Source organism: Hemitrygon akajei, chromosome 29, assembly GCF_048418815.1.
Source record: "Hemitrygon akajei chromosome 29, sHemAka1.3, whole genome shotgun sequence".
Taxonomy (NCBI): Eukaryota; Metazoa; Chordata; class Chondrichthyes; order Myliobatiformes; family Dasyatidae; genus Hemitrygon; species Hemitrygon akajei.
The window spans coordinates 43,271,428-44,345,515 of record NC_133152.1 but is presented as its reverse complement, the minus strand read 5'-3'; the positions used below and the strand labels follow the sequence as shown (position 1 = coordinate 44,345,515).

The window sequence follows — 1,074,088 nt, the reverse complement described above, 5'->3', positions numbered from 1 at the left end:
AGAGAGGGAGGGCGGGGAAGAGAGAGAGAGAGAGGGAGGGCGGGGGGAAGAGAGAGAGAGAGAGAGGGAGGGAGGGCGGGGGGAAGAGAGAGGAGAGAGAGAGAGGAGAGAGAGAGAGAGAGGAGAGAGAGAGAGAGAGAGGGAGGGAGGGCGGGGGGAAGAGAGAGAGGGAGGGAGGGCGGGGGGAAGAGAGAGAGAGAGGAGAGGGCTGGGGAAGAGAGAGGGAGGGAGGGAGGGCGGGGGGAAGAGAGAGAGAGGGCGGGGGAGAGAGAGAGAGAGAGGGGGAGGGCGGGGGGAAGAGAGAGAGAGAGAGGGGGAGGGCGGGGGAAGAGAGGGAGGGGGAGGGCGGGGGAAGAGAGAGAGAGGGAGGGGGAAGAGAGGGAGGGGGAGGGAGGGGGAAGAGAGGGAGGGGGAGGGCGGGGGAAGAGAGAGAGAGGGAGGGGGGAGGGCGGGGGAAGAGAGAGAGAGGGAGGGCGGGGGAAGAGAGAGAGGGGGAGGGCGGGGGGAAGAGAGAGAGAGGGAGGGCGGGGGAAGAGAGAGAGAGGGGGGAGGGCGGGGGGAAGAGAGAGAGAGGGAGGGCGGGGGCAGAGAGAGAGGGAGGGGAGGGCGGGGGAAGAGAGAGAGAGAGGGAGGGCAGGGGGAAAGAGAAAGAGAGGGAGGGCGGGGGGGGAAGAGAGAGAGAGGGGGAGGGTGGGGGAAGAGAGAGAGAGAGAGGGGGGGGGGAGGGGGGGAAGAGAGAGAGAGAGAGAGAGGGGGGGAGGGTGGGGGGAAGAGAGAGAGAGAGAGAGAGGGGGGGGAGGGCGGGGGAGAGAGAGAGAGGGAGGGCGGGGGGAAGAGAGAGAGGGCGGGGGAAGAGAGAGAGAGGGGGAGGGTGGGGGAATAGAGAGAGAGAGAGGGGGAGGGCGGGGGAAGAGAGAGAGAGAGGGGGGAAGAGAGAGAGAGAGGGGGGGAGGGTGGGGGAAGAGAGAGAGAGAGAGAGAGGGGGGGGGAGGGCAGGGGAAGAGAGAGAGAGAGAGGCCCCTGTTCTGACAGTTTCCATCAACCACACCAGACTGCTCACGCATCGCAGCCTCTACACTTAGAGCAAACTGCAAGATTCAAGATTGTGTAATGTTATTTCCAGTTCACAAGTGTAAAGGAGAACGGAATAATTGCTATTCTGGATCCAATGCAGCATAAAAAGCACTATAAGACAAAGAACACAATAAGAAACACAATAAATATAAATACATAAGATAGCTTATATTACATTGATTGTGTATCTGTGAAGTGACACTAGTATATAAGGTGACTCTGACACGAAATGATAGAGTGGTGGTGGTTGGGGGTGTGGAGGGGTGGGTTAGTGCGTGAAGGTGTTGATCAGCCTTACCACTTGGGGAAAGTAACTGTTGTTGAGTTTGGTGGTCCTGGCGTGGATATACCGTGGCCTCCTCCTGATGGGAGTAGGACTAACAGTCCATAAGTAGGGTGGGTTGGATCCTGCATGATGTTACTGGCCCTTTTCAGGCACCTTTCTGAATATATGTGCTTGATGACAGACATAGATTATTAATTATAACATTATTACTTCAGACCCTGTAGGAAAACTATATATGTGTATTGCAGTCGGTTCAGAAACTATGGCATTTCCCACTTTACCTTATCGAAGATTTGCACTTTGCCTACCTGCACTGCACTTTCTCTGAAGCTGCAACACTATACTCTGTTTTCACAAGAGATACTGCACACTGGCAATCCAGAGTATCACACACAAAATGCTGGAAGAACTCAGCAGGTCAGGCAGCATCTTTGGAGAGGAATAAAACAGTCAATGTTTCAGGCCAAGACCCTGCATCAGGACTGGTAAACAAGGGGGAGAAGACCAGAAAAAGAAACTTTGGGGGGGGGGGGGTTAGGGTTGCCAGATCTTCATCAGGATAATTCAAGGATTTCAGAGCAAAACATCAAGTGTTTATTCCTCTCCATTGGTGTTGCCTGACCTGCTGAGATCCTCCAGCATTTTGTAAGGAAACGAGTAACGTCAACGTTTTGGGCCAAGACCCTTCATCAGGACTTGGTCTGAAACGTTGACTGTTTATTCATTTCCATAGATGCTATATGACCTGCTGAGTTCTTTCTAGCATTTTGTGGGTGATATTCTGCATTCTGTTTTGCTATGTACTACCTCGATTTATTTATGTATGGCACAATCTGTCTGAATGGCAGGCAAACCAAAGCTTTTCACTGTGTCTCGGTATGTTGTCAGGAGATGTAGAGGAGGCCTGACCCAGACTCAGAGAAGCAGAGGCGAATTAGTGGTGAGTGATCACTTTAATAATAAACTGCAAAATAACAAGCCACAAGGGGCCACAAAACAAGAGAGTGTAGATACTTAACGCAACAAGGTGACTGAAGGCTCGGAGCAACAGGTCGAGGCTGGATGGGTCAATGAGCAGACAAGGATTATGGATGTGAGCTGGGTTTAAATAGGCTGCAGGTGATGAGGTGGAAATGAATGGCAGGTGACTCCTTTTAGCTAGGAGGAGACTGAGAAGTGCCTGCCTGTGCAAATCTGGCAAGATCAGTTGTGGGCCCTGATCCAACACAATGCCATGGGGGAAACCACGGAGGCAAACTACATGTTGGAGAACTAGTTCTGCCATCTTAGCGGCCAGTGGAAGTTTGGGAAGACAATGGATTGGGCCACCTCAGAGAACTGTCTATGACTCTCATGATCACTGTGGCCCCTTCAGAAGGTGAAAGACCCATGATGAAATCAAGGGACTGGTGGGGGCTGCAGGAGCTCAGAGAGCCTCCGGTTGGAGGAATTGGACCAGGCACGTTGAGGGTAAGCAGTGACGAACTGAAGTACATCTGTGATCATGGTGGGCCACCAGAACCAGTGTTACAGAAAATCCAGGATCCATCATGCTCCTGAATGGCTGGAGAGTGATGAGGAGTTGTTCAGAGTGCAGAGCCACCAGTACGTCGGGTTGTCAGGCGCATCAGCCAAAACAGGCTCGTGCTGTAGAGCTTGGTGGATCTGGTTCTCAAGGTCCCAGATGATTGGGGTGAGGATCTGGCAAGATGGAATGATGGGCTGAGGGTCAATTTCCATTTCATCTGGGTTGAACTCTTGTGATAGGACATCCGCCTCAGTGTTCTTTGAGCTAGGTTGGTAGGAGATAGTGAAGTTGAATTGTTCAAAGGAGAGGATGCATCAAACCTGACATGGGTTGAGTTGGCAGGTCTGTTGTATGGATATGAGGTCCTGGTGGTCAGTTCAGATCAGGAAGGGCTCAGTGTTCCCCCCTCAGCCAATGTTTCCATTGCTCTTTGATAGGGAGTAGCTCCCTGTCTCCTACTCTGTAATGGTGCTGTGTAGAATTGAATTTGTGCCAGAAGAAGGCACAAGGGTGCCTTTCTGTTTGGTCCCCGCTGGCAGAGGATGGCACCGTGCCCATGTCAGATGCATCCACCTCTACCACAAAAGGTCTGGAGGGGTTCAGGAAGTGGTGGTGAAGATTTCCTTGATCTCCTTGAAAGCATGGTCCACAGCAGCAGACCAATAAATCTGCGAGATAGGTGACTTGGTGAGGGAAGTGAGAGGAGCAACGATTTGGCTGTAGTTTCTGATGAAACAGCAGGAGATGTTGAAGAAACCAAAGAAGTGCTGCAGATGTTTGATAGAACACAGTTGGGGCCATTCAACAACGGTGTGCACTTTCTCTGGGTCCACGGGGGACCTCGTAAAAGATGAGGATGTTGTCGAGGTAGACGAACATATACCTATGCAGCATATCTCAGAGAATCTCATTGATGGAGGCTGGGAAAATGGCTGGAATGTTGGGAAGTCTGAAAGGCCTCACCAAGTACTTGTGGTGGCCAGTGGGTGTTATGAATGCCATCTTCCACTCATCCCCTTGGTGGATGTGGATCAGATTTACACACTCTCTAGATCCAGTTTGGTGAAGGTCTGGAACCCACAGCATTTTGAATCCGCCACCCATCAAAGGGAGAGGGTCGCAGTTCTTAATGGTGATTTTGTTGAGGTCACGGTATTTAATGCAGAGATGAAGCCCCACCCCCCTCCACCATCTTTCTTTCTGACAAAGAAGAATCCAGCACCGGCTGGGTACTGGGATGCTCGAATGAACACATAACATAGAGGATTTACGGGGTGACGTCAGCTGAGGTTTCAGACAGGCGGTCCAGCAGGTGGGTCCCCAACTCAACAGTGAACGAGATGACCAGGCAAAGTGAGGGTCATGATTGGAGAATCAGGGGTAACACAAGATGAGAGGAGCATTGGGAGAGTCGATCAGGAGGAATTGAATTGACTAGCAGTGGACTCCGATGCTCATGTGCATTCACAGGCCGAGTGTGCACTCTGACAATCCCAGACCCTAAGGGATGTCCATCAATGGCCGTAATGTGGAAGGGATGAGAGATAGGTTTGGTAGGGTGTTCAAGCTGCATGTCCAGAGTCCAGTCCAGAAAGTTGCTAGCTGTGTCAGAATCCACCAGAGCCTCCTGTGCACATAGAACCATCAGAGTGTGGAGCAGGACAGAGAGATGAGCTGGTAGAGGGGCCAGGGAGAGCTTACCAGTTAGAAGACCCAAGTCTCTACCTGGTGGTGCCATTTCCTTGACACATTTGATTCATGGGCAATCGACAGCTGCACAGTAAGTGCTCAAGTTGTTTCTCCACCAACGTTCATGCTCTTAGGGTTGAAGGAGCTCTCCCTACCTGCCTGGAGTCTGGAGATGTTGCTGATGAGGGTACTGCAGCCTGAAATCGTTTGGGGAGTGGTACTGGGGTTCTGGCTGATGACCTACAGGGTCGTTCCATAAGACACTTATCAATAGGCAGGGACAGAGTAATGAGGCTTCAGAGGTCGGTGGACTAAGACAGCTCATCTTTCAAGCTCTCTGAGAGGCTGTGATGATAATGGGCCAACAACACTTCCACATTCAAACCGTTTTATACTTTGAGGGTCCTGAATTCCATGGAATAATCCAGCACAGAGTGTGTGCCTTGACGCAGGTGAAGTATCCAATCTGCTGCCTCTTTTCCACTTCACAGACGGTCAAAAACTCAGTGCAACTCAGTGGTAATAGGTTCATACTGGTTGCAAATGGGGGTTTTATTATCACAGTGGCCTAGATCAGAGCTCAGCCAGTCAGATGACGAACACAGTCTTGGCTCAGTTTGCAACATACAGAAATGGCTGGAGCTCAAAGTGCAAGGCCAACTGGGACAGGAAGTTGTGGCATTGGGCTGGGGATCTATCAAAGGATTCAGGCACCGGAACCCGGGGCTCTGAGGGAGGAGGTTAACTGCTGTAGGGTTGATGCATCAAGACAGAGAGTTAGTTGAGAGGGGCAAGCAGATGATCAATGGTTTCCTGCTGCTTCTGGATCCTGTATTCATGTCGAGGGATGACTTCTGCTGTGTCAATTGCCATTTCACTCATCCTGTCAGGAAACGTAGAGGAGGCTTGACCCAAACACAAAGCAGTGGAGCTGATTTAGTGGCGAACAATAACTTTAATAATAAACTGCAAAATAACAAGCTCCAAGGGGCCACAAAACAAGAGAGACCAGATACTTAACACAACAAGGTAACTGAGGGCTAGGAGCAATGGTTGAGGCTGGCTGGTTCGGTGAGTGAACAGGGATTGTGGATGAGAGCTGGGTTTAAATAGGTTGCAGGTAATGAGCTGGAAACAAGTGGCAGCTGACTCCTGTTAGCTGGTTAAAGTCTGGGAGGTACCTGCCTGTGTAGGCCTGTCACATGTGACAATAATAAACCAATACCAATACCAGGGATTTTCATTCTGCTAGTTTGTAGGAGCATTTTTCCTTAAATTTTTGACTTTAACTCCAACAAATTTTTCACAAAATAAAGCAGAACACACTGGAACTATTCAGAGGATCCAAATTTCAATCTTTTGGCAAGACTGGATTGCAGAAGGTTTTGTTACAGTTAGTGTGACACTACTACAGCTCGGGGTGTTGGATTCTGAGTTCATTTCTGGCGCCGACTGTAAAGAGTTTGTGCATCCTCCCCGTGACCGCGTGGGTTTCCTCTGGGTGCTCTGGTTTCCTCCCTCATTTCAAAGATGCATGGGTTAATTGTTCATTGTAAATTGTCCTGTGATTAGGCTAGTGTTAAATAATTGGGTTGCTGTGTGGTGCAGGTCACTGGGCTGGAAGAGCCCGTTCCGCTCTGTATCTCTAAATAAATAAACAAATGCTACATTTATAAACAGCCGATGACACAACTGCCATTGGCAGAACCTCAGATAGTGAAGAGGAGGTGTACAGGAGTGAGATGAATCAGCTGGTTGAGTGGTGACGCACTCAATGTCAATAAGACCAAAGAACTGACTGCAGACTTTAGGAGGGGATGTCGTGAGAATGCACGCCAGTCCTCATTGAAAGCGGTGGAAGTGGTTAGTAGCTTCAAATTCCTAGGCATCACAAAAATATATATAACATGATTCCGACAAAGAGCAATAGCTCAAAACAGTTGGAGTCAAATCATGACCATGATGTAGCTTCAGATGAACACAGTTTAACACAGTGAAATATTAGACAGATAGATTTATCAGGTTTAAGTTCAAGTTTAATTGTCATGCAACCATCCATGAATACAGCCAAACCAAATAGCATTCCTCCAACTCAAGGTGCAAAACACAGTACCAACAGTCATACACAGAACAAGACACATATAGCAGATTGTATTACAATACAGTCACACAAAAAATATAAAAATATGTTCAAAAAATGTAAACATGCATTCACTGAGGCTGCTCTGTTGGTTGGCTGGACCATGGATGTTGCGTCCTAACTGTCTACACAGCACTGTACATTCTCCTTGTGACTGTATGGGTTTCCTCCCACATTCCAAAGACCTATGGTTAGGATTAGTAAACTATGGGAATGATATATTGGCGCCAGAAGTGTCTCGACACTTGCGGGCTGCCCTAGCACATTCTCACTGATTTGTCTTGATTTCACTGTACATTCAATGTACATGTAACAAATAATCTTTTATCTTTACAGCTGGGAAACAGTAGTAGTTTCAGCCCACGTGTTCTATGCCAGCTACCAAGTCTCATTACCCCAATTCTACATAATCCCATTTTATTCTCCCATCATTCCTTCAATTCACAGTAGACAAATAAACTATTAACCTTTAAATCTTCATATAGACAGTGCCATTGTTCAGGGCTGGGCGCAGGTCAATGGAACTGTGTGACATTAATCCTACCTTGGTTGTCATGGTTGTAAATGGACTTTATAAAGTCACTCATGGATAAGTCCGTATCCACAGAATCATTCAGAGTCCTCTCCAACCAGCAGCCCTGGATGAACCAAGAGAAGCCAACAAAAAGTGGTGGATGCAGACTAGTCCATCACAGGAAAAGCCCTCCCCACCATTGAGCACATCTACAAAGAATGCTGCTACATAAGAAAATAGCATCCATCATCAATGACCAACCCCCCCACCACCACCATCCAGGCCACGCTCTCTTCTCACTACTGCCATCAGGAAGGAGGCACAAAGTCCCACACCAGCAGGTTCAGGACAGTTATTACCCTTCAACCATCAGGCTCCTAAACTAGTGTGGATAACTTCACCCACTCATCAATGAACTGATAGATAGATAGATAAATAGATAGATAGATAGATAGATACTTTATTCATCCCCATGGGGAAATTCAACTTTTTTCCAATGGCCCATACACTTGTTGTAGCAAAACTAATTACATACAATACTTAACTCAGTAAAAAATATGATATACATCTAAATCACTATCTCAAAAAGCATTAATAATAGCTTTTAAAAAGTTCTTAAGTCCTGGCGGTAGAATTGTAAAGCCTAATGGCATTGGGGAGTATTGACCTCTTCATCCTGTCTGAGGAGCATTGCATCGATAGTAACCTGTCGCTGAAACTGCTTCTCTGTCTCTGGATGGTGCTATGTAGAGGATGTTCAGAGTTATCCATAATTGACCGTAGCCTACTCAGCGCCCTTCGCTCAGCTACCGATGTTAAACTCTCCAGTACTTTGCCCACGACAGAGCCCGCCTTCCTTACCAGCTTATTAAGACGTGAGGCGTCCCTCTTCTTAATGCTTCCTCCCCAACACGCCACCACAAAGATTCCATAACCTATGGTCTCACGTTCAAGGACTCTACAACTCCTGTTCTTAGTATTATTTATTATTATTATTTGTTTATTTGTATTTGCACAGTTTGTCTTCTTTTGCACGTAGGTTGTTTTGTCGGTCTTTGTGTGTAGTTTCTTCATTGATTCTATGAATCTCAGGGTAGTATTTAATGACATATACATGCATTGATAATAAAGTTACTTTGTCATTTAGCTGCTGTATCACTGTGCTGTCTTAAATAATAAAGGTAAATAAAAAGGGATGTGGATTGACAACGGTTTGAGGAGCTGCTGTGGACTTGTTCTTGCAGAAACGTGGCTCTAGGACAACATCAACGTACCATCACTCTTCAGGCCACGCCACGTAGGGACTTGGGCTATGTATTTTTTGTGGCTTGCATGTTTTTCTGCTATCTTAACTGTATGTGTCCTATATGCTATGTGCTGTGTGTGACTGTCAACACTGTGTCTTGCACCTTAGTCTGGAGAAACAAAATTTTGTTTGGCTGTATTCATGGGTACGGTTGAATGACAATTAAACTTGAATTTGAACTTGAGGAAATCAGCCAAAGCTGAACTTGTAAAAGTTGAATTCCTGTTACTGATTTATTACACACACAGTGGTCACCTTATTAGGTACCTCCTGTACCTAATAAAGTATGTAACCTCTGCAACACACACAAAAGCTGGAGGAACTCAGCAGGCCAGGCAGCATCTGTCTGAGTTCCTCCAGCACTTTGTGTGTGTTTCTCAGATTTCCAGCATCTGCAGATTTCCTCTTGTATGTAACCTCTTGCTCCCTAAAAGAATTCTTTCCTTCTGTCACCAAAAGCAAGCAATAAATACACCTTCCAGACCCATTAAAGTACTAATTTAGAAGCACAGCCAACGACAGCACAACCCTCTGTTTACAGCTACAGCAGCAGCCAAGACAACTGAACACTCAGTCATGGAGCACTACACGACAGAAATAGGCCCTTCAGCCCATCGAGTCCATGCTAAACTTTTATTCTGCCCAGTCCCATCAACCATAGCACTCTATACATCTCACATCCATGTAACTTCCCAAATTGCTCTTAAATGTTGAAACCAAACCTGCATCCACACGTCCGCTGGTATGTCATTCCACATTCTCACCACCCTCTGAGGGAAGAAGACCCCGCTCATGTTCACCTTTCACCTTTGACCCGTGATCGCTAGTTCTAGTCTCACCCAATCTTATGTAAAAACAACGCAGACAAAATGCTGGGAGAAGGCGATAGGTGAAGCAAAGTGAGTGGGAAAGGTAAAGGGCTGGAAAGGAAGGAATCTGATAGGAGAGGAGATTCTTTCTTCTCTATCCCTTTACTTTTCCTACCCATCAGTCTTCACCTACACAAGAAAGTCTGCAGATGCTGTAAACCCAAGACAACACACACAAAATGCTGGAGGAACTCAGCAGGTCAGGCAGCCTCTGTGGACAGGAATAAACAGCAAAGTTGACTAGTTCAGCATGGGTGCAGGAAACAGCACCAATGCAGTCGTTGATATAGCGTAAGAAGAGATGGGGATGAAGGGTCTCAGTCCGAAACATTAACTGGGTTATTCCTTTCCACAGATGCTGCCTGACCCACTGAGTTCCTCCACCATTTTGTGTGTGGATTCACCTATCACCTTCTAGCTGGTGTCCTCCTCTCCCCCACCTTTATATTCCGGTGTCTTTCCCCTTCCTTTGCAGTCCTCAAGGACGATCTCGGCCCGAAATATCAATTATATATTCATTTTTATAGATGCTGCCTGACCTGCTGAGTTCCTGCAGCATTTTGTGTGTGTGTTGCTCTGGACTTCCAGCATCTGCAAACTTTCTTATGTTTATGACTTAGTGTAAAAAGTCTCTAGTATTAGTCTTACCCAACCTCAGTGGGAAAAGCCTGTCTACATTTACCCTATCAATACCTCTCATAATTTTGTATAACTCTATCAAATATCCCCTTATTCTCCTACACTCTGAAGATTTAACTCCTAACCTAGTCAACCTTTCCCTATAACTCAGGTCCTCCACTTCCTTCCAAGGAGCTCCTTATTTTAGTTAAAGTTCAGGTATCTCCACAAAATTGGCCCAATGCCCATTTAGTTTATTGCTCAGTTTTGCCCATAGTATATATTGTTCCAGGCAATGTTAAATTTCAAATCAATCATCCCTGGAACTGCAGCATGGGGGAGAGAACCAGTTCACGTCTTGGCAGGCTGCTTGTAGTTAACAAAACGTGCTGGATGGCATGGTTATGGGTGGTGAGTGTAACTCTTTACAGTGCCACTAGTCGGAATTCAATCCCTGCTGTTGTTCTCCTCTGGATTCCTCCTGCATTCTTTATCCAGATGGCGGTGAATCTGTGGAATTCATTCCCATGGAATGCTGTGGAGGCCAAGTCATTGGGTATACTTGCAGAAGTAGATAGGTTCTTGATTATCCAGGGTGTCAAAGGTTACAGGGAGAAGGCAGGAGAATGGGATTGAGAGGGATGATAAGTCAGACATGATAGAATGGCGGAGAAGAGCTAATTCTTCTTCTATGTCTTATGATCTTATGGTTCAGAGTTCAGTTCTGGCATCCAGCAGAAGCAAGTTTGTACGCTCCTTCCCATGATGATGTGGGTTTCCTCTGGGTGCTCCAATTACCTCCTGGGTCCAAAGACGTACCAGATAGTAGGTTAATTAGTTGTTGTAAATTATCCCATCATTAGGCAAGGGTTAAATCAGGGGTTGCTGGGTGGCATGGCTCAAAATGTTGGAAGGGCCTATTCTTCTCTGTATCAATAAATAAACAAATCGAGTTCTTGCATTTCAGTTACAGAAACACTCATTCAGTTTTTGCTGTAAGGTTTCTGCTGCTGAAGGTGTCTTTAATTTCAATACTAGGAAAAGGAACATTTATTAAACTTTTTATGAGCAATGTTTAAGTCAATTCTTATTGGGTCAGGTATATTATGATGGAGATACATCTCTACCAAAGAAGGTGTGAGGTGCTCCTTCTCTCTGCTAGCCTGCAGGTCACCCTTGGGCAAGGTGTGGCACCCACTTAGCCCCCAAATTGAATTGAATTGAATTGAATTGAATGTAATTATTTTCTTACATCCCTCACATACATGAGGGGTAAAAATCTTTACGTTACATCTCCATCTAAATGTGCAATTTATAATAATTTGTAATAAATACTTTGTAGAATGTACAACAGGACAGTCAATATAACATAGAAATACAATTGTATCAGCATGAAGTAATCAGTCTGATGGCCTGGTGGAAGAAGCTGTCCTGGAGCCTGTTGGTCCTGGCTTTAATGCTGCGGTACCGTTTCGCGGATGGTAGCAGCTGGAACAGTTTGTGGCTGGGGTGTTGGGCCTTTTTTACACATCTGTCTCTGTAAATGTCCTGAATAGTGGATCAGGGTCATGTGAAGCCATGGGATAAGGTTGTGGATGATCGTATGAGCAGCTGATGCATATTGCAAGTCCTGGTTCTGCGACACTGACAGCAGGCAGACAGTCTCTGAAGGGTATTGATAATGGCTGGGTTCATCCGTCTTGTAAAGACACTGCCAGAAAAATTTGCCAAGAACAAGCATGGTCATGGAAAGACCATGAATGCCTATGACATATGACCATAAGACATAGGAGCAGAACTAGGCCATTCAGCCCATCGTTTCTGCTCCACTACTCCATCATGGCTGATCCTGGATCCCACTCAATCCCATACACCTTCCTTCTCGCCATATCCTTTGATACCCTGAACGATCAGGAAACGATCAACTTCTGCCATAAGTATACGCATGGTTTTGGCCTCCACTGCAATCTCGTGGCAGAGCATTCCACAGATTTACCACTCTCTGGTTAAAAAAAATCCTCCTTACCTCTGTTTTAAAAGGTCGCCCCTCAGTTTTGAGGCTGTGCCCTCTGGTTCTGGATACCCCCACCACAGAAAACATCCTCTCCACATCCACCTTATCTAGTCCTTTCAACATTTGGTAAGTAATGTGCTATTAAACATGGCACATTACAAACGAACGATACTAGCTGAGTCCAGATACAAAGTGAAACTTCCTCTGCACTGTTTTACACAGTATCTTCAGCATTATTTATCCTTCTGATGTTTATTAAGAGAGAAGTAATTTGTATCTCACTATAGATCATTCACTGCTCTTCAGCAAAGCGGCCCAAACATTTTTCATGCAAAGCACAGTAACATGGAGGTCAAATTACAAGACTTGTATCAGCCTATCAATGCAGAGAGCTGAGTCGGAATCCCTCCATGGAAATTGGGGAATTTAAAATTTAAATAGTTAAATAAATCTATACCAGGAGAGAAGGGGTTAACATATGAGGAGCATTTGGCAGCTTTGGGTCTGTACTCGCTGGAATTTAAAAGAATGTGTGGGAATCTCATTGAAAACTACCGAATGTTGAAAGATCTAGATAAGGTGGATGTGGAGAGGATGTTTCCTATGGTGGGGGTATCCAGAACCAGAGGGCACAGCCTTAGAATTGAGGGGTGACATTTTAGAACAGAGGAAAAGGGGAAAAGAGGAAAGAGGAGCTATGACAGCTCGGGGCTTCAGAGCTTGGAGTTCAATTCCAATGTCATCTGGAAGGAATCTTTAAGTCCCCTGCCCCTCCTGGTGGAATGCTGTGTTTTCTCTGGGTGCTCCGTTTTCCTCCCACAATCCAAAGACGTACTGGTTGGTAGGATGATTGGTCATTGTAAATTGTCCTGTGATTAGGCTGGGGTTAAATTGGGAGTTGCTGGGCGGTGTGATTCGAAGGGCCAGAAGGGTCTATTCGGTGTTGTATCTCATTAAATGCATAACTCAATTTCACAGGATCTGTCCTGGGACCAGCATGCAAGTAGCATTACAAAGAAGGCATAGCAGTAACTCTACCTTCTTAGACATTTGCATAGTTTCGGAATGTCATCTAACACTTTGACAAACTTCCCTCGATGCACAGTGTAAGGTATCCTGTCTGGTACGGAACACCAATGCCCAAGAACAGAAAAGCTTACAAAAAGTGGCGGATATGGCCCAGTCTGTCACAGGAAAAGCATCCTCACCATTGAGCACATTGACAAGGAGCCCTGTCACAGAACGCAGAACCCACCATCCAGGTCATGTCCTCTTCTTGCCATTGAGAAGGAGGTACAGGAGCTTTAGGTCCCTCACGACCAGATTCAGGATAGGTTATGACCCCTCAACCACAGGCTTCTGAACCATTGTGGATAACTTCAATCACCGCTACCCTGAACTGATTCCACAACCTACAGACGCACTTTCAAGGGCTCTTTACAACTTGTGTTCTCAGTATTATTCATATTTGCACAGTTTCCCTTTTGCACATTGGTTATTTATGTATAGTTTTTCAAAGAATTCTATTGTGTTTCTCTGTTCTACTGTAAGTGCCAGCAAGAAAATGAATCTCAAGGTAGTACGTGGTAACATACACATACATTGATAATAAATTTGAACTTCTACTCAGCTGTTATCAGACTCTTGAAAGGATTTTTTGTATGATAAGGTGGACTCTTGATCTCACAATCTGCTTTGTTATGATGTTGGACTTTATTACTGACCTTCACTTTTTCTGCAGCTTTTATACTTTATTCTGCGTTCTGTTATTGTTCTCCCTTGTTCTACCTCAGTGCACTGTATGATGATCCGATCTGTATGAACAATATCCAAGACAAGTTTTTCACTGTATCTCGGTACATGTGACAATAAGAAACCAAGACCAATGCTCCCCCATGTGGCATATCTGTCTGGTCCATCTCAGAGTGAAATTAGTGGTCAGCCAAATTACCATATCTAGAGTGTCAGACCAGCCAGGTCATGGTAGTAGATTCCTTCCCTTCATGAGTCAAATTGATTCTCACAACAGCAGTTTGCCAGTGACATAGACATCATAGCTGAAACGATTTTTATACAAATTCCAGATTCAGGTAATTATTTCCATTAACATTTTCAGAATGAGAATCCGGTTTGTCATCACTTACATATGTCGTGAAATGGTTTTGTGGCAACAATACAGTGCAATACATAAAAGTATACTAATGTTCACAGTTCTAAGTACATTATCAAGATATGTATAAATTATAAAACCTTGAGATTCATCTGTTTATGGGTATCCACAAAACAAGAAACCCGAAAGAACACAATTTTTAAAAAAGACCAACATCCAATGTGCAGATAGAGAAAAAAATCACAAATCATACAACAATAAAAGCAAGCAACAGCATTCAGCATGAAGTTGAGTCCAAAGAGACAAACCCCAGAGCAGCTGGAGCAGGCCCACAGCCTCATCCTATCACACAATGAGGCAAATCACCACAAAGCTCGCAGACACAAAGCCCAGAGAAGCCGGAGTAGTCTCCGCACTGTGGCAAGAGGAGCAAATGTCGCTGAACAGCAAAAATTGGCCCAACCCTTGCCTTTGGTCCTGACACCCTGCCTTTTCAGTCTGTCTGGACCAGCATTTAAATTGTCCAAACGCTGGGTCGTCCACCACACCAGGACTGGGCCCCACCATGGCGATATGCTCTGGGCCTGCACACCACCACAACTTATGTTACAATAAGAAATATTTTTAAAATAAATGAATAAGATGTACAAAAGAGAGCAAAATAATGAAATGATGTTCATGGACAAGAGAAAATCTGCAGATGCTGGAAATCCAAGGAGCACACACAAAATGCTGGAGGAACTCAACAGACCTGGCAGCATCCATGGGAAAGAGTATAGCTGTCGTTTCAGGCCAAGACCCTTCTTCAGGACTGTGGTGTTCATGGACATTTCTGATGATGGATGGGAAGAAGCTGTTCCTGAAATGTTGAGTGAGAGTCTTCAGGCTCCTCCTCCTTGATGATAACAATGAGAAATATCCTGAGTAGTGGGGGTCCTTAATGTTGGATGTCGTATTTTTAAGGATTCACCTTCTGAAGATGTCCTCAATGGTGTGGGAGGCTAGTGTCCATGATGAAGCTGGCTGAGTTTATAATGCTCTACATCTTTTTCCAATACTGTGCAGTGGCCCCTCTATACCAGATGGTGATGCAACCGGTTAGAATGCTCTCCACGGTACATCTGTTGAAATTTGCAATGGTCCTTGGTGACACCAAATCTCCTCAAACTCCGAATGAAACCTATTCCAGCTGTCACAACAGGATGCAAAGCCACATCTCTGGATTAGTATACAGGGTATGGACCCAGATACCCATATTTTTTGTATGCTCTGGAGGAAAAATACTCACCCAACTGTAATTGTGCCTTGATGCATGGAAGCAGATCTAATGGGATACTATAGACCATCTCAATCAGAAAAAGATCAGTAGAATGGATACAATCAAAAATGTCAGGCCAATGGAGCGGGTGTGTGATTGACAGCAGACTAAAAGATTAATTTACCACAGCCACCACTTACTCTTGCCCATACTGCACCAGAACATGTGGATCCTAGATCAACCTTCTCAGCTACCTGAGGACGCATCAATAGACAACCCTTTAAGAGAACATTGTACTCCACCGGAGTGATAACACCAGCACCACTGCTACAAAAGGATAATTACTTGCATCTAGATATTGGTTCCCCCAAGTCAAGCCTAATCAAAGTTCAAAGTGAATTTGTTATGTTACCATACACTATCCTGAGATTCATTTTCTTCACAGTAGAACAGAGAAATACAATCGAATCAATGAAGACCACACACAAAGACTGACAAGTAACCAATGTGCAAAAGAAGATAAACTATGCAAATACAAAAAAACAGTAAATAAATAATACAGAGAATGTGAGTTGTTCAGTCCTTGAAAGTGAGCCCATTGGTTGTGGAATCAGTTCAGAGATGAGATGAGTGAAGTTATCCACGCTGGTTATTACTCACTGGAATCCAGGCCACCCAAATGACGTCACCACCCAGGCCATGCTCTCTTCTCACTACCATCAGAGAAGAGGTGCAGGAGCCTGAAGACACACACTTAGTGTTTTAGGAACAGCTTCTTTCTCTCTGCTATCAGATCTCCTAATGGACCATGAATCCTTGGATGCTACCTCACTTTCCGCTCTATTTTTGCACTACTTATTTATACAAGTAGTGGGATACCACAGTAGCACAATGATGCTACTACAGCTCAGGATGCCAGAGTTTGGAGTTCAACTTCAACACTGTCTGTAAGGAGTTTGTACATTTCTTCCCGTGAACCACGTGAGATTCTTCCAGGTGCTCCGGTTTCCTCCCACAGCCCAAAGATGTACTGGTTAGTAAGTTAATTGGTCATTGTAAATCGCACTGTGGTTAGGCTAGGGTTAAATAGGTGGGTTGCTGGGCAGTGCAGCTCGTTGGGCCAGAAGGGCCTGTTGCGTATCTCTAAAATAAAAATAAAAAACAATTTTATCTATTGCTTATTGAAGCTACAGTTATTTGTTTTGTACTGCATGTAGCGCTGCCACAAACAAGAAATTTTACGATGCATATCAGTGATAATAAACCCACTTCTGACTCTGAATCTCTTGAATACAGAACACATGAAGGCAAATGGAATCTTTATTCTATTGTTCCCAGATCTCTGGGAGTACCTGGTAGTTTGACATCTGAAAGCCACTTGACATAATGCAAATGGTTGAGTGAACAATTACTTCTTAGTTATTCTACTTACTTCTACAACACCCCCCCCCCACAGATATTGAAATGAATCCTATCTTTGCTTTACCCTTGTATGCAATTGAGACAGGGGCTAATCATAATAGCAGTTGCTTTTCTTTGCCATATCTCTTGAATCTACTGATGCCATTTTATGCACTTTATGTCAACTTGTACATCTACAGAGTACTCTTTTTTATTTGTATATATTATTTTATGTTTGGTGGCAGGTGGAGATAAGTCTCTACCAAGGGAGGTGTAAGGCACTCCTTCCTTCTGCTAGCCTGCAGGTAATCCTGGGGCAAGGTGTAGTACCAGCTTAACACCCCCATCCCCCCATCAGGGTCACCTGAAACAATGGGAGCAGGTGGTAGATGCTCACATAAGCAGCTGGTGCATATCACAAGTCCTGGTTATGCGACCACTGGCGCCAGGCAGACAGTCTCTGAAGAGTATTGATAATGGCTAGGGTCACCCGTCTTGTAAAGCCCTGCCCAGAATAAAGCAATGGCAAACTACTTCTACAGAAAAAAATTGCCAAGAAAAATCATGGTCATGGATAGACCATGATCACCCATGTCATATGACACAGCCCATAATGATGATGATGATGATAATGATGATTTTATGTGCTTGCTGTGATATATGTGCTGCATTTTGCACCTTGGTCCTGGAAGAACGTTGTATCATTTAGCTGTATAAATGTGCACACTTGAATGACAATAAACTTGAACACAAACTTGAATTTGAACTTAATATGTTAGTTAAATCCAAAGTCATTCTTATTGTGAATGGACAATGCCAGAGTCATAAGAAATTGTTTGAATGAGATCAGTGCCATGGTACTGTACTTACAGTGGTACCAGAAAGTTTGTGAACCCTTTAGAAGTTCCTTTATTTCTGCGTAAATATGACCCAAAATATGATCAGATCTTCACGCAAGACCTAAAACTAGAAAAAGAGCATCCAATTAAATAAATAACCCAAAAGCATTATACTCATTCATTCATTTATTTAGAAAAATGATCCAATATTACATGTATTTGTTGGAAAAAGTATGTGAACCTTCGGTTTCAGTTACTTGTGTGACCCCCTTGAAGAGCAATAACTTCAACCAAACATTTCTGATAACTATTGATCAGTTCTTCAGATTGGCTTGGAGGAATTTTAGGCCAATCCTCCTTACAAAACTGCTTCAACTCTGAGAAGTTAGTGGGCTTCCTTGCATGAACTATTAGCCTCAGGTCCTTCCACAGCATTTTTACAGGATTAAGATCAGGATTTTAACTCGGCCATTACAAAATGTGAAATTTCTTCTTTTTTAACCATTCTTTGGTAGATTGGCTTGTGTGTTTAGGGTTGTTGTCTTGCTGCATGACCCATTTTCTCTTGAGCTTCAGTTCACGGACAGATACCCTGACATTTTCCTGTAGAACTTGCAGGTACAATTCAGAATTCATAATTCATCAATGATGGCAAGCTGTCCTGGTCCCAAGGCAGCAAAACAGGCCCAAACCATGACACTGCCACCACTATGTTTCACAGATGGGATGAGGTTCTTACACTGGAATGTAGTGTTTGCTTTTTGTCAAACATAATGCTTCTCATTTAAGCCAAAAAGTTCTATTTAGGACTCATCAGTCGACAGAACATTCTTCCAATAGTCTTCTGATTATCCATGTGGTCTTTAGCAAACTTTAGGTGGGCAGCAATATTCTTCTTGGGGAGTGGCTTTCTCTGTGCAATCCTGCCGTGCACATGATTGTTGTTGAGTGTTTGCCTGATGGTAGACTCATGAACACTGACATTGGCCAATATAAGAGAAGCCTATAGCTCTTTAGATGTTACCCTGAGGTTCTTTGTGACCTCCTGGAATATTACACGCCTTGGAGTGATTTTTGTTGGCTGACCACTCCTAGGGAGAGTAACAATGGTGTTGAATTTCCTTCATTTGTACACCATCCGCCTGATTGGGGATTGGTGGAGCTCAAACTCTTTAGAAATTATTTAGTATGCTTTTCCAGCCTGGTGAGCATCTGCATCTTTTTTTGAGGTCCTCAGAAATCTCCTTTGATCGAGGCATGGACTACTTCCATAAACCTGTGTAGTGAAGATCAGACTTTGTTAGTGAAGACCCAGGTTTATGTTCTTTAAGTAGGGCAGGGCTTCCCACACTCACACCTGATTGTCATCCCATTGATTGAAACACCTGATTCTCATTTCCCCTTTAAATGAACTGGCAAACTGAGAGATTCACAACCTTTTTCCAATAAATACATGCAATATTGGATCATTTTTCTCAATAACTAAATAAGTATAATGTTTTTTGGCATTATTTATGTAATTGGGTCCTCTATCTAGTTTTAGGACTTATGTGAAGATCTGATCATCTGATCATATTTTAGGTTATATTTGTGCAGAAATAGTGAAAATTCAAAAGGGTTCACAAACTTTCCAGCACCATTGTATAAGTACACATTGATAATGGGTGCCACAGTAGCAGAGAGGTTAGCACAATGCTATTACAGCTTGGGACATGGTTTGGAGTTCAATTACAGCATCTTCTGTAAGAAGTTTGTACATCCTTTCCACGAGCATACAGCTTTCTTCCGGGAGCACCAGTTTCCTCCCACAGTACAAAGACGCAACAATTAGTGAATTAATTGATTATTGTAAATAGTCCATTGATAGGCTAGGGTTAAATAGGTGGGTTGCTGGGTGGTGTGGCTTGTTGGATCGGAATGGCCTATTCTGTGCTGTATCTGTAAATAAATAAAATTAAAATTAAATATTTTATGCCAAGAAATGGGAATTAGCAGACAGCCATCAACAATAAAATGCACTAAAACTTGACATTATTCCAGAATTTCAAAAGATTAACACGATAATACATCTTTAAAAGCTCAAAGGCCATTGCCAGCTCCCCGAGACATTACAGAGAGTTGAGCGAGCTGTCTCTGCCACCACAATCAATACCAACTAACCGTCCCACACTTCCTGGAAAAGTTCAATATCAAACGAAACTACTTGTTGGCCAAATACGCTTCCAAGTAGATTTGAAGGAGGGAAGCATATCAAGGTGAGTGAAGCAACATTCTACTTGTTAGGGCTTTATTTACTGCCTAAATACAATGTTTCTTGTTTCTGGTATGCACACAGGTTTGAAGAGGAATTGATGGAGGCATCTTCACCAGTCTTCAAGAAGGCAGATCTACTTCTGTTCTACCTCAAGAAACAAGAAAGAGGCATCCATCCTCAAATACCCTCACTATCCAGGCCTGTCCAGGCTGTCTTTGGGCGGGAGGCACAGATGCATTAGGTCCCACACCACCAGCCCCAGGAACAGTTATTACCCTACAGCCATCAGGCTCTTGAACTTGTATGGATAACTTCACTCGCCATTATGAAATGATCCTACAACCTACAGCCCCACCTCCAAGGAATTTTTACGACTCATGTTCCTAGAATCACTTTTATTTGCACAATTTGTCCTCTTTTGCACATCAGTTGTTTGTCAGTCTTTGCGTGTAGTTTTTCATCAATTCTGTTATGTTTCCTGTTCTACTGTGAATGACTGCAAGAAAATGAATCTCAGGTAACATATGGTAACATAACTCACCTTGTTAATAAATTTACTTTGAACTTCCATTCTGCTGTTATCAAACTCTTGAATTGATCTTGTATGATAAGATAGACTCTTGACCTCACAATCTACCTCTTCATGTTCCTGAACTTTACTGTTTACCTGCACTGCACTTTCTCTGTAGCTGTTACACTTCATTCTGCATTGTTATGGTTTTATCTTGCTCTACCTCAATGCACTGTCTAATGATCTGATCTGTATAAACAGTATGCAAAACAAGCTTTTCGCTGTTTCTTGGGACATGTGTCAATGATAAACCAAATCCAATGCACGACCCACAGAGTTTTGTTTATCTTTATTTATTTACAGTTCCTTCCTGGCCCAATGAGCCTACGACACCCTAATACACCCATGTGATCAATTAAACTGACAACCTTAGGTCTTTGGACTGTGGAAGGAAACTGGAGCACCTGGAGGAAATCTACATGGTCATGGGGAGAATGGAGGAACTCCTTACAGACAGTGGCAGGAATTGAACCTGGGTCATCTGTTCTGTAAAGCACTGTGCTAACCACTACACTACTGTACTGCTGTGTTCTTCCAGGGTTTCTTTTTGCCTTCAGATTCCAGCATCTGCATTCTCTAGTACAAAACTTTAAGTAAATTTATTATCAAACTATATATACATGACCATATACAACACTGAGATTCATTTTCTTGTAGGCATACTCAATAAATCTATAGAATAATAACCAGTCAATCTATTCTCCATGACATGTCAATAGAAGTTTATCAAAGTTTTAGATGTCATGCCGAAACTTCTCAAACTCCTAAGGAAGTAGAGGCACTGCCATGCCTTCCTCATAATTGCACTTACATGCAGGGCCCAGAACATTTCTTCTGAAATAATAATACCTATGGATTTAAAGTTGCTAACACACTCCACCTCTGATCCTTTGATGAGGACTGGCTCACAGACCTCTGATTTCCTTCTCCTGAAGTCAACAATCAGCTCCTTGGTGTTGCTGACATTGAGTGAGAGGTTGTTGTTGTGGCACCGCTCAGCCAGATTTTCAATCTCTCTCCTATATGCTGATTCATCACCACCTGTGATTCTGCCTGCGACAGTGGTGTCCATAGCAAACTTAAATATGGCATTGGAGCTGTGCAGGAAAATAAAGAATCACTGAAGAGTTTATGGAAAACTATATATAAACAAAGACTAGCAAACAACCAATGTGCAAAAGAAGACACATTGTGCAACTGGAAAATAAGTAATACTGAGAACATGAGTTGTAGAGTCCTTGAAAGTGAGCGTAGGTTGTGCAATCAGCCCTTTGTTGAAGTGGCCTGGATGGTGGGGTGGAGGGGGGTGGTCCTTATTGATGGATGCTGCTTTCTTTTATCACATGTAAAGCCCTCCCCACTGTTGAGCACATCATCCATCATCGGGGTCCCCCACCACCCAGGCCATGCTCTCTTCTCGCTGCTGCCATCAGGTAGAAGGTACAGGAGCCTCAGGACTCACACCACTAGGTTCAGGAACAGTTACTACCCCTCAACCATCAAGCTCTTGAACCAAAGTGGATAGCTACACTCAACTTCACTTGACCCATCACCAAAATGTTCCCACAACCTATGACACACACAAAATGCTGGTGTTCCACAGCATTTTGTGTGTGTTGTTTGAATTTCCAGCATCTGCAGATTTCCTCATGTTTGCCCACAACCTATGGACTCACTTTCAAGGACTCTTCATCTCATGTTCTCAATACTTATCGCTTATTTATTTATTATTATCATTTCCTTCTTTTTGAATTTGCACAGTTTATTGTCTTTTGCACACTGAATGAATGCCAAGTTGGTGTGGTATTTCATTGATTCTATTATGGTTATTACTCTATTATGGATTTATTGAGTATGCCCACAAGAAAATGACTCTCAGGGTTGTTTATGGTGAGATGTACTTTGATAATAAATTCACTTTGAACTTTGCAGCTTTAGCAACATTGCTATGTTTCAGTTGTTACACGTCAGAAGGAGTGAATACTGAGTGGGTAGAATGTCTTTGTGATACAAGTCTTCCCATTTCTTCTGAAAGGGGTACATCACAGACACTCCAAAGAGCAAACTGCAAATTTCATAAGAAGGTGCATTATTGTAGCCTTGGGTTTAGAGGATGGGGTGGGTGAAATATATTAATAGCAACTGCTACATCCCCCGTAGAACATTAGAGCACAGTATTGTCCCTTGGACCCACAATGTTGTGGAGCTTTTAACACACTTCAAGATCATTCTAACTCTTCCATCCAATATACCCCCCCCCCCCATTAACCTCTATAGTATGCCATGGGGTATTAACCATTTCTGCCATTCTTATCATCTCACTTTATTGCAGCAGCACAATGCAATGCATAAAATATATTATAAATTATAATCACACACACTCATACTCATCAACAGGTAGTCAAAACTGCCCAATGCATCACTGGCACCAGCCTACTCACCATCAAGGACATACAGTGCCTATAAAAAGTTTTCACCTTCCCCCCACTCCTTCTGCAAAGTTTCATGCTTTATTGTTTTACCACATTGAATCACAATGGGTTTAATTTGGCTTTTTTTTGACACTGATCAACAGACTTGTTTGTGTCAAAGTGAAAACAGATCTCTACAAAGAGATTTAAATTAATTACAAATATAAGGCACTAAATAGTGGATTGCATAAGTACTCATCCCCTTCATCAGTATTTAGTAGATGCACCTTTGGCAGCAATTACAGCCTTGAGTCTGTGTGGATAGGTCTCTATCAGCTTTGCACATCTGGACACTGCAGTTTTTCCCCATTCTTCTTTACGAAACTGCTCAAGCTCTGTCAGATTGCATGGGGATTGTGAGTGAACAGCCCTTTTCAAGTGCAGCCACAAATTCTCAGTTAGATTGAGATCAAGACTCTGACTTGGCCACTCCAGGACATTAACTTTGTTGTTTTTAAGCCATTCCTGTGTTGCTTTGGCTTTAAGCTTGGGATCATTGTCTTGCTGGAAGACAAATCTTCTTCCAAGTCGAAGTTCTCTTGCAGACAGCATCAGGTTTTCCTCCAGGATTTTCCTGTATTTTGCTGCATTCATTTTACCCTCTACCTTCACGAGCCTTTCTGGGCCTGCTGCAGTGAAGCATCCCCACAGCATGATGCAGCTACCACCTTGCTTCACGGTAGGGATGGTGTGATTTTGATGATGTGCGAAGTGTATGGCTTACGCCAAACATAGTGTTTAGTCTGATGGCAAAAAAGCTCAATTTTGTTTTCATCAGATCCTAACACCTTCTTCCAGCTGACTTCAGAGTCTCCTGCATACCTTCTGGCAAACTCTAGCTGAATGTGTTTTTTTTTCAACAGTGGCTTTCTCTTTGCCACTCTCTCATAAAGCTGCGACTGGTAAAGCACCCGAGCAACAGTTGTATGCACAATCTTTCCCATCTCAGCAACCAAAGCTTGTAACTCCTCCAGTGCTGTCATAGGTCTCTTGGTGGCCTCCCTCACTAGTCCCCTTCTTGCACGGCCCCTCAGTTTTTGAGGACGGCCTGCTCTAGGCAGATTTACAGCTGTGCCATACTCCTTCCATTTCATGATGGTTGATTCACCTGTATTCCAAGCTCTTCAGAGACTTGGAAATTTTCTTGTATTCATCTTCTGACTTGTGCTTTTCAATAAACTTTTCGCAGAGTTGCTTGGGGTGTTCTTTTGTCTTCATGGTGTAGTTTTTGCCAGGATACCAACTCACCAGCAGTTGGACCTTCCAGATACAGGTGTATTTTTACTACAATCAATTGAAACACCTTGATTACATACGGTTTTCTTTATTTAACTAATTATGTGACTTCCAAACTCAATTGGCTACTCCAGTGATGATTTGGTGTATCATATTAAAGGGGGGTGAATACTTATGCAATTAATTATTTTGTGTTTTATACTTATAATTAATTTAAATCATTTTAGAGAGATCTGTTTTTACTTTGACACAAAAGAGTCTTTTTCTGTTGATTAGTGCCAAAAAAGCCAAATTAAATCCACAGTGACTCAAAGCTGTAAAACAATAAAACATGAAATCTTCCAAGGGGGTGAATACTTTTATTGGCACTGTATATACAGAAAGGTGCCAGAGAAAGGCCAGTAACGTCATAAAAGATCCCACCCAATCTGCTCATGGATTGTTTGTCCCACTCCCATCAGGGAAAAGGTTACATAGCATCCACACCTGGACCACCAGATCCTTTTCCAGTTGGCTGTCAGTGACTATTGGTGTTCTGCAGGGGTCGGTATTGGGACTGCTTCTTTTTATGCTGTATATCAATGATTTAGAAGATAGCTTTGATGCCAAGTTTGCAGATGATACAAAGATGGGTGGCAGGGCAGGGAGTGCTGAGGAAACAAGAAGGCTGCAGAAGAACTTATCCAGATTAGGAGAACAGGCAAGAAAGTGGCAAATGAAATACAATGTTGGAAAATGCATGGTCATGCACTTTGGTATAAGAAATAACTGTGCAGACTATTTTCTAAATGGGGAGAAAATCCAAAAGTCTGAGATGTAAAGTGACTTGGGATTCCTTGTGCAGAACACACTAAAGGTGAACTTGCAGGTAGAGTCAGTGGTGAGGAAGGCAAATGCAACGTTAGCATTCATTTCAATAGCAGGGATGTGATGCTGAGGCTTTTTAAGGCACTGGTGAGGCCTCACCTTGAGTATTGTGAACAGTTTTGGGTTCCTCATCTAAGAAAAGATGTGCTGTCATTGAAGAGGGTTTAGAGGAAGTTCCAGGAATCAAAGCGTAATCATACGAGGAACGTTTGTTAGCTCTGGGTCTGTACTCACTGGAATTTATGAAGGATGATTGCATTGAAACCTTTCAAATGTTGAAAGGCCTAGACATGGTAAATGTGGAAAGGATGTTTCCCATGGTGGAGGAGTCTAGGACGTGAGGGCATCGCCTCAGGATAGAGGTTGCTATTGTTCAGTTGTTAAGTCCAACTCTTCATGACCTTCATGTCCTTCATGACCGCATGGCAAGATACAGAAGTAGATTGCCAGGCTTTTCTTCCGCGCAGATATTGCAGCTGCCCAGGTTGGGACGCAGCTGGGTTTGAACCTAGGATCATCTGCCTTGAAGTCCAGTGTTGATGCCACTACACCACTAGCTGGCCCCAGGATAGAGGGGCGTCCATTTAAAACAGGGATGCAGAGAAATTTCTTTACCAGAGAGTGGTGAATTTGTGGAATTTGTTACCACTAGCAGCAGTGGAGGCCAGGTTATTGGGGGTATTTAAGGCAGGGTTTGATAGGTTCTTAATTGGACATGGCACCAAAGGTTACGGGGAGTGGGGATGAGGAGGGGTAAAAAAGAGGATCGGCTATGATTGAATGGTGGAGCAGACTCAATGGGCCAAAATGGCCAATTTCTGCTCCTATGTCTTATAGTCTGAAAATCAGATACTTTCCCCAAGCTGTACAGCTGATCAACACCTCCATCCATTAACTCCACCACTACTTTATTATTTCTCATCATTCACCTTAGGTACATCCCTGCGTCACTTTATGGACATACAATCAATGTATATAAACTATATTATGTGTTTATATTTATTGTGTGCTTTTTAAATTATTATTATGTTTTTAAGCTTTTGTGGTTTTTTTGTGCCACATCAGATCCAGAATAACAATTATTTTGTTCTTCTTTACTCTTGTGTACAGAAAATGACATTAAACAATCTTGAATCTTGAATATATTAAACAAGTAGTGCAAAAATAGTGAGGTAGAGTTCATGGGTTTATGGACCATTCCGAAATCTGACAGTGGAGGGGAAGAGTCAGATTTATTATTATTGACATACATTGTGAAATTTGCTGTTTTGCAGCAGCAGTCAGGTGCAACACATTTTTAAAAATCCTATAAACACCAGAGATTTTACAGATGCTGGATTTACTATGTTACAGATAAAATTCTAAAAAATAAGTATGCAGTGCAAAAAGAGAGCAAAATCATGAGAAAGTCTTCAGGAAGCCTTCAGAAACCTGATGGCAGAGGGGAAGAAGCTGTTCCAAAAAGATTGAGTGTGTGCCTTCAGGCTCCTGTACCTCATCCCTCATGGTAGCAATGAGAAGAGGGCATGTCCTGGGTGGTGAGGGTCCTTAGTGATGAATGCTACATTGGCCTCTGGGTGTAACCAGCTCCTTCAATGATTTAAAGGCTAAATTCTAAGAGCCTAAGGATGTGCATCCCATCGGGCAAAGAGCTGCTCAGGTTATCGAGGGAAATTGAAGCATAACCCATGGCTCGTGCTAGATGCCCTAAAGCATTTTCCGTCTTGTTCCATAACATTCAGCAACTCAAGCAAGCGTTATTGTCGAATACCCATGTGTAGATAGCTAACAGCTAGCTGGATTTATCAACATGCTCCCACTTCCAGTCTTAATGTTGCAAAATTTATTTTGAATAAAATATAAGAAAATGCTTTTTTCCCCTGCCAAATATTCTTAAACCACTCTGATTTCTGAACATAAACACGAGAGATTCTGCAGATACTGGAAATACAGAATGACACACACAAAATGCTGAAGGAATGCAGCAAGCTGGGCAGCACCAATGGAGAGGAATAAAAAGAAGATGTTTTGGACTGAGATCATTCAATTATCCTGATGAATGTCTTGTACTCCTTTCTCAACTCTCCCAGTTCCTTATTCTAGCTTCTTCCCCCTTACTTTTAGTCCCGATGAAGGGTCCTGGCCTGAAGCATCAACTTTTTATTCATTTCCATAGATGCTACCTGACCTGCTGAGTTCCTCCAGGATTTCCAGTGTGATGCTCTGATTTCTGCACATCACATTGATACCTCTACAAGATCAACAAAAGTTCACATACCGTACAGATATTGTCAAAACAGTTTGCTTACGCAGGAAATGGATCCAAGCAGAAATTTCAGTGCAAAATCTGCTTGAATAATATACATGAGAAATCTCTAAGAGGCACCGGCCTCAATACAAGCCAACTCAAAAATCCTTTGCTGCACCCAACACTTTAACAAAAGTAATTTCTGACAAAAAATCATAAATATGAAATGTCAACTCTATTTCTCTCTCCACAGATCTTAGAACCATAGAACACTACAGCACAGTACAGGCCCTTCGGCCCTCCATGTTGTGCTGACCCATATAATCCTTTAAAAAAGTACTAAACCCACACTACCCCATAACCCTCCATTTTTCTTTCATTCATCTGCCTGTCCAAGAGGCTCTTAAATACCCCTAATGTTTTAGCTTCCACCACCATCCCTGGCAAGTCATTCCAGGCACTCACAACCCTCTGTGTAAAAAACTTACCCCTGATGTCTCTCTTGAACTTCCCTCCCTTAATTTTGTACATATGCCCTCTGGTGTTTGCTACTGGTGCCCTGGGAAACAGGTACTGACTATCCACCCCATCTATGCCTCTCAATATGCCTCTCATAATCTTGTTATTTAATTTTTATTTTTATTTGGTTTTGGAGTATATTTGCTTTCAAGTCTGCTGATACTAATTCCCAATAATTCAACTCATATTAAGAGAAACAGAGAAATCATGGGGTCTATGTCCATAGATTCCTCAGAGTTGCAACGCAAGTTGATAAGGTTGATAAGAAAGCATATAGTGTTCCTTCTCCCAATCCTGTTTAATCTTAAGTAAAGGACGATTATCCCATTGTAATAATAAATTATAAATTCTTCCAATAGCACCTTTCATTGAAGGGTTCATGTTCATAATAGTATCTAACAAGTCAGCCTCCAATATGTAAGGAAAATTACTTAAATATTTTTGTAAAAAATGTCTAACTTGAAGGTATTATAATAAGTGTGAATCTGAGAGAGAATATTTATCGACTAATTGTTCAAAAGACATAAATCTGCCTTCTTTAAATAAATCCAAAATAGAATACCTTTATTTTTCCAAAGTAAAAAAATTGGATCACTCCAGGAAGGTTTAAAAAAGTAATTACGATAAATTATACTGCAAAGTTTAAATTTTTTAAGATTAAAAAATTTATATGGATTTATATGGGAGGATTGGACAGGGATTCTGAAGGTGGTTAACTCTTCTTCGATCTGTGCTAGTCATTCACTGATTCAATTTAAAATTGTACATCATTACCATTTGACAAAGGAGAGACTTTCTAAAATATTTCCCAATGTTGACAAGTATTGTGATAGATGTAAAACTGAGATTGCTACACTGACACATATGTTCTGGATAAGTTCTATATTAAAACAGCTTTGGAAGTCAGTCTTTTTGACAATTTCTAAAACACTCAGAATCAACTTACAACCTAATAAATTAACTGTGCTTTTTGGAATAATTCCTCAAAATATCCATGGTATTTCTGTGCCTGACCAACATATTATTGCGTTTGTTACATTGGTAGCTAGGAGGGCCATCTTGTTGAAATGGAAGGATATATCAGCTCCTACTTTGTTCTCTCAAGTGATGCTGTGTCTTAGCTTGGAGAAAATTAGAAGTCAAACCTTTGAACCTTTATTTGATTTTGAGAAGAAATGGAGCTCATTTGCTCGTTATTTTCATTTCAGTTAACTGATAGATTTCCTCCATGATCTAAGTGTAAATTTTTTTGATATATCTTTTTTTCTTGTTGGCAGTTTGATGTTTATTTTTAGAAGCTTTCTGTATGACGCATGGCTCCGGGGTTGTACCCCCAATGGGTTTCTTTTTTTTCTCACTTTTCTTGCTCAGTAGGGGTTTTTTTATTCACAAAAATTTTCAATCTTTAAGATAATTTTTTTTTGAGGCATTGTAAGTGTTGTTACTTCGATGTACCTGTGTTATTTTTGAATAATAATAATAATAAAAAGATTTGAAAAGAAAGAAAGCATATAGTGTTGGCATTCACTAGTCCACGGATTGAATTGAAAATCCACGAGGTAGTTTTGCAGCTCTATAAAGCCCAGGTTAGACCACATTTGAAATATTGTCTTCAGTTCTGGTTGCCTCATTATAGGAAGGATGTAGAAGATTTAGAGAGGGTGCAGAGGAGGTTTACGGGGATGCTGCCTGGATTAGAGAGTATGCCTTATGAGGGTAGGTTGAGTGAGCTAGAGCTTTTCAATTTGGAGTGAAAAAGGATAAGAGGTAACTTGATAGAGGTGAACATAGAACATAGAAACCTACAGCACATTACAGGCACTGCGACTCACAATGTTGTGCCGACCATGTAACCTACTCTAGAGACTGTCTAGAATTTCCCTACCACATAGCCCTCTATTTTTCTAAACTCCATGTACTTATTGAAGAAACTCTTAAAAGACCCTATTATATCCACTTCCACCACCACCGCCAATGCATTCCACACCCCCAGTACTCTCTGTGTGAAAAACTTACCGCTGACATCCCCTCAGTACCTATTTCCAAGCACCTGAAAATTATACCCCCTCGTGTTAGCCATTTCAGCCCTGGGAAAAAGTCTCCGTCTATTCACAAGATCAATGCCCCTCATCATCTTATGCACCTCTATCAGGTCACCCCTCATCTTCCGTCGCTTCAAGGAGAAAAAGCCAAGTTCACTCAACATATTCTCAAAAGGTATGCCCCCCAATACAGGCAACATCCTTTTAAATCTCCTCTGCACTCTCTCTATAGTATCCACATCCTTCCTGTAGTGAGATGACCAGACCTGAACACAGTACCCCAAGTGGGGTCTGACCAGCATTCTATACAGCTGTAACATTACCTCTTGGCTCTTGAACTCAGTCCCACAATTGATGAAGGCCAACACACCATATGCCTTCTTAACACCACTATCAACCTATGGACTCGGACCCCGAGATCTCTGAGATCGTCCACACTACCAAGAGTCTTACCATTAATATGAGATTCTGTCTTCAAATTTGACCTATCAAAATGAACCACTTCTCACTTATCTGGGTTGAAATCCATCTGTCACTTCTCAGCCCAGTTCTGCATCCTATTGATATCCCGCTGTAACCTCCGACAACCCTCCGTACTATACACAACACCCCCAATCTTCGTGTCATCAGCTAACTTACTAACCCACCTTTCTACTTCTTCATCCAGGTCATTTATAAAAATCACAAAGAGGAGGGGTTCCGGAACAGATCCCTGCAGAACACCACTGGTCACCAACCTGCATGCAGAATATGAACCATATTGTGTACAAAATGAAAAGACATAGATCAAGTGGACAGCCAGAGACATTTTCCCAGGGCAGAAATGGGTAATACAAATGTGATTGGAGGAAAGTACAGAGAGATGTCAGAGAGTGGTGGGTGGATGGAACACTTTGCCGGGATGATAGTAGAGGCAGATATATTAGGAATTTTTAAAAAAACTCTTAGATAGACAACTGGAGGCCTATGTAGGAGGGAAGGGTTAGATTGATCTTAACTGAAACTCATCATTGTTTCATTGTTTTTCCTGCCACAATAAGGTGATAGGATGGTCATTAAGGTGGATAAGGAGGCATATGTTGTGTTGGGCTTCATTAATCAGGGGATTAGTTCAAGAGCCAATAACAAGGCACAGAGAACCAATTAAAAGAATCATCAGGTAGCTGTTGTGAGATCGTTTATTATTACACTCAAAGATTGATGTTGAAGATAAAGAAAGTCAACCAGTGACTGCTGAAATTCATACACTCAGTGGCCACTTTATTAGGTACACTTGCTCATTAATGCAAACCTCTAATCAGACAATCATGTCAGAAATACATAAAAGCATCGAGACATGGTCAAGAGGTTCAGTCATTGTTTAGACCAAGCATCAGAATGGGGATGAAATGTGATCTGTGACTTGGACTGTGGAATGATCGTTAGTGCCAGATGATGTGGCTTTAATATCTCAGAAACTGCTGATTTCCTGGGATTTTCACAAAACTCTCTCAAGTTTATAGAGAATAGTGCACAAAAAACATCCAGCGAGCAGTAGTTCTGTGTGCGAAATGCCTTGTTAATGAGAGCGGTGAGAGGAGAACGGCCTGACTGGTTCAAGCTGACAGGAAGGTGACAGTAACTCAAATAACCACCAATTACAACAGTGGTGTGCAGAAGAGCCTCTCTGAACACATACATGTTGAACCTTGAAGTGGATGGCCTACAGCAGCAGAAGACCATGAACGTACATTCAGTGTTAGGTAGAGGAGGTACCTAATAGAATAGCCACTGAATGTACTTAGAACATAGAACAGTACAGTTCTGTTTTCCCCTTACAATCTGCTCTTATTTATACCCCTTTTCCCCCCAGCACAACCCCGCTACATATTAGGTAATATCGGGCACTTGTGTCCATCTTATTGGCCCGCAGCCATATGCTCACGAGTTACCTGTTTCTTTTGTTTACTGAATCGCGTGACACTAATAGTATCGGTGTAGCGGGGTCCCCAGTTTCGCTCCCCCCTCCCTCGCATTCCGGCCTCCTAACATTATGTGTGTTACGTGAGCCACTCCTGACCTGTAATGGCAGTCTCGAATTAACCCCAACAGCGTGCCAGCCTTTTATCCCACTGTAAGCTCAGTCTAACCCTTTACTCCACTCAATCTATACCTCTTTATCATCTTGTACACCTCTATCAAGTCGCCCATTATCCTCCTTCGTTCCAAAGTGAAAAACCCCAGCTCGCTCAATTTATCTTTATAAGACACGTTCTCTAATCCAAGTAGCATGCTGGTAAATCTCCACCTGCACTCGTTCTAAAGCTTCCACATCCTTACTATAATGAGTTGACCAGAACGGAACATGACTTTTGAGGTGTGGTCTAACCAGGGTTACATAGAGCTGCAACATTACCTTGCAACTCGTGAACTTAATCCCCTACTAAGAATGCCAACACACCATACGTTTTCTTAACAACCCTATCAACTTGGGCTGCAACTCTGAAGGATCTATAGATGTGGACTTGTGTCCCTCCAAGATCTATTAGTGAATAAATCTGTCTTTTCTAACTTCACTCAGCACAATACTGAACTAATTCCACAACCTACAGACTCACTTTCAAGGACTCTTTACAACTCATGTTCTCAGGAGTATTTTTTTTGCACAATTTGTCCTTTGCACATTGGTTGTTTGTAATCTTTGCTTATGTACAGTTTTTTCGTAAAGGCAGTAATGAGGGACAAAGATATGGTGGCAGAATTGATTGTGTTTTGTGTCTTCACAATAGAAGACACCAACAGTATACCACAAATTCAGGAGTGTTTGGGGACAGAAGTGGGTGTAGTTGCTATTCACTAAGGAGAAGGTGTTTGGCAAGCTGAAAGGTCTGAAGGTACAGTGGATAAGTCACCTGGACCAGATAGACTACACCCCAGTGTTCTAAAAGAGGTAGCTGAAGAGATTGTGGAGGCATTAGTAGTGATCTTTCAAGAATCTCTAGATTCTAGAATGGTTCTAGAGGACTGGAAAATTGAAAATGTCTTTAAAAAGGGAGGGAGGTAACAGATTGGAAATTATAGGCTAGTTAGCCTGACAGTTCCTAATTCTGCTCCTAAGTCTTATGGTGTAATTGTAAATTCTATTTTATTTCTTTATCTTTTTTATTTTCCTGTAAATGTCTGCAAGAAAATCAATCTCAAGGTAGTTTATGGTAACATATTTGTTGATACAGTAATGCATTTATTTTGATTTACTTTGAAGTCCTTGATATTTAATGACGTTCGGAATCCGTATAAAGACAGCACTGAATGTCTAAACAAAATGGTTTTCCAGGTGGCTAACCATTTTAGTTCCTATCCCCATTCCCATTCCAACATGTCAATCTATGGCTTCTCTTCTGTCACGACAAGGCCACTCTCAGTTTGAAAGAGCAACACCTCATTTTCTGTCTAGGTAGCCTCCAACCAGGTCAACCTCTAGTCATTTTCCCTCTCCCCTCTTCCTAGTCCTCCCCTGACCTCTCACCTGCCTATAACCTCCCCCCTCCTCCTTTCTTCTCTCCCATGGTCCACTCTCCTATCCAGTCAAATTCCTTCTTCAGCCTCTTTACCTTTTCCACCTATCACCTCAGTGCTTCTCACTTCATCCCCCCACCCTCCTGGTCTCACCCATCTCCTGCCAGCTTGTGCTCTTTCCCTGCCCCCCTTCTTATTCAGACTTTCCAGTCCTGACAAAGGGTCTCAGCCCAAAATGTCAACTGTTTATTCATTTCCATAGATGCTGCCTGATCTGCTGAGTTCCTCCAGCATTTTCTATGTGTTGCTCTGAATATTTATAACATTTCCCAGAGAATTTAATTTTGCTCATTAGGAACTCTTGAAACAGCCCGGATCTCAAAGCTATTCTCTTCCCTTATCTGATGGCCATCCATTGACTATTGCAAATCAAATAGCAGAGAAGGTAATTGCGTCTTTGGGGATCCAAGATGTTCGGTAATGGAAGGTTAGAGGCAAATTAAGTATCTAATGAAGGCTGAGTAATCTGAATCTTGTCCAGACACATCTTCAGTCCTCCCGGGAGCTGCAAATGATTGACCAATCTAGCTCACTTGATGAGAATTGGGGCGTTGACCTGCCATTGAGGACAATAGTCCTTCTTCTCTGACTTCAGATAATCTTCAGGATCATGTTTTAAAAGGGAGATGATCCTAGCTGAAAACTACACAAACTGATGGACCACTAAGCAGGTCAAGCAGCATCTATGGAAAGGAATTAAAGAGTTGACTTTTCAGGCTAAGGCCCTTCATCAGGACTGGAAAGGAAAGGGGAAGGCGGCCTAGATAGATTGGATATGAAAAGAATGTTTTTTTGTGGTGGGGGGGTGGGTGAGTCTAAGACCAGAGGGCAAAACTTCAAAATAGAGGGACATCCATTCAGAACAGAGATAGGGAGGATTTTCTTTAGCCAGAGGGTGATGAATCTATGCAATTTGTTGCCAAAGGCAGCTTTGGAGGCCAGGTCATTGGGTGCATTTAAGGCAGAGTTTGACAGGTTCTTGATTAGTCAGGGCATGAAAGGGTATGGGGAGAAGGCAGGAGAATGGGGTTGGGAGGGAGATGGATCAGCTATGATGAAATGGTGGAGAAGACTTGATGGGCCAAATAGCCTAATTCTGCTCCCATGTCTTAAGGTCCAGAATAAGGTAGTGGGGGAATGAAGGAAGCATTGCCATCACAAACAGGAGAAAATCTGCAGATGCTGGAAATCTAAACGACACACACAAAATGTAGGAGGAGCTGAACGGGCCAGGCAGCATCTATAGAAAAAAGTATGTTTGACGTTGCAGGCCAAGGCCCTTCAACAGGACTGGAGAAAAAAAAGAGGAGGAGTAGAGTTAGAAGGTGGGGGAGGGGAGAGAGAGAGACGCAAGGTGATAGGTGAAGCCGAGAGGGGGAGGGGTGAAGTAAAGGGCTGGGAAATTGATTGGTGAAGAGGTACAAGGCTGGAGAAGGGAGAATCTAATAGGAGAGGACACAAGATCATTGAAGAAAGAAAGGGGGCGGGGGAAGCACCAGAGATGGGCAGGCAAGGAGATAAGGTGAGAGAGGGAAAAGGGGATGGGGAATGGTGAAGGAGAGGTGAGATGGGGCCATTACTGGAAGTTCGAGAAATCGATGTTCATGCCATCAGGTTGGACGGTGCCCAAACAGAATATAAGGTGTTGCTCCTCCAACCTGAGTGTGGCTTCATCATGGCAGTAGAGGAGGCCATGGACAGGCATATTGGAGTAGGATGGGAAGTGGAATTAAAATGGGTGGCCACTGGGAGATCCCACTTTTTCTGTTGGAATTACTCACACCTTTAAGTCAGTATTCAGTAGATGCATCTTTGGCAGCAATTACAGCCTTGAGTTTCTGTGGATAGGTCTCTATCAGCTTTACACATCTGGACACTGCAAGTTTTCCCCATTCTTCTTCACAAAACTGCTCAAGCTCTGTCAGATTGCATGGGGATCATGTGTGAACTGTCTTTTTCAAGTCCAACCACAAATTCTCAATTGGATTGAGGTCTGAACTCTGACTTGGCCACTCCAGGACATTAACTTTGTTGTTTTTAAGCCATTTCTGTGTAGCTTGGGCTTTATGTTTGGGGTCACTGTCTTGCTGGAAAACAAATCTTCTCTCAAGTCACAGTTCTCTTGCAGACTACATCAGGTTTTCCTCCAAGATTTCCCTGTGTTTTGCTGCACTCAGAATCAGAATCAGGTTTATTATCACTAGCATGTGATGTGAAATTTGTTAACTTAGCTGCAGCAGTTCAATGCAGTACATAATCTAGCAGAGAGAAAATAAATAAAATAAAAATAATAATAAACAAGTAAATCAATTACAATATATGTATATTGAATAGATTAAAAAAGTGCAAAAAAAAGAAATACTGTATATTAAAAAAAAGTGAGGTAGGGTCCAAGGGTTCAATGGCCATTTAGGAATCGGATGACAGAGGAGAAGAAGCTGTTCCTGAATTGCTGAGTGTGTGCCTTCAGGCTTCTGTACCTCCTACCTGATGGTAACAGTGAGAAAAGGGCATGCCCTGGGTGCTAGAGTTTCTTAATAATGGACACTGCCTTTCTGAGACACTGCTCCCTGAAGATGTCCTGGGTACTTTGTAGGCTAGTACCCAAGATGGAGCATTCATTTTACCCTCTACCTTCACAAGGCTATTTTCTGGTATAGACTTCCCCTCCTCAATATCACCCTATTGATCACTGTAGTCTCCTACAGCCCCCAGAGTAATCTGCAGACTTGCAATCATAATGCAAGATTCCTCGAACTTCCGATAATTTCTCTCCCCTCTCCCCCCCCTCCATTCTCCATTTCCCACTCTGGTTTCCCTCTTATCACTTTTCTTCCTTTCACCTGCCCATCACCTCCCTCTGGTGCCCCTCTCTTTCCCATTCTCTTATACATAACTCCTATCAGATTCCTTCCTCAGCCTTTTACCTTTTCCATCAATTACCTTCCAGCTTCTCACTTCATCCCCCTCCCCCACTCACCTACCTCCCCCCCTCACCTGTATATATACATATATATCTATATGTTTGATTTAGAGATACGGTGTGGTATCAGGCCCTTCCCGCCCAATGAGCTGCATCACCCAATTATACCCACATGACCAATTAGCTTATTAACCCGCACATCTTTGGAATTTGTTTGTAGAAGCAGCAGAATTAGTTTCTTCTGTCTCTACTTTCAGTAATTATTCTCTTTTATCAGTCTTGTGTCTTTACAACACAGTGAAGGTTTGGTTCACAATACTATGTGTATGGTACAATACAGTACTGGAGCTTTGGTTTACAACACTGGGGAGGGGGGTATGGTTACCATATCAAGTGATTTTTATGTATTTTCTAACTTGGGGCCAAAATATACATGGAGGGATATGGACCAAACACCTTGTTCACATTCAGATTTATTTATCAGATGTCACTGAAGCGTACAGTGAAACACAGGAGATAAAGGGCTCGCTAGGTGGTCACTGTGAATAGTGTGGCTCACTGGGCTGAAGGGCCTGTATCTGTGCTGTATCGCTCTCGGGCTCTGACTCTAAAATCAATTTCTGAACATTTGTTAAAACAGAATGGGTTCATTACCCAGGGATGGCCTGGACACTACATACAAAGTTTTACATGAATACAAATCACTGCTTTCATTAGCTGCTATTTGTAGCAATGTTGGCAAAAATGCAAGAAAATTATCTCTTAATCTTACTTTCACTGCCTTTGTAAACTCCAGGGCCCAGCCATCTGAATCTTTGGAAATCCCTTTGTTTCAGCAGCCAGTCACTCACTAATCTGGGGTGTGAGCTGGGTGTTGGGCAGAGCCAGATTGAGAGTCAGAAATGAGGGAAGGTATAGGAGGCATCACTGCACAGGATCGGAAAAAGCCAAAGAGGGTTGTAAACTCAGTCGGGTCCATCACAGAGATCGTCCTCCCAACTTCAAGGATATCTTCAAAAGGCCTCAAAAAGGCCGCCTCCATCATTTAGGACCCGCTTCACCAGGACATGCCCTCTTCTCATTGTTACCATCAGGGAGGAGATACAGGAGTCTGAAGGCACACACTCAATGATTCAGGAACAGCTTCTTCCCCTCTGCCGTCAGATTTCTGAGCGGACAATGAACCAATGTACATTATCTCACTATTTTCAGATTCAGATTCAGTTTATTGTCATTTAGAAACCACAAATGCAATGCAGTTAGAAAATGAGACAACGTTACACAAAACAACCAATTTCATGACACGTTGTTAGTTATAATAAACCTAATTCCGAATCTGGAAAGTTTGTACCTAGGGCTGAGGTCCAGAATTTTTGTACGTTTTAGCTTGGTTTGACCAGCCCAAACATTCAAATGGAAACATGTAGGACAAATACAAAATGAAATAGACAAACTGAATCTCATTTGGCTCCATTTCCTGCTCTATGCAACTCACCAGGTTTCACCGAAAAAAATTAAAACATAGCGTAACATGTAAAATAGGGAAATTAAAAAAAATCTTTCCTTTCAGTTAATCCTGACGAAGGGTCTCAGTCCGAAACATCAACAGCGCTTCTCCCTATAGATGCTGCCTGGCCTGCTGCATTCCACCAACATTTTGTGTGTGTTGCTTGAATTTCCAGCATCTGCAGATTTCCTCGTGTTTGCGAAATAAAAATGTGTTGAGATCTTGGAGTAACATCCAGTCACTCAGAAAATCTGTTGGTCCAGCACAAAAGTCCTCAGGGTGCCATATGAGCAGAGTTTTACTGTAATATTAGATTTGTAGAATCATAGAGAGATACAGTACAGAATAAAAGGATCTTTGTCCTTCCAGGTTCATGCCAATCATTGGGCACTCAGTCCTACCCAAATCCATTTTATTCTCCCTCCAGATTCTACCACCAACCTGCACACCAGGAGTAATGTATGGCAGTCTATTTGTCTACCAATGTACACATCTATGGATGTGGGAGGTAACTGGAGTACGGAAGAGATGGGGTAGTGTGGGTGGGGGGGGGGGGGGGTAAGGAAGGAACACACATGGTCATGGAGAGAATATGCAAACTGACACAAGCTTGGGATTGAACCGGAGACAAGGGAGCTGTGAGGTAGTGGCTCTCTAAGGCACTGGTCAAACTGCATATGGAGTATTTTGGGTCCCATATCTAAGAAAGAATGTGTTGGCTTTGAAGAAGGTCCAGAAGAGATTTATGAGAATTATCCCAGGAATAAAAGGGTTAACGTACAATGTGTGTGTGCGTTGTGTTTGAGGGCTATGTACTTGCTGGAGTTTAGAAGAATGAGGGGGGGATCTATTGAAAGGCCTAGATTGAGTGGACATGGAGAGGATGTTTCCGATAGTGGGGGAGATTAGGACCAGAGGACACAGCCTCAGAGTAGAGGGATGTCCATTTAAAACAGAGATAAGGAGGAATTTATTTAGCCAGAGGATAGTGAATCTGTGGAATTCATTGCCACAGACACATGTGGAGGCCATCTTTGGGTATATTTAAAGTGGAGGCTGACAGGTTCTTAAATAATAGTTATGGGGAGCAGGAAGGAGAATGGGGTTGAGAAGAAAAATAAATGAGTCATGATTGATTGCCAGAGCAGACTCAGTGGGCCGAATGGCCTGATTTGTACCTTGTCTTATGGTATACCAGCAGAACTACTGTGCAGAGGAAAACATTAACAAGAACTTTCTATACCTGCTGTTGAGCGATGGCCTGCAGCAAGCCCCCACTCCCCAATCCCCACAACAGCAAATGGCCAGTTGATTTCTCTCTCTCCAGCTGTGGCAAAATGCCAAAGCTGTGGGTAGCACTAAGCCACTTCACCAACCTACACCCTACAACTGAGGGGCACAGTGTCTGCAAACTTGTCAGAGAGAGCTGCTCCACAAATTGTTCAGCCACATCAATCCAACCTTTATTTCCTTCCTGAGCTAAAGGCAAGCAAATCAGCCATGATCGAATTGCAGAGCAGACCCAATGGGCTGATTGGCCCAATTCCACTTCAGTATCATATGATCTTAAAACATGAGACATCATAGTAGTGTAGCAGTTAACACAACACTATTACAGCTCAGGACGTCGGAGTTTGGAGTTCAATTTTGGCACCTTGTGAGAGAAAGTTTGTATGCACATGGCACATAGATTACCTCCAGGTGCTCCGGTTTCCTCCCACAGTCCAAAGACAAACCAGTCAGTAGATAAATTGGTCATTGTAAGTTGAGCTGAGATAAGGTTGGGGTTAAACATGTGAGTTACTGGGCGGTACAGCTTGTTTGGCCAGGAGGGCCTGTTCCACACTGTGCCTCTAAATAAATAAAGAACTGATGGACAGGCAGATTCTAGTTAGATAATGACAATAATAAATTTGTGTGGGATCTGTGGGACAAGGCTTTTGCATTTCTTGATTGACCTTGGCAATGATGTATTTCTTGATGTTTTCTCCAGGAAGGAAATTAATTAGATTATCTAGTAAATCCTCCCGGTAGTAATGGCTGGTGTTTGCACAGCTGCACTAAAGAAAACCAAGTTCCTAAATTTGATGAAACGCATCTTTAAAAAGTATAGTTTGTGGTGAGCTGAGCTCACAGGAAATCCCTCAGATCATTCTCCTTTTTTCAGTCTGAATACATTTAAATTAACCATCAAGATAACGGAGGCTTTACACTCACAGCACCTTATACCTGATAATCTCAGTATGAACACATGAAGATTTGGCATGTCACTTAAGATTTTGACTTACTTCTACAGATGTACTCTCTCTCTCCCTGTTATGTCATTGGCATTTAGGGCAACAATGAAGGTCCTCCATCTCTGGTGGTGTTCAGGGCTTCCTTCGACACATCAGCAGCTCGGTTTTCAGTGCTATCAGTCATGCAAGTCCCAGGTGGAGACTCAGGAATACTGTCGCACTCAGCTGCTGTTTCTGTAATAATTTTGTTTGACCAGTCAGGGTTGTTAGCCTGAGCTGAACCCCTGAACCTGGAGGACTGGCAGACCACTTTTTATTTTGGTCTCCCTACCATGGGCAACCCTACCAACAGACAAAGCACAAAGCCCTGACTCCAGCCAACATAGCTCTCCGAGTCACTGAGGCACGCAAGCCTCCAAACCACGACAAGGTTGTGACCTTCCTGGAGGTCTATAGATGTACAATGGAGGGTATCCTGACTTATTGCATCACACCCTGGTAGGGGAACACCAAAGATTCATATAGAACATAGAAATCTAAAGCACATTATAGGCCCTTCGGCCCACAAAGTGGTGCTGACCATGTAATCCACTCTAAAATTGCCTAGAATTTCCCTACTGCACAGCCCTCTATTTTTCTAAGCTCCATGTACCTGCCTAAGAGTCTCTTAAAAGACCCTAATGTATCTGCCTCTACCACAGTCACTGGCAGTGCATTCCATGCACACATCACTCTGTGTGAAAATCTTACCCCCTAACATCCCTCTTGTATCTACTTCCAAACATCTATGCCCCCTCATGCTAGTCATTTCAGCCCTGGGAAAAAGCCTCTGGCTATCTACACGATCAATTCCTCTCATCATCTTATGTGCCTCTATCAGGTCATCTCTCATCCTCTATCACCCCAACGTGAAAAAGCCAAGTTCATTCAACCTATTCTCATAAGGCATGCTCTCCAATCCGGGCAACATTCTTGTAAATCTCCTCTGCACTCTCTCTATAGTATCCACATTCTTTCTGTAATGACGTGACTAGAACTGAACAAAGTACTCCAAATGGAGTCTAAGATCTTATATAGCTGTAACATTACCTCATGGCTCTTGAACTCAATCCCATGGTTGATGAAAGCCAACACACCATATGCCTTCTTAACAACACCGTCAATCTACGCAGCAGCTTTGAATGTCCTATGGATATGGACCCAAAGATCTCTCAGATCCTGCACTCTGCCAAGAATCTTACCATTAATATTATATTCTGTCTTCAAATTTGACCTACCAAAATGAACCACTTCACATTTATCTGGGTTGAACCCCATCTGCTACTTCTCAGCCCAGTTCTGCATCCTACTAATGTCCCGCTGTAACCTCTGACAACCCTGCAGACTATCCACAACACCCCCAACCTTTGTGTCATCAGCAAACGTACTAACCCACCTTTCTACTTCTTCATCCAGGTGATTTATAAAAATCACAAAGAGGAGGTGTCCCAGAACAGATCCCTGCAGAATACCACCTGTCACAGTTCTCCATGCAGAATACATAAGAATACATGCAGAATAAACTACCCTTTGCCTTCTGTGGGCAAGCTAATTCTGGATCCACAAAGCAAGGTCTCCTTGGGTTTCATGCCTCCTTACTTTCTGAATGAGCCTTGCATGGGGAACCTTATCAAAAGCCATACTGAAATCCATATACACTACATCCACTACTTTATCTTCATCAAAGTGTTTTGTCACATCCTCAAAGAATTCAATCAGGCCCATAAGGCATGACCTGCCCTTGACAAGGCCATGCTGACTATCCCTAATCAGATTACATCTCCAAATGCTCATAAATCCCGCCTCTCAAGATCTTCTCCAACAACTTGCCCACCACTGAAGTAAGACTCACTGGTCTATAATTTCCTAGGTTATTTCTACTCCCTTTCTTGAACAATGGAACAATATTAGCCACCCTCCAATCCTCTGGTACTTCTCCTGTCCCTATTGATGATGCAAAGATCACCGCCAAAGGCTCAGCAATCTCCTCCCTTGCTTCCGACAGTAGCCTGGGGTATGTATTTAAAGATTCAAAGTCAAAGATTCAAATACATATTATCAAAGTATGCATACAGAAAACAACACTGAGATTTGTCCTCCCACAGGCAGCCATGAAATAAAGAAACACCACGGAACTCGTTCAAGGAAACATCGAATACACAAAAAAGGTCAAATTGCTCAAATGGCAAAATGCAGGTAAGGAGCACATAGAATATTAAACATGAAACCTGGAGTCCAGTCACATTCAGCCTAGTTCAGTTCAGCGCCGTACCACTGGTCAATCCAGGCCGAAGGCCATTCTTAACCAAAATACCCAAGTCTGCATCAATTGCCCCGATCAAACTACTCAACCAGAATCCAGAAACACATTCAACATGAACCTCAATCCTGGCTATAAAAAGTAGTGAATACAACCCAGTCCATCCCAGGCAAAGTGCTCCCCACCATTGAGCACATTCTCAAGGATGGTCACCACAGGAGAGTAGCATTTATTATCAAAGACTCCCACCATCCAGGTCATGCTATCTTCTCGCTGTTACCATCAGGCAGGTGGCACAGGGGACTTAGGTCCCACACCACCAGGTTCAGGGACAGTTGTTACCCTACAACCATGAGATTCCTGAACCAGCGTGAATGACTTCACTCACCACAGCCCTGAACTGATTCCATAACCTACAAACTCACTTTTAAGGACTGACTTTCATGTTCTCAGTATTATTTATTTTTTATTTGCACCATTTGTCTTTTACACATTGGTTGTTTGTCAGCCTTTGTTTATGTATAGCTTTTCATAAATTCTATTGTATTTCTTTATTTTCCTGTAAACGTCTACAAGAAAATGAATCTCAATGTTGTACATAAAACAGATACACACTTTGGCAAAAAACATACTTTGACTTTGAACTCCGATGTGTCTTTCTTAATCTCTTTCAGTATCTTCAGCTATGAGAACAAGTAAACAGTTTGTTTCTGCATCGCTACATCTGTGAGTGAGGTTCTTGGCTGGAGTAGCAATATCCAAGGGACAATCAGAAGGATTTTTATTAGTCGACCTATCTGGAAGCAGTGACTGTATTTCTTGGTTGTAAAGTGCTTCGGGATATCCTGAGGTCACCAGTAGCAGTAAATAAATGCAATTCTTCTTTCCTTCCTTCCTTCCTTCCTGTCTTTCAAGAGATTTGGGATAAGGCTCCATTAGTTTTATCTTGCAGCTGGTGAAGAGAAAATATGGACCTGGTGAGTCCACTCCCATCAGGGAGGAGGCCATGTAGCATCCACTCCAGGACCACCAGACTTAAACACAGTTACTTTCTCCAAGTAAGGCTGATCAACACCTCCACCCTCTAACTTACTCCTCCACACCCTCAACCCCAACTACTTTATAATTTCCTGAAAGAGCCACCTTACATACAGGCACCCTTGTTGTGTCTGTATATTGGCTGTTTGCCTGTCTTTCTTTGTGTGCAGTTTTTCATGGATTCTATTGTGTTTCTTTGCATTTACTGTGAATACCCAAAAGAAAATGAATCTCAGTCTAACATCACTTTATGGACATACAGTCAACCTATGTATACAAGTTATTTTGTTTGTTTGTGGAGTTGACACTTCTGGCCCTTCAAACCATGCTGCCCCAGCAACCCCACAACCATGATTCATCCTAACCTAATCACAAAACAATTTACAATAACAAATTAACCCATCCGATACATCGTTGGACTGTGGGAGGGAATGGAATACATGGAGAAAACCCAGGCATTGCACAGAGAGGACATGCAGAACGGCGGTAGAACTGAACTCCGAACTCTGGAATGCCCCAGGCTGTACTAGTGTCGTGCTACAGGCTGCGCTTCCATGGTCCCATTGTATTTATATTTATTGTGGGGGTTTTTTGTGCTGTATCAGATTCAGAGTAACGATTATTTCATTCTCCTTTACATTTGTGTATTGGAAATGGCATTAAGCGATCTTGAATCTTGGATCTTGAATGAAAGGGTGGTGGCAGCAGGAAGGTAAATAATAATTGCCTGTGTACTTGAAGAGCTGTTATCTGCTGGGTTATGAGCCTCGTACTGGAACATGTGATTACGTTGGGTTTTACAGCTGCCAAAGAAACGAAGTGCTGAATCTATGATCTTGCATGCCCTGATCAAATCTCTATCATCAGAGATATTTAAATGTCCATAAACACAAGAGATTCTACAGATGCTGGAAATCCAGAGGAACGCTCTGCAGGTCAGGCAGCATCTAGTGAGAGGAACAAACTGTCTTCAACAGGCAATGTCTCAAATGTGGCATCCATCATTAAGGACTCCCATCACCTGCCCTCTTCTTAGTGCTATCATCTGAGAGGAGGTACGGGAACCTAAAAACACTCAACATTTTAGAAACAGCTTCTTCCCCTCCACCATCAGATTTCTGAACAACCGATTAATACTACTTCATTATTTTTGTTCTCTTTTTGCACTACGTATTTAATTTATATTTTAAATATATTTGTTATTGTAATTTATAGTATTTTTTAATACAAAGTATATTGCACTGTACTGCTGCTGCAAAACAACAAATTTCATGACAAATGTGAGTGATATTAATCTTAATTCTGATACTGAGTTGATGTTCCAGGCAGTTACAGAGGAACTGCAGCACCAGTAGACAAAGTGCAGAGGCTATTGTATTTCTTTGTTCTACTGTGAATGCCTGCAAGATAATGAATCTCAAGATAGTATATGGTGATATATACGGTCTTTGATAATAAATTGTTTTAGACTTTGATATCCCTCAAAACTTTCCTTTTTTATATCTAATAATTTAGATTTAAACAAATAGATATTTTTACCATGAATCACAAAACTGATGTATCGTTGAATAAAGCACTGATGTTCTAACACCCTGCAGGGAAGGAGATCTGACCTTACCTGGTCCTGGTTACCTGTGACTCCAGATATGTCAATGTGGGCCACTCTTAACCCCTTTATCTCTGTGATCTCCAACATGGACTGAACACTCTTTGTCACTGTGATTTACACCATGGACTGAACTCTCTCTGTCTCTGTGATCTCCCACATGGACTGAACCCTCTCTGTCTCTGTGATCTCCCACATGGACTGAACACTCTTTGTCACTGTGATTTACACCATGGACTGAACTCTCTCTGTCTCTGTGATCTCCCACATGGACTGAACCCTCTCTGTCTCTGTGATCTCCCACATGGACTGAACACTCTTTGTCTCTGTGATTTACACCATGGACTGAACTCTCTCTGTCTCTGTAATCTACTCCATGGAATGAACCCTCTCTGTCTCTGTGATCTCCCACATGGACTGAACCCTCTATGTCTCTGTGATCTACTCCATAGACTAAACGCCCTCTGTTGCTATGTTCTCCTGCAGCACACAATGCTCCAGAATTTCTGTGCTCTTCCAATTTTGGCCTCAAGTGTCCTTAAGCCTGGTATTACCTCCCTAATCATCTCCACCCCTTCATCTCTCTTACTTATTGACTTACTTAAGCTTATCGCCCCTACTGGGTCATAGGCCGCTACCAGGAGCTCACCAGAGTCCTCTGTCCTGGGCCAGTCTTTCAAGTTATCTCAGGTGTAGGCATCATTTCCTTCCTCTCCCAAGGATGAGGTCTTTGGAGCTTCTGTTGGCATTTCTGTAGGTCTGGGTTTTTAACAGGATGGGATAGCTATCTCCATGTCCAACCCTCCTCCTTTCGCAGCCGGGCTTGGGACCGTCCACGATGAAGTTTTCACCTCTCTTGTAATTTGTGGCAAGCCGTCAACCCTTCGATGATTAGGTGTTAGAGCTCACTTAAATATGACTACAGATTATTTTGGTTTGGAGAAGGACTTTAATCTGGTTCAGCAGAAATAGAACAATGATTGAATTACTTCTCCTTCCCTACACATTTGATGTTTTTAGGGTGCCATGGTAGTGTAGCAGTTAGCATGATGCTATTACAGTTCAGCATGTTTTGGGGTTCAATTCCAGCACCGTCTGTGAGGAGTCTGTATGCTCTCCCTGTACACCATTTGGGTTTCCTCTGCATGTTCCGGTTTCCTCCCACAGTGCAAAGACGTACCAGTTAGTACGTTAATTGGCCTCTGTAAATTGTCCTGTGATTACTTACAGCCTGTTATGCCACTGACATTTAGGGCTGCAGTTCAGGGCTTCTTTCATCATGTCAGTAGCTTCCTCTCGGTTTTCACTACTGTCAGTCACGCAAGTCTTGGTTGGAGGCTCAAGAATACCGTCACACACAGATATAGAAGGATTCTTCATTGCTGTTTCTGTAACAATTTTGTTTGACCATTTAGGGTTGTTAGCCCTGAGCTGAACTCCTGAACTCAAAGGACTGGTGGACCACTCTTAGTCTGGCCTTTACCCTTTGGTCTGTTTGACATGGGTGACCCTACCAAGAGCCAAAGCACAAGGCCCTGACTCCAGCCAACATAGCTCTCTGGGTCACTGAGGCATGCAAGCCTTCAAAACCTAAGACAAGGTTGTGGTCCTCTTGGAGGGGTAGGTTAATTGGTCATTGTAATTTGTCCCACCGATTAGGCTAGGATTAAATTGAGGGATTTCTAAATGGCATGGCTCGAAAGGCTGATAGGGTCTATTCCATGCTGTATCTCAAAAAATAAATAAATGGGCTGTTTAGAACTCTTGATGTCGGAGGGGAAGAAAATGTTCCTAAATTGTTGAATGCATGTCTTCAGGTCCTTACAGACTGTATAAGGGAACTGCAGCTGCAACTGGATGACCTTCACCTCGTACGGGAAAATGATGAACTGATGGATAGGAGTGACAGGGTGGTAGCACCTCCCTGTACCTCTTGCACTATTAGTTCCATATTCATTCTTGATTGTGTTGTTGCCACTGGTTGATGTCCAAAGTAAATGGTCCATGCACTCATGAACACTACATCATTATTTTTTTTTGCACTATTAATTTATTTTTCAAACTTATGGTAATTTTATGTCTTTTCACCATCCTGTCAGTTCAAAATAGCAAATTTCTCCTCATATAAGGCAGTGGTGAAAAACCTGATTCTGATCTAGAAACAGAAGGAGGGGTGGAGTGATAGCTGCTTCTTCAAAGGGCAGATGAAGGATTTGAGTAATTTTCGAGATGGATGGATTATTGAACAGCAAGAAGATGAAAGATTATAATGGGAGAGAAGAATGCACAGTTGAGGTCACAATTAGATCAGCCGAGTGTGTATTAAGCAGGTTTGAGAGATTGAGTGGCAGCTTCTCATAACTGCGGTGGCTCATGTTTGCCCCTGCAAAGAGCAGCCAGCCTCTCCTGTGATCAAAAGTCAGATTAAGTTTACTATCATCTGCGCAAGTACATGTATGCATGGGTGCTTTGAAAAACTAACTTGCAGCAACATTGCAGACACATAGAATCAAAAAGTCAGGTTTAACCAGCATATGTTATGAGATTTGTTGACTTAGCAGCAGCAGTACAATGCAATAATTAATAATAGAGAAAAAACTGAATAACAGTAAGTATATATTAAATAGTTAAATTAGATAAATAGTTAAAATAGAAATTAAAAATTAGTGAGGTGGTGTTCATGGCTTCAATGTCTGTTCAGAAATTGGATGGCAGAGGGGAAGAAGCTGTTCCTGAATTGCTGAGGGTGTGCCTTCAGGCTCCTGTACCTCCTTCCTAATGGTAGCAATGAGAAGAGGGCATGTTCTAGGTGATGGACGTCCTTCCTAATGGTAGCAATGAGAAGAGGGCATGTTCTAGGTGATGGACGTCCTTCCTAATGGTAGCAATGAGAAGAGGGCATGTCCTGGGTGATGGACGTCCTTCCTAATGGTAGCAATGAGAAGAGGGCATGTTCTAGGTGATGGACGTCCTTCCTAATGGTAGCAATGAGAAGAGGGCATGTCCTGGGTGATGGACGTCCTTCCTAATGGTAGCAATGAGAAGAGGGCATGTTCTAGGTGGAGGAGGTCCTTAATGAAGGACACCGCCTTTTTGAGGCATCGCTCCTTGACGATGTCCTAGACACGACGGAGGCTAGTGCTCATGATGGAGCTGATACAAACAGTATTCACAAGAAAAACACATATTGGACATAAATTATCAGATCTTTTCACAATTCACAAGAAGAACATAAACATAAATGATCAGAATCACTTTATTGCCAGTATGTGAAACACCAGAATTGATTGTATGCATAATGTATATACATAATAATGTATACATTATTATATATACATTTTACAAGAAAAAATACAAATAGTACAAAAATACTGAGGCAAAGTGGTCAAAGTAGTCATAGTGTTGTCAAATTGTACAGATTAGGCTTTGCTGGTGTTTTGGATTTATTATTTCTAACAGTATTTACTCTTTGATAGGCTAAGATCATATCATGTAGATGTGCCCAACGATTGATCACAGTCAGAGAAACACAGTGGGAAGAAAACAGCATTCATCATCAAAGATCCTCACCACCCAGACCATGCTCTCTCCTCACTGCTGCCATCTGGTAGAAGGTACAGGAGCCTCAGGACTCGCACCAGCAGGTTCAAAAACAGTTACTACCCCTCAACCATCAGGCTCTTGAACGAAAGGGAATAACTACACTCACTTGCCCCATCCATTGAGATGTTCCTGCAACTAATTTTCTCACTTTAAAGACTCTTTATCTTGTTATTTCATGTTCTCATTATTTATTACTATTTATTTATATTCACATTTGCACAGTTTGTTGTCTTCTGCACTCTAGCTGATCTTTCATTGATCCTGTTATAGATACTATTCTATAGATTTGTTGAGTATGCCCACAGAAAAATGAATCACTGGGTTGAATGTGGTGATATATATGTACTCTGATAGTAAAACTTACTTTGAAATTTGATCTAAACCATCCAGTTTCAGATAAGACATTAAATCAGCCTTCCGGTCCACTCAAATGGATGCAAGTCATTATATGATACTATCCTGAGGAAGTGAAAAGGAATTCCTGTCCTGCCCAATACTTATCCTCAGTCAGCGTCAAGAGAACTGATGATCTGGTCTTGATTCTAGTGCTGTTTCTGTAAACAAACCAGATGCTGTCTTTCTCCCACTATCAAAATCAGGTTTAATATCATCAGAGTATGCCATGAAATTTGGTGACTTTGCGACAGCAGTACAATGCAATACATAATAATAGAGGAAAACAATCGTGAACTACAGTAAGTATATCTATATTAAATAGTTAAATTAAGTAAGTAGTGCAAATAGAATTTAAGAAGTACGAGGTAGTGTTCATGGGTTCAATGTCCGTTGAAATCGGATGGCAGAGGGGAAGAAGCTGTTCCTGAATTGTTGAGTGTATGCCTTCAGGCTTCTGTACCTCCTTTCTGATGTAACAATGAGAACAAGGCACGACCTGGGTGATGGGAGTCCTTATTGAAGGAAGATGCCTTTTTGAGGCACCGCTCCTTGAAGATGTCATGGATACTAGGGAAGCTAGTGCTCGTGATGGAGCAGACTAAGTTTACAACTCTCTGCAGCTTACTTACATTAATGAAAGCACTTCAGGAAGTACTTTATTGGATCTAATGCAATTTGGATGTAAAAGCACTTTATATATTCATGTATTTTTTATTTTCTGCTTTCAAGATTATCATGTCATGTTTCTTTGGCCTTCTTCAAAGGTTCAAAGGTTCAACAGTTCAAAGGTTCTTTGATTATTAAAGTATGCATGTAGTATAGGACTCAGAGATACTTCTTCTCTAGATTGCCAGAAAACCATGGAGGTTGTTCAAAGAAAAATATCAACCTCTCCCCCACACAAAAAAAATCTTGCAAATGGCACCAAGAACATCAATCCCACCCCCATCATGTAGAAAAGCAAATCATGCAAACAGCAAGAACAGCAAACCATGCAAACTCCCCTTCGCACAAAAAAAATCCAACAAATTGTGCTAACCAGCACAAGAACATCAAATGCTACCCCTCGGACAGAAAAATCCACAAATCACACCAAATGGCACCAGAATATCAAATTCCTCCCCCCCTTCCCCATTTACAAAAAAAATCTACAGTCTAGAGTCCAATCCATAAATTGGAGAACCTCAGCACCATCCTCCAAAAGCACCAAGGGAGGGAGAGACCACTCGAACCTCGAACTCAGATGCCTTTCCTTGGGAGTAGCAAGAGAGAGACTGCCTCACCTTGCAGTTCCGCAAAACAGGTAAAACAGGATACCTAACTGTTTGGAATTTGCTTTGATTTATTTTTAGATTTATTTTTCCTTCCATAGGGTAAAGTTGTAATAACACACAAATATAGTCCCAATCAGCAGGTGAGGTAATTGTTGTCCACTCAGCTAGTCCCAATTCAGAGTCCATTATTAAGGATGAGATTTCAGGGTACTTGGAAGCACATGACAAAATAGGCCCAAGTCAGCATGGTTTCATGGAACATAGAACATAGAATAGTACAGCACATTGCAGGCCCTTCGGCCCACAATTTTGTGCCGACCCTCAAACCCTGCCTCCCATATAACACCCCACCTTAAATTCCTCCATATACCTGTCTAGTAGTCTCTTAAACTTCACTAGTGTATCTGCCTCCACCACTGACTCAGGCAGTGCATTCCACGCACCAACCACTCTGAGTGAAAAACCTTCCTCTAATATCCCCCTTGAATTTCCCTCCTCTTACCTTAAAGCCATGTCCTCTTGTACTGAGCAGTGGTGCCCTGGGGAAGAGGCACTGGCTGTCCACTCTGTCTATTCCTCTTAATATCTTGTACAGTTCTATCATGTCTCCTCTCATCCTCCTTCTCTCCAAAGAGTAAAGCCCTAGCTCCCTTAATCTCTGATCATAATCCATACTCTCTAAACCAGGCAGCATCCTGGTAAATCTCCTCTGTACCCTTTCCAATGCTTCCACATCCTTCCTATAGTGAGGCAACCAGAACTGGACACAGTACTCCAAGAGTGGCCGAACTAGAGTTTTATAGAGCTGCACCATTACATCGCATTTATTACATTTTATTACATTTCCTTAAGGAGAAATCATGCCTGACAAATCTGTTGGAATTCTTTGAGGAAATAACAAGCAGGATAGACAAAGAAGAGTCAGTGGATATTGCTTATTTGGATTTTCAGAGGCCTTTGATAAGGTAGCACACATAAGGCTAACTGGCAGGAGGGAAAGAGTGGAAATAAAGGGGCCCTGATTGGTTGCTGGTGACTAGTGATGTTCCACTAGCCAGAGGGTGGTGAATCTATGGAATTCATTGCCACAAGTGGCTGTGGGAGACAAGTCATTGTGTATACAAGTAGCTAAAGCGGAAGTTGATACATTTTTGATTGGTAAGGGTGTCAAAGTTTACGGGGGGGAGGGAGGCAGGAGAACAAAGTTGTGAGGAATAATATATCAGCCATGATGGAATGGCAGAGCAGAGTCAAAGTTCAAATTTTAAAAACTTCTAAGTAAATTTATTATCAAAGATCAGAGTTCAAAGTGAAATTTATTATCAGAGTACATACATGTCACCACATACAACCCTGAGATTCATCTTCTGCAGACATACTTAGCAAATTTATAGAACAGTAACTGTAAACTATAGACATCAGGAACTGTAAACAAACTGTGCAAATGCCGATATAAATAAATAGCAATAAATAACAAGCACAAATTAACAATATAACAGAGTCCTTACAAGAGTGTAGCTGTCCCCTTTTGTTCAAGAGCCTGATGGTTGAGGGGTAGTAACTGTTCTTGAACCTGGTGGTGTGAGTCCTGAGGTACCCGTACCTTCTACCTAATAGCAGCAACAAGGAAAGAGCATGGTCTGGGTGATGAAGATCTCTGATGATGGATATATATGTAACCACATACAACACTGAGATTCATTTTCTTGTGGGTATTCACAATGAGTACGAAGACACATAATAGAATCAATGAAAAAACCACATCCAAAGCCCTTCAGGGATGTCAGACACACCCGCTGGGCCTGTCTGAACATGTGGCCCAATGTCCACCTGCAGACCGGAAAATCTGCCACCTTTAATACTCAGGCAGTGTCTGAATCTAGAAGCGTTGACAATCTTTGTCATCTTTAAATAAATAATCTGTTCCTTTGCCACATGTATTACCAATCTGGAGGAGAAGGTAGGTTGATCAATGAGTGTGTTTGTGGATGTCACCAAAATTGATGTCCAGTGAACGTGAGAGTTACAATGGGATGGACACCAGCTGAGAAAGTGGACAAAGCAATGGCAGGTGGACCAGTGCGACATCATAGATTTTGGGAAGTTAAACCCTAGCAGAACATACAGAGCGAATGGCAGAGCCTAGACAAGAGTTGAACAGAGAGGTACAAGTACGGAGTTCCCTGGTAGTGGTGACATAGATAGACAGGGTACTGAAGAAGCTGTGGATGAGTTCTCATGCTGTGTAAATCCGTGACTCTAAGTGTAAATGATCCTGTCATTGTCCAGTTGTAACCTGGTGGATCTACTTTCTATTTCTTCTGCCAGTGGGACAAGACTGTTGGAAACCATGGCAACAGGGTGAGTGCAAGAAAACACAGGCTTTCACCACATGAACCGGTGATGCAGCCACGAGTAGCCAGTCCACAGTCCACAATGCAAGCCCAAGACTGCAATTGAACCGATGTTCCTCAGGGTGTTTCCTCTGAGTCCCATCCACCTCTCGGAGCTAACTTGACAGCTGCCACCGTTCCCCTTCTCACATCGATTGAGTTGTGGAGACGGTGTGAAACCATCTCTCTCACCTCAGCACCAATTCCATACCGTCCATCCTGAGGTCCGAGGATTCGCCCTTCCACCTCGAAATTCGTTTTTACGTTTATTTCTAACTTTAATAGAACTATTCATTCTATCCACAGATGTCGCCTGACCTGCTGAGTTCCTCCAGCATTTTGTGTGCATTGCTTAGGATTTCCTGCATCTGCAGAATTTCTCATGTTTGTCCTTATAAATCGTTTGTCCTTATAAATCTGCACTCTTTCTAGTTTAATAACAGTCTTCCTATCAACCTGTGTAGTCACTTCCAGGGAGCTGTGAACTTGGATCTCTAGATCCCTCTCTTATCAACACTGTTAAGGGTCTTGCCCTTAACAGTATACTTGTCTCTTTACATTTGATCCACCAAGGTGCAATATTTCCACACTTGTCCGGATTAAACTCCATCTGCCATTTTTCTGTCCATATATACAACTGAGCTATTTTCTGTGCAGATGGCCTTTAAAAACCCCTCTCCATGTTGTAGGTGGACTTGCCCAAAAAACAGCTGTTTCCAATTAACTCTTCCTAGTTCCTGCCTCTTGCAATTTGCCCTGCTCCAGTTTAATACTCCACAGCAAGGGTCATACTTATCCTTATCTTGAACTATCTTAAAACTTGAGGAGTTGTGATCACTGTTCCTTAACTGTTCACACACTGAAAGGTTGGTCACCTGGGCAGACTTTCTATTGCATTTGCCTTCCTCACCACCAAGAAAAATGCCCTTAACTCCTAGTGGAGGAGTCATGACAAGCTTATTGCATTGGTGATTGCTCATAATCTGGCATTTCTGTAAACAAGGTCAAGTTGCTAGCTCAACACTCAACCTAGAGAGCAAGAAAGCCAGCTGGATTCAAACTCGGGACCTTTCACCCTGAAGTCCAGCACTGATGCCACTACACCACCGCTGGCTATGTTAACCTTTAGAGTCATAGAAAAGTACAGTGCAGAAACAGGTCCTTCAGCTCATCTAGCCCATGCTGAACTATTTCAACTGCCTTCTCCCATTGACCTACACTGGGCCCGTAGTCCTCCATACCCTTGCCATCCATATACCTATCCAAACTTCTCTTAAACATTGAAATCGAGCTTGAGTTTAGCAGTTCATTCAACACTCTCATGACCCTCTGAGTGAAGAAGTTTTCCCTTATGTTCCCCCTAAACTTTTCATCTTTCATCTTTAACGCATGATCTCTGGTTTTAGTCCCACTCAACCTCAGTGGAAAAAGCTTGTTTGCATTTACCCTATCTATACCCATCATAATTTTGTAAACCTCCATCAAATCTCCTCTTAGTCTTTTACATTCCAAGGAATAAATTTCTAACCTGTTTAATCTTTCCTTATAACTCAGCTCCTCCAGACTCGGCAACATCCTTGCAAATTTTCTCTGTACTCTTTCAACCTTATTTACATCCTTCCTGTAGTTAGGAGACCAAAACCGCACACAATCATCCAAATTAGATCCCACCAATGTCTTACACAACTTCAGCATAACGTCCCATTTCCTGTACTCAACACTTTGATTTATGAAGGCCAATATGCCAAAAGTTTCCTTTACAACTCTATCTTCTGTGACATCATTTTCAATGAATTATGAACCTGTATTCCCAGCTCCCTTTGTTCTACCACACTCCTCAGTGCTCTACCATTCACTATGAAAGACCTACCTTGGTTGGTCATACCAAAGTTCAATGCCTCACACTTGTCTGTAATAAATTCCGTGTGCCATTTTTCCAACTGGTCCAGATCTCTCTGCAAGCCATGGTAGCACTTCCTTGCTATCCAAAACACCTGAAGAGGTAGAGTGGGAGATTATGCTGAGGTTTCTGATCAGCTATGTTATAAGTATATTTTTCCTGTCTGTAATAAAGGTTGTGAATAATCTCTGAATGCCATCAAGGACATATACACAGAAAGGTGCCAGGAAAGTGCCAGTAACGTCCTAAGACCATAAGATACAGGAGCAGAATTAGGCCATTTGGCCCATCGAGTCTGCTCCACCATTTCAACATGGCTGCTCCATTTCCCTCTCAGCCCCAATACGCTGCCTTCTCTCCATATCCCTCATGCCCTAACTAATCAAGAATCTATCAACCTCTGCCTTAAATACTGTATACCCAATAACTTGGCCTCCACAGCCATTTGTGGCAACAAATTCCAGAGATTCACCACTCTCTAGCTAAAGAAATTCCTCCTAGAGAGGGATTTGGATCAGCCATGATTGGCCAATGGCATAATTCTGCTCCTATACCTTGAGGTATTATATTTCTAAATAGATATCCCTCTATTCTGAGGCTCCCCCACCATAGGAAATTTTCTCTCAACCTCCACTCTATCAAGGCCTTTCCACATTCAATAAATTTCAATGAGATCCCCCCTCATTCTTCTGAATTCCAGTGAGTACAGGCTACGAGCCATCAAATGCGTCTCAAATGAAAAGCCTTTCAATCCCAGATTCATTTTCGTGAACGTCCTTTGAACCCATTCTAATCCTTTCTTAGATAAGGAGCCCAAAACAGCACACAATACTCGAGTTGAGGCCTCACTAGTGCCTTACTGATGATCTTTCATGAAGGATTGCACCCACATTGCTCATGGTCTGTTTGTCCCACTCCCATCAGGGAGAAGACTATGCCAGGACCACCAGACTCAAGAACAGTTAATTTCCCCAAAGCAGTGAGGGTGATCAACACCTCCACCCACTATCTCACCCCTCCACCACTATTTCATCATTTCCTTCCTGTGCCCAGTATCACTTTATGTACATAATCTATCTTATGTATTTATACTTATTGCATTTTTATTGTGTTCTTTGTGCTGCTTCAGATCTGGAGTAACAAATATTTGGTTCTCCTTTACACTTGCGTATTGGAAGTGACATTAAACAAATCTTGATTTTGAATACACAAGGAAGCATGGTCAACAGCAAGGCAAGGTACATTTCCATATGCTACCGTGAGTTTCACTCTCTTGCAGTTCGAGTTGCAAGTTGAATAAAGGAGGTTGCAAGGAGATCTGATGGGAGGAAGTTAAAATCATGATAGGCATAGAAGGAGCAGATAGGATATTGCAGAAAGTGGTAAACTCAGCCAGCTCCATCAAGGGCACTATCCTCTCCATCATTGATGACATCTTCAAAAAATAATGCCACAAAAAGGCAACGTTCATCATTAAGGATCCTAATCACCCATCAGCTAGGAGGTACAGGAGTCTGAAGACATACAGTGTTTTAGGAACAGCAACATCCCCTCCACCATCAGATTTATGAATCCATGAATATTACCTCACTTTATTTCACTCTTTTTACATTATTTAATATATACATCTTACAGTAATTTATAGATTTCTTATCATTAGAGTTTGAGTACTCATTGTCTGAAATGCTTGGGGCTGAAAGTATTTTGGATTTTGGAATATATAATGAGATAACTTGGGATCGCCATCATTTCCAACTCTGAATTTATGTGCTACCGGTCAGTAGCCTTTGTCTTACACTTGTTGATTACACATATGTACTTAACAGTAAAAGTTATGACATACCATTAATATAATGAAAATATAATGTGTGCTGGGTAACAAAACCAGCACAGCAGCATTGGGAGGATACCTGAATCAGCTGTTGAACAACAACAATGACAGGCTTTCAGTCTCCGCCTACGATACCATGTTTTGATCAAAAGGTTACAGTATATTGTATTTGTATTTTACTTTTTTTAAAAAAAGGTTTTATGTAAGATACAAAAACAATCAGCATTGTGGACTTGTTCTGGTGTTAGACTTTCATCAGTGGTGATCTTTGCAAACTTATCAAGGAATTTCTCAGTTGCTTCATGATCAGCAGATGCTTTCTCTTAAAATTTTCTTAAATCTTTAAAATGTAACAGCATGCCTTTTTTTAAATTTCTGTAATGGGCCTGCTGAATATTCACAATTACCTTCAATTTCAGTTTATTGTGTTAGATCTTTGCTTGTTCCACGATGAGCAAACCGTTAAGCGGCATCTGACGCTGATAAATCCAATCTTTCAATACATGATCGATATCTTCATTTTTCATTTTATGCAGTTTTTTTTCTACTTTTCATTAACTTCTGTTCATTACCTATGTGAGGTCACTTCTCAGAGCTGTCTGTAGTGCCCAGAGACCTGTTCCATCACCTTGGAACCTTCTAGCGCCTTGTGGAATTTTTCATCTGTGATGTCATGTCAGCACTCAAAAACATTTCAGATTGTGGAATTGCAAATAAGGGGTACTCAACCTGTATTATGTATTGCAATGTACTGCTGACCCAAAACAACAAATTTCAGGACATGTGCCTGTGATATTGAACCTGATTCTGATTCTAAACCAAGAGGGCATAGATAGGAGGAGAAAAAAATAAATAAAATGGTTTCAAAAAAATAAAAGGTGGCAAGAGAGAAAAATGGTTCGTTTAGCAAACAGTTAAAGTCTGCTACACACTGCCAGAAGTAATAAAGACAGCAGATTCATTGTTTGCATTCAGAAGTGGATAAATAAGGAATTTGAAAGGAAAGGATTTACCAATATATGTGGAAAGCATGGGAGTGGGATTAACAGATAGCTCTTACATTGAGGCAGCATCGAAGTGTAGTGGTTAGTGTAACGCCTTAGAGTATCTGCGATTGTAATCAGGTTACAATTCCCGCCGGTGTCTGTTGGTGTTTCTACGTTCTTCTCATGACTGAGTGGGTTTCCTTGGGTGTCCTGGTTTCCTCCCACATTCCAAAGGCATATGAGTTAGTAAGCTGTGGGCATGCTGTGTTGGCACCAGAAGCATGGCATCCTCAGTGGGCTGTCCCTGCACCTACTCAGACTGGACTGTGATGCAAATGGCGCATTTCACTGCATAGTCTGAAGTTTCACTGTACATGACAAATAAAGCTAATCTTTATCCATACATCCCCAGCACCTGGCAGCTCAAAGTGGAAGAGGCTGTAAGGCAGGGGTTCCCAACCTGGGATCGACAGACCCCTCACTCAATGGTAGGGGTCCATGGCATAAAAAGGTTGGAAACCCCTGCTATAAGGCCGGTGTCATGTGGGCTGGGTGAGCACCAAGGTGTGGGAGTCAGTCCTGCCCATGTGCCAGCACACACAAAATTCAAAAAAGGTTCAAAGTAAATTTATTGTCAACGTCTACATATGTCACCACATACAACCCTGAGATTCATTTTCTCGTGGGGATTCTCAGCAAATACAAAGAAACGCAAGGGAATCAATGAAAGACCACACACATAGATGAACTAACAAACAATGAGGAAAAGACAGCAATCTGTGTAACTATAAAAAAAAGCAAACCAAAACAAAATAATCATAAACAAATATCAGGAACACAGGTGAAGGGTCTCGACCCTAAAGTTGTGCTGTCCATTTTCCTCTATGGATGCTGCCCACCTGGTGAGTCTCTCCAGCTGGATGTGTGCATAGTTCACTGCTCTAATCTCTCTACACCCATGACTATGTGGCTCGGCGCAGCTGAAATGCCATCTACAAATTTGCTGATGACACAACCATTGTTGGCACAATTTCAGATGGTGACAAGAGGGCGTACAGGAGTGAGATAGATCAGCTGGTTGAGTGATGTCACAGCAACAAACATGCACTCAACATCAATAAAACCAAAGAACTGATTGTCGACTTCAGAAAGGGTGAGACAAGGGAACACACCAGTCCTCATCGAGGGATCAGAAGTGGAAAGAGTGAGCAAATTCTAGTTCTTGGGTGCCAACATCTCTAAGGATCTATCCTGGGACCAGCATATCGATAAAGTTACAAAGGTGGCACGACAGCAGCTTTTTTCAGCAGGAGTTTGAGGAGATTTGGTATGTCGTCAAGGACACTTGCAAATTTCTACAGATGTACCGTGGAGAGTATTCTAACTGGCTGCATCACCATCTGGTATGGGAGTTATTGCACAGGATTGAAATAAGCTGCAGAAAGTTGTAAAATTAGTCAGCTCCATCATGGGCACTAGCCTCTGTAGTGTCCAGGACACCTTCAAGGAGCGATGCGTCAAAGTTTGTCCCTCTGCCATCAGATTTCTGAATGGACATTGAACCCATAAACACTACCTCATTATTTTCACTAATTATTTAATGATTATATAAAATATATATATTTTCTCACCCCATATGGGTGGTGTGTATGTGTATTTTTCCCCTCAATCTCAGTTCTTCTAGCAGAGGCCTGGGAGCTTGAAGGGTCAGCGCAGTACCCTTGCTGTTCCTAGTAGCGCATTCTTCTGGATCAAGATCTCAGATGTTGTTCCCGGGATTTGGAGAAGTTACTCTCCCAGTCCAGGTGTCGCAGCTCCAAATGCTCCTATCACCACCAGGATTACTCTGGCTTTAACCTTCCACATCTTTTCTATCAGCTCTTTCAAGCCCTGGTATTTCTTCAGCTTCTCATATTCATTCTTCCTCATGTTACTGTCATTCGGGATTGCCACATCTATTACTATTGTTTTCTTCTGTTCCTTGTCCAGTATTACCACGTTTGGTTGGTTGGAGAGTACTTGCTTATCAGTCTGTATTTGCAGGATCTTAGCTCTGTCATTCTCCACTACCTTTTCGGGTGTTTCCCATTTGGACTTAGGAGTGTCCAATCCATTCTCAGTGCAGACGTTCCTGTACACAATTCCTGCAACTTGATTGTGCTGTTCAGTGTATGCTGTCCCTGCCTGCATCTTGAACCTTGCTACTATGTGCTGGATGGTTTCAATGGATTCCTTGCACAGTCTGCATCTTGGGTCTTGTTTGGTGTGATAGATCCCTGATTCTATTTCTCTTATGGCTAGTGCCCATTCTTTTGCAGCCATGAGCAGCACCTCAGTGCTGTCCCTTAGCCCTGCCGTTTCCAGCCATTGGTAGGACTTTCTTATGCCAGCCACCTCTGCAATCTGGCAATGGTATATCCCGTGCAGTGGCTTGTTCTGCCATGGCCTATGATCCTCTGGCTCTGCTTCACCCATTTCCATGTCGCCTGCCTGCTGTCTGAGGTATTCTCCTAGCGGATCATCCTTGGGAGCCACCTTCCTGACATAGTCATGCATTTCTTCCAGGTCTGTAGCCTTGACACTTCCAAGTCCCCATCCTCCCTTATTCTGGGGGGTGTACAGTCACTCAACGTTGGACTTTGGGTGGAATCCTCCATGTATTGTTAGTAGTTTCTAGGTCCTCATGTCAGCAGCTTCTAGTTCGTTCCTTGGCCAGCACCCTATTGCGGCTGGGTATCTGATGACTGGCAGGGCGAATGCGTTGATGGCCCTGATCTTGTTCTTCCCATTCAGCTGGCTTTTTAGGACCTGTCTCACTCTTCGGAGGTTCTTGAATGTTGCAGCCTGTTTTGTGTCCTCATTGTGGCTTCCATGTTCCAGCAGGATTCCCAAGTATTTGTAGCTGTCCTGTACGTCTGGTATGCAGCCTTCAGATAACTCAAACCCTTTAGTCTTGATGAGTTTGCCTCCTTTTACTACCATCCGGCAGCACTTTTCCAGTCCAAATAACATCTCAGTGTCTCTGCTGTACACTGTTGTCAGGTGGATTAGTAAGTCAATGTCTCTTTCATTTCTGGCAGACAGCTTGATGTCATCCACGTACAGGAGGTGGCTGATGATCTCTCCACTCTTGAACCTGTACCCGTACCCACTCTCTGAGATGATCTGGCTGAGGGGGTTCAGAACAACAGAGAGGATAGTGCATATCACCCTGGTATATTCCACATCTGATGGACACTTGTGCTATTGGCTTTGAGTTAACTTCTAGCATTGCCTTCTAACAGCCCATTGAGTTCTTGATGAAGGTCCTTCATGTCTTGTTGACCTTGTACAGAGACAGACATTCCAGGATCCTTGTGTGGGGCACTGAACTGCATGCTTTCTGGTGGGCGATCCAGGCTCTGCTTAGGTTGATCTGCCTGGTCTTGGAGTCTTGCGTGACCACTTTGCCTACCAATAATTGGTGCTTGGAGCCTCTGGTTCCTAAACCAATCTCCCTCTGAGCAGAGCTCAGGAATCAACACATATGTAACTTCAGCTTGGTGGCTAAGATGTCTTCCACGTTGTTGACAGGCAGGTTATAGGCCAGCAGTTTGATGATGTTGCTCCTTTATAAAGATCTTTCATTATGAGTACTGTCCTTCCTTGAGTTAGCCAGTTAGGGTGGGAGTCTGCTTCAAGCAGTTGGTTCATTTGAGCTGCCTGTTGTGTATATAAAGCTGTTAGTTTCTTCAGCCAATGGGCGTGGATTATATCAGGCCCTGGTGATCTCCAGTTTTTCACACTTGCTACCCATTGCTTGACATCTGCTGCTGTGACGGTGACTGGGAGATTGCAGAGGCTTGTTTGTAGGTCTTTCAGCCATTGGGCACTGATGTTATGTGATGCTTCTTCCTCCCATATACTCTTCCAGAACTCCTCAGATGCTGCTTTGGTTGGTTCAGGTACGGACATGTTGCTACTCTGGAACTGTGCAAGTACCTTTTCTGGTTCTGTGTGCACATACTTATGCCTCTATGTTTGTTGTATATCTATATCTACTGTTCTTCAGTTTCTTTTTCGACTATTATGTATTGCATTGTACTGCTGCGACAAAAACGACAAATTTCACAACATTTGCCAATGATATTAAACCTGATTCTGACTCTGATGTGTTATATTCTGTCTCCTGCTGGAAGTCAGGGCAGTTATCCATCACACTCAGCGGAAGACTGAGTACACAATTCGAGACTCAAGTTAATTTATCACATTTACATAGAAACATATAGTAGAATGCATCATTTGCCCTAACAACCAAGGGGATGCTGAGGGCAGCCTGGAAGTGCCGCCACACATTCCTGCTCTAACATATCATTTTGTGACATGTTCCTGTTCCAGTTCTGATATTCCTTGGTTCGTAGGAGAATAAGAGGAGACTTAACAAAGGTATGCAAACTTAAGAAGGGTATAGATAAGGTAAATGCAAGCAAGCTTTTCCACTGAGGTTGGGTGAGATTAGAATTAGAGGTCATGGGCTAAAGGTGAAAGGTGAAATATTTAAGGGAACCTGAGGGGGGACATGAATGGTGAGACTGCGGAACGAGCTGCCAGCATAAGTGGTGGATGTGGATTCAATTCAAAGTAAATGTACTATCAAGGTACCTGAGATACATTTTCTTGAGGGCATACCCAATAAACCTATACAATAATAACCACGACAGAATCAATGAAAGATTGACAAACTGGGGGGGCGGGGCACCAGAGTGCAGAAGACAACAAACTGCAGATGCAAGAAGAAAGAAGTAATAATAATAATAATAATAATAATAATAATAATAATAAAAAAGCAATAAACATCAAGAACATTAAAGAATGTTTAAGAGAAGTTTTGGTAAGTACATGGATGGGAAGCGTGTGGAGGGGTATGGCCCAGGTGCAGATCAATGGGACTAGGTAGGATAACAGGTTAGCATGGACTAGATGGGCCAAAGGTTCTGTTTCTGTGCTGTGGCGTTCTATGACTCTAAAACAATAATCAAAAATGCAGTCAACTAACTTCTTATTCTTCTAATAGCTGAGAATTAAATCAAGAATATGACACATTACATTCCAACAGTTGCTCAGTAATTATGTGGAATTATCTTAGCTGCAAATAACTCCAGTGTATATTAGAAAAATGAGATTTATTTAAATGTAGAAATGAGACAGTTAAATATCATAATTCATTTTAAATTAGATCATACCATTAGGAGATTATATATCACACACAGGTCTCATTAATATAATAAGCATTAACAGGTATTTAGTAATTATGAACTAATTGCATAAATATACACTGTGTGGCCACTTTATTAGGTACACCTGCTCGTTAATGCAAATATCTAATCAGCCAATCATGTGGCAGCGACTCAAGGAATAAAAGCAAGCAGACATGGTCAAAAGATACAGCTGTTGTCTAGACAAAATATCAGAATGGGGAATAAATGTGATCTAAGTGACTTTGACCGTTGAATGGTTGTTGGTGCCAGAAGGCGGGGGGGGAGGGGGGGTTGAGTATCTCAAAAACTGCTAATCTTCTGGGATTTTCAGGCACAACAGTCTTTAGAGCAGGGGTTCCCAACCTGTGGTCCACAGACCCCTCAATTAATGGAAGAGGTAAAACGTTGGTAGAAAAATGTTGGGGACTCATGCTTTAGGAGTTTATCGAGAAAGGGGAAAAGCACATCCAATGAGCCTTGTTAGTGAGAGGTCAGAGGAGAATGACCAAACCAGTTCAAACTGACAGGAAAGCGACAGTAATTCAAATAACCATGCATTACAGCAGTGACGTGCAGAAGAGCATCTCTGAGTATACAAAACGATGAACCTCGAAGTGGAAGGGCTACTGCAGCAGAAGTCCCTGAACATAAATATCATTGAAGGTAGATTGCACCGTAAATGAATTAAAATCTCCAGATTAGAAATGCTTGTTGTAAGTAAAAAATCACATTTAACCTATAACGCAGATAAACCTTCCAAGATATAACAGTGAGGCAGAAGCAGATAGATTGTACCATATCGATTCCATAGTATCCAGGTCATCTTCAAGGAGCAGTGCCTAAAAAAGGCAGCATCGATTTTTAAGGACCCCATCACCCAGCATATGCCCTCTTCTCATTGCTGCCATCAGGAAGAAGGTACAGGAGCCTGAAGGCACACATTCAGCGATTCAGGAACAGCTTCTTCCCCTCTGCCATCTGACTTCTCACTGGACATTGAACCCATGAATATTACCTCACTAATTTTTTATTTCTTATTTTTTGCACCATGTGTTTAACTATATATTATATATACACATACACATACACACACTTACTGTAATTCACTGTTTTCTTTTTCTCTCTATCATCATGTATTTCATTGTCCTGCTGCCACATAACAACAAGTTTCATGAAATATGCCAATGATACTAAACCTGATTCTTATTCAGATTCAATGGGAATATCAGGGAGGGGGAATATTAAATAGTTTGTTCTTAGAATGTAGCTGTGGGGGGAAAAGATTTAAAAATATAGTCGAAGGAGTTTGGGGAGAGGTTCAAGAGAGGGTAGAGTAAAATGCAGAAAGGACTAGATAGACCAAAGGACTTGTTGCGATGTTGTGGTGAGCTGAGGATCATCACTTTGACATGGTGGAGAGATATGGGAGTTCCTGAGATCCCAAGAGTGATGCCGTCTGGAGTTTAGCTCCCAGTAGGGTCACCCATGGCGGTAAGGTCAAGGGGGTGATTACAGACAAAGAGAGATCCAGCCAAGACCTAAACAGTGGAGCTGGCGGAAGATGATGACACATCACAGCGGCAGTGAAGATGAAGGAAGGTCTGCAGCATTCTCCAGGGAATCCACCCTAACATCCAGGTTATGTGGATCCTGGATCAGCCTCTACAGCCTCCTGAGGACCCACCAATAAACAACCCCTTAGGAGGACATCATACTCAGCTTGAGTGATCACACTTGTGCTCTATGACTTGATGTTGCTGCCTAGTTCCCCCTATTAAACCCAAGCACAGAATGTATATCCAGCAGAGCTGGTTCTGTCCCAACAGTCAGAGACTGGATCACATCTCCTAGTTCAAGCCCAGCCTGAACAGATGGAGAGTGGGATTTGGCAGATAAAGCTACTTCATGAGATCATGGGGTGTCTGCACAACCATCAATTGTGCGCATTAGAGGAGGAAAAGACTGGATCATTTCCTGAGACTTGCTACAGGACATCAACAATCCCCACAACACTGGCAGCACCAGAACAGTGGCTGCCTAGTATATTGGAAGCAGACCACGTAGGGAGCTTTGATGGGAAACACAACTGAAATGGCGCTTCTCTTTTTTTTTTGAAACATTGCCTTTTTTGAAATTCACAATCACTATCCATCTGGATCGGAAAAAGCTGCAGAGGGTTGTAGACTTAGCCAACTCCATCATGGGCACAACCCTCCCCAGCATCAAGAACATCATCAAAAGGCGATGTCTCAAAAAGGTGTCATCCATCGTAATCAATCACCATCACCCAGGGCATGCCCTCTTCTCGTTGCTATCATCAGACGGGGTGTACAGGAGCCTGTCAACTCATTTTAGGAACAGCTTCTTCCCCTCTGCCATCAGATTTCTGAACAGTCCATGGACACTACCTCAATATTTTTGCTGTTTTTCACACATCTATTTTTTGTATTTCCTGTTGTAATTTATAGCATAATTAATGTACTACAATGTACTGCTGCCACAAAACAAACAAATTTCATGACATATGTCGGAGATTGTAAACCTGATTCCGACTATTTCTACGACAAGACCATTTTATCTTGCTATGAGACAGAGAATGCTGGAAATAGTCAAGAGGTTGGGCAGCATCTGTGGAGAGAGAAACTGAGTTAATGTTCCAGTTCTGTGACCTCTGATCAAAATTGAGAAAAACTGGAACAAAACAAGTTTCAGGTTGGAGAGGAAGCTGATAAGCAGAAGGGAAATTGGGCATTGGCGGTCCGGAGGTCAAAGGTTAGGTGTGTGATTGAGCAAAAGAACGGGAGTAAATGAGTAGAGGGAGCATCCGTGAAAGCAGTGACAAAGGTTGTGGAAGGTGTGCTGGGGAGCGTGGACACTGAAAATTAAAATCTGAAGTTTCCAGTTTCCAGATTCAAAAAATAAACAATTTGGTACAAGAGTGTGAAGGAGAATGAAATAATGGTTACTCCAGATCTGATGCAGCATAAAAAAAATCACAATAAGCATAAAGAAAATTTAAAAAATAAAAAACACAGTTGATATACATATAAAAGCAAGCCTACCAAGACAATGTACAGGTAACTGTTGGCTGTATGTGCACAAGATTAGCCTATATACATAGACTGATTGTTTGTACATAAAGTGACGTGAGGTGCAGGACTATCTGAACATAAAGTAACTGTCAGGAGGTGATAAAGTGACAAAGTGACTCTTGACAAGAGGAACTCTTCTTGGCTGCAGCATGGCAGATGAAAACACAATAGGGCAGTGACTGTCAGCATAGGTAGGTGTAGAGTGTAAGTGTAAAGTGGCAGTGCATTCGGGGATGAAAGGTGCTGAGGGGCTGTGGAGAGGAGTGTCTTGATGTGGATGTCATTGGTTAAGGTGGAGGGCGTGGTGGGTTAATGGGCAGAGAAAGAGAACAGAACATTCTGGAAATGTGAGATATAGGAATGCAACACACATAAAATGTGGAGAAATTCCACAAATCAGGCAACATCCATGGAGAGGAATAAAGAATCAACATTTCAGGCTGAGAACCCATCTGGATAATCAAATCAAGTGCAGATGGTTGTATTGGGCCCAGTCAGAAGCTGCGGAACAGTTTCTGAAGTCCGCTGTAAGTTTTTTTGTAACACTAGGTTAAGATTTTATTCCCTGGTGCATAGGATAATGAGGAGATTTGATACAGGTATACAAAATTACCTATAAAATCAGGTATAGATAGGGTAAATGCAAGCAGGCTTTTTCCGCTGACGTTGAGTAAGACTAAAACTAGAGGTCTAGGATGAATGGTCAAAGGTGAAATGTTCGAGGACATCAGGGGAAACTTCACACAAAGGGTGGTGAGAGTGTGTAACGAGCTACCAATATGGTATTTAAGAAAAGTTTGGATAAGTGCATGTATGGCGGGAGTATGGAGGGCTATGGTCCAGGTTGATGGGATCAGGCAGAACAATGGGTTGGCATGGACTAGATGGGCCAAAGGGCCTGTTTCTGCACTGCAGTGTTCCATGGTTATGACTACAGAAGGCAAAAAGACATGGAGAATAGGATAAAATCAAATGCTGCTGCAAAATACTCAGCAGACATGCAGGGGCAACAGAGGGAGCAATGGAGCCAATGTTTCAGTTCAATAAACTCTTCCCATCATGACCAAGAGGCATCGATTGCACTAAAAGTGACCAAAGAATGGCTACATTTATAACCATATAACAATTACAGTACGGAAACAGGCCATCTCGGCCCTTCTAGTCCATGCCGAACACTTACTCTCACCTAGTCCCACTGACCCGCACTCAGCCCATTACCCTGCATTCCCTTCCTGTCCATATACCTATCCAATTTTACTTTAAATGAAAATACCGAACCTGCCGCTACCACTTCTACTGGAAGCTTGTTCCACACAGCTACCACTCTCTGAGTAAAGAAATTCCCCCTCGTGTTACCCTTAAACTTTTACCCCCTAACTCTCAACTCATGTCCTCTAGTTTGAATCTCCCCTATTCTCAATGGAAAAAGCTTATCCACGGCAACTCTATCTATCCCCCTCATAATTTTAAATACCTCTATCAACTCCCCACTCTACCTTCTACACTCCAAAGAATAAAGACCTAACTTGCTCAACCTTTCCCTGTAACTTAGGTGCTGAAACCCAGGTAACATTCTAGTAAATCTTCTCTGTACTCTCTCTATTTTGTTGACCTCTTTCCTATAATTTGGTGACCAGAACTATACACAATACTCCAAATTCGGCCTTACCAATGCCTTGTACAATTTTAACATTACATCCCAACTCCTATACTCAATGCTCTGATTTATAAAGGCCAACATACCAAAAGCTTTCTTCACCACCCTATCCGCATGAGATTCCACCTTCAGGGAACTATGCACATTTAATTACTTTGTTGACGGGATAGAGCTAGTTTTAGTTGATCATCTTATGATGCCCCTGACCTAAGCAGTTTGCTGTGCTATTTGAGCAGGGCAGGTAAGAGTCAAGTGGCTCTGGAGTCTGGTATATGCCAGATTCTTCAAGGATCATCACTTTGTCAAGGTGGAAAGACTCATGAGTTCCTGTGATCCTCAGAGCAATACCTTCCGGAGTTTAGCTATCTGGTGTGTTGCTCCCAGTAGGGTCACCAGTGGCAGTAAGGTCAAGGGCGAAGTTCCAGACAAAGAGCAGTCCAACTGAGGCCTCAACGTTGGAGCTGATGGAAGATGATGACACATCACAACAGCAGTGAGGGTGGAAGATGGCCGCAGCAGGGCAGGGTTCCATTGTCACTGGACCCTGACCCTGATCTGTCAAGGACTGTGTGATTGCTGCCAAGCATAAACCTCCCCACATTAAACAAAGTCACACACGCCTTTTAGTCTTCAATTCTACCAAAGGGAGATTTGCGGCTGCATCTTAACACACTCATTCCAACGTTAAAAAATGGGCAAAGAAAAGACACAAATCAACATTGGACATGTCAATTCTGGCAAATCTACAACCACAGGTCATCTGATCTATAAATGTGGTGGAATTGTTAAAAGAACCATCAAAAAATTTGAGAAGGAAGCTGCTGAGATGGGCAAAGGATCCTTCAAGTATGCCTGGGTTTTAGATAAACTGAAGGCTGAATGTAAGCGTGGTATTACCATTGACATCTCTCTCTGGAAGTTTGAAACTTCAAAGTACTACATCACCATCACTGATGCCCCAGGACACGGAGACTTCATCAAGAACATGATTACTGGAACCTCACAGGCTGACTGCACTGTGCTGATAGTTGCAGCTGGCGTGGGCAAGTTTGAAGCTGGTATCTCAAACAATGGACAGACAAGGGAACACGCTCTGCTTGCATGTACCTTGGGTGTCAAGCAGCTCATTATTGGTATCAACAAGATGGACTCCACTGAACCCCCATACAGCGAGGCAATATACAATGAAATCACGAAGGAAGTCAGCACATACATCAAGAAGATCAGCTATAACCCAGCAACTGTAGCATTTGTTCCCATCTCGGGTTGGAATGGCGACAACATGCTGGAACAAAGTCAGAATATGGACTGGTTCAAAGGTTGGTCAATTACCAGGAAAAATTAAATCTCACTGGTACCACACCGCTTGAAGCCCTCGACAACATTCAGCCTCCAGAACACCCAATAAAGAAACCTCTTCATCTCCCTCTCCAGAATGTCTACAAGGTTGGTGGCATTGGCGCAGTACCAGTTGGTCAGGTTGAGACAGGTATTCTGAAACCATCCATGTTGGTGCACTTTGCTCCCAATCCAGTCATCACTGAAGTGACATCTGTGGAAATGCACCATGAAGCCCTGCCAGAGGCTCTTCCTGGTGACAATGTTGGTTTCAACATCAAGAATGTCTCTGTTAAGGATATCCATCAGGGTTATGTTGCTGGTGACAACAAAAATGACCCTCCAATACAAACTGCTGATTTTACTGCACAGGTTATTATCCTGAACCATCCTGGTCAGATATCCGTTGGCTATGCCCCAGTACTTGATTGTTACGTTGCCTGCAAGTTCAATGAGCTGAAAGAGAAAATTGATCGTCGATCTGGCAAGAAGTTGGAAGATGGCCACAAATTTGTAAAATGTGGAGATGCAGCCTTTGTTCACATGATGCCAACTAAACCCATGTGTATCGAGAGCTTTTCTGAACATCCACCTCTTGGTCGCTTTGCTGTCTGTGATATGAGACAGACGGTAGCTGTTGGTCTGATCAAGTCAGTTACTAAGAAAGAGATTGCCACAAAAGCCACCAAGGCTGTCAGTAAAGTATTAAACAAGAAGTGAATGTTACCACTGGTCACCAAGATCCAGCAAACCTTGAGACTGGCACCAAAATGTTCATTCATTACCAGCCAAATATGTATATTAATCAGAGATTGGATATTGACTAAGATGCATCGAAAGAAATTCAGAAGGAAAGGATAAGGAATGATGGAATCTAAATGAAGATTCCAAAGTTAGCAGAGTAATTGCAAATGTCCTTTCACTAATTAGAAGCTGTTTTGGTTGTGTAATGATTTAAAACTAATAAATATTCAAAACCAGAAAAAAAAGTTTCACACAGGTATTCTCTATTAAGAGAGTCTGCCCTAATATTGTGGTTATGTGGATCCTGGATTGGCCTCTGTGTGGTGAACTACATATACCAGAGTGGTTTGCTCCCAACAGACCCCTGCTGACTGCTCCTGTGGCTCCTCCCACAAACCCCTGTATAAAGGCGAATGAGGCCTGAGGCCGGCCCTCATTCTCCAGGATGTTGTGTTGTTCATTCTTCCAGTCAATAAAAGCCGATATCTCACTTCTTACGTCTCAGAGTGAGTTATTGATGGTGCATCACTCTGCAACTACTTGAGGGCCCACCAATAGACAACCCCTTTGGAGAGCATCGTACTCAACTCGAGTGATCCCACTACATGCAAGATTGACCAGGATCAGCACATTTCCTCCCTGATAGACTTCTGTAAACCAGATGGGGTTTTGCAACAACTTGTTTCATAATCACCAGCTCTTTAACAAAGAATTATTCCATTACTGGAAATTAAATTCCTCAGCTGCTGTGGTGGTTTTTGATCTCTTGTTTCCAGATCAATAATCCAGCACCTTGTTTACTAGTCCAATAACTTAATCACTTTGAGTTTTTACCCTTTAACACCTGAGTAACCACAACGGTGATAATTGGACAGTAAGCAGTGGCCAATGCCCAGACTCTAATCTGTTACCCACGATCCAAGCACTTTGTTAGGCCATTATACATAGTGATTAATGAAGGAACTAGCTTACAGCTCAGGTAGCCAATAATTGGACTCACATGGCATGTTTTATCTTTAAAAACAAAATCACACTATAATCACATCAAGGACAAGGTACAAGAGTCTTGGTCCCACACAACCAGGTTCAGGAACAGTTATTACCCTTCAACCATCAGGCTCCTGAACCAGCGTGGGTAACTTCACTCACCTCAAAGCTGAACTGATTCCACAACCTATGGACTCACTTTCAAAGGCTCTACAACTCATTCACGATATTATTTATATCCTTATTAGTTTTCTTTTGTATTTGCACAGTTTGTCTTCTTCACACATTGGTTATTTGTCAGTCTTTGTGAGCAGTTTTTCATTGATTTTATTGTATTTCTCTGTTCTACTGTGAATGGCAGCAAGAAAATTAATCTCAGGATAGTAATTGTTGATATATACGTACTTTGATAATAAATTTACTTTGAACAGTATTCATGTTTTGGAGAAAAATTGACTAGTCCTATTGTTATTTCAAGATTGTCATTTCCAGTACACAGTGTAAAGGAGAATCAAATAGTTGTTACTCCAGATCCAATGCAGCACAAAAAACAATAAGATAAAGAACAATAAATATAAATACACACAACCAATCTATGTATATAATCTATCGTATGTATCAAGTGACACTAGGCACAGGAGTGTCTGTACATAAGGTGACTCTGACAGGAAATGATAAAGTAGTGGTGGTTGGGGTGTGGAGGGGTGGATTAGTGGGTAAAGGTGTTGATCATGCTTACTGCTTGGAGAAAGTAACTGTTTTTGAGTCTGGTGGTCCTGGTGTAGATGGTACATAGCTTCGTCCCTATTTAATAACTTGCTGCATATTTAGGATGTCTAAATATTCAGGAACTAATCAATTAAGTTTATTACTTATGGATGAAACTCAGTTTTCCTAATGAATGACAGGAACTCAGTAAACTGCCTTATTTATTATCAAATACTGTTAAACTACTCAGATTTTAAAATTTTATTGCTGAGCTCAAATGGCGCCCTCTAGCACAAACAGGAGTAACTAACTAGAGATGAGCTAATAACTTGGTGCAATTTGGTAACTTGTTTAAAATTCAACAATTACAATCTTCTGTATTTACTGTGAGAGACGTTTCAGAAAAAATATTTTCCAGAATTTGTGCAGTTGTCAGTAATATGTCAGCAGCTGTTTAAAAATGTTACGCTTAAGGGGCAGTACAGTAGCATAGCAGTTAGCACAATCGCTTTACAGCGCCAGTGATCATCCATCAGGGTTCAATTCCCATCGTTGTCTGTCAGAAAATCATACGATCTTCTTGTGACTGCGTTCCAAACACATATAATTAGGGTTAGTGAGTTGTGGGCATGCTATATTGGCGCCAGAGGTTTGGTGACACTTGTGGGCTCCCTGGCACAATCTTCGCTGATTTGATACAAACAATGCATTTCACTCTACATTTCAATGTTTACCTGACAAATAAAGCTAATCTTAAAAAAAAAATCAAGGATTCAGCTTCTCTGGGATAGGGATATCAAAAAGGGGATTCCTCCATTCTCCATTGAATGACCTCTTACTGTAAAATTGTTTGCAGTGATAGCCTTCTCCACAAGCAGAGATAGAGGCATAAAGTCACAGAATAATACAGCAGGAAAGCAGGATCTTCAGCATTGACAGGCTGCCACAGCACAATCCTTGTTCTCAACCATTTTTACGCCATGGATCCATACTATTAGCCAAGGGGTCTACAGACCCCTGCCTTAGACTGTGCCAGTCACTGATTTATATTAAAACATTTCACTGTAACTTTGAATGTACAGGCAACAATAAAGTTAATCTCCTCTTTAAAATATATCTGGGTTATGAATGGAAAACAGCGAGTATGTAATAAGTAAGCCTGGTTGTTCAGCAAACTTGATATCAAGCTGATGGATAACAGATCTTACAACACACATGCAAGATGCTGGAGGTACTCAGCAGGTCAGGCAGCGTCCATGGAGAAGTTTCAGGCCTCTCCACAGATGCCACATGACCTGCTGAGACCCTTGAGCATTTTGTGTGTGTGAATTTCCAGCACCTGCAAAATATTTTGTGTTTAAGATCTTGTTACATGTCTTTATATTTTGGCATCCAGTGTAGACTCTAGTGCTTTTGCCAATTTAAGAATGAGCAAAAACACTGAATAAAAAGCACAAAATTGAAAGAGTCCAGGCATATTTAGTTCAGCTCAGTTTTCATTATCTGCAGGCCACCCTGATCAAAATCACCCAAAATAACAACAATAAAAAAAGGGAGCGACCCAGACTAGAAACATATCAAAACAAGACACATACAAACTGCATAGATTAAACCTTGCCCAAGACCGAGGACTCCAACACCATCCTCTGTCAGCATCGAGGGAGGGAGAGACCATTCAAACACAGGATCTTTCTTTGGGAGCAGAGAGAGAGAGAGAGAGAGAGAAAGAGAGAGAGAGGAGGGAGGGGGAGAGATAGAGAGACTACCACACACAGACATTTTCCTCCAGCAGCAGCAAGTGACAGACTGGTAGACAGCACTGAACACCCGCTCGCCTTGGTTATTTCCAACTTCCTCGACAACAGGCAAGAGTATCCAAATGATTGACTCTGTTTTCTCCTATTGTCTTATTCAGATAAAATCTCCCTCTTCATCACTACAAGCTTCAGACCTCATCTGCAAGGTCTACAGATGGTAAGAATCTGAAATTTTAAAAATCATACCCCTGTATGACATTTTGAATGGATTTGTTTCTTTCCCCTCTCTCTCTGCACATGGGTGCTTGTTGGATTTTTTTTAATGAGTTCTTCTGGGTTTCTTCTGGGCTGCCTGTACAGAGATAAATCGTAAGGTTGTATAATATATGCATACTTTGATAATAAGTGTAGTTTAAACTTTAGGGGGCTGAGGACACAGCCTGCTGCCTATTCTTACTGAGTGCAGATTGTTGGTCAGGAACACAAGGACCCAGCAGCAAAGTGAGGTGAGGCTCAGGTCTAGGAGTTTGGAGATGAGTTTGCTTGGAGTTATAGTATTGAAGGTGGAGATGTAGAATCAGATGTATTATCACCGGCATGTGTCATGAAATTTGTTAACTTAGCGGCAGCAGTTCAATGCAATACATAATATAGAAGAAAACAATAATAAATAAGTAAATCAATTACAGTATGCATATGTTGAATAGAATAAAAATCGTGCAAACAACAGAAATAGTATATATTAAAAAAGTGAAGTAGTGTTCAAGGGTTCAATGTTTTCTTAGGAATCAGATGGCAGAGGTGAAGAAGCTGTTCCTGAATCGCTGAGTGTGTGCCTTCAGGCTTCTGTACCTCCTCCCTGATGGTAACAGTGAGAAAGGGGCAAGCCCTGGGTGCTGGAGGTCTTTAATAATGGATGCTGCCTTTCTGAGGCAGCACTCCCTAAAGATGTCCTGGTTACTTTGTAGGCTAGTACCCAAGATGGAGCGGACTAAATTTACAACCCTCTGCAGCTTCTTACAGTCCTGTGCAGTAGTCCCTCCATACCAGACAGTGATGCAGTCTTTTCGAATGCTCTCCACAGTACATCTATAGAAGTTTGAGTGTATTTGTTGACATACCAAATCTCTTCAAAGACCTAATAAAGCATAGCCACTGTCTTGCCATCTTTATAATTACATCAATATGTTGGGACCAGGTTAGATCTTCAGAGATCTTGACACCCAGGAACTTAAAACTGCTCACTCTCTCAACTTCTGATCCCTCTTTGAGGATTGGTACGTGTTCCTTTGTTTTACCCTTTCAGAAGTCCACAATCAGCTTTTTCGTCTTACTTACATTGAGTGCCAGGTTGTTGCTGCAGCACCACTCCACTAGTTGGCATATCTCACTCCTGTACACCCTCTCATCACCACCTGAGATTCTACCAACAATGGTTGTATTGTCAGCAAATTTATAGATGGTATTTGAGCTATGCCTGGCCACATAGTCATGGGTATAGAGAGTAGAGCAGTGGCTAAGCACACGCCCCTGAGGTGCACCCGTGTTGATGTCAGCGAGGAGGATATGTTATCACCAATCCGCACAGATTGTGTTCTTCTGGTTAGGAAGTCAAAGATCCAATTGCAGAGGGAGGTACAGAGACCCAGGTTCTGCAACTTCTCAATCAGGATTGTGGGAATGATGGTATTAAATGCTGAGCTATAGTTGATGAACAGCATCCTGACATAGGTGTTTGTGTTGTCCAGGTGGTCTAATGCCGTGTGGAGAGCCATTGAGATTGCAACTGCTGTTTACCTATTGTGGCGATAGACAAATTGCAATGGGTCCAGGTCCTTGCTGAGCAGGAGTTCAGTCTAGTCATGAACAAACTCTCAAAGCATTTCATTTCAATAAATAATAGACTAATGTAGGTGTCTTTAATATCCAGAAGCTCCAGAGAGGAATGTAGGCCAGAGAAATGGTGTCTGTCAGAGTTATGTTTCCATGGTAGGCGAATTGCAGTGGATTGAGGATGTCTGGAAGTCTGGGGTTGGTATGAGCCATAGCCAGATAGAGGTGAATAAAAATGAGACACTATCACCTTCATGAATCACACTGCCCAGCATTCATACATCTGCAAACCAGCACGATAGGGCATTGTGTGTGTGTGTGTGTGGGGGGGGGGGCTGATTGTGGTAGGATGGGTTAATGGGTGGAGGTGTTGATCAGTCTGACCAGCTTGTGTGAAAACTGGCGTGGATTCTGTGTATTCTCTCCCTGATGGGAGGAGGACAAACAGTCAACGAACAGGGTGGCTGGGATCCTTCATGATATTGCTGGTCTTTGCCCAGCACTTTTCTGACCTTTGTCCTTGAAGGTGGGTAGGTTGGTGCCGGTGGTGCATTAGGTTGTTTTAATTATCCAACATTAGCAAACGGTGGCAACATCTTTTCTCTGGGTGGTAATAAAAGCTGTCTAAAGACATTAGCATCACTTGGCTGCTGTGATAACTTTACCCCAAATATATTGACAAGAAAAGAGAAGCCTGCATCATGACATAAACCCCCCAACACTAGTCACCATAGAGTTAAGAAAAGATTCACAGCAGAGGATTAACCTCAACATTCGGGCATCATGGGAGCATACCGGTTAGTGCGATGCTATTGTAGTTTGGGCCACTGTACTTTGGAGTTCAATTCTGACGCAGTTTGTAGAGAGTTTGTATGTTCGTCTGTAACTGTGTGGGTTTTCTCTGGGTGCCCCAGTTTCCTCCCACTTTCCAAAGATGTACCAATTAGCAAGTTATTTGGTCGTCGTAAATTGCCCTGAGCTTAGGCTAGGGTTAAGTTGATGCCTGTTCTGCATCTGTAAATAAATAGTGCAGTTGGTCAGAATCCGCCTTTGGCCTTCAGTACTAACCTCCTGATACCTCTGCTGCCATTGGGAAGGAGGTACAGAGCCCAAGGTCCCACACCACCAGTGTCAGGAACAGTTACTACCCTTCAACCAGCAGGCTCCTGAGTCAGTGCGGATAACTTCACTCACCTCAACACTGAACTGGTTCCACAACCTACAGCAACATACACAAAATGCTGGAGGAACCCAGCAGGCTAGGCAGTATCCCTGGAAAAGAGTAAATAGTCGCCATTTGGGCCAAAACCCTTCATCAGGGCCGATTCTACAACCTACAGACTCACTTCTAAGCACTTTACAGCTCATGTTCTCAATATTATTTGTTTATTATTATTTGTTTTTTGTATGTAACCCTCAGGCTCAGCCAGCACGTGTTTGTCTAGAGGAAAGCAACTTCTGGCCCCGCCAAACTGAGAAATCTCGTTTGGGTGGATGCTGCGCGATGTGTCCCCTGTTACAAATCAGTACCGCAAAATATCAGACAGTACACCATATGCAATTAAATGACTGAACTTCATAAATCTTAATCTGGATAGAGGGTTAGTAAAGAAAATAAAAAAGTAAAAGGGCCCATTTTAAGGAAAAAGTCTATTGTGCATTGTTGGAGGTCACAGTTTGTTTATTTGTTCCCGTGTTCATCTGAGCGTAGCCAGCCCTCAGACCCTCCACCTCAGTCCACTCCATCTGGTGGTCTTCCGACTCTCTCCATTCGCACCCTCTCTTTCCATCGCTCCCTGACAAAAGACCATGAAAATCTCTCTTCCAGACTCACAAGAACAAACATTTCTCCCATTGGATAATGTACATCCCAAAGCCCTGTTATCTCTAGTCATTACCCAAACATTGCTGCTACAGAGAAACCATTACATTAGCAGTGAAACATTACAGCGTGTTACATGCATTTGCACACTTTCTTTTGCACATTGGTTGTTTCTTCATAGTTTTTCATCTATTCTATTGTGCTTTTTTGTATCTACTGTGAATGCCTGCAAGAAAATGACTCAAGGTTGTATCCGGTGACATCTATATACTTTGAAAAAAATTTCAAATAAATACCCTGGCTGTTAAAACTGAAGGCAGAATGGGAGCACAGTGGTCACTGTAACACTCTGACAGAGCCAGTGGCCTTGATTAAATTCCTGCCACTGTCTGTAAGGAGTTTGTACGTTCTCCACGTGACTGTGTGGGTTTCCACTGGGTGCTCCAGTTTCTTCCCACATTTAAAGGCATACAGATCAGTAGAATAACTTGTCACGTGAGCGTAAAAGGGCCAAGTGGGTTCATTACTGTACTGTATCTCTAAATAAATAAATAGCGGTGGGGGGGGGGGGGGGGGGGGGAGGGCAGGCAAGTATACAAACCGCATAGTTCCCAGAAACTGATCAACACTGCAAAAAACCTGAATTTCTTCAGAACAAAAAGGGCCTCCATACCACTATTTGTGTCTGAACAGGTAGGCCTGCTTTTAACTGATAGCTACATAATTAAAGGCTGGTCACAGTACATAATGATTTTAAGAGTCTACAGATTTAGGAAATTACGACAGAGCCCGGAGGTTCCTGACATATATAATAACCCAGGGAGCTCTTTGTAGGTGAGGTGTGTAGGCTTGACAGATGGCTACGAGGCAGCATTGTGTGAAGCAACTAAGGCAAGAAGGACAGTCGTCCAAAAAAATGTGACAGGGAAGTCTACAATTATTACACCAGCTGTCATGTGCTGCACCTCAGATGGCGGGCATTTCTAACATCTGCTCTTTGGTCATTTTGTGTCTACGTGTGCGAGCTCATTTCACCTTACATCAATCACACAAGTGCAATCCGCAGCTTTATCCTTCCGGCAATTCTCTCGTCTCTCCCTGTCAGTCCCAAAAATAATTAAAATCAAATTGGTCATCTTCTTCAGTGTGAGATGCATTCCAGTGTCTCAAACTACAGCAATTACTTTTGGCGATACCAGGGGAAAATAATATTTGTACACCACTCCTTGATCCTACCAGAGGCAATATCCCATCAAAACAAGATTTTTTTTAATAGAACTTTATTCATAATAAAAAAATTACAAGAATAAACCACACAACGTATTTTCATTCTTACATTTATAGCCGATGCATTAAATAGTGTTTTATTACAGTCTTTAAAAGCAATAGGACTGTTGCCACTCAGGTGGTCCCCCTGGGGTGGTACACCACTACAATAATTGAGGGCCCGTCAAAAATAGATGGGTTTATGCCTTTATTAGCACGCCAGACAAAGACAAGACATCCACACTGTACAAGTAAGAGCCCACACTATTCTGAGCTAATCTTTTTGGATATTGTGGCAAGATATTAAAACATGTGAAGATTCAAATATATCCTCTGTTTCACAAAATATTCATGCATACATATATATATCTCCAAGAGGACCACAACGTTGTCCAACATTGTTCCAACGTTTGGAAGCTTGTGTGTCTCAATGATCTGGAGAACTATGTTGGCTGGAGTAAAGGCTTTATGTTTTGACTCTTGGTAGGGTCATCCACACCAAAGAGGTCAAAGGGTAGAGGCCAGACTAAGAATGGTCCACCGGTCCTCCAGGTTCGGGGGTTCAGCTCAGGGCTAACAAACCTGACTGGTCAAACAAAATTGTTATGGAAAGAGCAATGAAGAATCCTTCTACATCTGAGTGGGATGGTATTCTTAAGTTTCAACCTAGGACCTGCAGGACTGATAGTAGTGAAAAAATGAGCTACTGAGACAATGAAGGAAGCTCTGAACACTACCAAAGATGGAGGACCTTCATTGCTGACCTAAATATCAGTGACATAGCAGGCAGTAGAGTAGAGAATACATGCCTATAATTTGGCAGAACTTGATTGGCATATTGACCGTTAGGGTTAGGAAAAGCTTCTTTTTCCCCCGAAAGTTCTTTCTGGAAAGTGTTACCAAACTATTAAAACAAAACTTCACTCCATCTTGGAAATACATTCTAGTTTCTAACATCCCTTGACAGCGCAAGTTGCATCCTCAAAGTTTCCAATGACCTGGGTTCAGTCCTAACCTCCACTGCCATCTAACATTTCATACACCTTGAGAGAATGCAGCATCCTGTCAATACGCAGAAACTACAGTCAACTGTCAGGTCAGCAGGTCATTGGCTGCAGTCTATCATCACTACAGGACTTGTAGGTGTCCAGGACAAGAAAGGGGCAGGAAAAATCATTGCGGACACTACCCACCCTGCAAAATGCTTTCCCCCCCCCCCAAAGGCTCCCTTTTGCACTGTAAATACTTTAAACCACTTTTTCTAATGTTATTTGCATTGTGAATATATGCCGGTATTTATGTATTTGTGCAAATTTTATTCCTCAGGTTAACATCTAACCTTCTATTTTTCTATAATTCTTTACAATTGTTGAATGGTGTTTTCTTTTTTTAAAAAATTATTTTGAGATACAGCACAGAACAAGGCCTTCCAGACCAACAAGCCACAACACTCAGCAACCCGCCTATTTAACACTATCCTAATCACAAGTCTGGGTGTATGGGGTTTTCAGGGGGGTGGGGGGGGTAGCATCTCTGGTGATGGGGCTTGTCGTGTCCATTCTGGGGCAGCTCACTTACTTTTGGTTCCCACTGCACATTCAGCTCTCACCCATGGCTCTTAGCATCGGTTTGCACACGACAACAGCCATACTGTGTTACACTGCTTTGACAGGCAGGCTAAACCAGGTGACAGTAGCCGGTGAGATTAGGACATACCCGCCCTAGCATGCAAAGTCAGATCCAGCAGAGTGGTCAGGTGAGATCCAACAGCCAGGAAGGAGGTAGGGCAACACTTCGTGGAGAGCAAAGAGCACGACAAGGCACAGAAGGCACTGCATCCAAGGAAGACCCCAGTCCGTGATGCTTGTTCACACCACTGCACCCAGACTTGAGCAAGAGAAAGTAGAACTGCCCCAGTGCAACGACTCTTCCACTTCAAAAAAAACCTCTCCCACATAGGAGTCCTGTCATCATCAGACAACCGTCAATCACAGGACAAATGACAATGACCAATTAACGTTCAAATCAGTACTTCTTTGGAACATGGTGGGGGGGGGGGGGAAGAGAATCTGGAACACCCAGAGGAAACCCACACAGTCAAGGGGAGAGGCGTACTTTGTTCTGATTGCTACCATCAGGGAGGAGGTACAGAAGCCTGAAGACACACATTCAATGATTCAGAAATAGCTTCTTCCGTTCTGCCATCAGATTCCTGAATGGATAATGAACCCATGGCAAAGCTGTCCTGTGATCGATACCACATGAACTTTGGCCACTAATTTGATGGATGTTGGGCCAGGTTGTTTCCTCAACCCGAATGCTGAAAAGTAACACCACCTTGCTACTTTTTTACTGCACTACTTAATTTAACTAAATATGTATGCATTTACTGTAATTCAGTTTTTCTGCATTATGTATTGCATTGTACTACTGCTGCAGAGTTAACAAATTTCACGCCATATGCCAGTGATATCAAACCTGATTCTGATTCCTAACAGATGCCGTCAGAATTGAACTCTGAACTCCGAAGCCCCAAGCTGTAATAGCATCGCACTAACTGCTACACTGCCATGGCGTATAATTTATTACATGTTATGTCCTGACCAACACCACAGCCAATACATGTAAATGTACTATATATGGTGAATGAAATTGATTGTACAAGTATCTGTACATTATAGACCCAGTACATTGCTTACAGAGTTCTGCTATTCCATACACAAGGAGCAGAGTCTCATTACCACTGTGCCAATCCATCCCCATGTATAATTCTCAATGAAGCAACACAATTTCTAAGTAGCATTTCATTGTAAATCAATTGCTTATAATGGGCAATTAAAGCAGGTGGCATTAACATCCATTAAAGGCAATTACGGTACTTCATTAAAGACTTCTATTGCCAAATTTTGGAATTTATGGTTCTGCCTGCCCTCACTCCCACACTGGAGCTCACTGCTTGGGACTAAGCCAGCAGATATACTCATCATCATCTACTGTATCCAGTTCTCCCTATGCAGCCTCCTACACTGGGGAGACCGGATATAAATTGCGGGACCACTTTGTCAAGCACCGCCACTCTATCCGCAAAAAAGCAGAACTTCCTGGAGGCCAACTATTTTAATTCCCATTCTAACATGTTAGTCCATGTACCTCATTTTGTATAGGAACCCTCCAACCTGATGGCAGGAACAATTGATTTTTCCTTCCAGTAACTTCTTCCCATCCCCCTTCTCTCTTCTTCTACTCTCCACTCTGGCCTCTTACCTCTTCTTCTCACCTGCCTATCACCTCCCCCTTCTCTTTCTCCCATGATCCATTCTCCTCACCCATCAAATTCCTTCTTCTTCAGCCCTTTATCTTTCTCATCCACCTGGACTTCTCCCATCACCTTCTAGCTTGTCCTCCCCCCACCTTCTTGTTCTGGCATCTCCCCCCTTCCTTTCCAGACCCGATGAAGTGTCTCACCCCAAATTGTCAACTGTTCATTCCTTTCCATCAATGCTGCCTGACCTGCTGAGTTCCTCCAGCATTTTGTGTGTGTTGCTCTGGATTTCCAGCATCTGCAGAATCTCGTGTGTAAGATACACTCATCATCTTTAAAGTATTGAGTGAGTACTCAAAGCTACACCTACCTATTGATAATGTACATTTATGCATCCTTAGCATGTTCTACACACTGAAGAAAACTCTCCAATGTCTATACTGTCTGAAGAGGCCAAAGAGAGCTGGACTTTGCAAACAATAACAAACAAGAGAAATTGTTGTGTTTTTATTATTGTGTTGTTTATCTCATTGTGTTTTTTTTGGGTTGAATCAGATCCAAAGTAACAATTATTTCATTCTGCTTCACACTTGTGTACTGGAAATGGCATTAAACAATCTTGAACTCTATTGCCCTCAACTAAATAGCTTTTTTTTAAAATAAAAAAAAGTACCCAGACAGCAGTTGCTTCTTTGTTACAGCTCTGTGCAGCAAGTTCAAAGTAAATTTATTATCAAAGACAGACACACACACACACACACACACACACACACACACACACACACACACACACACACACACACACACACACACACACACACACACACACACACACACACACACACACACACACACACACACACACACACACACACACACAGGAACTCAGCAGGTCAGGCAGCATCTATGGAAAAAAAAAAGTACAGTCAATGTATTGGCCCAAAACATTGACTGAGCTTTCTCCCCCATAGATGCTGCCTGGCCTGTAGAATTCCTCCAGCATTTTGTGTATGTTGCTTGGATTTTCCCTTGTTTGTTATTATCAAAGTACATAGCTTGCACCATACACTACCCTGAGATTCATTTTCTTGCAGGCATTCACAGCAGAACTAAGAAATACAACAGAATCAATGAAAAACTACACATAGAATGGGCACCATGATAGGTAGCAGTTAGCACAATACTGTTACAGCTCAAGACATTGGAGTTCAATTCCGATGCCACCTATAAGAAGTTGGTTCGTCCTTCCAGTGGTTTGTTGGGCTGGACGAGCTAGTTCCGCGCTATATCGCCAAGTCAAAAAAAAAAATTAAAAACAAGGAAAAGAGTAGATCCCCACTCCTGTTGTTACTGAACAAGGCAGATTTCAACCCTGATGAAGATGATAGAGTTTGTCATCAAAATGTTGGTTAAAAACAATACCTGTATCTAGCTGGAAGCCCAAGAAGAGTTCATTCATGTGACAAATGAAGCTAAAGTTTTTTTAATATAACAGCCTGGAGCCAGGCCCTTCAGCCCATAGCATCCATGCCCACCCAAGCTAGTCCCACAAAGTACACTGCAGATGCTGTGGTCAAATCGACAAGAACAAACATGCTGGAGGAACTCAGCAGGTCAGGCAGTGCCTGCGAAGGGGGATACACATTTGCCATTTCAGATCAAGGCCTTTCACTGGGACTGAAGGAAAGGGGGCAGGAGCCAGAATGAAAAGGTGGGGGACAAGCTAGAAGGTGATGGGTGAGACCAGATGAGGAGGTGGGGAGTGAGGATGAAGTAAGAAGCCAGGAGAGGTAAGGGGCTGAAGGAGAGGACAGTGGACCATGAAAGGGAAGGAAGAGGAGAACCTGAGGGAGGTGATGGGCAGGTGAGAAGGGATTGAGAGGTTGACTAGAATGGGGAAATGGGGAGGAAAGACCACTAGAATTTAGAACAAACAATATCATGGCAGCCTGTGACTCACTGTCCTTCCAGGACATGCCCTCTTTTCATTGGTACCATCAGGATGGAAGTACAGAAGCCTGAAGGCACACACTCAAGGATTCAAGAACAGCTTCTTCCCCTCTGGTATTCGATTTCTAAATGGACACTGAACAATTTATAGGAAAAAGGGAATACATTAGAATGTTATGAAAAACTGTACATTAACATTTGGGTCAGCACAGTAGCTAACACTATTAGAGCACCAGCAACTAAGTTTAATCCCACCTGTCTGCAAGGAGTTTGCTTGTTCTCCCTCTGGCTGTGTAGGTGCTCCAGTTTCCCGGAGAGGTACAGGTCAGTAGGTTAATTGGTCACATGGGTGTAATTGGGCGGTATGGGCTCATTGGGTCCAAAAGGCCTGTAACCGTGTTGTATCTCTGAATGAACAGACAAATGACTGATAACTAATGTGAAAAAGACAAACTGTGCTGGAGGAGCCCGGTCCTAACTCACTTAACTCCAGTAACTTAAAAATCCTGTTCCAATACAGGTGTTGCCAAAACCCAAAACAGACCACAGGAGGTGTGCTCTCAGTGGCTAGTCTGAAAGTCTCTAGGCAGCATTTCTCAAATTAATAATATCCATATTTGGCTGATGTACTTATTCCAAGAAAATAAACAAATTTCACCGTGTCCAGTCAGCAATTTCTCACTTTTGGTTAGGCCAAAAGGGAGTCCTTTGGCTACAGTTGTTCCAAATAGAGTCACAGCACTACAGTGCAGAAGCTGGGCCTTGAGCTCATCTAGTCCATGCCAAATTGTTATCCTGGAGTCGGCGAAGAGAAAGATAATGTCCACAGTTAATCAATCAGCACAGAAGCTACTGTGACTCTGGGTAGACATGTTCAGCCAACTTCTATAGGTGGACCAAGAAGACTCGGGCAAGGACTTTGCCAACAACACTCAGGAGGGAGGTGCCCTAGTAGTTGTTACAAAGAAAATGTTTTACTGTTGTTAGAAAACAGTAAAAATAGGGTTAATGCAAGTTGGCTTTTCCCCCACTGAGGTTAGTGAGATTAGAATTAGAAGTCGTGGGTTAAGGATGGAAGGTGAAATATTTAAGGTGAACCTGAGGGGGAATAACTTCACTCAGAGGGTGGTGAGTGTGGAATGAGCTGCCAGTGGAAGTGGTGGATGCAGATTTGATTGCAACATTTAAGAGAAGTTTGGATAAGTACATGGATGGGAGGGGTAAGGAGGGATATGATCCAGGTGCAGGTCGATGGGATGAGGCAGAATAATAGTTTGGCACAGACTAGCTGGGTCAAAGGGCCTGTTTCTGTGCTGTAGGCCATTAAACCCTGGAATAATTGAACAATTCCATAAACTGATCTTGTAGCAAAATGGTTTAGTGTCTAAATGTCATTTGATGCATCCAAACAACTCAATAAAGTTGTAGACACAAGGAAATCTGCAGATGCTGGAAATTCAAACAACAACACACACAAAATGCTGGTGGAACACAGCAGGCCAGGCAGCATGTATAAGGAGAAGCACTGTCGACGTTTCGGGCCGAGACCCTTTGTCAGGACTAATAAAGTTGTAGTTTTGTATTGAATTGAATTGACTTTATTTCTTACATCCTCCATATACTTGGAGTAAAAATCTTTACATTACTTCTCCATCTAAATGTGCAATCATAGTAATTTATAATAAATTGAACAGTCAATGTAACATAGAAATACACTCAAATCAGAGTGAGTTCATCAGTCTGATGGCCTAGTGGAAGAAGCTGTCCTGGAGCCTGTTGGTCTTGGCTTTTATGCTGGGGTACCATTTCCTGGATGGTAGCAGCTGGAATAGATTATAATTGGGGTGACATGGGTCTCCAATGATCCTTTTTACACACCTGTCTCTGTAAATGTCCTGAATCATGGGAAGTTCACATCTACAGATGTGCTGGGCTTTCCACACCACTCCCTGTAGAGTCCTGCGATTGAGGGAGGTATAGTTCCCATACCAGGCAGTGATGCAGCCAGTCAGGATGCTCTCAATTGTGCCCCTGTAGAAAGTTCTTACAATTTGAGGACCCACACCAAAGTTACTCAACCATCTGAGGTGAAAGAGGCACTGTTGTGCCTTTTTCTCCACACAGCCGGTATGTACAGACCACATGAAGTCTTCAGTGATGTTAATGCTGAGGAACTTAAAGCTGTTCACCCTCTCAACCCCAGATCCATTGATGTCAATAGAAGCTAGCCTGTCTCCATTCCTACTGTAGTTCACAACCAGCTCCTTTTGTTTTTGCGACATTGTGGGAGAGGTTGTTTTCTTGACACCATTGTATCAGAAATGACTTCTTCGTTGTAGGCCACCTTGGTATTATTTGAGATTAGGCCAATCAATGTAGTGTCGTCAGCAAATTTAATTAGCGGATTGGAGTCATGGGTATACAGAGAGTAAAGGAAGGGGCTTAGTACACAGCCCTGATGGCACCTGTGTTGAGAGTCAGAGGGGCAGAGGAGAGGGAGCCCACTCTTACCACCTGCTGGCGATCTGACAGGAAGCCCAGGATCCAGCTACGCAAGGCAGGGTGATCCAGGGTTTCTGGTTCACAAGACCCTGACCGACTGCTGGGGGACAACATTGTCGAAGCACTTCTGAATGAAGTAAGTGACTCCATCCGTGAACTCGGAGACATCTTCATCATGGAAGACATACCAGTCGACTTCATTGAAGCAATCCCGCAGCATGAAAGCCGATAGGTCAGACCAACAGTGGATGGTTTTAACTATGGCCGCCTCTTGTTTCATCGTTACATCGGCAAAAGCAGGATCGAAGAGTGATCTGATTTTCCAAAAGCTGGGCAAAGGAGAGCTTTGTAAGCATTGTGGAAGGGAGTATAAACAGTGGTCAAGTGTCTTATCTCCACAAAGTACTGACAAAACTTCGGAGAGACTTTAATCAGCGATGCTCAGTTAAAGTTACTGGCGACGATGAAGGCAGCGTCTGGGTGTGTAGTCTCCAGTGTGATGATGGTCTGGTACAGTTCCTTGAGAGCCTGGTCAGTATCAGCCAGCGGCAAAATGAACACTGCTGTGATGATAACAGCCGTGGACTCCTTAGGCAGCTAGTAGGGTCCGCACAGCAACACCAGGTATTCCAGGTCTGGGGAACAAAAGTGTAAAACCCCCTTTACAAAAGGATTTGAGTGCATGCACATTCTGGGGGTCGCACCAAGCACTGTTGACCATAAAGCATACCCCTCCTCCTTTACTCTTCCCAGAGAGGTTTATCGACCTGTCCACCCAGAACAGGGAGAACCCAGAGGGCTCGATGGCACAATCCGGTATCTCCTCCATCAGCCAGGTCTCCACGAAGCACAAAACGTTACATTCCTTTGTTTCCTGCTGGAAGGAGATTCTGGCTGCGAGTTCGCACAGCTTGTTGTCCAGGGGCTGAACATTAGCCAGGAGCACGCTAGGAAGTGACGGACAATTTGCACGCCATCTTAGCCTCACCAGGACCTTTTCCCTCACCGCCAGTACTTCTTCAGAGGTATTGGTGGTGTAAGAGATGAGTCTTCCATGGACAACCCAACAAGGGAAATAACTCAAAACCTTACAGCAAAGACTTTCTAGTCAAATGTTTCAGACTGAGACCCTTCATTAGGACTGGAGTTATTCTCCCCCTTCCCCATTTTTCAATTCCCCACTGTGGCTTCTTACCTCTTCTCCTCACCTCCTATCACCTCCCTCTGGTGCCCCTTGCCTCTCCCATCAGATTCCTTCTTCTCCAGCCCTTTGCCGTTTCCACCTATCACCTCTCAGCTTCTAACTTCATGCCCTCCCCCACTCACCTGTCTTCACCTATCGCCTGTTAGCTTATCCTCCTCCTTCCTTCCCCCCACCCCCATATTCTGGCATCTTGCTCCTTCCTTTCCCTTCTTGAAGGAAGATCTCAGCCCAAAACATCGACTGTTTATTCCCCTCCATAGATGCTGCCTGACCTGCTGACTTCCTCCAGCATTTTGTGCGTGTTACTCTGGATTTCCAGCATCTGGAGAATCCTGTGTATTTTTTTTTTAGTCAAATATAGTTGTGGAGAAAATAAAACTCATCCAAAAATTCTCTGACTTCACCAAGCAACAATTAATCTGAGGACGTGCTGGCTCCTAGGGAAATAATCTGCTATATCTTCCGCTTCTTTAAGAATGTGGAAGTGTCAGAGGCAACCCAACAAGGACAAATAACTCAAAAGGTTGTCCAGATGGTGTCTGCAGCTCAAAAAGCAGGTGTAGCTGTGCAGAATGCTCATAGCATCTTTACCAGAGATATTGCACTTTTTTAAAAAGCGGACTCATTGCTTGGAGGAGCTGCAGGTCAACTTCCACAACCCTAAACTCCCCTCCAAACCTCCCTTATTTTCTACCTTATCTTCATTCAATTAAATCTAAATACCTCCCTCTTTAGACGTAGAAGCAGAATTAGTCCATTCAGCCCATCCAGTCTGCTCTACCATCCCATCATGGCTAATTTGTTACCCCCTCAATCCCATTCTCCTGCCTTCTTACAGTAACCTTTAATGCCCTTACTAATCAAGGTCTGTCAACCTCAGCTTTAAATATACCCAATGACTCGGCCTCCACAGCCGTCTATAACAATGAATTCCATGGATTCACCACCCTCTGGCTAAAGAAATCCTCTTCATCTCTGTTCTAAAAGAATGTCCTTTTCTGAGGATCACATACACACTCTTGTTTATCTCCCTCAATAGATGCCGCCCGGCCTACCAAGTTCCTGTGGCATTTTGTGAACATTGCTCTGGAAGACCCCACTGGCTGGTGTGGTGGGTGTAGCAGATGACCTTTACACATGCAAGACGTCAACTTGACAACCAGACTAGAGAAGACAAATGTTTTTGCTACTGACGCAGTCACTTTCTCTTTTACTTTCCGCTTCAGCGGAACACCACTTTCCACAAAGTATACAAGCAGCTCTCCCCTTCCCTGATACATAAATGGTACCTGTGTGGCAGTTAACAGTGCTATTCCTAAGTCACTCAATTAGATGCTCCCACATGGGAGGGGATCACATTCTGTACAAGCTTGGTTATCAGTGAAGTTCCATTGAATAGCCTGCATGCCATCATACTGGTGTGTAGCCTTCATTAGCCCTCATAGCAAACAAAACAGTACCCAAACTTCAAAATCCACTTCATTAACTTTAAGAACATCCATTTACTGTACTGAGGTTAATCACTAGATCTCACAAACTGCAGCACATTACCTGTTTTCCCTTCCTTAATTTTTTTAAAATCTTACTGTAAAGAACAGCTTTTCCCTTCCTTAATTCAATGTACTTATTTTATCTTCAGTTTATATGATGCTTCAATTATAAAGTCATACTGCTGGTCTTCCCTCACTGATATCTCTTACAGCCATTGCATAGACAGAACATTCTGTACAGAAAAACTCTATACCTGACTGGAAACATCCACTGATATTCCCCAGCCCGTTCTGACTCAGCTGACATCAGTTAACTAGTTCCAGCTGGGTATCTAATTACCCGGCCAGTTAATTGTCTACTTGTCTACCACTTCAAATGAAAGTAACTTGGTTAAGACCTAGTTAAGCTAAGTTAAACAACTAAGTTTTTAAAATAAAGTCTCTCTTTTCGTTGCCCATGACAGCTACCCTATAATTTTCTAAAACACTGATCCCTCTTACATTTCTTTATGCCTCAAGCTTTGTGGCATTTGGAAATTGTACTTCGAGATTCAATTTTATTTATCATGTATACATCGAAAGTGGAATGAGCACCTCCACTCCATCCACCAGAAAGCAGAATTTCCAGGTGGCCAAACATTTTAATTCCCATTCCTGTTCTGACATATTGCTCCTCAGGGTGGAGGAGAAACACCTTATATTCCATATGGGCAGCCTCCAACCTGATGACATGAACATCGAAATCTCTTCTGGTGAAAAATATCTCCCTTCCCTTCCCTTCCCCTCTTCTATTCTACCTCTCTGGCCTCTTACCTCTTCTCACCTGCCTATCACCTCCCCCTGGGTCCCCTCCTCCTTCCCCTTTTCCTATGGTCCACTCTCTCCTCTCCTATTAGATTCCTTCCCGTTATCTTTCCCACCCACCCTGCTTCACCTATTGCCTTCTATCTGTCCTCCTACCCCTCCCTCATCTATTTCTTCTGGCGTCTTCCTCCTTCCTTTCCCGTTCTGATGAGGGGTCTCGGCCCAAGACATCCACTGTTTATTCATTTCCACAGATGCAGCCTGACTTGCTCAGTTCCTCCAGCATTTGTGTGAGTTGCAGTCGACTGTGTCGTTTGCATTAACAACTGACAGACCCGAGGGTGTGCTGGGGGCTGACAAGCATCTCCACACATCCCAGTGCCACCATAGCATGCCCACAGTGCTCAACAGAACAACACAGAACACAACAACCAAAGGGTGGGATGGGAGCTGACAAGTGTCGCCACATATTCCAGTGCCAAAGTAGCATGCCCACAATGTCTGGCAGAACGCAACAAGCAACAAAAACAACAGCAAAACAAGCCCCATTCCTCCCTCACACCCACACACATACAGTCCTTTAACAACACGTACAGGCAAGTTCAAGTTATTCATAACTATGTTAAGAATAAGTAATAGTCTGAATACAGACTGGGAATTACATTGTACACTTCTTTTCAGCACAATGTATTGATTAGATTAGCTTTATTTGTCACATTTATTTATTGTGTATTTATTATTATTTCTTCTTTTTCTATTTGTACAGTTCATTGTCCTCTGCATTCTGGTTGAACACCCAAGTTGGGCAGTCCTTCATTGATTCTGTTATGGTTATTATTCTATAAATTTGTTGTGAATGCCCACAAGAAAATTAATCTCAAAGTCGTATATGGTGACATATTTGTTTTGGATAATAAATTTACTTTGAACTTTGATTTTTTGAACATGAACATCAAAACATACAGTGAAATGTGTTTTTGCCTTAAATCAGATCAACAAGGATTGTGCTGGGCAGCCTGCACACGTCACCATGACTCTGATGTCAACATAGCATGCCACAACTCACTAACCCTAACCATACATCTTTGTAACGTGGCAGGAAACCGGAGCACTCGGAGGAAACCAACGCAGTCATGGGTGGGGGGGGGGGGGGTGGAAGCATTAAACTGCCTACAGGGGAATGGTGGGATTTGAACCCCAATCTTACAGCTGGCGCTGTAAAGCATTTCACTAACCACTACAGTACCATACCAGTTAGCACAAATTTATACAGGTCTAATATAAGCTATTCAAGGTACAATATATGCAGTTTTCCTGTCCCCGGCACCACCCTGAGTATACATACAATTGGAGGATTATGGCAAGGCTTGCACCCTAACCCCCCTTGGTAAAATTGAAAACATGCAATCTAAATCTTTGACTTTTCCATTTAAAAAGTGCCACTGGACTTTTGATAACCATCCCTTTGTCAGTTTTGGCTCCATCCAGAATCTGAACTCACCTTCCTTTGCTGAGATCATAGCACCATCTATTCGGCAAAGACTGATAATTTTTAGAAGTTGTAAATCTTGGATTAGGTTTAGAAAGGCCAGTTTTTAAATTTTATTTATCAACATATCCCTTCACCAGTGTATATCTAATGGGTTGCACTTCAAGAAAATCCAATATGCTAATTTGTCTGGAATTACAAACTAATTGCACTGATCTATTCAAAGGCAACACGAGTGAATCTGCAGATGCTGGAAATAAATAAAAACACAAAGTGCTGGCAGAACTCAGCAGGCCAGACAGCATCTATGGGAGGAGGTAGTGACGACGTTTCGGGCCGAAACCCTTCATCAGGAGTGAAGTAACATGGGATGGTCAAGGGGGAATCAGAAGTGGGGGGAGGGATGAAGTAGAGAACATGGGATGGTCGAGGGGGGATCAGAAGTGGGGGGAGGGATGAATGTCCTATTATTTCTGTCACTACACAGAACTTAGAACATAGACCATTACAGCACAGTACAGGCGCTTCAGCCCTCCATGTTGTGCTGACCATTTAACCTACTCTAAAGTCGATCTAACCCTTCCCTCCCACATAACCCCCTTGCTTTTCTTTCTTCCATGTGTCTACCCAAAAGTCTTGTAAATGCCCCTAATTTATCTGCCTCTACCACTACCCCGGCAGGACATTCCATATACCCATCGCTCTGTCAGAAATCTACCTCTGACATTCACCTATACTTTCCTTCAATCTTATTAAAGTTATGTCCTCTTGTATTAGCCATTTTCACCCTGGAAAAAGTCTGACTGTCTATTCCATCCATGCCTCTTATCATCTTGTATACCTCTGTTCTCATCCTTCTCTCCAACAAAAAAGACCTAGCTCACTCAACCTTTCCGCTATGTTTTGTAACTTCAAAACATTAATATAATTCAAAGGAAGATGCGGGAGTCTGGGAATGCAGGTCTAACTTTGAGTTTACTTTAAGTAAGACATGCACATATCACGTGGTACTGTGATAACGTATACAGTTCATGTGTTTATACATATAACCTGTAATGAATTATTGACAAAAAACAAGAATGCTTAATCAACCAAAACATATACAAGATTATTCAAATATTAATTAAATATTAGATACACAACACTTTCCTCATGCATTATGCCTTCTAATACAGGCAGCAGAGTGGGTCAACATTAGCACAGGTGACTTGAACTGTGCTACTGAATGATCGTGGTTTAAGATGCCCGCAAACATTGTCATGCAAATATTTTGTCTGCTAAGGGTCACACTATCTACGAAGTGTCTCATGAAGACAATATATTTACTCAATAGATACAGGGAAGTGTGGTAGCCTAGCAGTTAGTGTAATGCCTTACGACTCCAGTGATCAGGGTTCAATTCCTGCCGCTGTCTGTATGAAGTTTGTACATTCTCCCCTCTGCCATCAGATTTCTGAATGGACATTGAACCCATGAACATTACCTTTTCGTTTCTCTTTTTGAACTACTTATTTAAGTTAGCTTCATATATAAATCTTAACGTAATTCACAGTTCATTAAGTATTACAATGTACTGTTGATGGATGACAACAAATTTCACAACATATGCTGGTGATATTAAACCCGATTCTAATTTCTCATTTAGGATTCTGACCATGTGCGTCTCCTCTGGGTGCTCCAGTTTCCTCCAACATTCCAAAGACGTAGGGATCAGGGTTAATAAGCTGTGTTTGTGCCAGACACTATGGCGACACTCGTGGACTACCCCCAGCATGGATTCAGACTGCACACACAAAATGCTGGAGGAACTCAGCAGGCCAGGTAACATCTATGGACAAAAGCACAGTCGATGTTTCGGGCCGAGACCCTTCAGCAGGACTGTCAAATTTGAGCTTGAGCTGTCATTGGAGAGGGTTCAGAGGAGGTTCATAAGAATGATCCCAGAATGAAAGGATTAACGTATGAGGAGCGTTTGATGGCTTTGGCTCTGTACTTGTTGGAATTTAGAAGTGTGTGCGTGGGGTTGGGGGGGGGGGGGCGCGTAATCTCACTGAAACCTATTGAATGTTGAAAGGCCTAGACAGAGCAGATGTAGAGGGTATGTTTCCTATTGTCGGGTGTGGGGATGTTCTCGGATCAGAGGGTACAGCCACAATAGAACATTCATTCACAACAGAGATGAAGAGAAATTTCTTTAGCCAGAAGGTGGTGAATTTGTGGAAGTCATTCCCACAGAGAGCTGTGGAGACCAAGACATCGGGTATATTTAAAGCAGAGGTTGACAGATTCTTGATTAGTCAGGGTGTCAAAGAATATGGGGAGAAAGCAGGAGAATTGGGTTGAGATGAAAAATAAATCAGACGTAATGGAATGGCAGAGCAGATACAATGGGCCGAATAGGCTAATTCTGCTCCTATGTCTTATGGTCTCATGGTCTAATATTCCCCTTCTGATAAAGCCCATTTGGGTTTCATGAATAAACCAGGAAGGAGATTGACTCCATATTTATTGCCAGCTTCTCAGCTCGAATTTTACAATTGAAGCTTGTTAGTCTGACGGATTTATCACTCCTGTAAAAATGGAACTTTCTTCATCTTAACCAATAAGACAAGGCGAAGAGTCGGAAGTAGAAGGTAAACATGAAATATGAAAGCCACAAATCTCTGCTACCAGCCTTCAGCAAAAACCTGAGATTGTACTTGACTGCAATGGTAGGCAGTTCCACGTCTTATCTTCACCTTGCTTTCTTTATTTTCTGCCAACCTAATTTGTTGCCACATCTCCTGTAAGAGCACTGAGCCCATCTAAACTCAGTGGTCATGTTATTAGGGACAGGAGGTACCTAATCAAATTGCCGCTGAGTGTATTTCAGTCTGCTCATGGTCTTCTGCTGTTATAGCCCGTCCACTTCAAGGTTCAATGTGTTGTGCATTCAGAGATGCTTTTCTGCACAGCACTGTTGTAACCTGTGGTTAGTTGAGTTACTGTCACCTTCCTATCAGCTTGAACCTGTCAGGCCTTTCTCCTCAACGGTTCAAAGTTTGAAGTAAATTTTATTATCAAAGTGCATATATATCACCACATACAACCCTGAGATCCATTTCCTGGGGGCATAGTCGCAAATCTATATAATAGTATCTATAACAGGGTCCTAACAGGTTCAACCAAAGTGCAGAAGACAACGAACTATGCAAATAAATAAATAAATAGCAATAAATAATGAGAATGTGAAATAAAAAGATAAGGAGTCCTTAAAGTCAGATCACTGGCTGTGGGAACATCTCAATATATGGGCAAGTGAGTATAGTTATCCTCTTTTGTTCAAGAGCCTGATGGTTGAGGGTAGAAACCATGCTTGTACCTGGTGGTGCAAGTGTTGAAACTCTTGCACATTCTACCTGATGGCAGCAGCCAGACAAGAGCATGGCCTGGGTGGTGAGGATCTGATGATGGATGCTGCTTTCCTATGACAGTGTTTCATGTAGACATGCTCAGTGGTTGGAGGGGCTTTACCTGTGATGTACTGGGCTGAATCCACTACCTTTTGCAGGATTTTCCTTTCAAAGGCATTAATGTTTCCATACCAGGCCATGGTGCAGCCAGTCAATACACTATACATCTATAGATGTTTGTCAAAGTTCTTGATGTCATGCCAAATCTCCACAAACTCCTAATGAATAGGCATGCTGCTGTGCTTTCTTTGCAATTGCATTAACATGCACCTCCGAAATAGAAACACCCAGGAATTACTATGCCACCCTCTCCACCTCTGATCCTCTGATGAAGAATGACTCATGGATCTCTGGTTTCCCTCTTCTGAGGTCACCAATCAGTTTCTTGGTCTTGTTGAAATTGATTGAGAGATTGTTGTTATGGCACCACTCAGCCAAGTTTTCAATCTCCCCCCTGTATGCTAATTCATCACCACCTTTGATAAGGCCCACAACAGTGGCGTCATCAGAAAACTTGAATATGGTTTTGGAGCTGTGCTCAGCCACATAGTCATAGGTGTAAAATGAGTGGAGCCAGGGGGCTAAGCACACAGCCCCAACCTCCCTTTAACAAGGTGCTGTTGCTCACAGAACTGCCACTTACTGGATGCTTATTTTTTGTTTCTTGCACCATTTGCTGATAACTAGTGACTGTTGTGCATGAAAACCCAGGAGATCAGCAGTTCTGAGATATTCAAACCACCCCATCTGGCACCAATAAGCATTCCACAGTAAAAGTCACTTGGATCCCATTTCTTCCCCATTCTGATATGTGGTCTGAACAACTAAGCCTCCTGACCATGTCTTCATGCTTTTATGCTACATGATTGGCTGATTAGATATTCACATTATCGAGCAGGTGTACCTAATAAAGTGGCCACTGTGTGCACCTCATACAATTCTGGCAAGATTTTGACTCCTGCAATTCTGCTGTAATTATTTTTTATTGGATTGTATTTTAACACCACTAATCACACTTCTTCTAACACTAGGAAACATTTATTTCAATTGCAGAGCCAACACCTTTTTACTTTGATCAGGAAAATACTCAGACTTCAAACAGGGAAAACTAACATCTTAAAAATAACTCGACCCTCAAATATAATCACTCAATCAGGCATTCATTTGGCAAGATTCTAAACTCTGAAGTTCCTTCTTTAATGACTCTGTCTACCTCTAGGAGTGGCAAGATGGAGATATGTCTCTACCAAAGGAGGTGTAAGACGCTTCTTCCCACCACTAGTCTGAGGGTCACCCTTGGGACAATGTGAAGTACCTGTTTAGCCCTCCGTTCAGGGTCACATGAAGCTATGGGAGCAGGTGGTGGATGGTTGTATGGGCAGCTGGTACGTATCACAAGTCCTTGTTATGCGACCACTGACGCCAGGCAGACAATCTCTGAAGAGTATTGATAATGGCTGGGGTCACCCATCTTGTAAAGACACTGGTAAAAAGGCAGCAATGGCAAACCGCCTCTGTAGAAAAATTATTTCTTTCAAGACGTTTATGAAAGTCTACCACTGTACAGTAGTGTAGCAATTAGCGCAATGCTTTTTAGCACTAACTGTAAGATCAGGGTCCAATTCCACCACTGTCTGTAAGGAGTTTGTACATTCGCCCCATGACCGTGTGGTTTCCTCCCACATTGCCAGGACGTACAGATCAGGGTTGGTGAGTTGTGGGCACGCTATGTTGGCACCAGAAGAATGGCAACACTTGCAGGCTGCCCCCTGCACACACCTTGCTGGTTTGATTTGATACAAATGATGGATGTCACTGTATGTTTTGATATACGTGCGAGACAAATAAAGTTAAGCTATAAATCTTTACATTGATCGCTTGTTCAGTCTCCTTGTGTACTTTGGTAACAATTATTGCTTGTCAAATGCTCTAAAGAGGCAACTCGGAAATTCTCAGGCCAGGACCCCTCATCAGGACTGGAAAGGAAGAGGGAAGAAGCCAGAATAAAAAGGTGCAGAAAGAGGAAAGAGTGCAAGCTGACAGGCCCTATCCTATCTTTGTACTATATCCTTCACCCACAGAGTGATTTTTGAAGTCCTGATTTTCATCATTATCTAGATACGTGACGAATGTTCTTTCTGCTGTCCCCTCTTTAGTTCAGGCTCTCTCTTTAAACAGTGAAGCCAATTGTTCAGACAGGTTTTGCAGCAACTAGGATGAAACTTCCTTCGCCAGTTGGCAGGCTGCGAGAAGCCGGCAGGTCACGCTCTAAATCATGGTGCTGTTTAAAACTGGCAGGAGGACAAGGAACACAGCCAAGATGTGGCTGCCTCCACTCCGGTGTCTTCTGCAACTCATTTGACCCCGCACGATAGGTCGGTGGATTATGGCTACAGGTTCCCACTCCAAAGACATGGCTCCAGCACTGTTGTGATACACACCTGCACCGTCAGAGACAAAGGCACCATTAAACCACAAAGTGAGTGGAGAAGATTTACGAGGATGCTGCCAGGATTCGAGGGTCTGAGTTATAGGGAGAAGTTGGGCAGACTGGGATTTTATTCCTTAGTGCATAGGAGGCTGAGGGGTTGACCTTATAGAGGCGCATAAAAATCAGGAGGGGTGGAGGTAGGGTGAGCGCACATAGACTTTTTATCAGGGAAGGGGAACTAAAAACACAGAAGAAATAGGATTAAGTTGAGATGAAAAATTTAAAAGCGATCTGAGGAATCATTTCCGACTGGTTGTATCACCATCTGGTATGGAAGGGTGACTGACTGCACAGGATTGGAAAAAGCTGCAGAAATTTGTGAACTCAGCCAGCTGCATCATGGGCACTAGCCTCTCCAACATCAAGGATATCTTCAAATGGCGATGCCTCAAAAAGGCAGCATCAATCACCCAGGACAAGCCCCCTTCACATCAAGGAGGAGATACAGGAGCCTGAAGACATACACACACACACACACACACACTTTAGGAACGGCTCTCCCCCCACCTCCCACATCATCCAAGAGCGAGAAATGGCCTGAGGTTTGGTCAATTTAAGCGCAGAGCCAGATTGAAAAGGTTAGGGCGTCAGGCCAGAGGCGAGGCATGGGCTGGTTCCACAAGGTTTACTTAGCTCTGCATTGAATAGGGACTGTGGCCTGCAATGAGCAGGCACCTGGATCAACTGTGACTGGCTTCGTGCCCGTGAACTCAATTTTGTGCACTTGAATTCTGAATGTTACTTGTTTACTTTTATTGTTGGCACATCTCCCTCTCCCTCTCGTGACACAATGGCCATCACAGTTACAAGCCTCTCAAAAAAATAAAAATTGAGGGACAGCTTCGTCGAGCACCTCCACTCCATCCAACAAAAACGGAACTTCCTGGTGGCCAAGCATCTTAATTCCCATTCCGACAAGCCAGGTCTTGGCCTCCTCTTGTGCCAAGGTGAGGCCACCATGAGGGTGGGGAAGCAACACCTTATATTCAGTCCAGGTAGCCACCAATCTGATAGCGTGAATATTGATTTCTCCATCTGGTAAAAAAACCTTCCCTCCCCTCTTCTTCTATTCCTCACTCTACCCTTTTACCTCTTCTCACCTGCCAATCACCTCCCCCTGGGTCCCCTCCTCCTTCCCTTTCTCCGATGGTCCACTCTCTGCTCCTATCAGATTCCTTCCTCTCCCACACATCACTGTTCCTATCCACCTGGCTCCACCTATCACCTTCCTGCTATCCTACTTCCTCTGGCCCCATTATTCTGGCGTCTTCCCCCTTCCTTCCCAGCCCTGAAGAAGGGCTGTCTCAGCCTGAAATATCGCCAGTTTATTTATTTCCATAGATGCTGCCCGACCTGCTGAGCTCCTCAAGCATTTTGTGTTGCTCAAAAATTAAAAGTTTGGAAGGTTTATTGATTTTGTTCCATTTGCTTTCGTGGATTTATCCTGTTCATTTTCAGCAGCTGAAGACCGATCAGATTTAAGCCTCAGGACTTTTTGACTCACAAGGGGAAGTGCAATTAAAAACAACATTTCAGTTTCTTTCACGCCTGAAACCAGGCACAAGGCCAAGTCAGTCTCTATGACAAACTATAATCTGTCCACCAGATGTGGCACATTGCTGCGAAATAACTTTAGGCAGTCTTAGCCCAAGTAGTGGTGTACATTGATACAGAGGATATTAGCATAAATTTATTGGACTGCTGAAAGAGCTCAATGGGTCAGGCAGCATCTGTGGAGGGAAACAGGCAGTCACCATTTTTGGTCGCGCCCCTTCATCTGGACCGGAAAATGGAAGGGAGCCAGCTACTGGGTGCGGGTGTAATTGAAGAGGTGGAGAGGATCAGAAGTGTGCGGTGAGAGAGGTTTCACAGAATACATCAAAAAAAAGAGGAAAAGGGCGTACTTGAAGAAACCTCACAGTGGTTCAGCAAATTGGAGAGACTGCAGATACTGGAGTCTTGAGCGATACACAAAAAGCCATCCTGTTTTTTTCAAAGAATAGGGTTTCCCTTTCACCAACATTTATGCTGCCCTCAGTCACACCTCCTCCATTTCCAACATGTCTGCCCTCACCCATCACCTCTCTCAACTCCAAAATGACCACAACCTTGTCATTGTTTACAAGCTTGCGTGCCTCAATGACCTGGAGAGCTCTGCTGGCTGGAGACAGTGCCTTAAGCTTTGGCTCTTGGTAGGGTCACCCATGCCAAACAGGTCAAAGGATAGAGTCCAGACTCAATGGTCCATCAGTCCTTCAGGTTTGGGAGTTCAGCTCAGGGCTAACAACTCTGACTTTTCAAACAGCAATGAAAAATCATACATCTGAGTGTGACAGTATTCCTGAGTCTCCACCTGGGAATGGTGTGACTGACAGTAGTGAAAACCAAGAGGAAACTACTGGCATGATGAAGGAAATGCTGAGCACCACCAGAAATGGAGGGCTGTCAGTTTTGCCCTAAATGCCAGTGGTGTAACTGGCAGTACATAAGCCTTTCCTAAACATTCTGCTTCTATAACCAGGCTAGAGTTCCCCTTGCTCTTACCTACTACCTCAAGAGCCTCTTTATCCAGCACATCTTTCTCTCATTCTGCCATCTAACACAAGATCCTATGACTAAACATATCTTTCTCATCCCCCTCCACTTTCCACAGGGTTCAATCTCTATGTGATTCCCTTGTCCACTCCTGGCACTTATCCCAGGAGATCGGAGATTGGTCACAGATCAAACTGGAGGAACCAAGGGACCTGCTCAGATTTAGAAGTTCCTACAATAACCAAATCTACTTTAAAAAATTAGGAGCAGCACGGTAGTACAATGCTTTACAGTACAGGCATCTGGGGTTCAATTCCCGTCAGTAAGGAGTTTGTATGCTCTCTCTGTGACTGCATGGATTTCCTCTGGATGCTCCAGTTTCCTCCCACGGTCCAAAGACGTACTAGTGGCTAGGTTAACTGGTCATTGTAAACTGTCCCATGATTAGACTAGGGTTACATCGGGGACTGCTGGGCGGTGCCACTTGAAGGGCTGGGAGGGTCTATTCCACCCTGTATCTCAATACAAACAAAATTCTGCTTACCCGACTCTAAATGGTAAATAAACATCTGGTAAAGCCAACTAATGTGCTGTAAATTAATCCTGAATAAGTATTTCCTTAGGAATAGTATTGAGATATTCAAGGTAGTTATGGAGAGGTACAATTAGTGGACACATTATTAGGTACACCTGTACACCTGCTCGTTAATGCAGATATCTAATCAGCCAAATATGTGACAGCGACTCAAAGCATAAAAGCATGCAGACATAGTCAAGAGTTCATACCAACATCAGAATGGGGAAGAAATCTGATCAAAGTAACTTTGACTGTGGAATGGTTGTTGGTGCCAGATGGGGTGATTTGAGTATCTCAGACTGCTGATCTCCTCAGATTTTCATACACAACGGTCTCTAGAGCTTACAGAGAATGGTGCAAAATACAAAAATATCAAGTGAGCAGCAGTTTTGTGGGTGAATATACCTTGTTAATGAGAGAGTGAGAGGAGAATGGCCAGACTAATTCAAGCTGACAGGAAAGTGACAATAACTCAATAACCATGCATTACAACAGTGGTGTACAGAAGAGCATCTCTGATTACACAACATGTCGAACCTTGAAGTGGATAGGCTACAACAGCAGAAAACCATGAACATGCATTCAATGGCCACTTTATTATGTACAAAAGGTACCTAATAAAGTAGCCAATAAGAGTAAACACCTCCATCAGACCATCAATGTGGTACCAGACTTTGTTTGTAAGAGGTAGAGAAGCATTTTCAGTTACCCTTTGAGAAATGGAATAGTTGGGATGGGCTTTAGGACAGACAGATAGTTGGCTGGGAAACCTGATTTAATAGGACACATTTTATTTAGATAGCATCTTCATAATATTAAAGCCATGCGTCACTAGTTTGAAATACAAAACTGTATCTGGGGTTGCAAGATAGTGTAGCATTTAGTATAATGCTTCTCAGCACCAGCGGTCGGTAAATCAGGGCTCAATTTTCATGACTGTCTGTACGGAGTTTGTAACTCCTCCCCATGAACATGTGAGTTTTCTCTGGTTGCTCCAGTTTCCTCCAACACCGGTTAGGATTAATGAGTTGTGGGCATGCTATGTTGGCGCCAGAACATGGCAAAACTTCTGGGCATCCCACAGCAGGATCCTCGTTAATTTGATTTGACGCAAAAGATGCATTTCACTGGATGTTTTGAAGTTTCAAAGTATGACTGACAAATAAAGCTAATCATTAAAGTTTTTACATTGACCACACGTCCAGTCTCCTGCACTGATCCCTCCTTGTGTATTTTCCTTTAATTTTCCTTCAAATTATCAATTAGTATTTGGCAAATGATCCAAAGGGGCAACTCAGCATGTCAGAGGTACAATTAAAAAATCAAAATGAGTGTTGCTGAATGAAAATGTTATCAACTCCAACACAAACAAAATGCTGGAGGAACTGTTTCACTGTTTTGATGTTACGATTATGGATCCTATGATCCCCCGGGTCGTAGAGATGCTGTACAGATGAGCTCTGCTACAGGTGTCTCCATTTCTCACGGTTGTGGTCAAGTTCCTAGGTTGTGACAATGCTCGCTTCGGTCCACTCTGCAATGTTGTCTGCCCATATCTTCCGCTGTCTGCCCCTTTTTCTTTTCCCTTGTACCATTCCCTGAAGAATGGTCTTTGAGAGTCCACTTGATCTTGTTATGTGGCCACACCATCTCAGTTTCCTCTTCTTTACTGTGGACAGTAGATCTTCGTAGAGTCTCATGTACTTGGGGATGGTTCTTTGTAGTTTGTCATTTGAGACATGGTCTGTAAAGGAGATGCTGAGGAGCAAACTGTGCTTTCACCCCCTGCCCACTCATTGATGCTTTGGATTTCCAGCATCTTCAGATTTTCTCTTGTTTGTGATTGGAACCTTCTGAAGCAGCTCATTTCTACTGCCTGGATCTTCTTTCACAGTTCTTCTGTCAAAGTCCATGTTTTGCATGCCCACAAGAAGATGGAGAGCACAAGGGCATGCAGGAGTTTCAACTTGGGTCTGAGAGCGATGATGTTGTCTCTCCAGATTGTTTTTAGCTTAGCCAGCGTTGCTGTTGTTTGGGCTGACCTTGTGGACAATCTTGGAGATCACAAGGCATCACGGTGCTGGACCTGGCAAGCGCCCAATGGAATACCTTATAGTCAGATCAATTACATATTGGTGCAGAACTGGTTTCGGTCTGGGATCAAGAGAGCTGCAACAAGGACGTTTCGAGGTTCTAATAAATCTTTAATCTTTAAACCAGAAAATGCTGGAATGCTCAGCAGATACTGTCTGACACCTGAAGTGACCCTGGTATTTGATACTAGGCTAATGAGTGAAATCTGGTTCAAAACCCACATCTCCCTTATTGTACAAATTCATGGTCAATACTCCATTGTTGGGATACAAGAAACTCAGGACCTTCATTTTAAAAATTAGCTTCACGTACACATTGAAACATACAGTGAAATGCGCCAAAGACTAACACAGTCTGAGGATGTGCCTGGGGTAGGCCGCAGGTGTCATCACGATGCCAACGCCAACATAGCATGCCCACTGCTTACTAACCGTAACCTGTATGTCTTTTGAAATGTGGAAGAAAAGCAGAGAAGCTGGAGGAACCCCATGTGGTCACAGACAGCAGTGGGGACTGAATCCTGATCATTTTCACTGTAAAGCATTGCATTAACTGCTATGCTACAGCGCCACACATGTTTCAGTTATTTCACCATGGGATACAGACTTCACTGGTACAACATGGCCAGCATTTATCATCAGTTCATAAACTATCCTAAAATAAGTCACCTGCCGGGCACAATCTGTGAACAACCAGATGACCATTATCAAAATCCCAGACAAGTGAAGTTGGAAGGAACCAGATATATTTTTACATTTTATTTAGCTTCACGGTTTCCACTGATTTCAGCTTTTTCTTCATTTTTGTTTGTTTAATAACTCAATTTTATATTCTAATGGCAGCTCAAAGTTCTAAATAAATTTATTATGATAATGTCCCAAGTCCGATATTCAACATCCTGACTGATGAAGGCCAGCATGACGAATGCCTTCTTCACCACTATCTCCTTCTGACACCACAGATCGGATTAAATTTATTATCAAAGTATGCACTATATATGTCACAATACACTGCCCGAGATTTGTTTCTTTTTTATTTAAAGGTTCAGTGCAGAACAGGCCCTTCTGGCCCAACGAGCTAAACGCCCAGCAACCGACCTACCTAACACTAACTTAATCACAGGACAGTTTACAATGACTTAGTAATCTAGTAACCGGTACATTTTTGGACTGTGGGACGTAACCAAGGCACTAGGTGGACACCCATATGGTCATGGGAAGGACATACCACAGACAACAGAATTGAACTCCAAACTCCAACAACCCAAGTTGTAATAGCATCACACCAACTGCTACATTACCGTGGCATTCACAGTAGAACAACAAAATGCAAAAGAATCAGTGAAAATCTGCACACAAAGATCAAGAACCAACCAATGTGAAAATACAAAAATATAAAAGTGTGCAGAGATGGGTTAAGATTCAGGTTAGTTTGTTGTTTTATACACCAGTGCGCAATGAAATTCCTTGCTTGGGCGAAGCTCAGAGTGAACAGCGTACATGGCCTACAATACAACAATAAATACAGCAACAAACAGAAAACAATGGCATGCTGTGAAGCACAGTATTGAATCTGAAGTTACGCAAGAAGAAATGCCAGCGTGACAGTAACAGAATAACTAAGAGAGTGTGGTGAACTACATATACCTGTCTGGACACACCCCCTGATGACTGCTCCTGTGGCTCCTCCCACAGACCCCTGTATAAAGGTGATGGAGGTCTGAGCCCGGCCTCTCAGTCTCCAGGATGTAGTACGGTGGTCACTCACTGCTCGTTTCTTCTTCCAGTCAATAAAAGCCGATACCTCGCTTTTACGTCTCAGAGTGAGTTATTGATGGTGCATCAGAGAGGTTGAGTTAAGAGTCCGAAAACGCGACTGCACCACCGAGAAGAGGATATGAATGAGGTGTCTTTTTGAAGTCTGATAACAGTGGGGAAGAAATTATCTGGGCTTTCAAGCACCTGTATCTTCTCCCAGAAGGTAGAAGAGTTGGTCATGTTAGTTCTCCAGTAATGTTACCTCTTGGGCAGCATTAACTTTTGGAAAAGTCGGCAGATGCTGGAAATCCAAAGTAACAGACACAAAATGCTGGAGGAACTCAGCAGGTCAGGCAGCATCTATGGAAAGGAATAACAGTCAACATTTTGGGCCAAGACCCTTCGTCAGGACATGGTGCGCCCACCATGTTTATTGACATTTATAACTTCTTCATCGCTTCTTTGAGGTTTCTTTATTCCATCAGGAAATTGGATTGACCAATGATGGATATCAGAATAAACAAAGAACCGTTAGCTTTCTTTCTAACATAGGGAGGGTGTAAACTCTATTCAAAATAAATGAAATACCTAGAATACGTACACAACGCTGGAAGAACTCAGCAGGTCAGGCAGCATCCGTGAGAAAAGAGTAGCCAACGTTTCGGGCCGAGACCCTTCATCAGGAATGGGGGGGGGGGGGGGAAGAGAGGGCCGAAGCCCAGTAATAGAGATAGGGGAGGGGGTAGGGCCTAGAGGTACCAGGTGGAAGACCAATCAAACCAAATGAAATAGCTGCCTTTACCAAATATCACTGGTGCAATTACTATTGGCAATTTTTAAAGACACAAGACATATGAGCAGAATTAGATCATTCTGCCATTCTTTCATGGCTGATTTATTATCCCTCTCAATCCCATTCTCCTGACTTCCCCGTGACTTTTGACACCCTGTCTAATCAAGAACCTAGCAACCTTCGCTTTAAGTATACCCAATGATTTGGCCTCCACAGCCATCTGTGGCAATGACTTCCACAAATTCACCACCCTCTGGCTAAAGAAATTCCTCCTCATCTCTGTTCTAAAGGAATGCCCTCCTCATCTCTGTTCTAAAGGTGTGACCTCCTCATCTCTGTTCTAAAGGTTGTGCCCTCTGGTCCTAGACTCCCCCACTATAGGAAACATCTTCTCCAAGTCCACTCTATCTAGGCCTTTCAATATTCTGTAGGATTCCGTCAGATCCCCACTCATTCTTCTGGATTGCAGCACATACAGGCCTGCAGGCATCAAAATCGACTCGTATGTTAACCCTTTCATTCCTGGGATCATTCTCGTGAATTATCACTGGACTCTCTCCAATGCCAGCACATCATTTCTCACATAAGGGGCCCAAAACTGCTCATTTTATTCCAAGTGCAGTCTGACCAATGCCTTATAAAACTTCAGCATTACATCCTTTGTGTGCTATATGAGTAAACTTTACAATTTTATTTTGATGCTGAGCGTAGATCTGTAAATTCCCATCCAAACTTTATTCGTAAAGGGCATGTGGGTGTAGATTACATATGGCTCTGTTGCTATGGGTTACAAATCCTTTAAGCTTTGCTTGCCATTTTGAATTAAAATAGAGTGATTGGGAGTGAGGTAGATTTGCAGCCTATAGAACCAAATGTGATGTGACTGAGAGTGAAAAAGCTAGCAGCCATGAGAAAATTTCAAATGGAATTTTTAGCTTTTGATATTTCCACACTTAAAAATTTTCTCCAAGAGGACCACAACCTTGTCGTGGTTTGGAGGTTTGCATGCCTAAATGACTTGGAGAGTTACGTTGGCTGGAGTCAGGGCTTTATGTGTTGGCTCGTGGTAGGATCACTCAGCCAAACAGGTCAAAGGGTAAAGGACAGACTAAGAGTAGCCCACGAGACCACCAAGTCCAGGGGCTCAGTTCAGGGTCAATAACCCTGACTGGCAAAACAAAATTGTTATGGAAGCAGCAATGAAGAATGAATCCTTCTACATTTAAGTGTGGTAGTATTCCTGACTTGCATGACTGACTGTAGTGAAAACCCAGAGGAAGCTACTGACATGATGAAGGAAGCCCTGAACATTGCCAGAGATGGAGGACCTTCATTGCTGCCCTAAAAGCCACCAGCATTACAGGCAGAGGACACTTAACAATTTATTCACACATTAAGTTGTCCTGACGAAGGATCTCAGCCCGAAACATCAACTGTACTTCTTCCTATAGATGCTGCCTGGCCTGCTGCATTCCACCAGCTTTTTGTGTGTGTTGCTTGAATCACACATTCTGGCAGTTTTGTTTATTTGCCACAGGGTTCACATGTCCCTGACCAACAGAGACTTAACTAACACAACAGCTAAGGGACTTGAGTCAACATTACCTACTGGGGTTTCTTGTGGGCTCAGGCACAGCAGTTGTCATACCAACCCATGATGCATCCGGATAAACTATTTTCAGAGGTGGATGGATAAAAATTGGTGAAAGTCAAAGGGGGCGCACTAAATTTCTTTGACCCCCCCCCCCCCCCGAGGAAGTAGAGGCGCCAGTGTGCTTTTGATGCCGTGATGTGTCACAATGTCTTTGAGACAAATATGTTACCAGCTGAGCCATTGTTAACTGTCCATGCACTAGTTATTAAATCAATCAACTTCAATTAACCATCTCATTTTGACCCTCACCTTTACACTCCATGGCTACTTTGTGCCCAATACTTTGGCACCTCCTGTGCCTAATAAGTGGTCACTGAGTGTATGCTCATGGTCTTCTGCCTCTGAAGCCCATCCACTTCAAGGTTCAATGTGCTGTACATTCAGAGATGCTCTTCTTCACACCACTGTTGTAACGTGTGGCCATTTGAGTTAGTGTTGCCTTCCTGTCAATGAAGTAGTCTAGCCATTCTCATCTGACTTCTCTAATTAACAAGATGTTTTTGCCCACAGGACTGTTGTGCGTGCAAATCCCAGGAGATCAGCAGTTTCTGAGATACTCAAACCACCCCGTCTGGCACTAATGACATTCCACTGTCAAAGTCACTTAGATCACATTTCTTCCTCATTCTGATGTTTGGTCTGAACAACAGAACTTCTTGCCCATGTCTGCATGCTTTTATGTATTGAGTCGCTGCCATGTGATTGGCTGATTAGATATTTACCTTAACCAGCTGGTGTACAGGTATACTTAATAATGTGGCCACTGAGTGCAGGTCCCTATCAATTTCTTAAAAGTTCTGAAAAAGTTGTATTTACATAACATCATGCCTAATTTCAAGAACATTGCATTTATACAACCAAAAAAGTACATTTTGAAATATTGTAACATGTTCTAATGTGGGTCACACAGCTTGCCCTTGGAGCTTGCAGGACCTATCCATTTCTGGCTGTATTGTATTTAGCGGCACGTTTATTATGGCAACCTGTCAGGTGGGATGGAGCATGGTAGAAGTATAGTTACGTATTCATACTTTGACTCAGTTAGTTGTTTAGTTTAGTCTAGTGGAGAGTGAGAAAGCCACAGGAAATGATATTCTTTTGTTGACCGCTGATTGATCAAGCTTGGGTTGCCATATTATGATCAAATAAACCCATTTTAAAATCAGATATACATGCATCCTCATAAAGACATCAAAATATCACTTCCCATGTCACCCTCTGAAGCAAAGTGCAAAATCCTGCCTAGCATTCAAATTCGCCAATATCAGTGTGGTATGGAAACTTCACTGTGGCAGATGGGGAGGTTCTACATCAGGTTGTCAAAACTGCCCAATGCATCACCAGCACACCCGCCATCAAGGACATGTACACAGAAAGGTGCTGGAAAAGGGCCAGTAACATCATGAAGGATCCCACCGACCCTGCTCACCGACTGTTTGTCCCATCCCATCAGAGGGGAGGCTGTGTGGCATCCATTCCAGGACCACCAGACTCAAAAACAGTTACTTTCCTCAAGCAGTAAGACTGATCAACACCTCCACCCACTAACCCATCCCTCCACACCCCCAACACCACTGCTTTATCATTTCCTGTCAGAGTCACCTTATGTACAGACATTCCTGTTGTGTCTGGTCATTGGTTATTTGTCTGTCTTTGTTTTCATGCAAGAAAATGGCTGCAAGAAAATTAACCTCAGTTACTTTCCCCAAGCAGTAAGGCTGATCAGCACCTCAAAACACTAACTCTACCACTATATATTATTTCTTATCAGTCACCTTATGTACAGCTTAGTGTCACTTTATGGACATACAGTCAATCTATGTATATAAGCTATAAAGTATTTGTATTTATTATGTGTGTTTTTAATCAATATCATTGTGCTTTTTATCTTTTGTGCTGTATTGGATCTGGAGTAACAATTATTTTGTTCTCCTTTACATATGTGCACTGGGAATGATATTAAAAATTGTATCATCCTGAATCCTGAAACAATAAAGTTGACCTGTTACCATCAGATCTGTAGCAGTTACTTGAAAACAAATCAAAACTGGTGAGAGACTAAGCCAGGGCAATCGACACTGTATGACGCATTTCCAAATAACAAATTTCCAAATCAAAAGAAGTACATACAATACCGCTTAGTATAGTTAAGACTGCTTACTACATTAATTTTGCTAACTAGATCTCTAACTAGAATGCGAACATGATTGCTAACCACTAACTAGATTGCTAACTTCACTTCGTTATGTTAATTGGAACACTATTCAATCGCCAATTAGATTGCTTAGTTGCCCTAATTTGAATGCTAAGATCACTCTATCATTAATATAGAATGAATGACAGAAAAACACCAGAACCCCAAAGCCCCCTCCCACAAACAGGCAGTAGCAAAAGTATCAAACCTCCCCCTTCCCTCCTCCTCCCCGCTCTAGCAAAAGCATCAACCCCTCCATTACCCACCATGCAAGCATTATTAAGCCGCCAAAGAACATGATCTAGAGTCTATCAAAAACTACCATCCATCCCAACAAATAACAGTTATTACCTTTTAACCATCTGGCTCTTGAACTGGCGTGGATAACTTCACCCACCAGTGACTGAAGTTATTCGGAACTGATTCAGTGATCTACAAACTCACTTTCAAGGACTCTTTGCAACTCATGTTCTCATTATTATAATTTGTTGCACCTTTAGTTTCTTTTGTACATTTGTCAGTCTTGATTTATGTATATTTTTCAATAGATGTTATTGTACTTCAGTTTTTCTGCAAATGCCTGCAAGAAAATGAATCTCAAGGTAGCATATGGTAATGTATACCGTGTATGCTTTGATAATAAATTTATGGAGAACAGAAGAATGAGGGTCTCTGTCCTGCTCAGTGACTAATTGCTACTGCCTTGATACATTCAATCATCCTAGCCCTCTTGAACTGATACACTGAAGCTGATTGACTTCAGGTGTGAGTCAGACAAATGAGATCTTTTCCGTTCTTGATATTTAAGTACAGTCCATCAGGTCAACTGCCATTGCAGTCAATGTCAACTTAACTTGGGTGAGGTCAAAGATCCCTCTATTTTCTGGTTCCAATATTTAATGTTTTTTTTTTAGTTTTTGCCAATTCTCAAAGAAATCCCATCAGACATCTTCCATCCAGTTCATCTTCATGGTGTGTTGTGTCAGGTAGGCTAACAGTGTGGTCAAGGATGCCTGCCACCCTGGCTATTCCCTTTTCTCTCTTCTCCCATCTAGGAGAAGATATAGGAGCTTGAAACTCTGGACGACCACACTCAAGAACAGCTTCTTCCACAATGCTATCAGACTCCTGAACAGATCATCTCCTTCAAATCTCTTTCCCGGTGGCGTTCCCATGTGCATTCCAAAGAGAAAAGCCCAAGCTTACTCAACCTTTTCTCCTAAGACATGGTTTTTAATCCTGGTAGATCTCCTCTGCATCCTCTCTAAAGCAACCACATCTTTCCCATAATGAGGCAACCAGAAATAAACACAATATTCCCAGTGTGGTTTAACAGAAATTTTACAGAGCTGCAACATTACCTCACAGCTCTTGAGCTCAAACCCCTGACTAATGAAGGTCAGTGTACCATACGCCTTAACCATCCTATCAACTAGTGTGGCAACTTTGAAGGATCTATAGACTTGGACAAAAAGATCTCTCTGTATGCCCACTCTGCTAAGAATCCTAATATGAATGGTGATATAATGGAATGAGGAAGTCAGTCAAAAACAGCAGAGTGCAGCAAACAAGGATGAGTAAAGGAATTGAGGAGGGTAAAAGTAGGACACAAAGGAAAGATTCCGAGATCTGGCATTCGGGAGATATACACATCAGCAAACACATGGCATACCTTTTCTCTGCAAGGAGGAGCCATTAGCATTATGAACGAACCTTCCCATCAGTCCAACAATCTCCTTGACCCGCTACCGTCAGGCAGGAGGTACCGTAGCACTAGGACAAGAACTGTTCAGATGGGAAACAGCTTCTTCCCCCAGGCTGGGAGACAACTGAACTCCCTGTCACCACCCAGGTCTTATCATATATGAAGAGCCAGTAGTGTTATACTGTCAATTTTTGAACTTGTGTTGTAAAAGCACTTTAGTACTTGTTAATTTTTTTGTGGTAATATTACTATGTGTTTGTGTGGGTTATATGTACTGTGTTGTTCAACTTGGTCAGGAGGAATGTTGTTTCGTTTGGTGGTATACCTGTGTACGGCTGAGTGACAAACCTAAACTTGAACTTGAATTGATTCACGAGGACATTGCTGGAACTGGAGGACTTTAGTTATAGGGAGAGGTTGGATTGGCTGAGCTTGATTGCTATGACACAAAGTTCAGATCTAGTAGAGGTATATAAGGTTATGAGAGGCACAGAAAGGACCTAGAGCAGTACAGCACATTATCGGCCATTTGGCCCATAAGGTTGAGCTAACCTTATAACCTACTCTAAAATCAATCTAACCCTCCCCCCCCCCCCACCCAGCCCTCCATTTTTCTATCATCCATGCAGCTATCTAACCATTTCTTAAGTGTTTCTAGAGTATCTGCCTCTACCACCACCCCTGGCAGTCATTCCTTGCACTGACCACTTTCTATGTAATAAAAGCTAATGCTGACTCTTCTCCTAAACTTTCCTCCGATCACCTTAGAATTATGCCCTTTTGTATCAGCCATTTCTACCCTGGGGAAAAAATCTCTGGCTGTCCACTCAATCTATGCCTTTTATCACCTTTTATACCTCTGTCACCTCTCAGCCTGCTTCTCTCCAAAGAGCTCTAGGTTGCTTAACCTATCCTCATAAGACAACATCCTGGTAAATCTCCCCTGAAAAGATTAAGAAGGAGATCTAAGAAGCAAGAAGACAGATAATTATTAATTTCTGGAAAGCACTGCCAGATAAAGGGGTGGGGTCAGATATGATCGATGAGTTTAAGAGGCATTGTGACACAAAGTAAAGGAAGTGGAAATTCATGTGGAATATGTGTGAAGCGATTTCCTTGCATGCCAATGACATAATTACAGAGTTAATGCAGCCTGGGATCTCAGTCAGGACATGGTATTAACACCAGAGAGTCAGAAGGAATTCCAACTCCACTTTCCTTTAGAGTCAACAGGGATTGTGATCTAATCCAAAGTACAAGTTTAACATTGCACAGAAACGGACCCAGCTTGCTGTATGAATGCACATTTGTTCTTAATCTGCCCTTATTCCCTTTAGAAATCTACTTACTAAAAACTTTTAAGTTATGTTTCATTCCCCTCACAATTTCAAAGTTCAAAGTTCAAATTAAATTTATTATAGTCCAGTACATGTGTGTCACCATATACTACCCTGAGATTCATTTTCTCGCAGGCATTTACAATAAATACAAAGAAACGCAATGGAATTAATTAAAAGCTGCATGCAAACAAAGACAAACAAATAACCAAATGTTCCCACACTCCAAAGAGAAGAGCTCTGGATCGCTCAAACTACTCTCATAAGACATGTTCTATTCCAAGAGCATCCTGCTAAATATCCTCAGAAAGGACTAAAAGGAGATCAAGGGGGCAAGATGACCAATAGTTATTGATTCTGGTAGGCGCTGCCAGGTAACAATGACGATCAATGTATTTGTACAGGAGTATCTGTACATAAAGTAACTGGCAGGAAATAAAGCCATGGTGGTTGGGGGGGGGGGGGTGTTAGAGGTGGGTTAGATAGACAAGTACTTTATTGACTCCAAAGGAAATGACAGTGTCACAGCTGCATTACAAGTGCACAGATATAGATAGTAGAAAGAATAAAAATAAGTTACCACAGTCTAACAGGAGGAGGTCAACAGTTCCTTGGCTATAGGTTGACTCATTATAGAGACTAATGGCCGAGGGTAAGAATGACCTCATATAGCGCTCTTCGGAGTAGCACAGTTGTCTTAGTCTGTTACTGAAAAGTTTTCCTCTGTTCAGCCAAGGTGACATGCAGAGGGTGAGAAACGTTGTCCAGAATTGCCAGGATTTTCCGTAGGGTCCTTTGTTCTACCACAGCCTCCAGTGTGTCCAGTTTGACTCCTATAACAGAGCCAGCTTTTCTAATCAGTTTACTAAGCCTGTTGGCATCACCTGTGTTGATGACATTGCCCCAGCACATCACCACATGGAAGATTGTACTGGCGACAACAGGCTGGTAGAACATGTGAAGGAGAAGCCTGCATACTCCAAAGGACCTCAGTCTCCTCAGGAAGTAGAGGCAACTCCGGTCCTTCTTGTACACAGCCTCCATTTGGTGCACCACTCAAGTCTGTCATCCAGGTGCTTGTAGGTCTGTCATCCAGGTACTTGTAGGTCCTCACCACATCCACGCCATCAGTAGCAACAAAAAACAATGCAGGCTTAGTCTTCCTAAAGTCCATCACCATCTCCTTTATCTTACTGATGTTGAGCTGCAAATGATTCAGCTTGCACCATCCAACAAAGTCCTCCACCAGGGCCCTGTATTCATCCTCCCATCCTCCCTTGATACACCCAACTATTGCTGGGTCAGAGAATTTCTGCAGGTGACATGACTCAGTTTTGTATCTAAAGTCCAAGGTATACAGGGTAAATAGGAAGGGTGCCAATACAGACCCCTTTGGGACCCCAGTACTGCTTATAGCCATGTCTGACACACAGCTCTAGAGCCGTCCATACTGCCAGCCAGGTAGTCCATTAGCCAGGATACAATGGAAATACCAATCTGCATTGAACAGAGCTTCTCTCCTAGCAATGAGGGCTGTAGTTGTTGATCAGCCTTACTTCTTTGGAAAAGTAACTGTTTTTGAGTCTGGTGGTCCTGGCGTAGATGCTACATAGCTTCCTCCCTGAAGGGAGTGGAACAAACAGTCCCATGAGCAGGGTGGATGAGATCCTTCGTGATGTTACTGGCCTTTTCCCAGCCTGCACCTTTCTGTATTTATATCATTGATGGCAGGTTTCCAACATCTCTACCAAGAACTGTTTTTCTCTAGAAATAATTTCATTTAAATTTGCCTTTTGGCTCTTTATCACAAAGTAAAACTTATTTTGGTCTTCATAAAAATGCAATTTTGATTTAATGGAGGAAAATTGAATTTTAAGCAACAAATATTTTCTTCCCCATTTTAATCCACCAAAATGCACCTTATTGTATGGTATCACAGCAGAATATTTATTAAAAATGCAATAAATACTTCATTGGCTGAATGTGTAACAGTAATCATTCAGAGTGGCACTGCTATGTAATTGAAGTGACAGAAGATCAAAGTTTTTCACCGTGTCATGATCAATTAGAAAGGCAAACAGATTTTCAGCACACTACATGGGAAAATAAAAATAATCACAGAAGCACAGGATATTTCACAGGTAACTTAGGATTGGTGACAGGTCAGCCTTTCATGAGTGTACACAGCACCGTGCAAAAGTCCTAGGCACATGTATATAGCTAGAATGCTGAAGACTTTTGCACAGCACTGTATTTGTCAATGTGGAGCAGACAAGTTTGTTATTCTGGTGGGAGCAAAGAACGTTGGCGAAGGCAAGGGTACAGCATCATGGGAGGGGTGTGGGACAGGTGGCAGAGAAGGTGTGCCAGGGGCTAGGGGTGGAGCAGGTGCAAACACACCCAGCCCTGAGACACCAGGCCTGGTCATTTGGTTCCAAACAATTGGTTTATTTGCCTTACCAGATGACTCCACTATACTTCTGGCTCCCTCCCCTTCCCCTGTTCCCAACCATGATTCCCCTCTCCCTGCCCCCTTCCCACTCTCAGTCCACAATTGAGACCCATACCAGAATCAGGTATTTCATCACTCACATATGTCATGAAATTTGTCTGTTTTTACAGCAGCAGTACAGTGCAATACATAAACTTACTACAGTACTATGCAAAAGTCTCAGGTACCCTAGATATAATATGTGCCTGAGACTTCTGTGCAGTTCTGTAGGGGTCACAAACAAAATTTACTCACGAGCTTTTAACACAGGACCAAAGTAATGACAACTCCTCATGAGCAACTCAGCTCATTTTATGAGCATATGGTCAATGCCTCAACCTTAAGCACACTTATGATGGATCCTCAGTGTTGGTTACTGTTATCAAGTTCAAGTAATTCTTTGGGTTTCAAAATTTGACATGTGTTTTTAGAGCTGCTCTTTGGCACACTGCTGTTGTATTGCATGTTTATTTGAGTGATTGTCAGCTTGAAGTAGTCCTGCCATTCTCTACCAACAAGGCCATCTCTCATTAACAGGGCATTTTCACCCACACCTCTGCTGCTCATTCACTATTTTAGTTTTTCACACCAATCTCTGTAACCTCTAGAGACTGTTGTGTGTGAAAATCCAGGAAAGCAGCAGTTGCTGAGAAATCACCCCCCCCCCCAATCTGGCACCAATAATCATTCCACAGTAAGAGATACTTGGATCACATTTCTCTCCCATTCTGATGTTTGGTCTGAACAACAGCTGAACCTCTTGACCATATCTGCATGCTTTGATGCACTGAGTTGCAGCCAGATGATTGGCTGATTAGATATTTGCATTAACGAGCAGGTCTACAGGTGTACCTGATAAAGTGGCCACTGAATGCAAGTTTAATCAGGCTTATAATTACAGGCAGGCATAGGTTTTTGACCAGAGGTAAAAGATTTAAAAGGGACATCAGGGACAACTAAAGATTTAAAAGGGACATCAGGGGCAACTTCTTCACACAAAGGGGGTGTATATTTGGAATGAGCTGTCAGAAATAGTGGTCAAGGCAGGCACATTAGCAACAGTAAAAATACATCTGGATGAGTGCATGGATAGAAGAGATTTTGAAGGCTATGAGCCAAATGTGGGCAGATGAGACTAACTTGCTAGGCAACACAATTGGCATGGATGAGTTGCGTCAACTCATGAGACTTTATGACTAAGCAACAGACAATCTGCTGAAGTATCTCAGTGGGTCAGGGGTTATCTGCAGGAGGGAAGGAATTTCCAAAGTTTTGGGTTGAAACTCTCCCTCACAAGTTCTTTCTCCAATTGCAGTACAAGGTATAAGTTCAGGAGCATACACTTGTTGGGAAAGCATCACCACCGATTTTCCCAAAATCGAAACAGCTACAGTTGCTAAAAACAGAAAAGGCTGGAAACACTCAGTAGTCAGCAGCATCTGTCAGGAATCATTGAGGAGGCTAGACCAAAACACTGAGCAGCCGAGATGACACAGTGGTCAACGATCACTTTAATGGTAAACTGCAAAATAACAAGCCACAAAGGGCCATAAAACAGGAGAGAACAGATACTTAACTCACCAAGGTAACTGGAGATTAGGACCAGCCGGTTGAGGCTGGCTGGTTTGATGGCTGAACAAGGACTGTGATGAGAACTGGGTTTAAATAAGCTGCAGGTGATCAATTGGAAATGATTGGCAGGTGATTCCTGTCAGCTGGGTGGACAGTGAGGGGTGCCTGCCTGTGCAGACCTAACAGCACCTCCCCCTCCCCCAACAGCTGGTACCTGACAGCCCAGAGTGATCCAATGGGTCCGGTGGAATTCTTTGATGAGCAATGGATTGAAGATAAAACTAAATGGCTCCCAAGATCGCTCCTCCTTCTTCATGCATATTTGGAATGAGCGGCCAGAAATAGTGGTCGATGCCTGCACATTAGCAATAGATAAAATCCATCTGGATGAGTACATGGATAGGAGAGATTTCGAGGGCTATGGGCCAAACATGGGCAGATGGGACTAGCTCACTGAAAAACACAACTGGCATGGATAAGTTGGGCTGACTTTTGAGATTTTATGACGATGACTATGACTAACCAACAGACAACCTTCTGGAGTATCTGAGTGACTCAGGTGATGTCTGTAGGAGGGAAGGAACCCCAGGTACTGTGCACCCCACCCACGGCGATGTGAATTCATCAACCAGTGAACTGTGTGCACTGGACCACCTTCCAACATCCTGGGTTCTGGAGGTGCAGGCTCAGGTGGCCTGACTGGCACATGAACAACGGGCTTGAAGCAAGACACATGGAAGATAAGTGTGGTCCCGAGGGATGATGTCAGCTGGAGATGGTGAGCAACTGGATTGACGTGATGGGTAGATCTCGGGTGGGCTGCCAGGCACAGTCCATGGGCCGGCTGGGTGCTGCCAGCAGCAGGAGCATTGGCAGCCATGATGGATCTCTGTGCTCTTTTCCAAAGCATTTTGGCAGCGACAAACCAAATTTCTTGAGGACAGGACATCCACCACAGGGAAGAACAGGGGGTGGTAGCCATGAATCACTTCAAAGGATGACATACCTATGACAGAAGTGTGGAGAGTGTGGCACAGTTCAACAGCAGTGCACACTTTCTCTGGGTCCATGGCTATGCCTTCAAATGAAAGGACATAACCCAGGAAGGAAATGACTCAGGTGTGGAACTGGCACTTCTTTAACTTGCAGTGCAGTTAGTTTCTGAGGAGACGCTGAGGGAAGGGAACTATCCAGATGGAGCTTTTGGAAAAGGCGGGGTTTTTTAGGTGGGCAGTGTCCATAATGTTTTTTCTTGCCTGCATCTTTGTCCTGGACACATACAAGTCGTGGAGACAATGACCTTTAGGCTGAATTAGAGTGAATGGTTTAATTCCGCTCCTATATCTTGTGGTCTATCGTGAGGGACGAGGTATTGGTAAAAATAATGGGATGAAAGACAGACTAATTTCCTGGTGTTAGTGGCCTATATCTGAGGGCTTTTAAGGACATGGCTATTGAGATAATTCTTCAAGTTCAAGTTTATTGTCATTCAACCATACACAAGTATACACCTAAGTGAAACAATGTTTCTCTGGGACCAAGGTGCAAAGCACAGTACATATAGTATATATCACATACAGCACATAAAATAATATTACAGATAATAAAAAATTGTAGATGTACAAGTTGACACAGGGTGCATATAGGACATATAGTTAAATATACAACAGTATAATGCCACTGGCACTGTCATAAATAATGTATACTGGGTGGTATCAGGGTGTTCAGAAGTCTCAGAGCCTGGGGGATAAAGCTGTTACCCAGCCTAAGTCCTTGTTCCAGTACTGTGGTACCTTCTGCCTCACATTAGGAGGACAAAGAGATTGTGGGACAGATGGGAGGGGTCCTTGACTGTGCTGAGGGTTTGTGAACACAGAGCTTCTAGTATATGTGGGGAGGGGAAGAAAGAGAGACCCCACTGATTTTCTCAGCAGTTGTTACAATCCGTTGCAGAATAGAGCCATTGGTGGAAGTTCTTTAAAACTCTTGAGTTCAGGATGAAATCAATGGATTGGAAATTTGCAGTGGGACTCCCTTGTTCAAGAACTAAGACAAATAGTGAGTATATAACTAGTGGCCAATTAACACAACATCTGTAGTTAGCAAGTTGCTGGAGTCCACAATGAAGGTAGAAATATCTAATCCTTTAGAGATGCTTAATGTAATCTGCCCAGGTCAACATGGTTGAATTAAACAGAAATAGTGTTTGACAAATCTGGTAGATTCTTCAAAGATGTTGCAAGTGGAGTCAATAAAAAGAAAAATGTGGATGGTGTGTAGTTGGAATTCTAGGCTTGACAAGGTGCTGCATAAGATTTACCAGGATGCTGCCTGGACTAGAGAGCACGAGGATAGGTTGAGCAAGCTAGTGTTTTTCTCTTTGGAGCAAAGGAGGGTGAGAGGTGACTTGATAGAGGTGTACAAGATGATAAAAGACATGAATAGAATGGACAGCTAGAAACATTTTCCAAGAGCCGAAAGGCCTGTACTGTGCTGTAATGTTCTATGTTCTCTAAGAGGCTGATGAACAGGACACAGGCTTCAGTTCTTGCAGGAAGTGGATTAGCAAGGCTTAAAGATGGGTTCATCATCATCATTACGTGCTGTGTCATATGACGATGGCAACCATGGTCTCATGATAGTTCTTGACAAATTTTTCTACAGAGGAGGTTTGCCAGTGCCTTCTCCTGGGTAGTGTCTTTACAAGACAGGTGACCCCAGCCATTATCAATACCCTTCAGAGATTGTCTGCCTGGTGTCAGTGGTCGTGTAACCAGGACTTGTGATATGCACCATCTGCTCATTCGACCATCCACCACCTGCTCCCTTGGCTTCACGTGACCCCGACTGGAGGGGGCAATACAGGTGATGCACCTTGCCTAAGGGTGACCAGCAGGGTAGTGGAGGGAAGGATGACCTTACATTTCCCTTGGTAGAGACGTATCTCCACCCTGCCATCCAGAAGATGAGTTATCACATAGAAAACAGAGTGGAGATAAATAGGTCTTAATATGGAAAAACATAAGACATAGGAACAGAATTAGGCCATTCAGCCCATTGACACTATTCCACCATTCCATCATGGCTGAATTATAATTTCTCCACCTCCCCCCACCCCCATTCTCCTGCCTTGTCCCCATTAGCCTTGATGTCCTTACTAATCAAGAGCTTATCAACCTCTGGTTTTCCTTTAATGTAAAGACAGATTCAAAGAGATTCAGGACAGACATATTAAGGAAGGGGATTTGTAGAAGAGGAGATGGGACTGAAAAAAACATGGAGCCGGAACACCTTCAAAGGGCCGAATGGCTTATTGTGTGCTATATCAATTCCTTGGATAGTCTTTCTCCTGTTAAAAACTACAATTTGTAGTATTTTCAAATATCTGGTTTTCCCCTGACCTCTCCTTCATGTGAGAGAGAGGGAGATAGGGAGTGAAAAAGGGAGGGGGGAAGAGAGAGGGGGAGTGAAGATAGAGGAGGGAGAGGAGAGGATGAGAGAGAGGGGGATGAAGAGGGGGAAGAGAGAAAGTTGGAGGGAAGAGAGAGATGGGGAGAGAGAGAGGGTGGGAAGGGAGAGAGGGAGAGAGGGGGAGGGGTGAGGGGGAGAGGGGAAGGGAGAGAGAGGGCAAAAGAGAGGGGAGAGAAATCTAGCAATTTGAAAACAAATGCTATGGACTTTTTTTTTGCCTTTCTCATTCTGTTTGGATGGCTCGACATTGCCGGGAACACTGGGCAGATATCTGGCTGGCTTCTCCCGTCAGTCTCACAGGGGGGTTTCTGATCTGTCTTGTCAGAAAGCCAGGACTCTTGGCAAATGTGCGGTATCTGTCAACTATTACAGAGGCGGCACTGACCAGAGATCCTGCAGAAAACAACAAAAAAAAAAGCCAGCTTCCGTGAAACTCCTCCTTTTCTAAAAGAACTGTTTTATTTTCCTCGAACGAGCGTATTCCCCCTTTGCCATCTGATAACAATTAGCACTATGACGCATTTGCTTCTGTGGTTTGAATGATTGCTGTGCAGAGAAGCCCACAATATGAGGACGATACTCTACCTTTTAGTCACTCGCAAAAGTCCCTGGGTCCCGCTGTAAGAGTCAGCAGACGCTCTACTCCTCATATGTGGCCTGATAATACATTAAACTGGAAACAGGATTTACAAACAAGCACTTTCTTCAGTTTTCATATAATATCATATGAAAGCAGATTAAAAAAATTCAACTCCACTCCAAAAAAAACAAAGGGAAGAAGACTCTTCTGAGGCAGAATAAAAATATATATTAAAAATTATCTTTATTTGTCAGATGTACATTGCAACATACTGTGAAATGTGTTGTTTGTGTCAATGATCAAAACAATCCAAGGATTGTGCTGGAGGTAGCCCACGAGTGTGGCCACATTTGCAGCACCAGCATAGCATGCCCACACTTCACGAACCCTAACCTGTACATCTTTGCAATGTGCGAGGAAAGCGATGCACCCAGACCACGTGGTCATGGGGAGACTGTACAAACTCCTTACAGACGGTGCCAGAGTTGAACTCATGATTGGAGATCCTTGGTGCTGTAAAGTGATTATGCTAACCTCTACACTACCATGTTGCCTTGGCTGGTGCTGTACATATTTCTTTTTCCAAACTCTCATGTCCTGCTACTTATTTTAATTTACTAGTAACAAATTTCACAACATACAGTATGCTGGTGATATTAAACCTGATTCTGATTCTGAGCTAGGGAAAAAAATTTGCATTCATGTATCACATACCTGAAGTAGAAGATTGAGGGCAGATTTGATTGAGGCATACAAAATCACAAAAGGTGTAGGCAGGGTAAATGCAAGCCGGCTTTTTCCACTGAGGTTGGGTGGGACTACAACTAGAGGTCTTGGGTTAAGGGTGAAAAGTGAAAAGTTTAAGGGGAACATGAGAGGAAACTTCTTCACTCAGAAGGTTGTGAAAGTACAGAATGAGTTGCCAGCACAAGTTGAGCATGCAAAGTCAATTTCAATATTTAAGAGAGGTTTGGATAGATGGTAGGGATATGGAGGGCTATGGTCCAGGTGCAAGTCAATGGGAGTCGGCAGTTTAAATGGTTCTGCATGGACTAGATGGGCCAAAGGGCCTGTTTCTGTGCTTTACTTCTCTATGACATGTGCCTCTAAAGTTAGTACTGGGGTTCATGCACACAATACTTCAAGTGTGAACTAACTCGTGTTTTGTAAAGTGGTGTTATAACATCCTAGCCATGCCCTGATCTATGAATGTGAACATACCATACAACTCCTTCACCACCCTATCCACCATGTTACCACTTTCAGGCACCTATGGAATTGAAACCCTTCCAGCATGTTGTGTGTGTTGCTCAGGATTTCCAGTATCTGCAGAGTCTCGTGTTTAAGATGTGTGTGTGTGCACATTGTTCTTCACTCCAGCACCAGACTCACTGATAAGTCCAGTCCAGTTCTGTCTATTCCTGAGTAGGTGCAATTCATATCTGGCCCCCTAGCTTCACCAAAACCTTCATTTGAATGGAATCATCCACATTCTCCTTTTATTTCTTTGGATTCTTTTATTCATTGTTGTGTTTTTCAACTATTTCTGAACATCTCCAATGATCAGAGACAACCCTCAACATTTCAGGAACAGTTTCCTCCCTTCCAACATCAGATTTCTGAATAGACAATGAATCCATGCTTACTACCTCGTAATTTTTTCTTCCTCGCTTTTTGCAATACTTTAATTTTTTTTATAATTTAGAAGTACTTGGAACAAAGTCGTCTAGCCCTTCAGGCTGCAGCACACTGCAACCCTGGATTTAACCTCAGCCTAATCACAAAACAATTTACAATGACCAATTAACCTCCTACCCAGTATTTCTTTGGACTGTGGACATGTAGAAAATTCAACAGAGGGGACGTACAGGCTCCTTACAGATGACTCTGTAATAGTGTTGCACTGACTGCTACACTACCATGCTGCCCTGCTGGGATCCCCAGAGCAATTTGAGTTCCTCTAGCATTTTGTGTGTTGCTCTGGATTTGCAGCACCTGCAGAGTCACTTGTTTCAATAACAATCCCTGATGTACACCACTCGTCACAGACCTCAAATGCGCCTTGTTGCTCCTTGAGTTTCTGTATTTTAACCAGAGCAAAGCATATCCACATAACGTATAACTGGAAAGCACAGAAGAAGTAACAGAGACAAGATGCTGGAGGAACTCAACAGATCAGGTAGCAGCGAAGAGTTAATGTTTCAGACTGAGACCCTTCATCGGCACTGGGAAGGAAGAGGGAAGAAGTCAAATCACAGAGGGGGAGCAGTGAGAGAGGGTTTCTCCTGTTGACGAGAAGATTTAAATTTCTTCAGGGTGGGCAGACTTTGAGGAGGAGCAGCAGATCATAAACACAAGAGATTCACAAGCATTTTGTGTGTGTTACTCTGGATTTCCAGCAACTGCAGAACCTATTAAGGACAGAAGGGTGTGGATGCACTGGAGATGGGTAGTAAGGTCATTTGCCAGAAGGACGTTAGCTGTGGGATGAGGCTGGATCAGCCAGGTTTGTATTCCCTGGACCAAAGGAGGCTACGGGGCGACCTAGAAAGATGTAGATGGAGCAAACAGTCAGAATCTTACTCCTGTGGTAGGGGCACCAAAAACAAGGGAGTACCAACTGAGCTGAGAGGAAGGAGTTTGAAAGGGGATTTGCGGGGAAAGTTTCCCTTTCACACAGTGAATGGTTGATATCTGGAAGTCACCACCAGTGGAGGCGATGAAGTCAGATACAGTCAGATACACAGCTAGATAGCAAGGCAGGGAAGGATGAAGATTAATGCAGGCAAATGGAATGCATGTAGATAGGCAGAAAAGGTCAAAATGGCTGTAGTAGGCTGAAGGCCCTGTTCTGTGCTATACAACTGAGTGGTTGGTCATACAGTGAAGTTGGTCATGAAGTCATAGATATTAGAGCACAGAAACAGGCCCTTCAGCCCATATAGTCCATGTTGGCCTCCTTTTTGCCTAGTCCTGCCGACCAGCACCCGGACCATAATCCCTCTGTACCCCTTCCATCCACATACCTATCCAAACTTCTTCTAAATGTTGAAATCAATCCCACATCCACCACTTCCACTGGCAGCTTGTTCCATGCTCCCAGCACCGTCTGAGAGTGTAGAACCCCCTCAGATCCCCCTTAAATATTTCATTTTTCACCCTAAAACTGCGACCTCTATTTCCAGTCACACCAAACTGAGGGCAAGAGCCTGTATGCATTTATCCTGTCTATATACCCCTCATAATAAGATCTCCCCTTATTTTCCTGCACTCAGAAAAAGTCCTAACCTATTCAACCTTTCCCTATAATTCAAATCTTCAACTATCAGTAACATCTGTGTAAATTTTCTCCTCACCCTTTCAATCTTTCAATATCTTTCCTGTAGGTAAGTGGCCGTAACTGCACACAATACTCCTAATTAGGCCTCACCAATGTCTTATACAATATCAACATAAAGTCCCATCTCCTGTTTTTAGTACTCTGATTTATGAAGGCCAATGTGCAAAAGCTTTTTTTATGATCCTAGCTACAGTACCTGTGATGCCACTTACAAAATTATGGATCTGTTTTCCCAGGTTACAATAGGATAGCTGACCAAATCAAAACTGACTTCCCAGATCTCTTTGCTTCACCACACTGTTCCGTGTCCTACCATTCACCGTATAAGCTTGTCTTTCCAAAGTGCAACACTTCACACTTGTCTGCATTAAATTCTATCTGCCATTTTTCAAGCCATTTTCTCAGTGAGTCAAAATTAAGCAGCAAGCTTTGGTAACGTTCCTCACTATCCACCACACTCCGATGTTCTTTCCAAATATTTAACAGCATTGTTTTGGGCCAAGTCCTTTCGGCAGGACAGTCAATGACAGGGTCCTGCGGAAGGGTGTCAGCTTGAAACGTCGACTGTACTTTTTTCCATAGATGCTACCTGGCCTGCTAAGTTCCTCCAGCATTTTATGTCTCTTGCTGAGATTTCATGGGAGTTTTTTTTTCAACAATGGCTTTCTCTCTACCACTCTCCCATAAAGCTGTGACTGGTGAAGCACCCGGGTAATAGTTGTTGCATGCAATGTCTCTCCCAGCTCAGCCACTGAAGCTTGTACCTCTTCCAGAGTTGTCATAGGTCTCTTGGTGGCCTCCCTCACCAGTCCCCTTCTTGCACGGTCACTCAGTTTTTGAGGACAGCCTGCTCTAGGCCGATTTACAGCTGTGCCATATTCTTTCCATTTCTTGTTGATTGATTTAACTGTACTCCAAGGCTAATCAGAGACTTCGAAATTTTCTTGTATTCATCTTCTGACATGTGCTTTTCAATAATCATTTTGTGGAGTTGTTTGGAGTGTTCTTTTGTTCTCATGGTGTAGCTTTTGCCAGGTACTGACTCACCAGCAGCTGGATCTTCCAAATATAAGTGTATTTTTACTACAATCAGTTGAAACACCTTGAATGCACATGGTGATCTCCATTTAATTAATTGTGTGATTTCTAAAACCAGTTGGCTGCACCAGTGGTGATTTGGTGTGTCAAACTAAAAGGGGTGAATATTTATGCAATCAATTATTTTGTGTTTTATATTTGTAATTAATAAAGATCACTTTGTAGAGATCTGTTATCACTTTGACACAAAAGAATCTTTTTCTTTTGATCAGTGTCAAAAAGAAGCTGTGATTCAATGTTGTAAGACAATAAAACATGAAAACTTCTGGGGGGGTGGGGGGCTGAGTACTTTTTATGGTGAATTGCATACATTATCACACTACCACACATGCACGCATTGTTTAAAGTAAAACAGGAAGTTAGACTCATGTTTCGGACTCCCATGTCTTCCTTTGAATTAGTTTAACGTTTTGGAATTACAAAACAAAACAATAGACTCACAATCTGCCTGATTATCACCTTGCACTTTATTGTCTACTTGTGCTGCACTTCCTCTGTAATACTACATACTGCATACTGTTTTTCCCTTATAAAACCTTGATGCACTGACACTTGCGCAAAGATCTGTATGGGTGGTACGTTAAAACCAAGTTTCTCACTGCACCTAGTACACATGACAATAATAAGCCAAAAGGTTCTAAAAGAATTAACTCAGAATGTGATTTCAAGTTTCCTAGCTAGTTGTGAAATTAGATCTGGGAAATTTTCTGTGCTGGTAAAAAAAAATGATGATTAGTAGACCATGTAAAACAAAGCTTTAGCTTCAGACTCAGCTGTGACTGTGTTGATAGCTTTCTTCACCTCTCACTCTGACTGAAAGTTGTGAGTTCAAAGTCACCCCAGGGATTAAAGCACAACAATATCCACCAATCCACTGTTGGAAATATAATTCTTGGATTCAACCATCTGTCAAGTTCGACGGGTGTAAGTTATCACACAGAATGACTTCGGGAAAGAGAAGGAGACATTTCTCCTGTTCCTCAGTTCCATTCTGGACACCAGCCTTCCCACCAATGAGGACATCTTTCAGAGGCAGTGCCTCAGGAAGGTAGCATCCATCATTAAGGACCTTAATGTTTGGAACATGCCCTCTTCTCTTTACTACCATTTGGGAGGAAGTACAGGAGAGGAGAGTGGACCGTGGGAGAGGGGGGCACCAAATAGAGATAATGGGCAAGTGTGGAGAAGAGAAGGGGTAAGAGGGGAGCCTGAATGGGGAACAGGAAAAGAGAGAAGGAGCGGTAGAAATTACCAGAAGTTAGAGAAATCAATGTTCTTTTCATAAGGTTGGAAGCTACCCAGACAGAATATGAAGTGGTACTCCTCCAATCCAAGAATGGTCTCATCATAACAATAGAGGAAGCCATGGACCAACATCTTAAGGACAGCTTTATCCTCTCCACCATCAGATTTCTGAATGAACCATGAACACTATCTCACTATTCATCTTTTGCACTACAGATTGAACACCTCTTGCCCAAAATGCTTGGGCCAGAAATGTTTCGGATACTGGAATATTTGGATCTACATAAAGATGGCTTGGAGATGGGACCCAAGTCTAAACATAAAATGCATTTACGTTACTTATACAGCTTACGTAAGGCTGGCATGAAGCTCACAGAGCAAACAGTCCACAGTCAGAGCACAGACTGAGTTTATGGAACTGGGTTCTCCATAGACTGGCAGAGTTGAATGACCCCACCCCACCCCCAGAGCTTTGCTATCATTGTGTCCCAGTGCTGTGATTGCCTCCATATCTACCACTGATTTCAAACAGCCACCTGTACCACAGCAACTACAACTGGAGGGATGTAGTTTTATACACAGTAATATTTCAAATAATTTTGTGCATGGAACAATAATGTATACATTGAAAAATCAGAAAGGTAAACTATCACTACCTCGGCCACTCAGGTGGACGTTCAGTGGCTGTTTGGCATTGCCATCATTCCCGACTCTGAATTTATGTGTTACTGATCAGTAGTCTTTGTCTTTCACTTGTTCGTCACACACATGTACTGATGCAGCTGTTCAGTGTGTTAGATTTCCATCAGCGACATTCTTGTCAAGCTCATCAATGAATTTCTCTGCTGCTTCATGATCAGCAGGCACTTTATCTCCACAAATCTTTATAAACTTAATATTACGCCTTTTCCTAAATTTCTGCAACCAACCTATTGGATATTTACGATTACCTTCAATTTTCAGTTCATCATGATAGATCTTTGCTTGTTTCATGATCAGCACCCAATTAAACAGTTCACTCAGACACTCACTCCACTCTTTCAATACACGACCAAGATCTTCACTCATTTATTACAGTGTTTCTCTATTTTCCATTAACTTCTGTTCATTTCATAAGTTAGGTCACTTCTCAGAAACGTCTGGTTTGCAGAGACCTGCGCATCTAACTTTCCCAGAGCTTGTGAAATTTTCCGTCTGTGACATCATGTCAGCGTTTCAAAAATGTCCGATTTTGGGGATTTGGGGATTTTGGAATTTCAGGTAACAGGTGCGCAGCCTATATTTATTTATTTTGTAATTTATGGTCATTCTTAGATCTTCAACTGTACTGCTGCCACAAAACAACAAATTTCAAGGCAATGGAAGGAGCTACGGAAATGGGATCTTAACTCTCATTCCTGATCAGAATGGAAGGTATCAGGAGAAAAAGTAAATACCTTTCCTCTCAAGACCTCAGGGGTATGTAGATATTCAATCACATAGCACAGAAACAGGGCTTTTGGCCAATTGTGTCAATGATGGCCATCATGTAGTCCTGTAGTCATCATATGTTCACATCAAGCATCATGTAATGTTGGAGTCATGTGTCTATAGCAACCATCATATTGTCATCATGCATCCATAGCAACCATCATGTACTCATGTGTCCATAGCAAACATCATGTAGTTATCATGAGCTCATGGCAACTATTGAATCACTCAGCACAGAAACAGGCCTTTCAGTTCACTGTAACCACGACAACCATTTACTAGAACATATAGCCTACTATGCCTTCGTGATTCAGGTACTCATCCAAATGCCTCTGAAGTATTGTGAGTAAATTGTGAGGGAATGTGGCTTTATAGGTAGTCTGTGACAGACATCAAGTGGCCCTGACTCAGATCAAGAGTCTCATTTTCTCCTGCCTGAGACTCATTATCATTGAGTCATAGGGTTTTGCTGCATGGAAATGGCCTTCAACCTAATGAATCAAAGCCTTTCCATTTACCGCATTTGTCCCAAATTTCTCTGAGCATTTCCTACCCATGAACTTGTCCAAATTATACCTGCCTCCATCACTTCCTCTGGCAACTCATTCCAAATACCCACTCAGCTGTGTGTAGAAAACATTTGCCCCTCAGATCCCCTTTAAATCTTTCCCCTCTCACCTGAAGCCTGTGCCCTCTAATTTCAGGTTCACCTATCCAGGGAAATAGACAATGAACATCCACCTGACGTATCAATATAAGATCATCCCACAGCCTCCTTCACTCCAGGTAAAACAGCTCCAGCCATTCCATTCCCTCCTCATCACTCAAACCCTCCAAACTCCCTGTGGATCCTTCTGCATTCTCTCTCGCTTAATCACAGAAGATGATGAGACACAGAAGTACAATTAGGCATCTTGGCCCACTGAGTCTGTTCTGCACTCCATCATGGCTGATTTATCATCCTTCTCAACCCCATTCTCCTGCCTTCTCCTCATAACTTTTACTTACTTGCTTACTTACTTGGGCCCTGAGCTCCCAGTGGACCATAGGCCATTGATGACCTCCCATCCCCATTGTCCTCTTGAAACCGATGACATGTTTGGAGTTCATCAACGTGCCTGCAATCTGTTGCATCCACTGTACAGGGGATTGGCTTGTATCCATCACTTCCACATACAATACATTGGCTTGTATTCACCGAAGCCCTGTGCATTTCCATAGGTGCTGGCCTTCTGCATTTCCACCTCTCACAATAGGGACATAGGGTTGGAATTTGAGAGGCCCCATAACTTTTGACACAGATCAATTAAGAACCTATCAATCTCCACTTTTAACATACCCAATAACTTGGCTTCCACAGCTGTCTGTGGCAATCAATTCTACAGATTCACTACCCTCTGGCTAAAGAAATTCCTCCTCTGTTCTAAATTCGGTAACTGTACTGGTGAAAAGGCAGTAACCTGAAAAGTTAACCCTGTTCTCCTCCTGCCTGACCTGCTGAGCGCATCCAACTTTTACAAGTTTTTATACCTGAGCTGAGGGCTGTCTTGCTGTATTTTATTTTGTAACTTTAAAAGTGTTGAGTTTTCTCCACATAGGAAGGTTTGCTGTCTTTCGGCTCAAGCACCAAGTGAATAAAATAATTCCAGAGAGTAATAGTGCATTCAGAAATCGACTCCTGTTCACCAGTCCTCAGGGCTGCCAGAGGGAAGTAATGTGGGTGTTTATTATCATTATTATTTTGAGTTACACCAGGAAGAGATGATCTAGGGACATGATGGTGCCTGCTAATCAGTGTACATTTTGGGAATGGGTGTAATAAGCTGGTGGGTAGATCAGTGACAATTTCACATCTATGTATCTGTCCCTTAAAACTTAGATAATATCATAGAACATAGAAAATAGGTGGAGTAGGCCATTCGGCCCTTAGAACCTGCACCGCCATTCAGTATGATCATGGCTGATCATCCAACTCAGAACCCTGTACCTGCTTTCTCTCCATACCCCCTGATCCCTTTAGCCACAAGGGCCATATCTAACTTCCTCTTAAATATAGCCAATGAACCGGCCTCAACTGTTTCCTGTGGTAGAGAATTCCACAGATTCACCACTCTCTGTGAGAAGAAGTTTTTCCTCATCTCGGTCCTAAAAGGCTTCCCCTTTATCCTTAAACTGTGACCCCTCGTTCTGGACTTCCCCAACATCAGAAACAATCTTCCTGCATCTAGCCTGTCCAATCCCTTTAGAATTTTATACGTTTCAATAAGATCCCCCCTCAATCTAAATTCCAATGAGTATAAGCCTAGTCGATCCAGTCTTTCTTCATATGAAAGTTCTGCCATCCCAGGAATCAATCTGGTGAACCTTCTCTGTACTCCCTCTATGGCAAGAATGTCTTTCCTCAGATTAGGGGACTAAAACTGCACACAATACTCTAGGTGCGGTCTCACCAAGGCCTTGTACAACTGCAGTAGAACCTCCCTGCTCCTGTACTCAAATCCTTTTGCTACGAATGCCAACATACCATTTGCCTTTTTCACCGCCTGCTGTACCTGCATGCCCACCTTCAATGACTGGTGTACAATGACACCCAGGTCTCGTTGCACCTCCCCTTTTTCTAATCGGCCACTGGTCAGATAATAATCTGTTTTCCTGTTCTTGCAACCAAAGTGGATAACCTCACATTTATCCACATTAAATTGCATCTGCCGTGAATTTGCCCACTCACCTAACCTATCCAAGTCACCCTGCATCCTCTTAGCATCCTCCTCACAGCTAACACCGCCGCCCAGCTTCGTGTCATCCGCAAACTTGGAGATGCTGCATTTAATTCCCTCGTCTAAATCATTAATATATATTGTAAACAACTGGGGTCCCAGCACTGAGCCTTGCGGTACCCCACTAGTCACTGCCTGCCATTCTGAAAAGGTCCCGTTTATTCCCACTCTTTGCTTCCTGTCTGCCAACCAATTCTCTATCCACATCAATACCATACCCCCAATACCATGTGCTTTAAGTTTGCACACTAATCTCCTGTGTGTTCAAAAGCCTTTTGAAAATCTAAATATACCACATCCACTGGCTCTCCCCTATCCACTCTACTAGTTACATCTTCAAAAAATTCTATAAGATTCGTCACACATGATTTTCCTTTCATAAATCCATGCTGACTTTGTCCGATGATTTCACCTCTTTCCAAATGTGCTGTTATCACATCTTTGATAACCGACTCTAGCATTTTCCCCACCACCGATGTCAGACTAACCGGTCTATAGTTCCCCGGTTTCTCTCTCCCTCCTTTTTTAAAAAGTGGGGTTACATTAGCCACCCTCCAATCCTCAGGAACTAATCCAGAATCTAAGGAGTTTTGAAAAATTATCACTAATGCATCCACTATTTCTTGGGCTACTTCCTTAAGCACTCTGGGATGCAGATCATCTGGCCTTGGGGATTTATCTGCCTTTAATCCCTTCAATTTACCTAACACCACTTTCCTACTAACATGTATTTCCCTCCGTTCCTCCATCTCACTAGACCCTCGGTCCCTTACTATTTATTTACTACTTATCACTATTTATTACTATTATTACTAAATATTACTATTTACTACTTATCGTCAGATAAATTGAGCAGTTACCGCAATGCCATCACAGAGCCAGAGACCCAGGCTGAAATCCCGCCATTGCCTGTAGGGAGTTTGTACATTCTTCCAAGCAACACACACAAAATGCTGGAGGAGGCCAGCAGGCCACACAGCATCTACGGGAAAGAGGAAGCAGTCAATGTTTTAGGCTGAGACCCTTCATCAGGACCGTACATTCTCCCCGTGATTGCATGGGTTTCCTCCAGGTCTCCCACATTCTAAAGACGTACAGGTTAGTAGGTTAATTGGTCACGTGGGTAGAATTGGGCGGTACAAGCTTGTTGGGCCAGAAAGGACTGTTACCTTGATGTATCTCCAAAAAAAGTAAATAATCATCTACGCACTGATCACTTGCATTGATATCATCCATAAATACACTAAAGAAATGGAGAGTTCCTTTTCTACATCATAAACAAGGGAGAACCTAGACAGCATTATCAGAGTCATTGAACGCTACAGCACAGAAACAAACCCTTCGGCCTGTCTAGTCTGTGCCGATCTGTTCATCTGCCTAATCCCATCAATCCACACCCAGACAATAGATCTCTAGAGCCATCCCATCTACGTACCTATCCAAATTCCTTATAAACTTTGCAATCAAACCTGCATCCATTACTTTGGCAGGCAGCTTGATCCACATTCATGTGAAGGAGATCCACCTCAGGGGCCCCTTAAATACTTCATCTTTCACCCTAAACCTATGATTCTAGTTCTAGTCTCACCCACCTTCAGCGGAAAAAGCTTATCTATCTACGGTCATCATCATTATGTGCCCTGTCGTATGACATAAACGATCATGGTCTTTCCATGACCATTAACATTCTTGGCAATTTTTGTCTACAGAAGTGTTTTGCCATTGCCTTCTTCTGGGCAGTGTCTTTACAAGACGGGTGACCCCAGCCATTATTCAATACTCTTCAGAGATTGTCTGCCTGGCATCAGTGGTCGCATAACCAGGACTTGTGACGCACCAGCTGCTCATACAACCATCCACCACCTGCTCCCGTGACTTCACATGACCCAGATCAGAGGGCTAAGTAGGTGCTACACCTTGCCCAAGGGTGACCTGTGGGCAAGCAGAGGAAAGGAGTGCCTTACACCTCCTTTGGTTTAAATGTATCTTCACCCCGCCACCTGATTTAATAAGACAGGGCCTATTGAACAAACTAAGAAGTCCATATGATCCTAACGTTCTCCAGCGTTGCCTAGTTCACCAACAGAAGTGACATCACCTTCTCCTCCCTGGCTTAGGAATGGGAAAGGGGCTGTGGAGAACTATCACACAAACTACAGGAGTGACATCAATAAGCTTGAAAGAGCACAGAGAAAATTTACTCGGACGTTTTCCGGAAGGTTGAGATGATGATTTTACTCCCTGGAGCTCAGGAAAATGAGGGGTGATTTGATAGAGGTATACAAAATTATGAGGGGTATAGATAGGGTAAATGCAAGCAGGATTTCCCCACTGAGGTTGGGTGAGACTAGAACCAATGGTCACTGGTTTAGAGTAAAAGGTGAAATATTTAAGGGGAATCTGCAAGGGAACTTCTTCACTCAGAGGGTGGTGTGAGTGTGGAATGATCTGTCAGCGGAAGTGGTGGATGCTGGTTCGATTTCAACATTTAAGCAGATTGTGGATAGCTACGTAGATGGGAAGGGTGTGCAGTGCCATGGTCTGAGTGCAGGTAGATGGGACTTGACAGTTTGGCAAGCATTAGAACAGAGACCTAGGATAAAGAACAGTACAGCACCAGTCCAGTCTCTCTGGCCCACTGTACTGCACCAACCTCTACTCTAAGATCAATCTAACCCTTCCCTCCCACACAGCCCTCCATTTTTCTTTCATCCAGGTGACCAGATAGGCCTGTTTCTGTGCTGCCGTGCCCTATGACCCTGTACTTGGCCGTTGGGTTCCTCCTCCTCCTCTGACCCTCCTTCCAGCACTGATTCATTGCTGGTGTCAGGTTCCCGTGAGGACTCGGCCCCACAGAGCAGCCGTTGCTGGCTGTCAGCCCTTGGGTCCAGTTTCACAGCGACAGCATTGAACAGACACATTTGCCCGCAGTCACCTCCTGTGTCAAGAGACCAATGCGTGAAATCTCAATGGTCAAGTCTTTAAAACCTGCTGCATTTGAGCAGTGGCCATCTGTTAACATCTCCCACCAAGTTAACACCTTCAATGCCAGACAAAATTCACTGTCTGGAAACTAAAGTCCTTTTGACTCAATCAGAAAGCACAATGATAAGAACGTAGGAAGAATTCTCTCTTTTTACACTACTTACTTATTCATTTGCCAGACACTTAAGGGGCAGCACGTTAGCATAGCAGTTAGTGTAACGCTTCACAATGCCTGCGACCAGATTTCAACTCCTACCCTTGTCTGTAAGGAGTTTGCATGTGCTCCTCGTGATTGTGTGGGTCTCCTCCAGGTGCTCCAGTTTCCTCCCACATTCCTGAGCTGTACAGGTTTAGGGCTGGTAACTCGTGGACATGCTACGCTGGTGCAGGAAGCGTGGTGACACTCACAGACTAACGCCCAGTGTTGGATTGTGTTGGTCACCGAGATGCAAATGATACATTTCACTGCAAGTTTCAATTCACACATGACAAATAAAGCTAAGTCCTATCTTTAAATTCAAAGGCAAAAGTTCAAAGTAAGTTTATTATCTAAGTGCATATATGTCACCATATACAACCCTCCGATTCACTTTCTTGTGGGCATACTCAATAAATCCATAATAGAATCAATGAAAGACCACACCAACTTTGGCATTTACCCAGTGTGAAAAAGACAACAAACTGTGTAAATACAAAAATAAAGAAATAATAATAATAATAAATAAATAAGCAATAAATATCAAAAACATGACATGAAGAGTCAATGAAAGTGAGTCCATTGGTTGTGGGAATATTTTAATGATAGGACAAGTGAAGTTGAGTGGAGTTATCCCCTCTGGTTCAAGAACCTGACAGTTGAGTGACAAGCGAACATGACCTGGATGGTGGTGGTCCTTGATGATGGATGCTGCTTTCCTGCAACAACACTTAGTGTGGATGTGCTCAATGGTGGGAAGGGTTTTGCCTGTGATGTACTGGGCTGTATCACTACTTTTTGTAGGATGTTCCATTCAAGGGCATTGGTGTTTCCATACAAGGCTTTGATGCAGCCAGTCAATATACTCTCCAACACACATATATGGAGTTTGTCAAATCTCCACAAACTCCTAAGAAATGCTTTTTTCAAGACTTTAACAAGATTGAAGAGAAGTTTGGATAGGCACATGGATGGGAGAGGTAAAGAAGGCTATAGTGCAGAGGCAGGTTGACGTGACTAGGCAGAATAATAGTTCAGCACAGACTAGGTGGGCCGAAGGATCACTTTCTGTGCTGTAGTGCTCTATGGCTGTATTCAGTCTCTCTGTGCCATTGCGTTAAAATTGCAACTCGTTAAACCATCCCCAAGAGGACGGAGGTGTGGTGTGTAGGATTCCCTGTTCAGAGGGTGAAGGGAACTTAGTGAGTATGACCAGAAGTGTCCAACAGATCCATTTTCTGATTATTTCCCTCTGAGTTAAGCTCACTCACATGCCCATCAGTAGCTGGTACTACTGCAAAATCATGAGGGGTAGAAATCATGGCTTGCCATGGTAATGTAGCAGTTTGTGCGACACCATTACAGCTCAGGATGTTGGAGAACAGAGTTCAATTCCAGCGTCCTCTGTAAGTAAGTTTGCATTTTCCTTTCACTGTGCGTGTAAGTTTCCTCCGGGTTCTCCGGTTTCCTCCCACAGTCCAAAGACATACCGGTTAGTAGGTTAATTGGTCATTGTAAATTGTCCTGTGATTAGGCTGGGGTTAAATCAGTCGGTTGCTAGGTGATGAGGCTCATTGAGCTGGAAGGGCCTGTTCCTCACTGTGTCAGAAGTAGATAAAACAAAGGTATGTGGTTCGGGGAAGGGGGAAGAGATTTCAAGGAGATCTGAGGAGGGACCTTCCTCACCTAGCATACCTGGAACTCGCTGCTGAAGGGAGTGGCAGAAACAGAGTGGCTGACAGCAGTTACGAACATCAGGACAAGCATATAAATCACCTAGGCATTGACGCGTTTGGGCCTATTCAAAGTCAAACTCAAACTGGCACAGATGGGGAGATGATCAGTGATGATCATATTTTATATTATTTATTTATTTTGAGATTCTTCCGGCCCTTCGAGATGCGCCACTCTGGCAACCCCCCACAGCCCCCATTTAACCCTAACCTAATCACTGGGCAATTTACAATGACCGATTAACCAACCTGGTACATCTTTAGACTGTGAGAGGAAACCGGAGCACCCGGAGAAAACCCATGCATTCCACAGGAAGGATGTACAGACACTCCTTACAGTGGAAGCTGGGATTGAACTCTGAACTCCGATGTCCCAAGCTGTAAGACCATCGTGACTGATTGAATATTGAATGGTGGGGCAGGCTCAGGCGGACTCTTGATTCTATGCTTTTGTGTGAGGATCATTCTGATGGGCTGAATGATCTCTGCCTATGTTGAAAAAGAGAAATAGAAATATAGAAATATGAAAAGTTCCCCCTCCCCCCACTGGTGCTCCTACCAACCATGAACATCAAGGGTAATTTAAAGCAATGAAAGCAGGATGGATACATCTCTACCAAAGGAGGTACTATTTAAAGCACTCCTTCCCTGTGCTAGCCTGCAGGTCACCCTTGGGCAAGGTATAGCACCTGCTTAGAAACCCCCCCCCCCCACCCCAATCAGGGTCACGTGAAGCCAGGGGAGCAGGTGGTGGATGGTCGTATGAGCAGCTGGTGAATATCACAAGTCCTGGGTATGTGACCACTGACGCCAGGCAGACAGTCTCTGAAGGGTATTGATAACGGCTGGGGTCACCCGTCTTGTAAAGACACTGCCCAGAAGAAGGCAATGGCAAACCAGTTCTGTTGCAAAGTATTACCAAGAACAATCATGGTCATGGAAAGACCATGTTTGCCCATGTCATATGACACAGCACAGAACAAACAAATGAACAAATTAACCAATTTACATTTGGGGTGCAAGAAAAATTCTGGAATACCTGGGGTAATGTTGAAAGGCCTAAATAGAGTGAACATGGAGAGGATGCCTCCTTTAGTGGGTAAGTCTTGGACTAGAGGATATAGCATCAGAACAGAGGGACATCCATTGGAAAAGAGATGAGGAGTAATTCCTTTCGCCAGAGGGTGATGAATCTTGGGAGTTCATTGACACATATGCCTATGGAGGCTGAGACACTGGGCCCATCTAAAGCGGAGATTGATAGGTTCTTGATTAGTCAGTGTCAAAGGGGTTAAGGCAAGAAGGCAGGAGAATGTTGAGAGTGAAAATAAATCAGTCATGGTGGAATGGCAAAGCAAACTCGATGGGCCGAATGGCCTAATTCTGCTCCTATGTCTTATGATATCACACATGGTCATGAGAGGAACGTGCAAACCACACTGAGATCACCAGGGCGGTCAGGGTCCAACTGTGTCACTGGAACTGTGAGGCAGCAACGTTAACAAGTTATCGCATCCCTGTGGTTGACATGTTCTCAAAACCAGCTCAGCAAACCACTCAAGCACAGTTGAAAAAAGGGGATGTAAACGTGATGCCCTCCAATGAGCAAAGAAATTCACGAGAACTAACAATGCTGACATCACCAAAAAGTACCAGACTCTGAAAGGACCTGATTTTAGAACACAGAACAGCACAACACAGGAACAGGCCCTTCAGCCCACGATGTTGTGTCAAATTAATTAAAGTAGCTATTAAACACCTCACTAATCTGCCTACATAATGTCTCCGCTGCGTGCACGTACTTGTGGTTTAGTAACGTGCTAACCATACACAGTGGGGAAATACCAAGGCTGGGAGTTCCAGCTTTTCCTCCACATCTCACGTGGTTCTTCAAAGTTCAAAGAAAAATTTATTATCAGAGCACATACATGTCATCCCATATAACCCAGAGATTCTTTTTTCTGCCAGCATACTTAGTAAATCTATAGAATTGAATCGACTTTATTACTTACATCCTTCATATACATGAGGAATAAAAATCTTTACATCTCTGTCTAAATGTGCCATGTGGGCAAGCAATATATATAGTAATTTATATTAAATAGTATGTACAACTAGAAATACAATTATATAACATAAAAATACAACATAACAATACAATATAACATAGAAATACATTTGTATCAGTGTGAATTAATCAGTCTGATGGCCTGGTGGAAAAAGCCTGTTGGTCCTGGCTTTTATGCTGCTGTACCATTTCCCGGATGGTAGCAGCTGGAACAGTTTGTGGTTGGGGTGCCTCGGGTCCCCAATGATCCTTCGGGCCCCTTTTACACACCCGTCTTTGTAATTATCCTGAATAACGGGAAGTTCACATCTACAGATGCACTGGTAAACACAAAGTACACTGCAGATGCTGTGGTCAAATCAAGATGTACAAACAGGCTGGATGAACTCAGCAGGCCGGGCAGCAGCACTGGGATGTCCGCACCACTCTCTGCAGAGTCCTTAGATTGAGGGAAGTACAGTTCTCATACCAGGCAGTGATGCAGCCAATCAGGATGCTCTCAATTGTGCCCCTGTAGAAAGTTCCTAGGATTTGGGGGCCCATACCAAACTTCTTCAACTGTCTGAGGTGAAAGAGACACTGTTGTGCCTTTTTCACCACACAGCCAGTATGTACAGACCACGTGAGCTCCTCAGTGATGTTTATGCCGAGGAACTTAAAGCTGTTCACCCTCTCAACTGCAGATCCATTGATGTCAATACAGGCTAGCCTGTCTCCATTCCTCCTGTAGTCCATGACCAGCCCCTTTATTTTTGCGACATTGAGAGAGAGGTTGTTTCCTTGATGCCACTATGACGACCTCTTCTCTGTGGGCTGCCTCATTATTACTTGAGATTAGGCCAACCAGTGTAGTGTCATCAGCAAATTTAATCAGCAGATTGGAACTGTGGGTGGCGACACAGTCTTAGGTGTACAGAGAGTAAAGGAGGGGGCTTAGGACACAGCCCTGAGGGGCACCTGTGTTGAGGGTCAGAGGGGCAATGGACATGGACCCAAGTTTACAACGGAGTCAGCATTTCTGTCGTTCCCTGCCATCAACCCTTCTTCCCTACAAGCAAATTTATGCTGAAAAACAAAATGCTGCCAAGCAAACAACCCTCACCACTTTATTCAAACCGGTGTCATCTCCTGCTGCTGGCAGTTCTAAGAGTTCTGTGAGTCTTCCTTCACCCCCTTGTTGTGCTTGATATGATCCCGACACCACAACAACCACTCATCTCCTGGAGCAAACACACCTGCCACTGTTGGTGAGTACTGTACACCCTGGTATGTTAACTTCAAACTTACATTGAATATAACCTTAAATTGATGAAATATAATACGAATGTTGCCTTGTGGTACTGCTTTTCTGTTGTATTGGTATGAAAATGTGAATAAATTACAGATAAAACATATTTAGGAAGCCCTCTGGAATGCATCCCTATTTTCTCCATTTAAATAATTATTCACATTATGCCTTTTCACATTATGCGTCGACTGCAAGGAACGTATCCCCCGCATATAACGAGGATAGGGTGTACAGAGACAATGGTGGATGCTTTGAAGCAGGATGACTCTCTACACTGAGAGAGGGAGAGATTAAAAATGTCTGTAAACTCACCTACCAGTTGTGCTGTGCACATCCCGAGTACCCGCTCTGGGATGCCGTCGGTCCTGCAGCCTTGCGATTGTCCAGATGGAACAGTAGCTGTAAACAGGATCTGTAAACAAACTCTGCAAATACAGATATAAATAAATAGCAATAAATAACGAGCATGAAATAACAAGAGTCATTAAATGAGTGTAGTTATCCCCTTTTGTTCAAGAGCCTGATGGATGAGGGGTAGTAAATGTCTTGGTGGTATCTCAGTTGCCTCCAAGTGACTCTCAGACTGAGCAGTAAACTGAGATGCTCTATTTCATTGGGGGATTGAGTTCGAGAGCCGCGAGGTAATGTTGTAGTTTTATAAAACTCTGGTAAGACCACACTTGGAATACTGTGTTCAGTTCAGGTCACCTCATTATAGGAAGGATGTGGGAACTTAGAGAGAGTGCAGAGGAGATCTACTGGGGTGCTGCTTGAGTTTGAGAGCAAGTCTTAAAAGATTGAGCGAGCCAGGGCTTTTCTCTTTAGAGCAAAGGAGGAGGATGAGATAGAGGTGTACAAGATGATAAGAGGCATAGATAGAGCAGACAACAAAGGAGATTTTCCCAGGACAGAAATGGTTAATATGATATTACATAGTTTTAAGGTGATCGGTGGGAAGTATAGGGGGATGTCAGAGATATGTTATTCACGCAGAGTGGTAGGTGTGTGGAACACGCTTCCAGGGTGGTGGTAGAAGCAGATACATTAGGGGCGGTTAAGAACCTCTTAGAGGATAGAAAAATTGAGGGCTATGTGTGAGGGAAAGGTTGTATTGATCTTAGAGGAGGTTAAAAGGTCAGCACCAACATGGTGGACCAAAGGGCCTGTACTGTGCTGTAATTTTTCATGTGCTATGCTCTAAAAGCAATCTTGACCTGAAATACCTCCAAATTCCTTCCCCAAGGAAATGCTGCTCAGCAGATTGTTTGTTGCTCCACATTCCAGTATCTGCAGTCTCTTGTGTCTCCACAATGTCATTTTTGGTCAAAATCTTCTTTAACTACTTCATCAGCAACCCCATTTCATTTATGTCCCATTTCTAGCTGCCCTCGAGTAGTTGGACTATTTTAGAGATCAAATCATTTACAGTGACACAACAGTCAGCACCACTGCCTCATGCCTCCAGTGATCCAGCTGGGTCCTGGCTTTAGGTGCTGCCTGTGTGGAGTTTGTATAGAGTCATAGAGGCCCTTCAGCCCATCTAATCTGTGCTGAACCATTTAGACTGCCTACTTCCACCGACCTGCAAACAGATCACAGCTCTTATTACCCCTACCATTAACTTACTTTTCCAAACTTCTTTTAAAAGTTGAAATCGACCTCACATGCACCACTTGCACTGCCAGTTCGTTCCACACCCACACCACCCTCTGAGTGAAGAAGTTTTCCCTCATGTCCCCCTTAAACTTTTCACTTTTCACCCATAACCCTATCTATACCCCTCATAATTTTATATACCTCTGTCAAATCTCCCCTCAATATTTTACATTCCAAGGAATAAAATCCTACCCTATTCAACCTTTCCCTTTAGCTCAGGGTCTCCTGACCCAGCATCTTCCTTGTAAATTTTCTCTGTACTCTTTCAACCTTATTTACATCTTTCCTGTAGGAAGGGGACCAAATCTGCACATGGTACTTCAAATTAGGCTTCACCAATGTCATACAACTTCAACATCCCATCTCTTGTACTCAGTCCTTCAAATTATGAAGACCAATGTGCCAAAAGCTTTCTTTACGACCCTGGTTACCTGTGCTGCCACTTTCAATCAGTATGTTCTACCCGTAAACAAAAGAAAATCTGCAGATGCTGGAAGTCAAAGCAAGACACACAAAATGCTGGAGGAACTCAGTAGGCCAGACAGCATTTGTAGAAGATAGTAAACAGTCGAAATTTCGGGCCAAGAAACAGGGTGAAGGGTCTTGGCCCGAAACATCAACTGTTTACACTTTTCCACAGATGCTGCCTGGCCTGCTGAGTTCTTCCACTATTTTGTGCATGCTCTAGCTATAACCACATTGGTTTCTTTCAGGACCTTCGGTTTCCTTCCACATCCCAAAGATATGCTTAGGAAGGCCAGGAAAATAATTATTTAAAAGTAAGGCAGTACATATACTTTAAATCTAAAATATAACCAAGACGCTGTAAATTTTCAACAGGTCAGGTGCGAACAATTTTCTCCTGTGACTAAATGCCGCCATCTAGAGGAATTATCCGGAAACTGCAGCTTGGAGAAAAGGAATTTTTTTTCCCCATTCTAATTCTGAACGTGAAAGATACTGGGAACCAAGAGGTTTTGCAGTTGCTGGAAATCTTGAGTAACACACTTAAAATACATATTTTGCAAAATACAAACCCCATTTCCAGAAAAGTTGGGATATTTTCCAAAATGCAATAAAAACAAAAATCTGTGATATGTTAATTCACGTGAACCTTTATTTAACTGACAAAAGTACAAAGAAAAGATTTTCAATAGTTTTACTGACCAACTTAATTGTATTTTGTAAATATACACAACTTTAGAAATTGCTGGCTGCAACACACTCAACAAAAGTTGGGACAGAGGCATGTTTACCATTGTGTTACATCACCTTTCCTTTTAATAACACTTTTTAATCGTTTTGGAACTGAGGATACTAATTGTAGTAGATTCACAATTGGAAATTTTGTCCATTCTTGCTTGATATAAGACTTCAGCTGCTCAACAGTCCGTGGTCTCCGTTGTCTGATTCTCCTCTTCATGATGCGCCATACATTTTCAATAGGAGATAGATCTGGACTGGCAGCAGGCCAGTCAAGCACACGCACTCTGTGTCTACAAAGCCACGCTGTTGTAGCCCATGCAGAATGTGGTCTGGCATTGTCCTGCTGAAATAAGCATGGACGTCCCGAGAAGAGACATCGCCTTGATGGCAACATATGTCTCTCTAAAATCCTAATATATGCCTCAGAGTCAATGGTACCGTCACATACATGCAACTCACCCATGCTGTGGGCACTGATGCACCCCCATACCATCACAGATGCTGGCTTTTGCACCTTTCACTGATAACAATCAGGATGGTCGTTTTCATCTGTGGCACGGAGAACTCGACGCCCGTTTTTTCCAAAAACTAGCTGAAAAGTGGACTCATCTGACCACAGCACACAGTTCCACAGTCTTTCAGTCCATCTGAGATGAGCTCGGGCCCAGTGAACTTGCCGGCCTTTCTGCATAGAGTTGATGTATGGCTTCCTCCTTGCGTAATACAGTTTCAAGTTGCATTTCTGGATGCAGCGATGGACTGTGTTAAGTGACAATGGTTTTCCGAAGTACTCCCGAGCCCAGGTGGCTATAATTGTCACAGTAGCATGACGGTTTCTTAGGCAGTGCTGCCTGAGGGCTCGTAGATCACGCGCATTCAACAGTGGTTTCCGACCTTGCCCTTTACACACTGAGATGTCTCTGAATTCTCTGAATCTTTTCACAATATTATGTATTGTAGATGCTGAAAGACCTAAATTCTCTGCAATCTTGCGTTGGGAAATATTCCTTTTGAACTGACTAACAATTCTCTCATGAATTTTGGCACAAAGGGGTGAGCCACGACCCATCCTTGCTTGCAAAGACTGAGCCTTTGATGGACGCTACTTTTATACCCAGTCATGATACCTCACCTGCTACCAATTAGCCTGCTTAATGTGGAATCTTCCAAACCCAGTGTTACTTGAATATTCTGTGCACTTTTCAATCTTATTTTAACTCTGTCCCAACTTTTGTTGAGTGTGTTGCAGCCATCAAATTCTAAATTTGTGTATATTTACAAAATACAATTGTTGGTCAGTAAAACTATTGAAAATTTTTTCTTTGTACTTTTGTCAGTTAAATAAAGGTTCACGTGAATTAACATATCACAGATTTTTGTTTTTATTGCATTTTGGAAAATATCCCAACTTTTCTGGAAATGGGATTTGTAGTTTAGTTGCAAATTAGGGCTACACAGTAGAGTAGCAGTTGGCATAACGCCAATGACCGGGGTTCAATTCCTGCTGCTCCCTGTAAAGAGTTTGTACGTTCTCCCCATGATCACGCAAGTTTCCTCCAGGTGCTCCAGTTTCCTCTCAGATTTCAAAGACGTGGGTTCCTAGGTTAATCGTTCATATGAGTGTAATTGGGCGGCATGTGCTCTTGAGGGTCTCATTGCTCAGGGTTGACCGTGGATGTTACATCCCAGCTGTGTATGTGATACACAAGCCTGGACAGTACAATATGGAGAGCAAGGTGTTGCCTGTGCAGCAGCTTCTCCTCTCCACGCAGCTGATGAATCCAAAGGAACGGCAGAGACCTGTATGATTTGGCACCAGTGCCATTGCAGGAGTTGCCAGTCAGTGTTGAACTCAAGACTGCCTTAGGGGCTCCATCTCCTGAAGCCTTCCCCATGAATTTTTTTGAATTTATTTATTTAAATCTTGCATCCATCCCACGTAAGGGAGTAAAAATCTTTGCGTTATGACTCCATCGCAATATACAGACGTGTGAATTTTTTAAAAAGGGGCCCAATATCCTAGCAGGCAGGTTTAATAGAGCTGTTAGATAGATAGATAGATAGATACTTTATTCATCCCCATGGGGAAATTCAACTTTTTTTCCAATGTCCCATACACTTGTTGTAGCAAAACTAATTACATACAATACTTAACTCAGTAAAAAATATGATATGCATCTAAATCACTATCTCAAAAAGCATTAATAATAGCTTTTAAAAAGTTCTTAAGTCCTGGCGGTAGAATTGTAAAGCCTAATGGCATTGGGGAGTATTGACCTCTTCATCCTGTCTGAGGAGCATTGCATCGATAGTAACCTGTTGCTGAAACTGCTTCTCTGTCTCTGGATGGTGCTATGTAGAGGATGTTCAGAGTTATCCATAATTGACCGTAGCCTACTCAGCGCCCTTCGCTCAGCTACCGATGTTAAACTCTCCAGTACTTTGCCCACGACAGAGCCCGCCTTCCTTACCAGCTTATTAAGACGTGAGGCGTCCCTCTTCTTAATGCTTCCTCCCCAACACGCCACCACAAAGAAGAGGGCGCTCTCCACAACTGACCTATAGAACATCTTCAGCATCTCACTACAGACATTGAATGACGCCAACCTTCTTAGGAAGTACAGTCGACTCTGTGCCTTCCTGCACAAGGCATCTGTGTTGGCAGTCCAGTCTAGCTTCTCGTCTAACTGTACTCCCAGATACTTGTAGGTCTTAACCTGCTCCACACATTCTCCATTAATGATCACTGGCTCCATATGAGGCCTAGATCTCCTAAAGTCCACCACCATCTCCTTTAAACTAATGGGTTTAAACTAATTTGTCAGGGGGATGGGAACCGGAGTGATAGGGCTGAGGAAGGGGAAAACAGAAATAAATCAAAGATAACGTGCAACAGAGATGATAGAAAGTACAGGCACGAGATGAAGCATAATCACAGCCAGTGGGATGAGTTACAGGGCAATAGAGGCGTGGTGCAGTTAAAACAGAAAGCAACCAATACTGGACTGAAAGTGTTGAATTTGAATGCATGCAGCATAAGAAATAAAATGGATGATCTTGAAATTCAGCTACAGATTGGCAAGTGTGACGTTGTGGCCATCTCTGAAACTTGGCTAAAGGATGGCTGCCATTGGGAGTTGAATGTCCAAGGTTATATGGTGTATTGGAAAGTTAGGTTAGTAGGCAGAGGGGGTGGTGTGGCCCTGTGTATAAGAAATAATATTAAATCATTAGAAAGGGATGACATCAGATCGTAAGGTGTAGAGTCTCTATGGATTGAGTTAAGAGATAGCAAGCATAAAAGGACCCTAATGGCAGTTGTATACAGGCCTCCAAACAGCAGCCAGGATGTGGATTACAAATTACAGCAGGAGATAGAAAAGGATTGTCAGAAGGGCAATGTCATGATAATCGTTGGGGATTTTAACATGAAAGTGGGTTGGGAAAACCAGGCCAGTACTGGGCCTCAAGAGAGAGAATATGTAGAATGTCTAAGGGATGGCTTTTTAGAACAGTTTGTTGTTGAGCCCACTAGGGGATCAGCTGTGCTGGACTGGGTGTTGTGCATTGATCCAGAGGTGATACATCATATGTTGGTGATAATAAACCTGATTATGATTCTGAGAGCTTAAGGTTAAGGAACCCCTAGGGAACAGTGATCACAATATGATTAAGTTCACTTTGAAATTTGAGAAGGAGCAACTAAATTCCAATGTGTCAGCATTTCAGTGGAGTAAAGGAAATTACAAGGAAATGAGAGGGGAACTGGCCAAGGTTGACTGGAAAGGGTTACTAGCAGAAAGGACACCAGAGTAGCAATGGCTGAAGTTTCTGTGAAAAATGAGGGAAGTGCAAGACAGGTATTTTCCAAATAAGAAGGAATTTTCAAATGGAAAAAGGACACTACCGTGGCTGACAAGTGAAGGCAGAGCCAAAATGAAAGCAAAAGAGAGAGCATACAAGGAAGCCAAAGCTAGTGGGAAGACAGAGGATTGGGACGCTTTTAAAAACGTGCAGCAGGAAACAAAGAAGGTTATTAGGAAGGAAAAGATGAATTATGAAAGGAAGCTGGTGACCAATATCAAAGAAGATACTAAAAGCTTTTTTTAAGTATATAAAGGGTAAAGAGTTGAGGGTATATTAGGACCAATAGAAAATGATGCTGGAGATATTGTAATGAGATGCGCAGAGATGGCAGAGGAACTGAATGCATAGTGGAAGACAGTATATAGCGGCAGTATACCGGACATTCAAGAGTGTCAGGAAAGTGAAGTAAGTGCAGTGAAAATTACGACTGAGAAGGTGCTCAGGAAGCTTAATGGTCTGAGGGTGGATAAATCTCCTGGACCTGATGGAATGCACCCTTGGGTTCTGAAGGAAGTAGTTGGAGAGATTGTGGAGGCATTAACAATGATCTTTTAAGAATTGATAGATTCTGGCATTGTACTGGATGACTAGAAAATTGCAAATGTTACTCCGCTATTTAAGGGTGGGAGGCAGCAGAAAAGAAACTATATACCTGTTAGCCTGACATCAGTGGTTGGGGAGTTGTTGGAATCAATTATTAGGGATGAGATTACAGAGTACCTGGAGGCACATGACAAGATAGGCCAAAGTCAGCATGGTTTCCTGAAAGGAAAATCCAGCCTGACTAACCTACGGCAATTGTTTGAGGAAATTACAGGCAGAGTAGTCAAAGAAGATGCAGTAGATGTGGTGTACTTGGATTTTCAGAAGGCCTTTGACAAGGTGCCACTCATGAGCCTGCTTAGCAAGGTAAGAGCCCATGGAATTACAGGGGATTTACTAGTATGGGTGAAGCATTGGCTGATCAGCAGAAAACAGAGAGTGGGAATAAAGGGATCCTATTCTGGCTGGCTGTTGGCTACCAGTGGAGATCCACAGGGGTCAGTTTTGGGACCGCTGCTTATTACGATGTATGTCAATGATTTGGACTATGGATTTAATGGATCTGTGGCTAAATTTGCTGATGATACAAAAATAGGCGGAGGAGTGGGTAGTGTTGAGGAAACAGAGAGCCTGCAGAGAGACGTAGATAGTTTAAGGGAATGGGCAAAGAAGTGGCAAATGAAATACAATGCTGGAAAGTGTATAGTCATGCACTTTGGTGGAAGAAATAAATGGGCAGACTATTAGTTAGATGGGGCGAGAATTCAAAATGCAGAAATGCAAAGGGATTTGGGAGTCCTTGTGCTGGATACCCTAAAGGTTAACTTCCAGGTTGAGTCCATGATGAAGAAGTTGAATGCAATGTTGGCATTCATTTCTAGAGGTATAAAATATAAGAGCAGGGATGTGATGTTGAGGCTCTATAAGGCACTCGTTAGACCACATGTGGAGTATTGTGTGCAATTTTGGGCTCCTTATTTTAGAAGGGATATTCTGACATTGGAGAGGGTTCAGAGAAGATTCACGAGAATGATTCCAGGAATGAAAGGATTACTGTATGAGGAACGTCTGGCAGCTCTTGGGCTGTAATCCTTGAAGTTCAGGAGAATGAGGGGGGAATCTCATAGAAACATTCCGAATGTTAAAAGGTCTGAACAGATTAGATGTAGCAAAGTTACTTCCCTTGGTAAAGGAGTCTAGGACTAGAGGGCATGACTTCAGGATTGAAGAATGTCCATTTAGAACAGAGATGCAGAGAAATTACTTTAGTCAGAGGGTGGTAAATCTGTGGAATTTGTTGCCATGAGCAGCTGTGGAGGCCAAGTCATTGAGTGGCATTTAAGGCAGAGATAGATAGGTTCATGATTAGCCAATGCATCAGGGTATGGGGAGAATGGCAGCCCATGATTGAATGGCAGAGTAGACTCAATGGGCTGAATGGCCTACTTCCGCTCCTATATCTTATGGTCTTAAGAGTCTAATGGCTTGTAGAGAGAAGCTGTCCCATAGCCTGTTGGTCCTGGCTTTAATGCTACAGTACCGTTTGCCAGACAGAAGCAGCTGAAACAGTTTATGGTTAGGGTGACTGGTGTCCCCAGTGATCTTTCTTAGTGGAGATAGGCTCAAGGTAACAGAGGTTTGAGAGGATCAAGGTAGAAAGTTTAATATTTTTAGCTATTTGTTAACATTTAATATTTTAATTAGAAACTCTGAGCATCTTAACATTTTATAACACATGGAAAATTGTGTTCCGTTCTACTCACCTCATTATAGGAAGGATTTGGAAGCTTTAGAGAGGGTGTAGAGATTTACTCCGAGATGCGCTAGTCATTGACGCAATCCGCAAATGTCACTACACTTCCAGCACCAACATAGCAAGCTCACGACGTTCTAACCCTAACCCATACATCTTTGAAATGTGGGAGGAAACTAGAGCACCTGAAGGAAACCCGCATGGTCAAGTGGAGAAGATAAACTCCTTACAGACAGCAGCAGGATTTGAACCTGGATTGATGGTGCTAATTGAGCATTACACCAACTGTTACACTACTGTGCTGCCCATTTTATTCTGCATGTAAACAGTATTCGTGGCAGTAAAGATATTTACTTGATGTACTTCATATGTCCATCACAACCTACAGTGAAATGCTTCATTTTGGTCAGATCAAATCAGCCCACAAGTGTCGCAATGTTCGGGCGCCAACATAGCACACCGCCAACTTACTGACCATAACCTGTATGTCATTGAAATGTGGGAGGAAACTGGCGCTACTGGAGGAAACCCTCGTGGTCTCAAGGAGGATGTATGCACACCTTACAGACAGTGCCAGGAATTGAACCCCAATCTTGCAACTGGTGCTGTAAAGCTTTCTGCAAACTATGCTACTGTACCACCCTCCAAACCCTTGCTTGGAGAAGTTCTTCTGAAAGGTGAGCCCAAAGATGTATTGGTTGGTAGGTCAATTGGTCATTGTAAATTGTCCCATGATTAGGCTAGGGTTAAGTCAGAGGATTGCTGGCCAATGTATTTGAAGGGCTGGAAGGGGCTATTCTGTGCAGTATCTCAATAAAATAAAGTAACATTTTTTTAATTATTCAAATTTTTATTATTTATTCTTATTTTACAAAGCAGCACAGCATATCATAGAGCAGATACAGTACAGCATATTTACACAGCCATCCCATGACAGGAAAACAAATAAGACTTAGAAACAGAAAAAAAGTTCTAATTTAAGTTTAAATTAACATACAACCAAAATTGATCCCACACATCTTGCATTTTTCCCTCACTGTTAATTCTAAGTAAATTTTTTAAAAGTACAACAGCATTCCAAAGGGTTGGCCCCAAAGGCCGGGGCAGGAAGGAGAAAAGTTCCCGTCCATGGGAGTGTGGTTTCTTCTGTGAATTGGCCCAGGTCTGTGAAATCTGCTCCAAGAACAGTGAGCAAGCTGATCTCACCACTCTCACTGGGCGGGCGGGGTGACGGTGGGCGGAACCCAGAGCTCTGGTGAACAGTGAGAGTGAGCTGGGTAAGAACGGAAAGACACACATACAGAAGTCCCAAAGTAAACCAACTGAGCTATTGAACACAGCAGTTACTTCGATCCACAAAGGTTGCTCCCAGAAGCTCCCCAGCCACATAGCTGACACTTAAAGACAGAACTTTATTCCTTTACTGAGTTGTGGCTTAAACTGTGAGAGAGGTCATTGAGTTCCTCGAGTCAGGGCAGAGCACTCTCACCCGAGTCAGCATCCACGGACAGGAATAAAAAGTTACCATTTCAGACCAACACCCTTCACCAGGACTGGAATGAAAGGGAGAAGGGTGGGGGGGTGGGGGGGGGAGAGGAGAAGGAGGACAAGCTGGAAGATGGATCAGTGGAGGAGGGAGTGATGAAGTAAGAATCTGAGAGGGGATTGGTGAAGAGGTAAAGGGCTGAGGAAGAAGGAATCTGATAGGAGAGGAGAGTGGACCACGGGAGAAAGGGGAGGAGGAGGGACATTGGGGGAGATGATGGGCAGGTTAGGCGAAGAGAAGGGGTAAGAAGAAAACCAGAATGAGGAATGGAAAAAGAGAAAGGACAGAGGGGAGAGAAATTACCATAAGTTAGAGGTTAGAGCCATCAGGTGGGAGTCTATCTAGATAGAATGTGAGGCGTTGTCTGATTTTCCCTTTAGCATGGCAGTTAAGGATGCCACGGATAAAAACTTTCTTATTCTGGCTTCTGGTTCCTTAAGGTTGTCATTGACTGGGGGGGTGGGGGGGGGGGGAATGGTAGTGGTGGTGATTATGATAGTGGGAATAAATTCCCACTACCTATTAAATGCTCTTAATGGCATGTATCTCAAATAGCCTCCAACAGCCCAGCTCCTGACCTTCACATGTGGCTTAGCTACTAAGCCCAGTGGAAGTGGTTCTACAGACAGGAAAAGGGACAAACATGGGTTACTGGCATCTTAAAACCAGTCACTGTGGGTAGATAGGGCTCATTAGCCGTGGTTGGTAGCTCATCTAAGTGAATAAAAATCCTGATCTCAAACCTCCGCTAATTGCGGCTATACCCACTCATGGGGAAGACTTCAGGAGTAAATCTAGAGGAAAAAATCCGGAGCTGCAGTCCCTAAGGCAGCCCTATGTTGAGTTCAATAGTTGACTGGCAACTTCTGTGACACAGCTGGTGCCAAACTGTCTTGTTCTCTACTCTTCTTTTGGATTCAGCAGTTCCATGGAGAGCGGGAGTCTGCTATATGGGCAACAGCTTGCTCTCCATATCGTACTGCCCTGGCTGTGTATACAACATAGACAGCTAGCACACAACATCCATGGTCAACCCCAAACAACGGAGGACCTCTCATATTCTGGCTTCTGCCTCCAGCTTTTCCAGGCCTGGTGAAGGATCTTGACCTGGAACATCAACAGTTTATTTCCCTTCACAGATGCTTGCCTAACCTGCTGAGTTCCTCCAGCATTTTATGTGTGTTGCTCATGGTTTCCAGCATTTGCAGAATCTCTCGAGTTAATCACCTTTTGAGTCGCAAGGTTTGGGTTCAAGTCCCACCAATAAACCTTGGCTGACACGTTGCTGCATTCCTCATAGACTTTCTCTGCACCCTTTCAAGTTTATTGACATGGTGGCATCGGAAGGATAGTGGCACTGGCTGCCCCAGACTTCCTCAAACTGTACTGGTCATTGACACAAAACAACACATTTCACTACATGTTTCGATGTTTTGATGTACTTGTGACAAATAACGCTGATTTTTAAATAGTAAGGATAATCTTAAAAATTAAAGCTGATCTTTAGATATGTGACCAGAACTCCACACAATACTCTAAATTCATTGTCACCAATATCTTGTACAACTTCAACACTTTCAGCTGGATGCAAAGGAGATACTGAACCATATCAGATTGACTTTGAGAAAGTGGCAAGCACATGTGCAGCTTATTTCCATTTGTTTATTTATTTATTCATTCGTTTGTTTGTCTATTTATTTATTTGTATAGAGATAGACTACAGAACAGGCCTTTCCAGCCAATGAGCTGCACCACCCAGTAACCCAACTATTTAACCCTAACCTAATCACAGGACAATTTACAATGAACAGTTAACCTACTAAATGGTACATCTTTGAACTGTGGGAGGAAACCAGAGCATCTGGAGGAAACCCACACGCTCACAGGAAGGACGTACAAACTTCTTACAGATGACAACGGAATGAACTCTGAACTCTGATTCCCTCTGTTGTAATGGTGCCATGCTATTTGCTACAGCACTGTGGTGCCTTTGATCATGTGAAAAGATTGGGCCTCAAACGCGCGGGAGGCTCTCTTTTAGCGCGGGCTTTCGAGTGCACGTTTGTTTGTGACAGGAGGTCCAGTTTGACACTTCCACACTGTAAGTTGCTCCACATGTATCATAGATACCATGACTCAGGAAAAACATTTAATCATACTTGCTCTGCTCATACGCAGTAGACACTAGGATTACTTTTAAAATGGTAAGTGAGGTCTAACCATAACCATCTTTCACTCTACCACACATTAACACTCGGCTGTTTATGGGAGTTTGCTGTGGGCAAGTTGGCTCTCACCTCTCTTCATATTAAAGTGGCGATCACACTTCCGACATAATCTCATTGAGTATGAATGCACCATCCAGGCCATGCCCTCTTCTCAATGCTATCATCGGGCAGCAGGTGTGGAATCCTGAAGTTCCTCACCACCAGGTTCAAGAACAGTAATTATCCTGCAGCCATCAGGCTCCTGAACCAGCATGGACAACTTCACTCACCTCAACGCTGAACTGATTCCACAACTTATTGACTCACTTTCAATTACTCCACAACTCATGCTCCCACTATTACTTTTTTTTAATTTACAGTTCGTCTTCTTTTGCACATTGGCTGTTTGTCAGCTTTTGTTTAGGTGTACTTTTCCATAAATTCTGTCGTATTTCTTTACTTTCCTGTAAATATCTACAAGAAAATGAATCTCAGGTAACATACTTACTTTGATAATAAATTTCTTTTGGCTTTGACTTTGAAGTTCTGAACGGCACTGTGGAAATGAATACCTTGACTTGGAGTGTATGAGACATACACCATACAGTGAAATGCGATTCATCTGGCCAGTTTCAGTAGCAGAGAACAACACGTACCCGTTGCTACATCATTGGACAGTGTGTGCCATCTATAAAATGCTCTGGACTATACTGAGAGCTTCTCCCAAGCCAACCTCTCCCATGTGAGGGGACACCATTACCTGCATGTTTTCCTCCAAGTCACACCTTCATATACCTAGTTTCTTCTTATTATTGAGCATAGAGCAGTACAGTTCAGCACAGGCCCAAATCCTGAAAGATTAATAAAAAAAACTTATGAGCTTTGACGTTACAACCAAAATTTCATTTGCTTTATAACACACACACAGTATTATTTTTCTGAATAAATAAACAGTGCATTTCAAAAATTAAAATGACTCTTAGGCATGTTCAACATTACATTTATTTCTTTATTTTATTTTATTGAACAGGCCCTTCCAACATTTCGAGCCACACCACCCAGCAATCCCCCGATTTAACCCTCACCGAATCAATGACCAATTAACCTCCAGTGGGGAGGGGGATGATCAGATGGTGTCAAGAGTGGGAAAGGTGGTGATAGGAGGGATGAGCAAAGACAGAAGAAACTCAGATAGAACCCAGAACTTCTTCATTCAGAGGGCGGTGAGATTATGGAGCAAGCTGAAAAATGAAATGCAAGCTTGATTTCAACATGAGAGAAATTTGAATAGGTGCATGGGTGGGACGAGTGTGGAGAGCTATGGTACAGGTGCGGGTCAATGAGATTAGGCAGAATAATAGCTTGGCACAGACTAGATGAGCCAACAGGCCTATAGTAAGCATTTGATATTTCTAGGCATGTACTCGCTGGAGTTTAGAAGAATGAGGAGGGATTCTCATTGAAACCTACTGAATATTGAAAGGCCTGGTTAGAGTGGACATAGAGAGGGTGATTCCTATAGTGGGGGAGTCTAAGAACAGAGAGTACTGCCTCAGAGTACAAGGATGTCCCTTTAGAACAGAGACAAAGAGGAATTCCTTTAGCTAGAGGGTGGTTAATCTGTGGAATTCATTGCCAAAGATGGCTGTGGAGGCTAAGATGTTGGGTATATTTAAAGTGGAGGTTGATAGGTTCTTGATTAGTAAGGGAGTCAAAGGTTACAGGGAGAAAGCAGGAGAATGGAGCTGAGAGGGATAATAAATCAGTCATGATGGAATGATGGAACAGACCTGACAGGCCAAATGGCCTAATTATGGTCTCATGACTCTGATAAAATAAGAAGATCTCTGCATACTCAGAACCAATATGCAATTAACATTTTTAATACCCAATTAAAATTTTAATATCTAATTATATTTTATGCACTGAGGGATATGTTTTGTCATTTGTACATTTCATCTGTCCACAAACAGTTCCTTATCCTTAGAGAACAGAATGACCACATGAATTATTTAACAGCATCAGAAAGGAATAGGAGAAAAGATAAACATTATATTTATAGGCATCATATCTATTGATCTAAACAACCTTGCAAGATGCATTGCTGAGGAGCCAAAATGCCACAAGCCAAACATAATGACACACTCCCGGACTAGTTATGTAATGGTTTATTACCAATGGACCCTGGTTTCATGGTTTAACCTCTACACTGGGTAACATCACCATGGACGGTCCCAGGCCCAGCTGCGAAAGGAGGAGAGTTGGGCATGGGACTAGCAACCCCATTTTGTAAAAACCCAGAGCTACAGAATTGCCAACCAAAACTCCAAAGATTTCATCTCTGGGTGGGGAAAGATCACAAAGTAGATGGGCTAAATCTGGAGACAGGCCCAGGGCAGAGGACTCCTGTGAGCGACTGCAGTGGCCTTGGCCCTAGTAAGAGAAGTGGGCTTAACCTAACCTAATCTACACTGTTTAAGGCTAAGGAATTGACTGTGGACTTCAGGAAGAGGAAGTCAAGGAAACACATACCAGACCTCATCGAGGGGTGAGCAGTTTTAAGTTTCTGGGTGTCAACATCTCTGAAAACCTACCCTGGGCCCAATAGATTGATGCAATTATGAAATATGTACACCAGCAGCTATACTTCATTAGGAGTTTGAGGAGATTCGTATGGCGCCAAAGGCTCCAGTAAATTTCTTTAGAGGTCCATGGAGAGCACTCTAATGGTTACATCACCATTTGACATGGAGGGGCCACTGAGCAGGAACAGAAAAAGCTGCAGAGGGATCAGAAAAAGCCAGCTCCCTCATGGGCACTACCCTCTCCACCATCGAGAACATCTTCAAAAGGTGATGCCTTGAAAATCTGGCATTCATCATTGAGGACTCCCATCACCCAGGACCTGCCCTCTTCTCATTAATACCATCAGGGAAGAGGTACAGGAGCCTGAAGAGACATTTTTCAGTGTTTCAGGAACAGTTTCTTCTTCTCCACCATCAGATTCATGAACATTACTACACTATTTTTGCTCTATTTTTGTATTACACTTTATATATGTTATTATAATTTATGTGTTGTGCTGTACTGCCGCTACAAAACAACAAATTTTATGAGAACTGTCAGTGATTTTGATTCTGATTCATAGAGTTATACAGCCATGGAACACTACACCACAAAAAGAACCACCAAACCACATTGTCCCTAGTCTCAAGGACCTGCATGTGGAGCACTGCCCTCCATATCCTTCCCATCCAAACCTATCCAAACTTATCTTTAATGTTGAAATCAAACCCGCATCCACCACTTCCGCTGGCAGCTTGTTTCACATTCTCTCCACCTTCTGAATGAAGTTGTTCCCCCTCAGGTTCCCTTTAAACATTTCACCTTTAACCCTTAACCCATGACCTCTAGTGCTAATCTCACCCAACCTTAGTGGAGAAAGCCTACAATATTTGCATTTACCCTGTAAATACCACTCATCATTTTATATACCTCATCATTCTTCTGCTCCATAATTTCTAACCTATTCAACCTTTCCCAATAACTCAGGCCCTCAAGTCCTGGCAAATTCCTTGTAAGTAGGAGACACCACTGCTCAGTAGAACTCCAGGGCACCACTGCTCAGTACAAGAGGACTTGGCTTTAAGGTAAGGGGAGGGAAGTTCAAGGGGGATTTTAGAGGAAGGTTTTTCACTCAGAGAGTGGTTGGTGCGTGGAATGCACTGCCTGAGTCAGTGGTGGAGGCAGATACACTAGTGAAGTTTAAGAGACTACTAGACAGGTATATGGAGGAATTTAAGGTGGGGGGGGTTATATGGGAGGCAGTGTTTGAGGGTCGGCACAACATTGTGGGCCGAAGGGCCTGTAATGTGCTGTACTATTCTATGTTCTAAGTATCCTATGCACTCTTTCAATCTTATTGATGTCTATCCTGTAGGTAGATTCAAGATTGTTTCATGTCATTTTCAGTACACAAGTGTTAAGGAGAGCAAAATAATTGTTACTCTGGATCCGATAAAAAAACACAATAAGATAAAGCACACAATGATTTTAAAAAAGCACAATAACTATACTGCAAATCCGTAAGATAGCTTATATACATAGATTGATTGTATGTCCATAAAGTGACGCTAGGCACAGGAGTGTCTGTACGTAAGGTGACTCTGCCAGGAAATGGTAAAGGAGTAGTGATGCAGTGGGTTATTAGGTGACTAGTACTACAGACATTCGAACTCTGTTCAATGGTAGCTCAGTGTCCCTTGTCCACACTTTGTCGGCACTCTCCAGAGAGATGGACGACTCTTTACAGAAGGTATAAATTTGGGGAATTGTAGAGAGATGCAAGATATTAATGAAAGGAGCCAAGCTTTGAAGAATGTCTCCTTCTGGACATCCTAAAATGTTCCTTGGACGATCTAATATTGGCTTAAAAGCTCCAGGGTAGTAAATTTAAAATACATCATTGGGTTAGAATACAAGAATAGGCTGATTATATTTGTAGCTCCTTCAGATAGAAATACAGAGCTGGATTCAGACAAAAAAAATAATAAATTCTGGTTTGAGAATTTATCACTGCTTTTATGCGGAGAAAGGCAGCAGACTTTGGAAAGTTGTTGAAAGTCATTGTGACGTATTATAGTTCGTAAAAATTAAAGATAATGCTTTTCTGCAGAGAGGATATCAAGTATTGGTATAGTAAGGGATAAAGTACATTAAGTGAAATTTTGTTTTGTGAAGGCCACTGTCAAAACAGAAAGGCAAGGTTTCAGAAAGTTTGAGTTCATTGTGATTGACAGCCATAAGCAGAGAATGGGAGATCGTTTCATTGAAACAGATATAAAATATCTGACATGTGAGACCAGACAGAAATGAATCAAATAGTGGAAATGAAAGAATTATCACACAGAGATCGATGAGCCAGAATGGAGAGAGATTAAAGGGGAAGTGGGGAGAGGCAGAAAGGGAGAAGGGAAGGGAAGGTGGGGAGAGAGGGAGAGGGAGGAGGGAGGGGGAGGGGGAGGAGGGGGAGGGAGGAGGGAGAGGGAGGAGGGAGAGGGAGAAGCGGAAAGAGAGAAAGGGAGAAAGAGAGAGAGAGGAGAGAGAAAGGGAAGGAGAGGAAAAAGGGAGAGAGAAAGAGAGGGAGATGAAAGGGAGGGAGAGGGAAACATGGTGACTGTGGGCTGCGCCCAGCACATCCTCAAACTTCATTGGTTGTTGACACAAACAACTCATTTCACCATATCTTTTTTTGTTTAAATCTATATTTGACACAGTTTTAAAAAATACTGTGCTCTTGTCTAGCACTAGATAAACCTGATTCTGATTCTATCCATTTTGTCCGTTGAAGCAATTATTCTAGTGAAGCTAATAAATTGGCGAACTCAGTGGTTACTAACAAGTGAATGTAAGAGTACTCGTCACATCAAACGCTCTGTTAAGTGTGCTTGGTGGTCAGTCTTTTCTCTATAATAATGGCTTGGTTGATCTATAATTTGATGCTTATTGTACTTTGTCGGAAAAATGATTCATAACTGTATAGGCAGGCAGAGTTGAATTGTCGAAATACAAGCAAAATACTTCTCCAAAGCATGGATAACTTCACTCACCACAATACTGACAGATTCTACAACCTACAGATCCACTTTCAAGGACTCTACAGCTCATGTTTTTTATTATATGCTCAGTGGTCACTTTATTAGGTATATCTGTACACCAGCTTGTTAATGCAAATATCTAATCATGTGGCAGCAACTCAATACATAAAAGCATGCAGACATGGGCAAGAGGTTCAGCTGTTGTTCGCAACAAACATCAGAATAGGGAAGAAAAGTGATCCAAGTGATTTTGACTATGGAATGATTGCTGGTGCCAGATGAGGTGGTTTGAGTATTTCAGAAACTACTGAACTTCTTGAATTTTCACTCACAACAGTCTAGAGTTTACAGAGAATTTTGCAAAAAACAGAAAGCATCCAGTGAGTGGCAGCAGTTCTGTGGGTGAAAATGCCTTGTTAATGAGAGAGGTCAGAGGAGAATGGCCAGACTGGTTCAAGCTGACAGGAAGGTGACAGTAACTCAGATAACCACGTGTTTCAACAGTGGTGTGCAGAAAAGCATCTCTGAACGTACAACATGTCGAACCTTGAAATGAATGAGCCACAGCAGCAGACGATCATGGATATATACGAGGATGTCTGTAATAAAGTTGGGGGGGGGGGGGGGGGTGTGTGTGTGTGTGTGTGTGTGTGTGTGTGTGTGTGTGTGTGTGTGTGTGTGTGTGTGTGTGTGTGTGTGTGTGTGTGTGTGTGTGTGTGTGTGTGTGTGTGTGTGTGTGTGTGTGTGTGTGTAAGGCACTCCTTCCCTTTCCCTCTGCTAGCCTGCAGGTAACCCTTGGGCAAGGTGTAGTACCTGCTTAGCCCCTGATTAGGGTTACATGATGCCACAGGAGCAGGTGGTGGATGATCGTATGAGCAGTTAGTACGTATCACAAGTCCTGGTTATGTGACCACTGACACCAGGCAGAAAATCTCTGAAGAGTGTTGATAAAGGCTGGGGTCACCCGTCTTGTATCTCAAGAACAATGATGGTTTTAGACCATGATCATCCATGTCAAACAACATGGCACATAACGATGATGATACAGTATATACACACACACACACACACACACATACAATTTGCCCAATTTGTCTTCTTTTGCACATTGGTTGTTTGTCAATCTTTGTTTATGTATAGTTTTTCATAGATTGTATTATATTTTTTTATTTGCCTGTGAAAGCCTGCAAGATATTAATCTCAATTTAGTATATGGTGATATACTAAATTGAGATTAGAAGTTTACAAGATTATGAGAGGTAGAGATAGAGTGGACAGAGAGCACCTGTTTGAAATATCTAATACCAGAGGACATGCATTGAAGATGAGAGGGGGCAGGTTCAAGTTGGACATGAGGGGTAAGCTTTTTACTCAGAGAGTGGTGGATGCCTGGAATGTACTGCCTGGTATGGTGGTAGAGGCAAATACATTGGAGGCTTTTTAAGAGTTGTTTGAAAGACACATGAAAGGAAGTTGGAGGGATTGGGACATGGTGTAGGTAGGAGGGATTAGGGTTTGGGTGTTTCTGATTCTCTTTTTAGATGGTTTGGCACAGCATTGAGGACAAATTGGCCTGTTCCTGTGCTGTACTGTACTGTTCTATGTTCTACACTGATGATCTATCTACTTTGAGATTGGCCAAAAGAGTCAATCGCTCTAACTAGAAGCCTTAAGGTAACGAGGGCTTTGTGGCTGGCCCGTTGTCAATGGTATTGGCTCAAGCCCACAGGAGTTTATCATCTGAGCAGTAGTGAGGGTGTGTGGGCTGAAAACAGCTGCAAGGAATACGGGAAGAGAGGGAGTCCAGACATTTTTGTCTGTTGATAATATACTGGGACAATTATCCTGGCTTCACAGAACTCACTAACTATAACTTTTAAATTGGCATGTTTGGACAAAAGTGTTCAGTATTCCTTTTCCCTCCCTGCCCTTAGACATTCTATGTTCAGTTAGTTTCAAGTAAAGTAGCAAACAAGAACAAGATTTTCATTAAGAGTAGGGCCATTATATTTTAATGGGAGTGGCACTTTGCCTGAAATCTCGTGTAAGATTTGATTTTCAAGAGAACACAACTTCTCAGAAAAGAGCATTGCTCTGGCTGGCTGCTTGAATTGCGAAATAGGATAAAGAGCAGGAATTCTATTTAATCAAGATGTAGCATTGTGTGAAACTATGGTCAGCAGCTAACAGGAGGCAGTGGTTCAGTGGTTTCTGGTGTCTGTACACTATTGTTTTTCCTAAAGTAACCACCTGATAGAATACTTATTCAAAATAAGCACAGCAGTTGAGTGGAATTTTCCATTAGTAGCTCTTAAACCACATTCCATAATAAATCTTTTTCAGTTGATGGTACCATTAAAGATGAGAGGAATGTATGGTATATCAATTCCTGCATAAGTGGTCAAGTAATCCAAGTTGCCTCCCTTTCCAAACAATCAATCTGAGGTTTGAAGCCTTCAATCTTTCCCTCAGTGTCAACAAGTCAGTGACTTCAGGAAGTTGTGGGGGCAGTGCCCATACTCCTGTCTACATCAATGGTATTGAGGTTGAGAACATCATCAATAACCTATCCTAGTCCAACCACTTTGATGTCACAGTTAAGAAAGCTGACCAAAACCATTACTTCCTCCAAAGGCTAAAGGAATTTGGTATGTCCCCACAGATTCTTATTGATGCACCATTAAAACGATATGGATGTAACACAGTTTAGAATGGCAACTGCTCTGCCTGTGACCTCAAGAATCTGCAGAGAGTGTAGACACAGCTCAGCACATCACGGAAACCAATCTCCCCTTTATGGACTCTGTGTATATTTCTTGCTGCCTCAGGAAAGCAGCCAGCTCACTCACTCACTGCACATTGCACTGCTGGCATCTAGGGCAACAAGGAATGTCCTCTCTCTCTGTCTGTCCTTGATCTTGGTCTTGATGCTGTTCAAGACTCCCTTCATCATGCCAATTGCTTCCTCTTGGTTTTCACTACTGTCAGACATGCAAGTCTTGGGTGGAGATTCAGGAACACCACTATACTCAGATGCAGAAAGATTCTTCATTGCTGTTCCGTAACAGTTTTGTTTGACCATTCCGGGTTGTTAGTCCCGAGCTGAACCCCCAAACCTGAAGGTCCGGTGGACCACTCTTAGTCTGGCCTTTACCCTTTGACCTGTTTGACATGGGTGACCCTACCAAGAGCCAAAGCATAAAGCCTTAGCTCCAGCTAACATACAGGTAGCTATCTAGGTCACTGAGGCAGGCAAGTCTCCAAACCACGAGAGAAGGTTCTGGTTGCCTTCCTGTCAGCTTGAAGCAGTCTCACCATCCTCCTCTGTCCTTTCTCATTGACATAAGAGACATAGATCAGTGGATATCAGGGACTCTTCTCCCCGGGGAGTAAATGACTAATACGAGAGGACATAATGTAAGGTGGATGGAGAAAAGTATAGCGGGGACATCAGAGGTAGGTTGTTTTTATGCAGAGCAGTGAGTATATGGAATGCCCTTCAGCAGTGGTGGTAGAGGCAGATAGATTATGGACATTTAAGGAGTTCTAAGATAGACACATGGATGATAGAAAAACAGTGTGTTATGTGGGAGAGAAGAGTTAAGTTGATCTTGGAGTAGTTTAAAAGGTCATCACAACATTGTGGGCTGAAGGGCCTGTACTGAGCTATACAGTTCTATGCTCAATAATAATAAGAAGCAAGGGATATTGGTGATGTACTGTGGAGAGCATTCCCACTGGCTGTATCACCATCTGGTATGGGGGGTAGGGGAGGATTACCACACAGGATCAAAATAATCTGCAGAGTTGTAAAATAAATAATCTCCATCATGGGCACTAAGCTCCACAGTATTCAAGACTCTTCAAGGAGCGATGCCTCAGAAAGGTGGCATCCATCATTAAGGACCCCCATCTCCCAAGACGTGTCTTGTTCTCATTACTACCATCAGGTAGGAGTTACAGAAGCCTGAAGGCACACATGCAGTGATTCAGGAACAGCTTCTTCCCCTCTGCCATCTGATTTCTGAGTGGACATTGAACCCATGAACACTATCTCACTATTTTCTTATTTCCTATTTTTGCATTACTTATTTAACTATTTAATATAGTTATACTATATATTTGCTGTAGTTCACAGCTTTTTCTTTCTATATTATCATGTATTGCATTGTACTGCTGCTGCTAAGTTAACAAATTTCACGACACATGTTGGTGATATCAAATCTGATTCTGATACCAATTGGATTTGGCCGAAGATTGAAGCCTGTATATTAATGGATTGATTTCTGGTTGGATCTAGTCTGAAATGATCCGAACTCATTTAACTTTAAGTTTATACAATCACCAAGTTGTGGACGGATCTTGATTCCATTCTCTTCAGCTGGTTTGGGACCAGGATTCCCATAGTGCTCTCTAAGTCTCCTGCCTTAACTACTCAGAAAAATCTTTGTTATGAGCACACTACAAAGTGGATTGTTCATCACAGAACCTTAATTGGCCATGTCCCCAATCCAAAACACTCAGTGGCCACCTTATTAGGTACACTTGTACACCTGCTCATTAATGCAAATATATAATTAGCCAATCATGTGGCAGCAACTCAATGCATAACAGCATTAAGACAGGATCAACAGTTATTGTTCAGACCAAACATCAGAATGGGGAAGAAATGTGATCTAAGTGACTATGACTGTAGAGTGATTGTTGGTGCCAGACAGGGTGGTTTGAGGATCTCAGAAACTGCTGATCTCCTGGGATTTTCACATATAGCTGTCCCTAGAGTTTACAGAGAATGGTGTAAAAAAAAAACAAAAAGCATCTAGTTCTGTGGGGAAAAAGAAACCATACCAGATAGTAATGCAGCCAGTTAGAATGTCCACCACTAAAGCCTACCTCTGATGTCCCCCCTATAATTTTCTCCATTCGCCTTATATTATGTTCTCTTGTATTAGTCATTTTACCCTGGAAAGAAAAGTCCCTGATATCCACTGATTTATGCCTCTTATGTCAATGAGAGAGGACAGAGGAGGATGGCCAGACTGGTTCAAGCTGACAAGAAGGTAACCACAACAATCTCATGGTTTGGAGGTTTGCATGCCTCAATGACCTGGAGAGCTACCTGTATATTAGCTGGAGCCAAGGCTTTGTGCTTTGGCTCTTGGTAGGGTCACCCATGTCAAACAGGTCAAAGGGTAAAGGCCAGACAAAGAGTGGTGCACCAGTCCTTCAGGTTTGGAGGTTCAGCTCAGGGCTAACAACCCTGACTGGCCAATCAAAATTGTTACAGAAACAGCAATAAAGAATCCTACATCTGAGTATAGTGGTGTTCCTGAGTCTCCACCCAAGACTTGCATGTCTGACAGTAGTGAAAACCAAGAGGAAGCAATTGGCATGATGAAGGGAGTCTTGAACAGCACCAAGACCAAGATCAAGGACAGACAGAGAGAGAGGACATTCCTTGTTGCCCTAGATGCCAGCAGTGCAATGTGCAGTGAGTGAGTGAGCTGGCTGCTTTCCTGAGGCAGCAAGAAATATATACAGAGTCCATAAAGGGGAGATTGGTTTCCGTGATGTGCTGAGCTGTGTCTACACTCTCTGCAGATTCTTGAGGTCACGGGCAGAGCAATTATAATTCTAAACTGTGATGCATCCATATGGTTTCAATGGTGCATCAATAAGAATCTATGGAGAAATGCCAAATTCCTTTAGCTTCTACCACCACTGCTGGAGGGCATTCCATGCATCCACCACTCTCTGTGTAAAACACCTACCTCTGATGTCCACCCTATACCTTCCCCCATTCACCTTACATTATGTCCCTCATATTAGCCATTTTCACCTTGGGGAGAAAAGTCTCCGGCTATCCGCTCTATCTATACCTCTTATCATCTTTTTACACTTCCATCAAGTCACCCCTTGTCCTCCTTCATTCCAAAGAGAAAAGGCTTAGCTCGCTCAAATTATCTTCATTAGTCGTGCTCTCTAATCCTGGCAGCATCTTGGTAAATCTCTTCTGCACCCTCTCCAAATCCACCACATTCTTCCTATAATGAGGTGACTAGAGGTGAACACAATATTCCAAGTGTGGTCTAACCAGAGTTTATTGTTAAGAGGAGAAAACCAAATACAATCAAGAAATGAAGATAAAATTGAAATACTTTCGGTTGCTCCCAAAGCCAAAAGAGGTAAACTTTGTGATAAACTTAGGAACTTGGCTCCCTTTGTAAAATCAGAAGTAACTTGCCTGGGTGTTATCCTTGATTCAGATTTAAATTTTAATTTTACATAAAGAAAGTGACCAGAGCAGCAATTTTACACTTAAGAAATATTGCAATGGTACTTTCTTTTCTTTCACATAATCATGCTGAAAAACTAATTTATACTTTTATATTGAATAAATGAAATTGCTGCAATGCCCTTTTTATTGGCCTTCCAAAGCAATCAAACTTCAATTATTTCAAACACCGCTGCTAGACGTTTAACCTAAATCAGAATGAGAGAACATATCGCTCCCATACTAGCTACTCTGCATTGGCTTCCTGTATCTTTTAAAATTGATTTCAAAGTTCTCTTACTTGTTTTTAAAACTCTTAATGGTCTAGACTGGAGTACATCACAGAATCGGTTTTGTTTTATAATCCTGCTTGAGCTCTCAGGTCTTCTTCCGCCAGTCTCTAAAATTTAAACAATCTCCTTCAAGGTCAGCTCTTTTGAAACACGTTCCTAAACTGTAAAACTCAACACATAGAACTACAAGGGATGCAGACTCAGTTGACGCTTTTAAATGTCAGCTCAAAACCTATTTTTTTAAACCTTCCTTTTAACTAACATCTTTTCATCTTTTATTTTCATGTTTATTTTTATTTTTATTTTATTTTCATCTTTTTATTTTTATCCATTTTTAAAGCACTTTGAAATACATCATCTGTATGAAAAGTGCTCAATAGATAAAGTTATTATTATTATTGTTATTATGTTATTTATTTTTGGCTCAGCTCAAGCTGGCAAAACCTGAGGTATGGGCATAGTCAAGCACACTCATTTCTCAATCACTAGGAACTTTCAGACTATTTTAGTGGTGTTCAGTAATGTGGCTTTCTGAAAATTTACATAATTATTGCTGTATAGGCTTAATTGTTTAATGCTAATGTGTAACGCCTTTGGGATGATACCAGTTATAGATATTACTATTGGGACAATGTATACCCTGTTCATGTTTCAATATCTTTCAATTTCCTTTTTTAATTCAGCATATTTCTGGTGTTTTTCACTTACTGATTGCCATATGTTGTGCATGTTTGGAATAGCTATAACTATTAAGTTGTTCTTGTTTATTTATCTTGTTATAATCAGACAGTTATTATGGATTGTCCTGTCTGTAATAATGGATCAGTCACATATTAATTTGTGGGACTCGGACTAAAATTGGCTCAGGCTTGTATTTATAGTAAGGTATGGTATCTTTTATGAGTTTGTATTTTAAAGCAAGATTTTAGTGAATGATGTTTATCACTTGATTATGCCTGTATAAGTAATCACATTGAGTTAAGTGTTGTAGGATCCTATAATGTGTTGGATTGTTTCTGATTTCTCTTGACATTGTCTGCATTTATCATCTTTAATTAAGTATTCTTGATTTTTCTGTCTTAACCACCCTGCCCTGTATTGCCACAAGGAACCCAGCCCCTCTGTTTGTGGGAAGAGGACAACTCTGAGCCAGGCATTTGACTCTTCCCTGTTGACATCTAATCTGCTCAGATCATAGGGATGTCTTCCATGGAGGGTCATTCTCTTCCATTGGTTAACCTTTTTCTTCAATAGTGATAATTTCCTCATTTTTCTGGGTTGTGCTTTCATTTAAGTTTAGTGGTGTGTACTTCTTAGCAGAATTGCATATGCTTGTGTGGAGTGCTGAGTTCGGCTTTTGTGATGAAAATATATCCTTAGAAGTTTCATCTGACTGTGGTGTAATTTTTTTGTTAATATCTGTTATTCCTCTTCCTCCTTCTGTCCTAGGTAATGTTAATCTAAGCTCATTCAAGTGTACATAGTGTTTTTAATTTCTTATTTTTCTTTGCAAATTTTCCAGATTGGTTTCGAATCAACACATTATGCTAAAAGAATATGTTAATATGGGTATAGCAAAAGTGTTTATTGCCTTTGTTATATTTTTATTATTGAGCTCTGTTTGGCAGATTTTCTTAAGCCTTAAAGTAAACTCTGTTTTTCCTTCATCACAGTATGATCTATTTTCTTTGCTTATTGATATCCCAGAAATTTAAAAGTTTCATATTCATCCACCAGTTGTATGGTATTCTGCTGCTTTCATTTATGTTCTATTAGCTCCATTGCACCTTTCTTTATGTTTAATGTTCTGCACTTATCCAGTCCAAAATTCATGTTTACATCTTTCAAAAATAGTTCTATTATTTGAATGAATTGCTTTAGGTTTACTGATGAAGGAGCTTGTCATTTCAAATTATCCATGTATAGAAAGTGCGTCAAGGTATAATTCATTTGGTAGTTTCTGATTTGATACCCTATTTTGGTCCAATTTAGTAAATTAGAGAGTGGGGTTAAAGCTAGAAAAAAATATAATGGGCTTAGAGAATGACCCTGGAAAATGCCTTGTTTGATAATGATGGCTGTTCTACTCTAATAGAATGGGTGATTGTAGTATGCCAATGCAATTTCACAGTATTGGGTGTAGTTTATATATATCAAGAGCTTCTATTCACCATGAGTGTGGGACAAGAATCAAATGTTCTTTGGTAGCCAATATAACAACATGAAAGATTACTGCTTTACTTCCAGGCTTGGTTTAGAATTACAGAATCTATAAGCAGTTATCATTATTTTTATTTTTGTCTCAGCTCAAGCCTGAGGTATGGGCACAGCCAAGCACACTCAGTTTTCAATTGCTAGGAACCTTTGGACTATTCTAGTGGAGCTTAACATTGTGGCTTTCTGAAGATTTATGTAGACACTGCTGTGTAGGAAGTATATATTTTAGATGCTATTGTGTAGTGACTTTGGGATGATACCAATTGTAGATAATACTATTAGAACAATGTATACCCTGTTCATGTCCCATAATCTTTCAATTTCCACTTAATTCAACAGATTTCTGGTACTGAATCAATAAGTTATTGATTAATTTCTGTATGTTATGTGTGCTTGGAATAGCTCTAACTATTAAGTAAGCTGTTCTTGTTTGTTTATCCTGTATTATTATATCTAGATAGTTATTATGGAATGTCCTATCTGTAATAACTGACTGGTATTAATATAATTTGTGGTATTCTGACTCTATAACTGGATCAGGTTTGTATTTATAGTAAGGTATGATTTCATTTATGAGTTTGTATTTTAAAACAAGGTTTTGGTGAATGATGTTTGCCACTTGATTGTGCCTACAGAAGTAATCAGATTGTGTTAAACTGCTACAGGATCCTGTAATGTGTTGGATTGTTTCTTGTTTTTCTTGGCATTTTCTACATTTATCATCTTGAATTTGTTAGTCTTTCATTTTTGTATTTTTGATATTTTTTGTGCTAACCTGGCCCTGTATTGCCTTAAGGAACCCAACCCTTCTGTTTCTGGGAAGAGGTCTCCAACTTTGAGCCAGGCATCCAACGCTTCCTTGTTGACATCTAGTCTACTCAGATCATGGGGATGTCTTCCATGGAGGGTCATGCTCTTCCATTGGTTAACTTTTTCTTCAATGGTGATAATTCCTTCATTTTTCTGGGTTGTGCTTTCACTTAAGTTTAGTGTGTGTACTTTTCAAAATCAGAATTGGATATGGTCGGGTAGAGTGCTGAATCCCTGTTTTTGTTGATGAAAGTGTATCCTTAAAAGTTTTACCTGACTGTTTCACTTTGCCCCAAATCCAACTCCCAGAACCCTCCCAAAATTGCCAACACTTACATTTACAGTCTGTTATTCCTCTCCCCCCTTCTGCCCTAGATAGTGTTAACCTAAGCACATTTGTTTGTTCATAATGCTTTCTGAAATTTGTCATTTCGGTTCTCATTTTTCTTTGTAAATTTTCCAGATCGCTTTCGAACGAAGATTTTATGCCAAAAGAATGTGTTAACATTAAGCAATGCCCCTTGCACCATTTAACTCAGTTCAGACCTGTTATTGTTCCTTCTCACGCCTTGTGGCGCATAGATTGGCATTTTTGCTGTTTCCATAGCATTTGACTGTGTTTTTATGAGTCTGAGTTTCTCCCTCAACACTCAACCCAGCACGAATGGAAAGCGTGCAAGGAGACTGCCAGATTCGAACTCGGGACTATTCGCTTCAAAGTCCAGTGCTGATGCCACTACACCATCGGCTGGCTTCAGTACAGAATTGATGGATCAAGTAGCCCCTTCCTTTCCTGTAATAATTCCACAATTTTGTACTTTCTCATTTGTGCTAACCTCTGAACGTAAAATAGAAAGCTTTGGAAGTGCTCTGTTGAGCAGGCAGTACACCAAGGAGTGCTTTCTTTTGTACTTTGGTCTACTCCAACATACACAGTATCTGTGCCTTCTTAATTTTATCCAAATTTTGATCCACCCATTGCAAAAAACTCTGAATTCATCTGACCATAACACCATAAGACGCAGGGGGAAAATTAGGCCATGTGGCCCATTGAGTCTCCTCTGCCATTCAATCATGGCTGATCTATTTTTCCTCTCCTCAGCCCCACTCCCCGGCCTTCGCCCCAGCCTTCTCTCTGTAACCTTTAATGCCATGGCCAATCAAGAACCTATTAACCTCTGCCTTAAAAACACCCAACGACCTGGCCTCCACAACTGCCTGCGATCACAAATTCCACAAATTCCCCACCATCTGGGTGAAGAGATTTCTCTGCATCTGTTTTAAATGGATACTCCTGTATCCTGAGATTGTACCCTCTTGTCCTAGACTCCCTCACATGGAGAACATCCTTTCCACAAAGTCTTGGCCTTTCAACATTTGAAAGGTTTCAATGAGATCCCACCCCCACCCTTCTAAATTTCAGTGAGTACAGGCCCAGAGCCATCAAACGTTCCTCATATGATAACCCTTTCATTCCTGGAATCATCCTTGTGAACCTCCTCTGAACCCTCTCCAATTCCAGCACAACTTTTCTCAGATAAAGAGCCCAAACTGTTCATAATACTCAAGGCGAGGCCTCATCAGTGCCTTATAAAACCTCAGCATCACATCCCTGCTCTTATACTTTAGGCATCCTGAAATTAATACAGGTAATAACATTACATTTGCCTTCCTCACCACTGACTCAACTTGCAAGTTAACCTTTTGGGTGTTCTGCACAAGGACTCCCAAGTCCCTTTGCATCTCAGATTTTTGGATTTTGTTCCAGTTTAGAAAATAGTCTGCGCTTTTATGTCTACTGCCAAAGTGCATGACCATGCATTTTCAAACATCGTATTTCATTTGCCATTTTCTTGCCCTTTCTCTTAATCTGTCCTTCTGCTGCCTTCCTATTTCCTCAACGCTACCCGTCCCTCCACCAGTCTGTGTCATCTGCAAACTTGGCAACAAAGCCATTTATTTCATCATCCAAGTCATTGATATACAGAATAAAAGAAGCGGCCCAACACCGACCCCTGCGGAACTTCACTAGTCATTGACAGCCGACCTGAAAAGGATCCTTTTATTCCCACTCGCTGCTTCCTCCTGCCAACTGGCCAATGCTCTAATCATACCAGCAACTTTCCTGTACCACCATGGGCTCTTGACTTGGTAAGCTGCTTCATGTGTTGCATCTGGTCAAAGGCCTTCTGAAAATCCAAATGCAAAACATCCACTGCATCCCTTTTATCTATCCTACTTGTAATCTCCTCAAGGAATTCCAACAGGAGTATATCAGGCAAGATTTTCCCTTAATTCCTGTTCAATTGGGTGGATTTTTCCCCTCAAAAGGCAACTGGAAAACTAAAGAGAGATTATAGTATTATAGTTGTAAATTTGGACATTTTTGAGTAGTCAGTGAGCTTACATGTCTTCTCCCAATAATACATTTTTTATTTTGACCATTGACCTTAAATGTTTGTGAAAACTATTCCCTAAAATGGAATTCATTTCTTGGTTCATTTTCCTGTAACTTCCCTGGCTGGGTTAGATTTTATCTGGCCACCAGAGGGACCTAGAGGATACACATCCAACTCACAATATCTTTATGTTCTTCTGTTCTTTTCTGACAACATCATTAGGCTTTTCGATTGATGTTCATTTTCAGAACAATCTCATCAGTCCCAACAATCCCATTTGGACACAGCTGTGATTGGCACAACCTGCTGTGAATGACGACAAACAGTTATTAGTCTTCAACCATCAGGTTACTGAACTAATGTGAATAACTTCATTCACCTCGACTCTGAAGTGATCCCATAGCCCATAGGCTCACTTTCAATGACTCCAAAACTCATTCTCATGTTCTCAATATTTATGTACAAGACCATAAGGTATAGGAGCGGAATTAGGTCATTTGGCCCATCGAGTTTGCTCAACCATTTCATCATGGCTGATCCAATTTTCCCCTCAGCCCCAATCTCCTGCCTTCTTCCCGTATCCCTTCATACCCTGACCAATCAAGAATCTATCAACCGCAGTCTTAAAAATAAACAAATAAATTTCTCATATATGCACATGGCCAAGTGGTTAAGGCGTTGGTCTAGTGATCTGAAGGTTGCTAGTTCAAGCCTCAGCTAAGGCAACGTGTTGTGTCCTTGAGCAAGACACTTAACAACACATTGCACTGCGATGACACCGGTGCCAAGCTGCTTGGGTCCTAGTGCCCTTCCCTTGGACAACATTGGTGGCGTGGAGAGGAGAGACTTGCAGCATGGGCAACCGGTCTCCCATACAACCCTGCCCAGGCCTGTGCCCTGGAAACTTTCCAAGGCACAAATCCATGGTCTCTCAAGACTAACGGATATATATATACATAAATATAAAAGACTTGGCCTATACAGCTGCCTGGGGCAAAGAATTCCACAGTCATCACTCTGCCTAAAGAAATTCCTCCTCATCTCTGTTTTAAAAGGATCCCCTCTATTCTGAGGCCGAGACCTCTGACTCTCCCACTATAAGAAACATCCTCTTCTCATCCACTCCATCCTTTCACCATTCGATGGGTTTCAATGAGGTCACTCCTCATTCTTCTGAATCAATAGACAGTAGGTGCAGGAGTAGGCCATTCGGCCCTTCTAGCCAGCACCCCGTATGTGTATGTGGCTGATCATACACAATCAGTACCCCGTTCCTGCCCTCTCCCCATATCCCTTGACCCCGCTATCTATAAGAGCTCTATCTAACTCTCTCTTGAATGCATCCAGAGACTTGGCCTCCACTGCCTTCTGGGGCAGAGCATTCCACATATCCACCACTCTCTGGGTGAACAAGTTTTTCTGCAACTCTGTTCTAAATGGCCTACCCCTTATTCTTAAACTGTGGCCTCTAGTTCTGGACTCGCCCATCAGCGGGAACATGCTTCCTGCCTCCAGTGTGTCCAATCCCTTAATAATCTTATATGTTACAATCAGATCCCCTCTCATCCTTCTAAATTCCAGTGTATACAAGCCCAGTCGCTCCAATCTTTCAACATATGACAGTCCCGCCATTCCGGGAATTAACCTTGTGAACCTATGCTGCACTCCCTCAATAGCAAGAATGTCCTTCCTCAAATTTGGAGACCAAAACTGCACACAATACTCCAGGTGGGGTCCCCTTTTCCTAACTTGACTCCATTTAGATAGTAATCTGCCTTCCTGTTCTTGCCACCAAAGTGGATAACCTCACATTTATCCACATTAAACTGCATCTGCCATACATTTGCCCACTCACCCAATCCTAGTGAATACAGGCCCAGGGTCATCAAATGCTTTTCATGTGACAAGACATTCAATCCTGGAATCATTTTCGTGAACCCCCTTTGAGCCCTCTCCTGTTTCAGCACATTCTTTCTAAGATAAAGGGTCCAAAACATCTCACAATACTCCAAGTGAGGCCTCACCAGCACTTCATTATGTCTGAACATTACATTCTTGCTTTTATATTCTAGTTTTCTTGAAATGAGTGTAAACATTACACTTGCCTTCCTCATCACAGACTCAATCTGCAAATTAACCTTTAGGGAATCCTGCACAAGGACACCGAAGTCCTTTTAAGCCTCAGTTATGTTGTATTTTCTCTTCATTTAGAAAACAGTCAACCCTTTCATTTCTTCTACCAAAGTGCCCTTACACTTTCCGTCACTACATTCCATCTGCCATTTCTTTACCCATTCTCCTAATCTGTTTAAGTCCTTCTATAGCATCTCGACTTCCTCAAAACTACCTGCCCCTCCACTTAACTTCCTATCATCTGCAAACTTTGCAGCAAAGCTATCAATTCCATCATCCAAATCACTGACTTGTAATGTAAAAAGAATTAGACCCAACAGACTCATGTGGAACACCACTAGTCATGGGCAGCCAACCAGAAAAGACTTCCTTTATACCCACTCTTTATCGCTTGCCAATCAGCCACTGCTTTATCCATGCTAGAATCTTTTCTGCAATAACATGGGCTCATACCTTGTTATACAGCCTCATGTGTGGCACCTTGTCAAAGGCCTTCTGAAAATCCAAATACACAACATCAACCAATTCTGCATTGTCTATCCTGCTTGGTATTTCTTCAAAAAATTCCAAAAGACTTTTCAGGCAAGATTTTCCCCTCGAAGAGACCATGCTGACTATGGCCTATTTTATCATGTGCCTCCAAGTACCCTGAGACCTCATCCTTAATAAACGACTCCAACATCCTCCCAGCCACTGAGGTCAAACTAACTGATGCTTGTCAATGTGTTTCTGTATAGTTTTACATTGTTTTTGTTATATTCCATTGTTCTACTGTGAAGGTCTGCAAGAAAATGAATCTCAGGGTAGCACAGTACTGTGTAAAAGACAGGCACATACTTATAGCTAGGGTGCCTCAATCTTTTGCACAGTAGTAATTTTATGTATTGCACTGTACTGCTGCCACAAAAATAAAAGCAAATTTCATGCCATGTGAGTGATGACAAACCAGATTCTGATACGGGTCTCTATCACTATTTGGTGGACTGAGAGTGGGAAGGGGGCAGGGAGAAGGAAATCATGGTTGGGAAAAGGGGAAGGAGCGGGAAGCACCAGAGAGAGATTCTGTAATGATCAATAAATCAATTGTTTGGAATCAAATGACCTTCCCTGATGTCCAGGTGTATCTGCACTCATGCGCCCCCTCCCCCCCCCCCCCACCCTGGACCTGACACTCCACCCTTACCATTCCCAACATCCTCTGCTTCTGCCAGATTGACAAACTCGTTTCCACTCCATGTTGACAAATACAGTAGTGCAAAAGTCTTAGACACCCTAGATCTACTGTATATATGTGCCTAAGACTTTTGCACAGTACTGTATACGGTGATATTATCAAAGTATTTATATAAATTTACTCTGAACTTTAAAACTGAGCCACTTGGAAGCTACAGTTAGTGAATATAAAACACAAGAGATTCTGCAGATGCTGAAATCCATAGTCACACACACAAAATGCTGGAGGAACTCAACGGGTCAGATAGCATCTATGGAGAGGAATAAACTGTCGACGTTTAGGGTCTCAGCTCAAAACGTCAACTGTTTATTATTCTCCATAGATGTTGCCTGATATGTTGAGTTCGTCCAGCATTTTTATGCGTTTCTCTGGGAAATAATAAAGTCTATTCACAAAGCAAACCTCCAGAAGAGAGTGTCGAGGAGAATCTCACTCACCTGACACAATGTTTACACTTCTTCAACACAAAAATAACAATAAACAATTAACTATATTTTCAATTGCTATAATCATCTACTTAACTTTAACATCAGGAACATAGTCAGGTAGTTATTTTGACATGGGGATGAGAACAAAGTGAGAGGGTAATTGGTATACAAGTAGATGCAGTGTGTAGTGAGACCATGAGGAAGCTCAGGAAGATGATTGGACAAAATTGCAGTCCGTGGGATGAGGTGAAGTGTAACATGGGGACAAAACTGAAAAGGATAACAAATACATGACTAAAGGTGGTATATTTGAATGCACCCAGATATACAGAATAAGGAAGATGATCTTTGTGCACATTTAGAGATTGACAGGGATGATATTCTGGCTGAAGGAAGATCATAATTGCGAGCTGAACATCCAAGGATACACATTGTATCAAAAAGACAGTCAGATAGGCAGAGAGGGTGGGGTGGCTTTTTTGATAAAAACATGAAATTACATCCTTAGAAAGAGCTGAGATAGAATTGGAAAATGTACCATTCTTGTGGGTAGGGTTAAGAAACTGCATGGGTAAAAAGACCCTGATAGGAATTATATATAAGTCTCCAAACTGTAGCCAGGATGTGGGATATAAATTACTAAGGGAGATAGAACAGGCATGCAATAAACACAGTGTTACGGTGGTCATGGGGGATTTCAATATGTAGGTAGATTGGAAAAACCAGGTTGGTGTTGGATCCCAAGACAGAGTATTTGTAGAATGCCTACAACATGGCTTCTTAGAGCAGTTTGTGGTTGAGACCACTAGGAGAAAGGCAACTATGAATTGGGTGCTGTGTGATGACCTAGATTTGATTAGGGAGCTCAAGGTAAAGGAACCCGTAGGAGTCAGTGATCATAATATGATAAAATTCACCTTGCAGTTTGAGAGGGAGAACATAAAGTCAGATGTTATCAGTATTACAGTGGAGTAAAGGGAATTAGAGGTATGAGAGAGGAGCCAGCCAAAGTTGAATGGAAGGGGACACTAGCAAGAATGAGTCCAGACAGCAATGGGTCAAAGCAGCATAGAAGCAAAATAGAGTGCATATAATATAGCAATAATAATTAGTGAGAGGTTAGAGGATTGGGAAACTTTCAAAAACCAAAAGGGAATTAGAGGCATGAGGGAGGAGCTTGACCAGGTGGATTGGAGGAGGATACTGGCAGGGAAGACAGCACAGCAGAGGTGGCTGAAGTTTTTGGGAAAAGTTCACAAGGCACAGAATAGATATGTCCCACAGAAAAAGTTCTCAAATGGAAGGGGTAGGCAACCGTGGTTGACAAGGGGAGTTAGGGATGCATAAAAGCCAAAGAAAGAGCATACAAGGCAGCAAAAGTGAGTGGGAAGTTGTCTGATTGGGAAGCTTTTAAAATCCATTTAAAATAGGTCGGTAGGATCTATTGGCTGACAAAAGTTTGGCTCCAGGAATGACTTTCAGTAGATGGCAGCGAGGTAGTTGCTCTGCTACTTACGAAACCCTGAGCCCGAATCAGGTCGTCTGCGAATATTTTAGCACCGGGTTCCCCGCGAACATTCGGTGTGCTAAACAGGTTTGGAGGCGGCGCCCATCTGTCCGCGCTCCGGGCCGGTAGCGACGGCCCTTCCCGCCGGCCGCGCGAGGCGCCCAGTGATCCCCGGCGCGAGGGTGTCACCGCGTTTGGGCGACGGATGCCCTCGCGTGCGTTCAAGTTCAACAGCCGCCATGACAGGGGATGAGGAAAGGTGCAACGGACTCGTTTCGTTTCCTCGCGGCCCGGTGGTTGGGGACCACTGGACTAGATAAGGTGGGTGCGGAGAGGATGTTTCCTATGGTGGGGGTATCCAGAACTAAAGGGCACAGCCTTAAAATTGAGAGGTGACCTTTTAGAACAGAGGAAAAGAGGATTTTTTTTTAGCCAGAGAGCAGTCACTCTGTAGAATGCTCTGCCACAAACTCAAGTGCAGGCCAAGTCCATGGATGTTATTTAAGGTGGAAGTTGATAGTTTGTTATTGGTCAGGGCATTAAAGGATATGGCAAGAAGTGTATGGGGTTGAGTGGGATCTAGGATCAGCCATGATGGAATGGTGGAACAGACTTGATGGGCTGAATGGCCTAATTCTGCTCCTGTGACTTATGGTCCACTCTTTAAGAAGGGAGGGAGTCTGAAGAAAGGAGATTATAGGCCAGCTCAGCTGACTTCAGTGGTTGGGAATTTGTTGGAGTCAAAGAGGTTTCAGTGTACTTGGAAGCACATAATAAAATAACCTGATGCCATCATGGTTTCCTTAAGTGGACATTTTGCCTGACAGATCTGGCGAAATCTTTCGAGGAAATAACAGATAGGATAGAAAAAGGAGAGTCAGTGGATGTTTACTTGGATTTTCAGAAAGCCTTTCACAAGGTGCCACACAACAAGATAGGAACCCATGGTACTACAGGAAAGGTACTAGCATAGATAGAAGATCAGCTGACTGTCAGAAGGCTAAGGGTGGGAATAAAGGGGGACTTTTCTGTTTGGCTTCTGGGGACTAATGGTGTTCTGCAAAGGTTGGATGATGAATTGATGGCTTTGTGGCCAGTTTTGTAGACGGTATGAAGATAGGTGGAGGAGCAGGTAGTGTTGAGGAAACATGAAGTCTACAGAAGTGGAATTTTACACATGCATGAAATTTGCAACTATACCACAAGAGTATTTCAGAAAAATAGCAAAAATGATAACAGTAATACTGAGAAAGGTATAGACGCAATTGTTGTTCAGCTCTTTGAAACACTGAGGTTGAAAGGCTATTATTGCAATTCAACTTGTCACAAATGGTACACAGACAATTGCAGGTTCATATTAAATCCTGGGAGACTTGCTGGAGGAAAAAAAAATAGACAGCATTGTAATCCTGAAGTCTGTCCTGGTTTCAATGAGCCTGGGCTCAACATTAGATGTAAACAAGAACTCAGGTTGGAGATTCAGACCACAAGACCATGAGAAATAGGAGCAGATTTAGGCCATTTGGCCCATCAAGTCTGCTCCACCATTCAATCATGGCTGAACCTTTCTTTCCCCCTCCTTGTCCCACTATAATCACGTCCTTGCCGAAGAGGGCTACACAATGGTTGAATACAAACCTGGACTAACAGCCAATGTACAATAAGGGAACATGCAGTTCCAAATAAAATGTGTGGGCAGTTTCAAAATTACATTCAGCAGAAAATTGTTGCTCCTGCCCAAAGTGGAGGAGAGGTTGAAAGAGAGAAGAACTGGGAGGGAGGAAAATGCTAGGTTTATAGATAGATATCTGAATGCACCCACGAGTGTCCTGTCTGGCTGCATCATTGTGTGGTACGGAAGTTACAAGGTATCAGAGTACTAGATCACCAAGAGGATCATCAGGGTCTCCCGCCCCACTTTTTGTGACATTTACTGGGAGCATTCTATACAAAGGGCCTGATGATTCCTGCCACCACCCACAATCTCTTTGACCCACTACGTCAGGAAGGAGGTACAGAAGTATCACGACCAGGACTGCCAGAAAGATAAAAGCTTCTTCCCTCAGACCATGAGCCTCAGAATACCCTGCTACCCACAAAGACTCATCACTAGGACAGCAAGCTGTATACCGTTTGCCTGTGTCGCGTACTACAGTCACTTTGAAATACATTTTATTAGCTTATTGGCCGTAATATTTCGTTCTACGTGCCGTGTACAATACAGGTTTTGTGGGTGCACCATGGTCTGGAGGAACATTGTTTTGTTTGGTTGTATATATGTACAGTCAGGTGGCAGTAAAATTGAACTTGAATTTAATGTAGACAAGTGTGATGTTATACTTTGGGAGGACAGACCAGGGTAGGACTTACACAGTGGGTGGCAGGGCACTGAGGAGTGTGGTAGAGCAGAAGGATCTGGGAATACAGATCCATGATTCCTTGAAAGTGCCGTCACAGGTTGATAGAGTCATAAGGAGAGCTTTTGACACATAGGCCTTCTTAAACCAAAGTAGCTTAGCAGTCGGCGCAATGCTATTACAGCTCAGGGCATTGGAGTTGAGAGTCGAATCCCGCCATTCTCTGTCTCCGATGTTCCCATCGGATCCTCCTGATTTCCTCACATAGTCCATAGACATACCAGGTAGGTTATTTGATGATTGTAAGTTGCCCTGTGATTAAAGTTCAATCGGGATTTTCTGGGGTTGTGGGGAAGTGCAGCTTGAAGAGCAGGAAGGACCCATTCTGTGCTGTATTTCTGAATAACCATATTGAGCACAGGAGTTGGGAGTATATCAAAGGTTCAAAGGTCCAATTTAATGTCAGAGAAATGTAAACATTATACATCCTGAAATGCTTTTTCTTCACAACCATCCACGAAAACAGAGGAGTGCTCCAAAAATAAATGACAGTTAAATGTTAGATCCCCAAACTCGTCCCCCCCAACTCCCCTCCCTCCCTAGCATAAGCAGCAGCAAGAAACAATCCCCCCTCCCCACCCCACTGGCAAAAAAAAAATCATCGGCACCCGCCACCAGGCACTCAAATGTGAGCAAAGCAACAGCAAAGACACAGACTTGTAGTACCCCAGACTTTGCATTTTACCCAGTATATGACATACCACAGGCTCTCTCTCTCCCTAATAAAGGGAGAAAGAGGTGTCTCCATTTTCCCAGTGAGCGGGGAGACATAACAAACAACCCTCTGGTTTACGATGTTAAAAGTCTGTTACGTCACTTTTTTTGAGCTCAGTGCCCAAAGATCTCAAAGATTTCGGGTCTTCAGGCACACAGCCATAGATATTTCGACTCCCCTGCCGACACACAGGTCTCCTGCCGTGACACCGACCCTCAATCCACCCGTCTCCAGAGACCCGAGATCCTAGGCTTCCAAATCCGAGCCGGCCTCTTAGGCTGAGCCCTTGGCATGCCAAACAACAACATCCAGTTATGAAACCCTGAGTGTTGATCCCATTCCCACAAAGAACTGAAGTCAGCATGTAACTCCAAGTCAGGGTCTTCGAAAGAACCCTGAAAGGGAAAAATAAAGATATAAAGATGGAAATAGAGCTGTTTCCGAAGATGCAAGCAAAGGAGTCGCCATTTAGCGCCATCAATACTCCGCTCTGCCTCCCATATGTTGACGTTTAAGACATTAGTGAGACCTAATTTGGAGTATTGTATTCAATTCTGGTCACCTACCTACAGAAAAGATTTCACTAAGATTGAAAGTGTACAAATTATGAGGGGAATATTATGATAACATAAATGCAAGCAAGCTTTTTCCACAGAGGTTAGATGAGACCAGAACTCGAGGTCATGGGTTAAGGGTGAAAGGTGAAATATTTAAGGAGAACTGGAGGGGGATCATCTTCAGAGGGCGGTGCAATTTTGGAAAGAGCTGCTGGTGGAAGTGGTGGACTGGGGTTTGATTTCAACAATTAAGAGAAGTTTGAATAAGAACATGGATGGGGGGGGGGGGGGTGTATGGTCCAGGTTGTAGGTCAATGGGTCTAGCCAGACTGTCAGTTCAGCACAGACTAAATGGGCTGATGGGTCAGTTTCTGTGCCGTAATGCTCTACGACTCTACAAGTTGTAGATGTCACTGAGAAGACCAACATTTAAGGTCCATGCTGAACCCCCAAGCAGTGTCATTTCAGGAAAAGTGAAGGGTCAGCTAATATGGTGGGTCTGGAGAATGGACATAATGCTGCAACTTTATCAAAGTTGGTGGGGGGGTTTAGGCAAAGATGTGTTTGGTGTTAGGATCCTGTTGAAGAAGGTGGAAGTTACAGACGATGATGTGTTGGATGCAGGGACTCAGGGGTAGTAGATGAGGTCAAGAGGAACTCTATCCCTGTTCAGACAGCGGGAAAATGGTGTGAACACAGATGACGAGGAAATGGAGAAGATATGGGTGAGGAAGGGAAACTCTATTCATTGGAAAAGGAGAACATCTCTGGGAAAAGATGTGACAGACATAAAGGAACTGAGAAAAGGGAATAGTAGTTTAGTATTTTCAGTTCCGTGCTAAGGTGAGTGAAGTTATCCGCGCTGGCTCAGGAGCCTGTTGGCTAAAGGGTAATAACTATTCCTGAACATGGTGGCGTGGGACCTGATACTCCTGTACCTCCTTCCCAATAGCAGATGCAAGAAAAGACCATGGCCTCCATGTCGGGGGTCCTTGACAATGGACCGCCTAACAAGAAGGGAAAGGCAAACAGTTTGGGTGTACCTGTAATACACCCAATTCTAAAGTCAGTCAGTTAAAAGAAAACCCTCTTTGCTTTACCGTCAATCTCGCTCCTTTTATAGCCTTTCTAGAGGAGCTCCAATTAAAATGAAAAATATCAGCACTCAAGTATACTCCATGTGTAATAGATTAAAACACCTCCATAATTGTCCATTGGCACTAATTCATAAATCCAGCATGAAAAAATTATAATGTTGCACCTTTCTATATCCATTTTCCCTAATTATAAAAAATCTTCCCTCTCACTTTTGGGGCTATATATTTTGTTCATCTAGGTCCATCTGCCAGAAATCTGTAGGTGTCTGACAGTGATGTAGATCTAAAGCATGAAGATGGATAAATGTGGCCAAGAAAAGATTTTCCTTAAAATAATGTATTTACCAAGTTTTACATCAATGTCGGTTTTAAAGGATGTGACATGCAATATTTTCCAAAACTTGCTGACACTTTCATTTAAAGATCATTGGTAGATTCTTCAAAAGTCTTTTAAATTGATGCACTTAACTTACTTGAAGAAAATATTTTAAAATGTGAGTGTTTTTTGATGTTAGTCTGCATACAACTTCATTCATTTCCCAACACATCTCTTCTACTCTTTATTACTGTGGCCAGATACACAAACCTCCAAGAGGATCACAAAATTGCCGTAGGGTTTGGAGGCTTGCATGCCTCAATGACCTGGAGAGCTATGTTGGCTGGAGTCAGGGCTTTTGCTTTGGCTCTTGGTAGAGTCACTCAAATAGGTCAAAGGGTAAAGGCCAGACTAATAGTGGTCCACCAATCCTCTAAGTTCAGGGGTTCAGATCAGGGCTAACAACCCTGATTGGGAAAATAAAATTGTTACAGGAAAAGCATTGATGATTCCATCCACATCTGATTGTGATGGTATTATTCCCGAGTCTAACAGAAGAGAAAACCAAGAGGAAGCTACCGATGTGATGAAGGAAACCCTGAACACAACCAGAGATGGAGGACCTTCATTGCTGCCCCAAATGCCAGTGCCATAATGGGCAATAAATAAAAAAGATACACCTAAGTAATGCCCCAGGCTATATTGAACAACCCCCATTTTATCTGCCCAAGTGCACACAAGTTTGGGAGATCTCCACAAAACATAGAAGACCCAAACTCTGCAGAATAAGTCCTGGTTGCTGAATTAAATTGGTAAATCAGTTTAACATTCAACTTTCAAGTTCCTGGGCGCCAACATCTCAGAGGATCTATCCTGGGCCCAACATACTGATGGAATCACAATGAAGGGACTACAGCGGTTATACTTCAACCATCCTGATGAAGGCTTTTGGCCCAAAACTTCAGCTGGTTACTCTTTGCTATAGATGTTGCCTGGCCTGTCAAGGTCCTCCAGCATTTTGTGTACGATACTTTAATAGGAGTTTGAGGAGATTTGGTATGTCACCAAAGTCACTCCACCATACATCTATAGAAATTTCCTAGAGTCTTTGGTGATATACCAAATCTTCTCAAACTCCTATTGAAGTACAAAGTAAAACTGCTGGTGTAAACACAATATGTCAATTGCAACCTAATCAAAACTTTGTAGGGTTTGAAAACAGGGAGGAGAATTTTAAACTGCTTGCAAACTTTAGGAAGGGATTGGAGGACACATTCCTGTTTACATCAATTGTTCTGACGATGAGAGGGTGGAGAGCTTCAAGTTCCAAAGTGTGAGCATCACCTGTTCTGGACCAGAAACAGATGTCACAGCCAAGAAAGTGTACTTGCACCTCTATTTCCACAAGAGGCTGAAGAAATTTGGCAGACCCCTTTGAATCTCAGCAATTTTTACCGATGCACCATTGAGCACACTTACAAGGAGCACTGCTGCAAGACAGCAGCACCCAGCATCAAAACCTCACCATCCAGGCCATGCTCTCTTCTTGCTACTACCATTGGGCTCATTCGTTACGTTGTATGGTGTGGGGCTCATAGTCTTTCCCTGACCATGATTGTTCTTGGCAAATTTTTCTGCAGAAGTGGTTTGCCATTGCTGCCTTCTGGGCAGTTTCTTTACTAGACAGGTGATGACCCCAGAGGTTGTTAGAGGTCGCATAACCAGGACTTGTGATATGGACCAGATGCTCATATGACCATCCACCACCTGCTCCCATGGTGTCATGTGACCCTAATCAGCAGGGGTGGGATAAGCAGGTACTACACCTTTCCCAAGGGTGACCTGAAGGCTAGTAGAGGGAAAGAGCACCTTACACCTCCATTGGTAGTGATGTATCTCCACCCTGCCACCATAGGGTAGGAGATACAAAAGCCTTAGGCCCCACACCACTCGGTCCAGGAACAGTTAATATCCTAAAACCATCAGGCTACTGAACTGGTGTGGATAACTTCACTCTTCTCAACTCTGAACTGATTCAACAACCAACAGACTCACTTTCAATATTGTTTTCATTTGTACAATTTGTCTTCTTTTGCCATTGGCATTTGTCAGCAATTGCCTATATATAATTTTTCATAAAGTTCTATATTTTTTTATTCTGTAAATACCTGCAAGAAAATGAATCATATGGTAGCACATGGTATCACATACTATATGATGGTGCTGCTGCTGGCATCAGAGAGGCGTTGGAGGAGTTGGTGTGTGAACGCGGTGTGCAGTCTAACAGCACGTGATCGTCTCAGTCACTTTTCTTCTGATTACAAGACCCTGTTGGATGATGTTAATGTGGAAAGCTGCAAGACAAATTACCGGAGTTATTTGCAGGTGGCAGGGCAGAGAGTGAGGGAGCTGCATGGCCTCTATTGTGGCTGAGGCTGACAAGGCCTCAGGCCACAGTTTACAACTGCCCAAGAGAGGCAACGGAGTTGCTGCGCTCTGCTGGATGCAGTATGGTGGGGTATCCAAGCTGCAGTGAGTGCTGCCCCCCAGTGTTTGTGTGGCAGAAGGCAAGCTATATGTGTTTGAGTGCAGACTGCTGCAACATTCATGGACTCGGGGTCTCGGACTATATTTATTGATATGTGCTGTGTGACTGTTGATGCTGTGTTTTTCATTTGGCTGTATTCATGGTATTTCAGGTATGGTTGAATGACAATTAAACTTTAACTTGAACCTGTACTTTGATAATATAATTACCTTGGACTTGAACTTTGAACTAGAACAAAAAAGTAATCCAGTTTAGTGTAAAGTCATCATCTTCTCCTCAAGCCCATCACCCCTACTGGGGCATATTCTGCTAACAGCAACTTATCAGAGTGCTCTGAAATGGGCCATTGCTTCAGTCTTTCAAGGTGTAGCCCATTGAAGATCCTTTATAGCTCTGGGTTTTTTTCCAGGATGGGATTGCTAACCCTCCTCTTTTTGCAGCTGGGCTTATGACTGTTCATGGCGGAGTTATCAAAGCAGTCATTGTGTTGTAAAAGTGTACTGATTAGAGTGATGCTGGTTGGTTCAAGAACGAAGTGTCTGAAGGGAAGTGTTTTATCTTAGAGCAGGATTGTATTTTGGGTGCCAGGCTTGTCCTGTCCTTTGCAGGGCAGTTCACTCACCTTTGGTCCCTACTGGACACTCTGCTCTCATCTGTGGCTCCAAGCAGCTGTTTGCAGGCAACAGTGGTCACACCCCGGTAACCCACTTTAACAGGTGGGCTAAACCAGATGAGGGTAACCAGCAGCCTCGTACCCCAGTGAGATAGGGTCATGCCTGTCCTAGCACGCGAAATCAGCTCCAGCAGACCGTGTGGATGAGATCTACAGTGAGATCCAATGGTTAGGAAGATGGGTCTGCAACACTCCATGGAGAGTGAAGGGCATGATGGGGCACAGAAGTCACGGTCATCCACAGCAACCAAGGAAGAAAGCAGTAATGATGACTACTCATACCACTGGACCCGGACTGCTGGGGTTGAGAGAGTGGAACTGGCCCAGGGCAACAGGTTTTTCACTTTTAAAAACTCCCTCACACAGTTTCAAAATCTGTCATCATTGGTTACGATGGACAAACAATCAACCACTCAATTTTTCGGAAGTAACACCCTTCCCTGAATTGGGGACATTTTCATGGAGCACGATCGCAGGAAAGCAGTACTAATCATCAGGGACCCCCACCACCTAGCCTAGGCTCTCTTCTTGCTGTGGCCATCAGAAAGGAGGCACAGGAATTTCAGAACCCACACCACCAGGTTCAGGAACAGTTACTACCCCTCAAACATCAGGCTCTTGAACCAGAGGGAATAACTTCACTTGCCCATCATTGAAATGTTCTCACTTTCAAGCACTTCTCATCTCATGTTCTCAATATTTATTGTTTACTTATTTATTATTTCTTTCCTTTGTGTTTGCACAGTTTGTCTGCGCTCTGGTTGAACACCCAAGTTGGGCAGTCTTTCATTGAATCTGTTATGGTTATTATTCTATAGATTTATTGAGTACACTTACAAGAAAACAAATATCAGGGTTGTATATGGTGACATAAATGCACTTTGATAATAAATTTACTTTGAACTTTTGAACTTTGTTATTCAGATTATTATTCAGGTGGATGTGAAAATTTCCCTAAGAAAGCATGAAGGGGAGGGAATTCAAAGCTACGGTTCTGTCTTCAACCTTCACTAAGAGATTAACTAGTATTGTGTAAAAAGAACACCTGTGTGTATTGTGTGGGTACATAATAGCTTTAACTATACTTCAAAGTTATTCATTGCAATCGTGTGGTTTTGAGAGATTGCTGAAGAAAGAGATAGTTACATAAACTCAAGTGAACATGTTAAATATTAATACGGAAGTGAAGCATTAAAAATATGCAATAAATGGGTCAGTCAGTCTGCACATTAATCAGAAAGAGATTTCAGGATGATTACATGGGATCAACACTGCTTAGTGCTAATAAAACACAAAGTAGAGATTAAACAGAAATAACCTACAAATCAGAAGCTATTTTCTGTTCCTTGAAGTGTTGGAATTGTTGTTCACCTTCATGCTGTTTTGGTGGTCCAGTCATAGGGAGATATATTTGTTTCGATCAGGAGACAGTACAGAGCAAAAGATGTAGTGCCTTGGTCTCAAATGTTGGCTGTTTACTTATTTCCATAGGTGCTGCCTGACCTGCTGAGTTCCTCCAGCATTTTCTGTGTGTTGCTCAGGAGTTCCAGTGTCTGCAGAAGCTCTTGGAAATCCTGAGCAACCTCTGTGCCTTGTATGTGGTTAGTGTAACACTTTACAGTGCTAGCAACCTTGGGTTCCATTCCCACATTGCCTGTAAGGAGTTTGTTTGTTCTTTCTGTGACCACATGGGTTGCCTCTGGGCACTCTGGTTTCCTCTCACAGTCCGAAGACATACTGGTTAGGTTTGGTATGTTGTGGACTCACTATGCTGGCGACCTTGCTGGCTGCCCCCAGCACATCCTTGCACTGTGTTGCTTGTTGATACACATTTCACTGTATGTTTCAATGTACATGTGGACAAATAAAATTAATCTTATCTATCTAAATTCAACCTATTGCCTTTGGAAATCATTTCTAATTTATCTAACTGAGGTTTATAAGATTACAAACAAGTCAAGTCAAGTTTATTGACCATAAACTGCTGGTACAGTACACAGTAAAAACAAAACGACGTTCCTCTAGGACCCTGATGCTACATGAAACAACACAAAACTACACTAGACTATGTGAGACAGCACGAGGCTACACTAGACTACGTAAAACAACATGTGGTGAACTACATATACCTGTCTGAACACGCCCCCCCCCCCCCCGCTGACTGCTCCTATGGCTCCTCCCACTGACTGTGGCTCCTCCCATAGACCCCGGTATGAAGGCGATTGAGGCTTGAGCCCTGCCCTCAGTCTCCAGGATGTAGTATGGTGGTCAATTACTGCTTGTTCTTTCTTCCAGTCAATAAAAGCAGATATCTCACCTCACATCTCAGAGAGTTATTGATGGTGCATCACAACATAAAAACTGCACTAGGCTACAGACCTGCACAGGACTACATAAAGTGCACAAAACAGTGCAGGGCAGTACAATAATTAATAAACAAGACAATAGGCACAGTAGAAGACAAATTACAATATAATAATAAATGATGTAGATGTCAGTCTAGACTCTGAGTATTGAGGAGTCTGTTGGCTTGGGGGAAGAAACTGTTGCACAGTCTCTTTATTCATTTCCACAGATGCTGCCTAATCTGCTGAGTTTCCCCAGCATTTTGAATGGGTAGCCTCCAACCTGATGGCATGAACATTGGTTTCTCTAGCATTGAGTAATTTCTTCCCCCATCCCCTTTTCTCCTGTTCTATTCCCCAATCTGCCCCCTTACTTCTGTTCTCACCGGCTCATCACCTCCCCCTGGTTCCCTTTCTCTCATGGTCCACACTCCTCTCCAGACATTTCCCCCACTCCACCCTGGACATTTTTTAAAATTTTGATTTTATAGGAGGGAGATTGAAAACCTGGCTGACTGGTGCCATAGCAACAATCTCTCAACAAGACCAAGGAGCTGATTATTGAACAGAGGTCCATGAGCCAATCCTCATTGGAGGGACAGAAGTGGAGCAGGTAAACAACTTAAAATTCTTCAGTGTTATTATTTCATAAGACCTGTCCAGGGCCCAGAATACAAATGCAATTACAAAAAAAGCATGACAGTGCCTCTGCTTCCATAGGAGTTTGAGAAGATTCAGCATGCCATAACAAACTTTTATAGATGTGTAGTGGAGAGTATATTGACTGGCTGCATCACAGCCTGGTGTAGAAATACCAAAGCCCTTGAACAGGAAATCCTACAAAAAGTAATGGATACGGCCCAGTCTATCACAGGTAAGGCCCTCCCAACCATTGAGCACATCTACATGAACGCTGGCTCAGGAAAGCAGCATCCATCATCAGGGACCCCCACCATCCAGGCTATGCTCTCCTTTCACTGTTGCCATCAGGAAAGAGGCTCAGGAGCCTCAACCTGAACACCAGCCGGTTCAGGAACAGCAATCGTCAGGCTCTTGAACCAAAGGTGATAACTTCACTTGCCCCATCATTGAAATATTCCCACAACCTATGGACCCACTTTCAAGTACTCTTCATCTTGTGTTCTTGATGTTCATTGCTTATTCATTTATTATTCCTTTCTTTTTTCTATTTGCACTGTTTGTCTTTTTCACACTGGTTGAACACCCAAGGTGGTGAAGTCTTTCTTTGATTCTATTATGGCTATTATTCAATGTAAATTGTCTTGTCTTGCAAGTGCTGCCACACTTTCCAGTGCCAACATAGCATTCCCAGAATGCTCAGTAGAACAACAGAAGTGACAACAACATCAGCAACAAAACAACAATAACAAGCCCCTTTCCTGCCCCCCATCCAACCCCGCCCCCCCCCCCCCCACAAACACACGCCTCACACCCCAGTTCAGGCTGCCATCGCGGATGTCAGGCCTCTGAATCCCCGTCATGCCACAGGCTTCAACCTATCAATTCCCAGCTTCTTTATTCATTCCCCTCTCCTGCCCACCCACCTTTCTCCTCACCAATCACCTGCCAGCTTGTACTCCTACCCCTCCCGCACCTGATCCTTCTGGCTTCTTCCCACTTCCTTTCCAATCCTGATTAAGGGTCTCGGCCTGGAACATTGATCATTTATTCACCACCATTGATGCTCTCTGACCTGCTGAATTCTTTCAGAATTTTGTGTGCTGCTCAGTGCACTCTGACATTCAGATCCAGAACTTCTTTTTTATTTGTCACATGCACATCAAAGCATACAGTGAAATGTTTAATTTGAGTCTCTCTCTCTCTCTCTCCCCTCACCCCAGCCCTGTGTGCAGACTTACGCAAGGCCCAAGACGGATCTCTGCAATCACAGAAACCTGATAAAGGCTGCAACTACTAAGTCCCAAACATCAGCAGCTGCCTATTGGCTGCTTACTAACACATTTAATCACTTCAGAAAACAGCTAGAGTTGGCTTGATGTACTTAGCTTTAAAATACATTAGATGTTAAAACCATCAGCAGGATGCTTACCCAATGCCTCTGGAATCAGTCCCACAGAGAATTAAATGCTTCATTGTCTCTCTTCAATAATCTTTTGGGTGTTTTTATTCTCTGAAAATATTTTATGTCACCTCAGAGTCCTTACAATGCTGCCATGTGATAATGGTCAAAAACTCCAAGAGGGTCCCTGGGTTTTAAAGCTGGATGTTAAAAAACAACAGCTGATTGGATGACTCGCCCTTCACGAAACACATCACGATTTGTTCACTAATTGTTCATTTAACACATCCACCCATCACTAATTAGATGAGTCCTAGGCAGCCAATACGTGGGAGAATTACCCTTCTGAAACAATTCTGAGAGCAACATGGAGGAATCTCTAATATGAGTAATAAGTAATATTCTGCCTATGATGAGTGGAAAAGGCTCACTTCTCATTGAATGCAAGACCATAGGTCATAGAGCAAAATTAGACCATTTGGTCCATCAAGTCTGCACTGCCATTCGATCCTAACTGATTTATTTTCAAACCCCTTCTCATTGCCCTTAACCCCTTACCAATCAAAAACCTATCAATCTCTGCTTTATATATACCCAATGACCTGGCCTCCATAGCCACGTGTGGCAATGAATTCTGCAGAATTTACCATCCTTTGGCTGAAGAAATTCCTCATGTCAGTTTTGAAAAGATGACCCTTTATCCCAAGGCTGTGCCCTCAGATCTTAGACTCTCCAACCAATGGAAACCTCCTCTTCACAGTCGCCCTATCCAGGGCTTTTGATGAAGTGTCTTGGCCCAAAACATCAGAACTTTATTGTGCTCCATAGATGCTGCCTGGCTTGCTGAGTTCCTCCAGCATTTTGTGTTTGTCACTCAAGGTTTCCAGCACCTGCAGAATATCTTGTGTTTGTATTTCGGTATCTGGTCAGTAGGATCCCCTTCTCCCCATCCATCTGAACTCCATTCAGTACAATCCCAGGGAGATCAAATGATTCTTATAGTGTATGTTAAGCCTTTCATTCCTGGGACTGACCAATTCCCTGTCCAGATCATGGGGGTTCTTGTCAGGTGTCACCCTGAACACTGAGGCATGATCTGAATGTCAGAAAACAGGATGGGCTCAGGTCTAAGTTAAATAGGGCAGTGGATGGACCATCTGCCTTTACTCTACCTCAGATTTGACATCGTACATACATCACAAAGGTTCAGTCAACTTGCATGAAAACAAGATTTGAATAATTATTTATGAGCCCCGGCTTCAAAGCTGAGATGTATCTTACCATGCACATTTTAATAAATTTTGAAGTTTCCTAAGATTTTCTACTCTCTGCAGAAATTTGCATAAACTTTCTGTGAATTGAGCTGTAATTAACTCAATGAAAAAAAAATCAGAGGCCTTCTAAAATGGTTTCCTTGGCATTGAAATCATTAATTTTACTCAATTTTGTTTTCTATCATTTGGGAAGCATTTTAAGTTCTTTTGCACGTAGATGTTAAAAGTGGGTTAATTCATCATACCACCGGGTTCAAAAAGAGTTACTACCCCTCAACCATCAGGCTCTTGAACAAAAGGGGATAACTGCTCTCAACTTCACTTGCCCCATCATTGAAATGTTCTGACAATGAATGTCTTCATTTAATGCTATTTGCATTTGCACAGTTCGTTGTCTTCTGCACTCTAGTTGATCTTACATTGATCCTGTTATAGTTACTGTTCTGTAGATTTGCTGAGTATGCCCTCAAGAAAATGAATCTCAGGGTTGTATATGTGTCTCTGGTACAGAAGGGAAGAGAAGGAGAAGAAGGGAGTGGTAGTGATAGGGGATTCAGTAGTCAGAGTAACAGATAGGAGATTCTGTGGATATAAATGGGGCACATGGATGGTATGTTGCTTCCCCGGTGCCAGGGTCATGGACATCTCAGATTGCGTCCACAGCAGCTTGTAGGAAAAGGAAAGCTGCCAGATGTCTTGGTACATTTTGCTACCAATGGCATAGGAAGGAAAAGCAAAGAAGTCCCTAGAGAGAATTTAAAGAGCTAGGCAGAATGCTGAAAAGCAGGACCAACAGTATGGTAATTTCTGGATTGCTACCGGTGACACGCACCAGTGAGGGTAGAAACAGGATGATTTGGCAGATAAATGTGTTGCTGAGAAGCTGGTGCAGGGGGTAGGGTTTCAGGTTCTTGGATCATTGAGATTTCTTCTGTGGGAGGTATGACCTGAACCCAAGGGTGACCAATATTCGGACAAGCAAGTTTGTTAGAGCTGTTGGGGAGGGTTTAAACTAATTTGGCAGGGGTTGGAAAATGGAGTGAAGGGACCCAGGATAGGACAAATTGTAAAAGAGAAAAGATAGTGCGCAGTCAGACTATCAGGAAGGGGTAACGTCGATGTATTAGAGATGCAAAATCAAAAAGGGTAGCAAATACAGCACTCTAGAGTTGTATCTCAATGCACAGAGTATAAGAAATGAGGTGGATGATCTTGTTGCACTTTTACAGATTGTCAGGTATGATGTTGTGGCCATCACTGAATCATGGCTGAAAGATGGTTGTGCTGGGAGCTGAATGTCCAGGGTTACACGTGCTATTGGAGGGATAGGAAGGCAGGCAGAAGGGGTGGGATGACTCTGCTGGTAAAGAATGGTATCAAATCATTAGAAAGATGTGGCATAGGATCAGAAGACGTTGAATTATTTTGGGTTGAGTTAAGAAACTGCAAGGGTAAAAGGACCTTGATGGCAGTTATATACAGGCCTCCAAACAGTAGCTAGGATGAGGACTACAGATTACAATGGGAAATAGAAAAGACATGTCAAAAGGGCAATGTTATGATATTCATGGAAGATTTTAACACACAGGTAGGTTGGGAAAATCAGGTTGACAATGGATCTCAAGAGAGTGAATTTGCTGCATGCCTAAGAGATGATTTTTTTTTTAGAGCAGTTTGTCATTGAGCCTCCTGGGGGATCAGATTTACTGGATTGGGTGTTACATATTTAATCAGAGGTGATCAGGGAGCTTAAGGTAAAAAAAAACCCTTAGAAGGCAGTGACCACAATATGATTGAGTTCAACTTGAAATTTGATAGGGAGAAAGTAAAGTCTGATGTAGCAGTTTTTCAGTTGGATAAAGGAAATTACAGTGGGATGAGAGAGGAGTTGGCCAAAGTAATTTGGAAGGAGATGCTAGCAAGGATGAGAGCAAAGCTGCAATAACTTGAGTTTCTGCGGAAAATGAGGAAGCTGCAGGATTCCAAAAAGGAATTCTCAAAAAGTAAGAAATTCTCAAATGGCAAAACAGTACAACTATAGCTGACAAGGGAAGTCAAAGCAAATGTAAAAGCAAAAGAGAGGGCATACAACAAAGCAAAATTAGTAAGAAAATGGAGGATTGGGAAGCTTTTAAAAACCTACAGAAAGCAACTAAAAGAATCATTAGGAGGGAAAACAAAGGGAAACAAACAATATCAAAGTGGATGGCAAAAGCTTTCTCAAGTATATAAAAAATATAAGAGAGATGAGTGTGTATATGGGACCACTGTAAAATGAGGCCAGAGAAATAAAAACGGGAGACAAGGAGATGGCAGATGAACTAAATGAGTATTATTGTGGAATACACTAACAGTGTGCAAGGTATTGAAGGGTGTGAGGGAAGAGAATTGAATGCAGTTACTATTACAAGGGAGAAGGTGCTCAAAAAGCTGGAGGACCTAAGGTACATAAGTTAACCTGACCAGATAAACTGTAATGTAGGTTTCTGAAAGAGATAGCAGAAGAGATTGTGGAGGCATCAGTAATGCTCTTTCGAGAATCATTGAACTCTGGCATGGTTCCAAAGGGCTGGGAAATAATAAGTGTCACTTCACTCTTTAACAAAGGAGGGAGGCAGCAGAAAAGAAATTATAGACCAGTTAACCTGACCTCAGTGGTTGGGAAGATGTTGGAGTCAATTGTTAAGGATGAGGTCATGGAGTACTTGGTGACACAGGACAAGATAGGACAAAGTCATCATGGTTTCCTTAAGGGAAAATCTAGCCTGACAAATCTGTTGGAATTCTTTGAGGAGGTTACTAGGATAGATAAAGGGGATATATTTGGATTTTCAGAAGGCCTTTGACAAGGTGCCACACATGAGGCTGCTTACCAAGTTAAGAGCCCATGGTATTACAGAAAAGTTACTGGCATGGTTAGAGCATTGGCTGATTGGTATGAGGCAGTGAGTGGGAATAAAAGGAACCTTTTTAGGTTGGCTGCTAGTGACGAGTGGTGTTCCACAGGAGTAGGTATAGGGACTGCTTCTTTTTAAGCTGTGTATCAATGATTTAGATGATGGAATAAATGGCTTTGTTGCCAAGTTTGCAGATGATATGAAGATTGGTGGAACAACAGGTAGTTTTGAGGAAACAAGAAGGCTGCAGAAGGACTTAAAGACAGATTAGGAGAATGGGCAAAAAAGTGGCAAATGAAATACAATGTTGTCAATTGCATGGTCACGCACTTTGGCATAAGAAATAAATGTGCAGATTATTTTCTAAACAGGGAGAAGATCCAAAAATCCCAGATGCAGAGGGACTTGGGAATCCTTATGCAGAACACCCTAAAGATTAACTTGCAGGTAGAGTCAGTGGAGAGGAAGGCAAATGCAATGCTAACATTCATTTCAAGATGTCTAGAATATGAGAACAGGGATGTGATGCTGAGGTTTTTTAAGGCACTGGTGAGGCCTCACCTTGAGTATTGTAACAGTTTTGGGCTCCTCATCTAAAAAAAGATATTCTGGCATCGGAGAGGGTTCAGAGGTGGTTCACAAGGATGGTTCCAGGAATAGAAAGCTTAACATATAGAAACTAGAAAACCTACAGCACAATACAAGCCCTTCGGCCCACAAAGCTGTACCAAACATGTCCTTACCTGAGAAATTACCTGGGGTTACCTATTGCCCTCTATTTTTCTGAGCTCCATATACCTGTCCAGGAGTCTTTTAGAAGACCCTATTGCATCTTCCTCCACCACTGTCGCCGGCAGCCCATTCCACGCACTCACCACTCTGCATAAAAAACTTACCCCTGATATCTCCTGTGTACCTACTTCCAAGCACCTTAAAGCTAGCCATTTCCACCCTGGGAAAAAGCCTTGACTATTCACACGTTCAATGCCTCTCATCATCTTATACACCTCTATTAGCTCACCTGATAGGAACATTTGATGGCTCTGGGTCTATACTCACTGGAATTTAGAAGGATGAGGGGGATTTTGTTGAACCTTTTGAATGTTGAAAGGCCGAGACAGAGCAGATGGGGAAAGCAAACAAGAGAACATCTGCAGATGCTGGAAATTCAGGCAACACACACAAAATGCTGGTGGAATGCAGCAGGCCAGGCAACATCTATAGGAAGAAGTACAGTTGACCATGGGGAAAGGATGTTTCCCATGGTGGGGGAATCTAGGACAAGAGGGCACAGCTTCAGGATAGAGGGACATCCATTTAAAATAAAAATGCAGAGAAATTTCTTTAGCCATTGGTTGGTGAATTTGAGGAATTTGTTACCACAGGCAGCTGTGGAGGCCAGGTCGTTGGGTGTATTTAAGGTGGAGATTGATAGCTTCTTGATTGGCTACAGCATCAGAAGTTTTGGGGAGAAGGCCAGAGATTGGGCTGAGGAGGGGAAAAAAGAATCAGCCATGATTGAATGCTGGAGCAGACTTGATGGGCCAAATAGCCCAATTCTGCTCCTATGGTCTTATGGACATATATGTACTTTGATAATAACATTTATTTTGAACTTTACACTTTTTATTATTTGTGCACTGAATTTAATCATGTTTGAGGAATGATTGCTGAAAAACACACAGGTTTTGAAATTCTACCTCCAAACTTTGCATAAATGTTGGTTATTTACCTGGTATTTAGCCTTTCCTTTGTATCTCAGATTAGATATTTATGTGTTCTGCTTGAGTACTAATTCTAAGATGTGATCACATCTTATTTTTGAAATGCCATAGAGAGAAATGATTCCCCTCATCGGAACTACACTGATTCTCAGCATGATCTGATTCCGGGAATGAAATGGTTAACATACAAGAAGCATTTGCTGACTCTGAGCCTGCGCTCGCTCAGTAAGAAGTGGGTTTGGGTTTAATTAAAGATGAGTGTAACTGAGTGGCTGAGCATGAACTTGATGGGCCGAAAGGCCCGTTTCCTGGCTAAATCTCTCTTCAGTTCTGTGATGGCTCTGACAGATCGCCAATTTTTTTAGATCAACATGTTGAGATCCATCTACCACATCCATAAAATACAGAGGAACTCTGCAGGTCAGGCAGCATCTATGGAGCGAAATAATGTCAATGTTACGGGCCGAGACACTTCACCAGGAATGGGAAGGAGCAGGTAGAAGCCAGAATAAGGTGGAAGGAGGGGGAGTACAAGCTGACAGGTGAGGGCGAAGGTGGGTGAGGGAGAGGGGATGAAGAAGCTGGGAAGTGATAGGTGGAAGAAGGGCTGAGGAAGAAGGAATCTGATAGGAGAGGAGAGTGGACTATGGGAGAAAGGGAAGGACGAAGGGTACCAGAAGGACGATAGGCAGGTAAGGAGAAGAGGAAGGGTGAGAAGGGGGCCAGAAAAGGGTATGGGAAAAGATGGGGGGGGGGTGGGGAGAAGAAATGACAGGAAATTAGAGAAATTGATGGTGGAAGCTACCCACCCAAATATGGGGTGTTGCTCCTCCCAGTATGGCCTCATTGTGGGATAATCATGGGATCAAAAAGGACAGGAAGGGCAGTGCCTTAAGTGTAATAAAGTCAAGGCTACATTTTAATGTCAGCAACAGAAACTAGAGCCTTCCAATTAAAGTACAGGAACCTTCTGTGCCTAAACATATCCATGGAAGATAATTTCTCACCTAACACCACCCTGCAAAACATCACTGACACTGTCTAACATTGCTCCATTATTCTTGTATTCCCTAAGTATCAACCTGGACTCAGTGCTGCTACTGCTCTCTCTGATAAAGAATTCCAAAGATTTACTAACCTCAGTGAACATTCTCAACTCTCTCCTGAATGTCTGATCTCTTTGATGCCTAGATCTAGGCACATCAGCTAAGCAATAACATCTGCTCAATGTTTATCCCATCAAGCCTTAATAAATCTGTATGTTTCAAAGAGATCACTTCTAATTCTAAAATTTAGGGGAACAGTCCAAGTCCATGTGTGAGAGGAAGAAATGGGACTTGTTTTGCTGTTGTGTTCTGTGTTGTTCCGTCGAGCATTGTAGGCATACTATATTGGCACTGGCATGTGTGGTGACAGTTTGCGGGCTGTCCCCAGTGCATCATTAGGTTGTGTTGGTTGTTAATGCAAATGACCCATTTCACTGTACGGTTCAATGTACGTGTATTAAATAAACAAATCTGAATTTCTCAGAACTTGAATTAATCCCTGTCTCCCTGCAGCAAGACCTGGACAATATTCAGGCACACAACAGAACATGTTACTTGTTAATGAAGTGCCAGACCGCATAGGAGAGTTTAACATCCCATCCTTCATTAGATTCACCTGCAATGCACTGAGTGTGTGGATGGGAAAGGGTGGGAAAACCTGTTTTGTTGTTCTTGTTAGTGTTGTTGCTGCTGCTTGTGTTGTTCTGCTGAACATTGTGGATATGGTACATTGGCATTGGAATGTGTGGCCACACTTGCGGGCTGCCCCATATCCCTAGGTTGTGTTGGTTAACACAAACAACCCTTTCACTGTATGCTTTGACATATATGTGATAAATAAATGTATCTGACAGAAGTATTTGGGGGGGGGGGGCAATAATCTAACTTGATTCTAAGTAAACCAGTGGATTAACCTGCAAAACAATGAGAAGTCAATGCCTGGCGTTCTGCAATGAAATCAAAGAGAAACAAGATTATTGCAGCTCTGTTGGTTTATTTAAGTCACAAATATTTCAAAAATTACAAAATACTCAAATGGAGAAAACACAGAACTCACAATCTTTGCTTCTACAGTTTGTTTACATTGTGTTATCCCATGGCAAACTACTATTATATACATTAAGCTTCAAGATATATATAAATTTAGCATCAGAATTTACATTCTGTTAATGCTGCTGTGAAATAAGAAGCTGGACCATTGACAACATTAAACATTTTACTTCTGAAAACACAAAAGCAAAATAAAAAAAAACTTTGTGTCACTATCCGAGCTGTCGGCACATCATGTAGTTCTTCCTTTTAAACACAGTCCTATGACAGTGAACACCACATAACAGTCTACAAATGGCAAATATACAGTCCTTGATAAAATCAAGGGGAAAGACAGATACGCACCATCAGGAAACCAGTCACCCAGTGCAGACATCAGCCAGACTCTCTGCATTCAGCTTCTGACGCAACGTAACGGTTTCATCAATAAAACGTAAAAGCATGAACTTGCAGTAACTTTTAAGAATGATATTGTCAGGTTATTTTTTTAAAAAGATACACAGACGTGATTGACAGAAGCAAAACAAGCAGCACCCTGCTCTAAAATTAATGCTACTTTATTGACATAACCGCCGGCATCTCAGATACCTGAACCACTGGCACCAGACACTGGTGTGCAATGGTTAACTATGACAATTTTCTGCTACTTTTAACCAAAAATGGGTATAAATTTCCACAAAGTAATTAACAGCCCAAAATTAAAACAGCTACTATAATATTTAATATAAAATAAATTTCAAAACTGAATGCTTTTGACTATTATCTTTTAGTCATTTTTAGAACCTTTATCCCAGAAATAAAAGGCTATTTTTTCCATCAGGCTTCAGTAATCACAAGCACATACCCTTATTCCAATTCCTTGTTAAATACAGAAGATTACTTCCTCGTTACCATTAAGTGAGAAATGTACAAATGTGTACAACTGAATTCCACAGTTAAAGTGGACTGTGCTGCTCAAAATGCTCCTCAGTGGCTCACTGTTAAATGAAGGGCTATTAACAATAATTGTTTAGCTTATATGTTTGGTCCTTATCAGTTTCCGCAAACTTCACAATCCATTTTGTGAAGGTGAATCGAGATACGTCAGTAGCCACGATATCATCCTCGTATAGCAAAAATAAGTTGGCAAGCAAAAAGTAAAAATTGGTAATGATGTCACAGGCATATGCATTATCTTAATATTTAACAAAGATGTGAAATTAAACGCATCAAATATAAAAGTAGCTTATTTGTTCCTTATAATTAGTTTATTTTTAAAATATTAAATCATTGAATTATAACTATAAAATGGAATTAAAAGATTCAACCATCTCTTAAATATTTCAGATACTGAAAATGTTTTTAATGATCAGAATGGAAAGCTTACAAATTTTTTATGCTGTTGGCAAGCGGTAAGTCTAGTAATAGTCTGCACTGTTGACCAGCATGGGATGTCCAAACCCGGTGATGGTAAAATACTATTTATGCAGGCTTGCATTATTATATTTTAAAATCTATGTTGACATTGTCTGGACCACAATCCCTGCAACCTTTTGATGCATGCCACTGCTACCAGACACACATGATAATCAAAACCCACTCCATTTCAGAGTCAACATTACCATCCAGCTAACTTCTCCTTAAACCAAAGGAAGTGAATGCTGTTTCAAACACTTAGCTTTGCAGTCTGCCGTCCAATTAGAAATCCACAACTAATCCTTTACGTACAAGGTTCTTTTTCTTTATTTACAAATTCAGAAGCCATGCCACAGATTTTTCTCTTTAAAGATATCCTACATATTATTTAAGGAACCATAAAATGTATTATAGCATTTCTACTAGAACTTTGTTTAATCCTTTTTGTGTGTTAGGTTGTATTGTGCAGTATCCAATTGAAACCTGGTCTGGTACCAATACAAGAACAGTCGGACATACTGTTCAATGTGCATTTCCCACCATCACATTACAGAATAGCGCTTTGTGCAAAGATCCACAGCCAGCATTGTATGATTCTTCCTCCGGAAAGGAATATCAGAAATTAAAATCATACAATCCTTTAGTTGGGGAGGATAAAAGCTTTGGATGTAATCTCCTTTTTCTCTTTCTTCCAGGATGTCACAGTTCCTTCCAAAGTACTGGTTGAGTGATCCTTGGCCTCATGAGCGAGCTTCCGTGAGATTCAGGGCTTAAAGTGGCTTGTCACTTTCTTTTTTCAGCCGACTGCAAGAGAGACAGATGTGCTTTTGAAAATGCCATTCTTAAAAAAACCATTATGAGATACAATGTTTATCTGGGCTTTAAAAACATTTAAAAAATTAAAACAAAACCAAATTCAACAACATTTTGACAAAAAGTGCTTTCTTTCACTGTTGTAACTCACTGCCTTCTAATGTTTTATAATGTTCCAGATAAACTAAGTTGGATAGCAGGCACTTTATTCAAAATTCAAGATTGTTTAATGTTATTTCCAGTACCCAAGTGTTAAGGGAAACAGATCCAATGCAGTGCAATAAAGAACACAATCACTTGGACACCCAGACTAAAACAAGCACACACAGTAGGACTCAAATGTCAGTTCTTGTGTGGCAACATGTTAACACCTTTACTACTCAAAAACACAAGTTGTAAAAAGTCCTTGAAAATGAGTCTGTAGGTCACAGACCCACGTAGACTGTAGGGCACAGAATCAGTTCAGCTTTGAGGTGAGTGAAGTTGTTCATTCTAGTTCAGGAGCCTGGTGACTGATGGGTGTAGGGTAATAACACCCTGAAGGTGGTGTTGTGACCTAAGTCCTCTGTACAACTTGCCTGATGGTAGTAGCAAGAAGAGGGCATGGCTGGGATGATGGGGGTCTTTGCTGTTTTCTTGCAGCAGTGCTCCATGTAAATGGTTCTGAGTGTGAATGAATAAGGTTGGCTTATACTTAGTGGGGTGTAAAGGTGCGAGAGGGATTTACATGGTGGGTGCTGCTGCCACTGTTTGGAGAGTCTAGATCTCAGGTACAATGAAATAAGAGATAAAGTGTTTAACATTAATGATTGAGAGGAGCAGAACCAGATTTACTCTGAGAGCTGTGGATGCAAGACACGAAGCATATTAAAGCAATGCAACTCCCAAAAATGAGTTCTGCCTTTCCACTGAGCTGCTGAGGACAGATCACTTAATACTGCACAGCCAATCACCAGGAATCAGGTTCAAAAAATGATGCACATAAGACCATAAGAGATAGGAGCAGAATTAGTCCATCTGGCCCACTGAGGTTGCTCCACCATTCCATCCTGGCTTATTTATTTTCTTTATTTCTATCTCATTCTCCTGCTTCCCCCATTTAAAACCCTTACGGATCAAGAACCTATCAATCTTCACTTTAAATATACTCAATGACTTGGCCTTCACAGTTGTCTGTGCCAATGAGTTCCATAGATTCACCACCCTCTGGCTAAAGGAAATTCCTCTTCATCTCTGTTTCTAAAGGGTCATCCTTATATTCTGAGGATATGCCCTCTGGTCCTAGACACTACTGGTAACATCCTCTCAAAACCCTCTCTATCTAGGCCTTTCAATATTCAATACATTTCAGTGGGAACCCTCTCATTCTTCTAAACAACGAATACTGGCCCAAAAGCCATCAAATGCTCCTCATATGTTATCCCTTTCATTTCCGGGATCATTCTCATGATCTCCTCTGGACCCTCTCCAATGCTAGCACGTCCTTTCTTAGATATGGGGCCCAAAACTACTCAACTGCCCTCGATACTCCAAATGTGGTCTAAGTTCAAGTTTAATTGTTATTCAATCATAAATATGAATATAGCCAAACGAAACAGCGTTACTTGGGGGCCTACGTACAAAACACAGTACCAATAGCCATACACAGCACAAGGCACATGTAGCGCACACAAGATAGCAAACACATAAGAGAGCAGTAAAATACAGTCATACAAAAAACACTGTCCCAGTCACTGAGTCTATGAATGTTGCAGTAGTCTGCAGTCAATCACAATACAGGTTGGCTTTTACCAAACGAAAATTGGGACAGCACCATCTCCGGCTTGGACAGTGCACCACACCACCTCTCCCCTGGGCAACTGTAAACAAGCGACAGTGCAGCTCCCCTGACATCCGCCAATAAACTTGTGCATCAGGTTTGTAGCATTCCACGTTAACAACGTCCAACAGAGTCTTGCGATCACAAGTAAAGTGACTAAGATGATCACTTGTTAGTTTGCACACTGCCTCATCCACTGCTTCTCCGATGCAGGCAACAGCGTAATCTATACAAAGTCCAGCTCCTTCAGTTCCTCTGCCAATGAGCAATTTGCTGATGGGATAGACCTGCGGTACTTTAAGTTCTTAATGTCTAGCAGGGTTTTGTGATCGTTAAAAAAAACAATACCAGCATTGGTTGGTTCTGTAGAAACTGCTGCATCCAAGCACACCATCTTACCCAAACATGTAAAGCCCTAGCATTGTATCCTTCTATGCTAATCCTCTCAAAATGCAAACATCCTCTGCACATCCACTCTATCTAGGCCTTTCAATATTCAGTAGCTGTACATTTCTTTTGAAGGATAACACAATCTTGTGTCTGTTGCATTTGACTTAAGGGCAGCTGTTTCAGGTGTGGGACGTGGACAGAGGTTCCTACCTGTAATAGTCTTCCTGTCCAGGGAGGGGACCTCCGTGCATGTGGTGATGACCGTGCAGCCACTGCTGCTCCATAGCCAGTCTCTGTAGTTCTGCCGACTGGGCGTGCATTGCCTGTAGTTGGTGCGCTGCTGACATAGGAGCTGGGAGAGCACTGGGCAGGTCTCTGTACGGTCCACCTGAAACCAACAAGCAATGGACAGTTTTCATCAGAAAGTTCATCTTTGTCTTCCTCTGACAGACTTTGAAATATTACATGCCAAATACAGTTAAACAGAAAGCAGACAATTTGCCACCTTACATTAAGACAAAGATTAGCTTTATTTGTCACATGTACGTTGAAGCATACAGTGAAATGGATTGTTTGCATCAATACATGACACAGCACGAGGTTGTGCTGGGAACCTTCAAGTGTTGCCATGAATCCAGCACCAACAACTTACGAACAATAACCTGTACATCTTTGGAATGTGGAAGGAAACTAGAAGAACATAGAAACCCCTTACAGAAAATGGTGAACTTGAACCCAGGACACTAGTGCTTTAATAGCATTATGCTAACCACGATTCACATACAAATTATTTTTCATTTATGTATGCACAAAATAAAAATATCTACTAAACCATTGTGAAAGAAACTGTTCATAACTGAAGTATGATCAATCCTCTTCATACCTACATTGCCTATAAATCGTATTCACCCCCCCCCCCCAACCCCTGGAAGTTTTTATGTTTTATTAATTTCACAGCATTGAATCACAGTGGATTTAATTTCACTTTTTTGACGCTGATAACAGAAAAAGATTCTTTTGTGTCAAAGTGAAAACAGATCTCTACAAAGTGATCTAAATTAATTACAAACATACAATACAAAATGATCGATTGCATAATACCCCTTTCAAGTCAGTATTTAGTAGATGCACCTTTGGCAGCAATTACAGCCTTGAGTCTGTGTGGATAGGTCTCTATCAGCTTTGCACATCTGGACAATGCAATTTTCCCCCATTCTTCAAAACTGCTCTAGCTCTGTCATATTGCATGGGGATCGTGAATGAACAGTCCTTTTCAAGTCCAGCCACAAATTCTCAATGGATTGAGGTCTGGACTCTGACTTGGCCACTCCAGGACATTAACTTTGTTATCTTTAAGCCATTCCTGTGTAGCTTTGGCTTTATGCTTGGGATCATTGTCTTGCAGGAAAACAAATCTTCTCCCAAGTTGCAGTTCTTGCAGACTGCATCAGGTTTTCCTCCAGGATTTCCCTGTATTGTGCTGCATTCATTTTTCCCTCTACCTTAACAAGCCTTCCAGGGCTTGCTGCAGTGAAGCATCCCCACAGCATGATACAGCCATCCACCATGCTTCACAGTGTGCTCTTGATGATATGCAGTGATTGGCTTACACCAAACATAGCATTTAGTCTGATGAACAAAAAGCTCAATTTTAGTTTCTTCAGACTATAGAACCTTCTTCCAGCCGACTTCAGTGCCTCCCACGTGCCTTCTGACAAACTCTAGCTGAGATTTCATGAGAGTTTTTTTTCAACAGTGGCTTTCTCTTTGCTGCTCTCCCATAAAGCTCCGACTGGTGAAGCACCCGGGCAACAGTTGTTGTATGCGCAGCCTCTCCAGTCTCAGCCACTGAAGCTTGTAACTCCTCCAGAGTTGTCATAGGTCTCTTGGTGGCCTCCCTCACTAATCCCATTCTTGCATGGTCATTCAGTTTTTGAGGACGGCCTGCTCGCGGCAGATTTCCAGCTGTATCATATTCTTTCCATTTCTTGATGATTGACTTAACTGTCCTCCAAGTGATATTCAGTGACTTAGAATTTTTCTTGTATCCATCTCCTAACTTGTGCTTTTCAATAACCTTTTCACAGAGTTGGTTGGAATGTTCTTTGGTCTTCATGGTGTAGTTTTTGCCAGGATACTGACTCACCAGCAGTTGGACCTTCCAGATACAGGTCTATTTTAATGACAATCAATTGAAACATCTTGGCTGCACATAGGTGTCCAAAAACAAATCTCCATTTAACTAATTATGTGATTTCTAAAACCAATTGGCTACACCAGTGATGATTTGGTGTGTCACATTAAAGAAGGTGCATGCTTATGCAATCAATTATTTTGCGTTTTATATTTGTAATTGATTTAGAGATCTGTTTTCACTTTGACACAAGAGTCTTTTTCTGTTGATCAGTGTGAAAAAAGCCAAATTAAATTCACTGTGATTCAAAGTTGTAAAACAATAAAACATGAACATTTCCAAAGGTGGGGGTGAATACTTTTTGTAGGCACTATATATCCCACAGAAAAATATAGATCCACACACATATATATATATATATATATACATACACACACACACACACACACATATATATATACACACACACATACACACACATACAGAGAGAGAGATGCACGAAAAAGTTTATGAATCTTTTGCAGTTACCTGGATTTCTGCATTAATTACTCATAAAATGTGTTCTGATCTCCATCTAGGTCTCAGTAATAGACAAACACAATCTCAAACAAGAGAAAATCTGCAGGTGCTGGAAATTCAAAATGTTGGAGGAATTCAACAGGCCAGGCAGCATCTATGGAAAAAAATACAGTCGATGTTTTGGGCCGAAACCCTTCGGCAGGACTGCTGAAACACAATCTGCCTAAACTAATAACACACAAACAATTGTACTTTTCATGTTTTTATTGAACACAGTGACACACTGTTTAATCATTCAGTCTAGGTTGGAAAAAGTATATGAACCTTTGTATTTAATAAATGGTAGAACTTCCTTTAACAGCAATAACCTCCACCAAATGCTTCTTGCAGCTGTTGATTAGACTTGGACAATGGTGAGGAGGAATTTTAGACCATTCCCCCATAAAAAACTATTTCAGTTCATCAATATTTCTGGGATACCTTGCATGAACAGCCTCTTCAGGTCTTACCCACAGCATCTCAATTGGATTATGGTCTAGACTGTGATTTAGCCATTCCAAAACCTGAATTTTTTTCTTTTTAATCCCTTCTGTTGTTGACTTACTCTTGCGCTTTGGATCATTGTCTTGCTGCATCGTCCAATTTCTGATAAGCTTCAGGTGACAGACCACTACCTTGACATTCTCCTGTAAAATGTCTTGATACAATTTTGAACTAATTGCTCCCTCAGCAATTGCAAGCTGCCAGGCCCTGAGGCAGCCCCAATCATGATGCTCCTTCCACCATGCTTCACAGTTGGGATGAGCTTTTTTGGTGTTGTTATGCAGTGCCCTTTTCCCTCCAAACATGGCAGTGTGTATTTCTGCCAAAAAATTCAACATTTATCTCACCGGTAGAACATCCAGGTAGTCTTTTGCAAGCTTGAGACATGAAGCAATGTTTTTATTTTGGAGAGTAGTGGTTTCCTCCGTGGTGTCCTTCCATGAACACCATTCCTGTTCAATCTTTTGCTTATAATGGATACCTGAACAGAGATTTTAGCAAGTCCTAGAGATTTCTGCAGGTCTTCCGCTGTTACCCTTGGGTTCTTTTTCACCTCCTTCAGCGTTCATTGATTGGAACACCCGACTCCAAATAGTTTTTGTAGATGGTATTACCCCAGAGTTCATGCACTTTTTTGAACCTAGACTGTGATACTGTGATTGTTCAAACGGTATACTCAGTATTGATGAGAAGTAGTACAATTGTTTGTGTGTTATTAGTTCAAGCAGACTGTATTTGTCTGCAATTGTGGCTTGGATGAAGATCAGACCACATTTTATGAGTAATTAATGCAGAAAACATGGTAACCGCAAAGGGTTTATAAACTTATCCTTGCAACTGTGTATGTGTGTGTGTGTGCAGCATGATGCATAGTATATCAGGGATATATACACATACACACAGTACTGCATGTACTGTGTATCATAATGTAATGACCTTAAAGACAGATGGTGTGAATGCTCTTACCAAAGACAGGGTGATGCCTGAGCATCTCGTGTTCATGTGGACCCTGGGTTAACAGTGGGTTTGGGATTGCACCTGGAGGATACGGAAAACGAGCCAAGTGTGGTCCAGCTGCTAGAGGATCCACTAATGGATGGACACCTCCTGAACCTAGTTGAGAGAAGATGAGAGATCATATTGAAAATGCACTGTGAAAGAATGTGACAGCCAAAAAACGAAACACTTTCATCTTTTAAGTCAATACAGTGGGTCGAAGAGCAACAACTGAGACTCTGGATGCATTCTGTAATAAAATACCGTCTCTTTCACCTGCCTCGTAGGGTGTGGATATCGTAACTCACCTCATTGAACTTGTACTGAAAAGAGAACCACGATCTCATAAGAAACTCCAGGTTAGAAAGTGTAAGGATCGAGATGTTTTAGACATGGATGATGTGGAGTTTTGTAATTTCTTTTTACAAATTGCAATTTTTTTTAATGACATATACCCACTTTGATAATAAACAAACTTTGAGCTTTGAACCAGGTTTGACACCCTGCAAGATTCTATCTATCACCAAGGATAGATCACCAAGATCTTCCACATCCATATTAATGCTGTCTTCTAAAGCAAGCTCAAGCCTCCTGTTTGAACTCTTGAGCATGTTCTTGCACCTTTTAGGACTTGTAATAGTCTCTGAGTCATCCAACACTATAGCATAGAATCAGGCCCTTTCACCCATCTAATCCACGCCAAACTATTATTCTGCTTTGACCTGTACCTGGACCACAGCCCTGCATACCTCTCCCATCCATGTAGCTATCCAAACTTCCCTTAAATGTTGAAAGTGGATTTGCAACCACCACTTCCGATGGCAGTTCTTTCCACACTCTCAACACCCTCTGAGTTGCCGCTCAGGTTCTCCTTAAACATTTCACCTTTCATCCTTAACTTGGTTGTAGTTCCATCCAACCTCAGTGGAAAAAGCCTGCTTCCATTTACACGATGTATATGCCTCATAAATTTATATACCTCTATTAAATCTTTTGCTCTCCAATGTTCCAGGAAATGAAGTCCTAACCTACTCAACCTTTCCCTATAACTCATGTCCTTAAGTCCCAGCTGCTCCATTCAGAAGCTTAAACTCAACCACAAGGTGGTCGTCAAAAATTAGCCAACTCCATCAGCTTACTACTATGTTCTGTAGTATCCAAGACATCTTCAAGGAGCTGTGCCTCAGAAAGTCTGTGACATGGCCTCTTCTCACTGTTACCACTAAGGAGGTGGTACAGAGCCTGAAGGCACACCTTCAGTGATACAGGAACGGCTTCTTCCCCTCTGCCACCCGATTCTGAATGGACATTGAACCCAGGTACACTGCCTCACACACAAATTGTTTTGCGCTATTTTAATCTATTTAATATACATACTTACTGTAATTGATCTAGTTATTTTTATCTCTATATTATTACATACAGTATTGCACTGTGCAGCTGCTACTAAGTTAACAAATTTCATGACACATGCCAATGATAATAAAACTGATTCTGAAATACCAGAGCAACAATTCGGTTTCTCCTAAGTCCATAGAAAGGTGTCAGCCTTATGTTTACGGAAGTCTTGGTTGATTCTAAGATCAATCTAACCTTTCCCTCCTACACAACCTTCTATTTGTATATTCATTAGTAAATGGAATGGTGGAATGGACACGAATGACTGCATAGTTTACTGCTGATCATGTAATTTTCATGGTAGCGTAGTGGTTATCGAAATGCTATTTTAGTACCAGCTGAAAGGTCATGTTCGATTCTCACCGCTGTCTGTGAAGAGATTGTCTGTTCACTCTGTAACTGCATGGGTCTTCTTTGGGTTCCCTGGTTTTCTGGTTTCCTCTCACGTTCCAAAGACACTTGGGTTAGGGTTAGTGAGTTGTTGGCATGCTATGTCTGTGCAGGAGTGTGGCGACACATATGGACTGTCCCCAGCACAATCCTCGCTGACGCAAATGGCGCATTTTACTGTATGTTTCAAATAAAGCTAATCTTTATCTTTGTAACTCTTAACTTATTGCAAGGAAAGGGAACCAAAAACTAAATGGCACAGGTTTAATGTGAGAGGAGGAAGATTTAAAAGGTACCTGACAGGCAACTTCTTCACTGCCAGAGGAAGTGGTTGAGGCAGATACAATAACAATACTTCAACAACAATTGGGCAGGTATATGGATAGGAAAGGTTTAAGATGTACAAGCTGAAAGAGGGAAAATGGGACTAGCTTAGCTGAGGGCCTGTTCCTATGCTGTTTTACTCTATTAAACTTTGTGGTGTGGGTGGAACCCAGGAATCAAACACACCTAGGCTAATTTCCTGAGGAAATCACACAAAATGTTGGAGGAACTCAGCCGGTTAGGCAGCATCTATGGTGGGGAATAATCAGTCAATGTTTTGGGCTGAGACCCTTCATCAGGACCCCGCTATAGGCGCTACCTGACCCGCTGAATTCCTCCAGTCTTCAGGACATTAGTAAGATCTTTGGTGGGTGATGATGTATTACAGATTTTTCAAAATCTTGGCAATGCTATTATTAAATATTTTGTTTCGCACTCAAATTATTTATTTAATTTTGAGTTCGAGCACAATAACTGGTCTTTCTTGTCCAACAAACCCAATTAACCTACTAACTTGTACGCCTTAGGAATGTGAGAGGAACCCCATGCAGCCATGGAGAGAACATACAAACTCCTTACAAACATCGGTGGGAATTGAACCTGGGTTGCTGGCACTGTAATTGCGTTAGGCTACTGTGGGGCCCCTGCTGACACATTCAGCTCCCTCCCTGAAAAAGCTGTGCATGGTTACGATTTGAAAGTTTTCTGGAGAAGCTAACATTGGACTTGTAATTTTCTGGAAGCAAGGTTACCATGTAGAGTTCATGAAATTAGCATCTGTTTTATATATAGGTCAATTCAAGGCATTGTTTCTGGATACAAGCTGCATTTTTCTCACGAGAACTTGGAAGGGGAAGGTATTTTAAGATGAGGACCAGGGCAGTAAGATGATAGCTGTCTCACTGACTTCCTTATATAGACATACAGCACAGAATAGGCCCTTTTGGGCCAACGAGCCACACCACCCAGCAGCCCACCTATTTATTTTATTTATTTTAGGGATACAGCACGGAGTAGACCCTTCCAGCCCTTCGAGCTGTACTGCCCCAGCAACTCCGATTCAACACTAGCTGAATCACAGGACAGTTTATAATGACCAATTAACCTGCTAACTGATATGTCTTTGGACTGTGGGAGGAAACTGGAGCACCCCGAGGAAAGCCACAAGGTCATGGGGAGAATGTACAAACTCCTTAGAGGAGGCACTGGTACTGAACTCCAAAATGACCGTTTGAGTTGTAATAGCATCCTAACTAACCGCTACCGCACGGTAACTTGTGGACTACAGATTTTTTTCAATAATCTTATTGGAATTTACAGTGTACAAACTGGTTGCTGCATTGCCTAGAAATACAAACAGACTGTAAGGCACTTCCAGGCACTTGAAGGTCATGAATAAACTAAAAGATTGTTCTTTCATTTCGTGCCAAGGTTGTAGAGTAATGATATTATTCAGATCCAACTTTCCGTCGGAATGTTCAACGTCCACTGCTGACCTCACTGAGAACATTAGGCCTTAGGTATGAACACTTTTATCAGATTATCTTTTGGCAAAGGTAAACAGCCTGAGATAGGATGGGAGCAAAGGATTTACTGTACAGCAAATAGTTAATTTATTCAGTGGACAATCTGACCTAGGAGCATGATAATCAAACATAGAGTAAGGCGTTTTACTAAGAAGATTGCAAAAAGGGGAAAATAGGTGTCTGTGAAGAGTGCATAAAATTAACCTCAGTTACTTACGGCAGGGTGGTCTAAAGATTTGATTGACAGGGGAATTATCCAATCAACCCAATCCAGCTCTGCCTGTGATAATGTCACTGCTAACAGCCTTTAATTTTCATCAAGGTTATTTTTTACTGTACTCCAAGGGTCCTGAAGAATCTGTAGATAAACCTAACCCAATTTTTGCCTCTCCTCTAATTCTAGTTGTATCTGACCAAGAAGTGAGCACATTACCACTTATAGAAACTGAAACCTGTTAACTAATAGAATAACATAGAAGCAGAGCAGTCAGAGCAACGCTTTACAGCAACAGTGAGCCGTGTTCAATTCCTGCCACTGTCTGCAGGTTGTATGTATGTTCTCCCCATGGTTTTCCTCTGGGTGTTCCGGTTTCCTTCCACATTCCAAAGACAGAAATTCTAAAGTTAGGGTTGTGGGCATGCTACATTGGTGCCAGAAGTGTAGAGACACTTGTGGGTTGCCTCTCCACATCCTCTGATTCTGTTGGTGCAAACAATGCACTTCTCTGTATGTTTTAATGTTTAGATGTACATGTGGTTAATAAAGCTAATATAGTTAACCTTTAATCCTCATGGCACTGCTGTTGTGGGAGCTTGCTGTGCATAAATTACCTGCTTCACTTTCCACACCACCTGGAATTACACATCAAAAATACTTCAATACTGCCTTACCCAACCTTGAGTGAAGCACCAAGATATGAAAACATTACAGAAATTTGAGTCTGTTCTTTGTTTAAACAAACCCCAGTAGAATGAATGAACAGCTATTCCAAAAAAAAAAGGCACACATTTGGTTGCTGGAATTACTTCATACAAAGTTAAAACTTTAAAATATGAAACTTTTCCAAGAGACATTATATGAGGCATAGATGCAGTAGATAACCAGAGACTCTTTCCCAGGCTGGAAATAGCTAATGCAAAGGAACATAATTTAAAGGTGATTGGAGGAAGTACAGGGGAGATAACAGAGGTAGTTTTTTTTTTACACAGGGAGTTGTTGAACAACATGCCCTTCCCTTGGACAACATCGGTGGTGTGGAGAGGGGAGACTTGCAGCTTGGGCAACTGCTGGTCTTCAATTTAAAAAAACATTGCCCAGGTTTGTGCCCTGGAAACTTTCCAAGGTGCAAATCCATGGTCTATCGAGACTAATGGAGGCCTACATTGTTGAACACCCTGCCAGGGGTGGTGGTAGCAGATATATTAGGGGTAGCTCAGAAACTTGATGAAAGAAACGTGAAGGGCTATGAAGCAGGGGAGGGTTAGATTAGACTGATCTTACAGTAGGTTAAAAGGTCAGCACAAAATGGTGGGCTGAAGGGCCTGTACTGTGCTGTCGTGCTGATTCTGATTTTCTGTGTAAAAATGTGCCTGCATGCTTTTTAAGTTAGTACTGGTCACACACTGAAGTAAATATATTCACTAAATATTCTCCAAGATTTTGTACAGATTTTAGACCATAAGGCCACAAGACAAAGGAGCAGAAGTTGGCCATTTGGCCCATCGAGTCTGCTCCGCCATTTCATCATGAGCTGATCCAATCTCCCCTTTAGTCCCATTCCCCCACCTTCTCACCACAACCTTTGATGCCCTGACTACTCAGATACCTATCAATCTCTGCCTTAAATACACCCATTGACTTGGCCTCCACTGCCGCCCAACGCAACAAATTCCATAGATTCACCACCCTCTGGCTAAAAGATTTTTTCCACATCTCTGTTCTGAATGGGCACTCTGCAATCCTCAAGTCATGTCCTCTCATACTAGACTCCCTCACCATGGGAAACAACTTTGCCACATCCACTCTGTCCATGCCTTTCAACATTCAAAATGTTTCTATGAGGTCCCCCCTCATTCTTCTAAACGCCAAGGAATACAGTCCAAGAGCAGTCAAACGTTCCTCATATGTTAACCCTCTCATTCTCGGAATCATTCTAGTGAATCTTCTCTGAACCCTCTCCAATGTCAGCACATCCTTTCTTAAATAAGGAGCCCAAAACTGCACACAGTATTCCAAGTGAGGTCTTACCAGTGCCTTATAGAGCCTCAACATCACATCCCTGCCCCTATACTCTATTCCTCTAGAAATGAAAGCCAACATTGCATTCGCCTTCTTCACCACCGACTCAACCTGGAGGTTAACCTTAAGGGTATCCTGCACGAGGACTCCCAAGTCCCGTTGCATCTCAGAACTTTGAATTCTCTCCCCATTTAAATAATAGTCTGCCCGTTTATTTCTTCTACCAAAGTGCATGACCGTACACTTTCTGACATTGTAATTCATTTGCCACTTCTTTGCCCATTCCCCCAATCTATCCAAGTCTCCCTGCAGACTCTCTATTTCCTCAGCACTACTGGCCCCTCCACCTATCTTTGTATCATCAGCAAACTTAGCTCCACAAAGCCATCTATTCCATAATCCAAATTGTTGATATACAACGTAAAAAGAAGCAGCCCCAACACAGACCCCTGTGGAACACCACTGGTAACCGGCAGCCAACCAGAATGGGATCCCTTTATTCCCACTCTCTGTTTCCTGCCAATCAACCAATGCTCTATCCACGTATGTAACTTTCCCGTGATTCCATGGGCTCTTATCTTGCTTAGCAGCCTCATGTGCAGCACCTTGTCAAAGGCTTTCTGAAAATTTTTACAATTATATAAAGGAATTTTAAAGTAGAATATTCTTGAACACTAAATTGATTTTCCAAAACTTATGGACCATTTTCAAACAATCTACAACATATGCTCTCAATATTATTTATTACTTGTTAATTTATTAATATGATTTTGTTTTTCTTCATGCATTTGCACAGTTTGTTGTCTTTCATACATTGGTTGTTTGTCTGTCTTTGTATGGCTTTTCATAATTTTATCATGTTTCTTTCTACTTACTGTGAATGTCCACAGAAAATGAATCTCAGGGTAGTATATGATGACATAAATGTACTTTGATAATAAACTTACTTTTGACATTTTTAAACTTTTAGTATGGCTTAAAAGCTTGGCACAACATCGTGGCCAAGGGCTTGCACTGTGCTGTAATGTTCTATGTTCTAGTTCTATACGCTTTTGTCTTGGAACTATTTTTGGACAATTGACAAATTGTGCATCTGCGAGTAAAACTGAAAAGACTTGCAATTAACAGTAAGAAGCAAGTTAGCTGTGAAAGATTCCGTGAGAAACTGTACAGGATGCAAATTGTGAATCTGAAACATGAAAATTGAAGGTTTACACCATTTAAATTTTAACAAATCCATAAATAAAGTCAGGGAAAGCATGAGTGGAATCAACTCATCTATCGAGGAGCAGTGAGATTCTGCAGATGCTGGGAATCCAAAGCGACACACACAAAATGCTGGAAGAATGCAGAAGGCCAGAAAGCAACTATGGAGGAGAATAAAGAACCAACTTATGGGGCCAAGAGCCTTAATCAGGATGATTTTTATTTACACTAGGTCAAGAGACTAATCTCCGCAATGCATTGTCTGGCCAAATGCCCATTTGTAGGAGAACAAGATATGTGTTTTGTCAGTCAGCTTGTACTGCGGGTGAGAAATAAACTCCAAGGGCTGATGGAGATCGATATGCTGATCTGATTCTGCACTTATCCATGAGCAAAATTCCACAGAATTGTTATACAACAGATGAAGGTCATTTCACCCCTTTGAGTCTGTAAAGGCTCAAGGGCAAACTAGCTCATCTCTCCCAAATGTCCTCCCCCAAAGACATGCAAATTCGCTCTCTTCCTTATGTTGCAACTGATTGACTCTTTGCCAGTTACATTTACATGAATTTGGAACTTGCTGTGGTGTGTTGGTCAGAGCATGAAATGCAACAAAAACAACATTCAACATTTATAAAGTACAAAATGTTAGAGGTTAGAGTATAGATATGGAATAAAATGTGTATAAATACCAGTACGTCTTTATAATGTAAACAGCATTATTAAAAATAGTTAAGAGCATTTACAGTGCAGTGACTGTGAGTCGATGGAGGCTCCTTTGCTATCATGGCCACGCATTCTATCCCCCAACCATCCCTACATCAAGGATTTTTCCTCTCGTCACTTTTGTTGCTTTCTCCAATCATCTTTCTTTGTGTTCTGCCTTGCGAGCTTCAGAAACAGAATCAGGTTTGTTATCACTGACATACAACTCTGTGCAAAAGTCTCAGGCAAATATATTTAGCAAGGGAGCCTAAGACTTTTGCACAGTACTGTAGTAATTTTATGTATTGCACTGTACTGCTGCAACAAAAAAACCCACAAATTTCATACCATATGTGAGTGATGATAAACCTGATTCTGATATGGGTCTCTATTGTGGACCGAGAGTGGGAAGGGGGCAGGGAGAGGGGAATCATGGTTGGGAAAAGGGTAAGGGAGAGGGGAGGGAGCTGGAAGAACCAGAGAGACATTCTGTAATGATCAACTGACCTTGTTTGGCAGGGCTGGATGTGTCTGCATCCATGTCATCCCAGACCCTGTCATTCCTACTTTGCCACCCGTCCCACAACCCTCCCGCGGTGCTCTACCCTCGCCATTCCCAACATTCTTTGTTCCTGTCAGATCTACAAACTCGCTTTCTACTCCATGTTGACAAATACAGTACTGAGCAAAAGTCTCAGGGACCCTAGCTATAGAGATGTTGTTTTGTGGCAGCAATGTAGTACAATTATGTTAAAGATTATTACAAGAAGTAGTAAATAGTGCAATAGACAAACAGTGAGGTGGTGATCGTGGGCTCTACCAATGGGTTCAGCTTCTTTGATTCAACTCTCCATATACAGTTTGAGACCTAATGAGAATAACCTCAACTTCTTCTGTCCAGCTCCCATCACCAGTTAGGTCAAGGTCAATACCAAAGATCAAAGCCTAAAGGTCGATCGGAAGCCTGACAGCCGGTGACTGGAGAATGGGGGCTTGGGGTTGGAGGACTGTCTGTGGTGTGTGTACGTTGGTGGAGGGAGGAAAGGGGCTTGCTTTGCAGTTCCTGTTTTATTGCTTGTTGTGTTCTGCGTTGTTCTGCTGAGCATTGTGGCTTTGCTACGTTGGCAATGGAATGCATGCCAACACTTGTGGGCATTCGCCAGCACATTCTTGTGTATGTATGTAACATACAGTAAACACTGTATGCTTCGATGTACATGTGATAAGTAAATGAATCCGAATTTGAACCTAAAGCCCCTAATCCCTGGAAATACTCTGGTACATCTCTTCCACACTCACTCTCCAAATTTGACGGGTCTTCTTACAACTTTTGAGATACCAGTATTGCTGAAGGTTAGCAAAGTGAACGCAGATACTACAAAAAAAACAGATCTGTAAGGATCAGACTACTGATCTTGAAGTTGACCCCCTATTCCAATCCTTGGTTCTTTAGAAAGCAGTCATCATGCAAGCTTCTACAGCAAGATCTCAAGTGAATAAAAGAATTAAAGTGTCAGAAGACTAATCCATCAAAATCTGAAGAATTGAAGATGGTTGGATAGCTGGTGATGATGACAAAGATATCATCGGGGTCAAAATGATAAATTTACAAGCAGACACTCAGGAGAACGGGTATTTGAAACAACATCGATGGTTTTCATGCATCACTAGATATAATAACATAAACCAACTGAAATACCTAGCTGGATCAATGAGTTGAAGTATCTATGACCCATGAAACTTCAATATTGCCCAATAAATAAGGCTCTTCCTAATTTTCTAAGTCTACCATCACCGCAGGACTTATACATACAGGAAATATCATTGTAGACACTACCCACCCTGCAAACTGCCTTTTCCAAAAGTTCCCTTCTGGAAAGGACTATTGAAACAGACTTCATTACATATTAAAAGTTTCTACCCCAGGCAGTTAATCTGATCAACCATTTTAGTTACCTCCCCACCTTGTCTATCTTTTACCTCACTGTATTGCACTCTAAAAACACTGTTGACATTGTGAGTACATGCTGATATTGATATATTTATGCACATTTATTCCATATCCAGACTTCAACCTCTAACTTGTTTTTATACTTTATTCTTTATAATTCTTATACTTTATGAAGAATAAAGTGGGTGCCATTGTAGCATACTAGTTAGCATGACGCTATTACATTTGGGGTGTCAGAGTTCAGAGTTCAATTCCAGCACCACCTGTAAGGTGTTTGTACAATCTTCCTGTGACCTTTTGGGTTTCTTCCAGGTGCTCTGGTTTCCTCCCACAGTCCAAAGACTTACCAGTTAGTTGGTCATTGTAAATTGTCCTGTGCTTAGGCTAGAGTTAAAAAGGTGGGTTGCTGGGAGGCAAGGCTTGTTGGGCCGGAAGGGCCTGTTCTGTGTTGTATCTCTAAACAAACAAATAAGTATTGCATGTTGTTTGTTGTTGCATGTTGCACTAACACACCACAGCAAATTCCTAATCCGTGTAAATGTACAGCCAAATAAAGTTGAACCTTGATTAAGCAAATATGACATGACTGTCAAATTCCCAGTTCCAAGGAGGGCTGTTTTTTACTTCCGAGAACCTAACACTCAGTGCTCTTACCTTTGCTGGTCCCAAACATCCTTTTATCTGTGTTAAAACTACACAACTTCTTTTATCTCCTTTTGTGACAAATGGAGCGTCATGTAAATACATAATTAACACTACATGGAAAAGTTTAGCTTTATGCATTATCTTTATACAAAAGACATATTTATTCCTACATGTTCAGGAAGGCTCCAGCAGTTGATTCACAAGATGGCAGAAACCTTGTGTGAAAAATAATCCCTTTTTTCAATCCTCTATTGCAAACATTCCTATCTCTCGTATTGTTGATTGAGTTTTGGTGCAACTTTGATCTTTCCGGACCAGTCTTTTGTTCCAGTATATAAATACTACACACTTTTTTTCAGCCTTAGTTCGCGGTTTTACATTGTTCTTTGGAAAATGTGGAAATAAAGACTGAGCAACTGTTAACATTAGAAGAAAAAAAGCACTTTGCATTAATTTAACAGATAACAAAATAAAACCCCTCTGCACTTCAAACAGTTTGTTTGATCTGTGAGAACAATTCTGATGTGGGAGTGCCAAATTGAGCCATTTGCTTGACCTTATTTGAGGGACAAGGCAGTCCTATCGGTTGACTGCTTGCTTGTATCTGCATTAGAGTTAAATCCATTGCCAACTAATTTGAAGGAACCTGTACCCCTGGCAATCAGGAAATTGGAATCAATTGATTTAATTACAGAGGAATGGAAAAAGCCAAGGAAGAGCCAGGCCACTTTGCAGCTAAAATATATTTACTGCCCATTTGTAGTCCATGCACACCCAAAATATATTAAACAAATATTAGAGCGTTAGTTAAGAACTGATGAACAATAGGTTTCTTAATCACAAATTAAACACTTATTTTTTTCTCTTCCAGGAAGGCTTATTGTACTTTTAAAAAAGCATTTGTTCAAATATGAATCGTGACTCATTACAACAGCTTCCAATAAGATAACATCTCTGAGGCAGCCGAACATCCTGTGCCTAACAGGAGTGTTGAGGAAATAATATCCATACATAGCTACATGTGAGATAGGTATGCAGGTGATTAAACACTGTCTTGGAGAATGGCTTTCAGGAACACCTTAATGAAGAAAAGGGAGGGAAGAGACCCAGAAAGTTTTAGAGAGGGAATCTTACTTTTAGGGATTTAATAGCTAAGCCATGACTACCAAAGACTTGTTCATCATGTGCCGTGTCATGTGATATGGACAACCATGGTCCTTCCATGACCATGATTGTTCTTGGGAAACGTTTTACAGAAATGGTTATCAATACTCTTCAGAGATTGTCTACCTGGTGTCAGTGGTTGCATAACCAGCACTTGTGATATGACCATCCACCACCTGCTCCCATAGATTCACATGACCGTGACTGGGCAGATGTTACACCTTGCCCCTTGGCAACCTGTGGGCAAGCAGAGGGAAGGAGCGCCTTACAGCTTCTTTGGTAAAGATGTACCTCTACCCCACCACCAGATGGAGATTTAAGCTGGAGATCTGGAGACGTTCTGAGACCAGGAGCACTGGTAGTTTAGAGTGTTATACAGTTGGAGGAGCTCGGTCATCAAGACTTTGAAAAGGCAGTAGATTTTAAAATCAAGGCATTACCTAATTGGAAGCCAGTGTAGATAAGCAAGCACAAGAGTGATGGGTGACCAGGATTGTGCATGAATGATCTGGACAGCTTTAGAGTTAATAGACAATATCTACAAATGCAAATAGTACATTTTTATGTAATGGCAGAAGGTACCTACTATTGAAAACCTCATTTTCAAATCTCCCCTCCCAAAATCATAAAGGCAAATCAAAATAAAAATGTAATATATACACTGACCCTACAAAATATTCATTTGAAATCTTTCATTGCTATATCTAATATGGATTTAGATGTACTGATAAATATCCCACTACTTGCATAATCTATCTCAATAGATAGCCTGAGAAATGCACAACTAACCAATTAAAATTGAAACCCATTGAATATTTAAAGGCCTAGTTCACGTGGATGTGGAGAGGTTGTTTCCGATAGTGGGAGAGTCTAGGAACAGAGGGCAGAGCCCCAAAACAGAGGGCCGTCCCTTTAGAGCAGAGATGATGAGGAACTTCTTTAGCCACAGGATGGTGAATCTGTGGAATTCACTGTCACAGACGGTGGAGGCCAAGACATTAAAAACAGAGATCGACAAGTACTTGATTAATAAGAGTGTCAAAGGTTATGGGGAGAAGGCAGGAGAATGGGCCTGAGAGGGAAAATAAATCAGCTGTGATGAAATAGCAGAGCAGACTCAACAAGCCAAATGGCCTAATTCTGCTCCTATGTCTTATGGTCTAAAATGCTGATGTCAGGCCCAGAGTATAGTAAAACCGGACAAATATATAGGTTTACAATTCGTTGTTCAGCATTGTGGTCAATTAGCTCAATTGTGAATAATTACCAAAAAACTTCATGGCTTTTTAATGAGATAGAAAACACATTATATAAATAAATAACAGATTATTACAGACAAACTGAGGGATCAGCTTTGAAATCACTTGGATCAAGATTCTAATTAACTGAGAGGAAATGGCTCACATTTCCCCATTAGCTATCCAGTATTAAGATAAAAAAAACTGCAGCAATCATTTTTGCCTTGCTCAGTTTGGATTTTTTTTCCCACCAATAATGCCCAGTTTTACCCATGTGTTAGCCTAACTTACATTTCTGCACTCTATAAATTCACCTTTCATTTCATCGGCCTAAACAGTTGAGCATCATTCATTAATGGTGGGGAAAAAACTCTGAATTTCTAATGTACCAAGACACTTATCTCACAGTGTTGAGTGTGCCTTCTTGAGATTCCCTCCCACGTTCCACAACTGTTAGCTAAGCAATTTCTCTAAGTGGGAGTCGAGAATGTGAACTCTCAACACACAAACATCTTCTGAGGAATGAGCAGTTTTATTCCTCATCCTAATTATATTAACCATGTACTTACACACTTTAAAAAAAAGTATGACCAAATATTGCAGCTCAGGTTTTTGTTTTAAACACAATACAATTTTAGTTAAATTCAATGCTAAATGGTGGCTAACGCGAGTTGCTTGGGAAACACAGTACTATGTGTTTCAGCTCGTAAAGCATGCTAACTAATAATTTTGACCATTGATAACGCTCACTGAAAACATTGAAAGTAACTCTACCAGAAAATATTGTACTATTCCAGGTACAGTATTAGCATTTTATATCTCCACATTTTCTGAAAATTAATACTGCTGTCTCAAAATGCATACACTTCTCTCCCTAATTGAAAACTAGCTCTCTATTGTATTTATAATATTCAAGAATAATTGCCCTTCATCTGTACAGTAAACTTATCATCACACATTTTAATTAGGAAAAAACAAATAATTTATTATATTCATTGTTCAAATTCTGAAGATAATCAAAACATTGATGAAAATGAACTCTTGCATTTGCACTGAAATTGATTAGCCATGACGAACACTAATGAAGGGTTAGTTATACAACCTTAATCACATCATTCAATGATGCACCATTACATAATGAATATCATAATGATTAAGTTGCCTCATTATAGGAAGGATATGGAAGTTTTAGAGAGGATGCAGAGATTTACCAGGATGCTGTCTGGACTAGACAGCACTTCTTATGAGGAAAGGCTGAGTGAGTTAGTGCTCTTCTCTTTGGAGTGAAGGAGGATAAGAAATTACTTGACAGATGTGTATAAGACACTGAGAGGCATAGATAGAGTGGATAGACAGGGATTTCTCGCAGGGTGGAAATGGCTAATTCAAGCAGGCATAATTTAAAGATGATTGGAGGGAATGTCAGCCTTAAATTCTCTACACAGAGTGGTGGGTACATGGAGTGCCCTGCTTTGGGTGGTGGTAGAGGCAGATACATTAGGGGCATTTAAGAATATCTTAAATAGGCACAGAGATGATAGAAAAATGAAGGGCTATGTAAGAGGGAAGGGTTAGTGATCTCAGCATAGTTTAAAAGGTTGAAATTATTATGGGCCAAAAGGCCTGTAAGTGCTATAATTTTCCATGTTCTATGAATGAAAGAAGTCTTTTAAACCTCATTCTGATGTAACTTTAGAAATGTTATTTCACCGTTGTTTTTACTGGTGGTGACATCCACATCTTAATTGTCAGAACTGGCTAAACAAATGTGGAAGATCAGGAAACTTTAATCTACAAGTCCAGTATGGCAAAATTATGTAATCTCTTAAACTGATTCCAGATTCAACAAGGCTATATTGCTGTCTGGTATGGAGGGACCACTGCAAATGACTGGAACAACCTGCAGAAGGTTGGAGACTCAGCCAGCCCCATCAAGGACACCTTCAAAAGCTGATGCCTCAAAAAGTCGGCGTCCATCGTTAATGACCACCAACACCTAGGACATCCCCTCTTCTCAGTACTGTCCACAAAGTGGAGGTGTACGAGCCTGAAGACACACACTCAACAGTTTAGGAACAGCTTCTTCCTGTCTGCTATCAAATTTCTGAATGGACAATGAACCCATGAACATAATCACACCAGTTCTGCTCTCTTTTTGCCCTACTTATGTTTACTTTTTAAATGTATTTCTTATTGTAATTTATTATATATTTTATGTATTGCACTGTACTACTGTGCAAAACAACAGATTTCACGACATACATCAGTGATAATAAACCTGATTCTGATTGTGATCAGATCCCACCTATGTTCCCAGGTCTATAATCAGAAGGTAGCAACAATGAGTTAACAAACACTCTTCAACTGTAATCTTTCTATTGTTTTAAATGCATTGTCAATAGCTGGCATATTTCTTTTTTTTAAAAAACAAAAAAACTAGGAAGTCAATTAATGTACTATAATAAAAATAATAAATGGTGTGATGCTGCTTTTTATTCTTTTAGATTTTTAGTTATTTTAAGCCAGGTAACTAAGAGTTGGGAAGTGGGTGTGGCCATTATTTACTGATGCCTCTGTACAGTTTGAGCAGTTTTAATTTTTTTAAATGGATCAAATAACTCTTAAAAATAATGAAGGAACGAGCAAGAAACCACTAATTGCATCCTTTTACAATGCCTTATTGTGGAAGATTTTCCAGTTTTGATTACGTAAAAGATGCCAGCATAGTTTTTAACTACCAAAGCAGAAATTCTACCACTACCCAACAATAAGAATGTAGAACACACACAAAATGCTGGAGGAACTCAGTAAGTCAGGCAGCGTCTATGGAGGGAAATAAACAGTCGATGTTTCAGGTCAAGACCTTTCACTAGTTCCACAATGAGCCCTGAATTTGTGAGTAGTGTCATAAAGCCATGGTACTGAAGTTGTGGGATCAAACACATCCTCGGCGCAATCACTCAGCAAAAATCATTTTCACATTCTGCACGCTTTAGCACTTAGATAAACATAAGGCAGGTTGGCATATGGCTAAGCATCGCTTTAGTTATTAATAATCCGAATCTAATCCACTCACCTTGATGTAGTGGATCTTGTTGATGTAGGTGTAAGTGTGAATGTATGTGTGAATGCTGATGGTGATGTGGCGTCACATTGAACATCTGTAGTCTCGTAAGTGGGTCATTTGCAAGTGATGCCATGCGTTCTGCGTGTATTCTTTCCGCAGCCAGTCTATCAGCGTAGGACATCTCAGGCCGCAGCTGGGGGCCTGCGAGGGCGAGTCTCTCTCTCTCTAGTGGATTCAATCCATGGTGGAAGGGGGGGAATGGGTGTGCTCCTGTTGCTGGCTGGATTGTTAATCCACCATGCCTGGCAAATGGATCCATAGGATTAGCCGTTGGATGCAGGCCTTCCAGTTCAGGTGGCTTGACCTCAAAGCCTGGTTTCATCCGTTCTCGGAATTCCCGTTCACGAATCTCTCTCTCTCGAATCTCTCTCTCGCGGAGTTCTCTCTCCCTCATCCCATGGTCGGCGCTGTAGAGGCTGGGCATGTGGTAAGCCAGGATTGGATCTGATGCATTCAGTGGGACGAAGAATGGGTGGTTGCGGTTGGTTGGAGACATGACGTGTGGCCTTGCATATTCACTGAGAGTCCTTAGTGCCGGAGTGTCCGGCCCAATGTAAGGAGGAACGGCTGCAATCGTTGTTGGTGGCGGCTCAAATGAAGGTCGTAAGTGTGTGGGGCCAACAAGCTGGGATTCTGACATGCGTCCCTCATGGGAAGAGCTGGATGCCTTCTGTGAAAGGAAATAGATAAATTATAGAAAATGAAAATCTGAGAATAGGGAACAAAAATACCTAATGCTAAAAACAACAAATCATCATGATAAAAACACAGAACAGGAATAGGAAACTCCACTCTTATAGTGTATCCTACAATTCAACGTCACCATGAATAATCTGGACTCCGTCTTAACCGCTCTTCTGTAGAGGTTCCACATAACACTCAATTCTATGGAAAATGTGTCTATCTTCTTTTCAAATACTACCAATGACCTAACCACCAGAACAGAGAATTCTCGAGATTTAATACAATCAATGTTCAAAGAATGATTCAGGAACAGCTTCTTTCCCCTCTGCCATCCGATTTATGAATGGACATTGAACCCATGAACACTACCTCACAACTTTTTAAAATTTTTATTTTTACACTACTTATTTAACTATTTTATATATATTTACTGTAATTCAGTTTTATTTCTCTCTATTATTATGTATTGCATCATGCTGCTGCTGCAGACAACCAAGTTTCATGACATATGCTGGTGATATTAAATCTGATTCTGACTCTGATCTGAGATCCATTTTCTTACACTCTGCAAGAAGATGACCACAGGATAATCTAACAGTTTACAGGTAACATAATCTATCAACTCTATTTCTGTCTATGATATATTTGGTAACTTATTGTTTTACTCTTTTCATTAAAGAACACAGAATCTAGATTATTACAGCACAGTACAGGCCTTTCGGCCCACTATGTTGTGCCAGCCTTTTAACCTACTCTAATCTAACCCTTCCTCCTACATAGCCTGTCATTTTTCTATCATGCATGTGCAAGTTGGTCTGAAGAGCCTGCTTCTACGTTCTCTTACTCAAATTCATTCTGGGCAGTGTCAGAATCAGAATCAGGTTTATTATCACTGACATTTGCATCATGCATTTTTGTAAATTAAGAAAATTATAACCAAATGTAAGGAGCAGCGAATACAGAAAGGATGTGATCATGGTATTGAAGAAAGATATTGAAAAGATGAATTTTTTAAAGAATTATAAACACTATAGATTCTGTGGATTCTGAAAATCCACAGCAACACATACACAATGCTGGAGGAACTCAGCAGGTCAGGCAGCACCTGTGAAAATGAATAAACCATCAATGTTTCAGGCCGAGACCCTTCATCAGGACTACTCATTTCCACAATCATGATAAATTCTGCAGATGCTGGAAATCCAAAGCAACACACACAAAATGTAGGAACTCAGCAGGTCCATTCAGTCCTGAAGAAGGCTCTTGGCCTGAAACATTGACTGTTTATTCATTTCCATAGAAGCTGTCTGACCTGAATTTCTCCAGCATTTTGCACGTGTCATTTCCATCGATGCTGTTTGACCTGCTGATTTTTTTTACAGAATTCACCACTTTCACCAATCTTATTGCAATAGCTAAGTTATTCTTCCCTGGTAACCTTTAATTTTTTTAAATCTTTTGGCAAAGAATGCTACATATTTTAACATCCTGTATAAAAAACACAACTTCTGCATTTCTATTTTAGACTACATTACAGCTGTTATCCATTAAGTTTTGAAAACCCAAGAACTATACTGGAGTAGAAAGTGAACCTAATCATTTCCAACTACTTTCTTCATCAATAAATAGGTCAGGATATAAAATATCATGACTACTAAATCCCAAATTTTCTAATTGGCAAAATGAACTGGTGGTAGATGAAATCAATATCAGGGTAGCTACTGGGAATAGTTAGTCATTTCTGCCTTTTTAAAATTATAATTTCTCTTTTTTTTTCCATTAAATAAGTCTGCCAAACATTTCCCAAGGAAATGGGCAGGATGGACAGCTGTTGCTGGACCTCTGCCAGGGTGGTTTTGGCAGAAATTCGTGATTGTGCTCTCAATGACTCACTCCTCACTTCCAGCAATGGACCGGAGAAGCAACACACACAAAATGCTGTAGGAACTTAACAGGCCAGGCAGCAACAATAGAAAAAGAGTATAATCCACGTTTTAGTCGAAACCCTTCAGCTGGACTGGATAAAAAAATGCTAAGGAGTAGATTTTAAAGGTGGGGGGAGGAGAGAGAGAAACACAAGGTGATGGGTGAAAGCTGAAGAGGGAGGGATGAACACCAGAGGGAAGCGATAGGTGGGCAAGGAGATAAGGTGAGAGAGGGAAAAGGGGGTGGGAAATGGTGAAGGAGAGGGAAGGTGGGGGGCATTATTAGAAGTTTGAGAAATCAATGATCATGCCATCAGGCTGGAGGCTACCCAAACAGAATATAAGGTGTTGTTCTTTCAACCTAAGTGTGGCCTCAACATGACAATGGAGGAGGTCATGGATGGACATATTAGAATGTGAATAGAAAGTGGAATTAAAATGGGTGCCACTGAGAGATCGTGCTTTTTCTGGCAGACAGAGCATAGGTGCTTGGTGAAGTAGTCTCCCAATCTATGTTGGGTCTCACCAATATACAGGAGGCCAAATTGGGAGTACCGGACAAAGTAGATGATCCCAACAGACTCACAGGTAAAATGCCACCTCACTTGGCAGGACTGCTTATGGCCCTGAATGGTAGTGTAGAGGCAGTTGTAGCACTTGCTCTGCTTGCAAGGATAAGTGCCAGGAGGGAGATCAGTAGGGTGGGCTGAATGGACAAGGGGGTCATGTAGGGAGGAGGGAAAGATGTGCTTGGAGGTGATATCCCGTTGGAAATAGCGAAAGTTTTGGAGAATTATCTGCTGGACCCAGAGGCTGGTGGTGTGGAGGGTGGAACCCTATCTCTGGTAGGGTGGCGGGAGGATGGGGTAAGAGCAAATGTGCGTGAAATGGAAGACATGCAGTTGAGGGCAGCATTGATGGTGGAGGAAGGGAAGCCTCTTCCTTTGAAAAAGAAGGTCACCTCCTTCATTCTGGAATGAAAAGCCTCATCCTGAGACTCGATGCAGCGAAGATGGAGGAATTGAGAGAAGGGCATTTTTACAAGTTACAGGGTGGGAAGAGGTATAGACCAGGTAACCGTGAGAGTCTGTAGGTTTATAATAGACATCAGTGGATATGCTGTCTCCGGAGATAGAGCCAGTGAGATCAAGAAAGTGGAGGGAGATATCAGAAATGGATCAGATAAATTTGAGGGCAGGGCGGAAGTTGGAGACTGAATGAATTAAGTCAATGAGTTCAGCATGCGTGCAGGAAGCGGCACTAATGCAGTCATCAGTGTAGCGTAGGAAAAGCGCTACAGGTCACCAGGGTAGGCTTGGAACATATACTGTTCCATGTAGCTAACAAACAAGCAGGCATAGCTGGGACCCACTTGAGTGCCCATGGCTATAACTTTTGTTTAAAGGAAGTGGGAGGAGTCAAAGGAGTAACTATTGAGAACAAAGACAAATTCTGCTAGACAGAGGAGAGTGGTGGTGGACGGGAACTGGTTAGGTCTGGTGTCCAGCAAACCAACGGAGAGCTTTGAGGCCTTCCTCGTGGGGATGGAGGTGTCCAGCAACTGGGCATCCATAGTAAAAATAAGATGATGGGGACCAGGGAACCTGAAACCATTGAAAAGATCCAGAGTGTGTGAAGTGTCATGGACGTAGATAGGGAGGAACTGAACTAGGGGGGATAAAACAGAGTTGAGGTATGCAGATATAAATTTAGTGGGGTAGGAACAAGTTGAAACAATGGGTCTACCTGGACAAGCGGGTTTGTGGATTTGTAGGAGGTACAGTGTGCTTGCTGTTGACAGAACACCCCAGTACCTATAGGGAGTTCACCAACTCCTCTATGGACAGTTCCAAGCCTGGCTTGCTCTCCCTGTGACTGTGTGCGTTTCCTCCCACACTGCAAAAACGTACTGGTTAGTAGGTTAATTGGTCATTGTAAATTGTCCCATGATTAAGCTAGGGTTAAATCGTGGATTGCTGTGTGGCATGGCTCGAAGGGCCGTAAGGACCTATTCCACACTGTATCTCAATAAATAAAAAAATAATTTAAAAAAGGACCAAGCCTGTTGTAGTGAAAATCACTATATTGAGATAGTAATTAGTGCTGTACTGGTTGATTCAAGAACCGAATGGCTGAACCACTCATGGCAGGGAGGACTACTTCTGTTTGTTAACCAACTGCTTCAGTGTTTCTCTTTCTTTCCTCCCTTGTGAGTTTATCTAGCTTCTGCTTTAATACATTTAACCTGTTTACCTCAACTTCTCCCTAAGGTAATAAGCTCAATAATTCAATCACTCTCTAGGAAAGTGTTTTCTCTTCGATTCCCTACTGGATTTATTAGTAACTACCTTATTCGCTCAGTGGCCACTTTAGTAGGTACAACAGTGGAACCCGATGTGGTTTTCTGCTGCTGTAGCCCATCCACTTCAAGCTTCAATATGCTGTTCATTCAAAGATGCACTTCTGCACACCACTGTTGTAACACAGTCATTTCAGTTACTGACACCTTCTTGAACCAGTGTGGCCTTTCTCATTAACAAGGCATTTCTGTCCACAGAACTGATCCTCACTGGTTGTTTTTTTGCTTTTTACACTACTCTCTGTAAATTCGAGTGACTGTTATATGTGAAATTTCCAGATGGTCAGCAGTTCCTGAGATACTCAAACCACCTTGGTTAGCTGGTCAAAGTCACTTACATCACAGTTCTTCCCAATTCTGATGTTTGGTCTGAACAACAACTGAATCTCTTGACCATGTCTGCATCCTTTTATGCATTGAGTTGCTGCCACATGATTGATTAGATATTTGCATTAATGAGCAACTGTAGCAAATGAAGTGGAGTGATTTGTAACTACCTAACATTTATAGGCATTGCTAAGTACCAGTCAGCCATTCCATCAATGTTCACCTACCGCTGCTCGCTCAGCTTCCCTCTCACGTTCCCGTTCTCTTTCCCTTTCTTTTTCTTTCTCCTTTTCCTTCTCCTTCTCTTCTTTGGCCTTCTGCTCTGCTTCTCGCCTGGCCTTTTCCATCACTTCTTCCCGTTTCTTGGCCAGTTTCGAGCCTTGCAATGGTACGAAGTACAGATCTGTTCGTGCACATGAGTTGTAGCCACGATCCAAATATTTGATGAACCTGAAATAAAGCATAAAGTGGAAACATCAATAAAGCAAAACCTTAAAAATTTTTAACCATGATAAAATATTTATTCTTTTCTATGAAGAAAAAAAACCTATGTTAAACACAAGAGATTCTGCTGATGCTAGAGTAAGAATTAGAACTTAGAATAAGAAGGTGGGTGGTAGGTGGAGGGGAAGGAGGACAAGGCTAAAAGGTGATAGGTGAAACCAGGTAGGTGGAAGAGGAAGTAAGAAGCTGGGAGGTAATAGGTGGAAAAGAAAAAGAGCTCAAGTAAAAGGAATCTGATAGGAGAGAATGAACCATGGGAGGAAGGGAATGAAGAGGGGCAACCAGGAGGTGGTGATAAGCAGGTGAGGAGAAGAGGAGAGGTGAGGGGGAGCTAAAGTGGGGAATGGAAGAAGAGAGAAGAGGTCCATGCCTCCTCTACAGCCGTGATGAGGCCACTCTCAGGGTGGAGGAGCAACACCTCTTCTTCCACCTGGGTAGCCTCCAGCCTCCAACATGAGCATCAATTTCTCCAACCTTTGGTCATTTAAACCCTTTCCCCTACTCTCTTTCTCCAATCCCCACTCTGGCTCCCCTCTTCTCCTGAACTGCTGAGCTCCTCCAGCATTTGTGTGCTGCTCAAAGCTAATAATAGAGTTTTCAACAGGCAACTTGTTTTCCTATGAATAATTGTACAAGGTGTGTTTGATGTCTCTGAGCCTGTACACAATGGAGATCAGAATGATGTGCAGGATCTCAAAGAAACATACAGAATACTGGAAGGCCAGGATAGAGTGGACATGGAGTGGATGTTTCTTACAAGTGGGTGAGTCTAAGACCAGAGGGCACGGCCTCAGAATAAAGAGATGTTCTTTTAAAACTAGATAGAGTGGATGCAGAGAGAATGTTTCCTATAGTAGGAAAGTCTAGGACCAGAGGGCACAGCCTCAGAATAGAGGGATGTCCATTTTCAACAGAGATTAGGAAGAATTTCTTTAGCTAGAGGGTGGAATTCATTGCCACAGACAGTGGTGGAGGCCAAGTTATTGGGAATATTTGAAGACAAGGTTGATGGTTATTTCATTAGTGAGGGCGCCAAAGGTATTGGGAATACGGCAAGAAAATAGCGTTGAGGATTACAGGGAGAAAGTGAGAGAACAGAGTTGTATATTGTATACATTCTCTGATATTAAGTGGAACCATTGAGCCATTGAAAGAAATCAGCCATGATTGAAAGGCAGACCAGACTCAATGGGCCAAATAGACTAATTCTGCTCCTATGATCTAGGGCAGGGTTATTCAACCAGGGTTCTGTGAGAGGTCACTAGGTGTTCTGCGAGAAGTGGTGACTAACGCTAGTCTTGTGAGTTTTTAAAATTTTGAAAGAGAAAGAAAGAATAATTTCAAGAAAGGTAAGCTAAGCTTAACTATCTGAATTTTTTTCCAATATGGGGTTGACTAAAAATTTATTCTCTACTCAATTGACAATTATTTCTGGATTGCTATATCTACAACTTACAGATCACATTAAGGTACTTTGAGCTCTAGATATAATCATTTTTATGCAAGGGTTCCTGAGACCTGAAAATTATTTCCAGGGCAAGAAAGGTTGAAAAAGGCTGGTCAAAGGCATACATAAACAAAGAAGATAGATGTCACTGGGACATATTTTCTAAAATAACCAACACTACCGAATTCAAAAAGGAAACTTTACCTGGCGGATTGACTGGCATGGCTCGGTGTGCTGACGATGGTTGGTTCCGGAGATGGGCTTCTGCTGGGAGATGGTGGTGGGCTATCTGCGTCCTCGGCCTCATCCTGGATTTCCTCTTTAATCTGAATGCTCGTCATGGTGGCAGGTGCAGTGCTCACCGCATTCCCGGTGGAGCACATGGATGTGACAATTGACGCCGTGGGCTGGATGGTAGAGATGGGGGCCACGCTGGAAGTGGGGGTGGCTGATGAAGATGTGATGTTAGGGGCACCCGATGGGATGAAAGAATGCTGGGCATACGGAGGCTGGGAAGAGACTTGGTGGGGCACTGGTTGGGGGTGAGCCGCATTTGCCGGGAGGTTCTGGGCTTGGGTTAATACGGGAGGTTGTGCAGGAGGGGGCTGAATTTGCTGCGTTTGAGGCATTAGCTGTAATGGAGGGGGATGAACAGAGGGGGTATGATGAGTGGAAAGGGAGCTCAGCGGCTTTAAGGCAGGAGGAGGTGGGAGGTTTGAAGGCATTTGCGGGAAAGGAGGATGGCCTGCGAGATGGGGAGGGGGTTTGTGTGATGGGGGGTTGGAAATGGGAGTGATTGGTGTGGTGGGTGGTGGCTTGATGTGGGGCATGGACACAGGAGCCGGTGGCAGAGGTTGCTCCCTCGGAGGCTGTGCCTGTGACGGTGTCTGGGTAGGCGAAGGCTGAGCTTGGACCGGCATCGGACCGTGCGACTGTGGGTGCACGGCGGCAGACGCTTGCGAAGAAGACTGAGGGAGCTGAGGCGGGGGGTTGATGGTGTAGGGCGGCCCCTGCAGCTGGTGCTGCACGTGGGCAGGGGGCGGCAAAGGGTGAGGCAGTGGCTGCACCTGTGCATGGGGCTGGGCCTGCGACGGCGGGAGGGGCTGCAGCGGCTGCTGGACTGGCGGATGCGGCGACGCGAGCCTCTGGGGGTGGAGCTGTGGTGCGGGCTGCATCAGGGAATGAGGCGGTGTCTGACTGCGAGGCTGCGGAACCGGAGACAAGGTCTGCGGAATGGACACCGCACAGGAAGATGGTGGCGGGGGCATGGGCGGTGGTTCCAGCGGCAGAGAGGTGCACGGACTCTGATGTACTGGGGGCTGAGACTGCAACACCTGCTGTTGTGCTGATGAATCAGAATCACTCTCATTGTCCCTTGGGCTCGGGATACTTGGTGACGTACTGCGATTGTCCTGGTCAATATCTTTTGGATCACTGCTTCCTTCATCATTCACACTGCGACTGTCAGAACTCTCTCCTTCTGACGGCGAATTCGGCCTGCTGATCTCCTGTTTTGATTTTTAAAACAATATTACGTATTATCAACTTGTATTTATTTATTTAGAGATACAGCATGCAACAGACTCTTCCAGCCCAACAAGCCAAACTGCCCAGCAACCCCCCCTATTTAACATGTAGCCTAAACACAGGAAAGTTTACAATGCTCAATCAACTTTCTGACCATTTTGTCTTTGGACTGAGGGAGGATACTGGAGCACCCATGCATTCACACATATAAACTCCTTACAGATGGGGGTGCAATTGAACCTCGAACTGTAATAGTGCCACTCACTGCTACACTACCATGGCATGGTAATATTAGTTTGGTCAAACTAATATCTGATCAAACTAATATAGTAAGCTTTAAACAGAAGAGATGCTGGAAATTGTGAGCAACACATAAAATGCTGGAGGAGCTCAACAGGTCAGGCAGCATCTATGGAGAGGAATAAGCAGTCGACATTTCGAGCCAAGACCTTTGATCAGGACTAAAAAGGAAAGGGGAAGTTCCCAGAATAAGAAGGTGGAGGAAGGGGAAGGAATACAAGCTGGCAGGTGGTAGATGAGACCAGGTGAGGGGGAAAGTAAGTGGAAGGGGGAGAGAGGAAGAAGTAAGGTGGAAGAGGTAAAGGGCTGAAGAAGAAGAAATCTGATAGGATAGGACAGTGGGCATGGGAGAAAGTGAAGGAGGAGAGGAACCAGAATAAGGAATGAAGAAAGAGATGGGGGGGGGGGGGGGGGAGGGAGAGAAATTACTGGAAATTTTAGAGAAATCAATGGTCATGCAATCAGATTGGAGGCTACCCAGATGAAATATGAGATGCTGGTCCTCAACCTGAGTTTGGCCTTAGTGTGGCAGAAGAGGCGGCGTGGACTGACATGTTGGAATAGGAATGGGAAGTCTAACTGAAATGGGTAGACACCATGCAGGAGATCCTGCCTTTTGCAGTGGACAAAGCAAAAGTACTTGAGAAAGCAGTCTCCAAATCCTCAAATAAGTCAGGTGTTATGATAAGCTTTCTTAGAATTGTAGAGTAATACAGCATGAAAATAGGCCCTTCAGCGCAACGCATCCATACTGAACAAGGCACCCATACAAGGTAGTCCCATTTTCCACATTTGGCCTATATCCCTCTCAACCAAGGGTTTCCAACCTGGGGTCCATGACATAAAAAAGGTTGGGACCGCTGCTCTAAGCCTTTCCTACCCATGTACTAATTCAAAGGGCCAACTGCTTTATAAGCCTCCATCTGATATACATAAATCACTGCATAATTAAGATGTTAACTTCACACATAATGATGAGGTGTTTGTGTCATAACAAATTCAAGTAATTTGTCAGTTCCACTGACTCCACTCCCCCTCCCCCCACATCAAGGAAAGAGAATACTGCCTCTATATAAAAACAGTGGTTTCAGCAGGGTTGTCGTACAAAGCTCTGCAAGGATTCTGCAGCACACAAACTAATTTGTCTCTCCTATTCTAAACCATGAGAGATTTTACTGCAGACTTAAAATTCAACTGGAGTGCTTACAATGGAAAAAATAATGGAGAGTTTACAATGGGGAAAAAAAGCTTTTTTTCACTGTCACAATGCTATAACATTGAAACCAGCTTGACAATGTAACAAACAAAAGACACAGAAACAGTTTTATTTAAACCTAATTTTACGATAATCTCCACCAATCTGTAAATTTGAATTTCTTGAAACATCTTTTCCCTTTGTATTGAATGATTCTGAATCACTGCGATTTACCACGCACACTTATAAGACCATAAGACATGGTAGTCCGTTTCAGCAATGCTGCTGGAAATCTTATTTCAACAGCAATTTGGTCTTTGGCCTCCACCTCGCCACCAATCTTCTTGAGCCACATCTCTGATTTCGGAGCACTCGGACCAGAGGGCTCAGATTCCCCCCTGAACACTGTGAGCAAGTCAGGGCTCAGATTTCCCAACAGCTGTCTCCCTAAGGGCAATGCGAACACATCAGTGCTCAGAACCCTGAGCATCCTCACTTTCTGGACGTGGCTCAGAGAACCACCACTTAATGTGTACAAAGATATTAATGCCCAGACAGCACCTATCCCTCCCATCACCCTAAACAAGCTCAAATTGTTCTTTTTTTGAAATGTTAAAATTTAAACTGGTATATTAGGATATTGACATTTAAAGCTGCATTTTAAGCTTAAAATGACAATTCACAGGGAAAATTAAGCTCATTGCCCCCGGTCCTTTTTTCTGGGTTTGAATTGTTTTTTTTCCAATTGAGATTTCAAAGTTCAAAGTAAGTTTATTATCAAATTACATATATCTCACCATATACTTACTAGCTTGAGATTTATTTTCTTGTGGGCATTCACAGTACACGTCCTGATCATTTTCAACATTGTAAATCTTAATACATTTTTTGGTAATTACCAATGTAAGTAAAGCTCCTGTTTATACAGGCTTTACAAAATCCATTGTGAGATAAACTCAGTAGTTTCTGCTAACCCTAGAGGTGACTCCATTATAATTGTCTTCCATTTTCACCATCCAAGTTTAAAGAGTGCATCAATTATTGCAGGGTTGCTCCATACCTTACAGATTTTAGAAAATCAACAACTTTAGTTCTAAAATTTAAAACCAGTTGTATTATTCCCAGGAGGATGTAATCATCGTACTGAATCACCAGAGCTTCAATTCAATGATAATTCAAAATTAGAAAATACAATTCAAAAGGCTACAACATTACAGTCTGCAAAAAAACCCTATAACTTGTTATAAGATATAACTCTTTCACAGAACTGTTACTCCCGACTGGGACTGACAGAACCGTTTCCAATAAATTTCTTTCCATGCCTAATGAATTTAAGCAATTAACCCACGATCACATGAATATCCACTTTATGGTTATTCTTGTCATATTTATTGTAGGAAATAGAAATTAGGATAAAATGGTCCCCATTGCCCAACTTGCACTCCATTGCAGGCAAAGCCCTCCCACCAGTGAGCACATCTACAAGGAGCGCAGCCACAAGAAAGCAGTATCTATCATCAAGGTCCCCCACCATTCAGGCCATGTACTCTTCTCGCCACTACCATTGGAGAAGAGATACAGGAGGCTTAGGTCCCACACCACCAGGTTCAGGAACTGATATTACCCTACAACCAACAGGTTCTTGAACCAGTGTGGTAACTTCATTGATCTCAACTCTGAACTGGTTCCACAACCTACAGACTCACTTTCCAACTCTACAATTCATGCTCTCAGTGTTAGTTAAATTGTTTGTTTGTCGGTCTATCCATCTATTTATTTAGTCATTCATTCGTGCACAATGCCTTTTTTTGCACATTGGTTGCTTATCTGTTTATGTATAATTTTCCATTTCTACACTATTGTACTATATACGTACTTCTTGATAATAAATTTTCTTTGAATTTTGACCTCCTTTACATAAAAAGCAAACATATTTTTTGTGTGTTCTTTCAGATGGGAAAATGTTGCCTCAAATTAAACTGCTGCTCTTCATAAAGGCACGTGGTCACAATAGAACCAAATGGAAATTATAGTTTAATAAACCGCAATGTTTCTTGAAAAGGCAAATCAGCAAATGGCATCGCAAGTTTGTGGGGCTCAGCTTACACGTTCAACATGCTTGGATTCAAAAGTTGCTCCTGACTTTTGACACCAGAATAACAGTATGTTGCATTTTCAGAAACTTGGCAAACATGTTCAAGTCCTGCACTTTACAGAGGATCAGAATGCATTGACATAGAACATACAACAGGAAAAAGGAAAAAGCTCTTCCGCCCACAATGTTGTGCTGAGCCAATTAAATTAGTAATTGAATGACCAGTCTAACTAATCTACTCTGCCTACACAACATCCATATCCTTCCATCTTCCTCACATTCATGTGCCTAACTCAATGTCTCTTAAAAGTCTCTAATGTTTCTAGCTCAACTACCACCCCAGGCAGCACATTCTAGACACCCACAATGTGTAAAACACTTTCCCCTCACATCTTCTTTGAAATTATCCTCTTTAATGGTTTAATGCTTGGTGTGCAGGAGTCTATGAGGTCACAAGGAGACGGACTCAACTTAAAGGCTAAACAACAACAAACGATTAAAGATGGTGCTGGTGAAGCACAGCAACAACTTGTTGGCAGCAAACACAACTTTATTACTCACACTTTTTCTCGAAAATGTTCACTGTAACCAATAGTCTGTAACTTCCCTTTTGCAGTTGAGCTTTTGAAAAGCCTGTACGACCTGGCATTTTTGCAGTGTGAACTGAGGTCTCAAAGGTGCAAGACGATTGTGGCGTGGTGTGTATGGGCCGATTCAAAGCAGCAGGGCACGAGCCAAAGTTTGGCTGCTGGAGCAGACTTGGAGCCTTTTGAAGTGGCAGAATTAAGGAGGCAGGATCGGGCCCGAGAATGAGGAACAAGCTGACGTTTGACTGATTAAAGCACTGGGCCAGATTGAAAAGGTCAGGGTGTCTGGGCCGGAGGAGACCGGTGTTCAGCTCGTTGCTTGCAAGATTTCCTTGTCTCTGTGTTGAACTGAAGCTGTGGCCTGCAACTAATGGGCTCCTAGATCGGCTGTGACTGGTTTCATGGGTGTTGTCTGACTTTCGTGAACTTCAGTTCTGACTGTTACTTGCTTACTTTTATCGTTTGCACGATTTGATTTTTTTTTCTACACAGTGGGTATCTGATGGTCTTCATCTTTTATTGGATTCTACCGGGTTTCTTTGTTTTGGGGCTACCTGTAAGGAGATGCATCTCAAGATTGTATATCGTAAATATACTTTGAACTCATCTTAAATGCATGCACTCTGGTATCAGACATTTCAACCCTGTATAAAAAATGTCTCTCTATGCCTCTTATGATCTTATAAACCACTATCGGATCGCCCCTGAACCTCCACCTCTCCGGAGAAAACAACCCAAGATTGTACCACAACTTTAGACAGTGTGATCGCTGTTGCCAAGTACACACCTGTGTCTTAGATTTCTTTGAATTTAACCTTTCTGGTTCTTCTGTATCAGAAGCCACCTTTTCTCTTTGGCGTTTGGTGCTCTTTGACGGTGATGACAGATCATCCTTTGACCTCTGCAGTGTGAAATCAATAAGGTTAGTGTTAGCATATGTAGAACAGGTCATAAAAAAGTTTTGTTTTAAAATGAGTACTTTGTAAGTGAGCAATTATTAATGGAAAATTTAATTCAGGGCACTGTGGTGTCAGTAGACTGTGACTTGTCTGGGCTAATCTATCCATGTTACTTGACAGAACTTGATTCATGGCAGGAGGAGGAGTAAATTTATTATCAAAAAACATTTATGACACCGATGTCATCTGAAACGTCAATTATTTATTCCCCTCCATAGATGCTGCCTGAGCTGCTGAGTTCCTCCAGCATTTTGTGTGGAGGTATGAGTAGACTGACCTATGAGGATTTGGTAGAAGATTCTGAGAGAGACAAAAGTTTCTTCCTGCTGGCAAGATCAGTTTCAGAAAAAGGGACTGATTTTTCATACGTTAGATTAGGAGAAACTTATTTACTCAGAGGGTACTTTGAAACCCCAAAGGGTTGTGGAGGTTAACTTTTCTTTAAGTACAAATAAATAAAGTAAAACATATAAATAATAAATTTAAAACACGTAAAATAATTAAAATAAATTTAAACAAATAAATTATTGATTGATTGATTTGCTTTTTCACCGTTGACTATGTAAGTATTGATTGTGATCTGGGTGTGATAAAGCACTTCAGGACCAAAATATTTTCCCATCACAATCTGTTAACACAAACACCACTGTACATCAAATTGCAAATATTTCACTGTTTGATGAACAACTGTGGCTTACCCTCTTCTTTACCACAAAATAAAAGCACTCAATCAGAAGTGACCAACCAATATGAAGATGAAAAGAGGAAATGTATCTGCCTCACATGAAATAATATTAATACATTTAATGCATTCATTGGTTCCTTAAGTTCGTCATAGCCAGAGGTGTTAATGGGGGATATGCTCCCAATGGCATGTGCCTCAAATAGCCTCTGACAACCAAGTCCAGCAGAACTGTTTCGACTGACAGGAAAAGGGGCAAAGGTCAGTTACTGGCACCTAAAAACCAGTCGCTTCAGGCAGATGGGGCTGAACAGCCATGGCTGGCAGCTCATCTAGGAGAAGGAAAACTCTGATCTCAAACCCCCGCTGCCTTTTGGCTGTACCCACTCATGAGGAAGGCTTTGGGAGTAAACCACGAGAGAAAACTCAGGAGCTGGAGTTCCCAAGGCAGTCCTATGTTGAGTTCAATGCTGACTGGCAACTCCTGTAATGCTGCTGGTACAAAACTGTATTGATCTCTACCATTCATTTGGATTCATCAGATGCATGGAGATGGGGAGCTTGCTATATGGGCAACAGCTTGCTCTCCATATCGTACTGCCTGGCTTGCATAGGACACAACATCCACAGTCGACCCTGACCGAGGGAGGCCTCGCTCACTGTATTCATTGACCCTAATGTTATTAGTCACAACAGCAACTTTTTCCAGAAATCTTGATCCAATAAATTCCAGCCTCATTGAGTTTTAGTGGACTCATTACTTAAATGAACAATATATTTTCTGCTATGTCCCAGAATAAGGACAGTGCTAATTCTGAAGCCTATCTCACTTTAACCTCAAAATAGGCCTTCCCAATAGGTACAACAATGCTGTGTGTAATAGTCGATACTACGATGATCATCAGAATGTTACCTTGCTGGATTTTTTCATAGAGTCTGCTTTGCTATCATTACTGGATGTGCTGGCAGCACTGGGAGAATTACGGCCGCTGGACCGGATGTCTTCATTGATAGGTGAGGTTCTACCATCAGGGCTGGCTGTCTGTTTTTTACGACCACTGCGCAGTGAAGACATCTAATTAACAATAAAATTATTATTAGACCCACACGGATTGGGGGATTAATAATTCATAAGTGCTTTAATAACAGTGTTAGATTCCAATTACTATTTTCTAGTTAACTGCTGGTAATTGTTGCCAGTTCAGATTCCATTTGTACTTTTTAATAAGAAAAAATATCTTCACTTATTTCGATGGTACAGACTTGCTATTTGGAGGGAATTACAGAATTACTTTCCTAAGACCAGCTCTACCAGCAGTTGCACAATCTCTTGTGTCTATGATCAGAACTTAGTCTAATCCGACTGCATCTTCTGGCTATCACTCATTTTTAAAAGATTGTACAGGAGCCTGAAGACACACACTCTTATTTTAGGAATGATTCTTCCTCTCTACTATCACATTTCTGAACAGACAATGAATTCATGCTGCATACCTCAATGTTTTTTTGCTCTCTTTCTGTATTACTTAATTTTAAAAATACTTTGTCATTTAGAGTTTTATTTATTGCTGATGTATTGTAATGTACTGCTGCTGCAAAACAAATTTCATAACATACAGGGTGCCAATGATATTAAACCTGATTCTGATACAGCAGCAGTACATTGTATTTAAAGAAAGACAGTGAGACTCTTCGTTTTGGTAGTATTATCAAAACCGCTGTGCAGATTATAATCGAGTTGGTGTTGAAGCCCCCCCTATACTATCACTGTCTGGGGAGTATTTCTGCATGCATCTCGAGCTTCCATTTCTTTATTAGCTGCGACTAGGACAAGGAGTGCTGCAAAATTGAACATTACTTTTATATTTTTACGAGCTTTCTATTGGCTTTCATACGGAATGGCAAAGGCATCATATAAATCTGAAATATAGAATACCCAACAGAGAGCATTTCATTTAGGCTTCTCGAATAAAATGGCAACACTAAATCATAACAGTTTGGTGCCATTGAGGCCGAATGCATTAAAGCACGATGTAAATTGCTCCACGTGATATGATGCATGCGGCTATTTGCCATTCTGCATCACATGATTATATCTGATGCAACAATAAATCAGGATGCATGCTGCTGCTACGATGCAATCAGGATTTTCAAAGAATAATGCTGAAATTCTTGCATCTGCACCACTTCTATTTTGTATGAATTTCATATTTTACGAAGCAAAAATCGAATAACGACTCTCATACCGAGCCCCTACTCCTTCTGGTCCTCATGCTATGTTTGCTGCTGAGTCCATCTTCTTCTTCTTTAACTGGTTTAAACATAAAGGGTGGGGGATCCACTGGCTTCTCAATTGGTGGCAGTTCTGCGTACTTCTTGAAGTGAATCCGACACTCTGTGCACAATAATATGTTGTCCCTTCCTCCGTGATGCCAGTCTTTAGATGCTGTGTTGTTTTTAAAAGAGAAAATAGTGCATGAGTTAAATAAAACTCTATTTAAATACAGAAGTCAAATGTTTGCATCGACACTGGTAAGGAACCTGCAGGGGTAGCACAGTAGCAGTCAGTGCAAGGCTTTATAGTGTTGGCTGTAAGATTGGGGTTCAATTTCCGCTGCTGTCTGTGAGGAGTTTGCACGTTCTCCTCATGACTGCATGGGTATCCTTCTACATTCCAAAGACGTATTGTTAGGGTTAGAGAGTTGTGGGCACGCTATGTTGGTGCCGGAAGCATGGCGACACTTGTGGGCTGCCCCCAGTGCAATCCTCGCCGATTTGACACAGATGTTTCAATGCACACGTGACAAATAAAGCTAATCTAATCAGATAAATGCCAGTTGCAGCAAACTGGAGTGTACTGAAGATGGAAGACTTTGAAAAGATGAGACATACAATTTTGTCACATCCATCTCACCATCCACACATCTCTGAAATTTACTGCTTCTAATTATGCAATTGGGACAGCTGAGAACAGGCAGAGATGAAAGAAAATTAGAGGGAAGATTCCTCCTGTTGTGTGTGCTTCCGAGTGTAATGTCCTGATTAAGAGTTCTACTGCTATGCTGGAAAGTGTGTTTTAGCTTTGGCAAAGATAAGGACCCCTGTTGTCCAACTGGGGAATTTGAGTCAACCAATCTGTATTGTGGGATGTGGGAGAAGGTTCTAGAGAGCTGTGGGGAAGAGTTTTCCGAAGGATAGTAGTCTGGTTCATGGTCTTTTGGAAGGCGATGCGGTAAAGAGAATATCCAGAGAGACACCCACGGGAAGACACAAATGCAAAGAGTGCTTCGCGAGACAAAGGAGTCCAAATTGGGAATTCTACTGGTGATTGGTGATGAGAATTCAGCCCCATGAGTAACGGTTATACCCAGTTTTTGGAACAGACAAGCTCCAACAGTCATGTGCACACTTAAACTGGTTTAACTGGAATGGGCCCTCTTGAATTTTTTTTTCTTTTCTTTCCCATAATAACTGTTTGATAAAGCTGCAATTAGTAAATATACTTTCTTCATAATTTTATGCAATGTACGATCTGTTATTTCTTGCTGACCGATAACTGCATATGTGCAGTACTTAGACAACAGACAATAGGTGCAGAAGTAGACCATTCGGCCCTTTGAGCCTGCACTTGTACAGCATTCACTCAGTTGAGGCTCCATTAATTGGCACATCCCAACTTTCCTGTTTGGTTGAACTCCAAATCATACCAATTCTAGACGTATACTGTTTATGTAAGGTAGCCTTCTCACTGTGGAGTCACGTGCCTGTTAGCAGAGTTAGCTTTCGAGTCGAGTTTGCATATGAGCCCCAGTGAGAGGCTTTCACAAGGTTGAATGGATGGACAGAATCGGGAGGAGGAGATTCAGGACGTGGCACTTGCCAAACCATTCCAGAAGACTGTAGTTGAACAGTTGTCCAAGAGCACATTCAGGTTTAGATTAATTTATATACCAAGAGTGTATCAATACACACAGAGTGAAATGCATTGTTTGAATTAACAACCAGCACACTAAGAATATGCTGCAGGCAGTCTGCAAGTGTTGCCACATACACCAGCGTCAACACAGCATGCCTGCAATGTTCACCAGAACAACACATACATACAAGAAATCCCTAACTACATTTCGTTAACAAAATAGCAGAGAATGGATGAAGTAATAACAAAATAATTATTTTAAAATTGCTTAATGATTGAAGTCAGTTCCTTGAGATATTCCTGTCAGTACACACCATTATGTATGTTTATGCAGGATATTTAAAGAAATCCTAAAATTGGTGGCCACTTTTCAAAAGTAGAATTTCTATAAAATAGTTATAGAAATAAATAAACCGTAACGGGTTGATTGAAAGAATCTAGCAAGTGTGCATGTGACCAACTGGTTTCCATCATTTTTATGCAAGGACCCCCAGGTTGGGAAGCCCTGCATTATTGCAATATACTTCCTCTATGATGCTGGTAACAGGATGACAAGTTTGAGGTTGCCACTGGCTACCATGTTGAAGAGATGACGGAATGAAAAATTGAGTTTGTTTTCTAAACAAGCTAGGTTGTCATGGATTCAATACACTTCCACGTGTGCCAGAATATGCCAGACAAGTCTTCAGTAAAATATATACACGTTGATAAAATAGAGAAAATAGCCTATGGTTATGCATTTTCTCGAACAATTTATATACAATACTCCTTTAAAGAAAGCTAAACAAATGTATATCATTACTTTTCTGAATAAAAATGGTAAGAATACCTACTGGTGGTAAAACAGTGACGACAGGCGTAGCCTTTCAATTCCTGTTCACTGTCCTCACTGTCAAAGTCATCCTCGCTTGCCGAGCTGAGATCCACTGTGAAAAGAATGATAAAAAATTAGTTCTTTCAATAAGACAGCTTGGTGCAAGTGTTGCAGGCAATATATTTTACTGACCTGGTTAACATTGCCCATTATCACAATGTAATGTCTGAAAGCTGTGAAGATGCATTGTCATAATACAGAACTCTCTTATAAAATAATTTACAACGAGACTATGGCAGTTGATAATGCTGGAGAATTTTCCCAACTGAGCAGCAATTTTATTCATTTACCGGTACTTACAATACAATTCCCCATGTTAATGTCTTATACTATTTATTTTATTTACAATGTGGAGACTGTGACTTTATTAACACGAATTGTGAAAGTTTTCTCACAAAATAATTAAGCCCATAAGACCAGAAGCAAAATTAGGCTCATTGAGTTGGCTCTGCCATTCCATCATGGTTGATTTATGTGGCAAATAATGTAATCTAACCTTTAAACCTTCGACAAAACTGATCCAGGGTGGCACCTTGTTGTGACTATGCTGTGCAAATTCAATTCAAAGCAGCAGGCCATCACAATGTCCCAGGATTACCCGAGGTTCACAGTATAGTGCCATGAAAATGTATTCAGCACCCAATCCTTTGTTCATATAAATGAATATTTACAAGAGATTTTGAGCAATTCAACTGAGAATTTTTATCTGAATTACATGCTCTTCCCCCCACTCCACCACACGGTAGAGCCCAGAAAACAGGGAAAACTGTAAAGCATGAAAAACTAAAAATTCAAAAACTGAAATGTCAGCAGTTCATTCCCCTTTGCTCAGTACTTAGTTGAACCAACTCTCACAGATATTACAGAAGTGTTTTTTTGATTAAGTCTCTATTAGCTTTGCACAAAGTGATGGAGTAAAATTTGTCCTATTCCTCCTTGCAAAATTGCAAGCTGTGCCAGGTTAGTTGGGGAGCAGCAGTAGACAGCATTCTTGAGGTCTTGCCAGAGATGTTCAATCAGATTAGGGTCAGGACTCTGACTGGGCTATGCAAGGACATAAATTTTCTTCATTTGAAGCCACTTGATGTTTGCTCTGGCAGTGTGCTTTGGGTCGTTGTCCTGCTGAAAGACAAACTTCCTCCCCAGTTTAAGCTTTCTGGCAGAGGCGAGCAGGGTTTTATCCACGATCTCTCTGTATTTACCAGCATTCACCATCCCATCAATCCTGACCAAGTTTCCAGTACCTGCTACTGAAGAGCATCCCCAGTGGCCATTTTAGTAGGTACCTCTTGTACCTAATAAAGTGGCCACCAAGTGTATTTCATACTTCCTCGCATCCTCTGCTGTTATTACTCACAATCTGACAATTTTCATCAAGTACTTTAAGCAGTTATTAAAATATATTTTTAGAAGTATGAAAGCATCAGCATCAGAGAACGATTTTTGCAGGGACTGCAACTGTTCTTTTGCTTTTACACACCACACAAATTAATGAGTGCATAAGAAATCTTTTGTCACTTGGAGTATAAATAGCAGCATTATCAATCTCTGAAAAACGTGGATATTATCTATGCATTTGATTCTCACTGCTTTAATTCTGCTAGACATATCCGATACAAAATACTGAATGCGTCTTTTACTTCAAAGCCTAGGTTCACTTGAAATGTGTATTTTAGATTTTTCAAGTCAAACAGCCCAAAGGCTCCTAGGCCAGTGTCTATGCTGACCATCAAATCGCCATTTATACAAAGGCCATTCTCTGGTACTTGGTTCGTAACCATCAATGTCTTGGCAATTCAAGTGCTGCATTAAGGTGGCATGGTTAGTGTAATGCTTTACAGTGCCACTGCTCCGGGTTCAATGCCCGCTGCTGTCTGTAAGGAATCTGTACATTCTTCCCAAGATAGTGTGGGTGTTTTCCCACATTCCAAAAGACATACGGGTTAGGATTAGTAACTTGAGGACATGCCATGTCAGTCTTGGAAACATGGTGACACTTGTGAACTGACTCCAATACATCCTCAGACTGTTTTGGTCATTCATAGAAATGAAACATTTCACTGTACATTTCAATCTTTTGACCCACGTGTGACAAATCAAGGTAATCTAATCTTTCATCTTTAACTATCTATGAGAAGAATGTTGTGAGAGCCTTTGGCACCACTATCCCTTCGGACAGTACGCTCCCAATACCAACCAACTCTTGAGAAAAGAGTGAGAAAACTCTTGCTTAGTTCCTCTCTAAGTCTCTTAGGCCTTATCAAACCTAAAGCCTTAGGCTTTAGTCATTTCTGATGTGGAGGAAATTACTTTACAATGCAACCTATCGATCTATATTCCTCAGTTTTATACCCTTGTTGTCACCTCAGTTTCCAGGAAAGCAAACCCACTCTGAACAGTTCCTCCTTATAAATGAAATACTAGGTTGTATCACAACAAATCTCTGCATCCTCTCCAGCACCACCACATCTTTCCTAGCATGGCAATCAGAATTGTACACAGTATTCCAAATGTGGCCAACCCAATACTTCATATAGTTGCTCTATAACCTTCCTGCTTTTATATTCTAAGTCCTAGCTAATGACAAGTAGGTCAGAAACCTCCTTAACCTATTTATCTACCAGCATAGCCACTTCAAGGATCCTTGGATTTAAACATTCAAGATTGTTCAATGTAATTTCCAGTACACAAGAGTAATCATTACTCGAGACCCAACACAACACAAAATGATAAACAACACAATAATAATAAAAAACAATAAATATAAATACATAAGTTACTATATATATATTGATTATATGTCTCACACTGTTGCTTGTACACTGGTTGAACACCCAAGTTGATGTGGTCTTTCATTGATTCTGTTATGGTTATTATTCCATTACAGATTTATTGAATAAGCACACAAGAAAATGAACTTCAGGGTTGTATATGGTGACATATATGTGGTTTGATAATAAATTTACTTTGTACCTTGGACATTAAAGTGAAACTTAGCACAGCAGTGTCTGTACATAAAGTAACACTGACAGGAAATGATAAGTAGTGGAGTTTGGTTGTGTGGTGGGTGGATTAGTGGGTGAAGGTGCTGATCAGCCTTACTGCTTGGGGAAAGTAACTGTTTTTGAGTCTGGTGGTCCTGGTGCGGATGCTATGTAGCCTCCTCCCTGATGGGAGTGGGACAGACAGTCCATGAGCAGGGTGGGAGGGATCCTTCATGATGTTCTGCCACCTTTCTGTATATATGTGTCCTTGATGCTGAATAGGTTGGTCCTGGCATTGCGTTGGGCAGTTTTGACTACCCATTGTAGAGGCTTCCTATCTGCCGCAGTGCAGCTTCCGTACCATACAGTAGTGCAGCTGGTTAGGATGCTCTCTACTGCTCGTCTGTAGAATGAGGTGAGTATAGATGTGCATAGTCCAGTGTCCTTCTGTTCCTTACTGCTCTAGAGGACCTCTGCCTTATTAATCCTTCCATTATGCATTATCAAGATTAAATTTCAGTCGCCATTTTACCAACTTATTTACATTATCCTGGAGCCAGACTATTTTCATGCCATCTGTGAACTTACTAATAATGATTCCTACATTCATATCTAAACAGTTAATGTTTGTAGCGAACAGGAAAGGTCCTAGCATTGATCCTTGTGGGACACAGCTGGACACAGGTTCTAATCACAAAACAACTCTTCTCCATCCCACTCATGTTGAGTCTCTCTAAAGTACAATACTTCTGATATTTATTTCGTTTTATTTCTTTGCCTAATTCTCGATAACTCCTGACTTCCAGAATTCCTTGGATGAGCTGTCTTAACCCTTCAGTCTGAAGGGAACAATGTTTGCCCTGTACACATACCTGCAAACAATTGCTCCTAAAAGTGCGGGAGAAATTCAGTGGGCCAGGCAGCATATATGGAGGGAAACAGACAAACAACGTTCTGAATTGAGGCTTTTCATCTGGAGTAAAAATGCATTGTCAACTGACTATTTCCCTCCATAGATGCTGCCTGACCCAGGTGTTCTTATGTTTTGAGAGGTGTTCCACGTTTTACCACCTCCAGACTCTTATGTCTCAGTAATTGTTCCCAGTCGATCTTTGCAGGTGGAGTCCAGTAAGGAAGATATTTATGAGCTTCTTCTGAGGAAGTAGAAGCTCAAAGAAGTTCAGCTGGGGACTTCCACTGTTATAGGGAGAAGGCAGGAGAATGAGGTCGAGAGGGGAAACAAATCAACCATTATCAAATGGCAGAGCAGACTCAATGGGCCAAATAGCCTAATTCTGCTCCTAAGCCTTATGGGATTGAAATTTGCCTTCCCCATTCAGGACCTTAAATTCCACTTCACCGTAATCCCCTTCCATAACAAGTTACAGTCACAATCTATAAAATGTTCTTCCACTAACACTCCATCCTCTTGCCTGGCTAGATTCTCGAAGATCAGCATCTTCATTGGCGTACTTAGAACAAATTGAAAATTTAACTACAGCCACTTTCTTAATTGATCTATTAGTATCTAAGTACTGAAAGCTGAAACAATCATTGACATGGAGCTGCCTGGAGTTTAATAATGATGTACTTGAAAAAGCCGAGTTACAGGTCCAGCTCAAAGATGCAAAAAATTTAAACCTGATATACGAATTTTTAGTCAATCTGGGACAACTGATTAAAACGGTTTAAGATGTGGAACCTTTAGAGAGAGTGTAGATCCTAAACCACTTTGATCAGTTGTCCCAGATTGACTAAGATTTCGCACATCAGGCGTGAATTTGTACATCAGGTTTGATTTCCCAGGATGCTGCCTGGATTAGAGAGCATGTCTTATGAGGAGATGATGAGTGATCCTAGGCTTTTCTCTTTGGAAGGAAGGAGGAAAAAGGTGACTTGATAGAAGTGTATAAGATGATTATTGGCATTGAGAGACTGAACAGCCAGTGCTTTCCCCCCCCCCCCAGGGTGGAAATGGCTAATACAAGAGTGAATAATTTTAAGGTGATTGAAGAAAATCATAGAGGCGATGTTAGAGATAGTTTTGTTTTACAGCGTAGTGGTTCGTGGAATGTGCTGCTGCTGTGGTGAAAGAGGCAGATACGTATTAGAGAAACTCATACAGAGTCACATGGATGAAAGAAAAAGGACTATGTGGGAGGGAAGTGTTAGATTGATCTTGGCATAGGTTGAAAGGTTGCTTCCCTACTTTCTATGGTTTGCATGACTTGCTAAATACAAAATTACCCAGTCCCCCGTGAATTATTTCTTAAAAATTGTTATCAACCTGATTGAAACTTACAGAATTCACCAGACGGTGGTCGAGATGGGTTCACTGGGGTGGTTGCAGTGCGAGTTTTAATTCTTCTGAACACAGCTTGCCTACGATGTCTACGGTGAGCACGGGAGCTAGCTGCTTCTGGTGTTTTCTTCCAGTAGTAATAGAATGTTACCAGTTCACCCTGTAACAGAACAGAAGAAAAAGCATTGGCTCAATGGGTCTTACTGAAGTTCTGTTACATGGGATCCCACTGCATAAAGTTGAAGATGAGCTTTATTTGTCACATGTACATAGAAACATCAAAACATACAACATATGTGTTGTTTAACGAAAAATCAAATCAGTGAAGATTATGCGGAGCAGTCCACAAATGTCGGCATGCTACTGGTGCCAGCACAGTATGCCTACAACTCACTAATCCTAACCACACATCTTTAGAATGCAGGAGGAAACTGGAGCACCTGGCCAAAACCCATGTGGTCACAGGAAGAACATGCAAAAACCTTACAGGCAGTGCTGAGAATTGGACCCCGATGTTACTGCTGGTGCTATAGAGTGTTATGCTGATCACTACATTATTGTGCTGTCCCATTTGATGTATACAATCATTAACTAAGATGGAGAAAGTCTCTTGGAAATGTAAAGCTCTGCTTTAACTTGCAAAACATGCTCAATTTCTAGTTCATATATTGCACACTGTAGAATCCCAATGTATTTGACAGAGATAACAATGTTGGATATCATTTGCAAATGTTGGGTTGTGACAGACACTGAACAATCAGCAAGTGGTTATTTATAAACACTGGATGAGATGTAGCTGTCATTGGCAAAGCCAGTATTTTCTCCCCATCCTCATCTGACCTTGGTGAGCCATCTTCCTGAACCACTAGAGCAACGTACCTGAATCTTCCACTTTGCTGCTGGGTTGGGAATTCCAGGATTTGGACCCAATGAATATGAGTGACAATATTTCCAATTCCGGATTGTGTGTGATCTGCTCTATCTATGTACCTGCTGCCCCTAACCTTTCACATTGGTTTTAGAAGATCGGGTGGAGTGTTAGTCAGTAATCATTGTTGGAAGTAAACACGGATTTTAATTGAAACCCAGTCTCCCTTGCAATATCCCCAAAATGGAACAACTTTACTGAACCTCTGTATTTGAGGATTAATTTTCAGTGTACAGCACTGATGGATGTTTGTAGAAAATACCCTTCAAAATCAGGAGGGCATTCTTAGTGTCCAGACAAAATACTGCAGATGCTAGAAATCTGGAATACAGAAAATGCTGGAAATTCACAGCAGGTCAGGCGGTATCAATGTAGGGCACGGGTTCCCAAACTATTTTAACCGAGGGGTCCATGGATCCCAGGTTGGGAACCCCTGATTTACAGGAAAGCAGTGATAATATTTCCAACCTATGGAGATTTTTTAAAAATCAAATGTTACTGACCGTAAATAGCAACAATTTCTTACACTGCAGAGGCTGCCTAACCTGCTGAGTACTTCCAGCAGTTTCTGTGTTTAATTTGGGAGTGTCCTAATTTATAAGTAACCATGCCCAAGTTTCCTCAGGCACTGAATACCAAATATATTGCAAATAAGAGAAAATCTGCAGATGCTGGAAATCCAAGCAACACACGCAGAATGCTGGAGGAACTCAGCAGGCCGGGCAGTACCTTTGGAAAAAAGTACAGTCGATATTTCAGGCCAAGGCCCTTCGGAAAGCAGGGTGCTCCTGCTGAAGGATCTTGGCCTGAAACGTCAACTGTACTTCCCCCCACCCCGCCCCCCACACACCCTGCCTGGTCTGCTGAGTTCCTCCAACATTTTGTGTGCGTGTTGACTAAATATATTGCTTTATTTGCTTTGATAAAACAGGTGTAAAGTAAGACAGGGAGTAGAGAACTAATGCTTTATAATGTACCTAGGTCTATTTGAAGAGCTGCTAGGTTGTGGATCAGAAGATGCTAGCAGATAGGATTAGTTAGTTGGCTTGTTTTTGACAGAAAGTGCACAATGGTTTGAATGGTTACCTGTCATAATTTTTTTCTAGATACTATAAGTTACTAAAGAGTTATTTCCTTTTTACAGTTTTGTGTTCAGGATAATGAGGAAATTTATTTTTCAATTGTTGAAGATTAGCTTTCTTTGTCACATGTACATAGAAACATATCATGAAATGCGTTCTTTGTGTCAATGACCAACCCAGTCTGAGGATGTGCCTGGGGCAGCCTTAGTGTCTCGCCGTGCTTCTGGTGTTAACAGTGCATCCCCATAACTTACTATCCCTAACCTGTACGTCTTTGGAAATATTGGAGAAAACTCCCACACCTGGAGGAAACCCATGCAGTTATGCGAAAAATGCACAAACTCCTTACAGCCAGCAGTGGGAATCGAACACCAATCTTACAGCTGGCATTGTAAAGACAGACCTGGCAGGAGAATAGGGTTCAGACCAGAGGGATAATAAATCAGCTATGATGGAATGGCAGAACAGACTAATTGGGCTGAATGGCCCAATTCTGCTCTTATGACATGTATTTATGGTCAAAAGCATTATGCTAACTACTATGCTATCATACTTAATTATAATTTTAAAAGTGAAACAAAGATCACAGTACTCTAGTCCAAATGGGAAGCTAAGAGCCATGATACTTTATGGTTTGATGTGCAACTCCCCTCAAGATTCAAGCGTATTTAATGTAATTTCCAGTGAACAAGTGTAAAGGATAATGAAATAATTGTTACTCCAGATCCAATACAGCACAAGAAAAACACAATAATAAAAAACAAATAAATATAAATCCATAGATTGATTGATTGTACAAATACATAGTGACGCTGGGTACAAGAACGTCTGGACACAAGGTGACACTGACAGGAAATGATAAAGTAGTGGTGGTTGGGAGTGTGGAGGGGTGGGTTAGTGGGTGGAGATGTTGATCAGCTTTTCTGCTTGGGAAAAGTAACTGATTTTTGCGTCTGGTGGTCCTGGCATAGATGCTACATAGCTTCCTCTCTGATGGGAGTAGGACAAACAGTCCACGAGCAGGGTGGGTGACCTGCTCTGTGAATTTATAGTGCCAGTCCCAGTTAACCTGGCCATGCTGCATTCAGCTTATTCTAAATTTGGAAACGAGGTCCTGGCAAAAAGGAGTTTTGGTCAAAGGCATCATTCTTGGAAGTTTAATGATGGTCACAGGACACTTGGAAGATACTGGCTATCAAAAGAGTGCATCTTTGATTTATTTTTTTATTTTTAATTTGAGATACAGCACGGAACATGCCCTTTTGGCCCAACAACTCACCTATTTAACCCTAACGTAATCAGAGGACAATTTACAATGACCAATTAACCTACAACCCTTATGTCTTTGAACTGTGGGAGGAAACCGAAACACCCGGAGGAAACCCATGCAGTCACAATGAGAACGTACAACTCCTTACAAACTGTGTGGGAAATTAACCCTGAACTCTGATGTCCCAATTTGTAAAAGCATTACGCTGATTGCCACAGGATCTGATGGAAAACTGACCTAGCTAACTATCATCCAAAACTGGGAGCCAACTTCTCCTCAGCGTCATAGTCCAATTTCTAGATAGACATTGAACCTATGAACACTACCTCACCACTATTCTTTTATTTATTTCTGTTTTTGCACTAATTATTTTAACTTCTTAATATACATATATATACAGTAATTCAGTTTAAAAAAATATTTATCATGTATTGCATGGCATTGCTGCAGCAAAGTTTACAAAATTTCATGACATACGCTGGTAATATTAACCCTATACTGATTCAATCTCTCTGCGGTATTTTATATGGACTGAATTCAGTGCTAATTCCTCTTCCTAAGGTATTGCCTCTTTCTGGTCCCTGGCTCTGCTGAATACTGCCAGCCTTTAGTCATTAAAAATAAATTTCACATTAATTAACCAGACTGCAGCTCCAACACTGAATGCTTAGTAATTCAAATAATGATCCCTCCATAAGTGTAAAAGCTGTATTATCTCTTCATGATTCCAAATAAATTGGTTTGTTAAGTCAACAATGAGAATCAGCAAGAAATAAGAGAAGCTGGAGCCGAGAATCCAGTCCAGATTTCATTACCTATCTTGCTTTGCATCACAGTTCAGGGATTAAGAGTGCATGTGGGTTGAAGTGCAGTGAATCAAATAGATTTGGAGCCACACACTGCTAACTATATGGGCGGCAGCACTCATACATAAACAAAAGAACATGTCTGACTGGCTTCAAACAGGAACAAATCATGCAAAATGGTTCCTGGTTTCAATGCGTACAAAGTCAATTGGACGTTAATCAAACATGTTCTCAGTCCACAGTGAACAAAGCTCTGGCAAGATCAATACTCTGCTGAAACATTAGCACAGGCAAATCATTGATCAAAGATTTGTTCCAAAGAAGTCAAGCAGGCTACTTTTTTGTGTACAAACTAAAGCGCGTAAATGTTTTTGGCAACAGCAAGTTTGTACTGATTCCTACAGAATGTAGGACAGTATATCATTACCACTGTTGCCATCTTGGTTAGTTCTTTTACCTCCTGTGTCCTACGTGACTTTCATACTATTAATTTAATAAAATGCTACTGACCTTACATGAAAGGGTCAAAGGCTTACTACATAATCGCCATGTTTCACAAGGTGTTGAATATACAATATAAGCTATGTGCTTTGTACATGGGTAAACAAAGACTCAGCACGATGCAGGGATTGATTTATAATGACATGGAAAGAAACCCTCTGCGCTACATCGACAACTGCACTGGTGCTGCTTCCTGCACCCATGCTGAACTTGTCAATTTTGCCTCCAACTGCCCTTAAATTCACTTGGCCCATTCTGACTCTTCTCACCCTTTTCTCGAACTCTCTGTCTCCCTCTCTGGAGACAAAACGTCCACCGACATCCTTTATAAACCTACCGATTTCCCACGACTATCTTGACATTACTCTTCCCAATCTGTCTCCTGTAAAAAGACTATTCCTCCTTTTTCTCAGGTAGAAAGAAAGCTAAAAGCAGGACCTCCGGAGTAGTAATCTCTGGAATGGTGCCTATTTCATGTGTGTGGTGAACTACATATACTTGTCTGGACATGCCCCTCTGCTGACTGCTCCTGTGGCTCCTCCCACAGACCCCTGGATAAAGGCGATTGGAGGCACTGCTCCTCCCTCAGTCTCCAGGATGTTGTGTGGTGGTCTCTCGCAGCTAATAAAAGCCTATCGTTTGCCTCCCATCTCCGAGAGTTATTGATGGTGCATCAATGTGCCAGTGAGGTAAAGGATATGATTTGGCCAAGGAATGGTGTGTGCGTGGGGGGGGGGGGGGGGGGTTGGCGGTGTAAGGGACAGCATTTCAGATTTCTGCATTATTTTGATCTCTTTTTGGAAGGTACGACCTGCACAAAAAGAATGGGTCACATTTGAATCCAAGAGGGACTAATAACCATGCAGGCAGGTTTGCTAGATCTGTTGGGAAGGGTTTAAGTTAATTTGACTGGGGACAGAACTGCAGTGATGGGGCAGTTAGTATACAACTAGATGCAACGTGTAGTGAGGCTGTGAGGAAGGACAGGCAAATGATAGGGCAAAATTGCGGTCAGTGGGATGAGTTAAAGTGTAACGAGGCAAAAATCAAAACGAGTGATGAATACAGAACTGAAGGTGGTATACTCAAATACATGCAGTATATGGCATAAAGTAGATGATCTTGTGACTCAGTTAGAGATTAGCAGGCATCTAATGATGTTGTGGGCATCTCAGATTTATGGAAAGGAATAAAGAGTCGATGTTTTGGGGCTGCAATCAGGGCTGCAATAGCCATTTAAATTATGTTATTATGCCATAGCTGGTCCCAAGCCCAGCTGCAAAAGGAGGCAGTTTGGCCAACCCCATTCCATTCCAGTGCTACAGAAATGCCAACAAAAACTCTGAAGACCTCATCCCTGAGAGAAGGATACACTGAGAACACAGGCTTAACTGAAGACAACATGAAAAAATGGCCCAGGACAGAGGACTCGGGCGAGTTGCCGTCAGAGGCCTCTGCCCCAGTAGGAGTGATAGGGCTTAAGAATGGGTTTACTGGGGCAAAAGACCCATCTCCTTACTTCCCAAAGCAGCTCCACCATCTACAATGCAAAGATCAAATATGGGATGGGACATTTCCACTTCACTGGATGGATGCAGCTCCAACAATAAAGACTAAGACTACAGCATCATCCAGGATAAATCAGTCTGGTTAATTGCCATGTATCTACCACCCTTAAACTTAAACTTCCGCCATCAGTGGTAAACTGCAGGCAAATGGTGTACCATTTATTCAATGGGTGTCCCAGATAGACTCAAAAAGGATTCAAACTACAACTGAGCTGAGTACAAATTCAGATGCCAAAAGCCTCCAGAACTTTAAGGACAAAAAAAAAGACTGCTGCAGATTGGCTGACTACAGAGTGCTGAAAATCATCTCTCTGGATGTTGAACTTGTGTCTCCTCCAAAAGGTTCATTTATTCCCATTTTAAAATGTGATCAGCAAGCCCCTAGTTGGCAAAGGAAACATTTCAAAGATTACATCAAAATCAGTCTGAAGAAATTCAACATTCAAAAACTGGGAAGACATTGCACTCAATAGATATTTCCTCAATGGAGGAAATCTGTTCGAGAGGGAGCTGCACTACATGAGAATGACCTCCACTGTGCTGCAGAGAGCAAGCAGAGGCTGTGAAATGAGAGACTGAACAACCAAAAGACCCAACCACTAACCACAGCCAGCAATTACTCTTACCTACACTGTACCCACCAGAATATGTAGATCCCAGGTCAGCCTCTACAGCCACCTGAGGACCCACCAATGGACGCCACCTTCAGAGAACATCATACTCAACTCAAGTGATCACACTACTATAGAAAAGTGGTGTATAGAAAGGTTGATGCTAGCCATTATATGTAGTTGGGTGATTATTGCAGCTTGTAGTGGAAAAGATTATGCCTTTAGAGCAGCTGTTGATAAAGTTGCAATATTGGGTTAAGGAGAGATAGCAAAAGGCAAAGGATCTTTTATAATAAGCTGATTTAACAGCTTGAGAATATAAGATGAATTTTATAAAAATAAACTAAGCCTTTGTATATAAGCCTTTAAGGGTGACACTCTGCAAACAAGGACCTTTAACACACAAAATTTGACTGCAAGCCTGGCTACAGTAAATATTTTCCTGTTTATCTGCCCTTCATTAAATCACAACGCCAGCACACTGCAGAACGGCAGCCTGACAACTGGCAGGGTCAGCCTATAAAATATACATAAGCAATGCTATATTTAATGAAGACAACCAGGAAGGATATAAGATCGACTGTAAATGCAGCTTACAAGTTTAACAGCATCATCAGTACTGTCCTGAATCTCCCAAGGTGATGACTAAATGACAGTAGCTATAGGGAAAAGTGTTTTGCAAAATACAGGAAAGGTTTGCTGGGAATTAATGGCGGGGTGGGGTGGGGAGAGAAGCTTTTCATTCTAAGGAGAAACATAATAGCTGTCAAAAGCAATAATCTTTCAAAATTCTCATTTTTCATTTTAATTTTAAAAAAATTATTTGAAGAAACAGTGTGCAACAGGCCCTTTCGGTCCAATGAGCTGTGCCACCCAGGAGCCCTCCTATTTATCCCTAGCTTAATCATGGGACAATTTACAATGACCAATTAACCTACTTACCACTATGTCTTTGGACTGTGGGAGGAAACCAGAGCACATAGAGGAGACCCACGAGCACGCAGAAAGAATGTACAAACTTTCTCACAAAGGACACTGGAACTGAATTTCAAACTCCAATTCCCCGAGCCGTAATAGCATCGCACTAACAACTACACTAACTTGGAAGTTATGAAGGATTATATTTTTCCAAATGTAGCTATAAAAATTAACTATTTTATACTTTTATCTGAATTGACACCTTCATTTAAAATACTGTTTTCATGTTTATTTCTTCTTTGGCAATATTAGTCAAACTGGGGTAAAGGGGCAGGGCAGACTGAAGCAACTACAATGAGTTATATGCAGCATTTACATTCAGTAAAATAATTAGGTCTTCTTGAACCCAACTATCATGATGAATCATTTCAACTTCTAGAAGGCAGCCTGAAAGGAAGTTGTTAATCCATATATAAAAATAAATATTTCATACTTTGATTCATTATACAGACAACTCTTCACCTTCAGCACATTATGGCTGTGATGTCTATCTTCACAAGATGCACTGTGACACCATGCCAAAGTTTCTTTGATACTACCTGCCAAAATGGAAACCCCTACCACCCAAATGGCCGTGCAAGGACACCAAGCCAGTGAGAACACTGTCACTCCTTTGCTTATCATACACTGGCCTGTTTTGGACCTATACAAACATGCCATTATTGCCACCTAGGCAAAACTTGTGAACTTTCATCCTGGAAACTCAGTAGGAGACCCATCATGGACTGCAGTGGTTCATAGGGCAACAAAGGCTGAATCAGTACGTATGCCCTTATCCCAAACATAATCTTTACATCCCAAATCTGAATTTTAATAGTGGTTTTGGCCAAAAGAGCTGAGATGTGCCCTCAGGAGGAAATTGAAAAGGAGAAAGCATTGACAAATGGCACAGCTGGGAGCAGTATATGAAAGACAACCGTTGCAAATGCAAGGAGACATTTGTCTTCTGTTGAGGGTAACAGGAGACAGTGGCCCATGGACCTACATCACTCTGACAAATAATAAGTTCTCACAGTAGAGTGAAGACCACCAGAACATGACCCAGAGTGAATGAGACAGCCAGCTCAGAATATACACACATACATTGATAGAATACACTTCATATTTATACATCTTTGCGGGTTACTTGGTCTTCACAGGCACTAATTTAGCTTTCAATCCTCAAAATTCAAGCTTCAAGATTGCCTATTGTCACATTTCAGGACAAGAGCGTAAAGGAGAGCGAAATAATTGTTACTGCGGATCCAATGCAGCATAAAAAACACAATAAGCATAAGAAACGCTACAAATATAAATGATTAAAACAATCCTATAAAACACAATGCATGGGCAAAGTGGTAGTGCATGGAGGAAGGGTTGAAGGGTGTTGAGGGATTGTGGAGAGGAGTGGCTGATGTGGATGTAGCAGTTGTGGGGTGGGTTAATAGGTGGAGGGGTTGATTAGTCTGATGGCTTGGGGAAAGTAAATGCTTTTGAGTCTAGTTGCCCTGGCATGATTTCTGAATGGACAATGAACCCACGTACACGACCTCATTTTTTTTCTCTTTTGATTTTGCTCTCTTTTTATACTGCTTATTTAATTTCATTTTAAAAATATTTCTTATTATAATTTATCTTTTTAAAAATTTCTATGTATTGCAATGTCCTGATGCCACAAAACTGCAAATCTCACGATGTACGATATTGATATTAAACCTGATTAAAATTCTGGTGGAAGTCTGTCCCAATCCTGATGGGACTGGGATGAACAAATCTGTTTACTATTGAGGGAGCAAGATTTCTTCCTCCTCCCAGAAATAAAACTTATTTCCATAAATTATGAATCACATAAACGGCATGCAGATACCAGCTGGTGTCATAGACCAAGTAACAGAGAGCGAAATCAATACATGACCACCATATGCAGGGTGGTCTAGTTTGGAAATCTTGCTGCAGGATCAGTTCATATTGGGGATGTTGTGCTATACTTTGGGGAAAGCTTTTATTTAGAGATTAACAACATTTTCCTTGCATAAGTAAAGAATAATGGATGTATCAGAATGTTCTACTGCTGTTCACTTCCATTATGCTCCCAGTTGCTAAGCGTTAAAGGACATAATTGGCAATTTCTTCCTAAACCAATGAAGCCATAATGGCTCCCTCCAATTTTATTGTGGAAATTAAACCAGATGCTGTCATAATGGACAGGAAGCAATTTAACCATGAGTAAACTGGTTTAATTTAATTGAATTCTGATCATTCCTGATGCATTTTACTGCAATTCCAATTTGACTACCTCTGTTAATCCAACTGTTTCCAATGCTACAGTAAGTGTACATCCATTGACAGATTGATATAATTACTTGCAACAGCAAGAAAGCAACACTTTGTGATGACTACAGAGGATTCATTAAAAAGCAATGATGAAGATTCTAATTGGCACATGATGACACTATACTCAGTTGCTACATTATTAGGTACACCTGCTCGTTAATACATATATCTAATCAGCCAATCATGTGGCAGCAGTTCAATTCATAAAAGCACGCAGACATGGTCGAGAGATTCAGTTGATGTTCAGATCAGACATCAGAATGAGGAAGAAACGTGATCTGAGTGACTTTGTGGAATTATTGCTGGTGCCAGAAGTGGTGGTTTGAGTATCTTAGAAACTGCTGATCTCCTGGGATTTTCATGCACAACAATCTCTAGTGTTATATAGAATATTGTGAAAAACAAAGAAAACATCGAGTCAGTAGCAGTTCTGTGGGTGAAATGCCTGGTAAATCAGAGAGTTCAGAGGAGTAAGGCCAAGGTGACAGTCATGCAAATAACCACTCATTACAACAGTGATGTGCACAAAAACATCTCTGAATGCACAACACATCGAACCTTAAGTGGATGGGCTACAGCAGCAGAATTCACGGACATGAGCAATGCTTTAGTATTATTAAAATGATGACATAATCATACTGGTCTCATTTTGTAGACATTAAAGCTTTGCACATTTACTTACTTTCCTACCTTGCAGCTGGTGGTATTAAACTCTGCAGGTGCTCTTTTAGACATATTAAAGGATTTTTTTTGGTCATAGCACAATGCTATAACCTTTCAACAACCTGTGTCCTAGAAATGACTTCATTTTTCCTCAATCCAATATTAAGATCAACAGTGCAAAAGCATACAGCCATTTCACAGGCCTCACTGATGTATTTATAGACTATTTATGCTCAGTCTTTTAATACAACAGATGGTCCTTGTTTCTTTTCAGACTTCTAATGAAACATACTAGGTCCAACTAGAGCTCCTGCCAGTACCTGGGTCTATGTGCATCAGGAAAATAAGTGGAAGTCAAAATACATCATTTTTTAATGACTTCTGTTAAGATCCAATTTCACACTTCCACGTGTCAAACGCCTCTCATATGACTGCAATTGCTTCTAATCCTTCAATTTTATATTTTCCAAATTCCCATGCATGAGCTAATCCAAGGTTTCCTAAGGTCAAAGTAAAATTTATTATCAAAGTACGTATAACGCATGTTACCATGTACTACCCTGAGATCGATTTCCTTGCAGGCATTTACAATTGTTGGATTTATAAAAATGCAATTTATGAAAAACAAAGTAAGAAACAACTAATGTGCAAAAGAAGACAAAACATGCAAGTAAGTAAATAATACTGAGAATATGAGTTGCAATTAGTCCTTGAAAGTGTGATAGTACTTCCAGGGTGCCTAGCAGACCTCTCAATGGACACGATTAAATATTCTCGTTTCAGCCCGATACAGCTAAAAAGCACAACTGCTTCCAAGGTCAGTACAGTCAACAAAGATGTCTTAATGCGTTTAAACGAACTATCGCTGCTTAAAACCAAAGGAAACAACATCGATTGTGGTCGGAAGCGCCCACGGGGGACACCTCGGAGGAAGCGTGGGTGTAGATTGGGGGTTACAAGTGCTTTTAAGAAAACGGGGTTTTAAAATCCCAATACCGACTATCTTGCTGGCAAACGTGCATGCAGTCTCTGGTGAATAAAATCGATTATATCAGAGCTAGGGTGCTGTATCAGAGGGACGTTAGGACCGTGTGTGTCCTTTGTTTCACGGAATGCTGGTTGTACCAATATACCAATTCAGATCAACAGGTTTACTATACACCATCAGGATCAATCTATAGAGTCTCTCAAAAGCAGAGGTGGAGGAGTATGCCTCATGATCAACTCTTTTTGGTGCACAAATATATCAGTGCTGTCCCAATTCTACTCACCAGACCTGGAATACCTAGCAGTTAAGTGTTGTCCTACTTAGTTACTGTCGGAGATCTCCAGGATCATTTTGATAGCAATGCACATTCCACCTCAGGCCAATGTCAGTCAGGCTTTAGATGATCTGAGCAACAGAATCAACATGCACGAAACAGCACACCCTAACGCCTTCACCATTGTTTTGGGGGATTTTAACCAGGCTAGTCTGGAAAAAAATCACTTGCAATACCAGAGGAAACAACACACTGGACCATTGTTACACCAAGTCAAGTCACTTTTATTGTCATTTTGACCATAACTGTTGGTACAGTACATAGTAAAAATGAGACGTTTTTCAGGACCATGGTGTTACATGACACAGTACAAAAACTAGACTGAACTACGTAAAAAAAAAACAACGCAGAGAAAAAAAACCAAATACACTAGACCATCAAGAATGCCTACCATGCTATTCCACGCCCTTACTTCGGGAAGTCTGATCACCTGGCTGTACTTCTACTCTCTGGCTTGGTTTCCACAGCAGGGTTCACTATCCTCTGACTAAAGAAATTTCTCCTCATCTCTGTTCTAGAGAGATGTCCTCCTATTCTGAGGCTATTCCTTCTGGTTCTAGATTCCCCACGATTGGAGGCATCCTCTCCGTGTCCATTCTACCTTGGCCTTTCAAATTTGATGGGTTTCAATGAAATTTCACCCCCCCCCCCAATGCCAAGAGCCATGTCAACCCTTTTAAAGTGATCAGCATTCTAGATTATTAACTGAATTTAAATCCTACAACTGCCATGATGGGTTTAGAGCTCAACCTCAAGATTGGTAATTTACCACAATACTGCCATCATACTCCACATCTGGGACTTCATATCAAATGGCCCAGTGCCTCCACTGACCTATTCCCATGCACAGCCTTTCCAGTATCAATATACAAGCTTCAAAACTTAACCAAGAGATGCCTTTTAGCTCATTGAGCAGCCTCCATTCCTCTTACTCTTAGAGTCATAGAGCAATACAGCACAGGTAAAGGTCCTCCAGCCCAACAAGTCCATGCCAATCACAGTGTCCACCAGCCAGTCTCCATTCCCTGTGTCAGCCCATATCCTGCCAAACCCTGCCCTTCCATGTACGTATCCAAGTGCTTCTTAAAAGATACAGTACTATTGTAGTGGCCTCAACCACTTCTCTGGCAGCTCATAACATATGCTTATCACCCTCTGCATGAAAAATGTTGCTCCTCTGATACCTTTTCAACCTTTCCTTCTTAACCTAAATTTATGCCATGGCTTTATTTGTAATATATAAAAAGCAAGGAAGTAATATTAATTAAATGAACTTCGGCTTCTGTACTGGTGTTTTGGGGGAAATAAATGTAATTTTTGTAGATTCCAGACCATTCATGGAGGTTTGGAAGCCTAATTTTAACTGAAATTCTTAGTCTGCAACTGAGGAAACTTTAACCTCATACTACATTCAAACTGTGGGTGTAATTTTAGATGTTACTAAGCGAACTGCTTTCAGAAGTATGAACTAAAATGTATTATTTTCTGTCTAAAACAACTAGCTGCACGAAGTGTCCTGACGAAGGGTCTCAGCCCGAAACGTCGACAGTGCTTCTCCTTATAGATGCTGCCTGGCCTGCTGTGTTCCACCAGCATTTTGTGTGCGTTAGCTGCACCACTATTGTTCCTGTGTAAGTTAATTGTGTTTGGGAGATTCTTTGTCATCATGTTGGGCCCTGCAAATAAAATTACTTTAAAAGTTAATTCTCTTGGTATCTATTCTTAATTCATCAAGAAATTACAGGTCTCAAAGTAAATCAGCATGTTTTCTCCAAGTCATTCCATTTAAATTCAGTCTGAAATGTATATGAATACTCATATTACAGTGAAACGTTATTTGTAAGTCTTCCAGAGTTAAATAGAATACAACTGACATGGTAATGACTTTTCCAGGCACAAAATTTTGCCTTGAGTACTTTGTCAAGACTGCTAATTTACTAAAGTAGCACAGGATCAGTTTACTCCCTGAATCATTAAGTGAATCTAGTTTCCTGTCCAGTACAACATATGCTTCACGAAGACAGATATGCTTTTATCACTCAGGCCTTGCTGAAAGTCCTTGCACCATTATCAGCTCCAACTCTTTCACAGATACAGATGTGGGCTATTCAGTCCCAAGAATATTTCTATAGATGCACGGTGGAGAGTATCGTGACTGGTTGCCTCATGGCCTGGTATGGAAACACCAATGACTAAGAACATAAAAAAACACAAGAAGTAGTGGGTACAGTCCGCCCCATCACAAGAAAAGCCCTTCCTACCATTCAACACACCTATTGTACATGAACACTGCCACAATAAAGCAGCATAAAACATCAAGGACCTCCACCATCCAAGCCATACTGTCTTCTCACTGCTGCACTGGGAAGTGGGTACAAGACTCACACCACCAGGTTCAGGAACAGTTATAACCCTTCAACCATCAGGCTCCTGAACCGGCGTGGAAGATTTCACTTACTTCAGCACTGAACTGATGCCATAATCTACGGACTCACTTTCAAGGACTCTAAAAGTTATGTTCTTGGTATTATTTATTTTTTATTATTATATTTGCCATTTGTTTTCTTTCACACATTGGTTGACAGTATTTGCAGTCGTTCATTCTCTCTATTCCATTTCTTTGTTCTAGTGTAAATGCCCGCAAGAAAAAAATCTCAGGATAGTATACGGTAACATATACGTACTTAGATAATAAATTTATTTTGGAGTTTTTGAGTATATTCCACTGCTGAATTAGATCACATCTGACCTTAAAATCTATTTATCTGATTTGTTCTACATCCCTTGGAACCCTTAATTGGCAAAAAATTTACCAAGTGCTCTCCTGAAAACTTGAACTGAATCAGTGCTCCTGAATGCTTTGGGAAGAGAGTTCCAAACTTCTATGGCTCTTTGTGTGGAAAGCCATCGTTCATTTCACTCTTAAATGCTTGTTATCATAAGACTTTTTTTAAACACTGCTCGAATTCTGATCAGCTTGAGTTGAATTCTTCCCACATCCCCACCACCACACCTCATAAAGGGATACACCTCTCCTCGTGTAAGAGTCTGTTAGTTCTGTTAAGATGGCCTGACTCTCCTAATCAGGAATCTGTTGTGCTGTCATTTTTGATGGCAGAGGGCTATACTTTGCAAGTGGTGTCAGAGTAGCCTGCACAATTAACTGCAGTGTTTGTTGCAGAGAGCATGTATCTAAAGTGTGGTAGGAGTGAATTCTTCAGCTGGTGAATGAGATACCAGTGGCCTAATTTACCCAGGATAGTGTTGGGTTTCTTGAATGTTTTTAGAGCTACAGTCATCTGAGCAAGTGAGAATCTTGTATCTCCACTTGTGCTTGTGATAATGGAAGGCTGTGAGATCTCAGATTTTCTTTAGTCTTGAGAGCATCCTAACATGCTGCATCGCAATGTGGTACAGAAACTGCACTGCAGAGGATAGGAGGGCTCTACAACAAGTATGTAAAACTGCCCAGCACATCACTGGCATCAGCCAACCCACCATCAAGGACACATACAGAACTATGCAAGTCTGCCACATATAAAAAAATTCTGTAAAGAGAAGATGCTTTCAAAAATAATGAAATGAAAACTTTGAAAATATCAAAGAGCACTGTAAAGAGCAATAAACAGTAAAAAAAAAACACTAAATCAAATCAATATTCTGAGCAACCACCTTTTGCCTTTAAAACTGCATTAATTCTCTTTAGGTAAACTGTTGTACAGTTTTATATGGAAATCGCTTGGTAGGTTATTCCAAGCATTTTGAAGAACTTGCCACAGTTCTTCTGCAGACTTTGGCTGCCTCGCTTGCTTCTGTCTCTCCAAGTAATCCAATACAGCTTCGATGATATTGAGATCAGGGTTCTGTAGAGACCATACCATCTGTTGCAGAACTCCGTATTCTTGTCTTCCCTTAAGATAGTTCTTTACCCTTGTCATGTAATGGAATCACTGACCTGCTACAGAATGTTGGGACTGATCCTGATGGTATTGTGTGATGGATGAGAATCTGCTTGTTCTTCTTGACATTAAGGATTCCATTCATTCTGTCCAGTCACCAACACCATGTGTAGAAATGCACCTCCATACCTGCAGGGTACCTCTGCCGTGCTTCACTTTTGACACTCATCCATGAATTGCTCTCCAGTTCTTTTACGGACAAACTAACCCCAGCTTGAGCCAACAATTTCAAATTTTGACTCGTCAGTCCAGAGCACTTGCTGCCATTATTCAACAACCCAGTCATTGTGATTTTGTGTGTAGGGGAGTCTCTTAGCTTTGCTTCCACTTTGGAGAAATGGCTTTTTGGCAGCAACTCTTCCATGAAAACCACTCCTGACAAGACTTCTCCAGGCTGTAGAGAGGTGTACTTGGGTTCCAGTAGTTTCTGTGACTTCAGAGCCAATAGCACTGCTAGACTTCATCCCAGTTAGAAGGGATATCAGTTTCATGCATCTCTCACCTGCTGCTCTCAATTTCTGTGGCTGACCACTGCATTTCTGATCCTCAACCATACTCATTTCTTTGCGCTTCTTCAGAAGAGCTTGGACAGCAAATCACACTCACCTTTTAGCTTGGTTGTCCTTCGCCCAGTTTGATTCCTTCTACACCCGTTAATCAGTTTATTTCATTCAACTCATTATGTCACTGATCATCAGCACCTGTTTGTCATCTTTTTTGATCATGCATACCGCTATACACCTATAAAGTAATTAAGTTTTTATTTGAAAAATGGTCTACTACTTAATACGTTACTTTCTTTAACAAAATATAAACATTTCTCTAACATTTAATTTTTTGGAAAATGAATGTTTGCAAATCTAAAACTTGCTCTTTTGAAGTGAAGCGAACGTCAGCAGCCCTGTACTGAGGTGCACACATCCATATTGCACAGCCAGCTCTATACTCAGATACCGAGAGATTTAAACGCAGAAATATTGGCGCAATGCGCAATAACAGATGAAAATCGCAGAACTTAAATAACCAAATTCTGTACCCCAACCCTTGTGTCATTAAATAATGCAAAACAAAAAAGGCAAATCAGATTAAAAGAATATTGGGTTTTGCAATATTTATGCATTTCTTGGTACACTTAATCAATAAGAAAATATTGAAACCTGTTATTTCAGATTAGTTTGACAGAAAAATCAATGAAGAGTCAGCAACCTTGTGAAAGTAACTGACATTTTTTGATCTACAGATCGGATTTGTGATAATACTGAATTCCATGACTTTAATTTTTTGTTACTGTGACAATGGCACAGCCCTTTTGGTTATTTTCTTTCCTTCCTGAAGATAGGCTAAAAGCATTCAGAGAAAGAGAAAGAAGAATGTGTGTTTATATTGTGCCTTACATGACCATGATATAGTCCAAAATGCTTTGCATCTAACTGATTTTTGAAATAGCATTACTACTTGCAATGTGCCTGTGGCTCTTGAAAGAAATACAGGGGGGCACTCACCATTTCAATGACAGTAACCTCTGCTTCTGAGCTGAACTTTCAGTTGTCACTGATATCCTTAGGTATTCCTATTATTGTTTTGAGTGATACAGCACGGTAACAAGCCCTTCTGGCCCAATGAAACCGTGCCATCAATTAACCTACTAACCCATAGTCTATAGTCTGTAGGAGGACCTGGATGAAATCCACACTGTCAGAGGGAGAATGTACAAATTCCTTCCAAACAGTGGCATGAATTGCACACAGGTCTCTGGTCTGTTATGGATTTCCTGAGTATGCCCGCAAGCAAATGAATCTCAGGGTTGTATATGGTGACATAAATATACTTTGATAATAAATTTACATTATTTTAAAGTGCTGCGCCAACCACTATGCTACCGTATCACCTCAAGATTCAAGAATCAAGGTTGTTTAATGTCATTTCGAATACATGAATGTAAAGGAGAACAAAATGACTATTACTCTGGCTCTGATGCAGTGTATAAAAACACACTAAGATAAAGAACACAATAATAAAAAACATAATAAATATAAATACATAGGATAGCTTTGATTGATTGATTATACATACAAAAAGTTACGCTAGGCACAGGAGCATCTGTACACAAGGTGTACATGGGAAATGGTAAAGTAGTGGTAGTTGGGGAATGGCGGGGTGGGTTATTGGGGGAGGTGTTGATCAGCCTTGCTACTTGGGGAAAGTAACTGTTGAGTCTGTTGGCCCTAGTGTGGATGCTACTGAGCCTCTTCGCTGATTGGAAATGCCAGTATTATCCTTGCAAGTACAGACAGCAACATTCTGCACATGTCCATATACTGACACCAACACAACAATGAATTTGGAATCTTGAAATTTTCAAGCTGCATCTGCAGGGATCCAATTTTGAATTGGAGTGAGTAGTCAACAGAAGGCTTTCATTTTTATAGTGCAGATTAGTAAAAGGGCTTTTTTTAAAAAAAGCATAAAACAAAATGTTGGAGGAACTCAGCAGGTTAGGTAGCATCTATGGAGAGGAAAAAACAATCAATGTTTCGGGCCAAGACCAATCCTGATGAAGGATCTCGGCATGAAACACCAACTTTATATTTCCCTGTTGAGTGCCTCCACCATTTAATATGTGTTGCTCTAGATTTCCAGCATCTGCAGAATCTCTTGTGCTCAAGATTTTATTCTTCCTCCTTTTTGTGATTGGTGATAGAGGTAAAGGACTGTAGCAGAAAGAATATGATAGGCGATGTCAACTATTTATCCTTCTCCACTGACACGGCCTGACCTGCTGAGTTCCTTCACCATTTTATGTGCATTACTCTGGATTTCCGCATCTTAAAAAAACTCGTGTTTAAGGTTTCCTTTTTAAAAAAATCTGTTCCTTACAACATGTAATAGGCGAGGCATACTAAACTTTAAGCATAATCAAATTTTACCACAGAAGTTATCCAAATCAGCTTTTCCCAATTGTGCACTGCACAAACTAGAGCTAAAAATATCCAAGCAAATCCTGTTGTATAGTCTACAAACATTCGGGCGTTGGCTTTGTGCTCATTTCCTTCTACTTTCTGTTTCATGACTAATGTCCCTGAATGCCTGTGCTTTATTTCACAAGCAGTCATTCTCACTCTTGAAATAAAGAACCACCACCCTTCAAAAGAAACAACCACCATTTCACAATCTACTGCCTAAAGCTGTCAGTCAGCTAGTTTGCATTCTTAGATATGTGGACACAACACACGGTTTCCTTCAAACACCTACTTGGAGCCTCCTTAAAGCATACACTCAGTGACCACTTTATTATGAACAAATGCACATTCTCTTTGCATCAGTTTGAGGGAGAAGCTAAAAGTCCAAAGTAACTTTTATTATCAAGTATGTATAAGTCACCATTTTTTGCAAGTATTTCCACGGAAATGAAGTACACAGAAACTAAGGCTGATAAACTATACAAATATAAAAAAAGGAAACTAGTAATAATAAATAAATAAATAAATGAGACTGAGAACCATGAGTTGCAGAGTCGTTGAAAGTGAAGGTTGTGTTCAATGTGAAAATGTCTATGATGTTTCAGGAGTCTGATGGTTAATAATTGCCCCTGAACCTGGTGGTGTGGGACCTAAGCCTCTCAAGACTTTCACTAACCACTGTCCTAATCTTCTGTTTAACTGCCAAATTAATTACCCTCTATTTCATGTAGGGTGCAGGTTACGTAGCAATTACTTCTAACTACACTGAAATCATTTCAATAATATGCAAATTCACTGCAACTTCTTAGTGTATGCGTTATGCAACATAGCAGTTCCACTGTTTTGTTCAGGTTCTTAAAATGCATATTGTCACAAAAGTATCAGAAATTGGTCAATTTAACCACTGCTGCTGCTAAACATGAACAGCCGCAAGTAATTATTCCACTTCTGTGCAGGGTGTTCTTTAAAACAATTTTCAATTTCTTATATATTTAAATATTAAAAATGATGCTTAAGACATTAAATAATTGAGATAACGCTAATAATTTGTTCTACATGACAGCAACACATTCAGTGTCTGCCAGAAACAAGCTAACTTCACACAGAAACATTGATTAACAATGGTTTATCAAAAACACAAGAAATTCCAGAGATGCTGGAAATCCAGAGCAACACACACAAAATGCTGGAGAAACTCGGCAGGTCAGGCAGCATCTATGGAGAAGAATAAAGAGTAAAGAATAAAGGACGCTGATAAAGGGTCTTGGCTCGAAACTTTGACTCTTTATTCCTTTCCATAGATGCTGCATGTCCTGCTGAGTTCCTCCAGCATTTTGTGAGTGTTCCACTTGTGTACTTAAATGCTCTTTATATTATAAAACCATAAGACATAGGAGCAGAATTAGGCCATTTGACCTGTCTGGTCTGCTCTGCCATTCCATCATGGCTGATTTATTTTTCCTCTCAATCCCATTCTCCTGCCTTTTCCCTGTAACCTTTGACACCCTTTCTCTGCCAAGCCACAAGTCGTCCAGAAAAACAGGACCATCCACCTTCACCTTTCCTTCTTGTCTCCAACTCATCAGGACTAGTCTCTGTCCTATCCACCTAATGCCCACCCCGTCCTCCCTCTTGGTTTCTCTCTACAGTATATCTCTGGCTCCACCAGTCTATAAGCTGCACCTACCATTCTCTTTCACAAGCATAAAACTTTAAAAACCAAAAATAAACAACAGATGCTGGAATCCTGATGAAGAGTTATTATTCAGAAGGGTTATATCTGATTCTCTCATCCAAGACACGCCCTGTTTTCAAGAACAATCAGGGTCATGTCTATGTCATATAACGCAGCACATAAAGGTGATGATTACGCCTTTAACTTGTTAATAAATCAAATATGTTTTTTGAAAGATTAGTTTGATTTGTCACATTGAAATATACAGTGAAATATGTTGCTGGTGGTTAACAACCAACACAGTCCAAGGATATGTTGGGGGGCAGCCCGCAAGTGTTGCCATGCATCTGGTGCCAACATAGCATGCTCACAATTTACTAAATCTAACCCTAACCCATATGTATTTGGAATGTCAGAAGAAACTGGAGCACTCGGAGGAAATCTATGCAGTCAAAGGGAGAATGTACAAACTCCTTATAGACAGCCGTGGAATTGAATCATGATCTTAGAACTAAGCACTGTAAAGTGTCAGGATTCTTCAGACTAAAACATCGACTGTTTATCTCTCTCCATAGATGCTGCCTGATACACTGAGTTCCTCTCGCATTTTGTGTATGCTACTCTGGAGTCCCAGCATCTACGGAATCTCTTGTATTTCCACCTATATCCAGTTCACTCTTTGGGTAGTGGCTTCTAGCACTTAAAATTCTGCTTTCATTTTGATGCATTATTACAGTACTATTCCAGTAAAGTATGCCTTCCAACCATTGTAAATGGATGTACTCCATTAAATGCTTTTTGCGAAGGCTGAGGAAAGTCCATCTCCCACCCCCCATCCTCATCACATTCTACAGGGGTTGTATTGAGAGCGTCCTGAGCAACTGCATCACTGCCTGGTTCGGAAATTGCACCATCTCGGATCGCAAGACCCTGCAGCGGATAGTGAAGTCAGCTGAGAAGATCATCGGGGTCTCTCTTCCTGCCATCACGGACATTTACACTACATGCTGCATCCACAAAGGAAACAGCATTATGAAGGACCCCAAGCACCCGTCATACAATCTCTTTTCCCTCTTGCCGTCTGGGAAAAGGCTCCGAAGCATTTGGGCTCTTACGACCAGACTATATAACAGTTTCTTCCCCCAAGCTATCAGACTCCTCAATACTCCAAGCCTGGACTGACACCTTGCTCTACTGTCCTGTTTATTATTTATTGTAATGCCGGTACTGTTTTTGTGCACTTTATGCAGTCCAGTGTAGGTCTGTAGTCTAGTATAGCTTTCTCTGTTTTTTTTTATTATGCAGTTCAGTCTAGTTTTTGTACTGTCATGTAAACCATGGTCCTGAAAAACGTTGTCTCATTTTCACTATGCACTGAACCAGCAGTTATGGTCGAAATGACAATAAAAGTTGACTTGACTTGACTTGGATACTTGGCTAAATACTAAATGGCATGCTTCATACAGACATAAAACAATACAGCCCACCAGCCCATTTCCTTCTAACCCCTGCCCCTTCACGTACCTATCCGAGTGCTTCTTAAATGATACCACTGCACCTCTATCACAATGAACCTACAGATTTGGGGCACACACTTTATAGCAAGGTCTACCCATGCACCTCACCTTTTAAAACATTTCATTTTCAAGGTAACCAGTTTGCAGATACTTACCATAAGGAACTGGTTTTCCTACACATGCTTTCCATAATACCATAAGACAAAGAAGCAGAATTAGACAATTCCACCCATCATGTCTGCTCCATTTCATCATGACTGATTTATTATCCCTCTCAAACCCATTATTCTGCCTTCCCCCCAAATAACCTATAACATCCTTACTATCCACGAACCTATCAACTTCTGTTTTAAATTCACTGGATTCCAGTTAATTGGGTCATCAGTTAATCAGGACAGCCATTTATTTGGGACAACTCTTAGAAGAACAAAAACCAATCAAGAAAATAGTAGGGATTCCTTTCATTTATTTGTGGCACTGTACTGTTTAATTAGGACTAGAGACTATTGTTGAACAGTTTCTAACTAGCATCAGTCACGTGTGATTATGTGGCAGTTAGACACTACACAGTGCTTTAAGAAAACTGTTTTTAAATAGCGTTAGTTGTGTGTGCTTGTGTTAAAAAACTGGTGATTTTTGTCACTGATTGGTGGCGAGAAATAAGCTGTGGTTTCAAGCATTCAGGCTTGGAATATGCCAGAAATGGCTGGGAGTGAAAATGAAATGATTTCATTACTTCAATAAATTAGGAACTATGAAGAGTTTGAAGGTATCAATGGTAGTTTTGAATGTTACAATGAAAATGAAGATTTGGAGGATGCAATCATTGACAGCATTTTCTGAAGGTAGTCCACCATCTGCACGAGGTATCTGCACTGATTTTGTTTATTTACAATCAAAAGGACACTGCAGGCTATACTGGTCAATAACTATTAGGAACTATAGTACTATAAAACCCAGTTTTATAGTACTGTAGTAGTATTGATAGAACTCTAATTTGTCTTGTATTTCATTTAAATACATAATTTGTAACTCAGTTAAATGGAAGTTTGTCTTTTTTAAACCTGTTTAACTTTCCGTGGAACTTTGGCTAATTGAGGGAACCACTTCATTGGGCCAAAATGTACTGGTCCCAACATGTCCCACTTTATACCCAATGACGTTCCTCACAGCTGTCTGTGGCAATTAATTCCACAGAATTACCACACTTTGGAAAAGTAAATTCCTCCTCATCTCTGTTCTAAAGGGGCATCCCTCTGTTCTGAGGCTGTGCCTTCTGGTCCTAGACTCCCCCATTTTAGGAAATATCCTCTCCACGTCCTCACTGTCTACGCCTTTCAATATTTAATCATGACATGGCTGCTTCTGAAAGTGTGAAATGACTGTTGAACACACTTGCTGCTAACCATGAACCATCATGACATTTGAAACGAATTTCCAAAAGCAAATGGTCACCAGTTAGAAAACTAACACCTTGCAAGCTAATCCCTTTAATCTCTGCATTTAGTATAGCATTTAATAGCATCAGGTATGGGAATAAAGGCTTTAAATTTGGTTTTAAGGACAATTACATTATATAAACTTCACAGCTGTCTCTAATGTAAGGAGATCAAACAACACCAAACAATTGGCTCATTCTGTCAACGGAGGACAGCTGCTGTTGTATAACGATCCTTTTTAGTAACATTAATTATCTCCTGAAACAAAATACTTTATAATCAAACTAGTTAGGGCAGCATGTGAAGGACCAGAAAGATGGTAATGAATTATATTTGATGTTTGCGAGTGTTGTTGAACTAGCATCGAGGTGAATATCTGCTCCAGAGTAATGGGGAAAACAGGAACAGTTCAAACAGTTAAGCCATCTTGTTTGGAAAAACTCAAGGTCGGTAAGCCAAGGGTAAGCCATGAGATAGGTCAGCTGCTGAAATTTTGGTGTCCTTCTTAACAAAGAATGACTGACGTCAGCAAAAAGTACATAACTAAGGCTTTAGAATTAATATGTGTGATTATAAAGTCATGGAGCACAACCAGCCCATGTTGAACTATTATTACCTGAACTGTATGCCTCCATACACCATCCATCTTTGTACCGATCCGAACTTCTCTTATATGTTGAAACTGAGCCCACAACCATCAATTCTACTGGCAGCTCATGCCACACTCTGAGTAAAGTTCCTCCTCAGGTTCCCAATAAATATTTCACCTTTCACCCTTATTTTACTTCTAGTTTCATCCAACCTCAGTGGAAAAAGCCAGTTTGCATTTACCCTTACTTTACCACTCATAATTTTATATAACTATCAAATCTCCCAGCATTCTCTTACACTCCAAGAAATAAAATCCTACCAATTCAACCTTTCCCAAAAACTCAGGTCCTCCAGACCTAGCAACATCCTTATAAATTTTCTTTGTACTCTTTCAACATTATTGTTATCTTTCCTGTACATGGGTGACCAGAACTGCACACGATACTCCAATTTGGCCTCACCAACATCTTACACAACTTCAACATAATATCCCAACTATTATACTCAATACTTTGATTTATTCAGGCCAATGTGCCAAAAGCTCTCTTTACGAACTTATCTACCCGTAACACCATTTTCCAGGACTTACGGATCTAAAGTTCAAAGTAAATTTATTATCAAAGTATATGTCACCATATACAATCCTGAGATTAATTTTCTCATGGGCATTCACAGTAAATTCAAGAAACACACTAGAGTCAACAAAAGACTGTACTCAGCAGGACTGACAAGTAACCAATGTAAAAAAATAATAAAGAAGCAATAAATATCGAGATACAAGCTCAATTTAAGAACAGCTTCTTCTCCTCTGCTATCAGATTTCTGAACTTTCCATGAACACTACCTCATTATTCCTTTTATTCTGGCACTATTTATTAATTTTAGAATTTATAACTCTATGTCTTTGCACTGCACTGCTGCCAAAAAACAACAAATTTCACAGCGTTATGTCAGTGATAATAATTCTAATTCTGATTCTAATTTGGCCTTAGGGATGCAGAGAAATATTTTTGACCTACAGTGCTGGCTCTGAAAATCTCCTCTTATTCTGCAACCCCTGAACTTAGTGGATACTACATTTTCCACTTAATTAAATCTGTACTCTATTAATTGGCAGGAATTACTTGAATCCTATTTAGTTCAGTCTAAAACATTCAGTCTACAATGTTTTTCTTTAATTAGTATGTTCTTCACTTACTCTTAATTCCAAAGATTAAAGAGAACCAATGGCAGAATATTTTTAAAAAATATTTTAAGAGAAGAAAATGCTTTGTTCACCCATTTATCTGCTTTTGTTTGCTATATTTAACTCAGTTTTCTATATTACTCAAGCTTGAGGCTAACACCCAATACATTCAGGTGGAACTGAGGGACTGTACCGTCCAAGTGCAAGTGAGGGTCAAATAACTGTTTATCACTAAGATTATTAAAGTTGTTTTATGGTATTTAAAATGAGAAAACTGCTAATGCAGCATTTTTTGTTGAATATTGCTATTAACCAAGCAGACTCACAAAAGAATAATTCATTAAATCTAAAGCCTTGTGGGAAAACAGAATTTCACAGGCACACTGCATGGAAAAAGACCTTTTGGCCTAAATAAGCTATGCCAACCAAGTTCCTATCTAAACACTAAGATACTGCGATATGAATTCTCCATTCTGAAACAAACTAAGTAACACACACAAAAATGCTGAAGGAACTCAGGAGACCAGGCAGCATCTGTAGAAATGAATGAATAGTCAGTATTTTGGGCCAAAACCTTTTGTCAAGACTGGAAGTGAAGGGGGCAAGCTGGTGAGAGGCGAAGGATAGCTAAAAAGTAATAGGTAAAACCAAGAGTGTAGGAAAGGCAAAGGGGTGGAGAGGGAGCAATCTGATAGGGAGAGGAGAGTGGACCACTAGAGAAAGGGAAAGAGCAGTGGACCCAGGAGGAGGTGATATGCAGGCGAGAAGAGGTAAGAGGCCAGAGTGCAGAATAGAGGAAGAGGGGAGATGGTCTGAAACTAGTCTGAAATGTTCACAGACCAACTCAACTCAGATGAAATAATGTATTGGCAATTTAAAACAAAATGGGCCCAAAGTGATAAAGTACACATTTTAGAATTTCAGTTGTGAGGAGGGAAACCAAAAAAAAAGCACATGCCTATTATTTAACTGAAATATAATTGATTGGGTCAATTATGGCTAACATGAGAGGGCACAGTTTTAAGGTGTTTGGAAGTAGGTGCAGAGGAGATGTCAAGGGTAAGTTTTTTTTTTACGCAGAGAGTGGTGAGTGCGTGAAATAGGCTGCCAACAATGGTGGTGGAGGTGGATAAGATAGGGTCTTTCAAAAGACTCCTGGATAGGTACATGGAACTTGGAAAAATAGAGGGCTATGGGTAACCCTAGGTAATTTCTAAAATAAGTACATGTTTGGCACAGCATTGTGAGCTGAAGGGCCTGTATTGTGCTGTAGGTTTTCTATGTTTCTATGGGTCGTCATTGCTGCTTTTTGATAGATATGAAATAAACAGAGGAATGATTCCACTTCTAATAAAGAAAATGGGTGAGCTATTATTGATGTCATATAAATGAAAATTGCCAAAATAATTGAGAATCAAACATAAAGAATCTTCATACATAAAAATATTGAAGTCCTTGCATCAGTTAATCGGACGACATTACTGAAGAGCAATGAATTATTGTACTTCTTGTTTTTGTTCTGTTAGGAATTAATAAGGCTGAAGCCATAACAGGGGATCAATTAAAGCTGAGAGTTCAGGACGAATTGAATCAAGATAAAAGCTGCAGAATGAGATAGTTTGCACAAAGAATCTCCATTTTCAGAAAGATGACCTAAAATGGTCTCAGATAGCAATAAAACACTATTTTATATACAGGCACACAAAGATAAATACAAACAGCTTGTAATTCAAGTTTACCACACACAAAAGGTATACACGCTATGGCCACATTATTAGGTACACTTGCACATTGATGTAAATATCTAATCAGCTAATCATGTAGCAGCACATTAAAGGACCAAACATTAGAATAGGGAAAAAATATGATCTAAGTGATTTTGACCGTGGAAAGGTTGTTGGTGCCAGATGGAATGGATTGAGTATTTCAGAAACTGATGATATCCTGGGCTCTTCATGCACAACAATCTCTAGCAGGATTCCCAACCTTTTTTTATGTCATGGACCAATACCATTAAGCAAGGGATTTGTGGACCCCAGGTTGGGAACCCCTGCCTAGAGTTTACAGAGAATGGTGCTAAAGACAAAATAACATCCAGTGAGCGGCAGTTCTGTGGGTGAAAACATTTTGTTAAATGAGAGGTCAAAGGAGACAGGAAGGTGACAGTAACTCCAATAACCACATGTTACGACAGTGGTGTGTAGAAGAGCATCTCTGAATGCTCAACATCTCAAAGCTTGAAGTGGATGGACTGCGCAGAAGACCATGAACACACACAGTGGCCACTTTATTAGGTGCCTCCTGTACCTTATAAAGTGGCCACTGAGTGCAGTGTGCTGATGAAAAGTACCACCATTTTACACAACAATGACCAGGAAATAGCAAAAGATTTGAGTAGATCTCCAGCATTTTACATTAAGTATTATTTGAATCCAAGCATGATAATTCATTAAGAAGTCTTTAAAAAATAAAATGTTGGAACACAAGTTTTCCCTTCTGAAAACAAAAGGACAAGCTCTAGTCAGCAAATCTAAACAGTGCCTGGAGAAAGCCAGTTTATACACTCTACTGTGTCAGCATTCTGGAATGTGCAAGACATAATTAACCCTAATGAGATTTATGGGCCATAATTTACCTTCCTGACTCATTATAAGCACCACAAGCCCTAAAAGTTAATAACGTGTATGCTCCATCTCAAAGATTCCAAAGTAGCGAATGACCTGGTTATCCAAGATCAAATAAGCAATCTAACATTCAAACATTTCCAATAATGAAGGTAAAGATTGATTAATGTTTGGTCAGCTGATAATGTATATTTTTTCTGGTATTATCCTGTTGCTGCCATTATAATAAGCCAAAGTCATATAGAATCATAGAGCAATGCAGCATGGATATAGGCCTTTTGGCCCAACAAATCTATGCTGGCCATACTGCCCAGTCAGTCCCAATTTCCCGTGTTTGGTCCATTTCTCCCTAAGCAAGGGGTTCCCAACCTTTTTTAAAGTCATGGAGCCTTACCAATAACCATCCAATTATCTTGGATGGGAAAATATTTATGAGTTTATGTTACTAACCTCTAACTAAAATTTAGCATTTTCTTCAATTAATTTAACATAATTGGTTCCTTTTGCAATCCTATGTATTTCATTTTATATACTTAACATACTATTCTGGGAAGGGGTTCATGGGCTGCATCGGACTGCCAAGGAGTGGGGGATGGGGGGTCCTTGGCAGAAAAATGTTAAGAACCCCTGCTCTAAGCCCAAACCCTCCAGGTACATGTCCAAATGTTCCTTTAAAAATACTATTAAACCTGCCTCAACCACTTCCTCTGGCATCTCGTACTTACTCCATTTTTCTTTTATATTTTCCCCTCTCATCCTAAATCTATGTCCTTCTAGCTTAGGCCTCCCTTTCTTTGGGGAAACTACCATGCAGTTTAACAAAGCCTCTCATAGTTATAAACATTTCAATCAGGTTATTGCCTTTCATTCTCTTAAGTTCCAAGGAATAAAGACCTAACCTGCCCAACCTCTCCCTATGACTCAGGCACTCTAGTCTTAGCAAGATCCTTATAAATTTTTTCTTCACTCCTTTCAGTTTAATCATATCTTTTCTGGAACAGAGTGACTAAATAGTACACAGTAATCGAAGTGTGGTCTCACCGATGACTCATAATTTCCCAATCCCTATATGAAGGCCAATGTGCAGAATGCCTTCCTCACTATCCTGTCTAACAGTGATGCCTTTTTCAATGATCTAACCACTTGTACTCTTAGTACCTCTGTACCATTACACGCTCTAGTGCCCTACTATTCAAATCATAATCCTACTTTGGTTTGACTTTCCAAAATACATCACCTCACACTTACCTGTATAGAAAACCATTTGCCACTCCTCTTAACAGACCAAGATTCTCTTGTAATCTACATTGACCTTCTTCACTATCAACCACATCTCTTAATTTCATGCCACACACAAGGCCCATTGGGTTATAGATATTCATTTCTTTTCTATTCAGACATGAAGCTGTATTTACATTCTGCAATGCGTTTTGCTGAGTTTCTCTACAGTAGAACAGCGGTTAGTACAATCACTTTACAACACCAGTGATCACCAAACAGGATGCAATTCCAGCTGCTGTCTATAAGGAATTTGTACATTCTTCCTGTGATCACATGGATTTCTTCTAGATGCTCCAGCTTCCGCCCACATTCTAAAGATGCACTGGTTATGGACAGTGAGTTGTGGGCATGCTATGTTGGTGCCAGAAGCGTGGGGACACTTGCTGGTTGCCCCCAGCACATCCTCGGACTGTGTTGGTCAATGCATCTCACCCTATGTTATGATATTTTGGTGTACTTGTGACAAATAAAGCTAACCTTTAATGTCAGAACTGAGAAATTATACCATCTTCTATTTTGGCAATCAATGCCAGAATCAAAACATGCCAACAAAAACAGATGTTCTATATAATCAGCAAGGAATATTCAAAGAAACTACCAGAAGCCTTTCAATGTTCACGTTAAATTAATTTCAATGCTTGAAGTGTAAAGATCCATGTTACAGAAATTTGAAATAGTTAATATTGTCCACTTTGTTTATAATTCACTCTTGATGATAAAAACAATTCACAACTGTCTGGACCAGAGTCTGACTTATTCTACCAGTTGTGATACCCGTTATACTAGAACTTTGTGTCATTCCATTGCTGGATTGAGCTGTAGAATTGTTATTTTTCTTGTAGTTTAACTTTCCTATGCTTGTTTGTATTTATATATAATCTCATATATACATGTAATTGTTTAGTGAATTTTCCAGTAAGTACGGGACAGTTCCAACTGGATTTTCTAGAAATTTCTTAGTTTTCAGTTGCAGGTGTCATGCTATTTGAATCCTGCCATTTTATAGGTTAATTGATCATCACTGGAGTATGAGACAACATGACTGCTTTTTCTAATTTTTTTCCTCGGATCTTCTTTCTTTCTTTGTTTTCTGTTCTTGACCCACAATAAAATTCACTAGTAATAAGTTTTATGCCTCATTCTTGACTTCCAAAGAACTGTTGGCTCGCAAAAGAATCTGGATCCAACACCACTTTATAAATATTCTTAAAATTAAGTGTTCACACACAGGGTTGTTTTCCAAACACGGTAATTGCTTCACGCTCTTACTTAGTTTATATAAGACCCGAGGCAAATAAACAACAATGTTCAGCTCCCACCAGTTCCGCCCACTTCACTGCTCAAGGCACATAATGAAGAAGTTCATTTCCTACCAATAAGGCTCTTAAAGCTGTCTACTGTTCCCCAATTCAAATATACTTTATTTTTCACATCTAGCCAAGAATAATCACTGTACTGTATGAGGCAACATGAATAGATTTAAAGAATGCTGTTGTACTCTTTTATTGTAGCTATGTACCCATCTAAAAAAACTAATTCTGCAGATTCAGAATCAGAATCAGGTTTAATACCACTGGCAGATGTTGTGAAATAAGTTGACTTCGTGGCAGCAGTACAATGTAAGACACAATAATAGAAAAAAAAACTGAATTACAGTATATTTATAAATAACAGTTAAATTAAATAAGTAGCGCAAAAACAGAAACAAAAAAGCACTGGTTGTGTGTTCATGGATTTAAGGTCCATTCAGAAATTGGATGGCAGAGAGAAAGACGCCATTCCTAGATCTCTGAGTGTGTGTCTTCATGCCTCTCTGAGAATATAGGGTGGACAAGGAGAGGATGTTTCCTATGGTGGGAGAGTCTAAGACCATAGGATACAGCCTCAGAATAGAGGGTCGTCCTTTTAGAATGGAGATGAAGAATTTCTTTAGCCAGAGAGTGGTTAACCTATGTAATTCATTGCCACAGGTGGTTGTGAGGGTCAAGACAATGGGTATATTTAAGGCAGAGGTTGACAGATACTTGATTAGTCAGGGCATGAAGGGATATGGGGAGAAGGCAGGAGACTGGGGCTAAGAGGGAAAATAGATCAGCCATGATGAAATGGTAGAACAGACTTGATGGACCAAATGGTCTAATTCTGCTCCCAAATGTTATGGTCTTAACATATTTCTACTACAGAAGAAGGGGTAAAGGGTAGCTACTGGCTCCTTTGGGCAGATGGTGTTCATCAGCTGTGGTTGGCAGCTCATCTGGGAGAGGGAAAACTCTTTAAACCTCTGCTGTCTTGCAGCAATTCCTACATGGGAAAAGCTTTGGGAAGAAACCCTGAGGAAAAGTCCAGAGCTGGAGTCCCTAAGGCAGTCCTACGTTGAGTTCAACGCTGACTGGCCACTCCTGCAACACCACTGATGCCAAACTGTATTGGTTCTGCCGGTTTTTTGGGTTCATCAGCTGTGTGGAGAAAGGGAGCTTGCTACACAGGCAACAGCCTGCTCTCCATATCATATTGCCCTGGCTTGCATATCACACAGACAGCTGGGACACCACATCCACTGTTGAACCCAACCAATGGGGGTCTCAACCAAGAGATTAACCTAGTATAATGAAGCCACTAAATGTATAGTTATAAGAAAATTCAGTCCACTGTTTCTCATGGCTTGAATAAAGGATACTACTTCAATACAATTACAGCACTATATGGGAGGGAAGGAGTAGACTGATCTTGGTGTCTGTGAAAAGGTCGGCACAGCATCATAGGCCGAAGGACGTGCACTATGCTGGACTGTTCTATTTTGCAATTTCTTACAAATAAACTTTGCTGACTAACAGAAAGATCTTTTTTTTAAAAAAAAGATAAACTAACATTATCTGTAATCTTAAACTTTAGTAAATGTATAGATTTCAATTGGAAAAATAAATTTATGTACTATTCTGAAAACTATAGATTGATGAAGATAGAACTTAGTTCGATGAATTATAATAGAACATAATAGTTATTTAGTGAATAATGTGGTAACAGGTGGAAAGTGGCAAATTATGGTACAAATGTAGTAAAGCAAAAACAGTATTTGCTGCTCAGGGTAGTAAATCCACGTTGAATAGAAGTCTGTTGCAAACAACATGTCCAAAGGTCAGTAATCAGATGTCCATGGGATAGGATTGGGTATTAGATATTATAGTCAGCAGCTTATCACAGTTTCAATTTTGCTGCATCTGATTTTTTTCAACTAATTTGAAGTGCCTTAGAAATTGTGAACAAGAATGTTGTGAATCTTTCTGGATGGTTTGAACACTTTGGGCAGATTCACCAGAAGAAAATTGTATTCATACAAAATAGAGATTCAGAAACTGTAGGAAAAATCTGTCCACACTGGAAGACCGGAGACACTATTTGTCATCTTTAATAGGGATGAGTTAAAAGCTCAATCAAGGAAAGAAGTAATATTGGAGGAGCATTTATTCATTTGTTTGATTATTTATCTGTCTATCTATTTATCTATTGGTAGAGCTGGAACAAGCCCTTCTGATTCAACAAGCTACACCCTAGCAACCAACTTACTTCAACCCTAACCTAATCACAGGACAATTTATAATGACCAATTAACCTGCTAACCAGTATGCCTTTGAACTGTGAAAAGAAACCGAAGCAGAGACTGAAACTGCCGGAACTGAACTCCAAACTCGGGAACACTCCAAGCTGTAATTGCGCCGTGCTAGTGTGGCGCACAAGCATACAGGCTCCCAGAAAGCCATGAGAAGCTCAGTTAACTGTATGGCCCCCATCTTAGTGAGCAGCGAGACATTAACATTCACCATTCCACTACCTATTCTCGCCATGAGCAACTTGGTCTCAAAAGTCAGCAAGGCCCTCTAAATCACACAATCAACTATCAGAAGGAAGATTCACCCAGAAAAGTGGTAAACTGCAGATGTTGGAAATAGAACAGAGAATGCTGGAGATACTGTGACCACTGAGACAGTTTATGTTTCTGGCTTTTATCAGATTAACTCATCTGAACCAAAAATAGTGGAAACAGAAATATGCACTCAGTGACCACTTTATTTGGTCCACTTTACGTTAATGTAAATATCTAATCAGCCAATCATGTAGCAGCAACTCAATACATAGTTGTTCAGACCAAACATCACAATGGGGAAGAAACATGATCTAAGTGACTTTGACTGTGGAATGATCAGACCTGGGTGGTTTGAGTATCTGAGAAACAGCTGATTTCCTGGAGGTTCTAGAGTTTACAGAGAATGGTGTGAAAAATAAAAATAAAATCCAGTGAGTGGCCTCGTTAATGAGAGAGGTCAGAGGAGAATGGGCAGACTGGTTCAAGCTGACAGGAAGGTGACAGTAACTCAAACACCACATATTACAACAGTAGTGTGCAGAAGAGCATCTCTGAATGCACAGCATGTTGAACCTTGAAGTGGATGGACTACAGCAGCAGAAGACCACATTCACCAACAACCTGTTCACCCTTATTGCTGGAGGAACTTAGCAGGTAAGGCAACAGCTATAGAGTGGAATAAACAGTCTTAAAGATTCTGGCTTCTTCCCCTTCCAGTTCTGTTTTGTTTTACTTAGAGATATTTATTTATTTAAATACTAAATATTTATTTATTTATCTATCTATTTATTTATTTTTATTTAAGGATATAACACAGAAAAGACCCTTCCAGACTAATCAGCCATACTACCCAGCAACTCACTTTTACAACCCTAGCCTAACCACAGGAGAATTTACAATAACCAATTAACCTACTGATCCGTAAGTCTTCGTAATGTGGGAGGAAACCAGAGCACCCGGAGGAAACCCCACACGCTCATGGGGAAAACATACTAACTTCTTCCAGACGGTGCCAGAATAGAGCTCCGAACTCTGATGCCCTGAGCTATACCAGCATTGTGCTAACTGCTAGACTACCATGATGCCTCAGCCCAAAACATTGATTGTTTTCTCCTATCCATAGATGCTGCCTGAGCTGCTGAGCTCCAACATACATCACTTTGTGTGTTGCTCCAGATTACAAACATCTGCAGAATCTCTTGCGTTTATGACCTGTTCAGCAAAGCCCAGTTTGGAATTTTCCAGCAGCACTTGGCTCTAGATCTCTGCTGAATTCCAAAGGTGAGGTGGTGGCAAGTGCCTCTGATGTCAAGGCAGTGCATAACTGAATGAAGCACTGAGGAGACTTGTCAACACACAACACTGGGTTAAAAAAAAATCTCTGATGCTTGAAGTTATAGCTCAGACAAAGGAAGATAGATGTAGTGGTTGGAGGTCAATAAATTCAGCTCCAGGACATCACTATGAGAATTCCTCAGGGTAATGCCCTTGGTCAATGCATTTTCAGCAGCATCATCGTGACCTTCTTCCAATTATAAGGTCAGACACGGGGATATTTGCTGATGATTACAAAGTGCTCCATTTCATCTGAAACTCCTCAGCAAATGAAGCAATCCTTGCCTGAATGCAGCTAAACCAAGACAGCACTGAGGGTTAGGCAAGCTTTTCTGGTGCCCTGCAATTGAAAGGAGCTGGAACAGTTGATTAAAAAGGCCATGGCAAGGTCTTCACTGCAAATGGCTGCAGGGCCACAGAGGTGATAAAAATCAATGTAGGACAATTGGAATGGAAAATAAGCTCAAGTGCCTAGGAAAAAAGAAACAAGCTGCATAAAGTTAGGCAGTAGAGGGTGATAAGAATAGAAATAAGGAGTTGTAAGTATAAAGTTCATGTATGGTACTGTCAGACAACAACAAATGTATTCAGGAACCAGAGTTAATGATTAAGATTAAAAATCATTGAAGAAAAACCACGAACTGAATGGGGTTAAAGAATAACTTCACAATCCATCAATGACTCATACTGTGACTACCCTTACATTGAGAGATCAGAGATGACAAAGCAAAATTTCAAAAAATTTAATTAGTTAAAAATATCCTGAGATGAGAAATATGTGACACATTAAAAAAAAATCAGAGGCTTATTGTGATGTTTAATAGGCTGACGCACACAAAATTCTGGAAAAACTCAGCAGGTCAAGCTACATCTACATAAACAGTCAACAGTTCAGGCCAAGGGAGGAAGAAGGGGGAGAAGATCAGGGGGAAGAAGCCAGAATAAGATGATGAGGAGAGAAGGAGTACAAGGTGATAGGTAAAACCAGGAGAGGAGCAAGATGAGTTGATGGGGAAGGGGGAGTTAAGTGAGAAGCTAGGAGGTGATAAGCAGAAGAGGTAAAGGGCTGATGAAGCAGGAATATGACAGGAGAGGACAGTGGACCATGGAAGAAAGGGAAGAAGGAGGGCCACCAGAGAGGCAGGTGAGGAGAAGAGGTAAGAGAGGAGGCAGAATAGGGAATGGAAAAATAGAGAAGGGGGAAGGGGAGAAATTGACGTTTATGCTGTCAGGTTGGAGGCTACCCAGACAGAAACGGAAATGCTACTTCTCCAGACTGAGAATGGCCTCATTGTGGCAGTAACCTAGACTCTCAGCTACATACCACTATTCCGTCAAGGAAGAAAGCTGTTTCTTATTCTGTTTAATTAAGCAAAGAAAATAGCTAAAGTAGGAGAACAATAGGGAACAGTGACTATAACATAAATAGGCTCTGTGCCAGGCAACTAGAGTAAAATAGAGTAACCAAAGATTAGTATGCTTCAGTCAGGATAACATGTGCATCCTAATCAGCCAATCATGTAGCAGCAACTCAATACATAAAAGCAAGCAGACATGGCCAAGAGGTTCAGTTGTTGTTCACAACAAACATCAGAATAGGGAAGAAAAGTGATCTAAGTGATTTTAACCATGGAATGATTGTTGGTGTCAGATGGGGTGGTTTGAGTATTTCAAAAACTGCTTATCTCCAGTGATTTTCACACACAAATCTCCAGAGTTTACAGAGAATGGTGCAAAAAACAAAAACATCCAGTGAGCAGCCATTCTGTGGGTGAAAATGCCTTGTTAATGACAAACATCAGAGGAGAACGGCCAGACTGGTTCAAGCTGACAGGAAGGTGACAGTAACTCAAATAACCACACGTTACAACAGTGGTGTGCAGAAGAGCATCAGTGAAAATAGAACACGTCAAGCTTTGAAGACGATAGGCTACAGCAACAGAAGACCATGGACAGACACTCAGTGGCCACTAAATTAGGTACAGCAGCTAAGTGAGATAAAATGGAACATTGCCATGATTAAAAAGAGAAAGGCAATTAAAAACTATACATCTGTAATTAACAGTCAGGAGCTGAAAGAGGATCACGAGGCAAGGAAAAAGATGTGAATGTTATCAGTCAGGAAGTCACAGTAAATGAAAAATTTAAAAAACAAACAACTGCAGATACTGGAAACATTTATATGAATATGGCAAAGGCATCAAATTTTACACAAAAAATCTATTCTATGTTTCAAGCCAAATGATAACATCAGAAGCCAGACAAACCTCAAGAATATGGAAAATTTATAAACTCAAGATGAAGAACTGCTGCCTACTTGTTCTTGCAGAAACATGGATCCAGGGCAACATCCCATGCACCAATCTTCAGGCCATGACACTCAGGGGCTTATGCTATTATTCTGTGAACGTATGTACCATCATTACCTTTGTGCTGTGTGTGACTGTACGTGTTGTGTTTTGCACATTGGCCCTTGAAGAATGCTGTTTCATTTAGCTGTATACATGGTTTTGGTTGAATGGCGAGCACTGTGAGGGTCATGTTTTTTGACTTCTCCAGTGCATTCAACACCAACCACCCTGCTCTGCTGGGTGAGAAGCTGACAGTGATGCAGGTGGATGCTTCCCTGGTGTCATGGATTATTGATTACCTGACTGGCAGACCACAGTACGTGTGCTTGCAACACTGTGTGTCAGACAGAGTGGTCAGCAGCACTGGGGCTCCACAGGGGACTGTCCTGTCTCCCTTTCTCTTCACCATCTACACCTCGGATTTCAACTACAACACAGAGTCTTGCCATCTTCAGAAGTTTTCTGATAACTCTGCCATAGTTGGATGCATCAGCAAGGGAGATGAGGCGGAGTACAGGGCTACGGTGGGAAACTTTGTCACATGGTGTGAGCAGAATCATCTGCAGCTTAATGTGAAAAAGACTAAGGAGCTGGTGGTGGACCTGAGGAGGGCCAAGGCACTGGTGACCCCTGTTTCCATCCAAGGGGTCAGTGTGGACATGGTGGAAGATTACAAATACCTGGGGATATTAATGGACAATAAACTGGACTGGTCAAAGAACACTGAGGCTGTCTACAAGAAGGGTCAGAGCCGTCTCTATTTCCTGAGGAGACTGAGGTCCTTTAACATCTGCCGGACAACGCTGAGGATGTTCTACGAGGCTGTGGTGGCCAGTGCTATCATGTTTGCTGTTGTGTGCTGGGGCAGCAGGCTGAGACAGACACCAACAGAATCAACAAACTCATTCGTAAGGCCAGTGATGCTGTGGGGGTGGAACTGGACTCTCTGACAGTGGTGTCTGAAAAGAGGATGCTGTCCAAGTTGCATGCCATCTTGGACAATGACTCCCATCCACTCCATAATGTACTGGTTAGGCACAGGAGTACATTCAGCCAGAGACTCATTCCACCGAGATGTAACACTGAGCATCATAGGAAGTCATTCCTGCCTGTGGCCATCAAACTTTACAACTCCTCCCTCGGAGTGTCAGACACCCTGAGCCAATAGGCTGGTCCTGGACTTATTTCCACTTGGCATGATTAACTTATTATTATTTAATTATTTATGGTTTTATATTGCTATATTTCTTCACTATTCTTGGTTAGTGCGGCTGTAATGAAACCCAATTTCCCTCGGGATCAATAAAGTATGTCTGTCTGTCTGAATGACAAACTTGAACTTGAATAGGAAGCATAGTCAATGGATACAGCAATTCTCTGCCATTCCCTTGTTTCTTGTAACAGTTTTGCCAGCTTGTCATTTAGACCCCTTTCTTCTTTTTTTATTTACTTGAAGTCTGCTTTTATATTCCTTGAATTACTAATAAACTATTGCACAGTTTGCACCCCAGAATCCTGCAACCAACTTCTTTTCCATGAAATGGCATTGCAGGAATGGTTCATGACCAAAATGGAATTATTAATTAAAATATCCATGGATTTTATGTTACCACCTCCCAGAACTTTGAAATATGGCAGCAATATTTGCCCCACAGAAGTCAAAGTGTGGTTGTAGACGGGTCATATTCTGCACGGAGCTTGGTGGCCAGTGGTGTGCCTCAGGAATCTGTTCTGGGACCCTTACTCTTCGTGATTTTTATAAATGACCTCGATGAGGAAGTGGAGGGATGGGTTAGTAAGTTTGCTGATGACACAAAGGTTGGGGGTGTTGTGGATAGTGTGGAGGGCTGTCAGAGGTTACAGCGGGACATTGATAGGATGCAAAACTGGGCTGAGAAGTGGCAGATGGAGTTCAACCCAGATAAGTGTTAAGTGGTTTATTTTGGTAGGTCAAATATGATGGTAGAATATAGTACTAATGGTAAGACTCTTGACAGTGTGGAGGATCAGAGGGATCTTGGGGTCTGAGTCCATAGGATGCTCAAAGCAGCTGCGCAGGTTGACTCTGTGGTTAAGAAGGCATACGGTGTATTGGCCTTCATCAATCGTAGAATTGAATTTAGGAGCCGAGAATGTTGCAGCTATATAGGACCCTGGTCAGACCCCACTTGGAGTACTGTGCTCAGTTCTGGTCGCCTCACTACAGGAAGGTTGTGGAAGCCATAGAAAGGGTGCAGAGGAGATTTACAAGGATGTTGCCTGGATTGGGGAACATGCCTTATAAAAAAACAGGTTGAGTGAACTCGGCCTTTCCTCCTTGGAGCAATGGAGGATGACAGGTGAGCTGATAGAGGTGTATAAGATGATAAGAGGCATTGATGGTGTGGATAGTCAGAGGCTTTTTCCCCAGGGCTGAAATGGTTGTCACAAGAGGACACAGGTTTAAGGTGCTGGGGAGTAGGTTCAGAGGAAATGTCAGGGGTAAGTTTTTCACTCAGAGGGTAGTGAGTGCGTGGAATGGGCTGCTGACAACGGTGGTGGAGGCGGATACGATAGGGTCTTTTAAGAGACTTTTAGATAGGTACATGGAGCTTAGTAAAATAGAGTGCTATAGGTAAGCCTAGTAATTTCTAAGGTAGGGACATGTTCGGCACAACTTTGTGGGCCAAAGGACCTGTATTGTGCTGTAGGTTTTCTATGTTTCTAAAATAAATTAAGTCACATGGGTGCAGTGGTCCAGAGTGGGCACGTTGGCTGGTTGTATGTCTAACTAAAAAATAAATGGTAGCACTATTCAGCATCAGTGATCGAGGTTCAGTTCTGACACAGTCTGAAAGGGGTTTGTATGTCTCCCCATTACTGCGTGGGTTTCATAAGACGCAGGCACAGAATTAGGCCACTTGGACATTTTTATCCCCTCTCAACTGCATTCTCCTGCTTTCTCCCCATCACCTTTGATACCCTGATGAACCAAGAACCTATAAACCTCTGCTTTAATTATACACAATAACTTGGGCTCCACAGCTGTTTGGGGCAATGAATTCCATAGATTCACAACCCTCTGGCTAAAGAAATTCCTTCTCATAAAGTGCATGACCATACACTTCCCTACACTATATTCCAACTGTCATTTCTTTGCCTATTCTCCCAAACTATGTCCTTCTGTATACTCTCTGCTTTCTCAACACTACCTGCCCATCTACCTATCTCTGTATCATTGGCAAACTGTTGATATATACTGTAATGTGAAAAAATTCTTTCCCAATACTGACCGCCATGAAACACCACTAGACATCGGCAGCCAACCAGAAAAGGCCCCCTTTATTTCCACTCTTTACCTCCTGCCAATCAGTCCATCTTCTCTCCATGCCAGTGATACCAATGGGCTGTTATCTTGTTAAGCAACCTCATGTGGGGTACCTTGTCAATTGCTTTTTGAAAATCCAAGTAAACAACATCCACTGACTCTCCTTTGTCTATCCTGCCTGTTATTTCCTCAAAAAATTACAACAGATTTGTCAGGCAAGAATTCCCCTCAAGGAAGCCATACTGACTTTGGCGAACTTTATCATGTGCCTCCAAGTACCCCGAAACTTCATTCTTAATAGTGGACTCCAACTTCTTCCCAACCACTGAATTCAGGCTAACTGGCTTACAATTTCCTTTCTTCTGCCTCCCTCCCTTCTTAAAATGTGGAGAGGCAATTGTAATTTTCAGTGCTCCGGAACCATTCCAGAATCTAACAATTAGTGAAAGATCATTACCCTCCCACATTCCAAAAATGTACAAGCTAGTAAGTTAATTGGTCACATGGGTATAATTGGTTGGTGTGGGCTCATTGGACAGGAAGGGCCTTTTACCATGCTGCATTTCTTAAAAAACAGAAAAACAACAAAGGACTTTTTACAGACATTAGTATTAAAGGGATTGCCGAAATACAGTTAAGGTTGATAAGAGATAAAGGAGATGCAACAGAATGAAAACAAAATCACAGAATTAAAAAAATATTTATATAACTTTCGTAACCTCAGAATTTTCCAAAGCTTGTTGTTGTAAATTATGCACCTCCAAGTATGGGTATTATAATGGAAGAAAAGAAATGGCAGACAATTTACTCAGCAAAAACACACAACAATGCTAATGCACTTTTGCTGTTTTACCCAAGCACCAAATGTTTCCCAGTTCAAACCTCACTTCAGAAACTTGAACACATAATCCAAGATGATAGGAAACCTAATCATGACATGGTTAGCGTAAAAGGAAGTCAGATATGTATTACTTGGACAAATATAGTTACCAGGGCTAGATTACGTTACAAGCTATCACAAGCTACAACTATTAAGGCTGTGTACAGGAGATTTATTTTGTGCTTCTTGAAGATATCTATATTTTTTCCTAATAAAACATCTCTTTCACTAATGCGTTAATACTCTGTATATAATGTTACTAGTCATGAAAGACATTTATGTCAGTGTTGGATGGCCTCATAGTTCTCATGTAATCACCTAAAATGAAGGCAGTCATCTTGAATTTCACAAGCTGCTGAGGCTGTTTACTGTGAATATGATGGCTGCAGAAAGCAGTTTCAGATGACATCGCTTCTTAATTGATCTCCTGCAAAGCCTATGTTCTTTCCAGCAAGGTTAATTGAATTTGTTAAATTAAACCTCAATACCTGAACGCAAAATACTTTTAAATTCCATGAAACCCATGGTTTAGCTCCATAAGACATAAGAGTAGAATAAGACCTTTCGGCCCATTTAGTTCACTTTTCCATCATGGCTGATTTATTTATTGTCTCAACCATATTCCTCCCCAACCACTGACACCCTTACTAATCAAAAACCTATTGACCACTATTTTAAATATGCCTATGACTTGGCCTCCACAGCTGCCCATGGCAATGAGTTCAACAGATTCACCACTCTCCGGCTATAGAAATTCCTCCTCACCCCTGTTCTAAAAGGATCCTCTTCTATTCTGAGGCTGTGCCCTCTGGTCCTGGACACACTCACTAATGGAAACATCCTCTGAAATCCACTCTATCTAGGCCTTTCAATATTCAATAGGTTTCAATGAGATACCCCTCCTCATTCTTCTAAACTCCAGCAAGTACAGAACCGGAGCGATCAAACACTCTTTGTACATTAACCCTTTCATTTCTGAGATCATTCTCATGAAGCTCCACTAGACCCTCTCCAATGCCAGCACATCCTTTCTTAGATAAACTGCTCATAATGCTCAAGGTGCAGTCTGACCAATGCCTTTTCAAGCCTCACTGTTACATCCTTGCTATTATATTCTCGTTCTCTCGATGAGCATTTGAATATAGCGCTGATGTTACAGGAAAAATAACATTTCTGCATGGTGTTCTGCCAGCTGTTAAGCAAGTTCTTTCCAAATGTGCAATACTATACTCTTGTTTGTTTTATGGTCAACTTTGGGACAACCACAGTTTTCCAAATGCTTCAGATAACTGCTGTATTTCACAACAGCATGAAGAAAAAAAATCACAAATTTGACTGTTTTTCCAAGTACTCCCTTATCCCAAATATCACTTGCTTTCAAAATTAACATAGATATATTTAACTTATAATCCTTAGACAATATGCTCCACTTCTTTCCAGACAACAGTCCTGAACAGTTCCCCTCCACCAGCACTCTCCCTTCTGACTGAATTGGTCCTCACTCTCAACAATTCCTTTCTCGGCTCCTCCCACTTTCTCTAAACCCAAGAGTTAACCACGGGCACCCGCATGGGCCCCAGCTATGCCTGCCTTTTCATTGGCTGCATGGAATAATCGCATGCTCCAAGCCTTGCCTGGATCCACTCCCCAACTGCTTCTATGCTACATTGACAACTGTATTGGTGCTGCTTCATGCACCGAGCTGACTCAACAATTTCATCAACTTTGCTCTTAAATTCACTTGGCCCATTTCTGACATCTCTCTTCCGTTTCTCGATCTCCATGTCTCTACCTCTGGAGATAGACTGTTTACTGAAGTCTTTTATAAATCTGCTGATTATAGCAGCTCTCTTGACTATATTTTTTCCCACCCTGTTCTGGCTTCTTCCTCTTACCCTTCCAATCCTAATGAAGGGTCTCAGTCTGAAACGTCAACTGCTTATTTTCCTCCATAAATCCTGCCTGACAGGGTGAGTTCCTCCAGTATTTTATGTGTGCATTGCTCTGGATTTTCAGCATCTGCAGAATCTCTTGAATCTTACACTGTCGAGTGGGTAAAGGGAGAATGCCATAATGGTGCAGTGGAAATGGTTTGCCATTCTTCATTGTGAGTGGGGTGAGCAGTGGGTGCAGTTTTAATTTGACTGGCATCCTCTGCACCAAACTTGTTCTGTTGCAGTGGAAGATGATACAGCAGACGGAAAATGGCTCATTTCCCAGCAATGATGAATCACCCTGATCAACAGAAACACTGGCAAAAAATAGTTATCAAACGAAACTGAGCTAATTTTGGGGATTACAAATTGAAAGGAAACGAATATTTTGACAGCTGGTCATCAAAATTCTTGCAGATGGAAAAAGCTGTCGCTTTTTGGTTACAGATAATTCCATTATTTAAAACAATTAACTATATATATATATATACAAATACACTTTTGATCAGGACAGCCAGAGACTTTTCCCCAGGGCAGAAAAGCCAAATATGAGGGGGCATAAAGTGTCTGGAGGATAGTCTAAGCGGAGATGTCAAAGGTAGGCGTTGTACACAGACTGTGGTGTCTGCGTGGAACACCCTACCGGGGTGGTGATACAGACAGATACACTAGCGACATTTAAGAGACTTTTAGATATGCACATGGATAACAGAAAAATGGAAGGCCGTGTACAAGAGAAGGGTTAGATTGATTTTGGAGTAGGTTAAAAGATCGGCACAACATCGTGGGCCAAAGGGCCTGTACTGTGGTGTTCTATGTTCCAATTAGATTAAGTGGTTTGAACAAGCTAGATTACAGAGACCATGACTGAATACAAGCCTCAGGAAACACAAGAATGTTTTATAAGGTGACCTTGAAGTCTTTCTGGTCTTAAAAATATCATGTGAATTGCTTTTCAGAACTACATTTGTTGCTTCACCCAGCCACTAAAATATAAAAGTGGGCTAGGATGAAGAAAAACAAAAAGGAATGTAAGCAAACTGTTTCCATACAAGATGTTGCTCTGGATCCTCTCCTTCAGCAAAAGCTCGGCTGTTTATGACATTGAGAGCTGAAGTTTGGCACTTTGCCTCTCTGCTGCAAGAAACTGCTTACTGGAAACATAAAGGCAATCAGTAGTTCAAGTGCAGTGAAGGTCAGCAAAAGGGTTTTAGTTCACTCTTATTAGGGCTGTACACTGGCAGCAAGTTCAATGCTTGCAGTAATCCCTTTCAAAACAAAAGGCACATGACAGTTTTATCATTCGGGATCTGGAGAGGTCCTGACCAGTGGGAAAGAGGGTTGCACGCTAGGCCATGTTTGAATGAGGTCAGACCTTTGGAAAAAGTTAGCAATTTTTCTGGCATTTTGGTGGTTGATAGCAGAGGTGAGCACAATCTTTGAATTTATTGAGTTCTCAAGCTCCCTTAGCTTTTGCCTAACGACGGTAATGCAAAACCTAAAGACAGGCAAATCAATCAGGAACTCCTATGGGACTGGCATGCACCAAATACAAATGGAAAACAAAGACATAAAACTCAAAACAGAATAAAAAGAGTTTATTTACATGAACTCAAAATAGATTTCTTTACTCCCTTCATTCCCCCACTGCCCACTGTACTGCAGCAAAGCAAAAAGTGCAGTTTGCCTAGACTGATGGTTCAACAATCCATGATGATCAGCTTGTTAGCTGAAAGGTATGGCATTGAATTCTTTGCGTATCGATCAGGGATCAGCAAGGAGGTACAAGAGCCTGATGTCCACATCATCAGGTTTAGGAGCAGTCATTACCCTTCAACCATCAGGCTCCTGAACTGGCATGGATAACTTCACCTACCTCAACTCTGAACTGATTCCACAACCTATAGTCTCCCTTTCAATGACTCTACAACTCATATCGCAGTTTTATTTATTTTCTACAAGTGTCACCGTGCTTCAGATGCCAAATAAAGCAAGGGCGTATATGATAATATAGTATACTAATGGAATATTGGCCCTTGTGTCAATCGAGTTGGAGTATCTCAGCTGCATGAGGCACCAGTGAGATCTTATCAAATACTGTAAGAATTTTGGCCTCTCTGCACTAAAGAAAATGTATTTCATTGGAGACAGTTCAGTGACAGCTCACTTGGATACAAGGGAATGTCCTACAAAGTAATTTTAAGCATGCTGTGACATGACTTCTCATTCTTCTAAAATCCACTAAGTTACCCTATTGAAACATTAAAGAGTTATTGGGCACAATGAACGGGAAATGATGAAAGGAGGCTTCTTCTCTTGGTTGAATCCAAAACCTGAGGGATTGTTTCAGAATAAGGCATTACATATTTAAGAATGAAATGGGGAGGAATTTCTATTCTCAGTGGGCTTGTGTCTTTGAAACTCCTTGCTAGAGAAAGCTGTGTGATCCTGGGTTGATCCTAAACAGAAGAGGCTCTTCAGAAACTGGAAATCCAGAGTAATATTCACTTAGAATGTCAGGCAGCATCTACAAAGGGAATAACAGTCAACATTTTGATCTAAGGTCCTCCATTAAGGACTGGAAAGGAAGGGCGAAGAAACCAGAATAAGAAGTTGGGGTGAGGGGAAGGAGTACAAGCTGGAAGATGACAGGTGAGACCAGGCAAGGAATTGAGAAGCTGGGAGGTGATATGTGGAAGTGTTGAAGAAGGAGGATCTGATAGGAGAGAAGAGTGGACGATGGGAGAAAGGGAAGGAGGAGAGGCAACAGAGGAAGGTGATGGGCAGGTGAGGAAAAGAGAAGGGGTAAGAGAGAAATCAGAATGGGGAATAGAAGAGAGAAGGGGAAGCAGGAGGAGAAATTATCAGCATTTGGAGAAATTGATGCTCATGTCATCAGGTTAGAGGCTACTCAGAAGTACTGCTCCTCCATACTAAGCTGAGATTGATTTCTAATCAGTAAGCAAATCAGTCTGTGAGGAAAGCACAGGAAAGTGGACCTGGGGAATATTAAATAATTATGATCCTATTGAATAGTGGAACAGGCTCCAATCGGTGGAATGGTTAACTTGGTTCCATATGTTATGACTTACTAGTAACTCAAATAACCATGCATACAACAGTGGTGTACAGAAGAGCATCTTTGAATGCACAACACGTCAAACCTTGAAGTGGATGGGCTACAGCAGCACAAGACCATGAATGTACACTCAGTGGCCACTTTATTAGATACAGGAAGAGCCCAATAAAGTGGCCACTGGGAGTAGGGTTGTGCTGATAAGGCAGTTAGTGATCAACATTTCTACTAGTTGAGGGTAATGCTTAGATTATAAATCATTTATGCTCTTCAGCTACACTACAAAGCTCAAAGAAGTGTGCAGTTAAATTACTCTATGATATTTACTTGCAAATTAGTCATGACCTAATAAGCTCAAGCAAGCAAACTGTCTACTCCATTTGCTCCAGTAACTTTGTGAAAAGATTATATTAAAGGCTGAAAATCCAGCCAATGTGTGCAACAAAAAATTGACTAAAGATATCAAACCCATTATTAAATATCTCACTCTGGTTCAGAAATACCATTGGAAGTAATATCCGTATATAGATCTACTTGTGATTTGTATTCCATAAATTTCTAATGGCAAGTTACACAATACATCAAATCTATTGGCTCTGTGGAAACTGTCTCATTCATTGTGAACAGTTTCAGTGCAACAAAGGCAATACTGGAATATCTGATGCCTCTCGGCCTGCACATGCTGGAGTTTAGAAGAATGAGGGGGGATTTCTTTGAAACCTATTGGATACTGAAAGGCCTTGATAAGAGTGTTGGGAAAGGATGCTTCCGATGGTGGAAGAGTCTAGGATGAGAGGTCACAGCTTCAGCACAGAAGGACATCCCTTTACAACAGAGTTGAAAAGAGAAATTTCTTTAGCCAGAGAGTGGTGAATCTGTGGAACAGACAGGTGTAAAAGCCAAATCATTGGGGATATTTAAAGCAGAGGTTAATAGGTTCTTGATTAGTAAGGACATCAAAGGTTATAGGAAGAAGGCAAGAGAATGGGGTTGAGACCAAAAATAAATCAGCTCCTATGTCTTATGGTCTTTGGGTTTCTGTGTGCTTGCTGTCTTTAGTTTTGAAGGTAGCGCTTATGGTTTGGAAAGTGAAGTTCGAGGAGCTCTAGTGATTAAGTGCAATACATTGCAAAATGGCCCTCCATCTGCCTGTGGTGTACTACTGTCATATGGTCTTGTCAGGGGAGATGTGATGGATTGAATGTCCAAATTCTGTTCTTAAGCCTTATGAAATTAACGACACATGAATGATGCTTTCTCATTCCAATAAGCATAGAAGCACAACTACAACATGATACTTCAGCTGTAAACCATCTTCAGTTTTCGAAAATCCATGCAGATTGGTACTGCAGAAATTCAAGATTAAAAATTGTTTAATGTCATTTCCAATACACAAGCGTAAAGATGAACAAAATAACTGTTACTCCAGATCTGATGCAGTACAAAAAAAAACACAGTAAGATAAAGAACACAATTATTAAACAACATAATAAATATAAATACATGAGCGAGCTTCTATACATAGACTGATTGCATGTCCATTCAGTGACACTAAGCACAGGAGCGTCTGTACATAAGGTGACTGACAGGAAATAATAAAGTAGTGGTGGTGGGGGTCGTGGATGGTTGGGTTAGTAGGTGGGTGTGTTGATCAGCTTTACTGTTGAGGAAAGTAACTGATTATGAGTCTGGTGGTCCTGGTGTAGATCCCATGTAGCCCCCTCTCTGATGGAAGTCAGATAAACAGCCCATAAGCAGTTTGGGTGGGATCCTTCATGGTAGTGCTGGCCTTCTTCCACCACTTTTTAATGGTGGGTAGGCTGGTGCCAGTAATGCGTTGATCAGTTTTGACTACCCGTTGTAGGGCCTTCCTGTCTGTATTGCAGGGACACACCAAGTCATGAAAATTCAGCTTGCCCAACATTTCACTGAAGGTGTTCAATGCCCTCAGCTCTATGTTTGAAAGGGATCTGGCTGCAGACAGCAGCTACCACGTTGCTTTCAGCAGTGTTAGGAGACAACATCTCTTTCGATACCACTACAGACATCAGTGGTATTGTGCACATTATAGCAGTTGAGTCAGAAGAGATAATGATGTAACCTCAGTAATAGCTTGGACCACAAACCACAAAAACAAAAGAGCTTGATGGCAGAAGATTAGAACACCAACAAAAAAATGGTGTATTTATGAAAGATCTGATTTGTCAATTTGGGTACACAGGGCGACAAAAAAGACAGAACAGTACAGCACACAGAAACAGGCCTTTTGTCCGTCAATATTGATCTAAACGAATGAAGTTAATTAAACTTAATTCCTTTTGCTTGCACATGGCCTACATCCCTCCATCCTCTATGTATTCACGTGCCTACTTAACAGTCTCTGAAACGTCTTGGTTGTATCTGCCTCCACCACCACCCCTGGAAGAGGATACTGGCTAGACACTCTATCTATGCCTCTCACAACTTTATAAATTGTGGCAGCAGTGCTTGAACAGTATGGAAAGCATTGATCATGTATGTAAAGAACAGAAAGGCATGGAACAGTTTATTCTTGTAAATAATTTTTAACTGTGAATAAAGTTTATTTTGTTTTTTTTTAATTAACTGTTTTCAGGACCCTATCCTTCATCCTAGCAAGACATCACAAAAGAAGTTGTAAACTAATTCTATGCCAATAGCATAGCTTAATAATTGTGTTAATTATGCATTTCCGCTCAAAACCTGATGACACCAACCACAAAGCACATGATTAACATTAAAAGGTGACGATGGGACTGGACCTGTTGCAGAATGGCTCAATCTACCACGGAACTTTAAAAAAACCATAACATTTTACGGCCAAATTGCTGCATCATGTAGCCTATTAATCACAAATTTGTTTTGAACATTATGATAAATATTTAAAAGACTATTCCCAGTAAATTTGCATCCAATTAGAAGTATTTTAAATGTATCTTACAACTTTGAAGAAGAAAGGTTTGTCTTGGACAGTGTTTTCTTCCATAGCATTAGACTTGGGGCATCATAAAATGCTCAAAGAAGAAAAAGAAATTTTTTGAAGAATAGTTTCTATTGAAGTATGGAAAAAGTGGGATCCAATTTCCACCAGAAAGTGCCCACAAATAGCAATTTGAATATAAGCAGTCAATTCTAGCACTAAACACAAGAGATTCTACAGATGCTGGATATCAGCAGATGCTGCTGTCTGGGAAGCAAGATCAGGAATTCAAGATTGAGATTCAAGTTTATTTATCACGTATACATCAAAACATACAGTGAAATGTGTTGTTTGCATTAAACAACCAACACACCCGAGCATGTTCTAGGGGCAGCATGCAAGACCAGGACATAATGCAGCTATACTTCCCCATTGCAGAGGATGAGTAAATCCAAAGCTGGTTCTGCAGTTTGGAACAAACTACATTTATGCAGGAAATTTTACGACAGAATAAAATTATGCCCATGATTATATAATGAGGTGAACACATTTTATCAAGCCTTGTTGAAACATGAAAATGCAATGTTCTGGGCTTCTCAGTCTCCTATCCTTGCTTACTCATATTTATCCTAGTCCACATTCACCTGATTTGCTTTATGAAGGAGTTATTTCAGAATGAGGTCACTTTGCACAGTTCTCAATGCATTCATCGGGTACTTTTTTAGGCTGGACTTCATCTAAATTGAAGCATACCTGTTTCTAATAAATAATCGAGCTTTGTCATAGAACATAGAACACTATAGATAGTACAGGCCCCTCGGCCTAATATGTTGTGCTGACCTTAAAACCTACTCTAAGATTAATCTAACTCTGTACACCTCACAAGTTAGTCAATCAGAATTCAAACACTATTATAGTCAAAACTGAGAACAATAAAGTACCAGAGTATAAAAATTTACAATTAATTTCCCAGGATCTTAAATTTTGCAGTTGACTTTTATTTCCAAACAACAATTTTTGTTGCCTACTTAACAGCAGAGAATTCAGAGACAAAATAAATAATAATCTGATTCACAACCAGCAACCAAAAGTGAGAAAAAAATTGAAAGAAAAGGAAAAAACTTACTATTCAGGAAATAACATTAAATAATCCATGTAACTTAAACTGCTTCCTTCTCTTCTCGAGGATGCCCAAATCAATTTCTACATCTGCTAGGAAATGGGAGCACCAAGGCCTGGTAAAGTTGTAGTCTGTTGATAACTTTGTTCCATAAATAAAAGCTTAATCTTTCCATTGAAATGTGCCTCCAGCAAAATTTCCAGCTCACATATCTTGTAAACATCATTCTTTCCATACTGTTCTACACCTGATTATACAAAGCTTTCACTCAGAGAGCTTTGCAATCTGTTGATTGGTCCACAGTATTTACATTTTACAAGTCATAAATGTTATGTCATTAACCAGCACAAGGTTAACAAAAAAACTAAAGGTGTGCCTAAAGACAATATTAACTGTATAAAAAGTGGCAATCCAAAATTTGTACAGCACGTAATTCAGAGGCAAGATTTCTGATGGTGAATAAACAGCACAACATTTATTTTTTAATAAAGCTGATCAAAAAATGATTGGTCATGAAACCAATCTCTTTAATTATCTTGATATAAACTCTCCCAAAGATCCTGAAGGTCAAAGTGATGCAGGTGACTAACCTCACCTTGTAAACTCAGCCAATTCTGTCATGGCGACCAACCTCCCGACCACTGACGGCATCTTCAAAATGTAATGCTTCAAAATGGCTGCATTCATCATGAAAGACTGCCATCACCTAGAACATGCCCTATTTTTGCACTGCTTATTTACTTCTTGATATATATATTTCTTATTGTAATTTATAGTATATTTTACAGATTGCACTGTACTGCTGCCTTAAAACAACTATTTGTCAGTGATAATAAACCTGATTTTGATTCACTTTACACTGAATCAGCTCAGTGGCAGCCAGGAAAGACATTACTCAGACCCAGTGATATTCACTAATTTTCAAACCAGAACTGTTTTGATTAAAAACTTCAATATTTGAGCATCTAAATTAACACACTGTATACTACCCTTTGATTATGTAATTTTACAAAGCAACTTACGTAGCATGAACACAGGAAAACAGGAGCAGGAGTCACTTCGATCCTCCAGTTGGCCCTGCTTAAAATCATCCAGGCTAATCTATGGTTTTAACTCCTTTCTTTGCTAGGTTCCCATAATCCTCTATAGCTACTAATGCAAAGCATTAATATAATAAAACTGTACCTTTTATTTAAAAAAGAAAAAATACAGAATTACAGTATATGAAAAATACAAGGAAATAATCAACAATTTCACCCATCCAGCCAAGTAAGCATACTAGTGACTCTACTTGCTTAGAGGGTTAAGAGAATTTCTAAGGTCCCTAATGACCCTCAGTAATTATTAGACGCACCACTCAAGCATCCTATCCGGATGCATCACAGCTTGGTATAACAACTTCTCTGCCAAAACCGTAAGAAACTGCAGAGAGTTATAAACACAGCCCAGTCAATCATAAAACAACCTCCCTCCACTGACTCAATTCTGCACTTCTTGTTGCTTTGGGAAAGCAGCTAACATAATTAGGGACCCCCTCTCCACGCCAGTCATTCTCCCATCTTCTTCCCATTCATCAGGAAAAATATACAAAGCCTAGAGTGGCTCAAGGACAGCTTCAATGCATACATTCAATGAAAACTGTTTAATAGACTCTTGACTGGACCTTTTATACAATAAAGGTGGACTCTTGATCTACCTCGTCAGGTCCTCGCATTTTATTTGTCTACCTGCACCACATTTCATAGAATATAGAAATTACAGGCCCTTCGGCCTACAATATTGTGAAGACCTACAGTCTTCTCTGCAGCTATAACTCTATTTTCTGTATTCTATTCTGCTTTCCTTTTATACTGACTCGATGGCATGAAACAACAGCTTTCCACTATATCTCATTGAATGACGTAATAGACCAATTACCAATTATTAAAAAAAGCATATATGCAAATTAATTTTATAATACAGCCACTGTTCAGCTGAGATGTACTGGTTGCTGCAGAAAGGCAAAGCCGCTAATCCTGGACATGCTCAAGTCTCCAGCTCATCTGATCATAGCTGGGGCTCCAGGCCTTGAAACATCCATGCTCTGCCATATGTGAGACCCGTTCACATTTGTAGCCCACGGTCCTCACACACACTCGCTCCATCCCCCACAGCGACCTATCCACGTTTCCAGCCTTGCTCCACTTTCACACCCAGTTACTATCAAGTCATTTTCATCTACGCATGAAGTAAAGAAAACATAAACTGATTCATTGATCCAGCTGTCGAATGTATGCACTGAATTTCGCTCTCATGCTTGAAATAGTTAAAAAGTACAATAGGCTAACAATGATCATATATTACTAGCTGGTTGACATACCCTCAGGCAGATAATAGGGAAAAACTGCAGTCAGTGGGATGAGTTAAGGTATAACGGGGGGCCAAAATCAAAAAGGGTGATGAATACAGGACTGAAAGTGTTATATTTGAATGGAAAATAGTTTAAGGAATAAGGTAGATAATGTTGTGGTGTAGTTAGAGATTGGCAGGTTTGATGTCATGCATATGTCTGAGTCGTGGTTGAAAGAAGATCATATTTGGCGTTATGTTTTCCAACTTCAAAGCATTCAACTACCGTAGATTCCGGATTTTAAGCCGCTACTTTTTTCCCACATTTTGAACAGCTTTGAACTTTGCGGCCAATAATCCGATGCGGCTAATGCAAGGTTTTTTTCATGCCGCCTCGTAAACATTTTGCCTCGTAACAGTAGACCAATAAAATTGATGAGTAGTTCACAGAGGTCCAATGAAATTGTACGATAAATCAAGCGCACTTTCACAATTAAATTATTGTAAATCAGTCATTTGTACTCACCCTCATCAACATGGAAAACACTCGAAGCATTGTGCTACCTACCCTCTTAGTTTAAACTATATTTGTTTTCTGTACTACATCGCGGGATGCTATGACGACACACCCGGTTTCGCGGCGTCTTGTGGGAAAATGCCGTTTGCGATGAAACGGAAAGGAGGGGGTCGAGCGGCGGAGCGGCTTTGGATCTGAGCGAAATCTGCTTTTAAATGCCGTTTGCGATGAAACGGAAAGGAGGGGGGGGAGCGGCATTACGCGAGCGGCTTTGGATCCGAGCGAACTCTGCTTTTAAGTTAAAGGTATCAATAACTTTTCCTGGTAGGCTGCAGTATATATATTTTTTACCAGTCGTTAGGAGATATTGGAATGTTGTTCAGTAAAGAAGTATACGCAACGTATATTTAAAAGTAGCCGCGTACGGGCACGGTTCGAAAAAAAGCATTTGCAATATGTATTTGTTTTTGTTACCATATGGATTTAATTAAAAGTTAAAAAAATCCTCACGTGTAATATCTTTCTGTGTAAATATCTCATATTACAACGTGGGACACCTGCGGCCGAAAATCCGGTGCGGCCTAAAATCCGGTGCGGCCTTTACATTTAAAAAAATGATTTTATTTCTAAAATTAGTGCCAGCGGCTAAAAATCAGGTGCGCTCTGTAGTCCGGAATCTACGGTAATTCCAAGGCGAAAGATACAAGGCCTATGTTTACTCTATAAGTGAGATGCATGCATTTCATGTGGTAGTGTCATGACATATGGAATTCACATATTTATACATATAACTTGTAATGAATTATTTAAAGGAACAAGAATGCTTAATCAACACACACACACACACACACACACACACACACACACACACACACACACACACACACACACACACACACACACACACACACACACACACACACACACACACACACACACACACACACACACACACACACACACACACACACACACACACACCTACTCAAATATTACTGAAACATTACCCTGATAATAAATGTTACTTTAAACTTTGAACTTATAAATATTAAATACTCAGCACTTGGAGGTTATCATCCAAGGATACATATTGTATCGAAAGGACGGGCTAGTAGGCAGAGGGGTTAAGGTGGCTCTATTGGTAAAAAATGAAATCAAATCCTTGGAGAAAGGTGATCTCGGATCAGAAGATGTAGAATCCTTGTGGGTAGAGTTAAGAAATTGCAAGGGTAAGAAGACCCTAATGGTAGATATATACAGGACTCCGAACATTGGCTAGGATGGGGCTACAAATTACAATGGGAGATAGAAAGGCATGTAAAAAGGGCAGTGTTGCGATAATCATGGGGGATTTCAATATGCAAATAGATTAGGAAAATCCGGCTGGTGTTGGATCCCAAGAGAGGGAATTTGCAGAAAGCCTTGGCTGTTTTTTTTAAAGAGCAGCTTGTGGGTGAGCCCACTAGGGGAATAGCAATTCTGTTGGATGTTATGTAATAACCTAGAATTGATTGGGAAGCTTAAGGTAAAGGAACCCTTAGGAGACAGTGATCATAATATAATAGATTTCACCCTGCAGTTTGAGAAGGAGAAGATAAAATTGATTATTAGTATCACAGTGTAGTAAAGGAAATTATAGAGGCATGAGAAAGGAGCTGGCCAAAGTTGATTGCAAGGGTACACCAGTGGGGATGCTGGCAGAACAGCAATGGTGTTTATGGGGGAAATTCAGAAGGTGTAGGAAAAGTACTTCCCAAAGCTAAAGAAGTATTCTAAAGGGAGGCTGACAAAGGAAGTCAAAGGTAGCATAAAACCTAAAGAGAGCGGATATAATATAGCAGATATTAGTTAGAAGATAGCGGATTGGGAAGCTTTTAAAAATCAACAGAAGGCAATTAAAAGTCATAAAGAGAAAAAAGACGAAATATGAAGATGAACTAGCCAATAATATTAGAGAAAATACAAAAAGTATTGTTCGGATATATAAAGAGTAAAAGAGAGAAGAGAGTGGATATCAGATCATTGAAAAATTTTGCTAGAGAGATAGCAATGGGGAACAAAGGAATGATGTAGGAACTCAATAACTATATCAGTCTTCACTGTGGAAAATACTAGTAGAAGGCCAGAAATGTGAGTGTGTCAGGGGCAAGAAGTAGGTGTCATTGCTATAACTAAAGAGAAGGTGCTTGGGAAGCTGAAAAGCCTGAATCCTGAAGCCTAAGTCACCTGGACCAGATGGACTATACCCTAGGCTTGTAACCTGGAGTTACATGCTGACTTTGGTTCTTTGCGGGAATGGGACCCGCTCTCAGGGTCTCACGACTGGCCGCTATTCGATATGCCAAGGACACGGCCTAGAAGACTAGTGCACCTTCAGGGTTCCATGACTTCGTGGCTCTGGATGCGCCGGAGTCAAGTTCAGTGCCTCTGCAGGAAATATGGTGTGTCGTGGGAGACACGAGGTGAAAGCAGCAAGCTGGCTGTGTGCCCAGAGACCCGAGTTCTTTGGGCACAGAGCTCGGAAGAAGCAACACAACAGACTTTTAACATAATTAATCACCAAGTTGTTTGTTATGTCTCCCTCTCGCTGTGAAACAGGGACACCCTTTTTTCCCTTATTAGGGAGAGAGAGAGCCTGTGGTATGTCAAATTGACTGGGTGAACAAGTAGTCTTTAAGATACTGCAAGTCTGTGTCTTTACTGATGTTTAATTGCATGCTTGAGTGGGGGGGGGGTGATGCTTTTTTACTGGTGGGGAGGGGGTAGTTGTTGCTCTGCTGCTGCTTATGCATGTGTGGGGGGAACTGAGGGGGGCTTTGGGGTTGTAACATTTAACTGTCAGTTATTCTTTGGGGCACTCCTCTGTTTTCATGGATGTTTGCAAAGAAAAAGAATTTCAGGATGTATATTGTATACATTTCTCTGGCATTAAATGTTTCTTTGAAACCTTTGAAAAATGCAATATTAGCATTCTTTTCAAGAGGACTAGAATACAAAAGCAAGGACATGATGCTGAGGCTTTATAAAGCATTGGTCAGATTGCGCTTGGGAGTATTGTGAGCAGTTTCCAGTCCCTTAGCTAAGAAAAGATGTACTGGCATTGGAGAGGGTCCAGAGAAGGTTGACGAGAGTGATCCTGAAAATGAAATGGTTAATGTATGAGGAGCGTTTGATGATTCTAGACCTGTACTCACTGGAGTTAAGAAGAATGAAGGGAGGGTTCTCATTGAAGCCTATCGAATATTGAAAGGTCTGGATAAAATGGATGTGGAGAGGATGTTTCCTATAGTAGGTGAATCTAGGACCAGCAGGCATAGCCTTAGAATTAATGGACAACCATTTAGAACAGAGATCAGGAAAATATTCTTTAGCCAAAGGGTGGTGAATCTATGGAATTTCTTCATAAACAAGAGAAAATCTGTAAATACTGGAAATCCAAGCAATACACACAAAATGCTGGAGGAACTGAGCAGGTCAGGCAGCATCTATGGGAAAGTGAATAGTCAATGTTTTGGGCCGAGACACTTCATCAGGACTGGAGGAAAAAAGATGAGTCAGAGGTAGACGGTGAGGGGAGAGGAGGAAGAAACGCAAGGTGATAGATGAAACCAGGGAGGGGTGAAGAAAAGAGAAGGGAAATTGATTGGTGAACAAGAGACAGGCCTGGAGAAAGGGAAATATGATAGGAGAGGACATGGAATAAAGAAAAGGGGGAGGAGCACCAGAGGTAGGTGATGGGCAGGTAAAATGAGAAAGGGAAAAGGGAATGGAGAACAATGGGGCAGGGGACATTATTGAAGTTCAAGAAATCAATGTTCATGCCCATCAGGTTGGAGGCCACTCAGACAGAAGATGAAGTGTTGCTCCTCCAACCTGAGTGTGGCCTCATTGCAACAGTAGAGGCAGCCATGGACTGACATGTCAGACAGAACGCAGCTGCTTGGCGAAGCAGTCTCCCAATCTACGTCAGGTCTCAACGATATGCAGCAGGACACACCAGGAGCGCCAGAAACAGTAGATGACCACAAAAGAAGCTGTCACCTCACCTGGAAGGACAGTTTGGAACCATGAGTTGTAGTGAGGGAGGAAGTATTGGGGCAGGTGTAGCACTTGTTCTGCTTGCAAGGATAAATGCCAGGAGGGAGATCAGTGGGGAGGGGGAAAATGGACAAGGGAGTCGTGTTGGGAACAATCCCTGCAGAAAGCAGAAAGTTGGTGGCTGGGGGAGGGGGATGTTCTTGGTAGTGGGATCCTTTTGGAGATGGCAGAAGGTACAGAGAATTATGTGCTGGACATGGAGGCTGATAGGGTGGTAGGTGAGGAAAGAAGAACCCTATCCCTGGTGAGGTGTCGGGAGGATGAGGTGAGGGTAGACATGCATGAAATGGAAGAGATGTGGTTGAGGGCAGCATTGATGGTGCAAAGAAAGGAACCCCTTTCTTTGAAGAAGGCAGTCATCTCCTTTGCTCTGGAATGAAAAGCCTCATCCTGAGATCAGTCCATGACCTCCTCTACTGTCACAGATTGTCCTACATCTCTATCACCAATCAATTTCCCAGCTGTTTACTTCACCCCTCCCCCTCCTGGGTTCACCTATCACCCCCTCACCCCATCTTCTAACTCTGAGGCCTCGTCTTTTTTTCTCCAGTGTTGATGAAGGATCTCGACCCAAAAAGTTCACTATTCTCTTTTTCATAGATGCTGCCTGGCCTGCTGTGGTCCTCAGCATTTTGTGTGTGTTGCTGTGGAATTCATTGCCACAGATGACAGTGCAGGCCAAATCACTGGGTCCACTTAAGGAGAAGGTCGATAGTTTCTTGATCAATAAGGGCGTCAAAGGTTTGGGAGAGAAGGCAGGCAGAAGAATGGGATAGAGAGAGATATAATAAATCAGCCATGATGAAATGGCAGAGCAGACTCAATGGGCCAAATGGCCTAATTCTGCTCCTCTGCCTTATGGTCAATCAGTAGCCACTTTATTTAGTAATTTGAGTATCTCATAAATTGCTGACCTCCAGGAATTTTCGTACACAATATGCTCTAGAGTTTACAAAGAATGGTGTACGAAACAAAAAACATCCAGTGGCCAGAAGTTCTGTGGGAAAAAGAGTCTTGTGAATGAGAGAGGTCAGAGGAAAACGGCCAGACTGCTTCAAGCTGACAGGAAGGTGACAGTAACTCAAATAACCACGCGTTACTACAGTGGCGTGCCGAAGAGCATTTCTGAAAGCACAACACATTGAACCTTGAGGTGGATGGGCTATAACAGTACCTAACAAAGTTGCCACTATGGCTAGTTGACATATGAATACTCTGTATCATGGTAAGATGATCAAGATTGGCTTTGTAAAAAGACAATAATCCAATATTACCAGTTAAAGCACTTCTTTGTATAAGCAATTTCTATAAGCAACATGAAGGCATCTGGTTTCTCAAGTACAGTTTGATACTGAGGCTGGCTCATCAATCTCTATCACTGCAATCATATAGAGCACTATAGCACAAATATTCATTCTATATGCAAGAGTTGCATCTGATGGACTTAACTACTGAAGCTTTTTAATGATAAAGCTGAGTAAAATTTGAAAATCTACATTTAAAATAAAAACACACCATTTGATATTCAAGCAACTTAAGTGAATGTGTTTGTTACATCTGCAGAAGTAAAACATTCTTTTAAAGATGTTGAAATAAATGGAAATTAAGCGCATTTAATATTTTTAAACAGTGATACACAGCCAGCATAGAAAAAAATCAGGCTAGTTCAATAGCCCTTGCAAGAAACAGCATGGTTGTGTAAGAAACGCTTGGCCTACTACCACTTAAACCAGGAGTTCCCAACCTGGGGTCCATGGACCACTTGCTCAATGGTATTGGTCCATGGCATAAAAACAATTGGAAAGCCCAGATTTAGATAAATGATTTTATTACTATCGAACTATATTAAAAGCAAACTTTTCATGGAAATTTTTTGGAAAGAGGTTTCCATCTCAATAGTAACACATACACAATGTTGAAATGGAAACACAAGAGATTGTGCAGATGCTGGAAATCCAGAGCATCACATGCAAAATGCTGGAGGAACTAAACAGGTCAGGCAGCATCTAAGGAAAGGAATAAAGAGTCAATGATGTGGGTCGAGACCATTTATCGTAACTGGCCCAATGAAGGGTCTTAATCCAAAACTTCAACTGTTTATTTGTCTCTATGGATGCTACCTGACTACCCAAGTTCCTCTTGTATATTGTGTGTGGATTTCCAGCATCTGCAGAATCTCGTTTCTTCCTATCTCAATATATGCAAATAAATCTGTGTATGTGTGTAATGAAGACAGCTAAAACATGCCAACAGAAGAGAAATTAATGGGAATGCAACATAACCAGCTTCACCCTCATTCAGTGCAACATATTAAACCACAAAAATTATTCTTTGTACATACAGTAAAAAAAATCTGCTGTTGTTTTCATACTCAACCTATCTTGATATTAGGCAGTGAAAGACAATAATGTTAATGCTTCAATTGCTTTGCCTACTTTTAACATTATGGGCAGATTTTCTCTTCACGATGACAGTAGCAAAAAAAGGATTTGGGAAGTTGGTCACTCATTTTGTTTGTTTGCATTATAATGAATTTTAATAGCATAATCTACTTTATGCAGGAAAGGTCCAGGATAAGACACTTCAATTTATAAGCCCAGAATAACACACGCAAACTGCTGGAGGAACTCAGCAGGTCAGGCAGCATTTATGGAAATGAATAAACAATCAATACTTCACGACGAGACCCTTCATCAGGACCGGAAAGGAATGGAGAAGCAGCTAAAATCTTCCAACTTCTTCATGGCTTTATTCTGGCTTCTTCCCTCTTCCTTTCCAGTCCTGATGAAGGGTCTTGGCCTGAAACATAGCCTGTTTATTCATTTCCATACCTGACCTGCCATGTTCCTCCAGCATTTTGCGTGTGTTGCTCAAGCCCATGTAGTTTATCTGGATGGAATGTCATTAGGTTGGGTTCTGAATGCACTGTTGCAAATAAAAGATTCAAAATAATAAAGCAACAGTTTCAAGCTCAAACACTACAATATTTATGAGAAAAGTTAGAAATTACATGATGAAACAAATTTCATCTGTTGTGAGAGAAAAATTAATGAATAATCGATCGAGCTCAGAAAACCAGAACCAAAATTACACTGTTGTACATGATGGAAACTATTGAATTGCTATTTAGTTTATATATCCATGTATCGACCTTGTCAAGCACCATGGTAACAGAAACAGACATTAAAATAAATGTTTTTCATATCAATGTTACAGTAAAAATTGTAATACAATGCTCACAGGTAAAAATCAATTATCTGCCCACGGAATAAAATGGACTTGCCATGCTTATCATTTCAAGTTAACACATATTGAACACTTATGACACTGCTCATGGATTAATATATAATGAGGTTTCTCTACTGCATTGAATATTTATTTATCTATCTACCGGTATTTATTATTTTTAAAAACTTTTTACTTAGGGATTCAGAGTGGAACTGGCCTTCTGGCCCAAAGACTTATGCCACCCAGCATACCACCTATTTTAACCCTAGCCTGAGCACGGGACAATTTACAATGACCAATTAACCTACCAACCTGTACACCTTTGGTCCGTGGGAGGAAACTCACGAGGTTCACGGGGAGAACGTACAAACTCCTTACAGATGGCACTGGAATTGAACCTTGGAATGCCCAAGCTGTAATAGCATGGTGCGAATGTTACGCTGTCATGCTCCATAATTTCTAGTTATTAGCAAAATGCTCATCGTAAAGCTGTGCAGAAACCTTTGCTGGCATGCAGCTGTCTGGAACCTTCCTTAGGTAACTAAGGGTTCTAGCAAGAGCAATGTCAACAAGCTAGCTGAGCAGAAAATAGAACATTGCTGATGGCCAACAAAACAGGAAGAGGCTCAGTTCTTCTTAAACATTTCAGAATCAGTATCAGGTTTATTATCACTGACACGTGATGAAATTTGTTGTAATGCAGGAGCAGTATAGTGTAATACATTAAAAATTACAGTAAGAAAGAACTCCACAATGGATGGTCCCAAGCCTGAATGTGAAAGGAGGAGGGTTGAGCATGGAGCTAGCACACCCACCCTGTAAAAACCCAGAGCTGCAGAAATGCCAACAGAAACTGCAAAGCCCTCATCCCTGGGAGAGGAAGAACCTTAAGATGGCTACACCTGGGGACAATGTGAAAGACTGGCCCAGGTTAGAGGACTCTGGTGATTTGCTGTTGGCAGCCTATGCCCCAGTGGGGTGATAAGCTTAAGAAAAAGAAGACAACAATAACATATATATATATATATATTTTTTTTTTAAAGTGTTAAACAAAAGCAAAATATTGAGGCAGTGTTTATAGGTTCATGGACCATTTCTTTTAGAGGAAAATTAGAACCCTGATTAAAATGGAATGGTAACATAGAATTTAAAATTAATGCATGTGCATTCAAATTAAATGAAAGTTTCTCAGGCTAGAATGTTGCTCATATAGACTTAGCATAGCATTAAAAGTTGAGATACATCTCATTTAAAAAGGCATTGCATTCACAACAGTTACTACAGCAAAAAAAAATCTGAATTTTTAGCCATACCAATAATTCTACATTTGTAGCCTTGTGGAGCAGTGGGTCAGTGACAACAATTTCTTGCTTTCTTAATTTAAATGTTCAGTTTTATTGTTCAGATGTAATGCAATGATCAAAGCCAACAATCTGTTGTCATTAATACTGCTAATTGCAGGGTATTACATTTGAGTAATAAATAAGAAACTATTATTTATACCTGTATGCTCTTTACAACTATTTTTCTCCACTGTAAATGATTATATTGTAATCATGAACACAGCTATAAACTCCTGAAGTCACCCTTTCACACTGTCATTAAACCCTCCTGCCAGAGGTGGTGCTGCATTTTGAAATTTACTAAGGAATTAAAGATGGGTTGACAACAAGGCATTAAAATGGATTTTGGATTATGACTTCATGTCCTTGTAAAGTTAGACCCCTTATTCTAACCCTTCATCATCACCCCTGTACATTTTAAGACTATAATTACTCATGATTTTCCATATATAAATGATGAAAGATTAAAATATAAAGGTCAAGTACACTACATTATCCAGTAAAATCTTTTAACAAACAGAAGAAAACGATTTGAATTCTTGTCATCACATTCATATTCTATTTCTGACATTATGAATAGACAAATTAGGAGCCAGAAAAAGTCATCTGGCACTATCTAATAAGATCACGGTTGACTTGACTGCCTCAGTTCTATATTGCCATACATTTGTGATAACTTTTAACATCTTTACTTATCAACTACTTATCTACCTCTTGTCTTAAAAATACTCAAATTCTGCTACCATTGAAATTTAGGACGAGTGTTTCAAAGACTCTTGATGCTCTCATGGAAAGAATTTTGCCTCAACTTGACCTTAAACAGGTGGCTTATTATTTTTAACACAGGTGGCTGCTGGGTTCCTCAAGTATTTTGTGAAGGTTGCTCTGAATTTCCAAATCTTATTTAATGGTGCCAAATGACTTCTTTCCTTCTCTTAATTTGTATGTTCATGATGGGAACAGAATTTCTTGTTTTTATTATTTTTAAACAGTGACACCTTGCTTAAGATTCTTCCATAAGAGGAAGCATGCTCTCTACAAATGCCCTGTCAGTAGCATTCAGGGCTTCAATCCTGTTCCCTCTCATCCTTCTACTTTCCAGAGGATGCAAGTTTAGCCTGTCCAATGATAAGACAGGCCAATTATTCCAGGTTAACATTCTACTTCCATTTTTTTAACCAAAGGTAAAACACTTATCTTTAATAAGATGTTATAAAGTAGCCACCATCATTCAATGTTGGTAAAAGCAAGGAATTGATTCTGGACTTCAGGAAGGGGAAGTCAGGAGAACACACACTAGTTCTCAGTAAGGGGTCAGCAGTGGAAAAAGTGAGCAGTTTCAATTTCCTAGGCAGCAACATCTCAAAGAATCTATCCTGGGCCCAACATATTGATACAATTAGAAAGAAGACACACTAGTGGCTATATTTCATTACGTGTTTGAAGATAGTTGCTACATCACCAAAGGATCTCGCAAATTTCTGCCAATGTACCATGGAGAGCATTCTGACTGGTTGTATCATCATCTGGTATGGAGCCACCAATACACAGGACAGGAAAAAAGCTGCAGAGGGTTGTTAACTGAGCCAGTTCCATCATGGGCATTTGTCTCCCCACCATTGAGGACATCCTCAAAAGGCAATGCCTCAAGAAGGCAGCATCCATCATTAAAACCCTCACCACCAAGGACATATCCTCTTCTCATTGCTACCAAGGAAGGAGGCACAAGTGCCTGAAAGCAGACACTCAACATTTTAGCAACAACTTCATTCCCTGCAGTTACTTTAAATAAGGGTGATTTAATAGGAAGAATATCTCTCTCTGCTTATTTCATTGTCTGCTTCTGTTCCCATTTAGGCTTCTAGTTTTCCCTTTCTGAGCTTGTCATTCATTAGTTACATATTTAATAAAGCTATAATTATAGATAAATTGAACAGTTTCTATCAAGAATAAGCTACGTTACCATCGTTCTTAAAAATAAAGAAGGGATTACTGTAGTGGGGACAAAATTCTTATTGTATAACATAAAGCCTTTGGGGAAACAGAGCCAGTGTGGGTGGGTGAGTCTGGTGTGTGGTGCATAATGGAGGGGGAAAGCTTGTACAATGGCCATGGCAGGTCAGGTCCTTCTGTTAACATCCCAAATGGTTAGGTACCATATAGCCTTTAATTTCCTAAACAAATTTCATGTCAGAAAGGCAAAAAAAATTTTTAGACTTTGTGACAGATCTGAAGATTTTGCATCTCTCCATACTCAGGAAAATTGACAGAAAATGGAAGAAAGAAAAATAAGCTATTAAGCAGATGTACTTACAGGATCACTAAACATTAATGGCATGAAATCCAATATTACATTTCATTTTTGCGAATTCCAAAATCCAATATCATATAATTATGAAATTTAACTTTAATATTTAATATTAAACACTTTGTTCATTAATATGTATAGCATTAACAGCTATGTAGTTTATGGTACATGGATTAAGGATTGCACCTCCCAGAACGAGGTTCTTAGCAAGGAAGTGTGATCCACTGAAACAACTGAATGCAAAAGCGCATCCGGTTTCCCTGACAAATGGGTATTGGTCAGTAATGGTTGTTCTGTACATTTTACTGCACAAACCAGATGGTGAAGAATAATGAGTAATGACCAAAGGTAGGACCATTTGATTGACATACACTTGAAAAATAGTTTTAGTCAGGATGAATGGAAGGAATTATTCATATTGAGAGGGCTGGAATACTAAAGTAACAATGTAATGCTGAGGTTCTATAAGGCATTGATCAGACCACACTTGAATACGGTGAGCAGTTTTGGGCCCCTTATCTAAGAAGACAGTCCAGCAAAGGTTCATGACAATGATCTCAGGAATGAAAGGGTTAATTTATGAGGCGGGTTTGTTGTCTCTGGGACAGTACTCACTGGAGTATTGAAGAATGAGGCAGGATCTCACTGAAACCTATTGAATATTGAAAAGCTAAGACAGAGTGGATGTGGAGAGGATGTTTCCTATAGTGGGGGACTATAGGACCAGAGGACACAGCCTCAGAACAGAGGGACATCCATTTAGAGCTGAGAAGAGAAAGAACTTCGTTAGCCAGAGGGTGTTGAACTTGTGGAATTCATTGTCACAGATGGTTGTGCAGGCAAGTCATTGGATAGTATATACGTATCTAAAGCGGAGGTTGACAGGTTCTAGATTAGTAAGGGTGTCAAAGGTTACGGGGAAAAGGAAGGAGAATGGGATTAAAGGAGACGGAATGGCTGAGCAGACTTGATGGGCTGAAAGGCACACATCTGCTCCGATGTCTTATGGATTCCCTGTTCTCAGAAAAATCAGGAAAACATCTCTACTCACTTACATGGGCATCAATTTTGTTTTCATCAAAACATGTTTCATATTAATCTAAACATCAGGAAGGAAGTACAGGAGCCTCAGGACCCATACCACCAGCTTCAAGAACAGTTATTACCCTAAACCATCAAGCTGTTGAACCAGAGTGGATAACTTCACTCATCCCATCACTAAAATGTTCCCAAAACATATGGACTCACTTTCAAGGACTCTTCCATCTCCACTTATCGATAATTATTGCTTATTTATTTATTATTATTTTGTTTGAATTTTTTTCTTTTTGTACATATGTGCACAGTTTGTTGTCTTTTACACATTGGATATTTGTCCGTCTTGTTGTAATCAGGTTTTCATTGATTCTATTATGTCTCTTCGTACTTGTTGTGAATGCCCGTAAGAAAATGAATCTGAGGGTAGTTTACGGTGACATACATGGACTTTGATAATAAATTTACTTTGAACTTTGAAATTTGGCAGATGATTCCCATTTGACAACCCCTCACAGCTCTGCCCCTCAACTCCAGTTTTCAATTTATAGCTCTCAAGTCTTTGCATTTATTCTCCAACACCAGCTAAACTGAGTTGAATATATAATTGGGTGGGGAGAAGAGAAATAGGGAGGCAGGAGGACCTGTGATACAAAATGAATAATCGTTTATTTCACTTAACACAAACATGAACAGTTTCAGTGGTGTTATGCATGCAGTTCCCAGACCGTGTGCTGCTGATAGACCTGCTCTAAATTGTGTTCACAGAACACAGACACAGATGCAATATAAATCAACAAAGGCTCGCCATTTTATTTGATACAAAAATCACAGAAGATAATACTTCAGATTTTGGAAATCTGAAAAAATTTCTGGAAATACTCAGCAGACTAGGTACCATCTGCAGAGACAGAATCAGGGCAGATATTTCAGGTTGGCTCTAATGACCTAGCATGATAAACGTTACTCCGTTCACTATTGCTGCCTGAACAACTGAGTATTTTCATAACTTCATTTTAATTATTTTTATCTGCTTGCTTAAGATTAAATATGCTAAAGAAGGAACAATATTTGGCCTTGACTTTAAAAAGATAGACCAAAAAAATCAAACATAAAGCCCCCTCTTCCTTCCTTTTCTTCCTTGGTCCACTCTTGTCTTCTATCAGATTGCTATTTCTTCAGCCCTTTACATCTCCCACCTATTACTTCTTAGCTTCTCACTTCAAACCCTTTCTCACTCACCAACCTCCCCCTCACCTGGTTTAACCTATTAACTACCAGCTTGTGCTCCTTCCTCTCAAGCCATTTTCTTATTCTGGCTTCTTCCCCCTTCCTTTCCAATCCTGATAAAGGGTCTCAACTTGAAACATTGACCGTTTATTCCCCTCCATACATGCTGCCTGATTTGCTGAGTTCCTCCAGCATTTTGTGTGCGTTACTCAAGTGTAAATCGGTAGATTGGTTTGTTACTGACACATGTACCGAGGTACACTGAAAAGCTTGTTTTCCATATCTTCTATAATGATCAAAAGATCAAAGACTATTGCCAAAAATTTTCAGCAAAGCAGATGGGCAATTTAATTCTAAAAAATAAACAGCACCCTCCTTTTGTACAGATGTGCGTTTCCAGGCCAATGCCTCAATAAGAAACTATGACTGGTCAAACAGAATGAAACCTCAGAAAGCTGAGGCCAGTGAAATTGGAGATGAGGAAAAAAGGGGAAAAAGAAACAGAGGAAATAGAAGTTTAAAAAAAAATCTTTTTGGTGCATGAATTGACATTTAGAGGTCAGATATATTTGGTGTTTTCAGTGCTGGAGCTGACAATGACCCTTGTACTCACCATGAGGCCTGAGGGAAATGCTCAAAATTTTGAGCCAAAGGGCATAAAAGGATTTATCAAGCAATTTTTAAAAATTTTTTAAACCAACCTGACATTTTCACTTGTAAAAAAGAAACGGTAAACAGGTCACTGTGTTGCCTTCCACGATTTATTACAACATGACCAGAAACATTAATCATAGAGTACAAAGATCCACCAGACCATTAAATTTATTCCATATTTCAATCTTATTTTAACCCTTGACCCCTCCTGGGGATATTCTTCTCTTGAAGGGTTAACTGCTAAACTAACTGAATAAATGGTTTAAGTACTATTTCTTAAAAATGTGACTGTAGGGAGTTTGATTATAGCACAGGAAAAACATTGCTTCAAACATGCATAAACTGCGAGGTGGTAGTAGGTTGCACAAATGGAAAATGCAAATCTGAGAATCAATGGGAACCCTTGACGTTGAACATAAAAACATTTACACAGCTCAGAACCCAACAAGGGAGATGTTCATAAGTGGGTTTGTTTGATTTCATGCACAATTGAGAACAAAGGTGGCGGAATACAAAACCTGTTTATGCATGTTACCCACCAGGAACCTTTCTCCTGGCATAATTGCCTTAAAGCAAACGACCACTTGTTTGATGCCTGATTTACTTCACACTATAAACAAGAGGCGTCGACCTTTAACCCTCAACTACTCCCCCCCCCCCCCCCCCCCCATCCCTTTGCTCATTCAAAGCCACCACAAGCTGCGAATGATTAGCTGGTTGGCTTGTCAGAAGTTAAGATAGTGTATCTGACATGAAGCCATCAGCGAGACTGCCTGAAGATTGAACAAAACAGCAGAAAAGGGACATTTTGGAGAGGGGGGGAAGATGAGCTGCGGGAAGGTCGAGTTTGTACACCAGTCGCTGACGGAAAAAAAACACAATAGTACACAAGCAGAGGCGGGGGTGGGGGGGAGGACGACGATGAAAAAAAAAACAAACGGCAGTAAATGAAACTGTTTGCAGCTTAAAAACTGTACTTTGCACCACAGTTTTAACGAGAAAATCTCTCCGCGGCTGCAACAGGGAGGTACATTTCAACAATTCTTTGCCACTATAAGAAGAAATGGCACCTGCGATGTACTAACGGAATCTTCCAGACGGCCAGAAATACATTACTAACGAAGAATATAAAACTGCAACTTCAAATCACTTCTGCTGATAAGCTGCGTCCCTTCCGATCGCCACAAGTTTTGAAAGCACATCAGTGGGGGGAAAACAACCAATCGAACAGCAGATTACCAGAAACCAACACAGATCAATTAAACAGACAGATAATGGGAAAAAAAACACTCACCGTCTCCTTATTTGGTAGCAACTCTTTGCGAATTCTGAAGAAGTTCTTGCCGTACTGCCTCAGTCCTTTGATGAAGCGTTTCTGTGGGGACAGAACAAGGGCGATCAACAGGGGAGACAGGGTAACAGAGCTCGGCTTTGGCTCGACAACGAGGGAGAAAGCAGAAATTCACTAGGGGAAGGCAAGGAAGATGGCGGAAATGTGTACTGCACACAGCTCCTTTTTTCTTTACGAGCCACTGATCACTCAGACTGGAGGCACCCTACATAATACAGACAACACACACACACACACAGCTCAGCACAGCAAAGGCTTGCACTTCAGGGCTTGGCTTGACTCCAGCAATCCATGACAATTAAAGCAAAAAAAAAGGAAAGAGCGAAGGACCTTTTTTATTCCTCTTCTGTCTCTGGTAATGTCAGTGTGCCGTCAGTAAGTGGCAGAGGGAGAGCATACAAGCGAGAAGTACCTTGTCACTCTGGTCTTACACTACAAAGGGGATGGTTTACATGTGATCCCTTTGCTAGACGCTCTCGTCTCCGGTCAGACATAAAACCTGGCATGGATCAGTGGTTTCCAACAGCACAGAATTATTTGCAGTACATATTCCAAGCAGCAGAGTAATATCTCACCAAAGCAGCAATGTTGTCAAATTGTTTTTAGCAAGTACTGCAAGTACTGTAACCTAATAAGTACTGTAATCTAATTAACCAGCGGTTAACTAGCAAGCAGAAAGCTGCACAAATCCATTCGCGAAGCTGCACTTTGACAAGTCGGCTGAAAGGTTTGACTTTCTAGCCAGGGATGAATGGACATTAAGTTTAGTGTGAATTTAGCATCAGTTTTCAGAATGGATATGACCAAATCAATTATTTTGACAATTAAATAAGAAAAAATTTAAACATGAAAATAATGCTTGCAGAATTGACTCTTTTTTGCAGATTAATAACGTTCACTGCCATTCAAGAAAACTGACGACTGAATGCCTGAGATAATCAAAAGATTAATGTTCAATCTTTAAAGTGAACAATTTTGGCATTTATTCCATCAAAAGGGTGGTGAGAGTGTGGAATGAGCTACCAGTGGATGTGGGTTTGATTTTAACATTTAAGAGAAATTTCGATGGGTACATGGATGGGAGGGGTACGGAGGGTTATGGTCCAGGTGCAGGTCAATGGGACTAGTTCAGTATGAACCAGATAGGCCAAAGGCCTGTTTCTGTGCTGTAGTGCTCTATGACTGTGGCAAAAAGGCAAACAGAAGTGAACAGCATGGTTCCACTAATGGCTCAGAGGCAAATTTACAGGTCCAAATGAGGATGGTGCGCGATTAACACTGGACATCTCTAAAGAACAAGTAAAACTACAGAATGATTCCCTAAGATCCTGCATGGATCTCCACCCGGTAAATCTGGCCGAAGATATTAAATGCCTTTTATCATAATAAAAGGTTAACCTGCACTCAGCATCAACATCTTCAAATACGTCAGCACTGAGGACATCTTCAAAAAGGAGATGCTCAAAAGGTAGCATCCGATTACCCAAGACATACCATCTTCTCGTTGCAACCATCAAGGTGGTTGTACAAGAGCCTGAAGGCACACACTCAGTGTTTTAGGAACAGCTTCTTCCCCTCTGTTGTCATATTTCTGAATGGACAATGAACCCATGTACACCAACTAAATATTTTTGTTATTGCTCCCTTTTTGTATTAATTATTTAATTTGTTTATATACATTTATTTATTTATTATTGGCACATATAGCTTTTAAATTATTATATATTGCAATATACTGATGCCACAAAACAACAAACTGCATGACATATATCTGTGATATTAAACCTGAAAACAAAACAGTAAGCTCTCATCGCGGAGTACTGAGGAAATATAGTACTTTTGAAGGGCAGTCATTTGGATGGGACAACAGAAGCCAGTCAGCTCTGTCAGACAAAATTAAATAATCCCATGACAGGGAGTGTGCCTTCCACTCTGGGCAATATTTCTTTCTTAACCATCATCAATAATAAAAACTAACCAATGTTTTTTTGTGGGATCTCACTGTGTACCAATTGGCTTTTGCACTTCCTACTGTACAGTGACAATTCTTATAAATTTATTTAATGGGATATGAAGCATTTTGGGATTTCTTGAGATTGTGAAAGTACTTAAACAGCACAAATTCTTTTTTACTACTCTGACAACCTGAAAGTCAGGCCAAAGCACCATATCCTTTTCCACCTTGAGAAGAGGAGCAAATGGAAGTAGCAAAAAAATGCTTTTGAGCTTTTTTAAATGCATCTGTTCATGGTTAACCCATCTGATGACATTCACATTTTCAAAGTAAAATCTTTGTTTGCGAACTGTTAAAGCTGTAATCAAGGCAATAACTACCTATTATAATTGCAGAAACAAGATACTGTACACGGCTTTTCAGAAGAACTCATGCAGCGAGTCTTTCAAGCCGCCCTTCTTTAAGTGTCCTGTATTGTATTTGAAGAAGCTCATGTGAATGTCTGCTTGTAGCTGTAAGGACAACTATGCAGAATGTTCATCACTACGGAACTCCACTTCAGAAATTATTTATTATATATCACTGACATATTTTATATGAAAGTTGTTATGTCAATTAATGTAAAATAAATTTTCTTTATAGTCAGTTAATTACTAAATTTTACTCCCAGCACACAAACAGAATATTCATGATGCAGGAACTATATTGTACTTTAATTATGCTCTTGGTAAAATATACTATAAAATAAGCTATTAATTGTGGATTTAAAGCTGAAATTTAAAGTTTTACCCCTACAGTAGCATTTCCAGCATGCAAAAACATTCATAGCTTTGTCTTTTATACACTCTGTCAGAGTTAAAGGCCTCAGTAAAGTTTGGATAACTACTTTATTAATCCAAGTGCAGCACCAAACGATATTGTGCACAGAATTATATTTATAAGGCATTTTTTATTATAAGGTATGGTTATTCAATGTCAGACTGTGATTATAACAAAGCTCTCTGTCACTAGTCTGCAGTAATGGAGGTAATACATATTTAGTATGTCAAAAATAATACAACAAATAGCTGTTTCAGGAGTTGGCAGCTGCAGAGTGCTACTACACAACAGGAAATGCAGTTCATGAGTAATTCAATGCATGAAAGTTGCTTAATTAACATAAATATAAAATAATACTTTTTGTTATTGTTGATTAATTGGTAACTGTAGAATGTGTTATTTTTCCTCTTGAAATTGATTTTTATTCTCACTGCATACTTAAATGCACAGCCTTTATTATTCAGGTTAATGCCAATGAGATTTTCACAAGATTACTTTCCTTCCCCATTTAGATAACTGTATTTCAAATCAATAATGCCCAAAAATGCAAAAGGAACTTAAATGATGTAGTTGCCCATTTTTAAGTAGAAAATGGCACACTAAAGCAACATTTTTGCAAAATTAATTTTATGCTGCTGACCTACAGTACAAAATATGCTGGTACAATGAACAGTGCTCCTAAGATTGACAAGCAGCTTTTAAGAATAATTATCGTATATCTTCAGTAACAAGGCAGCGAGAACTGGAAGGATTAATGTGCTTTTACATTTTCCAAAGATCTTCCCCCATTAACTTTGCAGTTAATCACAGGAGAGTATTTTTTCAATCATTCCTTATTTAAATGTTTGTGAGGTTAATTAAATTTTAAATAAATGATAAAAGAATAATCATTAATTTTGTACTTCATTTTACAGATGTGGGTCAGGCAATCTTCAACAATAAGGTGAGCACGACAAACTTTTTAATCATCAGCAAAATCTAGTTCATAATCCATGTGGCTTTTAGTTGTTTGTGGGATCCCTCTGTGTACAAAATGCCTGTAATCTTACTCTATCTCCACATAATTAGTTGCTTGAGCTTTTGTTTTTGGTATTTTTGAGATGCAATAAAGACAAAAACATCTTTGTTCTTTTTTCTACTATTATCAAGCTCCTATTCTGTTTTATAAATTATTTCATAAATGCATAATTTCAACACAGAAAATTACTTCAAAAATTCAATAATTGGAAATTTTAAATATAAAAGAAAATGCTAAGTTTGTTTCAAGTCTTTGACCTTTCATCAGAGAACTTTCATTCTCCTTTACACTTGTGTACTGGAAATGACATTAAACAATCTTGAATAAAGGGTCGTAAACTTGAGACAATAACTGGTCTTTCCCCCTTTCTGCAGATTCTGATTTGCTTATTGAAGCTTCCAGCATTTTCTGCTATTGCTTCGTGATTCTGTCTGCTTCTGTTGCCAAGGCAAAATTTTCTAAGTGTTTAGAATGCATGTTGATATTTTAACTGCAGATATTAGGGTGTAAGATGGCTGCATGTTGTTTGCAGTTTCAGCCACATCACAAACGTATTAGGTGGTCTGATAAATAAAAATAGAGGCATGAACTGTTACAAAGGCAAAGCTCCCTATTTAATTCAGCACAATCTCAATAGATTATATATATATTCAAAATATATAAAAATGCTTGCTGCTTTAGATCACTACTGCATTTTCCTTGGCTAATTATATTTGAATGTGCCACAAAATAACCTCTAATTATACTTGAACATTTAGTGCTTGCCCCACATAATCACACCTTTATTATTTACTCAACATTACTGAACACTGGAGATCCGTCTGTAAAACAGCATCCAAGTGCTGTTGGTTTTCCTCTGCTCCTGCTTAAGGCTCCAGTTCAGCTGCCTAGCTCACAGCCTCACTAATAAATCACCCAACAATCTGCTCGCTGAATTGCTTTGGCCATGGTTTCACTGCTCCAGCCCATGTTGCCAAGCAACAGCACAGGAGAGAAGTCGAAAGAATTGCTGACAAATGGCCAAATGGCTGAAACAACAGACTTGTCTTCAGTGGGATCTGTTCCAAAGAACAGCCTGTTTTTTTTCTCTCGCTGTTCTGTTCTCTTCACTATGCGACGATGGGATTTAAAAAATTCAAACAAAGCCATTGTAATTTACACAAACTTCTTCGTCAATAGATACCGTCATTAACTGTGGTCGGGATGAGATCACACAAAAAAAAATACAATGAAGGTTTCTGGATGCTTTTAGCAAGAGAAGTAAATAAATATACCACAGTTGAATAATGGGCCTCACAATGAATGCACACAATCAGGACAAAAATCCTATAAAGGAGAACTCTGAAAGTAAAAAGTTGATCTGCAAGTGGGTAATCAGAGTAAAGTCTCCAGGACTGTACATTTACCACTCTGTGTTCACGTTACCACCCAGCTTTCTTTGATGTATAAATGCAATAAACATTTGAGTACAAACATTTTCTTTAACACATCCATTATTCTGCTTCATTAAAAACACATTCATTGTAATAAGGGAAGATTACAAGGACAGAATGTTAACTTGAATCATTGAGAACAAAGCAACCCCAATTTTATTTCTTTTCCAAATTAAATTTTATTCCTTTTTCCATGGTCCACTCTCCTCTTATATCAGGTTCCTTCTTCTTCAACCCTTTTTTACCTTTTCCACCTATCACCTCCCAGCTTCTCACTTCATCTCATCTTCCCCCATCAACCGACTTCCCTCTCACCTGGCTTCACCCTATCATCTTCTAGCTAGTCCTCCTTCCCCCTTCTTTATTCTAGTGTCTTCCCCCTCCATTTCCAGCTCTGATGAAGGGTTGAAGCCCGAAATGTTGACTGCTTATTCCTCTCCATATATGCTGCCTGACCAGCTGAGTTCCTCCTGCATTTTGTGTGTGTTATTCTGGATTGCCAGCATCTGCAGAATCTCTCATATTTCCAATTTTATTACTTTTAATTCCTCCCAGAGATTGTGCAACAATCCTCAAAAATAATGAACTGCACCACAATTTTCATTCTCTGCATAAACTAGGGAAGTTAAGGGAGCTTTTGGCAAGTGCAAGTTCAGAATGCTGCATTGCCAATTCATTAAAGCAGACTTCCAATCATTAAGTCAATTGTTTTGCCAGATATGAACGAGAGTTCCGCCAACATCTAGATTTGTGGACAAAGCGAGGACAAAAAAATACAAGGGATGATGTTTTACTGCCCCTATTGGTAGAACATCCAAGAAACACGGCATACTGCCTCCAAGGAGCTGGTGGAGCTTCCTCTGATTGAGCCATTGGTTGAGATTGTGAGTGTGTGAGTGAGTGAGTGAGTGAGTGAGTATGTGTGTGTGTGTGTATATATATATTATATACACACACACACACACACATAAAACTTGTGCGCATGTGTGTTAACAAGAGTGAATAGCTCAGCTTTGTGGAGAGGGGAAAAAAGGACCTGCCCTTCTGGAGATATTCCAAACATTGCAGCACACACTAACATTTACTGATACCTTCACATGAAAACAATTTATATTCTGTCAAAATTAAATAAACTCAATTTGTAGGCCCACGTAGGAGTTACTTTGCGCTCATTCCTTAACTAAAATATATTCTATTTTTGAGAAATTTAACTTGACAGAAGTCAAAGCAAATATAAAGCTGTATATTTTAATTATTATTTTATAGGAAACAGATATACTGGACAACATAAAGGGGTCAAAGCACTTACTTCTACCTGTTATCACGTGAGTTTCCCCAAGGTGTTCTGGCTTCCTCCCAAATCACAAATATTTGCTGACACTCTAATTAGTTGATATAAACTGTCTCTCGTGTAGGTTGGTGGTAGGAGAACTGGGTGGGGAATGGGAAAATTGGGTAGGGAAAGGGAAACTTCGCTGGTGGTAGGAAAATTAAGTGGGAAACGGGAGACTGGGCAGATGGTAGAAGAATTGGGTGGGGGAGGGGAGACTGGGTGAGCGGTAGAATTGGGTGGGGAAGGGGAGACTGGGTGAGCGGTAGAATTGGGTGGGGAAGGGGAGACTGGGTGAGCGGTGGAATTGGGTGGGGAAGGGGAGACTGGGTGAGCGGTGGAATTGGGTGGGGGAGGAGAGACTGGGTGAGCGGTGGAATTGGGTGGGAGAGGGGAGACTGGGTGAGCGGTAGAATTGGGTGGGGAAGGGGAGACTGGGTGAGCGGTAGAATTGGGTGGGGAAGGGGAGACTGGGTGAGCGGTAGAATTGGGTGGGGAAGGGGAGACTGGGTGAGCGGTAGAATTGGGTGGGGAAGGGGAGACTGGGTGAGCGGTAGAATTGGGTGGGGAAGGGGAGACTGGGTGAGCGGTAGAATTGGGTGGGGAAGGGGAGACTGGGTGAGCGGTGGAATTGGGTGGGGAAGGGGAGACTGGGTGAGCGGTAGAATTGGGTGGGGAAGGGGAGACTGGGTGAGCGGTAGAATTGGGTGGGGAAGGGGAGACTGGGTGAGCGGTGGAATTGGGTGGGGAAGGGGAGACTGGGTGAGCGGTAGAATTGGGTGGGGAAGGGGAGACTGGATGAGCGGTAGAATTGGGTGGGGAAGGGGAGACTGGGTGAGCGGTGGAATTGGGTGGGGAAGGGGAGACTGGGTGAGCGGTGGAATTGGGTGGGGAAGGGGAGACTGGGTGAGCGGTAGAATTGGGTGGGGAAGGGGAGACTGGGTGAGCGGTGGAATTGGGTGGGGAAGGGGAGACTGGGTGAGCGGTGGAATTGGGTGGGGAAGGGGAGACTGGGTGAGCGGTAGAATTGGGTGGGGAAGGGGAGACTGGGTGAGCGGTAGAATTGGGTGGGGAAGGGGAGACTGGGTGAGCGGTAGAATTGGGTGGGGGAGGAGAGACTGGGTGAGCGGTAGAATTGGGTGGGGAAGGGGAGACTGAGTGAGCGGTAGAATTGGGTGGGGGAGGAGAGACTGGGTGAGTGGTAGAATTGGGTGGGGGAGGGGAGACTGGGTGAGCGGTAGAATTGGGTGGGAAAGGGGAGACTGGGTGAGCGGTAGAATTGGGTGGGGAAGGGGAGACTGGGTGAGCGGTAGAATTGGGTGGGGAAGGGGAGACTGGGTGAGCGGTAGAATTGGGTGGGGAAGGGGAGACTGGGTGAGCGGTAGAATTGGGTGGGGAAGGGGAGACTGGGTGAGCGGTAGAATTGGGTGGGGAAGGGGAGACTGGGTGAGCGGTAGAATTGGGTGGGGAAGGGGAGACTGGGTGAGCGGTAGAATTGGGTGGGGAAGGGGAGACTGGGTGAGCGGTAGAATTGGGTGGAGAAGGGGCAACTGGGCAGACGGTAGGAGAACTGGGTGGGGAAGGGGAGATAGGGCAGTTCATTGATGGGTATTGCAAGAAAGATGGTTTATGGGTCCGTTAGTGGGGGAGCAGGACATTTGAGAATGCTTTTTGAGAGCCATCAGAGGCTCAATGGGACGAATTAGCCTTGTTATACTTCATTAGAAAATAGGAGAGATGTGAGGAAGATTTTTTCCTTACACACAAATCCACCCTGGGTTCTGATAAACAAAATTTCCCCAGCACAGTGACTGGTGAAAATAATCTGCAGCAACAAAGTACAATTTGAAAAATCATACAACTCAGTTGTTCATCCGAATGTCATTACACTTTGGTCAGTTATTTCTTTTATTTCATAATTAGGCAGTGAAACAAGGAATGGACTGCTGGTTCATTGCTACCATACAAGAGCATGATTTTGAATACTTTATGCAATACCAGTCTCCAACAAAACAGCCATGAATAGAAATAATAAAAGTAAAATCCTCACTAAAGCCTGAATATGTTATCAGATAGAATGCATTTGAGAGAAAGAACACTTTAGAATTGTCAGAATAATATTCAGTGTGTATTGAAGCAGGCTGGTCCGTTCTGTTATTCTATTCTCTTGCGTAAGACTTTATCAATTATATTCTCAAAATCCATGGAGAGATAAGCCTTCCGTTATCTTCATCTACCTTATTAATTATCAGATTCAGATTTTGATTCATGTACATCCAAACATAGAGTGAAATATGTCATTGGCATTAACAGGCAACACACCTGATGCTGTGCTGGGGGCAGCCCACAGGTGTTGCCACACATTCCGATGCCAACATAGCAGAACAACACAGAACACAATATAAGCAACAAAACAACAGCAGCAAAACAAGTTCCTTTCCTCCCTCCCACCCAACAGACACAGACAGTCCTCCAAATCCAGGACAGGCCTTCAGTCTCCAGGCTTTGATTTCTGGATTTCCAATCAACCTTTAGGCATTAATCTTTGGTACCAAACCCGAGACTAGCTGACAACGGGACCCTAAACTCCTGCTGTGCTGACTGACCAATGGGTCTATGTGACTATTGCTCACACAGACATCTGATCTTGGGACTCACCAATCTGGGACAGCCCGCCATTCATAGATGCCCTTCATCACCCATCCACATCGGATTTCAAATGCAGAACGGAGGCTTGACCTCCAACTCCCCCATATCACTGTGCCTAAAGCCTAATCTGACCTTTCTGCCTCCAAAACCACTGAAAATAAAAACAACCAAGTCTGAGCCATGGTCATGAGGGAGACTGCAATTCAGTGCAAAATTGATAATAAATTGGTTACAGTATATAAAGTAATTTATTGTTTAAATAACATATTTCTTCAGTGCTTTATGTGCTATGTTTTATTCTCAGCTTTCCATTCATGCAAACCAATTGGATAAGACATTCTACAGTATATATCTGAAAAAGAATTGAGATTATGACCACTGGATGAATACATATTATTCCAAGTACACAAGCCAAATTAACAAATTAACCAGAATGACCTTTATTTTATACAGAAATATACAAGCTCTTTGATATAACACCAGACCACCTGCTCCAAACATGAAACTCAAACTGCCTGACCCAAATACCACAACATAACCACCATGAGCAATCAAACATTTAAAAAAGAAATCGACCTTTCCATATTAGACAGAAGCAAATACTTTAAATAATCTGATTTCCACATTTGATATAGTCACTCTATTTATGAAACAGAGCTCCAAAGAGAAGTTTTTTTTGACCAACTCATATGGTGGTGGTGTCACAGGGAAGGCCACTCCTATTGCTTTTAAATTTAATGATTTGCTCAGCCATTTCAGGAGGAAATCAAGAGTCAAACCTATTCCTGTGGGTCTCTGTTCAGTGACCAGAGGACAGCAGGATTTGTTCTCCAAAGGACATTAATGAACCATTTCAACTTTTATGACCATCCTCTGATTGCATGCTCACAGTCACTGACAATTCAAGCCATTATGGGCACTAGCCTCCCCACCATTGAGGACATCTACAAAAGGTGATGCCTCAAAAAGAAGGGAACCATCATAAAGGACAACCCCCCTCCCCACCCACCATTCAAGACCTGCCTACTTCTCATTGTTGCCATCAGAGAGGTACAGGAGTCTGAAGACACACACTCAATGTTTTAGGAACAGCTTCTTCTCCTTTGCCATCAGATATCTGAACAGACAATGAACTCAGAATATTGCCTCACTGCTTTTGTTCTCTTTTTGCACTACTTATTTATCTTCTTTATTATAATTTATAATTTATTTCTATATTGTATTGTCCCACTGTTGCAATACAACAAATTTCACGACATGTGTCAGTGATAATAAATTTGATTCTGATTCTAACTAGTTATTTTAAATGCCTATTAATTTAATTGTCTTAGCTATCTTGTCAAGGTTAATTTCTAGTCATCACTCCAGGTTCTTCTTCTTACACCATCACCCCTACTGGGGCATGGGCCATTAACAGAAACTTGCCAACATCCTCAGTTCTGGCTGAAGGTTGACCAGCCTGTAGCTTCTGCATTCACCACATGACTTCATATGTCTTCTAGGCGAAGATTATTTCTCTCCTAGGGATGATGACTTTGGAGATTCAGTTGGTAATTCCGTAGCTCTGGTTCTTTTAAAAAAAAATGGGATAGGGTTGCTTGCTCATTGCCCAACCCTCCTCCTCTCACAGTTGGGCTTGGGAGTGTCCATGGCACTTCAGGTTGCTACTACAATATCACAGCATTAATGTAACCATATATAAGTAAGGTGGGGTCACTGAGAAGAAAAAAAACCTTGACATTGAACAGGTTTATTCACTATATCCATTGGATTCTGAACTGCATAAAAAATGTGCTTCTGAAGATGGTTTAGCAATTTAAATTCCAAAACTGAATGTAAGAGCTTTTCTGAATTTCTCCTCTTGAAATTGATGTGGTTAAAGCATTAGTGGCAATAAAATAATGTAGCATTAGTGTAAATGGGTATGATGGATGTCATGGATTTATTGGGTTGAAGGGCCTATTGCCAAGTTGTACAACTCAGTTGGTTTTACATTAATGTGAATTGGCAACAGGCGCACAGAACAACCCACTTCTGTTTAACTAAGTGAATATTAAATCTAGTTAAAAAAACAGGTAGCACATTTAAAGAACAAGCTTTCTGAGCACCGCCCCTTTGTGTAGTTCTTTAATTAGGTAGACCTTGCAAACCTAAGATGACCGCAGAAGGTGGAGTTTCCCATTTCAGACCATTCAGAAGTTTATTTATTTATCTATATTGATTGACTGAGATAAAGGCAGAGTAGGGTCTTCAAGTTGCGCCACCCAGCAACCCCTGATTTAACCATAGCTGAATCATGGGACAACTTACAATGACCAACTAACCTACCATCCGGTACATCTTTGGACCATGGGAGGAAACCAGATCACCCAGAGGAAACTCACGCATGGACAGTCCCAAGCCCAACTGTGAGAGGAGGAGGGTTGGGCACAGAGCAAGCAACCCTATCCCATTAAAAAAAACCAGAGCTACAGAATTGTCAACAGAGTCTCCAAAATCATGGGGAGAATACACAAACTCCTTACAGACAGCAGCAGGAATTGAACCCGGGGCTGCTGGTACTTTAAAGTGTTGTGCTAACCATGAAGAAGTAGGGAGGTAGGGGAGGACTAGAATAAGACCTCAATGATATTAAACCTTCAAGCTACACAGGTGAGGAGGAACTCAGAAGGAAAAAGAAAAAATTAAAGTCATCAGCACCAGTGGTACTCAAGAATAGCTTGTCTCTGAGTCTTTTCCAAAACCCAACTCTGAGGATAAGTCCAGGATGTTATGATACAGCTAGACAAGTGAACTAAAGAGTAAAACGAGACTCAGATCCTCAAAGCATGAGGATGTTTCAAGTACAATTTCAAGGTCATTGGTATCCGACTGTACATACATCCAGCCAAACAAAATAATGTTTCTCTGGACAATAATGCACCTACAAAAGATATATCACACACAGTACATAAAACAAAATATTACCACAAAGAAGTTCATAAAATATAATTCAAAGTACAGGTCGTGCACAGCACAGGCAAACAGTAAATAGCCTGCTGTCCTAGTGATAAGTGATAGCAAGTTATTCATTAGACTCAAAGCCGAGGGAAAGAAGTTGTTACCCAGTCTGGCAGTCAAAGGGATTGTGGGATGGGTGATAGGGATCCTCAACAATGCTTCGGGCCCTTTATACACAATGCTTCAGACTTCATTCTATTCTTGGACTAAACATGGTATATTGGTTGAATTCTAATAACTGGCTTATAGTTATTGGATGAGGCACTGTGTAACATTCAAGATTATTTATCATGTGCATATCAAAACATACAAAGTGAAAGTCATTTATGTTAACAACCAACACACACAACAGTGTGCTGGGGCAGCCCGCAAGTGCTGACTCACATAGCGTACCCACAATGCTTGGCAGAACAACATAAAACACAGCAAAACAGAACAAGCAAAAAAGACATCGAAACAAGCCCTATTCTTCCCTCTCACTCACATAAATACATAGTACTTTAACCACTAGACAGGGAATTGGACAAGCATTTAACTAAGTGGTGCATCAAGAAGCTCTATGAAAACTATTAATGGCGATCAGAGTTCTTTAGTTTGGGGTTATACACTGCACAAAGGCAGACAGGTGTAGGTTCTGGCTGATTATTTTTGCCCCTACAGTAAATTACTTGGGGCAATATTCTTGCCCCAACCACCTTTTCCTGACTCAATAATAAACTTTTTCCATCAAAGGATGAGAAGTTCCATAAATGAAACCCAACCTCAGAAGTGAAGCAGCCCACGGATGAACAACTGGTTAAGATTCAGACATGGGGTGAAAACTAGAAACTAACATTTGCAATGCATGTGTATCAGGCAATGATACCAACAAAGATAAGTCAAAACACCTATTCTTGACATTCAAGATCTATCAGCACCAAGTCTTGCTATTACTGAGGGTCAACAGAGGTCAGAAATCTAATGACAATCAACATAAATGCTCTGGGTACCAATGCAGATCTGAGTCTTGGTGATTTGTGCTGAATGACCCATCACCTTATTTCCCCAGGACTTCCCAGCAAATACAAAACACAACTCCAGAGTGTGATGGATACTTTTTCACATGCTTAGATGTATACACAGTTCCAACAACATTTAGAAAATCAACCTCATCCAGAATGAACAGGTTGTGTTATCAGCATGCTATCTCCCTCCCAAGCTGTGGCTGCAGTGTGATATCGTCTGTAATATGCAATGCAGAATCTCTCCAAGGTTACACTAAGAGTAATTCCTAAACTTGAATCCTCCACCGAAGGACAGTGGACAGATGAAAAGATAACTATGACCTTTTCCAACCTGACTTGGAAACTGCTGCATTGCTGTAGGTGAAAATTTAGAATTTCCTATCCAGTAGCATGTTGGGAATATCCTGATCACAAATGAACCATATACGATCGGTCATGTAGTGAATCAATTGGGCCTCACATGCTCAGGTCTCTTTCCCTCCCCGGTTCCTCATACCCATGTTCTAAATTCCCCAGCATGTACCATCACTAACAAGACTAAAAATGTAAAAATGTACTCTGCTGTTGTTCTTACTCCATGTATATGTAACAACAAGAAGATTGCCATTTAAGGCAATGGCTCACCTTCTTGGGAGTCACTAGAAACTAGGGAAATAAAAAACTATTGGTGGAGATGTGTATGAATAAACAATATATTCTGATGGTCCGCTAAGTTGCATTTATCTACATACTGTGAAAAGGAAAATTATACCACATCAACTACAAAAATTAATTATGCAGAAGAGGTTTATTTAGAAACATAGACTTTAACACAGGAAACGATGGAGCAATAAGCTGCACATTCCAGCATATGACATGCTCTTTGTTGCTAATATAGAGATCTGTTTAAATATTTACTCCCGAGCTCTACATAAACAAAGACAATTTTATAAAGGACTGTTTCCTGGGTGTGTAATTCCCACATCAACAATGAATTCTAATTTGCTGTGCTGGAATGATCTCAAGGAAATTATGCCTACTGTTAACAAATATGCAGTGTTAACCTTTAAATGTAAACCACACACATCTGAGGATGAGATAAAAAACAAGCTACACCTGGGAAGAAAATCAAAATATCAACGACAGACGGCCATGACTTACACTACTTCATCTCAAACGAATCTATTGACTTAGTTGCTGTATTCCATGGACAGGTTAGAGCACAATAGGTTGACCAACAACAAGCAGCAAGAGCAGAAGTTAGTAAACTTTTATGCAGTTTCTTATTCTCCGCCTGTGTACTCAAGGTGAACACTCATTAGTAACAATGACCCATACTTAGGGAACAAGAACATGACTTGAAGATAATATATCAGAGAGATAGCAGACAACTGCAAGAAACATAAAGTTGTGATAGTAGGGGATTTTAATTTTCCACATATTGATTGGGACTCCCATACTGTTAAAGGTCTAGATGGGTTAGAGTTTGTAAAATGTGTTCAGGAAAGTTTTCTAAATCAATATATAGAGGTACCAACTAGAGAGGATGCAATATTAGATCTCCTATTAGGAAACAAGTTAGGACAAGTGAAGGAAGTGAGTGTAGGGGAACACTTTGGGTCTAGTGATCATAATGTCCTTAGTTTCAACTTGGACCTGGAAAAAGGTAGATCTGGTCCTCGGGTTGAGGTACTAAACTGGAAAAGGGCAAAATTTGAAGAAATGTGAAAGGATCTAAAAAATGTGGATGGGGCAGGTTGTTCTCTGGCAAGGATGTGATTAGTAAGTGGGAGGCCTTCAAAGGAGAAATTTTCAGAGTGCAGAGTTTGTATGTTCCTGTCAGGATAAAAGGCGAAGTGACTGAGAATAAGGAACCTTGGTTCTCTAGGGATATTGTAAATCTGATAAAGAAGAAGAGAGAGATGTATGAAAGGTATAGGCAACAAGGAGCAAATAAGGTGCTTGCGGAGTATAAAAAGTGCAAGAAAATACTTAAGAAAGAAATCAGGAGGGCAAAAAGAAGACATGAGGTTGCTTTGGCAGTCAAGGTTAAGGATAATCCTAAGAGCTTCTACAGGTATATTAAGAGCAAAAGGATAGTAAGGGATAAAATTGGTCCTCTTTAAGATCAGAGTGGTCGGTTATGTATGGAACCAAAAGAAATGGGGGAGATCTTAAATGGGTTTTTTGCATCTGTATTTACTAAGGAAACTGGCAAGGAGTCTATGGAAATAAGGCAAACAAGTAGTGAGGTCATGGAACCTATACAGATTTAAGAGGAGGAGGTGCTTGCTGTCTTGAGGCAAGTCAGAGTAGATAAATCCCCAGGACCTGACAGAGTATTCCCTCGGACCTTGAAGGAGACTAGTGTTGAAATTGCAGGGGCCTTGGCAGATATACTTAAAATGTCGGCATCCACAGGTGAGGTGCTGGAGGATTGGAGGATAGCTCATGCTGTTCCGTTGTTTAAAAAATGCTCTAAAAGTAATCCAGGAAATTATAGGCCGGTAAGTTTGATGTCAGTAGTAGGTAAATTATTGGAAGAAGTACTAAGAGATAGGATCTACAAGTATTTAGATAGTGAGAGTCAACATGGCTTTGTGCGTGGTAGGTCATGTTCAACCAATCTATTAGAGTTTTTTGAGGAGGTTACCAGGAAAGTGGATGAAGTGAAGGCAGTGGATGTTGTCTACATGGATTACAGTAAGGCCTTTGACAAGGTCCCGCATGGGAGGTTAGTTAGGAAGATTCAGTCCCTAGGTATACAAGGTGAGGTAGTAAACTGGATTAGACATTGGCTCAATGGGAGAAGCCAGAGAGTGGTAGTGGAGGATTGCTTCTCTGGGTGGAGGCCTGTGACTCTGGTGTGCCACAGGGATCACTGCTGGGTCCATTGTTATTTGTCATCTATATCAATGATTTGGATGATAATGTGGTAAATTGGATCAACAAATTTGCTGATGATACAAAGATTGGAGGTGTAGTGGATAGTGAGAAAAGTTTTCAAAGCTTGTAGAGGGATTTGGACCAGCTGGAAAAATGGGCTGACAAATGGCAGATGGAGTTTAATACAGACAAGTGTGAGATATTGCACTTTGGAAGGACAAACCAAGGTAGAACATACAATGTAAATGGTAGGACACTGAGAAGTGCAGTAGGAAAGAGGGATCTGGGAATACAGATGCATAATTCCCTAAAAGTGGCATCACAGGTAGATAGGGTCATAAAGAGAGCTTTTGGCACATTGGCCTTTATAAATAAAAGTATTGAGTATGAGAGCTGGAATTTTATGATAAGGTTGTATAAGACATTGGTGAGGTCGAATTTGGAGTATTGTGTGCAGTTTTGATCACCTAATTACAGGAAGGATATTAATAAGATTGAAAGAGTGCAGAGAAGATTTACAAGGATGTTGCCAGGACTTGAGAAACTGAATTACAGAAAAAGGTTGAATAGGTTAGGACTTTATTCCCTGGAGCGTAGAAGAATGAGGGGAGATTTGATAGAGGTATATAAAATTATGATGGGTATAGATAGAGTGAATGCAAGCAGGCTTTTTCCACTGAGGCTAGGGGAGAAAAAAACCAGAGGACATGGGTTAAGGGTGAAGGGGGGAAAGTTTAAAGGGAACATTGGGGGGGCTTCTTCACACAGAGAGTGCTGGGAGTGTGGAATGAGCTGCCAGATGAAGTGGTAAATGCGGGCTCACTTTTAACATTTAAGAAAAACTTGGACAGGTACGTGGATGAGAGGTGTATGGAGGGATATGGGCCAGGTGCAGGTCAGTGGGACTAGGCAGAAAAATGGTTTGGCACAGCCAAGAAGGGCCAAAAGTCCTGTTTCTGTGCTGTAATGTTCTATGGTTCTATATATTGGCCATACAGATGTCAGATCAGAGTAAGGAGATGCCTCTCTTCTTCATGTGGGCCTGACCATAAAGAAAATCAATCTACTCATTGGCTAATTGCTCTTCCCTTCTGACACACTCTCCACATTCACAATGGATACTTACAGCAGACGGCAGAGGGTGGCATCCCCAATCATGTTCAGACTAGAATAAAAATCAAAACTAATCAAAGGGACAGGCAAGATTATGGCAGCTTGTTTTGTGTTGTTATGACAGCTTATTGTGGGCAGCACAGCAGTTAGCATAAGACATTACAGCACCAGTGACACAGGTTCAATTCCAACTCTGTCTGTAAGGAGTTTGTATGTTCTCTTTATGATAAGATTCTAAAACATATGCTTAAGGTAAGGGAGTTGTGGGCTATGTTGGTGCATTTGATTTGGTGCAAACAATGCATTTCACTGCATGTTTCAATTAATGTCCACATGACCAAAAAAGCCAATCTCTTTTTTAATGGCAGGAGTGTCTAGAGACAATGGAGAGAGTGGTCAGGGTGGGTATTGAAGATAATCTACATGTTTCTGGTATATGCATGGGAACAGATGCAGAAAATGTCACTGAGGACATCATCAAGATGCAATATATCAGGGAACCAAGAACAAATCAGTGAGAAGATTCAGATTAATTTATTTTTCACATGTGCATTGAAACATAGAGTGAGATGTGCTAACAACCAACACAGCCGAAGAATATGGGAAGACCACATTGAAACCTATCAAATGGTGAAAGGCCTTGATAAGAGTCATGTGAAGAAGATGTTTCCTGTAATGGGAGAGTAAGACCAGAGGACGCAGACTCAGAATAGAGATGAGGAGGAGCTAATTTAGCTCGAAAGTAGTGAATCTATGGAATTCAAGAGCAAACACGAGAAAATCTGCAGATGCTGGCAATTCAGACAACACACACAAAATGCTGGTGGAACACAGCAGGCCAGGCAGCATCTATAGGAAGAAGCACTGTCGACATTTTGGACCGAGACCCTTTGTCAGGACAGTCCTTCTTCCTTTAGATGCTGACTGGCCTGCTGTGTTCCACCAGCATTTTGTGTGTGCTGTGGAATTCAAGTTGTGGAGGCCAAGTCTTTTTGTATATTTAAGGCAGAGGTTGATAGATTCTTGATTGGTCAGGACACGAAGGGCTACGGGGAGAAGGCAGGAGATTAGGGCTGAGAGGAAAATTGGATCAGCCATAATGAAATGGCGGAGTAGACTCGATAGGCAAATTGTCTAATTCTGCTCCTATATCTTATGGTCTTATGTGCTGGGGTAGCCCGCAAGTGTCACCACACATTCTGGCACCTACACAGCATATAGCGGCAATATATAAGGAAGAAAAGCTAATGCTAGTGATTTCTAAACTGCACACACAAGAAAAAGAAAACAAAATACATACTAGTGGGCGGACATTGTTATCAGAATAGAAAGTGGCACCATCATTTTTGCAATCAAGTAAAAATTTATTACAATCAGAAATAGAGTGAAATAGTTACTTAAAAACTAATATTTTCAGTGGTTCTACTATAGAAGTGGAATGTAAAATAGAGAATGTGTTCATCAGGCTCTTGAACCAAAGGGGATAACTTCACTCACCCCAATACTGAAGTGATTCCACAACCTATGGACTTACTTTTAAGGACTTGACAAATCACGTTCTCAATATTTATTACTTATTTATTTAATATTTTCAAAATCTTTTTTGTATTTGCACACTTTGTTGTCTTTTAGACATTGGTTGCTTGTCCATCTTTGTTGTGTGTGGTTTTTCACTGATTCTATTGTTTCTTTGTATTTACTGTGAATGCCTGCAAGAAAATGAATCTCAATGCACTTTCATTATACATTTACTTTGAACTTTGAAATATTCACCATACTTTTGGGACCAATAGATGGCCTAAGAGGATTAAATTTGCTGTATGAAACAGTAACATCAAAAATAGTTTTACATTGGCATCAGGATGATTCATTAGTCCCAATTGGTTTCAGATGATCCTAGAGCAGTAATCCAGAAATGTGAAAAAAAAACTTGAAACCATTATACACTGTGATGTCTATTGGAAAATGTAGTATTTGTGATAAGATGAACTCACACACCAGGCCATAAAATCCCAGTAAAATGGGACAAAAATCTAATATAATAGCCAATGTCAAAGCTATCAAATTTCATGGAGCTACCTTCTGATGCCAGTGGGAAACATATTATTCATCTAATGATCAATGCTGGTCTCTCAATAGCACACAAAGTCCAACCTCTTGTGCGTGAGCATTTTTCAATTGGATATCATTAACATATTGAAAGAACACCAAGATCTTCACTTAGTGCACATAATCAGCTAATACAATTAAAGTTCCTGCAATGCTAAACTACCAGAGAATATAATCAAGACTTTTTAATCAGGCAAACTTAAAAATTAATCTTTGCTTTTTAAAATTTTTGATGTTGCATCAAAAGTGTTCAGGATTTTGCTTAAATTACCTGAAAACCAGGTGAGACAGAGGATGGAAGAATGGGTGACCAAAAAAAAATCAACTGAAGCAAAAAACAGCGGCTATCACAGGTTAAAAGATTCATTTTCTTGCAGGCATTTAGAGAAAAAATAGAAATACAATAGAATTTAATGAAAAACTACACATAAACAAAGCCTAACAAACAACCAATGTGTAAAAGGTCTTTGAAGTGAGATTGTAGGGCAAAGAATTAGTTCAGAGTAGTGGTGTATCAAATTATCAACAATGGTTCAACAGCCTGTTGGTTGTAGGGTAATAATTATTCCTTAACCTAGTGGTGTGGGACTTAAGGCTTCTGTATCTCTTGTCTGATGATAGTAGCAAGAAGAGGGTCTGGAGGGTGGGGGTCTTTGATGATGGATGTTGCTTCCTTGCAACAGTACTCTATGGAACTATACTTAATGGTAGGGAGGGCTTAGCCTGTGATGGACTGGACTGTACCCAATACTTGCAATAGCCTTTTCAGTTCCATTGCTGTTCCCTTCCCAGGTTGTGATCAACCAGTTAGAATGCTCTGCACTGTACATGTTTGGTGACATGTCAAATCTACGCAAACTTCAAAGAAAGTAGAGGCGATGAGGGGCCTTCTTTGTGATGCATCTTTTGTACTGTCCCAGGGCAGATCCTCTGATATGTTAACATCAAGGAATTTTTAGCTATTGACTCTCTCCACATTATTCCCTTAATGAGGACTGGCTCATGATTTGGCTTTGGCTCACGAGGCTTCAGCAAGGAAGCACAGACACCAATCTGCAACTAAATCTACAACACATCATCTGATTTACTTTGTTCCTGTATGATGTGAAAGCTGATTGACCCCAACCCTATTATTTTTAATGACCATGTCTGCAGCAAGTGCTAGCTTTCAAGGAACTCAGACTCGAAGTTGATGACCTGGAATCTGAGCTTCAAACACTGCAATGCATTTGGGAGTGGGTGAGTTACCTGGACACTGTGTTTCAAAAGGCAGTCACACCCATTAGATTAACTATGTCATATTTGGCTGTGGTCAGGGACAAGAGAATGTGACTATGAGTGAGGCAGCTGGGGGAAATCCATGGGTAGTTCTGGGGAAGTCTCAACCCTTGAGTTTACCCAACAGGTCTGAGATTGTTGCTCCCTGCTTAGATGAGAATGGGGGCCTGTAGGAAGGATGATCAAACAAACTGTGGAACCGTGGGTCAGGGAGCCATTCAAAAGAGAGGAGAGAAGAGAAATATAATGGTAATTGGGGTAGCATAGCCAGGGGAATAGACATAATTCTCTGTCACATGGATATAGAGCCCCAAGGGCTGTTTAGCTTGCCTGGTGCATGTGTTTGGGACATCTAATCCGACTTGCAGAGAAATTTGAGTGGGAGGGGAAAGATCCAGATGTCGAGGTCCATGTTGCTACCAATAACATAGAAGATCAAGGAAAGAGATTCTGCTAAGGATACTCACCCTATCGAAATACAGGCAGATGGGTAGAGGGTGTGGGGAAGCTCTGATGGTAAAAAGAGAAATCATATCCTTAGAAAGAAGTGACGTAGGATCAGAAGATGTAGAGTAACACACACAAGTGCTGGAGGAACTCAGCAGGTCAGGCAGTTTCTATGAAAACAAATCAACAGTCAATTTTTCAGGCCAAGACACTCCATCAGGATTGGAAATGGGAAAACACCAGAATAAAAAGGTAGGGGAAGGGAAGGAGGACAAGCTGAAAAGTGACAGGTGAAACCAGGTGGGCAGGAAAGGTAAAGGGCTGGAGAAGAAGGAATCTGATAGGAGAGGAGAGTGGACCATAAGAGAATGGGAAGGAGGAGAGACACTGGGAGAGGTGATAGGTAGGTGAGTTGAAGGGGTAAGATGCCTGAGTGGGGAATAGAAGAAGAGGAAAGAGGAGGGGAAAAGAAAAAGAGGAAAAAAAACACTGAAAGGAGGAATCAATGTTCATGCAATCAGGTTGGATGGTACCTAGAGGGAACATGAGATGTTGCACCTTCACCCTGAAAGTGGCCTCATCATGGCAGAAAAGGAGGCTATGGACTGACATGTCAAAACAGGGATGGGGATAGGAATTAAAATGGTTAGCCACGGGGAAATGCCACTTTATTTTTTCCTACCCAATAATCTCCCTCCTGGCACATTTCCGTCCAAGCGAGAGAAAATCTACACTTGTCCAGTCAGAGCCCTAAACAGTCCCTTCAGGTGAAGCAACATTTCAATGTGAATCTGTTGGGGTCATCTATTGTATCAGGTACTCCCAATGCAGCCTCCTCTTTACTGGTGAGACCCAGTGTAAACTGGGGACCACTTTTTCAAGCACCTCTACTTGATTCTCCCGAAGGGGAAATTCCTGGTAACCAGACATTTTAATTCTTCTCTCCTTTTGATTTTTCCTTCCGATATTTTTTTCTTTTCTTCTTCTTCTCTACCCCCCTTTCTTCTATCACTCACCTGGCTTCACACATCACCTTCTAAATTGTCCTCCTTTCCCTCCCCCTACCTTTTATTCTGGCATCTTCCCCCTTCCTTTCCAGTCCTGATGAAGGATCTCAGCCTGAAATGTTAATTGTTTATTCATTTTCAGAGATGCTGCCTGACTTTCTGAGTTCTTCCAGCATTTTGTGTGTGTTGTTTTGGAATTCCAGCATTTAACTTCGTGTATGCAGGTTGATAGTTCGACTCAAGGTTGGCTTCAATTTGTGTTAGGCAATTGACAACTGTGCACGTCGCTCTAGTGTAATTGGTTGACACACCTACCAAAGAAACTAAGTCTATCATTTTAGTGATAACAGACATCACAGACAACACTGACTGAAGGTGTCCAGTTCCCTGCATAAACATGTTGTTGGTGAATACATCTGCCAGATGTACAACTGCTCCTGTTGTTGTAGAAATGGTGGAGTATAAGAAATGTCTGCCAAGGCACCTGTACACACCTGAGATCTAATTTCCCACCTATTGCATGTCATGTAAACAACAGATGAATTACTTTAACTATTTCAACACCCCCACCATCCACACAATGCTCTCTTCTTGCTACTACCACCAGCAGGAGGTACAGGAGCCTTTGGTCCCACACCACCTGGTTCAGGATTTGTCAGGAAACCTCCTCAAACAGGATCCCACTAAGGAGCTCCAGGCAATTGTCCCACACCATCACTGACCTTATTAATTCTGGGGATCTCCCATCCACTGCCATTAGCCTCATAGTTCCCTCACACCACATCTCCTGTTTCTACCTCCTACTCAAGATCCATAAACCTGCCTGCCCAGGTAAACCCATTGTTTCTGCTTGTTCCTGCCCCATTGAACTCATATCTGCATATCTCAACTCTGTTTAATTCCCCTGGTTCAGTCCCTTCCTACCTACATCTGTGACACTTCACACACTCTTGATCTTTTCAATAATTTCAAGTTCTTTGGCCCTGGGCATCTTGCTTTCATGATGGATGTCCAGTCCCTATACATTTTCATCCCCTACCAGACAGACAGAAAGACATACTTTATTGATCCCGAGGGAAATTGGGTTTCGTTACAGTCACACCAACCAAGAATAGTGCAGAAATATAGCAATATAAAACCATAAATAATTGAATAATAATAAGTAAATTATGCCAAGTGGAAGGCCTCAAAGCTCTCTGTTTCTTTCTGGACTCCAGATCCAACCAGTTCCCCTCCACCACTACTCTCCTGCATCTAGCCAAACTTGTCCTCACTCTCAATAATTTCTCCACTGGCTCCTCCCACTTCCTTCAAACAGAAGGCGTAGCCATGGGCAATCGCATGAGTCACAGCTACACCTGCCTTTTTGTCAGCTATGTGAAACAGTCTACGTTCCAAGCTTACAATGGTGTCACTCCCCAACTTTTCTTATGCTACACCGATGACTGCATTGATGCTTCCTGCACCTATGCGGAGCTCGTCAACTTCATCAACTTTGCCTCCAACTTCCATCCTGCTCTCAAATTTAGCTGGTCCATTTCTGACGCCTCCCTCCGTTTTCTCAATCTCTTTCTCTATGGAGACAGCTTATCTACTGATGTCTATTATAAACCCACTGACTCTCACAGCTAACTGCACTATACTTCTTCCCAAACTGTTACTTGTAAAAATGCCATCCCATTCTCTCTATTCCTTCATCTACATCACATCTGCTCTCAAGATGAGGCTTTTCATTCCAGGACAAAGGAGATGTTCTCCACCATCAATGTTGTCCTCAACCGCATCTCTTCCATTCACGCATGTCTGCCCACCAGGGATAGGGTTCCTCTTGTTCTCACCTACCACCCCACCAACCTCAGTGTCCAGCACGTAATTCTCCGAAACATCCGCCATCTTTAAGTTCCTCGGTACACACCTCACCAAGGAACATCACTTAGTCTATACATATTGGCTATGTGGTGAAAAAAGCACGACAGTGCCTCTTTCACCTCAGACGGTTGAAGAAGTTCGACAAGTCCCCAAATCTAAAGGACTTTCTACAAGGCACAACTGAGAGCATCCTGACTGGCTGTGTCACTGCCTGGTATGGGAACTGCACCTCCCTAAATCACAGGACTCTGCAGAGAGTGGTGCAGACAGCCCAGCACATCTGTGGAGGTGAACTTCCCATCATTCAGGATATTTACAGTGATAGGTATGTAAAAAGGGCCAGAGGGATCACCGGGGACCTGAGTCACCTCAACCACAAGCTGTTCCAGCTGCAACATTAAAGCCAAGACCAACTGGCTCCAGGACAGCTTCTTCCACCAGGCTATCAGACCAATTAATTCACACTAACACAATTGTATTTCTAATCTCTATTGACTTTTGTTATATATATTACTGTACATACTATTTATTACAAATTTGCACATAGCACATTCAGATGGAAATGTAACGTAAAGATTCTTACTCCTCAGATATGTGAAGGATGTAAGAAATAAAGTCAAGCCATTTCAATTCAATTTGTCTCCAACAGGATCCCATCACCAAGCACATCTTTCCCTCCCCCCTTCACTTATCTCCCTTCTGACACTTATGCTTGCAAGCAGAACAAGTGCTACACCTGCACCTCCTCCATCACTACCTTTCAAGGCCCAAAACAGTCCTCACAGATGAGGTGATACTTCACCTGTGAGTCTGTTGGGGTCATCTACTGAATCCAGTGCTCCCGGTGTGGCCTCCTGTATTTCAGTGAGACCTGATGTAGATTGGGAGACTGCTTTGCTGAGCACCTACACTCTGTCCATCAGAAAAAGTGGGATCGCTTAGTGGCCACCCATTTTAATTCCATCTCCTATTCCCCTTCCAACAGGTCAGTCCTTGCCTCCCCCACTGTCACAACGAGGCCACACTCAGGTTGGAGGAACAACATCTTATATTCCATCTGGGTAGCCTCCAATCCAACCCGATGGCATGAACAAAATTTCCCAAACTTCCAGTAATGCTCCCCCTTCACCATTCCCATTTCCCTCTCTCTCTATCTCCTCACCTGGCTATCACCTCCCTCTGGTTCTCCTCCCCTTTTCTTTCTTCCATGGCCTTCTGTCCTCACCTTTCAGATTCCCCCTTCTCCAACCCTGTATCTCTTTCACCAATCAACATCCAAGCTCTTTACTTCACCCTTCCTCCCCTCCTGGTTTCACCTATCACCTTGTGTTTCATCATTCCATCCCCCCACCTTCCATATCTAATTCCTCATCCTTTTCTCTCCAGTCCTGATGAAGGGTCTCGGCCCGAAACATCAACTATACTCTTTTCCATAGATGCTGCCTGGGCTGCTGAGTTCCTCCAGCATTTTGTGTGTGTGTTGTCAGGAACAGATACTACCCTTAAACCATCAGGGTCTTGGAAATGGATACTTTATTCACCTCAATTCTGAACTGCTTCTACAATCTGCAAACTCTCGAACAAATATTCTTTACCACTCCTGCTCTCAGAATTATTTTTATTTGCAGTTTGTCTTCTTTTTGCACATCGGTTGGTGTCAGCCTTTGTATATTTGTGTATAATTTTATTGTGTAAAATTCTATTGTATTTCTTTGTTCCTGAAATGTCTGCAGGGAAAAAAACTCAAAGTAGTGTATGGTAACATATATATGCATTGATAATAAACTTACTTTGAAAACTGGTCACCACCATCTTGCATCCCATTCAGTTTGTGTGGCTGCTTTTCCATCACCTCTACCTTGCTCTATGTCAAAATCATTCCAGGCTAAATGAGAACTCTAGCTTGCAGAAATGTCAGGATAAAGTGCAGTAATTCACACAGCTCAACTGGCAGGGCACTGTTAATGTGTTCCAGTTTAGTACACACCTCAGTGCTAAGGATTACTAATGGGAGACCTTGCAGAAATTTGAATCACAGGAAGTTATCCCATGGTGCAATGAGCCAGCATGATGCAACAGGAGGATTGACTCATTCACGCCCGTCTTGATTCTGAATGCCAAGTCACTGCTTCATATTTGTATGAAGTTCCTTCATCACATTAGCAATCTTTCAGACTGTTCTAAAAGTTATAACTGGCACCAAAAGAGCATCACAGTCAAATGTCAAAAGCATCCTCGAGGTCTCTGTGTGCCAACAAAGCAGGTCACTAAGTCATGTCTTTCTTGCAAGAGAGAGATCAAATTGGTTAGTGGTCAAAGAATTTATAAGGGTTTATTCTCCAGTCGGCCAAGCAGAACAGACTTTGCTTAAGGACTGTTTTGGCATCAAATTAGAGTCCTATGCAAAGTCTGTTCTGCATGGCCAACTGCAGAATAAACCCTTATAAATTCACTGACCACTAACTAATCTATGGAGGGGAATAAGCCCCATGTTTATTCATTTCCATAGATGCTGCCCGACCTGCTGAGTTCCTCCAGCATTTTGTGCATGTTGCTCAATATTTTCAGCATCTAAAGAAACTCTAGTGCTCAAGCATCTCTCTTGAGAATGATGTAGATCAAACAGTGGATTCACCACCACTTCCTGGAGTCCCATGATGCTAATCCTAGAAGCTTGGATTTCTTTTGAAAGAATTCATATTGCAACTAGTTGTGAATATATTCAGAATTATCTTGTGGCATCTCAATGGTTTGTGCATTCTAATACTTGTCTTGTCCTCCTAGTTCACTGAGCACCACTGGCTGGTAAAGAATCAATCTTCATGTCCCATGTTAACCGGTATAATAAATGGTACAGAAGTCTCTTGCCAAGGAAACAAGATAGGAAATAGGTGACTTGGATAATGTTGTTATCCAAGTTGGCTTAAGTTACACTTAAGTTGACTAGCTGGCTGCACCTTCACCTGGGATCTGAGGGAGATGTTGGCCAAAATTCAATGCAGGTCTTTGTAGTACCTAAATTTTCTGGCAACTATCTCTATGGCACATTATTCAACATCAATCCAAGAAAATCGTGTGTGGGCCTACATTTTTTTACTGGTAGTACAGTGTTGTGGAAATGAATTTCTGGAAGTTTCAGCTCAGTAATTCAGGACTCTTTTTTGCAAAAAAAGTTTTAGAATAAAACCATCACAATTCCATTAAGACTGGTTTGTCCTTGGGGAATAAAAAGCAATGCAATTCCAATCTTGAGCCAAAAACTTGCAGGAAATTAGGGGCACTGAATAAGTGTCTTCATTAACACAAGAGATACTGCAGATTCTAGAAATCTAGAACAATACACACAATGTGCTGGAGGAGCTCAACAGGTCAAGCGGCATCTATGGATGGGAATAAACAGTCAATGTTTTGGGCCAAGGCCCTTCATCAGGTTCCTTAAAGTTAGTCTTTGATAATTGTGTGTAATTACCTATCTAGTTTTAGTTTCAGATTTACTTTCAATTAGACAAGTTGAATTGGATTTATAAACATATGCACATGAATGTATCATAACATTAAATGCATTTTCAGACAACATCTGGCCCATTTATGAAATTGCATAACATGAAATTCACAATTACATGCTTCCTCTAAAATTTTCAGTTTAAAACATATTCGTCAAGTTTTAGTGCTCATCATGGTGAGGGATAAAAATGAATCCATTTCAAGCACACATTTCCAGCATAAAGCGTACCAGGCCAGGTATATCACATTTCATGGTAAGTAAAGCTCTTGCTGCAGAAAAGAGCACTTCATGCTACATTGAGAAGACTTTTTTTTATTACCTACAGTGCCACCTGAATGATAAACCACCACCTATTGCTTTTAAATTAGTGACAGCATTATATGAGAAGATGCATCCACTGAGAACAGTATCAAACTGTCCCAAACTCATTACATACATATATCTTATCGGCCTTACTCAGAAAAGTCGGCATATTTCTGTTGAGTCTGCATTGTGACTGTGTGAGAGAAATATTATTATTCCCCAATATTACACCATGCATATGGAAAGTATTTCCCATTTTATGTTATAAATAGTTGCATAGGAAAATACGAAATAACTTATGTATACATGGTGTAATATTAAGGAATAATGTCCATTGGAGACATTTTACTCCTAAATTAAGAAGCACTTTAGTCTACAAAATTCTCATCCATGTTTTCAAATCCTTCCACAATCTATCTGCTCTTCGTATCTTTAATCTCCTCCAAACTGATAACACACCAAGATCCTTGGACTCCTGTAAATCTGGTCACCTTGTTCACCCAGAATTTAATCCTTCCGCTACTGGGTGTCATGGTATCAACTGTTTTGGTTTCAATTTCTAGAAATTTGGCATGCACTAAGAGGGCCAAAGGGCCTGTTTTTCTGTTCAGTAGTGCTCTGTGCCTCTAAATTCCACATCAACCTTCTCCATCCCTTTTTCCTTCAAACATTTCTTGCCACCCCACTTTGATCAAGCTTTTGATCATCTCTCTCTCTCTCTCTACACACACACACACACACACTCACACACACACTCACACTCCCCCCCCCCCCCCACCCCCGGGTGGTCCATGTAAAGTATTGTTCGGTTAAAGTAGAAGCTATTGTTGTCAGGATGTCAGTCACTATTCTGGCTGTCCCCTGTGTCTTCACAGGGAGATACAGGAGAATGCAGATGCTGGAATTTGGAGAAAAAAATTCAGACTGCTGGAGGAACTTAGCTGGTCGAGTAGCATCTGTGGAGGCAGAGGGATGGTCAGCATTTCAACTAGAGATCCTATATCAGAATATAATAAACTATGCAGCTAAAGATGGCACAAGACAAAACTTAATCTATGCCTAGCTGCAAATCATAAGCACAAGAGATTCTGCAGATGTAAATCCAGAACAACACACACAAAATGCTGGACAAACTCAGAAAGTCAGCCAGCATCTATGGAGGGGAATAAAGAGCTGATGGTTTGGGTTGAGACCTTCTTCAGGGTTACTGACCTACTGAGTTCCTCCAGCATTTTCAGTGTATTACTCTATAGCTAGCTGATAGCATACATGCATTTTGTGAGCTTGACATATCAATTAACATCATCATCCATTGATACCAGGTTTCGAACCCAGTGGTGAGATAAAAGGGATATCTGTGTTGATTGAACAGAATAAAATGATTCTTTTTTTTTCTTCCATTATGTTTACTCTGGCTACAAAAATGATTCCAAATTTAAGCTCTCCACGACAGAATACATCAAGCCCCATTCCAAAGCTGTGTAAACATTGTGCAGATCTAACTTCAGGATTAGGTCTCCTGCCACTGCTGGTTAAACTCTTTGCCAATGGACTTTTGACAGCCGCCCTCACTGTGATTGACACATTCTTCCTTCACAATTGTCACCACCCACACATGCTACCCACACAGTAGTATTTTATTTTTAAACAATGTTAAAAAGTTTAATAACATGACTAAAGTAAATGGAATATTCACAGGACTTAAAGGGGAATAAAAACAGAAGTGAAAGGCTTTCTAAGAAAGTGCTTCTATTCAACCTGCCCACATAAGTTACATTGCTGAGCTTTTGTTATCTGCAGTAACAAGCTTGAAAAACAACTTACTTATTTGTGGCCAGCAGATGCAATTATTAGAATGCCAGCCATACACCTGAAGCGAAATTAAATCAAATGTGGAGCTACACAATTATTTTTCACTTTGGTAACCTAAAAGCATGACAATTTAGTCAAGATTTTATTATTTTTATATTTACTGGTTAAGGACAAATTTAAAATGGTTATGACAGCATGACAGATGCCACATCAAGTTAACGACTAATAATATAAGCACCTGAAGCTCGCCATTGCATTCCATCCTGTAGGCTGCCCTGACCAAATTCAAACCAACCATATATACTTTATGGGCTTAAAAACACAAGATAATAGTTAGTGGTCAATTGTAATTGTCAAAATAATTTAATCAATGATTTGCATTTATATGCCACATTTAATGCAGCAAAATAGTGCACAATGTTTCACATCAGTTTTACCAAACAAAATTTGATGACCAGGTAATATAAAAGAAGAGCCTACAGTATTTTTGAAGGGCAACTTAAAAGGGGATAGTTGAGGCTTTATGGGGCATTGCTCAAGACAGCATTTGAGATATCTGGGCCCCATACCTAAGAAAGGAAGTACTGGCGTTGGAGATGGCAATGAATAATTATTTAATGACGTTTCAAAAATTATTATTGCATTTAATTGAGTCACATTTTTCAGTAGCTGTGATGTAGTGGATCTGAACTCAATTGAATAGGCTAAAAGGTAATATATTACACCCAAGGATTTATAAGGCATTGATCAGACCACATTTGGAGTATTGTGCAATACACACAAAATGCTGGAGGATCTCAGCAGGCCAGGCAGCATCTATGGAAAGGAATAAACAGTCGATATTTCAGGCTGAGACCCTTCATAAGGACTAATGAAGGAGTTCTATGAGCAGTTTTGGACCCCACATCTAAGAATGGACGTGCTGACATTGGAGAGGGCCCACAGGAGGTATAGGAGAATGATCCTGGGTTAATGTAGGAGTGTTTGGTGGCCCTGAGCCTGTACTCGCTGAAGTTAGAAAGAATGAGGATTGATCTCATTGAAACCTACCAAATATTGACAGGTCTAGATTGACTGGAGGTGGAGAGGATTTTTCTGATAGTGGAAGAGTCTAGACCAGAGAGTACAGCCTCAGAACAGAAGGATGTCCCTTTATTGCAGAGATAAGGTAGAATTTCTTTAGTCAGAGGGTGATTTTTATGTGGAATTTATTGTAATAGTCAGCTATAGAGGCCAAGTTATTGGGTATATTTAAAGCAGAGAATGGGGTTGAGAGGGATAATAAATCAGTCATGTTCAAATGGCAGAACAGACTCAATGGACCATACACCTAATCCTGCTAAGCCTCGTGTTCTTGAAAGGGTGCGACTAGTGTTCTGGGCTGCACTTACTTCAAAACAAGAACTATTGTAGGAAAAGCGGATAATAGTGCTGAAGATGAGTAGCTGGTTTAGAAATAGAGGCAATGTGTAGTGAGGAGAGGCTGTCAATAGGATGAGTTGCAACATCAAAGGTGGACAAAGTCGAAAAGGATGAATACAGGACTGAAGGTGTTGTATATGAACGTGCGCAGTATATGGAACTTGCAGCAGAGTTGCAGATTGGCAGGTATAATGTTGTAGGCATCACTGAATCATGGCTGAAAGAAGATTACAGCTGGGAGCTTTATGTCCAAGGGTACACATTGTATCAAAAGGACAGGCAGGAAGGTGGGGGGGGGGGGGCGTTGTTCTGTTAGTCAAAAAATGAAATCACATCATTAGAAAGAGATGACATAGGGTCAGAAGGTGTTGAATCACTGTGGACAGAGCTAAGAAACTGCAAGGGTAAAAAGACCCTGATGGAAGTTGTATACAGACCCCTAAACAGTAGTAAGGATGTGGCCTACAAATTACAATGGGAGATAGAAACTGAATGCTGGAAGAGAAACGTTACAATAGTTATGGGGAACTTCAAGACTGGGAAAATCAGGTTGGTGCTGGATTACAGGAGGGGAATTTCTAGACTGCCTATGAAATGGCTTGTTAGAGCAGCTTATGGTTGTGTCCACTAGAGGAACAGCAATTCTGGACTGGGTGTTGTGTAATGAGCCAGAATTGATTAAATAGCTTAACGTAAAAGAACCCTTAGGGGTAAGTGATCATAATATGATCAAATTCACGCTGAAATTTCAGAAGGTGAAGCTAAAGTCAGAGGTATCAGTATTAAAGTGGAGTACAGGGAATTACAGAGGCATGAGGGTGGAGTTGACCAGAATTGATTGGAAAAGGACACTGGCAGGGATCAGAACATCAATAGCTGGAATTTCTGGAAGCAATTCGGAAGGCTAAGGATATATACATCCCAAAGAGGAAGAAGTTCTAAAGGAAAGATGACACAACCATGGCTAACAAGAGAAAGCAAAGCCCACATGAAAGCCAAAGAGAGGGCATATGATTTAGCAAAAATTAGAGGGAAGCTTGTAAAAACCAAGAGAAGGTAACTAAAAAAGTGTTTAACAAGGTAACGATGGAATATGAAAGTAAGCTAGCCAATAATATTAAAGAGGATACCAAAAGTTTCTTAAGGCGAGAGTGAATATTGGACTCTGGAAAATGATGCTGGGGAGGTAGTAATGGTGGGGGGGGCATCGAAATGCTGGATGAACTGAATAAGTATTTTGCAACATACACAAAATGCTGGTGGAACGCAGCAGGCCAAGCAGCATTTATAGGAGTAAGTACAGTCCACGTTTCGGGCCAAGACCCTTCGTCAGGACTAACTGTAAGAAGAGATAGTAAGAGATTTGAAAGTATTTTGCATCAATCTTCACTGTGAAAGACACTAGAAGTATGGTGGAAGTTCTAGATGACAGGGGTCATGAAGTATGTGAAATACCATAACTACAGAGAAGGTTCTTAAGAATCTGAAATGTCTGAAGGTAGATAAATCACTTGGACCAGATGGTGTACACCCCGGTGTTCTGAAAGAGGTGGCTGAAGAGATCGTGGAGTCATTAGTAATGATCTTTCAAGATTCGCAAGATTATGGAATAGTTCCAGAAGACTGGAAAACTGCAAATGTCACTCCACTCTTCAAGAAGGGAGAGAGGTACAAGAAAGGAAACTACAGGTCAGTTAGCCTGACCTCAATGGTTGAGAGGATGTTGGAGTCAATTATTAAGGATAAGGTCTCAGGGTACTTGGAGGCACATGATAAAATAGGCCATAGTAAGCATGGTTTTCTCAAGAGAAAATCTTGCCTGAAAAATCTGTTGGAATGCTTTGAACAAGCAGGATAGACAATAGAGACTCAGTTGATGTTGTGTACTTGGATTTTCAGAAGGCCTTTGAGAAGGTGCCACATATGAGGCTGCTTAACAAGGTACTACAGGAAAGATTTTAGCATCAATAAAGCAGTGGTTGATCGGCAGGAGGCAAAGAGTGGGAACAAAGGAAGCCTTTTCTGGTTGGCTGCTGGTGTCTAGTGGTGTTCCACAGGTGTCTGTGTCGGGTTGATTCTTTTTATGTTATATGTCAATAATTTGGATGACAGAATTAATGGTTTTGTTGCAAAGTTTGCAGACAATATGAAGATAGGTGGAGGGGCAGGTAGTTTTGAGGAAGTACAGAGGCTACAGAAGTACTTACACAGATTAGGAGAATGGGCAAAGAAACGGCTGATGGAAGATTGGGAAATGTATGATCATGGACTTTTTTTTAGAAGAAATGAAAGGGTTGAATATTTTCTAAATGGAGAGAAAATTCAAAAAACTGAAGTGCAAAGGGACTTAGGAATGCTGTGTAAGATTCCCTGAAGGTTAATTTGCAGGTTGAGTCTGTGGTGAGGAAGGTAAATGCAATGTTAGCATTCATTTCAAGAGAACTAGAATATTAAAGCAAGGATGTAATGTTGAGACTTTATAAAGCTCTGGTGAGGCCTCATGGAGTACTGTGAGCAGATTGAGCCCCTTATCTTAGAAAGGATGTGCTGAAACTGGAGAAGGTTCAAAGGAGGTTCACAAAAATGATTCCAGGATTGAATAGCTTGTCCTATGAAGAGCATTTGATGGCTCAGGGCCTGTATTCATTAGAATTCAGAGAATGAGGGGTGACCTCATTGAAACCTATCAAATGGTGAAGGCCTTGATAGAGTGAATGTGGAGAGGATGTTTCCTATGGTGGGAAAGTCTAAGACCAGAGGACACAGCCTCAGAACAGAGGGGTGTCCTTTTAGAACCGAGATGAGGAGGAATTTCTTTTGCTAGAGAGTGGTGAATCTGGAATTCTTTGCTACAGGCAGCTGTGGAGGCAAAATCTTTACGTATATTTAAGGCAGAGGTTGATAGGTTCTTGATTGGTCAGGGTATGAAGGGATACAGGGAGAGGGCAGAGACTGGGGCTGAGAGGAAAACTGGATCACCCATGATGAAATGGTGCAGCAAACTCGGTGGTCTAAAATCAAATTGCTTTGAAGGAAACCAAACGTCAAACCAGTCAGACTTTTACTGTTTGTAGAGGGAAACAGAAACTCCGTCATGGATTGTCCCAAGTCGGGCTGTGAAAGGATGAGGGTTGGGCCTGAGGCTAGCAATCTCATCCCATAAAAACCCAGAGGAGGGGAAATAAAGCAGAAGAAAAAGAAGGAAACAAAGAGCTCAGAAAGAATTTTAAAGTTCACTTTTCCAGGTCAAGTGTATGCCTGAAATGTTTGCGAAATGAAGTCAATGATGTTTTGCTTGTTTTGAAACTGTGCTACTTTATCCTGTGTGCAGCTTATTGAGTTGAAACATAATCTAAACAATATGACTCCATTGAACGCAATTGTCAATCATAATGAATAACCAGGAACTTTGGACTGTAAATTTGCTATTTGTTTTCATTCCCATATGTCAACAGCACTTTCTAACGTCATTTAATTGCAATATTTTATTATGTAAATGGAGCCAATTAGCTACAAGGAATTTAAATATAGCTTTCAATATCTCAATTCCACCATAGACAGTCCCAAATCTAGCTGTGAAAGGAGGGTGCTGGGCATCCCGTAAAAAGACAAGAGTTAGAGAAACATCAAAAATCTTCATCCCTGGGAAAGGATAGATCTTCACCTAGATGGGCTACACTTGAAAGACTGACCCAGGTCAGAGGACTCTGGTGAGCTGCTGTCAGTGACATATGCCCCAGTATGGGTGATGGGCTTAAGTTTCAATATCTCTGAAATTCTAAAAGACACAGTCTGGGATTGGACTAGGCAATATCAGCTAATGTTAAGTCCAGCAGTTGCCAGTATGCTGTCTTCAAGATACAAGTATTAGAAATAACCAAATGAAAGGACAGTGTCCTCTCAATCAGACAGCAGTTAGTCAGCTAATTCTGCTTTCCCTTTGAAAGGGATTTTATCCAAAGGCTAAAATTTGTTTGCATTGGTAATCTTAAACAAAACAGAAATTACTGTGAATATCCACCGGGTCAAACAGCATCTTCAGGGAATTGGGTCAGTTAATGTTTCAGGTTGCTGACTGTTGCTCAGGAAAAGAACTGAATGAATGAACGGTAATTGAATTTCACACACAGGGTAGTGGGTATATGGAATGACCTGCAAGAGTAAGTGATTGAGGCCGATTAAAATGTTTAAAAGATATTTGGATAGATTCATGGACTGGAATGATTAACAGAGATATAGGCCAAATGCGGGTAAATGGGAATAGCTCATTAAAACATCTTGGTTGGCATGGATGTGTTGAGCCAGAATTGACTGGTTCTGTACTGTATAATGAAAGAGGAATCCTAACCTGGAATGGCTGTAAAAGAGAAAGCAAATTTTGTTTGGCTTATGCTTAAGGAGATAGACTTCGAACAAAATAAGATCTTCATGTTTTTTTTACTTGATTGTAATTTTCCCTTTCTGTCATTTTTCTTAATTGAGCTGGATGCCTGCCAAAATATGGCATATTATGGATAAAAATGCACCTATGGACACACAGAAAGGAAGGCACAGGCTCATGTAGACAAATACTGACAGCAACATGGGTTCATGCACAGGCAGGAATACGCAAGCGCAAACACAGATAAAAACAAGAGGTATTAACAGAAATGTACACCAAACCAATATTGAGATGGCAACTGAATATTCAGGACTGGAATTCCAACATCTGATATCTGACAATCAATTTAATCCAGAAATTCTGTCCTAGAGGCAGTCAATTGGACAGGAAACCATATAATCATACTTATCTTTAACTATCTGAATTTCATTATCTTCAAAAAGCAGTTCTAACAACATAAGCAAAGAGCTGACTCAGGACAGAAATTTTCCCATCAATAATAACATGAAGTGATTGCACAACTTACATAAGACACAGTAAGCAGGAATTGGCCATCTGGCCTGATGAGCCTGTTTCACCATTCAATAAGATCATGACTGATCTGGCCATGGACTCAGCTCCATTTACCAGCCTTTTCCCCATAACCCTGAATTCCTCTGCTACACAAAAAAAAATTCTGCGGCTTAAGTGTATTTAATGAGGCAGCCTCTACTGCTTCCCTGGGCAGAGAATTCCACCAATTAACCACTCTCTGGGAAAAACAGTTTCTCCTCATCTCTCTCCTAAATCTATTTCCCCAAACCTTGAGGCTATGTACCCAATGAATTAATTTGTAACCTCATATCTTTAGCAGCATTTGTATAAGCTCGGCAGAATGCAGATATTGATCACAGTTTACAAAGAAAAAAATCTGATGAAATATATATTTAATGAATGCACCGATCAGAAGAATTGATAGACCACATAGCTTCCTCCCTGCTGTTGCTTTTCTATGAACAAAAATACAAAATTAAACAGAGCTATCACTGGGATATACAGTATTTTAAACATGTAGAAAAAAGAGAAAGCTCTGTACCATTACCTTCAGCAGAGTAGTTTAGCTCGCATGTTAAACCATTTCAATTAGCCTGTCGGCATACTGGTAATCAACCATTTGAATCCTAATTAACAGCTCTGGCAAAGTGCAGCAACATCATCCCACAGCACTGCAGAGAATAAGCAGTGAACTATGCCCTCAGATGACACACAAAAATAAACAGAATGAATAACATATTCTTATCAAGTAACTCAAGTATGTAACTGCTAACTATACCTTTACCTCAAACCCCACATTAAAGGGGGAACTTCTTAGAAGGTGATGAGAGTGTGGAATGAGCTGCCAGTGGAAGTGGTGGCTGTGGGTTTGATTGATAAGTGGGGATGGGAGGGTTATGGAGCACTATGGTCCAGATGCAGGTTGATGGGACTAGGCACAAAAACGGTTCTAGATGGGCATGGACTAGATGGGCCAAAGAGCCTGTTTCAGCACTGTAATGCCCTAATTAAAGATACCCACCATTTTAGAGTCACACAACATGGAAACAGGCCCCTTTGCCCAACTTGTCCATGCCAACCAACATGCCCCATAAAGCTAGTTCTACTTGCCAGTGTTTTGTCCCGTAACCTTCTAAACTTTTCCAATCCATGTACCTGTCCAAGTGTTTTTAAAAGGTGTTATTGTAGCTGCCTCAATCACTTTCTCTGGCAGCTCATTCCACATACATACACCTTCTTTTGTGTAAGAGTTGTACCTCTTCTCATTAATTTTCTCCCCGCCATCTTAATATATGCCCTCTTGATTGCCCTACCCTGCAAAAAAAGACTGTGTGCATTCACCCTATCTAATCCACTCATGACCTTATACACCTCTATAAATTAGCCATGATGGAATGGCGGAAACGCAATGGACTGAATGGCGTAATTCCACTCCTATGTCTTAAGGTCTTTTGGGATATGGACTTCACTGGCAAGGCTGGTCAGATCTATTGTTTTGTCTCTAGTTTACCCCCGAACAAGCCTGCTCTGAGGAAAGTTAAGATTCAATCAATTGATTGGTTCAGAATCAGATGCTTGCCTGACCACTGCAGAATTCACAGAAGTGACCCAGATAGGCTCTTATAATAATCAGGCTATCTTGTGGTTACTGTTATTGATTCTAGCTTTTTATGCCAGACTTATATAGTCGGATGAGTTCAAATGACCTAACCCCTATTCTGTGATTCAAACCTACCTCCCAAGATCACCAGTCAATATGTTGCTCAATACAAAGACAGTAACTTTGCCACTGTGGTTTAACCCTGAATTAAAAAGCTAATTATTCTGAGCTCCTATGCTGATTGGGTCAGGAGATACTTAATGATGAGGAAAAGCAAGGACCAGAAAATTTCTCAATGCACCAAAACATAGACAAGGCAGTTTAATAAGTAATTATCATTATCATACATCTTCTGATATTTCAATCACAGACAAGGGCATATTAAAATGAAGATTTGATAACCTGACATACAAGGTTTCATCTATTGCAACACACATAACATGCCAGTGGAACTCAGCAGGTCAGGCAGCATCCATGGAGGGAAATGAACAAATGACATTTCAGGCCGACACCTTGACAAAGGATCATGGCCCAAAAAGTCTGTTGTTTATTTCCCTCCAGAGCTGCTGCCTGAATTCCTCCAGCATTTTGTGTGTGTTGCTCAAGTTTTACCATCTGCAGGATGTCTTGAGTGCTGAGGCTTCATCTGTTACCTATCATTACGAAGATTATTGTGTTGCTGCAGTGTCTTGTTGATTGGTTCACCTAAGCATGGCACTACGCACTAGAAAACTAGAGAAAATAATTCATCTTTATCTCGTATAATAGATCCCATTCCATCACAGAATTTTACTGACTTTAAGTGCTTTAAAATTAGGCCTGCCCTGAGGTCTCACGGCCCATTGTCATTACAAGGTCATTTTAATATAAAAGCAAAACTCCACAGTTCTCCTAAAAGTCTCTTTGGTTTGAACATACTACTTCATTTTTCATTACCACAATAAATCCTGCAGAAGCTGGAAATCCAAAGTAACCACTCTCATTTTCCATTTGGGTAGCCTCCAACCTGAACAACGATTTCTCCAACTTCCAGCAATTTCTCCTCCTCTCTCTTCTTCCATTCCCCACTCTGGTTCCCCTCTTACCTCTTCTCTTTACCTGCTTAACATCTCCATGTAAGGACTCAAACCTTCCCGTTCTCTCATGGTCCCCTCTCCTGTCAGATTCCTCCTTCTTCAGTCCTTTACATTTTCCACCTGTCACTTCTGCCCCCACTTCCCAACCACCTTCTAACGTGTACTCCTTCCACTCCCCCCTCTTCTTATTCTGGCTTCTTCCCCAGTCCTGATGAAGGGTGTCAGCTCGAGACATCAACTGCTTATTCTTTTCCATAGATGCTGCCTGACCTACTGTGCTCCCCCAGCACTTTGTGTGTGATACAGGATTTTACATACACAATTCCAACTCACTTGGTTCAAGAGAGCCCTTGTTCCAATTACCATTTTTCATTTCACACTTTCCTAACCAATCACTTTACTCATTCCAAATCCAAGACCCTTTCCACTTGAGTAGGAATTCAGAGTAGTGGATCCAGTTAATTACACTAAGTATTTGGTACACCTGTACACCTGCTCGTTAATGCAAATATCTAATCAGCCAATCATGTGGCAGCAACTCAACACACAAAAACATGCAGACATGGTCCACAGGTTCAGTTGTTGTTTAGACCAAATATCAAAATGGGGAATAAATGTGATCTCTGTGACTTAGTGCCAGATGGGGTGATTTGAGTATCTTGGAAGCTGCTGATCTCTTGGAATTTTCACACACAACCTGTCTCCAGAGCTTACAGCGAAAGGTGCAAAAACAATCCAGTGAGTGGCAGTTCTGTGGATGAAAATGGTTTGTTAATGAGAGAGGTCAGAGGAAAACGGCCACACTGCTTGAAACTCACAGGAAGGTGATAGTAACTCAAATAAACCACACGTTATAAAAGTGGTGTGCAGAAGAGCATCTCTGAATGCACAACACATCAAACCTTAAAGTGGATGGACTACAGCAGCAAAAGACGACACTGAATTCCACTCCTGTACCTAAAAAAGTGGCCACTAAGTGTATATCAATATCGCCAGAGCCTACACATATCCTAACTGAGACATAGGTTCAGCCCTTTTTAAAGGTTGTCTTTATCCTTCTCCCAGCTGATGCCTTAGTCTGCTTTGGTGCAAAGGCAAAAATAATAACCCATTTTCAGAATACAGGGAGATACAGTTTATATAGAATTAAAAGAAATATACATGCTAAAAAGATGGAAAGTGCGACAGAGAACGTTAAGAAGATGAACAATGTGTGATTAGACAAAAACAGATCTACAGAAATTGGATAGGGCTAGGTTAAAATAATTACAGGGAAAGGCAAGCCGAAACAATTACAAAAACAGGAACTTTTAATTTAATCCACAAGCAACATGGAATGGGAACATTAAAAAAAAATAAAATGCCCGATTAAAAGAGAGATCTGTCTAACTGCAGATGGCTGTTTACAAAATCAAGTCCACTTCCAATCTGTGATCAAAATGGTCCCGGTAAAATTATGGCTAGTACAGTGAAATGTTTCAAAACTGAAGGCAATTTGTGTCAGAGAAGCAAAGAAGCTGAAAATGTTGGTGATGTATCGCGTGGTAAACAATTAAAGGTTTCTCTGTAACAACGTAAGCACACAACAATAAAAAGGAATTACAGAATGAGAAAAAGCAAAATAAATCTGATGACTTAGTTACAGAGACTGGGTACTTAATTCAGGAACACATCAGACTCTACAGATGCTGGAAATCCAGAGCAACACACACCAAATGCTGGAGGACCTCTGCAAGCTAGGCAATTACCTTTGGAAGGGTAACAAATCAATGTTTCAAGTCGAGATGACAACTAAATAGTTGACTTGCCTAGATAGTGCCTGGCCTGCTGAGTTCCTCAGGGTGGAGCTACATCTCTATCAAAGGAAGTGTAAGTCACTCCTTTCCTCTGCTAGACTGCAGGTCACCCTTGGGGTAAGTCGTTACACCTGCTTAGCCACCCACCTCCCCCCACCCCACCCCCCTTCCAATCAGGGTCACATGAAGCCATGGGAGAAAGTGTTGGATGGTCAAATGAGCAGCTGGTTATCACAAGTCCTGGTTATGAGGACAATGACGCCAGGCAGACAATCTCTGAAGAGTATTGATAATGGTTTGTAAAGACACTACCCAGAAGGCAATGACAAATCACTTCTGTAGAAAAATTTGCCAAAAACAATCATGATTATGAAAAGACCATGATCGCCTACGTCATGCAACATGGCACATAATGAACAAACAGGATTAAGAAAAAAAGGATTAGAGAAGAAACATAGAAGAAAAAACACAAAATCAGTTGGGGGATGGTAGGAGTCTGGAAATGCTGGGCAGGCAGAATTCATTATCACATTTCTAAAGTACTTGTACAAGTTTGTGATGAGCTGTAAGTGTAGGGATATAACTCACAAGCCGGAAGATAAAACTCTGCTGGTCGTTTTTTCACAACATCACATACACAGTGGGAAACATGCATCCTTTTGTGTTACATTTCCTGATTCACAGCATAAACAGAAAACATTGGAAATACCCATTATGTCAGGTAGCGCTAATGGAGAGGGAAACAGCGTTACTGTGCCAGACCGCACACAGTTTGTCCTCCTCCTTGTGCGATCCCTGTGCAAACTCATCGTTCCCAGTCAGGTAATAATCAATGATCTTCTGTCTGGTCCGCAGCATTGTTCCTCTGGCATTTTGTGTGTCCTTAATGTATCTACCTCCACCACCACCCCCTGGCAGTGTGTTCACCGCCCCATCACACTCGATGTTAAAAACCTCTCTCTGACAGCCCACCTATACTCTTCTCCAGTCACCATTAAATTATGCCCTTTGCTTCACTACCTCATATACCTCCGATAATCAGTCTTTTGAAATCTGTAGAAATGGATGTAAATCATGAAAAAATAAATATCTCCATTTCAATGCATTAAATAAAGTTCAAAGCAAATTTACCATCAAAGTACATACAGTATATGTCACCATACACTACCCTGATATTCATTTTCTTGCAGGCATTCACAGTGAATATAAAGAAATACAATAGAATTAACAAAAAGCTTCACATAAAGATGGACAAACAACCAATGTGAAAAAGACAACAAATTGTGCAAATACAACCATAACAACAAAATAACAAGGAAACAAATTAATGAATAAGCAATAAATAATATTGAGAACATGAGTTGTCGAGTTATTGAAACCCAGTCTGTGGGTTGTGGAATCAGTCCAGTGTTGGATGAGTTAAGTTATCCATGCTAGTTCAGGAGCCTGATGATTGAGGGGTAATAACTGTTCCTGAAACTGCTAGTGGGAGACCTAAGGCCCCTGTACCTCCTGCCCAACAGCAACATCAAGAAGAGAGCATATTCTGGATGGCAGGGTCTTTGATAATGGGAAGCTGCTTTCCTGCAGCAGTGCTCCTTGTCGATGTTCTCAATGGGGGGAAGGGGGGGCTTTACCTGTGATGGACTGGATTGGATCTATTACTTTTTGTAGGTTAAATAATAAACTATTGCTAAATGGTTAAAACAGAGAGAGAAATTTTTTAAAAAGTGTAAGCTTGGTCAAACCTACCTTTACAATTAAGATCAAGAATCCCAAGTAAATAAATCGGACAGAGCTACATAATGCCAGCCACAATGTTGAAAGGCCATACCTCAGAAGCGTTCAGTCTAGTAATTTAGTAGGTAATGGAATGCTCCTGGATTCAATGGAGATACTGGACTCCAAGCATGTTCTATACCTCTGTGCTGCCATAACCACTGCAGGGGCCGGTAGCTTTCCAAGGATCTGCCAATCACCTTTCAACCCCAAACTTCAAGCTCACTGCTTTACTCTGTTACTTTACAACATTTTCCTTGGAGTTAACACTGTAATCTCTCCTATAATCTTGGCTGGGACATCTTTCCTGTTATGCCTTTAGGTTGGAGATATATATTCCTCATACATTTCTTCAAATGCTCACCAAAGTCTTTTCAGTACCATGCCCTTTAAAATAGCTTTCCCATTTACCACATCCTACCTGTACTTCATACCCTCTGTCTTCGAGACAAAATTTTTTTCAGATTGAACAAGAGCACGTTTGAATAATGTGCAATTCTATCCTGTAATGGTCATTTGTTCTTTGGGAACTATTTAGATCAATGTGGGATAATCACAATGGAGAAATATGCTCCACCTGTGAAGGCTTATCCTCAAGGTTGAAATCGCTAGCACAAGAGGGTATAGTTTTAAGGTGCTTGGAAGTAGGTACAGAGGAGATGTCAGGGGTAAGTTTTTTACTTAGAGAGTGGTGAGTGCGTGGAATGGGCTGCTGGCGGCGGCGGAAACGATAGGGTCCTTTAAGAGACTCCTGGATGGATACATGGAGCTTAGAAGAATAGAGGGCTATGGGTAAAGCCTAGATAGTTCTAAGGTAGGGACATGTTTGGCACAGCTTTGCGGGCTGAAGGGCCTGTATTGCGCTATATGTTTTCTATGTCTATCTTTGTCAGAAGTTCAGAGAATCAGAGAAAAGCTTTTTGTGCATTGGAAATGTGTACAAGGTGATAAGAGGTTCTGATCAAGTGGACAGCCAGTGACCTATACCTCAGGGCAGAAATAGCTAATACAAGGGATCTTAATTTTAAGGTGATTGGAGAAAAGTACGTATAGGGGAGATGAGGAAAAGTTGGAGATATGTGTTTTGTTTTAAACAGAGGTCTATCTATGGTAATCTTTCACTCCCTTTGTTTCAAGAATCTATTTATCAGTGTTTTAAAACTATTCAAAGATTCAACACCCTTACTAAATAACCTTCCTGCATTGCTCAGAACCAAATGTAAAAGTGGGTAGTTCCCCCAGTTAGTTCCTCAAAGTACTTAGCCATGTGGGAAAGCCTGGGGTATAAAGCTGATCTGTTTAGTGTTAGGATATGCAATCGCATGATGCCTTTCACAACCTCAGTAAGTTTTAAAGTCCTTTCGAGGTAGTAAAATAGTTGGTGTGGAGATGCAGCCATTGTTCATATTATGCCAACTCACCCCATGTGTGTTGAGAAGTTTTCTAAATATCCACTTCTTGGTGGCTTTGCTGTCTGTGGTATGAGACACATGGTAGCTATTAGCTTGATCAAGTCAGTTACTATGAAAGACATTTCTACAAAAGCCACCAAGGCTGACAGTAAAGTACTAAACAAGAAGTGGATATCTTCACTGGCCACCAAGACTGAGTAAACTCTGAGACTGACACCAAAATGCTTGTGGAGGCTACAAACAATGGAGCGGCACAGTAGCATAGCAGTGAGCATGATGTTATTTCAGTTTGGGGCGTTGGAGTTCAGACTTCAACTCTGGCATCCTTTGTAAGCAGATTTGTATATTTCGTCATGTGTACGCGTGGGTTTCCTCCGGGTGCTCTGGTTTCCTCCCACAGTCCAAAGACATCAGGGGTTAGAAGGTTAACTGGTCATTGTAATTTGTTCCATGATTATGCCTGGGTTAAATCAGTGGCTTGCTGGGCAGCGTGTCTTGAAGGACCAGAAGGGCCTGTTCCACACTGCATCTCTAAATAAAAATAAATAAATAATGCAAGAAGCTGCTCCCAAAGGAACAATACACACACCGGGGAACTCTTTTGTTTAACACAGCAACTGCCCCATCATTGTCACAATTATCTAATCTAGACCTACTCCCTGATAAGCACAGAACACATGCCTTTGAAATATTTTAATTACTGATATCATTATCCTTATACAAAATTAATTCAATTTCAATTAGGTCCCAGCTGAGCATCTAACTGAGTAGCTTCGAGGTATCTTCACTGATGGACATTTCTGTCTGACAAAGTACAACTTGTGAGTCTACCAGTGGTATGAATGCCATGCCCGATTACAGATGGAGCTATTATGTGAACAATTAGTTTGATAAAAATTAAAAAGTGCTAAAAGGTATGCTGATTGAAATGTTTAAGTTTGTATGAAAGTTTTAGAATTATCAGCATAAACCAATGAGTAGAACGAGGGAGTTTGTTTTTGAAACCTGATGAAGGGTCTTGGCCAAAACGTCAACTGTTTACTCTTTTCCATAGATGCTGCCTGGCCTGCTGAGTTCCTCCAGCATTTTGATTTCCAGTACCTGCAGATTTTCTCATGTTTGTTATTGAAACCTATTGAATACCGAATGGCCTAGATGGAATGGATGTGGAGAGGATGTTTCTAATAGCGGGGCATCTAGGACAATAAGGCAGAGTGTCAAAATAGAAGGACATCACTTTTGAACAGGAGAATGTGGTTGAGAGAATAATAAGTCAGCAAAAATGGAATTGCAGAGCAGATTCAATGGGCTGAAAGGCCTTATTCTGCTCCTATGTCCTATGGTCTTACCAATTCCATGAATTTCAATTATAACTTCATGCCAATAGGAGAATGATGGATTGATATACTCAACCATCAAGATTATCATTCAATTTGGCCCATAAGGTGAACAACAATGATTACAACACACTCTTCAGAAGTAAGATTTCATATTGTTACAAGTACTGTCTAAAACATGAGCGTGATAAGACTGGCAAACGGAACAGTTCGGAATCTATTCATGCCATACACCAAAAGACTTTTTTCTCTCTCCATCTCGTTTGGCACCCAGTCTAGCTGAGAAAAATTTGCTTCATACCACACCATGGGAATAAATAGAACATTCACAGCTTCCAGGATGATACTTCATGTGTAAAAGCAATGCATGAAATACTAACCAAGAATATGCAATTAGAATCACTTGAAGATGTTTAATAGAAGCTGCACTGTCACTTGTTATTTAATCACATGACCATTTTGACTTCTTTTTGTCTTGGTCGTCAGGAATTCATTCCATAAGGTGCAAATAAGTATTACAGGTTCTCAAACTGGTTACCGTGGTGATGAGTATGTAACTGATGTGGATGGGCTTTGCATGGAGAGGGAAGACAAATTATCAAAGCTTCTCTGTCTGATCACAATATAATACTAATAACTCACTTAAGCTTGCAGTGCTCATGAATGTATGGTTCTTTATACACTAAATAACTGTTTCAGCTTTCCATTGCTAAAAAGATAACATATCTCTCCTTGGTTTCAAGTTTCAAAGGAAGTATATTGTTAAAAAGGCACAGAGTATAAAGGCATCATAAATAGATTTTCAAATTGAGTTATGTGAGCTTTCATCAATAAATAATCCCCTTTTATGCAGGGAAAAAGATTATTCTTTTGCAGTTGAGAGCGTCATTTATAAAAAGTAAAATGAAATTACTCCACAGATATCTATTTTACTGTGGGTTCAAGGTCTCATCATTTATAGCTAAGCAAAGGGGAAGATTTTTTTTAAACTTCCTTTATCTACGTGAAACATCAACATCAATGTACTGATGGCATATCAATATAGCTTTTGCCACCCATCAAAATAGTGGAGGCATTCCCATTGTAACTATAGAAACAATGACATTTACCTGATGTTTTCTATTCTGTTCTTGAGACTTTTCAAGAGCTACTCAAGGACAATTGGACAATTGAAAACTGAATTTTGCAACAAAGATTAAAAAAATGAAATGGAAAGCTCTAAAGAGTATTTAGATTACAATTTCGACTTAGAAATTGCATATAAAAATGTTGTGGTACATGGCTTATTAAAGAGCCATAGGCTGCCTTAATCTTGAGTCAAGTTTTAGGGTGGATATTGACAAGCTTAGACATGATGCCTTCCACCTTGATACTTCTGAATGACTGCTAAGTTAGAACAGCAACCACACCTCACTTCACTGGCATGGCCTGTGTTTATAAAGGCGATATACAGTATACTGTAAAAGCTCAGTTATCCATCATCTGTTGGAGTTGACATGTGCCAGTTAATTAAATACATTAATCAAGCAAAAATTATGTTACCCATTAAATGTGTTACATTGACAAACTATATGGATCAACTAACAGTAACAATGGAGCATTTTGGTTTATGGAAACAAAGGAGCACTTAGCACAAATGTGTGCATCTATCAGCAACATCTGAAACTGCACTAGAAAACTTGTCATAAGGTGTTGTAGCATTACAGCTTGACTTTATATACAACCCAGTTAATGGTGGATGGAGAATTATTGAGAAAGTTCTGAAATGATGTCTATTAGAGCGAGCTGGATTTCAGAACAGTAGACTACCAAGCATTTACTGTACATCCAGTTCCTCCCTTTCTCTTTGTGGGGTAAGCACAGATGGCCTAGTTGATCAGCCGTACGGTCGGGGTTCAATTAAACCCACTGCTCTCTGTAAGGAGTGTGTATGTTCGTCCCATGACAGTGTGGGTTTCATTGAGGTGATCCAGTTTCCACTCACATTCCAAAGACATATCAGTTAGGGTAAGAAAACTGTAGAGAGACCACGTGATGCCAGAAGCACGATGACACCAGTGGACTTCCCCCAGGACAATCCTCAGACTGTGCTGGTCGCTTATGTAAACAATGTATTCACTGTGTGACAAATGAAGCTAATCCTTTTTTCCAATCTTAGCATGGTGTAGTCTTCTTACCTAAAAAGATAAACTTTCCAAATAGGATGACCAGTAACAATTCACCAGAGTGGTTTCTGGGAAGGTGAGTTTCTCATATGAGGGATCTTTTTCTTTATCCTTACAATTCAAGACCTCAGCAAAGAGAGAAGGAGCAGGAGAAAGTGTGTGAGGCAATACTTAACAGAAATATAATAGTTATGTACAGGGTATTCTAAAAAGAATCTTTAATAAGTTTTAAAATAATAAAATAAATTCCTAGTCCTGCAAAGGGGTGTGTGTGTGTGTGTGTGTGTGTGTGTGTGTGTGTGTGTGTGTGTGTGTGTGTGTGTGTGTGTGTGTGTGTGTGTGTGTGTGTGTGTGTGTGTGTGTGTGTGTGTGTGTGTGTGTGTGTGTCCGTGTCCACGTGCAGGTGAAATATCAGTAAATTCCTGAGAATGCAGCAAAATGTTTTCTGTTGACCAGACCAACTGAAAATGTGAAGCATCCATTCAGGAACTGAGCAAAATCATCATTCAGGGCAATTTGTCCTGTGGCCGCTCATGAAAATTGCACGAACAGTGTTTATTTATTAAAATAGCTCTCAGCTGCGAGAAATTCTGACCTCTGGTAATTCCATTTTAAAATTTAAAATGTATTGCAACAGAAATTGCAATAATTTCAAGATAAATTCAAGTGCTAAATATGGAATAATTCCAAACAGTATTTAACAGTGACATTGCATGTTACAAAGTCCTCCTTTGAGTTAAGAAAAGCAGATTTTATACCATCTCTGGCAAGACTAGGAACAGCAGGTGTAGATCTGCCTTGTAAACAGGATGCAGCTGTCCAGAACACTTCAAGTAGCTACAATATAATAAGACCAGAGACACTTGCATCTACAAAACATTGCTGGTATTGTCACTCAATGGGGATAGAATCACCAGTATCATTTAGTGTATTGAAACTATGCTTTGATCATCAGCAAGGTTGAGAATCAACAGAAATTAATTAATGAAATCAGAAGGTTCAGTACAGCTAAATCTGCCAGAAACGCTTCATCAGAATTGTGACAGCAGAACAAAGAAACACACAGATACAAACTAACAAAAGGAAATTTATCACTGGTGATTAAAACTGGACTTCCTGGATAGACCAGTTGTCAAGGGACTAGATTATAAAAATGAATTTAATGCTGTTATAAATAACAGAATCTTTCTTGTATTATATGCAATATTTATTAAATACAGATAATTATCTCTATATTTGACTATTTGACCTGTATGGATCAATAAAGTGATGTTCATCACCAGGTTGAACAGCTGTCCACTTGCTAGCCATCCTGCTGTTCCCTCTCCCCACTGTAGGAGAGGAAACTGAATGAAGTTGGAAGCTTCTCCCATATTTTGTTTCCAAACAGTTTTAAAATGTTCTTAGTTCCTGCTTCCTTCCAGATGAGTAACATAGGTAATGATTCTCAGCTGTGACCTTTCTTAGAGTGCTGGAGGGTGGGGGTGGGGAGGGTCATAGAACATTGCTCACCCCAAGAAAGTGGACGGCCAAGAAACATCACTGAGCATTCCCAAGCCACTTACCCATGGAAGAGATCAGGTGTAACTGAAGGCTGGTCACTTTAGATCACCCTTCACTCCCTCCTAATATGCTGATGATACAGGGTTTGGCTACAAAGCTCAGTCAAGCGCTCAGCACCACAGCCAATGTTGCTTAACAAGCATAAACACAAGAGGATTCTGCAGATGCTAGAAATCCAGAGTAACATGCACAGACCACTGGAGGAACTCAATAGGTCAGGGAGCATGAATGGAGAGGAATAAAGACCTGACTATTTGGGCAGAGTCGCTTCTTGGCCTGAATTGTTGGCTGTTTAATCACCTTCATAGATGTGGCATGGCCTGTTGAGTTCCTCCAACACTTTGTGCGTAGTTCTCAACAAGCAGCAGCTTCTATGCAAGTGGCAGATCAATGCTGGGTCAGATGAACCAACTCATTCTGAGCAGAGCAGTAAGAAGCATCATACCAGCATATAATGTAAAAAAAATCCTAAAACCACATACCAGCCTGAATGTTTCAGTATTTAGTTTTACCATCAGTCAGTGGGAGAATGAATATCTCAAGTATTTATTTGCATTGTGTGGTTGTAATTTCTGCTGCACATGGAAAAGGATCCCATCTCCATAGCCTTAAAGCAATTAAAGTGACTCAAATCATATTCAGAAATACCAAAGCTTTCCTAGCTTATTTCACAAATTAAAAAAAAAAACAACTTCCTTACCATTTCATCTTCGGACCAACATTTTTCAATCAGTTTGGGGACAGGCTTCTTAACCAGTCTCTGCAAGGCCTTCCCTGCATCATAACTGCTCTCATGTAACTAAAAGGGATGGGGGGGGTGGAGGAAAGAGAAGCAGAAGGAAGAGCGTTATCAGAAGCAAGTGAATGGTAAATATTAGCTGGAACAAGTGAAGTAGTTGCCATCTCTACTTTTTATGCAAATAGGCTTCAATTAGTTATCACAGACATAGGAATTATGCAAAATATAATCAAGATTGATTTATTTTGACCAATACACAGAATTTAAAATATACATGCAAATCCACAATGATATAACATCCTACATTTTCTTTATTAATACCACAAATAAGTTAATAAAATACAAAATTATATTTTATTAACTTATTTGTAGTAATATTTTATTTCATGTGCTTTGTGTGATATGCGTTCTGTGAGAGCACCATGGTCAGGAAAAACATTGCTTCCCTTGGTTGTATGTGTACAGTCAGATGACAATAAACTTGAACTTATTAAAAAGGCATAAAAGACAAAATCTAACGTTTAACTGAGCAACAAATTATGCATCAAAATGAAATACAGAATAAATTAGAACACTATCAATACAACGACAGTACTGTAAAAATGTGTACTTGTTCCTAATAGTTATCAACAGAGGAATTCATTCAATATATACAACTGACACTATGTGAAAACTAATAGGAGAGGACAGAAGGCAATGGAAGAAAACGAATGGTGGAGGAGCAGCTGAGGGAGCCGATGGGCAGGCAAGGAGATAACGTAAGAGACGGAAAAGGGGAAACAGGGGATGGAAATGGTGAAGTTGTGGGGAGGGGCAATTACTAGAAGTTTGACAAATTAATGTTCACGGCATCAGAATGGAGGCTACCCAGACAAAACCAGAAGAAGCAGGATCACCCAGTGGCCACCAATTTTAATTAAGCAGCACAGTGTCCCAAGTAAATGAAGGGAATTCTGGCTATTTTCTTCATTAGTTTTTGTTCTTGATTAGAGTTGTCGCAAATAAGCAGCTGGGCCAATTAACCAATTCATTAGAATCCACTGAATTCTGTATTACAAAGTCCCTTGCCCGCTAGAAAACAAATCTCAGTTTTGCACGTGATTATATGTTTCTGTACTTTGATAATAAATTTCTTTTGAACTTAAAGTTTTCTTCTCTCATATCCTGCAAACAAGGATTTTAGTTTGTGCATCCGAGTAGATAATAAGATCATTAAAAATTACAAATGGATAAGATTAAAGATTAGTTTTATTTGTCGTATGTACATCAAAAAATACAGTGCAAGGTATTGTTTTGCTTCAATGACGATCACAGTCTGAGGATGTGCTGGGGCAGCCTGCTAGTGTTGCTACACATTTTGGCACCAAGAAAGCATGATCACAACTTACTAACTAACTTGTGTATCTTTGGTACATTGTAGGAAACCTACACGGAGAGAACTAACTAGCTCCTTACAGACAATGGCGGGAATTGAACCTGAGTCACTGGTGCTGCACGTGGAGGTAACCAATATCACTAAAAATATCACTATTTCTGTAATTCATTTTTATATCCTATTAGAAAATGATTATCAAAAACTTGACTAGACCAAATTTAATCCAGGTTTTATTTTTTTGCCAGTGCTATTTCAGTCCCAATAGACTAAATAACAGAGATGTGAATTTGAGCTCAAAGTTACTGTATTAGTACAAATAAATAAATCAGGTCTCATGATATGTGTTTGGACTTTAGAATCTTGACTTTAAATCTTGATGTATGTAACTTTTCGGTACCATTCATACCTGCAAAATGAAGGTCAGCAACTGCTCTTTATGGACCTTCAACTGCACCAGAAATCTTATGGGACCTATGCAAAAGTCAGCAGCCTCTCACGAGAAACAAAAACCTTTCTCCACATAGCACCTTTAGGTCTCAAGAACACAGGAGCCTTATTAAACAAAATACAGGCCAGCTGTTAGGGAAAAAGGCAAAAACATGATCAAAGAGGAAAACAAAAGACTCTGCAGATGCTGGAAATCCAGAGCAACACACTCAAAATGCTGGAAGAATTCAGCAGGTCAGGCACCATCAATGGAGGCCCAAAATGTCGACTCTTTATTTCTCTCCATAGATTCCTCCAGAGTTTCGCTAAGGTTTGTTAAGAAAGTATATGGTGTGTCGGCCTTCATTAGCTGGGGGATTGAGTTCAAGAGATGTGACGTAATGTTGCAGCTCTATAAAACCCTGCTTAGACCATAATTGGAATATAGTTGCCTCATTATAGAAAGGGTATGGAAGTTTTAGAGAGAATGCTGCCTGGATTAGAGAGAATGTCTCATGATAGGTTGCGCGAGCTAAGGTTTTTCTCTTTGGAGCAAAGGAGAATGAGAAGAGACTTGATAGAGGGGTACAAGATAATAAGAGGCATAGATCGAGTGGATAGCCAGAGACATTTTCCCAGTGCAGAAATGGTTAAGATGAGGGGGCTTAATTTTTAGATGTATAGGAGGGATGTCACAAGTAAGTTGCTTTGTTTTCCCCAAACAAAATGTGGTGAGTTTGTGGATTGCCCTGCCAGGAATGGTGGTAAAGTCAGATATATTAGGAGCATTTAAGAAATCCTTAGATACACACAGGTGATAGAAAATGGAAGGCTATTTAGGAGGGAAGGGCTAGACTGATCTTAGAGTAGGTTAAAAAGTCAACACAATATCGAGGGTAGAAGGGCCTGTACTGTACTATGCTTGTTTGTTCTATGTTCTATTTTAAAGGGAAAGGTGGAAATCCTTAGAGAGATCATTCCTGATGTGAAGTCCCTGATAATCAGCCACCAAGGTACTAAAGCTAGAGTAGTTCAAATCAATCTTCATTTGAACAGGAGGGATAAATTCATGAGGAATATGAAAACAAGATATTGCTTAAACCGAAATTGATACAGGCTGGCAACAGGGGGATTGGCAGCTGATCTGAAGAGGTTGGAGAAGGAAGAGTTTTGGGTAATGATTCAAGGTTAACTAGTCAAATCTAGAGGGAACAAATTTATGGATGAGGAATTCTGGAAGAGTTCAAACTGAGGCAAGAATGAAACTGGGCAATGCTAAGGGAATAGAAATAGCTGGCTTTTAGTTATAGTTTGGCTCTGCAAATCAAACCTCATCTCACAAATGAGTAGACACCAGAATAGCGAACTACACCTCTCAACATAATGCACATTACAATAGATGACAGTCAATCTATAAAGATTACAATTTAACATGAAGTTCACTAATGAACTTCAAGCGTGAAAGGAATGCAAACACTCAAGGAGTATAGGTCACTTAGCCTTGCTGATTGATAATAAGGAATGTTGCTGGAACGGTAATAGGTCATAGAACACTACAGTGCAGACACAGGCTATTTGGCCCATTTAGTCATTACAGAAATATTAATCAGCCTAGTCCCATCAAGCTGCAACTGTATCCCTCCCATCTATATAACTATACAAATTCCTCTTAAATGTTGGAAATCAAATATGAATCCATTACTTCTGTTGGCACTAATACCAGAAAATCTGCAGATGCTGGAAGTGCATAGCAACGCACACAGAATGCTGGAGGAACTCAGTAGGCCAGGAAAATCCTGATAAAGGTCTCCAGCCAAAAAGTCAATTGTTCACTCTTTTCCATAGACGCTGCCTGGCCTGCAGAGGTTTTCCAGCATTCTGAGCATGTTATGTCTCCTGGCAGCTCACCACCCTGTTAGTGAAGAAGTTCCTCAGGTTCCCTTTAAACAGTTTGCTTTTCATCCTTAACCCATGACCTCCAGTTCCAGTTTCATCCAACAACAGTGGTAAAAGCCTGATTGCATTTACCCTATCGATACCTCTCATAATTTTGTACACCCCTATCAAATAACCTCTCATTCTCCTACACTCTAGAGACTATATAATATGTGGACTAGTCTCTTAACATGGCAAAAATACAACGATTTAATAGCTGGATGCAACATATGCAAATCTTAATCAGCTATTTGGTTTAAAATGGTGAATGCAGGCATCAGGCAGAATCTGTATTGGACAGCTGTTCCTTTCTTCACATTTCCATTCCTTTCCACAATATTGCAATTATAACAATATTCTTATCCTATTTCCCCCCCCCCCCCCCACCACCACTACATACACATCACCTAGTGTCACTTTTTGTACATACAATCAATGTATGTATATAACAGTTACCTGTACATTGCGTTTTTTAGGATTGCTTTAATATTTATATTTATTCTGCTTTTTATGCTATATCAGATCTGGAGTAACAATCATTTCGTTCTCTTTTACATGTACTGCAGAATGACAATAAACTATTTTGAATCAGAATCAGGTTTAGTATCACCAGTATATGTCATGAAATTTGTTGTTTTGCAGCAGCAGTACACAGCAATACATAACAATAAAAAAACTATAAATTACAATAAAATATATTAAAATTTTTAAATTAAACAGTGCAAAAAGAGAGCATAGATAAAGAAAAAAAATGAAATACAGTCTGCAGAATTATGTAGTGAGACCTCACATATATTCGGGAATTCGAACTGTATATTAGCCTAATTAAACACATATAGGACAATATTGTGGGACACACACACAGACCCACACACAAAGTACAAATTACTCCTTTTGTCATTAAATAAAATATCTGTGGTTGAAAGCATAAATAACAAGGGTTGGCAGAGTTGTCAGAGTGACACAATTTCACTGCAAGGTCTCATTGCATTTGCACAAACTGCTCATATGATCTGCCATTTTCTGTCAGCACAAACTAAAGAATAAATTTTCCTTTCGGCATGGCTCAGCTGTCAAGTACCTTCGCGCTATAATGAACTCATGAATTACATCTCGCTGCACTGACAGTCCCCATCCAACACATCAAAATATTGTTCTTCAACTGTAATTTATAACTTCATTTGCATGCCCCCTTTTTCCACTGTGACCTTCCACAAGTGGCGCTGCATGTTGCAGTCATAACAAAGCCATCGATGCATCATCCGTGATTACAGCCATTATACTTTTAGCTCCATAGATCATTCTGTAGTTACGGCGCTCACCACCCGTGGCATGAAACTAAACCTGGGTAAGCATTTTCCTACTTCTCTTTCAAGAACTTTAAATACGATATTTATTATTGCTGCCATCAAGGAAGAGGTACAGGAGCCTGAAGACACACAATCAATGTCTTAAAAACAGCTTCTTCCCCTCTGCCATCAGGTTTCTGAATGAACAATGAACCCATATACACTACCACACATTTTTTTTACCCTTCTTGCACTACTTTGTTATTTTAATATTTTTATATATTTCTTATTGTAGTTTATGGGATTTTTTATTATGATATATTGTAATGTGCTGCTTCCACAAAAACAAATTTCATGACATATGGCAGTGATATTAAACCTGATTCTTATTCTGACCTTTCACAGTGCCTGCATATTATCAAAATGTGCATTTGCAGATGCAATAGAACAATGTTTCTTCCATTATGTTTGCTTTGTATTGCATTTTTACACACAATCTGATATAAAGATACATACTATTTTGCACTTCAAATTAGCCTGACTGATAAGAAGCAATTTATGCTGCCAGTACTTCAGGGAATCCTCATACCCACTTAATTGTATGTAAAAATGAGTCACTGCATTCAAGGAAGGATAGGAAAAAAAATGATTGAATACCACTAAAAAGGGTGATGTGTTGTATTTCCCTGATATAATTATCACCAAAAGATTAAGAAAGCTTTATTTCAGGTGAGACAACACACACAAAAAACTGGAGGAACTCAGCCGGTCAGCCAGCATCTATGGAGGGGAATAAATAGTCGACATTTTGAGATGAGATCCTTCATTAGGACAGGAAAGGAAGGTGGAAGAAACCAGAACAAGATGGTGTTGGGATGGGAAGTACAAGCTCATATAGGTGAAGCAAGGTGAGAGGAAAGGTGGGTGACTTAGGCGATGGGAATAAAGTGAAAGCAGGGAAGTGATAGGTACAAGAAGTAAATGGTTAGAGATGAAAGAATCTGATAGGAGAGGGAAGTGGACCATGGCAGAAAGGGAAGGAAGAGGAGAACCACAGGGATGTGGAGAGCAGGTGAGGAGAAGGGGAGCCAGAATGGGAAATGAAAAATGAAAGAAAGCAGGGGAGAGAGAATTTACCAGAAGTTGGAGAAATTGATGTTAATGCCGTCAGGTTAGAAGCAAACCAGATGGAATGAGGTGTTGCTCCTTCAATATGAGAGTGGCCTCACCGCAGAAGAGGTTATGGACTGACATGTCAGAAGTACTGTAGAATTCTACAGACTTAGTCCTACCTTTTCAGCTGTATTGTGAAATAGTATCCAGGAAGGCTGGGAGAAATTGAATGTCAACGTAACAAATTTAAGCAGGCCACCCTCTGCTCTCATATGAAGATCCTCAAGATTATCATGAAAATTACGGTGATCTTCTGGGAACAAATAAATCAGTCTTGAAACCACTGGATTTCCTAGTACGATGCTAACAGAACTGTAGGCAAGTGCAAGCAAAGGTTAATAGCGCAACTGTAATCCATTTTCAAACCTACTGTTAGCTTTTAAATATGTATATTCAATGTTTGCACCAGGGTGTGCACAAAACAGAAACAGCGGTCATGATGACCAAAATATGACTGGCCCACCATACAGCAAACTCCAACCAATGGTCTACAGAAAATGGAAAATGCTCCTATTGATGATTCAATAGAAATCACTGAAGACCGAGCAACTAGGAAGCCATCCAAAGTCTAAGTTCCTTCTACGGTGGAGGTAAAACCAATTGACATCAGAGGGACATTCTCAAATTTAAATGTAAGAGATTCTGAATATTCTGGAAATCCAGAGTAACACACACAAAATGCTGGAGGAACTTGAAATACAAAATGCTATTGGACCATTGGAAAATGACACTGAAGAGGTAATAATGGGGGACAAACAGCATATATGGAGAGGATTAATCAGTCAACATTTCAGACTGAGGCACGCAATGTCATTTGTTTATTCCTCTCCATAGATGCTGCCTGACCTGCTGAAATCCTCAAAAAGTTTCTGTTTGAATCACAATTCCAACCTGTTAACTGGACAACACCCCCTCAAACCAAGTGAAAGATTCAACAGCAGGGTTAGTTTGATCTAGAAATTTAATGGATTCACAAGCAAATGTTCAATCCTCCACATGGCAGCATTCATCTTAGTATGCTTGTTGTGAAGTATTGGTTTCCAACATGGCTATCAAGTCCACATGCCAAATCTGTCAACTGCCAGCTGGGCTCTCACACACAATCTATCATCGCTATACATTTATTAACAACACAAGTCTGATGCCTATACCTGCAAATTTGACCCCTTTATATCAATGATGGAATCTTGCAATCTTCCGAAAAATACAAATACTGACTCACAAATTCAAGCGAAGAGCAAAATACCACCAATCCAACAAAAATCTAAAGACCATTATGATTAACGGCTCATGTTATTCAGTGCCTTCTCTCAGCCTTGAAAACTAATGGTGTAACACTTAGAATAGCTGGACTATGTGAAATTTATTCCCCGTGGAGGATTCTGTTTTTTTTCTGGTGTGAATTAAACTATCGAGCTCTCGTAAAAAAAAACATTGGATAATTACCATCTCCTTAAGAGCCAACAGGGTAAATGCTGTCACCTTCAATAAAAATAGAAGATTGAAGAAACACCTGTTGTGTGACTGCAGTGCTCCTGATCAAACCTGGAAACCATACTTTGAGGATTAACTCCAACAAAAAGTGCAACAGTGTGAAGCTTTAACATAGACATCTGGCTTGGACAATAATACATACAGTAGCCACTTTATTAGATACCTCCTGTTTCAAATAAAGTGGCCTCTGAGAGTGTACATTCATGGTCTTCTGTTGCTGTAGCCCACCTACGCATTCAGAGACGTGCTTCTGCACACCACTGTTGTAATTGGTGGTTATTTGAGTTACTGTCAGCTTCCTGTCAGCTTGAACCAGTCAGGCCATTCTCCTCTGACCTCTCTCTCATTAACAAGGCATTTCGCCCACAGAACCGCCACTCACTGGATTTTTCTTTTGTATTTCACACCATTTTCTATAAACTCTACAGACTATCATGCGTGAAAATCCTAGGTGATTAGAAGTACCTGAGATACACAAAGCATTGCATCTGGCACCACAATCATTCCACAGTCAGTCATTTAGATCACATTTCTTCCCCAGTCTGGTGTGTGGCCCAAACAACTGAACCTCTTGACCATGTTTGCATGCTTTTGTAAAGTAAACTGCTGTACATGATTGGCAAATTAGATTTTGCATAAACAAGCAAGTGCACAGGTATACCTAATAAAGTTGGTCACTAAGTGTACATAAAATGTAATGCTTTAAATAATTTTAGGCTATTAAAAATACTTTGAATCTTCTTAACTCAAGAAAGAATCTAGTCCGTGTAAACAAATCATAAACAAGAGAAAGTCTGCAAATGCTGGAAATCCGAGCAACACACACAAAATGCTGGAGGAGCTCAGCAGGTCCGGGAAGCATCTATGAAAAGAACAGTCGATGTTTCGGGCCAAAACCCTTCGGCAGTTTCCTTAGTTTTTTAAGGGTTTCGGCCCAAAATGTCAACTATACTTTTTTCCATAGATGCTGCCTGGCCTGCTGAGTTCCTCCAGCATTTTGTGTGTGTTATTCCATGTAAATATGTCTGCAAACCAGCAAAGCTGTAACTTATTGCTTTCATATATATTCGGATGGGAACAGTGAGATTGCTACACGTGACTCCAGTGTTTATTAGAGAAGGAAACGGTGAATATGGAGGATCAACTCTAAAACCAAAGTTTTAACCTTCGTGTAGGAACTTGAAGTGGCTGCTTAGGCAGATGCTATTTCATGAAAAGCAAACATGTTACGTGATGTGTCAAAAAGAAACAACATAGATAAGAAATGTCAGGTTTAAGGTTCAAGAGGACTACTCAGAAAAATGATAATTAAGAGAGATATACTGCACAAAAACAGGCTCTTTGGCCTGTCAAGCCCCATTTAACAAATATGACTCCTGTGAAGCTGTATGCTCGTGATGCTGCTGCAAGTATGATTTTCACCATATGTGTGTAAACATGTACTTGTGCAGATGATAATAAATTCGACTTTGACTTTGAGATGAACAGTCTAGCTCTGCAGCCTCTTTCTTTTATCGTTCCAGGGATTATATCTGTGATAATGAAAGAGAAGTGAGATTTGGAAGGAAATCAGCAAGTGGAGGTGTCCTCTTACTTCACTAATCCCATTTTATTCTTTCCACCAATGCTTGTGGGGTGAAAGCAGAGGACAGAGAAGAAACCCATGTGATCACAGGGAGAATATGCAAACTCCACATAAACCACACTGCAGGTTACAATTAAACTGAATCCCTGGAGCTGAGATATATTTATGAAAAAATTGATTCAATTTAGAATTTATGAAAAGTTATATATAATAATTGTCAGAAATAATTTGGAAGATGTATAGCTCGGGTGGTTGATGGTTGGGTTGAGTTGTTCTCTGATCTTGGCAATTTACTTGTCAATCAACAGTGCACTGATGACGTCTTCTCACATGGTGATGAAACATTTGCAAATAAATTGCCAAGACTATAGAACAACTCAACCTAACCATAATAAATGTCAACTACATAAATTGTTGGAAGAACTTCTATTGGCAGTATTTACACACAAATGAAACAGGAGCATTCTTTTGTCCAGCTTTATATCCCCATTATACCCGATCTTAGCAGCATACATCTTCTCTACTGACAGTCCTAAGCCCGGCTAAGAAAGGTGAGGAGAGTTGGGCATGGGGCTAGCAACCCCATCTTGTAAAAACCTAAAAACTATAGAAACATCAACAGAAGCTCCAAAGACTTCCCCACTAGCAGAGGAAGGATCTTCAGATGGACTATACCTGGGGAACAACTTGAAAGACAGGTGCAGAACAGATAACTACAGTGAGCTGCTGTCAGTGGCCTATGCCCCCAATATGAATGATGAGCTTAAGTACCAGCATATGGGCAAGGACGAGAAGAAGGTGTTGTTTGAAAAGTCCTTTTTGGGATCTGCCTCTGGTCCAAAATTATCCAGGAATTTGTTATCCCATATATCACACCTAACTTTTGTCAGATATAGTAGTGCTGTTGAAGTTGGCAGCAACATGTTGGACTTGGGAGGGAGAAAGTGTAAACATGATAGAATTTCAAGTGTCTGTGGCTGATTACCATAAACATGTAATAAATCTGTGGGCAATCGTCAGTAAAGTGAGAGAATGAATCATCAGCCAAAATAGCAACCTTCTTCAAGAAAGCAGGGAGAGAGAAACCAGAGAAATACTGGCTAGTTGGCCTAATCATAAGAACAAGAGATTCTGCAGATGCTGCTAATCCAGAGCAAGGCATCATCTATGGAAGAGAATAAACTGTTGGCGTTTCGGGCCAAGACCCTTCATCAGGACTCTTCATCATGAGTCCTAATGAAGGGTCTCAACCCAAAATGTCAACTGTTTATTCCCCTCCATAGATGCTGCCTGATCTGCTGAGTTCCTCTAGCAATGTGTGCAGTAGCTAGCTGGGGCATCCATTATTATGAACTGCAGGCCATGTAGAAAAACACAAAACGATGTTTACTTCACTAAATACTATCGTGAAAGGGAAACCATATTTGAGAGTTACTTAAGCTCTTTAAGATTGTAACTGGGAAGATGGATAAAGAGAAATCTATATATGTAAAGTATTTGGAATTTCAATGTAAACTGTCATAGCCACAAGAGCTCATGAAGAAATGGATCATATGCCTTGAAAGATGATCGGTTAATAAACAGAAAGCTAGGATAAATGGGAATATTCTGGTTAGCAAGTTGTAACTAGTGGCATATCATTGGATCCTGGCTAAGGTCTCAAATATTGACAATCTACATTAATGACTTAGATGAAAGGACTGAGTGTACTGCAGCCGGATTTACTGACAACACAAAAATGGATTGAAAAGCATATTATGAGCTGGATACAAAGAGTGTCCTTATGGGAAACAGAAAGATTAAGCAAGTGTGCAGAAATCTGCCAGATGGAGTATAATATGGGGCAAAGTGAGGTCATTTGATTAGAAGAATGGAAAGGAAAATACTGTTTAAATGAAGACAAGAAAATGCTGTCTTTTCCAAACCTTTGGCTGCCCTTATAATTGCAACACAACATCAGTGTAAATGTACTGCATCTAAACAGGGAGGCAACAGAACCTTGGCTTTTGATTGGAAGGAGGATGGATTACTGAAGGAACAATCCCTTGGATGAGCTCAGCAGGTTGTGCAGTATCGGTTGGGTGGAGAGAGGAACTGTCAACATTTTGGGTCAAAATCCTGCATCTGTCTTCTTGGCTTCAACCCACGACTGTACAGCACAGTAGAGTAGCAGCTAGTGCAACATCTTACAGTGCCAGTGATCAGAATTGAAGGAGATTGTACATTCTCCCCACGACCCAGTGAGTCTCCTCCATATTCCAAAAGATTAATGGGTTAGGTTTAGTAAAGTTGTGTGCATACTTTGCTGGTGCTAGAAGTATAGCAACTCTTGCAGGCTGTTCCCTGCATACCCTTTTACTGAGATGGTTGTTGATGAAAACACATTTCACTGTATGGCATTCTTTGACGTAGTATAGCAAAAGGGAGGTTAACAGAGGTTGAGCAGCAAAGCTAGCTGTGGCTGGAGACATGTCCAAGGCTAAGGAGGATGATTATTGGTTTTGCTAAGTTCAACATCACAGGCCCAAGAAATCCAAAGCTGGAGTTCCTCAGCGTCACATCTTCTGCAACCAGTTTCAGCTGTTTTGTCAATAAAATTTCATTCAGTTTAGGGTTAAGACTTCGGCTTCAATTTCAGAGTATTTAAATCCAATTATCTCTGTTAATGAAGTAGTTCATGCCAAGGCAGTACCTGACTTTATTGATTTCTTAGGCACACAAATAGTGTAATGATTTTGCCAATCAAATGCCAACTGATTACCAACAACAGAATGCTCAGCCAGTGTCACCAACTTTCAACAGAGTTACCATTTCTTCAGGTCTACCAATAGAGAGCAGTGTGGTAAAACATTCCAATCTACACCACAGTTAAAGCAAAGAGGAGAGGATGCCAATGAGTGGCTGAACTCCTGACTCTTCATCAGTAAGAAGACTCATGTTAAGATGCCAAAGCTTATTATCCATATCCCAATGCTAATGAAAGGTTCACAATATTTTATTCATTTAATATACCAATGCAGCAGGGGTTCCCAGCCTCGGGTCTATGGTCCCTTCAGTAAATGATAGGGGCCCATGGCATAAAAAAGGTTGTGAACCCCTAATTTAGAGGATTGGTTCCTCATATTGCAGATGTTAACTTTACTAGAGTGATAGTGTCTAAAAACCTTTATGATCAATACAAATGATTGACTTAGGGTCAACATGCAGACAGCCAAATGGGTAAAGGGTGCACTATAGGTAACTTCCCATTTTATAAACTACCACAGAATGTAGAGCATCTTATTAAAAGATTAACAAAGGAAGGCAACATGGGGACCTCTGTCTTGCTTTGGAGATTTTCCTGATTAAGTTATCAAAGTTCTGTTAGAATAGAGATGATACTGGAGAATTTAAAGTGAAGGTTGATGGGTTCTTGATCAGTAAGGGCATCAAAAGTTACAGGGAGAAGGCAGGAGGATGGAATTGAGAGGGATAATAAATTACACACAATTAAGTACCGGAGCTGACTCAGTAGGCCAAATGACCTAATTCTGCTCCTATGTCTTAGCAATTTTTACTTTGGTCCAGAAGGGAATTTTATTTGATAGTTGATTTATTCCCAATCAATTCTACTCTGCTATAGTTTTATTGTTAAAATACTAGAATAAAAATCTTCAGTTGAATTAACTTGGTGAGAAATTTGAGGCAATCAGTGGTCTCAGTCTACCCCTGAGAGTGCCAGCCATTGCTGGAAAAGTGCCTGGATGTTATGGTCTCTCTCATCATTCCCGGCTGGATGTATTAGAATCTCTGTTTGGCTGTGCAGCTCTCGTCAGCCTAGACTTCTCTATGGTAACAAGCTTAATAGTGGCTACAAGCCTATCCCACTGCAGCCCACAACCATTTCCTCAAGCTGAGCAGCTTTGAAATCACTATTTCCTTGCTGCAGAATCCCCGCACAGTGGCGTGCAGTTGGGGTGGACTTATACGTTATAGTACAGGGAGCCACTACCTGTGAGTGTTGAAGCTGCAGGCCACAGGTTCTTTAACAAATCAGTACTATAATGAATCATTGATCTGGAGGATGGTGTTAAACTGGGTGGCAGAATAATAGATCGCAATTCTAAAACCACCTGAGATACATCTTGCCTTATCAACAGGTTTGTGAGAATATTAATCGCAAAGAGAAAGAGCATTTGAAAGATGTTGCATTAAAAATTGTTTCTCATCAAACCATTCCAATGATGTAATGATGGATCAGAAATCCTCTAACTGCAACATAGAACTATCATCATATATTACAAATAACAAAGTTTGTATTGGTAATTGGTTACTTGCTTATGGTCAAACACAATGAAGTTAGGAACTCTTTACTCAACAACATGATGGGGTCATATATATACTCAGCAGCCACTTTATTAGGTACAGGAGGTATCTAGTAAAGTGATTGCTGAGTGTACTTCTGTATATTTCTGGTCTTTTGCTGCTGTAGCCTGTCCACTTCAAGGTTCGACATGTTGTTTGTTCAACGAGGCTCTTCTGCACACCACTGTTGTAACATGTAGTTATTTGAGTTACTGTCACTTGAACCAGTCTGGCCATTCTCTACTGAACCCTGTGGGACCTTGCAGTAGGGGGGATGGGGAAGGCTGAAAGAGGAACCGAACTGCTGGTGATAATTGGGTGAATTTGGCCCCTTGGTGGGGTGAGGGCTTTCAACCTCAGAACTGCAGCTCACTGGATGTTTTTTTTTCTGTTTTTCACACCATTCTGTGTAAACTCTAGACACTGTTGTGCATGAAAATCCCAGGAGATCAGCATTTTCTGAGATACTCAAACCACCCCATCTGGCACCAACAATCATTCCACAGTCAGTCATTTAGACCACGTCTCTTCCCTGATTCTGAAGCCTGGCCTGAACAACACTCAAATCTCTTGACCATATCTGCATACTTTTATGCATTAAGTTGCTGCCACATAACTGGCTGATAGTTATTTTCATTAACAATCAGGAATACAGGTGTATCTAATAAAGTGGCCACTGAGTATATTTCACAATCAGCAAGGGGGAGAATCACTAACCCTCTGTCAAGGGCATTTAGGAATGACCAATAAGTGCTGGCATTACTCACATCTCTAAAATTACTATGGCAATGAATTCCACAAATTCAACATCCTCTGGCTAAAGAAATTCCTCCTCATCTCTGTTCTAGAGGAACATCCTTGTTTTCTGAGGCCATTGCCATAGATGACTGTGGAGGGTATATTTAAAGTGGAGGTTGATAGGTAAGTGATTCTAGATTAGTAAGTGCATTGTTATGAGCGAAGGCAGGAGAAAGGGGTTGATAAGGAAAAATAATTAAGACCATAAGATATAGGAGCAGAATTAGGCCACTTGGCCCATCGAGTCTGCTCCACCATGTCATCATGGCTGATCCATTTTCCCTCTCAGCCTCTATCTTCTCCCCGTGTCGCTTCATGGCCTGACTAATCAAACATTTATCAATCTCTGCCTTAAATATACCCAATGACTTGGCATCCACAGCCACCAGTGGCAACAAATTCCATGGATTCACCACTCTCTGGCCAAAGAAATTCCTCTTTATCTCCGTTCTAAAAGGACATGCCTTTTTTTTTGAGGCTGTGTTCTCAGGTCTTAGACTCCCCCACTATAGGAAACATCCTCTCCACATCCACTATATCACAGCCTTTCGACATTCGATAAGTTTCAATGAGATTACTCCTCAGTCTTCTGAATTCTAGTGAGTAACAGTCCCAGAGTCATCAAACACTCCTCATATGACAAACCTTTCAATCCTCGAATCATTTTCCTTAACCTCAGTTGAAACTGTCTCCAATGTCAACACATCCTTTCTTAGATAAAGGGACCAAAACTGTTCACAATATTCCACGTGAGGCTTCACCAGTGCTTTATAAAGCCTCAACATTACATCCTTTTACATTCTAGTCCTTTCAAAAGGAATGCTAATATCACATTTGTCTACCTCACCACCAACTTAACTTGCAAATTAACCTTTAGGGAATCCTGCATGAGGACTCTCAAAGTCCCTTTGCACCTCAGGTTTTTAAATTTTCTCTCCATTCAGAAAATCAGCCATGATCAAATGACAGAGAAGACTCAATGGCCCAAATGGCCTAATTTGCTCCTATGTCTTATGAAAGTTCTGACAGTACCCTGGATGTCTGGTACAAATTCTGCCATAAGGAGAGGGACGGTGAATCATGTTAATGCCGAATCTCTGCTGCCATGTAGAGGAAACATGCAGTAAATTGAAAACTGTTCATAGTTGTCTTTCTGATTGTGGAAAGGTGCATGGGATTTGCAAAAGTACATCTTTTCTCCCAAATGATGAGAGAATCTGCCTATTTTTCATTTTTTTTATGAGAGCAAGTGCACGTTTTCATTATGGGAATGCAAATGATGCTCGACAACTGTTCCGAGCCTTCCCAGTGGTGAGACTGTTCACTGCCCAAAACTGGAGAGTGTTGCCCGGAGACACAATTAGTGATGATGAAAACTAAATTTGAATTGAATTACAGGATACTCTGACAATAAGTACAGCATCATTAATGTACAGAAAACATTGACAGCCTGTGCAGCTTAATTTTATTAACAATTAAAATACTATCAGGGAGGAGGTACAGAATCCTGAAGAACCACACTCAATGATTCAGAACCGTTTCTTCCTCTCTGCCATCAGAGTTCTAAACAGTCTATGAACACTTCTTTAGTTTTGCACTATTTATTTATTTGGTAATTTATAACAAATGTTTATGCTTTTCAACTGTACTGATGCGCAAAACATTACACTTCACCTTATAAAGGAGGGTGATAATAAACCTAAAATTCTGGTTCATACTAAGTTATTTTAAATTCCTTCTCTGACTCCATTCCCGCAAACAAAAAATTATGCTGTTCTCATTGGCTTGATGTTTATTTGCCCAACAAAAAGCAGAAACTCGTTTATAATGTTTTAAAATTAATTACCTTTAAAATTAAAGAACATAACAGCACAGTAGAGGCTCTTTGGCAAGAGATGTTGTGCTGACCTTCCTACAAAAGGTAGTGGATTCGGCCAAGTCCATTATGAGTAAAACCCTCCCAATCATTGAGCCTCCCAACCTATATGAAACGCTGCCGCAGAAAATCAGAATCCATCATCAAAGATCTTCACCACCCAGGCCATACTCTTCCCTGGCTGCTGCCATCAGGTAGAGGGTATAGGTGCCTCAGGACTCACACCACCAGGCTCAAGAACAGTTACTACCCCTGAACCATCAAGCTCTTGAACAAAAGAGGATAACTCATTTAAGGAGTCTTTTATCTTGTTATTTTATGCTCATTATTTATTGCTTTTTACTTATGTCTGAACTTGCACAGTTTGTTGTCCATTGATCCTGTATACAGTTACTGTTCCATAGATTTGCTAAGGATACCCACAGAAAAAGAATCTCAGGGTTGTATGCAGTGACATGTATGTACTCTGATAATAAATTTTACTCTGAACTTTAACCTACTCTAAGAACAATCTAACCCTTCCCTCCCACAGAACCCTCCATTTTAATTGAGACTGTATTTGTCTGCTTGAGGTTCTCTGTAGCTGGACTGGGCCTCCATTTTTCGATCATCAATTTGCCAAGCTAAGAGTTTCTTAAATGTCCCTAATGTACTTGTCCTTACCACCACCCCTGGAAGAGCATTTAAAGCACTCATCGCTCTTACCCTGCCTCTGACATCCCCCTGTACTTTCCCCCAATCACCATAAATTTATGCAGAATTGACACATTTTCACAATATGGTTTGTAAATACTGCTAACTGCTGTGTTTATGTTGCACACACGTATTTTACTTTCATGGTTTCCCCTCCCAAAAGATCGTAAGTATAAATTTAAATGTTACACTGGAAAGGAGTGCAATTATTTGCATTTTATATCTTTCAAAGCATGGTGCAGCATACATAATATAGTTGGGACAATGATGCAAAATGCACAAGTTAATTCACTAAGTCAAGTTTATAAAGGCTGGAACACTTAAGGAAACTTCTTCAATCAGAGGGTGGTGAGAGCATGGAGCTACCAGATGAGGGTTCCATTTCAACATTTAAGAGAAATTTGGATAGGTACATAGACGGGAGGGGTATGGAGGGCCATGGTCTGGGTACAGCTTGATGGGACTATTCAAATTAATAGTTCAGCAAGGAGTAGATGGACCAAAGGGTCTACTTCTGTGCACTATGCACTGTGCCATAAAATAATGGTGTCACAGTTGAAAGTAAATTTATTATCAAACTACATACAGGTCACAATACAAACCTGAGATTCATTTTCTGGAGGGTTTTCACAGTAAATACAAGGAAACACAATAGAATCAATGAAAACCTGCACACATATGTACAAAAAGAGAAAAAACATAAAATAATAATAATAAATAAATAAGCAATAATTTCGAGAACTTGAGATGAAATCCTTGAAAGTGAGTCCATAGGTTGTGGGAGCAGTTCAGTGCTGGGGTGAGTGAAGTTATCCGTTCTGGTTCTGTCTTCTAGCAAAAAGGACCATTCAGAAGCTGGTGGAAGTTCAGTGACTTTAGACAGCAGGCTTTTTAATACATTAATGGAATCAAAGGAGATGGTTCTAATGTGGGCGGTGGCACTGAGTAAATGATCTGTCATAATTGCAGAATGAGCATGAGGAGTTGAATGACCTTCTTCCATTTCTATTTGTTATGAATGAGCATCAACATGGATATAAAATATGAACAATGTTTGTCCCTCTACATTGAACAGATTTTAATACTAAATGAATATTTTACCAAATTCGTACAAACTACTTTTATATGGATATAAAAAGGGCAAGGTGGAGGGGTGGAGATATGTCTCTACCAAAGGAGGTGTAAGGCACTCCTTCCTTCCGCTTGCCTGGGTAAGCACCTGCTTAGAACTCCCACCCACTTCCAATCAGGGCCATGTTAAACTATGGGAGCAGGTCGTATGAGCAGCTGGTGCATATCACAAGTCCTGGCTATGCAACCACTGACAATCTCTGAATTGTATTGATAATGGCTGGGCTCGCCTGCCTTGTAAAGCCAGAAGGCAATGGCAAACCACTTCTGCAGAAAAATTTGCCAAGAACAATCATGATCAAGACCATGATCACCCACGTCATACGACACGGCACATAATGATGATGAGTACAAGGGGTCAATAGAAACACAGTGTGACCACCAACCAAGTCAATATTGAGCTAATTAGTATTTACATATTTCTAATTATCATCGAAGCCATTCCTGATGTGGCCTTTTCTTGGGGTAGGACATACAACAAGAACCGGATTTTCAGAATAATGGAACACACGTCACTATGATCATTTCAGTTTTACTTTTACCCATAATTGAAAGCAAATTCTTTGTCAACTCTTGTCTTTGCTTAGAGTGCAGTATTCCCAATTTTCTCCCCTTCCTTCCCAATGAAACTTACATGGCACTGTGTGTCTGAGAGGGAAACTAAGGTTAAGTGTTTTCTTCAGAAGGCAATTTGTGTGTGGCACATACCAACCATTAATGCTTTATAATACTGTACATTTTGTGCATACTTTGAGTTAACAGTATCATTCAGTTCGCTTAGCACAATGAAAAACCAATAGTCTTCAAATTAGCTATTTGCGTTGGCTTTCATTCAACAAGGTCTGCACATCTTTCGTAGAAAAAAGGGAAGTAATTAATTATTCATGAATAAAGGTGCATCGCTGTACCTTAAAAATGTAAGAAAGTCATGATTTTTATTCAAAGCCCCATAAAGAACTTAATAAATAAAGAGCAGCTGGTATTTTTTTAGCCCTAGGAATAAAACTGCTTTAACCTAATAGAATTTGCAAGTTCCTGTTGGGACCACGATTTCAAATTTAATCAGCTGTAATCTTGAGGTATCCATTATCCTTTTTCTCCCCCTTGCCAGCACAGCCTATTCAATAAGAATTTCAGCTAAATATAAATGAATTGATCCAATATTTCATATGCAATTACAGTCGTTTGTATTTTTGTCATATAAATAATGATTGGAAGAATATGTTTGTTATATTTTAGAATACAGCTGAATGACATTTCTCATTTTCTGTCCCTCTTAGCTATCTTTCACAATTAACAGTAAATTCCATTGCTTTCTGCCGCAGTCTGCCACTACATAAATAAAACATTGCCGTAGTGAGCTGCCAGCTTTGATTTATACAATGTACTGCAGTAAAATTGATGAAGTTTTCGTTATACTTCCATAACTTTGGACGAATTTGCATGTGTATACAACACCGACACAGAAATATAGTAGTAGCTTGCTATCAGTACCTGGCAATGTAGATAAATAAAGAGTATTTAAATATTTGGAAGGTTCTGGTTTTAATATATGCTGTGGTATAATGGGAATGCAGAGTTCCGGTTATTAAATGGAATATGTTTTCCATGTCCCTAAATTCTGGAGCCAGCATTTATTCAGTGCTAAAAATTAGAATTATTCAAATCCAGTCCTTAAGTAGATGGTTGCCACATCCACTGAACTGTCCAATTGTGAAAACAGTTCGTAAATCTTTAGGTCACAAATTTCACAATTCTAATTCTAATAATTTTAAGATATCACAATGCCAAAAAGGCATGAGCAGAAATACTTGAGTCAAAAATATCCAGTAATTCACATTATTCTTTCAGAAGTCATTTTATGTTTAATATTCAATAAAATATATGTGATTAATTGTAGAAGCCATATGCATTCATTGCAGTTTTAGTAAATCTGATTTAATTATTAGAACTTGATTGAATGTATTTTATTTGTTGAAATTATTATTAAAAATGTCATGTTCAGCTTCACCGTTATAATAACCTCATGACACAATTTATGTATTTATTTTAAACTAAAGCTGCAACGCTGAATTGTATGTATTAATCACCTCCTAAACCTCAGTGAAATATGCAAGATGAAGGAAACTTACAGTATTCAAAGCATTTACTGTAGTGTCATCACGAGATGCTGCAAGGCAGCCATCTTCTGTTGATCCACCATCACACATGCCTGCGAAGGCAGCCATACTCCTGCATAAGAACAAATGCTGCATTACTCGCAATGCGATATTTACATTTATGCATCAAATAATTGATCAAAATAGCAAACATCTACATTACAGAAATTATCCAAATGGCCTTCTGCAATATAGGTTCCTACTTAAAAGGAGATTAATTCTACCATACCTAGCTCAAAGTTGTAGATTTACAATTAGTCAAACAATTGAGCAATTTGTGTGCAGTAATGTTATTTTAAAATATCTGACAGATTATCTTCTTACAAAATCCTGTGACTAACTTGGAAAACATACGTCTACTGTTCCATTACTCAAACTGGAAATTTAACTAATCAATCATTGAGCAATGTTTTCTTTCCTTTACATTTTCAAATTAGAACTCTGCCATGGTCAGTCCCAAGCCCGCCTGCGAATGGAGGAGGAACAGGCATGAGGGTAGCAACCCCTCCCGTAAAAAACCAGAGCTACAGAAATGTCATCAGAAGTTCCAAAGACCTCATCCCTGGGAGGGGAAGGATCTTCGCCTAGGAGATATACGAAGTTGTGTGGTGATTGGAAGTCACAGAGCCGATCAACCTTCTATCAGCCCAGGACAGAGGACTCAGGTGAGCTACAGTTGGCAGCATAATGTCCCAGAAGGAGTAATGGGCATAAGTAAATAAATGTTTTCAAGCCATGACCTCTTGTTCAAGCCTAAGATCAATTCCAAAACAATATTCCACACAGTCCCTATTATACCTTAAATTAACGCAAACAAATTTATTTCTTATGTCTTCACTGTCCTGAAATCATGGATAAATCATAGGAATAAGACCCAAGGATGTCAACAATATTACCTCTGAAAGATTCAACAATTTCCTTCAATTTGTGATAAAATTAATTCTAATCATTCAATTCATTCTAAATTGGTACTTTGAAAAGAATACAATGCCAGTGCATGAGATTTGATGTCTCTATTTTAAAACACATATTCACTACAAGATAATGTGCATCTCTCTCGTCTCTTGATTTTATGGCACTCATGTTTAAGAATACCCCCTAGACAAGGCAGCAGCAAGATAACCCATTCCAATGCTGTTCTTAATCCTAGTCTTCCATAATTACTTTGTTTTCCTCAACACCTCCCCCAAGGTATTGAAAATCCATGCTGGGGCCTGACTCTGCATTTGAGAGCGACATTACAATATGGTCCAATTAGGTAATTTTCCCTCCTTTCCAAAGTAGAATGAGAAAAGTCATGGGAGATTATAACTGGTCCAGGCACAATTAGCCCAATGTGTCTGTGCCAGTGGAACAAAAACACACCTATCATCTTAATTGATCTACAACCATCAGATCTTTAGACTTGAAATTCTCATCAAAGTGCTTTTTAAATGTGAAAAAGATTCCTGCTGTCACCAATCTGTCGGGTAATGAATTCCAGACTCTGGGTGAAAGAGGATTTTTTCTTCTCCCCCCCCCCCCCCCATCTTTAAAATACTGGTTTTGGTCATGGAAACAGGTCCTCCTTTTTTACTGTTTCCACCCCTCATAATTTTATACAGTTCAATTAAATCTCTGCTCAGTCTGCTTTTATCCCAAAGAACACCCCACCTGATCTCATCTTTCCTTACAGCTATAATTCCTTTGGTCCAGACTACACTTTTTAAGACTTCTCTACTCTCCTTCCAATGTAACCACATTGCTCCTGCATTTAATCCAGTTGCATTAACGTCCTACAAGCACAAGTATTATTTTACACTGCTACCTAACCCAAATATCACTGCACCCATGTGTAAAATTCAGGTAGAAAATGTCAGCTAATCTCTTTACCACGGAATGCAACACATCTAAATTATCAAGTCAATTGTTATGGACCAAGCTCAAAAGCTCAAGGTTCTCCTCCAGCTTTGCCTCACCCTGGTGTCTAGAAAAAATTGTTCTCCCTCCAGCATTTATCAAACAAATAAGTCAACCCAGTAAGACCCTCCTCCTTTGTACTGTTCAGTTTCAAGATGAGTATTGAATTTACAACTGTTATACAATGGGCCTCTCGAAAGTAATGCTAACCACATAATCTCACTATTTCCACTTGTGCTCCTTTCCTCTATTTCTACCAACAGGTTCTTTGGAATGCCATTGTTCTTTGTAACAAAGATCACAAATTCTTCTTCCTACATGCCTAAACGATGGAATGGTCAACTGATTACCAAGAATGAATACCATACTCCTTTACAACAGGGCTGGCCTGCACTCTTTTGGAAGGTAAAACCAGTCCAGTATTGGAGAGTGCTATGTGATGCATCTGTTTAGTTGCATGTAGAGGCGGAACATGAAACACAGCAGTATCCCCATTTCCTGAGAAGATTATGGTGAGCAAGGCTCCCCCCCACCCCACATTCTAACTAATTTTTACAGGAGTTACACCGAGTGTCCTAACCAGCTGTATCACTGTTTGGTACAAGAATTGCAAAGCACCTGATTCCAAGACCATAACAAGGATTATGAGGATTGCTGAGTGTAATCTTCGGGTCTCTCTTCCACCTATCCAAGATATTTATCAGGAGTGTTGCATATGTTCTTAGTAATGTCAAGGATCCCTCCCAGCTGCCCCACAATTTCTTTGACCCCCTACCATCAGACAGGACGTACCACAGCATTAGAACAAAGACCGTTAGGATGGGAAATAGCTTCTTCTCCCAGGCCTTGAGACTACTGATTTCCCTGCCACCACCCAGGTCATATCACGTATAAAGTGCCAGGAGCATTATACTGTTTATTTTTAACCAATGTCATAAATGCACCTTACGCTAAATGGCAATCTTCTGGAATATATTTTAGTATTTGTTCATTTATTTTTGGTAATATTTCTTTATGTGTTATGTATATTATATGTATTGTGTTGTGCACCTTGGTCCGGAAGAACATTGTTTCATTTGGTGGTATATACGTATATAGTTGAATGGCAATAAATTTAAAACAGAAAGGCCTGGATAGAAGCTAAGAGTACTTAGGCTGTGCACTTTTGTACTGATGAGACCACCACGTGATCTGGGTGGGACACACTTCAGATCTTACAAAGGTGGATATAAAACCTTTTAAAAACAGCACGAATAAAGCAATAGTTCAACCAATCAATAGATTGATTGTGGAGAATAAGAATTTCAGGTTGTATATTGTATACATTCTCTGATATTAAATGGAACCATTAACAATTGATTGACTATTGAATAAAGCATCCCACCATTTAACCGTGATTGAAACCCATTGTCTATTTTCTCCTCTTACACATTTGAAACTTTTGCATTCTTTAAGCCATAGAAAAGGTGCAGAGGAGATTTACAAGGATGTTGCCTGGATTGGGGAACATGCTTTATGAGAATAGGTTGAGTGAACTCGGCCTTTTCTCCTTGGAGCGACGGAGGATGAGAGGTGACCTGACAGAGGTATATAAGATGATGGGAGGCATTGATTGAGGCTTTTTCCCAGGGCTGAAATGGTTGCCACAAGGGGACACGGGTTTAAGGTGCTGGGGAGTAGGTACAGAGGAGATGTCAGAGACAAGTTTTTTACTCAGAGAGTGGTGAGTGCGTGGAATGGGCTGCTGGCAAAGGTGGTGGAGATGGATACGATAGGGTCTTTTAAGAGACTTCTGGATAAGTACATGGAGCTTACAAAAGTAGAGGGCTATAGGTAAGCCTAGTAATTTCTAAGGTAGGGACATGTTCGGCACAACTTTGTGGGCTGAAGGGCCTGTATTGTGCTTTAGGTTTTCTATGTTTCTTAGACGTTATAGGGAAGGATAAGGCTTTCAGTGGAATCTTACCTGGCTGCCCTCAGGTACATCAGAAGCTCACAATCATTGACACCAGGAGTCCAAACCAGCTCCTCGTGTTCCGTTACCATTTCACCGGTGGACAGGGGAAGAGGCTTCAATTCTGGAAGCTTCGCCTAAAAGAGGGAACATGTGGTTAGAATTGTATTTTAATAACAACAATGGTTCAGCCATGATTTTTAAAAAATTTATTTAGAGACACAGCTCAGGCCCTTCTGGCTCAATTACAATTATATGACCAACTAACCACCTAATTCTTACATCTTTAGAATATGGGAGAAAACCCACGCAGTCACGGGGAGAAGGTACAGACTCCTTACAGACAGCGTCAGGAATTGAACCAGGGTCGCTGGTGCTGTAATAGCATTATACTAATCGCTGTGCTACTCTGCCACCATGGATTGTCTCGTGCAAAAGCAATATTGAAATTAAATATATTCATTAAGCAAGCACCAATAGATTTAGAAAGAGTAAGCCAAGAAGTTCAAATAACAAAACCAAATCAATCAGTTCACATACAATGTGCCTGACTTGAAAATATACCATCTTCACCCTCTCAAAGGCAATAAGGAATGGGTAATAATTGCCACTGCTTTCAGCCATTGACATCATGAAAAAGAAACATATCAATAATAAATACTCAACTCTGGTCCCACATCTAGTCTCCTTTTCCAGTAAGTGTGGGACCTCATTAGTTCTCTTTCATGTTCCTATTTTTTCACTTTAGCTGGCAATTTCCACTCCACCTCCATTTCACAAGACTGGCTAACAAATCAGTATCCCCACAAAAGTGCCATGAATATTTACTGTGTCCCCTTCTACCATGTTTCCTTGCAGAACCTGATTCAATTATGGTTCCATTCCCCACCTATATCACATCAGTTCTCTTAAGACAATGTTCTGGCTGCCATCCACAACCATCCTACTTTGGGTGAGGTAAGACTACAAGACATGCTGCCCTTTGACTCTTCAAGTCTGCTCTGCCATTTGAGCATGGCTGATCTATTATCCCTCTCAACCACAGTCTCCCACCTTCTCCCCATAGCCTTTGACACCCTGACTAACCAAGAACCTATCAACCTCCACTTTAAATATACTAATGACTTGGCCTCCAGAGCCATCTGCAGCAATGAATCCATAGATTCACCACTCACTGGCTAAGGAAATTTCTCGTCAAATCTGTCATAAAGCCATGTCCTTCTATTCTAAAATAGTACCAATGCCTTCAACCTGCCCTTCATATTTCTCAACCATAGATCACCTTTCCATTGAAAGGGCCTCCAAACAGTGCCCACTCTTCAGCTCTCATTTTTCCCCCAGCAATCTTCTTGCAGAACGAAGACAGAACTTCCCTCATCCTTACTTTTCTGCCACCTACCTTTTCCAGTCACTCCCCACTATTCCTGGTGCCAGCAGAATGAAGCATCTTCTCCTTTTCTCCTCCTTTTGCCTTGCAAAGGGACCATCCCCTCCAGCAACACTGGTTCACCTTTCTATCTACACCAATAAGTTCAAATATAACCAGAAATACTCAAAATTGGACATACCTCAATAGAAGGAAATAGAACTAGTGCTTCAGCCTGCTATTGTGTTCACTGCATTGTTTGATATGGATGAACATGAGCCAAATGGGGATATTTTACATGGGCATCTTGGTTAGTATCAATGATTTGGGCTGAAGGGCCAGTTTTGATGTTGTATGACTCAATGGCTCAATGATAACCATTACCCCCATTTCCTCTTGTGCAAGTGTAGAGATATTTAAATGTAATTTTAATTTCACATCACTGCAGTCAGTTTTCAGTATGTAGTTTTCTCCACATTGGGGCACCAAGTGCTGATTGTGTGGCCTGCTCTGCAGAAGTTTGTTACTCAGTCCACAAGTGTTGACACCAACACCGCCCCACCCCCCCCCAAACCAACGCACCGAACTGCCTGTCGATTTAATTCTCAGTCTTATTTCCACTCAGACCTCTACCTTCACCTTCCCACACTGTCCCAATTAGGTCAGCGCAAGCTCAAGGAACAACAGCCTGAACCATAACTCAGCATACTTCAGTTAATCAGTTCATTCCAGCTTCTCTATTCCAAATGTTCAGCTTTCAACACATTGTGCTCTGCTGATTTCAGAGCCTTAATTTGCACTTCAGTATACATCCTACCGAGTGATCTACTATTTCCTTACTAGTCCAAACAATACATTTCACCTGCACTACTTTTGCATTTGTTTTCATAATTTCTCCAGTTCAATGCTCGCCCATTTTGTTCTCTCCTACTCTCTGCCATCCCTTTTTACAAATCTAGGATCAAGGATCAACTTTATTCATCATATACATTTACATGTATATGTACATTTTATATATATTTTTAACTACACAGTACTGTAGTAATTCTATGTATTGTGCTGTGCTGCTGCCACAAAAAAAAAACAAAATTCATGACATATGTGAGTGATGATAAACCTGATTCTGATATGGGTCTCTATTGTGGACTGAGAGTGAGAAGGGGAGAGGGAGAGGGAGAGGGGAATTACACTTGGGGAAAGGAGAGGGGAGGGAGTAGGAAGAACTAAAGATAAATTCTGTAATGATCAATAAATCAAATGTCCTTGCCTGGTGTACAGGGCTGGGTGTGTCTGCACCTGCATCACCCCACAGCCCCTGGCACTCTTCCTCCACCACCTGTCCTACACTCTACTTTCACGATTCCCAACAGCCTTTGCTCCTGCCAGATTTATAAACTCACTCTCTGCTCCACATTGACAAATACAGTATTGTCAAAAGTCTTAGGCACCCTAGCTAAATATACATCTATGGCTAAAATACAGACATGGAATAAAATGTGTATAAATACTGCGGAATACCAGTATGTATTAAAGTGGCTGAAAGTGTTTACTGTGCAGTGACTGAGGTAATAGAGAGAGGGGAGGTATGAGGGAGTATGAAGGATTGATCAGATTAACTGCTTGGAGAAATAAATGTTTAAAATGGCATGAACAGCAAACTAGAACAACAGTTTCTCTTCCAGAGATTTCTTCCAGCAATTTCTGATTTAATTTCAAAGTTCTAACATCCGTTACACTTGCTCTTATCTCACCATATTGCCCATGTGTAGACAATACCATTCCCATGCAAATATCAAGAAAGACTATGTTTAGTTTAAATACGTCTATACAGTCTGCATTAGAGAGGAGGTACAGGAGTCTGAAGACACATGCTCAATGTTTTAGGAATGATTTCTACACTTCTACCATCAGATAACCCATGAAAACTAGCTCAATATTTTTCTCTTTTCTATATATATCGCTGATAAACGGAGCAGCCAAGAATATTGAGGAATCCAGAAGAGCATCTGCTGCAGAGAAGAGGTGATGCAAGAAGGATCCTACAACCGAAGCACCGGCATCCCAGCTGTTCCCGTGTCATTGCTGCTCCTGAGTCTGCAGATCCAGAATTGGCCTCTACAGTCACTAACGATTGTGCTGTCCTGATCTTCAGTATATTTTATGTACAGGTCGACCTTCACTAATCCAGCACCACTGGGACCTGAGGAGTGCCGGATTAGTTAAAATGCCGAATTACAGAATGATCACATTAAGCAACAGCTAACCACCTCATCATACCTTTAATATATCATGTAAATCAGTACAAGTTAGATAATAATGAAACAGAAATATTAAATGAGTAGCAAGTGAAATTTTAATAAAGTAATATACTGTACAGGCACAGATAAAATAATGGGTGCAGGTAAATGTACAGCAATTAACTTATACTGAACAGCTGAGCACTTCTGCTTCTAAAGTGAGATGTTTAATATACCTTCAGGCAAAGTTACACGTTTGCCAGTGTGGGGTTGTCAGGATCATCATCTTCATCTTGAAAAATGAGTGAAGCATCAGGAACTGGTGCTGAAACTGGCACAACAGTTTCTTCAAAAACTGTTGATGTTGGTGGCAGCACATCTGGGCGAGCAGAAGCAGAAGTAGGAGAAAGGAGGTCTTCTATACTCCACATTTCACGCGACCACCAGGAGGACGGAGATCCTCCACTTAGTAATGTGCTTAAATTCATCGGGTCGCCATGTCTGATCTGAAGTCATAGGCAGAAGAGAACAGAGCACCGGCCAGGCGACGCCGGAGGGCAGTGCGCGACTGCCGGCAGGTGGGCAAGAAGGCAGACTGACCCAGCGCACGCCAGCTCCCCCGCCACTGGCGGGTGAGACGGGCGGGTGCCAGGTGCCTGTGCCTCACGCAAATGATATTAATAAATGCAGGAAAACAAGCAGGAATCGCCTGTCTGTGCTTATAAGAGTGCGCCAATATGTAAACAGATCCAACACAACCAAAACAATGTGCAGCAGATTGGTACGGTTGCCCAGGAAATTTGAAATGACAGTTGCATGGAAAATTTGAAATCGGTGCCGGATTATCGAAGGAACCAGATTACAGGTAGTAGGATTAGTGAAGGTCAACTGTACTATACTATCCTGCTGTGCAAAACAATACATTTCACACAAAACATCAGTTAATATTAAACCTGATTGTCATTCTACAAGGGGTAATTGATATGTGGCCTAAAATAGAAGTCAATTTTAGAAAACCTAGCACATTAATTTTTCCTACATTTACACACTTAGTCCAGTGGTCGTGGAGCATACGAATTCCTTCTTTGTAGAAGTTGGTGTCTTGGATCTCCAGAAGTGGTTTGCAGCATGAGGTGATTGTAAGTTTGTGGCCTAAGGTAGAAATTGATGAGTTATTAACCTCAAACTTTCTGCATTTTCACTCAAAGAGTTGAACTGCACTTGCATGCAAAGAGAGCTGTATAACTCATCTCCTTCTACCTTCGGCCACAAATTTATCAATCACTCCTGCTGTGGACCACCTGGAGGTCCAAGATGCTCTTGTTACATACACGTGCAGTTCAACTCTTTGAATGATAATGCAAAAAGATTGAAGTTAATACCTCATCTCCTTCTACCTTAGGCCACAAACTTATCAATCACCCCTCATATGCTACTTTGTGGCAGATTCTTCCACAGCATTTTAGTTGGGTTTTTTTGGTTCTAGGATTGACAAAAGTTTTAAAACATCTCCTGGAATCTGAGATAATATACCTTCAACATCCATAACCATTTTCCTTTGCCCAAGGAATTGTTCCGTTAGGCTTATGGGAACATCAAACATTCCTCCAAATTTATAAAACACTAAACAATACAGCACAGTATAATTTGTGCTGACATATTAGCCTATTAACCTACTCCAAGATCAATCTAACGACTCCCTCCCACATAGCCTCCATTTTTTTCTTTCATCCATGTGCCTATCTATGAGTCTCTTCAATGTCTCTCATGTATCTACCTCTATCACTACCCTGCAGCGCTTTCCACACACCCACCACTTGCCGTGTTAAACAGCTGCCTTTACATCTCCCTATACTTTTCTCCAATCACCTTAAAATTATGCCTTCTCGTATTAGCCATTTCTTCCTCAGTAAAAGGGCATTGGCTTCCCTCTATCAATGCCTCTTATCATCTTATATACCTCTATTCAGACACCTTTCATTCTCCTTTGCATCAAGAGAAAAGCCCTGGTTCGCTCAACCTATCTTCATAAGAAATGCTCTCTAATCCAGGCAAAATCCTGATAGATCACCTCTACACCTTCTCAAAAGCTTCCAAATTCTTCTAAAATGACAGTAGTTGCCCAGACGGACTGTTGCCCGTCCATGTCATGAGGTCCAATTGTTTTGTTTCTCCAGTTCAATGTCAACGCATATGTGTGCCAAGTAAATGTCAGTGAACAATAATCACCTAAAATTGACTTAAAGTGGGGAATTGCACTTGCTCCAGAGTTCAGTGATGCATCAGCAGTTCGGTTTCTAAAAGCGCAATCATAATACTTCCCAAAAATGTAATTTCCCTAAACATTAAATACCATTTCATCACTTTATAGTACAGTACACAGTAAATCATTAAATATAACCTCTAATGACCCATGGAAATTGTTATTAGGGAGATAGTGAAGTGGATAAGACATCAGTGTTAAATTAATATTACTATCATCAAGGGGTCTAATTAGTTGCTTTATTCAGTGATCATTACACAGATAGTAGATTGCCTTTTTGGCATTAGCCTTTAAATTTTTTAGTAATAGCACATGGTTACAATTTCAAAATATATCAACAGATCTACAAAAGCAATGTTTAATTTGAAATGTTATTTTATAAAGCTTTTGAATAGGTATTGTAGAGTAGCATGTTTTATCAAGCATTAATATTTTATGATACCATTTAGTTCCACTTGGGGATCAACAAGATGGCCTTCAGGTAATACCAACACATCAGAGATACCAATGCAGATATCTTACCCGTGTATCAGCATTACAACTTCAGGAACTGAACCTGCCTCTTATTTTAGGGGCTGGTGTGGTTTAAGTAAACCTTTGGAAAAACATACAGTCCTGTGCAAAAGTCTTAGGCACATATACAGTGCCTATAAAAAGTATTCACCCCACCCCTGTAAGTTTTCAAGTTTTATTGTTTTACAAAATTGAATCACAGTGGATTTAATTTGGCTTTTTTGACAGTGATCAACAGAAAAGGCTCTATTGTAAGTAAGTGAAAACTCACCCCCTTCAAGTCAATATTTAGTAGATGCACCTTTGGCAGTAACTACAGCCCTGAGTCTGTGTGGATAGGCCTCTATTGGCTTTGCACATCTGAACACTGAATTTTTCACCATTCTTCATTACAAAACTGCTCAAGCTCTGTCAGACTGTATGGGGATTGTGAATGAACAGCTCTTTTCAAGCCCAGCCCCAAATTCTCAATTGAATTGAGGTCTGGACTCTGATTTGGCCACTCCAGGACATTAACTTAATTAAAATGATAGAAATTAAATCATATTAAGATTAGGCTCATGAAAAAAACTACTTGCAAGTTAAAATTAGCTTTATTGGTATCACGTACAGTACATCAAAAATACAGTGAAGTCCAAGGATATGCTGGATGTGCAAATGTTGCCATGTTTCAGGTGGCAACACAAACTGCCAACAACTCAGTTACCCTAACTCATGTGGTTTTGGAATGAGGAAGGAAACCAGAGTACCCGGAGGAAACCAGGGCACCTGGAGGAAACTCATGTAGTCACGAGAATGCACAAACTGCTTACAGGCAGTGGTGGAATTGAACCCAAGTTTCTGGGGCTTAAAAGCATTATGCTAACCACTATACAACTGTACAACCCTCTTGTATACCCTTTTTAGTACATTTTTTTGAAAACTGAAATGCAACTCTGCTTTGGCAAATCAAGTTTAAATGTCATATCATCTAAGACACAAAATTTTACCTCAAACATTTAAACATTGAGTGCTTTGTTCCATATTTAAAAATAAGTCATTCCAAGCAGTGCATTCAACTCCCAGTAAATTATCAAGCAAATAAGATTTTTAAAAATTAAAATAGTTAAAGAAAAAAAATTGTAATAATTTATGTCATTTTTAAAATAAAGAACAAAGGATTATTTGGAAGAATATCAGAGACCAAAATAATGTATTTTCTGGAAATTTTCCTTTATGAAGCATGAAAGAAAAAATTGGAAGGAAAGTATATTTTCTTCCCTAAAGGCTGACCAGAAACATTCTTAGCACATAGGAAGATGGTTGTGACTGTTGGAAGTCAATTATTTCAGACCCAGGACACAGCCCCAGGCATTCCTTGGGGCAGTGGACTCAGCCTAATCACTGTCTCTTGCTTCATGAAGAGGACACCTGTGCTGGAGATACTCTGAGCAGTATCCAAGACAAAACAACCTTCAGCTGCTTTATCAATGACCTTCTCTCTGATCTAGTCAGAATAGTGTTACTCATGATGGCTGCAAGATGTTCATCAATTTCTAAGAAAATTAAGGCATCTAAACCTGCACGGAGAAAGACTGGGACGACTTTCAAGCATGGCTTAATAACGTATGCCACACAAGTGACGAGCAATGAGTAAATCTAACAAATAATTTAATCACCCTCCCCTCTACCTCCATCATTCATTTGACCATCAATGAAGCTTCTTTGGGACATCATTACGACAAAATTAGGTTTGACATACAACATTAAGTGACCCTTTTCCACTAATCCCAGGTGCAAGCTATAAATCCATTACATAGAAGAGCACAGACACAGGAACAGGCCCTTAAGCCCACAATGTCTGCACCAAACATGATGTGGAATCAAACTAAATTTCTTCTGTCGGTAAATGATCCTTGTCCCTCCATTCCCTGCACATATTCAGCTGGCTATCTAACAGCCTCTTAAACACCACTCCAGCATCTGTACTTAGTTCCACCCCAACAGTTTGTTCCAGGCATGTACCAGTGTCTGTGCACCAAAACTTAGAACTTACAACATAAAACAGTAAAGTATGGGAATGAGTCCTTCAGACAACAATGTTGTGCAACACCAATTCAATAGGTATCAAATGGCCAACTAAACATTGCTCCACCTACGCAATGTCCATATTCATCACAGTCAGTGCACAAAGGCGGTGTGTAGTCAAACAGCGAGTAAGTGATTGGACCTTTTTTTTGCAATCACAAGAGCCTGTTAGACATTGGGAATGTAAAATTCTGCAAGTCCAGTTCACTGATTTGTTGGTGTGACTGACCGCGGGGGAGTTGCATGGCCTCAGTTGCAGCAAGGACAAGGACTCATGCCTTGAGCTTGTCTGTTGCAGCAGTCCAGGAGGGGAGATGTGAGAGGTGGTGTGGTGCGGCTTCCATACGGTGTCTTATGTCTTATGAAAGGTCAGTGGCCTTGAAACAATTTTGATCTCCGTTAATACAACCCAACCTTCTGCTGTCATGTCGACACAACTGAGATCAGCTAACTTAGCTCACAGCAGCATTCCAACTGCATCCTCTTAGTTCCTCCAGTTTGTATCACAGTCTCCTCACCAATCATATCATTACAGAGCTTCAAAGAGTGATAACCTCGGTTTTTGTTTTATTTACGTTTTCTTGCAATCATTTTGCTTTATAACAAGCATTCAACGTAACTTTAAATGACTTCCATGATACCAATTTGATAGAATTCTTCTCAGCATGGTTTCTAGATGCAGTGGGTAAATAAGACGATCAATAATGCCTCAGGAAATATGAAAATGGTGAGTGCAGACTTTCCCAGAGTGCAGTGCAAATATGAGCAACCTGTCAGAAAATATAACTCAGCACAACTTGCTAAGAATAAATTGGGGGAACACAGAGGCTACAGTGTTGTTGTGGATGTACTGAACAAACTGGATTGTATGTTCTGCAAATGGACCTGACTTCAGGAAGTAGCATATGATCTCGTGACTGCCGTGACCAGCTCGTTTTTTATATTTGTGTAACTCTACTTGGTAGTAAACACATGACGGCTCAGAGGATCAGAATGGTTGAGAGTTAGTGCAAATCAAAATGAAGCAACTTCTTAATTGCATTGATGTCACAAGTGGCTCCAACTGCAACCAAATTGTTTGTTTCTAGCCAATAGAATAGGTGAGGACAAATTAGTCAATGTGTTGTATGTGAAATTTGAAGTCTTCAAGGTGAGAGGCTATGAAAACTCAGAACCCACAGTATTGCAGATGTTAAGCTGTTGTAGACTTGCCCATTGGTTAATTGACAGAAAGTGAAGACTAGGAATAAGTGCTACATTTTCAGGTTGAAATTGTGCACTTTGTTTTTGCACTGTGTTGCTGCTTCTTCCCTAGCACATTAACAATCTGTTCAAAGTGAACCAGTTTTCAAAAGAAGGTTAAAACCCAGACTTTCACTCTGGTTATAGAATGTATATGTATGTTAATTCTTGCAAAGAAACATAATTATCACCTTCAAAAACAAGAGAAAATCTGCAGATGCTGGAAATCCAAGCAACAAACATACAAAATGTTAGAGGAACTCAGCAGACCAGACAGCATCTATGGAAAAGAGTATAGTTGACCTTCTGGCCTGAGACTTCAACTGCACTCTTTTCTATAGATGCTACCATAATTATCATCTTACTTAATTGTCCCCTCTCCTGTCACCAATATTAGCTTTGCACAATAGATTTACCGTGACCTATGTTACACTAAAGAATCCAGAACAAGAACACAGAATCTGTACAAGTACAAATATTGCAGACAGACAAGTATGTGTGCATCTGTAGTAATTACTTGTTTAAAATATTCAACCAGTCTTAACAAATCTGTCAAAATGGTATGACGTAAAAATCATTAACGCGCTGATGCATATTGGAAGCAGGTACTCTAATTGACAAATCTCAAATTGGTCTACTGGGACAGAGGAAGCTGCAGTTCTTACAAAATCAGTAAAGATGTTTACCATTTCTGGTTCAGTCTTCCTCAGGGATCTCAATATAGTCCACACTGTGAAGCCCTCTCGAGAATATATAGCTTTGTTATAAGTAATGTGTTTTTCTCCCCCATTTTATTCTCCTTGTAAACTTTATTCCAATATTCAAGAGTTAACTCTTCACTGAATTAGCTTTATTGGACAGTGGTATCTCAAAAGCAAATCAAGTTTTGAATTCTGCCATTAAATCTGAGCAGACTGTAAAGGACAGTTCGACCCTGTGCTTATTTCAAGATCTATTCAAATTCATGTGTATTTGACTATTCCATTTGTAATTGCTGTCCCACTGAGTTCCACCACCTCAATAAACAATGGATTGTACATGCACACAGTTATCATAACATGCAAATATTAACACTGCAAGAGAAGATGAGGGTCTCAAATTTTATTTACTTACAACTGCTCTGATTCTTTTCCTTTTTAAATACTTACCTGATTTACATGGATAAAATGACATCACCTCGGTCTCAACTGACTTATGTAAAACAGTCCCAACTTCTAATAATTCCCACAGGAGAAAGGTTTCTAAATTCTCCTTTTATTCCCAGCTTTCACACTGAATGTTTTGATGTACTGTAGCTCACAATTCCAGTTTTCCATTTCAATACCTTTAATAAATCCCACTTATCTTTTAAGATCCACATACTTGCATCCCAAATCTCACTGGGCCTGATATGCTAATTAAATTTAGGAGAAAGGATGAAGGACTTCACAAACAGACTCAATGTTTAGGTAACTGCTCCTTCACCACCACCATCAGATTTCTAAATGAACAATGAATCCCTGTACACTACCTCACTATTTATTCTTTATTTTTGCTCTCTTTTTGAATTACTTAATGTATATTTTGTATACTTCTTCCTGCAATTTATTTTTATTATTATTATTTTGAATTGCAATTGCACTGTACTGCAGCCGCAAAGCAACACATTTCACAACATATGCCAGTGATACTAAATCTGATTCTGATTCTGAAAAATAGCTTTGGCCTTCAACAGTATTTTAACCACTGAATTATTTCTACATTTTCTTTTGCAGGAGACAACCATATTTTTGCAAAAGAATTACATCTAAATCAGAAAGTCCTTTTAGAAAATATTGTTAAGACACAGACCAGCCATATAAATGCAGTGCATTAACACCTTAAAACAGTTTATGACTGTTACAAATAGTATTTTAACAAATATCTCTGTCATCACAAATAAAGATCACTGCGTTTCACCAAAGGGGTCAAATAACATGTCTACCTACCATATTCATCATACTTTGCGAGAGATTTCAATCTTCACATACAAACAGGACCATCATAAGACATAGTGATGATAGTTGGGAAGATAGCATGAAATTTGCTAAAGTAATCTCCTTAAAATATCTCCATCCTTGAGATGCCTGACTGGTTGCGCATTTTTTCCCCTCAGACCAATAAAACAAAATTTTTTTCTGTTTTTTATCCTGACACCAAGGAAGATCTCAAGTGACAAGGTGAACAATGTCAGGTTGTTAATGTACTGAAGGTCTACCCTTCTTCCTGACACAATGCTAGAGAAATTATAAAAATATTTTACTCTAATTATCTATTATTTGTAATTTTTCCTGGAGGAATAAATAACTGACACTGGGGATTTTCTTTAGATGCAAAATAAACACAGGGGTGTCTGCTACAGTCTGTGCAAACAAGGGCTCCATGGTATCTTTGGGAATTCTTAAACCTGACTGGTTTGTGAGCAATTGTTGAGTAACATGGAGAAGCAAGCTATTGTTCTGAGAAAGTCAACCTAGAGAATAACTCTGCCATTTATTGCAGATTTTTGAAGCTGTTTATTGGAAAAAGATGATTAAATCTTTCAATATAAATAGTAATTTATGCGGGGAAGGGAGAGGTAGTCTAGAAAATTGGGGAATTATAATATTCTTGCGATCTTTTCAACACTGAGTTGTATGTAGTCTCTTAACAAATGTTCCTACACTTCTAAACAAACAATTTTATGAGATAAAGCTTCAGTTGACAGCTTGGCAAAAGCACTATGCGCCTGTTCACCTGAATACTACTTTATCTGTGCTAATCTAAAAGAACCCACATGTAACATATGAGGTGCATTTGATTGTTCTGGGCCTGTACTCACTGGAGTTTAAAAGAATGAGGGAGGATCTCATTGAAACCTATTCAATATTGAAAGGCCTAGATAGAGTGGTTGTGGAGATGATTTTTCCAATAGTGGGTGGCGGCAGGGGGCGGAATGGAATCTAGGACCAGAGGGCACAACTTCAGAATAGAAGAACGCCCCTTCAGAACAGAGATGAAGAGAAATTTCTTTAGCCAGGCGGTGGTGAATCTGTGGAGTTCATTGCCACATACAGCTGTTGAGGCTACATCATGAGCTATATTTAAAGCAGCAGTTGATTAGTTCTTGATTAGTAAGGATGTCAAAGGCAAAGGGGAGACACGGTGAAGGCAGGAGAATGGGATTAAGAGGAAAAATAAATCAGCCATGATTAAATGGCAGAACAGGCTTGATGGACTGAACAACCAATTCTGCTTCAATGCCTTATGGTCATATGGTTTTATATTGAAAAGTCCCCAGAACTAAGCACTAACTACTAAGCAGCTTTCTTTGACCAAAATGGAGTGAATATATTTTTCTTATTGACAAATATATCAAACCCTGTGCTTTTTAAACACAGAGATTCAAGGATAACAGCAATGGGCTAAGGCCCCAACAGACTCACAGGTAAAGTGTTGCCTCACCTGGAAGCTGGCACTTATCCTTGCAATCAACACTGCCCTCAACTACATCTCTTCCATTTCACACACGTCTGCTCTCCCGCCACAACTACCAGGCATTGGGTTCCTCTTGTCCTCACCTACCACCCCACCAGCCTCCATGTCCAGTACATATTTCCCCAGAACTTCCGCCATCACCAACGAGATCCCACTACCCCACTGATCACCCTCCTGACAGTTATCCTTGCAAACAGAACAATTGCTACACCTGTCCCTACACCTCCTCCCTCACTACCATTCAACACCACAAAAAGTCCTTCCAGATGAAGTGACACTTCACCTGTGAGTCTATAGGGATCATATACTGTGTCTGGTACTCCCACGTGGCCTCCTATATATCAGTGAGACCTGATGTAGATTGGGAGACTGCTTCGCCAAGCACCTATGCTCCATCCCAGTGGCCACCCATTTTAATTCCATTTCACATTCCCATTCCGATATGTCAATCCGTGGTCTCCTCTACTGTCGCGATGAAGCCACACTCAGGTTGGAGGAACAACACCTTATATTCTGTCTGGGTAGCCTCCAACTGATGGCATGAACATTGATTTCTCAAACTTCTGGAATGCCCCCATTTCACCATTCCCTAACCCCTTTTCCCTCTTTCACCATATCTCCTTATTTCCTTGCCTGCCCACTGTCTCCCTCGAATGTCCCCCCTTTCTTTACCTTCCATGGCCTTCTGTCCTCTCCTATTAGATTCCCCCTTCTCCAGCCCTGAAACTCTTTCACCAATCAACTTCCCAGCTCTTTACTCCTCCCCCTCCCAGTTTCACCAATCACCTTGTGCTTCACCCTCCCCTACTCCCACCTTCTAACTCTGTGACTCATCTTTTTTTTCTCCAGTCCTCCTGAGGGGTCTTGGTCCGAAACGTCAACTGTATTCTTCTCCGTAGGTGCTGCCTGGTCTGTTGGGTTCCTCCAACATTTTGCGTGTCATATTTTGCAGTTTGTCCTTTTTTGCATATTGGTTGTTTGACTTTGTGTAGTTTTTCATTGGTTCCATTTTATTTCTTTGTACTTATGATGAATGCCCGCATTAAAATGAATCTCAGGGTAGTATATGGTGACAGAAATGTATTTTGATAATAAATTTCCTTAGAACTTTGTAATGGATATAATAATTCCCTTGATTCTGGAGAGGTTCCAGATGGCAGGAAAATCATTAAAGTAATATCCTTAAAGAAATCTGCATCCTGGGTGATTCTGCCAGATTTGATCAATGTCAGAAATGTAATGCCACTATTCAACAAAAAAGACAGAAAGCAGGAAACTATGGGTCATTTAACTACATATTTGTCTTTTGGAAAATGTTGAAATCCATTATTAAATGAAAACAGAGTCAGTATAAATGGTAATCCCAACTCGACTCCTGTACAAAATAAAATCAATCGATCCCTGTTCTTATATGCTCAGCTACAGAGCGTCCCACTGGATAAAGAGTTACTTTCTCACCCTGAATGGCCTACTCCTTATTCTGAGGTGGTTATTCCTGGTTCTAGATAGCCCTGCCAATGAGTATCTACAACCAGGAGTAACAGGCTCAGAATAAAGCGTTCCCAGACAAGAATAAACCTCACAGCTATCTGTCACGTCCTGTGATCTTTCATGTGGCAGAAACTCAATGCATAAAAGCATGCAGATATGGTCAAGGGGTTTGGTTCAAACATCAGAATGGGGAAGAAATGTGATCAAAGTGATTTTCTGACCATGGAATGATTGTTGATGCCAGACAGGGTAGTTTGAGTATCTTAGAAACTGCTGATCTCCTGGGATTTTTCAGGCACAACAGAATCTAGAGAGAACAGATAATGGTGCAAAAGAAACAAAAAGTATTCAGCAAGCAGCAGTTGTTCTTTGGGCAAAAATGCCTTGCTAATGAGAGAGGTCAGAGGAGAATGGTTTAAGCTGACAGGAGAGCAACAGTAACTCAAATAACCATGTTTTACAACAGTGGTGTCCAGAAAAGCCCTAAGCAGATGGACAGCAGAAGACCACTCCGGGTTCTACTCTTGTATCTAATGAGGTGGTCACTGAGTGTACATTCCAATATAATGGGGAGGAATTTGTTTCTATTTTTAAAAGTCTTTCTGCATTGAAGGTCAATGTGCTGTTTGCTTTTCTAAATGCTTGCTTCACCTGTTATGTTAACTTTTGAGCATTTCATGGACAAAGACACTTGGGGCATTCTGAACACCAACACATTTCAATCTCTCACCACTGTAAATATACTCAGGAGTTCTTCTCTTTCTATCACAGTGGATAACCTTACATACTTCCACATTATATTCCATCTAATGACAATTAACCTGCAGAGATATTGCTGAAGCCCTTCTCCCAGACCCACTGCACCCAGCTTTTTGCTACCATCAAACCTGCATATATTTCCTCTCATCCATCTCATTGATATCCACTGTGAATAACTGGGGTTTTGGCACAGATCTCTGCAACAGCCAACTAGTCACTATCTACGACCTAAAAATGCACCATTTATTCCCAGTCTGTTTTCTGTGCATAAACCAATCCTCAATCTCATCTTATATTTTTCATAATAAGCTCGCACATTCCACCTTATTGAAGGCCTTCAAAGTCCCCATATACCACATTGACTGATTTTGTTCTTGATAGCTCTGTTGGCTAAAACTGAGAAAGTGACAACAGATTCAATAATAAATTATTTGTTCATTTATTTGTGCTAAGTTATCTTATGCGTTGTGTGTGAGTTACCACTGTGCACTTTGGTCTAGAGGAACGTTGACTTGTTTGGTGGTATATCTGTATACAGTTAAATAATAAACTTCAACTTGAACAAGTATGAAGCAACACACATGAAACACTGGAGGAACACAGCAGGTCAGCTGTGCAACGTGGCCACTTAGTGTAGTGCACCGTCTGGTCGCTTGCAAAGCCTGCTCTGACCTGGTGAGTTCCAGTGTCCTGTGTGTTGATTTCGATTTCCTGCATCTGCAGACTTTCTCATGTTTGTGTTCAACAAATATTATTTCCTTTTCATAAATCCTTAATAACTCTGCCCACACCCTCTACAATATTCTGAATATACATTTATTATTGGCAGCAAAGTCCAGTAAATGAATAAATGTCAAAGACAACATACCCTAACAATACCCTAGCAGGGAAGACAGTGGAACAAAAATGGCAGGTATTTCTGGGAATAATGCAGAAGGTGCAGGATCGGTTCATTCCAAAGAGGAAGAAAGATCCTAAGGGGAGTAAGGGGCGGCCGTGGCTGACGAGGGAAGTAAAGGGCAGTATAAAAATAAAAGAGAAGAAGTATAACATAGCAAAGATGAGCGGGAAACCGGAGGACTGGGAAGCTTTTAAAGAGCAACAGAAGATAACAAAAAAGGCATTACGCCAAGAAAAAATGAGGTACGAAGGTAAACTAGCCAGAATATAAAGGAAGATAGTAAAAGCTTCTTTAGGTATGTGAATAGCAAAAAAATAGTTAAGACCAAAATTGGGCCATTGAAGACAGAAACGGGTGAATTTATTATGGGGAACAAGGAAATGGCAGATGAGTTGAACAGGTACTTTGGATCTGTCTTCACTAGGGAAGACACAAACAATCTCCCAGATGTAATTGTGGCCAAAGGAACTAGGGTAAAGGATGAACTGAAGGAAATTCATATTAGGCAAGAAATGGTGTTGGATAGACTGTTGAGTCTGAAGACTGATAAGTCCCTGGGACCTGATGGTCTGCATCCCAGGGTACTTAAAGAAGTGGCTCTAGAAATCGTGGACGCATTGGTAATCATTTTCCAATGTTCTATAGATTCAGGAATAGTTCCTGCTGATTGGAGGGTGGCTAATGTTGTCCCACTTTTCAAGAAAGGAGGGAGAGAGAAAACAGGGAATTATAGACCAGTTAGCCTGACGTCAGTGGTGGGAAAGATGCTGGAGTCAATTATAAAAGAGGAAATTACGACACATTTGGATAGCAGTAGAAGGATCAGTCCGAGTTAGCATGGATTTATGAAGGGAAAATCATGCTTGACTAATCTTCTGGAGTTTTTTGAGGATGTAACTATGAAAATGGACAAGGGAGAGCCAGTGGATGTAGTGTACCTGGACTTCCAGAAAACTTTTGATAAAGTCCCACATAGGAGATTAGTGGGCAAAATTAGGGCACATGGTATTGGGGGCAGAGTACTGACATGGATTGAAAATTGGCTGGCTGACAGGAAACAAAGAGTAGTGATTAACGGGTCCCTTTCGGAATGGCAGGCTGTGACACCAATGGGGTACCGCAAGGTTCGGTGCTGGGACCGCAGCTCTTCACAACATACATTAATGATTTAGATGAAGGGATTAAAAGTAACATTAGCAAATTTGCCGATGACACAAAGCTGGGTGGCAGTGTGAAATGTCAAGAGGATGTTATGAGAATGCAGGGTGACTTGGACAGGTTGGGTGAGTGGGCAAATGTATGGCAGATGCAGTTTAATGTGGGTAAATGTGAGGTTATCCACTTTGGTGGCAAGAACAGGAAGGTAGATTACTATCTAAATGGAGTCAAGTTAGGAAAAGGGGAAGTACAACGAGATCTAGGTGTTCTTGTACATCAGTCAATGAAAGCAAGCATGCAGGTACAGCAGGCAGTGAAGAAAGCTAATGGCATGCTGGCTTTTATAACAAGAAAAATTGAGTATAGGAGTAAAGAGGTCCTTCTGCAGCTGTACAGGGCGCTGGTGAGACCACACCTGGAGTATTGTGTGCAGTTTTGGTCTCCAAATTTGAGGAAGGACATTCTTGCTATTGAGGGAGTGCAGCGCAGGTTCACAAAGTTAATTCCCGGAATGGCGGGACTGTCATATGTTGAAAGATTGGAGCGATTGGGCTTGTATACACTGGAATTTAGAAGGATGAGAGGGGATCTGATTGAAACATATAAGATTATTAAGCGATTGGACACACTGGAGGCAGGAAGCATGTTCCTGCTGATGGGTGAGTCCAGAACTAGAGGCCACAGTTTAAGAATAAGGGGTAGGCCATTTAGAACAGAGATGCAGAAAAACTTTTTCACCCAGAGAGTGGTGGATATGTGGAATGCTCTGCCCCAGAAGGCAGTGGAGGCCAAGTCTCTGGATGCAGTCAAGAGAGAGTTAGATAGAGCTCTTATAGATAGCAGGGTCAAGGGATATGGGGAGAGGGCAGGAACAGGGTACTGATTGTGTATGATCAGCCATGATCACAGTGAATGGTGGTGCTGGCTAGAAGGGCCGAATGGCCTACTCCTGCACCTACTATTGTCTATATTAAAACTGGAGATACAGATCTTTCTTACTATCAATCACTTCCTCACTAGGAAGTAAACTATCTGGAAGTGAACCCTCAAGAAATCCAACACTAACAATAACATTAAAGAACCCATAATATGAAGATAACTAACTTATACTGTTATAACATTAAATATTATACTGTCTTACATAAACATGCACCTCACACTTTATGCCAACTTGTCAATCTTTAGACCCTGCCACTCAGGGACATGAACTAATATTATTTTGTGACTGTATGTGCTGGATTGTAACTATATGCGCTGTCTGTGACTATATGTACTGTATTTTGCACCTTGGTCCCAGAGGAACGATCTTTCGTTTAACTATATATATGTGTATGGTTGAATGACAATAAACTTAAACTTGGACTTGAATTTAAGAAACTAAAAGTCAAGGTAATGGATGGATGACCTCCCAGCTCCTGAGAAGGTTGCTGAACCTGAAGTGAATTCCAGCGGACAGTTCTTGGTCATACTTTTTGAATAGACAGTACAATTGATTTCCTTGTTATTAAAGTTACATCAAGATTCAAGTTTATTTGTCACATGCACACTGAAACATATAGTCAAATAATATCACAAACACGAGGAAATATGTCCAACATATAATTCTCCGTAACTTACGCCACCTCCAATGGGATCCCACTACCAAGCACATCTTTCCCTCCCCCCCTTTCTGCTTTCTGCAGGGATCGCTCCCTACGCGACTCCCTTGTCCATTTGTCCCCCACCCCATCCCTTCCCACCGATCTCCCTCCTGGCACTTATCCTTGTAAGCAGAACAAGTGCTACACCTGCCCTTACACTTCTTCCCTCACTACCATTCAGGGCCCCAGACAGTCCTTCCAGGTGAGGCCACACTTCATCTGTGAGTCAGCTGCTGTGATATACTGCGTCCGGTGCTCCCAGTGCGGCCTTCTATATATTGGTGAAACCCGACGCAGACTGGGAGACTGCTGAACACCTATGCTCTGTCCGCCAGAGAAAGCAGGATCTCCCAGTGGCCACACATTTTAATTCCATGTCCCATTCCCATTCTGATATGTCTATCCATGGCCTCCTCTACTGTCAAGATGAAGGTTGACAGGTTGGAGGAACAACACCTGATATTCCGTCTAGGTAGCCTCCAACCTGATGGCATGAACATTGATTTCTCTAACTTCCGTTAATGCCCCTCCTCCCCTTCTTACCCCATCCCTTATTTATTTATTTCTCTCTCTCTCTCTCCCCCCCCCCCCCTCTCTGCCCCTCTCACAATCACTCCTTGCCTGTTCTCCATCTCTCTCTGGTGCTCCCCTCCCCCTTTCTTTCTCCCTAGGCCTCCCGTCCCATGATCCTTTCCCTTCTCCAGCTGTGTATCTCTTTTGCCAATCAACATTCCAGCTCTTAGCTTCATCCCACCCCCTCCTGTCTTCTCCTATCATTTCGGATCTCCCTCTCCCCCTCCCACTTTCAAATCTCTTACTATCTTTTCTTTCAGGTAGTCCTGATGAAGGGTCTCGGCCCAAAATGTCGACTGTACTTCTTCCTATAGATGCTGCCTGGTCTGCTGTGTTCCACCAGCATTTTGTGTGTGTTGGCCAAATAATATCATTTGCTTTAACAACCAATGCACCCGAGGTTGTGCTGTGGACAGCCCACAAGTGTCGCCACACATTCCGGTGCCAACACACACCAGCAAACCTTTGACAGTCATATGAAGGAGAGAAGTTCCCATCTTATCTAAACATATGCTATAAATAATTCATTGAGCAGTTTATATGGGTAAAGCAAAAACACAACTAGAACAAACAAGGGGCAAAAACATTGGTACTGAATGCTGTTGAACCAACAAATTTGAGCTTTCAATTAATTAAGTGGTATAGTATTTTGAACATTTTCGATGGCCATTACTATTCTTTATAAGGCCATAAGATATAGGAGCCAGGAGCAGATTAAGGCCACTCAGTCCATCGAGTCTGGTCTGCCATTCCATCATGGTTGATCCATTTCGCTCTAACCCTGGGGTTCATGTACCCCTCAGTTAATGGTAGAGGTCCATGGCATAAAAAAAAAGGTTGGGATCCCCTGTTCTAACCATATACTCCTGCCTTCTCCCCATAACCTTTCAAGCCATGACTTATCAAGAATCTATGAACCTTAAATACATCCAATGGCCTGGTCACCATAGCTGCCTATTGCAATGAATTCCACAGATTCACCCTCTGGCTAAAGAAATTCCTCATCTTTGTTCTAAATGGACCTCCCTCTATTCTGAGATTGTGCCCTCTGGTCCTAGACTCTCCAACAATAGGTAACATCCTCTCCACATGCACTCGATCTAGACATTTCAACATTTGATAGGTTTCAATGAGATCCCCCCTGATTCTTCTAAATTTCAGTGAGTATGTCTCAGAGCCATCAAACACTCCTCAGATGATAAGCCTTTCATTCCCAAATCATTTTCATGAACTGCCTGTGAACCCTCTCCATGTCAGCACATCCTTTCTTAGATAAGGGGCCCAAAACTGCTCACAATTTTCCAAGTCCAGTCTGATAATCGTCTTATAAAGAAACTTCAGCATTACATCCTTACTTTTATATACCAGTCCTCTCAAACTGAATGCTAACATTGCATTTGTCTTTGTTTGGTATTTAAAAGCTTCCCAATCCTCTAACGTCTCACTAATTTTTACTCTGTTATAGAACAGTACAGTACAGGAACAGGCCCTTCAGCCCACAATGTTATGCCTTCACTTTTGCTTTCATGTTGGCTTTCACTTTCTTTATCATTCACTGTTGCCTCATCCTCCCTTTAAAATACCTCTTCATCTTTGTCAGCCACGAACGGGAGAGAAAAGTTAAACAAGTGCCACAATAGGCAATCTGGTTCAAGCCAAATTGATTTTTTTAAACAAGTTTGTAAAGTGCAAAACATGGCCTTTCAGAATGCTTCAAAGTGGCATGCAACTAATACATCAAGTGAGCACACTGAAAGTGAGGGTAACAGAACATCAAAACTAACTGTAATTAAAACGTTCACTTCTGGTTGCCTTATTGTCGGAAGGATGTGGCAGTTTTAGAGAAGGTGCAGAGGAGATTCATTAGGATGCTGCTGGATATTATTAGGATATGTTTTCTTTTTAGAGTGAAGGAGGACAATCCAACAATAAGGCCCCATAAAGTCAACATGGATGAGAGATGACTTGATATAGGTGTACAAGATGATAAGAGGCACAGATTGAGTGGATAGCAAGAGATATTTTTCTAGGGCAAAAATGGTTAATACAAGAGGGCGTGATTTTAAGTTTACTGGAATAAAGTATAGTGAGGATGTCAGGGGTAAGTGTTTTATACAGATTGGTGGGTGCCTGAAACACCCTGCAAGGGGTGGTGGCAAAAGCAGATAAATTAGGGGTATTTAAGAAACTCTTAGGCACATAGATGATTAGAAAATGGAAGGCTATGTGGAGGGTAGAGCTAGATCGATCTTAGAATAGGTTAAAGGGTCAGTACAACATTGTGAGCCAAAGTGCCTGCGCTGTGCTGTAATGTTTTATGTTTTAAAGCGAAACCTCATATTTGTTCAAAGAACATAACAAAGTGTGCTATCTTCCTGCTTTTACGGATGTAGCTTTTTGAAAAGGTTAGTTACAGGCAGTAAAAGCAAAATAATAAGGCTTCATGACTTTGATCTTTCCTACCTGATGGCTAGGTCCCACACGGATTTCTCCCTGGGTGCTGTTCAGCCTTCTGTAAGAGACAATTATGGTGTGAAAAGCTGAAGTGACAATTACACACAGAGAAACAAACTTCATACTTCGTTTTATCTTCAATATGCTCCAATAATTCACATTTAGTTTCTGCACAAATAGTAGCAAAGTGAGCAGTTGATGCGTTTCTACTGTGTTGGCTGGGGTGGGAAGGTTGATCAAGACATTAGATTGATCCTCTCATCCATTAGCATTATAACTGTTAAGTTCTTGAACAGAAGTCATTATTTCATGTGTTAAGCGGATAAGATGATGCTTTAACATTTCATATTCAATTACTTATCATATGTACAATACTGTGCAAAAGTCTCTGGCCCATTATGTATGGCTAGGGTGCCCAAGACTTCTACAAGGTATGGTAGTCATTTTATGTATTGCACTGTACTGCTGCTGCAGCAAAAACAACAAATTCCATGACATAAATGAATGATGATAATGCTGATTCTGAAATGGGTCTCTATTGTGGACTGAGAGTGGGAAGGGGACAGGAGAGGGGAATCACGGTTGGGAAAAGGGGAAGGGACAGGAAGGGAGTGGGAAGCACCGGAGAGACATTCTGTAATGATAAATAAATCAATTGTTTGGAACCAAATGACCTTGCCCGGTGTCTCAGGGTTGGGTGGGTCTGTGCTCCCACCCCGGTACTCCTTCTCTACAACCTGTCTCACACCACTCTCTGGCCATTCCCAACATCCTTCGCTCCCATCAGATTTACAAACTCACTCTCCACTCCAGATTGACGAATACAATACTCTGCTAAAGTGTTAGACATCCCAGCTATATACATGTATCTAAGACTTTTGCACAGTACTGTACATTGAAACATACGATGAATTGCGTTATTTATGTCAGCAACCAACATACCCAAAGGTGTACTGGAGTAGCCCGCAAGTGTTGCCACACATCCCAGCACCAACACAGCACGCCCACAATGCTTGGCAGAACAAACAACAAAATAACAACAGCAAAACAAGCACCTTGTTTGAACTGGTTGCATCACCATCTGATATGAAGGGGCCATTGCACAGGATCAGAAAAAACTACAGAACATTGTAAACTCAGACAGCTCCAGCATGGGCACCAGTCTTTCTAGCATCAAGGATACTTTCAAAAGGCTATGCCTCAAGAAGGTGGCATCCATCATTAAGAACCCCCATCATCCAAGACATGCCCTCTTCTCACTGCTACCAACAAGGAGATGGCAGGAACAGCTTCTCCCCCTCTGCCATCAGATTTCTGAATGGACCATCATCCCATGAACATTACCTCAATATTTTTGCTCTCTTATTGCACTACTTACTTCCTATATTTCTGACTGTAATTTATACTTTATAATTACTGCACTGTACTGTTGCTCCAAAACAACAAATTTCACAACATATGCCAGTGATTTTAAACCTGATTCTGATTCCCTTTCCCTCATCTCAACCACACCCACATACAGCAACAAGTCTTCCAATCCGAGGACATAGCTCCGGCCCACTGGACTTGCAGACTTGTAGTCCGAGTCTAACGTTTCACATAACCACAGTCCCTCAGTATTAAGCCACATTTTGTCCTTGAGTGTTTTAGATGGAGTTTGAAACCATGACATTCCACACAGAAGCAGATCAACAGCGAACACAATTACAAATAAACCTTGTAAAATCTCTTGAAAATTCTATTTACACAGCAGCATTTCTAAAGCTTTGCCCCTATTTTCCTCAGAATAACTGCTGGAGATCTCTGTTTCAAGTCTATTTACAATATACCGAAGATGATCATTGGACAGATACTCAGTTTGATGTTGAAAGTAATCAGTTTCTCTTTCATGGAAAATATTAGACAAATGCCTACAGCAATTTAAATTTTCCACATACATTTTATCAAAGTTTGCTTCAGAAAATTTAAGATATCTTACAGGATGGAGCAGACTTCTTTTTATATACTAATTAATTTCCTGCAAAACCGTTTATGGCAAGTCAATGATCAAGTGCTACACCTGCCCCTACACCTCCTCCCTCACTACCATTCAGGGCCCCAAACAATCCTTCTAGGTGAGGCAACACTTCACATCGCATCTGTCAGGGTTATATAGTGTTCCGGTGCTCCTGGAGTGACCTCCTGCATATCGGTCAGACCCAATTTAGGATGGAAGACCGCTTCACCCAGCACCTACACTCCGTCTGCCAGAAAAAGTGGGATCTCCCAGTGGCCACCCACTTTAATTCCACTTCCCATTCCGACATGTCAGTCCAAAGCCTCTACCGTTGCAATTCTTATATTCTTTCTGGGTAGCCTCCAACCTGATGGCACAAACATCGATTTCTCAAGCCTCCAGTAATGCACCCCCACCCACCTTTCACCATTCCCTATTTCCTTTTCCTGCTCTCACCTATCTTCTTACCTGCCCATCATCTCCCTCTGGTGCTCCTCCCCCTCTTCTTTCTTCCTATCGTATCAGATCTCCCCTTTTCCAGCTTTGTATCACTTTCACCAATCAGCTTCCCAGCTCTTAACTTTACCTCTCCCCAAACTCCCCCCCACCCCCACTCCCGGTTTACCAGAGTGGAGGAGTGTTTCTTCCTCCACTTCCCCCACCTTTTTACTCTGACTCCTCAGCCTTTTCTCTCCTGATGAAGGGTCTCAGCCTGAAACATCATCTGTGCTCCTTTCCATATATGCTGCCTGGCCTGCAGAGTTCCTCCAGCATTCTGTGTGTGATGCATGTAGTAATCTAAATCATATTTATTTATTTAGAGATACAGTGTGGAACAGGCTCTTCCTGCCTGCCACGCCATGCCACCCAGCAACCCACTTATTTAACCCTAGCCTAATCACAGGATAATTTACAAATACCATTTAACATCTTAACTGGTACATCTTTGGACTGTGGGAGGAAAATGGAACACCCAGAGAAAACCCACGTGCACACGGAAGAACAAGTAAACTTACTTTCAGAAGACACCAAAACTGAACTCTGAACACCCACATCCCAAGCTACAATAGGGCTGTGCTAACCGCTACTTTACCGTGGTACCTATAATTTCCCTCAAGTGGAATCATGTTCCTTCGGGCCTAAAACAAGAGATTCTGCAAAAGCTAGAAAATCAGAGCACACAAATTGCTGGAGGAATTCTACAGTTCAGACTGCATCACAGGAGAGGAATAAAGAGCTTAGGGTTTTGGGCCTAAGCTCTTCATCAGGACCAAAAGTTCATTTTTCTTCAGAAAAATAAGGCTTGGGTTTAATCAAAGTATTGATCATAAAGGTTTCTAAATCAGTCAATGTATACAGAATGGCTGAATACACTTGAGTGTTGAACACCCTCCCAAGCCCTATTGGAAATTGTTGTTATGTCACATGCTGCAGGTCATATGTGCAGGACAACAGCATTCGGTCGCTTTAAGAACGTGTTGCTTCCAAAAACTGAATATTAGTAATGTGATCACTGAGTTCGAGTATGATATTCTCTGAATTGGTGGGTCCTCTGGTGGCTGTAGAGGCTGATCTGGCATCTGCATATTCTGGTGCAGTGTGGACAAGAGAATGTGGTGACTCAGTTGTTCAGTCTCTCCTTACACAGCTGCCGTTTGTTCTCGGTGGCACAACGGAGGTTGTTCTTATGTAGCGCAGCTCCCTCTTGAACAGATCTCCTCTAGGTGTATCTACTGAATGCCATCTCTTCCCAGCTTTTAGATGTCATGTTGAATATCTTCAGGCTGATTTTGATGTTATTTTTAGAGTTTTTTTTAACTCACAAGGGACTCACTGACCTTTCTTCAACTGGGAGTAAAGGATCTGTTTGGGAAACACGAGTTAGGCATCTGGATAACATGACCTATTGGCGATGGCGTTGCTTTGTCATGATGGCCTCCTCCAGTATTCTGGTGTTAGTATGTCTGTCCTTCCAGCTGATATGATCATTGGATAATGGTTTCTGTAAGAAGTTGTACATTCTCTTCGTGATTGTGTGGGTTTCCTCCCACAATCCAAAGATGCATGGTTAGGGTCAGAGAGAGCACACAAACTCCTTACAGACAGCAGTGGCAATCAAACACCAATCAGTGATTGTGCAAACTGCTATGCTACTGTGCCTCCATTTTTATCATTATGACACTCCACAACAGGAAGATAAGGCCACCATCCTGAACTCCAAGCCTCTCCTTCTGTGGCTCATTATATTTCATAACCATCTCTTAAGTTTCTTGGGATATACTAGCATGCTAAAGTTGTTAAATTGATAAATTTCTTGCTGATCTCCCCTTATGAGGGGCACAGTTGCTAAAAGTATTTCTATTTTAAATAAAGAAAGAGTTAAAACTGAATATTAATGCATGGAGATTCCTTGATTTCTCATATATTCACATTTTCATGAGATGTCTGTTTTCTTTAAACGAGGGATTCTGGACTGGCTCAGAATGTTAAAAGGCAAGCAGGAAACTGGGCACACAAGTGGTTGATCCAACAAAGATGGTAACTATAGCAACACCAATTTAATTTTTTTTTGGTTCCAGAGCTGCAACGGATTAAAGAAAATGACAAGATGTTCGCCTTCAAAGTGCACTGTTGCTATGGTTACACTGCAGATTTCATGTTACAACAAGCCCAGTAGTGCCCAGAATTTCCAAGCTTCTATTTGCGTCTGTGGAGTAATGCTCTCCCAGTAGGACTGCATTTAGCATTGTCTCGGATTGTTTGTTGAAAACTAGTCATCTTCACAGAATTTGGGATTGGAGACCTAATTTTTTGTCTAAATAAAAGGGAACACTTTAAATGCGCAGAAGCATATTCAAAGAATCTGATTTGCTAGAACAGCCGTAACTATAAGCAATCCACATAGACCTCCCTTAAAAAATAGCATTTTCAAATATCTGTTAAGGAATGAGAATTTTTATTTAGTATCTGCAAAAAAAAAGCTTTTTATCAGGGAGGAAAGACAGTGATTTTTCAGTATCACAAGGACTAGTTTTGAAGGAAATATTAATGACACGTGTATTTTCAAGAATTTATGTTTAGTTTACTATAAATCCTGTTGTATTTCTTTTTTCTGTAAATGCCTGCAAGTAAATGAATTTAAGGGTCATATATTGCAACATAATGTACTTAAGTAATAAATTTTACTTTAACTTTGGATTGTTTCAGATAGAACATAGGCAGGTAATTTACAAATAATTCTCATTAAAACTGAAAGTGTTTCACATTGAACTATTTGCAAAGTGACAGCAACTCAACTGCCATTTTACACTTGTAATGTGCTACAAACAAGATCATTGTAACATCCATTTGCTTTGCCTATATAAATTGAAGGAGAAATGACTACTGGTACATCAGGAAATCTCCTAGCCTTTCTTAAAATGCCAGAGCATTCTTAACAGCAAAAAGACAAGGTCAATTTAATAATGGACATACTCATATTTTTTAACAGTACACACAGCTTTCAAATACTAGTCTAGAACATTATTTCACTCTTCCCAGCCAAATCCAAATCATTGGCAAAGTGTCAATGGAGAAAAAATTAAGAAATAACCCTCTAAAGATGAGAAACCCTCAAGACCATGTTAATAAACAAAAACAACTCTGACTCTTACATTTATGAATATTAATCTCCAATTATTTATTGGCTTGCATGGTAAGTTTATCCATTTTAAATCTCAAAAATAAATGTATTCTAGATAAATATGTGCAAAGCACACACATGGATGGAAAAGATGGAAGGACATCAACTAAAACAATTTTTGAGCAATGTATCTGCTTCTTTTTTAATTTTTTCATTCATCTTGTTTATGCATTACTCTTGCATCTTTGACTATCTTGATCTCTCTTAGGTAATTCCTGCTAAATACCATTTCATTATTTGCCCCCTTTTCTTTAGATAGCTCATTTTCTGAGCTTGCAGTTTTTGTTTCCTACATCATCATTCCTTTCTACCTCACCACCTGGAACACGACAAATAACTTAATGCAAGAATCGGATTGAGGTGCAGACAACTATTTGTGATGTGTTACAACAATTAACATCCATAGGTCTGCAGAAAATGATGGCTAGACTGGAAAGACGGAGTCTATTCAGATTTGCAGAGCAGGGACAAAGGCTTAGAAGTAATCAAAGGCAACTGTAATCCTGGTCTTCTCTGCTGACTGGTCACCATACTGTTGAGCAATGATGATCATCAGGAACTAAGGGAAATGAATTGAAGAAAAATTACTGGTGAGTTTAGGGCTAAATGTGGCTAAACCAATAGTCTAAAGCGTAAATGGGAAGTATGTGTATATATACGGGGGAGGGACTAAAGAAAGTAGCACCGTGGATGCAGAAGCATGAAGCATAACAAGATGGGAATGGAGCAAATCGGTAAACCTCGGCTGAAAAAAATCACGAAAAGCTTGTGCTGCTGCCAGCAAACGACTGCCATTATAGTTAGGAAGCAGTGAGGTACCACTGAAACAACCAACAGTCTCTTTAAAATTATGACTATCATAAGGGTAAACCAGTCGTCACTGGATAGAAGAATGGACACTGTGTACAGTCTTAAGATTGCTGCATACAACAATCTACTGAAGTGATTCCACAACCCATGGACTCACTTTCAAGCACTCTAAACTCCGGTCCGCATTATTTTTTAATTATTAAAATGTTATTTATTTATTTATTTGTATTTGCACGATTTGTCTTTTGCACACTAGTTGTCATTCTCTGTGTAGCTTTTCATTGATTCTGTTGTATTTCTGTGTTCTATTGTGAATACCTGTAAGAAAATAAATCTCAGGGTAATATACGGTGATGTTTACTGTAGGTACCTTGACAATAAATTTATTTTGAACTTTGGTTAATGCTCTCTAAAGTTCTCTGAAAACATTTGAGAATGTATAAGCAAGGTCTTGTATTGGTCCTGATAAGGACTTCAGCGAAGAACTGGATACTCAGTCCACTGCTTTACTCTCTCCACACTCATAACTGCGTGGCCATCAACAGTTATAACACTATTAGAAAAATCGCCAATGGCACAAATGTTATTAGCAGAATCTGAGATAGCAAGGAATAGGCATTTATGAGAGAGATAGATAAGCTGGTTAAGTGGTGTTGCAGTAACAAACTTGAACTCAGCATCAGTAAAACCAAGGAATTGATTGTGGACTTCAGGGGAAAAACACATCAATCTTCATCAAGGGGTTAAGAGTGGAAAGGGTGAGCAGTTTCAAGTTTGTGGGATCTTGAAGACCTGCACTGAGCCCAACAAATTGATGCAATCATGAATAAGGCATACCAGGGGCTGTAACTCATTAGAAGTTTAAGGCATTTTGCCATCTCAAATTTCTAAAGATGTACCATGGAGAACATTTTGACTGGTTGATCAGCACCTGGTATGGAGGCTCCTATCCAAAAGAGACTGCAGAGGGATACAGACTCAGCCAGCTCCACTATGAGCACAACCCTCCCCACCATCCACAATATCTTCAAAAGGTGCTTCCTGAAGAAGGCAGCATCCATCATTAAGGACCCTCACCAACCAGGACATGCCCTCTTCTCATTATCACCATCAGAGAGATGGCACAGGAGCCTGACAATCCACATTCAACGCTTTAGGAACAGCTTCTCCCCCTTGGCCACCTGACTTCTGAGCAATCCATGAACCCGTAAACACTACATTACTATTCCTCTTTTGCACTATGTATTTTTTAATTGTTACATGGCATTGTGCTGCTGTAAGGTAAACATCGACTTTCACGACATATGTCAGTGATAATAAACCTGATTCTGATTATATTCTGGTTTCAGACTTCACCTGTCTGTTAGAAGGCGGCTTTCAATAAACTTGTAAGGAGAAAGGAAGATGGAAATCAAACATGGAACAGAGACATTAGTTTTGCTTTGAAAATCTTTTTAAATGGATTACATTCTTTAAGCACAAGCTTGTTTTTGATCTACTTTCTTCTTTCTGGAGATGACGTTCAGGAGCTGATCATGAGTTTTCCCTGTTATGTTAAGAAATACGACACCCTACTGCAGAAGAATCTGCATAAAAGCCATGGAAACCATATAATAAAGTAGAAATTGCGAGTCACGACATCCTGCACATGTTGTAACACAATATGACTTGAATAAATGCCTCAAAGATAATGGCAGAATTTTTCACAAGCTTTTTCTTGCATTATTAAAGGATTCAGAGTTCTTGCATTTTATCCATTCCCTATATTTTGTCCATGGCTGTTTCCAACTATATTGCTAGTTGACTTGCAGAGCTGTCCTGTTACAGAGTGAAATAAAAAAAACTATAATTAAAAATTCAATGGATCTGCAGCATGATTCATAAAAAGAAAGTAGTGCTGCAGTCTGCGTCAGATAGTGCAAAGACAGCTGTATTTGGAAATGGATGGATTTTCTCTTAAAAATTTGTAGCAGTTTGCAGTTTAGAAGCTATGAAAATCACTTTCCAAATGAGGAATAGAGAAACATCACTAATATTAATGTGGCACCACCTTTGATTCAGCCAACAACAGTAGTGTCATCAGCAAACTTAAGTATGCCATTGGAACTGTACTTAGTGCCAGAGTCGTTAAGTATAAAACTAGTAGAGCAGGGGCTACAGCCTTGTGGCACACCTCTGCTGATGGTAATTGTGGAGGAGATATTGTTGCCAATCCGAACTGACTGGGGTTAAAGTGAGGAAATTGAGAATCCAATTGCTTAAGGAGGTATTGAGGCCTAGGCCTCGGAGCTTATTGATTACTTTTGAGGCAATGATACTGTTGAAGTTTCAAGGGGATGATAATGTTGACCTGGACCTGGACCAGGACCATAGTGCTCCATACCACTCCCATCCCTGTACTTACCCAAACATTGAAATCAAACTTGTATCCACCACTTCCACTGGCAGCTCATTCCACACTTGTACCACCCTCTGAGTGGAGAAGTTCCCCCTTAAACATTTCACATTTCACCCTAAACCCATGACCTCTGGTTCTAGTCTTACCCAAACTCACTGGAAAGACTCACATTATCAAAGCTAGGATAGCATCAATAAAAGAAGCAAGTCAACTAAAACTGTTAGCAAAATATTTTAGCTTTTCCCAAAACAAATTGCAAAGGAATAATAAAAAAAAGTCTTAAAATCTCTTTGGTTAAGTTACATCATAAGACATAGGAGCAAATTAGGTCATTTGACCTATCAAGTCTGCTCCACCATTTCATCATGACTGATCTATTACCACTCTCAACCTCATTCTCCTAGCTTCTCTCCATAACCACTGACAACCTTAATAATTGACAACCTATCAACCTCTGCCTTAGATATTCTGAAAGATTTGGCCTCCGCTGCCTTCCAAGGCAATGAATTCCACAGATTCTCCTCTCTCTAGCTAAAGAAATTCCTCCTCACCTCTTTTCTAAATGGCAATCATCATCTAATAGATATACTTTTCAGCTGTGATCATTGCAGTGTAGCCTGTGACTTCCCTTTTAAGAATTTACTTTAAAATCAACTTATTTATTGCTTATTTATTTATTGTCTGGTATGGGGGAAGGGGTTACTGTACAGAATACTAGCGTCCGTAGTATCTAAGACATCTTCAAGGAGCAGTGCTTCAGAAAGGCAGTGCCCACTACTAAGGACCCCCATCGCCCAGGACATGCCCTCTTCTCATGGTTACCATCAGGGAGGGGGTACAGGAGCCAGAAGGCACACACTCAATGATTCAGGAACAGTTTCTTCCTCTCTGCCATCCAATTTCGAAATAGACATTGAACCCTTGAACACTAGCTCACTTTTTAAAAAAAAATTATCTTAAAAAAAATTATCAAGTTAGATATAGCCCTTGTGGCTAAAGGGATCAGGGGGTATGGAGAGAAAGCAGGTACAGGGTTCTGAGTTGGATGATCAGCCATGATCATACTGAATGGCGGTGCAGGCTCGAAGGGCCGAATGGCCTACTCCTGCACCTATTTTCTATGTTTCAATGTTTCTATCTCTGTTTTGCACTATTTTTAATCAACTATTTAATGTACATATATATATATATATATATACTTACTATAATTGATTTACTTATTTTTCTCTTTCTATATTGTCAGGTATTGCATTAAACTGCCGCTGCTAAGTTAACAAATGCCACGGCACGTGGCAGTGGTATTAAACCTGATTCTGATTATTATTATTATTTCCATTTTTCTTTTGTATTTGCACAATTTGTTGTAATTTGCAGATTGATTGATTATCCTGGTGGGTGCAGGTTTTCATTGATTCTCTTATATTTCTTGGATTTACCGTGTATGCCCACAAGAAAACAAACCTCAGGGTTGTATGTTGTTTGTTGTTGAGTGCTGTTGAGTCATTGTTGACTCATGCTGACCCTATGGATAGTATAGTTGCCCGTAGGGCTTTCACGGCAACATATGGAAGTAGGTTGCTAGGCCTTTCTCCGCGCAGATACTGCTGTTGCCCGGGTTGGGATCCAGCTGTATTTGAACTCAGGACCATCTGCCTCGAAGTCCAGTGCTGATGCCACTACACTGCCACGGTGACGTATATGTACTTTGATAATAATAAATTAACAATGAACTTTGAATTTTGACTAAATGATCTGGTGCTTTCATGATTTCCAGGGGGATTTAGCAAGCTAGACTCTTGAGAGCGCAGGTACAGCCAGGGCCGTCAATATTGGGGGTGGACGCTGCATCGAGGCCTGATAATGGAAGAAGGTCCTGTGGTCAGTTCTATTACTCAATGTCAATTAAAGAATTGACCGAGATTTAAATCATTGAGGATGCCTGCTTCTGACTGATGCCTTTCTCTTCCCGCTACTACTGTCGGGCGGAAGGCACAGGAGTTTTGAGTCTCATGGTGTCAGGTTCAGCAGCAATTGTTACCTTGCAACCGTCAGACCCCTGGGCTGGCTTCATTCGCTTCAGCGCTGACTGCGCTCCACAGCTGTGGACTCAGTTTCAGGGACTCTGCAGTTCGTGCTCCATGTGTTTTTGTTTACTTTCTTTTATTGTTTGCATGATTTGTGCTCTTTTGCAAAATGGATTTTGCTGGTCTTGTGAGTGCTTTTTAGTGAATTATATTGTGTTACTTTATTTTAAGTGCCTACAGAAAGATGAGTCTCAAGATTGAATATGATATACATACTTTGATTATAAATTTGAACTTTGTCCTCTGATTCTAGACTCCCCCCACCCCCAGAAATATCCTCTCCCCATCCACTCTGTCTAGGTTTCTCAATATTCAAAAGGTTTCACTGAGATCACCTCATTCTTCTAAAATCTTGCAAGTACAGGCCCAGAATCAAATGCTCCTCAAACATTAACCCTGGCATTCCTGGTATCATTCCTGTGAACCTCCTCTGGACCCTCTCCAATACCAGCACATCCTTTCTTAGATCAGAAGCCCAAATCTGCTCACAATCTTCCAAGTGTGGCCTGACCAACAGCTTATAAAGCCTCAGCATTACATCCTTGAACTTGTATTGTAGCCCTCTCAAACTGAATGCTAACATTGCCTTCCTTACCAACGACACAACCTGCAAGTTAACCTTTAGGGAATCCTGTATGAGGACTCCCAAGTCCCTTTGCATCTCTGATTTCTAAATTTGCTCCCCATTTAGAAAACGCTTTTATTTCTTCTACCAAACATTATAACCATATACTTCCCTACACTATATTCCATTTGTCACTTCTTTGTCCATTCTCCTAATCTGCCGAAGTCCTTCTGCAGTCTCCCTGCTTCCTCAACACTACCTGCCCTTCACCTGTCTTCACAGCATCTACAAACTTGGCCACAAAGCTATCAATTTTGTCATCTAAATCACTGACAACTAATGTATAAAGAAGCAGTCCCCCAACACTGAACCCTTTGGAACACCACTTGTCCCTGGTAGCCAACCAGAAAAGGCCCTCTTTGTTTCCACTCTTTGCCTCCTTCTGTTCAGCCAATCTGCTTTCCATACTAGTATTTTTCCTGCAATACCACGGCCTCTAATTTTGTTTAACAGCCTCATGTGTGGCACCTTGTCATGAAAATCCAAGTACACCACATCCACCAATGCTGCTTTGTATACTGCTTGTTATTTCCTCAAAAGAATTCCAACAGATTTGTCAGGCTAGATTTCCCCTTTAGAAAATCATAGTGAATTTGGCCTATTTATGTGCTTCCAGAACCCTGAAACCTCATCCTTAATAATGGACTCTAATATCTTTCCAACTACTGAAGTCAGGCTGGCTGGTCTAGAATTTCCCTTCTTCTGCCTCCCTCCCTGCTTAAAGAGTGAAGTGGTATTTGCAATTTTCCAGTCTTCCAGAACCATGCCAGAATTTAGTGATTTTTGAAAGATCATTATGAATGCCTCCCCAATCTGTTTAGTAGCCTCATGTGTCACACCTCATCAAAGGCCTTCTGAAAATCCAAGTAAGCAACATCCACTGACTCTCCTTTCTCTACCCTGTCATGCAATGTTTTATTTAGAAGATTCATTATATATAGCAAACATCTGATTTTATCAAATAAACCTATGGAAATTCTTTACTATGAAATGCCATCATATTAGAGGTCAGAAGGCTGATGCAACAAGGACTGATTTGAAACCACAACAATCATTCCACATGTACAAATAAACTGTCACATCTGGTAGACAACTTTGTGCTTGCACGCTTATTGTACCCATTTGCTAGTACACTGTAGAATAATGCAGGAGCAGAGAGAAATACCCTCTGCACTAACATTTAAAATAAAAGCTCTGTTCTGCTTACAAACTTTCTAACATACTGCATCTTGAGTCATACGCAATGCAGTGGTGAGCCTTAGCAGTGGGCTCCCTGAGGAGGTTTTACACAGTTGTATTCAGCAGCAGGTTCTGGAATTGGTGCAAAATAAAAATAATCACCTTAACTCCAAAGGCAGCACAACTTCTCTGACAGAGTTTGTTATCTCCTATTTCTTACATTAAAAAGAATTGACCATATTGCAAAAATAGAACACTATTATATAATATAATGTCGATAAAATTCATAAAATTTCATTAAATTGCCTTCTGCTTGTTCTGGCTCACGTCTAGTACTTATATAACCAATGTCTAGTACTTTTGAACTATCTTAATGAACTAGTGATTTCACGATCCTCTAAAGCACTTGGAGGACTTAACTTTCAAGCATGCATATATGGCATCTTTAAGCGGACAAAGGTTCACCACCATGACCAAAAGAGAGAGAAGAAAGGGGGCTCCAAGCCAGGCTGAAACACAGAGGAATAAAAGTTTCTTTATCCATCATGGTAATAGCAAATGTACAATTGCTGGATAACAAAACTGAGGACCTAAGGACAAGATGACTGTATCAGAGGGAAATGAGGGATTGCTGTATTCTGTGTTTCATAGAGACACAGCTCACTCCACACATGTTGGTAAGAAGGCTTCTCATTACACAGGACAGACTGGACTTCAGAGGTGAAGGAGGCAAAAGGTAGAAGTCTGTGTTTCATGATAAAGTCTTTGTCGTGCTTGGACGCAGCGGTCTTATCACACTCTTGTTACTCTGACCTGGAACATCCAACGATTAAGTGCTGACCTTTCTACCTATCAAAAGAGTTCTCCTCCATGACACTGACCACAGTTTACATACCAGGAAAAGATGATGTTCATCGGGCACTTACGACATTGAAGGCTGCCATCACAAACAAGAAACAGTCCACCCTGACGCACTTCAGATCATAACTGGGGACTTTAATCAGGCTTGTTTGAAGAAATCTCTGCCCAATTACCATCAGCATATTCCCTCGCTGATCCAGCCCAGAAGTGTTACCTGTGCCAATCAACTGGTTGGAGTATCACTGATACCTTTAACCTCTCACTTAGGCAGTGTGATTGAAGCCTTCAAGAAGGATTCACTTTTAACAATGTCTGAGAAGAAGGTGGTAACTGCCTCAATGACTATCATCCAGTAGCATTTACATCCTGTGAAGTGCTTTGAGTGGTTGGAGATGAAACACATCAACTTCTGCCTGAGAAGCGACTTGGATCTACTCTAATTTGCCTAAGAGAGCAGCAGGTCCACAGTAGATACCATTTCATTGGTTCCTTACTAAACCCTGGAACGTCTGGACAGTAAAGATGCATACATCAGGATGCTCTTTATCGACTACAGCTCAGCATTCAATATTTTCTTTCCCTCTGAACTAGGCCTTAAAACTTCCTTGTGCAATTGGATCCTTGATTTCCTCACTTGCAGACCCCACTCAGTTCAGATTGGCAACATCATCTCCTCCACGACCTCCATCAGCACAGATGCACAAGGTTGTGTGCTTAGCCCCCTGCTCTACTTGCTTTATATTTATGACTTTAAGGCTAAGAATGGCTCAGGTGCCATATTTAAGTTTGCTGAAGGTATCACTATCCTAGGCAAAATCAAAGGTGATGACGAATTAGTATATAGGAGCTTGAAAATCTGGGTCAGTGGTGCTACAACAACCTCTCACTCAATGTCAGCAAGACCAAGGAGCTGATTATTGACTTCAGGAGGAAACAGGAGGTCCACAAATTAATCCTCATCAGGGGATCAGAAGTCTTCAACTTTAAATTCCTCAAGGTTATCATTTCAGAGCATCTATCTTGAGCCCAGTAATTGCAATGATGAAGGAAGCACGTTAGTACCTCTGCTTCCTGAATTGTTTGTGAACTTTCAGAATGACAAACTTCTGTAGATGTGTAGTGGAGAGTACTGTTTATTGACTGATTGCATCACAGCTTGTTATGGAAACACTGATGTCCCTGAATGGAAGTTCTTACAAAAAAGTAGTGTATATGGCCCAGTTTCTCACAGGTAAAGCCCTCCCCATCATTGAAGACATCTATACAATTTAAGCACCAAGCCAGATTGAAAAGATTAAGGTGTTGAGGACAAGAGCGGAAGATGAATTAGCTCACTTCTCTATATTAGCCAAACTCCCCCACCTGAGCCTGGCCTGTCTGCCTGGGTTTGACCAGTATCCTCTCTTCTCACTGTTACCATCAAGCAGCTGGTGCAGGACTCAACAACAACTTGTGTTTACGTGTCAATTTTAACGAGTAAAATGCCTGAATTCCAATGCTTCAGGTTAAGGCAGTACAAGAGATCAAGCAGTGAGCCATAGTGAGGCATATGAGGCCTAGTGAGATCTAGGCCTCATATGGAGCCAGTGATCATTAATGGAGAATGTGTGGAGCAGGTTAAGACCTACAAGTATCTGGGAGTACAGTTAGACGAGAAGCTAGACTGGACTGCCAACACAGATGCCTTGTGCAGGAAGGCACAGAGTCGACTGTACTTCCTTAGAAGGTTGGCATCATTCAATGTCTGTAGTGAGATGCTGAAGATGTTCTATAGGTCAGTTGTGGAGAGCGCCCTCTTCTTTGTGGTGGCGTGTTGGGGAGGAAGCATTAAGAAGAGGGACGCCTCACGTCTTAATAAGCTGGTAAGGAAGGCGGGCTCTGTCGTGGGCAAAGTACTGGAGAGTTTAACATCGGTAGCTGAACGAAGGGCACTGAGTAGGCTACGGTCAATTATGGATAACTCTGAACATCCTCTACATAGCACCATCCAGAGACAGAGAAGCAGTTTCAGCGACAGGTTACTATCGATGCAATGCTCCTCAGACAGGATGAAGAGGTCAATACTTCCCAATGCCATTAGGCTTTACAATTCTACCGCCAGGACTTAAGAACTTTTTAAAAGCTATTATTAATGCTTTTTGAGATAGTGATTTAGATGCATATCATATTTTTTACTGAGTTAAGTATTGTATGTAATTAGTTTTGCTACAACAAGTGTATGGGACATTGGAAAAAAGTTGAATTTCCCCATGGGGATGAATAAAGTATCTATCCATCTATCTATCTACCTGGATCCCCCTTCTTTAAGGAATACAAACATAAGTATACAGTCAGTAACAAGGGGAGCATCAGAAGACAGTCTGATGAACTGCTCATTATATTCAGGAATTCCTCCAGACAAATCTGCACTCTGTCAGTATTCACCAGCTACATAGAATATAGAACAGTTCAGTACAGGACAGTTCCTTCCATGTACCAGGTCTATGTTGACCGTGAAGCTGGTCTAAACTAACCTTGGTCTATATCCCTCTACTCCTCACCATTTATGTGCCTGAAATCCTGTTAATTCTTTTGACTGTTTCTGCCTCTAGTCAAAACTGAACAAGGACGAGGATGTCTCTTTAGAATAAAGATGAAGAGGAATTACTTCAGATAGAGGGTGATGGATCTGTGGAGTTTACTGCCACAGACGACTGTGGAGGCCAAGTCATTGGGTATATTTAAAGTGGAATTTGATAGGTTCTTGATTAGTGAGTGTGTCAAAGGTTATAGGGAATCAGGCTGGGGGAGGGAAGATAATAAATCAGCCATGCTGGGATGGTGGAGGAGATTCAATGCACTGAATAGCTCTTACCCTCCAACAACAGGTTTCTGAATGGATAATGAACCCAAGAATACTATCTCAATATTTCCCCTCTCTTTTATGCACTACTTATTTATTTTCATATATATGTATTGAAATTTATATTTTAACTATTATATATTGCAATGTTCTGCTGCCACAAAATAACAAATTTCATGTCAAATGCCAGTGATACTGAACTTTATTCTGATTTAATTCTGTTCCTATGTCTTTTAGACTATGGTCTTGTGGTCTAAAAAAATAGGATGATGTAATTATTTAAATATTTCTCTTTTTTTAATCTGTTATTATGAACAGATATAATTTAATTGGTAGTTTTTAAAACCTTTTTTGACCTTTTATATATACTTTCTTGTACTCTGTATTCTATATAGAAACTAATAATAATATTGCAAAGAGAAATATTTCTTTTTGTTTAGTGAGATTAGAGTGTTGTCACTTAATTAACAGAATAGATTAAAAGATAACTGTTCCAATACTAAAAGTATGTAACTAAAAAATCATATTTACCGAAGGATTTATATAGTTTTACAATTAATTTGGCTTGTATTCCAGTATATCTCACATGAAGTCAAGGCAACAATGACACCGTTGAAAGTTTCAGATATAGTAGGCACACAAAAATATGAAGGTTTACAGAGAACATCACAAACTTAATCAAAACATTAAATAAACCTTAAGTGTTTTTCCTTGCAACTGTAAACCTTGTGATTTTATCATTAGTGAAGAACCAATTGCGATGCATTCTTTATAATCATCAGTTCTTCAGCTTAGCTAAAAGGATGTCAACACTAACCACATAATAACCTTACACTATACATCAGAGAGAAACAGAATGGGTTGAATAGTAGCTCAAAATAAATTAGCAAAAATATAAACAAAGTAACTTTGGAACTCCAGCCAATATAAGTTAATATCCAGCAATTATAGAAATCAGAATCCAGTGGCACTAATACAAAAAACATAATCAAGGAATAAAAACAAAATAATATTTAATGGTTCATTGGCCTTGCATTACCATGTTTGTCTTCCTCCCCAAAACAACAGGCTATTATTTGCAACACACACAAAATGTTGGAGGAACTCAGCAGGTCAGGCAGCAACTATGGAGGGGAATAAACAGTCGATGTTTTGGACCTTGACAGTCCTGATGAAGGGTCTCAGACTGAAACTTCGACTACTTATTCACTTTGATAGATGCTGCCTGACCTGCTGAGTTCTCCTACAATCTGTGTATGTTGCTATAGATTTCCAGCATCTGCAGAATCTCTTGTGCTTAGACTATCATTTTTTTTAAGAAGTTGACTGATTATGTACCCCAAAGCCACCTACACTTTACAAACAGATAATACTTGCCACTTCCACTCTTGGACCATGAGCTGTGCACTCAATGGCACTTTATTAGGTATAGGATTGAAATCTTGTGTGGCCTTTTGCTCCTGTAGCTCAGTGATCCACAACCACCAGGCCGCAGACCGGTACCAAGCCACAAAGCATGTGCTACCGGGCCGCGAGGAAACAATATGATTTGGCGATATGAAACTATATGAATCAGCTGCACCTTTCCTCATTCCCTGTCACGCCCACTGTTGAATTTGAACGCACAGGAGGTCATCAGACGCCTAAACGCAGTGATACCCTTCTGCCAGGGATCACTGGTTGGTCTCGGGTAACCGGCCACCTTGTGCGGCCGGCGAGAAGTGCTGTTGCTACCGGCCTGGAGCGTGGACAGATGGGCGCCGTCTCTAAACCTGTTTATCACACCGAATGTTCGTGCGGAACCTGGTGCTAAAATATTTGCAGACGACCTAATTCGGGCTCAGGGTTTCGTAAGTAGCAGAGCAGCTACCTCGCTACAATCTACTAAAAGTCATCCCTTGAGCTAAACTTTTGTCGGCCGATAGATCCTACCTGCGTACAAGGGGGGTGGGCACGTGCCCTTGTCGCACTCCTCGCTCGGTCGGTCAGTCGCTCTCTCTGGACTGTGACTGCCGCAGCTCCGGCACGGGGACCTCCAGCCCTTACCTTGTCCTCTCACCCCACCCACGACCAGCCACACCTGGGCAAGGCGTCTGGTGGTGGGCAGGCGGAGGCTGTCTAATGAGGCAATGAAAACTGCTTCAGCACCTTAAGTCCAAGCACCTTGTACTTAAAGACAAACCCATAGTTTTTTGAGCGGAAAAGATGTGAGCAAGCGGGACAGAAGCAAGTGCTGATAGCCACGAAAACTAAATTGCGGAATAGACTAGACATAAGGAACCTCCTTCAATTATCGCTGTATTCCAGTTGTGATTAACACCACCCACTCCTCCACCCCCCCCCCCCCGGCCTGTCCACAAGAATATTGTCAATATTAAACTGGTCCGCGGTGCATAAAAGGTTGGTGACCCCTGCTGTAGCTCATCCACCAAGGTTCAATGTGTTGTGTGTTCAGAGCTGCTCTTCTGCACACCACTGTTGTAGTGTGTGGTTATCTGTGTTACTGTCAGCTTGAGCTGGTCTGGTCATTGCTTCCACTTTATGATGTTTGGTCTGAACAATTGAACCTCTTAACATAAACACTGACAGAGTTCTGATGAAGAGTCACAGCTCGAAATATCAACCGTCTATTCCTTTCCACAGATGTTACCTGACTTATGGAGTTGCTCCAGCATTTTGTATGTGAACCTCTTGACCATGTCTGCGTAATTTTATACAATGAGTTGCTGCCATATGATTGGCTGATTAGCAGGGGTACAGGTGTACCTAATAAATTGGACACTGAATGCATACTCTCATTGGGACTGACTGTCAACAAAGCTCCAACCATTTTAGCAGACTGAATACATATTAACTTCCTCCAAGACTTCCACAGGGAATCAAATCCTACCTCAGTTTCACACTTAACAGGGTAGATTTGAACACATGAATTCAGATGACCACATCTAAAGACCCTGGCCCTCCTTTGGTTGGGGCTGACCATGGGTATTATGTCCTAGCTGTAAACTTGCAGGCCAAGGTAGTACAATTTGGAAAGCTAATGCAACAGGCTCCCCCTCTCTAAGCAGTTGATGAATCCAAAGGAACCCAGACACCAATATGGTTTGGCACTAGTGGCGTCACAGGAATTGCCAGTCAGAATTAAATTCAACTTAAGACTACCTTAGAGACTCCAGCACTGGATATTTTTCTGTAGGGTTTATTCCCGAAACCTTCTCCATGTGTGGGTATAGCCGCAAGGCAGTAGAGGTTTGAGAGCAGTTTTCCTTCTCCTAGATGATCTGGCAACCACAGCCGATGAGCCCCATCTTCCCAAAGCAACTGGCTTTAAAGCGCCAGTAACAAGCCTTTAGCCCCTTCTCGTGTCAATAGGAATGGTTCTGCCTGGCTTAGTAGCTAAGCCATATGTGTATGCCAGCAGCTGGACTTGGTAATCAGAAGCTATTTGAGACCCATGCCATTGGGAGCATTTAATAGGTATTGGGAGCTTATCCTCACTACCACCCCCTGGCTATGACAACCTTAATTTTCCTGGCTGATTCTTTATTGGAAAAGAAAAACCAATCTGTCCTCTTTACTGATTTGCAACAGGCCAGCAGTATGGACAAAACAGGAGGATGAGGAGAGGTGAAACCAAGTTTCAATTTTATAAATGTAATTCCCTGGTCCATTTCGCAAAATATTTCTGAAAGGCAAATACCAGCAAAATCAAGATCTTCTAACACTATTCTGCTTGTGGCATTGTTAGCAAGACCATGCTTTCTACTTTGATACAAGACAGACAGTAATTATGGAACCATATTAAAACACAGAGTACTACAACATAGAAAGAGGACCTTTTGCCCATTTAGTCTATCCTGAACAAAATGAGAATAAAGCACATCTCCGAAGTTCATGCCACAGTCCATTTATCAAGGCTGGTTTTCAGAAGTGAATAAAATTATGGAAGCAGGGAAGATTCCAGATTTCCAATGATTATCACAAATTCAGGAACAATTACAACTGTAGCACATCCACCAACAGATGTGCTTCAGTACAAAATTGAAGCATAAACGTAATTTTAGAAAGAATTGAATTAGCTGAATTAAAATTTGCTTAATTTTGCAAGAGTAATGGGGAAAGGTCATGGAGTAAGTGATATGAAGAAAATAAGCCAGTATAGTTTCCTGATGATTTTAATAAAACCAGGAGATTCTGTAGAGGCTGGAAATCCAGAACAAGACACAGAAAGTGATGGAAGGACTCAGCATCAATGGAGAGGAATAACAATCAATGTTTTGGGTCGAGACACTTCATCAGCCCTGGAAAGGAAGGGAACAGAAGCCAGAATAAGGTGGGGAAGGGGAAAAGAGGAAGAAGTATAAGCTGGCAGCTGATAAGTGAAACCACCAGGTGAGGGGGACGCTGGATAGGTGGAGGATGAACCAAAGACCATTAATGACCATTTCTATAATTTGCAATGGAATTATAAAGTACAAACTTGTCTCACTCTGGAGAGCTGATGTTAGCTTGCACCTATACAGGTAAATACCACAACAATTTTGTTGTCATCTTCAAATAGCTACCCTCAAAAATTTAAATGCAGCAGATAAGTCATCAAAGAATTAGCTGTATCAGTATGCAATAAAAGTAGAATAATAAAATTATTGATGTTCCTGTTGCTGCTAACAACTCATATGCAAGATTCAACCACCCACTTTGAAATATCTTGTGCAATACTATATTTACACAACAGCAGTACTGCACACTGTTGCATTGTCTACATGGATTAACACCTCTCCAATCCTTTAAAAATGCTAATGGCCATCAGATAGAGAGATAGATACTTTATTGATCCCAAAGGAAATTACAGTGTCACAGTAGCATTACAAGTGCACAGTTATAAATATTAGAAGTGAAGTAGAAAGAATAAAAATAAGTTACCACAAGCTGTCTAATTGGAGGGGGTCATTAGTTCCCCGGCCATAGGTTGACTTATTATAGAGCTTGATGGCCGAGGGCAAGAGTGACTTCATAGAATGCTCCTTGGACCAGCACAGTTGTCTTAGTCTATGAATAAAAGTGCTCCTCTGTTCAACCAAGGTGGCATGCAGAGGGAAGAAACGTTGTCCAGAAACTATCATACATTTTTTTTAGGAGCACTCCTCTGTTTTCATGGACGCTTGTGAAGAAAAAGCATCTCAGGATGTATATTGTATACATTTCTCTGACATTGAATCTATCTTTGAAACCTTTGAAATGCCTATTTTCCGTAGGGTCCTTTGTTCTACCACAGCCTCCAGTGTGTCCAGTTTGACTCCTATAACAGAGCCAGTCTTTCTAATCAATTTATTGAGCCTGCTGGCATCACCCGTGTTGATGCCATTGCCACAGCATACCACCACATAGAAAACTGTAACGGTGACAACACACTGGAAGAACATGTGAAGGAGAGCCTGCATATTCCAAAGAACCCAAGTCTTCACAGGAAGTAGAGGCAACTCTGGCCCTTCTTGTACACAGCCTCTGTGTTGGTGCTCCACTGAAGTTTGTCATCCAGGTGCACCCCAGGTACTTATAGGTCCTCACCACATCCACCTCCTTCCATCAATAGTAACAGGAAGCAATACAGGTTTAGTCTTCCTAAAGGTCATCACCATCTCCTTTGTCTTACTAATCTTGAGCTGTGGATGACTCAACTTGCACCATTTGACAAAGTCCTCCGCCAGGGCCCAGTATTCATCCCCCTGTTCTCCCTTTATAAACCCAACTATTACTGGGTCATCAGACAATTTCTGCAGATGACATGACTCAGTTTACAGGTAGATGTGAGTCAGCATCAAACATTGTTAAATTACAGGTAACTAAACATTTTAAATGAGTGTTTAAGATAAATACAATTTTGGCTGGCAAGTTAAAATTTCCATTGGTCAGTTTGTTTTGAGTTTGGAACAAATATTCAAATTACACAAATAATGCATAATAAACATTGAAACATTATAAACAGAAAAATGAAGTGAAATTGTTGAGCTCCACTTAACTGAATTCAACTTATTAATTCACTATATTAGGCTGCGTAATCTGGCAATTCAAGATTCGAGATTGACTGATGTCATTTCCAACTCACAATTGTAAAGGAAAATAAAATAATTGTTACTCTGGATCTGATGCAGCACAAAAAATCCAGAACAAGATAAAGGAACAATAATAATTTTTTAAAATATAAATACGTAAGATTGATTGTATGTCCATAAAGTGAACTAGGCACAGGAGTGTCTGTACATAGATGACTGACAGGAAAGGTGAGGAGAGGTGGGTTGGTGGGTGGAGGCATTGATCAGCCTTACTGCTTGGGGAAAGTAACTGTTTTTGAGTCTGGTGGTCCTGGTGTGGATGCTATGTAGCCTCGTCCCTGATGGGAGTGGGACAAATTCAGTCAAACATTAATCTATTTAATTACTGCTACTTTTATGCAGCAAATATTTCAGATTTATTGGGTCATAATTCCTAAGTTTCTTAGAGTGATTTCAAACACAAATCCCTTGACTAACTTTACTGAAAAATTTGGAACAGAGATTGAAGGATTTTTTTAGGAAACAACAAAAAAATAAACTAACCTAAGTTAGTAAATAAACCGCCCATACAAATCAACCATATTTGAAATGAAATATGGAACAGGTTCAATGGTCTGAATGTTATGGACCTGTTCCTTGTTATACTCTTATAACCAGCTAATTATAAGTCCTGCTCTGTATATCAGAATCAGAAATCTGTTTAATATCACTGGCATACGTCATGAAATTTGTTAACAGCGGCAGCAGTACAATGCAACACATGATAAATATAAAGAAAAATAAATAAATGAGTTACAGTAAGTTTATTAAATCGTTAAATTAAAACTAATGCATAACCAGAAAAAAATAATATAAAGTGAAGTAGAGTTCATGGGTTTAATGTCCATTTAGAAATTGGACAGCCAGAGGGGAAGAAGCTGTTCCTGAATCGCTGAATGTGTGCCTTCAGGCTTCTGTACCTCCTTCCTGACAGTAACAATGAGAAGAGGGTATGTCCTGGGTGATGGGGGTCCTTAATAATAGATGCCACCTTTCTGAGGTACCACTCCTGGAAGATGTCTTGGATACACAAAGGCAAGTACCCATGATGGAGCTGACTAATTTTATAACTTTTTGTAGCTTCTTTCAATCCTGTGCAGTAGCTCCTCCATACCAGATAGTGATACAGCCTGTCAGAACGCTCTCTACAGTACATCTGTAGAAGTTTGAGTGTTTCAGGTGACAAACCAAATCTCCTCAAACTCCAAATGAAATATTGCTGCTGTCTTGCCTTCTTTACAGCTGCATCGATATGTTGGGACCAGGTTAGATCCTCAGAGATACTGAGGTCCAGGAACTTGGAATTGCTCATTCTCTCCACTTGTTATCCCACTATGAGGATTGGTTCATGTTCCCTCATCTTCTGGACCATTTTACTTCTGTTACCATTTTACTATTGATGTAGGAAAGTGCCATTAAAAAGTCATTAACATCATGAAGGACCCCAACCATCCTGCTCATGTACTGCTTGCTGCACTCCCATCAGGAAAAGGCTACATAGCATCCATGCCAGGACCACCTGACTCAAAAACATTATTTTCCCCAAACAATAAAGCTAGTCAACACCTCCACACTGCCAACTACCACTATTTTATAATTTCCTGTCAGTCATTTATGTAGACACTCCTGTACCTAGTGTCACTTTATAGACGTATAATCAATCTTATGTATTTATATTTATTGTTTTTTGTATTATTGTGTTCTTTAACATATTAAAGTATGTACATGTCACCATATATTAACTTGAGATACATTTTCCTGCATGCATTTACAGGAAAATAAATACAATGGGAAAAAAAACTATACATAAAGACTGACAAGCAACCAATGTGCAAAGATGATGAATTGTGCAAACACAAAATAAATAATAATACAGAGAACATGAGTTGTAGATTTATTGAAAGTGAGTCTGTATGGTATTAACTGTTCCTGAACCTGGTGGTGTGGGACCCGAGGCTCCTGTACCTCTTTACCTGATGGCAGTAGCAATAAGAAGAGCTTGGACTGGATGGCGGTGGGATCAAGTCATTCAGTTGCATCAAATCTTCCACTTTTTGAAACATGATAGATATATCACAATGTGTTGACAGATCTTCCAACATTGACCTGGGCACTGGATTTTGTCACGGTGATCCATAAAGTGCTCTTCAGGAGCAGCCAGGCAATGGTACGTACAGACTAGTTAAGCAACAGTTTGAATTGGAATTGCTTGCTATTGTCACATGTCCCAGTGACAATACGGGGAAAAGCTCATCTTGCATACTATTCATACAGATCAGATCATTACACAGGGTACTGCGGTTGAAAAAGGTAAAACACTAACAATGCAGAATAAAGTGTAACAGCTACAGAGGAAATGCAATGAAGCAAGACAATACTCAAAGAATTCTGACCACAATTAGAGTCTGAAATACAGGCAATGATCTAGACTCTTCCCCTTCAAAATCCCTGCTGATGTATTGCTCATTGACAGGACAGATCACGTATTTGCTGCACAAATCCCTCTCTCACCTAGATGGGGTCAGTCGTGCTGTGAGGATTACATTCCTGGACTTCTCTAGTGCCTTTAACACCATCCAGCCCAAGATCTTAAGGCACAAACTAACGGAGATGGGAGTAGACTCTCACATGGTGGATTGGATAGTGGACTACTTGACAGAGAGACCTCAGTATGTGCGGTTGGGAGACTGTAGGTCTGACACGGTGGTCAGCAGCACAGGAGCGCCGCAGGGGACCGTGCTCTCTCCGGTCCTGTTCACCCTGTACACATCAGACTTCCAATATAACTTGGAGTCTTGCCATGTGCAGAAGTTCGCTGACGACACGGCCATAGTGGGGTGTGTCAGGAATGGACAGGAGGAGAAGTATAGGAAACTGATACAGGACTTTGTGATATGGTGCAACTCAAACTACCTGCGTCTCAATATCACCAAGACCAAGGAGATGGTGGTGGACTTTAGGAGACCTAGGCCTCATATGGAGCCAGTGATCATTAATGGAGAATGTGTGGAGCAGGTTAAGACCTACAAGTATCTGGGAGTACAGTTAGACGAGAAGCTAGACAGGACTGCCAACACAGATGCCTTGTGCAGGAAGGCACAGAGTCGACTGTACTTCCTTAGAAGGTTGGCGTCATTCAATGTCTGTAGTGAGATGCTGAAGATGTTCTATAGGTCAGTTGTGGAGAGTGCCCTCTTCTTTGTGGTGGCGTGTTGGGGAGGAAGCATTAAGAAGAGGGACGCCTCACGTTTTAATAAGCTGGTAAGGAAGGCGGGCTCTGTCGTGGGCAAAGTACTGGAGAGTATAACATCGGTAGCTGAGCGAAGGGCGCTGAGTAGGCTACGGTCAATTATGGAAAACCCTGAACATCCTCTACATAGCACCATCCAGAGACAGAGAAGCAGTTTCAGCGACAGGTTGCTATCGATGCAATGCTCCTCAGACAGGATGAAGAGGTCAATACTCCCCAATGCCATTAAGCTTTACAATTCAACCGCCAGGAGTAAGATATGTTAAAGTGCCGGGGTTGATTGTATTTAATGTATCTAAGTAAACTACTTAAGAACTTTTTAAAAGCTATTATTAATGCTTTTTGAGAGAGTGATTTAGATGCATATCATATTTTTACTGAGTTAAGTATTGTATGTAATTAGTTTTGCTAAAACAAGTGTATGGGACATTGGAAAAAATGTTGAATTTCCCCATGGGGATGAATAAAGTATCTATCTATCTATCTAGATCTGTGATTGACAAGGAGGAGGAACTGTACCCAGAACTCCCCCAGTTAAAAACAGAAATTGCCAAAAACACACAGCAGGTCAGGCAGCATCTTAAAGGAACAACAGAGTTTACATTCAGTTCAAAGATACTTCATCACATGGGCCTGAAATAGAAAACATAGAAACATAGAAAATCTACAGCACAATACAGGCTCTTCGGACCACAAAGTTGTGCTGAACATGTCCCTACCTTAGAAATTACTAGGCTTACCCATAGCCCTCTATTTTTCTAAGCTCCATGTACCTATCCAAAAGTCTCTTAAAAGACCCTATCATATCTGCCTCCACCACCATTGCCGGCAGCCCATTCCACAGACTCACCACTCTCTGAGTAAAAAACTTACCCCTGACATCACCTCTGTACCTACTCCCCAGCACCTTAAACCTATCCTCTTGTGGCAATAAATGCCAACATTGCATTTGCCTTCTTTACCACAGACTCAACCTGTAAATATACCTTCTGGGAGTCCCAAGTCCCTCTGCGCCTCTGATGTTTGAACCTTCTCCCCATTTAGATAATGTAGATAATGTTGTTCCTTCTACCAAAATACATTGTCATTCATTTCCCAACACTGTATTCCATCTGCCACTTGTTTGCCCATTCTTCCAATCGGTCTAAGCCCTCCTGCAATCACATTACTTCCTCAGTACTACCTACCCATCCACCTACCTTCATATCATCCACAAACTTTGCCACAAAGCCATCAATTCCATTATCTAAATCATTGACAAACAATGTGAAAAGTAGTGGTCCAAATACTGACTCCTGAGGAACACCTACATAGATTCATGAGAACAATCCCGGGTTAAAGTACAGGGAACATTTGCATGGCTAAGGGCCTGTACTCGCTGGAGTTTAGAAGAACGGAAGAAGATCTCATTCAAACATATCAAATATTGAAAGGCCTAATAGAGTGGATATGAGAGGATGTTTCCTAAATAAGGGAGAGGAGTACCAGAGGGCACAACCTCAGAATACACAGAAGTTCGAAGTTCAAAGTACATTTAATGCTGCTCCAACTTCACTGCTGGGACTATGTTCTGGAACTTTGTACTCAATAGCACTGTGTGGAGTAACTGAAAAAAGAGCATTGACGTTAATACAAAAATCATTTTCAATGTCTCAGTTTTATTAGGTTGTCTGTCTGGCATCTAATGCTGGAGTAGAAATTTATGCTTCTTAAATATTGGGAATATCTAAGCCATCATCTTGAGTCTCCATCACAAGTTCAATTCCTTTGTGATCATATCAATCCACTCCAATAGTAAATATTTGAAACTGACCCAGAACCTATAGAAGAGTAGTGTTATGTCTGAACAAGAGTTTAGCTCAATACTAAGATGCCACTTTCATCTCTCTAAATGTATAAAACCTAGCCAACACCAACCTTGCACAAAATCCTTGCTCACACCTCATCACTTCCTACTGTGACCACTCCTGTACAACACTGGCTTGCATCCTTCAATCTACTCTCCACAATCTTGAAGTCACCTGAATTCCCACACCCATCGAATTCTATTCATACATTACCTTAATGCCTGTACTCATTTTCAAATACCTCCACAGTAGTCTACATCTCCCATCTTGGAACTCCTCGGCTTTCATAATTTCTAGTTTCATGAACTTACCGAAGTTTAATCAGCTCCAGATGGTAGCAGTATTTTCACACAGTAAAGGCCCAAAGGTCAACAATTCTGTCCTAAACGTATGCATCTCACCAACATGTCTTGGCATCAGCTTCAGTTTAATAATACAGTATTCCTGTGAGGCACTTGGGATATTTTACCATTGCATTATAAACAATCAGTAGGAAAATATGACTTCACAATGACCAAAAACAGTGGAATTTTAGGTAAATTAAATAGCACCAAACACTTGCTCCTCTCCACAGGCCAAGCTCTCAAATATTAATTTACAAAACTGATTTATTGTAGAACACGTCACCTCAACCCAAATATATTTTGGTCTACTATATAGGGAGTGGTGCAAAATTTTTAAATGAAAAGCTTTGTACCTCTCAAATGGAAATTCACTACAAAGCTAATCTGCAATTAATGATTGCTTATAAATCCTTCATCTTGGTTGCTGCATTTAAATCCAGGTTCTTCCAAACATTGTCAAGCAACTTTTATTCAGAATACTGCTGGATTGCTTTGGCATTCTCTTGCCCAACTTACCAAAGTTATCAGAAAGTAGTGATCAGAGTATTATAGGTACCCAATGACGTCCTTTGATACAGGTACATATGAATAGGAAGTGTTGCCATGATGTTCAAACATATCTGCTATTTATACAAAATGTCTCTAATATCTCTGCTTTAACAAAGTACCAATCTTGACATCACTGAACTTGCTTCCAAAATGGCTCATCTGAACTTGGTTGGAATGCGCTGACTGGAATCAAGGTGTAAGGTTCATCCCAGTACTTATCAATGGAGATTGGTTTAAACAACAATGTCTTTGAGGTGCAAGTTTTGGACCAAAAGAACTTCTGCCACCAGCTTTGTAACTGCAAATCTTAAGTTTTTGTGTAAAAAGTTACAAAATAATAATGCATTTATTTCCAAATATCAAGTTTGTATTTTTAATTTTCTTCTGCAAATGAAATTTAACATCACAAAGACCTGAGTATATATCCAAAAGAACGAGCACTGAGGCCCCACCCATCTCTGGAAGCCACCAATAGTAGTCCTCACCAAATCCTAACCCCTACCATTTCCCTAATCAAACTGACAGGCCCAAATAGTTCTCATGCCTACGGATGCCCCAAAATGGTACGTCTCTCGGCTTGGAGGAAAATTATAAAGGCAAACTGCACAAAAACAAGCCTAGACTAAATAGCACAAAAAGAGAAAATTTGACTGAAGCCAGCAAAATAATTATATAAATTTTACTGCCATGATTTGATTTCCTTCCCTTTCTCCCCAAAGCAGAAGAAATGGCTCTGAATCTTTCACTTTACAAAATGGGGAAAAAAAGGACAGCCAGGTGTTTAGGAAAGGATCACCATTTCCTGTTTAATGCAGATCAAACATTCAGAAACAGCAGCAAAGGGGCTTGCAGCGTTAATAATGAAGATTTCATAATAAATATTTGACAAGGCAAGGAATCCACAAAATGCAGCCTTTTAGGATAGGCCAAAATAAATAAGCCTACCTCCGAGGGCTGAAGAGATCATCCATGGTGTAAACAAGTCCTTTCGGTTTAATTATATCCTCAGTCTGGCTACAGACCGCACCGAATGCAAAAGTCTCCCTTTTTCCTACTCTCTTTACTCAAAATGGTGGCACACGCAGTCTCTGAGAGACCTTAGAATGCTTTCACTGAGCTTGTGCTGTGACCTCAGCCTCCACGCAGAGCGTAAAAACTTCCCCTCAAAATGTCAGCACTGAGCATGTGCCATGACCCTGTCTCCCTCACATACAGAACAATCAATCTCTCCCTTTATGTTCTCTAAATAAGCATGCAGAACCAGCTCCCAGCTCCAGGGAGCTTTAGTGAGAAAGGCTGAAAGAAAAGGGCCCTATCAAAGGGGGTACTGTGACAAACATCAAACCAAGATCAATTCAGATTTCGGTGGTCAGTTGGTAAATTATTGCCAAGATATTCACCAGTAAAAGCCACACTCTAAACAGAAGCAATTATCCTCCAAAAATAAATTAGGCTCATCCATATGAAACCACTTCAAAAACAAGAAAACATTTCTCCAGTAATTTATTACTGCAAAACAAGTGTTTCAATGATTATCTTCACTCCTTCCAAGAGGCAATGTCAAAAAACAATGTTAAAACTCATGACAGTGCACTCAATTAAAATTAATGCTTTACCATTATTTCCATTCAACAAAAAATATCAAACCATTTTATATACACAAGAGCAACACACGCAAAATGCTGGGGGAACTCAGCAGGTCAGACAGCAACTCTGGAAATGAATAAACAGTCGACATTTTGGGCTGAGACTCTCCACAGGACTGGAAAGGAAAGGGGAAGAAGCCAAAATAAGGTGGTGTGGGGAGGGGAAGGAGTACAAGCTAGAAGGTGATAGGTGGGTGGGAGAGGGGGATGAATGAAGAAACTGGGAAGTGATAGGTGAGAAGGTAAGGGCTAGAGAAATGGGATTCTTATAGGAGAGGAAAATGTGGTGAACTACATATACCTGTCTGGACACGCCCCCTTGCAGACTGCTCCTGTGGCTCCTCCCACGGATCCCGGTATAAAGGCGATTGGAGACACAGCCCCGGCCTCAGTCTCCAGGATGTAGTGTGGTGGTCACTTGCTGTTTGTTCTTTCTTCCAGCCAATAAAAGCCTACTTTAACCCACGTCTCAGAGCTATTGATGGTGCATCAGAAAATGAGTAGAACTACAGGGAAAAGGGAATGAGCAGGGACAACAGAGGGAGGTGATAGGCATGTGAGGAGAAGAGAAAAGAGGGGAGCCACAATGGGAAATTCAAGAGGAGGGAAAGGGGGGGAGAATTACCATTTGGAAGATGCTCAGCACATCTCATTGGAACAGCAAATGGTTGAAGAAATCAAAGTTCATGCCATCAAGTTGGAGTCTACCCAGATGGAATATGAGGTATTGCTCTTACTACTGAGAGTGGCCTCATTCTGGCAATAGAGGCGGCCATGAACCAACATGTTGGAATGGGAATGGGGAGGAATGGAATTAAAATGGTCGGCCACCAGAAAATCCTGCTATTTTGTGGATAGAGAGAAGGCACTCAAAAAAGCAGTCCCCCATCTATGTTGGGTCACACCAATGTAGAGGCGCCATATTGGAGCATCAGATACTGTAGACCCATGTTACCAATCTGTTTACCTTGATCTCCAACCCCAGCCTTTCTCCATAATTCAACGTTTTTCCCTTTCTCAAAGCCATAGCCAATTCCCATATGACTGCTGTTCCTGAAACCATTTCCAACAGCCATTAAAATAATGCATTTTGTCCTGGGCTTTCTGGACTACATTTAATGCAGTAAAGAAGCTGTCAGCATTTTGCACCCTGACAATGCTTAATATCAAGCACTGCTCTGGATAACCACCCTTCATGGCTTTTAAAGTTTGAGTAAACTTCCATCCCCCTCCTCGGTTTTCAACACATTTGTGAAACACCAATTTGAATTTGATATCACACTAACTTCAAAGAGTTTGGTTTCTTCTGGTTCTGAAATACATAAGGATGAGTCAAAATCCATTTGGAAGATGTTCAAATCATGTCATTGGAGAAGCACTTGCAGCATTAGTCCAGCTGGCTATTTTATTTAAGCACCTTTAACTTCCTCAAATGGTGAAGGAAATTCTGCTTGTCCTTGTTGATCCTCACCAATTGTTACAGATGCGCCACAGAAAACATCCTATCATAGCTTGGGAAGGCAACTGTTCTTCCAAGACCACAAGAAATTGCAGAGATTAATGGACACACTCAATCCTCCTGACAAAAACTGGCCTACTCTCCACAGACTCCATCTGCCCATTCACTGCCTCGGGAAGGCAGGTATCCCGGTCATTTTCTCTTCTCCCCTGTTCTAATGAGGAGGAACACAAAAGCTTGAAAATACACATGAACAGGCTGAAGAATAGCTCTATTCCGCTATTATGACTCGTACTCACAATCCACCTCATCATAACCCTAGATTATCTGCACTACACTTCCACTGTAACGGTAATATTATATTTAGTGGCCACTTTATTAGGTACACTCACTCGTTAATACAAATATCTACTGCAGACATGGACAGGAAGTTTAGTTGTTGTTCAGACCAAGCATCAGAATGGGGAAGAAATGTCATCTAAGTGATTTTGTCCATGGAATTACAGCTGGTATCAGGCAGGGTGGTTTGAGTATCTCAGAAACTGCTGATCTCCGGGGATTTTCATGCACAACAGTCTCTAGAGTTTTCAGAGAATGTTGTGAAGAACAAAAAACACCCATTGAGTGTCAGTTCTCTGGAGGAAAATGCCTTGTTAGTGAGAGAGGTCAGAGGAGAATGGCTAGACTTGTTCAATTCGACAGGAAGATGAAGACAACAGTAACTTAAATAACCATACACTGCTACAGTGGCAGAAGAATATACCAGTTAGTAGGTTAACAGACAATAGACAATAGGTGCAGAAGTAGACCATTCGGCCCTTCAAGCCTGCACCGCCATTTTGAGATCATGGCTGATCATCTAATATCAATACCCGGTTCCTGCCTTGCCCCCATATCCCTTGATTCCCCTATCCATAAGATACCTATCTAGCTCTTTCTTGAAAGCATCCAGAGAATTGGCCTCCACTAGCTTCCGAGGCAGTGCATTCCAGACCCCCACAACTCTCTGGGAGAAGAAGTTTTTCCTTAACTCTGTCCTAAATGACCTACCCCTTATTCTCAAACCATGCCCTCTGGTACTGGACTCTCCCAGCATCTGGAACATATTTCCTGCCTCTATCTTGTCCAATCCTTTAATAATCTTATATGTTTCAATCAGATCCCCTCTCAATCTCCTTAATTCCAGCGTGTATAAGCCCAGTCTCTCTAACCTCTCTGCATAAGACAGTCCAGACATCCCAGGAATTAACCTCGTGAATCTACGCTGCACTTCCTCTACAGCCAGGATGTCTTTCCTTAACCCTGGAGACCAAAACTATACACAATACTCCAGGTGTGGTCTCACCAGGGCTCTGTACAAATGCAAGAGGATTTCCTTGCTCTTGTACTCAATTCCCTTTGTAATAAAGGCCAACATTCCATTAGCCTTCTTCACTGCCTGCTGCACTTGCTCATTCACCTTCAGTGACTGATGAACAAGGACTCCTAGATCTCATTGTATTTCTCCCTTACCTAACTCTACACCGTTCAGATAATAATCTGCCTTCCTGTTCTTACTCCCAAAGTGGATAACCTCACACTTATTCACATTAAACGTCATCTGCCAAGTATCTGCCCACTCACCCAGCCTATCCAAGTCACCCTGAATTCTCTTAAATTTGCCTAGGCTATAGTGGGTTGCTGGGTGGTACAGCTCGCAGACCTGAAAGGGCCTGTTCTGCACTGTATCACTAGACAAATATACAAACAAACACACTTGCTGGAGAAACTCAGCAGGTCAGGTAGCACCTACGGAGAGTAATAAACAGAAGCCAAGTCAGAAGCTAAGGGGAGGGGACGCAGAAATAACTCATTCCCGTCAGCGAACCTTCATATTCTGGTTCTTCCCCCTTCCTTTCCAGTTCTTAGTTAGAAACATTGATTATTTATTCCTCTCATTAGATGCTGCCTGTCCTGCTGAATTCTTCCAGCACTTTCTGTGAGTCTTGCTCTGGATTTCCAACATCTGCAGAATCTCCTGTGTTAGTAATTTAACAGCATGTCACACTGAGCAAATGCACTCATTCCACTATTGGCAGGTCATACCTACCAAACTGAATAAAGCTTATAAAAAGAGATCATACAACTTATGAATTAAAGTAATAAAAGTAGAGACTTTGCATCTCAACTTCACAATGAGGAGTAAAAAAACTACCCAACAAAAATCAAAATAATGACTAAGGGTCTAACTTGACATCCATGACCATCACAACAGTCCAAAGTTTAATGCTTTAGGGGAAGATGTCACAGTCAAGGACTTTACAGTGTGTGGAGATTGGAAATATTAATTTTGAGTGGTGAGAAGATAAGGGGCAAAATGAAGTTTACAGTCACATCAGCAACTTACTTGACCCATACTCGCTCAGGAAGGGACATTCAATGCCAATGCCATGTTACAATGGACTCTTCATTTCATGTTCTTGATATTTATTGCTTATTCATTTATTATTACTTTGCTTGTTTTTTTCTTTCTATTTATATTTTAACAGTTTGTTCTCTTTTGGACATTGGTTGTTTGTCACTCTTGTGTGCGATTTTTCAATGATTCTATTGTGTTTGTATTTATCGTGAATGCCCACAAGAAAATGAACATCACGGTAGTACAGCATATGGTGACATAAATGTACTTCAAACTTTGAACAAGGGTTACCATTTTTCCTTATGGCTTGAGCTGCGCCCTGGTTAGTGAGAGAGCTGATTGGATAATATTCTTTCAATCAATAAAATATCAAGTTGATCTATACACCGTAATTTGCATGTAACTATCCTCAACTCTGGAGAAATCTCTGCATTCTGGTTCCTTTTTTTAAATAAAAAGTCATCAATTTAAGTTCAAGTTTATCATCCTTCAACCATACACCTATATACAGATAAACAAAACATTGTTCCTTTGCAGCCAAGGTTCAAATTATAGTACACAGAGTCACACATGAAACATATATAGTAGCTGCAATACAGCACATACAGTCACAAAACAATATTAGCACAAGTCCCTGAGTGACATGACCTGAAGATTGACAGGTTGACATAAACTGCGAGGTTCACAATTATGTAAGACAGTATAATGTTACTGGCACTATTATTATAAAACAATCAATCAAATAAATATATGAAGCAGCAGCAATAAAAGATGAAAAGTACCAGTGCTTTTCTGAGTACATTAATATTGTTTGCTGTTTAGCAGGCTGTCATGGATCCTCAAATATCTTGAAGAACTTCATATCCTGATATAATAGTAGCAATAAATACTTGATATGCTCATTTAGGTTGCAGACAAAGTTTGCGGTGACAAAGGCTGGATTGTGGAGAGGGTCCAGAGGATGTTCACGAAAGTGATCCCAGGAATGAAAAGGTTAACTTATGAGAAGTGTTTGATGGCTCTGGTCCTGCATTCACTGGAGTTTAGAAGAATGAGGGGGATTTTATTGAAACTTATCAAATATTGAAAGACCTAGATAGAGTGGATGTGGAGAGTATGCTCCTTACAGTAGGCGAGTCTAGGGCAGTGAGCACAGTCTCAGATTAGATAGACGTCCATCTGGAACTGAAAGGTGGAGGAATTTCTTTAGACAGAAGGTGGTGAATCTGTGGAATTCATCTGGCATATTTAAAGCAGAGATCAATAGGTTCTTGATTACTAAGGGCATAAAAGGTTATGGGGAGAAGAATGGGGTTGAGAGGGATAATCAGCCATGATGGAAAGGTGGAGCAGACTCAATGGGCTGAATGGCCTAATTCTACTTCTATGCCTTATGGTTTTATGGAGCTTTAATAGTATCAAGAATTCAGCTAAAGTCAGCAATGCTAATGATGCTTTGGTCCTGTTACAGTGGGCTTTCATTATGTTCATTCCCATCTTCTTTCATAATTTCTAATATAAGCATTCTGGTTTCCATAGCTGAGTAAGTTTGGAGATAACACTTCCATCCATGAATCTTAAGTGGCATCCTTGATATTTTAAAAATCAGTTCAGTAGATTTTTGACATATTTGGTTTCTGAGGACCTTCCTTTACAGTTAAGTGGGCACTTGTTAGGTACCTCCTGCACCTATTAGAGTACCCACTGACTGTATGTCTGTGGTCTTCTGCTGCTGTTACCATCCACTTCAAGGTTTAATGTGTCATGCATTTGATGATATTCTTCTGCACACCACTGTTGTAACACATGGTTATCTGAGTTACTGTTACCTTCCTGTCAGCTTGAATTAGTCTGGCCATTCTCAAGGCTTCTCTCACTAAAAAGGCTTTCTCACCCACACAACCACCACTCACTGGGTGATTTTTATTTCTCACACCATTCTTTGTAAGCTCTAGAGACTATTATGCTTGAAAATCCAGGAGATCAGCAGTTTCTGAGATACTCAAACTACCCCATTTGATACAAACAATCACTCCAAGGTCAAAATCAAATTGCTTCTCCATTCTGATACTTGGTTGAAACAACAACTGAATCTCCAGACCATTTCTGCATTGAGTTGCTGCCACATGATTGAAAGATCAGATAACTAATCAGCCTCTGCACTCCATTCTGTCCTGCAAAATGATGGTTCATATGCCAGGATGCTGTTTATTGACTTCAGCTCTGCATTTAATATGATCATTCCTTAGAAGCTAGTGAGTGAACTGTCCTCGATGGGTCTCAACACCTCTCTCTGTTATTGGATATTAGACTTCTTGACAGCAAGGCCACAATCAGTGCATGTTGGCAGAAACATCTCTAGCTCCATCATGCTGAGTACCAGCGAACCTCTTCCCTCCCAGGCTGCATGCTCATCCTGCTGCTGACACAGGACTGCACTGCTAGATCTAATTTGAATCAAGCTCACTGATGACACAACTGTGGTTGGCCTCATCAACACTGACAATGAGATGGCATACAGAGAGGAAGTAGAGGGTCTGGTAGAATGGAGTGAACACAACAACATGGACAAGATCAAAGAGATGATTGTGGACTTTAGGAAGATGCACACTGACCACTCTGGGAGTTGGGAGTGCACATAACGGAAGATCTCACCTGGTGCCTCAACACCACCTTTTTGGTTAAGAAAGCACAGCAGTGTCTCCACTTCCTGAGGAGAATGAGGTGGGTGAGGCTCGCCCCCCCCCCCACCCCCCCAGCCTATTCTGACCTATTTTGACAGGAACACTGTCAAGAGTGCCCTGATCAGCTGCATAACTGTCTGGTATAGGAACTGCAAGGCATCTGACCACAAGGCTCTGCAAAGGATTGCTAGGACTGCTGAAAGGATTATCGTGGTCTCTCTTCTGCCCATCAGAGATATTTACCAGAACTGCTGCTTACTCAGAGCCCTTAACACTGTCAATGATCCCTCTCATCTGTCCAACAATCTCTTGACTCCCTATCATCAGGCAGGAAGACAAGAACTGTTAGGATGGGAAACAGCTTCTTACCCTAGACCGTGAGACTTCTGAACTCTTTGCCACCACCCAGGTCTCATCACATATGAAGCATCAGTGGCGTTATACACTTTAATCCTCCGTAACTTCTACCATCTCCTACGTGATCCCACCACCAGCCACATCTTCCCCTTCCCCCCCACCCCCCCCCCACTCTTGGCTTTCCGCAGGGATCGCTCCCTACGCGACTCCCTTGTCCATTCATCCCCCCCATCCCTCCCCACCGACCTCCCTCTGGGCACTCATCCCTGCAAATGGAAGAAGTGCTACACCTGCCCCCGCACTTCTTCCCTCACCACCATCCCAGGCCCCCCGACAGTCCTTTCAGGTGAGGCACCACTTCACCTGCAAGTCAACTGGGGTGATATACTGTATCCAGTGCTCCCGATGTGGCCATTTATACATTGGGGAGACCTGCCGCAGACTGGGAGACCGTTTCGCCGAACACCAGCGCTCAGTCCAGCAGTGGCGGGATCTCCCTGTGGCCACACACTTCAATTCCACAGACCACTCCCACTCCGACATGTCTGTCCATGGCCTCCTCTACCGTCAAGATGAGGCCGCGCGCAGGTCGATGGAGCAATACCTTATCTCCCGCCTGGGTAGCCTCCTACCTGCCGGCATGAACATTCGATTCACAGACCTCCATTGATACCCCTGCCCCCCCTCTTACCCCCATCCCTATCTATTATTTCAGTCTGGTTCTCTTTCTCTCTTTTTTCCTCTCTCACTATAATCTCCCCCCAGCCCTACCTTTCTTTCTCTTTTATTTCCCATAATAGCCCATTTCCCTCCAACCTATCACTTCCTAGCTCTCTACTTTATCCCTCCCCCCACTTCTTATCCCCCCCCCTTGACCATCCCATGTTACTTCACTCCTGATGAAGGGTTTCGGCCCGAAACGTCGTCACTACCTCCTCCCATAGATGCTGTCTGGCCTGCTGAGTTCTGCAAGCATTTTGTTTTTATTTATTTCCAGCATCTGCAGATTCACTCGTGTTGACTTTACTGTTTAACTTGTGTTGTAAATGCATGTTATTATTTGTTAATTTACTTGTGGTAATGCTACTTTATGTGTTGTTTGTGTGAGATATATATGAATTGTGTTGTGCACCATGGTCCAGAAGAACATTGTTTCATTTGGCTGTATACATGTACACAGCTGAGTGACAATAAGCTGAACTTGAATATTTGCATTAACAAGCAGATACATCAAATGAAGTGGCCACTGAGTGTATATAGGGTTGTCGTAAATATTCTGTTCACTGGGAATTCATTTTCAAAATCTACTGAGCAGCCCTGCTCTTGCTCTTCTAGATAATAGAAATTGCAGGTTTGAAACCTGCTGCCCGAATAGCCTTGGTAAGTAACTGCAGTTAATTCTGGAGATTACACCCTCTGTAACGTTGCTACTCTGGTGAAAGTATTCATTCAGCATTTTTTTAAAGTCAAAAGTCTGGGAAAAGTGCATTATAGGGATTTGCAATGCAAGTAGCACACTATTTGGCACACTAATGATTTCAAACATCAAGATAGATATCCCACAGGATCAATGATAACATAGCTAAGGCTTGTAACTCTCCAAAGATGCTGCCTAACCTGCTGAGCTCCTCCAGCATTTTGTGTGAGTGTGCTCTGGATTTCCAACATTTGCAGAATCTCTTGTGTTAGTAATCTGACAGCATATCTGGATGACCAAATGCACTCATTGCACTATTGACAGGTTACACATACCAACCTAAATAAAGTTTATAAAAAGATATGATGCAACCTGTGCATTAAGGTAATAAAAGTAGAGACTTTGCATCTCAATTTTGCAGTGAGAAGTTAAATAAAAAACTGCCCAACAAAAATGAAAATAATGGCTAAGGTCTAACTTGACATCTATAAACATCACAATAGTCTAAGCTTCAAAGCATGAGGAGAAGATGTCAAAGTCAAGGCCAAAGGACTTCACAGTATGTGGAGATTGGAAATATTACTTCAGTGGTGAGAAGGTGAGGGGTAAAATGAAGGTCACAGCCACATCAACAACTTGCTTAAACCATACTTGCTTCAGAAAGGACATTCAATGGCAATGCCATGTTATACTGGACACAATCAAAGACATTTCATCACATGTTCTCGATATTTATTATTTATTTATTTTTTATTATTTTGTTTGTTGCTTGATGACATAGCTAAGGTTTGTAAATTAACCATTCATAAATAAATTTTATTGAATGGGGTGCCAACCCCTGCTGTAAGACCTTACAAGAAAACATAAGGTATGTTTGTTCCAGTCCAGTAGTCAAACTATCATAAATAATCAAACAGAAACTTCCAAAGTAGTGCAAGAAGTTGCAGAGCACATCCAAGCATCAAAATCCAATATGTCATTTAAGTTGTGACATCAACAGCCAAAATGCACCAGAGTACATCTAAACAGTAGTCCTGACTCAAGCACTATTTAGAAATGGTTATGAATTTATGTCCTCATCACAGCGCCAATCATCCACCACAGACCTACTGCATGCAGGTCCACTTTTACTCATCTTATAACAATCAAGAGTTTGAATAGTACTTGGGGTTTGTTTATGGACTGCATCAAGAGCAGTTGCCTCTGATTTGCAGCAATAAATCAACAGATTACCAATTTGTATTTCAATGCCAGCAATAAACCCACTGATAGCAAACACATCAAATTACACTTCCTAAAGCAAGAGGAGAGAGCAAGTAACTACAGAATAAATTATTCTAAACCATGCAAATTATTATAGATCTGAAGCATGTACTCAAAGCAGAAGAATAGAAGGGGAAAGATACAATTAAGACAAAAATTGGAGAGCTGAACAGCATTTCTGCCATAAACCATTTCACAAAATACAAGTCACACTGTTTATTCTGTAAGAGTTATTTCAGTAGAGCTTCTAGCAGCATCACTAAGGGATAAATTCTAATATTTAATTATGCATAATTGCTGTGATATATATACTTGTGTACAATGAACAGTGACAATACACTGCAATCTGTAGTTGATTTCAGACTCTTTTCCACGTGTTGCTTTAATTTCAAAGGATCTGGAGTACAAAAAAAAATCTGGAAATATGTGTATTGCCGTCAGCTCCTAATGGTAATTTCCAAATTGTACAAGAAACGGCTCCCAACTTCAAATGGAAAGAATTAACTTCACTCTTCACATGTGTACAAAAGCATGTTGCAAGAAGCAATGAGTTAATTGGCCAATGAATGATTGAAAAAGGAATGATAATTCTCTTCAGAGACTGTCAGAAGGTATTTTATGTTCACTTTGGTTTAACATGTTTTCAAAGACCACCTGTGATAACTCTCTCATTAGTTGTCAATCTACATGACCTACCCAAATCTCAAGGCCAAGTTTGAATCCACAACTCTCTGTTCAAAGTTCAAAGCAAATATATTATTAAAGTACATTTATGCAATGTTATATGTCAATGATTTGGATGAAACTTGGACAAGTTTGCAGATGATATGAAGATACCTGAAGGAGTAGATAATATTGAAGAAGAAGGGTGTCTACAGAGGGACTTGGAATGATTTTAGTAAAGCTCTGCTACTAAAGTGCTTGCATTGGTGTTAAACCTTTCATTGACTCTAAATTTTCCATGCTCTCTCATCGTCAGTGTCACAATTAAAGTTCTCAGATTATCGTCCCAAATTTACTTTCATCCAAAGTAACAAATGCTTTTAAGTCCAAGCCTGGTGCTATATGCTCCTACCACCAACTTTACGCATGCTGTTCTTTGTCAGTTACTGTTTTGGCCTTTTATTTGTCAATAACTTGTTTAAACTGGACTGGTCAAAGAACACTGAGGCTGTCTACAAGAAGGGTCAGAGCTGTCTCTGCTTCCTGAGGAGAATGAGGTCCTTCCACATCTGCCGGACGATGCTGAGGATGTTCTACGAGGCTGTGGTGGCCAGTGCTATTATGTTTGCTGTTGTGTGCTGGGGCAGCAGACTGAGGGTAGCAGACACCAACAGAATCAACAAACTCATTTGTAAGGCCAGTGATGTTGTGGGGGTGGAACTGGACTCTCTGACGGTGGTGTCTGAAAAGAGGATGCTGTCCAAGTTGCATGCCATCTTGGACAATGGCTCCCATCCACTCCATAATGTACTGGTTAGGCACAGGAGTACATTCAGCCAGAGACTCATTCCACTGAGATGCAACACTGAGCGTCACAGGAAGTAATTCCTGCCTGTGCCTATCAAACTTTATAACTCCTCCCTCGGAGTGTCAGACACTCTGAGCCAATAGGCTGGTCCTGGACTTATTTCCACTTGGAATAATTAACTTATTATTATTTAATTATTTATGGTTTTATATTGCTATATTTCTACACTATTCTTGGTTGGTGCAACTGTAACAAAACCCAATTTCCCTCGGGATCAATAAAGTATGTCTGTCTGTAAAAAGCAGAAAAATCTCTTTAAAAGCAACATTATCTAATTGCCAATTATGCTGCTTGCTATGGATCACTGAACACGCAGCTAATACAACCTAGGCAATAAACTTGCATTCTATCCACAGGATTTAGAGAAGCAAATTTGTAGAAATATGGCAGATTATTGCAAGAAACATAAGCTTGTGATAATAGGTGTTTTGAACTTTCCACATATTAACTAGGAGTCCCATCCTATAAAAGGGCTGGATGGGAAAACTTGTCAAATATGTTCCGGAAAGGTTCCATAATCAGTACATTGAAGTCCCTAGTAGATACTAGAACTCCCATTAGGGAATTAGACAGGGCAGGTGACAGAAGTTTGTGTAGGGGAACACTTTGCATCTAGTGATCATAATACAAATAGTTTCAAGATAATTATGCAAACATATAGCTCTGGTCCTTGTGTTGAGATTCTAAATTGGAAAAAGGCCAATTTTGATGGTATCAGAAAGGATCTGGCAAATGTGGATTGGTAATACACACAAAATGCTGGAGGAACTCAGTAGGCCAGGTTGGAAAAGAGTAAACAGTCAACGTTTGAGTCAAAACCCTTCATCAGGATGACTTTCCAGTCCTGATGAAGGATTTCGACCTGAAATGTCAACTATTTACTCTTCTAGTGTATATTACTTCGATTCCCTGCATTTGCAGATTTTCTCTTAAGTGTGGATTGTTTTCTGACAGGTGTACTTGGTAAGTGGGAGACCTTCAAAAGTGAAATTTTGAGAGTACAGGGTTTGAATGTTCCTGTCCATAAAAAGCAAGGATGAGAGGATTAAGGAACCTTGGCTTTCAAGAGATATTGAGGTCCTGGTTAAAAAATAAAGTAGGTGCATAGCAGGATAGCAGGTATAGGCACACAGGAACAAACGAAATACTTGAGGAATGTAAGAAATGCATAACACTTAAAGAGGAAGTTAGGAGGGTTAAATAAAGAAATGAGGTTGCTCTAGCAGACAAGGTGGTGAAGGAGAATCCTAAGAGCTTCTACAGATATATCAAGAATACAAGGACAGCAAGGGAAGATCAGAGTGGTATTATGTGCATGGAGCCAAAAGAGATGGTCTTCAATGGATTTTTTGAATATGTATTTACGTAGGAGTCTATAGAGGTGAGGCATGCAGCAGCGAGGTCAAGGACCCTATACAGATTACAGAGGAGGAGTGTTTGCTGTCCTGAGGCAAAACAGGGTGGATAAATCCCGAAGGCCTGACAATGAGTTAACTTAGACCCTGTGGGAGGCCAGTGCAGAAATTGCAGGGGTCCTAGCACAGATATTTAATCATTCTTAGCCACAGGTTGGGAACCAAAGAACTGAATTGAATTGACTTTATTTCTTACATTCTTCACATACACGAAGAGTAAAAATCTTTACGTTATGTCTCTGTCTAAATGCAATCATAGTAATTTATAATAATTTATAATAAATAGAACAGTCAATGTAACATAGAGTACACTCAAGTCAGTGTGAGTTCATCAGTCTGACGGTCTGGTGGAGAAGCTGTCCCCGGAGCCTGTCGGTCCTGGTTTTTATGCTGCAGTACCATTTCCTGGATGGTAGCAGCTGGAATAGATTGTGGTTGGGCCCTTTTTACACACCTGTCCTTGTAAATGTCCTGAATTGTGGGATGTGCACAACTATAGATGCGCTGGGCTATCCGCACCACTCTCTGCAGAGTCCTGCGATTAAGGGAGGTACAGTTCCCATACTAGGCAGTGTTGCAGCCATTAGTCAAGATTCTCTCAATTGTGCCCCTGTAGAAAGCTTTTAGGATTTAGGGGCCCATACCAAACTTCCTCAATGGTCCGAGGTGAAAGAGGCACTGTTGTGGCTTTTTCACCACACAGCTGATGTGTACAGGCCATGTGAGGTCCTCGGTGATGTGGATGCTAAGAAACTTAAAGCCACTGGATTGAAAAAAACTTGAAAGATTGAAAGATAGCTAATTATGTTCTGTTGTTTAAGAAAGGTTTGAAGAATCAACTAGGAAATTTTAGGCCAGTGAGCCTGACATGAGTAGTAAAGTTATTCAAAGGGACCGGATCTATACAGTACAATGCAAAAGCCTTATGCACAAATATACAGCTAGGGTGCCTAAGACTTTAGCACAGCACTGTATTTGTCATTGTGGAGCCAAGAGCAAGTTTGTAAAGCTGGCAGGAGCAAAAGATGTTAGGAATGGTGAGGTTGGAGTGCAGAGGGAAGGATGTGGGATAGATGGTACAGGAGTGCCTGAAGCGGGGGGCTGGTGCAGGAGGACAGTATAATACATAAATTTACTACGGTACTGTGCAAAAGTCTAAGGCACCCTAGCTACATATAGGTGTACCCAAGGCTTTTGCACATTACTGCAAGTACTTTTAAAGACAAGGACTGATTAGGGATAGTCAATATGTCTTTGTGCCTAGAAAGTCATGTCTAATCAATCTTTTTTCCTACAGGTTTTCCAACAAAAAGAACAAACAGTTTCAAGGAAGATACCAAGAAAGTTGATGATGGCAAGGCTGTGGATTTTGTCTACATGGGCTTTAGTAAGACCTTCGACAAAGTCCCGTATGAGAGGTTGGTCAAGAGGGTTTAATGACTGCCTTAATGACTACCTTCTGCTTGGTACTGTGCAAGCTCTGCCGGACAGCTGTTATAATGCTCAGTCGGACAGCTATTATATCGCACAGTTGTTACTCCCTTCGACAGTGATGAAATGCTTTGAGAGGTTGGTCATGACTAGAGAAATTTGAATAGTAAAGGATGGGAGAATTATGGAGGGTTGTGGTCCATTTGCAGGTCAATGGGATGAGGAAGATTAATGATTTGGTTGGACTAGATGGGCTGAAGGGCCTGATTCTGTGTTACAGGGTTCTAAGAATAATAGTAATAGGCATCCGTTAGTCTCGTGAGACTACGGATTTGCGCCTTCGAAGGTTTTCCAGGGCGCAGGCCTGGGCAGGGTTGTATGGAAGACCGGCAGTTGCCCAAGCTGCAAGCCACCGATGTTGTCCAAGGGAAGGGCACTAGGACCCAAGCAGCTTGGCACCGGTGTCGTCGCAGAACAATGTGTTGTTAAGTGCCTTCCTCAAGGACACAAACACACTGCCTCAGCTGAGGCTCGAACCAGTGACCTTCAGAACACTAGACCGATGCCTTTATCCACTAGGCCACGCGCCAAGACAACAGGGTTCTATGACCATAAATTTACAGCAAAGGGAGTAAATAATAGTGAAAAGAGCTTAAAATACACAATTAAAATAACAGATTAAGATTAGCTTTATATGTCACATATATATCAAAAATATGTTATTTGTATCAACTATCAACACAGTTCAATAATGTGCTGGCAGCTACCTGCTGCTGGTACCAACATAGCATGTCTACCATTGTTCACAACTCAGGAACCAATAAGTGTCTGGAATGTAGGAGGAAACCAGAGTACCCAGAGGAAATCTATGCAGTCATAAGAAGAACTTTCGTTTGATTCTATAAATTTGTAGCAAAGATAGGCTGAAAATATCAAATAAAAACACAAATTGGGATACCTATTCAATAGATGCCTGCACTTACTCTCTCTTCACCTATTATCTGTCCACCCTGGTTTGGGCTTCTATCAGCACATCAGTCACAAGCAGGTCCTTCCAAGACAGACATGTATCAAACACAAAACAGTGAGAGATGGAAAAAGGCTTATTCTCCCTGGCATCCTTATACCCTCAGCTGCTCTTTATACCAGTTACTCCTATTCAGGAGTAAGCATGCCCAATATTTCCAAAGGTATTATCACCACTTGTTAGACCCTTGCTAGTTTAGCATGGGGTATGCTGAATTATTAATAATTTTAGTTTTCCCTGAAGCATTGGAAGCTGACAGGCAATCTTACAGAGGTTTATAAAATTATAAAATGGGGTATGTAGTCACAGTCTTTTTCCCAGTTCAGGGGAGTCTCAAACCAGAGGGCATGAGTTTAAGGGGAAAGGTAAAAGATTTAAAGGGGATCTGAGGATCATATTTTTCCAAGGTGATGGGCATATGGTATGAGTTGCCAAGGTGCAATTAAAGTGCTTAAAAAGGCATTTGAACAGGTGCACGGATAGGAAAAGTTTGGAGGGATATGGGTCAAATGCAGATGAATTGGGCTGAAGAGTCTGTTTCTGTGCTGTATACATACCTCTACGAGTCAATTAAAAAATCGTGTTTGATAAAGAACACAAACTGTATTCAGGACCCAGAGACAAGCAATCTCATAACCAAAAGATCCAAAACAAAGCTTTGCAGTACTGAATGGTGGACAATTAAATAGCGAAGAGGAGGGCTGATAACACACCAATTCACAATTCACAACAATGGCAAGGATCATCACTCATAAACACTACAGCACAGAAAAGGCCCTTCAGCTCATCTTGTCTGTGCTGAAGCATTTATCTGCCTAGTCCTATCAATCTGCACCCAAATCACAACCCTCTATACCGTTCCCATCGATGTACCTATCCAAATTTCTCTCGAGTGTTGAAATAGACTCCTCATCCACCACTTGTGCTGGGAGCTCGTTTCACACCATCACCACACTCTGAGTGAAGAAATTCCCCCTCATGCTCTCCTTAAATATTTCACTTTTCACCCTTAACCCATGCAGATATGGCAGCTTCAACTGGATGAAGATACATCACCATAGGCAGAAGCGAAGGAGGAAGGGTAGACTCCACGCTAGGCTGAAACACAGAGGAATGACACCCCCTCTACCCAGTTAACAAGTGTGCAGTTGTTGGAGAATAAGATTGAGGATCCAAGAATAAGATTGCTGCATCGGAAGAAAATGAGGATTTGCTGTGTTTTGTGCTTCACAGAGACGCGGCTCACTCTGGACACTCCAGATATATCAATAAGACCCAAAGGCTTCTTCACACACAGGATGGATCGGACAGCTGATTCATAGAAGGCAAAAGGTGGGAGTCTGTGTTTCACAATAAGCTCTGTGGTGGTCCAATGTTGCAGTTTTGCTATTCTCTTCATTGCCCCAATCTGAAACATCTAATGATTAAGTGCTGCCTGTTCTACTTACTAAGAGAATTCTCCTCCGTGATCGCGACCACAGTTTACATACCATCAAAGTCAAACGGTAATGAAGCACTTGAGATATTGATTGCTGCCATAACCAAACAAGGAACAGTCCACCCTGATGCATTTCAAATCACATTCGGGACTTAAATTACGCTTGTTTAAGAAATCTCTGCTCAGTTACCATCAGCATATAACCTGCAGTACCAGGGATCTCAACATACTAGACCACTGCTATACTACAATAAGGAATGCCTATCATTTCATGCCCGTACTGTATTTCGGGAAATCTGAACACTTGGCAGTCATCCTCTGCCCTGCATCCAGGCAAAGGCTAAAGAGAAAGGCTTTACACCCAAGGCTGTGAGGCTAAGCAAGCTCCAGTGCCACATTTAAGTTTGCTGATGACACAACTGTCATTAGCAGAATCCAAGTTGGTGACAAATCAGCATATAGGAGGGAGAATGAAAATCTGGCTGAATGGTGTCACAACAGCAACCTCTCACTCAATGTCAGCAAGACCAAGGAGCTGATTGTTGACTTCAGGTGGAGAACCCAGTTCATGAGCCAGTCCTCATTAGGGGATCAGAGGTGGAGAGGTAAGCAATTTTAAATTCCTTGGTGTTGTCATTTCAGAGGATCTGTCCTAGATCCAACATTTAAGTACAATTACAAAGAAAGCATGGTAGCATCTCCACTTCTTTAGAGGTTTACAAAGATTTTGCATGGCATCAGAAGCTTTGATAAACTTCTATAGATGTGTGGTGCAGAGTATATTGACAGGTTGCCATCACAGGCTGGTATAGAAACACCAATGCCTATGAATGGAAAATCCTACAAAAAGTAATGGGTATGGCCCAGCCCATCACAGATAAAGCCCACCCTACCATTGAGAACATCTACATGGAGTGCTTTCAAGGATCCCTACCACGCAGGCCATGCTCTCCTCTCACTGCTGCCACCATCAGGCAGGAGGTACAGGAGCCTCAAGACCCACACCACCGGATTCAGGTACAGTTACTACCCCTCAACCATCAGGCTCCTGAACCAGAGGGGAAAACTTCATTCATCCCATCACTGAACTGTTTCCACAAACTATGGAGTCACTTTCAAGAACATGTCATCTCATGTTCTCAATATTCATTACATATTTATTTATTACTTTTGTTTGTCTCTTTTGTATTTGCAGTTTGCTGTCTTTTGCACATTGGTTGTTTGTCCATCTTGTTCCATACGGTCTTTCATTGATTCTATTAGGGTTCTTGGATTTACTGAGTACGCCTGCAAGGAAACAAATCTCAGTATTGTACATGGTGACATGCATGTACCTTAATAATAAATTTACTTTGTATTTTTTTGTATGTTCCAGGGAATAAAGTCCTAAGCTATTCAACCTTTCCCTACACCCCCTATCTTGATGTCACTGGCAAATCTGCAGATCCAGTTAACCATATTATCATCCCAATCATTAATATAAATAAAAAAACAATGGACCAAGCACAGAACTAGTCACATCCTCCAGTCAGAGAGGCAATCATCTATAACCACTCTCTTCTGTAAAACCAATGTTTAATTAAATTTCCAGCTCATCTTGAATGCCAAGTGAATGAGTGGGACCTTGTCAAAGGCCTTGCTGAAGCCCATGCAGACATCATCCACTGCCTTGCCTTCATCAACTTTCCTGGTAACCTCCTTTAAAAATTCCATAAGACTGGGTAGACATGATTTACAAAGCTATATTGACTATCCCTAATCAGTCCCTGTCTATCCAAATACTTTTACGTCTAAACTCTCACAATACCTTCCAATAGCTTTCCCACTTACTGAAGTCAGGCTCACTGGCCTATAATTTCCCAGCTTATTCTTACAGCCTTTTTTAAACAACAGAACAACATTGGCTATCTCTCAATTCGTTGGCACCTCAACCACAGCTAAGGATGTTTTACATACCTCTGAAATTTCTGCATTAGCCTTCCACAGGGTCCAAGGGGAACACTTGTCAGGTCCCGGAGATTATCCACCTTAATTTGCTTCAAGACAGCAAACACCACCTCCTCTGTAATCTGTATACGGTCCATGACCTCACTGCTGCAGTGCTTCACCTCTACAGACTCTGTCCAACTCCCGAGTAAATACATATGCAAAATATCCATTTAAAGCCTCCCTACCTCTTTTCGGTTCCACACATGGATTACCACTGTGATTTTTCAGAGGACCAATTTTGTCCCTAGCTATCCTTTTGCTCAATATATCTGTAGAAGCTCTGAGGATTCTCCTTCACCTTGTCTGCTGGAGCAACCCCATGTCTTCTTTTAGCCCTCCTGATTTCTCTGTTGAGCTCTCTTGCATTTCTTATACTCAAGTACCTCATTTGATTACCTTAACTTCCTCTGTCCTCCTTTGTACGTTGTTTTTTTTGTCAGTCTTTGTGTGTAGTTTTTCAATGATTATATTGTATTGCTTTGTTCTAAAGTGAATGCCTGCAAGAAAATTATTCTCAGGGCAGTATATGGTGACATACAGCATAGATACTTTAAGAAGTTACTTCGAACTTCTTTGAGTTCCCAGCATCAGAAGTAGTTTGAAGACAGTTTAGAATTGTTCTACAAAACATCATGAGCACACCATATACAGTACAAGTTTTGGGGCGAGACAACATCTTGACAATAGTACTGAAATCCTGAGCTTCAAATCTAATGTGCCTTTAGATTGGCAGCTGCAGCACAATACAAAACTGGCAGCTAACCAACAAAGCAGAGATTGTCCAGGTACACTTAGTTCACAAAAAGCAAGATAAATTCAATCTGTCTGACGACCAGGCTACATTCGATCATCGTAACATTACAGAGGGTGCCATTCACAGTTCTATCATGGAACATTTACTCACTGATAACCTGCCCTTCTATGTCCAGCTGAGGTTACAACAGGACTTCTTGGCTCAATATTCCAACTAAGCCTTATTCTAAATATGGTCCAAGAGAGCTGAATTCAAGATTGTTTGAAGTCATTTCCAGTACACATGTGTAAAGGAGAATGGAATAATTGCTACTCTGGATCTGATGCAGCACGAAAAAGCACAATAAGAATAAGAACATCAAAATTTTTAATAATACAATAAATATATACATAAAATGGCTTAAATACATAGAATGATTGTATGTCCATAAAGTGACACTGGGTACAGGAGTTATTTATTGAGATACTGTGCAGTATAGGCCCTTCTAACCCTTCGAGCCATGACACCCAGCAATTATCACAGAACAGCTTAAAATGACCAAGTACCCGACCAATTGATATGTCTTTGGACTGTGGAAAACAACTGCAGCACCCAGAGGAAACCCACGCGGAGAATGTACAAACTCCATTCAAGCAGTGGTCGCCTGTACTGTAATGTGCTGTGCTAACCACTATGCTACTGTGCTGCCCCTAAAACTTTGGTGGTTGGTGGGGTGGAGGAGTGGGATAGTGGGTGAAGGTAATGATCAGCCTTACTACTTCCAGAAATGAGATGAAAATGAATGCCCTTAAAAGGAAAGAAAGCATTTGACTGTGTGTATGGCTTTAAGACAATCTGGTAACACAAGCATCATGAGGATGGAGATCACTGGAGTTGTATATTCCATAAAGCAGGGGTGTCAAACTCATTTTAGGTCACGGGCCGGATTGAGCAAAATGCAGCTTCATGCGGGCCGGATCAGTCGGACGCGTGCGAACGCAGCTTTCGTTGCCTCCGTTTTTTCAGCCTGCTCTCATGTGTCTCAGTCTCTGCTATAACTACAAAGTGTTTCACTTTACAAATTCCGTTTCTTATGAAGAAGACTGCCGAGCAAGACTGCCGAATAAACACTAAAAACTCTGAAAACCTGGTACCTGAATAAACTCAGCATTAGCCATATCATACGCCATAGGCGCTTCGATTACTGGGGCCAGCTTTAATAGTAATTAGATATTATCTCGCGGGCCAAAGATAATTCCACCGCGGGCCGGATTTGGCCCGCGGGCCTTCATTTTGACATATATGCCATAAAGGAATTGAGTTTGCTGGGGAGCACTCTACCCCCTATCCTAGAACTTCACCTTGGAGCTCCTCAAGTCCCAACCCAAGCCCTCATCAAATTCTTTAATTCCGATATACGGTCACAAGTAAGAATGTTCATTTATTCTTTCAACAGGTTCCACTCCAGTTCCATATTAATAGAAAATCAATCCACAACACACAGAAGCCGAATTAAGCCATTTGGGTCATTAACTCTAATCCACCATTCCATCATGGCTGATTTATTTTCCCTCTCAACCCCATTCTCCTCTCCTGCCACCTCTGATGCCCTTAATAATCAAGAGCCTATCAACTACCATTTTAAATATACCCAATATTTAAAAATCAGCTTGGTCTCCAAGCTGATTGTAGCAACGAATTCCACATCTGCATGCAACAAGATCCAGTAAGTTTGAAAAATGCACTGGAAGGTGATAAGTGATATTTGCATCACAAACATATCAATATGAAAGATTAATCAAATATCCATGATATTTAAAGCATTAACCTGGGAATTACCACTGACCAGCACTTCAAATGGATCAGCCCATGAACATCACGGACACAACAGAGGAATGAAGCTGCAAATGACTGACACCACAAAGCCTTTTCACCATGTATAGTACATCAAGAGCCTGATGATGCATAAAGCCACAAAACACAGGAGTAGAATTAGGCCATTCAGCCCATCAAGTTAGCTCTGCTATGCCATTATGGCTGATTAATTATCCCCCTCAACTCCATTCTCCTGCCGTCACCCCGTATCTTTTGATGCCCTTACTAATCAAGAACCTGTCAGCCTCCGATTTAAATATACCCAATAACTTGACAGCCACAGATTCACCAGCCTCTGGCTAAAAAATTTCTTCCTTTTTTCTGTTCTGTTGCAACGAGAAGGGAGAACGTGTTGGACCTTGTTTATACAAATATCCCTGACGCGTATCAGGCAGAGCCCCGCCCCCACCTCGGATACTCAGAACACATCACCGCTATGCTAATCCCAGCATACAGACTGCTGGTCAGGCGCTCCAGACCAGTTCAGAAGCAGGTGAAAACCTGGCCAGCAGGAGCCATCTCTGCTCTTCAAGAGTGCTTTGAGCACACTGACTGGCACATGTTCAGGGAGGCCACAACTGATGGTGACTCTACCAACTTAGAGTACACAGCATCAGTGACCAGCTACATCAGCAAGTGCATTGATGACGTCACTGTGTCCAAGACCATCACTACACACGCTAACCAGAAGCCATGGATGACCGCAGAGGTGCGTGCGCTGCTGAGGACCTATGACTGCGCATTCAGAGCAGGCGACAAGGCAGCCCTAACAACAGCGAGGGCCAAACTGTCCCGGGCCATCAGAGAGGCAAAGCGTGCACACGCCCAGTGAATCCACAGCCACTTCCAGGACAGCGGCAACACGCTGCGCTGCATGTTCAGGGCATCCAGGACATCACCAATTAAAGGACAACATCTCCTGACTGTGCAGGTGATGCCTCCCTCCCAGATGCGTTGAACAACTTCTACGCTCATTTCGAGGCGGAAAATGAAGTGGCAGCGAGGAAGACCACTCCTCCTTCTAATGACCAGGTGCTGTGTCTCACCGTGACCGATGTGAGGAAAACTCTATGCAAGGTCAACCCACAGAAGGCTGCTAGACCAGACAATGTTCCTGGCAGAGTGCTCAGTGGATGTGCAGACCAGCTAGCAGATGTTCTCACTGACATCTTCAACATCTCCGAGCAGCGCCGTCGTTCCAACGTGCTTCAAGGCCACCACCATCGTCCCCATACTGAAGAAGTTTACAGCGTCCTGCCTCAACAATTACCATCCAATTGCTCTCACATCCATCATCATGAAGTGCTTTGAGAGGCTCGTCATGAGGCACATCAAGACCCTGCTGCAACCCTCACTGGACCCCCTGCAGTTTGCGTATCGTCCCAACCGCTCAACAGATGACGCCATCACCACCACCCTCCACCTGGCCCTAACCCACCTGGACAAAAAAGACATACACGTTCGAATGCTGTTCATAGACTTCAGTTCAGCATTCAACACAATCATTCCTCAGCACCTGATTGGAAAGTTTAAACTGCTGGGCCTGAACACCTCCCTCTGCAACTGGATCCTAGACTTCCTGACTGGGAGACCTCAGTCAGTCAAGATCGGGAGCAGCATTTCCAACACCAACACACTGAGCACTGGAGCCCCCCCCCCCCCCCCCCACCAGGGCTGTGTGCTCAGTCCACTGCTGTTCACTCTGCTGACTCACGACTGTGCAGCAATACATGGCTCGAATCACATCATCAAGTTTGCCGATGACACGACCCTGGTGGGTCTCATCAGCAAGAACAACGAGGATGTATACAGAGAGGAGGTGCAGCAGCTAACAGACTGGTGCAGAGCCAACAACCTGTCTCTGAATGTGAACAAAACAAAAGAGATGGTTGTTGACTTCAGGAGAGCACAGAGTGACCACTCTCTGCTGAACATGGATGGCTCCTTCGTTGAGATCATTAAGAGCACCAAATTTCTTGGTGTTCACCTGGCGGAGAATCTCAACCCTAGCTGTTGAGATTCCCTCAACACCAGCTCCATAGCAAAGAAAGCCCAGCAGCATCTCTACTTTCTGCAAAGGCTGAGAAAAGTCCATCTCCCACCCCCCATCCTCAGCACATTCTACAGAGGATATATCGAGAGCATCCTGAGCAGCTGCATCACTGCCTGGTTCGGGAATTGCACCGTCTTGGATCGCAAGACCCTGCAGCGGATAGTGAGGTCAGCTGAGATCATCATCAGGGTCTCTCTTCCTGCTATTACAGACATTTACACCACACGCTGCACCCGCACAGCTAACTGTATTGTGAAGGATCCCACCCACCCCTCGTACAAACTCCTTCCTGCCATCCGGTAAAAGGTACCAAAGCATTCAGGCTCTCACGACCAGACTGTGCAACTGTTTCTTCCCCCAAGCCATCAGACTCCTCAATACTTAGATTTTAGACTGACATCTACGTTATTTATTATATTGTAATTTGTCCTCTACTGTGCCTATTGTCTTATTTATTAATTATTGTACTGCACTGCACTGTTCTGTGCACTTTATGCAGTCCTGAGCAGGTCTGTAGTCTCGTGCAGTTTTTATGTTGTTTTACGTAGTCTAGTGTAGCCTCGTGCTGTCTCACATGGTCTAGTGTAGTTTTGTATTGTTTCATGTAGCACCAGGGTCCTGGAGAAACGTTTCGTTTTTACTGTGTACTGTACCAGCAGTTTATGGTTGAAATGACATTAAACTTGACTTGACTTCTAAAGGAAGATCCTTTCATTCTGAAGCTGTGTCCTCTGGTCCAAGACTCCCCCACTAAAGGAAGCATCCACTCCATACTTTGTCTAGGCCTTTCCATATCGATAGGTTTCTGTAAGTGATCAAACACTCCTTATATATGAACCCTTTCATTCCTGTGATCATTCCCATGAACGGGCAGCACAGTAGCATAGTGGTGTGCACGACGCTTTACAATGCCAGTGACTTGGATTTCATTCCCGTCGTTGTCTGTAAGGAGTTTGTACAATTTCCTCATAACTGTGTGGATTTCCTCTAAATGTCCCGGTTTCCTTCCACAGTTCAAGGACCTACTGGATGATAGGTTTATTCGTCCTGTGATTACGCTAGGGTTAAATGAGGGGGGTTTCTGAGCTTGAAGAGCCACTTCTACACTGTATCTAAGCAAGTAAATCCTGCTTGACTGGCACCGCATCCTCTGCATTAAACATTAATCCCACCACAATCATCACTCAGTGGTTGCACTGGTTACCAGTGACAAAATGTAGTGAAGATATTGGCCTTTTCTAAACCAACCGCATCTCCAAATCCCACCATCAAGCATTAAGGACAAGGACAGCAGGAGGTGGAAACAGCACCATCTGCAGGTTTCCTTTCAGGTCATACACCATGCTAACTTGGAGAAATCACTGGGTTTAAATGCAGGAACTCCCTACACATTAACACCAAGTAGTCTCACTAGAAAACTACAGCGTTGCAAGAAAGTGACTCCTCATCATCTTCTCCAAGGTCATTAGGGATTGCCATTTGTGCCGTTTGTGTTCATTTAAATGTGCAGCACTGAGTAAGAGACATGCTCGGCATTTATTCATCGGGGTCTCACAGAGCTGAGCTTACATTTTCTTCTGACTCAATACAAAAGGAAGTTTGACGGACTTAGGGTTCATTTGCAAACAGAATTGTAATATTTTAATAAACAATTGTTTTTGTGTGATCAACCTCTCCACCCACTAACCCACCCCATCCCAACCACCACTACTTTATCATTTCCTATCAGTCACCTTAGGCACAGTAACTCTTGCGCCTAGTGTCACTTTAGGGACATACAATCAATCTACGCATATAAACTATCTAATGTATTCATATTGTGTTTTTAGTATTATTGTCTTCCTTATCTTTTGTATAATTTTGTTGTGCTGCATCAGATCCAAAGTAACAATCATTTCTTTTTCATTTACACTTGTATACTGGAAATTACATTAAACCATCTTGAGTAACACTTTCCCCTGGGTGTATAAAATATGATTTATTGCCCAATGAGAACTGATGTACAAGGCTCCACATCTCTTATAAATAATATTCCTGCTCACTTTGTGTTTTTTAAAACATTTTCTACATTATGTTAATTTTCCTTGTTCAATCAATAACCTGCTCCAATGAATCTTTCGAACACTGTTCTATTGAAGCTTGGAGATTAACAACAGCAATCCAAATGGGATTCCTTCAACTTTGCTTTGCCTAACTGGGCAACTACTTGGTCCAAATTCTGTGCTCACTTCATCTGCTGTGGTAGCGTGTGCCTCTCAACACCCCACAAACAACATGTTACAGCACAGTAATTTATCAAAAGCATAATAGCTCCGAAACGTAGTATTTACTAAGTTACTTTGAAACTTAGCATTTGTTTGGTGATAACATGAAATTACCATAAGAGATAGGAGAAGAATTAGGCCATTCGGTCCACTGAGATTGCTCTGCCATTCAATCATGGCTGATTTATTATCCCTCTCATTCTCCAGCCTTCTCCCTGTAACCTTTGATACTCTTACTAATCAAGAACCTATCCACTTCTGCTTTAAATATACCCAATGACCTGAGCTCCACACCCTTGGTGGCAGTGAATTCCACAAATTTGCCACCCTCTGGCCCTAGATTCCCACACTAGTGGAAACTTCACATTTTAATAAATTAAACATTGATCACTGACCAACTGTGCCAAAGCTTGGCAAGTCTGCAGTGATCTCCTTTGATCACACATGATAAAGGACAACCTTAGAAACTACACCCCCCACACACACACACAATGATGACTTCAACTCCATCAGTTCAACCATCTAGATCTTCCCTCATATCATAGGCCAGCAAAATCTGTGGAAAACAGTAACTAAAAATTGCATTTTTAGCCAACAATCAAAAGCTATGGTAAAGGAGCTCTGTATTGCTGACCTAAGAACCCAGATCTTAAGGAAAGAAATAATGAACATACGGACATTTTTAATTGACTGTTAACTATTTCTTCCTGTTAAATATTACAAGGTTGCTTCAGCAATACAGAAAACGGTACAGCATTTTTCAAATGCCCTACAATGCCAGTATACAAACTTTTAATTAGTTCTGGTTAACCCTAGATTCTTCTTGCTCCAGATTTACAAATCAGTAACTGGAAATTGTTTAATCCAATGTAAAACCTGAGATTTTTGTGTGCGTTGCTTTCAATTCCAGCATCTGCAGACTTTCTTGTGTTTCTGAGTTTCAAGCATCGACTTGGCTTAGTTAGTAGCTTCACATCTGAATGTATCCAATTCTAGGACAAGGCTAACAATTGAATGCTGTGCTGTAGGAACTCAGCATTGCTGCCCTAAGACACCAGATCTTACAGAAAAAATAATGAGCTTGCAGTAAGAGTACCTTCTCAGGATGTCAGAAGTACTTTCAGCTAAAGAACTGCGGGCAGAAAGCAATTATTGTTATCGGTACACATATCAATCGAAAATTCTCCAACAAAGCAAATCAATTAAACTTCAATTGAGGTGGCAGGAAATCAAAGATAAGACCATAGACATAGTAGCAATTTAGGCCATTTGGCCTATCGAGTCTGCTCTGCCATTCATTTGTGGCTGATTTATTTTCCCTCTCAACTTTCTCCCCATAACCATTAGATGCCCCTACTAATCGAGCACTTATGAACCTCCGCTTTAAATATACCGTATGACTGGGCCTCCACAGCTGTCTGTGGCAATGAATTACAGATTCATTACCCTCTGGCTAAAGAGATTCCTCCTCATCTCTGTTCTAAATGGACTTCCTTCTATTCTGAGGCTGTTAACTTCCACCATCAGAAACAGTCTCCATATCCACTCTATCCAGGCCTTTCAATATTCGGGAGGTTTCAAATGAGAACCGCTTCATTCTTTTAAACTCCAGCAAGTATCGGCCCAGAGGCATCAAATGTTTCTCACAGAAGAACCTTTAATTCCTGGGTTCAATCGCGTAAACCTCCTCTGAACCCTCACCACTGCCAGCACATCCTTTCTTGGTTAGATAAGGGGCCCAAAAACTACACGCAATACTTCAAAATGTGTTCTTACCAATGCCTTAAAGAAGACCCAGCTGATATTATTCAAAGACCAACTATAACTTTCCTGATGACCCGTCTCTCAACCAGTATCACCAGAAGCAGATTTCCCAGTCATTTATCTACATCAGTGGCCACTTTATCAGGTACTGTAAAGTGGCCTCTTAGTGTATGTTTGTGGTCTTCTGCTGCTGTAGCCCATCCACTTCAATGTTGTGCATTCAGAGATACTCTTCTGCACAACATTATTGTAACAATCACCTTCCTGTCAGCTTGAACCAGTCTGGCCATTCTCCTCTCACCTCACTCATTAACAGGTTGTTTTCGCCCAGAGAACTGCTGCTCACAGGATTTTTTTTGTTTACAACATACCATTCTCGGTAAACTCTGGAGACTGTTGCACATGAAAATCCTAGGAGATCAGCAGTTTCTGAAATACTCAAAGTAACCTGTCTGGCACCATCAATTATTCCATGTTCAAAGTCACTTTCATCACATTTTTCCCCATTCTGATGTTTGATCTGAACAACAAATGGACCTCTTGACCATATCTGCATGATTTTGTGCATTGAGTTGTTGCCATATGATCAGCTGGTTAGAAATTTGCATTAACGAGGTATATAGATATACCTCATAAACTGGCCATTGAGTGCATATGTTAATGACAAAAACTTGCTGCAGGCAAATGGCTTGATGCGTTTACTTGAATAAAATCTTCACTCAGCCTCACAATTCCAGGGTGCTTAGAGCACACAGGAGTGATCACTCAGATGATCAGAGAAACACGGGAAGGCAAGGGCAATCTCTCCGTGCTCTGGCTGGACCTCACAAATGCGTATGGTTGCATACAGCATTAGCTGGATGAAGTCACCTTCGAGCATCACCGTGTCCCACTCAGGACCAGGAACTCATTCTGGATATTACAGTAATTTCAGTCTAAGAGTCACCTCTCGGACAGTCACATCTGATTGGCACCATCTTGAGAAGGACATCATAACAGGATGTACATTGACTGTGATCATCTTCTCTTTGGTGATGAACATGTTGGCCAAGTCAGCAGAGGTGAAGTGCAGAGGCCTGGTGTCTGTCAACCACTTATAAGAGCATTCATGGATGACCGGACTGCAACAACAACATCAGTACCAGGATGCAGTGGGATTCTCCAGGGTCCTGAGAAGTTCACCACTTGGGCAAGGGTGAGCTTCAATCCTAAGAAATCCAGATCCTTGGTACTTAAGAGAGAAAGGTGGTTGACAAATTCCACCTTAACCTGGGAGGTGCCAAAATTCCAAGCCTATCACAGAAACCAGTGAAGAGCCTTGGCAAGGGGTTTAACAGCTCACACAGCCTCCATCAAAGCAGCTGTGGAAAAGCTGAAGTAATGGTTATCTTCTGAGGACAAGTCAGCACCGTTGGGTATATTCAAGGCTTGGATTTACCAACATGGTATTCTCCGTCAGATCCTGTGGCCTCTGCTAGTCTATGATGTCCCACTGCTAATAGCCAGTACCTATGGAGGTAGCTGGGTCTGCCTAGAAGCTTATGCAGCATCACCTTATACGAGAAGAAAAACAGACTGAAACTCCCCGTCAGCAGTGTGATCGAGGAGTTCATGGTCACCGTGCAAGAGAAGTGCTGCAATTTAGAGAATCCAACGACCCAAAGGTCTCACACTCTGGCACAGGTGAGGATGGACAGGAGATGGAGGGCACAGGATGCAGCTGAACAAGCTGAAGCACAGCTACACCATAGTGTGCTGGTGGGCTCAGTGGTATCGGGTCGGGGTCGGCTTGGGTTGGTTCCCAACAGTCTGCTACAATCAGGTGCAAGAAAGAGTGAGGCGCCAGTTGGTCCAGCAGGAGGTGCAAGCTGCTTTGAGGAGCTACGTGCCAGCAAGATTACTGGCATGCAGCAAAAAAGGCATTTGGATAAGATGGGACCAGATAATGAAGCACAACACTTCGGGGGGGGGGGGGGGGATTTTCAAAGCTGAATTCCACCACATCATCAAGTTCCTGATCCAGATGGTTTATGATGTCTTGCCAAGGCCAGTGAACCTCTACAGCTGGAGCAAGGCCAAAACACCAGCATGCTCCCTGTGCCGAGGGAAGGGGACACTAGAGCACATCCTCAGTTGCTGCTCAAAAGCCCTGGGGGAGGGGTGTTATCACTGGCGCCACGACCAGGTGCCGAAGACAGTGGCTGACACCTTGTGCACATCCATTGCCCAGGCCAAACAGCATCATCCAGCAAAGCAAGCAATTTCTTTAATCAAGGCAGGGGAGAAGGCTCAAACCCAATCCAAGGAGTATGCCGGCCTCCTAGGAACAGTAAAAGACTGGCAATTGAGAGTCGACCTGGGGAAACAGCTCAGATTCCCCAAGCATATCTCCTCAACCGTGCTTAGGCCAGACACAGTGCTGCTGTTAGAGTCATCTAGACAGGTGGTCATGTTGGAGTTGGTGGTCAGCTCCCTGGGAAGACCAGACAGAGGGGGATATAACAGGAAAAAGACAAAAAGTACCAAGACTTTGGTGGAGGAGTGCTGCAGCAAGGGATGGTAGGCACATTGTATGCTGGTCAACCTCTCTGCAGAGCCTACAGCTGGATGGGCATCTCAGAAGTCCGAAGAGGAAAGCTATCAGGAACACCATAGTGGTCCTTGAGATGGCTGTGGATCAGGAAGAGTGATCCGTGGCAGAATGCTATAAAGACATGTCAGGGCCTGATCAACCCTGGTTGGGTCACCCAGGTGAGGGCATCTGATGTTGAAAGACCCAAAACACCGTCTGACCCCAGGTTACATCATTGATGATATGTCTGAGTGCATCACATCATTCTACTCTATCAAGACACTCATTGTGACTTAAAAACATTTGATAACATGATTTTGTTCAATGTATTTTATCTAAGGATGTTCATTATTGATTGTAAGTTTTGCTTAGCCACATTAGTGGTGTAGCCTATGGTTCAGATTTCAGATGCATTTGCGAATCTAATTAGTTATGTTTTTATGTTCAATTGAATTTAATAAAGAACTTACATATGCCAACTTAAAAACAATTCATCCTGCTCTCATTTTCCATGTCTGTAACCTATTAATCTTTATAGCTTTCAGATGTCTGGTCCTTCAGCAGACACATTAAAGGCAAGGAAAAATTAAAATGCAAGAATAAAAGTGCAAAACAGAGTGACAATATGAATTAGAGCAGTTTGAAGTCAGGAATTTTTAAAAAATAAAGCATTAAATATCATAAAATGACAAACATACACTCAGTGGCTACATTATTCGGTACCTTTGTACCTTATAAAGTGCCCACTGAGTGCACGTTCTTGGTTTCCACTTCAAGGTTCAACACATTGTGCATTCAGAGATGATCTTCTGCACACCACTGTTGTAACGTGTGGTTATCTGAGGTACAGTCACCCTCCTATTTGCTTGAACCAGTCCAACCATTCTCTTCTGACCTCTCTCGTTAATAAACAAGAGAAAATCTGCAGATGCTGGAAATACAAGCAACATAGACAAAAGCTGAAGGAACTCAGCAGGCCAGGCAGCATCTACGGAAAACAGTAAACAGTTGACATTTTGGGCCAAAACACTCGAAACGTCGACTGTTCATGAGGTTTGTACAAGATCTGCTGTCCTGATATTCAAATACATTTTTCATCAATCAACCAAATGCCGCACTTACACATTGGGGTCAAGGATGATTTTCATCATTGATGTATATCTTTGTCAAAAAGTGTCTCCCAAGTTATGGGTCAAGGTCCACTTTTCCAGAGTATTACCACAAAACTTTATTGCGATAGGCAATAAATCTGTGAAGAATGTTCAGAGCACCAGATTTCTGAGGATGCACATAACAAAAGATCTTACCAGGTTCCTCAATATATCCTCAAGCCAAGAAAACACAGCAGTATCTCCATTTCCTGAGGAGATTGAGGCAAGCAAGGCTTCCTCTCTCCCCGCATTCTAACCGATTTTTACCAAAGCACCATTGAGAGTGTCCTGATACAGGAAACGCAAGGCATCTGACCACAAGACCTACAAAGGATTTGCAAAGACTGCTGAGAGGATTATTAAGGTCTCTCTTCCATCCATCCAAGGTATTTAGTGTTGTCAACGATCCTTCCCATCCATCCAACACCATCTCTTTGACCACCTACCGTTAGCAGGAGGCCCCATAACATTAAGACAAGGACTGTTAGAAGGGGATCTAATCACAAACAAGAAAATAATCTGCAGATGCTGGAAATCCAAGCAACAAAATGCTGGAGGAACTAAGCAGGCCAGGCAGCATCTATGGAAAAGAGTACAGTCAACATTTCAGGCCAAGACCCTTCAACAGGACAGCTTCTTCCCCACAGACTGTCAGATGACTAAACTACCTGCCACACCCAGGTCTCATCACATATGAAACAACAGTAGCATTATACTGTTTACTTTTTGACTTGTGTTATAAATGCGCCTTATTTTTTGTTAATTTATTGGAGTAATATTACCCTATGTGTTGCTTGAGGTATGGATTGTGTTGTATACCTTGGTCTGGAGGAATGTTGGTTCATTTGGTGTTATACATGCATGTGGTTGAATGACAATAACTTGAACTTCTCGAAGGAAGCTTTCTTTAAGATGGTCATGATTATGGTATCTCTGGGGTGGCCTGGTATGTTCGTTAATATTGCCTCATCATCAGTACTTTTCATTGTTCCTTAAAAAAAATCATTGGCACAACCTAGTGTCATTACCAAAACAAAATAAACACACGACAACATTTTAAAAAACTTTTTATTATCTATGCCCCTCTTTCTATACTTCTAAACAACAGGAGACCTCCCACCCCAACCCACCCCCACAAACAGAAACAAAATACATGAACAGGATGTATCTTGGTGCTGCTGATCAAGAATAAATAATTAAAGCTAATCCACGCCTTGTTCTCTGAAATGACTGGGATCTCCTAATTATACTAATGGGGCTGACAGATGTCACTGTAATAATTCATTTGTGACATGACAGAACTGATCTACGAGTTCAAATCTGTGGTTGAAGTTTCAATCAAGAACTGCAGATGTGTTACTATTTTTAACATACCTAACCAGTAAGCATCGCAAAAGAATTGATAAAGAGCTTTCAAATTGTTTTAAAATATGGACTTAATATTTTGCCAGTGCCAGGAAGCTCTCAGGTTAAAGCAATCCAAGAATCAGAAATGACTAGTACACAAAACAGTAGCCTTATATAAAATTTTCCACTTCAGAAGTACTTGAATAAAGGAATACCAACAAAGTAGTTTCAAATCACAACACTCCTCATCGGGGAGGAGGTACAGGATCCTAAAGTAACACGCCCGACTTCTTATGATCAGCTTCTTCCACGCTACCATCAGATTTTTGAATGGACAATGAACCAACCCATGAACACAACCTCATTGACTCTCTGTTGCTATACTTATTTCACTTATTTGTTAATATATATCTCTTATGATAATTTATATAATTTATGTATTGCAATGTACTTCTGCTGCAAAACAACAAATTTCACGATGTATGCCAGTGTTTAACCTGATTGTGATTCTGTTTAACACTGAAAGAACAACACTCCCTCCTGAGCTATGCGCCCGGCCCAACATTATGTCCAGAAGCCAAAATATGTTTTATATATCAAAGTGCCACAGCCTTTGTTCCAGACAAGTTTGTCAGTGAATGTGGTGAAATCACACACGGCTTTATATATAATCACTGAACTGGACGTTTTGCTTCACATTTTAAAGAAAGCTAATCTCCAATGAGAGTGGCAGTAAATCTGTTAAATCTGCCATTTCAGGAATAAGCAAATTCATTTCTAACAGATGATATCCTGCCTTGCTTTTCACTTTTGCACACCAGGGGCCAATTAAACAGTGGTATGCAAAGCTTTCTAAAAACTTTGGAAACATCCTGGCACCACAGCAGACTTATTTTTCATTTCTGCTGATCGGGAAAAGCTGACTGACCTGTCAGCTGCATTCAATCTGTAGAAACAGCTTCCAATAAATAACAATGCATGCATGGAGTACTGATCTCCTCTATTCCACAGAATACTTCAGCACTAACAACAGAAAACCTGCAAAAAGTTTTAAATTCAGCTAGCTCCATCATGGGCACCAGCCTCCCCAACATTGAGGACATCCTCAAAAAGTGAGGACTCAAAAAGGTGTATTTTTCAGAAAGGACCCCCATCACTCAGGACATGCCCTCTTCTCAGTGGTACCATCAAGCAGCAGGTACAGGAGCCTGAAGATGCACACTCAGCATTATCCGATTTCTGAATAGCCAATGTTTGCTCTCTTTTTGCACTAGTTACTTAAATTTAATTTATATCTATCAATCTATATATACATGTTGGCGTGTGGCCTAGTGGATAAGGCATCGGTCTAGTGATTTGAAGGGTCACTGGTTCGAGCCTCAGCTGAGGGAGCATGTTGTGTCCTTGAGCAAGGCACTTAATAACACATTGCTCTGCGACGACACCGGTGCCAAGCTGCTTGGGTCTTAGTGCCCTTCCCTTGGACAACATCGGTGGCGTGGAGAGGGGAAGGCTTGCAGCTTAGGCAACTGCCAGTCTCCCATACAACCCTGCCCAGGCCTGCGCCCTGGAAACCATCCAAGGTGCAAATCCATGGTCTCACGAGACTAACGGATGCCTATTTATATACACATATATACACACACATACACACATTTATTATTGTAATTTATTATTTTTATGTATAGGAATGCATTGCTGCTGCAAAAACAACAAACTTCATGACATTATGCCGGTGATATTAAACCTGATTCTGATTCCAAATCTGACTGAACTGCATTTAGTGACATACATAAATAGTATAAGTTTATGATACACAAGGGGTTCTGGGGATGGGAAAGGTTGGAGATGGGGAGTGAAAACAGGACCTATTTTCTATGGGACACTAGCAATGAACTTGTTTTCATTCAAAACCATAAACCCAGTTTGCAAAAGCCAAAAGGGAACTAACCAATTCTGTATTTGTGTATCTTAATAACATCAGTATTTGTTGGTCATCTTCTCAACAAAAAAATTGCAATTTCATTTGCTCCTCTTTCCTTAGATTGCTCATTAATGACTACAAAAGGATTAAATTGGACTTTTTCTAGTTATTTTAACAAGGTCTAGCAAACTGAAGTCAATTAGCATGAGCTTTGGTTTCTTTTAAAGGGAAGGTTAATGTGCTGACTGAATACAGACTCATTGGTGTTATACTGTTGAATAGTGTCTTTGTTAACTGACTAGACAACATGTTAATTGCCTGTCAACAGAATACTCTCAGCAAATTAAATGAAACTTTTTTTTTTTTTTTTTTTTTTTTTAAACTTTTTTTTTATTGTTTTCAAATTGTTACAGAATAAATGTGCATGAAAAAAAAGTGTTACCCAGCCCCCTCCCCTTAACCCCTCCCCCCTAACATCCCTATTAAAAAAATAAGAAAGAGAAAAAAAAAGGGAATGCCTGGATGTTGGAAGATCCCCACATACTCCACGGAGTTCTCATTTTTTTTTAAATATATGTTAAAGTTCTTTTTCTTTTCAATCTATAATAATACCTAATCTTTCCACTTTCGTGGTATCCTGGGAAATCTTTATAAAAGTCTCCATGTTGCTATGTGTGTCCCCACCATTCATCCAGGCAAAAAGATAGAAAAAAATTAAAATATAAAGGAAAAAAAAAATAAAAAATACCCCCCTACTAATGTTGTGGAAAAAAGACACAACATTACCCCCCTCTGCTGTACGGGTCATGGCAACCGCCATGATTACACACGTGAATCCCGCAGTAACCGATCCACAGCCTCCCAGCTCCCCCGCAACATAAAAAAGTATATGTATAAGAAGAGAAAAAAAAAATACTATTCTCATTTAGTATTTCTAAAATTTTGCTTTTCTCTTCTGTAATATCCATAAATGTCCATCACTTCTGTTCCTTGGTTCTATCTTCATCTTTAATCCATTACGTTTGGAAGCCTCTATGTGTAGTTAGCGAATAGATGGAAGTTCTTGTACAAACTCCTCCGCTTTTCGATAGTCGGAAAAAAGAAATTTTCTGTCCTCCAAAAAAATTATCAGTGTTGCTGGATGACGCATTGTAAATTTATAACCCTTTTCCCATAAGGCTTTTTTCGCTGGGTTAAATTCCTTCCTTCTCTTCAACAGGTTGTAACTTATATCAGGATAAAAAAGAATTGGTTTCCCTGCTATCATCAGTGGCCCGTTTCTATTTTTGGCACTTTGGGCAGCGGCCTTCAGGATCTTTTCTTTGTCTTGGTATCGTAAGCATTTTATCAAAATTGATCGTGGGTTTTGGTCAGCTCGAGGTCTTGACCTTAAAGATCTATGTGCCCATACAATCTCAATTGGAGTTTCTCTTTCCATTTTCAATTTTTTAGGGATCCATTTTTGAAAAAAATTTATTGGATCTTCTCCTTCTATATCTTCTTTAAGTCCAACAATTTTAATATTATTTCGTCTACTGAGATTTTCAAGCTTATCAATTTTTTCCATAAATTGTTTTCTTTCTGATGTCCAAGCAGTATTTTCCTTTTCCATTTTGTCCATTCTTTCAACCATGTCTTCCGTTGTAGTTTCCAAGTCCGTAATTCTTTTTTCCATTTTTTCCTGTCTCTTTGTCATTTTATCAAGCATAGTCTCCATATTGGTCATTTTTTTTTCGAGTTTTTTTTGGTTATTTTTAATTACTTTTAATGTGTCTAATTTACGCATTATTTGCCTCAAAGTCTTTTCTATATTTCTAGAAGGACTTTTACCTCCTTCAGCTGATCCTTCCGAGAGATTTGACTCTCCCTTCGATTCGCTATCACTTTCAGTTGCAGTGGTAGCTGGGCTTTGTAGTTCTTTTTGTTCCTGTTTGCGCATGCTCCATCCTTCGCGTTTGCGCAGTTCACGATGGTTTTTTCCTTTGGAAGTGGCAAGCGTTGCCACCGTCTCCTGTTCAGTATCACCGGCGATACAATGTACCTGAGATCGCGGCTCCTCGGTAGACGTGGGCCTCGCTCTTGTTCCAGCTTGCGTAGTCTTCCCGGTATTAGTTTTCTTCATCTTCTTTCCTTGAGGCATAGCTTGACACAGTCCGGAGTCGTTTATAAGCAACTTTTAGAGAGTATTGACTAACTTTTCTTCATTTAAACATTAATTTATTAACTTTTTACGGGAGAGCTGGGTCCCTGCGTCTCGATCCTACGTCATCACGTGATGTCCCCCCCATGAAACTTTTTGATGAATTGGCTGACTGAGGCTATGTCCACACTAGACTGGATAATTTTGAAAACGCCGGTTTCGCGTAAAAACGATAGGCGATTTGCACTATGCATTTAAAAAAATCTCTATCCACATTGAAATGGAGATTTCGGTAAATCTCCTCCTACTGCGCGTGCGCAGGACACAACTACCGAAAACAAGCAACATGTTTGGTGTTGAATCTCGCCGTAAAAGTGCGCGTTTGTGTAGTTACAGACTAGAAAAACTTAAAACAATGGACAGCTGTTGGCTTTCATGCAGGAGAACTTAAAAGTAAACAAAAACAAATACTGGAGTGTACGGAGGCAACCGACAGGGAGTTCACGGACAGATTGACCTGGCTGACGACGGACACTGAAAAACTGACTAACTCTGTTGCATTAATAAAGCACCTCGTTAAATGTATAAAACATGTCTGCATCAGTGTTATCTTGTATTTCCATACAATGTTACATTAGGCTGTTACACATCTATTGTCAGAGAAGTACTTGCATAAATAGGTAAACCACCTTCATACGAGCAAGAACAGAAAACAGAGCAAAGTGAGTATACTTATTTATTCAGTAAGTTATGGGTCAAAGTATTTGATGAGTACATTTCTAACTCTTCTGGCGTCAGTTTCGTTGCCGTCTGCTCCGAAATTGTTAGGTTGCGTTCAAGAAATCAATGAAATAGTGCGCTGCCGTCTGACAGCGTTTTCAGAAGTCTCTTGTTACCTCGTCCACACTGATCCGGCCAATCTGGCGTTTTCAAAAATACACACTTTGGAAAGTGTTTCTGAAAAGCTCCGGTTTTGGGGGACAAAAACGCTGTTTTAGTGTGGACGAAGGGTAAAAACAAAGAGAAAAAGCTTCGGTTACGGATTTATCCGGTGTAGTGTGGACGTAGCCTGAATGGACAGAGGAAATGCTGCAGATTGTCATTAAATAGTCCATAAAATGCTATAAGTGGCTGAAGATTTGAAAAATTCTAGTCTTTACAGCGCCAGCCTGTAATCCCCACCACTGCCTGTAAGGAGTTTGTACATTCTCAACACGACCATGTGGATTTCCTCTGGATGCTCTAGTTTTCTCCCACATTCCAAAGATGGTCAATTTAGGTTTGTGGGCATGCTATATTGGCACAAAAGCGTGGCAACAGTTGTAGGCTGCCCCCAGCACATCCTTGACATAAATGGCGCATTTCACTGTATGTTTCAATGTACATGCGACAAATAAAGCAATACAAAGCATGCAGACATGGTCAAGAGGTCCAGTTGCTGGTCAGACCAAGCATTAGAACAGAGAAGAAATAGATCAGAAGAAATGTGATCAACATAACTCTGACCACAGAATATTTGTTGATGCCAGATGAGCAAGTTCGAGTATCGCAAAATCTGCTCATCTCCTGGGATTTTCACGCACAACTGTCTCTAGAGTTCACAGAGAATGGTGCGATAAACAAAAAACCTGCAGTGAATGACAGCGTCTGGTCAGAGAATAGCCAGACTGGTTCGAGTTGACAGGAAGGTAACTCAAATTACTACACATTACAATTGTGTGCAGAAGGGCATCACTGAATACACAACACATCAAACCTTGAAGTGGGTGGCCTACATGAGCAGAAGACCACAAACGCGCTTTATTAGGTATAGAATGCTATATAAAAAAGGAAAAGCCATGAATATGAAATTTAAGAAATGTGAATTTTGATTAAGGAGAAACAGGGAGGTAAACAAGGCAGGTTTCCAATGCATATTTCATATGCCTTTCAGAAGATAATTTACAGCTAAGTACTTCTAGGGACAGCACAGTAGCACAGGGTTTAGTGCAACACTTTATGAAACGAGAATTCAATTCCCATCGCTGTCATAAGGAGTTTGTATGTTCTTTCCACGACTTCGTGGGTTTCCTTCAGGTTCTCTGGTTTCCTCCCACATTCCAAAGTCACACAAGTTAAAATGAGTGAGTTGTGAGTTATGTTGGCAGCGGAAGCGTGGTGACACCTGTGAACCATCCAACACAATCCTTGATGATTTCCTTTGATACAAACGGCGTATTTCATTGTACGTTTAAATGTGCATACAACAAAGTGTCATCTCTGCTGCATTATAGGATCCAGTACAAATCTCTTTCAATAAAGAGATTATATATGATGGACTACACAACTAATAATGGTTTGCACACATGAAACCTTTGAGAAATAGTGTACTTACTTCATTTCACACTACCACATCAGCATCAGAGGAGGTGTGAAGGATGCTGTCAGAAAGCAAACTTTGTCACAATATGAAACTAATAAAGAATTACTTGAAGGAAATCTATATAGGTACATATAGATTTATACAGGTGTATATATAAAGGCAGCTATATAGGACCCTGGTCAGACCCCACTTGGAGTGCTGTGTTCAGTTCTGGTCGCCTCAATCTTGGAAGGATGTGGAAACCATAGAAAGGGTGCAGAGGAGATTTACAAGAATATTGCCTGGATTGGGTAGCATGCCTTATGAGAACAGGTTGAGTGAACTCAGCCTTTTTTCCTTGGAGCGACAGAGGATGAGAGGTGACCTGATAGAGGTGTATAAGATGATGAGAGGCATTGATGATGTGGATAGTCAGAGGCTTTTTCCCAGGGCTGGAATGGCTGGCATGAGAGGGCACAGTTTTAAGGTGCTTGGAAGCAGGTACAGAGGAGATGTTAGGGTAAGTTTTTTTTTTAAACGCAGAGAGCAGTGAGTGCATGGAATGGGCTGCCAGCGACGGTGGTGGAGGTGGATACTATAGGATCTTATAAGGGACTCCTGGACAATTACACGGAGCTCAGAAAAATAGAGGGCTATGGGTAACCCTAGGTAATTTCTAAGGTAAGGACATATTCTGCACAGATTTGTGGGCCAAAGGGCCTGTATTGTGCTGTAAGTTTTCTATGTTTCTATGTTTTCTAAATCAGTTTTAACTCCATCTTGAGTGAAACTATTTTTTTTACATTGTTTTATCTGGCAAAACAATTGAAAATAGACTCATCCATCTGACAGTTTCTCTATTGTACATCATAGACTGATTCTCTAATGTAAATAGTCTATCGTTTTTTTGAAGTACAGATTAAGAGAGATTTGGGCAATTTAGATCGGTTTTCAGATTCAAAGTTTTTAAATTAGTTGTTTGTTAAAGTCAAAGTTATTTACAGAATGTTTGAAATTTACCAGACACTTCAAGAAGTAAGATATTTATTAAGTTGCAATACTCATTACAATAAGGTGAGTGATGTTAACGAAGTGCTTAATCCAGGGGAAAAGAGTTTTCACAAATTATTTACAATGTACATTTATAGTCAGAGCAGAAAGCCATTTAGAGCCATCGAAAAGAAAATTGCTTTATATATCTAATTTGGCCCTTTGGTTATTTTTATATATTGGTTCTAATACATTATTGGAAGGTAACATATGAAACCATGAACGTTAATTGGTTATTTGGTGTTGCAACAACTTCACATTCAATTTCAGCAAGACCAATGAATTGTTTGTAGACTTCAGGAAGGAGAATTCAAGGGAACACATTTAACATTCCTCACTAAGGGGATCACTGACGGGAAGTGTAAGCAGATTCAAGTTCCTGGGTGTCAGCGTCTCAGAGGACCTACCCCGGACCCGAACACATTGATGCAATAACAAAGAAGACATGCCATTGGCACTACTTCATTAGGAGTTTGAGGAGATTTGATATGTCACCAAAGACTCCTGTAAATTTCTACAGATGTACAGTGGAGAGTATTCTGATTGGTTACATCATAGCCTGGTACAGTGTCCAAACAACAGGATCTTAAGAGGCTGCAGAAGGTTATGGACTCAGCCAATTTCATCATAGGTAGAATCCTCCCTGCCATTTATTTATTTTTGTAACTTATTGTAATTGTTCTGTCTTATACTGTACTGCTGCTGCAGAACAACAGTTTTCATAACATAGGTCAGGGATAATAAACCAGGTTTTGATTCTGCATCAATATGCATGATATGCAGTACAGTGGATATTGCCAATTGTTCTCACAACTTGGTGATCCATACGTGTCACTACTTCATATTGTGTTCAAGATGGTGATTAAAATTCTGACATTCAAAATGATATAGTAATGTTTTCCCACTATTTAAGTTTCATATTTCAACCTTAAAACATGACGGAAGCATTATTGGTAACACTACATAGATTGAGAAAATTCAAAACAAGAACATTTTTATACTAATCAGATCACTGTACAAAAAACACAAAAAATTGTAAAATGCAAATCATTTTAAATAGGGCCACGTTAACTGTGTGTAGTACATAGACACAAATATAATGGAGTACTAATTTAATTCTCCATTTCTAGCAATGCCGATCTCCTCTGCATTTGCGAGCAGTAGCCTTGAACGTAAAGGAGGGTACACTTTCTCTCAGGATGTTCACAGGTCAGTGTGATGCTGGAGTGAAGTTATTCATATATTCAGTGAGGGCAAGAGACAAAGGAAGAAAGGAAATAAAAAGAGGATACAGTATCTTGAGAAATTGATAACAGTAAAACCAATCATTATTAATTTGCTACAGCACTAAGCAGGGAATTTTAATGTGCAACTTTTAAAATAACTATTCTATTGATTTCATAGTTACTCCATCAGCTTAGCTTACTACTTGATGTCCTTTGCGATGTCTCTCACATTTTCATTGGCTTTGTCAAGGAATCGGGCAGAACCTGTCTCTATATTTGAAACAATGATGTTTTGCACAGTTGTTCATCACTTCTGTCAAAATGAGTATTACTCCTTAAATAAAAACAGAAAACTCTGGAAATACTCAGCTTGTTTTTATCTGCTTATATTGTAGATTTTTTCCACTGAGGTTGGGTGAGACCAGAACTGGAAGTCATAGGTTAAGGGTGAAAGGTAAAATATTTAAGGGAAACATGATGGGGAACTTCTACACTCAGAGGGTGGTGAGAGTGTGGAACGAGCTGCCAGCGAAAGTGGTGTACGTAGGTTAGATTTCAAAAATTATGAGAAGCTTGGATAAGTACATAATGGGAGGGGTATGGAGAACTATGGTCTAGTGCAGGTTGATGGGGCTAGGCAGAAAGAGTATGGCACCAACTAGATGGGCTGAGGGGCTGTTTCTGTGTTTAGTGTTCTACAACTCTGTAGCTATTTCCAATATCTGCAGTCTTTTGATTTTTGAATATCACTTCCTTACCTCGTCTCTGGGTTGTAGCCTAAGATATAAAAGAATTGGTCTGGTCGTGGCTTGAACTCTCTCGCAGCAAAAATGTCAGAAAAGTGAATAATATTGCATTTCCCTCTGTAAGGAAAATAAAAGTTACAATTGATATTGTCCTGACAATATTATAAAACTAATTAATATTTCAAATTTGTTGCTTTATTCAAATAAACCATCATATTAATTACTCAAACTTGCCTGAGTGCTGCAGCATGATAGGTGTCGACATAATCCGAAATGAAGAGCTCCCGACTTCTAATTACTGGGTCTGTGATCACAAGCTCACGGCCAGAATCTATAGGAAATGTAATTATGTATGTAAATAATTTTTACAAGTATTTATTTAAAATTCAGATGTAGGATAAATGTTAGAAAATGCTAATATAATTGAATACTTGTAATAAACAGATCCCCAAGGGGAAGTTTTATGAGAGAAGAAAATACACTGAAAACAACAGGCCTTGACAAATGAGAGAGAAAAATATCATAAAACAGAGCCTGACTCAGAGTGACCTAGAGGTGGCAGCTCTGCATTTGAAAGAGAGTTGTGGAGAAATTTATCCAACAAAATAATTTATAATCCCTTATCATCAAAACCTTTTGCAATTTTCACCAGTTTCTTCATTTTATAATATCAAAATTATTTTGCAGTAACTATTGAAGCTACTATTCTATTTATTAAATGTTACATTTTTGAGATACAGTGCAGAATCAGCCCTTCTGGCCCCTCGAGCTATGCCGGCCAGCAACCACCGATTTAACCCTAGCCTAATCACAGGTCTAGTCACAATCACCAATTAACCTATTGTTATGTACCCCGTAACTGGGTCACTTACCAGCAAAGATAGAGAGGTCCGTTGAAGTCTGATGGTACTATTTTTAACAGTATTTATTGATAAAAATACACAAAAATAATATCAATGCAAACATACAGATAATATACGTCGTCAATACTAAATCTAAAAGCGCGGGTATAATAATCAATAAGAAATAGCTCTATCGTTGTCTAAGGGATAATGTATTGTCCAATGAAAATATAAAAGTCACTCAGGTTCATTCAGGCTGCAGCTTTTTGGTTGGAGAGAGAGAGAGAGACAGATTTTTAGAACTTGCCCGTTTTTCTTTTTATGATGTCGATCCTTCGAAATGTCGTTGGGACTGGTTTCTCCTTTTTAGCTAAAGCCGTTTTTCCGTGGTGAGGCCCACCAACTCCGAGGCAAATGGAAAAGGACGCACGTGGGCTTTCCACCGGCTGTCGCTATTACACTGTCACGGGATTTCTAGCGTTTCTCCTGGTGCGTCTGAAGGGGTTGTGCCCCAGACCCTCTTTTATCCTTACTCACGGGGTCTCAGATGTCAATCAGGTTGGGAGGATGCCATCCCCCAACCAGCCCACGTTGCTCATTCCTTGAGGGCTTCGATGAATAGCACAGTGCTCAATACACAATTCCGTCTCCAAGAGACAATGGCCATTTCCCGTGGCTTTGTATCGCTGAGGGGCCAGGACATTCCAAACCCCTTGTGGATTCTGCGTGTCTCTCTCTCATTTCCTGGGTCTCCTGACCTGAATTAATAGCGATCTTGCGATTCTCAAAAAGGAGGGGGCTACTTTGTACCCTTCGGCTCCTCAGAGTTGGGGCACAGGCGTAACACTATCAACTGGTGCATCTTTGGACCGTGGGAGGAAACCCACTCAGTCATGGGGAGAACATACAAGATCCTTACAGACACAGGCGAGAATTGAACCTAGGTAACTGGTGTGTGAGTGGCATCTGTTAGTCTCGTGAGACCATGGATCTGTGCCCTCTCCAGGATGCAGGCCTGGGCAAGGTTGTATGGAAGACTGGCAGTTGCCCATGCAGCGTGTCTCCCTTCTCCATGCCACTGATGTTGTCCAAGGGAAGGGAAAAGGCCAATACAGCTTGGCACCAGGGTTGTCACTGGTGGTAACTGGTACTGTACTGGTACTGTACTAATCACTGCTACTACTGCAAAGAAATGAAACACCTAATCAAATCTTGCATGTTGATACTCTCAGGTTGGAAGAGCAACAACTCATATTATGTCGAGGCAGCCTCCAACCTGGTGGCATGAACATTGATTTCTCAAACTTCAGGTACTTTTTGCCCCTCTTCCTTCTTTCTTTTTCCTTTCCTTTCCTTTCCCAATTCCAACTCACTTCTTGCCCCTTCTCTTCTCTCACCTGGCCATCACCTCCTTCTGGTGCTCCTTCTCATCCTTTCCCATGGTCCACTTTCCTCTCCAATCAGATTCCTTCATCAGCTCTTTACCTCTTCTACTGAACCCTTTCCAGCTTCTTACTTCACCCCCTCTCCCCCACCCACCTACCTTCCTTCTTATCTGGTTTCACCTATCACCTTCTAGTCTGTACTCTTCCCCTCCCACCACCTTCTTATTCTGGCTTAATCCCCCCTTTCTTTACAGTCTTGAGAGGATCTTAGTATGAAACATCGAATGTTTATTCCCCTCCATAGATGCTACCTGACTTGCTGAGTTCCTCCAGAATTTTGTGTGTGGTGCTCTGGATTTTCAGTATTTGGTATTTACATTCAAGTATTAGTTAGGTGCTAACTAATGTCTATTTTACCTAATACTCAAACTTCTTTATTTAATATCACGAAATTCACTAACTGGCTTTTTTAATTAGTTGAAAAGCAGATGATCTATCAAACAGAGACAGAATAATTCCAGCTGATTGCATGTCCACCTGCATTATTACTTCTGGATAGTTTGACACACAGAGAAATTTCTCCCTACAAAGGAATTCCAAACTTGCATCAACATTTCTGGTTTATACAGACAATCTAATATTGCAATCCCAAGACAAGTCCTTAAATATACTGTACCACCACCTCAAAATTGTTAAGTTGAGATTCCCATATTTTTCACATACATACATGTGCATCACATTTTGAGTGTGTGTTCCCACATTTTCATCTGAGCATTGCGAGTACTGGTACAGAGAATGCAGGACCTCATGAAAATCCAGCTAATATAACAGCTTTCTCCTGAGAAACTACTGTTAGCATCTTTTTGCTGTGTTCATTATGAGGGAGGGTACAGAGAGCACACATCAGTACTGTAGCATGGAGGATATCCAACTGAACTTTATTACTAACGCTGCTTGTACAGTATGTGAACTCCTCCCACGTGGGAGTGGCTAACTGAGTGGCATTGGAATGCCACTACCAAAACATTTTTTAAGCTACATTTTTCAGCAAGATGAATTTCATACTTGAGTTGTCAGCATTTACAATATATTCTTTAAACAATCCTTTGAAAATCTCTTTCAAAGTCGTTACATGTTTACACAAACACTTCCCAAATTATCTTAAGAATTCAACTGTTTCAAGCTACTTGCCCCTTCCTTTCCAGTCCTGATAGAGGGATATCCTTTTATTCTGAGGCTCTGTCCTCTAGTTCTAGTCTCACTCTTCTGGAGACAGCCTCTCCATATCCACTCTATCTAAGGTCTTTCAATATTCGGTAGGTGCTACTGAGATTCCACTCCTCCCCCCCCCCCCCCCATTCTTCTAAACTCCAGTGAGTACAGGCCAGAACCATCAAACACTCATCATATGTTAATCCTTTCATTCCTGGAATTATTTTCATGAACCTCTTTTGATCAGATGCTGCCTGACCTGCTGGGTTCCTCCAGCAGTTTGTGTGCTGTTACTGCTTTCAGCTCACTATTTCTACCAAAGAAAAACACTTACGTATTTAGCTGAAGATACCTGTAGTTAACATTATTTACCTTATCCTCATTATGAGGAAGCAACAATTTGCAGGATTGGGTGCAGGAGCAGAGAAAGCCAACTAGAATTATTTTGCTTCAGCTAATAAGGATTGGTGGGTGGCAGGGTGGAGATAGGCCACTTAGCCTGTAGGTCTGCTGGCCTGCAGGTCACCCTCGACAAGGTGTAGCACCTACTTAACACTCACCCCCTATCAGGGTCATGTGAAACCATGGGAGCAGGCAGTGGATGGTCATACAAGCATCTGGTACATATCACAAGTCCTGGTTATGTGACCATTGACGTCAGGCACACAATCTCTGAAAAGTATTAATAATGGCTTGGTCACCTGTCTTGTAAAGACACTGCTCAGAAGAAGGCAATGGCAAACCATTTCTGCAGAAAACATTATCAAGAACAATCACGGTCATGGAAAGACCATAATCACCCATGTTATACAGCACAGCACATAATGAATGAATGAACATGGATTGGAAGCTATGATTACAATTTAGATTTACTAACAAAACTTTTGCAGTCTTTCAGAAGCAGCAGCAGTTCACAGGCCATTTAATACCCAATAAAAATGAACTATGGACACCTTTGATAACACATTATCAAAGTGATGAGGGCTTGTAGTGATGAGATCACACTGATTTATCTTCAGAACGAAATCTTTCAAGAAAATCTTTAAATTCAGTCAAACAGAAACAATTAATTCCCGTATTTTCTCATCTTATTGCCAGGTGTACCTTATTCATTATATTCACTCAGACTAATATTCTTTGTATATTAATACTGAAACACGTCTATTGTGTATAGGCTAATAGCAATTCTTTCAAACGCTCATTATCCAGAATTCAAAATGGTTGCTCTTCCGAAGGAAGACCAGAGGACAGCATATTATAACACACACATTACAATTCACAAATCATACCAGACACAGTTAAAATTCTCCATAATTGATTAAATGATAATTTGTGCCATAGTTCATTACTTGTCAAAACAAGTATCACCTCCTTAAATTAAAACAGAAAATGCTGGAAATAGCTGTTTTTATTCTGCTTTTATTTCCAGCATCTGTAGCTTTTATTTGATTTCAAATAACATACACTAGTCCTCATCAAGTGGTCAGCAGTGGAAAGAGTGCTCAACGTATTGATGCAATTACAAAGAAGGCATGACAGTGACTATATTTCATTAGGAGTTTGAGGAGATCTGGTTTGTCATCAAAGACTTTAGCAAATTTCTACAGATGGAGAGCATTCTTAACTAGTCGTAACACTGCCCAACATAGAGGGGCCAATGCACAGGATTGGAAAAAGCCACAGGGTTATAAACTCAGCCCACCCCATCATGAGTAATAGCCTCCTCAGCATCAAGGACATCTTAAGAAGGCAGCACCTATCATTAAGGACCCCTACCACCCAGGATATGCTCTCTTCTCATTACTACTATCAGGGAGGAGCTAAAATAACCTGAAGACACACACACAAATGTTTTAGGAACAGCTTCTTCCCCTCTGGCATTAGACTTTCCAACAGTCCATGAAGCCAAGAACACAACCTTACTATTTTGCTCATTATTATTTTTCTGTATATTTCTTCTTGTAAACTATATTATTATTTTTCAAGTATTGCACTACACTGCTGTCATGAAACAACAAATTTCATAACACATGTCAGTGATAATAAACCTGATTCTGATTCTGAAATATTACCTCCTTACCTCATCTCTGGTTTGTAATCTGGAAAGGTAAAACTAACTACCGAAGTTCAAGACCCAGTCTTTACAGAATTAAAATAGTCTTAGTTTAGATTATGAAATTGGTTCATACTGCCCAGGATAATGTACAGTGATGGAGGGGATTCACTCTCAAAATTGTGAACTTTGGGCCAATTCAACAGTGATACCCTAAACACGTCAGTTCCGGGTGACCTTTCTCAACTCACCTGAAGGCTGGGTGTGTAGAAGAGATATCACAGGGCCCTGAACATCTGGAGAAAAGCAGTCTTATAAGAGTGAGCAAAGTGAAGCAGGCACAAAATTTTCAAAAGGAAGGTTAAAAAGACAGTGCTTTCCCTTTACATGTTCCAACTGGTCAGTTTTTAAATCTTTAAAGAAAAATTATTAATTGAAAGAATATGATTTAAGTCCAACTAGCAAGTGCTAACTGGCTCTTCATAAAAGCAGAAATCCTCTGAGAGTCAAAGAATATAATGAAGCTCAAGCTGATATTCACCAATGAGATCTCTATTTATGGACCATCAGGGAGAGTTCTCTCTTTGTGCACAAAAGGTGTCTAGTCAACCCTTGCTTTGTTCACAGGGTTAAAATATACCAGGAACTGTTTTAACCAGGATGGCTACTGATCAGTCTGAACCAACTTTGCAGCAATCACTCAATTTATGCAAATCAATCAAATGCTAAGACCACACCTGTTTCTCTTCTATTTTAATGTCAGAAAACTTAGTTTTCATGAACTTCATATCATGAACCCACCAACAAACAATTATGCTTCATGAATTGCAAGACATCTGACCGCAAGACCTTGCAAAGGATTGTGGTGACTGCTGAGAGGATCATCAAGGTCTCTCTTCCACCCATTCAAGATACTTATCAGCAGCGCTGCATACACAGGTCCCGTAGCATTGTAATGGATCCCCCCCCCCCCCAATCCATCCAACAATCTCTTTGATCTTCTACCATCAGGCAGGAGGACGAACACTGTTAGGATAAGAAACAGTTTCTTCCCCCAGGCCATGAGACTACTGAACTCCCTGCCACACCCAAGTCTCATTACACATGAAGCACCCAGTACCATCATACTGCTTACTTTTTGAACTTGTATCTTAAATACACCTTATGCTACATGTCAATCTTCAGGAATAGATTTAATTATTTGTTAATTTATTTGTGGTAATATTATATTACAAGTTGTGTGTGTACTGTGTTGTGCACCTTGGTCCAAAAGAACATTGTTTTGTTTGGCAGTATATGTGTGTATGGCTGAATGACTATAAACTTGAACTTGAACTTGAAATGGGGCTATTTAAAACAAACTTTCAAATGTTCCATCAGTCAAAATAACCTGCTTAATTTTACAACTACCAGAATACTGAACTACAGGACGATCACTCAAAACCTCTGGAAGAGTAAATTAACAGATGTGCTCATTAACCGATGCACCATTCTTTATTTGGTGACAACTTTAGTTGAAATTTCACTCCCATAATGATTAGATGTTCATTGTGATTTCCCCCTCCAGCCACAGTGAAACATTTTATTTCACTCAACATTGACAATGAAATAATGAGTTTTTCAAGAATACAGTTTTTAAGACATTTGTGTGTGTGTGTGTGTGTGTGTGTGTGTGTGTGTGTGTGTGTGTTTGTAATTATTCCATGGTTGTATTAAATATAGTGACAAATGCACAGATCTTTGCAGCAAATAATAATAAAACTTACAAATTAAAATTTTTCAATGAATGCATTGTGCATAAAATCACTACTTGAAAGGGTCACTTTGTTTAATGTAACAACAATTTCAAGACCCTTAATAAAATAATGTGTGTCTTTGGTGGAGGCATTTCACTCTTGTAAAGTGAAATGTCCCACCATTACCAACATACAAGTGCATCATACCTCCATCTGTAAGATTCAAAAACATAGCTGCTTTAATGTTTTTCGTAACTTTGGGACATCAGAGCTTAAGGTTGCTCAGGTTATTTTGAATGTGCGGAAGTTAAAAGGCAATCTCTCCACTATTCACATCATGATGCCAGCTGCCTTTATCTAATCCCATGCCTTCAAAAGAAATTAACACACCTAAATACGTACAACTAAGGCAATTATTATTAGACCATTAACCATAAATAAACAGGCAACATAATCTGCCAAATTTCTCTCTGAATGAATTATCTAATTCTGTCATTTAGCCCAAGCCCAATACAAAGTTCGGTATAAGAATAATAATTTTAAATGACCAGACAACCTTTGAAGTAACATACAGGATGTGCAGGTAAGTTTAAACAAAAGCAAGTGTTGCTATTGGAACATTAGTAAATAAATGAAAGATGAGGTTTAGTAGTACCTATCATGTAATTACAGTGCCTGCAAAAAGTGTTCACTTCACCTCTCCCCCCACCCCAGGTTTTACAACATTGAATCACAGTGTATTTAATTTGGCTGTTTTTGACACTGATCAACAGAAAAAAAACTCATTTGTGTCAAAGTGAAAACAGATCTCCATAAAGTGCTCTGTTAATTACAAATATAAAACCCATAATAATTGATTCCACAAGTATTCACCTCATTTAATATGACACACCAAATCATCACTGGTACAGCCAATTGGTTTTAGAAATCACAAAATTAGTTAAATGGAGATCACCTGTGTGCAATCACAGGTTTCTGTTGATGGTAGTAAAAATACACTTGTATCTGAAAGGTCCAACTGCTGGTGAGTCAGTCTCCTGGCAAAAACTACACCACGGAGACAAAAGAACAGTTCAAGCAACTCCACGAGAAGGTTACTGAAAAGCTTGTCAGGAGATGGATACAAGAAATTTTCCAAGTCACTAGATATCACTTGGAGTATAGTTAAGTCATCACCAAGAAATGGAAAGAATATGGCACAGCTAAAAATCTGTCTCAAGCAGGCTGTCCTCAAAAACAGAATGACTGTGCAAGAAGGGGATGAGTGAGGGAGGCCACTAAGAGACCTATGACAACTCTGGAGGAGTTACAAGCTTCAGTGGCTGAGATAAGAGAGACTGCGCATACAACTGTTGCCTGGGTGCTTCACCAGTTGTAGCTTTATAGGAGAGTTGCAAAGAAATAGCCACTGCTGAAAATAACTTGCATGAGATCTCAGCTACATTTTGCCAGAAGGCATGCAGGAGACTCTGAAGTCAGCTGGAAGAAGGTTCTATGGTCTGATGAAACAAAAATTGAGCTTTCTGACCATCAGACTAAATGTTATATTTGGTGTAAGCCAAGCACACACATCATCAAAAACACACCATCCCTATTGTGAAGCACGGTGGTGTCTGCATCATGCTGAGGGGATGCTTCACCGCAGCAGGCCCTGGAAGGTTTGTGAAGGTAAAGGGTATTTCCAGCAAGACAATGACCCCAAGCATAAAGCCAAAGCTACACAAGAATGGCTTAAAAGTTACAAAGTTCATGTCCTGGAGCAGCCAAGTCAGACTCCAGACCTCAACTCAACCCAATTGAGGATTTGCGGCTGGACTTGAAAAAGGTGTTCATTCACGATCCCCATGCAATCTACAGAGCTTGAACAGTTTTGTAAAGAAGAATGGGGAAAAAAATTGCAGTGTCCAAATGTGCAAAGCTGATATAGAGACCCATCCACACAAACTCAAGGCTGTAATTGCTGCCAAAGGTGCATCTACTAAATACTGATTTGAATGAAAGGGGTGAATACTTATGCAATCAATAATTTTGTTTTTTAAATTTGTAATTAATTTAGATCACTTTGTAGAGATCTGTTTTCACTTTGACATGAAAGAATCTTTTTCTGTCTTTTTCTGGAATCAACTATAACCAGTTGCATAAAAATTTCTGGGTACTTTCAACAACACCCCTGGACTCAGTGGTTCTCTGTAGCATTGTTGTTAAGAAGAACTTGTCAGGAAAACCAAATTCTGCCAAAATCCCATCATGTGTGTCACTTAGGAGGAAAAAAATCTGAATCTCCTTTGTCATGTTTCAAAGCACTTTAATACATCATAAATATAGAAACATAAGAAACATAGAAAACCTACAGCACAATACAGGTCCTTCGGCCCACAAAGTTGTGCTGAACATGACCCTACCTTAGAAATTACTAGGCTTACCCACAGCCCTCTATTTTTCTAAGCTCCATGTACCTATCCAAAAGTCTCTTAAAAGACCCTATCGTATCCGCCTCCACCACCGTTGCCGGCAGCCCATTCCACGCACTCACCACACTCTGAGTAAAAAACTTACCCCTGACATCTCTGTACCTACTCCCCAGCACCTTAAACCTGTGTCCTATTGTGGCAACCATTTCAGCCCTGGGGAAAAGCCTCTGACTATCCACAGGATCAATGCCTCTCATCATCTTATACTCCAAATATACTCAATTTTTTTTTAAAAAATGAAGCATTTAACACCTTTTGAATTCTTAGATTACCCAAATGCAGAACATCACAGTGCACAGAGGGTGGGGTAGTGATTAGGATTTGTGTTACACTTTAAGCATGTTGACAACATCTAAAAGCAGTGTCAAAAAGCCAAATTAAATCCACTGTGATTCAATGCTGTAAAACAATAAAACATGAAAACTTCCAAGATGGGTGGGTAAATACTTCTTATAGGCATTGTATATCCAGGAAGTGGGCAATCTATTTTTCCCAATGCAAAATATCTTCTAATATTTATTGCAACACATTCACAATGCTGGAGGAACTCAGCAGGTCAGGCAGCATCTATTGGGGGACGTACAACAGTCAACATTTGGGGACGAGAACTTTCATCATAACCACATATAACAATATTTCATAATTATGGAACTCCTGATATTACAGGATTTGAAACTTCTCCTGTGTTCCAATCTTTCATCATGGCTTCAAAATGGTTATAGAATACAGGGGTGTTTTGGTATACACGTATTGAAAATAAATTGGATGAAATGGTTGACTCCAGTCTGCCAGAATACAAGTAGAAATTTGTCACAGACCAGAATTCCTTTTTAACACTAATAGTTCTAGGAGTCAAATGCATTTGTATAGTGAATGAAGTTGACCTATTCTGTATCCCAGTACCCAGTCCAGCTTGTCCACGTCACAATTAAATACATACAGATGCATGTTTTGTGAGGATATACCTTTGAAAAAAAGTATGACAAACCACTAACACAGGAGATTCTACAGATGTTGGAAATCCAGAGCAACACACACAAAATGCAGGAGGGACTCAGCAAGTCAGGCAGCATCTGTGGAAAGAAATGACCATGGGAAGGAGGAGGGATGCCAGAGGGAGGTGATAGGCAGGTGAGGAGAAGAGGTAAGAGACCAAAGTGGGGAATAGAAGAAGGGGGAAGGGAAAGGAAAAACATTACCAGAAGTTGGAGAAGTTGATTTTAATGCCATCAGGTTGGAGGCTACCTGGACGTAGTATGAGGTGTTTCTCCTCCACACTGAGTGGTTTCATCATGGCAAAAGAGGAGGCTAAGGATCAACATGTCAGAACAGGAATGGGAAGAGAAATTAAATTGGTTGGCCATCAGGAAATTCTACTTTCGCAGATGGAGAGCAGGTGCTCAACAAAGCAGTCCCCTAATTTACATTAGGTCTCATCAATGGAAGAGAAGGTCACGTTGGGAGCACAGGATACAATAGACGATCCCAACAGATTCACAGATGAATTGTTGCCTCACCTGGAAGAATTATTTGGGGCATTGAATGGAGTTATGGGAGGAGGTGAATAGGCAGGTGTAGCATTTCTGTCACTTGCAGGGACATGTGCCAGAAGAGAGATTCGTGGGGAGGGACAAATAGACAAGGGAATCATAGAGGGAGCAATCTCTGCAGAAAGCAGAGAGTGGGGGGGGGGTGGAGGTAAAGATGTGTTTGGTGGTGGAATCCACAGATGACGACAAACCACTGCCATCAGAAGAATTAGAGGAGAAGGAACTTAAGAAAAGGTAATTAGAGGGAAAAGATTGAATGTCTCATGGTAATAAGGGTTATAGTACTCACCATTCTCATTATGACGGTCCTGAACTAGATGTTGGTAGACTGAATCAGGCACCTCTGATTGGCGATAGTACCACTTGACATTCATTAGCAGATGGTCCCGTTTGCTCTGAAATGTTAAACATCAGCAGGCTAAATAAATGAAATTATAAAAGGAACAATATTAGCTCTTTTCTTTGCACTGTGCTAATAGAAATGAGCATGAATTTGGTATTTACATAATAAATAATTGCAATCAGATCATAGATGAATTCATCAGAAAGAAAATGCATGTTTAAACAATATTTACTGAAATATTCCAGCTAAGACCAGCACACTAACAATGACTTACATGGCCACATGGTTTCAAACCTTTAGCATTTTCCACATCAACAGCAGCATGATTCATTCTATTGCAAAGCTGCCTTGGACTACAGTTCCTCTTCACCCTTCATCAAAATCAGTGTTTCCAGACATTGTTGGAAGACTATATATATGTGCATTGGATGGGAGGGACAAGGCTTGTTTTGCCATTGTTGCTTTGTTGCTTTCTGTGTTCTGCTTTTTGTTTTGTGTTCTCTGTTGCTCTGTCGAGCATTGTGGCCATGCTATGTTGGCACTGGAATGTGTGGTGACAATTCTGGGCTGCCCCCAGCACCTTGTCGGGTGTGTTGGTTACACAAAGCAATTCACCAGTTGTTTCAATGTACACGTGATAAATAAATTTGAATAATGATAGTACATTGCATTCAGCACCGAAATAATATAGATAATAATCCCTAAAATTCACAAGCCTACAGTCAAGATTACAAATCCGAAAGAGATGAATTAATACCATAAAACACCACTTTAGAGTAATGTGCCACTTAGATAGTTGTTTAAAGCAGTCACATGATTGCCCACATATATTAAATTAGAATATGAATTTATAGAGCATTTATTGTTAGATTATTTGATACCATAAAATGCAACATTAAAATAGCAATGGCTCATTTCAATCCCTCAATCCTGTACCACCAACCAATTACATAAAAACTAATATATATCTAAAGTCAAATGTCCCTGCCTTTCCTCTATATCCCATGAAACCATTACATTGCAAAAAGCATTCAGCTCAGAAATAATAAATTCATTGCCTTAGCATCCACAGCATTTTGCCCTGGAGCTATGATCAATTACATATTTTTCCCCCACATAGGCAAAGGTGTTAGGACTGCAAGTCACACACCTCCTGCTGGGAAAGGTCAGAGGAAGACCAAGAGATAGAATAAAAAGCTGGCAGCCAATACAAGGACACTCATTACAGTGAAGTTAATGGAAGTACCAAACAATCTGCAAAGGCTTCAACAGAGATAAAGAATGTAGTTCTAGGCAGTTACAGGTTTGAGACTAGATTCCTATATAAAACATTAGTGAAGATAGTGAAAGCAGGAAAAAAAAGTGATAAATAGATATTGTAATTGTACTATGTTGGGCTGTGTATAACGAACTATATTGTAAGCAAATTATCTTGAACATAATGTTGCTTTATGAATGATATATTCACTATTTTTACATGAGTATTAGCAGTTCAGAACATTACATATTTTAAAATAATTTAAGTACATCAAGAAATAACAGCAGAGTATAATTTCCAAGGATGTAAATTTACACACAGACTCGTTTGCAACTATTTTGAACACTCTGTTTAAAGTGGACACTGAAGACATCAAAAGCCAGAAGGACTGGACGATTACAGTTGAGGGGGATAATAAATCAGCCATGATGCAATGGCAGAGTAGCCTCGATGGGCCAAATGGTCCAATTCTGCTCCAATTCCTGCTTACAACAGTGATATGCAAAAGAACATCTCTGAATGCACAACATGCGAAACATTGAAGTGGACGGGCTACAGCAGCAGAAGCCGACACCAGGTTCCACTCCTCTGCCTGATAAAGTGTATTGTTGTAGTTTCATCAATATGCCAGTCAGTGGCAGCACTTAGTTAGAAAACTGCAATCAGAGCTTCACAGATATGGAATGCACTAATACAAAATTCACGGAATTGGGTATATTACACTCCCATATAAAGCCAAACAATGCTACTCTATCTAGCAATTTACAGCTCATGTTTTTTTGTTTCCTTCTATACAAATCAACAGTATTTACTTAAATTGAATTTGTCACCTCTTCATTACAAACCTGTACAGGAAACTATAAAAAAAGCAAATTTCCTTACAGGTTTATCACTCCATCACTATTAACAACTATACAAATACCTCTGGAATCAACTATAACCAGTTGCATAAAAATTTCTGGGTACTTTCAACAACACCCCTGGATTCAATGGTTCTCTGTAGCATTGTTGTTAAGAAGAACTTGTCAGGAAAACCAAATTCTGCCAAAATCCCATCATGTGTGTCACTTAGGAGGAAAAAAATCTGAATCTCCTTTGTCATGTTTCAAAGCACTTTAATACATCATAAATATAGAAACATAAGAAACATAGAAAACCTACAGCACAATACAGGTCCTTCGGCCCACAAAGTTGTGCTGAACATGACCCTACCTTAGAAATTACTAGGCTTACCCACAGCCCTCTATTTTTCTAAGCTCCATGTACCTATCCAAAAGTCTCTTAAAAGACCCTATCATATCCGCCTCCACCACCGTTGCCGGCAGCCCATTCCACGCACTCACCACACTCTGAGTAAAAAACTTACCCCTGACATCTCCTCTGTACCTACTCCCCAGCACCTTAAACCTGTGTCCTCTTGTGGCAACCATTTCAGCCCTGGGAAAAAGCCTCTGACTATCCACACGATCAATGCCTCTCATCATCTTATACTCCAAATATACTCAATTTTTAAAAAAATGAAGCACTTAACACCTTTTGAATTCTTAGATTACCCAAATGCAGAACATCACAGTGCACAGAGGGTGGGGTAGTGATTAGGATTTGTGTTACACTTTAAGCATGTTGACAACATCTGTTGGATATATTACTATCAAGAGGACAAGTAATGCTAAGGAAACACAAGATAATGCAGATGGTGGAACTGGGGTAAAAAAACAATGTGCTGAGGATCTCAGTAGGTCATGCAGTGTTGGTGGGGGGAAAACTGTCGATGTTTTGGGTTGAAGTCCTACAGCAGTACGGTTGCCATGTACATCAATCCATAAACGGCAATAGAGAGCAACGTTCATTTTGATGTGAAGAGAGGCAAGGCTGGTAAAACCACTGCACAGAGCTCCACAGACCCAGACTCAATATGACCTCAGGTGCTGTCTGTGTGGAGTTTGCACGTTTTCGCCATGCCTGAGTCAATGTTTTGGGCCAAGACCATCCATAGATGCTACCTGATTTGTAAAAGGCAAGTATAGGATTTGCATTCCTGGGGTCTCATTTGAGTGTGTGTTGCTCAAGATTTCTAGAATTTTTCAGAACCCCTCATTTTTATATTAATTGGCCACTGCATGCAATTAAGTGGTAGAATCTGGAGGGGTGAGGTAGAGACATCAGAGGGGTGGGGAGCAATGAGATTAAAGTAGGATTAGTGTAAGTGGGGGATGCAAAGTTAATGCAGACACAGTGAGCCAAAGGATCTTCTTCTGCCCTGTAGAACTCTATGATGAGGATAGAGTATTTATGAAACCTTTGAAAATAAATCTACTTCTCAACATCTATACTACTCTGAACACAAATAAATACACTGAATTTGAACAAAGCTCATTTAGTAAATATTTAGTTAAAAAGAACAACAGAGGTATATAGTCTGTGTTGATATACAGACTATATATATCAGTCTGAGGTAATGTCAATACAGATTATAACCTCTAATCCTAGATTTGATTGTCAGCCCTTTAACACTACAAATTGCACCAGATATCCTGCCTGATTTGATATGCTGACTCAATTTGTAAAACATTCATCAGAGTTAGTGCTCAAGAACTGACAATCTACTCTAAAATCAGAGGTTATAATCTGTGTTGACGTTACAGCAGATCATTTAAAAGTTTAAGAGTTGTTAAGTAAGAGGTTTTTGCAGATGGTTCAGATAACATTCTACTTTTCTTAAAAACAGTGAGTTTCACATAGTGAACAAAATTTCACGATAAACACAAGTTTGACTGTCCATTGCCACATGTATAGCTGTTGCATTTAGGTTGGCTAACTACTCGTAGTTGGTAACAATGCAAAGCTGTGAGATACTCTTAACATATCCCCTCCAAGACCTGTCAACCAAGACTTGAGTTCTAATATTTCTTTATTTGACTTTGCACTTCTGTAACAAACCTTAGGATGCTTTTCTACATTACTGAAACCAAAGAAGTGCAGATTATTACTGCTGTTAATGAGCTGAGTTCCATAATTAAACAAGGCTTTGGCTAGATAGAAAGGGGTGGTGGGACTGAGGAGGAACATAAAGAGATTTGCATTGCTCCATCACTAGCTACTGTGGTTTATTGCCTTGGCCCAAATCCCTTCAGAATTACCTTCCTAAACCCTGACACACACGCACACGCACACGCACACGCACACGCACACACACACACACACACACACACACCTTACTTCTGTCTGCCTGTCCACAAATCTGTGCATCTACAAGTCTGGGTGATACTTTCTGTTGTTCAATATGATATTTATCAGATTTGTGTTTGCTATATGCCTTTCACTATTTCATTGGACAGAAATAGGCTGGAGCCAGTAGCTCTGAAAGGAACAGCTGACATTTATCCATTTAGATGGGCAAGTCTGGGATATCTCCTGCCACCCTTCCAAATGAACTCCTGACCTACATGATAGATTTGGGGTGATGCATCCATTAATTAGCTCTCACTGCTGCCTTGTTTTGCAGAGATTCTCCGCACTTACACTGTGGAGATCCTCTTTCAAATCCCTCATCAAATCAGAGCTGGCACAGGATCCAAACCCCTGACGATTTCAATAGAATTAATGGGTGTAAAATGAGTGACAAAGGGGGAGGCAAGTTCCTTGTTTTTCTTAAATTATGTTCCTTCAGTTTAATTGTTTCTTCTTATGAATGCATTTATGAAAGCTTATTTTTAATATTTAGCAATTTTTTAAATTTACCTCTGTTTTAATATCTTTAAATATTTCACAATGTCAAAGATACTTAAAAACTAACAAATTATCCTCACCGCCTTGACAACCTGCAATAATGGAAACTAGGTTTAGCCATCTGATAAATCCTCAAGAGCCTTTCAGGCTTCCAGAGTGTGCAGTTGGAGGCCCTCTGTTGCACAAGCCACAAAGCTGGAGCCCACAATACAGTTCGGGCTTTCTGCATCAAGATCAGTTGAACAGAGAAAAAAGGGAGAGCATGGCTAAAGGATGAACGTGCCTTGCATTTTGCTGTTGTTTGCTCCAGGTGAGCAGAAAATAATCCAAATCACAATAAAGGTTCTCCAAATTCCTAAGAACACAGCATTTTTTATTACTCATTATTATTACTTAAAGAACTTAGATGGGGGCATCACAATAGTGTAGCAGTTAGCACAACGTTATGACAGCTCGGGCATCAGAATCCAGAGTTCAATTCTGGCACTGTTTGTAAGGAGTTTGTATGTTTCTCCCCATGACCACGTGGATTTACCCCGGGAGTTCCAGTTTCCTCCCACATTCCAATGACAGACCGGTGATGGTTAATTAGTCACTGTAAATTGTCCTGTGATTAGATTAAACTGGTGGTTTGCTGGTGGTGCAGCTCGTTGGGCAGGAAAGGCCTGTCCCATACTGCATCTTGAAATGAAATAAAATAAATAGATAAAGTGGCATTAATAGTTCACAGATCCTAATATAATAAAACTATACCATTGCTATTAATAGATCTTCAAACTATACAATGCTGTTCAGTTCATTTGAAGTTTGCTATGAATTACCAAGCTGGAAGCAATTTTCTTTTACTATCATTCATTACAACAGAATACCCAGAGGCAACTGGAATGAAGTCAGGTATCACAGGAAATTGGCCTTTATGGTTACTGAGAGCACTGAATTCCCACTAAAGTATAAACAGTGCAAACAGAAAAAAAAACACACATAATTTCATCCAGCAGTCCACAGTTAACAAACCTGCCATGAAGTCAGCCAAATGGTGGCAGCATCTTTTCAAAAGGAAAGTTAACCTCGTGTAAAATTATATACAGTATAACTCCACCATGGGTGCTCCCAAGCCTGCTGTAAAAGGACAAGGATTGCACACAGTGCCAGAAACCACATCTTGTAAAAACTCAGCACTACAAAAATGCCACAGAAGCTCTGGAGCCCTTGTCCCTGAGAGAGGAAGGGTCTTCAAAGAGTGGCCCAGGACAGAGGACTCTGATGAGATGTTGTCAGTGTCTATGGCCCAGTAGAGTTGATGGGATTAAATATATTATTTTTATTATGAAATGTATGTTGTTATTATTTGTTAATTTATTTGTGGTATAATTACTTTGTGGTGTGTGAGAGTTATATGTACTGTGTTGTACACTTTGGTCCAGAGGAACATTGTTTCGTTTGACAGTATACATTTGAATGATAATAAACTTAAACTTCGCACAGCAACACTTTAAAAAGAACAGATTAGCATGATTGGTGTACAGCTGATTATCTAGATAAAATCCTAGGGGTTAGTTCACAATCATATTTGGCATTCAGCAAAATTCTCTCATGAGACTCTGGTTTCACTTCTTCCTGTGAGAATCTAGATTGTTGAGGATGCCATTGTCTACCTGCTGAACCGTGTCTACACCCACCTGGACAAGCCGGCGAGCTTCCTACCTGTGGCCATCAAACTTTACAACTCCTCCCTCGGAGTGTCAGACACCCTGAGCCAATAGGCTGGTCCTGGACTTATTTCCACTTGGCATAACTTATTATTTAATTATTTATGGTTTTATATTGCTATATTTCTACACTATTCTTGGTTGGTGCAGCTGTAACGAAACCCAATTTCCCTCGGGATCAATAAAGTATGTCTGTCTGTCTGTTTAATTTAAATGTGCTAATTTCTGCTCCAGAACTGCTCATACAGAGCAAGATCTGGATTTGAACCGTCTGAGAATGCAAACTGAACAACTGTCATAAAGAATATACCATATCCAACTGAAATGGTGCTCATAGATTAGATGTATATTAGCGAGAAGCACAAATATAAACATTCAGCAATTTAATCTGATGTACGTTTCAATGAAATCTCATCAATCTGATACATTAACTCTGCTACCCTCTTCATCAGTGCTGCCTGATTTGCTGAACACACGCAGCATACTTAGTTTTTATATTAAACCTATACGGGTATTTGACAGACAAGCAGATCTAATCCTATATAGGTAATATAAACAGAAATAATTTTAGATGCCTTTATAAATAACAGTTTACAAGCCAACCTGCCTTTTTAGAAGGTATAGAATGCACTCAGAAGGAAATTATAATGCATGCACATTTTTTCGATACCATCATGGCTTAATTGAAGCAAATGTCCAAACAGCACATAAGCAGTAAATATTAGAATATAGATCATTACACCACAGTATAGTACAGGCCCTTCAGTCTGTGCCAGCCTTTTAACCTAATCTAAGATCAAACTAACCCTTCCCTTCAATATTGCCCTCCATATTTCGATAATCAATGCGCCAATTCAAGAGTTTTCTGTATGCTGCCAAAGTATCTGCCTCTACCACCACCCCTGGCAGGTTACATACACCCACCACTCCCTGTGTAAAGAACTTGCCTCTGACATTTCCCTATACTTTTCTCCAATCACCTTAAAATTATATCCCCTTGTATTAGCCAGTTCCGCCCTGGGGAAAAGCTTCTGGCTGCTCTCTTATCATTTTGTAGTACACCTCTATCAAGCCACCTCGCATCGTCCTTTGCTCCAAATAGAAAAGCCCCAGCTTACTCAACCTATCTTCATAAGACATGCTCTCTAATCCAAATAGCATCCTGGTAAATCTCTTCTGCTTAGAAGCTACTTAAAACATCCAATTCCTTCTTATAATGAGTTGACCAGAACTGAACACAATATTCCAAGTGTGGCCTAACCAAGGATATTATAGAGAAAATTAGAGATCTTTACACTGCAGAAGTTGGAGCTGTGGTTAAGTTGCTGGCCTAACATCCAAAGATCTGGTAGTGAGCCAGAGGCACATGTTCGAATATTACCATGGCATCTGCAGTATTTAAATTCAACTAATTAAATAAATATGGAATAAAAAAACCAGCATCAGTGAAGTTGCCCATGAAAGCACCATAATGTCAGAAAACCCCATCTGGTTCCTAATGACCTTTAAACAAAGTAAACAACCATTCTCTTCTATCTGGCCAAATGCGAACCTGCCTGGATCCACAACAAAATGGCTGACTTTTAACGGCTCCGTTAACCATTCAGAAGCAATTAGGGATGGGTAACAAAAAGGTTGGTGTCATCAATTAACATAAAACAATGTTCCCCGGTTAATGGCCACTCTGACCTTTTTGTTTAAAAAAATGGGCAGTTCTATCCTTAATGAACTCAGTTGGTTAACTTCTGATTTTTTTCTTCAATTTAAAAAAACTCTTAGGCACATGGTTGATAGAAAGATGGAGGGCTATGTAGGAGAGATTGGTTAGTTTAGTCTTAAAAGTAGGTTAAAGAAGTCAGCACCACATCGTGGGCTGAAGGACCTGTATAATGTTGTTCTATGCTCTAATACTGAAGTCAAAGGACACAAACTCACAAAGCTATTCGGATCCATTCTATATTATGAGAATACTTGTATTCAATGTTATATCTGTCAAAAATAATCAGTTTGAACTTGGAGTTTGCTATGAGTTGGAACACAAACTATGACACCTTACTTCCATTACTTGGCAAATTAAAGTATCACAAGTCAGTATATTTCATAGTAAGTATTAAATATAACACATTGTGATCCAAATTTAAAGAAAGATGCATTAAAAGTCAGATTGATGTTGCTGGAGTTCATCACGGAAGGGCAAGGCTCTTCCTTGCCATGCACTCTATAGTAAGAAAGCTTTCCTCCAAGATGGAATATTAAAGTAGACAGCTTCTCAATACTCTGTCGTTGTTTGTGATTTTGCAATATATTTTCTTGCACTAAAATTAAGTTAATTAAACAATGGTTGTTAGTCAGTCTCTATTATTTATAGTTTTGCATAAATTCTATTGTATCTCTCTATTTTCCTGAAAACGCCTGCACGAATCTCAAGGTAGAGTATGGTAACACACGTACTTTGATAACAAATTTACTTTGAAGTCATACTGAGGTATTTGAAAGTTAAGTGAATGAAGTATCTTCCTATGTTTGCAGACAAAATAGGACAATAAATAAAGAACTTTCTCATCAGAATCAGATTTAATATCACCAGCATATGTCATGAAATTTGTTGACTTTATGGCAGCAGTACAATGCAATACATAATAATAGAGAAAAAAATAGTGAATTATAGTAAATACATATACATTAAATAGTTAAATTAAATAAGTAGTGTAAAAATAGAAATAAAAAATGTAGTGAGGTAGTGCCTTCACAATTCTGTAGCTCCTTCCCGATGGTAGCTATGAGAACAAGCCATGATATGGATGATGGGAGTCATTAATGATGGACAGCACCTTTTTGAGGCATCACTCTCTTAAAGATGTTGTAGATACTACAGAGGCTATTGCTCATGATGGAGCGAAGTTTACTACTCTCTGCAGCTTACTTCAATCCTGTGTAGTAGCTAGATGGTGATGCAGCCAGTTAGAATGCTCTCCATCGCACTGCTGTAGAAATTTGAGTGTTTTTGGAGACATAGCAAATCTTCTCAAATTCCTATTGAAATATTGCCGCTGTCCTGCCTTCTTTGTAGCTGCAACAATGTTGGGTCCATGTTAGATCCTCAGGTATATTGATACCCAGGAATTTGAAATTACTCACTATTTTTTACTTCTGATCCCTCTATGAGGACTGCTGTGCTTCCTCATCTCACCTGTTCTGAAGTCCACAATCAGTTGCTTGGTCTTAATGACCTGAGTATTTTAGAGTACTTTTTCATTTCTATTTTTGCATTAGTTATTTGATATTTTAGAGCGCAGCTGATAATATTTTAAAGTCTGTAAATTTTCTATTCATTCTCAGCAATGGAAGTGATAGACTCACAACAAGTTGAACAATGTGAAACTATTCAAAACAGTACGTGTTAGCTTATATATGCATATTCTCACCTTTTTCAGTTTCCAGGTCTCAAAGGCAGCTTTGAATGCAAATCACTGTCATTAAATATTTCACTTGCCTTTATTAGTCAAGGCATTGAGTTCAAAAGTCTGTTAGTTTTCTTGTAGCTTTCCGCAGTATTACATACAGTTCTGGTCACCCCATTATAGAAGGATGTTGAGGCTTCAGGAAGGGGCAGAAGATGTTTTCCAGGATGTTACCTGAATTAGAAGGCATGTACTATAACAACAGGTTGGACAAATTTGGGTAGTTTTCCTGGGAGCAGTACAGGCTGAGGGGAGATCTGAAAGAGGTTTATAAAATTATCAAAGACATAGATAGTGTAGACAGACAATATCTTTGTCCAAGGGCTAAAATGTCTAATACTGGAGGGCATGCACAGAGGGTGAGAGGAAGTAATTTCAAAGGAGATGTGAGGGGGGAGTGTTTTTTTTACACATAGAGAGTGGTGGGAGTCTGGAATGCAATGTCTGGGGTGATGGTAGAGGCAGAAATACTAGAGATTTTTAAGAGATATTTAGATAGGAACATGAATGTGAGGAAAATGGGAGGACGTGGACATGGAGGTTAGTTTAGTTAGACATTCAATTACAATTTTAATTGCTTCAGCAAAACATTGTGGGCTGAAGGGCCTGTTCCTGTGCTGTACTGCTCTGTGTTCTATGTTCAGGGCTATGTTCTATATTCCACAAAAGCTCTTTATTCATCTTACTCATCCTTATTCAACTTTTTATTGATACTTTTAAACATCTGGAAACACATTACAAAATATAGTATATAATTTTGTGCTAACAAAATTAAAAGGAAGGAGAATAAATGCTGCATTCACAAGTTGCAAGTTAATCACATGAGGAACTTATCTGACAGCTACAGAATTGCAATACAATCCTTTACAAATGAATGCTCCACAATTTATAATTATTTATCATACATTATATTATAGGAAGGGGAAGCAATTTTTGTTGAATATAAATAATAAAATTAACACAATGCAAAAATTTTCATCGTAACAAGCACAAGGTGCTGGAGGAACTCAGCAAGTCAGGCAGCATCTATGGAGAGCAATAAAGAGCCGGTGTTTAGGGCTGAGACCCTTCATCAGGCCCAATCAATTGATTTTACAACATCTCAACCAATTCCGATGAATCACTTCTAACTTTGTGTATTCAGGACGTTAAGCTTCCTTTCCCTAAATCAGTTTCTGTATCGCATCTTTGTATCCGAAATAAAGCTAGGATTTCTTGGATTTAGTTGATATTGGCACAAACATCTCAAACAAAACACTGTTCATTTTCATTTTGAAGCTGCAAGACTTCAAAATGACACTAATTTTCAAAACAGACTTTCCCCCATGAGCTCATTATTTTAATAACAAAAAAACTGAGACCATGTGGCTTTAATATATTAAAGTATTCAATAGCTGCTGTTCTTTCGAGTCTCCTGTGCTTTCATAAGCACTAAGACTTCTGCATTTGGATAAATGTACTAATGTATCCACAGCAGAACAAGATATGACTGAACAAAAGTGCAATCATTTTATAATCAACTTCGACTTTGGATTCCATTCATGGGACCAGAATGTCACCTGAACATCTCTAAGGTATCGTAACCTCCAAGAGAAAGAAAGTGTTTTGGAACAAATGATTTTAAAAAACTCTGTTCTCCTTATTTCTCATTTCTTAATCTTTACCCATTGTTTTCTGTAATCTAATGCAATATTGCAGAGGAAGGCAAAAATATATTTTCATTGGAATATTCATGTATAAATTTTCAAGACATGTACAATTGCTCTCCACTTAGTTCCTCCAAATGCATATTCACGTTCTGGCAAAAGTAACTTGGAACTTGGACTTGTAACATTTTACAGTAACAATACCAAAAGCAGTATAGTTAGGATAAATGCCAGTAGGCCTTTTCCACTAAGGTTGGGTGAGACTATAATAGGAGGTTATAGTTAAGGGTGAAAGGTGAAATATTTAAGGGGAACATGAGGGGGAACATCTTCACTGAGAGGGTGGTGGGAGAGTGAAACAAGCTGCCTGTGCAAGTGGTGGATGAGGGTTTGATTTCAACATCCAAGAGAACTTTGGATAGGAATTATATGGAAGACTAACATTCAGGTGTGGGTCAATGTGACTAGGCAAAATAACAGTTCAGCATGGATTAGATGGACTGAAGGGCCTGTTTCATTGCTATAGTGCTCTATGACTATAACACAGTGGATCTTTGTTGCAATGATGTGTGTTCAAAATGATAATATATTAAAATAATAGACATCCAAGTACAATGGCCATCCTATTAATCAGTTCTGAAATAATTTATTCTCTATAAGATTCAAGTTACCTATTCTTCAATTTGTAGTCGATACACCAAGCCCTGTTGCACATTTGGTAGTTACATAAATTGCTTCCTGTCACATATTGTCATCTTGCTCGAGAACTGAAATTACCTGCTCTACGAAAGGAGAATGAAAATCATTTATGCTTATTTGCATGATTCCTGGCTGAGACGGAGGAAGGAACAAAAGTAGTAGGTTGATAGTAAAGGTTACAAGTTCGAGCCCAAGTTATTTTTGCCAGAACATGAATACTAAATTTGAAGTATTGCAAACTTCATTTCCAGATAGTTTTACAAAAAGTATGCTATAATAGTGTACAAGTAATAATGGATTTGTTCATTCTAGTCAAATTTATGGTCCTGATGCCAACACCTAAACTTGAAGTATTCCTGCATGGGATATTGTAACCACTGAGACAGAATTACAGATAGGTTCTGTATCTTTTAAGGAAGGCAGTCCGACAAGGTAGTTTAAAGATATAACAATTTTTATTAGCAAACAGCAGTTATGTTAAAAATGTTGTACATAGAGAAGCAAATCAGATTTCACATAAAATACATCAGAACAAGTAAAGTGCAATTAAGTGTGTTAGGTAAAGTTACTATACCAGTGTAATAAAGCACATCAATGCCTCAAGTTTACATAAAAATTTAAGGATGCCTGCCCTTACAAGTACCACAAACTCATGCTGAGCAAAAGGCATTAAATAAAAGGCTAAAGCAGTGACTTACACAAAGACTAAACAAAGTACACTGCAGATGCTGTGGTCAAATCAACGCCTACAAACAAGCTGGAGGAACTCAGGAGGTCAGGCAGCATTCGTGGAAACAAGCAGTCAATGTTTCAGGCCAAGACCCTTCGTCAGGACTGAAACGCTGACTGTTCGCTTACGCAAAGACTGTCCTGCAATATACAAAGGGAGCTGTGTAAGTAACACACCTCACACAGGTGCACATGGTCACTAAAATAAATTAACCGAAAGCATCAGCAATGTTGCCACTTCCCTCTCCTTCTGGACTAGACAATGGCCTATACACATGTAGGGCCATGCTTTCAAGGCCACTTGGCGAGGAAGGTCCCACACTACCTTTCTTGCCAGAAACAACAGGCTCAATTCTCTGTTCCACCTGGCTACAATATCTAAGCCAGAATGGATGACGTAGATCCTTGCATTGGGAGTATTAAATGTACTCCAACATTCATGGTGTTATTTGTGAAACTATTCATGACACAATTCCTGGGTATCTGAATGGTCTTTCCAAACTTCAAGGGTAATCATCTAAACCAGAGGGCAATGTATTTTTTTAAACAGCAAACAATGCAGGGAAATGCACAATGAACAAAAAAAGCACTCACACACACTTACATATCAAGTACATGTGTGCTTCTGGTCAGCTGACTTGCTGTCTGCCTGATGACAGGGTCAGAGCTGGACTTTATCTTGGTTTGTCACATGCCAAAAAGAACGTGAAACCCCTTCAATGCAGTGAAAACATATTCAGATGTATTCTTCCATGTGCACGTGCTTTTTTAATGAAAACAGAGCCTGCTGCAAAGCCAGCAGAACAATCAGAACCCTGTGCCTCTTCCTCACTGCCATCTTGTTTCCAGTCTCCACCTATCAACAAACATTGACCCAGAAGTTAAACCAGCCGCATATCATCTCCATCTAAGAGATTAAGTTTCACATCATCCCTCCTGATGAAGGAAAGCTTATGACTTATTTTATTTATTTTTCTATTTAGAGATACAGCATGGTAACAGGCCCTTCCGGCCCATTGAGCCTGTGCCATCCAATTACACCCATATGACCAATTAACTTAGTGAATGTGGGAGGAAACCCATGCAGTCAAAGGGAGAACATACGAATTCCTTACAGGCAGCAATGGTGCTGAACCTGGGTCACTGGCAGATAGAAAGAAATGGGCGTTAAAAGTAAGATTTATAATCTTATCTATGATCTGAAAAGATTGTTGTCAAGGAGTAGCCAAGGAGATTTCCTAATGTGATTAGCTGTGATTGTGCATATTAATGGTATGTGCATTTTTTTTTTTTTTAATCATTTGTTAAGAAATATAATTTTGATTTAGGTATTTCAATGTGGTTTAGAATATGTGTTACTGCTTTTAGAACATTTTAGTGTATATTTATTTGGGAAGTGGAGTAGATACGTAGGACTTGATACAGGAGTATCCAGGGGAAGTACATGTTCCCATCATTACAGATAATGAGAGCAAAAGATTCTCCAAGAATAACCACTTTGGTCCGGAATATTAATCCAGCATCAAACCACTTACAATAATTTATACAAGTCCTGATGAAGAGTCTTGGCCCAAAATAATGACTATTTATTCCTCTCCATAGAATGTTAACTATTTATTCCTATCCATAGAGTGTGCATGGCCCAAAATAATGACTATTTATTCCTCTCCATAGAACGTTAACTATTTATTCCTATCCATAGAGTGTGCATGACCTGCTGAGTTCCTCTGGCATTGTCAAGAATTCTTCTTCAGAAGAGGTGATATTCATCGATGTTCAGAGCCATTAGCAGCTTTCCAGAAAATGACCCAACCCAAAATCCATACAATGAAAAATGGAGAACTTACAGACTTACTGAATACAGAACTTACAACTTACAAGTAGTAAGTAGCCTTCAAATAATATATGTAATGAATGGAGTAAGCAAAGGAGGGTTTAATTATTTACATTTCATATTCTACAACATGATCATCACCAAATTCTCTACCAATATCCTGTGGTATCATAACTGACCAAAAGTTTAACTTTACCAGACACATAAATGTCACTAAGGACACAGGCAGATTTCTACAGATGTATCGTGGACAACATTCTAACTGGCTGCATCACCGTCTGGCAGGGGAGGGGGCGGCTCTGCACAGGATCGAAAGAAGCAGCAGAGAGTTGTAAAATTAGCACCATCATGGGCACTACCCTCCATAGTATCCAGGACATCTTCAAGGAGATGTGCCTGAAAAAGGGCAGCATCCATCATTAAGGATCCCCACCACCCAGAACATGCCCTCTTCTTATTGTTAACATCAGGAAGGAGGTACAGAAGCCTGTAGGAACACACTCAACCATTCAGGAACAGCTTCTTCCCCTATGCCATCCAATTTCTGAATGGACATTGAACCCATGAAGACTACCTCACCATTTTATTTATATTTTTGCACTACTTATTTAACCATTTAATATGTGTGTGTGTGTGTAATATATATACACACACAGTAATTCATTATTTTCTACATTATCACGTATTGCAATGTACTGCTGTCACAAAGTTAACAGATTTCATAACAAATGCTGGTGATATTAAACCTGATTCTGATTATCTGATGTGCTGCTGTGAAATACTCTATAATGACTCAAAGAACTAATGAGTACAGGTTTCCCCCGCTATTCAAAGGTACAGCGTTCCTATGAAACTGTTTGTAGTCGAAATGTCATAAAGCGAAGAAGCAATTACCATTAATTTATATGGGAAAAATTTTTGAGCGGTCCCAGATCCAGAAAATAACCTACCAAATCAAACCAAATAACACATAAAACCTAAAATAACACGAACATATAGTAAAAGCAGGAATGATTTGATAAATATACAGCCTATATAAAGTAGAAATATTCTATGTACGGTGTGGTTTCACTTATCAAGATCGGGAAGACAGCGAGCCAAAATCGACGTGGAGAAAAAAAAAATCGGCACGTACACGCATATGCACGTATACGCATGCGCGCACAACTGCCCACACAAGGATGGTCATGGTAGTCTTTCTCAGGGTAACACACGTATGAAGTTGGTGTCTTTTTTTGTAAAAGTGAAAATCCTCTTTGGTTAGCGAAAACAAGTACTAATATAGGTCTTTCGTAACAGCGAGCCACCTGTAATCTGAGTAACCTACAGAAAGTGATCCACCTTGTGATTCTCCAAAGTTTATCCAACACCTACAAGACTTGCTTCAGGAACGTGATGGTTTATTCTCCAGTTGCCAAGAAAAGCAATTTAAAGACACCCACTAAAGGCTGATTCATCGACGCCGTAGCTAACACGTACCCTATGCCATACCCTCTCCAACGTAGACCGCAACAACTGTGATTGGTCCACTTGGTAGCATTGCATTTCCTCCTACGCATTTCCGGTTGCTTCTTCTCCAACATGTCTGTAGGCTGTGCGTACACCAATGCGAAATAGATGAACCAAATCATCAAATCTACCTGCCGACATGTGAAAATGTTTGAAATGCATTTCTTCGTCCATGTCTATCACGAAGAAACTCAATACAGTGGCATAGAAACCCCACCACCAACTAGCATTTTGGCGCACACCAACGCATGCTCGCTACGGCGTAGAGCAACGTAGAAGTGAAAATCAGGGTTATGGCATAGACTGCGGCATAGCCCGTACGCACAAGTATAATTAAGCTGGACACCATCCAGCTTCACTGATATCAACAAATGAAACAACTGGTTCCTTCAACACAAACAGTGGTTGCAGTGCACAGCAATTTGCCACAGCTACTGTACCAGTATCTCACTAAGTAGCACATGGTTAGTGAGCACCAAGAACACCAATATTTACAAGCTCCCTTCTAAGTTACACACTGTGCTGACAAGGAAATACAAAGTGTTCCTTTGTTGATGTTGGGTCTAAAATGAGGAACACTCTGTCCACTGGTATTATAAGATCACTTTCAGCAATACTGAAGCAGTTCATGAAGGCATCACAAGACCATTTCTCAATGACAATTAATGCTGCTGATGCCAGCATTATCTCATAAAATGAACCGAAAAACAAAAACACAAGCTATCATATCATACAAGTCCTGACAAAGGGTCTCGGCCCGAAACGTCAACAGCGCTTCTCCCTATAGATGCTGCCTGGTCTCCTGCGTTCCACCAGCATTTTGTGTGTGTTGCTTGAATTTCCAGCATCTGCAGATTTCCTCGTGTTTGCCTATCATATTTTATATTGATTTTGACTTTATAAATCTTCATGTGTAGGATTCTTAACTAAAGTTAAAATCAGTTGTTGAACAAAAATTTCTGTCTTATTGATGTTACAACAAAACAAATATTTGAAGCTGCTATCTATTCAGCTACACACAAGTGAGAGGAAAATTATCAGTTTATACTGAGGCACCACTTTGTATAAACCCTCTTCCATCAGCAGCTTTACAAAAACACAGCAAAACTGTAAATGCAATAACATAGAGCAGATATAAACATTAAAGGAGGTAGACACAATCATTTGGACATACACGAGTTACATAGCAATGCTGGATAAGGATGAAACATTTAACATCGATTTCTAAAAGTTATCTACATTTCCACAAATCACTCCCAGCATAAGAAATCCCTGAAGGGAAGAGATTCATATTGCATAACATACAGTGTATTTTGCTTTTTTAAACTGTTCTAGACAGCTCTCCACATTATCTGTTTAATATCTTCAACCTTAATTAAACTATTAAGTAAAATCTGGCAAGTTTAAAAAAAAATTGTGCTGGGACATTAAGCGACAGAAAAGCCATTTATTTAATTAATTTCATATAAAGAATGTGGATAAACTTTTGTATGTTTCAAACTTTTCTTTCTGAATATATTCTTAATGCTCATCTGTAGTAATTTACTTTGTTTCTAAAATTGTACTTTAAAACAACCATCAGAAAATACAAAAGAACTTTCACTGGTACCTAATGTTTTCCAAACATCAGATATTCCTAAAATAAAGGACCTTAATTTTAAGAATGATGGATTTAAAATACAGTGAATAGTATTTAGTCGTTCATATTTTTAATTTTTTAAAAGATTCAACTATTCCCAAAAAAGAGATAGGAAATTAATGTGACAAAGGATTGAACCCTTTTATTTTATTAACGACTTCACAACATATCTTATTCATGTACTTTTCCTGCCAACATTTAACAGAAGAAAATGCCATACTGTAAGAAGATCTCATTGTCACAACATGACATTTAGCAATATGCACAATCACAGCTGCTCTCATTTGGATATCTCCTCGGTTACCACTTGACAACAATCCTTTCAGATCAACAAAATGGTACAAGTGACCACAGATGTTATACTGACTATGGCAGGCTGGCCCCTTTGTTTGGACCATGCATTCATGGGTCTTACCTACACTATTTATATTTAAAATCTCCGCAAGCTTCGAAGGCAATTTGGCCATCTGTCACCTCGACTATTTCTTGTGACTATGAATATTAGCTGCACCAGGCAGAGAGTCTCTGGCAGGCAAATAGTGAATAAACCAGTCAGATGTTCAGGAAATGATTTGCTTCCTAGGTTTCATGTTGGAATCAATTTCCTTTTATTTAGATATTAGTCCCCATAGGTAGATCGAAGATACAGTGTTCTTTGCAGTGACTCAAATGGGAACAGTGCAGTGTATAATGAAAATACATTCTTCATAGCATCTGCTTTACATAGCACGGTCTGCTCGTAAAATTTAAATTTTTACGATGGTTAATCAATGTAGGAGCATTATAGAGCTGTCTTCCCCTATTTTACTCTTCTATTGGTAGTGTTGGCAAATTTAATAAATACAGAGAAAGCACAATAAATGCTGCAACACATTAAACACCAGAAATAATTGATCACTGTCCTTCATAACTAAAAGATGTTAATTTGACATCATTGCAAACTCACAGCTCTATCTTTACACAAAGTCAAACATTAGCTGCCAGCTAAAATCTGAATTATTTGCACAAAAGTCATTTTAATCAAAGAGAGGTCATTTACTTCAGCATGCTTTTGGGTGTTTGCCACCGCTAACAGCTATTCAATCTTATCTATCCACATCTTTTTCCTTTCAGTTTTCTGTAATCAGCTGATGACTGGAGTAAAATTTCTTGGACAGAGCTTCCCTGCTGTACTTTATTTGAAATTTCTAATTCTGCATTTTTTCCTGATGACCTGAACATTGATTTCTCTAACTTTCCTCCCATTAATTTCTCCCCTTTCCTACTCTTTTTCTCTATTCCTCATTATGTCTCCACTCTTACCTCTTCTCTCCTCCTCAGCTACCCATCACCTCCCTCAGGTGCCCACCTCCTTCTTTCTTCCATGATCTACATTCCTCTCCTATCAGATTTCTTCATCAGCCCTTTATCTCTTCCACCTATCATCTCCCAGCTTCTTGCTTCATCCTCCCTCCTCCACCTAGCTATCTTCCCCCTCACCGGGTGGCACCCATCTCACCAACCAGCTTGTACTTACCTTCTTACCCGACCCCACACTTATTCTGGTTTCTTCACCCCAACCCCCCACACTTCCAGTACTGATGAAGGGTCTCCTTCCGAAATATCGATTGTTTATTCCTCTCCATAGATGATGTCAGACCTGTTGAGTTCCATCAACGTGTTGTGTGTGTTGCTCTGGATTTCCAGCATTTTCAGAATCTCTTGGATGAGTCAGATTCTTCCCTGTGTAAAAAAAAACCTATCTCTGACATCCCCCAGACTTAGCTCCACTCACCTTAAATGGATATCCTCTGGTGTTGGCCAGTATCGCCCTGGGAAAAAAGCTGCAGCTGTCTATTCTACTTGTGCCTCAAAAGGATGTGCCTTACCTTCTAATGTGTTACGTCTCAAATCCGCTTTCATTCCTACACAGATAAATGCAACACACTCTATAGAGCATAGGATTTCTTCCTTGACCCCCAAAGAGAAAAAATGGATGGAGAACTGCAGGGTTAAAGACATTACCTTCATTTTTCTGAAAAGGATTAAAATTCAAAACCAGCAATGTCTAAACTGGAGCTCCCTATAAAGGCTGCTATTTGCCTAGTACATCCACTACTATTTCATTTGCTGGATGTACACAATCACTACGTACAGTGAAGCAGATCTTGTAGGCAACAAACTTGCTTTCAGTGAAATCATTCTTCAATGCAACCATGAAAGCTGCAATACCTATTCATGGGCTACACGATCAAATCATAGAATTACAGAGCAGTCAGGCACTGACAGAGGCTATTCAATCCAGAGTGAGCTCTTTCAAAGAATCACATAATCCATCTATCTCCACAGCTTCTTCCCTATTTTTCCATAGCTTTTCCTCCTTCTGAAAGGCTGAAGGGGGTTGCATGTCCTACTCTTGCTCCTCATCCATGAATGTTTATGTAAAAACGGAAACTTTTTCAGACTCTTGGGATGGGATTCCCAAAATTTTTATGTTTTTTCAATTTTATTTCACAATACAGCGCAGAATAGGTCTTTCTGGTCTCTTGAGCCATGCCACCCCCTCAATCCCACACCCCAATTAAGTTTAAACTAATCACAGGACAATTTACAATGACCAAATAATCTACCCAGTACGCCCTTGGACTGTTGGAGAGAACCAGAACACCCCAGGAAAACCCATGCATTCTATGGGGAGGATGTACAGAGATTCCTTACAGAACAGAGCAGGAATTGAACTCCAAACTCTGGAACACCCCAAGCTATAACAGTATTGTGCAAACCGTTATGCTACCATGGCGCTTGAACAATATGGGGCAGATTGAAGCAGCAGGAGTGAAGAGGAACTTAGAAAAAGAGAGGCAAGCTACTAGATAGTTAAATACAAAGAAAAGTAAAAATAGATTCAGAGAATGGGAGCTGAACAGGAGAAAAAATGCAATACAATGAAACAGACGTGAGTGCAATTTTTAAAAAACGATACAAAGGAAATAAGCATTACTGTATTAGCAAAATATCTTTTGCTTTTCAAGTGCTGGGATAGATTTTATAGTCTACATATGTAAATAAATGTACATGTTATTACTGATTAAAATGTTCATTTGGATAGAACTTTGGAACAATTTATAGTCCTTTTACTAAACATTTTAAGTCATAGATTATAATTTAATTGCAAGGTAACTTTAAATCTGAAAAAAACCCTTTGGAAAACCTGTGTTCAAGCAGAATTTTAAAATAGATATTTTGATTGGCTGGCTTTTTTTTAATTCACCTGTTTTTTGGAGTGTGAAATGTATGCAACCTTAGACCATGAATAATGTTAAAAAGTGGAACAATATTCCCAACGATTTACCACACACATACATAGCCTGCGTGCCTTTTACAACTGGCTAACATCTTATTGTCCTCATGATAGGAAAAATCGAACTGATAGAGTCTCCATATCAAAAACTGGCCACTACCTACTGTATAATTTCACAGGATTTTATAAAGTGCTCACAATCTTGTAGAAAAATGTTTCCATGTTGGCCATAAAGCAGATTTAATCAAAAAGCTGCTCAAAATATTGTGAAAAGACTGATTATTGTTTGGGGATGCATTATTTAACTCCATACATTTTTAATAGCTTTGAAATTGGCCTATGCAGGCTAACAAAAACAGAATGTTGCAACATTAATGCACAAGCCAGTAACTCCTGAATTATTGCACAGCAAAAAACTGCCAGGTACTGCATTTCTAAAATAGGTCATAAATGCAAGATCAATATTGTACAGTAAATGGGACTTTTCATCATGGATGGGATATGAGCTATGCTCATACCTATTTATGAGATACATTATATATTGTGTGACCATGTACACTACCCCTACTAGCACCACAAGTATTCTTTTTAAATTAAAGGCTATTTCTACAACAACCCTGCTCTCAACATAATGCACCACTTTTCAATTCTTCAGACCAGGAGAATACAATAAAGTGCATCTTTAAAAAGAATAGCCTTATCTAAAGGCAGAGCCATCTGCAAGAGATTAGCAAATAGCAACAAGCCCTGATTGCTTATCTCAACGCACATACATGGTTACAAATGCCTAACTTGATTGAGCGAGGTAATGGAAAACAGGAAATGAGAAGGCTTGGTTAAGCCACAAATAATCGATCACTATATTCAGTGAAGTGCGAGTTGAGCTGCGCTAAGCTGCTTGGGGTATCAAATACATCAATCGCTTCACTGGAATAAATAGCAAGGCCCAACCATTCAGCCATATCTGGTAATCTCTCCTCAGAAACTCAAAAGGTTGTCTTAATCTTATCTTAATGATACTGCATTTGGACATTAATTATTCCTTGCATTGGTTATTTTATCTGTTAAATGCAAATGATGTTGGAATCAGTTCAAATGGATGAATCTCACTATCCACATTTCAAATTTTGCATGCTCAGTTGTCAGCATTCAGGGATCTGAGGTGGGAAGCTGAAATTCTCCTGAAAACTAACAGCTAGGATATGCCTAAGATATTAGGGAGTGAATTAGGAAACACATTGTGGTGTACAAAACGAATCAAAGTGGCCCTTCAATGCCGGTCAAAGGCCGTTTCTTGCCCTCCCTCATTTAATCAAACATGTGTGGTGCCTTTCTGCTCGGTTTAACATTCACTTCCTTTGAATGCCATTAACATCTGTCCTTGCACAGCGCCTTTTTCCACAAAATGTCAAAGATGAGCTATTGTACAATGTATCTCCCACTAAATCAATGCATGCTGCACTTAATGCCATAGACTTGTTTGGTTTCTGTGTAATATCAAAAGAGCATTTCAGTAATTTCACTGAGATAACATATTAGTATTTTACAGCAACAATAAACAGTGTGCATTTTAAATTACTAAAGCTAATGCCAAACACAATCAGCAAACACTTTACCCAACAACTCATGACATTACAAATATATTAACCTAATGATTAAATATGCCTGCCTGACTTATAATAGCAGAATTCAGAATATTAATATGCAAATGATATTTTAACAAAGTGTTCAAAAATAAGGTTATTTTAAATGCTAAATACAGATTATTGTTTTAATGTAAAACTTATTAGTAATTTTAAACAGGATTATTTTGCAGAAATACAGGACATATTATTTTCAATGATATACAAGATCAGTACACAGTAAAATGGATTACAATTTCTACACAGGAAAAAATTAATCTACCAGTTCCCTAAAAAGTCTCAAATCATTTTAGTGACACAGCTGGGTATCAAAATGAAGTTCAATTGACCTTGCATTATATTATGTTACAATCCTAATTTGTTGCTACTATTTCATTGACTGATGAATTTGCAGAAGTTAATATGCAACTGAGGTTAACACCATTAATTTCCGTTAAAAGAAAAAAATAACAAAAGCAGTGAAGCCAGCTTCGGAGAGCAAATTCTGAGACTGTCAATCATTGACTGCAATAAAGGAGGACTGCAGAGATAGCTGAGAAAAGTGTATGGCAAAATAATTCAACAGAAGTAATTTGACAGACTTACAGTTCAAAACTGCTGAGGTTTTAATTTCTAGACAACTGTAAGATAGTTTACAATATAATGCATGAGTATCATTATCTGTCACTGCATAACATTCATATTTATTATCTGACTGATTTTGCGTAAATGCTGTTCCTGGTGCTACCCTCTCATGACTTCTTTACTCTCAGTAAGTCACAGAGTAATAAAGGCCACCATGTCCACACCAACCATCAAGTCCAATCTATAGTAACCCAATTTATAAACACTTAGCCAGTATATTTGACCATAGAATACTTCCCAAGTTAAGAGCCCACCCAGATCATCTTAAATCCTGTGAGAGTACCTGCCTTCACCAACTTTTCAGGCAATGGGTTCTATATTTCAATCATAAGCTGGCCGAAAGATTTTTTTTCCATAGATCCCTTCTAACCCTTTTATAACTTCCCTTAAACCTATACCCTCTGCTATGGGGAATAGTATGAGGAATAGATAAGGGAAGGGAGGGAGGGAGGCAGGGATGGATGGATAGATGGTGTTTCCTACTATCGTTCATATCTCAATTTTGTACACCTCTATCATGTTCCCTTTCAGCTTTCTCTATTCCTGAGAAAACAAACCCAGCCTACTAGACGTGCCTCATAACTAAAATAGACCATTCTTAGCAACATTCTAATGAAGTTCTGTGTCCTTTCCAGTACAATCACGTCCATTTCAATTTTGTTGGTCCCAAATGGATGCATGCCAGGCCTATTTTGAAGCCTGTAACGACATCTCCCAGTCTGACTCCAAGTAGGCAACTTTCTACCTGGAACAGTCAATCGTCCTTACAAGGTATAACATGTTCCTTATTATTTAAGCAATGAAAACTGCCGCATTTCACTTCACATCCAGCCCTTCCAGCACTGTGCTTATATATTCCCAGACATTCTCTTTTCTTCTGAGCACATCCACAATATCCTGAAATGGGAGGGTAAGCAACCAGAGGTCCTGGTACATATTGGTACCAATGACATAGGTAGAAGGGTGGAGGTCTTGAAAGCAGAATACAGGGAATTAAGCTGGAAGCTCAGAAGCAGGACCTCAAAGGTAGTAATCTCGGGATTGTTGCCTGTGCCACGCAACAGTGAGTATAGGAATAGAATGAGGTGAGGCTTGTAGCAGGGGACAGGGATTCAGATTTTTGGATCATTGGGACCTCTTCTGGGGCAGGTATAACCTGTACAAAAAGGATGGGTTGCACTTGAATCCAAGGGAGACCAATATCCTGGCGGGAGGTTCGCTATTGCTATTGGGGAGGGTTTAAACTAGATTTGCAAGGGGTGGGAACCGAAGTGAACAGGCAGAGGATGTGGAGGTTGGAGCACAAGTAGAGACAGCTTGTAGGGAGTTTGTGAGGAAGGATAGGCAGATGTTAGAGCAAAGATGCACTCAGCCTGATAGCTTGAGGTGTGTCTATTGTAATGTAAGGAATATCATAAACAAGGCAGATGAACTTAGAGTGTGGATCAATACGTGGAACTGTGACGCTGTGGCCATTACAGAGACCTGGATGTCTCAGGAGCAGGAATGGCTGCTGAGTGTGCCAGGCTTTAGATGTTTCAAAAAGAACACAGAGGGAGGCAAAAGAAGTGGGGGTGTGGGGGAGCAGATAATTTGGGAAAAATTTAATTGGGGTAAGGGGAAATATGATGCTATTAGGCAGGAAGCATAAATTGGGAGCAGATGTTCTCAGGAAAATGCATGACAGAAATGTGGCAAATATTCAAGGAACATATGTATGGAGTTCTGCATAGGTAAGTTCCATCGAGGCAGGGAAAGGATGATAAGAGTTAAAGAACCATGGTGTACAAAGGATGTAGAAAATCTAGTTAAGAAGAAAAGAAAAGCTTACGAAAGGTTCATGAAACTAGGTACTGTTGGAGCTCTAGAAAATTACAAGGTTGCTAGGAAGGAGCTTAAGAATGGAATTAGAAGCTCCAGAAGGGGCCATGAGAAGGCCTTGGTGAGCAGGATTAAGGAAAACCCCAAGGCACTCTACAAGAATGTGAAGAGCAAGAGGATGAACCATGTGAGAATCGGACCAAACATGTGCATGGAGTCAGACAGAGGTAGCGGAGGTACTTAATGAATACTTTGCTTCAGTATTCACCACGGTAAAGGACCTTGGCAATTGTGGGAATGACATACAGGGGACTGAAACACTTGAGCATATACACATTAGGAAAGAGGTTGTGCTGGAGCTTTTGAAAAGCATTAAGTTAGATAAGTCACCAGGACTGGATGAGATATACCCCAGGCTACTGTGAGAAGTAAGGGAGGAGATTGCTGAACCTCTGGTGATGATCTTTGCATCATCGATAGGGACAGGAGAAGTACCAGAGGATTGCAGGGTTGCAAATGTTGTTCACTTGTTCAAGAAAGGGAGTAGAGATAACCCAGGAAATTACAGACCAGTGAGTGTGACTTCAGTGGTGGGCAGCTGTTGGAGAAGATCCTGAGAGGCAGGATTTATGAGCATTTAGAAAGATATGTGATTAGGGACAGTCAGCATGGGTTTGGCAAGGGCAGGTCATGCCTTACGAGCCTGAATGAATTCTTTGAGGATGTAACAAAGCACATTGATGAGGGTAGAACAGTGGATGTAGTGTATATGGATTTCATTAAAGCATTTTGTAAGGTTCCCAATGCAAGGCTCCTTCAGAAAGTAAGGAGGCATGGGATCCAAGGAGACCTTGCTTTGAGGATTCAGAATTGGCTTGCCCAGAAGGCAAAGGGTGGCTGCAGATGTTTCCTATTCTGCATGGAGGTTGGTGACCAGTGGTGTTCTGCAGAGATCTGTTTTGCAACCCCTCCTCTTTGTGATTTTTATAATTGACCTGGATGAAGAAGTAGAAAGGTGGGTTAGTAAGTTTACTAATAACACAAAGGTTGGGGGTGTTTTGGATAGTCTGCAGGGTTGCAAGACATTATAGCAGGACATTATTAGGATGCAGAAATGGGCTGAGAAGTGGCAGATGGACTTCAACCCAGATAAGTGTGAAGTGGTTCATTTTGGTAGGTCCAATTTGAAGACATAATATTAATGGTAAGACTCTTGGCAGTATGGAGGATCTGAGAGATCTTGGGGTCCGTGTCGATAGGACACTCAAAGCTGCTGCGCAAGCTGACAGTGTTGTTAAGAAGGTACATGGTGTGTTGGTTGAGTTCAAGAGTCGTGAGGTACTGTTACAGCTATATAAAACTCTGGTCAGACCCCACTTGGTGTACTGTGTTCAGTTCTGGTCACCTCACTACAGGAAGGATGTGGATACTATAGAGAGAGTGCAGAGGAGATTTACAAGGATGTTGCCTGGATTGGAGGGTGTACCTTATGAGAATAGGTTGAATGTACTTGGCCTTTTCTCCTTGGAGCAACGGAGGATGAGAGGTGATCTGATAAAGGTGTATAAGATAATGAGGGGCATTGACCGTGAGGATAGCCAGAGGCCTTTTTCCCAAGGCTGAAATGGCTAACACAAGGGGGCATAGTTTTAAGGTGCTTGGAAATAGGTACAGAGGGGATGTCAGGGGTAAGGTTTTCACACAGAGAGTGGTGGGTGCATGGAATGCACTGCTAGCAGTGGTGGTGGAAGCAGATACAATAGGGTCTTTTAAGAGCCTCTTAGATAGGTACATGGAGCTTAGAAAAGTAGAGGGCTATGCAGTAGGGAAATTCTAGGCAGTCTCTAGAGTAGGTTACATGGTTGGCACAATATTGTGGGCCAAAGGACTTGTAATGTGCTGTTAATTTCAATGTTCTATGTTCCCCTCTCCTAGTGGGACATCATCATCATTATGTGCTCCATCGTATGACGTGGGCAATCAGTCTTTCCATGACCATGGTTGTTCTTGACAAACTTTTCTACAGAAGTGGTTTGCCATTGCCTTCTTTTGGATGCCTTCTTTTGTACAGTGTTTTTATGAGATGGGTGACCCCAGCCATTATCAATACTCTTCAGAAATTGTCTGCCTGGCATCAGTGGTTGCCTAATCAAGACTTGTGATATGCAGCAGCTGCTCATAAAACTATCCACCAGCCGCTTCCATAGTTTCACGTGACCCTGTTTGGGGGGCTAAGAAGGTGTTACACCTTGCCCAAGGATGACCTGCAGGCTAGCAGAGGGAAGGAGCACCTTTGGGTAGAAAATATAAAAGCCTGAACACACATACCACCAGATTCAAGGACTGCTTCTACTAACCTTCTTCATTCACTTAAAACTACTGAATGACTCCCTAGTATGATAATAGAATCTTGACCTCACAATAAAACTTGTTATGATCTTCTACCTTATTGTCTACCTGCACTGCAATTTCCCTCTAGCTGTTACATTTCATTCTGCATTGTTATTATTTTACTTTGTAGTATCTCAGTACACTGTGTAGCTGATTAATCTGTATGAACGTATGCAAAGCAAGGTTTTCACTGTGACAATAATAACACAATTCCAATTCCCTTCTTTCCTTCCTCTTCCTTCCCAATTAGGAGATGCTCTTACTTCAACTGAGTTCATCCTGATGGCATGCGCAGTGTACCTGCTGAATCAATTTTCTCTGGATCGTAGTTCAGCAGAGCTGCTACCTCAGTTAAAGGAAACCAAATTTGACCCTGACCTCCTGTGGTGTCCGTGAAGAGTGTGCACGTTCATGCTGTGATCCCGAGGGCCTTTCCAGCTACTCCAGTTCCCTTCTACATCCAAATGACATGCAAATTACTATGTAAATTGGTTACTGCAAACTGCAGATTTTACCACTCAACTACACATCAGAGTGGGTGGGGTGAATGAGATGGAATTGCTGTTGGGCTACAGAAAACAGCTGACGGACAATATGTTCAAAGTTCAAAGGTTCAAAGTAAATTTATCATTAATGTACATATATAGATGTCACCACATGCATACTACCATCAGATTAATTTTCTTGCAGGCATTCAGAGTAGAACAATGAAACACAATAGAATCAATGAAAAACTACGCACAGAGACTGACAGCCAATGTGCAAGAGAAGACAAACCATGCAAAAAAATTGAATAAGTAGGTAAGTAACACTGAGAACACAAGTTGTAGAGTCCTTGAAAGTGAGTCTATAGGTTGTGCAATCAGTGTTGACGTGAGTGAAGTTATCCATGTTGGCTCAGGAGCCTGATGGTTGAAGGATAATAGCTGTTCCTGAACCTGGAAATAAACATAAGAAATTGGAGCAGGAGTCGGCCATTTGGCCTGTTGAGTTTGTTCTGCCATTTAATAAGATCATGGCTAACCTAGCTGTGGACTCATCTTACCTGCCTTTTCATCAAAAATCCTTAATTCCCACTATGCAAAAATCTATCTGTGTCTTAAATATATTTGATGAGTTAGCCTCTACTGCTACCCTGGGCAGAGAATTCTATAGATTCACTACTCTCTGGCAAAACCAGTTTCTCCACATCCTCATTCTAAATCTATTCCACCAAATCTTGAGGCTCTGTCCCCTAATTTTAGTCTCACTTACCAGTGGAAACAACTTTCCTGACTCCATCTTATCTATCCCTTTCATTTTTTTATATACTTCTATAACATTCCTCTTATTCTTCTGAATTCCAGTGAGTATAGTCCCAGGCGATTCAAGTTCTCCTCATCGGCTAACCCCCTCATCTCCAGATTCAACCTGGTGAATCACCTTGGCACCACCTCCAATGCCAGTATATCATTCTTCAAGTAAGAAAACCAGAACAGCACACAGTACACCAAGTACAGCTTTACCAGTACCCGAGGTGTGGTTTGCAGTGTAACCTTCCCACCGTTAAATTTAATTTCTCTGGCAATGAATGCTAACATTTTATTTTCCTTCTTGATAATCTGATGTACATGCAAACCAAATTTTTGCTATTCATGCACCAGCACTCCAAGCGACAAGTGAGGTTTATTGCCATTTGAGTACATACAAGTATATAGTATATATAATGCATATAGAATTGAGACAATGTTTCTTTGAACCAGGGTATAAAACACATAATGCACGTAACAGAAGATAACTTAAGGTGGTAAGGATAAAATCTACAGATGAATTCACATAAAATAACAAACTAAACTACATTGATATTAAATATTATGAGGTACAGAACAGATTAAGCAGGGACACTTCGAATACGATGGGGCCAGGAGTTCAGAAGCCTAATGACCTGGAGGCAGAAATGGTTTCTCATCCTGACCATTCTTGCTTTTATATTTTAAAGTTTCCTGCCAATGGTAGAAAGTCAAAGAGGATGCTGGATGAATAGGTGGGACCCTCAATAATACTTCAGGGCCCTGCATATGCCCTGATAAATGACCCTGATGGATAGTAGGGGGACCCCTACGATCCTCTCAGCTGTTCTCACAGTCCTTTGTAGGGACTTCAGGTCCGATACTTGACTGCTCCCATACCAGATGGAGAGGCAACTTGTCAGGATGCTCTCTGTGGTATTCCTGTAAAACGCAGTTTAGGGAGTGGGAGCCTTGCTTATCTTAAACTTCTTAGGAAGTGAAGGTGCTGCTGTGCCTTCTTGTTCAGAGAGATGATATTAAGGGACCAAGTGAGGTATGTGATGTGAACTCCCAGGAGCTTGGTGCACTTAACTCTTTCTACTGAGGAGCCACATATTCGCAGAGGTGGGTCCGCACCTTCCTGAAGTCAATGATTTCCTTAGACTTCTCCATGTTCAGGCTTAGGTTCTTCTTCTAATACCAATCTACCAGCCGATCCACTTCCTCTCTGTACTTCGGCTCACCATCGTTCTTGATAATTGTTGTGTCATTTGCAAATTTGATAACATGGTTTGAGCTGGGTCCTGTGATACAGTCATGCGCAAATGTAAGTTCCACCGCACAACAGCAGGCTGCAATCCTTCACCATTTAAACAATCTTCAGATCTTTTTTCCTTCCAAAGAGGAGGACCTCGATGTATTAGGTTCTCTTGTTGGTGTGACCATCCCAGTAAAATTCTTATCTATGATGTTCTCAGAATATCAGATGAACTTGAGTATATCCAGCTCCAGTTCCTCAAGCCAGTCTGTCAGGAGCCACACTTCCCACGGTCATCAAGGAGACTGTGAGGACATCTGACTTCTCACATCTTTCAGGAGGAGGAGCATTCCTAACTGCCATCCTGCTGCACTGAGTAAAATGCAAAGGATGAATAAGAAATTACTATAATAATTTAAAGCAAAGATTGATAGTTCTTGATTGGTACGGTTAAATGCTGTGGAGAGAAGGTGGGAGAATGGGGCTGAAAAAAGAATCAGCCATGACTGAATGCCAGAGAAACTCAATGGGCCAGATAGTCCAATTCTGCTCCTATATTTTATCGTCTTCCTATCTGTAGATCTGTTCTCTCTGGGACTCTTGGTCCACCATCCTTCAGTACTTACCCTGCAACTCAGAATCAGAATCATGTTTTACATCACTGACATAAGTGGTGAAATTTGTTGCTTTCTGACAGCAGTATAAATAAATAGAGCAAAAGCAGGAAAGCGAGGTAGTGTTCATGGACTGTTCACCTGCCCCTACAACTCCTCTCTCACTACCATCCAAGAACCAAAGCATCTCTTCAGCAGCACCTCTTTCAGACTTGCATGCAGGCCAGTGTTCATGATCTGCCCTCTTCCACATAAGTGAAATTTGGGTCTGAAGGCTCCTGTATTTTCTTCCCAATGCCAGCAGAGAGTAGAGAATATGGTCTGGCTGGTGGGGGTGGAAATTTGTGATAATGTACTCAGTTGGCCAAAGGGACTTACTCTCTTTTATGACTCGATTACTCTCATTTGGATATCATGTACTACATACAAATGAATCACATCAGTCTTACTCTAATCTTACACCCTCGACAAAATTTGCCCAAGGTATGGACATGCTGCTGAAAACAAAAAAGACACAAGCTGTCTAGACACATGGGGGAAAACTTCTTTCATTATTGAAACAGTTTGTTTTTCAACCACTAATACTCACAAAAAGAACAGAAATACAAGTGCCCAATAAATATGCTCAATAACTTCACTACATCTTTGCATCTGCCTTCACTGTGGAAGACACGAGCAGTGTGCCAGAGGTCCATGAGTGTCAGGGAATAGGAGTAAGTGCCATTGCTATTACAAAGGAAGAAGTGCTAGGCAAACTGGCATGGTCCCAGAAGACTGGAAAATTGCAAATGTCACTCCACTCTTCAAGAAGAGAGGAAGGCAAAAGAAAGGAAATTATGGACCAGTTAGGCTAACCTCAATGGTTGGCTAAAGTCTATTATAAAGGATGAGGTTTCAGGGTACTTGGAAACAAATGATAAAATAAGTCAAGAGTCAGCATGGTTTCTGTAAAGGGAAATCTTGCCTAACAAATCTGTTAGAATTCTTTGAGGAAGTAACCAACAGGGTGGACAAAGGAGAGGCAAAGGATGTCAACATCAGAATGCATTTCATAAGGTGTCACATACGAGGTTGCTTAACATAATAAAATCCTATGGTGTTCCAGTAAAGATACTGGCACATAGATAGAGGAATGGCTGACAGGCAGAAGGCAGTGAGTGGGGATAAAGGGGGCCTTCTCTGATTGGCCGTCTGTGAGAGTGGTGTTTCTCAGGTGTAGCTATTGGGACCACTACTTTTCGTATTGTTTGTCAATAATTTAGATAATGGAATTGATGGCTTTGTGACAAAGTTTGCAGATAATACAAAGGTGGAGGGGTAGGAAGCGCTGAAGAAGCAATGCAATTGCATCAGGATTTAGACAAATTGGAAGAATGGGCAAAAAAGTGCTAGATGGAATACAGTGTTGGGAAATGTATGATAATGCATTTTGGTAAAAGGAACAATAGTGCAGACTATTATCTAAATGAGGAGAAAATTCAAACATCAGAGGTGCAGAAGGACTTAGAAGTCCTTGTACAAGACTCATAGAAGGTTAATTTGCAGGTTGAGTCTGTGGTGACAAATGCAATGTTGGCATTTATTTCAAAGGGAATAGAATATAAAAGCAAGGAGATGATGCTGAGGCTTTTTAAGACACTAGTCAGGCTGCACTTGAGTATTGTCAACAGTTTGGGGGCCCTGTATCTCAGAAAGGATGTGTTGTCATTGGAGAGAGTCCAAAGGAGGATCACAAGGATGATTCCGGGAAGAAGGGGTTAGCATATGGGGAGCTTTTGACAGCTTTTGGCCTGTACTCTCAGGAATTTTGAAGAATGCGGGGGGTAGGGGAATCTCATTGAAATGTTGAAACGACTAGATAAGGTGGATGTGGAGAGGATGTTTCCTATGGTGGGAGTATCCAGAGCCTCAAAACTGAAGGGCAAGGCAACCTTTTAGAACAGAGATAAAGAGGAATTTTTTTTTAGCCAGAGAGTAGTGAATCTGTGGAATCCTCTGCTACACACTGCAGTGAAGGCCATGTCCATGGGTATATGTAAAGCGAAATTGATAGTTTCCTGATTGATCATGGCATCGAAGGAGGCAGAGTGGGAGATTGGGATCTGCGATCAGCCATGATGAAATGGTGGAGCAGACTTGATTGGATAAATGGCCTAATTCTGCTCCTATGTCTTATGGTCTACATCAGAATTTTAATTTACTTTCTTACTCATGGTGAAAGGATTCACAAATAACTGTTTCTTCTGCAAGGAGTACAGAATTTACACTTGAATTGGAAAGGAAGTGGCACACTTGTGAGCAACATGGTTTTTCCATAGTCCTATCCCATACTTAATTTCCAAACGTAGTATTTAACAATGAAATACAACGGAAGTCGATATTTTGCTTTGCATGCATCAACCACGCAGATGGTTTGATCTTTGAAGTGAACTTTAAACGAAACCATTGAACCACTGAACTGCTAAATTATGTCCAAGGCTATGCTCAGGAAAATTTTATACTAAGCTAATTAGTAGCTACAAACTAATTCATTGCTCAATATGATTTTGTCAACTCTGTGAAGAATTACCTCACTGCATATATAGAAACATATACAGAATAGACAGCGAAGATATATGGGATAGATAGAAATAACTGCAAATAAAGGAACACACTATATAATTAAAAGATTTTATAATTCCTCAAAACCTTTTTATTTTATGTTCTTACATATACAGTTATTAAAGAGACAAGTGAAAGAAACCGCACCTTAAGTATATTCTCCTACCAGTAGTGGTACTGCAGCTTCAGCTGTGAACTCATTCAGACCATATTTCATTCATAGTTTGTCAGAAAATAAAACAACCCATCTCTGCATGCAGCATGACCTAAACAACATTGAGGCATGGGCTGAGACGTGATCGCCAAATAAAAATCTTACCACTCGCCCTTGATATGCAATGGTAACAGATTCCCCATTGTCAACATCATTGGGATCATCTTTGACCAGAATCTCAAGCAGACCAGTCCTAAAGAAATAGTGCATTCAGAGGCAAAGTACCCTGTATCAAAATCACCCAACTAATGAGATCTGAAAGTCATTCCATCATCTACAAGACACAATGATGAAAATTCCTCTGCCTTCCTGAATGACCAATAGCAAACAAGAGAAAATCTGCTGATGCTGGAAATCCAAGCAACACACATAAAATGCTGGTGGAATTCAGCAGGCAGGCAGCAACTATGGAAAAGAGTAAACAGTTGACATTTTGGGCTGAGACCCTTCATGAGGACTGGAGAAAAAAGATGAGTCCAGAAGACCAACAGCAAGAAGGACAAAGCCTTTCTTCAGAACTGGCACAGTACACATTAACCTATATATCATTCTCTCCACCACCAGCACACAAAGACTGCAGGTGAGACCATCTACAAAATGCAATGGTGTTATGTACCTATGCCACTCAAACAACACACTTAAGCTCACAATCCTGGCCACCCACGGCAAGGCTTACAGGCACTTAGGAATACCATCCACTTAGCTGCAAATCTATGGAGTTCTACTTCTTTTAATATATACGAGAGATTCTGCAGATCTTGGAAATCCAGAGAAATACACACTAAATGATAGAGGAACTCAGCAGGCCATTCAGCATCTATGGAGAGGAATAAACAGTCAACATTTTAGGCCTCAGCCCAAAATGTCAAATGCTTATTTCGCTCCAGTTTGAGTTTGTTATTCCTTTCACTGTTTTGCTTTCTTTGTCCTTTTCACAAATGTTCATTATATATTCATTTCTGATGATCTGGAAAACAAAATCAGCCATGAGTAAGTGACAAGAAACCTTTCACCTAAAGAATTCCTCCAACCCTGAACTCCGACTGCAATGCTCTTGGATATATCAGAAGCATCACCAAGTTTATGTTTAAAAAAAACGTAAATCAAAACTGATTCAAGACATGAACTCTCCAATACTTAGACAATAAAATATAGCAGTAGAATTAGACTATTTGGGCCATTGAGTCTGCTCCACCATTTCATCATGGTTGATCCGATTTTCCTCTCAGCCCCAATCTCCTGCTTTCTGTCTGTATCCCTTCATACCCTGACCAATCAGAAAGCTGTCAACCTCTGCCTTAAACACATGTAAAGACTTGCCTCCACAGCTGCCTGTGGCAAAGAATTCCACAGATTCACCATGCTCTGGCTAAAGAAGGTCTCATCATCTCCATTCTAAAAGGATGCCCCTCTATTCTAATCTCCCACCACAGGAAACATCCTCTCCACATCCACTCTATCAAGGCCTTTCACCATTCAACAGGGTTCAATGAGGACACCACCATTCAGAAGAATTCTAGTAAATACAGGCCTAGAGCCATCAAATGTTCTTCTTATGACAAGCCATTCAATCCTGGAATCTTTCTCGTGAATCTCCTCTGAACCTTCTCCAGCTCCTTTCTGAGATAAGAGGTCCAAAACTGCTCAGAATACTCCAAGTGAGGCCTCACTAGTGCTTTTATAATGTCTCAATATTCTCAACATATAATGGATGTCATGAAGTGCGTTTGAGGTGGAAACAATGGCTCAGACTATAATAGGAGACTTTGCAGAAATTTCAAACAAAACTATGGGAATACAAAATGTTATATTCCGTCCTATGACTTTCAAACAAGTACAATAAGAACAGTAAAACATGAAAACACCCTACAGGTCACTCTGCACCTGTGTGGGGAAAAATCCAAGACTATCACTTCAGGTCTGAGATTCTCTGTGAGAACTGGGAAGGAGACCAAACCAGTGTTTAACTTTCCAGAAGAGTGGGGAGATAGCTCTGAAAATAAAACTGAGGGAACTACAGGAAAAAACTGTAAAGAAGGTCACCTGATGAACAGATACAGCCTGACTAGCTGAATGGAACACAAGACCGTAAGTCAGAGGAACAGAATTAGACCATTCAACCCATCAAGTCTGCTCTGACATTCCATCATGACTGATTTATTATTCCTCTTAACTCCATTCTCCTGCCTTCTCCCCATAACCTTTGACACCCTTACGCATCAAGAATCTTATCAACATCCACTTTAATATACCCAATGACTTGGCCTTCATAGCAATGAATTCCACAGATTCACCACCCTCTGGCTAAGACTACGTCCACACTACACCGGATAAATCCGTAACTGAAGCTTTTTCTCTTCATTTTTACCCACCGTCCACACTAAAACAGCGTTTTCATCCCCCGAAACCGGAGTTTTTCAGAAACGCTTCCCAGAGTGTGTATTTTTGAAAACGCCGATTCGGCAGATCAGTGCGGATGGGGTAACTGGAGAAATCTGAAAACGCTGTCAGACAGCAGCGCGCCATTTCATTGTTTTCCTGAACACAACCTAACAATTTCAGAGCAGATGGCAACGAGACTGACGCCAGAAGAGTTAGAAATGTACTCACCTAATACTTTGACCCATAACTTAATGAATAAATAAGTATACTCACTTTGCCCTGTTTTCTGTTCTTGCTCGTATGAAGGTGGTTTACCTATTTATGCAAGTACTTCTCTGACAATAGATGTGTAACAGCCTAATGAAACATTGTATGGAAATACAAGATAATACTGATGCAGACATGTTTTACACATTTAACAAGGGGCTTTATTAATGCAACAAAGTTAGTCAGTTTTTCAATGTTCGTTGTCAGCCGGGTCAATCTGTCCATGAACTCCCTATCGGTTGCCTCCATACGCTCCAGTATTTGTTTTTTTTTACTTTTAAGTTCTCCTGCGTAAGAGCCACAGCTGTCCGTCGTTTTAAGATTTTCTAGTCTGTAACTACACAAATGCACACTTTTACGGCAAGATTCAACACCAAGCATGTTGCTTGTTTTCGGTAGATGTGTCCTGCGCATGAGCAGTAGGAGGAGATTCGCCGAAATCTCCGTTTCAATGTGGACAGAGATACTTTTAAAAACGCATAGTGTGGATGCCTATCATTTTTACGTGGAACTGGCATTTTCAAAATTATCCGGTCTAGTGTGGATGTAGCCTAAAGGAATTCCTCTTCTCCATTCTCAATGGACATCCTTCTATTCTGAGGGTGTGCCTTCTGGTCCTAGTTTCCTTTACTATAGGAAACATCCTCTTCACAGCCATTCTATCCAAGCCTTTCAATATTCAGCAGGTTCCACTGAGATTCCTCTACATTCTTCTAAACTTCAGTGAGTACAGGCCCAGAGCCATCAAATGCTCATTAATATATTAACACTTTCTTTCCTGGAATCAAACTCGTGATCTTTCTCTAGATCCACTCCAATGGCAGCACAGACTTTCTTAGATATGAGGCCTAAAACTGCTCACAATACTGCAAGTGTATTTTGACCACACCTTATAAAAGCCTCAACATTACATTTTGCTTTACTTTAGATTTGCAGTGTCTGTATTTTTTATCCAAGCAAGTATTTTTGGTTCTTCCCATGGGTTTATAATTTTAGTACAACTAATAATTATTGTTATGATTTTGATTTCAACATCAGCTTTAATGACATTAGTTACTGCTGAAGATCAGGTTCAATACTCAACACTGAATTCTGTCTTATATGGCGTTACTATCTGAACTGCATCAAATCAATTACGGCTGATTGATTAGCGCAGTGAATCAATTGGGCCGCCACCACACACAGGGCTCTCTCTTTTCACGTGGGCTTTCATGCATCTCAGCAGCCCCGGCTCGTCGCTGCCATGCTGTGAGTTGACCGGTATTTACCGTTACTAACAGTAAAAAATTTAGTTATATTACTCCATTGTCCTTCTTATTCTTGCATACATAAAGAAACAGGCACATGTGTTTTAGGGCAGAAAAGAAACAAAATTAAAATCCTCTTGCATGTCTTGGGGAAAAAAACATCTAAAACTGCCAGACGACGTAGAAATACAAAATCATACTCATTCATGGCTGTTCCACATCACTTTCATGTGTTTGAGAGAGAATGCAGCAATATTTCTGTAAAAGTATCCTGACATTTTAAACACCTCTCTCTGTCATGTATGGATTCCTGTTTTACATTAAAATAAATTTTTGGATTCCCACTCAGATAAAGCTTTGTCACTCAATCATCCACCTGAAAATACAAAACGGCTGAAAACTGGACTCAGAGACGCATTTTCATCATTTCAGAATAATTACCAGATGCCAATTTAAGAATCAAAATAATTACAGGATGCTGGAAATCAGAAATGAAAACAGAAAATGCTGTAAACACTTGGTAGGTCAGCTGATTTAAAGAGAAACAGATACTCTTTCAGGTTCTGTTCTCTGTCAGAACTACAAAATGGAAAAAAAAACAAAGATTAAAGGTTAACTTTCTTTGCCACATGTACATTAAAACATAGTGAAATGTATTGCTTTGTGTCCATGACCAACACAGACCAAGGACTGTGCTAGGGATCAACCTGCAAGTATTGCCACGCTTTCGTCGCCAACAGAGCAGGCCTACAACTCACTAATCCTGGTTATGCAATGCTATTATAGCTCAGGGCTTTGGAATTCCAGCATCATCTGTTAGGAGACTCTACATCCTCCCCATGAAATGTGTGGGCTTCCTCCAGGTGCTCTGCCTTCCTTTCACATTCCAAAGACATTCTGCGTAGTGGGTCATAGCAAATTGTCTCGTTACTAGGCTCATGTTAAATCAGAAGTTGCAGCTCGAAGGGGCAGGAGGGCCTATTCTGCACTTTATTTTAATAAACAAATATATAACTGTGTGTCATTGGAATGTGAAAAGAAACTGGAGCACAAGGAGGAAACCCGTGCAGACACAGGAGAGAACGTACAAACTCCTTACAGAGAGCGGCAGTAAGTGAACTCTGACTGGTGATCACTGGTGCTGTGAAGCAATTACACTACCCTGCCACCCAGTTAAACAAGTCAGATTTCAATAGCGGGAGCTAACATCTCTGATAGGGTGAGGCCAAATGACAAAGTGGCAACTAGAACCATTATACAGTCAGCCCTCCTAATCCGCAGGGGATTGGTTCCGGGACCCCTCGCTGATACCAAAATTCGCAGATGCTCAAGTCCCTTATTCAACCTGTCTCAATCCGGTGGACTTTAAGACCCAGCGGAACCCCAGACCTCATTTAACCTGTCTCAGTGCGGTGGATACTAGGAGTGGGCGCCAGAGCTCTGAATGCGCAGTGTTTCTGTTCACAAAAATAATCATGATCACGACTGAAAATAAAGTGGAAATAATAAAGCCATCGCAAAGAGGTGAAACGCCATCGGTCATTGGGAAAGTGTTAGGCTATGTCGGTCAACAACCGGAAAAATTTTAAAGGATAAAGCGAGAAAGGCTCTGCCCTGATGAAAGCTACAATTATTATTAAGCAATGCAGTGGTTTAATTATTGGGTTTTGGGGTTTTGAGTTTTTGATTCTCCACAGCAACCCAGCATGGTGGAGAGCGCGCTTGGGAGAGATCTGTCCCGAGTCCCGAGAACTTCCGTTCCTGAGCCCGGCGCTGAAACATACGTTCTTAAGTGTTTTATATGCATATAAAGTTAAAATATATACTAAGACAAACGTCTGACTAAATGACGCTAAATAATACCGGATGTACCTGTTCCGACTTACTTAGTAAGAGAACTTCCAATTTTTTTCAATCTCGATGCAGGATAACCCACGCACATCCTCCGGTATACTTTATATCATCTCTAGATTACTTATAATACCTAATACAATATAAATGATATATAAAATGGCTGATATACTGCATTGTTTAGGGAATAATGACAAGGAAAAAAGTCTGTAGACGTTCGAACAACAAGTGCTGGAAGACCACTTCTGGGTTTTCGCAATTCGCGCATGCGGAATCCGCGGATAAGGAGGGCCAACTGTACTTTCTATGTGCATGCTTTGTCCATTAACACACAATTTCTCCTTATATTGAACTACTTCTCCTTTGACTCCACTCAATTCTTCCAGTTCAAAGACATGGCTATGGGTACTAGCATGGCTCCAAAATACACATATCTTTTGTGGGCCAGGCTTCACTCAGCCCTATTCAAGCCACTGCCTCAATACTATTTTCCAGAACCTTGACTTGGACCTGCTGCAATTTGCCTACTGCCACAATAGATCTACAGCAATCACACTGGCTCTCCACTAGGCCTTGGATCACCTGAAAAGCAGCAATAAACTACGTCTGACTGCTGTTTATTAATTACAGCTCAGCATTCAACACCATCATCCTCTCAGTACTTATCAACAAGCTCCAAAACCTGGTCCCCTGTACCTCCTTCTGCCACTTGATCCCTGACTTCCTCACTGGGAAACCACAGTCAATCTGGATTGGAAATGATATATCCTCCTTTGCTGACAATCAATGCAGGTGCACCTCAGGGCTGCATGTTTAGCCCACTGCTCTACTCTCTCTACACCCATGACTGTGTGGCCAGGAACAGCTCAAATGTCTTGATTTCCCATTTTGGTATATGCTTGATCTTTGCTTTTCTTTGTCTTCGTAGTCATCAGATCTCCCAACCTCACTTCACATTCTCAATCACTGCTCCAGAAGATCAGGCGTGCTTTACCCATCAGCACCTCCCGCGCCCCATGATCAGTCCAGGAGTCAATGAAAGTAGTGCAATTTTATTTTACCTGATTCACCAAATTCTGAAATATTCACTTTGGCTGGGAGAATTGTAATTCAAGTTATCAACTTGGATCATTATTACTAGAATGCACTACAAGCATTTTTAATAAAGTATGCAGACTCAGTTGATACTTAAAATGCCAGCTCAAAACCTATCTATGTAAATTTACATTTAACTAACATAATTTTGCCTTTTATTTTTATAGTTGCATTTTATCCCATTATAAAACACTTCGAGCTATGTAATTTGTGTAAAAAGTGCACGATTATTATTATTAAATCTTGTATCAATAATAAAGAAAATCACAGACAAAATATAGAGGAAAATTTACAAGGATGTTGCCAGGTCTGGAGGACCTGTATAACAAGGAAGGATTTGATAGAGGCATACAAAATTATGTGGGGTATAGATGAGGTGAAATACAAGCAGGCTTTTTCCACTGTTGTGTGGGACCACAATCAGAAGTCATGGGTTAAGTGTGAAAGGTGAAAACTTTAAGAAGAATTTGAGGGGAATCTTCTTCACTCAGAGGGTCATGACAGTGTGAAATAAACTGCCAGCGCAAGTGGTGCATGCAAGCTCAATTTCACCATTTAAGAGAAGTTTGGATATGTAGATACGTGGGTGATAGTGTTACGGAGGGCTATGGTCCCAGTGGAGGTCAATAGCAGAAGGCAGTTTAAATGGTTCAGCATGGACTAGATGGGGCAAAGGACTTATTTCTGTGCTGTACTTTCCTACTCTATGATAGCATAAATGCCAAAAACCCCGAAACAAGATATTGATATTTAGAATGAGACTGCCAGATCATACAACTGAAATAAAAGAGCAAAGATTTGTAAAAATTGTTAATTTTTCCATTTTCTTTATAAATATAAATCCATTATACTTCACTCAAAACCATCCCTCTGTGATGACACTGCAAAACATCAGCAAGACGAAAAATCTCAAGTTCTATAGCTAATGGAGTAACCTTAGATTTATGCAGATGAAGTTCCTCTCAATGCACTCTCCATTTCTAATTTAAAGAGAACTTTCCAAGACGTAATTTTAAAATTTTACTTAAAATGTCCAAAATTTACAAGAACCATTTCCAGCAAGTTTCAGCTGATACATAATTCCCAGGCGTTTATTTTCAATTTATTATATTAGAACAAATCCTTTTTAGAAAAGATGCTCAACATCTAACAGTGCTATTAAAATATAAATATGGATTATGTGCCTTGAGCAGTTCATAAATTATTCTGTGTCATCTAAGATACAATGCATTTATTCTGACTGCAGTAATCTGGCAGACAATAGAAATCTCTGCTGTTACATTCCTTTCACATATTATGATACCGACTTTAACAAATCACCAGAATCACTCTGGGTTACAAGCAAAGGCAACAGGAAGTACAGTACTTGTCTTTTAATTCGTTACAGTGCCCAAAGGGGTGTAATATTATTTAAATAACAGAGAACATTGCAGTAGCATCTAAACATTACTTTCTGAAATATTTCATTTTAAAAATAATGCATTAACTTACTGTTCATGTGCGATGAAATTAACTCCTTTTACATTGTAAGTGCCCACAGGCTTAAATATGCTATCCATTGCACAAGTAAAATTGCTTTTTTGAAATGATGCACTGTATGAGACACAGTGCAAAAGACATCCTTATTTCAGAACTCCAGGTTTTATTTTAAAACTATAAAGGAGTTATTTTTTGTATAAAAAGCTAGGCCCTAATGTTATTACATAAAAATGGGAAGTAGAGTTCAACAGCCTGAGGGTCAGCAATCATTCTAATGCACACACATCTGCGTGCCCTGATGGGCGGCTATATCCTGCCCATGTAAGCCTTTATTTCATCTTTTTTATGCTTCATGGTTTTTATGGATGATTAAAAATGTGAAAATTAGTAATTACATGGACATTTCACTGGTTTTATGGTGCAACTACAATTTCAGCTAGGTAAACATTTCAATGATGAATTAACTCAGAAGCCTCTTAAAGTGCAAGAATGAATCTACAGAGATTTAAGTCTCAGTGTTGCTTCATACCTCATTCTGTTTCATACTAAGAATGCAATTATTTTAAAAGGTTAACACTGAATGTAACAAATTTCTGTGTCATCGTAGATCGTACGTTTTCATTAAAAATAAAGATAGACTACAAATCCGAATGTAAAGGAGGCACTGCCTTAAGATGACAATGTCTGTCAATAAAACCAACTGCTTTTTCCTTTCCATAGATGCTGCCTGACCCACTGAGTTCCTCCAGCATTTTCTGGGTGTTACTTAAATAAATGTAGAAATTGTAAACATCCTGAAAATTAAGCTTTAGGTCAGCAGCTGCCAAAATGGGGTCCAGGAACCCTTCGGTTAATGGTAGGGGCCCATGGCATAAAAAAGGCTGGGAACACCTGCTTTAGGTACTGGCTTAAGCAAATGGTTAATTTATGGAAAAATGGGACAAGAGCAATAGATGAAAACTGCAACTTTTGCTATCAGATTTCAAAACAAGTAATTAGTTTACGTGGAACCCCACTGACATGTTCAAGTCTCTAAACCAAGTTACGAAGAAACCCATTGTTTTCTTCTGCATGAAATGGTAAGCACACCAGCTTCCAATTACCTTAACGCAGAAGTGTAGAGATGACCTTTATATGTACAGAGCACTGCCATAGATCATCAATATATCCACATTTTCTATTATTTGTGTAAGTAGTTGGGATCCATTTGTAGTGTTACCTGCAATCTCAGTGACATGTTTAGTAATGCCAGTTCATGCTTTTGAATCGGGTTTAACCAGCATCCTGGGGTCCTGCAGTCATTAGACGCAGGACAGAAGGCAGCCAATTAGCCCCTTAAACTACTGCATCTTTCAACAAAATCATGGTTTATGTAACTCTGGGCTCAACATCACTTTCCCAGTCCTTCCCCATACGCCTTGACTCCTTGTAGTTCAAACATCTGTCAATATCCAACACATATATTCAATGACTTACCACAGCATGCTGCAGTAGAGATTTCCAAAGGTTACGATGCTCTGAGAAGAAAATCCGTCTCATTAAGTGGTTTCTTTTTCCAGAAAAAAAAGCTTCTAATTGGTACAGTCTGCAAATCTCTAAATATAATCTTCCTCAGCTTTCTATTACTGTTTTAAAACCAACACAAAGAAGAGCTTTCAACATTGCTTCCATTCCTATTTAAGCAAACCACCAGATCAACTTAGAACTTACATATACAAGGTACAGGAAGCACATAGCTTTCCTATTATTTTTTTTACTACATTTGTATTGAATTTTCTATATCGTGGTTGCACAAGTTGCAGTGTTAAGAAGGCAACTCATTATTGTGCTTCAGTTTTCATAATACATTTATGTTACACATCCTAAAAATGGATTCTTTCCTCAACATTTGATTATTGTAGTTTAATTATTGTCTGGCTCAGCATTTTATGCAGTAATTTTCATAAGAAGATCATATCTTATTTGTTCTCAAATGCTGCGCCACAAGCCTTTAATTTGCTTCCACAAAATCCTAACTATTAGAATACATAATACAAATATTTAGTCATTGTTTGTTTTAAAAGTTCAACGCATTTCACAGCAAGGGTGAACGAAATCTATTTGTCTTACATGCCACTGCACTTACAAGTATGCATTACTTGGTTAAGGATCAGAATCAAAGCACAAAAAGGGGTAACATATACCATTAAAGAGGAAATCGATATGGAACTATAATAGCCATCTATTTCATATCACCTTTACACAGTTTAAGATATCAAAGACATTCAATCCTTCTTCACAAAATTGAAAATTAAAATATTACCCAATAATAATTCAACTTCTGAATTGTATGAATCATTAATTGAATTAGTTGTTTTCTTTCTTTAAACATTTACTGCAGATAGATAAATCAGAAAGTAAATAAGAGCATCCCTGTTTGAAATATTTCAGTTTAACAAGACATTGCCAAATTACACTGATAGGGAATCTCCTTGAGGCCTGAAAGAGAGCTTACAGTTAGCACTCCGGTGGAGTGCCAAAACTAATGAACTATAGCCCACAGCTGCTTGGAGAACAAGGTCATAGCAGTTCAGGAGCACAGATCCATTTCACTGATGTGTATTTTTCTATTATGGTCATTCATTATCTGCTCAAGTACAGTGAAGTCATTGTTTCATCTTTGCACCAGGAATGTGGGTGTCGCTAAGCAAACCCAGCATTTACTGTACATCAAATCTCCAATCATCGTGATGAGGGCCCTTGCACAGTGTTGCGGGGTTGTTCATTTAAGGATTTGATCTGTGTTCAAGGAGTTGACCCAGAAGTGATGAAAGAACCATTTACTGATGTCCATAGTTCCAGTAACCCTGCTGCCCCACACTTTCAGGGAGGTTACGAGTTTGGGAGATGTGCCATACATGACCTAATAATTTGCTGCAATATATAGCCTAAAGTAAACACTACTGCCAAGATGCATTGGTGGTAAACTGAATAAATATTTAAAATGACGAGTGTGATGTGATAATAAACACGAGATTCTGTAGATGCTGAGTCACACACACACACACACACACACAATGTTGGACTCAGCGGGTCAGGCAGCATCTATGGAGAGGGATAAAGTGCTGACATTTTGGGCAGAGACATTTCATTAGTCCTGGACCCTTCATCAGACCTGCTGACTTCCTCTAGCACTTTATGTGGGATGTGATTAGGCAGATTGCTTTGTCCTGGGTGATTCTATGATTAGACCAGGGGCTCCCAACTTCTTTAATTTCATGGACCAATCTCATTAAACAAGGGGTTCATGGACCCCAAGCTGGGAACCCCTGGGTTAGAATGTTGTTGGAACCATACTCACCTAGGTATTTTATAGCCAGCAAATTATTGCAGGGATATCTAAAACTAGATGCATAGGTTTAAAGCAAGAGAAAGGAGGTTTAAAGGGAATCTGAGGGGTAAATTTTTCCCACAAAGTTAGTAACTGGAATAAGCTGCCAGAGGAACTGGTGGAGGCAGGCACAATAACGTCATTTGAGAGACATTTGCATGGGTATTTGAATAAGCAGAACTCTGAGGGATATAGAATTAGTACAGGTGAGAGGAATGAGTATAAAATTAGCTTTATTTGTCACATGTATAGAAAAACATTGAAACATATAGTGAAATGCACTGTTTGCGACAACAATCAACACACAGTCCAAGAAGTCCTGGGGGCAGCCTGCAAATGTCGTCATGCTTCCGGCACCAACACAGCATGCCTACGGCTTACTAATCCTAACCCATACATCTTTAGAATGTGAGATGAAGCCAGAGCTCCTGGAGGAAACCCATGTGGCCACAAGGAGAACATACAACTCATATACTGTATTCAATATAAATACAGTGGGCCAAAGGGCCTGTATAACGCTATGATGTAAACCCTTCAAGGAGTGAAGAAGCAAAGAAAACATCTCAAAGTCCACAGTCCTTCTGATCTAGTACATTTACGTGATGAATCCAGTTTGGTTTCTGTTCACTGCTGTCTCCTACCACCACAGCATGACGGTGGATTCGACAACAATTTGCTACTCAACGTAAAGAGAAGATGGTTGTCTTCTTGTTGAAAGTGGTACAGTTGTTTAGTGAGAAAGGCCAAACCTAAGTGGTGTTCAAATTTTTTGCTACATGGGCATGGACTATTTCATTAACTAAGGAGATGCAAAGGTATATATCAATTAGCAGTGAACAATATGGTACAAAAGAATTTGCTGACTCCTGGCTTCTTTGATAACAAGCAGGGTCTCAGGAAAGGCTGATATTGATTATGTGAACCAAATAACTCATAGCAGGCTACTCAGCCCAAAGTCCTTTTCACTTTTTGTTAATCAACATCTATTATTCATTTTTAATTAACATCGGATCTATCAACCATTGTCAACTATATGAGAGTAATGATATAAGAACTCCATCTCTGCATACAGAAGTGCTCTCTACCTTTAATCTTGTAAGGCCAAGCTCTAAATATTTGTCTTGTTCTAGACCAAACCCTCTTCCTTTCACCCATCGCTCAATCAATAATAATAATATGGTAGAAATAAACACATGATTTTTATTCTATTAAACTGTAGATATCTCTAAATTCCAGGTAATCAAATAAGTTTACTTAATCATTTTCAGCAAAATAATTCTTAAAATCCAATTATCAACTCTTGGTACAGAGTCATTGAAAAGCACGTAACACTAACAGGTCCTTTGACCCATCTACTCTGTGCCGAATCATTTAAATTGCCTACCAACATCAACCTGCACCCAGCCCATAGCCTTCCAGAACCCTACCATCCATGTACCTATCCAAACTTCTCTTAAATGTTGAAATTAAGCTTGCATGTATTGCTTGTGCTGGCAGCTCGTTCCACACTCTCACAGCCCTCTGAGTGAAGAAGGTTCCCCTTATGTTCCAGTTAGACTTTTCACCTTTCACCCTTAACCATAATCTCTGGTTGTAGCCCCACCCAGCCTCAGTGGAAAAAGCCTGCTTGTACTTACCCTAACTATACCCTTCATCACATCTTGCTGCATATTTGCCATGGTCAATATATTATTGACACTATCTGCACTACAAGTGTAGTTTGACTAGGTCTCTGCAAAGTTGTAACATCTTTCACACCCTCTTGTATTCAGGCCCTTCAAATGTTAAATTAGACCTATATGCCCATATACATATACTTCATGTTTTTTTTTGGCCTTTCACTGTTGAAATCAAGCTGTATCCAATTTAGGGCCTAAATCAAATGACATCAATTTGTCTTCAATAAAATCTATTTACATATCTGCTTATTTTTCATGTCACTTTTTAATTTCAGCTTTAATCAAGCTGATAAGTGCCATCTATCTTTGTATCATTAGCACATTTGGGATAGAAAGCCAAATACCCATCAATGAAATCATTAATAAATATAGTTAACAGGGGAGTCCTCATATATATTCTTGAGGAATATTTACTTATGTTCCATTAACTCAGGATCCTGCTTCTCAGAGTGTTTTCTCACCTGATCATATTATTTGTCTTCCATCACATTTTCTTATGAGATAATATCTTCTGAGTATCCTTATATTCATACATAAACATTCATATGTATTCCACTCTTCATTAATTAAAGCAGTGCAGACAATTTAGTCAAGTTTATCAAACATGTCCCTCCCATTTACAAATCGTTGCTCACTTTCCGTATGAATGTTTTCAGAAGTGTTCAATCTTAATATTCCAAATAATGGACACTTTATAACTTCCTGACAACAGATTATTCACAAGGTCATCACTAGGCAGAAGTACTGCATATCCTTTAACCCTGTCTATTTGCACTACTATACAAGACTTCAGCACTGTTGAGGATTGAGATGACCATTAGCTCTTTAATTACACTGGACAACAACGATTTTGCTTCCTGGAAATGTCTGGGTGTATCTTATGGAATTTGGGCTGCTGATCATGAAAGTCACTATTAAATTTCCCTATTACACACCATTTTTAAAAAATCACTTTTATTTGTCATTTCAATTTATAATTTGAGTTAGAATAACTGAAACCAAGACTAAGGAAGACATTTTTGTTGGTCTACAAGTCAAACAGGTAATCAATGACAGATAATTCAAAGAACCTCTCGTGAAACCAGAGAAAATCGTATGGAAGGCATTCAGGTTGTTGAAAATTTTCTTGGCAACTAGAGCACCAAACTACATGCCGATGGCTGACAACATGTTTCAAGCACACAAAACCATGAAGTGCAACATGTCACTAAAGATTAATTTTCTGCATTCTCATTTAGACTTTTTCCCTGCAAATCTTGGCACTGTCAGTGACGAGCATGGTGAAGCGATATCTGGGCAATTGGAATCCATCAATGCTGGCTGATTATTGTTGGACACTTCAGTGAGAAGCCTCAGACACCGACTACAAATGAAAATCATCAACAAAACATTTTCAGCTAAGTTGAACTCTTGCAAAGCATCAGCATCGTTATGCAATTAAACGCATTATATTGAATAAAAGTTAATTTCTTGTTTCTCCAAATTCCTACATGATACAGGTAGTCTGTAAGTATATTTGTAATCAGCTTCAAGCAGTCTTATTAGAAACAAACAAAAGATCTGAGGAAGCAACACTTTAGAAAAAATTAGTTGTCCAGTGTTATTCACAATAAACCACAGCTAGATACGTCAGGACACTTGCAATTTGAAATGATCCATTGGTTCCAGAACCGTCTATTCTTCGACTGCATACTGTTTATGAATTAGGAAGGAGATAAAATCTGGACCAAACTGAATACAAATGCTCATGAACTAGGGCTTCTTAATGACAGTCCAATAGTTTCATACATATCATTGCAAATACTAGTTCATTAATGTATTTTTAAACTTCTAATAAACTAACTGTACTTGAAAACTCATATCCCCAGATTAGCGGTGTGAACAATATCATTCTGTACTCAAATTTAGCATAAAGGAATTTAAAAAGGTCTCACATACTCAAGTATTGTATAAATAATATTTCTTCCTGTGAATTTCTGGATTCTGAATTTTTTCCACAGTAATCAAATTTAACTACATGGAAAGCAAAAATATATATAAACAGCAGAAGTGGCATTTGATATCTTAGTCTAATAATAATAGCAGGAAGCTCATGCAAGGCTTGTGCATTTAATGTACAGGCAAGGTGCTTGGCTCTATCCACAGCACATGAACCATACATGACTTTCACTGGTCATTCATGAGTTCTTCTTAAGCCCATCATCCTTATTGGGGCATAGGCTGCCAAAAGCAGTTCGCCAGAGTCCTCTGTTCTGTCCAGTCTTTCAAGTCCAGGTGTAGCCCATCTATGTGTCTTTTAGGTGCAGACCTCTTCCATGAATGAGGTCTTTGGAGCTCCTTTTGGTGTATCTGTAGCACTGGGTTTTTACAGGTTGGAGTTGCTAACCCCTTGCCCAACCCTCCTCCTTTCGCAGCCGGGCTTGGGACCGTCCATGGCGGAGTTATTCATGAGTTACTTTAGAAACTTGAGATAAATGAACCAGTGTACAAACATCGACTGACCAATAGTATAGGCCAAGTGCATTTTAAAGAAAAGGCATAAAAAAATACAGATGCATCAACATTGAAAAACAATTAACATTATGCAGCATCAATGGAGAGAAAAATAATAAAAACTTTCAGGAGGATGACCCTTTATCTTAAACAACCCATACACTGTCTGACATAATGAGTATTTCCAGTATTTTCTGTTGTGTTCCTGTTTTTCTATTCTTGGTTACCATATAAAATAAAACCAATTTTCAAGCGTTTTGTGCTGGATATGAACCACAGGCAACATGAGAATGGCCTTTTGATGTCAGCAGTTCGATTTACTGTGATATGACGTAAATGAATTTATCCGTCTCAATCGCCATAACAACAACTTTCCATAGAGACCATAAGCCATAGGAGCAGAATTAGACCATTCAGCCCATTGAGTCTGCACAGCCAATCTATCTCTCAACCCCTTTCTCCTGCTTTCTCCCTGTAATCTTTGACATCCTGACTAATCAAGAACCTATCAACATTCACTTTAAATATACCCAATGACTTGGCTTCTGCAGCCATCTGTGGCAATTAATTCCAGATTCACCACCCTCTGGCTAAAGAAATTCCTCCTCACATCTGTTCTAAAGGGAAGTTCTTGTACCTTGTATTCTGAAGTTGTGTCCTCTGGTCCGAGTCTCACCCAATATAGGAAAAACTCTCTGCATATCCACTCTATCTAGGCCTTTCAGTATTCATAGATATCAATGACAACCCAACTCCAGTGAGTGCAGAGAATCAGATATACACTAGAAATAGAAAAACTTGCAGAACTATAGGGAAACAAATGGAAAGCTTAAATTTATCATACAGTTCTTTAAACAAAGAGCAGTTGAAACAGATTTGATAAAAACCATGAGAAATTTTATTTGGCTGATATTTGATATTCCTCATTTATTGAATCTGCCCAGTGCCCAAGATTGTGCATAGCTCACATACTGACAAGGCTGTACTACGGATATGTACTCAGTGGCCACTTTTCTCAGTATCTCCTTTAGGTAATGAGTGTATATTCATGGTCTTCTGCTGCTGTAGCCCATCCACTTCAAGATTCAACAAGTTGTTGTGTATTCAGAGATTCTTTTCTGCACACCACTGTTGTAACTCGTGGTTATCTGAGTTATTGTCACCTTCCTGTCAGCTTGAACCAACCAGGCCGTTCTCCTCTGACCTTTCTCATTAATAAAGCATCTTTGCCCACAGAACTGCTGCTCACTGGATATTTTGTCTCTTTGCACCATTCTCTGTAAACTCTGGAGACTATTTGTGTGTGAAAATCCCACAAGATCAGCAGTTTCTGAGATATTCCAACCACCCTGTCTGGCACCAACAATCATTTCACCGTCAAAGTAGTTTAGATCACATTTCTTCCCTATTCTGATGTTTGACCTGAACAGCAAATGTACCTCTTGACCATGATGCATGCTTTTATGCACTGAGTTGCTGACACATGATTGACTGATTAGATATTTGCATTAATGAGCAAGTGTACATGTGTACCTAATAAAGTAGCCACTGGGTGTTAAAAATTAATTTGTTGTGCAAAGTTCTACATTCCCAAAGCACCAGTCCTTGGAATGTTCCCAAATACAGCTACTTGTTTGTCACTGTACAACGTAAGTGAAATGGAAAGGGCATGATCCTAGTTTGGTTCAAGTATCTTTTGGACTGCAGAGAGTCCCTCCTCTTCACTTCTACTTGTTACCTGCCTTTCTGAAGGCAGGTGCTTTCCCAGGCACAGCACATCAAGCAAATCACACTGTTCGTTCACAAGTTTGTGTACACAAAGTGCTATAAACTGGGCTGGCATTAAATCAACATGCATTCAACTTAAACACAGCTTGTACCTTCCAGTAAGTGATAACTGAGTGGTTTTTAAAACATACATTAAGTTCTGCTTCTGGTCTGTGCTATTTTATTTTCACGAGTAAGGCCTGATCTGTCAAGGACCACATGGTGGCTGCCCGTGTATCAGTCTCCCACTTTTTAAAACAACATCACACACAGGTTTTTCTCCATTAAGAGATTCCAGCCTAACATCTTGGATTAAGTCCCATGGTGATCAGCAAGTGGAGACAGGGGCAAGGTTGTGAGGTCTGGAACCAAACCCCCTCAGAATACGAGGATCCTGGATCAGACTCTACAGCCATCTGAAGGCCATCCAACATACATCACCTTAGGAGAATGTCAGGCTTGATCCATACTACCCCGCTACATGATAAATTAGCACCAGCTTTATTCTCCGCATGAAATTTGATTGAATTTCACTCAAGAAACTGAATTGCAGAAGAGGTCTACAATGTACATACATTACTGTTCTCAATGATTAGCCTATGAAGCGTAGTCAAATTTTGCCCACTGACTTTTACTAGGTGAAGTGTTTTTTAAGCTTTACAATCATCTGCTCAAAAGCAGTGCAAAAACGGAATGATCATGTAGGGGCTGCTAACAGCTGCACATGATATACAAGCTACAATCTAAAAGGAAAAACATGACATAAATATAATAAAAAAATAAATTTCAGAAAAATCAGAATTAGTATCACTGGCATAGGTCATGAAATTTCTTGTTTTGCAGCAGCATTTTGCATTGCAATACATAATAAAAACTAAATTACAATAAGAAATATAAGTTTTGAAATTTAAATTAATTTAGAAGTGCAAAAAGAGAGCAAAAATAAAGTGAGGTAGTGTACATGGGTTCATTGTCCATTCAGTAAATCTGATTTTGGAGAAGAAGCAGTTCCTCAAGTGTTGTGTGTCTGCCTTCAGGCTCCTGTATCTCCTTCTTGAAGTAGCAATGAGAAGAGTGCACGTGACAGAGGTTCTTAATAATGGTTGCTGCCTTTCTGAGCCATCATCTTTTGAAGATGTCCTCGATGCTGGGGAGGCTCACAACTATGAACTTTCTGCAGCTTTTTCCAGTACTGTGCAGCAGCCCCTTCATACTTATCTTAAGTCTTTACTGGTTGCTAGCTGGTTTCATTTCAATGATTTATCAAGCACTCATCTCAAATTACCATCAGGTGGAGGTGTTGAGCAGAGGTGAGACACTCAGATCCTCTAATAGATTTATATTACAAGTTGTCTTTTGTTACGACATGTCAACCAGCTCAAGTACTTTTAGCAGATACAGATACCCTGGACACATACCATTCACTGGTATTTTCTCTGAGGGAAGGACATTAAACCATAAGGGATAAAATAATGAAGTCTAAAAATGGAAAGCTAAACTGACAATTATTATTAGCCAAGGTCTATGATTGTGCAAATCATCCTAAAAGCAGTCACGACATCAGTGGAAACTGCAGAAAGCAAAAAGATGCAATTTTCATGATTCCATCCTAAATATAAACTACTACAAGCGGAACTTTTGCAAGAATAGACCTTGTTAAATGTTGAAATGGTGAAGTGGAGCAGTCGCAAAGTTAAGCCAGCCCAGCCTATTTTTATTCACCTTCAATTCTGCTCAAAGCAACATTCCAGAACAAGGCATTTGCCAATGTATGAAAATTATCATTGGAGGTGGAGGTACGGAAGTATAATCTGGCTAAGAATTTCTTGACGTACTGAATTGCTAAGTAGATGTTCACACACAAATCTGTTACAAACTTCCCTACACAAGGCCCTTTTATAGATCATCGGCAGAATTTTTCCATTATCATGTTAAATATATTAGATTTTGAAGTGATTAATTTGAATACTATTTTCCACATTTGAAAATTAATGGTCTTAATTTTAGAAACCAGTGCAGTAATCCACAATACCTCCAGGGATAAATAATTATTCCAGTAAACTACACTCCTGGGATTAAGGCATTTATTTTCTATAAAACAGTGCTATACATTGGTGTCATGGGTCAAGATGCAAGCAACTTTTATTTCTGAAAGAATAATTGGTGTAATTAAGTAAACACCGGTCAATATTCCCAATTAGCAGCTTGATGATGATCTGTGAGGTTACTTTTGTTAAGCTTTACAGTTTTAATTCCTTTTAATTCTAACAATATCTCGGAAGCTCAAAGCCAGCATTCTATGGAATGGTATAGTTAAATCAGTGATTATGGAATAATCACAATTTTACACAGATTATTAACCATTAAGTGGCACAGTCAAATGGTGAAGAATAGAGAAAGTCAATGTAATTTTAATTAAACAATCAATACAAGTTGTGCTCAAGACAGCAGGTGGATAGTTAATCTAATAGAGGAAACCTTAATGTCATGTTTAAAAATGACAATACTGTATATGGACTTCACACCAAAATGAAGACTGGAGTGAGCAATAGCAACACACATACACAGTCCTGATGAAGAGCCTCAGCGTGAAATATCAAATGTTTATTGCTCTCCATAGATGCTGCCTGACCTGCTGAGTTCCTCCAGAATTTTGTGTGTTGCTCTGGATTTCCAGTGTCTGCAGAATCTCTGGAGTGAGTTTCACTTGGTTTAGTAGAAAACAACAATGCAACTATAAATACAAAACATGATATGTAAATACTAGCTAAATATCTGATTGTCAAGTCAAGTCACTTTTATTGTCATTTCTGATATGCTGGTACAGTACATAGTAAAAATGAGACAACATTTTTCAGGACCATGTTGTTCCATGACACAGTACAAAAACTAGACTGAACTACGTAAAAAAAAACACAGAAAGCTACACTAGACTACAGACCTACACAGGACTACATAAAGTGCACAAAAACAGGGCAGGCATTACAATAAATAATAAACAGGACAATAGGGCAAGGTGTCAGTCCAGGCTTCGGGCATTGAGAAATCTGATAGCTTGGGGGAAGAAACTGTTATATAGTCTGGCCGTGAGAGCCCGAATGCTTCGGAGCCTTTTCCCAGACGGCAGGAGGGAGAACAGATTGTATGAGGGGTACATGGGGTCCTTCATAATGCTGTTTCCTTTGCGGATGCAGCGTGTAGTATAAATGTCCATGATGGCGGGAAGAGAGACCCCGATGATCTTCTCAGCTGACCTCACTATCCGCTGCAGGGTCTTGCGATCCGAGATGGTGCAATTTCCGAACCAGGCAGTGATGCAGCTGCTCAGGATGCTCTCAATACAACCCCTGTAGAATGTGATGAGGATGGGGGGTGGGAGATGTACTTTCCTCAGCCTTCGCAGAAAGTAGAGATGCTGCTGGGTACTCTGAGTTAAACTAAACTGATTCCTGATTGTAAATTTTGCTCCCCAGCACTTGGGGGTAAAATCATGAAAGTCTTGCCCAGTAATAACTTTCGTTCACTTTTCTCAAATAGTAGAGTTATAAGCTCTTCCTTCTAGCAAGGTAGTGATATTGAAATACTGATGTTCCTACTTCTAACATGCAGCTTTAATGCAAGCTACAAAATACTGATTTAACATCAGAAGCAGCGAGAAGAAAAGGTTTCAAAAACCAGCAGTAGGCAGCAAGTCTAGAGGGGAGTAGTGGTGTGTGATGAGTAGTCATTTAAACATCACGGCCTTGTAGAAATGTTATGAAAATGTAAAATAACAGCCAAGATATATATTTAGAGTTTAAGCCTCATAAAGTAAATATTTTCATGCTGTGATGTTAACTATTACTGTAATAGGGTCAAGAAATTTTTTCCAGTTATTGAGTGGAACTTAGGGGAAGTTCTGAAACCTTCATCATGGCAGTTTTTTTAAATCCACCCCCCTTCCTCCTCCTCCTATTCCCATTCTGACCTCTTACATCTTATACTCACCCTCCGATTTCACCCTGATGCCCCTCCTCATTCCCTTTTCCCATAGTTCACTCTCCTCTATCAGCTATCTTCTTCTCCAGCCCTGTACATCTCCTACCCACGTGACTTCAGCTATCACCTTCCAGCTTGTCCTCCTTCCCTCTCCCCACTTTTTTATTCTGACATCTTACCCCTTCCTTTCCAATCCTGATGAAGGGTCTCAGCCCGATACAACGATTGTTTATTCACTTTTATAGATGCTGCCTGACCTGCTGAATTCCTCCAGCATTTTGTTTATTTGTCTGTAAGGAGTTTGCACTTTCTCCCCATAATGTCATGTGTTTCCTTTGGGTGCTCTGATGACCTCCCATATTCCAAAGACATACAAGATTAGATTTAGGGTTAGTAAGGTGTAGGTATGCTATGTTGGCATTGGAAGCACAGCAACACTTGGGGGTCACTCCGACCACAGTTTGTCATTGACATAAACGATGAATTCAACTGTGTGTTTTAATGGACTTGTGACAAATAAAGCTATTTTTTATCTTTACCTTGGTTGGCATGGATGAATTAGACTAAAAGGATTGATTCTGCGCTGTTTAACTCTAAGACACACCATGAAGTCATCCAAAGTCATTAAGATTCAAGCTAGATGTTCTCGGAGCTAAAACTGGGGAGAGGAATATGATGTTAAGAGAGGGGTTCATTTGTGTCGGTGCCAAAACTGCAACCACGGTTACTCACCATCCATTGAAAGTGTTACTTTCAATAACAAGTTTAGTAAGATCAAACAGATAAAGGTTGTGCCAAAAAGTTAGTGCATGTTTTTGAAGGACCAAATATCTAGGTAAGTCCTCGCAGAATGTCAATAGTTAATAGATTCCATTAATCAAAGGTGCATGATATCAGTTATTTTTTCATCTATCAGTCTATAACATTTCTCAAACTTGTTGTATATTCACCTGAAGTGAGAAACTAAAGAATACCATCTGCATCTCAGATGGTATGATGAAAGTCAGAGCATCTCATGACTTTTCTCAGATACTCCCACACCAGGCAAGAGGAACCACCAACATGTATTTTGCGTTAATTATTGAAATGAGAAGAATTGATTGGAAGTGAGCCTGTAAATAAAGCCTGGGTGTTACATTCCTTATAGATTTCATCACGATGAATGCCAAGAATGATATACCTCAAATCTTTAAACTTTCTTCAGGTTAAGATGAAAATAATTGCCTTTTTATCACTGACCTTTATAGCTGCTGCATTACCTTATGTTTCACACCAACATATTGATTTATACTAAGCAGCAACACAAATGACAGGCAATATTTTTTATCTAAAGCTAAAGATCTGAGTATTTTTCTTTTAATAAATACAAGCTCTCAATCTCTGTAATAAATGGCCAAATCATTGCACTCAATGGGCATGTTGCCACTGGAATGTGTAGCACCACTTGCAAATTGCCCCCAACACATCCTTCGATGAGCTAGTTAACCCAAATGGTGCATTTTATTGTAACACAAACTAACTGCTGGAGAAACTCAGCAAGACTTGCAGCATCTATAGAGAGGAATAAACAGTCAATGTTTTGGGCCAAATCCCTTCATAAGGACTGCAAAGGAAGGGGGAAGAAGCAAAGAGTCGGAGAGAAGCAGACAAAGATCACAGATGGGGAGTAGTGAGAGATGTCTCACTGAACTCCAGTCGAAGAGATTTAAACTTCTTCAGAGTATCCATACCTTAAACAGACTTTGCAGTAGGGCAGCAAATCAGAGATTCTGCAGATGCTGGAAATCCAGAGTAACACACACAAAATGCTGAAGGAACTCAGTAGTTCAGGCAACATTAATGGTGAGGCATTTTACTGCATGCTTTGACATACATGTGATAAATAAATCTGAGTCCAAATCTAAATTAACTGCCCAGCTTCTATAAATAAGCTTAAATATATTTTGCAAAATGAGCAAAATTATTTCTTTCCTTCCCCTTGTGATAAAAGAACATTAAACTCTTGTTTCCAATTTGCAAACTGAAATTGAATTTGAAATCTGACCAATTTGAAATTGATCCCCTTAAACATATTTGGTCCAGAAAGTCTGAATGGTGCAAACATTTCTTGCTAACAATAACTTATTATTTCTGATAACATTCAAGTTAACCATCAATGCTTACATTCCAAAGCTCTAATGTTCTTCTTCCATATGGATTGTTTAGTATTAAAACCATGTTCAAAGGAGACCAAACTTTTACAAATTCAACATCAATATTCATGAATTTAAACCCAATTCATGAATTGATTGGGAATGACCAACATTTATACAATGAAATTCTATCAGTTACTTTTACACTTGTCACTGGAACAGCAGGTTTGACTGGGTCACAGAATACTCTGGGAGAAGAAAAAGCATTTTTTTTTACACTTGGTTTCTTAAAAAAATGTTTCCTTATTTTCTATGACTGCCACTAGGGAGTATGAGAGGCAGGGTTTAAGACCATTACAGATACTGCCAGCTGAAGATATCATTGTTATTACCACCAACCCCCACCCTCAGCCCCATCCATTCACTGTAACATTCTCTTCTACAAACAATTCAATACAGAACTACTTTTAAGATATTTTCACATACATGGTGCTCACCTATCAGCTGTGCTCTCTCTGACATACACTGACCCTTCCTTCACTGTCCCAAATTTAGAATTCTCAGCATGAAATCAATCACTCTGCAGCCTCAGCCCAAAATCATACATTCTTCATCTGTCTACTTCTCATTACCTATTACCTCCAAAGCACTCTAATTCAAGCCTCCATTCCTTCCCTCATCTCTGCACACTTGTTAGTACTAACTCCTCCACTAAACAACACATTCCTGTGTACGTTAGGGCTCTGTTCCTGAGAACTGTAGATTTTCTGCAGATGCTACAGAGAGCTAATTTTCTATAGTTCAGAAACATTCATGTTCTATAGTAACTATCGATTGCTCTGCATGCACTTTCACAATTATTTCATTGAAAATTCATTCTAATACTACCTGCACTGAAACTAAGGAAATGCCTTGGAAAAGTCTTGTTTTCACATTTTACTGTCTCATTTTCTAAATTTAAAATACATTGTGGTAGGATTTTATGAGCTAATGTACAAAACATTGAGCTTCATGTCAAATCAAAAGAAAAATCCAAAACCTGTCAACAATTTATGAAAAATTAAAAACCAAAATTGTTTATATTCACCTCCTTTGTAATTACATACTATGCTAACTTTCATCAGGTGTAATATACTGTATTGCCTTACCAACTCACCTAGCTGGTTGATGTAAAAAAAATTGGAGGATGACATGTTTTCAATGAATTCATAAGAATAAATACCCCCCCTCCTGTAAAGTCCAACAGTATAGTCAATTTTCAACTGACCAAACCAAAATATAGACAGAAGAACATTCAAGACAAGTCAGGGAAATGATAATAGAGACGCGAAAATCTGGGGAAGGGTACAAGACACTCTGAAGTTGCCTCGAAGCTCAATGCAGTCCATCATGAAAAAGTAGAATAAAAATGAAACCACAGCCACACTGCCTAGGTCAGGCCACCCCTCTAAACTTAATCGCCAGAGAAGAATGGTACTTGTAAGGGAGGCTACTGTGCTGCCAACAGTCACTCTGAGTGAGTTCCAGATGTTAGTGGCTGCAACTGGAGGTGGAGTTCACGGTTCCATTAAAAAGATATTTATGGAAGAGGAAGCTCTGGCTTAAAACAAAAGCATATCCTTGCCTGTAAAGACTTTACAAAGCATCATTTAGAAGATACTGTTAAGATGTGGAAGGTCTTTCTGTAATAGCTTCAAGAGGTGGTTCAACTAACTACAGTACTAAGCAAAGGGGAATGAATACTTTTGAACTGCTGACATTTAGTTTTTGAATTTTTAGTTTTTCATGCTTTACAATTTTCCCCATTTTTGGGCTCTCATGAAAAAGGAGCATGTAATTCACAAAAAAAGTTCTCAGTTAAATTGATCAAAATCCCTGGTTGTAATATTTATGTGAACAAAAGGTTGGGGGCTGAATACTTTTACAAAATACTGTATTCTATTTAGTTAATGAATACCACAAACATTTTACTATTATTAGCTTGAAAAACTATTTTAAAAAACCATGGGAGAATTTGCATAAAGTTTGAGAATTTCCAGTAATATTTGACCTTCTCTGCTCCAGGGAGCTCCTGGTTCCACCATTTATTCTTTTAAAAGATTCTTTAAATGCAAGTTCTCACACAACTGAAATTTTGTTTATTAAATTTTCTATTCCTCATCTCTAACTCCACCATGGACAGTCCCATGGTCCCGGCTGCAAAAGGCCAAGGGTTGGGCATGGGACTAGCAACTCCACCCTGTAAAAACCCAGAACTACAGAGATGCCAACAAACGCACCAAAGACCTCATTCCTGAGAGAGTTTGGATCTTCAGCTCGAAGACATATGAAGTCGTGTCTTGAAAGCAGAAGTCACAGACTGATCAACCTCCTATCGGTCCAGAACAGAGGGCTCTGGTGAGCTGCTGATGGACTTACGAAGAAGAATCCCTTCTCTGTCTTAGAAGTGTTTCAGATTTTTTTTTAATGTGTGTAAAGATAGTTCGTAACTTTAAGCTATTAAGCATGGTCACAGGGTATGGTGGTAAAACAACAAATTTTCCATCCCTATAAGGGCCTAAATGCTTTGATGTTCTTTAGAACTGCTTTGGAGAGATACCTAGGTCCTGGCAGCTATCACTAGAAACAGTGTACTGCCCAAGCACAAAGGGAAAATAAAAACTTCATACAGTGGAGTAGGTTGAAGTGATAAACATCAAGGGATTTGGGAATTTGGTACATTTTAAATTGGTGTATTATTGTCACATGTACTGAGATATAGCACACAACACTAATCCATACAGATTACAGTTATACATAGGGTTAATCACAGCAAATAAATAGGAAATGCTGTACCCTTTCATCAAAGCCCTCAACAGAACAGCAGATATAGCAACTGTAAACATTCTTTCTTGAGGTCTACAGTGGCTAATGCTCAGAAACCAAAACCTGACTATTGGCAGTACAGTTATGTTACTTAAGCAAAAATAACAAAATCAAAACTACAAAGCTCACCGCTGCATGAGGACAAAGAACTTCAACAAGAAATAAATATGATGAAGATGTGATTGATGAAATTTAATATCCCTGCCTGTCACCATTCATTTTTAAATGGCCTCCAACAATTCTTCTTCGGTACAGATCCAAAAGTATATTGGAAGGGTAAACAGAGGGATATGAGTTAAAGTTCTCTGCTTTCATAAATACTGCAATTTAATCAAGCTAATATGCTGAACATAAGACACTTCAGATATAAACAATCTGTTAAATTTATAAAGGATGCAAGTAATAACAATTAATTTTTAAGTAGTAGAATTTTAAAAGGACGCCTTTACATTGTGATAGGAAAATAAATTCATCACAATCTAAGCAAACATTCCCAATTAATGACTAAGCAACAACCAAAGTAAGCCAAAGATAATTAAACATTGTAAGTAGAGCTACTTAATAATTTAGCCTGCATCAAAAATGTTGTATTGATCACTATTAACAGGCAAGAGGACCCGATTTTCCTCTGAACAAGTCAACAACAGCATCATTAAATTTAATCGTTACACTTAACCCATGCATTCTTTAAACCATACCGTGATATTTTGTCAACACTTGCTGTGATTTTCTTCATATCAAACTGAATTTTTTTTTACCATTTGTGGTAATCATTGTAGTAGGCTGACATTCACATAGGAAAGTTCTCTGCATTCCTTCTGTAATTTTTAACCTTAATAATTCTGATTAACCTTGTCCTTTTATTTTCTAAATTTAGAGCATCTTGCTTCTTGCTACCAACACTAGGTTAAAGATGCGCTGATTTATGTTATACCAAGATTTGGATTCTTGTACAATGAACCCACGGGACTTCATGCCCAAGATCACCAGAAGCATTCTTTTATATATCGCAGGACACTCTCATAGCAAAGCTGTCTGCTTTGACAATTCTGGCTTCTCACACAGCCAGTAAATTGTTACAAGACCCCTGGGCATTATAGCTATAAGTTCCCTTTATATCAGGTTTCAAAGATAAAAGTACCAAAAAAGATTAGCTTTATTTGTCACATGTACATCAAAACATATAGTGAAATGTGTCATTTTTTATTAATGACCAACACAGTCTGAGGATGTACTGGGGGCAGCCCACTGGTATCGCGTGCTTCTGATCTACTAACACTATCCAGTACGTCTTCGGACTGTGGGAGGAAATGGGAATATCCGGAGGAAACCCACACAGCATTACAGACAGCAGAAAAATTAACCCCGATCACTAACACTATAAAGCATAACAATACCTGCAACTTCAGAAACAGCTCTATTTCAATCTTTAATATCTCTTATTTTCCCTTTTCAGAGTTCCTTTTGGAAGGGGAGAGGGAGGGGGAAGGTGGAGGGGGAGAGACTGTAGTATGTCAAATTCCCGGGTGAACAAATAGTCTTTGGGGTACTGCAACACTGTGTCTTTATTGATGCTTTGCTGCATGCTTGAGTGCTTGGGGGGGTTGATGCTTTTTGCTGGTTGGGGGGTTTGGGGGGTTGTTGCTTTGCTGCTGCTTATTTGTGGGGGGAATTGGGGGGGCTTTGGGGTTCTAACATTTAACTGTCTCTCATTCTTTGGGGCGCTCCACTGTTTTTGTGGATATTTGTGAAGAAAAAGAATTTCAAGATGTATGTTGTATACAATTCTCTGACATTAAATCTGCCTATTGAAACCAATTGAAACATTATCATGCCATCCCACAACTTCTTACAAACAGCAGCAGGAAAATGAACCACGACTGCTGGTGCTGTAAAGCATTATACGGTAGTCACTACACTACCATATGCCCCAGAACCAAGAAGTAGCATTAATTCAATAGAATACCAAACTATACACATGACAAAAATTACATATTGGTAGCAACCAGATCAATGTTTTATTTAATTGCGACTTTAATCAGAACTATTTTGAATTCAACTGGTTTATTAGAGCACAGACAATTGATATAAAAACCATTTACAGTCAAAATGCGCATTTTGGTTGTGAGATGATATGCTGAATGTTATTTCTAAAAATACAGTTAAAGTTGCAATACATTCAGCCTGGTCAGCAATACCTTTGGCGGGGGGAGGGTGTTGGGAGGTCCAGACTAAATAGATACATATTCTGCATATTCTATATCTAGCTGTATATGCGAGGACTGGGCCTCAAAGTCATAGTGCCACCTAGGGAGGATCACGGGCAGCTCAACAGATGATATCAGTGAGCTGGGAGGTCTAGACTATATACATGCTTATTCTGTGTCATTGTATTTTGTTGATATTCAGTACGGGCTTGTTGACTTGTATGTGTGAGGTCTGGGCATCACGCCGTGGTGTCACTGGGGCAGGGGGGTCTTTTATTCCGTGAATGTGTTTTTGCGTGTAACTGTTGGTGATGCGTCACCTTTCACCCCATAGTAACGCTGTCCTGTTTAGCTGTATTCATGAGTTTCATGTATGGTTGAATGCCAATTAAACTTGGATTGAATTGAATTGAATAATTCTCAAGATCCTTGCAATTATTTTTTAAGTGAGTAACAACTCAATGCAATTCAGCTTGGAAAAGTTCACTGTATTCTTCAATTATCCAGGAGGTTATTACCAAGAAAGGCAAATACCCAAAACTCAGTACACTCCTAACCTTTAAAACAAAAGGGAGTCAGACAACATCTGTGGAGGCCAAGGGAAGGTTGATGTTTTGGGATAAGACCCTGCATCAGGACTGAGAGTGTAGAGGGAAGACAGACATATAAAGTGGTGAGTGATGCAGGAGCCGGTGGGTGATTGGTGGAATCAGGTGAGGTGGATGATTGGCAGATGGAGGCAGATGAAAGAAAAGGAGAGGACTTCTTAAACAGAGGCTGGTCGGAATCTGGTGGAAAGAGAAGAAATTGCAAAATGAAGCAGGTGAAGCCAGGCTAAGAGAGAGGAAATGGGGTGGGGAGAAGTCAGAGACATGAAAAGTCAAAGGTGAAGGGTGGTGAATCTGTACAATTCATTGCCACAGACGGCTGTGGAGGCCGAGTCATTGAATATATTTAAAGAAGTGGTTGATAGGCTCTTGAATAATAAGAGCATCACAGTTTACGGGGAGAAGATAGAAAACTGGGGTTGAGAGGGATAATAAATTAGCCACGATGGAATAGCAGAGCAGACTCGATGGACTGAAGGGCCTAATTCTGCTCTTATGCTTCGTGGTCTCATGGAAAATGATAAGTAGAGGCAGATGAGAGAAGGTTGAAGGGCAGATGGTTTCACATGGAGCAGGTAACAGAAAGTAGTTTGGGGGGCGGGGGAAACGGAAGGAATTGAAAAGGTGAACAAAAGGAGAGCAAACCTACATAGGACAGTAGTAGAGAGGAAGGAACACAGTGGATTTAAATTCACATGCACTGTAAGGGAGAGACCGAACTCAGCTGAACAAGGAAAAGCAAGTTAATACCAACCATTTCATTGACATTTCATCAAAGGTGCTGTCAAAGGCATGGATTTCCAAAAGCCTTTTAACACAGCCCGACATAGGAAAATGGTTAGCAAAATGGAATCCCACAAAGTGATAGGGTCAGTAGCAGCATGAATAAAAAACTGTCTCCAAGGCCGAAAGCGCAGAGTTGTTATCTAGACTAAAGAATGGTTGTAGTGGTATTTCCCCAAGGGTCAGTGTGATTCAGTAAATTAAAAGCTTAGAATAGTATATGAGAGATCGATTTCAAAATTCCCAGATGACAACATTTGCTGATGTGGTCGACAGTAAGGAGGGTAGTAACAGACAACAAGGGTGGGTTGGAAGAGATTTAGAATGTTTGATCAAGAATGAGGGATTTCAGCAACAAGATTAAACTGGGAAACTGCTGATGACTCCTCTGCCAGAATGTTTGTTGCTCCAGATTTCAGTATCTATAGTCGCTAGACCTAGAAGACCAATGTTGCTCTCCTTGTTGCAAAGGTTCATAAATACGAGAGATTCTGCAGATGCTGGAAATCCAGAGCAACACACACAAAACGTTGGAGGAACTCAGCATCTATGGAGAGAAACAAAGAGTCGACATTTCAGGCCAAGACACTTCATCAGGACATTTCATAGGGGCGTAACAGACTATGTTGAAATTATGTAGGTTAAATTCACAGAATGGTTCCTATTAGCAGTTGGTTCAAGGACTAGGAGTTAGATTTAATTTATTGGACAGACAATAACAGGTGGGATTCTGAAGAAAGCCTTTATTTTGTTTTTAAAATGCTAAGTGTTTTATTGATGTGGAACTCTCTGCTTGTATAAATACTAGGAACAGCCAAGAGAGGATTTCAGTAGAAAACTGGATCGGTATGAGGAAATATTTCCAAAGAGTTTCAGAGGAAGAGCAGACTGAAAAGTTTCTATACACACAGTATGAAGACAGACTCAAATGGCTAAATGATCTCTCTATACTGTAATACTTAAGTACGTGCTTTCCCACAACCTCCACACCACAGTAACAGCCAGCACTTAATTGCATGTATGTCACCAAGTTCCAGGTTGCCACGGAAATGAATCTAACTGAATTTCACCAACAATTTCCCGACAACAATCTGACATTAGTCCAGCAACACAGCCTGCAAACCTCTCAAATGGCTGCAACCTCTTCAGAATTATACACTAATTAATATAAAAGTGAATAATCAGCAACAGCTAAAAATTACAAGATTTCCAGATGTTACTTTGAGCGAATGGGACTCCATACTCACGTTACCTTTTATTAAGGGTCAGAGAGATTGTTCACCAGTAATTATGTCTTCATTTAAAATTTGAGTAACAGCTGATCAAACAAACTTTTTATACACAAGGAAGATGAAATGGATATCCTAGCATTTACTGTGCAGAAAGCCAAGTGAAGAAATGTTTACAATTAAAACATGAAAATATGGTCTGACTCAGATCAAAAGTCAATACTGTTCTGAAATCCACTTCAGAAAAATATGCATCCTCAATACTTGTGCATTTCTCACAAAGTTTCAATGTATGTTATCAATGTATGCATGCTGTGTACAACCCTGAGATTCGTCTTTACCACAGCCAGCCATTAACAAAGAAAACCATGGAACCTGTTCAAAGAAAAATAACAACTCTCCCCATGCACAAAACAAAGATCACACAAACACGAACAAAAAAATAAGCAAAAAACACATGATATAAAACAGAAAGACCAAAGAGTCCAGGCATCTCCAGTTCAGTTCAGTGATCACTATCTGCGCTGAACACCACTTCGCCTTCTGCACTTGCCTCAATTATTTCAATTTTTCTCGGCACTTTAGATCAGCAAGAAATGGTGTTGATCATAGGCTCGCAGCCCATTTTCAGGCTTTTTGGCCTCGAGGCCACATGCCTCACAAAACACTCTTGAAGACAGAAAAGTGCCAGACCACTCAATCGGTAAGAAAACACACCACCAAAATGTAAATCACAGGCTCCAACAGAGCAGAAGCACATTTGAAAGAAAAAGAAGTGAAAGTAGTTTCATGAAGCATCTGGAGGATGTTGCCTTTGGTCTTGTTGTTCACTGCCTGAAAAAGAGAGCTATAATGGAATAGAGTTGGCACCAGATTATGTGGTGTCACTTAAAGGCTGCACCCAGCACATCCTTAAATGTGCTGCTTGTTAACAATGTTTTGATGTACATGTGATAAATAAATCTGAATATTTTCCAGGATAGATCTGGTAGGCGAGTTTCTTCTCATGGAATCTAAGCAGCTGAGGGGAATACCTGATAGAGGTCAATAAAATTAAGAGAGGCCTTGATAGGACTGACAGTCAGAATCTCTCAGGGCAAGGGTTTCTTGAACTGGAGTTCATATTTTTACCGTGAGAGGATAGAGATTTAAAAAATCCGAAGTGATAAATTTTTCACTTAGAGGGCGGTGAATATCCAGATGAGCTGTCAAAGGTTGGCAATGGTCAAAACTTAAAAACAACATGTTAAACATTCCAGCTAATCTGAAGACCATTTCATTATAAAGACTGCAACCTTGTATTTAATAATTGGTTGAATATCCTTTAGCAGCAATAATCTCCATGAAATGTTTCCTGCAGCTGCTGATTAGAATTGTACAACGGCGAGGAGGAATTTTACACCATTCCTCTATACAAAACTGTTTTAGTCCATCAACATTTCTGGGGTACCTTGCATGAACAGCTCTCTTCAGGTCATACCAGAGCATTGCAATGGGGTTAAGGTCTGGACTTTGACTAGGCCATTCCAAAACACAAATGTTCTTCTTTTAAAACCATTCTGTTGCTGATTTACTCTTATGTTTCGGAACATTGCTTGTTGCATCATCCAATTTCTATTAAACTTCAGGTGACAGGCTGCTACCCTGACATTCTCCCGTCAAATGTCTTGATACAATTTATTCACTCAACAATTAAAAGCTCTCCAGGTCCTGAGGCACCAAAGCAGCCCCAAACCATGATGCTCCTTCCACCATGATGCTCCTTCCACCATGATGCTCCTTCCACCATGCTTCACAGACAGCTAGGATGAAGTTTTGGTGTTGATGTGCAGTACCCTTTTTCTTCCAAACATAGCAGTGTACATTTCTGGCGAAAAGTTCAACTTTTGTCTCATCTGTCCACAGAATGCTGTCCCAGAAGCACCGTGAAACCACCACATGGTCTTTTGCAAACTTGAGGAATACAGCAATGTTCTTATTTTGGAGACCTGTGGATTTCTCCGTGATGTCCTTCTAAGAACACCATTCTTGCATAAACTTGTAAAATAAGTCAGTTTGGTCATGGGTACCAGCCTCCATAGTATCAAAGGCATCTCCAAGGAGCGGCATCCATCATTAAAGATCCCCACCATCTAGGATATGTCCTCTTCACACTGTTACTGTCGGGAAGGAGGTATAGAACCCTGAAGGCACACACTCAGCAATTCAGGAAAAGCTTCTTCCCTTCTGCAATCTGATTTCGAAATGGACATTGAACCTATTACCTCTACTTTTTTATTTCTATTATTTTTCACTACTTATTTTAACTTAACTATTTAATAGACATAGATATACTTAACGTAATTCAGTTTATTTTTCACTATATTTATTTATCATGTATTTCATTGTACAGCTGCTGTAAAAGTCAACAAATTTCACAACATACACCAGTGATATTAAATCTGATTCTGATTCTTCTTCAGTGTTTTTCTTAGAGTGGACACATGAACAAAGACTTTAGCAAGTTCTAGAGATTTAGTAACATATAAAATCTACAGCACAATACAGGCCCTTCAGCCCACAAGGCTGTGCCGAACATGCACTTACTCTAGAAATTACCCAGGGTTACCCATAGCCCTTGGCTGGTTGGTGGCTCAATGGCATCAGCATCAGACTCGCTCCAGAGTCCGAATCCAAGTCGGACCACTCCCAAGCACGCTTTCCATCCGTGCTGGGTTGAGCATCGAGCTAGCCACTCGGCCTCATAAAAAAAATACAAAGGTCAAGTCAGGAACGTTCATATTGTGACCCAGTTAATCCGAAAGGAGACAAATCCTGACACCACGCGCCAGACAAGAATGGCTGACTGTCTGGTGTGACACGCTAAAAAAATACCCATAGCCCTCTATTTTTCTAAACTCCATGTACCTATCCAGGAGTGTCTTAAAAGATCCTATCGTATCCGCCTCCACCACCGTTGCCCACTCCACGCATTCGCCACTCTGTGCATAAAAAATTACCCCCGACATTTCCCCTGTACCTACCTCCAAGAACCTTAAAATTGTGCACTCTCGTGTTAGCCATTTCAGCCCTGGGAAAAAGCCTCTGGCTATACACACAATCAATGCCTCTCATCATCTTATACACCTCTATAACTCAATCCCACAGTTGATAAGGTCAATGCAACGTATGCCTTCTTAACCACAGAGTCAACCTGCACCAAGTCTTTTGCTGCTACCCTTGGATTCTTTAGAAACATAGAAAACCTACAGCACAATACAGGCCCTTTGGCCTACAAGGTTGTGGCAAACATGTCCCTACCCTAGAAATTACTAGGCTTACCTATAGCCCTCTATTTTTCTAAGCTCCATGTAGCTATCCAAAAGTCTCACAAAAGATCCTATCGTATCTGCCTCCACCACTGTCACCAGCAGCCCATTCCATGCACTCACCACTCTCTGAGTAAAAAACTTACCCCTGACATCTCCTACTCCCCAGCACCTTAAACCCGTGTCCTCTTGTGGCAACCATTTCAGCACTGGGAAAAAGCCCCTTACTGTCTGCACGATCAATACCTCTCAACATCTTATACACCTCTATCAGGTCACTTCTCATCCTCCATCACTCCAAGGAGAAAAGGCTGAGTTCACTCAACCTATCCTCATAAGACATGCTCCCCAATCCAGGGAACATACTTGTAAATCTCCTCTGCACCCTTTCTATGGCTTCCACCTCCTTCCTGTAGTGAGGCGACCAGAACTGAGCACAGTATTCCAAGTGGGGTCTGACCAGGGTCCTATATAGCTGCAACATTACCTCTCAGCTCCTAAGTTCAATTCCACAATTGATGAAAGCCAACACATCTTACACTATCTTAACCACTGAGTCAACCTGCACAGCTGCTTTGAGTGTTCTATGGACTCAGACCCCAAGATCCCTCTGATCCTCCACACTCCCAAGAGTTTTACCATTAATACTATATTCTGCCATCATATTTGACCTACCAAAATGAACCACTTCATGCTTATCTGGATTGAACTCCATCTGCCACTTCTCAGCCCAGTTTTGCATCCTATCAATGTCCCACTGCAATCTCTGACAGCCCTCCACACTATCCACAACACCTCCAACCTTCGTGTCATCAGCAAACTTACTAACCCATCCCTCCACTTCCTCATCCAGGTCATTTATAAAAATTATGAAGAGTAAGGGTCCCAGAACAGATCCCTGAGGCACTCCACTGGTGACCAACCTCCAAACAGAAGATGACCCATCTACAACTACTCTTTACCTTCTGTGGGCAAGCCAGTTCTCGATCCACAAAGCAATGTCCCCTTGGATCCCATGCTTCCTTACTTTCACAATAAGCCTTGCATGATAGGGTCTTTTAAGAGACTTTTGGATAGGTACATGGAGCTTAGAAAAATACAGGGCTATAGGTAAGCCTAGTAATTTCTGAGGTAGAGACATGTTCGGCACAGCTTTGTGGGCTGAAGGACCTGTATTCTGCTGCAGGTTTTCTATGTTTCTATGGGGTACCTTATCAAATGCCTTGCTGAAATCCATATACACTACATCTACTACTCTTCCTTCATCAATATGTTTAGTCACATCCTCAAAAAATTCAATCAGGCTCGTAAGGCACAACCTGCCCTTGACAAAGCCTTGCTGACTATTCCTAATCATATTATACCTCTCCAAATGTTCATAAATCCTGCCTCTCAGGATCTTCTCCATCAACTTACCAACCACTGAGGTAAGACTCACAGGTCTATAATTTCCTGGTCTATCTCTACTCCCTTTCTTGAATAAAGGAACAATATTCACAACCCTCCAATCCTCTGGAACCTCTCCTGTCCCTATTGATGATGCAAAGATCATCACCAGAGGCTCAGCAATCTCCTCCCTCGCCTCCCAAAGTAGGCTGGGGTACATCTCATCCAGGCACGGCGACTTATCCAACTTGATGCTTTCCAAAAGCTCCAGCACATCCTCTTTCTTAGAATCTACATGCACAAGCTTTTCAATCTGCTGCAAGCCGTCACTATTATCACCAAGAGCCTTTTCCAATTTAAGCTTCCAATTTCCTGCCTGATAGCCTCATAATTCCCCTTACTCCAATTAAACGCTTTTCTAACTTGTCTGTTCCTATCTCTCTCCAATGCTATCGTAAAGGAGATAGAATTATGATCACTATCGCCAAAATGCTCTCCCACTGAGAGATCTGACACCTGACCAGGTTCATTTCCCAATACCAGATCAAGTACAGCCTCTCCTCTTATAGGCTTATCTACAGACTGTGTCAAGAAACCTTCCTGAACACACCTAACAAACTCCACCCCATCTAAACCCTCACTCTAGGGAGATGCCAATCAATATTTGGGAAATTAAAATCTCCCATCACGACAACTCAGTTATTATTACACTTTTCCAGGATCTATTTCCCTATCTGCTCCTCGATATCCCTGTTACTACTGGGTAGCCCACAAAAAAACACCCAGTAAAGTTATTGACCCCTTCCTGTTCCTAATCTCCACCCACAGAGACTCCGTAGACAATCCCTCCATGACGTCCACCTTTTCTGCAGCCGTGACACTATCTCTGATCAACAGTGCCACGCCCCCACCTCTTTTGCCTCCCTCCCTGTCTTTTCTGAAACATCTAAAACCCGGCACTTGAAGTAATCATTCCTGTCCCTGAGCCATCCAAGTCTCTGTAATGGCCACCACATCATACTGATCCATGCTCTAAGCTCATCCACTTTGTTCACAACACTCCTTGCGTTAAAACAGATACGTCTCAAACCTTCGGTCTGAGCACATCCCTTCTCTATCACCTGCCTATCCTCCCTCACACACTGTCTCCTATATTCTCTACTTGAGAGCCAGATGCCTCTTCCCCAGTCTCTTCAGTTTGGCACCTGAGAACATTTCTATCACATACAAACCTTTGATTTCTGTCCACACAAGCAGTCCTCGCATGACCTTTATTCTCCTCCACCTCACTATCTGCTCTAACACTCTGGTTTCCCTCCCCCCTGCAAATCTAGTTTAAACCCCACCAGAGCAGCACTAGCTAACCTACCCGCAAGGATGTTAGTCCCCTTCCAGTTCAGGTGCAAATCGTCCTGACAGAACAGGTCTCATCTTCCCTGGAACAAATCCCAATTGTCCAGAAACATGAAGCCCTCCTTCCTGCACCATCTCCTTAGCCACATATTTAGCTGCATTATCTTCCTATTTCTAGCCTTACTGGCACGTGGCATGGGGAGCAATCCTGAGATTGCTGGAGGTCCTGTCCTTCAACATTGCACCTAACTCCCTAAACTCTCTTTGCAGGACCTCCTCCTTCTTCCTATCCACGTCATTGGTCCCTACATGGACCATGACATCTGGCTGCTCACCCTTCCCGCTGAGGATATCGAGAACTTGATTCAAGGTATCACGGACCCTGGCACCAGGGAGGTAACAGACCATTCGAGATTCTCAATCTCTCCCACAGAACCTCTTATCTGTCCCTCTAACTATTGAATCCCCTACCACTACTGCTCTCCTCTTTTCCCTCCTTCCTTTCTGAGCTGAGTGTCCAGTCTCGGTGCCAGAGACACGACCACTACAACTTGTCCCTGGTAGGTCATCCCCACCAACAGTATCCAAAACAGTATACTTATTGTTGATGGGAACGGCCACAGGGGTGCTCTGCTCTTCCTGTCTATTCCCCTTCCCTCTCCTGACAGTCACCCAGCTACCTGCTTCCTGACTTTTAGGGGTGACTATCTCCCTGAAACTCCCATCTATTTCTGCCTTTGCCTCACGAATGATCCGAAGTTCATCCAGCTCCAGCTCCCTAACTCGGTTTGTCAGGAGCTGCAGCTGGATGCACCTTTTATAGGTGTAGTCATCAGGGACAAGTGTGCTGTCCCTGACTTCCCACATCCTGCACACGGGGCATTCGATTGCCCTAACTGCTGCCTCCATTACCTACTCCTAAGTTAATTAAATTAATTAAATGAACTTACCCGGCCTTACCTCACTTGGAGCAAGCTCATCCTCAGCCTCTGCTCACCGAAACTTCTCGAGTCAAAGCCTCAAAGCTCCACTCCTACCCTGCACCACTCACACTACTGGCCATTCCTCTTCAGTTACTTGTCTTTTTATTTGTCCCTGTTAATTATCTCACTAGCCCTTTGCTCCTCCTCTTCCTGCTGCAACGGTTTCTCGATCACGCTGTCCCGAGTACCCACTGCGCGCGCCTTTTTAAAGCACGCTCACATCAGCTGCTTTCCAGCACTCAGCGCTCTCACGAGCCCTATGTTCCTCCTCTTCCTGCTGCAACTGTTTCTTGATCACACTTTCTCTCCTCTTTCAGCATTGCATATTGTGTTCTTGGTGTAATCTTTGCAAGATGCCCAGTCCTAGGGAGGGGCAACAGTACAGAGTTTCTGCCACTTGTAGAAATTTCTCTTACCGTGGACTGATGAACACTCAGGTCTTTAGAAATGCTCATGTAGCCTTTTCCAGCTTCATGCATCTCTACAATTCTTCTAAGGTCCTCTGAAAGTTGTTTTGATCACGGCATGGTGCACATAAACAGATCTTTCTTGAGAAAGACAGGCTGACAGTACCTGAATTTGTGTGTCCTTTTTATATAACCCACATCTCCAATCTCATTTCATGGATTGGAACACCTGACTCCAAATAGCTTCTAGGTAGAAGGCATTACCCTAGAGGTTCACGTACTTTTTAAACCTAGACTACAATTGTTTAAATGGTGTACTCAGTATTGACAGGACGTAGTACAGTTGTTTGTGTGCTATTAGTTCAAGCAGATTGTGTGTGTCTATTATTGTGACTTAAATGAAGATCAGACCACATTTTATGAGTTACTAATGCAGAAAACCAGGTAATTACAAAGAGCTCACAAACTAATCAAGAACCTATCAACTTCCACTCCAAATGCAGTAGACTCTGCTTAATTGGGCTGCTGTGTTCTTTTGATTGACTGTAAATGAACAAAGTCAACACAGACATCTACAGCAGATAATGGCTACCTTCATACAATGTTGTCGACGATTGCATCCTCCAAATCTTCTTCTTCATTGTAACATTCAAGAAGATTGTCAATTCCTTCAAATTCTTCATAGTTCCTCACTTGAAGGAGTGAAATTGTTTCACTTTTACTCCGAGCTGGCATCTACAAGCCTGAATGCTTGAAACTGCAGTGTGCAAAACAGTTCTGAATTGCTTTAGTGCTCATTTCTCAACTATCTATATCAAGTCACTGTTTTTTGAACACCAAATACATGCAACTGACAGTATTTAAAAATCGTTCACTGTAACTGCTGTGTAGATTCTAACAGCCACATATGTGCACACAACTGAAGCTAGCAAGAAACTGTTTGGCAACAGTCTCCTGCCCCAATTAAGTGGCATAGTGTCCCAAGTAAACAAAAATAATCCCAGGTATTTTTCTCATTAGTTTTTCTTCTTTAAGAGTTGTCCCAAATAAGTCATTGCCCCAATTAACTGATGGCCCAATTAATCTGAATCCACTGCATATCTAATGACTTGGCCTCCACAGCTGTCTGTGACAATGAATTCCACAGATTCACCACCCTTTGGCTAAAGAAATTCCTCCTCAGACCAGCAGCTTTAACCATGCCCAACAAGAGAAACCTGTAGAATTCCAGCACCCTGTTAACATGTGCAACAGCTGCTGCCAATCTCCAAGTATGACTTGCATGCATCGTGCCAGTCAAGATGCTGCCCTGAGCCCCGAACCTCCGCAGAAGGCCTCCAATACACTCACCCCAAATTGCTCTCCGCACCATCTCTGCAGGAATGCTCACAGAGGGCAGGAGTTTGGCCAGGTTCCTAACAGAATAACACATCTTACAATATAACATGCTATACTGATGACTTTTAGTGTTTCTATTAGAGCTCTTGATCCTGGAAATGCATCCTGTGGGTTGAACAAGATACTGATGCAGTTAATTGTAAAAAGCCATGTTGGCTTGAGAGGGTTGCATCTACTGAATCCCACGCTTAATCTGATCAAACTGGGCCAAACATGCCGTTTCAACTGCAGTCTTATGGCAAATACTTAATTGGAGTAGTTCCACTGTGCATCCCTTCAAGATAAAGAATACCTCAATTTGTCACATACAAGTCAAAACATACATTGAAATGCAATATTTGCATTAAATCAAATCAGCGAGGATTCCACTGGCCAGCCTGTAAGTGTCATCATGGCTCTGGTGCCAACAAGGCATGCCCACAATTCAATGATCAATACAGTCTGAAAAGGTGTTGGTCATAAGCCCGTAAGTATCGCCATGCTTCTGGCACCAACACAGCATGTACATACCTCACTAACCCTAACCTGTACATATTTGAAATGTGGGAGGAAAATGGAGCACCCAGAGGAAATCAACACGGTCACAGGGAGAATTAACTAACTCCTCAAAGACAGCGAAATTGAACCACAATCTTCTGATCGCTGCCTGATGCAGTAAAGGAATGCACTGTGCCACCTTCAATGGTTATGTCCTCTAGTTTACAGATTCTATTTGACAGACAGTCATTCTGTTTCCATCAACACTGTTAGTGATACAAAATGCGGCGAGAAGCTGTGTTGCAATGAATGGCAATGGGGTGTTCACTGATATCCGTACTGTGTCTGACTGTCAGCTGACTCCTGCACATTATCACAGACTACTTTCCATTTGACGTTAGAGACTACTAGACCAGATAATGTAAGGATGGCTTTTTGGCAGCTTGTTACAATTCTGCATTCAACTTTGAGGATAGTATTAATGTGTTTACTGTGACACAAGGCCTTTAGGTGGATCAAGCATATTCAGCAACAGAAAAACAAGAAGGAAAAGTATTGTTAAATATTATTGTTCTGATTTAGAACTTCTCACATTGTTAAGAAAATGGGATCTATTCATGATTTTAATTTTTTCTTATAAGGCTGTTATGGTCACCAAACTAGATATTCCATATTGTGTCACAATGGCACAGCTATTGGAGCTTTTCCCTCACATTTCCAGAGGCAGCTTTCAGTCCTAACCTAGGTGGCTGTCTGTGTGGAGTTTGCACGTTCACCCTGTGACTACATACATTTCTTAAAGGTGCTCCAGTTTACTCAAAGTACACAAATGTCACCATATACAACCCTGATATTCACTTTTCTGTGGGCATATTCAGCAAATCTATAAAATAATAACTGTAACAGGATCAGTGAAAGATCACCCAGACAGCAGAAGACAACAAACTGTGCAAATACAAATATAAATAAATAGCAATAAATAACAAAAACATAAAACAATGAGATAAAGAATCCTTGAAAGTGAGATCATTGGTTGTGGGAACATCTCAATGGATGGACAACTGAGTGTAGTTATCCCCTTTTTTTCAAGAGCCTGATGGTTGAAGGGTAGCAACTGTTCTTGAACCTGGTAGTGCAACTCTTGAGGCTCATGTACCTTCTACCTAATGGCAGCAGCAAGAAAAGAGCATGCCCTGGATGGTGGGGACCTCAAATGATGGATGCTGCTTTCCTATGACAGCATTTCATGTAGATGTGCTCAATGGTTGCGAGGGCTTTACCCGTGGGTATCTGGCCAAATACACCACCTTTTGTTAGATTTTGGGTTCAAAGCACTGGTATTTCCATAACGGCCTGTGATGTAGCCAGTCAATACACTCTCCACTACACATCTATAGAAGTTTGTCGAAGTTTCCACCCACATCACATTCAAGTTGATGGGTTGCAACACATAAAACATTGGGAGAACTCAACAGGTCAGGCAGCATCTATGAGAGGAATGGACAGTATATGTTTTGGTTCAGGACTCCTCATCCAGATTGGACAAAGGGTCTCAACCTGAAATACTAACTCCATATCCCTCCACAGATACTGCCTGATATGCTGAGTTTCACCGGCAAGTTATATGTCGCTCAGCATTTCTAGTATCTACAGTTTCATGTGTCTCCAAGTTGGTAGGTTAATTGGTTACTGCAAATTTCTCCTGAAGTAAAGGTGAATGGTGGAATCCAGCAGGAGTCTATGGAAATGTAGGGAGAATAAAAAGGAATCAGTGTAAATGGGTGCTAAATAGTCAACTTGAGCTTGGTTGGCCAAAGTGTCCATTTCCATTCTGTAAAGCAACTATATACTCTATGATAGGATAAATACTGATTTCCCTAACTTCTGGTAATTTTTCCCTCCCCCTTCTCTATTCTTCCATTCCCTATTCCGGCTCTCTTCTCACCACTTATCTTCTCCTCACCTGAATATCATCTCCCTCAATGACCCTCCTCCTTCCATTTCTCCCATGGTCCACTGTCCTCTCCTATCATGTTCCTTCCTCTTCATCCTTTACCTATTCTACCCATCACCTCCCAGCTTCTGACTTCATTCCCCCCCCCCCCCCCGCAGCCACCCACATTACCTCTCACATTGTTTCACCTATCACCTTCCAGCTTGTACTCCTTCCTCTCTGCCATCTTCTTAGTCTGGTTTCTTCCTCCTTTTCTTTCCAGTCTTGATGAAGAGTCGCGGCCTAAAACATCAATTGTTTATTCCTCTCCATAGATGCTGCCTGATCTTCTGAGTTTCTTCAGCATTTTGTGTGTTACTTTGAATTTCCAATATCTGCAGAATCTCTTGTGTTTATGACTGTTTATACCTTTCATAGATGCTGCCTGACCTGTTGAGTTCCTGCAGCAGTTTGTATGTTTTGCTCTGGATTTCCAGCCCCTACAGAATCTCTTGTGTTTATGACTCTGACTACTTTTCACAGCACTTTTTATCTTTTCAAAGGGAGAAATCTTCTTTAGTAATAAACTCCAATTACATGCACACAACATCGTGTTCGTAACGCAAATAGGTCACCTTCCACTCTGATTATGAGATAAGGACAATCACTGCCAGGACTGAGCTGAAGCAAAAATATAAAATTATTGTAAATTGTTGATAATCAAAGAAGCTCAAATGCAGCCATCACACAACAAGAGAAGCCAACATTAAATGACCTTATAAACAGTTGCCAATATGAGCATACATTTAGTTTCTGAAGGAAATTATTTTTAATCATCCAAGTGTAGCACAAGACTGCTAGCATCAGTAATAGGACACATCTCATTTCTTTTAAAACTATTTAGTTGAGGGAAAAGGTAATTTCAATTACTAACCAACGTAAAAGAAAATAGAAATCTTCTGCTGGCAAATTGCAAGATTTCACTTTTTTTTTTAAAGTTCATTAAGTTATAAAATCTCTATCAGTGACACTGAACTAAAATCTGATGAATGAGCAGTGATTGATTTGATAAAACAAGAACACAAATCAAGACTATTAAAACAAAAACAAGCAGCAAGATGCTTATATTGCTTTCACCTTAATGCCTCAGTCTGTTAGGAGCACAAAAATATATTAAAGCAATTTTGTACAGATGAAACTCAAAACCATTTAATCCATCGAGCTTCAAAAGAAAGGAAATGAATAGCTGACTATTTATCCATAATAGAAATGAATGATTTATGAGCTGGCATATTACAATTCAAGGCATAGAACAGTACTCAGCTTTGATCAGCAATGCATGTACCTGAGGTTGAAAGCACATCCAAATGCATACAAAAAAACTACAAACAGCAAAAAAGTATACCTTTTAATCTGGCAGAATGAAGTAACTATTCAATATACAATGCTGCATGGCATTAATATAGCAATAAGTCCACAAACCACATTATGAAGGATATGCCTTCCTAAATACATACCCCACTTTTCTGGATCACACTGGCAGAATGTCACCGAAGAAGAGGCAACCCTCTGGTGCCTTACACACACCACTGGTGAAAGACAATGTGCTCTTCAAGCAGAGGGCACAGCAGCTTATATATTACATGTTTACTGAATACAGCTCAGCGTTCAACACAATCATGCCCTCTGTTCTAATCAACAAGCTCCAAAACCTAGGCTTGCTATACACCAAAATCATTTTTAAAAAGCTGAATTACAGTAATACATATATTAATAGTTAAATAACTAGAGCAAAAAATAGAAATAAAAGATTAGTGAGGTAGTGTTCATGAGTTCTATGTCAGGATGCTGTTCATCGACTATAGCTCAGCATTTAATACTATCATTCCCACAATCGTGATTGAGAAGTTGCAGAACCTGGGCCTCTTTACCTCCCTCTGCAATTGAATCCTTAACTTTCTAACCAGAAGACCACAATCTGTGCAGATTGGTGATAACATATCCTCCTCGCTGACGATTCAACACTGGTGCACTTCTGGTGTGTGCTTAGCCCACTGCTCTACTCTCTATAACATGTGGCTAAGCATAGCTCAAATACCATCTATAAACTTGTTGATGATACAACCAACATTGGTAGAATCTTCAGGTGGTGACGAGAAGGCACACAGTAGTGAGTTATGTCAACTAGTGGAGTCGTGCCGCAGCAACAACCTGGCACTCAACGTCAGCAAGACGAAAGAGCTGATTGTGGACTTCAGGAAGGGTAAAACAAAGGAACACATATCAATCCTCAAAGAGGGATCAGAAGTGGAGAGAGTGAGCAGTTTTAAAGTTCCTGGGTGTCAAGATCTCTGAGGACATAACCTGGTCCCAACATATCAATTCAGTTATAAAGAAGGCAGTCAGCGGGCTATACTTTATTAAGAGTTTGAAGAGATTTGGTATGTCAACAAATACACTCAAAAACTCCTAATGATGGGGGGGGGGGGGGGGGGGGGGGGGGTGTGTGTGTGTGTTTGTGTGTGTGTGTGTGTGTGCGTGTGTGTGTGTGTGTGTGTGTGTGTGTGTGTGTGTGTGTGTGTGGCATTCTGACAGGCTGCATCACTGTCTGGTATGGGGGTGGGGGCGCTACTGCATAGGACTGAAAGAAACTGTAGAGGGTTGCACATTTAGTCCGCTCCATCTTGGGTACTAGCCTACAGAGTATCCAGGACATCTTCAGGGAGCAGTTTCTCAAAAAGGAAGCATCCATTACTCAGGACCTCCAGCACTCAGGGCACGCTCTTTTCTCACTGTTACTATCAGGTAGGAGGTACAGAAGCCTGAAGGCACACACTCAGCAATTCAGGAACAGCTTCTTCCCCTCTGCCATCTGATTCTTAAATGGACATTGAATCCTTTGACACTACCTCACTTTATACATATTATTTCTGTTTTTTTGTATGATTTTTAATCTATTCAACATATGTGCTTGATCTATGTATGTATGTATGTATGTATGTATGTATTTATTTATTTGTGATCCTCCTTCCCCCCCCCTTCTAGATTACATATTGCATTGAACTGCTGCTGCTCAGTTAACTAATTTCATGTCACAAGCCAGTGATAATAAACCTAATTCTGATTCTGCTTCAATGTCCATTCAGAAGTCCAATGGCAGAGGGGAAGAAGCTGTCCTTGAACCATTGAGTGTGTGCCTTCAGGCTTCTGGGTCTCCTCCCTGATGGTAGCAAAGAGAACAAGGCATGACCTGGGTGATGGGGACCCCAAATGCTTAATGCCGCCTTTTTGAGGCCTCACTCTTTGAAGACGTCCTCAATACTACAGAGGCTAGTGCCATGATGGCACCAAGTTTATAACTCTCTGCAGCTTATTTCAATCCTATGCAGTAGTTTCCCATCCAGAGGTGTGGTGCAGTCAGTAAGAATGCTCTCCACAGTACATCTTGTAGAAATTTGTGAGCGTCTTTGGTACGTACCAAATCTCTTTAAACTTCAAATGAGTTTTGTGGGCAGTGATGGGAGATCTCCAGGTCCCCAGTGATGGTGTGGGAGACAATGGCCTAATGCTCCTTCGTGGCTTCCTGTTTGAGGGTAAGTAAGAAGAGGCATTGGAGAGTTGCTGTTGGACCTCAGCAAGGTAGACGTCAGTCCTCCATACGTCCAACAGTACCCCATGTATCTGTGGGTTTGACAGTGAGGTTAGGATTAGCGCAGAAGGAGTGGAGAGCAGAGCGTTTGGAAGGGGTGAAATTGGATTTGGAGAGAGGAGTGTTGAAGCTGAGACGGTTGAAGTCCCGTAGGCAGATGGCAGTGAAAAGGTCCAGAGCTGGCAGAAGACCAGGGCAGATGTCCAGGGAGGAGGGTTGAAGATGGGAGAAGGGATAATTGATGCAGGGTGGGGAGTTCTTCCAAAAAAGTAGGCTTGGAGACGGAGGCGGCAGAAAAAAAGCTCAGCATCATGACGGGCACGGAACTCGCTGAGGTGTGGGCACAGGGGGACAAAGGTGAGGCCCTTACTGAGCACAGAATGTTCTGCCTCAGAGAGGGGAAGGTCAGAAAAAAAAAGGCAAAAACCCGGAAGGGATGAGAAATGGGATTGGAGGGGGGAAGGTGGTTGGTAGTGTCTGAGGAGAAGGGAGGTTTGGGGTGTTTAGTGATGGTGGGGTGAAAGGAAGATGGGAGTCTCCTTCAGCCCAAGAGCTTGAAGTGGGACCTATGAGAAACAGGATTGCGGAGAGGTGGTGGGGTAAGGAGAGACGCAGATTCCAGCGGCAGCATGTGAAAACCCGGCCTGGAGGTTAAGACTGGAATTGGAGTTGGATTTGGACATTGCATAATTGGTACTTTGGAAATGTCTGAGGGCGTTGGAACCCACATTGATGGCTGTGGAGTCCGGATTTTGAATCTGCTCTGAATCGTTAGAGCCATTGAGGTGGGTAGCAAGGGTCACAGCCTGAAGACGTTTGGGCCTACCGGTATTGGAGACGGCAGGTTCTGCAGAAATGGCAGGAGTTTGAGGAGAATTGGTATGTCACTAAAGACACTCACAAATTTCTACAGATGTATCATGGAGAGCATTCTAACTGGTTGCATCATCATCTGGTAAGGAGGGACCACTGCACAGGATCAGAAATAGCTACAGAAAGTTGTAAACTCATCCAACTTACTCATCTCTTTCATGAGCACTAGCCTCACCAGCATCAAGGACATCTTCAAAAGGCAATGCCTCAAAAAGGCAGCGTCCATTATTAAAGACCCGCATCACGCAGGACATGCCTTCTTTTTATTGCTACCATCAAGAAGATTATACAAAGCCCGAATACACACACACACCCTCCACCAGCAGATTTCAAAATGGACAATGAACCTATGAACACTACTTCAGTATTTATCGTCTCTTTTTGCACTACTTATTTAACCGAATTTTCTTTTAAGCTTGATTCTGATTCTATTGTGAAAGACTCAACCAGCAATCAAAACGTTGAACACTCCGAGGATTGGCTCTGTTTCTTCAAATTTTATCAGCAGTTATAACAGATGACATTATTAAGCCACATCCCTTTGCTACTGGGAGAACATGTATTAGATTTGGATGAGCTGGCATTGGACAGAGTCCAAAGCAGGTTCACAAGAATGAATCAGAATCAGGTTTATTATCACCATGTGACATGAAATTTGTTAACTTAGCAGCAGCAGTTCAATGCAATACACAATCTAGCAGAAAAAATAATAATAAACAAATAAAAACAATAAATATCTCAATTACAGTATATGTATATTGAATAGATTTAAAATGTGCAAAAGCAGAAATACTGTATATTTTTAAAAATTGACATAGTGTCCAAAGATTCAATGTCCATTTAGGAATCAGATGGTAGAGTGGAAGAAACTGTTCCTGAATCGCTGAGTATGTGCCTTCAGGTTTTTGTACCTCCTACCTGATGGTAACAGTGAGAAAAGGGCATGCCCTGGGTGCTGGAGGTCTTTAATAATGGAAGCTGCCTTTCTGAGACACCGCTCCCTGAAGATGTCCTGGGTACTTTGTAGGCTGGTACCCAAGATAGAGCTGACTAGATTTACAACCAGCTGCAGCTTCTTTCGGTCCTGTGCAGTAGCCCCTCCCATACTAGACAGTGATGCAGCCTGTCAGAATGCTCTCCATGGTATAACTATAGAAGTTTTTGCGCGTACTTATTGACCTACCAAATCTCCTCAAAATCCTAATAAGGTATAGCTGCTGTCTAGCCTTCTTTATAACTGAATCAATATGTTGGGACCAGGTTAGATCCTCAGAGATCTTGGCACCCAGGAACTTGAAACTGCTCACTCTCTCTACTTCTGATCCCTCTATGAGGATTGGTACATGTTCCTTTGTCTTATCCTTCCTGAAGTCCACAATCAGCTCTTTTGTCTTACTGATGTTGAGTGCCAGGTTGTTGCTGCGGCACAACTCCACTAGTTGGCATATCTCACTCCTGTGCGCCCTCTCATCGCCACCTGAGATTATACCAACAACGGTTGTATTGTCAACAAATTTATAGATGGTATTTGAGCTATGCCTAGCCGCACAGTCATGTGTATATAGAGAGTAGAGCAGTGGGCTAATCACATACCATTGAACTGTGCCAGTGTTGATTGTCAGAGGGGAGGATATGTTATCACCAAACCACACAGATTGTCAGAATGATGGTATTAAATGCTGAGCTATACTCAACGAACAGCATCCTGACATAGATGGTTTGTGTTGTCCAGGTGGTCTAAAGTCATGTGAAGAGCCATTGAGATTGCATCTACTACTGACCTATTGTGGCAATAGGCAAATTGCAATGGATTCAGGTCCTTGCTGAGACATGAGTTCAGTCTAGTCATGACTAACCTCTCAAAGCATTTCATCACTGTCGATGTGAGCGCTACCAGGCGATAGTCATTAAGGCAGCCTACATTAATTTTCTTAGGCACTAGTATAATTGTTGCCTTTTTGAAGCAAGTGGGAACTTCTGCTTGTAGCAATGAAAGGTTCCATTCCTAGGAATGAAAGGGTACAAAGAGTGTTTGACAGCTCTAAGCCTATACTTGGAGTTCAGGCGAATGAGAGGGGATCGCATTGAAACCGAGATAGAAAGGCCTAGTTAGAGTGGATGTGTGAAGTTTCCCACAGTGGGGGAGCCTTGGACCAGATGGTACAGCCTCAGAATACAAGGATGTCCCTTTAGAACAGAGATGAAGAACTTCTTGAGCCAAAGGGTGGTGAATCTATGGAATTCATTGCCATAGACAGCTGTGGAGGCCAAGTCATTGGGTATATTTAAAGCTGAAGAAGAGTTTCTTGATTCATCATGGCATCAAAGGTTCCAGGGAGAAGGCAGAGCAATGGGGTCAAGAGGAAACATAAATCAGCCATGATATAATGGAGAGGAGATCTGATGGACCAAATAGCCTAATTCTGCTTCCATATTATGGTCTTATTTCAGAACAGTGATAGGCATTTAATAAGTATGAGCAGGAATAGACTTTTCAGCTCCAAAGCCTGTAGTGCCAATCAATTAGATTAGGACCAAATTGAGTTTCGGTCTCAACCCCATTTCCTTCCTAATTCTACAAGCCCTCAATTTACTTGTTGGCTAAATACTTACCTCAGCTTGAATCCACTCAATGATCAGCATAGACAGCTCTTGAGAGGAAAGAATTCCAATTTTTACAGCAACAAGTGAAGAAAATTTCCGCCAGTTCAAACTTTAGTGGTTGGCCTCTCAACTCCACATTACTTCAGAAATTTTATGCTCTCCAGCATGGAAAACATCACTGCAGCATTCGTCTGTGCCAAATCCCCACTAAAATTCGTATGACTCGTTCTTCTAATAAGAAGTGCATATCCATTCCATCTATCCTTGTGTAATAAAATCACAAGACATAGGAACAGAATTAGGCTATTTAGTCCATCGAACTTCCGTTGCCATTCCATCATGGCTGATTTATTATCCCACTCAACCCCATTCTCCTGCCTTCTCTCCATAACCTATGACGCACTGACTAATCAAGAACCTATCAACCTCTGCTTTAAATATACCCAGTGATTTGACCTCCATGGCCACCTGTGGCAATTAATTCCACAGATTCACCACACTTTGGCTAAAGAAATTTCTTGTTATAAGCTTATTATCCAAACATCTATCTAATTATCAGTTAGGGGAAGGGATAAGAAGATGCAGTCACACTCTGAAGGAAAACTAAGTTAGTCTAGTAGACAGAGCAAGCATGGATAAAATAAAGCACATGGATAGAATGCAAGGCCAAACTGCATCCATTTTAATGAAGTGCAATTAGTAAGATAAATGAACTTAGAGAGCTGATCAGCACATAGGAATATATTATTGTCATTACAAAAATACAGATGAAATAAGGGGGAAGATTTGAAACTCAACATCTTAAGTTAAAGGATTTTCACGGATGGTGGTAAGGATGCAAAAGAGAAAGTGGTACACAATATTAATTAAGCAGTCTGTTGTATCTGTTATTTTCTTTGCAGTTTAACAATTAATTGTCTGTTTGTATTTTATATCATTACTTATATGCAAGTTACTATGCTTCCTTGTGGTCATGGTGTGTATATGCAGTTGTTTAGTGTGCCCCCTCATGACTACATTTGTATGAATCTGGAAGTTTCTCTTAGTATTACATTATTTGAATATGAGCTTTATGATTGGTTGACCCTTATCTAAGAATTTGAATGTAGTGTTAAAAGCACTGTTTGTGCAGCAGCGCCATCTTTTGACTCTCCCTCTCTTCAGTCAGTAGACCACTATCACTACTCATTTCCAACTCTCTTTGTTCTATTAAGTCCTATTAAAATGATCATCTAGCAACAGGCATTCTGCCTCTTTCCTGGCTTCTGAAAGAATATTGGATTAAAACGTCAAATCCCAATAAATCCATTTCTGAGGCAATGAGGGTGGCTACCCTGGAATGTGCTTCAAATGAAGACAAATAGGCAGACATTCAGAACAAAAAAAGAGCAATCCTTGTGTGAGGAAAATGGAATTAGCTATGTGCGCAAAAAGATCATCACGAACATGATGAGCCAAACAGCCTGCTTTTGGAGCTGTAAAGGTCTATGAATCACTTATTTGGAGATCTGGAATCTGAAATACACTGCCTAAGAGTATGCTGGTGACAGGTATTCACATAACAATTAAGTAATATCTACAGAAATACCTGAATTGCAGAGAGGGGTTAGATCCAAGTGCTTATAATTGGGCACTTGGTTCTATGCCTTCTAGATGGGGAGTTAATGGGTGACATGGACATCTTTCTGCGCTGTGTGACTGCTTAACTTTAAGCTTTTGGTGCACCGTGTCAAAGTCCAGAATATGCTTCCTTCAATAAGGAGGCCAAAACTAGTTCAAAGTTCAAAATTCAAAGTAAAATACATTATCAAGGTATGGTAACAGGCAGCACAGTACGTCGCGGTTAGCACACACTTTACAGTACAGTCGACCCCGGTTTCAATTCCCGCCATTGCTCACATGATCACGTGGGTTTCCTCTGGATGCTCTGATTTGCTTCCACAGTCCAAAGATTCACCAGCAGGTAGGTTAACTGGTCATTGTAAATTGTACCATGATTAGACTCGGATTAAACCGGAGGATTGTTGGGTGGCATGGCTCGAAGGGCCAGAAGGGCCTATTCCATGCTGTATCTCAATAAATATATCATTTACAACCTTGAGATTCATCTTCAGTGTTCGGAGGTCATTTTGCTAGAGCTTCATACCGCTCTGACTGAATCCCAACAGTTAATTCCATTACTCATTCACAAGTGCTGTTTGACTTGCTGAGCGTTTTAAGCACACTTTTTATTTTGGATTCTTTTAACTGCCAGCCGTTTGATGAAAAGGCACTTAGAAATTACAAAGAATGGAAAATGTAGCGCACAACAAATGACCTACATGTTCAAAATTATGTCCATGGTTGGCCTTGAAAGTCACACGGCTAAGTACAATTTTGGCTTTCTATTTCTAATGTGCTTAAAATAGACCAAATCATGTCTTTATAATGTAGGTGTTTAAACAGAGTCATGGCATTTCTTCAGCAGGAAACTTATTGCACAGTGATTGCTGTCTCATGAGGACAGTCACCGATATAGCTCTTTAAAGGTCTAGATTTCACACATGCAGAAGCATAAAAAAGTGTCAGCAGTAAGAATCAGCTTTTGGAATTCCATGTTATAGATAACAATGGATTCTGGTTAATTGGGATATTGGTTAATCGGGGCAGCCATTTATTTGTGATATATGCAATGTGGGTGCATCATAGTCCAGAAGAAAGTTGTTTTGTTTGGATATATATTAAAAATATACAGTCAGATGACTAACAAACACTTATTGGGAAAATAGCCAGAATTCCCTTCACTGATTTGGGACACAATACCACTTAATTAGGGCAGGAGACTGTCACCAAACAGTTTCTAATGAGGGTCAGTTGTGTGCATTTGTATGGCCGTTAAACATTACACTATGTTCAGAAACAATTACACTACTTCAGCAAGTTAGAAGAATTTGAAGGTATTGACAATCATCTTGAATATTACAATGAAAATGAAGATTTGGAGGATGCCATTGTCAAAGGCATTGTATCAAAACATCAAGGTAGGAAAAATGAAGACAAGGAAAGTGATGAAGATGACACATCTAAACTTGAGCTAATAACTAAAGATGATGCCAGGAAATTCATTTAGAGATACAGCTCGGAATTGGCTCTTTCTGCACCCAGTAATCAACCTACTTTGAAGAAACTTGCACGCTCACAGAGAAGTATGTACAAACTCCTTACAGACAGCATCGGAATTTAACTCTGAACTCTGATATCCTAAGGTGTAATAGTATCACGCTAACCACTGTGGCATCTACTTATTGTTGGACTACAACAGCACTTCATGAAGGCAGGCCATTATCTGCACTAAGTGTTTGCACTGCTTTTGTTCAAAAGAACATGGAAGCATACACTGCATGCATTCTTTCATCAATAACTATTAAGAACAAATACAAAGTAATAGAGTACTGTAGTAGTATTGGTAGTGTTCCAACTTGTTCAGTATTTCATTTAAATACATAATTTGTTACTCAGTTAATTGGTAGTTTGTCTTTTATATCTTCTTAACTATTTCCAATAAACTTTGGCTAATTGTGGCAGTCATTTAATTGGGCCAAAATATACTGGTCCCAATGTGTGCCAATTAGCCACAATCCACCGCATTTCATGAGTAGAGGTCTGTAAAAACTGACTGAAAGGACTTTTCCAGCGCTAGTAAATGACTCCACAAAGCTATGACTGAAATTAAAAGGGAGTAAAGGCTTCAAAGTAAATTTATTATCAAGTATATGACAGTGAATACTACCTGAGATTCACTTTCCTGCAGGTTCAGGAGCTTGATGGTTTAGGGTGATAATTGTTCCTAAACCTGGTGGTGTGGAACCCAAGGCTGCTGTACCTTCTTCCCGTTGGTAGCAGTGAGAAGAGAGCTTGGCCAAGATAGAAAACTTTGCATTGTTTATGACCTTGAGGCTTACCAAAATATTCTGCAGCAGATGTAAGTATTGTTTCTGTGGTTATATAGGAAATATGGTAGTCCATTTGCACACAGGAATTGAAGCTAATGACTAATGAATAACAAATATGTGAACATTAAATTAATCTTCTTTCTTTCAGCTTCTCTGTTGTAATGATGATAATATTCAATTAAACCAGTCTATTCCATATATAATCTTCCCAATTTTGGAACAGTTGAAAACAGTCTTGGCTCTAAATCAGAAATCTGAGACATCAACTTCCTCTCCATAGAATTGAGAATGAATATTTAGGCTAACATTGCATTGCAGTACTGAGGGAGTGCTGTATTATTATCCAAAACCAACACCAAAAGCCTACAAAAAGTAGTGGATACAGCCCAGATCTTCACAGAAGTCCTTCCCACCTCTGAGCACATATACAAGGATCACTGCCACAAGAAGACAGCATCCATCATCAAAGACCCCCACCACCTCATCCATAATCTCTTCTCACTGCTGCAATTGGGAAGGAGGCATAGGAGCCTTAGCATAATAACTCTTACTGAACCTAATGGTATGGGACCTATTACCTGTGAATAACTTCATTCACCTCAACTCTGAACTGATTCCACAACCTATGACTCACCTTCAGATTTGTGTTTGAATGTAGTTTTTCAATGATTCAATTGTGTTTCTTTGCATCTACTGTGAATGCCCATAAGAAAATGAATCTCAAGGTAGCGTACGATGACATATACTTTTAACTTTGAAGGTCATGTCTGCACTCCAAGTTGGACATCCTCAAGCACTATTTCAGAGTGAAACTGACAGTTGTCCATATTAGCTAGTTGACATCTATCCCTGAACCAAACTGGCTGAAACAAATATCTAGTTATTTTCACACTGCTTGTTTTTGGAATTTCCTCTTTGTAAATTGTTACTACATTAAAACAGTTTCTTCAAAGATACTACAAATGCTGTCAAATAGTTTGAGATCTCTTGAACTTTGAAATCTGCTACAAAAATTATTTGTAACTATCATTCTAGATCTTGGCTGAAAATCTGGATTGATCTTCTAAATCTTTAATCAATAATTAAATTTGAATTACACAAGATCACAAAAGCAAAATACTGCAAATGCTGCAAATATGAAATAAATATTGAAAAGACTTCACAGGCCAGGCAGTATTTGCACAGTATAGAGAAAATTAGAGAAGTCATTTCAATTTCTCATAAAATCTGCGAAAGGTCAACTATAAGGTACAGAAAAAAATACAATTCAGTGAGAAGAGAATAATTAGAGGTTAGAAACCAGGAGAGATTAAAGGACAAAAGGAATGATACCACAAGGATAAAGAGATTCGAGAAACAGAAGACCAGCCCAGAGAAAGGATAAATGAGAAAAGCAGAATGGTTGTCAAAATTGGAAAAGATACATGCCATCTAAAACTTTGACAAATTTCTATAAATATATGGTGAAGAGTATACTGACCTGCTACATCACAGCCTGGTATGGAAATACCAATAGCCTTGAATGGAAAATCTTACAAATAGTGGATACAGACCAGTCCACCACTGGTAAAGCCCTCACCACCACTGAGCACATCTACACAAAATATCAGGGCAGGAAAGCAGCATCCATGATCAAGGATCTCCACCACCCAGGTCATGCTCTCTTCTTGCTTCTGCCATCAGGAAGAAGGTACAGGAGCCTCAGGACTCACACCACCAAGTTCAGGAACAGTTACTGCCCCCTGAACCATCAGGCTTTTGAACCTATGGGACAACTTTACTCATCCCTTCGAAATGCTCCAACAACCAATAGACTTACTTTCAAAGTCTCTTCATCTCATATTATCAATATTTATTGTTTATTTATTTATTATTACTATTTCTTCTTTTAGTATTTACACAACTTGTTGTCTTCTGCACTCTGGTTGAATGCCCTAGTTTTTCATTGATTTTGTTACGATTATTATTCTGTAATTTTTTGAGTATGCCCACAAGAAAATGGATCTCAGTTGTATAAGGTGACTTAGATGTATTTTGATAATAAAAAAATTACCTTGAACTTTTGAACTTCGGTTTTTGGAAAACACAAAAGGGCCACACAGATTATCTGAAATACGGTAATTGAACTCACTGTAACCAAGTAATCCAACTTGTCTGGCTGGATGATGAGGCAATCTTCACAGTTACACTAAGCTTTACTGGAAAGCTAAGGATAAATGTCAACATGGGATGCAAAACTACTGATAGGGTTGGCAATTAAACATGCCTGGAGCACCTTTTAAATCAAAGAATCTCTTGAGCTTTTTTTTGTTCAATCTGCTTCTCTAAAATCATCCTCCTTCGCCATAGGTCATTAGTTGCTGAAACCATCACCAGTAAATGCAGGCTGACTTCATGGCTTTGATCCCAAAACTCAAACTATTTATAAAACACATTTAAAACACTGGTACCATTATTTTGTACCATTGACCATTATTATTATTATCATCATCATCATGGGTGCAATCCTCCGTACCATCAAGGATATCTTCAAGCGGTATCTCCCGATATCACTGCTGTGGACCCTCACCATCCAGGACATGCCCTGTTCTCATTATTATCACCAGAGAGGAGGTTCAGGAGCCTGAAGAGACACACTCAAAGTTTTAGGAACATCGTCTTTCCCTCCACCATCAGATTTCTGAACAGTCCATGAACATTAACTTGTTATTCCTGTTTTCTGCATTACTTAAAAATTACCGTAATATACAAAATATGTCCTTGCAGTGTGCTGCTGCGAAAACAAAACAAATTTCACATCACATCAATGATAATAAAACTGATGCTGAGAGTATCCACTTTCTTTATTTGCATCCCTTTCTTCATATACTGTACATGCCCTTAAATATCATATTTCAGCTTGCAAATTTTATTTCCTACATCCTCATTACTTATCCCACCAATCAGGGTAAGACCAATAGCAGTTTAATGTGAGGATCTGATTTAGGTGAAGACATTTTTATTATTATTTTGTTTAATCATCTTCATTGCTTCAGATACTACTCTGTTCTTTTCAAATTCCTTCTCGCCTTTATTCATCTTATCCAGCTATCATTTGCTTTTCATCCCTGAATATGTGCCAACATAGACTCCCTTACTTCCAGCCAGCTGCACTTGTGATGTGTAATTACTACCCAAAATTTCTTTGCTTCTCTACCTCCCCTCCTTCAAGACTCTTCGTGAACTTAGTTCTCAGGCCAAGAGCTTTTCACCTCTTTCGATATCACTGCTGTTGCTAGCATGCCCCTCGGGACGTTTATCACCTCTCCTGATATCACTGCAGTGGCCAGCTTGTCCCTTGGGATATACCCAGGAAGGACCAAACGACTGTCATGAATGACTACCATCCAGTGGCCCTGAGCTCACATCATGAAGACCCTAGAGAGGCTGATTCTGGCTCACCTCCGGCCCCTGGTCAGACCAGCCCTTGATCCCCTGCAGTTTGCCAACCAGGAGCACATTGGAGTCGATGATGCTATCATCTACCTGTTGAACAGAGCCTACTCCCATTCGGATAAGCAATGGAGCACTGTACCATACATACATACAATACAGCCCTCAATGCTGAAGGAAAAGCTCCGTTCAATGCAGACTGGCAGTTCCATTGTATCCTGGATAATAGACTACCTGACCGGCAGACCACAGTATGTGCGACTTCAGAGCTGTGTGTCAGACACAGCTATAAGCAGCACTGGGGCCCCCAGGGGACTATACTGGCTCCCTTCTTGTTTACCCTGTATACCGTGGACTTTAGATATAACACTGAGTCATGTCATCTGCAGAAATTCTCTGATGACTCAGCAATAGTTGGGTGTATAAAGGGAGGACGGGAGGATGAATAGAGGGCCCTGGTAGAGGATTTTTATCAAATTGTGCAAGCTGAATTATCTGCAGCTCAACATCAGTAGGACAAAGCAGAAGGAAGACTAAGCCTGCACTGCTCCCTGGTACTACTAATGGTGAGGATGTGGATGTGGTGAGGACCTACAAGTACCTGGGGGTGCACCTAGATGACAGATGTGAGTGAAGCACCAACACAGAGGCTATATACAAGAAGTCACCAGAGGTGCCTCTACTTCCTGAGGAGACTGAGGTCCTTTGGAGTATGCAGGCCTCTCCTTCACATGTTCTACCAGTCTGTTGTTGGCAGAACAATCTTCTACATCATATATGTCAAACTCAAGGCCCGCGGGCCAAATCCGGCCCGCGGTGGAATTATCTTTGGCCCGCAAGATAATATCTAATTACTATTAAAGCTGGCCCCAGTAATCGAAGCGCCTATGGCATATGATATGGCTAATGCTGAGTTTATTCAGGTACCAGGTTTTCAGGGTTTTTAGTGTTTATTCGGCAGTCTTGCTCGGCAGTCTTCTTCATAAGAAACGGAATTTGTAAAGTGAAACACTTTGTAGTTATAGCAGAGACTGAGACACATGAGAGCAGGCTGAAAAAACGGAGGCAACGAAAGCTGCGTTCGCACGCGTCCGACTGATCCGGCCCGCATGAAGCTGCATTTTGCTCAATCCAGCCCGTGACCTAAAATGAGTTTGACACCCCTGTTCTACATGAAGGCATGCTGGGGCAATGGCATCAACACAGATGATGCCAACTGGCTCAATAAAACGATTAGAATGGCTTGCATCGTTATAGAGGAGTCAAACTGGACACACTGGACGCTGTGGTAGAACCAAGGACCCTACGGAAAATCCTGGCAATTCTGGACAATGTTTCTCACCCTCTGCATGCTGCCTTGGCTGAAAAGAGGACCACTTTTAGTAACAGACTAAGATAGCTGCTCCAAAGAGTGCGATATGAGGACATTTTTACCCTTGGCTATTAGGGCTGTTACATACTCCGTGGGTATCTTGTGATTGTCTTATGACCATGATGTAATTGAGCATCTGGTGAGTATGTTGTAATGGTCTTGTGATGGTGGGGTGATGTAATTTCCTGCCAGTGTGAGGTCACATAATGTAATTTTCCCGCCAGTGGGAGGTCATGTGATGGCCTGTTCCAACAGGTATAAAACAGGAAAGCCTTGCTGTGACGCAGGTTAGTTTGTTGTTTAATTTGTCAGTTACTCCGTTACGCTGCATATTCCTGTCATGACGCAGTTTGTTTTTAAAGTGGAGTTTTACATTCTGTCTTAAGTCTCAAAGGTTATTGCCAGCAGTGTTGCCAAACGCTGCCAGTTGTGGTTTGTTTTCTACCTTTGCAATTCAGTGGGAGAGTGAAGAATTTATCGAAGTACAGGAACCCGAAGGATTGAGTAAAGTTGGTGTCGTCGGTGGTAATACAGGATCGACCTTATTGGATCTTCGTTCAAGGAGATAGTAACCTGCACCCGAGATAATTCCTGCTGTAAGAGCAGAAAGGGTTGGGGCAGTGTTATTCGCCAAGGAGAAGGTCCGTTTCTTTAAACTGTTTTTATTTCTTTCGTTGTAAATCCTTCAGGCAAGGCAAATTTCGGCTGGGGTCAGCAGTAACATCACATCGTCGAGGAATTCGTTACTTCAGGAAAGTCTTTCCTAATTGACTGTATAAATCACTTGGACTTTCGCATTTACCACTTTAAGAACTGTGTTCGCATTTATCACTTTAAGAACTGTTCGAGTTGCTGTATAGCAGTTAACTTACAGATAAGTTAGTCGCTTGTTTACTTTTTATTTTTATTGAGCAGAGTTTAATAAATGTTTATTTGTTTATATAACTGGACTCAATTCTATATTCATTGTTGCTGTATCATAACAGAGCTCAATAATGAGTCAACCTATAGCCATGGAAGTGATGGTCCCCTCTTATAGAGAGTCTGGGATAACTTTTTTTAAATTCTTTCTTCTTTCTCTTTTAATATTTGTATATTTGTCTATATGTGCACATAATGCTTCTGTGACACTGTAATTTCCTTTAGGATCAATTAAGTTTTTTCACCTCTCCTGCTATCACTGCTGTGGCCAGCTTGCCCTTTGGAATGCTCATCACCTCTCCCGAGGTGATAAGGAAACCAAGGTCCCCAGAGGAATCTCATGCGCTCATGTAGAGGAACATGAAAATCCCTTACAGAGAACACTGGAATTGAACTCTGAAGTCCAACACTGCGAACAATAACAACATCATACAATCCCCATTTCCAGAAAAGTTGGGATATTTTCCAAAATGCAATAAAAACAAAAATCTGTGATGTTAATTCACGTGAACCTTTATTTAACTGACAAAAGTACAAAGAAAAGATTTTCAATAGTTTTACTGACCAACTTAATTGTATTTTGTAAATATACACAAATTTAGAATTTGATGTCTGCAACACACTCAATAAAAGTTGGGACAGAGTTAAAATAAGATTGAAAAGTGCACAGAATATTCAAGTAACACTGGTTTGGAAGACTCCACATTAAGCAGGCTAATTGGTAGCAGGTGAGGTATCATGACTGGGTATAAGAGTAGCGTCCATCAAAGGCTCAGTCTTTACAAGCAAGGATGGGTCGTGGCTCACCCCTTTGTGCCAAAATTCGTGAGAATTGTTAGTCAGTTCAAAAGGAACATTTCCCAACGCAAGATTGCAGAGAATTTAGGTCTTTCAACATCTACAGTACATAATATTGTGAAAAGATTCAGAGAATTCAGAGACATCTCAGTGCGGAAAGGGCAAGGTCGGAAACCACTGTTGAATGCGCGTGATCTTCGAGCCCTCAGGCGGCACTGCCTAAGAAACCGTCATGCTGCTGTGACAATTATAGCCACCTGGGCTCGGGAGTACTTCGGAAAACCATTGTCACTTAACACAGTCCATCGCTGCATCCAGAAATGCAACTTGAAACTGTATTACGCAAGGAGGAAGCCATACATCGACTCTATGCAGAAATGCCGGCAAGTTCTCTGGGCCCGAGCTCATCTCAGACGGACCGAAAGACTATGGAACTGTGTGCTGTGGTCAGATGAGTCCACATTTCAGCTAGTTTTCGGAAAAAACGGGCGTCGAGTTCTCCGTGCCAAAGATGAAAACGACCATCCTGATTGTTATCAGTGAAAGGTGCAAAAGCCAGCATCTGTGATGGTATGGGGGTGCATCAGTGCCCACGGCATGGGTGAGTTGCATGTATGTGAAGGTACCATTGACTCTGAGGCATATATTAGGATTTTAGAGAGACATATGTTGCCATCAAGGCGACGTCTCTTCCCAGGACATCCATGCTTATTTCAGCACGACAATGCCAGACGACATTCTGCACGGGCTACCACAGCGTGGCTTTGTAGACACAGAGTGCATGTGCTTGACTGGCCTGCTGCCAGTCCAGATCTATCTCCTATTGAAAATGTATGGCGCATCATGAAGAGGAGAATCAGACAACGGAGACCACGGACTGTTGAGCAGCTGAAGTCTTATATCAAGCAAGAATGGACAAAATTTCCAATTGCAAATCTACTACAATTAGTATCCTCAGTTCCAAAATGATTAAAAAGTGTTATTAAAAGGAAAGGTGATATTACACAATGGTAAACATGCCTCTGTCCCAACTTTTGTTGAGTGTGTTGCAGACATCAAATTCTAAATTTGTGTATATTTACAAAATACAATTAAGTTGGTTAGTAAAACTATTGAAAATCTTTTCTTTGTACTTTTGTCAGTTAAATAAAGGTTCACGTGAATTAACATATCACAGATTTTTGTTTTTATTGCATTTTGGAAAATATCCTAACTTTTCTAGAAATGGGGTTTGTACTAGCCGCTATGCTATCACGGCACCCATCATCTTATTGAACTGCCATTATCAGGTCTTGAGGGACACAGTCAAGTCAAACATGTGCACAAAAGCAGCCTTCAATGTAGTTTTGCATTTTGTCATCCGTCAGCTACACTACATAGTTCCTCTTCTACCAGCTCAATTATTCAAAGAATTTTTCACTCAGAAAAAAATGTAGATAATCTTCCTACAAAGAGCAGCAATTTGAATCTTAAAATGGAAAATATATTAAACTGCTTTCTCATCAACTCTTGAAGTCTTTTTTTCAAAAATTGGCTTAAATTAGCACAGACACTAAAGCTTAACATGAGTATTCTCTTTCTTCAATTACAATTCCTTACAAAAAAATTAAGTCAAAGATTAAGATACTGAGGTGATCTCAGCATAACAGGAACAGAAGATACCAATAATTTCTCACTCCATTTCAGATCATTTCAATTGAAGTTCCCTTTTAAATATTATTTTATAGAGTTTTGACAAATGTAATACCCATATTGAAGCTAATTTATACAAGCACTGATGCATGTAAGCAGTGTCAAAATGCAACTAATTATAGCACAGCTAAGTAATTCTCTGAACAGGTATAATAAATACCAAATATAGCAGTGGGTTTTGAATCTACTAAGTGTAAATAATTCACTAATGCCCACTCTCATTCAACGTAATAATGAATCTACTATATTGTACAACATTTCTATGATGTTGTATCATTAGAAGCAAATCAAACAGAAGCTATAGCCAAACCCTCAGTCATACAGCTACAAAAGGCATTAATAACAAAATGGGCATTTGCTTCCCTTCTTTATGTTTTCTAATTATCCAGTAATTTCTATATAATAGCCATCAACAGCATATTAAACCTAAATTAAAAATACAGATTACAGAAATTATTTCACAGCAAGGAAATCTAAAAACTCCTATTGTTATGGTGTTGCTGTTTCTCAGTAGTCAGCATGTGCTAATTTGTAAGGCAAAGGAAGCAACATATCAGCAATAAACATCTCTTGTCAATCGCATAGATTTGATTTCAATTCTCTCCTTAACCACACGTCCATGTTAAAAAGTCCACTGGCATAATTTAAAAATCCAATTACTCCAATCCAGACAAATCAAAGGAAAATGTAGATTTAAGAGTGGTAACTCACACAACAATCATTGTACTATTAATTGCTGATAACCAGCTCACCAAAGCTTCATTTTGTGTTTGCCAGGGCTGTCTTGCTGCCTTATTACAATAATAGTGCAAACATAGTCAAATGTTGCCTTAATGTTACAGGCAATCAATCTCAACTCATTATTCAATCGGAGCGTGATGTCAAGTGTTTGAGGAAAATAAGGGAAACGTATCAACTTTCTACTGACTGGAGTCAGAATTTGTACAAAGATAGTTCCATTTGTTATACGTCAATCATTACAACTGCCTCAGCAATGAGTTTTCTTTCATAATTTGATCAGGAGATAAAGATGTTGGCTGATAATAGCAAAATACACAATACCATTAGCAAATCATCAGAGATGATGCAGCACATGGCTGCATGCTGAAGGGCCAGGCAATTCACATCTGAACATCGACAACAGGGCCAGGCAATATACCTCCACCAAGAGAAAATCCAGTCACCTACCTTGACTACTGAGGTCACCACTGATGCGAAACTTGCCCACATCATCCACATTTATAGCCATGAAGCTTTAGAAAGCATTGGTCAGACTGCATTTAAGAGTACCATAAAGCAATTTGGGTCCCTGATCTAAGAAAAGATGTGTTAGCATTGGAGAGGGAGAGGAGGCTCACGAGAATATCTCATTGAAATCTATTGAATATTGAAAAGCCTTGACAGAGTGGATGGGGAGCGGATGTTTCCTATAGTTGGGGAGTCTAGGACCAGAGGGCACAGCCTCACAATAGAGGGACATTCATTTAGAACAGAAATAAGGAGGAATTTCTTTAGCCAGAGGGTGATGAATACGTAGAATCATTGCCACAGTCAGCTGTGGAGGCCAAGTCATTGGGCATTTAAAGTAGAGGTTGGGAGATTCATAATTAGTAAGGCTACCTAAGGTTATGGGGAGAAAGCATGAGGATGGGGTTGAAAGGATAATAGATCAGCATTGATGGAATGATGGAGCAGTTTCGATTAGCCAAATGGACTAATTCTGCTCCAGTATGTCTTGGATTTTGTTTGTTTACGGATCTTCACCTTGCTGGCAATCAAGCATTAGCATTACAAGAATGCATAACCAGCCTTGAACAATCAGTACCCCAACCACTTTTCAACTTGTGTTTGAGCGTGATTTGTTGCAGACATTTTGCCTCAAGCGTAAAAGACTTGTAGGTAGCACATTCAACACACAAACAGAGCAGCCTACGATTTTAAATCCAGCTAGGCAAACAAGATAGATTTTGCAGCATAAGAATGTAAAGTATTTGAACAAATCAATCACATTAAATTGTCTCATGAGTCTAAAAGAAAAGGAAAGGCTTAATCATGCATAAATGAATATGACACTCACCAGTTTGAATTCTTGAATGCTGCAGATGAAATACGGTGTATTAGGGCGACGGCTCTCTATGTAAACACAATCTAATGAGAGAAGGAAAATGAAGCAATGAATACACTACTTCCAGGGACAAAGAGAACCATTATGTATTTCATGTTCAATAAGACTAGAACATTTTACAGAACAGCATTTTTCGTTTTCCACTCCAGCTAACTTGCAGGCACTTGGAGAAGGATTAAATAAATATTACTAACTATGCAAATTCCACCCCTTTTTGGTGGCAAGAGGGAGAGACAAGAAAAATCCTGACCTGTTAACCTGACACCAGCGGTACAGAAAATGCTCAAAGCTGTTACTTGGGAAATGGAAACAGGGCATTTCAAAAATAGCAACTGATTTGGACAGAGTCAATGAGGATTTATGAAAAGGAAATCAGATTAGACATATTTGTTGAAGTTTTATGAGCAGAATATATAATGCTTAACAAGCACATAGAATGCATCTGGACCTTCAAGAGACACTGGATATGGTGCCACAAGAGGTGATTAAACAAAACCCGGGTAGTATTCTGGTGTGGATTGACAACAGACTAGTTAGTTACATGTTTGGAGGCTGCTTGAGAAGCAACTGCTGGGTCCCAGCTAATGATAGTTTATATAAATAATTTGGATGAGGGGGGACGACGATATCCAAATCTGCAGATGATACAAAGCTGGGTGGCAGGGAGGATTGTGATGAGTAAGCAGACGAATTTCAATGGAATATAAACAGGCTACTTGGCAAATGGAATATAATGAGCAAAAAGTGTGAAATTGTCCTCAAAAAAGAAAAGGACATTTTTTAAGTAGGTTGGAGACCTAGTATCATTATACATGTATCACTGATAGTTAATATGCTGGCATAGCAAGGAAAACAGTATGCTGGCCTTTATTACACTAGTATTTAAATTAAGTACAAAGATATCTTACTACAATGATACAATGCCCTGGTGAAACCGCACCTGAAGTTCAAAGAACAGATCTGGTCTCCCTGCCAAAGGAAGGATGTAACTGCAATAGATGGAGAGTAAAAAAGACCTCTGGATTGACAACATGATAGACCCTGTGGGCACGGGGGAATTATCCTTTGAGAAGAGAATATAAATGCTTTGATTTAAGAATAATATTCATCAAACAGACAAAGACCTTAGTACTTGACAAGGTAGCTCAGAAAGCTGTGGTGGTGGCACAGTAGTACAGCCGTTAGTGTAATGCTATTACAGCAACAGCAAGCCAAGCTCAACTTCCACTGCTGTCTGTAAGGAGCTTGTATGTTCTCCCTATGGCAGTATGGTCTTCCTCCCACATTCCAGAGTGGCAGCTGGAATATTTGTTTGTAGGTTAATTGGGCGGCATGGGCTCACTGGTTCGAAAAGGCCTATTACCATGCTGTATCTCTATTAGTTTTTAACAATGTTTCCCCCGGCTGGCATGACAGGCACGTGGTCTCAAAGCAAGAGGCAACACTTAGGACTGATGAAAGAAAAGATTCATTCACCTATATGTATGTGAACCTTTGAAGATGGCTACAAAGGCTCAGGCACAGAGTTGTACACAATAGAGAGATGGATCTTTAGACATTCAAAGAATCAAGGAAAATGAGTTTAGCACAGAAAAACCATTCCATTGTACTGAATGGCAGAACAAATGGAAGAGACACCAACTCTATTTTTATTTCTTTTGCTTATTTGCGATCTGTGGCTACTTACGTGTGGTTTTGTGTGGTGAAGTTTTATCCAAGAAAATGTATGTTGAAAATAAAAGTTTATTTCACAATGCACAGTTATTAGGTTCAGAAAGGAGCAGACCATCATAAAGGAAACTGCCAAATTCCCCCAAACTGCCCTGCAAATAAATAAATAGTTCTCTCTCAAAATGTTCCTACTTCTTTGGATTTGGGCTCTACTAATCAGGATGGGATTCTTCAATATTTTCTAAAGATGTAACGGCAACCTCGTGATCACCTACACCACCCAAGTTTTCCTCTTTACACTGACATGTATTTACGAATTCTAAGTCCTTGCTGTTTCATTGCATGGATTGTGGAGTATCTCATGCATCAGCAGAACTGAGAATTTTAAAAGAAAATCCTACTTATTTGGCCCAAGAGGCTCATATGAATGTAATAGTCCATGTCAATAACCTGGAAGATTCATCAGATTGTGCTTTTTGAACTATAATAAAACTTCATTCATAGAAAGAGTAAATTTGATGGATACTTTTGAACGAGGATAATAACAACAGGGCTATGCTAACATTCTTTTAGACAGTGGGAAGTGACGAGCAGCATCTACAGAATCAGCTTTACATCAGATATACTGAATATTTTGGAGTCTATTGAGATTTGTATAATCATGGTTGTACATACAGCTGGAAACAGGAAGTTATAACATTCAGCAATTAGGAAATCTGTGTCAAATGGAATTCAAGAGAAATGCTAAGTCATCCAAAATTGAGAAAGTAAAACCAGAATATCTAACCACAATTTGTAACAGAGGCTTTGTCACTTTTTGACACGATGCTTCAAGAAAGGTAACTTGCCGATGATAGGGTTGGTGTGAGGGCCGAGGTGATTTGATAAATTATTTCTATTTGTATTGCACCTTCCACAATTTCAGAACATCTCAAAATACTTCACACCAAGTCTATATTTTAGTCATTGTTGTAATACAAGAAAACTTGCAGCCAATTTATGCAATTAACCAATGATTTTCAATAGATTAATCCATAACCTTTCTTGTCATAAGGCAAATTCACTTGTTTCTAGAGACGATTTCTATATGCATGTCCTCTGAAAATTAAACAACTCAGAGCTGTAAAAGTGACAAGTAACACTTATTCTATGAAAGTAACAACGGCCATCCTCATTATAAGCACTCAATAGTGTCATCGCTTTTGTTAAACTGGTATCAAGGCTACACCCTAATATGATCAGATATAGTTCAAAATTCAAAGTATATTTATTATCAAAGTAATACATGTCATGTCACCAATACTACTGAGATTCATTTTCTTGTAAGCATTCACAGTAGATACAAAGCAACACAATAGAACCATTGAAAAATTACACACAAAGATAGGTAACCAATGTGCCAAAGACAACATCTGTGCAAAGACACACAAAAAAATTAAATAAGTAATAAATAATAGTGTATTGTCTGAGATACTGTATATCACTGCAGATAAGACACAAGCTGGGTACTTTGTGACAACATTTAAAGTTTTGATCATTTATAATGCTCACATCAGGAATATAATAGAATACTCACTACTAGCAGTTTGGTGCAACACAACATTCAGGAAGCTTGATCACCTGAACGCAGCAGTTCATTTGATTACCACAGCTACCAAAGTTAATGGAATGGAATGTCCAACCCATTGACTGAGCATTAGTTATGCTCAGCTTTTATCAGGTCAGTAAGACAGCCAGATCAGTAGAGCAGCTTGTCCATTTCCATGCCAGCAATCTTTTTCACCACCAGACAAGCTCACAGAGAGGCAGGAGACTTTTGGCTCTGCTCAATTCCAGCTAAGCCTAGCACTCAAGAGTGGTGGAAGTACTACACTACTAAGCCTGATATATCTACTTACATGACAAGAAAGCGAACAATGCATCATATTTTGAAAAATTACTGTTAAAAGTTGGTGAAGAAACTAAGTATTGTTGCTCTTTTCTACTGATTTGCATACCTAATCATATCCCAAGACAAAGAGAAGAATAAGCACAATACCTTCGCTGCCTTCAGTGGAGATAAATTTCCCTACACAGAGACAACTACCCTTTAGAGGACCTCAGTATTTATCTAATGATAGCAAGTTTCCAAAAGGATGAAGATGGGTAAGGCAGCAAATCACATTTTTGGTTCTGGTTTATTACATGGAAAGGTTGCTTCAAAAGCAGGTTTCCTTTATTAACACAAACAAGAGAAAATCTGCAAATGCTGGAAATCCCAAACAACACACAAAATGCTGGAGGAACTCAGCAGGTCAGGCAGCATTAATGGAAAAGAGTAAATAGTCGTTTCGGGCCAAGATCCTTCATCCCTTTCTCCTGTGGTACACTCTCCTCTCCCAACAGATTTCTTCTTCTCCAGCCCTTTACCTTTCCAACCCACCTGGCTTCTCTTATCTATCACCTTTTAGCTATCCTGCTTCCCCTCTCCCCCAACTTTTTATTTTGGCATCTTCCCCTTTCCTTTTCAGTCCTGAAGAAGAGTCGTGGCCCAAAATGTTAACTATTTATTCATTTCCATAGATGCTGCCTGACCAACTGAGTTCTTCCAGCACTTTGTGTGTGTTGCTTTGGATTTCCAGCATCTGCAGAACTTCTCACATTTATACATTTCACTGCATATTTCAATGTTTCAATGTACATGTGACAAAAACCTAATTTTTAATCTCTTCTCTGTAGTAATCATTGATTGTAAGAGATTATTATTTTCAAGAAAAGTGATCCATGTATTGAATCACAGTCATAGAAAACTACAGACCCAATACAGGCCCTTTGGCATATCTAGTCCATGCTGAACCATTTAACCTGCTTAGTCTCATTGTCCTGAACCCAGCCTCTACCATCCATGTACCCATCTAAAACTTCTCTTAAATGCTGAAATCAAAACTGCATACAGCTCATTCCACACTCTCAGTAAAGTAGTTTCCCCTCATGTTCCTCTTAAACATGTCACCTTTCACCCTTAACCCATGACATCTTGTTGGTGTCTCAACCAACCCCAGAGGGAAAAGCCTGCTTGCATTTACCATATCAGTAGCCCTCATAATTTTTGTATTCCTCTATCAAATCACCCCTCAGTCTTCTTTGTTCTAGGGAATAAAGTTCTAACCTATTCAATCTTTCCTCCAGTCCCAGAAACATCCTTGTAAATTTTCTCTGAACTTTTTCGATCTTATTTATATCCTTCCTGTAGGTAGACCACCAAAACTTCACACAATACTCCAAATTAAATCTCACCAACATCTTATACAACTTCAACATAACATTCCAACTTCTGCACTCAATACTTTAATCTATGAAGGCCAATGTCCCAAAAGTTTTTTTTACGACCCTATCTACCTGTGGCACCACTTTTAGTGAATTATGGACCTGCATTCCCAGATCCTTTCGTTCTACTGCACTCCTCAGTACCCTACCACTCACTGTGTAAGACCTTCTCTGATTGGTCCTCACAAATTGCAACACCTCACACTTATCTGCATCAAATTCCATCTGACATTTTTCAGCCTATTTTTCCAGCTGCTCCAGATCACGCTGCAAGCTTTGATAGTCTTCCTCACTGTTCACTACTCCCTGGATCTTGGTGTCATCAGCAAATCTGCAGATCCACTTAACCACATTATTATCCAGATTGTTCATATAGATGATAAACAACAACAGACCCTGCAGCACTCCACTAGTCACAGGCTTCTGGTCCAAAAGGCAACAATCTACTACCACTCTCTGGGTTCTTCTACAAAGCCAATGTCTAATCCAATTCACTAGCTCATCTTGAATGCCAAGTGACCAAACCTTCCAAACCAACCTCCTATACGGTACCTTGTCAAATGCCTTGCTGAAGTCCACGTAGACAAAATCCACTGCCTTGCCTTCATCAACTTCCCTGGTAACTTCTTTGAAAAACTCTATAAGATTGGTAAGACATAACCTACCAAGAACAAAGCCATACTGTCTATCAAAATACTCATATATCCAAGTCCCTTAGAATACCTTCCAATAACTTCCCCACTGCCTATAATTTTCTGGTTTATTCTTAGAGACTTTCTTAAACAGCGGAACAACATTAGATGCCCTCCAATCCTCCAGTACATCACTTGTCGCTAAGGATGATTTAAATATCTCTGCTAGGGCCTCTACAATTTCTGCACTTCCCTTCCACAGGGAATCTATTTGTCAGGTCCTGGGGATTTGTTCACACTAATTTGACTCAAGACAGCAAACACCTCCTCCTCTGTAATCTGTAGCGGCCACATCCTCACTGTTGCTTTCCCTCACTTCTGTATAAACTGTGTCCGTCTCCCAAATAAATACAGATTTTTAAAACATCCACTTAAGATACCCTCATCTCTTTAGGCTCCAATCTGATCTTCCAGAGGACCACTTTTGTCCCTAGCAATCCTTTTGCTCTTAACATATCTGTAGAAGCCCTTAGGATTCTCCTTCACCTTGTCTACTAGAACAACTTATCAATGTCTTCTTTTAACCCTCCTGATTTCTTAAGTGTTCCCTTGCATTTCTAGTATTTAAAAAATAATTGTACCTTGATAAAAGCAAATAAGCTTAAGGCTAAAAATACCAGCAGGTGAACCTAAATTTTAGGAATGATACAAGTAATTTTAGATATTATTTATAGGAACTCTATTTGTTAAAAATTTTAGAAATTAAATATTTTATTCCCTTCAGTTCAAGAACTGGCTTAAAAGTCAGATCATAAATGCCTATCAAGAGGTATTTGGCATACCTACAGTATTTATTGATCATGTCTTTGTGAAGGAAGCTCGATTCTCATTAACAAAAATGTCCTGGCTCAGTCTTCTTCTCTTTTTTTTTTGTCTTGGATTTCATGTGTTTATTTGGAATGTACAGAATTTACAACTCGGTAATTAAAAATAAATTCAATACTTTTACATGAAAATCTTAATGCTCATATGTAATATATATGTACAGTGTTAATTAAACAAAACAACTTAGGCATTAAGAATACATTTGGTATATACACATTATGCAACAATTTTTCAATAATTGATAATCAAATTCTTAAACATTTTTGATGGGTCACATCTAAAGAAATAGTTTAAAACAAATAATTTGGATTAATTGATTTAGATTAGTGGATTTCAAACATACTTCAACAAACTTTATGAGCACCTTTATTTAAAAATGTCTTAAGATGAATATTGTATGGCATAAAAGTCAGTAACATGCAACTGGAATAAAGGGAACATTGCAACACATTGTGCATGAATTCCATGAACTTGGACATCAAATTCTTAAAACCAAAGCTAATCTTATAATTCAATGATAAAATGATGATTTTTATCAATTTCTTAATTTAGTACAGTATAAAACATTGTACTTTATGTAAAAGAAAACATAACCAATTAGACAAGATTCCAAACCTTATTCTGAATGTATGGGATGTTCGTACAAAAGTGTACAGTATGGTTGCTGGCTCTGTCTTCTTAACCACAAGTAAATGATTCAGGTCAAAGAAATGTGTAACATTTGATAACACTGGGTAAAAACTGAGTTTAATCATTGTTAGCACTTGTCAAATTCTCTCAAGCAAAATCCTTACTCAAACCTACCAGAGTTTTTTATCTTTTAAATTGAGAAAAATCTATCAACCTGAATCATGTCGGCCATTGCCAACAGCTCTCAGACAAACTGTCTTTGTTTACCCTCACGACTGGCAGAAAGTTTAGGACTTTGATATGTGCCTACTGGAATGTGACGGTCCTGAACCTGGCAGTCACCAAATTTATTAGTACACTCCATCATTAAGACCAACAGCTGAGCATTTATTCTGAGGCATTTAAAAAATGTGAATGCTTTTCATTGAACAATTTTGCATGCTTCTGAATCTCACTGCTTTGGCTGATGACAAAACTGTGGATATCAATGCCATTTGTGCCAAAGTTTCATGGACAGGGCTTCTTCTGGCCTACCCACTACTCATGAGACAGACACACAGAACCAGACCTCAGATCAGATGTAATACAGTCACAGAGCAAGTTTAATCTCATGGATCTGAACCATAAATTTGTAGGACATCAAGTCAAGTCACTTTTATTGTCATTTCAACCATAACTGCTGGTACAGTACATAGTAAAAATGAGACAACAGTTTTCAGGACCATGGTGTTACATGACACAGTACAAAAACTAGACTGAACTACATAAAAAACAACACAGAGAAAAAAAAACCAACTATACTAGACTACAGACCTACCCAGGATTGCATAAAGTGCACAAGACAATGCAGGCATACAATAAGTAATAAACAGGACAATAGGGCAGTAAGGTGTCAGTCCAGGCTCTGGGTATTGAGGAGTCTGATAGCTTGGGGGAAGAAACTGTTACATAGTCTGGTCGTGAGAGCCCGAATGCTTCAGTGCCTTTTCCCAGACGGCAGAAGGGAGAAGATTTTGTAGGAAGGGTGCGTGGGGTCCTTCATAATGCGGATGCAGCGTGTAGTGTAAATGTCCGCGATTGCGGGAAGAGAGACCCCGATGATCTTCTCAGCTGATCTCACTATCCGCTGCAGGGTCTTGCGATCCGATATGGCAATATCTCAATACAACCCCTGTAGAATGTGATGAGGATTGGGGGGGGGGGGGGGGGGGTGGACTTTCCTCAGCCTTCGCAGAAAGTAGAGACGCTGCTGGGTTTTCTTTGCTATGGAGCTGGTGTTGAGGGGCCAGGTGAGATTCTCCTCCAGGTGAACACCAAGAAATTTGGTGCTCTTAACGATCTCTCCCGAGGAGCCGTCGATGTTCAGCAGGGATGTCCTTAATCAGCAAAATCAGGCCACGTATTTTTCCTTACATTTGCAATGAAAAGTAGGAATTCATTTTAAACTTAACATATCTGATTTATCTTAATATATCTGGATGACAAAATGTAAAATCCCTAAACTATACCCTGGGGTTGCTTGATCAGCTAGTACAAACATTGATAAGGAAGATCAAACCCCGAAGGTTGATTAGATGTCTGGAAGTCAAAGTCCAATGGCCAAATGCTGGATGCCAGTCCTGGGGTTGGAGGACTGTGTGTTGGTGGGTGGGAGGGAGGAAGGGGGCTTGCTTTGCTGTTGCTGTTTTATTGCTTGTTCTGTTGAGCATTGTGGGCATGCTATGCTGACACCAGAACATATGGCGACACTTGCAACATAGCCAAACGAAACAGTATTAATCCAGGGTCAAGGTTTAAAGCAAAGTGCCAACAATCATACACAACATAAGATATCAGTAAAATACAATCATACAAAAAAAAATAGCCCAAGTTCCTGAGTTCATGAACGTTGCATCAGCCTGCCAGACAGACTGTCTTCTGCCAAGTGAACACGGGGGTGGGGGGGCAGCACTGACACCAGCATGGAGGCCGTACCACAACACCTCCAGCACTCCAGTGGAGCACACTGACTCCAACACCTCTGGCTCTCCTGGGCGGCTGTAAACAGGTAACACTGACGTTTAAGGCCCAGTCTTTGCTACGACCGAAGCCACACAGCTCCCCCATCATTTACTAATAAATCAATGATTTGGACTTACAGCATTCCACACCACCAATGTCCAACAGTTTCTTCTGATCACAAGGAAAGTGACTAAGATGATCACTCTCTGCTAGGCTGCACACCCAGCACATAAATACAATTGTGAAGAAAGCATGGCAGCACCTCTACTTCCTCAGGAGTTTGCAGAGACTTGGCATGACATCTAAAACTTTGGCAAACTTCCATAGGTGTGCAGTGGGGAGTATACTGACTGGCTGCATCACAGCCTGGTATAGAAACACCAATGTCTTTGAACAGAAAATCCTACTAAAAGAAGTGGATTTGGCCCAATACATTAAGAGTAAAGCCCTCCCAACCATTGAGTACATCTACATGAAACACTGTCATAGGAAAGCAGTATCCATCATCAAAGATCCTAACTATCCAGCCCATGCCCTCTTCTTGTTGCTGCTATCAGGTAGAAAATACAAGAGCCTCAGAGCCCACACCACCAGGTGCAAGAACAGTTACTACCCCTCAACCATCAGGCTTTTGAACATCAGGCTACATTCACTTGCTTATCCATTGAGATTATCCCACAACCAATGATCTCACTTTAATGACTCTTTATCTTGATATTTTATGTTCTCATTATTTATTGCTATTAATTTAAATTCACATTTCCACAGTTTATTGTCTTCTGCACTCTGATCTTTCATTGATCCTGTTATAGCTCCTATTCTATGGATTTACTGAGTATGCCCACAAGATGATGAATCTCAGATTTGTATATGGTGACAAGTATATACTTAATCTGAATAAATGAGTCTGAATAAATCACATTTTGATTATCTATCGTTCACATGATCAAATATAATTCAACCTAACAGATGTTAGAGGTCAACAGAGTGAAGGTGGTTATTGAAATTTCACCTAATTGTTTTCTCTGCAAGGAAAATTTTTACCTTAAAAGTGCAAATTAGGCCAATTTAATGCTGCCTGCTTCTTACACCAGACACATTATTGATGCAATCAAAATTAATAAAGAGGAGAGTCACACATTTTCCAGAAATAATAAAAATAGATTAATCACCTTTTTGTTTCTACTACAATAAAGCCTTCTGTTCAACCTAGGTTTTACAGGGTGAAATCAAATAAAGATAAAAACTTGTAAATATAAAAAGTTTTTGAAGAAACTATAACAACAAAAATCTCCACCACGGATGGTCAGAAGCATGACCATGAAAAGACTAGGGTTGGATGTGGGACAAGCAAGTGCATCCTGTGAAAACCCAGAACTACAAAAGCTCTAACCAAAGCTCTAAGGACCTCATCACTGAGAGAGGAAGGATCGTTGCCTAGAAGTCATACGAAGTTGCATGGTGAAAGCAGAAGCCAAACGGCCAATCAACCTTTGGCCCAGGGCTGAGGACTCTAGCAACCTGCTATCAGCACCCTATGCCTGGGGAGGAGGGGAGGAGGAGGAGGAGGAAGAGGAAGAAGAAAAATAGCAATAAATAAATGCCTTTGAAAAGTGAAACAAGTCATTTCCAAGACCCAGAACACTACAATCATTCTACTAAAAATCTGGATACTATTCTTGCATCACCTGATCCTTCACAGTATGGATGAAGAATTTAGATTAATTATAGAAATTTAGAACCTACCAGCTTGGTTCACCAAAGGATAACAGTTTAATCAGCTTTTCCAACAGTGAAAAAACAGAGCATTAAATGTTCTTCAAGCCTCAAACCCATGGGTAATACTAGACCTCAGGAGAAGTGGATAAAATAGATTCACACATTTTGTCTTTTGCAAAGAAACAAATAATACAAAACTTGTCTTGTACTGATCTGACAGAGTGCCTCAAGGAAAGTTGATGGTTTACTCTACAAACGTCACTGCAAAAATAGAATTACAATTGCTGTCATTCAAAAGCGTTAACTGTCACTACTAAATGTCAGAAACTGGAGTGAAAAGTTGACAGTCCATAAGTGATGAAGCCGCCAAGCCCAGAAAATCCATCATTTATCATAAACTGCCTCACAATGTCCTTAAAGAATGATTCATTACAGCAACAAAGAGTGGAGGAGAAATTCTCTCCCACGTTAAGCAGACCAATTACAGATTAGGTGACTGCTTTGTAGAATAACAGTTTAGTGTACAAACATGACACCAAGTTTCCAGCCAATTTACATTCTCCATCACACTCACAATTCATCCTCAACCTCCTATACTGTCTCAATAAAATTGAAAATAATCTTAAGAAAGAGTGCATTAAATCTTGAATTCAATGTTGGGTTCTACTATTTCAGAAATAACATGTTATTTCAGAAATATTAAATTCCAACCTTTCTTAATCTTGTATCATTTAACAACATTCAGTCATCCTACTTCCATTTTCTTCCGCAAGGCATGAGAGACTGCTACATTGTCACCCTTTATAAGAACAAAAGGGACAGAAGCGACTGTAACAACTACAGGGGAATCTCCTTGCTGAGCATCGTTGGGAAGGTCGTCGCCCATGTGTTCTTCAACAGACTGCAGAAATTAGCCAAGAGGGTATATCTCAGTGCGGTTTCAGGTCAGAACACTCCACAATCGACATGATCTTCTCCCTTCGACAGCTACAAGAGAAATGCAGACAGCAAAGACAACCACTCTACGTTGCTTTCATTGACCTCACGAAGGCCTTCAACTTTGTGAGCAGAGACGGCCTGTTCAAAATCCTCGCCAGGATTGGTTGTTCCCCGAGGCTCCTCACGATAGTTCAGTCATTCCACACAGACACGAAGAGTGTCGTTCAGTTTGATGGTTCTTCTTCAGAGGCCTTCAACATCCGCAGCGGTGTGAAGGAGGGCTGTGTGCTTGCCCCCACTCTGTTCGGCATCTTCTTCACAGTCATGCTGAAACACGCCTTTGAAACATCAACTGATGGTGTCTACCTCCACACCAGATCGGACGGGAGGCTGTTCAGTCTGTCCCGGCTGAGGATGAAAACCAAGGTTCGTGAAGTACTCATCAGGGACATGTTTTTTGCAGATAACACAGCACTGGCAACACACTCTGAAGAGCAACTGCAATGCCTCATGGACAGCTTCTCATGAGCCTGTCAGGACTTCAGCTTGACCATCAGCCTGAAGAAGACCAACGTATTGGGCCAAGGCATTGAGCATCCCCCTGCCATTATCATCAACAACTACGAGCTGGAGGTAGTTCACGAGTTTACATACCTTGGCTCCACCATCACGGACAGTCTCTCCCTAGACCCCGAGATCGACAGATGGATCGGACAAGCAGCCTCAACATTTGCCAGGCTGACAAAGAGAGTCTGGGAGAACAGAAAGCTGACGACGCACACCAAGATTGCAGTCTACAGGGCCTGCATCCTCAGCACACTGCTTTACAGCAGCAAGACCTGGAGCCTCTACTGCAGACAAGAGCAGCGTCTCAATGTCTTCCACCTTCGCAGCCTGAGACGCATCCTGGACGTCAAGTGGACTGACTGAGTCACCAACAATGAGGTCCTGGCCCGCACCTAGATACCCAGTCTCTTCACCCTGCCCCAATAACGCCATCTCCACTGGCTGGGCCACGTACACCGCATGTCAGACGGGAGGATCCCGAAAGACCTGCTGTACGGGGAACTGGCCTCCAGCAAGAGAACACAAGGGCTGCCCCAAGAGAGACATGAAGTCACTGAACATGAACGTGGAGAGGTGGGAGGACATTGCAGAGTGATCGCTCTAGCTGGAGGCTGGAACTACGCAGAGGTCTAAAAAGAAGAGAGGAGAAGCTGAGGCTTGCTGCTGAAGAAAAGTGCACTCACCGAAAAAACAGCACTAAGACAACACTGGAGGACAGCGCCTTCAAATGCAATCACTGCAGCCAAGATTGTCACTCCCGTGTGGGCCTCTACAGCCACAACAGACACTTCACTACTAACACAGACTGAAGCAAGACTGAGACTAACGGATGCATTCAGTACATAAAGAGATAACCAGCTGGTTGTACAATGGGGAACAAATATATTTATCCTGCCCTCCCCCCACTTTACAGACGACAACAAGAAAACTACTTTTTTGCCCAGCTGATATCAACCCAAACTGAATGGACTTCAAGAAAGCTATAGACCATTCACTTAAAGGAGCAAAATAAAATAGATATCCAAACATCAAAATAAGTAATGAATTGAGTTGTTTGGCTGTAGGAAGTGCCAGCTGCTTGAAAATTTTCAATTATTATGATATTACTGTGTTTTATGTATGCACTGATAGAAGTACCAGAGGTTCTACAATGCAAAGCTCTCTCCAGTTTTGGCTCATTAGTACTTGAAAATATCGAAGTTCCAAGTAAATTTATTATTGAAAGACACATATGTCACCATATACTACCATGAGATTCAGTTTCTTGCAGGAATTCACAGTAGAACAAAGAAGTACAACAGAATTGATGAAAAGCACAAAGACTGACAAACCATTAATGTGCAAAAGACAAACTGTGTAAATACAAAAATAGATAGATAAATAAATAATACTGAGAACAAGAGTTGTAGAGTCCAAAGGTTGTGGAATCAGTATAGAGTTGAGGTGACTAAAGGTTCAGGAGCATGATGCTTGAAGTATAAGAACTGTTCCTGAACTTGGTTGTGTGGGATCCAAGACTTCCAGATGGCACAGACAAGAAGACAGCATGGTCTGGATGGTGCTCTGACAACACACACAAAATGCTGGAGGAACATAGCAGGCAAGGCAGCATCTTTGGAAAAAAGTACAGACAATGTTTCCGACTGACACCCTTTGGCAGGACTGGAGAAAAAAAAGACAAGAAGTAGACTTAAAAGGTGGGGGGAGGAGGAGTAAGTAATGAGCAGGGCAGTTGATTAGTGAAAGAGATGCTTGGCTGGAGAAGGGGGCATCTGATAGAAAAGGCAATAGAAAAAGAAAAGGGGGTGAGGAACACCAGAGGGAGGTGATCGGCAGGTAAAGAGATAGGTGTGTGGAGGGCATTACCAAAAGTTCCAGAAATCAATGTTCATGCCATCAGGTTAGAGGCTGGCAAAAGATAAGGTGTTGCTCCTCCAACCTGAGTGTGGCCTCATTGTGACAGTAGAAAAGGCCATGGATTGACATATCAGAATGGAAATGGTAAGTGGAATTAAAATGAGTGGCCACTGAGAGATTCTGCTTCTTCTGGTGAGTGGAGACTAGGTGCTCGCCGAAGCGGTCTCCCAATCAACTTTAAGTCTCACTGATATACAGGAGGCCACACTGGGAACACCAAACATAGTATATGACCCCAACAGACTCATAGGTGAATTGTCATCTCACCTGGAAGGACTGTTTGGCGCCCTGAATGGTAGCGAGGGAGGTGGTGTAGGGGCAGGTGTAGCACTTGATCCACTTGCAAGGGTAAGTGCCAGGAGGGAGATCAGTAGGGAGAGATGAATGGACAAGGGAATCATGTAGATGGTGATCCAGGTGGAAAGCAGAAAGTTGGAGGGAAAGACGTGCTTGGTGGTGGGATCCCATCGGAGGCGGCAGAAGTTCTGGAGAATTATGTTCTGGACGCAGAGGCTGATGGGATAGTGAGGACAAGAGGAATCCTATCCCTGGAAGGGTGGCGGGAGGATGGGGTAAGAGCAAACGTGCATCAAATGGAAGAGTTGTGATTTAGAGCAGCGTTCGTGGTGGAGGAAGGGAAGCTACTTTCTTTTAAAAAGGAAAATATCTCCTTCGTTATGGAATGAAAAGTCTCATCCTGAGAGCAGATGCAGCAAAGACGGAGGAATTGAGAGATTTCTCTCAAGTGGGAAGAGGTATAGTGTAGGTATAACAGACATCAGTAGATAAGCTGTCTCCAGAGATAGAGACAGTAAGATCAAGAAAGGGGAGGGCGGCGTCAGAAATGGATCAGGTAAATTTGAGGCAGGGTGGAAGTTGGAGGCAAAGTTGATAAAGTCGACAAACTCCACATGGTTGCAGGAAGCAGCACCAATGCAGTCATCAATGTAGTGTAAAAAACGTGGGGGATGGACCAGTGTAGGTTTGGAACATAAACTGTTCCACATAGCTGACAAAAAGGCAGGCATAACTGGGACTCATGCGAGTGCCCATGGCTACACTTTTTGCTTGAAGGAAGCGGGAGGAGCCAAAGGAGAAATTATTAAGAGTGAGGACAAGTTCCACAAGTTGGAGGAGAGTAGTGACTGAGGGGAACTAGTTGGGTCTGGTGTCCAGAAAGAACCAGAGAGTTCTGTGGCCTTCCAGGTGGGGGATGGAAGTCCATAGGGACTGGACAGGCCAGGGAACTTGAAATCATTGAAAAGATCCAGAGCAAGTAAAGTGCCATGGATGTAGGTAGGAAGGGACTGAACTGGGGGGAGAGAGAGACAGAGTCAAGGTAAGCAGATATGAGTAACTGGTTGAGTCTAGTGTCCAGAAACAGAGAGCTCTGAGTTCTTCCTAGTGGGGGATGGGGTAACAGGAACCCACTAAGGACCACAAGACCATTGTCTCCCATACCATCACTGACTTTATTAGCTCTGGGGATCTCCCATCCACTGCCACCAACCTCATTGTTCCTGCACCCCACATTTCCATTTTCTACCTCCTACAAACCCACTTGTCCAGGTAGACCCATTGTTTTAGCTTGTTCCTGCACCACTGAACTTATATCTGCATACCTTTCACTCCAAAATGAAGGAAATGTCCTTCTCCTTTTCCAAAGCATGGGGCTTCCCTCCCTCCATGATCAATGCTGCCCTCAATCGCATTTCCTCCATTTCACACATGTCTGCTCTTACCCCATCCTCCTGCCCACCCTACCAGGGATACGGTTCTTCTTGTCCTCACCTACCACCCCACCAGCCTCCGTGTCCAGCACATAATTCTGCAGAATGTCCACCATCTCCAATGGGATCTCATCACCACCAAGCACATCTTTCCCTCCCCCCCACTTCCTGCTTTCCACAGGGATCACTCCCTATGCAATTCCCTTGTTCTTTCACCCCTCCCCACTGATCTCCCTCCTGGCACTTATTCTTGCAAGTGGAACAAGTGCTACACCTGCCCCTACACCTCTTCCCTCACTACCACTCAGGGCCCCAAACAGTCTTTTCAGGTAACACTTGTGAGTCTGCTGGGGTCATATACTGAGTCTAGTAGTCCCGGTGTGGCCTCCTGTTTATCAGTGAGCCAGAGGTAGATTGGGAGACCGCTTCGCTGAGCAACTATGCTCCATCGACCAGAAGAAGCATGATCTCCCAGTGACCACCTATTTTAATTCCACTATCCATTCCCCTTCCAATATGTCAACCTATTGCCTCCTCTACTGTCGTGTTGAGGCCATACTCAGGTTGGAGGATCAATATCTTATATTCCGCCTAGGCAGCCTCCAACCCGATGGCTTAAACATCACTTTTTCAAACTCCCGGTAATGCCGCCACCCACCCGCCACCCCTCCCATCTCATCTCCTTCACCATTCTCTTAACTTATCTCCTCACCTACACATCACCCCCTCTGGAGCTCCTCCTCTTCTTTCTCTTCCATGGCCTCCTGTCCTCAGACTCCCCCTTTTCTAGACACACCACTCTTTCACCAATCAAATTCCCAGCTCTTTACATCATCCCACCCTCCTCCCAGTTTCACTTATCACCTTTTGTTTCCTCTCCCCTCACCCACCTTTTAAATCTAGTCTTCATCTTTTCTTCTTCAGTCCTGCCAAAGGGTTTCAGCCCAAAACATTGACTGTACTTTTTCCATGTATGCTCCCTGGCCTGCTGAGTTCCTCCAGCATTTTGTGTGTGTTGCTTGCTTGGATTTCCAGCAGCTGCAGATTTTCTCTTGTTGGTGCTCTGACGTGCCCCTTCACTGGGGTCTTGATAATATATTTTAATTAAGCAGTATACTGTGAGTTCTATTTCACCTTCTTTACCATCAGTTGGATTTCCACTACTATGCCTATATCCTTTTATCCCCTATAACTAAGGGATAGATTCAAAAACAGTGCCATTCACATCCCTTTCAGATTATCTCAAAGCACATTACAGTCAAAGGACCTTTTCAAATTAGTTACTATTTGAATGTAGGGAACAGTGTAGCAAATTTACATATACTGTAATGAACCTTCACAGGCAATTAAAAAATATATATATTTGAAGAACTCTGTTGAGAAATAAATATTGGTCAAAAAGCTGTGGATAACTCCCCAGTTCTTCTTTGAATCTACATCCACCTGAGATGGGGTCTTAGTTTAATGACTCAGTCAAAAGATGTCAATTCCAACTATCTGGTATATTAATACTGAACTGAAATGCCAGCCTAAATTCTAGTCAGTAACCTATATCCCTTATGTGGAACTTAAGCTCATTGCCTCCTGACTTTGAGAGAAGAATGCTACCCTCTGAGCCATACTATAGTGCCCTTTGAAGTATAGGTCAGTGCACCAATATTTAATATGCAGTAGGATGCTTTAAAAAATTAATTTATTTAATGCAAAAGCTGGCAATGATAGTGTTTATTTTCAAGAAATGAAAAAAATACAATTCTACTTGGTGACAGACACACAACTTACTATCCTACCCTGATCACATAAACTACGTGAAAGAGATTTTGTATCGTGTCTTGCTTTTATATTCTTCTCAGACACTGGCAGAAGTCTGTTAAATTAATCAAACTCAATCTGAATTTGAATTATGTCACATAATATCAACAACAGCAATCAACTATAATTTACAACATAAATTGAATTACCATTTAAAGAGCCAAAGAACTCGGCCGCATTTACTAAACAAGTTACTGATCAATACAAATAATAAACACACCATTCCTCAAAGCTTCTCTGATTATATTTTCTTATACCTCACTTTCTGTGAGCTCCCCATTCCTTTCTCTCTAATTAACTGTGAAGAATGTTAAGACAGAGGAACCAATGAGCACAGCCTCAGAACAGAAGGACACCCCTTTAGAACAGAGACAAGGAGGAATTTCTTTAGCCAGAGGGTGCTGAATCTGTGGAACTCATGTCACAGGCAGTTGTGAAGGCCAAGTCATTGGGTATATTTAAAGCAAAGCTTGATAGGTTCTTGATTAGTAAGGGTATCAAAGGATACGGGGAGAAGGCAGGAGAATGGGTTTGAGTGGGAAAATAAGTAAGCCATGATAGAATGGTGGAGAAAACCTGTTGAGCCCAATGGCATAATTCTGCTCTGATGTCTTATTGTCTAAAACAAAAATAGTCCAATCCAGGGGGGGTTACAAAAATCTGTTAGAACACAAGGCATTGGATTATCATCCAAAATGATGTATAAAAAAATGCAACTTTAACATTTTCCAGTCCATTTCAAGAGAAAGGGATCAGGAGAAGTTTGATGGAAAATAAGAAATCTGTTGAAAGCTATTGACGCAAGCTTTCAGGCACATAAATAAATAAAGCCAGCATTGTTTTGCTAAAAAAAGGAATTTTATGCAAGTGCCTAGTGACTTATTAACAGTAATAATTAGGGTTAAATAAAACAATTACAAAGGAAGAGTAGTGCTTTGTTGTTTTCAACAAGTTACCCAATTCAATTTCATACACAACACTGCTAAAGTCATCAACCTTCCCAGATTATCATGGATTATCTGCAAATTAAAGAGTAATCTCCTGGGTCATACTGCAAGCAAATTCCAGAGAAAAATTAAGAGAGGCTATAAACAAATTTGTAAGTCGTTTTCCAGATTCACAATCCCCCAGCAAAACAATACTTCTTGAAAGGCACTACATCAAAAACCCTTAAAAAATGTTTTCCCCTTTACCCACCCAAGGTGCAATTTAGAAGGTGAACCTGCTGCTACGATTTATCTAGAAACACCACCAGACATGATCTCACTTAAACAACATTTAAAAGTTCATAAGGCCTTGATCTCAATTTTTGTTAGAAAATTACAAGAGAGGCATGAAAAGTAATTTCATGAGATCAATTCTCTCAGATAGCAAGGCAACATTACCACAAAGCTAAAACCATGAGCATGAAATTCAAAGTGCCATTGCCCCTGTTGTGTTGAAATGTTAAAGCATGCTCACTTTCAAAAAATAACTTCAAAACTGAGTGACCCCTTCTGTTCCTATTTGACAGAAGTGCATCATCGGCAAATGTTGCTCATAGTTCACTTCATAAAATGTTATACATGGCTGATTTTGTTGGCCTTTTACAGCACTTCAAAGCATCAGTGGTACTTTGAAGTTTCTCTGCCCTTGAATATTTCTTTAGAACTGAGTAATTAAGATTTCTTTTTGGTTTTTGCTAGCTTGCAGAGTCTTTTAAAACACAAGTTTGGATGCTAGATAAATATTGACGAATACTGTAACAAAGAATCAATGTGAACATATTAACTACTCATTGAAATAACCACATCTGGGCATATATCCAAGAAAGGTCACTATTTTCAAACCTATTCATTCTCAATTGCAGCAAACTGGCTGCTATTTTGCCGCAAACTCCTGCATGTGCGCCAGGTTTTCCTTGAAAGCAATTATTTCCAGCTTTATATACTTCTGATTAAGAATAATTCTCATGGCAAGAATTATTACAATTCATAGACTGGGAGGTAATAAAGTTAGTATTGACACTGAATAATTTCACTTTCAGCACCATAACAGAAGACAAGATCCTACTGCTTAGTAGGATCCAGTTTTTTCTAATGCCATGTCATTTCATTGAAATGTAATATACTTGATAACAACATGGCGACACAGGTCAGACAAATATGCATTAACATGGCAACAACAAATTCAACTGCACTAACAGAAGTTAAGAACAAAGATAGTTGTGCTCTCATCTGTGCTGAAATTCCAGAAAATATTTCACACATTGTCACACAATGCCATATGCAGAAATTATTTTAAAATGCAGAACAGCACAAAAGGATTTTGCTGACAAATCTGAACTAGACTAACACATACATTTCTTCCATGCCATTTCTTGCTCAAATATAATCGGCATGATAACATAGCAGTTAGCATTACACTTTGCAGTGGTAGCGATCTGACCCAATTCCCAACACTGCCTATAATTCCCAACACTCCTCTCCAAGCTGATTGCCAAACTTTGCCAGCTTAGTATCAGCTCATCCCTCTGCAACTGGACCTTGGACTTTCTGACTAACAGACCCAATCTGTTAAGTTAGACAACCTCTCCTCCTCCACTCTCACCCTGAATACCGGCGTGCCTCAAGGCTGTGTGCTGAGCCCTCTTCTGTACTCCCTTTTCATCTATGACTGCGTTCCTGTACACGGTTCTAACTCCATAATCAAGTTCTCAGACGGTGGTTGGCCTGATCAGAGGGGATAACAAGATGGTTTACAGGGACGAGGTCCAACACCTGGCCGTGTGGTGTGCCAATAACAACCTGGCCCTTAACACCCAGAAAACCAAGGAGATTATTGTGGACTTCAGGCATACTAGGAGCCACACTCATGTCCACACCTACATCAACGGAGCTGTAGTGGAGCGTGTCACAAGCTTCAAATTCCTCGGTGTCACCATTTCCGATGATCTCACCTGGTCCCTGAACTCTTCCAACCTGATCAAAAAGGCACAACAGCGCCTTTATTTCCTGCAGAACATCAAGAAAGCTCACCTCTGTCCCAGGATACTGACGGACTTTTACCGCTGTACCATTGAGAGCATACTCACCAATTGCATCTCAGTGTGGTACGGCAATTGTCCCATATCGGACCGCAAAGCACTCTAACGGGTGGTGAAAACTGCCCCAGCGGATTATCAGCACCCAATAAACCACCATTAAGAACATCTACCATAAACGCTGCCTGGGCAGGGCGAAGAGCATTATCAAAGATGCATTTCATCCTAACCAGGGACTTTTTACTCTCCTCCCATCCGGTAGGTGCTACAGGAGCCTCCGCTCCCACACCAGCAGGCACAGGAAGAGCTTCTTCCCTGAGGCTGTGACCCTGCCCAACCTCACATCACAGCGCTAAACAGTATTGCACCTATATCGAACTGTCTCAGTACTTTTATATTTGTATGCTGTAGCACTTACTTTTTATTCGCAGTTATTTTATAAATAATACTATTCTTTTGCACTTCTGGTTAGATGCTAATTACATTTCATTGGCTTTGTATCTGTACTCAGCACAATGACAATAAGGTTGAATCTAATCTAAGGAGTTTGCAGGCTCTCCTTGTGACTGCATGGGTTTCCTCCAGGTGCACTGGTTTTCTCCCACATTCCAAAGATATACAAGTTAGGGTTAGTGAGTTGCGGCCATGCTACATTGGTGCAAGAAGCACAGTAACATTTGCGGGTTGCCCCCAGCAAATCATCCAGCTGTGTTGGGCATAGACATAAATGGTGTATTTCACTGTGCATTTTGATGTACTTGCAACAAATACAGCTGGCCTTTAATCATTTTCAAGGTTTTGACAACAATCTTCATTCATAAATGAAGTAATTCAACATACAAAAATGAAACATGAAGCATGTGGTTTCTGACATTTGAAATGTTGTCCTATATAATTTCATAGTAAAACCACTAGATGGAGCAACATACAGTAAAGGTAAACAAGACTCTTGGCTAGAAATTCAGTGCCTCTTCCAGTTCAATCCACACAAAGAAAATCAATATTTCCTCGACTATGACATGATTCTACACATTTCTGGATTGAATCATGCCACTCCAAATAAGTAAAAGAGTGCTTCCCTGCACATACTGAGCTTTCTCAGATTAGTCTTGTGCATCAGAGACCCAGATCAATCTTATGTGATGCTTGTTTAGGGCACTGCCTGGAGAAAGTAGGTCATGATATTTGAAAGAGCACATGTTGCAAGGCAATCTCAACCCAAGAAGGTTTTATTAGTACTACTTGCTCAATAGTGACATGATTTAAAGATCCCTCCTTGAGCATACCTCAACTCGGCATTAAGACTCAGGACGACTCTTGTTCTCTGAATTAAATTTACAATCGACCCTCCTTATCCGCGGGGCATTGATTCCAGGACCCCCCACGGATACCAAACAATGCGGATGCTCAAGTCATTTATTTAACCTGTCTCAGTGTGATGGACTTTAGGACCTGGAAGAGCTCGGGACCTTATTTAACCTGTCTCAGTGTGATGGACTTTAGGACCTGGAAGAGCTCGGGACCCACCATCCGCAATGTTTCTGTTCCATTGATGGAAAACAATCACGATTGAAAATAAAGTGGAAATAATAAAGCGATCAGAAAGAGGTGAAACGACACTGGTTATTGGAAAAGTGTTAGGCTACAGTCTGCCAACAATTAGAACAATGTTAAAGGATAAAGTGAGAATAATGGAGCATGTGAAAGGTCCTGCCCTGATGAAAGCTACAATTATTACTAAGCAACGCAGTGGTTTAATTATTGAAATACATATGTATCTTAAGTGTTTTATATGCTATAGAAAGGTAAAATATATACTATATACTAAGAGAAACGTTTGACTAACTGACGCTAAGCAATACCGGATTGTACCTGTTCTGACTTACTTATAATGCCTAATACAAAGTAAATGCTATGTAAATAGTTGTTTAAAGACCAAACACGAGGAAATCTGCAAATGCTGGAAATTCAAACAACAACACACACAAAATGCTGGTAGAACACAGCAGGCTAGGCAGCATCTATAGGGAGAAGCGATGTCGACGTTTCGGGCCGAGACCCTTCGTCAGGACTAACCGAAAGGAAAGATAGTAAGAGATTTGAAAGTAGAGGGGGGAGGGGGAAATGCGAAATGATAGGAGTAGACCGGAGGGGGTGGGATGAAGCTAAGAGATGGAAAGGTGATTGGCGAAAGTGATACCGAGCTGGAGAAGGGAAAGGATCATGGGACGGGAGGCCTCAGGAAAAAGAAAGGAGGTGGGGGGAGCACCAGAGGGAGATGTCCAAGAAGTAAGCTCGGAGACGGAGCCGGCGGATCCGTACTGTATTGTTTAGTGAATTGTGACAAGAAAAAAAATGTCTGTACATGCTCAAACAATGAGTGCTGGAGAGAAAACTTCCGGTTTTTTTTCAATCCCAATCCGCTGTAACCTATGCACATCCTCCCGTATACTTTAAATCATCTCGAGATTACTTATAATATCTAATACAATGTAAATGCTATATAAATAATTGTTATACTGTATTGTTTAGGGAATAATGACAAGAAAAAAGTTTGTACATGTTCAAACTTCAAGTGCTGGAGAGAGAACTTCCAGGTTTTCCCGATCCGCGATTGGTTGAATCCGCGCATGCGGAACCCGCAGATAAGAAGGGCTGACTGTACTTACCAACTCTTTGTTGGGCAACTCGCCATGGACAGTCCCAAGCCTGGCCGCGAAAGTTGGAGGGCAACCCCATCCCGTAAAAACCCAAAGCTACAGAAATGCCAACAGAAGCTCCAAAGACCTCATCCCTGGGACAGGGAGGATGATCTTCAGCATCTGCAGAATTTCTTATGTTTAAGACCCTCATATCAATCTGCCCCTGATTTGCTGCCCTTCAAATCACAGTCTAATTCTGCTACAATGTGATGACTGCCCTTCCTCCACCACCCACTTTGTTTTGCGCAACCTGAACACAAGCAGCCCATGATAGAACGACCATTCTCTAGTGTAAGCTTATTCATCAACAACTAAGGCGCAAAGCCTTGGGCACTGCTACATTTTTTAAACAGCAAGCACCATGATGCACAGCAAACAATTAACACGCCTCTACGAGAACAATTATCTCTTTGGCTTGTACTAGATCTCAGCATTCCTGTCAGCCAAGTGTAACATCAAGAGTGCCCTGCGTTCCAATTAATTGAAGTACTTAAGTAACAAATTGCAACTACCAAGGAGAAGCCAACTTTGCCATGGACAGTCACAAGCCCGGTTGCAAAAGGAGTATTGGGCATGAGGCTAGCAATCCCATCCTTTAAAAGCCCAGAACCACAGAAACACCAAAAGAAACTCTAAAGTTGTCATCCCTGGGAAAGGAAGGATCTTCACCTAAAAAATTGTATGAGGTCATGTTGTGAAAGTGGAAGCCACAGGACCAATCAATCTTCGTCCCCAGGACAGAGAACTCTGGCAAGCTGCTATCGGCAGCCTACATCCCAACAGCTGAGGAACTCTCTGTTGAGCACACCTCTGTGGTACCAATGAGAATCTCCACTACAAGCTCACAATCCTTTCGTAATTGCTTCCAGCACTCACCCTTTTCTCCATTATTTACCAATCGCTTCCCCATCACTGGCAGAGGCCTCAATTACTCACTCAACAACATCAGATGCTTGTACCAAAGTTACATACACAAAATGCTGGAAGAACTCAGCAGGTCATGTAGCATCATTGGAGATTTTTAAAAAAGCAGTCAATGTTTCAGGCTGAGATCCTTCATCAAGACTGGAAAGGAAGGGGAAGAAGCCTGAAGCCTTCAATTATCATCTGCCAGCTTGTACTCCTTCTCCTCTCCCAACTTTATTCTGGCTTCTTCCCCACTTCCTTTCCAGTCTTGATGAAAGATCTAGGCCAGAAACATCAACTGTTTATTCCTCTCCACTGATGCTGCCTGAGCTGCTGAGTTTCTCCAGTATTTTGTGTGCGTTGTGCTGGATTTCTAGCATCTGCAGAATTTCTTGTGTTTATGATTCTTGTATCAATCTTTGCCCTGATCTGCTGCCCTTCAAAACCCAGTCTAATTCTGCTACAAAACCTCAATGACTGCACCCCTCCACACCCCCCATCCGCTGATCAGAGTATCAGAGTAACCCACTTTTTTGTTTGTACAATCTGAATACAAGCAGCTCATGAAAAAAAGACCATTCCCAAGTGTAAGCTCTTTCATCAACACCTAAGCCGCAAAGCCTTGGGCACTATTATATTTTTAAACAGCAAGCACCATGATACACAGCAAACAATTAACGTGCCTCTACTACAATAATTATCTATTTGGCTTGCATTAGATCTCAACATTCCTGCCAACCAAGTGTACCATCAAAAGTGCCCTGCTTTCCAATTAATCAAAGTACTGAAGTAACGAACTGCAATTACCAAGGAGAAGCCAACTTTGCCATGGACAGCGCCAAGCCCTGTTGCAAAAGGACGATGGGCATGGGGCTAGCAACCCATCCTGTAAAAGCCCAGGACTACAGAAATACCAACAGAAGCTCCAAAAGCCTCATCCCTGGGAGAGGAAGGAGAGGATGGGACAACTTGAAAGACTGGCCCAGGACGGAGGACTGTGGCATACTGCTGTTGGGGGCCCAGTAAGGGGGCATGGGCTTAAGCAAGTAAGTAAAGTAACTAAGGAAAAAGAAATTACATCAGTAACATATGGCCATGGAAGAAAGAAAAAGGGGGAGGAGCACCAGAGGGAGGTGATGGGTAGGCAAGGAGATAAGGTGAGAGAGGGAAATGGGAATGGGCAAGAGAGGGGGTGCGGGGGCATTACCAGAAGTTCAAGAAATCTATGTTCATGCCATCAGGTTGGAGGCTACCCAGGTAGAATATAAGGCGTTGCTCCTCCAATCTAAGTGTGGCCTCATTTCAACAGTAGAGGAGGCCATGGATGGATATGTTTGAATGGGAATGGGAAGTGGAATTAAAATGGGTGGCCACTGGAGGAAGGAGCATCAGTGCTCAGCAAAGCGGTCTCACAACCTAAGTCAGATCTTACTGATATACAAGAGACCACACCAGGAGCAACAGACCCCAACAAACACGCAAATGAAGTGTCGCTTCATGTGGAAGGACTGTTTGGGGCCCTGAATGGCAATGAGTGAGGAGGTGTAGGGGCAGGTGTATAATTGTTCTGCTTGCAAGGGTAAGTGCCAAGTGGGAGATCAGTGGGGAGGAATGAATGGGCAAGGGAGTCAAGTAAGGAGCAGTCCCTGCAGAAAGCAGAAAGTGGGGAAAAGGAGGGAAAGATATGCTAGGTGCTGGGATTACGTAGAGATGGCAGAGGTTGCAGAGAATTATGTGAAATGCGTTATTTTGTGTGAATGACCAGCACCTGCTGAGGGCAGCCCACAAGTGTTGTCACAGTTCCAATGCCAACATGGCATGCCCACAACTCACATCTTTGGAATGTGGAAGGAAACTGGAGGAAACCCATGCAGTCATGGGGAGAACATACAAACTACTTAGAAGTAATGGCAGGAAATCAACTTTGATCAGTGACCAATCAGTGATCAGCACTTTAAAACAGTATGTTAACCATTATTCTCCACTAATATACATTGACCTTGATCATTCTCTACATAAGCAGGCTGTGGTTTCAGAACATGGAAAATGATGCCAATACAAATAATAACTAGCAGTTATTTAACATATTTAATATAGCTGTGGCTCAGAAAGAAGCAGACAGGTTTAGAGAGGGAATTCCAAAGATTTAGCTAGGTACACTATAGGCCACAGCAAAGAAAAGGAGGGCAGGTAAATCAAAATTGGGATGGTGAGGGTTGTGTCTATGAAGGTTAAAAGAATTGAATTTTGCAATTCAGATATCATTAGGCTAGGAATCAATGTCATTAAGCAATGGAATAATAAAATTATTATTTATTAAGGCCATAAGACATAGGAGCAAATTGGGTCATTTGACCCATCGAGTCTGCTTCACCATCCCATCACGGCAGATTTATTATCCCTCTCAATCCCATTCTCCTGCCTTCTCCCTGTAACCTAACAGTATTCCAACTTTTTTTTGTTTGTCTCTGCACCTTGTGACCCATTAGGTGGTAACCTTCCCGTTTCTTTAGCATTTCTTTTTTTTTAACGAGGCCAAGTTGCAGACATGACGCTCAACTCAGCATGAATGGAAAATGTACAAGGAGCCAGCCAAATTTAAGCTCAGGACCACTCATCTCGAAGTCTAGTGCAGATGCCACAACACCACTGCCCAGCCATTCTAACTGGTTGCACCACCATCTAGTACGGAGGCATCACTGCAGAGGATCAGAAAAAGCTGCAGGAAGTTGTAAATTCAGCTGGCTTCATCATGGGCACTAGCTTCCCCAGCATCGAGAACACCTTCAAATGGTGATGCCTCAAAAAGGCAGCATCCATCGTTAAGGAAACTCATCACCAGGACATGCTCTCTTCTCATTGCTACCATCAAGGAGGTGGTACAGGAGCCTGATGGCACACATTCAACATTCCAGGAACAGCTTCTTCCCCTCTGCCATCAGATCTTGAATGGACAACATTTTTTGCTATGCATTGCAATGTACTGCTGCATAACAACAAATTTCACAACATATGCTAGTGATATTAAACCTGATTCTTATAGACCCAACGATTTGGCCTCCTCAGCCGACTGTGTCAACGAATTCCACAGATTAAAAAAGTGAATGATGCCTCGTTGAGAGTTAAGGGGCAAAAGTTTAGGAGTAACATGAGGGGGAACTTCTTTACTCAGAGAGTGGTAGCTGTGTGGAACGAGCTTCCAGTAGATGTGGTAGAGGCAAGTTCGATTTTGTCATTTAAAAAAAATTGGCTAGATATATGGACAGGAAAGGAATGGAGGGTTATGGGCTGAGTGCAAGTCGGTGGGACTAGGTGAGAGTAACCATTCTGCACGGACTAAAGGGCCGAGATGGCCTGTTTCCATGCTGTAATTGTTATATGGTTAACCAAGGTACCAATGAATGCTAACGGAGCAGGTAAACTGAGGAAGTGACAGACTGGCAACGCTAAGGCATCAGAAATTGGCAGCAAATCATAAACACAAGAGATTCTGCAGATGCTGGAAATCCAGAGGAACAAATCCAAAATGCTAGAGGAACCCGGGCAGCTTCAGGACTGGAGAAGGAACAGGTTCAGAATGTCACTTCAGTGTCAAATAGAATCACAAGTTTCAAATAGTCTGGTTGTGCCACAGTCAGTAGCCAGGGAGAGGGAGAGTCAGTAGCCAAGGAAAGATGTTTTGGCAGATAGCATAATTACTATAATTTCCTTGAGCAGGTGTGGCTGTTGCATTGAAGTTAAATTACTACTTTATTAACACACTTAAGCATCACAAATTTTAATCAGATTTCAAAATGTACTGCTTTCTACATGCCCAAATGTACAATGGTAGTTTAAACAGGTTTCTGAAAAGGGCAATTAAGGGACTGAAAATACAACTGGACAGATATGTGATCAATTGAGCTGCTGCTTTAATTCACAAAATTTCAATGTTATTAGTGGGATTAATTCCACAATATTCTCTTGCGTCTCCTCCAGGGCTGTCTACAAATTACATAGGTGCTGAATGAGCCCAGAAGCAGCGAAACATGTCCTGCCTGTAATGTTAACCTCCAGCACCTGCTGCTACACTGACTGCTCCTGAAGTACCATTTGATGAGTAAGTCTATTATTAAACAACAGAATACAAGGGTACTAAAAATTAAGTTATTTTTAATGTCCGTTTCATTCCACTGTTTGAAGTTATTTTCTATTTGTTGGCTTCTCAAGACTATCAATGAACAATTTTTCTTGCAATTGGAATCAAAACGCTATGATTATAAATGATCCTTATTCATCACCCGATTGTATTATCATCCTGTAAAGCACCTGGCCTTCAATCAGCATTTCCTACTTTCAATAAGAAGCAGTGGATATAGTGCAGTCCATCTTAGGCAAAACCCTTGCTACAACTGAGCACAGAAGTGCTGCCACAAGCAAACAACAGCCATCATCAAGGACCCCCACCATCCAGGCCATACTCTCTTCTTGCTACTACTATTGGGCAGGAGGTACAAAAGCCTGAGGTCCCACACCACCAGGAACAATTACCCTTTAACCATAAGGCCCCTGAACAAGAGTGGATAACTTCACTTGCCTCAACTCTGAACTGATTCCATAACCTGCACACTCACTTTTCAGGACTCTACAACTCATGGTCTCAGTTTTTTTTAATTTGCACAATCTGTCTTCTTTTGCACACTTATTGTTCGTCAGTATGTTTTTCATAAATTCTACAATACTTCTTTATTTTCCTGTAAATACTTGCAAACCAAGAATTTCAAGCTTGTAAATGGTTACATTTACAAGGGCCTGACGAAGGGTCTCGGCCTGAAATGTTGACAGTGCTTCTCCTGATAGATGCTGCCTGGCCTGCTGTGTTCCACCAGCACTTTGTGTGTGTTAAATGGTTACATTTACTACCACGTAACCAATATGAGGGTTACTGTACAGGATCAAAAGAAGCTGCATTATGTTGTGAACTATCAGCTCTACTATGGGCACTAGCCTCCACAGCATCAAGGAACGATACCTTAAAAAGGCAGCATCCATTATTAAGGATCCCCATACTCAAGACATGTCCTCTTCTCAATGCTATCATCAGTACACAGTAAAAATGAAACAACGTTCCTCCAGGACCATGGTGCTACATGAAACAACATAAAACTACACTAGACTACGTGAAACAACACAAAACTACTTTAGACTACAGACCTACAAGGGACTACGTAAAGTGCACAAAACAGTGCAAGACAGTACAATAATTAATAAACAAGACAATAGGCACAGTAACGGGCAAATTACAATATAATAATGAATGATGTAAATGTAAATGTAAACAATGTTTTAGCAGGAATTGAGAAAGAAATGAGCAAAAATTGCAAAGGGAGTGGAGTGGTGTTCAGTTGAGTGTGTGAGAGTTGAGAGTGAGAGAGAGACAGAGACAGAGAGAGATCTTGACCCAAAACATCAACTACTTATTCATTTCTATAGATGCTGCCTGACCTGCTGAGTCCCTCCAGTGTGTGTTGCTTTGGATTTCCAGCATCTGCAGAATCTCTTATGTTAAAGATTATAAATAGATGCAGAATGTCAACAGGATCTAATAGAACACAAAACACATTTCTGGGACTCTTGTGGATCCAAATCGTGCTTCTACGATCTGGCAAAACTGAAGCCTGTAGGTTCTGATACTACTACAAGCAACACTGCAGGTGTTTAGGATTCCCTGGTAATAGATGCTGGATTTTAGGATGGGTGAAAGTCTTGTCATGATGGTAGTGCTAATTTGTAAGCTTCCAACAATGCTCTATAATATTGAGAAAAGAGATTTTTTTAAACGTTCTCCTAAAAAAAATTTTGACAACCATCAGAGCCACACAACTAGCCATACAAATGCTTCTGTCTCTCCGCAATGGCAAATAACATCTGTTTAAATTTTTATTTAGGTTGGCAAAATTCAGTTAGCAATTTTGTATTTCTTCAAAAGGAATGGATTTTGCAACCAATGCAACATGTGAATCATCAGTCTTCCTGTCAATTATAAACACTCCCAGAAATGACTTTGAAAATACAACATGTCACTAAACATCTTCTTAGAATTGAAAACTGAGAAATAGATCAAATTTTCTTTCAGTTTTAAAGCGCAGCATACCATACATCTTACAAGAGTTCCCTCTCAACAGCTGCATTATAAACAAATGTCATGCAAATAACAGGACAGTGTGACTGCCACTCTCTAACTGCTCTTTTTCAGTCTGAAATGCCAATGTTATAAAGAATATGAACTTTTAGTTAAAGGGTTAACTGCAATCCTTTGCAAATAATTTACACAAACTAAACACTATTTTCTACAATTCCACCATGTCACTAGAAAAAAACTGAAGAGTCACTGTGCAAGCGAAAGATACTGGAGGTACCTCTTTAGGCCGGGGTTCCTAACTTTTTTTAAATGCCATGAACCCCTAACATTAACCAAGAGGTCTATGGACCCCAGGTTGAGAAATTCTGCTTTAGGCTCTTCCTCAGAATTACGGATGGCCTGGTTCAATTGCTTTTATAGATTTTGATCTAACTGATGTGCGCAGAGTCCACAACAGATGGGACAGAAGATGTAGTTTGAAGTAGTGTGCTCCTTTCACTGTTTATGGCGAGCTTCCGTTTGTCCAGATTTAAGATTTTCATTTCCACCCAGTATACTCCTCCATCATCAGCAGTCATGGGCCAGGTATTCTTTGGAAATAGCAGGAAAGTTGCTATTATTTTCCAGCAAGGTTTTAATATTTTTCTTGAATAGTTTAATTGACTACCCAATCATCTCATCTTGTAACAAAACTTGAAACCAAAGGTTTAATTAGGGTTTAATTAGGGCCTTAATCTATCAGGAAGCCATCACCCTTGTTCTTCTGCATACTTTTGAAACTGAGTTCCTACTGGATACTCAAAGCACTGGAGATATACTAACAATACTGTCTGCTCTTTGCTCTTCAACCTCATGCTCCCACTCTCCACTCCCTCTCGTCTTTATACTGATCATCACCTCTCTTCACTCAGTTATGATACAGTATTTCTACAATCTCTTGTCTCTATTTTACTGCTCCACCGTGAAGCCACTTCAAGGCATGGCAACTTTAAATAAGTTTTCTTGCCCTCTCTGATGCAAGTTCTTTCATGCCCTCTCTTACTGCTTCCCTTTTGTGGTTTCTACTGCTCTCCAAACTCCTGCCCTGTCCCACCACCCCCAATCTCTTCTTTAAACTAGTCACCTCTACTCCCTTTTTAAAATTCCTAATGCAAGTTTTCAACTCAAACCATCAGCAATTCCTTCTCATACTTCATCAAATGCTGATCAATCTGCTGAATTCCTCTGCTGCACCATCTGGATTTTCCCAATTTATTGGCAGGATAGGTAACCAACATCACATTGTCTCCCAAACCAACAACCTCAGAAGGTCAGTAACAAAGAGTTCATGGCACAGCACTTTCCCTTATTAAAGTGTTTTGTGCCAAATTTCAAAATATTAAACTCAAGTAAAATTGTGGACATGCTCTTAAGCTTTCTCTTTAAAATGGCCACAAGTCAGAAACGGAAGACAAATGCCTATACCAAATTAAAATGTACTGATGCACATGAAATACATTCAAAGCTGCAGACCCACCTTCAACTACCAACTTGAATGCAAAACAATACATATCAAAAGCAGTTCACTGCCTGCCAACCACTTGTGGATGTGCTGAAAATGTGAATAAAAATGAGTGTCATGTCTATGAGCTAAAATAATCTACTCAAACCAAGATTTTAGGGGCAGATTAAGATTTTCATGTGAGAAAACAACCAATAAGATGAAGTGTCAGGAATCATGTGCTATGTAGAGATGAAAGTCCCAACTTCTGCTGGCAAAAGAATAATGGCCAACAGTGATACAATGATGTGACAGAATCCAAGAATTATGTAACAAGACATGCATTCAGTCACAATCATTGTTAGCATTTGTCTATTTAGTGGTAGAGAGTACTGCAATTTTTAGGAGACCATGTTAGAAGGAAACAATGTGCCTTTTTTCTTGATGTAGAAAATACAAATAGAAATCTGAAATTAATACAACAAATGTTTAAGACCATAAGACATAGGATCAGAATTAGGCATTTTGGCCCACCAAATCTGCTCCACCATGGCTGATTTATTATCCTCTCAATCGCCATCCTCCTTCCTGCTCCCTGCAACAATCAAGAAACTATCAACCTCCACTTTAAATATAGTCAAAGACTTGGCCTCCACAAATTCACCATCCTTGGGCTAAAGAAATTATTCATCTCTGTTCGAAAGGGATGTCCGTCCATTCTGAGACTATGCTTGTTGGTCATACACTCCCCCACCATAGGAAACACCCCCTCAACATCTACGTTGTCTGTGTCTTTCAATATTTGATAATTTTCAATGAAATCCCTCATTCTTCTAAACTCCAACAACTACTGGCCCAGAGCCATCAAATGCTCCTCATATAGTAACCCTTTCATTTCTCAGGATCAGTGTTGTGAACCTGCTCTATTGTTGTATTGGATTTGGTTCAGTTCAGTACACAGCAGTTAGTTTGATCTGTACTTTGGTTGGGGAATGCCATTGAAAATAGAACTTAATTCTGCCACTTGCTATTGGAAAGTTCCCAGCTTTTGTGAGACTGCTGAAACAGTCCTTCACAGAATCCAAAATCTATATGCAACAACAGCTTGCATTTATATTGTGCTGTTCATGAAGAAAAATATCCCAAGACAATTTACACAAGAAGCTAAACAGAGTGGCTTAATATAACATACAATACATTCAGGGGGAACAATAAAGCAGCTTGTTAAAATTTCTTTCTGCACGTAGAGAACAATGTATCAGTACCTTATTTCTCTCAGAAGCAAATCCACACATATAAATGGAGGTTCCTACCTATGTGAGAATTCCTTATCTACCTAAACACATCCATCATCTTACTTTTCCTCTCCAAAAGCTCCCTTAAAAATGCAGTATTCGCCATATCAAGCCTTTTTCGTTTCTCTCAACCTTTGCTCACCACTTAATCAATTACTTTTACTTGACTAATGACAAAATATAAATGCTGTTGTTGTACACAAGTATGATTTGGTTGCAACAAGCCTGGGGACCATAAGATATAGAAGCAGAATTAGGCCATTCGGTTCATCAAGTCTGCTCTACCATTCGATCATGAATGATACATTCTCCCTCTCAACCCCATTCTCCTGCCTTCTCCCTGTAACCCCTGATGCCTAACTAATCAATATTACAGAAACTTAATGTACAAGAGGATATATACCTATTTCTGAGAATGTGGCTCAGATTCAAGGTGCAGACCCAAGTGTAATTTTACCAAGATTAATATACTAGGCAGGCAAATATACAAGTAGCAGAATGAGTGCTCTTTAGAGCTAATTAAGCTTGAATCAGGTTACATAATATATATAATAGTTCTAAATGGTAAATTTTATACAAGGCAATCCACCGTAGTATGCCTGCCACATGTAGCACAGCCAAACCAGCTAATATTATGTAACTGGGAACTCTGCATTCCTTTATTACTCAGTAGTTCAAGAGGGAAGTGACTAATATGATTAGATCATCAGTGGTTTGTTTTATTTCTATTTAAGACTCAAAACATTGTCTGCAGTAGTCCTTTGACTTTCGGGGGGAGCTATGGGAAATGCGAGTTCAAAAAAAAGTTAAGCAAAAAACATACCTTTCCTACTATTATGATTTGACAGAGGACTTGAAAATTTCATTCCAACTTTACCATTTGGAACTAAAGTCTATATCAATCCTCCAACCTTTGTTTACATTTAGGAACTAAATTTTTTAAAAAGTCTGCTGATCTATAAGTCTGTCAATCAACAACTTTAGGACATGTTAAAGTACAATCTACAACAGTAATTTTTAAAATATATGAATGGGACTCAACAATGTTTAACACAAATACAACAAAAGGAAAAACCTCATTAAAAGGAGACATTTAGAGATAGCTTTAAAACGTCTCCAGTTCAATGTAAATCAAATTTACAGTGGCAGCAATTACCTATCAGGGTTCAATTTCCACTGCAGACAGGCACGAAACAAAGAAAACTCTGGATCTTTTTCCTTTGAATGGGTTGTTGGGTTTTCATTGTTTCATGACTATCTGTGGGAAGATGAATCTCAGGGTTTATACTCCATACAGACTTTGATAATAAACATACTTTGAATCTTTGTCTGTACGGAGGTTGTATGTTCACCCTGTGCCCACTGTTTCCTCTGGGTGCTCTGGTTTCCTCCCACATTTCTAAGATGTACAGGTTAGTTAGTTGTGGACATGCTACGTTGGTGCTGGAAACACAGCGACTCTTGCAAATTACCTCAGCACATTTTTGTTGGTTATTGACACAACACATTTCACTGTATGCTGCTTCGATGTACGTGTGATTAATAAAGCTAATTTTAAATCTTAAATTCAGACTATAATTTCCACAGCCTAAGGCCTTTAGGCACAACAAAAGAATACAATGAAAGAAGAGATTAAGCATTCCCTGACACTTGCAGGGTCAGAAATCTGAGAGAGATAGGGCTAAGTCATTGGATAGATCTGACCATATAGAAGAGCATTTGAATTCTTGAGGTACTGTAAAGTTTTGTCAGCAGAGGAGCTAGATGAACAGAACTAGCTTTGGTGTAACTTGCATGTGAGCAGCTCCTTTAATATCGTGAAAAGGACAAATTCATCACAAAATTGGGAGGAGGAATTAAGACTGATGTAACTATTGAAATTTTAAATGGTTAACGTTGCAGAGACAGGAATATACATTGTCGGCAAAAAAGGCACTAGAACAGTCAGGTTGAGAGACAATAAAGCTGTGGGCGATGGTTTCAGAGAAAGACAGGTGATGAAACAAAAGACAGGTTACAAATACATGGAGTCATAGATCAAGTCAGGATTTACAGAGGCATGGAACTTCCTAATTTAGTCCAAACCAGAGGTCGCAAACTGACTGGAATCCACAAGTATGAAGAATGTGTGTGACTGGGGTCCAAGACAGTGACCAAGTGAACAGCAAAGAATAGTTCATTAAGTAAAAGAGGCAGAGTGACAATATTCAGGCTGTGCAGAGGATTAAGGGGGGGGGGGGGGGTCAGCTGTAAGGTCAAAGGTCGAGCAGAGAGATACTTTTTTTTTAAAAAGAGCTGCCGCATAGGAACAGATTCTTTCTGGCCCATAACCCCACACCACCCAATTACACCCAGGTGACCAATTAATCGACTAACCTGAACATCTTTGGAATATGGGAGGAAACTGGAGCACTCAGAGGAAACCCACGCGGTAACAGAGAGAAAGTACAAACTCACTACAGACGGAGGCAGGAACTGAATCCGGATCACTGGCACTGTAATAGCATTACTCTAGCTGTTAAGCTACCACTCTGACTGAAGTTTGCAAAATTAAAGAGGCACAGAGAGGTAGACTGTAAACTTCCTAGAGTAGAAATGACTTTTGGGTGGGGGGGCAAATTTAAAGGCGATGTGAGGGGCAAGTTGTTTTTCATACAGACAGTGGTCTGTGCCTAGAAATGGGTTACAAGGAGTAGTAATGAATGCAGTTTGGTGGAGTTTATCAAGGAACAGCACTACATTGTGGGCTAAATGGCTGTCCATTGCTGTTCTGGTCTATAATAAAGTCATTTAAGAAGCACTTGGATAGGTAAATGGATGGGGTAAGCCTGGAGGGATGTGGTTGAATGCAGTAAATTGGGACTAGCATGGACTCATTGGGCTGAAGGACCTGTATCCATGCTGTATCGCTCTATGATTTTATCAGCTTGTAAGATGAACCTGATGTCACATCAGGGATGCTGACATTAAGGAGAAATATCCAGATGAAAAACAAACAGGGCCAAGGACCGATCCCAGAAATATAGTTTATGTCTGGGCAAGTGAAATCAATCAAGGGCTGTCCTACTCAAGTCACTGCTCTGTGGCAAGTGAACATCACGCAGTTGAATGCCGACCACATTGCGTACTCACGGAGTTTACTGTTGTGTTCATCATCAGTGTATCTGCCCTGAGTGCCAATCGCCAAGGACGCACTGAGAGAACTTTACAGTATTGCCAGCTCTCTACAAAACAAGCATCTAGACGGTCTCTTCATAATTACAGAAAATTTCAGTCATGTTATTTATTGTTTTTTTTTGTTTTTTTATTGTGTTCTTTATGAGCATTGTGTTTTTAAAAAAATCCTGCATTGGATCTGGAGTAACAATCATTTCATTCTCCTTTACACTTGTGCACTGAACAATGATGATGAACAATCTTGAATATTAAGGGCTTTAGAGGATAATAGTTGGCAAATTACCAAAGACTGCCTCTGCAAAAGACTTGTGGCATGTGCCTTCGGGAAACATCAAGAGTTTATGTATTTGTATGCCAGGAAAAGTTCGCAAATGCGGTCAGCATCAATACCCACACAAAGAAGTAATATGTAGATACAAATATCTGTGTAATACAGCTGGAGAGGATTTTTGTTTCAATGTTAAGTTAACGATAAATATTGCCAAACTGACACTTCTTGGGGTACATTTTCAGCAGTTTATTTTGTAAATAATTTCTTTTATTCTCCTATTTTGGAACCTCTTGCCCTAGCTTTCCCATCTTCCTCCTTATACTATTTTCAAGATTGTTTAATATCATTTCCTGTACACAGGTGTGAAGTAGAACAAAATAATTGTTCCTCCAGATGTGATACAGAACAACAAAAAGATAAGGAACACAATAATAAAAAATACAATAAATATAAATACATAAGATTGCTTATATACAAAGATAGATTGTATGTCCATAAAAGTGAAGCTAAGCACAAGAGTGTCTGTACATAGGTGAATGACAGGATATGATAAAATAGTGGTTGTGGAGGGGCAGCTCAGTGAGTGGAGATGTTGATCAGCCTTGCTACTTGGGGGAAGTAACTGTTTTTTTGAGCCCAGTGATTCTGGTGTGGATACTCCCTAGCCTCCTCCCTGATGGGAGCGGGACAAACAGTCCATGAGCAGGGTGCGTTGGATCCTGCATGATGCTACTGGCCCTATACCACCTTTATGTATAAACGTCCTTTATGGTGGGTAGGCAGGTGCCAGTGATGGGCAGTTTTGACTGAGTCATTTCTAAACAGCTTCCTCTTTGCTTCTTGCTTATTTTAGCCTCTACATATGATTCTAATTTTGTATCTGTTGTGGTGATACTGCGCCAGACAAGGTTTATAAGTGGAGAGCTTTTTGTTATACATGAATACGATTTATGCTCAGTGGAACTAATCAATCTGACGCATGTCACTGGAGGGGCTTTGTTACCTACAGGAGACAATAAAAGAGACAATGAACAAATTTACCAGAGAACAAATAAATAATTTAAAAATCACTTTGAAACCTGAGCAAAATTAATTGTGTAGATGAAAACTGGTATATCTTCACAGTGATCAATACCCAAACTTATTGAACAAAAATGAGGAGATGCCATGCAGAGGAAGAAGCTGAAAAACATTTCTGCATTTCTAAAAAAAGGACAGATTCACTTCAATAAGGGAAAATTAAAACCCACATAACAGTAGTTATTTCTAGGCATGCTGATTTGTCAATGAATGATGACAGTTCTGATCTTGCCAGTAAATGCAGTTATTTTCAAATGCAGCAGCCACTATTTGCCTATTTAAATGAAGTCCGGGACTTTCCCCAAACTGGTAGACAAAAGAAGGAGGAATAAAAACAAAATTACTTCTTGGATCACATGCCAGGTTAGACCCAACAGGAGTTCTGCAGCACAGTGATTTCAAACAGGCTGTGATTAACTCAGGTCAGATGGGAAACCTTACTGATGAAGACTACCACGAGCAGTTTCTCTAAAAGAAAATAACAAACATTACCTTTAATTGTCACATGCACATTGAAATATACAGTACAATATGTCATTTGCATCAGCAGCCCTCAAGCGTCACCTTGCTTCCAGTGCCTTCACAGCATGCCCACAATTTACTAATCCTAACCTACACATCTTTGGATTGTGGGAGAAAACTAGAGTACTGGGATGAAGCCCATGAGGTCACAAGAAGAAAGTACAAATTCCTTGCAGGCAGTGGTGGGAATTGAACACTGATCACAACCGAATTGAAGTGTTATGCTAACCGTAATGCTAACGTGCCACAAATTCAAACCTCAGGACACCCCAAAGAGATTAACACCAATTGCATCTAAACTGTAGTCTCTATAGCAGCCGCCCTGCCAAAAGTAGGCTTGCAGAAACAGCAATTTGATAATTACACAATCATTTCTTTCTTTTATGGAATAAAGAGTCAACATTTCAGGCTGAGACCCTTTATTAGGACCTGTGTATACATTTTCTTTCAGTTGTCTTGTTTGAGTCACACATAGAACCCTGCTTTTCTCTCAGAATAGTTAAGCAACATTTTTTATATCCATTTCACAGCTGACAGGACTTGGTTTAACACCTCTTCCAGAAACCAGCACGTCTTCAGCACCGCACTGGAAATTTGGGCCAAGACATTTCTGCTCATATCCCCAGAATGGAATTTGAACTGATAAACTTTCTGATGCTAAAGCAAGAGATCTGTCAACTGATCAGCAGCCAGCACTTAATTTCCCCATTTAGTCTAATAAAGAAGCACCTCATGCCAAAGAAGGCCTGCTTCTCATCAGTCTGAATAATTCAGCAAATAGCATCAAAAGTTGTTAATTTTCTTGCTGATAGCATCCTCTACAACCTTTCTGAAAGGAAACCACAGCAGCCACACACACACAGAAACGGACAGCAAGCAGTTTTAGTACAGGATACCAAGTCAATAGACATTCAATGAGGGGGATCCAAATTTCCACCAACATACATCTACCTTAACCTTCCTCAATTGTAAATAGTCATAGGCGTGGTGGCCCATAGCCCGCCATATCCATGGTTTTCTCCACCCTCTACTCTATGACTCTATTGTGGAGCAGAATTGATGGGCCAAATTCTGCTCCTGTCTCTTATGGTCAGCATGTGCCCATCAGAACAATCATGAGACAAAGACTGAGAATAAATGCCACATCTATAGAAAATAAAGTTAATGGAAGGACTTTGTTAATGGCTTGACTTTTCTTTCCCCTTGGGACGCTAGCTACTTTAAACCTGACTAAAAGCTAATTTTTTTTGACACACTGAAATCAATTCCCACGTGGTATAGTTAAGTAGAGTTTAAGGAGCACACACAAATTGAAGCTGGCTTCAGAACTGGTGAGTGCAGATTGGCAAGATAAAATTACATAAACCAATTATAAATCCAGAAATTTGTTCTTTCATTGTATTCAGATTGTACCACTCGAACCTAAACTAATAACATAAAAGAACCAGTCCTGTTCAACAAAATAGCATCACTCAATAATCACAGAAATGGTTTGCACAGAAGAAATCTTCTGCGTAGGCTTGTATTATTACTAAAATAAAAATGTGAGCATGACATACTTAAATACCACATTAGCTACACTGAAGAATAGTTTCATTATGTTAACCTCTGGGGTATCTTAACTACAGAGCAGACTTCATCCAAACCCTAAATTACAAAATGCAGTGAACAAAGCTAAACAAGAATGTTGTTTACGGCATTGCATTGTATGACATCTTGTACAGCTCGGTGGTATTTTATCTAAGTTATGCGATTAAATATTTTCAGAGCAGTATTTTGATATATAAGTAGTTTGGTGGGCTGAACTGAAGAGGACAAGAACATTAATATGCCAATATGCTCTAATTTTGTAGTTCAGATGGCAGAGACAATTGAAGGAGGTTGGAGCCAAAAAGGAGTTCTATTTTAAATGCTCCAGAGACAATACAGCAGAACTTTACAATGAAATTGGTCCAGGCGAATGAAAAGCTCAATTCATGCACACATTAGCTAATTATTAGAATAACGCATTTACTTAGTCTTTAACAAAAAACATTTCGGTCATTCTTCATTACTTGGTTTACTTTAGTTAAAATAAAATGAAAGCTTCTGTCACAAGGGCAGACAATTCATTCACAGTGGGATTTCAACCATTTTACATCTTGTTTCACATTTATTTTACAATACGGTATCCAAGCCAACAGCCTAATTATAAATTAAAATTGTTTATCCACCTATCACCTCCCAACCTCTGACTTCATTCCCCCACCTACCTGGCTTCACCTATCACCTTCCAGCTTGCACTCCATCCCCTCCCCCCACCACCTTCTTATTCTGGTTTCTTCTCCCTTCCTTTCCAGTTCCAATGAAGGGCTTCGTTCATTTCTTTCCACAGATCCTTCCTGACCTGCTGAGGTCCTCCCAGCATTTTGTGTGTTACTCTGGGTTTCCAGCATCTGCAGAATCTTACGCGTTTATGTTGAAGAAACAATCTTTTCCTTTCTAGATTATCTCACTGTTTCTGAACCCATGTGCGAATCTACCCACACAGAGTTTAAAATCTAAAGCCTATTGCTATCACATCCCTCTATATCTATTCACAAGTAAAGTTAAACTAATTTGATTAAACTGAACTCAATTTATTCAAACAATGTCAATCAGTGCTAGATAAATTAGGTAGCAGGACACATAAACAGTAATTAAATTGTGCCATTAGTAAAATAATAAACAACAAAAAATGCAGCAGATTGAAAAAAACAATCTCACAAACAATGGATCCAATATATGCTCTGCAGTCCTGCCATACTTAGTTCAAAATGGTGCTGGATAACTTTGTCTTTAAAGAGTGGAGAAAGCTGCAAGAAAACCTCCAGCATTCACAAAACTCAACATGACTGCTAACGACAACACAGTTGCATTCACAACTGTGTTCAGGTAGAAGTCCCAGAGTGATGGCCCAACTCGGCTTCCTCCAGAGATTCCCCCCCCCCCAAACAAAACTAGATTTAGCCAACTCAATTCAATCCACCTTCCATTAAGAAGTGGCCAAGAAAACTGTGTGCAGCTAAGCCAAGAAACCAGGCAACATCTCATCTTTGGTCCTTATGTCCTGGAATCTTGAACCAGGTACAGATCTAGCCAACTGCTCCGGTATAGCTGCAACATAGTAAAGTGCAACCATCTTCATCATCCTTTTGCCCCAAGGTCAGAAATGAGGATGTTTCTTGATAATTTTACACTATGTCTGATCCCATTTCCAACTTCCAGCGAGTGGTGAGGGCGTGGAATGAGCTGCCAGTGGGAATGGTGGATACTGGTTCAATTCTAACATTCAAAATAGTTTGGATAAGTACATGGATGGGAGCAATGTGGAGGGCTAAGATCCAGGTACAGGTTGATATGATTAGGAAGAATAATAGTTTGGCATGGATAGATGGGCTGAATGGCCTGTTTCTGTGCAGTAGTGTGCTAATATCCTATGTTCAGCCAGTTAATCAGTCCAGATCCACAAAAATATATAATTTACAAACAAGCTCTAATTGGAAATTTACAAAGATTAGACCATCTTGCATCTCACAAAATTCATCCCCTTTGCAGCCTACAGATCTGAGAAATGATCTGAGCACCATAAAATCCTTTCCATGTTCAGTTTGTTCTTCAAAGGGAATAATTAGTCGCTCAATGTGATAGATGAAGGAAGAACATGTTAGCCATACAAAACAAATGCTTCGGTAGCAACAGACAGCTTTTCTGGAAGTGATGAAATTGTGACATATAATTGGTACACTTCATGTTAAAAATGTCAGTATCCAGATTTTGATTTTTTTTCTCCTGGGTAAGCATTCCTGCTAGGCTTGACAATAATAATTTATTGAGGCATTTGAGTGAATGAAAGTGACAAGATTACAGCTTTCCTTGTAAGGTCATCCTGCTTCTTGAGATTGAGGTGACTCAAATGGAATTGTTTATAAACTGGCATATACTAGATATACCAGGATACAATCTTTGTTTCAGACAATGAATTCAGTTTAACAAATCATATCTTTACTAGTCAATAATATGTATAGATATTAACCCATGAAATGGTCTGAACAGTCAGCCAGTTGGCAATGTAATGAAAGATTCATTGGTTATTCAATAATAAGCCATTATTGTCAATTTTATACTGTCAGCTTGCCTGTATTTGTTTATGTATAGTTTTCATAAATTCCATAGTGCTTCTTTATTTTCCTGTAAATGGCTGCAAGGTAATGAATCTCAAAGTTTCCTATGGTGACATCTACATACTTTGATTATAAATTTACTTAGAACTTTGATTTCATTGTCAACTGGAACAAGTAAAATTTTTGCCTTCTTCACCTAGCGGCTAATATTATTATGATAATCAAATATTACTTATATTGTTCTAAATCAATCATCTTCTTATCTGTATAATGCAAACTTTAGGCCTTATGGGCAATATCATTTGAGTTGATAAATGAAAAGCACCTTGCTTGACAAACAGTGGAGTAACATGACTTTAGCAGTTTTTCCACACACACATATTAATGCCAGTCTGCAAAGCCAACTGACAGCATTATATAGAAGGTCGGCAATTTCTTAAGAGTTTTACTGCAAACCTCCCTCTTGAATAAGACATCTCTGAACAGAAACCTTGAGAGGGATCACCAAGGACAGCTGTTACAATGTAGCTAGCCTTAAAAAATAACTATAAATGGATCAACAGTTCTCATGGTCATAGGTGACTTGCTTCCACTCCAGTTCTTTGTAATCTAAGCTTGTTGAAAAGTAATATCATGGATCTCCAGACACTACAATGGCCAGGGCTGACAGTGCATGATGGAGTAGGTGATAGGCTTTATACGGATGTTGTGAGCTCCTTTGTCTCCAAGTGCATGACCTCCACATACTCTCGTTGAAGAGACTGAAAGCATTCAGTGCCTTTCTAGATATTCCTCTTCCACTTTGAGAAGTCACAAGTCAGAGGGAATGAACTTTCTTTCCCATAGAGGCTTTGAGAACATCTTCAAAATATCTTTTCCATCTTCCTGGAAATAATTAATCTTTATGGAACTTAAGGTAAAATGCTTATTCAAGATTCAAGTTTATCATGTGTACATCAAAACATACAGTGAAAAATGTACTAGCATTAACAAACAACACACCTGAGGGTGTGCTGCAGGCAGTCTTAAGTGTCACCACACATTCGAGTGCCAACATAGCATGACCACTCTGGATGATATGAGCCAACCAGGTCAACATCCCCAGTATCAAAGCTCCAACTACCCTCAACTGGTTCTGGGACATCACACTATTTGTATGTCCAACCCCAGTTTCTTTCAACATACACTCTAGACTGAGTTCCACCACAGCAGAGATTACCAGGAGCACAGGGAGGAAGATTTTTGATCTTCAAATACTTTCCCCTCCCTTCTCAGTTAGCCAAAGGCTATGGTGATGCACTGCAGGTGGAAGTTAACTATGTCATTATTGTACAGTTTTGCCAAGAGATTGAGAAAGCAATTTATGTTTTTTTCTTCCTCTCATGGATCTTGACTGGCAGAGAATAGTGTTCTGACACAGGTAGAGCACTATTCCAGATGCTTAGGATTCTTCAAACTTCAAAGTAATTTGATTATCAAAGTAAATAAATAATACTGAGGCATGAGTTGTGGAGTCTGAAATTGAGTCCATAGGTTGTGGAATCAGTTCAGAGTTAAGGTAAGTGAAGTTATCCACACTAGTTCAGGAGCCTGGTAGTTGAAGGGTAATAACTCTTCCTCAACCTGGTGGTATGGGTCCTGAGACTCCAGTACCTCCTTCCTGATGGCAGCAGCAAGAAGAGAACATGACCTGGATAGTGGGGATTCTTGATGATGGATGTTGTTGTAAGGTCCACCTTCTGACAAGCATCATCAGCATACTTAACAACCAATGTGGTAACAATCTTTCTTCTGGAATGGAGATGAAGATCCAGGGTACAGTACATTGGAGACAGGATGCAGTACTGCAGCAAAGAAATGTAAACAAAGGCAAAAACAATGATTACATAGACAAAAAGATGGATGTACTCAGTGGGTCAGGAAGTATCTATGGAAGCGAATGAGCAGTCAGTATTTCAAGCCCAGTCCCTTCACCAGGTTTCATCCCAAAACATTGATTATCTCTTTCCTTTGATGCTAGCTGACCCCCTGAGTTTCTCTAGCTTTTATATGTGTTACTCTGGATTTTCAGCACGTGTAGAATCCGTTCTGTTTATAATGCAATGAGATCCCCTTGCTCAGCCCTAGTATGGCTTACTAATGAATCCACTGGTTAGGATGATGGTGTTGTGTTGTTAATGGAGAATGAGAATAAAGTTCTAAGGAGAGCCAAATTTGAGAATAATTTTCTATAATTCCTTTTTATTAAAAGAGTTTTGAGGTTGAAAAAGATCACATGCAGTGGATAATCAAGCTGTGAAGATCATATCCATTGTACCTCTTCAAGCAGTATGGCAAGGGAGTTCAGCAGAATCCTTAAAATGCCTGACAATGGTATCTTGCTGCTCTCTGTCACAGAGTAATTACCACAAAATTGCTTAAGTCCCCTGGGATGTGCTACTCTTCCCAGATGAGGGTAATGAGATTATAAATTCATTTCAGCAGTATTTCTCCACAGTGTTTTATTATCATCAGGAATTGTGCCTTCTCTGTCAGCTGCTGAATGGCCTGATAGATCATCAAGTGCGTTATGGAATGATGTCAAAAACATTTATCTCAAAGACAGTCTTGCTTGAGAAGATCGCCAAAATTCTCTTCTCAACAGTTAATTATGTGCTTTCTTTTGCTCTTTGCTTTCCGTAAAATAGACGGTCTTAATAATATGAAGCACCACATCCATTGTGCTTGCTAGCTAGTTACTGGAGTTCCTGCACTTTTCTAGCCAGTATTTCCCCCCTCTCTGGCCTTCACATATTGGTAAATCTAATTTTTTCCTCCCCTTGAGATATTGTGATAGCTCCACGAATACCCTTACTTTATGACTAATCAGTTTCTGGATTTTCAAATTGTTATCAAACCCAGTACTGCTATGAAATGGCAGAGGAAGCAAGTATTTTCACAAACACCAATTACATCAGACTGCAACATCCACTGGTCGGAAGTCAATAGATTATCTGGAAGTTATCTCGTCAAGCTTTGGTTTGTGGGATTCTTTAAGCCTTTTGATAATGATTTCTTTACAAAAGCATTTCTATTGCCAATACCATTTAGAAACCAAATGGAAGGCCAAATTAGGCAGAGATCAGTTCATGTGCCATGAAGAACTTAGCGGCACATGACACTACAACATGTTTGGTGAAGGTATCTAGTTGCAGCAATTTGGTATTTTTTTGCACCTTCTCACCACTGACCAAAGCCAAACAGCAATATACCACATGGCTTGTTGCCTCAAATGTATTGAAGTGTTCCACACACTCATATCTGGGCAAATGAAGTCAAGGTGTATAGGAATTAAAATGGCTTGACAGCAAGTTGAAAGCCATTCATTCATATCAACAATAACCAGATTTCAGGCAATAATTAAGTAAAAGCAAAACAAAATGCCGCGTGGTATCAACTCAACATGACCTTTCTGCTGCCAACACCTCCAAAGTTTATCTATCTATCTATCTATTCCACTAAGCAAATTGGTAGAGCACTAAGAATTGTTTCTTTGTTTATAGCTCTATTGTCATAAAGCCTCTTGAAACATATAGCTTTACTCTAAACTCTCATTCATACATTTGCTGAAAACTATCATTGACATTTGAACATCTCTGCAGTTAATCATGTTAAATCTGAAGGGAAATGATGACTGAAAATAAATGGGATGGCAGTGGTATTTGCAGCACTGTGGATCAAAATCAGAGTGAATCAAACCAGCTACAGAGGTATATAAATCTCTTCTAATGACACCTACTCTGTAACATAAATTGCAGACTGACAGGTATCACATAACAACAGCAAGGATTCCATTGTTTTCACAATTGCATAAATGCAGTAAACCAGCTTTGAGTTTTCCATTTTGTCTTGGGAATTCGAATTACTGTTATTGACAGCAATCTGTGATCACCATTAATGCCTGTTGGTGTATGTCATTGTGCAATGGAAATAACTATTTCAAAGTGGTGTTTATAATAGCCAGCTTTGAAACAGCAACAGGGCACACAGCAAGACACCATTACAATTAACAACATATAGCTTTGCTGAAGTCTATCACTTTAACCACTTGCAGTCAACAAGGTTTCTCAAATTCAAACTACAAGTGCTGGAAATAGTCAGCAGGTCAGGCAGAATCTGTGGAGGAACACAAGGTTAATATTTCTCATCAACGACCTTTCAGCAGAAGCTTTTTCAGTTCAGGCCATAAAGTACTACAGCACAGAAACAGGCCCTGCAGCCCATCTCATCTTCGCCAAACTAATTCCGCCTACTTCCACTGACCCACACCTGGACTATTGCTATCCATACCCCTCCCATTCGTGTATTTATCCAAACTTCTCTTAAATGTTATAATCAAATCCTCATCTACCCCTTCCACTCGCATCTCATTCCGCATTCGCACCACCCTCTGGGTGAAGTAACTGCCCATCAGATTCCCCTTAAATATGACACCTTTCACCTTTAACCAATGACCTGCAGCTCTACTCTCGCACAACCTCAGTGGAAAAAACCTGCTTGCACTTATGCTATTTATACCACTCATACTGATTGAGACACTTTCAAAATTGAAGTATGCAATCTAATGGAAAAGTGTACTAGGAAACTAAATACTATTTCGAGACTTAACTTTGTGTTTAAAGTTTTCAAACAGCAACAAAGAAAGAGTTTCAGAGCAATGCAAAAAAAAAAGTCAGTGCTGTCGATTAGAAGTCATAGCCTGTACTAAAGAGGTAAAAACCAGGAGCATATGATTACAGTACATTTCAATGAAAATATTTGAGAACTATAGATAAGAAAACATTGTCTGGAACATAATTACTCATCGCAATTAAAAACTCGTTCCTCAAAATTAACTTGAGTGTCATAACACACACAAAATGCTGCAGGAACTCAGCAGATCAGGCAACACCTATGGAGAGGAATAAACAACCAACATTTCAGGTTGAGACTCTTCATCAGGACTTGAGTATCATCATCTTTTTTTTTAATTAAGACCTGGAAGCAGCAGGAAGTCTGCAGAAAGCCTCAATGTCTGAGTGCTAAATCAGGCAGTACCACCTCTACCAAATCACACCTGATCTCTAGCTAATGCTTCTCAATGAAGGGTGCAAACTAAATTATGCTCAGCTATGACACGTCCCAAAACCAAATCAGAGGCTTACGTCTTATTAAAAATGGAAAAATACAAGTGCCAGTAAAGGGTACATCCTAGCCTTTCCCATCACAAGAAAGTATCTTTGGAAGCATTAAACTGGATAAAAATAGATACTCCAATAAATTTGATTCCTTGATGCCATTGATGTGAATCCACAGCATGTTGATATTTACGCAGAGATCCACAGCTCAATAGTGGGGAAAATATAAATTTCAAGCCAGTGAACAGAATTAATCAAGTTTGTTCTGGGAGTTCAAGGAAGTTCACCTTGTATTTAAACTGTACTGTCTCAACTGCACAATTTCTTTCATGAATTCTGACTTCAATTTTGCCTTGTACAACTACCTGACTCGAAGGAGCTAATAATGCGTGGGAATAAATTTCCAAACAAACTATGAAAAAAGGTAACATACCTTTTCAAGAGTTAAGATTTAAGATTCAAGTTTATTATTCATGTGCACATTAAAACATTCAGTGAAATACATCACTTGTGTTAACAGTGTGCTGGGCCATTCTGCAAAGGTCGCCACACACATTACAGCAGTAACAGAGCATGTCCACAATGTTCCACTGAACAAAAATAACAGCAAAGCAAGCCCCGTTCCTCCCTCCCACCCAAGCACACACACATAACCCCAGTGCAGGTTATCTTCTTCAGCCTCCAGCAGAGTCGTAGTAAATTTAAAACTATGTTGCCAAAAGTGTAAAAGGAAAGAGAGAAATGTATGCAGAGACATTAGATTACAGTAAATCTATCAAAAGAAATTAATTTCAAACAAAAGAAACATCAATCCTCTTGACATGATTCAGAATCAGGAAGTAACACCATGAGTGCAAGTAAAAGTTCTGAAACTCTGAATGTGGCCGTCTGCTCTACAACAGGTAGTCAAAACTCCCCATCGCATCACCAGCACCAGCCTACCCACTATCAAGGACATATAATCAGAAAGGTGCCAGCAAAAGGTCAACATTATCACAAAGGATCTCACTGAAACTGCTCATGGACTGTTTGCCCTGCTGTCATTGGGGTGGAGGCTATGTAGCATCCATGCCAGGACCACTAGACTCAAAAATTTACTTTCCCCAAGCAGTATCTGTTTTTGGCCTATCAACACTCCACCACCACTAACCCATTCCACTACACCCCCTACCACCACTTCTTTTATCATTTCCTGTCAGGGACTTCATGTACAGACACTCCTGTGCTTAACATCACTTTATGTATACACAGTCAATGTATATCAGTTATCTTATGTATTTATAGTTTTTTTATTACTGTGTCCTTTATCTTGTGATTTTTTTTGTGCTGCATTGGATCCAGCATAACAATTACTTTATTCTCCTTTACACTTGTAAATGACATGACATTAAACAAGCTTAACATCTTAATTCTTCAGCAGGTGAGCAGAAAACGTGGTAATGTACATGGTAACAGTTCATGATAGACTGGAGAGAGTGGTAGATGACAATTTACAGCATTCCACTTTAAGAATGCTAAATGAAAAAAAATAACTGAAATTACCTTTACATACCACAAAGTTTTCTGAGATCCAAACTTCAAAACAATTGACTCAATTGCAAGTAATTAAGTCAATCATTACTCCTATGGCAAAATCATTACTACCTGTAACTACACAAGGCAACGTCATCATTACAGCTCTTAATAAAGGAAAAGAGCTACATCACATTGACTTTCAAAGGCTTATCATTAACTTCAGAGATTCAAATGACTAAAGATGGATCATTCAAAATTTATTTTGTAATTTGAACCCATTGACACAACTACCCCTGTAATCTTGGCATTTATTAATGTCTTTTTAAATACCATACAGAAAATCAATCATGAAATACTACTTGCCTCCAGGCCTGTAGACAACATCATCCTCTGTAACAAATGAAGTTATATCTCCAGTCTCTGCTCTCTCATAACGTGATTTCTTTTTAGGTGGTTTCTTTATTTTGGATTTTTTACCAGACTCCTCATTTGTAGCACTATCCTTGTCATTGTCTTCATCTTCTGTGTGGTCACTTTCTGCATAATTTTTGGCACCTCCTTCTAAAGTACAACTGCGCCGTGGCCTGGAATGTTCACTCTCTCGTTTATCTCTTCTCTCTCTCTCCTTGTCCCGATCACGATCTCTCTCTTTATCTGCTGTCATGATTCGCCACGTTCCTTCCTCTGTCCTCTCACGGCTTGGCCTCCGTGAAAGGTAGACAGTAAGCCTGGGCTTCAGTCTTCTGAATTTGATGCTCAACTCCAGAAAAAATCCAGCCACTCCAATAACCCCAAAATGTTAGGAACGGCTAGAAAAAAAACAAAAGGAAAAGCGGATTACAAAACTTTGTCCACAACGCAATTACCACTGTATACACAGCCAAGTACAATGTCTATGAAAATGAGGCACAATCGAAAGGAATGGAAAGGCTACAAAAGATAAGATGGACCTTGGTCACACTATATCTTCAAAACATGTAAATTAGCAGTTTCCATTTCACCTCAAAGTATCACTTTTCAAAGTATCAACCACAAGGAAGTGGCAGATCAGATACCCCAAGAGACAGGTTACAATGATACCCCAAGAGACAGGCTGCCTCTCCCTTCCTCTGTACTGATAAATGCATCACATCTTTCTCCTTCAATACTAACAAAGATTAAAACTCAACAGAATAAAAGGCAAATGCTGTACTCCAATACTCCAGTGTGACAACCTTCTGCAGGACTACATTCCTAATGTGACAAATCACATCATTGATGTATGTATTAATTGTTTTACTGACATTCTTACTATTTCTATCCAGGCTAAAATACCATCTCTGGCAGTCCATCTCACACTAAATGGGTGGTGGAAATAGTATTTTAGTTTCAATAATACTCAGTGCTGAGAAATCATTTACCAGTTGGTAACATTTTTATTTAACTTGGTAGGCAATGGGTTCAAGTACAGTCGGGCCTCCTTATCCACAGGGGACTGGTTCTGGGACCCCCTGCAGATACCAAAAAACGCAGATGCTCAAGTTGGTGGACTTTAGGACCCGGCGGAGCTCAGGACCCGCCGCCCACAGTGTTTCTGTTCCATTGACGGAAAACGATCACGATTGAAAAGAAAGTGGAAATAATAAAGCAATCGGAAAGAGGTGAAACGCCATCGGTCATTGGAAAAGTGTTAGGCTACAATCAGTCAACGATCGGAACAATTTTAAAGGATAAAATGAGAATAATGGAGCATGTGAAGGCCCTGCCCCGATGAAAGCTACAATTATTACTAAGCAACGCAGTGGTTTAATTATTGAAATACATATTTTTCTTAAGTGTTTTATATGCATAGAAAGGTAAAATATATACTATATACTGAGACAAACATTTGACTAACTGGCGCTAAATAATACCGGATGTTCCTGTTCTGACTTAGAGAACTTCCTTTTGTTTTCGATTCCCGATCCGCGGTAACCGATGCACATCTTCCCGTATACTTTAAATCATCTCTGGATTACTTATAATACCCAATACACTGTAAGTGCTATGTTAATAGTTGTTATATTCTATTGTTTAGGGAATAGTGACAAGAAAAAAGTCTGTACATGCTCAAACAACAAGTGCTGAAGAGAGAACTTCCGGGTTTTCCCAATCCGCAGTTGGTTGAATCTGTGCATGCGGAACCCGCAGATAAGGAGGTCCGACTGTAATTCCAGGACTTGACCATTTGAAAAATAAAGAGTGCATCACATTATCAGAAGTGCCATATTCTAGAAGGCAAGTTAAACATGACTTATGACAGTGAATTTTAAAAATCCCATGGTAACATTCCCTCAAACAACCACCAACAAAATTAGATCAATTAGTTGATCAATTAGTTCTTATTTCCAATATAATTAATTCAATGTGAAGTATTTCTGATCTTTAGAAGATGTAATAAGGCAGTACATAAATAAAGTCTTTCCACCTAATTCAGACAAGATCATGTTCTTATATGTTCATGTTAAGTACAGAGTTAGATGTCTGCTATCTCAAAACTGAATCAGAAGTTTTCAGATCAAACGTAGTAGATCATGTATAATTCTGTACATACAATTCCTAATTCTTGATAAAGGGTTATAACTATAAGATAAGGGGACAGTTAAAACAGAGGTATTGTGAGATTGCTTCTTGCAGGTGGTGAATCTTGGGAATTCTCTGCCTCTGCAGGTAGGGAGGCTTAACTGGAGGTAGATAAATGACTTGATAGATCAAGGAGTAGAGGGATATAGAGAAAAAGCAAGGAGGAGGAGCTGAGGCCAACATAGATCAGCCGTGGTCATTAAATGGTGAGACAGGCTTAAAGGGCTAAAAGACTATTCCATAAGACATAGGAGCAGAACTGGGCCATTCAGTCCACTGAAACTGCTGTACCATTCAATCGTAACTTCATAAGACAAAATACAATAATAAAAATCTTTAAAACAGACCGAAAGGGTGTAAGCTGAAGCTACAGCTTATAACGCCTACTCCTCTTACTTTTACAAAAACCTATTTGGCATCAATCTTCACATCAAAACAAAAAATTTCATAATCTTTTAACACAAAATCCAATTCCAAGTATCATTCATTTACATTACTCCCATTCATTTTAAATCATGTATTTTATATTTGTTCATTAAATTATTTTAATAATTTTTTTAATTTGTTAAGTGTGGTGCACATTTTTAAATTCTCACTACAACTATTCCATAGGTTCACCCCTCTGACTGAAATACAATGATTTTTTACATTTGTTCTTATCCTTTGTTTTTGAAATATACACATTCCTCTCAAATCATGTTGACTTTCTCTCATTTTAAACAACCTTTGGATTCTTTATGGTATCCCTCTCAACCCCATTCTTCTACATTCTCCCATTAACCTTTGAGGACTTTACTCAAGAACCTTCAAACTCCACTTTAATTAATCCTGTCTTGTGTCCTTGTGAAACTCACTATTACACAATCATTTCTATGCTTTTTTTTTACAAATCTGAATGAAAATTCCTCTGCTGAGTTTTTAAAAAGTCCTTCCCAGCTGAATAATCACGTTGCTAAATAAAGTTAACTAGATTTTGAATAAATTAGTTTCCTCCAAAAAAAAGAGGAAGACAGCAGTTATATTTGTATAACACAATACCAAGATATTTTACTGATCTAATTTCTTCCCTCCAAATTTTATTCTTCATCACCCTGCCTTCAATTCCTTAAAAGTCCATTCTTTGCTTGAATGCAATTCCATGGAAACCAGCATTTTCCAGAATAAAAATCAAATACTGAGGACAGCACAACTTTGGTTACTTATGAATGTGCAAAATACAATATATTAATTCAACAGCAAGATTGACACATTTAAATTCCTGCTTGGGTTGCAAAACACAGATTACACTGATTAAACAATAACTTTTGGTGAAATTGCTTTAAATGGCATGGACTATGAAGCTAATCTGCAAAATGTTTCTGGTTTAACAAATTAACTTCATAAATTCCATTTCAAAATATCAAAAAATATAGTCAGAAATATACTCTGCAACACACACACACACAAAAGCAAAATGGTGGAAGGACTCAGTAAGTCAGGCAGCATCTACGGAAAAGAATAAAGAGTCAATATTTCGGCCCAAGACCTGTCGTGGATCCTGATAAAGGGTCTCAGCCCAAAACATTAACACTTTATTCCCCTCCATAGATGATGTCTGACCTGTTGAGCTCCTCCAGTGCTGTGTGCATGTTACTCTGGATTTTTAACAGCTATAGAATCTTGTAAACATAATCTGTAATGCTTCCCAAAGTTAAGCACGTTCCGATACGATGCCGAAAGCTATGAAACTATTTAGGTATCCTATACAAAATAAACTGCTAGAGGAACCAGATCTACTCCAGATTCCATTGTCTTAAGTCTTCTGTAACTTCATATCTTGTAAGACTACAGCAGATTAACACAACACTTGTTACAAGGATTAAATAAAACTATCTCATGCGTATCCAAACACTGAAAATAATTTCATTATGTATTTTAAGTATTTCAATATGCACTGGCACTAAATCCATATCCAAAATATACTAAGATGAATAAAAGTGTACTTTATTGGATATGGATGCATGAAGATACCTTGATGTATTCCTCCAGAGTTCATAGTTTTGATCAATAAAATCATTTTCTTTTTCCATGGTCGCATGTAATTATAAAACACCCTTCGCTTTTTAAAATATTTCAGGACACTCAATGCTGTGTTATCAAAAAGCCTTTCTTCGTTTTCTATGGCTATGTTAGGCCACTAGAATGTTACAAAACAAAGGGAAAACACCAATTCCAAATTGATGAGAGTATTTTCAGCAATGTTCATTTTGGATCCAGCTGTATCTCTCAAACCAAGTTTACTCTTATAGGGAATGCTAAATGCAGAAAGTGATCAAACTGTACAACACTTTAATCTTTGACTTACAAAATGAAAACAATGCAACTGGAGCACAATGCATGCAAGAGAACATGGATTCCAATCCATAAAAAATAATTTTATGTTGTTATTGTACCCACCTCTGCCACTTTCCCTGACGGTTTGTTCCATATACCCAAAAGCCTCCATGTGAAAAACTTACCCCTGAGGTGCCTTATAAATCTTTCCCCTCTCACCATAAACATATGTCCTTTATCTTTAGTTTTTTTTATTTTTTATTTTGAAATACACCGCAGGAAAGGCCCTTTCTGCCCAACGAGCTGCACTGTCCAGCAACCCACCTATTTAACACTGACCTAATCACAGGACAATTTACAATGGCCAATTAACTAGTACGTCTTTGAACTGTGGGAGGAAACCGGAGCACCCAGAGGAAACCCATGCGGTCTCAGACAGAACATACACACTCCTTACAGACAAGGCAGTGCCAGAAATGAACCCCAGAACACCCCAAGAATGACCTAGCAGAGAAAAGCTGGCACCGAGTCTGGCTCAGGAGAGAAGGTGGGTTGGGGGGGGGGGGGGGGAGATGAAGAGGTAAGCTGCAGTGATAGGGGATTCATTAGTTAAGAGAACAAAAAGGTGGCTCTGTGATCAAGAATGAGATTCCCAGATGGATTGCTGCCTCCCGGGTAACAAGATCTGGGACATCTCTGATTGAGTCCACAGCATTCTCAAATGGAAGGGTGAGCAGTCAAAGGTCATAGTTCACGCTGATACCAATAACATAGGTGGGATGGATGATGAGGTCTTACAAAGTGAGTTCAAAAAGTTAGGCGCAAAGTTAAGGACAGTGTTGTGATCTCGATTGCTGTACCACATGCAAATGAGGCCAGAAATAGGAAAATCAGACAATGTAACATGTGACTAAGAAGATAGTGCAGGAGAGGGAGCTTCTAATTTTTGGATCATTGGGCTCTCTTCCAGGAAAGGTGGGGCCTGTAAAGAAGAGACGGTTTCACCTAAACTGGAGAGAGACTAGAGTTGCAGGGGGATGGAAACCAGATCACTAGAACAAAGAAGTGTGGTTGTGAAAAAAAATGCTGTCAAGCCTACATACAAAGTCAGGAATCAAAAGGTCAAGTATGGTGGGACTAATGTTCTGAGCTGCTTATATTTCAATGCAAGGAGTATTAGAAAAGGCGGATAAGCTTAAGGCAAGGATCAGCACACGGAATTATAATGTTGTAGCCATTAGTAAGTATTGGTTGCAGGAAGAGTAGGACTGCCAGTTCAATGCTCTGGGGTTCTGTTGTTTTAGCGTGATAGTGAGAATGATTAAGGGGGGGAGGGGTAACTTTACTAAACAGGGAAAATATCACGGCAGGGTTAGTCAGGACAGACTGGAGAACTCATCCAGTGAGGTTTTATGGTAGAACTGAGGAATTAGAAAGAAATGACTTTAATGGGATTACATTACAGACCAACCAACAGTCCATGGGATTTAGAGGTGCAAATTTGTAGAGAGATCATGGTCTGTTGCAAGAAACACAAGGTTGTGATATTAAGTGATTTTTAACTTTCCCCATATTAACTGGGACTCCAAAGGGCTGGAAGGGAAAGAGTTTGTAAAATGTGTTCAGGAAGTTTCCTTAATCAGTACATAGAAGTCCCAACTAGAGAGAGATAGATTCTGGATCTCCTATTAGGGAGTGAGACAGGGCAAGGGACACAAGTTTGTATAAGGGGACACATTGCACCTAGTGATCATAATTCCATTAGTTTCAAGGTAATTATGGAAAAGGATAGGTCTGGTCCTTGAGTTGAGATTCTAAATTGGAGAAAGGACAATTTTGATGCATCAGAAAGGATCTGGCAATTGTGGATCTGAACAGGTTGTTTTCTGGCAAAGGTGTACGCCGTAAGAGGGAGACCATCAAAAGTGAAATTTTGAGAGTTTGCATGTTCCTGTCAGAATAAAAGGCAAGGATAACAAGTTTAGGGAAACTTAGTTCTCAAGAGATATTGAGGCCCTGGTTAAGAAAACAAGGAGGCACATAAAAGGAACAAATTACATACTTGAGGTGTACAAGACATGCAAGAGAACACACAAGGAAAACGAAGGTTAAAAGACATGAGGTTACTCTACCAGACAAGGTGAAGCAGAATCCCAAGGGGGTCTACAAATAAACAGTATTAAGAGCAAAAGAATAGCAAGGGACAAAATTGGTCCTCTGTAAGATCAGACTGGTCATTGATGCATGGAGTGAAAAGAGATGAGAGATTTTAAGTGGATTGTTTGCATCTGTATTTACTCAGAAGATGGACACAGAATCTATAGAGGTAAAGCAATGCAGCAGTGAGGTCATAGACCCTACACAGATTACAGAGGAAGAGGTGTTTGCTGTCCTGAGACAAATTAGGGTGGATAAATCACCAGGACTTGACGATTGTGTTCCCTTGGACCCTGTGGGAGGAAAGTGCAGAAATTGCAATTTCCCTAGCTTTGATATTTAATCATCCTTAGCCACAGGTGAGGTGCTGAAGGTTTGGAAGAGAGCTAATGTTGTTCCATTGTTTAAGAAAGGTTCTAAGTGTCAGCCAGGAAATTATAGGTCAGTGAGACTGACATCAGTCATGGAAAAGTTATTGGAAGGTATTCTAAGGCACTGGATATATGAGTATTTGGATAGACAGGGACTGACTGGGGATAGTCAACCTAGCTTTGTGCATATTAAGTCAGATCTAACCAATCTTTAAGAGATTCTTTGAGAAAGTTACCAGGAAAGCTGAGAAGGCAAGTCAGTAAATGTTGTCTACATGGATGTTAGCAAGGCCTTTGACAATTGTATGGGAATGATCAGGAAGGATCAGTCACTTGGCATTCAAGATGAGGTAATAGATAGCATTAAATATTGGCTTTGTGAAAGAAGCCATTGTGGTTGTAGATAGTTGCCTCTCTTACTGGAGGCCTGTGAATCATTGTGTCATAGGGAGCAGTGTTGGGTCCATTATAGTTTGTCATCTATATCAAGGACCTGGATAATTTGAGAAACTGGATCAGCAAATCTGCAGATGGTACCAAGATCTGGGGCTATAGAAGACAGCAAAGAAGACTATCAAAGCTTGCAGTGGGATCTGGACCAGCTGGAGAAATGGGCTGAAAAATGTCAGATGGAATTTGATAGAGACAAGTGTGAAGTGTTGCATCTTGGGAGGACCAATCAGGGTAGGTCTTACATGGTGAGTGGCAGGGGAATGAGGAGTGCGGTAGAAAAGGGGTCTGAGAATACAGATCCATAATTCCTTGAAAGTAGCATCACAGAGTGATAACGGTCATAAAGAAAGCTTTTGGCATATTGGCCTCCATAAATAAATGTACTGAGTACAAGAGTTAGGATGTTAAGGTGAAATTGTACAAGACATTGGTGAGAACTAATTTAGAAGATTGTGTCCAGATTTGGTTACCTACTTGTAAATAAGATTGAAAGTGTGCAGAGAAATTTTACAAGGATCAAACCAGAGAAAATCTGCAGATGCTGGAAATCTGAGCAACACACACAAAATGCTGGAGGATCTCAGCCGGCCAGGCAGCATCTATGGAAAAGAGTACTGTCAATGTTTTGGCCCAAAACACCAACTGCTGAGTTCCTCCAGCATTTTGTGTGTGTTGCTCAAATTTATAAGACTTGAGGACCTGAGTTACAGGGGAAGTTTGAATAAGTTAGCACTTTATTCCCTAGATTGAGGGGAGATTTGAAAGAGATACAAAATTATGAGGGGTATAGATAGGGTAAATGCAAAGAGCTTCCTTTTCCCCCGCTGAGGTTGGGTGAGATGACAACTAGAGGTCATGGGTTCAGGATGAAAGGCGAATTGTTTAAGAGGTACATCTTCACTATGAGGGTACTGAGAGTGTGGTACGAGCTGCCAACACAAGTGGTAGATGCAGAGTTAATTTCAATATTTACAAGAAATTTGGAGAGGTACAATGGATGGGAGAAGTATGGAGGGCTATGATCCGGGTGCAAACTGATGGGACTGGGCAGATTAATATTTTGACACAGACTCGATGGCTGAAGGTCATGGTTCTGTGCTGTAGCATTCGATGGCTCTATGGCTATAAGACAAAGGAGCAGATTTAAGCCATTGAGCAAATCAAGTCTACTCTGCCATTCCATCATGGCTGATTTATTATTCCTCTCAACCCCAATCTCCTGCTTTCTCACCACAATCTTTGATGCCCTTATTAATCAAGATCCTATCAGCCTCCGCTTTAACTACACCCAATGACTTGTCCCCCATCCCCCAAGGCCATCCGTGGTAATGGATTTCACAGATTCAACACTCACTAGCTAAAGAAACTTCCCCTCATCTCTGTCCGAAAGGACATCCTATTCTGAGGCTATGCCCACTGATCCTAGACTCTCCCATTATTGGAAACATCCTCTCCATGCCCACTCTATCCAGACCTTTCAATATTTCTTGAGTTTCAATGAAACTACCCTCATTCTTCTGAAGTCCAGTGAGTACACACCCAGAACTATCAAATCCTCGTATTAACCCTTTCGTTGCTGGGATCATTCCTGTAAACCTCCTCTGGACCAGCTCCAATGACAGCACATCCTTCCTTAATAGGGGGCCCAAAACTGCTCACAATTCTATCAGTTTTTTTTAAAGCTCCAATTCTCAAATAAATGCAGGGACACATCACAACAAGAATCAGTATAAAATTTTAAGTGATGTCCAGTTTTTAGTGATTAGGTGCACATTCATTGGAATCAGATTTAAAATGGCTGTGCCAAGCAGTGTTTATAGAAGTCTGATCTTTTCATTAATTTTAATGATCCACTAGGGTAGTCAAGTTTCCAGTGAATATTACAGTCTGGCAGACTATCCTCTGGCAGCTGCTGGTGTCGTCAAACATAATCCAGACCGATTTGATCTGCATCTCTCACGATCTTGGCAGGTTCACATAAAACTAATCATCCTTACTTAACTCAGTGTTGCATATTTTAGAAGCATTTTGTCATAGGATTGCCTGGAAGAAATCCTTAAGGCCTGTTAACTGATGCCACAATGAAGGAAAGTAGCATTTAAATATCCCAAAATATTCTTTAGCAAGAAGCAGCAAAGCTCAGAAACGACTAAAAAGCCTCAACATGAATGGATACCACTTCAGTGACAATATTTTCAGAACTATTTATTTTCATTAAATACTTACAAATACAGCCATAGCAGACATACTCAGTTTAACCACATCGTTATAGAGATAAAATGTGTGATGTAAAATACCAAGTGTTATTACCTACCAAAAGGCATTTCTTCCATTATACAGTTCTGACGAAAGATTGTTCATCTGAAATGTTAATCTGACTTCCCGCTTTCCCTTCCATGAGTGTTGTTTGGCAAGTGTTCTAGTGGATCAATTGCATGCATTCAGAAAATGGGTAGCATGAATGTTTATTATACTTGTGTAGCTGGAGGAAGTGTTTATTTAATAAATAGTTCTGACAAGGAAAACCTATGTTGTGCTGAGAAAGCTAACACCTATTTTAGGCTGCAAATGAAAGACACAGAGGGAGAGAGAGCAAACAGGCAGCTAGAAGATCAGTTAACCTAATAATAGTTTTAGTGGGGAAATGCCAGCATCAGTTATTATGGATGAAGAAACGGGGTACTTAGAATAATCATGATAACATTCAGCAATAACTAACATAGTTTTACAAAAAGTAACCTGTGCTTGGCAAATGTAACAGTGTTTCTTTGAGCATGTAACTACCAGGGTAGTGAAATGGGAAAGTAGAGGATGTGGTGTATCTGGATTTTAAAAAGACATTTGATAAGGTACCACATAAAATGTTGTACACAAGATAAGCATTTGTGTGGGTTGGAGGTAATACATTAGCATGGACAGAGGAGTGGGTAAAGGACGGAAAACAGGAATAAACCAATCTTGTTCAAATTATCAGGCCGTTACGAATGTGGTGCAACAGGAATCAGTAATGGACTGTCAGCTGATCATAATCTATATTAACGGCCTAGACATGATGACAGGGAGTAACGTTCTCTTGGACATGCAAAGCTAGTTGGAAATATGAGCTGTGAGAAAGATGCAATGAATCTGGAAAGGGATATGGATGGGTTGAGCATGCAGGCACATGTGGGATTATTCATTTCAGTATCAGAAAAAAATGTTTTTATTAATTACCGAGAAAAAACTAAATGATTCTCAACGAGATCATGATGGATCATTCTGAAATGCAGAAGCTCAATATACAGTACAGCAAGCAATTAGGAAGGCAAATTTATGCTAATCCTATTTTATTCTCCCCAATTCCCACAAACTTCTCCCTAGATTTTCCATTGTTACACATTAGGGACAATTCACTGCGCCCAGTTAAAATTAAGATTAGGTTTATTTGTCACATGTAAATTGAAACATCGAAACATTTAGTGAAATACACCATTTGTATCAAATCAAAGAGGATTGTGCTGGGGGGAGCCCACAAATATCACCAAGCAACTGGCGCCAACCTAGCATGCCCACAACTTACTAACTCTAGCCCTCAAGTCTTCGGGGTGTGTGAGGAAACCAGAGCACCAGGAAGAAACCTCGGTTGTCACAAGGAGAACATACAAAATCCTCACACATAAAGGGGGATTTGAACCCCGATTGATGATCGCTGTCACTGTAAAGCAGTAACCGCACATCTTTGAGTTGTTGGAGGAAAGCAGAGCACTCAGAGGAAACTCACGGGTCACAGAGAACATCTAGAGTCCACACACTCACCAGTGAGGACTGGGATTGAGTTCAGATTGCTAGAAGCGTGAATCAGCAGCTCCACCAGCTGCAGCAATGCGCTGTGATGGCCCCTGTTGCTGACTCGTGTCCCTGTGTTGTAACTGATATTTATATTGCAGCATAACAGCAATAGGCATTTCAAATATATATTATCAAACACAATGTGACACTGCCCCATCAGGGCAAATATTCAAACCTCTTGCAAATGAAGTACATATTAAGGTGCAACTTATTTTTATTTAGAGGCACAGCACATTAACAGGCTCTTCTGGCACAATAAGCCAGTGCTTCCCAATTACACCTATGGCCAATTAACCTACTGACCCGCACGTCTTTGGAATGTGAGAGGAAATTGAAGCCCTCAGAGAAAACCCAAATGGTCATGGGGAGAAAGAACAAACTCCTTACGGAGAGCAGTGGAACTGAATCAGAGTTGCTGGTGCTGTAATTGCGTTACTCTGGCTGTTATGCTACTGTGTCTTCAAATTTTCCTAAGTAACAAGCCATTTTAGCCCAATGATCCAATTAACCTGCTAACCCCTAGGTCTACAGAATATAGGAAGAAACTGGAGCACCTGAAGGAAATCCATGTCATCACGGTGATGAGAATGTACAAACTCTTAACAGAGAGCAGCAGAACCTAACCTGGGTTGCTGGCACTGTAACTGCATCACACGAACCACTGTACTACCATGTATCCAACTGATCTCAAGTCTGCTAGGAAAATAGGGGTCAACCAGGTAGCTTTATTCGTCGAGTCTAAAATACATTGTGGATTTACACAGTCATGCAGGCTAAATCTGGCTGCGTTATGAAAGTGGAAACAGGCAGTCATAATCACACAGAAGATGCAATCTGAAGCTTATCCTACATGAAATGAGGCACTAAGTTTGCAACAGCTTCTTTCCAATCAATGAGCAGCAACATCACAGCCACCTCAATTGTCCGAGATGAAGGCGGAGTTAAGATGGTACTAAAAGGCAACTCCTTTGCTTCCATCTTTAATATCTTTGTTTTTCCCTTTCAGCATTCTTTTGAGGACCCTGACCTGGAGTTACATGCTGACTTTGGTTCTTTATGGGAATGGGACCCGTTCTCGGGGTTTCAAGACCGGCTGTTGTTCGGCACGCCAAGGGGTAAGCCCGAGAAATGGCCTATTGTTTGGAAGCCTAAGATCTCAGGGCTCTGGAGGCGGGCGGATCGAAGGTCGGCGTCAAGGTAAGGGACTTGAGTGTCATCAGGGAGGCTGGAAAATCTTTCGCTGTGGGCCCAAAGACGCGAGATCTTTTGCGATCTTTGGGCACAGAGCTCATAAAAAGCGATGAAACAGACTTTTTAACATTGTAAACCAGCGGGTTGTTGTTATATCTCTCGCTCGCTGTGAAAATGGGGGACACCTCCCTCTCCCTTACTAGAGAGAGGGAGAAGTTGTGGGTTGCTGAATGGCAGATGAATTGCGATAGTCTTTGGGGTAACTGCAAGGTCTGTGTCTTTGCTATCACTTAGCTCATGCTTGTGCTTGGTAACGGGTGCACTTTTGGTTTTGCCAGTGGGGGGAAGAGGGTTTGTTGCTAGCCGCCACTTACACACAGGAGGTGGGAGCTAGGGGGAGGGACTTTGGGATTCTCACGTCTAACTGTCATTCATTCTTTGGGGTACTTCTCTGTTTTTGTGGATGTTTTGCGAAGAAAAAGCATTTCAGGATGTATATTGTATATATTTCTCTGACATTAAATTGAACCTTTGCCATAATTTATTATTGATACTTGACTGATATTGAGAAGACTGGACTAATGGTCAAGAAACACAAATTACGCAAGTCAGTTTGCCTCACTATTTTTGCACTACTTGTGTAATAAATAAATAAATACATATATTTCTTATAATTGATAGTATATTTTATGTATTGCTCAAAACAACAAACTTCACAACAACTATCGGTAATATAAACCTAATTTCTGCATGCTCTCTGAAGCATTTTGAGTAAAACATTCAAGTTCAGGAGTATGTAAGAATGGGCAATAAATATAGATACTGCTAGTGAAGTCTGTATTCCATGAACAAATATATTTTAAAAAGTGATCAATTTTTATGTTACTGATTAATCTGCATCAAAAGATCACCGAACAGAAATGGTAACTGGCCTGTTCAGTTCCCCTGGCATTTTCTATTTCATTTCAAATCACCATTGTTTCCCAATCTTAACATTTTAGGCCAAGATCCTTCATCAGGATTCAGACCCTTCATGAGTCCTGATGAAGGGCCTCGGTCTGAAACTTCAACTCTTGTTCCTCTTAATAGATACTGCCTCACCTGTTGAGTTCCTCCAGCATTTTGTGTGTGTTACTCTGGATTTCCAACATCTGCAAAATCTCTTGTGCTTATAATATTTTAAAGTTTTCTGTACAATAACTATCAATGTGTAGCATCATAAATAGAAATGATCTCCCTTGATTGAGAGATCTTACTTCACATTCAAGTTGAACCGGTCAGCACAGAAAAGAACTGAATACACCAAGATCAATATTTGCATATTCAGTGGAAGACAGAAATAAATTCTGAATAAGTCTACAGCTAGGAGCCAAAAAATGTCATCACCAATAAATCCCATAACAGAAACTTCTTTACTCAAAGTGGTTACAACAGAAGCATTAGAGGGAATGTTGTACCAGTGGTAGTGTGATCACTCAAGTTGAGTATGATGTTCTGGTATTGGTGGGTCCTCGGGTGGCTGATCCAGGGTCCACATATTCTGCTGCAATGTGGGAAAGAGTAAGTGGTGGCTGTGGTTAGTGGTTGGGCATTTTGTTGTTCAGTTTCTCCTTTCGCAGCTGTCACTTGTTCTCTGTGGCACAGCGGAAGTTGCTCTTGTAGTGCAGATCCCTCCTGAACAGATTTCCTCCAGGTGTACAGTATCTATTGAGTGCAATGCCTTCCCAGTTTTTAGATGTAATGTTGAACTTCTTCAGGCTGATTTTTATGTTATCTTTGAAGTGTTTCCTTTGTACCAAAGAACATGTTAGCAAATTGAGATGAAATTTTGTAGATTAAGATTCATATTGTGCATAAGCACAAGAATATATTCACCTGACTCTAATGTAGATCCAATCTGGCTGTAGTTGCGCAGAGTGACACACATTTATTTAAAGGGAAGCTAGATTTGTGCAAAAGGATATGCTAATAAACTGAGTTAAAGTTAAAATGGGACTAACATAAATATTGACACACCTGTTATGACAAAGGGGTGTTTCTGCATTGCCAGTACAATGCAATTTTATGTAGATACGATTCCATGGTTCGAGCCTTAATCTATCAAATGAATGGAACTGAATTATTACAACCTGTCTTTGCAAACTAAAGCAACGATTGAGCAAGACACTAATTATTTGCACAATTTCAGTTTGAGGACTAAGATAATAATGATTGCCTAAACCCTGGCGAATTTTGTTTATTTAGAGATACAGCATGGAAAAATCCCTTCCAGACCTTTGAGCCAAGCCACCAGTACCCAAATCATGGGACAATTTACAACGACCAATTAACCTAACTGGTACGTCTTCAGACTATGGGAGGAACCCAGAGCTCCCAGAGGAAACCCATGCATTCTTAGGGCGATCATATAGACTCCTTGCAAATGATACAGATTCAAACTCCGAATTCCAGAGCCCCAAGCTGTAATAGCATTGCGCTAAACATTTTCTTCTCCAGAAGTTAATTATAAAAACAGAAAATATTGGAAGTACTCAGCTAAGTCAGACAATATTCATACAGTAAGGAGAAGAATTAATTTTTCAGGTCAATGACCAATGAGAGATTATTTACTTTTACTTCATTCTTTGAGTAATGCCTATTGTACACCATGTAGAATTACAACCATGAGAACCTAAAATGTAAGTGGCTTGCCACAGACCAATAACCCCAGCAATCCTTATTAAAAATCAGAAAGAATAATGCTGATTCTATCCTCCTCCTTCATCCAGTCACTCTTCGTACATAGTAAATAAAAGCTAAAATATTTTAATTTGAAGGGAAATTTCTGATCTTTAAATGTAATCTTGGAAACACTCGCAAAGTCTTATGATTTATATACAACTGCACACAATCTTCTGTCCGCACTCAATTCACGACAATTCAAATTACTATTAACAAAGAATTTCAGTAATAAATGTTGCCGTGTTGCTTACTCTGCCCTCAGACATCTCCACTGCTACAGATACTAACTAGAAGAACATCTTATATTGCACTGTGGCACCCTACATCTCAATGTATGAATGCGCACAGAATTTTCCAATTTCAGATAACCCACGCTCCATGTTCATTCACTCCTCCCATCTCCGTGTTCCTTCACCTCTCCCATCAGCTACCTTCGTTCTCTCTCCCCTTTGTTCATCTTTACCTTTCCACACCTTTCCCCACCATTACCTATATTTTTTTATTTTATTTTCCTCCATTCAATTCGTCCCTGATCCCAGTTATCACCTTCCAGCCACTGTCTCCAGCTTCCCCTTCCCACCAAGGCTCAATTTTTTTCCTCTTTCTTTTTCCACATCTGCTTCCACCAATGACCCACCATCCTGCCTTGCTTTTCCCCTTCCTCCCCCCCCTCAGCCTTGGCTCCATATATCGTCAAACCTCATCTGACCTGATCCCATCTGTCACCCACCCTGTCTCACCTTTCCCACAGTGAAAACTATCCACTGCTGGTCCAACCATTCAGACTCAATGTTACAAGACTGCTTTGATAGCGTTACCCGAGAGGTACTTCGAGCTGAGAACACATCCGAATACATGGAGGTGGTCACCAGTTTCATTTGGAAGTGCATTGAAGATGCTGTTCCCCCAAAATCGGTCTGGGCCTACACAAACCAGAAGCCTTGGATAAAGAGTTCAATACATGTTGCTCTCAGAAAGCCTTCACCTCCAGAGACCAAAAGGAGCTCAAGAGATACCACAATAATTTACATACAGCCATCAAGATGGCAAAACAGCAACACAGGGAGAAAATCTAGTCACATCTCTGCTACAATGACACACGCAATGTATGGCAAGGACTGCACGCCTTGTAGATTTGAAGAGGAAATGCAGCAGTACAGCCAACACTGCCACGTTGCTCCCGGATGAGCTAAATGTTTTTTTTTTACCCTTGATTCCAGATTGATAGGACTGAACCCCCAAGGAGAGCCGCTGCCGAGACCTGCACCTTGGTCATCTCTGAGGCTGAGGTATGTAGAACATTCCAACGGGTCAACAGCCGCAAGGTAGCGGGGCCAGACAGCATCCCAGAGCGTATCCTTAAAATGTGTGCTGAACAGCTGGCTGGTGTATTTATTGACATTTTAAATCTCTCCCTCTCCCAATGTGTAGTGCTCTCGTTTCAAGTTGTCCATCATTGTTCCTGCACTTAAGAAAACCAAGGTAGCATTCCTGAACGATTGGCACCCTGTCCCACTCACCTCAATTATAAACAAATGCTTTGAGAGGCTGGTCAAAAACTAATCTGCAGCATGCTACCAATCACACTAGACCCCTCCTACAATTTGCCTACCGACGGAACCAGTCTACTAATGATGCCATAGCCACAGCAGTATACACCGCACACATTCACCTGGAGAAGAGGGATGCATACATTAGAATTCTGTTCCTGGACCACAGTTCAACATTCAACACCATAGTTCCCTCCTTGACAGGACTTGACAAGAAACTCAGAGACCTCAGCCTGCACCCCACCTCGTGTAGCTGGATCCTAGACTTCCTATCGAAGCAGCAACAGGTGGTAAGGATGGACTCCTTCACCTCTGCCCCTCAACACACAGGCCCCCCAGGGTTGAGTTCTGAGCTCCCTCTCTACTCCCTTTACACCCATGAATGTACTGACACACATTCCTCCAATCTGCTGATCAAATTCACAGATGACATGACTTTGATCGGCCTTATTTTGAGGGGTGATGAGACAGCGTACAGAGAAGAGGTTGACACCTTGACACGGTCATGCTAGGATAACAACCTCTCTCTCAATGTCCAAAAAATAAAAGAGCTGATTGTAGATTATATGAGAAACAGAAACCAGTTCGGCCTGATCAACATCAATGGGTCTGCAGTTGAAAGAGTGAGTAGTTTCAAGTTCCTTGGTATACACATCACTGAAGATCTCACTTGGACTGTACACAACGGCTTTGTGGCAAAAAAAACCACAACAGCATCTCTTCCACCTCAGGTGACTGAAGAAGTTTGACATGGGCCCCCAAATCCTCAATACCTTCTAAAGGGGCATCATTGAGAACATACTGACTGGCTGTATCACTGCCTGGTATGAGAATTGTGCCAACCTTGATCGCTGGGCATTGCAGAGAGTGGTACAGACAGCCCAGTGCATCTGTGGTAATGAACTTCCCTCCACTGAGGACACTTATAGCAGCAGGTATAGAAAATAGGCCTGGAACACCAGTCACACCATCTAGCATCACTTCCATCTGGCAAACGCTACTGCAGCATTAAAGCTGGGGCCAATAAGCTATGGGACAACTTCTTTCTACAAGCCTTTAGACTTTAAGTTCACATTACAATGGAGTCATAACACAAAGATTTTTACACCCTCCCATTGTGGGATGAACATAAGATATAAATAAGTTCTAAATCTTCATAAAGGTCTTATTCCCTCTACCTCCTCGGTCTTGACCAAGACATCAATCACCCCTTTGCCTCCAAAGATGCTGCTTGATCCACTGAGTTCCTCCAACATAATATAATTGGGACTATTTAAACCAGAGGTTGATAGGTTCTTGATTAGTAAGAATGTCAAAGGTTACAGGAAGAAGGCAGATGAATGGGTTGAGAGGGATAATAAGCTATCCATGATTAAATGACAAAGTACATTTGATGGTTCAAATGGCCTAATTTTGCCCCTATCTATTATGGTCAACAGTCTGCAACAGATTCTGGCAATGTCTCTAGTGTCTCCTAAATATATGCTGCTGTTAAAACATTCAAAATATAATTTGCAAACTGAACAAGCTGGCTTATTCCACTGGCTAGGAACCCTTTGGGTGCCCCAAGGATATGGCAAGATACCATTTAAAAGGAAAAAAATCACTTCATTTACTCAGAATCCCTAGAAAACTTTAATGTATGTTTCACTTATGAATATCTTTGGATTTGTACATGAGGAAAAATTGATTGTATCTACATTCCAACTCAGTGGGCAGAAGCTGTGCAGAACAATATGGTGAGATTACAAAACTAAACTTTTATTCAAACAAGAAATGAGGAGTAAGCAAAGTTTGAACATTATACCAGAGACAGCCATGTGGAAACGGTAGGTGAAAGACATTGAGTTGTAATACTACATAACCTACTGCCATTTGGCTGATGTCTCACACTGAAGAGCATTAATATAATTATATCAGGTGACAGATCAGGATTGGCAGAACTGCATAACAATCATATCTTTTGCTCAAAACACCATATAAAACTTTCGGGTAGGATCTACATGCCAAAAACGACTTCCTAGGCAATAAAAGCAGACTATACTGCCTGCATACCAGGATCAGTATTATTAAAAGATTTCAAGATTAGGTTTATTTGTCAATGTACATCGAAACCTTGAAATGTACACTGAAATACATTCTTTGTACAAACAACCAACACTATCCAAGATGCGCTGGGGGCAGCCTACAAGTGCCACAATGTTTAGAAACACAGAAAACCTACAGCACAATACAGACCCTTCAGTCCACAAATTTGTGCCGAACATGTCCCTACCCTAGAAATTAAAAGGCTTACCTATAGCCCTCTACTTTTCTAAGCTCCATGTACCTATCCAAAACTCTCTTAAAAGACCCTATCGTATCCGCCTCCACCGCCGTTGCCGGCAGCCCATTCCACACACTCACCACTGTGAGTAAAAAAAAACTTACCCCTGACATCTCCTCCGTACCTATTCTCCAGCACCTTAGACCTGTGTCCTCTTGTGGCAACCATTTCAGCCCTGGGAAAAAGCCTCTGACTATCCACATGATCAATGTCTCTCAACGTCTTATACCCCTCTATCATGTCACCTCTCATCCTCTATTGCTCCAAAGAGAAAAGACCAAGTTCACTCAACCTATCCTCATAAGACATGCTCCCCAATCCAAGCAACATCCTTGTAAATCTCCTCTTCACCCTTTCTATGGCTTCTATATCCTTCCTGTAGTGAGGCAACCAAAAGTGAGCACAGTACTCCAAATGGGGTCTGACCAGGGTCCTATATAGCTGCAACATTACCTCTCAGCTCCTAAATTCAATTCCACAATTGACGAAGGCCAATACACTGTACACTTCTTAACCACTGAATCAACCTGCACAGCTGCTTTGAGCATCCTATGGACTCGGACCCCAAGATCCATCTGATCCTCCACACTGCCAAGAGTCTTACCATTAATACTACATTCTGCCATGTTTCTGGCACCAACATAGCATACCATGGCATATTAAACTTAACCCACACACCTGTGGAATATGGGAGGAAATTGGAGCACCAGGAGGAAATCCATATTGTCAGAGGGGAAAGTACAATCTCCTTTCAGATGACAGCAGGAACTGAACCACAATGTTAACCACTATGCTACCATTATTATTCAATCCTGTGCATTAAAATGCCAATTTACAGCAAAATCTATCTTTTCAGCAGAGGAGCAACAGCAATTGGCTCAAGAACCAAACCTCTGATGATATCATCCAAAGACTGAACAGAATGTCACAAACATCTTGCTGGCCAAACCACTGAATCTGGCTTAGCATCTGTTCCTGCTATCAATATGTACACAATACTCAAGCAGCTTCTACTCAAAATAATAAATTGGAAAAAAAGCATGAAATTTAAATTTTGAAAATATCACTAACTGCCAGCAAATTTGCAAGTACTTTGTCTATTTTATTAATTCTTTACTACTCAAAATCAATTGTGTCTAAATAGGAGGATGATTTTCTTTGGAACAAAGCAGGTTGCCAAAAGGCTTAATCAAAGAGACCATAAGTTGATACAAAGCGTGTCCTCTTGGACTGGATAAAATATTGGGCAGAAAAAACAACTACTGGTGAAACTCAAAAAACAGTGGAAATCTTAAATAAGGGCACAAAATACCGTAAACATTCAGCAGATTAGCAAGCACCTCCACTCTATGTACCCATTGAGGAAATCTTTAAAAGGCGATGCCTCAAAAATCCATCATTAAGGACCCCCAGCACCCAGGACATACTTTCTCATTGCTACCACCAGGGAGGATGTACAGGAAACTGAACACGCACACTCTATGCGTCATCCCTCCACCATTAGATTTCTCAACGGTCCATGAACTCAGGAACACTACCTCACAATCCTGCTCTCTTTTTACACTAATATAGTGAATTCCAGTTAATTGGGACACACTGGGACCAGTACATTTTGGCCCAATTAAGCGGATGCTCCAATTATCCAAAGTTTCATGGAAATGGTTAAACAGGTATAAAAAGATAAACAACAACACACACAAATTGCTGGTGGAACACAGCAGGCCAGGCGCTGTCGACGTTTCGGGCCAAGACCCTTTGTCAAACTACTGGTTAACTGAGTTACAAATTATGTATTTAAATTAAATCCGTAACAAACTAAAACACTATCAATACTACTACAGTACTATAAAATTGCACATTAGTTCCTAGTTCCTGTAGATGGAGGAATTCATCTAGTGTATGCTGCTGTGTTCTTTTGATTGACTGTAAATAAGCAAAATCAGCAGCATTCACCAAATCTTCATTTGCAATGTAACATTGAATATGATTGTCCATACCTTCTGTAGACTTTATCTTGCTGAAGTAGTGAGTTTCATTTTTGTTCCCAATCGTTTCTGACATTCCAAGCTTGAATGCTTGAAACCACGGGGAGCAAAACAGTTTTGAATTGTCTTACTGTTTATTTCTTGTCAAATATCAGTGACAAAAGTCACTGCTTTTTGAACAAAAGTACATATAATTGATGCTATTTCAAAACTGTTTGCTCTAAGCACAGTATAGCGTCTAACAGCCGGCCACACAAGTGCATGCCACTGACGCTTGCTGTAAACTGTTCAGCAACAGTCTCCTGCCCCAATTAAGCAGCACATTGTCCCAAAAAAAAACAAAGGGAATCCCGGCTACTTTCTCCATTAGTTTTTTTTCCCAGAGTTGTCCCAAATAAGCTTCTTCCCCAATTAACTGGAATCCACAGCATTTCTTATTGAAACCTTTAGTAATATTTACGTATTGAACTGTACTGCTGCTGTGAAACAACAAATTTCATGACATTTGTCTGTGATAATAAACCTGATTCTAAAAGAGATACACTGTTAACAAGTTAGTTTGCCCTCCTGAGGGTTTCTGGTTACTTAAAGAAACTGACTGTAAAGAAGATAGAGGAAAGAAAAATTCATTCAGCGTGCCGAGAGTCTGGAACCAAATGCCTCAAGAGGCAGTGATGATATAAAGGTCTGTCACAATAGAAATGTAACTGGAGGACCATTGGAAGTGCTGCCACCTCCAAGGTCACAAGACCAAGAGCTGGGAAGTGTTGTTAGTCTAAATAATATGCTTTGTTGGCAATGACACAATGGGCTGAATTATGCTGGCAAAACTTCAGAAATTTTCAGAAAAATCTGGTATAGTCTAATCTTAGGCAAGAACTTCTGGATAAAAACAGACTGACTGTTTTTAAAAATACAAACAGGCAGTCCAGAAATAAAAAATAGGAAAAAATGGAAAATTGGTGTAGCTTGTGCTTCCTGACTTTCCCAACAGGAAATACAGATGGGAATTCTGATTCACTGCCCTTTGCAACACAAAAAAAAACATTTGCTGCAAATCATGTTTAAAATAACACTCCCATGTTTAATTCATTTAAATCTCTCAGAAGCTGGGCAGTGTAAGTGTACAACTGCTACACATTCAAAACTGGTGCTTTCTGTGACCAGTAAACTGAAAGGCAGACAGTAAGGTTTTCTGTATTGTACAAATTCACTCTTATTTGCATCACAAAATAACTTGTGTAATGAACTCATCATGACACAGATGTTTTCAAGCAGAAAGTTGTTAAAGCTCTTTCAAATATTCTGTCAATACCCGAACCTGTACAAAAAAAATTATTCTACAATTCCAAAGAACAAGGTAGGTAGAAAAAAGATTAATTCCCAAAACCACAACATTTCTAAAATGAGACACAAGAGAGACTGCAGATGCTGGAAATCTGGAGTAACACATAAAATGATGGGGGAATGAGGCAGCATTGATGGAGAGGAATGGACAGTCAACACCTCAAGGGTTTTTACTCGAAACATCAATAGTCCTTTTCCCTCTGTAGATACTGACTGACCTGCTGACTTCCTCCATAAGACTACAAGACACAGCAGCATAATTGACTATTCAGCCCATTAATACTGTTCTGCCATTCCATCATGGCTGTTTTCCTTTTCAGTTCAATTCTCCTGCTTTCTCCCTGTAAATTTTGACAAGAACCTGATCAAGAACCTAGAAAAATGGTGCCAGAAATTTTTGCAGACCCAGGCGACTTCTTCCAGTTCATCCACGTAACAGCTTCTTTTTCTTCTTTTATCAAGTCTTTTTTTTTCTCCAAGGCAGCTGTGGTCTTCTCGGAGTCCGTAATTTACAGCTGCAGCACATCTGCCATTCTCCACAAGCGATGGGTTTTCGGGCTCACTAGGTAGTCTGGCATTTCAACATCTCCAGGTGTATCCTGAAAGATGTGCGCCTTCAGAGTGTGGCCATAGGCAACCTGGTTCCTCGCCAACGTTGCCAACTGAAGCATCACAGTCACAGGAGACTGAAACACCAAGACAGCAGACAGTGTGCACTGCTGTTGGAAGAAGGCCCTGCATTCGAGTGATCCTCTCTCTCTCTTTTTGATGGTAAGTGAGTCTGTCCAGGAACTCAGAGAAGCAATGTAACATCAGCACAGTGAGCGGCTGGACTCCGCTTTCGTTGTTACAGAAGTGACCTCTCTCTCCTTTGCTAGTGAGAGAGCCTTGTCTGAGATACCAAAATGTTGGGATCAACTGCAGTTTTTGATAGACTCTAGATCAAAGGTCTCTTTGGGGGCTTGTTATTGATTGCAGGTTGGTAGGTACATGCTTTTGCTGCTGCTGCTTATGGGTGGGAGGAGGGAAGGATGCTTTGGGGTTCTGATGTTCTGTTCTGTCATTCATTCTTTGGGCTTTTTCCCTGTTTCGTGGCTATCTACGAAGAGTAAGAATTTCAGGTTGTATACTGTATATATTCTCTGATATGAAAGTGAACCTCGGCTTTAAATTTCTAAGTTAAATGTTTTATGTCAGTTTAGAGGGGGAAATCAAATAAAATGCCAGAATAAAATGATGGTGAAAATATGAGTTAGAGGGTGAAAAGGCTTTATTTTGATGTTGGGCATATGTTCATCAAAACATTCTGTGAGATGAGTAGTTTGCGTCAATGAGAATGTGACCGCTCAAAATAGAGTTACCCTGCCCCTTTGCTACGGTTGATGTCGTTGCTGTGAGCATCGTGAGTCGCTTCTGAGGCTGGCCGTGCGCATGCATCGTGGTGTCGCGTCGCGGTTTCTATCATGGCTGACATCGGCTCTCGGGTGAAAGTGGGGCTGTTGATTTTGGCAAGTGAGTAATTTTATATGAATATATAACCCTGAACTTTGCCTACATTCTGTAAGTTAGCGCATTTTAAGTTGACTTAGTCAAAAATAATGCCACTGTAGTGCACCGTTTGCGCTAATTGGAGGTCTCAAACAGACAGAGCATGAGAGTTTTAGTAGTATACAGATAGATGGCAACCATTGTTGTTTTTGCATCTACATCTTTAGCCATGCATAAAATATTTTTGTTTATACAGCTGTCAACCAAATTCATATCGAAAAGCAGCATGTTCCTTTCCAAGCTTATAAAGGAAGTATGAGAAAAACTAATTGAAATCAAACTCAAATAGATACAAAATTAAAATAAGGATGCAGTATATTGGGCTTAATTGGCTGTCATGTTCAATAGTTAAAATAGGAACAATTTTAAAGATCAGTTTCAGTTGCTGGGGCATTTATAAGCAATTAAAATTGCATGATTTGATGAAGATTAAAAAAAAGGCTGGAAAAACTGCTTCAAATACAAGTGCAGTCTCTAATTCACATTCAATATCAGCAAGTACAAGTCTGCTGTGCAAATACCAAAGTCCAAAACTTGTTCACCAAATTCCCCAATTTCTGGTTGAATTCCAGCATTGAACATATTACTTAATTTTAGATGATTGCTGATAATTTATATGTTTTTCTTGTAAATGTTATGAGTCTCAAGTTATGTGTCCATGATGCCTTTGCAAGTTAAGTTTTTCATTGCACCTGTGCATACATATGCAAATGACATTAACTCCACTTTGACTTTCAACACAGAATTAACTCACTACAATTCCCCAACAGTTACATGGGGAAACGACCTTTTTAGGACATGGATTGAAAATCCAGTGGAATAACATTTGCAAATGTTACATTAATTAAAATATTAAATTTAACTTCTATTTGGTATTACATGCCAATAGATGCACTAGCCAATAGACTGCTGCAGTATTAAACAAACTTTTAAAAAACATTAAAGTTTTGCTTTCAATTTAAACCATAAGGTCCACAATCCCTTATCCAAAATCCTTGGGGCCAGTTACATTTCGGAATTCAGAATCCCTCCTTATTCATTCCAGGACCCCCTGCAGATACCAAAAAACACGCATGCTCAAGTCCCTTATTTAAACTGTCTCAGTGTGGGTGGACTTTAGGACCCGTCGGAGCTCCAGACCTGTGCACATCCTCCTGTATACTTTAAATTAGTTCTAGATTACTTATAATACCCAATACAATGTAAATGCTATGTAAATAGTTGTTATACTGTATTGTTTAGGGAATAATGACGAGAAAAAAATTATTTCCAAAAAAAATTCAATAAAACATAAAAATACACAGTTTCAAACGAACCAAATCATGGTAAACGACTTATTGGAAAAATGTAGAACATCACTGTCACTATAAAACTTCAATAACTTGTCTTCCTGATTCTTTAAACCATATACAGTGGTAGTTCCAACACCATATTCTTCAGTAAGACGCCACACAGACACACCACGATCAAGCTTCTGCAATAACTCCACTTTCTGCGTTATTGATAATGATAGATGCCTCCTTCTCTTTTTCTCATTGTTACCCATAGGGGTATCTGCAGCTCTTTTCGACATTTTCACAGTGAAATTAAACACAAAGTCGACAGTGAATGCAAACTAACAGCGAACAGCAAATGCACGTGTAACCAGTACGAGCGCTGAGCCACAACTGACTTCTGGCGGCCTCTGCTAGTGCTGCCACGTCACACCTGAGTGACGTCAGCTGTCGGCGAATCGGTTTGCAGAGCTTTTTGGATTTCAGAATTTCGTATAAAGGATTGTGGACCTGTACGTTGCATATATCCCAATATGATTTAAAAAATAATTCTGCCTAAATAGTCTCAGCCCGAAACGTCAACAGTGCTTCTCCCTATAGATGCTGCCTGGCCCGCTGTGTTCCACCAGCGTTTTGAGTGTTGCTTGAATTTTCAGCATCTGCAGATTTCCTCATGTCTGCCTAAATATGCCTGTTTCACTGCAAGTTGCACCCAACTGCATTAGAAATTACCAAATCCATATAATGACTATGGAACCTTTTCTTCAGGTTAGTAAAGAAAGTTGCCCTTACAGTGCTGACTAGAAAATCCGGCTATCATGTATTTATGCATATTAAACGATCGTGCAAAATAGTCACTTAAGATTTCTGCACATAAAGAGCAGCAGTTTTGCAATGTGCCAACTAATGTTGGCAAATACCTTCAGATTAACTTAAAAAACAGAAGAGTGCACTCATTAAAATGATTCTAGAGGGAAAAAATGCTAATTTTAATTCTGTTGTAAAGTTTGTTTAAAAAGTTAAGCAATATTTGCATCACTACTTAGAACAGCACTGATATTATATGTTCTAATGCAAAATTGCAAGAAAAGGTCTCGGCAAATTAAACATAGATGCTTTTCAACAACATTCCACAAGACAATCTAAGAATTGCATATAATGTTTCTCTCCAGCGAGTCATAATAGCTTCATAACACAGCTTACCAAGGGTTGGATGGGTCATTAATGAAGCATATAGTAAGCAAAGTTAAAATGGTTGACACAGGGTACATTTAGTTTTGCAGTTAGACTAAAATTTATGCAATTTCTCTTTGGGACTCCTGACGTTACGACATGATATATTGCTGCTACTATGATGAAGGAATAACACTACCTCATTATTTTTGCTCTCTTTTTATTACCTTATTGGAATTATGTATCTTAGACCCAATGCACAGGATCGCAAGAGGCTGCAGAGTAATGCTAGCTGCATCTTGAGCACCATCAAGGACATTTTCAAATGGCTGTGCCTCAAGAAGGAGGCAACCATCAATACCTTATTGTAATTGTAATTTATAGTATACTTTACGTATTGCACTGTACTGCTGCTGCATAAGACAACAAATTTCACAACAAATATGGTGCAAGGTGGTTTGATATTATTACCCCCTTAAACCAACCACTCATAGGAATACCAGTCCTATTAATTACCTCAAAAATTATATATTTTTAGAATACTTCTCAATCTGGTGTTAAGAAAATACTTCTCTTAAAATGCTGCTCATTTCAAATATATTTGTGATCAACCTTTGTCAAAAGGAATTCTTTCCCAATCTCAATCACAATTTCCTCAGCCTTCAGTAACATATCAAACTGGCCAAACCAGAATTATACACCCCAGTAAGACCCAAGTGCTAACTCATAAGTTAAACAATTGATTCATATTTAATTCAAGCTTTAAGTAAAGCAACAAATAATTCAAGCATAATATTTATAAAATAATTAGCACACCGTAAGCATTTGCAGTCATGTTTTAAGGGTTATTAAGGTAATAGGAGACCACCCCAGTGAAAAGAAAACCAAATGGTACTTTTTATAGCACAAATAAGTAGGTACAGAAGGGATGTCAGGGTTAAGTTTTTTTACGCAGAGAGTGGTGAGTGCATGGCGTGGGCTGCTGGCAACTGTGGTGGAGGCGGATACAATAGGGTTTTTTTAAGAGGCTCTTGGTTAGGTACATGAAGCTTAGAAAAACTGAGGGATATGAGTAACACAAGGTAATTTCTAAAGTAAATACATGTTCGGCACAGCATTGGGAGCCAAAGGGCTTGTATTAAGCTATAGGTTTTCTATGTTTCTATGTTTAAATAAATGCAGCTAAAAGCAGGAATCATAATAGAACAAAATATTCTCATCAAAACTGCTGCATAATGTAGGCTTTAGCTTTGCCTTAAGGCAAAGTTGATAAAACTGTAAAAATATACATGCCTTCACACCCAACATAATGCAAAAATCACTGCTGTTAGGTGACAAGGAGGTGCACAGGTGATTTATCGACTGGCTCCCAACTTCCCCTTCCTGAAGCCCACCATCAATTCTTTGATCTTGTTGTCATTGAGTGGACCAACAACCTTGCACTCAAAAGTCAGCATGTCCAAAGAAATCATTGTGGATTTCAAGGAAAGAATGTTGTGAGGACACACACCAGTCCTCATTGAGAATCAGTGATGCAAAAGGAGAGCATTTTCAAGTCCCTGGATATCAACATCTATTCTGAACGCAACGTATTGATGCAATCATGAAGAAGGGCTGCTGGTGGCTATAGCTCGTTCAAAGTTGTAAGAGATTAGGTATCTCAAATTTCTGAAGATGTACCATGGAAAGCATTCTGACTAGTTGCATCACTGCCTTGTATGGAGTCTTCAATCTACACGATCACAAGAGGCTGCAGAGGGCTTAAACCCAGCCAACTCTGTCATGGCCACCACCATAGAAATCTTCAAAAGGTGGTGCCAACTATCATAGCATGCAGTAACGGCCATTAACCGCCTTCACCATCCAGAATGTGTCTCACTGGTACCATCAAGGTGGTACAGGAGCCTGAAGACCCACACTCATCGTTTTAGGAACAGCTTCTTTCCCCCCTGCCATCAGATTTCCTCACAGTCCATGAACACTACCACAACATCTATTTGCTTTTGTGGCTTATAGTAATTTTTTAATGCATTGTACCGTACTGATGCAACAAAACAACAAATTTCACAACATATGTCAGTGATAACAAATCTGATTCTGATCCTGACATTAAATCACTTTTTAAAACACAAAATGTTTTATAGTTCAAAATGCATTTAGTTCTATGTCTATGTGCATGATGCATACCTAATTTAAGGCACATTAGTGGACTTTCAAAACACTGAACAAGCAGCTTTATAACAAAAAAGACAATGGTTGATTATAAAGACAAACAATTAATTGAAACCACACAGTACATTTATACTTTAAAATGTGCGACAGACCCAAAGCAATTGAGTATAAAGGGCACATAGATACAAAGAAATACATCACTAAGGGAACCCTGAACTACTGGATTAAGTGCAAAATCTACCCTTTTAGTAGAAAGTTAAAGATCACATGGCATTATTTTTATTATAACCAGTTATCCATGTTTTCTGCTCAATATTCATCCATCATTAAACGTCAATAACAGATTGTTGAGTCATTATCTCACAGCTAGCTATTTATGGGCCCTTAGTACATACAGGCTGGTTGCCACGTTTTCTTCTAGTATTATGATGATTACATTCCATAAATACTTCAGAGAATTAAATGCACTGGGATATGAGGGCAAAAATAGCAATAGTTTTTTTCACTGAAGTACTGAAAAAGAATCTATTACCATTTTGTAAGAGGTTCAGGTCACTCAAGGGTACTAAAATCCATTTGTTTGCATTTTTGATCAAATTAACTTGAGTAAGTCAACCGAACATATGCCAAAACAAAGACAAATCCATTCCCTTTTGTATCATATCCTCCTTGTCCATAACAACTGGTCGCCATGATGCAAATATTCAAGCCCACAAAAAACTCCCATTAATCCTACTTTTTTTTAAATATATAGCTCATTTCTTTGACCAAGTATTCATCAATTCCAGCAACATTTGTTTAGGTCAGCCTCCAGCTGTATCTGACTACTACATTCTCTGAAGCACACTGTGGCATTTCAATGTGAAAAGTCTTTTAACACAAGTAATTTCTCATGGTGAACAAATAACAGCCTGGTTGAAGTTCAAAGTAAATATATTATCAGAGTACTTATATATCATCATTTGCCAATCTGAGATTCATTTTTGCAGTAGATAGAAAGAAATACAATAGAATCAATGAAAAAATACACATAAACAAAGATGGACAAACAGCCAATGTGCAAAAGAAGACAAACTGTGCTAATACCAAAACAAAACAAATAATAGATAGAGAGATAAGTAATTAATATTGAGTTGTCGAGTCCTTGAAAGTAAGTCCATAGGTTGTGCAATCAGTTCAGTGCTGAGGTGAGTAAAGTTATCCACTCTGGCTCAGGATTATCTTCTGACCAGTTAAGTTTAATTAACACAGTTCAGCAATACTCTTCACCCCTATATAATTCATTTACAGGGATACAGAGTCGTGATTAATGAAAGCTCTCACTTAGACAATACTTATGCCTCACAAAACCAGCACAAATTCAGATAACCTCTGGCTGATTAAGCATTAAACTCAAAAGGTCAAACAATTAATTTTACTCAACAGTAGCTAATACAGTTGGTTCAGCCGAAGTATAATCATACCAATCACATTTAACACCAAAGCAAGTTTGGATACCACGGTAGCAGAGTGATTTGCATGACACTATTGCAGCTTGATGTGTTCCAGAGTTCAAATCCTGCACCTTCTGTAAGGAGTTTGTATGGTCTCCCCTGAACCGCATTGGTTTCCTCCCATTGTCCAAAGATGTACCAGTTAGTAGGTTAATTGCTCATTGTAAATTTTCCAGTGATTAGGCTAGTGTTAAATAAGTGAGTTGCTAGGTGGTGTAGATCGTTGGGCCAGAAAGGCCTGTTCTGCACTGTATCTCTAAACAAATAAATAAAATAAATCTTGGCAAAGCGAGTACAAAGAAGAATGGAGACATGAGGCTTTAATGTGCAAACTATTCATATTATTTGACACCATCTAACTCATTCTTATTTCAGTGAATTTATGTCAACTGTCATGTTTTCATTACTGAGTTATTGGAAAAGGTTGAATAGGTGTCGGAAAATGAGGGAAGATTTGATAGAGGTACACAAAATTATGAATAGTATAGATCAGGTAAATGCAAGCAGGATTTTTTATACTGAGATTGGGTGAGACGAGAACTAAAGATCATGGGTTAATAGTGAAAGGTTAACTCGCAGGAGAACTTCTCTCAGAGAGTGTTGAGAGTGTGAAATAAGCTGCTAGTGAAATTGATAGATGTGGGTTTGATTTGGATAGGTACATGGATGAGAGACATACGAAGGGCTATGGTCCAGGTGTAGGCCGATGGGTGAAGGCAGCCTAATAGTTCAAAGTAGACTAGATGGGCCAAAGAGCATATTTCTGTGATGTAGTGTTCTATGGTTCTATGACTTACGGAGCTAAATTCACCAAAAATCACTTTCAAAACACCCCCCCCCCCCCAAAGAAAGAGGAAAGCTTTATTGCACAGTTCAGATTTAACCATAGCATTTTGGTGATTTACAAGTATACACTTTTTTTGCCATCTTTACCACATGTAGAAGAGACCAATGTTAAAAAGAATTCACCTCAATAACAGTGAAATGCAATTTTCAACTGAGTAAAAACAAGAGTTTAAAAACAGTAGGGACTTGGAGAGTTTGGCATACCTCTAAAAATAATTCGGTAACCCAGGGGCTGGAGAATTAATTCATGTAAAAAAAAATCTCCCCACTGAAAATATTCAAGCAAAACAAATACATATGTTCCAGCATTAGAAAAGAGGATTACAAACTTGCAGAGTTTAGTTGCTGTTTTTCAATATAAAGACTTCTCAGTGTATATCAATAGACCTGTACAAAAAAAAAGTTGGATTCTCTTGCTATGCACTAGTCTACAAGTAGCCAAGGCCACCACATCCAGAATGATCCTCAGGAACAGCATATAATATGCACAGATTCATAACTATATTTGCCCTCTGGCAAGAGGGAGCAGTATCTTATTCAGCCACAGCACTTTCCCAATTTCTTACATAGACTGTTCCAAAATGGCTGTTTATTTTGCTGATCTGCATGACCCAGCATAAGATGTACATTACTCCCCCAGATTTTTGAGGGCCAAGTGCTCGCCTAAACTGAATGTTTTCTAAAGAATGGACTTTACAATGAAGAGAAAACACTCCCAGGACTTCCAGTGCTTCTCCTAAACTAGCACTGTGGATTCCACAATGCAGTTAATATGAGATACAGATACAGCGCAGAAAGACTCTTCAACCCATCAAGTCTGCGCCAACATCAAGAACCTCATATTAATTCTCCCACTTTTCCCCCCACATTTTCATCAACTCCCCTGAGATTCTACCACTTGCCCTGGTCCTTGCAACTTCAAATTCAGGAATCTGAATCAGACACAAAGTTCAAAGTAAATTTATTATCAAATTTTGTATTTGTCACCATATACCATCCTGAGATTCATTTTCCCGCAAGCATTCACAGTAGAACAAAGAAATACAACAAAATCAATGAAAAACTACACACAAAGACTAAAAACAACCAATGTGCAAAAGAAGATAATCCGTGCAATTAAAAATATAGACAGACAGACAAGCTGTATTGTGGTCAACTTCAGATTTCTACAACATACATAGACTCAGAGTTCTGGACTGTACATGTTGTGTGTGACAGTATTTTACTGATATCTTATACATTATATGTGCTTTGTATTGTGTGTAACCACTGGTATAGTGTTTTGCACCTTGGCCCCAGAGTAACATTTTCATTTGGCTGCATTTACAGGTATTCATGTATGGTTGAATGAAAATTAAACTTGAATTTGAACGAGATGGATACATAGACAATACTATGAACAGGAGTTGTTGAGTCCTTGAAAGTGACTCTATAGGTTGTGGAGTTAATTCAGTGTTGGGGTGAGTGAAGTTTTCCACTTTTCTTTAGCTCAGAGCAATAATGTGTATTGCCCATTTTTTTCCTTTCCTGCATATTTTTGACCAATGGCAAGAGCCCTTCAGGTCCCGTTTCAATTAACTGAAACTAAATGATCACAGTTGTGGCTGATATTTTGAATCAGTAACAGAAAATATTGGAGGTGTTCAGTAGGTCTGTCAGTGTCTCAGAGGGCACAGTCAAAAGTGTGTCAGTCAGTATCTTTTACCATTTAAGTGATGTGCTTGTTTATTTACACATCACTCTGAGGGACATTATGAATTTACTGTAGAAAGCATAATTTTTTTTTTAGAGAGATACAGCATTAAATAGGCCCTTTCGGCCCAATTAGTTCCACCACCCAGCAACCCACCTATTTAACACTCGCCTAATCACAGGACAAGTTACAATGGCCAATTAACCTACTAACTAGTAGGCGTATGGACTGTGGAGGACAATTGGAGCACCCAGGGAAAACCCACACAGTCTCAAGGAAACACGGGCAGGCATAAAAAGCCTATTTATTAGCCCCAGCAAAAATAATTCACCGCTCCGAGGAGCTAACAATGTAACTGAAGACAGTGAGTGGAAATACACAACTAAGCTCAAAATCTTCAAGACCTGAATTGACAAAGAACAGCAGTGTCATATACGAGCAATATGAAATAAGTTACAACTTTTAAACACTCTTTTCTTGAGCTTGCTAAATAGGTTACCTTTATGAAGCTCTCCTCTGGAATTTCACTGGAGTGTTCATCTTTTACTTGTCTTGCAATCACTGTAGCTTTTGTTTGCTTTTCAATGTGACTCGTAAGCATGTGACAGGAAAGCTATGCTTTCTGTATTAGGCTTCTAACCCCAAGGCACAATTTGATCAGCTGATAGAAACCAAGGGCTTCATATAATTTAGATTTCAGTGCAGTAAACACACTAGTTCATTAGGGTAATATTAGACCAGTAAACATGCACAGGTCCACTGTTCCAATTTCTGGACAATAAATCACTTTCCAGGAATATATGTATAACTAATTCGGGGCGGAATCCTAATTTTAATCCTGCAAAAAAAATTATTTTGGAAAAGTTTCACCTCTCAAGAATTCAAAGGAAATTAAATGTGCAAAGCAAAAGCTGAATCACAATTATTAGATTTTTATTACAGCAAAGCAGTTTCAAGGTATGCTCTTCTCAGATTAAGTAAAATAACACTGCACAGGGTAAATTTGGTATTTGCAGCAATCATGTTAAAATAAACAAAATTACTGTGCCCAGCTTCATGTTGAACAAGCTTACTTCAAATACTCAATAGCTTTTAAAGCACCACATGGTTTCAATCATGTATTCCTTAGAGATCAGAGATGCTTTCCAGTGTGCTTCTTAAGTGCATGTCATTAACAGCAATCATAAATCAGATAGCTGCAAGAAATTAATATATTAAATGAATCAAAATATTATTTTCTCCTAATAATCCAAAAATTTTGCCTGTGCACACAGCTAAAAGAAAGAAATAAATGTCTTTTAGCAACAGCAAAAAAATTCTGCTGCATGAAGCAAATTTTATGAGACTTTATAAAGGCATCTGGCAACTGGCTTATTATCGTGCATTTTGTTCCAGGGGATGAGGTGCCCGTGTTCATTTTAAGGTATCTAAGAGTTTTTGTTGTTGTATGAAAACAACTTACATCTACAGGTTGCAAAGTAATTATGAAATGCATGAATACAAGATTTAGATACAAAATCCCGTGGGCTCCAAGTCCAGGAACAGCAAAATCCACTAGTATGATTGGAAAATGAATTTAAGAAAGCTCTGCAAAAGTTTTGTTTTCCTTCCACAAAAGCTTCCCAATTTTAATTTCTACGGTGGGTTCAACAACAGAACTATGCTAAGTATGTCTGAATTTTTATGTGTACACAAACCTATATTTCTTCCAGGTATTGAGATTCAAACATTATTTTATCTGGTTTCAATCCACGAGATGCAACGAAAGCAGTCTGGGAATGCCGTCTGCATACCCAATTTAGAAAATTGCAGACTATATAGGGGATTTTCTAATGAAAACCTTTTCAATATTGAAGGTACAACTTCCCAACCAAAATTGACCCAGTTCATGTGTGTATTACTTACAATGAGGAAAACCATAACGAAATATTTATTCAGCAAATGATTTACAGTAATCTCCTCTCCACTCAACATTTAAAAGCAGATGTGTGGTGTATAATCAACACCACATGAGCCCAAAAGCCCATCTATGTTTAAACTTGCGGCATTAACCCCAACCTTGAGGCAATGGGCAGCCCTGCTGCAAATTAGCCAATTATTTTGCTTCTGTAATGGACATTTGGACCGAACAAATACACTATTTTCTTTTGAACCTGGAATACAATTTGTTATTTTAATTGTTGAAATTTGTTGTACTTTTAACCCAAGGGGAGCTTAATTTCAGTAAATCTTCTCATTGCATAAAAATAAACATTGAACGGAGAGCAGTATTGCAGTGACTTTCATAAACTAAATCTATTTTAAAGATCCAATAGGTTCAAACTAAATTGCTCAAGAATATACAATGCAACTTAGGACAAATTATAATCTTTGGAAACAATATCGGTCCCTGATTCAGGCTGCAACTAACATTGCACAAAAGGAGATGGCTGACAGTTTACTATTCAAACTGTGCAAACACATGCAGCAGTTAATGTTAGAGGCATTGCACACAATCTCTGCCAAACACATTAAAAAAAATGACCTTTTAATCATTCAAAATTTTACCCAAAAGGACTCATTAGGATTAAGTGCCTGCAATGCAAAACTGATTTTAATGGAAAACTTTTACCCTCTTGTACTACACACACACAGCTCGCTGCTAGTTCAATTAGCCTAAAGCAGAATTCAGAATTTTAAATATTCAAAACAGTCAAATCTTGGTGATACTGCTGAAAGCAAATTGTAAATTAAACCAACTGATATTCTCTATTCAAATTCAGAATTTTTTCTCCAAGATCAACTTTCATTTTGGATTTATAGAATTTGTTGAAATATTACTGAAAATAAACATTTATGGCATGTAATAGCACAGTAATGCGTGTTTAATAAATTAAGAATGCCTAGTCAATGTTAAATTTAATACAGCAATCCATTAGACTCCAACCATTGATATAAATATAATCTGAACAGTCTGGTAGGTGGGAAAAAGAGCACTATCATTAGTGCTGGAAGCTTGTGATAAATGTGGGTCCTACCACTGATCATTCAGTCACCTTAGAGATCCTAAAGGCTCTGTAACTGGTTTTATGGGCATTGCCAGCCATACTGGATGTGACCAACCAAACTGCTTCCCAAAACAGATGGTCTTTGTTGATAATGGCTCCACTTGCTCACGGAGTCCAAGAAGCAAAATTTGTTTTATTTGTTCCTGTTTATTACACTAAGGATTCAGCTGAATAATCAAATGTCAATTCCAGAAACAACCCCAAATAGACTATTTTATCCAATCATGTTTATCTAACCCTGTTCATCCCATCTCAGTGTTTCTCCTCTCCTTCCCAGGGATAATGCTTCATTACTCATTGTTCTTTTCAAATCAGATAGAACACTTTTTAAGAATAAAATTGTAACATACCATCTGCTATTTGCATTTTAACTACTTCAGTTATTCTGCAAAAAATGCACTCAATTTGATCATACTCATAAGAGATTCTGCAGATGGTAGAAATCCAGAGTAACACACACAAAATGATGGAGGAACTCAGGCAATATCTACAGCAAGGAGTCGATGCTCCAGGCTGAGACCCTTTACATCGACCCTTTATATGCTACCTAACCTGCTGAGTTCCTCTAGCATTTTGTATGTTTTACACTCAGTTTAATCAGCAAAAGACCATCATCACTGTAAAATTCCTTAAGAGCCCACAAAGGCAGGGTGTCAAAAAAAGTCAATAATGCAGAACGAATTATCAAAATTAATTTTTATGATGGTGAATAGATTATTAGTTTGAAATTCTTTTGCAAACTGATTAGAACAAGCATTAAAAAGCACCTAATCTCTTATTATTTTGTCACCACATAACACTGGAATCATAAATACATTGGAATAATGTATTTCCAATTATGCTCTGGTCTAAGAACTTAACAATCTAAATTACATGAGAATTAGCCTTAGCACAGACAATCACAAAATTTAAACTTGAAACTGAAGACTGTAGATCTTGGAAACCTGGAGCAACACTTAATGCAGCAGGTCAGGCAGTATCTATGGAGAGGAAATAGACAATTGTGGCCAAGATCCTTCATTGGACTGGAGTGTCTCAACAAGGAATATCAACTCTCTATTTCCTTCATAGATGCCTGATCACTGAGTTCCTCCAGCAAAGAATTCCACAGATTCACCACCCTCTGGCTAAAGTAATTCCTCTTCATCTCCATTATAAATGGACATCCCCCTATTCTGAGACTGTGCCCTCTAATCCTACACTCCCCCACCATAGAAAACATTTTCTCCACATCCACTCTATCTAGGCCTTTCAACATTTGATAGGTTTCATTGAGATCTATCCTTCATTCTTCAAAATCCCAGTGAGTAAAGGCCCAGAGTCATTAATAGCTATTCATATGATAAGCCTTTCATTTCCGCAATCATTCTCTTGAACCTCCTCTGGACTCTCTCCAATGTCAGTACATCCCTTCTTAAATAAGGGGCCCAAAACTATTCAAGTACTGCAAGTGAGGCCTCACAGGTGCCTTATAAGACTTCATTACATCCTTGCTTTTATACTCTAGTTCTCTCGAAATGAATGCGAACATTGTATTTGCCTTCCTCACCCCCCGAATCAACCTGCAAATTAACCTTTAGGGAATCCTGTACAAGGACGCCCAACCCCTTTTGAACCTTTGATTTCTGAACTTTCTCCCCATTTAGAAAGTAGACTATGCCTTTATTCCTTCTACCACAGTGCATGTCATACACTTTCCAACACAGTATTCCATTTGTCACTTCTTTGCCCATTCTCTGAATCAGTCCAAGGTCTTCTGCAGCTTGACTGCTTCCTCTACAATACCTGCCCCTCCACCTATCTTCATATCGTCCACAAACTTGGCCACAAAGCCATCAATTCTGTCATCCAAATCAATGACATACAACAAAAAAAAGTGTCCCAACATCGACCACAGTGGACCCCAGTCACCGACCAGAAAAGGCTCCATTTATTCCTGCTCTTTGCCTCCTGCCAATCAGCTCCATCCATGCTAGTATCTTTCCATTAATACCATGGGCTCTTATCTTGCTAAACAGCTTCATGTGTGGCACCTTGCCAAAGGCCTTCTGAAAATCCAAGTACACAACATCCACTGATTCTGCTTTGTCTATCCTGCTTGTCATTTCCTCTAAGAATTCTAACAGATTTGTCAGGTAAGATTTTCCCATAAAGAAACCATGCTGACTTTGGCCTATTTTATCATGTGCCTCCAAGTACCCAAAAACCACACTCTTAACAATTGATTCCAACATCTACCCAACCACTCAGGTGAGGCTAACTGGTCTATAATTTCCTTTCTTCTGCCTCCCTCCCTTCTTGAAGAGTAGAACGACATTATCAATTTTCCAGCCCTCTGGAACCATTCCAGAATCTAGTGATTCTTGACAGATCATTACTAATGTCTTAACCATCTCTTCAGCTACCCCTTTCAGAACCTGGGGTGTAGTGCATCTGGTCCAGGTAACTTACCTACTTTCTGAATTTGCAGCTTCCCAAGAACCTTCTCCCAAGTAACAGTAACTGCACTCACACTTCCAGCATACTGCTAGTACCTTCCACAATGAAGACGGATACAGAATACTTATTCAGTTCATTCACCATTTCTTTGTTCCCAACGTCATTTTCCAGCAGTCCGATATCTACTCTCGCCGCTCTTTCACTGAAAAAACTTCTGGTATCCTCGTTGATATTCTTGACTAGCTTACCTTTATCTTTCATCTTTTCCCTCTTTATAGCTTTTGTAGTTGCCATCTCAAACACGATAACCAGTCCTGATGAAGGGTCTTGGTCCGAAAAGTCAGCTATACTTTTTTCCATAGATGCTGAGTCTCCAGCATTTCGTGTGGTAGTTGCCTTTTGTTATTGTTTTTAAAAAGTTCCCTAATCCTCTAATTTCCCTCTAGTTTTTGCTCAATAATATGCCCTTACTTGCTGTTACATTGCCTTTGATTTCCCTTGTCAGCTATGGTTGCATCATCCTGCCTTCAGAATTGCTCCCAGAAACTACAGGCATTGCTGCTTTGCCGTCATCCCTGCCAGTGTCCCCTTAATCAATTTTTACCATCTCTTCTCTCATGTCTCTGTAATTCCCTTTACTCCAATGGCAATACTGATACATCTGACTTTAGATTCTCCATCTCAAATTGCAGGGTGAATTCTATCATATTATGATCACTGTCTCCTAATGGTTCCTTTACCTTAAGCTTCCTAATCAAATCTCGGACATTATATAACACTCAATCCAGAATTGCTGTTCCCCTAGTGAGCTCAACCACAAGCTGCTCTAAAAAGCCATCTTGCAGGCATTCTACAAATTTTTTCTCTTCGGATCCAACAACATGATTGTCCCAATCTACCTACATATTGAAATCTCCATGACTGTCGTAACATTGACCTTTCGCTATGCTTTTTCTATCTTCTGTTGTAATTTGTAGTTCATATCCTGGCTGCTAATTGGAGGCCTGTAGAAAATTCTCATCAGAATCTTTTTACCCTTGTAGTTTCTCAACTCTACCCACAAGGATTCTAATCATCTAAGAGCTACTCAAACTAATGGTTCCTTCCAACCTTGGTCTACAGACCTGCAGGTCTTCAAATACACATCTAAATAAAGCTTAAGTTTGGTGAACATTACTTCCTCTATCTTCCCTCAACCTGCTTCATTCCAAACAAAAAACAACCTCAGCCTATCCAATCAATCCTTGTCACCAGAATTTTTCAATTCTGGCGACATCTTCATAAATTTTCTCTGCACCCACTCCAGTGTAATGACATCTCTTCTGTAATGTGGTGCATAAGATGCCATCAGACAAGCCAACATAACTTCATTGCTTTTGTATTCTCCCTTGCTCTCTGCTCCCAGAGGAAGATGCCTGTGTTTGACCTCTCCCTCTCGCTCAATGCTACCAGAGTCCCAGGACTTAGGCAAGGTTTAATCGATAGAGTTTGTGGATTGGCCTCTGCAGTTCATCTCACATGTGTTACTGGTTACCCCTCTTTTTTGTTGCTATTTTGATCAGGGCAAACTGGCTCTGCAGTCTATGAACGACACAGTGCTAAATCAAACTGAACTAAACATTCCTAGATTGTTTCAATTACTCTGTGGCTTGATGTATTATATTCTCTATTTTCCCTTCATTTACCGTTTGCATGTTTTGTTCTTTTTTTTTGCATGTTAGATGTTTGATGCATTATTTGAACAGGTTCCATGGTGTTTGTTTCATGGGAAGCCAAATCTCAGGGCTGTATACTACATACACATGTACTTCAAACTTTGAAAAAAAGCACCCCATTTTCTTTTTAACCAACTGATTTGTCCTGTTCTGCTGCGCATAAAAAGCAAGAAAAAAAATTACAATGCAGGTTCCATTTGAAATCAAAGAGCTTATTGCATTCCAAGGGTCCTCTGCTTGTATATACTTCTCTATGTCCACTCGTTTATTGCATATCTCCTTGCCTTATTGCGGCTTCCCAAATACAATATGTTGCACCACAATGAATGAAATTGCATTTGCTACATTTCTGCCCAATTCACCAAACTATCTAAATGCTGCTGAAATAGATGTGGTTAAACTAGAGGGAGTGCAGAAAAGATTCACAAGAATCAAACCAGGACTGCAGTTAATGAGATGAGACTGGGTAGGCTGGGATTGTTTTCCCTGGAGCATATTAGGCTAAGGGATGACATTATACAAGTTAATAAAATAACAAGGAGATGGACAAAGTGAAAGGTCACAGTCTTTCACCCAGGATAGGAAAATCTGAACTGGAGGGCGTGGGTTTAAGGTGAAAATAGTAAGATTCCAAAGGGAAGCAAGGGACCAAGCGGCTAGTTTCTCCACATAGAGGATAGTGGGTATTTGGAACCAGTGGCTGGAGGGTGTGGTAGAGTTGGATACATTTAAAGAGAAAAGACTGAAAAGATTAGCTTTATTTGTCACATGAACATCAAAACACACAATGAAATGTATTGTTTGCATCAAATCACATCAGCAAGGATTGGGCTGGGCAAGTGTCGCCATGCTTCTGATGTCAACATAACATACCGAAAACTGACTAACCCAAACCATATGTCTTTGGAAAGTGGGAAGAAAGCAAAGCTCCCTGAAGAAACTCGCATGATCACAGAAAACGTGTGTAAATTCCTTACAGACAGCAGCAGGAATCAAATCCCATTATAACAGCTAGCAATATAAAGTGTTACAAGGAGCACTACACTACCATGTTGCCCTCAATTTAAAAGGTATTTAGGCAGGCACATGGAAAGGAAAGATGGATATGGGCCGAATGGGGATAAATAGGATCAGCTCAGGAAGGCAACTTGGTTGGCATGGATGAATTGGGCTAAAGAGTCTGTTCCTGTGCTGTACAACACTTGGTGACTCTATGATTCTTACAAAACTTGGTCATGCAGAAAAGTAGTATCATCTGCAAACTTCAATAGCTCTACATTTCATTCTAGATTGTTAACTATTACATCAAAAAGCAGAGGACAGAGTACAAAGCCTTGCAGAACCCCTTCTGCTTCCTACCAGTGAATAATTCTTTGGATTCAATCTGTCACTCTTTGTTTCACTTTCCCAACTGCACATCCAATTCCTAAATGGACACTGAATCTTCGGACACCACCTCACTTTTTAAAAAATATACAGTATTTCTGTTTTTGAACGTTTTTAAAAATCTATTCAATATACGTATACTGTAATTGATTTATTTATTATTATTATTTTATTTACTTATTATTATTTTCTCTCTCTGCTAGATTTTGTTTTGCATTGAACTGCTGCTGCTAAGTTAACACATTTCACGTCGCACGTCGGTGTCAATAAACCTGATTCTGATTCTATGCGAAGCCCTGGAAGGCTTTCTGAGATCCACACAGACAACAGCAAATACATTGCCTTCATCAATCTCCCTTGCTATCTTCTCAAATAAAAATATAGTGGTTGGTCAGATACAACTATTTCTTAACTGATCCAAGCTAACTACTCTTGATTAATTTGATTTTCTGAAGGAAGGTTTTTAATTCTTTGAGTTTTCACCATGTATAGGCAATTCACTTCTAGTGCTCATCAAACTTGGCAGTTAAACGGTTATCAGTTTTAAAAATTAATTTATTATCCAAGCATATGCATGTCACTGTATACTACCTTGGGATTCAGTTTTCTTGCAAGCATTTACATGAAAATAAAGAAATTATGAAAAAGTATGCATAAACAAATCTGATAAATGATGTGCTAAAAAAGACAAATTATGCAAATAAAAAGTTAAATAAATAATATTGAGAACATGTGCTGTAAAGTCCTTGAAAATGAATCCATAGGTAATGGAATCAGCTCAAAGTTAAGCTAAGTGAAGTTATCCATGCTGGTTCAGGAGTCTGATGATTGTAAGTCAAGCAAGGAAATTTGAATTGTTTTCCTTTGCTGAGATCAAAATTTAAACCATGGATTTGTTCAGGACTTCTCAGCATGACCTTTTTATTTTAGCATAAACGTGATAATACTGTCTCTAACAATATTTCACACAACAGCAGTTTAACAATGAAACATAAATTGGAAGCTTTTTTTATGAAAGCAACTTCATTTCTTCAGGTGAGAAACTGGAGCTAAGATCCACACCCTATAAGAAAGACATAACTGTAAAAAAAAAACATTAGAAATCAATCCAAAAGTAGATTGCCATTTTTCATAATGTGCTGGAAAGAAAACCAACATATACACAGCAACTTGAAGTTGCAAGCTGTTCGCAAATTAGTCACAAAGCACAAAAAAAAGAAAAACATATTAAAGTCAGACTAATGGTTTGATATGAAATCACCTAGATTTGTTAAGAAAGGTCACATCATTCAATTACTAACAAGAAGCGAACATACTCTCTCCATTTCTACAATAGAAGTGCATTCTCCAAACCAAGAACTTGAAAACAGTTTCAAACAATTTATTTCTACTTCAGTAACCATTACTCTTTTATTTTTGTTAATATTTCTAACAGTACCAATAATGAGACATATTCTGCAGTTCTGCAATGACACATTTCCTTTTCTACACACATAGCTGCAACTTTACCTAAATTAACAAAGTCACCTGCAACAGTAACCCTCTTCCTTTTAGGCAACTTACATTTTGTTTCTTTTTCTCTGTTGAACAAAGAATGTTCAAATACAGTGGGTTCCAGATAATTAGGCCAACAGTTCATCGAGGAAGCCTCTTGGGACAACTCTTGAATGACAAAAACATACTAAAAAAAAAATTGCTGGGATATTTAGGATTGTTTAATTGGGACAGGAAACGGTTGTCAGTTTCTAACTAGCATCAGGCGATGCACTTGTGTGGTCGTTTGACTCTACACTGTACTTAGAGCGAACAGTTCTTAAACCACGTCAGTTGCGTGTGTTTGTGTTCAAAAAGCAGTGATTTTTCTCAGTGAGAAATAAGCAGTAAGACAACTTAGAACTGCTTGCTAACTGTGGTTTCAAGCATTCAAGCTTGGAAATGCCTGAAACAGCCAGGAGTGAAAATGAAATAATTTCACCACTTCAACAAGTTAGAAACTACAAAGAATCTGAAGGTACCAATAATCATCTTGAATGTTACAATGAAAATGAAGATTTGGAGGATGCAATTGTCAAGAGCATTGTATGAAGGCAGACCATCATCTATATTAGGTACCTGCCTGACTTCGTTCATTTACAGACAATCAAAAGAACACGGCAGCATACACTAGATTAATTCTTCCATTGATAGCTATTAGGAAATAATATACACTTTTCTAGTACAGTAGTAGTATTGATAGTGTTCTAATTTGTTCTGTTTTTCATTTAAATACATAATTTGTTACTTAGTTAACACCTCTAACTATTTCCATGATACCTCAGTTAATTAGGGCAGTCACTTCATTGGGCCAAAATGCATTGGCTCTGATGTGTCCCAGTTAACCTAGAATCCACTGTATTTCCATTGTAAAATAAATAAGACACTAAATCAGAATTACAATTTATATAAACATTTTCGACAACAAATCTGCATCAACCAGTCATTCAGACTTAAAATGAATGACTTAAATGTGTTTCAAATTAGTACTGAAAAAAAATCTACACAAAGATGGAGTAGCTTGGGAATGACAAACTTGTTGTGGACAGTCTGGAGGGTTGTCAGAAATTACAGCAGGACATCGATAGGATGCAGAACTGGGCTGAGAAGTGGCAGATGAACTTTAACTCAGATAAGCGTGAAGTGGTTCATTCGGTAAGTCAAATTTGAAGACAGAATATAATATTGATAGTAAGACATTTGGCAATGTGGAGGATCTGAGAGATCTTGGGCTGTGTGTCCATATGACACCCAAGCTGCTGCGCAGGTTGACTGTGTTGTTAAGAAGGCGCATGATGTGATGGCCCTCATCAACCATGGGATTGAGTTCAAGAGCTGTGAGGCAATGTTAAAGCTATAAAAGACCTTAGTTAGATCCTACTTGGGAGTGCTGTGTTCAGTTCTGGTCACCTCACTACAGAAAGGATGTGGACACTAGAGTGCAGAGGAGATTTACAAGAATGTTGCCTGGATTGGAGAGCATGCCTTATGAGAATAGGTTGAGTTAACTTGGCCTTTTCTCCTTGAAGTGGTGGAGGATGAGAGATGACCTTAAATGACAGATACAAGATGATGAAAGGCATTGATCATTTGGATAGCCAGAGGCTTTTTTCCCCAGGGCGAAAAGGCATAGTTTTCACCCAAAATTATGCCCACAAGGAGGCACAGTTTTAAATGCTTGAAAGTAGGTACAAGAGGGATGTCAGAGGTAAGTTTTTCCCACACAGAGAGTGGTGGGCGCGTGGAATGCACTGCCAGAAATAGTGGATACATTAGGGTCTCTTAAGAGACTCTTACATAGGTACATGGAGTTTAGAAAAATAAAGGGTTATGAGGTTGGAAATTCTAGGCAGTTTCTAGAGAAAGTTACATGATCAGCACAACATTATGGGCCAAAGGGTCTGTAATGTGCAGTAGATTTCTATTTTCTATGAATCCATCTACATGGTACACACAAGAGGTTCTGTAGATACTGGATGTCAAGAAGAACAGATACAAAATGCTGGAGGAATGCAGCAGTTCTGGCAGCATCTATGGAGAGGAATAAATAGCCAATGCTTCAGACCAGGCCTAATCCTAATAAAGGATCACACTCCGAAACGTTACATGTTTACTCCTCTCCATAGATGTGCTCTGACCTGCTGAGTTCCTCAAGCATTTAGTGTGTGTTGCACTGGAAGACCGTCTACGGCTTTAAAGAAAACTCATCCAAATAACTGACGATGGCTGGCTCTTTGCTTCCAAAGATCAGGAGGGCAGCAGAGTTCTCTGGAGAAACGGCACAATCATTGGTGACTGTAGAGGCCAATTCTGGATCTGTAGACTCTGGAGCAGTGGGAACACGGGAACAGCTGGAATGCAGGCATTTGGGTAGTAGGGTCCTTCCTGCATTTTCTCTTCTCTTCAGCAGTTGCTTTTCTGGATTCCTCAAAATTCTTGGATCAGCCTTCACCAGCAGTCTCTGTCACAAGCCAGCTGCTGCCACTCATTGACCTTGATATTTGCCTGAGACAGCTGCTGCTTAAATTGGTCTTTGCACCACTTGCATGGGGCACCATGATCTCTCGTGCCATGAGAGAGTTTTCCGTAAAGTTCTGCTTTCAGTAACCTGATGTTGTCCATGTGAGACATGTAGCCTGATAGCGAAAGATTCTCTGGCTTTGATGGTTCAAATAACTAACTGTAACATAAAGACCATTGAGCAGTTTGGGAAGATACTTCAATTACACTTGATCCTATCCTCATCTGACTTCTATACAAATCCTCCCTCAAGTCTTGATAACTGCCTGGGATTCAGAGCGGGCATTCTCAGTGAATTATCATTGTTCTTGCTCACTGTTCTGATGTCCATGATATACAATGATAAGCTAAATCAAATTACTCCCGTGGGTGCTGATGTTTTAGAAGGTGAAACATCACTTCAAACACCACATCCAACATGCCAAATGATAACATTTGACACTTTGTGTACACACAAATTAATTAACTTTTTCTTAAAGAATACACCATACCAGCCCAGCATAGTAGTCTAGGCTTTCACTTTATTTGAATGTAACTGATAATGTAAACCTAAACAGAACTGCAAAAATTATAGCATTACGATGTTATGACAGTCACTTCATACTGCACTAGATGGAACAAATTAAACAAGTGTGCTATCCTACACCAGGAAAATCCAAAAGCATAATAACTAACTGGTCCAAATTGTGTACATGTTATCAAAATACAAAGTAAAAATGATCAAATTACATATTTAAGTTACCACATACTACCTTGAGATTCATTTTCTTGCAGGCATACACAGTAAAATAGAGAAATACAACAGAATTTACAAAAAAACTACATATAAACAAAGACTGAAAAACAACCAATGTGCAAAAAAAACCAAATTACACAAGTAAAAATACTGCAAACCTGAGTTGAGAAGAATCTTTGAAAGCAAGTCTGTAGGTTGTAGAATCAACTCAGTTGTGGTGTGAAGTTATCCACACTGGTTCAGGAGACAGATGATTGAAGGGTCATCTTCCTGAACCTAGTGGCATGGAATCCAAGGCCTCTGCACCTCCTGCCTGATGGTAGTAGCAAGAAAAAGCATGACCTAGATGGTGGGGATCTTTGACAATGGATGTTCCTTGTAGATATGCTTTATGCTGAGGAGGGCTTGTCCTGTGAAGGACTGGCCTGTACCCACTACTTTTTATCGTCCCTTTTGTTTCTGAGCATTTGTGTTTCCATACCATGTCACAGTGAAACCAGTACAACGCAATAGAAACATAGAAAACCTACAGCACAATATACGTCCTTCTGCCCACAAGGTTGTGCTGAACAAGTCCCTACCCCAGAAATTACTAGTCTTACCTACAGCCCTCTATTTTTCTAAGCTCCATGTACCTATTCAAAAGTCTCTTAATTATCCACCTCCACCACCTTTGCCGGCAGCTCATTCCACGCACTCACCACTCGCTGAGTATAAAACATGCCCCTGACATCTCCTCTGTACCTACTCCCTAGCACCATAAACCTGTGTCCTCTTGTGGCAACCATTTCAGCCCTGGGAAAAAGCCTCTGACTATCCACACAATCAACGCCTCTCAATATCTATTACACATTAAGTTATTAAGTTATCAGCAAACTTAAATATGGCATTAGAGATGTACTGAGCCACAAAATCATAGATATAATGTGAGTAAAGCTAGGGGATAAACACGCAGCCTTGTGATACACTTGAGCTGATGGCAAGTGTGGAAGAGATGTTGTTGCCAATTCATACTGACTAGAGTCTGCCAATGAGGAAATTGAGGATCCAGTTGCACAGCCAAGTCTTGGACCTTAGTGACAAGTTTTATCTTCAAGGGGATGATAACACTGAATTCTTAACTATAATCAATGAAGAGCATCCTGAGGTATGCATCTGTATTGTCCAAAATAAGTGAAGAATATTAGTTAAGACAATCATAAGACATCATTCAAGGCAAACCAGCCACGACTGTTTCCTATTTCTGCACTGTTAACTCCGTTCATCACTGGCACTGAAATGTCTTGCCAAGATTGTTCCAACATCTCTTAGATCCACAATCTCCATCAAGTAGAATATGTAGAGAACAGGATGACTTTCGTTTTCCTCTCCAAATCACATCCCACAATGACTGGAAAGAATAGACCATTTCTGATCATGCTATCAAAATCTACTTCCTATAAATAGATTTTTTTTTAAATTCCTCATTTAAAAGTGCAAAAAGGTTTCTAGCTTCTAATTAAACTTATTGGAATAGATGAATGCGACTATGGATTAATATTTTATCCAAAAGTATTTGACTCCAAGTTGTAAACTCTACAACTGAGGAAGAAAAGGACTCTTAACTTATCCATTATGATATTTTGACAAAGGATGCTGGCAATCTGAAATATAAACAGAAATGCTCATTATGCTTACAAACCTAAATTACCGGAATAAAATTCTGTAAATCTCTGAAAGTACGCATGAAGCTATTACATTAGCCAGCATGGGGTGTCCATCTTTTCACACTTACTGGTATGATTTGCATTAATGTGATAGTTAAACATGAGAACTGCTCATTGAGACAGTAATTGAGATGATAAGAATTTTCAGGCATAGTAAATTGGGTAACATTTACATTCCAGCGAGATGAAGAGACCTGCACTGCTGCTAACTGAATACCTTTAGATACTGTTTAATTCTTTAGGGCCAAGTCTGACTTCAGTTAGGAAAGGGTATTTTTTTTTAATGTAAATTCGGACTAGTGCCTTTTGATCAGACCTTTACATGAAGTTGTGTCTTAAGTATCACCATAATGGAAGGTTTGAATTCACTAAGAAACATACGAATGATTAAATTTTACGTTTCTTCTCATGGTGTATTTAGTGCAATAGAACTGCACAGTAAACACATTGTATAAACTAGCTGTGAGACTAATGAATACTCTAACAGCACTAGGACAGCAAACTATTTACTGTTTACCTGCGCTGTGCAGTTCACATGCATTCTGAGTTACAGTTTATTAATTATCTGTAGTAATATTTTGTTTTGTGTGTTCTGCTTGATATGCAGCACCTATATAAAAAAACTATTCACCCCACCCCCCCGGGAAGGTTTCATATTTTATTGCTTTACAACATTGCATCACTGTGGATATAATTTGGCATTTTTGACATTGATAGGCAGAAAAAGAACTTCTGTGTTAAATTGAAAACATGTCTTTACAAAGTGATCTAAATTAATTACAAATATAAAACACAAAATAATTGATAAGTATTCACACTCTCCCCCCCCCCCCCCCTTTAATATGACATGCCAAATCATCACTGGTGCAGCCATTTGGTTTCAGAAGTCACACCATTAATTAAATGGAGATCTGGTTTTGGAGAGACCTGTCAAGGTGTTTCAATTGATTGTAGTAAATAAACACCTGTATCTGAAAGGTCCAACTGCTGGTGAGTCAGTATCCTGGCAAAAACTACATCATGAAGACAAAAGAACACCCCAAGCAACTCCTTGAAAAGGTTATTGAAAAGCATGAGTCAGGAGATGGATACAAGGAAATTTCCAAGACTCTAAATATCCCTTGGAGGACAGTTAGACACATAATCAAAAACATCATCCCTTCCGAGAGGCGTGACTGTGAAGGTAAAGGGTAAAATGAGTGCAGCAAAATACAGGGAAATCCTCGAGGAAAACCTGATGCAGTCTGCAAGAGAACTGTAACTCGGGAGAAGATTTGTTTCCCAGCAAGATAATGACCACAGGCATAAAGTCAAAGTTACACAGGAATAGCTTAAAAAGAACAAAGTTAATGTCCTGGAGTGGCCAAGTCGGAGTGCAGACCTCAATCCAATTTTGAATTTATGGCTGGACTTGAAAAGGGTTGTTCACTCTCAATGCCCATGCAATCTGACAGAGCTTGAGGAGTTTTGTAAAGAAGAATGGGGAAAAACTGCAGTATCCAGACGTGCAAAGCTAATAGAGACCTGTCCACACAGTCTCGAGGCTGTAATTGCTGCCAAAGGTGCACCAACTAAATAATGACTTGAAGGGGGTGAGTACTTATGCAATCATTTATTTTGAGTTTTATATTTGTAATTAATTTGGATCACTTTGTAGAGATCTGTTTTCACTTTGACATGAAAGAGTCTTTTTCTGTTGATCAGTGTTAAAAAAGCCAGATTAAAATAACTGTTCTTCAATGTTGTAAAACAATAAAACATGAAAACCTCCAAGAAGGGTGAATACTTTTTGTAGGCATTCGCTGCTTTGTGGGTGCACCATGGTCCAGTGGAACATCGTTTTGTTTGGTTATATATACGTACAGTCAGATGACAATAAACTTGAACTCGAACTAACTTCCTCCAATATTTAACTAACTCCTACTTCAATGAAAACATGACAACAGATTAAGAAAAAAAACCTCTCTAGGAAACAAGTGTTCAACATTTAGAAGGTTAAAGCTCCACCCAATTTAATCACCCACGCATTTCCATTACACATAAATGCGGTACTCAGCTTTTGCATATTTAGTAATTTATAACACCTACCAGATTACAAAGTAGTAAACATCACTCAGGAATTATCCTTTGATGAGCTTCAGACAAACATCAGCTTACTACTTTTCATTGTTGACTTGTACTATTTAATATAAACCATATAATCTTGTTTGCACATACAAGATAGAGACTGGTCGTGATCATTTCTACTGTATGCACAAATGGCCTGGGTTTAAGCCAATCTGTTACAAAAGAGGATAGCTGCTGGATATAAGAAAATAATGAGGTCCACTGGAATACTAATGAGTATCAACACAATCACTACTGACAAGATAAATCATGCAGAAAATGCACATATTTCTCAAAAATAATAAACCTGACTTGAGCATGATTGACCATAAACCGCCAGTCAACCAGGATATCCTGTTAGAGACTACATATCCACAACAAATAAGGTACTACCAGCACAAAAACTAAACAATAAATTTAACTCCTTTGTAGACTTATGCAACCTACCTGCACAGTTAAAAGTCATATTCAGTACAAGCTTCCAACTGAGTTCTAACTCATCACACAAGTAGTTGGGGAGATAAAGGTGGCATATAGCATGCTTGTCTTCAGTGGTTGGGGCGTATGAGTACAAGAGTCAGAAAGTCATTTTGGATCTATATATTAAACCTGGTTAGGTCATACTGGGATGTTGTGTACAATTCTGGTCACCCTATTATAGGAAAGGTATAGAGTTTTTGGTATTGTGATTAGATGATATAGCTGAAGACGAGGGTGAACAAACATGAGTCGCTTTCTCTGTAAGCTTAAAAGCTGAGGGGAGATCTGATAGAAGTTTATAAAATTATGAGAGCCACAGATAACGTGGAAAGTCAGATTCTTTATCCTCAGGTAAAAATCTTAAATACTAGAAGGCATGCACTTAATGTAAAAGGTGAAAAGTTAAAGGAGATATGCAGGGCAACTGGTAGGTAGGTGCTTGGAAAGGACTGCCGGGGAGAACAGTAGCAACAGTTATGATGGTGGCACTTAAAGCTGTTGGATGGCACATGAATGTGCAGAGAATGGTTGGAAATGGATCATGACAGCAAAAGAGAATTAGTTTAATTCGGCATTGCATTCAGCGCAGAAGTTGTAGGCTGAAGGGCCTGTTCCTGTACTGTACTGCTCTGTTACCTCTTTCAAACAGCCTGTTACCAATTCTATTTTTCTTGTGTCAACAAACACATAATGCTGGAGGTCAGGCAGCATCTGAGGGGAATTAAGCAATCGACATTTCAGGCTGAGACCCTTCATCAGGAATAGAAAGGAAGCGGGTTGAAGCCAGCCATAGATGCCACCTAACCTGCTTAAGTTCCACCAGTATTTTGTGTTTGTTGCTCTGGATTTCCAGCATCTGAAGAATCTCTTGTGTTTATTCCTTACAATCACTCACTGCTCATGAGGAAAAATCCCTCAATCTCTTTAAAAATATCTTTAAATTAAAATTGTATACTATAATAAAAATCATCAGAAAAAACAGCTGAAGCTTAAAATAATTAGCCAGATATTTGAACTTTTTCACTTCTTTCTTACACATTTTCTCCACCGACAATGGACCCCTCATTGAACTGCAACTTGACAGCAGTAGATAATTTTATGGTAACCCATCCAATTGCCCATTATTGACAAGAGCTTTAAAGTATAATCTGAAATTAAATTCAGAAACGAAAACAAAAATCACCCTTATTCTACCTACAGGTCCAAAAACCATGTTGTAAGTGAATTGCCAATATCACTGGGTCTTCCAAGCTGACAAGAGGACAAGAAACAAACTACAAACAGGCTACTGACAAATCTGTTGAGATCAGCTAACTGAGCAAGGACTGAAGATTTAATTCTGCACCTGACCTACAAAGTATGAGGGAAAAGGACCGTTATTTTGTATTGCGTGCAGTTCTGGTTGCCTCACTACAGGAAACAAGCGATTAAGCTAAAGAGGGTATAAAAAAACCTCTCAAAGATGTCGGTGAGATTGGAGGACTTTACCTATAAAGAGAGACAGGATATGCTGGGATTGTTTTTACTGGAGAAAAGAAAGCTGAGAGGTGATCTTATAGAGGTCTATTAGAGGAGCATAGGATGGTCAGTATTTTCCTCAGATAGGGAAATCAAAAACTAAAGGGCATGGGTTTAAGGAGAGAGAGGGAAGATTTAAAGGGGACCGAGAAAGTTTTTCACATGGAGGCTGATGAGTGTGTGGAACAACCTGCCAGAGAAAGCAGTGAAGGTGAGTACAATTACAATATTAAAAAACAGTTGGACATGGACAAGAAATGCTTAGAGGGATAAAGACCAAATGCACACAATTGGGACTAGCTCAGGTGAGCATCTTGGTCAGCATGGATGAGATGGGCCAAAGTGCCTGTTTCTGTGCTGTATAAATCTATGACTTAATAAGTTAACCAGCCATCAATCAACAACTGGAAATCAATTTGAGAATGAACTGTAACCACAACAACATCTAATAGGTCATAAGTACCGCTCAATGTAATGCTGAAATATACTTTATGTGCCAAAGAGTAGAACATTTTAAATCTGTTTAAAACTAATCCAAGGAGCTGGAAATCAAACAGGCAATTCAGCTTTCCCCACAGAAGAGCATGAACAATTCTAAGTGCAGTACTGAATTTACAATAATCTTATCAAGGCCTGTACAAATGGAATCCATCAAGTGATCCAATAATGAAGATAGTTAATACTCATTTTTTGTTCAAGTTTTGTGCCTTCAAAACTTAAAACTCTAATGAGCATCAAGTGTGCATGAATAGTTCTCTTGGTAAATAGATGATTAGGTCAGCAAGTCAGTAAGCAATGTGGAGCATAAGAAAAACTGGTAGGTGCTAGGAACAATCCAGATAAGAATTAACTGTGAAGGAAGAATGGAAGAAAACAGCAGACAGAAGAAAAAAATTGTTCTCTAGCATTCCTATAGTACACAACAAATTCTGCAGATGCTGGAAATCCTGACCAAAATGCTGGTGCAACTCATCAGGTCAGGCAGCATCTATGGAAAGTAATAAACGGTCGGTGTTTCTGATGAAGAGTCTCAGCCCGAAACATTGCCTATTTATTCCTCTCCATAAAACTTGCTGAGTTCCTCAAGCATTTTGTGTATGTGCTCTTGCAGTGCACGTTAAGAACACTGCACAGAACAGGAAATAGGTCCATTGGGATGTACAACACACACAAAATGCTGGTGGAACACAGCAGGCCAGGCAGCATCTATAAGGAGAAGCACTGTCGACGTTTCGGGCCGAGACCCTTCGTCAGGACTAACTGAAAGGAAAGATAGTAAGAGATTTGAAAGTAGTGGGGGGAGGGGGAAATGCAAAATGATAGGAGAAGACTGGAGGGGGTGGGATGAATCTAAGAGCTGAAAAGGTGATTGGCGAAAGTGATACAGAGCTGGAGAAGGGAAAGGATCATGGGATGGGAGGCCTCAGGAGAAAGAAAGGAGGGGGGGAGCACCAGAGGGAGATGGAGAACAGGCAAACAACTAAATGTCAGGAATGGGGTAAGAAGGGGATGAGGGGCATTAACGGAAGTTAGAGAAGTCAATGTTCATGCCATCAGGTTGGAGGCTACCTAAACGGAATATCAGGTGTTGTTCCTCCAACCTGTCAACCTTCATCTTGACAGTAGAGGAGGCCATGGATAGACATATCAGAATGGGAATGGGACGTGGAATTAAAATGTGTGGCCACTGGGAGATCCTGCTTTTTCTGGCGGACCGAGCGTAGGTGTTCAGCGAAACGGTCTCCCAGTCTGCGTCGGGTCTCACCAATATATAAAAGGCCATACTGGGAGCACCGGACGCAGTATACCACACCAGCCAACTCACAGGTGAAGTGTCGCCTCACCTGGAAGGATTGTCTGGGGCCCTGAATGGTGGTGAGGGAGGAAGTGTAAGGGCAGGTGTAGCACTTGTGCCGATTACAAGGATAAGTGCCAGGAGGGAGATCGATGGGAAGAGATGGGGGGGACGAGTGGACAAGGGAGTCACGTAGGGAGTGATCCCTGCGGAAAGCAGAAAGGGGTGGGGAGGGAAAGATGTGCTTGGTAGTGGAATCCCATTGGAGGTGGCAGAAGTTACAGAGAATTATACGTTGGACCTGGAGGCTGGTGGGGTGGTAGGTGAGGACAAGGGGAACCCTATCCCAAGTGGGGTGGCGGGCGGATGGGGTGAGGGCAGATGTGCGGGAAATGGGAGAGATGCGTTTGAGAGCAGAGTTGATGGTGGATGAAGGGAAGCCCCTTTGTTTAAAAAAGGAAGACATCTCCTTCGTCCTGGAATGAAAAGTCTCATCCTAAGAGCAGATGCGGCAGAGACGGAGGAATTGTGAGAAGGGGATAGCATTTTTGCAAGAGACAGGGTGGGAAGAGGAATAGTCCAGGTAGCTGTGAGAGTCTGTAGGCTTATAGTAGATATCAGTAGATAGGCTGTCTCCAGAGATGGAGACAGAAAGGTCAAGAAAGGGGAGGGAGGTGTCGGAAATGGACCAGGTAAATTTGAGGGCAGGGTGTAAGTTGGAGGCAAAGTTAATGAAGTCAACAAGCTCAGCATGCATGCAGGAGGCAGCACCAATGCAGTCGTTGACGTAGCAAAGGAAAAGAGGGGGATGGATACCCATATAGAGCAAAGGAAAAGAGTGTATGTTGTTTGAATTTCCAGCATCTGCAGATTTCCTGATGTTTGCTCAATTGGGATGTATCCCACTTATGCCCCTAGCCATCCACCCCACAACCTTCTTTATATTTTACTAATTATAATCAGTATTCAGGTAACAAATACTAAAAGGGAGGGAACATCAGTCAAAGTTCAAAGTAATTTTTTTTTTATTAAAGTACATATATGTCACCATATATAACTCTGAGTTTCATCATCTTGTGGACATAATCAAAAATCCAGAATAAAGTAATCATGATCAGCGACCACTCTTAGTCAATTATATTCTTCTCCTGGTGGTTGATCTGGTCACTTGTGGGTCTTGAGATGACTGAAGAGGTCAACCCGTGATCCAAAAGTCCTATTATAGTGTAGATCATTCAAGTGGTGGTGGATGTTGCTGATTGGCCTTTCACAGTCTCTCCTTACGTTGAAGCCACCTATTCTCAGCGGCATGGTGGAGATATTCTTCAAGCTGTGCATTCCTCTCATAGACAGTCCTTCTTCAGCTTTCACTATCCTGTGCTAATTTCTCCTATTCATTCAGGTTGATGTGGTACTTCCCTCAGGTGGGTCTTGATATTGTCCTTTAATCACTTTTTCTGTCCTCCAGGAGTGTGCTTTGCATTGTTGAGATAGCCAGAGTTGTTTAGGGAGGCAGGAGTCAGGCATACAGATGACGAGTCTGACCCATTGCAATTGGTGTTGAATCACCATCGTGGCTACGGAGTTAATGTTAGCTTCCTCCCGATGCTGGATTTAGTATGCATGTTCTTCCAGCTAACTCTCAGAACCTTTCAGAGATACCTTTGATGTCAGATTTTTAGGGATTTTATGTGCCATGACTCCTCTCCATACAGCAAGGAGAGAAGGACTATAGCTTTATAGACCAGAAGCTTAGTGTTGGTCTTAATACCTCGACCTTCAAAAACCCTCTTTAACAGCCTCGCAAAAGCTCCACTCACACTGCCTATTCTGCATTTTATTTATTTCAAGGACAACATTGGCTCTTGAAGATAGAAGGCTGCCAAGATGTGGGGACACGATCAATGTTCTCCAGAGGGATGGTGTCAACTTGGATGGTTGAAGGTTTAGGAGTTTTATCTGGAGCAGGTTGGTGCAGGACCTGGGTTTTTTTTATGTTTAGATCAAGTCCCAGGAGCTTGTATGCTCTAGCAAAAGCATCCATTATACACTACAGATCCTCTTCAGAGTGTGTTACGATGGCATTGTCATCCGCATATTGGAGCTCCATGATGCAAGTAGTTGCACCTTGCGCTTTGCCTTGAACCTGTTGAGTTTAAAGAGCCCCCCCCCCCCCCCCACCAAATCTGTCCTATAGAGAATCTGGACACCCTGTGGGAGGTCTTGCCCTGTAAGGTGAATAATGGTTGCAATGAAAATTGCAAACTGATGATTTGGGGCAATTATGCACTCCTGTTTGACCCCAGTCTCAACCTTAAAAGGTGCTGTTTTAGATCCACTGTTGCTGATGACTGCTGCACTCATATCATGGTGAAAGAGCTGCAGGATCTTGAGATATTTTTCTAGGCACCCTATTTTGAACAGTACCTGCTAAAGGGCAGAATGATTTACACAGTCAAATGCTATTGTAAGGCCTATAAAGGCCATACAAAATGGGAGATTTTGTTCCTGGGCTTTCTCTTGCAATTAATGTGCTGTAAAAATCATGTTAGATATTCATCTCTAGCTGGACAGAAGCCACACTGAGACTCAGGCAGGAGATCTTTTGCCAGAGGTGAAAGCCGATCACATAACATTCAGGTGAGTACCTTTCCTGTTGTAGGGAGGAAGGAGATGCCTCTATAATTTCCACAGTCAGCCTTGTCACCCTTTTTGAAGAGTGAGACAATCAGGGCGTCCCCGAGTTTAGCTAGAATCTTCTCCTGGCCCGAGATCTTGACAAGCAAGTCATGAATATTATTTTTAAATTCCATGCCACCCTCCTTGAGGATTTCCGCTGGAATATCATCAGGCCCAGTGGCCTTGTTCCTTAATTTCTTGCAAGCCATCAGCACTTCTTTCAAACTAGGAGGCTTACTCATGTCCTCCTTCATGGGTTGTTGTGGGATCTGGTTGATAACTTCAATGTCAACAGTGGTGTTACAAATAAGTAGCTCCTGAAAGTGTTCCTTCCATCGAGAACTGTTGGCACCATTGTCCTTTAACAGCCTTCATCCATCTTTGGAGCAAAGTGGGTTTAGGCCACGATAGTTTGGGCCATACACTGCCTTGGTGGCAATAAAGAATCCCCTGATATCACCAGAGTCAGCAAACTGCTGTATTTCTAGGGCCCTCTCAGTTCACCACTGATTCTTTATTTCCCTTACTCTACACTGGACTACAGCCTTAGCTTTTGAGTGAACATAGAAGCATAGAAAACCTACAGCACAATACAGGTCCTTCGGCCTGCAATGCTGTGCCGAACATGTACTTGCTTCTGAAATTACATAGGGTAACCCATAGCCCTCTATTTTTCTAAGCACCATGTACCTATCCAGGAGTCTCTTCAAAGACCCTATCGTATCTGCCTTCACCACCGTCGCTGGCAGCCTATTCCACACACTCACCACTCTGCGTACAAAATATACCCTTGACATCTCCTCTGTATCTACTTCCAAGCACCTTAAAACTGTGCCCTCTTGTGTTAGCCATCTTTTTGCCTTGTAGTTGATATCCTTCTGCCAGGCACAGAAAGCTTTCCCTTTCTTGTTGATTAGCTCATCTATTTCATTGTCATTTTCATCGAACCAACCTTTATTTATCCTGGTCTCACCAAAACCTCAATGGCAGAGCAGGCAGAAGATGGTGGTGAATTAGTCTCCAGAATCTCAGATCTATGAGGACCACCATAACAGCTGTGAAGGTGGAGGAAGGCTGCAGCAAAAGAAGGCCCCCAGTCATCTTTGTCTCCACGCTATTAGATTCTGGTCCTTTCTCTGTCAAGGGTTGTCTGGTAGCTGCTTTGCATCAGTCTCCCATGTTCAAAGACCTCATGCACAGTCATTACTCCTGGTTTAGTAATCTGATCGACCAATTTGAACAAAGACCTGCGGCGATCAGGAAGTGGTGACAGGAGCAGGACAGTGATACCTGGGAGCTCCCAGCCACAACCCGGCACACAGGCAACTGGTGCTAGATACAGTCATCTTGATCTTAAACTGAGGCAGATGGAGTTTTTTGGCAGCTGAACATGACTGAACAACCCGATTCAAGAAGAGCTCTGCTCACCCCAAATGGGAAGGATCTAGAAAACGTGCCCTAAACATGACAAACCTAGTGCAATTTTTTGAGGAAATTACAAGCAGGATAGACAAGGGAGATGCAGTGGATGTTGTGTATTTGGATTTTCAGAAGGCCTTTGACAAGGTGTCGCACATGAGGCTGCTAAACAAGAGCCCCTGGAATTACGGGAAAGTTACATACGTGAATAGAGTGTTGGTTGATTGGCAGGAAACAGAGTGGGAATAAAGGGATCCCATTCTGGTTGGCTGCCAGTTACCAGTAGTGTTCCACAGGGGTCCATGTTGGGGCCGCTTCTTTTTATGTTGTATATCAACGATTTGGATTATGGAATAGATGGCTTTGTGGCTAAGTTTCCTGATGATACAAAGATAGGTGGAGGGGCCAGTAGTGCTGAGGAAACAGAGAATCTGCAGAGAGACTTGGATAGATTGGGGGAATGGGCAAAGAAGTGGCAAATGAATTACAATGTCGGAAAGTGTACAATCATGCACTTTGGTAGAGGAAATAAATGGGCAGACTATTATTTAAATGAGGAGAGAATTCAAAGTTCTGAGATGCAACGGGACTTGGCAGTCCTTGTGCAGGATACCCTGAAGGTTAACCTCCAGGTTGAGTCGGTGGTGAAGAAAGTGAATGCAATGTTGGCATTCATTTCGAGAGGAATAGAGTATAGGAGCAGGGATGTGATGTTGAGGCTCTATAACGCCCTGGTAAGACCTCACTTGGAATACTGTGTGCAGTTTTGGGCTCCTTATTTAAGAAAGGATGTGCTGACATTGGAGAGGGTTCAGAGAAGATTCACTAGAATGATTCCGGGAATGAGAGGGTTAACATATGAGGAACATTTGACTGCTCTTGGACTGTACTCCTTGGAATTTCAAATGTTGAAGGGCATGGACAGAGTGGATGTGGCAAAGTTGTTTCCCATGGTGGGGGAGTCTAGTACGAGAGGACATGACTTGAGGATTGCAGGGCGCCCATTCAGAACAGAGAAGCGAAAACATTTTTTTAGCCAGAGGGTGGTGAATCTATGGAATTTGTTGCCACGAGCAGCAGTGGAGGCAAAGTCATTGGGTGTATTTAAGGCAGAGACTGATAGGTATCTGAGTAGTCAGGGCATCAAAGGTTATGCTGAGAAGGCAGGGGAATGGGACTAAAGGGGAGATTGGATCAGCTCATGATGAAATGGTGGAGCAGACTCAATGGGCCGAATGGCTGACTTCTGCTCCTTTGTCATATGGTCTAAAAATAGCCTGCCTCCTCACTCCTCAGTGGATTACTGCATGGAATCACCAAACTGCAGTCTGAAACAAAGCATTTGAATCTTGGAGCCTGGAATGCACAAACACATGGACAGCAAAACCAGCAACTGTCCTGAAAGACGTACTGCCAACATCTCAAAAGAGCTGAGAAGATTCCAAATAGACATTGCCGCCTTCTCTGAAACACGATTGGCCAAGGAAGGACAACTGAAGGAGGAGGATACACCTTTTTCTGAAAAGGGAAATCGGTAGATGAATCCAGAATCATGGAGTTAGATTCGCCATAAAGAACAGCATCATCAGTCACCTCTCTGAATTACAGTTGGCATCAATGAAAGCCTCATGAACGTGTGCCTTAAGCTCACTAACAACCAAATGGCTACAACTGTAACTGCCTACACTCCAACCCTAGACTCACCAGACGACATTAAGAAGACCTTCTACGGTGACCTGGACCACATAATAGATAGATAGATAGATAGATAGATACTTTATTCATCCCCATGGGGAAATTCAACTTTTTTTCCAATGTCCCATACACTTGTTGTAGCAAAACTAATTACATACACTACTTAACTCAGTAAAAAATATGATATGCATCTAAAACACTATCTCAAAGAGCATTAATAATAGCTTTTAAAAAGTTCTTAAGTCCTGGCGGTTGAATTGTAAAGCCTAATGGCATTGGGGAGTATTGACCTCTTCATCCTGTCTGAGGAGCAGTGCATCGATAGTAACCTGTCGCTGAAACTGCTTCTCTGTCTCTGGATGGTGCTATGTAGAGGATGTTCAGAGTTTTCCATAATTGACCGTAGCCTACTCAGCGCCCTTCGCTCAGCTACCGATGTTAAACTCTCCAGTACTTTGCCCACGACAGAGCCCGCCTTCCTTACCAGCTTATTAAGACGTGAGGCGTCCCTCTTCTTAATGCTTCCTCCCCAACACGCCACCACAAAGAAGAGGGCGCTCTCCACAACTGACCTATAGAACATCTTCAGCATCTCACTACAGACATTGAATGACGCCAGCCTTCTTAGGAAGTACAGTCGACTCTGTGCCTTCCTGCACAAGGCATCTGTGTTGGCAGTCCAGTCTAGCTTCTCGTCTAACTGTACTCCCAGATACTTGTAGGTCTTAACCTGCTCCACACATTCTCCATTAATGATCACTGGCTCCATATGAGGCCTAGATCTCCTAAAGTCCACCACCATCTCCTTGGTCTTGGTGATATTGAGACGCAGGTAGTTTGAGTTGCACCATATCACAAAGTCCTGTATCAGTTTCCTATACTCCTCCTCCTGTCCATTCCTGACACACCCCACTATGGCCGTGTCATCAGCGACATTCCCAAGGAAGATAAGGTCATTCTTCTTGGAGACTTCAATGCTAGAGTTGGCAGGGACAGCAACTCCTGGAAAGGTATAATTGGGAAGGAAGGTGTTGGCAACATCAACTCCAATGGAGTGTTCTTACTCTCCAAGTGTGCTGAACATGACCTGAGCATTAGCAACACTCTGTTGCACTAGACAAATAAGGTGAAAACTTTGTGGATCCATCCCTGTTCAAAGACTTGGCATCTTATAGATAACAGTCAGCCCTCCTTATCCGCAAGGGACTGGTTCTGGGACCTCCTGCGGATACCAAAAAACGTGGATGCTCAAGTCCCTTATATAAAATGGCATAGTATTTGCATATAACCTACGCACATCCTCCTGTATACTTTAAATCATCTCTAGATTACTTATAATACCTAATACAATGTAAAAGCTATGTAAATAGTTGTTATACTGTAATGTTTAGGGAATATTGACAAGAAAAACAAACTACATGTTCCCCTCACTCACAACACAAGCAGCAAACGAATGAGATGCGAGGTGAACAATGATCAAACAACGAGTAAAACTTTTAATTATCGCTAGATTACAGAACTTATAACACCTAATACAATGGAAATGCTATGTAAATAGTTGTTACACTGTCTTGTTTAGGTAATACTGACAAGAAAAAAAACTGTACATGTTCCTCTCGCTCACAACACAAGCAGCAAACGAACAAGACAACGAGTAAAACTTGTAATACCTGTACAGTAGTTGTGACACTGTCTTGTTTAGGGAATAAGGACGCTTTGGTGGAGGCTCAATAATACTAAAGTCAGGAACTGTGGAGGTTGAGGGCTGAGGATCTTCAAGCATTGGACGTCTAGACTTCAGAATTGCAGCTCCTCTGGAACGCTGCTGCGGACTCAGCATTAGCCGATGCCGATTCTCCCTTGATCTTTCTGTTCTTAAGGCTGCAGCGCTTTACATTGCCAGCCAGCCATCCCTTCCTAGCCTTAAAACTTTTCTCTCTCGCTCTCACCAACCCCGTCACAGTAGTGCTTATAGAGACTAAAAGCTTTTTCACATATAATTTGGCCATCGACAGGAATATGCTTTTGTGACATGTCCTCTAGCCACACACTTAATGCTTTCTCAGTCTTCACCAGCACTTTATCATGAACTTTGACCACCTAATTGCTTTTTAGGAGCCATTTTTCCCACAGGAACAAAGTAGCAAATGAATGAGACGCGAGGCAAACAATGCTCGAACAACAAGTGCTGGAAGAGCACTTCCAGGTTTTCTCGACTCACAGTTGTTGAATTTGCGCATGCAGAACTCGCGGATAAGGAGGGCCGACTGTATATCATTGTTTGGAGAAGGCATCATAGAGACGTAAAGAATACAAGAGCCATCATCAGTGCTAATGATGGCTGGACAGACCATTGGCTTATTCACTGACAAATGTCCATCAAAATCATTATGAAGGGTAGAGTGCAAATGAAGCTGAGCCGTCCCAGGTTCAACACTAAGAGCCTAAAAGATACAGCGAAGGTACAACATTTCCGGGCTCCAAGATTCCCAAAATAGTATCCTGAGGACATTGAAGCACACTGGACCCCACTAAAGACTACCATCCCTGATACTTGCATACTTGCATCATTAGATACATTAGAGTAATAACCATAATAGAATCAATGAAAGACCAAACCAGTCTGGGTGATTAACCAGTGTGCAAAAGACAACAAATTAAGCAAATACAAAAAAGAAAGAATAATTTAATAAAAAGCAATAACTATCAAGAACATGAGATGACGAGTCCTTGAAAATGAATCTATAGGTGTGGGAACATTTCAGTAATGGGGCAAGTGAAGTTGTTCCTTCTGGTAGAACAGCCTGATGGCTGAAGGGTAATAACTGCTCCTGAACCTAATGGTGCGAGTCCTGGAGCTCCTGTACCTTCTTCTTGACAGCACAGCAAAACGAGAACATGACCTGGGTGGTGGGGCCCCTGATAATGTATACTGCTTTCCTGCGACAATACTCCATGTCGATGAGCTCAGTACTGGGGAGGGCTTTACCCGTGATGAACTGGGCCACATCCACTACTTTTTGTAGTATTTTCTGTTCAAGGGCTTTGGTGATTTCATACAAGCTGTGATGCAGCCAGTCAATACACTCTCCGTCACACATCTACAGAAGTTCGTTAAAGTTTAAGATGTCATGACAAATCTTCACAAATTCCACTGCGGTGCTTTCTTTGTTATTGCACTTAAGTGCTGGGCCCAATGCCTTCCAAAATTTCAACTCTGATCCTCAAATGAGGACTGCCTCAAGGACTGCTGGTTTTCTCCTCCTGAAGAAAATAATCAGCTTCTTGGTCTTGCTGACACTGAGTAGTAAGAGCTTCTTGTTGTGGCACCACTCAGCCAAATTTTCAATCTTCCTCCTACAAGTTGATTCATGGCAGTGGTGGTATCAGCAAACTTAAATACAGCATTGGAGTTGTGCTTGGCCACACAGTCGTAAGTGTAGAGTGAGTAGAGCGGGGGGGGGGGCGGTTAAGCATACAGTCATTATCATCTTTAGGAAGACAGAATAAAAATGAAAGCCCTAACATTAGGGTCACTACAGAGAAAATCCACACCTAAGGAGAAGCAAAGCATGAAACAAATCTAAAGATATAAATATTTTTTAAACAGTTGAAAATAGTGATAAAGAAAGCCACAATCCAGACACCATCACCTTCAGAACATATTAATCAAAGCAGCTTTCAACTACAAAGGAAGACAGCAAAAACAACTTTAAAAACTACCACTGGAAAAATTAAAAACAGAAATTATGTAAGCTAATGCAAATAAGAGGGTGAGTCTGGAGGTCAAATATGCTATAGAAAATAGTTAAGCATCTCTTGCGTATTACTGGATTTCTAATTGAAGAAGATGCCCCATCAAAATTCCTTCTTAAAACTTAAAGCATAAGGAAATAAAAGAATTAACCTTAACTTTGACATCTGCAACCTGTGCTCCCCTTACTTACACCACTCCCCTAAATCATTTCTCAATGGCTCTGTTAATATCTGTAAATAAACTAGCTTGGAAATCAATAGAAATAAGGAAACTGTTTAGCCAATACCATCTTCCAGAATTTTACTATATTTAATTAGCATTTCTCTTTAATACCTCACTTTTGATGTAACCCTAAGTAACATCTTGACAAGCAGCATCCATCATTAAGAGCCCCATCACCCAGGACATGCTCTCTTTCACTACTACCATCAAGGAGGAGGTACAAGACCCTGAAGAGAGACATTCAACATTTTAGGAATAGCTTCTGCCCCTTTGCCATCAGATTTCTGAATGGACAGTAAACAAACCTGACGAAGGGTCTCGGCCCGAAACGTCGACAGTGCTTCTCGTTATAGATGCTGCCTGACCTGCTGTGTTCCACCAGCATTTTGTGTGCCCATTATTTTTGTTATCTTTTTGCACTTTTTATTCAATTTTTTAAAACTGAAATAAAATAGATAAAATAACATATTTCTTATTGTAGTTTATAGTAATTTTTATCTTTTGTACTGTACTGTGCTAAAAAAAAAATTTCATCATGTAGATCATGATATTAAATCAAATTCTGATTCTCAGAGTGAATGAGTTTCCACAGCTAACTGGTACCCCTACAGTGCAGATTTCAGTACTTTTCCACATTCCCTACATAATACAAAGCAACACACACAAAATGCTCAGCAGGCCAGGCAGCATGTATGGAAAAGATGTTTCAGCCTCAGACTCTTCTTCAGAACTGGAAAGAAAGAGGTGAAGTTAGAGTAAGAAGGTTGGGGGGGGGGGGGAGGAAGAAGTACAAGGTGACAGGTGAAACCAGGAGACGGGGAGGGTCTGAAGTAAAGAGCTGGGAAGTGGATTGGTGAAAAAGATAAATGGCTGGAGAAGAGGGAATCTGATAGGAGAGAAGACGATGGAAGAAATGGAAGAAGGAGCACCAGAGGGAGATGATGGGCAGGTAAGGAAACACGGTGAGAGAGGAAAACAGCAATGGGGGAATGGGAGGGGGGGGGGGGCAATTACCAGAAGTCTGAGAAATCGACATTCATGCCTTTAGGTTGGAGGCTACTCAGATGGAATATAAGGGGTTGCTCCTCCAACCTCAGTGTGGCCTCATCACAGAAGTAGAGGAAGCCATGGACTGACATGTCAGAATAGGTTAATAAGTAATACAGCCAATTGATACCAACTTCCCAATTAAAAAATTTGGCTCTTGGACTTTGACCTATCATTGTTTTCCATGCTGCCAGTTTTCCAAATTTCTCCTATGTTAAAGAATGGATTCCTAAGGCAGTTTCTTCCATAGGACCTTTACCTTAAATAACTTAACCTCTATAAACCTGGCTGTTCCCATGGTTAAGGAAACACAAACACCTAAATTCTGTTGGACAGGAAATTGGGGGGGGGGGGGGGGGGGTCAAATCGCCTGACAGGAAATTCATCTCCTTCTCTAGAATTGGTTTTATACTGAATTAAGACAATGCTGGTATGTAAAACACCAAGTAAAAGGCAGTAAACCCACAGAGATTTGGCATACAATCTTGAGTCCACATCAAAAGTGTAAGTGTGTCTGTAAGGCATCAGCGAAGTGCTTTCAGCATTTTCTGGTTTTTGTCTCAGAGAAAATTTAACAGACGAGCCAAAGTTAGCAATCAAAAAGACAACTTGAAATCTAATCTACCTAGAATCCGGCCACAGGCTTATTATGGGATTGTTACTAGTTGGCCAAAGTAATGTGTGAAGAACTTGTGATGTAATTATAAGTCTTGTGTCAATGAATAAGCAGTTAATCTTTCTTCTATTTTGTTAATATTTCTATGTTTTACATTCAAATCTTTTTAGTCTTGTTCTCAAGGGATCCCAGTTCATGTTTAATCCAATATTCTCCCCCTTGCACATATCTGCAAAAAAGATACACTCCTACTCCAATTCTTTCAATTCCAGGCCCTAGAAATCATGGCACTCTTAATCCTTAAAATTTAAGATAACATTTTTAAAAATCCAAATTGATTTATCTTATCCTTTATCCTAATCTTTTCAATCCTGGGGATATGCACCAATGTGAACCATTTGTTTTCAATCTTGGTTTATCGAAGTAAAGAGCATTCACTTCTGTGATCTTTGCTTCCTGTACTAAGTTAGGACAGCTGCTCTTGGCTTTTCACAAGTCCACTAACAAGTACACTTTGACTTGCCATGATCGATAATCAATGCCCAGGAAGCATACTAATTATATAATGCAGAAAATCCAAAACAAAGGTATCCAATGTAATTCAAAATTATTCATGGATATTTAATTCAGTTCCCTCATTAAACATTCACTCTAGGCAAAATAAGAGCACCACCACTTTTCACAGTGATAACTATAAATTACACAAAACAATGAGGTCCTTTACTTTGAAGTAAATTCTGCAGGGCTCTTTTAAAACAAAACAAACAACTAATATCTATTTTACCCCCAAAAAAACCCTATTGCAAAAAAGATACATACAGAATCACAGTGATAGGTACACACAGACAATTAAAATTTACCTATTTATGGAAGCATCCATCATGATTAACATCTTTTGTGGTTAAATTGATATTACTGCTCCACTAATAATTCACCAAATTAAACCAATCAAATTATGTGGAGAACAACACTCTTTCAGTCCCTTCTGAGGTTTGAAATGCATACAGATGGAGCTATTGTCCATTCTCCTGAATATCTGCATCAACCATCAGGCTCAAACCAAAGGGGTAACTTTACTCATCCTCATCACTGAACTGTTGTCTTTTGCACGTGTGTTATTTGTCTGCCCTGTTGGGTGTGGTCTTTCATTGACTCTATTGTGTTTCTTGTATTTAACTGTGAATGCCTGCAATAAAGTGAATCCTGGGGTTGTATGTGATGACATACATGTACTTTAATAATAACTTTGTTAAAATTTCAATAGCCTCGAATTTCACAGGCATATCCAATTCCCTCATGGAGTAACAAACTGGTGCTTTTGAGAAGAAAAAGATTAAGGACCACAGGACGAAATATTTCACAAAAATTTGATCTTCTAAAGAAGAGTGTTAATGACCAAATTCAGGAAAATAAACAATTTCTAAAACACCTCATAAGTCAATTAATTTTGCCAGGTGTTGGTAGGGTCCAGCAACCAAAAGACAAACAATTCCTCTTTAGAGGAAGGGTCCAGAAGCCAATGGTCATAAGTGTATTACACCTTCTAACTGAAGAGTAAATTCTGCTTTTATATCAGATCAATGAGCAATTAAGAATAGGTGCTTCTCTTTAAGATTAATTTTCAGTGCAGCCCTGGTAGCAGTATAAATGTAGGCTAAATCCACAAAACAGGTTAACCTCAACTCTGAGATTCCATTATATAAAGCATGTGCACTGGAAAGCACACTTCACAGATGTCAACCCTGTAGCATAAGTGCACGCTTAAAAGCACTTCTCTATATTTACAATAACAGCTCCATCATTTTATTTTCTTACAAATAGGAGAGTGTCCATTCACACACTGAAGCCTGCAATTAATTTCCTACTTTATCCTTTATATTTTCCAAGAGGAATGCCTTGCAGCAGAGGAATAAAACAACACATGCTGCTTGATCGAATTGTTGCTACCAGGCAGTATTTTCCAATTGCAGTTGATGTACATTTCGCAGTCAAATCAATTATATTGGCTCAAAGCATTGAGAAATTTAGCTTTAAGTAAACCATTGAATACTAAGCTGTATCAAATACCATTGATAAAACACAGCTTAAAGTAAGTACAGAGCACTAGCATAATTGTCATGATCCATAACGGGGGGGGGGGGGGGGGGGGTGCCAATGCACAAGAGATAAGAGCAGAATTAAGCCATTCAGCCCATCAACTCTGCTCCACCATTCTATCATGGCTAATTTATAATCCCTCTCAACTCCATTCTCCTACCTTCTTCCCGTAACCTTTGACGCCCTTACTAATCAAGAACCTTTCAACCTCCACTTTAAATATACCCAACATGGCCTCCACAGCGGCCTGCTAAAGAAATTCCTCATCTCTGTTCTAAAGGGGCATTCTTCTATTCTGAGGCTGAGTCTTCTGATCCTAGACTCACCCACTATAGGAAAATTCATTCACACATCCACTCTATCTAAGCCTTTCAATGTTGGATAGGTTTCAACAAGATTCCCCCCACCCCCCATTCTTCTAAACTTTAGCAAAAATAGACGTGAAAGAAGAGAATGAACCAAATGATGGAGGGAAGTTGGAAAGCTGAAGTTTGGTTTTGCCTTACAGTGTCCACACTACATGGAATATATCCACCAACAAATGCTCAATCTTAAGAATCTTGATATCAGGCCCAGTGAAAAATATTTTTCTCGTTTACCATCACAGAAACAAGAGGGGTGCAGATATCTGACTCAAGAACAGATCATAAGACATAGGAATAGAATTATGCCATTCCACCAAGTCTGCTCCATCATTCCTTCATGGCTGATTTATTATCCCCATCAAACCCATAACGGGGGAAGGGAGGGATAATTGCACAATTGAGCAGTGTGTAGTTTTTCCTATCAGGTTTAACTTCAAAATTAACCACTCAAGTTCAGAGAATCTCACATAGAAAGTCAAACTACAAATTCTGCTTCCTGAAAATACCTGAACAATAACAAGGAAGAACGGACTTAAATGATGGAAACTGGTCTGTTCTAGCAAAACAAAACACAACCTTCAACAGTAAACATCGACTGTGATTGTTACACAGAGTAGCTGACTAGAACAGCATGGCACAAGTACTATACAAAATATCAAATGGCTTTGAACTGTGGACATACTGACTCACTGTGGGATAAATTCAAGGTGGAAAAAGAAATCATAATTGGAGTTGTGAATTTGTAAAATAAACTACAAGCAAACACAATTAATAATTAATAATTTTATGAATCATTCAAACTGTTACTCGGATTGGATGGAAGATGATAACACACAGCAAACTATATAGAGAGCTTCCAGGTTAGAAGTATAATTTACTGACAAAAAAATAAACTGGTTCTGCCCTGTGAACAATGACTCTATTACAAGAGGATACATTCAGAGGAACTGTATTCTCTAGTAGAGCCATTGTTCACAGGGGAGACCAATGAGAGAAAAAAAACAGAACAAATAAACTCCTAAAATCAACATATTATATGATATTTGAACTGTCCGTTGAAAAAATAAATTCTCCTCAGAAGTGAACAAACAGAATGGATTTCCAACTCAACATAGGTCAGAAAATTAGACTGAAGGAGGGACTGAAGTGTAACTGATTTGAGAAAAATTGAAATGCACTCAGTGGCCACTTTATTAGGTACCTCCTGTACACCTGTTCATTAATGCAAATATCTAATCAGCCAATCATGTGGCAGCAACTCAGGCATGATCAAGAGGTTCTGTTGTTGTTCAGATCTAACATCAGAATAGGGAAGAAATGTGATCTAAGTGACTTTTGACGGTGGAATGATTGTTGGCGCCAGACAAGGTGGTCTGAGTATCTCAAAGTACTTGCTTCCTTGATTTTATGCGCAACAGTCACTAGAGCAGGGATTCCCAACCTGTGATCCATGGACACCTCTGTTAATTGTAGGGGTCAGAGTTTACAGAGAATGGTGAGAAAAGCAAAAAAAATCCAGTGAGTGGCAGTTCTGTGGACACAAATGCCTTTGTTAATGAGAAATGGCCAATTTGGTTCAAGTTGACAGGAAGGCTATAGTAACTCAAATAACCACACGTTATAACAGTGAACAGAGGAGCGTCAGTGGATGCACAGAATGTTGAACCTTGAAGTGGATGAGCTTCAGCAGCAGAAGACCAAGAACACACATACACTCAGTGAGCACTTTATTAGATATAAAAAGGCCTCAGATTGATATGGGCTTGAGCCATTATTGGATGACTCCAAGGCTGGGTAAGAAAAATGTGAAATCAGGCAAGGAAATGGAGTTGATGTCAACAATCAGATCAGCAGGAGAGCCTTAAAGAATCATGTATAGATAATTTAGCCACAATAGTCATATGGGATCTCACTTTTAGGGATAACTTCTTGTTTTGAACATTAAATGAATTCAATGACTTCTGAAGCACAATTAATAGGGAGACAGACAAGTTTATTCTTGAACTTCATGAGCTGCGAGTTAAACAGTTGTGAGAGGGAGAGGAAACCATGAAAGGAAAACCTGGCAGAATCTGTTAGTAATTCCAATACTCATTCTAATCCACTATTTGGCAAAATGGTACTCACTAATACCAGTCATACATAGTCTGTACAAACTTTTAAAATAAGCTTGCCCTCTTTATATGAAAGCTCAGAGCTAATCTGTAAAACATTGACACCTTGCATTCATATAATACTTTCATGAATAAGCTATTCAAGGTGATCCAATTCAAAAAAACTGCAGAGCTATACCAATTGATTTAGACAGGACAAGAAAGTGCAGTTGAAAAGATGTTAGGAGGCTGTAAGATGCTGGGCAAGAAGAAAAATGGCAGGCAGGTTTTGAAAAATAACTGAAAACACTACAAATACTTCCCTTGGAGAGAGTAACAGAGTTAACATTCCAGCTATCTGATGTCTCATCAACAAATGCAAGATTACTTTCCTGGACCCTGTCTCAATATCTCTCTCAAAATATAGAAAAATAGTCAAGGTTATTTTATTAACAAAGTACATAAATGTCACCATATACTACTTTGAGAATCATTTTCTTGAAGGCATTTACAGGAAAATAAAGGCATACAACAGAATTAATGAAAAACTATACATAAAAAGACTGACAAACAACAAATGTGCAAAAGGAGGCAAATTCTGTGACTTAAATTAACAAAAAATGACAAAATGACTTACTTTGGCTTTTCATGGTGAGATAGTGTGCCTACAATTCAAACCAGGACACTAGCAAATTCCACAATAAACAAAATTTCAATAACATTGTGGCATTTATCATTAAGGACCCTCACTATCCAGGAATCCTCTTATTACTACCCTCAGGGAGCAGCACAGGAGCCTAAAGACACACACACTTAACAGCTTCTTCCACTCCAACATCAGATTTCTGAATAGTCCATGAACAATACCTCATAATTTTGCTCTTTTTGCACTAATTTTTTCATATTGTAACTTTGCTTTTTTAAAGTATTGTACTGTACTGCAGCTGCAAAACAACAAATTTCATGACATGTCAATAATAAACCCAATTCTGATTCTTCTGAGCATATGGTCACATGATAACATTCTTGAAGTTAAACCAACCAATATTCAAAATAACACATACCATGAATCAGCAAAACTGGAAACCCAAAATACTCAGAACAAAGGGGGGTGCTTTATTTTGGCAGCAAGTCCTTCAGATTTTTAAAATTTATTCATTTACGAGACGTGGGCATCGCCAGCCAAGCCAGCATTTATTGTCCATTTAGTTGCCCTTGAGAAGGTGGTGATGAGCTGCCTTCTTGAACCACTGCAGTCCCTGTGGTGTAGGTACACCCACTGTGCTGTTAGGGAGGGAATTCCATGATTCTGACCCAGCGATAATGAAGGAATGGTGATATGACTCCAAGTCAGGATGGTGAGTAACTTCGAGGTGCATTTCCAAGTGGTAGTGTTCCCCGGTGTCTGCTGTTCTCATCCTTCTAGATGGTTGTGGTTGTGGGTCTGGTAAGAGCTGCCTTAGAAAGTTTGATGTGTTGCTGCAGTGCATCTTGCAGATAGCACAAACTGCTGCAACTGTTTGTCAATGGTGGAGGGACTGGATGCTTGTGGAAGGGGTACCAATCAAGTGGGCTGCCTTGTACTGGATGGTGTCGAGCTTCTTGAATGTTGATGGAGCTGCACTCATCCAGGCAAGTGGCGAGTATTCCGTTACACTCCTGACCTAGGCCTTGTAGATGGTGGACAGGCTTCGGGGAGTCAGGAGGTGAGTTACACGCTGCAGGATTCCTAGCCTTTGACTGGCGCTGGTAGCCACAGTGTTTATATGGCTAGACCAGTTCAGTTTCCTGTCAATAGTAACCTCCAGGATGTTGATAGTTGGGGATTCAGTGATGTTGATGCCACTGAATGTCAAAGGGTGATGGTTAGAGCCCACACGAGGAAATCTGCAGATGCTGGAAATTCAAACAACACACACAAAATGCTGGTGGAACACAACAGGCCAGGCAGCATCTATAGGGAGAAGCACTGTCGACGTTTCGGGCTAAGACCCTTCGTCCTGACATTGTTGAAAGTCATTGTTGAAGCAGCTGAAGATGCTTGGTCCTAAGACATTTCCCTGAGGAACTCCTTCACTGATATCCCTGAGGTTAAGGTAGTTGACCTTCCTTTGTGTTAGGTATGATTCCAACCAGCAGAGGGGTTTCCCCCTTAACTCCACTGACTCCATTTTAACCTGGATACCTTGATGCCATACTCAGTCAAATGCTGCCTTGATGTCGAGGGCTATCACTCTCACCTCACCTCTGGTATTTAACTCTTTGGTCCATGTTTGGACCAAGGAAGTGATGAGGTCAGGAGTTGAATGGCTTTGGCGGAATCCAAACTGTGCATCCATAAGCAGTGCCAAGTAGGTGCTGCAGGATAGCACTGTTGATGACCCCTTCCAATACTTTGCTGATGATTGAGAGTAGGGTGATAGGGCGGTAATTGGCTGGGTTGGACTTATCCTGTTTCTTGTGTACAGGACGTACCTGGGCAATTTTTCATTTGCCGGGTAAATACTGGTGGTGTAGCTGTACTGGAATGGCTTGGCTAGTGGTGTGGCGAGTTCTGAAGCACAAGTCCTCAGGACTATTACCAGGTTGTCTACCGCTTTCAGCTGTTTCTTAATATCATGTGGTGTGAATCAGATTGGCTGCATACTGACATCTGGAATGCTGAGGACTGCTGGAGGAGGCCAAGCTGGATCACCTACTTGGCACTTCTGAGTGAAGATTGTTACAAATGCCTCAGCCTTATCTTTTCTGGGCTCCTCTGTCATTGAGGATGGGGATATTCATCGAGCCTCCTCCTCCAGTGAGTTGTTTGATTATCCACCACCATTCACAGCTGGATGTGGCAGGACTACAGAGCTTAGATCTGACCCGCTAGATGTGGGACCACTTAGCTCTGTCTATTATTTCTGCTCATGGTGTTTGGCATGCAAGTAGTCCTGTATTGTGGCTTCACTAGGGAGGCACCTCATATTGAGGTATGCTTGGTGTTGTTCTCAGCATGCCCTGCTGCACTCTTCATTGAACCAGGGTTGATCCCCTGGCCTAGTGGTAATGCTAGAGTTGGGGATATGCCAGGCCATGAGGTTACAGATTGTAGTCAAGTATAATTCTGCTGTTGCTGATGGCCCACAGTGCTCACAGATGCCCAGTCTTGAGCTGTTCAAAGTCTATCCCATTTAGTACAGTGGTAGTGCCACATAACATGGTGGAAGGTTTCTCCAATGTGGAGACAGGATTTAGTCTCCACAAATGCTGTAGGATGGTCACTTCTAGGAATGCTGTCATAGACAGATGCTTCTGCAGCAGGCAGGTTGGTGAGAATGAGGCCAAGTGTGTCTTTTCCTCTTGTTGGTTCCTTCACCACCTGCTGTTGTCCAGTCTAGTAGCTCTGTCCAGTAGGACCCGGCCAGCTCAGTCTGTGGTAATACTACTGAACCACTCTTGGTGATGGACATTGAAGTCCCCCACCCAGAGTATGTTCTGTGGTCTTGACACCCTCAATGCCTCCTCCAAGTGCTACTCAACATGGAGAAGTACTGATTCAGCGGCTGAGGGAGGACAGTACATGGGAATCAGCAGGTGGTTTCCCCTGCCCATGTTTAACCTGGTGCCATGAGACTTCATGGGATCCAGAGTTGATGATGAAAGTTGCCAGAGTCCCTCTCTACTGTATACCACTGTGCCACCACCTCTGCTAGGTCTGTCCTGCCAGTGAGACAGTACATACCCAGGAATGGTGATGGTGGAGTCCCGAATGTCAACTGTAAGGTATGATTCTGTCAGTACAACTATGGGTCAGGCTGTTGCTATGAGACAGCTCTCCCAACTTTGGCATAAGTCCCCAGATGCAGCTGCCATTTCCAGTGTCAAGGTCGATGCCGGATTGTCCATCCAAGTTCATTCAGGTAGCTGGGTTGATGGGTGATCAGTCCCGATGTAATCCTAATTGGTTGCAATTTTTTCAGAGCCTCTTGTCAAGCTGTGGTATTATCCTTCTGCAGCTTTAGTGCTTCATTCTGATATTTCCACATCTGCGCCGGTCAAACTAGCCTCTTCAGCAATCTTCCTCAATTACTCCATAATGGTGCACCCTATTCTATTATAACTTCATTTTTGTGCTATGGTTCATGTCAGTCACAACTGCCTTCAGCTACATCTGGTGTCTGACAGATATGAACTTCATTTGTAGTGTCTCCAAGTTTGCCTATAATAAATCTTTGGCACCTTCATTATAGTAGTACATCTATCTTCTTATGATGGATTACAATTGCCCTACTACCCTTTTTCTTGTATTTCTGATTTTACCAGTCCTTCTGTTATTGAGAGTCGTGTTCTAGTTCATATATGCCCAAGTCTCTGCACTGGGCTGCTCATCAACCATGTGGCTTTGGGGAAAGCCAACATGATCAAATTAGGGGCTGACTCTCACAAATTAACTTTCACAGCTTTCTCTTCCTGTTACACTATGCAAAAGAAATCAAACTGCCAATCCTTTGGGAACTGGCAACATTACCTGCTGTGAGGTGCCATACTTTGTCTGCCATCAATAAATCAAATGACATAGCCCACAAACTATTAACAAACAAGAGAAAATCTGCAGATGCTGAAAATCCAAGCTAACAATTGACCAATTAAGTTTCCCAAAAAATTCTGTTTTTACATCTTCTTTCTGCTCTGGTTTATCTTCATAAACAACTCAAGGTACAATGTAAATACTTCCATCCAATGGAACATAAAACAAAGAACTTTACAGCACAGCAGCGCAGTACAGACTGTTCGGCACACACTCTTAAGATCAATCTAACACTTCCTTCCCATATAGCCTTCTATTTTTCTATCATCATGTGCCTTCCTCGGAGTCCCCTAAATGCCCCTAATGTATCTGTCTTTACCATCACCCTGGCAGCCACGCAGCACTACCACCACCACCACCCACTCATCCAACACTTTCTGTGTAAAAATTTTTTTTATCTCTGACAATCCCACCATACTTTCCTCCAAACAGCTTGAATCATGCCTCCTCGTATTAGCTATATCCGCACTGGAGAAAAAGTCTCTGGTTATCCACTTGACCTGTGTCTCCAATGTTCTCATTCTTTAGATAAATTATTTGCTTGGAAATCCAGCTGCCAAGGAATCTCCATTTTCTTCCACTATATGTGACCTCAATTACACAGCTTACTATCTAAATTGAGAGGGGTCATGCCTAGCATTCAGTGTTGTGATTCTTGCATGGCACAAACATCATTGTTATATCAGCTAGTACTACTAACACCATGTTTTGGTATCCCTCCGCATTACTGAAAAATCATCATTAATTCAAATTAGCAAGGATACTTCATTAAAACAAAAGCTCAGTAATGGGTATCATTATTCCTGTCATGGCTTTCTTCCTAACCAGTAAATTCCACACTAAACCACAAAGTTTGACACAATTCTATAATACAAACACCTATACCACATACCTGCAGTCCAATGAAGACCATAAAACATAGAAACAGAATTAGGCCATTCAGCCCATTGAGTCTACTCCATCATGGCTGATTTATTACCCCTCTCAATCCCATCCTCCAGGCTTCTCCCAGAAATCTATGACACCCTTAATAATCAAGAACCCATCAACCTCCACTTTAAATACACTTGCTGATTAGCCTCCACAACCATCTGTGGCAATGAATTCCACAGATTTGTCACCCTCTGGCTAAAGAAATTCCTCATTTGTTCTAAAGGGATATCCTTCTATTTTGAGGCTGTGCTCTCTGTTCTAAAATATCTCCACTATAGGAAACATCCTCTCCGTAGCCACTCTATCTTGGCCTTCCAATATTCAATAGGTTTCAATGAGATCCCTCCTCATTCTTCTTAAGTCTAGTGAGTACAGGCCCAGAGTCATCAAACACTCCTCATACGTTAACCCTTTCTTTCTCGTGAATATCCTCTGGACCCTCTCCATTTAAACACACTAGAAAATTTATTATACCACAGTGAAAGAAAATGTGAAATAGAATCTCTTGTACGAAAAGAAATTTTAAAGATCCTTCTTCTCTACTTGGTAATGTATCGCAACTGTCAGAATTCCTTAACGCAAATAATTTCTTTTCTCCCCAATGCAATTATCAAATTCTATAATTTCTACCATTGAGAAGACAGAAAAGTAACAACCAAACACCATCAAAGCTTGGTGGCAATCTGCGTTAAACATCAAGGTACACAAGTAGTTCTGAGATAAAGCTTATAAAGATTATTCAAATTGCTGCCTTATCCTTATAACGGCATTTCCTAGATCCCACCACATCATGGATACCAAACCCTTACTATATTGTTGCCTTAAGCAAAGCATCTCACCTCACATCACTGTCATTAGTCTTAGTTCTACATCCAGTAACATACTTAAGACTATATAGATCTGTATTCATTACGTCATTTGAAAGATAAATATTAGGTGAATATTTTGGGAGAATCATCATAATCTCTAACTTACCACCTGGAGATCTTTCGTGTCACACAAGAGGGCAGAAAGTTATTAGGCTTAGCATTTCATCAAAAAGTTAGTGCAGCACTCCATCAATAAAACAAAGAAATGAAAGCAAGACAGTGTTACCACGTATTGGAGTAACAACTACGCAAATTCCTAGGAAACACAAAAAATGCAAAAAGTTTTCTTTTTATAAATTTGAAGATACACTATAGTAAAAGGCCTTTTCAGTCCAATGAGCTCATGTTGCCCAATTGGTCATGTGACCAATTAAAATACCAAGCCATAAAGAAGGAAACCGAAGCACCCAGAGGAACACACACAAAATGCTGGAAGAACTCAGCAGGCCAGGCAGCACCTATGGAAAAAAACTACAGTTGATGTTTCAGGCCGAAACCCTTCAGCAGGACTGAGGAGAAAAGGCCAAGGAGTAGATTTGAAAGGTGGGGGGGGGAGAGAGAAAAACACTAGGTAACAGATGAAACTTGGAGGGGGAGGGGAGGAGCACCAGAGGGAGGCGATGGGCGGGCAAAGTGATAACATGAGAGAGGGACAAGGGGATTGGAAAAGGTGGGGGGGTGGAGGCATTACTGGAAGTTTGACAAATTGATGTTCATGTCAACAGGTTGGAGGCTACCCAAACGGAATATAAGGTGTCGTTGCTCCAACCTAAGTGTGGCCTTATCCTGGCAGTGGAGGAGACCATGGATGGACATATTGGAATGGGAATGGGAAGTAGAATTAAAATGGGTGGATAGAGGAAACATGTGTGATCATTTAGAGAACATACAAACTCCTTACAGACAGTGGCAGATTTGAGTGGGGATGGCTGGCACTGTAATAACGTTACACTAACCATGATGCCACCATACAGCTTCATTGTCTTGCTGAAACTTTACATCCACTTAATTCATTCCACTGTACAATCTTTTTCTATCATTTATTGTTTGGAATGAACATATTAGGGTTTCTCATCACACAATGACAAGAACAAATTTTATAAACAAGTCTCCATCATCACAGTAGACAGGCAGGCTTGTCAGTCCATTAAAACAGTGGAAAAGATCACAAATTTCTCTTAATGGGAAAATCTGCTTTTTTAATCTTAATGGAGTAAAGGACACTTCATGAGCAAGAGCACCAGACTATGCACATTTCAAAGAGGTCTATAATCTAGTTATAAATTATGCAGTTATATTACTGTATTTAAAGTACAGAAATGGCAGGGTAGCTTTTCATCTCATTTTTAATGAATTCCATTAAAAAGTTCAATAAAGCTGGAAATTTCAGGATTTCTATTCATTCAATTACTAATCCCATCAAAAGAACATGTTTCAGATGCAACTTGTTCACTAATTAGCAACAATGAACTAATCGAAACATCTATAATGGAAATTATCCTGACTATTCAACATTAACTGTTAGTATCCTCATGGAAATTATTTTTACTTAAAACATCCCCAGTAACCATCGCTTCTTCTCTTCCCAAATATTATAAATCCATACCGATCAGAAGATTCTTAAATAGTACTGTACACCAAAATGTCAGCTCATTGAAAATTCACTGATGCAAAACCACAAATCTCATTTAATAGACCACATTAACAACCAAAACTGCAATTTAAAATTCTGCCATATAAAACACTATATTCTCATTTATTTAAGTGACTTGAAAGAAAACACAAAATGCATCCTACAGTAAACAGATTCTGAATTGTCAATTGCAACCCAGGGAGGAAGCCTTTGATTTAGGAGAACATAAAGCATGTTCCCAAGGTAAAAACTAGATGTAATACAAAACTAACAACGTGAACACAAAAATGAGATGTCTATATTCTTCAAAATGTTCATCTGAAAACACCTAAAATCTCCAAAGCTAAAATCTTCATCAAATGTTATTTCTGATAAACACGGTCTATGCACTAAACAAGAATGAGTATACACTTAGCAAATTAATTAAGCTGCTGAGTCTACTCGAAGTTTAAAAAGACAAACAAAGGGATGGAGCTTCAATTTAAGTTATGCGTGATGTATTTTTGCAAATAATGACATACCATGTTTTCAAAATAAAATAGCAGATGCCACTGACTAATTAAAAGAACATTGAACCAGTTAAAAATATTTTTTTTTATGTCAGCCAAGCACCATTACCAACCACAGTTTACAATTAAAATTAAGTTCACTATAAATTATTAAAGTGCGTACAGTATACCACCGAATCAGAATCAGGTTTATTATCACTGGCAGGTGACGTGAAATTTGTTAACTTAGCAGCAACAGTTCAATGCAATACGTAATCTAGCAGAAAAAAAATTATAAATAAAATTATTAATAAATAAGTAAATCAATTACGGTATACGTATATTGAATAGATTTTTTTTTAACATACAAAAACAGAAATACTGTATATTAAAAAAAAGTGAGGTAGTGTCCAAAGATTCAATGTCCATTTTGAAATCAGGTGGCAGAGGGGAAGATGCTGTTCCTCAATCACTGAGTGTGTGCCTTCAGGCTTCTGTACCTCCTACCTGATGGTAAGAGAGAAAAGGGTATGCCCTGGGTGCTGGAGGTCTTTAATAATGGACACTGCCTTTCTGAGACACTGCTCCCTACAGATGTCCTGGGTACTTTGTAGTCTAGTGCCCAAGATGGAGCTGACTAGATTTACAACGTTCTGTAGCTTCTTTCGGTCTTGTGCAGTAGCCCCTACATACCAGACATTGATGCAGCTTGTCAGAATGCTCTCCACGGTACAACTATAGAAGTTTTTGAGTGTATTTGTTGACATGCCAAATCGCTTCAAACTCCTGATAAAGTACAGCCACTGTCTTGCCTTCTTAATGACTACATCAATATGTTGGGACCAGGTTAGATCTTCAGAGATCTTGACACCCACTAATTTGAAGCTGCTCACTCTCTCCATTTCTGATCCCTCTATGAGGACTGGTATGCGTTCCTTCATCTTACCCTCCCTGAAGTCCACAATCAGCTCTTCCATCTTATTGACATTGGGTGCCAGGTTGTTGCTATGGCACCATTCCACTAGTTGGCATATCTCACTCCTGTACGCCCTCTCATCACCACCTGAGATTCTACCAACAATGGTTGCATCGTCAGCAAATTTATAGATGATATTTGAGCTATGCCTAGCCACACAGTTGCGTGGGCTATGCACACACACCACGAGGTGCGCCAGTGTTGATCATCAGCGAAGAGGGTATGTTATCACTAATCCACACAGACTGTGGTCTTCCGGTTAGGAAGTCGAGGATCCAACTGCAGAGGGAAGTACGGAGGCCCAGGTTCTGCAACTTCTCAATCAGGATTGTGGGAATAATGGTATTAAATGCTGAGCTATAGTCGATGAACAGCATCCTGATGTAGGTGTTTGTGTTGTCTAGGTGGTCTAAAGCCATGTGAAGAGCCATGGAGATTGCATCTGCCATTGACCTATTGTGACAATAGGCAAATTGCAATGGGTCCAGGTCCTTGCTGAGGCAGGAGTTCAGTCTAGTCATAACCAACCTCTCAAAGCATTTCATCACTATCAATGTGAGTGCTACCGGGCGATAGTCATTAAGACAGCCCACATTATTCTTCTTTGGCACTGGTATAATTGTTGCCTTTTTGAAGCAAGTGGGAGCTTCTGCCCATAGCAGTGAGAGGTTAAAAAAAGTCCTTGAATACTCCCACTAGTTGGTTGACACAGGTTTTCAGAGCCTTACCAGGTACTCCATCAGGACCTTCTGCCTTGCAAGGGTTTACTCTCTTTAAAGACAGTCTAACATTGGCCTCTGAGACAGAGATCACAGGGTCATCAGGTGCAGCAGGGATCTTCACTGCTGTAGTTGTGTTCTCCCTTTTAAAGCGTGCATAGAAGGTGTTGAGTTCATCTGGTAGTGAAGCATCGCTGCCATACATACTATTGGGTTTCACTTTGTAGGAACTCTGTCTTGCAGTCCCTGTCAGAGTTGCCGTGCATCTGATATCGCCTCCGACCTCGTTCAAAATTGTCTCTTCATCCTTGAAATAGCCCTCCACAAATCATACTGGTTTTCTGGTACAGGCCTGGGTTGTCAGACTTGAATGCCACAGACCTAGCCTTCAGCAGACGACGTACCTCCTGGTTCATCCATGGCTTTTGGTTTGGGAATGTACAGTCAGTCTTTGTAGGCACACACTCATCTACACAGGTTTTAATGAAGTCGGTAACAACTGCAGCATACTCATCCAGATTCAAAGATGAATCCCTGAATACAATCCATTCCACCGATTCAAAGCAGTCCTGTAGTCGCTCCTGTGCTTCCCTTATCCAAACATTCTGGGTCCTCACTACTGTTGCTGCAGTCTTCAGTCTCTGCCTATACTCAGGGAGTAGAAGTACAGCTAGGTGATCGGACTTCCTGAAGTGAGGGCGTGGAACAGCACGGTAGGCATTCTTGATGGTGGTGTAACAATGGTCCAGTGTGTTGTTTAATCTGGTATTGCAAGTGATCTGTTAATGGTAATTGCTTAGTGATTTTTTCCAGACTGGCCTTGTCAAAATCTCCCAAATCGATGGTGAAGGCGTTAAGGCCAATTCATACTTCTGCGTCAAATCTACGCCGTAGGTATGGCGTAGCCACGTATCCTACACAGTAGCCTGACGTGCACTTCCCCAAAAATGTAACTACATGTCGTGGTGACGCAGACTGCAACAACTGTGATTGATCTGCTTGGTAGCATTGCATTTCCTCCTACGCATTTCTGGTTGCTTGAACCAAATAGTCAAATCTACCTGCTGACATCCGAAAATATTTGAAATGCATTTCTTCGTCCATGTCTCTCATTGGCCGGACAAGCAATGAAAATTCACCTTCCTTCTGCCTCAGTCCGTTCAATGGTCGTACACACCATCTCCTCCAACGTCTTCTCTCTTTTCTGCGTTGCAGTAATTTCAATAAAAGTAACTCTTGTTCAACATTTATTAGCTTCTACTCCAACATGATGCGCTCAATTTCAGTCGCCATTGTTTGAATTACACAAAGAAACTCAACACAGTGGCATAGAAACCCCACCGTGAACTAGTGTTTTGGCGCTGAATTGCAGAGCAACGCAGACACACCAACGCTCAAGTATAAATGTTCACAACAGTGTAGGCCACTTGCATAGGCTACAACGTAGAGCCTACGCAGAAGTATAAATCAGCCTTTAGGGTACGCTGTTTTGTGCATGCTGATCTCATTGCTCAGATCATCTAAAGCCTGCTTGATATTGACCTGAGGTCGAATGGAAACTGCTACCAGAATGATCCCAGAGAATGACCCCAGAGAACTCCCGTGGTAAGTAAAAAGGACAACACTTTACTGCTAGACATTCCAGGTCTGGTGAACAGAATTGGGACAGCACTGATATATTTGAGCACCAAGAAAAGCTGATCATGTGGCATACTCCTCCACCTCTGCTTTTGAGAGACTGTATAGATCTATCCTGATGATGTATAGTAAACCCGTCCATCTCAATTGCTGCATCCCATATGGAAGAGGTTAGCCAGGATTCCATGAAACAAAGGACACACGCGGTCCTAATGTCCCTCTGATTCTGCACCCTGGCTCTGAAATCATCGATCATCAACTGCATGTTTGCCAGCAAGACTGTCGGTAAAGGGAGTTTAAAACCCCATTTCCTTAAACATACTTGTAATCTCCTAATCTTCACCCACACTTTCTCCAAGGTTGTCTCCATGGGCCCTTCCAACCACAGACTGTGTTGTTTCCGCCAGTTTTACACAGCGATAGTTCGTTTAAATGCATTTTTTGTTGACTGTACTGACCTTGGAAGCAGTTGTGCTTTTTAGTTGTAACAGTCTGAAATGGGAATATTTAATCACATCCATTGAGAGTACTGCTGCTACTCCAGTCGCACCTAGGCGCCCCTGAAGTGTATACAGGTGTCCCCTAGAACATTCCTATGAAACCTTTCTTAAGCTGAAATGACATAAAGCAAAGAACCATTAATTTATATGGGAAAAATTTACATAAAAGTGAAAATCCTCTTTGAAATGCGAAAACAGGTTACTAATGTAGGTCTTTTGTAAAAGCGAAGTGGCGTAAAGTGAACATTCGTAAAGCGGGGGATACCTGTACCACCCTGAGATTCATTTTTTTGTCAACTAACGTGCAAAAGACTACAAACTCTGCAAATACAAGAAACAGGAAAAATAATAACAATTATTATTAATAAGAAATAAATATCAAGAACATGACTTGTAAAGTCCTTAAAAGTGAGTCCACAGAATGTGGATGTCTCTCTGATGGGTGATCAAATATATCCACTGAACAACAGCCATGGACACCCAGATGTTATTTTTGGGTGGGGGAGAGGAGAATAAAGCAAGATCACACTACCTAACATCATCCATCAACTTCCTCTAAAAGTGTGAGTGCATCAGATGAGAAAAGACTTAACTGTAATGGTCACTGAAACCATAATTGTAACTCAAATCATGAAAAATAGCTATTCAGAAATAATGAACATTCCCCAGTACATCGAGAGTTCTATCAGTAAGGAATTGAGGTGAAAAGGTAGAAAATTAAATTAGGTTTCTGTAAATCTGAGATTTCCCACATGTAAAAGGTTGAGGTGTTAAGCAGAAATATCTGGGGAGGGCCATTCAGTGCCAAGATAGCAACAACCTCATTAGTGACTCTGCACATAAACAAGAAATAAAAGAATGTATTTAACAATGGAAGTTTTGCATGTTAAAATTGATCACCAGAGCACTAGTACGAAACTGAGAAAAATGACATAGCCACAACAGCTTAAGTTACTGCAATTACTGCAGAACAGAATAAGAGCTCCAAGATCAAAATAATTCCCAGGTAATGTGTCCAATTCTCCTACACTCAGCGGAAACCGGAATAATGTCCGGTAGTGAGATTCCTGGAATAACTAGCAATTACTTTGCACCTCCGTATATATGGCATTCAAAAGAACTTCTGCAGTTAAAATGAAAATTAAACAGGATTCTTGAACTAATATTTATACTTACTAAGTATTCCAATTTTTCTCCTTTGGTTTTTAACATTAAATTCTTTCTTTAGATAGTATTGTGCTCAGAGTGCAATACTCATTTCAAAGGCATACAAATCCCAAAAAACTTGTTTCATGCATAACGAGGACTTAGTTGTTCTCGAGCCGCACTTGCTGAAAATACACATCTTTGCACAACAATTGAGGAAAGAGTCAGCTTTGCAGACACTACCCACCCTGCAAACTACCTTTTCCAAAGTTTCCTTTTGAAAAACGCTATAGGGCTATTAAAACAAAAACCTCTTGTCATCTTACAAATTTCTTCCCCCAGGCAGTTAATCTGATCAATCATTCTATTTCTCCACCCCTCATCCTCCTCTGTTATCTTAGTCACTGCACTGTAAACACTTTAAACCACTTTTTGTAATGCTGTTTACATTGTAAACACACGCTGGTATTTATATATTAATGCACATTTTATTCCATAATCTACACATTAACCTCTTTATAATTGTTGAATGTTGTTTTTGTTGCATGTTGCACCAGCACACCACAGCAAATTCCTAATATATGTCAAAGTATATGGCGAATAAAGTTGAGGATCACATTAGTAATCATCCTCCCAGATCTCACTGGTGCATTGGGCAGCAACCTTGACATTTCTTTAGTGTTTGTTGTCTGTTTTACAAGGCTGAGTTGCTAGTTTGACTTTCAACCCAACACAGCTGGAAAGCATGCAAGGAACTGTCCGTAGTTGAAACCAGGACCGCTAGCCCCAAAATCCAGTGCGGATGCCCTTACACCACCGGCCGGCTCTTGATCACTTCTGATAATCCTTTAATAGTCACCATGGAAGTTCATATATACATAATGGTTACTAAGACAAAATGGTTAAAGGGAGTGAGTACCCACAGAAGCAGAGTCCAGCAAACCCACTAACCCAGAGAGAGAAATGACACTGTAAAACTTCTCCTTTAAAAAAGCTATTCAATTAGTCCCATTCTCCAGCTCCTTCCACATAGCCCCATAAATTTGAACTTTTCAAGTATACTTCCAAATAACTTTCAAAAGATTAATATGGAATCCAATTCCATTAACTTTCTGATGGTAAATCAAAACCTCAGCAAGTGGCTCCCTGTGTATGATAGTTTAGCAAAATCTCACTTCAAAATACAAATACATCTGTGACACTGACTTTATGATATAAACATCCAAATGTGCTGTATTTTAGGCATGGTTTTCAAAGCAACTTTCAAAGGCTCTTCATCTCATATTGCTGATATTTATTGCTTATTTTGTTTTTCTTTGTCTTTTGGTATTTGCATAGTTTGTCTTTTGCACATTGGTTGTTTGCCTGTCTTCTTGTGTGCAATTTTTCATTGATTTTGGCACCAGGGTAGCATAGCAGTTAGCATGACGCTATTGCAGCTTAGGTCATTCCAGAGTTCAGAGCTCAATTCTGGCACCATTCTGTAAGGAGTCTCTGTCTGTCCTCTCTGTGGATTGCCTGGGTTTTCTTTGGGTCCTCTGTATTCCACTCACATCCCAAAGACGTACCAGGTAGGTTAATTGGTCATTGTAAATAGTCCCATGATTAGGTTAGGGTTAATCAGGTTTGTCAGCGGTTGCTGGGGCAACATGCCTCAAAGGGCCAGAAGGGCCAATTCTGTGCTGCATCACTAAATAAATAAAAATAAAAAGACTCTAATGTATTTCTTTGTACTTACTATGGATGTCCGCAGGAAAATTAATCTCAGGGTAGTATACAGTGACATATACGTACAGTACGTTACGTTGATAATAGATTTACTTCAAACATTACAAAACTATTTTCAAATGGGTTGTATAAACATAATTGTACAATATGTGAAAATCAGATATTGTCGAACCCATTTTAGTCATCAGTAAAAAACATGTACCTCATGAGAAATCATGAAGTAATCAGTGACCATCAGTAAATTGAAAGTGTAGTTTGAAACCCTTCTTTTAAAATTCTGTGTGGGTGAAACAGCCGTAAGTAGCTATTGAAGACTTATTCTCTATAGAACAGATGCGCTTAGATCTTGGCTTTTTTCCAATGTAGCTATTTAGTTAAAATCCAAAACGCAGATTGAACAGTTCAATTCAAACATTGTAGTAATTCACAAAGTCCCAACAGGTGTTCCAGTCTGCACATTAGAGTAAAGCAGCATCACAGGCCAATATTAAATCGATGATCAATATGCTTTGCAACTCCATACTGGTACTACCAAAAAGAAAGGCCCTTAATTTTTACCAATATGTTGAATTTTTGCTGGGTGAAATTTTAGTTACTCTCTCTGGAAATGAATAAACAGTTGATGTTTTAGGTCAAGACCATTCATCAGGACTGGAGAGCAAGGGGTCCAGTCCCAATGAAGGGCCTCAGTCTGAAACTTTAACCGTTTAATCACTTCCATAAATGCAGCCTGACCTGCTGAGTTTCTCCAGCATTGTACGTGTTGCTCTGGACGTCCAGCATCTGCAGAATCTCGTATTTGATAGCTTTGCTGAAAATACACATTTTTGGACAACCATTTTGAAATGAATCTTCAAAATTATTCTAATGAAATTATTAACATTTACTAAGAGTACAGCATTCCTAAGTTTACATCTTTTAAAGACAACCCTAATATAAATAGAAAAAAATCACCGTGAAGTATTAATCGATATTTGATGAATTATTACATGAAATTTGTTAATTTAAACTAAGTTTCCTATTACCTGTATCTGCTGAATATTAGTTGAATATTATTATAACAGACTGCAGTTCTATTCTGTTGATATCCTTTGCATCAATAAAAGCAAAATGGGAGAAGCATTCATCTTTAATGTATTGAAGATGCATTTCACCAAACTTAAATCAATTCTTTGGGGAATATGTTTTTACTAATTTTGTTCTAATAAATGTGGAGGCCAAGTCATTAGTATATTTAAATCGGAGGTTGATAAGTTCTTGATTAGTAAGGGCATCAAAGCTTAAAAGGAGAAGGCAGGAGAATGGGTTTGAGAGGGAAAATAAATAAGCCATGATGGAATGGTGAAGCAGAGCAATGGGCCCAAAGGCCTAAATTCTACTCCAATGTCTTATGGTCTTAAATGTCTTCATTAAATGAGATGCATTTTACTTAGAACATACTTAAATGGCTATTTCCGTTTCTTTAAAAAATAGCAGAGCCTTCAGGGAACTAGTTACATAGGTTTCTACATATATGCATCAAAAATTTACAGATTCCATCTAGGTTTTGCTAACAAATTCTATAACCTCCAGTTCATCGTCTATAGTTGTATACAACAGTAGACTGTTTACCCACTTGTCTGGCATAAATTTTATGTCAATCCATTTGAAGACTGTTTCTCTTCACCATCATATGCACGATACACTTCAACTGGCATTCAAATCCTATACGGCTGGTAATGATAAATGCGCATCTTTAATCCTTTCTACGTATTCAAATGCCTGCACTTCACTCTGAATTATACTTTACTACAGTTTAGATGTCATTATTGAAATCACACAAAAAATCATTTCAACAATGTCACAAAGAGAAATCTGAACCAAATGGAAAAAGAAACTTTCGAAATAAAATCAAACTAATCTTTTATGTAAGGCACCAAGCACTTTCTTTTGTAAATGTACCTGAATCAGTGCATAAATGTTCAAATAATTCACTTCCAGGAGTAGAATATTAAAACACAGCAAATTGCTCTAACATTGCCCACATATTTCTCGTTTAAGAATTTTGTGCATTCATGATTTTGCATTGTTGTACAGGAGGAAGTATTTTGTGTACTTTCAAAGCAGATTGCTTTGGGTTCAACGGCTCAGGGTGCTATTATTTCAAATGGCTAAAAGACCAAATGTTTTAAATCTTGAAAGTCACACTGAAGGCTTTAATACAACTACAAGCAGAAGAGTGTACACTGAAGCCAGTGATACAATAAGTTACTTTGAGCTCATTCAGCCCAAATCATGAAATCTACTTTAATATAAAGATATACTCACAATGCTCACTACCTAATCTAGCAGACTACAAGTCTAGTAGACTTCTCATTACTAACATCAGAGAGGTACAAGAGCCTGAAGACACACACTCAGCGTTTCAGGAACAGTTTCTTCCCTCCGCCATCAGATTTATGTAAGTGTTCATGGATCAATCACACTGTTTTGCTCTCTTTTTGCAATATTTATTTTTATTGTTTCTTACATAACTTATAGCAATTCTATGTATTGCATTGCATTGCTACCACAAAACAACAAATTTCAGAACATGCGTCAGTGATAATAAATCTGATTCTGATTCTGGACAACATGAAAAAGTTTCAATTGGGTTATTTAACTGAAGATCCAGAAATTTAAGATTCAAATGCGAATAAAAAACTACAAATAGGAAAATCTGTAAAGAATGAAACAGCATCTGTGGAGAGAGAAACAGGGTCAATGCCTTTTCAGACCAATAATTTTCAACAGAACTCGTAAAATTTTACCAGGACATTTACAGTTCTTTCTAACTGAAACATTAACTAAGTTGTAACTGTCCCTCACATTTCTACTTCTAAAATGCAGGTGGCAAGCTTCTAAAAATACAACACCCGTGAACTGTTGTCCAAACATGTAGCTCAGCTTTCTATTATTTAACACTTGGCTTAATTTCACAGTCATACAAAATCATCAGCACTTTCATGTATTTTCTGTCCGTTAATACTGATTGTTTTGAGTTACTTCAGGCTTGCCATCTCACTAATATAATCCAAGTTGACTCTTTGGGCATCCAAGTTTATTGAATTCTGTCATGGATGGTGTCAAGGCCACACGAAAAGGAATGGGGTTCTCATCCCCATCCCATAAAATCCCACAGCCACAGAAATGACAAAAGAAGCTCCAAACACCTCTTTCCAGAGAGAGGAAAGATCTTCAACAAGAAGACTTATGAAGTTGTGTGGTGAAAGTGGAAGCCTCAGGGCTGATCGGCCTCCGGTCCAGGATAGAGGACTCAGGCAAACTGCTGTTGGTGGCCAGTACAGGTGATGTGTTTAAGAAGGAGAAAGGGTTTTTTTTTTGAAGTTAACATGTCATGTAATGGTCAAAACTTCAAGAAAACTGTGTACATTAAATGACATCTGTTAAACTGAGTTTAACTGAAAGCAACTAAATTTTAAAATAAAAACAAAAAAGGCTAGAAATACTCAGCTAGTTCAGCTGCATCTGTAGGAAGAACAAATTAACAATGAGCCGAAGACACAGTTAAAGTTTTAAATTAGTATAACTAAAGTTTTAAATAAGAATTGAAATTTTAGAAGGCCTTTCACATACAAGTTATGCAAAGTGCTTTAACATATAAATATCTGATACAGGAATTGCAAGGCATCTGACCACAAGTCTCTACAAAATAATGTGAGACTGCTGAGAGGATAATTGGGGTCTCTCCTCCATCAGAAATATTTATCAGGAACGCTGTGTATACCGAGCTCTTAGCATTGTCAATAATCCCTACCATCCATCCATCCTTGACCCCCTCCTATCAGACAGGATATACTGGAGCATCAGACAAGAACTGGTGGGGTGGGGAACAGCTTCTTCCACCAGGCTGTGAGATTACTGAACTCCCTGCCACCATATACCGGTAGGTCTCATCACACATGAAGCACCAGTAGGGTTATAGTGTTTACTTTTTAACTTGTGTTGTAAACGCACCTTATTGTTTGTTAATTTATTTGGGATAATATTATTTTATGTACTGTGTTGTGCACCTTGGTCTGGAGGAACATTGCTTTGTTTGGTGGTATGCATGTATGGCTGAATGACAATAAAATGAACTTGTAATTAAGACCATAAGACATAGGAGCAGAATTAGGCCATTCAACCCGGAGCCTGCTCTGCCATTCCATCATGGCTGATTATTATCCCTCTCAACCCCATTCTCCTGCCTTCTCCCCTTAACCTTTGACATCCTGACTAATCAAGAACCTAGCAAACTCCACTTTAAATATATCAATTATAAGTAATAGCAACGACACTCATTTTTGCCTCGACACTCTTGAATTTGAGCTTGAACTTGAACCTTACAATAATACAAGTTCAACATCAGATCATGGGAGAAACAAATAATGAAATGATCTTAATATGCCATCAGCAGATGTATGACTTTTACATACACCAACACCAGAGCTGTCATTACCATGACCCCCATTCAGTAACTGTATATAAAGGCAAAGTTATGGATGCTGAATCCACAAAATGTTTTTCCTGAAACTACATCACAAATGGAAGTGACTGCCATTTGTTAATGGTATTTCTTCAGTGAAAATCTTATTTGTTGAGGCCATTTGCACCTCCCAGATGGAATTCTGAAGCAAATTAAGATGAAAATTGAGCTATCTGCTTAAATAAACCTGCAACACGTATTTGAAATTCAAAGATCTGCATGACTTTTCTCAGCTTATTTTTCTAAAGTACAAAAACTACAGGGTGAGCCCTTGATTTTGGGGAAAAATGCAGTATTTATAACACAATTACCACAAGCCATGTTAAAATCTGTTGATTCAATTGCTCTTTTCTCTCAACATTCACAAGTTCAAAGTGGATAAATCCACTCACCTCAACACTGAACTAATTCCACAACCTAGACTCACTTTCAAGGACTCTGCAACTCTTATTCTCAGTATTATTTATTTTTTCTATATTTGCAAAATTAGTCTTTATTTGCATATTGGTTGTTTGTCAGTCTTTATGCATAGTGTTCATCAATTCCATCATATTTCTTTATTTTCCTGTAAATCCCTGCAAGAACACGAATCTCAAGGTAATAGTATATGGCGGCATATACGTACTTTGATAATAAATTTACTACGACTTTTGATGTGTCCTAAATACAGAATTCACAAACACTTTTCACACCAATATTTGATTACAACAAATTAAAAATTTATAACCAATCTTAAATTTAAGAATTGGTTTAATGTTGTTTTGGGTATCAGTCTTACAAATCAGTTTTTGTCATAATACATATCCTTTCTGCTACTTACACCCTGTGGATTATAGCAACACTGGTGTAAACCTACCATAATCCAGCACATCAAAACAGAGCCAGAAAAATGCATAAACAGGGCAAGATATTTTTCAGTCTGTTCAGACAATACAGACAAAAGTCATTTTACATCTGTAATTAAGAACTTGCTCTTAAGCTGATACTTAATTCTAATCAATCAGGACACAAAAATAAGAGGAAACTGTCAGCTGTATATTACAGTAATCTCAGAAACACCAGAGACAAGGCTGAAGAATTAAACTTCATGCAAACACCTGAATGCATAAACCGAATAAAACAAACAGACCAAGTAGTTAAAACGTGTTACTGAAGACCACTCGCTGATGCATCACTTTCAACAGCCATAGAAAACACTAATGTAATCCTAGCCAATTCTATCATGCAGTCAGATCGAATGACATTCCTGGAGCTGCCTGCCAAGCGCCGATTGCCAAAGTATAACAATCACTCAAGGACTCTATGTTTCGGAAGCTTTTCTATCAACAGTTCCAGAGAAGTGTTTTTTTTGTGTGTGTGTACACAAAACAGTTTCCTATTTTTGTTATAATTTTCTCTTTGTGTATAATTAATATTGCTGGGTGGCTGACTAGGCACGCTGTGCTCCATAGTGGTCGGAGACACATGTGCACACGGTAGCGTGGAGGTAGCAATGAAACAAAGGCAATAAAGCTTTTTGATTTCCACACAAAACAAACCTCACACGTAAACAGGTCAAGCAGGTCCTATTTTCGTGGCCCATGTTTGCTGGCTTTAAGGTATTGTGTAAACAGATGATAAAAAAGCTAATCACATACTTCATACAGTTACCAGACAAAAACATGAAAGGCATTCCACTTCCAGACACTCCCACACAAGTTCTGCAACATCAGAAAAATAGTGATAAAAGAGATAACCGAAAGGAAATGGGTTTTGTTTCAGCTTTCATTTTTTCATGCCAGCTCTTCCTCTCAACCTAGTCAGTACAATCTGTTAATCTTCAGAATTCCTTGAGGTGACAGTAACAACTTTACCGCAATTCTAGCAGCTGTTCAGCTGACCCCAGCGGACCTTCTCGGTGGCCTGGGCCTAATCCAACAACCAAGCTAAACAATGTCAGCGCTGCTGTATCCGTTAACAGCCACAGCCCATGGAGAGAAGGCACTTGATAACAAAGAGGCCTGCTGCTTTGCTTCTCAATCAAGCTTGGCCAGGACAGCACTGCCAAGTTAAAAAGAGCACACCGTTGTACATGTACGGCAAAGGAAATCAGAGCTGAATGGTTACCGGGAGTCAGTGCAGATTGTGGTTTCTTTCACACTCCACGCTCAGCTGTGCTGCAGACACTCCACATGCCTGACGTAGTCTTCTTTATCCAGACACCAGTGAAGGAGAACAAACCTCCAACAACAAGTACCAGGAAAAACCAGGACTGGAGTCGAGCACGGAAAGGAACTAGATTGTGATTGATGACTGCTCTTAATGGCATGGTCAGCCAGAAATGCATCAGCAAGCAAGATATTAGAGACAATATCCCTGGAGTCATCTGCATCTCAGATCCACAGCTATTGTGTGGAATATTAATACACTCCTCAGATGAACGTACACAGAACGAGGGGGAGAAACTGTCAACTGTCTTCCGATAATCAAAAACAGCAGACATAGACCATTTTTCTGCATCGCCAAGGCTGTAATAAGACTAAATGTTTAAACACGAGCTAATTAAAAGCCCCCAAAACATAGTCTTTATGAGCATTATTTAAAACACAAAATAATTTTAATCAAGACAGTTTATCAACAGTTATGGCCGTCTCACGCTTTAAAACATGATAGATCAATAAAAACTGAAAACCATGTTGGTGTGGCTTGTTGCGGAGACACACTGTACATTAGCCACTCAATCAGAGGTGCCTCATGGGAAAAACACTGCTTGACAATAAGCTCCATAACCAAGTGGCTTTGTAAGTGCTCCACACCTGTCACTGTTGAAATCAATCCCAAACTCACAAAACCACAGAAGCAGGCATGCCATTTCCAACTGTGAATTAATCAAAGACATTTTTTCTAATCAACAATGGAAGTACATAGGGAGAAGGGAAAATATGTAATGAATATTATTACTCGTACCAACAAAACAGTCATTGAATTAAGAGTATGGAGACTGAAGCTCACCAGAGGATAAGATGAAATAGTCTAAAATAGTTTGTGCTGATTTTTTAAAAAATAACCTTTCACCAAGATCAATAAACAGAACCAGTTGACTACATTAGCATTAATTAACTTTGTTTAAGCATGAGTTTAGACATTATTAGGCAGCTAGGTGAGTTTGAGGTATGCAACACAACAACAAAATAAGTAATTTTTTAATTTATATATCCTGCTCATCTTGAAATGTGAAAACGTCTATTTTTTTTGCATTCCAAAGCTTTGAATTCAAATGACTGCAAAACAGTAAAAGCTATTAAAGGGTGAGGATTTCAATAATAATGAAGACCTCTTTAAAATGCTCTCTAAAATGGATGATGCTGTAATGTATTCTTATGGGAGACGAACATATTATTTATTTTAAACATGGAAAATTACCACGTTTCAACATTACAACTCCAAATAAATGACCACCATACCTGATCTAAACGCCTGCATTTAATTACAACCAACCACTCTCAATCTCAACGAGTGCACAGAATTTCTTTTTCAGTTGGGACATACTTTTCCAATTATTTAATGCTCAAACTAACTCAATATCAGCAATGCTGCCATACTCGGTTTTTGTGAGAAGACTTGAAAGAGAAATAAAAGGTTACATCACAAAAACTGCACATTTGGCTATTTTCATTGCAATTTTTAAGCAAACAAATTCAGTAAATAATCCTTGGAAAATTGGTTAACATTTGTCTGTTGCCCATAATACTAAATTCATTAAAGCATGGGTAAAGTGGTGCCAAAATTTATTCATAAGGATCATGAATAGCCTAAAGGTGGCACTCTTATCCTCAAGTTACAGGGTCACGAGTTCAAACCTCAGTTGAGACAAGCCAAGTCCAAGTACAAGCAGGCTTTTTCCACTGAGGTTGGGTCGGACTACAACTAGAGGTTATGGGTTAAGAGTGAAAGGTGAAAAGCTTGAGGGGACATGAGGGGAAACTTCTTCACTCAGAGGGTTATGAGAGTGTGGATGTGGGTGGTGCATGCGAGCTCAATTTCAATGTTTAAGAGGATTTTGGATAGATACATGGATGATAGGGGTATGGATGGCTGTGGTCCTGGTGCAGATTAATGGGAATAGGTTGTTTGAATGGCTCGGCCAGGACAAGATGGGCTGAAGGCCCCGTTTCTATGACTCTATGAACACTACAGTGTAGTAATAGGGGAGTGTAGTATTATTAGACACACAAGAGTTTCTGCAGATGCTGGAAATTCTAAGTAACACATACACATGCTGGAGGAACTCGGCAGGTCAGGCAGCATCTGTGGAGAGGAATAAACAGCCAACATTTGCACTAAAACTGTTTGTTCAACAGGAATATCAGAATCTTTTGAACAACAAATCAACAGATCTACTTTTTCAGGTAGATGTAAAAGATCCCACAGCAATATTTGAAGATATCAAGACAACAGAGTTCTAGTGTCCTAGCCAACATCTACCTCAGAACAATCAAGGAGATCAGTTGATCCATCAGTTTATTACACAGAGGAAGCTCTGGCTATTGCATCTCTTTACAACACAACATTTCAAAATTTATCACTGAAGGCAAAAGGTCATCCCAAGGTTGTGAAAGGAGCTAAATGCAAGACCCAGCGTCTATTATAGTTTATGTCTGTAGGGACCCATTTATTGGAAAGCAATTTTCAGCTTTGCAAAAAGTACAGCGTAATTTTCTATTAAATAAGCTACAAAGTAATGGTTTTGAGAGAGTTACTTAACATTCACTCTGAAATAGCTTGTTGAATATACAGAAGGGTGCTGGAAAAGGGGCAACAACATCATGAAAGATCCTACCCACCCTGCTCACGGACTGTATGTCCCACTCCCATCAAGAAGGAGGCCGCATAGCACCGCGACAGGCCCAGACTAAAAAAAAGCTACTGTACTTTCCCCAAGTAGTAAGGCTGATCAACACCTCCACCCACAAACCCACCCCTCCACACCCCCAACCACCACTACTTAATCATTTCTCATCAGTCACCTTATGTACAGCTATGCCTAGAATCACTTGATAGACTTACAATCTATGCATACAAGCTATCTTAAGTATTTATATTTACTCTCTATTTGCTATTATTGTGTTCTTTATCTTATTGTGTCTTTTGCACTGGACAGAGGATAACAATTATTGTGTACTGGAAATGACATTATGCAATCTTGAAACTTGAAAGTAACTCCACATTTCTGTGACTTTCTACGCAGCAAGCACAAACACCGCTTTCAGGGAGAAAGAATCCAGCTCCGGGTTTCACAGCAGCTTCCATTTATCACACAACCCTGTCATGTTGAGCACCATTAACAGATAATGAAAGGAGACAACGGGTGCAGTTACAAGCAAAGCACTCTGCAGTCTACAGGCCTAAGCATGTAGCCAGGGGAGCTGACAGCCTGAACTGAATATCCTAGGCACTTAACAGTCTCTGTAACTGAAACAATAAAAACTTTACTTTTCTTGAATCAAAACACCTTTTGTTTGAACTGTTTTGGAGTAACAGTGGATATTGTACTGGCCCCAGAGAATGAAAGATAAGTAAGAATAATGTAACTAGTTTAGTGACTGATTAAATCAGACAGTTGTGGTCTATTTTAACTCACAAGCCTGTAAAACTTGCTGTACTGATAAAAAAAAGAGATTCAATGAATTTCAACAAGTTTTGAATGAATAGAGGAAGAGTGATATCTCACTCAGCTGAGCATTGTAAGGAATTGCTAAGTGATGATCATGTGGATGATTGAACAACACTACTCAGGATTAAGGGTAGATGTTGAGGACATGGCTGCTAATATCGAATGATTTCGTTGGATAAGCACAGCAAGCTCAAGTTTCAATAAAAATGAAGCACATGTGATCCAGATGAATCCAAAGAGCAGGGAAGTCAACATAATCACTCAAGATTCCAGTTTATAAAACATTTATGAATTACGGAAAAGATTAACAATCATTATTTCAGTGGAAATTTTTCAGGTTAGTAAACCAGTTAATTGGATGAAGAGTCTCAGCGCAAAATCTCAACTCTTTATTTCTCTCCATAAGTGTTGTCTGACCTGCTGATTTCCTCCAGCATTTTGCGTGTGCTACTCTAAACTTAGACTTTTCCCCCCAAAAAATGTTTCAAACACCTGCAGAATGTAATCAACATTCTTCAAAACCAACATAACTTAGGAAACAATTAAAATTATTACTAATGCATTTTTTGATAATCATGATCAACAAGATAGTTAAGTTGCCAAACTGCATGTTGCCTGCTCAGTTACAGTATTCAAAAAGTTTCAAGGAAATCCAACTGAGACACAAATTACCTAATTTACAAAGTAAATTTATTATTGAAGTACATACATGTCACCATATACAATCATGAGATTTGTTTTCCTGGAGGGCATTCATAGTAAATACACAAAACATAAAAGAATCAATGAAAGATTGCATCCAACAGGACAGACAAATAGCCAACATGCAAATGACAACAAACTGTGCAAATACAAAAAGAGAAAAAGAATTAATAATAATAAATACATAAGCAATATATATCGAGAACAAGAGATGAAGAAGAGCCCTTGAAAGTGAGTTGATAGATTGTGGGAACAGTTCCCACAACCTATGAAGTCTCCCCATCTTGTACCTCGACCCCTTTAAAAGGTTTACTCTTAGTTATACAATCACTTAAAAACAGATTCTATAAAAAGTCAGTTTCATTATTTTAGAACCATTATAGGAACTCTTACTCGTGAAAGAAAGCCAAAGGAAGTGTGCCTGCCAAATGTTTACTTTAGACTTTGTATCAATTCAGGCTGATTTTCCCATTCCAAGAACAAATTTCCTGCTACGCAAACTGCTACATTTGATAGACAATGGGCAATTAAACCATTACACAAGTTTGACCTTATAAAAAATTGTAAGCAGGAGTTTACTGTTTGTCTTCAGAACTTCAGCATGTGCTTGCTATTAAACATATCCAAAAGAAGAAACATTTGCCAGTGAAGTTCAAATGCTGTGCATTTCAATGCACATTTACTTTGCAGGAGTGCAGCCACAAACCAATATTCAGTTTCCTTTCCATACATCACACACTCAAAATTATGCAGTGCCCTTGGATTAAACTATCAGAGGGAATTTAAGAAGTTCAAAATTCAAAGTTCATAGTAAATTCTTGTCAAAGTATATATATGTCATCATATACAATCCTGAGATTTGTTTTCTTGCGGGCAGATTTAGTAAATTTAAGAATCATTATAGAATCAATGAAAGACCACACCCAGCAGGACAAACAACCAATATGCAAAAGACAACACAGACTGTGCAAATAGAAAAAAGAGGAAATAATAATAATAAATAAATCAGCAATAAATATCCAAAACATAGATAAAGAGTCCTTGAAAGTAAGTTTAAGTTGTGGGAACATTTCAGTCATGGGGCAAGTGAAGTGACTGCAAGATGCCAACAGATTATCCCACATATATTTATGGAAGCGATTCCCTTATATTCCCTGACTCAGCAACTATATACTTCCACACTAGTGTGAAACATCAAGGATCAACTTTATTCGTCATATTCATTTACATGTACAGGTTGACCTTCACTAATCCGACTACCTGTAATCCAGTTCCTTCAATAATCCAGCACTGATTTCAAATTTTCCGCACAACTGTAATTTCAAATTTCCCAGGTCACTGTAGCAATCTGCTGCGCATTGCTTTGGTTGCGCTAGATCTGTTCACATGTTGGCGCGCTCTTGTAAGCACAGACAGGCGATTCCTGCTTGTATTCCTGCATTTATTAGTATCATTTGCGTGAGGCACGGCTGCCCAGCACCCACCTGTATCACACGCCAATGGCCGGGGGAGCTGGCTAGTGCTGGGTCAATCTGCCTTCTCACCCATCTGCCAGCAGTCACACACTACTCTCCGGCGTTGCCCGGCCGGCACTCTGTTCTCTTCTGCTTACGACCTCAGATCAGACATGGCGACTCACTGAATTTAAGCATATTACTAAGCAGAGGAACAGAAACTAACAAGGATTCCCTCAGTAACTGTGAGTGAAGAGGAAAGAGCCCAGCGCCGAATCCCCGGCCGCCTGGCAGTCGCGTGAAATGTGGCGTATAGAAGACCTCCTTTCTCTGACTTCTGCTTACCCAGCTGTGCTGCCACCATAATCAACAGTTTTTGAAGAAACTGTTGTGCTAGTTTCAGCACCAGTTCCAGATGCTTCACTCATTTTTCAAGATGAAGATTTTGATGATCCTGACAACCCCACACTTGCAGACATGTAACTTTGCCTGAAGGTATATTAAACGTCTCACTTTAGAAGCGAAGTGCTCAGCTGTTCTGTATAAGTTAATTCCTGTACATTTACCTGTACCCTTTATTTTATGTGTGCCTGTACAGTTTATTACTTCATTAAAATTTCATTTGCTACTCATTTAATATTTCTATTTCATTATTATCTAACTTGTACTGATTTACATGATATTTTAAAGGTATGATGAGGTGGTTAGCTATTGCATAGTGTGATCCTTCTGTAATTCGGCATTTTCGCTAATCCGGCACTCCTCAGGTCCCAATGGCGCCAGATTATAGAAGGTCGTCTTGTATTAGGAATTGCTGTGGTGTGTTGGTCAAGGTGTAACATTCAACAAAAAACATTCAACCATTACAAAGAATTAAAAATTATGTAAAAAATAAATTTACAGGTTAAAGTATGATATGGAATAAAATGCATATAAACACATAAATACCAGCATGTATTTTCAATGTAAACAGCATTATAGCAAATGGTTTAAAGTGTTTACAGTGCAGTGACACAGTAAGAGGGGGCAGGGGGAGGGGGCTAATTCAAATGGTTGATCAGATCATCAGTAAGAACAGTTTCATGAGAGGTGGTTATATAAAAATTTTAGGAAGAAAAAATTAACTAACATAAAATACATTTATTTCTGATATAATTATTTCCACAGTCTACAGATGGAATCAAATTGAAACACTACAACCTTCATAGCTCAAGACACTACATACAAAATATTATTGAACAAACTTAAATGCACAAATGGCCAGATATTTTGGTGTTATAAATTTCCTATGTTTCAAATACTGTCCATTAAATTTGACAATTTATTTTCATTGTTCTCTGACTGTAATCAAATCAGCAAAGTTGCATATATTACTCATCACTAGTTTTGCTGAGAAGGCTATAGTGAGTTACCTTAAAGTGCATCAATCTTTGTGGATGGAACCACATCTCCCAAAGTGTTGAGAAATTCATGCACTGTGATACAGCACCAGTTAAGGTACATGCTAACTGTGCAACCCAACTAGGATGGCAGTAATCAAGGTTAATCTACGCAAAAAAAATTATATAGGAAAACACAAGAATTCACACAACAATAATTACTTAACACTGGTCCACACTCAATGATTCAGTAACAGCTTCCTCCCCTCCTTACACTAACTCATTATTTGTTTTATTTTGCAGTGCTTACTTTTGTAATTTATTGGAATTTTATGTTGTTTCACAGCAGCAATGTGACAAGTTTTACGCCATACAATAATAATTTTGATTCTGATGTAGTACACTGCATGGGAAGATTACCACACACATGAAGACTATTACTCTGGCAAGCTGTTCAACTGCACATTTTACATTAAAAATTTAACTTTGCACTAAGACAATTTATGTATTAACACTTAATGCAAGCGAACAGAGCTGAATGCCTTATTATAAATCGGGACTAAATTGTGTCAACGTGAAACTTGATTCAAGACAATGGTTACACTTATTTAGCTTTGGATGTCAACACGCCACAATAAAATGTTATCACAAGTACTATGCCCTTTAACATTTATCTTCCATGTGAACTGCTGGGAGGAAGCTTAATATACTTTAACAGCAATAGAAATTACACTCTGTAGGCTGCACGCAGATTAATATTTTATTATAAAATCAAACAATGCCTCAGGGTGGAGGAGGAACACCTTGTATTCTGTCTGGGTACCCTCCAACCTGACAACATGGATATTGATTTCTTCTTCTAGTGAACAAATATCTCCCCCCCACTTCCTCTATTCCCCACTCTAACCTTTCACTTCTCACCTGCCTATTACTTCCCCCTGGGTTCTCTCATCCTTCAATTTCTCCTATTGTCCACTCTCCTCTCCCATCAGATTCTTTCTTCTCCAGCCCTTGACCTTTCCCACACACCTGGCTTCACTTGTCGCCTTCTAGCTAGCCTCTTACCCCTCCCTGCACCTTTTTATTCTGGCACCTTCCCCCTTTCTTCTCAATCTTGAAGAGGGGATCCGACCCAAAATGTCGACTTTTCCATAGATGCTGCCTGATCTGCCAAGCTTCTCCAACATTCTCTGTGTGAAACAATGCTACATTGTTCCTGCATACAAAATTAAATAAATAGGGTGCCATAGAGGCACAGCAGTTAGCACAACGTTATTGCAGCTCAGGGCGATGGAGCTCAGAGTTCAATTCAGAGTTGTCTGTAGAGTTTGTACATTCTCCTTGTGACGGCATGAGTTTCCTTTGGGTGCTCCACTTTCCTCCCACAGTCCAAAGACATACCGGTCATTTGGTTAGTTGGTCATTGTAAATGGTCCTATGATTAGGTTAGGTTTAAAAAGGTGGGTAGGTTCCTTAAGGCTGTTATAGCCAGGCAGATAGTGGGGATAAACGCCCTCTACCTATTAAATGCTCCCAATGTCATGCGTTTCAAACAACCTCTGAAAACCAAGTCCAGCTCCTGGCCTTCACGTGTGGCTTACTTAATAAGCCTGGTGGAACCATTTCTTTTGACTGAAGGGACAAAGGCTGGTGCCTTAAAACCAGATGCTTTGGGCAGATGGGGCTTGTCAGCTGTGGTTGGCAGCCCAGCTAGAAGGAAAACTCTGATCTCAAATCACCACTGCCTCATGGTGAAGACTTTGGGAGTAAACCCTGAGGAAAAATCCAGACCTGTAGTCCCTAAGGCAGTCCTACATTGAGTTCAATGCAGATTGTCAACTCATTTGATGCCACTCATGCCAGACTGTATTGGTCTCTGGTGTTCCTTTGGATTCATCAGCTGCGTGGAGAGGCAGACCTGCTACATGGGCAACATCTTGCCACTCCATATCATATGACAGAGACAGCTGGGACGCAACATCCATGGTCGACACTGATCAACGGAGGGGCTCAAAATAGGTGGGTTGGTGAGCCGGGCACCTCATCGGGCTGGGAGAACGGATAGATAGATAGATAGATAGATAGATAGATCGATAGATAGATAAATAAATAAATAAATAAATGGATGAATCATTAAGTTTGTTGGGGTCATAGCTATGTTGCCTCTTTCCTTGGCAAAGAACTAAACAAATGTAGGTTACATCCTTTTAAATCTTACAGTGAAGAACAGCAAGTTTATTTTGTGTGCATTAGGATTTTGCTATGCAAAACAAAAACAAAATCATATTCACTGATTTAAAATAACTCAATCCTGCACATTTAAAAACAAAATGTGCTGACAAAAAACCTACTTACTTCTATCTCACTGTCTCATTACCTATCAATTAAACACAGCTAAAATTAAACCCTTGCATACTCCCATCTGAGAACACAATCTAAATTCAAGTCTTCACCTAAGAAAATACTGAACAGAAGAATAATGCCAGTGTCAAGTAAAAAGGGTAAAATAATTACCATTATCAAAAGCTGCATTCGTGATTCAATTTACAAGTAGAAAAACAAGAGCAACAAATGATGATTCTTTTTAAAACTGAAACGTAAAATATACATGTCATGAGAAAGCTTGAGAAACTTATTGAAAGATGTTTTTATATAATTAAAAACAAAACTAAGATGCGCATTTTCTTTAAGACTTTACCATGAAGATCCTCAAATTAAGTGTATTTCACACAGGCAACCATTTTAATCTTGGCACTTAAAGTAAAACAGGCATTAGAGGAGCAGATAGAAAAATCACTGAGAGCATGTGTGATAAGATGACAAAGGGAGGGAGAATGGATATTTGCCTTCATTAGCCCAACCATTGAATACAAGAGCAGGGAGATCATGGTACAACTTTTTTGAAACATTAGTTAAAGCACAGCTGTGTGGTTTTGACCCTAGACAAAAGGGAAGATATGATTACACTGGATAGTGTGAAGAAGAGACTCACTCAGAGGTTGACTGCTACGGTGTCTGTCGGTTACAAGGAGACTGGATAGACTGTTAGCTTTCCTTGGAATTAAGGAGGCTGAAGGGGGATCTGACTGAGATTATATTAAAAATATGAGGGACATAGATAGGGGAGATGGCGAGGAACTTTTCCTATAGCGAAAGCATCTAAATCTTAAGGTTAAGGGTTGGAGGTTTAGAAAGACCATAAAACATAGGAGCAGAATTAAGCCATTCAGCCCACTGAGTCCGCTCCACCGTTCCAGTATGGCTGATATATTTTCCCTCTCAACCCCATTCTCCCGCCTTTTGCCCATAACCTTTCACACCCTTATTAATCAAGAACCTGTCAACCTCTGCTTTCAGCATACTCAATGACTTGGCCTGTACAAGACATCTGTGGCAATGAATTCCACAGCTTCACCATCCTCAGCTAAGAGGATTTGAGGAATAATTTTTCGTACCTATAGAGTGATTAGAATATGGAACCCACTGCCTGAACGGACAAAGAGGCAGTGAATCTCACACTTTAAGCACCTAGATGAACACATAATTCACCAAGTTATGAAAAGTTAAGGGTTAAGTGTTGGAAAATGTAATACATTAAGATGGATCGTCGCTTAACCTTGTCATGGACCTAAGAATGTGTATCTGTTGTCTATGTACGTCATTAGGTCAGAAAATAATGCACCATATCTGACATAATGCCAAATCATACAGCTTAGCAAATGATGTTCAATCCCTGACCCATAGAGAGCTGGGCTTACTCAACATAAAAGAAAGTCTAGCTCCTCTTTCTCCCCCAGAGGAAAAATTAAGTGACCAACAACCTAGGCTCCTATACACAAGACCATAAGACAAAGGAGCAGAAGTCGGCCATTCTGCCCATCGAGTCTGCTCCACCATTTTATCATGAGCTGATCCATTCTCCCATTTAATCCCACTCCGCCACCTAACCCTACATAATAACTTTCCACTGAGCTTTGCTTTTTTATCTGTATGTGCATCTCAACAGAGAATTGCTGATGATACTTTTCATATCTGCTCTTAGGACTCTAAGTTTAAATCAGCTGAAAGAATTACCCTCATGAAAGGAAGAGGAAGACAAGAAATACAAAATAAAATGAAAAAAATCTAACAATTTCCCTTCTCCTCACCAGCCCACAAATATTACTATTCAAAAATTAACTGAAAATGCAACTGAGCACATCTACAAGGAGCACTGCCAGAAGTAAGCAGCATCCATCATTAAGGATTCCCACCACACAGAACATGCTCTCTTCTCGCTGCTGCTATAGGGAAGGAGGAACAGGAGCCTTAGGTCCCATACCATCAAGTTCAAGAACAGTTATTATCCCTCACCCATCAAACTCCTGAACCAGCGTCGACAACTTCACTCACCTGAACTCTGAACTAATTCCACAACCTATCAACTCACTTTCAAAGACTCTGAAAAATCATGTTCTCAGTATTTTTTGTATTTGCAGAGATTGTCTTCTTTCGCATGTTGGTTGTTTGTCATTCTTTCTGTGTGTTCATTGATTCTGTTGTATTTCTTTGTTTGATTGTGAATATCCATAAGAAAATGAATCTCAGGGTAGTACTGTATATAGTAACGTATCTACTTTGCTAGTAAGTTTACTTTGAACTTTGAGTCATAATTTCCAACTTTAGAGGTCTCGAGCAAATTCAGCCAAAATACATAGAGTGGAGCCACACAAGTAACTACCGGTAGGTTAGTAGGTTTCTAGTAACGGTCTGCAAGGACATAACATTGAACCCAACTTGACCACAATCTATCTAAAATTTTAAGATTTAAGATTAACTTTGTCACATATACGTCAAAACATATATTAAAATGCACCGTTTGCATCAAACTCAATCAGTGAGGATTATGCCGAGCAGCCTGAAAGTGTCACCACACTTCCTGCACCAACACAGAATGTTCACAACTTACATAAAGACCACTCAACCCACTGAGTCTGCTAATTCATCATGGCTGATCCATTTCCCTCTCAACCCCATTCTCTTGCTTCTCTCCATAACCTTCAATGCCCTGACTAATCAAGTATCTATCAACCTCCATCTTAAATACACCTATTGACTTGGCCTCCACAGCCACCTGTGGCAACGGATTCCACAATTCTTCATCCCCTCGCTAAATAAATTCCATCTCATGATTACTAACATCTTTGCAATGTGTGTCAAAACCAAAGCACCCAGGGGAAACCCACATGTTAAAGGAAGAATGTACAAACACTTTATAGACAGCGTCGGGAATTGAACCCTGATCTTACAGCTGGCACAATAAAGCACTGTGGTCTCCAAAACTCTACTGTGCCGCCCCAACCTGATGTCTAACTCAGCTCAAACATTACTGTTCTCAAACCTGCCACTGTTTACATGGAATAGTTCAAGTAATGCAATTTTAGGAGGCATTGGCAGAAACAAATGGAAATAAATACATGCAATTGTTAAAAAGTACTGATAAAGAATGATTTCTAATGTAGGAATAGACTATATACCCAATCCAAATCCACAACATGAATCTCATCAAGCTAATGTCAGCAAGCCAGACTCTGGTCTCAAGGTAACCGTGCACAGCAACTATTGATATCAGCTGGGATATCAGAAATAGTTCTACTATTTGATTCAACAGTAAAGGGGAAATCAGATTGGAGACTTGCTTCTGATCACTAGCCAGCGACCCCTGTTGAAAGCAAGCATTTGCTTGTAAGACTGTCAGCTGAGCCGTGACTGTGATAAATCAACAGACTGGCGTAGCAAGATCACTGACTTTGCTAAAAACTAAAGCAATGGCATTCCAGTGAACAGCAGGCATCCCTGTAACTTTATTCCAATGAGGTGCTAAGGGCAGATCGAAGTAGAAGGAAATATAAAAAGCTTTTAAATTCTTTTTTGATTTTTGGCAAGCCCAGACTGAAACTAAACCTAGACAGAACACTCCAAGTTCCTCAAAACAAAATATCTGTCATTTGAGGCACCACAATAGTGTAGCGGTTAGCACACCACTCAGGGCGTCAAAGTTCAATTCCGGCGCCATCTGTAAGGAGTTCGTACGTTCTCCCCCAGACTATATGGGTTTCCTCCCACCATTCAAAGATGTATCGGTTAGTAGGTTAACTGGTCATAGTAAACTGTCCTGTGATTAGGTTAGGGTTAAATCAGTGGGTTGCTGGGTGACACAGCTTGAAGGGCGAGAAGGACCTGTTCCGCACTGTATCGCTAAACAAAATAAATAAATTTTGCTGTAGAATTATTGTGTGCTTTTTATCTGCATTAGATCAGGTTATAAAAATAATGATTCACATCTGAACTTAAATCAATTTTTCACATAATTTTTTCTGAAACATTTGCAAACACTGATGTACTTCAATCCATCAAAAAGATAAACAGGAAAAAGATTACATCAGAATGTTTGTTTATCTAACAGTTTCTAATTCTGGAATTTAAAATGTACTAATAAAAATAAAGCTCCACTGCACCAATTTTTAAATTTTGTTGTCAACTAAATTGAATGCTGGAGAATTATAAGCATGAAAATGGTTATTAAGTATGAAAAACCAATAGTGAATACAGATATAATATGCCGTGATTTTGAAAATATAGTAGTTCTCTTTTCAAAGTTAATTACAGGCATGATCATCAGGAGCTTATTGTAAATAACTGTCACAAATAGGTGAAATACAACCAAAAATTCAAGTACAGTAACAAATAATTTATTGTTTCTTTGAAGAAGTCTCTTCACTCAGCTCAATTCTAAATGCGAGAGCAAATAAATCTTATTAAGGAACAGCAGGGGGTAAAAACCTTGGAGATCATGCTCTCAGAACTATTCATCATACATTTAAAATGATTAGTGTGTAAGGGAAAAAAATGAGTATTTCAATTGTCCATCAAAAAAAGCTTTAAATTGTGATGGGAGTCCAGAAATCTGGCTCCTTGTCATTGCAATTTCATTGTCACCTGCTTCCTTTGACAATATATAGATGCTTATTTGGTCTGTTACACTTGGGGGAGAAAACCACCTGTGTGCACACTCATGTCACTCTATCAAATGAAAGCAAGACTTACTTTTCACTACTACAGGCTTACCCTGGCTAATGAGTGAACAGGTTCTGTTTTTAAAGATATTTAAAAATCAAATTGGAAAACGCACAAAAATTCTTTGATGTGGTAACCATACCTCCACATTAATTGTAATGAATGGCATAAAAAAAAAAGTACAAGACTGATAAGATAGAAAAACTACTAAAATTGGGGAGACACAAAACTACACATACATTTGTGAGAACAAATGTATACATGTACAGGTGTCCCCTGCTTTACAAATGTTCGCTTTACGCTACTATCGCTTTTACTAAAGATCTACATTAGTAACTTGTTTTCACATTACAAAGAAGAATTTCACTTTTACGAAAATGTTTCCCGTATAAATTAATGGTTCTTCGTTTTACGCCATTTCGGCTTAAGAGAGGTTTCATAGGAACACTCTACCTTTGTAAAGGGGGGCGGAGGGGAGGACACTTGTATGCCAAGTCTTTTGAAGTTAATATTATGGGTAACCTCTCATTTGTGAGGGTATCTATAAGTCAGACATTTCTAACGCTGGGGCAGTCAGTACTGCTCCTTTTCAGGATGTTTAAAAACAATTTACAGCCAGTGAAATACTTTTAAAGTGCTGTTATTACTGCAACACACAAAATGCTGAAGAAACTCAACAGATCAGGCAGCATATGTGGAGAAGAATAAACAATCATCATTTCAGGCCTAGATCTTTCACCAGGATCTTAGCTTGAAACACCAACTGTTCATTCCTCTCCATAGATACTGCCTAATTTGCTGAGTTTCTTCAGCATTTATGTGTGTTACTTTGGATTTTCAGCATCTGCGGAAGCTCTTGTATTATTATTGTAACACAGGAAATGAAGCTGCAGAATGGTAGCTTCCAAAAACTGCAATAGCATATTGTCCAGAAAATTTGTTGTAGCAATATTGATCGATGCAAGATACCACCAGTAACTCCTTTGTTCTTCAAAAGAGCGCCAATATTTTATATACATCTCAGACAGCATACAGACACTTGTCTCAAAAATGACAACTCCAACAATGGAGGACTTTCAGAACTGTATTGAACTATCAGCCTAGATATTGATGCACAACCCCATGTTGATTGCATGCCTGACATCAGATTTCCAAGACAGATACTCTACTTCAAGCTCTGTAATAGGAGATTACTGGGTAGACAGAAGATACAGTTTCAATCTGCATGACAAGTGCAAAGCTGCAACCGACTCCTGGGAATTTCTGGGCTATGACCACTCAAAGTAGAGGACTTGCATTTGAGATGGTCTTGAGAACTTTGAGTGCATGCTTCAGGAGCACAGAGGCCTCATGTAAATGGCTAAAGGAGTACACCACAAACTACATACTCACCTACCCATCAGGCACCTCCTTCTTGATAATGGCTTTATCAAGTATCTCAGAACCCACAAAACTAGAGTACAAGCAGTTCATCCTCAATCCCAAGGGATTGCTGAAGATAAAAGACTGAAGTTTCTGCAGTGGTACCTGATCGCAGAATGAGGAAGCCACCAATTACATGATGAATAATGAAAATGAAATTTGAATTAAAGAGAAGATTTTAACATGTAAAAGAAATTTTTAAAAAGATATGTAATATTCTAAGCACGTGAAACATATGTATGTTTGGTGAATGAATTTGTCAGAACCAGGAGTAAACATCTTTGGATGACACGAACAAATGTAAAGTGACTACATTTGGGGATCAAGGTAATGAAGTTGTGTGTATTTTGAGGGGTTGTTCAACATGTTTCAGGGCCAGGAAGATGGCCAACTGCGAAATTTTTTGGTGGGGAAATGAGTGGGATTATGCGTTTGAGGTATGTATGTTTGGAGGGATGTGGTGTGTGTCTGTGTATGTGTTTGCTTCGGTAGGAGATTTACAATAAAACAAGGAAAACATTTCAAAATCAAAGTTTTCGAAGTCAAAATATACTTATTATCAAATTACATCTATGTTACACGTGACTTGCAGCGAGGGCTGCATACCATCACAGACTTCAAAGCCAAACGTTATGGTGCCGCCAACATCGCAGCCTCTCTCCCAGACGACCTCAATTGCTTTTATGCTCGATTTGATGTCACTAACTCTTGAGCCTCTGAGGAAAGCCACCGCTACAACCTGGTCATCTCTGAGGCTGAGGTACGCAGGTGTTTCCAACGAGTGGACAGTCGCATGGCTGTGGGACCAGGCAGCATCCCAGGGTGAGTACTCAGAATGTGAGCAGCACAACTGTGAGTTGTGTTTACTGACATTTTTAATCTCTCCCTCTACCAGTGTAGAGGGCCCTCTTGCTTCAAATTATCTACCATTGTCCCCGTACCAAAAAAGACCGAGATAACATGCCTGAACGACTGGCGTCCTGTCACACTCACCTCAATAATAAACAAATGCTTTGAGAGGCTGGTCAAAGATTACATCTGCGGCTTTCTACCACCCAAACTCGACCCCCTACAATTCACCTACCGACACAACTGATCAACAGATGACACAATAGCTCTACCTACCGTCCTTACACATCTGGAGAAGAAGGGATGCTTACGTGAGAATGCTGTTCTTGGACTACAGTTCAGCATTCAACACCATAGCTCCATCCAGGCTGGACAAGAAGCTCAGAGACCTCAGCCTTGACCCTGCCTTGTGCAGCTGGATCCTGGACTTCCTGTCATATCGCCAACAGGTTGTAAGAGTGGGCTCCCTCACCTCCAACCCTCTTGACTCTCAATACAGGAGCCCCTCAGGGCTACATACTGAGTCCTCTCCTTTACTCCCTGTATACCCATGACTGTGTTGCTGCCCACAGCTCTAATCTGCTAATTAAATTTACCAATGACACTACATCGATTGGCCTAATCTCAAACAATAATGAGGTGGCCTACAGGGAAGAAGTCATCTCTCTGACACAGTGCTATCAAGAAAACAATCTCTCCCTCAATGTTGCAAAAATAAAGTAGCTGGTTGTGGATTACAGGAGGAAAAGAGACAGACTAACCCCCTATTGACATCAGTGAATCTGGGGTTGAGCAGGTAAACAGTTTTAAGTTCCTCAGCATCCACATCATCGAGGACCTTATGTGGTCTGTACATACCAGATGTGTGGGAAAAAAGGACACAACAGTACCTCTTTCACCTCAGACAGTTGAAGTTTGGTATGGACCCCCAAACCCTAAGAGCTTTCTACAAGGGCACAATTGAGAGCATCCTGACTGGCTACATCACTGCCTGGGATGGGAACTGTTCCTCCCTTAATCGCAGGTCTCTGCAGAGAGTGGTGCAGACAGCCCAGTTGTGAACTTCCCATGATTTAGGACATTTACAAGGACAGGTATGTAAAAAGGGTCCGTAGGATTATTGAGGACATGAGTCACCCCAACCAACATCTATTCCAGCTGCTACCATCCGGGAAACGGTACCGCAGCATAAAAGCCAAGACCAACAGGCTCCGGGACAGATTCTTCCACCAGGCCACCAGACTGATAAACTCACGCTGATTTGAGTGTACTCTATATTACATTGACTGTTCTATTTATTATAAATTACTATGATTGCACATTTAGACAAAGACATTACGTAAAGATTTTTACTCATGTGTGTGAAGGATGTAAGAAATAAAGTCAATTCAATTTAACTACCTTGAGATTCATTTTCTTGCAGGTATTTACAGGAAAAATAAATACAATAGAATTTTATGATAAATAGAGGAAGACTGACAAACAACCCATATGCAGAAGACAACAGTGCAGGTAAAAATAATACTGAGATCATGAGTTGCAATGGGCGCTTGAAAGGAAGTCTGTAGGTCATAGAGTCAATTCACAGTTGAGGTGAGTGAAGTTATCCTCACCAGTTCAGAAACCCTTATGTTGAAGGGTAATAACTGCTTCTGAACCTGGTGGTGTGGGTCCTAAGAGTTCAGTACCACCTGCCCAATTGTAGTAGCAAGAAGTGGGCATGGCCTTGATGATGGGGATCTTTGATGATGGATGTTGCTTTCTTATGGCAGTGCTCCATGTGAATGCACTTAATGGTAGGAAGGTCTTTGTGTGTGGACTGGGCTGAATCCACAACTTTACATAGGCTTTTCCATTCTTGGGCACTGGTATTTCCAACCAGTCAGGATACTCTCCACTTCATATCTATAGAGGTTTGTGAAAATGAGTAAAATGAGTATAGAACATCTGGAAAAGTATTGAGCATCTTGGGTCTCTCAGAAAGGCTATGTCAAAGCCAAAGAATGAAAAAGGCGGGGTTCAGAATCTTTTAAACAATGCATGTAGCCACCTCAACTGTGTTGCAGCCTGTGGGTTGTGCTGGGGCCTTGGCAACCGCCATGGAATGCAGACAACTACAGCAGAAGCACAACATCCTCATCTTTGAGTGACTGCCTAAGGGGAGAGACATGACATGCAAACAACTGAAGCAGTATTAAAATCAATTAATAAAAGAAAATAATTAGAAGTTATTGACCAATATGCTTACTTTCTCATTCTCCAAAAAAATTAGGTCGCCAACATTTGAAATTAGTTTATTCCACAATTCTACTAAAATTATCTGTTGACAATTGCCTTGAGATCTCTACTTCAATGAAGTATAAAACTATATTTAAGTAATTGAAGTGTACCACAACTTAGTTTGTGGGCTGTCTGGTCTCCTCATGCACATTCACTGATCTGGCATGTGGCTATTTGTACTTAAAAAATGTTCATCTTTCTTATTTTCAACTATGAGGCACTTCACAATTTTCTCAGTAGATCTGATAGGAACTAGACATAAAAATATCTAGCAAGTCATTTCCAACAGTTCATACTAAAGTACAAAACACTTTAGTGTTTACTAAATTGTGTTTACCAATTGGAAGTGTTTACCAATTTCCTATTTACAATGTTATCCTTATTAGAAAATGTTACTATTTGTTTCTTACCTGTTAAAAAAATTTCTTTTTATAACTTTCTATGGGAATGTATTAAAAGCAAAGAGGATATTTTCAAATTAGTTTCCAAACTCTAAATTAAAATGCACTCCTCTCTTCCATTTCCACTTTTCCTACACCTCTTACAGTAGCACAGATTTATTCACCAAGGAAAAAATTCTATCCTAGAACTTTGAATTTATAAATTCTGCTACAAGAATTTATCTAAACAATCAGTTAACATATGAATTACAATTTGATTTACAATAGGGTACAATATATACAAACTAATAATATTATTGTGATTTCAATCACAGCTTTAAATCATGGTTCTTCTGAATAATGTATGTTTTCAGAATTAATAATTGGACTATTGAGAGATCTCTTTCTTATTTGCATTAGTAAACTTGCTGCAATACTTCACCCACGCAAAAATTTTTCAACAGACCTCTTAGAAATGTTTGCTGGTTTACAAAATATAGTGTTCCATTAAACCCAAAGTGAAAACTATATATGTACATAGTCAACCTCTGAAGAGTAACCATAAACGTTATTATTCAAAGTACCAACATTTAGGGGTAAAAAAAATCCAATTTTCCAAGTTGACAAAACTTTTAACATAATTACTGAAAATCTATTTTAAAATACTTGGAACTACTCTAGGTAGGAAAGAACTGTTACATCCTACCTGAAATATTCAACTGATGTTTATTAAGTGTATTTTCAGTAATATTTCATACCTGTGGTCAAAATTATCTATTATTTTTATCAGTATATTCTATGAGATAAAAAATGGGAAGTGTAAAGACTGGAAACCAAAATTATTTATAAAATAAGTGGTCCAATTAGATCCAGCAGAATTAGCAAAAGAAACACATTAATATTTTTCAAACACCTCATTACCTTTAACTTCTGTAACACATGCAAATGAACAATACTTACTGGATGCAACATGACACAAACAGATTGTGTTCATTCTACTAACTCCCAAAATGCTTTCTACCACTGTTGTCTTTTAAAAGTGGGTTCAATTTCATGCTGGGAAGAGTGAAAGACAGTATGGATTCAACAATCGCATACTGCATGTCATGATGGAACCTGGAGGGGGTTGGCTGATCTGGCCAGATGGCTGGTTTTATATTCATGGACACCATTTTGCATCTCATGCAAAACTGGTCATAAAACTGGTCACAGGGAATTAATAACCAGAGATGTGTTAATGAATGATATCTAACCAGAAAGAGTCAAAAGTCAATAGGATAGTGTGAATTTAAAATCTGGTGTGAATATAACATACAATTTACAAAAAAAGTTACACATATTTATCTTTAAAAAAATCATTTTGACCTTTGACTTCAGGTCTTTTATTCCAGATTTCTCTAACCACTTATTGTGTGGGCCTCCTAATTAAAGCAGAATTTTAGATCAAAACCCAACCTTTTCATAGATCCAAATGTCTTAATAGTGTCACCACACATTTAGCTTTCCAAGATTTCTATTCCCCAGCAATGATTATGGATCAGCATATAAACATGAAGCTTTAAAGTGAGGAAGTCCTCATTCTTCAAATCTTCCTTATAATTTGACTGTAATTAGAAAGAAAATAGAAATATTTTTCAACTTTGAAATATTCCCTACAAAGAAAATCCCTCCATGGGTAATGGCAATAGTTTTAAGCTTTTCTTTTTAAATCTGAAATTGTAAAATAAGGCTATTATTAATTTCAGTACTTATCCTTTTGTTTAAAAAACACAACTCCAAAATGCTGAAAAGGCACTCAATAATTTATTCTATATACAAAGCTGACAATGACAATTGTATTAAGGTGCATCCTACTCGGGTTTATATTGTATATATCCATTCTTTTATTGTAGAGCTGAATACTGCCAGCTTTAATTTAATGCCTTTGCCAATATTTTTCACTTTTTCCACATAGGTTATTTCAGCTGAGAGTTCAATAATATCTGTTGGGGACAGCATGGACCCAACAGCAATGTCATTTCAAAACTCCGCCAGTGACAGATTTGGGGTAAATAATTTAAAAGTGCTGTAAAAGAACAAACTGTACAAAAACATCACCTGATTCATTTTCTCACAGATTCCTATCCCACACCATAACTCTGGTGGTAAAAGGAACACTCCATGAATTATCAACATATGATGCCTTTCGTTATTGCAAAGAAATACCATATATGCCCTACCCAAACAGAACACAACACCCATTTAGTGATTTGAGTGAGAACTGATGAAACTCCATCAGCAGTGAGGTAGCCATGGGAATTAAACCTATTGACATCTAGATAGATGGCAGATACAGTGCTTCCTCAGTTACCAGGCAACTCTCAATGAACATTCATCTTGAAAAAGAAAATGAAATATAACAGTCAATATTCAGTGATCAATGTGGTTTCTTCAGCCTTTACTCTGTTCTGAAGCCATTTTGCTACCTCCTTCCATAATTTCAAATATCTTCTAAACACCCAACTCGTAAACCCCTGCTTAGCTTCCCTTCTCCTAATGTTGTCACCTTTTTCTCAGCATTTATATTTGTCACTATGTATTCTTTATTTGAGAACAATATAAACCATCATACATTTAAGCAACCATACACTATATTACGATTCAAGATCAATTCGATTTCACAGATATGACTACTTCACACCCTTTTTAAAAAAACTCAATATCATATGTATGTTAAAACACAAGAGATTCTACAAATGCTGGAAATCCAGACAAAATGCTGGAGGAACGTAGCAAGTCAGACAGCATCCACAGAGAGGAATAAAGAGTTGCCATTTCGGGCCAAGACCCTTCATCAGGACCTTTCAGGGATTTTGGTCCAAAACGCTGACACTTTATTGCCCTCCACTGATGCTACTTGACCTGCTGAGTTGCTCCAGCATTTTGTCTGTATTATCATGAATCTTCCCTACATGACAGAAACTGCAAAAATAAAGTTTTATAAAAGCATTACCTTTTTATGACTGAGATATTAAAATATTTCAAACTAATTCCAGAGTTATGAAATTGACTAGTATTTTTAACATGCCTTTAACTTCCCACCCCCCATGAAGAATGAAGTAAACCTGATAAACTGAGGGAGAAAGGTTACTAGCAACAAGAGATACTTAAAAACTGCTGATAAATTTAAAGCTGCTGCTGTGCTGAATTACTGAAATATTTGGGAAAAAACATAAATTCTACTCTACCAAGCTTGCAAGTCAGTAACTAAAATCGTATAGTTGAAAAAGACTGTTTCGCTGCCCTCTAGTGTCAACAACTATTTGTTTCAGTGTAAAGTTAAAGCAAAGAGCGAAACCTCTTCATTGTGAGCAAAGACACACTTCCTTCTGAGATAACAGCAAGAATCCAGTTATATATTTAGACTAAAAGCCCAGTGCCAAATTCAATAAAAATGTCCTCTAAGCCCATCACCCAGCAATGATTGGAAACTTCAAAGGATTTGAGTCCTCCCAGCAAGAGACAAATGAAGAACTCATCCCCAGGCTGCCGCTAGTAAATCTTAGTCATGCATAATCTTGCTCATCCAGTCACTGTTCATACTTACACTGTCATTATGCAGTCTAAACAGGCTTTTTGCCACTATAGGAATAAGCCACCATGAAACACAAATCCTCAGTGAGATAAGCTGCAATTTAGCTTGTGTTGCTCAAGATTACCAACATCTGCAAATGGTGATGCCTCAAAAAGGTAACATCCATCATTAAGGACCCCCATTCTGATGACATGCTCTATTCTGATTACTACCATCAGGAGATGGTACAGGAGCCTGAAGAGACACACTCAACATTTTAAGAACAGCTTCTTCTCCTCCACTATCAGATTACTGAACGGACAATGAACCGACCCATGAACATGAACATTACTTTTGCTCTCATTTTAATTTTAGTACATATGTGTGCCTGTGTGCATGTATATACTGGTAAATTACAATTATGATACATGTACTGTAATTTACAGCATTTTTACAAAACAACAAAATTCATGACACGTCAGTGATAATAAATCTGTTGCTGATTCTGAGAATCTCTTGTGTTTATGGTATGCTGAACTTTAGGATATTTTTTACAGAAATATGTTGAAGCTGTAATTACGTTAACACAGAGGCCTCAATTTATCCTGTACTTTGACTAAGAAAACTCATTTTTGTTAATAGTTTCTAAATCTCTCCTCGTTGTGGTGTGTGGGTGCAATACAAAAGAATGGCATAAATCTTTAAAATACACATTAAAAATAGGCACACAGTGCACGAAGTGGAAACTTCAATCCTATCTAAACCCTAGTAACGTTAAACCTTCCTCTGCTGAATGATTGTGGACTGGCAAATTACAAACACTAGGATTAATGGGATTATGATTTGGATTTTGCTTTTAAAAACTCAGTGATCCGAGTGGACTCTCAATATTTAAAAGGGTTCATTACACACTGAAAGTTTGGTAAAATATAATGCTGTCAAATTTCTCCCACTGACTTCTATTATTAAAAAAAATCCTTCAAACTCAGACACAAGATCAAAGCTATTGTTTGGTGTCAACATTTCATTCTGTTTTTAAAGACTATATAGCCTCGGGGGAACTAATCGCTCCAACCAAGCAGGGTATTTCTTACAAACAACATTGGAGTGTGGGATCTCCTGCCAAGGCAGCATTTACCAGTGTATGATTGGACAGTATGTTTGTTACTTTCCTTGCAGTTTAACTTTCCTATGCTTGTTTGTATTTTTATACAATCACTTACATACATGTAGGTTATCCCAAGATGATCCTGGTGACCCAGCAACATTTTGTGGTTTACTTACAAAACTAAATATACTTCTTCTGAATCATCTTCACTGCAATCTGCAGCCCAAAATTTCCCTTTATGATTATTTGTTCCTCCTCCTTTTTGTATTTGCTGATTTTTTTTTTTGCACACTGGTTATTGTCTACCCTGTTGTACAATGGAATTAACTGTGATCAGCAATCTAGTACAAAAAGACTAGACCATGTTGGTTCAGTCTCTTTCTCTTTGTCTCTATCTTCCCCTCTCCCCCCACTAGGCTCTGTCATTCACATTTCCTCCATTTCCTTTCTCCTCTTTTCATTCCTGTAATGTTTAATAAGCAATCATAAGCAACAAGTTTTATGCCTCACTCTCAACTTCCAAAGAACCTCAGATATAAAACATCAGGATCCAACACCAGTCATTCCTTTTTGCCCCATGATGATGGACTGTTTCGACCACTCTATTCTGCTATTAATGAGAAAATTACTAACAGTTTTACATTCATTTACCAGATGCTAGCATCACTGACACGGCATGCATTTATTATTTTATCTCCATTTGCAAGTCAGAGTGAAATACATTAGCAGTTCTACATTTGTATGTAAACCAGATAGCAGTAAGGATGATAGATTTTCAAACCAGTGAACTAGGTGATTTTCCCTACAATTCATGCATACCCCATTGGGTTTCATGAACACATGCTATTTAAATTGGCATAAAAGTAGTATAGTGGTTAGTATGACAGTGTTACATTTCAATTCCGGTGTCCTCTATGAATGTTTATATGTTCCTCCCCATGCGCACATGGGTTTCCTCGAGATGCTCTGGTTTCCTCCCACAGTTCAAAGATGTACCAGTTAGTAGGTTGTTAGTCATTGCAAATTGTTCTGTGATTATGCTAGAGTTAAAACAGTGGGTGGCTAGGTGGCGTGGCTCGAAGGGTCAGAAGGGCCTATTCCATCACGTATCTCTATATAAATAAATACTGCCAAATGCTAGAAGCTTATTAATTTGATGTAATAGTCTTCATAAACTAAATGCTAACCCATTTTCTACTTTAATCTATGTTTGCATTAAACAAGTCACAGAGTGGTTGGTGTCAAACTGTTCCAAAGATGGCCCAAGTTATGTAAAATATGAGGTATTAAAGCATGGTTATGGATCAACATTAATTCCTAACAAGGTTGTACCTTATTCTTAAAGACTCAGCACTGTTGTGTCCTCTAGTGTAGAGTTTGAAAGAAATAAAAGAACACCTCAGATGCATATTCCGTGTTAGTGGACAGGAAGATTGACTACCAGCTAAAGTCTTACAGAATAGGAATCGATATTATTTCAATCTACAATTGCCATCTTAAATCTGAGCAAAGGGGTAAATTATGAGGGGTATAGATACATTAAATATCTATATTTAATTTGAAGTAAGGGCAATTACAATGGTATGAGAGAGGAGTTGGCCAGAGTAAATTGGAAGGAGCTGCTGGCAGGGATGTCAGCAAAGAAGCAAAGGCGTGCGTTTCTGGGAAAACTGAGGAAGGTGCAAGACATGTGTATTCCAAAAATGAAGAAATACTCAAATGGTAAAATAGTACAACTGTGGCTGACAAGGGTAATCAAAGCTATTGTAAAAGCAAAAGAGAGGGCATGCAATAAAGCAAAAATTAGTGGGAAGATAGAGGATTGAGAAATTTTAAAAAACTACAGAGAGCAGCTAAAAAAATCATTAGAAGGGAAAAGATGAAATATGAAAACAAGCTAGCAAATAATACCAAAGTGGATAGTAAAAGTTTTTTCAAGTATGTTAAAAATAAAAGAGAAATGAGAGTGGATATTGGACCACTAGAAAATGAGGCAAGAGAAATAATACAGGGACAAGGAGATGGATGATGAGCTAAATGAGTATTTTGCATCAGTCTTCACTGTGGAAGACACTGGCAGTATGCCTGATGTTGTACTGTGTGAACAAAAAGAAGTGGGTGCAGTTACGGTTAGAAGAGAGAAGGTGCTCAAAAAAGCTGAAAGACCCAAAGGCACATAAATCACCCAGACCAGAGGAACTGCACCCTAGGGTTCTGAAGGATGCAGCATTAGAGATTGTGGTGGCATTAGAAATGATTTTTCAAAAGTCTTTGGACTCTGGCATAGTGTCAGAGAACTGGAAAATTACAAATGTTACTCCACTCTTTAAGAAAGGAGGAAGGCAGCAGAAAGGAATTATAAATCAGTTAGCCTGACCTCAGTGGTTGGGAAGATGATTTATCTTCCCAATTAACAATTGTTAAGGATGAGGTGATGGAGTACTTGGGTACACAGGACAAGTAGTACAAAGTAGGCATGGTTTCCTTCAGGGAAAATCCTGCCTCCTAAACCTGCTGGAATTCTTTGAGGAGATTACAAGTAGGGTAGATAAAGGGGAGGCAGTAAATGCTGTATATTTGGACTTTCAGAAGGCCTTTGACAAGGTGCCACACATAAGGCTGCTTACCAAGTTAAGAGTCCATGGTATTACAGGAAAGTTACTAACATGGTTAAAGCATTGGTTAATTGATAGAAGGCAGCAAGTGGGAATAAAAGGATCCTTTTCTAGTTGGCTGCCAGTGACAGGGGTTGGTGTTGGGACCACTTCTTTTTATGCTGTATATCAATGATTCAGATGATGGAATAGATTACTTTGGTGCCAAGTTTGCAGATGATACAAAGATTGGTAGAGGGGCAAGTAGTGTTGAGGAAACAGATAGGATGCAGAAGGACTTAGACAATAAACACAAAGTACACTGCAGATGCTGGGGTCAAAGCAAATGTACAACATGCTGGAGGAACTCAGCAGGTCAGGCAGCATCCGTGGAAACAAGCAGTCAACATTTCGGGCTGTGATCCTTCGTGAGTCCTGACGAACGGTCTCGGCCTGAAACACTGACTGCTCGTTTCCATGGATGCTGCCCGACCTGCTGAGGACTTAAGACAGATTAGGAGAATAGGCAAGAAAGTGACAAATGAAATACAATGTTGGAAAATGCATGGTCATGCACTCTGGTAGTTAGAAATAAATGTGTGGAATATTTTCTAAATGCAGAAAATCCAAAAATCTGAGATGCAAAGGGACTTGGGAGTCCTTGTGCAGAACACCCTAAAGGTAACTTGCAGGTTAAGTCAGTGGTGAGGAAGGCAAATACAATGTTAGCGTTCATTTCAAGAGGTCTAGAATACAAGAGTAAGGATGTGATGCTGAGGCTTCATAAGGCACTGGTGAGGCCTCACCTTGAGTATTGTAACAGTTTTGAGCCCCTCTTCTTGGAAAAGATGTGCTGGGATTGGAGAGGGTCCATAAGAGGTTCACAAGGATGATCCCAGGTATGAAAGGGTTATCATATCAGGAACGTTTGATGGTTCTAGGTCTGTAACCGCTGGAATTCAGAAGGATAAGGGGGATCTCATTGTAACCTTTCAAATGTCGAAAGGCCTAGACAGAGTAGATAAGGAAAGGATGTTTCCATGGCGGGAGAGTCTGGGACAAGAGGGCACAAGCTCAGGATAGAGAGGCGCCCTTTCAAAACAGATATGTGGAGAAATTTCTTTAGCCAAAGGGTGGTGAATTTGTGGAATTTGTTGCCACATGGAACTATGGAGGCCAGGTCATAAGGTGTATTTAAGGCAGAGATTGATAGGTTCTTGATTGGAAATGGCATCAAAGGTTACGGGGAGAAGGCCGGGAACTAGGGTTGAGGAAGAGATAGAAAAAAAAGGTTCAGCCATTATTGAATGGCAGAGCAGACTTGATGGGCCAGATGGCCTAATTCTGCTCCTATGACTTATGGTCTAAATGCAAGCAGGCTTTTTCCAGAGGCTGGGTGAGACAAGAATTAGAGATCATAGGTTAAGGGTGAAAGATGAAATATTTAAGGATAATCTGGTTTGAACTCAAATCTAGTGAGAGTGTGGAATGAGCTGCCAGTGGAAGTGGTGGATGCGGGACCGATGACAACACTTAAGATAAGTTTGAAGTATATGAATGGGAGGGGTACAGAGGGTTATGGTCCAGGTGCAACTTGATAGGACTAGGCCGAATAACAGTTCAGCATGGACTAGGTGGACCAAAGGGCCAGTTTCTGTGTTGTAGCACTCTATGACTCCAAAGCAAGTTACAAAAGCAAGAAGCACAAGTTAACTGTGGTAGACTGGGAAATTAAATTAAGAAGTATGACAGTATGCAAGCAACAGCTAATATCTATAAAATTGATAGAGTTGATCAGTAATAAATATCTGTTTAAAGCCACCAAACATGAAAATTAGTCCAGAAGTGGCTATCAAGAGCAATTAAAGATAGCATTAGACTAAAGGAGAAGGGTTATAACGCTCCCATAATCAGACAGGAAGCTCGAAGACTTAAGAAAACTTCTCAATTCAGGAAAGGAGAACCTAAGTATTGGCCAAGAATGACTACAAGAATTAAAAAAACATAAAAAGTCTGTAAATGCAAATGCAGATAAGTAAAAGAGTAACATACACAGAATCAGTAGGGTCTCAACGTCAAAGGTAGATTCTCCTCCATAAATGCTGCCTGACCTGCTGAGTTCCTCCAACACTTCGTGTGCGTTCCTTTGGATTTCCAGCATATGGCAATATTTTATTTTTATAAAGATACATTATGCAATAGGCCTTTCTGGCCCTTCATGCCATGCCGACCAGCGACCAATTTAACCCCTGAGTGTGCATTCCCAAAACAGCAACAGAAAAATAAATAATTCTATAAATATAGGTGTTCAGGGCATAGTGAGACAAGGGATGGGGAATAGATCATGACAATTTGCAAGGCTGTAATCTCATCCGTGGCCCAGGAATCATCATGAAATGGAAGAGCAAAGCTCAGGAACTTCACAGCCCTGTTATAAGTAGAGATTAGGTTCCAATTTAGTATAATTTATATACAGTTTCAGTTTTTAATGGAGACTTCAGCCTGTTTCTTTTGACATTTTTTGTGATCACAGCTAACACCAGTTTGGTCAATATACTCCAATATGGCACAATTGCAAAATAAGCTGTCAATTCAGACTGGCAGGTCCCATTCTAATTAGATCCATTCAGCACTTCTTCAGCTGCATTAGAAATTGTACTGGACCTGTGAGGGATAATTAACCATGGACAATATAATTTCAAAATCATGTCAATTCTAAAGCACCAACTCTAGTATTGTACTGGATTTAAAAATAATCTTCCTCCTTGTTTAAATAAAAAAAAGGAATTACACAGCTTGTCTAATTAGTTTCCAAATTCTCCAAAAAAAATATTATCCAGGTTTAACCTGAAAAGAAACTTCAGGAGGCATGATTTTGGGAAGAGGCAGTCTTCTGGTTTTCAAGAATTACTGAATGCAAGATTAAGTTTGGAATAAATAAAAGGATAGTTTTAAGCATTCAGCAGTCATTTTCCGCAACAGATGTAGAGCAAGGGGTTGACACCCAGGTTGTGAGTTTGCCTAGAATTACTATATTAAAGATGGAACTGTCGTCAATAAACAATTGCCTAATTGTTTTACTGTCAAAAGGCTCCAGAGTCGAGTGTAGGGCCAGGTAGATATATTCCACTGATAGGTGAATTTCAGTTGGTCAAGGTTGTCCGGGGGTTGAAGTTAATGCTTACCATATTTAAGTTAGGCATTTTAGGTAGCTCACACAAAATGCTGTAAGAACTCAGCAGGCCAGGCAGCATTTATGGAAAAGAGTACAGTCAACGTTTCAGGCTGAGACCCTTCATCAGGACTGGAGAAAAAGACGAGGAGTCAGAGTGAGAATGTGGGTAGAGGCAGGGAAAAACACAAGGTGATAGGTGAAACTGGGAGGGGAAGGGGTGAAGGAAAGTGTTGGGAAATAGATTGGTGAAAGGCACACAGGGCTGAAGAAGGGGTAATCTAACTGGAGAGGACAGGAGGTCATGGAAGAAAGAAAAAAGGGGAAGAGTACCAGAGAGAGGCAACGGGCAGGCAGAGAGATAAGGTGAGAGAGGGAATGGAAATGGAGAATAGAGAGGGAGGGCATTACCAGAAGTGTGAGAAATCAATGTTCATGCAAATAGTACCCAAGATGGAGCTGACTAGAGTTATAATCTTCTGCAGCTTCTTTCGGTCTTGTGCAGTAGCCCCTCCATACTAGACAACAATGCAGCTTGTCAGAATGTTCTCCACAGTACAACTATAGAAGTTTTTGAGTGTATTTGTTGACATGCCATATCTCTTCAAACTCCTAATAAAGTATAGCCACTGTCTTGCCTTCTTTATAACTACATTGATATGTTGGGACCAGGTTAGATCCTCAGAGATCTTAACACCCAGGAACTTGAATCTGCTCACTCTCTCCACTTCTGATCCCTCTATGAGGATTGGTATGTGTTTCTTTGTCTTACCCTTCCTGAAGTCCACAATCAGCTCTTTTGTCTTACTGACGTTGAGTACCAGGTTGTTGCTGCTGCACCACTCCACTAGTTGGCATATCTCACTCCTCTACAACCGCTCATCACCACCTGCGATTGAGCAATGTCTAGCCACAAAGTCATGTGTACATAGAGAGTAGAGCAGTAGGCTAAGTACATACCCCTGAGGTGCACCAGTGTTGATCATCAGCGAGGAGGATATGTTATCACCAATCCGCACAGATCATGGTCTCCCAGTTAAGAAGTCGATGATCCAAATGCAGAGAGAGGTACAGAGGCCCAGGTTCTGCAACTTCTCAATCAGGATTGTGGTAATGATGGTAATAAATGCTGACGTTGGGGCTCATCGATATACAAGAGGTCTCACCTGGAAGAACTGATTGGGGCCCTGAATGGTAGTGAGGGAGGAGGTGTAGGGACAGGTGTAGCGCTTGTTCTGCTTGCAAGGATAAGTGCCAGGAGGGAGATCAGTTGGGAGGGATGAATGGACAAGGGAACGATCCCTGTGGAAAGCAGAAAGTGAGAGGGAAACTGTCTCCAGTCTACTTCCCAACTCTTTACTTCATCCCTCCCTCTCTCAGTTTCACTATCACCTTGTGTTTCTCCCTCCTTTCTCCCCACTCTTTTACTCTGACTGCTGAGTTCCACCAGCACTTTGTGTGTGTGTTACTTGAATTTCCAGCATCTGCAGATTTTCTTGTTTGAGATTTTAGGTAGCTGTGTGGAATTTTCAGATACTTTGAAAATAAAAAAGAATGTCAAACACACATAAAATCTTCAAGGTAACATATATAGTGTTATCAACCATGCATATCGTACAGCACAATGTACAGCATAGAAAACCCACAGCACTATACAGGTTCTTCGGCCCACAAAGCTGTGCCAAACATGTCTTTACCCTAGAACTACCTCAGCTTACCCATAGCCCTTTATTTTTCTAAGCTCCATGTACCTATCCAGGAGCCTCTTAAAAGACCCTATCGTTTCCGCCTCCACCACCACTGCCAGCAGCCCATTTCACACACTCACCACTCTCTAAGTAAAAAAAAAAATTACCCCTGACATCTCCTCTATACCTACTTCCAAGCAGCTTAAAACTATGCTCTCTCGTGCTAGCCATTGCAGCCCTGGGAAAAAGCCTCTGACTATCCACACAATCAATGCCTCTCATTATCTTGTACACCTCTATCAGGTCACCGCTCATCCTCCATTACCCAAGAAGAAAAGGCCGAGTTCACTCAGCCTATTCTCATAACGCATGCTCCCCAATCCAGACAACATCCTTGTAAATCTCCTCTGCATCTTTTCTATGGTTTCCATGTCCTTTCTGTAGTGAGGCGACCAAAATTGAGCACAGTACTCCAAGCAGGGTCTGTCCAGGGTTCTATATAAGCTCTTAAACTCAATCCCACAGTTGATAAGGGCCAATGCACTGTATGCCTTCTTAACCACAGAATCAACCTGCATAGCAGCTTTGGACTCTGTGGACTCCTGTAGACTCAGACCCCAATATCCCTCTGATCCTCCACACTGCCAAGAAAGAGTCTTACCATCAATGCTATATTTTGCCATCATATCTGACCTACCAAAATGAATCACCTCACACTTATCTGGGTTGAACTCCATCTGCCACTTCTCAGCCCAGTTTTGCATCCTATCAATGTCCCATTGTAACTTCTGACAGCCCTCCACACTATCCACAACACACCCTACCTTTATGTCATCAGCAAACTTACTAACCCATCCCTCCACTTCCTCATCCATATCATTTATAAAAATCACGATGAGAAGGGGTCCCAGAACAGATACCTGAGGCACACCACAGGTCACTGACCTCCATGCAGAATATGACCTGTCTACAACCACTCTTTGCCTTCTGTGTACAAGCCAGTTCTGGATGCACAAAGCAATGTCCCCTTGGATCCCATGCCTCCTTACTTTCTCAATAAGCCTTGCATGGGGTACCTTATCAAATGCCTTGCTGAAATCCATATACACTACATCTACTGCTCTTCCTTCATCAATGTGTTTAGTCACATCCTCAAAAAATTCAACCAGGCTCGTAAGGCACTACCTGCCTTTGACAAAGCCATGCTGACTATTCCTAATCATATTATGCCTCTCCAAATGTTCATAAATCCTGCCTCTCAGGATCTTTTCCATCAACTTACCAACCACTAAGGTTAGAAGTTATCTTTAAGTATCTTCAGCCAGAGGGTGGTGAACCTGTGGAATTTGTCGCCAAAGGCAGTTGTGGAGGCCAGGTTACTGGGTGCATTTAAGGCAGAGGCTGATAGGTTTTTGATTAGTCAGGGTGTGAAACGTTACAGGGAGAAGACAGGAGAATGGGGTTATATGGGAAATGGATCAGCTGCTCCTTAGTCTTATGGTAATATGAAGCCAAGTGGACTTCAAGCTAGAAAGATCATAAAAATCTCATGACAACTTAAGATATTAACTCTGTTGCTAACCATCCAATCCTGAATAGTTTGCTTTTGCTAAAGATCAACTTATTCCCAGAAACAACACACAGTGTCATGTGAATAGAAGTGTTCTGGGAATTCTGTGCACATTCAGGGACAGTTTACTCTGACAATTTTGGCTCCAAAATCTTTCCCTGAAAGTAAAATTGAATCAGTTCCTCTTCCATTCAACTTCCACTTGCATTTGTCGTGCTCTGCAGGTTTTGCAACAAGTGCAGCATGGTATTTTTCACCTATAATGTGTACATAGATGCTGCCCAGTATCCAAAGTGAAAAATGCAAAGTAACACCCACTCCAACATTATGAAGACTTCGTAGTTTACATGGATTTTAGGAAACCTATTAATGGGTCTGGCATAGCACATGGTAGAATTGCATAGGATCCAAGACAGAATGGCAAAATATATATATGAAAAACTGGCTCAGTGACAGGAAACAGAAATCAGTGACTGACAGTCTTTCAGTAGCAAAAATAGCTATTATCATTGAAGGTAGGATTCAGATTCATTTATTAATCACATGTATACCATAACATACAGTGAAATGCATCATTTACATTAACAACCACCACAACCTAAGAATACGCTGAGGTCAGCCTGCAAGCGTCACTACACATTCCGGCGCAAACATGGCATGCCCGCAAGGCTCAGCAGAATAACACAACAACCAACAAAGCAACAGCAGCAAAACAAAAAGCCATGTTCCTCTCCCCTACCCATGGACAAACACAGTGCTCTCACCCCAGGACAGCAGTCACCGGCCTCCAACAGACTCGCAGATTCCCAGACATCGGGTCTTCGCCTTCCCTTGTAGACTCATAGACTCAGGGCTCTGGCCATCAGGCCTCAATTTCACAAAGGTTTCACAAACGTTTTGGTGTCAGTTTCAAGGTATGCTTGATCTTGGTGGCTATGTCACAATGTCAACTATTGATTTCTGTTTGTTACTGAACTAGTTTTTCCATCCATTTGGCCATTCTGCCTTGGTTCCTTGCTTTTCATGGCTTGCATTACTGATTTAGGCTTAATTGTGGGGAACTTGATAAAAAAAAGTTTACAAATAATGAGTAACGCGCACACAATTCTGGTGAAACTTAGCAGGTCAGGCAGCATTGATGGATAAGGAATAAAGAGTTGACATTTCAGGCTGAGACCCTTCATCAGGACTGGAAAATGTGTGTTCCTCTGTATTTCCAGCTTCTGCAGAATCTTTTGTGTAAATAAAGAATAAATTGGCTGTGTAGCTGACTAACGCCCAAGATTTTAGGGAGATGCAGGCAGTCAAGGCAAGTTGGTAGAAAAATTGCAAATAGAACTGAATACTGGGAAGTGTGAGATGGAGCACGACAATGGAAATGGGAAGGCATTGAATGGTGCAAAGTAATTGCAGAGTGTATGTTCACAAATCTTTAAAGATAACTAAACATGTCAGCAAGGTAATTAACAAAAATCAGAAAGTTCTTAGCCATCTCTTTTTAAGAAAAATTAAATTAAAATATTAAACTGCTCAATGCTTTTCCATTCTTTACATACATGGTCAATGCTCTCCATACTGTTCTAGTACTGCTGCCACTAATGTGGCACTGTGAGGCTCAAATTATTACAATAATTGAGGATCTTCACTACTAGCTGACACATGCAATATTAGAACAGGGAGCTAATAATATTTTTACTATATCACAGCTTGAGTAGTCCACAGCTCTAGTCACACATTACTGACAACACGACTCCAGTCAACAGGGTGTAGCAGGAATTTATAAAAATGCTACTAAGTCAAGAAAATTGTGGCTATGAAAAAAGATGGATAACTTAGGATTGGATTCTTTGGAATAGTGAAAGATGAAGGGAGACTTAAACGAAGCATATAAGATTATAATAAATAGGATCTATTTCCCTTAGCAGAGGAATCAATTACCAAAAAGGTACAAATTTAATGTAATATGCAGAAGTATGAAAGAGGAGATGAGGAAATATCTTTTCACCCAGAGGTGGTCAGGGACTGGAACTTGCTGCCTCATTAATAGGAAAGGCAGAAATCTTTTTTAAAAACTATGTTGGATGTGTACCTGAACTTGCTATGACCTACAGGGGTAAAGATTTTGTGCTGGAAGGTGGGAGCAATTAGTTTGGGCAGCTCTTTTTTTTTGACAGGCATAAATATGAAGGGCTGAATGATTCCCTCTGCATTTTGTTTTGATTTTATAAATCACAGATGCCATTTTACCTTGACTTCAAAGCTCTGCTCAAGTGAGAAGCACTTTTCAATGAATCATAGTAAATTCAAAGCAAGTGCTAACCAAGCTTGTAAAATAAAGGCAACACAGACTGGAAACAATCAGAATCAGGTTTAATATCACAGGCATATGACATGAAATATGTTGTTTTGCTCCAGCAGTGGAGTGCAATACTGTACTTAATTTTAAAAAACTACAAACTCTAAAAATGAAGCAAATTATACATGTATGTATATATATATATATAAAAATAAAACATGTAGAGCAAAAAGAGTGCACGAGTTCATTATCCATTCAGAAATCCAATGGTAAAGGGAAAGAAGCTGGTCCTGAAATACTGAGTGCGCATCTTTAGGCTCCCGTACTCCTTGGTGGTAGCAATGAGAAGAAGGCATGATGTCCTGGGTGATGGGGGTCCTTAATGATGGATGCAGCCTTTTTCAGGTGTTGTCTTTTGAAGGTGTCCTCGATGGTGCCATGATGGAGTGCATTAGCCATCATATAGAAATCAATCTTAACATACATATTGCAATTAAGTCTGAGGTATGGTTTTAGACAGAATTGTATTCTGAATTTAAAATAAGTAAGGTATAATTTTTACAGAATTTTTTAACCTGTTGCAATAACAGCATTCAGTTCACACTCAATGACAATGGGACTCAGTCTACTGTGTTGACTACAATATGTATACCATTTGCAACTATTCTATGTTATTGCAATGACTTTTAACGTGGATTGGTCTAATGTGTCTCTGTCACGGGGTTCCCAATCTGAGGTCCACAGAGCCCATGCTAAATGGTATCGGTACATGGCATTGAAAACAAGGTTGGGAATCCCTGCAAGGAAACAGAGAGAGAATGCTGAAGGATCTTGATAAAGGGTCATGGACCAAAACGTCGACTGTTTATTACTCTCTGCAGATGCTGCCTGACTTGATGAGTTCCTCCAGCATTTTGTGTATGCTCAAGATTTCCAGCATCTGCATATTCTCTTGTTTATCCCTTGACAGAAAGTTTTTCCTTGCTTACCTTTATTATTAATTTGAATTACCACTGTTCTTACACACTGAGATACTGAAGAAAATGTGCTTTAGCAAGTGTGCTGCAACCTGCCTTATCAAGCAAAATGCATTTATTTCAATTATAGTTCCATCTCTCACAAAAATGCAATTGCTGCTTTGAAGCCTAGATAGAAAAAAATCATAATAATTGAATTATTAACTTGACATTTAAGTTATGAAGCAAGATTCAAGATTGTTCAACGTCATTTCCAGTACACAACCGTAAAGGAGAACAAAATAATTGCTACTCTGGATCCAATACAGCACAAAAAAAATACACAAGCGTCTTAATGGTAGATGGTACACTCGATATGATTATTTTCAGTTTACTCAGATTATTCAATACCTGGTTAAAAATAAATGATTTGGACCTTACTTCACCTGGTCTCACCTATCTCCTCCGAGCTTGTACTCTTTCCCCTCTCCCACCTTCTTACTTTGGCTTCCTTTCTGGCCCAATAAAGGCCTTAAGTATAGACTGTTTATTAATTTTCATATATATGGTGTCTGACCTGCTGAGCTTTTCCAGTGTTTTGTGTGTTACAGTACTTATCTATTTAGCAGTCACATATCTATATATGAGCAAGATATCAGTGATGACATTGATCTATAAAAATGTGTGGTTGTTTGCTTCCAATTCTAAATCTTCAAAGGAACTGATCACCAGGCTCTGCTGCAGGCTTGGTGCACCTACCCATTTCCCTGTCTCCTTCCTGTTCGTTACCCTGAACCCTAAGCTCCTACCTGCATTAAACCCTCTGCCCTCAGTCCCCTCTCCCCAACCTGCTAACATATTTTCACATCCCTCAGCTGGCTCTGCCAGAAACAAATAAATAACTATAGGATTGGGAGAAGCCAAAATTGATTTAACAAATCTGTTGGAGGGTTTTGAGTTTTCAACTGCAGTTTAGGGAAGGGGGAACCAGTGGATGTGATATCTAGGGCGTTCAGAAGGCCTTTAGTAAAGTGCCACGAGAGATTATTAGAATAAATAAATGAATCTGAAAATTACACACATGGAATGGGGGTTATATACTGGTGTGGACTGAAAATTATTCACCAACAACCCTGTACACTAAATAAATTGTGGTCAAGTCATTGAGTATATTTAAAGCGGAGAATGTTAGGTTCTTGATTAGTCAGGGTGTCAAAAGGTTGCAGGGAGAAGGCAGCAAAATGGGGTTGAGGGTGACAATAAATGAGCCATGATCAAATTGTGGAACAGAATCGATGGGCTGAATGGCCTGATTCTGCTCCTGTGTCTTATGCTCTTCTACATACCATAACTATAACTCCACTGCCTTAGCTTCCAACCTATATGGATTTACAATTCTATAACTTTGTAAACATTCTCAAGTTCACAAATCTGATACCCGTGAAGTTCACTGAACTATTTGCACCTGTTGATGGATTTGGAGCTCCTTTCCGAGGAACGCGCTAGACGGTATCGCGATATTAATACGCAGCAGCCTCTCCGGACTCTGGATTGGGGATTGCCAAACGTTACGTGGATTTTCTGGTGTAGTCTGTTTTGTCATATGCTTTTGTGATATCATTCTGGGGGAACGTTGTCTCATCTTTTAACTGCATTGCATTTGTGGTTTCTAAATGACAATAAACTGAATCTGAATCTGAATCTATTGGTCAGAAATGCCTCCAGTTCAAGTCCACAACCTGCTTTTAAATCTAACACAACATTTTTTTCAATAAACTATTGCATTTAGTTTATGTCTTTGAACTGCACTGCTGCTGGTAAACAAATTTCACATCATATTAGTTAGTGAAACTAAATCTGATTCTGATTAAGCATTTGCAATCAAATCTACATTACGTGTCACCCATATGGCGAATATCAACAAATTAGCATCAGAGGAAAAGGGCTCAGCATTTTCAATTTTCATTCCCTGGGAGATTAACAACTCAATACTTGCATGTCATAATAAACAAAAACCTCAATTATTCAAAGATAGTAATAATGTTCATCATATTTTCAGATCTGCTATCTTATAGTTCCATCAGGACAAACGATCCAAAGGTCTATTTTTATTTATTTTGTATCTAAGAGTTTAAGAAGATTTGAATATTTTCAGCTATTAGCATTACAAATCCTGATTTAAGGCTGCTGCCAATGTTGAATTTACATGGCTAAACATCAGTTTTACTCAACTTACCATTAGAATTACCCATGTCCCAACAAATACCTGCAAATAAAGACCAACTGGCTCATGATATAAATGAAAAGCTTGCTTAAACAAAACTTTAAATTCAAGCCAAGAACTAGGAGGCAAATGAATGTTTTAAAACACACCTTAAATTATTTTCTGTGTCACAGATGGTAAACTGATTAAGATGAGACAGACTGGGATTTATTTGAACGTGGAACCTGTCTCACATTAACAACAGGGCGCATAACCGCGGCAGACAGGAGGCCTCTGCAGTGGGTAGTAAAAACTGCCCAACACATCATCAGCACCAATATAGCCGCCATCGAGGACATATATACAGAAAGGTGTCGGAAAAAGGCCAGTAATATCATGAAGGATTCCACCCACCCTATTTATGGTCTAGTCAACGTTTTGGGTCGAGACCCTTCGTCAGGGCTCCTGACGAAGGAGTCCTGATGAAAGGTCTCGACCCGAAACGTTGACTGCTTCTTTCAACGGATGCTGCCCGACCTGCTGAGTTCATCCAGCTTTTTTGTACGTCTTGATTTGACTACAGCATCTGCAGCGTACTTCATGTTTGCTGTTTATGGTCTGTCTGTCTGTCCCACTCCCATCAGGAAAAAGGCTGTGCAGCATCCACTCCAGGACCACCAGACTCAAAAACAGTTATTTCCCCCAAGCCTCCATACTGATCAACATCTCTGTCCATTAATGCACAACACCATGACACAACACCACATCACCTAGCTTCACTTTATGTACGTACAATCAGTCTACTTATTTAAGTTACTTATACTTTGCGTTTTATAGGATTGCTTTTTTTAATAGTTTGTTTTTCATTGTGTTCTTTGTGCTTACTATGCTTTTTTTAATGCTGCATCAGATCTGGAGTAACAATCATGTCTTTCTCCTTTACAATCATGTACTGAAGAATGACAATAAACAATCTTGAAAAATATTGCTTATCGCATCAGATCTTGAATGCGAGATCTACACTAATTTTTCCATTTTGATTTTTTTCTGTGTCTATGTGCAAGATGAAAGCACATAGCACAGATGAAGAATTTGGTTTTTATTATTTGCAGTTGAGATATTCTTGCCACTTGCAGGATAGTACATACACACACGTTTCTGCTCAGAGCCTCATCCACACCACTCTTATACTTGGATTTTCCAACACACAGTCAAATCTAAATATTACGTTCTCCCCGTGACCTTGTGGGTTTCCTCCAGTTTTCTCACACCGTCCAAAAGACATATCAGTTATTAAGTTAATTGATCATTGTAAATTGCTCTGTCATTAGGCTAAGGTTAATTCAGGGGTTGCTGGGTGGCATGACTCAAAGGACTGGAAGGGCCTGCTCAGTGCTGTATCTCAAAAAGTGTGCCCAAAATTAAGGGTCTGATGATGTGTCAACTGCTTATTCCCCCAACTTGACTTGCTGAGTTCCCCAAGCATTTCACGTATGTTGCCAAAATGATTGATGTCATCCAGCCAAAATTAATGAAAGTATATACAGTTAGCACTACATTATTACAGCTCCAGGCAGAATTCAGAGTTCAATTCTGACAATGTTTGCATGTCCTCCCTGTAACATGTGGGTTTCCTCCAGTTTCCTCCCACATTCCAAAGGCATACTAGTTAGGAAATTAATCGGTCATTGTAAATTGCCCTGTGATTAGGCTCGGATTAACTAAGTGGTTGGAGGCGGCATGACTCACTGGAACAGAAGGGCCTGTCTGTGCTGTATCTCTAAATAATAAAAAATATATATTCTACAACTAACTAGAACTTGCAACTAAACAAAGTTGAGGGACTTTTGGGAAAGATTTGGATTAGAGTTGGACAACACAAAAGGATGAAAGCAGGTTCAGTGTCTGGCTGTTGTGGGATGCAGTGAAGCAATCAAAGATTACCTCAAGGAAATGATCAGGACCATCTGAATTAAGAGGCTACACCAGATGGCAAAACGCTGGAGGCATGTTTAGGTAGCAGTGTTTAAGTGGAGGGAGATGTTTACAGAAGGCAAGAGGTGATTCACACAGGCAAGCAAACAATGCATTCCTGTAATAGCTCAACATTACCAGACCATAATAATTTTAAGTATATTGTAAACTACATCAATTCTCCTCCGTTAACTAACTTCGAAAACTGTTCTACAGATTGTAAAAACTTCTGTTTAAACCATATATGTCAAACTCAAGGCCCGCGGGCCAAATCCGGCCCGCGGTGGAATTATCTTTGGCCCATGAGATAATATCTAATTACTAATAAAGCTGGCCCCAGTAATCGAAGCGCCTATGGCGTATGATATGGCTAATGCTGAGTTTATTCAGGTACCAGGTTTTCAGGGTTTTTAGTGTTTATTCGGCAGTCTTCTTCATAAGAAACAGAATTTGTAAAGTGAAACACTTTGCAGTTATAGCAGAGACTGAGACACATGAGAGCAGGCTGAAAAAACGGAGGCAACGAAAGCTGCGTTCGCACGCGTCTGACTGATCCGGCCCACATGAAGCTGCATTTTGCTCAATCCGGCCCGTGAGCTAAAATGAGTTTGACACCCCTGGTTTAAACAATACTTTGTGACCTTAGCCTGGGTGACAATAAGGAAACCAAAATTAGTTTGGGTATTTCGGAGGATAAGGGGGGGGTTTAAAAAAAGCAGGGGGGAGCACAAGGGGTCGCGAGAGTAGGGGCAAGATAATAAAGTTAAAGAAAATCATCCAGGCTTCCCATTCTTGATAGTTATCAAGTTATTCCTACTGGGACTGTAATTCTGTAGGTATTAGCTGAGGGCAAGGTTATATTTGGCTGTAATAACTGTTAACCATTTTCATTCTTCTCAATGTCAAAAACAAGAGGTTTCAATTGATCTAAAAAAAAGACATTGCTAGTATTTCGAGGGGGCTCATAGACAATTGATACACAAGAACAATCTGGGGGAAAAAAGGGAAATAAACTATGGCAAGCTCAAAATGTGTTGATAGCTGAAGAATCCTCAAGGCTTTAGATGGCATTATTCAGCTCACGCAAGCTCACAGATCTGTATTAATGCAGAAACCAGTATCCATCAAAGCCAATTACCCAAGGGAGTTACTACTGCCAGGACTGTGCTAGATGTACACCTTCTGTAACCATCAAAGACTGCACTCAAGAGAGATCTTTGGGCATCTGTCACAGCCAATTACTCAAATGTTTTCTTAATGCCAGGATCAAGCTGATCAGTGTACAGAAATCTTTTTATAAAGACACAGCAAAATATATTGAGTAAATGTTGGCTCAAGTAATGGTTTATTGTAGCTACATTCCTTCCCCATCCCTACACAACGCATTGCATGTAAGTACCTAGTTAAAGTAAATATTTCTAATTCAGCACAGTCCTTTGGAATACAGTAGATGCATTTTTCAACACATAGGTTTTCCAGTACGATTAAAGCCTCCAAACTTCCACTGAAAATAAATGTGATATTACTAAATATCTAAAATGTACAATATAATTCTGATAAATATTCATTGGTTAAATATGATTTATTTCAGTAACATACGCACAACATAGTCTTTTATAAATCTAAATTGTTTAAATTAAAAGGCTTAAATCCAAAAATAGTTTATTACAAAATATAATTAAGTGAGGAATATTTTATGCTTTGATTCAAAGTTATTTGATTACACACAGGGATCAAGTATATGTTTATCCTGTGGAAGCTTATTCAACAGCTTATTCATAGAACTTTTACAGGATGACATCAAGGGTGAATAGCAATATAGAAAGAACTGTACATTAAGAAGCTATTTCAGTGATAACTGTATAAACATCATGCTGTACGAGAACTGAACAGTTCTTGTGGAGTAAGCATTAGCATTTTAATTACCAAAAAGTATTTTGGCATGTACATCAAATTCTGTGTCTGTAACATCATGTAATAAAATCTTCATTATAAAGCAATAAAAACAAACCCTTTAAGGCTGTACCATATGCTAAGTTCTAGAAATCAAAATCAAAGTTTTTGAACTATTTAAATAAAGTCAGGTGTTCCAAAGGGCTTAATCATAATAAGAAATATACTTTTCCTATTGCAATGACCAGCTCATTATTTTTGCTTCCAATATAAAATATTGTAATGAAAGAAGTATTTCATATGTGGGAGGCGCCACAACAGTGTAGCAGTTAGCGCAAGACTATTACAGCTCGGGGTTTCAGAGTCTGGAATTAATTCTGACACCATCTGTCAGGAGTTTGTACGTTCTCCCTGTGACTTTGTGGGTTTCCTCGGGGTGCTCCAGTTTGCTCCTACAGTACAAAGACATACCGGTTAGTAAGTTAATTGGTCTTACAAATTGTCCTGTGATTAGACTAGGATTGAATAGAAGGGTTGCTGAGCAGTGCAGCTTGTTGGGCTGGAAGGGCCTGTTCCACACTGTAACCCCAAATAAAAACATAATTAAATCAATAAAATAACAAAAGCAACGCACACAAAACGCTGGAGGAACTCAGCGGCATCGATGGAAATGATTTCATTTCCATACATGCTGCCTGACCTGCTGAGTTTCTCCAGTGCTTTGTGTGTGTTTTGCTGGATTTTCAGCATCTGCAGAATCTCTTGTGTTTAAATAATACAACAAATTTATATGTAAAGCATATCTAAATGAATTTACTCTATTCATTGATTTAACTTTGCTGGAAATACTCAATTACAAATCCTGTCCTCGAGCTTAATACCCAAACGTATCAACGGCCTTAACCAAAATCCATTGTGCCATCTGTATCCGCAAACACAAAAGAACATTGGATGAGAGCAGCAACAGTACTTATGTGTTGCATAACATTCACAAACCATTGCAGCCTTAATTTCCATTGCAGTCATGGTATTGTTGGAAAATCTTGACAAGACCAATTCACAGTCGGGGCACCTGTAATCTATTACTGTTTATTAACATGCCTTTTAATTATTATTACATCAATAATGCATTTGTATTGAGAATTTATTGTAAAAATTCTCAGCTTTACAGCAGCTATGGCGTAAATCTACTTTTTAAAATAATCTTTCAACAGCTTGGAAAGATGAGTACACATTTTAAAAATCTCAACAGAAAATTGTGGATTTTAATTTCTAGAGAAAGTGCAAGATTATAACTTCTATCTACACAATAATCTTTCAGAATTTGTATTGTTGAAACAATGTCAAATGACTGGAATGTTAAGGTACAATTAATTATCCCAAAAGGGCATTTTATGCTTTCATGTAACTGTTATTGGTTACAGGATTCCAACACCATAGACCTTAATATTATTCTTTAAAAACACTGAAATGGCAAAATAAAACCAAAAACATTCAGTTCAGGAAAAAAAATAAAACATTATTATTTTAATTTGGTCCAAATGACAGTCAAGGACTCAAAAAATTTACACAAAATAACCAGCTATCTTCTTCAGAGCTATTATACAGAATCATTTACAGCCATAATGTGTATTTATTTTCAACAGTTATCATCTTTCGTTACATTCAAATATTATGTGTGCACACAGGGGCAAGAAATGTGTAAAGTCAAATCTTTAATGCAGGTTTTTGATCTGGTCATCTCTCTTATCTTACTAAGTTGTCCCTTACAGATAAAGAGAGGTGAACAGATCAAAGATTTTAGTAACAAGAAAAATATTGATGCTATTTTACGAATAAACACTCAATATTGACTTTTTAAAAGAAGCGTTATGAAATGCAATCCTCTTCAACTAAAAATGCAAACATTACTTAAGCTGCAGATCAATATAAATGATTCATGGTTTTGATATCACTCTGATACAATCCTCTCCCTCAGGAATTTCCATGTAATTCTTCATCATGAGACTCAAGCTGGTGTATTATTACAAAAAAAAACGAACAGAATCGGTCTAATTTAGTTTAATATCAAACTGCATTAGACACATGATTAAAGTGCCTTTATTTCCATTTTAAAAATATCAAATCACATTATATTCGTCAGAGCAGCTCTCCAAATAGGCTCCAGAGCAACATCTATTGTTGAACAAGGTTCACTGATTTCATCATTCACCTTACAACCAAGCCAAATTGAGAAACGACAATTATTCATGGGAAACAGGCTTAATAGCTGATTTCTTCACAATACATGCACCATTAGGAACACAGCAAGGCAGCATTGTGACCATAAAGCAACGGGGTGAACAATGCTCTTCAAGTCTATTCAACCAGAAATTTTGAGCATGAACTGCCTGCAGTGGACAAAAGACTTCTGATACGTGTCAACAGAAAGCAAATCATTAAAAAAAAGATGCGGAAAGCCTCATGTTTGTAATTTTAAAACAATGCATTTCCTAAATAAAAGAACCTCAATCACATGAAGGTCTAAAAAAAAATCACAAAAAACATCCACAGTTTGCTAAGCACTGATTACCCACATCCCACAAAAAAAAAGCAAAAATTCATCTTTTAGTAAAAGCTAAGGGTTGTGGCTATATTTTACATGAGAACATGAACTTAAGTCAGGTGAATACAGCAAGAAAACATACTGTATTACATGATCCAATATATGTTTTATGTCAATACTCATGATGTTAGTCAACTTAATACAGTATTTCTAGGTGTAACTTCAGGTAGAGTGCAGTCTAAAAATAATTGACCCACAGAACAGCAAAGTGCAAAGTAATTCAGGTTCTATTTTAAAAGTTCTTAATTGGACATAATGCCTCAAGATTACAATATTACCTCCAAGAGGACCACAACCTTGTAGTGATTTGAAGCCTTGTGTGCCTCAATGACCTGAGAGCCATGTTGACTGGAGTCAGGGATTTATGCTTTGACCTGTTTTGACATGGGTGACCCTACCAAGAGCCAAAGGGTAGAGGCCAGACTAAGAGGTCTTCCAGGTCCTCCAGGTTCAGGGGCGTTCAACTCAGGGCTAACAACCCTGACTGGTCAAATAAAAATTGTTATGGAAACAACAATGAAGATTCTTTCTATGTGGCCAAGGACAGAGAGATGGAAGACTTTCATTGCTGCCCTAAATGCCAGCAGCATAACAGGCAATTAATTAATATATTATTAATTGTAATTCAACAACAAAATCTATGGCAATGAGAAGAAGTGTAATATTCCTGCCATTAGGCGGGATGTACAGGATCCTTGTGACCCACACCAGCAAGTTCAGGAACAGTTATTACCCTATAACTAGCAGTCTCCTGACCCAGCCTGGTAACTTCACTCACCTCAACACTGAACTGATTTCACAGCCTATGGACTCACTCTCAAGTACTCTACAACTCATGTTCTCAGTATTATTTATTAATCATTGTTAATATTTGTTTCTTTTGCACATTGGCTGTCAGTTTGTGTGTATAGTTTTTCTACTGATTCCATTGTTCTACTGTGAATGCCTGCAAGAAAATATACTTTCATAATAAATTTTCTTTGAACTTTGAAACAGATTTCCATGCTTAGGAACATAAAGAAATACTGAAGTGCTACAGCATCAACTCTAGTAGAATAGATTGTTGTATTATTATAGCTAGTTAGCTATATAACACAATGGAACAAGTAGTAGAAAAACTGATAGGAAAATACAAATATAAGATTATCCTAGCTTGCTAGACAATGTCATTGGACACAAGTGAGAAAGAAGGCAAAGGACATCTAGAAAGCAAATATATGGGATCATTAAGTATAGAATATTCAATCCCCTTTTTAAAGTCATGCCTTTTTTACAGTATAATTTTAAACATATAATGAGAAACTACCTAAGCAAAAGCATTACAATGAAATAAACTCCTCCTACCACTGACTGGTAATGCTCAAAACATAATTTAATAAGTTTACACAGTTAATTTCTATTAAGTATCAAACGTATGAGCATAGAGATTTTTAAATAGAAAAACTGACAAAGTGTGCACTTGCATAAGATTTTTAATGTATTGCTTAACTGATGCAATGTCAGATTTTGCTTTTAATGATGCAAATTGCCTTGAAAAATTCTGCTGCATTAAAAACGCTGCAGATATAAGCACTTGTTTAAGTCTTTCACTTCAAGACTCACTTTGGTGGAATAATCATCCAAGTTTTGGTCCTCTTCATTACCTTCTCAGTGCCAGTAACCTCTCAGAACAGAGCTTTGTTATTTCACAGATTAGCCTTGCTCTCTCGCCAATTTCTGTTTCCATCCTGGACTGCAAATTTCTATAATTACGTTCACTGGTACAAAAACTTTATTACAAGTCGTCAAACTTTTGCCAACACAGACTCTAATGTAAACAAAGATGATGCTAAACTTGAAGATTTCCATGACTTTGTTTTAATTTCATATTTCTAATATCCGCCATAATTTTATTTTGTACAGTTAATGTAAATACATTGAATTTTTGAATTATATTTATGGTAATACTTTGTTTTATGTGCTGTGTGTGATACATGTTTTATGGGTGCACTGTGGCCCAGAGGAACGTTGTTTCGTTTGGTTGTATATATGTACAGTCAGATTACAATAAACTTGAACTTAATGTCTTATTTATATTGCAATTTGTAGATCTAAAAAACAATTTTGTGGCATCTTAAACTTCACTTCGAGTTTTTTTAAAACATTTATGAGAATATAGGAAAAGAATGTGCGTCCAGCTGCTGAAAGCTGTTCACCAATTCTGAGATGACATACAAAATGACAGTGATGCACCACGTTTTATTTTGGAGACAAGGAATGTGATGGGGAATGATGGGGTTGCAAAGCCAGAAAATGAAGGGATCTAAACATCAAAACTGTAAATTTTGTAGGACTTGACTTAAGAACCAAATTGCTGAAATTCAGTGTTGCTTATGATTTTGGAAGTTGAAGTTTTAAATGAGCAAGTGCATTGAGAATGGTAGGCTGGTTGGAAAAATATGCACTATACACAACAAGAAAATAGATGAAGGTGTCAGCCGCACAGAGTTGAAGGCAGTTTATAAATGTTGATAAGGAATTTTTTTTATAATTGGGTTGGAAATTCAACAAAATAGTCACGAACATTCAATACATCTTGGAAGTGTATGAAAAGGACCAACCAGAGAAGGGAATGTTTCACTTAGCTGTATACATTTGTAAGGTAATAAACTTGAACTTAAAGTTGAATAGTGTCAGTGGAAAGAGTATAGGATTTGGGACAGTCTCAAAGACAATGATTTAGAATTAGAGGGTGCCCATTTAAAACAGAGTTGAGGAGAAATTTTTTTAGCCAAGGGTAGTGGATTTATGGAATTCACTGCCATATGCAGCTGTGGAGGCCCGATCATTGAGGGTGTTTAAGGAGGAGGTTGATGGGTATCTAATTAGTCAGGGTATCAAGAGATATGGGGAAAAAGCCAGAAATTGGAACTGGATGGGAGTATAGTTTAGCTCATGGTGGAGTAGTGGAGCAGACTCGATGGGCCGAATAGGCTTTGTCTTGTGATCTTTTGATTTCTGCCTTCCCTATATTAAATTAAGGGGAAGAATAGACACAAGAGATTCTGCAGATGCTGGAAATCCAGAGCAACACACAAGAGATTCTGGAGGAACTCAGAAAGTCAGGCAGCATCTATGGAGAGGAAAAAACAATCGAAGTTTCAGGCAAAGGGAAAGATGTTGTCCAAAATGAGACTTTCTTTGCTTAAGTTCAATTCTGCTGTCATTTGCCTTCGCAGTCATTGTACCTGAATCATACACTGGTACTGAAATTACCTTATTTTAAATTCAGGCTTGAACATTATAGGCCAGAACTTACTGCCTACAATTAGCCACTAACATTCCAATTAATTTACCCATTATAGATCTTACTTGCCATAACTACCCCATCTTAAATACTGAATACTGTACAACCTGGAAAGAATGGACGTGAAGAGGATGTTTGCTATAGTGGACACTAGACCAGCCTCAGAATACAAGGACATCCCTTTAGAACAGAGATAGAGGAATTTATTTAGCCAGGGTGGCAAATCTGTGGAATTCATTACCACAGAGCATTGTGGAAGCCAGATCATTGGGTATATTTAACACAGAGGTTGATAGGTTCTTGATTCATAAGGGTTTCAAATATTATAGGGAGAAGGCAGGAGAATGAGATTGAGGGGGATAATAAATCAGCCATGATGGAATAGCAGAGCAGACTTGATGGACCGAATGACATTACTCTGCTCCTCTGTCTTATGGACTCTACAATGATCATTTAATAAGATTGAGAAGCTCATTAATCATGAGCACAAGTGCTCCCAAGTTTGAAGGAAGAAGAAACAATTCTACAGGTTCCCATATCTTATGGCCTTATGGGCAAAGCCTTGTTCAATGTAGCATAATCTTTGGAGAATACTACAAATAAACTTGATAGGCAGCTGAGCCCCAGTCCTGAGCTTTACTCCCAAAGATGACAAGCTTTTGGTTTAAAATAGTAACATCAGAAAACATGCAAAACTATTAAACAATTAATTATTCCAAAAAATTAAAACAATCAAAAACTGGCAACCTGAATTAAATGACAAAATATAAAATGCCTTATTTCTACTCTTGTCTCTTGCAACCATTCCTCTTCACAGAAATGGATCTGCTCTTCCCATGCCAGGCTAGACCTAATGAAAGTTCTCTTGAAAGAGTGCTCCACGTCAGAGTGAAGTTGAGAAATTACCAGTAAAGCTAAGCTTCACTGACACTCCTGAGTCTGGTGGCATTCCTACTAAGAATGACAATTTCCAGCAAGGTCACGTATATTAAAGAGAACAATGTGATTTTGTTCATTTTGGGAGAGGGAAAAAATACCTTCAAAGAACTACCTTGAATTCCAAGGACAACCAATCAAAGTGACCTGAAGTTGCCAGTTTTCAGCAGTGTGAGATGATAACTAAACTTATGGGTCACACACCATTCATTCATACTAAATCAACTTCAAAATGACATTTATATTTCTTTTCAACAGCTCGTGTAATATTTTAGTTTAGTACTATGGGGCTGGGGGTCTGAAATATTTATTTCCCCATACACAGTATACAGTGGGTTCCTGTTAATTGGGCCAATTGGGGCAGCTGCTTATTTGGGACAACTCTTACCAAACACTAATCGAGAAAGTAACTCACAAAGTACACTGCAGATGCTGTGGTCAAATCAAGACGTACAAACAAGCTGGATGAACTCAGCAGGTCGGACAGCATCCATTGAAACGATGACTGCTCCTTTCAACGGATGCTGTCCGACCTGCTGAGTTCATCCAGCTTGTTTGTACGTCTTGAGAAAGTAACTGTTTTGCTCGCTGGGGTTTCAAGCATTCAAGAATGGAGATGTTAGAAAAGGCCAGGAGTGAAAATGAAATAATTTCACTACTTCAACAAGTTAGGAGCTACAAAGCATTAAGGTATAGACAACCATCTTGAATATTACAATTAAAAATCAAGATCTGAAGGATGCAATCATCAAAAACACTGTTTGAAGGCAGTCCATTGTCTGTATTGCTTTTGGTCATTTACAGTCAATCAAAAGAACACTACAGCGTGTAAATTCCTCCATTGATAACCATTAGGAACTAATACTAATATAGTATTGTAGTAGTTTTGGTAGTGTTCTAATTTATTTTGTACAGGTGTCCCCCGTTTTTCGAACATTTGCTTTATGACAACTCGCTGTTACAAAAGACCTACATTAGTACCTGTTTTCGCTAACCAAAGAGGATTTTTGCTTTTACGATAAAAAAGACGCCTGCTTTATAGATGTGTTTACCCCGAGAAAGACTACAACAACCATGAAACCTTGTGCGGGCAGTTGTTTGCGCATGCACGTGCGTGTGCATGCATGTACGTGCTGATTTTTTTCTCCAAATCAACTTTCGCTTGCTGTCTTCCCGATTTTGATAAGTGAAACTACACCATACTTACAATATTTCTACTTTATATAGGGTGTATATTTATCATATCATTCCTGCTTTTACTATATGTTAGTGTTATTTTAGGTTTTGTGTGTTATTTGGTATGATTTGGTAAGTTATTTTTTGGGTCTGGGAATGCTCAAAAATTTTTCCCATATAAATTAATGGTAATTGCTTCTTCGCTTTACGACATTTCGGTTTACAAACGGTTTCATAGGAACGCTCTACCTTAGTTCAGATTGCGGGGGGAACCTGTATTTCATTTAAGTACATAATTTGTTACTTGGTAAATTGGGTCCTGATGTATCCCAATTAACCACTGAGCAACCAGCTGTATATATATTAAAAAAATCACATCAAGATACACAAGAATAAAATTAGATTTTATATTTGCCTAGACATTATGCTATATTATTAGCATTAAACATACTTAAGCCTTTGTTTCCAAATATTACTGCTAAAAAAAATGAGTGTATTCTAGTATATAACTCAAGATATTCACTTGAACAAGGAACCAATACCATCATGAGAAAAAAAATCAATAAAGAGAATAAAAACAGCAAGAAAAACTAGACTGAAATCATATTCTATTTCAGAATCATTTTGTCTTCAAGGCTCATCATACCTTGGGTTTTTGTGTGATCAAACTCAAGACCAAAACATGAAGTCGCTTATGTTCTCCATTTAATTCAAAGCTCAAAGTAATTTTTTTGCATAAATGCATAAAATTTATATTAAAACATAACAATTTTTAACATTATTCAAAATGGAGTATTAAAACAATAAGGCTTCTGTCTGCAAACAGAATTTGTGATGAGAGAGATAGTTGAGGAGAAAGTCAAGATATGGTGGATAAAGGTTCAGCCACAATTGTAGGCTTGAGGTCCTGACAAGATTTAAATCTTTTTCATAAAATGGTGTATCCAGATTTCATTAAAGATATTTATACATTTTGTAATGAACACCAAGAAGCTGAAAGCAAGAATTAATACAGTGGCATGCAAATATTTGGGCACCCAGGTCAAAATTTCTGTTACTCTGAATAGTTAAGTGAATAGAAGGTGAACTGATCTCCAAAAGTCAAAGTTAAAGATGAAACATTCTTTTCAACAGTTTAAGCAAGATTAGTGTATTATTTTTGTTTTGTACAATTTTAGAGTGAAAAAAAGGAAAGGAGCACCATGCATAAGTTTGGGCACCCCAAAAGATTTGAGCTCTCAGATAACTTTTATCAAGGTCTCAGACCTTAATTAGTTTGTTAGGGACTTGTTCACAGTCATCGTTAGGAAAGGCCAAGTGATGCAAATTTCAAAGCTTTATAAATACCCTGACTCCTCAAACCTTGCCCCAACAATCAGCAGCCATGGGCTCCTCTAAGCAGCTGCCTAGCACTCTGAAAATTAAAATAAATGACGCCCACAAAGCAGGAGAAGGCTATAAGAAGATAGCAAAGCATTTTCAAGTAGCCGTTTCCTCAGTTCATAATGTAATTAAGAAATGGCAGTTAACAGGAACGGTGGAGGTCAAGTTGAGGTCTGGAAGACCAAGAAAACTTTCCGAGAGAACTGCTTGTAGGATTGCTAGAAAGACAAATCAAAACCCCCCGTTCGACTGCAAAAGACCTTCAGGAAGATTTAGCAGACTCTGGAGTGCTGGTGCACTCTTCTACTGTGCCGCAACACCTGCACAAATATGACCTTATGGAAGAGTCATCAGAAGAAAACCTTTCCTGCATCCTCACCACAAAATTCAGTATCAGAACTTTGCAAAGGAACATCTAAACAAGCTTGATACATTTTGGAAACAAGTCCTGTGGACTGATGAAGTTAAAATAGAACTTTTTGGCCACAATGAGCAAAGGTATGTTTGGAGAAAAAAGGGTGCAGAATTTCATGAAAAGAACACCTCTCCAACTGTTAAGCATGGGGGTGGATCGATCATGCTTTGGGCTTGTGTTGTAGCCAGTGGCACAGGGAACATTTCGCTGGTAGAGGGAAGATTGAATTCAATTAAATACCAGCAAATTGTGGAAGCAAACATCACACCGTCTGTGAAAAAGCTGAAGATGAAAAGAGGCTGGCTTCTACAACAGGATAATGATCCTAAACACACCTCAAAATCCATAATGGACTACCTCAAGAGGTGCAAGCTGAAGGTTTTGCCATGCCCTCACAGTCCCGACCTAAACATCATCGAAAATCTGTGGCTAGACCTCAAAAGAGCAGTGCATGCAAGACGGCCCAAGAATCTCATAGAACTTGAAGTCTTTTGCAAGGAAGAATGGGTGAAAATCCCCCAAAGAAGAATTGAAAGACTCTTAGCTGGCTACAGAAAGTGTTTAAAAGCTATGATACTTGCCAAAAGGGGTGTTACTAAGTACTGACCATGCAGGGTGCCCAAACTTTTGCTTCGGGCCCTTTTCCTTTTTTGTTATTTTGAAACTGTTAAAGATGGAAATAAAAAAGTAATCTTGCTTAAAGTATTAAAGAAATGTGTCATCTTTAACTTTATGCCTTTTGAAAATCAGGTCATCTTTTACTCACTTAGCTATTCACAGTAAGAGAAATTTTGACCAGGGGTGCCCAAACTTTTGCATGCCACTGTATGCTTTGGAGCACTTGGTATCTGACAAACATGACAAAAGGAAAGAAAGCAATAAAAACAATTCCCTGGAGTATATTTGAATGAGGAGAGATTTGATAGAGGTATATAAAATTATAAGGGGTATATAGATAGAGTAAATGCAAGCAGGCTTTTTCCATTAGGTTGGATGAGACTAGAACTAGAAGTTGTAGGTTAAGGGTGAAAGGCAAAATATTTAAGGGGAACCCGAGGGGCAACTTCTTCACTCAGAAGGTGGTGTGAGTATGGTTGATGCGGGTTTGATTGCAACATATTGATAAACATGGATGGGTACACAGATGAGAGAGGTATGGAGGATTATGGGTCAGGTGCAGGTTGATAGGACTAGGCAGATTAATAGTACAACACAGAACAGATGGGTCGAAGGGATTGTTGTTGTGCTGTAGTGCTTTATAACACTTTAGGTTACTCATTTTGATGAAAGGTAGTTACCTGCAAGAAAAAAATAACGTTCAAAAACAGTAACAGTTTGGTTGGATGGATAATAAAAGTTTCATCATAAAATGCACAGTAAAATAAGAAGAAAGGATATTGATGCAAGTTTGCCAGGTACAGTATATCAGATTATACCTTTCAAAATAACACTCCATCATTTCTTTACATTTACCACTCCTTGGTTTCCTCACATGCAAAAGAAGCAAACGTTTTAAACACACTGTGGAAGCTAGTTGATTGATACATACATCAAATCAATCTTGGCTGTTTAACTGCTAACATGATAGATTTATTTTTTTTTAAAAACTTGCCCCACTGCTTACTTAAACTTACTATTGTTTACATAAATGCCTTTTCACCAAACGTTTTAAATTCCCGAGTTGTGGAACATAACTTTCAGAACATAGTGTTTAATTGATTTGATATAAACTGAATCAATCTTGGTGGTTTAATTATTATCAACTGTACATGCACATCAACTGACATTTGCAACAATTTCACCAGATCATCCTTGAAGAAAAATTTGCTTTATGCTGCAATTAACTAAACATATTTCTCTATTTCGTATAACACACACACACATATTCCTCACCGCCCAGCAATCCCCTGCTTTAATCCTAGCCTAATCAATTTAAAATGACCAATTAACCTACCAAATGATACAGCTTTGGATTGTTACACAAAACCAGAGCACCTAGAGGAAATCCTCGCAGTCATGGGGAGCGCGAGACCCGGTGAGAGAGTGATTTTATGAGGGGAAAAAGTGCAAATAAATCAACATTTCATTTCAACTCATGCACAGATGAAAAAGTTTCAAGCTCAAGAAAATCACAACATAAGACAACATGACTGATTTATTATCCCTAGAACACAACTTCATCCCTATAACACAGGGGATACTTGTGTATCACTAGGACTATAACTTATGGTACCAACTTGGAATAAAATAAAAGTGCACTGGAACATTAACTGCAAGCATTTTTTATACATCATTGCAGTATTAAAATATCTAGATGGTAACTGACACCTACATTCTGTAAAATATACAAGTTCATGTTTTGAAAAGATTTCAGCAAGTGATAGAGGGTTAACATCAAAATTAAAACACCAGAGAGCAAGTAGCTCTTATGTATCAGCTGAACCCTTTACAAATGCATTACAGCCTTAAGCCACTCCACATTCAGATTACATTTACAATTTTACATTTTCCACCCACTTTTGAATTTATACCATCAGACACAGAAGCAAAGTTAGGCCATTCATCCCTTTGAATCTGCTCTGCTATTCTATCATGACTGATTTATTATCCTTCTCAAAGCCATCCTCCTCCTCCTCCTCTCCATAATCTTTGACATAATTACTGATCAAGAACCTACTAACCTCCACTTTAAATATATCAACGACTTGGCCTCTCGACAACCACCTGTGGCAATGAATTCCGCAAATTCACTACCCACTGGCTAAAGAAATTCCTCATCTCTAAAAGAACATTCTTGCACTCGGAGGCAGTGTCCTCTGGTCCTAGACTCCCCCACTAAGGAAACATCCTCTCCATGTCCCTTCCCCCCCTCTTTTTTTTTAAACCCCAGCAAGTACAGGCCTAGAGGCATCAAATGCTCCTCATACATTTCATGGGATCATTCCCATGAACCTCCTCTGGACCCACTCCAATGCCAGCACAACCCTTAGATAAGGATCCTAAAGCTGCTCACAACACTCCAAGTGCAGTCTGACCAAGCCTTATAAAGCCTCTACACTACATCCTAGCTTTTATATTCTAGTCCTCTTGTAATAAATGGTAATTTTGCATTTGCCTTCCTTATCACCAACTCAACCTGCAAGTTAACCTTTGGGGAATCCTGCACGAGGACTCCCAAAAGTCCCTTTGCACCAATTATTACTGAATTTTCTTCCTGTTTAGAAAATGGTTTACACCTTATTCCTCTGCAAAAGCACATGATCATGCTCTTCCCTACACTATATTCTGTCTACCATTTCATTGCCCATTCTCCTGATTTGTCTATTACAATTTTATATATTCCATCTAAACAGCCACTGTAGTTTATGCTACTGGGAGTTTTAATTGACAGGTATCATTGCCAAATACAAACACCTGTAGAGTTTTACCACACAGATGCTCATGTTCCTACAGACAGGTGGGTTATGATGTAAAATACATGTTCTACCTCAAACAGTGGAATGCAAAATATGTTTTCAGTGCAGACATGCAAGGAAAGCAATGAAAGAGGTAATAATTACACTCCATCCATAGCACTGAATACAGGATCCCCCCCCCCACCTTTACAAATGTAGGCTTTCTTAAGCCGAAATGGTGTAAAGCAAAGAACCATTAATTTATATGGGAAAAATTTTCGTAAAAGCGAAAACCCTCTTTGTAATGCGCAAATAGGTTACTAATGTAGGCCGTTTGTAAAAGCGAAGCGGTGTAAAGCAAACATTCGTAAAGCAAGGGGCACCTGTAATACAGTGCCAATGCCCTGCATAGCTATATTCCTCCTGCAACAATACCTTCACCTTTCCATATGACAGGAGCAATTACAGAAGGAAAAACTTAGTAACCAGTGCAATAACGAACAGATGCACAGATCTTTGCAAACGTGCTCTTTCTGAGTAAGAACAAAAATAGGAATCACAAAAGACTTTTGAAATTTCAATAAAACAAATGTTCAAAGTGATACTTCACAACATTCTACAATTGGTTTTACCTGCTCAGTTGCAGGGAAACTTACAAGTGAAGTGGTTTGTATGTGCATTTCCCTAGATATTAAAACACTGTTTCAACTATTCATGTTTTATGGCAGCTACATCAAATGATTTTTCAGAATGCTTTAAAGTCAGTAGTGGTGCCAGTTTCTAATAAGTGAGTTCCATACGGCTAGCAAAGAGAAAGGAATATGCTGCCAAATTTGATAACCCACAAGCTGAGATGATGCTTCTGTTAAAAATAGCTGGGGATTCCTAATTGCCCTTAGTCTTCAGTGCCTGTAAGAGAGATAGGGAGAAAGGTTGAAGCAGGCTCAATGAATGCATTTATATTTTCATATCCCAGGTGCTTTCAAGTATCATGAGCTCAGTGATATTAATGTCATGATGCCATCACTTTGTGTACTTCTTTCAATGGCAAACAAGAAGATTACCAGGATTAAAACTACAGAAGGTTAAAGAGAAGCCAACTACACTCTTTCCTGCATCAACACAATCAGGGTGATAGATTTTGAAAATAACTATTTAGAAAGATATCACAAAAGAGAAAAACCTTAGAAATCTAAAACCATTACAACTACTGTCAACTAAAAACTCTGAAAGCTAAGCCTTCTGGAAAGCCTTTCAAACATTATCAGTTAATACATGCTGGTATTTATGTACTTATGCACATTTTATTCCATATCAATACTTTAACCTCTAACTTTATTTACACATTTCTTTATTCTTTACCATTTAGAATGTTATTTATTTGTTGTACAGTATGTCATGCCCTAACCAATGCACCAGCAATTTCCTAATAAATGTAAATGTATATAACAAAAAATTATGTTAACTAAATTGTACACCAACGTTTTTGTTTGGGCAGGATATCCTAAGTTGGCTGAGAGTTTTGAAGTGCATGCTTGCAGAGGACCTCAGCTGGAACATCTATATCATGATGCTGGGGTCCCTTCTGACTACCTTTCCTAATCATTAAATACATTACTGCACTTGCCAAAAGAAGGATCTCTGACACTGGGGAACAGACTCAAGAAGATGGAGAAGAGCCTACGAGAGGAAGATAGATGGCATAAACCAGCATTTATCAGTGAGTTATCATAAGAACACAAGAACATCATAATGGGAAGTAGGTTTCTACAGATTCTTCAGATATACCGTGAAGAGTATTCTAACTAATTGCATCACCACCTGGTATGGAGGGGTTATTGCACAGGATCAGAAAAAGCTTCAAACTCAGCCAGCTCTACCATGGACACTAGCCTCCCCCAGTATTGATGACATCTTTAAAAGGTGATGCCTCAAAAAATCCACTGTTAAGGACCCCCATCACCCAGGACATGCCTTCTTCTCATTACTACCAACAGGGAGGAGGTACAGGAGCTTGAAGACATACACTTAAAGTTTTAGGAAAAGCTTTTTCCCCTCTGCCATCAGATTCTAAATGACCAGTGAACCAACCTGTAAACATTACCTATTTTTGCATTCCTTTGTAACTTGTATACAGTCTGTATATACAGTATATTTCTTATTGTAATTTATACTATTGTTATGTATTGCACTGTACTGCTACCAAATAGCAAATTTCATAACATACTTCAGTGATATTAAACCTGTTTCTCAGGTTAGAACTGAATGCCTCTATTAGTGTCATAACATTCAGTATCAAAACTGATAAATCCAAACTGCAATCATAATTAATTTGTATTTCAACACAATGCAAAATTTTTGGTTCCTTAACACAACTGAATGGTAAAATTCCCCCTCAAATACACGTCACTGCCTCAATTGTACTGAAGCATTTTCCATACCACAACAAACATACAAGATCAATCCATATCAGGCCTGGCTTGATACTTTAATCTGACATCAAATGGAAGAAAACTTCAATACAGTTTAAAACCACAAACATCTCGGTGGCTTAACACCGGTTGAGTTAAGCTAGTTGTTCACAAGCTGTCAATGTTACTGTACATTTTCCAAGTAATTAAACGGTAACTTCCTTCCCAATCTTGATGAAGGGTCTCGGCTTAAACATTGGACTGTTTATTCATTTTCATAGATGCTGCCTGACCTGCTGAGTTCCTCCAGTGTTTTCTGTACTCCTTCCCAATCCCCTTCTTTCTTCTCATGGAATTTCTAAAGATTTGTTTAAAAATTAGCCTTATTTGTCATATGTACATCCAAACATACAGTGAAATGCATCATTTTCATCATATCAAATCAGTGAAGATTGCACTTGGCAGCACACAAGTGTCACCGTGCATCTGGTGCCAACATAACATACCCATAACTCACTAATCCTAATTTACATCTCTGGAATGTGGGAGGAAACCAGAGTACATAGAGGAAACTCACACCATCACTGAGAGAATGGACAAGCTCCTTAAAGGCAATGATGGGAATCAACCCCTGATCTTACAGGCTGATGCTATAGATTGTGCTAATGCTAAACACCCATCTTAATTTCTTTAAACTTTGAGAGCAGCGGCTGAAACACTAGCTTTTATTCCTCTAAAAACACAATGATCATCAAGTCATGAAGTAATATAGCATGGAAACAGGCCATTTGTGCAACTCATCCATGGAGACAATGGTGCCCACCAACTAAGTCCTGTCTGCCAGCCCACATCCCTCAAAACTTCTATCCATGTACTTACACAAATGTCATTTGAACACTGATGCTGTACCTGCCTCAGGCAGTTCTTTCCTTATATACACTGTCATCTGCATTAAGAAAATGCCCCTCAGCTCCCTTTTGAATCTTACCCCTCTCACCTTAAGCTTAAGTCCTCTAGTTTTTAGTTGTTTTTCCTTGGGGAAAAAATGTAAATGGTCTAGATATCATCACAGAACTACAGCCTAAAGGGCCCATAACTTATTTATTAATAGATCTCCCAGCATTTCAACACAGGGTTCCTTGAGATTTTTTTTCTAAGCATGGTGGCAAAGCAGTTAGCACAACACTTTACAGGTCAAGGTGCTGGAGTTCAATTCCAGTGCCATCTGTAAAAAGTTTGTATGTCCTTTCCATGAAGTATGTGGGTTTCCTCCCACAGTCCAAAGATGTACTAGTTAGTAGGTCACTTGATCATTGTAAATTGTCCTAAGATTATGCTCAGGTTAAATAAGTGGGGTTGCTGGGTGGTGTGGCTCATTGGACCAGAAGGGCCTGTTCTGTATCTGTAAATAAATGAAATCAAATCAAATAGGCCTTGCCTGAAATTCCATCGGCTGTTAAACTTTTACTTCACTCAGCAGACTACTGAGGGAGTACATTGAGTACAAAGGCCAAAAGAATCAGGAAGGAAGCCAAGGAAATGATGTGCAGGCAGGGGGTGCGGTTGTGAGTGGTAGAAGGTTTGGAGCTCCTTTCCGGGGAACGCGCTAAGAGCGCGATATTAATACGCAGCAGCCTCTCCGGACTCTGGACTGGGGATTGCCAAATGTTATGTGGATTTTCTGGTGTAGTCTATTTTGTCATGTGCTTTGTTGATATCATTCTGGAGGAACATTGTCTCATTTTTTAACTGCATTGCATTTGTGGTTTTTAAATGACAATAAACTGAATCTGAATCTGAGATGGCTAAAATTTATTTGATAAATGAGCTACAAAGAGCAGACTGAACAGTACTACATAATGAACCATTAGAAAGAGGAGTGAAGCAGATGGGAAACTACTGATATGAAAAAGGCGTTCTTTTTAAAGACACATAGGGATTGCATTCTTAAAAAATAAACAAAAACATGGAAGCTTCACAGAAATAAGCAACTCTTGATTCATTCAGGATGAGACTTCTGATCAGGAAAAACTGTAAAGATTTGGACTGATTGGCACAGTAGATTAATATACTACCCTTTCATCTGAGACCAGGGTGCAGATACAGGCCATAATGATAAGACGAAAGGCTCCTCTCATTCTCCCAGTTGGACAAGTTCAGCACAAAAGGAGCTTGAGCGTCTTCACTAAATTAACTAAATTCTAGTTGCCCATAAATCCACGGGACTATACTATATGTAATTTGTCCGCCTCACTCAGGCATACTGGTATACAGCAGCTATAGGAAATGGAAGTGTTCAGCAACACTGTTTTGAAGTTCTGATGCACAAATGTGGCTGGAAAGAGGAAAATGTGCAAATGCGCCATCAATGTTATTCTTCTTTTGTTCTTCCTTCCAAAGTCAAACCAAACTTCCATAGATGCACCTTCCAAAACTTCCTGAACCACCATAGATAACTTTCAGCCTGAAACGTCGACTGTACTTTTTTCCCCATAGATGTTGCCTGGCCTGCTGAGTTCCTCCAACATCAGATTTTCTCTTGTTTGTAGATAACTTCACTCACCTTAACACTGAACTGATCACAACCTATGGAGTCACTTTCAAGAATCTACTACTCAAGCTCTCAGTATTATTTACTTTTTTTTGTATTTGCACAATGCCTTCTTCTGCACATTGGTTGTTTGTCAGTCTGTGTAGTTTTTCATTGATTCTATTGTACTTATTTGTTCTACTGTGAAATTACTTATTTAGAGATACAGAGTGGAACAGGCCCTCTGGCTCAATGATCCGCACCACATTTAACCCAACAACCCACCTAATTAACCCTAGCCCAATCACAGGTCAATTTACAATGACCAGTTAACTTTCTAACCACTAACAGTCTTTGGACTGTGGGAGGAAACTAGAGCACACAGAGGAAACCCATGCGATTCACGGGGAGAGTTTACAAACTTCTTACAGACCACACTGAATTGAGACATCTGAGCTGTAATAGGGTCACGCTAACTACTACGCTACTGTAGCGTAGCATGTCTGCCTACAAGAAAATAAATCTCAGGATAGTATATGGTGACATGTATGTACTTTGATAAGCATGAGCAATTGTGGTTGCCCTATTTAAGGAGGGATATTATTTCACTGGAAGCAGTTCTGAGATCAGCTAGAATGATTCGAGGTATAGGACTGTCCAATGAGGAAAAAATTTACATAAATTGGAATTATACTCATTTGAGTTTAGAATAATGAGAGGCAACCTTCTCAACCCCAGATCCATTGATGTCAATAGTGGTTAGCCCATCTCCATTCCTCTTGTAATCCACAACCAGCTCCTTTGTTTTTGCAACACTGTGGGAGAGGTTGTTTTCTTGACACCACTGTGTCAGAGAGATGACTTCTTCCCTGTAGACCACCTTGTTATTGTTTGAGATTAGGCCAATCAATGTAATGTCGTCGGCATATTTAATTAGCAGATTAGAGCTGTGGGTGGCAACACAAGGAGTAAAGGAGGGGATTTAGTAAACAGCTCTGCGGGGCTCCTGTGTTGAGAGACAGAGGGATGGAGGTGAGGGAGCCCAATCTTACATCTACCAGCGATCTGACAGGAAGTCCAAGATCCAGCTGCACAAGGTGGGGTCAAGGTTGAGGTCTCTGAGCTTCCGGTCAAGCCTGGAGGGAATTATGGTGTTGAATGCTGAACTGTAGTCCAAGAACAACATTCTCACATAAGCATCCTTCTTCTCCAGATGTGTCTCCAGACTGAGATTAGGAAGAAGTTCTTCTCTGAGAGTTCTGTGTGTCTTTAGAGATGCTTGTCACAGAGTTGTAGGGGTAGAAACCTTGAGTATACTTAAAGCTAATCACTATGGGAAATGAGGGTTACATGGAAGAAGGTGAGTAGATTTGAGCACTGACAGATCGTCCATCATCCTATTGACTTACACACAGCAAGCAAGGGGCCGAATGGGTTACTATTCCTCTATACAATTCCCTATATGGTTTTATAGAGATAGTTTCAAACCTGAATTCTGCCAATGTTAAGTCTAAACAACTCTATTCCAAAGCATTAAATTTACACTTTCATAAAACCTGATTATCAAAAAATGTAAACCAAACCAAAGAAATAATTTACACACAATAGGGATTTATAGGTTATTTCCATACTTCCACTTACTCTTTAGCGATGTTTTTGGAAATCAATTTTTCATTTTACAACACCCTTGTGAAGCACACTGGGGTACCTTTGCTACAATAACTGTATTGAATATACAGATGAGAAGTAGTTATGGGGGCAATATGGAATGAAAAAGAAAACATTCCCCGACTAAATCTCATGAAGACAAAGTTTTGTTTTCTTTGTTTCACTTCTTGCCACAATTTGAGGTCTACCCTTTAAAATGAATATTTGAAAAAAGCCAGACATCATCTTTTACAAACATAAAGAGATTGTATCCAGTCTGAATCATCTTTCATTTCAACATCATACAGGCCAACAGCTTTGTATTCCAAAGATCAATTGATGTAAATGTGAAACATCAATTTAAAGTTAATTTGGTAACAATTGAAATTCAGGCATTTCCATCTTTCTTCAAAATTATTCAGAAAATCTAATTTCCTTACGGTGTTTCTAAGTCATGTAAAATATATAAGTGCTTGAATTTATAACCCAACTATCTTAATTGAAATTCTATGCAATTTGCAACTCCTACCAACTGCTCTTATAATGCTCCAGACTCAGCATTAAGAATAATATTAAGGCCAACAGAGCTATTATGGTGTTAATCAAACAGCAAACTTCACATCTATACATTTCACACAGAAATCAGAAAGCTGCCCTTCAATTTGTCCAGAATCTCCACTGCAAATTTATATCATAGAACATAGAATAGTACGGCACATTACAGGCCCTTCGGCCCACAATGTTGTGCTGACCCTCAAACCCTGCCTCCCATATAACTCCCCACCTTAAATTCCTCCATATCACCCACAGATCGGATATAGAAACCAAATGCAAGTCTGTGCAGTTGCAGTAGTTACAACCAATGTCTAAAACCTAGTCCAGCCTATTCAGAGTATGGGATTTTTAAAGATCAAGCTCAAGTTTAATTATCATTCACATACTTGAAAACAGACAAACAAAAGAGTGTTTCTCCAAGCCCAAGGTGCAAAACATATAACCCATAGCACAAACAGTACATATGGTTACAATTTCAGGAAAAAAAACATAGTCACGAAGAGAACAAAATAATATAGCCCAAGTCCCTGCATGGCATGACTAGACTGATGGCAAATTGTCCCGGTCCAGCTTGTTCTTCCACTGAGCAAACACCAGAGAGCAGCACCTACTTGCCTGAGCGCCTGCCACAATCGACCCCACGGCCCGGCCTAGGCCTCACCACATCAAAAGCAATGCAGTTCCCCCACTATTGGGCTCACCAATGAACCAGTGAACTGCACTTGCAGTATTCTACATTACCAATGTCCACAGGGCCTTGTGATCACAATAAAAATGTCCCAGACAATCACTCCTTGGCACCATCTTGGCATGACAGTATACAAGAAGTCCAGGTGACAACACCTGAGCTGGATTAAGTCCATCTGATTAAGTCCAGCTCTATCATTGTTGGGCGATTACTGATGGGGTTGTTCTGCAGTACTTGATCTTCTTAGTATCTAGTAGTGACTTGCAACTGTAAAAACGACATACAAGACGAACAAAAACACATTTGTTTGGACCCAGAGTGGCTGCTGCATCTGAGCTCCCTGCCATTTTACAATGAATAAAGTCCAAATCATAAACCAAACTGTATTTACAGGTAGAGCTATAGAGGCTCATTCCAGCACAGAGCAGAACCTTTTGGCCAAACAAGCCGAACTGCCCAGCAACACTAACCTAATCACAGGATAAGTTACAATGACCAATTAAACCTACTAACTCGTACCTCTTTGGACTGTGGGAGGAATTTCTAGGCCGTTGTTGCCAAACTGAGGTGTCGCAGGAGAAGGAATCCACTGCGGCAGTCTATGGACGGAGGTCTCTGTAGTCAGGCAATCGTATTCTCTCTCAATGGGAGTGGGGGGTTGACGAGAAGAGATTGCTGCCCATTCTCATGTCAGGAATCTCCAAATAAAAAAGCAGCGCGGCACACCGTAACACCTAAATAGTGACTGTCAGTTTCCCCATTCACTGTGGGGGAAAAAAAACAGGAGCCAGCTCTCTGTCCTGGTGGGTGAGAGAGAGAGAGAGCGAGAGAGAGAGAGAGAGAGAGAGAGAGAGAGAGAGCTAGAGAGCGAGAGAGAGCGCCCATGGCATGTCGAACTGTCTGGTAAACAATATTTATTTTTGTTGACTGCAGATCATGGTCTCTCCCAGTGCTTTGCTGTTGCTGGATGAGTGGAGGGTGCCGATTTTTTTGCTGAAACAGGCAGGGGAAGGGGAGGTTGATGCTTGCTGCTGCTTGTTCAGGGGAGGGGGGGGATGGGGACTTTGGGGTTCCGTTTTTCATGGATGTCCGCAAAGACATTTCAGGTAATTCAGGTTCTATACTGTGTACATTCTCCAATAATAAATGGAACCTGGAGGAAACCCATGCAGTCATGGGAAGAACGTATAAACTTTCTTACAGAGGACGCCAGAATTGAACTCTGAACTCTAATATCCTGAGCTGTAATTGTGACACACTAACAGCTATGCTACCATGACTTTTACTTGTTGGAACTACTTTGAAATTTGCTCTTTTTGTCTCACTCTTATTTTTCTTATCCTCCCACTTCGCTCTCTGTTTACAATTTTACATTAAGTATTCTGATTCATACTGCATACCTCAGCAAGGACTCTGAAAAGAAACACTTCCCTTTTCATACATCCCTTAAGATGGTTACAACATTGCTATCAGAATCCAGATGGTAGGAATTGCCATTCAGAGCCTACAAGAAGTCCAGAACAGTTGGCATTCTGCGGTTGCCATTTGAATTTCAGCCAATCTAGTAATGTAATAGGCATTTGAGAGTTCATAGAATACCACACACAAGACACACACCCAATGTGATAGCAATCCTCCCTTTGAAAGAATGTTGGTGTTTAGGATTTCCCATACATCAAAACATTAAATTCCAAAGGCATGGTTACAAGGTTGAGTCAGCACAACCTTCTTTGATACTACTGCTCCACAAGCCTTATTTGAATATCAGCTCACATAGACCGCAGCTTCCTTCTAAAATTATTGGTTTTCAGAGACTTACCATTACCCAGTAAAGATTTTGGAACCAAAAGGTGGTCCAGGATTGTTACCATTTGATTTTTGCCTCAAAACTTTATTTAAAAATCACACAGTTAAAATGCAAGCGTGAAAAAGTAGGAAAAGAATCTGACAAAATAATATATACCGTAGATTCCGGACTACAGAGCGCACCTGATTAAAAGCCGCTGGCTCTAATTTTAGAAATAAAATCAATTTTTTAATTGTAAAGGCCGCACCGGATTTTAGGCCGCACCGGATTTTCGGCCGCAGGTGTCCCACGTTGTAATATGAGATATTTACACAGAAAGATATTACACGTGAGGATTTTTTAACTTTTAATTAAATCATATGGTAACAAAAACAAATACATATTGCAAATGCTTTTTTTCGAACCGTGCCCGTAACGCGGCTACTTTTAAATATACGTTGCGTATACTTCTTTACTGAACAACATTCCAATATCTCCTAACGACTGGTAAAAAATATATATACTGCAGCCTACCAGGAAAAGTTATTGATCGCCTTTAACTTAAAAGCAGCGTTTTGGCTCCGCCGCTCGACCCCCTCCTTTCCGTTTATTCGCAAACGGCGTTTTCCCACAAGACACCGCGAAACCGGGTGTGACGTCATAGCATCCCGCGATGTAAAACAGAAAACAAATATAGTTAAAACTCTTCTAACTTTAACTAGAAAATGAATTACTAAGCGAAAATATTATAAACTAAATAATTGCCATAAGGCAGCACAATGCTTCGAGTGTTTTCCATGTTGATGAGGGTGAGTACAAATGACTGATTTACAATAATTTAATTGTGAAAGTGCGCTTGATTTATCGTACAATTTCATTGGACCTCTGTGAACTACTCATCAATTTTATTGGTCTACTGTTATGAGGCAAAATGTTTACGAGGCGGCATGAAAAAAATCATGTATTAGCCGCTCCGTATTAAAGGCCGCAAAGTTCAAAGCTGTTCAAAATGTGGGAAAAAAGTAGCGGCTTAAAATCCGGAATCTACGGTATATATAAGCAACTGAACAATACTGAACTAGGGATCATCATGCACTATCACCCGTCTGCACCACTAGCCAGATAACTTTTCATTAGAGGGGACAGGCTGGCAAATAATGTTCCAAGATTCCTCTTAATTACAACAAAAAAAAACAGTGAATCCCAGTAATACAGGCCTACTCACAACACTGGTTTGAAGCAAATCTACAGAACAAAATGGAAACTTTTTAAACATAAATCACCTCCTCTCCAAAGTCAAGGTCACTCCAACCTCAGTATTGAGATGCAGTAGGCAGATAACATTTGTATTTGTACATATTTGGATGCCAAGTACAAAGTCACCAATGACTCTGTAACTGAAACATACAAGAGACTGGGGTTTATATCTGCAAAACAAGGTTGCTAAAAAAAAATGTGCACTAGTTTCCATACTTTGGGAACCACATATTGGTGCAAGCACACATTAATGTGAAAATTCACCATTAAACCAAATGCGCAAGCAAAGACTTTGAACATCTAAGCAAAAGACTGAAGATTAAGAGCATTGTCTAAGACTTCTGTACAGTACTACAGTAAGTTTATGTATTGCACTGCACTGATGCCACAAAAAAAACAAATTTCATAACATACTTGAGTGATGATAATCCTGATTCTGATACGAGTCTCTATTGTGGACTGAGAGTAGGAAAGGGGCAGGAAAAGGGAATTCATGGTTGGGAAAAGGAGAAGGGAGAGGGGAAGGAGCGAGAAACACCAGAGAGAGATCCTGTTATGATCAACAAGCTTACTGCTTGGAATCAAATAACCTTGCCTAATGTCTCAGGGTTAGGTGCATCTCCACCCATGCCACCCACCACCTACCACCTGTTCCACACCTCTCCTGCAGCGCTCCACACTCACTATTCCCAACATCTTTTGCTCCAACCAGATTTACAAACTTATTCTCTACTCTACATTGACAAATACAGCACTGTGCAAGTCTGAGGCACCTAGCTCTATGTGCCCAACACTTTTGCACAGTACCATACATTGAAACATGAAGTATGCGTTATTTGCAGAAACAACCATTGCAACACAACCATGTGCTTGGGGTAGCCTGCAAATGTCACCACATAATCCAACACCAACACCAGGGTGTTTAGCAGAACAACACAGCAACAACAGCATTCCCTCCAATTCACCCATGTCTCCCACCCAGGACAAATTATCCCTGGATCTTTAATCCTCAGTCCCTGGCCCAATGTCTGGACCACCAACCCCATCCAGGGTCTCAACTTCCAGATTCACCAGCATCAGTCTTTGACCTTTGGGACTGATCCCAAGATTCACCGATCACAAAACACTGACCTCCAGACTCACGCGGCTTCCAATCCCAGGCCTCGCTAACTCTTACGCTGTTGAGACAGCTCATCTATAGCCGTTAACTGACATATTCTATGCTCCCCACTTTTAGATGGCCATACATTTGCAGAAAAAGGGGATGTTTTGAAATAAAATACATAAACACTGGAGAAGCCACCATTAGGGCTAAATACCAAGGAATTGTCAGAATTTTCCAGTTGTGTCTGCTTTTTACACGAGTGAGTCAAATTATACATTGAAATCCAAATATATATTGTAATAGAGTGTACAGCAGATTTAACTGGCAATTAAATGGAATAAAAATGGGTAGGGAAGTCAGCAAAAGTCACTTAAAAAGATATAAAATCTTTAAATACTGCTCATAGATCTTTCTAAACATCACATTTGTATCAGGTAAAATCTTTACCAGTCTCAATTACTTTATTGTTCTGTGGGAAATCTTAAATGACTAAGCTGAAGACATATTGGTACTAAACCAATCTGCAAGTAGGAAGGTAACTAGCTTCCCTAATCCTGTGTGGTCTCGTGAATGTACATTGAAATGGCACTCTTAAATTACCATGCAAGCTATACCACAGTTTGACGAGGTTTTATGCAGCCATCAGCAACATCAAATTCAATGCTCAGTTTGCCTTAAAAACCTGACAGGTTTACTAAACTTTTACCACTGGCTGCACAAGATCTATTTGCCAATAGTCTGGTGCATGAAAACACTCAAAGGCGCTTTTTATTTTGCCCAAGTGCTATGTAGTCAGTGTTTCCTGTCAGAATAAGTGATAGTAAGAAATATGAGCAATCTCAAGACATTCGGCCCTTCAAGCCTGCTCTGTCATTCAAGAAGATCACAAAATTGAAAGGAAAAGTGCATAAAGGAAACGGAATCAAAATCAGAGTTATCACTGGCATGTGTTGAGAAACATAGGATAAATAGCTTTTTGTAAAGTGTAGACAGTTTTAATCTAGGTATTAGAAGGTAAATGGGAAAACAGCAAAAGCACAACTTAGATGATCTAAGAACTGCTATTGGAACAGCACTGGTGAAGAAAGATTGACTTTATCTATGTCTCCCATATTCAAATTGCCTACTAATACTTACAATCAAGGCTTTAAACTGATGTTAATGAGGTGGAAGAGAGCACAGCATCCAGATTCACACAAGTCATCAGTTTTAACCAAACTTGGTGAAGAGATGTAAACTGGAAGGATATTTAAACAATTATTTTCCCTTTGGTGCCTTTTCAAATATATCATTTTTATTCAGCAATTATAATTGATCAAGCAGGAATCTTAAACTCTATGAGCTATTTGCATGATATGATATCCAGAATTCATAACAGATTTTACAACCTTCTAAGTTCAGGTGGGAGAAATGCTTGTCCCTCAATTATTCCAGTACGTAGAAAGCAACGATTCAGTTACATCTGCCTTTGCTCTTATTAACACCTCACATTGGCAGATGCCATATCCCTGCACTTACATAATCTCTGGAGAATTTGGATAATAAAGCCACCAATGCCCAGAAAACGCGGGGTGACCTCACAGGTTTATAAAGAAATAAAGGATATGGATAAGATGGAAGGTCACGGCCTATTCCCCACCACTACTTTATTTCTTGTTAGTCACCTTTTTCACAGAGTTTCACTTTTTGGACATAAAATCATCTATGTAAACAAGTTAAATTTATGTGTTTTTGCTTATTATTATTGTGTTCTTTATCTTGTGTGCTGTTTTTGTGCTGCATCAGATCCAGAGAAACAATTATTTTGCTCTCCTTTACACTTGTGTACAGGAAATGACATTAAACAATCTTGAATTAATGTTCACTGCAGTGTGTATGTGATTATTTTAAGATTTTAGTCCATAAGACATAGGAGCAGAATTAGGCCATTTGGCCCATCAAGTCTGCTCCACCATTCCATCATGGCTGATTTATTATCTCTTTCTAATTCTCCTGCCTTCTCGCCGTAACCTTTAACATACTAATTAATCAAGAACCCATCAACCTTCACTTTAAATATACCCAAAGACTTGGCCTCCACAGCCGTCTTTGGCAATGGATTCCACAAATTCACTATCCTCTGGCTAAAGAAATTCATCCTCCAGTTTTCTTTCCTCTTAGAAACCTTGATTTATCCTGGAAATGAATTACACAGAAATGAAAGATGGACATCACTATTCTGCTTAGCCTCACATCCTTGCAGCATGACAACTTTGTTGATGATCACTGTTAGCTGTTTAACAATGCTAATTTTTTTTAATCTTTAAAAAAAATTAGTAATGCAGAACAGAGACACACAAACTGTAGAAAGGCCAAGATCGATCATCATTCTATGCTGAGTTAGCCAATCTTTGCTCATATATTGATAAGACCATTTTAATTAGCCCCAATGACCAAGAAAAGGTAGTTAAATCAGATTCTTGCATTGCAAAGATTCACCTCTGAAGCCCGCCATTGCCAAACAGCCTGCTAAAATACATGAACCTCAATTACAAATGGAAAAATTATACTAGATAGAATATCTGGAATGAGATTCTCCCCTGTAAGACTTTAAGAGGGAAAAAACTGAAAAGGATTTTTTTTAAAGCTCTACATTCACCACAAAACCCAGTATATGAAGTAAGCAGCATGACCCCCACAATCACTGTTAACCTCCACCATTCAGACTTGTCCAGTACAGTCCACAGCCTGCTTGATAACTCTCAACAGAGAAGCCCTGTATAACGACACGAGCTCCCTCAACATAATGGGATTATGTGGAGGGCGAATAGGACAAAACATCTGGTAGCTGAAAACCTCTGACAACCAGTTAAGGGACTCTCCCAGTTTAACAGAGAAAGCTGTCAAGACACTGTTTATCAACAGCATAAACATTTCAAAAAAACCTATTAAAGTATTAAATTTTAAAAGCAAAATACTAAATCATCTGGGGAAAAAACATTTATATTCAAACAAAACAAAAACTAGTTAAGACCCTTGTATAAATCCTCTTCCAACAGAATGAAGGAAACATTCCCTGGGCTTGATCCAGTCTTGGGAAAGATACTCGGGTGGATTCTCAATTTATTGGAAAGCAGGCACAACACTGTGTAACACACACAAAATGCTGGTGGAACGCAGCAGGCCAGGCAGCATCTATAAGGAGAAGCACTGTCGACGTTTCGGGCCAAGACCCTTCTCGGCCCGAAACGTCGACAGCGCTTCTCCCTATAGATGCTGCCTGGCCTGCTGCATTCCACCAGCATTTTGTGTGTATTGCTTGAATTTCCAGCATCTGCAGATTTCCTCGTATTTTCCTTTCAAACAACACCGTGTATCTACATTAGCTTCCATGAGGAGTGCAATGGACTGTGTACAAGATAAACAGCTGGGAATAGTTAACCACAACTTCCATGTCCATGCAGAAATCCTAAAGCTGATGGTTAGGTGGGAAATAATGGGAGTTAACTCAGGGGAAGGGAGGCACTGAAGTTTGTTCACAACATTCAGCTGAATAATAATTTGGCAAATGGAGGTTTGATAGCAGGCCATTATCAATGAAGAACAAAGGCATTTTCCCTTTACATTCATAAAAACACTTCTAATTATAAAATGAGGCAATTTCACAAACAAAAGCATGCCACCAACTGTTCACTGTTCAGCCTACGCTATCTCCAAACATAAAGATTAATGAAGACATCTTCGACTAGCAATAGTTCTAACCAGAATCAGATTTAACATCACTAGCATATGTCATGAAATTTGTTGTTTTGTGGCAGCAGAACTTTGTAATCCATAATAAAAGCTGCAAATTACTATTTATTTATATTTAATAATTAGAGTAAAAAGAGAGGAAAAAATAGTGATGCAGTATATATGGGTTAATTGGCCACTCAGAAATCTGATGACAGAAGGAAGATCCTAAAACATTGTGTATCTTCAGGCTGCTGTGCCTTCTCCTTAATGGTAACAATGAGCTTTTTCCAATCCTATGCGATGGCCCCTCTGTACCAGACGATGATGCAACCAGTTAAGAGTGCTCTCCACGGTACTTCTGTAGAAATCTGCTCCAGTCCTATGTCTTTAAGAAACTGTACAATGCACAAAGCAGACTCAATAAATCATCTTCAGCAAATAAGCACCCATGTTGACTTACACCATTTTCACAAGTAGATTATGCACACTAGACAAATGGATCTGTTTACAATAGATATACTATCATGTCTCCCTAGATGCACATGGTTCAGTGATGTCAATGACATAAAAGGTCAGAAAACAGGGTATAAATACTTCAAATATTCTATTTACAGATAAATACTTAAAATCTTTCCATGCAACACAAATTCCATTCTTCTGAATGCTCAATTCAAAATGCCCAATTCATTTGCATGCAGACACATTACAGCCCAATCCTTGATTACAACCTATTAACTTGTACTGACAATGCTTTATTTAAGAGGGGTGCCAGTCAGTGCAGATTAACCATCATATAATTTGGCAGTTGGGATTGTATTTATCCATTCTCTACGTGCCTCTGGCCAAGCATCTCCAGATTTATGCAATCTAAAGATTATTTGCACTTGAACACAAACAATAGGAATGTCAAAGCCTTCCTACACATTCATGTAGAACCCAAAACACAAGCTGTATTTTCCATGAAACAACAGATGGCCGGGGACCAATTCCTAAGGTGCATGCAGTTGCTCACTGGTTTTAGGCTTGCATGTACACAAATCGCAAAATGGCTCAGACATGCAGACAAGACCAAAGAAAACAACTTGGGATGTATTAACTACTGTTTCCAGCAACTAATCATTTGTCTGACTGTAACACCTCATGCATGAAAAAAACATAAAACTGTACAAAAACCTAGCTCTTAGATGTGAAAAAGCTATAATTTAAAATCATAATATACAGAATACATCTAAACATTTTCAAAATGATAGCTAGTTAAACAGGAAGGATAAGGACAGACTGCCCATTTGAAATTAAAACTGTACATACAATTAACATAAAGTTAGACTTCATATTTCAAAGACTTAGGCAACATGGAAAGCATGTGATTTTATACTAAAGGTTACACACATTCCATAAGCAGAAATGTCTATAAACATTATCCATGCAGAAAAAGGGCTTTCTTATATTTACCTCAATGTAATACAATCACTGTATCTCACTCATGTGTCACCAGTCATCCAGGAAGTCATGCAGAAGCTACACTAACTCCACAAGTCCTGACTTTAAGCAAAGAACATTCTATTTCATTGGTCAAGGACACTGTTTGTGTTGTGAAGTTACATATTTCTTCATTTGTTTCAATGGCAGCAGCGTCTGTAGAATTTAATAATCTCAGCCACCTTTCAGTGATTTCACTGTGGTGTATCACTATGATTTATTAAAAATCACTATGATTTTTAAATTTTTTTTATCATAGAACCATAGAACATTACAGCACAGAAACAGGCCATTTGGCCCTTCTTGGCTGTGCCAAACCATTTTTCTGCCTAGTCCCACTGACCTGCACCTGGCCCATATCCCTCCATACCCCTCTCATCCATGTACCTGTCCAAGTTTTTCTTGAATGTTAAAAGTGAGCCTGCATTCACCACTTCAACTGGCAGCTCATTCCACACTCCCACTACTCTCTGTGTGAAGAAGCCCCCCCAATGTTCCCTTTAAACTTTTCCCTTTTCACCCTTAGCTCACGTCCTGTTTTTTTCCTCCCCTAGCCTCAATGGAAAAAGCCTGCTTGCATTCACTCTATCTATACCCATCACAATTTTATACACCTCTATCAAATCTCCCCTCATTCTTCTATGCTCCAGGGAATAATGCCCTAACCTATTCAACCTTTCTCTCCCTGCACTCTTTCAACCTTCCTGTAATTAGGTGACCAAAACTGCACACAATACTCCAAATTCGGCCTCACCTATGTCTTATACAACCTCACCATAACATTCCAACTCTTATACTCAATACTTTTATTTATAAAGGCCAATGTGCCAAAAGCTCTCTTTACAACCCTATCTACCTGTGACGCCACTTTTAGGGAATTATGCATCTGTATTCCCAGATCCCTCTGTTCTACTGCACCCCTCAGTGTCCTACCATTTACCTTGTATGTGCTACCTTGGTTTGTCCTTCCAAAGTGCAATACCTCACACTTGTCTGCATTAAACTCCATCTGCCATTTGTCAGCCCATTTTTCCAGTTGGTCCAAATCCCTCCGCAAGCTTTGAAAACCTTCCTCACTGTCCACTACACCTCCAATCTTTGTATCATCAGCAAATTTGTATCAAAATGCATGTATTTTAAAGACACCAATGCCAAATGTCAACAATGGTATTAGCATAATGCAGAGCATATAGAAATCCCTCAATTTACATTACCACTGTAAATGCTATTTTCTCCTTTATCACAACCTGATAAATGACTAGTGCACTTTCAAAGGTGAGGCTTGTTGGGCTACGAACTGACAGTAAACATCAAAACACTTTATTATGGGTAACCAACACACAACTTCATTACATTAGGAGGAAACGCTATACTGATTGGGATAAGCTTTAAAATATATACAGTTTTATAAAATTCTGGTTAAGCCACATCTGGAGAGTTGCATTCAACTCTGGCAGCCCCGTTATAGAAAAAATGTGGAGGCGTTGGAGAGACACAAAAGAGGCTTGCGAGGATACATTTTGGATGAGAGAGCATGTGCTATAAAGAGATATTGAATAAACTTGAGCAGTTTTCATAGAGAGGCAAGGCTGAAGAGAGGCCTAACAAAAAGTTTTAAGTTTAAAAGAAGACAGCTGTTATCTTTTCCTACGGTTCAAAACATCTAATTAGATTAGATTCAACTTTATTGCCATTGTGCCGAGTACAGATACAAAGCTAATGAAATGCAGTTAGCATTTAACCAGAAATGCAAAAAAGTGTTATTTACAAAATAACTGCGAATAAAAAGTAAGTGCTACAGCACACAAATATAAAAATACTGAAACACTATGAGTGCAATACTGCTTAGCACTGTGATGTGAGGTACAGCAGAGTCACAGCCTCAGGGAAGAAATTCTTCCTGAGCCTGCTGATGCGGGAGTGGAGGCTCCTGTAGCGCCTACCGGATAGGAGGAGAGTAAAAAGTCCATGGTTAGGGTGAGATGCATCCTTGGTAATGCTTTTGGCCCTGCCCAGGCAGCGTTTATGGTAGATGTTCTCAATGGTGGGCAATTGGGTGCCGATAATCCGCTGGGCAGTTTTCACCACACGCTGGAGTGCTTTGTGGTCCGATACGGGACAATTGCCATACCACATTGAGATGAAGTTGGTGAGTATGCTCTCAATGGCACAGCGGTAAAAGTCCAACAGTACTGTATCCTGGGACAGAGGTGAGCCTTTTTGATGCTCCGCAGGAAATAAAGGCACTGTTGCCTTTACTAATACTATTTGCCAATACTAGAAGGAATGCATTTAAAGTGGATGAGATGGACTAAGAGGAAAGGAAATGTGTGGGCAATTTTTTATTTCCACAGTGAGTGGTGGATGCTTGGAATGTGCTGTCAGGCGTGATCGTGGATATATGATAAGAGGTGTTTGAGATAAGCACATGAATGTCCAAAGACTGAAGAGATATGGACATTGTGTAAAAAGTAGTGATTATTCTGGTCAGGCATTTAATTACTAGTTAAATTAAGTCAGCACTACATTGTGTTTCTGTGCTGTACTGTTCTATATTCTAAAAAGGAGAATACTCCAGAGTTTACAGCATGGCCACCAACAGTCAAAGAATGAAAGTTAGGACAATATAGTATTTTGCAATAATAGAAATGGAAAGAATCATTCTCTCAAAGTTATACAGTTGAAACAGACACAGAGATGAGGAGAGACAAGGCACATTTAAATTAAAGGCAAATTAGCCAAGTTTTAGAAAAAGTCACCAGACCTGGGGTTATGATGAATAGGACTGGCACAGAGACAACAATGTCAAAATCACCTTATGTAATACATGTACCTTATGTAACCCCATGGTAACAAGTTTATTTCCTGAAATTCATGAATCAATGCAGTATTTCTAATAATCGCACAGATTTTTATGTTTATTTTCTCAAACATTGGTCAAAAAAGTAAGTTCAGTTACACAGCTGCCACAGAGAGATTTGAACTAAGTCTCGTGATTATTAGCCCAACAACATAACCATCAAAGTTTGGTTTTCAAACTGACCTCATTTCAGTTTCTCAGTTTAGTTTATCTATTTCCTAGATTTATTTGACATGTCTATAACTTTTTTTTTGCAGTTAGCTAAACTGTACACATCCAGCTCTTGACTTATGGACAACTCCCCACACATGAACAAGCTCCCATAATGTTATCAGATTCAAAAGTCTGATATATGTACATGTTTGCTCCTACATACATCAGAACTAGCTTCCTCTCTCTTCTCCTTTGAGTAATTAGTCTTTGTTACAAATCGCATGTGCTTTTGGTGCCATTCATTACAATTCTGTGGAGGTCCAGTTTACTGTACCATATGCATATGATTTTCACATTTGATTTAAGGACAAAAAGCATCTTAAAGTTATCTGTCAATACAGAAACCATTGTTACCCAAGAACAGTGTCACTCATGAAGAAAAACCAATAGTGAGCAAAATACAGCATGAATAACTTCCAATGCACTTTTCTATTGCATCTCCAACCCTCGATAAAGGAAGAGTTTACAAGGGCAATTTCATTCATACATTGCACAATGTCAATAAATATTACTGGATTTAAATTTTCATTAGATAATTATTAACAATATTATTCATGTGATTCAGAATCTCAAATAACCAAACAAAAACAAATAATTGCAACCATATCCATATTTTAATATCCAACTCCACAGTATATTAAAGTTTCTTAAACAAAAAAAGGTTTCTCAATTTAAGCAAAAATGTACTGGATAGGAAACTTCTAAGTTATTAATTGTGATCAAAAGAATTTTGGATAGCAATATTTTGTTGAAGAACAGAGAAAAGTTACAGAATCTTATGTAAATCACTCTTCATACAAAATCAACTTTCAGCTCACTACAGTTGAAGTCACTTTCTGAATCTCCCCATAAAGAAACCTGTGGTGATTGTCTAAAACCTTCTCCACATTCAAACCACAATGGGTTTAGTAGGTATGTTTCTGATCATTTAGTAAATACACTGGCAAGTTAGGCAACATGAGCTCAGGGTGTCTTTAGCTCATTCTAGAGGCTTAGTTGTGAGGAGGGAGACATGGTAAGAAGAGTGTGAGTCAGAGAGAAGAAGAAAACCTTTTCAGATGGTTTAGCACACATGCTAAAGGTCGGAAGTTCAATCCTAGATCTGCACTGTTAGCTGAACATGTCAAACTAATAACACTGAATGAAGATTACAGAAAAGGAAGAAACATCCAGGAATTTCCCTTTGATTTAAATAGTGTCTAAGGCTGTGGTGCATATTGTTGACCTCAGGCCAAAAAAAGCTCAACTGTGGCTTCTCCACAGTTGATATTTGTCAAATCAAATATCTGACACCAAGTTCCATGAACAAACAAAAAGATACCTGGAGTTCTGATTAATGCTTTCGGGAAATAGAGGAGGAAAATTGACTGAGAACAAAAATCATAAGGGCTTCTACAGCCCCTCAAACATGCTCCACTACATGGGTATTTATTAATACATGACAATTATGGTGGGATGTGCTCTTTTTGCCAGGTCACTGTCATAAAATACATACATTAGATCTTTCACCATGACAGCTGCTGTACTCCTCATTCCAGTGCAACCATTAAAAAAAACAGTAGACAATAATTTCAACAGCATCATAACCACCAACAGTTCAAAAAAAATAGCAGCTGTGTTGGAGTAAGTTACAGAGTGTAACCCAATCTTGGGGGTTTGAGGCAGTTGATGTTCACAAACCACTGAACTCCGCTCTCACTGCTTATGAAAGCTGAACCCCTTGATTGTATTACATCCTGGCAACAAACTAGCACTCAGTTTCACAGTGATTGTGGTACACATCTTGAAATGTGCAAAGCCTCTGTTTACATATAGATAGCATTCAATTTTAGTATCAGCTCTTAAAGCATTAGTCACAGCGTTTTGTCATTGTGACTGCTGGAATGATTGTTTATTCAGTTTGTAGGAGTTACATCTGTTCCACTATTTGCTGAGTGATTTTTATTTGGAAGAAAATTGATGTAAGAAAAGAATTTATGCATTTTACTGACTTGATTTTGTGGATTTTCAAATATGCTGGCCGACGCTATTTCGATATATGCAATTTTACATGCAATGTCAAAATTAAGCCAACTTCAGAAAGAGGAATATTTACATTCAACAATCCACATGTTCAATAATCACAGTGAAACACACAGTTCCCATGTACTTCTCAATTCATGACCTATACACAGTATTAAACAACACAAAAGACTAACTGTTGTGATTTTCTTTTCAAATAAACCAAAAGATGGTTACTTAACAGAAAGTTAATTAAAATAATCTCTGTAACAGAGAACCACAAAAAGGCATTCACAGAAGCACTCTACACTGAAGTGATTTTTTTAAACAGCGATTTCCAATCTTCTCAGTTCTACAAATTACATTCTTGGCTAATTTCTTACAAATTTATTTCCAGTCCAGAATCAAAATTCTTTATTATTTCTTTTTAAAGTCTTTATTCGGACGAAAAGAAATGAACAACGTTCACAATGCCACATTAACAAAAAACACGTTCCAAGTTCTGTTCCAGTAAGGTAACCAGAGTAAAACAATGCATTTAAGGTCTAATCTACCAAAGTTAACACCAGATTTTGACAAGCTTGTCACTCTGCACTCATCAACTCAGGGATCTTAAATTAAGAAGAGGTTAAGAGGGAAGCAAAATTTAAGAGTTTCCCAGATGTTAGTAGAAGCACAATGGAAGTCATAAATATTTGTCCATGATTGAGGAACCACAACAGAAAAAGTGAACATCTCCACAAGTGACATTCTGGTGCCAATCAAGCCCATACTTATCCTGTTAAACATATAATAAAATCTAAGTGGGGAAAGTGACATTTTGGAGGACAGAGGGCGGGTGGAGAAAGGGATATTGGAAGGGTTTAAAGTGAAGGAACAAAAAAAAAGTCTGTGAAAAGTGGCAGTGTGGAGGGGAGTTGGGAACGAGGCAAGAGCTGAGTGATCACTGGTGCCTCTGAGTTTTTGTGAATGAGAATCAGCGTATACAGGCGTCAAAAGACGTTAGCATGCGTGAATCAGTTGGAGTGTGCTTGAAAAAGAGCAAATTAACGGTGCAAGCGGCAGCTGTGCGCACAAGCATGTACGTGCACACAAACCAGGGTCAGTGCGTGCAAATGAAGATACAAGTGTGTACATCCAGGGAAACAAGTGTGAGACTGTCCAATGGACTGAACACATCTGTGCAAGTGAGTGCACTTGCATACATATAGAAGAATGAGGATGAATGTATGTGCATGAAAGTGTGGAAGTTTGTGTGAATCAGAGTGAGTATGTAAACATGTGCACAAGAGTGTGCTGGTGTGAAGGTGCACAAATAACATTAGTTCAGATGGGTTCCTGAATGAGTGCATGAGGGCAAGTGAGAAAGTGTGCAACAGTGAGTTTATTTCACAAAGTGTATTTGTGTGAATGAGTATAAAGGAGTTTTCTGCAAAAGAGTAAATGAGTTATGTCTGAGTGTTGGTGAACAAGTGCAACCAGGTTCACATACGCAATGCTCGAGTTAATAAATATGTGCACAAGCACAAGTGAAAAAGTGCAGAGTTAGTGCCTGTGTTGAAGTGAATGAGTGTGTTTAGTGCGCATACACAAATGAATGAGTGTGAATGTATTCATGATTTTGTCTGCACTCTTTTTGCACGATTATTTGTGTCCACTGGGACAATGGATCATTATCACTGACTGCATTGTTTGTCTGCATTGATTTGCACGTTTGTGTTCATGCACTTAAGTGTGTTGGTCCACATGATTGCAATGATCCACACGACTGTGTTCACAAGTGATGTTTGTCCATGCAGCAGCATTTGTGCATGTGATCGTATTTCTGCACAACTGCCGTCCGCGTGACTGTTCATGCATGATTGTCCACACAATCATAACTGTGCACAATTGTGATATGCAAAATCCATGTGGTTGTTTGTGCACGAGCGTTTGCATTCGTCCATGTGGCTAACCAGTGTTTCTCTGCATGACTACTTTTGTCTGCATGAATGTATCTGTGCACGATTGTTCATCTCCATGACTCTACTCACGCATGTGATTGTTTATTCACATGATCATGTTTACATACATGTCTGCACTTGTCCACTTGACTGCATTAATACATGAGACCATGCGTGTGGATGACTATCTGTCCTGGTGACCATAACTGCCCCATGAATGAGTGCGTGTAAACATAAGTGTGTATGTACTTGAATAAGTTAGTGTGGATGAGTGTGTACACATCTGTGTGCCTGGGAGTGTCCGTAGGTGACTTGTGCCTTTGTGTCTGAGTGTGTGGATTGTTACATGTCTCTGTGGGGCGTGTGTTTGGGTGCCGGGAAGGGGAAAAAGGTGAAGTTATGAGCACCAGTCACAGAGACAATGCAGCAGCAGTAACAACAACACACATGCCACCCTTTCAGACCCTTCCTTACCTTCCGTCCCTCTACCACATGAATGTTGAGGCTGCCTGCAGTTTCACAAGAGAGAGAAGGGGGATAGTTGGTGAAGATTGCATCTGAATTCCCTCTCCCTCTTGCCCCTTCCCTCTGGCGCTGCTCTCCTCCGGCTACCCGCGAACAATGCCGTGCTCCAGCGAGGGCTGGCTAATCTTTCCCTTTTTGTTTAAGGGAGAGACGGGAGGTTTTCAGAGTGAGGACCAAAGCCCCGGCTAACACCGTAACCACAGGACACCGCGCACCCGCCAGTAACCGTCGCGCTCATTGGTCCGCGCTCGCCGCCCGCACCGGCGCCTGGCCAATCAGCGCCAAGGAGAAAGAGGACTGAATTGATTTAAAAGCTCTGGGTCTACAAACAATGTTGCAATGGGGTGGGAGAGGCTGCGGTTTTGTGTGTACCGACACTGGGGCAAAGGGTTAAATTGGGTTTGGGGACTACACATACTGGGGTACGAGATCGAGATCTGAGATTCCCAAATCTGGGTTAAACAGGGGTCTGAGTCTGCAAATTCTGCGATAAAATTGAGTTCTAGGGCTACATTTATAGAGGGTGCAGAAACTAAGGTCAAACCGGGAACCCGTGTTGGAAACGCAGGAATTAAACTGGGACCCAGGACTGCATATACTGGGGTTAAATTAACATCTTGGGCTATAAATACAGGGGTAGAATTAGATTCTGGGGCTGAAAATATAGGGGTAAATTATGATCCAAGGCTACAAATAATCTGGATTAAACTATACACTAATCTTTAGACACCAGGGTCAAATTAGGAACTAAGTTTGTAAATATATACATATTGTTTGTATGTGTGTGTGTGTGTATGCACACACACGTACACTCAGTACTGTGCTGAAGTATTAGGCACATATATATAGCTAGGGTGCTTAAGAGTTTTGCAGAGTGCTGTAGTAATTTTATGTATTACACTGAACTGCTGCCACAAAACAAAAACAAATTTCATGCCATACGTGAGTGATGATAAACCTGATTCTGATATAGGTCTCTATTGTGGACTGAGACTGGGAAGGGGGCAGAGAGAGGGAAGGCAGCAGAAAGCATCAGAGAGACATTCTGTAATAATCAATAAACCAATTGTTTGGAATCAAATGACCAAGCCGTGTGTTTCAGGGCTGGGTGTGTCTGCACATGTGCCACATACCCCTCACCCCTGCACACTTTCTCTGCCACTTGTCCCATACCCCTCCCCACAGCACACCTCTCTTGTCATTCCCAATATCCTTTGCTCACGCCAGATTTACAAACTTGCTGTACTGTGCAAATGTTTTAGGCACCCTAGCTATATAAATAAATGTGCCCAAGACTTTTGCACAATTGTGTGTGTGTGTGTGTGTAAGTAAGTATACACACACAATGCGGATTAGCGCAACGCTTTACAGTGTCAGTGATCAGCAGACCGGGTTCAATTCCTGCCATTGTCTATAAGGAGACAGTACATGTACATGCACATTCTCCCTGTGACCTTTGGGTACTCTGGTTTTCTTCCACATTCCGAAGATGTTGGGGTTAATAAATTGTGGGACTGCTGTGTTGGCTCCAAAAACATAGCAACACTTGTGGGCTGCCCCCAGCACATCCTTGAACTATGTCGGCAGTTGTCACAAACAATGCATTTCACTATATTGTTGTGCATGTGACAAATAAAGCTAATCTTTGTATCTTTATATAAAATACTGTTGTTAAGCCAGGAAACAGAGGCTGCCAACAATGGGTTTAAACCAGGGGATGAGACTGAACTGGAATTAAAACAGGGAAATCACAGATTATAGAGTTAAACAGAGCCTTGGTAGTGTAACTATCAAGTCAAGTTGCTTGTATTATCATTTCAACCATAACTGCTGGTACAGGCACAGTAAAAATGAAACAACGTTCCTCCAGGACCATGGTGCTACATGAAACAACACAAAACTACACTAGACTACGTAAAACAACACAAAACTGCATTAGACTTCAGACCTACACGGCACTACATAAAGTGCACAAAACAGTGCAAGACAGTACAATAATTAATAAACCAGTGTGGGCTCTGCACCAGTGTATCAGGAATACAGTAGATGGATTTTTTTTATCACTGGCATATGTTGTAGAAATTTAGCAAAAACTGGGTTTAATTGAATGCTGAAAATTTGGTTCCAGAGAGGAAGTCCTCAATTTCCCATGTTGAAATTCATTTGGTTCATCTCCTTATTTAAAAAGTCTAATTTCCAAATTTTGATTTCCAAATCAGTACTACTTACTTTTTTCTTAAAGATATTGATGGGATGGGGGCTTCAGAAGAAAAGCAGCTATCACCCATTCCTGTGATAAATGTCTGATAATTTGGTGGAAAGACCAAGCAATCTATACTGGGCAATTCACTACCTAACACCCCCAAAGTGTCTCCATCACCTACAAGACACAAGTCAGGAGTGTGTTGGAACACTCTTCACTTGTCTGGCTAACCAGCTTGATTGGCACCCAAATCTCTACTACAGACATTGGCTTCCTCCCCTGCTAATATAAGCACAAGAGATTCTGCAGATGCTGGAAATTCAGAGTGACACACACAAAATGCTGGAGGGTCTTGGCCTGAAACATCAACTGTTCATTCCTCTCCCTAGATGTTGCCCGAAATGCAGAGTTTCGTGTGTGTGTGTGTGTGTGTGTGTGTTGCTCTGGACTTCAAGCATCTGCAGACTCTCTTGTGCGTATGTGGTCATAGATTTAAAGTATTTGATTGCAGAAACTAGAGTGGCTGGAGTCTGAAACTCATTGCATGCAAGGATGGTGGAGGCAGAAAGCTTGCTCACAGTTAAGTAATAATTGGCTGTATGCTTGAAGAGCTGTTATCTGCTGGGCTGATGCTGGAAGATGTTATTAAATTGGTTTTTACAGCTGCCAGAGAAATGATGGGCCAAATCACAGGTCTTGCACACCTCAATTAGGTCCTAAACCATCGACTTCACCACCTTTGTTGCAGCTTGCACCATATACAAATGCTCTGCAGTTTACTGTCCTGTTCTGTTCTAACTTAAATCCATGACTTTTCCAGGAATGGACAAGTTTACTGAAAATCGTGAATACAGCCCAGTCCATCACAGAATAGCCCTTCCTACCATTGAGCACATTTACATGGATCACTGCCACAAGAAAGCAGCATCCATCATCAATGACCCTCATTGCCCTGGCCATGCTCCCTTCTCACTACGAACATTGCTCCCACACCCCCAGGTTCAGGAACAGTTATTACCCTACAATCATCAGGCTACTGACTAGCGTCAATAATTTCACTCACCTCAACACTGAACTGATGCCACAACCTACAGAATCACTTTCAAGGACATTACAACACAGGTTTTCAGTACTATTTATTCTTATTTTCACAATTTGATTGTTTGTCAGTCTTTGTTTATGTATAGTTTTTCATAAATTATATTGCATTTCTTTACTTTCATGTAAATGCCTGCAAGAAAATGAATCTGAAGGTAGTGTATGGTAGCATATAGAAAGTTCAAAGAAAATTTATGATCAAAGTATATATTTGTCACTGTATGTTACTCGCAGATTTATTTTCTTGTGGGCATTTATAGTAGACTAAAGGAATACAATAGAATCGTTGAAAAACGCACACAAAAACTGACAAACAGCCAATCTGCAAAAGTGCATACTTTGATAATAAATTTATTTTGACATTCTAACACCAAAAGGGGACTAGGACAACTGTCCTAAGGGAAATACCACCACCTGCAGGTTCCTTGAATCACATTCTGTTGTGTCTCTGTCACATCATTTGCCAATTGTGCAAGTTACTGGTGAAGCCACACTTGGAGTAGTGTGTGCAGTTTTGGTTTCCCAGCTATACGATGGATGTTATTAAGTCAGAAAGGGTGCAGAAAAGATTCACGAGGATTTTACTGAGATTGGGGGCTTGAGTTATAAGGAGAGTCCGAATAGGCCAGGATGTTTTTCCCCTGGAGTGTAGGAGACTGACTGGTGATCCTACAGGGGTGTATAAAATCATTAGGGGCATTGATAAACTGACCAGCTTTTTTTTCCCCTCAGCGTAATGGATCTAAAACTAGAAATCATAGATTTAAGGTGTGAGGGGAAAAAACTTTTTCACACAAATGGTCAAGGATCAAGGATCAGCTTTATTTGCCATATTAGGGATTTGCTGTGGTGTGTTGGTCAGGGCGTGACATGCAACAAAAAGTCACAACATTCAACAATTATAGGAATAAAGAATTACATAAAAATAAAGTTAGAGGTTAAAGTATGGATATGGAATAAAATGTGCATAAACACATAAATACCAGCATGCATTTACAATGTAAACAGCATTATAAAAAGTGGTTTAGAATGTTTACAGTGCAGTGATGAGAGTAAAAGATAGAGGAGGTTGGGGAGGGAGCTAACTAGAATGGTTGATCAGATTAGCCTGGGGAAGAAATTTATAAAATGGTGCGAAGTTTTTGTTTTAACAGCCCTATAGCGCTATCCAGAAGGGAGCTTTTGGAAAAGGTAGTTTGCAGAGTGGATGGTGTCCACAATATATGGAATGAGCTGACAGAAGAAGTGGTAGAGGTGTTCAATTATAATATTTAAAAGACATTTCGGCAGGTGCATGGATAGAAAATGTTTTGACGAATATGGGTTAACACAGGAAAATGGTATAAGGTTGAATAGGCATCTTGTTGTTTTCAATAGTGGGAGAGTCTAGGACTAGAGGGAACAACCTCAGAATACAAAGATGTTCCTTTAGAACAGAGATGAAGAGGAATTTCTTTAGCCAGAAGATGGTGAATCTGTGGAATTCATTGTCACAGATGGCTTTGAAGGCCAGGTCATTGGGTATATTTAAAACAGAGATTGATAGGTTCTTGATTAGCAGGAGAATGGGGTTGAGAGGGAAAATAAATCAACCTTGGTGGGAAAACAGCAGATGATGGGCCAAATGGCCTAATTCTGTTCCTATGGGCTTATGGTCTTATGACAAACAAGAGAAAATCTGCAGTTGCTGGAAATCCAAGCAACACACACAAAATGCTGGAAGAACTCAGCAGGCCAGGCAACATCTATAGAAAAAAGTACAGTCAGGAAGATTTAAACTTCTTCAGGTGTACTTTCCATCTATGCTGGGTTGCGCGTCAAGCTAGCAAATTGGCTGTGTAAAAAAACGAGACAAATGCTAAAGAAACAGCAAAGCTGCTGCCTGATGCGCCACAAGGCGCGGAGAGGAAAAAAAGTCGAAGACATAAGTACAAGAGATTCTGCTGATGTTGGATGAAAATGTCGACTGTTTATTCCTCTCCATCGATGCAGCCTGACTTGCTGAGTTCCTGAGTCTTCCAACATTTTGTGAGTGTTGCTCTGATATCAACAACAGCCCAATCTGCAAACTCTCCCTCTTCACACACAACCATTGGTACTAAGGTTTATTTATTTATTGAGATACAGTGCAGAGTAGGCGCTTCCTACCATTCGAGCCGCGGAGCCAAGTAACCCCTGATTTAGCCCTAAGCTAATCACAGGCCAATTTACAAATGACCAGTTAACCTACATCTGGTACATCTTTGAACTGTGGGAGGAACCAGAGCACCCAGTGGAAACCCATGCAAACTCCTTTGAGGCAATGGTGGGAATTAAACCCAGATCGCTTGTACTGTAAAGCAGAGTGCTAACCACTATACTACCATGCTGTGGTGAACTACATATACCTGTCTGGACACGCCCCCACTGCTGACTGCTCCTGTGGCTCCTCCCACTGACCCCTGTATAAAGGCGATTGGAGGCACTGCTCCTCCCTCAGTCTCCAGGATGTTGTGTGATGGTCTCTTGCTGCTGACAGTGCTTTCTTCCAGCTAATAAAAGCCTATCTCGCCTCACGTCTCCGAGAGTTATTGATAGTGCATCACATGCCACCCTTTCTTTGGTCCATTTTGGAATCAAAGCTACGTTGATGTCTGGAGCTGAGAGGTTGGTCCAATCAAAATCCACACTAGGCATTAATAAGTAGGCTATTGGCAACTAAGTGCTCCATGACAGCAGCGTCAAAGCCATCTACCATCCCATTGCTGATAATTAAGAGTTGATTGGTTAGGCAGTAATTAGACATACTGGAATTTTTCTGTTTTGTCTTGTGAACTGGGCATAGATAGAACACTGCTGGCTAACATAGTATAAAAACCAAAATAGGCAAAAAATAGTCTTAATAAAGGGTCTTGGCCTGTAATGTTGACTGTTTATTAATTTCCATGGATACTGCCTGACATGCAGAGTTATTCCATCATTTTGTGTGTGTTGCTCTGGATTTCTAGCATCTGCAGAATCTCTTGTGTTTATAAAATAGTCTTTACTGGTTGGAAAGACATAATGAATGACATACCAAAGAGGTCAGCACTGGAGCCTTGGCATTTTACAATCTAATGTGATGACTTGGTTGATACCCAGTGGGAGGAGCTAGAAAAGATGGCACCAGAAGTTTTTGCAGACCCAGGTGACCTCTTCCAGTTCATCTGCAAAACAGCTTATTCTTCTTTTCTTTTCAAGTGGCTGGGGTGCTGTCAGAGTCTGTGATCTACAGCTGCAGCTCAAGCTACAGTTCGCCACACGTGGTGGGTTCTCGTTCTCAGACCCACTCTCATTGCAAATGGGAGGGAGGGGTAGGGAGAGGGTCAATGTTTATGGTGCCACATGTGTGGGAGAGAAGGGGTCTTTGGGATTCTGATGTCTCTGTCATTCATTCATTGGGTTTTTCCTGTTTTGTCGATGTCTGCGAAGATTAAGAATTTCAGGTTGTACATTGTCTACATTCTCTATATTAAATTGAACCAATGAACCATTGAAGACACCAAAGGTTATTAATTTTGCCAATGACACAAAGATAATTAGGAAAGTAAGTTCTGAGGATTACAATGAGGTTCTGGCTTCTCCCCCATAGCATAGTGGTTTGTACAATGTTATACAACACCAGCGACTTGAGTTCAATTCCCATTGCTGACTGTTTGTCAAGTTAAGTCACTTTTATTGTCATTTCGACCATAACTGCTGGTACAGTACATAGTAAAAATGAGACAACGTTTTTCAGGATCATGGTGTTACACGACACAGTACAAAAACTAGACTGAACTACGTAAAAACAACACAGAGAGAGAAAAAAAACAACTGCACTAGACTACAGACCTACCCAGGACTGCATAAAGTGCACAAAACAGTGCAGGCATTACAATAAATAATAAACAGGACAATAGGGCAGTAATGTGTCAGTCCAGGCTCTGGGTATTGAGGAGTCTGATAGCTTGGGGGAAGAAACTGTTACATAGTCTGGTTGTGAGAGCCCGAATGCTTCGGTGCCTTTTCCCAGACGGCAGGAGGGAGAAGAGTTTGTATGAGGGGTGCGTGGGGTCCTTCATAACGCTCCCCCAGTAAATGTGTGGGTTTTCTCTGGGTGCTCTGGTTTCCTCGCACAGTCCAAAGATGTACTGGTTGGTAGATTAATTGGTCATTGTAATTTGTCCTGTGATTAGGCAAGGGTTAAACCAGGGGTTGGTAGGTGGCGCAGCAAAAAAGGCTGGAAGGGCCTATTCTGAGCTGTATCTCAATAAATAAATATATCGATATCCAATCCTGATGAAGGGTCTCAGCTCAAGATATTGACTGTTCACTCTCCTTCATTGATGCTGCCTGGCTTGCTGAGTTTCTCCAGCATTTAATGCATCTTACCAAAGGAAGGTAGATTGGATAAGTAACTGGGAAAATGGAGAAACTGTGAAATTGTCCACTTTGGTAGGCAAAATAAAACAGATAGATACTTTCAAAATGGTGTGTGACTGTAGAGATCTGAGAAGAAATGGGAGCTGGATGTCCATGTCAAGGTCAAAGTAAATTTATTATCAAAGTGCTTATATGTCACCATATACTATCTTGAGATTCATTTTCTTGCAGGCACCCACAAGAAAATAAAGAAAAGCAACAGTTAGGAATTCTAACAGGATGTTATCACTTATAATCTAGGAGAATTGAATACAAAAGCAGAGAGGTTATGCTCCCATTATAAAGAGACCATATCTGAATTACTTTGTACAGCATTGCTTGCCTTGTTTAATAAAGGATGTTAATGCATTGTCAGTTGCTCTTAGAAGGTTTGTTTAACTAATACCTGGAATTAGCAGGTACAGTAGTTTTAAGAAGAAAGGCTGTACCTTATTCTTTGGAGTGTAGAAGAGTAAGAGGGAACCAAGATAAAACATAAAAGACCCTGGGTCATCTTGATAGGGTGGATGTGGGAAGAACATCTCACTTTTGGGAGTAAGTGGAATTAAGAGTCTCTGTTGAAAAATATAAGGTCATTCACTTAAGACCAAAAGACCAAGGTGAGGTGAATTTATTTTTCTCTCAGAGGTTGCAAATCCTTGGCAGAATCATCTTTGACTATTTCTAATGCAGAGATAGACAGATTCTTGACAAACAAGGGAGGGAGGGGGGTGAAAGGTTATTGTAGATAGATCAATCATGGCTTTATGTGATGTTGGGGAAGGCTTGAGGGGTTGAGTGGCCTAGTCTTACTGCTAATTCATATGTTGTATACCACTGAGAGACAACGAAGAAATGTTATCAGAGTAATGAAGCCTACGGACAATAGGGATGTGAGTGTGTGTACAAATGTGATGAGAGGGAGCTCAGGATAAAGGTAAACAAGACTAAATCGCTCAGAGGTTACTGGGCTCGGTAGCGGTGGGGTTAATTTACTCTGGTGTTGATCTGGAGATACAAATTCAAGTCCCACCATGGCAGATGGGAAATATAAGTCCAAGTAATTAAATAAATCTGGAATTTAAAAAGCTATTAGCAGTCACGGTAACCATGAAACGACTAGATTGTTATAAAAACCCATCTGGTTTGCCTATGTCATTCAGGAAGGAAATCTGTCATTTCTACTTGGTTTGGTCTATTTCTTTCTCAGACTCACCAACTTAATCCACTCATTTCAGGCCAATTAGAGGTGGCCAATAAACGTGGCACCTGCCATATATGAGCAACTGATGGAACTGAGACTGGATCTGTCCTTGCCTGAAGGCTATGTTCATACACCCTTAACACATGTGACTCGTCAGAGGGAGATGTTAGCCACTCTTGTACTATGGTTTCCAGGGAAATTGTAAAATGTTTGCTTTTGCCAGCTAATCTGAACTAGCTCCCTTGGTACCCTTACTAGATTGCAAGGACACATCAGGGAACTGAAATATACCCTTGATAGACAAAAAAAAGCTCATGTTCTAATTCCACAAGTTGCAGATAACTAGAAAAGCTTCAGAAACTTAATCTGAAGACCATAAGACACAGGAGCAGAATTAGGCCATTTGGTCCATCAAGTCTGCTCCGCCATTCCATCATGGCTGATTTGCTGTATTCTCCTTCTCAACCCCATTCTCCTGCCTTCTCCCCATAACCTCTGACACTTTTACTAATCAAGAATTTATTAACCTCTGCTTTAAATATACCCAATAATTTGGCCTCCACAGCCATCAGTGGCAATGAACTCCACAGATTCACCACCCTCTGGCTATATCCTAATTTCAGAATTGTCAAACAACTGGAAAAGTTTCAGCAACTTAATCTTTTGCCAGATCATTCCTTAAGGCAGTCCATCAAAAAGAATCAACCTGGATTTTAATGAAAGGTTAAACCTGTTCTCTCCAATGTAGCTACTTTTACTCTCAAGTCTTCTGGAGTTCCTCCCACTTTCTCCAATGTCAAGGTATAGCATTGGCCCCGGCTATGCCTGCCTTTTCATTGGCTACATGAAACAGTCCATGTACCAAGCCTTCCCTGGTAAAGCTCCCAACTCTTCCTGTGCTACATTGGTGTAGCTTCATGCACCTATGTCCTCAACTTTGCCTCTGACCTCCATTACTGGAGGCAGACTGTCTCCTGATTCCCACAGCTACCTTGACTATATCTCTTCTACCCTTACCTCCGTCTCCTGTGGAAAAAAAATTCCTTTTTTTCAGTTCTTTGAACTTTGGTGAGCATCTCAGCTCCATCCACAGAAAAACAGAATTTCAATTTCTATCCTCATTCTTGTTCTGACATGTTGGTCCATGTCCTCCTCTGCTGCCACAATGAGGCTGCTCTCAAACTGGAGGGGTAACACCTTATGCTCTCTCTAGGTAGCCTCCAACCTGATGGCATGAACATCGATTTCTCACCCCCTTCGCTCTTCTTTATTTCTCCTCTTTAGCCTCTTACCTCTTATCCTTCCCTGAATATCACATCCCCTGATGCCCCCCCCTCTTCCCTTTCTCCCAGGGTCCACTTTCCTCTTCCATCACAATCCTTCTTCTCCAGCAACTTTGGGTTTTCCACTTATCACCTCCTAGCTTCTTACTTCATCCCTCCCCCCCACCTTCTTATTCTGGCATCTTCCCCCTTCCTTTCCAGTCCTGATGAAGTGTATCGACTTAAAATGTCAACTGTCTATTCACTTCCACAGCTGCTGCCTGGCCTGCTGAGTTCCTCAAGCATTTTGTATGTGTTGCTCAAGTTTTCTGGAGCTTTTGTTTTTAACTCAGATTTCTAGCATCTGCAAAATTTTTCTTTTAGAATCTTAACATTCTCTTTTTGACATCGGCAGATGACAAAGTAATTTATATACAATATATTATTTTGTTTTGTCTTCATTCTGAACACAGCAGACCAGTCGTGCAAATCAAGATCCCATAAACATCGAATGAGATTATACATCAATCGAGTCCACTAATGATGGTGAGCTGAACAGACCGGTGGGATAATTTATCTGCGCTTTAGAAAATTCTGCCCCATCTTTTAACTAACAGACCAATGTAAATTTAATTTACGTTATCCAATGATGAGATCTCAGGGCTGCAATGGCTAAAACAGAAGGGCATAATTTTAAAGTGATTGGAGGAAAGTATAGGGGAGATGTCAGAGGGAGGTTTTTACACAGAGATTGATAAGTACATGCAATGCTCTGTCGGGGTGGCAGTAGAGGCAGATAGTGAGGTCTCCATCAGTCAGGGTCAACCATGGATGTTGCATCCTAGCTGTCTAGATACACAAGCCTGGGCAGTTCGATATGGAGAGCAAGCTGTTGCCCATGTAGCAAGCTCCCCATCTCCATGTGTCTGATGAATCCAAAGGAACAACAGAACTGATACAGTTTGGCACCAGCAGTATCGTAGGAGTTGCCAGTCAGCATTGAACTCAACGTAGGACTGCCTTCAGGACTCTAGCTCCAGATTTTTCCCTCAGGGTTTACTCCTGAAGCCTTCCCCATGAGCAGGTGTAGCCACAAGGCAGTGGAGGTTTGAGATCAGAGTTTTCCTTCTCCTAGATGAGGTGCCAACCATGGCCGATGAGTCCCATCTGCCTGAAGTGACTGGTTTAAAGGCACTAGTAACCCACCTTTACCCCTTTTACTGTCAGTAGAAATGGTTCCACTGGGCTTAGTAGCTAAACCACATGTGAAGGCCAGGAACTGGACTTGGTTATCAGAGGCTATTTGAGAATAATGCCATTTAATAGCTAGTGGGAGCTTGTCCCCATAACAACCCCCAGCTATAACAACCTTAAGAGACCAGAGGCAGATACATTAGGGACATTTAGTAGACTCTTTAGATAGGTACATGGATGAAAGAAAAATACAGGCCTTTAGTATGTGGGAGAGAAGGATTAGATTGATCTTACAGTAGGTTAATAGGTTGGCACAATGCATGGACTAAAGGGCCTGTACTGTGTTGTAATGTTCTACTGCCCCAATTATTTATTTGTTTGTTTGTTTATTTATTTGTTTAGCTATAGAATGCGGAGTAGGCCCTTTGATCCATGCTGCCCAGCAATCCCACAACCCCCATTAACCCCAACAATTTACAATGATCAATTAACCTACTTGGTATGTCTTGGGACTATGGGGGGGGGGGGAAACCCACTCAATAGACAATAGACAATAGGTGCAGAAGTAGACCATTCGGCCCTTCGAGCCTGCACCGCCATTCTGAGATCATGGCTGATCATCTACTATCAATACCCGGTTCCTGCCTTGTCCCCATATCCCTTGATTCCCCTATCCATAAGGTACCTATCTAGCTCCTTCTTGAAAGCATCCAGAGAATTGGCCTCCACTGCCTTCTGAGGCAGTGCATTCCACACCCCCACAACTCTCTGGGAGAAGAAGTTTTTCCTTAACTCTGTCCTAAATGACCTAATTCTTAAACCATGCCCTCTGGTACTGGACTCTCCCAGCATCTGGAACATATTTCCTGCCTCTATCTTGTCCACTCATTCCACGGGGAGGTCGTACAGAACAACGCCAGGATTGAACTCCAAACTCCAGAACACCCCGAGCTGTAAAAGCACCGCGCTAACTACTACGCTACCACAGCGCCCATTCTACTGCCAGATTTCACTACGTGTTAAATCAATAATAGTCTGAGAGGCAATCTTTCTTGTTTGAGTAGAAACATGTCCATTAGTCTGAAGCAGAACGTTTTAGAATTGGAAAAGGCCACTTAATGATGTACAGCATTTCTGAAGCAGGATGGCTGTAATTGTGTCTGCCTCGGGAAAGTCTTGGTTTCCACTTCACATCACATTCCATTCACTGCTACATCTCAAATACGCATACTTAATGTGATAACAACATAGCCTCACTGGTCTCACTGATAGGTGAAGTAAAAGGAATTCTTCTTTTAAATTGCATTTGGCTTATATGTTATTGCATATTCATCCTGGTTATTGGAGGTTTCAGCTCTTCCAAGGTTTCCACGTAGCGTAGCAGTTAGCGTAACTATTTTACAGCAGCAGCGACCAGGGTTCAATTCCTGCCACGGTCTGTAAGAAGTTTTTATGTTCTTCCTGTTACCGTGTGGATTTCCACCAGGTGCTCCGGTAGTGCAAAAAGAGAGCAAAAGGAAAAAATAGTGAGGTGGCGTTCATGGGTTCATTGTCCATTCAGAAATCTGATGGCAGAGAGGAAGAAGCTGTTCCTGAAACATTGAGTATGTGTCTTCAGGCTCCTGTACCTTCTCCCTGATGGGAAGAGGGCATGTCCAAGGTGATGGGGGTCCTTAATGATGGATGCCGCCATTTTGAGGCATCACCTTTTGAAGGTGTCCTCAATGCTGGGGAGGCTAATGCCCATGATGGAGCCGGCTGAGTTTAATACCTTCCAAAACTCCACTGTACAAAATAGTGAAATTTTAAAAATACGAATTTAATAGAAGGAGGAGGAGAAGATATGGCTCCTTAGACTTTCTCTGCCATTCAGCGAGGTGAAGTTGAATTTCTATATTCCCCGTTTCATAAATATGTCCACATATCTACTGATATCAGGGCTTGATTAAAAACAATCCCAAAGATCTACTTGGAAAAAAGGTTTTCCTATTTTCCATTTCTAAAGCTCTGTGTCAGAAATAAGTACCAAACATGCAAAATATAAGGAGAAAAGTATGGGGGGGGGGGGTGTCAAAGTTAGGGTGGTGAGAGTGTGGAACAAACTGCCAACAGAAATGGTGGAATCAGGTGTCTTTCAACATTTAAGAGAAGTTTGGATAAGTACATGGATGGGAGAGGTATGGAGGCCTATAGTTCAGGTGTAGGTTAATGGGACGAGGCAGAATAATAGCTCGGCATGGACTAGATGGGTCGAAGGTTCTGTTTCTGTACTGTGCTCTATGACTCTTTGATTCTAGGGGTGGCGGTAGAGTTTGATATATGAGGATAAGCACATGGATGAAAGGAAAATGGAGGGCTATGTGGAAGGGAAGGGTTAAATTGATCTTGGAAAATGTTAAAAACGTTTGATAGCTCCGGGGCTGTGCTCGCTGGAGTTTCGAAGAATGAGAGGGGAACTCATTGAAACTTACTGAATATTAAAAAGTCTAGATAGAGTGAACATGGAGAGGATGCTTCAAATAGAGGGAGAGTCTAGGATCAGAGGGCACAGCTTTAGAATAGCAGGATGTCCTTTTAGAACAGAGTGAGGAGAATTTCTTTAGGCAGAGGGTGGCAAATCTTTGGAATTCATTGCCATAGGTGGCTGTGGAGGCCAAGTCCTATGGTCAATTTCAAAATTTGAAGTACATTTATTATTATGGAAGTATGTACACTAAGTATAGCCAGCCTTGAGATTCATCTCCTTACAGGCAGCCACAAAACAAAGAAACTCAATAGCACTCATTAAAAAAAGGAAGACCCAGTGTGCAGAAAAAAACTATTTGTGCAAACAATAAAAGTATGCGAATAACATTCAGAACTGACATTCACAAAAGTCAGTTCACAGCCATGAAGCCGGGCATCACACATCACTAAAGGGAAGGCTGGTAGTTTCTTGATTAGCAAGGGCACCAAAGGTTATGGCAAAAAGAAAGGAGAATTGGTCAGAGTGAAAATAAATCAGCCATGATGGAATGATGGAGTGGACTTAATAAGCCAAATGGCCTAATTCTGCCCTTTTGTCTATGTCTTATAAAAATCAGCACAACATTGTTGTCCGAAGGGCCTGTAATGCACCGTACTGTTTTTCATCATCATCATTATGCACTGTGTCATGTGCCGTGGCCAATCATAGTCTTTGACCATGTTTGCTCTTGGTAAATTTGTCAACAGAAGTGGTTTGTCATTGCCTTCTTCTGGACAGTGTCTTTACGAGACGGGTGACCCCAGCCATTATCAATACTCTTCAGAGATTGTCTGCCTGGTGTCAGTGGTCGCATAACCAGGACTTGTGATATGCACCAGTTGCTCATACGACCATCCACCACCTGCTTCCATGGCTTCATGTGACCCTGATCAGGAGCTAACCAGGTGCTACATCTTGCCCAAGGGTGACCTACAGGCTAGAAAAGGGAAAGCGTGCCTTAAACCTCCTTCAGTAGAGATGTACCACCAACCCGCCACGCTGTACTGTTCCATGTTTCTCTAGTGTACGGTTTGATCCATTTTCCTTCCAGAACTCTCCACAATTACTCATAAATTCTCCGAGCAATCCCATCTGCTTAAACGGAGGCGTGATATGGCAAAAGGGCCTGAGGAACTAAAACACATGTGGGAGTGGAGGAGAATACAGATGGTGCCAGTGATTGCATGAGGGAAAATTAACATTTTGCCAAAAAATAACAATGTGAAAGCTTGAACTGGTTTGTAATTAACTGAAGAGTGACTCTGAAAAGTATCTCAAATGCACTTGTTTCTAAAAAATGAAAATACATGATTTTTCAAAAGACTTAAATATAAAATAAAACATTCCCAACTGAACCAAAAAAATGTTATTTTAAAAAATTTGTTTAGAGATATAGAGTGGAACAGGCCCAACAAGCAGTTGCTGCCCAGCAACCCTAGCCTCATCACAGGACAATTTACAATGACCAATTAACCTATTGGTGGTGTAGTGGCATCAGCACCGGACTTCGAAGCGAATGGTCGTGAGTTCAAATCCAGTTGGTTCCTTGCACGCTTTCCATCCATGCTGGGTTGAGCAACTCGTCCTTGTAAAAAACAGTCAAATACAATGGAAACGGCAAAACTGCCAGCCGATGTACCACAAGGCATGGAAAGGAACAACAAAATTAAGCTACTAAATGGTGGGAGGAAACTGGAGCACACGGAGGAAAACAACATGTTTACAGGAAGAATGCAGAAACTCCTTACAGATGGCGTCGGAAATAAAATCTGAACTGCAACACTCCGTGCTGTTATAGCATTGCACTAACTGTTGTGCTACTGAAGCATAGAGATTAGCTAACAAATAAAGCGTCCGTAGGTTTTAGTTTTTAACGCGTGGGAAGCTTGTTTTCCATACTGTCTTTAGAACATTGTTAGCCAGTTAAGACAACAGCAATCTCAGTTAAACTCTACTTAATCTGGGAAAAAGAGACTTGCAATCAGTTCTTACCACAACCGCTGAGACTCTTCTGCCTCGAGGCGCCTTCATCAACCTGCAGACAGCTTTGTTCCCTTAGGAAGCTTGACACACAGAGGCCTTTTACAAACATAAAGCAACTTCATCATAAGTGCTAAAAATGTGATTTTATTAAGACGATGTGGGAGTAGTTTCAAACATAGTTCCACTAATATTTCTTTAACATGCTCTTCTCACATCACTAAACAAGTTTAATTCTTTTTTAACTCCTAAGACGATGTACCGCAGTGTGCAGAAGGGCTTCTTGGTAAAGTCTGATTGCAAGCTCCAGGGAGTAAAGGGTGCAAAATAACAGATGCTGTTTAGTTGATAAAAGCTCATTAAAAACAGGCTATATTACTCTTTGGTTTTATTTTTCTCTTTACTCCCAACTTTAATTTGCTTCATTCTGTTTAACAGAGCACGTAATCAATTGTGCCGTAAATCATGAAAGCAATGTACAGGGAATTTATTTATCAGTTTGTGATGATATTGTATTTGGGGATGGGGGGGATGTTAATGTGTTTATTCGTGTATTAGGTAGTTAAGTAGCACATACAGTGCTGGAGAAGCTCAGCAGGTCAGGCAGCTTCAATGGAGAGGTCCTGATGAAGGGTCTTGGCCCAAAACATTGACTCAGAATCAGAATTAGAATTAGGTTTTATTACAAGACATCTTTAAATGTGAAATACCCTTAGAAAGTAAGACCATATATTTTGGGTATATACCTCAAGAATGGTTGAAAAGAGATAAATATTTAATGAATATACTGCTGGTGGCTGGTAAAAAGACTCTTAGTAGGAAATGGTTATCATAGGACAGCCCAACCTTAAATGTGTGGATGGAAATTACAATGGACATTTACAAAATGGAGAAGATAACAACATCTGTTAATCATAAGTTGGAACAATTCGATTCATACTGGGAAAAATGGTTTAATTACGTAACATCTCATAGGCCTGATTTTATCCTCACAAATCAATGAATATGTTGTAAAAAAAAACACTCCCTACTTGTACATAGTTTCCTCCTTTCGCTTGTTCTTTCTTTCCTCTCTTTTCTATAAGTGTATACCTCAGATAAATATTATGTGGAGATTTGCAGCACATGATATATACGTACATACAATATCTGAAATACATCTTATGGAAATGTTTGTTTGATGATGAACTTCAATAAAAAATAAATTACAAAAAAAAATTAGGTTTTATTCACTGACATATCGCAGAATTTGTTTTACAGCATCAGTACCAAGCAATACATTAAAAGTATTATGAATTACAATAAGAAATATATTTAAAATATAAATGAGATACGTTGTGCAAAAAGAGAACAAAAATAGTGAGGTAGTATTAATGGGTTGTTCAGAAATCTGACGGTGGAAGGGAAGAAGCCATTTCTAAAATGTTGAGTGTTTTCAGGTTCCTGCACCTCCTCTCAGATGATAGCACTAAGAAGAGGGCAAGTGATGGGGGTGATGGGGGTCCTTAATGATGGATGCCACATTTTTGAGACATTGCCTTTTGAAGACAGTTTATTCCTCTCCATAGATGCTGCCTGACCTGCTGAGTTCCTCCAGCATTTTGTGAGTGTTCCTTTGGATTTCCAGCACATGGAGAACCTCTTGTGTTTATGGATTCTTAAGTACCTCTGTTTATAGAGATTTCATCAAGGCGTGTAAGATCATAGACTCAGCCCTCCATTTCTCTGGCAGCTGTAAAACCCAACGTAATCACACATTCCAGTCCCAGGTTTGTAACCAAGCAAATAACAGCTCTTCAAGTACACCTCTGATTATTATTTAACTACGATAAGGCTTTCTGCTGCCGCCACCTTTTCATTCAAGAATCAAGATTGTTTAATGCCATTTCCAGTACACACATGTAAAGGAGAACAAAATAATTGTTACTCTGGTTCCGATACAGCACAAAAAAATGTAATAAAGTAAAGACTATAATAATAAATAAGTAAATAAATATGTGCATATTTGGCATGACATCCAAAACTTTGACAAACTTCTATCGACACATAGTGGAGAGTATATTGATTAGCTGCAACACAGCTCGGTATGGAACCACCAATGCCCTTGAACAGAAATTCTTACAAAATAGTGGATACGGACGGCCCAGTTCATCACAGATAAAGCCCTCCCACCACTGAGCACATCCACATGGAGCATTGTTGCAGAAAAGCAGCACCCATCATCAGGGTCACCCACCACCCAGGCCGTGCTCTCTTCTCACTGCTGCCATCCAGAAGAAAGTACAGGAGCCTCAGGACTCATACCTCCAGGTTCAGGAACAGTAACTACCCCTGAACTATCAGGCTCTTGATAGCTTCACTCAAGTTCACTTGCCCCATCATTGAAATGTTCCTTCAAACAATGGACTTACTTTCAAGGACTCTTCATCTCATGTCCTCAATATTTATTGCTTATTTATTTATTTGTTGTTATTATTTCTGTCTTTTTGTATTTACACAGCTTGTTGTCTTTTGCACACTGGTTGAACATCTAAGTTGGTGCAGTCTTTCATTGATTCTGCTATGGTTATTAGTCCATGGACTTAATGAGTATGCCCACAAGAAATGAATCTCAGGATAGTATATGGTGACATACATGTACTTTGGTAATAAGCTTACTTTGACTTTGATTCATATTCTGATCCTGATTCTAGAAAAGTCAAGGTTTAGAGGTAGCATTGATTTTAAATTGTGAAAGATTTTGATACATCAAGTTTTGAGACTATTTCATTGTTTTAGGAAAACTGCAATGATTTAACATTTAGCAAGAAAGGAGAGAGAAACAGAGTTAATGTTGCACATTGACACATCGGAGAGGTTCCTTCTCCGTTTTTCTGGCATCCCAGAGGAGGAGGAGGATGAATTTTATTTGGTGTGTTAGGAATTTACTGTGTTGCGTCGGGTCAAGACCTGAGGTCCTGATGCAAGGTCTTGACCTGAAATACCAGCACATCCATTCTGCTGCCACAGATGCTGCTTGACCTGCTGAGATTTTTTTCAATGGTTTACTGTTTGGTTGAGACTCTAGCATCAAGGATCAAGGATTTGATTTTTGGCATATACATTTACACGGATTAGGAATTTGCTGTGGTGTGTTGGCACAACATTACAAAAACCCAACAACATTCAACGATTATAAGGAATAAAGAGTTATATAAAAATAAAATTGGAGATTAAAGTAGGATGTGGAATAAAATACATAATATATAAGTACATAAATACCAGCATGCATTTACAATGTGAACAGCATTAGAAGTTAAAAGTAAAGTTATTATCAAAGTTTGTATATGTTATCATATATTATCCCCAGGTTCATTTTCTTACAGGCATTCACATTTGGATAAAGAATCACAATAGAATCAATGAAAAACTGCGCAGAAATACAAACTGACAAGCTGCCAATGTGCAAAAAAAAAGACAAAGAGGGGTTTAAGGGGTTAACAGTGCAGTGCAGTTTCTGGGGTAATAGGGAGTGGGACCATTCCCAGGTATTAATATTCCATTTCTTCTGTTCAGTATTTAACCTTCAACTGACATCATTAAAACAGATTGTCAGCTAACTATGAAACTCAGTAATTGGCTACAAAGCATTAGGAGGTTTCGAACACCAGACAGGAGTTGTCATTCAACTGCAGATGTTGTGGATCTTTTTTGCTTTTAGATGAATTTGAAATTGTTCCATAAAATCTGAAGAGAAATGCCTTTAGGCTGAGTGTTAATGGAGAATGGAATTGTTTGTTGTAGAAGTCGTTGTAACAGAGAGCAGTTCACCATGGACTGCTGAAGAAATACCATAAAATAATAACCATTTTATGCAGCGGAACTCATAGACCACGGGGAAAGACTGAGATATTGGAATTCACTCTCACTCTTTCCAGTACATAGAACGTGGAACAGTACAGCACAGGAACAGGCCCTTCAGCCCACAGTGTTGTGCTGAACCAGCTAAAAAGCAAATCAAAAACACCCAAATACTAATCCCTCCTCCTTACACCATGTCCATATCCCTCCATTTTCCTCACATCCATGTGCCTATCCAAAAGGCATCCAGTGTATTTGCCTCTACCACCATACCAGGCAGCACATTCCAGGCATCTACCACTCTCTGAGTAAAAAAAATACCCCCCCCAACATCCTCCTTGAACTCACCTTCAATGCATGTCCTCTGGTATTAGACATTTCGACCCTGGGAAACAGATACTCTCTGTCCACTCTGTCTCTGCCTCTCATAATCTTGTAAACCTCTATCAGATCTCCCCTCAGCCTCTGTCGCTCCAGAGGAAACAACCTAAGTTTATCCAGCCTCTCGTGATAGCACAGGCCCCCTGAACCAGGCAGCACCATGATAAACCTTTTCTGTACCCTGGACAAGGCCTCAACATCCTTCCTATAGTGGAGCGACCAGAACTGTATGCAATACTCCAGATGTAAGCTAACATTTTCTTCACTGCTATCTTGGTGGCCCTTTAAACCATCAACATCACCCATAAAACCAACAAGGGTGAAAGGTGACCTGATAGAGGTGTCCAAGATGATAAGAGGCACAGACTGAGTGGATAGCCAGAGACTTTTTCCCAGGGTGGAAAGGGCTAATATGAAGGGGCATAATTTTAAGGTGATTGGAGGAAAGTATATTTGGCATGTCAAAGGTAAGATTTTAAAAAAGAATGAAGGCTTAGAATTAAAGTCAGGTTTAATATCACTGGCATATGTAATGAAATTATTTGTTTTGCCATAGCCTTTGCAATACGGTTAAAAAACTATAAATTACAAAATGGAAATCCAGTATAAATATTAAAATTAAATTAAATAAGTAGTAAAAACAGAGAGCCTAAAAATAAGTGAGGTAGTGTTTGTGGGTTGGTTCATTGTCCATTCAGAAATCTAAATGGTGATGGTTGTTGAGGCAGCTAATAGTGTGATAGTCGTTGAGGGTGTGTGGAATGCCCTGCCAGAGAAGATGGTAGGCACAGGTACATTAGGGTCTTTCAAGAATCTTTTCCGTAGGCACATGGATGATAGAAAAATTGAGTACTATTTAAGATGGAAGGGCTAAATTAATCTAGCAGCAGATGCACAACATCGTGGGCTGAACAGTCTTTACTGTGCTGTATCATTCTATATTCTAATATAACTCATATTGACGTGGAAAAAACATTACCCATTTCAAAAGAAAACCTAGTCTGAGAGTGTAATAAACTGAAGATGAAAAACGTAAGAAACAAAGGCAGGGAAAGGTCCTGTTGTTCCTCAGACTGATTCCACCAATCATGGTTAATTTCATAATCTTGTCTGAATGTGAGAACCTATAAAAGACTGCTGAGAGGATAATTGGGGTCTCTCTTCCACCCCTCAGAGATATTTATCAGGAGTGCTGCGTACACGGGGCCCTTAGCATTTTCAACAATCCCTCTCATCAGTCCAACAATCTCTTTCATGACCTACCATCAGACAGGACGTACCATAGTGTTAGGACAACAACTGCCAGGATGGGAAACTGTTCTTCCTCCAGGCCAGAGGAACTATTGAACTTACTGCCACCACCCAGGTCTCAGCACACATGAAACGTCCTTTTGGGCTGAGACCCTTCTTCTTGAGTCCTGAAGAAGAATCTCAAGCTGAAACATTGACTATTCATTCATCTCCATAGATGCTGCCTGACCTGCTGAGTTCCTCCAACATTTTGTACGTGTTACTCTGGGTTTACAGCTTCTGCAGACTTTCTCATGTTTCTTATTTGTTCATTCATTTGTGGTAATATTACTTTATGTGTTGTGTGTGAGTTATATGTATGGTGTTGTGCACCTTGGTCCAGAGGAACATTGTTCCATTTGGCTGTATACATGTATATGGTCAAAAGACAAGAAACCCAAACTTGAAATTGATGTTTCCTTATCTCAGAGAGGGGGATCTACAGGCCCATTGAACCAAATTCTGAAGAAATCTCATTGATCCCACTGTCCACCTGTCCACAGATCCATCAACAACCCCCCAGCTCCCAAATTTCCTGACACCCACCTACATTAGGAACAATTTACAGTGGTTAATCAACCATGCAACCAACAGAGAATATAGAAAACTACAGCACAGTACAGGTCATAATATTGTGCTGATCTTTTAACCTCCTCTCAGATCAGTCTCATCCAGGAGTTCCCAACCTTGGTTAATGGTAGGGGTCCAGGGCATAAACAAGGTTGGGAACCCCTGATCTAATCCTTCCCTCCTACATAACTCTCCATTTTCTATCATCCACAAGCCTATCTGAGAATTTTTTGAATTCTCCTAATGTGCCTGCCTCTACCATCAATCACCCTGGCTCCCACCACTCTGTGTAAAGAACCTATGTCTGATATCCCCCTATACATTCCTCTGATCATCCTAAAGTTATGCCCCCCTTGAATTAACCATTTCCACCCTGGGAAAAATCTTCGGCTGTCCACTCAACCTATGCCTCTGTACGTCTTTGGAATGTGGGAGGAAACCGGGGCTCGTGGAGGAAACCTGCGCAGTCGCAGGAAAAACGTACACAAATATACTTTGTTCTGCGTCAGCAGAGGTGGGCTTTTTTTCCTGATTGCTAGTTTTAATAGGTTCTCCAGCTGAATGGCACCTATTGATAAACAGTATCAGATGGGAATATAAACAGTTCCTGGAGAGTGAGGTAGATATTCCCACAAGCCTGAAGCAAGCTATGGTTCAGGATCCTACAGAATATAGAAACTCCTTACAGGCGGCAAAGGGGGATTGAACCCTGATCGGTGATTGCTGGCGCTGTAAAGTGTGTTAACCACTATACTACGGTTCCATCAACATGAATTAGATCTGACCCCGATGTTAAAAAAAGGGAGAAAATCCATCAAAGCTAAAACCCCATGGGGTAATGTAGGAGCATGGGCTGTAACGTGCTTCAGGTCATAGGAGCAGCTGCCCTACTCTCTGGGAATGTTTATATTCCATCATCATGCCATGCCATTGCCCGTTACACCACTGGTGTTTAGGGCATCAAAGTTCAAAGTGCATTTATTATCAAAGTATGCGTGCAAAGTATACAACTCTGAGATTCGTCTTCCCCACAGACAGCCATGAAACAAAAAAGCCATGGAACCTTGAAGGTCCTCCGTCTACGGTAGGGTGTTCAGAGCTTCCTTCATCATGTCAGTAGCTTCCTCTTGGCTTTCACTACTGACAGCCATGCAAGTTCCAGTGGAGACTCAGTAACACCGTCTAACTCAGGTGTAGAAGGATTCTTCATTGCTGTTTCCATGGCTGATTTATTATTCCACTCCACTCCATTCTCCTCCCTTTCCCAAGTAACCCTTGATGCCCTTACTAAACGAGAACCTATCAACCTCCACTTGGAATTACTTGGCAATGAATTCCACAGATTTGCTACCCTCTGGCTAAAGAAATTCCTCTTCAGCTCTGTTCTAAAGGGCCATACTTCTATTCTGAGGCTGTGCCCTCTGGTCTTAGACTCTCCACTATACAGTCTCATCTCGCTCCACATCCTCTCCACGTCCTCTCTATCTAGGCCTTTCAATATTCACTAGGATTCAATGAGATCCCCTCCTCATTCTCCTAAACTCCTGTGAGTACAGACTCAGAACCATCAAACGCTCCTCATATGTTAACCCTTTCATTCCCTAGATAATTCTCATGAACCTCCTCTCCATTGCCGGTGTATCCTTCCTTAGATAAACCGCTCATAATACTCGAAGTGTATCTGAGCAATCCCTTGTAAAACTTCAGCATTACATCCTTGCTTTTATATTTTAGTCCTCAATAAGGCTTAATAAAGTTTTTGCCAGGATCACGTAGCACAGCATGCTCCTGCCTCTGACGTTTGATTTAAATCATTATCTTATCCACTTTACCCTCATTCCAAAAAGATTATGAAACAGAATTCCAGGGCTTTATTAAATGTGAACGAAGCGCATAGAATATATCCATAACTCCCCAACACAACACTCGGGATTCAGAAGTGAACCTGGTTGAAAAGACTCCACCTGTCTATAGGCCAATTTAATGCAGTCCCAACAGCGATGATGCCCCACAGGTGTAAGTGGAGATGATTGAACTCTCACCCCCATCGCTCTTAATGCATAGTGAAAATTCTCAGCCTTGGGCTGTCTGCAGGCACAGATTTAACAAAAAGTGGATCAAATTAGACCAGATAACAAGACATTTGAATACTGATAAACCTCAGACTAGTTTGCCTTGAGTATACAGTATGAATCAGGCTTATAAGCGAACCAATAGATAAATTCATTGAACCAAGCATTCAGCAACATTCACCTTTACTCTGAATGGATTTCACAACCTATGGACTCTACAATTCATGCTTTATTTTTATACACACACACACACACACACACACACACACACACACACACACACACACACACACACACACACACACACACACACACACACACACACACACACACACACACACACACACACACACACACACACACACACCTCAAAGTTTCAAAGGTTCAAAGATCCATTTATTATCAAAGTATGTATACAATATACAACTCTGAAATTCTTCTTCTCCAGATAGCCATGATACAAAAAAAACCGATGGAAGCCAGATTCAAAAAGAAACAGCAAACCCACTCCCACTGCAGACAAAAAAGTACAGCAACACAATCATCAAAAATCATCAACACATCACCACCGAACTCCATTCCCCCTGCAAAAAATGCAACAAGAACATCGGGCCCCGATCCTCCTCCCCCGCACACAGAACTGTAGTTATTTTATGTATTGCACTGTACTGCTGTCGCAGGAAAAAAAACAAATTTCATGCCATGTGAGTGATGATAAACCTGATTCTGATATGGGTCTCTACTGTGGACTGAGAGCAGGAAGGAGGCAGGGAGAGGGGAATCACGGTTGGGAAAAAGGGAAGGGAGAGGGGAGGGATTTGGAAGTACCAGAGAAACATTCTGTAATGATCAATAAACCAACTGTTTGGAACCAAATAACCTTGTCTTGTGTCTCCGGGCTGGATGTGTCTGCACCTGTGGCACCCCTCACTCCTGGCACTCCTTCTCTGCCACCTGTCCCACACCCCTCCCATGGCACTCTACCCTCATCCACCCTCACCATTTCCAACATCCTTTGTTCCCACCAGATTTACAAACTTTGCTCTCTGCTCCATGTTGATAAATACAGTACTGTGCAAAATTTTAGGCACCCTAGATATATATACACATACACACACACACACACACACACACAAACCTAAGACTTGAAATGAAACATTGAATAAAAGAACATTGGATCTCCAGACATTCTGTCCAACTAAGGAAATACATATTTACACTTAATTTTTTGATAAAATAAGGAAGAAATATGATTCTAAATATATAAATAATTAAGAATTTGGGTCAGGATCAGTTTTAAATTCACCAATGACATGAAGGAAGTAATATCAGTTCAGCAGGCTGTGGCACAGCAATGGAAGACTGGTGATGAAAATTGATCCGGGTACAGGATGTTAGTGAACTCGTCACTTGTGTCTTTCCAGTCCATGATGGTTCTGCTGAGGGCAAGATAGAACAACAACCCAAGATGACCAGAAGGGCCATGACTATAGGTGTAAAGTTTACTTTGGGATAGGTCTTAGTCCCGTAGGAACTCTTGTGTCTGAGTTGGGTCAGCTCAAGCCAGCCCAGCCCACCTCTGTCCATAAGCAGACCCAAGGGCTCAAGTATGACTTGATTCCAACTCCAGTTCTGAGGGTCTTGAGGTCAAAATCAAAATCGACGTAAATTTATTATCACCATACACTACCCTGATATTCAGTCTTCTGCTGGCATTTACAGGAAAATAAAGAAATACAATATAATTTATGAAAAATATGAATAATAAAGACTGATGAACAACTAATTTTCAAAAGTAGACAAACTGGGCAAATAAAATTAAAGTCAATAATACTGAGCTGTAGAGTCCTTGAAAGTGAGTCTGTAGGTTGTGGAGTCAGCTCAGTATTAGCTGAGTGAAGTTATCCCTGCTGGCCCAGGAGCCTGATGGTTGCAGGGTGATAACTGTCCCTGAACCTGGTGTTGTGGGACCTAAGGCTCCTGTAACTCCTGCCCAATGGTACTAGTGAGAAGAGAGTATGGCCTGTCTGGTCGAGTTCCCTCAGCATCCTGTCTGTGCTCCAGATTCCAGCATCTCCAGCCTCTTGTGTCTCCATTCCGGGACTCTTGCCCACTTCTGTCCATTTTTTATCCAATCGCAGAGTAATGGTCTTGCTGGATGGCCTGGGTTCTCTTCTCCCACGGATATATTAGTACAGAGCTCAATGATTTATAACTGGTAACTTTCTGTCAAGTACCTCCAAATATTCCAATTGCATTAATTGTGAAAATAATCATTTCTGACTGAATACACTCTTTAAAACATTTGTCCCAGTTTTTAAAACTTCAGATTAAAATCTTAATGCTGACGTAAGAGACATCACTACAGGACTTATGAACCAGTAGAACAGAGGGAAATGGGAAAACTGATCCGTAATTCTTTGAAAATGGTTTCACAGGTAGGATCATACAGAAAGCTGTTGACACACGGCTTTCATAAATCAGAGCACTGAGCACAGGAACTGGGATGTTATATTAAAGTTCTACAAGATGTTGGTGAGGTTGAATCTGGAGCATTGTGTCCAGCTCTGGTCACCTAGTTACAGGAAAGATCAATAACACTGAAAAAGTGTGGAGAAAATTTACAAGGAAGAATCGTGAACGAGAGAAAATCTGCAGAAGCTGGAAATCAAAGTAACACACACAAAATGCTTGAGGAACTCAGCAGGCCAGGCAGCATCCATGGAAAGGAGTAAACAATCAATGTTTTGGCCTGAGACTCTTCACCCAGTCCCGGTGAAGGGCCTCGGCCCGAAATGTCAACTATTTACTCTTTTCCTTAGCTGGGTTAAGGGTGAAAGGTGAAATGTTTAGAGGTACACGAGGGGTTTCTTTTTCACTCAGAGGGTGGTGCGAGTTTGGAACAAGCTGCCGTCAGAAGAGGTGGATGCGGGTTCAATTTCAACATTTAAGAGAAATTTTGATAGGTACATGGATGGGAGGGGTATGTTCCAGGTGCAGATAGATGGGACTGTACAGAATAACAGTTCGGCATGAAGTAGATGATCGTGGACATGTTCCTGTGCTGCTGTGTTCTATGATTCCAAGACTCTATAACTTGTAAGTGTCTAGGAAAAGAAGCAGGCATGTAAAAATCATTATAGACAGTACCCATCCAGCACACTGCCTTTTCCAAAAGCTTCCATCTGGAATGCACTATAGGACTATTAAAACAAACAAACACAACTTCCTTTCCCTTTTTTATAATGCTGTTTACATTGTCTGCAAGAAATTGAATCTCAGGGTTGTACTTGGTGACATATATAGAGTCATAGAAAAGTATAGCACAGAAACAGGCCCTTCAGCCCATCTAGTCTGTGCTGGACCATTTAAACTACCTACTCCCATCGACCTGCACTGGCACCTTAGCCCACTGTACCTCTATGATCCATATGCCTATCCAAACTTCTCTTAAACATTGAAATCAAGCTCGCGTGAATTACTTGTGCTGGCAGCTCGTTCCACACTCTCACACCCCTCTGAGTGAGGAAGTTCCCCCACATGTTCCCTTTAAACTTTTCACCTTTCATCCTTAAAGCAAAACCTATGATTGTAGTCCCACCGAACCTCAGTGGAAAAAGCCTGCTTGCATTTACCCTGTCTACGTCCCTCATAATTTTGTAAACCTCTATTGAATCTCCTCTCAATCTTCTACATTCCAAGGAATAAAGTGCTAAGCTATTCAATCTTTCCTTATAACTCAGGTCCTCTAGATCCAGCAACATCCTTGTAAGTTTTCTCTGTACTCTTTCAACCTTATTTACATCTTTCCTGTAGGTAGGTTTTACTTTGCAGATAAATTCACTTTGACCTTTCTTATCCAGCACATAAGGGGCCCAAAACTGTTCACAATACTTTAAGTGTGGCCTAACCAGTGCTTTATATAGTCTCAGCATTACATTCTTGCTTTTATATTCTAGTTCTCTTGAAATGAACAATAACACTGCATTTGTCTTCCGTATAATAAAGTTGCTCTCTGCAGTAGGGAGATCCTGCCTGAGTGGTGTGGTGGTGTTTTACCTTTGACGGCAAGACAATCTGACAGAAAAATCCCTCAAGTCAAAGCCTTGTTTTGCAGATAATGTGAAATGTAACCTTTAAAAATGAAATGGATTAATGCACACTAACACGAGGAGCATCACACAGCATGTCCTGGGCCCAGAGAGCTGCTGCAAAAATTGCTCATCAGTGTATCTTCTTAAAATGCTAAATTAAGTCCCACTTTTGAGAAAATATGCCCACAGGGTGTGAGAAAAAAGATTGGGCCATCTGTTTCTCCACTGCCATAGTCAGGATCTTGCGCAGTACTCTGTGTGGGGTAACTTTCCAAAGCTGTTCTTCCTGTCCCCCACCCAGACCACCACCCGCCTTCTGCTCACCACCCACACACTCCCAGTATCACAGTGCTCTTTCTATATCCCACCTTTATCCTCGGAATGTGGGGAAAGACAGGGATCTCCATTTCAGCATGAAGTTGTTGGATTAATATCCTTTTATCCATATCGTAAAAATAATTTTTTTAAAAATCCCCCGAGAATATTTATTTATTTATTTATTTGAGATACATAGGACCTACCAGCCCATCAAGCCATACCACCCGCAACCCTCCAATTTAACGCTAGCCTAATCATGAGACAGTTTAAAATGACCAATTAATCTACTAACCGACAGGTCTTTGAACTGTGGGAGGAAACCAGATCACCTGGAAGAAACCCACGCATTCACGGGGAGAATGTACAGACTCCTTACAGGCAGCGGTGAGAATTGAACCCTGGTTGCCTGTACTTGTAAAGCGTTGCACTGACCGCTACACAGCCACGCCGCCCGCTGTGGTGAACTACATATACCTGTCTGGACACATCCCCCCTGCTGACTGCTCCTGTGGCTCCTCCCACAGACCCCTGTATAAAGGCGATTGAGGCCTGAGCCCTGCCCTCAGTCTCCAGGATGTTGTGTGATGGTCACTTGCTGCTTGTGTTTTCTTCCAGCCAATAAAAGCCTTAACCCACGTCTCAGAGTTATCGATGGCGCATCACCCGCATGGTGGCACGGTAATTTCCAACTTGGGACTTCGAACATCGAACAGTTCAGGCTTTGTGGTGGTTGTCCATTGTCCCCGACAAAGCCAAGAAACCTGTCAGGGAGAGTTTTTAAAACGGGCCAGTTCCACCCTCCTGACCTCAGAAGTCCGGGTCCAGTGAAACAAACAATCATCACAAACTTGGGTCTTCCTTGTTTGCAGCGGAAGACCATGACGTCTTCTGTGCCTCGTCGTGCCCTTCGATCTCCACGGAGTGTGAAAGAACGGCCTTCCCGGCCATTGGATCTCACTGTAGATCTCATCCGCCCAGTCCACTGGAGATGACTTCATGTGCTGGGACAGGCATTACCCTGTCTCAGCGGGGTATGAGGCCGCCAGCTACCCTCAGCTGGTTTAGACCGCCCGCCGAAGCGGCCTCTGTCGATTGCAAACAGCTATTTGGAGTTACAGGTGAGAGCTGAGTGTCCGGTGGGGACCAAAGGTGAGTGAACTGCCCTGGAGTGGACACAACAAGCCTTTCACCAGAAGTGTTGTATCGATCTTTTAACCTACTTTAAGATCAATCTAACCCTTTCCTCCAATTTTTCTATAATCCTTGTGCCTATCCCATGCCCCTACAATGTCTCTTAAATGTCCCTATTTTACCTGCCTCTAGCTCCACCCTTGGCAGAACATTCCGCACACCCACCACTCTCTGTAAAAAGGCTATTTCTGACATCCCCCCCCCCCCCCCCACCAAAGTTCCCTCCAATTGCCTTGAAGTTATGCCCCTTTGTATTGGTCATTTCCACACTGGGAAATATTCTCTGGATGTCCACACGATCTCTGCCTCTTATCACCCACGTGCCTAATGTAGCTGTTTCTACCACCATCCCCGGCAATGCGATCTATACACTTACCACTCGGGGTAAAAAGCTTACCTCTGACACCCCCCCATCTACTTTCCTCCAATCACATTAAAAGTATCACCTCTCACGTCAGCTGTTATCACCCTGGGAAAAAAGTCTCTGGCTGTTCAGTCGATCTAATCATCTTGTACACCTCTATCAGTCAACTCTCATCTTCCTCCATCCAAAGAGAAAAGCTTTTGGCCAGATTGAAAAGTTCAGGGAGTGGGGGCCGGAGGTGAGGCACGGGCCGGCGTTCAGCTCACTCCTCACAAGGTTTACTTGTCTCCGCGCTGAACTGAAGCTGTGGCCTGTAACTAATGGACTGTTAGATTGATTGTGACCGGTTTCGTGGCTGTGGACTCACTTTTGTGAACTTTAGTTCGGAATGTTATTAGTTTACTTTTCATTCTTTGTATGATTTGTTCGTTTTCTTTGCACACCAGGTGTTTGGCGGTTTTCTTTGTTAATGGGCTCTATTGCGTTTCTTTGCTTTGTGGCTGCCTGTAAGGAGATGAGCCTCAGGGTGGTGTATAGTGTACAGTACTGTGCTAAAGTCCTGGGCACATATATAGCTAGGGTGCCTAAGACTTTTGCACAGTGCTGTATTTGTCAATGTGGGGCGGAGAGCGAGTTTGTAGATCTGGTGGGAGCAAAGGATGTTGGGAATGGCAAGGGTGGCATGCCATGGGAGGGGTGTGGGACAGGTGGCAGAGAAGGAGTGCCAGGGGTGGGGGGGGGGGACGGGTTGTGCGGGTGCAGACACACCCAGCCCTGACACACCCAGCAAGGTCATTTGATTCCAAACATTTGGTTTACTGATCATTACAGAATGTCTCTCTCCCCTCTCCCTTCCCCTTTTCCCAACCACGATTCCCTCTCCCTGCCCCCTTCCCACTCTCAGTCCACAATAGAGACCCATATCAGAATCAGGTTTGTCATCACTCACAGATGTCAAGAAACGTGTTCTTTTTTTTTGCAGCAGTACGGTGCAAAACAGAAAATGACTACAGTACCTGACCTTTTCAATACTGTACATACTTTGATAATAAATGCACTCTGAACTTTGAACTTTTGAAAAGCCCCAGCCAGCTCAGCATTCCCTCAGAAGACACGTTGTTATTCCAGGCAGCATCCCTGTCAATGGTGGATAAGCTCTGGGGAGTCAGGAGATGCTATGAAGTACCTGGACTGACTTAAAACAAAGGATGAAATCCGACCAATAAAGTCGGGGATCTGACTTAGATTTCACATGAGTCACCAGATAACAACAGGAGATGAATTATACAACCCAAGCATTTGTAAGTATAAAGTTAAAGGGCTAATTTATCTAGGGTTTTATTGCTTTACGTGTTCTGTGTGAGTTATACAGTATGAAGTTAGAAGAGTAAGTGTGTGACATTGCTTTGCAATGGCTGCATCTGGCGGGGAGTTTTCAATTAGTATTTATTTAGTGCTGTGTTCCTCTCAGTCCTTTTATCCAACCCCGAGTTCATTTTTTATGCTCCCAATCTGTCATCACTGCCAAGTGGCATGTCACAGCCAGCTGTCAGCCTTGTGTCATTTGAGTGCGAAGGAAACGTTAATAAAGCCGGTTATTCTTTGACTTAACACATTTGTTTACACTGCAGCGGGCACACAAGAGTGACAGAGGGAGGGGCGAGTTTGAGGCTTTGGGGACAGAACCAGACCTAATATGTTTTTCCTTGTTGCATCTTTAAAGGGCTGTAGACGTCTTTTCATGTACCTTCAAGTGAGACATGTGGTGAAAAAAACCCCAGGGTAAACATTAGTGTGAATCACTTACTGACTTGCAGGCGATTGGCAGTCTTGGGTATTTACTCACAAATGTCACCGAGTTTCACGTTGGAGGAGTCATTTTTTTAGTCAGATCTAAAGTAATAACAAGTTGCCTGTAGCACATTTCGGTAACTAGCAACACTTGACAAAACAGAATCTGCCAGAGCCTGCGACAAGCATTTAAAATGCGACATGCAGGTAATGCAGCGAGGTGGCTTCAAAATATACACAGAATTTTTATTGACAGGGCAAAGCAGAACTTGAAACGAGCATTTCTTCTTTTGAGTAAATAAATTCGAGATACTGAGGCAGGAGATCAGGAAGTCGAACATCTGACTTTGTTCATAGAGTTGGGATTCGGTCTGTAAGACAGACGCTTATTATCCTCGGAGAGTGAAATGTCCCTGTTCGAGGTGCGGTGCCTCCCAGCGATGATTTTAATGTTGCTGAAAAAGAAATTTCACTTGATATGATACGGAGAAATGATGGCATTGCTCAGTCGATCAGCCAATATACAAGTCCCCATATCATGTCTGGCTTAATCACACACTGCAGTCATGTTGGTGCTGAATTTTCATCACTGCCGTTCATAAAAAAACCCCCATGGGAAAGATAAACACAAACGGAGAGCAGAATAAGTTTTATATCCTGCGAACACATGTTCCAAGGACATTGCACGTCAAGCTGAAAGTGATAAGCTGCCCAAGCATCACTGACATTGTCCCTTTTGCCTGATATAGGACTGCCTTGTAGATTCATAATGGCAGAACTAGGCCATTCAGCCCATCAAGTCTGCTCCGCCATTCCATCATGGCTGATTTATTTTCCCTCCCAACCCCATTCTTCTGCCTTAAAAACATAGAAAACCTACAGCACCATACAGGCCTTTCAGCCCACAATGTTGTGCCAAACATGTACTTACTTTAGAAATTACCTAGGGTTACCCATAGCCTTCTATTTTTCTAAGCTCCACATACCAATCCACAAGTCTCTTAAAAGACCCTATCGTATCCACCTCCAGCACTGTGCCGGCAGCCCATTCCACGCACTCACCACTCTCTGCGTAAAAAACTTACCCCTGACATCTCTCCTGTACTAACTTCCAAGCACCTGTTAGCCATTCCAGCCCTGGGAAAAAGCCTCTGACCATCCACATGAACAATGCCTCTCATCATCTTATACACCTCTATCAGGTCACCTCTCATCTTCCACCGCTCCAAGGAGAAAAGGCAGAGTTCACTCAACCTATTCTCATAAGGCATGCTCCCCAATCCAGGCAACATCCTTGTAAATCTCCTCTGCACCCTTTCTATAGTTTCCACATCCTTCCTGTAGTGAGGTGACCAGAACTGAGCACAGTTTTCCAAGTGGGGTCTGACCAGGGTCCTATAAAGCTGCAACATTACCTCTCGGCTCTTAAACTCAATCCCACAGTTGATGAAGGCCAATGCACAGTATGCCTTCTTAACAGAGTCAACCTGTGCAGCAGCTTTGAGTGTCCTATGGACTCGGATCCCAAGATACCGCTGATCCTCCACACTACCAAGAGTCTTATCACTAATACTATATTCTGCCATCATAGTTGACATACCAAAAGACACTTATCTGGGTCAAACGCCATCTGTCACATCTCAGCCCAGTTTTGCATCCTGTTGATGTCTATCTGTAACCTCTGACAGCCCTCCACACTATAACCTTCTCCTGATAAACTTTGATGCCCTTACTAATCAAGAACCTATCAACTTCCATTTCAAATATACCCAATGATTTGGACTCCACAGCCATCTGTGGCAATGAATTCCACAGATTCATTGCGCTCTTATGAAGACTATATTGGAGAGAGATAGAGGATGAGAAAGAGAGAGGGAGGGAGAGAGATGGAGAGAGACTGACAGTGTAAAGTAAGAGAGAATGAGAGAGTGCAAGGAGAGAGAGAGATTGAGAGGGGAAAAGGAGGAGAGAGGGAGAGACAGGGGGAAAGGAGGAGGAGAGAGAGGGAGAGAGAGGAGGAAAAGAGGAGCGATGTGGAGAGATTGATGGTGGTAAAGTTGAGAGTGATGGGAGAAACTGAGAAAGGAAAAGGAGGAGAGAGAGGCAGAGACAAGTTGGACTTTAGTGGAGGATTATTTGAAAAATCTAATTAAATCTAGTTAATAATTTTTTTTATAAATTGGAAGTTATAAAACAAAGTCATAGATTTTGATAGAAGCTTTAAATGTTGTCATGCAGGTTTAATCAAGACTCTTTGTGTTTTGTATTGTCATGTCACCATCTTATCAACTCCAAGTCAAATTTTAGTTAAACATCATATTGGCTGAGATCATTCCATCTTACTATCTGGTTCTGGGTTACAAATTATTAACTCACCTCACTGTAAGTTGAACTGCCAAATATTTAATTTAGGACTTGTTAGTACTGATTTGGAAACTGAGAACAAATGCCAGGTATTGAAGCATGATGGGAATGTCACATAATCAACCTCCAGGCAAATGTCTCACCGCTGTTGGCAATGTTGGTGGTTTGCTAGTTTTGTTTGATTAGCAATCCAGTGATGATACTGCTCACGCCCAGGTGATTCACAAAATCAAGTGGGATATGTGTACTGGTCCCCAACATCAGATTTCTATCTCAGGCTTGACTTAAGCTCAAATCATTTTAGTGTCTTCCAGCAGACACCAAAAACCACAAAGCATGGGCCGCTCTGTAGAGGAGAAAGGTCCTAAGTTTAAAAACAACAAACCAGACACAACACTCACCTTTTATAACACTCAGACACTCTACTGGGCACAAATGGAGCTCTTCGAGAATGTGTGGACCCCAGTGTTTGGTAGCTACTTCTTGTTTTTGGAAACGTGAACCCTCCAACTTGACCTTTATTTCGGGAAGCACAGGACATTTCAGGATGCACAGGACATTTCAGGATGCACAGAACATTTCAGGATGCACAGGACATTTCAGGAAGCACAGGACATTTCAGGAAGCACAGAACATTTCAGGAAGCACAGGACATTTCAGGATGCACAGGACATTTCAGGATGCACAGAACATTTCAGGATGCACAGGACATTTCAGGATGCACAGGACATTTCAGGAAGCACAGGACATTTCAGGATGCACAGGACATTTCAGGATGCACAGAACATTTCAGGATGCACAGGACATTTCAGGAAGCACAGAACATTTCAGGATGCACAGGACATTTCAGGAAGCACAGAACATTTCAGGATGCACAGGACATTTCAGGATGCACAGGACATTTCAGGATGCACAGGACATTTCAGGATGCACAGGACATTTCAGGAAGCACAGGACATTTCAGGATGCACAGGACATTTCAGGAAGCACAGGACATTTCAGGATGCACAGGACATTTCAGGATGCACAGGACATTTCAGGAAGCACAGAACATTTCAGGATGCACAGGACATTTCAGGATGCACAGAACATTTCAGGATGCACAGGACATTTCAGGATGCACAGGACATTTCAGGATGCACAGGACATTTCAGGAAGCACAGGACATTTCAGGATGCACAGGACATTTCAGGAAGCACAGGACATTTCAGGATGCACAGGACATTTCAGGAAGCACAGGACATTTCAGGATGCACAGGACATTTCAGGATGCACAGGACATTTCAGGATGCACAGGACATTTCAGGAAGCACAGGACATTTCAGGATGAGATCCTCCATCAGGAGAGTCCTAATGGAAGCTGTCAGGCTGAAATTTTGACTGTTTATTCCTCTCAGTACATGCTGAGTTCCTTCAGCATTTTGTGTGGGTTGCCTGGATGTAGTGAGATTGGAATCCAATGGCACATCCCCATCCCCGGACTAACTACCAAGTTGTTATAACCATAAAAATCTTATAGACATCTAATCTGAATAAGCTTCTAAAGGAGTCATCTTTACCTTTTAAATCAGTCCCGATGAAAGGTCTCGGCCTGAATGTCGACTACTTATTCCCCTCCATAGATGCTGCCTGACCTGCTGAGTTCCTCCAGCATTTTGTGTGTGTTTCTCTGGATTTCCAGCATCTGCAGAGTCTCTTGCATTCAGAAAATGTCATCAGAGGATTTATTTTTCCACATTGAGAAGCTGATAATGATTCCACTTCAAGAAGTTAACAAAACAAGTTGCTCGGAGCACAGTTCAGGGTCAGCAGGTTATCCTGCTCTTCTGACAGATTTTAGGCAGACAGTTGGTGGGTTGAGCAATTAAGCTGTAATGCAGGACGAGTTAAACTCCAGAACCTCACTTCATTTCCTTTTACCAACCTGTTGTCTGCCTGATGCACCATCAATAACTCACTCTGAGACGTAAGAAGTGAGATATCAGCTTTTATTGACTGGAAGAATGAACAACACTACATCCTGGAGAATGAGGCCGGGCTCAGGCCTCAATCGCCTTTATACAGGGGTCTGTGGGAGGAGCCACAGGAGCAGTCCAGACAGGTACATGTAGTTCACCACACTGCCCCAGAGCAGTAAGCCAAATTAATTCCAGCCCAGTGAGAGAGAAAGATAATCCACCATTTGCAATCACGGAACTCTTCGTCAGGAACGGTTACTGAGGCACCTCAAAGTGTAAAGATAAGGGATGCCAAACCCCAACTCAGGTAGCTGGGCTTTAAAGTTCAGGTTCAAATTCAAGTTTCCTCTCATTTCAACGGCATGCATGTATATTGCAAAGCAAAACAACATTCCCCTGGACCAAGGTGCATATAACTCACACACAACACATAAGCTAATACTACTACAAATAAATTCACCCCCTTCCCCTCTTCTTTGATTCTCCACTCTGACCTTTTACCTCTCCTTACCTGCTTATCACTTCCACCTGGGTCCCCTCGTCCCTCCCTTTCTCCTATGGTCCACTCTCCTCTCCTATCAGATTCTATCTTCTCCAGCCCTTTAACTTTCCCACCCACTTGGCTTCACCTATCACCTTCCAGCTATCCTACTTCCCTTCCCCCCACCTCTTTATTCTGGCATCTTCACCCTTCCTATCCAGTCCTGATGAAGGGTCTCGGCCTGAAATGTTGACTTTTGTTCTCTTCCATAGATGCTGCCTGACCTGCCGAGTTCCTCCAGCATTTTGTGTGCGTTGTACCGGATTTCCAGCATCTGCAGACTTTCTGGTATTTATAAACATAATAAGGTGTATTTTAAATAGAAATAATATTTAACTAAAATGAATTGAAATTAAAAGGTGCATTTTAAGAGAGGAAAACAAGAAGTTGTATTTCCTTGCAATTTCTCACATTTTAAGAGAAATCTGGATAAGTACTTAGATGGGAGGGATATGGAGGGCTATGCTCTAGATGCAGGCTGATGATATTAGACAGAATAACAGTTCAGCATGGACTAGATGGGCCGAAAGGCCTGCTTCTGTGCTGTGGTGCTGTATGACTCTGCAACAGAGTGGACTTTGGTTGCAATAATGCAAGCACAAAATGAACATACACTGCAGTATTTCATTTGGTATTGCAGTGGTTAGCGCGACACTATTACCACTCGGCTCAGAGTTCAGAATCCATTCCCGGCATCGTCCGAAAGGAGCTTGTATGTTCTCGCCATGATGACGTGGACTCCCTCTGGGTGCTCCGGTTTCCTCCCACAGTCCAAAAGACGTACCAGTTAGTAGGGTAATTGGTCATTGTAAATTGCCCTGTGATTAATAGTGTTAAATCAGTAGGTTGCTGGGCTGCGCAGCTCGTAGGGCTGGAAGGGCCGTGTCTCTAAATAAATAAATAAGTCTAGACATCCAAGTGCAATCACCATTCTGTTAATCAGTTCTGAAATAATTTATTCTCTATAGGATTCAAGTTACTTGTTTTTCAATTTGTAGTCAATACACCAAGCCCTGTTGCACATTTGTTATTTACATAAATTGTTTCCTGTCACATATCGTCACATTGCTCAAGAATTGAAATTACCTACTCTACGGACGGAGACTGAAAATCATTTATGGTTGAGACAGAGGAAGAAAGGTTGACAGTTCTGACTTCAATCTGCAAAAGAACAACCCCCTGTCTTCTCAATCATTTGATTTCATCTGACAGAGGTATACAATATTATGAGGGGTATAGAAGGTTTTTTCCACTGAGGTTGGGTGGGACAACAACTGGAGGTCGTGGGTTAAGGGTGAAAGTTGGAAATACCCTTAATCTCTCAGGGTGGTGAGAGGGTGGAATAAGCTGCCAGTGGAAGTGGTAGATGTGGGTTTGATTTTAACATTAAAGAGGAGTTTGGATAGGAACTTGGATGGCAGGGTTATGGAGAGCTTTGGTTCAGGTGCAGGCTGATGGGACTATAAGACCATAAGACCATAGGATGAGGCAGAATAATGGGTCAGCATGGAGTAGATAGGCTGAAGGGCCTGTTTCGGTGATGCAGTGCTCTACAACTGAAACACTGTGTACAGGCGGCGGATTGGATGAGGACCTTTTGAACTGTAGCCACTGACATAACTCTGAAACTATTGACATTTACATGGCAGTGACCAAAGATGGCAGCAAGCTAATAACTAGATCATTGTTATCCATGATAGGTACTAGGGATAATTATTAACCAGGACAACCTTATTCAGTCACTGATCGGCAGGTCTAAACCACACTGCATGCATGCTTCTAGTCATCGACTTGTCTGGTGAAGAATTCCAGAGAGTATGTCTAACAAAGGACCTCTACTAACCTGGTCCCCTGCAGGGATCAGGGATCAATCTTATTCATCAGATATATTTACATGGATTAGGGATTTCCTATGGTGGTGTTGGCATGACATGCAACAAAAAACATTCAACGTTTATAAAGAATTATATAAAAAATAAAGTTAGAGGTTAAAGTATAAATATGGAATAAAATATGTATAAATACATGAAAACCAGCATGTAAACAGCATTATAAAATGTGACCTAATATGTAAGTTAAATAGATAGATAAATAAATAATACTGAGAACATGAGTTATAGAGTACTTGAAAGTGCTTCTGCTGGTTGTGGAATCAGTTCAGAGTTGATGTGTGTGAAGTTATCCACACTGGTACAGGAGCCTGGTGTTGAAGGACGAAGATAACTTGGACATGAGAAAGTCTGCAGATGCTGGAAATCCACAGCAACACACACAAAATGCTGGAGGAACTCAGCAGGTCAGGCAGCATCTATGGAAATGAACAGACTGTTGACATTTCAAGCCGAGACCCTTCTTCAGGACTCGAAAGGAAGGGGAAGGATGCCGGAACACAAAAGGAGGAGGGAGGGGAAGGAGGCTAGCTGGAAGGTGACAGGTGAGGCCAAGTGGGTGGGAAAGGTCAAGGCTGCAGAAAAAGGAATCTGATAGGTTGAAAAACCAGAGGGAAGCAGAGATCATAGAGAGGGAGCAATGAGAGAGGGACTCACTGAACTCCTGTAGAAGAGATTTAAACTTCTTCAGGGCAGGCATCCCTTGAAGAGACTTTGAAGTGGAGCATCGAGAAAGTCTGCAGATGCTGGAAATTGGTGCATTTTCTCAGTTCTTGGAAGACAGCAGCATAAAAAACTTAGTCATGATATAGAAGTCCTTCATTAAATCATTCACAAGTCAGTGGAAATTGATATGTTCTTAGCCCATTAAAGAGGATCAGAATTCTACTACCAAATGAAAACACTTGCTGTGTTACAACTGAAACAGGCTTCTCTCAGAGAGAGCTGATGCACACGAGTTCAATGGGCCAAATGGCCTCCTTCTGTTCTGTATGACTCTTCATGCTGTGAAAATCTCATCTAGTTCAGGAATGAGATTTATCTGCTCTTGTCACAAGAAACGTGAACTGAATTCATTTTTGCTCTCCCAAGCAATAACCTTCAGTGTTAGATAATACACTGTTGAAGAAAAGATTACCATATCTCTCCAACCAGCCAGAGAACTTCCACTGTCCAAGTTCCTGCAGAATAAACAAACAGATGCGTGTATTTCCATAGCACCTTTCACAATGTCCCAGAGGACGTGGCAGCCCATTCAAACATTTTTAAAAGTTTGCTCACTGTTAATAATGTCGGGGAATCAGCAGTTAGTGTAGTGGTAAGTGTGATGCTATCATCAGAACCAGAATCAGGTTTAATATCACTGGCATATGTCATGAAATTTGCTATTATGCAGCAGCAGTACATTGCAATATATAATAATAAAAACTGTAAATTACAGTATGTGTGCGCGTGTGCGTAAAGTTAAATTAAATAAGTAGTGCAAAAAGAGAAAAATAGAAGTGGTGAGGTAGTGTTCATGGGTTCAATGTCCATTCAGAAATCGGATGGCAGAGGGGAAGAAGTCACTCCTAAATTATTGAGTGTGTGCCTTCAGTCTCCTGTACCTCCTCCGGATGGCAGCAATGAGAAATGGGCTTATCCTGGGTGATGGGGGGTCTGACATTGCGTGTGACACCACTCAATCAGCTGATCTATCCAGTACGCCCTCTCATCACTATCTTAAATTCCGCAAGCAACAGTTGCTCGGGACAACATTACAGCTCAGGGTGCTCTGGAGTTCAGAGTTCAATTCCTGTACCGTCAGTATGGAGTTTGTACGTCCCCCCCCCACCGCCCCCGTGAACCGCGTGGGTTTCTTCTGGGTGCTCCGGTTTCCTCCCACAGTCCAAAGATGGTTAGCAGGTTAAATGGTCGTTGTAAATTGTCCTGTGGTTAGGTTAATGTCAAACAGGCAGGTTGCTGGGGTGGGGTGGGGGGGGGGGGGGGCCAGCACAAAGGGCTGTTCAGACTTCTTCCGTGCTGCATCTCTAATTAAATAAATTTGAACTAGAAACATGTTACCAATCAGATAATCTGTTTATGATTTAGTTAACTACAGTGCATCTTTAAACAATGCAAATCTGCGTTAAAACGCTGAACAGATTGCTCACTGCTGTGGACTGGTGTAATATTCCTGCCACACCTCCAGTTCTCATCCGAATTTACAGTACTGTGCAAGAGTCTAAGGCACCCTTGATTTTTATTTGGTTTCAGTTGGCATGGCCTCCACAGACCCCCTGATCGCAACATCCAGGCTGTCTGGGATTATCTGGAGAGACAGAAGCAAGCGAGACAGCCTAAGTCTGCAGAAGAACTGTGACAAGTTCTTAAAAATGCTTGGAAAAATCCAGCAGACTTATAAAAATGCATGACAGTGTACCTAAGAGAAATAATGCAGTTTTAAAGGAAAAGGGTAGTCACACTAAATATTGTTCCGATTTAGTTTTTTTTTACTCTTTACTGCTCTTTATAGCAATATTTTTGGTATTTAGAAACTTTTCATTTCATTATTTTTAAAAACATTTTCAGAATGTCTTTACAGAACTTTTTTTACATGTGGCTAAGACTTTTGCTAAGTACTGTATGCCATTGGTTTCACCTGGGTTGTTAAGTGTAATCAGATAATATATAATTTAATGGATGAACACTGTAATTATGAACCTGGTTTGCTGCTTTCCGACGTTGCAGTATTGCTTGCAGCCATTGGAGGGAGCTCTAAACCCCATTGCTGGGATAGCACAAAGTGGAAAATGGAGAGAGTTTTGTGGCAGCAGTACATTGTAATATTTAATAATACATAACTATAAATTATGATATATATATAATAAGTGGAATAAGTAGTGCAAAAAGAGAGCAAAAATAATGCGATAGTGTTCATGGGTTCAATGTCCATTCAGAAATCTAATGGCGGAGGGGAAGAAGCTGTTCCTGAAGTGTTGAGTGTGTGTAAAATGTTGAGGTTCATAGAACACCATAGCATAGAAACAGGCCCTTTGGCCCATTGAGTTCATGCTGAACTATTGGTCTGCCTGGTCCTCTCGACCTGCACCCAGATCACAGCCCGCCTTACCTCTCCGATCCATGGACCCATCCAAATCTCTCATAAATATTAAAATTGAACCCACATCCACCACTTCCACTGGCAGCTCGTTCCACACTCTCACCACCCTCTGAGTGAAGAAAATCCCCCCTCATGTTCCCCTAAGCATTCTGTCTTTCACCCTTAACCCATGACCTCTTCTCCCTGAAGCTACTCCAACCTCAGGGGGAAAAGCCTGCTGTATTTACCCTATCTATATCCCCCATAAATTTGTACAGCTCTATCAAATGTCCCCTCTTTCTCCTATGATAGAGACTGCAGATGAATCGGAATCTGAATCAGATTTGTTAGGGATTCAGCACCGTAACAGGCCCTTCCGGCCCAACAAATCCTTGCCACCCAATTACACCCATGTGACCAATTAGCCTTCTAACCTGCCTGTATGTCTTTGAACTATGGGAGGAGACCAGAGCACTTGGAGGAAACCCATGTGATCACAGGGAAAACGTACAAACTCTTTACAGATAGCTGCAGGAATTGAACCCTGGTCACAAGCTCTGTAATAGTGTTGTGACAACCACTATACTTCTATCTCATGTCGTGGAATTGTGAAAACAGTAGTGCAAGACCTAGAAATTACTATAATTTACAATAAAAAAGTGCAAAACAGGAATAGTGAGGAAGTGTTCATGGGTTAAAACATAGAACACTATAGTACAGACAAGCCCTTGGCTCATGATGTTGTGCCAATGTTTTAAGCCTACTCTTAAGGTCAATCTAACCTTACCCTCCCACAATCCTCCATTGTTCTGTCATTCATGTGCCTTTCTGAGAGTTTCTTAAATGTCCCTAGTGTATCTGCCTCTACCACTAATGGTTCATGAACAGTTCAGAAGTGTGTGATGGTTTCGGAGGTACCTCATTAATTGGCCATTGAGTGCATTTCTGTATGCTTGTGGTCTTCTGCAGCTGTAGCCCATCCACTTCAAGTTTCGGCACGTTGTATGTTCGGATGCTCTTCTGTTGTAACATGAGGTTATTTGAGTTACTGTCACCTTGAACCAGTTTGGCCATTCTCCTCTGACCTCTCTCATAACGAGGCATTTTTGCCTGCAGAACTGCTGTCCAGCGGATTTTTTTAGGGTTTTTTTTTTGCACCATTCTCTGTAAACTTTAGAGCAGCACACACAAAATGCTGGAGGAACTCTGCAGGCCAGGCAGCATCTATGGAAAAAAGTACATAAACGTCAACTGTACTTTTTTTCCCCATAGATGCTGCCTGGCCTGCTGAGTTCCTGCAGTACTTTGTGTGTTGCTTGGATTTCCAGCATCTGCAGATTTTTTCTTGTTTGTGAAATTCTAGGGAATGTTGTGCATGTAAATCCCAGGAGATCAGCAGTTTCTGAGATACTCAAACCACCCTGTCACTAACAATCATTTCATGGTCAAAGTCACTTTGATTACATTTCTTCCCCATTCTGATGTTTGGTCTGAACAACAGCTGAACCTCTTGACCATGTCTGCATGCTTTTATGCATTGAGTTGCTGCCTCATGATTGGCTGATTAGATATTTGCATTAATAAGTAGGTGCTCAGGTGTACCTAGTAAAGAGAGCACCGAGTGTGTATTTGCTGAATTTTTCTGAGCTTGGATCAGAGAATAATGGAAAAGTAATAGCAATCATAGTTTGCCCTTGGAACATCAAATATGATAAACACCCAGAGCAGTGAACATTCATTATATGCTCTGGTTTCTTCCACATCCCAAAAGTGTGGCACTGTTGGGTTAATTTGCCACTGCAAATCGAAACAGAACCTGTGGTGGGTGTTGGGGTGGAGATATGTCTCAACCAAAGGAGGTGTAAGGCATTCCTTCCCTCCACGAAAGACCTGCTTAGCCCCAACCCCCTGGATTAGGGTCACGTGAAGCCACGGGAGCAGCTGGTGCATATCACTGGCTAAACGACCACTGACGCCAGGCAGACAATCTCTGAAGAGTGTTGGTAATGGCTGGGGTCACCCGTCTTGTAACGACACTGCCCAGAAGGCAGCAATGGCAAACCACTTCAGCAGAAAAAATTGCCAAGAACAATCATGGTCACGGAAAGATGATTATCGCCTACGAATTGGGATGAGCTGATGAGAGGCCTCTGGGAGTCTGTGGCCAAGGGCCAGAGACCCAAAGGCAGACTGTGCTGGGACTGGAGGCCTGTGTGTGTGTGGGTGAGGTGGGGAGGGGCTGGATTTGGTGGTATTTGATTCTATTGTTGCCCTGCTGAGCACGCTGTGGGACGACACTTGCGGGCTGCCCCCTACACGTCCTTGGGCGACGCACACAAAACGCTGGAGGAGCTCAGCAGGTCAGGCAGCATCAATGGAGGGGAATAAACACTCAACGTTTCGGGCTGAGACCCTTCAGCAGGGCTTTTCAGCATCCGTAGAATCGTTTGTGTTTACATCCCCGGCTGTATTGGCTGTTACGACAAACATCACATTTCAGTGTATGTTTTAATATAGATGTGGCAAGGAGTTTGTACGTCCGCTCTGTCAGTGTGTGGGTTTCCTCCCACAGTCCAAAGGTGTATCGGTTAGTAGATTAACTGGTCATTGTAAATTGTCATGTGATTAGGCTAGGGTTAAACAGACGGGCTGATTGGCAGCACAGCTTGAAGGGCTGGAAGGGCCCATTTCACACTGTATCTCTAAATGAATAAAATCAAAAATGTATACATTTGAATGAGATTAGCTCCCTAGATTACCGGGAAGTCCTTTCAGGCCCTACTCAAAATTAAGTGGCTACAAATCTTAGAAGCGTTACAAAAGTTAAATATTCAAAATAAAAATGACGGGGTAAAAAAAGGGCAAGAGCTGGTCCCTGAAACCTTCTGGATCCAGGCTTCATAGAGGTTGGAGCACAGTGGTGTCAGCTCCAGTGACCCACGTTTCAGCTGATCATAGTTGTGCAGAGTTTACATGTTCTCCCTGTGACCACACAGGCTTCTCACCCCAGTGTTCCAGCCCCATGAGATGCACTGGTCGGTAGGTTAACTAGTTACTGTTCCACTGCCAGAGCCTCTGCCACCACTTTTTTCAAGTCGTTGTCTTGGAGACGAGATTCTATGAGTGGACCCCCACGTCCTTCTCACAGTGCAGTGTTTTTTAATTATTTTTTTTTACGAGGCTGAGTTACGAGCTCGACACTCAACCCGGCACGGATGGAAAGCGTGTCTGGGAGCGGCCCGACTGGATTCGAACTCGGGAACCTTCACTCTGGAGTCCGGCACTGATGTCACTACGCCACCATTATTCACTGGAATTCAGAAGAGTGAGGGGTGACCTCATTGAATCCTTTCAAATTTTAAATGGCCTCAGTAGGGTAGACATGGAGATGTTTCCTATGGTGGGGGAGTCTTTAGACCAGAGGACACAGCCTCAGAATAAACGGACATCCTTTTAGAATGGAAATGAGGAGGAATTTCTTTAGCCAGAAAGTGGTGAACCTGTAGAACAGACACAAAATGCTGGAGGAACTCAGCAGGCCAGGCAGCATCTATGGCAAAACGTAGAGTCAACATTTCGGGTCGAAACCCTTCAGCAGGACTGGAGAGAAAAAAGGCTGAGGAGTAGATTTGAAAGGGGGAAGGGGAAGTGAGAATGCCAGGTGATAGGTGGAGCTTGGAGGGGGGAGGTGAACCTGTGGAATTTGTTGTCACAAGCAGCTGTGGAGGCCAACTCAGTGGGGTGTACTTAAGGCAGGTTGATAGATTCTTGATTAGTCAGGGCTAGAAGGGATAGAGGGAGAAGGCAGGAGATTGGGACCCAGAGGGAAAATGGATCAGCCATGATGAAATAGCAGAGCTGACTCGATGGGCCAAATGGCCTCATTCTGCTCCTGTATTTCATGGTCTTACCTCCCGAGTATAAGGGCTCCCCTAGTTACCATACATGACTCTTGTCACAAGGATTGAGAGTCCCAAAGGCTGGCTTGTCTGCTTGGTTCAGGACATCTCATCAGACCTGCAGAGGAATTTGGATTAGGGAGGGAAAGGTCTGGTTGTCGTGGTCCATGTAAACACCGACAGCATAGGAAGATCAAGGAAAGAGATCCTGCTGAGGGAACTTGAACAGCTAGTGACGAAATAAAAACTCAAGAACCGAAAAGGCAATAATCTCCAGATTGTTACCTGAACCACATGCAAATTGGCACAGGGTTGATAAGACGAGAGAGTTAAAGGCATGGCTTAAAGATTAGCAGTGAGAGAAGTGGGACATTGGCACCAGTATCGGGGAAGGAATGAGCTGTTCTGATAGAATGGGCTTCACCTGAACCATGCTGGGACCAGAGTCCCGGTGAATTAGACAACTAGGGCTTTAAATTAAATGGATGGGTGGGCTCAAAAGTTTGGAATAGTGAGGATAAAGGGGAAGGAGAGTGCAGGAGAAGTTACTGAAGTCTTCTGAATAAAGAGCAAGACAGAAAGTCTTGGTATAAGGAAGAAAGATGTAGACTATTTTCTAAATAAGGAATGAATTCAGAAATTGGAGGTGCGAAGGGGCTTGGATTTCCTTAAAGGTTAACGTGGAGGTTGATTTGAAGGTAAGGAAGGCAAATGTAATGTAAGCATTCATTTTCAGAGGACTGGAATACAAAAGCAAGGATATAATGCTGGTGCTTCATATAAAGTGCTGGTCAGACCACATTTGGAGTATTGTGAGCAGCTGTGGCTCCATATCTAAGGAAGTACATGCTTGCTTTGTGGAGGATCCAGAGGAGGTTTGGAAGAATGATCCTGAAATCACTGGGGTTTAGGAGAATGAGGGGATATCTCATTGAAACCTAACAAATATGAAAGGATAAAATTCCGGAGGAAATCAGCAGGTCAGGCAGCATCTATGGAAATGAATAAATAGTCAATGTTTTGGGCTGAGACCCTTCATCGGGACACAAGAATATTGACTGATCTAGAATATTGAAAGGCCTAGATACAGTGGATGTGGAGAGGATGTTTCCTCTAGTGGGAGAGGGCATAACCTGAGAATAGAACTACTATACAAGTCTCTTTAGGACAGAGATGAGGAGTTATTTCCTTCACCAGAGGGTGTGGAATTCATTGCCACAGACAGTTGTAGAGATCGATTCATTGGGTATATTGGGTTCTTGATTAATAAAGACATCGGAGGTTATGGGGAGAAGTCAGGGGAATGGGGTGGACAGGGATAGTGAGTTAGCCATGACTGAAAGGAGGAGCAGGCGCAAAGGGCTGAGTGGCTTAAATCTGATCCTACGTCTTATGGTCTTAAACCACTCTCTGCCCAGACTGTGGACCTTGGGTTGAATTAAAACAGCATTTTGGTGGTTCATTAATAAAAATGCACATTCTAACAGCTTTCCAAGAATTCATAATAATCCAGATGTTGTTGTGGTCTTGGGGGGTGGGTGGGGGGGGGAGATGAATAGAAAATCTTTCAGACAAACAGACGTGATGATTTAAGCCTTGCATTTATTATCCTCCAGAGCAACCAGCAGACGCCACAGCCTGACACGTCATCTTTCCTCTGGTACACTGATCATTCCAGCACACCGACCGGGCAAATACAAACAGCAACTCTGCCGCCGCTCGGGAGAAGAAAGTAAAAGCGACTCGAAACGCTGGGCTGACAGCTGAAGACGCACCGCCTGGTTTACTTGCCAAGGGGGTTCCGGAAATTCCTGCCAGCGAAGCAAGCTTTCTGCCCAAGTTCCTCCTCAATTCTGTGGAGAGAAGTTTTAAAACAAGTTATTAACAGTAGTGTAAGAGTCAGCGCCGGAGATCACCGATCAATCCCCGCCACTGCCTGTAAGGAGCTTGCACGTTCTCCGCAGGACCATGTGGATTTCCTCTGGGTGCTCCTGTTTCCTCCCACACTCTCCAGACACAAGGGTTAGGATTAGTGAGTTGTGGCCATCCTACATTGGCACCGAAAGCTTGGCAATATCTGCTGGCTGCCCCCATACAATCTGCCCCCAGCACAATCCTCAACGAGTTGATTTGCCACAAATGATGCTTTTCTCTGCATGTTTAAACAATATCTTCACGTTGTCACGTTTTCACCGTGACAAATCCATAAAGCTGATCTTTATATCTTTAATGTTTCACATCAAGCCCAGGCAAGCCAGCCACCATTGCTCAGACATGCTGGGAAAGTGCTCACACTGTTAAGGGCAATTACTACAGATCATCAAGTGGCAATTAATTAGTAACAGTAAAGCTAGCCATGAAACTATAGGAACAATGTGTCTTGGATTCATAAACAGCCTTCATGGAAGGGAATCTGATGTCTCCAGTTGTCTGGCCTTCAGACCAATACAATATAATTGACTATCCTCTAAATGTCCATAAGATATAGAAGAATTAGGCCATTCAGCCCATCAAGTCTGCTTCACTATTCCATCATGGGTGATTCGGTTTCCTTCTCAACCCCATTCTCCTGCCTTTTATCTGTAACTTTTGATGCCCTTACTAATCAAGAACCTATCAACCTCTGATTTAAATATATCCAATGACTTGATCTTCACAGCTGTCTGACAACGAATTCCACAGATTCGTCACCTCCGGCTGAAGAATTCCTTCTCATTTCCGTTTTGAAGGGACTTCCTTCTATTCTGAGACTGTGCCCATCGGTGCTGGACCACCCCCCCCCCCCCCACTATAGAAAACATCCTCTCCATGTCCACTCTATCTAGGTCTTTCAATATTTTATGGCTTTCAATGAGATTCTCCTTCATTCTTCTAAACTCCAGTGAGTACAGGCCCAGAGCCATCGAGCGTTCCTCATATGTTAACCCTTTCATTCCTTTGATCATTCTCATTAACCCCCTGTAGACCCTCTCTAATGCCAGCACATTCTTCCTTAGATATGGGGGCCAGTATTGTGCTGTAGGTTTTCTATGTTTCTAAATCCCAAAGTTGTGGGATATTGAGGATGAGTAATAAACATTGGCCTTGCAAACCTCCACTGAATGAATAGTTCAGATGCCCAGTATCAAGTCAGTTTGTGTCATTCCTGACACATTCATAGGTGAGATTTTTATGACTTCAAAGACCATGGAAAAACTTGCAACTTTCTATTAAAGGGTGGCAGGCAAAGTCCCACACTTTTCTTCATTGTTCAACTGTATTGTTCAGCAGTGGAGATGTGAGAGGAGTGGATCAAGAGTTACAAGCCAGTGCCCGTTCAACATCTGGACAAACATCCCTCTTAAGACCAACTCAGTAAGTAAAAGGCATGCCTGGCACAGAAAGATCACAATATTTAACATAGGGAATATTGAAATACACACACACACACACAGAAATTCCTCAGGTGATTCATTTATGAAATGGCAAGAGTGATTGTAATGTGCCTCCAGGGGAAGAGAAATTGGACTTTATGTCGTATATCACTACAATACAGTACAGGCCTTTCAGCCCATGATGATGTACCAACCTTATAACCTACTCAAGATCAATCTAACTCTTTCCTCCTACATAGCCTCCATTTTGCTTTCAGGCAGGTGCTGATCTGAGAGTCTCTTATGTCCCTAACGTATCTGCCTCTACAGCCATTCCTGGCAGCCTGTTCCACACACTCACTGCTCTTTGTGTTAAAAAAACCTATCACTGCCGTTGCTACCAATAGCTTCAGTTTAAAATTATGCCCTCTCACGTTAATCATTTCTGCCCTGGGAGAAAGGTGCTGGCTGTCCACTCTTACTGAAACAGTAAAACACAAGTATTAAGGATGAGCAGTAACTTTTGACCTTGTCGGCAGAGCTCACTTCCAATGAGCTGACCGTTCAACCACAGATTGGCTTCACTTTTAAACTAGACCAATAGCCAGTACATTTATCGGTTGTTTACCTCATTAGCTGGTTGTACTTCGCCAAGCGCTCAGATCGGCAAGGTGCCCCGGTTTTAATCTGAAACGGATGAGAAGAGCAGATTTGTGGATTTTTATACTCGTTTAAAACCCACGGACACATCGGAGGTCGGTGGCTCCCTGTTGCTTACCTGACCGGTGCACAGCCCCACAACCAGGTCTGCGATGAAAGTGTCTTCAGTCTCCCCAGAACGATGACTCACCATCACTCCCCATCCGTTGCTCTGGGCCAGTTTACAACTGAGAAACACGAACAAAGATTTGGGAGGTAAATAACATAGACTGGGGGGGGGGGGGGGGGGAACTCCACTACAGTTATTCACTCTCGCACTGACTGTGCAGAACCCCATGAAGAGGTGCAAATGGGCAAGGGAGTGGATCAGGGAAAAAATTATCCTGGAGTTCTGAGGTAGGGTTGTATGGGGTGTCCAGAGAGTGGAAGCACCTCTGGTGAAGGGGTTTGTTGTGTCATCTCACTCACCTTTGGTCCTCTCTGGACACTCAGCTCTCACCTGTGGCCCCCAAGTAACTGTTTGTATGTAACAACGGTCACACCCTTGTATACCACTTTGACAGGGGAGGGTAGCCAACAGCATCATACCCTGCTGAGTTTGGCACACACCTGTCCTAGCATGCTAAGTGTGTATAAGATGATGAGAGGCATTGATTGTGTGGATAGTCAGAGGCTTTCTCCCAGGGCTGAAATGGTTGCCACAAGAGGACACAGGTTTAAGGTGCTGGGGAGTAGGTACAGAGGAGATGTCAGGGGTAAGTTTTTTACTCAGAGAGTGGTGAGTGTGTGGAATGGGCTGCTGGCAATGGTGGTGGAGGCAGATACGATAGGGTCGTTTAAGAGACTTTTGGATAGGTACATGGAGCTTAGAAAAATAGAGGACTATGGGTAAGCCTAGTAATTTCTAAGGTAGGGACATGTTCAGCACAACTTTGTGGGCTGAAGGGCCTGTTTTGTGCTGTAGGTTTTTCTATGTTTCTAAAGTTAGCTCTGGCGGACTGGGTGGATGAGATCTACAGTAAGATCCAACGGCCAAGAGAGCATGACGTCACAGTCATCCATTGCATCCAAGGAGGACCCCAGTGTGTGATGCTTGTGACCACTGGACTTGGACTTCTGAGGCTGAGAGTGGACCTGCCCCAGTGTAACGGCGTTACCACTTTCAAAACTCTCCTGCACTGGTGAGACACGATGGACGACCAACCACACTGGTTCTGAGGTTGGACAAACAAACCAGAAATCGTGAATTGAAATCCCACTGACAGCAAATCGGGGAGATTTTTGTCCCAGGAACAAAAATTAAAAAATCTAGATTGTAAAATTCCAAAGTGATTTTCTCGGTTAATTGGGAAAAGTAAGTTTAATGCATAGAACTCCCCCCTCACCCCACACTCACACACACATACATAACCCTTCTCTTGCTTTCTCCCCCACACACACATTTCTCACTGCCTTGAAATGTTGCCCACAAAGAACACGCTTCAAAGTCGTCCGGATATGGAACAGAGATGTAAAGGAGCAGGCCCTTCGGCCTTCCAACATTGTATTTAATACGCCACTTAAGAAGGATTTCGTCCCGACACATTGATTGTTTATTCACTTCCACAGATGCTGCCTGACCTGCCGAGTTCCTCCATCATTTTGTGTGTGCTGCTCTGGGTTTCCAGCATCTGCAGAATCTCTCGTGTTTGTGAGGAATAAAAGGTTGATGTTTTGGGCCAAGAACCTTCATCAGATCTTGAAAGAATGTCCTAATAAGACCATAAGATATAGGAGCAGAATTAGGCCATTCGGCCCATCGAGTCTGCTCCATCGTTTCATTGTGACTGATCCAATTTTCAACGAAGAAAGCAGATGAAGACGATGGCGTGAAGAGAAAGAGTACAAGCTGGCAGGTGATAGGTGAGACCAGGTAATGGGGAAAGTGGGTGGGTGGGACGAAGTCAGAAGCTGGAAGGTGATAGGTGGAAAACATAAAGGCCTGAAGAAGGAGGAATTTGAAAGGAGAAGAGAGTGGACCATGGGAGAAAGGACAGGACAAGGGGAAATAGAGGGGGATGAGATATGGTCCAGGTGCAGGTCAGTGGAACGAGGCAGAAAAATGGTTCGGCACAGCCAAGAAGGGCCAAAGGGCCTGTTTCTGTGCTGTAATATTCTGTGGTTCGATGATGGGCAAGTGAGAAGGAAACCAGAATTGGGAATGGAAGAAGAGAGAAAGGGGATGGAGGGAGAAATTACTGAGTTAGAGAAATCAATGTTCAGGTTGGAGGCTACCTAGATGGAATATGAGGTGTTGCTTGTCCAGTCTGAGAATGACCTCATTGTGGCAGGAGAGGAGGGCATGGACTGACATCTTGTAATGGGAATGGGGTATCAGTCAGGAGCCATTGAGCACCCAGCCTGCAGATACTGATGTAACCAGCAGATGGTGCCAGTGCACACTTCACCCACAGTAAATGCTTGCACAGCCCCTCAGTTCCCGAAACGGACTGGGAAACCAATCTCCCGGTGTGACCAATATATCCCAGTTATATCTATCACTGCCCCACCGCTCATGCAGGCAGCACTGCAATTTATGGAGCGGACAGAGATCTGATAGGCTCCTTCACACACCCAACATCTAATCTGGCTGGCTCCTGCCTGGAGCTTATTTCTAACTTGAGCTGGCTGGGTCAGGCTGCACATAACTTACATTGCAACTTGCCCCGAAATACTGTACATGAGAGCAGCTGAGGCCAGGCTAAGTTGGCTAATTCTTCTTCAAATACTTGGATCGTTCTGAGCTAGCTATGATTACTGGCTGCAATAATTTTAGCCCCACCCTCTTCATCTTTGGTCATCCAGTATGGAGGGAGGGAGGAGGATGTTCTAGCCAGCTCTTGGGACTGGCTAAGATGGCTATCCGGGGGCCCTGGAGACAGGCAGGGGGGTTCTGACCGGCCTCACTGTTCTGGGGGGAATGTTCTGCCTGGATAGCGGTGCAATAAGAACACACAGCGTCCACGGGTAAAATAGAGGCGCTTCGAGACCATCGGGCATCGTGGTGATCCTCGATGAGAATGGGAATGTGTTCAGTGCAGCACAGAAACGGGCACCTTGGCCCATCTAGTCCAAGCTGAACTATTAATCTCAAACACAAGGAAGTCCGCAGATGCTAAAATCCAAAGCAACACACACAAAATGCCAGAGGAACTCTGCAGGTTAGACAGCGTCCATGTAAAAGTGTGAACAGTCGATATTTCGGGCTGAGACCCCTCTTTAGGACTGAGAACTATTCATCTGCTCGGTCCCAGACCATAGCCCTCCATGTTCCTCCCATCTATGTACCTATCCAAATTTCTCCTAAATGTTGAAACTGAAACCACGTCCACCACTTCTGCTGGCAGCTCGTTCCACTCTCTCACTAGTCTGAGAGAATTATTTCCCCCTCTTGTTCTGCTTCACATTTCACCTTTCACCCGTAACCCATGACCTCTAGTTCTAGTATCACCCCTCAGTGGAAAAAGCCTGCTTGCATTTATCCTATCTATGCCCTTTGTAATTTTGCATACCTCTATCAAATCTCCTCTCAATCTTCTACCCTTTTAGTTGAACTAGTCTGATTTATCTGGTATTTGTTTGTAATATGATTGTACTAGGGTTCTGTAATGGTTTGAATTTATAATGAATGTATTTTGGTTAAAAAAAGTGTTTTAAGGATAAGCACAGGGAGACACGAGACAGGTCAATAGTAACTGTTCAGAGGAATTAACATCAAGCATTTCTTGAACCACACTGAACTGAGGCAAATGGAACAAGCTGCCAATACAGTCAGTTCCTGGTAATTGGCACATTTCATAAACGCATGAGGTTCTGCAGAGGCTGGAAATCCAGAGCAACACACACAAAATGCTGGAGGAACTCAGCAGGTCAGGCAGCATCTATGGAAATGAATAAACAGCTGACATTTAGAGATGAGACCCTTCTTTGGGCCTGAAATGGAAGAGGAAAGATGTCAGAAAAAAATGTGGCGGAGGGGATGGAGGCCTAGCTAGAAAATGGTAGGAGAGGAGAGTGGACCATGCCTCAAAAAAAAGGCGGTGTCCATCATTAAAGACCCCCATCACCCAGGACATACCCTCCCCTCATTGCTACCATCAGGGAGGTGGTACAGGAGCCTGAAGACACACACTCAATGATAATTTTGCTGTAATTTACAGTTTTTATTATGTATTGCAATATACTGCTGCCACAAAACCACACATTTCATGACATATGCCAGTGATATTAAACCTGATTCTGCTGGGAGAAAGAGGTGACAGGCAGGTGAAGAGAAAAGGTAAAAGGCCAGATTGAGGAGTAGAAGAAGAGGGAGAGAAAAAAAACTGCCAGAAGGGGAAACCGATGCTCACGACATCAGGTTGGAGGCTACCTAGACGGAATATGAGGTGTTGCTCCTCCACCCAGAAAGTGGCCTCGTTGTGGCAAAGGAGGGGGCTGTGGACCGGCACGTCGGAACGGGAATGGGGATAGGAATTAAAACAGATGACCACTAGGGAACTCCACTCTTGGTGGATGGAGCGAAGGTGCTTGACGAAGTGATTCCCCGATTTATATCAGTGTAGAGGAGGCCACCAGAGTACTGAAATTCTGGGAAGCATTTCCCCAGAATGCATCTCAATTATAGTTAATTATTAAAGCCATTGAGAGACAGAGTTTAGCATCAATGCTGTACAGCTCCAGCAGTCAGGGTTCAATTCCCACCACTGCCTGGACACTCTCCTCATGATGTTCTGGGGTTCCTCCAGGTGCTCCTGGTTCCTCACACTTTCTAAAGACACTTTAGTTAAGGTTACAGTAAGTGATGGGTATGCTGTGTTGGCCCCAGCACAGCCTTGGACAATGTTGGAAAGGAAGAGAACAGGAGCCAGAACAAAGGTGTGGGGAGGGGAAGGAGTGCATACTCGAAGGCGAAAGGTGAGATTAGCTGAGTGGAAGGTGGGTGCGGCAGGCTGAAGTAAGAAGCCAAGAGATGATAGGTTAGGACAAGGACATTGTGGGCATCACATGTTGGCGCTGGAAGCATGGTGACAACTTTGGACTGGCCGCAGCACATCCTCAGACTGTGTTGGTCATTGACACAAAGGTGGCATTTCACTCTATGTTTCAATGTGCTGTACATGTGACAAATAAAGCTCATCTAACCTTAACTCTTGGATAACTTTGCACTGATATAGTTCACAAGGTACATTTGCAAACCGTTGACAGGCTCCACAAACTCGTTTTGATGTTGGGTCGCACACCTGACACACGAACTGTTTTTCTTTCCACAGATGCTGCCAGAGCATTTCTAACACAGACCATGGAACAGTATAGGTCCTTCAGCTCACGGCATTGTGCCAACCTTCGAACCTACTCCACAATCAATCTAACCCTTCCATCCTACACAGCTCATAACCCTCCAGTTTCCTTTCATCCCTGTATCAATCCCTAATGTATCTGCCTCAACCACCACCCTAGCAGTGCCAGGCACCCACCATTCTGTGTGAAAAAAAATCATCTCCAACATCTTCCCTAAACACTCCTGCACTCATCTTGAACGGATGTGCTTTGGCATTAACCATTGCTGTCCTGGGAAAAGACTTCACTCTATCTGTGCCTCTGATACACCTTATAAATCTCAGTCTCATCCTGCTTCACGTGTGCTCTTTATTTCACAATTTCCAGCATCTGCAGATTTTTAATCCATAACCTGCTTGGTGGTAGGTGAGCCAGGAACAAGAGGGTGTAGGTTTGAGGTGAGAAGGGAAAGATTTAGAGGGGACGTGTGGGGAAGGTTCTCCAGTGGAACAGGCAGTATAATCACAACATTTGAAAGATACTTGGTCAGGTTCATGGATGGGAAAGGTTTAGAGAGATATGGGCCAAATGCAAGCAAATGGTACACCATGTCACTTGTAAAAATGTCATTCGCTTCTCTCAGTTCCTCCATCTGTATCCTATCTGCTCCCAGGATGAGGCTTCCCGTTCAAGAGCACCTGAGATGTCCTCCTTCTTCAAAGGACAGAGTTTCCCTTCCTCTACCATTGATGCTGCCCTCACTCACCATTCTGGCCTTTTCCCCTCTCCTCCCCAGTCCTGATGAAGGTCTCAACCCGAAACATTAACTTCCCCTCCACAGATGCTGCCCGACTTGTTGAGTTCCTCCAGCATTATGCGTGTGTTACTCTGGATTTCCAGCACCTGCAGAATCTTTTGAGATGAAGTCCTAATTCATTTGGCCTTTCCCTATAACCCAGGTCCTCAAGTCCCGGCAACATGCTTGTAAATTTTCTCTGCACTCTTCCAATCTTAGTTACATCTTTTAGGCGACCAGAACTGCACACAATACTTCAAGTTAGGCCTCACTAGTGCGTGATACGGCTTCAACAAAGACAGACTCACGCTTGGATAGACTCTGTGACAGTCCCGATCTGGTTCACCTTCAGCAGCAGACAATTGCAAGCCTTCTCCTGTACTGCCCGGGCAATGCGCTTGGGGTTTGTCACAGTCAGGTCATCGCCAACCACTTGGATATCCGTGTTTGCTGTAAACTTCTTCCAGGCTTCCCAGTCATCCTGGTCAAAAGGATCCTCGATGGAGACAACTGGAAGGATGAACAAGAAGAAAGTGTTTGGAGTTTTGTGAGATATTCTGGGACCCTTACCTAAGAAAGGAAAGTGTTCAGAAGAGGTTCGTGAGAATGATCCCAGAATGAAACGGCTAATGTTTGAGGAGTGCTCGATGGCTCTGGGCCTGTACTCACTGAAGTTTAGAAAAATGAAGGGAGGTTGTCATTGAAATCTGTTGAATATTGAAAGGCCCAGATAGAGTGGATGTGAAGAGGATGTCTCCTATAGCCAGGCCCAGAGGGCACAGCCTCAGAAAGGAAGGATGTCCCCTTGGAACAGAGATGAGGAGGAATTTCTTCAGCCAGAGGGTGGTGAATCTGTGGAGGTCACTGCCACAGGAGGCTGTGAAGGCCAAGTCATTGGGTATACTTAAAACAGAGGATGATAGATTCTTGATTAGTCAGGGCATCAGAGATTACAGGGAGAAGGCAGGAGTGGGATAACAAATCAGTCACGATGGAATAGTGGAGCAGATTCAATGGGCCAAATGGCCTAATTTTGCTCCTTGTCTCATGGCCTTACAAAGTGAGTTAGGGTAGGGTTAGTAAACTCAGTGGGCCATTGCATCTGTCTCCCTGCTGTCTCCGTCTACCACTCCACTGGGGTAATTTAACTCTGCACTGTTCAAGCTGAAACATACCCAGAGTTATCTTCAGCATTTCTCATGTTACTGTGTCCTGTGGTTCAACCTCCCCGGGTGCCCCCTCCCCCTTCAGCACTTTAATCAATCAACATGACTCAAGCTAGGTGATCATGTTTTCCGTCAGTTATGCAATCCAGCAAACAAAATTTCCCCCTGCCTATACCTGCTGGTTACAATGATTGCATGGTGATTCTAATCTACAAAGAAAAGATTTTTGATTGTTCAAAAACATTCAGATTAGAGCTATTGCTCACAGTTGATATACATCCAGTAGCCACTGAGTACATGTTTATGGTCTGCTGCTGCCGAGGCCCATCTGTTTCAAGGTTTGACGTGTTGTGCGTTCAGAGATGTTCTTCTGCACACCACTGTTGTAACGTGTGGTTATTTGAGTTACTGTCACCTTCCTGTCAGCTTGACCCAGTCTGGCCATTCTCCTCTGACCTCTCTCATTAACAAAGCCTGTTCATCCACAGAACTGATGCTCACTGGATGTTGCAAACATGAGGAAATCTGCAGATGCTGGAAATTCAAACAACAACACACACAAAATGCTGGTGGAACATAGCAGGCCAGGCAGCAGCTATAGGGAGAAGCACTGTTGACGTTTCGGGCCGAGACCTGACGAAGGATCTCGGCCCGAAACGTCGACAGTGCTTCTCCTTATAGATGCTGCCTGGCCTGCTGTGTTCCACCAGCATTTTGCGTGTGTTGTTGCTCACTGGATGTTTTTTGTTTCTCGCACCATTCTCGACAAACTCTAGAGACTATTGTACGTGAAAATCCCAGATCAGCAGTTTCTGAGATACTCAAACCACCCCATCGAGCACAAACAATCATTCCACTGTTAAAGTCACTTAGATCACATTCTAAGTTCAAAGTAAATATATCCAAGACTTTTTGCACAGTACTGTATGTACTTCGATAATAATTTTACTTTGAACTTAGAACTTTGATTTGGGGGCAGCATGGTAATGTAGCGGTAATTGTAACACTATTACCGAATTAATGTCCCAGGTTCAATTCCACCACAGTCTGTGTAAATATAAATGTATTGTTGGTGCCAGATGGGGTGGTTTGAGTATCTCAGAAACTGCTCATCTCCTGGGATTTTCACGCACAATGGTCTCTAGGGTTTACAGAGAATGGTGCGTAAAACAGAAAACATCCAGTGAGCAGCAGTTCTGTTGTCAAAGATGCTTGCTAATGAGAGAGGTCAGAGGAGAACGGTCAGACTGGTTCAAGCTGACAGGAAGGCAACAGTAACTCAAAAGCCACATGCTACAAAAGTGATGTGCAGAAAAGCATCTCTGAATGCTCACCACGTCAAACCTTGAAGTGGACGGGCTACAGCAGAACACCACGAACATACACTCAGTGGCCATTTATTAGGTACAGGAGGTAACGCTCTGGGAATTATTGGGTTACGTTCTTACCAGGGTAATTCTTTGTGAAATTTGTGTACATTTCGATGAGTTTTTCATAGCTAACATTCCTTTCAGGATTAGGTGGTGATTTGAAATCCAGGTCGTACTTCCCATCACGGAAGAACTCAGATGCTGCTATATCCATGCCGATCACTACCTTGTCTGAGTAGCCAGCCTTGTCAATTGCTGTCTTCAACAGTTCCAAAGCTGAAAGAGAACAGTCAAAACGCAAGTTGCCATACTCTTACTGGGGAAGTACTTGACTTAGGGAAGTCACAACTGGGTTGGGGAACTAAAAAAAGAAACTTGTCTAAGGGAGAGGAGAGACAGTTGCAATTCCTAATCCTAGTCTCGTTCACAAGGAGCCCTGCCACAAGAAGGCAGCATCCATGCCATGCTCTCTTCTCTCTGCCGCCATTAGGATGGAGGTACAGGAGATCTAGGTCACACGCCACCAGGTTCAGCAACAGTTATTATACTTCAACCACCAGGCTTCCAAACCAGAGGAATAACTTCACTCACCTCAGCACTGAACTGATTCCACAACCAATGGACTCTCTTTTAAGGACTCTACAACTCATGATCTCAGTACTATTTATGTACCTATTTATCCATTACTATTTTCATATTTGCATCTTTCATCTTTTGCACATACACAGTGTGTCATTGTTTCTATGTAGTTTTTCATTAATTTTGTTGTATTTCTCTCTCTGTTCTGTAAATGCCTTCAATGAAATGAATCTCAAGATAATATCTGGTGACAAAACGTACTTCGATTTAAAAAAAAAACTTACTTTGAACTAACTTACAATCTCCACTGGAAATGCCTTTTCATTGAAGGTAATCAAATAAGTCTGCCCGAAATGCTGGTGATGTGTCTTGTTCCCTTCGTGTAGTCAAATTGTAAGCCACACCTGCTGGTCTACAATTGGGGAGGGAGGTTAAGACAAGAAAATCGGCTTTTCAGGACAGAGGCGTGTGGAATTTTATCCCCACCTGGGCAAATATTCAGAATTCTCTGTCCAAGGAGTGTAGTCAATATGTGTAGAGAAGCTTCAAGCTGGACATAGGTTTGGAAGTGAATCAATGGATTTCGTTTAGTGCAGGAAAATGGCACCGAGACAACAGATCAGCCATCCAATCGAAAGGGGAAGCAGTAGATCATTTATTACTGCCACCTTTAATCAGTTTCCAAAATTGTCAAGACACTATTTTCAAGGTTAGAACATTGCAAAACTGTTTACAAATGGCAAGTCTGATTCGAGTCTTTGCCACATTACTTAAGAAAAACAGACTGTATCCACCCATCATTGCATTTGCATTGTTCTATAAACTGGAATCTAATGGAAACTGCCAATCCAAAAAATTACTTTAGGTGAATAATCCTTTACTGAAATGTACATTTCCACTCACTTTAACACAAGCCGGTGAATGGCTGCAACAAGAGGTCACAGTACTCCAAAGCTGGCAAGCAAAGCTTATTGTTCATTGCTGGTGAGAGCTCAAGAAATTGCCGATAATATTGCTGTTCGATGGAGGAGTGTGCACCCAGGATACAAAGTCAAAACCAGAACTTTAAGGAACTGTTCTACATCGACAAGATTCAGTCAGTTAATGCTGCTAAAGCCCAAGATAGCTTAGTGCTGCAGTAATGTAGTGGTTAGAGGGAAGCTATTGCAGATTGGGGTGTGCTGTGGTTTGGAGTTCAACTCGGGTGCCTTCCCTGCCCCCATACTTTACTCCAATCACCTTAAAATTATACCCCCATGTTTTAGCCATTTTCACCCTAGGAATATATCTCTGGCTATCCATTTCATCTGTGCTTCTAATCATTTTATACACCTCCATCAGTCACCTCTCATCCTCCTTTGCTCCAAAGAGAAAAGTCCGACCTCACTAAACCTTTCCCCGTAAAACGTGCTCTCTAATCCAGGCAGCATCCTGGTAAATCTCCTCTTCATCCTCGCTAAAGCTCCCACATCCTTCCTATAACGAGGCACAACATTCCAAGTGTGGTCTAACAGGGTTTTATAAATCTGCAACATAGCCTCATGGGTCTTGAGTTATTGTAAACCAACATACCGTACATCCTAATCCTAATAACCCTGATCAACTTGAGCAGCAACTTCGAGGGATCCATGGAATGGATCCCAAGATCCTGCTTATCACACTCACGCTCACACACACTCACTCACACTCGTATGGCCACCTTGGTATTTCGAATTTCCTACCTTCTTTGTTTTCCAGGATGTTTGGCGCAAATCCACCTTCATCACCAACGTTGATGGCGTCTTGCCCGTACTTGCCCTTGATGACGTTCTTCAGGTTGTGGTACACCTCAGCACCAATGCGCATTGCCTCCCTGAAGTTGGCAGCACCGACTGGCAAGATCATGAACTCTTGCATGGCCAACTTATTCCCAGCATGAGAACCACCATTGATCACATTAAATGCCTGGAGAGGTGATCACAAAAAAAAGCTCTAACAGGTGGTAGCAGGTTAACCGGCGTGGATAACTTCACTCCCGTCTACTCTGAACTGATTCCACAATCTACAAACGCACTTTCAAGGACTCTACAACTCTCGCTCTCAGTATTTATTCATTTTTTATTTGCACAATTTGTCTTCTTCTGAACATTGTTCTTCATAAATTCTATTGTAATTCTTTATTTTCCCGTAAATGCCTCCAAGAAAATCTCAAGGTTGCATTTGCTTCTGGGATAATAAATTTACCATGAATCCCAAGATATGGTCAATATTGCAAGCTGCCAGATTTGATGGGAAACAAAATCTGCCTCCCACTTCCCCCACGCCTTTGCCTCTCTTTGCTTACTTTCTCTGGGGAAAAATTGCACTGAACAGGGGGGACCGAAGGACCACAACCCTATGATTTCCAAAATTGGGATTTACCTCCTGAACCACATCTTTTTTTAAACCTTTATTTGTCACATTTACAGTGAAACATAGACTGTGCCATTTGCATCCAACACAGTCCGATGAGGTGCTGGGGGCAGCCTGCAAGTATCAACACGCTTTTCACGTCAACATCACATGTCGGCGAAAACCCACACAGTCATGGTGAGAAGGTACAAACTTTACAGTCCTCGGTGGGAATTGAACCCTGATCATTGGTGCAGTAAAGCATTAGGTTAACCTCAATGTTACAGTACCAATTGCATTCACCACTATAATAGGTATTGGGATGGGACTGGCTTAGATCCCAGCCCCACCGCGGCCCAGGTGAGAAGGTTATACTTGTTTGAAATGTGGCTCCTACTGCCCCTAATGTCGCTACAATCTATGTCAGTGGCTCAAAGACAAATGGAAAGTTCCATCCACTCACGTGTAAAGTACAGAGCAAACCCCAGCCCCTCCCCAAATAAACACCTGAGGACATTGTGTTGGGGCTGACCCGAGGACTGCTGGTGCCGCTACAGCTAGTGCGGTTTATTTTGAATTTCTTTTCTAACTAAGTTACCTTATGAACCTCATCTTCAGTTTCCTCAGCCCTGAGCATCGCACACCCCAGAGTGAGCTATGTGCATCGCCTTTCCTCCCTTCGTGAAACAGTGTTCAGCTAAAACTAGCTCGACTAGTGTTCAACCGTTCTGTTCGCCTGATTATAGGAAGGATTTTGAAACGAGGGCAAGGGATGTTTACCAGGATGCTGCCTGGTTTAGAGAGCATGTCTTATGAAGATCGGTTTGGGCTTTTCTCTTTCGAGAGGAGGATAAGAAGAGTCTTGATAGAGGTGTACAAAGTGATGAGGCATCGATCAAGTAGGGAGCCAGAGGCTTTTGCTCAGGGTGGAAATGGCAAATACAAGGGTGGCATAATTTTAAGGTCTATAGAGTTCATAGACTTGTAGAGGATGGTTGGAGTAAAGATGGGATGTCAGAGGTGAATTCTGTACACAGAGAGTGGTAGATGCGTGGAACACCCTGCCAGGGGTGGTGGTAGAGGCAGATATTTCAGGGGCATTTAAGAGACTCTTAGGGTCATGGATGAAAAAAAGTGGAGGGGCATTAGGGAGGGAAAGGTTAGATTGATCTCGGAGTAGATTAAAGGGCCTGTACTGTGCTGTACAGTTCTATGTTAAAGAGATCAGAATGCTATTGTTTTGTACTTTTAATGTTGGTGACCCACTCTTCTCCCACAAGTCACCTCACAACCCAAGTCTAATGCCAACTTGCATTATGAACACTAGCAGAATACCATAGCCCCTTATACCCCATTCAATGGGAACGCTGCGCATTTAAAACACAAGACAATTACTCCAAAGAACTCTCAATTATTCTCCAGCCCTGATGAAGGGTCTCAGCCCCAAATCATCAACTGTTTATTCCCTTTCACAGATGCTGCCTGGCCTGCTGAGTTCCTCTAGCATTTTGTATACATTGCTCAAGATTTCCAGCACCTGCAGAATTTCTTATGTCTAAAATTAAATCCTTTGCTTATTTGTTCTGAATTGGACTTGAGTCTGTGGTGTCTATGAATTTCTCTCAAGTGGTGTGAAGGGGACAAAGCGAATAGAGAACATGCCATTTAACCCCGTCCTCAAATCAAGTGCATCGGCAACCCCTAATCACATGTGAGTTGATTCAAAATTAATTTTGGAAAAGGGAGATCATATTTGATGACAGATAGGAACAATTTGAAACACTAATTGAAACAGTAGTCGTTGTTTACTTTAGTCCGTGTAAGTAAGTGCCCAAGTAGGATGCAAGCAGATTTGACAAAGACCTCTGAGACTCCCTGACACATTAATGAGCTGCAGCAGTGGGGATATGTAACATTAGACAAGATCTGGAGTCCTCAACAGGTCAATACTTAGTAGCAATGGTATTGACTCCTTTCAGCAGAGCACAAAGGAAATAGGATATTGATAAATGATTAAGCAAAATGAAATCCAAATGCCACGCTCAGCAATTTACTTTTATAAAAGCTATTCATTGACTGAAGTCACTGGCAGGGCCATAGGTCACCATCCGTTCCCTACCTGTTCCCCACCACTGACAGGCAGTTCAACATCAAGTCAGACTCTGGACTTTGAAACAACAAAATTACAAAGTTCAAAGTAAACTTATTATCAAAGCATGTCACCTTCAGATTAATTTTCTTGCAGGCATCCACAGTAAAAACAAAGAAATCGAGTAGAATCGATGAAAAACTACACACAAAAACTAGCAAACACCCAGTGAGCAAAAGCCAAATTGAGCCAATAAATCAATAATATTCATTTACTTTTTTCTTTTTTTATTTGCACAGTTCAGAAGCACCGAAAGGCTCTTCTGCATCTTTGTTGGATGTCAACTTGCTGTTGGGACTTGGTGGGACTCACTGTTATGGGTCCATGACCAGGGATATTAGGAGGAACCCAACCACCATGTCACGGTTTGGCAATGGGGCCTGTAGAACACAGAATAGTGCAGACCCTTTGGGCCACAATGTTGCACTGACCTACATAAACATACCCCATAATCAATCAGTACAGTAGTGTAGTGGCTAGCGTAATGCTATTACAAGGCATTGGGACTGTATTAGCCATTTCCACCCTGGGGAAAAAGTCTCTGGCCTTCCACTCAATATATCCCTCTTAGCATCTTATACATCCACGTCAAGCTTCCCCTCGTCCTCTTTTGCTCCAAAGAGAAAAGCCCTTGCTTTTGGAGGATGAGGTTACATTGATCGTGGAGTAGGTTAAAAGTTGGCACAACGTTGTGGGCAAAAGGGTCTGTACGGTGCTGTACTGTTCTAGGTTCATCTCATCCTCTACCAGTCCCAACAGCATGTTCCAGGCATCTACCAATCTCTTAAAAAAAAAATTACCTTGCAAATCTCTTAAATTGCAAGTCCCAGCACCACCCCCCCCCACCCCCCCCCCCCCCCAGCCAAACTGATATCTGTGCCTTTCCATCAGGATACATCGTCTAACTGTTCGAGTTGAAACTTACCGGCACAGGCAGGATCACCTGTGTGTTGCCTGCAAGCTGGGAAATGTGCCGATAGAGGGGGATGCGTTTCTCTGCCGCACCGGCCTTGCACACAGCCAGTGAAATGCCCAGAATGGCATTGGCACCAAATTTAGCTTAAAATAAACACAAGACACATGATCAAAAATGAAATGAACTAGCTTGTATAATTTCAACTTGGTTTTCCATTAATTAAATAAAAACTTTCCCCAGAGTCTAGCCGACATCAGTGTGCATGTACAATGACTTGGGTTCAATCTTGGGCTGTGTACAGAAAGCAGCCCAGATTGAAATGTGACTATCCATTTCCTTCCATAGATTCCAGGAGGTCTGATGCAGGGGGGGGGGGGGGGGGATGGACTTTGTCGAGCCATCACAACAGGCAGGATCCCCCAGTGGCCATCTATTTAAATTCTACTCCACATTCCCATTCTCACATGTCAGTCCATGTCTCCTCTCATGCCACGATGAGGGCACTCCCAGGTTGGAAGAGCAGCACCTCATTCTGTTTGGGTAACCTCCAACTTGAACATCAATTCCTCTAACATCCAGTAACTTATCCCCCCCCTCACTATTTTACCCTTCCCCATTCTGTCTCCCCTCTCACCCCTTATCTTCTACTCACCTGCCCATCAATGCCTCTGGTGCCCCTTCTCCTTCCCTTTCTGCCATGGTCCACTCTCCTCTCCTATCAGATTCCTGCTGCAGTCCTTTCCACCTATCACCTCCCAACTTCTTAGTTCATCCTCCCTCTCCCCACATTCCCCCTCAGCTGGCCTCACTTATTACCTGCCTCTCCCCCATCTTTTAATTCTGGCTTCTTCCCCCTTCCTTTCCAGTCCTGATGAAAGGGCTCAGCCTGAAACTTCGACTCTTTATTCCTCCCTATGGATGCTGCCTGACCTGTTGAGATTTTGTGTAGCTACCTTCTGCTGTTGAAATTTGGTTTCAAGGTTAAAATGAAACTCGAGTCTGTTCAAACTATCACTCGCAACTGCTGGTTCCATCTGCATCTCATTGCGCAAAAGGGGGAAGATCAGCTCGTAGGAGGTAAATCCTACGCTCAGGTCAGCTGTTACCCAGCAGAGAGGAGAGTAGTTCATTCTCTGAAAGTTGGAAGGCTTTGGTCCCGGACTTGCCGGAATTCAGATCTCATCGAAACCTACAAATATCGAAAGATCAAAATACAGTGGATGTGGAGAAGATGTCTCCAGTAGTGGGGGAGGCTAGCACCAGAGGACACAGCCTCAGAGTAGAAGGACATCTCTTTAGACAGAGATGAGGAGAAATTTCTTTAGCCAGAGGGTGGTGAATCTGTGGAATTCCTTGCCACAGGCAGCTGTAGAGACCAAGACACTGGGTATAGAGCTGTAGAGACACTGGGTATATCTGAAGTGGAGGCTGATAGGTTTTTGATTAGTATGGGTGTCGAAGATAATGGTGGTTTGAGGGGATAAATAAATTAGCCATGGATGGAATAGCGGAGCAGGCTTGATGGGCCAGATGGACTAAATATGCTCCTCCAGCTTATAGTTTTATGAAGTTCCAATTTAGGAATGGGATGGACATTGTCAGTAACTGGTAGAAGCTGGATATACAATGACCAAAGGTCCTGACCTGAAACATCAGCAGTTTGTTCCTCTCCACAGATGCTGCTTAACCCACTGAGTTCTTCCAGCAGTTTGACTTTCGCTAATTATTAAGGGTTTACTGGTTTAGCAAAGGAAGTCCTGAATTTGTCAGGTATATTTAAAACTACTGTACATATCACTTTACTCATGGCAAGTGTCTGGATCCTCAATACCAATAAGCAAGCAGGCTTGGCTTCCATCACCCTTAACTTAGTTACCAGGAGCCTATGTGAATTTCCAAGACTGTTTCCAGTTTATAATGCTCTTCCAAAGCAAGAAGGAAATAACCAGATTTGACCCTCACCTCAGTATTTTAACCCACTGTGAATGTTGTTCTTTGCCGTTGAAGCATTGTTCAGATGCTACCTGGATAGTTCAAGGATCAGCTTTATTCGCATCTACATTTACATGTGTTGGGAATTTGCTGTGGTGTGTTGGTCAGGGTGCAACATGCAACAAAAACCAACATTCAACAATTATAAAGGATAAAGAATTATATAAAAATAGTTTGAAGTATGGATATGGAATACAATGCACATAAATATATAAAGACCAGCATGCAATTATAATGTAAACAACATTATAAAAAGTAGTTTGAACTGTTTACAATGCAGTGCCTGAATTGGTGGGGGTGGTTGGTGGGATGAGTGGAGAATAACTAGAACGATATTTCAGATCTGGAAGCAATTTGGAAGGGACAGGATACATACATCCCAAAGAGGAAGAAGTTATCAAGAGGAAAGATGTCACAATTATGTCTAACAAGAGAAGTCAAAGCCAACATAAAAGCCAAAGAGAGGGCATATGATAGAGCAAAAATTAGTGGGAAGTTAGAGGATTGGGAAGCTTTTAAAACCAACAGAAGGCAATGAAAAATATCATTAAGGTAAAGATGGAACATGAAAACAAGTTAGCCAATAGTATTAAAAAGGATACCAACAGTTTCTTCAGATATATAAACTGTAAAAGAGAAGCAAGAATGGATATCGGACTGCTGGAAAACAATGCTAGAGAGGTAGTAATGGCAGACAAACTGATAAGTATTTAGCATGTCTTCACTGTGAAAGACATGAGCAGCGTGGTGGAAGCTCCAGGTGTCAGGGGTCATGAAGTGTGTGAAGTTACCATTACTAGGGAGAAGGTTCTTGGGAAACTGAAAGGTCTGAAGGTTGATGAGTCACCTGGACTGGATGGTGTACATCCCAGAGTTCTGAAAGAGGTGGCTGAAAAGATTGTGGAGGCATTAGTAATGATAATACAAGAATCACTGGACTCTGGAAAGGTTCTGGAAGACTGGAAAATTGAAAATGTCACTCCACTCTTCAAGAAGGGAGAGAGGCAGAAGAAAGGAAACTACGTGTAGACAAGTTAGTCTGACCTCAGTGGTTGGGAAAATGTTGGAGTCAATTATTAAGGATGTGGTCTCAGGCACACAATAAAATAGGCTATAGTCAGCATGGTTTCCTCAAGGAAAAACCTTGCCTGAAAAATCTGTTGAAATTCCTTGAAGAAATAACAAGTAGGAGAGTCAAAAGAGAATCAGGTGGTATTATGGACTTGGATTTTCAGAAGGCCTTTGACAAGGTGCCATACATGAGGCTGCTTAACAGGCTACGAGCCCATGGTGTTACAGGAAAGATTCTAGCATGGATAAAGCAGTGGCTGATTGGCAGGAAGCAAAGTGTAACAATAAAGGGAGCCTTTTCTGGTTGGCTGCCGGTGTCTCGTGGTGTTCCACAAGGGTCTGTGTTGGGGCCGATTCTTTTTACGTTTTTTTACGTCAATTATTTCGACGATGGAATTGATTACTTTGTTGCAAAGTTTGCAGACGAGTGGAAGATAGATGGTGGGGAAAGTAGTTTTGAGGAAGTAGAGAGGCTGTAGAAAGACAGACAGATCAGGAGAAATGGGTAAAGAATGGCAGATGGAATAGTGTCAGGAAGTGTGTGTCGTGCACTTTGGTAGAAGAAATGAAATGGTTGACTATTTTCTAAATGGAGAGGAAATACAGAAATCCAAGGTGCAAAGGGACTTGGGAGTCTTTGTGCAGGATTCCCTAAAAGTTAATTTGCAGGTTGAGTCTGTGGTGAGGAAGGTAAATGCAATGTTAGCATTTATTTCAAGAGAACTGGAATATAAAAGCAGGGATGTAATACTGAGAAATTATAAAGCACTGGTGAGGCCTCACATGGAGTATTGTGAGCAATTTTGGACCCCTTATCTTAGAAAGGATGTGCTGAAACTGGAGAAGGTTTGAAAAGAGTTTCAGGAAAATCATTCCAGGATTGAATGGTTTGTCATAAGAAGAGGGTTTGTTGGTTCAGGGCCTATATTCTCTAGAATTCAGAAGAGTGAGGGGTGACCTCATTGAAACCTATCGAATGGTGAAAGACCTTGATGGAGTGGATGTTTCCTACGGTGGGAGCGTCTGAGACCAGAGGACACAGCCACAGAATAGAGGGGTGTCCTTTTAGAACGGAGATGAGGAAGAATTTCTTTAGCTGAAGCGTGGTGACTCTGTGGAATTCTTTGCCACAGGCAGCTGTAGAGGCCAAGTCTTTATGTATATTTAAGGCAGAGGTTGACAGATTTTTGATTAGTTAGGGCACAAAGGGATACTGGGGAAGGCAGATTGGGGCTAAGGGGAAAATTGAATAAGCCACAATAAAATGGTGGAGCAGACTCAGTGGAGCAAATGGCCTAATTCTGCTCCTGTATTTTATGGTCTTATTGCCCAGGGAAGACTTTTAAGATGGTGTTAAGTTTTTGTTTTAATAAAAAACTTTCTTGGGTCCGTAGTGTAGCGAGCCTTCAGGATTCCCAGTAATATCAGATTTCATTAAGGGGATCCGGCTTACGCAGTGAACAACACTAGAGCCTGTAGACCTTTTGCTCCCAAGTTTAGTTGGAAGAAACCATCTCTGAGCAGGCTTTATCCACCGAGGATGGGTGAGACTGGAACTATAGGTCATGGGCTAGGGTGAAAGGTAAAATGTTTAAGGGGAACGAGGGGGAGTTTTTCCTCTCGGGGGTGGTGAGTATATAGAATGAGCTGCCAGTAGGCTTGATTGCAACATTTATGAGAAGTTTGGATAGGTACATGGTGGGGAGGGATTCAGATACAGGTTCAGATCAATGGGACCAGGCTGAATATTAGTTCAGCATGGACTAGATGGGCCAAAGGGCCCATTTCTTTGCTGTAGTGTTCTGTTATTCTGTGATTTTGAGAAGCTTGTTGATGGCTGAAGGCAGAGCAAAACAAGTTGAGAATTAAGCTTTCAGTGAGGCCGTTCACAGTTTTCCGGGAAAGGTTCGATCAGGTCTGAGGAACGCACACTTACATTTGTTCTCGGTGCCGTCCATTTCCAGCATCAGCTTGTCAATCTTCTCCTGCTCACAGACATTCAGATTCTGTGCCCGGTGGGCGGTGGTGGGAGAAACAAGACACAGCATCAGACAATGGGCAGCATCTTTTCTGTTTTAGACAGCGAAACGGTTTCCCCATTTACAAATGAGCAAAGTAAGCAGCATTATCACTATCTATCTATAGATCACTTTGAAACTACAGTAGGGACACAAGAGAGAGTCTTGATAAGTACTACATGGATGTAAGAAAAAGTAAGTGTTATGGCTGTGTTGGAGGGAAGGATTAGATCAACTGTGGAGTTGGTTTACATGGGTCAGCACGATAATGTGGGCTGAAGGGCCCACAGAATCAAAATGTTTTAATTTATTTTTATTATCTATCTCACCATTTTCAAAAGGTTCGCAGAGGAGCCAGGAGAATGGGGTTGAGAGGGAATACAAATCAGCCATGGCGGACTGGTGCAGCAGGCTCCATGAGGAGATTCTGCTCCTGTTTCTTACTGTCTTAAAAACCGGTGCTGCCTGGGAACTGGTCACTGCCACTCACAACCACCACCGGCCTCCACTTTGTCCCACGGATTTATACAGTACTTAGTGTCGAATAGAGAGAGAGGGAAAGAAAAAAAACTGCTGTCCATGCAAATATTTGTTATTGTATCAGGACTTTTTCCTCAGTCAAGCAATAAATTAAAATCAAAGCAACATGCATTCCAGATGGATTAATGAACACCGCATACTGTGGGACCAATGGCGAAGCAATTGGAGCATACTGAATAGTGGTCAGATTAATTAACCAGGCACAAAAGCAAAATGAAAGGAATTTTGGGAAAGAAAAAAATCGACATTTATTAACCTGAACGGAACAGCGTATTAAGTACAGCGCTGGAGAATCTTCACTATTACATGCTTCTTAATTAGGCATCATCAAATTGATTTTTCCAACTGAAAGCAATTTGGTTTTAAAACTAAGATAACAATAGCATACAAGCAGAAACACAAGCAATTGTGCTGATGTCGGAAACCTTGAGCAAAACACGCACACGGTGCTGGAAGGTCTCAGTAGGTATGAGGTACGAAGTGCTTTGTAAAGGTCACCCCTCGAACGTAAGCCTCCCGAATCTGGGAACCAAACCATCCAAGGCTAGTCCTGCTCTCACTTACCCTGCGTCTTCAAATGTTAATTTCAATTTCCATGCCCCCTTCTCCCCAACATTCAGCACTGAGCCGACCACAGAACAACCTACAGGCTCACTATCAAGAACTCTGCAACTCATGTTCTCAGTATCATTTATTTATTATTATCTCGTTTTTTTGTTTGTATTTGCACGGATTGTCTTGCTTTGCACATCGGTTGTGTACAGTTTTCCATTTATTCTATTGAACTCCTTTGTTGCACTGTAAAAACCTTTAAGAAAATAAATATCTGGGTCATATTTTGTGACACAGATTTACTTCAGTCATACATTTGCTTTGTATTTTGAACACTCACAAAATGCTGGAGGAAATTTCTAAGGTAGGGACATGTTTGGCACAACTTTGGGGGCCAAAGGGCCTGTATTGTGCTGTAGGTTTTTTACATTTCTATGAAACCAGCAGGTTAGGCAGCATCCATGGAAATGAATAAACAGTCAACGTTTTGGGCTGAGACCCCTCATCAGGACAGGACAGGAAGAGGGAAGATGCAGAATAATGTGGTGGGGGAGATATTTCATCTTTCACCCTAAACCTGTAACCTCTAGTTCTAGCCTCACTCAACCAGAGAGGAAAATGACTGCTTGCATTCACCCTGTCTACAGTATACCCCCTCAATTCTGTATACCTCCGTAAGATCTACCCGCATTCTCCTGTGCTCCAGAGAATAAAGTGCAAACCTATTCAATCATTTCCCTGTAATTCAGATCCCCAAGTTGCAAAATTTTCTCTGCACTCTGTATAGGCCTCTGAGGCTCTGTAACTTTGAGTGTTTACCCCTCCATAGATGCTGCCTGACCTGCTGAGTTCCTCCAGCATTTCGCATGTTCTACTTAAATTTTCCTACATCCACATTTTTTACAGCAAGTTCACAATGGTTACAGTTTAAGTGCTAAGGAAAAACTGCAATGTTTTGACATGCATATTTCCACAAGAATAATTTTGTTGAGCTCTAACTTAGATTTTAAAATTTAATGCAATGGAATAAATACAAACGTAAATCAGCCACACAGTATTAAAAGAGCTGATTTACTAAATCAAAGTGAAAGCTGCTGATAAAATAGGAATTAACTATTGGAGGGGGTTTTGCCACATTCAGGTTCACCAGGTAATCAATGAATGAACAGGCTAGTAAAGCAACATAGAAGGTATGGAAACAGAACTGTGCATTGCAATGAACTGAACTGTTTCAAGGACTCTGTGGTTTGATGCTTTATAAATGTTTGCTCTTTTTTTGCTGCTTGTGTGATTTGTTCTTTATTTTGTGCCTTGGGTGTTTGATGCTTTTTTTGGAACGGGTTCCATGGTGTTTCTTCGCTTTGTGGCTGTCTGTGAGATGTTGAATCTCAAGGTTGTACTGCGTACGTACTCCACTTTGAGAATAAATGTACTCCGATGAAGCCATGTTGAAAGTCCTTTCCAGCAATAAATTTCAACACTAAATAATCTTTTCAAGGAACTTTTACAATTAAGAGCCCTTTACACAAATGCAAACCAGCTGCGAATATATTCAGAAGAGATTCTGCCAGTGCTGAAAATCTGGGGTAACACGGACAAAGTGCTGGAGGAACTCAGCTGGTCTGGCAGCCTGGCTCGGTCTCTCTTCCTTTGAAGGATCTTGGCCTGAAGCACTGGCCTGAAGATTCCTGTCCATAGATGCTTTTAGAAGATTGAGAATTTAGAAGATTGGGTGGGGGGATCTTATTGAAACGTATAAAATTCTAAAGGGATTGGACAGGCTAGATGCAGGAAGATTGTTTCCAATGTTGGGGAAGTCCAGAACGAGGGGTCACAGTTTAAGGATAAAGGGGAAGCCTTTTAGGACCGAGATGAGGAATAACTTCTTCACACAGAGAGTGGTGAATCTGTGGAATTCTCTGCTACAGGAAACAGTTGAGGCCAGTTCATTGGCTATATTTAAGAGGAAGTTAGATATGGCCCTTGTGGCTAAAGGGATCAGGGGGTATGGAGAGAAAGCAGATACAGGGTTCTGAGTTGGATGATCAGCCATGATCATACTGAATGGCGGTGCAGGCTCGAAGGGCCGAATGGCCTACTCCTGCACCTATTTTCTATGTTTCTATGTGAGCTGCGGAGTTCCTCCAGCATTTTGGGAATATGTACTCATCTATTCATGAAATCTTGTCTATTAATTAAATCTGTCTTGGATCAAGATCTTTTCAAATTCATAAGTTACAAAAGTAAGTGCTCACTATACAAACTTCAGTATTCTCTCCCAAACCGACATCTCCAGCAATGAGGCCCCAGTTATGGTCAGATATTGTCAGGTCAGGTACCTGACACCAGACTCTCTTGTGAGCTGTGTCATGGGAAAGAGACAGAGGAACAACCCAGTAGCACAGCAGTTAGTGTAATGCTGTTACAGCGCCAGCAATCTGGGTTCAATTCCCGCCCTGTCTGTGAAGAGTTTGATTCCTCCAGGTGCTCTGGTTTCCTCCCACCTTCCAAAGGGGTATATGGGTCAGTAGTTCAATTGGCTGTACAAGCTAGTTATCATGTTATATCCTGAAATAAGAAAAAAAATCGAAAATAAGAGGAAAAAATAACTAAGCTGATGCCGAAAGCTTCTGAACAAATACATCACCACCACCGACTCTTGGAAAATTCTGTCCCGTGACCAATCGAAGTGGAGAGGGAAAATTCAGGATGGCACTGACAGTGTTGGGACCACGCAGAATTAGTCCATAAATGGAGGTAGGAGTACACCAGCTCAAAAACAGCCACCTTGTCCGGAACCCTTTTGCCCCCAACTGTGGAAGAGTCCACAGTTACCCCACTGGCCTCAGTCAACACAGAATCCACTAAACCGGAGTGGACACAAATCAGCCTCGATCCTGGGGGAGGCTGAAACAAAAATAACTGGAAAAAAAGTAACATCCTGGAAATGTTAACCTGAGTGTTCCGTATTAGTCATTAAAAAGCAAATGTGTATAAAGAATGTGTTTGAAATTTTAAAGCCATTAACAGAAACAGATGTTGATCCAACAAGCTCGGTTATAGGTTTGATAAGTTCTTGCCTAGTAACGGCATTGAAGGTTACGGGGAGAGACAATAAATCAGCCATAATGGAGTGGCGGATCAGACTCGATAGGCTGAATGGCCTAATTCTGCTCCTATGTCTTATGGTCGGGAAGGACGATCCCACCAAGGTGTATGGCAGCTGGAATGATCCATACATGTTGTCCATGAGAAGAACAAGAGGTTCAGGAGATCCGTTCATACAGCCTTTTGCTGCCAGTCCTGCCCTTCCATGGGCCCCGGTCTTGAGGCACCGTCACAATTCAGGGCGCTCCGCTCATCGTAGAGACAAGGAAATGCAGACCAGAACGTTGTTCTGAACAAGTCAACGGTAACCCAGTGGAGGAGGCATCAGAGGCTGTGTGGGAGATAACGGAGGTGTGGCGAGCTCGTTGAGATCTATGCTGGGTTGGGGACGGGCCGCCACGGGCCAGCTCTCCTATTGGTGCTGCACTCCAGTGTTCAATCCCTGGAAAACAAGCTGGTTTGCCTTCAGCGATGGGAGGTGAGGAACGGCTGCCTGCTCGTTCCTGCAGAAACATGGCTCCAGGGCAACATTCTTCAGGCCATGGCACTCAGGGACTTGTACTAATGTTATTTTGTGGTGTTGTAGGTGTATGTGGTATCGTAACTATACGTGCTATGGGACGTGACTATACTTGCAGTATTTCGCACCTTGGTCTTGGAGCAACAAAGTTTCATTTAGCTGTATATATGTGTATGGTTGAATGACAATTAAACACAGACATACCTTCTTAAGGAGTTCAGGTGCAATTATTGAATTGATGTTATCAACAGCTTTTAGAACACCTGGAATAAACAAGCAAATTAATCATTGTTCAAGCCCATGCTCATGCTGAACAGGCAATGGTGGACCATCTGCTAGAATTGTTACCGCACAGGATTCAAATCATTATTTGGTTTGATGTTATCCATGGATCAAATAGGAAGAGTGGACCAGCAAAGACAAATCAACAGATGCCTGCTCGGCGTGTTTGCAAAAAAAAAAACGCATGCTTTGTGAGTTAACCATCACAGGTGTACTGGTTACCTGACTACACAAAGCGGGTCCAAGGAATTCATTAATATACTTAACAGGTCTTGACACACCTGGGAGAAGAAGTGAAAACAAACCTGAGTCAAACAGAGAACGGTAACATATCAGATCAATTGCGACAACGTGGCGAGCGTGCATACGACTGATCAAGCGTGCAGCCAATCGATTGGGCCTCCAATGCGTGGACTCTCTCTTTTGGGCATGTGCTTTTGAGTGTACGTACCACTGCCTCGGTGAGCTCGGTTCATTGCTCTTACATTGTAAGTTACCCTAATGTGATCCGTTACTAACATGACTCAATAAAAACATTGAATCCTACTGCACCACTGTTGGTCTTGCTCCACATATATGTAATTAAAGTCTTGTAAGGTAACTTGGTCCATACACAATAGGTGCAAAAGCTTAAAACACTCAAGACTTACCTAAAACATTGCAATTTCGAATTGGCTCATCGGTTTATTATTGTCACAAGTACAGTGAAAAGCTTTTCTTGAACATTGTTCATGCAGCGTGGAGGGCTTTGCCTGTGATGGACCGGGCTGCATCCACCACATTCTGTAGCCTTTTCTGTTCCTGGCTGTTGGCACTTCCATGATGCAACCAGTTAGGATATACTCTACACTGGACATGCACAGAATCAGTTTTAAGTCATACATACACGTAACTGTGCACTTGTTTAAAGCACTGTGGGGTTCAAAGTAAAGAGTCCAGAAGACCACAAGATACAGGAGTAGAATTAGTCCATTTGGCCCATTGAGTCTGCTCCGCCAATTCATCATGGCTGATCCATTTTCCTCTCAGCTCCAATCTCCTGCCTTCTACATGCCCATGCCCCCCTCCCGTATCTCCTCCTGCTCTGACCAATCAAGAACCTATCAACTTCTGCCTTAAATGTACATGAACATTTGGCCTCCACAGATGCCTGTGGAAATGGTTTCCACAGATTCACCGCTCTCCAGCTAAAGAAATTCCTCCCCGTCTCTGTCCTAAGATACGGTCCTCTGTTCTGAGGCTGTGTCCTCTGGATTTGGACTTTCCTACCCATAGGAAACATCCTCTCCATATTCATCCTATCAAGGCCTTTCACCAATCAATAGGTTTCAATTAGGTCACCCCTCATTCTTCTGAATTCCAGTGAAAACAGGCCCAGAGGCCATCAAATGCTCTTCATATGACAAGCCATTCAAACCTGGAATAATTTTTGTGAACCTCGTTTGAGCCCTCTCCAAAACTACTCATAGTACTCCAAGTGAAGCCTCACCTGTGCTTTATCAACTCTCAGCATTACATCCTTGCTTTTATATTGTAGTCCTCTTGAAATGAATGCTAACATTACATTTGCTTTCCTCACCGCAGACTTAAACTCCAAATAAACCTTTGGAGAATCCTGCACAAGGACTCCCAAGTCCCTCACACCTCAGAGTTTTGTATTTTCTCTCCATTTAGAAAACAGTCAGCCATTTCATTTCTTCTACCGGAGTGAATGACCATACACTTCCTGACACTGTATTCCATCTGCCACTTCTTTGCCCATTCTCCTAATCTGTCTGTCTTTCTATAGCCTCTCTACTTCCTCAAAAGTACCTGCACCTCCACCCATCTTTGTATCATCTGCAAACTTTGCAACAAAGTCATCAGTTCCATCACCCAAATCATTGACAAACAACAAAAAAAGAATCAGTCCCAACACATCGCCCTGTGGAACACCACTAGTTACCGGCAGTCAACCAGAAAAGGCTCCCTTTATTCCCACTCTTTGCCTCCTGCCAATCAGCCACTGTTTTATCCATGCTAGGATCTTTCCTGTAACACCATGGGCTTGTAGCTTGTTAAGCAGCATGAGGCTCCTTGTCAAAGGCCTTCTGAAAATCCAAGTACACAACATCAACTGATTCTCCTTTGATTATCCTGCTTGTTATTTCTTCAAGAAATAACAACAGATTAGTCAGGCAAGATTTTCTCTTGCAAAAACCATGCAGACTATGGCCTATTTTATCATGTGCCTCCAAGTACCCCAAAATTACATCCTTAACAATGGACTCCAACAATAGACTCCTAACTACTGAGGTCAAACTAACTGGCCTATAATTTCATTTCTTCTGCCTCCTTCCCTTCTTGAAGAGTGGAGTGACATTTGCAATTTTCCAGTCCTCCAGAACTATCCCAGAATTAGGTATTTCTTGAAAGATCATTACTAATGCCTCCATGATCTCTTCAGCCACCTTTATCATAACTCTGGAGTGTACACGACCTGGTCCAGGTGACTTATCTACCTTCAGACCTTTTAGTTTCCCCAAGAACCTTTTCCCTAATAATGGTAACTTCACACACTTCATGACCCCCTGACACCTGGAACTTTAACCATACTGTTAGTGTTTTCCACAGTGAAGACCGATGCAAAATAGTCATTCAGTTTTTCCGCCATTTCATTGTTTCCCCATTACTACCTCTGCAGCGTTGTTTTCCAGCGGTCCAATATCCACTCCCACCTATCTTTAACTTTTTATGTATCTGAAGAAACTTTTGGTATCCTCTTTAATATTACTGGCTAGCTTACTTTTGTATTCCATCTTTATCTTCTTCAGGACTTTTTTTAGTTGTCATCTGTTGATTTTTAAAAGCTTCCTCGTCCTCTAGCTTCCCATTCAGTTTTGCTCTATTATTATACTTTTTGCTCTATTCTTTGGCTTTTATGTTGGCTTTGACTTCTCTTGTTAGCCATGGTTGTGTCATCTTTCCTTTGGAGTACTTTTTCCTCTTTGGATCTTATATATCCTGTGCCTTCTGAATTGCTTCTAGAAATTCCGGCCATTGCTGCTCTGCCGTCATCCCTGCCAGTGTTCTTTCCTAATCAGTTCTGGTCAACCCCTCTCTCATGCTTCTGGAATTCCCTTTACTCCACTGTAATACTGATACATCTGACCTCAGCTTCTCCTTCTCAAATTCAGATGTATTAGAATCACTTCTCCTAAGGGTTCTTTCACCTTAAGCTCTCTAATCAATTCCAGTTCGTTACACAACACCCAATGTTCATTGCTCATCCCCTCGTGGGCTCAACCACAAGCTGCTCTAAAAAGCCATCTCATAGGCATTCTAGAAATTCTCCCTCTTGGAATCCAGCACCAACCTGATTTATTCAATCTACCTGCATATTGAAATCCCCATGAGAATTGTAACATTGCCCTTTTGGCATACATTTTCTATCTCCTGAGCTACCATGGTGCTTGACAGCGACTCCTCCAAATTCATTTGCGGAATCTGTTTAATTTCTACCTTTAATGTCTCTCCTTTTCCTTTTTAAGGTGGGTGCGGTTCTGTCAAAGACCCTGACCTAGAGCTACACTCAAACTTTGGTTCTCTGTGGCAGTGGAACCCGCTCCCGGGCCTCACCGACCGGCCATTTCTCAATATCCCAAGGACACAGCCTAGAAGACGAGTGCGCCTGCAAGCTTCCGAGGCTTCGCGGCCCTGTGGACGAGCTGATTCTAAGCCGGTGCTGCTGACTGAAGTGTTGCGGGAGAAAACGGAACATTGGGAACAGTGTATCAGCTGTTGGGGGCTCTGTACTCAGTGAATCGCATGCTCCCCCTCTTTCTCACGTTAGTGGGTCGTTGTCGATTCTTGAGCTGAAGAACTCGGGGAAAAGAAAGGAGACACAGCAGACTAACACAGCAAATCACTGAGTTGTTAATCTTTGTTGGTCTCCCCTCCTGCTGTGAAAGGGTGACACCTCTCTATCTCTTTATTAGGAGAGTGATGGCTTGTGGGATGTCAAATTATCGGGTGAATGATTAGTTTTTGTTGTACTGCAGAACGTGGTCTTTCTTGGGGGCTTTGCTATTGTTTGCTTGGGGGGGTGCAAGCTGCTGAAGCTTTTTTATGCTGAAATAAGTGGGGGAGGTTCATTGCTTTGCTGTGTGGGGGGTGGAGAATGGAGGGCTTAGGGGTGCTAACATTTTTACTGTCAATCATTCTGTTTTTGTGGATGTTTGTGCAGAACAAGAGTTTCAGGTTGTATATTGCATCCATTCTCTGATATTAAATGGTTCTATTGAACTATTGATAACCTGTAGACCACATCTTTACTGCTGTTTGGGGGTCTGTATATAACTACCATTGGGGTCTTTTTACCCTTGCAATTCCTTCGCTCTATCCACAATGATTCAACACCTTCTGACCCAATGTCACCTCTATCTAATGATTTGATTTCAGTAATTGAGACTCCACAGGTTGTGGGAACAGTGCGATGTTGGGGTGAGTGAAGTTATCCCCTCTAGTTCAAGAGCATGACGATTGAGGGGTATTAACTGTTCTTGAACCAGGTGCTGAGGCTCTTGTGCTTCCTTCCTGATGGCGGCATGGTCTGGATGGTGGGGGTACTTGATGCTGTTTTTCTACAACAGCGCTCCATGTAGATGTGCTCCGTAGTGGGGGGGGGGGTGGTTTACCTGTGATCAACTTTGCCATATCCACTACTTTTTGTAAGTTGTCCATTCAAAGGGATTGGTGTTTCCATACTAGGCTGTGATGCAGCCAGTCAATATACACTCCACATCCATGGAAATTTATCAAAGTTTGAGATGATATGCCAAATCTTTGCAAGCTTCTATGAACGTAGAGGTGCCGCAGTGCTTTCTTTATAATGTCACTTATGTGCTGGACCGAGGACGGAGCCTCTGAAAATATAACACCACGGAATATTAAGTTGCTGACCCTCTCTATATCCCTGATCGTGGATGTGGAGCTTTTACCAAAGCTCAGTGTAGGGGTCCCTCTTGTATTCAGGCGAGTGCCTCTAGCGGAGCAGCCCTCCCAGTAAACATTTGGCAGATCATTGGTTGGAATATTAGCATTCCGTCAACAGCAGAGAAAGTTGTGCCAATGCTATACAGAGAATTTAACACTACAAGCACACATCTCACTAATGATAAATTGGCTGCCATTAACAGCCAACAGGACTGCCAGCAGACATTTGTTTTAAAAAGATCTGTGTTGGTGCAAAAAAAAACACCATCGTGTTATGCATGGTGTAATATTACCCTAAGTGCAGATGATTTGGAACAACATTCTGCATATGGAACAGAAGTGATAAATTATTGTTGATCTTCTGCATAAGACTGCAAACAGAAGCTGCCAACTGTAAATGGCACTGTCAAAGTAAGCCAATTAAGTTAGCCAGCTTCATAAATAGCAAACCACAAATCCTGAGCACAGTATTGGATACCGTTTTGAAGCATGTCTCCCTTCCCCAAAAGGTTATTGGCACAGCTTAACAAAAGCATCCAACAGAATTTTATTTATTTATTTAGAGATACAGTGTGGAACAGGCCTTTCGAGCCTCATGAGCTGCACCTCCCAGCAACGCTGGAGTAATCACAAGACCAATTATCCTACTAACCTGTACATAATTCTGTATCAGTCTATAGACATGTGGTGGAGAGTATATTGACTGGCTGCATCACAGCCTGGTATGGAAACACCAATGCACTTGAAGGGAAAATTCTACAAAAGGTAATGGGGAAGACTGAGTCCATCACGGGTAAAGCCCTCCCCACATCTACCCGAATCCCGCTGCTGCCTGTAAGGAGTTTGCTGTTCCTCCCCATGACCGCGGGGGTTTCCCCCAGAAGCTCCCGTTTCCTTGCACATTCCAAAGACATACGGGTTAGTAGGTTAATAGGCCACATGGGTGTAATTAGGCGGTGCAGGCTCATTGGGTTGGAAGGACCTGTTACCATGCTGTATCTCTAAATAAAATTAAAATAAAAATGTTGGAGAACTCAGCCGGTCTGTCAGCATCTATGGAGAAGAATAATGTCTGCTGTTTATTCTTCCAAAGATGTTGCCTGATCTGCGTGTTACTAATTACTAACACTTTGTGCGTGTTACTAATTTGCATACGTCATGTTTTAATTTCTACCATCGGGAAGGAGATACAGAAGCCTTCGGTCCCACACCACCAGGTTCAGGAGCGTTTATTACCCTTCAACCATCAGGCTCTTGAACCAGTTTGGATAACTTCACTCACCTCAACTCTGAACTGATTCCACAACCTACAGACTCATTTTCAATGACTCTACAACTCATCTTCTCAGTATTATTTTTTAAAATTTGCACAATTTGTCTTCTTTTGCACATTGTTTGTTTGTCAGTCTTTGTTTATGTATAGTTTTTCATAAATTCTACAGTGTTGTATTTCTTTATTTTCCCCATAAAAGCCTGCAAGAAAATGAATCTTGGGATAATATATGGTAACATACGTACTTTCATAATAAATTTACTTTGACATTGACATGACCCTTTCACCTTATTTCTATCTGCACTGTACTCTTGCTGAGACTGTAACAGTGCTTTCTGTGGTTGCTTTATCCTTTGTACTTGTGTTTGGAATGATCTGTCCAAATGGAATGCAAAACAAAGTATCTCACTGTATCTCAGTAAATGTGACAATGATAAAGCTCTGACCAAGTTTGGAAAGAATTGACAACATTTTTATCCCTGCAGTAGAAGGAGATCTAGAACTACTGGTCAATCACTTTGAAGTTCTTGGCTGGATTGTAAAGTGCTGTATCGATGATTCAGGATTGGGAAGGAGGCATCATGATGCTGGAAGGCTCTGCTGTCTATGTGGGCACAGTGGATTGAAAAACCTCTCACCGTTTTGTGTGACCTCTCTGACTTTAGGATGGAGGAGGTCGGCCGTTCATTATGTGCTGTGTCATATTGACGTGGGGAATCATGATTTTCACATGACTATGATAGTTCTTGGCAAATTTTTCTACAGAAGTGGTTTACTGTTGCCTCCTTCTGGGTAGTGTTTTTACAAGACGGGTGACCCCAGCCATTATCAATACTCTTCAGAGACTGTCTGCCTGGCGTCAGTGGTCACATAACCAGGACTTGTGATATGCACCAGCTGCTCATATGACCATCCACCACCTGCCTCCATAGCTTCATGTGACCCTGATGAGGGTGTCTAAGTAGGTGATACACCTTGCACAAGGGTGACCTGCAGGCTAGCAGAGGAAAGGAGCACCTTACACCTCCTTTGGTGGAGATGCATCTCCCCCCCGCACCCTGTGGAGGGAATAGTTAATTAAAAACAAGAAACATAAATACAAAGTTCAGCCTCTTGGGGGGGGGGCGGGGGAAAAAGACCACAAAGCACAATTGTAACTCAAGTGTAGCCGACACACTTGCCTTTGCCCAAGAACCGGGTCTTGTCCTCATCTCTCAGTTCTAGTGCTTCATAAATACCGGTGGAGGCACCACTTGGAACAGCAGCTCGGAACATTCCTATCATCAAATATACAAAACAAAATGAAAGCACAGCCGTTTCCAGTCTCGGCAAACTTTATACAATCTCTAGCTTTAGTAATTAGCGCCAATATTTACTTACAAAATAAGTTGTAGAACTTCAACGTAATTCATTGCCTGCAAAACATTTTGTGACATCCAGAACATCAAATCACAACCAGTGTCTCCTTGACAAGTTCATTCACCACCCTTCTCACGAAGGGGCAGTGCCCGAGGAAAGCAGCATCCATTACTAAGGACCTTTACCATCTGGGACATGCCTTCTTCTCATTACTATCATCGTTGAGGAGCTACAGGAGTCTAACGATCCACACTCAGTGATTCAGAAATAGCTCTTTCCCCTCTACCATCAGATTCCTGAGACAGTCCATGAACCCACAAGTACCACCTCACCATTTCCACCTCTTTTGTTGGTAATACTCATTTTCTAATTTAGAGTAATTTTATATCTTTGCACTGACCTGTTGTCACAAAACAACAGATTCCATGTCATGTAAGACAGTGATTAGACACATGAATCTGATTCTGACGTACAAGTTTTTTTTTGCCATTGGGAATCGCCCCTAGTGTGTAGATGAGGGGGAGAATCTGGGACTATTAATGGGAACGAGAGGAGAAAACGGGCAAGAGAAGGATTAATGGTAAAAGCTAAGTTATCTAAGGGGAACCTGATGGAGAATTTCTTTACTCAGAGGGTGGCGTGAGTGTGGAATGAGCTGCCAGCGGAAGTGGTAAATGCGGGTTTGATTACAGATGAGAGATGATCGGTAAAATACAGGATATGATGGGTATGGAAAGTGCAGGTAGATGGGACTAGGCAGGAGATCAGATCGGCATGGACTAGGTAGGCCAAAGAGCCTATTTCTGTGTTGTAATACTGCATGCCTCTAATAGAAATAGGTGGTTGGCTGGGATCAATGGGCCAAAGGGCGTGTTTCATGCTGTTTCTCCCCATGACTAAATACTTTTAAAGCTACTAGATTTTAAACTAGCGGATGCTCCCGCTGTGCATCTAGATGGCAGAAGATGTATAAAGGTCAACAAAATTCTCGTATTGTGGTGGTTTTGATTTACCTTAACCAGCACCCTTGTTGGTTCTAATTAGTGTTATTTCCATGGTTACCAAAAGGGCAATGCATCGATTTTTAAGAGATTGGGAGGTTTGAAAATTCAGCAAAGACATCACAAGCACAAATCCTATTGTCCAGGACATGCACTCATCTCATTGCTACCATCAAGGAGGAACAGGACCTTGAAGACACATAGTCAACGTTTAGGAACAGCTTCTTCCCCTCCGCCATCAGATTTCTATATGGACAATGAACCCATATACAATACCTCAGTATTTTTTTCCCCCTTTTTTTGCTTCCTTTTTGTACTAATTATTTAATTATAGTTTTAAAATTATGTATTACAAAGTACTGCTGCCACAAAACAAATATCATGACATCTGCCAGTGACATACAACCCGATTCTGATTCCCTTTCCCATCTTCCATTCCCTGCCTGGTCATGTGCTGCTTCAACATGGGGAGAGATTCCACTTCTCATCCTTCCAGCTCTCCCCTACCCCACGCACGCTCCCCCGAAACAAGACAACAAAACGGTGGCCACATGTGGATATAACTGCAAATAGGTTTATATATTTAAAGAATCAGATATTAAATTGAACTTCAAGTTTGCTATTTCTGTGGATCAAAGGAGTTGTCACAAAAGACATTTGGCTCGTGTCAGCAATCAGGGTTCAATTCCCACTGAGTGTAAGGAGTTTGTGCGTTCTCCCTGTCACCTTCGGGTGCTCTGGTTTCCTTCCACAAACAAAGGTTATGGACAGAAGGTAGGAACATGGGGTTGAGAGGGATAATAAGTCAGCCATGATCGAATGGTGGGGCAGACTGGATGGGCCGAATGGCCTGACTTTGCTCCTATATCTTATGGTCACATTCCAAAGACTTGTGGATTAGAATTAGAAAATTGTGGACATTCTACAATTTTTCTATTAGGTACAGGAGGACATAAATTTAAGATTAGAGGTAAGAAATGTATAAGGGACATTGGGACAGCTCCTTCCTGCAAAAGGCAGTGCATATTTGGAATGAACGGTTACAGAAGGTACCTAATAAAGTGGCCACCGGGTGTATAGTCTACAGTTTTATTAAAAAAACACTAAAATATTCCACTAGGCTGATGATGTTCCAAGGGTTGGAAAACTGCAGGGACTGTGACAATGTTCACATTCCTTCATAACAGAGGTGTTTTCAGAATGGCTCTGTCATGGCCTTCAAGCGAGAGGAACACTCCCAGGCTCCAAATAGAGTCTTCAGTTATATTCCATTATTATTAATTATCGCCCTTTTCAAATGTACAGCCAATACTTGGCAGACTCTTTATTTCCCAAGCTGCTGTTGAATGGAACTCATCATGCAGTCTAATACATTGTGACTTGTCTGCCCAGACAAGTAGCTTTTGCTTTGTAAGATCAAACTGCATTACACGAAAGGCCATCAGACGAAGCAAGCAACAATCACACACGGACAATGCAAACAGCTGAGTTTGTCGTGTCTGTGGAACACAGTATGAAAAGGCACCCGCCACTCACATTATATCAATTTGTTTTCTAATCAACAACTTGAGTTTATCTACATAGGAACATAGGAAAATATAAAATTTCACAGGTTTCCGTATGGATAATTAACAATTAAATGCTCTCCCCGTGACTGTGTGGGTTTCCTCTGGATGCTCTGGTTTCCTCCCACAATCCAAGGACATCAGGTTACAAAGTTAATTGGTCCCCTGGGTGTAATTGGGCAGAAGAGGTGATAGAGTTTGAGGGGGTGACCAGATAGAGGCATAAGATCACAAGCACCATAGATACGATGGAAGCATGGTCTTTTTCCTGGGGATGGGGATAGGTTTAAGATTAGAGTCAGGAAATTTAGAATGGACATTGGGGCCTGCTTCTTCACACAAAAGGTAGTGAGTACGAATGGTGAGTGCAATGCTTTACAGCACCAGTGAACCCGGTTCAATTCCCGCCACTGTCTGTAAGGAGTTTGTACGTTTTCCCTGTGACCGTGTGGGTTTCCTCTGGGTGCTCCGGTTTCCTCCCACAATCTAAAGAGGTACAGGTTAGGGTCAGTAAGTTGTGGACATGCTATATTGCTGCTGGAAGTGTGGCGACATTTGCGGGCTGCCCCCAGCGCAATCCTCAGACTGGGTTGGTATTGACACAAATGCCACATTTCACTGAATGTTTGGAATGTGACAAAAAAAGCTAATAATTTCTCTAAAGTCACAGCGTATCCTCTTAATCCAAAAGAGAAAAAAAATCCATTCAATTCTCTGTGGAAGTTAAATTCAAATAAGTCGTCAGTCTGTCAGGAATAAAATCCTTGCGTCAAAGTTTGGAGTTAAATTCCAGTGCCGTTTGTAAGTAGTTTGTATGCCCTTCCTATGAGCACGTGGGTATCCTCCGGGTGCTCTGGTCTCCTCCGGGTGCTCTGGTCAAAGGCGTACCAGTTAGTAGGTTAATCGGTCATTGTAATGGTCAGGTGATTACTGGTTGTCAGTCAGATCGAACAATAACAGTGAAACCTGTGCAGGAGAGGTTTTAAAGTGGAAAAGTCATTGCACTGGGGCAGGTCCACTCTCTCAACCTTGAAAGTCCGAGTCCAGCGGAACAAGTGGTCGTCACAGCTGGGGTCTTCCTTGGTTGCAGTGGATGACCGTGACTCCTCCCTCGTCTCTCCATGCCCTTCGCTCTCCTCAAAGGGTTGCAGAACCACCTTCCCGGCCGCTGGATCTCACTGTTGATCTCATCCGCCCTGTCCACCAGAGCAGACGTCACGTGCTAAGGGAGGTATGTCCCCTTCTCACTGGGGTATGAGGCCAGCTACCCTCACTTGGTGTAGGCCACCTGTTGAAGCAGTGTACCGGATTGTGGTCACTGTCACATGTGAACAGCTACTTGGAGCCACAGGTGAGAGCCGAGTGTCCGGTGGGTCCCAAAGGTGAGTGAGCTGCTCCAGAATGGACACAACCACCCCCTTCCCCAGAGGTACCACCCCCTCCCTGGACACCACATACATCCTATGTTTAGGCTGGCGTTCAATTGGTGGGTTGTTGCATTGTGTGGCTTGTTGAGTCAGAAGAGCCCGTCCCTCACTGCATCTCTTTTTTTTTTTGGTGAGCAGATGTACATTTTATTTGAATGAAGTGTTTTAGTACAAGGCTAAAATAAACAAATAATTCCATTATACCTCATGAAAAAGTTAAAGGCTAAGCACTGCCACAGATCACTGAAAATTGATGGTTCAGGCTCCAACCTGGGCAAAAGCCTCAGGTAACTTGGAAATGTACGATCACACAAATCAACCTGAGATTTGGATTTTGCCACCTTCATAGCAATGTACCAATGGAAAAAAGACTGGGTAGCCACCGTAGGAATGTTCTCATCACATTGTTCCACAGTCAAGAATGCGAACAGTAACACTTGTCTTTCCACTCTGCGATCCCTTTGATTCCGTTTGTTGTATGACATCGTAGCCTTCCACCACACGGCCAAACACAACATGCTTTCCATCCAACCAACTAGTTTGGGCAGCACAGATAAAAAATTGTGATCCATTTGTATTGGGCTCAACATTTGCCATTGATAGTATTCCTTCTCCTTCATGTTTGAGTATGAAGTTCTCATCTGGAAATTTGTTACATAGATGGATTTGCCCCCTGTGCCATTGCCTTTTGTGAAATCTCCACCTTGGCACAGAAAGCCAGGAATTATTTGGTGAAAAATTGATCCCTTAAACCCATCACCCTCTGGCTTGGTACAAAGCACACGGAAGTTCTCTGCAGTTTTTGGAACAACATCGCTCCTTAGCTCGAATACAATGCGGCCCACTTGCTGCTTATCAAAACCAATGTCGAAGAAGACTCGAGGGTTGCCCATTCTATTTTTTTCCTCTCTCGCCACTTGGTGCTGACCTCAACTGAGCACGCTGCTCGGAGTGCTAGTCCTCGCTGCATCTCTAAATCAGGGGTCCACACCTGAGGTCTATGGACACTCAGTTAAAGGCAGTGGCCCGTGGCACAAGAAAGATTGGGACCCCTGGTCCAATTAAATAAAATGCAACAATGAGCATGAAAGTGTTGTTAGAAAACTCATTTTGTTCACTGATGTCCATTGGGAAAGGAGATTTGTTACTCTTCCTCCAAAAGCACCAAGTATCAACTCTTAAATGCTAAGCAAGCCATTCGCTTCAGGTCAATGCTTTCAAAAATATCCAGATTATACAAACAAGTACATCAGAAAATAAAGCTCTTTGTGGTGCATGCTTAGCCCATTGCTCTACTCTCTCTACACCCATGACTGTGTGTCTAGGCACAGTACAAACACCATCTATAACCTCGCTGACCACACACCCATTGTCGGCAGAATATCAGATGGTGACGAGGAGGCGTACAGGAGTGAGCTAGTTCGGCTGGCTGAGTGATGCTGCAGTAGTAACCTTGAACTCACCGTCAGTAAGACCAAGGAACAAGTGGATTTCGGGAAAGGGAAGTCGAGGGAACACATGCCAGTCCGCATTGAGGGTTCAGCAGTGGAAAGGGTGAGCAGTTTCAAGTTCCAGGGTGTCAGCTTCTCCGAGATCTATCCTGGGCCGAACATCATGACGCAATTATGAAGAGGGCACTCCAGTGGCTGTATTTCATCAGGAGTTTGGGATTCGGTACGTCACCAAAGATTCTAGCTAATTTCTACAGAGGTACCGTGGGCAGCATTCCAAGTGGTCGCATCACCATCTGATATGAAGGTGGCATCGATCATTAAGGACCCCCAGCACCCAGGACATGCCCTCTTCTCATTACCACCACCAGACAGGTGGTACAGGAGCCTGAAGACTCACACTCAATATTTTAGGAACACCTTCTACCCTCCACCATCAGATTTATGAACAGATAATGAACCCATGTGCACTACCTTATGAGTACTTATTTAATTTTTAAATATACTATAAATTATAATCAGAATTTTATATTTTATGTATGGTACCGTACTGCTGCTGCAAAACAACAAATGTCATGGCATATGTCAGTGATAATAAACCTGATTCCGTTTCTGAGTGACTGATCTGGGCGCTATATTTATCTTTAAATTAGGTTACAGATTGGGAGCTCAGGGAATGCCACTGCGAGTATTCTTTGGAGTGACTTCATTCCCAACAAATGTGTGAATCAGCAAGAGACCCATTTGCATTCCTTCCAACAACTGTACAGTAGATAGAACACCACAGCACATTACAGGCCCTTCAGCCCACAATATTGTGCTGACATTTAAAACCTAAACATTTTAAGCCAAAATCAATCTAACCCTTCCCTCCCACATCGCCCTCCCCACCTCTTTACTTTATTGTCACCAAATAATTGATACTAGAGCGTACAATCACCACAGTGACATTTGTTTCTGCGCTTCGCTCTCCCTGAAGTACAAATCGAAATAAATATAATAAAAATTTAAATTGTAAATCATAATTAGAAAATAGAAAAGGGAAAGTAAGGGAGTACTAGTCAGGTCCAGATATTTGGAAAGTACGGCCCAGATCCGGGTCAGGATCTGCTCAGCAGTCTTATCACAGTTGGAAAGAAGCTGTTCCCAAATCTGAGCCGTACGAATCTTCATGCTCCTGAACCTTCTCCCAGAGGGAAGAGGGACAAAAGGTGTGTTGGCTGGGTGGGTCTTGTCCTTGATTATCCTGGCAGCACTGCTCTGACAGCGTGTGGTGTAAAGCAAATCCAAGGATGGAAGATTGGATTGTGTGATGTGCTGGGCTATGTTCATAATCTTCTGCAGCTTCTTCCGGTCACACTTTGGATAACTTCCAAACCAGGTTGTGATGCACCCTAGAAGAATGCTTTCTACGGTGCACCTATAAAAATTAGTGGGGGTTTTAGGGGACAGGCCAAATTTCTTCAACTTTCTGAGTACATTTACAAGGAGTGCTGGCGCAGGAAAGCAGCATCCATCATCAAAGACCCCCACCATACAACCAGCACTCTCTTCTCGCTGGTACCATTGGGCAGGAGGTACAGGAGCCTCAGGTCCCACACCACCAGGTTCAGGAACAGTTATTACCCTTCAACCACCAGGCTCTTGAACCGGAGGGGAGAATTACACTCACCCCAACATGAACTGATTCCACAACCTATGGGCTCACTTTAAGGACTCCACAACCCATCTTCTCGATATTTATTGCTTATTTATTCACAGCACTGTGCAAAAATGTTAGGCACTTTTATATAGCTATGGTGCTTATGACTTTTACTCAGTACTGCATTTGTCAACGTGGAGTGGAGAGTGAGTATGAAAATCTGGCGAGAGCAAAGGATGCTGGGAATGGTGAGGGTGGAGCACCGCGGGAGGGGTGTGGGACAGGTGGCAGAGAAGGAGTTCCAGGGGCTGGGGGTGGCGTGGGTGCAGACACACCCAGCCCTGAGACATCAGGCAAGGTCATCTGATTCCAAACAATTGGTTTATTGATCATTACAGAACGTCTCTCTGGTGCTTCCCGCTCTCTCCCCTCTCCCTTCCCCTTTTCCTAACCACGATTCCCCTCTCCCTGCCCCCTTCCCACTCTCAGTCCACAATAGAGACCCATATCAGAATCAGGTTTATCATCACTCACATATGTCATGAATTTTTTTCAGCAGTACAGTGCAATAAGTAAATTTACTACAGTATGGTGCAAAAGTCTTAGGCACTCCAACTATATACATATATGTGCCTAAGACTTTTGTACACTACTGTATTACAATTTTTTTCTCATTTTTGTATTTGCTGTTTGTCTTTTGCGCATTGCACAGAATGCCAGCAAGAAAATTAGTCTCAGGGTAGTATATAACGGCATATATGCACTTTGATAATAAACTTACTTTGAACTTTTTTCTTTCATTCATGTGCTTATTGAAGAGAACACTGGGATCTGAACGCACGATCTCCTGGTTTTACCAGACAGCCCCTTGGACCAGCTAAGCCTCAGAATCCTCCCGATCCACTTTCCCAACATGGATTTAATGGGCTGAATGGAATCTACAGTCAGATTCAGATTTACTTATCACATGTACATTGAGATATGCAGTGCAGCGTGTTGTTTTGCATCGACCAGCAACGTAGTCCAGGGTCCAGCCTGCGAGCATTGCCACACTTCCGGCACCAACACAGCTCACTAACCCGAACTGTGCACCATTGGAACGTGGGAGGAAACTGGAGCACCCGGAGGAAACCCACACAGTCATGGGGAGAAAGCACAAACTCCTCACAGACTTCGGCAGGAATCGAACCCTGATCGCAGATTAATGCCACTGTAAAGCGGTTGGGAGACTGCGACACAACCGAACCACATCGTTCAAAATGAGACACCGGCAGATAACAACCTAAACTTACTCTGGCTGGCGAAATTTGCTTCTAATTCATGCAGCCGTAAACACTGAGCTGAACTGCAGGGAAACCGTATGACGCCAGCACAAGGATTAGTCAGATTTGGAACTTTGAGTCAGAGAGCACTGCAGCACACAACAAACCCTTTGGCCCATCTAGTCTGGGCTGAAATATTATCCTGCCAAGTCCCATTGACCTGCACCTGGACCATAGCTCCCTATACTCCTCCCATCCATATACTTATCCAAACCAGCGTTGAGTAACTATGAAAAGACCCACACTGAGGCCAGAAGGCTCTTTGGCACCAACCCATCCAACCTTCGCAGTCATTTGAGGCAAAATGACAGACGTCATTTATAATAAGCACAATTATTTCTCCTGTGTACAAAATGGTGCCCAAAGCTTATCTAGTGAAAGGTTAGTCCTGACGAAGGGTCTCGGCCCGAAACGTCGACAGTACTTCTCCTTATAGATGCTGCCTGGCCTGCTGTGTTCCACCAGCATTTTGTGTGTGTTGTTTTAATTTCCAGCATCTGCAGATTTCCTCATGTTTGCTAGTAAAAGGTAACATTGTTTTAGTGGAATTCCTACAGTAGGTACAAATTTTAGTCAACCTAAGGATCAAATACTTAAAGGAATAACAGATCAAACCCCAGAGACACACTGCACTGAAACAGGCATTTCGGCCCATCATGTCCACTTTGGTTGCAAGAACAGGAAAACAGATTCTTATCTGAACGGTGGCCGATTAGGAAAAGGGGAGGTGCAACGAGACCTGGGTGTCATTGTATACCAGTCATTGAAGGTGGGCATGCAGGTACAGCAGGCGGTGAAAAAGGCAAATGGTATGTTGGCATTCATAGCAAAAGGATTTGAGTATAGGAGCAGGGAGGTTCTACTGCAGTTGTACAAGGCCTTGGTGAGACCGCACCTAGAATATTGTGTGCAGTTTTGGTCCCCTAATCTGAGGAAAGACATTCTTGCCAAAGAGGGAGTACAGAGAAGGTTCACCAGATTGATTCCTGAGATGGCAGGACTTTCATATGAAGAAAGACTGGATCGACTAGGTTTATACTCATTGGAATTTAAAAGATTGAGGGTGGGATCTTATTGAAACGTATAAAATTCTAAAGGGATTGGACAGGCTAGATGCAGGAAGATTGTTTCCAATGTTGGGGAAGTCCAGAATGAGGGGTCACAGTTTAAGGATAAAGGGGAAGCCTTTTAGGACCGAGATGAGGAAAAACTTCTTCACACAGAGAGTGGTGAATCTGTGGAATTCTCTGCCACAGGAAACAGTTGAGGCCAGTTCATTGGCTATATTTAAGAGGAAGTTAGATATGGCCCTTGTGGCTAAAGGGATCAGGGGGTATGGAGAGAAAGTAGGTACAGGGTTCTGAGTTGGATGATCAGCCATGATCATACTGAATGGCGGTGCAGGCTCGAAGGGCCGAATGGCCTACTCCTGCACCTATTTTCTATGTTTCTATGTCAATACTGACCTTTCCCCCCACCAACTCTAATCTCATTTGCCTGTGTGTAGAGCCTGAGTTCCTGTCAAGATGGCACCAAGCTACAATGTCCACTGAGGCTGTGGTTCAGTCAGATTTTTTAGGTTTATGGAAATGGTTTTCAGAACACTGCGGGGAGGTAGATGGTTGGTTAAGTTTAGGGTGAGGTTCAGGAAGAGAAGTGAGGCCAGTAAATGAAGAGTCGGAGGCAGGAGCCAATGTTGAGATGGAGACCATGATCCCCAGTCAATGGCAGACCCCATAGATGGGGGAGGGGTGACTCCCCACATAGGCAAATCTCCCCAGATCAGAAAGTCGTGTGATCAGACGACTACGTGGGCAGGAGGCCCAATGTCCATGAGCCTGTTATTCTTGCAGGGTCTGTAGGTCTGAGGTCCAGAAGCGGCTTCAGCTAAGGATGGAGGCCTGCCTGTGTGTGTGCGCGAGTGGGTGGTTAGAGAGACAGAGAAGGAAGGGGCTTGTTTTGTTCTGTTGGCACCAGAGTGTGTGGCAACACTCGTGGGCTGCCCTTGGCACATGCTCAGATGGTGTTGGTTGTTAATGCAAATGACGTATTTCTCCGTACGTTTCGATGTCCATGTGATAAGTAAAGAAAAGCTTTAATTTTTGCACTAATATTCACTACTATAGGCTTTCATTTACGTGTTTCGATGTACATGTGATACATCTGAATCAACGAATACAATGAATCTGAATCCCCGGGGTGCGTGTGTCATATTAAAACCCATTAATCTCAAAAATCTACATGGATCCAGAACAGAACCCAATCCAGGATCTCAACATGAATGGATGGCTGCCTATTCCCCAGCCCCCTGCACTGATCCCCCTCCCCTTCCCACTGACATTGCCTGACCTGCTGAGTTCCTGCAGCCATACAGTTTGTTGCTCCAGAACTTCATTTGTCAAAATAATAAAATGCTAGATGGGGAAAGTAATTCTAGATTCCCCTACACTTCTCCTGATCCAGTGTATCGTATTCAGAGTTCATGGTGTGTCCATCTCTACACTGGAGAAACCACAGACTGGGTGACCATTTTGTGAAGCACCTGCTACTAGGGCACAGGTTACCAACAGCAGCTTTCCAGGGTCCTCTGTCCTAGGCCAGTCCCTCACACTGTCTCTGGGTGCAGCCCATCTTCCAGTTGTATCTCTCCTCTCCCTGGGATGAGGACTCTAGAAGTTTCGTCAGCGTTTCTGTAGCACTGGGTTTTTATGGGACGTGGTTGCTAGTTCCAATCCCAGCCTTTCTCTTTTTCCAAACTGAGTTCGATCTTCTAGTTGCCTCTCTAAATCCTTCACCCACACTCCAACTCGGGCTACCTCGACTGTAGCCCATACAGTCGGTGTACCTCGAATGTGCACCGTACAGCGAGACAAATTTACCTTTGGACAATTGGTAACTTCCCTTACGCAATACTGAATTCAACACACAAACACAAACACAGCATGATTAATCGCAACGATTTGGATCACACTGACCTTTTCCGGTGCATAGATCTACTTCCACTGTAGGGTTGCCACGCGAGTCGAAAATTTCACGGGCACGGATCTTCAAGATGGACATCGTGGCAGTTCTGTGAGGGAAGACACAATACGGTCACTTTAAACAATAAACCTCCTCCATCACATAAAGCAATTACATTACATTCCAGTCCCATTCCAAACAGGACAAGTTGTAGTTTGAGTCATCAGCCTCTACGGAGCAAATGTCTTAAGATTTTGTGTCAATGATGGACAAGGATGTGTGTTAGAAATTCTGCCCAACGTGGGCAAGAGAGGCGACAATTCAGTGTCGCCTTTTCTCAGAAGTTCTACATTTTAGGTGATACTTTAAGCACTGTATTTATGTGAAGTTATATTTTTTGATTGAATTGGTTTTCCTAGTATACTCCTGAGAAATTTGATGGTGGTGGTATGAAAACTGTTTAAATTGGTAAACACAAGAGACTCTGCAGATGCTGGAAACAGTTGCTGATTCAGGCAAAGACCCTTCATCAGGAACAGATGAGAAACATCATCTCTTCCATTGATGCTGCCTGACCTGCTGAGCTCCTCCAGCATTTTGTGTGTGTTGTTTAAATTGGTTTATTATTGTCACATGTACTGAGGTAAAACTTTGCTTTGCATGCCAACCATACAGATCATTTCACCACGTCAGTGCCTTGAGGTGGCACAATAACAGAATGAAATGTTACAGTGACAGAGAAAGTTTCTCTTTCGCCAACCATTCCCCAGCTGTTTATTTTACTGAGCCCCTATCTGTTCTTTCAAACTTGGGGTTCAGGGGTGGGTCATATCAAAGTTACAAAAGGGCCAGAGAATCAAAGAGCACTATAGCTCACCTAGTCCATGCCAAACTGCTATTCTGATCCACACTGTCCGACGAGTCTTTTGTAGTTTGTTGAAGAGGTAACTAAGGTGATAGATGAAGGTAGGGCGGTGGATGTAGTCTGTATGCACTTTTGTAAGGCCTGATCTAAAAGGTTAGGTTGTATGGGAATTACTGGTGAGGCGGATTCAAAGTTGGCTCGATGATAGGAAGCAGAGGGTGATGTTTGAAAATCCTTTCTCTGACAGGAGGTCTGTGACTAGTGAGGTGCCTCAGGGATCAGTGTTTGCTTATCCATGATTTGGATGTGAAAGTGCGCGGCACAATTAGCAACCTTGTCGGTGACAGTAAATTAGGGGTTCTTGATCGGGAAGCCCGTTACGAAGAGATTGTGATCAGTTAGGGAGATGGGCTGAGGAGTGGCAAATGGATCTCAACTGTGAGATGACGCATTTTGGACAGTCAAACCGCGGTAGGACCTACACGGACAACGGCCTAACACTGACGAGCACTGCGGAGCAGGGGGATCTGGGAGTACAAGTACACAGCTCACTGAGAGCAGCTGCACAAATAGGCAGGAAGGTGAAGAAGACGTTTGGTACGTTGGCCTTCATCGGTCAGGGCACCGAGTTTAGGAGCTGCATGCAGAGTATCGTATACAGGTTTGGTCACCCTACTACAGGAAAGGCACTGCCAAGCTGGAGAGGTGCAGAAGAGATTTACAAGGATGCCGCCTAGACGAGAGGGCCTGAGGTATAGGAAGAGGATATTTATTCATTGGAGCTTCGGAGAATGGGAGGGAGGGGGTATCTCAATGACATTTATAAAATTATAAAGGGTATAGATGAGGTGGATAGTCGGGGGGGGGGGGGATCTAAAACTAAAGGGCAAAGATACAGGGGGAGAAATTTAGGAGACCCGAGAAGAAACTCCATGGTGAGTACCCGGAATGAGCTCCCAGAGGAAGTGGTCTAGCTGGGCACAACTACAATATTTACGAGTTATTTGGGTATTACATGGAGGGTTAGGGGCCTAATACAGTCGACTGGGACTAGCAGAGACGATGCTGTGGTCTGCATGGACCAGATGAGACAAAGGGCCCGTGCCTGTACTGTATTACTTCACGACATGAAGTATAAATCTTCAAAGGTGCTGCGGCAATCAGCCGACAGGCACCCTGACCTTATGTATGAATAGAATAAACTGAAATGTCTTGGTAGATCTATTTTGCATAACACTTGAAAATAAAATTCACTATTTGACCCACTCTTAGAGCCTTTTCGCCAGCGATGTGACAATTCCGGATGCCATAAATATCGGATTAATGAGGGTTTACTCAGAAGAATGAACTGGTAAAACTGGTTAAAAAGGATAAAACGGTGAGCAGTTTCAAGTTCCTGGGTGTCAACATCTCTGAAGATCTACCCTGGGCCCAACATATCGATGCAATTTCTGTGCAGTGACTGTATTTCATTCAGAGCTGGAGGAAATTAGCTAGGTCACCGAAGACTCTTACAACATTCAAACCGTCTGGTATGGAGGCGTCAATGGCCAGGATGAGAAAAAGCTGCAGCAAGTTGTAAACTCAGCCAGCTCCATCATGGGCACTGGCCTCCTGACCATCAAGAACATCTTCAAAAGGCGGCATCCATCATTAAGGACTCCCCACCGCCCAGGACATGCCCTCTTGTCAATGCTAAATTGGGAAGTATAGGAGCCTGAGATATATATATCTCATTGTAATTTGTTGCATTTCACAAATTGCACTGACTACTGCCACAAAACAGCAAACTTCACAACATATGTCCACATGTCAGTGACTGATTTGGATTCTCCAGGCTCGGCTTGAAGCAGGTAATGTACACTGGTAATGCAGTGAATGACATAACAAATTGTGTATCGTTACTGGTGAATGCTTCAGTTCGACTCTTAATGGCAAGCTTTTGATAAATCAATGTACACTCTGTGGCCACTTTATTAGATAGTGTACGTCCTGTACCTAATAAAGTGGCCACTGAGTTTAAGTTCATGGTCTTCTGCTGCTGTAGCCCATCCTCTTCACGGTTCAATGTGTTGTGTGTTCAGAGATGTGGTTATTTGAGTTACTGTCATCTTCCTGTCAGCTTGAACCAGTCTGACCATTCTCCTCTGACCTCTCTCATTAACAAGGCATTTTCACCCACAGAATTGCCGCTCACTGGATGTTTTTTTGTTTTTCACCCCATTCTCTGTAAACTGTGGAGACTGTTGCGTGTGAACATCCCAGGAGATCAGCAGTTTCTGAGATACTCAAACCACCCTGTCTGGCACCAACAATCATTTCATAGTCAAAGTCACTTGGATCACATTTCTTCCCCACTCTGATGTTTGGTCTGAACCTCTTGACCGTGTCTGCATGCTTTTATGCATGGAGTTACTGCCACGTGATTGGCTGATTAGATTTTGCATTAACGAGCAGGTGTACACAATAAAGTGGACACTAGGCGTACATCTGGTACTGAAAGCGTAACGAAGAGAAAACTGAATGAGACCCTTCGCTAAAAATTACGGGGTAATATACATAGGGTGAAAAATAGTGCAGCCATTCACGATTTGGAAGAGTCGCCAGTTTAAATTAAACTTCAGTCCAGTGAAGAAGGATTTGCTATTTATAGTTAAGCAGAACATATTTGGACAGTTACTAATTCTTTCGGCCAGTCCACTGATGCTGCCAGATCAGAGAGCTGAAAAATCTCCAACAGCATCAGCAGCTCCAGCGATAAAAAAAAATTCAGCAACCCTTTAATCATTTAAATTCCTAAAAGAAACTACGTTTATGCTAAACATTCCAGGTGCAACAATGCAAACGGCGGCCAAATGTAAAGGACTGTGTGTAACTTCGCCTGTAGAAATCCCCAACAACTAGATGCAGACACATGGACAGTTATCTAGGATTTCCCTATTTTTAGTCTGGGGTCATAATGCAATCGCAGAAATGATTAGCTTCATATTTCAAACAATAACCAACCCTTTTCACCTCTTCTTACCGAGTTTAATATTAAATGGGAAATCCTACAATTTACCACAAACGCAGAGCTCACACACCAAGAGGGGAAAGCATGGCCAAATATTGAAAAGTCCATACTAATTATTCAGTCTCTGCCCAATATAAAAATATAACAACAGTGCTTTTTCAATGAGCTGCTTAACAAATTGGGAGGTAGCTTTGCGCGTCAGTCAAACGCTTCTCTCGGCTTCTGACTGACGGCGTTAACCTGTGAAACGACACAATCTGCGAGTTTGGCGAGAAGGACCGCAATAAAATAAAGTAAACCAGCGCTTACCTGTTGCATGCAGAGAGGGAGGGAGGGAGGGTCAGAGGCAGAGGCAGGGAACCGCAAGGACGCGCGACCCAGCAGCGAACGCGCCGCCGCGCAACAGGAGAGCGCCTTTGCCGCAGCGGGGGTTCTTATTGGCTCGTTCCCACACGTAACAATGCGTCTCCCGGGAAACGGCGACAACCGTCACCGACAACCTCGCCTGCGCGCTCCCGCTTTGAGGAATGGGCCGGGAGAGCGCCGTGCGCGCGCCGGGGACAGAGGGTAATTTCAGGAAAAAAAAAGTCCATCACGTGAAAAGCCCTTCCCAGCAGTTCGGCACTTTTACAGAGAGCGGCATCCACCATCCAACCCATCACCGGGAAGGAGCTACAGGAGTCCCACAGCTCAGGAACAGTTATTACCCCTCAACCATCGGGTTCCTGAATCAGCGTGGATAACTTCAATCACCTCCACACCGAGCTGACTCCACAGCCTAAAGACTCACTTCCAAGGGCTCTACAACTCAGTGTTATTTATTTACTCTTATTATTTGCGCGGTTTTATTTCCTTATGCATATTGGTTTGTCAGTCTTTGGGACAATAGTGTTGAATGCTGAAATGAAATCCAGAAACAGCATTCTGACATAAATGTCCTATATGGTTACATACAGGTACTTTGAGTTTAACATTACTGGAGTCAGGAGTGGGATATTCGGTCACCCATTCCTTTTATCACAGTGTCACCCCACCGCACACACTCCATATCCCCAAATTCAACAGATTCAGATTCAGTTTATTGTCATTTAGAAACCACAAATGCAATGCAGTTAAAAAATGAGACAACGTTCCTCCAGAATGATATCACAAAAGCATATGACAAAACAGACTACACCAGAAAATCCACATAACGTTTGGCAATCCCCAATCCAGAGTTCGGAGAGGCTGCTGCGTATTAATATCACGCTCCCATCCCCGGAAAGGAGCTCCAATCCCACCAGACAAACAAGACCAAAAACTAAAGCTACAAGACCTGCACAAAACCACATATTTACAACATACAGTTACAACAGTGCAAACAATAGCATAATTGATTTAAAAAAAAACAGACTATGGGCACAGTAAAAATAGTCCAAAGATGTTAAAAGACTATAAGTTCGAAAGAAACCATCACACAGTTTCCACAAGTCCTCAGGGTCCCCGATTGACTCGTCATCTCACGCCGGCGGCAGAAGGGAATACCCCTGCTATGGACTTCCATGGCTTGTCACCATATACAACCCAGAGATTTATTTCCTTGTGGGCATACCCAGCAAATCCAAGAACCATAACAGAATCAATGTAAGACTGTGCCCAACAGGATGGACAAGCAACCAAATGTTCAAAAGACAACAAGTGCGCAAATACAAAAGAATAAATAAATGAATAAGCAATAAATATCGAAAACATGAGATGAATAGACCTTGAAAGCGAGTCCATAGGTTGTGGGAACATTTCAATCATGAGTCAAGTGAAGTTGAATGACGTTATCCTGCAGGTACAAGAGTTTAACTGTTGAACTGTTCCTTAACCAGGTGGTGTGAGTCCTGAGGTTCCTGTACCTTCTTCCAGATGGCAGCAGCAAGAAGAGAGCACGACCTGGGTGGCGGGTGCCCCTGATGACGAATGCTGCTTTCCTGCAATATGTGGGTGTGTTCAATGGTGGGGAGAGCTTTACCCATGAAAGACTGGGCCGTATCCACTACCTTTGGCAGGATATTCAGTTCAATGGCATTGGTGTTTCCATACCAGGCCAAGATCCAACCAGTCAATATACTCTCCACCACACATTTATAGAGTTTTAGATGTCATGCCAAATCTTCGCAAACTTCTAAGGCAGTAAAGGCATGCCATGCTTTCTTCATAATTACACTTACATGCTGGGCTCAAGCCAAAGTAATCTGAAATGATAACACTGAGGAATTTAAAGTTGCTGACTCTCTCCACCTCTGATCTCACATTGAGGAATGGCTCTTGGACCTCCAGTTACCTCCTCCTGAAATCAATAATCAGCTCCCTTGTCCCGCTGACACTGAGTGAGAGGTTGCCAGATTTTTAATCTCCCTCCTATATGCTGACTCGTCACCACCTTTGATTCAGCCAATGTTAAATATGGCATTGGAGATGCTCTTCTGCACACCACCCTTCTGCATAACACACGGTTTTTTAAGTTACTGTCACATTCCTGTCAGCTTCAACCACTCTGGCCATTCTCCTCTGACCTCTCTCATTATCAAGACATTTTTGCCCACAGAAATGCCGCTTGCTGTATGGGTTTGTTGTTTTTTTTTTCAGTACCATTTCCTGTAAGCTCTAGAGACGATTGCGCATGAAAATTCCAGGAGATCAGCAATTTCTGAGATACTCAAACCACCCCGTCTGGCACCAACAGTCATTCCACGGTCAAAGTCACTTAGATCACATTTCTTCCCCAATCTAATGTTCGGTCTGAACAACAACTGAAGCTCTTGACCATGTCGGCATGCTTTTGCGCACTGAGCTGCTGCCTTATGATTGGATGATGAGATATTTGCATTAATGAGCAGGCATATAGGTGTATCTAATAAATGGCCACTAAGTGTACATTGTTATTTCCCAGACAAAATTGGGCAATTTCCCTATCGATCAAACCAATCATTTTGCACTAGGATTGATTTGAAGCATAAAATTCATGTACTGTACAAATACTTTCAACATAGTATTTCTGACAAAAATACCCTGTTTGGGAAGGAAGAGGTTGCTTTAAATGAATTCCTCTGATCTGTGAAGAGATGATTTTCAGATTAATTGGCATCGTTTTTTTTGTGCAATGACATGGAACTATATACTGTTATTATCCAATTCATTGGCTGTCATAGAGTTGCTAATGGAGCCTAGGTCACATAAAAGGTAAAAGTATAAAATACAATTGAAAGTTATTTTGAGATTAAATGCCTAAAGATTAATTTTAAATTGTTTAGCATATTTCATTCGTAGCCATGCTATTGACATTATTTGGGCAGCACGGTCATGTAACGGTTAACAAAACGTTTTACAGTACAGGCTGTAAGAGCAGATTTGATTCCCGCTGCTGTCTATAAGGAGTTTGTACGCTTCCCCCGTGACCGCATTAATTTTCCTCCAGGTGCACATTTCGAAGACGTATGGTTAGGGTTTGTGTGTTGTGGGGATGCTGTGTTGCTGCTGGGAGTGCAGCACTTTGCAGTTAACTGCCTGGTGGTATTATGAGAAACTGCAAATTGTTCTGACCCACAGATTTTCACCTTTAAGCACAGGAAAATGTGCTGGTTTCCAAAGCCACCTCTGAGACTGTTGCAAACATGAGGAAATCTGCAGATGCTGGAAATTCAAACAACAACACACACAAAATGCTGGTGGAACACAGCAGGCCAGGCAGCATCTATGGAGAGGAACAAAGAGTTGATGTTTTGGGCTGAGACCCGTCATTAGGACTCCTCATTTTCTACAGCAGATGCTGCTTTGAAACTTTTAATGGGGCAAATCCTACTGTTTTAATTATTTAATGTTAGCGTTATTAGCATTATTTTAACACTCACTTTTGAAGAATACTCTTTCCTTTCCTGGAAATAGGACAAGTATCTCCTCTTTAATAGAAGGCTTATATTTCTGTCAGGAAGAGGGCCACTAATCCCAAATTGTACTTCCTTTGTATTTCAAACTCAATTCCATTAATTGAAAATTCACAAGGATGGCCAATTCATGCTTGAGGGCATGCTCCATCAATCTATGCTGTTACCAGGAAGCCCGAAGCCATGATAAAGCCAACCGCATGCTATATCCCTCGTTACTTCGATATCATTCAATACAATCTGAATGTGTGCAACATTAAACAAATGAAGTCATGCATCTGGATTTCGCCAATCAAGTGTATAAAAATTCTGTTAAATAAACTGAAAAATCATTGACCTGAAGCCATAACTCTCCAGAGATGCAGTGACCGAGAAAGATAACTCTTCCTCCCTGTCTCCAAGAGGCATTTCTGGCATTTACTGCTTTTGTTTCAAAGGTCAGATAACTGTGTACAAAATTACCTTTTAAAAATTCCTGGAGATAACCTTCAAATTTTTTAATTACTCCTAGACCCAATTAATATCATTCCTCCATTTGGAGATCCAACTGAGACTGAGAACTGATAAACTGGGAAGATGAAACACTTATTCTTTCAGATCATGGCAGGAAGTGAAGATATTACAGTGTGTCAAGATTCGCATATTCTCACTTCTCTTTTCAACAGTGTTAGGAATCACTGTTTGGAGAGTGAACAGTGTTGGATAACATAATTACGTATCAACTATGCTGAGAATTAGTCTTCAGGAAATAAAATCTGTACACTATTTAACTTCCAATTGATAGTCAGATTACTTAGCATTACTTGATGAATTAATAGCACAATTCGTCTTCTTGTGTACAGTGGTAGTTCGTCAGTTTTTGTTAATGTACAGTTTTGTTTTATAAATGTTGTATTTCGTTATTCACCAGTAAATTAATCTCGAGGTAGTACAGCACACTGCACACCTACAGTATATAGCTAGTGTGCTTGACTTTTGCACAGTACTATATTTGTCAATGTGGAGCAGGGAGCGAGTTTGTAACTCTGGCGGGAGCAAAGGATGTCGAGAATGGCGAGGGTGGAGTGCCACAGGAGAGTAGTGGGACAGGTGGCAGAGAAGGGATGCCGGGGTTGGGGGTGGGGGGGGGGGAAGCGCGTGTGTGCAGATGCACCCAGCCCTGAGACACCAGGAAAAGTAATTTGATTCCAAACAATTGATTTATTGATCATTTGAGAATGTCTCTCTGATGCTTCCCACTCCCTCCCCTCTCTCTTCCCCTTTCCCCAACCATGGTTCCCCTCTCTCTGTTCCCTTCCTGTTCTCAGACCACAACAGAGACCCATATCAGAATCATGTTTATCAACACTCATATCTATCATGAAATTTGTTTCTTTTTTGTGGCAGCAGTACAGTGCAATACATAAAATTACTACTACAGTACTGTGCAAAAGTCTTATGCACACTAGCTACATATATGTACCTAAGAGCACCCTAGTCATATATTTGCACAGTAGTGTACATATAGCCTAAAGTACTTTGACTTTATGGTTTTCTGACCCTGGAAAAACAATATATGAATGCTTCTTCTATTAGCTGTGTGTATAAAGACTTTTATATCCCATCTTCTGCATGGCTCGGTTTTAGTCAGTCACAATGATCAGACCCAATCACCCTCTTGTTTAACAAGCTATCAGACCATGAAGAGAAGAGAACCGACAATCTCTGAATCTGCACAGGGACACTGTGCTGTTTAGTGTTTAGGGCTGGGAACCCTGGCTAACGTCCTCCTTCTGCAACAACAGTACCCCCTAGTGCTGCCTGGTTGAGATGAACTCATACTAATTAATTCGATCTGCAAATTTCTGGGCTCCGAACCTTCAACAACTGAGTCCAAGGAGAAATCACCCTCAGAATGCATAGTCAGAAAGCCCACTGATGTTTGCGATTGCAAGGTTTATTAGCATATCAGCATGTCAATTTTTTTGAAGTCTAATTGTGTTCTTTTTTGTTAAAATTGAAATTTCTTGTAAATACTACTATGTGTCTGTGAAGCTGCTGTAAGTAAGATTTTCATGGCACCCTGAGCACACATGTACTCGTCTATATGATGATAAACTCGACTTTAACTTCAACATTTATTGATTAATTTCTGGAATTGATTGATCTTTTTGTTCTAGCTGTAGAGAGGTGCCAGAATGAGTGGTGACACTTCCAGGCTGCCCCCAGCACATCCTTCAATTGTGTTGATTGTTGAAGCAAAACTATGTATTTTAGTGTATGATTTGATGTACATACAGGTGATAAATTAATTAACCTGAATTGGAGATTTGGGTCTCTTTTATAGACCTATAGATCAGAATCTGGATTTGATACTGACCTCTGGTGCTGTACAGTTGCTTTGTGAGAGCAAACATTTCTTCTGGATGCCTCCGTTTCCTCATCCCAAAGATCTCAATGATGCACTGGATGGAAGGTTAATTGGCGACTGTAGATTATTCCCAGTGTAGGTGGGTGATAGTAGATCGGGGTGAATAATGGACAAGTGAGGGGAGGTAAGTTGCAAAGAAATAAAGGGGTGTTGAGAAATGGGATTAATCAGCTTTTTCTGAGAGCCAGCACAGACCTGATGGGCTGAATGATCTTAGTAAGAATATTAGAATGTTTAAATGGCTGTACATCACTCTTGGCAAGCATGTTAAGTGAGTAGGAAAAAATCTTGGTCAAAAACGATAACACTGAAACTACACTCAGTGGCCACTTTATTATGAACCACCTGTATCTAATAAAGTGGCCAGTGAGCACACGTTTATGGTCTTCTGTTGCTGTAGCCCATCCATTTCAAGGTCTGACGCGTTGGGCATTCAGAGATGCTCTTCTGCTCACTACTGTTGTAACGTGTGGTTATTTGAGTTACTGTTGCCGTCCTGTCAGCTTGGAAGAGTCTGGCCATTCTCCCCTGACCTCTCTCATTAACAAGGCGTTTTTGCCCGCAGAACTACTGCTCACTGTTTTTTTTTGTTTTACACACCGTTCTCTGTAACTCTAGAGCCTTTTGCTAAGAAGGCTTGTGGAATGCTTGCTTTTCGTAGTCGAGGCATTGAGTTCAAAAGTCAAGGCATTATGTTGCAGCTTTATAGGACATTGGTTAGGCCACATGTCTGGAGTATTGCATACAGTTCTGGACATCTCCCTATTGGAAGCTGCAGAAGAGGTTTACCAGGATGCTGCCTGGATTAGAGGGTTTACCATGATGCTGCCATCATGAGAGGCTGGATGAACTTGGGTTGTTTTCACTGAAGTGTCAGAGGCCGAGGGGAGATCTGATAGAGTCTATAAAACTATGAGAGGCATAGATAGAGTAGGCAGGGGGTATCTGTTTCCCAGGGTTGAAACGTCTAGTTCCAGAGGGTATGCATTGAAGGTAGGGGAGGGTGTAGGTTCAAGAGGAATGTGAGGGGTAAGTTTTTTACTCAGAGAGTGGTGGATGCCTGGAATGTGCTGCCTGGTACGGTGGTAGAGGCAAATACATTAGAGGCTTTTAAGAGACGTTTGGATAGGCACGTGGATGTAAAAAAGATGGAGGGATATAGACATTGTGTAGGTAGGAGAGATTTGTGTTTGAGTGTTTTTAATTTGCTGTTCAGCTGGTTCGGCACAACATTGTGGGCCGAATGGCTTGTTCCAGGTTCTGTGTTATTGGTGATCTTCTCCTTTGAGGAGCAGGCTAAATATAAATGTGCTCTCAGATTGCAAGTAGATGTCATGAAAACCAACTATTCGCTGGCAGGGTATCATGTGGCTGGTAACAGATTTGTGATCCAGAGGATCACATATCATGAAAGGCCTTTAGTGGAATCAGAATCAGGTTTACTATCAGTGACAAATGTCATAAAATATGTTGATTTGCGGCTGCAGAACAGTGCAATGCATAAAAAATTACTATAGGAAAAATATATTTTAAAAACAGTAGTGCAAAAAGAGAGCAAACTAGTGTTCATGGGTTCATTGTCTGTTCAGAAATGTGATGGCAGGGTGGAAGAAGCTGTTCCTGAAACATTGTGTGAGTCTTCAGGCTCTTATGTGATGGATGCCGTCTTTTTGATCCATCACCTTTTGAAGGTTTCCTCGATGTTGTGGGGTGGGGGTTAGGGGTTGGACGCTTCGGTTGCTGTGTCTGGGTGGGGAATCTGTTAGTTGTTGTGCGAGGGAGAGGTTGTGGGGTGGGGGTTAGGGGTTGGATGTTTTAGCTGCTGTGTCTGGGTGGGGAATCTGTTAGTTGTTGTGCAAGGGAGAGGTTGGGGGTGAGGGTTAGGGGTTGGATGTTTCAGTTGCCGTGTCTAGGTAGGCGATCTGTTAAGTTTTTGTGCGAGGGAGAGGTTGGGGGTGAGGGTTAGGGGTTGGATGTTTCAGTTGCCGTGTCTAGGTAGGCGATCTGTTAGTTGTTGTGTGAGGGAGAGGTTGGGGGTGAGGGTTAGGGGTTGGATGTTTCAGTTGCCGTGTCTAGGTAGGCGATCTGTTAGTTTTTGTGTGAGGGAGAGGTTGGGGGTGGGGGTTAGGGGTTGGATGTTTCAGTTGCCGTGTCTAGGTAGGCGATCTGTTAAGTTTTTGTGTGAGGGAGAGGTTTGGGAGGTTTGGGTTTGTCAGTTTTGTCTCTTTTACTTTTTCATGTGGGAGGGGGTTCTCAATGGCTTCCATCATTTCTGTTCTTTACGGCTATCTGGAGAAGGGGAATCTCAGAGTTCTACTCTGCATACATACCGGTACTTTGATAATAAAATAAACTTTTGAACCTTTGAGTTGCTGCCACACGCTGGGCTGATTAGGTGTTTGCATTATCGAGCAGGAGTAACTAATAAAATTGCCACTGTGCATATGCTTGTCATTGTTAATCTGGAATAGTTGCTATAAATGAGAACAACAGAAAACCTTCATCTGATGTATGAGATGCCCCACTTCAATACATGTCCACCTACAACTGACAGTACATCATTGAACCTTCATGGGAATTCACCAAACAAGTTTAGACTTGTAATTCATGGCTCTGCTCTGGAGACCTTACAGAAGATAGTAAAAACTGCCAAGATGATCATCCCTTCCCCCATTTGTGACATTTACTGGGAATGTTGCAGATAAGGGGCTTTGTTGAGGATCCCTACCACCCATCCCACAATCTCTTTGACCCACTACCGTCAGGAAGGAGGTTCAGGAGCATCAGGACTAGAACTGCCAGACTGGGTAACAGCTTCTTCCTCAGGCTGTGAGACCCTGCCACCACCGAGGTCTCTCGTCACTGGGATAGCGAACTGTTTACTATACTTATTACGGTTTACCTGTTCTGTGCACTACATGCACTTTGAATTATATTTTATTAACTTATTTGTGGTTATGTTCTGTTTTACGTGCTAAGTGTAATACATTTTCTGGGTGCATCATTGTCTGGAGGAACGTCGTTTCGTTCGGTTGATTACATATACAGTCAGATGGAAATAAACCTGAACTTGAACGTCCTTCACCATGTTCATTTTTTCTGGGCTGGAATTTTACTGTTACTGATCATTACAGCTTGTTTGAACTCTGAAGCAAGTACTCCCTCCCAACGATGAAAACTGATATTGATTTTGTTTAACAAAGAACAGATCAGAATGGACAGACAAAATGGATTGAATGATTTTAGTTCACAGCTTTCACTGTTGAATTAAATGAACGTCCTCTATAGAGACCTGCAGTGCCCTTCCAATGAACCTTTCATATGTTAAAACTCAAGAGAATATAAATGCAGTCCATATAGAAATTATTATACAAAATTAGGACACTAGTGATTGAGAATTATTTAAATGACAGAAGGATATGCAGGAAGTATTCTTTAGCTGGGGGTGGTGAATCTGTAGAACTCATTGCCATTGTGGAGGTCAAGTCATTGGGTATACTTAAAGTGGAGCTTGATAGGTTCCTGATTAGTAAGGGTATCAAAGGTTGCAGGGAGAGGGTTGAGAGGGTTAATAAATCAGCTAGGATTGAATGGCCTAATTCTGCTCCTATGTCTTTTGTCTAATAACTGGGTCACTTACGGGTCTGTGGGCTAGAGGATAGTGTAATGGTCGGAACATACTTTTTGTGCACTGGAGAGTGGAGTTGGCATATGAAGCATGTGATCTAAAATTCAGGTTTAGAACATAAGATCATAAGACATAGGAGCAGAATAAGCCCTTCTGGCCCATTGAGTCTGCTCCACTATCCAATCATGGCTGATCCTTTTTGTTAATCCTCCTTAACCCCAGCCTTCTCCCCTGCCATGTCCAATCAAGAACCTATCAATCTCTGTCTTAAATACACCCAAAAACCTGGCCTCCACAAGGTGCATGTAGCAACAAATTCCACAAATTCACCACCTTTTGTCTAAAGAAATGTCTCTGCATCTGCTTTGAAAGGGTGCCCTTCTATCCTGAGGCTGTGCCCTCTTGTCTTAGACTCTCCCACCAAGCAAAACATCCTTTCCACATCTCCTCTGTCTAAGCCTTTCAACACTCGAAAGGTTTCAATGAGATCCCCCCCCTTATTGTTCTAAATTCCAGTGAGTACAGACGCAGAGCCATCAAACGTTCCTCATAAGATAACCCTTTCATTCCTGGAATCATCCTTGTGAACCTCCTCTGCACCCTCTCCAAAGCCAGCACATCTTTTCTAAGAGGAGCAGCCGAAAAACTGTCACAATACTCAAGGTGACGCCTCGTCAGTGCCTTATAAAGCCTCAGCATCACATCCTTGCTCTTGTATTCTAGACCTCTTGAAATGAATGCTAACATGGCATTTGCCTTCCTCACCACCGACTCAACCTGTAAGTTAACCTTTAGGGTGTACTGCACAAGAACTCCCAAGTCCCTCTGCACCTCAGATTCCTGGATTTTCTCCGTTTAGAAAATAATCCACACATTTATTTCTTCTACCAAAGTGCTTGACCATGCATTTTCCATCTCTGTATTTCATTTGCCACTTTCATGCCCATTCTTCCAATCCGTCTCCTGCATCCTACCTGTTTCCTCAACACTACCTGCCCCTCCACCAATCTTTGTATCATCTGCAAACTTGGCAACAAAGCCATCTGTTCCATCATCTGAATCATTGATATACAGCATAAAAAGAAGTGGTCCCAACACCAACCCCTGCAGAACACCACGAGTCACTGGCAGCCAATCAGAAAAGATCCTTTTATTCCTTGGTTTAGCAAGCAATTTGGAAAGCAAATTGTGTTACAGTTTGTATTACCAATGCATAAGAGTAAATAAATCTATTGCAATGATTTGGATCCTTGAGACAACAATTGAAACTCTATCTGTATGAAAATTATGCAACATATGCTTTATACCTATGGAAGATATACTTGCCTGATCAATGATCGCCAGATGCTACGGGCACAGCGGTTAGTGCAACGCTCCTACAGCTTGTGGTGTTTCAGAGTTCAACTCCAGTGCCATCCATAAGTAGTTTGCACATTCTCCCCGTTAACTGGGGGGGGGGGGGGTGCGGTTACCTCCAAGTGTTCTGGTTTCCTCCCACAGTCCAATGACATACTGGTTAGTAATGAATTGGTCATTGTAAATTGTCCCGTGATTAGGTTAGGTTTATATAGGTGGGTTGCTGGGCAATGTGGCTCGTTGGGCTGGAAGGGCCTGTTCTGCGCTGTATCTCTAAATAAATAAAAAATAACTATAGACTGATTCCCAGGGTATGTCATTGCCCTTATGAAGTGATTTGTTTGGCTAGATACTTTCCTTGAATTTAGGAAGAAGAGCAAAAATTGATAACGTTCTTAAATAGCAGACAGAGTAAATGCACTGAGAATGTGAGTCGGCTGGAAAAGTCACCATACTTCCATTGCCAGCACAGTTTGCCCACAACTGACTCACCCTAACCCACACTTCGGCAATTCTTCACTTCCACGTCTGTCTGGCTCATCTGCAGTCTCTGGTGTTCCTGATGTGGCCTCCCCTACAGCGATGAAACCCGATGTAGATTGGGAGACCGCTTTGTCGAGCACCTTTGCTCTGTCCGTCACAGGCAGGTGTGTCCCGGTGCCCAACCATTTTAATTCCATTCCTCATTCCCATTCCAACATGTCAGTCCATGGCCCCCTCTACTGCCACGATGAGGCCGGAGGAGCAACACCTCATATTCCTTCTGAGTAGCCTTCAACCTGATGGCATGAACATTGATTTCTCTAACTTTCCCCCTCCCTTTCTCTCTTTTTTCCCCAGATAGTTATCACCTTCTGGTGCCCCTCTCCTTCCCTTTTTCCCACTGCCCTCTCCTATCAGATTCCTCCTTCTTCAGCCCTTTATCACTTCCCAGGTTCTCACGTCACAACTTCTCCCCTACCCACCCACCTTCCCCCTCACCTATCTCCTGCCAGCTTCTTCCCATTTCCTCTCCAGTCCTGTTGAAGGGTCTCGGCCCAAAACGTTGACTGTTTATTCTCCTCCATAGATGCTGCCTAACCTGCTGAGTTCCTCCAATATCTTGTGTGTTTAGAACCAACATAACCACTGCTACTCACATGGCACTGGGTTGGTACACAACTGCAACAACTGAGGGGTTTCCTCATCCAATCCGGTCCCTCTCTGTCCAGTAGTGGAAGAATCCTTTACTGAGGTACTCCACTACCGAGCCCTTACAATGTTTGTGTGGAGTTTCAGTGCGTCCTTCAGCACGTCCTCCTGCAGCCTGGAGTGTGCCGGTCAGCAGTCGTCCTCCATGGACATCTTGATGTGCGGGCACACCAAAGGGCGTCTTTTACTGAGTTGATGATCTTCTAGGCGATGTTCCCTCTTAGGTGCGTGCACAGACATCTTTTGCTGCTAGCGCACAAAAGAATTTAAACTGCACACAAAATGTTGTCACCTCTACCTTGTTGGCAATGTTAAGTATATTTCACGATCATACACAATTACATTTCCTTTTCCTGTTTCTGATGCAATGGTGTTGACAATGTGGAGTTGGCCATGATTTGTCTGCAGATTTTAGAACTAGCTTGCTTGTACTGTTTTTATTGAAGAAATTAGTGATTCACTATGTCAAATTCCAAAGAAGCAAAGGGTGTGAAGCACAAAAGAACTGCTCGTTCATTTAAAGCGGAATGGGTTAATGAAACAGTAGAAACTGTCTCGCTGAAAGCTCGTGAGGTCAGGAACGTGCAGCTATGAGAAATACTTCTGTACAGAACAGAAACTGGTGTCACCTGTGTGTATTGCTGCAATGCAAAATTTTGGAGAATTTGTAGGTTGGAAGAAGTGGTGTGATATTTGGAAACTTGATTTTTAAAGAGTCATTTAGCAAACAAATCACATATGGACGGTGTGCAAAAGCTCCGGCAAGAAAGTCCTTCACTACCCACTACCGGCCTGCTACGAATGTTTTGTGTGGGTGCAGATGAGCGAGAGCAAAAATGATCAAACCCAGAGGAGATCAAAGTTCTTATTGAAAGTTATTTTATTTCTTTTAAACAATGAGCAATAAACTGCACCTGGTAGTTTATTATCGTTACAATAGCTTCAGGTTTTCTTCCACTTAAAAATTCAGTGCACACATGTCACTGGGCAAAAAAATTGCACAGCACAAGATTTTTTGCGTACACTGGTCATTACAAATTAGAGGGAACATTGCTTCCAGAAACATTGATGACAGTCTCTGTGTATGTTCCTGAAAACAGCCTGTAGATCAGAGAGTCATCTGTCACATGGCTGCTCAGACGAACTGTGATACAGACCCCTGTATTTTCCTCCACACCACCCTTGCAAACCCACAGTCTGCAAAAGGGTGAACAACTGCTTCTTACTCACCAGAGTTGTTGTGCTGTGGGAGTGGTAAGATCTGACTGGGAGGACCATTCTCACTGCCAGCGCTGTTTTCCTTCAGCAACAATTTTACCAGTAGGTCGGATAGTCCGCTCAAATGATTCGCCACACCCAGAGGATGCGCTGTGAATTTTAATTGGAGTATCAGTATTGTTCTGTACTCTGCGTTGTCAAGAGCTGGGAGTTCCTTACTGTCACAGTCTGTGTGACTGACTTCAATAGCAAGAACAAACTAGCATCTCTGTTCATAAACATGGGATATTTGTATCTGGAAAAGTTTGCTTCCAGAGTTTTTATTCTGCTTTGTGCCCGGTCAGCTATTGGTAATAAAGAACACTGGACCTACCAAGGTAACTAAGATATTTATCTCACGTGATTTAATACAAAAATACTTGCCTTCTCTTTTTCAAGTGGCAATATTATAAAAGCGATACCGTAAAAGTACTGATGTGAAAGAATCTGCATGGATAGTATACAAAACAACGGTTTTCACTACAGTATACCTCAGTACTTGAGAAAATAATGAACCAATTTTCAATGATCATTTAATTTTATTTTTGTAATTGTGTTCTTTCTTGTTTAATCTTGCAGAATATACACTCAGTGGCCCAGTGTCCTGGAAAAGATTCTTGGCCCGAAACGTTGACTGTTTATTCCTTTCCATGTCTGATCTGCTGAGTTTATCCAGAATTCTGTATGGCAGTGGCCAATTTATTAGGTACAGGGGTGTATCTAATAATGTGGCCTCTGACTGAATGCTTGTGGTAGTACAAAACTCAGATTACCTGCACCATGCAATTGATAAATTTAACAGGGGATGTTTTTTGTTAATTTCTTGTGTCTGTTATTCATTGCTTTTTCCCAGAAGGAGACTTAAATGAAGCTCATTGGAGTTCAAAATATCCAGCGTGTGCTGGCAAGCACCAGTCTCCCATTGACATTCAGAGGAAGAAGGTCCTGTACAATCCCACCCTGCCCGGTCTAGAGTTAGACGGATACGACGGTCCCCACGAAGGAATGTTCCTGGTGTTAAATAATGGTCATTCAGGTCTGTCATTCTTTTGCTCTACACTGTAACAATAAAATTAAATGTCTTATAAAATGTATTTGTATAATTTGTGAAATTCATTGTCAAGTCATTGGGTATATTTAAAGCAGAAGTTGATAGGTTCTTCATCAGTAATGGTATCAAATGTTATGGGGAGAAGGCAGGAAAATGGGGTTGTGAGGGATAATAGATCAGCCATGATGGAACGAGAGAACTGACTCGATGGGCCGAATGGCCTAATCCTGCTCCTATGTTTTATGGTCTGATTCAGTCCGATAATTCTATATAATCTATCCCTTTTCATTTGCTTTCTAGTAGCCATGTACAATATTAACATTTAAAAGATAATTGGATAAGTATAGGTGTACAAGATGATGAGAGGCATTGATCACGTGGATAGTCAGGGCGGAAATGGCTAGCATGAGAGAGCACAGTTTTAAGGTGCTTGGAAATCAGTACAGAGCAGATATCAGGGGTAAGTTTTTTATGCAGAGAGTGGTGAGTCTGTGGAATGGGCTGCCGGTGACAGTGTTGGAGACGGATATGATAGGGTCTTTTAAGAGACTCCTGGATAGATATATGGAGCTCAGAAAAACAGAGGGGTATGGGTAACTCTAGGTAATTTCTAAGGTAAGGACGTATTAGACGCAGCTTTGTGGGCCGAAGGGCCTGTATTGTGCTGTAGGTTTTCTCTGTTTCTAAGTATGCATAGGAAAGGTTTAGACCAGGGGTTCCCAACCTCTTTCTACGCCATGGACCAAACCCATTAAACAAGGGGTTCATGGACCCCAGTTTCAGAGGGACATGGGCAAAACAAGTGGAACTGTTAGGTGATCAGCTTGGTTGTCATGGACAAGCTGGGCTGAAGTTCAAAGTACATTTATTATGAAAATACACTTACATTACCATACCATCTTGAGCTTCAACTTCTTGCAGGTTTTTGCATGTGAGAAGCAGGAAGAGGCCGGGGATATATCCTTGGGAAACACCATGGTAACAATGCTAGTGTAGGAAGAGGAGCTATTACTTACAACAGCTCCAAGAGATAGAAAGGAACTGGCTGAGGTATGAGTATTGTGAGCAGTTTTGGGCCCTTTATCTAAGAAATGATGCACTGGCGCTGGTAAAGATCCAGGGCAGGTTCACTAGAATGATCCCAGGAATGAAAAGGTTAATGTATGAGGAGCGTTTGATGACTCTAGGCCTGTACTTGTTGGAGTTTAGAAGAATCAGGAGGGATCTCATTGAAACCTATCAAATATTGAAAGGCATAGAGTGGATGTGGAGAGGATGATTCCTTTTGTGGGGGAGTCTAGGACCAGAGGGCACAGCCACAGAATAGAAGACATTCTTTTAGAACAGAGATTAGGAGGGTTTTTTTGGGCAGAGGGTAGTGAATCTGTGGAATTCATTGCCACAGACAGTTGTGGAGGCCAAGTCATTGGGTATATTTAAAGTGGAAGTTGATAGGTTCTTGATTAGTCAGGGTGTCAAAGATTACAGGGAGGGGGTGGGGGAGGCAGGAGAATGGGGTTGAGAGGGATATTAAACCAGCCTTGTCCAAATGACCTAATTCTGCTCCAATGTTTTATGGAGTTAGGTTTCACTCCACTGGAGAGTGTTGGGATCAGAAGGCGGATGGCATGGGAAGCCAGGTCAAAAGTTGAGAAAGACAGAGTAAGTTTGATTACAAACACAAGGGATTCTACAGATTGTGGAAACCAGAGCAACACACACACCAAAGTCTGGAGGAACTCAGGTCAGGCAGTATCTATGGAGGGAAATGAACAGTCAACCTTCCAAGTTGAGACTCTTCATCAGGACTGGAAAGACAGGAGGCAGAAGCCAGTACAGATGTGGGGAGGGGTATAGCAGGAGCCGGCAGGTAATATCCAGGTGAGAGTGTAAATGTAAAATGGTGGGAGATAATAGTTGGAAGTGACATGGCACCAGAGAAGATTTCGGTCAAGTTCATATAGAAACTATAAGGAATATGATGAATGGGTTTGATTAGATTGTTTCAGTGATGTATATATTACTGTGTAAGAGTGTTTGTTTCCAGATATTAAGATATGTATTGCTCTGTCATGCATACGTATATCACACAGACATGCACATGCATTTATACCACACGTGCACACAAACTTAAACGTGCAGCCGCTTGCACACGCACAGATGCACAGTTACACAAGCACAGAGACACACAGGTGCACACATACACATATGCACGCATAACACACTGAGACACACCACACGGACATTTAAACACACAATTATATATACACACATAAATAAACAGACATACTCACTTACATTCTTATACACACATGCAGTACACATACACATTTATACACATAGACATATATACCCACGCACAAAAACACATACATACAGTACACATATAAACAGACATGTTCACATGCAGAGCATTCATATAACATAGAAATTTACAGCACATTACAGGCCCTTCGGCCCACAATGTTGTGCCGACCATGTAACCTACTCTAGAGACTGCCTAGAATTTCCCTACTGCATAGCCTCTACTTTTCTAAGTTTCATGTACCTATCTAAGAGGCTCTTAAAAGACCCTATTGTATCTGCCTCCACCACCACTGCCAGCAGTGCATTCCATGCACCCACCACTCTCTGTGTGAAAACCTTACCCCTGACATCCCCTCTGTACCTATTTCCAAGCACCTTAAAACTATGCCCCCTCGTGTTAGTCATTTCAGCCCTGGGAAAAAGCCTCTGACTATCCACACGGTCAATGCCCCCCATCATCTTATACACCTCTATCAGGTCCCCTCTCATCCTCCGTCATCCAAGGAGGAAAGGGCAAGTTCACTCAACCTATTCTCATGAGATACGCCCTCCATTCATAAAATACTTAGACGAGAAATGCACATATTAGCCAGTAATCTCATGCAATTTGCTTTCACAGTTGCGATAAATTTGCCTCCCTCTATGTCCATCAGCAAAGGGCTGAAGGACCGTTACACGGCTGTTCAGATGCACTTCCACTGGGGTGGACTCGACCTGGAGAGTAGTGGCTCTGAGCACACGATTGATGGCATACGATATGTGGCAGAGGTACAGTAAAATACCTTTCGATTATACCGAGACAATAAGGAAAGTTGATGGAATCCGATAAATTTTGTTTCAGGCTCCTGTTAGGCTGTCGTTTGCAGAAATGCAGCACAGTAGTAAAGTCATCAGCATAATACGATTACAGCGCAAATTCAATTCCCACTGCTGTCTGGAAGGAGTTTGTACGTTCTCCCCGTGACTCTGTGGGTTTCCTCCGGGTGGTCCGATTTCCTCCCACAGTCCAAAGATGTACTGGTAGGTAGGTTAATTGGTCATAAGTGGGTGGCCTGGGCGTGTTGGTCCAGAAGGGCTTGTATCTCTAAAGCAAAAACTAATTGCAATGTCCCTTTAATACAAACCAGTGCATTTTGCAACCCTGGGGTGGTGCAGGTTATATCAGTACCCCAGATTAAATATGGTTTTTCATTGACTCTATTGTGTTCCTTCGTTTTTACTGTGAATGCCTGCAAGAAAATGAATCCTTGGCTTGTATAAGGTAACATATCAGTGCTTGGATAATAAATTTACATTGGACTTTGAAATTTGAAAATTCTGGAGGAACTCAATAAGTCAGGCAGCATCTATGGAAACGAATAGAGTTGAGCTTTCAGGCTGAGATCCTTCATGAGGACTGATCTGTAGAGAATGGGTTTGTGCAGAATCCTCAAAACACAGAACAGTTCAGGCTCTTTGGCCCATGATGTTGTGCCAACATTTTAACCTTCTCAAAGATCAATCTAACTCTTCCCACCAACGTAGCCCTCCAGTTTTCTCTCATCCATGTGCCTATCTAAGAGTCTCTTAAATACCCGTAATGCACCTGCCTCTACCACCACCCCAGGCAGGACGTTCCACGCACTCACCACTGCTTATGTAAAAAACTTATCTTTGACATCGCTCCTTAAAATTAGGCCTCCTCGTGTTGGTCATTTTTGCCCTGGGTAGAAGTCTCTGACTGTCCACTCCATCAATGCCTCTTACAACCTTATACACCTCTATCAAGTCATCCCTCACCCTTCACTCCAAACGGAAAGGTCCTACCTACAGAGAGGAGACAGCAGGCACAATGAAGTACATCTGACTGAATCCCTTGGATGTGCAGATCCTCCAGTGGGGAGGGTCGGAGCAGATCGGGCACTTTCCTCTACAAATGTGTTCTTTCGGAATCTGTTGAAAGAAAGGAAAAGGACAAAGACTGGCATTCAGGATGAAATTATAAACTGGATTCAATACTGGCCTCGAAGGAGAAGACAGTGGAAAGTAGATGGTTCCCTCTGAATGGCTAGTGGTGTGCCACAGGGAGTAATGCCTGCTCTGTTGTTGATTGTCATCTGTTGGCTGTCACGTCGATGTATCTTGAAACATCTTGCTTCCCTTTCCTTGTTCCTTATTCCACATTCCTTGTTATGTTGTCCACGCCTTTCATTTTAAGTCTCTTCACTCCTTTCCTTGATACAGTGCCAAGGATCAGTTCCACTGGTGATGCTTCCAGATGTCACCCAAGTTTCCTGTGAGAGGAGGCAGTGGCCTTCTTAATCCTGAAGCTTTCCTTCTTTAGCGTTCACACCCCTGGTCCGTCACAGTGCCTTGACTGTCCCAGGCCACCGAGGTCAAAGTAAGTCTTGGCTCAAGCTCGTTTATAGGGCTCAGTGCAACTGTCCAGAACCTCAGGCACTCTTTCCAAGCAAAACAATGATTAAAAACTGGAGGAAGCCTGCAGATGCTGGAAATCCAAAGCAACACTCACAAAATACTGGAGGGAACTCAGGAGGTTGGGCAACATCTCTGGAAAAGAGTGAACAGTCGACATTTTGGGCAAAGACCCTTCATCAAACAATGATTAAATTGTATTTTTATATACCGTACTCATTGCTTGAAATGTGATCTCCTCTGCTCAGGCACGGACTCTGATAGTTCTGTCTTCACTTTTATACTGGATTCTAACATTTCTCACACTTCTGACCATAAGACACAGGAGCAGAATTAGGCCATTCGGCCCATTGATCATGGCTGATTTATTTTGCACCTAACTTTGGAACACCCTTACTAATCAAGAACCTACAAACCTCCACTGTAAACTTACTCAGTGACTTGGCTTTCACGGCTCTTTTTGGCAATGAACTCCACAGGTTCTCCACCATCTGGCTAAAGAAATTTGTTAGATTAACTTCTTGTTTATTCCCTTCTGACTTGAATAAACACTGGAGGCACATTAGTCTCACTCCAGTCCATTGGAATCAGCTGGAGTGCCAAAAATTTCCAAAGGTGGACAATCCTACAACCACTTCCGTGCTCCGCTCCCCATTGCTCCTCAGAATTGCTTCAGTCTGCGTTGTTGGATGGTGAACTGGACTGAAATGCATTCTTTGACCTCCCTTCTGTCGTAGAGTCAGATGAGGGGATGTTTACTGATTATTTCTTTTACTGAAGCTTACTTTAAGCTCAAGGCATTGCACCTTGACTAGACACCACAAGGCTTTCCATAGAAACACACACAAAGTTCTCAAGGATCTCTGTGGGTCAAGCAAGCATCTGTGGAGAGCAATAAACAGTCAATGTTTTGGGCAGAAAAACCTTATCAGGACTGGAAAGGAAAGGGGAGAAACCAGAATAAGAGATGGGGGGGGGGGGGTGAAGGAGAACAAGATGGCAATGATAGGTGAGACCAGGTGAAGGGGAAGATAGATGGATAGGCAAGAGAGGATGAAATGGGCTAGGAAGAAGAGGTAAAGGGCTGATGAATAAGGAATCTGATAGGAGAGGACAGTGGACCATGGGAGAAAGGGAAGGTGGAGGGGCGCCAGAGGAAGGACATGGGCAGGTGAGAAGAAACAAATGGGTAAGGAGGGAGCAAGAATTGGGAATGGAAAAAGAGAGGAGGAGGAGGAAGAAATTACCAGACATTGGAGAAATCATTGTTCATGATATCAGGTAGGATGCTAAGGTCTAGATTCAGTGCTGAGGTCCACAATTCCAATGAATCTGCAGTTCCCATTTGCATCACCTGTTGGTACACTCTTTGTTTCTTTACTTGTTCCATCATTTCTTAGCCTTGTACCTGAACCATTTTTGTTATTTAGCCTCTAATGGCGTCTCACACTCCTTTGTGGTCGTTCTTTTCTTTCCTCTCTCCACTTCTCTTCATCTTAAAACCTGGTTCCCTCCAAAACTTGTTCTTCTTCTGATGAAAATTTGCCGACCCGAAGCATTAATTCTGTCCCTTTCTCCATGCTCCCTGATCTGCTGAAGATTTCCAACGTTTTTTCTTTGAGTTTCATCATGTTTTGCTTTTGTACCAGGCTTGGTGTAGTCTACTGTAGATGCCAAGCTATCATACAGCCTGGACATTACTGGACTAAAACCATTGCTTCACATTTTGTTTTCCAGTTACACATTGTTCATTACAATTCGGACAAATACAGCAGTTTCTCTGAAGCTTCTACCAAACCAGATGGATTGGCTGTGCTTGCATTTTTCTATGAGGTAAGGCTCAAGATTTCATCAGAAATAAAACTGATTTGCAACTGAGACACTGATGAGATAATGGAAGATACATAACTAGTATGCATCACAGCAAGGTGCAAGGACAACAAGACCATAAGACATAGGAACAGAATTAGGCCATTTGGCCCATTAAGTCTGTTTCACCATTCAGTCATAGCTGATTTATTATTCCTCTCAACCCCATTCTGCGGCCTTCTCTCTGTGCCCTCTGACAACAGAGCCTATCAACCTCTGCTTCAAATATACCCAATGACATGGCCACCTTAGCCGCCTGTGCCAATGAATTCCACAGATTCACCACCTTCTGGCTAAAGAAATTTGTCAGATTAATTTCTTGTTTATTCCCTTCTGACTGGAATAAATACTGGAGGCACATTGGTCTCACTCCAGTTCATTGGAATCAGCTGGAGTGCCAAGAATTTCTGAAGGTGGACAATCCAGCAACCACTTCCACAGTCCAACCCCAACGTCCCTCAGAATAACTTCAGTCTGCGTCACTGGATGGTGACTGAACTTCAGTGCATTCTTTGCCCTCCCTTCCATCATGAAGTCAGATTCTGGCTGAAGTAATTCCTCCTCATCTCTGTTCGAAAATGAACTACCTCTATTCTGAGTCTGTGCCCTCTGGTCCTAGACTCCCCCCACCATGGGAAACATCATCTCCATGTCCGCTCTATCTAGGATTTTCAAACATTCAATTGATTTCAGTGAGATACACCTCATTTTTCTAAACTCTAGCGTGTACAGGCCAAAGCTATCCACCGCTCCTCACAGGTTAACCCTTTCATTCCTGGGATCATTCTTGTGTGAATTTGCTCTGGAAAAGCTACACTATTGAGATAATGTAAGATACGTAATAGTAGACGTTGCAGCAAGACACAAGATCCACATAGTCTGTAGGAGCATGGTTCACCCTTCTAAATCAGAATCAGGTTTAATATCACTGGCATATGTTGTGAAATTTGTTGTTATGTGACAGCACTGATTGAAATACATAATAATAAAAATTGTAAATTACAATGAGTAGTATGTGTGTATACATATACAAACACATATTTAGAAAGTTGAATTAAATAAGTAGAGCAAAAAGATAAAAGAAAAGTAGTGAGGTGGTGTTCATGGGTTCAATATCCATTCAGAAATCTGATGGCAGAGGGGAAGAAACTATTCTTGAATCGTTAAGTGTGTGCCTTCAGGCTCCTGTACCTCTTCCCTGAAGGTAGCAATGAGAAGAGGGCATTTTCTGGGTGATGTGTGTGATGGATGCTGCCTCCTTGAAGGTGCCCTGGATGTTGGGGAGGATAATGCCAGTGATGGAGCTGAAAGGGTTTACAACTTTCTGCATCTTATTTCAGTCTTGTGCAATGCCCCCCTCATAGACCCTTGCTCTTCTCCCCGAAATATTGGCCACCCGAGATGCTGCCTGACCTGCTGAGCTCCTCCAGCAGTTTGTTTTTGCTCCAGATTACAGCTTTTGCAAGTCCCTTGCATCTTCTTATCTTTGGTTTCCTTTTAGTCCAAAATCTATCAACCATGGCTGTAATGACTCTGATTCCCTGAGGGAGAAAGATTACCGTGAAACTCTGACAGTCTGGCATCTGATTGGATGTTCTGATAGTTTGGCATATGGTTCACTCATTGGTCCAGATCATGAGGTGGTGGTCCGGGGTACATGACCAGGGCCATGTTTGTTATCCGGAATGTCCGTGGGTGTGAGGGGGCAGTGGGCTTGTTGTGCTGTTGTTGTTTGTTATGTTCTAGGTTGTTCTGCTGAGCATTATGGGTATTGCATGTTGGTGCTGGAAGGTGTGGTGACACTTGTGGGCTGCCCCCAACATAGCCTCAGGTGTGTTGGTTGTTAACGCAAAGGATGCATTCCACTGCGTGCTTCACTGCATACAGTAAACTTGAATGTTGAAAATGTGGGCCAGTGTACTGCCGGAGATGGATCTGAAACATGGGTAACCCCACTCCTGGTGTTAGGATCTGAAACATGGGTAACCCCACTCCTGGTGTTAGGATTTGGAGAGGCATGGTAGCTTAGCAGTTAGCACAACGCTTTACAGTATCGGCAGCCTGGATTAAATTCCCGACGCTGCATGTAATGAGTTTGTAGGTTCTAACCTGAGACCGCAGGGGTTTCCTCCGAGTGCTCCAGTTTCCTCCCAAAATCCAAAGACCTACAGGTTAGTAGGCTAATTGGTCGTTGTAAATTATCCCGTGATTAGTCTAGGATTAAATCAGGGGATTGCTGGGTGGCTGCATAGCTGTAAAGGGCTGGAAGAGCCTGTTCTGGGCTGTACCACAATAAATAAATAAAAATTAAAGATTTGTGGCCAGGCCCAGGGTCCACTGTGTTTGTATATTTCCTGCTCCCTTTCACCTCAACAAATTCACTGGAAAACCCATTATTTTACCATGTAAAATGTAAAAACCTGAAGTAAAAACATGTTGAGGTATTAAGGTAAATATTTGAAATCTTTTTCTCATGGTAGGTGTATCAAAAACAAAAAGCTGGAGCTTTAAGGTGAGAGGAAGGAACTTTAAAGGGTTTCATGCACAAATTGCTGGATTCCTGATGAAAAGTCAAGTCTTCATTCCTCTCCACAGGTGCGGTCTGACCTGCCGAGCTGCTCCAGCATTTTGTGTGTGTTACTCTGGATTTCCAGCAACTGCAGAAACTCTTGTGGGTATGATTCAGCTTGAAAGGAGAGCTGAGGGTGAAAATTTTTTAACAGAGAGTCACTGATATCTGGAATGTGCTGCAATCAGATATAATTTCTACATTTAAGGGACATTTAGACAAAACACTGGCAGGGAAAAGAAGGGTAAAGTCCTAATGTGGGCAAGTGGGATTAGTGTGGATGGGAAATAAGGGTGGCATAGGTCACTGCACCCACAAAGACACACACACACACACATCCGGGCACACCTACGCACACAGACACCCACCTGTACACCCACCTATCCACCTACCCACCTACCCACACACATATATCGAGATCCAGATACATATATCTTACACACGCATCACTCACACACACTTACCTACCCGCACATCCGGGCACACCTACACACACAGACACCCACCTGGATACCTACCCACACACGTATATCGTGATCCAGATACATATATCTCACGCCCACACATATCATACACATCACTCACTCGGACACACACACACACACACACACACACACACACACAAGAAACTGTGAACTTTTAAATTCACTTCATTAAATTGGGTAACAGCTTCACTTCTCTCCCAGCAGCCGACTTACTCTGTGAATTTCAGTCAATGTACGTGGTTAACCTGTGGGCGAACCAGCTGGTTGACTGATCTGAAAGTCGAGCTGCCTGCAGATGCTGATGTTGCCCTGTTGGTCTCCATGGAGAGCTCAGCACGGGTGACCTCAGGCCAACTCCACACTGAGTAGTGCGCTGTGGTAAAGCGGTCGCTCAGGAACTGCGGGGTTACAGACGTATCCTGGGCAGCTCCACACAGATCTTGGGGTTGGTTTTCCCCAAGGCCCATCACAAATTAAATCAGTGAATGAAATGTGGTTTCCTTCTGTGAAGTGCTGGAGGCTACTTTGTGCCAGTTGGAGGACACGGCATCGACGAATTCAGTCTTCGAGAGAACAGGCCCTGGCTGCACTGGAGCAGCACACATAAAATGCATAAGAAATTCGGCAGATGCTGGAGGAACTCTGCAGGGCAGGCAACAGCTATGCAACTTCTGGGGTCTCGGCTCAAAACTTCGACAATTTATTCCCCTCCAAAGATGCTGCCTGACCAGCTGAGTTCCTCCTGCACGTTGTGCGTGTATTGCTCAAGATTGTCTTATGCTTATGCCTTGCTGAGACCGTAAGACTATGATATAGGAGCAGAACTAGGCCATTTGGTCCCTATCAGGTCTGTTCCGCCATTCCATCATGGCTGATTTATTACCTCTCTCAACCCCCTTCTCCCCATAATCTTTGATACCCTTACTCATCAAGAACCTATTAATGTCCATTTTAAATATAAGACCTTAAGATAATGGAGCAGAATTAGGCCATTTGGCCCACTGAGTCTTCTCCACTATTTCATCATGGTGATCCATTCCCTCTCAGCCCAATCTCCTGCCTCTTCCCTTCGTGGCCTGACCAATCAGGAATCTATCACCCTCTGCCTTAAATATACTCAATGACTTGGCCTTTACAGCGGCCTGTGGCAACGAATTCCACTTCGGGGCTCCAAAGCTCTGGAATTGCCCCCTCTCTCCTTCCTACAGGAAAGATATTAATAAGCTTAAAAGAATGCAAAGAATTGGAAAAATGGGCTGAAAATGGCAGATGGAATTTGAGGCAGACAGGCGCAAAGTTTTGCACTTTGGGAAAACCAACCAGGGTAGATCTTACACAGTGAACAGTGAACAGTGTGGGGGAACAAAGGGATCTGGGAATACAGGTACACGATTCATTGGAAGTGGCATCACAGGAAGAAAGGGTCGTAAAGGGATCGCACATTGGCCTTCATAAATCAATGTACTGAGTACAGAAGATGGGAGGATATGTTGAAGTTGTTGTACAAGACGTTGGTGAGACCTAATTCGAAGTATCTGTGCAGTTTTGGTCACCAATCTAAAGAAAAGATGTAAACAAGTTTGAAAGGCTGCAAAGAAAATTTACAAGGATGTTGCCAGGTCTGAAGGACCTGAGTTTTTGGGAAAGGGTAGATTTTGAATGGGTTAGGACTGTGTTCTTTTGAATGTAGAAGACTGAGAGGAGATTTGATAGAGGTATATAAAATTATGAGGGGTATAGATAGGGTAAATGCAAGCAGGCTTTTTCCACAGAAGCTGGATGGGACTGCAACCAGATGGACTAGATGAACCATTTCTCAGATGTAGTACTCTGTGATTCTAAGACTCCAAACGTTCTGTCTCTTATTTTGCCTCAGAAGATGCTCCTTTAAATCTATCTCGGAGTAAACTGTTTGGACATTTTATTTTATACATCCATGTGGACCTACGTTAAGTTGTTGCCTGGTAGCTTTTGAGAAACTAAAAGTTCAAAGTTCAAAGTCAATTTATTATCGAAGTATGTATACACTCAATGGCCATTTTATTAGGTACACCTGCACACCTTCTTGTTAATGCAAATATCTAATCTTGTGACAGCAACTCAACTGCATAAAAACATGCAGACGTGGTTAAGAGGCTCAGTTGTTGTTCAGAACAAATGTTAGAATGGGGAAGAAATGTGATCCAAGAGACTTTGATCATGGAATGGTGTCAGATGGGGTATCTCAGAAACCGGTGAGCTCCTGGGATTTTTATGCACAACAGTCTCTGGAGTTTACAGAGAATGGTGTAAAAGCACAAAAAAAAAACAGCAGTGATCAGCAGTTCTGTGGACAAATGTGCCTTGTTAATGAGAGAGGTCAGAGGAGAATGACCAGACTGGGTCAGGATGACTGGTCAATGAGAGAGGTCAGAGGAGAATGGCCAGACTGGGTCAGGATGACTGGTCAATGAGAGAGGTCAGAGGAGAATGGCCAGACTGGGTCAGGATGACTGGTCAATGAGAGAGGTCAGAGGAGAACGGCCTGACTGGATCAAGCTGACAGGAAGGCGACAGTAACTCAAATGACCACACGTTACAATAGCGGTGTGCAGAAGAGCGTTGAAGTGGATGGGCTACGGCAGCAGAAAATCATGAACATGTACTCACTCCTTGGCCACATGATTAGGTACAGGAGATACCCTGAGATTCATTTTCTTGGAGGCATTTACAGTAGAACAGAGAAATACAATAGAATCAATAAAAACTACACATAAAGATGACAAACAAACAGTATGCAAAAGAAGACAAACTGCAAATCTAATAAATAAATAAATCAATAACAACATTGCGAGCACTTACCTTGAAAGTGAGTCCATAGGTTGTGGAATCAGGTGAGTTGTTTAGATAAGTGAAGTTATCCACGCTGGTTCAGGAGCCTGATGGTTGAAGGGTAATAACTGTTCCTGAACCTGGTGCTGTGGGACCTCGGGCTTCTGTACCTCCTTCCCAATGGCAGCATGGCCTGGATGGCGGGGGTCCTTGTAGCTCAGTGACGGGGAGAGTTTTTCCTGTGATGGGACTGGGCAGAATCCACTAAGTTTTGTAGGCATTTCCATTCATGGGCATTGACTGAATCTTTAAAAGGTGCTATGCCAATGAACATCGCTCTGTTATTTCAGGTGTCCCATTTCTTTAACAAAGTGCCTGTTCCCCAGTTGTCTTGGCAAAGATCCTTGTTCCAGCAAGATCTTCAATGCTCTGATTCCATACAAACCCGAGTGGATTACAAACTGTGGCTGATAGAAGGACAGATAGCAAGATAAATTGAAAGACTTGAAATTAATCTGCGAGAAAAGAAGGCAAGCTGAATAATTAAGAAAGCAACAGTTCAAACAAACCAACAGTAAATGAGGTTGGGGTTAAGCCAAAAATGAATAAACAATAAGATAAGCATCAACTCCGCTCCACCATTCAATCATGTTTTACTCATCCCTATTCTCCCACCTTCTTCTTGAACCCTGTACTCCCTTACCAATCAGGAACCCATCAATCTCTGCCTTAAACACACCCAATGGCTTGACCTCTGTGGCAGCAAATTTCACAGATTCACCTTTGTCTGGCTGAAGAATTCACCATCTCAGCTTTAAAGGGACATCTCTTTATATGAAGGCTTGGGTGGTGAGGTGGAGACACGAGGTGTAAGGTCCGTCTTCCCTCCGCTAGCCTGCAGGTCACCCTTGGGCAATGTGTAGCACCTGCTTAGCCCCCCGAATGAGGTCACATAAAGCAATGGGAGCAGGTGGTGGATGGTCGTATGAGCAGCCGGTACAAATCATAAGTCCTGGTTATGCAACCACTGACGCCAGGCAGACAATCGCTGAAGATCATTGATAATGGCTGGGGTCACCCGTCTTGTAAAGACACCACTCAGAAGAAGGCAATGGTAAACCACTTCTGTAGAAAAATATGCCGAGAACAATATGATCATGGTCACCTATGTCATACGACATGTCACATAATGATGATGAGGGTGATATGCCCTCAGATCCAAGGTTCTCCTACTAATGGAAATATCCTCTCCACATCCAGAATCAATGAGACTCCAGGTGCAAGTTGATGGGATCAGCAGAGCAATATTTTGGCACAGACTAGATGGGCTGAAGGGCCGGTTCCACACTGTTGTACTCAATGATACCATGACACTATGATTCTATTCCCTCTCATTCTTCTGACGTCCATCAAGTACAGGGCCAAAGCCATCAAAGGCTCCTCGTACAGTACGTTATACCAGATGGTGATGAAACCAGTCAGCAAACCAACCAGTCACGTGGGGGAGCTACAATATATCCATATACTCACGAGCTAATGGCGGAGAGATGTTTTGTTGTGGTTTTATGACTGACTGTTTACTCCATGGCTATTTTCCAGGATGGACATTTGGAAAACACATACTACAGTGACTTTATCTCCAGCTTGAGTAAAATCCGTTACGCAGGTACATTGTCTTCTCTTCTATTTAAAATAAATGTAGAGGATCTGGGCTTTGGGGTGGAGATACCTCTCTACCAAAGGAGGAGTAAGGTGCTCCATCCCTCTGCTGGCCTTCAGATCACCCTTGGAAAAGTTGTAGCACCTCCTTTAGCACCCCCCCCCCCCCCGATAAGGGTCACATGAAGCCACGGGAGCAGCTGGTGCATATCACAACTCCTGGTTATGCGACCACTGATGCCAGGCAAAAAATCTCTGGAAAGTGTTGCTAATGGCTGGGGTCACCCTTCTTGATAAGGCACTGCCCAGAAGAAGGCAATGGCAAACCACTTCTGTAGAAGAATTTGCCAAGAATAATCATGGTTATGGATAGACCATGATCACCCATGTCATACGACATGGCACATAATGATGATGTCCTACAACATGGTACACAATGATGATGATGTTGGATAATAGAAAGATGGAGGGCTCTGTAGAAAGGGAGGGTTTGATTGATCTTAGAGTAGGCTAAAGGGTTAGCACAACATTGTGGGCTGAAGGGCCTTTACTGTGCTGGACTGTTCTATATTTTATTCAGATTATCTGCAACTTTCTCTTTCCCTTTCAGGCCAGTTTACAGAAATGCAACCATTTGACATCAGCACAATGCTGCCAGATAACCTCTCCAACTTCTACAGATACAAAGGTTCTCTGACAACCCCACCTTGTTTTGAGTCTATAATCTGGACAATCTTTGACACACCAATTGTGCTCTCCTCTAATCAGGTAAAAATGATCCCAATTATGTTTTTATAAAGATCAGTCTAATATCTGTAAAGATAGGAACAAATATGATGTGCAATAAAGATTCAATGGACTGACTGGTTACTAGGATGGAAGAATTTGCTTATTAGGGGAGAGTGACTAGACTAGGCCTGTCTCTGCCAGGGTTTAGAAGAATGAAAGACAATCCTGGAAATATAGAGTAACACAGGACAGAAACAGGCCCTTCAGGAAACTGGTCAACCACTTCATTCCACATACGAACACCCCCTTGGCAGAAAAGCCATCCCTCAATTCCAATTCCGATTCATTTATCCATCAGATGTACATCGAGACATACAGTGAAATATGTAATAAGCTAAATTTCCAGTCCACGGCCTCCTCCACTGCTGCATTGAGGCCACAATCAGGTTGGGGGAGCAACACCTTATACTCTGTTTGGGTAGCCTCAAACCTCAAGGCATGAACATCAATTTATTGAACTTCCGGTAATTGTTCCCCCTTCACCATTTCCCATTCCTTTCTCCCTCTCTCACCCTATCCCCTTATCTGCCCATCACCTCCCTCGGGTGCTCATCCCCCTTCCCTTTCTTCCATGGTCTTCTATCCTCTCAACAGATTCCCCCTTCGCCAGCCCTTTATCTCTTTCACCAATCAACTTCCCAGCTCTTCATTTCACCCTCTCTTCCCTTCCTGGTTTCACCCATCACCTGCCACCTTGTACATCTTCCTCCCCTTCACCCACCTTCTTACTCTGACTTCTCCTCTTTCTTTCCAGCCCTGAAGCATCAACTGTGTCTTCTTTTCCATAGCTGCTGCCTGACCTGCTGAGCTCCCCCAGCATCTTGTGTTTGTTGCAAACACGGTGTGAGCTGGGTTTTTATTCTTCTAAACTCCATTGAGTTCAAGCGCAGAGGATCTATGTGCTCTTGTTGCATTCACTACACTTCATAAGTTAACTTTTCTCCCGATATTTTTCCGGAGATCCGATTGTTGGAAAACTCTGTGATGGACTGGGAGAACAAGACCCTGAGGAATGATTATCGGCACGCACAGCCAATCAACGACAGAGTTGTGGAAGCCTCATTTCAACCTCTCCAGGAGAAAGGTGTAACACCTTAGCACAAGCAATGCATATTTTAGCCCTGTGCCTCATAATCCCATTGACACCATGACTTATTTTTGTCACTAATAGGTTCTTGCCACCTTGATACTCTTCAAAGGAAGTTGGATAGAATTGAAGGAATTTTGAATAAATTACAGAATTCGGAATCAGGTAGGAATGACAACACAGAATTATTACTGTCATTGCGAACGTGGCAGCTAAAATATGCATAACAAGCTCCCACAATAGGATTGTGCCCAGTCTGACCCATGCCTACTCGCCTTTTGTGGCATGTCCTTGGTCCCAGGGCTCTTGACCCCTTGCTGAGGTGGGGATCCTATTAAGTAGAGGATGGTGACTTGGCTTCAGGAGATGGAATCTGAAACTGGACCCCAAAACTGACCTGATGGTTTTCTGACCGGTCATCCAGTCACAGTGCTGCCTGATGTATGTGTGCGTGTGTGCTCCAGATTTCCAGCATCTGTAGTCGCTGGTCTTGAAGTTAACACAGTGCAATTCCTTACCCCCTCCTGGAGATGGCAGCAGAGCCCCACTCACTTTACTCGTCCCCAGCACCAACTAACCGCAGGCCTTGAAACAGTATAGCTGTCAATTATTCAGTATTTCATTTTCGTCTCATTAAGCTGTCCATTCCTGATGAGAAGGTTCTGGCTCTCCTCCGGTCTGTGGGCACCGAGGCTATCGTGCTCCCTGCACGAACTGTTTGCGTCACAGCCTGATATGGAACCACCAATGCCCAGGAACAGTCATGCAGAAAGGTGTGAGTACAGCCCAGTCCATCACAGGCAAAACCCAGGAACCCCTGATGGGCTGATTAGATATTTGCATTAATGAGCTGGTGTAGCTAAAAAAGCAACCACTGAGTGTGATTATACGCTTTGATAATAAATTTATTTTGACTTTGACTTGACTTACTTTAACTTTGAGACTCTTCAGCAGGTTGGGCTGCGGGTTGCAGATGGACAGTTTTGGGTTAATATCACTCTTTCGGCCGCTTGCATGTCCTAGGGACACACTCTCGTTTCTGACTGACACACTGAATGTTCCTTTCCTATTTTGAGAGATCACAAGACCCAGATCCCCACCAGACAGTGGAGATGTACCACTTTCTCAAATGGCTCTGAGGATATTCTCCAGTCTTTGAGCTGTCCACAATCTTTTGCCGTGACGGAATTCAGAATACAGCGTCTATTTTGGGAATGTCGTGTTGGGGCTCTTGAGGACATGACTTTCCAGTCAGAGCCAGCTGAGAGTCATGAGGACCTCAGTGATGGAGATACTGACCTCAGAGTACACTGCCATTGGTTCACCAATCCTGGTAATAGGTTTGAAAGTTCCTCCCAGTCTATCTCTCCAGTGTTTTGAGATGGAGACACGAGAATCTGCAGATGCTGGAATCTGGAGCAAAAATAAAAGATCTGCTGAAGGAACTCAGCAGGTCAGGCAGCCTCTGTGGAGGAAATGGGACAGTTGACGTCTCTGGTCGAGACCTTTCATCGTTCCAGACCTGCTGAGTGACTCTAGTATCTTCGTTTTTGCTCCAGTATTTTGGGATGTCTGCAGTTTCCAAATATCATTCCACTTCACAAATGGCAAATAACGACATTTTAAATAATAAGCACAAGAGATTCTGCAGATGCCCTAAATCTTGAGCAGCCCACACAAAGTGCTGGAGGAACTCAGCCAGTCAGGCAGCATCTATGGAGGGAAGTTAACAGCCGACATCATTAGGCCCTTCGTCAGGATATTAGAACATACCTTGAAGATGGGGGTCGCATGGTAGTGGAGCAGTTAGCACAACACCTTACAGTACCAGTGACCCGGGTTCAATCCTTGCGTCCACTCCCATAGGTGCTGCCTGACTCGCTGAGTTCCTCTAGCATTTTGTGTGCATTGTTTAACATTAAAGAGGCTAGGAGATACTTTAGAAGTTGAATATAATGGCCATTGACATCTCTGTTTTAAATTGATTTCAAAGGCAGTGAGTTGTCTTCATATCCTGCTTTTCACTTCTCCAAGCAAAGCCTTGTGAGTTACGTGGAGATCCAAACCCTTCGCAGCATGAACCTCACTTCGCTTACAATGTGCTTGTGGATCAGAGCCAGTGATTCCCTGCCGCGGATCCTCCTGTCATACGCAACAAGGGAGAGCGACAACGAACTCGTTCTTTCTGTGGGCCTTGACTGGGGGCTGTGGATTGGAGGCCAGTTTGTGAACGTGCCTTTGAACTTCCAGACAAACGAGTGGGTGCACTACTGTGCAACGTGGACTTCTCAGACAGGAGCGGTGGAAATGTGGAACAACGGGCTAGTAGCCCGGGCGAGACACGTTAAGAAGGGATACATTATTAAAGCAGGCGGATCTCTGATCATGGGGAAAGACCAGGATGGCATTGAGGGCATGTACTCTGATGCTTTTGTGGGAGAGGTAACCACTCTCAACATGTGGGACCATGTGCTCAGTCCTTCAGAGATTCGACGCCTAATGGAATGCAGGTACAGATGGAGGAAGGGTAATGTGGTGGGCTGGGGGGTGAGCTCCGTGGCACTGTTTGGTGGTGTGACACTTGCGGAGGACACCGTTTGTTTTGGATAATGAGCTGGACGGGAGACCCCCGGCATTGTGTCCCCAGGTGGGAGAGGAGTTGGAGATGTAAATGAACATAAGGAACACAGAACAGTACAAACTCTTCATCCCACAATATTGTGCTGACCATTTTTCCTACTCCGAGATGAATCTAAACCTTCCCTCCACATAGCCCTCTTCCTGGTCACCATCCAATCACCCACCTTCCCTCGGTTGCTCTTCCCCTACCAACTCCCTTTGCATCTCAAGTCTTCTTTCCCTTCCAGAGCTTGCTAGCTTAGATGAGAATTGGCATTTATTTCAAGAGGACTAGAAGATCCTTGCGGGCAAGTTTTCTAGTGCTTTTGGGGAGGGTTTAAACTAATTTGGCAGGGGGATGGGAATGGGAGTGATAAGGCTGACGATAGGGCTGTTGTTTTACCATAAGATATAGGGGTAGAATTAGGCCATTTGGCCCATCGAGTCTGCTCCACCATTTCATCATGGCTGATCCATTTTCCCTCTCAGCCCCAATCTCCGGCTTTCTCCCCATTTCCCTTCATGCTCTGACCAATCAAGAATCTATCAACCTCTGCCTTAAATACACCCAATGACTTGGCCTCCACAGCTGCCTGTGGCAACAAATTCCACAGATTCACCACTTTACACGCAGAGGCAGTGTGTAGTGAGACTGTGAGGAAGGACAGGCAGATTGGTCGACCAAAATTGCAGTCAGTGGGATGAGTTGAAGTGTAACATGAGGGCAAAATCAAAAAGGGTGATGAATATAGGACTTGGAGTATGGTAGGTGATCCTGTAGCACAGTTAGAGATTGGGATGTATGACATTCTGGGCATCACTGAGTTGCGGCTGAAAAAAGATTATAGTTGTATTGAAAGGACAGGCAGTAGGCAAAGGAGGTGGCATGGCTCTGTTGGTAAAAAATGAAATCAAATCCTTAGAAAGAAGTGACATAGGATCAGAAGATGTAGGATCTTTGTGGGTAGAGCTAAGAAACTGCAAGGGTAAAAAGACCTTGATGGGCATTAAATACAGGCCTCCAACAGTAGCTGGGATGTGGGATGTAAATTATAATGGGAGATAGAAAAGGCATGTAATAAGGACAATGGTACGATAATCAAAAGGGATTTCAATATGCAGGTACATTGGGAAAATCAAGTTGGTGCTGGATCCCAAGAGAGGGAATCTGTAGAATGCCTACAAGATGGCTTTTTAGAGCAGCTTGTGGTCTAGCCCAATAGGAGAAAGGCAATTCTGGTTTGGGTGTTGTGTAATGAACCAGGAAGCGAAAGGTAAAAGAATCCTTAGGAAGCAATGATCATCATATGATAGAATTCACCCTGAGAGTTTGAGAGGGAGACAATCAAGTCAGATGTATCAGTATTACAGTGGAGTAAGTGTAATTACAGATGCCTGAGAAGGGAGCTGGCCAAAAGTGATTGGAAGGGGACACTAGAAGGGATGATGGCAGAACAGCAATGGCTGGAGTTTCTGGGAGCAATTCAGAAGGTGCAGGATAGCTACACCTCAAAGATGACAGAGGTATCCTCAGGGAAGAAGAGGCACCAGCGCCTGACAGGGGAAGCCAAAGAATGTATAAAAGCAAAAGTGAGGGCATATAGCAGAGAAAAAGTTGTGGGAAGTCAGAGAATTGGAAAACTTTTAAAAACCAACGGAAGGCAACTAAAAATAGCCATAAGGAAAAAAAAGGTGAAATATAAGGTAACCTAGCCAATAATATCAAATAGGATATCAGAAGTTTTTTCTGATATAAAGTGTAAAAGAGAGGTGAGAGTGGATATCAGACCGCTGGAGCATGATGCTGTAGAGGTAGTAATGGGGGACAAAGAATTAACAGATGAACTTGATAAGTATTTTGCATCGGTCTTCAATGTGGACGACACTAGTGGTATGCCAGAAATTTGAGAGTGTCAGGAGCCGAAGTGAATGTAGTAAGGAGAAGGTACTTAGGAAGCTGAAAAATCTGAAGGTAGCCAAGTCACCTGGGCAGATGGAACCCACCTCAGGGTTCTGAAAGAGGTGGCTGAAGAGACTGTGAACGCACTCGTAATGATTTTTCAAGAATCACTGGATTCTGGAATGGTTCCAGTGGACTGGAAAATTGCAAAAGTCACTCCACTCTTTAAGGAGAGAGAAAGGCAGAAGAAAGCAAATTATAGGTTGCGAAGATGTTGGAGTCCATTATTAAGTGTGAGGTTTAGGGTTCTTGGATGCACATGATAAAGTTGGTCAAAGTCAGCATGGTTTCCATAAGGGGAAAATCTTGCCTGACAAATCTGTTGGAATTCTTAGATGAAATAACAGGCAGGATAGACAAAGGAGAATCAGTGGATGTTGTTCACTTGGATTTTCAGAAGGCCTTTGACAAGGTGCCACACATGAGGCTGCTTAACAAGTTAAGAGCCCATGGTATTACAGGAAAGATACCAGCATGGATAGAGCATTGGCTGTTTGGCAGGAGGCAAGAAGTGGGAACAAACTGGGCCTTTTCTGGTTGGTCGCTGGTGAACAGCGGTTGGTATTGGGTCTGCCTCCTTTCATGTTTTATGTCGACAACTTGGATGACGGAATTGATGGCTTTATGGCCTAGTTTGTGGACAATATGAAGATAGCTGGAGGGTAGGTAGTGTTGAGGAAACAAGGAGTCTGCAGAAGGACTTGGACAGATTGGGAGAATGGGCAAAAACTGACAGATGGAATATAGTGTAGGGATGTGTACTGTCATGTAGTTTGGTAGAAGAAATAAAGACAGTAGGCTACTTTTGTAAATGGGCAGAAAACTCAAAAACCATAGGTGCCAGGGACTTCGGAGTTCTTGTGCAGGTTTCTGTAAAAGTTAACTTAACAGGTTGAGTTGGTAGCAAGGAAGGCAAATTCAACGTCAGCTTTCACGCCGAGAGGACTAGAATATAAGAGCAAGAACGTGATGCTGAGGCTTTAGAAGTCATCGGTCAGATCGCACTTGGAATATTGTGAGTAGCTGTAGGCCCCTTATCTAAGAAAAAATGTGTTGACATTGGGGAGGGACCCAAGGAGGTTCACAAGAATGATTCTGGGAATGAAAGATTTAACATACGAGGAGCATTTGATGGCTCTGGACCTGCACTCTTTGGAGTTCAGAAGAATGAGGGGTATCTCATTGAAACCTATTGAATATTGAAAGGCCTAGATAGAATGGATGTGAAGAGGATTATTTCAAATAGTGGAGGAGTCTAGGACCAGAGGGCACAGCCCCAGAATAGAAGGATGTCCCTTCAGAATGGAGATGAGGAGGAATTTCTTTAGCTAGAGAGTGGTTAATCTGTGGAATTCATTACCATAGGCGGCTGTGGAGACCAAGTCATTGGGTATATTTAAAGCAGAATTTTGATAGGTTCTTAATTAGTAAGGGTGTCAAAGGTTACGGGGAGAGGCAAGAGAATGGGGTGGAGAGGAATAATAAATCAGCCATGATAGAATGGCAGAACAGACTTGATGGGCCAAGTGGCCTAATTCTACTACTGTGTCTTATGGTCTTATAAAAGGTAAATGACCTGAACTGTTTCTCTACCCTCAGATGCTGCCTGACCTGCTGGGCAATTCTAGCATTTTCAGTTTTGTAATTACAGATTTCACTCACCTGGAGTGCAGTGCTTATGGAGATGGCTGGGTAAATCTCCTCCTTAATGAGTTTGGCCATCAATTGCACATTGCTGATTGATTTAATTTATATCTAATTATTCCCTGCTACTGCATTTTTTAGGGAAGTGCTTTTATTGCGAAGAGTTTCCATTTCCTCCTCACTTTAACATTGGGTGATATGGCAGTGTAGTGGTTAGCACAATGCTTTACAGTACAGGTGACCTCTGTTCAATTCCCGCTGCAGTCTGTAAGGAGTTTGTATGTTCTCCCTGAGACCATATGGGTTTCCTTTGGGAGCTCCAGTTTCCAGAGACGTGCCAGCTGGTAGGTTACATGGTCATTGTAAATTGTCCCATAATTAGGCCAGGGCTAAATGGGTGCGATTGCTGTGTAGTGTGGCTCAAAGTTCCTACCCTGCGCTGTATCTCAATAAATAAAATAGGTAAATAACTAGACTCTCTTGTCCAAGTGGTTTTCAAAGCTTGCAGGGAGATTTATGCCGGTTAGAAGAATGGGCTGAACATTGGCAGATGGAGTTTAATGCTGAGAAGTGTGAGGTTCTACATTTTGGCAGGAATAATCCAAATAGAACATACAGGGTAAATGGTAGGGCATTGAGGAATGCAGTGGAACAGAGAGATTTAGGAATAACAGTGCATAGTTCCCTGAAGGTGGAGTCTCATGTAGATAGGGTGGTGAAGAAGGCTTTTGGAACGCTGGCCTTTATAAATCAGAGCATTGAGTACAGAAGTTGGGATGTAATGCTAAAATTGTACAAGGCATTGGTAAGGCCAAATTTGGAATATTGTGTACAGTTCTGGTCACCAAATTATAGGAAAGATATCAATAAATTAGAGAGAGTGCAGAGACGATTTACTAGGATGTTACCTGGGTTTCAGCACTTAAGTTACAGAGAAAGGTTGAACAAGTTAGGTCTCTATTCATTGGAGCGTAGAAGGTTGAGGGGGGATTTGATCGAGGTATTTAAAATGTTGAGAGGGATAGATAGAGTTGACGTGAATAGGCTGTTTCCATTGAGAGTAGGGGAGATTCAAACGAGAGGACATGATTTGAGAGTTAGGGGGCAAAAGTTTAAGGGAAACACGAGGGGGTATTTCTTTACTCAGAGAGTGATAGCTGTGTGGAATGAGCTTCCTGTAGAAGTAGTAGAGGCCAGTTCAGTTGTGTCATTTAAGGTAAAATTGGATAGGTATATGGACAGGAAAGGAGTGGAGGGTTATGGGCTGAGTGCGGGTAGGTGGGACTAGGTGAGATTAAGAGTTCGGCACGGACTAGGAGGGCCGGAATGGCCTGTTTCCGTGCTGTGATTGTTATATGTTATATGTTATATGGTTAAGTAAATTGATTATATTGACTTCAGCACTGAACATTAGCTATGAAAGATTACAGTAACTTTATTTGTCAGATGTATATTTAAGTATTTTGATGTCCACATGAATTATAAAACATCTGATAAACCTAATCAAATCCACAATAATAGCATAGAAAAATATTTGATTAAGTACATATACAGATAGAAGGGGTTTAAAGCAGGGGTTCCCAACCTGGACCCCTTGGTTAATGGTAGGAGTCCATGGTATAAAAAAAGTTGGGTTTAGAGGGACATGGGCCAAATGTGGGTGAACAGGACCATCTTAGGGCCAGAAGCATGGTTGTCATGGAAAAACTGGGGCAAAAGACCTGTTTCCATGCTGTCCTGGTCAATCTCATTGACTGGTGTCAATAAACACTATCTAAAAGCTTTTGCATTTGCACGTTACAAAAAACCTTGGCAGAGATATAGGTTTTAAGGAAATTCTTTTAGATGTGAGAGAGTTAATAAGGTAGGTTTAAGGAATGGAATTCTTCCAGCAATGACAATGACACTGAATGATTGTAAATGTATTAGCACTCTTGTTAGACCAAGAGGCAAAGGAGTCTCCTACAAACGTTAACGTGTGTGGTTAGTATTGCACAGATTGATTCCAGCCCAAGGAACATACTGGGGTTGGTTAGAGATGTGTGCTCTTCTCTGCCTTCCGCTGTTGGTGACCCACGTCCCTCAGACTCAGATCCAGCTGCTCCTGCTCCACTTTCATCTCCACATTGTTCCTCTTGGCCAGAATCTGACTGATCTCCAGGAAGGTCTTGTTTTTCGTTTCGGGAATGATGAGGAAGATGTAGGCAAAGGTGGCCAGGCAGATCACCCCAAAAATGATGAAGCTGTACTCGCCAATCCCCTTCTGCAAGGAGAATTTAGTTAGACAAAAAAAAATTAGACAGGAAGGTGTCGAGTTTGTACCTTTGATACCAATATTGACTCCTTAACTCTAACAGTATCAGAATGAAGGGGGAATAATATGGTGTTAACTTTGTAGAGCACCTGTGACTAGTCTGCAAGTTTCAAAGGTTCGAGGGTTCATTTAATATCAGAGAATGTATATAGCGTACAACCTGAAATAAGTACTCTTCACAGACATCCAGGAAACAAGAAACCTCACAGAATGAATGGTAGAAACATCAAAACCCCAAAGCACCCCTCCCATCCTTCGCAAAAGACCCTGAACTTCTAGTTGCTTATAACTTTGAATATCATTCGCTCCATCACTCTGTTCAAGTTCAAGTTTGTTGTCCTTCAGCTATACACATTTGTACAGCTGAATGAAACAACAATCCTCTGGGACCAGGTGCAAAATGCAATACATATATCACATACAGCACATACAATAATATTAAAAGATAAAAATATATTCTGCAGATGTACAAGTTGATGTAAAGTGCATTTACGAAATATAGTTAAATATACAACAGTATGCTGCTACTGCCACTGTCATAAATAAATCTCTGGCCTCTGTCTTTGATAAATTCTACTGTATTTTTTTATTTTCCTGTAAATACCTGCAAGAAAATGAATCTCAGATAGGGTATGGTGACATATACATGCTTTGAAAATAAATTTACTTTGACTTCTTTTCAACTTTGTCTTTGATTTCCAACCTAAGCTCTGGGAACATAATATATGAAGAGAACAAGATGGAGGAGATGAGCACCTAGTCCTTTAAGCCTGCTCTGACACTTATCGTGGCTGATACACAACCCGCCTCTCTAAACCCTTAATAGCCAGAAGTTTATCAATCTGGTTCAATGAACTCAAGGACTGTGGCTTTAAAGAATTCTGGGGTTCCAAAGAATCCCATAGATACTTTGGCTTTGATTTCAACATTGGTGAGTCAGGCAGCATCTTTGGAGGGAAATGAACAGTTGGTGCTTCAGGCTGAAACTTTCATCAGGACTAGAAAGAAAAAGGGCAGAAGCCAGAAGAGAATGGTGGGAGACAGGAACAAAAGAGAAATTAGAGGCAGAAGTTTAAGATGAGAGGTGAAAGATATCAAAGGACGACAGGGTCAACTTTACCATACAGACGGTGGTGCATATATGGAATGAGCTGCCAGAGGAAGCAGTGGAGACTGGTACAATGACAGCATCTAAAAGACATTGGAATACGTAGATGGACAGAAGGGGTCCAGAGGGACGTGGACCAAACATGGGCAAATGGGACTAGCTTGAACCAGCACCATGGTTGGAATGTACAAATTGGGCCAGGAGACCTGATTTCATGCTGTGCTGTTCTAAGACCCGACCAACTGGTGTGGCTTAATTAAATCCCATTTATCCAATCGAATAGATTTTCTGTGTTGCGTGACTATATCTGTTGCTGTTCTTCTATTGCATCCATATTCAATTCATCCACGTGGACTATTAATCCAAACCTAAAATCACAGATGTGTGTTCATGGGGCTGTTCACCCACCCAGTTCACGATAGGGTACATTCACCCATCTCCTGTTGTTACAGGGAAGAAGATCTGCGGATTTGGTAAGTGGGACAGGAGATGCTGATTGTGAGTAAGCATGCTATTTATTTTCAAGACAAACAATGAAACACTCAACCAAGTATCTAAACCAAATAAGTAATTATCTATGCCCCCTATATTTCAAGACAATGACACTAAACAAAAGTAATGGGTACAGCCCAGTCCATTATGGATAAAACCCTCCCAATCATTGAGTACATCTTCATGAAACGTTGTTGCAGGAAAGCAGCATCCATCATCAGAGATCCCCAACACCCAGCACGTGCTCTTTTCTCACTGCTACCATCAGGAAGAAGGTACAGGAGCCTCAGGACTCACACCCCCCAGGTTCAGGAGCAGTTACTGCCCCTCAACCATCAGGCTCTTGAACAAAAGAGTTATAACTTCAATAACCCTTCAAGCTAAACTCGGGTACAGAAACTTACCTAAAATGAATGCCTGAAGTGGCAGGACAGAACAGACTCTACACATACACACAGTGGCAAACACTCATCCAAGGTGTGTGCCCGGCCCTTCTGAACTGCAGCACACCCTCCCCCCACTGTCTACTATTTCCATGGCACCTATCATCTACCCGGTCCACGGTGACCAGAGAGGGAAAGAGACAACACGGTTACCGCGTACTAGATTTAAACCCTGTGGTGAACTACATATACCTGTCTGGACACGCCCCCTGCTGACTGCTCCTGTGGCTCCTCCCACAGACCCCTGTATGAAGGTGATGGAGGTCTGAGCCCGGCCTATCAGTCTCCAGGATGTAGTATGGTGGTCACTCACTGCTTGTTCCTTCTTCCAGTCAATAAAAGCCGATACCTCGCTTTTACGTCTCAGAGTGAGATATTGATGGTGCATCAAACCCTAACGGCATCATGACATCATCAACTAAATGGAAGCTAGTGCGAGGGGCTGCAATGCTCCTCAAATAGACCAGTCCCTGCCTCCGATGGGGGAGTGGATTTCGATGAGCAGGTAAGATAAGACATATACTGTGACACATGTGTCTGTTCAATCCATCCAATGGACAGCGTGCATACACACGATCTATACCCCTCATGAGTTCATACGCCTCTACCAAAAGATGAGTAAGGCACTCCTTCCCTCCATTACCCTGCAGGTCACCCTCGGGCAATGTATAGCACCTGCTTAGCACCACCGCCCCTCTCCCCCACAAATCAGGATCATGGGAGCAGATGGTGGATGGTTGTATAAGCAGCTGGTGAGTATCACAAGTCCTGGGTATGTGACCACTGACGCCAGGCAGACAATCTCTGAAGAGTATCGATAGTGGCTGGGGTCACCCGTCTTGTGAAGACGCTACCCAGAAGGTGGCAATGGGAAACCACTTCTGTAGAAAAATCTACCAAGAACTACGGTAGTCACGAGAGCACGATTGCCCACTTCACACGATACGGCGCATAATGATGATCTTCTACGCTCCATTGAATAAAGTCCTAACCTGCACAACCTCTACCTCGAGTCTGGCTTTCTCGATATTTGGTCTCTGGCACCCTGCTGGAGTTTGAGCTCTGGTTCGAAGAAAAATCACGTTTCTATGTTAATTATATGGTCATATACAGTGCATTATAAACCTGCATATAGTTAAATGACAATAAACTTTACTTGACTTGACTATCAGGTTGAGGCCACCCTGAGCACAGGATATGGAAGGGTGCATTTAATCATAAATAAATGAGCCTTAAGCTAAACGTACCTCAAGAAATGGGAAAATGAGGCCCACGAGGAAGTTGGATAACCAGTGAACCGATCCTGCCACCATGAAGGCAGCTGGTCTGGAGGATTGACGGAATATCTCCGTTGTTATCACGTACGGAATGGGGCCTAATAAAACAGGGTTTGCTGTTAGCAATTACAGCCAAATAATTACCAGTAACTCAAATAACCACACGTTACAGCAGTGGTGCGCAGAAGAGCATCTCTGAATGCACAACACGTCGAACCTTGAAGTGGATGGACTACAGCAACAGCAGAAAACCATGAACATAAACTCAGTGGCCACTTTATTAGATACACCTGTACACCTGCTCATTAATGCAAATATCTAGTCAGCCAATCATGTGGCAGCAACTCAATGCACGTAGTAGTGGTCAAGAGGTTCAGTTGTTGTTCAGACCAAATATCAAAATGGGGATGAAATGTGACCTAGGTGAATGATTGTTGGTACCAGCTGGGGTGTTTCGAGTATCTCAGAAATGCAGGTGTCCTTGGATTTCCACACGCAGCGGTCTCTAGAGTTTACAGACAATGGTGTGATAAACAAAAACATCCAGCAAGCAGCTGTTCTGTGGGCAAACATGCCTTGTCAATGAGAGAGGTCAGAGGAGAATGGTCAGACTAGTTGAAGCTGACAGGAAGGTGACAGTAACTCAAATAACCACACGTTACAACGGTGGTGTGCAGAAGAGCATCTCTGAAAGCTCAACACTCTGAACCTTGAAGTGGACGGGCTACAGCAGCTGAAGATCACAAACATAGGCACAGTGGCCACTTTTTTAGGAATAGGAGGTAGCTCTGTCGTGGGCAAAGTACTGGAGAGTTTAACATCGGTAGCTGAGCGAAGGGCGCTGAGTAGGCTACGGTCAATTATGGAAAACTCTGAACATCCTCTGCATAGCACCATCCAGAGACAGAGAAGCAGTTTCAGCGACAGGTTACTATCGATGCAATGCTCTTCAGACAGGATGAAGAGGTCAATACTCCCCAATGCCATTAGGCTTTACAATTCAACCGCCAGGACTTAAGAACTTTTTAAAAGCTATTATTAATGCTTTTTGAGATAGTGATTTAGATGCATATCATATTTTTTACTGAGTTAAGTATTGTATGTAATTAGTTTTGCTACAACAAGTGTATGGGACATTGGAAAAAAAGTTGAATTTCCCCATGGGGATGAATAAAGTATCTATCTATCTATCTATCCATCTAATAAAGTGGCCACTGAGTGTACTGTAGGCCACACACTGTAAAGACATTGAACTTATTTTCACATTTTGTAACTGCATCAAGACAGCAAGTAAAAAAGAAATTAAACTGAGTGAAGAACTGGATGGTTTTTGTACTTACTAGGTCCTATTGCATGTCCAATAACATAAACAATTATGCAGGTAATGCTGAGGTACGACATTCCATTAACGGAGTCCTAAGGAGAAAACATATTTTTCATATTCAATAATTCTCATTGCACTTTTATCATATTCTTGCATTGTATGTAATTTAGCTTCTGTGGTGCTTTCTTCATTTTATTAAATACAGAAGAGTTAAAAGCTTGAAAGAGTGCAGAGAAAATTTACAAGGATGTTGTTGAAATTTGAGGACCCGAGTTATAGGGAAAGGTTGAAAAGGTTAGGACTTTATAAACTCTAGAGGTCGAACAGATGCTGGAAATGCAGAGCAACACACACAAAATGCTGGAGGAACTCAACAGATCAGACAGTGTCTATGTAAGGGAATAAGCAGTTGATATTTCAGGTTGAGACCCTTCCCTTTATTCCCTGCAGTGCAGGAGAATGTGGAAAGATCTTACAGAGGTAAAGAGAGAAAAGATTAAAAGATTAGCTTTATTTGTCACATGGACATCGGAACATGGAAACATCCAGTGAAATGTGCCGCTTGGGTCAATGTACAACACAGTCCGAGGACGTGCTGGGGGCAGCCCGCAAGGGTCGCCACTTTTCTGGCGTCAACATAGCACACCCATAACTTACTGACCCAAACCAATCCATACGTCTTTAGAACATGGAAGGGAACTGGAGCACCCAGAGGAAGCCTGCACAGTCACTAAAGAAATTCCTCCCCATCTCTGTTCCAAGAGTCTTTTAAATGTCCCTAACGTGTCTGCCTTTACCACAACCCCCAGCAGCACGTTCCATGCACCCACCCACCAAAACTATCCTTGACATCCTTCCATACTTCCTTCTCAACACCTTAAAGTTACACCTCCTCATAATAGCCATTACTGGCCAGAGAGAAAACGTCTCTGGCGACTACACCGTGGTAGTGTCATGTTTAGTGTGACACCGTTACACCTTGGGGCGTTCTGGATTCTAAAGTTCTATTCCAGCACCATTCTGCAAGGAGTCCCTATATGAGGAATGCATGCGTTTTCTCCGGGTGCCCTGGTTTTCTCCCACAGTCCAAAGCCCGTGTTAACTGGTCATTGTAAATTGTTTCGTGATTAGGTTAGGGTTAACTGGAGTTGTTGGGGGTGGCTGGGGAAGTGTGGGGCTCACTCTGCACTGTCTCACCAATAAATCAATAAACTATCCACTGATCTATGCCTCTTATCATCCTGTACAACTCTATCACCTCTTATCCTTATTCTCTCCAAAGAGAAAGGCCCCAGATTGCTCAGTCTATCCTCATAAGATACTGCTTTGACCATTATGTTACCATGATCTATTCTTGTTAGTTTGCTTCAAATTGAGGGTGGCATGGTAACGTGGCAATTCGCACATCGCTTTACAGCATCAGTGTTCACTGATCGGAGTTCAGTTCCTGCTACTATCGGTAAGGAGTTTGTACGTTCTCCCGTGACAAGGGTTTCCTCCAGATGCTCCAGTTTCCTCCCACATCCCAAAGATGTACGGATTAGAGTTAATGAGTTGTGGGCCTGCAAGTTGGCTCCGCAAGAGTGGTGACACTTGTGGGCTGTCCCTAGCACATCGCAAAACAATAATGCAAACAATGCATTTCGCTCAATGACTTGATGCATGTATGACAAATACAGCTAATCTTTAATAAAGTTCTTTTCATAATGGATCAATATCTAATATTTACGGTATGTTGTTGGGAATGAGAAATGTTCCTTTAGACAAAATTAAAATTCTCTGGGAACAAGATTTACAGACTTCAATTTCTGAGGAAACTTGGAATGAAATTTTTAAATTGGTTAATAACTTATCATGGTGTGCCCATCACTCCCTCTTACAATATAAAGTGGTCCATAGGGCCCACATGACTAAGGATAAGCTGTCTCATTTTTATTCGGATATATCTCCCTATTGTGACAGATGTAACAATGGAGAGGCTTCATTAATTCATATGTTCTGGACATGCCCGAGTCTTGAAAAATACTGGAAGGAAGTATTTCAAACTTTTTCTGTGCTTTTTAAAGTAAATTTTAAACCAAACCCTTTGACTGTCTTATTCAGTATTGTTGGTGGAAAAGATATTATCTTGCAGACACCTGATTTGCACATTTTGGCTTTTATTTCTCTTATAGCCAGGAGGGCATTGTTGCTCGGTGGAAGGATGTTGCTCTGCCTACTCCTGCTCAATGGTTAAGCAATGTTATGTCATGCTTAAATTTAGAGAAGATTCATTGTTCAATTTCTGAATCAAGACAAGACTTTCCAACATTGCGGGGACCTTTTTTGAATTACTTTCTTTGATTCAAATCTTTGATTTGTTATCAAGTACAGATGTTGGCTAATAATATGTTTTACTATATGATAAGGATTTTTTTTCCCTTTTACTTTCTTTACCAAACAGCTTTTCTCAGTAGTGGGTTTAGATTTTTTTTTGTATAATAATAAAATTATTACTTTTCATGTTACGGTTCAATTTAATTTACATGAATATGGGGTAATGAAACTGTAAGTGTGATTCACATATATTGTAATTGATATATGATGTACATCCTCCTGTACTCTGTATTCTTTTTTGTAAGAAGTCAATAAAAATATTGTAAAAGAAAAGAATAAAGTTAATCACATACAAATGTTTGAAAACTCTGTCAAAGTAAAAATAACTTAATTATGCAACATAATTTCAAAGCTTTAAGATCCTATTGGGAATATGGAATATACGATCAGTTGTACCTCAGTAGGCACAGGAGTGGAACTCAGTGTGGTCTGCTGCTGCTGTCGCTATCCATTTCAAGGTCTGATGATCTGTGTGTTCAGACACTCCTCTGCACACCACTGTTGTAATGCCTGGTTACCCCAGTTACTGTCACCTTCCCGTCAGCTTGAACCACTCTGGCCATTCTCCTCTGACCTTCTCCCACAGAAACCTGCCACTCGCTGGATGCCTTTTGCTTCGTGTACCATTCTCTGTAAGTTCTAGGGACTGTTGTGTGAGAAAATCCCAGGAGGTCAGTAGTTTTAGAGATACTCAAACCACCCCGTCTGACACCAATAATCATTCCATGGTCAACGTAACTTAGATGACATTTCTTCCCCATTCTGGTATTTGGTCTGAACAACATCTAAACCTCTTGACTGTGTCTGCATGCTTTTCTGCACCGAGCTGCTGTCACACGATTAGTTGATTAGATATTTGTATTAACGAGCAAGTGTACAGGTGTACCTAATAAAGTGGCCACTGAGTGCGTATGTTAATAACTCATTGCCGTTCACAGAAGGCGAGGCTTTCCACCAACCTGAAGGTTCAGACTCATTGTTAAGATCATGCAGAAAATGCAGCAAATGGCAAATCCCAGCAGGAGGAGCAGCCTACGTCCTGCCTTTTCGATTATAGCCGTCTGTGGAACACAACAGCAGTGTGAGTTTAATGCAGCATACTCACGCCCAACCACATTAACATCTGGTAAAGATTATAGCAGAAATTAATTAGGACTCACTGCTGCTATGGTCATGAACACATTGACCGATCCTGTGCCAACAGTCACATACTGAATATCATTCTCCTTCACCCCTGCCGTTCGATATATGCTGTCTGCATAGTAATATATCTGCAAGCAGAAGATGAGCGGACACTGATTGAAACTTCTCTGCATTATTTTAAATTAAATTTCACAATACATCCTCTCTTTATCACTCGTTTTTTTCCCCCCCGGGTGATCACATGGGTTTGGGCGGGATGAATAATAAAATAAAATGGGTGGCATGGTGCCCTGTTGGTTGGCACTGTTGCCTTGTGGGATTCGGTGAAAACTAGAGTTAAGATTGGATCAGCCATGATCTTGTTGAATGGTGGAGCAGGCTTGAGGGGCCGATTGGCCTACTCCTGCTCCTATCTCTTATGTTCTTATGTTCTTATGTATGTTTACAAGCTGCTATCTTAACTCCAAATTCTGAATTCTTGACAACATTTATGAAAGCTTTGTACTAAGATTTAGATTTTTAGGTTCAGAGGTACAGTATGGTAACAGGCCCTTCTGGCTCCTGCCGCAAAAGTTCAAAGTTCAAAAGGAATTTATTATCTAAGTATGAGTACGTTATGCTGAGATTCATGCGCTGGAGGTAGCCCGCAAGTTTTTCCACGCTCCTTGTGCTGACGTAGCATGCCCACAGCTCACTAACCCTAACCTGTACATCTTTGGGATGTGGGAGGAAGCCGGAAGAAACTCATCTGGGCCACTGGAAGAGCGCACAAACTCCTTACAGACAGCAGTGCAATTTGAACCCCAATCGCTGATCATCGGTGAGAGCACTAACTACTATGCTTCCACACCCCTCCTTTGTTTGTTTTCAACATAACGTTCTTCAAAGAGTCGCTGTGTGAAAGTTGATTTTTTTAGTCTTTTGAAAAGACAGGAACACACTATATTTTTCTGCTGAATTCTGGGAAAATGGCAGACATGAGTGTTCTTCCTGAGATACATTGGGGTCATTTTCCTAAACCGCTGGTACAATCAGATCATATAGCAAAACAGTACAGCACAGTACAAGCCCTTTGGCCCACAATGTTGTGTTGTCATTTTAACCTACTCAAGGATCAATCTAACTCTTCCCTCCTATGTAGCCCTCCATTTTCCTATCATCCATGTGCCTATCTAAGGGTTTCTTAAACGTTCCTCATGTATCTGCCTCTTTGTCACACTGGCAGGGTGTTCCATGCACCCATCACTCTTTGTGCAAAGAAATTACCCTGACATCCTCCAATCACCTTAAAAAATGTCTCCTTGTATTAGCCATTTTCTCCCTGGGAAAAGTCTCTGGCTCTCCACTCTATCTATGCCTCTTATCATCTTGTACACATCTGTCAAGTCTCCTCTCATCCTCCTTTGCTCCAAAGAGAAAACAAAATTACAGTAGCGCAGATAATGGGCTGCTTTCACACAATGCTTCTGATGAGTGCATCCTCCAAATCTTCATTTTCGTTCAAATATTCAAGATGATTGGTGATACCTTTAAATTATTTGTAGTTCCTAACTTGTTGAAGTAGTGAAATCATTTCATTTTCACTTTCGGCCACTTCTGGCATCTCCAAGCCTGAATGCTTGAAACCTCAGTGAGCAAATCAGTTCTGAATTGTCTAACAGCTTATTTCTCGCCAGCTGTCAGTCACAAGAATCACTGCTTTTTAAACAGAATTACACATCACTGATACTATTTAAACACACACAAAATGCTGGAGGAACTTAGCAGGCCAGGCAGCATCGATGGAAAAATGTGCAGTTGACATTTCAGGCCTGCCGAAAAGTTGACTGTACTTTTTTCCATGGGTGCTGCCTGGCCTGTTGAGTTCCTCCAGCATTTTGTGTGTGTTGCTCCGATTTCCAACATCTCTTGTTTGTGATACTATTTAAAAACTGCTTGCTCTAAGCACAGTGCACTATCAACCACACAAGTGCACGTGACTGACATTAGTTAAAAACTGTTTGGCAACAGTCTCCTGCCCCAGTTAAGTGGCATAGTGTCCCAAATAAACAAAGGGAATATCAGTTATTTTCCTAATTATTTCTGATGTTTAAGTGTCATCCCAAATAAGCGGTTGCCCCAATTAATTGGAATCCACTGTAGTTCCCTTCTCCCTTTAAACCCATGCCCTCTGGTTTGGGTATACCCAACCTTGGGAAAAACGGTGAGGACATTCGCTCCAGCTATGATTGCTCACTAATATCTCCTTGTGGCCCAGTGTGAACATTTATTTGGTAACACTCTTACGCAGCATTTTGGCATTACTTTTTACCCAAAAGCCAAGGAAAAATGGAGACCATTGATTTATAAATACAGCTTCATTATTTCATACAACCATAAAGCACAGGGGCAGAATTAGGCCATTCAGCCCATCGAGTCTTCTCCACTATTCCATCAAGGTTGATTTATTATCCCTCTCAACCTCATTCTTCTGCCTTCTCCCCATAACCTTTGACAGCCTGACTAATCTAGAATTTATCAAACCCTGCTTTAAATATGCCCAATGACTTAGCCTCTACAGCCATCTATGGTAATGAATTCCACAGATTCACCATCTGCTGGCCAAAGAAATTCCTCCTCATCTCCATTCTGATCTGATGCGGTGTCCTCTGGTCCTAGACTCCCCCACTGTTGGAAACATCTATCTAGTCCTTTCAATATTCGACAGGTTTCAGTAAGATTTCCCCCCCCCCCCCCACCATTCTTCTAAACTTCAGTGAGTACAGGCCCAGAGCCTCACACAATCACCCTTTCATTCCCGGGATAATTCTTGTGGACCGTCGCCAATGTCAGCACATTCCCTCTCAGATACCGTTTCTAAGTACACGTTTTCGTTACTTACTGCATTAACTCCAGAGAGCTGCTGTCCCATGTTCAGAGCAATGACTGTGATTAACTGCCAGCGTAGTGACCTGAAGGAGCAGAGGCTGAGAACAGACAACCGACCTTCAGCTTTCTCAGACTCATCTTCCAAACGCATCTCCTCAATTTCACCATCAACGTCCTCCCATCCTCTCAGACGCCTTAAAGCTTGAACACAAGACATTTGATCGATGCTGTTTTAAACATTGGATTTTAATTACCTTCTATTATACACACAGTGGCCACTTTATTAGGTACACCTGTGCACCTGCTTGTTAAAGCAGTTATTTAATCAGCCAATCATGTGGCAGCAACTCAATGCATAAAAGCATGCAGACGTGGTCAAGAGGTCCAGCTGTAGTTCAAATCAACCATCAGAATGGGGAAAAAATGTGATCTAAGTGATTTTGACCATGGAATGAATGATCACTGGTGCCAGATGGGGTGTTTTGAGTATCTCAGGAACTGCTGATCTCCTGGGGTTTTTATGGTTGCCTTTAGAGTTTACAGAGAAAACAAAAAAAATCCAGTGAGTGGCAGTTCTGTGGGTGAAAATGCCTTGTTAATGAGAGAGGTCAGAGGAGAATGGCCAGAGTGGTTCAAGCTGACAGGAAGGCGACAGTAACTCAAGTAACCACACATTATATCAGTGGTGTGCAGAACAGCATCTCCGAGCATACAACATCTCAAACCTTGAAGTGGATGGGCTACAGCAACAGAAGACCACAGGCATACAGTCAGTGGCCACTTTACGAATCTCAGGGTTGTATATGATGACATATTTAACGTCTTTGGACTATTTTTACTGTGCACATAGTCTGTTTTTTTTAATCAATTATGCTATTGTTTGCACTGTTGTAAATATGTGGTTTGTGCAGGTCTTGTAGCTTTAGGTTTTGGTCTTATTTTGTCTGGTGGATTTGGAGCTCCTTTCCGGGGAACGCGTTAAGACGGTAGCACGATATTAATACGCAGCAGCCTCTCCGGACTCTGGATTGGGGATTACCAAACGTTATGTGGATTTTCTGGTGTAGTCTGTTTTGTCATATGCTTTTGTGATATCATTCTGGAGGAATGTTGTCTCATTTTTTAACTGCATTGCATTTGTGGTTTCTAAATGACAATAAACTGAATCTGAATCTGAATATGTATTACATACACTCCTGTACCTAATAAATTGGCCACTGTGTTAATATAACATCCATAAACACTACCCTCGAGATGTTAAAACTGGTGAAAAAAAATAAAGGATGAAACTTCCAAAGACTCTACAGCTCATGTTCTCAATATTATTAATTAATTAATTATAATCATTTTAATTTTTTCTATGTTCAAGCTGGCAAAACCTGACGTACAGTCAAGCAAGGCACACTCCTTTCTCAATTGCGAGTAACCTTCGGACTATTCCAGTGGTGTTTAGTATTGTGGCTTTCTGGAGATTTACATAAATATTGCTGTGTAGGTAGAATTGTTTAATGCTATTGTGCAGTGACTTTGGGATGATATTCTTTTTAGATATTAGTATTGGGACAATGTATACCCTGTTCGTGTTCCATATCTTTCAATTTCCTCTTTTAATTCAGCATATCTCTGGCATTTTTCACTTACTGATTTCTGTATGTTATGTGTGTTTGGAATGGCTATATCTATTAAGTAATTTATTGTTACTTTTTTATCCTGTAATATTATATCCAGATGGTTATTATGGAACGTCCTATCTGTAATAATAGATCAAAAATTAAAAGATTCAAAGTAGATTTATTATCAAAGAACATATACAAAATACAATTCAAAGAATCATCCTCCCACAATCGTAATATAATTTGTAGGAGTCTGACTCTAAAACTGGATCAGGCTTGTATTTATAGTGAGGTACAGTGTCTTTTATGAATTTGCATTTTAAAGCAAGATTTTGGTGAATGAGGTTTGCCTCTTGATTGTACCTGTGTAAGTAATCAGATTGAGTTAAACTGCTGCAGGATCTCGTAATCTGTTGGATGATTTCTGGTTTCTCTTGACATTTTCTGCATTATTGTCTTGAAATTGTTGGTCTTTTGTTATGTATTTTGATCTTTTTGTTTGTGTTGACAACCTGGTCCTGGTCCTGTATTACCACCAGAAACCCCTCTGTTTCCTATGCATACTAGAGAGTATTCTGGAGTTATATGATTATAGTAGGTATTAATTCAAACAAGAGCCCCATCTTCAGTTCTAATTATTCGTCCATCTCTGTTTGTGTGTAGTATTTCATTGATTCTGTTGTGTTTCTCTGTTCTACTGTGAATGCCTGGAAGAAAATGAATCTCAGGGTAGTGTATGTGTACTTTGATAATAAATTTACTTTGAACTTTGAACTATAAAACACTGAACAATTGTTAATCCATAAAGTAATGTAAAATTCCAATTGTTCCAGACAAGACAGATCTGGGAACTAGGGAGCAGAAGGTAATATAAATCTCATGATCACAAGTAAGCTCATAAGAGAGCCATTTTCAGGGGAATATTTCCCTTAAGTCTGACGGCAAAACTGAACAAAGCCTTTTCATCACTCTGGCGACATTCCGTGGTAAACTCATGAAGTTGAGCGTACCTTTGGGATTTCTCTTTGTAAGCCTTAACCTTCATCTCACTGACAATCAGCCACATAATCACACTAACCCCTTTCCACTCTCCCCACACCCCATTGACTCTCTCAGGATTCTACTAGTCCTAAACCAATTTTGGTCACCAGAAAAGTTGGATATCAACTAAAGAGGTTGGAGAGCATTTTCCCAAAGCTTTCCCCTAATAAACCAGAGGCTTGAAGGGCTGAGTGGCCTTGCTGCTGCTTCTATTTCCCAAGTTCTTCTGCTCATTACTTGCTGACAAAGGTTTCGAGAATAAATGTCCCCCTGCAGTAGTGGAGCTTGTCCCTGGTAGCAGGCTGGGACCAGGTCATGCGAGACGATTGGAAGCCCACTGTGTCACTTGCTGACTGGTCTCCTGACTGTTGCTGACACTGACTTTTGTTTCCTCCAAGGTGCGTCAGATACAGACTTTGCATTCCTGGTTCCCACATGTCAACATTCCTGCTCCACTTACAAGATAACAAGAAAGCACTGATCAGAGACTCCTTCCTTAAAGACTTTAGTCCAAACTTTTAAGATCTCCCACTGTTCAACTGTAACAATTGCTGTCATTTAGTTATACTCTGAGTCTAATTGAACATGAGGCCCAGAATGATTCCAGGCCAGATGTAAGGAAAGAGTATATCTCTGAAGAGTATTGATAATGGCCGGGGTCACCCGTCTTGTAAAGGCACTGCCCAGAGGAAGGCAATGACAAACCACTTTGGTAGAAAAATTTGCCAAGAACAATTATGGTCATGGATGAGACAACCATTGCCCACATCAGATGACACAGCACATAGTGATGATAATGATGAAGATCATAAAACATAGGAGCAGGGTTAGGCCACTCTGTCCATCGAGTCTGCTCCACCATTTAATCACGACTGGTTCATTTTCCCTCACATTCCCAATCTCCTGCCTTCTCACAACACCCTGACTAATCAAGGTGTTTGAACTTCTGTTTCAAACATACCCAGTGACTTGGCCTCCACAGCCAAACATGGCAATGAACTCCACAGATTCACCACCCTCTGGCAAAAGAAATTCCTCCTCATCTCTTAGACAGGCACATAGATGGTAGTGAAATGGAGGCTATGTGGGAGAGCAGAGTTAGATTGATGACAAAGTCGGTTATAATGTTAGCACAACGTCCTGGGCTGAAGGGACTGTTCTGTACCGTAGTGTCGTATGTTCGAAAGAGTTGTCCTTCTATCCTGAGTCTGTGCACACTTATCCTAGACTTCCCCACTATTTGAAACACCCTCTTCACATCCACTCTCTCCAGGCCCTTCAATACTTGGTAAGTTTCAGTAAGGTCTTCCCTCATTTTTCTAAACTCCAGCAAGAACAGGCCCAGAGCCATCATTTGCTCCTCATGCGTTAACTCTTTCATTCCCGTGAACCTCCTCTGGGCCCTCGCCAATGCCGCAAGTCCTTTCGCAGATGTGTGGCCCAAGTTACCTGCTCTTGCTCCAATTTCATCGCCCTTTTGAATCAGCATGTATCTGGGGCTCTCAGGGAAGAAGGGCAGAAAGATTAACTCCACCACGGCTGGGATTCCAGTCAGTCCCAAGAGCAATGGCCAACCTGTAAGAAAAAAACAAAATGGAGGCATCTTTGCCCATTTATTTGTACACAACTGCAATAGTAACAGTGGTAATCAATGGGCCTGCATAGTAGTGTAACAGGAAGCTTAATGCCTTACAGTGCCAGCTGAAAGATTGGGATTTGATTGCTCCCTACTGTCAGTAAGAAGATTGTACGTCCCTCCCCATGGTTACTGTACCTTTGAGAGCTCTGGCTTCCACCACATCCTAAAGACATGAGGGTTAGGATTAGTAAATTGTGGGCATGCTACGTTGGCACTTGTGGCACAATCATTGCTGATTTGATTTGTTAAAAATGACTCATTCCACTGCATATTTCAAAATACATATGACAAATAAAGCTAATGAGGCAAAAGTAAGCGAATCTTTCTTTTTCAATTACTAGAAAATTTACTGAACTATTACATATATGTAGATGCTAATATAAAAATTATAAACAGAAACAGAAGTTAAACTACAAGGAAAAAACTAGAAAAGTGAAAATTCTACACTCTAATCTTTTATCACAAGATGAAAAGAATACCTTTGTCATTTGCAAGGACATTTCTTAAGCCAAATATCTGAGCAATCAGGATTCCGATGGTGATGAAGAGTTGGGGCATCACCCCAATGGCTCCTCGGAAGTTCTTTGGTGAGAGCTCGCCCAGGTACATGGGGACCACGTTGGATGAGAGGCCTAGACAAAGGAGCAGAGTCAATAGACAATTTGTACGAAGCACAGTTCCTAATTTTCATGAATGACCCGAGTTTGTTTACCAGGACTGAGAGGGAGGGGATCTTCCACCAGTTACCTTGGTCCAAAACTCTCCCCCTGCACAGTTTTTAAAACCTTCCTTAAAGCTGTGTAAGGCAAATTTAGACCATAAACCCATCTGACATAGGAACAGTATTAGGCCATTCGGCCCATTGAGTCTGCTCCACCATTCTTCCACGGCTGATTTAATTTCCCTCTCAATCCCCAATCTCCTGCCTTTTCTCCGTAAACTTTGATGCCCTTATGAATCAAGAACTTATTGACCTCACTTTAAATATCCCCAATGATTTTGGCCTCCACATGTCAATGAATTTCACAGATTCTCCCACCCTTTGGCTACAGAAATTCCTCCTCATCTCTGTTCTATTCTGAGGTTGTGCCTTCTGGGTCCTAGACTCCCCAACTATTGGAAACATCTCTCCACGTTCGCTCTGTCTAGGCCTTTCAGTATACGATAGGTTTCAATGAGATTTCCTCCTCATGGTCCTCATTGGCTTCCACGCCCCTGTAATCAGGTGCCGGTGAAAGAAGAGCTATCAACACTTCATGTTTACAGAATTAACGATTGAAGGCTATCTTGATTTATCACATGTACTGTACAGCAAAATATAGAAACAAGCAGTGAAATCCATTATTTGCATTAATTCAAATTACTGGGGATTGCGCTGTGGGCAGCCTGCAAGTGATACCACCAACACATCATGCTCACAACTCACTATTCCTAACTGTTCACCTTCGGACTGTGGGAGGAAACCACAGCGCCCAGAGGAAACCTGCACGTTCACGGGGGGAAGTACCAACACCTACAGACAGTGGCCGAATTGAACCCTGACTGGCAATAGCTGATGATGTAAAGCGTTTGCTTTAATCACTATGCTACTGTGCTGCCCCATCCACTGAGTTCCTCCTTGGCAGGGCAATTGGAGAATTATAGAGTCATAAAACACTACAGCACAGAAAATGGCCCTTCGGCCCATCCAATCTGTGACGAACTTCTATTCTGCCTAGTCTCGCCAACCTAGTCCTCCATACCCCTCCCATCCATGTACCTCCCCAAACTTCTCTTAAATGTTGAATTGAACCATGGCCAGCTTGTTCCACACTTGCACCCCCCTTTGAGTGATGAGGTTCTCCCTCATGTTTCCCTTAAATATTTCACCTTTTACTCTTAACCTATGACCTCACCCAGACTCAGTGGAAAAAAACCTCCTTGCGTTTACCGTATCTAAAGCCCTCATTCTTCTATAAACACAGGAGATTCTGCGGGTGCTGGAAATCTAGAGTAACACACACAAGATGGTGGAAGAACTCAACAGCTGATGTTTTGGGCTGAAAGTGTCTCAGCCCAAATGTTGACTGTTTATTCCTCTCCATGGAAGCTGCCTGACCTGCTGAGTTCTTCCTGCATTTTGGAGTGTGTTGCTTGTAATTTTTATACATTTTTGTATAACTTAAAACAAACATTCTCTGCCTGAATGGTGAGACCAAAAGGGGCTGAGGACGGAGGGAGAGACAGAGACAGAAACAGAGAGGGAGAGAGAGAGAGAGATTAAGGGAGGGAGGGGAAGAGAGAGGGAGAGGGAACGAGGTGAGGGAGAGAGAGAGAGAGGGAGGGGGGGAAGAGACAGAGGGGAGAGGGAATGAGGGAGAGAGGAGAGAGAGAGGGAGGGGGGAAAGAGAGAGAGAGGAGAGAGAGAGAGAGAGAGAGAGAGAGAGAGAGAGAGAGGGGAGAGAGAGGGAGGGAAGGAGAGAGGGAGAGAGGGAGAGAGGGAGAGAGGGAGAGAGGAGAGAGAGAGAGAGAGAGAGAGAGAGAGAGAGAGAGAGAGAGAGAGAGAGAGAGAGAGAGAGAGAGAGAGAGAGAGAGAGAGAGAGAGAGAGAGAGAGAGAGAGAGAGAGAGTGAGAGTTCTATACCTACCAGCACAGATTCCAATAATGATTCTGGCAAAAATTATAATTTCAAATGATTTGGATGCCTTGCTTGTTCCCATCAATATTGCTGGGATGATAGAAAAGATGTTGTTAAACAACAAGGTGCCTTTTCTGAAATTCAGAAGGAAAAGTAACAGGCTTTAAACTTCATGACATTATATAAATCTCAATAAGATAACAGCAGAACAAAACTTGAAGCAACGAAACATCTCCATATCCATACAAGACAAATCTACAATGAACCCTGCACATTATTCAAGATCATAGTGAATACTGAAAGATCCAGACAGAGTGGACATAGAGGAGATGTTTCCAATAATGGGAGAGCCTAGGATCTGGATGCAGTCTGGATCCTGCATGTAGGGTGTAAGTTGAATGAAGAGTTAAAATTGGCATGTCGCAAAGGTAATGATACAGTTGTCATGGGGGATTTCAATATGCAGGTAGACTGGGAGAATCAGAATGGTACTGGACCCCAAGAAAGGGAGTTTGTGGAGTGCCTCTGAGATGGATTCTTAGAACAGCTTGTACTGGAGCCTACCAGGGAGAAGGCAATTCTAGATTTAGTGTTGTGCAATGAACCGGATTTGATCAGGGACCTCCAGGTAAAGGAACCATTAGGAGGTAGTGACCATAATATGATATGTTTTAACCTACAATTTCAGAAGGAGAAGGGAAAATCGGATGTATCAGTATTACAGTTGAACAAAGGGAACTATGGAGCTATGAGGGAGGAGCTGGCCAAAGTTCAATGGAACAATACCCTAGCAGGGAAGACAGTGGAACAAAAATGGCAGGTATTTCTGGGAATAATGCAGAAGGTGCAGGATCAGTTCATTCCAAAGAGGAAGAAAGATCCTAAGGGGAGTAAGGGGCGGCCGTGGCTGATGAGGGAAGTAAAGGGCAGTATAAAAATAAAAGAGAAGTATAACATAGCAAAGATGAGCGGGAAACCGGAGGACTGGGAAGCTTTTAAAAAGCAACAGAAGAGAACAAAAAAGGCAATACGCCAAGAAAAAATGAGGTACGAAGGTAAACTAGCCAAGAATATAAAGGAGGATAGTAAAAGCTTCTTTAGGTATGTGAACAGCAAAAAAGCAGTTAAGACCAAAATTGGGCCATTGAAGACAGAAACGGGTGAATTTATTATGGGGAACAAGGAAATGGCAGATGAGTTGAACAGGTACTTTGGATCTGTCTTCACGAGGGAAGACACAAACAATCTCCCAGATGTAATAGTGGCCAAAGGAACTAGGGTAAAGGATGAACTGAAGGAAATTTATATTAGGCAAGAAATGGTGTTGGATAGACTGTTGAGTCTGAAGGCTGATAAGTCCCCAGGACCTGATGGTCTGCATCCCAGGGTACTTAAAGAGGTGGCTCTAGAAATCATGGACACATTGGTAATCATTTACCAATGTTCTATAGATTCAGGAACAGTTCCTGCTGATTGGACAGTGGCTAATACTGTCCCACTTTTCAAGAAAGGAGGGAGAGAGAAAATGGGGAATTATAGACCGGTTAGCCTGACGTCAGTGGTGGGAAAGATGCTGGAGTCAATTATAAAAGAGGAAATTATGACACATTTGGATAGCAGTAGAAGGATCAGTCCGAGTCAGCATGGATTTATGAAGGGAAAATCATGCTTGACTAATCTTCTGGAGTTTTTTGCGGATGTAATTATGAAAATGGACAAGGGAGAGCCAGTGGATGTAGTGTACCTGGACTTCCAGAAAGCTTTTGATAAAGTCCCACATAGGAGATTAGTGGGCAAAATTGGGGCACATGGTATTGGGGGCAGAGTACTGACATGGATTGAAAATTGGCTGGCTGACAGGAAACAAAGAGTAGTGATTAACGGGTCCCTTTCGGAATGGCAGGCTGTGACCAGTGGGGCACCGCAAGGTTCGGTGCTGGGACCACAGCTGTTTACAATATACATTAATGATTTAGATGAAGGGATTAAAAGTAACATTAGCAAATTTGCTGATGACACAAAGCTGGGTGGCAGTGTGAAATGTCAGGAGGATGTTATGAGAATGCAGGGTGACTTGGACAGGTTGGGTGAGTGGGCAAATGTATGGCAGATGCAGTTTAATGTGGATAAATGTGAGGTTATCCACTTTGGTGGCAAGAACAGGAAGGCAGATTACTATCTAAATGGAGTCAAGTTAGGAAAAGGGGAAGTACAACGAGATCTAGGTGTTCTTGTACATCAGTCAATGAAAGCAAGCATGCAGGCAAAGCAGGCAGTGAAGAAAGCTAATGGCATGCTGGCTTTTATAACAAGAGGAATTGAGTATAGGAGTAAAGAGGTCCTTCTGCAGCTGTACAGGGCCCTGGTGAGACCCCACCTGGAGAACCTTTTGTGTGCAGTTTTGGTCTCCAAATTCGAGAAAGGACATTCTTGCTATTGAGGGAGTGCAGCATAGGTTCACAAAGTTAATTCCCGGAATGGCGGGACTGTCATATGTTGGAAGATTGGAGCGACTGGGCTTGTATACACTGGAATTTAGAAGGATGAGAGGGGATCTGATTGAAACATAAGATTATTAAGGGATTGGACACACTGGAGGCAGGAAGCATGTTCTCGCTGATGGGTGAGTCCAGAACTAGAGGCCACAGTTTAAGAATAAGGGGTAGGCCATTTAGAACAGAGATGCAGAAAAACTTTTTCACCCAGAGAGTGGTGGATATGTGGAATGCTCTGCCCCAGAAGGCAGTGGAGGCCAAGTCTCTGGATGCATTCAAGAGAGAGTTAGATAGAGCTCTTATAGATAGTGGGGTCAAGGGATATGGGGAGAGGGCAGAAACGGGGTACTGATTGTGTATGATCAGCCATGATCACAGTGAATGGCGGTGCTGGCTAGAAGGGCCAAATGGCCTACTCCTGCACCTACTGTCTATTGTCTATTGACCAGAGGGCACAGCCTCAGAGTAGAAGAACGTCTTTTTAGAACAGAGGTGAGGAGGAACTTCTTTAGCTTGAGGGTGTTGAATCTATAGGAATCATTGCTGCGGACGGCTGTGGAGACCAATTGTCAGGTATATTTAAAGCGGAGGTTGATAGGCTCTTGATTAGTAATAAGTACAAAGAAAATGCAGTGCAGAACAACAGTAAGTGTAAAGTCATGACAAGATAGATTTTGAGGCCATAATCTATCTTTTTGTATGAGAAGACCATTCAGTAATCTTATCATAGGTGTCCTTGTGCCTGGCCATATGTGGTTTCAGGCTTTTTTGGGGCTTTTGGGGAGCTTTTTGAAAGGAGAACCAGCTGAAGTTGAAGTTGAATGCTTTTTTAAAATTCCAGCTGTGGTTAAGGCTTACTGCAGAAAGTTGTGAACTCCGTCAGCTTCCCCACCATCGAGGACATCTTCAAAAGGCGATGCCTCAAAAGGTGGCATCCATCATTGAGGACCCCATCACCCAGGACCCTCTGCTCATTACTGCCATCTGAGGGGAGGTACAGAAGCCTAAAGACACACACTCAGTATTTAGGAACAGCTTCTTTTCCTCCACCATCAGGTTTCTGAATGGTCCGTGAATTCATGAACACTACCTCACTATTTTTACACTACTTATTCAATTCTTATAAATACTGTACATATATTTTTCACTGTATAGAATATTTTATGTATGAGATATATTATATAGTATATTTTATCCATGAAATACAGAATACTATGAATAGTCTATCTGATGTATAAAATGTACTCTATATACAGTATGGGGTTTATGGGGTGTCCAGGGAGGGGTTGCAGCTCTGGGAAGAGGCTTGTCATGTCTACTTCAGGACAGCTCACTCACCTTTGCTCCCCACCGGACACTCAGCTCTCACCTGTGGCTCCGAGTAGCTGTTTACATGTGACAGCAGCCACACCCTGTAAACCGCTTTGCTAGGCGGGCTAAACCGGGAGAGGGTAGCCGACAGCCGAAAACCCTGGTGAGACTGGGACATGTCTGTCCTAGCATAACTAATCAGCACCTATGGACTGGGCAAATGAGATTTACAGTGAGATTCAACAGCCAAAACGGTGGTTTTGAAACGCTTTGTGGTGATCGAAGGGCAGGACGAGGCATAGAGCAAGTCATGGTCATCCATTGCAACAAAGGGAGACCCCAGTTTCTGACGACTACTCGTAAGACCAGACACTGACCTCTGAGGTTGAGAGAGTGGAGCTGCCCATGTGCAATGGTTTTTCCACTAAAAACTCTCCTGCACGGCTCTCCTGTCATAAGAACATAAGAAATAGGAGCAGGAGTCGGCCACCTGGCCCATCGAGCCTGCTCCGCCATTCAATAAGATCATGGCTGATCTGGCCATGGACTCATCTCCAACTTCCTGCCTTTCCCCCATAACTCTTAATTCCCCTACTATGCAAAAATCTATCCAACCTTGTCTTAGATATATTTACTGAGGCAGCCTCCACTGCTTCATTGGGCAGGGAATTCCACAGATTCACCACTCTCTGTTCCTCCTCATCTCCGTCCTCAATCTACTCCCCTGCATCTTGAGGCTATGTCCCATAGTTCTAGTCTCACCTACCAGTGGAAACAATTTTTCTTCCTCTATCTTATTTATCCCTTTCATAATTTTACATGTTTCTATAAGATCTCCTCTCATTCTTCTGAACTCCAGCAAGTAGAGTCCTAGGCGACTCAATCTTTCCTCATAATCTGACCCCTTCATCTCTGGAATCAACCTGGTGAACCTCCTCTGCACCGCCTCCAAAGCCAACATATCCTTGCTCAGAACCGCGCGCAGTACTCCAGGTTGGACACAAAGGACAATCACCATTTTTACCTCTGTAAGACAACAAATTTCAAGCATACGTCAGTGATAATGAAGCTGATGCTGATTGGGATTCTGATGATACATTCCTGCAGATGGTCACTTCACTGAAAGCCGTCAGTCAGATGACTCTCTTATGGATTCTGTGGTGGCGGTGAGGGTGATGACAGGAAACCGATGCGGGAGAGATTTTAAAGGGGAAAAGACATTGCACTGGTGTAGTTCCACTGTCTTGACCTCACAAGTCCGGATCCAGTGGTACGAAACAAGTGTCACAAACTGGCTCTTTGTTGGCTGCAACGGGTGACCATGATGTCTTCTGTGCCTTGCCCTGCCCTTCACTCTGTATGGGGCGTTGCAGAAACGCATTCTTGGACAGTGGATCTCATTTGCCCAGTCCGCCAGAGCTGACTTCGCATGCTAGAATCGGCATGTCCTTATCTCACCGGGGTACGAGGCCCACCAGCTACCCTCGCCTGGTTTAGCTCACCTGTCGAATTGGTGCACCAGGGTGTGGCCACTGTCACATGCAAACGGCTACTTGGAGCCACAGGTGAGAGCTGAGTGTCCGGTGGGGACCAAAAGTGAGCGAGCTGCCCCGGAATGGACACGACAAGCCCCCTCACCAGAAGTGCCACCCTTCCCTGGACACCCCATACACCCCAGGATTCTGTATTGGATCAGCTGATCACCATTTTCTCACCTGCCGAAATAATTCACCAGTGGGGCAACCATCAAGGAGCCGAAGAATCCTCCGAGTGGATACATGGAGACAGTGAGGGACCACAGCAACGTCTGGAAGCTACTGTCCATGTATTTCCCATATCGATCAAAGTAAGACTGGTTGTAAAACCTTTGCATGTACTGTAAGACAAGAAATTGTTAAAGAACATCCAGTCCATTCAACTTTAATAAACACAAGAGTGTTTCTTATGGAAAAATGATGTCCAAAGATGTACCGGTTGGTAGGTTAATTGGTCATTGTAAAGTGTCCCGTGATTGGGTAAGGTGAAATCAGGGGCTGCTTCGCGGCGTGACTGGAAGGACCGGAAAGGCCTATCCACACCGTATCTCAGGGGTCACCGCGGCGTGGCTGGAAGGACCGGAAGGGCCTAACCACACCGTATCTCAGGGGTCACCGCGGCGTGGCTGGAAGAACCGGAAGGGCCTATCCATACCGTATCTCAGGGGTCACCGTGGCGTGACTGGAAGGACCGGAAGGGCCTATCCACACCGTATCTCAGGGTCGCTTCGCGGTGTGGCTGGAAGGACTGGAAGGGCCTATCCACACCGTATCTCAGGGGTCACCGCGGCGTGGCTGGAAGGACCGGAAGGGCCTATCCACACCGTATCTCAGGGTCGCTTCGCGGTGTGGCTGGAAGGACCGGAAGGGCCTATCCACACCGTATCTCAGGGGTCACCGTGGCGTGACTGGAAGGACCGGAAGGGCCTATCCACACCGTATCTCAGGGTCGCTTCGCGGTGTGGCTGGAAGGACCGGAAGGGCCTATCCACACCGTATCTCAGGGTTGCTTCGCGATGTGGCTGGAAGGACCGGAAGGGCCTATCCACACCGTATCTCAGGGGTCACCGCAGTGTGGCTGGAAGGACTGGAAGGGCCTATCCACACCGTATCTCAGGGGTCACCGCGGCGTGGCTGGAAGGACCGGAAGGGCCTATCCACACCGTATCTCAGGGGTCACCGCGGTGTGGCTGGAAGGACTGGAAGGGCCTATCCATGTAGTATCTCACAGAGCGATTTGTTTTCCTTCGTTCTACTTACATCTGCTAAATAGAATTCTTGGGCTTAGAGAGGAGCTGGTCTACCATTCTTATCAGATGATGACAAATCATATCCTTTGCAGAAACAGATGAATTAGGGGAGATTTGGCCTCAACACTACCCCTTCCCATTTAGTAAGATCACACAGAAAGTGGAGGAAAGGGAAAGAAGTCTTTGATGATTGGATTACACTGAAGATAAGATCAAGGCTGATCTGGCCATGGACTCAACTCCAACTACCCGTCTTTTCCAAAGAACCCTGAATCCCCTTTCTATGTAAAAGCCTATCTAACTGTGTCTTAAATATATTTAATGAGGTAATTTCCTACTGCTTCCTTGGGCAGAGAATTTCAGTATCAGTTCCTCCTGATCTCTGACCTAAATTCTGATATCCACTGAACATGGAGAATGTTTGGGTTGAAAGTGAGGACAAGGGGAACCTCCTCTGGTGTGTGCGTGGGGTGGGGCTGTGTGAAAAAGTGAGTATAGAGAGTTGGTGATGAAGCAATCGCAGTTATCTGAAACCTGGAGTAAGTAATGTGCCACTTGAAAGCAGAAGTGTTGCTCCTTGTGCTTTTGTTCAAATTCATTTCACAGGGCGGAAATGGTTAATACGAGCAGCATAGCTATAAGGTGATTGGAGGAAAGTATCGGGGATTTGTCAGAGGTACGTTCTTTACACAGAGAGTTATGGGTGCATGGGATGCCCTGCCGGGGTGATGGTAAAGGAAGATATTTTAGGAAACATAGAAACATAGAAAATAGGTGCAGGAGTAGGCCATTTGGCCCTTCGAGCCTGCACCGCCATTCAGTATGATCATGGCTGATCATCCAACTCAGAACCCTGTACCTGCTTTCTCTCCATACCCCCCGATCCCTTTAGCCACAAGGGCCATATCTAACTTCCTCTTAAATATAGCCAAAGAACCGGCCTCAACTGTTTCCTGTGGCAGAGAATTCCACAGATTCACCAGTCTCTGTGTGAAGAAGTTTTTCCTCATTTTGGTCCTAAAAGGCTTCCCCTTTATCCTTAAACTGTGACCCCTCGTTCTGGACTTCCCCAACATCGGAAACAATCTGCCTGCATCTAGCCTGTCCAATCCAATCTTCCTGCATCTAGCCTGTCCAATCCAATCTTTAAGGAACATTTAAGGAACTCTTAGTTAGGCACGTGAATGATAGAAAAATGGAGGGCTATGAGGGAGGGAAGGGTTAGATGGACTTAGAGTAGGTTATAATATTGGCAAAACATAGTGGGCTGAAGGGCCTGTACATTACTGTAGTGTCTTATGTTTATATGTTTCTGTGCCATAAAGCCTTGTTACAAAGAGAGGGCATTGCCAAATGTTACTTTCACACAAAGTGTGTTGCAACTGAACTAAAGCTCTGGGGAAGAGGTGGTTTCATGACCTGCCACCACTGAGGTTCCGTCACCATACAGCGAGCTGCTTACTGTGTACCTGTGCATGCACTTTCAACTATATTTTATTAACTTATTTGTGGTAATACTTTCATTTATGTGCTGTGTGTGATATATGTTTTGTGGTCCGGAGGAATGTTGTTTCGTTTGGTTGAATATATGTGCAGTGAGATGACAATAAATTTAAACTTGAACTTGAATTCTCATGATCTGACTCAATGATTTTTATTATACTGCTCTGCACATAGTATGAACTCCAGAGAGCAGGTTGTTTGGAAAGCATTACTGAGAGATAAGCAGGGCTTCACAATGCTGCTATATTTTATATAATATATGTGTTTAGGACTTGTATGTGCCCAGGACAAAGAAGTGGGCAGGAAAAATAGTTGCAGACACTACTGGCACTTCTTTTTCCAAAAACTCCCTTTTAGTAAGCGCTATTGGACTTCTTTAAAAAGACAATACAATCTTAAAAGTTTCTTCCTCCTGGCTTTTAATTTGATCAAGCATTCCAATATCCCCCAACACCCTCTATCTATTACCTTAAACACTTTAAACTACTTTTTACACTGGTCATTAGCACAAGAGATTCTGCAGATGCTGGAAATCCAGCAAAACACACACAAAATGCTGGAGGAACTCAGCAGGTCAGGCATCATCAATGGGGAGGAGTAATCAGGAAAGAGTCCCAATCGATCATCAGGGACTCCCACTGCCCAGGTCACGCACTCTTCTCACTGTTGTTCTCGGGAAGAAGGGATAGGAGCCTCAGGGACCCCACACCACCAGGTTCAGGAACAGTTATTACCCCTCAAACTTCAGGCTCTTGAACCAAAGGTGATAACTTCACTCAACTTCACTTGCCCCATCGTTGAAATGTTCCCACAATATAAAGGACTCACATTCAAGGACTCTTTATTTCATGTTCTTGATATATATTGCTTATTTATTTATTATTATTTTTTGTCCTTGCACAGTTTGTTGACTTTAGAACACTGGCTGAATGCCAAAGTTGGTGCGGTCTTTCCGACTATTATAGTCACTATTCTTCAGATTTATTGAGTATGCCCACAAGAAAATGAATCTCAGTGTTGTATATTGTGAAATATATGTACTTTAATAATAAATTTACTTTGAACTTTAGAACTTTAATGTCTTGACCCGAAACGTTGACTGTTTATTCCTCCCTATAGTTGCTGCCTGACCTGCTGAATTCCGCCAACATTTTGTTTTATAATACCGTTTACATTATAAATACGTGTAGGTATTTATGTACGTTTCATTCCATATCTGAACTTTAATCCTCTAACTTTATTTTTATATAATTCTTTTCTCCATATAACCGTTCAACGGTGATTTTTGTTGCATGTCGCGCTAACACACCACTGCAAATTCCAAACACGTAAATATATATGGGGAATAAAGTTGATCCTTTGATTCTTGTTATATTCTTTAGTGAATTAGTTCTTTCAGATTGAATAACGCTGGGGGATTCACTTGTGTTATATTTTGTAACTGCAAAATGTTAAAACTGATATAAAGAAAAACATGGGAATCTGGGAATGCAAGTAAATTCGCTTTGACTTTAAGTGAGGTGAGCACGTATCACATGGTAGTGCGATGACGAATACAATTAATGTGTTTTTAAATAAAACCCATAATTATTTATTTAAACAAACAAGAACACTTAATCAAACAATATATACAGTATATACAAGATCACTCAAATCTTATTGAAATATTAAATACTTGGGATTGGGATCACCCTTCCACAGGACCAGTTAAGGCTGTTGATACCATGTGATGGGTCCCACAATAACTTCAACTTTCATCCACTCAGTAACTCATGCAGTGTGGTGAACTACATATACCTGTCTGGACACGCCCCTGATGACTGCCCCTGTGGCTCCTCCCACAGACCCCTGTATAAAGGTGATGGAGGTCTGAGCCCGGCCTCTCAGTCTCCAGGATGTAGTATGGTGGTCAACTACTGCTTGTTCCTTCTTCCAGTCAATAAAAGCCGATACCTCACTTTTACGTAGCAGAGAGAGTTATTGATGGTGCATCATGCAGCTTGCAACTTAGTGAGAGCATTCATTACTGGGATGGATCCATTTGATTTTTTGCCCCCATTTATAACATCACTGCCCTGGCAAATTCCACTTGCTGTAATTAAAGTTGGGAGAGTAGATAGATGTCGTGTAAGGGATTGTCTTTGTCATTTAAGGATCAATTTGGTAGAAGTAATAAAAATACAGGTGATGAAATCTGAAGCAAAATCAGAAAATGCAGGAGGAAATCAGTCAGCTGAGTGATGGAAAGAGAAGCCAGCTAATAGTTTGAATCAGGGACACTCCCTTAGACCTGAGGGAAGAGCAGAGGTGCTCAGACAGAACTAAACAGGAGCAATGGGTAAGATAATAAAATTGCATAATGAAATCAGGATAAAACAGATTTGTAAAAATCTCTGATTGCTTCTCAAAGTAAGATATAGATTTATTAAAAGACCATAAGACATTGGAGCAGAATGAGGTCATTTGGCACATGGGGTCTGCTCCACCATTCCATCATGGATGATTTATTTTCCCTCTCAACCCTATTCTCCTATCTTCTCCCGTAACCTTTGATGCCCTTTCTAATCAAGAACCTATCAACCATGTTTTAAATATACCCAGTGACTTGGTCTCCACAGCCAGTGTAGAAACAAATTCCACAGATTCACCAGCTTCCAGCTACAGAAATTTCTAAAGGGACATCCTTCTATTCTGAGGCTGTGCTTTTTGGTCATAGACTCTCCCTCCGTAGGAAACATTCTCTCCATGTCGGGATGCACAGGAGATTTACCAGGATGCTGCCTGTATTACAGCATATTTTAGGAGGATAGGTTGAGTGAGCTGGAGCTTTTCTCTTATGAGCGAAGGACGATGAGAAGTGATAAAGGCCATCGATAGAATGGACACTCAGAGGTGGAAATGGCTACTATGAGAGGGCGTAATTTTAAAGTGATGGGAGGAAAGTATAGGGGTGGCAGAGGTAGGATTTTACACAGAGAGTGTTAGATGCATGAACGCCCTGCCCAGGGGCACTGGTAGAGACAGATACATCAGCAACATGTAAGAGACACTTCGATAGGCACAAAGATGAAAGAAGAATGGACTCTGTCGGAGGGAAGGGTGAAACTGATCTTACAGTAGGTTAAAAGATTGGCACAACATTGTGTAATGTTCTATGTTCCAGGTTCTTAATAGAATACAGTCGTCATGCAGAATCCAGCAAGCAAACATGGAAAATATAAAATCTTTGTATAACTTACCAAACTTGGAGAATTGATAACCGCGACATTATAACCATATTGGAAGGAGGATCCAAAAACAGACACTAGAGTAGCCAAAACCAGCACACTGGTCAAACGCTGTAGAATAATAAAGTCAGCCCAGCATTAAATCCCAAATTTTCTGACAGAATAATAATAAATCATAAAAAAAGTTGGCAGACAATATTGGAAGGGTCAAAGTAAATTACTTGCAGGGTTGTGTAAATTGTTTTAATTAGTTCAATTATATCAAGTTTATTATCTGAAGGACTGTACAATGTTCGAGTTTAGTCAAGTTTATTATCATTATAGGCTTACATACACAGTGTATAATTGCTGTGAAATTTAGTCACAGTCAATAAAAGTGAACATAAACTTAAATTCCTCCAAGAAGACCACAACCTTCTTGTGGTTTGAAGGTTTATGTGCCTCAATGATCCGGAGAGCTACTGTATGGGGCTTGAGTCAGGGCTCTTGTTAGAGTCACCCATGCCAAACAGGTCAGAGGGTCGGGGCCAGACTAACAGTAGTCTACCGGTCCTCCAGGTTCAGGGCTAACATCCTAGATTGGACAAAATAATTGTCACGGAGAGACCAAAGAAGAGTCCTATGTGGCCAAGGACAGACGAGATGGAGGACCTTCGTTGCTGATCTAAACACCAGCTGCATAACAGGTAATTCATTAACTCGATTTAAATTAATATTAATTATAGATTAGTTACACTGGTGCAAGATTGAGGGAGAATATTCAGATACAAATTCATATTTATTTATTACATACAATGAAATGTGTAGTTTGAAAAAAATATATAGAAATATAATATATACTATATATAGTCTCGTTGTCCACTTCATTAGGTATGTAATTATGTGGCCAGTGAATGTATGTTTGCAGCCTTTTGCTGCTGTAGCCCACCCACTTCAAGGCTTGACATGCGTGTTCTTCTGCACACCACTGTTGTAATGTGTGGTTACTTGAGCTACTGTTGCCTTCCCGTTAACTTGAACCAGTCTGGACATTCTCCTCTGACCTCGCTCATTAACAAGGTGTTTCTACCCCCAGAATGGCTGCTCACTGGATTTGTTTTTTTTTGTTTTTTGCACTATTCTCTGTAAAGTCTAGCAGGGGTTCTCAACCTTTTTTATGCCATGGGACAATACCATTAAGCAAAGGGTCCATGGATCCCAGGTTGGGAATCCCTGCTCTAGAAACTTCTGTACATGAAAATCCCAGGGGATCAGCAGTTTCAGAGATACCCAAACCACCCCATTTGGCACCATCAATGATTCCATGGTCAAAGTCAGCTAGACCACATTTCTACCCAATTCTGATGTTTGGTCTGAACAACAACTGAACCTCTTGACCATATCTGCATGCTTTTACACACTGAGTTGCTGCCTCATGATTGGCTGATTACATATTTGCATTAATGAGCAGGTGTAGCAATGTACCTAATAAAGTGGCCACTGAGTGCATTTTATATATATAGTAAATTTATTTTTTCTGTATACCATATATACGTACACATATTTATAATATGTGTATTTATTCTTGATAAAGCATATTAAAAATATATGGTCCAAGATTGTATTAATAAGCAGAATGAAATAATTTTGAGGATGTAATGCTTTCAAATTGTAATGTCTGGCTTTTGAAAGCTTTCTCTTGGTATACTGATGACTGCTGTGTTTAAATATACAAATGTATTCATATTAATTTCACTGGCATTGCCATAATTCATTGTTCAAGCCTACTTCTATGTAAACAGAGTAACCAGTTAGCAATCAGTCACCTTGGTAGGTTGGAATCAGAGAGTCTGTAATCAAATATAATTTTACAACAGCAAGCTAATTGTTATTGATTCTTCATTTCTATAATTAACTGAGTTCAATTCTCCAGACATAGTCAAAGGATTTGAACTCACATCTCTGGATCAACGGTCCCCACATTTGAACACTCATCCATTAATTTAACCACCATGTCGTGTTACACTAAGATGCAATCTTTTTTAAATCATTGCATGCCAGTTTCTGTGCTCTACCCATGGTGTACTACCTAAATCAACAATACTTACCCAATGCTGAAGGGCCTACATAGGGGAGGATGTTTCCTACAGGGGAAGAGTCTAGTACCAGAGAGCACAGCCTCAGAATAGGAGGACATCCCTTTAGAATGGAGATGAGGAGGAATTTCTGTAGCGAGAGGGTGGTGAACCTATGGAATTCATTGTCACAGACGGCGGTGGAGGCCAAGTCAATCTAACCCTTACTTTCTCCATTTGTCTTTCATCCACATGTCCTTCTAAGAGTCTCTTAAATGCTTCTAATATATCTGCCTCTGTTACCACCCCTGGAGGCACGTTTCATGCACTCTCTGTGTAAAACACTTACCTCTGACATCCCCCCTATACTTTCCTCCAATCACCTTAAAATTATGACCCCACAATTTAGCAAATTACTAAAATTACAAAGTAAGTAAATAGGGCAAAAAAGGAATATTGAGGTAGTCTTCATAGGTTCATGGACTTTTCAGAAAGCTGACAGCACAGGGGAAGAAGCTATTCCTGAATCATTGAGTATTCAAAACCTCCTGGTGTAAGTTCCCCAGTACAGGAGCCATTTATGTTTGCCCTCTGCATCGTGATTGGAAACATTATACAATATTCTTCTTTCTACATTTGCTCAAAAACAATCAAATTTCCAGAATGTTTGGGCTCTGATGAAGGGATATTGACCTGAAACATATCTCCATTGCTCTCTCTCCCCAGAGGCTGCCCGATCTGCTGAGTGTTTCCAACACATTCTATTTTTCATTCAGATTTCCAGCATACACCATGTTCTTATTTCTTTTGCAGTACAGAGATTCTGTGGGCACAGTGCTGACCACAGGCAAGGCAGAGAGGAACCGTCATCCTGCTCAGAGTGAGGAACAGAACATTGTGAACACAAGGCAAGCAATGACCAAGAGGAAATAATACTCACCCCTTTCCTTGTGCCACACTGTTGAAAGGCCTGTGGTTTCTCCATTATTTTTTGATTCTGTCGAAAACCTGGTCTTGAGAGTTGGTACCTTGCACTTTGAACATGTTATCTGGAAGAATGCATTATCACCTGTTGATATGTAAAATTGGTACCAAGCCAGCTATTAAAGTTCAAAGTTCAAAATAAAATTTATTATCAGAGTACATAAATGTCACCACATACAACCCTGAGATTCTTTTTCCTGCGGGCATACTTAGCAAATCTATAGAACAGTAACTGTAAACAGGATCAATGAACAACAAATTGTGCAAATGCAAATATAAATAAATCGCAAGAAATAACAAGCATGAAATAACAAGATAAAGAGTCCTTAAAGTGAAATCATTGGCTGTGGGAACACTAGAAATAGAATGAGTATAATTATGCTCTTTTGTTCAGGAGCCTGATGGTTGAGGGGTAGTAACTGTTCTTGAACTGGTGGTGCGAGTCCTGAGGCTCTTGTACCTTCTACCTGATGGCAGCAGTGACAAAAGAGTATGGCCTGGGTAGTGAGGATATTTGATGATGAATGCAGCTTTTCTATGGCAACATTTCATCCAGATGTGCTCAATGGTTGGGAGGGCTTTACCCGTGATGTACTGGGCCATATCCACTACCTTTTGTAGTGAATACTGGAAGATAATTCACAGCTCTGTATATACCCTTTCCACTGGCAATGAGTTACATGAAGCAAGCTGCATTTCTTCGAGTCACGGAGTTATACAAAACAGAAACAGGCCCTTTGGCCCAACTCATTCACGCCAACTTTCCAGTGCTAGCCCCAACTGCACTGACCCATATGTTTCTAGGTGTTTCTGAACAGAGATCTGTTCAAATGTTTTTTTAAGTGTTGTAATCGTAGAGTCATAGAGTTCTACAAAGAAACAAGGCCTTCAGCCCATCTAGTCCACGCTAAACTGTTGTTCTGCCCAGTCCCATTGACCCACACCTGGACCGTAGCTCTCCAAAACCCTCTTATCCATGTACTTACCCAAATTTCTCTTAAATGTTGAAATAAAATCCACACCCACCATTTCTACTGGCAGCTTGTTTCACAATCTCATCACCCTCTGAGTGAAGAAGCTCCCCCACGTGATCCCCTTAAACATTTCACCCTTCACCTCTAGTTGTAGTCTTACCCAAACACAGTGGAAAAAGCCTGCTTGCATTTGCCTTATTTATCCCTCTCATAATTTTGTACACCTCTATCAAATCCCCTCTTCATTCTCCTATGCTCCAGGGAATAAAGTCCGAACCTGTTCAGCCTTTCCCACCTTGACCACTTCCTCTAGCGGCTTGCTCCACACCCTCACCACTATGTGACAAAAACCTGCCCCTTCAGGCCTGTTCCACTCTGATCTTACTGACTGTGTAACGTTGTGAAGTTATAACCTTGTTCTGCGAGTGACCACTTTGTCAGTGGTTGTGGTGACACTGAGCTGCTGAGTTTGGGGAGTAAGTGGCCAGGCTTTGAGAAACCGAGAGTGGTTCAAAAGTTTTAATGTGCCGATACCTTTTCCTGGTAGCATTTATAAAGGAAGAGGACTGTAACAGAGAGACCGCCCCCAAATAAGTTCCACTGTGGGTGCACAGTGCCTTGGATGGTGGCACAGTGATGCAGGATCAGGTCTGTTATCATTGACACATGTCGCAAAATTTGTTGCTTTGTGGTGTCAGTATAGTGCAATACAAAAAATTACTATAAGTTACAATAATACAAAGGTAGACAAATACATAAATAGATAAATAAATAATAAATGGAGCAAAGGAGGACTAGTGAGGTGATGTTCATGGACCTTTCAGAAATCTGAGGAGAAGAAGCTGGTCCTTAAGTTCTGAGTGTGTGTCTTCAGGCTCATGTCGCTCCTCATTGATAGCGATGAGAAGAGAGCATGTCTCCGATGTTGAGGCTCCTTAACAATGGACACCGCCTTCTTGAGGCACCACCTTTTGAAGGTGTCCTCCATGGTAGAGTGACTTATGTCCATGATGGAGATGGCTGAGTCTCCAACCCTCTGCAACCTCATTCAGTCCTGTGCACAGGAGTCTTCATGCCAGGCTGAGAGTGACACCGCTCAACCACTCATAGGGCTGCTGTTTCCCTGTTCCAGTGACCCTGGTTTGATCCTGATCTTGGGTGCTGTTCATACCGAGTTTGCAAGATTTGCCATGATCACAAGAGTGCTCCAGTTTCTTCCAACATCTCAAAAATATCTGGGTTGGTAGTCTAATTGTCCATTGTAAATGGCCCCTAGTGTGTTGAGTATGTTCTGAGTGGAAGAATTGTGAGTCGAAGAGTGGACGGCAAGGTGGAGATGCGTCTCTACCAAAGGAGGGGTAAGGCACTCCTTCTATCACTATCTAGCAAGTCATCCTTGGGCAAGGAGCCCTTTTGGACCCCCCCCCCCCAATCAGGGTCACATGAAGCCATGGGACCAGGTGGTGGATGGTCACGTGAGCAGCTGGTGCATGTATCAAGTCCTGGTTATGCAACCACTGACACCAGGCAGACAATCTCTGAAGAGTATTCATAATGGCTGGGATCACCCGTCTTGTAAAGACACTGCCCAGAAGAAAGCAATGGCAAATTACTTCTGTAGAAAAATTTGCCAAAAACAATCATGGTCATGGAAAAACCATGTTCTCCCATGTCATATGTCACGGCACGTAACGGATGAGTGAAGAGAACGTGGAGAGGTTAAAATGGTTTAAAACAAGATTTGTGTATAAATGAACTTGATGTTGGTCAGCTTGGACTTGACGGGCCAGAGGGCCTGTTTCCCTTTAAGACTCTAATTTCTGGGAATTTGGGCACCGTCCATGGGCGAATGGAAAAATCCCAAAGTTGGGATCATTGTCAAGCTGTTCTACTTACAAGACTCTAACACAGGAGTGGAGTCGGGAGATGAGACAGGTAGAAGATAGATACAGGCAGACAAAAACAAAAGGCAGATGGAACCAAGGGTGCGCAGGGAAGGGTGAACGTGATGACGTACTAAACGGTGACAATACGATAAGACCATAAGACATAGGAGCAGAATTATGCCATTTGGCCCATTGTACTTTTGCCGCAAATTTAACAAATTTCACAACATTTTGGTGATATTAAACCTGATTTCCTCCACCATTCGATTATGGCTGATTTGTCATCCGTCTCAACCCCATTCACCAGTCTTCTTCCTTTGAAGCCCTGACTAATCAAGAACCTATTAAACTCTGCTCTAAATTTACCCAACGACTCGACCTCCAGAGTCATCTGTGGTAACGACAACTATGTGTAATTGATTAGCAGGAACACAGAAGCAACCAGGTCTGGGATCTGAGAGCTGTAGCAACCATTAGGAGATCAGAAAAGGAAAGATGAATGAATTATTGAAGGATGCTCATTTGTTGAATCCATTCATGACTGATTATGGAGACCCAAGAGAGAAGCGATTGATTATGATGGATTTTTTGGAATTTATGGGAATTATGGGTTGTGGAATGGTTCAGGAAGGAATTTAGGATAGGATCATGCAGTATCTGATTGGATGGAGGAGTAATCTGCAGTGGCAGAGAGGCACAACATGGCTTCAGTTTCACAAGAGATTCTGCAGATGCTGGAAATCCAGAGCAACACACACAAAACACTGAAGGAATTCAGCAGGCCAGGCAACATCTATGGAAATGAATAGTTGACACTTTGGGCTGAGACCCTTCGTGAAGATCCGAAGAAGGGTCTTGGCCCAAAATATTGACTGTTTATTTCTTTCCAAAGAAGCTGCCTGATCTGCAGAGTTATGTGTGTTACTCCAGTTTCTTTTTCTTCCCTTTGTGATTTTTAAAGTGCTTTTCACAAATTAAGAGCAGCCCGAAGTGGCTTTGGAGCAAACTTCTCTCCAAATCAGAAACATTTTTCTGATGTCTGGGACATCCCTGAGGAACAAGGATGAACTACCCTTGATGTGGTTAATGAGACCAGTGTGGGGACAACAGGCTCTTCCACTGGCGGGGCAGAAGGTGTAGATGGTCGGCTAGGTTGTTCTAGGACCAGAGGGCACAGCCTCAGTAAAGAGATGTCTCTTTAGATGAGAGGGAATTTCTTTAGCCAGTGGAATTCATTGCCACAAACGTCTGTAGAGGCCAAGTCATTGGGTATGTTTAAAGCCGAGGTTGAGAGGTTCTTGTTGAGTGAGGGCATTAGAAGTTACGGAGAGAAGGCAGGAGAATGGGATGGAGAGGGAAAATAAATTAGCCATGATGTAATGGCAAAAAAGAGTAGATGAGATGAATGGCCAAATTCTGCTCCCATGTCTTATGGGTTTATGGCTAGTGTGTGAAGTGGTCTACTCCTTCTACTGGTTACACAAGGTTTCCTTGTGTTCCTGACACATGGTCGGACACTATCCTGAATGTTGAGAATCAGAATCAGGCTTATTATCATGAATATACGTTGTGAAAGTAGTTGTTTTGCAGCAGCGAGAAAGTGCAATACGTTACAATTATGATAAGTTACAAAAGTACATCAGTAGTGCAAAGGGCAAATTACAAAGTAGTGTTCACATGTTCCTGGACCATTCAGAAATCTGGTATTGGTTCATTTAACTTTCCAGAAGATCTGGTACGTGGTTGTCACCTATTCAGCTGCCACATACAGAAGGGAGTTCTTACCCAGACAAGCTCTTTTAGGGATGTAAATTAATAAAAATAGTCCAGGACTCTGTGGAGAATTCCCTCACTGTGGAAGAGATCCCATATTCTCAGAGAATTTACTATTTACCATGCTTTGGCAGAATTCTTTTTTTTTCAATTTTTTTTTATTAGTTTTTCAAAACATTTTACAAAATTAAAAACCCCAAATCCCAGTGGGGAGCATTAATACAGTGCAAGATTAAGCATACAATAACAATATGCTACAAACGAAGAGAATTTAACAAAAAAACACCTAAATTAAAGACAAGTGAGCTTAGTGTCCTCCCCAAGCCCCACAACACAAGAAAAAAACAACAACTCCAGACCAACCACCACACAATATAGAGAGTATAAATCAGGACAGTCAAACTCCCAGACTGTGAATACACTTAGTAACAGAGGATAATAATGCCTACTACCAGAAAAAAAAGAAAAAGGGAGCTGAAAGCAAGGGACTGAAAAGAAGAGAAAAAAAAAGGAAAAAAAAACCCTAGTCAAGAGGAAGGTTATGAAAGTACTCGATAAAAGGTCCCCAGACCTTATGGAACTTTAGATCCGAATTAAGTACTGAATAATGAATTTTTTCGAGGTCCAAGCAGGCCATAATGTCGTTAAGCCATTGCACATGAGTGGGCGGGGCAACATCTCTCCATCTGAGGAGGATCAAGCGTCTCGCCAGGAGAGAGGCAAAGGATAGTATTCGGCATTTGGTCGGACCCAGACATAAATCTGTCTCGTCCCAAAAACCGAACAGAGCAATTAAGGGGTTAGGTTCTAGGTGCTGATTCAGAATACCCGATAATGTAGTGAAGACATCTTTCCAGAATTTCTCCAAGCTAGGACAGAACCAGTACATGCGGATAAGAGAGGCCACGCCCCTCTTGCATTTATCACAAAGTGGACTAATGCCAGGGTAGAATCGAGATAGTTTAGATTTAGACATATGGGCTCTATGAACAATCTTAAACTGTAAGAGGCAATGGCGAGCACAAAGGGAGGTTGAGTTGACCGATTTGAGAACTGAGTCCCAGCTCTCCTCGGATAAGGAGATATTTAAATCCTGCTCCCAGGCCATTTTAATTTTATCCACAGGGGCCCGTCGTAAGGCTGCTAGTTTATCTCGGATAGTTGAAATTAAACCTTTACCTAGTGGATTAATGGAAAGAAATAGGTCCATAGCATTTATTGCAGGCATTTCAGGAAAGTTAGGAATTAAAGGAGCAGTAAAGTGTCGGATTTGGAGATATCTGAAAAAGTGAGCGTTAGGCAGGTTGAACTTAACAGAGAGCTGCTGAAAAGAAGCGAAGCGATTATCAATGAAGAGATCTTCAAAATGTCTAATGCCCTTCCTGTACCAAACATGGAATGCTGAATCGTACGTAGTAGGTAAAAAAAGGTGATTATGTGCGACAGGGCTAGAAACGGAAAACCCCTGGAAACCATAGCATTTCCTGAACTGAGCCCATATACGCAAAGTGTGTCTGACCAGAGGATTAGCTATTGATCTGGGCAGACTGCTAGGGAGTGCAGAGCCAAGAAGTGCAGATATAGATAATTCTTTAGTGGAGCTCAACTCCATTGCCACCCAGTTAGGGCACTCGGGTTGATCGTGGAAGAAAGACCAGAAGGCAGCACAACGTATATTAGCTGCCCAGTAATATAAGCGAAAGTTAGGTAAAGCCATGCCACCCTCTTTTTTAGATTTTTGGAGGTGGATTTTATTAATTCTAGAGCGCTTATTCTGCCACAGACATGACAAAATAATAGAGTCTAAGGAATCAAAAAAAGATTTAGGAATAAAAATTGGGATAGATTGAAATAAGTATAAAAATTTGGGAAGAACATACATTTTAACAACATTAATACGACCTACCAAGGACATAGATAGAGGTGACCATTGTACCAGACTTTGGCAGAATTCTGATGTTTTGAAAAAAGTTCTTCCACACTCTGAGATTTTAATCACCTTGGGAGGTTTATCATACTCTGGCGGAAATGCAAAGCTTTGGAGAGAATTCCTACTGTCTTAGGAGAATTTCCACACTCTGGGAGATTTATCATGTTTCAGCAAAATTCCCACACTTTGGAGAATTTACATGATCTGATTGAATTCTTTGGGAGAATTCCCTCATTTTAAGGAAATTACACCCCTGGGAGATTTGCCACGTTTCAGCCAAATTCCCATGTTTTAGAGAGAATTCCTCTATGCTCTCTGGGAACGTAATCACCTTGGGAGATGTATCATACTCTGGCACAATTCCAGTGATTTGGAGTGAATCCCTCCACCACCAAGAGAACTCCGACTCTTTCACGAGGATTTACACACTCTGGGAGAATTTCCATGCTCCAAGACCATTTACACCCTCCCTACCCCGGAGATTTATCACACTTTAGCAGATTTCCATTGCTTTGGAGAGAACTCCTCCACATTCCGTGTGAATTCCAACTCTCTCAGAGGAATTCCCACAGTCCTGGAGAGGTTTATCGCTATTTGGGAGACTTCCTCCTCCTGACAGAGCAAACAGAGCTTGGACAAGTGTCTAAATGTGAAAAAGGAGCATTGTCAGAAGATGCCTTCTTCTTCAGTCCTTTATCTCTTCCACCTATCCCCTCCTGGCTTCTTTACCCCTCTCCCATCCATTTATTAAAACCCTCACCTGGCTCCACCTATCACCTGCCGGCTTGTACTCTTCACCCTCACCCCCCACCTTCTTATTCTAGATTCTTTCCTCTTCCTTTCCAGTCGTGACGAAGGGCCTCAGCAGAAATGCTGACTGTTTATTTCCCTCCTGACCTGCTGAGTTCCTCCAGCATTGTGTGCGCGCAGTGTGGCCCTTCCTCAGCCCCACAACAGAGCAGAGTCATCGGTGATGACCTGGATTCTGAAAACCCACACGTCCCTCAACCGGGCTTGATTTACCTGTGCACAAGGTGAGGGGGCGCCACGTCAGCGCGACACTTGTATCGCTCGGGGCGTTGGGGGTTTGGAGTTCAATTCCAGCATCCTCTGGAGGCAAGTTTGCACATTCCTCCCCACGTGTGCATGGGTTTCTTCTGGGTGTTCCTGCTTCCCCCCACAGTCCAAAGACGCACCGGTTAGTAGGTTAATTGGTCATTGTAAATTGCCCTGTGGTTAGGCTAGGGTTAAATCAGGGGATTGCTGGAAGGGCCTGTCCAATGCTGCATCTCCGAGTAAAATAAATAAACAAACAAACAAACAGATAGATAAATAAATAAATAGCAAGGCTCTTTTCACCACACTGTTCTGAAGTCTGAACGAAGAATTGCCGTCTCTATACAGAATTGACTGGCAGTTACGGATATTGATCAATTGGTAACCGTTTGCATGTTCAAATTCCATTCACGAGACAAGTGTTAAAAGTCAATGGAAACTACAAGCTGACGACAGACGACACTTCGAGGTTAGTAGAAGTAACTGTCCCTTCATTTGGTGTGTGTTCCGTGAGCCCTCCCAGTGCATCGTGATCTTGTCTCAGTAAGCCAAAATGGCTCCGACTCCTCTTGTACTACATATGATCTGCCATCTACCTTTGCCTGGACATTACTTTAACCCTTGCCTTGCCGCAATTTCCACCGCAGCCGATGTGACTTTTCTGTTGCCGTATGTGAACACACTGCCTTCTGATTCGGAGGAAAGAGAGCTGCCGTCTGCATCGACTGGAGTCTTAAAAAGGAGATCTAATACTTCCAGGAAAATGCATGAAGTCCCTACCTTCCGTCGCATTACAGGACTCTTTCGGTTTTCTGAGCCCGGACAATATCAACAGGAGTCATTATTCCTCAGTTACTGGAAGCAACATTCCCCACCTTTCCACGGATCCGTTTCACCCTCTTGGACTTGTAAACATTGCATCAATCCAGCCGAGTCCTGTTTACTGACGGCACCGAAGTCACTCATTGTCCGGTGCACAACTGATTCTGTGAGAGGCCAGAAAGTACAACTGATAAATAAGTTTATTAATCTTGGATGAGTCTCATAGAACATTACAGCACAGAACAGGCCCTTCGGCCCACAATATTTTGGCAACCACTAAACCTACTCTGAGATCAATCACCACCATCGAGGACATGTTCAAAAAGATGCCTCGAGAAGGAGGCATCGATCATTAAGAACCTTCACCACCCAGGACATGCCCTCTTCTTATTGCCACCATCATGGAGGAGGTACAGGAGCCTCAGGAGCCACATTCAATGTTTTAGGGACAGCTTCTTCCCCTCTGCCACTAGATTTTTGAACAGACAGTGAACCTATGAACATTTCCTCAGTAGTCCTCTGTGATTATTTGAGTAACTGTCATCTCCCTGTCAGCTTGAACCAGTCCGGCCGTTCTGTTCTCACCTCTCTCAGTGACAAGGTGTTTCCGCCTACAGAACCGCCACTCACCGAACAATTTTGTTTCTCGCACCATTCTCTGTAAACTCTAGAGACGAGTGTGTGTGTGTGAAAATCCCAGGAGATCGGCAGTTTCTGAGATACTCAAACCATCCTGTCTGGCACCAACAATCATTCCACAGTCAAAGTCACTTAGATCACATTTCTTCCCCATTCTGACATTTCGTCTGAACAACAACCACACCTTCTTGACCATGTCTGCATGCTTTTATGCATTGAATTGCTGCCTCATGATTGGCTGATTAGATATTTGCATTAACGAGCAGCTTTACCTAATAAAGTGGCCACTGAGTGAATGTCAGATAATAAACCTGAGTTTGATTCTGATTCAGACCGAAAGATATTCAAGAGCTTGCATTTTGCAAGCATTTAGTAATTTTGTGTATCACCATTTAATGTGACTTCATTTTTTCTCTTACGAACTCCATTTTAAAAAAAAACACTTCAGCTTAAGTTCTTCGGCCTCCATGTGAGATTTGACTTGTTGCCTCCGGATCAACAGTCCAAATCTCCGGCTGTTCATCTCATAATTCAGCCGTAACTCTGTCGCAGCCTGTTGAATAAGGATCTCTGCTATTAAATATCTCGAGAGATAAAGGGGGTAATGAATTATATTTGATCATAGTACAGCCACTCGTTTTCAATCGTGTTAAGGCCAAACTTCATAACAGTGGGCAGAAAGTGCTAACGTTGCGATGTTAGGCCGATTGAGTGTTCATGCTCTTGGTGGTTAATGATTTACCGGCACATGGCACATGGAGATATCCATGGCTCGCTTTGCTCCTTTAACCCTGCGTGTACCTACCGAACATCCACCACAGGGATACAATGAGGTTTATTATCACTGACATATGTTGTGAAATATGCTGTTTCACTGAAACAGTACAATACATAAGATACACGAGTTACAACAATATTTCGTATGGGGTGTCCAAGGAGCGGTAGCACATCTGGTGAAGGGGCTTGTCGAGGCCATTTGGCGGCAGCTCACCAACACTAAGCTCTTACCAGTGGCCGCGCCCTGGCACTCCGCTTCAACAGGCGGGCTAAACCAGGCGAGGGTGGCCGGCGGCCTCATAACCCGGCGAGATAGGGTCACGCCGGTCCCGGCACGCGAAGTCGGCTCTGGCAGGCTGGCTGGACGAGATCCGACGGCCGGGAAGGTGGTACCCCGACGCTCTGCGGAGACTAAAGGGCGCGACGAGGCACAGAAGATGTCCTGGTCATCCACTGCAAACAAAGTAGGCCCCAGTTGGTGACACTTGTTCGTACCGCCGGACCCAGACTCGCGAGATCGAGAGAGTGGAACTGTCTCAGTGTATCGGATTTTCCACTTTAAAAACTCTCCCGCACAGCTTCCCTGTCATCATCGGACACAATGGACAGCTTAAATAAATCCTGCAAAAAGACAGCGAAAATAGTGAGGTAGAGTTCATGGTTTCATCGTCCGGTCAAAAATCTGATGGTGGAGGAGGAGAAGCTGTTCCTAAAACATTGACTGTTCTACCTTGCACTTTACATTCTTACGGAGGACTGATTGGAGGACTATGATGGTTAAAATGTGAGTCCGCTTAAAACAGGAGGGCACGAAGTGGAAAGAATGAATGGGAATTAAAATGGCAGAAACACGCAAGACCCCTTGTGGTGAACTACATACACCTGTCTGGACACGCCCCCCCGCTGACTGCTCCTGTGGCTCCTCCCACAGACCCCTGTATAAAGGCGATAGGAGGCACTGCTCCTCCCTCAGTCTCCAGGATGTTGTGTGGTGGTCTCTTGCCGCTGACAGTGCTTTCTTCCAGCCAATAAAAGGCTACCTTGACTCACGTCTCCGAGAGTTATTGATGGCGCATCACCCCCATCAACCAGGACTTGCCCCCTTCCCATTGCAGCCCTCAGGGAGAAGGTCCGGGAGTCTGACTACACACACTCCATGTTTTAGAATCTGCCTTCAGATTTCTGAATGGACAACGATCCCTTGGACCTACCTCACTGCTGTTGTGCTCTCCTTTGCACTAGTTATTTAATTTATACAGATTGTGACCAGCATTTGGTCCACGATGACAGGCGAGAGAAGCTCGTTTAGCTCCCCTGCCAGTTTTACTGCAACAAGCACAAAAAATACAGACCGGGCGCTAAGACCCGGGGGAGAACCCACTCAGTCACGTACAGACTGGGAAAGTGATTATTACACAACCTGGTTTCAGTCAGAGTGACCCACGAACATACGAGCCAATTACTATATAACCCAAGCTAACACGTAACAATAAATGAACTTGAACATCCCACCATAACCCCACAAACGCATTTTAAAACAAGAACAATAAATAACGCTGGGCCATTGGGAATGCTGGGGTGAGCTGTCGACCATGCCCCCCCCCAGTGCTGCAATATATACATACAATACTATGCAAAGGTCTTAGACGCATGTAAAGAAATCTGTAAAGTGAAGATGCTTTAAAAAGTAATGAAATGAAAAATTTCTATACATTAAAAAATGACTATAAGGAGCAGTAAACAGTAAAAAGCTAAATCAAACCAATATGTTGTGTGCCTTTAAAACAGGATCAATTCTTTAAGGTACACTCTTGAGCTGTTTTGTAAGAATATCAGCTGCTGGGTTGTCCCAAGCATTTTGGAGAACTTGCCACCGTTCTGTGCAGACTTCGGCTGTCTCACTTGCTCATGTCTCTCCAGGCAATCCCAGACAGCTTTCATGATGTTGTGATCAGGGCTCTATGGAAGACATACCGTCTATTCCAGAACTCCCTGTTCTCCTTTTCACTGAAGATGGTTCTTTATGACTTTGGTTGCACGTTTGGGGTCAGTGTCCTGCTACAGAGTGAAGTTGGGGCCAATCAGATGGTATTGCGTGATGGATGAGAACCTGCTTGTATTTCTCAGCACTGAGGATTCCGTTCCTCCTCACCAGATCACCAACCCCTTTTGCAGAAATGCAGCCCCAAACTTACAGGGAACCTTTGCCGTACTTCACAGTTGGCTGCAGGCACTCATCCATGTAGCGCTTTCCAGCTCTGCCACGGACAAATCGCCTCCTGTCTGAGCCAAAAAATTCAAATTTTGACTCATCAGTCCAGAGCACTTGTTTGGCAATCCCAGTCCTTGTGTTTTGGTGCAGGGGTGAGCCTTTAGACTTTGTTTTCACTTCTGAATGGCTTTTTGGCTGCAACTCTTCCATGACGATCAACTCTGACAGGACTTCTCCAGACTTACGAGGTGTTGTGTATTTAATATTTCAGTAATATTTGAGTAATCGCGTATATGCAGTATATCGTTTGATTAAGCATTCTTGTTCGTTTAAGTAATTCATTACGGGTTATATGTATTGGGGTGAGGCTTGAATTGCATGTGTCATCACGCCTACCACATGATATGTGCTCGCTTCTCTGAAAGCAAACACTAAGTTAAGACTCACACCTCCGACTCTCGAGTCGTCCTCTGAACTAGTTTAATGTTTGAATGTACAAAACAGCACATTGGAGACGAGGTATTTTTAGAATGAAGTCGAGACGGCTACTGACCGTTTGAAGTGTAATGAGACGTTCAAACTAAAAAAAAAGCAGCCCAGCATGTGTTCTTTGGAAGGGAAGACAAGATCGCGTTTTTGAAAAAATTAAGTAAATGGAAGAATTCATGGGTTCATAAAGAGTGAGTACTGGGTGATAATAATCATAAGACCATAACCATAAAACATAGAAGCAGAATTAGGCCATTTGGCCGATCGAGTCTGCTCTGCCATTCAATGCTTTTTCCCCTCCTCAGCCCCACTCCCCGGTCTTCTCCCCATAACCTTTGATGCCCTGGCTTATCAAAAACCTATCAATCTCTGCCTTAAATACACCCAACGACCTGGCCTCCACAGCTGCCTGTGGTAACAAATTCCATAAACTCACCATCCTCTGGTTAAAGAAATTTTTCTGCAACTCTGTTTTAAATGGACACCCCTCTATCCTGAGACTGTGATCTCTTGTCTTTGACCCCCTCACATAGGAAACATCTTTTCCAAATCTGTTCTGTCTAGGCCTTTCACTATTCGAAAGGTTTCAATGAGATCCCCTCTCATCCTTCTAAATTCCAGTGAGTACAGCCCCAGAGCCATCAAACTTTCATTCCCAGAATCATAAGATCATAAAACATTGGAGCAGAATTAGACCATTAGGTCATTATCATAAATAAAAGCAGAAATGGCTGGCTACCTTGGAAAGATAGACACATTTGATTACACAACAGATAACCGGATTTTATATACTGAGCATATTGAACAATAGTTTGAAGCAAATGAAGTAACCAATGTGAAATGAGTACCAATTTAGTTAAGTGTATTAGGTTTAAAGGCACTCAGTTTGTTTCGAAGTTTGACTGCTCCAACCAAACCAGCAAAAATGAGCTTTGCTGATATTGTCGAAGTAAAACAGGAACGTTTAGAAACAAAGTCACTGCTGTTTGCAGAATACTTTAGCTTTCATAAGTAGAATCAAAAGGGAGGGAAATCCCTTGTGTCCATGCATGTGGCTAAATTGAAAAGGTTGTCTGAGCATTGTCAGTTTGGTAATGAGCTTAATGACACATTGAGAGATTGTTTAGTTTTTGGAATCTTACAAGAAAGCATTCAAAACTAACTCCTAACTGAAGCACAGCTTACATTTAAAAGAGCAGTTGAAATCACTATATCAGTAGAAACGGCAGACAGAGATGCAATTGAGTTGCATTCAGGAATGAAAGGGAGTGTACACCATATTGCAACCTCTAAACAGAAATTGGCCTGGCCGAACAAATTATGCTACCATTGTAGCAGGGACTCACATATACCAAATCATTGCAGGTTTAACGGCAAAACTTGGAGAAAATGCAACAAAGTAGGACACACACCCGTGTCAGGCAGACAAAAATAAGTGGACTGCACAGGGAGGAGAAAAAGATAAAAAGTCAAGTTTGAGTTTCAAAATGAACATTGGCCCACATGCTGTTAGATGAGAGTGACACAGGCTGGGTAGTCTGGATATTTACAGTGTGAAAACCAGCAATGGCCAAGCAATGTGGCTTACAGCAGAAGTGAACGGCAAATTAATTAAAATAGGACGGGACACTGGTTCAGCTGTTTCAGGCATCCCACAGAATGAGTTTGGACGGCATTTCGAAGGCACTGAACTGAAGTCTGCCGATATTCAAAGAACTTATACTGAAGAAAAGATAACTCCTGTGGGAATGGCGTTCATAACAGTGAAATACAACAAGCAAGCCACGTATGTGGTAAAAACAGGAAGGCCAGCATTGTGAGGGTGTGAGTGGCTGAGACAACTACAACTTGACTGAAGATCCATCCACCATCTGCAAGCCACATCCCCTGTAATGGCGCCGACCGAAAGCGAATTAAGAAAGGTACTGGATGATGCCACGGCTCTCTCTGTGCTGAACACCATGAACCGTTGCCTAACAGAGGACAAACAGGGGTTGGTGCCAACTTCTCTGCCTCTGGTTGGGAAGTACATGGGACTAAGGAAGGACCATGCTGCAAAGAGGAGTCATGAAAGTGACAAAAGCTGTGGTCCGACTGCAACAGCTTTTGTAGGCAACGTATCTGAGAAAGCTTCTGATATGTTAATCAGACAGTTACTTGCAAAATGTGGCATGGCTTTAAGCTGGAACAGAGTTCAAGGAGCTTCAGGAAAGAAGCGAGCATTCGGCTTTTGTGAGAATAAAGAACCAGAATCTGCCCTGAATGCATTCAGGTTATTGAATGAACTTCTGGTAGGAGACAAAAGCTGCTGGTGAAAGTAGATGCAAAGACCAAAGCCCAGCAGGATGAATGGAGGGCCAAAACAGAAGGAGTCAATCAGATACAAAACAGAGGATTCGTCCGGAGGTGTTGTGGATGAGGAAACCAAGAGGAGAGATCAGATTGTAAAGGGAGTGATAGAAGGATTAATAAGCGAATCCTCCGGTGAACTGGATGCACCACCCCAAGATCAGGATGCACAAGCTAAAAGGAGGGAAAGGAAGGAGAGGAAAGGTGCCCAGAGCTGTCAGAACCACTTCCTGCAGTCTCAGAGTCCACCAAGGAGGAGGCCCCAGAACCTCAGATTGTTTTCATAGCCAGGCAGAGTGACCCCCTTGTGTGAAAAGGCATTATTGCACAAGAGTAAGAAATCCTCCACAACAATTAAATCTTCAGGCCTGAATGGGACAATTTAAGATTTACTATGCTGTGGATGTCAGTATTTGGTAGTTGTATTATATAGTATACTGTGTATATAGTTGAGATGCATTTTCTATTGAGTTTGAGTTAATAGCTAAGCAGGGAGAAGTGTTGTGTGTTTAATATTTGAGTGACTTTGTATATATATTGGTTGATTAAGCATTCTAGTTTGTTTAAGTAATTCAGTACTGGTTATATGTATAAATACGTGAATTGTATGCATTATCACTCTATCATGTGACACATAGGTGCCTAACTTAAAGTAAACCCAAAATTAGACTCTCATTTTGGACTCCTGTGTCTTCCTTTAAATTTGCTTAATGTTCTGATTTTAGAAAACATAGCAACTTGGGCTCCAAGTCTGTCTGTGGCAATGAATTCCACAGATTCACCACCCTCTGGCTAAGGAAGTCACTCTTCATCCCTGTTTGAAACGGGCATCCTTCTATTCTGTCCTCTGCCCCCCTCCCCCACCATAGGAAACATCCTCTCCATGTCCACTCTGTCCAAGCCTTTCAATATTTGATAGGTTTCAATGTGATGCCTCCTCATTCTTCTAAACTCCAGCGAGTACAGGTCCACTTTGCTAAAAGTGATGAGTTATTTAGTAAACAGCAAATGCTGGTAATGCTCAGCAGGTAACTCAATGATAATCTGTTTCTCTTTTCACACCTGCTGACTGACCTGCTGAGTGTTTCCAGCATTTTGTTTTTACCTCAGATTTCCAGCATCTGCAGTGGTTTGAATCTCAAACGCTTTGTGTCTGAGTCCATTCAGCCAAAAGAGAACAATAGGAGCAGGAGTAGGCCATTCAGCCCCTCAAGCCTGACTTGCCATTCAACGTGATCATGGCTGTTCCCAGATCAGATTCCAATTCATTTATTTATCACATACACATTGAAACATACAGCAAAATGTGTTGTTTGTGTTCACAACCAACTCTCACAGGGGGCAGCCTGCAAGTATCACCACCAATGTTCCCTCTAAGGTGTGCGCACGTGCATGCACACACACCTTTTGCTACTAGTGCACAAAGGAATTTAAACTGCACACAAAAGGTTGTCACCCTCTACCTTGTTGCCATATTAAGTTTATTTCACGATCATACACAATCGCATTTCCTTTTCAAGTTTCTAATGCGATGGTGTTGACAACGTGGAGTTTGCGATGATTTGTCTGCAGATTTTAGAACTGGCTTATTTATACTGTTTTTGTTGGAGAAATTATTCAGTGGGCACACGTTGTTGTCACTGGGCAAAAAATTACACAGCACAAGATTTTTGTGCACACTGGTCATTAGGAATTAGAGGGAATGTTGATCATCACATTCCGATGCCAACATCGCATACCCACAATGCTCGGCAGAGCAACACAGAACACAGCAAGCAACAAAACAACAGCAGAACAAGCTCCGTTCCTCCCTCCCACTGGACAAACACAGTCCTCCAGGCCATCCGGCCTCCAGTGTTCACTGGACTTGCAGGTTTGCAGACACTGGGCCTTTGACTTCCCCAGTTAACTCAGAGACTCAGGGCTCTGGACATTGGGCTTTGACACTCAGTCTTCCGATCAACCCTCGGGCCTCAATCTTTGGTATCGACCTCAGGAAGACGCATGAGGAGCTGGAACGTCAGGCCTCGACCTCCAGATGAGGATCTGTCACAGGGCTCAATTCCTGTACTGTACCAATCCCCTGTCGCCCTCAATCCTCTGATCTTTGGAAAAGGTACTGCCTCCTCTTTAAATACCCCAAGTGATCCAGCCACCAGATTTCAGAACATTCCATGAGCACTACCTTGTTCTTCATTTTACACATCATTTATTTATTTTTGTAATTTATTGTTCCTCTGCCTTTGGACTCTACTGCTGCCAGAAAACAATAAATTTTATGTTGGAGTTCAGAGTTCAATTCCAGCATCATCTGTAAGGAATCTGCACGTCCCCTCCATAACCGTATGGGTTTTCCACAGTTTCCTTCCTCACTCCAAAGATGTACCGGGTGGGCTAATTGGTCGTTGTAAATTGTTCCATGATTAGGCTAGGATTAAATCAGGGTTGTGGGTGGTGGTGGGGTGGGAGGGGCCTATTCCATGCTGTGTCTCTAAATAAATAAACAAACATTTAAGAGATAATAATGCATATCTCATTATTATTCTGACTCATTGTCTCCCTTACACTCCTCAATAAAACAGGGATGTTTCTCACATTTCTGTTAAGTTTTCCCTCCTCCCCCTGCTCTCATTTTCAATTTCCCATTCTGGCTCCCTTTTTACCCCTTCTCTTCTTCTCACCTGCCCATCATCTCCCTCTAGTTCCCCTCCTCATTCTCTTACTCCCATGGTCCACTGTCCTATACTATCAGATTCATTCTTCTTCAGGCCTTTATCTCTTCAACATATCCCCTCTCAGCTCCTTACTTCAGCTCCCCCACCCACCCACTTTCCCCCTCACCCAGTTCCACCTGTAACCTGCCAGCTTGTATTCTGTCCCCTACTCACCTCCTTATTCTGGATTCTGCCTCCTTCCTTTCTGGTCCTGATGAAAAGGCTTGTCCTGAAATGTCGACTGTTTATTCCTCTCCAATGACGCTACCTGACCTGCTGAGTTCCTCCAGCATTTTATGTGTGTTGCTCACTAGGGCAGTTTGTAGAAAACTCTAACCCCCCCCCCAAAGCTCGGCCAAGTTATTGGCCGGTAGGACTTTTCAAGATCTCAAGAAACAGCATTCACATCACGACCTGTCAGGCTGCTAATTGGGCTACAAAACTCTGCTGCTTCACGCTGAGCTTGACGGGAGTCGTGAGAAAAGTAAGAAAGGTAATGACTCACTGACGTACCAGTTGACCCGGTGTGAAATCAACATGAAGCCTATTATAAACACAAGAGATTCTGCAGCAGATGTTGGAAATCCTAAGCAACACACACAAAATGCTGGCGGAGCTTAGCAGGTCAGGCAGCATCTGTGGGGAAGGGGGGAAAGTGAACATTTATGTATGAAATGTTGGTGAGGCCGAATTTGTGTATTGTCTGTAGTTCTGGTCACCTACCTATAGGAAAGATTGAAGGAGTACAGAGAAATTTTACAAAGATGTTGCCAGGACTTGAGGACCTGAGTTATAGGGAAATGTTGAATAGGTGAGGACTTTACTCCCTGGAGCACAGGACGATGAGGGGAGATCACGTCAAGTCAAGTTTATTGTCATTTAACTGTATACATCTATACCGTCAAGTGAGACAACGTTTCTCCAGACAGTGGTACACATAACACACATATGGCACACAATAACTTATAAAGCTAAGGATAAAATCTATAGATCAATTATGCATAAATTAACAAAGTAAAGTGCATTCATTAATATTGTAAGGCACAGAACAAATTAGCCAGTCACACTTTGAATACAATGTGGCACAAAGTCCAGAAGCCTAATGGCCTGAGAGAGGGAAATGTTCCCTCTCCTGACCGTTCTCGTCTTTATGCATCGGAGTCTCCCACCTGACGGTAGGAAGTCAAAGAGGATACTGGATGGATGGGTGGGATCCTAAATAATACTAAGCACCCTGCATACGCAGAGCTCCTGATAAATGCCCCCGGTGGACGGCAGGGTTGATAGAGGCACTTAAAGGGAATCTGAGGGGGATCTTCTTGACTCAGAGGGTGGAGAGAGTGAGGAACAAGCTGCCAGTGGAAGTGGTGGATGTGGGTTCGAAGGCAGCATTTCAAAGTGAGTATAGATGGGAGAAGTATCCAGGGCTGTAGTCCAGCTGCACGTCAATGGGACTAGGCAGAATAATAGTTCAGCATTGAGTAGATGGGCCAAAGGGTCTGCTTCTCCGTGACTCCGTGACTCTCTGATTCAAGTCATTTTAATAGCTGTGTTACTGTGCCTCACAATTATTGTATTTTATTTAGATATACAGAGCAGAACAGGTCTTCTGGCCCACAGAGAGTGGTGGGTGCGTGGAATACACTGCCAGCCACTGAAAGGGGCGGAAGGGCCTACTTCATGCTGAGTCTCTAAACAAACAAACAGTTTAGGGATAATAATGCATATCTCATTGTTATTCTGATTCATTGTCTCCCTTACACCCCTCAATAAAGCAGGGATGTTTCTCAGATTTCTGATACCATAGGGTCTTTTAAGAGAATCTCAGATAGGTATACGGAGCTTAGAAAAATAGAGGGCTACATGCTAGGGAAATTCTAGGCAGTTTCTAGAGTAGGTTACATGGTCGGCACGACATTGTGGGCCAAAGGGCCTGTAATGTGCTGTCGTCTTCTATGTTTTCCCCAATTTTACCCCAGCCAAATCACTGGACAATTTACAATGACCAATTAACCTAAAAACCAGTACATCTTTGTACTGTGGGAGGAAACGGAGCACTCGGAGGGAACCCACGTGTTGATGAGAGGAGTGTACAAACTTTCTTACAGAACTGAACTGCAAAATCTGACCCTTGTAATAGGGTCGCACTAACTGCTGCATGACTGTGGCGCCCAGTGTGAGGTTAACGAAGATGCAGGCGGGTAACAGTTGGGAGCGAGTTGGGGAGGTGAAAGGGTCGGTGAATGCGGAGCCCTGTGTGAGGTTAACGAAGATGCAGGCGGGTAACAGTTGGGAGCGAGTTGGGGAGGTGAAAGGGTCGGTGAATGCGGAGCCCTGTGTGAGGTTAACGAAGATGCAGGCGGGTAACAGTTGGGAGCGAGTTGGGGAGGTGAAAGGGTCGGTGAATGCGGAGCCCTGTGTGAGGTTAACGAAGATGCAGGCGGGTAACAGTTGGGAGCGAGTTGAGGAGGTGAAAGGGTCGGTGAATGTGGAGCCCTGTGTGAGGTTAACGAAGATGCAGGCGGGTAACAGTTGGGAGCGAGTTGAGGAGGTGAAAGGGTCGGTGAATGTGGAGCCCTGTGTGAGGTTAACGAAGATGCAGGCGGGTAACAGTTGGGAGCGAGTTGAGGAGGTGAAAGGGTCGGTGAATGTGGAGCCCTGTGTGAGGTTAACGAAGATGCAGGCGGGTAACAGTTGGGAGCGAGTTGGGGAGGTGAAAGGGTCGGTGAATGTGGAGCCCTGTGTGAGGTTAACGAAGATGCAGGCGGGTAACAGTTGGGAGCGAGTTGGGGAGGTGAAAGGGTCGGTGAATGTGGAGCCCTGTGTGAGGTTAACGAAGATGCAGGCGGGTAACAGTTGGGAGCGAGTTGAGGAGGTGAAAGGGTCGGTGAATGTGGAGCCCTGTGTGAGGTTAACGAAGATGCAGGCGGGTAACAGTTGGGAGCGAGTTGGGGAGGTGAAAGGGTCGGTGAATGTGGAGCCCTGTGTGAGGTTAACGAAGATGCAGGCGGGTAACAGTTGGGAGCGAGTTGGGGAGGTGAAAGGGTCGGTGAATGCGGAGCCCTGTGTGAGGTTAACGAAGATGCAGGCGGGTAACAGTTGGGAGCGAGTTGGGGAGGTGAAAGGGTCGGTGAATGCGGAGCCCTGTGTGAGGTTAACGAAGATGCAGGCGGGTAACAGTTGGGAGCGAGTTGGGGAGGTGAAAGGGTCGGTGAATGCGGAGCCCTGTGTGAGGTTAACGAAGATGCAGGCGGGGAACAGTTGGGAGCGAGTTGGGGAGGTGAAAGGGTCGGTGAATGCGGAGCCCTGTGTGAGGTTAACGAAGATGCAGGCGGGTAACAGTTGGGAGCGAGTTGGGGAGGTGAAAGGGTCAGTGAATGCGGAGCCCAGTGTGAGGTTAACGAAGATGCAGGCGGGTAACAGTTGGGAGCGAGTTGGGGAGGTGAAAGAGTCAGTGAATGTGGAGCCCTGTGTGAGGTTAACGAAGATGCAGGCGGGTAACAGTTGGGAGCGAGTTGGGGAGGTGAAAGGGTCGGTGAATGCGGAGCCCTGTGTGTGGGGGACAAGAAGGCCAGAGCCAGCTGACACGTGTGAGAGCTGGGAAAGGCTTTGGCAGATTCCGCCGGCAACCGGACTGACGTGAAGAGGCAGTTGCTTTGTTCCACCAACCACCCCACAAGGTCGGCCCATGGTCCAGAAAATAACTGAGATGGGAGCTGCCCGGCACAAAAGTGCACTGCGACAGCTGTCGACGAAGCTCAGGGAACAAAGGGAAGCTGAGGGGAGGGTGTGAAAACTCGCCACATGACACAGGGGGTGGAACCTTCCCAATTTAACCCCAGCCTAATCACAGGACGACTTACAACAAGCAATTAACCTGCTAACCGGTGCATCTTTGGAATGCTGGAGGAAACCGGAGCACCCGGAGGAAACCCACATGCTCATGGGAAGGAACGTACAAACCTCTTACAGGCAGTGCTGAAACTGAACTCTGAACTCTGACGCCCCAAGCATCACGTTAACCACTAAGCTACTGTGGCACCCGCTATGCTACGTGGCAGCTACAGAATCTATTGTGTTTGTTGGGCATACTGTTTATACAGAACGATTCATTACACAGCGCTTTAAAGCAGAATATTAACAATGCCAAATTAAGTGTCAAAGCCACTGAAAAAGCGCAGTGCAGGTAAACAATAAAGTGAAAGCTCATATTGAGGTAGATTATCAGATTAAAAGTCCATTTTATCATGTAAGAGGTCCATTGAAGAGTCTGATAACTGTCCTTTCATGGTGGTATGAGCTTTCAGGCTTTTGTATCTTCTGCTCAATGGGAGGGGGAAGAGGAGAAAATGTCTTCAAATGTGGGGCCTTTGGTTATATTGGCTGCTTTACTGAGGCAGTAAACGTAACTTCACAGCTCAACTCTCCGGAAAAAGAGAGAAAATCCTGGGAATTCTCAGCACGCCAGTCTGCCTCCATGGTGAGGAAACTGGTCAGCATCTTCAGTTGTTCAATGGCTCCATTTAATATCAGAGAATGTATAGAGTATACAACCTGAAATTCTTACTCTTTGCAGACTTCCACAGAAGAGAACCCCAAAGAATGAATGACAGGTAAACGTTAGAACCCCAAAGCCCCCCCACCCCCTCTCACACACAAGCAGCAGCAAAACATCAACCTCCCCCCTCCCTCCCCCACTTATTTCAGTGGGAAGCATCAGCACCCAGCACCCTCCAAGCAAGCAACAGCAAAGCCCCCAAAGAGAGACCAGGATCTACAGTCCAACAAAAACTAATAGTTCACCCAACAATTCAACCTAGAACAGGTGCTCGCTCGCTCTCTCTCTCTCTCCCTCCCTCCCTCTCTCTCCCTCCCCTCTCTCTCTCTCTCCCCCTCTCTCTACTCTCTCTCCCTCCCTCTCTCCCTCCCTCCCTCTCTCCCTCCCTCCCTCCCTCTCTCTCTCCCCTCTCTCTCTCCTCTCTCTCTCTCCCTCCTCTCTCTCTCTCCCCCTCTCTCTCCCCCCTATCTCCTCTCTCTCCCCACTCTCCCTCACTCCTCTCTCTTCCCCCTCTCTCTCCTCTCTCTCTGTCTCTCTCTCTCCCTCCCCCCCTTACAGTGCCTGTTCTGCACTGTATCTCTAAATAAATAAAAATAGAAATAAAATGTGATGGAATTGTTACAGTCAGCTATAAAATATACATTGGAGGCATATAGCTTTGGCTGACTTAGTGAGAGTGAAGAAATAACAGCTGTCGTGCTGTGTTGCCACAGTTGGAGTGTGAATCACTTAATGGCAGGCAGTCTTTGCCATAACAGGGTCCATCACACCCCAGGACATCTCTATTCTGATGCATACTTCGTACAAGAATGACGAAAAAAATGGTAGATCAGCTGAGCTTTATGTCCACCCGATGCCCACTCACTCAAAGTAAATTTAAAAATAAGTGATAAACACGAGATTGTACAGAAGCTGGAAATCTGGAGCAATAGACTGGAGGAACTCAGCAGGTCAGGCAGCATCTGTGGAGAGGAGTGAACAGCTGATCTTTCGGGCTGAGACCCTCCATCAGGACTTCTGACGTTACCAAGTTAACATGGCGGGGGGGAGAAGCACAAACCGACGGGGTCGGGGGAATGTAGGTAGGTGGGGGAGGGATTTGAAGTGAAAAGCTGGGAGGCGATAGGTGTAAAAGGTAAAGACCCTCCTGCCTCTGGCTTCAGCCTCCTTCCTTGGACTATCAGAGACTTGCCGCTGACCGCTTTTTGGACTAAGATTCTGCAGCTGCTGGAAATCCAGAGCAACACACACGAAATGCTGGAGGAACTCCGCCGGCCGGGCAGTATCTCTGGAAATGAATAAACAGGCGACGTTTCGGGCCCTGATTCTTCATCGGGAGTATCTCTGCATTGTCTTTACTTATCTCTCTCTTCACTGCTTTGTATAATTTATGGATAATCGGTGGTAAGGCAGGCAAATGCAATGTTAACATTAATTTCAAGAGGCCTAGAATATAGAAGCAAGGATGTAATGTGGAGGTTTTATAAAGCATTGGCCAGATTGTATGGAATATTGTGAACAGTATTGGATTCCTTCTCTAAGAAATGGCATGCTGGCATTGGAGGGGGCTCACAAGAATTATCCAGGCAATGAAAGGGTTAACACATGAGGAGTGTTTGATGACTCTGGGCCTGTACTTATTGGAGTTTAGGAGATTGGGGGGTGGGGTTTTGATCTCATTGAAAGCTGTCGAATATTGAATGGCCTCGCAGACCATGGACGTGGATATCTTGTTTCCTCCAGCCAGGAAGTCTGGGACCAGAAGGCACAGCCTCAGAATGAAAGGACGACCCTTTTAACATGAGAACTTTCGTTCCTTGAGAACAGAGATAAAAAGGAATTTCTTCCACCAGAGAATGGTGGCTCCGTGGAATTCACTGCCATGGACACGGTGGAGGCAAAGTCATCGGGTATATTTAAAGTGGAGGTTGATAAGTTCTTGATTAGTAAGGGAATCAAAGATTACAGGAGAAGGCAGGGGAATGTGGTTGAGATAATAAATCAGCCATAATTGAATGGCAGAGCAGACTCGATGGGCTGAATGGCCTAACTTGGCTCCTATATCTTATGGTGTTATAATTTATATTCTGTGTGTTGACTGTGATGCCACTGCGTTTTTTTATTGCATCTGTATCTCACTGGTGGTATGGAGCTACATCTCTGCCGAAGGAGGTGTAAGGCACTCCTTCCCTCCACTAGCCTGCAGGTCACCCTTGGGCAAAGAGTGACACCTACATAGTCCCCTCCCCCACCGATTGGGGTGATGTGAAGCCGTGGGAGCAGGAAGTGGATGGTCATATGAGCAGCCGGTGCACATCACAAGCCCTGGTTATGCGACCACTGACGCCAGGCAGACAATCTCTGAAGAGTATTGATAATGGCTGGGGTCACCCGTCTTGTAAAGACACTGCCCAGGAGAAAGCAACGGCAAACCACTTCTGGAGAAAAATTTGTCAAGAACAATCATGATCATGGAAAGACCATCATACGACACAGCAAATAATGAACGGATCTCACCGTACTTGTGCCTGTGCCAAAAAAACTAATTGACGAGCTTTTTTTGGATCTCTCAGGACCTTGAAGGGGGTTAAAGAACCACCAGCCTTGCTGGGACAGTTGGTCTTCTCTCATTTATAACACGTTGTATGCTTGCATGCTCAGTTCAGGCCGCCAAAGAAACAATACACACAAAGACGAAGTGTTCTGTAGTAAAAAGCTCTGTTATCTGCACTGTCGATAACTACGCTTATTGATTGATAGTTGGTCCAGCCACTCCACTGATAGCAGCCCAATTACATCTCTGACATTGTCACAGAAACAGACTCTACAGCCCATCTGGTCCATGCTGAGCCATTTAAACTGCCTACTCCCCTCGACCTTCACCAGCACCACTGCCCTCCACACCTCTGCCACCCTCATACCTACCCTAACTTCTCTTAAATGTTGAAATTGAGCTCACGTGAGCCACTCATGCCGGCAGTCCATTCCACGTTCACGACCCTTTGAGTGAATAAGTTTCCTCTCATGTTCCCCTTGAACTTTTCACCTTTCACCCTTTACCTATGACCTCTATTTGTAGTCCCACCCAAACTCTGGAAAATGCCTGCATGTATTCACCCTGTCTATATGCCTCATAGTTTTGTATTTCTCTATCAAATTTCCTCTCAGTCTTCCACGTTCTCAGTCCTGATGCTTTGTAAGGAGCAGGTAACCAACCTCTGTCAGCACCAGCTATACCAGTTCCATGCCCGTTTCCATCAATTTACAACTCACTCCCCACTCTCACATCCTTCTAGTTACTCTTACAAAGAGATGGAGCCCGTTTGGTATCGGAATTGGAATTGGTTTATTGTTGTCACACATGCCAAGATACAGTGAAAGACTTGTCTTGCATATGATTTATTCAGATCAGATCATTACACAATAGGACAATAACAGAATGCAATTAAAGTGTAAAAGCTACAGAGATAGTGCAGAGCAAGTAAAAGATAAAGTTCAAACTCGTAACGAGGTACATTGTGGAGCCAAGGGCCAACTTACTGTTCAAGATTTCAATTCTACTTCCTATTCCCATTCCAACATGTCAGTCCATGGCCTCCTCTAAAGCAACGATTAGGCCACACTCAGGTCAGAGGAGCAACACCTTATATTCCGTCTGGGTAGCCTCCAACTTGATGGCATGAATGTCAATTTCTCAGACTTCCAGTAATTGTTCCCCTTTGCCATTTCCCATTCCTATTTCCCTTTCTCACCTTCTCTTCTTACCTGCCCATCACCTCCCTTTGGTGCTCTTCCCCATTCCCTTTCTTCCAGTCTTCTACCCTCTCCTATCAAATTCCCCTTCATCTCTTTCACCTATCAGCTTCCCAGCTCTTTATTTCAGCCCTCCCCTCTCCCAGTTTCACCTACCCCCCACCACCTTGTACTTCTTCCTCCCCTCCCCCCTTCCTACTCTGGCTTCTTTTCCTTTCCAGTCCTGATGAAGGGTCTCGGCCCGAAATGTCCACTGTTTACTCTTTCCCACAGACGCTGCCTGACCTGCTGAGTTCCTCCAGCGGTTTGTGTGTTGCTTTGGATTTCCAGCATCTGTAATTTTCTTGTGTTTATTGTACAAGAAGTTCAGTCAAGAGCCTGATAACTGTAGGCCGGAAGCCGCCCTTGTGCCTGGTGGTACATGCTTTCAGGCTTTTGTATCTTCTGCCCGGTGCGACAGGGAGGGAGGAAATGTCCACAGTGCTTGAGGTCTTTGAATATGCTGGCTGCTTTACTGAGGCAGCGAGAGGAGGGGGGGGACTTCGTATTTTCTGCCTCCACCCTCTTAGTAGAGGTCACAGTTTTAGAAGGTGCTGTTAGAGGCTCAGAAAGCACTCTTTCTTTCTTTCTTTCTTTCTTTCTCAATCTTTTTATTATTGTTATTAATATCAACAAAGTAAAATTAATACATAGATAATGGGATTACAAACATACACATTTCGACTAAACATGAAAGAATACATAAGCAATGATTACGGTATAAATGAGTCTTCCCAAATCATGGACGATACAATATACAAATAAACAAGACAAACCTCGGTATATCATAGTATGTATTAAAAAAAAACAGAAAAAAGAAAAAGAAAAAAAAATTATGCAAAAGAAAACTAATCTAATAATCTAATAACTAATAAAGAAAAAATACAAAAAAGAAAAAAGAGAAAAAGAAAAAATGGAAGAAAAAAAGGGCTGTTTATAATATCTCACAAAAATACAAAATCATCAGTGTCGTCAACTCCGATCCTCTCAACATATATAAAATCAAAACTGGAAAAACAAATAGGCTTGGAACAGGGTCATATTACATCATATGAAAATATTGAATAAATGGTCTCCATATCTTTTCAAATTTAATAGAAGTATCAAATACAACACTTCTAATTTTTTCTAAATTTAGACATAACATAGTTTGAGAAAACCAATGAAATACGGTCGGAGGATTAATTTCTTTCCAATTCAACAAAATAGATCTTCTAGCCATTAATGTAAGAAATGCAATCATTCGACAAGCGGAAGAGGATAAATAGAGTGAGTCCATCATTGGTAAACCAAAAATTGCTGTAATAGGATGTGGTTGTAAATCAATGTTCAATACCGCAGAAATAATATCAAAAATATCTTTCCAATATTTTTTCAAAAGCGGACACAACCAGAACATATGAGTTAAAGACGCTATCTCAGAATGACATCTGTCGCAAATAGGATTTATATAGGAATAAAAGCGAGCCAATTTATCCTTGGACATATGAGCCCTGTGCACAACTTTAAACTGTATTAATGAATGTTTAGCACATATAGATGATGTATTAACTAATTGAAGAATTTTATCCCAATTCTCAATAGGGATAGTAAGGTTAAGTTCTCTTTCCCAATCATTTTTAGTCTTATAAAAGGGCTCTGAACGTATCTTCATAATTATATTGTAAAGTTTTGATATTAGCCCTTTCTGAAAAGGATTTAGTTCAAACAAATTCTCCAAAATACCTGAAGACATAAAATTTGGAAAAGTAGAAAGTACAGTATTTAAGAAATTCCTAATCTGTAATCTAAAAAAATGAAATCTAGGCAAATTATATTTATTAGATAATTGCTCAAAAGACATAAAACAATTATCCAAAAATAAATCGGAAAATCGTAGTAATCCTTTAGTCTTCCAAGCTGAATAAGCTTGGTCTCTAATAGAAGGATAAAAAAAGAAATTGGATACAATAGGAATATTTAAAACAAACTGAGTCAACCCAAAAAATTTCCGAAATTGAAACCATATATGTAAAGTATGTTTAACTATCGGGTTATCAATTCGTTTCGGCAATTTAGAAAGAGCAAAGGGAAGAGAAGTCCCTAAAATAGAACCCAATGCAAATCCTTGTACAGATTTAATTTCCAGGTTCACCCAATGAGGGCTAAAAGATATATCCCAATCCTTTAACCAACATATCAAATATCGGATATTAACTGCCCAATAATAAAATCTAAAATTAGGCAATGCCAATCCACCTTCCTTCCTTGCCTTCTGTAAATAAATTTTACCTAACCTAGGATTTTTATTCTGCCATATACATGAGGAAATTTTTGAATCAACATTAGCAAAGAAAGATTTCGGAATAAAAATAGGTACCGCTTGAACTATATATAAAAACTTGGGTAAAATAACCATCTTAATAGCATTAATCCGACCTATCAGAGATAAAGATAGTGGTGACCACTTAGTAAACAAACATTTAATCTGATCGATTAAGGGTAAAAAATTAACCTTAAATAAGTCTTTATAGTTTTTTGTGATTTTAATCCCTAAATAAATAAGAGTCATTAACTAATTTAAAAGGTAAATTTCCATAAATTGGAACCTGTCTATTTAAAGGAAACAATTCACTCTTATTAAGATTTAATTTATACCCGGAAAAATCACTAAATTGAGCCCACAATGATAAAACTGCAGGAATGAATTTCTCAGGATCAGAAATAAATAATAATAAATCATCTGCATATAATGATAGCTAATGTATATCTGTCCCACGATTAATGTCAAAAATGTTCTGTGATTCTCTGATAGCAATTGCCAAGGGTTCTAAAGCAATATCAAATAATAATGGACTAAGAGACAGCCTTGTCTAGTGCCCCGAAATAAACGAAAAAAGGGAGATCTTTGATTGTTAGTAAAAACCGAGGCTACTGGTGTATGATATATCTGTTTAATCCAAGAAATGAATGTTGGACTAAAATTAAACTTCTCAAGCACATTAAATAAGTATGGCCATTCAACTCTATCAAATGCTTTCTCCGCATCTAATGAAATGACACATTCTGAAGTGCTATGTGAAGGAGTATAAACAATATTCAATAATCTCCTAACATTGAAAAAAGAATAGCGATTTTTAATAAAACCGGTTTGATCTTCCGAAATAATTTGGGGTAATACCTTCTCCAGCCTGGATGCCAGTAACTTGGAAAAGATCTTGGAATCTACATTCAATAAAGATATTGGTCTATAGGATGCACAGTCAGTAGGGTCTTTATCTTTCTTCAATATTAAAGAAATGGAAGCTCTATAAAAAGATTGTGGCAAATTGCCCAATCTAATTGCTTCTTCAAAAACCCTGCATAACCAAGGAGAAAGAGTAGCGGAAAAACATTTAAAAAATTCTACTGTATACCCATCTGGACCTGGTGCTTTCCCAGAATTCATAGAGGAAATAACCCCTTTAATTTCTGCATCCGTAATAGGAGTTCCAATATTGAAAGATCATCTGATGATAATTTTGGAAAATTCAGTTTCCCAAGAAAATCACGCATGGTATTACAATCATGAGGGAATTCGGAATGATACAGGGAGGTATAAAAATCTTGAAATGATTTATTTATCTGATCATGGTTAACTGTCAGATCCCCATTCTGCTAACGGATCTTAATAATTTGACGTTTAACCAAAGCATTCTTCAATTGACTAGCTAACAGTTTACCCGATTTATCACTATGTATATAAAAATCAGATCTGGTTTTCATTAATTGATCTTCAATCGAAGATGTAAGTAATAAACTATGTTCCGTTTGAAGTTCAACCCTTTGTTTGTAAAGCTCCTTACTAGGAGTAATCGAATATTTCTTGTCAATCTCTTTAATTTTATCAACCAATAAAAGAGTTTCCTTCTTGATGCGTTTAGAAAGCACTCTTTTTATTATTTTTTCCCCACTTTGCAGTTCCTCACTTGAATCCGAACTCTGATCATCGGCAGGTTCCAGTATTTGGTTTCAGGATCCTGTTCCCACCCAGGGTGGCATACTGGCACTCTCCAGCAGGGGTCACTAGTCACCAGTCAAAGAAGGGGCTGCCCATAAGAGCAATTATGTGAGCTGTTCCATTAGATCAGTGATTCCCAAAGTGTGCGATACCTCCCCCTTACCCCGCCCCGGGAGCAGTAGGAGTTTCTAAGGGGATGATAAATATAAAGGGGGCAGTGGAGGGTGGCATTTGTTAGCAGAAGGATAGGTGAGGGGTTATAGGCTTAAGTTTAAAAAAATGTATTACTTATAAACCTTGATTCTCAGCATCTCATAATTGATTACAATGATCACATAATCACCTCAACTCTTGCTAATAGTACACGGACAGCACAGTGGTGAGCACAATCTGCAGATTCCAGCCGCTGTCTGTAAGGAGTTTGTACGTTCTCCCCATGACTGCGTGGGTTTCCTCCGGGTGCTCTGGTTTCCTCCCACAGTCCACGCTGGCGCCAGAAGCGTGGCGACACTCGCAGGCTGCCCCCAGCACACCCTCGCTGATTTGATTTGACGCAAAGCGGCGCATTTCACAGTATGCTTCGATGTACACGTGGCAAATAAGCTAATCTTCATCTTTAAAAGGTTCTTGGATGGGAAAGAGGTGGTCGGATGGGCCAAGTGCAGGCCAATAGCACCAGCTTGGATCAGATGGGGTGAAGGGTCATTTTTGTACCATATAACTATGACTACTCTCGGGCAGCACAGTAAGGCGGTGGTTCGTGCAATCTCTCTGCAGCACCGGTTGTAAGATCGGGGCTCAATTCTCACTCAGACTACAAGCTCCTGGTGGGATGTTCACTAATTGGCTTTGACAGATCGTAATTATCATCAGCTTTCATTAACCTTTAGAGCGGCTCCGTTTCCGGCAGAAAATGCGCGGTCACCCTGCATTGAAGTCAGTGCTGGCTTCGACACCGATGCTGCGGCACAGAGGGGGTACAAAGGCAAACCTGGACTCCCCCTGTTTGCTGCCTGTGGCCACACCGCTGAGAAGGTTAACATTCAACTTCAAAGCCGCATGAACCGGCAGCCTCACACTGAACTTGGCCTGGGCGAGAAGCAAAAAGTGCTGTTACTCAATGGCCATTTTCAAAATTGATATGCATACCCATAGGGGCAGCTCCAAGTTCACCTTGCTTTTCGTTATGTGTAGCCGTGGCAGAAACCCTCACCCTAATATCAATCCTTCAGTGATGCAATTGATAGAACTTCAGCCCCAGCAGTTAACCCTTCAACCATCAAGCTCCTGAACCAGAGGGGATAACTTCACTCACATCAACACTGAGGCCCCAATGGATTCCACAACCTATGGACTCACTTTCAAGGCCTCTACAACTCTTGTTCTCAGTATTATTTACCTGTTATTATCATCTTGTTTTCCTTTCTGTATTTGCACAATGCATTGTCTCTTGCATGTGTTGTCTTCGTGTGTGGTTTTCCATTGACTGTTGTTTGCTTTTATTGTGAATGCCCACAAAAAACAACTCTCACAGAGTAGTAATATAGTGGTAATATAGAAGTAATATGTACTTTGGTAATAAATTTACTTTGAGTAAGGGATATAAAACAGAACAGTTCACAAGAATCTGAATGGGAAAAGACGGCACACAACGGCTGTGAGAGTATAGATAAAGATGAAAGAAAAGCTTCATTTGTCTCACGAACATCAAAAAGTGAAATGTGCCGCCTGTGTCAAATCACATCAACGGGAACTGGGCTGGGGCCAGCCCATACACTTCCAGCACGCCAACAACTCACTAAGCCTAACCCGTTCATCTTTGGGCAGTGGCAGGCACCCAGAGGAAACCCCACATGCTCACGGGGAGAACACACAAACTCCTTACAGACAGCTGCAGGAACTGAACCCCAACCTTACGCCTGGCACTGTAAAGCATTGTGCTCCTGTGCCACCTCGAGCAGTCGCAGAATGATACAGCACAGAAACAGGCCCATCGGCCCATCTGGCTCATGCTGGCCAAGATTCCCATCTAAGATAGCCCTACTTGCCTGCACTTGGCCTGTTCCCATCAAGAACAGTTCCTTTCTTGCAACCCTCACGTTCTGGAGCTGACCTGCTCAACCCTAATGCGACCTCAGTACGGACCACCATGGACTGGCCGGCAACTGTGGATTTCCTCGCCACTAATATCAGATTTCCTCTACTCTATGGTATAACTTTTATGTCTAATTAATATCGTGCTGTCTGTAGCTACACGCCTGAGATACTGCACGTTATTCACTGTCCTTGTGCGCACACGATAATAAACTCGACTTCGAGTTTTACGATGCTCAGATCAAAGTAGATTTATTATTAAAGTACATATATGTCACCATCGGGGCACCACACTAGCGCAATGGTTAGTGTGATGCTATTGCAGTCCGAGTTCAGATTTCAGTTCCAGCGCTGCCTGTAAGGAGTTTGTACGTTCACCCCGTGATCACATGGGTTTCCGCTGGATGCTCCGGTGTCCTTCCACTGCCCAGACGGACCGGTTAGTAGTTAAATGATCATTGTAAATTGTTCTGTGATTAGGCAAGTGTTAAATAGGTGGGTACCTGGGCATCACAGCTTATTGAGCCAGAAGGGCCTGTTCCACACTGTAACTCCACATAAATAAATAAACAAACTACTTCCAGATTCATTTTCTTGCAGGCATTCACAAACACAACAGGCTCAAAAGAAACTACATATAAAGACCGACAAGCAACCAGTGTGCAAAAGAAGATGAACTGTGCAAATTAAAAAATCATACCGACAGCATGAGTTGTGTCCATAGGTTGTGGAATCAGTTCAGCACTGGGGTGAGTGGAGTTATCCGCACTAGTTCGGGAGCCTGGTGGCTGAAGGATAGTAACCGTTCCTGAACCTGGAGGTGTGGGACCCGAGGCTCCTCGATGGCAGCAGTGAGAAGAGGGCAAGGCCCGGATGGCGGGGGTTCTTGAAGATGGGTGCTGCTTTCCTGTGACAGCGCTCTTTGTAAAGCTGGTGAGGGCTTTGACTGCGAAGGATTGACCAATTTTTGTAGGCCAATCTTCTATTGCTCTAAGAAACCAAGAAAACAACATGCAATCTAGCAAAAATACTTTATTACTCGAGACAAATACATTACATACTTCTGCAATATAAACAAGACAATGTCCAAAATTTATCCACAAATCCATTGAGAAAATAGGTCTGGTTTCCCAAAGAGTGATGGATCATTTTCTTAGTAAAGCATCCAAGTGAAACAAGTTACGCGATATTTAGAAAATTCTTTTACAAAATTTCAAGATGAAATATATGAAAGAATTGCCAAGATGGGTGCGCTGATGGGTTTGCAGATACTGGTAGTGCCATACTTTTAGGAATCAAAGTTCACCTGATACAAGTGTGAATCACTGAGTTAGTTCCGAGGGACCAGACCTACTGAGGAGGAGCTCACACGACCTCAGGTAGGAAACTCAGAGCGAAACTTCTCACCAGGATAGAGTGCAGTTATCGGAAGCATACTTACTTTGACACTGTTAATACAAAGACTGAGCAAACCTTGGTTTGATTTTATTCTCAAGCGTAGGAGATGTTTCCTTATAGAAAAACATGACGAACAACCAGTTTGTAACAGCAAAGTAATTTGGTCCAAACCTCCCCTATGGATCTGGGGAAGAGGCTGTTTTGAGGCAATACGAATTAGGCATGGTGCCCGTGCTGACAGATGGGGAGCGGGTGCATGGTGAAGGTAATTCAGGGTCAAATGTGTAACATTATGCAAAATTATTGCACTCCGTCGCTGCGTGACTCCGATGTACAGACAGAAAGAGGAGATTCCTCAAGTTCATCTAGTGGTGCTTGATGGAACTTCAAGGACCTGAAGAGCTTAATTAAATATCAATCCGCCTGCAGAGACGGCTTCATAGCAACGGGTAACAAGAGCCCTGCACTGACTAATGGGGGGGGGGGGGGGGGGGAAGAGTTTAATCTTTCTTTCAGACTGTGACAATGGAACATTGGTTGCAATTTTCTTCTGGGGCTCTGGGTTGAAGAGGTTGTTAATATTTCAAACATCCAGCAAGTCAGCCAATCACAGTATCAAACTGGGGCCCCAAATAAGATGGAAATTTTCAAGCGTTTTAATCACAGGTGTAATATATTGATACATGAGTGGAGGTGGACCAATGTCATTCACTAAGTAGTGTTTAGGTCTTTGAACACCATTTTAGAGTATAATTAACTAGAATAGTTCACTGGGCACACTTGCCCAATTTTCTTTGAATAAATACAGGGCACATTCAATATTCCTCCATCAGGAGCCATTATCACAATGTAAATCTCTCAGAATGTGAGACAATTCAATGCTTTGTAAATTTTTATTTCCCCTCTCCACACCACCTTTAAGTTTTGCTTCAGATTCCCTCAAAGGCAAAGGATATACGTCAGCCCTAAGCAGGAGAGCGGCTGACTCCGTCAGCGCAAGATGAAAAGACTGGTTGCTGGACAACGAGCTACTCAAAGTGGTATTGAACTCTTCGTCTGTTACGTGAGCACAATGCTTGTATGCGGAATATTTGTTACTGCAGGGAGACAAGGCAAATTCAAGATTGAGATCTGCCCAAAAGATTAGGAAAAATAAAGAAAACAAGCTTTTGTTTAAAAAGATCAAGAAATGGTGGAATTCTTTAGAAAGATTAGTTCGAAATATATAAATCACCATTTATCAGTGTTGACATTATAAATAAGAGACATCAGTCCAAATTCCCTGCAGCCTCTCGGTACGAACAGGCAGAATGTGAATAAGGCTTAATAGACTCCATTGAGGACGATACATCAGAATCAGAGAGAAACAAGGGGGCTTAATGGGCAACATACTGTCAAATTATTGTTCAGAATACTTGCCTGAACTTTAGGTAAGGAAGGTAATGCTCAAAGTGGCATTATGAAGAAAAGTTGGTAACTCCTAAACCGGTTAAGTAGAGACCCTATAACCAGCTGCATAGCCCCTTTAACAAAATAACTAGCAGTGTACACCAACAGAAAACACACCTTCAACCTCGGTACAATGAGGCGCAAAGAGAAAATGGGAAGGGGAGGAGGGAGGGGGAAGAGAGAGAGGGAGAGAGGGAATTCCTTACAGAATATAATACTTAAACTTAACTAGGATATAACTGGATTTAAGTGGATAGAGGCACTGTGATTCTGAAAACACCTCACTTTGGCAGTTCAAATGGCTGGACAGTCCTAGCTCCAGCTCCTGAGCATTCTGCAGCAAACACCACCAATAAAAGTCGATCTTCGTCTTCAGCACAACACGAGCGAAACTACCCTGAACTTAGTGCAGTGTATGTTGTACTCCGGTTTTCTTGGGAAAAGGTGAAGGTCAGCTCGCTCCGACGCCGTTGGAGAGCACGGGGCCGGAGCTATCACGGCTGCTCTTCCTTGCAGTTGTTCACTGTGGCTTCCTGGGGCACCGCGTCACTCTCACACTTGCAACAGCTGCACAGACCGGAAACCAGCCGGGACCGAACTGCTCGAGTGCACAGCACGAAAGTTATGCAGTTGGCTGCTCCTTGAAAGGTGTTTCCTATCCCCTGGTAGAGAGAGAGAGGGAGAGAGAGAAAGAAACGTCAGCAGGCTGAAACGGTGCCATCATCAAGTTCCTGCGGACAGCCGGTTCTGTGCAAGGTATTCCTGTCAGCCGCTGGCGATAGCTCACGGGGTGCATTCCTATCATGACTATAGCTTGAAAGTCACTGTTTACAAATACACCAGGGTGCCCAAAAGGAGTGACATAAACTCAATGGCCGCTTTATTACGTACACCTGCTCATTAATGCAAATATCTAATCATGTGGCTGCAACTCAATGCATTAAAGCATGCAGACCTGGTCAAGAGGTTCAGTTACTGTTCAAACCAAACATCAGAATGGGGAAGAGATGTGATCTAAGTGACTTCGACTGTGGGGTGATTGTTGGCAGATGGAATAGTTTGAGTATCTCAGAAACTGCTGATCTCCTGGGATTTTCACACACAACAGTCTCTAGAGTTTACAGAGAATGGTGCGAAAAACAAAAAACATCCAGTGAGCAGCAACTCTGTGGGCTCAAGCACCTTGTTCATGAGAGAGCTCAGAGGAGAAGTTGTGGTACAAAGGTAGAAAAAGGGAGGAGGTCCTGAAAACAGAATACAGGGAGTTAGGAAAGAAGCTGAGAAACAGGACCTCAAGGTTAGTAATCTTGGGATTGCTGCCTGTGCCACGCGACGGTGAGGACAGAAATAGAATGAGGGGGCAGATAAATGCGTAGCTGAAGAATTGGAGCAGGGGACAAGGATACAGATTTCTGGATCATTGGATCTTCTGCCAGGGCAAGTGGGACCTGTACAAAAGGATCGATATCCTTGCGGGCATCTTAGCTAGCGCTGTTGGGAGTGGTTGAAACGAATATGGCAGGGGGATGGGAACTAGTGTGACAGAGCTGAGGGTGAGCCTGCAGGTTTACAAGTAGATGATGTAATATGAATGTAAGGAAGGACAAGCCAATGATTGGGTACAACTGCAGACAAAGCAAAGAGTTTAGTTGTACCACAGAGGCAAAATTCATTAAGGGGAAAGAATGCAGGACTGACGGTGTTGTATTTAAATGCGCATAGCATTCGGAATAAGGTGAATGAACTTGTGGCTCAATTAGAGATTGATCGGTATGACGTAGTGGGCATCGCCGAGTGGCGGCTGAAAGAAGGCCATAGCTGGGAGTTTAACATCAAAGGATATACTTTGTGTCGAAAGGACACAAGTAGGAAGGCACGGGCGGTGCTGTGGTTCCATCGGCAGGAGATGGAATTACGTCTTTAGAAAGAGGTGACGTGGGGTCAGAGAATGTCAAAACTTTGTGGGTGGAGTTAAGAAACTGCAAGGTTAAAAAAAAACATTACGGGAATCATATACAGGCCTCCACATAGTAGCCAAGATATGGAGTTGAGATGGCAAAGGGAGCTGGAAAAGGCACGTAATAAGGGCAATGTCACAATTGTAATGGAGAACTTCAATATGCAAGGGGGTTGGAGAAATCAGGTTGATGTCGGATCAGAAGAGGGAATTTGTTGAACAGCTACAAGATGGCTTTTCAGAGCAGCTTATGCTCGAGCCTACTAGGGGATGGCTTTCTTAGATTGGGTGCTGTGTAATAACGCAGATTTTATGAGTCAGCTTAATGTAAAGGAAATCTTAGGAGGTAGTGATCATAATATGATTGAATTCATACTGCAATTTGAGAGGGAAAAGCGCAAGTCACATGTATCAGTATCACTATGGAATAAAGGGAATTACAGAGGCAGGAGAGAGGAGCTTGCCCAGGTGGATTGGAGGAGGATACTGGCAGGGATGACGGCAGAGCAGAGATGGCTGAAGTTCCTGGGAATAGTTCACAAGGTGTGCGATAGATATGTCCCACAGAAGACGTAGCTCTTAAATGGCAGGGTTGGGCAACTGCGGCTGATATGGGAAGTTAAGGACTGCGTAAAAGCCAAGGAAAGGGCATAAAAGGTAGCAAAAGTGAATGGGAAGTTGGGTGATTGGGAAGCCAGAATCCAACAAAAGGCAGTTAAAAAAAAAACTAGAAGGGAAAAGGTGGAATATCAGATCAGACTGGCCAATAATATAAAGCAGAAAAGTAAAAGTTGTTTCAGTTATATGAAGAATAAAAGTGGATGCCAGAGCGAAGGGACTTGGGGGTCCTTGTGCAAGACTCCCACAACGTTAATTCACAGATTGAGCTGTGGTAAAGGAGGCAAATGCAATGTTGGCATTTATTTCAAGGGGAATAGAATATAAAAACAAGGAAATAATGCTGAAGCTTTATAAGACACTAGTCAGGACACACTTGGAGTATTGTCAACAGTTTTCGCCCCTTATCTCAGAATGTAGTGTCATTGGAGAGAGTCCAGAGGAGGTTCATAAGGATGATTCCGGGAGTGAAGGGGTTATCATATGAGGAGTGTTTGGCAGCTTTGGGCCTGTATGCACTGGAATTTAGAAGAATACTTGGGGATCTCATTGAAACCTAACTAATGTTGAAAGGGCTAGATAAGGTGGATGCAGAGGGGATGTTCCCTCTGGTGGGGGTATCCGGAACTAGATGGCACGGCCTCAAAACTGAGTGGCGACCTTGAAGAACAGAAATAAGGAGGAATTTTTTTAGCCAAAGTGCGGTGAATCTGTGGACTGCTCTGCCACAGACGGTGGTGAAGGCCAAGTCCATGGGTATATGTAAAGCAGAAGTTGATAAGATTCCTGATTGGTCGGGGCATCAAGGGAAATGGTGAGAGGGTAGGTGTGTGGGGTTGAACGGGATCCAGGATCAGCCATGATGAAATGGCAGAGCGGATTCGATGGGCTGAATAGCCTAATTCTGCTTCAATGTCTTACGGTCCTGTGGAGGATGGCCAGACCGGTCGGTACAAGCTGACAGGGAGGTGACAGTGACTCAAATAACTGCACGTAACAACAGTGGTGTGCAGAAGAGCATCTCTGAATGCACAACAAGCCAAACATTGAAGTGAACGGGCTACAGCAGCAGAAGCCCACACCGGGTTTCATTCCTGTACCTAACAGAGTGGCCACTGAGTTAGAATTAAAGACTTCAAGTCTAACAGACAGGCAACAAAACTGGCACATAGCAGAAGCTGTGTTGTAGAAATGGGGTAGAAGTGGAGGAAGTGAGCAGTTTTAAGTTCCTAGGTGTCAATATCTCTGAGGACCTAACACGGTCCCAACATATCAATGCAGCTATAAAGAAGGCAAGACAGTTGCTATATTTCATTAGGAGTTTGAGGAGATTTGGTATATCACCGAAAACACTTGCAAATTTCTGCAGGTGTACACTGGAGAGCATTCTAACTGGCTGCATCACTGTCCGGTATGGGGTGTGGGGGAAAGGGGCTACTGCACAGGATTGAAATAAGCTCAGCTCCATTAATAGCCTCCCCACCACCCAGGACATAGAGCGATGCCTCGAATAGGCGGCGTCCATCATTACGACCCCATCATCCAGAACATGCCCTCCTATCATTGTAACCATCAGGGAGGAGGTACAGAAGCCTGAAGGCACACACTCAATGATTCAGGAACAGCTTCTCCCCTTTGCATCCAATTCCTGATAGACGTTCAACTCATGAACATTTACTTTTTACTTCTATTTTTTAACACTACTTATTTAACTATTTAATACATACAGTAATACTAATTCACAGTTTTTTTGTATAATATCAGTATTGCATTTTACTGCTGCTGCAAGGTTAACAATTTTCACAACATACACTGGTGATATTAAACCTGGTTCTGATTCTAATTACAGGGGTCCCAGTAATTCCCAAGAAGTTAGTATATAGTAGAGTGGACCACATCCTCTCACAGAACTGAGTTCCCATAGCTCAAAACGAGGACGGGCATAGATCGGAATCAGTGATAGTTCAAAGTACATTTATCAAAGTATGTATACTGTTACGAATGTGCCACAACTCTGAGGGGCCGACGGGTACAAAGTCGCCCCCTCCTTCTTGAGAATCGCAAGATCGCTATTAATTCGGGTCTTGGACCCAGGAAATGAGAGAGAATCCTCAAGGTTTTGGAATGTGTCCTGGCCCCTCAGCAAGACAAAGCCACGGATAACGGCCATTGTCTCTTGGAGACGGAATTGTGTATTGAGTACTGTACTATTCATTGAAGCCCTCAGGGAATGACCAGAGTGGGCTGGTTGAGGGATTACATCATCCCAACCTGACTGACATCTGAGACCCCGTGACTAAGGATAAAAGAGGGTCTGGGGAACAACCCCTTCAGACACACCAGGAGAAACGTATGAGACCGGTGGGGACTTGTGTGTGTGTCCATCCTTGCCTGGATGACAAGTCCTCCACGGAACGGCCTCGCTAAAGGACGAATACGGATCAAGATCGGATCAAGGAAAGCCGGCAAGTTTCTTTTCTCAAAATCTCTCTCTCTCCAACAATTGCAAACCCAGCGGTCCCCAAAGGCTGCAGCCTGCATGAACTGAGTGACTTTTATATTTCCATCGGACAATACATTATCCCCTAGACAACGATAGAGCTTATTTCTCATTGATTATTATTATACCCGCACTTTCAGATTTAGTATTGATGACGTATATTATCTGTATGTTTGCATTGATATTATTTTTGTGTCTTTTTACTAATAAATACTGTTAAAAATAGTATCATCAGACTTCAACGGACCTCTCCATCTTTGCTGGTAAGTGACCCAGTTACGGGGTTTGTAACAATACATTATACAACTTTGAGATTCATCCCCAACAGGCAGCCATGAAACCCAAAAGAATCCATTCAAATAAAAGTTGTCAAACACCCAATGTGCAGAGAGAAAAAAAGACAAATCGTGCAAGCAATAAACGCAAGCCAATAGCGTTCTGAACTGAAGGCCACAAAGAGAGTCCGTCCCCAGACCCCGAGTTCGGATCTCGAGCTGAACTGGCCCGTCCCTTCACCTCGGGCCCTAACACCCTGACCTTCTCAATCTGGCCCAGCACCTGAACCGTCATCCCAACATCAGGTTCAGTCACTTGGATGTGCTGTGGGACCTCGACACCGCCACTGCCTCAACGCAGCCTGCACCCGACCTTTCCCCAGGGAAGCAACATGTGCGGGGTAACACCATGGGATCGAGGGGCAAAAGCTGTTGGAGATGTTGGTGGAAGTTGGTTGTGTAGTGGCTAATAAGAGCATCATTTTAAGGTGTTTGGAGTAAAGTGTCGGGGGGGGAGGGGAAAGTCTGAGGTAGGTTTTAAACATTTTTTAAAATACACACTGAGGGGAACTTGAGGGGGAATTTCACTCAGAGGGCGATGAGAGTGTGGAATGAACTGCCAGCAGAAGTGGTGAATGCAGGTTCAATTTCAACATTTAAGAGAAATTTGGATAAGTACATGGACGGGAGGGGTACGGAAGGTTATGGTCCTGGTGCAGATCGATGGGACGAGGCAGATTGATGGCTCGGTAAAGTCTAGATGGGCCAAAGGGCTTGTTCTGTCCTGTGATATTCTATGACTTGACTCTGAGTGCATGGAATGCCCTGCCAGGGGTGGTGGTAGAGGCAGATACACTAGGGACATCTTAAGAGACTCCTAGGGACAACAGAACAATGAGAGACTATGTGGAAGGGTAGGGTTAGACTGATCTCAATGTAGGTTCAAGGCTGGAAGAACATTGTGGACCGAAAGCCCTGTGCAGTTTATGCGCTGTGCTCATCATCCCAATGTAATATCGGTGAACAAACCCGAGTAACCTTCAAAGTCCAAAGTAAATTTTATTTTAAGCTGTGGGGCTTCACTGCGATCTCTGCAATCAATAATCTGTAACTTCCCGTTCGGAGTCGAGATGTTGAACCGTCTGTACGGACTGGCATTTTTGTGGTGTGAACTGAAGTCTCAGGGGCGTAGGACAGTTGTGGCGTGGCGTGGCGTGTACGGGCTGGATTGAGGTGGTGGGACCTGGGCCTGAGAGTGGGGAACGAGCCCATTTTTGGTCATTGCTGGATGGACTTGGAGGCGATTTGATAAGTTAGAACCAAGGAGAGGCAGAGTCAAGGTGGTGGGGCCCAGGCACGTACCCAAGAACAAGGAATGATCTGAAGTTTGATTGATTTAAGTGACGGGCTGAATTGCAAAGATTGGGTACAGGCTGAATCGAGGTGGCTGGGCCCAGGCCTGAGAGTGCATCGAAACAGCGGGGCCTGCGAGGAATGACTTGAGATTTGGACGATTTAAGCATTGGACCAGATTGAAAAGGTCATTGTATCGGGGACTGAGGTAAGGGCTCAGTGCTTTGTAAGGCTTATTCACCTCTGCACTGAGCCGAGGCTGTGGCCTGCAACTAATGGGCTCCTTAACCAGCTGCAGTGACTCCTGGCTTCGTGGCCTTGGACTCACTTTCATGAACTTCAGTTCTGAAAGTTATTTGCTCACTTTTATTGCTTGCATAACTAGTTTTACTCTCTCTGTACATTAGGGTGTTTGACTGTCTTTCTTAAAATGGGTTCTGTTGGGTTTCTTTGCTTCATGGCTGCCTGCTAGGAGACGAATCTCAAGTTTGCGTATACTGTAGTACATATACTTTGATAATAAACTTTAAGACACTTGAAGGATATGGATAAAGTTGTTTCTAAACACCACGCACAATGCTGACTGCTAAGAGAAGTGGATCCGGTGGAGACAGAATTAGAAAGCCACAGGCAGAATTCTTGCTTTCTGCTTCACAGCTGTCTTTGTGGACTCTCTAACTTCTCCTTTGCTAATCTCCTCCAGCACACACTCTGGCAGCACCTTCCACAGACATACCATCCTCTGCTCCTCAGGTTTATTAAATCTCTCTCCTCTCACTTCAACCAACCCAGTTCTTGATTCCCCAAGCCTGCGGGTGGGGAGAACGACAGTGTACATTCACCCTACCCATTCCCCACATGATTTTATAACACCTCTACGATCTCAGTCTCCTGTGATGCCACGGAGAAAGTTCCAGTCTGTCCAACCTCTCCCAGTAACTCGGTGCTTCAACTCCTGGCAACACTTCGCAAACTTTTTCTGTACTCCTTCCTGTTTAATAACATCTCCCTCAAACTAAATGTCTGGACTTCAGAAAGGACTGTCCTGAGTCCTGAGTGACAGTAAACTGGTAGTTTAGTGGTGACCATAAAAAAAATCATCCAGCTAGTAATCTGAAACACTTAACTGCCAGTCTGTGAAACACAGCAGAATTGATCGTGGTTCGGAGTCAAGCATAAACACAGGATACCATAACAGGCAACACAACAGCAACCAACAGCTTACAAGACAACAGTGCAAACGGCTATGAGAAATCAACAACTAGCAGAACAGTCACATGCGCAAAGCCATGTGCATGTTATCAAACTTTTTTTTTACAAAACTACAATAGTTTATTTACATGACAAATACACAAAGCATATCATCAAATATTTGCTAGACAGTGAATAAATTCAAATTAAAATATGATTACTACTGTTTATAAAACTGTCAATTCTCTGGTGGGTGGGGGGGGGGGTGACCACATGCTCCCTCTCCGAGAACAGCTGGGCATGAACGTATCCGTGGAAAAGGAGCTGGCAGTCGGCCTCGGCAGAGCCCTTGACCTTCCGCCTCCTCGACCCGCGAATGGCTGCCTTGGCCAGGCCCACCAGAAGGTCGTCCTCGTGACCCAGCCAAACTTAAATAAGTGTGAACAGACTGAATAGTCATCAGTGGAACAAGGAGAGCTGAAAGAGCATTTAACGGATGTTGTGCCAGGGCAGTGAGGGTATTACACCTGAGTGAGCCTTGTTGAGAAACTGGAGAACTACAGGAAAGAGGTTTCAGAGATGACGTGTAGTCCTGGTGGTGACGGATTTACAGTGTCTCTCTGATGGCAATTTGTTGAATAGATGATGTCAGTGACTGATAGCCGCTGATCTTCTCCACCGACTGAACCATTTGCTGCAAGCTGAACTTGGCAGCAGAGACTCAAACGGTGAGAGAGGTGGCCGATTAAAAATCCATCAAAGTTTCCTAAGCTGGTGTAAGGAAGACCATCTCTGCTGGTGTTGGGAAAACCATCTCTGCTGGTGTAGGGAAAACCATCTCTGCTGGTGTTGGGAAAACCATCTCTGCTGGTGTTGGGAAAACCATCTCTGCTGGTGTTGGGAAAACCATCTCTGCTGGTGTTGGGAAAACCATCTCTGCTGGTGTAGGGAAAACCATCTCTGCTGGTGTTGGGAAAACCATCTCTGCTGGTGTAGGGAAAACCATCTCTGCTGGTGTTGGGAAAACCATCTCTGCTGGTGTTGGGAAAACCATCTCTGCTGGTGTAGGGAAAACCATCTCTGCTGGTGTTGGGAAAACCATCTCTGCTGGTGTAGGGAAAACCATCTCTGCTGGTGTTGGGAAGACCATCTCTGCTGGTGTAGGGAAGACAATCTCTGCTGGTGTAGGGAAGACAATCTCTGCTGGTGTAGGGAAAACCATCTCTGCTGGTGTAGGGAAGACAATCTCTGCTGGTGTAGGGAAAACCATCTCTGCTGGTGTAGGGAAAACCATCTCTGCTGGTGTAGGGAAGACAATCTCTGCCGGTGTAGGGAAGACAATCTCTGCCGGTGTTGGGAAAACCATCTCTGCCGGTGTAGGGAAGACAATCTCTGCCGGTGTAGGGAAAACCATCTCTGCTGGTGTAGGGAAAACCATATCTGCTGGTGTAGGGAAAACCATATCTGCTGGTGTAGGGAAGACCATCTCTGCTGGTGTAGGGAAAACCATCTCTGCTGGTGTAGGGAAAACCATCTCTGCTGGGCTTTCCTCATGATGAACATCACATGCTTACCCCAGTTCAACGTACTGGTAATGGTAGTCCCCAGGAATTCGAATGACTGGACCTCAGGCACAACCTGACCATTAATTTCCAAAGGGAAGTAGGCAGGGGATTGTCGACAGAAGTCGATCATCACTCCATTATCTGGAGAGTGTTAAGTGCCCAGGTTGTTGTGAGCACACCATGCTGCAGGGCTGTCTACCTCTCTCTGACAGCAGGTCACATCATTATTAGAGATGAGACCAACTACTGTTCTGTCATCCACTAACTTTAAAATGTAATGGATTTGTCGTTTCACTGCCCTGGGGGAGGGGATAAGAATTTAAAAGCAAGGATGTAATGTGAGGCTTTGAAAAGCACTGGCAAGGCCTCAACTGGAGTACTGTGAGCAGATCTCGGACCCTTATTTAAGGAAGGATGTGCTGACATTGGAGAGGGTTCAAAGGAGGTTCACGAAAATGATTCCGGGATTGAAAGGCTTATCGGATGAGGAGCGTTTGATGGCTCTCTGAGCCCGTACCGACTGGATTTCAGAAGAATGAGAGGTGACCTCATTGAAGCCTATCGAACGTTGAAAAGCCACAGTAGAGTTGATGTGGAGAGGATGTCTCCTATGGTGGGGGAGTCTAAGACCAGAGGATACGGCCTCAGAATAGAGGGACATCCATTTCCACTGGAGATGAGGAGCAATTACTTTTGCCAGAGTGGTGAACCTGTGGCATTTGTTGCCACAGGCGGTTGGGGAGGCCAAGTCATTGGGTGTATTTAAAGCAAAAGTTGATAGATTATTGACTGGTCAGGGTATGAAGGGATACAGGGAGAAAACAGGACACTGGGACACAGAGGGAAATGGATCAGCCATGATGAAATAACAGAGCAGGCTCGATGGGCCAAATGGCCTGATTCTGCTCCTATATTTAATGGTCTAATTGGCAAACTTCCATCTCCAAAGGATATCCAATCTTACCTGGTCTCACCTACCTGTGATACCTCGTCCACCAATGTGGTCAGCTTTTTAACTGCCACCTCGATTCAGGGCAATTCAGAATGGAAAATAAATGCCAGAGTAAGTTCAAAATAAATTTATTATCAAAGTACGAGAGTGAGAGAAAGAGAGTGGATAAACGTTTGCTCAGTACTGTAGTAATTTTATGTATTGCACTGTACTGCTGCCACAAAATACCATTTCATGACATTCTGATATGAGTCTCTATTGTGAACTGAGAGAGGGAAGGCAACAGGGAGAGGGGAATTATGGTTGGGAAAAGGGGAAGGGAGAAGAGATGGAATGTGAAGGAACAGAGAGACATTTTGTATGATCAATAAGCCATTTGTTTGGAATTAAATGATCTTGCCTGGCGTCTCAGGGCTGGGTGTGTCTGCACACACACCAACCCCCCACCCCAGGCACTCCTCCTCTGCCACCTGTCCCACTACTCTCCAGCGATGCTCATTCTCAACATACTTTGCTCCCACCAGATTTACAAACGTGTTCTCCACTCCACGTTGACAAAAGCCTTAGGCCCTCGAGATATTCCGAGACCTTTGCACAGGACTGTATTTGTCAACATGGAGCAGAAAGTGAGTGGGTGTATATATAAAAAAACTTTTGCACAGGATTGTAAGATCCCAAGATTCAATTTCTTGCAGGCATTCACAGTAAAACAATAGAATCAGTGAAAAACCACACACAGAGATGGACAAACAGCCAGCAGTAGAGGCAGGGACAATAACGTTTAAGGGACATTTGGACAGGTACGTGGAAAGGAAAGGTTTAGGAGGATGTGGGCCAAATGCAGTCAAATAGGACTAACTTGGACGGGGCATCTGGGTCAGCACAGACCAGTTGGGCCAAGAGCTGTATGACTCTACTCCTGGGGGTATTTGTGTCCCTGGATCAGTGGTCCAGAGCTTCAAACCTTAACCACAAAAGGTTGCAGCCTGAGTCATGGTGGCCTGGATTGCAGAGCGGTCATTAACTGCCTGAGGTATCTCTTCCTCTTGTGAGTCACATGCAATTCCCATAGAAGTGCTGACAACAGAGGTGGGAAAAAAATGCACTTTCGGATGACTCCATGAGGTGTTCGGCAGAGAGAGGTTGCTTCCCCCCCCCCCCACCCCCACCCCCACCCCCGCCAACCAATGGGAAAAATGCTCCAAAAATGTTGCCGAGGAAATAGGAAATGTCAGCTAAAAATAAAAACACAGCCTGAGGGCCGTGAGTGAATTGAGCGTGTGTGGTTATGATCTGCAGCCTGCTGCTTGTGGGGTGGAAACAGCTGATCAGAGCCCTCAAAGACAGGATAGAATAGATGGAAGGTTGCAATTGAAGACTGTGCAGGATTTTGCCCACTGGCACTGGAGCAGTAAAGCACCCTTCACTGGAGGACACCGTTAAATCGTCATTACCCTTCACCCATCAGGCTCCTGAACCAACGTGGATAACTTCACTCACCTCAACTCTAAACTGATTCCACAACTTATAGACTCACGAGTTTCCTCAGTGGCATCCACAGACCAAATGCTTAATGGTATTGGTCCATGGCGTAGCACAGGTTGGGAACAGACAGAGAATACTGAGAACATGAGTTGTACAGTCCTTGAAAATGAGCCCATAGTACAGCGTCACTTTCAAGGACTCTATGCCTCATGTTCTCAGTATTGTCTGTCTGTCTGCATTGGCACAATCTGCCTTCTTCTGCACGTTGATTGTCAGTGTGTGTGTGTGGTTTTTCATTGAATCTATTGTACTTTGTTCCACCGTAAATACTCGCAAGACAATGGATCTCAGGGTAGTATACGGTGACGGATATGTATTCTGATAATAAATTTACTGTACTTAGAAGTATTCAGGAGGACAACAGCCGAAAATTATGTACAATTCAGCATTTGGCAATGCCTGACATTCTTAATGCCACGTCTATATGTTCCTATTCAAATGGAAGGGGTGTACTGGGTGTCCAGAGAGGGGCAGTACCTCTGGTGAAGGGGCACGTCATGTCCATCCTGGACGGTTCACTCAGCTTTGGACTCCACCAGACACTCTGCTCTCACCACTGGCTCCAAGTAGCTGTTTGCATTCAACAGTGGTCACACCTCCTGACCCTGCTTTGACAGGTGGGCCAAAGCAGGTGAGATAAGGACTTGCCTGTCCTAGCATGCAAAGTTAGCGCCAGTGGACTGGGTGGACGAGATCTACAGTGAGATCCAATGGCCAGGAAGCTGGTACTGCAGAGTGAAGAGCATGATAGAACCATAGAACATTACAGCACCGAAACGAAACAGGCCTTTTGGCCCTTCTTGGCCGTGCCGAACCATTTTTCTGCCTAGTCCCACTGACCTGCACCTGGACCATATCCCTCCATACCCCTCTCATCCACGTACCTGTCCAAGTGAGCCCGCATTTACCACTTCATCTGGCAGCTCATTCCACACTCCCACCACTCACTGTGTGAAGAAGCTTCCCCTAATGTTCCCTTTAAATTTTTCCCCCCTCACCCTTAACCCAAAGCCTAGGAGACATCATGCTCATCCACTGCAAGCAAGACAGACCCCAGTTCATGACTTTTACTCACACCACTGGATTTGGACTTCTGAGGTCAGGAGAGTGGAATTGCTTTTCCACTTTAAAAACTCTCTCTTGCAGGTTTCCTGTTACTGTCGGACATGACGGACAACTGCCAGATAATCGGAAGCTTTACGAAACAAACAGAACTTCATTTATTCAGAGAGCAGGCTAAGGGCCTTAAATCTGCCTCCAGAATGAATGAGTTGGTGGTTGTTCTATAAACAGCTTCTAGTGGTGTGGATATTTATGTATGAAATTGTGCTGTTGACACACCCTCTGGCCCACCACATCCTTGCCAAAACAAAACCACCCATTTTGTTTTTGTCTTCTGCCCTCTAGTCGGGCGGCCTTTCACTGATTCTGTTATCTTCAGTCTATAGCTTTAGAGTACGCCCACAAGAAAATGAATCTCAGGGTTGAAGATGAGAAAATCTGCAGATGCTGGAAATCCAACAACAGACGCTGCCTGGCCTGCTGAGTTCCAACAGCACTTCGTGCGTGGTGCTTGTGTATGTGACTCTGATAATAAATTTACTTTGGACTTTAATCCATATGCCTTTGGAATACAGGGGAAACCAGAGCACCCGGAAGAAACACACAGGGTCACAAATACCCCTAATGTATATGTCTCTACCCCCACTCCTTACGGGCAGCAGCAGGAATTGAACCGAGGTTGCTGCACTGTATTAGCATTACACTAACCGCTATGCTGCGGGTGCCACCCACTTAATTCTGAATTCTTACTGTTCTACCTCAATGCACTGTGTAATGATCTGACGGGTACGAACAGTATGCAAGACAAACTTCTCACTGTGTCCCAGTGCATGTGACAACAGCAAGTTGATACACAACCACAATCATCAAAGACTCGGGTCATGTGGGTCCCACCGTACTTACATGTAACATCACTAGGACTTGGTTCTGCACAGCAGCAGAATTGTAGAGCGTCAGTATGAACCGCACCGTGCTCCACATCCGAAGGAAGATGAAAATAATGGGTATAATGGTCATCTTTCGGTCAGCGATCGAAGACCTCGGGTGATATCTGGAACTGCTGATGAGGATAGGGCGATACTCTGACAGTGCTTCGTGCTGGGAAACGAAAGAAAAATATATCAGCTGGTCTGGAGGGAGGTATTGGTGTACAGTGGACACTTCACCGGTACGGACAGGGTCAAGAACACTGGAGATACCGACTTTCTTCTGTGTCAAACGATCTGTTAAATGCAGGAGGGTCAGTGCACCAGACACCCTTCACCTGTTTATCACCAACAGAGACATCGACCCAAGAGTTATTCAAACAGTTCTTATTAGTCAGAACTTTTAAAACTAATTCTCCCAGGGCAGAAGTGGTTAATACAAGGGGGCATAATTTTATGTGATTGGAGGGAAGTATGGGAGGTGGGGTTGGGATGTCAGAGATATGTTCTTTACACAGGGAATGGTGGGGACGTGGAACTCCCTGCCACGGGTGGTGGTAGAGGCAGGTACATTTTGAGCACTTTAGAGACCCTTAGGTAGGCACATGATCGATTGAGAGATGGAGGAAGGAGTTAGATTGATCTCATATTGTGGGCTGAAGGGCTTGGACTGTGCTGTAGTGTTCTATGTTCTTGTGTTCAATCAAAACCATTTCAAAGCACATAGGTTAGCTATTTGGAGTACTGTGTTTAGTTCTGGTCACCCTGCTATACAAAGGAGGTTATTAAGCTGGAAAGAGTGCGGAGAAGATTTATGAGAAGGTTGTCAGGACTCAAGAGCCTGAGTCACTGGCAGAGGTTAGCCTGATGAAAGGTGTCGGCCCGAAACATCGACTGTTTATTCATTTCCATAGAATCCTCCTGACCTGCTGCATTCCTCCAGCGTTTTGTGTGTGTTACTCGGGAGATTAAGCGTACAGTTTGTTAAGTGTATGAAAGACTGATAGCTCCTTGCCATATATCACCTGTACTCCTGTGTGCTGACAATATTACGTCAGCTGCAGGAGACAAACATACCCTTGTATAGATGGAAGAACTCCCCCGGGTTGCTCGATCCCTAGGAACCTGTGATTGAGAGAAATAATTACTCAGAATCTCAGTGCTGTTTACTGAGATCCATGGAAAATATGTGTCCAGTTAGAATTATTTCCAACAGGTTGAAAAATATCAACAACTACTTCAAAACCTAACATACACTCAACAGCCACTATACTCCTGTATCTAATGAAGTGGCCGCTGAGAGTATATTCATGGTCTTTTGCTGCTGTAGCCCGTCCACTTCATGGTTCAACATGTTGTGCGTTCAGAGATGCTCTTCTACACACCACTGTTGTAACGTGTGGTTATTTGAGTTACTGTCACCTTCCTGTCAGCTTGAACCAGTCTGGCATTTTCCTCTGGCCTCTCTCATTAATTTTCACCCACAGAACTGCCGTTCACTGGATGTTTTTTTTTGTTTATCGCACCATTCTCTGTAAACTCTAGCGACTGTTGTGTGTGAAAATCCCAGGAGATCAGCAGTTTCTGAGATACTCAAACCACCCCGTCTGGCACCAGTTAATCCATAGTCAAAGTCACTTAATTCACCTTTCTTCCTCCTCCTGATGTTTGGTCTGAACAACAACTGAACCTCTTGACCGTGTCTGCATGCTTTTATGCATTGAGTTGCTGCCACATGATTGGCTGATTAGATAGCTCCATTCACAAGGTGTGCACAGGTGTAACTTATAAGGTGGCCACTCAGTGTACCTTAACTTCAAAATAAGGTAGGGTTGAGGAGAATCAACAACAGTGGGTCAAACAATCACTTCCTGGCAGCCGAGTATACCAATATTTCTCTGGAACGATTGTGCACATCAAACCAAACAGTTCACCTGTAATTCGTTTGTTTATTTAGGGATGCAGCCCGGTAACAGGCCCTTCCAGCCCAACGAGCCCGCACCGTCCAAATAAACCATGTATCTAATTAACCTGCTAACCTGTACGTCATTGGAAGATGGGAGGAGATTGGAGCACCCAGAGAAAACGCACGCGGTCACAGGGAGGATGTACAAACTCGTTACAGAGGCGGATATTGAATCCGGGTTGCTGGAGCTGTAACCAGTATGACACTAACTCCTGAGCCACTGTGCCACCCCACATCATCCCAGATGCCTGGAACCAGGGGACCTTTCTGAGTTGTGTCTCTGGTTGGCTGGGAAGAGGCTGTGTAAGGGCATCCCATACCCCGAGGGGGCACACTGCCAAGGGCTTCCGTGTCAATCAGAAGAAGCAATCTCAGCAGGCTCGTCCACTGCGAACTGAAAGATTACAGAGAAAATTTACAAGGATGTTGCCAGGACCTGAGTTATAAGCAAAGGTTAAATAGGTCAGGACTTCACCTGGAGCATAGGAGAATGGGAGATTTGATAAAGAGGTAAACAAAATTATGAGAGGCATAGACAGGGTAAATGTAAGCAGGCTTTTTCCCCACTGAGTCTAAAACAAGAAGTTATAGAACCTTAAAGGTGAAAGGTGAAATATTTAAGTTAAGGGAAACTTCTTCACTCAAAGGGTGGTATGAATGTAGAAAGAGCTGCCAGTGGAAGTGGGGGTGGGACGGAATAAAGATGGCGCTAAACGGCAACTCCTTTGCTTGCATCTTCGGGAACAGCTCCATTTTCATCTTTAGTATCTCTACCTTTCCTGTTTAGGGTTCTTTTGAAGACCCTGACCTGGAGTTCGTGCTGACTTTGGTGCTTTGCAGGAATGGGACCTGTTCTCGGGGTTTCAGGACTGGCTGTTGTTCGGCCTGACAGTCCGGCTCGGATTTGGAAGCCTAAGATCTCAGGGCTCTGGAGACGGGTAGATCAAAGGTCGGTGTCACGGCAGGAGACCTGTGTGTCGGCAGGGAAGTCGGAAAATCTACTGCCGTGTGTGCCCAAAGACCCGAGATCTTTGCGATCTTCAAGCACAGAGCTCGAAAAAAGCGATGTAACAGACCTTTAACATCATAAACCAGCGAGTTGTTTGTTATGTCTGCCCGCTCGCTGGGAAAATGGAGACACCTCCTCCTCTCCTATTAGGGAGAGAGAGAACCTGTGGTATGTCAAATACCAGGTGAAATGCAAAGTCTTTGGGGTAACTGCAAGTCTGTGTCTTTGTTATTGCTTTGCTCACGCTTGAGTGCTCGGTGGCGGGTGCTAATGCTTTTTTTTTGCCGGTGGAGTGGGGGGGGGGGATTGTGGCTTGCTGCCACTTACGCATGGGGGAGGGGAGATGGGGGCGGCTTTGTTTAACTGTTGTTTATTCTTTGGGGATTGTTTTCAAGGATGTTTGCAAAGAAAAAGCATTGCAGGATGTATATTGCATACATTTCTCTGACAGTAAATTGGACCTTTGAACCTTTGGAAGTGATTTCAACATTCAAGAGAAGTTTGGATAACTACATGGATGTGGGGGGGGGGGTGGGTTTATGAAGGGCCATGGTCCAGATACAGGTCGATGGGACTAGCAGAACAATTGTTTGGCACAGACCAGATGGACCGAAGGGCCTGTTTCTGTGCTGTGGTACTCCAACTGGCCCTCCTCATATCTGTCAACAATGTTCGGATGAATGGTGAGTGGGGTGCAGTGGGCTGCCAGAACGGAAACCCCGGTGGAAGTAGGAGCCACAAGCCAGGAGAACACACACTAGTTGTCACTGCAGGGTGAGCAGACCCTTCAAATTCCTGGGAGCCAACTTCTCTAAAGGTCTGCCCTGGGCCCGACATATTGACGCAATCAGGAGGGCGGCGTGCCCGTGGCTGTATTTCACTAGCGGTTCGAGGAGATGTGGAATGGCAAAGTTTCTACAGAGAAACTGCTGAGACCATTCCGACTGGACGCGTCACCGTCTGGTACGGAGGGCCTGGTGCTCAGGATCGGAAAAAGCTGCAGAGGTTTGAAGACTTAGCCAGCTCCTTCGTTGGCACTAGCAATGCCACCAAGGTGAAGCCTCGACAAGGTGGCATCCATTGCCAAGGATCCTCGCCATCCACGAGATGCCCCCTCCTCATTTCTAGCATCAGGGATGAGGTACAGAAGTCTGACGATGCACAGTCAATGTTTTAGGAACAGCTTCTTCCCCCCCACCATCAGATTTCTGAACGGACAGTGAACCAACCCATGAACACTACCTCACTATTCTGCTCTCCCTTTTTGCACTGCTTATTTTTATATTCCTCGTTGTGACTTATCGGATTCTTTGTGGATGGCACTGTACACTGCTGTAAAGTAACAAATGTCACAACATATGTCAGCAGTAATAAACCTGACTCTGATTCTTCAGGGAGCCAAGTGTGGATAGCCGTTTCCACAATCTGGCCCAAAGCCTCTCGCAGTCTTGTGATGTCCGAAAGCAACTTCAGACACACAGTCACCATTCTAATCCTGGAAAGGCAGCGATCAAGTTGGACAAGGCAAGCTCACACAAGCACCAGTGTAATAGCCATCAGGAATGTGTTAGCGATGACTAAGGGACAATAATTGGACTGGGACCCACTGAACCACGGCCAGGATTCAAATAAAGGTACTTTTGTTCATGAGAGAAAAGATCAGCTGTGTGAGGTTGCAGAAATTCCTTAAAATAAAATGAACAGCTGATTTTGGTTTTCTCTCTGCTTTGTGTTAATCAGGTCAACCCTCTTCTTTCCTTAACAAACAAGTCTAAGGATCTGACTAATTCTGTCTGAACCCCCAGGATTAGCATTGCATACAATTGGGAACTTGAAAGAAAGCAACAACTTGTTTGGTTACATGTAACAACACAATTAGCAGTTTAAAAGAGAATTAAAAAGGGGAGTAATTTTAATGTGATTGGTGGAAAGTATAGGAGGAAGTTCAGAGTTTTTAAGAAACTCCGCAGATGCCGAAAATCCAGAGCAACACACGCAAAATGCTGGAGGAACTCAGCAGGCCAGGCAGCATCCATGGATGCGGATGCTGGAAATCTGAAGCAACACACACAAAATGCTGTTGCTTTGGAATGTGTGTGGGGCTTTGGCTTTCCGGCATCTGCATCCATAGATGCTGTCTGGCCTGCGTGCTGCATGCGGGGCTTTACAGTTGTTTTTAAAACACAGAGAGTGGTGGGTGTGCGGAACACCCTACCAAGGGTGGTGGTAGAGACAGCTAGATTAGGGACGTTTAAGAAACTGTTGGATAGGCACATGGATGAAAGGAAGGTGGAGGGACTGGGTGGCGGCAAGCTAAGTCTCTACCAAAGGAGGTACAAGGTGCCCCTTCCCTCTGCTAGTCTGCAGGTCATCTTTGAGAAGGGGTGGCACCCACTGAACCCCCAATCAGGGTCATGTGAAGACATGGGAGCAGGTCCTGGTAATGCAACCACTGACAACAGGCTGACAATCTCTGAAGAGTACTGATAATGGCCGGGGTCACCCGTCTTGTAAAGACACTGTCCAGAAGAAGGCAATGGCAAACCACTTCTGGAGAAAAATTTGCCATGAACACTCACGGTCGTGGGAAGACACAGCACATAACGAACGAACGAGTGGACATGGGAGAATCTAGGAGAAGTTGGGAACTGGAAGAGAACAGGGAACAGGAAAATAATTATGTGAATGGAAATGCTCTGAGGGCCAACAAATTCGCAAAGGGTTGACTGTCCTCTTCGTAGGTCACGATGTTCAAGATAGAGATTGGAAGCTATGAGGATGATTTCTTGTGGAGAATACTGTACATTCCTCCAAGCAAAGAAAACCAGTTCAGGAACACAGACAAGCTGGTCAGGATCGAAATTCAAAGTGAAGCCGAAACTCCGAATCCTCCCACAGGACAGTGTAACACCTGGAATTTTCAGGAAGGATTTTGTTAGGGAGGAGTAATTCCCTGGGAGACTGAAACGTCAAGACAGCAGGCGGTGTGTTTGCTAAATTGCTGGCTGCTGTCAGAAAGACTGTCCCTGTAATCCAGCAATCCCTCTCTCTTCTCTTTTGATGGAGAGCGAGAGCCCGTCAGTCCTCGAGACGGGGGGCTTGGAGAAGCAACATGGGAAGATTGTAACTTTAGAATAGCGAGTTACTGATCTTTGCTCTCGTTACTGCAGGAGCAACTGCTCTCTCCCTCGATGGGGGGGAGGGAGGGAGAGGGAGAGGGGGAGAGAGGGAGAGAGAGAGAGAGATGGTGAGATGCTGAAGTGCTGAGTTATGGACTGTAGTTTTGACGAACTCTGTATCAAGGTCTCTTTGGGGGGCTTTTGCGATCACTTGCATGGTAGGGGGGAGGGTTGATGCTTCTGCTGCTGCTTGTCCAAAGGGAGGGGTGGCTTCAGGACTTTGATGGTCTTATCATTCATTCTATGGGGTTTCTTGTCTTGTGGATGTCTGTGAAGAGTAAGAATTTCAGGTGGTGTACTGTATACATTCTCTGATATTAAACTGGACCTACTGAACACCATAAGAAATGGAGGAGCAAGAGAATGGATTGGACCAACAAATCACTGTAATGGGAAGTCACGAGGAACAGGTAGATCCAATCCTCTCTGTATTCATGGTTAAAGATCCACCTACCCCGGACATTCTCCCTTCTCCACCACCAAGCCTGCGCCCATCACCTAAAACCAGGCAGAATACAGAAGGGTCTGAAAGCACGTACCATCAGACACAAGGACAGCTTCTTTCCCACCGTTGTAAAACTACTGAATGTCCCCTAGTACAATAAAATGAACTCTTGACTTTACAATCTACCTCATTATAACCTTGTACCTTATTGTCTGCCTGCACTACACTTTCTCTGTAACTGTGAAACTTCGTTCTACATTCTACATTATTGATTTCCTTTGTACGACCTCAGTACACTTATAATGAAATGATCTGTGTGGACAGCACACTAAAAGGTTTTTCACATAATAAACTAATTTACCAAATAACACACACAAAATTCTGGAAGAACTCAGCAGGTCAGGCAGCATCTGTGGAAATGAATAAACAGTCAACATTTTGGGCTGAGACCCTTCTTCAGGAGTGAAAAGGAAGGGGCAAGGCACCAGAATAAAAAGGTGGTGGGAGGAGGAGGAGGCGGCTCGCTAAAGGTGATAGGTGAGGCCAGGTGGGTGGGAAAGGTAAAGGGCTGGAGAGGAAAGAATCTGATAGGAGAGGAGAGTGGACAAAGGGAAGGAGGAGGGGACCCAGGGGGAGGTGATAGGCAGATGAAAAGAGGTGAGAAGGCAGAGAGATGGAATAGAAGAGGGGTGGGGGGGGAGGAGGAAGAGAATGTTTTTTAAACTCTAAGGCGAAATTGATATTCATATCATGTGGTTGGAGGCTTCCCAAACAGAATATAAGATGTTGCTCCTCCACCCTGAGGGAAGCCTCATCTTGGCACAAGAGGAGGCCACGGACCGACATGTCGGAACGGGAATGGGAATCAAAATGTTTGCTCATCGGGAAGTTCCGCTTTTGGTGGATGGAGCAGAGGTGCTCGACGAAGTAGTCCCCCAATTTATGGCGGGTCTCACCAATGTAGAGGAGATCGCATCGGGAGCTCCCGGACAATAGATGACCTCAGCAATTTATCAAGTGATCAAATAAAAGAAACCTTAGAATACAGGCTGTAAGTTATGCTACATAAAGTTCTTTCTTCAGGGAATCAAATGCCGACTGAATTTATTTTTGATGCATTTCTACTCAAGTTACACTGTCTATTAAGTACTTGATATATTGTTAGCCCCACTCTACACAGTCAATCACAACATTAAAAAAAATAGTAAACACAGGAGACTCTACAGATGCTGGAAATCTTGGGGTACACATTCAAAACGCTGGAGGAACTCAGCAACTCAGGCAGCATCTATGGAAAAGAATAAACAACTGATGTTTGGGGTCGAGATCCTTTATCAGGACTCATTTTTAAAATATGAATCTTGTAAATCTCTTAACACTTTCTATAGCTAGGTCTACTTAAGATATTACTTTTTTTAATTGAGATACAGTACAGAATAGGCCTTTCTAGCCATTCGAAATGCTCCACCCAGCAATCCCCTGATTTAATCTGAGCCTAATCACAGGACAATTTACAATGACCAATTGACCTACGAGCCCATACGCCTTTGGACTGTAAGAGAAAACTGGAGCGCCCAGGGGAAACCCATGGAGATACGTTAAAATCTCCTTACAGATATTGACGGGAATTGAACCTGAGTCGCCTGTACTATAAAGCACTGTGCTAACCACTACTCTACCGTTATCCAGGTCAGAATAAAAATGTCTAGTCCTAAGTGGATGGGATCTTATCATACACATGAAGAGCAGGGAGGTCATCCCGGGTATCCTGGTTAATGTTTATATCTTGGTCAACATCACTAAAAGCGATTATCTGGTCATTACCAACTTCCTGTTTGCTATCAACCAATGGGCTGCTCTGTTCCCACTAATACTTCTACTTTTTGGAAGTGTTTAGTAAAAGACAGAGAGATAAGCTTTATGTATCACACGTTCATCGAACACAAGAGCGAAACACAATGCTTATTTTAACAACCAACACAATGTAAGATGTGCTGGGGGCAGCCTGCTCGTGTCGCCACACATTCTGGCACCAGCAAAGCGTGCCTACAATGTTCAGCTGAACAACATGCAGCTAACGTACAATAGCAAAACCCACCCCTTTCCTATTTGGACATTGGGCACTGTTAACGTGGAATGCTGCAAGTCCGATTCACTGATTTATTGGCGGGCGTCGGGGAGCCGCGTGGTCTCTGTCATAGTATGGACTAGGCCTCAAGCTGTGCGTTGCTCGGTTACGGTGCCAACACAGAACGCTTGCAATGTTCGGCTGAACGACATAGAGCCAACATACAACATCAGTAAAACAAATCCCTTTCCTAATCTCTCACCCACGTACACAAATGGGCCTCCAACCCCAGGTCAGGATGCATCCGGGCCTTTGACCTCCACACCGTGGGTCCAGACTCACAGTCATCAGGCCTCTGTACCCACAGAAGCAGGCCCTTCAGCCCATCAGGTCTATGCTAACCCCTGCACCCAGCTAAACAAATCTGACTTCCCTGCATTAATTCCATGTTCCTCAGGGCCCTGCTCATTCAAATTTGTGTCCAAACAGAACATTACAGCACAGTGCAAGCCCTTCAGCCCATGACGTTGTGCCAACCTTTTAACATTCCCTAAGATTAATAGGACCCTTCCCTCCCACATAGCTCCATTTTCCTACTATCCATGTGCCTCTCTAAGAGTCTCTAATGTGTCTGGCTCTACCAGCAACCCTGGCAGAGTGTTCCACGTACTCATCACTCTCTGTGTAAAAAACTTACCTCTGATAACTCCCCTATATTTCCCTTCAATCAGCTTAAAAATATGCCCTCTTCTATTAGTCATTTCCACTTGTCTAAAGCCACAATCTTCCACGCTGAGTTTTGCTACAATCACAGCTGCTGCACACGGAGTGATCTTCAATGCTTGAACAGATTCTGCAGATGTTGGAAATTTTGAGCAACACACACACAAAGCGCTGGAGGAACTCAGCAGGTCAGGCAGCGTCCATGGAGGGGAATGAACACTCGGGCAGCAGAGGAAGGGGGCAGCAGTCAGGATAGGGTGGCAGGTGGGGTCGGCGTACAAATTGGTAGGTGATAGGTGAGACCAGATGAGGGGGGAGGTAGGTGGTGGGGGCGGGGTGAAATGAGGAGCTGGGAAGCAAGAGGTGGAAAAGGTGAAGGGCTGAAGATGGTTTAACCTAATCAGAGAGGATAGTGAACCATGGGAGAAAGTGGGGAGAAGGGGCACTAGAGGCAGGTGAGGTAGAGAAGGTGTGAGAGGGGTGAATTTACAGCATTTTGTGTGGGTTGCTCCATATTTTCAGCATCTGCAGAACCGCTTGTGTATTTTTTCATTTCCCTATCTCACATTAAACACTGGCATCTTGTCCACCTGCGTAACCTTTCAACAGTCCTTTAAAGATATTTTGCACCTTTCTCACAGCTCACTATACCTACTTAGACCTGGATCACTGGCAAAATTACAAACCCTCCATCCAAAACATTGATACTAGTTCTGAATGTCTGGGGAACGCAGTCCAGGACAGTCGACATTTGACCCCCCCTCCCACGTGTGACAGTCTGCCAACCTGATAATGATCTTTTTGTTCAGTTCTCTTTTTGCAATTAAAGAATTATCCCCATTGAACTTCCCCATTCAATCACCACAAAAAGTACCCCGTTCCTTTCTTTTCTGCAAGCTTTCTCAGATGCATAAGCCACAAAGCACTCCCTGTGGTAAAACTTCTACATTCTCACCAAACAAGGAAGGAAAACCCAAATTCCCCCTGACTTAGATTGCCTTCAGTCCTGCATGGTAACACTCTGCCTGCTCAAACACTACCTTTCAGAATCTTTCAAGGCCTCTTGAAAGACCTTTCACCCAATGTTAGCAAAACCAAAGAGCTGAGGAAGAGTCCAGAGGTGCTTGAGCCAGTCGTCACTAGCCGATCAGAGGAGGAGAGGGGTCCGTAGCTGTAAATTCACATCAGATGATCTATCCTGGGACCAGCACGCAAGTGCCATTGCAAACAAGGCATGACAGCACCTCTGCTTCCTCAGAAGTTTTTGTAAATTCGGCACGTCATCTAAAACCTTGTCAAGCTTTCTAAAGCCGTACAGTGGAGAGTCGCATGACGGCCTGGTATGGGAACACCAATGCCCAAGGAAGGTTTACAGAAGGTGGTAGATAGAGCCCAGTCCATCACAGGTCAAGCCCTCCCCACCACTGAGAACAATTTCCAAGGAGCACTGTCACAGGAAAGTAGTGTCCATCATTAAGGACTCACACCATCCAGGCCACGCTGTCTTCTCACTGCTGGAGCCTTAGGTCCCATACTACCAGGTTCAGGAACAGTTATTACCCTTCAACCATCAGGCTCCTGAACCGATGTGGATAACTTCACTCACTTCAACACTGATCTGATTCCACAACCCTCTACTGACTCACTCTCAAGGACTCTACATTTCATGTTCTCAGCATTATTTATTTTAATTGCACTATTTGTCTTCTTTTGTGCATTGGCTGTTTGTTTGTCAGTCTTTGCTTATGTACAACTTTTCATATATTCTATTGTATTTCTTTAATTTGCTGTAAATTCATGTGAGAAATTGAATCTGAAAGTAACTATTGGTTACCTACAGTACTGTGCAAAAGTCTTAGCCACATATATGTAGCTAGGGCACCAAAGACTTTTGCATAGTACAGTAGTAATTTTATGTATTTCACTGTACCGCTGCCACAAAATAAATCATAACATATTATAACATACGTGAGTGATGATAAACCTGATTCTGATATGGGTCTCTATTGTGAACTGAGTGTGGGAAGGGGACAGGGAGAGAGGAATTATGGTTGGGAAAAGGGGAGGGGAAGCACTGAGAGACATTCTGAAATGATCAATAAACCAATTGCTTGAAATCAAATGACCTTGCCTGGTGTCTCAGGGCTGGGTGTGTCTGCATCTCCTATCCCGGCACTCCTTCTCAGCCATCCATCCCACACCCTCCACCCTCACTGTTCCCAACATCGTTGCTCCTGCCAGATTTACAAACTCGCTCTCCACTCCACGTTGACAATTACAATACTGTGCAAAAGTCTTAGTCACCCTTGCTATATATATTTACCCAAGACTTCTGCACAGTTCTGTTTACATACTTCGATAATAGATTTAGTTTGACTTTTTTTGCCAAGTGTGTCTCTGTAAGTCGAAACATCCAATGTTGATGTCATTTGTGTCAATGACGACAGAGTGTGAAAACTTTCCTGAGGGCAGCCGGCAACTGTCACCAGGCTTCAGGCACCAACACAGCATCACGCAACTCACTAACCCCAAGTCTGCGTCTTTGGAACGTGGAGGAAACCGGATCACCCGGAATGAACCCACATGGTCACGGGGGAAAGCATACAAACTCTTACATACGGTGGCAAGAACCGAACCTCGACCCTACAGCCGGCACCGTAAAGTGTTACGCTGACTGCTACACTATCTTGCCGCCCAGTGCCCACGTCAGAATACGACTTTTGATCATACCGCTCTGTAGATGTGCCTCTTAATGAGGATGTAGAGCGTTGGCAGGGTGATGTAAGCAACAAATTCCCAGATTTTGCCCGTCAGCAGCATCCACAAGATGCTATTTTCTGCACCGATACGAATCCAGCACCATCCCACCGACACGTCGGATGCGTCGTAGCCTATTTTCTGCAGGCTGACGGCTGCCATCGTGATGGTTAAAGGCACAAGCCAACTGGTGAGAAAACAAAACAGAGGCATGTCCATTAGAAATGGCCGAACAGACACGGTCGACAATCACTGCTGGTGATGAACCATTTCACCTCACACTGAGTCAGATATTCCCACAGCTGATGGAGGTGAAGAGCACTGCCTCAGACAGACACAACATTGAGATTTTAGAGATTACCTTTTAATTATCACACATAACTAGTGACATACGGCGATGTTTTGCGACAGCTTAAAAAACTACTAGATATATATCTTCTGAACTGTTATCGCTGTATTCTGAAACCTGCAATTTGCCTTTAAGAATCACACTTTTGAACTGTTTAAATGCACATGATCTCACAATCTCAAGATTCAAGTTTACTTATCGTGTGTACTTTGAAAAATACAGTGAAATGCATCATTTGCATGAACAATCGCTCAATATTATTTACCTTTCAGATCACCCAGAGCTACAGAAACACCAACAGAAGCTCCAAAGACCTCACCCCCCGGGAGAGGAAAGCTCGTAAGGTGGGCTACACCTAGTGATAACCTGTAAGACTAGCCGAGGACAGAGTACACGGGCAAGTTGCTATTGGCGGACTATGCCCTAGTAGGGGTGATGAGCTTAGATAATTCTAAGGACTTGAACACACGTTCTGATTGCCACAACCACGGAAAAGCAAGTGAACAGTGGGCGGGCATTGCCTTCTGAGGGAAAAGCCCCATTGTTTTTGTAATCGATGCTTCTGCACGTGTTGAATGGTGGGGAGCGCTTCGTGTGTGATTGACCCTTCCCACGATGGCCATTCTCTCTCCTCCTCTCTCCTGTTCGATGGAAGGTATAAAAACACGAGAGTACGTCCTACCAGACTCAAGCACAGCTTCTACTTCACTGTTGGATGGGCATCTCATATGTTAAACAATGAATCTTCAATCTGCCTCATAGTGAAAGTCAAAGTCACAGCTTCTACTTCACTGTTGGATGGGCATCTCATATGTTAAACAATGAATCTTCAATCTGCCTCATAGTGAAAGTCAAAGTCAAGTTTATTGTTAAACGCACAGGTGCAATGAAGAACTTACTTGCAGTAACATCAAAGGCAAAGAGTATAGGAGACACAACATTCACAAGAAGACAAATTAAACATAAATTATACAAGAAAGAACACAATGAGAACAAATAACAAGTCCATTGTAGTGGTTGAAATGGTCATAGTGTTGCTATACTGAGGTAGCAATTACTGTTGTGCAGATTGGTTTAAGACTGAGTGGTTGAAGGGAAGGAGCTGTTCTTGCACCTGGTGCCCGAGTGCCCTGGGGCTTCAGGCTTCTGTACCTCCTGTCTGATGGCATGGCCCAGATGTCAGGGATCTTTGATGACAGTTTAAAAGGTGTTCCTGGCTCTGATAGAGCCTGTGGTCTACAGTGCGAAGATTGATTGAGCAATCTGGCACCTTGCTGTCTCCAAGAAAATTCCGGAGGGCGAGCGGCCATGAGGTCTGGAAGCTAAGAAATGTGTCGCGAGCCGAAGATCGACTCTACTTCTCGCTGATTAAGGCAAATAAGATTGAGACATCGAGGTGAGTGTGGAAGGTGATGGTCTCTCGCTTGCTGCTTGCAGATGAAAGCCCCTGCACCCTGGTGGTCTCTCTGTCCCATGATGCTCTCGGAGGATGTTACTGAAGCTCTGTCTTCTGGGTCTGTGATTCATGGGTTGGACTGTGGTTCCCTTGAACTCTTTCAGTTTTGTGTTTTTATATTCTGTGTTTTCACCCGTTCTCATCTGCGCAATTTGTTTGTTTCTCTTTGTGTGGTGGGGGATCGGGGTCTGATGTTCTTGTTGGTATTTACACGATGTTTATATTTTGTGTGGGGGATCGGGGTCTGATGTTCTTGTTGGCATTTACACGATGTTTGTATTTTGTGTGGGGGATCGGGGTCTGATGTTCTTGTTGGTATTTACACGATGTTTATATTTTGTGTGGGGGATCGGGGTCTGATGTTCTTGTTGGCATTTACACGATGTTTATATTTTGTGTGGGGGATCGGGGTCTGATGTTCTTGTTGGTATTTACACGATGTTTGTATTTTGTGTGGGGGATCGGGGTCTGATGTTCTTGTTGGTATTTACACGATGTTTGTATTTTGAGTGGGGGATCGGGGTCTGATGTTCTTGTTGGTATTTACACGATGTTTGTATTTTGTGTGGGGGATCGGGGTCTGATGTTCTTGTTGGTATTTACACGATGTTTGTATTTTGTGTGGGGGATCGGGGTCTGATGTTCTTGTTGGTATTTACACGATGTTTGTATTTTGTGTGGGGGATCGGGGTCTGATGTTCTTGTTGGTATTTACACGATGTTTGTATTTTGTGTGGGGGATCGGGGTCTGATGTTCTTGTTGGCATTTACACGATGTTTATATTTTGTGTGGGGGATCGGGGTCTGATGTTCTTGTTGGTATTTACACGATATTTATATTTTGTGTGGGGGATCGGGGTCTGATGTTCTTGTTGGTATTTACACGATGTTTGTATTTTGTGTGGGGGATCGGGGTCTGATGTTCTTGTTGGTATTTACACGATGTTTGTATTTTGTGTGGGGGATCGGGGTCTGATGTTCTTGTTGGTATTTACATGATGTTTGTATTTTGTGTGGGGGATTGGGGTCTGATGTTCTTGTTGCCTGCACGATTTGTTTTTTGCGACTGGAGGGGGTGGCTGATGTTTCTCTTTGAACGGCTTCCATTGTTTTCTTTGTTTGGTGGCTGTCTGGAGAAGGTGACGACTCCCAGTTGTACACTGCATACCTACTTTAAATATACCTTGAACCTTGAAATGTTGCTTTCTTGAGGAGCACCTCATGTGGACACCTCCAGCTGTGGGGGAGCAAGGTGCCAGTGTTGTACTGGGCAAAGTCCACTACACTTCTCTACCACGTCATGGCCCTTCTCTCTTTCTCCCTCTCCTGTTACATTTCATTGCGCATTCCCCCTTTTTATTTACTACCTCCATGTATGGAATGATTGGTCTTGACAGCATGTAAAGCACAGCTCTTCACTATATCCCAGTACGTGTGACAATATTAAATCAATACTCACAACAGCTGCTTACGGCAACAGTCACATTGGGTACTCGGGCACAAGTTGTGTTTGCTTTTGACCGTGGGCTGGCTGGTTTCAGTCTGTCTTGTAATTTTATACCCAAACAGTGCACTGCTTCCTCAGCTGACAAGTATTTTGGGATGTTTGGAATTGTTAAAGGGGCTAAATGTAAAGCAGTTTGTACAATACTTTCCAATCTACAAACTGAACAGCACGAGCTTCTATCTCCGTACGTAGTATCTCGGAATTACCCACTGTGACTCTGCAAGTTTCCTCACCGCTCGTGCTATGTACCTCCATGAGAGGCGGTTTCAATAGGACTCCTGTGTTCCAGTGTGTGCTAATGTCAACTGCATTTAAATTGGGAAGAACTTAAAATACACTCAGTGGCCACTTTATTAGGCACCTGCTATACCTAATAAAGTGGCCACTGAGTTTATGTTCATGGTCTTCTGCTGCTGTAGCCCATCCACTTCAAGGTTCGATGTGTTGTGCATTCAGAGATGCTCTTCTGCACACCACTGTTGTAATGCGTGGTTATTTGAGTTACTGTCACCTTCCTGTCAGCTTGAACCAGTCTGTCCGTTCTCCTCTGAACTCTCTCGTTAACGAGGTAACTCCACCCACAGAAATGCCACTCACTTGGTATTTTTTGTTTATCGCACCATTCTCTGTAAACTCTAGAGATTATTATGCGTGAAAATCCTAGGAGATCAGCAGTTTCTGAGATACTTAAACCACACCATCTGACACCACAATCATTCCACGGTCAAAGTCACTTAGATCACACTTCTTCCCCATTCTGATGTTTGCTCTGAACAACAACTGAATCTCTTTTTATGCATTGACTTGCTGCCACATGATCGGCTGATCAGGTATTTGCATAAACAAGCAGGTATACCTAATAAAGTAGCCACAGAGTGAATAATTCTCAGCAAACTTGTTTCCATTTTCCTAAACCAACACCGCCTTTGTAACTGGATCCTTGACTTCCTGACCAACAGATTACAATCAATAAGGATAGCTGACGAGCAAAGATCAACTTTATTTGCTATATATATATTTACATATACAATGGATTCTGGTTAATTGGGACCAGGATATTTTGGCCCAATTAAGCAGCTACCTCAATTAGCCAAAGTTTTATGGAAATTGTTAAAAAGGTATAAAAAAAGACTGAGTAACAAATTATGTACTTAAATGAAATGCAAAACAAATGAGAACACTACCAATGGTAGTCCGTCAAATCTGACGATGACAGGAAAACTGAGCAGGAGAGTTTTTAAAGTGGAAAAGCCACTGCATTGGGGCAGTTGCACTTTCTCTACCTCACAAGTCCTAGTCCAGTGGATGAGTATTCATTATAGAAACATAGAAAAGCTTGCAGTGGATGACGATGAATCCTTGAGTCTCGTCATGCCCTTCATTCTCCATGTAAAATCATCTTTGGATTTCACTGCAGATCTTATCTGCCCAGTCCACTTGGCATGCCTGAACAGGTATGTCCCTATCTCACCAGGAAATGAGTCCCGCTGATGCCAGCCTGTCGAAGTGGTGCACCAGGGCATGATCGCTGTCACATGCAAACAGCTACCTGGAGCCACAGGTGAGAGCTGAGAGTCTGGGACACCAAAGGTAACATTCAAGATGATTGCCAATACCTTCAAATTCTTCGTAGTTCCTAACCTGTTGAAGTAGTGAAATCATTTTATTTTCACGCCTGGCTCTTTCAGGCATTTCTAAGTCTGAATGCTTGAAACTACAATGAGCAAATCAGCTCTGAATTGTCCTATTGCATATCTCTCACCAACTATCGGTGACAAAAATCACTGCTTTTTGAACACAAACACACACAACTGATGCTATTTAAAAACTGTTCGTTCTAAACACAGTGCAATGTCTAACGGCCACACAATGTGCATGCAACTGTCACTAGTTGGAAAAAGTTCGGCAACAGTCATTGTGTCCCAAATAAATGAAGAGAATCCCAGCTATTTTCTCGATTTGCTTTTGTTCTTTAAAAGTTGTCCGAAATAATTTTTCTCTCCTCTCTTTCTATAAGTGTATACCTCAGGTAAATATTATGTGGAGATTTGTGACATATATGATTATATGATATATATGTACAATGTCTGAAATACATCTTACGGAAATGTTTGTTTCATGATGAACTTCAATAAAAAAAAACAAATTACAAAAAAAATTGTCCGAAATAAGCAGCTGCTCAAATAACCAGACACGACATGCACCAAAGAACATCATTCAACAATTATAAAGGATAAGAATTATATTGAAATAAAGTTAGAGGTTAAAGGGGGAAGGAAATGAAAACAGCTTTATATAGTGAGGCACCACGATAGTGTAACTACGGTATTAGTATGATGCTATTACAGCCTGGTGCATCAGAGTTCAGAGCTCAATTCCAATGCTGTTAGTAGGTTAACTGGCCATTGTAGTTAGTAGGTTTATTGGAAATTTTCCTGTGATTAGACCAGAGTTAATAGGAAGTTTGCAGAGTTGTGTGCCTTCCTCCGTAACCTTTGACGCCCTGACTAACTAAGAACCTATTAACTTCTGCTTTAAATACTTGGCCTCCACAAATTCACCACCCTTTGGCTGAAGAAGTTCCCTCTCATCTCCATTCTAAATGGATATCCCTCTCTTCTGAGGCTGTGCCCTCTAGACCTAGACTCACCCACTACAGGCAACATCCTCTCCACATCCACTCTGTCTAGGCCTTTCAATATTCAATAGGTTTCAATGAGATTCCCCCCCTTATTCTTCTAAACTCCAGTGAGTACAGGCCCAAAGCCATCAAATGCCACTCACACATTAACCCCACCATTCCCAGAATCATTCTCGTGAACCTCCTCTGGACCCTCTCCAATGTCAGCACATCTTTTCTTAGATAAGGGACCCAAAACTGCTCACAATACACCAAGTGTGGTCTGACCAGCGCCTAACAAATTCTCAGCATCACATCATTGCTCTTGTATTCTAGTCCTCTTGAAATGAATGCTGACAATGCATTTATCTTCCTTACCACCAACTCAACCTTTAGGAAATCTTGCACAAGGATTGCCAAGTCACTTTCCACCTCTGATTTTTGAATTTTCTCCCTGTTTAGAAAATAGTCTACGTCTTTACTTATTCTACTGAAGACCATACTCTTCCTTTACATTACACTTCATCTGGCACTTCTTGTCTATTCTTCCAATCTGTCCAAATCCTTCTGCAGACTCCCTGCTTCCTCAACACTACCTACCCCTCCACCTATCTTTGTACTGTCTGCAAACTTGGCCGTTAAGCTATCAATCCACTATACGTATAACATGAAAAGAAGCGGAGCCAACACCCACTCTTGTGGAACACCACCTATCTTCAAAAGCCAACCAAAATAGGCCGCCTTTATTCCCACTCTTCGCCTCCTGCCAATCAGCCAATCTTCTGTCCATATCAGTATCTTTCCTATAATACCAAGGGCTCTTATCTTGTTCATTAGCCTCCTGTGTGGACCCTTGTCAAAGGCCTTCTGAAAATCCAAGTAAACAACATCCACTGACTCCCCTTGTCTATCCTACCTGTTATTTCCTCAAAGAATTTCAACAAATTTGTCAGGCAAAATATCTCGTTAAGGAAACCATTCTGATTTTGGCTTATTTTATCGTGCGTCTCCAAGTACCCCAAAACCATATACTTAATAATGGACTCCAACATCTTCCCAACCACTGGAGTCAGGCTAAATGGTCTATAATTCCCTTTCTTCTGCTTCCCTCCCTCCCTCCTTAAAAAGTAGATGGACATTTGCAATTTTCCAGTCCTCCGAAACCATTCCAGAATATAGTGATACTTGAAAGATCATTACTAATGCCTCTATAATCTCTTCAGCTACCCCTTTCAGAACCCTAGGTGTAATCTAACTGGTCCAGGTGATTTATTTACCTTCAGACCTTTCATCTTCCCAAGCACCTTCTCCTTAGTAATAGCAACCCCAGTCACTTCTGCCCCGACACTCATGAATTTCTGGCATAGTGCTAATGTTTTCTACAGTGAAGATTTACGCAAAATACTTACTCAGTTTCTCCACCATTTCTTTGTCCCCCATTACATGTCTCTCCAGCACCTTTTTCCAGTGGTCCAATATCTATTCTCGCCTTTCTTTTACTGTTTATATAGCTGAAGAAAACTTTTGGTATCCTCTGGTATTTCTGGCTAACTTTCATACTTCATCTTTTCTCTCCTTATGGCTTTTTAGTTGCCTTCTATAGGTTTATAAATGCTTCACAATCTTCTACCTTCTTACTAATTTTTGTTATAATATATACCCTCTCCTTTGCTTTAGTGCTACTTTTGACTTTCTTTGTCACCCCACTGTTGCCTCATCCATCCTTTAGAATACTTCATCTTCGGGATGTATTTATCCTGTGACTTCCAAAATGCTCCTAGAAACACCTGCTGTCATCCCTATTAGTGTCCCTTTCCAATCAACTTTGGCCAACGTCTCTCATGCCTCTGTAATTCCCTTTACTCCACTATACTACTGATACATCTGACTTTATCTTCTCTCTCTCTCTCTCAAACTGCAGGGTGAATTCCATCATATTATGATCATCAAACCAGTCAGCCTCAACCAATTGCTCCTAGCCTTCAGTTACCTTGTTGCCTCATTGTGGTATTATCTGTTCTCTTTTTTTCTGGCCCCTTGTCGCTTGTTTTTGCAGTTTATTATTAAAGTTATTCTTCATTGTTGAATCATCTCTGCTTCTCTGCTTTTGGTTCTTTTACGTTAAGCTTCCTCATCAGATCTGGTTCATTCCGCAAAACCCAAACTAGAATTGCCTTTCCCCTAGTAGGCTAAACCACAAACTGCTCTAAAAAGCCATCTTGAAGGCATTCTACAAATTCCCTCACTTGGGATCCAGCATCAACCTGATTTTCTCAATCTACCTGCATTTTGAAATCCTCCATGACTTTCATTACATTGCCCTTATTATATGCTTTTTCTACCTCTCTTTGTAATTTATATCCCACATCTTAGCAACTGTTGCAGGGTCTATTTACCCTTGCAATTTCTTAACTCTCCCCACAAGGATCCTACATCTTCCCATCCCATGTCACCTCTTTCTAGGATTTGATTTTTTTACCTACAGAGTCACCCCACTCTCCCTGTCTAGCTGCCTGTCCTTTCAATGTGAGCTCTTGGATGTTAAACTCTCAGCAATAATCTTCTTTCAGCCACAACTCAGTGATGCCCACAACATCATACCCACCAATCTCCAACTGTGCTACAAGATCATCTACCTCATTCTGTATACTGTGTGCACTCAAATATAACGCCTTGAGTTCTGTACTCATCACCCTTGTTGATTTTGTCCCCATATTACACTTCACCTCATCACACTGACTGCAATTTTGCCGTATCTGCCCGACCATCCTCACAGTCTCATTACACGGTTTTGACTTCTATACCAAATGCCCCAGTCTCAGCCCCATCACTCCAGTTCCCAGCCCCCTGACAAATTAGTCTAAACTAGAATGGTTGATCAGACTTGGGGGAAGAAACTTTTAAAATGGCAGTGCCTCCACCACGATTATCCTCAACACTGGTGCTCCACAAGGCTGCATCCTCAGCCCCCAACTCGACCTTCTCCAACTGCGTGGCCAGATTCTGCTCTAACTCCATCTACAAAGTTGGAGATGATACCATCCTAGTGAGACAGAATACAGGAAGGAGATAGAGAGCCTAGTGACATGTTGTCATGGCAACAACCTTTCCCCTCAATGTCAACAAAGAGCTGTTTAGGAAGTGGGGGGGCCAGTGCACACACTCTTGTTTATGTCAACAGGACCCGGTGATAGTTTCAGGTTCCCAGGATTGAATATCACTGTCCTGGTCCAACCTTATTGATGTCATAGGCCAAGAAAGTTGCCCATGCCCCTACCTCCTCGGGAGGCAGGTCCCCTTTGACCCTCACCACTTTTTATTGATGCAGCACAGAAAGTATTCTATCAGGACGCATCACGGCTTGGTAAGACAACTGCTCTGCCCGAGACCACACAGAAGTCCAAACTGCCCAGCACACCTCAGAAACCAGCCTTCCTTCCAAAGAGTGTCTATAGTTCTCAATGTCTGGGTAAAGCAGCCAACATAATCAAAGATGCCACCTAACTGGGGCATTCTCTCGTTTTCCCTCTCCCAGCAGGCAGAAGATAAAATGCCTGAAACCAGGCTCAAGTAGACTTTTTGTCCAATTGTTATATGACTATTGGACGGTTTGCTGTAAGACTGTTGAATGGCTCCCTAGATGGACCCTTGAACTTTCAATCCATCACGTTGTGAACTTGGACCTTGGGGTCCACCTCAACTGCACTTTCTCTGTAACACCGCCTTCTGCATTCTGTTACATACTGTTTTACATTGTACTGCCTGAACGTAATGTTGTAATTAATTGATCTTTCAGAACCATATGCATGGCAAGTTTTTCACTGTACCCCAGAACTTGTAACAATAAGTAAACCAATTTACTAAGTCATTATAAACACAATAGATTCTGCAGATGCTGGAAATCCGGAGCAACACGCACAAAATGTTGGGAGGAACTCAGCGGGTCAGGCAGCGCCTATGGAGTCGACGTTTCGGGCGGAGACCCTTCATCAGGACGGAGGAAGCCATGACTAAGGAAGGGTCTCGGCCCGACTCGTGGACTGCTCTATTCCTCCCCATAGGTGCTGCCTGACCTGCTGAGTTCCTCCAGCATTTTGTGTGTAGTTATCAGCTAATGAAACACTCTAATTTAAAAACGGGCTGTGCGTACCTAATGGCGTGAAACCAGCCGATGAGACTGTTTGCCACGCTCTGCTCGCACCTCACGATCAGCAGGTACAGGTAGATGGCTATAGCCACGGTCCAGAAGAAAGAGCTGGTGTTGGCGAAGGTGGACAGGGCTCCTTGCAACACACAGTCCCAGGAGGAGCGCTGGAAGTCCCGCAGCACTCCGTAGAGGTAGGAGAGAGCCGACAACAGGTCCGCCACCGAGAGGTAGACCAGAAGCTGGCGAGCCTTGCTGCGCAGGTCGGGCCACCACAAGTGGGTGGCGATGATCATCAGCGAGCCCAGGACAGACAACAGGCAGGAGATGGAAATCACCACCTTCTCGTAAACGTAGACCTCGGTCTGGGGAATCTCCTGCATGTTTGCAACTCTTGGGTACTGAAGGCAGGCGCGGACAAACGGAGCTCAGAGCATTCTCCTGCCGGCCCGGAGCGAATCACAGCCCGCTTCCCACCAGACAGCCGCCTTGCTCCGGTCATGTGCCTCTCTGCAAAACTTTCCTTCCCGCTCTCGTCTCGGCGAGTGATGGGCCCTCCTCCAAACACCTCCCAGCCTCGTAAACATGCAACAGGATCTTTTGGGAGCGTTCCTGTAAGCTGATTCCTACGCACACGCTAACAGACGGTGTTCCGATTGACGGAACTCGGCTCCCCAAGAGAACATTCGGCCCGTCGCGTCCTGACTGGGAGGAAGCTTTGTTAAAAACACACACCCTGGCTAGACCGCATCTGAACTGTTCGGGAGGCGATGTAGAGAGTGCCGGATGCTTCCTGGATTAAAGGGCACGTTGGACAAACTTGGCTTGTTTCTCCGGAGCGGCGGAGGCTGAGGGGAGACTAGAAGTTTATAAAATTGAGAGGCATAGACTAGGGTCAAAATGTCTAATACTAGAAAACATGCAGTTAAGGTGAGAGGGGTAAATTTAAGGGCGATGTGCGGGGCAGAGATGATTTTTTTTTAACAAGGTAGGGGCCTGGAATACACCCGGAGCGGTGGTGGAGGCAAATACCGTAGAGGGTCTCAGATACGTGAATGTGCAGAGAATGGAGGGATATGGACCACGTGCAGGCAGAAGATGAAAGATTAGCTTAATTTGTCACGTGCACATCAAAGACATACATACTGGGGAAAAAACCAACAATAATCAATCTCACTCACCCTGCTCATGGACTGTTTGTCCCACTCCCATTAGGGGGATGTAGCGTTCACGCCAGGCCCACCTGACTCAAAAACAGTTACTATCCCCAAGCAGTAAGGCTGATCAACACCTCCACCCACAAACCCACCCCTCCACACCCCCAACCACCACTACTTTATCATTTCCTGTCAGAGCCACCCTATGTACAGACACTCCAGTGTTTAGCAACACTTTAGGGACATACAGTCAGTATAGGTACATAAGCTATCTTATGTATTTATATTTATTGTGGGTTTTTTCGTGCTGCATCGGATTTGGAGTAACAATTATTTTCTCCTTTACACTTGTGTACCGGAAATGACATTAAACAGTCTTGAATCATGAGAATATGTTGTTTGTGTTGGGAACTACCCGGGTTAGGCATCATCATTGTCATTAGTCTGGCACGATTCTGTGGGCTGAAGGGCCTGGCCCTGTGTTGTCAATTCTATGTTCCAGCAAATTACGTACTCACCCTTTGTAACTGTGAAAGTTTTATTCTCTGGTAGTTTTCTTTGCAACTTCTTTTTTTTAAATATAAAACAAACTTTATTAGTAACAAAAATGTTCTTAAGAAGCACAATGCCTTGTCATGATTTACATTCAAGGTTAACGCTTTCAGTACTGTTCTGTAACATTATTTCTTTGCCACTTCTCGTTAAAGGCTGCAGCCGGTCGCAGACCGTGGGCCCTGGCCTCCGCAGCATCGAGGGCATCTTCAAAAGGCGATGCCTCAAAAAGGCAGCATCCATCAGTAAGGACCCCCACCACCCAGGACATGCCCTCTTCTCATTGCTACCATCAAGGGGGAGGTGCAAGAGCTTGAAGACACACACTTAATGCTTCAGGAACAGCAGCTTCTCCTCTGCCATCAGATCTCTGAATGAACCCCTGAATGCTGCCTCAAAATTTTGTTTGCTCTCTTAATTTATTTTATTTAATTATTTGCTGTATATATAATTAGACCAGCCAGTGGTGTAGTGGCCACAGCAATAAGATATATATATCTTACTGTGGTGAACTGCATATACCTGTCTGGACACGCCCCCCCGCTGACTGCTCCTGTGGCTCCTCCCACAGACCCCTGTATAAAGGCGATTGGAGGCACTGCTCCTCCCTCAGTCTCCAGGATGTTGTGTGGTGGTCTCTTGCTGCTGATGGTGCTTTCTTCCAGCCAATAAAAGCCTACCTTGACTCACGTCTCCAAGAGTTATTGATGGTGCATCACTTACTGTAATTTATAGTTTTTAAATTATTATTTATTGCTATGTACTGCTGCTGCAAAATAATGAATTTCATGATGTATGCCAGTGATATTAAATCTGATTCTAACGTCCTATACCTGCGATGGTGCTGCATTTAAGTTTTCCACTTCACCTGTGCCTTTGTGTAGTACAGCAGTGCGATCACTCAAATCAAATATGATGTTCTCCTAAGAGGGTGTCTGTTGATGGGTCCTCGTGTTGTCCATTCAATGCACGATTGGGATTCCCATGGGGGGGGCTTGCCCATTGAGGTGAAGGGTGGCAGCGATAACTATGGTAAATAGAGTGGGCACCATGATACAGCCCTGTTTGACTCCTGTCTTGACAGTGAAGGGTTTTGATTTGGTGCCACTATTGCAGTAGTCTCGGTATTCGTTTGTACCTCCCCAGGACGTGCTCTCTTCTTGCTGCTGCCATCGGGAAGGAGGTACAGGAGCCTCAGGACTCACACCACCAGGTCCAGGAAGAGTTATTACCCCTCAACCATCAGGCTCCAAAACGAAAGGAGATAACTGCACTCATCTTCACTTGCCCCATTATTGAACTGTTCCCACAGCCAGTGGACTCACTTTCATCTCATGTTCTCAATATTTATTGCTTGCTTGCTTAGTTATTCATTCATTCATTCATTCTTTTTGTATTTGCAGAGTTTGTTGTTTTCTGCACTCTGGTTGAATGCTCAAGCTGGACAGTTTTTCATTGATTCTGTTATGGTTATTATTATAGAGCATGCCCGCAAGAAAATAAATCTCATGGTGACATGTATACTTTGAAAATAAATTGAACTTTGTAGATGTACTTGTGAATGTCACAATAAACTTGGTTTTAATTTTTCAACCACAGGTGGGTTTATTTTTCATGTTACACGTACTGAGGTACATTGTTGAGGGAGTAAAAAACAAAATTATACAGAAGAATCAAGTGTTGCAGTTACAGAGAAGGAGCAGGTAAGCAAATCAATTGTAAAGGCTGCAACAGATTGAGAGATCGAGAGCTCATCTTTAGTGTATGAGAGGTTCACTGAAGAGTCTGTCCTTGACTGCACGTGTGTGTGTGGGAGGGAGGAGAGGGGCTTGTTTTGCTGTTATTGTTTTGTTGTTTGTGTTCTGTGTTGTTCTGCCGAGCATTGTGGGTACGGTATGCTACTGCCCGAATGTGTGGCGACAGTTGTGGGCTGCCCCCAGCACATCCTTGGGTGTGTCGCTTGGTCACACAAGTGACACAGGTCACTGTATGTTTTGACGTACACCTGATAAATAAACTTGAATCTTGTGCTGGTGGTTTGCGTTCTCAAGCTTTTGTATCGTCTGCCCATCAGGAATAGAGGAGGCAGAAGAGAGAATGACTCTGGTGGGAGAGGTCCAGTTTCCGAGGTAGAGAGAAGTGTAGAAATTACCTTATTACAACTCTGTGTACCTCTAATATTTGTCCCCCTACCCGTTCGGTATTAACCTCTGCATGAGTGCGTATTGAGCAAAACACCCCAAATGCTGGAGGAATTCAGCAGGTCAGGCAGCCTCTACGGAGGGCACCTGAAGTAAGAAGCTGGGAGGTGATAGATAGAAAAGACAAAGGGCTGGAGAAATTATGACCATAAGATAGGAGCAGAATTAGGCCATTTGGCCCATCGAGTCTGCTCCGCGAAGTAAGAAGGTGAGGGGAGGAGAAGGAATTCAAGCTGGCAGGTGAGGGGAGAGGTAGAAGGGTGAGGGTGAGGGCGGGGTTGATGTAAGGAGCTGGGAAGGATAGGTGAAACCTGGTGAGGGGGAAGGTGGATGGGGAAGGGGCGAGGATGAAGTGAGAGGCTGGGGGTGCGGGGTGATCAGCGGAAAAGGTCAGCTACTAAAGAAGGAATCTAATGGGTAAGGATCGTGGTCCATGGGAGAAGGGGAAGGAGATGCATATTGAGGGTATCGACCGGTCAGAATACAGCCACACCTTAAAGTAAAAATGGCTTCAGTTTCTGTCTTGAGCAACACACACAAAATGCTGGAGGAATTCAGCAGGTGAGGCAGCATCTATTATTCTTAAGCTCATCACTCCTGTTGGGGCATGGGCTGCTGACAGCAGAGACCTCTGTCCTGGGCTGATCGGCCCCGTGCCTTCTGCTTTCACATACAACTTCATATGTCTTCGACGCGAAGATCCTTCCTCTCCCAGGGACGAGGTCTCTGGAGCTTCTGTTCCCGACGTTTCTGTAGCTCTGGGTTTTTATGGGATGGGGTTGCTAGCCCCATGCCCAACCCTCAAGAGGAGAGGGGAGGAGGAACTCCATGGTCGAGTTCAGGGAACGTATATGGAGGGGATTAAACAGTTGACTGTTCATTCATTTACATAGATGCTTCCTAACCTGTTGAACTCTTCTGTGCGTGTTGCTCAAGATTTTCAGCATCTTACAGAATCTTATCTTGTTCTTATCAGTTTCTGTCTTATTCTAGTGGTACAAGTTTGACTTGTTTTGTAGGTCCCACCTCCTCACATTCAACAATGCACAAACCCTAAAGCTTAAGTGTGCTGGTAATTGCCCCCTTGGACCGATTGTCTTGCTTTGAGAGACATTCTGTTCCTCCTCCTCCTCCCCTCCTACTGAAAATTATCTTGCCTCTCTCTATCTCTGTCTCTCTACAGAAAGTGTTGGATGCATCCCTCCCCACCACTGAACACATCTGCAAAACTGTGCTGCCACTGGAACGCAGCATTACATCAAAAACTCCCACCACCCAAACCATGCTGTCTTCTCACTGCTTTCCACAGATTCAAGCACTTTTTACAACTCATATTCTCAGTATTTTTAATCTCCACAACATCTCTTCTTTTGCACATTGGTGACCTGTTAGTCTTTGTGTACGCTTTTTCGTACATTCGATTGTATTTCTTTATTTTCCTGTAGCTGCCTGCAAGAACCTCAAGGTATTATACGGTAACATATGCCATATGTATTGTACTTTGATCATAAGTTTTACTTTGACTCTCTGTGTTGTCAAAGGTAATAGACCCAAAACATTGACTGTTTCTCTCTCCACAGATGCCGACTCACAGATTTCTGGCAGCTGCGGTTTTTATGATTTTCGTTTGGTTTGAAGATCTTTCTGAACATCAAGGTCTCTTACAACTTGAGAAACCTTGTCAGTGTCTGCAAGCGTAATAGTCAGCGCACAGCAAGCTGCCACACGAGGCTGACACTGACAGTGGGAATAAATATTGATTAAGACCACCACAGGGAATGCTCTTGCTTTGTTCAGAATTGTGCCCAGGAGTTTTTGACATGGACCCACAGTTTAACAAGGCTAAGGATTTGGGTTGTTCTGGTCCCACCAAAACTAAGCATCCCTCCTCCTTCTCTTGTTCCCAAGGTCCACTGTCCTCTCCTATCAGGTTCCCTGTTCTTCAGCCCTTTTCCTTTACCACCTACCCCCACACTACTTTTCACTTCATTCCCCCTCTCCCCTCACCTGGTCTCACCCATCATCTAAACACAAAGTACTCTGCAGACGCTGTGGTCAAATCAACACGTACAAACAAGCTGGATGAACTCAGCAGGTCAGGCAGCATCCGTTGAAAGGAGCAGTCAACGTTTCAGGCCGAGACCCTTTGTCACGTCTCACCTATCATCTGTCAGCTTGCATTCCTTCCCCTCCCTCCACCTTCATATTCAAGCTTCTTCCCCCTTCTTTTCCAGTCCAGATGAAGGATCCTGCCCCGAAACTTCAACTGTTTATTCCTCTGCCATGGAGGCTGGAAAAAAGTTTTCCAGCATTTTGTGTGCGTCACCTTGATCCTCTCCTGAAATGTTTCCAAAATTGGGACTGGAAAACTGTGGCATGTATCTTGCTAAACCCTTCCTCGTGCTGGGAATTATTTTCAATTGAGAAATATACTACTTATTCAAAAAGCTACCTACAGGATAACACAGAATTGATGGCTTTGTGGCCAAGTTTGTGGACCACGAGAAGACAGATAGAGGTGCAGGTAGTGTTGAGGAAGTAGAGATGCTGCAGATAGACTTAGAATTATCAGGAGAATGGGCAAAGCAGTGGCCGATAGAATACGGTATCAAGAAGTGAATTTTGCACTTTGGTCGAAGGAATAAAAGCATAGACTATTTTCTAAACTGGGAGAAAATTCAAAACTCAGAGGTGCAAAGGGGCTTGGGAGTCCATGTGCAAAATTCCCTAAAGGTTAATTTGGAGGTTGAGTCAGTGATGAGGAGGGCAAATGCAATGTTAGCATTCATTTTGAGAGGACGAGAATATAAAAGGAAGGATGTGATTCTGAGGTTTTATAAGGCACTGGTGAAGGCTCACTAGGAGTATTGTGAGCAGCTTTGGGCCCTGTATTTAAGAAAGGTTGAGCTAACATTGGAACGGGTCCAAAGGAAGTTCATGGGAATGATTCTAGGAATGAAAGGCTTATTGTAAGAGGAGCTCTGGATCTTTCCTTGCTGGAATTTAGAAGAATGGTGAGGGGGGGGGGGGGTAAGGATCTTATTGAAACATATCAAATGTTGAAAGGCCTAAATAGAACATGGTTCCTATGGTGGGGGAGTCTAAGGCCAGAGGACACATGCTCAGAATGGAGGGACATCCATTTAGAATGGAGATGAAGAGAAATTTCTTTAGCCAGAGGGTGATGTTTCTGTGGAATTCGTTACCACAGGCAATATGGAGGACAGGCTGGTGGGTGGATTTAAGGTGAAGGTTGACAGGTTCTTGATTGGTCAGGGTGTGAAAGGTAATGGGGAGAAGGTAGGAGAATGGGGTCGAGAATGGATCTGCCATGATGTAACAACAGAGCAGACTTGGTGGGCCAAATGGCCTAATTCTGCTCCTATGTCTTATGGTCTTAAATACAATTTATACATGTCTTTGCATTCATTGTAAAGATAAAGATTAGATTTATTTGTCATGTACATTGAAACAGAGAGTGAAATGCATCGTTTGCATCAGATCAAATCAGCGAGGATTGTGCTGGACAGCACACAAGTCACCACACTTCCAGTGCCAAAGAAGCAAGCCCAGAACTCACGAACCTTGAACCGTACATCTTCAGTCCTTCCTCTGGTTTTCTCCCACACACCAAAGGCATACAGTAGTGAGTTGTGGGCATGCTACGTTGCCCACAACTCATGAACCTTGAACCATACGTTTTTGGTATGCGGGGAGGGGGGGGGGGAACCCGAGCACCCAAGGGAAACACAAACGGTCACATGCAGAACATACAAACCTTAAAGGCTGTGGTGGGAATTGAACCTCAGTTGGAGATCGCTGGCACTGTAGAGCAACTAGGCTACTCTGGTGCCCTAATACATTGTAAGAGGTTGTGCCAATTAATACATCTGGTTACAAAGCATCAATGTGCAAATGTTTTCACTTGTAACTGTGTGCCTCAGAATCAGAATCAGGTTTACGTCATATAGGTCATAAAATTTCTTGTTTTGCAGCAGCGGTATGGTGAAATACACAAAAAAAATTCCTGATGACGATCGGACTGCTGCTTGTGTGAGCTTGCCTTGTTCAACTTGTTCGCTGCCTTTCCATGATTAGAACAGTGACTGTGTGTCTGAAGTTGCTTTTGGACATCACAAGACTGCAAGAGGCATTGGGCCAGATTGTTGAAGCGGCTATCCACGCTTGGCTCCCTGAAGAATCAGCATCAGATTTATTATCACTGACGTTTGTCATGAATCTTGCTGTTTTTCCAGCAGTAAAATAATGCAATGTACAAAACAAAATCTATAAGTTACAATAAAAAATATAAAAAGTCGTGCATAAATAAAGCAGAATAGTGAGGCAGTGTTCGTGATTTCATTATCCATTCAGAAATCTGATGGTAGAGGAAAAGATGCTGTTATTGAAACATTGAGTGTGTGTCTTCAGGTTCTATACTTCCTCCCTGATGATAGTAATGAGAAGAGGCAGTAAAGGGTGGTGGGGTCCTTAATGATGGACGCCTCCTTAAGACCTCATCGATGGTGGGGATGCTCTTGCCCACAGTGGAGCTGGCTGAGGTTACAACCCTCAGCAGCTTTATCCGATCATGGAGAGCATTCTAACCGGCTACATCACTTTCAGGATTGAAATAAGCTGCAAAAAGTTGTGAACTCAGTCAGCCCCATCTTGGGCACTAATCACCGTAGTATCCTGGACACCTTCAAGGAGCGGTGCTTCAAAAAGGCGGTGTCCATCATTAAGGACCCCCATCACGTGTCTTGTTCTCATTGCTACCATCGGGAAGGAGGTACAGAAGCCTGAAGGCTCACACTCAATGATTCAGGAACAGCTTCTTCCCCTTTGCCATCTGATTTCTGAGTGGACACTGAACCCATGAACACTACCTCACTACTTTTTTATTTCTATTTTTGCACTAATTTAATTTAGCTATTTAATACTTACTGTAATTCTTTTTTTTTTCTATTATTATGTATTGCATGGTGCTGCTGCCATGGAGACAACAAATTTCACTATATAGGCCAGTGATATTAAACCCAATCCTGATTCCTGGGGACTGGAACCTGTCAGCCAGGCAGTGAGGTACCCAGTTAGAACGGTCTCAACTGTACACCTGTGAAGTACAGAAGTTATGGGTATGACTCTTTGAGGCTGAACCCCTGGATTAAAGATCAGTTCTCATCTCACTTTCTGCTTCCCACCTTTAAAAGCAAATTGGTGTTGAAAGGTCAGCCAAAGAACTTTCAACATTGTGCTTGAAGGAACGGCCTATAGAGGGTAGTATAGAACTGCCAGTGTTTCCAATTGAACTTGGTACATTATAGATCGGCTGATGAAAATGTTGAAACCTCTTTGGTTAATGGGTTGCAGAAGCAACTGAATAACTTAAATACTACACAAGAGATTCTGCAGATGCTGGAAGTGCAGAGCAACACACACAACAGGCTGGAGGAACAGCGGGTCAGGCAGCATCTATGGAGAGGAAGAATGGGCTAACGTTTCAAGTTCAAGTTCATTGGCATTCGACCATACATACATATACAGCTCACAAAACAATATCCCTCAGGGATACACAGCACATATATCACACGCAGCACATAAAATAATATGAATGCAATAATATTAACAGATAAAAAATGTATTCTGTAGATGTAAAGGTTGACAAAGTGCATATACAGCAAGACATATGGTTAAATATACAACAGTATTTGCTTCTGGCACTATCATAAATGATGTGTACTGAGTGGTATCTGGGTGTTCAGAAGTCTCACAGCCTGGGGGAAGAAGCTGTTGCCCAGCCTAACAGCTCTGGTTCTCATACTGCGTTACCTTCTGCCCGATGGTAGGAGGTCAAAGAAATTGTGGGAGGGACGGGAGGGCTCTGGGAACAGATCACTTCTGGTGTATTTTGAGCTGAGAGTCCTGATGAAGGGTTTCGGCCCGAAACGTCAGGTCTTTATTCCCCTCCATAGGTTACGCTAGTATCAGAGTGATATGAAGTTCTGAGCTCTACTTACGAAGAATGCTGTATTTGCTATAACAAGAGTGCAACATGAGCTTACTTGATTGGTATTTATGGGAAGTCAGGATTCATTTGAGAACACTGTTCCCTCTAAGCTGTGAGGGAGCGAGGCTGTGCAGTAACTGAAGTGGTTCTGTGCACATAGCCTTTGTTTAAAGGTTCAAAGGTATACAACTCCGAAATTTTTCTTCTCCAGATAGCCATGAAGCCAAGAAAGAAGCGACCACAAATGGAATTTCCTTTTATATAATAATATAATTTTGAAATCTATGTCAACATAGTAGTGAAATACACTGTAATTAATTATGTGTTAGTGAATGTAATCCATAAAAGTTCTAAATAACAAATGTACCAAACATTTTAGAGCTTCAATGTACTTACATTGTCCGTGTTTCAAGTTACAACACTGTTATATATTGCAACAAAAAATACAGAATGGAAGTCTGTCGCTCATTGTTAATAAATCATCAGCCCGGTGAATGCCGATGCTATCTAAGTTTAAAAATTTATGAAGTGTGAAAGATGTTCTACGTTGTACTGTATTTCATTAGACCTTCAATTAATAAACAGAATCAAAAGTATGTGATTTTTCAGTTTTCATTCTAAATATTCGTAATATGCATATTACAAAAAACATTTAAATTGCTGCACAGTTTTCAGGCCATGTAAGAATTTCCTACCCAGAGGAAATGGTTGGTCTGAGCAGTGCAATCTGCAGAAACCTAAGCCGCAATCAACTGGCACAGCAGTGAAATGCTATTATAGTACCCTGGTATTAGCCATTTCCAATTTGAGATCAATTGGCATGCCTGCGTAATGCTATTATAGTACCCTGGTATTAGCCATTTTCACCCTGGGAAAAAGCTATGCATTCAATATATTACTTATTTACTTCGGCCACTGGCGTTTGGGGCAGCAATGAAGGTCCTCCATTTCTGTCTGGGTACAGAATGATTCTTCATTGCTGCTTCTGTAACTATTGTTTTTTGACCAGTCAGGTTTGTTAGTCCTGAGCTGAATCCCCAAGCCTGGAGGACTGGTGGATCACTACCTGGTCTGGCCTCTACCCTTTGACCTTGTTGGCATGGGTGACCCTACCAAGAGCCAAGGCACCAAGCCCCAACGTAGTTCTCTGAAGCACTGGATGGATGCATTTGAAAGGTTGTTAGATATATGCCAATGTTGGTAATGGAGGGACATGCATCATGTCATAGGATATTACAGCATAGAAACAGTCCCTTCAGCCCATCTAGTCAGTGCCAAGCGGTTATTCTGCCTCATCACATTGACCTACAACTGGACTATATCCCTCATTGCTTCTCCCATCCATGTACTTATCACAAACCTCCATTAAATGTTCCATTTAAAGCCACATCTTGTTCCACACTCACACCGCCCTCTGAGTGAAGATGTACCCCCTCAGGATCCCCTTAAATATTTCACCCTTCACTCTTAACCTATGACCTCTAGTTCAAGTCTCAGGCAACCTCAGTGGAAAAAGCCTACTTTCACTTACTCTATACCCCACATAATTTTGTATACCTATATCAAATCTCCCCTCGTTCTCTTATGCTCCAGGGAATAAAGTCCTAACCTATTCTACCTTTCCCTGTTACTCAGGTCCTCAAGTTTTGGCAAATCCTTGTCAATCTTCCCTGTATTCCTTAAATCTTACTGATATCTTTCCTGTAGGTAGGTAATCAGAACTGCACACAATACTCCAAATTAGGCCTCACAAACATCTTATACAACTTCAACACAACCCAACTCCTGTACTCAGTACTCTGATTTATGAAGGCCAAAGTGCCAAAGTTCTCTTTGTGACCCTATCTACCTGTAACACCATCTTGATGACCCTATGTACTTGAGACACCACCTTGATGACCCTACGTACCTGTGTCGTCACCTTGATGACCCTATGTACCTGTGATACCTTGACAACCTTATGTACTTGTGAGGCCACCTTGATGACCTTATGTACCTGTGACACCACCTTGACGACCCTATGTACCTGTGACACCACCTTGACGACCCTATCTAGTTGTGACGCCAGAGCTAGATTTAGATTTAGTTTAATTCAGTAGTGTGTTTAGCCCAGACATTGCAGCTGAATGGCCTGTTCCTGGGCTGTGCTGTTCTATGGCGGCACAGCCCTCTATCATTTATTTTGATGTCTGGGCATTGGCGGGAATGCCAGAAGCCCTTGGAGTAGGTGGATGGTTATCCTCCTTCGAGTCCCTGCAGTCTCTGTGGTGAAGGAGTGCCCGGAGTGCACTCAGATAGGGAACTGCAGCAGCAGCAAAGAAATCATGCCATCTTTCTAACTCAAAATGATGGGCATGAGTCAGAATCAACTTCAGGTTTAATATCACGGACGAATGTGGAATTTGTTGTTTTATGGCAGCAGTACATAAAAATATTATAAATTACAGTAAGAAATATATATTAAGTAGTGCAAGAAGAGTTTCTATAGAGGAACCTCCAGATGGTGGTATTCGCCTTACCTAAAGCCTTGGCCCTTGGTGGGTGTTGAAGTAACCAAGCAAATGGATACTTTGACAGCTACATGGATAGGAAATGATTGGATGGATATGGACCAAAAGGGTCTACCTTAGATGGGTGTCTAGTTCAGCATCGAGCAGTTGGGCTGAATAGCCTGTTTCTGTGTGGTATGACTCCGTAAGTAATTGCTGTTATTTCTGAAAAAAAAAGTGGGGGAGAGAATTGAGGGATCTAAAAAAATACACAGTCAGGAATGTTTACATTTTATTAAATTTTAATATACTATTCTAAGTGAATTCCTAGCACAATCCCCACTTTTTATTCAAATAACCAGACAGTCTAATCTTGGCCTGCAAAATGGCTTCATTTATTTTTTTTTAAAAAACAGGATTTGTCATTTTTAATGTAAAATTAAATGTCTGACATTACGTCATCCCAATGAAATATATTATTGTTTGTAATGAATTGGTCCTTGTGTATGTACAGTACGTTTGAGGATTCTGTGGACACAGAGTCAACATCACACCATTCCGAAGCAATTTATTTTACACTCAACAGCACTAACTTTTATTTTAAATGTCATCTGTGTAAATTGACATGAGTTAATTGTTCACTTTAAACCTGTTCCAAGTTCTGTTTCAACAGCCCATAAAGACTGGGCTGGGTTTCAGATTATATGATTGCTGGTTCATCACCAGGTTTTAGCATCAGGCAGGGTAGCTGCAAGTTCCTGAACAGATTCCATGAGGACGTAAGAGATTCTACAGATGCTAGAAATCCACAGCAATGCACACAAATTGCTGGAGGAACTCAGCAGGTCAGGCAGCATCTATGGCAAAGAAAAAACAGTCCACATTTTGGGCTGTGTCTAACCATGGGACAATTTACAAAGACCAATTAACCTACCAACCGGTATGACTTTGGATTGATGGAGGAAATAGGAGCGTCTGGAGAAACCCACGTGGTCAGGGGGGGTACGTATAAACTCCTTACAGAGACTGGTGAGAACTGAACCCAGGCCAGTGGTATTATAAAGCATTGTGCTGAACACTACAGTATTGTGCCCCTCCCTCAAATTACCGACTATTCAATTCTTTAATGTGAAGGATTTCAAGTTGCTGAACAGAAATATGAATGTTTGTTGATGAGTAGGGCGTTAATGAGACCACACTGGGAGAATTGATTGCAGTTCTGGGAGCCACACTACAAGCACAATTGAGCTTCTGAGGGTGCCCACAGGGTGTAGATGAGTAAGAGAATCTGGGGGGAGCTGTGGAGAAGGTTTGGGGGCAGTGAAGGGATTAATGTTGCATTAGTGTACAGTTCATGGCAGATCATCACATGACACAAATTATGATTATGATTTCCAGTCACCTACAGAAGTGGTGATTAATGGCAGTCATTACTTCCAACCAGGCCAGGAAACGTGCTGACTCTAATTGTAACTATTAATCATGAGATTAACTCAGTGACCGGTGTAGAGATTCTGAGATGCAGTCCTGAACTGAGTGTCTGTGACGTTGTGTATTCCACTGCCTCAGGGTTAGAGGGGTTTATGAAAGGGGTTTTGAGAGAGTCAGTTGCAACACTCCATGTTCGTGGGGATTGATGATGACTTTGGGGCTGTTGGTGTGACTGAGGCGGGGAGAGAGCATTAACATAGAACTTTACAGCATAGTACAGGTCCTTCGGCCCGCAATGTTGTGCCAGCCTTTTAACCTGCTCTGAGATCAATTTAACATTTCCCTCCCATGTAGCCCTCCATTTTCCTTTCATCCACGTGCCCATTCTCTTGAATGTCCCTAATGTATCTGACTCTGCCACCACGTTCCACAAAAACAGAAGAAAAAGGACCAGGAGTCGGCCATCTGGCCCATTGAGCCTGCTCCGGCATTCAGTAAGATCATGGCTGATCTGGCCACGGACTCATCTCCACCTGGCTGCCTTTCCCCCTTAACCCTTAATTCCCCGACTATGTAAAAATCTATCCAATCTTGTCTCTAATATATTTACTGAGGAAGCCTTCACTGCTTCATTGGGCAGAGAATTCCACAGATTCACCACTCTCTGGGAAAAGCAGTTCCTCCTCATCTCTGTCCTCAATCTACTCCCCTGAATCTTGAGGCTATATCTCCTCGTTCTAATCTCACCTAGCAGTGGAAACAACTTTCCTGCCTCTATCTTATCTATCCCTTTCATAACTTTACATATTTCTATGAGATCTCCTCTCATTCTTCTGAATTCCAGCAAGTACTGTCCCAGGCGGTTCAATCTCTCCTCATAGTCTAACCCCCTCATCTCTGGAATCCATGTGCCCACCATTCTCTGTGTAAAAAAAACCCTACCTCTGACATCTCCCCCTAAGCTTTCCTCCAATAACATTACAATTATACCCTCTTGTATTAGTCATTTCCGCCCTGGGAAAAAGGCGCCTGTTGTCCACTCTGTCTATGCCTCTTATCACCTTGGAACACCTCTGTCTAGTCACCTCTCATCCCCCTTGGCTGCAAAGAGAAAAACTCTGGCTCACTCAACCTCTGATCAGGGCTCAATTCTGCTGCTGACTGTAAGGAGTTTGTACGTTCTCCCGGTGACTGCATGGTTTTCCTCCAGGTTCTCTGATTTCCTCCAACATTCCAAAGACAGATGGGTTAAGGTGAGTGAGTTGTGGGCAGGCTAGGCTAGTGCCAGAAGCATGGCGATACTTGCGGGCTGCCTCCAGCACATCCTTGGACTGTGTTGGCCATTGACACGAACGACACATTTCACTGTGTTTTAATGCACGTGCAATAAAGCAAATTTTATATCTTCATAAATCATGGCGAGGACGGAGACTCCTAATTGACCTCCAGAGGCCGTGTGATTCAAATGTAATTCCATAAATACTGACCTGCCTGTAATAATAACCTAGCATGGAACAGTTAAGAGAAAAGATGAAATCTAAATTATTTCAAAGAGCCAGCCTTGTAATCTGTAAATTAACATAAACTCCAAGGATTTTTAATGTAATATTTTAACTCAGATGGTCTCTAACCAGTCTTGAATTAAAGCTGTCTGCTGATGTTTAAGACAAGGATTTGGAATTACACTCGTTTATTCAGTTTTACAGACCAAGAACTATTGATGATATATCTGTTGAAGGCGCCACAGTACCTAGCTGTTATTTTGACGCTATTACAGTTTGGAGCATTGGAGTTCCGAGTTCAATTCTGACGTCATCTGTAAGGAGACCGACTGTACGTCCTCCCCATGGAATGCACGGGTTTCCTCCGGGTGCTCAAGTTTCCTCCCATGGTCCAAAAATGTGCAGGTTAGTAGGGTAATTGGTCATTGTATATTGCCCCGTGATCAGGCTTGGGTTAAATTGGAGGTTACTGGGTGGCACAGCCCTTCCATGTTGTAGCTCAATGATAAGTAAATAAATGTGTTTGTAAACTGTTGCATTTTGCACTCAGAATGAGTGGCCTAGTGATGTCTGAATAAATTATGCATTTTTAATAAATTGATTCCAAATTGACAGTACTGCAAATTAGTCGAATTATTCTGAAACAGTGGGTAGCTTCCAGCGAGCTGGTATGGTGCTGTCAATCATTGTTTGAAAAGATTAAATCTTGAAGGTACTCAACAGAAGTGAACCAATTTATCATTGGCAAGTTTGTGGAAAATACAATTGAAAACTTTAGGAAAATTGTCACTCAATCAAGGTTCTAATTCTTGGCAAGAAAACACAGCACTTAAGCTGAAATCAATCAGACATCCCAAGACATTTCTGACTCCCCTGGGAAGGCTTTCTGTTAAGTGAAAAACTGGATCACAAAGCTGACTTCAGCAGCTGAGAGTTTATGCAGTGGAAAGCGTGCACGTTGAAGTTTCTGCAGTCTCGTCACCAAGAAACCATCTCAGCTTTCACAAGGCATGCGACCTTCCTGACCTGAAACACCAAAGATTTTTAAAAAACCCAGCCCTTTAGTAAATTTCTTACTTCTTAAGAGCAAATACTGTCAGCTTTTCTATAAGCAAAGATGCTCAGCAGGTCAGGCAGCATATATGGGGGAAAATATTATTTTACTTTTAATTTAGAGATGGGAGAGTCTAGGACCAGAGGGAACAGCCTCACAATACAATGACATCCCTTTAGAACTGAGATGAGGAGGAATTTCTTCAGACACAGATGGCCGTTGAGGTCAAGTGATTGGATATATTTAAAGTGCAACTTGATAGGGTTTTGATTAGGAAGAGGAGAAGGCAGGAGAATGGGGTTGGGAGGGAAAATAAATCAGTCATGATGGAATGGCAGAATAGAGTTGATGGGCTGAATGGCCTAATTCTACTCCTCTGTCTTATGGTCTCTTGTGTTCATATCCTTGGGGAATAACCAGACCTTTCAGAGGGAGACTGGATCAACATTTGGGGGAAATTAATTTGAAGAACAATGGGTGTAAGAGCAGTGAATGGTGGCGGTAGAACACCTCTTCCGGGGCCTGGCTAAATACTGTCCTGTATACTGTAATGATCAAGTACATTCACCCTACCTTGTTTCATGATACATTATATAACACACTGTTATTTACCTGCTAATAGGCGAGGAACAATAATTGGAAATAGTTGACACTGAGACTTCGAAGACTCCCTGGCTGTGACACTCTGTGCCCACTAATGTGATGAACTGTTGAGCAAGGCTTTAGGCCTACTCCAGGGTTTGGATCTGAGGACTTTGGTCTGGAATGTTGTGTCCACTTCAATTGTGTCCATGGTTTGTTTACATTTCATTCTCTTGCACATTGGGTGTCGGGCTTTTTTTCCCTTTAAATTGGGTTATTTCAAGTTTTTTGCTTTGAACCTACCTCTGAGCAAGCAAACCTCAAGGTTGTATAATTTATACATTCTTTGATAATAAATGTACTTTGAATCTTTGAAATAGTGTCCACAGCATCAAAATCAGAATCAGACTTAATACCTCTGGCCTATGTTGTGAGTTTTTTTTGCATAATAGTACAGTGCAATATATAAAAAAACTATAATACAATATTACAATAATGTATTAATTATTAGTGGATTCCAGTTAATTCAGACACATCAGGACCAGTATATTTTGGCCCAATTAAGTGTTAAAAAGGTATAAAAAAGACAAACTACTGTTTAACTAAGTAACAAATTATCTACTTAAATGAAATACGGAACATATTAGAACACTATAATAAAACTGTATTAGTTTATAATAGTTAATGGCGTTAGAATTCATCCAGTGCTCTCTTTATTGACTGTAAATGAACAAAATCAGCGTAGACACCTAATGCAGATAATGGTCTGCATTCATACAATCCTTTTGATGACTGCATCCTCCAAATCTTCATTTTCATTGTAACATTCAAGATGATTGCTGATACCTTCAAATTCTTCATAGTTCCTAACTTGTTGCAGTAGTGAAGTCATTTCATTTTCACTCCCAGCTGATTTTGGCATCTGAATACTTAAAACCGCAGTGAGCAGAACAGTTCTGAGTTGTCTTACTGCTTATTTCTCATTATCAGTGACAAAAATTGCTGATTTTTGAACACAAACACAGGCAACTGACATGGTTTAAAAACTGTTTGCTCTGAGCTCGAAGCCACGTGACTGATGTTAGTTAGAAACTCTTTAGCAAGTGTCCTGTCCCAATTAAGCAGCATAGTGTCCCAAATAAATGAAAGGACTCCCAGCTATTTTCTCAATTAGTTTTTGTTCTTTAAGAGTTGGCCCGAAAATATGGCTGTGCCCCAATTCACCAATAGCCCAATTAACTAAAAATTTAAATTAAATAAGTAGTGCAAAGATTGAGTAAAAATATAGCGATGTGGCGTCCATTCAGAAATCTGATGCAGGAGGGGAAGAAGCTGTTCCTTAATCATGTGTCTTCAGGCTCCTGTACCTCATCCCTGATGGTAGCAATGAGAAGGCGGCATGTCCTGGGTTCAAAATTCAAAGTAAATTTATTATCGTAGTACATACATCACCATATACAGCCCCAAGATTCATATTCTTGTGGGCATTTACAGCAAGTACCAGAAACACAATAGAATCAATGAAAGACCCCACCCAACAGGACAGACAACTAATGTGCAAAAAAACTGCAAATACAAAAAGAAAGAAAAAAACAATAATAAATAAATAAATATCAAGAACATGAGATGAAGAGTCATTCAAAGTGAGTCTATAGTTTGTGAGAACAGTTCAGTGATGGGGCAAGTGAAGTTCGGTGAAGTTATCCCCTTTAGTTCAACAGCCTGATAGCCGAGGGGTAATAACTGTTCCTGAAACTGGTGGTGTGGGTCCTGATGCTCCTGTACCTTCTTCCTGATGGCAGCATTGAGAAGAGAGCATGGCCTGGATGGTGGGAGTCCTTAATGATGGATGCTACTTTCCTGTGACAGCTATCTATAGACGTCTACAGAAGTTTGCCAAAGTTTTAGATGACATGCCAAATCATTGCAAACTTCTAAGAGAGGCGCTGCCATGCTTTCTTTGTAATGTACTTATGTGCTTGCCCCAGGACAGATCCTCTGAAATGATAAACCCGAGGAACTTAAAGTTACTGACCCTCTGCTCCTGATGAGGATTTCCTCCTCCTGAGCTCAATTATCAGCTCCTTCGTCAGCTCCTTCGTCAGCTCCTTCGACAGGTTGTTGTGGCACCACTCAGCCAGATTTTCAATCTCCTTCCTATATGCCGATTCGTCACCGCCTTTGATTTGGCCAAAGACAGTGGTGTTATCAGCAAATTTAAATTTGGCATTGGAGCTGTGCTTAGCCTCGCAGTCATAAATATAAAGCAAGCAGACCAGAGACTAAAGCGCACAGCCATCTGATGCACCTGTGCTGATGGAGAATGTGGAGAGGTTGTTGACAATGAGGAACTTCCCTCAATCTGCCAGTGAGGGGAGAGATGATCCAGTTGCACAAGGAGGTATTAAGACTGATGTCTTGAAGCTTATTGTTTAGTTTTGAGGGGATGATAGTATTGAATATAGTCAATGAAGAGCATCCCGATGTATGCATCTTTGCTGTACAGGGTTGAGTGAAGAGTGACCACCTCTTCATTGTCCTTAACTCTGGAGTCTTGATCTTTAGCCTCTACCTATGTACAGGTAGAAAGAGGGACAGCCAAATGATCAGACTTCCCAAAATGTGGTCCAGGCGTGAAATGAAAGGCATTCCTAATTGTAGTATAGCACTGGTCGAGTCTGTTGGGACCCCTGGTGCTGCAGGTTGATGATAATTGGACAGAGATTTCTTCAAACAAACCCAATTTAAGTCCCTGCCAATGACTTGCAAGGAATCAGGATAGGTTGTTTCTTGTTTGCTGTTGGCAGCATTCAGTCCCTCGAATGCCTATTTAATGTTGACCTTTAGCGGCATGTAACCTGCAGTCAGGATCACGAAGGCAAACTCTCTAAGTAGAACCAAGTAAACTAATGATTAAGTAGCACTTAATCATTAGATGTTCCAGATCGGGGGAACGAGAGTGCGACAAGATTGCTGCTGCTGAGTAACACAAAGTTTATCATGAAACACAGACCCCACCTTTTGCCTTCTCCAAATCAGCAATCCAGCCCACCCTGTGTATCAAGAAACCGCTGGCAGTTCAGAGTGAGCCACATCTCTGTGAAACACAGAACGCAGCAACTCATTCCCCTCTGATACAGCAATCTAGCCCTTAGGTCCTCAATCTTGTCCTCCAGTGACTGCAAGTTTGCTAACAAGGTGCTGGGTAGACGAAGTTTCATACACTGTGTATTAGCCTGGCTTGGGGTCCTCTCCTCCTCCCTTTCTTTTGACAGTAGTGATGTACCATCGTCCATTTAAAGGTGCTATACCTGCATACTTGAGAATTAAGTCCGCTGAATCCTTCAGAAGATCGTGAAATCGCTACTCGTGTGGGTCATTAATGATTGATACTGCCTTTTGAAGGCATCAGCATTTAAAGGCGTCCTTGATACTGGGGAGTTGATTCAGGAATCAACTCTCATAACACCTCTAAACTGCCTTCAGCAATGTGAAGATACAGAAAGTTTGAATTCTGACACCAAGTCATAGGCACACTCCCCACTCATTTAACACCAGATGCACACTTACCACTGCCAGCATAGTCCACATTTGTGCTGACTACAGACTGAATTTGCAATTTAAAACTTACAAATGTTTTACATTCCAAATTCCACTGAGCATTTCTCCATGGTTCTATTGTCTCCCAGGATGACAGAAATTCTTGTGTTAAACGTCAAGTCTCTGCATGTCCACATTGTGTCTTAAAATCTTGGCAGTTTAAATCTGAACGATTACTGTTGTTCTTACAGGGACTCAGCAGGTCGGGCAGCATCTGTGAAGGGAAATAAACAGCTGACATCTCGGTCTGAGATCCTTCTTCACGACTGGAAAGGAAGGGGGAAGAAGCTAGAGTAAGAAGATGGGGGTGGGGAGAAGTACAAGCTAGCAGGTGATAGGTGAGACCAGGTGAGGAGTATGTAGGTGGGTAGGGGGAGTGAAGTGAGAAGCTAGAAGGAGATAGGTGGAAGCGGTCAAGGGCTGAAGAAGGATTCTGACAGGAGAGTGGACAATGGGGGAAATGGAAGGAGAGGGAAGTGATTGGAAAAGAGAAGGAGGGATGGGGAAGAGATCATCAGACATTGGCGAGAGGTCTTGCCCTGAAACGTTGACTGTTTATTGATCTCCATTGATGCTGACCTGCTGAGTTCCTCCAGCATTCCCTGTGTGTTGCTCAAGGCTTCCAGCAGCTGCAGAACTTCCTGTGTTTACTCTAATGTTATTTTTCCATTTGATAGAAGAAATGTCAACGTGCCAGGTTTAATAACAACATTAACTTGGATTCTGAAGGAAAACCGGACATCGATTTCCAATCAATCTCCTGCAGGAATTGCAACAAAGGCCAATAATGCATCATCTACAAAATGTAATTGCTTGCCTAGGTTATTCCAAAGGTATCTCCTGAACTTGCGAGCTCTACCACCAAGGTCAACTGCAATAGAACACTACCACTTGCAGGTTCCCCTGAAGTTGCATCTTACCCCAACATGGAAATATTTCAGAACACAGAACAGTACAGGCCTTTCAGTCCATGGTGTTATGACGATTTTTTTTAACCTACTCCAAGATCAAACTGATGTTTCTCTCCCACATAGCCCTCCATCTTTCTTTCATCCACATACCTATCTAAGAGTCTCTTCTGTGTTTCTAATGTAATTGCCTCTACAGGATGTTCCACTTCAAGGCCATTCAAACCCTTGAAGCTCTCTTCCCACAGCATAATGAGGGAACCTCTGACAGCACTTTAGGACTTGGTCATGGAGCACCACAGAACGGAAGCATGCCCGTCAGCCCAACAAGTTAATGCCAACCTGTTCTTCTGCCTAGTCCCATTGACCTGACCCTGGACCACAGCCCTCCAACTGAATCCACATCCACCACTTCCACTGGCAGCTCGTTCCACGCTCTGAGTGAAGAGGTCCGCCCTCTGACTTTCACCTTTCATCCTAAGCCTATCATCTTTTGTTCTAGTTTCTCCCAACCCCCGGGGGGAAAGTCTTTGCCTAGCCTTGTCAAGAGATATGGGGATAGACAATAAAATTCCTTCCTCATTAGCAAGGCCCACAAATTCAAACTTTGCTATGTTATAGAAGCAAAGTGAACAAGTCAATGTAAATTTCTTATCAAAGTGCGTATGTGTTACTATTTACTAAGATTCACTTCCTTGCAGGCATTTATAGGGAAATAAAATACAATAGAATTTATGAAAATTATAAATAAAGACTTATACATAATCAACGTGCAAAAGTAGGCAAAATAGTAAGAACATTAGTTGTTGAGCACTTGAAAGTGAGTCTGCAGGTCGTAGAATCAGTTCAGAATTGAGATGAATTAAGTTATCCACACTGGTTCAAAAGCCTGATGTTTGTAGGGTAATAACTGTTTCTGAACCTGGTGGTGTAGGACCCGAGGTTCCTGCATCTCCTGCCCTAGTGGTGAGAAGAGGGCATGACCTGAATGGTGGGAGCCCTTGATGATGGATGCTGTTTTCTTGTGGCAGTGCGCCTTGCACACGTGCTCGGTGGTTGGCAGAGCTTTGCATGCGATGGACTTTCAGGAGACACTGCAGCTGGTCCGATTGTTTCATCGGTAACATTATGTGACTTTCTCATCTGCTCTGAAACTCTCACCCATGCCTTGGCCAAGTCCAGCTAGAGATTTCATTGTTTTGGGCAGGGGTTCCCAATTTGGGGTCCACGGACCCCTCAGTTAATGGTAGGGGGTCCATGGCATTAAAAAAAGGTTGGAACCCCTGCCATAGGGCATAATTTGAGTGGGTGGCAATGCAAGCAAATACTTTTCCCTGCATCTTCAGATTCAGATCAATTTATTTACCGCATGTTCATGGAAACACACAGTGAAATGTGTCGCTTGCGTTAACAACCAACACAACCAAAGTGAGTGTCGCCACACATCCAGCGCTAATATGGCATAGCACGTCCACAATGTTCAGCAGGACGCAAGCAAGAGCAATAACACAACAGCACAAAACAGTAAAACAATTCCCTTTACACACACACACACACACACACACACACACACACACACACACACACACACACACACACACACACACACACACACACACACACACACACACACACACACACACACACACACACACACACACACACACACACACACACACACACACACACAACACCAACCCCAGGGCAGGCTGCCTCCATGTATGTGACAATAATACACTAAACCAATATTCCTGACCATGCAGAAGATTCCCCCCACCCAAGTGCTCACAGACACCCATTCAGCTTCCACACTCCCACAGCTCACCCACTAGTACGTCTATAATTTCTTCCAGTTCTGTGACCTTGAGTGGTATCTGCACTAGTCTGATATCACGCTTTTGTTTCTTCCCAAGTTTCATCATTACAGCTAATTTTGTAACTTTGGTAACAAATTGGATAATAAAAACATTGAATATACTTTGTGGCAAAATAATGCTGGGTTTTCTGGGAGCTGGACATACACTGACACATTTAACACACTGTGTAAAGAGTTAGAACACAGAACATTACCACACAGTATAGGCTCTTTGGACAAGAACATCGTGCTGATCCTTGAACCTACTCTGAGATCAGTCTAACCCTCCCCTCCTACATAATCCTCTGAACTGAATCAGCATATAGGAGGAGATTGAAAATCTGGCTGAGTGGTGCCACAACAACAACCTCTCACTCAATGTCAGCAAGACCAGGGAGCTGATTGTTGACTTCCAGAGGTCCGTGAGCCAGGCTTCGTCGGAGGATCACAGGTGGAGAGAGTCGGAGAGAGTCTAAATTTCTGGGTGTTATTCTTTCAGAGGACCTGACCTGGGCCCAGTATGCAAGTGCAATTATGAAGAAAACACAGCAGCACCTCTGCTTCCTCAAGAGTTTATGAAGATGTGGCATGACATCTAAAACTTTGACAAACTTCTATAGATGTGTAGTGGAGAGTATACTGACTGGCTACATCACAGGCTGGTATGGAAACACCAATGCCCAGGAACGGAAAATCCTACAAAAAGTAGTGGATATTGCCAGTCCATCACAAGTAAAAGCCTCCCACAACATATGAGCACATCTATATAAAGCGCTGTTGCAAGAAAGCAGCATCCATCATCAGGAACCCCCACCATCCAGGTCATGATCTCTTCTTGCTGCTGCCATCAAGGCGGTGGCACAGGGACCTCAGGACTCAGACCAGCAGGTTCAAGAGCAGTTATTACCTCCTCAACCATCCGGCTCTTGAACCAAAGGAGATAACTTCACCCAACTTCATCTGCCCCATCACTGAAATGTTCCCATGACCTATGGACTCACTTTCAATGACTCTTCATCTCACGTTCTGGATATTTATTGCTTATTTATTTATTATTATTATCTCTTTCTTTGATGTGGTCTTTCATTGTTTATATTATGGCTATTATTTTATTATGGATTGATTTAGTACACCTGCAAGGAAATTAATCTCAGGGTTGTATATGTACTTTGATCATAAATTTTTCTTCGAACTTTTTCTATCGTCAATGTGTCTATCTAAGAGCAACACACACACAAAGCGTTGAAGGAACTCAGCCGGTCAGGCAATATCTATGGAAACAAATAAATAGTCAATGTTTTGAGCCTAGACCCTTCTTCAGAACTGAAAAGGAAGGGAGAAGACACCCGAATAAAAAGGTGGAAGGAGGGGAAGGAGGATAGCTAGGTGAAGCCAGGTGGGTGGAAAAGTTCAAAAATTGGAGAAGAAGGAATCTGATAGGAGAGGAGAGTGGACCATAGGAGAAAAGGAAGGAGGAGGGGCACCAGAGGGAGGCAACAGAAAGGTGAGAAGATGTAGGAGATGAGAGTGGAGATTGGAAGAAGAGGGAATGAAGAGAGAAAAAGAAAAGAGGAAAAAAAATTACCAGACAAGTTCTCAGGAAGGATACGCGACTGTGGTAGTGGGTCTGGTTGAGCACGCAGTCGAAGAGTCAGAGGGCAGTGGAGATCACAGAGGGGCAGCAGTGAGAGAGGGTCTTGCCAAACTCCCAAAGAGAAGATACCCCTCTATGATCTCTG

General features: G+C 41.4%; 6 protein-coding genes and 1 pseudogene across 13 annotated transcripts; 2 read left to right on the top strand and 5 right to left on the bottom strand.

The window, feature by feature from the left end:
* The first annotated feature begins 68,079 nt into the window (after positions 1–68,079).
* On the top strand, positions 68,080–69,697 carry LOC140718468 (elongation factor 1-alpha 1 pseudogene; annotated as a pseudogene).
* A 124,044-nt stretch (positions 69,698–193,741) lies between these two features.
* On the bottom strand, positions 193,742–809,395 carry rerea (arginine-glutamic acid dipeptide (RE) repeats a). Of its 3 annotated transcripts, XM_073032278.1 has the most exons (24): positions 809,141–809,395; positions 637,740–638,185; positions 588,131–588,201; positions 490,123–490,228; positions 478,819–478,915; positions 478,597–478,701; positions 406,794–406,842; positions 384,638–384,762; positions 380,746–380,845; positions 360,456–360,554; positions 354,700–354,752; positions 332,215–332,257; positions 311,119–311,199; positions 243,007–243,166; positions 237,680–237,772; positions 235,177–235,376; positions 233,844–234,005; positions 232,077–232,190; positions 225,790–227,093; positions 223,862–224,084; positions 218,289–219,009; positions 202,397–202,543; positions 198,445–198,622; positions 193,742–196,016 (listed from the first exon to the last, which is right to left on the bottom strand). In XM_073032278.1, exons 2-24 carry the CDS (start codon positions 638,038–638,040, stop codon positions 195,983–195,985), a joined length of 4,566 nt encoding a protein of 1,521 aa, XP_072888379.1. In that variant the 5' UTR covers positions 638,041–638,185; positions 809,141–809,395; the 3' UTR covers positions 193,742–195,982. The 3 variants fall into 3 exon arrangements, with proteins under 3 accessions (XP_072888379.1, XP_072888380.1, XP_072888381.1); XM_073032279.1 differs by lacking the exons at positions 332,215–332,257; positions 354,700–354,752 and having other exon boundaries at positions 809,141–809,394; XM_073032280.1 differs by lacking the exons at positions 332,215–332,257; positions 354,700–354,752; positions 360,456–360,554 and having other exon boundaries at positions 809,141–809,394.
* Positions 809,396–856,286: 46,891 nt separating this feature from the next.
* Positions 856,287–906,761, bottom strand: eno1a (enolase 1a, (alpha)). 2 transcript variants are annotated; one of them, XM_073032276.1, is made up of 12 exons: positions 906,628–906,761; positions 902,455–902,549; positions 890,894–890,989; positions 883,688–883,746; positions 878,382–878,451; positions 873,392–873,525; positions 869,669–869,891; positions 867,447–867,644; positions 865,141–865,342; positions 858,836–858,944; positions 858,686–858,744; positions 856,287–856,557 (listed from the first exon to the last, which is right to left on the bottom strand). In XM_073032276.1, the coding sequence occupies exons 2-12, from the start codon at positions 902,537–902,539 to the stop codon at positions 856,488–856,490; spliced, it is 1,305 nt and encodes a 434-aa protein (XP_072888377.1). In that variant the 5' UTR covers positions 902,540–902,549; positions 906,628–906,761; the 3' UTR covers positions 856,287–856,487. The 2 variants fall into 2 exon arrangements, with proteins under 2 accessions (XP_072888377.1, XP_072888378.1); XM_073032277.1 differs by lacking the exon at positions 883,688–883,746 and adding an exon at positions 883,388–883,446.
* LOC140718576 (peptidyl-prolyl cis-trans isomerase-like) lies at positions 895,240–895,957 on the bottom strand. The gene is given in 2 exon segments (XM_073032540.1): positions 895,240–895,720; positions 895,723–895,957. Coding segments are annotated over 2 exon segments (492 nt in total). The 3' UTR covers positions 895,240–895,463.
* A 13,481-nt stretch (positions 906,762–920,242) lies between the features above and the next one.
* ca6 (carbonic anhydrase VI) lies at positions 920,243–946,458 on the top strand. 3 transcript variants are annotated; one of them, XM_073032270.1, is made up of 10 exons: positions 920,243–920,409; positions 920,925–921,107; positions 924,049–924,197; positions 927,582–927,677; positions 935,178–935,244; positions 935,848–936,005; positions 936,987–937,110; positions 937,198–937,278; positions 939,107–939,623; positions 946,359–946,458. In XM_073032270.1, exons 1-10 carry the CDS (start codon positions 920,313–920,315, stop codon positions 946,408–946,410), a joined length of 1,524 nt encoding a protein of 507 aa, XP_072888371.1. In that variant the 5' UTR covers positions 920,243–920,312; the 3' UTR covers positions 946,411–946,458. The 3 variants fall into 3 exon arrangements, with proteins under 3 accessions (XP_072888371.1, XP_072888370.1, XP_072888372.1); XM_073032269.1 differs by lacking the exon at positions 946,359–946,458 and having other exon boundaries at positions 939,107–939,821; XM_073032271.1 differs by lacking the exons at positions 939,107–939,623; positions 946,359–946,458 and adding an exon at positions 937,752–937,866.
* On the bottom strand, positions 944,756–988,057 carry slc2a5 (solute carrier family 2 member 5). 3 transcript variants are annotated; one of them, XM_073032275.1, is made up of 13 exons: positions 988,039–988,057; positions 977,907–978,015; positions 974,925–975,023; positions 969,113–969,273; positions 963,601–963,725; positions 961,454–961,606; positions 960,785–960,910; positions 956,695–956,882; positions 953,831–953,941; positions 953,630–953,731; positions 950,311–950,386; positions 948,941–949,068; positions 944,756–945,599 (listed from the first exon to the last, which is right to left on the bottom strand). In XM_073032275.1, the coding sequence occupies exons 2-13, from the start codon at positions 977,949–977,951 to the stop codon at positions 945,369–945,371; spliced, it is 1,545 nt and encodes a 514-aa protein (XP_072888376.1). In that variant the 5' UTR covers positions 977,952–978,015; positions 988,039–988,057; the 3' UTR covers positions 944,756–945,368. The 3 variants fall into 3 exon arrangements, with proteins under 3 accessions (XP_072888376.1, XP_072888373.1, XP_072888374.1); XM_073032272.1 differs by lacking the exon at positions 988,039–988,057 and adding an exon at positions 986,350–986,534 and having other exon boundaries at positions 977,907–978,035; XM_073032273.1 differs by lacking the exon at positions 988,039–988,057 and adding an exon at positions 986,350–986,534.
* A 22,949-nt stretch (positions 988,058–1,011,006) lies between these two features.
* On the bottom strand, positions 1,011,007–1,049,534 carry gpr157 (G protein-coupled receptor 157). Its single transcript, XM_073032268.1, has 4 exons — positions 1,049,015–1,049,534; positions 1,038,906–1,039,119; positions 1,026,763–1,026,957; positions 1,011,007–1,013,503 (listed from the first exon to the last, which is right to left on the bottom strand). Exons 1-4 carry the CDS (start codon positions 1,049,389–1,049,391, stop codon positions 1,013,336–1,013,338), a joined length of 954 nt encoding a protein of 317 aa, XP_072888369.1. The 5' UTR covers positions 1,049,392–1,049,534; the 3' UTR covers positions 1,011,007–1,013,335.
* Positions 1,049,535–1,074,088: the final 24,554 nt, after the last annotated feature.

What these genes read in the sequence shown, in the direction of transcription:
- rerea (XM_073032278.1), bottom strand. Translation starts at nt 638,040, where the DNA reads ATGACAGCAGATAAAGAGAGAGATCGTGATCGGGACAAGGAGAGAGAG. An exon ending in GGACCGTCATAATGAGAATG is followed by an intron (nt 478,916 to 490,122) that starts GTGAGTACTATA and finishes CATTTCCTATAG; the next exon opens with ATTCTGGCCGTGAGCTTGTG. An exon ending in GGGAAGCTGAGCGAGCAGCG is followed by an intron (nt 219,010 to 223,861) that starts GTAGGTGAACAT and finishes TTCCTTTCACAG; the next exon opens with AAGGCATCCAGCTCTTCCCA.
- eno1a (XM_073032276.1), bottom strand. Translation starts at nt 902,539, where the DNA reads ATGTCCATCTTGAAGATCCGTGCCCGTGAAATTTTCGACTCGCGTGGC. An exon ending in CATCCTGGAAAACAAAGAAG is followed by an intron (nt 867,645 to 869,668) that starts GTAGGAAATTCG and finishes GTTCTCTTTCAG; the next exon opens with CTTTGGAACTGTTGAAGACA. An exon ending in TGGGGCTGTGCACCGGTCAG is followed by an intron (nt 858,745 to 858,835) that starts GTAAGCAACAGG and finishes CATCCGTTTCAG; the next exon opens with ATTAAAACCGGGGCACCTTG.
- ca6 (XM_073032269.1), top strand. Translation starts at nt 920,313, where the DNA reads ATGGGATATTTGTATCTGGAAAAGTTTGCTTCCAGAGTTTTTATTCTG. An exon ending in GCATACGATATGTGGCAGAG is followed by an intron (nt 924,198 to 927,581) that starts GTACAGTAAAAT and finishes TTTGTTTTCCAG; the next exon opens with TTACACATTGTTCATTACAA. An exon ending in GAGTAAAATCCGTTACGCAG is followed by an intron (nt 935,245 to 935,847) that starts GTACATTGTCTT and finishes TTTCCCTTTCAG; the next exon opens with GCCAGTTTACAGAAATGCAA.
- slc2a5 (XM_073032275.1), bottom strand. Translation starts at nt 977,951, where the DNA reads ATGGAGAAACCACAGGCCTTTCAACAGTGTGGCACAAGGAAAGGG. An exon ending in TGTTCATGACCATAGCAGCA is followed by an intron (nt 953,732 to 953,830) that starts GTGAGTCCTAAT and finishes TGTGTTCCACAG; the next exon opens with ACGGCTATAATCGAAAAGGC. An exon ending in TCATTTTCCCATTTCTTGAG is followed by an intron (nt 945,600 to 948,940) that starts GTACGTTTAGCT and finishes TTCTCCTTGCAG; the next exon opens with AAGGGGATTGGCGAGTACAG.
- gpr157 (XM_073032268.1), bottom strand. Translation starts at nt 1,049,391, where the DNA reads ATGCAGGAGATTCCCCAGACCGAGGTCTACGTTTACGAGAAGGTGGTG. An exon ending in GGCTGGTTTCACGCCATTAG is followed by an intron (nt 1,039,120 to 1,049,014) that starts GTACGCACAGCC and finishes TTTTCTCACCAG; the next exon opens with TTGGCTTGTGCCTTTAACCA. An exon ending in AAGTCCTAGTGATGTTACAT is followed by an intron (nt 1,013,504 to 1,026,762) that starts GTAAGTACGGTG and finishes TCTCTCTACCAG; the next exon opens with GGGATAGGAAACACCTTTCA.